Source organism: Panthera onca, chromosome E3 (genome assembly GCF_046562875.1).
Source record: "Panthera onca isolate mPanOnc1 chromosome E3, mPanOnc1 haplotype 2, whole genome shotgun sequence".
Classification (NCBI taxonomy): domain Eukaryota; kingdom Metazoa; phylum Chordata; class Mammalia; order Carnivora; family Felidae; genus Panthera; species Panthera onca.
The window spans coordinates 6323002-7463680 of record NC_138354.1 but is presented as its reverse complement, the minus strand read 5'-3'; the positions used below and the strand labels follow the sequence as shown (position 1 = coordinate 7463680).

The window sequence follows — 1140679 nt, the reverse complement described above, 5'->3', positions numbered from 1 at the left end:
TCCTCACTTTACAGATGAGAAGACTGAGGCTCGGGGAAGGGAAGGCATTTGCCCAGCAGTCTGACCCAGGGGCTGCCTTCTGTGGAGTCTGCCACTGTCACATTCACAAGTTTCATTTGTCATGTGACCGAGACTTCCTCACCTGTCAGCTTCCTCCTCATGGCCGCTGGCTGCATTCCAGCTCCTGATCAATGTGACAAATGCCAACAGAGCCTCTCAGAGGTGACAGCAGAGGGCTGAGGACTGGGAGGCACCGGCTGACTCCTGACCTTGCTGTGCTCCCAGCTTGAGGGAGGAGGAAGGATACTCTCAGAGGTGACCCTTGTCGCCCTTCCCCTCTGTGTCACAAACAGCTCTCCAGAAGCCCCGATTCATAGCATTTGCCAGTTTCCATGGTGCAAGAACTCCCACAGTATGGAGTTAGCTACCTCTGTGTGGGCCAAATGTTTGCATCCCCACTGGACCCCCCAAATTCACATGTTGAAGCCCTAAGCACCAGTAGGGCTGTATTCAGAGGTGGGGCCCCTAAGGAAATAACCAAGGTTAATGAGTCATGGGGGTGGAGGGCTGATCCTATAGGACTAGTGTCCTTACAGAAAGTGACGTCAGAGTGCTGCTGTCTCTGTCTCCACACGCACATGCTGAGGGAAGGCCTTGTGAACACATAGCAAGATGGCGCCGCCTACAAGCTACAGGCGGTGACCTCAGGACACAACCTACCCTGCCAAACCTTGATCTTGGACTTCCCGCACTCCAGAACTGAGAGAAATTCCTGCTATTTAAGTCACCCGGTCTGTGGCATTTCATCATGGCAGCCCGAGCAGACTAATACGACTCCCGATGTGAAGTCACTGAATTTGAGCCAAGAAGAAATGCACAGCGGCAGGTGCTTCTACGTTATTCCCACCATGCAGATGCAACAGCATAAATAACGTCAAGAGCACAGATAATAGTAATACGTGGTAAACTATGTAGGCAGAGACGAGCTTTCTTCCTTTTTAATATAATTTATTGTAAGGTTATATTTTTCTTTTTTTTTAGGTTTATGTATGTATGTATTTATTTATTTACAGTGCTGGGGGGGAGGGGCAGAGAGAGAGGGAGAGAGAGAGAATCTCATTAGGCTCCACACAGTTAGCAGTGTGGAACCCCATACGGGGCTCAAACTCATGAATTTTGAGATCATGACCTGAGCGGAAACCATGAGTTGGAGGCGTAACTGACTGAGCTACTCAGGTGCCCCAGGTTATATTTTTTTCTTGATTAAAAATTAAGAAAACATTTTTAAATGTTTATTTTTGAGAGAGAGAGAGAGAGAGAGCACGAGTGGAAGAGGGGCAGAGAGAGAGAGAGGGGGACACAGAATCCGAAGCAGGCTCCAGGCTCTGAGCTGTTAGCACAGAGCCTGACTCAGGGCTCAAACTCATGAACCGTGAGATCATGACCTGGGCCAAAGTTGGCGGCTTAAGTGACTGAGCCACCCAGGCGCCCCTTGATTAAAAATGTTTTATTGTGTTAATGCATACTTAACAAAAACTTACCATTTTAGCCATTTTTAAGTATACAGTTCAGTGGCATTAGGTACATTTATATTGTTGTACACATATTTAATATTTAATAGTGGCTGTGTTGAGAAAGGGTTCACAACATTCCCCCAAATTAACAATCAGCTCCGGTACGTTTCCCTCTGTGGGATCCCCTTTATCCATGATCATCAGGTGGCTTAGCAAATTCAGAAGAAAAAGCCAGGAAATGCTTCTGTTGATGTGCATTTCACAGAATTCAAATTTAAGGTGAATTATGATGGACACATAGTCCTCCTCTTTTTTTTCCTTCCTTTATTTGAAATATGTTTTTAGTGGCCTGAGCTGAGCACATTCTTACAAGGCCTGAACTGGCCAACGGATCTCAGCTGAGGCGACACTTTGGTTCATGTCGGCCTCAAACTTCATGTCATTCACTGCGTGTCACTGGCCCCTGGTACTGATGTGTTTTTGGTTTGAAAGAGCAGACATTTATTCCCTCACAACTCTGGAGGCCAGAAGTCCAAAGTCAAGGTGTGGACGGATTGTGCCCCCTCTGAAGGCTCTAGGGAAGGATCCTTCCCGCCTCTCCCAGTTTCTGGAGCTCAAAGCGGGCTTCGGGGTCCTGGGCCCGTTGAGGCACCACACAGTCTCTCCCTCCCATGTCTGCTTTCCAGCGTGACGATTGGCTTCCCTATATTTCCTGTTCAGATGCAGAGTGGCTGCCGGCCCTGGTGGCCCTGGTCTTTCACTGGAGCATAATTACTGTGATAAAGTGGTTACCAGTGCATCTTGGACAACACAAGCTGAGATGAGGGTGAGACCCAGGAGACCCGAGAGAGGGAGTTTGCATCTGAGAACAGTGAGTGTGGGTGGTGACCCCCATAAGGACCCCAGGTGGAAGAGGCTTCTCCAGAGTCTGGGAGTAATAGCTGCAAACGGTTCCCAGGCACACACCCTGTCACAGGCCTTTATTAACTCATGGTGTCTATAGAAATGTAGTTATTCAGTGCCAGCAAAAGGCCAGAGTACAACCAGAGCCCTGTGCCTTATGTCTAAATATTTAAGTTATCATAACTTGGCAAATAATATCTCTCTGCCCTGAGAAGTATGCCTTCATAATACAAAATTGAGAAATGTGTTTTTATGCAAATGACAGTTAGCAAAACAAAGACAGCTGAACTGATTATTATTACAGGAGCCTGGATGTTCTGTTTTGGGTTGGCGATATTTGCAGATTTTTAAAGACGTAGGGGTGCCTGGGTGGCTCAGTCAATGAAGCATCTTACTTTGGCTCAGGTCATGATCTCACAGTTCGTGGGTTCGAGCCCTGTATGGGGCTCTGTGGAGCCTGGAGCCTGCTTCAGCTTCTGTGTCTTCCTCTCTCTCTGCCACTCCCCTGCTCATGCCCTCTGTCTCTCAAAAATAAGTAAACATTAAAAAAAAATTAAAGAGAACTACTGGGACCTCATCAAAATAAAAAGCTTCTGCACAGCGAAGGAAACAATCAACAAAACTAAAAGGCAACTGACAGAATGGGAGAAGATATTTGCAAATGACATATTAGATAAAGGGTTAGTAAAAATCTATAAAGAAGTTATCAAACTCAACACCCAAAAAACAAATAATCCAGTGAAGAAATAGGCAGAAGACATGAATAGACACTTCTCCAAAGAAGACATCCAGATGGCCAACCGACACATGAAAAAATGCTCAACATCGCTCATCATCAGGGAAATACAAATCAAAACCACAATGAGATACCACCTCACAACTGTCAGAATGTCTAACATTAACAACTCAGGCAACAACAGATGTTGGCGAGGATGTGGAGAAAGAGGGTCTCTTTTGCATTGTTGGTGGGAATGCAAGCTGGTGTAGCCACTCTGGAAAACAGTATGGAGGTTCCTCAAAAAACTAAAAATAGAACTACCCTACGAGCCAACAATTGCACTACTAGACATTTATCTACGGGCTACAGGTGTGCTGCACCCCCATTTTTTTAGCAGCACTATCAACAATAGCTAAAGTATGGAAAGAGCCCAAATGTCCATCTATGGATGAATGGATAAAGAAAATGTCATATACAATGGAGTATCACTCAGCAATCAAAAAGAATGAAATCTTGCCATTTGCAACTACGTGGATGGAACTGGAGGGTATTATGCTAAGTGAAATTAGTCAGAGAAAGACAAAAATCATATGACTTCACTCATATGAGGACTTTAAGAGACAAAACAGATGAACATAAGGGAAGGGAAATAAAAATAATATAAAAACAGGGAGGGGGACAAAACAGAAGAGACTCATAAATATGGAGAACAAACTGAGGGTTACCGGAGGCGTTGTGGGAGGGGGGATGGGCTAAATGGGTAAGGGGCACTAAGGAATCTACTCCTGAAATCATTGTTGCACTATATGCTAACTAATTTGGATGTAGATTTTAAGAAATAAAAAATAAAATAAAATTAAAGACATGGAATTCTTATGTATTATCTGTTTATGTAGTCAAATTTATTTTTTAACTTTTCTCAGTAAAATCACTAAACACATTATAATCACTATTGTCATATAATTTGTTTTGTATGGGTAGTAATGCCAAATTAGGCAACCTTTTTTGAATCATTGTAGTTCTGTGGTTGTGTTGTTTTATCAATTCTAAAATTTTTTTTAACGTTACTTTTTGAGACAGAGAGAGACAGAGCATGAGCAGAGGAGGGTAGAGAGAGAGAGAGAGAGGGAGACACAGAATCCAAAGCAGGCTCCAGGCTCTGAGCTGTCAGCACAGAGCCCGACGTGGGGCTCTAACTCAGGAGCTGTGAAATCATGACCTGAGCTGAAGTCGGACACCCAACCGACTGAGCCACCCAGGTGTCCCTGTTTTATCAATTCTAGTTGGAGAAAACTTCTCTCTGCTGAGGCAGCAATCAATACCATTCTTAAAGCAATACTCAGATTTGGAAATGTCATACATTTTACCCAACATATTCATGTGCTTGGAGGGGATCACATGTCACAAGTTATCTTTGTTATAGAAAATACTACAAAATATTTTAGTTTTATGATATAAATTGTTATCACATTATGATTTTAACCACGTTTTATACTTTTATTTTATTTTAGAGAGAGAGAGCATAAGATGGGGAGAGGGATAGAGGGAGAGAGAAAGAGAGAGAGAGACAGAGAATCTCAAGCAGGCTCCACACTCAGTGGAGATGTGGGGCTAATTCCCAGGACCCTGGGCTCATGACCTGAGCCAAATCAAGCATCAGTCACTCAACCAACTAAGACACCCAGGCACCCCTTAACCACATTTTAAATCAACTTTGGTAGCTCGCTTCATGTATATGTCAAACTCACATATATATTTTATACCCATGCATATATATATATATATATATATATATATATATGGAATGTGTATACATGTACATATGCATATATATAGGTATGTACTAAGAATTTCTGTAGTTGCCGTCTGCACCTGTTAGGCATAGCATGCTAACCTGTGAGTATCTCTGGGACGATGAATTGGAACATGAAGAAGAGAGAGAGTGGGTGTTTGATACAACTAGGAGATAGTTGTGTGTTATACAAAAACTATTGCATTCAAGTTATCTGAGGGCAAGATTTAACAAATTAGTCTTTCTGTTACTTATGTAGCTCCTCTGCCCCTTTCCTTTACCTAGGCCCATGCAAAGACAGTCTCTTTTGTCAACAAGGGCACAACCCCCACCCCTCTGGCCTTAGGTCCAGTCCCCCCCTGTGTCAGAACATGGGGCAATCTGGGGGGAGAAGCACTTCTCTGGAGCCGGAAGACTGATAGTCTTGAGATCCCTGTTAGCAGGTTCCAGGTTGAACTGGCCCAGCAATGGGTGTCAGATTCCTGGATGTTCATGTGTCTTTTATAAATTCACTTATATGTATGTTTGAGAGAGACAGAGAGACAGAGCATGAGCAGGGGAGAGGCAGAGATAGGAGACACAGAATCCAAAGCAGCCTCCAGGCTCTGAGCTGTCAGTACAGAGCCTGACATGGGACTCGAACCCACACACTGTAGGATCATGACCTGAGCCGAAGTTGGATGCTCAACTGACTGAGCCACCCAGGTGCCCTCCACTTGTATGTTTTTATGTTCAAGACTTTCTAGGGTGGGCCAGGGTGGGATCCCTGTTGCCCAACTCCAGGTACGGTGCCCGTCACAGCCTGGTAGGCAGCCCTTTCCACACAGCTCTCCCTGCCTCCCTCTGAATTCTGGTAACTACTCTCTGGGGCCTGGAGATACAACCTCAGACTTGCTGCAGTGTCTGTGGGCCACCACTCTGTCTCCATAGCGTTCCTACGCCCTGCCCATTTCATCCTCTGTAAAGATTCCTTTAAGCTCTCTTGCAATTGCCTTCATCTGAGAGCCATCTGTTTCCAGCCAGGATATGCCCCGCTTTACGCCTGGACAAAGGCTTGCAGAGTGTGAATTCATTGTCGGCAAATGTGTGGTAGATACAAAGGGTGAAGTGCTCGGCGGCTCTCTGTTCTATTTATTGCAGAAAACTTCTGCTTTTGGAGGGAGGAGAGCCACAATGTAGGTTGGAAAATGTAGACAGAAATAATTTTTTTCATTCTTGGGCCGGAGCTACATGGGATAAGGTAAATCCGACCACTATGTGACAAGCAATCCCCAAATGCTTGTGGTTTAACACAAGGAAAGTCAGTACTGGATTGTGTAGCATTCCAGTGTGGATGTTCCTGGTTTGAGGCTCTCCTGGGCATCTTCTTGGTCTCTCCTGCACTCAGGAACTCAGGGACCCAGGCTCCTTCCATCTTGCAGTTTCACCTCCTGTAGTTCTGGAGGCTCCTCTCCACGTGCCTGGCAGATGGGGAAACAGAGCACGTGGAAGATTGCATAAAGAGTTTTAGATCACTTCCTCTGGAGGCAATATACTGCACTGGCCAGAAATCAGTTGTCCAACCCCCACCTGTCTGTGAGAGGGGAAATGTATTTAGATGTGGGACTAGAATCGGGGTGAGGCTGGGGAGGCACTGGCCTCAGATCAGAGCCATAAGAGGACTCCAAAAAAATTCAGTAGATTTTAAAAGTTTAATGGATGCGTTTGCTTCCAGTAAACCCAGGTAGGTAAAATTACAACAAATTCTGTTTGGGGTGTAATTAAAAATATTTAAACTTAGAATAGTTTTGAGAGTTTTAATAGACCACTTTTTAATGTGTAAATATATTTTTTAACCTCTTTAATGTTCTGTTAAGAATTAACCACTAAAATACACAGGAAACGTGTGTAGGGGCCCACATTTTTGTGTTTCCTGAAGGAAAGGGATCTAAGTTTTGAGAAACATTCAACAGTCTCAATCCCCAAACTTTATTTTTTATTCATTTCATTTTTCTTCTTCTTAACTAATTTATTTTAATTTTTAATAAGCTTATTTATTTATTTTGAGAGAGAGAGACAGAGAAACAGAGAGAGAGGGAGAGAGCGAATCTTAAGCAGGCTTCATGCTGTCAGAGCAGAGCCTGAGGCAGGGCTCAAATTCCCCAACCATGAGATCATGACCTGAGCCGAAATCAAGAGTTGGACTCTTAACCAACTGAGCCACCCAGGCGCCCCTCATTTTTCTTTTTTATATCAAATGCCTTTAAGACAGGACACTTTTCTCTGCATACGGCTTTCATTATGTCCAAAGGTGTTGTTATGACAGTGTTTTCCTTCTTGTTGCCAAGTAGGAGTTTCTTTTAACTTATTTTTGGTCCAAGAGTTATTTAAGAGTGTGTCTCTTCATTTCCAAGCACATGTAGTTAAGACTGTTTGTCCCATTTAAAAAGGAAAGCTCTCCTGAGCCATGATTCACACACCATACAATTCACTCATTTAAAGCATACAGTTCAGTGGTTTTTGTTTTTGGTATATGACATTATTAATTCCTAAAACTTGTGGTAAAATATACATAACATTTTCCATTTTAAACATTTTTAAGGTGGAATTCAGTGACATCACTTATACTCACAATATTGTACAATGTTGTACAATCATCACCAGTCTCTATTTATAAAACTTTGCCATTATTCCAAACAAAAACTTCCTTCTGTTGTGTCTAGATATCCAGTTGTCCCAGCACCATTTATTGAAGTAGTGTTTTCGTAGTCACTATAGGGATTACAACAGATACACTGAACTTTTCACAGTCTAGTTAAAATTAATATTTTACCATTTCAAGTGAAATGGTAAACCATAGAGGTCCTTTTTGTTGTCATTTTCATACGTGTTAAATCTAAAATCATGAAAAATCCTCACCAGATAATGTTATAATTTTTTGCTTTCAGTAATCATGTTACTTTAAAGAATTTAAGAGGAGAAAAATAATCTGTCATATTCTCTTGGATAATCATCATTTCTGTTGTTTATCCTACATTATAGAAGTTTGAAGCTTCCCTGTGATGCTGTTTCTCTTCCCTATGAAATTTCCTTTAGCAGGTGGTGTGTTGGCTGTGAACTTTTCCATATTGGGGAATATCTTTCTTTCTCCTTCATTGCTACAGGATATTTTTGCTGGATAGAGGATTCTGGGTTGATGGCTCTTTCTTTGGGTGCTTGAAGCATGGTTTTTCTCTCTTCTGGCCTCCATGGTTTCTGATGAGGAATCTGTAGTAGTTTGAATGATTGAATGCAATGCTTTGTTATTCTCTGGCTGCTCTGACGATTTATTTCTTTATCTTTGGTTTTCACTAGTTTAATTATGATGTGTCTGGACATGATTATCTTTGAGTTGATCCGTTCACTGATCTTTTTTTTTTAAACAATACTTGTTTTGTTTTGTTTTGTTTTGTTTTGCTTTCTTTTCAAAAATTTTAAAATTTTTATTTATTTTTGAGAGGGGGTGGGCAGAGAGAGAGACAGCAGGACACAGAATCCGAAGCAGGCTCAGCTGTGCTGACAGCTCAGAGCCCGATGCAGGGCTTGAACCCATGAACCGAACTGTGAGATCATGACCCGAGCCAAAGTCAGACATTCAACCGACTGAGCCAGCCAGGCGCCCCTCACTGATCTTAAATCTTTAATTTTATGTCTTTCACTGTATTTGAGAGGTTTTTAGCCAGTGTTTGTTTAAATATTCCTTTCTTCATTGGTCTCAAGTTCCTCTTCCTCCAGAATTCCAATGACATATGTGTTCGATCTTTTTATATTGTCCCATGGGTCTTTAAGGCTCTGTTCATTTTTTAAAATCTTATTTTTCCTGGCTGTTCAGGTTGGATAATTTCTTTTGATCTGTTTTTAAGTCTCCTGATTCTTTCCTGTCTCATCTCCATTCTGCTACTGAAGACTTCCAATTAACTTTTTGTTTCAGTTATCATATTTGTCAGCTTTAAATTTTCCATTTGACTTTTTTTTATGGCTTTTATTTTCTGCTGAGAAGGTCTATCTTTCCATTCATTTCAAGACTGTTTACATTTATTTCATGGGGGCATAGTGATAAAACAGCTACACGAAAGTCTTTGTCTGATCATTCCAACATCTTGGGATTCATGTCTTTTACCTTGTGGGCTGTTGAGTTTTCCTGTTTCCTTGCATGCCAAGTAATTTTGGATTATCCTGGACATTTTAAGTATCATTATGCTATGAGATGCTGGGTCCTGTTAAAGTTCTACGGAGAATGTTGACATCTCTGTTTTGGCACACAGTTGAGCTACGTTCAGACCGCAAGTCCCAACACACCTTCTGTGGGCTCTGGTTTCAGTGCCATTTAAAAACTCGGCTGTGGTGTTTGGATCTGTCCTGTGTGTGCATCCCACACCCCCTGTTCCCCTCCACCCACCCTCCACTGCCCATGGGCCATTCTGAGACCAGGGTGGGGATCTACACCACAGTTTGGTTCTCAAAGCCTGTGGTATGCTTTCAGTGATCCATTCCATGTGTGTGTATCTTGGAGATAGGCTTGGGGCTTCATATACAGCTTATGGAATTCCTTTTTCAAGCTTCCTCCTCATAAAGATAAGAAGGCCAAGATTTTAGTTTCCCCTTGCACTTCTTGTCATGCACTTCCTGTGAGGTCATCTACCTCTTAGGGGAAGCAGTTAGAGGAAAGGAAGAGAGAAAAAAAACAGGGGGATTCCCCCCACATTCTTTCCCTTTGCTAGTTTCTATCAGGCAAAGGGTTTTGGGGTTTTTTCCCCCTCTGTCTCCTGGTTTCTCTGTTATTGTGGGCGTGTCTGCTGCTGCTATGTCACCATTACTGCCATGAGAGTGCCTCAGGGCAGGCTTGGGTGGGATTAAAAATAAAGCAGGAAGGCGCCTGGGTGGCTCAGTCGGTTAAGCGTCTGACTTTGGCTCAGGTCATGATCTCCCGGTTCCTGAGTTCAAGCCCTGTGTTGGGCTCTGTGCTGACAGCTCAGAGCCTGGAGCTGGCATGGGATTCTGTGTCTCCCTCTCTCTCTGCCCCTCCCCCATTCACACCGTATCTCTCAAAAATGAATAAATGTTAAAAAAAAAAAATAAAAATAAAAGCAGGGTTTCCCCTTACCCTCTCCCTCTTAGTCTTCTGACCAGAACAAGAGAGTTTCTCTTGGAGCTCTTTCTTCCTGTGCCCGCTGTGCAGTTCTGGGATCCAGGATGTTCTGATTGTGAACTGGAGACCTGGGATGATGAAAAACCAAAGAAAACCATAAACTCACTGCCATATATTTCCCTGAGTTTTTTTTTTTTTTTTTAATTTTTTAATGTTTATTTTTTTTGAGAGAGAGAGACAGAGCACAAGCAGGGGAGGGGCAGAGAGAGGGAGACACAGAATCTGAAGCAGGCTCCAGGCTCAGAGCTGTCAGCACAGAGCCCCATATGGGGCTTGAACTCACGAAATGGGAGATCATGACCTGAGCAAAAGTCGGACGCTTAACCAACTGAGCCATCCAGGTGCCCCTATTTCCCTGAGTTTTGATTTCTCTCTCCAGTCTGTTATTACCTACTTTGCAGTCCTCTATTATTTGCTTTGTGGACTCTGTCCAAGGTTTTAGTTGTAATGGGTGGAAGACATGGGGTGGGGTATTATTTATTCCACCGTAACCAGTGCTGGGACTCCTACCTTGATACTTTGAATCCCACAAACTAGGCATTGCTGGTATTGTTTGTCAGGCTCAATTTGTTTTGATTTATCTACATGCTTCTTTCTTCTCCCCATCCCCTTTTGTATCTCAGAATTTACTTCTTTCTGTTACTTTTGACTGAAAATGTATTTTTCCAGTGTTCTTAAAAATAACTTATCCTAGGAGTGCCTAAGTGGTTCAGTCATTTGAGCAACTGACTTTGACTCAGGTCATGATGTCACGGTTCATGTGTTCGACCCCACATCGAGCTCTCTGCTGTCAGTGCAGAGCCTGCTTCAGATCCTCTGTCCCCCTCTCTCTGCCCGTTCCCTGCTCTCTCTCTCTCAAAAATAAACGTTAAAAAAATAATTTATCCTAGTGTATAATTCTAGGTGGACACTACTTTTTCTTCACAATTCAAAGATAACATTGCACTACCTTTTGGGTTCCATTGAGAAGTTAGCTGTATACTTGTGGCCATGCTATAGATATTGTTTTTTGTGACTTTTTAAAATCATTTTGTCTATTAACATCCTCTCTTTGTTTTTGGCATTTTGTAGTTTTACTGGAATGTTTCTGGTTATGGACTTTTTTATATTTATTATTCTTGGAATTTATTGGGCTTCCTGAATCAATACTGGAAAAGTTTTAACCATTGTCTCTTCAAAGAGACAATGCTTACTTCCCAGTTTTTCAGTCTCTGTTTCTGAAATTAATATTATTAGATGCAGCCAACTTTCTTACTCTGTCTTTTATGTTTGATTTTTTTCTTCATATTTTTCATCTCTGTATTTCCATGCTGCATTTTGACAATATCTCTGGATCTGTCTCAAGCCTGTCCAGTAATTTTATCTCTAGCTGTATCTAATTTGCTGTTTAATTTATCCACTTACTTTTTAAATTTGTGTATATATATATATATTTTTTTTTTTTTTTTTTTTTGAGAGACAGAGCATGAGTGGGGGAGGGGCAGAGAGAGAGGGAGCTGTCAGCACAGAGCCTGATGTGGAGCTCGAACCCACAAACTGCGAGATCATGACCTGAGCTGAAGGCGGATGCTTAACTGACTGAGCCACCCAGGCACCCCTAATTTTTATAATTTATATTTCTAGAGTTTCTTTTCTTTTTTTTTTTTTTTTATGTTTATTTATTTCTGAGACACAGAGAGAGAGAGAGAGAGCGTGCATGTGCATGAGCAAGATTGGGGGAGGGGCAGAGGGAGAGAGAGTCTTAAGCAGGCTTTAAGCTCAGCATGGAGCCTGATGGGGGGCATGATCCCATGACCCTGGGATCATGACCTGAGCTGAAATCAAGAGTTGGCCACTTAACTGACAGCCCCCGGGGCGCCTCTATTTCTAGAGTTTCTATTTGTGTTTTTCCCCCCAAAATTTACCTGGTTGCTTTTGCATTTTCTTGTTTCATCATGTTTCCAATATCTTCTTTTCTTCCTTTAGATAATTTATTTTATGATGTGTCAGATAATTCTAATATCAGCAGTCTTTGATGGCCTGATTCTATAGTTGTTTCCAAAAAGATCTTACATGTTTTGTTAGATTTATTCATTTTATTCCTATTACCTCATTGTTTGCTGTTTTAGATAATTGTATCTTTTTAAACTAAATCTGGTCTATGGAGGTATAATTTACCTACAATATTTTTCCTTTTCAGGTATTGTAGTTCAGTGAGGTTTTTAAAGGTATAAGGTCATGCAGTGGCCATCAAAATAGAGAATTTTTCCATTACCCCAAGAACTCCTTCATGCCCCTTTGTAATCAATCCTCCCTCCCCGGCTCTAGTCCCTGGCAGTCACTGCTCTGAATTCTGTCCCTATAATTTTACCTTTTCTAGAATGTTGTGTTCATCTTAAAAATAATACTGCTGGTTATTTCACCAGCAAAAATGGGTTTGTTCAGGAACAGCAGAGGATTACAATATGGAACAAACCAGCTATGGCAAAATCAGAGGCATGTCTGCCACATAAAGGAGAGAAATGTTTTTGTTTTTTGTTTTTTTTAATATAATTTATTGTCAAGTTTGCTAACATAGAGTGTGTACAGTGTGCTCTTGGTTTTGGGGTAGATTCCCATGATTCATCGCTTACATACAATACCCAGTCCTCATACCAACAAGTGCCCTCCTCAATGCCCATCACCCATTTTCCCCCCTCCCGCCTGCCTCCCAAAGAGAAATGTATTTTAACAGAAGAAAGGGGGAAGCTGGGAAGTCTGTTATAAGCAAGTCCATCGGACTGACCTGGGGAAGTTCAACTACAGTGGCTTCTCATCGGCTGAGTATGTCTCTCATTGGCTGGGCTGTTGCGGGGGCGGGGGTGGGGGATGAAAACCTTTCTTCCTCTTGTTAGGGTAATAAAGTAGTATCCACCTGAAAGGCTCAGTTCTTTCTGTTGCATTTGCAATTGATGACTACTAGCAAAGCTTGAGAACACATCTTCCTAACTTCCCGACTTGGTTTTAGTGAAATTTCCTTTATTAATTTTCCACAGTCATATAAATGGAAGCATAGCCTTTTGGGTTTGGCTTCTTTCACTTAGCAAAGTAATTTTGAGATTTATTCACATTATTATGTGTATTGGTAGTTGATTCCTTTTTACTACTGGTAATATTGCATTGTGTGGATGTCTCACTACTCATATATCCAGTCACCAGTTGATCAGGTGATGGACAATTGTTTTTTTCCCCACAGTTTTGGGTGATTATGAATAAAACTGCTATGAACATACAGATTTGTGTGACAACATGTTTTCCTTTCTGTGGGGTAGATACCTAGAAGTGGGAGGTTTGGTCATATGGTTCATACGTATTTATATTTAGAAGAATCTGCCAAAATATTTTTCTTTTAATTCTTAATGTTTATTTACTTTTGAGAGAGAGAGAGAGAGAGAGAGAGACAGAGAGACAGAGAGAGACAGAGTGTGAGGGGGTGGGGGACAGATAGAGAGGGAGACACAGAACCCGAATCAGGCTCCAGGCTCCAAGCTGTCAGCACAGAGCTTGACTCGGGGCTTGAACTCACCAAACATGAGATCATGACCTGAGCCAAAGTTGGAAGGCTAACCAACTGAGTCACTGAGGTGCCCCCCCCCCCCCCAAAGTGTTTTTCAAAGTGATTGTACCTTTTGTTATTGTTGTTTGGTCCATATCATTCAGCACCCAGGGCCTGATGACCTCTGGAATGTTCTTGCTCCAATTAATGATTATACTATTTTGAATCCCCATCAGCAAAGTGTGAGAGTTTCAGTTGCTCTGCATTCTCACTAGCTCTTGGTATTGTATCTTGTGGTTTTAATCTGCATTTTCTGAATAACTAGTGATTTTGAAATTCATTTCATGCAATTATTTGTCATGTGTATCTCTTCTTTGATGAAGTATTGCTTCAAATCTTTTGTCCGATTTTTAAAAATTGGGATTTTTGTTATTGAGTATTGAGAGTTCTTTAGAGATTGTGGTGACAAGTCCTTTATCAGATGCATGCTTTGCAAGTGTATTTCCCAGTCTGTAGTTTTTTTAAAAAATGTTTATTTATTTATTTTGAGAGAGAGTGCATGAGTGGGGGGAGGGGCAGAGAGAGAGAGAGAGAGAGAGAGAGAGAGAGAGAATCCCAAGCAGGCTCTGTGCTATCAGCACAGAGCCTGATGAGGGGATCAATCCCACGAACCTTGAGATCGTGACCTGAGACGAAATCAAGAGTCAGATGCTTAACCGACTGAGCTACCCAGGCACTCCTGTGGTTTGGTTTTTTATTTTCTTAACAATATTTTTTGAAGAGCAGTTGTTGAGATTCCAGATGTCACCGGTCCCCCTCAGCAAGGTTTGCCTGGAATCTGAAGTTGGAAAGCTTCCCCCTGCCCATGGCTGGGCCAACACACCTGGTATCTTATGCATATGTGTGTCCCTGTGTTGCAGTGGGGGCACAGCCTGGAGTTTCTCGTGGGGGAGTTACTCCGCCATAGGATCTGAGAGAGGCCCAGAAAACAGGAGGGAGGCAGGAAGCTCTCCTAGTTCAACCCTAGCCCTTTTTAGCCCCCAGCTCATCCTGGACGTGGCCTTTTACCCATGTCCACCGGCTGAGCCTCTGTCCTAATTTCTTTCTAGGTCCCAGGCCCCTGCCATTCACTGTAGAGGTCAGCATGAGCAGGATGAGCACCTGACAATGGCCAGGGGTGAGGTCATCACATCATCCAGTGTCCAGCAGTGAACCCAGCAAGGGTTGGAGTCTTCCTGGCCTACAGGTGCAGAAGTCACCCAGCCAGCAGGAGGTCAAGCTGTCCAAATCCCGGCACTCCCTCTGATCCCCAGAGGGTGCCTGCATGGGGAAGCAGCTGCCAGGTGCCTTGAACCCACGGCCTAGGGGTCAGTACAGAGTGGTGGCTGCTGAAAGTCCTGAGTGGAGAGAAGCAGGGATGGTCTATACGGGCAGTGGACCACAAGGAGGGTGGGGGTACTAGTGATATGGGGCTGCAGAGCAAAGAGTCAAAAAAGAATTCTCGAGATGTTTTGGGTGCCAAACAGGTGTTTGTATTACAGCACGGGTCGGACCGTGGGCAGAAAGAGCTGCAGTTATCCTGTTGTTAGGGTAAGGTTATTTCATTGTCTAGTAGAACAGTCCTGAGACTCAGATGTGTATTTGAGAGAGAGATGTGTATCAGCGGCCATATGTTGAAAGAAGACTGTTAACATATATCCTGGGCAGGAGGAGGTGTGCAGTTATCAGAGGGAAGTTACACTGACCACAGTGATGAAGCTACAGCGGTAAAACATTAAAGGAAGTCCCTGAAGGAATAGAAGAGTGTTACAATCTGTAACCTTTGCTGCCTCCGGAGTCGCAGCAAAGTCTGGTCTTTGTTCTTTTTCTCCCATCGCTAGGAAGAGCCGCGGGGGAAAGGGCTAGGAAAGGTCCCGGGAACAGGTGGCGGAATCCGGGTGGGGAGAAGGGCTCACGCTGGCAGGGGCCGGCAACGATCTCCGGAGCCAAATCGGGTGGGCGAGCGCGAGGGTGGGTGGGAGCAGGCCTGCGGAAGGAGCGCTCCGGGGTCCCGAGGGGCAGCCCGAGCGAGGGTGGGGGGGTCGGGGAGCGGGTTCCCGGGGACCACCGCTGGGCTGCTGGGGGGAGAAGGAGCTACTGACCGCCAGTGAAGTCGGCCACGGGGTGGGGGCGTCCCGAGGGCCGTTTGCGGAGGGGAGAGCTGTCCGGGGCTGTCGGTCCAGCTGCGGTGGGCGAGGGCTGGGCTGAGGGAGCCGGTACGGAGGGGTGAGGGTCGCAGACACGGGTGAGTCACAACTCTTATCCTTTCCCCGAGACCCCGGCGGCACCTCGGAAGATGCTCTTCTCTCGGGCGGCACTGGTGTCTCCTGTGGAGCGACCTCCGGAGCCCGCTCGCCGGCAGCTCCGAGGCAGGCGTCAGCGGCGCCACCTGGTGGTTCCTGCACGCCCGGCCTCCCGCCCCAGGCCCAGGCCTCGTTCTGCTCCCGGCTCCCGAAGGTCGCCGCCTGCCCGCGGCCTCCCCTGCTGCCCCAGCCAAGCACAGTCACGGAGACATCCAGACCTCGTTGCTGTCGCTGTGCCTCCTTTGCTCCCTGCTGAAAGTACCTCCGCCTTCCAGTCTCAGGCTCCACATCTGTTAAATGGACTTACTGAAAACACCTACCTCTTCGAGTTGTAAGTCCTAAGTAACATATTCCGTGCAAAGTTGCTTAGTACTTGGTCCCGGTTTACAATCTTCACCCTCCCCTCAGGCCTTATGACTCTTATTATGTACTCGATGAGCAAAGTGAACCTCAGAGAGAGGTTAAGCTGCTGGAGGTTTCACAGTCAGGAAGTGGCCCCTGGAACTCCAAGTCAAGAGGGTCCAAAGCCCAAACCTTATCTCACATTATGGCAGAAGGCATGTCCTGGACATGGAAGTAAAGGGGCTAGTTCAGTTCTGTCCTCTTGGGCAATGCACCTCTTTCTCTCTCTGGTGTCGATTACCACGTGCACTGAATGAGCAAACAGTAGAGCATGAGCTCCCAGGCTGGGGTCTGAGAAGGGGTCTGTCCCTGGAATCTCTGGGGCTGAGTGGGTCTGGCAGCCCCAACAACTGCACTCACCCAGCTGGTCCCTTCAGCGCTGCTGGTTCTGGGACATGGGGCTGGACTGCTGGGAGCAGGCCAGCTGTGGAGACTTCCTGGCTCCTGAAGTTTTGGGTTTCACATACCATGGGGACCAGGCTGGCTGTGGCTGTCTGAGCTTGTAGAAGACAGGCTCCAGTTGGGGGAGCTCTCCCTGACTCCATAATGTGTAAGTGGCCTGGGCAGGCAGCCAGGTTCAGGCCCCGGGGTCCCTCAGAGCTCCCTCCCTTGTCCCACAAACATTCCCTTCCTAGAGAAGCGAGGCTTCCCAGGGAGACCCCAACACCTCCTCTGAGACCCTGCAAGTCCCATTGCCCCCACACCCCTGCCCCTGACATGGTCCTAAGGCAGCTGGGCCCAGATCTACTCCCTCCCTAACATCTCCCTGAGCGGCCTCCGGGACCTCTGTGGCACCCTCTCCTCTCCCTTGAGCCCCCAGCCCTGCAGGGACCACTGAGCTGATTAGGCCAATGCTGAGGTCTCCTCAGAGGAGGAAGATGATCACAGGCTGAGGAAGGCAGGCCCTATGACCCCTTAACTACCCCCTCACCCTACCTGCCCCACCCTCTCCCCAATGCTTCATAGAGGTGGTGGCTGGGTGGGGCTAGGTCCTGGCAAAGCCACACCAGAGCATACCTAGAATAGTAAACTGGGTTTCTGGAAGGTTCTGTGGTTGGACACAGGCTCTGGGCAGGCTCTTCCTGAACCAGGCAGAGGGGGTGGTTCCTGGCTTGGCAGGTAGCACTGCCTGGGACTTCCCACAAGCAGAACCAAGTAAAGGACCTAGTGGCAGAGCTGGTGTCTCCTCTCCCAGGCAGGTATCCATCCTGGTTGGGGGTGCGGCCTGAGCCTGGCTCCAGGACCATCCTGTCGCTGCCACCCAGAATCTTTCACACTCCTGTAGAGCCTTGCAGCTTGTAGAGCTCTTCCGTGTTCTCACATGGCAAAGGTGTGATGAGGCCCAGGTGGCTGGGCCTGTTTACCACAGGAGGCTGATTCCCGGATGGGAAGATGAGTGGGTAGGGGAGTGTGTGTTCAGTCCCTGTGTTGACCCGCCTCTACCTGCCCCCTGAGTACCCAGTGGGGAGTAGTGCTGGTGCCCTAGTAATAAGAGAGGAGCCAGAGGAAGCTACTGTGGGCAGATCTGAGGTGATCCTCCTGCCTCTGAATATCAATTCTGTGGAATTGTGGATATTGTGGAATTCCGTGGAAGGAAGGCATCAGGACCTCCTCCCCCAGAACATCTCAGGGAGCCCGACATAGGCATGCTGGGCCAGGCTACAGGGGCTTTTCTTGGGTTGAAGCCCCAGAAGCCCTTGCTGCTGTCCTAGGACATGGCAAGATGGGAGTATAGACCCCCCAATCTCACCTTCCCAGCCCCTGGTGCCACTCAGCAAGGTGTACAGGGCCAGGAACCCCCCCTGGTCCAGAGTGGAGGGTGAGCAGGGGAGAGGTCTCCTATGCTGAGGCCCCATCCCTGTCCAAGTCTAACCTGGCTCCTGCCTCCCAGGGGTTGAAACTGCCTCTAACCTCTTAACCCCTAAAGAAGAAAAGGTCCAGCCAAGGCCCCAGTCAGAAACCACTTTTTTTTTTGACTTAGTTATCAACATCACCTGTGACGGCTGGGGACTTGAAAACAGGAAACAACCTGGGATGGAATTTTGTCACCTCGCATAGATACATGTGTGCCCACACGTACCCACACGTGCACACGTGCTGACCACATCCGTGGCGAGTGGGCCTTGACCAGCTTTATGTTAGAGACACTTATGCAGGCCGGAGAATAAGATAAGATGTGCAAAGACAATGGGTACCCAGGACACAGGTGCACAACAGAAGGGGATCCCAGAGGCCTGAGAAGAGAGGGAGCCCAAGCGGACTTGGGGTCCCTCTCATCGAACTCCTAAGTGCTCCTCCGTGGTTCTGTGCCCCACAGGGTCAGGGAAATGGACAAAGTTGGGGCCAACTGGGAGAGGCCGCTCTCCCGCCTGAGCATAAAGTCCATTCTCAATGGAGATGAAACTGCTGCGTGCAGAGGCTGGCAGGGGCACCCAGGGGGCAGGAGGCCGAGGTTGGCACGCCGTGTGGGCGGGGAACACTGCCCATGGGGACAGTGGCCGGGGCTGAAGAACCGTGTCTAGAGTGGCGAGGCGGTAACGGTTGGTGTTGACAGTAGTGTACGGGATGTGGAGAGAGGCCAGGGAGGCTTGGCTGGCCACCTGCTGGGACGATGGGGAAGGAGGCCTGAGTTAGGCCCTACCTCATAGCCCCCCAGTACCAGCCCACTCTGTTCCCCACTCGCAAACAATCCCCCAGTCCTCACCCTTGCTCGCGTCTGTGTCTGGGGGCTGGTGAAGGGTGGCTGAAGCTTCATGACAGACCTGGGAAAGTGAGGAGGGTTAGAAGCAAAGCATGTGGCTAGCCCGCTGGTGTGGGAGTTTGGACTGGGCCCAGCAGGGGTTGGGTCTCACCAGTGCCTCTGCCGATGCAGCAGGTAGAGAAGGTAGACACAGCCAAAGATGAGGACCCCTGAGACCCCCAAGATCCCAGCCAGGTCAGCCCGCAGTATGGGGGATGGAGTAGGGGCAGGGAGCCCTGTGTATAGAGAGAGAGGTGTACCAGATGGGCAGCCAGTGCCCTGGGGTCCCTCCCTGCCCTCCCTGGCCCCTCTCATTGGCCCCACCTTGGTCTGTGCTGAGGAAGAGGTTCCCACAGGCCTCCTGGGAGCCTTCAGGAAAGGAAACAAATTTGCAGCAGAAGGTGGTGTTGGGATTGGGGCTTATCCCCTCAGACCCTTCTTCCAAGGTGAGGGAGATGCTGGTTTTGGTTTCCCAGTGGACCTGGCAGGCGGGGGGCCAATGCTGGATGCCAAATTCTGGGTGCAAAACAGCCAGTCTAGTCCCTCCGGCACCGTCGGGCCCCCCAGAGCTCACAGTCACCAGGGAGACAGAACCAGATCCCAGGAATCCACAGCGGACAGTGAAGGACGGGGACTTGGTGGCCTCCATCTGAACTTGCACCCACACTTCAGGGGTCCCTGTGGGATACAGGCATAGGAGGGCCCCAGGGCTGGGTCTCCACCCTGCCCCATCTTCTGCTTCTCTCCAGTCCCCCACTCACCAGCAGTGATGCAGAGTGTCAGCAGCGCCAAGAGCAGGACCAGGGCCCGGGGCCTGTCCATGGCTCCCCTCCGGCCCCAGCTATGGGAGCTGCTGTGGTAGGGACAGCACCTGTGTTTCCGTTCTCATCACAGGAAGTTTTCATGTGTGAACAAGCCCGGGGAGCAGCTGGGCTCTGCAGCCCTGCCCCATTTCCTTCTCTGTCTGCCTCAGCTTGGTGAATGCAGGGCAATGCACCCTCTGCCTTGGGAGACTTAAAGCAACAGCAGTAAGGTTTTCCCTGTACCCATGGCTGTGCTTCACTCAAGCAGGACAGCAAGCCAAAAACCAGTTGGTCCCTTGGGCAAACTGTCATCCCACCACACTGAGAGAAGCAGGGCCTCCAGGCCAATCACTTCACCGCTCTCAGCCCAGTGAGCATCCTCTGGACCCGTTGACCTCCTCTCTGGCTCCACACCTGACTCAGACCTGCTCTCGCCGCTTCCTCCGCTGCTGTTCGTGACAGGGTAGGAGACCTGTGCACAGCTGACCGGTGTGGTAACCCAGCCCAGTGTGGGTGCAGAGCAGGGGGGCACATACCAGCCTCAGCCTCCCTAGCCCGGTAGCCCCTCTCCCACCGAGATCCTCCCCACTTTGCAAGGCCCTGCTCAAATCCCACCGCCTCCAGGAGGCTGCCCCCAAGGGAACATTTCCTTCTTGGACAACTGCTGCACAGAGGCTGGGCCTGGGTGGTGGCTCTCCCTGGGCCAGTGCTCACAGATGGACTCTGAGCCCTGGAAGAAGGTATAGCTTTTAGCAGACAGGGAGCTCGATACTTGGTGATTGATGGGACAAAAGCAATGGTACAACTACTCACCAACCTTCTCCATAAGCCACATGGTCCCCTCGGTAAGTTCTCATTGTAGATAATTAAAACAACACTGAATGGAAAACATCAAAGTTGTCTTTCACTATCCCACTTATTCCCATGTCCTTCCCCATTTTAATCTTCATGAGGTTACGACTGTCAATATTTTATCATTTCTGGATTTTGTACATTGCTTAGGAAGATCAAATTATAAAAATAACATTGTAAATTTTGTTTTTATCCCTAACACTATGGAAGAGTTTCTTTTTTGCCCCTGAAGAATTTTAATTTGGGGATGGTGTAAAAAGTATAACCTTTTAGGTGGAGAGCCAACATCCTCAAGGTCTCTTGCTGTTTTGAAATGCCATCTTGATCATAAATTCTTACAGATGATCTACTTCTGGATTCTCTTTGCTAATCTGTTGATTCATTTGCTTATTCCTGTTTCAATACTGCACAGTCCTAATTATTAGAATGCTTTTGATGTGATGACCCTTGCCCTCAGAACTTTCTTGGTTACTCCTGAACAGTCTCCAGAATTTTCAGCTTCAGAGACACAAAAGGTCATTGAATTTACCAACCAAAAGCTCTGCAGCACCAAGCCTGCATTGTTGGGCCTCTTCCCTTTCTGGCCCAGAGGTACACATTAGATGACACAGGTAATGGCTACCTCCAGCTCTGACATTTAAAAATTTTTTTTTAATTTTATTTTGAGAGAGAGAGAGAGAGAGAGAGAGAGCGCGCGCGCACAAGTGGGGGAGGGGCAGAGAGAGAGACGGAGACACAAAATCTGAAGCAGGCTCCAGGCTCCGAGCTGTCAGCACAGAGCCCAATGTGGGGCTCAAACCCACAAACCGGGAGTCATGACCTGAGTTGCAGTCAGATGCTTAACCAACTGAGCCACCTAGGCATCCCCAGCTCTGACATTTCTTAGTGAAATCCCTGCAGCCACACACACTTCAAGTCCTGATGATCTCTTGTCATCAGTCTCTAGAATTAGGCCCATGAGGGTTGAACTGGTGCCACAATTTCATAGCTCTGCAAGCTCAAAGCAACCTCAACTCCCAAAGCAGTAACATCCCAACAGGGATCATACTCTGCTTCATGGCATGCAGCACTCTGCTCGTGCCTGGCTCAAGCCTTCAGCATATGTTGGTGACCATCCTTTTATGAGTTTATGAGTTCCCCACCTGAGTTTGTAGATTGAGACTCATACCTGATCCATTTATTTTACAAATATTTTAAATGTTGTGAAAAGGCCATTTTTGTTTCCCTATCAAAGTAATATAAATATGAAAGGTAATATCTGAGTGTACACTCTGTGCTAAATTTGTTCTGAACAAGTCAAACATTTTAGCTCCATACTTACAATGACCTTATGAGGAAGGAACTTGCCCAGGGTCACAAGGCTCTCACTGTGGGAGAGCAGCTTAGCATAGTTGTTAATATGTGGGTTCTGAAGCCAGGATTTGACAAAAATTTTAGCTTCAGAACCCACACTATTAACAACCATGCTGAGCTGCCTCTCCCACACACATTTTAAAAATTTAAATTACAAGGTTTTTGTCAAAATCCAGCAGTCCTCTGCCCCATCAGCAGAGAACCTGTGCTTAGTTCCTAGGCTGGGCTGCCCCCCACCCCCTGACATGAGCCACTTCAGTGCCGACAGGAGAGGCTTTTTCAGCTGCTGCTATCCCACTCGATTCCTTTGCTGCTCTCACCTACTGAATTAACTTAGGTATATTTTCCTTCAAGTTTCACCTAGGATTCTAGGCTCCTTTGCCACCCAGATGGCTTCTCTAGTGTCCTGGGCTTCATCTGGCAGGTTGGCCACCCTTCTAGTTCTCTGTTCCTACCTGACACTCCCCCCTCTTCTGTGCTATTTCTCTGGCTATCCCAACTCAACACCCAGGGCTCTCAGGGAATCTGTGCTCAAGGGAGACTTTCCAGATCCTGTGATCCACCCAACCCCGGGGAAGGAACTACAGAGCTCAAGGAAGACTTCAAAATGTGTGTGAAAATAAACCTTCCACCATCCTGCCACCTTATCCTCTCATGCCTTCCAAGCACAGACTCTCTTTTTTCTTGTAACATCCCAGTGTGCCTGGAATTCAGAACACAGAATGACTTACCTATTAGCTGAAGACTCTTCTCAGTAACCTGGAAAAAATCTCTTCACAATTTAGGAGAGAACACCAAACAATTCACCTTCTTGCAGAGCTTATGGCCACGACAAGAGTTAAAAAGAAAGAGGCTTGATTGAAGGTTACTTAAAATAATTCAAAAGCAATTATTCAATGCTAAGCTAACAGGCAATGCACAGCAGTGCCAGTCCCCTGGAAAGCACTGTTTGGTGTCACTTGTCAACCCAGGTAAGGTCAGCCTGTGCAGAGACCTCCACCTCTCTTGCCCCAGCTGGCCTCAGCTCTGGTTCCCACCTGGCCAGGGCCTGACCACTTGGCGCTGCTGCTCTGAAGCCCACAGCCCCACTTCTGTTGGCAAGGGGCTCACTGGCACGACATCCTCCAAAGCTGTGGTTTTTAAGGTGCCATGTTTGCACCTCAGCTACTACACAAAATATCCACTGCTGTCATGCAGGACAAAAGATTAACATTTTTCATTTTTTTTAAAGATAAAAATACAATGAAGTAATTTTTTAATTATTTTATTTTATTATAGTTTAAAGTTTGTGAGTGAGAGCAAGAGAGCACACGTGTGTGCATGCAAGCAGTGAGGGGCTGAGAGGGAGAGACAGAGAATCCCATGCAGTCTCCGCGATGTTAGCACAGAGCCCGATGCAGGACTTGATCTCATGAACTTCGAAACCATGACCTGAGCCAAAATCAAGTCAGATGCTTAACAGACTGAGCTACAGGCGCCCCAAAATACAATGAAGTATCCTCTCGCCAGGATCCAAATGTCACGGTTCATCTCTTAAGAAGATCATCATCCTAAGGTAAGAGTGGGAAACCCACAATTGATGTTGGACTGTAATTTACATGCTATACGATGCCGTGGTTTTGTGGTCCTGAACAATGTGTATCCTCTCTAAGAACACTGTTATTGTACTTGGAAAGCATCTTCTAACCTGTTTATAAGTCTTCCAAATGAAAACTTTCAGTGGGTGTTGGCTCATCTATTTAAAAAAGTAGTAAATGCAGTCAAAGCAGCACCTATTCCATTTGGATTCACAAGGTTTTGAGAAGTACCCCTTTCAATTATGTAGACCATAAAAGACAATTATCAAAATAAACTGATCTTTCAAGAAGAACCTCAGAAAACATTAAACCATTTAAATTTTTTTTCTCAGGGCGCCTGGGTGGCTACATCAGTGTCAGTTGAGCATCCGACTCTTGATTTTGGCTCAGGTCATGATCCCAGGGTCATGGGATCAAGCCCCGCATCGGGCTCTGTGCTAAGCATGCAGCCTGCTTAAGATTCTCTCTCTCTCTCTCTCTCTCTCTCTCTCTCTCTCTCTGTACCCCTCCCAGCTTACACTCTCTAAAAAAAAAAAATTACTTTGCTTTTAGAGCAAAAAGGTATTTTGTACTGCTAAATAAAATATTTCAAAACATTTATTTTGTTATTAACTCACCATACATTTCTAAAAATTTTTTAATGTTTATTTATTTTTTTTTATTTTTATAATATTTATTTTTTAATGTTTATTTATTATATTAGAGAGACAGAGAGACAGAGCATGAGTCGGGGAGGGGCAAAGAGAGAGAGGGAGATACAGAATCTGAAGCAGGCTCCAGGCTCCGAGCTGTCAGCACAGAGCCCAACATGGGGCTTGAACCCACAAACCGGGAGATCGTGACCTGAGCTGAAGTCAGACGCTTAACCGACTGAGCCACCCAGGCACCCCATGCCATACATTTCTAAAGTGTGTAATAAAACAAGTGGTAAATGTTTACATAATTTTTTAACTGATAAATGTGCCCTAACTTTTGGAGTCTTAGGACTCTAAGGTTCTGTTTTAGTTACTAGTGCTATGTAACAAACCACCCCAACTTGGTGTAAACATTTTATCGTGTCCATGGATTCTATGGGAGAGGAATTTGGAAAAGGCTGAGAAAAGATGAGGCCTGGGGCCTCAGCTGGAAGATTCAAAAGATGGGTGTTACAATCATCTGATTCACATCTGAAGCACATCTGGTGGTTGATACTGGATGTAGGCTGGGACTTCAGCTAGGCAGGACACCTAAAACATGGCCTTTCCATGTGGCTGCTTGGGGGCTGTCTCACAGCATGGTAATTGGGTTCCAAGAGCAAACATGTCAAGAAACAGGAGGTTGGGAGCTGCTAGTTAATTTTGGGTTCAGAAACTGGCACAACATCATTTCCACTATATTCTATTAACCAAGCAATCACAGAGCTCATATTCCAGGAGAGAGGACCTAGACCCACCCTCTCAATAAAGAGTGTCAAAGAATTTGGGGAGCAGGATAGAAAACTCACATGTGTTCTGAGGTTGGGGCTCAACTGCCCACGCTGGGCTACCTGGATGTGTACAGATCTCTACATCTGCAGAACTGCCAAGTCTTTTGATCTTGTGAAGTAGCCTTAGCGTGGCTGGTATTTAAATAACTTGGGAATATTTCCCCTCCTGGATTCTTAGTGACCTCCATGTCTTCACATTGGCTTTCCTACTCTGTTCCCAGATCCCATAGGAAAGGCTCCTCTCCCTGGAGCTGTTCGCCCTGAATACAGGTTAAACATCTCTGAATGGGTCAGCTGCCCTACCCGGCACTGGCAGCTGCCTTTCCAAACAGAGACTCCTGAACCCAATTTCTAGCTTCTATCTGGGAGAGAGGGTGCTGGAGAAGGGAGGAGGTGGACTTAGTCAAAGAAGAAAGTGACAAGAGTGTCTTCACATATTTGGGTGCTTGTCAGGGGGAAAGAGAGAACAGAGGTGCTGTGCTCTTCCAAGAAGCAGAACAAGAACCAAAAAGTTAGAATTTCAAGGAAGCAGGTGTCCAGAGGCAGCCTAAGTGAGAACTGACGGTGGCAATGAGAGAGGAAACAGATCAGAGATATTTTGCAGAATGACTTGAGAGGATTTGGCTAAAAACTAGCTGGGGAAGGCAAGGATAAAGGAGAAGACAGAGTCAAAATCTTGGATTTGAGGGTTGGACATTTAGAGTAACTTCTAAATTTCTTCCTAACTCAGAAACTGAGAGTCTACACAATTTCAAATTATAACAGGTGTCTCTGGGATGAAGTCACGAAACTCCCCCTGCAAAGAATCCTTGGCTGAAGGCTGCCAAGGTGTATGGCCTGTTCTCAGTGTAGTGAGATAGGTCACCCTCTGGCAATCAGGATTCTGCCCTCTCTCCTCAGTCTGAATAGTCCTCACTACATAAACCACTGAAAGGCAGCCAGTGCTTCCTAGCTCCTCTGCCCTACCACGTCTCCCAGTTACAAAGCATTACATCCTTGAGAGCCAGTACACAAAGGCACCTGGGGGCGCGTGCAGGGCTGGTGTCTGTCTGTACGCTGGGCCACAGGGGGAAGGAGAGCCGCTTGAGACACTAGCAAAGAACCTGACTTCCATCAGTTTAACAATCTCAAGCCACACCCTGGGAACCAGCTGATTCAAACAAGTTTATTGAGCTAATCACAAGGATACAAAAGAGGCTGGGAAAGACGCTCCAAAAATACAGGAAACTATTGGGCTCTTTCCACTCAACACGGGGAGGCAGTGCTTCTCCAATACTGAGGTGAAGCCCCCACCCACTCCAAACGTGGCAGGAAAAAGGCACTCTTCTCAATACAGAGGGACAGAGCCAGGGAGCAGTAAGAAGGACTGGGGGCTTAAGGCTTCTCCATCGCAACATCATCAGAGAAAGGTCAGGTTAGAAAGGCACAGCCCACCTCTCCTTCCCCTCAGAGACCGGAGTGGAGCCTGGGAGTAGTGCTTCCTTCTGCTCTGTTCTCCTGTTTGCCTTTTCCAAGTTGAGATGGGGAGTGGAGACGGGGAGGGGCACAGAGTCATGTCAGAGATCCTGTAACGGGAAAGATGAAAGGAAAACACAGAGACAGAACAGCCCAAAAGGCAATGAGATGACTGCAAGGTCCTCCCCATGACAGTTTACTTCTCCTCCTGCCCTCCCCCCACAGCTACTCCTAAGGTTCCAGAAGCAGCAGAGAGGCCAGGCCTTGGGCTACTGCCTCTATTTCCACCTACTGCATAGCACACAGGTTACCTGCCAGCACCTCCCAAGGACACAAAGTCCTCTTAACCTGCTGTCCACAGTATTTTTGGGGACACTCACCTCAAGGTTCATCTCTGTGGAATCTAAGAGATCCAGCCCGTGCTCACTAGAGGAAGAGTGCTAGAGAGAGCAGGTGACAGTCAGACTAGCCCTTCTCACCCCTGTCACATGGGCAAACAATAACCAAGGTCCCTTTCCCAGGTGGGTGCCTGCAGCAGCCAGGGAGGGGAGACTAGCAAAGGGATGGTGGGCAGAAAGTTCAGACCTAGGAAGTTCCCAGAGTCCCAGGCCTCTCCTGGCTGCCAATTGAGTCCCTTAAATTCGTTCAGTTTAGAACCAGAGAATGGCATTTTTTTTCTGAGGGGACTTTAGGAAATACTATGTTAATAGAGGCCTTGTTTTCTAGTCTGTTGAAGAAGTCATTGTCTGTTTTTTTCCTTCTGAGCACAAAACCTCCATTCCCTTGCACTATTCCTCCCTTTCTCCCTCTGCAAAGAGCAGAGAAGGGAGGAGAATATCAGCAGCAGACACGTAACCCTTTTCAGTTTATAAGGTGCCTTCACTTTGTAGTTTGAGGGAAAACTCCATTTGAAAGATGAAGAGGCTGAGGGGTTAAGAGGAGCTAACTTGACAGAGTGGTGGTGCGGCGGACCCACATCACCTCAACAGCTTCCACGTGCTCCTGCTGGCCTGGCGGCCGGGGTAGGAAAGGGAGTGAGGGGAGAACTGGGGAGAATGAGCCGCCTTCCTTCTCCAGCTCTGGCACTGCTTTCAACCCTGAGACTCAGAGGAAAAATACTTATTTGGACATTGGGAGGGAGAGTGTTATCCAAGCCCTTTTTGGTATTTTGAATTTGTTTTCCCTCCCCTCCTTAATAAAAGTCCAGGAAAAGTACAAAGCACCTTACAGGTCTCCCTTCTTTACTCTGTGATTCTTAGAGGACTTTCAAAAAGCCTTCCGGTTGTAGCAGGAAAAGGGAATGTTGGGTCCACTCACCTTGTCTGTATCTTGCCATTCTTCACTTAGCTCACTCTGGATCTCTTCTTCATCCTCTTCCATAAGGCTGAGTCTGAGGGCAGTGGCAAAGAGTAGAGGCTTTCACACTGCTATTTAAGGACCCCTGAGAGTATCTGGGAGGCACCCAGGAGAGTGGGATGGGCAGATGTGGAGCGAGCTCCAGGCTCCCACTGCTGCTTCAAACAGAGCAGCTGACTTCTATCAGTTCTATGAGCTAAGGACACACGTACCCCTGGAAGGAAGTGGTCTGTGATGTAAACAAGCCCAAAAAGTATGGGCACAGAAACACCAGGTTAGGGGAGAATCCCTCACAGCAGGTGCCTAATGTGAAGTGAGGATGAAAAGCAAGGAGCAGCTCACCTGGTCAGCCGGTTGCCCAGACCAGGACCGGAACGGTTGAGTAGAGTCCGGAAATGCTGTGGACTCGACAATCTTGACCTCTGGTTGCCTGAAAGGGGCTGGCTGCTGGTAATAAAGCAGGATCAGTAATGGGGATAAAGTAAAGGGTAAAAAGGGTAAGGTGGGCAATGTTACAGGGGAGAAAAGCTCATAGGGAGAAAGAAAATCTACAGCTAAGAAAAGGGTAAAGGCCTGGAGAAGAACCCGAGAATGATGATGGAGTGCCACAGGATGGAACAAGAGAACAGAAATGGCAGGAGGAAGATGGCAAACACCAAGATCGGACACCCAACTGCTCTCCTCAGCCCTTACCTTTGGACAAGCTCCGGTTCTGGGCTGCCTTCTTCCATCTCTTCCAACCCCCCCAGAGGCTGCCTCCTCTTGATGGCTGTAGAGGTGAGGGTGGGTGTGGGTGGGATGCTGTTCAGCTGGAGGCTTTCCTCCTGGGATGAAGAGATATCCTCTCTCTGCTGCCTGGAGGGGCCTGCAAGGCAACAGAGGCACATATTCACTGCAGACCAGGTACTGCCATAGGCCATCTTCTACATTTTCAAGACCTGACCAGATTTTGGTTCAGGAAAGTTAAGAAAGAAGAGAATGGAAAAACTTATATGGCCTCATTAGGTTATGACTAAAAATTAAGCATAACCCTACATACTAAAAAGTAAAGGCTTACACAACAGTATCTAGGACTTGTTCAAGGAAAACGACACAGCTCAGAAAATAGAAAAAAAAATAGACATATATGTGATACGTGATAGACATATATCAATCACAGATAACCAGTAACATGAACACGAATGTGAGAGAGAATAAGATTCCTTAAGATTGCAAGGTCTCAATCAATGAAGATGTGTGAGGTCCTGTTCATTCATTCAAGATTTTTTTTAAACTTATTTATTCACTTACTCATTCACTTACTCAATCACTTCATTCACTCATTCATTGTAGGTACACCCAGCATGGAGCCCATTGTGGGGCCTGAACTCACAACCATGAGATCAAGACCTGAGCCAAAATCAAGGGTCAGACACTAAACCTACAGAGCCACCCAGGCACCCCTCAACATTTGTATGGGAAAAAAAAAAAAAAAAAAAAAAAAAAAACTTAAAATGGTAACAGAGTTCCTGAGCTCTGAAGCTGCTAGGGTGGAAGCAGGAGGGCTGGCAAGAAAAGACAAATGGGAGACTGGATTTTCTAAAGGCCAGGAAAACAGGAGGTGGCTGCATTGTCAGCATACTTCTGACATGAAGAAATGGAGGACCTCGGGCTCACAATGTTAAAGTCTCTTCTGCAGAGACCGGAGAAAGGTAGAGGACCAGAAAGAATCCAAGGTTATCTCAGAAAACCCAGGCGATAGTACTTTCAAAGGGATATTAATACTCGTCCACTGTAAATGTTCACAGCCCCAAGTTTCCAGAACTGGAAAGTGAGCTGCTACTGATCTAAGCAGAGAACTAGAGAAAGCCAGTGAGAGCCACACACATGATTTTGTGCCCTCGGGTAGGACCAGACGGGCCCCTCCTCAACTCCCCAACCTAGTCATAGTGTGATGCCCGAGGGCTCAGCCTTTCAGCATCTCCTGCCCATCATCTTCACTGGCTTCCTTAGCCTCGCAAGTTCACATTTCAAATACCAACTCCCAAATGTATCTCAAGCTTTTGCCTCTACCCTTAACTCCAGACTCCTATCTCCGGCTGTCTGTTTCACACTTCCACCTGTAGCAACATGGCTAATACTCAAGCCCTAATCTACTCATTCACTACCTTCCCCATTTCTGTTGGTATCAACTCCATCCTACCTAGTTGTTAGACCAAAATCTTTTTTTTTTTTTTTTTAGGCCAAATTCACCCTCAATTCCCATCTTATATCCCACAGCCAGTTTGTCAGAAATCCTATGGGTGATACCTTAGAAATATATCCAGGATCTGTCCACTTCTCACCACCTCCATCCCTTCCCCCAGTCTACCCACTCAACAGCCTCCTTACTGGTTCCTTTGCTTCTACCCTTGCCCCTCTACAGTCCATTCTCACACAGCAGCCAGAGGGATCCTTTAAAAACAAGGCAGATCCTGTCACTCTCCGGTTCAAATGCTGTAATGTTTTCCCATTTCACTGTTGAGTAAAAGCCAGAGTCTTTACTCTGCCTCATATGCTCTGGGTTCCTCCAATCTCTTTGGTCTTATACCCTACATACTCTCCATTCGGCCATCTGGCCTTCTTGGCTCTTCCCAGAACATGACAGGCATATGCCATCATGGCCCTGTGCACTGGCGCCCCTTCTTGTATGCTCTTCTACAGACACTGTGCACCCCTTCCTTCCTTGCAATCCTGGCCCAACACTCACAAGCTCTGCCAGCCTTCCCCCAGCAATAAGAGAAGAGACTGCGATTCCCACCTCACCAAGGCTTCCCTGTCCTCTCCCCTGCTTTTCCACCACAGCACACACACACTCTAAAGAAAAGAGACTTGTCTTTTTTTGTTCACTGCTATATTCCCAGCACATAGTGCTCAGTAAATATCTGTTGAGTGGACAATGGAACCAGTCTTTTCAGTTTTCTCCTACCTTTACAAACCCTCTGTTTTAGGCAAACCAGCCTAAACATCTGCATACTCAGCTAAAACATACCTTCCTATGTTTTGTTTGTGCTACTCTGGTAGCTCATGATACTCATTCTTCCTCTGTTTAGCTTACATCAATCTTTTCCATTTTTCAAGCTCCAGCTTAAACTCCATCTTCCTGGTGAAGCCTTCCTAGGCTTTAGATCAACTAAACTCAAAGTGATACCTTCTTTCCTGGAATTCTAAAGCATTCAATCTGTCAATTTTTTTTTAATTTTTTAATGTTTATTTATTTTGAGAAAGAGAGAGAGACAGCAAGCTGGGGAGGGGCAGAGAGAGAGGGAGAGAGAAATCCCAAGCAGGCTCCATGCTGTCAGTGCACAGCCCAATGCAGGGCTTGATCTTATGAACTGTGAGATCATGATCTAACCCGAAGCTAAGAGTCAGACCTCTAACCAACTGAGCCACCCAGGAGCCCCTCAATCTGCCAATTCTCAAAACCCTCAGGAAGTTATCATTTACTGGTGATGGTTCATAATTTAGATTTTCTATAAATGTATTTTCTCTATTAGATGGTAAGCTGCTTGAGGATCCTTCACAGCCTCTAAAACACCTAGCACAGTGTCCTGCACACAATAGGTCCTTAACAGATATTAGTTAAATGATTAAAACAGAGTTTCCTAGTGGTATAAAAAAATACTTTTAAGTAGTATACCTAGAGACATTTTAAAGAGTTACATTCTACCTCACACCGTATACAAAAATTAACTCAAATGGATGGCAGAAAGAACTAAGACTAGAAAACTTTTAGAAGAAAACCATCTTCTAAAAAATCTTCATCATCTTGGATTAGACAATGATTTCTCAAGCTATGACACCAAAGCACAAACAACAAAAGAAAAACCAAATAATCTGGATTTCATCAAAATTAGGAACTTTTGTGTTTCAAAGGACACACAACAGATAATGGATAAAGAATATACAGTAGACATACACAATGAAATATCACTCAGCCCTCATTTAAGGGCTTTGTGGACAATGGATGGGCCTAGACAGCATCATGCCAAGAAATATCAGACAAATATGATATGATTTTACTCATATGTGAAATCTAAAAAACAAAACAAATGAACTAAAAAAGTGGAAACAGACCCATAAATACAGAGAACTGGTGGTTGGCAGAGGGGTGGGAGGATGGGCAAAATGGATGAAGGCAAGTGAGGCATAGGCTTTCCAGTCATGAAATGAGTAAGTCACGGGATGAAAGGTACAACACAGGGAACACAGTCAGTGGTATGGTGACAGATGGCAGCTATACTTAGGGGGAGCACAACATAACCTATCAAGTTATACAGAGTTATAGAATCAGCTACATTGTACACCCGAAACTAATGTAATGTATGTCAGCTATACTTCAATTAAAAAAAAAAAAAAAAAAGAAGGGGCGCCTGGGTGGCTCAGTCGGTTAAGCGGCCGACTTCAGCTCAGGTCATGATCTCGCGGTCCGTGAGTTCGAGCCCCGCGTCGGGCTCTGGGCTGATGGCTCAGAGCCAGGAGCCTGCTTCCGATTCTGTGTCTCCCTCTCTCTCTGCCCCTCCCCCATTCATGCTCTGTCTCTCTCTCTGTATCAAAAATAAATAAACGTTAAAAAAAAATTTAAAAAAAAAAAAAAAAAAGAAAACCACTCAGATGGCAATCAACTTAGTACAGGGATAAATAAAATGTGGCACAGCCATACGATAGAGTATTATTTGGCCATAAAAAGGTATGAGGTACTGATATATGCTAAAACATGGATGAACCTTAAAAACATTATGCTAAGTGAATAAAGGCAGTCACATAAGGCCACATATGGTATGATTTCACTTATATGGATGTCTAGAGTAGGCAGACCCAAAGACAGAAAGTAGATAAGTGATACTGCCTGGGGGGTGGGGTGGGGAGAACCAAGATTTTCAATTGTTCACTAGAAAACACATACGTGTGAACACATCAAGCTTGTGATTTCTAGGATATTTTTCACCTAAAATGAAATTATATTTAAAAAGAAAATTAAAGAAGGGCACCTGGGTGGCTCAGTCAGCTAAGCATCCGACTTCAGCTCAGGTTATGATCTCGAGGTTTGTGAGTTCAAGCCCCACACTGAGCTCTCCCCTGACAACTGGCCTCTCTCTCTGCCCCTCCCACGCTTCACATGTGTGTGTGTGCACACTCTCACAAAAATAATAAATAAGAATCAAAAAAAAGATTAAAGAAAAAGCGTTAGACTAGAAGACAAGTAATGATCTGAGAGTAAAAAAAATCATAAAGATTGTGTGAAAATCTTTAACATTTAGAAAATAATAGAATACTAGATGCAAGGATGGGCCCCCTAAATGTACAGATTTCTTATTTTCATCTTTGGTCTTATCATCAGTCGCTATTTGATTTTTCACAGAGGTTTGCTATTTTTAGCTGCCTAGACAAACTTTGAAGAAAATGAGTACCCCTTACTGATAGCAGATGCTCAGTGAAATGTTTTTTATTTGACTAAAGACAAAAGTGTGAAGAAGGCAAAAGACCTTACATCTAGGTATTGGCTATGGAGGAAGGAAGTAGTGCTCACTACCCTGATATCCACACACACTTACCTTCAGTGCGCCTCTTCTTAGAGCGGGGATAGCCCTGAGGGTTGGCCTCCACTGTGTTCTCTACAGGGCTGAGGGAGTGGCAGTAGGTGGTGACTGGACCCCAGGGACAATCAGGTGCCTGGGAGACACGCTGCAGACACTTTTCCAGGTAGGACAGTCTAAGGAAGGGGTGAGATGAAGAGGCTGACTTGTCTGCTAGGCCCTCACTACTTCCCTAATCCTCATCTTTATCCATTACCCACTAACTTACAGCAGCTGCTTGTCCTGATGGAAGAGTCGGGGGGAAAACTCGGCAAGGAGCTCCAGGAATGCTAGGTTTGGGGGCTGACCGGAGGAACCAGTTGGAGGAGACTCGGACAAGGAGAATTTGATGCCTTCCCTTGGTTGAACAGAATTATTTTAGGAAGATGGCCCCTCCTCACTTTCCTCCCCAGGGAAGCATCCTGTCAAGTGCACCCTTCCCCTGTTCCCAGTCTGTCTCCCAGAGAATACCCACCAGCCAACCTGACTGCTGCTCCTCAACATGCTTATCCCTCCCTCCAAGACCACACTCCCACTCTCCCTGCACACAGCCTATGGCTCACCCCTCTTCAATCAAGTACCCTGACTTTTAACCAGTACTTTACTTGTGTAGCGTGACCACAAGGTCACGGTTCTGTAGCTGCTGGGGCCCAAAGCTCAAGGCAAACCTTCGGGCCAGGTCCCTCATCTCACTGAAGGCAGGAAGCTCATTCAGGCCCTGGGGCCCCTGTTCTTGCAGCAGTTCTGTGTACAACTGTGTCCAGGAGACATGGTACATTTGGGAAACGAAGGAACAAAGTGGAAATAGAGAAGTACAGCATTCCTTTCTCCGCGTAGAAATTCTAAAGGACTTGGGATGCCACCTGCTACCTTTACTCTTTCTTTCCTCCCAGGACACTGTTCCTATTCCTGAACCCCTACAGAAAGAAACTTCACCCTTGCTCTGTAACAATAAAAATGTCCCGGGGCGCCTGGGTGGCTCAGTCGGTTGAGCGTCCGACTTTGGCTCAGGTCACGATCTCGCGGTCCGTGAGTTTGAGCCCCGCGTCAGGCTCTGGGCTGATGGCTCAGAGCCTGGAGCCTGCTTCAGATTCTGTGTCTCCCTCTCTCTCTGCCCCTCCCCCGTTCATGCTCTGTCTCTCTCTGTCTCAAAAATAAATAAATGTTAAAAAAAAAATGTCCCTAGTAACTGAAGAGACTGACAGAGAACAGGGCAGAAAAAAATTAGGTATTTCCTATCGCTTTATTGTTGGTGCTCCTATGTCCCGATAGTTCAATTTCTATGAAGTTGGGGAAACTGCCCATCACCTAATAGTTTCTACAGACTTACTAGTTATGAAGAAGACAGTCAAGTAAAGTTAAGAGTCAAAATAAACTAGAAAGTTCCTTAAGGATCTCACATTCTAAATGGCTGAGGGTGAGCAGAGAGTTTGTGGGCTACAGGGAAGGCATATCACAGGTCAGAGGTATTCCAGGCAGAAGGGAGTACCTGCTTGAGGCTCAGCAGCAGGATTCGGGAACAATGACTTCGGTCAATCTGCCTTGCTCTAGTTAATGTTTCCTTGATAATGTCACCATAGTCACCGTAGAACTGAGGGACAGGAAATGAAGAAGATATCGTTTGGCCACAGGGCAAGACCGGTTCTGTTGTTTCTTCCTTTACATTTCTCATCATGTCTCCTTCCTAAAGTGAGTTAAGTCAGGAAACATGAATCTAAGTATAAAACAACTCAGACTAGACCAATAGGTCAAAGCCCGAAGACCTCAGAGTTTAGGCAAATAAATATGGGAAGAAATTCTGCTCAGAGCCCATTTCTTGGGAAGAAGTGCTCACAGTAAACAGAAATCAATACAATGGTGAGTTAAGGCAACTGAGGTACACGTCTTCCATTCTTTTTTTTTTTTTTCTTCTTATATTACCCCAGTTTACGGAGACTGGGTTCACAGAAAAAAACAAAGATTCTGGACAGGATGAATAAGCTTACTTTCTCTCCAATTAATTTCCTAACAGCTTTTTTTCTGTAATTGTTTACTACCAATTCCTCTTTGTCCCCTTGTTCTAAACTCCTGTTGCCTTTTTCCTCCTGCTTTTCTTCAAGCCTGGTACTGTCATCCTTGCCACGTTCTTTCCTGCAGTGTTCCAGCATCTGAAGTCGTGGCTGTGCTCGCTCAGCCTGACGCCTCACTGTACCTTGTTGTAGTGTTTGAAAACATCTGAGGCTGCATCCATCTCCAGCACCCCATAAAGCAGCAGCTTGCAGAACCCAGCCAGGAGGCGGCGCCGCTGGTGCAGCTGCTCTATCTGTAAATGATCCTCCTGGGAATGACCTGGCTCACATCAAAAGCAGAATGGAAAGATCAGAACCACAGATCTAGGACTCCTGCCCTTATATGCCTGAGGCAGGCCCAAGCCCCAGACCCTTCCTGAGCCCCAGGTATAGAGTCCTTGTACCACTGCCCAGTTCTCCAGGCTGGATGAAGACATGGTCCATGAGGAAGCTGGCTAGTTCAGACTGGAGCGTGGCTTCAGGAAAAAAGACAAGGGGTCTAAGAAAATCGCGACCCCCTACAATCATCTGAGGGCTGAAGATGAGAAGTAGATCACTTAATAAGACAAAAGCCTGTTGGGGGGGGAGAAAAAAGAATGCTTGAAGAGGACAGGATATTCACAAGACAGAAATTACACAGCTAATTTCTCCTTAGAACAAGGCTTCCTCAGACCATGAGAAGTGACATGCCTCCTTCGTCCCACTTGAGGAAATGCTAACCTGCTCCTGGATCTCAGAAGCCACATCTGAGAGGCAGCTCTGGCAGAGTTCGCAGAATGCCACCATCCTGTCCTTCAAACTCAACAGCTGCTTCTGTGGAGACAGTGGCTTGAGGAGGAGGAATGGAGACACAGGCTCCTCCATTCCCACTCTCCCTACTCAGACCCATATTCACCTGGGAAGCACCTGATCCAGAAAGGTGGGTTAGTGTCCACAGAATGGAAAAATAGACAAGAGTCAAGGCTGGCAGAATCACCTGTAACAACCAAATGTTACAAAAATGGGGGAGTCAGGAGTGAAGGGCAGAAAGGGAAAGAGGAAGGAAGAGAGAAAGGAAAAGACAGACAAGCAACACACACAAAGGAGTGAAGAGAGAAAATGAGATTAGAAGAGACCTGATTCCTTCTCTGGGGGAAAAAGATCTGATTCTGTACAATCTTCAGAGCATTCTGTCTTGGACAGGAATGCCACCTCTTCTTTATTTATCTGATGTCTCCTAGAATCCCTCAACATTATCCTTGACTCCCCGGGAACCAGAGAGGATGGCTGTTTTCAGGCACTGGAAAGTACAGTTCACCTTCTAAAGTGGAACTGAAGGAAAGATATGCACATGCTCTTCCTCTTGTGTCTCCTCTGCACCCCTGGGACTGGAACTGCCTGGGATAGTCGGCCACCTGGGACACAGGGCCCTTAAAAACTCCCCTCTGCCTCCACATCTCCGACTCATCTACTTGCCTGGTGAGGAACTTCTCCTGTGTCCACAGCCTTCCGGAGGAGTCGGAAGCATGGCTCATAGAGCTCCCAGCGAGTCAGGTCGTGAGCACTTTGGGGAAGAGATGGAAACATGATGCAGGAACAGAATGAGAGGAATCACCACCACAGACACCAGTAGAAATAGGAAGAGGGAATGGGAGGTGAGCTGCTCACTTGTAGAAGGCAGACAGGCGCTTCAGAGTGGCCGCCAGGCTGTACACCTCATCCTCATCTAGGAAGGACGACTGAGGGAGAGAAAAGGTCCACAACAGGATTTTCCCAAGAACGCATAGATCCACATTCCCCATCTAGCGGCCCCTCGGACCCAAGTTTGGGGCTTCCCATATTTCAGCCCCAGTTCCTACCTGCAGCAGCTCTTCAAGTTCTTGCTGGAAGCGGTCGCTCAGCAGATCCACCAGCTGGCTGCGGGCAAAGTCTACCCGGCCGAAGAACGTGAACTCAGGATTACAGAGCAGATAGAGGGCATGAGCACCTGCCTCAAGCACCGTGGGTTCCGCGTGCTTCACCACCACCTCCTGGAGCTGCTGCAAGAACAGCTCCAGGTGCTGACAGAAAAAGAGATGGGAGAACACAGTGCTCTGGGCAAGGAAAAGAGGGGGCAAGTCTTCTGGAGGGGAGTGGGGTTGGGGGAGAGGAGAAATACGATTGAAAGCATTAACTTTCAAGGGGAAGATGCCTATGGAAGGGAAGGCTTATTGATTTTTCTGGAACCTGGGTTCCTGAGAACCAGATACTGGCAGTGGAACCTTTGGTCCTACCAAGAAAGCAGCAAGGTGTAGGAACTTTACCTTCCTCTCTACTCACCTTCTCCAAGCGCCTCGTGCAGTAGATGTTGAGGTCAAAGTAGTTAAGAAGCTGGAGCAAGGGAGCAACCTTCTCCGCATCAGCTGAGAACTGTAGGGGTTGAGAGGGAGACCTAATCACTAGCTAATGTATGCTAAGTCTTACTCCCAGTCCTCACTGGGGGCCATTTCCTTTCACCTCTCATTCCCAGGTACTGAATGGTAGGGCAGCTCTACCTTGGCCAGGAGCTGGGGTAGCAGGGGGATGAGGTGCTCTGTCAGCTTCACCTTGTCATCGGCTTGGATCTTACGTTCTTTCGGGGTTAAGCCCTGGAATTAGTCATTTGGGGGTATAGGGAAAGATATGGAAAAACACTAGGTCCATAGGGAGTGCGTGTGTATCCCTCCTCCCCACAATCTCATCTGCCCAGGAAGGAAAAGATAATTCATTTGGCACCTCCTTCAAATTTATTTTTCTAGAAACAGAATTCTTTGAGGGGCAGAGAAGAGGCACCCTAACCCAAGGCTTGAGGGTGAAGATAGACCATACCTGTCTGGACTTTTATTGCTAACCAACCCACCCACCCTTCACACCATACCTTCCTCCCAGTGATCCGCCCCACAGGTGGGTGACCTTCAGAAGCTTGCCGAACACTGGACACCAAGATCTCAATCAATGTGCTCTCCTGCACATCGTCCAAGTCTGGGTTGGCAGGAGGATGAAAACCAGAATAACAAATTAGCCACCCTCCATCTCCCAAGTCACCCCAACTCCCCCACTGCCCAGGACACCTATGCCTCATGGGGGAAATGACCCTTCCTCCAGCTACCAGGTGGCACGCACTCTGGTCCTTCTCCAGCAACAGGCTTGTCAGACTCTCCCAGTCCTTCAGCTGAGACCCTGCACAGTCCCACAGGCTGTCTACTAAATAAGCAGCATGGTTATGGAGCTGTGGAAGAAGGTACATGTTAAGTTACTGAAGCTATGTTAGAAAATTCTGGGAAGTGGCTACTGACAAACCATGTCTCTCCTTCCTGTAGTGCCAGTCCCATCCTTTTCTACTCACAGGTCTTTATGCACAACAGCCAAATAGTTCCTTCCCATACGTCACCTCACTTTCCACAAAGAAGGACAGCAGAAGGTGGAAGAAAGTTCTCTGGGCACGTGGACTTCTGCGTCGCTCTCTCCCACTGACCATTTTAGTCTCACACTCAGGGTAGAAGAGCCTGGTAGAACAAACACAGGGAAAGGGCACACCTGGGAGCAAATGAGGAGTGGAATAATCTCCATGAAAGAAAGAAAGAAAGAGTCCAAGGAGACGTGTGAGGAAAAGAGGTGCAGAGCCAAGGAAAGCCTCAAGGAGTTAAGAGGGGGAAAGCAACAAAAGAGAGACTTTAACAGGTATGTGGGGTGGTCATTGGGAAGAGCAGCAGCAGACACAGGAGAAAAAACAACACAGGAGGGTGTTAAAGGAACAAATGAGAGGACCCTACTCACTTCCAGTAGAGAAACTCCCCTGCAGCAGAGGCCAGGGCTCGGTTAGAGGCATATACAACTGGGTAGATGCCCTCACAGTCTGCATCTGTCAGCACCCCTTCCATGTTCCTGCCAAGAGAAAAGGAGAAAAAGCAGGTGGATATGAAGGATGTCCCCTAGCACAACTAGGGCTAGAAACACAAAGAGGCAAATAAGGATTTGGAACAATCCAAAAGAGGAACAACAACAACAAAAATCAATGAGGATTAGCTGACAAAGAACTTTTATTATTATTTTTATTATTTTTTTTTAATATTTAATTTTTTTAACACTTATTTATTACTGAGAGACAGAGAGAGACAGAGCATGAGCAGGGGAGGGGCTGAGAGACGGGGAGACACAGAATCCAAAGCAGGCTCCAGGCTCTGAGCTGTCAGCACAGAGCCCGATGCAGGGCTCGAACTCACAAACCGCGAGATCATGACCTGAGCCGAAGTCGGACGCTTAACCGAAAGAGCCACCCAGGCGCCCAAGAACTTTTAAATGAAGAGTGGAAAACAGAAAAGTATGGAGAGTTAGAGAAGATAAGAAATATCCCCCCTGGAGATCCTGCAACTCAGGAATGACCTGTCTTTCAACCTGTTACAGAAAGAAGAGTCAACCTGTGACAAGCGGAGGGACAGGACTCTGGAAGGGCCTGCCTAATGCTGGAAAGGTAGAAGTCTGAGATGCGTGCCTCCCCATTCCCCAGGACTCACTTAAGGATGAGTGTTAGTAACTTGACAGCTTCCACCGCCACATCATACTCTCGGTCCATGACCATGGAAACCATCCGGTCCTATAAGGAGAGAGAACGTTGCTCAGTACTTCATTGTATCCATCCCAAATCATTATGCTCTCTTAGAATTTGAGAGATTCCTAAAGAGAATGAGTAGGCAGAGGCTGGGATAGCTGTAGACACATAAGAGCAATAGGAATGGAAAGATGGGGTGAGGGAAACAGGAACCAAAGAAAGAGCCAAGCACAGGAATACTGTCCCAATTTTACCTTAAAGCGGCTGGTAAAGAGCTCCAGACGGGCAGTCAAATCCCGGCTGCCATACAGCCCTTTTAGAGCCTTGAGACACTTCAGACGGACTTCGCGATGCTATTGAGGAAAATGGAATATGACTAACTATTCCTCTACTCAACCCCCACTGGGCTTCCATGCCCCTCTCTCAGATTACTCTTTCTGGGCTTTGGTGTCCTCTATGCTGAGGACTTTGGGGTGACTCAGAGACAACAGACAGCTGTCTTCTTATATAAAAAAATGAAAAGATCACAGCAGAATTTAGCAATCATAATGAAAAGGATCTTTGGGGCACCCGGGTGGCTGAGTTGGTTCAGTGTCCAACTCTTGATTTCAGCTAAGGTCATAATCTCATGGTTCATGGGATCGAGACCTGCGTTGAGCTGTGCACTGGCATTGTGGAGCCTGCTTGGGATTCTCTTTCTCTCCTCCTTCTCTGCCCCTCCCCCACTCACACCCTCTGTCTCTCTCTCAAAAATAAATAAACATTAAAAAAAAGAAAAGGATCTTTTGGCTATCACCCTAGCACCTGTATCACCAATCCATTAATAGCTTTCTTGCTTTTTTCTAGGGAAAGTTTTTCTCTACTCTGGTTTTAAGGTGTTCATCTCCTGGATATATCTTTCTCTCTTCTACCTCATCCTACCCTCCCCAATACTGCGGAGTTTTGAGGTTCACTGTCTTGATGGGCTGATCACTAGTGAAGCTCCTAAGCAGCAGGGCCAGGAAAAGCTGTGGTGTCTTGAGACAGGGAAGATGGTGAGGGTAACAGAGGAAAAGAAGCTGACTCAACACTGACCTTATCATGCAAGGTCCAGCCAATATATTTCAAATAGCTGTCAGTGAGGAAAGATGTGCTGTAGCTTTGCATCCAAGACCCAATCTCTTCAATGCAGATAGCACGGATCTCAGGAAGGATGTCCCTAGGCACAGAGAGATAAACTGACCCCTATCACCATCTTTCTCTAAATTCACTTTCCATCCACCCAGACATCTCCCTGCCATAGAAGAATCTACTTTCTTGACTGAACAACATGCTCCAAGCCTTTCATTTTTCCCTCCCAATGTAAATATATAAACAATAAATATTTTCTAGGGGCACCTGGGTGGCTTGCTTGGTTGAGCATCTGACTCTTGATTTTGGCTCAGATTATGATCTCATAATTCGTGAGTTTGAGCACCATGATGGGCTCTGTGCTGACAGCACAGAGCCTGCTTGGGATTCTCTCTCTCTCTCTCTCTCTCTCTCTCAAATAAATATTTAAAAATAAAAAATTAACATTTTTTTGGTAATACTGCATACAATAATTGAGCTTATTTTCCATGCCCCTTTTAAAACTGACTTTGGAAGTCAGTTTAACTGTTGGCCAAATTTCCACTTGAAGAAAATATTAAATCAGCTGAAGAGTTCTGGAAAGGCAGAGGTTGAAATCTAGGTAACAGTGAGAAAAAAAATATGGATGCTATTTTTAACTTAATTCCACCAGTTCTTTTAAACAGTGTAAAACTCCCCTGCCTTTAGCCCAGTGAAACAGCAGGCTGCGCTAGGAAAAGGCCTGCCAAGTTGCAAATGCTCAGAAAAGCCCTGCCTTTTGTCTCTCTGCTGTGGTCTTCTCAGGTCTCCAGCTCCAGGAAGATGGGGAAGGGAAGATCTTAGGCAAAGCTGGAGCAGAATAATACTCAACAGTGCCTTATTCTCTTATTTTCTCTCCCAAAAGAGCTTACAAGAGCCTCTGGAGTTGGGGGTGAACTAAACCTTACTAATTTAAAACATCTGTTGTCAAAGTTTTTGCTCCAGCTGCATTTGCACTAGGACTAACCAAATTACCAGGGTTATAACGGAGGGACACCTTGCTACGTTTACAGATTCCATAACCAAGGACCAGCTGTTTCAACGAGAGGAGCGCATTCACTCACCTGTACCGATGCACAAAGACCCCCCTGAAGAGCGCATTCATCATCCCCTCAATCTCCTCTTGATGTTCTTGGAGCTGGAAGACAGGGAGTAACAGGTCAATCTTTCTTGTGCCCCAAAAGTATATAGAAAAGTATGACTTCCACTTACTTCCTTTTATTACAGGACATAATCTGAACCCCTGATATCCTAGGTTTCTTTTCAACCTTCTAAATTCTGGAAGAAGCTGTAGAGTCAACCACCGACTCAGAGGATTCTTTGTGTTTGGAAAAAATATCACCTCTGGGTCTGGTTATTTTTGGCTATTCAGAGGCACTAGCTGGTAGTTACACAGATTTTTTGACTTACAATTGAGAACATGAATTTTTAAATAAATGCAGTTTATTTGATAGAAATAGAAAACCTAGCAGAAGAAGAAAAGGAAGAGATTAGACCAATGGTCCTCAACTAGGGCCCCTCAAGGCACATTTAGCAACTTCTGAAAACATTTTTGGTGGTCACTAATGGGAGGGGGTACTACTGCCATCTAGTGGATAGAGTCCAGGGATGCTGTTAAACATTCTGCAATGTCAAGACAGGCCCCAGGTCAACAGTGCCATTGTTGAGAAACCCTGGATTAGATGAATAGATATCAAGGAAGCAGAATTATAAAGGAACACAACTGACCCTACCTCTTCAATAAATCAATATATGGGGGGGGGGGGGATGGGAGAGGCAGAGGTTAAAAGAGGCTTAAGAAATACAACAAATGCAATGCATCATAATCCTTAATTAGATCCTGGTTGGAATTAATCAGATATAAAAGCCATTTTGGGGATACACAGGGAAATTTAAATATGAATTGGAATTAGAAAATATTAAGGAATAATTAATATTTTTGAATGTGAAAATGGTATTGAGTTAATGCAGGAATAATTTTTTTGGATGATAAGTTTTAAAATAATTTTCAGAGAACATATTTAAGTCTTTAGGTGGAAATACCAGTATATATATAATTTACTATAAAATAAAAAAATAATTGGGGCACCTGGGTGGCTCAGTCAGTTAAGTGTCTGACTTCAGCTCAGGTCATGAACTTGCGGTTCATGGGTTTGAGCTCTGCTTCAGGCTGTGTGCTGACAGCTTAGAGCCTGGAACCTGCTTCGGATTCTGTGTCTCGCTCTCTCTCTGCTCCTCCCCCACTCATTCTCGCTCGCTCTCTCTCTCAAAAATAAACATTTAAAAAAATTTAAATAACAAAAAATTAGAAGAAACAAATATAATGAAATATTAGTTGTTAAATCTAGATAATTCGTATATGATGTTCACTCTGCCAGTGTTTCTCTCTGTCAGAATGTTTGGGAAATTTCATATTGAAAAGAAAAGAGAGAGAGGGACAGAAGGAGGAAAAGTTGTCATCAGTACCAATTTCTACAGAAGTTTGGAAAAAGGAAATTAAGAAAAGACCACTGACTATAGGGATTAAAAAGTCAGTGTTTGGGGCGCCTGGGTGGCTCAGTTGGTTAAGCGTCTGACTTCAGCTCAGGTCACGATCTCGCGGCACGTGAGTTTGAGCCCTGTGTCGGGCTCTGGGCTGATGACTCAGAGCCTGGAGCCTGCTTCTGATTCTGTCTCCCTCTCTCTCTGTCCCTCCCCCATTCATGCTCTGTCTCTCTCTGTCTCAAAAATAAATAAACGTTAAAAAAAAAGTAAAAAAAAAAGTCACTGTTTTGGAAAGAATAATTTCAAAGAAAAATGGGGAGACAAGCTAGGTAGTAAAAAATGGATTCAGTTGGATATTAAGGAAGTAAGAAAATACTAAAAAGGATAGAAATGGAGTAGTTCATAGAGAGGAAGAGTAAAGGGAAGATTCAAAGGCCTACAGACATTTCTAAGTGAAGAGAACAGTGGGGAGAGAGGGATTAAAAACAAAAAGAGAAATAATGACTGATAAAGCAAGAGCCTAGACAAGTAAAAAAAAAAAGATTCACGGTATTATACATAGGATATGAGACAGACCTAATACACATAAGGTTTAAGATCATACTGACATTGAAAATAGTAAGAGAGAGTAAGGAAAGAAGGTTTACCATGGAAGAAATCTTGGTGAGGGGTGAGAAGACAGTCAATTGTTGTGGTTAGGCATGGGGAGTCCTGCCAACCTCATGCTGGAGGAGTCTCAGATACTAAGAGATATTACTAAGAGAGAGTAGGGGGAAAATCAGTGTCTCATGACAGGCACAGCTGTTTGAGGGTTTAACCAGTGTAAAAGATTTTGTTAGGGCTTATGTCCTCCAGTTGACTTTAAGTATAAAAGGAAATAAACCAAGTGTCCACTATGTGCCAGACTATTCACTCACCATCTATTTAATCTTCATAAAAAGGTAGAATTATCCCCTTTTTTAAAGAAAAGGAAATGGAAGCTTGGAAGTTATATAAGGCCATGGAACTGGTAGCTAATTGGAACAGTCCAGGAGTGATTGAAAAGCCAGTCACTTTCCAGTCCTCAAACAGTTGGCCTCCCTCATCAGTGGTTGGCCTTTAATACTCTGGTGATCTCCAGACTATATAGTTGACCAGAAAGTCAAAAATTAACTCCTTGCATGAGATGCAAGCACAGCACTTAAAAACATTCCTGGTAATGAATGTAGATAATGGAAACTAAGCAAAAGTGGGATTATAAAGAACTCTAAAATTTACTCTGAGTTAGAACTAATTCATTGAGATCACATCCCAGAAACAAGATAAGCATGCAATGACCTCTGACAGGATGGGTCTATTAGACTACTGTCAGACTCCACTGTTCATGACCCAAAAGGTTGCTTAGGGGCCTGTGCCTTACAAGAGAGAAGTGTGTGGGCAGGGGTAAAACGGGCTTCAGCAACAGTGGATGAAGCTGAGAGAGAGAGAGAGAGAGAGAGAGAGAGAAGAGGCAGGGAACACTTTTTACCTCTTTGCGTTTCTCCAACAGGCTCTCCAGTCGCTCAGGAGCTCTCTGTCCTGGTCCCTTATTTCGTTCAGCCTCATACTGCCGCTGATTATTGTCTTTGTGCAGACTCAGTTGGAGGGCAACTCTTACCAGGGAGGTCATTAGCTTCATGGCTTTGAGCCAGGAAAAACAAGAAAAGGGAATTTTTACTTAGGTCAGAGGAGGGAGGACAGATTTTAAAAAGGAAGAAAAAAAAGCATCTTGTGGTTCCAGTGGGAAGAAGAGGAGGAAGCAGGGAGTGGGGCACTTGGGGGTAACCCACCATGGCTGCTGCCACCTCTGCCACAGAAAGAAAGAAAAGAAGGAAAGAAAAAGGAAGGGGACTCAAAATGAAAAGCTAGAGCGGGTGACCCTAAAATCCTAAGACTGTTCTGGACATTTTTTTCTCCCCCTTTTGGGCTTCTTTTAATCCTCAGCATGTTCCCAGCTGTTGAGCTATAAGAAACAAGTTAAGACTGGAAACTGTCACTGTAATCTATCCTTTTTTGCAATACTACTAGTGAGAAACTTGGTTGAAGTTCAGGGTAAAAGAAGCCAGGGCTTGAAAGGCTAAGAAGAATTCAGAGACCAGAGAACACAGGAAATCCCCAAAAGAACATTTATAGACTAAAAATGAATGCTCACCAGCCAGGGTGCTAGTGTGACGGAAGGCACGGACTTGGGAGTCTGAGAGGCCAGTGAGCAGGGAGATGAGGTTGTCCATAGGGAAGCCGTCATAGAGGAGGCTATACTGGCACTGATAGACCAATGTTTTCACAAATTCACAGAAACTGCCCTGGAACTTCTTCCAGGATGGACCCGGTGCTGTCAGGGGATACTCTCCTGAATCCTATAGAAGGGTTTATGAACTGAATGAGAAAAAGTACTACCAAGTCTATGAAACCATAGGGACTTTGGATGTCAAAACCCAATAGTATAGTAAAAATCTTTCTCTGTTATACCTCATTTCCTGCTATTCTCAACTTCAGAGGCATATTCAGATAACATCTATGGGTCCCTTTTGCCCCCAAGAGATTGAACTCCTTCTTCCAAAAGCTATCCTATTTCCCACAGTTAGAAAGAAGGGGATAATGGGCCTTGTGTTTTGAAATAAGTGTGGCAAGAGAATTCTGATTGTCTTCCTCCACCTCATTAAACTGTTCTGTTAGGTGCCGGATGATCTCTGAGTTGGACATCTTCTTGAACATCTCGGAGGTTACATTGCCTGAGGAATGGAGGAGGTGAAGTAGTTACAAGAAAAATAACAGGACACTGTGACCATTTGCACATACACCTGAAGATGAGCTAGGAAATATACTGAAAAGAGCATAGGTGGGGAATCAGAAAACCTAAATCCCAGTCCTAAACCTGCTGCCATCAAACTGTGTATCTGCTGTTAAAGCAACCTTTCTAGAAAACCCAAAGGAATCAAGCAATGGAAAAGAATAGTTTAAAAAAAAAATCCTGGGGCACCTGGGTGGCTCAGTCAGTTGGGTGTCCAACTTTGGTTCAGGTCATGATCTCATGGCTCATGAGTTTGGGCCCCATGTCGGGCTCTGTGCTCACAACTCAGAGCCTGGAGCCTGCTTGGGATTCTGTGTCTCTGGCTCTCTTTGCCTCTCCCCTGCTCACACTCTGTTTCTCTCTCTCTCTCTCAAAAACAAATAAACATTACAATTTTTTTCTTTAAACCCAAATAAAAAATAAATAAAGCAAAAAAACCACACAAATTCTGGATTCTTATAACACAACCTGCCTGAGATTATCTTACCCCAATAAGTTAGGTCATGACCTGTGGGGATCTGGGGAATCCACAGCTTCAGTGGAGAAATATGGAAGGAAGTATCTGAGAAATAGGGAATAATGAAGGATGATTTCATCTAAAGATAGGAAGACTAAAAGATGTCTAATGGTCTATTTTCAAATTTGTGAGTATCATTGGCCTCACATTAGTGTGATTAGTTACTTTTCCCCAAAGGGTCTTATCTCCAAACCAAACCAACATAGTTCCCTAACTGGACCACTTTCCTACTTACCAATCTACAATGTGGTCAAATCAGTGAAACTTTTCATATGCTTAACCTTCTCTCTTTATTTAGGCGATTCCTAGTCCTACTCATCTAAATGTAGCAAAAGTTCTATAACATAGGAGCAAAGGGCTAGGGATTAGAAAGGGGTAGGAGTTTCCTTACCTTTACATCCACAAGATCGGATGAAAAAGTTAACGAGTTCCAGGAATCCTGCATCCTGGTCTTGCTTGTAGGTATCCAGCCACTCATCCACCAAAGACTAGGAAAAAAAAGGTGGATGATTTCTATTTCTGGCAATATGACAGAATGGAAATTCTGTATGATTGTACCAACTGAAACAGCTAAACTTCTGATTAAAATGTTAAAAACATCTTTTAAAACGTATTGCTGAACTGGAATGAAAGGTAGAATTCCGTATAGGCCCAAAATGAAGTGAGGGTAGCAATCCTGGGAGATAAGGAAGCTGATTCTTGCCCTGAGGGTTCTATGGAACCCCAGGAACCATGACTTTCTGTCCAGATAGCTGCATGGAATGCAGAGCATAGGAGATCGAGCTTTTGGGCTTTCCAAGAAGAGAGGTACAAAAGGAGGCTCCTGCGATAAAGCGAGGTGCTGCAAAAAGTCATGTTAGCATGAAAACAGGAATGAAAAATAAACCCACAGGTCAGAAGGGGACAGCATGAACACCAGCTTGTTAGGACGTTAACGTGGGGTGGAAGGAAAAAAAAGAACTCGCCCTTGAAAATTCATAACCGTAAGTCAGCTCTCAGGTCTAGATTTGCAGTCTAGATCCACACTCCCTATACGATCAGAATACTCTCAATTAGAGAATTTAATTCAAAGTGATTCTGGAGGGTCCCCAGTCAACTACAGCCAAGCCAAGCAGGTTCCTCTCTTAAAAACACACCTTTAAAAACAAACAAACAAACAAACAAACAAACCAACAAACCACACCTTTAATTCAGGCCCCAAAGAATTCCAAAATATAGAACTCCAAAATATAGGGTCCAAAGTATAGAACTCCAAGAGACAATGAGCAGCTCAAAGTGTGAAACTTAGTAAAGAAATAAGGCACTGAAAGTAAGAATTAGCAGAAAAAACAGCAGAATCATATTCATAGATTTCAAACATTAAAGTTATCACAGATTATAAATTATGCTATGAATAAAAAAATAAAAGTGAAGCTTTAAACCAGAAGCAAAGAACAATCAATTTTGAAAAAAGACCCCCAAAAAATCTATAAAAATGAAAAAAAAAATGTAAAACCCATTTTAATGAATGGTTTAAAGGCAGATTGGACACAGAAAAACAAAAGCTGAGTGAACTAGAAGATTAAATCAAAGAAAGTATCCAAAATGCAGCCTGGACAGACTAACAGAAACAGTGACAGAGCTATTAAGAGACATGGAGAATAGAGTGAGAAGTTCTAATTAATGTCTAATTGAATTTCAGAACAAGATAATGGAATGACGAAGAGGCAGTATTTGAAAAGAATTTTCCATAGTTGTTGAAAGACCCCAATCTTTAGAGCCTGGAAGCCAATAGATTTCAAACATAACAGAGGAAAAGAAAATGTACACCTATAAACATTATACAAAACATCAGAACACAAAAGCAAAATAAATCTCAAAAACAGGGCAAAAAGAGATCACTTACAAAGGATCTGCATATAACACTTACAAACAAAACCACTTACAAATTAGATTTGAACTAATCCATAAGCCCCTAGCCATATGTGGCTATTAAAATTAAATCAAATGAAAATTAAAATCCGGTTCCACAGTCACACCAGTCACATTTCAAGTACTCAACAGCCACATGTGGCTAGTGAATACTATACTAAATGATGATATGCAACATTTCCATCATTACAAATTATTGTAGTAGATAGTGCTAACTTAAACTGACAGCTGACTTTCACCAGCAATAAGTGAAGTTAGAAGGCAGTGGAATAATCTTTCTAATGTGCTGAAGCAGAAAAATGTCCTCTTAGACTTCTACACCCAGAAAATAACCTTTCAAGAACAAGGGTAAAAGACATTTCATACAAGCAACAACAACAACAAAGAGTTAATAAACTCTACCTAACAAATTTTAAAGGAGAAACTCTGAACAGCAAGAGAATGAATTTTTACAGAAGATTTGAGAAGGAATGATAAATAAAATGATACAAATGCAGGTAAATACAAACAAACACTTTATAAAACAGCAATGTCTAATTTGTTGGCAAAGGAAATAGATACAAATAAAACACTACAAGACAGCATGTAAATTGGAAGGGGCAATTAGAATTAAAGTGTGCATAAGTCCTTATAGAAGACAGAATCCAAAAGCAAGGAAGTAAAGGAGAAAAAGAAACAGAAAAGCTAAGACAAAATGGAAGCACATAAAATGGGAGAAACAAATTCAAATGTATCAATAGTGCCAATAAATATAAATGAATCAAACTCTCTTGTTAAAGGAAAGATTGGCAGAATGGATTGAATAACATAATCTAGATATACGCTATATGCAGGAGACACACTCCAAACATACATAGATTGAAGGTAAAAGGATAAAAAAGGTATCAGACAAATAGTAACTAAAAATAAAGCTAGTATAGATTATGTTAATAAAAAAACAGAACTGTTTATCTTAAAATATAAAAAGTGACAGTAAATAACAATAAAAGGTTCAATTTACTAGGCAACAAATGCTCAAAATGCTTAAGGCAAAGATAGGCATGAATACAAAAGTAGTAACTAAAGAGAACATCTTTGTGGGTTTTAATACATCTCCCTGTAATTGACATACCAGACCAAAAACAAGGAAACCCTAACACCTAGTAGAAAGATCAAAACAGTATCACATTTGTACCATTTGGGAGTTTTGATCTCACCCTAGAGAACGCTCTACCCAACAACTGGAGAATACACATCTTCTGTGAGCACAGGTGAAATAGTTTTGGAAATGGGTTAAATGCTAAGTAATAAAGCTAGTCTCCATAAGTTTCAAAGACCACATTTTCTGACTATAATGCAATAAAGTTAGAAATCAGTAACAAAAATATAAATAGAAAAACTTCCTATATTTGAAAATCTAAAACTGTTCTAGAAACTAAAAACCTATACTACACATCAATATGACTAAATCTCAAACAATCGAAGTAAGTCACAGAAGACTATACATATAAAGAACTGCTCACTTATTTAAAAAAAACACATTCTCTGGTGACAAAAGTATAATGAAAGGCAAGGGAATGATTAACATAAAATTTACTCTAGTGGTTATCTCTGGGTGGTGAGGGGACTGTGGGGGCCAGCCAGGTGGAGAGAAGATCTACTGTGGCCCTATTAATGTTTCATTTCTTGAGGTGGGACTAGAGATCTGGGTGATTATTCAAAATTTTTAAATTATACATGAGCCTTCTACACTTTTAGATGATAATAGAATTACAATAAAATTATGGAAAAAGAAATGTGGAGAGAGAAAAAAGGATTAGGTGTAACTGTTAAAATGGAGCTAAAAAGTCACAAGGGTGAACAAGTTGCCACCCATAACATTTCCTCTCTAGACAATCCAATGCCTCTGCCTGCCTCCTCCATCAGTCAATAAAAGCAAAATCCACCTTGTTCTGTGACACTTTTAGGAAAGGAGCATTCTCTCTCATCCAAGGTCTCCCTTACATCATTCCAAGGATTCACTCCATGGTCTTATCTCTCTTTCCTGATATAGGTTATATTCCCTAACATGTCCACATTAAATCAATTTTGTAAACATTTGTCCTTCTCTTTTTATCCTACAAAGAGTGAGATAGTATCAAGAAACAGAGGGTGAGACACCGTTTTACCTGCATGTCACTTTTGGCAGCTTTCACAGCATCAAAAAGATCACTGGTTGGTGGTTCTGAGTCTTTCTGGCCATGACCACGTACCATTCGGGACCCCTTCTTTGGATGTTTGGCCACCTAGTAAGTATAAAGAGATCATGAATATCCTTAAAAAGTAGAAGTGATATTAACACTTAGTCTCATCATTGTCACACAAGTAGGCTTAAGCTGCCAATTTCACAGCAGAGTTTGAGTTACTGAGATCTGAAATAACTAATTCTTATATTGTGAACTTTATTATTTTCTTCTCTTTTAAAAAAAGTCCCTTAGGCCCATTCCTATTTCTTTATGCCCTTACTACCCTTTTCTCTTATCTTTCTTCAAAATTTTCCCTATTCTTATTTTTGTCCCTTAATGCTCTTTAAATTTTATCCTTTCATCAAACATATCATCTGAGGCTTTTTCTAGGTTTTCTTTTGCTGCTTCCCAGACCAAATTCAAAAGCAAAACAAAACGGACTGACTCACTGGGGTTGTCCTGAGTGGTCGTTTTGCTGCTCTCTTCTTCACACTGTGTCTCAGGCTGTCTTCAAAGTCACTGCCTTCATCAGCTGACAAAGAATCACTATCCCTATGAGGGAATGTGGTTCTCCTTAGATACAACACCCCAGTCTTTATATACAAGGGTAAATGAATTAGAATTTCTTTGTCTCTGACTGTAGCCCTTTCTCTGTGAGAAAAATATATTCACATTTTCTTAAGATGTGTTGGGGTGTCTGGCTGGCTCAGTCAGTGGAATGTGTGGCTCTGGATCTTGAGGTTGTGGGTTCAAGCCCTGTTGGGTGTAGAGACTACTTAAAAATAAAATCTTTAGCGGGCATCTGGGTAGCTCAGTCGGTTAAGTGACTGACTCTTCATTTCAGCTCAGGTCATGATCTCACAGTTGTGAGATCGAGCCCTGCATCAGGCTCCATGCTGGGTGTGGAGCCTGCTAAGATTCTCTCTCTCCCTCTCCCTCTGCCCCTCCTCTGCTCATGCACATGTGTACTTTCTCTCAAAGTGAAATAAAGTCTTTTTTTTTTTTTTAAATAAGAGATGTGTTTACTGTTACAGGGAGTAGAGACAAAAATCTTAAAAGAAAGCTTTCACTTGAAGAGAGCAGTGAAGATGAAAAATGAGAAACTGAGATGGGTGAAGGACAACCTTTTCCTAATATTCTCTCTGAATAAGAAAATCAAGTGATATTCACTTAAACAGGCAGAGGGATCACTGCTGTGGCAAAAAATCAGCATGGCCTGGTAAGTCGCATATTACTCATATATAACTTGGATGTTAATATGTGCCTAGAGTTAAATTTCATCCCTTGAAAAAAGTTTGTAAGTTGTATTGACTAGAGTTAAGTTTATAACAATAATATAATCTTCTCTCCAACAGTGGCACTGATAGAAATGAGTCAGAGGAAGCCAATTAAAAAAATAACCAGGAGATAAATCAGATCTTGTATGAGGTTATTTTATTCCTGGAAAGATAAAAAAGATGTATTATTATAACCTTCACAAAACAAGCTGGTAAATGATAATAGAGGAGGATAGACAAACCTGTTTATAAAATCCCCAAATAAAGGATCACACACCAACCAACAAGTATATACTATTTGTCAGGAGCAAACAAAGAACTCTTCTCCCTCCCCCACCTCCCCACTCCCAATAGAGGATGTACATGCTGAACATACAAATATATGCAAGAAAAGTTTGTACAAATGGATGATAGGTTTGGAAGTGGATATATTATTTTTGATGTCTACAACATGTACGGCAGGGGGGGTAGAAAAACCCAATTAGCTAGCAAAGCAGGAGAGAGTCACTGCTCTGAGAGTGCATCTCTTAATGTTTACACAGAGGGGCAGACAGAGCTGAAAGCTGCCCCCACTGTGGGAGAAGGCCAGGCAATGCAACAAGCTCTCATCGACTCCACTCACCCCTCTGCAGTCTGGTCCGAGTCCCTGTCACCACAGGGCATATTGACAGACGAACTAGAAGATGCAGACAAGACCCTTTGTCTGCCTCCCGATGCTCTCCGCAGTGGGGAGGACACACTGCTTGGGGAGGAGGAGGACCGCAGCGTAGGCATGATGGTCGAGCTGAGGAAGTAAGGAGAGGAAAGGGCCTCTAGCCCACCGCGTCTCCAGCCTCAGCTCTGACCATCCCCTTCCTTTCTAAGGGAAGTGCTCTGCAACTCGGGGGTGGGGTGTGGGTGCGCACAAAAAATGACCGTCTTGACCTAAGGCATCTGGGGATTAGAGACATCACGGCCGCGCGTTTGGAATCCTCTCCAAGGCCGCCACGATGCGCACACCAGAGCCGCTTAAAGCAGACCCCTCTCTGCACGCGTCGGAGACGTAGATTGCCTGGTGCAAAGGAGACCAGCTCAAGCGGTACAAATTGAAAAAAAAAAAAAAAGAAAAAAAAAAGACCCCAGTCTTTCATTTTCAGGCTAGAACCTGATTCCACATAGAATGGAATGGGAAGCACTTAACGATTTACGGGCGCAGTCACCATTAGAACTGGAGCAGAAACACTGAGGGAGTAAAGGAAAACTCTCGTTCTCCACTTTTCCAGCAGATGGTATCTCTGACTGACCCTGGGGCAAGTGGACTGAGGAGCTTCCTAATCGCTGACGGGAGTGACTGTCAGTCTCTTGGGGCCCGGGGCTTGGGGTTCCTAGCTTCTGTGGAGGAAGCCATTGAGGCTTGGAGGAGGGTGGTTCCTCTCTCAGGGCCGGGAGTGCGGAGAGAGGGCGTATTCTTGGGTCAAAGAGGAGCCTCACTGTCTGAGCCTGGAATAGCGACGTCTGGCTGATCAGGGATGAGGAAAGATCACAGCCTTGGCTCCCTCGGGGTTCTGCGTTCTTCACCCCGCCACCAGAACAGGGGCCGGCTGCTTCTCTTCCGGTGGTGGAAGAATCCAGAAAAACGCGGGAAGGCGCGAGACACGTTGTGCGCAGGCGCGAGCTCAACGGCACGTCCCAGGACTGGAAATTGTCGCGAGGCTTGGGCGTCTGCGAGCTCGTGTTCACCACGTTACAGTCACGCTGCTCCAGCAGCCTCGTGCGGCCCGAGCTCTTCGAGCTCTTTGGCGTGCCGCCCCGTCACGTGGACTCAGGCGCGCTGATCCCTGGCTTTAGCCCTGCTCCACCTCGGTCCCGCCCCAGCTGCCCCCAATTTCCCCCTCCATTGGTCGGGCTTCGCACTAGACTTGTTGTAGCCCCTTCACTCTGGCTTCTCAACTGCCATAGGCTGGGTTCCACCCAGGCCCCGCCTTTCGAATAGGGTAGCCACGCCCCAAGAAAGGCCACGCCCCTCCCCCACCAGCCTCTTTAGTTCCGCCGAGTCCCGCCCCCCCCCCCCCCCCCCCCGACGAGCTTCCCCACTACATTGGCTTAATTTCTCCCTCTACCCCGCCCCTGAGGCCCGCTCCTTACCATCATTGGCGGGACCCCGCCTCGGACCCCGCCCCCTGCCCGGCTCCCAGCTCCCATTGTCTCCGCAGATGCCGCTTGGTCCTGCTATCGTGCTCGGTGTTCAGTTTTCTGAGGTCGCGCTCTTTTTCTGGCCGGGGGAGCGGTCGCGCGGCAGAGAACCGGATTCCCGAGTTCGGGCTGTTCTTCTTTCCTTCTTAGGACACACTTTGCAGAACCAGGGCTGCAGCAGCTATGTTCGCTCTGCCATCTCTTCTGCTTTTGCTGCTGTCTCTGTGCCCCGGTCCTGGTCCTGGACCCGGGAGTGAGGCAAAGGTCACCCGGAGTTGCACTGAGACCCGGCAGGTGCTGGGGGCTCGGGGATATAGCTTAAGCCTACTCCCTCCCGCAGTGATCTCAGGTGAGGAGAATGAGGAAGACTAGAGAATTGGGGGCGAGGGAGGGGGCGGGGGCGGCTCCCCCCGCTTCACAATAACTCTTCCTTTTCAGAATGACCGTTATAATAATCTTTTCATGCCATTGTCATGCCAATAATGTCTCTTCTCCTGAACTTACTTACTAGGATCACAGTTATCCTCTCGTTCACATAATAGCTTTCTTACTCCACCCTCACACTAGGAATACCTTTCTAATAATTGGCACCCCCCCCCCCCCCCCCCGTGTTTCTTTCTTCACATCTCAATTTGTTCCCTTCGGTGTTTCTAAGAGCCCCTTCTATGATAATACTTTCTTGCTTACCTAGTAACCCCACCCCTCCAAATCCCATTCTTCCATCGATGCTGTCTCTGTAGGTCCTTAGAGGCCTGAAGTGTGCAGTGTTGGGGAGGGTCACCTGAGGACACTCTGATCATTCATTTCGCCCATCACTATTTGATCCCATGACTAATGGCAGTGGACTTGGGATGGGTGATAGGACAATAAGGAGGGGATAGGTGGGATTGGGGGATAGACAATAGAAAAGAGACCAGACAGGTAGAAGAGAAAGGAAAATCTCCCAGACAGAGGAAGAAGGAAGGAATTTCTTGCTAGCACTCTCCCCCACCCCATTCTTCTATGTCTTCTCTGTCCAGGTGAGCACCTTCGGATCTGTCCCCAGGAGTACACCTGCTGTTCCAGTGAGATAGAGCAGAGGCTGACTTGGGAGACTGAGGCCACCTTCAGAGGCCTGGTGGAGGAGAGCGGCTCATTCCTGGTTCACACACTGGCTGCCCGGCACAGAAAATTTGATGGTGAGGAATTGGTGGTCCCCACACCTGGCCTCACCCCTCCTCTCTGTGCTCATGACCCCAGCAAACGTCATGTCTTCACTCCCTAATTCATCCCTAAGGCATCCGAACCCTGGCTTAGCCTCTCTTCAGCCTCCTCTCCAGGGTCTGTCCCCCACCCCTTTCCCAGCCTGCCCAGGTCTCTTGAGAGTTCCTGAGGCTCTAACTCACTCGTCTTTTTTCTTCCAATCCCCATCTCTTCCTGCCTCTGCCCTTCCAATTTTCCATCCTTCTCTGGCCTCACCCCAACTCACATCCCTTTCTCTGCATTTGCCACAGAGGTTTTTCGGGAGATGCTCTCGTCATCTGAGCACTCTCTGGCCCTGCTCTTCCACCGCTCCTACGGCCACCTGTATTCCCAGCACGCCCCTGTATTCACTGGCTTGTTCTCTCGGCTGCGGGACTACTATGAGAGGTCCGGTGAGGGGTTAGAGGACGCTTTGGTGGATTTCTGGGCACAGCTCCTGGAGAAAATGTTCCCCCTGCTGCATCCACACTACATCTTCTCCCCCGACTACCTGTTTTGCCTCACTCGCCTCGCCTCCTCTCCTGATGACTCTCTGAAGCCTTTTGGGGAGGCACCCCGCCGCCTCCGCCTGCAGGTGAGAGGCCCCAAGGCTTGAGCTTCAGCCACCTCTGACCTGGTGACCTCTGAGCTGTGCACCACTCACCTCCGGCCCAGTGACCACCCCCCTCATGCTCCAGTCACCCCTGACCTGGTGATCTCCTCATCCTGCATGGCAGATGTCTCTGACCTGGTGACCCCTAGCTTGAGCCCCAGTCCCCTCTGCCTGACCCAATGCTCTCTGGTCTCCTTTAACTGGGTACTCCCTCACTCTCATCCGGTGCCCTAATTTCACACAAATCCCTGACCCTTTCACCTGCTCTTGGCCCCTAGCCACCTTTCTGCCAACTGCTCCCCAGTCCTAATATCTTGACTTTCTCTGGTTCAACTAAACATGAATTAGGCACTTAATAGTTGAGACAGACTTTCATCTGTAGTATCTCATTTAATTGTCATAACCCTTGGAGGTAGAAAGTATTATCCCTATTTTATGGGTAAGAAAACTGAGCCTCCCAGAAGTTAAGGTCTCAGAGCCAGTGGTAGAGCTGTGTCTCATACCCAGGTCTTCTGGCTTTCAGTTTATCGTTTGCTCTGATACATCGTTTCTCTATTTCCAAGCCCTGTAAAACACAATCTCTCTGTCTTTTCCTAAGCCCAGTTCCCCTTTATCCTTCTAGACTGCAATTCCTTTGAACCTGCTTCCCTGTACCACCTGACACTCCTAACTACCCCAACGTAACTCCGCAAACCTGGCCCCCCAGTGCTTGTGCCCTTGGTTCAGTCTCTTGGTCCCTGTCTTGCCTGAATCATGACTGACCCTGTGGTTTCTCTCACCTTCTTTCCCCTACCCCAGATAACCCGGGCCCTGGTGGCTGCCCGGGCCTTTATCCAGGGCCTGGAAACCGGAAGAGATGTGGTCAGCGAAACACTTAAGGTTAGAGGGGACCTGAGTGTGGGCAGGGCCTAGAGAGGGAGAGGCAGAAGTAAGAGAGGCCCTATGAGAAAGAGTCAAGTGACACCTGGAGAGGTATGGGGTCTTCCCATATCAGCCCCAAGGCCCTGGGATCCAGGGTAAATCAGGAGGGGGGAGGCCAGAGTGAAGTCTCCCTTGTGTCATGATCCATGATCTCCTCTGACTCTCTTCTGCTCTCTGATGACTCCCCCCATCCCACCCCTGTCAGCTTCTGGTGGTCTGTTTATCTCCATAGCAGCCTGAGATTGAAGTAGTGCCTCTACCACTCCCCTCCTCCCCCCTCCCCCCCCCCCCCCGTGTCTCCCCATTCCCCTGCTACTGAAGGCCAGATTCCTGCCTTGGCCTTTAAAGCCCTCTCTTCACCACCCATTCTCTCCCTGACCTCCCAGCCTTACCTCCTGCATCCCCAGTCTCCCCTCTTCCCAGCCACAATGGGCTCACTCTTCTCTTTGAACCTTTTCTCAGACCCCTCTTCCCACTGTCTCTCTAATTCCATACCCTTCAAGAAGCGGTATCTACGGCCTGGGCCCCTAGGAACCTCTCTCATCAGATCTTTGGCAGTTTTGAGGTCTTACCTGCTGCCACCTGGGGTCAGCAACCCTAGACATTCACATCCAGCTCTCCACAGAGAGCCTAGGGAAGGTGGGGTGGAGTATGTATTTGATTTCGCTCTGTCCAACACCAAACTTGTGTAAGTACAGCTACTGTGTTTGTGAATGACATAGTCCTGCTGTCTGCCCTCAGATGCCGTTGTCCGAAGGCTGTAGGCAGGCTGTGATGCGTCTGACCGGCTGTCCTCTTTGTCGGGGTGTCCCCTCGCTGCCACCCTGCCGGGGCTTCTGCCTCAACGTGGCCCATGGCTGTCTCAGCAGCCAGGGACTGGATCCTGACTGGGGGGCCTATCTGGGTGAGGGGATTCAGGAGGGTCTGGGAGGGCTGTTTGTATTCTGGATGCTTTCCGGGTGGACTGGGGAGGGAGTTTTAAACCCTATTGAGTGAAGAAACTTTCATGTAAGTTTGCCCTCTCCAACACCTTGCTGCTTCCCTCCAAGACCCAGGTAGGGAGGATTTGTAGGGACATCTAGTCCCTCATAGCACCCTTTCTCTGTCTTCCCCTCCTTCAAGATGGTCTCCTGTTCCTGGCGGAGAAGCTCCAGGGCCCTTTTTCTTTTGAACTGGCAGCCCAGTCCATTGGGGTGAAGATCTCAGAGGGTTTGGTGTATCTGCAGGAAAACAGTGCAGTGGTGTCAGCCCAGGTACAGGGGCCGTGAGAAAGGTGGGAGTGTCAACCTGAGGACAGGGGGAAGACAGTGTGGGTGTGTCAGCTAGAATACAGGAGGTGAGGGCCTGGAGTGGGGGGACAGTGTGGGGTATCAGGGATACTGCGGGTGTTGGGAGTGGGGACACTGTGTGGCTTTCACCGCAGGATGACTGGGAGGGGGTCTTTTCCCTGGGCGGTAGGTGTTTCGGGAATGCGGGAATCCCCAAAGGGCACCGTCCCGCGCCCGCCGAGCCCCAGCCCCCCGGGAGGAGGTGAGCCGCCTCTGGACCCCGGCGGCGGCGGCGGGGGCGGCGGGGACGGAGGAGGAGAGGCCCACGACGGCCGCAGGCACCAGCCTGAACCGCCTGGTGAGTGGGGCGCGGAGGAGGGGCGGGGGAGGGACGGGGCAGCCAGGCTGGGTGGGTAGTGGGGGGCGTGCGCTCCAGCCCAGCCGCTCTCTCTGCTGGCCCAGGTGTGGGAGCTCCGCGATCGGCTGGGCCGGGTGAGGGGCTTCTGGGCCGGGCTGGCCCTGACGGTGTGCGCGAACCCCCGCATGGCGGCGGACATCTCGCAGGAGGCGGCGCCCTGCTGGACAGGAGCTGGGCGGGGCCGGTGAGACCGGGCGGCAGCTGGCGGGTGGGACGCGACTCCGGGGCGGGGCGGGCTTGGCGGGAGCCTGGGAGCCTTCGGGGCTGCTCTGCCGGCAGGTATTTGTCGCCTGTGGTCGCAAGTTCCCTGGAGCAGCTCGAAAACCCAGAGCTGGACCGTGAATCCTTGAGATCTGACGTCCAGACACGCAGGCGGCGGCTGCAGCTCCGGTTAGCCACGACCAGGATGAGGGCGGCCGCCCTGGGACGTGACATGGAACTGGAGGACTGGGGTGAGAGCCCCGGGTTCCCCGAGAGCCTCGAAGCTCCAGGCTTTCAGCGCTCGGGTCTGGCCCCGCCCACTGCTTTCTGAACCCCTCCCCCCCCCCCCCCCCCGCCCCCACCGAGTCTCTACTCAGTTACTCATTCTCTCACTCCTTTGAACACGCGTGTACTGAACGCTTACCTCAAAGGTGAGGGGTTAGAAGACTGATGACAGGCTCTCCATCCTTAAGTTCACGGTCCAGTGGGGAGACACCAAAGCATTCCTACAGAATAGCGGGAAACCTCTTAGAGTAAGCAAAAGGCTGTGGATCTTTGGGGAGGGCAGGGAAGCCAGGTGGGGAGCCACTGAGCAGACTCCCAAGGTAGAGTTTGCCAGAGAAGCAACGCACGGACAGACGTTCATTTTTTTCTCTACTACTGTTTGTCTCTGTCTTTCATTTTCTCTCTTCCAACACCCGTCTTTCTGTCTGCCACCTGCTTCTGTGCGTGTCTATTTTGTCTTTTCTGTTTATCTTCTCTCCATCTCTCTGTTCTGTGTCTGTCTCATTGTCTCTCATTCCCAAGTCTGTCTGATCTCTCTCCTTGCCTTCCTGTCACTAACTTTCTCTCACCTCCCAACTTCCATCTATCTGTGTCTCTCTCTTCCTTGTCTCTCCTTTCTGTGTGTGTGTGGGGGGGGGGGTGGGGTGGTAATGTTTATTGGTTTTTGAAAGACAGACAGAGCATGAGCAGGGGAGGGGCAAAGAGAGAGGGAGACACAGAATCTGAAGGAGGGTCCAGGCTCTAAGCTGTCAGTGCAGAGCCCCATGCAGGGCTTGAACTCATGAACTGCAAGATCATGACCTGAACCAAAGTCAGATGCCTAACTGACTAAGCCACCCAGGCACCCCTTTTCTTTTTTTTAATCTCAAATTCTCTTCCTCCCCATTTACACGTCTCTCTCTCTCTCCTCTGTCTCCCATTATGTCTTTTCCAACCCTGTTTCTGATCCTCTCCCTCCTGCAGATGAGGAGGAGGAGGACGCCAGCGGTTCTGGAGAGGGACAGCACTATGCAGATGACTGGATGGCTGGGGCAGCAGCTGTGGCCCCCCCAGCCCGGCTGCCTCGCCCTCCTCGAAGGGACACTTCTGGGGGCAAAGGAGGAGGTGTCCTTGTCCGCCACAACCAGGGCAGGAGCAGGACTGGGGGGACATCTGTTGGTTTTCACACCCAACCCATCCTCATTCTCTTCCTCTCAGCCCTGGCCCTGCTTGGACCAAGATAACAGGGGAAGGGTGCCCTAGCATCAGAAGGGTTCATGGCCCTTCCCCTCCTCCCCCTCTCCCTCAGCTGGGTCTGGGAAGGAGTCGAAGGGGGATGCAGAGAGGTAGAGAAAGGGACTTTTTGGGTGAATGGCTGGGGCCCCAAATCCAGGAGATTACCATTGGTGGGTTGGGGGTGGGTGGGTGTTCATAATATTTATTTTTTCATTTACAATCTGGGGAGGAGGGGCTGGGGGTATTTATTTAGGAAGAAGGTGTGTGCTTTCCAAGCACACCTCTATGTTGGGCAAGTTGTCAGCCCCAACAAAGAAAAGGGGAGGAGTTTTAGAGTTGCAGTTGGGGGTGGGGTTTGAAGGAAGTTGGAAGTGGGGAGGGGTGGGGCACTCTGTCTCAAAGGGACCAAGCTGGGTGCTGGTGGGGTGCAGGGCAGGGGACTGGGGTGTGTGAATAGGATGTCAGGATCTGTGGGCCTGGTTTCTATGGAGTTTTCTCAGTTATCAATTTCTTAAACTACAATACCAAAAATTTTTTGAAAAAGGGCTGTTCTCATGACCTCTGCCATCCACATCCTTCACAAGCTTCACCATTTCATGTTTCAGTGTTTGATTCAGTGTTTATTCTGCAAATAAACAGCTAATTTATTGGACCCTGTGTTTGCCTTGTACTTCTAACATCCCTCCCTGAGCCCAGGCTCCTGGCAGAGGCTTCTGGCCTCTCTTGGAACCTGCCCCCTGTCGTTCACTTTGGGCAAGTTGTCTGCCCTCTGGGTCTGAGCACCTTCATCTGTAAAATGGGGAGAATTGTAGGGACTGGCAAAATTCTTTCTGAACCTGAGGCATCATTAATATCACAAGACTGCCCCTTGCCTTCAGGGTGGGGGCCCCTATTCTCTGTGTCAGCCTGGGGCTACCTTGTCATGTCCTTGACAATGTCTGCTTTCAACTCGTCTGTTACTTTCTTTTTCTTTCTTTCTTTCTGTTGCCTGAATGAGTCTTTTGTTCTGAAGAAAGCAAAAAGGAAAAGGTAGAATTGATTCCTAAGCGTGAAAGGAGGGTAGAAGTGCTGTCTTCCAAGGGCGGGCTGGGTGCCCTGACGGAGAAGGAAAGATGCCGATGCCGTGAGAGAGAGAGCCAGAGACACAATTAAAGACCGAGCAGCTGCAGGGACTGGCGGGACAAAGGGAGGGAGGAGGAGGAGCCTGGGCGCGGAGCAAGTTTGTGGGGAAAGTTGAGCACAGCGCGGAGCCGGGCGGTGGCTGGGGCGTGCGGGAGGGCCAGACCCCGATCTCCCTGCTGCTCTTCAGGTGGCCTGGTGAGTGGGCAAGTGAAGCCGAGGCCGCAGCCAGTGGAGGGACTCTCGAATTTATGGGGGGAGACCTGGGGGGGGGGTCACAGAGAGAACCTCGGAGGGGGCCAACAAAGGGCTGGCGACTGACTGAGCGGTCACCAAAGCTGGAGGGGACACGGCTGAAATGGGAGTAATGGAAGGAGACAGAGATGGATGGAAGGAATAGAAGAAATCAGGACACTGGAGGGAGTCCGGTGCGGTGCTGGATCCTGGGGGCTGTGTTAGGGGAGGGAATTAGGGGGTGATGCCAGAGGGGGCGGGTCTCTAGGCAGCAAGTGTGGGTTCTCCTTACCTGGGGTCACTCCTAGCTTGTCCCAGAAAGGGGTTGTCGGGAAGGGCTGTGGCCCTTGGTTGTGGCTGTAATCTGAAGGGGTGGGTCCAGACTCCCAGTTGATTAGGAAGCTGGGGCCTTCGGGGAGGAACTCAGAAGCTCGATGTTTGTATCTTTCAGTATCCTTATGTCGCAGAGTTTTTTTCTCTCTCTTTCCAGCTCCACCCTCTCCATCTTCTCTAGGTGCAGAGGGGATTGGAAAGCGGGCACAGGGGTGTTGGGGGGGTCTGGGGATCTGAGCTTCATAAGTCACCCGTCTCCCCCAGCTTTTCATACACTGGGGTCTGCCTTATGCTGAGAACGTTTCAGAAGAGAAAAGAAATGCCCGAGTTTTAACTCCTACTCGTGACAAAGTTGCTCCTATAGTTTGACCTCCCTGGGTTCAGCACCCTGTGCCTGTCTGACCCTCATTCCCTCCTTATGGCTGCCTTCTTGGCCTCAGAATGGGGTTCTTCATCCCCATCTGTCACAGGCAGAGGAACTCACGAGGAAGCCGGGCGTCCGGCTGATGTCCATCTCACTGTCACATGAGCAGATTGGTCTTTCTCCCCTCCTCTCTGAATCCCTGAGGCTCAGGGAGAACTGCAGGTGGGGGTCTGGGGAAACTGGAGACTGATGTCAGAGGAGTACTTGTGGGCCACCTGGAAGATCTGGGTGTAGAGAGCACATGCCCCTCCCCGCAGGCTCCCACTCCTGGTATGAGCTGTAGCAGCAGGAGAGAAGGCTTTACCCTCTCCTTAGACTCCCCTCCTTTCCCCCTCATTTCCCTTCTAGACGCTGACAGAGGCAAAAATCTGCTAACTCAGGGGGCAGACTCAACCAGGGCTGCGAGCAGGCCTGGGGAATGACCCCCCGATCTCCAACCAGCGCCTTCCACGGCTGCACGGCTGTCTCAAGCTGTCTCTGCCTCTGTGCCTGGCCCTTGCCCTGTCCCTCGATAGCATCACCCTTACCTGCCACATGGGCCCTCTGTCTCCTACCAGGACCATGCGCCTCTGGGGGCCTCGGAGCCTGGGGTTGGCTCTGGGAGTCTTCATGACCATCGGATTTGCCCTCCAGCTCTGGGGGGGCCCCTTCCAGAAGAGGTGAGTTCCCATCTTGTCCCAATGCCTGATAGATGCCCCCTATTTGCTCCTCCCCATGCCACCTAGGGCTGTGACTCTTGGTGACTCAGAGGAGGTTCCATGTCCTCTGTCTTTGCTCCACAAGATGCCCACTCACCTGCTGGTGAGGGACAGGAAAATTCCCCTCCCATCTCTCCCCAGGCTACCAGGCCTGCAACTCCGACAGCCCTTGGCCCCATCCCTGGGATCAGCTGTTTCATCCTGCCCACCCCGGCAGCGACTTGTGTTCCTGAAGACGCACAAATCTGGGAGCAGCTCTGTGCTGAACCTGCTTCATCGCTACGGGGACCGACACGGGCTGCGCTTTGCCCTCCCTGCCCGCTACCAGTTCGGCTACCCAAGGCTTTTCCAGGCCTCTCGGGTCAAAGGCTACCGCCCTCAGGGTGGAGGCACCAAGTCCCCCTTCCACATCCTCTGTCATCACATGAGGTTCAACCTGAAAGAGGTGAGGGGCATAGAAGGGGGTGGGTGGGACTGGAGAGAGATGGTCTCAGGCCTGTGGTCAAGACCACCAGGGGAGGAGGCCCCAGGCAAAAGTTGGTCCTCACTCAAAAGTTGGGCATGGGGGTCACAGTGATTCCTATTCTCCTCTCCTCAGCTGTCTCTTGCCTAGTAGTTTCTGGTAGCCAAAGTCCTGCTTTCTCACATCTGGAGCTTTCTGGTCTCTTTCCTTGGCCAGTTTACCCCACTGGTATCAGTGCCCTGACAACTCTGACTCCCCAGACTCTCCCTCCAGGGGCTTCTTCCTCTTCTTGGCCCTTTCTATTAACACTACCAGGGCCCCTGCTCAGCCACTGCCTTCTGACTACCTTCCTCTGCCAGATATTGAGAATCAGCTCCATGCCAAGCCCTAGCCCGGTCCTGACCCCCTCCTCCCCAGTTCTAAAGGGGAAGGTACGTGCGTGCACTCACGAGCTCATCCATACATACACAGGAACCCGAGAGCTCTCAGACACAGAAAATCAATGTGCAAATGACAACATACAGGGAAGGAACTTTTTTTTTTTTTTAATTTTTTTTTTTAACGTTTATTCATTTTTGAGACAGAGAGAGACAGAGCATGAATGGGGGAAGGTCAGAGAGAGAGGGAGACACAGAATCTGAAACAGGCTCCAGGCTCTGAGCTGTTAGCACAGAGCCCGACGTGGGGCTCGAACTCACGGACCGCGAGATCATGACCCGAGCCGAAGTCGGACGCCCAACCGACTGAGCCACCCAGGCGCCCCAGGGAAGGAACTTTTACTGAATACTTACTGAGTGCTGGGTTCTTACCTCACCATCACCTTGCCAGAAAGGCATTATAAGTGTCCCCATTACACAGATGAAGAGGGCAAGTTTCAGAGAGCCTAAGTGACTGGCCTCCTTCATAGAAAGCAGCAGAGCTAGGATCTGAACTTGGGCCTGTCTGCTCCAAAGTCAAAGCGCCTTCCCTGGCATGTGTGCATGCATATGTGTGTTTGTATTTGGAACTATGGGGAGAAGGTTCAGCAAAAGAGGTGGAGCTTTCTGTTGAAGTGAGTTTTAAGGAAAGGTTTGACAGAACTTTGTAGTAAGAATATCAGGTATTTAAAAAAAAAATTTTTTTTTTTAAGTTTATTCATTTTTGAGAGAGAGAGAGACAGAGTGTGAGCAGGGGAGGAGCGGAGAGAGAGAGAGGGAGACACAGAACCCAAAGCAAGCTCCAGGCTCTGAGCTTTCAGAACAGAACCCGACGCAGGGCTCAAACTCATGAACTGCGAAATCATACCTGAGCCAAAGTCGGACGCTTAACTGACTGAGCCACCCAGGTGCCCCTTGAATATCAGGTATTTTAGAGGAAGCAGAACACCAGCAAAGCTGTGGTGGTGTTGGTGGCACGTGTGTAACAGGGGAAATGTGTGTAGGTGGCAGAACCCCAGATGCTCCCATGAAGCCAGAGCTGGAGAAAGCAGCTGAGGAGTATGTGTGGGACCTAAAAGGCAGTGGGGGGGGAGGGGGTGGTCACTGCTGGGAGTGACATGATGACAATGAGCTTTCAGGCAGGCTTCTCTGGTTTTTGACCTTCATTGTCATTACCATTCATCGAGTACCATGCGCTCCCACATTCAAGGTAAGCGTTAACCCAGATTTGAGATGCAGGAATGATGGCTCTGAGAAGCTCAATAACCTGCCTAAAGTTACACAACTGGTAAATGGCTGAGTTGGGGTTTATTCCAGGTTCACCTGATGCCACAGACTGTTCTTTGCACTGCTCTCCTCTGCCTTCAAAGAGACACTCAGTTCACAGGTGGTGCTCTGCGGGCATACCCACATTAGCAGAGCAGATTGGAGGTTGTTGTGAGGGGTGTTAGGTTCAGTGATAAGCTGTATTCAGAGGCAGAAACCCTTCAGGGAGCCCAGGAGCTGGGTTCTGATGTGTATGTGCCTGTAGGACCATGCTAGGGAGTGGCTCAGCCCAAGTCTCACCTCCCTTCTTGCTGAGAAGTTGAATCACATGTCCCAGGCTTCAGGGTAGCAGCCTACCAAGTGTCCATAGCTCCCCAGTGCCCAGTCCAGGAGTGTCCTTTACTTTCCTAGATGCCTAGGAGCCCCAGAAATACCCTGTCTTTCAGCCATCCTGGGGTTGGCCTGCCCACCTGATGCCTATACTTGAGACAGCATTACGGTTGGCCCCTTTCCTCCCTTTTTGCTGCCAGTGACCCACTGGCACTCTGGGAAGAGGCCTGAGGCCAGTTCCTTTCTTGGAACTGTGACCAAGAGTCCCAGGGTAGGCACTTAATAGGTTTTTGTTGGAGAAGTGAACACGAAGTTTGATTCTTAGAGATTTGGTTCTGACCAAAGCCACACAAAAAATCCCAAGGAAATTAATGTTCTCAAGGAGCTTCCCGCGTTCCAGGTTCCTTCATATCCTTATCTCCTGTACCTCCATAATCATTTGGTAAGGTATGATTATCCCCATTTTGCAGATGAGCAAATTGAGTCTTAGAAATGTTAAGTAACTTGCCCAAGATTTGTCAGTTAGTGAAGGAAGATAGGGGTTCCCAGCAGAGCTTTAAGAAGGTGATTTGAGGAGTCTAGGGAATCAGCCAGCAATGGGCATGCTCTTAGTTTCTTCCTGGTCCACTTCTTTCTCCCTATGCCTGTTTTCTCTCCTCCACAGGTACTCCAGGTCATGCCCTCTGACAGCTTCTTCTTTTCCATTGTCCGAGACCCAGCAGCTCTGGCCCGCTCTGCTTTCTCCTACTATAAATCCACCTCATCAGCCTTCCGCAAGGCACCATCATTGGCTGCCTTCCTGGCCAATCCTCGAGCCTTCTACCGGCCTGGAGCCCGTGGGGACCACTATGCACGCAACTTACTCTGGTTTGACTTTGGCCTCCCCTTCCCCCCAGAGATGAAGACCAAGAGAGGGAATCCTCATCCCCCTAGAGACCCCAAATCCTCACAGCTGAATGTTTTGCCTTCTGGCGCTGGCCTGAGAGCTCACTATACCCTGGATCCCAGTGCTCTCCTCCATCCTGCTCCTACAGTTGCTGGTGGTCACAGCCAGACATCCAGCCATGCCTCTTTGGATTTGGGGTCTTCATCCTTCATCCAGTGGAGTCTGGCCTGGCTGGACTCTGTCTTTGACCTGGTCTTGGTGGCCGAGTACTTTGATGAGTCACTGGTTCTACTGGCAGATGCCCTGTGCTGGGGTCTAGATGATGTGGTGGGCTTCATGCACAATGCCCAGGCTGGAGGTGAGCAGGGCAGAAGCGCGGTCAGCAGTGGTGGACTGACTGCTGAGGACAGGCAGCTGACTGCACGGGCCCGAGCCTGGAACCACCTGGACTGGGCTCTCTACGTTCATTTCAACCACAGTCTGTGGGCACGGATCAATCAATACGGCCAGAGCCGGCTGGAGAGTGCTGTGGCCGAGCTCCGGGCTCGCCGAGAGGCCCTGGCTAAACATTGTCTAGTGGGGGGTGAGGCTTTAGACCCCAAATATATCACCGACCGCCGATTCCGCCCTTTCCAGTTTGGGTCCGGTAAGGTTTTGGGCTACGTACTTCGGAGTGGACTGAGCCTCCCAGACCAGGAGGAGTGTGAGCGCCTGGCTACCCCTGAGCTACAGTACAAGGACAAGCTAGATGCCAAGCAATTTCCCTCAACAGTCTCTCTGCCCCTTAAGACTTCAGGGCTACTCTCCCCGTAGCCATTAGACTACTAAGTTTTAGCTTAGAAGCAGCTAAGCCACAAGGGCAAACATGTTGAGTATGGGGCAGCCAGATGCCGTTTCTGTTTCCCTCTGAAAGCATGTTTGTGCCCTAGACGATGAGTGGAACTTTGCACAGATGTGGGCACCAAGTCCTCCAGCCTGTGTGGAGGAATTCCAGCAGTACCCCTCCCCCCAACTTTGCCCCTTCCCCTTTCCAAACCCCTGGCAGGTCCCCATTGCACTCTCAAAAGTCCCCTGGAGGAGCAAATCATGGAGTAAGCCAGAAATAACTTGGAACTTGTGGGTTGGAATAATGCGTCCATTTCTCTATGAATTATTTGGTTCCAGACTATGCTCATTTAACTGTGAAATGTTTGTGAATGAATAAATAATTTGAACCTTTGACTTGCATTATGTAGGGTGGAAAGGGGGCGGGATGTTCCATCTTCCCGGGAGAAGCGGAGTTGCAGGGGGTCCTTTTAATATTTCTTCTCTAAGAAACCTGTCTTGTCTCCCCTAAAGCCTTCTTACTGCAGCCTAACCCCAGCCGGACCCCGCCTCTCTCCCCAGCGGTCCGGTCACCCACAAATTCCGGGGCCCCGGAGGCCACGCCCCTTCCTTTCCGCTTCCGGTTTCTCTCCAGTCAATCGGCCCAGCAGCCCGGTTCCGGCCCTGCGGGGTCTCGGTTCCGGGTTCGTTGCCCGGGTTCCCGGCCCCGGCCGGTCTTCCGGGCCGGCCCGGCCGCGCACAGCACCCGTCGGGTGTCGGGACTCCCCAGCCCCACCCCAACGGCCCCCTCGCCCTCCGCCGGCCCGGCCCACCTCGCCCCCGGCCCGCGCCGTCCTCGCCGCCCCATGGAGTCCCAGTGTGACTACTCCATGTACTTCCCGGCCGTGCCGCTGCCGCCGCGCGCGGAGCTGGCGGGGGACCCGGGCCGGTACCGGGCGCTGCCCCGGCGCAACCATCTCTACTTGGGGGAGACTGTCCGCTTCCTGCTGGTGCTGCGCTGCCGGGGAGGCGCAGGGTCCGGCGCCGGGGGTGGCGCGGGCTTGGGCTCTCGAGGGGCCTGGGCAGAACTGGCAACGGCCTTGGCCGCCCTGGCGTCGGTCAGCGCCGGGGGCGGGGCGCCCGGGGGCGGTGGGTCCGGAGACCAGGATCCCGAACCCCCAGGGGGCGGGGATCCCGGAGGTGGGCCGTTGTTTCGAGGCTGCAGCCCCCTCCTCACCCACGGCCCGGGTCCTGCTACCTCAGGGGGAGCGACCACGGTGAGGAGCTTGGGGTGACACGGCACAGGGCGGAGGGGCGGTTTGCTGGGCTCCAGAGACAGGAGGGGGGTGGACACTGGGGGCATGAAGGAGGCAGATGAAGGAAGCCAAGAAGAACCGCGTACAGCACATCTTAAAAGGGGACGCTGCAGGCTGCCTCTTTGACTCTCCCGCCCTTTTACCCCTTTCGCAAACACCAGCTGCCTGTGGAGGAACCAATTGTGTCCACAGATGAGGTCATCTTCCCACTCACCGTTTCACTGGATAGACTGCCCCCCGGGACACCTAAGGCCAAGGTAAGATTGACAAGGGGTGGAACTATTGTCCTAATTCAGACTCCCTTTCTAAGGCAGGGCTGGCTGGCTCTCCTCTTAACTGTGGCCCCGTGTCCCTTGTTCTCAGATTGTAGTGACTGTGTGGAAACGGGAGGTTGAGGCACCAGAGGTCAGAGATCAAGGCTACTTGCGCTTGTTGCAGACCCGATCTCCTGGGGAGACGTTCCGGGGCGAGCAGAGCGCTTTCAAGGCCCAAGGTGGGGAGAATGTAGAGGGGAAATGCTCGAGTCTGAAATTTAGGGGATAGAGTGGAGGGGTGACACTGGCAAGCGCTGGATTAGAACTGTGTTGGGGATGAGGTCTCTGCCCAGCTCATCAGTTCTTGCCTCGGCCCTCCTGCAGTGAGCACCCTGCTGACTCTGCTGCCCCCTCCGGTTCTGAAATGCCGCCAGTTCACTGTGGCTGGAAAACACTTGACCGTGCTCAAGGGTGAGCAGATCTGTGGCTTGGGTCTTGGGTAGCAGCAGGGGCATTGACTAGGTGGCAGTTACTCTGGGCACACTGGTGGGGATCGGTCCATTTGGGAGGGGTAAAGTTGGGGTTTGAGGTGTCCCGGTACTCTCAACTGAGCTGACCTGGTTACCTCCAACAGTGCTGAACAGCTCCTCCCAGGAGGAAATTTCCATCTGGGATATCCGGATTCTCCCAAACTTCAATGCTAGTTATCTACCTGTCATGCCTGATGGCTCTGTGCTGCTGGTGGATAATGTCTGGTGAGATCCTGAGGAGGGGCAGGGATGTAAAGTGGGGGTGGGGGCAGGGCCAAGAGCTCTTGCAGGAAAAGATCAAGCTGTGTCGCTTTCTTCTGAACTAGTCACCAATCTGGGGAAGTCTCCATGGGCTCCTTCTGCCGGCTCCCTGGTACCTCTGGCTGCTTCCCCTGCCCGCTTAGTGCCCTGGAGGAACACAACTTCCTGTTTCAGCTGAGAGGGGGAGAGCAACCCCCTCAAGGAGCCAAGGAGGTGAGTATAGGGGACTGGATGCTCAAGGAAAAGGTTAAGAAAAAGCAGTAGGAGGGAAAGGCCAGTGGGCCACAGAAGATGAGAGGGGAGCCTCAGGTACACACGATGTTTCCCTTTGTCTCTCCCACAGGGCCTAGAAGTTCCCCTGATTGCTGTGGTTCAGTGGTCCACCCCAAAGCTGCCCTTCACCCAGAGCATCTACACCCACTACCGGTGAGTTTGTGGGACTCCCCGCTGGACGCCATCCTGTTCACCTTTGTTTGGCAACACACACCCTTCTTCCCTCTCTCACTGCTTCTAGCCTGCCCAGCATCCGCCTGGACCGCCCATGCTTTGTGATGACTGCTTCTTGTGAGTCCCCCGTTCGAACTTATGAGCGGTTCACTGTCACCTACACACTGCTCAACAATCTCCAAGACTTCCTTGCTGTGAGGCTTGTGTGGACCCCGGAGCATGCACAGGCTGGTAGGTGGGCTGTCAGGCTCTGGGGACTTGTCCCAAAAGAGGAGGGGAAAGGAAGTTATAGAGGTGGGGGCTTGTGGCAGGCTCCTTTGGCTCTATACCTAGGTGGTCTCCACAGTGTTACAAACGGAGAGATCAGAGAAGCAGTGGGGCAGTGATTTTAAGGACATTGACCCTGGATCTGGGCTCCCTTGTATATTTGATTTCTATCTCTCCCATTCACTAGCTGTGTGACCTTAGGTAGGTTACTTAATTTCCGAGCCTCACTTAGATTCCTCTTCTCTAAAGTGGGGGAAATAATATCTCTTAGGATTGTTAATGGTGATCTAATAGTGTAGCATAAGTGAAGTGGTCAGAATAGACTTCAGCACACAGTAAGGATTTGCTATTGTTATTTATAAAGTTCAACAAAAGAGAATATATAAAGACTGTGCTCATGAAAAGCCCTTTGCGAACTGAGAAGTGCTGTATAGATGTGTTTACTGGTGGCTGTTTCTGCCCCCCCCCCCCCCCGACTCTCCCAGGAAAGCAGCTGTGTGAGGAGGAGCGCCGGGCCATGCAGGCAGCCCTGGACTCCATTGTCTGCCACACGCCCCTCAACAATCTAGGCTTTTCCCGGAAGGGCAGTGCGCTCACCTTCAGTGTGGCCTTCCAGGCTCTGAGGACAGGGCTCTTTGAGGTGGGCTGGGGAGGGGCTGGGCTTATGGGTTATGGGAATGTCAGGGTGGGAGGAGTCCAGGCCTCCAGCCTCTGTGGAGGAAACACCATGGATGGCACTGAACAGCCTGGCAGAGGGAAGGGGGAACTTCCATCCAATGTTGGCCGGGCAAGTGGGGAACTTGATTTGAAAGGAGGTTCGGGGCCTGGAGGCTGAGCTGGAATGCTGACCTGTGTCTCCCCGCCCCAGCTGAGCCAGCACATGAAACTGAAGCTGCAGTTCACCGCCAGTGTGTCCCACCCTCCGCCCGAGGCCCGGCCCCTGTCTCGAAAGAGCAGCCCCAGCAGCCCTGCTGTCCGGGACCTGGTAGAGAGACACCAGGCTAGCTTAGGCCGCTCTCAGTCCTTTTCTCACCAACAGCCCTCCCGGAGCCACCTCATGAGGTATGGAAGCGGTGGGGGAGGGGTGGAGGGGTGGGGGGGTGGGGGGTGGGCACCGGACTGTGGAGAGGACAGAGTTGGAGGGGGAACAGGAAAGGGTCCTGGGGCCCAACCAGAGCCCACAGCCTCTGCCTTCCCCCCCAGGTCAGGCAGCGTGATGGAGCGCAGGGCCATCACACCTCCTGTGGCCTCCCCCGTGGGCCGCCCCCTCTACCTGCCTCCGGACAAGGCTGTGCTTTCTCTGGACAAGATTGCCAAGCGCGAGTGCAAGGTCCTGGTGGTGGAGCCTGTCAAGTAGCACCCTGCCGGCTCTCCTCCCTCTTACGCTCCCAGAAACCGAAAGCCCCCTGGAGGGGGCCCTTGCTCCAGACTGTGCCTCCCCTGGGATGCCTCCCACCATGGATGAGGAGGCCCAAGAGGGCCGCCTGTCTGTGTCTGCTGATGAGGGACAGGGAAGAAGCTGTGAAATGGGCGGGTATGGCTGCAGCACTAAGCCACCAGTATTTCCCCGGCTCCCTGGGGGGGGCTGGCCCCACCCCAAGGCCAGGGGCAAGGGCTCCGAGAGCTCCCTTGCCCCCCTCCCGCCCAGTACCCTGGTTCTAAGTTTACAAAGTGTATTCCTTGTTCCTATTAAGTTGTCTCTCCTGACTCTGACACCCTCCCTCCCACCCACCCGCAGGGCTGAGATTAGAGGGTGGTGATGGCAAAGGGACCCTGACAATGGCCCTCCTGTCTCAGGGGTGAGGGGGGATAGCCAGGTGGCCTCCTCCTGCCCCTCATGTTTACGTTTGTGGCCTGAAGCACTTTAAGTTGTGTGGGGGTTTTTTCTTTCTTTGTTTCTTCTTTTTTTTTTTTATCTCTCTGTTCCTGTAACTTATTCTCCAACTACTGCTTCCAACTGAAATAAGACTATTAAATGCCTGTTCAGGAGGGAGAAGAATGACCTGCATTTGTGTGTTGGTGGCAGGAGCAGAGATCCCAGGGGCTCAGAACGGTTCCCTTCAGTAGGCACACAAATAGCTCCCTTCCTATAGTACTATTCTCCGACTGCCAGTTTTATATGCCCAGGTGCCTTGCCCCCCCCCCGTCAACACACGACTGTCTCCCTAGAAGATGGAAGACTGACTCACGGTGTAACCTCCCTCACCCCCCATCGTACACACATCCCTAGGCCTGGGAGCATCAAACTCATGTTTATTAGGAGGGAGGGAGGGAAGAGGGAGATCCCCTTGCCCTCACTCTCCTTGACACAGTGCAAAGTCCCCAAGCCTCTGCCCTTCCAGGTAGGGGTGGGGCAGTGGGTGAGCAGAAAGCCTTAGTTCTAGCAGCAAGCCAAGAAAGAGGTGGAGGAGGTTTGCGTCTTCCTCATCACAGAGGCTCATGGACCCAATCCACCTCTGCCCCTTGCCCTCTGGCAGGCTCAGACGTCAACAGGCTCCCGGCCTCGGTTCTGCCTCTTCACCACAAATACCCTCTGTCCTGACACGGTCACCAGCAGCGTGTGTTCTCCAAAGACCACTGGAGAGGAGACACACCTTCCCCCACCCGGGGGAGGGAAGGGAGCACAGAGTTAGTGGGGTACAATGGCCTCTACATGGTCACGCAAACCGGTGGGATCAAAAGCCAAAGGCATGTGATAGTTCAAGGCTCAGAGATTTGAAGATAGGAGGGCTCCATTAAATCCCCTTCCTTCTCTTGGTTTCTCCTGATTGCAGGAGTGAATCCCAAATGGAAGAAAGTGGCCAGAACCAGGGATCTCAGAGAGAGATGGTGAGAGATTGGCGGGAGACAAATTTTTTTTTCCCCGAGAAAAGAAGCCTCTGGGAGCAACCCCCACCCCCTCCCATCACCACCATTAGGGGCAGGGGCTGAGGCTCACCCGATAGGCGCTTGAAGGGTATGTTCGTGCTGTGGTGCATCCGGAAGCCACAGGCCGTGCTGACCAGCTCAGAGATAGCACTGGCTGCCTGCTCGTCATTCTCTAGATCCCCAGATGACTGCATGCAGATGGAGGAAGGAGGGCAGAAATTAGGGAACAGAACCGGGAAAGAATTCTAAGAACAGTCACTTTGGCTCTCGCACTTGTAATTCTCCCTCTCAACTTTACGGTACTCCTAAGGATACCCCCATTTTTGGAAAAAAACAAACCTGAAATTTTCCTCTGATATTGCTGCTCCTCTTGATGCCATCCTGTTTCTCATTCTTACAACATGGGCCTTCCCCCAGTGAGCACGGACTCTCATTCATTTCTTTACTGACCATTTTTTCCTAATCCCTGAAACTTGATTTCTCCCTGTGTCCCCACTTATTAGATAAATCCACGTTCTCAAACATCTGTGCCCGCCCAGTACTGACTGGTTCAAGGCTCTGTCTTTTCCTCAGTCTTTCCTCTGGTTGCCCTGTCTGTAGAATCTGAAACATACACATCCTCTTTGTCCCTGAGGCCTGCCCTACTACCTAGCCCTTGGGTAATGATGTGACAGCGGCCCAGGCTTCCTCTTTTCCGGTGCTTGTCTCAACTTCCTCTCCTAACGTCCTCAACACGGGCCTCCCAATTAGATTAAGTTCAGTGCCCTTTGCTCTCTGTGACATTCTGTACCTCAGTATCCTCATCTGTAAATTGGGACAAGTTCCTATTTATGGGCTCATGGTGAAGATTATGTTGAGGTATCACTGGTGAGATGCTTAGAACAGCTCCTAGCAGTATATACTAACTGCTCTTACTCTGTTTCTAACCAATGTCTAAAGTCAAGTCACCAAAATTACCCTTAGTTCACCCCCTCCCCAATCAACTTCCTTTCTTAATTTCCTATCTGCCATGGTGCCATCATTCTAGACTTGGGTTCACTGTCTTACTAGACAGAAAAGTATCTCCATTACCCATCTCTAGTCATTGCCAAGATATATTGATTCTTCCTTTAAAATTTCTTCTCTCCTTGCTCTTCACTGTCACCAGACCCATCTCAGACCTAGATTTTCAAAGCAGCCCTCACCACTTCTGAATCTGGCCCTTTCCCGTCTATCTTCACACCTAATAGAACAATCTTGCTTAACTATTTCATCAGCTCACGTTTCTGTTCAAAGCTCCTATCACCCTCAAGATTAACATAAATGTGCTAATCCAGCCTTGAAAGTCCTCCACAGTCAGATCTTTCCTTACCATATTCTCTTCTTCCAAACCTTTCCAAATCTCTTCAACACGAACCTACCACGCCTACCCTGAGTACTCTCCTTTTCTGCCTGTTCACAACCATCCATCCTTTAAGACCAGCTGAATTCTCACCTCCTCCAAGAAAGTCTCCTTGTCATAATGTAAGTTATAACAGCTTTTAACCTTAAGCCTTGTCTCTCCAGCTAGATTAAAAACTTCTAGAAAGCTAACACTGTATTGTACTACGGAACAAACAAAATACAAAGGATCTTGAGTAAATACCAAATAAAAACATATTCGAGAATAACGTGGGTAATATCAGTTATCAACAAACCTATAACTAGTTGTCTGAAAAGATAGTAAACTTCTACCTCAGAAGTTCCCAGACTATGATTCCAGAGATTTTATTTGATTAGTTACCAAAAGCTTACTACGTGCCAGGCATGATAGCTAACAGTGAGAGTGGAGACAAATTAGGCTAAACTGGGCGATGTTAAAAGGGATCACTGGGCCCTGTGTCCTTGGGGGACCCCCGCCCTTGCCCACAACGCACCGCCAGCACTGCGCCTTCACTCAAAACCAGGTAGCCGAGCTGGTCTGGGATTCTCTCCAGCCCCTGGGTCAGTGCAGAAGTCTAGTGGGTAAAGTTGCGATTGGTGAGAAGCATGCCAAGGATGGTCCTCGATGCCCTTCATTTGCAAACCCATGTCTCTCGTAACAGTGCCCCCCAGACCTTTCCCCAGCTCTACAGGCTCTACAGGCTCCCCTCTACAGAGCCTTCAACACAGAGCCTGAGGTTCCCATCTTCCTCACCCTCTGACCCTGGGCTCCCTTGGCCTCAGCAGCCCCATCAGCCCGCCCCATCTCCAATTCTCCTAGTGGTCCACCCCTCCCCCGCAGACTACTCGCCAGCGTCCGTACACCCTCCCACAGATCCCTCCTCAGCCCTCTACGTCGCCTCCCCTCCCATCTCCATTCTCTCTGCGTCCCGGGGTGGACAGGAGGTAAGGGCTGAGTGCAGGCCCAAAAGGGGGCAACCAAAGAGATTGGGGAACAGGGATGCGGAACCCCTGGCGCGTACTCCCGCGCATGCGTTCTCACTCACCATCGCAGCCTTAGGTGCTGGGGGCGCTCCCTTTCAGATAGGTAGCTTCCGGCTCCAGACCCAGGTCACGTGCCTTCTCCAGCGGTCCCCTCCAGCCTTGCGCCTCCGGACTTTAGCTCCGCCCCCAAAGCGCGGATTGGAACATGACTACATCATCAGCCTTAATCTGCCAGTGAGGAGCGCCGCTTCCCAGAGACGCAAGCGGATTGGTCGCAGGTCCGCCTTAAATACCCACCTCCCAGCCCCTCAGCCGCAGATTTAGAGGACGGGGGGGCGAGTCGGTGGGGGGTGGGGCGGGGCCGGAGGGAGGAGGGCGGGCTGAGGGTGTGCGCCTGCGTGCAGAGGGCTCGGCGTTTTCTATGAGCTGGGGTTGCACTTGAGAGTGTGACAGCGAGTGAGAGAATAAAGTGAAATGCAGAGTGAAGAGCTATTCAAATGCCGTTTTTATACCTACTCTAGGCAGCTCTCTGTTTAAGACAGGGGTTTGTTCCCAAAGCGGCTTTTCCTCCTGGGATTCTGTGAGGAACGGTGTGATGGTGAGTCGAGTCCCCCGCCTCCTCCCCTCAGGGAAAGCAGTCGTGGTGCTGTCTTGTCTAGTCTGTGCCAGGAAACATTAGCAACAGTACTTTGAAGTCACTTTTTAATACATGAGTGTCACATCGAAAGTTTTTGTTTTAATGTAAATAGTTTCTGGGCCCGCAATACCAATGTGACCGAGAAAGTGCTGGTGAAGTAAAATGAAGGATGATTCTAGAAATAAGTACTTTTTGGTGATAAGATGGGGGAATTGGCGCCCTCGGTGCGTTGCTGAGGGGGCCGTGAAATGATGCCACTTCTATGGAAAACCCATCAACGGTTCCTGGAAAAGCCAAATACAGAGTTAGTTCCATGAGCAGTTCCACTCCTAGATGGATACCTAGGAGACTTGAAAACATGTCCACGCAGAAACTTGCACACAAATACTCTTAATAACCTAAGGATGGAAACCACGCAAATATCCATAAACTGAACAACAGAGAAATAAAATGTGGCGTATCCATGCAGTGGACTCTCATGCAGCCATAAAAAGGAATGGCGTATTGGTAAATCCTACAGCATGGATAAACTTTGGAAACATGAACCCTGAGTGAAAGCAATCAGATACACGAGGCCACATAGAGTATTTTGCTGTTTATGCGAAATGTCTAGACGAGGCAAATCCGTAGAAGCAGATTAGAGGTTGCCAGGGGCAGAGGGGAGAGAGAAATGAGGGGGGGGGGGTGACTGCTACTTGGTGATGGAAATGATCTGGAATGATAGAGTGATGGTGGTTCCGCAGTCTGAATGTAATAAAACCACTGAATTGTGCACTTTATTTTTAAAAATATTTATTTATTTTGAGAGAGTGAGCAAGTGGGGGAGGGACAGAGAGAGAGAGAGAGAGAGAGAGAGAATCCCAAGCAGGATCCACGCTGTCGGCATGGAGCCTGATGTGGGGATCAAACTCATGAACTGTGAGATCATGATCTGAGCCGGATCGGGTGCCCCTAATTTGTACACTTTAAAATGGTGAATATTAGAGTATGTGAATTGCATCTCAATAAAATAAAACTAAGTACTGTTACTTGAGGAGAAGGTTAATTAGAGAAGATGAATGCATTTTATTTCAAACGAGGTATGTTTAGAGGAGCCTTGGTGGCTCAGTTGAATTTCCAACCCTTGATTTCAGCTCAGGTCAGGATCTCAAGGTTGTGGAATTGAGCCCTGTGCTGAATGTGGAGCCTGCTTAAGATTCTCCCTCTGCCCCTCTCCCCTACTTTCACTAAAATAAAATAAAATAAAATAAAATAAAATAAAATAAAATATGTATAACAAAATTTAAATTGGGAGGAGGGTGTAGAGAGACAAAGTTGTGTGGAGATGCTTAATTTGCAAAGGCTTCCCTTGGCCTTAGATATTGACAATACTTCGTAGCGTCATTTTCTTTAACTTACTGTTCAGGGCATTTTCATCCATACGCTAACTTCTCCCTCTCATTAACCACCCCGTAATAGTGTCTCTATTTTGCAGATGAGGAAGTGCAAATTTAAGAGAGGTTGAGCCCTGCTCACAGGCACCCAAGTGGGCAAGTGGCAGAGCCAGATTCCAGTCTAAGTTTGCTGACACTGAGTCTGATGCTTTTCTATTACTCCATTGGCCAACTATGTTTATTGTTATTTTTTAAAGCTACATTTAACTTTACCACAGAAATTCCCTATTTTCCTTTTTCTTGATGCAGAGAAGCCCCTCGCAAAACAATGTTCATCAGCCATCATCAGAATTGTTTCATTTTCACAAATCATAGTGCCCATGTAGAGAGCAAAGTTTCTCGTTCTTTCATTCAACCAATGTTTATTGAGCACCTTCTGTGTACTAGACACTCTTCTTGGAATTGGAGATACGGCAGTGAATAAAAACGATTTTTTTGGGACGCCTGGGTGGCTCAGGCATCCGACTTCGGCTCAGGTCATGATCTCACAGTTTGTGGCTTCAAGCCCCACCTTGGGCTGTGTGCTGACAGCTCCAAGCCTGGATGGAGCCTGCTTCAAATTCTGTGTCTCCCTCTTTCTCTACCCCTCCTATGCTCGTACTCTGTCTTTCTCTCAAAAATAAATAAACATTAAAAAATTAAATTAAAAAGACACTTTGTATTGTTGTCAAGAAAAGTGAGGGAGAGGGTGAGCCAGATAACGAGTAAGAAGATGTTAAGTTATCAAGAAGTGCTATGAGGAAAAATAAAGCAGGCTTCCATTTCCATTCAGTTCAAAAAACATGAAAAACAAAATAATGTATTATTTAGGGATTTATCTATTATCTAGCTACCTATCTCAAAATGATAAAGATCAAGGGAATGATTTTTATTTTTATTTAAAAAAATGTTTTTAATGTTTTATTTATTTTTGAGAGAGAGAGAGATAGAGTATGAGCAGGGAAGGGGCAGATAGAGAGAGGGAGGGAGACAGAATCCACGAAGCAGGCTCCAGGTTCTGAGCTGTTAGCACAGAGCTTGATGTGGGGCTCGAACCCATGAACCATGAGATCATGACCTGAGCCAAAGTCGGATGCTTAATCGACTGAGCCACTCAGGCACCCCTCAAGGGAATGATTTTTAAAACTGGAATAATGGTTACTTCTGGAATAGAGAAGGGGATGGGATAGAAAGAGACACAAAAGGTTTCAAATTCATATATTGATCCCCAAATTAATATATTGACCCTGATTCCATTTTGATGATATTTGGATGTAGGGATATTGGGAAGTGCTTATGTCATGAGAGTGGTACCCTCTTGAATGGGATTAATGCCCTTTTAAGATATACCCCAGAGACCCCTCCCCCCTTTTGCTATGTGAGCACACAGCACAGATGGCAGTCTATGAAGCAGGAAGCAGGCCTCCACCAAACTGTAGGATCTGCTAGTGCCTTGATCTTGGATTCCTAGTCTCTAGAACTGTGAGAAATAAACGTTGTTGCTTATAAACCACCCAGTTCTGTATATTCAGCTCTATAGCAACCAGAATGGACTATGGCGGTAATATTCTATTTCTTAGGTTCTAAGTCTCTGTTTCTGTGTCTTCTGTGTGTGTGTGTGTGTGTGTACATATATACACACTTTTTAAAAAATTTTAATGTTTATTTATTTTTGAGAGACAGCACAAGTTGGGGACGGGCAGAGAGAGAGGAAGACACAGAATCCAAAGTGGACTCCAGGCTCTGAGCTGTTAGCACAGAGCCCGATGCCGGGCCCCAAACCTGCAAACCATAAGATCATGACCTGAGCCGGGGCGCCTGGGTGGCTCAGTCAGTTAAGCATCCAACTTCAGCCCAGGTCACGATCTCGCGGTCCGTGAGTTTGAGCCCCGCGTCAGGCTCTGGTCTGATGGCTCAGAGCCTGGAGCCTGCTTCTGATTCTGTGTCTCCCTCTCTCTCTCTGCCCGTCCCCCGTTCATGCTCTGTCTCTCTCTGTCTCAAAAAATAAATGTTAAAAAAAAAAATTAAAAAAAAAAAAGATCATGACCTGAGCCAAAGTTGGCCGCTCAACCAACTGAGTCACCCAGGTGCCCCCATACACACTTTTTAATACATGAAAGATTTGATAGTCTTAAAAATCGTAAAAAAATAAAGTAGGTCACGGCGCCTGATCTGATTTGCCTCAGTCAATTAAGTGTCCAACTCTTGGTTTTGGCTCAGGTCATGATCACCATTCATGAGATCGTGCCCCACGTGAGGCTCCATGCTGACAGCACAGAGCCTGCTTGAGATGCTCTGTCTGCCTCTCCCCGTTTGTGTTGTCTCCTTCTCTCTCAAAATAAAGATACAAACTTTAAAAAATAAAAAAAATAAATAAAATAGGTCTTATGACCCCACAATTTTACCCCAAGGTATATACCCAACAGAAAATGTGTGCATATATCTGCCCAAAGACAGAAGTAGATTGTGTCACATTCACATAATGGAGCACTATTGATCAATGAGAAGGAATGAACTAAACCATACACAACAACATAAATGAATTGCACAAACTTGATATCTAGTGACATAAACGAATCACAAAAGAGTAAATTCTGTGTGATTTCATTTATGTAAAGTACCAAAACAGGCAAAGCAATCTATGTTGTAGAAATCAGGATGGTAGTTATCCATGGGGGAAGGGTTGAGACTGGACAAGAGGGATGCTTCCAGTACTTGGTAATAGTATTTCTTGGTCTGGATGTTAGTGTCCTGTGTGTGTTCAGTTTGTGAAAAATTGGTGAGCTGTACACTTGTGATATGTGAACTTTTCATGTATATATGTTTGAATATTACAAAACAAAGTTGAGTGAGAAGATAAAGAAGGTCAGGGTGGTGATGGGTGTGCTGTTTTACACCAGGTGGGCAGGACTGGCCTCTCATGAGGAGAAAACTGAGCAGAAACCCAAGGGAGTGAACCATGTGGGTATCTACATACCTGGGGGTAGAATATTCTGGTGAGTGCTCATCTAGCTTGTCTTAGACTGAGTTCTTTGAAGATAAGCACCTGGTATACCTTTAAAATTCCAGTGTTTACCTCAGCACCTACCACATTGCTAACCTGCAAATTGAATAATTTGTTTTTGGTATATTGTCCTAGTCACTTCTAGCACTTCCTTCTGGTTTTATTATTTTTTTTTTATTTTTTTTAATGTTTATTTATTTTTGAGACAGAGACAGAGCATGAGCAGGGGAGGGGTAGAGAGAGAGAGGGAGACACAGAATCTGAAGCAGGCTCCAGGCTCCAAGCTGTCAGCACAGAACCTGATGTGGGGCTTGAACTCACGAACTGTGAGATCATGACCTGAGCTGAAGTTGGATGCTTAACTGAATGAGCCACCCAGGCGCCCCACTTCCTTCTGGTTTTAGAGACTTCTTTTTTTTTTTTTTTTTTTTTTTTTTTGGCCTCATGGTCTCTTAATTCTGCTCTGTACCCTTCCATGGTACTTTCTTCTTTTGGAAAGGAGGGAACAAATCCTGAGATGTAAAATGTTTATACCCAGCTGTTTCCAAATAATCTCAGACCTTCCTCTCTCTGCCTGGAAACCACATGTTCCTTTATTTACCCCCAACTTGACCCCTCCCAACACACATACTTTGTCCCACCAGGATCTAAGTGGCTCCTATTTCTAGTCTAATGCTTACTATACTTCACTGCTACTCTTTGTTTACCTGCCTAGCTCACTTACAAGCTGAGCAGCATGGGGTCAAGTCTTTGATGTTTTCAACATGTTATTCCCAAAGCATGTGACTATTACCCTGCAGTCTTTAAAAAGTGCTGGTTGAATGGATGTGCCAGGGTTAAGATCCAGGAAGAATAGAGTTGGGGTTTGGAAGTCTGTTGATGGTTATATATAATACATAACATATTTTAAAATATTTTATTTCTTAAAATCCCTTCCCCTTCTCTCTGTAGAGAGAGAGATTTATTTTAAGGAATCTCAAGCAAATCACACTGGCAAGTAGGAAATCTGTAGGGTGGGCCAGCAGGAAGAGTTGATGTTGCACCTTGAGTCTGAAACCTGCAGGACACAAGGCTAGAACTCGGGGGTTTTATGTTATTACAGGAATTCTGGAGAATTCCTTCTTTTCTGAAAAAGCTTGATCTTTTCTTATAAGGTCTTCAATTGATTGGGTAAGGCCCACCCGCATGGTGGCATTTAATCTGTTTTGTTCAAAATTAAATATTCATTATATCTTAAAAAATGCTTTCACAGTGTAGGGGAGGCAGATTTTTACCTTTGCCCTCCTAGGGTCTTTGGCTGGGTCTGATGATTAAATTAACATAAGACAGGAGAAAAGTATACACATTTATTTAATGCAAGTTTTACATGACTAGGAAGCCTTCATAAGGAAACAGAGACTGAAAGAAGTGACAAAACCTTTTATACTAGGTTGAACAAAGGAAGACAGTTGTGGAAAACTAAACTGTGTGTGGGTGGTAAAGGAAGATAAGAAGAATTATTTTAATAAGGTCTGTTTTACAGAATTCTCTAGTCACAATTTCCTGTCCTTGATAATTAAGAATGTTACTTGCCCTCTGATACAGGGAGGACATCTAAGGGCCTTACCATCTGTTTTCAAGAAGAAAAGGAGGAGAGTCAGAGTGCCTTTCTTATAACTGCTGTTTAAGTACCTTTAGCTCATAATAATTTTTATGTCACAGAGACATATTTTGGGGTGACATACTATAATTTCCTTCAACAGCAACATCTAGACTGATGTTTGACCAAACCAATGGGTACCATAGCCTAGGCAAGTTGACACATAAAGTGAACCATCACATCCACAAAAGCCAAAGAGGGTGGGTGCCCCTTTGCTGTGATGGTCTCTGTGGCAGCATTCATACCTGGGACTGCAGTTGTGGGTAATCCTTTCCCACTGGCTTTCCCTTGTCTCCATCCAAGAGTCTTATGGGATAACTGAGCAAAGGGGAAGGAATGTGCTTTGTAAGTACATATCTTGAGGAAGCACTGGTGAGCCAGAAGGGGAGGAAACACTTGAATGTCTGGAGCACTACAGCCTATGAGTGCTGGGAGCCCATATAAAGTTGGAGAGTCCACTTCCTTGGATTTCTGTGGCCAAGAGACAACAAAGCCCATCTAATAATACACAGGCTCAAGCCACTTCGTTTCTCAAATTTAGTAGTATGTGAAAAAACAAAAAGAAGCAAAAGCAGGGTTCCAAAATTGTGCTATGATTGAAATGGTTGCACTTGAGAAATGAATGCTTTTAACACAGAGATATTACAAAGCTTTATGATTTTGACAGTCATGCAATAATTGCCAGGTTTACAAAGTTAATCTGAGAAGCAGAGTGCTATAAGACACCAGTTAAGTTGTAATCTGAAAGTCTCCTTCCTTTCTTGTGGGCATGTCTCTGACTGAATATATAACCAACACCCTTTAGAAGGAATGTTCAAAACCTACATTTGAGGCTTTCATGAATGTGAAGCCCAGGCAAAAAGTCCCTCTCAGCCTGGGCTAGGCTCCCGATACAGCTTTAACATGCCTCAATTTCTTGTTATTTTTATGGCCTTAAGGAGGGGGTCCCAGACAGAATTAATAATGTGGTCATGAGTCACATCCTCAGCCCTGGCTTCATACTTTTTTTCCAGTTATAGATTTACCCTCAACTGAATTTATAATTACTTTTAGGACGTAAGTTTTTCCCCTAAGGCTAGAAAGGATTAATTCATTCATTACAGAGCTACTACTAGACATTGTTCTAGAGGTTGTGGGTAGAACAAAGCTGTCTATCGTCATGGAGTATCGTCATCTACTCTAGTAGATGGAGACAGAAAATAAGCAATACATATAAAAGGAAAATTAAGTAGCGTGTTAGAAGATGATAAGTGGTATAGGAAAAAAATCATCAGGGTAAATGGGATCCAGAGTGTGGAGGTAAGAGGGGACCTGCTGCTCTATTAAATAGGGTGGTCCTGGTAGGTTTCACTGAGGAGACATTGAGAAGACTCCGGCAAAGACTGGAAGGAGGTGAGGGAGTCAGCCTGGAGGAAATGGGAAAGAGTATCCATGGAAGAGGTAACGAATACAAAGGCTCAGTGTGTGTGCATATGAATGCGTTTATCTGATATACTTGAGAATTAGCAAAGAAGCCAATATGGTTGAAACTAAATGATCAAGTGGAGAGTAGTAGGAGTAGTAGGAGACAAGTTCAGGGAGGTAATGGAGGCCAGAACATGTATAGCTATATAGGAATTTGGTTTTTCTTCTGATTTGTTGTCAACTTCCCCCTCCCCCCCATTATTATGCCCCGTAGGAGACTTTTTAGATGTTTATTTTCCTAATTGCTACCCTCTCATGAAATTTTAATACCATAGATATAGCTTCTATTTATCTATGTACTGTGGCCCTTTGGAGGGCTAGAAACCATTATAATATCCAAGATTTTTTCACCCCCTGCTCCCCAAAAAACAACTTTCATCCCCTTGGAGATGATATTGTTCCTGTCGAGAATGCATGCTGAGTGAAATAGGGACTCACCAGGGAGTTTAAACAGAGGAATGACATGATCTTACTATTAAAAGGATCATTCTGGATATTCTGTTGAGAAAAGGCTATAGGAAAGTAAGTGCGGAAGCAAGAAGACCAATTAAGTAAGAGATTATGGTGACGTTGACCAGGGTAGTACTAGTGGAGGTATTGAGAGGTAGTCAGATTATAAATATATCTTGAAGGTGAAACCAATAGGATTTCCTGAAGCATCGAGTGTAGGATGTGAGAAAAAATAAAGCAATAAGAATGATTTTAAGGTGTTTGGCCTGAGCCACTGTAAGGATGGCATTATCAACTTAGTGGGAAAAGATAAGGATAGAGTAGTTAATTTAGAGGGCAGTTGGTGGTGGAATCAGTTCATTTTTGCCCATATCTATCTGGTGTGTATCCAAGTGGAGATTTTGAGTAGGCAGATAGAAGAGTCTGGAAATCAGGAAGGAGTTCTGTGCTAGAAATATAAATTTGGGAGCTATTGGTTAATAGATGGCCATGATATTGGATACGCTAAACAAGGGAGTGAATGTAAATAGAGAAGAGAATCAAAGTCTGATCCCTGGGGCATGCCAACATCAAGAGATTGTGAGAAGAGGAGGAATCAGTGAAGGAGTCTGGGAAGGAACAATTTACCAATTGTTAGGTTAGAGGAAACCAGGAAAGTGAGGTGTCCTGGAAAACAAGTGAAGAGTATATATCAGGGGGGAGTGAGTGATCAGCTGGTGCAGACACTGCTGATAGGTGCTGAGAACCATCAGTAGGTGATTGATTGTTGGATTATGTGCTATGAAGGTCATTGATAATTTCAAGAAGGACAGTTTCAGTGGAATGGTCAGAACAGAGTCTGATATAAGATTAAGAGAATGGGAGTGGAGAAATCAATTACATTGAGTAAAGTCATATACTTTTAAGAGTTGTACTGCAAAGGAATCAAAGAAAAGGGGCAGTAGCTGGTAGGAGGATTAATCAGTGGATTAATCACTGGATTAATCAGTGATCAGAACAGACCTTGGTGATCAACGGGGTCAAGGGAAGGTTTTGTCAAATTGAGAGAATAAAAGCAGAGTTCTATGCTGTTAGGAATAACTCAGAAGCAGTGGGGGGTGGGGGCGGGTGGTGATGTAGGAGAGAGCAAAGAAAATTTCTGGGGCAATAGCCTTGTGAAATTGAGGGAGGATGGGGTCTAGTGAAGGATGGTCTTTAGATAAGAATATGGACGGTTCATTCATGGCAACTGATAGGCAGGCTGGTTAGATGCTGATAGTAGCTGGATAGAAATGCGGGTGGGGGAGTCTGTGAAATATTTTCAGAATTGGGGACTACATGGGGCGCCTGGGTGGCGCAGTCGGTTAAGCGTCCGACTTCAGCCAGGTCACGATCTCGCGGTCCGTGAGTTCGAGCCCCGCGTCAGGCTCTGGGCTGATGGCTCGGAGCCTGGAGCCTGTTTCCGATTCTGTGTCTCCCTCTCTCTCTGCCCCTCCCCCGTTCATGCTCTGTCTCTCTCTGTCCCAAAAATAAATTAAAAACGTTGAAAAAAAAATTAAAAAAAAAAAAAAGAATTGGGGACTACAGCCATTGCCTAGGAGAGAGGGGGAGATGATGTATTTGGAGTTTGAGGACACAGGCCTAGGTGTGAAATGGTCATCCCAGAAAGAGTGACTAAGGAAGGTGGATGACAGCATCGTCAGTGGAGAGCAGCTCACGGAAGTGAAAGGCTGTGGTGTTGAAAGATTCACCCACATGGATTTTGAAATTGCTGAGTGTTAGGACAAGTAGGGAATTGGAGAGAGTGACACTGAGCCAGGAGCTGACATTGTTTAGAAATGAGGGAGGAGGGTTGTTGGCAGATAACAGGAGCAACTTGTGGTAGGATCTGAAAGGCCCTGAGCAGTTATGAGCTTGAGTCCCTTCCAGGTCAAGGCAGTGGAGCTGGGAATGTGGCAGGTGAGGGTGGGCAAATGTGGCCTCAGAGGCATGGCACAGTGAGCTGGAAAGCCAAGGCTCAGGGCCAGCCAGTCAGCAGCAAGTGACCAAGCCGACTGGGAGCTAGAGTAAGGAAGGTCTCTCCTGCCTTCATTAGAGGGTGAGTGTGATTGGGGCAAGCATCTGTATTTAAATGATCCTGATGGTAAGATGGAGATGTGTAAATTCCCAGAGCTCCTGGTGCACATGATCCTATAGGGCCTGAATGGATGGGAGTCCAGTTGGCACCACTGTGGACTTGTTAAAGAACAATTTCTTGCATTTGTGGAGTTACAGCCCTGTATTACTTGTATTTGAAAATATCAGCTCATCCTCATTCTCTATTCAGTCCCTCAAACCTCAGCTCAGGGCTGTCATTAGAATTTAGCCCCTTGCCTTGCAAACTAAGATTATGTTCATAAACTGGGGCTTTATTTTCTCAAAATTAGGCAAAACAAAATCAAATAAAATTCAGGTCCACAAATCCAGTATCATCTCTTTCCCAATTACCCCTCCCTCTCCATCATCCCCACCTCCCTTACCATAAAACCACCCATGAGAGGTAAGGAAGCCAAATTTGATGACCCTTTCTTTTCTCTCCTCAAATAAATGACAATGTAGCCACTGCAGAAAGAATAAAGGCCTGGGCAAGTCTTGGCAGATACTCCAAAGAGAGGAAGGGTGGGAGACCAGAAAGGGGCTAAGATGGAGGTGGGATGGTAATATGAACCCAGAGGGGTGTATGCTAGATCATGGGGTTCAACCAAGTTCTAAATCGTCTCAGGGACAGAGGGGGTTGGACCCATCAAGGAGAACTTTCCTGGGTTGGACATGGGAGAGAGTCCTTTCTGATTCTGACTTTTCCCTTGAAAACTCTTCCCAAGTTGATTAGATTGTAATGAAGATATGAGTTAATATTATTTCATGATTCTTTAACGTTTTCATCACCAATGACCCCCTTTGTTATGGACTAAATGTCTCCCCTCACCCCCTTTTATATGTTGCAATCCTAACTCCAAATGTGATGGTAGTAGGTAGAGCCTTTGGGAGGTGATGGGGTCCTGAGGGTGGAGCCCTGTGAGTGGGATTAGGGCCACAATAAGAAGAGACTGGGGAGAGCTTCCTTCTTGTCTCTTTTCTCTACCACATGAGGATAAAACTAGAAGTCAGCAGTCTCAACTCAAAAGAGGGCTTTCACCAGAACCTGACCATCCTGGCACTCTGATCTTGGACTTCCAGGCTCCAGAACTAAATTTCTGTTGTATATGAGCCACCCAGGCTATGGTACTTTGGTACAGCAGTCAGGACTGAGACACCCTATTTTTAGTCTCTTTTTACAACATTATGATATGATGTAACCTTTCCCCCATTTTTGTTTCAAATTTATTAAAATTTTTCATTTCTGTTTCCAGTATCATTGGATACCTTCAACATCCATTTCTACTAAGTATTTCATTAAAAAAAATTTTTTTAATGTTTATTTATTTTGAGAGAGAGAGAGAGAGAGAGAGACGGAGTGCAAAAGGGGAGGGCAGAGAGAGAGGTAGACACAGAATCTGAAGCAGGCTCCAGGCTCCGAGCTGTCAGCACAGAGCCTGATGTGGGGCTCAAACTCACAAACCGTGAGATCATGACCTGAGCCAAAATCAGTTGCTTAACCGACTGAGCCACCCAAGTGCCCTTCTACTAAATATTTTAAATACTTCAGATAGTTCACAGACCCCACTGCCTAATTTCCTTTGTGACTGTCATTTACTCTACTGCCTGGGTCAGTTCCTGTGTGTTGTCAGTCCTGTCCATATTACTATTGCTTTTCATCAGAGCTGACTTCATGGGTGCTCAAACTGTACAGTCACACAGGGTCCCGTGCTCAGAAGGGCCTGTGCTGGGTTTAATGCTGTGCTGTCCCCATCTTGAAATTTGTAATAATTTTTGAACAAAGGGCCCCACATTTTCATTTTGTACAGGGCCCCCACATGTTGTAGTTGGTCCTGCCAGTCACGACTGGGAGAGGTCCTGGGGCTGGTTGGGGGCATAGCCCTGAATTACTCTGACAGGCTGCTCAAGACTCTGGCAGGAGGGAGGGAGACTTCCACTTTCTCACAATCCATATCTCAGACCCACTTTGTTTCCTTGAGTTAAAAAATTATAAACATGAAATCACTGCTTCACTATATACTAATTTGGAAGTAAATTTTAAAAAATAAAAAATAAAGTTAAATTATAAAAAAAAAGTGACACGGATGGTTTAAGGACAGATTTACATTTACAGATTTGTGGCTATATTTCTAAAAATCATAAAATGTCTAATGTCACTTTATTGTAATAAGGATTTTTTTAAGTAAAAAAAAAAATTTATAAACATGAGGGGTGCCTGCGTGGCTCAGTCAGTTAAGCGTCCAACTCTTGATTTCAACTCAGGTCACGATTGCAGGGTCATGGGATCTAACCCCCGTCAGACCCTGTCAGAACCGGCTTAGGATTCTCTCTCTTTCCCTCTCTCTCTGCCCCTTCCCTGCTCATGCTCAATCTCTCTCTCTCTCTCTCTCTCTCTCTCTCTCTCTCTCTCTCTCTCCCCCTCTCTAAATAAACTTAAAAAAAAATTGTAAACATGGACACAGATTCCCTCTTGCCTCTTTATTTGGAAAACCCTGCCACAAATTCTGTGCCTGTTGCTTTCATTTTTGTTTCCTTGTGCTTTATTTCATTTCCTCCCAACCAAGTGTGTACGTGGTGCAAACAGCCAAGAGTTGTTCTTGGTGGGGACCCCGTTCACCACCTCCCATGCCCCTTTTTGCCCCCACCAGGCAGGCAGCCATGCACTCCTGCACAATTCCTGCTGCTGTCTTTGAACTTTCTGCCTCCAAATGCACTGAGGGCCCAGAGTGGTAAAGGGTAGAAGGGAAAGGAGATCAAAGGAGAAGGAATGGAGAGGAGGAGAGCTGGGGGGGGCGGGGGGGGAATGAAAGGAAGAGAGAAGCAAAGGGCGACTAGCTGAGGGTTGGGAAGTGCTTGGGATGAGACCCCCCCCTTTAAACTTATTTTATTTCTTAGAGAGAAAGAGAACAAGTCAGGGAGAGGGGCAGAGGGAGAGAGAGAATCCAAAGCAGGCTCCACGTATATATACGTATACATATATATAGAGAGAGAGAGAGGGAGAGAGAGAGAGGGAGACAGAGGGAGAGAGAGAGAGATTGTGCATACTATTTGATTTTTTGGCCTACCGAAAATTCAACTATGTACACACATATATTCAACTACCCATTTAAAAGAGCTACCTAGGGGGTACCTGGGTGGCTTAGTTGGTTGGCTGTCTGACTCTTGATCTCAGGGTCATGAGTTTGGGCTCCATGCTGAGCATGAAGCTTACTAAAATAATAAAATAGAGTAGAATAGAATAGAATAAAAAAATAAAACTACCTAATATTCAGTCATTTAATTTATGTAATTTAATAATTTCCTATTGTACACCTGGTTATTTAAATTGTTTTCAATTTTCATTTTTAAACAGCATGGACTGAAATTTCTTGTGCATATCCAGGATATGCACTTTCTAGATAGGATAACTTTCTAGAAGGAGCATTTTAAAGGATGGCAGTCCACAGTGTAGAGTAGTGGCAAAAGCATGTATTAAAAACACTTATATGCTCTGTAATTTAGTTACATCATTTAGTCCCTCTGTAACTCTGTTTTCTGCATCTATAAAATGAAGGTGATAGCATACTGCTTCATGGGCAGCTGTGAGGATTGAAAGAACTAATAACACACTTAGCCTAGTGTCTGGAACATGATAAGAGCTCAATAAATGTGAGCTATTATTACTGCCAGACAGCTCTTTCAAAAAGTTGCACAAATTACACAGCACCCTATACTAGGATATACTCTCACTTGAATTAATGTTAGATATTATCCTCCTTTTAAATTAGTGATTCTCAACTTTGCCTATACATAGGAATCATGTGGGGAACCTTAAAAAATACTGATACCCTGGTCCCACTCCCAAAGATTCTGATTTAATTGGTCTGGGATGTGACCTTCAGCATTGGAATTTTTGAGGCTCCCCAGGTGATTCTGATATACCGATATGTGAGTTATCACTGTTTTATTTTCTCTTTGGTGGAAAAATATATATATTGGTGGTGCTAACAGCTGGGAGGAGGGGGGTGAGGAGTAACTGCTTAATGGGTACTAGCTTTCCTTTTGGGGTGAAGAAAATGTTTTGGAACTAGATGGATGTGGTAGTTACATAACACTGTGAAAGTACTAAATGCCACTGAATTGCTCACTTTAAAATGATTAATTTTGTGTTATGTGAATTTCACTTCAATAAAAAAACAGAAAAATATTATGTCTTTTTTTAATATCTTTTAAAATTTTTTTAAATGTTTATTTATTTTCAGAGACAGAGACAGAGTAGGGGTAGGAGCAGAGAGAGAGAGAGGAGAGAGAATCCCAAGCAGACTCCATGCTGTCACCAAAGAGCCTGATGTGGGCCTCCATCCCATGAACTGTGAGATCATGACCTGAACCAAAACCAGGAGTTGAACGCTTAACTGATTGAGATTCAGGTGCCCCTATTTTAATTTCTTTTACAATTATGATTGAGGGTTTAATTATATGTTTAGTAACCATTAGGGTGATTTTTCTTTTACTCTTTTTCTTAAGCCTGTCTATTGCTCACTTTTCTGCTAAGATGTTCATTTTACTGTTTGTAGGAGCTGTTAGAATGTTAACCTTTGTCTGACTCGGGTTTCAAATGTTTTTTTCAGTTTGCTTTTTGTCTTTTATTCCTGTGTTTTTTTTTTAATTTTTTAAACATTTATTTATTTTTGAGAGACAGAGTGAGACAGAGCATGAGCAGGGGAGGGGCAGAGAGAGAGGGAGACACAGAATCCGAAGCAGGTTCCAGGTTCCAAGCTATCAGCACAGAGCCTGATGTGGGGCTCGAACTCACAAACCACGAGATCATGACCTGAGCTGAAGTCGGACACTTAACCGACTGAGCCACCCAGGCGCCCCAATTCCTGTGTTTTTTGATGTACAAGTTAAGTTTTTTTTCTTGTAATTAAGCTGTCAAGTTTTTTATGATTTTGCCCTTCAGTGTCAGGCTTAGAAAGTACCCCCCCAACCACCCCCCCCCCCACACACACTAGAAAAAGAGCAAACTAAACCTAAAGAGAACAGAAGGAAGGATATAATAAACATTAGAGTGGAGATAGAGAATACAAAATAAAGTAGTAGAGAATTCAAAATAATAGGGAAAATCCATTAAACCAAAAGTTGGTTCCTTAAAAACATCAACAAAATCAACAAATTTTTAGCCCAACTGACTATGAAACAAAGAAGACTCAAATAAATAAAATCAGAAATGAGTTTCAGATAACATTACTATTGACCTTACAGGAAAAAGAAAAAGATTGTAAGAATATTCTGAATAGTTGCCAACAAATTAAATAATCTAGATGAAATGGACAAATTCCTAGAAACAATGTACCAAAACTGATTCAAGAGGAAATAAAAAATCTGAATAGACCTATAACAAGTTAGGAGATTGAATCAGTAATCAAAGACTTTCACAAAAGGAAAAGTCCAGGACCAGAGGGCTTTACTGGTATTATCCAGTGAAAAATTCTACCAAACATTTAAAGAAGTATGAATACCAGAGCGCCTGGGTGGCTCAGTCGGTTGAGCGTCCGACTTCGGCTCAGGTCACGATCTCGCGGTCCGTGAGTTCGAGCCCCGCGTCGGGCTCTGGGCTGATGGCTCAGAGCCTGGAGCCTGCTTCCGATTCCGTGTCTCCCTCTCTCTCTGCCCCTCCCCCGTTCATGCTCTGTCTCTCTCTGTCTCAAAAATAAATAAACGTTAAAAAAAAATTTTTATATTCATTAGCAATTAATCTAAAAGGGACATTTAAATAACAATACCATTTATAATACATAAAAAGAATAATATACTTAGAAATAAAGTTAACCAAGGAGGTGTGAGACTTGTATAAGGAAAATTACAAAAAAAAAAATTGCTGAAAGAAATTAAAGAAGATCTAAATAAATGGAAAGACATCCATATTCATGGGTTGTTAAAAGACTTAATATGGTTAAGATGGCCATACTGTCTATCATACTGCAAAGTGATCTACAGGTTCAGTGCAATCCTTATAAAAATCCCAATGGCCTTTTTGCAGAAAGGGAAATCACTCCTAAAATCCATAAATCAAGAGAATTGAAAACATATGTCCACCACAGAAAAACGTACACAAATGGTTGTAGCAGTACTATTCACAATAGCTGAAAGGTGGAAACAACTCAAATGTCCATCAACTGATGAATGACAAACAAAAACTAATATATCTATATACAATGGAATATCATTCAGCTGTTAAAAGTGATGAAGTCCTGATTCACACTGAAACATGAATGAGTTTGGAAATGAAAGAAGCCAAAAACAAAAGGCTGCTTATCATATGTTTCTATTTATATGAAGTGTGTAGAATGGGCAAATCCATACAGACAGAAAGTTAGTGGTTGCCAGAGGGAAGGAGGGGGGAATGGGGAGTGAATGGTTAATGGATATGGGGTTTTCTTTGGGGTGATTAAAAGATCTGGAAGTAGTGGGAATGGTTGCACAATATTATGAATGTACTTAATGTCACTGAATTGTACACTTTAAAATGTTAAAATGATGAACTTCATGTTATGTATTTTGTACTACAATAAAAAGTCCTTTCCAATGCAAGATCAAGTAAATTTTTACTTCCAAAAATAATAGGTTTTTTGTTTTATTATCAAAATTTTAACTCTTTAATTAAAAATTTTTACCCAAATTATCACAATACCATTTATTGAATAATGTCTTTATTCTGCACTGGTTTGAAATGCTGCCTTTATCATATGGTCTGAGGCCAGGCTTTCTCTCCAGCATGTGATTGGATTTTGCAGTATTATTAGCCTCTCTAGTCTGTTTTCAGTATAACATGTTTTTTTATCTATTGTAGTTTAGAGCACATTTTAGTTTAGTACACATTTTAATATCAGAGTACCTCATTATTTAAGCATTTTCTTGGTGATTTTTTAACATTTTTCTCCCAGATGAACCCAATGATTATTTTGTTAGATTAAAACTACCCCTTTGGGGGCACCTGGCTGGCTCAGTTGGTGGAGTGTGCGACTCTTGATCTTGGGGTTGTGAGTTCGAGCCCCATGTTGGGTGTAGATATTACTTAAAAATAAAATCTTAAAAAAAATACCCCTTTGGAATTTTAATCGTAATTGCATTTAAGTTGGACATATTTACAATACTGTGTATTCCTGTCCAAGAACATATGTCTATTTATTTAACTCTTCTTCCATGTCATTTAGTAAAGTTTTGAAGTTTAATTTATATACATATTATACTTTTATCACTTCATTTCTAGAAAATTAAGTTGTTTCTGTTGAAACTTTGGTGACTGATCATTGGTAGTATGCAGGAAAATATAAGGGAAAGCTATTAGTTTTTGTTTAAATATTTTATAACTAGCCATGTTACTGAGTTATAATTGACTCTAACAATTTTCAGGTGCTTCCTTTGGTTTTTAGGTAATGATATCATACATGAATAATAGAAATTTTGTTTATGCCTTACCGTGTAATCTTGGGCATAGTTCCATCATAGTATTTAACTACCAAATGTAAAATTCTTGCAATATTGCCTGGTACACAGTAAGCATTTTATAATCTTAGTATTATAATAATGATACCATATTCTCTAACAGAAAAATTGGAGGGGGGGGGATGGTACCTGGCTGGCTCATCAGTTGATAGAGCATGTGACTCTTGATTTTGGGATTGTGAATTCGAGCCCCATGTTGGGTGTAGAGATTACTTAAAAACCTTAAAAAAAATGTTTGGTGTTTTATCCTTTATCTTTGATATTAGTTGTTGGTTTGAGATAGATTTAAAATATTTTTTCATGATATAGAAGTATTTGCTTCTATTTTTCTAGAGCTTTTGTTTGTTAAGATAAATGTTGTCTGTTTAATTTCACAGAATACTGATTTGCATCCATCTGAATTGTCCTTTCTCCTTTTTATACAATAAACTATATTAATAGATTTTCTAACGTTTAGCTAGTCCTATGCTATAATAAACCCAAATTGGTCGCAGTATCATTAAAATGTTGAATCTGATTTGCTTATTTTTTTTATAATCATTATATCTATACTTTTAAATGAGATCAATGTAAGGTTTTGTATTTTTTTCTATGTTGTGTGTGTTAGCCAGGAGTTGGTGTCCAGGTTTCTGTTAGCTTCATAAAATGACTTGGGAAATACTCCACTTTCCCCAATGTTCTGCAGCAGTTTTTACAGTATAGAAATGATTTATTTCTAGAACATTTGAAAGAATTTACCCTCAAAGCCAATTAGATCTGACATCTTTCTTGGAAGTATATTGTTGTAAACCTTAAAAAAATCTCATTTGTGATTTGTGATAAGTTCAGGATTTTAACTTCTTATATCAATTTTGAAAATTTCCTAGAAAATCACCCATTTCGTCAATATTTTAAAATGTTTTAGCCTAGAGTTGTATAAGCAGTCAATTCTGCAATAACACAACATAAGCATTCCTAAAAATTACTAAAATCACACAGTGAAAACCACAGGGTTTAGGGGGAAAATGGGATTAGGGATATAATCTTCAAAAACTTTGTCAATGACACATTAAAAAAAGATGTGAACGTAATAAAACCATAGCACACTACAATAAACATGGCCCTATATATTGAAAAAAACCCAGAAATTTGCTTGTGGAAGTGGGCACTGGAAAAGTTGCAGCTTGAGAATGTTTTGAAGTGGCCAAGGAGGAAATCTAAAATTGGTCCAAGGTGTAACACTAGATCTGGGTGGGTGTGGCTCCTAACACATCCAGGTTGCTGAGGTAACTGGCAAATGCTTTAGATGAGTGCTCTGTGGGTTTCCTACAGAGCTGGGTGCAGTTTTTTGCATTCACGTGGGGTTCCCCCTGAAGGTCTCTCAGTAGCACCCTAAAGTACTGATTTATTTCCAACAGGTTCCAGAGGGTAGATTTACAGCAAGTTCTGCTGCTGTGACTCCACAGTGACTTCTCTGCCATTCAGTGGGCCGTGACTTGAGTCATCTCCAAAAGATCTGGATCTCAGCCCTAGGAGCAGTAGCTGCCTCTTATCTCTGCTATTCTTACGAATCGTTGTTCTTGGGAAGAATCCACTCTGACTCTCTCAGGTAGATACCCTCTTCCTATAGTGGGAATTTGTCATGCCAAAGTCCTCCCATTATGGAGTCACAATATATCAATAAAACAACTACAACGAACACCAAATACATTTTGTGAAAATTTACAAATGAATGACGAAATGTAAATTCTCTCACAGATGGTGAGATTGTTTTGGATATGATGAATTGTTATCTAAAGCTGTGGCAAAAAAGGTAATTCCCCAGATGGGTAAGCCAAGCTTTGTGCAAAGACCCAGAGTGGGAGTGGGGGATTGGTTTTTGGCACACCAGAATGAAATCTGCCTGTTTACAGGAAGTTGGATTGGTTTCAAAGGACGGAAAGTGAGACTCCAGGATTCAGGGGATGGGGGGTGGGAGTGGATGAGGAACTAGGACTTAGAAAGGTAGAAAAAAGAGACACAGGGCTTGGAAGAATTGGCAGTATCAGACGGAACATGCATATATGCCATATAACAATTTCCATGCCTTCTCTCGGGAAGTTACCAGAGTGAACTCACTCTTTAATGCTCCAAAGGCCTATTAAACTTTTATTGTTTTATGCTGTACCTGGGTCCATGGTTCATGCTGAGTATTTAAGAGAAACGTCTAGGCTGTCATGGATCCATTCATGGAGTGCAAGATTCTGACTGTCAGGTTGGTGTTTGTGGCTCTGGGGAGTACCTCTCTTGCCTCCACTGCCTCTCATCACTGGCTCCTGTGTTTTCTTCCTGTGCAACTGAGGGAAGCTGTCCATCTCCTTACCTGTGCCTCCTGTGACTCCAGGGGCAGCCATTACAGGGTGAAACATCATCCTTAGGAGGAGGGTGAATGGTTAGGTGTTAGGGTCTATTAGGGAATCCAAAACACAAACCTTCAGAAGAGATCATTTCAGGGAAATTCCTGTGGAGAAAAAAAATAAGCAATTCCCCATGGTTATTAGCTCTCCTCACCCTTCAAAAGTGTTTCCTTTCTTGGGGGCACCTGTGTGGCTCAGTCGGTTAACTGGCTGACTTCTGCTCAGGTCATGATCTTGCAGTTGGTGAGTTCAAGCCTCGTGTCGGGCTTTGTGCTGACAGCTCAGAGACTGGAGCTTGCTTCAGATTCTGTGTCTCCCTCTCCCTCTCTCTGCCCCTCCCCAACTCGTGCTAAGCCTCTCTCTGTCTCTCAAAAAATAACTAAATGTTAAAAATTTTTTCAAAAAAAAGTGTTTACTTTCTATCCCACTGTAAGAGAAAGAGATGGAAATCTATGGTGTTGTCTCTGCTTTTTAGCAGGGCGGGGGGGGGGGGGGGGGGAGCCAGGAATTCAGTGGGGGTGGGGGGGGGGGTGGGAATCCCTTTCTGAAAAGAGAGTGGGTAATTGGCTGGAGTGACTTTTGCTGTGTCTTTTGGAAATATGAGTATGGTAAGAAGCTAAGAATATCTCCTAGAGAAGGCATTTCTCTGTTTGTCCGTAAGTCAAAAGTGGAGATCTGGGGCTTAATATAGTACAGATACATTTTGTTTGGACTGTTTAAACAATGCTGAATGGGTTGTTGATAGTTAAACAGTAGGGGCTTTCAAATGAAAATACGGATTTCTGGTTTCACTTAAGTGGTTGATCTGGCAAGATTGGTCTTTATTCTAAAAGTATGAAAGAGTTTGGCAGGAAAACCCTAATTCCTTAATAATCTGTTCCAAGGAAAGTGTTGATTTCATTTCCAGAGTAACCTTTCACTGTGAGAAAGAGTGAGACTTCTTGGAGCTAAAACTTTCCACCTTTTAAAAAAGCTAAACCGTAACATACATAAAAATATATAAATCATAAGTGCTCAATGAAATAAAAGATAACACACCTGTGGAATCATCACTCAAGTCAAGTAGACATTACTAGTATCCTTAGGAACTTTCTCTCATGCCTTCATTCCCATCACTACCACCCTTTCTTCTTTCCAGGTGTAAACATTATAGTTTATTTTTGCCTGATTTTACATTTTATAGAAGTGTAATCATACACTGTGTACTTTTTTGTGTCTTCTTTTTTTATTATTAAGAAGATGTGTCTTCATTCAATATTTTTGGTGAGATTCATCTACATTGTAGCGTAAAGCTATTATTCATGTTCATCTCACGGTACTCCAGTATATGAAAATACAACACTTTATTTATCGTTGCAGTGGTTGGTAGACAATTGGGTTGGTTTCAGTTTTTGACTATTTTAAGTATTGCTACTATAAATCTTCTTGCCCGTGTCTCTTAGTGTGCACATGCATGCCTTTCTGTTGGGTATATACCAACAAGCTAAATTGCTTGGTCCCAAGGTATACGTATGTTCAACTTTGGTACTTACTGCCAGTTTTCCAAAGTGGCTTTCCCAATTTATACCCTCACCAAAACAATATGAGGGATTCAATCGCTTCACATCCTCACGAGCATTGGTATTGTTTCTTAGTTTTAGCCTTCCTTTGAATATGTGGATGTATTGTGGTTTTCATTTTCGTTCTTTTCTTACTTATTCTGTTGAGCATCTGTTCATATATTTATTGGTCATTTGAATTTCCTCTACTGCGAAATGCCTGTTAAGGTATCTTCTGTCCATTTCTAATTGGGTCATCTGTCTTTTTCCTATGAATTGGGAGGAATTCTTTATAGGTTTCGGATACAGCCCCTTCATTTGTTGTGTGTGTGTTACAAATATCTTCTCCAGCCCTGTGTTATGACTATCTTTCACACTAATTGTGTCTTTTGACAAAAATGAATAATTTCTTTATTTCAAAATTTTGTGATAAGAACACAGTTTGAGATCTACCTGCTTAACAATTTTTAAAACATACAACACGGTATTATAGGTAAAATGTTGTACAGCAGATGTTTAGAACTTATTTATCTTGCTTAACTAAAACTTTATGCGCATTGATTAGTAACTCTCCATTTCCCCCATCCCTAGCTCTTAGCAAACACATTTCCACTTTTCAAGTCTATAAATTTGACTATTTTTGATACTTCATATAAGCAGAATCATGCAATATTTGTCTTTCTGTGACTGGTTTCTCACACCTAGCATAATATCTTCAAGGCTCATCCATGCTGTCTCTTGTTACAGAATTTCCTTCCATTCCATTGTATGTGCATACCATGCTTTGTCTTTTCATCTGCTGATGGATGTTTCCACATCTTGGCTATCGTGACTAGTGCTACAATGATCATGGGAATGTTAACATCTCTTCAAGATCTTGATTTCAATTCTTTTGGATACTCAGAAGTAGGATTGCTAGATCCTGTTTTTAATTTGGAGGGGGGAACATACATTCTGTATTCCATAGCAGCTGCACCATTTTACATTCTCACCAACAGTGTGCAAGGGTTCCAATTGCCCCACATCCTTGACAATTTTGTTGTTGCTATTGTTGTTGTTGTTTGATAATAGTCATCCTGACAAGTGTGAGGTGCTACTGTGATTTCCATCCTCCTGATGATTAGTGATGTTGAGCATCTTTTCATATACCTGTTGGCCATTTGTGTGTCGTCTTTGAAGAAAGGCCTGCTCAAGTCCTTAGCCCATTTTATAACTGGGTATTAGGTTTTTTTGTTAATGAATTGTTGGACTTATATATTTTGGAGCTTAAGTCCATATCAATTATATGGTTTGCAGACACTCTGTAGGTTGCCTTTTCACTCTGTTGATTGTTTCCTTTGCTGTACAGAAACTTTTTAGTTTGATGCAGTCACACATGTCCATTTGTGGTTTTGCCTGTGCTTTTGGTGTCATATCCAAAAAAATAATTGCCAAGACCAACGTTAAAAAGTTATTTCCCTAAATTTTCTTCTAGTAGTTTCATGATTTAAGGTCTTACATTTAAGTCTTTTATCCATTTTGTATTACGTTTATATATGTATAGTACCTCAGTGTCCCTTTTGTAATGGAGATAAGAATAGTACTTCATAGATTTTGTAAAAAGTAAATGAAGTAATATATATATAAAGCACATAAAAGAGTGCCTGGCATTTTCTGTTATAACTGTTAGCCCTGTACTGTGTTTCATTTTCCTTATAGCCCTGTCCCCATAGCCCCCATTCTGCCCTGGGATTCCAGGCCCAAACCCCTCTGGCTTCTACCACTGAGATGTGTGACAGTCCCTGTCCTGCTCTGGCCACTCCTCCACTGTTGACAGCATCCTGGGTTGCTGGCTGGCCATATCCACATGATGGGGACTCCACACTTCTGCATTGGTGGGAGTACCTGAGAGACAACATGTGCTGTGAGTGTCTATGCGGGGAGAGAGCAGGACACTTGGAGCTTCATGAAGGAAAAGGTGAACAAGCAGAGGGCTTTGAGAAACAAGACTCCTGTGTTTTCAGTAGAGAGGTGGGGCAGGATGCTGGGACTTTTCCAAGGGCATGTACGTGAAAGAGTCAGAGCTACGTGAATGTAATTAGTACCATTGAGCTGCCTTTCCAGTTTAGGTAACCAGATGTTATGTAATGAGTCAAATGACAGAATTAAAAAAAAAACACCTTTCAAATAATACAGTTTCTGATATACAAAAGTACCCCCCAATTAGTTAATAAATAAAATCCCCATTTATTCTCTTAAGTAAAATTAACTTGTAAATGACATAAAATTCAAACTTTTGTCCCACATTCCACCTCAATTTATTTTGCTTTCTTTTCTTTTCTTTTCTTTTTTCTTTCCCTTATTGAACAGCGAGTAGGCTGTGGTCCTTTTAGAACCTAAATCCTGAATGACTTCTTGCTCAATGCATGTAGTTTCCTCAGCCCCTCCAAAGTTAAATTAATCCAAACCCCATATCTTCCATGTGTGACAGTTTCTAATAGTCAAGATTAATGGAAAACAGAAAACTGTCACAGGACCTGTGAGTTACCTTCCATTTAGAAAAGAAAAACATTTAACATCTCTAGTGGTTATATAGAATAAAAGTATGTCCCAAGAAACAGTGCCTTGTGCAAAGATATTACAAATCTCAAAGACTTCTGGGGAGGAGGAAAGTAGAATAGAAAAGCTAGCCATATGTTCAATGCATCACACTCTCTGTGAACTCAATTGTAAAGTTAGCAACAAGCTAATTGTAACTCTTGCTTACCATGTTTTTGAGGAATGTTCATCTAAGCATATCCTCTCTGATCTCAAATGGGAAGCTCAGATACATTCCTATCTTCCTGCAAAGTTTAGAAATTTGCCATATCGTCAGCCTCAGTCACTAGACTAATTTGAGGTTCCCCTTTATTTTAATTTTAATTTTAATTTTTTTTTTTTTTTTTTTTGAGGGGAGGAAGGGCAGCAGGAAAGGGAGAGAGAATCTTAAGTAGGCTCCCAGCACAGAGCTTGACGGGGGGCTAGACTCACAACTGTGAGAGCATGACCTGAGCTGAAATCAAGAGTCAGACACTTAGCCCACTGAGCCACCAGGTTCCCCGAGGCTCCCTTTATTTTTAAACAGTTTATTGAGGTGTAATTGACAAACCATAAACACAGATTTAAAGTATGCAGTTTCATAAGTTATAACATATATGTACACCTGGAAAACAATCTTCACAAAGAAGATAATTAACATCCTCAACACCCAGGAAAGTTTCCTCATGGCCCTTCCTAATCCTTCCCACGCCCACCTCCCACTCCCTCCCCAGGAAACCACACATCTTCTTTCCGTCTTTTTATCTTAGTTTGCATTTGCTAGAACTTTACACAAATGTGGCCATACAATACATACTCTTTTTTCTGTGTGGCTTCTTTCACTCAACATAATTATTTTGACATTCATCGACATTTCTGCGTGTGACAATAGCTCATTCCCCATTTACTGCTGTGTAGTTTTCCACTGTATGGATATACCATTACTTGACTATCCATTCATCTGTCAGTGGACGTTTGGGTTCTTTCCAATTTTTAGCTATCACGAATAAAGCTGCTATGGATATTTGCACACAAGTCTTTGTATGGGGATATGCTTTCATTTTTCTTGAATAAATACCTTAAAGTGCAATGGCTAGATCATATAGTAGGTATATGCTTAACTTTTTTTTTTAATGTTTTATTTATTTTTGAGAGAGAGGGAGAAAGCGGGAGAGAGGCAGATAGGACAGGGACAGAGGATCTGAAGTGGGCTCCATGTTGACAGGCTGACAACAGCAAACCCGATTTGGGGCTCAGACCCATAAACCGCGAGATTGTGACCTGAACTAAAGTTGGCGCTCAATTGACTGAGCGACTTAACTTTTTTTTTTTTTTTTTTTTTTTTTTTTTTAACATTTTTTATTTATTTTTGGGACAGAGAGAGACAGAGCATGAACGGGGGAGGGGCAGAGAGAGAGGGAGACACAGAATCGGAAACAGGCTCCAGGCTCCGAGCCATCAGCCCAGAGCCTGACGCGGGGCTCGAACTCACGGACCGCGAGATCGTGACCTGGCTGAAGTCGGACGCTTAACCGACTGCGCCACCCAGGCGCCCCAACGACTTAACTTTTTAAGAAACTGCCAAAATGTTCTCCAAACTAGTTGTACCATTTTGTATTCCTACCATCATTGGTTAGGAATTCCAGTTGCTCTATATCCTTGTCAACACTTGGAAGTGTCAATCTTTTAAATTGTATCTATACTAATAGATATGTAGTGTTCATATGGCCCATTCAAGCATTTTTTATGATGGCTGTTTTAAAAATCCTTATCAGATAATTCCAACATCTGAGTACTCTTTTTTTTTAAGTTTATTTATTTATTTTGAGAGAGAGAAAGAGAGAGAAAGCACAAGTGGGGGAGGGACAGAGAGAGAGGGAGAGAGAGAGAGAATCTGAAGCAGGCTCCACACTGCCAATGCAGAGCCTGATGCAGGACTCGAACTCACAAACTGACAGATCATGACCTGAGCCAAAGTCAGACCCATGCACCCCAATATCTGAGTTCTCTTGATATTGGCACCTGATGATGATCTTTTCTCATTCCAGTTGTGATTATCCTGGTTGTTGGTATTGATTAATGATTTTCTATTGTTTACTGGACGCTCTGGGTGTTATGTCATGAGACTGTGCATCTTACTTGACCTTTCTTCTTTTTAGAAGGCAGTCACCTTGTTTAGGTGTAGCAAGCAGGTCCAGATGGGATGTATGTTCAGCTCTCTTGGGAGCCTGCTGATGCCAGCCTGGTGACAATGGAGCACCAACTCTCATTGTCTCATTTCCACTGGACAAAGGTGGAAGTTCAGGTCCACACTTTGCCTTACTGACACCAGGGGCAGTGGACACAGTGCAAACTAGCATTCTTCATCCCACCTTGTTCTGTCATGTTGCTTCCAGGTGGGAGTGGAAGCTCAGATCCCTCCTGGAAATCAATTTTATCTTAATCTATGTATATGTTACTTTGAATTCTTTACATACTACAAAGAACCAAGTGGATATCTTACAAATGGAAATATTCTTTAAAAACACTCAGCAGCTGGGGCTCCTGGATGGCTCAGTCAGTTAAGCGTCTGACTTCAGCTCAGGTCATGATCTTGCGGTTCGTGAGTTTGAGCCCCGCGTTGGGCTCTGTGCTGACAGCTCAGAGCCTGGGGCCTGCTTCGGATTCTGTGTCTCCCTCTCTCTCTGCCCCTCCTCTGCTCACACTCTGTCTCTCAAAAATAAATAAATGTTAAAAATTTTTTTAAATTTTTTTACTTTCATCTTTTTCTTTTGCAAAATAAAAACAGCCCTGGAATTTCAATGACTTGACACCAAAGTTTATTCTGAACTCCCCTGAAGTCCAGTCAGCGATTGGGAACAGCCTTCATACTGCTGTCCTTTAAGCTCTGACTCTAGAATCAAGGTCCCTTTTATCCTAAGTCCCCAGTGTCCCTCAGGGCCTCCCCAGGGTCACTACTGGATCCTCTGCATCTGGCCCATTGATTGAGAGATTGAGAGAATAGAGGATTCTATGGGGTGTTTTATGTCCAGGCATGGAAGTGGTATACATCTTAGCTGCCCAAATTCCAACATCCACAACCCACTCATGGCCCAAACAGGGAATTTGGGAAACAAAGTCTTCGGGAAAGAAAATAGGGTAGTGAGCAACTAGCTAGATTCCCATTTGCCCAGTGGATTGGCATTAGTTTTAGATATATCAATGAACTGTGTTTATATTTTTGTAATTAGGTAAGTTTTTCCTTCTTCATATTCAAAACTAATACTATGGTTTAGTGTCTTGTGTAGTAATTTGTTTTTCCTTGTCTCACTCTCCCCTTCCCTTCCTTTCTTTTTCTTTTTCTTTCTTTCTTTCTTTCTTTCTTTCTTTCTTTCTTTCTTTCTTTCTTTCTTTCTTTCTTATTTTTCATCAATAAATATTTATTGAGCCGACCTCTGGACCCCTCTGATGTCCAAGCACTCTTCAGGTTCTAGGAACATAGCAGTGAACAAAACAAGAAATCAAGATTACTGTTTTCTTGTGCATAAACTCTAGTGGAAAGGCTCAGAAACAAGGAGCAAAACAAATATAGGTAAAGCTCCAGACAGTGGAAAGTTCTGTGAGAGAAAACAACGTGAAAGTTTTGAGATGGTGAAGAGGAAAAAGATGGTTGGATTAAAAGGTCAATGACGGTGCTTTTGAGCATTTTCATTTCAGCCGAGTCCAGAATGACAAGAAGGAACCAGCTGTTTGATGATCTTGGTGATAATCTCTGGCTCTGGTACATTCAACCCTCTGCCTCTTTTGCAAGTACACCTATGCTGCAGAACACACCTGGAGAGGAACGTTCAACCATGCTGACAATTCTCACTTGAAACACTGGCCCGCACACCTTAAGGGGGCCCTAATGCTGCACAGTAATCTCAGTGGCTGTCAAAATGTGGTCCCCAGATGGGCTGCCTCACCTGGGGGCTTGTTAGAAATGTAGCTTCTCAGTCCCAGCCCCAGGTCCACCCAGTCATTAACTCTGGGGAGGAGCCCGGTGTTTGTTTCAACAAGCCTTGTAGGTGCTGCTGATGTGCACAAAGCCAAAGAGCCACTGCCCTAGTCCCACTGGGTGCTCCTGGGTGACTGCTTCCCAGCATCTCCTCTCTCCTGAAGCCCTCCTCAACCTCACCCTCGGTGGATGACCTAACATACCTTCTTGAACAAACAAAGCAACCAGAAGTGAAATCGCACAGACTCCCACTACCATATTTCCTCACCTTCTGGCATCTGTACTAGAATTTTCTATCTTCTCACCTGTTTTTGTAAAGGAAACTCCGTGCTCTTATCTGTCACTGGTCCTTCTACTCAGCTCTGGTTCTCATCCCCTCTTGCCTATTCAAGGACATCGCAACTTAAATAACAGTGTTATTTCCATTACATTCTGGTGGCATATACCTGTCCCTTTTTACTTTATTTTCATATGCTTTAAGTGTTTGAGGCAATTACAGAATCATGACATTCTACCCCCAAATAATTCAGTATAAATATTTTAGAAACAATATTTGTATAGAAAACCAAAAAAGATTATTATGAACAAAATGAGTAATAATTCCTTAAATCTCATATCCGGTTCATAATCAGATTTCCTCCATTGTCCTTCAAAAATCCATGCAACTGTTTTCTCAAAGCCAAGATGCATTCCAGGACCTGGTGGTTTCTTCCTTGATTTCTTTAACTCCAGGCTAGCCCTTCCTTTCCCTTATCCTTTTTAATGGAAAAGTCAGGGCCAGTTGTCCTGTCAAATAAATGTCCCACCTTCTGGACATTTCTGATTGCTCCCTGATGGTGACATTTAGTTTGTCCTCTATTTCTTGTATTCCCTATAAAAACAAATTTAGAGTTAAAGACTGGATAGATTTAACTTAAGCATTTGCAGAGGGATGTTGTGATGAGCACTAGGTGATGTAAGGAATTGTTGAGTCACTATATTAAATGTATATGTATTCATGCATATATATAATGGATGTATGTAATTTTACTTAAAATTTTATTATAAAACAAAACAGAAAATGCGTGAAACAGTTCAACAAATTGTTATAAAATGATCACTCATATAACTCCCACCCTAAATAAGAGAAAAAGACCTTTACTCCAGAAGCCCCTGATACCATGTCCCTCCCAAGTTATATCCCTCCCTTTCTCCTATTATTCTAGATGTACTCATTATTCTAACTTTTATAATATTTTTGCCCTGGTCTTTCTTTATGGTTTTACCAACTTATGAGGCATTCCCAAACAATATACGTGCATTTTAACCTGATTTTCAACTTCATATAAATGACAACATACAGTATGAATTCTGTTTTGTCTAGCTTCTTTTGCTCAATGAAGTATTTAAGATTCATCCATATCCTTTCATATAATTGCAGTTCATCCATTTTCACTTATATTTCATTGTATGATTATATTACCCTATATTTTTACATTCTACTGTTGATGGGCTATTATGAAAAATGCTGCTGTGTTCTTGTGCATGTAACTCTACAGCCTGCATAAACAGGCATTTCTTCAGGGTGTCACCTGGTGGTGGTTTTGCTGATCAGAGAGTAGATTATCTTTCAACTTACTGGGTTCTGCCAGTATTTAAAAAGTGGTTTTACCTGTTTACTCTTTCACAAGCATTTCTTGTTCCACATTCTTGCCAGCATTTGATATTATCATTTAAAACTATTTGACAAAACTTGTGGGTGTGTAGTAGTGACTCATGTGGTTTTAATTTGAATTTCTCTGGATTACTTATGAAACAGCATTTAAAAAAAAAGTTTTGGGGGTGCCTGGTGGCTCAGTCGGTTAAGTGTCCCACTTCGGCTCAGGTCATGATCTCACGGTTCATGAGTTCAAGCCCCACATCAGGCTCTGTGCCGACAGCTCAGACCCTGGAGCCTGCTTCAGTTTCTGTGTCTCCCTCTCTTTCTGCCCCTCCCTTGCTCGTACTCTGTCTCTCTCTCTCTCTCCCTCAAAAATAAACATAAAAAGAAAAAAAGTTTTGGATGTTTGGACACCTGATTGACCTGACACGTTGACTGAGAAGTCCATCCATCCCCCATAGCTCTGCAGTACATCTTCCATTGCAAATCAGGTGTCAATGTATCGATTTGTTTGGGGCTGTCTATTCTGTACAGTGAGTCGATTTGTCTATATCTGCGCCAGTACCACCCAGTCTTCATTACTAAAGTTCCATAATAATTCTGCATTTCTGGTAGACAAGACCTACATTTTTGTTCTTTAAAAGGGCCTTGGCATGGGGCGCCTGGGTGGCTCAGTGAGTTGAGCGTCCGACTTCGGCTTGGGTCATGATCTCACGGTTTGTGAGTTCGAGCCCCGCATTGGGCTCTGTGCTGGCAGCTCACAGCCTGGAGCCCGCTTCGGATTCTGTGTCTCCGTCTCTCTCTGCCCCTCCCCCACTCGTGCTCTGTCTCTCTCTGTCTCAGAAATAAAGAAACATTAAAAAAAATTTTTTAAAATAAAAGGGCCTTGGCAGATTTTTTTTTGAGCGTCCATAGAAATCTTTCACCAATTTGTGAAATTGAAAACAATTCCTGTTGGAATTTTTATGATTATATTGCATAATTGTGATTATACTGAATAACTGTTGTTGTACTGAATTTTTAGTTTAGTGTGGTTTCAACTGAGAGATAATAAATATCTTTCCATTAATACTATTTTTGTCATTGATTTCTCTCTTTTTTTTTAATGTTTATTTTTTTGAGAATGAGAGAGCGTGAACGGGAGAGGAGCAGAGAGAGAGGGAGCACAGAATCAGAAACAGGCTCCAAACTCCAAGCTGTCAGCACAGAGCCCGATGTGGAGCTCAAACTCACAAACCGCAAGATCATGACCTGGGCTGAAGTCAGATGCTTAACCCACTAAGCCACTTAGGTGCCCCTTTGTCATTGATTTCTAATATAATTGCATTGTGACCAGAAAATATATTTCATATGATTTAAATATTTTTAGATTTGATAAGCCTTGCTTTTTAGTCCAGGATACAATCAATTTTGTAAATATTCGCATGCATATTCTACAGTTGATACTTATTTTATTGACTAAATAGGACTGTTTTTTAAAATCATGTTGCTCAGGGGTGCCTGGGTGGCTCAGTCGGTTGAGCGTCCGGCTTCGGCTCAGGTCATGATCTCACAGCTTTTGAGTTCAAGCCCCGTGTTGGTCTCTGTGCTGGCAGCTCAGAGCCTGGAGCCTGCTTCGGATTCTGTGTCTCCCTCTCTCTCTGCCCCAAACCCACTCGCATTCTGTCTCTGTCTCTCTCAAAAATAAATAAACATTAAAAAAAAAAATTAAAAAATAAAATCATGTTGTTCAAATCTTTTACATCATTACTAATCTTTTGTATAGTTATTTTACCAATTACTGATAGGTACGTATAAAAATCTCCTTTATTTACTTGATGCCATTTTTTTAAGATTTTATTTTTAAGTAATCTCTACACCCAACATGGGGCCCGAATTCACAACCCCAAGATCAAGAGTCGCACACTGCATCAACTGAGGCAGCCAGGTGCCCTTGATGCCATATTATTAGGTGCATAGCTGTTTAGAATTATTATATATTACTGGCAAATTGAGCTTTTTATCATTATGAGAAAACCTTTCCTATTTGTAGAAATGATGTTTGCCTTAATGTCTATACCAACTTTCTTTGGTTGCTATTTATATGGTGGATCTTTTTCTATTACATTTGTTTGAATCAGGATTCAGACAAGGTACACATACTGCGTTTGGTTATATGCTTACATTTTTCTTAATAGTTATAGCACTATTCAAAGTAAATTGTACATATTAGGTGAGTTTAATAGTTTGTGCTTTTTAGTGAATTGATCCATTTCATCTACAATGTCAAATTTATGTGTGTAAAGTTGTTTGCAGTATTCCCTTATACTTCTGATGTCTGCAGAGTCTTTAGTGATAGTCTTTATTTCATTCTTAGCATTGATCACTTTTTGTCTTCTCTTATTTTTCATTGGATTTTTCTGTATTTTCTGTCAAATGTAATTTAATGTGGATTTTCCAAAAAATCCTTTGACTTTGTTGGGATCTTTGAAACAGTAGATTGATGCCCTTCATTACATCTTTAATTGGGGAAATTCTCAGCCATTATCTCTTCAAATATTAACTTTTTCCATTCTTCTTTCCTCCAGGACTGCAAATTAATTATGTTCTATTTTTCGCACTGTATTCTCCTGGCTTGTTTTGTCTTGCTTCACCATATGTCTTGTGATACTTGATTGTTTCCTGGACATTTTATTTGAAAAGATACTTTTATGTATAATGTAAGACCTTAGGCAATGTTATCATATTCTAAAGAAGACTTTTCATTCCAGCAGACATCTGAGAGTGTTTATAGTTCAGGAACAAAGTTTGAAGTTTTGTGAGCCATCTTTATAGTCTCTGAGAATATAGTACACACCAACATCCAGAGTAAAGTTCAGTTTCTAGCCCAGTACAGGGAACATAACACTAGGGCTCTCCCTTGGTAGGTGCTAAGCTCCAACCCCCATTGCTCCACCAAAAATACATCTCCACCTTTCAGGGAACTTTCATGGATTGGTAAATAATCCCAGGTGTTTTGGGGTTCTCAGCCAAAAGCAAAACATATTTCACTAAAGTCTTCCTCCTTGATTGCCAAAGGACTTGACCTATGTTCACTTGACCTCTTAAGAATGGCAGAAGCAGAGCTTTGTATGTCTGCTTTCTCTATTCACAAATACCCCTCGTTTAGAACCAGCCTTATTTTATCTCTGAGCTCTAATCCTTTCCCTTTTCTCTCCTGATAATTTTTTAAAACTTTCTTTTAATTACTTTTTTTCATTTGTCTTCATCAGGGTAGTTGGACCAAATCCCACAGCACACCATTAGCAAAAGGTAACATATAGCATAGACTATTCTGTACCTTTTTTTCTTACTTAATATATTTGGGATAGATAGTACAATATCACAACTGGGATATTAACATTGATACAATCTACCAGTCTTATTCAGATCTCCCTATTTTTATTATACTCATTTGCACACATATGTATTTAGTTTTACACAACTTCATCATGTGTATTGGTGATATGTCTAATATTGGTGATAATTTTAATTCTTTAGCATCTGTTTTGTAGCCTTGGAAAGGAAAGACAAGGTCTGAGTGCCCAGTCTAATAGAAGAGCCCTAGACAAACTGTGATCTCAAAGGACTCTACCCTTAGGCTAAGGGTAATATAGAGATATAACTCCAGACCCAAGGAGCACAAGGAAAACTACTTTATCTGATGAGTAGAACTGCAGGGGAAAGTGTCCACTAATACTTTATAGCCATAAGCCAGTCCTCATGCTGATTTTCAACCAAAATTGACATCACTTGGGTGGCTTCAAAAATCTCTAGATCAACATTAATTTAAGTGCTTCTAGATTCATGTTGCCTCCGGGCATCTTACAGAAGAAAATACATATGGTTTCTGGAGAAACCTACATTTATTTCAGATCTCACAGAATTTTCCACAGATAATACTACCAAGGACCTACTTCCTTTGAATTGATTCTTAAATTACTCCAGATTTGGCCAGTGAGAACGCCTTCAAGCTGCAGTGCTATTGTTATTGAAAGAGGGGTCTCCCCAACTTCATTTCCTCCCTTTCACATCTCACCCTGCTTTCCCTTCCAGTCAACCAAAACTGCTCGTATTAAGGTAAACCCCTTTTAGGGTATATCCAATGAACGCTATCCAGTCCTTACCTTTTGATTTTTTTTTACATCATGGACCACGCCTTCCTTTATGAAACTCTCCTATTCTTGGCTTCCATAATATCACATCCTTCAATTCAGACATGAGTGACCTGAAAAATGAGGTCCACACGGAATCCCTTTTGCTGGTAAGGGTGGTATCAGTGGTGGTAGTTGCAAGGTCAGGCTCCTGGCACAAAAAATGGCATCCTTGGTGTAAACAACAGCAGATATTTCTCCCAGTGATTGTCAGGCAGCAGCACTGGTGGTGGGCGCCTCAGCAGGCATGTTCAGAGCATGGTGTAAGGGTTCCTTAGACCCTTAATTAAGGTCTGAGTGCTTCTTAGACCCTCTAGTTCCTACAAGCTTACTTAGCATTCAAGCTTGCTTTTCCAGTCCCCCAGCAGTACGGGGAGTACACGGAATCCTCTTATTAATACCCCTTATTCTTTAATCAGCCAGAATTAGCTTCCATCTCTGGAAAGTAAGAATTCTGATTAATCAGAGTCAGTTATTATGCTGCCCCTGGTAACTGGCAGTTGCAATTTCATACAGTAAGTGTTATAACAGAGGTGAGCTATGGAGAGTAACAGGATAGGCATGTGACCCAGCCTCTGGGGCCTAGGGAAGAATTTCACAAAGGGGAGATACCTGAGCTGAGTTCTGAAAGAGGATTGTGAATTAGCCAGACACAGAGCATTCTAGGACATTGTAGATAGAAGGACATTCCAGGCTGGGAAACAGAGATGCCCAGGAATGGTATAAATCACATGGCAACATTTTTTGAGATGGGGACAGGGTGAGGAAAGAGGTGAGGTAGCAGAATTAAGCGAGAAGATCTCTGAGGATTTGTATATCATACCCAAAGTGGTTTCCTGGACTAGTAGCAGGGCTTGAGCACTTGCCTTGCAATGTATATCCCAGGGAGAAGGTAAATGCTTGACACTTCCTGGATATGGTTTTAGGTGATTACTTATTTTGTATTCAGCTCTCAGCCTTGCCTGAAAACTCAGGAAACAGCTAGTTGAAAGTGACAGTAGCCCATGATGGAAATTCTGACCCAGAAAGAAACCAGCATGCTGGACCCTCACATTGCAAACCCCTGAGCACGACTCCTCTCCCTTAGTCCTTGCAACTATGATCCAACTCAGCCAAACTCCATTCCCTTAGAGACCTTGTTATCTCAGGTTCTCCCCCAGACAACCCTCCTCCCTCCACTGTGTCTTCTACAATTTAGTTAACAGAGTGCTTTTCTCCAAAGCTGTATCTTGCTTTACTAGGAAAGAAAACATTTTATAAACCTTAGTGTTGGCCTTATTGCTAGAAAACCTATAGCTAAGCTGATTGCTTACGTGGAACAACTTATTTTTTTTAATTATTACTACCTCTGTTTTAGAGAGAGCGTGCATGAGCAGGGGAGAGGGGCAGAGGGAGAGAGGGGGAATGTTAAGCAGGCTCCACAGTCAGCCCGGACCCTGACGGGGGGCTCTATCCCATGACCCTGGGCTCATGACCTGAGCCAAAATCAAGTCAGAGGCTCAACTGACTGAGCCACCCAGGCACCTCTCACATGGAACAACTTCTAGGCAACAAGTTTAATTACTGTTTTGTCTGCCTCTGCTGTTAGATATGCTATTGTCTCTCAGTTCCAAACTTACCCTTCTATGCTCTACTTTGTGAGTCTGGGGCTGGGACTCCGCAAACATTGCTGCTCTACCTGCTGGTTGCCTGTTAGGCTCTTCCAATAGAGGATGCCAGAAGTGGAGGGCAAGGCTGCAGGAAAGAGAGGACTTGCAAAGAGACAGGATTTGCTATTCCTGTCTGCTTCTTATGGGATTGCTGCTTGTGTCCTTCCAGCGAGTCAGATACCCTCCTCACACTGGTGGCACCTATTGCTTCCAGGAGCAGAAGCTGATCAAGTTTGTGGTTTTTTCAACACTTTCAGAACCAATTGGGCAGCGCCACTCTGCAGAGGTCTGAGTACTATCTCCATGGACTCCTACGTTTCTAAGTGTTTACCGTTCTAACAACTTGGCTAGACTCCCTCAGTCCCAAGGGTAGTGGCTGCTTCCGGCAGTTGGAACCTACCCAACAACATAGTGTTCTGCTTTTCCAGTTACCTATGCACAGCTCTTTATACCTGGTTAACAATTCTTGATATTAAATTCTCTCTGCTCAATCTAGTGGGATTTCTGTCTCCTTACCAGACTCTGGCCAGAATACTTCCCTCTCTGCTTTCTGAGTTTTCCTTTTTGTAAATCAGTCTTTCTTATTTTGTCTGATCAAATAATTTGTATTATCTATTTTGGAAATAGAATCAAAATAATGTTTTCCTGTGTAAACTCGGATTTCAAAGTTTGTCTTTTTCCCCTAACCTCTCATGCATTTCCTACAGCCATGACACTGGGAATCCTCCCGGCCCCCAACTTGGGTCCCTTTTCACTTCTTAGTGCTTGAATGCTACACAGAAGACAATGAAAATTCTGACTCAGGAAAAAAGCACTCAGTCTTCAAGCAAGGACATCATCCTGCACATTCCCTGCATCTTCCTAGGTATTAGCTTCAAGTCTAGTTTCTTTTTAGAACGGAGATGTACATGGCCCTCTCGCCAGTATTTGCTTTGTTCAACAGACATGAGTAGAAAAGGCTTTCTGGTGAGTGGGAAGAGGAAGTCGTTATTCTTTGGGGGTTTGGACCATAGTGTTCTACAGTGATTAAGCTCCTCTTGCCTGCAGACTTATTCCCCTGCAGGGAATAAGAAGGAATAAGGAATAAGAAGACATTTCTTCTTTGCTGTTGTGTTTTCAGCCTCTAACTTTATTCTGCTAAGAAGCGTGGCTCTCTTTCCTACTACAGGTGCCTTCTCTCCACATTTGACTTCATTCTGGGTGGTGACTGGCCACATCATCCTCACGTTTGGAGATGCCTTACTTGGGCAATATTTGAGCCATTGGCAGGATGTTACCCTGTGAGTTGCTATGAAAAGAGGAAACAAGACTTTGGGGACTTTACAGAGGAAAGACAGAAAGAACAAGAAGAGCTGAGAGGTATCCTGAGATGAGGTAAGCAGGCTGAGGCTTCAGAAAGGAAATGTGAGCAGAGAAAGTGGACACATGGGCAGACTCAGGTTGAGGGAACAGGGTATTTGGTCTACTTGTCAAGCAACCAGCATGAATTAAAATCATCATCTGGGCAAATTACTATCCTTATTGTTGTGTGGAATACAAAGAAGGGCACAGGATATGGCACCTGGTTTTCAGAAAGTGGTATGTACAAACAGAACATTGGGTAATGTCCACAGAAGGGGGTATGAGGCAGTGCCCAAGTGATTAAGAAAACAGGAGACTTGGGTAAAGCTTCAGGGTGGAGAAAGTGGTCAACAGTGTCAAATATTGCTGGGAACTTGAGAAAGCTAATGGAGAAAAAGACCTCAGAGATGGCAACCTTGTTAGCACTGGCAACCTTGTGCAGAACTGGGAGCAGGTTCGTGATTGGGAGGAGGGTGAGATGTGGAGTATCTCTAGGTTAGAATATTAGGTGTCCACCCCTGCAAGGCAGAAGCCAGCGTCCAACTGTGCAGAGCCAAGGATGATGACCAAGGTATTTTAGAGTGTGGGGCTACACAAGTAAGCCCATAGCTGACCCTGTGGTTCTGTAGCCTACCTCATGGTTTCCCTGCATGCTCATTCTCACTCAGGAACTGGAGGAAAAGGAAAAGGGAGGTGGCATTGGGTGGTGGCAAAGGGGTCTCCTTCGTTCCTACTTCCCTTTTTGCTCCTATTGACCATTGCCTGATGCATAGCAGTCGTCTAGGTGATCCTGAATACAGTGCTGGCTGGGGAACCTGCTGATTGCCACCCAAATTGCAACAGTATGTTCAAGTGTATATACAGTAGTGACTTACCCATTAGCTGAACAAGCCTCTCTGACATGGTTTTGCTGTCATCCCTCTAGTGTTTGAGTTATGATGTCAACTTGACTCTGCCCTGGGTGGCACTTCTAATTAGGTAGATTGGTTCCTCTTCTTGGTCTGCCCTAGCTGAATGTGTCTGCCTAGGTCTCAGAGCTGTGTTGGGGAGAATATGGAGCCTGCAACCTTGTCTCAGGAGTGAAAAGGAGCAATTGAGTGGTAGGATGTCTGGAATTTCTAAAGAAGGATGGTCTGGATTCCCAGGTCTTCCAACAGCCACAAGAAGTGCAGAGGAAGACATAAGCCCTCCCTCTTAAAGGAGGAGCTGGAGGGAGAGGAATTAAAGAATAGGTTGCAGCTGCTTTATGAAGTCAGGGAAGAGATCCCTGGCTCTATCCCAAGTGAAATTCTCTTATTAGTATTTGCCTTAGATTTGATAAGATGTTGAATAAACCTGATGTGGTAATAATCTGGAAGCAGATGCCTGACAGTGTAAGATGACTGGATTTATTAGAGCAGTGCCAGTAGCTTTTAGATTTTAAGGAAGTCTGTCCAATATTACAAGTACAAAGAAGCAGGGGTGGAGTTTCTAGGTGCTTGATAGAGTGAAAAAGTGACTAGGTGAGTGGAATTGGGGGCCAAGTCCTCACATTTCAAGAAAAGAGATGGAAGGGGAATGTTTCTGGAGTTTGCTAATAGCTACTGGGGGACTGAATCTCTTTCATACACTTCTGCCTTCCATCTTCATTTGGGCAGAAGCTAAAAATCTGCCCAGGTGGCTGTGTTACTGCTAATTGCTTCATGTTTTTAATGGGGCCTCATAATTTTAATTGCATTTGGATATTTTATATTCACTCAGTCTCCACATGGGCACTGTTGGAGACGATAATACAGAAAATTATAATGACATTGGTGATACCACTCACTTGGCCCAGGGCTCTTTGCTGCTCTGGGTTAGAGAACAGGCAGAAAGTAATGCAGAAGGTCAAGAGGAGTCTCAGTTTATCCTCAGCTTGATGGTCCCCCATCCTACCCAAGAACCAGGTTGCCACTGAGTCTGGCAGCATTAGCTCTTTGCCAGCCCCAGGATTCACGCTGGATAGTGGAAGGCCTGGTTTTCAAGCTCCAGGCCAAGTTTCCAGTGGATGCATCTCTCTCTCTGGCTCTAGACAACTTGGAAGAGGCCCCATGCCCATGTGCCCTTTATAAGTAGTCCTTTGGACTCCTACTTAAACATGGTCCTCTCCTACTTAAATATGTCATCGGCCACCAAGGCAGTAGTACTTAGGGATATGCCCGTCTTTGCCCCACCTAATCCTGTCCTTTCTTGGAATCCAGCCTCAGTGGAGGAGGAAGAGAATTCCTCCATAAAAGTACACTTTTTATTTCCGTAATTAAAGTGTGATCATATAAATAACACTTGCTTTTTATTTGAATTTGAATAACACATGGAAATATAAAGAGAAAAATAGAAGACACCTGAAATCTCATTACCTTGAGATAACAGTTTGGTGACCATCCTTTCAAGAACCCCTTTATGCATTCAGACACACATGTGTATAGTTTTACATGAATGGGATGATATTACACATACTGTGTGTATGTGTGTGTATTTTAAAATCATGAATTTTTTCTTTCTTCCTATCTCTTCTTCCTAAATGAACACTTATCTCCCTATTTCTGTCCTACATATGTTACTATCTGCTGTGTACCCTTCTATATTTTTCTCCATACTCAATTACTGTCATACAGAGATATGTGTATGTCTGTGTATCTATGCTTATATAATATACATATACTTTATAAGCAAATAGATAGATTTTTTTCTTGGTTTTGAAATGTGATATACTTCAATCCATACTTTTATCACCTTGCTTTTCTTATTTGGTAATACCTTATGTTCACACTTCCAAGTTACCTGGTATAACTCTATCCCATATCAACATTTCATTGCATAACATGGTAGAATTCCCCTATTAATATACATATGCTTGGTTTCCAGTCTGGACCACTGTGAGCAGTGCTGCAATAAATATCCCATTCCTTTCAAATAGGTCCTTTTATTTCTCTAGAATAGCTATCTAAGAGCCAGAATTGCTGGTTTAAAGAGTATTTGCATTTTAAATATTAATATATGTGGCCAGATTGCCTTCCAAAAAGGCTTGAACAGGGATGCCTGGGCGACTCAGTCAGTTAAGCATTGACTCTGAATTTTGGCTTAGGTCATGATCTCACAGTTCGTGAGTTCAAGCCCTGCAGTGGGTTCCACGCTGTGAATGTGGAGCCTGTTTGAGATTCTCTGTCTCCCTCTCTCTGCCCTTCCCCAGCTCTCTTTCTCTCTCATAGTAAATAAATAAACTTAAAACAACAACAACAACAACAACAAAAAGCTTTAAACACTTCAAAGTTTCACGAGCATAATTTATTTTCCTCCTTTATTTTCTTCCACGTTTTAGGCAGAAATAGGGAATTATATCTCATTGTTGTTTTCATTTATAGTTTTCTGGCTTTTAGTGAATTTGAGCACCTATTCCTAAGGCTGGCTATTTGACAAACTTAACTATTTGTGACATTTGCCCATTTGTCCATGATATTATCTTTTTCTAATCAATTGGTAAGAGTTCTTTGTATATTACAGAGGTCGTGGTAGAGAAAACACTTATCCCTCACTTCTGATGTTTCCATCTAGCAGGGGCAGCCATTAATGTAATGTTTCTGTCAGCTCTTCAACTCTTCATTCACTTCCTTTCTGTGGTAGAGAGATTGAATCTGGTGAGTTTGGGAGGAGAGGTTGGAATGTAGTTAAGCCTATATCCTTTTTTTGTGTGTTTTCTTGTGGTGAGAGGTCTACTAAGAGCATATGTTCTTGATTGCACTCCACTGTCTTTTAATTGGTGAGTTTAACCTATTTACATTTATTTCAATGACTGTATAAATTACGACTTGTTTCTTCTAATGTATTTCAAATTTCCCATTTATTGTACTTCCTTTTTTTCTCCTTCCCTACTTTCCTTTTTTTTTTTTTTTTTAAAGAAATAGCCTTTTAAAAAAATATTTATTTTTGAGAGAAAGAGAGCACGAGTGGGGAGGGGCAGAGAGAGAGGGGGACACAGAATCCAAAGCAGGTTCCAGGCTCTGAACTGTCAGCACAGAGCCCTATGCGGGGCTCAAACTCACAAACCACAAGATCATGACATGAACTGAAGTCAGCCGCTAAACTGACTGAGCTACCCAGGTGCCGCTGTCCTTCCCTGCTTTTCAATGGATGAATCAAATATTTTTCCTGATGGTTAAAACATTTTACATTCTATTTTTAGTCTTATATTTGTTACTTGTGCTTATGTTTACTTACCTCTATTGATTACTTTTTTTATTTTTTAAATTTTTAATGTTTTTATTTATTTTTGAGAGACAGAGAGAGACAAGATATGAGTGGGGTAGGGACACACAGAGAGAGAGAGAGACACAGAATCTGAAACAGGCTCCAGACTCTGAGCTGTCAGCACAGAGCCCAACGTGGGGCTTGAACTCATGAACTGCAAGATCATGACCTGAGCCAAAGCCTCACACTTAAGCAACTGAGCCACCCAGGCGCCCCACCTCTATTGATTTCTTATTTTACTTACCCCTTATTGATTTTAATATTGTACCAGAGGTAGTGAGAGAAACCAAGTACGAAAATGAAATAAAAAGCATATAGATTTGGGGGCGCCTGGGTGGCTCAGTGGGTTAAGCATCTGACTTCAGCTCAGGTCATAATCTCACAGTCTGTGAGTTCGAGCCCCACGTTGGGCTCTGTGCTGACTGCTCAGAGCCTGGAGCCTGCTTTGGATTCTGTGTCTCCTTCTCTCTCTGCCCCTCCCCCGTTCATGCTCTGTCTCTCTCTGTCTCAAAAATAAATAAAAACATTAAAAAAGTGTTTAAAAAAAAAAAGCATATAGATTTGAAAGGAAGAAGTGAAATTCCCTCTATTTTCCAGATGACATGATCTTGTATAAATAAAATTTTACGGGGCCGCCTGGGTGGCTCAGTCGGTTAAGCGTCTGACTTCAGCTCAGGTCACAATCTCACGGTCTGTGAGTTCGAGCCCCACGTCGGGCTCTGGGCTGATGGCTCAGAGCCTGGAGCCTGCTTCTGATTCTGTGTCTCCCTCTCTCTCTGCCCCTCCCCTGTTCATGCTCTGTCTCTCTCTGTCTCAAAAATAAATAAACGTTAAAAAAAAAATAAAAAAATAATAATAAAAATAAAATAAAATTCTACGGAATGTGCTGAAAACTTTTAGAGCTAACAAACAAGTTCAGCAAGGTTGTGAGGATTAATATGCCAAAAAAAAAATTATATTCCTAAACACTGTGAGTGAACAATCCAAAAATAAAAAAATTTCATTTGGGGTACCTAAGTGGCTCAGTTGGTTAAGCATCTGACTCTTGATTTTGGTCAGGTCATGCTGTCACAGTTCCTGAGTTCAAGCCCTGCACTGAGCTTTGCACTGACAGTGTGGAGCCTGCTTGGGTCTCTCTCCCCCCCTTTCTCTCTGTCTCTGTCTCTCTCTGTCTCTCTCAAAATAAATAAACTTAAAAAAAATACAGTTTCATAATAGTATCAAAAAGAAGTATATCATCATCTGTATATTCCCCCTTGAATGATACAAATACTTAGTGTACTCTCATATCCCTTAATCTTACCCCATGCACCATCTCCACCATGCTGATAGTGTGTAAAATTTAGTTATGAATTATATAAGTATACATGCTTATCTTTTCTTCTCTTTATTGAGATATAGTTTTCATATAGTCAAATGCACAGATCTGTCTATAACTAATTTGGACAAATGTACATAATATATAAAAAACATCCCCCAATTCAAGATAAAGGACATTTCCAGAACCCCATAAGTTTCCTTCATGCCCCCTTTTAGTCAACCCCTTCTACCAGAGCCAACTGTTATTCTGATTTCTATCACCATAGATTAGTTTGCCTCTTCTAGAATTTCTTATTAAAAGAATCATGTAATATATACCTTTTGGGTTTTGCTTTTTTCACTCAACCTGATATTTTTTGAAAGTCATTCATGTTATTGCATTTATTTGTAGTTGTTTTCTTTTTATTGCTAGTTGTTATTCAATTGTATGAACATACCAAAACTTGCTTATCTATTCTTCCATTGGTGGATGTTTGTGTTTTCTTTTTCAATTTGGGAATACTATGAATAAAACATTCTCATATAAGTTTTTTGTGTACATGAATAGAATTGCTGGATCATAATTGCTCCAAGGGTGTGTTGAAACTTCTCCACTGGACACTTGAACTTCTACAAAAGTCATCTCATCCATGGTGATTGTCATTATCCATCTTCTTTATGGGGGAGACAGTAGAAAACTCATATTGCACCATGTTTATAATGACACTGCTTCTGATTTGACACTTTTATCTATTTAGGGTCTTGATCACACACCAGATGTCTAGTAAACAACTCCAGGCTTCCACAGACCTATTCATCAGACCGTTCAGGTGGCACATGATTGTGATTGTGGGATCAGTCATTGCAATTTGTGTAAGTATATTTCTTTCCACTTGTCTCTCTCTATCCATAGAGCTTGAACCAATTGCTTCCATCCAGGAGAAGGAGGCTGAAGGAAGCTCTCCATTTCATCATTCCATTTTCCTGTTTCTAATCCAGAAACAGAAGTGTCCAAGAGACAAGCTCTTAGAAAAAGAATGAGCAAATTATAGCAGGTAGGGGTAACTGTAAGGGAGTCCAAAACACTAGCCTGAAAAACTGAGGGGAAGAAGGAAACCTGAGCTCTCCATGCTTTCTTTCCCCCAAGGTGCTATATTTCTGCTCCAGCCCACCTGGCTCCTTTCTAGATCTTAAAATTGAGATAGCCCCCATACCTGTCTCTAAGGATGCCCTGCTGTCCCTCTCTACCTCTGCATATATGTAAGAGTTTCCTTTTCCCCTTGGTTCCACTAAGAAAAAAAAAAAAAGTTGAACTATGCAAAAAGAAGCTCTATCAGGAATATTTGTATCATTCAAGGGGGAATATACAGGGGCGCCTGGGTAGCTCAGTTGGTTAAGCGTCCAACTCAGCTCAGGTCATGATCTCATGGTTTGTGAGTTCAAACCCCACGTTGGGCTCTGTGCTGACAGCTCAGAGCCTGGAGCCTGCTTCGGATTCTATGTCTCTCCCTTTCTCTTTCTCTCTCTGCCCCTCCCTGCTGCGTTCTGTCTCTCTCTCTCAAAAATAAGTAAACATTAAAAAAATTTAACAAAAGAAAACATTTAAAAAATTTAAGGGAAAAAATAAAAGAAACCTTAAAGATAGAAATCTATGTATGTACAAAGGACAAATCATTTATGTTAAGCTAAATAGCAGTTGTCTTCAAACTGAGTTGCTTCTATAGCTCCGTTTTCTGGGCGTTAGTCCAAACTTTTTGCCATTTAGCCTGAGATAAGTTTATTTTTGCTGTTGCTCTGACTAGTTCTGGTGAAACTGAGAATCTTTTCTTGAACATATTTTCTTGTGTTGAGTTCTTTATCTGAGAACAGGAAATGAGAATTTAGTAGAAAAGTGCTATCTCAGGATAGAGTAAGTATCTTAGGGATATGATCCTAGCAGAGGAAAAGATTACTTCAAGAGATGGCATTTCGGGGGCGCCTGGGTGGCTCAGTCGGTTGAGCGTCCGACTTCAGCTCAGGTCACGATCTCACAGTCCGTGGGTTCGAGCCCCGCGTCGGGCTCTGGCCTGATGGCTCAGAGCCTGGAGCACACTTCCGATTCTGTGTCTCCCTCTCTCTCTGCCCCTCCCCCATTCATGCTCTGTCTCTCTCTGTCTCAAAAATAAATAAACGTTAAAAAAAAAACTAAAAAAAAAAAATAGATGGCATTTCCTGATACCACTATAGAGTGATAAGCCCTTGGGAATTATGGAGGAAGGCAGTCAAGAAAGGTGGCAGCTAGACAAGAGCAGGGAAATGTTGGGAAATTGGTTTCATACAGGGAAATCAGGCAAGTAAGTAAATGCATTCAGGATAATGAGAAACCAGTTTCCATTATTGAAGGACTTACAAATACGGAAAGGGAAGACTGGAATAGACCCTGAGGTGTTGGACTGGAATTGAAGCTATAAAGGGAAATATTTCATAACGTTAGAAGGATCGATTCAGCAATCCGTCAAGAGGACATAACAGACCTGTTTATGCATCTAATAACAGAGTTTCAAAATATATGAAGCAAAAACTTGCATGACTTCAAATAAAAAATAGACAAATTCACAATTAGAGATTTCAATATCCCTTCATCTATAATTGACAGTATAAATTGACAGAAAATAGGTTAACATACCGAAGATGTGAACAACAGTACCAACTGACTTGACCCAATTATGTCATTTATAGAACACTCCGCACAACACAGAAGAATACACATTCTTTTCAAGTGCTTATGGAATGTTTACCAAAATAGATTATATTCTGAATCATAAAACAACTCTAAATAAATTTAAAATGTTTCAAATCATACAAAATTGTGTTCTCAGATCACATTGAAAATACATTAGAAATCAATAATGGAAAGATTTCGAGAAAACTCCCAAATATTTGGAAACTAGGCAACATCTAAATAGTTCATGGGTCAAAGGAAAATCTTAAAGGAAATTGTAAAGTATTTTGAACAAATGGAAAATGAAAACAGACCTATTAATTTTTGTAGGATACGCACAGGGAAATTTATAGCACTAAATGCCTTTGTCAGAAAAGAAGTAAGATCTCAGACAAATTCTTAGAAATACACAAACTACCAAAACTGAAACAGGAAGAAATAGATCATCTGAACAGACCCATAACCAGCAAAGAAATTGAATTAGTAATCAAAAATCTCCCAACAGGGGTGCCTGTGGCTCAGATGATTGAGCGTCTAACTTCAGCTGAGGTCCTGATCTCAGGATTTTTGAGTTGGAGCCCTGCCTCAGGCTGTCTGCTGTCAGCACAGAGCCTGCTTTGAATCCTCTGTCTCCCTCTGTCTCTGCTCCTCCCCCCTCTCAAAAATGAATAAACATTAAAAAAAAAAAAAAAAAAAAACTCCCAACAAACAAAAGTCCAAGGCCAGATGGCTTCCCAAGGGAATTCTACCAGACATTTAAAGAAGAATTAATACTTCTTCTCAAACTGTTCCAAAAATAGAAATGGAAGGAAAACTTCCAAACTCGTTTTATGAGGCCAGCATTACCTTGATTCCAAAACCAGACAAAGACCCTACTAAAAGGAAAATTACTAAAAAGTCAATATCCCTGATGACCTAGATGCAAAAATCCTCAACAAGAAACTAGCAAATCAAACCAAGAGTACATTAAAAGAATTACTCACCATGATCAAGTGGGAATTTATTCCTGGGCTGCAGGGGTGGTTCAATATTCGCAAGTCAATCAATGTGATACACAACATTAATAAAAGGAAAGATATATATGTTAACTAGCTTGGATTTAAATAAAATTTGAAAAAAATAAATAAAAAAGAAGGATAAGAACCATATGATCCTCTCAATAGATGCAGAAAAAGCATTTGACAAAATACAGCAACCATTCTTGATAAAAACCCTCCAGAAAGTAGGGATAGATATACATACCTCAACATCATAAAGGCCATATATGAAAGACCCACAGCTAATTATCCTCAATGGGGAAAAACTGAGAGCTTTGACTCTACAATCAGACAACAAAAAGAAATAAAAGGCATCCAGATCAGCAAGGAAGAAATCAAACTTTTGCTCTTTGCAGACAACATGATACTCTATGTAGAAAACTTAAAAGACTCCACCAAAATATTGCTAGAACTAATATACAAATTAAGCAATGTTTCAGGATATAAAATCAATGTACAAAAGTCTGTTGCATTTCTATTTACCGATAATGAAGCAGCAGAAAAAGAAATCAAGGAATCAGTCTCATTTACAACTGCACCAAAAACCATAAGGTCAAAAGGAATAAACCTAACCAAAGAGGTAAAAATATCTGTACTCTGAAAACTATAGAACACTTATGAAAGAAATTGAAGAAGACACAAAAAAAATGGAAAAACATTCCATGCTCATGGATTGGAAGAACAAACATTGTTGAAATGTCTATACTACCCAAAGCAATCTACACATTTAATTCAACCCAATCAAAATACTGCCAGCATTTTTCACAGAGCTAGAATAAACAATCCTAAAATTTTTATGGAACCACAAAAGATCCCAAATAGTCAAAGCAATCCTGAAAAAGAAAAGCAAAGCTGGAGGCATCATGATTCTGGACTACAAAGCAAGTCATCAAGACTACTGGCACAAAAACAGACACAGGGATCAATAGAACAAAATAGAAAACCCAGAATGGACCTACAACTATATGGTCAACTAATCTTTGACAAAGTAGGAAAGGATATCCAACAGAAAAAAGAAAGTCTTTTCAACAAATGGTGTTGGGAAAACTGGACAGCAACATGCAAAAGAATGAAACTGGACCACTTTCTTATACCATACCCCAAAATAAATTCAAAGTGGAAGAAAGACCTACATGTGAGACAGGAAACTATCAAAATCCTAGAGAACACAAGTAGCCACCTCTTTGACATGGGCCATAGCAACTTCTTACTAGACACATTGCCGGAGGTAAGGGAAACAAAAGCAAAATTTGTGACGTCATCAAGATAAAATCTTCTGCACAGTGAAGGAAACAATCAACAATACTAAAAGGCAGCCTACAGAATGAGAAAAGATATTTGCAAATGACATATCTGATAAAGGATTAGTAGACAAAATCTATAAAGGATTTATCAAACAACACCCCCCCAAAAAACAAATAATCTAGTTAAGAACTGGGCAGAAGACATGAATAGACATTTTTCCAAAGAAGAAATCCAGATGGCTGACATATACATGAAAAGATGCTCAACGCCACTCATCATCAGGGAAACACAAATCAAAACCATGATGAGATATTACCTCATACCTGTCAGAATGGCTAAAATTAACAACACAAGAAACAAGTGTTGGCAAGGATGCAGAGAAAGGGGAATGCTCTTGCACTGTTGGTGGGGATGCAAACTGGTGCAGCCACTCTGGAAAACAGTATGGAGGTTCCTCAAAAAACTAAAAAGAGAACTACCCTACAATTCAGCAATTGCACTACTAGATATTTACCCTAAGGATACAAAAATACAGATTTGATGGGTTACATCACCCTGATGTTTATAGCAGCATTATCAACGATAGCCAAACTATGAAGAGAGCCAAATGTCCACTGACCAATGAATGGATAAAGATGTGGGGTGTGTGTGTGTGTGTATATATATGTATATATATATATATGTATATATGTATATGTATATGTATATGTATATATATGTATATATATATATATACAATGGAATGTTACTCAGCCATCAAAAGGAATGAAATCTTCCATTTGCAATGATGCAGATGGAGCTAGAGTGTGTTATGCTCAAATGAAATAATTCTGGCAGAGAAAGATAAATATATGATTTCACTCATGTTGAATTTAAGAAACAAAACAGATGAACACATGGGAAGGGGGGAAAAAAGAAAGAGGGGGAAATGAACCATAAGAGACTCTTAAAGATAGAGAACAAACTGAGGGTTGATGAAGGGAGGTGGGTGGGGGGTTGGGCTAAATGGATTGTGGGTGTTAAGGAAGGCACTTGTGTTGAACACTGGGTGTTATATGTAAGTGATGAATCACTAAATTCTACTCTTCTACTCCTGAAAACAATATTACACTACATGTTAACTAACTAGAATTTAAATAAAAATTTGGAAAAAGAAAGAAAAAAAAAAGATCTCAAATCAATGAACTCAGTATCCACCTGAGTTCTGAGAAACTGATAAAGAAGAACCAATTAAGTCCTATGTAAGCAGAAAAATATATATATCAAAGCAGAAATAAATAAAATCGAAAATAGAAAAACAATATAGAAAATAAATTGAGGGGCACCTGGTTGGCTCAATTGGTTGAGTGTCCAACTCTTGATTTTGGCTCAGGTCATGATCTCATGGTTCCTGGGATCATGCGCACGTTGGGCTCTGGGCTGACAGCAAGGAGCCTTCTTGGAATTCTCTCTCCCTCTCTCTCTGCCCTTCTCTCTCTCTCTCTCTCTCTCTCTCTCTTTCTCTCAATTTCTTTCTCAGAAGAAAAAAAGAAAAAATTGAAAGCTGGTTCTATGAGAACATCAATAAAACTTAAGCCTGAAGTGCAACTAATCAGGAAAAAAGAGTAAAGATAAAAATTTTCAATATTAGGAATGCAAGAGGTATGTCAGTAAATATTCTGCAGATACTAAATAGATGAATAGATTTAAGCAAGTAAATTTGATAACTTTGATGGTGACAAACTCCTTAAAAGTTTGTCAAATTCCTTAAAAGATACAAACAACAAAAGATGACTCAGAAAGAAATATATAACCTTAATAGTCTCATACCAATTATAGAAATTGAATTTGCAGTTAAAAAAAAACCTTCCTAGGAGAACCATCATTGTCAAGTGGATTTTATCCCAAGTGTACGAAGCTGACTCAATATTCAAACATCACTAAATATAATTCACCATGTTAATGGCCTAAGGGAAAAATACATGACCATCTCAATAGATGCAGAAAAAGTATTTGATGAAATTCAACATCTATTCATGATTAAAAGTCTTAGCAAAGCAGGAATAAAAGAGAATTTACTTAACCTGAGAAAGGGAATCTACTTAATCATACGTAATGGTTAAAGACTGAATGCTTTTCAGAAAGATCAGGAATATGGCATGGATATCTACTTCCAGCACTCCTCTTTAACGTTGTACTGGAAATCTGAGCCAGTGCAATAAGGCAGTGGGAGAAAATGGTATGCAGATTGGAAAGGAAGTCTCTGTCTAAAAAGTTTTTTTTGGGAGGTTGGTGACTCAGTTGGTTAAGCGTCCAACTTCGGCTCAGGTCATAATCCCACGGTCTGTGAGTTCAGGCCCCATGTAGGGCTCTGTACTGACAGCTCAGAGCCTAGAGCTTGCTTCAGATTCTGTGTCTCCGTTTCTGTCTGTGCCCCTCCCCCGCTTGTGCTCTGTCTCTCAAAAATGAATAAACATTAAAAAAATTTTTTTGAAAAACCAAATGAATTATATTTCTATAGATGAACAATTGGAATCAAAAAATTTAAAAATACCATTTCCAATAGCACCACCCAAAAAAGAGAAAAATACTTAGGTATAAATGTAATAAAATATGTGCAAGATCTGTTCACAGAAAACTACAAAACACTGATGAAATAAATCAAAGAAGACCTAAATAAATTAAGAGATATACCATGTTAATGGAATAGAGAATCAATATCATTGATATGTCACTTACATGGGCAGGGGCAGGGGGATGTCATTTAAGAAGAAAACCTTAAGAAGAAAATACTAAAAAGGTGAATTTAGGACAGTTAAATGATATAAAACCAAAATATAAAAATCAACTGTATTTCTATATACTAGCAATAAACAAATGGAAAGCTTTATGGGTGGTGGCTTTTCAATGTAGGGTGATTGGAGAACCTGTATGTTAGTACCATTAGGTCTTTCCTCTCAGGTCAGATTCCTCAGAGAAATTTTCCAGGATTCTGCTTTGAGGTTGGTGGCCTGTGCTTAGCTGTCAGTCTTCTAGGAGGTGAGTCTGGGAAGAAGGCTGGGGGTGAAGTTTGGGAAGGGAGGAGAAGAGCTAAGCATTCAGCATATAATCATTCTACTCCCTGGGAAGGGCTCCCCACACATTGGTTTCCATGGTCCTTGGCTTCATCATCTGGGAAGTTCCTCCTTATCCATTATCCACCTTGGTCACATCTGAAGTGGACACTGAAGAGGTAATATTGAGTGTAGCAAAGGACTGTCAATTATCTGTTAAACACCTTTCTCTAAAAACAGAACCTCTAAACCAGGACTTTTTTGTCTTTCTGGAGAGTTGGTTTACTAGCATGCTACTTCAGAAATCCCTGAATTTCAGGGAAGATGAATCCTTACCCAAGCCTAAGCCCTCCAGGCTGAATTGTAACTGGTCTCAACCAATCATGATAATGTCATTCTCCTAGCTCTGGTGGTCAGCTGACACTTGACAATGAAATATAAAGCCAAAGTCTTCTGGGTGGAGCTTTTGGAAAATATTTTCTTTCCTAATTTAAAGGGGAAAATCCAAGCACAGTTTGCTATTTCCCATTTTACTTGCTGACACATGGACATAAGCACTGGATAGACAGCCATCTTGCACCATGAACAGCAAGTCAACATAATAAGACAGCATATGGAGGCTGGATCCTTGATGACATTGTTGGAGCCGCTAACCAGCCTTTCATGCCCTATTCCTGGACATCTCATTTTGTGAGAAAAATAAGACCATCATTCTTAAGCCACTGTGCTTTGGCTTTTCTGTAACCATTCCTAGCTCATATAACCAGTGTAGTTGAGCATCTTTTTCTGATGTTTATTTTCTTTTACAGTTCCCCTTTTGTAATATGCCTGTTCATGTATTTTCCCCATTTTCCCACTGTACTATTTATTGTATTCATTTTGACTGTGGTCATTCTTCCTATATTCTGGGTATTAGTCCTTTATCTTTTATACATGTTGTAAATATCATATTTCATCAATTCCAAGATGTGCATTTTTTCACATTTGAATATCTCTGAAATTGAGATGTCATATAAATTATGGTATTTCATATTGCAGTCAGCAGGTGGCAGAGTTGGCATTGCTGTTGCCATAACCTGAGGCATATTTGCCAAGAAGCCAATGAGGCTCAAAGTTCAGACTCTAGGGGTGTCTGGCTGGCTCAGTCAGTAGAGTATACAACTCTTGATCCCAGAGTCCTGAGTTCAAGCTGAACATTGAGCATGGAGCCTAGTCAAAAAAAAAAAAAAAAAAAAAAAAAAAGTTCAGACTCTAACTAGCTTGGATCTCTACCAACGCCATGGGAGGGGCACTAGCAGTGTCATGTGGTTCTGTAAACTTTATAGTAGTAAAATATTTTAACCTCAATCTGTTAAGGTCATGTATCTTTCTATTACAACTTCCTCTATGTCAGGTGATGTGAGAGTGGTCACGGGCATTTTTTTTTTTTAAGCCTGTTAAGAGAAATTGGAGTTGAGGAACATTTAGTTTTGATGTGATGTGGTTTCCAGACATTCTTGTGTATAGCTAAGTTGTAGTTAGTTGTCTCAGTATAGGAATGGCTTCCAGGAATACTCCTCCCCCACCCTGTGCCAACCCAGCATCACCACACAAAGAAACAGCCAGAGGCCCTACCATGCTTCCTATGACACCCAGCACCAGAAAGAAGTATGTGGGTAGTGGAGAAGAAACAAAATTTGAAACGGCCTTTTCTTTCTTATTGCAAGATGGCTGACACACCTCCAGACACTGAATCCACATCTTAGGTGGAAATAAAATAGGGGCAGTCCTAACTTTATTGGTCCTTTTTGTTTGGTGAGTGACAGCTGTCTCAGATATCTGTTATCAGACCTCTCCTTGTATCTTAATAGCCAGAGCTGAGAAACTCTCAAAAAGATTGAGAAGGTGTAGAATGTGATGTCATGACTGGCTCAGACCAATAATAATATCCTACATGATAATATTGTATCACATTTGGCTATACAAAAATGGAATATGGATGGACAACCAACGGTGTCTGTCACAAACACCCTCCCCAAGTCTGGACCTAGGGAAACCTGCCTGCAGGACAGCCCAGATCTGCACAAGAGACACACTTATACAGGATCACTGTCTCACATACACAGGCCCTGAGAGTTTAGAATGAAGGAAGAAAGAGAACAAGGAAGAATGGCCTCCAAAGCCAACAGGGCTCCCAGACTATCACAGCACTAGACCCATACCCCCCAAAGTTAGAAAATGGTAGCAAATTCCCACCCCTCTGAGCAGTTAATCCAGGAAACAATGTTCCTAGAGCCTAATATAATCCAGTCTCTGGTTTTGCCAAAGAAACAAGCTGAGCTTCAGAGGTAGCCAAAGGCAAGTCAATAGGCAAGGAAGAGAAAAGCTTCTTGGTTTCAGGATCACCATTTGGTCTACAGTGGTTGTCTGAAGTCCACAGCCTATGAACTTAAATTTTATTGGGACATTTCCCCCACTAAGGGTGATTGTGTCCTGTGCATACTATAGCAGTAGGAAAAATCCACTGGATTTTTATGTCCTGTGCATACTATAGCAGTAGGAAAAATCTGTGTGCTTCCTCCTCTTCCAGAGAATAGGGTGTGGGACATCCCCTTCTTTTTGAAAATTGTGGAAGTGTGCAGTAGGGAAAACTTCATCAGATCTTACTTAAAGGGCCCATCTTCCCCACATCATGTATGTTTGAAACATCTCAATTTCCTGTTCCCTTTTAGGTTCCATGGTCCTGACATCCAATTGCTGTATAAAGTGTGGGTTCTGTAAATACACAACCTTGAGAAATATGTCTGTCTATCAGTGTGTTGGCATCTTCCATGCTTTGCCCAAAGGCTGTGACCACAGCTTCTTGCACAGCCATTGCTTTGCCCCAAGAAACATGCCTCCCGAGGGCAGTTTCCCTGTTAGCCCCATGTTGGTTTCCCTCTCAACAGGTTCCTGAACAAAATCTGGTGACTCCAAGGCTTTTGCCTCATTTTAGAAATATTCTCCCATTCTTCTCTACTAACTCAAAGCTGGGTAATGAGCCCAGCAGGGAAAGGGGAGAAGACTTTATGTCCAGATTCCATCATAGGCAGGAGTAGTCAATGAAATATAAAAAAAAAGTTGTTGGGTGGTACTTCTAAAGCTATCTTGATGCCCTGATTTTCCTCCTTTGTGTTGCCCAAAAATGAATGTGATGACTGGAGCTCCAGTAGCCTTATTGGGACCATGAGAGAAATGCAAAGAGAGACCTTGGTCTGACATCCTTAAGACCAAAGCTACCAATTGTCTACTTTCAGATACTCATTGAGAGAAAATTAAATTTTCTTGGCTTATGCCAATGAAGTTAATGTCTGTTACTACCAGCCAAAAGCAATTCCTTACTAACACATTTGCCTTATTTCTGCTTTTGAATTTTCCAGTATGTGAATAACTTGTTATTTTAATGTCGGCAAAAATATTTGTGTGTCACCTCTTTCTTTGTAGAAGAGGGTTTGTTTCTGGTAATATATTTCTTTCCTTCATTCTCTAGTCATTTCGGAAAGCTTCAACTATGCTTTTAATATTTTTTTAAAAAAATTTAATGCTTATTTTTGAGAGAGAGAGAGAGAGAGAGAGAGAGAGAGAGAGAGAGAGAGAAGGAGCAGAGGAGGAGCAGAAAGAGAAAGAAACAGAGAATCCGAAGCAGGCTCTGCGCTGTCCAGGCTGTCAGCCAAAAGCCCAATGTGAGCTCAAACCCACAAACCATGAGATCATGACCCGGGCCAAAGTTGGATGCTCAACCAACTGAGCCATCCAGCTGCCCCGATATTTTAACATGCTTTAAAAATTAGTCCATTTTCCTCTCCTTCATTATGGCCTTTATGTATCATCTTTTTCTTTGCATTCCTTTTTTTTTTTTTAATGTTTATTTATTTAGTTTGAGAGAGAGAGAAAGAGCAGGGGAGATACAGAGAGAGGGAGAGAGAGAGAATCCCAAGCAGCCTCTGAGCTGTTAGTGCAGAGCCCAATGTGGGGCTCAAACCCATGAGCTGTAAGATCATGACCTGAGCCAAAATGAAGAGTTGGACAATTAATTGACTGAGCCACCCAGACCCCCCTTTTGCAATCCTTTTAAACAAATCCTAATCCCCCCTAGACAGATGAACCCCCTGACTTGGGTGGAGATGATATACTCCAAAACACAAAACAAACAAAACTAGGGGCACCTAGCTAGCTCAGTCAGTAGAGCATGTGATTCTTTAAAAAAAAATTTTTTTTTTAATGTTTTTTTATTTTTGAGAGCAAGAGAGAGAGAGCACAAGTTGGGAAGGGGCAGAGAGAGGGAGACACAGAATCTGAAGCAAGCTCCAAGCTCTGAGCTGTCAGCACAGAGCCCAATGCAGAGCTTGAACCCACGAACTGCAAGATCATGACCTGAGCCAAAGTCGGTCGCTTGACCGACTGAGCCACCCAGGCACCCTGAGCATGTGATTCTTAATCTCAAGGTCGTGAGTTCAAGCCCTACATTGTGTGTGGAGCCTACTTAAAATTAAAAAACAAACAAACAAAAAAACCCCACAACTATATGCTCTCTCTCCTTGATAATCTAACCCCCTTTTTAGGAGCAGATTCTTAGATCAAAGTCAACAGCAGATACCCAGTTTTTGCCTACTGAAGTCCATGCAGTTAAAATCCAGGGGCAAACCGCGCTTGGATGCCTCAGTTGGTTTAGCCTCCGACCTTGGCTCAAGTCACGATCTCACAGTTCATGAGCTCGAGCCCAACATCGGGCCCTGAGCTGACAGTGCAGAGCCTGCTTCAAATCCTCTGTCTCCCCCTCTCTGCCCCTTCCATTCTCATGCTCTCTCAAAAAATAAACACTAAAAAAATAAATAAAAATAAAAAAATAAAATCCAGGGGCAAGACTACAGCCATCAACCGCAATGTGGGTCATCACAGCCTGCAGAGACCAAAGGCCCATGCTTACTAGAGAGTTTACAACCAGTTTAGGGAGAACCTCGTTGGAATATAAATTTGAAACAATTTTAATTCTTCCAGTTGTTGCTATGCAATGTGTCTGTTCACTACTATCCTTCCCCTTAACCACATCTCTGTCTTATTCCATAACTTAAAAAAAAATTTTTTTTTATTGTTTATTTATTTTTGAGAGAGACAGAGTGTGAGTGGGGGAGGGGCAAAGAGAGAGGGAGACAGAATCTGAAGCAGGCTCCAGGCTCCAAGCTGTGAGCACAGAGCCCGATGCGGGGCTCCAATCCATGAACCATGAGATCATGATCTGAGCTGAAGTCGGACATTTAACCGACTGAGCCACCCAGGCACCCCTAATTCCATAACTTTTAAGTCAATTTCAGTTGTGAAATTCAGTCGATCTCATGTCTCTAAGACTCAGCTCTATTCATTTTAAACTTCACCTTCATATCCAGTTCAAAATTCTCCTCTGCTCCATTCTTTCTCCCTCTGTCCCCTCTTGCCAGGTTCAGCCAAGGTTCTGGCTGATATGAGTCTGTGGGAGGCATGCTCTGCTCACACATATCTCCCTCATTCCTCCGCCCTCTATTTCTCCTCTGATACGGGAAGGGAAACAAAGAGAAGGAGAAATAGCCTCCATCCTGTCACTAACCTGACAAAGTGGCCATCCCTTCTTGTTGACTGATCAAAGTTGCTGACCAGCTCATTAACTATTGCCTTGATGACAGGGTGGTGGCTCCAACAGGCCCTGCAGGTAAAGGACTCGCTGTCAAGCCACTCCCAGAGCCACTGGCAGACTCTGGTCTCATTCCCCAGTTGCATGGGTGCCTGATAAGACTGTGGCCTCCGCAGTTCTCAGTCCCAAACTATGCCAACAACTCATACTATACAGAAAAATTGGAATTCCAGGGGCTTAAGTAAGTGCCTCTGGGGCAGGTCCCAGTGATCTGCATGAAGGAAATAGCTCCTCCTTTCTCTCCCCGTGTGCTGCAGTCCTTTCTTCCTGATGTAGGCCCCAAATCTTTCTTCCTGCTCATGTTGATTTTATCCAGGAGATACATAAGGAGGGGCCTTGGGCATCCCCTGTGCCCTGGCCCTGGTGAAACATGGGAGTATCACATGGCCAGAGTGTGTATGTGTCACCTAATGTCTGTGCTGAGGAAAGGCTGAGCGAAGGGGTCCAGATCCCTGACGCTAAAGTGTAGTCAGAGGACAAATCAGAAGCAGGGTAAATAAATGCTAGAGACTGCCAAATACTGATGGGCCGTCAAACTGGATTTACTTCCTTCCCTGGGAGGAATTGCTGAGCATTCGTACTGTGATTTTGAGCCATGTGGATGTCCCCCTGAGGCAAGGCCAATTTAGGCTTGTGGTTACCTGAGACTTGGATTTTGGTTGGGGGCTAGAGATAGCTGGAGCCACAGCCCACTCCCTCCCCACTGCCCCCTTCTATCTGCACATCTCTCCTTCTTGCCTCCTATGCAGAGAAACCCCACGACCCCATAAGTCTGATTCCATTGACTACTCCCCAAGGTGGACCTCTAGCTCATTCCTCTGTGTGTGAAGGAAACTCTCCTTCTCAAATCCGGGATGGAGATTATAAAGGTTGGGTTGTAGAAAGAGAAAATACAAAGGGGAAGGAGAATTTATCCTGGGTTTTGGAGTCCAGAGAGAGAAGGACGTGTAATGGGTGAGGAGAGCTGAAAAGTGGGGGGGCGGGGCTAGGTCCAAGCCTGGACACCCCTCAGCTGGCAGTTAGAGTGTATGCATCCCAAGTGAGCAGGTGATGGGGCAGAAGCCAGTGGGGACTGGTAGATAGATGAGTGAGTGTGTATGTGTATGCACATGAGCGGGGGTGGGGCAGAGAGAGAGGGAGAGAGAATCCCAAGCAGACTCTGTGCTGTCAGTACAGAGCCTGACTCGGGGCTCAATCCCATGAATGGTAATATCATGACCTGAGTTGAAATCAAAAGTCAGACACTTAACCAACTGAGCCACCCAAGGCTCCCCAAGACATAGGGTTTTAAACATGAGATATCTGCACGTGTGTGTGGTGGTAGCTCACACACCAGCTTTGGATCAGAAGCGGCATGACATAGGGCTGGTAGGATTCCTGCCTGAGACCCACCAGGCAGAGGAGGACTATGTCTGTTGAACTGATACCTTCCCAGAAGAAAGGTGAAGAGACACAAACCACTGACAGTTTCTTCTTTTTCTGTCCACAGATCTTGTACATCAGAGTTTCCTGGCCTAACAGCATGGTCCCTCTGCCCCCACAGCCCCGCCCCGCCTGCAAGTCCTCTGGCTCTCTCCCCAAGGAGCTCTCGGACCTGACCCATCTTCTGCACTGGCCTCCCACCCCAGGAGATGCGGGGGACCTTTTGGCCTCCACCAGTCCCCAGACTTCCACTTACCACCTGAGGGATCGTTCCCAGGCCAGCTACACCCTGGGAGGCTCCCTAGAGGCCATCCTTGTCGCCAGAGACCACCAGGGCAGGCCCAAGACCTGTGGTGGAGATCTGTTTCGGGCACAGCTGCTGGGTCCCCACCTGAAGGCAGGAGTCCCTGGGGATATCCAGGATCTGGAGAATGGCACCTACCTGTTGTCCTTCCCTCTGCTGTGGGCTGGGCAGGCCCAGGTGCGAGTGCAGCTGATCCACTCCAGCGAGGCAGTTAGGGTCCTGCGGGGAATCTGGAGAGACCAATGGGCCACAGTTGATTTCATGGGCTATTTCCGAGGACCCACAGGATATGAAGAAATTGTGACTTGCAATGTTAACCCCCTGCTAACTGGGGAGGAAGAGTCTACCTGTCACTACAAGGATGAAGATTCTGGTGAGCTCTGGTTCTGTGCTCGACCCCCAACCCTGCCCTGCAACTCACTGGTAGGGCATTCAAGTGGACATTACTGGAATGTGACCACACCACACGAGGAGGCCCTGCTGGCATGGTAAGAAACCCAGCATTATCTGGGATGTCTGCCCTAACCCTCGAACCCCAGTCCCTGTGATATTCTGCCTGAACAACTACTCTTATTCATCTATTCTCTTCTATTAGATGTGTTTCCTACTGCGTGCCAGGTCTCATACTAAGTGCTGACTACTTCTGTGTAATGGTCAGCATACCTGCCCTCTACAAGTTTTCAATGAGGAGATTCCTGACTTTTGTTTGGGTTTGTTTGTTTGCTTATATTTTTGTTTGTTTGTTTGTTTGTTTGTTGGGGAGAGAGAGAGAGGGAGAGAGAGAGAATCTTAGGCTCCACACTCAGTGTCAATTCTGACACGGGGCTCAATCCCACGACCCTGGGATCATGACCTGAGCCAAAATCAAGAGTCAGACACTCAACTGACTGAGCCACCCAGGCGCCCCTATGGAGATCCATGACTTTGGAAAACACAGTGTGATGAGTGCCTAAGTGCAGTATACATTGCGTGGCTTGGGGACATGGAGAAAGGGCAACCCACCTGCCTGTGATGATTGGGCAGGTGACAATTTAGCTAAGGCTTGAAGGAGAAACATGGACCTCTGGCAGAAGAGAAGCATTGCAGGCATCTTTGCTCTTCTGACTGCCCCTGTAAGGAGAGATGTAGGGTAGAAATTACCAGCATATGTGGTCGGAGAGTATGGAGGGTGGATGTGACCCCCGAGTGAGAGGGGAGCAGAGCCTGAAGCCCGGAAGCTGAGAAAGGCTGAGAACTGTCCTCAGTCTCAGGGCGGGGTGGGGGCAAGCCTCCCTGGGTGGACACAAGATGGGAGTCATGGAGGGGAGATGGGCAAACAGCCTACTGTCCCTGAGATCTGAGGCAGGGTGGGGGTTAGAGAGACCCAAGGGAGAAGGGAGGCATTTTTTAAGGTGGGAGACCTGTGCATCTGGTCTCCAGCAGGGAGAGTAGGGGGTGGAGGTAAAAATGGGGTCCCAGAAGGTGGCAGGGTGGAGGCAGAGTAGGGGTGGAGGGACACCCCCACTGAGTGGGGGAAGAGAAGAGCCAGAGGTGTTTACAGAGCAGGCTGGCTGCTGCTGCACCACCCCAAGGAGCACAGAAGTTCTCACTGGCTGCCATGAGGACTGGAGGAGGTGAGCCGAGCCGGAGGCCCTGGCGGTGCTGAGGTGCCTGCTGGCCTCACCAGGTACCCATCTCTGGAGGCTCTCAGTAGTTCGTGTCTGGGGAATTCCCACTAACATTTCCTTCCTGGCATGAGAATTTAGCACCAGGTAACCTTGGTCTTTCCAGACCAATTCTTATGCTCCCTTTGGTCAGAAAAGGAGAATCACATATCCTTTTTGCATTGGTTGATTAAAAATACATCTAAGGTTATGGGGTGCCTGGATGGCTCGGTCAGTTAGGCATCCGACTGATTTCGGCTCAGGTCAGGATCTCGCGGTCATGAGATCAAGCCCCATGTCAGCTCCATGCTGAGCGTGGAGCCTGCTTGGGATTCTCTCTTTCTGCCCCTCCCCCACTTGCACTCTCTCTTGCTCTAGCTCTGTCTCTCAAAATAAATAAATAAACATTAAAAAATAAATCTAAGGGTAAAAACAGGAGCCATATCAGGATGTCACTTGGGGTACATCCCAGAAGTCTCTGGAGTGAGAGTACGTGGGTTCTGATCCTGGCTCCACCTGCTCGACTTGCCAGCTTCTGTCCATGTGATCTCTGGCAAGTCACTTAACCTGTCTGAACCTCTGTTCTCTCATTCATAGAGGGGGATAATAATAGTACTTCCCTCATAGACTTGGGGTGAAGAGCAAATATATTAATGTGTATAAAGTGCTTAGAACAGGGACAGCATATCTCAGCTCTCTTGGCTGTTACAATCTTGGCCCAAGTGTTTTGCTGCTGTCAAGTGGCCCCTGCTCTGTCAGACATGGTCCAAAGTCGTAGAGGTCCTGGGGATGAGAGAGCAGGGCAGACGTGGCCCCATCCTGTGGGAGCTAACAGTGTATTGATAGAAGTTTGGTGTTAAACAGATAACCACACACGTGAGGAATGTATAGCGGACATGAATTTGCAGCCCCAAGGTCAGGTGTTTTCTGTATATCAACTTTAATCCCATCTGAGGACCTCTGCAGCCAGGCTGGTGGGAAGAGCTCCCTTCACCGAGGGTCCTGCAAAGATACTGACGCCTTGGCCATCTGGGATCCTCCCGTAGTCCTCCCCAAAGTGCCCGCTGTTCAAGCTTGTGTAATCTTGGGCTCTGATGGGAGGGCAGGCGTCTTCCACCTGGGTCCAGAGTCCTTAAGATCATCCTTTACCTGCTTCCTGAAGCTGTCACCTCTAGGGGGCACTAGGGCCCTGACAGTCTCAGGGCAGGCCATACTCCTGCATTTTTCTAGCTTGTAGGAATATTCTCATCCCTTCTCCCCTCCAGAAGCAAATTCCCCTCTCCTCCTCAGACACAGCCCCTTCAGTAAGTCCATTCCTTCATTTAGCAAATGCATGCTGACCACACTGTACATGCATGGCCCTGCTGGAACTGGGAACGCAGCAGTGAAGATACAGCAAGGACCTTGCCTTGGTAAAGCTTATTTACAACAGGAGAGAGGATGATAAACAATAAACATAACAATAAGTAAATAGTATAGAATGCTAGAGGAGATGGGGCACCTGGGTGGCTCAGATGGTTAGACGTCCGACTCATGATTTCAGCTCAGGTCATGATCTCAAGGTTTGTGGGTTCGAGGCCCGCGTCGGGCTCTGATGCTGACAGCTCAGGGCCTCCTTGGGATTCTCTCTCTCTCCTTCTCCCTCTCTTTCCCTCCCTCACTTTCCCTCTCTCTCTCCCCCTCTCTCTCAAAAATAAATAAATAAACTTTTAAAAATTAAAAAAAAAAAGAACGCTAGAAGGAGATTCGTGCTAGGGGAAATTGAAAACATACACGAGGTAAGGATTAGAAGTCCGATGGGGGCAGGTTGCGGTGTTAAATAGGGGGTCAGGATAGACCTCATTAAGAATTTGGCATTCCGGGGTGCCTGGGTGGCTCAGTCGGTTAAGCGGCCGACTTCGGCTCAGGTCACGATCTCGCGGTCCGTGAGTTCAAGCCCCGCGTCGGGCTCTGTGCTGACAGCTCAGAGCCTGGAGCCTGTTTCAGATTCTGTGTCTCCCTCTCTCTCTGCCCCTCCCCTGTTCATGCTCTGTCTCTCTCTGTCTCAAAAATAAATAAACGTTAAAAAAAAAAAAATTAAAAAAAAAAAAAAAAGAATTTGGCATTCCAAGCTCCATGCTGAGTGTGGAGCCTGCTTGGAATTCTCTTTCCCCCTTTCCCTCTTGCCCCTCCCCCACTCATGTGCATTCACTCTCATGCTCTCTCGCTCTCTTTTTCTCTCTCAAAATAAATAAACTTACAAAAAAAGGAGAAGAAGACGAAGCTGACATTCATGCAAAGACTTAAAGGGAATGAGAGAGTTGGCCCAGGATGTACCTGAGACGAGAGAGTTCCAGGCAGAGGAAATACCATAGTGTGCCTGGAACAGCAAAGGAAGCCAAATAGCTGGGATGGGGTGAGGGACGGAGAGGTGGGCAGGTGAAGACCAGCGGTGTTAAGCCAAGGATGCAGCATGACAGGAAGGGCTCTGTGACTACACTGATTTTTTGCTGTAAGTGTAAAGGGAGTCATTGCAGGATTTTGAGCAGAAGATGGACACGCTATGATTCACATCATTTACAGGGTCTCAGACCGTTGCATTGAGAATGGACTGCAGGTTAAGGGAGAATCAGGGAGACTGAAAGGTAGGAGGCCTCTGCTTCAGGTTGCAGTAGTAGAGGTGTCCGCAGTGATTCATTTCTGGGTATATCCTGAAGGCAGTGCCCATAAAATGTCCTGAGAGAACACGGAATGTGCTAAAAAGCGAGAACTCACATGTGGCTGTGGGGCTTGGGGCCCGCTTCCCTGGAAGGACAGTTGCAGGTGGGGGGAAGGGTGGGGGTAGAGATCAGGAGTTTGGTCACATGCATTAGACACCAAGTGGAGGTGTTGAGCACATGGCTAGACTCACAAACCTGGAATCTGGCAGAGAAGTCTAGGCTGGAGATCTTGGCTGAGTGAGACCACCAAGGGAGGGAGTGTGATCCGGATAGAGGAGTGAAGGCTGAGCCTGGAGCATGGGAAGAAGGGGGCTCACACAAGGGGCTACCAGGGGAGGGAGGTGTCCTGGCAACCAGGAGAAGAGCGAGTCCCAGGGATCAGGGAACAACTGCTGGTCTAATCGTGATCGGGGAGAATCCAGCAGGAGTGGGCCCAGTAGGACCAAGAAGAGAGTTAGCACTTCTTACAAAAGGCTCCAAGCCCCTTCCTGTATAAATCATGTTTATAATTCTCTGTATTTTTGTGATGCTTTGATGCCTTGGGGCCATGTGGACCCAGGGAGGGCCAGCCCCTCCCAGGGTTAGCTAGCTCTTAGAGAGGCCTTGAGCATACCACCCAATTTTAGTGCACCCCACCACCCTGCCTCCCTCTATCAGGCTCCTACAGTCTGGGCCAATGTCCTGGGCCTGAAATCACCCCAGAGCCAGTTACTGACAACCAGAATCTGCCTCTATAGCCCAGACCCCATTGAAATCATTCAAAGGCTCCAATCCCAAGCCTCCTCAGCTGCTTACCCTTCCTTGCCTATTCCTTCCTGTGAAAATCACTACAAAGGTTTGTGCCCTCTGTTTGCTCTTACTCCCTCTGCCCCCGACTGACCCTGGTGCATCCCCCTGTGGCCCCATGTGGTGCACTGTGCCCCTGCCTCTCAGGGACTCTGAGTAACCCCCTGTCTTTCTCATGGCCATCATCTCCTGATGTGTTGGCCTCCCCAAAAAGCCTGGGTACATAAAAAAAAATTTTTTTTAATGTTTATTCATTTTTGAGAGACACAGAGTGAATGGGGGAAGGGCAGAGAGAGAGGGAGACACAGAACCTAAAGCAGGATCCAGGCTCTGAGCTGTTAGCACAGAGCCCGACGTGAGGCTTGACCTCACAAACCATGAGATCATGGCCTAAGCCGAAGTCGGACGCTTAACCAACTGGGCCACCCAGGCGCCGCATGCCTGGGTACATTTTAAAACAGCTCTGCTTCCTGCACTGATGGAATCCCCGAGGCAAAGAACCTGGATCCCTGAACTCCAGCTTGCAATCCCTCTCCTGACCCCAAGCCTTCAGTATCTCCCAGGAGCCCTGACACTAGACAGATGCCCTTGATTTTGAGAACTTCCTTTCCTCCAAGAACCCCAGTCTCACCTCAGCCCAGGGTGCCTTCCCATCACGCATTTCCATTAAGGGCTTCCCTCTTGCAAATTGGTTTCTCTTCAGGAACGTGACAGACAAGGTCCTCCCTCAGGGTATTTCTCCAATCTGGGTGGCCAAGGAGAGCAACAAGAGTCTGGGTAAGTGACACTGGGGCTTGCAGAAAAGGCAGCACGTGTTCCATGCCTGTGGCTTTAGACTCTTCTGTACCCACGGATTGTTCTGCTCACAAATAATTGTTTACAGTTCTGTCCCCTCGACAACCATGCCACCCTGGGATCCCAGGCCCAAAGCCCTCTGGCTTCTACCACCAAGATGTGTGGCACTCACTGTCCTGCTCCGGACGCTCCTTCTCCACTGTTGACAGCATCCTGGGCTGCCTGGCTGGTCACGTCGTCCACATGATGGGGGACTCCACACTTCGGCAGTGGTGGGAGTACCTGTGCGACACTGTGCCCTGTGAGTGGCCGTGAGGGGAGAGGGCAGGGCTCCTAAGGCAAAAAGAGAAGATCCAGGGCTTTGAGAAGGCAGAAAACATTTCAGGAGAGTGCTGTGGAAGGACCAGATACTGGGTTTGGGGCAGAGGCAGGGATGGGGAACAAGTTGCCCAGATTGCACATAATCTCAACAATTAGGTGGATGATCAGAGGCTCTAACAGTAGGGTGGATGTGTTTGAAGAATGATGAATAGATAACCTTACCTGGAAGTGAGGATTTGCCAAGGGATATTGCAGGAATAGAGTTGGAATTTAAGAAAAGTGCTGTAGGGAAATCAGGGGTTTCTCTTGTGACTTTGGGAAGACACTGAATGTTTTCATTTTGTTTGATTGATTGATTGAAAAAGCACATTACAAAAACCAGTTATAAGACACTGGTAGGTCAGCATGCAGGCTGGTGAGAGACTAAATTGGGGTCAGCAGTAAAGGAAGCATTATACTGGGGGAACTGACAGCTTGTTGACTGATTGCTTCTAGAAAGAAGGGAGATGACCAGGTAACTACAGATAACAGAAAATGGACTCAAAATGGAAATCACTGGGGTGCCTGACTGCGTGTGGGAGCAAGGGACAGCAGTGGTAGAAGATGGTGTACTTATTTTATATTCTTCATATCGGGTTGTGTGGGCGGGTCTTCTGGGGAGTCTGTGCGTGAGGCATTTGAACACAGGGGACTGGAAGTGAATTGAGATGTCCAAGCTTCAGACAGAGTTTCATATTTATTTATTCCCTGGACGATAAAAGTTAAAAGAGGTGAGAGTATCATGAAGGGTGAGTGCCATCTGAGCCTCCAACTTTTGTTGCACAGATTCCACAATATAATGTAACGTGGTTTAAGGAATATGCTTTATCAGGGAGCGGGGGCAACGTGAGGGCCAAGGAAAGAAGGAACGTCAGCACCGAGCTGCCTCCCCTGCCTGTCTCCTATGATCCCAAAGAGAAGTGTGCAGGGTGGGTCTGTGCTCTCCTGGAAGAGAACCCCCTCAGGCTCTCCCTTGTCACCTACAAGTGTGAGAGCAGCCATGTTGGGCTTCCCGGCACCAGAGGGATGTGGGCCGCCATTTGTTTACAGAAGTTCTAAAAGTACCAGCTGCCCCCACCTAGAGATCTTGAGGTCTGGGCTGTTGTGTACGCTCCTGCTTGAGGTATCAAAGCCCGCTGCCTCCCAGGAGGGTTAGTCTCGGTGCAGCCCCTTCCTTCAGGGAAAAAGAGAGCTCCGGTTCTAATTTGGTGTTTAGGCAATCTGAGGTGACCTCCCAGGGTCACTGCCCGTGGCAGTGGAGTAGTTGACTTTCCTACGCAAGAGGTGTATCTAGAGATGAATAGAAGTTCATGACAGAATGTTGGGAAAACCAGATCCTCTGCTAGCTGATTTGGCACCTTTCTGTGAAATAGAAAAAGGCGCCCCCTGTGCCCACAGAGCCCTGAAGCACAAGGTAGGGCAAGCAGGCAGAGACATGGTGCAAAGGAGGGGCCTTTTATTGCAGATGCGTCTAGCTCTCTATCAGGGTGTACAGCTGAGTGACCAGACCTGATTCCAGAAACCTCTGGCTCCCTCGGTTGGCCACCATTGTGCAAAGACACACTGGACAGCCTTCACTCTCTAGCCTGGGGCAAGTCTCCATCCAGGGGTGGCCAGAGGAGGCCAATGGATCAATCCAAGTTGAATCCTTTCTGCTAAGAAAGGAAGGAGCATCCAAAGGAACGTCAATGAGACAAAATGCTCCAGGGCCAGGGAGGCTGAGGACTGAGAATAGGTTTTGGGGCTTGGTAACTACTGGCGATATCACAGATTAGGGAGAACATAACCAGGTGCCTGGGCCAGAGGATGCTTGTGTCCTAAGGGGAAACTGATGCTAGATCTTCTATGTAATTAAACGAGGAAGTACGGTCCTATATTAGCCTCTAAGCTTCCTCTTGTCCTCCCCACAGCCCTGAAGCCTATGGATCTACACACCACATATCAGACGGGGCCCCTGATGGCGGTGGAGACCGCTCGGGGCATAGTGCTGCACTGGCGGGCCCACAGCTGGCCCCTGCGCTCCCTGCACACACCAGTGGCCTCCCTGCACTCTGTGGTCCGGGAACTGGGGGGCCTGGCCGGGGGCCCCCACACAGTGGTGGTGCTGGGCCTGGGCGCCCACTTCACCACCTTTCCCCCATCTGTCTTTGTGCAACGACTCGCAGGGATCGGGGCAGCCGTGGCCGCGCTGCTGGCCCGCGAGCCCCGCACTCTCGTGGTCATCAAGCTGGCCAATACCGGCTACAAGTCTGTGTATGGCAGTGACTGGTTCACCCTCCAGGTGAACCGGCTTCTCCGAGCCGCCTTTGCTGACCTCCGTGTGGCCTTTGTGGACGCCTGGGAAATGACCTCCAGTCTGGCTCTGCCCGACAGGATCCACCCAGGGCGGCTTATTGTCCGCAATGAGGTCAACTTCCTCCTGTCCTTCATTTGCCCCATTTGAGCGCTTCTGCGGGTCCTGGGCTGTGTGGATGGAGGCGCTGGTGTGAGGATCAAGCCTGGAACCCCTTCCCCTCAGCTGTCTGTACCTCTTCTCTGAACTGTTTGTTTGTTTGTTTGTTTGTTTGTTTGTTTTGGATGAGGGAAAAAAGATTTTTTATTGTATTTTAATTCAAACTTATTGGGTTCCTGGTGAGTTTTAAATTTAAAATACTTTATTAGCCAATTCTCAGCGTTGGTTCTATGAATTGTTCATCTCATTTAACTATTTTTCTCCTAGTTCTTTAGTGTTTGGGGGTTTTTTTATAATTTAACTTTATTTTTTATTTTTAAAAATTTACATCCAAATTAGTTAGCATATAGTGCAACAGTGATTTCAGGAGTAGATTCCTTAGTGCCCCTTACCCATTTAGCCCATCCCCCCTCCCACAACCCCCCCAGTAACTCTCAGTTTGTTCTCCATATTTATGAGTCTCCTCTGTTTTGTCCCCCTCTCTGTTTTTATATTATTTTTATTTCCCTTCCCTTATGTTCATCTGTTTTGTCTCTTAAAGTCCTCATATGAGTGAAGTCATATGATTTTTGTCTTTCTCTGATTGACTAATTTCACTTAGCATAATACCCTCCAGTTCCATCCACGTAGTTGCAGATGGCAAGATTTCATTCTTTTTGATGGCCGAGTAATACTCCATTGTGTATATAGACCACATCTTCTTTATCCATTCATCTGTCAATGGACATTTGGGCTCTTTCCATCCTTTGGCTATTGTCAATAGTGCTGCTATAAACATGGGGGTGCATGTGTCCCTTCAAAACAGCACACCAGTATCTTTTAGATAAATGCCTAGTAGTGCAATTGCTGGGTCGTGGGGTAGTTCTATTTTTAGGTTTTTGAGGAACCTCCATACTGTTTTCCAGAGTGGCTGCACCAGCTTGCATTCCCACCAACAATGCAAAAGAGATCCTCTTTCTCCGCATCCTCGCCAACATCTGTTGTTGCCTGAGTTGTTAATGTTAGCCATTCTGACAGGTGTAAGGTGGTATCTCATTGTGGTTTTGATTTGTATTTCCCTGATGATGAGTGACATGGAGCATTTTTTCATGTGTCGGTTGTCCATTTGGATGTCTTCTTTGGAGAAGTGTCTATTCATGTCTTTTGCCCATTTCTTCACTGGATTATTTGTTCTTTGGGTGTTGAGTTTGATAAGTTCTTTGTAGATTTTGGATACTAACCCTTTATCTGATATGTCATTTGCAAATATCTTCTCCCATTCTGTCGGTTGCCTTTTAGTTTTGCTGATTGTTTCCTTCACTGTGCAGAAGCTGTTTATTTTTATGAGGTCCTAGTAGTTCATTTTTGCTTTTGTTTCCCTTGCCTCCGGAGATGTGTTGAGTAAGAAATTGCTGCGGGCGAGATCAAAGAGGTTTTTGCCTGCTTTCTCCTCAAGGATATTGATGGCTTCCTGTCTTACATTGAGGTCTTTCATCCATTTTGAGTTTATTTTTGTGTCTGGTGTGAGAAAGTGGTCCAGGTTCATTCTTCTGCATGTCGCTGTCCAGTTTTCCCAGGACCACTTGCTGAAGAGACTGTCTTTATTCCATTGGATATTCTTTCCTGCTTTGTCAAAGATTAGTTGCCCCTATGTTTGTGGGTCCATTTCTGGGTTCTCTATTCTATTCCATTGATCTGAGTGTCTGTTCTTGTGCCAGTACCATACTGTCTTGATGATTACAGCTTTGTAGTGTAGCTTGAAGTCTGGGATTGTGATGCCTCCTGCTTTGGTTTTCTTTTTGAAGATTGCTTTGGCTATTTGGGGTCTTTTCTGGTTCCATGCAAATTTTAGGATTATTTGTTCTAGCTCTGTGAAGAATGCTGGTGTTACTTTGATAGGGATTGCGTTGAATATGTAGATTGCTTTGGGTAGTATTGACATTTTAACAATATTTGTTCTTCCTTGGAAGAACATGGAATCTTTTTCCATTTCTCTGTCTTCTTCAATTTCTTTCACAAGCTTTCTGTAGCTTTCAGTGTATAGATTTTTCACCTCTTTGGTTAGATTTATTCCTAGGTATTTTATGGTTTTTCTTCTCTTAACTTTTCTAATGCACAGGCAATAAATCCACCAGTGAGAATTGGGATGTGGGGGGTGGGGGTGGCAGGTGAGGGAAACCTGGCAGTGCTGAAGGGATGAGGCAGAGCCACAGCCAGAAACATCTATCACATCTGTGCATATAAGGATTGTCATTTTATGTGCTGGAGTCTCCATTTAGAATGCCAGCGAGCCTTGAAAAGATATAAGAGAGGGATTCCATTTCAGTTCATCAGAGCCACCCTCGTGAAGAGCCCGACTATATATATAAAGACTTTTCGGGGTTGATTTGTAAAATAAAATATTTCTCCTCATCGTAAAAGTAATGCAGTGCTTATTGTAGAAAACTTGAAAAGGTACCAAAAAAATAACAATGAAAATAAAAGTCACCTAGAATCCCATGGCTGGGAGACAATCATTGTTGAAATACATATATTCCCAACAATTTCTCAATGCATAAAAACAAAATTCTATACCTCTTCCTTTTATTATTATTTTTATTTACTCAAGATATATCCGATGGGTTTATTTTGAGATTCTAATGGACATTAATTTGGTGTGTGTGCCCCTTGGTCAGTTCAGGTCCTACAAGAAGCAGGTGTCAAGATAGGATTAGAAGTGCAAATATGTTTAGTGGAAACACCTATGAGAGATAATGCGGAGGAAGCCAGGTAAGGCTGGGAGAGCCTTCAGACCTGATGCAAGGTTGACCTGGAGTAAAGGATGGAGGGAAGGAAGGTTGGGTAGAAGCATGCTAGACCATCGTGCAGTCTAAGGAAATTTTGGCAAGACCAGTGAGAAGTTCTTGAATCACAGTTGACCATCAGAGGAGTCCTGTATCTCCCAGGAAGGGGCCAGCCTCAGTATCCCTGCCATGCTCAGCTGTTGGCTGGCAGCAGCCCCATGGGATGAGTGGCCTCACTGTGAGGGATGTCAGAGGATAACAGCTGGGGCCGTTGGTCAACTACAAGCCCTGCAGTCCACTAGGAAGGCAACAAACATTTCAAATATGTAATAACTCAGGAAATACAGTTGATTTTCTAAAAGAATGACAAAAGTCAAACTTCAGTCAAAGAAGACATTACTGATATGATCCAGCAATTCTACTTCTGGATATTTATCTGAAGGAAAGGAAAACACTAACTCAAAAATGTATCTGTACCCCCACGTTCACTGACTACAGCATTATTTATAATAGCCAAGATATGGAAGCAACCTAAGTGTCCACCAATGGATGGATGGATAAAGAAAATGCGGTATTTATGAAACAGTCAAGGACTGGAACAAGCCCCTGGACACCCAGGGCACTTCCTCTGGGCTCATATCCCTTTCCCTGAAGGGCAGAGCAAGAATCAAGGAGGAAACCCAGACTGGTTGCAACTGATCCCAGATGAGATGGTCACCAAAATTGACCTTTCACCAACTTTTCTCATCTTAATGCTAAAAAACATGCCCAGAGGTAGAGACTTAACATGCAAATGAAACGTCCTGTGCATGAAGAAGCATGTTCTGTCAAATGTACCTGTGCCCCCACTTTCCTGGGCTTCCCCACCCCTACTTGCTTAAGCAACATTCCTTTTTCCCACCTCGGCCCCTTTAAAACTCCCTGGTTATTGTCTGGAGAGCCAGTATGACACCTTAGTCATGACTTTGTCTCCCTTCTCCTGCAGCTATTGCCCCAATAAAGCCTTGTCTGTACCTTTAAATTTGGGGTCCATCCTCATTTCTACCATACCTGGGTCCAAGGACCCAAGTGTGGCACCATATACACAATGGAATATTAGCCAAAAAAAGAAAGAAATCCTGCCATTTCTTTGGGTGGATCCAACAATATGGTTGGATTTTGAAGGCATCATGCTTAATGAAATATGTCATATAGAGAAAGGTAAATGCCAAATGATCTTCCTTATATATGGAATCTGAAATAAACAAAGAAACTCCTAGGTAGGGAGAACAGAGTGGTGGTTGCCAGAGGTGGGCAGGGGGGCAAAATGGGTGAAGGGGGTCAAAAGGCCCAAACTTCCAGCTAGAAAATAAGTAAGTCCTGGGATATAATGTACAGCATGGTGACTACAGTTAATAATGCTGTATTGTATATATGAACGCTGCTAAGAGTAGCTCTTAAAACTTCTTATGACAAGAAACAAAATTTTGTAGCTATGTTGGTGATGGGTGTCAACTAGACCTATTGCGGTGATCATTTCAATAATACAAATATCAAATCTTTATGTTGTATACCTGAAGCTAATACAATGCTATACATCAGTTATATTTCAATTAAAAAATTAAAAAGGGTGTTTCTTGGTTTAGTCGTCTAATAGACTTTCCCAATGACATTTCTGTTCGTAGACAAAGCTATGTTGTCTAATTTGGCATTGCTGCTGATAGAAAATAAATTATCTGGAAATATTGATTATAACGTATTTAGCGATTTTACTGAAAGAAAAAATAAATTTCAATAAATTTCAATATACAAAATAAATTTCAATAAATATACAATACAAATATATATAATACAGAATTCCACGTGTCTTTAAAAGTTCTGCAAATATCGCCAAGCCAAAATAGAACATGCAGGCTCCTGTAATAACGATCAATTCAGTTGTCTTTGTTTTGCTAACTTTCATCTGTATAAAAACACATTTCTCAGTTTTGTATTATGAAGGTATACTTCTCAGGGCAGAGAGACAATTATTTGGCAGATTATGATAACTTAAATATTTGGACATGAGGAACAGTGCTCTGGTTGTGCTCTGGCCGGGGTCTCACAAGTGATAGAAGCAAACCCACCATCCAAAAGTAAGGAAGCCAGCCCACAGTGAACCTGGCCACAGCCCTGTGGGGTGCACCCTTGATGCCCCCCAGGACTGGAGACGCACCCACGTGACCTCACTCTCCTCCCTCCCCAGATCAGGATCCTGCCCCTGCTCCCATGTCAATCCATCACTCCGGGAAGAGCAGGGAGTGACCAGTGAGGGCGGGGGGGTTGGGGGACGGGCCCCTCGGTCCTACAGGAGGGCTTGTGCCCGGCTTTGCTACAGGAAGCCTAACTCTAAGTAACACCGCCTGATTTTGGTGTCTTCCCCGCCCAAAATTGGCTTTATGAAGCAAGTCATGAATCAGACAGCATCTTATCCAGCAAGTAGCGAGATGCTCCCCCTTCTCCGCCTTTGGAAACAAAATCCACCAGTTTGTGTGGAGAAACATTGCCTCTTGCTGGCCCTGAATAATTATGTTTCTACAGAGACCACAGGTTAATAAAGGCCAGTGGCAGGCTGTGTGCCTGGAAACCCAGACTGCAGCTATCACCCCTGGAGTCTGAAGAAGCCTCTTCCACCTGGGGTCCTTATCGGGGTCACCACCCACACTCACTCTTCTCAGATGCAAACTCCCCCTCTCGGGTCTCCTGGGTCTCACCCTCATCTCAGCTTGTGTTGTCCAAGATGCACTGGTAACCACTTTATCACAGTAATTATGCTCCAGTGAAAGACCAGGGCCACCAGGGCCGGCAGCCACTCTGCATCTGAACAGGGAATATAGGGAAGCCAATCGTCACGCTGGAAGGCAGACATGGGAGGGAGAGACTGTGTGGTGCCTCAACGGGCCCAGGACCCCGAAGCCCGCTTTGAGCTCCAGAAACTGGGAGAGGCGGGAAGGATCCTTCCCTAGAGCCTTCAGAGGGGGCACAATCCGTCCACACCTTGACTTTGGACTTCTGGCCTCCAGAGTTGTGAGGGAATAAATGTCTGCTCTTTCAAACCAAAAACACATCAGTACCAGGGGCCAGTGACACGCAACGAATGACATGAAGTTTGAGGCCGACATGAACCAAAGTGTCACCTCAGCTGAGATCCGTTGGCCAGTTCAGGCCTTGTAAGAATGTGCTCAGCTCAGGCCACTAAAAACATATTTCAAATAAAGGAAGGAAAAAAAAGAGGAGGACTATGTGTCCATCATAATTCGCCTTAAATTTGAATTCTGTGAAATGCACATCAACAGAAGCATTTCCTGGCTTTTTCTTCTGAATTTGCTAAGCCACCTGATGACCATGGATAAAGGGGATCCCACAGAGGGAAACATACCGGAGCTGATTGTTAATTTGGGGGAATGTTGTGAGCCCTTTCTCAACACAGCCACTATTAAATATTAAATATGTGTACAACAATATAAATGTACCTAATGCCACTGAACTGTATACTTAAAAATGGCTAAAATGGTAAGTTTTTGTTAAGTATGCATTAACACAATAAAACATTTTTAATCAAGGGGCGCCTGGGTGGCTCAGTCACTTAAGCCGCCAACTTTGGCCCAGGTCATGATCTCACGGTTCATGAGTTTGAGCCCTGAGTCAGGCTCTGTGCTAACAGCTCAGAGCCTGGAGCCTGCTTCGGATTCTGTGTCCCCCTCTCTCTCTCTCTGCCCCTCTTCCACTCGTGCTCTCTCTCTCTCTCTCTCAAAAATAAACATTTAAAAATGTTTTCTTAATTTTTAATCAAGAAAAAAATATAACCTGGGGCACCTGAGTAGCTCAGTTAGTTACGCCTCCAACTCATGGTTTCCGCTCAGGTCATGATCTCAAAATTCATGAGTTTGAGCCCCGTATGGGGTTCCACACTGCTAACTGTGTGGAGCCTAATGAGATTCTCTCTCTCTCCCTCTCTCTCTGCCCCTCCCCCCCAGCACTGTAAATAAATAAATACATACGTACATAAACCTAAAAAAAAAGAAAAATAGGGGCGCCTGGGTGGCGCAGTCGGTTAAGCGTCCGACTTCAGCCAGGTCACGATCTCGCGGTCCGTGAGTTCGAGCCCCGCGTCAGGCTCTGGGCTGATGGCTCGGAGCCTGGAGCCTGTTTCCGATTCTGTGTCTCCCTCTCTCTCTGCCCCTCCCCCGTTCATGCTCTGTCTCTCTCTGTCCCAAAAATAAATAAAAAACGTTGAAAAAAAAAAAAAAAAAAAAAAAAAAAGAAAAATATAACCTTACAATAAATTATATTAAAAAGGAAGAAAGCTCGTCTCTGCCTACATAGTTTACCATGTATTACTATTATCTGTGCTCTTGACGTTATTTATGCTGTTGCATCTGCATGGTGGGAATAACGTAGAAGCACCTGCCGCTGTGCATTTCTTCTTGGCTCAAATTCAGTGACTTCACATCGGGAGTCGTATTAGTCTGCTCGGGCTGCCATGATGAAATGCCACAGACCGGGTGACTTAAATAGCAGGAATTTCTCTCAGTTCTGGAGTGCGGGAAGTCCAAGATCAAGGTTTGGCAGGGTAGGTTGTGTCCTGAGGTCACCGCCTGTAGCTTGTAGGCGGCGCCATCTTGCTATGTGTTCACAAGGCCTTCCCTCAGCATGTGCGTGTGGAGACAGAGACAGCAGCACTCTGACGTCACTTTCTGTAAGGACACTAGTCCTATAGGATCAGCCCTCCACCCCCATGACTCATTAACCTTGGTTATTTCCTTAGGGGCCCCACCTCTGAATACAGCCCTACTGGTGCTTAGGGCTTCAACATGTGAATTTGGGGGGTCCAGTGGGGATGCAAACATTTGGCCCACACAGAGGTAGCTAACTCCATACTGTGGGAGTTCTTGCACCATGGAAACTGGCAAATGCTATGAATCGGGGCTTCTGGAGAGCTGTTTGTGACACAGAGGGGAAGGGCGACAAGGGTCACCTCTGAGAGTATCCTTCCTCCTCCCTCAAGCTGGGAGCACAGCAAGGTCAGGAGTCAGCCGGTGCCTCCCAGTCCTCAGCCCTCTGCTGTCACCTCTGAGAGGCTCTGTTGGCATTTGTCACATTGATCAGGAGCTGGAATGCAGCCAGTGGCCATGAGGAGGAAGCTGACAGGTGAGGAAGTCTCGGTCACATGACAAATGAAACTTGTGAATGTGACAGTGGCAGACTCCACAGAAGGCAGCCCCTGGGTCAGACTGCTGGGCAAATGCCTTCCCTTCCCCGAGCCTCAGTCTTCTCATCTGTAAAGTGGGGATAACAGCTACCTCCCTTAGAGGGTCTGAGGGAGGACAGAATGAGGTAAGACAGAAAACACTGCACACCGACTGGAAAGCTACATGGATCGTCATCACCTGACACCCACCTCTGTGTTCTTTCCATTCACGCCAGTCGGCACTGACTGCCCCGTGCACTATGCCAGGTGCCAAGGACCCAAAGCTCCATGCCCCGGTCAGTCCTCAAGCATCTCCCTGTGTAGCAGGAAGACAACACAGAAAAGGGAACCCTTGGGTGCTGATGTGGCCCAGAGGACTGTTGATGGTTGTCACTGCATGGGGAAGCGGGGGGAGCAGAGGCACAGACCCAACACCACAGCAGGTATTCAGTGGCAATGTGACCTTAAGTGATGTTCACAACCTTACTCAGGACCTCAGTTTCCTCTTGTAAAATGAGGACCATAACAGACCCTGCCTACGGGGAGAGTTAACTCCTACTTTAAAATGTAATTTTAAGGGCGTCTGGGTGGCTCAGATGGTTAAGCTGCCAACTTCAGCTCAGATCATGATCTCGCGGTTCCTGAGTTCGAGCCCTGCTTCCGGCTCTGTGCTGACAGCTCAGACCCTGGAGCCTGTTTCAAATTCTGTGTCTCCCTCTCTCTCTGCCCCTCCCCTGCTCATGCTCTGTCTCTCTGTCTCTGAGAAATGAACAAACCTTAAAAAAATTTTTTTTAATTGAGATTTTGTTTCATCAAATTGAAGGTTTCTGTCAGTTATGTGATTTGAAAATATTTTGTCCCAGTCCATAGCTTTTATTTGTCATTTTCTTGATAGTATCTCTTGAAGAACAGAATTTTTAGTTTTGATAAACTGCAATTTATTAGTATATTCTTTTATGGATCATGCTTTTGGTGTTGAATCTAAGCAATCTTTGCCTAGCCCAAGGTCACATTTACTCCTGTGTTTTTTCTAGAGTTATATAATTTTAGGCCTTATATTTTTTAGTTCATTTATTTATTTTGAGAGAGAGCATGCATGCATGAGCAGGGGTGGAGCAGAGAGAGAGGGGGAGAGAAAGAATCCCAAGCAGGCTCCATGCTGTCAGTGCAGAGCCCAACATGGGGCTCAATCTCACGAACTGTGAGATCATGACCTGAGCCAATATTAACAGTCTGATGCTTAATGGAATGTGCCACCCAGGCACCCCGTAGGTCTTAAATTTAAACCTATCATTCGTTTTCAGTTAATTTTTGTATAATGGATCAAGGTATGGTGTTTTGTGTGTTGTTGTGGGCTTTTGTGGGTTTTTTTCTGTTTTGTTTTGTTGTGTTTGGTTTGTTTTTGCATATGGAGGTCTAGTAGTTCTAGTACATTTGTTTAAAAGACTATCATTTCATGGGGTGCCTGGGTGGCTCAGTCAGTTGAGTGACTGACTTCGGCTCAGGTCATGACCTTGCAGTTCGTGAGTTCGTGCCCCGTGTCGGGCTCTGTGCTGATGGCTCAGAGACTAGAGCCTGCCTTGGATTCTATGTCTCCCTCTCTCTGCCCCTTCCCCACTCATGCTGGGTCTCTCTCTGTCTCTCAAAAATGAATAAACATTTTAAAAAAAATTTTTTTAAACTATCACATTTCCACTGAATTACCTTTGCACCTTTGTGGGGAATTAATTGACCATATATGTCTACGTCTATTTCTGTATTCTGTTCTTTCCATTTATCTAGTTGTCCATCTCGATTACAATTGCTTTATAATAAGTCCTGATGTCGAATAGCAGAAATCCTCCACTTTGTTTTCATTTTCAAAGTTGTTTTGATTGGCCTCGGTCCTTGAACTGCTTTGGGAAATTTTTTTTAATGTTTGTTTGTTTGTTTGTTTTATTTTTTAAATTTATTTTGAGAGAGAGAGAGAGAGAGAGAGAGAGAGAGAGATGTGGGGGGGGGGGGGCAGAGAGAGAATCCCAAGCAGGCTCTGCACCGTCAGTGCAGAGCCCTGTGTGGGACTTGAACTCGTGAACCCTGAGATCATGACCTGAGCTGAAACCAAAAGTCGGATGCTTAACCAACTGAGCCACCCAGGCACGCCTATTTATTCATTGAGGGAGAGAAAAAGAGAGAGAGAGAGTGCGCGCACAAGCAAGGGAGAGGCAGAGAAAGGGAGGGAGAGAGAGAATCCTAAGTAGGCTCCACGCTGTCAGTGCAGAGCCCAGCGCAGGGCTTGATTCCATGAAGCCTGCGAGCATGACCTAAGCCAAGATCAAGAGTCAGACGCTTAACTGACTGAGCCACCCAGTCGCCCCACTTTAGGAATTTCAGAGTTGACTTGTTAGTTTCGGCAAAAAAGCCTACTGGGATTTTGGTTAAGATTGTGTTAAAGCTACAGATTAATTTGGGGAAACTTGACATCTTAATAGTATTGAGTCCTCTCATAGAAGAATTTATTAGTCTTCTTCAATTTCTCTCAGCAAATTTTGTGGTTATCAATGTACAGATCTTGCCATATTTACTCCTAAGTATTTCATACTGGTGATGTTATTATAAAATTTTTTTTTCAATTTCCAATTCTTTGTTATTAGCATATAAAACACAATAATATTTCTGTATATTGCTCTTGTATCCTGCAAACTTGCTTAAATCACTTGTAACTCTATTAGCTCTTTTGAATTTTTTTTTTAATGTTTTTATTTATTTTTGAGACAGAGAGAGACAGAGCATGAGCAGGGGAGGGCCAGAAAGAGAAGAAGACACAGAATCCAAAGCAGGCTCCAGGCTCTGAGCTGTCAGCACAGAGCCCGACACGGGGCTCGAACTCACGGACTGTGAGATCACGACCTGAGCTGAAGTCGGATGCTTAACCGACTGAGCCACCCAGGCGCCCCTCTATTAGCTCTTTTGTAGATTCCACTGGATTTTCTACATAACCAGTCAAGTCATCTATAAATAAGGACAGTTCTTACTTCTTCCTTTTCAATCTGGATGCATTTTGTATTGATTGTTGTCATGCAAGATTTTAATTGTAGAGGTGACTAAGTGATGACACAGAGCTAATGCCGTTGAAGGAAATTTTCTATAATTTTTATTTCCTAAGAGAAGGGAAAACGCCATGTCATTAGAGGGCCACCTGGGGAAACACTAGAGGAGGTAGAGGCAAGAACAAGCGGAAAGCATAGACCACAGACTTTATCATGTTTTCACCAGGCAAGACATGGCAAAGAAGGGGAAACAGCTTAGGATTGGTGGGCTTTGGGCTACAACTGCTATCGCTAGTTGCCTGGAATCCAGCACAGGGTTGACTCAGGGCAGAAGAAATACTGGCCTGGTGTGTGAAAGTTAGATAAAGGAAGTGGTTTAGAGTATGGGCCCCATGGATTAGTTTGCATATGAGAGACATGCTCCTAGGAAAGCCCTTTGCAAGTTCTAAGAATAGGCTAGCCTTGGGAGGGGCCATCTCTCCCCAGTCAGCAAGGCCACAAGTGCCAGAGCATCAAGAATGCAGACAATTAAAAAAAAAAAAAAAAAAGTTAATACAATTGCCATGTGATGAATGAATGCCAAATACATAAATACAGATTCTCAGAAAACACAGAACAATTTTACCTATTTGTCTTGCCTTATTGCATGAGCTAGAACGTCCATCACAATGAATGGGGGCAGTGAGAGCAGACCTCTTTGCCTTACTCCTGATCTTGGGGGGAAAAGAGGAGCAGGGTGAGGTGCCATGGACGGGGAAGGGACTGGAACAGTGACAGATGTGGCCAGTGAAGAAGGGAGAACAGAAACTTAGTAGAACTTGGAGGAAGATCCAAGGCCCTATTCTCAAATTGTGATCCACAGCTCATAGTCCTCACTCTGTCCCTGTTTCTGATCACACTCCTGACCCCTCCCCCACAGCCACCCCCTGGGCTAAAAAGCTGCATTTAGGCTCTGCCCATCCAGGACAGGGAGGATGCTACCAGGACAGGGAGGATGAACAAACACAAAGACCACACACCATATGTGAGCAGAAATCATGTCTCCTAATTTCAAGTGTCATAGGGATCCCACTGGGGCCAGGGGCTTGAACATGGCATGGAATGTGCAGCTTGCATCTAGGGAGATCGTATATGGGAGAGGCAGGGCCTGAGGCACCCGGGCGACAGGTACTCTGCCAAAGTGACCCAGAGCCTGTTGAGTAAACATGCCACGCTGCCCAACAGAAGGGGCTGGGGCACCCCCTAGTGGGGTCCAGCCCCCTCCTTGGGTGACCTGGCAAAGAAGAGACTGTCCAGCCAGGTTCCACAGCCAGGGAGGTAAGGTGGGAATAAAATTCAGGTGTCACCCCTCAGACAGGGCAGGCCACCCTCTAGAGGAACTCCCAAAAAGGCAGTCGGTCCTTTGTCCTCTCTTCTGTCCACCTTTCCAGCTGTCACCATTCACCCAAATGTCTTTCACAGCCCAGTGGATTCCATGACATTAAGGCTGCTTCCTGATGGTGCCTCAGTTTCCTGATGGTGAAAATAGAAAACAACAAATCCACCACCCAATGTTGTAGGGCTGAAAATGAGGCAATGGATGTTTAGGGCCTGGCTCAGAGAAGGGGATTCCATGAAAATGCAGAACCTGTCTCCTGGGGCCTAGGAGGAAGTGCAAGAAATGCAGACACAGGGACAGGGCAGGGGCTGCCTGGAAGGCCCTGGGAGAAGTGTGGGGGAAAATTAGGACTCAGGAAGCAACTGAGAAAGGAAGCTGGTCTTCTTGCTTCGGCCTCCAGAAGATGAGGCCACTTCCTGTGATGAAATCATGTTCTCCAATCCCCACCATCTACTGAGTAAGCCAATGCCAACCTCATTCTGGGGAGGGAGGGAGCTGAGCCTCCTAAAACCAGCACAGAGAGTCACCAATGGTCTCAGCCCCAGTATCTCATCCCCACCCACCAGCAGTCACAGGCTGGCAGTGCCCTCGATTGGAGACGGTCCAGGGACCGTCCGGAGGGTGACTCATTACTGCTCTGGGCCTTATTTCCCCCCTGCTCAAGGAAGGCTCCCAATTAGCCAGGGCTCTCACAGCTGTGGAGGGAATGACCTAAGGAGCATTATAAAAATACAGCCTCCTGGGGCTTACCCCCCAGAAGGGAGCCAAGGCCCAAGGTTGTGTGGTGCAACTTGGTGGGAGCATCCAGAAGGAGCAGAAGGCTCTGTGGACTCAGCGAGACTGGAGTTTGAGTCCTGGACCTGCCTCAAGGGTCACATGACCTGAGGCAGGGCTTCTCTGAGCCCTTGGTCTCCTCATCTGTGGAGTGGAGGACAGAGGGGCCTGCTGATCAAGTCTTGCCTCCTGTGGGTCGAGGCATGGGCTCAAGAAGGCCCACCCTCACCTCTTAACCCCAGGGATGGTGTGAGACTGCACAAAAGGAGCTGACCAGGGGAGGGAAGGAGCCTGGTAGGCCTGGGTCCTGGGCAGGGGAGCCCCTGCTGGGAGGGAGAGCGGCCAGGTGCAAGTTGGGTGTCCTTGGTGCCTGGTGCTGGGGTGGAGGCCATCTGATCACCAGTGGGTCCCTCCTCCTTCCTCTGGGGAGGCGTTAGCTGGGCAGAGACTCATGGCTGCCTGTCCTCTGGCTGGAAGAGCCAAACTGGTCCTGCTGCAGCCTTTCACCTGGACGACAGAAAGAGGCCAGGAGATGCCGAGAGCCAGTGAGAAGGAGAGCTGGAGAGACAGAGACTGACTCCTGAGGAGAGGTGGCCAGGAGCTGAGATGGAAGAGGCGAGGCCACAGATGGCCAAGGTGTGGGGTGGCCATGTGAAGAAAGAACCATGAACCATGGCCATGTGAAGAAAGGCCATGAACTATGGCCCTCCATGTGAAGAAAGAAGTTGGGAGCCTTTCTCACGGCTCTCTGTGCACTGACCACAAGGGAGGCGCTTTTGCAATGTAGAAAAAGAAGAAACCAGATTGATAAAGGAAGTGCTGGGTACTCCGGGGGCCCGCGAGTTTGGGGAAGCTCACCCTCCCTTGCTCTTCCGAAGGAACCTGATCCACGCTTTCCACGTTCCTCTGGACTCCCCGAGGAGGCACCTCTGTAGGGCCTGCCCTCTGGCCTTGACAGAGCTGCTTGGCTTCTCCTCTCCTGGGAGGAGAGTGAGGCAATGGGTCCGTCCCTGCTGCTGTCCCTGCTGCTGCTGCCGGCATCTCTGCAGGCTGGTGAGTGTCCAGGACACCCTGGCTCCGCCCCGAGGGCCAGGAGTCCCCAGGAAGGGCTGTGGCTGGGCAGCTGGAGAAGGGGTCTGCTGGGGTAGCCGGCCAGGCCTCCCAGCTCCAGCGGGCTGGTCCCATGGTGCCAGGTCCTCCCCAACCCTTCACCCTCCTCCCTACCCCAAGCCCGGCAAGGGGGACACCCAGGCCAGAGGGCCAGTCCTGCCATCTGTCACACTTGGTGTGCTCTGTGAGTGAGGGTGCCAGAAGGTCTGGGGTTATCGTCCTCATCTCTCCCAGTGGCTCAAAGTCTCCTCTCTCTCCTCCAGGCAGCTCAAAAGAATGCAATCCAAACACTGACTTTGGGATCGACCAACCAGCGTCTCTCTCAGCCCCCGAGCGTGGTTCCACCTGCATCTCTTTCTCCTACTTCCACTGCTGGGAGTTAGCCAAGGATCCCAGACTGAGTATAGCCGTCAGACGGACAGACTTCTCTGGAGAGGTCATCTACAACAGTACCCAGCGTTTTGTCCATAAGGATTTCAAGAACCGGATCTCCCTGGACTTGAGAGAGGGTCAGAACTCCGGCACCCTGTGTATACGGAACCTGCGGAAAGAAGATGAGAATAGGTACTTTTGCCGGGTCCATGTGGAAACGCTAAGAGACGGCAAAAAGGTGTGGCAGTCCATCCCAGGGACCAAACTCACCATTACCAACGGTGAGTCCAGCTGCCCGGCAGCCACCACACCCACCCTGCATGGTGCCCTCATCCCCCAGGCATGGCCCAGGCCCGGCCCAGGCCCCAATCTTCCTGCTTACCCCTTCTCTCAAACTCCTCTCCCCACCCCTCTCCCCTCCCCAGGCCTCTGCCAACTTTACTCTTTCTCCTGGATCTCCCCAAACCTGGGCTTCCTTCCTTGCCCATCCCCCTCACTGCCCCCTCCGGAGCCAGTCCCCACCCCGGTCCCCCAGCCTCAGCACCTTCCAGGCTGCCCAGGAATCCTCCCTTCTTGCTTCAAGCTGGGCCTCCAGTCTTGCCTCCCTCCCCTCACCCCACGCTGTCCAAGTGGACTTGACTTCTTCAGGGCGTGGTCTGCCTTCCCTTTGTCCTGTGTCCCTGTGAGTAGCCCCTGCCAGCCCCCAGTCTTGTGTCTCCCCACAGTCGCGGGCTCAACCCAGCACACATAGCAGGTACCCAATCATGACCCAAGACCCCTGTCCCCTGGCCACACCCCATTACCTTTTTTCCCAGTCCCCCCCCCCCCACCTCGCCGCGTCCTTCTCCTGCTCTGCTCCTCGGAACCTGGCCCACGATGCTCCCTGCCCCAGCCCCTTCCCTCCTCTCCTTTCCCACCCCCCTCTTCCCCTGCCTCCATCCTCTTTACCCTCCTTGCCCCCCCCACCCCTGGTCCCCACCTCTGCCTGCACCGTCCCCACTGTCCACTCCGATCTTGCTCCTCCATCCTGGCCTTTGAGACATGCCATCGACAGCAGAAATATGGCGGCTGCCGCTTACCATGCACTGTGTCAGGTTGAACAACTAGGTGTACGTCACCCTGGTTAACAACCTTCCCCGCGACCCCACAGTAACAGTAGGCACTGCTCTTATCTTCCTGTTACAGATAGGGAAACTGAGGCTCAAAGAGCCTAAACGCCTGCCCAAAGCCACACGCATGGCGCAGGCAGGACTTGAACCCCATTTAACCCCAGAGCCTCCACTCTTAACCTAGTAGCTGCTCAGCTTCACAGCTGACCTGATCCTATTGCTGTCTTCACCTATTTTAACCCAGGAACGGGATGTGTTACAGCAGCAGATCTTCCCATGTTACCCAGCAGGCCTTGGGAACTTGAACCTAGGTTTGTCGGTCTCCAGAGCAGTTGGGGAGGGAGCCCTTCCCAGGAGCAGGCACTAGGGGATGCACTGTCTGTAGATATTATCTGTAGAAATATTCCTTAAAAACTAAAAACCCCAAGTCTGCTCTTTATAATCACTTGCACTGACAATTCTAACAACGTATCACTACTCCTAGGTGGAAGGACACTCTCCGTGCCCCCACCCTTGGTAAACCACTGTCCCATCTGGCCACCGTGCTGGTTTCAGAGCAAATAGAAAGTGGCTCACAACCTGAATTTAGCAAGACAGCGTTGGATTTCTATTTCTGGCACCTCCTCCATATTCCCTTAAATGGCCTTTTTTGAGAGGTTTCCCTCTCCCCAGACTCCTCTTCCTCCTTCCCTGATCCTCCTAACTTTCCTCATTTCTCAGTTCGGTCACATTTACTATGAATTTTTCATCAATAAATTAATTTTTCTTTAAAAAACATTTTTTTTAATGTTTATTTCATTTTGAGAGAGAGAGAGAGCGTAAGCAGGGGAGGGGCAGAGAGAGAGGGAAACACAGAACCTGAAGCAGGTTGCAGGCTGTGAGCTGTCAGCACAGAGCCCCATATGGGGCTCGAACTCATGAACCGTGAGATCATGACCTGAACCAAAGTCGGAAGGTTAACCGACTGAGCCACCCAGGCACCCCAATAAATTAATTTTTCAGTTAATACAATTAATTGGATATTCATGCTCATATTAAAAAATATAGGAAAGTAATAAAAAGAAATGTGTTTTTAATGTTTATTTATTTATTTTGAGATAAAGAGTGTGAGCGGGGAAGGGGCAGAGAGGAGAAAAAGAACCCTGAGCAAGTTCCACACTCAGCATGGAGTCCGACATGGCGCTTGATCTCAGGACCGACCATGACACACTGACCTGAGCTGAAATTAAGAGTGTGAGGCTTAAGTGACTGAGTCCCCCAGTGCACCCAGTTATGCCTTTTTAAAAAAGGCTGCAGGGCGTCCCCTTGCGGTAATGTATCATAATGTACTTATTCAGTTTCCTATTTAAAGACTTTAGGTTGGGGGTGCCTGGGTGGCTCAGCCACGTGAGGGTCCAACTTCGGATCAGGCCATGATCTCACGGTTCGTGGGTTTGAGCCCTGTGTCAGGCTGTGTTCCGACAGTGTGGAGCCTGTTTGGGATTCTCTTCCTCTCCCTCACTCTCTGCCCCTCCCCCACTCACACCTTTTCTCTCTCTCTCTCTCTCTCTCTCTCAAAAATAAATAAAGTTTAAAAAAAAAAAGACATTTAGGTTGTTGACACAACACAAAGCTGCAAAGAACACCCTTAAACACAGGCCTTTGACGACTTGTCCAGTATTTCCACAGGATAAATTCCTAGCACTGAAATTACTGGGTCAAAGGCATGCCTGGGCATTTTGCATTTTGATAGATATTCCCAAATGCAATGCCAACCTATCCATTTTCCTGTAGTGCCAATACTGGGTGGGTCCCTCTACTTGGATCAGTAAAAACAAGCAAGTAAACAACACCCCCAATGGCTTCTTATTTTAATCTGCATTTTTAAAAATTATTGAGAATAACCTCAGCATTCTCATATTACAAGATTTAGATTTGCAAAGTGACATAGGATTGCAAAATTTGGGGCACCAGGGTGGCTCAGCTGGTTGAGCTTCCAAATTTTGATTTGGACTTAGGTCATGATCCCAGGGTCTTGGGATCTAGCCCTGCGTTGAGCCCCATATCAGGCTTCATGCTGAGTGTGGAACCTGCTTAAGAGTTTCTCTCTCTCTCTCTCTCTCTCTGTCTCTCTCTCTCTCTCTCTCTCTCTCTTTCTCTTTCTCTCTCTCTCTCTCTCTCTGTCTCTCAAATAAAAAAATTTGGGGGGGCCAGGGTGGCTCAATGGGGTAAGCATCTGACTCTTGGTTTCGGCTCAAGTCATGATCTCATGGTTTCCTGAGTTCAAGCCCCACATCAGGCTCTGTGCTGACAGTGTGGAGCCTCCATGGGATTTTCTCTCTCTCTTCCTCTCCCTCTGCCCCTCCCCCACTCACTCTGTCTTTGTCTGTCTCAAAATAAATAAACTTAAAAATTTTTTTTTAATTTAAAAAATTTTAAAAAAGAGTTTCAAAGTTTTCCATTTCTCTGTGTTCTGAAACCTTCTGTTTAGGAATTATCTGTTCCTTGACTTTTTCCAAGAGTTTACCCATAAAACTTCCTGAGCTTAGAATCTTTATAAAAGGGAATTAATAGTGTTCTTAATTTCATCTCTGACTAGTCTTGAGTTAAAGTTTTTATGCTGTTTCTTAAACATATCTTTTTAACATTTATTTATTTATTTTATTTATTTATTTTTGAGAGACAGAGCATGAGCAGGGGAGGGCAGACAGAGTGGGAGATATAGGATCCGAAGCAGCTCCAGGCTCTGAGCTGTCAGCACAGAGCCCGACATGGGGCTCACACTCACAAACCGCAAGATCATGACCTGAGCCAAAGTCAGACGCTTAACCAACTAAGCCACCCAGGCACCCCCCCATCTTAAACATATTTTTTAAATGTTTTGTTTGTTTTATAAAATCATCCACTGGGGCGCCTGGGTGGCGCAGTCGGTTAAGCGTCCGACTTCAGCCAGGTCACGATCTCGCGGTCCGTGAGTTCGAGCCCCGTGTCAGGCTCTGGGCTGATGGCTCGGAGCCTGGAGCCTGTTTCCGATTCTGTCTCCCTCTCTCTCTGCCCTTCCCCCGTTCATGCTCTGTCTCTCTCTGTCCCAAAAATAAATAAAAAACGTTGAAAAAAAAAAAATTTTAAATCATCCACTTCCGAGAGGTTTTTAGATTTATCAGTCTATAGTGGAGCATACACTAACTCATAGTTTCAACACTTTTTTGTTGTTAGGTTTGGAAAAATTTCATGTTTGCCTGTTTGTTTTTTCCCTAAATAACCACTGCCCACATTTATTACACCTAATGCCGTCCTGTTTCCCATAAATTTACTCCTACATAGCTTCTCATTACATTCTTCCTCTGTTTCCTTCTCAGAGAAAGCCAACTTCTCTCTGTTTTTGGTATTTTTTCTTTGGGAACTATTTCATTCATTTAAAAAATGTCTCCATATTTAAAATAACGGAAGTATTTAGTGCTATAAATTTAACTTTGAGTGTAGCTTTAGCGTTTATATGCATTAATATTGTTTTTATATTATCTAGCATGGCAGTTTCTTTGATTAAGTAATTATGTTATCTTCTATATGTTTCTTTGATTAAGTAATTTTTAATTTTTCTAATGTTTATTTTTGAGAGAGAGAGAGAGAATGAGCGGGGGAGGGACAGAGGGAGAGGGAGACACAGAATCCGAAGCAGGCTCCAGGCTCTGAGCTGTCAGCACAAAGCCCAATGCCGGGCTCGAACCCACGAACCGTGAGATCATGACCTGAGCTGAAGTCGGACGCTTAACCAACTGAGCCACCCAGGAGCCCCTGATTAAGAAATTTTAAAAATTTTAAATTCTCAACTGAGGAATGGTATTTTACCCTTTTACTCTTCATTTCTAATAAGAGTGAATAGTGAATTTGGTCCACACTAACCTGAAGATTTTATTCAAATGGGATTTTTTTCCTTTGGATTTGATCAATTTTTTAATGGTCCATTAAAAGAAGGTACAATCTGTTTGTAAGTCTTACATATTAATTTAGCCTTAAAAATACATTCCAGGAGCGCCTGGGTGGCTCAGTTGGTTAAGTGTCTGACTTTGGCACAGGTCATGATTTCATGGCTCGTGAGTTTGAGCCCCGTGTCGGGCTCTGTGCTGACAGCTCAGAGCCTGGAGCCTTCTTTGGATTCTGTTTTTCCCTCTCTCTGACCCTCCCCTGCTCGTACTCTGTCTCTCTCTCTCTCCCTCAAAAATAAATAAAACATTAAAAAAATGTTAATACATTCCAATATAAATTAGAGGTGCTTTACAGATGTTTTCTCATTGATTAGAACAATCCTGAAAAAGGACAAATACTGTTTGATTTCACTTGTAAGAGGTCGGTCCCTAGAGCAGTCAAAATCATAGACAGACTAAAACATGGTGTCTCTTCGATCAGATGGGGGCTCCCAAATGTGGGGGGATGATCGGTGGAAGTATGTGGCCCAGGCAGGTGAAAGGATTTACCCAAGGCAGAACAAAGGTGACAGAAGTTTTATTGACTACAGTGAAAGGGAGCAGCAGGCAGGATAGAAGAAGAAAAGTTGTCTGCAGCAAGGCAACGGGTAGGAGCTGTTTTAAAAGCGGGGAAGGTGAGGAGGTGTGATGATATATGGAATTTTCCCTTTTTTGGGTCATTGTGCCTGGTTGTATGTAGCCCATTGGTCAGTTAGGGCCTATGGATATTTTGAGGTCACCTGATGGGTCTGTCTGGATTCAGCCAGGGAGTCCATGTGGTCATTTTGCCTTGATCAGTTTCCATTTATCAAGCCTGTTGTCTAAAAGCAGCATCTACAGAACAGTGGATGCCAGTGGTGGGGCCAGGGGGTAAGGAGTGTCTAACGGATACACAGAGTTTCATTTTGGGAAAATTAAAAACCTCTGGAGAAGGATAGCAGTGATAGTTGTACAAGAACATGAAGAAATTTAATGCCACTTAACTGTACACTTACATATGGCTAAAATGGTAAGTCTTGTTATGTATATTTTACAATAAAAAGTATTTTTTGTTCCTGTGGATTTAGTGATCCCTGTTTGTCAGGGATGAAATGAGGTTCTGAGGTCACAGCACTGATCAGAGGTAGAGTCAGGATTTAAACTGAGTGATGTGGATTCATCACCCCCATCCTGTGTGAGAGCTTCAGAGAGTTGCTCCCCACCCCCAATATTCCCCACACTAGGGAACAAGATTTAAGTTTCATCCAGATACCTCCAGGCCTCTGAGGGGGAATCTGCTAAATTCTCGTGTCTTCTCAGCTGCCCAGATGACCACAATCACCAAGGGCCCTACCACCACTGTCACCACCACCACAAGGGACATGAATATGGAAACCATGGTCAAGGTGGCACTGCCCATTGCTGTATTCAAAACTGCAATTTTGGGACTGGTTGTCTACCTCTGGTGGAAGAGAAGCAAAGGTAAGTTTTTCTGGGCCATGCTCCCCACCAACCTTCCCAACTGGAGTGATTCTCAGAACCCACCCGCCTCAGAATGACCGCAGGTGCAGGTTAGAAAATGCAGATCCCTGCAGGTATCTAGGTCTGGGTTTGGGAATCTGCATTTCTCAAGGTCTTATCAAGTGGTGTCCGTGTGTGATCCAGTTTGAGAACCACTGCTCCAGACCAATCCCTCCCCACAAATCTGATCATTTTATAGTTTTTGTCTCTTAACTTAATCATTTCCCATCAATTCTCACCTTTTGGTTCATGGGGAGGGGAGGGGTCAGCCTTGGGAAGAGTAAGAAGAGAGCAGAAGGGAAAGGAAGTTGGTTCAGCTCAGCAAGCATTGGTTGAAGACCTATCTTCCAGGGTCTGGCTTATAATTTTTTTTTAATACTCATTTCATTTTGAGAGAGAAACAGCACAAGTGGGGAAGGGGCAGAGAGAAAGGGAGACACAGAATCCAAAGCAGGCTCCAGGCTCCAAGCTGTCAGCACAGAGCCCAATGCAGGGCTTGAACTCACAAACCATGAGATCATACCTGAGCCAAAGTCAGATGCTTAACCAACTGAGCCACCCAGGCACCCCCAGGGTCTGGCTTACAATTGGAGACACAAATGTAAATAAAGGGTAGGTCCTGCTTTCAAGGAACTCAGTGGAAGAGGGAGAGGAAAGGGGGTGACTACCTCATTTGGAAAGAACTGTGGTAGTCTAGGACATTGGAGGGGAATCACAGAGAGCTTCCCATAGGAAGTGACACTACAAAAAGTCTCAAAGAGTATAAGAGAATTAGCCAGGCAAGTGGTGAGGGTGGTGAAGACATCACTGTCCACGCAGGTACGGGAAAGCAGTGGGGGAACTCTAAGCAGCTCCGTGCTGTGGAGGAGGCTGGAGATGGGAAGAGAACCTCGTAAATCACACCCAAGAGCTTCTGCTCCCAGAGGCAACATGAAACAGTTCGCCATGCAGATACATAAGTATGGGGTAGAGGTGCCAGAGGTGGGCCAGGCCAATCTAAGGCAGTAACAGTGTAGGTGGAGGGATAGAGCCAGACCCTGGAAGAGTTCAAGAGAGAAAACTGGTAAGACTTGGTGATCAGGCTGGTGTAGGGGCAAGGGAGTGGGAAGAACTTGGGTGAAACCGACAAGCAAATTAGAGAACACAGGAGTTCAAAGACCATGTTGTGGGGAGAACAATGCTTCTTTAGCTTGAGACATGTTAGACATACCTGTGTGGCATCTGAGCAGAGATGTTCATCAGAAATTTGAGTGTATGCATTTCCACCTAAAAGGACAGGGCTAGGGGTACCTGGGTGGCTCAGTCAGCTGATCGTCCCACTCTTGGTTTCAGCTTAGGTCATGGTCTCGGGGTTGTGGGTTCAAGCCCTGTGTTGGGTTCTGCACTGAGCATGGAGGCTGCTTAAGATTCTCTCCCTCTCTCTCTCTCTCTCTTTCTCTCTCTCTCTTTCTCTCTCTCTCTCCCTCTGCCCCTCCCACCCCTAAAATAAAAAAACTTTTAATTAAAAAAAGAGGACAGGGCTAGAGGCATTAATTATTTACACCCCAACACCCTCCAATACTGATTTGAAATTCCTCTAGAGAAAGATTTCAGTGAGAGGAGATTAGCCCTATCAGATATTAAAGCACAGAGGTGAGCAGCATAGAATCTAGACTGCCTGCCCTCAAATCCTGGCTGGGGAAACTCTAGTGCAATGGTTGTATTACTCTGTGCCTCAACTTACTCATCGGTAAAATGAGAATAATAATAGTACTCACCCTGGAGGTTGTCACGACAATTAAATGTAATTCACTGAGAACAGATCCTGGCACAGAATAAGGACTATGTGAGCACTAGCACTTGTAATTATTAAGCTGCAATAATTAAAATGATTCGATGCTGTCATATTCATACACAGATAAACCAATGTATTAAAAGAGAAAAGCCCAAATATAGGCAGGACAAAATAGGTCAAAATATATTCAGGAATTTAGTAGGTTAAAAATTGGCATTTCTAATCAATGGGGAAAGATGAATAATTCAATACATGGTGAGGGAACAATTGAGCAGCCATCTGAGAAAATGTTATCTCATAATTTGCACCAAAATAAATTCCATGGAGATCAATCAAAGAGTTAAATGGGGGGTGGACAGCATGGGGGGGAGGGGAAGAAACCTAGCATCAGAATAAAGCACGTGAGACTATTTTATAACCATGGAGTAGAGATGATCTCCCTAAATATAACATAAAACCTAAGAGCCATGAATAAAAATATTGGTAAACTCAAATATATACAAATTGTTTTTAATTCTGCAGAGGAAAAATCACAGTGGTTGTCTCTAGAGTGAGGATGAGGGTTGGAGATGAAGAAAAACACGACATAGTCACTGAGGATACAGAAGACAGTATTTAAGGATTCAACTCAGATGAGAAGCCATAAACTCTGTAAAGGCATCGCCTCATGTTTTTCCTCATGCAGGTTAGAACCCTCTGGGACTTGTTCATTAGGAGTTATGTTCGCCTGCTGGCACTAGAGACCAAAAGTAACAGGGCTTAAATAAGACTGAGTTTATTGTTTTCCCTCATATAAAAGGATGAGGAAGCAGATAGCAGAGGACACTGTCCTTAGGCAGTCAGGCTTCTATCTTCCTGCTCACTGTTATGGCTACTGGCTTTTATCCTGAAGGTTGCCTCATGATCCAAGATGGCTGCTCAGAGTCCAGCCATTATTTCTGAATCCAGACAGGAAACAGGAGGAAGGAAGAAAGGAAAAAAAAAAAAAGACTATGCCACAGCTGTGTGTCCTCATTTTAAAGAGTCTTCCTGAAAACCCTACCCACAACTTCCCCTTGAATCTTACTGGCTAGGATGTACTATGTCCCACATCTGTCAGTAGGGCAGCACACTGCCACCCCAAATAAAATCAAGGTTCTGTAGCTGAATAAGAAGAAATGAGTGGATATTAGGTAAGCTAATAGCATTCTCTGCCATCAGCCACATCCAGAATTAGAGCTGTGTCAGCTAAGTGTGGCATAAGGACAGAGGAACACAGGCGGTCAAGGAGCTAGTGAAAGGGCAGGAGTAGAGAGTAGAGGATGAGCAGGGAGCTTGGACAGCCCAAAAGAAAGTGGATTATTAAGGGACAAGATTTCAGGGGGTCAAAACACAGATATACCAAACAGGCTGATGATAAAAGAGAGCTGGAAGGAAAGAAAGTTGTAGCATAAAAATGATGCTGGCACTTAATATTTCAGAGTTCTCAATCCCAGGGATAAAAATGAGTCCAGGGTATGGCTGAGTGGAGTGGAGGTCACTAGAGTTGGGGGGACATAGGAGTCCCATGTGTTCAGAGGGCTGTCCCTGTCGATGATGGGACCTCCCAGGATAGTGTTGGGTGGTGGAGGGGATGTCTGTGAACCAGGGGCTGATCCTTGGGAAATGCTGTAGACAGACTCAGAAGGACAGGAGGGGAGATGGTGGCAGGGGGACAGCAGAGGTTTCAGTGGCAGAGGATGGAGAGGAACTGGCTGCAGCATAGACACCCATTCCAGCCCTGAGGTTCGGCAGGGGGAGGGAGGGAGGGGAAACAGCTGCCACTCCCCTTCCACTGTCTACCGCCTTTTCCTTCTTTCTCCCCTAGGATGAAGTGCAGGATGACAGCAGCATCCTCTATGCCTCCTTCACCCTCTCCAGCTCCTCCCTGCACCCCTCCCAAGGAGAGTCCGCAGGAGACCCTGTATTCTATCGTAAAGGCCCAGTGAGCAGGACTGAATGGGGACTCCCTGAGACTAAGCTGCACAGAAGGTCACAGCTTCTAGTAATAACCCTGGCCAGACACAGACAAAAGCCAGTGGGTGTGGAAGGCCACCAAGGACCAGAGAGAAACAGAGCCATCTGCTTCCATTCCCTCTTCAACGTCCCAGCCCTTGCCCACAAAAATAAAAGTACTAGTAGGATTTGCCTGAAGGCACCTAAGGAGAAACTGATGGCATCTTCTGTCTTTTCCTTCTCGCCAAAAATGAGCTGTAAAAGTAGCTCACATCCGAGATCCCTCCTCCAGTGCTGGTGTTCAGTGACCGCCTTCAGGCCAGGCGGGGGACCCCAAACACTGGCAGCCAGCCCAGAGCCCAGACTCTGCCCCCTTATCTAACCATTCTACTTCTGCTACCATAACATGTACCGCGTTAAGTGCATCACTCATGTAAGCATCACCAACAACCTTATACAGTCCTGGATGCACTCACTGGAGGCGTGAAGAGAAGACCCAGAATGGTTAATGCTTTTCTCAAGGCCACACACCTAGTAAGTGGCTGAGCCAGGTCTGAACCCAGACCTGCCCTTCTCAACGGCCTCCTCCCAGGACTTGGGTCTCACTGCCTTCCCAGATCCCTGTACTGTGCCGGCCTCCCACCAGAAAAAGGGACATGCCACAGGGACCGGGGCGGGGGGGTGGGGGGGGCAGGGAGAGAAGCCAAGGGAAGCATGTGGTTAGAGACGAATGGAACCACTTAAGCCGGTAACCTGTTTTATTAACACATAAACTGCAGAGCCGTGACTTTAGCCAATTGACCTGTAGCCGAGGAACAAACCCCACACTTAGTAGCTTCTCAGGGACCCTCTGAGGGGCTCTCTCTGCTGCTCCTGTGGAAGCGGGTGAGGCAGGAGCACACAGCTATTCCTCAAAGAAGGTCGTGGTGAACTCCCCAGGGTCATCTCCACACTGTGGCTCCTCCAGCTGCTCCGGCTCTTCTCCAACATCTTCCAGGAGTTGCTCCAGGTCCAGGTCACTGGAGGCTTCATCGTCATGGGGGACGCTTCCAGCCTCCTGAGGACACTTTGAGCCTTCTTTCCCCACCATGGGACAGGCCCCAAGATGGGCTGGTGGGGGCGGGCCCTTTGGCTGCATCCTGGCTTATTTGTCCTCAGACGGGCTGGTTCCTGCAGCCTTGCTTTGGGGAGCTTCCCGTTATTTAGCTTGTTATGTTTTTCTCCCTCCTACAGCTTTGATCCATCAACTCCCATACCACCCTGGGATCCCAGCCCCAGAGCCCTCTGGCAAGACACCTGGAGCTTCATATAGGAAGAGGTGAACAGGAGGGCTCTGAGTGGCACCACTTTGTTCGCAGAGTGCACAGGATACTGGAACTTCTCCAGAGAATGGGCAGAGACAGACCCTGAAGTCCTGGGCAAGGAGTCAGAGCTGAGAAAAACAGCATGTGTCTATTACATGGCATTTGTAGACATAACACAAGCTCGGGAGCATTCAGAGAAGTTTTTTTGTTTTTTTGTTTTTTCCTCAGTTTCTGCTCTCAAAGGGCACAATGAGGAGAGGAGGACATTTCCAGAAAAAATTATCAACACTGGGTATATCTAATGTTAAGTGAATAATACAGAGAGTGCCCTGCAAGAGTTTAAAGAAGAGCTGGAAAAATCAGGGGAGGTTTTTCTGTAGATGAGCTGAGTTGAGCCTGGATCGATGGATGGTACAGAACAGAGGGAGGCCAGCAGGAATAGAGCAGGATCAAAGGCCTGCAGGAGGGAAGGACTGCAGGCAGTCCTGCCAAACTGGAGCGGGGAAAGTTTGTCTCAGAGATGACTGGACGAGAAAGTTTGCGATGTGGAGCCACTGAATATTTGCAAATACAAGTATCTAATCATATGGGTCAAGTTTTCCTAAGAATTTACACAAGAAGGAAGCTAAAAGAAACTTCTAAGAGTACAGTCACTCTGGGCCCCACCTCGAATGCTGCTTTCCCACCATTTCCGAGGCCTCTCTAATGGGTCATTTCCACCTGTGTTTGTATCCACCCAGGACTCCTCTTGTTGTGACTGAAAACACAGTCAAAGCCTTTCAGGCAGCAAAGGGGTTGATTAGCCCTGGTGACTCAAGAGTTCAGCAGCGGATCTGGCTTGAATTCAGCACTCAGATTTCTCCCTGGGGTCTATTTCTCATAACTGCTCATTTCTGCCCCCTATAGTTCAGCTTCATTCTCAGCCTCCACTTGGCCCCAGCGTCATGGGCTCTTCCCACAGGGTGGCAAATGACGTATCCTCTCAGGTCAGTGTGGTGTTTTTGTTTTTTGTTTTTTAAGTTTTTGTTTAAATTCCAGTTAGTGAACATACAGTGTAGCATTAGCTTCAGTGTAGCATCACTTCATATAGTGATGTATGTAAATATAGTGATTCAACACTTCCATACATCTCCCATGTTAGTCTTTCAGGAAAGAACTCGACTTTTCTTTTCCACTAGCTCCAGCAAAACCCCTAAGATGACCAAGCCTGGACTAGCTTAGGTGACCTGTCCATTGTGGAGACAGTCAGTGTGGCCAAAGAGATGTGTTGGCTCTAGATGACCAAACCAGAATCATGGGCAAGAGTACCATGTTATGGAAAGTAAGTCGGGATTGGAATTTTTATTTGTACAAGTTGAAAGTGCATAGTTCTCTATAACCCCCATCCCCTCCTTTTCATCCCCCTCATAGCCCTGAAGCTATTGGATCTACACTCCACATATCAGAGGGGGCCATGGAGATCACTCAGGGCACAGTGCTGCATTGGTGAGCACACAGCTGGCCCCTACACTCCCTCCGCACACCAGTGGCCTCCCCGCACTCTGTGGCCCAGAAGGTGGGGAACCTGGCCAGGGGCCCCCACACCATGATAGTTCTGACGCTGGGTGCCCACATCGCCACCTTCACTTCATTTATCTTTATCTGATGACTGGCAGGGATCTGGGCGGCTGTGGCTGCACCGTTGGCCTGGGAACTGTGCACTCTTGTGGTCATCAAACTGGTCAACACCAACTACGAGTCTATGTATGGCAGGTACTGGTTCACCCTCTAGGTTAACCAGCTCCTCTGAGCTGCCTTTGGTGACCTCCACCTGGTCTTTGTGGATGCCTGGAAAATAACCCTCAGTCTGGCCCTGCCACCACAGCATCCACCCAGGGTGTCTCATCATCCACAACAAGGTAGACTTGCTCCTCTCCTTCATCTGCCCCACCCCGAGTGTTTCTGTGGGTTCTGACACTGTGTGGATGGAGGGCCTGGGGCACAGCTGTAAAGAGGGCCACAGCCAGAACAGCATTTCTGGGAGAAGAGCAGGTGCCACTAACTTCTCTTGCCTGAAAGACTGCAGTAGTTTCCTAACCAGTCCAGCTGATTCTATTCTTGCCCTACTCTGACCGCTTCTCCACTCAGAGTAGAACTTTAGAACTAGTAGAACAAGAGTAGTTACTTTAAAACATAAATGAGGCCAAGTCATTAGCCTGCTCAAAAGCCAAAGGCTTCTCTCTCAGTATAAATCCAAACCCTTAACCATGGTCCATGATGGCCTGGCCTAATTCTGTGTCCTCATTTGTTGCCACTCTTCCTTGGCACTCTACATTCTAACCCCATAGTCTTGCTACTCAAGCAGGTCAAGCTGTCCTGCCTCAGGACCTTTATACCTGCTGTTCCTGTGCCTGGAATGCACAACTGCCAGATCCTCATATGGTTGGCTTTCTTCTCATTTGGTTCCCTGATCAAACATCATCTCCTCAGGGGCTCTTCCTGACGACCTTAAATAAAAGAGGCCATCTTCCCATCTTGGCACTCCATCCCCTTTGCCCTCCTTTTCTTTCATGTCACCATTCACAATCTGTAATTATTTGGTTTACTATTATTGTTGTTTACTTGTCTTTGTCTCTAGAATGTAATCTCCATAAGGGACAGGGAGTTTGTCTAGCTTGCTCACTGTTGCATCGCCATGACCTAGGGCAGTGTTTGAAACCTTTCAGGTTGTTAAATATTCCTTGAACAGATGGATGATAATCACATGACTAAGGTGTTACTTATATGCCCTGCACCTTCACAGCAAATCTCTATCTTATGAGAAATAAGCAATTGGCCAAAGTGTCCCCCTGCTGCAGCTGCTAACTACCAAATTTCAGGATTGTCATTATTAATGATTCACATTTACATGAGGGCCGCACGATTTTCCATACAGTTTTCTATTTTTATTTTGGACGACTCTCCCAAGAACATTCTCCCATTTTACGGAGGCCCAAAGAGGTGGCACACGGCTGAGTCAGTGCTTGGTCCTAGTTTGGTTGCAGTGATATCGGTGACTGTCCTTGCTGGAAAAACCAGCTTCTTGCGACAGCTGGAAGCCATCACCCCTGACTCCTCCGACTCAGTCGACTGGGTCCTCTGTTCTCCTGGACGTCAGTTCGGTGGTTGAGGGGCTTCCCTGACCACCCTAAAGGGGGCTCCGTGACCAGGCACAACCACGTCCGCTGTGCCTAGGACCCTCTTCCGGCTCCGCTCCTGGGCCACGGGGTCTTCGCTCAGCGCTTGCCACGAGTCTTCGTCTCCACTGCGTTCAAACACATCGCCCGCCACCACCACGGTGCCCAAGACCGTGCCCGCCACCACTACGCTCACGTCCCGCTGGCCCCCATGGCCCGGCGTGGCCCACACCTCGAGCCCCGGCCCCAGCCGCAGGGGCCGCTCCTCACCTAGCCCGTGGGGGAAGTAGCGGCCCCCGGGGAGGCAGAAGTCGTGAGAGACCAGCAGAGCCGCCCCGGGAAACAGCCCCAAGTTCCCGATGTGATCCGAGTGTCCATGGGTGCCCACCACCAGAGTCACGTCTCCGGGGGCCACGCCCTGCCGCGCCAGGGCCCCCAGGAGTGTGTCCCGGGCCCAAGGGCCCCCGGTGTCTACGAGGATGGGACCACGGGCCGCCTCCTCCAGGGCGGTCTTCGCCCCGCCGCCCTCGGGCGGGGACTCTCGGTGGCTGGAAGCCGGGCCCCAGTTCTGAGGCAGCACCAACGTCACGGAGCCGTCGGCGCGCACCGCGTCGCCCACCCCCTCGGGCTCCGCATAGCCCTGCAGAAGGACCACCACCGAGTAGGGGTCGCCGCGCACCAGCAGAGGCGGCTCCCCGAGCAGCGGCTCGGTCTGCACTAGACCGCTCATGGCAGAAGGACGGCTGGGGAAGGAAAGTGGGGCTATGGGGGACTGTCCAGTCCCTTCAGGTTCCCACACGCGCCTGCCTCCGCCGCGTGGCACCTTCCAAGTCTCAGTTCTTTGCCACCCCCTCTCGCACCCTTAAGGTGGTATCGCCCCAACCCCCTCCCGTAGATGGTATCGTCCAATCATCCCTTAGGGTGAGCTCGCCTGCCAGTCCCACAGTGTCTTCGGCCGTCGCCACGCTCCTATGCGGTAGGTCCCCACCCATCACTCCCCTAAAGATATCCTCTTTATTCCCCTCATTCTAACCGGAGCCGTTCCCTGTCTTGAACTTAGTTTCACCGCTTCTCTTAATTCTTGCCTCTCCGTGGGGACACTGGCCCTCGGAAAAGCGTGAGGGATTTTGTCCCCAGCGAGCTCCCGTAAGCCCAGAGTATGGTGGCCGACGCGCGCTCCCGCACGCTGATTTTGAATTCCAGGGTATTCTCCCGCAGGCGCTGAGAGGGGCCGCACAGATCCTAGCCTAAGTAATTATCAGCCGGGGACCCCTGCTAGTCTCCCTGAACTGCAAATTACAAAACACTACTAGCTTCTAACAGACGGCCACCAACGGCTTATTCTGTGGGCGCTGCTATATCGGCTAGCTATGTTGTTTGCAGGTCAGTTGTTTGAAACTACAGGCCCAGCTGGTATTTTAAAAAAATTTACTAGCGATATAGAAAATTTGGCACCTGTGAAATCCCATGGTGGGCCCTCGGTGAAATTAATATGAAGTAGACCAAATATCTACCCCACTTATCAACATCACCCCATCCTGATACAGTGTCCCCATCGTGTTAAATTTGTTGGCTTGTAGCCTCCTAGATGCAGGCAGCGTGTGTATAGGTCGTAGAGAATGTCTGCGCTGGCTTCTTCCTCGGAAGGGTCTAAAAACAGACCCCCGAGGGGCCAAGTGACTTTCCTAAGGCCCAGAGCTCCAATGCCTTCATTGACCTCTGGGTGGGGTGGGGAGTAGGAGAGATATTTAAAGGGGAAAGCCTTCAATACTGTCCCCCCCCACACGTGACAGTTAAGGGGCTAGATGGCAGGCAGAGGGCTGATCTGTTGGGGCAGGCCTTCCACCTACTGCTCCCACCTTGTCCCCGTAGCCATGCCATGCTGCACCACCAGGATCCTGCCTGAGACCAGATAGGAGAGAACAGTTACGAGCCTTGGGGTGGGATCCCTCGCACATACACACAAACCCTTATGTGGGGCAGGGAAGGGATCGCTCAGACTTCAGAGGGTTCTTCTCCAGGACCCCTGCCCCTCCTGAGGACTCAAACAAAAGCAGGGGTCAGAGATCCTCTGGGTCACGCTTGGGGTGCCCTGGTGTGTGAGTCATCCCTTCCTCTTCCTCCTGATCTTGCTCCTCCTCCTGATCTTGCTCCTCCTCCTCTTCTGTCTTCTCTTGCCCATCTGTGATCTTTTCCTTTCCAGTCCAAGTTTCCTGTAGACACGCTAGGTTAGGTGATAGAAAACAATGTAGGTATTAGTCCTGGGGGGAGGGGAGGTTGTGGTCTGGCAGGAAGGGGGCCAGCCCCACACACTTACCAGTTTCAGCAGTGGGGAGCACATGACCTTCACAGAGAAAATGCTGTAGGGGCTGCTCCTGATGGTGGAAGTACCAGTCTCCCACAACATCTTCAAACTCCTCCAGCATCGTCTCACACTGATCAAATGGGTCAGAAGGAACTATGCTCTGCTGGGCTTTGGAAATCTCCTCTCTATTCTTCACTCCCTTTCTGCCCACCCCACCTTGAAGAGGCAGGTAGCCAGGAGGCTAAACTCTGCTTACTAGCTGTGTGGTCCTCATTCATTCATCAAACATTTACTAGTACCTGTTCTACCAAGTAGACTATTAAACTCTATGTCTCAGGCTTCTTGCCTATAAAATGGGAAATGGTAATAGTACCTACCGTGTGAGGGTGCTTTGAGAGGAAAATGAGGCAGCGGCTGGAAAGTATGGGAGCCTGAATCTGACACATAGTAGGTGCTCAGTAAGTGGTAGTAGATATTATTAGCCTCTACTATTACTCCTTGATATGCTCCTGGGCCCACTTCAATCAATGATAGAGTCCTCACTCTGCCCCCTTCTCTCTGCTCAGAGGTGGACCTCCCTAGGATCTAGCTCTCCCCTCAGGCTCCCTTCTCATTGCCCTGGCAGTGCATTACCCCATCCTACCTGCTTCTTGAGGAATGTGACTTCCACGCTGGGCTCGTCCCACAGCTCCAGAGGGATCCCCAGATCCACCTTCACCCCCTTCTGCACCAGACCTTTCAGTGTTACCATGGTCTGGCTCTGACCCTGAAAGATAGGAATCTAGAATCAGCCGAGCCCCCTGCCCCACCTCTTTTTTCCCCTTTCTGCCATATCAGCACCGTCAATTACTGCAGACCCAGGGGTGAGCTCCATGAGGGTGAGATGAGGGAGTCTAACAAGGGGGTGGTGACACTCTCCAGAGCTGGAGGGAGATGGGTCCCAGAGGATATCCATTGTTGTTTCTGAAAAGTGGAATGCTGCCCTAGGGAAGGGTCTGACCTTGGCATATCTCAGTGAGCCCTTGCGCTCAGCATGAACACTGTAATCCAGGATCCGCTCACACAAATTCTCCAAGGCCTCTTCCAGCCTTGTCTCTCTGTGGGAAGAGGGGAAACAAAGACTCCTTGGATGCTGTAGGCACTCCCAGGGCTCCCTCAGGGGTTGGAAGGTAAGGGAGCACCAAAAAGAACTCACGAAACACTGTAAGGGACATGTCTCTTCCTCTTGCCCATGTCCAGCACCTGCCCCAGCTCCAGCACCTCTTGAGATCGGCCAGTGCGACTGAGCTCTTCCTGTAGCTCCAGGCTTAGCAGCTTACACACTAGATGTCCAAAAGGATGTGAAAGACAAACAAACATACCAGCAACTCATTCTGTAGATGAGCAAAAGCAGCAGAACGTGACGGTTACAAGTGCAGACTGTGGAGCCAGACTGGCATGGTTAGAATACTGACTCAGCCACTTAATAGCTATGTGACAATTCCACTGTGCCCTGGCTTCTTCATCTCTAAAATGGAGATAATAATATAATAGGACCGCCTGTGGAGGGGGGTTGTGAGGATTAAATAGATCAATCTACATAAAGCCCCTAGGATAGTGCCTGGCATATAGTGAGCACTGTATGTGTTTGCTTTTATTCTGCAGTTATTTATTGAGCTCCTATATGTACAACAGCAACATAGCAATAAGACCCATGACCCCATCCACAAGACATTGCTGATGCAGTTGGGGACAAATAAAATGATGACAGTGTGCTGTGATGGGCCCTGCACTAGAGGTTAACAAGAGATTTAATCTCATTAGGAAATGCAAAATTCATGAAATTGTCATGTGTTGACTTCCTACCGGCTTGTGATTTCCTTAAGGATGAGCGTTGTGTATGTTCCACCACTGTCTTCCAGCAAATAGCACCTGGCCTGGCATGAAGTGGGTCCCAAAAAAAGGGTGTGGCCTATACAGAAGTGCCACGCAAACTAAACACAGGGCAGGTAACAAAAGTGCCTAAAATGTTCCAGACACTACGCTAGGACCTCAGAGACAGGTACTCTCCTTTCCTCCACGGGCTTAACAATATAGTGGGAGGTGACAGAAAAGGAAGAAGGCTTCCAAAGGAATTGACATCTGAACTGGGCCTTGAAGAACCAAATGCAGAAGGGAGGGTTATTCCAGGCAAAACGAAAAACAGTGTGCTAAGGCACAGAGGTGCAAGAGGATAAGGCAGGCTCGGTGACAGGTGAGAAGTTCAGCGAGGCTGAAGCATGGGCACTCTGAGGAAGGGAGTTGAGGTACCGAAATGTAAGAGAGGTGGGGACCATACAACAGAGACTGTCAAAAATGGCTGTATTCCGACCACAGCAGGAGGCCTGCAGAGATGTTACAGCAAGGACTGACGACATGACCAGGTCTGTGTGTAGAAAAATGACAGGCGTGGGGAGAAAAGCAGGGACACAAATGAAGGAGAGGTTAGGTCCAGGTCATGCAGAATACTGATAATGAAATTCAGTGTGGAGTGAGGTGAAGGGAAAAAGAATCCAGGGAAGAAATTAAAGTCAGGAAAGCAACAAACTAGGAAACCACGGCACTCAATGGCCCAGCTCTTAAGTGTCCCTTCTCAGCTGCACACGTCCCCCACCGCTGTGGTGCAGCCATATAAGATGCTGTTCACAGTAAAATCCATAAGTATACATCCTCTGCAAACCCTTACACCTACAGGGAACCTCCTCCACTTATGTGGCCTCCTCTCTCCTTTATGAGCTTCAAGGGCTTATTTCCTTACCTCCAAACCTGCCCCGGGAGAGCGTGGGGCCTGTAATTTGAGAGCGTCTCTGAAAGGGTGGAGCAGAGGATGGCCAAAAGGTATAAGCCTCATACCCAGCTCCTGCAGGTTCCCCAGACTTAGGTTTAGTGACATGGGGGAAACACACTTCAGATGCTCAGTAAAGTGGGCGATCCTGGGCACGATCTCTGAACTACAATTCCCACAAATCACTGGGGCTACGCTACTAAGAAAAAGCGGGCTCCCTCTGGATGTCCTATGGGAATTGTAGTGCCATAGTTGTGGGGTAGCGCTCTACGTTCCCTCCTTTGACCCCCTTCAAATTCAGCCAGAGTCTCCCTGAGGTCTTCAAAGAGATCTAGTGACCCACCCATCACGGTCCATTTGGTTCGGCCCAGACTAAAGAGATGGGCAGAGGGATGCGAATAGGGGCTAGCTACTCCCATCAGATACCTTCGCATTTGCTGGGCAAGCGTTCTGTGTCATCGTCCTCCTTCGACGTCCCAACCCAAGCGCCGTACGCAGCCAAAATGAAAAGCAACATTCCCAACCGCACGGGTCCCATGACAAAGTGCTCTCCAAACCAACAACCCCTTGCCTTCAAACCAACTTCGTGAAGGCAGCGGGCCCTTTAAATTTCGAGGCGGTGTCAGCTGGAACTTCTAGCCGGCCTGGCTTGCGAGGCGCACGCGCAGTCCCGGCCGGAAAGGAGGTGGAGCCTCATAGCGCTCCTGGCTGTCCCGCCTCGGTTTTGTGGCGCCTCTTGGGGTCCTGGCCGCCGGGTAGTGAAGGAATAAACTGAAGTTAATTGCAGTAGGAGTATGTGCTCCTTACACGTAGACAGAGAAACCCGTTTTTTATACCACTTCAGGCCGTGAGCCTAGGAGACTCATTCCGGCTCGGGGAAGGGGCAGCGACTTGCTCTCCGTCTCTACCAGGACCTGCTCCCGGGAGGGGGCGGGGCGAACATGGCGCCGAGCGCCGGGTGAGCGGCGCTTTGGCGGCGGTGAGAGACTTTTAATGCGTGGGGCGTTCGGCTGGCGGGGAAGGGTCTGAGTGCTACCCGGGACTAGGCCCTTTGAAGGGCCCATGTGGGAACCGGGAGGAGGGCGGTGGGTTGTGTGTCCGTGCGGGGGGACTCCGTACGTGTATGTTTGCATTGGGGGATGTTGGGGGGATGAGGTGGGCTCTCAGCGCCTTCTTTCGCGCTGTACCCGTTGCCTGGGGACCTTCGACTCGCTTCCTTGCCGGGGAAGCCACTACCCAAGCCTAGCTCATGTTAACCATCTTCTGTGAAGCTTTCCTGCCGACTCCACTGACCTGAGGGGCTCCTGAGGCCGTAGTGTGTTTCGTGAGCTGTTTACTGGTAGAGGGTACGGAGGGTATTGAAGGATTAGTAAGAGTTCGCCATTGACCTGGGACACGACAGCGTCTTGTTTACCCAGTGCCGGGCACAGAGTATGTGTTGAATAAATGTTTTCCATGAACGTACGACTTAAAAGTGGAGGCGGAGACCAAATTCTCTTTCGCCCCCGTGCTCACCCCTCCAGAACGCCCCCATCAGTACCTCACCGTCAGTCCTAAACACTTTGACCTTAGTCTTCCTAATGCTAACTCCAAGCGAGCCACTCTCCTTTTGGCCACAAAGCAGGTTCCAAACTTGGACCTATATCTTGTTCATCAAGAGAATAGTGGTGCCATGTATTCACTGAGCCCCTACATCTCTAAGCCCTACACTTCATTAATTTATTCAGCAAGTATTTACTGAGTACAGTGTCTCCGGCACCAGTCCGGGGTCTTGGAATACATCAGTGAACACAAAGGAAAGGTAGTGGTGGTGGTAAACAATTAGAAATGATACAGTGTATATTAGCAGATGTTAAATTTTTCTTTGGGGGGAAAAAGAGCAGAGTGGGGTTGGAGTGTGGTATTAAATAGGGTGATGGGACTAGGCAGCCAAGCTAACATCTGGGGAAGAGCATTCAAGGCAGAAGGAAAAGAGCAAAGGCCAAAAAGCAAGAGCTTGCCTGTGAGGTTTGAACAGCAGGAGGAGAATGAGGCTGGATCAAGATGGAAGAAGGAAGGAAAACAGATCAGAGATGTGATTGGAGTGAGGGCAAATTATGAAGGGCCTTATAGACTATAATTAGGATTTTGGATTTTACTATAGGGTAAATGTGGAGCCATTCCAGTGTTTTGACAAAAAAATGACCCAGTCTGATTTATGTTTTGACAGAATCAGTCTGGCTGCTGTGTTAGGAAGAGATGTGGGGAGCAAGGGTGGAGGCAGGAAGCCCTTGTCAGGAGACTATTGGAATTAGCCAGGCGAGATATGGTGGTGACTTGGGCATGCCGTTGGGAGTGGAGGAGTCAGGTTGGATCACCCAACTGATTTGATGTGAGGGCTCACATAAAGAGTGAGTGCCTGGATAGATGGCATTGCCATGAAGATGAAGAAAACAGGCTGGACCTGGTGGGGAGCGAGAGATCAGGAGATCAGCTGTAGAAGAGATTTAAGTCGACAGTTTGATATGCAACACTGGTGTTAGGAAGACCGCCCTGGGCTGGGGATAGAAATTTGGCCGTCCTCCTGTAAGCAATACTGAAAATTGAGGGTAGTTGACATTACCAAAGAAATTAAGTGTAGCTACAGAAGAAGACCAAAGACTGAGCCCAGGACGCTCCAGCATTAGGCAGTTTTATTTATGTATTTTTTTAAGGTGAGAAGAGGAAGAACTTGTCAAGGAAACCGAGGGGGGTGGGGTGGCCAGTGAGATAGGAGGAAGCCAGGAGAAGGTAGTGTGCAGTGCAGTGAAGAGTGTCTTCAGGAGGGAGTAGTCTAGCTATAGTAGATGCTGCCAGCAGGTCAAGTCTGATGATGACAGAGAGTGGACCTTGGATTCCACAGTGTGGAGTCATCGGCGACCTTGAGCTGTTTCAGGGACCTGGTGGGGTCAAAAGCTTGATTGGAGTAGGTGCAAGAAAGGAAAGGAAGTAGAAACAGGATAATTCTTTCAGGGAGTTTGGTTGCAAGGAGGAGCCGAAACATGGGGCTCTTCTAGAGAAAGTGGAATGAAAAGTAACATTTTTTTAAAAAATTTTTAAAATGTTTTTGTTTTTGAGAGAGAATGAGAGCGTGAGCAGGAGAGGGGCAGAAAGAGAGGGAGACACAGAATCCAAAGCAGGCTCCAGGCTCTGAGCTGTCAGCACAGAGCCTGATGGTGGGCTCGAACTTGAGAACTGTGAGGTCATGACCTGAGCCAAAGTTGGATGCTTAACCACCACCCAGGCACCCCAAATTAACATTTAAAATTTTTAATTGTGGTGAAATACACATAACACAAAGCTCACCATCTGAAACCATTTCAAGTGTACACTTTAGCGGGATTAAATACATTCATGATGTTCTACAACTGTCACACCATCCATCTCCAGAACTCTTCATGTTGTAAAACCGAAGCTCTGTCATTATACACTAACTCCCCATTCTTCCCTCCCCTAGCCACAGCAACCCCATTCTGCTGAGTCTATGAATTTGACTCCATTAAGAACCTCATAAAAGTGGAATCATAACACTGTTTGCCCTTTTCTGGCTCCCTTATTTCACTCTGCATAGTGTCCTCAAGGTTCACCCATGTCGTAGCATGTGTCAGAATCACCTTCCTTTTTCAGGCTTGATACTAGTCTGGTGTATGGATAGACGACTGTCTTGTTTTCTTGAGAAGGGAGAAATAAGTGCATTTGGGAGGCTGATGGGAACCATCGACCAAGTAGGTTGAAAATGTGGTGGTGATGCAGGGAGACGGAAGCAGTGTTGGAGTTAGCAAGGGGCACAAATGACTTCTCTACGGTAACAGGCAGGAAGGCAGAAGATGTGGGCGCCAGTGCCGTTAGGTTGGTGGATGCAGTGGGAGTCTATGGGGGTCTCTTCTAATGGCGTAAAGTGCGGAGGAGAGGTTGTATCATGTAGGACAGAGGGGGACTGAGTGCACTGAGGTGTGGTATGATTGTCAGGCAGTTTGTGATCATTGAGGCGCTGGGTGGCTCAGTTGGTTAAGCATCTGACTCTTTTTTTGTTTTTTTGGTTTTTTTTTTTTTGAAAGAGGGAGAGAGAGAGAATCCCAAGCAGGCTCCACACTGTCAGAACAGAGACCTACACAGGGCTTGAACCCACAAGCCATGAGGTCATGACCTAAGCCAAAATCAAGAGTCAGACACTACCGACCAAGACACCCAGGTGCCCCAAGTGTCTGACTCTTGATCTCAGCTCAGGTCGTCTTTTTCTTCTTCTTCCTTCTTCCTTCTTCCTTCTCCCCCTTCTCCCCCTTCTTCTCCTTCTTCTTCTTCTCCTCCTTCTTCTTCTCCTCCTTCTTCTTCTTCCTTCTTCTTCTTCTTTCTTCTTCTTCTTCTTTCTTCTTTTTTTTTGATGTTTATTCATTTTGAGAGAGAGAGAAAGAGGTGGGACAGGCAGAGGGAGAGAGAGAATTTTAAGCATGCTCCACACCCAGCATGGAGCCTGACACAGGGCTTAATCTCATAAACTAAGAGATCATGACCTGAGTGGAAATCAAGAGTCATATGCTCAACTGACTAGCCACCCAGGCACCCCTCATCTCAGGTCTTGATCTCAGGGCTGTGAGTTCAAGCCCTGCATTGGGAAGAAACCCAAAGCTGGGAGGATGTAAGTAACTTGCCCAAATAACCCAGCTAAGTAATCTAGGGCCAGGATTTAAATTGAAGACACGTCTGTTCTCGTATATCTCACTTGCATGGCACCTGGCACAGAATCAGAGCTCAGTACATTTTGTTGAACCGGGTCAGATCACTACCTGCTTCTCTTACACCCAATACTAATTACACGGAGATGGACACGTTTATTTTTTATTTCTGCCCACCCCATACCCCTGCCAGGTCTCCCATCTTTCCACCCTGGGGTATCACTCTTTGGGGGAGGGAGAGAGAGGCTCCAGAATGGCTGAGGAGAAGAAGCTGAAGCTCAGCAATACCGTGCTGCCTTCGGAGTCGATGAAAGTGGTGGCCGAGTCCATGGGCATCGCTCAGATCCAGGAGGAGACCTGCCAGCTGCTGACAGACGAGGTCAGCTACCGCATCAAGGAGATTGCACAGGTACCCCAACTGCTCCACCCAGCCCTTCATTGTGTTAAGAATGCTGCCCAGGCCCCCTTCTTCCTCAGGCTCTTGAGTTGATGTTTGTTCTCCCACCCCCAGGATGCCTTGAAGTTCATGCACATGGGGAAGCGGCAGAAGCTAACCACCAGTGACATCGATTACGCACTGAAGCTAAAGAATGTCGAGGTGATTGAGACACGCGGGACTGAGGTTGGCAGGGTTGGTGGGGGGCAAGATGGTGAGACCCGTCTTCCCTGACACTGCATTTGCCTTCAGTCATGCCTCCTTGGGCTCCCTTCTCATCTCAATGTCTCTTTCTCTCTCTCTCTCTCTCTCTCTCTCTCTCCTGATCCAGCCACTCTATGGCTTCCACGCCCAGGAGTTCATTCCTTTTCGTTTCGCCTCTGGTGGGGGCCGGGAGCTTTACTTCTACGAGGAGAAGGAGGTTGATCTGAGCGACATCATCAATACTCCTCTGCCCCGGGTGCCCCTGGATGTCTGCCTCAAAGGTTGGGGCGGGGATCGCAGGGTGGCAGGGAGGAGGAAAAGGGGTTGAGGAGGCTCACAAGTGAAGAAGCCCTCAGCGTGAGATCGCTAGGGAGTTGCAGGAAGTGGGGACAGGACGGAAAGCACATCCCTGGTATGGAGTGACTCCCTAGTGTCCATGTCCAGCCGTTCAACTTGACACCTTCTTTCCTCACAGCTCATTGGCTGAGCATTGAAGGCTGCCAGCCAGCTATACCTGAGAACCCACCCCCAGGTAACCTCATCTGTGCCCAAGGCCCACCCCTCTCTATCTCATGTCCCCTCTCCTTCCTTTATATCCCCTGCCACTCTCGTCACTCCTGCTGTGACGGCTTTCCCACCAGCTCCCAAAGAGCAGCAGAAGGCTGAGGCCACAGAACCCCTGAAGTCAGCAAAGCCAGGCCAGGAGGAAGATGGACCCTTGAAAGGCAAAGGTCAAGGGGCTGCTCCAGCTGACGGCAAAGGTCAGTATTGCTAGGCTGGGCCCCTCGGTGCTCCTGCCAGATGGCGATTTGTGAGGTGGCTGAGGGCAGGGCAAGGGGTGACACCTATGGCTAGAGAGCCCTGGAAAGGATCAGGAAACCTGAGAGGAGCCAGGTCCTGGGTCTCACCAGGCAGGGAGCAAAGGTTTGTCCGGCTCTAGGCCTCTTCTGGAGCCTTCGTGTTCAAACCTGTCTTGGCAATTCACACAGGGAAAGAGAAGAAGGCACCACCCCTGCTGGAGGGGGCCCCTTTGCGACTGAAGCCCCGAAGTATCCACGAGCTGTCCGTGGAGCAGCAGCTGTACTACAAGGAGATCACTGAAGCGTGTGTGGGCTCCTGTGAGGCCAAGAGAGCGGTGAGGCCCTGCCGACCTGCTTCTCCCCGCCTGGGGCATTCCTTCTCTCTGGAGTTCCAGAAATCCCTCCCCATCTCTGCCCCTCCGCGTCACTTGCTCCCTCCCCACTGCAGGAGGCGCTGCAGAGCATTGCAACGGACCCAGGGCTCTATCAGATGCTGCCGCGATTCAGCACCTTCATCTCGGAGGGGGTGAGAGGAGGCAGAAGGGCAGGACCCAGGATGAGGTTCCGGGCGGTGAGGAGGCAGCGGGGGGAGCTCATCGGAGGGTCTCACTGCCCTGTCACTTCCCCTTCCGGCAGGTCCGTGTGAATGTGGTGCAGAACAACCTGGCCCTGCTCATCTACCTGATGCGCATGGTGAAGGCGCTGATGGACAACCCCACGCTGTATCTAGAAAAATACGTGAGCGGCCCTGCCCACCCACCTTTCAGCCTGGGGTCGGGGCACCTGGTTGCCACCAACAGGAAGCCATCCTCAGAATTGGCCAACTTGCCACTTCTCCCTTAGGTCCATGAGTTGATTCCAGCTGTGATGACGTGCATCGTAAGCAGACAGCTGTGCCTGCGGCCAGATGTGGACAATCACTGGGCACTCCGGGACTTTGCTGCCCGCCTCGTGGCCCAGATCTGCAAGCATTTCAGCACGACCACCAACAACATCCAGTCCCGGATCACCAAGACCTTCACCAAGGTGAGCAAAAATGAGGAGTGTAGACGATCTTGCATCTCCACCCCAGGGTGGTGACCAGGGCAAAGAGCTTCACCCACACCAGAGGCGGTTCAGCGTGGCTAGAGGAAGTGACAGTGGAAAGATGCGGGAGACGGACAGGGACTGGCACCTGTAGTGTTGTAACAATCTACAACATAAGTGTGTTCGCGAGACTTATTCCTTAACAATTAGCCTCTCGGGCCCCTTTCCCCATTATATCTTCCTTCCCCTTGCAGAGCTGGGTGGACGAGAAGACTCCATGGACTACGCGGTATGGCTCCATCGCAGGCCTGGCAGAGCTCGGACACGATGTGAGGCCCCCGGCGCGGGGAACACTGCAAGAAAGGAGGCATCGTGGGTCCTAGTGGGCAAGGGCCCCACCTGCAAGGCCCTGTGGTGACCCGAGGGCCCTGGCTTGTCCCCTTCCCTTCCAACAGGTGATTAAGACTCTGATTCTGCCACGGCTGCAGCAGGAAGGGGAGCGGATCCGCGGTGTCCTGGACGGCCCTGTGCTGAGCAACATTGACCGCATTGGAGCTGACCATGTGCAGAGCCTCCTCCTGGTGACTAGAACCCCTGTCCCTGCCCTCCCCCCAATCCTTCCCCCCGCCACTCCCCCCCCCCCACACACAGGCACGACAATCAGTAAACAGCTGTTGTCTTTTATTCACTCATTGCATTTGCCTCATGTGTTCCGAGCCCAATACTGTTGTGCAGATGGAGAGACAAAGGCAAGAGGTTAAGTAAGAAATCAGAGACCTTAACTGTCAGCCTGTGACCCTGCTTAGACTGGACCGCCCCCGAGGCTTCCCCATCACTGTGCTGCATTCCATGCAGGGCATCCCCCTGTGGACCAGCCACCCCTTAGAAATCACAAGTGTTTTCAGCAAGTTTCCCCATCCACACTGGTGCTGCCTGGGGTTCCTCACACACACTGCCAGCCCAGCAGCCTGGCCTGCAACACAACGCACTGGAGTAATGGGCAGTTTCCTTTCTCACCCCTTCCTTGTCACTTCCTGAGTGTCCCAGCCCTCCACCTACCTTGTTTTTCTTTGCTTTCTCTGCAGAAACACTGTGCCCCTGTTCTGGCAAAGCTGCGCCTACCACCTGACAATCAAGATGCCTATCGGGCAGAATTTGGGTCCCTCGGGCCCCTCCTCTGCTCTCATGTTGTCAAGGCCCGGGCCCAGGCTGCTCTGCAGGCTCAGCAGGTCAACAGGACCACTCTGACCATCACTCAGGTCAGGGACTGGGGGGAAGAGGGGTCTGGTGAGGAAACACGTGGGAAGGGGCAAGCAGGGGGGACAGGGCCATGGTTCCCTTCAGAGTGGGGGACTCACAGACGCACGCTTGCTTTTGTAAAACACAGGGCCCTCTGAGTGAGACTTGGGGGCTCTGAGTCCCCTTAGTGGATGATTCTTCAACCCAAGGGAGACCCTCTGAGGAGCAGCAATAAGTGCCCCTCCTTTTCACATTTCCTTCCTGCCTCTTCTTTGTGCAGCCCCGGCCCACGCTGACCCTCTCCCAGGCCCCTCAGCCTGGCCCTCGGACCCCTGGCTTGCTGAAGGTCCCTGGCTCCATTGCACTGCCTGTGCAGACCTTGGTGTCTGCGCGAGCTGCTGCCCCGCCTCAGCCTTCCCCTCCTCCAACCAAGTTTATTGTCATGTCCTCATCCTCCAGCGCCTCATCCACTCAACAGGTACTGGGACTCAGGTGGGACTGGGGAGGGTGCGGAGCACAACCAGGGTTACCTCCAAGTACCCTGGGGGGCCCCAGAGTAGAGCCCAGTCCCCCCTGGGCCTAAAGACAGGAGCAGGAAGGAGCAATTCACGGAGGCCATAAGGCATAGCTGCTCATCCTGAGCTCGGGTCTCAGGCCTACAGGCACCTGAGCAGGTGAATGAATCATCAACTCTTCTGTCGGAACAGGTGAATTCTCCCCCAGGCAGTGCCTCTCCTTTCTCCCCCCAGGTCCTGTCCCTCAGCACCTCAGCCCCTGGCTCAGGCTCCACCACTACCTCTCCCGTCACCACCACGGTCCCCAGCGTGCAGCCCATCGTCAAGCTGGTCTCTACTGCCACCACCGCACCCCCTAGCACTGCTCCCTCTGGTCCGGGCAGCGTCCAGAAGTACATCGTGGTCTCTCTTCCTCCTACAGGGGAGGGCAAAGGAGGCCCCACCTCCCATCCTTCTCCAGCTCCTGCCCCATCCTCAGCCCCCTCCCCGCTTGGGGGCAGTGCCCTCTGTGGGGGGAAACAGGAAGCTGGGGATAGCCCCCCTCCAGCTCCAGGGACTCCAAAAACTAACGGCTCCCAGCCCCCTGGCTCTGGCTCCCCTCAGCCTGCGCCTTAATGCTGTCACACATCTGCCAACCTTCTTCTCTCCCCGATTCCCTCTCTTTCTCTCTCTCTCTCTCTCTCTCTCTCTCTCTCTCTCACACACACACACACACACACACACACACACACACACACACGCTAGGTGGAAGTAATGGTTTGCTTCTTCCATGTTACTTTTAGATATTGTACAGCCAGTTCCTCAGAATAAAAGTTTGATTTGTAAATTCTGATCCACCCCGGCCTTTCCTGTGTCAGGTACCACAGGAAGGTCAAATATGTCAACTAGGACTGGTCTCCTGGACTCTCAGGACTCAGGACATTTCATCCAGGTCCATGACCGTGGTCTGGAAGGGTGGAAAAGACAGTATCGTCCTTCTCTGGTTCCACAGACTACTGCCTTTGCTGCCCGCATCCTCGTCTGGGGAGCCTCAGATCCGAATGACGTAGGCATCACTGTGGCTCAGATGTCGCACCCACTTGTGGGGGTTGGCATTGCCACAGGGTCTGAACGCCAGCCTGAGGAAGCGCACCTGGAGGCCAGAGCATGTGTGCCGGGGAAGTTCAAAAGAGAGGCTGGCGGGGCCCAGCCCCAGCGGAGGGGCCGTGGTGGAGGGTCCTTGGCCAGAAGGCCCAGGGAGACCTGGAACATCCATCTGTGAGGGACAGAGGCCAGGGAAGGGTGCTGAGGGCACAGAGGAGGGAGGGCATGGGGCTCAGGTCCAGTGCATGAGGAGGGGTGGTTGGGGCTAAACATGCAGCTGGAAGAGAGGGTCTCGGGGAGTCGGCAGCTCGTACCTGGAAAAGGCCTGACAGCTGGGAGCCGCCTTGCACCCGAGGCAGGTCCCAGTGGAGGGCTCCATCCCCGAGCTCTGCCTTCTGTTCAGGGCCGCTCAGCTCCTGAGACAGGCTGAAGTTTGGGGATGACAGGCGCTGCGCTCAGCCTGCCTTCCTGGGACAGGCTGGTCCCACCCTCCCTGCCACCACCCTGTCACCCTGGGGAAGCTGGCAAAACCTCCCGGGCCCTGCGGCTGCAACACTAACCTAATCACCCCTCGCGGCAGGGGAAGGTGCAGCCTGACGTTGAGAGCTTGGCTGCCAAGAAGAGAGGAACAGAGTCAGCCCCGGGATGGCAGTGACTCGTCCCCCCTCTTCAATAACGCCACTAGCACAGGTGTTACACCCACCCCCTTTCCCAGCCTTCCTGTCTCTAACTGAATGGGATTCCGAAGCTGACGGACGCATCCGAACGGTGAAGCAACAGGTATTTGGGCCCTGTGTCCTGCCCCACGATACTGAACGAGGCCTGCCTAACCCCCTACTCGTACCTCTTCGGGGGCAGGTCGCATCGTAACTTCAGGTAAACCTGGAGCCTGGGTGAAAGGGATGGTTCTGTTACTCACTGGCCTCTCACCATCCCCACCCGGGACCCCCATGCAGGGCTGCTGCGTAGGTCGGTCATGCCCCCAAGCAGAAGAGAGAAGGGATGATATCCAGCCCAACTCCACTAAGGGCTGAGTCTGCATAGGGGGGAGGGTGCCTTTTTCTGACTTGTACCTATTACCATCCCTCCTCCACAATGCGCTTTGGGAACAGATGTGCATTAGCTTGGACTTCGGGAAAGTTCTAGAAGAGAAAAACGGTCTTACCTGCCTGAGCCTCGGTCCCACTGCACAGAGGGAAAGAGCCGGAAGGGGAGTGGGGAGGGGAGGTCGTCTGAGAGTTGGTACCGCATCACAGTCAGCTGAGACCAGACAGGAATGGAGGTCAGTTTGGTCTCCTCACACCTGAACTTGCCTCCCTTCCCAACGGAGGATGGAAAGTGCTAGGCCAGCCCAATCCTGACCTCGCCCTGAGGGGGCTGCAAGCGGAGGATTCGATGAGACTCAAACTCCTCAAGGAGCACTGAGCTGTGAAATGAGACCTCATCCACCCGGATTCCTGGGCCGTAACCTGGAGGGAAAGAAAGTGTCCTCTCCTAACCCAGGTTGTGGGTGAGAAGAGCAGCAAGGTGGTAGCTGGGGGAAAACCCATCTCTGTTCCATGAAACTTTTGGTGGCAACCTGTACCTAGGGGAGAAGGACCCCTTTTCTTCTCACCTCTCAGTTCTGACTTCCCCACACAAAACTCTTCTGTCAGGCCAATGCGCATCTCTGTCACAGAAAAGAACAGAAAAGGCCACCAGATACCAACATTCACATACCACCAAGGAGTCCGTTCCAAACCCCACCCTGGGCTAAGCCTGCAGACTTCTCACCAGAGCCACTGGGAAGAAAGCTCTTGAGCCGGATCTCTCCCTGCACGTCTACCTTCAGCAGCGAGCCCTGAGAAGAACGGAGAGATCAATGTCCCGAGGTGACACCCCGCCCCCGACCCCATACATTTCCCAAAAGCCGTTTATCCTCTGCTCTAGGGCTGGGGGCCCAAACTCACGTTAGATGCTATCAGTACAGACAGCCTCTCGACCACATCCAAAAACACTTCATTCTTTTGGCTCTGAAGAAGAGAGGGGATTTGGAGGCTGAGTGACCTGTGTTGTAAAGTGCATGGGCAGAAAGGACAGGCCAGTGGAAGCTAGGGCCCTGGGGTGGGGACATGGGGAAGGGAAGGGATTGTCCACGTCTGGGAACACCAGGATCTCGTTCTCTGGTGTTCCAGGAAAAACTCAGAGGGTCTGATGCATCTCACCTGGTCAGAGCGGCTGGACAGGACAGGGCGGCTGGCTGCACTGCTGGGGGCCACTTTGCTCTGCTGCGTCTCAGCCCCAAACTGTAAAGCACCCAAAGCAAGCAATCTTCAGGTTTGACACTACCCACCACCCCTCCTCCTCCTCTTTCCCTCGACTGACCAAGCCAACACTGCTGAGGTCAAAGAGACTGAAGGGCTTGCTGACCACAGCCTCTGTCTGGATGAAGTTTCTCAGCATCTCTGTGGATGTGGTCTGCACGTAGCCATAGTCCTGTGGGCAGAGGAAGGACAGCCTGTGGGAGGTCAGTGGAGGGAAGGGGTGGAAATGAATGGACTTAGCCTCCCACCCACAGTGCATATCTGCAAGGAATGGGGTGCAGTGAGGGAAATGCTTGGCCCTTACCAGCACTTCATCCAGGAGCTCATAGACAAGAGCCACGTTGCGGGAGATGGTCCCCTCGCCCAAGGAGCCACAGTAATCGCCCAGGAGAGTGGCCAACCTGAGAAAACGAGTCGGAGTGTGCATATGCCCCTCCTGTCAGATCCCCGCGCCCAGGTGCCCAGCCCTGCCTTCCTCACCGGGAGAGCAGCTCTAGGAGGCTGAAGGGAGAAATGTTCTCTGAAGTCGTGGCCACCAAATAGAGGCCGCTGTGTCTGATGTGAATAAAATGACGGTCATCGTGGTGCTGAGGCAGAGGTGGGGAAGAAGCATTAGGAAGAGAGCTGTGATTAAGGGCCCGTGAGACTTCCTAGCAGTGTGCCTTGAGAACCCTGGGCATCCCCCCTGGGGTCCAGCTTCCTGACATGTCAGGGGAGGTAACCAATAGTACCCACCCCGGAGTTGCGGGGGGATTGGGACGTGAGAGGAGCCTGTGCCTGGTGCATTGTTAGCTCTTGATAAACTTGAATTCACATTATTTGGCGTAACGTACCCCCCAAGCGGAAGCTCTCAGGGAAAGAGCCCTGGGAGGAAGGAGGCGCCCTCCCCACCCGCCCCCTGCCCGCCAGGCGCATCCCCCACTCCCCGCCACTGGTTACCATGACAACCGGGGACTCATCTCCGGGCAGTCCCGTCAGCTTCCGGTAGAAGAGCTCGGCCACATCCCGACCACCACTGTCCCCGCGGACTGACCGGGTGGAAGAACAGCTAAGGAGCCAGCGATACAGTCAGGCCCCGGGGCACCACTTCCACCCAGGGCCCCCCCTCCTGCCCCGTAGGTCAAGGATACAATCCTTGTAGATGAGCGGGTCCCCTTTGGAGGAAAGAATGAAGAACTGGGAGATCATGGCGGCTCTGGAGAGTAGGCAGGGAGACAACGAAAGTTGGGCCTGCCCCGCCCTGCGGCCCCGGAACAAAAGGACGAGCGTACGCTGGCCCTTTAAGAGCAATTCTCCTCCCGCGCCACCTCAGACCGCGGGAAACCGCCGTCCGCCCCGCCTTTCCGTCCCGGTGCAGGAGCCTCTTCCCTGTCACTCAGCCCAGGCTCGCCGGGTGATTGGCCGAGGCTGGGGCCGGCGGTGAGTGGGAGGGGCAAAGAGCCTCCTCTTTGATAGGCCCGCACGCGGCGGCGCCGGTCACGTGAGGGGCGACGTTTCGCGCCAATTTCGGTTGGTCCGCAGCAGCCCGCCGCGCGTACGTTTTCTGCTGTCCCGGGAGTGAGATCTTTGAACCTGCCAACTGCTGCCGCACGGGCGATGGCAGTTAAGGACTATGTGCTCGAGAAAGGTGAGGGTATGCCAGTCTGGGGGGAGCGTCCTACGCGGAAAGCCTCCCGGCCAACACCTGTTTGTGTGGGCTGGAGTCCTGGGGGGCTGGGCTCGGCGCGCGAGGCCAAAGGCAGGTTCGGGAGGCGGCGGGGCCAAGGCAGAAGGTGCCTGGGAGGCGCGCGAGCCTCCTAGTTCGGAGAAGAGCCGGTTATCGTGGCCGGGGAAGGAGTGGGGGTCGTGGGGCCGGGGGCGACAGACAGCCCGACTCGGGGCTCCATAGGGGGAGAGTCGCGCCCAGGAGAGACCGGGACCTCAGGAGACCCTGTGCAGGGGCCTTTCGCCGCAGGGACGGACACCCGAGTCCGCTTCCGTCTGCGCCCTTAGGCATTCGGAGTGCCCGCGTTCTCGGGAGACGCGCTGAAGCCCCGAGGGCGGGCAGGCCCGGGCCACTGAGCGCCGCTATTGGCCATTTCAGGCCAACCTCCAAGCGGAAGTGAAGGCGGGCGGAAGTTGCGCGACGTTGCTGGAGGGAGTGTCGTGTGTAAACAGTGTCCTTCCGCGCGGCGGCCTTGGAGAGAGCTGCTCAGGGTGGGGGCGTGCCTGGAATCGGGGGGTTTAGCGGGAGGCCAAGAGAGGAGGTGGTGGGGTGGGACGGAGTGGCCCGGGACAGGCAGGCCAATTGCCGGGCGGGATCCCGCCTTGGCGGAAGAATCCCGGGCTGTGAGGCGGCTGCATCTGGGCCCATGTGCTTCTTTGTTTACTAAGAGCGGAAGCAGTGGCGGGAGAGGGGGTGGGGTGGAGGACGGGCTTGGTGGAGATATTTAGGAGGCCGAAAGGAAAGGGAGAATCGTGCGCAAGGAAGAGAAGTGGGGAACCTTGAGATCTGAGTGTGTGGGAAGCTTTTGGAAAAGGGTACTGAGATTTTTTTAAGGCAGAAACTGGAATTCCCCTCGGGGGAGGTTTTTGGGTAATGTTCTTAACTGCCAGGGGCCCCTTCTTCCCTAGGTAAAAACAGACTTGTTAAAAGGAGTTCTGCCCTACTCCGGGAGAACTAAGTAGACTTACTTAGATTTTTAGGTAAACTGACAAATTCATATATTTTGTAAAGAGAGTGAGTTCTTTAGATCCACATCAAGGGAGCTTGGGTAAAGTATCTGAGACAGATTATCATGATTTTACATTTTCCTTACAGAAAAGGTTAAAAAGTTCCTGCAAGAGTTTTACCAGGATGATGAATTTGGCAAGAAGCAATTCAAGTACGGGAACCAACTGGTGAGTCTAAGATGAAGTGGAGGAATTGGGTGGTGGCTCGAGGAGCTGTTAAGAGGGGGCCTGGTTTGTTTCAGCAAGCGTAGAAGTGAGTGACGCATTTAGCATTCTATGTAACGTCTGGTAAGTGAATTTAAGTCTACGTGCACGATGATTAAGATGTTTTAGAAGTTTGGAGGCTAAGAAGTGTTGCTTTGTTCCTCTCTCCTGTGGGTGGTGGGCACTGCTGAGCATGGGAAACATGGCTCTGTTGTCTCTTCCTTGCCCCAGGTTCGACTGGCTCATCGGGAACAAGTGGCAATGTACATAGACCTAGATGATGTAGCAGAGGACGACCCTGAGTTGGTGGACTCCATTTGTGAGAATGCCAGGCGCTACGCAAGGCTCTTTGCTGATGCTGTGCAAGAGCTGCTTCCTCAGTACAAGGAGAGAGAGGTGAGTGGTTGCAGGAAAATGCAAAGCGAGAAACGGGTTGCTTTTGGGAAGCTTCTCAGATACTGGTGTTTTTTGAGCTGGCAGAAATAGGGCAGTTAATTTCTGCTTGGTGCCTTTTACGATCTTTCCTTTTCCTCGTTCTGCCATTCGTCGTTTTCTGTCTTTAGGTGACTAATAAAGACGTCCTGGATGTTTACATTGAACATCGGCTGATGATGGAGCAGCGGAGCCGGGACCCTGGGGCAGCCCGAAGCCCACAGAACCAGTACCCTCCTGAGCTCATGCGCAGATTGTGAGTGGTCTCAGTGGGGAAGGGTGTGGGAATTTGTTCTCTGGGACTTGAATAACTACTGTTTTCTTCTCCTAGTGAGCTGTACTTTCAAGGGCCAAGCAGTAACAAGCCTCGCGTGATACGGGAAGTACGGGCTGACTCTGTGGGGAAATTGGTAACTGTGCGTGGAATCGTCACTCGTGTCTCCGAAGTCAAACCCAGAATGGTGGTGGCCACTTATACTTGTGACCAGTGTGGGGCAGAGACCTACCAGCCGGTATGTGTGGAGAAAAGAATAGGAACACATGTATTGTTAGCAGTTTCCCTAAGAACTCATTTTGTCTATCGGTGTTAACCTGTCATCGCGTCGGTTGTGAGACACGACTGCATATTCACCTTTCATTCTCTTTTTGGTACCCAGTGGTCTTTCCATCCATTTTGTGTTCTTGGTGCCTATGGTTACTGACTTGGGATAGGTCAAGGCACTCTGAGCAGTTTGTGGTACGTGCCACGAAGAGGAAGTGTGATTCATGTGACTGGTTTCCTTTGGTGTTTCCTTTCTCCTATCCCAGATCCAGTCCCCTACTTTCATGCCCCTGATCATGTGTCCCAGCCAGGAGTGCCAGACCAACCGCTCAGGAGGACGGCTATATCTGCAGACACGTGGCTCCAAATTCATCAAATTCCAGGAGATAAAGATGCAGGAACATGTGAGTTTGGGGTATGTGGCCCAGGGAAGGTGGAGACTGGGTGTCCACTCGAATTCTGCAGTCACGTACAGAGTGAAAGAAAGCAAGAAAAACAAAAGAGGCTGAAACCGAGAAGTTCCTTAGAGCAGGAGGGAGGTTTAACTGGAACTTACTGGTGGAGTAAAGAAGGGGTAAAAACGATCTCTGGCTCTCTTTTCCTGTTGGCGCATCTGAGGCTGAGAATCAGGAGGTGGGAGGCCTGGGCGGGGAAGGTGAGGTCCTCATCGACTTCGTGTCCCTTTCTCCCGCCTGTGCGCCTTCTCCCTTGTAGAGCGACCAAGTGCCTGTGGGGAACATTCCCCGTAGCATCACAGTGCTGGTAGAAGGAGAGAACACGAGGATCGCCCAGCCTGGGGACCACGTCAGTGTCACTGGCATCTTCTTGCCGATCCTGCGCTCTGGGTTCCGACAGGTGGTGCAGGTAAGTGAGGGGTTTGAAAGGAGGAGGAAACTTCTTTCCTTCTCGTTCCCTCCCTCCTCACTGCTCCGCAGAGAGAACAGTCAACAGCAAAGTAGCACAGGGTTTTGTCAGGAACTCCTGAGGGAGTCACGTGAACAGGCAAGTTCAAGGGCCTTCATCCGTACCCTGGCATTCTCCTCCCCAAGGGTCTCCTCTCAGAAACTTACGTGGAAGCTCATCGGGTCGTGAAGATGAGCAAGAGTGAGGACGACGAGTCTGCGGCCGGAGAGCTGAGCAGGGAGGAGCTGAGGCGAATTGCAGGTGAGGGGTCTGACGAAGCCTGAGAACAGAGGTTCCTTCCCAGCACCCCCATCCCGCTCCCAATGTTCTGTATAAACTTCTGTGCAGAGGAAGATTTCTATGAGAAGCTGGCCGCCTCCATCGCCCCGGAGATCTATGGGCATGAAGATGTGAAGAAGGCCCTGCTGCTCTTGCTGGTGGGAGGGGTGGACCAGTCTCCTCGGGGCATGAAGATCAGGGGTAAGCGGGGAAACAAGGGGGGCAGCCAGGAGGGAGGAAGGATGTCAGCCGCTGTCCCATGACACAGATCAGATCTGTGACCTCCGTGTCACAGAGTAAGAGTCTGTAGCTTGGTCTCCTGGGCGCAGGGAGGGAGGAGGGGAAGGGATGCTGGGTGTCGGGGCAGATTTCAAAGGTACGGGTCTCTGTCGTTGGGCAGCTTGCACTCAAGCCTCACCCGGGGCTTTCCTCCCTGCCAGGCAACATCAACATCTGCCTGATGGGGGACCCAGGTGTGGCCAAGTCTCAGCTTCTGTCTTACATCGATCGCCTGGCGCCCCGCAGTGAGTATTGGGCCCTAGGAGAAGTACCCGTACCAGCTGGGGTGGAGGGGGGACCACCACACTGCTTCTCCTTGGTTGGGGGGGGCGGGGGGGGGGCTGTGGAGCTGGTGCTGCACGGATCTTCAGCTGCCTCGGGAAGGTCTGGTCCCGGCGCAGGCCTCATTTCTGCCCTGTTGTTGCTTCTTTCATTGTTCTTTTCCTCTGCTTCAGTGGGTCTGTTTTTTTCCTGTTCCTGCCATTTAGGCCAGTACACAACGGGCCGGGGCTCCTCAGGAGTGGGGCTCACGGCGGCTGTGCTGAGGGATTCCGTGACTGGAGAGCTGACCTTGGAGGGGGGGGCCCTCGTGCTGGCTGACCAGGGGGTGTGCTGTATCGACGAGTTTGACAAAATGGCTGAGGCCGACCGCACGGCCATCCACGAGGTCATGGAGCAGCAGACCATCTCCATTGCCAAAGCCGGCATTCTCACCACGCTCAATGCCCGCTGTTCCATCCTGGCTGCCGCCAATCCTGCCTATGGGCGCTACAACCCTCGCCGCAGCCTGGAGCAGAACATACAGCTTCCTGCTGCACTGCTCTCCCGATTCGACCTTCTCTGGCTGATCCAGGACCGGCCTGACCGAGACAATGACCTACGGTGAGTGAATCCAACATTCGAGGACACGTATGCCCTAACGATCTGAAGGGAGAGAGAAGACATCAGAAACCCCCTCCGATTCCCTGCTTGTGGAAACTCCAGAGCCTTCCCCTCTTACTGCAGGAACTAGTCCACAGTTATTTAGGGAAATGGAGGGGTGGGACTGAAACACTGGTGATTTCCTGGGAGAGCCTCCCTCGTGCACTGTGAAGATGGCGAAGCTAAGGCACACAGGTCACGAGACAGGGTGTGGGATGTGTAGCCCCAAGAGGAACGTTTCTAGCTGCCTCCACTCTTCCCAGGTTGGCCCAGCACATCACGTATGTGCACCAGCACAGCCGCCAGCCGCCAGCCCAATTTGAACCTCTGGACATGAAGCTGATGAGGTAGGAGAGCTGCGGAAAGGCCAGTGTGCTTGACCCATAGCCATGTGTGGCAGCATCTTGGGCTGATCTGTGTCTCCTGGAGAGCTTTCCATTCTGGGTCATTTTTCACTGCCACTCGCTCTGCTCTGTGGGGTCTGTGAACAGGGGGTCCGGGCACCCCAGGTCTGGCTTCACAAGAAGAACCAGCATCAGAACCTTTCACACCCACCACCTGCCCGTCTCAGGGTTGAGGCAGGTTCAGACCAGAGCTGGATGCTGCTCCGTGGACTTGATGTTGCCATTTTCTCCGCAGGGTGGATCGCCTGGTGATCCCCCAACCTCCTTCACTTTCACTTTTTTTCTCTTGAAGTAAATGAAATGTATTTCTGCTCCCTTTAGTCACATCTTAGGTTCAGGGGAAGGACTTTACCATCTTTTATAGGTGGATCTGTCTTACTGGTATAAAGATCCTTTTTCCGGAAAATTAGGAGTAACTTGGAACGTGCCATTTACAGAAACCCATCCGTGACATTCAAGTTAATTTAATTTGTTCTTCCTGCTTAAAACTGCTCCCCACCCCAGAGTATTTTCTTAAATGCCAAACTCTCCTCTCCCGCGAACCTTCTCTCCCGTAGGCGCTACATAGCCATGTGCCGGGAGAAGCAGCCCACGGTGCCAGAGTCTCTGGCGGACTACATCACAGCCGCATACGTGGAGATGAGGCGGGAAGCTTGGGCCAGCAAGGACGCCACCTACACCTCCGCCCGGACGCTACTGGCGATCCTGCGGCTGTCCACTGCTCTGGTGAGTGCGCGGTCCCACTCCGCCAGCGGGTGGTCCGCTCGGACTGCCCGGGCACCCGGTGCAGCATGCTCCTCCCGCGGCCGCCTCCCTCCCACTCAGGCCCTGCTGGTGCTAAAGTGCTGACAGTGCAGATAGCGGTCCTGCGTGCTACCGCACTGTGGGTACTTGCTGCTCCAGCAGGGCACGCACGGCGTCCCTGGAGGGAAAGGCCTTCTCCCCGCTCTTCCGGCACCCCCTGCAGGGCCGGCAGGGTTCACTTCACTGCCCGTGTCCTGGATCCTTGCTAGAAACCCGCACTTCTGTCCGTACACCTTGGACCTTAGTCCTGGGGGCTCCAAAGTGCTGTTCGTGCAGGTAGTGTGATTACCCGACCTACTGCTGAGCTAGCACTTCCCGAGCCCCGGGGACGCGACCTCTCTGCCATTGCCTTCTTGGCCGAGCTCCCCGTGCTCTGTCAGCACTGTCACAGAGCACTGTCGTGGTGGGGAGCCCGGGGGCGCTCAGCGGGGTCTGGTCTCCCGCACAGGACAGCTGAACCCGGGACTGGCCAGCGTTGAGAGGCGGAGACTTGGGCAATTGCTGGACGCTGCCCGCGCATTGCACTTGTCTCGGTCTGACAGTGCCGGCCCCATGCTGCGGACGCTGGGGGGGGCGGGGGGGGGGGGCCTCTGCTCGCGCCCTGTGGGCTGCCTGCTGAAAGCTAGAGCGAGGGGGTCCCCTGACCGAGTTCCATCCCCTCCCGTTTCCATCTCTCCCCCCCTTTCCCGCAGGCACGGCTGCGGATGGTGGACATGGTAGAGAAGGAAGATGTGAACGAAGCCATACGGCTAATGGAGATGTCCAAGGACTCGCTTCTGGGTGACAAGGGGCAAACGGCGAGGTGAGTGGTTTAAACAACGAAATCAGGAGTCACCTTGACCGTCTCATCCTTATGGCTTCTGCATCCACACGTACGTCACGTGACGTTGGCTCTGGAGTTGTACCACTGGCCTGTGTTCCCGACGTGCTGCCTGTTGTTTGTACTCTGACCTTACACAGCCATGCTGTTCCCTTCAGGACCCAGAGACCGGCAGATGTGATATTTGCCACGGTCCGGGAGTTGGTCTCAGAGGGCCGAAGTGTCCGGTTTTCAGAAGCGGAGCAGCGCTGCATCTCCCGTGGCTTCACACCTGCCCAGTTCCAGGCGGCTCTAGATGAGTATGAGGAGTTAAACGTCTGGCAGGTTAATACTGCCCGGACACGGATCACTTTTGTTTGATTCCAACCAGCTTGAGACCCTGGGGGTCCACTCTGTGTCCCGTGTGCCGACCCACCCCTTCCTGGAACGGTCTGATGATGCCTTTGCAGGGAGAGGAGGGACCTGGTCTCTTCTCCTGAGCTGCACTTGTTTTATTCTTTTTGCTAATAAAGCATGTGTAGGTTGCTGTATTCTGTTCCTACAAGGTATCATGAGTTTTCTAGATTCTATCTCGTTCACTCTGTGAATTTACTGTGTAAAGCACCCATTACGCCTGCCCACACTGATGTTCCTTGCTGCTTCCCAGACTAGATTCTGGGGGTTATAGACAGGGACGTGCCAAGGTTGAGAAAGTGTGTGAAGTATGGGCACTGGAACCTCTGCCTCTTAGGGTTGAGGTACTACAGGTCAGGTGTGTAGACATCTGTGTGATCGGCATTCAGTAAACAGCAGTGAGAAACCCCTCCCTCAGCAGTAAACTGTGTCCATGGGTCAAAGCTTTCAGGTTGTCCCTCCTAGAAACCTGCTCAATACCCCTGCTCCTTTGTGGAAAAGACTTAAATTCACTTAGCTTTGGGGAGCAGTCATTGGTCAAGTTTAGAGGTTGGTCTATACGCACCGCTGTCCCAGAGAAACCTTAAAGAGAACACAGATGGCTGAAGTGGGAGCAGGCAGCCTTTGGCTCAGTATAGATGTGCTCCACCTGACTAGATGAGGGGTCACCTCAAGTGGCAGTGAGTTCCCAATCCCCGCAGGATGTCCTGCCCAAGCAAGGCTGGAACTAAGGGCCTCCTTTTAAGATCCAAGTTGAGAAACCAGCGTGGGGCCCAACAGAGAGGACAGAGCCATCGGAAGGGGTGCTGAGGGGCTGCTCCCCTTTTATTATTGACAGAGGTTTCTCTAAAGGGAGTGTAACACCCCTCCCCTGTGGGACCACTGTCCAACCTGTGCATCGTCCCTTCAAGCACCCTCAGAAGAAGAGCCCCCGCATCCGCCTGCCGATGCCTTGTCGATCATAGAGGACGTTGAACTTGTTCACAAACTGGTTCATGGTGTTGCACGTTTTGGTGATGGTGCCAAGGTAGGCCATGAGCCCCACGTCGTTACATTGCTGGGAGGAACAGAAAACCGGTTGCCCAGGGAACGGCTGAGTTCACTCCCACGTGCAGAAGTTCCACCCATCAGCCCCGCCTCCCCACCCGCCCGCGGTTTTACACTCACATCGTAGAAGTCTGTCTTGAACTTGTCCGTGCTGAGCACCGGAAGGCAGTGACACAGAGCATAGGCCTCCCGCAGGATCTCGTGATTAAAGGGGACCTCCCCTAAAGGCACAGAAAGACTGCATTAATGTGGATGCGGTCACTTCCCCAAGAGGGAGAGGAAAAGCGGTTCACCTGTCCTACCTGCTTCAGAGGCCTTGACGTATTCCAAGATGAGCTTGACCCGGCTGTGCAGCATCTTGATGGCACTGTGTTGCGCTATCAGGTGTTCAGCCACTGCAGGGAGACGGGGAGAGGCCAAGGTTGAAAAAGCACGTGACAACAGTTTCCACCCCAACTGCTGAAGGAGCTCCTCCAGCCTTCATTACCAGTGGAGTTCTCCCCGCTGCCTGTGGCTGTCATTCGGGCTACGTGGTCCACACCGATGCGTTCAGCTTCCTCTGTGGCCAGAGTGTAGGTCAGCTCAGCAAACAGCATTGTGGCCTGTGGAGTGCCAGGGGACAGTGAGAAGCAGAAAAAGGCCAGGAGCAATGTCTGAGGGTTAAAGGATCGGGCATTACCTCTCCATTGATTATATCGATGACGGACTCGAAAACACTGACGGGAAGCTGTAAGGAAGCAACGGAGAACAGCTCTTATCGACATCAAGCACACCCGAGCTTCCACTATATGCCAAAAGCCAGGCCGAGCTCTTCCACAGATGTTCTCATCTAATCTTCCCGAGGACCCACTGATGTAGGGATTATCCTCATCTTCCACGTGAGGCAAAAAAACAGCTGCGGTTAAAAGACTGACCCAAAGTCACACAGCTGGTAAGCGGGAGAGTTCACCCCAAGTGAAGACTTAACCCAACAGATGTACAGAGAACAGGGGAGGAGGATAAAAAAATAGGCACGGTGATCGACAAGCACGACCCAGGGAGCTCGGGATCAGTATTACTCACATCTGTGTGTTTGGTCATAGGGTTCAACTTAAGAAAGAGAGGGCTCTCGATTATCTCGCACACCTGGAAGAGGGGGCAGTGGACACACGTGTTGAAGGCCCATCTTTCTTCCCCTCACCCTCATGCTCTGCCCCAGCACGCGCGCGTGAGCACGTTACCTGCTTATGGACGTGGATGTCAGAGGGGTCAGGCGGCCCCCCGGTGGTGTACCAACCCAGAAACTCCAGCTCCTTGAACACCTGTTTGACTGGGAAGAGCCAGGGCACAGTGTATTTCTTGAAACCACCCTTCTAATTGGAAGCTCCTGGTATCTCCCCTCCCTGCTCAAATCCTGGCTCAATTCACAAGACAATTCACAATAATTAACCCCTTCTATCTTCTCTCATCCTTTACTTTGGGGAATACCTAAATGTGCTCTTCTTCTGAGATCTTTTCAGCTACTCTCCTTACTCCCCCCTCCCCCCCACCCACTTCTTCCCAACGCATTCTATCTTCCCCACTCGCCTGCGTTTCTTACTCCCACTGCTCTCCCCCAGGTCTATTCCCCTCTCACACTGCTCCTCCTTGGTGTAGTAATACTCCTTGTCAATGATAATCTTCTCTTCCACGGTGTGGGACAGCAGCTCAAAGGAGTTCATCACCTCGATATTTCGGCCCTCCTGTTTCCCGATCAGAGCCCCAATCACTGGGGGAGGGAACGACACGGAAGAGGTGAGGGTTAGGAATCCGTCCCTAATCATTACAGCCCAAGGGTCGAGGTCAGTGTAAACCAGATGCTGGGGACACGGTGACTTGGGGGAGGGGGAACCGGCCCCAGCAAAGGAAGGGGCAAAGACCCCTATTTGGGGGCAGGTGACCAAGGAAAGGAGGTTGGAGAATTACGTCCAAGACGCACCCTGCATAGGCCGCCCCTCCTGGGAGCGCATACGAATCCAATGGTCTGAAATGTTGAGAATGACGAGGGGATGAAGAGCGACTGAGACGCTCCCCGTCACGCCGGAGGCCATCACGCTGGGGACTACTGAGGGTGGAGGAAAAGGAGAGCAAATGAGAGTCCGGGCCGCACGTTCTGCCTCAGAGCTGGGAGCGGGAGACGGCAGAGCCGGAGCCATACATCCCTCCCGCAGGTTAGCAGCCCAGGGAGCGGTATCGCCGTCCCGCCCCCTGAGTCCTCCATGGAGTACGGCGGGGGGGGGGGGCTTGTCGCTCCCCGAGGGGCGTCACCAGAGGCCGCCCCCGCGAGGCCCGTTACCTGCTGCATCCACCTCCATCCCGCTGCTCCCTCCAGTCCCGTTCGCCGCCGCCGCCATTTTCCCCGCGCCCGCCCGCCTCGGCCCCGCCCCCTCCCTCCCGGCTTCCGTAGGCCAGCGGCGCATGCTCAGTGGGCGCAGGGCCTCGACGGACGGGGCGGGACTGGCGGCCCTCAGGGCCGGAAAAACCCGAGCCCACGGGACTTTCAATGACCCTGGTCTGGCCTCTCCCGTGCAGCTGCGGCTGAGTTTTGAACAAATTACCTAACCCTATCCCCTTCCAACCTGACCTTCCTCGTCAGTAAAATTGGGATAAAACGTCCTAGTTCCTAAGGCTGTTGCAGAATGAATGAAAAATCATGTTACTGCCCTCAGAGTAAAATCCAAGCCCCTAACCACTGCATGCAAGGCCCTGCATGATCCGGTCCCTGCCTTCCAGACGGCACTGTCCTCTACTTTGCCACTTGGGCCCCGTGCTTCAGCCACATTGGCTCTCACGTCAGTTCCCTTCACTCGCCCACACATTCCCACATAAGGACCTCTGTCTCATTCCTCACTGTAACCTCTGTGACCAACATAGTGCCTGACACAGGCACCTAGTTTTTCCAGTGAATGAATAATTTGAGGTGGAGCCTGTTGGCGAGTGGCTTCATCTGTATGTGCAATCTTTTCTCCTTCCGCATACCATATTACCTACCATGCTAGGAACATTCCCAGCATTTTTTAAAAGTTTTATGTGTTTTAAGTAATCTCTACACCCAACATGGGGCTCGAACTCACAAGACCCTGAGATCAAGAGTCCTGCGCTGTTCGGAATGAGGCAACCAGGTGCCCCCCGTTCCCGGCATTTTCTAACCCTTCCCAACAGCCTTTCAAAACTCACCTCTGGCAAACCTAGCCGTTTCCAGGCCTGTCCCCACTCCTCCACTCAAGCAAGGTGTGTACACTGCATTTACCCCTCTTGCTGCCCCACAATTTGCCTGGCTGGCTCTCTGTATCACACCCAAAGTGTAAGCTCTCAGAAAGCAGGTGGAGACTACTGTCTTGACCCTGCAGAGCCCACTCCAGTGCCCATGACCAGTGGTACCAGGAAATGTGTTCTGGTTTATCACCTTCCTCATCTTCAAGTCCAGGGTTTTAACAGCATCTTAAATCCTTCTTTGTCTCTGTGTTCCCACTGCCACATTGCCTTCTGTAGTCAAATCCCTCCCTGCTTCCCTCTTATAAAGACACCTGGGATTACACATAGTGCCCACTGGGATAACCCAGGATAATCTCCCCATCTGAAGATCCTTAACTTAATCCTAAAGCCATGATAATCTCTCTGCTGAAGATCCTTAACTTAATCAGATCTTCAAAATCTCTTTTTCCCTGTAAAGTAACATTCACAGGTTCCAAGCATTAGGACCTGGCTGTCTTTGGGGACTATTGTTCAGCCTGCCACAGCACATGTGGGCCACTGTGGGGGAACTGGAGAGCAATGCCCTCAATTGAATGGCCATTGTCTTTGTGATCTAGAATTATGTCAGTCCATGAAGAGAATCCTGGTGGCTGAACCAGAATTAAGTTGGAATTCCCTAGGCTCCCTTTTGGCTGGGCCGTATCCAAAGGGTCTATCAACCAGGATGGCCTGGGGTAGCCATGGGAGGCCGGGAGAAGAACTGTCATACTCAGGAATGGTCAGGGCAGAATCTTTAATTTTTAAAACAAGTCTACAAAGCTCCCTTTCATCCTGACCATTACCCAAGAGATGATGGCCAACCAAGAGGAGATGAACACTTTCAGGGGGCAGCCACGTTTAGCGACCATGACACCTTACTAGGGTCTGTGGATCGGGAGGAGGTGAGGGAGGTAGGGATAATTTGGAGGAGGCCATTCCAGCCCTTGGCACTCAGATGCTGTGGATGGTAGGGAGTGTGGAATGTCCATCCAACACCTTGACTGTTGGCCCATTGTTGGTTAGATCTGGGGACAAAAGGTGCACCAGATGTCAGACTGTAGATGGTCTACAAAGCCTAAAACATGACACATCTTAGTTTCAAGGGCCATAACGATGTGGTCTAAGTTCCATCAGAATGGACAAGGGACACTGGCATCAAGAAAGCCCCTAAAAAGTGTTGAAAGTTTGGTGGAGTCGATTTAGGAGGAGTGGGAGGGAGCTTCTAGGCAGTGTAGGCTTGATCAGCATTTTATATATCTTTCTTTCTTTCTTTCTTCTTTCTTTCTTTCTTTCTTTTTGTATTCTTTATTTTTTTTTTTTTTTTAGAGAGAGAGTACACAAGAAGGGGAGAGGGGAAGAGGGAGAGAGAGAGAATCCCAAGCAAGCTCCACACTCAGCACGGAGCCAGACGCAGGGCTCAATCCCACGACCCTGGGATCATGACCTGAGCCGAAACCAAGAATCAGATGCTCAACTGACAGCCATGCAGATGCCCCTTGATCAGCATCTTAAAAGTGCCAGCCTTTGAGACCAGGTCCCAACCTTGGGCACGCACATGAGTGACTCAGCTGTCAGAGCCAAGGTGTGTTTCCAAAGTGCATTGCCCCAAAGGGCATGCCTTTAATTGTCTCTGTCATCTTCAAGTGGCAAACCAAGCAGCCAGGCCATCGACTAACAGCCCAAGTCAGTAAAAGCTCAGTGGAATGCTGGCCAGATTAATGATGAGAACAGCTTTGAGTTCTCCCTGCTGAGCAGAGCCGTGACATTGGCTTTCAGTTTTGCGTCGCCGGCCCTGAAGCTGGGCAGCGTCAGCCACCCAGTGGACCCCATCAGGTTTCATCTAGGCTGGGCCATCAGTGAACCAAACCCAGGCATTTAGGGGAACTCTGAGACCTGAAGTTCCCACTGACCCATGTCTTTTTTTCAGGTGTTTGCTTCCAAAGCAGTGGTGCCATTTCTTCATGTAAAACCTCTCGGACTCTTAAATATACCATCTCTGTCTTACTAGGGAGACATTTTAGGCTACTCCCATCTTGTTAATCATCAGCTTTGACTTGATTCACCCCAAAATGGGGGTATGAGGCTGGAGAGTTACAAAGCCTCCAGAGTCTGGAGTTCTTCGGGAGCAGGTGCGCCCGATGGCTGTGTCCCACAGGTGGCACTGTCACCCTGAGAAATGGCTTCCCTGGGAACACTGGCCCCGTTTTTTGAGTAAAGCTGGGATTTCCCTTTCTCCTTCGCTTGGCAATCTGCATGTCCCACTGTCGCCGTCTACCTACGTCTACCTACGTCTACCTACGGCAGTCCCTGAATGGGAGAATCCCCTCTAACACTTAAGGGACTGGAAAATTGCGAGCATATGACCCACCGCTTCCTACTTACATGTTTAGGTGTAGAAGCAGCAAAGACATCAGGCCCCACACAAGATCACTGCAGCTACATTTCTCCAATTGCAAACCTTGTCCAGACCCCGTCTGCTGAATTCAGGCTCGTCTTCCCCTACAGAAACAAGGACCGAGGAATCTAACACGTTCTCAGTGGCTACAGCGACAACCAGCCAACCAGTGACAATCAGCAGGAGACCACACCAATCCTTCAGCCTGAGAGGGCAGGGTCTGGTGGAGGCAGAACAGGTGAAACAGAACCCTCAGCCTTCTTTTTTTCCCCTGGCATCAGACTCCAAGGTCAGCAGCCACTATTCAGTACTGCCTCCGCCGTCCTGAGGAGGGGTGGTACCTCCTGGCTTTCTGTGAAAAGCTCTGTTCCTGAGCTTAGTTTAGGAGAGCTGCCTTCCCTCAGAGACCTGCGGAGGATTGGGAAGCACCTTGGCTCTCGAAGTAGCTGCTGGAGCCGGTTACCAGCTTGCACAACCACACTCCAAGCATGGCTTTGGGGACAATATCTCTCCTGCAGTTGGTGTTTCCTTTGGGAGAGATTCAACCATGTTCCTGCAGCCCCAGCCCTACAGGACACCTGGCCCGGAAACTGTCCCATCTCTAGGCTTCAGGGCCATCTACACCCTGGATGTAGGGGGTAAAACAGAGCTTTAACCCATCTGGCTGGATGCTGCCTTCGCTGAGTGACACCCTGTGGGGAGGGTAGCTGGCCTGTAAGAGCTGGGTCCTGAGGGCAAGGCGCTGTGCTTGTCCCAAGGCCAGGCCGGGAGCAAGGGACCTCTGCTCCAGCCTTGTGCTCAGGAACCCTCACCAGCCTCTTCCCAGCGCCCGGCCCCTCCTGTCCAACATCCCAGTGCAGGACCCAAGAGATGCCTCTAAACACTCGGGAAGCCTGTACACGTAGAGAGGGAGCAGGCTGAAGCTATGGGGAGGGACAGATGGGCCATCTGGACATCTCTCTGCTACGGCTCTATGGATGTGAGCATTGTGACTGGGGACCTGGATCCCAAACTGAATGAGGGTGATACTTGAGCTAGTTTTTAGTTGTTATTGGAAATGGATACATGATTCCATAGTTCTCTGTCACCTTTAAACCAAGTGCCCTGAGACTACACAGGGATGGTCTCTGCAAGTCGTGGAATAAGAGGGAGGCATCTTTTTTTTTTTTTAATTTTTTAATCTTTATTTATTTTTGATTTGGTGGGGGGTGGGGGAGGGAGAGAGAGAGACAGCACAAGCCAACTCATGAACCATGAAATCATGACCTGATCTGAAGTTGGATGCTTAACTGACTGAGCCACCCAGGCACCCCAGAGGGAGGCCTCTTAAATCCTTACCTTCTGGTCAGAACTGCTGTGCTGATTCATTTGGATCATCGCTCTACCATGTACATGCCCATGGCAACAGCTGCTCTGGGGAGTCACGGTGTTAAGTGCTTCCTGCCAGTAGTCAGAGGTTCCTGGTCCAGGAGAGTGGTTAGTGCTACAATCCAAAGTTTCATCAGTGCTTATCACTTAGCCTCTCCAGACTAAGTCCAGTGAAAAGTGGGGAAGGGAGGGTGATACGGGGCACAGAGAGGTCGCAGAATCCAAAGGCAGGATCCAAGTCAGCATCGGGGCTCATGGGACTGCAAGAGACACGGCTGCTGTCTATGGAAACTGGCCCCACTTTCTCCTGTGTGTCCAAACACGAGCCCCCTCTGCTCACTCGTGAGCACCCACACAGGACCACAGGATCCTCTGGAGGCACCGTCAGGGGCTCAGCCACATCTTGTCTGTAAGGGGGCTTCACTAAGGCTGGAGGGACAGAGGAGATAGACTCATATCCAGGAGCGGTTCTCGGTGATGGCCACAGGCCAGGGGGGCCTCAGCTGGGATACGGGGGCTGGGTGGGGGCGGCTGGCAGGTGAGGTCACCTCACTTGACAGATAGTATTTTCAGCTGTGGCAAAAATTCATGTGGGTTTTGTGCAAATGAAGTTATTCACTTTTGGAGAAACGGCCACAGCCCCTGTGCCGGCATGCCCTGTGAGCGTCTGTGCGTACGGATGCGGCCAGGCTGGCGCCCAGAGCCTCGCTGCTGCTTTTCGGTGGACGGAGCGGCCCACCTACTCCCACAGGTCACCTCCCGGTGGCCGCCCCTGGCTGTGGCCCTTCCACGTCTCCACTGCTGCTGCTGCTGCTGCTGCTTACCCCCCAGGCGTGCCGTCCAGTCTTGGCTGGTTCCTGCAAGCCACTTCTCAGGGACTAGGGGTAAGCTTCTTCCTCCACAACTGCAGGTAAGGAGATGGTGGGGATGTGCAGACCTTCTGAGTTAGGTGAGAGGTCAGGAAGTTGAGATAAGTCAGACCAGAGAGCCTTGATTTTCGGTGAGGCAGGAGGCCCAATGACGGTGAAGGTCAGGGTTGCAGAGGACAGGCTTCCCATTAGGGGCCCGGCCTGGGCGCCTGGCACGGGGTGTGGTGAGCAGAGCCGCTCTTGGCACCCGAGGGCCTAGTGGCGTCATGGTTGTAGGGGAGCGGAGGCAGCAATGGGAGGAGGAGGTTGCTATGGAGATCTCGTGGCGGTAGAACCAAGAGCACCTGGCAAGCGATTAAATGCCCAGGACGAGGGCCACGGAGGATCAGAAGAGAGAGTAAGTTGCCTCTCAGTGCACGGGATCGGCTCAGTCTACTAGTTCCTGCAACTCTCGAACTGCTCACTTTTGTTTTCCAGACTGTAACTCCTAGGGTGGAGGCTCATGGACCAATTTATCTTTGTAACTCCATGGAACCTCAATCAATTAGAAAGTTAACGATGCTTTCTTTACAGATTACACTCTTCTGGCCACTTCCAGGACTAAATGGAGAGTGAACACCTTATCCTCTCTCAGTCCATCCTCCCGGACAACGAGCTGAGCTGTGTGTGTGTGTGTGTGTGTGTGTGGTATTGGGACGTATGTGTGCGTGTGTGTACATGTGTGACCGTGGTTGTGATGGTTTGGGTGGAGAAAGTGCCTACACGATGTGGAATTGCCCACAGATGACCAGCTGGCTGCGGGTTACAGGAATGGGCTGGAGGCCAGCTCCTGAGACGGGGATTTTGTGACCCGCAGCCGACATGGAGCACTGCTGAAAGTGACTGACTCAGGAGGCCTGTCCAACCCAACCTGGTAACAAGGCCACTTGTTTTCAATAATATGGGCCCAGAGGGGGCAGTCATGGGTGGCTCTGTGAGAGACATGGCTCCCTGTGCAAGGCAGGCAGGGGCATCTGGACAGTCGCCTTGGGCCAGTGCTGCATAGAGCCAGTGGCCTGAATGTCGTCTGGGCTGGGCTCACCACCCCGCTGTACTACCTGGTTCCTGATACAGCCCAGAGTGGCCGGCGATGAGGATGGGGTGCTGGGCACAGGGGACGCCCAGGTGGGATGGACCGCAGGGTGAAATGCAGCAACATGCAATTGATTGAACACACTTCTAATAAATTGGGGAAAACTGCAGAAACCAAAGTATAGTTTTTAGATTAAATAATGACTTTTCCCAATTTAAAAATAGGAGAATTGAGTCAAACAATATTTCCTTTAAAGTTTTTTGAGCAATGTCAATCAATATTATATGACAATATATCACACATGGCTTGATCCAAGGACAGGTCTCATCTCTTTTTTTTTTTAATTAAAAAAAATTTTTTAATGTTTATTTATTTACTTTTTTCTTTTTCTTTCTTTCTTTCTTTCTTTCTTTTTTTTTTTTTTTTTTTTGAGAGAGAGAGGGCAGAGTGCAAGCCAGGGAGGGAGGGGCAGAGAGAGAGGGAGACACAGAATCGGAAGCAGGCTCCAGGCTCTGAGCTGTCAGCACAGAGCCCCATGTGGGGCTCGAACCCATGAACTGTGAGATCATGACCTGAGCTGAAGTCAGATGCTTAACTGACTGAGCCAACCAGGCGCCCCTCTCATCTTTTATTTGGAGTCCATTTCAGTGGTGGTTGAGTGGCCCATGGCACCACAGTTTGTGTCGTGGCCAGGCCGGCACAGCACTGGGCAGCATGTGCAAAAAGAGCCTCATCTGAGAACGGGGCCTCTAAGAACAGAACGCAGGCCTTGTTCTCCAGAAAACAATTCACTGGAAATTAACCAAATTCTCTGCAAAAGTTAGTGGATTAACTCGATTTGTTTGAAGAAGCATTTACAAATGTCAAGTATAAGAATCCAGCAAAAGATATTAAAGTATAAAATGCCGACTCCAGAGCCTCATTTTGCACAGCAAAGGGCTGCCTGTGATGTAAACTTTTCTCCCTCACATTCCAGCAGCACTGTCTGCCTGCCAACCAGAATGTTAACCGCAGGCATATCATCCATCTTTACTGGACTCCTTTCCCAGTAAAGAATTTATAATACCTATTCTGAAATGGTGGTGGTGGGGGAGTTCTTTTTAAGTCTTTGATTTCTGCTATTAGGGTGAAAGTATAGACATGTGAGGGAGGTCTGGTTGCCACAGACCTTTGTCCCAGCTGATCTCCCTCCATTCCCCTTACCTTACCTTAATTACAGGGATTTTCCTCCTGAGCCAACAAGGTCAACAACCCTCACGGCCTTGGTTTCTTCTGTGAATATCTTCCTGGTTAATGTGATATAGCAGTGACACCTCAGTCAGATTAAGCAGAAGAGCTTTGGGTTCTGTTTCCCCATAGTTAGAAATAAAAGGCTGATCTCATCTCAAATTCCTTAACTTAATTAGACCCTTTTTCCAAATAAAATAACATTTACAAGTTCCAGGGATTAGGACTTGACCAAGCCTTTGGGTGGCCATTATGCAACCTACTACAGTAGTATGTCTTGAATAATGGCAAGATCATTCATTCATTCATTTATTCAAAGTAGGCCTCATGCCCAGCATGGAGCCCAACATGGGTCCTGAACTCACGACCTTGAGATCAAGACCTGAGCTAAGATCAAGAGTCAGACTCTCAACCTACTGAGCCACCCAGGCGCCCCAATGGCACGATCACATTTCATTGGAAGTAGGAGACGAAGTTTATTCTGCAAGTCTTTTCCTTCATCTATCAAATTGGGCCCATCTCCACTAATCCAAATGTGCTACTGCTTCTGATGTGTTGACAGCATCCCTCTGTCACCCAGAGACCACAGGTAGTGACAAAACATGGGTTCCAGGCTGGTTGCTGGGGCAGGAATGTGGCAGCAGGGGTAAGGCAGACAGTGACTGGAAGTGAAGTATCTTCAGAGGGGAGATGCAGTTAGCAGAGGATTGAAGCATTCAGAACACAGATGTGAAATTGATGAGTTTCTGACGCAGGGGCATTCGACACTCTCCTCTGCCTCCTCTTGGCGCTGCCAGAGACCCACAACGACCAATGTCAGGGGAATATATTTAGCATGTGCTTTCGTTTTTTTGGTTTTTATCTATTTATTTTGAGAGCGAGAGCGAGAGAGAGCACGCAGGGGGAAGAGGCAGAGAGAGAGAGAGAGAGAGAGAGAGAATCCCAAGCAGCCTCTGAGCTGTCAGCTCTGAACCTGATGCGGGGCTCGATCTCATGAACTGTAAGATCATGACCTGAGCCAAAACTAAGAGTAAGATACTTAACTGAATGAGCCACCCAGGTGCCCCTAGCATTGTGCTTTTTGAATACAGTAGCTACTGTTTACTGAATAAACATGGTAACTTAGTATGTCATGTACAGTGCTTAAGGCTTTTACATACATTCTATACTCAGAAGAATCTGTGACCTAGGAGGTAGTTTATATTGCTATTTTACACATGAGGAAACAGACTCAGCACTCCAGCCAATTCAGTGGTGCAGCTAGAATTCTCACTGAGGCTCTGTCTGCCTCTAATGCCTAGGCTGCCTGGGCATTTATCTCAGAGTGATGTAAATCACTCCAGACTTTTAATAGAATGTTTCTTTTCTTTACCACAGAGATTAATGTCATTTTCCTTCTTTTCTATTTATTATCTTAGACCAAAAATTGACAACCAAAAATAACCTGAGTACTCCAGGAGGGGGTGGTCGTAAAGCAGCAGATATAAATGGAAGATTTGATGAGTATTCTAAATCTATGAGCTATTTAGAAATAGCAGCAAAATTCCACGAAAGAAAGAAAAGCATCTCCTTCCCCCAGGTCATGTTCTAGCAGAACAACAGTTATCCCCAGAAAACCCCCCATTGGAGAAAAAGCCTTCAATCATAAGAAAGCTGATAGAGATGTCAACATCCCATAAGAAGAAAGCTCTTCTGGGGCATCTGGTTTACTCAGTCAGTAGAGCATGCAGCTCTACTGCACAATCACGAAATTGTGAGTTCAAGCCTCAGGTTGGGCACGGAGCCTACTTAAATTAAAAAAAAAAATTAATACTAAATATTAAATATTAAATAATATTAAAATATTATAAGAAATGTATTGGGCGGGGGGATGCCTGGATGGCTCAGTCAGTTAAGCATCCAACTTCAGCTCAGGTCATGATCTCACGGTTCGTGAGTTCAAGCCCTGTGTTGGGCTCCATGTTGCTGACCACTTGGAGCCCACTTCAGATTCTGTGTTTCCCTCTCTCCTTGCCTCTCCCCTGCTCATGCTCTGTCTCTCTCTCAAATAAACATTAAAAAAGGTTTTTTTTTGAGAAATGTATTGGGTTGTTCAACCACCAGTAAGCATCAGAAAATCCCCCAACTAAAGAAATCCTATTATGTAGTGATTGTAGGAAAACCTAGGTCAGAAACCCCACCTTCTAGCATCTGAGAAAACATGCTGGAGAGAGCAGCCCTTCAGCGTGTGATGAATGTGGGAAAGCGCTCACTGGGCGCTCCACCCTTACTCAGCATTGGAAAATCCATCATGGGGAGAAGCCGTTTAAGTGCAGTGACCGTAGAAAACCCTTGGGGCAGAACGCGCCTCACTGGCCATCAGAAAATTCGTTCTAGAGAGAAATAAATGCGAGTGTGGAAGAGCCTTTAGGAATTGCTCATGGCTTTATCAAGTCAGATATTCCACACCGGAGAGAAACCTCATCAATGCAACAACTGTGGGGAAACCTATCAGAAAACCAAGTCTGATCACACACAGGGGGCGCACGCTGGGCAGAAAGCTCACACGTGCCTTCGTTGTGGGGAAACTTACTGTCGGCAATCAAACCTTCTCATACAACACGGAATCCACACTGGAGAGAAACCTTATAAATGCAGTGGTTGTGGAGTTCAAACCTTATCACACACCAAACCATTCACAGCAGAGAGAGGCCCTGTGTGTCTGATTGGTGTGAGAAAACCTTCTGTTTGAGTAGGGATCCCACCAAACATCAGGGTGTTCACACTGCAGAGAAGCCTTAGAAAAGCAGTGAGACAAGCTTCTGTCGAAAGTCCAATCTTCCCACCCATCAGTGTGTCCACACAGGAGAGGGACCTTATAATTGTGCCAGGTGACAGAGCATTATGCCTTGACAGGGGGGTCTCAGCAGACCAGGGGGACCACGCTGCAGAGAAACCTCACATATGCCATACATGTGAGACAGCTTTCAGCCAGAGCTTGAGTCTTATCAGTATCCACACGAGAGAGAGGCCCTTTACACAGGGAGTCAGTGCCAGAGAAACTTCTGTCTTAAGAGGGACCTTACCAAGCACCTGAGAGCTCACCTAAAGGGAATGCCTGAGGTGGTCTTCACAAGCAGAGTTAGGATTTCATCTCACATACAGTAAATCTGTTGTACGAGGTTATGATCATGTAGGACCTCCACACTAGTGGGGGGCCCTGCAACTGTCATGAAATGGAAGGTGTATTCACTCACCCAAACTCATACTTCAGGAAAACCTTGTGAGTTTGCCGTATTGAAAAGACTCTAACATCGTGAATGTACTTAATGGCATTTAATTGTACACACAAAAATGTTAAAATTTATATTAAATATATATATATATTTATACATATATATAAATAAATACATACATATATTTAGGTTTATTTATTTACTTTTGACAGAGGGAGCTAGCACAGGCAGGGGAGGGGCAGAGAGAGAGAGAAAGAGAATCCCAAGCAGGCTCCACACTGTCAGTGCAGGGCCTAATGAGGGGCTTGAACCCACAAACTGTGAGATCATGACCTGAGCTGAAATCAAGAGTCAGAAAGAGTCAGAGGCTTAACCAACTGAACCACCCAGGTGCCCCTATGTTAAATATATTTTACCACAATTTTTTTAATTGCCAAAAAAAGTGGGGCACGTGGGTGGCTCAGTCGGTTAAGTGACCTCAGCTCAGGTCACGATCTCACAGTTCGTGAGTTTGAGCCCCGCATTGGGCTCTGTGCTGACAGCTCAGAGCCTGGACCCTGCTTTGGATTCTGTGTCTCCCTCTCTCTGTCCTTCCCCTGCTCTCACTCTCTGTCTCCCTCAAAAATAAATAAACATTTAAAAAAATTAACAAAAAAGAAAAAAATTGCCAAAAGAAGTTTAGTGTGCTTGGTGTATGCAATATATCCCATTTTTTACCAAAAAAAAAAAAAAAAAAAAAAGACTAATGGAGTGCCTGGCTGGCTCAGTCAGTAGAGTATGCAACTTTTGATCTCAGGATCGTGAGTTCAAGCCATACATTGGACATGGAGACTACTAAAAAAAAAAAAAAAAAAAGCTAACAGACTTTTGACTCGTATTCTACAACTGTGGAGTCTACCTTTTGAGGAAATTTAGAGTATGTTAGAGACAGTAGATGTTTTATGGTAGCTCAAAAGTATATCAAAACTCAAAATTCCTGGGGCACCTAGGTGGCTTAGTTGTTAAGCGTCTGACTTCAGCTCAGGTCATGATCTCACGGTTCCTGAGTTTGAGTCCCGCATCGGGCTCTGTGCTGACAGCTCAGACACCGGAGCCTCCTTCAGATTCTGTGTCTCCTTCTCTTTCTGCCCCTCCCTCTCTTGTGCTCGTCTCCCTCTCAAAAATAAACATTAAAAAATAAAAATAAAATTACTTAAAAAAAAACAAACTCAAAATTCATCTCACAACAGATGAGATCAATCTGAGTTTGTAAATGCTTTTTAAAAATTGTTTGAGGTATATCCGTTCTGTCTGGAAAGAGACACTGCAGGACTGTCTGACGTCTCCCTAAGCCATGAATTGCTCCTGGCAGATACTCCTCCTGATATGAATGATTAGTAATGGGTTCTGAGCACATACTCCAAGCAGCCTCTAGGCAAATGCTTCAGCAGCATGCTGGCATTTAAGCCAGTTACTTATCAAGTACCTACTGTTCACAGAAGTGAACACTGAGGCTTAGAGAAGGTGCGTCATTTGCCAAAGGGTCACTCACAGCAAGTCAAGGGACAAAGCTAAGAACATCTGACTGTAGAACCCACTGTGTTGGCTCCATACAGGTACGGACCGACTGAGCAAGTCTCAGGGGCAGTTAAGCAGACCATCACAACATCTGTTTAGGTTTGTGGTAAGATCACATACTGAAAACAGACTGAATTCAAAACAAGTACAAAATGGCTTGATAGGTAATGCCCATGACCTCAAAGATCTGATGGGATTAAAGTCTGTCTCAGTTCCAGGGCACCTGGCTGGCTTAGTCAGTAGAGCATACAACTCTTGATCTCAAGGTTGTGAGTTTGAGCCCCAGGTTGGGTGTTGAGCTTACTTAAAGAAAAAGTTTGTCTCAGTTCCACCAGGACTTGACCACATTTTGAGTTCATTATGCTAGTTACGATACAAAATAAATAACTAAATAAATACAGTGAGTCCCCATTGCCTTTCCAATTACAGCTAAGTAACAAGGTAACACCCCATCGTTAGGACACATCAATTTCATTCCTAATCTGACTTTTCTCTGCCGCTCTCCAACAGGACTCCTTGGCCCAGAGTGAGCCCTTGTCAATGGGAGTCAGACCGTGGTCACTCTGCTGAAGCCCTCCTGTGGTTCCAGATGGCTCAGGAATCAGGTCAAACCCCCAATCATGGCTACCATTGCCATACATGACACGCCCCCTCCATCTTTCAGAGGAAAGATACAGACAGACTGAGAGCTTTCCTGCAATGGAGTGGCTTAGCTGATTGTGGGGGCTGGCTAGGCAGGTCTGAAATCCAGGGCAGGCCATCGGAACGGCAGGCTGAACTCCAGCTCAAGCTGAAACTGCTGCCCACAGGCGAATTTTCTTCTGGGAAAGGAGCTCTGCTCTGGGCCTTTCAACTGAATCCATCCCACCCAGATTATTATGGATGATCACACCAATTACATGGACAGATCACATCATGGCTACACCTACATTACTGTTTGATTGAAAGTCTGGGGACTGTCGCCTGGGCAGGCGGACACAGGAAAGCATCCCATCTCCTTGCCTCTCTGACCTTACTTTCTGCTACTTAACCCCCTGCCCTCCCTTTATTTCCTATTATTTCTGTTGCCACTTGAACAGAGGCTCCAGGGACTGCCTTGTTCCCTCCTGCACCCGCAGGCTTGCCACAGTGCCTGGGAAGCTGCTTAATAAACATTAATTGAATAACGTGTGTGCGACCTTTCATGTGATGCTTGACCCTCTGCTGTAACACCCAGCCCCTTTCCAAACATTCCTGCCCCCGTGACTGGCACCTTTCTCTCTGCTCATGCCTTTACCTCCATACACAGGACCAGACCTCTCTCTTGGCAGCTTCCCCTCCTGGCCCCAGACCCTGTCCAGCCTCCGTCTCCTCTCCCTGGCAGAGCCCTTCCCAACTTTCCACAAGCACCTGCACGCCTCTGCTGTCTCCCAGCCTCCATGTCCTCTGCATGGTGGCCAAAGCAAGCGTGTTCTCCCCACACATCCCTCAGGTAAAGAAAAGGGCTCTCACCTCCCACATTCTATCCACACAGACTCAGACCCCAGTGGCCTATTGTCAGGCCCATCATATTGTGGGACTCAGTTACAGCTGAGCACCCTCATGTTTCTCCCAGAATCACCTTGCTTGTAAACCTCCATTCTCCCGGGGGAACCCCCTCCCAGGCCACCTGCCCTCCTTCCCCCTACACAGCTGGTCTGGAGAACTTCTCCAAACAGGGATCAGTGCACCCCTGGGCTTCTCCACGATGGAAGATTCCCCTCTCTCCACCCTGCAGGCTCATCTCCCCTGAGGGGACTCCAAGTTGGCCAGCAGAGCCATCCTTTCTGCTTTGGTGAATTCGGTGGTTAGAGGTCCCAGAAGTCCTGCTGTTCCGGACACTGCTCTTCCCAGCCTAGGCTGGCCTCTCTTCTCTGGGGCTACGACCCCTCACCCGGCCCAGTGCCAGCATTTAGACCAGCTTGTCTGGCCATGAGGTGACGGTTTAGAGAGGGAGCTCCCAGTTGCTGGCCACTGGGATTCAGGGGGTCTGGAAATGTCTGTAAAGGGGGTGCACGTTCTTACCTGCACGTGTCAGGGAAAGGAGTGGATTTACAGACCAGGAAAGGGCACATTGTTTCTTTCCCACTTGCATCAGAGCACCCACCTTGTGGATTGCCTAGTGGCTGAAAGAGGATTTAAGCCAGGGTTCCCAAACTTGGTTTTGCATGGAGATCACCCTCCGGTGGGGGGTGGGGATGGGGTGTGTGTAAGGAACCCGAGCAGTGCAGGCCCCGCCCCCAATCGCATAATCCTTCCCGGGCAGTGTCGAGGGTGGGGTGTCCTCCGCCCAGAAACCCGGCTTCACACACACCACAGTCGGCAGCACCGCGCAGTCGAAAGTGGCGGGGGCGGAGTGGGGGGGAAGGGGCCCTAGGGCAGACAGGGCCTGGGGTAGGTGAGGGTGTGGGGAGGGATGTTCCCTTCTGGGGGCTGTGGGCCCTCCCAGACCGACCATCTCTGCGCAGGGCTCAGATGGCCCTCTCGGGGACAGGCGGGACGCGCTTGCCCTTGCGATCAGCCCCTCCCAGGGCTTCCCAAACCATCTTTCCTGCGGATTCTCTCGTGGTGTCCAGACTGCCTGCCCGGCCTTTCACATACAACGTGCTTCCTGTCTCACCGAATCAACCTACCAGCGAACATCAGGTGCACATCAAGTGCCCGTTTCCCCGCACTGGACATAGATTATTTTGTTTACGCCACAATCCGTGAGGTAGTTATTTTTAATTTTCTAATGGTTTAAAATGAAAGTGCAAAGTGAGTTTTTCTCCTCTTTTCCAGTTCTATGAATTTTAGCCCATATATAGATTCGTGGAACCCCTATGGAAAGGTCCCACCAAAGACTCCCTGGGGTGCCCGGGTGGCTCAGTCAGTTTTAGCATCTGACTGGCTCAGGTCATGATCTCATAGTTTGTGGGTTGGAGCCCTGCCTCAGCTCTGCACTGACGGTGGGGATCCTGCTTGGGATTCTCTTTCTCTTCCTCTCTCTCTGCCCCTCCCCACTCACACTCTTTGTCTCAAAATAAATAATGAAATCAACTTAAAAGAAAAAACAGACTCCCTCTTGCTAGCCCTTTAGGACACAACCTCCCTACACTCCTAACCCCTGGCAACCACTGACCTGTTCTCTATCATTACAGTTTTGTCTTTTCAAGAATGTCATATAAATGGCGTAACGCAGCATGCAACTTTTTGAGATTGACTTCTTTCACTCAGCATAATGTTTTTTAGATTCATCCAAGCCGTTGGTGAGTGTCCATAGCTCATTCCAATTGACTACATTCCATTTTACAGTATTCCACTGTGCGATGTACTGCGACTTGGTAATAACTCAGTGATTCCTTCTTTATTCCCACATTTGACTTGGGTCCAGTTTTGGAGTTGATGAATAAGGCTGTTATAACATCAGTGTACAAAATTTTTGTGTGAATATAACTCATTTCTCTATGGTAGATCCCTAGGATTGGGACTGTGGGTCATATTGTATGTATGTGTTTAACTTAAAAAAAATTTTTTTAGGGGCGCCTGGGTGGCTCAGTTGGTTGAGCGTCCGACTTCGGCTCAGGTCATGATCTCACAGTCTGTGAGTTCGAGCCCCGCGTCGGGCTCTGTGCTGACGGCTCAGAGCCTGGAGCCTGCTTCGGATTCTGTGTCTCCCTCTCTCCCGCCCACCCCCCCCCCCCCCGCCTCCCCACTCATGCTCTGTCTCTGTCAAAAAATAAATAAAACATTAAACAAATTTAAAAAAATTTGTTTAACGTTTTATTTTTGAGACTGCAAAATATGCAGAGAATGGGTAAATTCTCGCTCCCTCCCGCCCTTCCTCCCTCCTTCTCATCCATCCTCTGCCCTCCAGCATTGGGGCTGTCTTTGTTTCTTAGGCCTTCAGACTCTGGGGATTACACCGGAGGCCAACCAGGGTTCTCAGCCCTTTGAGACTGAATTATGCCACCAGCTTTCCTGGTTCTCCAGCTCCTAGGGGAGAATATCATGGCACAGCTGGGCCTCCACGATCACATGAGCCAATCTCCATCATAAATATCCTCTTCTGTCTCTCTCTATATATCCTATTATTTCTGTCTTTCTGGAGAGCCCTGACTACTACAGACACCAAAAGCATAAGGAACCAAAAGAAAGATGGATAAATGAGACATCACCAAAATTAAAAACGTTTGTGCTTCAAAGGCCACCATCAAGAAAGTGAAAGGAGAGGGGAGCCTGGGTGGCTCCAACTTCAGCTTAGGTCATGACCTCACGGTTGGTGGGTTCAGGCCCCACATCCAGCTCTGCATCAGGCTCTGTGCTGACAGCTTGGAGCCTGGAGCCTGGAGCCTACTTTGGATTCTGTGTCTCCCTCTCTTTCTCTTCCCCTCACCCACTTGTGCTCTCTCTCTCTCTTGCTCTTAAAAATAAATAAACATTAAAAATAAAGTGAAAGGAGAGCCTACATAATGGTAGAAAATTTTTATAAATCAGGCATAGATGATCAGTTTTACATCTAGAATATATCATACAACTCAATAATAAAAAGACAACAAATTAAAAGATGGACAAAGGGTCTGAACATTTCTCCAAAAAAGATCTAAACATGGACCACAAGGACATGGAAAGATGCTTGCCATCACTGGCTGTCAGAGAAATGCAAATCACAACCACAGTGAGGCCGCTTCACACCCAGTAGAACAGCCATAATAAAAAGGATAGTAACAAGTGTGTTGAGGATAGAGAAATCAGAAGCCTATACACAGCTGGTGAGAATGCAAAGTGGGGCAACCACTTGGGAAGACAGTCTGGCATTCCCTCAAAAGATTAAATAAAGCATTTGACCCAGAAATTCCTATCCTAAGTATATACCCAAGAGAAACAAAAACATATGTCCACACAAAAATGTGCACACGATGTTCACAGCAATGTTATTCCTAATAGCCCCAAAGTGGAAACAACCCAAATGGCCACCAGTGGAGGAAAGAATAAACACACTGTGGTCCATGCGTACAGTGGAAGGCTGCTCAGCTATTAAAAAGGATGAAGTACAGATTCACGCTGCAACATACGTGAATGAAACCTGACATCACCATGCTCAGCGAAAGAAGCCAGACACAAAAGGCCATATATTGTGTGATGACAGTTCCATTTACGTGATGTGTCCAAAAGAGGCAAATCCAGAGAGACACACAGACTGGAAGTTACCAGGGACTGAGGGACTGAGGGGTATGGGGGTGACTGCCAAAGGGTATGGGGTCTCTTTTTGGGGTGATGAAAATGTTCTCAAATGGATTATGGTAATGCTGCACAGCTCTGAATACTAAAAGTCACTGAATTGTGTACTTCACATGGGTGAACTGTATGGTGTATGAATGATAATACAGTTGTTATTTTAAAAACACACACACAAAGAAACCCAAGCAAGCAAGCAAGCAGTTACCTCGGGAACATAAGGCATGCAGAGCCTTTGCCAAAAGGCCAGAGTTGGTGGAGCAGGCGAGGACTCATGCTAAGGAACACCCTGGGTGTCTACACGAGCCGCTTCTTAGTAGAGGCTGCACGTGGGGGTCAGATGTGGCTTGACGTGAAAAGATCCACACCAACAGTTATCCTTGTAACTATAATTAAGGGTAGTGAAATTTTCTATCAGAATTTCAACTGGACTAGGGATTAAGGATTCTGTATGAAAAAAAACCCCTTCACATCTGATGATCTGGCTTTTAGAATGCAACCCTTCCTAGATTGCAATGCCCTTGCTGTTCCTGGAATGGGACAAGAACATTCCTCTCCAAGGAGCCAGTGCAGTGGCTGTTCCTCCCACTGAGAATGCTTTCGCTCCATGTTAACATACTAGGATTTTAGCAGTCAGGGAAGGAAGGAAGGACATTGCAAACAGAGGGAACAGCACCAGCAAAGGCAGGATGCTGGAGAGTAAGTGGCACGCTCGAGAGAGAAGATGCTGTGTGGGTCCTGGGAAGAATGGAAGGATGGGAAGGTCACTGGCTTTGAATGCCAGGTCATTGAGTAGGTGATGGAAATCCATGACGGGACACCAGGACAGTTCCTGAACAGGCATGAGACATGAAGAATCACGTGCAGCTGCCGTGGTAAGGTCTCTCTGTGGTGTAATTAGAGCAGATAAGTATTATTAAGAAATTATATTTTCAGGGGCACGTGGGGGTAGCTTAGTCGGTTAAGAGTCCAACTTTGGCTCAGGTCGTGATCTCACAGTTGGTGAGTTTCAAGCCCTGCGTCAGGCTCTGTGCTGACACCTCAGAGCCTGGAGCCTGCTTTGAATTCTGGGTCTCCCTCTCTCTCTGCCCCTCCCCCCACCTCAAAAATAAATTAAAAAAAACTTTTTTAAATTATATATATATATATTTTTTTAACGTTTATTTATTTTTGAGACAGAGAGAGACAGAGCATGAACGGGGGAGGGTCAGAGAGAGGGAGACGCAGAATCTGAAACATGCTCCGGGCTCCGAGCTGTCAGCACAGAGCCCGACGCGGGGCTTGAACTCACGGACCGTGAGATCATGACCTGAGCCGAAGTTGGCTGCTTAACCGACTGAGCCATCCAGGTGCCCCAAAACTTTTTTAAATTATATTTTCAAGACAGGTGATGTAAGTAGCTTGAGAAGTGTTTTGTTTTGGTTCGGTTTGGGTCATTTGTTACTATTTATCTGTTTTGATTCTGATGGTACATCAGCTTCTTCCCACAGAAGAGACAACCTAAACTTTTCTTTTCACTGGCACTTTTCATCCCGGTGTCTGCCCTGTGATGAAGCAGACAGGAGTGCAGGGAGGGGTGACGGTGGTATTTCCTGTTTCTGGCTAAATAGTTCTGTCCTAACGATTCCTACCTGCCCACAGTGTTAAGTCTTGCACCACGCAGAGGAACTCTAGAGGAATATGATGGAGTCTTGAGGGAAAGAGAAATGGTTCTCTGTTTCACCTATCCACGTTCCTAATTTAGCTTTCATGCCATTTCCTTGATGAAGCCTTTTGTGACGGCTCTGTGCCTCGCATCTCCCCAAGCAGAACACAAGCCATCGTTCTTTGAATGCCTCCATTTCATTTGTAGAGATAGTACAGCAGTGCAATTAAGAGCCCAAGCTCGGGGCGCCTGGGTGGCTCAGTCGGTTAAGTGTCTGACTTCAGCTCAGGTCACGATCTCACGGTCCATGAGTTTGAGCCCCGCGTCGGGCTCTGGGTTGATGGCTCAGAGCCTGGAGCCTGCTTCCGATTCTGTGTCTCCCTCTCTCTCTGCCCCTCCCCCATTCATCCTCTGTCTCTCTCTGTCTCAAAAATAAATAAACGTTAAAAAAAAAAAAATTAAAAAAAAAAGAGCCCAAGCTCTGGAGCCAGACTGCTGGGGTCCAAATCCCTGTTCCACTACTTATTAGCTCTGTAGCATCGGGCAAATTACTTAACTGCTCTGGACCTTGGTTTTGTCATCTGCAAAATAGGGGTAGTAATAGCCTAGCAGCGTCTATGATTGCTGCAAAGACCACACACACGGGCATGGAGGTCAGAGGTCAGTAAAGATGAGGCACACAGTCACTGTACCTCTCCTGGCGTCTGATTCTGTTTTGTTTTATCCATGCAGGCTTCCTGCCTCCCAGGCGACCCGAGTCCCGTTCAGTGTGGGAACCACGCTTCTTTCACCATCGTGTCCCCTTCAGTAACGACAGAACTGCTGCTGACGAGCTCCAGGGACTGGTGGGAGGAGAGGGGCCTTGCAAGAGGGCTGGGGGTTCCCTCCGGCGGTCTGGGGGGAGTGATAAGGAGATGAAGCCCCGGCTGTGGGCTCCAGACGCCTTTGTACCTCGCTGTGCCTGAGGGGCTCCCCTCCCTTCCTCCTTCCTTCCTTCTTTCCTGAAGAAAGGGAACAGAAATGTGGGCAATAATAGTACCTACCTCATGGAATTGTGATGAGGGTTAGATTAGGCAACATAGAAAGCGTTTAGAACAATATGCCTGATGCAGCGTAAGTGCTCAGTGGGTGTTCCTTCTTACTACTTTCTTTTTCTTCATACTTATTTTTTTCTGGTTAAGAAAGCAATGCTTATTTGTGGTAAAGTGTGAAAAGGTAGGGAAAAACTCACCACAGTGAGGGAGTCAGATATATGAACAAATAATAAGAGACGAGGAATAAGTGCAATAAGGAAAGTGAGCACGAGATGATGCAGAGGCAGCTCAGAGGAAATGAACTCGGTGGGGGCAGAAGGGGACAAGCATAATTTCTGGAAAAGCTCCACAGAAAAGGTAAGCTTACGAGGAGGCTTTCAAAGATGAACAAGAGTTTGTTAGGTGGACAAGGAGGGGAGGGCGTTCAGGAGGAACAGCATGTGCAAAGGCACGGAGGCATGAAACAGCATGTGTGCTCCTGTTAACTGTGGTTTTGCATGGCTCCAGTGTACGGTATGTGGGGGTTGGGAGTTAGAGTAAGAGGTGTGCTACGAGGCAGGGTGGGGAAGTAGGCAGGGCTAGGAAATGAAAAGTCCTGCCCCTCAATAGAGTTTGGACGTCGACCTAAGGAATGAGAAGGGGCCACTGAAAGGCTCAGAGGGGGCGTCATACACATTTTAGCATTTTAGAGAGCTCATGTAGAGGTGCCAAGAATGGACCGGAGAGCAAGGCTTTGGAAGCAAAGACACTTCTGTAATGCTAGGGCCAGAGTCCCAGAACGAGTTAAGGACAGCCCAGGCCAACACAGGAGTCAAGGGTGAGCAACACAGGATGGGCTAGATATTGCCTGACAACTGTAGGGGTGAGGAGTTGCAGAGAAACACTGCATCCAGAACAATTCCCAGGTTTCTGGCTTAGCTGACTGGGAAGTGGATGATGGCGGCAACTAAAGTAGGAAATACACAAAGAAAAATTTGCTTGTGGAGAGAAACCACTCTGGTGACCAGATTTATCTTTGTATGTAAAAAAATCGTCCATGTAGTTTTCTTAAGTAAGCGCTACACCCAAGGTGGGGTTGAACCTATGACCTGAGATCAAGAGTCACATGCTCTAACTACTGAGCTGGCTCTAACACTGCCCCTAGTCCGTATTAATTTTTTATTCATTTGAAAATCTTCAGTTCTTCATTACTGGCATATTTAAAATAATGCAGCTGACTGGGCTCTATTTTTTTTTCTGAAGTACAGAACATTTTTCTTCTCCACGGCTGCTTTGTGATTCATACTTCTGTCAGCCGGCATGTTCAGGTAAAACCAGGGTTTTCCCTTACTTGGAAACTTACCACGTAATATCCTTTCTCGGAACTATTTGAGTTGGATCTCAAGAACAGATATGACTTGGGATGGGTGAGAGGCATTAGGAATGAAAATGCTTTTGCTATGACAGATAATGTCCTTGGAAATCTTGCCCATCCCTCTCATTTCACAGATGAGAGGCAAAACCAGAAGCTAACCATGGAAGGCAGAAACGTACAAGGAGGCAGAATTCAGCTCAAATTAACTTCCAGCAAGTAGAATGCTCAACAGGAGAACTTGCCTGCTTTTGCTGGGTATTACAGTGAGTCCTCATCCTGAAGACAGTAGAGAATGGATGGTCATCAGTCAGGCACTAAGGCAGGAGGTTGAAAATGGTTTCTTTTTAAAGTTTATTTATTTTGAGAGGCAGACAGAGTGAGCAGGGAAAAGGCAGAGGGAAAGGGAGAGTCCCAAGCTCCGTACTGTCAGTGCAGAGCCCTGTGTGGGTCTCCATCCCACCAACCACAAGATCATGACCAGAGCTGGAATCAACAGTCGGCCACTTAACTGACTAAGCCACCCAGGCCCCCCTGAAGATGGTTTCTAAGGCCCTCTTGGACTGATTTTTATTAATTGTGAGGAGCCAGAGCAGGACAGGGGGAACACTGTGTGAGCAAACCCATGGGCATAAATGTAAGGTGTGGAGGGGGCACTGTTATATTACCACTATTTGATGTGACAAAAATTCTTTGCTTCACCAAAGCAAACTCAGGGTCCTGAACCTTCTCCTGGGCCCATCTGCGCATTTCCTTGTAAAATCTAGTTCTAGCAAGAACCCTGTGAAGTCAGGATGAGTCCCTCATCCTCCACCGTCACCCCAGGGTGGGTGACCTACTCACCTGGACCCATCTTCAGCAAGAATCCAGTTAGGGGTCAGTTTATCCAAAACCCCTCTTGCTCCCCCTTATGTATATTTTTTTCTCTTAGGAATTTTCTATTCACTGACTACCCCCCTCCCCCACCATCCTTTGGTTGGTTATGAATTCCCACCTGACCAGCAGTATTCAGACATTAGCCCAGTTCTATAGAGAGGCCTCTGTTCCCCTATTGCAAGAGTACTGAATAATAAAAAATATTTTTATTGCCCTAACTACTGACCAGCACTTTTTCACAAATCTGGTTTTTAGATGTGTGAAGAGAAGATATGCAGAGACCAGCTCAAGGAAAGCCTGGACTACGTGGCTAAGGATTTCGCATTTTGTTCTCTAAGGGAGAAGATACTGAAACTTTTTGATAAAGGAGTGACAAGATAGGTGTAGTTTTAGGGAAACTGAAAGCAAATAAAGATAATAATCCCTTTAAGAGACTATATACTCCAGGGGAGGAGTAATAAGGACCTGAACCCTGAGCTTAGCAGCAATGGAAACAAAGACGACTATGACCGAGATGTAGAACCGTAAGGGACAAGACAAGGCCATCACTTGGGTGAGGGAGGCTTCCTCTTCACACGCCTCCCCACTCACCACACAGCTGTCCGGGACACGTGGTCCAGCTTCCCGCTAAGTAGAGCAACCCAGGGTCTTCCACTCTTGGGTCTCCTTGTCCTACCTCCCCTGGCAAGTTCACTGGTTTCCTCATCTGTACAATGGGGTTACTATGAACATCTGCTTCACACACAGGCTGTGACGATGACCTGGCTTAATCATCTGAAAACCACTGGAAAAGGGCCAGGCGGAGTATATGCCATATGCCAGCTACTATTACTACCATCACTTGGAAATCCCACCTCTCCCACAACCTCAATTCTGAAGCCTTCCCCAGTCCATGCTTACTGAACCTGCCCAGGACTTGATACTATTCAGATGTAGGAAGAGAAGAACCAAAGAAAACTCTGATCTAACCCCGAGTTTACAGAAATCTTAAGAGGGGGCAGTTTATGGGAAAGATGTATCTGGTTTGAAACTTGTAACGTGAAACTATTAGAGGTCCAAATATAAATGCCCTGCAGTCTGCTGGAGACCCGAGACTGGAACTTGGGAGGGACCAGAATCACAGGTGCAAACTTAAAACTTATTCACATAGAGGGAATAGTTGAGACCACAGGAGTAAGTGGGTTCCAAGGGTAATGGTGTAGAAGAGACAAAATGGCATGATGACCAAACATTCCTTTGAGTACTCAGGGAGTGAGAAAAGAGGAATCATTATGGGAAATAGGGATAATCAGGAGAATCAGATGAATAAAATGTTATGGCAACTTCAAAGATATTTAAAAAGGGGCGTCTGGGTGGCTCAGTTGGTTTTAAGCATCCGACTTCAGCTCAGGTTATGGTCTCACGGTTCGTGAGTTCCAGCCCCACATCAGGCTCTGCTGACAGCTCAGAGCCTGGAGCCTGCTTCAGATTCCCTCTCTCTGTGCCCCTTCCCTGTTCACGTTCTGTCTCTCTCTCTCAAAAATGAACATTAAAAAAAAAAAAGATACTTAAAAAATATGGACACCTGAGTGGCTCAGTCAGTTGAGCATCTGACTTTGATTCAGGTCATGATTTCACGGTTTGTGGGTTCAGGCCCCACACTGGGCTTTGTGCTGACAGCATGGAGCATGTTTCAAATTGTCTCCCACTTTCCCTGCTCCTGCTCTCAAACATTAAAAAAATAATAATTTTTAAAAAGATATTTAAAAAATAAACCCAATTTCATGCAGTGGTCCAGATCAGTCCCAGGTCTGAGATGCCCTGAAGGAGGGAATCATGAGGTCTTTGCATGGCGGGGGAGTTCAGCGTGTGGGCAGAGCAGTGGTCGATCATGTGCAGGGACCATTCATCAGCTAGCAGCTCTGCCCGTTCAGGGGTCTTTTCCAGAGCTCTGCAACAGGACTCTCCACGTAAGTGAACATGCTCGGCCCACCCCAAACCATCCTGCCTGGAACCTCTTCTCTAAAACATACAATGTTTTACAAGATCTTGCTCAACTTTATCTCTTCCCAGAAATGTTCTCTTTTCCATTACTGGTTCATCCTCTTCAGTGTGTATATGTTTAGGCTCCATCCTCAGAAATTATTTTATAGGTCTGGCTTGGGGGGCTCGGAAACCTACATTACTAATAAGCAGCCTAATGATTCTAATATGGATAGTTCATGGTCTACACTTTGAGGAACAAAATCAACCTGCAAGTACGTGGTGACTGTCAAAGAAGAGCCAAAAGAATGAGTTTCATTATAGCTTTAAGAAATTAAAAAAACATATCAGGTGTTCACAATATATGCTCCCAAGTTTTTTAGAGGCCAGTTCCAGACACTTCCTCATCTTTTGCATAAGACTTTCATCTCAACCTTCCTTCTCGTGACCGGAACACCCTCCCACCAAGCGCCCAAACAAGAAGTCTACATATGCCCATTGCTACCCAACAATGTACACACTTGTCAGGGGCCCCACACCCGGTAACACCTTTCTAGTTTTGGTTGCTGGTCTTAAGTCAAGAGCACACGGCACACAAAATCTGACGTGTGGGTATGAGATGGGAGCAGCTGTGTAAATGGGAGTCTGTGGCAGTACCTGGAGTCTTGAGAGAAAGAGGTCATGTGTTTGTGACTGAAAGAAAAATAGTTGTCTGCAAAAAATTTTAAAGATTCATCTTTAAAGATTCCAGTTCTAGTCACTGTTTCCTATTTTAACTGAAATAAATTTGTGCTCCTGCACAAAAACACACTCAATCTCTCCTTCTAAGAAACTATTCTGTTTAATAGTGCACTTAATTTATGCTACAGGATGAGCAGGATTGGGAAGACAGAACCAAAGATCATCCCTTCAGCTGGGAAACTCGGGAGCTCCATCCTAACCCAGCAACGCGGCCCAGTCAGGCCAGAGACTCCCTTCTCTGGGCTTTGCTTTTTCTTTGCATTCATACTTGGCTGCTGAAGTCAGAAGTGGGGTCAGGAGGGATCCGGCTGCTGGGGCCAGGTGTCATAGGTCACAGGGGACAGAGGGCAGGGCAAGCTGGCTGAGTGAGCTCCATAAAAGCATTCCTAGTAACTGGGGGTTTGGATTAAATCACTTTCCAACACAGGAGTGGGGAGAGAACAGGGAGAGAGCAGGAGGGAAACCAGGCCAATGTCAAACGCTTCTGCTCCTCTCCGTTAGACTTACTGGTATTCGGATGGATTTCGCAGCCATATCTATCACAGGAGGGAAGTACAAGGAGTTCTCCAACAGAACTGCCTGCCTTGCTGCTCTTGGAAACCTGGGCTTGCTACTCCAAGAGCCCTGCAAAATAGTTATCACAGAAAACCTCTTGGGGCCCCCCCCCCCCCAATAAAATAACACATCCCTCAGCACCAAGTTTTTCCATAATTAATGAAGTCATGAGACAACAAAAAAATAGCACATTCCTTATCAAAACTTAAAGCTGGATTAGGAACAGTGGCTTTGAAATACAGCCTCCATTTCCCCTTCTTATCAAATAGGACTCAGAACATTCTTTCCACTGCCTTCTGTGCTGACTATACTGACTCCGACTACAGGAATCCTTGGAATTTTATTCCTACTGTGCTTCCATTCCCCACCTTGGAAAGAAAGGCTCCTCTGGTGTGAAAGAAATGGTCTAGTGCAAACTCCCTTCCAGAATGGAAGGTGATAAGTCCCAGAGCCTCCCTCTTATTCACAGCACTTAACCTGCCACTCGCCACCTGGTGTCATTCTTGGGGAAACAGACTAGGTAGCTTCATCACTGTGCCAGGATGATTTGCCCAATTTGCCCCATTCTCTAAAGTGAAAGGGTTGAGTCGGAAGGGATACATTCTAAGTTATTCATACTCATATAGTAAGGCAGGAGCTCTTTAGACTCAGAGGAAGTGAGGAAAACAGGTGTGTGGCTGTCTTTCATGTAGACTCTTGGATATTTAATTCAGCAGTAACTCTGAGAGAACTTTTGCTCATTCCCATCACATTCAAAGGCTTCTCTCCAGTGTGAATTCTCTGATGGCGAACAAGGGCTGAGCTATACCTAAAGGCTTTCCCACACTCACTACATTCATAGGGATTCTCCCCTGTGTGGATTCTTTGATGCTGAATAAGGCCTGAACTATAGGTAAACTTTCCTCCACATTCCATACATTCATAGGGCTTCTCTCCAGTGTGGATTCTCTGGTGCTGATAGAGGTGTGAGCTCTGGCTGAAGGCCTTCCCACACTCGTTACATTCATAGGGCTTCTCTCCAGTGTGGATTCTCTGGTGATGGATGAGGGTGGAGCTCCTACTAAAAGCCTTCCCGCATTCATTACAAGCATACGGTTTCTCTCCAGTGTGGATTCTCTGATGATGAGTGAGGGTAGAGCTCCAGCTAAAGGTTTTCCCACATTCGTTACATTCATAGGGCTTCTCCCCGGTATGGATCCTCCGATGCAGAATGAGGGCAGAGCTACAACTAAAGGTCTTCCCACAATCATTACATTCGTAAGGTTTCTCTCCGGTGTGGATCCTCTGATGCTGAATAAGGTGTGAGCTCTGGCTGAAGGCCTTCCCACACTCACTACATTCGTAGGGTTTCTCCCCCGTGTGGATTCTCTGATGTTGAATAAGGTCTGAAGTTCTATTAAAGCTCTTGCTACATTCATCACACTTATGGGGTCTGTCTCCCATAGGAAGTCTCTGATGCGAAATGAGGTTAGGACTCACAGTGAAGCTGTTCCCAAAATCATTATACTTCTCACTTCTCTCTCCTGCAGGGCTTAGCTTTTCCTCAACTGTCACTTGACCAAAATCTTCTATCTTCCTATTCAATCTTTCTCCAGAGGAGTTCCCCATTTGCCTCTTTAGACTGACTTTTTGTTCATAGGCTTCTTCAAACTTAAGACCCTGAGAAATATCCTTTTGGAATCTTCCCAACAGCACCCCACGTGATCCTGTATCTTCAGAAATTTCTTGATCGTGCTCAGTTCTGGTCTCACCATCTGGCACAATACAAAATACAAACATCACTTGTCCCTTGTGGAAGAAAGAATCAAAACCAGAGGGCAGGATAATTACGAGAAGAATGTTCACAGGGCTAAAAGCACATGCCTCTTACCTGCGTGCAGACCTGCCCAGGCTGGGGGCAGCCGAGGCATGCTAAGATAATTGCCTTGAGGAAACAGTGAAGGAGAAAGGCAGGAAGCAAAATCAAAGCAAAAAGAGTTACAAGTAAGGAGAAGGCTGGAGATGGGAGGAGAGGAAGACAGACCAGGCAGAGGTAGGGAACCAAAAACAGAAGAGAAAGGACATGCTGTTCAATGAAGTGACAAAGTCCCCACAGAGGTCAGAGACTGCAAATACAAGTGGGGAGATGGTGGCTTTCAGAAAATAGGGGAGAACAAATACAAGCAAGCAAGCACAGAAGGCTGATGGGAAACAGCAGCAGAGCAGGAAGAAGCGACAAGGGGGAGGCCACACATGCCAAACCCATGGGAACAGGCAAAAGATAGAGTTCAGTCCATCTCTGGGCCCTAGGCCTAGGAGGCTGTGCTAGGATGTAAGGATTTGACTCATTTGACTTCTCAGCTTTCACTACTTTGGGGTTTTCAAAGGGAGTTTCAGGGACAGAGGATGAATGAGAAGGATTTAGATAGTCAGCATTTTTACTCTGTCAATGTTTTAAAAAGTAAAGATAGGACAATGAACGTCAGCGACAGAAAGAGCTGTTTCTCCTGTTTCTCCCTCATCTGAATAGGCACCTCTCAGGACCTCCTTGTTCTCAGCTCCCTTCAAACCCAGGACTCTCGACTCTTCCTCTCAATGCAGCCCAAAGATTGTGTCAAAATCCAGAAATGGAAATCCCGCCGTGGGGGAAGACATGGGATAAGGTCATGTCAAGCAGTCCCAGAGCTCAATTCCAGACCCAGGGCTTGCAGGGGCCTGAAAGGAAATGTACAGGGGTCTCCAGCGGGAGTCAGGGAGACCCCCTGGCACCGCCCAGAGAATGTTCTCACTGGAAGCGAATGACAGACAAGGAATTCAGTCCACAGACTAAAGGTTAAAGAAGCCAGCTGCTCCCCGAAACAAGCAGAGATCTCTACCAGAGCTGCTGCACTTGGCCCTGAACAAAGCAACAGATCCCCCAAGGTAGTACAACAGAGAAGAGAAGGAGAGTTCCAGATGTGCCCTTGGGCACAGAGCAGGGCCTCCACGTTTAGGGATCCCAACAGGCTAATCTTTTGGAAAAGGCTCTCAAATATACATTAAGAATCACAGGGAGAAAAGCACCAGATTTAGAGCCGAAAGACTAGGTTCAAGTCCTGCTACTTGCTAGCTACACATAAAGCACACGTAAAGCACTGAAGACCTCTGACTTCTCTTTCCTCGCCTGTAACATGAGGAGACTACCAGCGGCCTCCATCACTGTGTTACTGAGAGGTAGAGAGAATGTATACAAAACCTCTTTACAAACTCCAACTTACTACACAAACAGGAGTTACTATCATGATTGTTGTTAGAACTTTCTAAGATTAAGTCAATCCTTAGCTGATCATTTTGTGATTCGACTATTACTACCAAACAAGGAAACAGAAAAATGCCACGGGACTTTTACTGAGAAAGCAAACTCCTTACCCAGCGAGAACACATTTCCATAATTCTCCAGCATCACATCCCTATAGAGGTCCCTCTGAGCAGGCTCCAAACGCTTCCACTCCTTTCGGATGAAGTACACAGCTACATCCTCAAATGTCACCAGCTCCTGAAACAACACGGTCTTGCATGCAATTTCAGGGTGAGGGATGGGACTGGCAGCACCAAATAAATAAATAAATAAGTAAGTAAGTAAGTAACGGGATGAGGCCGAATGATGCGTATCTACGAGGTGGGGGGGAGGAGGTTATGGTGCAGGAAGAGAGGAGTCCGTTATTCAGCAGGAAAGGACCATGTCCCTGATACAGCGAATCACAGTTTCGGGCACCAAATGGATGTCACTGCACAAACGTTTCCACAAAATGGTAAGGAAAAAAAGAAGGATAAAGGAAACCACAGCTCACCTGGGACTTGGCCTTTAGCAGTGCAGCTGCCAACATCTCATCCCCCAGGCTGTCCTTGTCAGAATACGCAGGAACTTTTGAGGAAGGAAGAGCTGAAAGACAATAAAAGGGTCCGTGAGTGAAGTCATCTGCTCTCTGGCCTCCGAACCCACAGTAAACTCACGGGGTCCTGGAACAATCTAGGGCCCACTCCCTCTTACACATCTAAGTTTCATTCCCCAGGGGCTGTGAAAGGTGCTTACACAGGCACATTCAGTGTGCGTCCCTCCTCCAGAGGAGGGATGTCCAAAGCCCTGTTGATGCTGCTCTCCATCTGCCCCAGGTCCCTTCCTTTCTGTCCAGTCGCTGCTTCTCAGGGAAGCAGGCCCAGTCCTCCCATTAGTGATCAGCACCTTCTTGTCCTTTCTCCCAAGCTTGGATAGAAACGTAGACATTCCTGCTCACGTCCCGTCCACCCCTCTCTGCATTTCTCAACTCAAACTCATGCATGAAGGTCTCTTAGACCAGAGGAAACCAGTAGCCTGACTGAACAGATAATGCCCATTATTCTTTCTCTTCATCCCCAAGATCAAATCTAAATACTACATGTTTCCTGTTTCTGTGCTTGATCACGTATCTTCTTCTGTAATTCTATTTTTTTTTTTTTGTAAGTAGGCTTCACGCTCAGTGCAGAGCCCAATACGGAGCTTGAACTCACCCCTGAAATCAAGACCTGAGCTGAGATTAAGAGTCGGATGCTTAACTGACCGAGCTAGCCAGGTGCCTCTTCTTTAATCCTTAAGTTAACATATTTGCCCCTTAGAGACTCTAAACCCCTAGAGACACTGGATTGTGTACAATAACCTACAGAGTTCCTTACGTGCTTCTTCCTGATAAGCATACCCTTTAGGACTGTAATTGGCTCTAAGTCAGTGGCACAGTAGATGGAAGCAAAATACAAATACTTTAATGGCTTCTACTCATTTTATCCTTTTGCCTGTGACCTACAAAGCCAAGAGCCCCCTCAAGTGCAAGCTCCTAAAGTACACAAACGAGGACTACGAAGTTGGCAGCTACCAAGCACCTGGAAGTCTGTGATTATAACGGTTTTCTTAATTCCGCATGAGGTACCAACAGCACTTCAAAAATGCCTGAGCTATAAAACCTGGTAAGTTGTACATCATTATCGTCTTTAGTCAGCTTTCCCTCCAGACTATTAGCTACTGACCTAAATGATTAGCTACCGAAAGGGAAGGACTGTGTCTCCGCTACATGTGGATTCCAGTAGCTGGCCCAGCGCCTGGTGAATAAGAGAATGCAATGGGGAATGTCTGAATGCAAGAATAAATGAATCCCTGTTGCTTACCACTCTCAAGCAGGGGCTGAGGTTCCTGAGATACGCAATCAGCCTGAGTTTCCATCGGTAGGGCCAGAAGCTCTGGGTCTCTGGTCTACTATCTGCAGACTCAGCAGGAAGAAGGTTTTGAATGAGAATGCGGAAGCACTGCAGAAGCAAAGTTCAAGGTGCAATGGTTAAAAAAAAAAACAAAACAGATGAACAACAAAAAAAAACCTCCTGGGAGCTAGTATTTCAGGTAGTCCCGAAGACTAGCAAGAGAAAAACACAGAAACTGGGACCAGCCTTCCAGATCCTGGTAAATACATACACCTGCTCCCTGTGATGAACCTGCACGGGCACCACAGAAAGGGCCCCATTCCTAGACAACATCCCACCTCTGGCTCCCACAATGTACTGAGTGATATTTGTAACGACAAAAGATGTGGAATACTGGTGTCAAATAATGACACTAACAGAATGAAACACTAAGCAACGACTGAAATAAAAAACAGAAGAAAATGAAAAAGTGTGCACACATATATTTACAAAACGTGTATGTGTTGTATCAACTTTTAAGGATGTTTAGGATAGTGCGTAAAGCTAAACATTTACAGATTCTTTTTCTTTCTATCTATCTATCAAGAGAGAGGAGGGAGGGAGGGAGGGAGGAGGGGAGAGGGGGAGAGAGAGGGAGAGAGGGAGGGAGGAGGGGAGAGGGGGAGGGAGAGAGGGAGGGAGGGAGGGAGGGAGGGAGGGAGAGAGAGAGAGAGAGGGAGGAGGGGAGAGGGGAAGAGAGTGAGAGAGAGGGAGGGAGAGGGAGGGGGAGGGAGGGGGGAGAGAGAGAGGGAGGGAGGGAGAGAGGGAGGGAGAGAGAGAGAGAGGGAGAGAGGGAGGGAGAGAGAGAGAGAGGGAGAGAGGGAGGGAGAGAGAGAGGGAGAGAGAGAGAGGGAGAGAGAGAGAGGGAGAGAGAGAGAGGGAGGAGGGGAGAGGGGGAGAGAGCGAGAGAGAGGGAGGGAGAGGGAGGGAGAGGGAGAGGGAGAGGGAGAGAGAGAGAGGGAGGGAGGAGGGGAGAGGGGGAGAGAGGGGGAGGGAGAGAGGGAGGGGGAGGGGGAGGGAGCACGAACAGGGGAGGGGCAGAGAGAGGGAGACACAGAATCCAAAGCAGGTTCTGAGCTGTTAGCACGGAGCCTGATGCAGGGCTCGAACTTAGGAGCCATGAGATCATGACCTGAGCAGAAATCGGATGCTTAACTGACTGAGCCACCCAGGCACCCCTTTGCAGATTTAAAAAAAAAACCCTCACAGACAGTAGAACTAGGAAAAAAAAATTTTACTTTATTAGGCTTCTAGCTATTGTACCAAATTTTGAGGATAAGGGGCCACGAAACAGCACCTAAATAGCAGAGATTGGAAAAACTTTTCATGAGTTTTCTGGCTCCCATTTAAAAAACCCTGGGGAAAGAACACCTGATGCCCAGAACTAGGGCAAACAGCTCAGATTAATTAAATAAGATAAATCCTTCCTCTCCTAAGATGGTCGTCTGCTTCCAGTCTCAGCCAAAGGCAGGATGCCACTGAGGGACAGGGGCTCCTTCTGTGGTCCTCGTGCAGTGTCATCACAGAGAGCAGGTGTATGTATACACCAGATCTGCAGGCCTGGTCCCCATCACCGAGAAGGCAGCAGCCAGCCTTCTTTCTATCTCCCCTTTCTCCTAATATATCTCCTTGGAGAAGAATCTAAATCCCTGACGCAGGGACCAATACTTTGTTAAGAAACATAAGCTTACTTATTACTCCCTGCTGATGTCCCACTGCTCAGTTGCTATGACCAGCAAAAGAGATCTGTTCTTTGTGGCTCGAGTGAATAAAATGAAACATCAGTATCTAGACCGAGGTTTGGATCTCAAGTGGAAGTTTCTTTTTTTTTTTTTTTTTAATGTTTATTTGTTTTTGAGACAGAGAGAGACAGAGCATGAACGGGGGAGGGTCAGAGAGAAGGAGATACAGAATCTGAAACAGGCTCCAGGCTCTGAGCTGTCAGCACAGAGCCCGACGCGGGGCTCGAACTCACGGACCGCGAGATCATGACCTGAGCTGAAGTCGGCCGCTTAACCAACTGAGCCACCCAGGCGCCCCTCAAGTGGAAGTTTCTACTGCCCTCTTGAATGCTGTGACAAGAACCAACAGACCCAGGAAAGGCGCAGCAGCTACCAGAGCTTCCTTGCACTTAGGCAAGAGAATAGAAAAAAAAAAAACACCTGGATTTCATCTACCTCCCTCTTTACATATTTGTTCGTATAACAAACAACTGTTGAGTGTACTACACTGCAAGGCCCTACTGAAAGGAGTAAAAGCACAGGAACGTAAGCGGTATCTGCTTCCTCATTATAGACCGCGGCATTCACAGAAGGCATAAAAAGGGGCGGGGCCCAGAGAGTCACTCAGAGCTCACAGAACTCTTGTCTTTGGGCACCAAGGAGGTACAGAATGCCCACCACCAAAGTCTTTACACAGAGAAAGGCACGGAATGAGGCACGGGCCAGGCCCAAGGGCAATCAAGGTGACACACCCTACTGCCACCAGAGCTCTCCTCGCTGGGTCCCTTCAACTCTGTCTCAGAGCCAGCCATCTTTTGTTCCTATCAACCAACTTTACAATTTCCAGGACTGTTTATAAGCAGACCCCTCCAACTAATCAGCTCTTAGTCCAAACTCTCTTTAAAGGAAAATCAGAGGCTCTGACTCCAGAGGAAAAAAAGTAAGCCTCCCTCCTCACAGCTGGGTTAACCAAAGCTGGAACTCAAAGGCATATTGTTGAGAACAAGTCCCCAGTGTCTGGATCAGTACACAGTGTTTCTCGTGGGAAGAAAAATCTCCATTGTGCCCCCACAGCGTCAGGTCCAGGCAGGGCCCTTCCTTGCTCTGCTGCCAACACCTCTCCCTGAAGCTGCTCCTGGGGACCGAGAAAGATGACCTGGCAGTGAGAACGAGTCATGAAAAGCTTTACCTGCTGGAATCTTTCCTTCCTTCTTTGGAGTTAGTTGCTAGAGTGGCAATTACCGGGAATTTGGAAGCCTCTGTTCAAGTTCCTGGGAATTCTAACTTTAGTTGATGCCAATGCTGCTGTGTGATTAAGGAAAAAAAATTTTTTTAAATATTCATAAACTTCATTTCTACTCAAAGAAGAAAAAAAAAAAAAGACAGAGAGAGAACATATACTAATCAATATAATTAAGACTACAACTGGTACTTGGGTTGAACCCCTAGAGAGGTGAAAGGCAACTGAAATTTCTCCAGGTCAACCTTCCACCCAGTGTAAGAAATGGCTGCCTGGCTGGCTCAGTCAGTAAAGCATGCAACTCTTGATCTCAGGGTTGTGAGTTCAAACCCCACGAAAGAAAGGAAATAAAGAAAAGAAAGAAAAGACCTTCTCAAGTTCCCAATATTCTGACAGCTAACGTGCAAGAAACTCTCAAATTCAGCAGGGAGTCTGTTTCATGGCTGCACAGCTCAGCCATCAGAGGTCTTCGGCTAGAGCTGAAAATCTATCCCCGTGGACCTTCACCTCACAGAGGCCTAGTACCCTATGGAGCTTCAAGAATAGAATCTTTTCTTTCCAGGCAACTGTTGATCAAACACTTGTAAACCACACTGATGCCCACTCTCTACAAACTTCTCTTCTTGGGGATAAATACCTTTAGCTCCTCTCATTCCATAGATTTCAGGTTCATCATCCTGCTTATCCTCCCCTGGAGTCTACAAATGCCATTCAGAACGTAAACATCCTTCTGCGTTCAATCCCACTTCAAAAGCCGATCAAATCAGGGATCTAACACAACTGAAAATGGGAGCCACACACAGCTGTACCATTCCCCGTAAGAGACTCGATTTATTGAACGCCCGTAGGATTATTCCCGGGATCTGAGTTTGCACACTCCGCTCTTTCGCCCCATTCCAGACCAAGTTCTAACTGCGAATACTTCGTTGAACTCCTCAGATCCTCAGACCCGTCTAAGTAAAAATAGACTTCCCCTGCCGCTGGCGCGAACAACCGCGTCAACAATAAATAAAAGCGTCTGGGAGAGTTACCAAGTTAGGGGCGCTGTCATCAGCTGTTCTAAAGAGAGGGACCCGTTTACAGCCATACTAGAACTTTTAAGTGCTCCAACTAGGCAAAGTCACAAAACCAGAACCAGAGCCCCTTTCCTCCCGTCCTGGCAGGGCCCCGTTTGGAGGAAGGAAGCCCCGGGGGAAGCGGAGTCCAGGACCGGCTGCGGGGGACGGAGCGGCGCGTCCCGGCGCCCTGCTCCGGGCGGGCCTGGGGGCCCCGCGGGCCGCAGCGGCGCGGACACCACCCCCTTCCCCGGCGACCACAGTCTCCGTCTCACCGCGAGCCCCGGGGGCGGACGGACTCACCCTGGGGGCAAGGACGGGAGATCTGGGGAGCCGGACAGGGGCCAGGCCGTGTCGGACCCTGTCACATACCCACACACCGGGACAGAACAAAGAACGGAAGTTCTCTCTGTTTCGCTTCCGGGTCGGCGCTTTTCACCGCCCACGCTATCCCCCGAGGCCCCTCCGCGCCCACTTGTTCTCTCTAGGAACATGGGAGGTGTTCTCCTCTCGGTGGTTTGGCGCCCTCGCCCATACCGGCCCTGGCTTTCCGGCCCGCCGCCGCGCCCCCTGTTGGCTGGGCCGGGCGAAGAGCCGCGTACCTCGGCCTCTGAGCGCGTGCTCGGGTGCCGCTGACCGCGAGCAGGCGGCGGGGGCGGCCGGGGTCTCCCACGAGCTGCCGAGGGCAGGGGAGAGCGCACCTTGCCCCAGCGACCGGGGTCCCAAGCCGACCCGCTGCAAAAAGCAAGACTTTCGAAGGATTCATCAATAGGAAAAAAAAAAAAAAAAAAAATCACCTTTAAATTCCCAAATAAACCAAGTTTATGTTTCAAAAACCAAGTTTTGTGTTTGTTTCATGTAAAAATGCCCCCTTTAAATTACTAAAATCTGAAGAAGCCATTGCAGCCCGTCAGAGAGTTACCGTAAAGACAAAACCTGCACAAGCTGATGGGAGAGAAAAGTCGGGGAAGTTACCGATGGATGCATCCGAAGAAAACAAAACAGGCGAAGCCCCCCTGCAGGTACCAAATGTGTGAAATGCTTGAAGGAATTAGGGGGAGGCTTCCCGTTTCCCTCACTTTTATGCCTTCACTGGAGGATCCCTGTAAGTGTCCGGAATCAAATCCTTACAAAAAACGAGACCTTGTGATATCCTGCGCAACGAGGGCCCTCCTGGCTCCCCTTGTAGCCCTGCCTCCCATTTGATCCCAGCTTTCACTACATCCAGTATTTATGGTGCCCATGGTCAGCTCTGCGATTGCAACAGAACTTACTCTCCACTGACTTGCAGTCTAAGAGCCATAATTTAAATAACCAATTCCAGGAAAACATGATAAGTGCTAGGGAAAGGAGACTTTCCAGAAGTGTTTGCAGGCCCTGGAGGGGAAGGGAGGTGCAACAGACAGAGGGAACAGCCAGGAAAAAGGCCTGGAGGCAGGACAGAACAATGCACTAGTAACGCATATAACTTGTGCGTGGCCTGAGAAGGGTGGGGCCCATACCCAGTCCTTCTAGACCACAGTGAGATTTTGAGCAAATACTTGGCATATCCAAGCCACTCAGTAAACTCAATACCCACCCACACCCCCCACCAAAACAAAACAAACACACACAACCCCTGTTTTTTGTTTTTTTTTTTTTGTTTTTAATCTCTTCATTCTGTTTTCTTCCACTCCTAACCTCAGGGACAAGAAGTTCAAGAGCTATGGAAGGAGGCAGTGGCAAGCAGAACAGGGAAGGGTGGAAATAGAGGGAGTCTCTTCAAAATGGGATTGTTCTGTAAAAGGTCTCCTAATGCCAATCCAAGCGGAACAGCTCTTAGACTCCCAGCACCTTCAATGCAATCAGCTCTATTACTCTGGGGCTCAGAAGTCAATTTGTAATTTACGTGGGCATTTGCCCCAGAGCCCAGCCACTTGGGTAATTCTCAGCTAGTTCTCAAATGCTACACTCTTAATGATTATTCTTCTGAGTCCATGATCTCTATAGTGCCATGAATCACCTAAGGGACTCTCAAAGCAGTCCACCAAGGTGGGAAAGAAAGTAGCTGAATTTTGTAAAGCTTTTACCTAAAACAAAGAGAAAAAATGGAGTAAAAAGGTAAGCCTTCCCAAAAGTCAATAGGAGGGCATGCACTAGTGGCCTCACTGGGGGGTTTCGTGTCAGACTATACCAGTCTTCAGACAAGGATATGAGCAACCTGGCAGGTAGGGATGGGGGATGGAGAACACAAATATTCTCAGAGAGTGTGTGTAGACAGCTAGTTTTGACAGATTCAATTTCCAGAGTCTTACATTTTCTTTTTTTTTTTTTTTAACGTTTATTTATTTTTGAGACAGAGAGAGACAGAGCATGAATGGGGGAGGGTCAGAGAGAGAGGGAGACACAGAATCTGAAACAGGCTCCAGGCTCTGAGCCATCAGCACAGAGCCTGACGCAGGGCTTGAACTCACGAACCGCAAGATCGTGACCTGAGCCGAAGTCGGACGCTTAACTGACTGAGCCACCCAGGTGCCCCCAGAGTCTTACATTTTCTATCTGTACATCTTTAAAATTGCTCCCTTGGAAAACATCCCTATGGCCAGGGTGCCCTCCTTCACAGTCATCTTCCCTCCTGGTAGAAGATAGCTAGGCTTCTTTACCCCCAAATCTTACAGTGATATATTGATCTGGGGTGTCAAATCTTTTGGGGTACCAAGCAAAAGGATTCACTTGAAATACTGCTGCCAGTAAGGATTAGGTGAACAAATCCTTTGTGATTCAAGTGGTTTCCTATTATTTCCTGTCTCAGACTATGAGTCTGGCGTTCTCTTGTCCAGCAAGAAAGCGGGCGCAGAATTAAAGAGGCTAATGTCTATGGGGAGACAAGAGCCCTGAGTAAGGGTCCTTTCTCCATATTTATTAGGATCTTGAAAGCTTAGATATGTGATGGACGTGCAGAAAGTAAAACAGTAATCATTAACTTGTGTGTGAGAGATAAAAGATCTCAGGGACACATGTTGTTAGAGGTTAGGGTCCAAACATAACCTCTCGGTGCCACACAGATGGCCATTTCCTGCAGGCCCTGCATCTGGTTATCTGTCTTTTCTAAGGACTAAGATAAATGGAGCATGCTATCCTGAGAACCATAAGTTACTCAAGATTCCATTATGGCCTGTATATCATTAGCTGTTCTCAGATGTTTTGGTCCTGTTAAGGCGGCTTTCCACCCTATGCCTTTTTAACCCATTTGTGTAAGCATACAGAATTTTTAAACCTATTTCCCATAACTTCCCTCCAGTAAAAGGAGAGGACAAAACCATTTCTGTTGTAAATCACAGTGTGATTTTGCCATGTAAAATCAACACTGCTATAACTATATTCCTTTTGCCACTCATCTCATCTATGTGGGCAGGATTTCCCAATATTTACGTCTATAAAAGCAAAAGTAGGGGGTGGTGCCTGGCTGGCTCAGTCTCTAGAGTATGCAACTCTTGATCTCTGGTTGTGCGTTGTGCGTTCAAGCCCCATGCTGGTCTTTAAAAAAAAAAAAAAGCTTTAAAAAGGAAGAAAATTTTAAAAAGAAAAAGCAAAAGTAGGAACAGATTTAATACTTTATTCTAGTAGTAGGTAATGCCCATCTAATGAGAAAAGCAAGACAGTTCCCTCAATCTCAGTGGGGTAAATTCTAATAAATATAACTTTTTGTTTATTAATCATAGATCAGATTTGTTATATGTTTATATTTTTCTCAATTGTGAAGTAATAGTTATAATGATAACCCAAACCAGGAGAAAATTTTAAAGCCTTGCATTCATACAAAATCCAGTATTAATTAAATTTGTTTATATTTAATTTTTTGCAGCAAATTATGTTAATCAGTTATCAATAAAATACTGACCTTATTTCATCTACAATCCCACACATGCTCCTCCTGATTATTTTGAAGCAAACCCCAGACATAAGTTTATCTGTAAATGTTTTGGTATAATTGCCTATATAAGGACTCTTGGAAAAATAACTGATACCATTACCACATCTAAAATATTTAATAACTTTTAAAATATTATATATGGAGCCAGTGATCAAGTTTCCCTCATTGCCTCAAAATTTTTCATTTTTTATAATCCTGTTTGAATTGTGATCCAAATAAGGTCAATGTTGAGATCAGATGATATGGATCTTAAGTTTCTTTTAATCTATGAATTCTCTTATTCATCTTATTCATCTTATTCATCTTATTTTTCTTCCTTGCGATTTAATAAAAAGGATGATTTATCCTGCAGTTTCCCACTGTCTGCAGTCACCTGTCTCACTGCATTGTCCTATAACATGTTCTTCAGGCCCTTATATTTCCTATAAATTGGTGATTAGATCTATATCAGAGGCTAAAAGAGTTTAAATTTCTATACTTTAGTTTTATGAATTTTGAATACAATTTTAATTTTTTGTTTCAGTCAACTTTTGCATCTGCAATCAGAGGCATGAATATACATAAAAGACTTTATCTCACTATATATGGGGTGTATACTTCAGGTTTGTGCACTTGCTATTTGTATGTTATACTTCAATCAACAATAACAAAATAACTGTCCCCCATAAAGCCTCTTAAATATGCACCCAGAAAACACTTGAAAATACAATTTCTAATCTATTTAAAAATATTCCACTATTAGTGGCTGGAATTATTTTGTGTATCTGTCTACTTCTCATTATCAGTATTCCCTCTCCTCCAGCCCTCACCAGTCTCTGAGAGCAGGGACACTGACTGTCTCATCTGGCACGGGAATCCTCCAAAATCTAGAACTGCCTGACACTTAGCAGGTGTTCAACAACAACTGTGCAACAACTAACAAATAAGGAAGTAAATATTTATGGAATTCTTTGTTTCCTTCCAATATGCCCTCAAATATATGTAAACTATGCCCCAGATATTGCATGGGACATTATTATTATTATATTAAAAATTATTTGTTGCTCACCTGAAACTCAAATTTAACAGGTCACCCTGCATTTAATCTGGCAACCTCATCTCCACTGAAACTGTACTTGTTGAAATCAAGGGGAGTGATATTTAGCTCACTTCCCTGAATTCGTAATACATGCGTTCACATTCTTCTTTGAGTTAATAGAATTCTGCAGCTCCCGCGGGAATAAGTAGGTACACTTCCTTTACCCTAATTCTTTAATTTGACAGGATCTTAAGAAATGTAACTTTAGTGACTTTGGGACCTTATGGGATCTTCCATTCTTTCATGTTAGTAAAACCATGAAGTTCTTAAGGAGACTTAAATTTGTATTTGCCTATTTTGCATGGCTTTGCCTAACTCAAGATTGAAACTTACAGTCTTTTTGCTGTTTCCTTTGAGTCAGAAAATACTTCCTCATCGATTATTTTAAATTATTAATTTCTATCCTCATCAATATTGTAAAGTAGTCCATAATACCAATGTGTTTGAATAACAAGAATCAACAGAACTACTTCTCATTCTGGAAGAGATTCCAATGGCCATTCTTTTATTATTATTAGTTTTACTGTTTATTTTTGAGAGACACAGACAGACAGACAGACAGACAGACAGACAGAAGGTGAGTTAGGGAGGGGCAGAGAAGACACACAGAATCCAAAGCAGGCTCCAGGCTGTCAGGACGTGGGGCTTGAACTTATGATCTTGAGTTTATGACCTGAGGTGAAGTCAGACACATAACCAACTGACTGAGCCACCCAGGTGCCCCTCCAATGGCCATTCTTTTAGAACACTTGATACCAACTTTTTTATTTTTGTTAATCATTGTAGACTCTGGCTTTTTAGACTAAATATATGACAATCAACCTCAGCCAATATTCTCTTTGATGCTCAAATTGTCACTATTTTGGCCAATGTGAACTCATTTTAGGTTGATCCTTATGTCATTTCAATATAACCTCATTAAATATGAAAGCTTTTGGTACAACAAAATTGGCAGGCTCACCTTATTTTTCTCTTTGTAAAACTAGCTATTTCTCCAAGGAACACTGGTGCAGGGTTAAGGAAAAAGAAAAATATTCATCTCGGGGTTCCCGTTATTTCTGGGTAGTTGCTCATGGACAGAAATTTAAAAAGATAGGTATTAAATTTTTCTTATTGTAAAGAAATGAGTTAATGTTCATACTGCCAATCCAGTTTTACTTAAATTCTTAATTCCACAACTATACTCCTTCCTTTACCTTTTATTGGAATACCATCTTCATTCTTTAAAAATGTTTGAGTGCAGGCACCTGTACACACACGCACGGTGAGCAGGGGAGGGGCAGAGAGAGAGGGACAAAGAGAGAAACTCAAGCAGGCTCCCCCCTATCAGCGCAGAGCCCCTGGGGCTCGATCCCGCTCATCTCGAGATCACGACCTGAGTGGAAATCAGGAGTTGGATGCTTAACCGACTGAGCCACTCAGGAGCCCCTGATTTGTTATTATTTAAATAAATGCCATTAAAAATAAAGTACTGGGAAAATACTATGAAAAGTATATATACAAAATTTGAGGGGCACGTGGGTGGCTCAGTCGATTAAGCTTCTGACTCTTGATTTTGACTCAGGTCATGATCTCATGGTCATGGGACCAAGCCCTGTGTCAGGCTCTGTGCTGGGTGTGGAGCCTGATTGAGATTCTCTCTCTCCCTTTCTCTCTGCCCCTCCCCTGCTCGCACTTGCTATCAAAAAAAAATTTTTAGGGGCGCCTGGGTGGCGCAGTCGGTTAAGCGTCCGACTTCAGCCAGGTCACGATCTCGCGGTCCGTGAGTTCGAGCCCCGCGTCAGGCTCTGGGCTGATGGCTCGGAGCCTGGAGCCTGTTTCCGATTCTGTGTCTCCCTCTCTCTCTGACCCTCCCCCGTTCATGCTCTGTCTCTCTCTGTCCCAAAAATAAATAAAAAACGTTGAAAAAAAAAAATTTAAAAAAAAAAAAAAAATTTTTTAGAAATATTCTAACACATGACAGAAAAGGTCCTAAGGTTTTTAACATATAAAGAGCTTTCATAAATCAAGAAGACAAAGACGAACAACTCAACAGAAACAAGACAAAGAATACAAGGAGACATTTCACAAAAAGAAAAGCAACTGGCCAATAAAGATAAGAAAAACACATGTTCACCATCACACATTTTATTTTTTTTTTAATTTTTTTTTTTTTTTAACGTTTATTTATTTTTGAGACAGAGAGAGACAGAGCATGAACAGGGGAGGGGCAGAGAGAGAGGGGGAGACACAGAATCTGAAACAGGCTCCGGGCTCTGAGCGGTCAGCACAGAGCCCGACATGGGGCTCGAACTCACGGGCCGTGATATCATGACCTGAGCCGAAGTCGGCCGCTTAACGGACCAAGCCACCCAGGCGCCCCACCATCACACATTTTAAAAATTAAAATGAGATATTTTCTATTAGCTTGGTATAAATTTAAAGTTTATATATATATACCTTTAATAAGTTATATATTTAAGGTATGTAACATGGTAAATTTTGTGTATTTTACAACTTTAAAAAGTTGGAAAAAATGATTGAAATGTGTGTACTGGCTGATATCACAAATGTAGTATTAGAGTCAAAATTGGCTTATTCATCTAAAATCATGTTTTTGTATCATACACTTTATTAATTTTTTTTAATGTTTATTTTTAAGACAGCAATAGAGCGTGAGTGGGGGAGGGGCAGACAGGGGGAGACACAGAATCTGAAGCAGGCTCCAGGCTCTGAGCTGTCAGCACAGAGACCCATGCAGGGCTTGAATTAATGAACCGTAAGATCATGACCTGACGTTTAACCAACTGCGCCAGCCACCCAGGTGCCCTTTGTATCATATACTTGAACTATATTTTAAGTCACTGTAGGTAGACTAGCTGGGGTGAAATTAAGCCATTACATAGAAATGTGGAGACCACTGTGTTATTTCCTATCTCAAGATAGGTATCACCTTTCTCTCTCCTAGTAGTGGACAGTCTCCACCAAAGAGAAGGGCTGTAAGAGCTGCTGCCCTGATTCCAGGCTAGCCCTTAAGAGATTATTCTAGAAGAATGGATAAAGTCACAACGTGTTTCCTGGGATGCACAAAGCTGACACCTCATCAGCATATATATATTCTATTGGTGTAACTGAGTCCCCTCGATTCATCAGATCACCGTGTTTGGGGAGACAAAGGGTTGGAAGGACTGCTGCCCACAAATGCCAGGGGTAAGACTGCCAGGTAAGATGCAGGATGCCCGGGGAAATTTGAATTTCAGATACACACTGAATAAATTTTTTAGTAGAAGTATGCCCCAAATGTTATTTATCTAGAATCCAAATGTAAGTCCTATAAGTTTATCTGTGTGATATGGGGGGCGGCATGCTCACAAGCATCTTCAGACCAAGACAGTCTCAAAGCCCCCTGGGGGCAGTGTTCTTCCTGGCCCACCAGGATTCAACCACTCTCCTAGAGCTAAGCAGGCACTCCACCTAACCACAGGTGGGCACTGAGACTCGAGCAGAGCTCCCGTATTCCCAGTTTCTCCCATTTGTTAGCTTGTTCTGTTCAGTAGATTTGAGCTGTAGTTCCCTACAGAAGCCCATTATTGGCTTTTCTCCCCCCTTCCCTTCCTGCTCCCTCACACCTGGCTTTCTTGAATCACCTCCCTAAATAAACTCTAGGCCTTCAAGTCCTTGTATCAGACTGTTTTAGGGAAATCCAAACTGTTAACAGTCAGTGCTGGAAGTGGCCCTTGAAACCGAGCCATCAGGATGAGACTTTGGGACAGGTCACTCACTGGTCAGATGGTTAGTAAGAGGAGCCTGGTAACGAGTGCAGTAGTGATAACCCTGGCATGCTATACCATGGAATTACCAAGATTCTCACTAGTTCTAGCAAGAGATGAGGTACAGGTAGAAGGGGAAGCGTTAGCTTCTGGAATAGTCCCAGAACTTGAACATTACCGGGATAGTGGCAATTATTAGGACCGTGGAGTTTCTCAAGCTTTGAAGAAAGAAAATTATAGGCTTAGCTCAGCCAACTATCACTTCAGGGCATGTTGTGGAAGCCAAAGTCACCCATGGGAGGGATCAGTGATCCCATCTGCAGCGAGAGCAGACTGGCCTGAAAACCAGGCACACAGTTTATTGTGAGGGGGTGAGAACTCCAAAGAAAGCTAAATGCAAAACCTTGCCAAGTCATTTATGCCAAAATTCTGGGCCCTGATTGGGAAAGATTCAGATCCTGATGCATGGGACATCTGGGTAGGTGTGTCTGAGGACCCTCAACCCCCAAATTCCCCAGAACCCTCCAGCCTAAGAGACACATCTCCCTTCCCCCCTGCTGTAAGAGAGTAGCTTCTTTGTGCTTGGAGACTGTGCAAAAATCTCACCTGACGACAGTCAGGGAACAGACAGTATGGGCTAGAAGGAATCCTGTTGTATATTATTGACTTGCAGAGTTTAGAAGGAAGTTTCAGAGTCAGATTTTCAGACTTCGGTAAAGGCAGAATATATATACACAATCAAAATGCACACGAGGCTGATGAATGTTTCCAATGATGAAAAAATGTGTCCAGTGTGCAGAAAAAAAAATTAAGCGCAACACAGCCCAAGGTACTCTAGCTGCTCTACCCTGACTTCCCAATACGCACCTTCACAAGCACTGAAAGTTCCAATGACCTCAAATCCAAATCTTCCAAGAGCTACAACCAGGCAGGAACAGTTTCCTCTCTCTAGAATAGTGTTCAATAACCGACATACCATTTATTTGAACAGTCCTGAGGCATTACAAGATGTTACAAGTTTATTCCAAATCAGATTAAATTGTGCTCAGGTGGCTCAATTCTTTACAAATCATACTTCTTGAATATATGTTAAAACAGTTAAACAGTTTCAGTGTTTCTTCCTTAATTATATTGGATATACTCAGCTTAACTATACAAAAGGCAATGCCGGCCTGGTTCAGGAGACCCAAAGTGTGGTGGGGGACCCCGTCCCAGCGAGCTGGCCAGTGGGCAGTGAGTACCCTGATGCCCTCCAGCACCTCCTTCCCACTGTGCCAACACCCAAGCACTCATTCCTCAGGCACCCTTGACGTTGAGTGAAACAAAATCTACCACTAGAGTTTATAGCGCAATTACTAGGCTTCTCCCTAGGATCCGTATGCTAAAACTTGAAAAATCAAAAACCACTCAGAGAGCATGCTCAACACTTAAAGCACTTCTCCCTCTCCAGTGTGGACCCTCTGATGTTTGGAAAGATTGGACTTACTACAGAAGGTTTTTCCACAATGATTACACCAATAGGGCTTCTCCCCAGTATGGATTCTATGATGTTTATTAAAATTTGAGCTGTGGTTGAAGGCTTTCCCACACTCCTTACATTTATATGGCTTCTCTCCAGTGTGGAGTCTCTGGTGTGAACTAAGACCCGCGTGCTGACTAAAGCTCTTCCCGCACTCGTTACACTGGTAAGGTTTCTCCCCAGTGTGTATCCGGTAGTGTCGAATGAGGCTGCCTTTACCACTGAAAGCTTTCCCACAATCTTTACACTGATATGGTGCCTCTTCAGTGTGCATTCGCTGATGTTTAAGGAGGTCTGAGCTCTGACCAAAGGCTTTCCCACACTTACAGTCATAGGGCCGGTCCACCAAGTGTGTTCTGTAATGAAGGGTGAGGTTTGAACTGTGGCTGAAAGCTTTCCCACATTTGGTGCACACATATGGTTTCTCCCCAGTGTGTGTTCTCCGGTGTTTAGTAAGATTTGAGCTATTACTAAAGGCCTTTCCGCACTCGGCACAAATGTAACGCCTCTCTCCTGGGGTAGGTTTCGTGGGAACCAATTCTCTGCCTTTCTTAGAACCTTTGTCTAGGAGAGGAGTTTTTGTTCCTCTTTCCTTTTCAATGTTTACCCACTGCCTTTCTAACCTGGACTCACATTTACTGGCAATAATCACAGGAATAATATCCCTTTTGAATTCTTGAGATTCTTCAGAACTTTTCTGCTTCTCTGTTGATTCCTCATTCTGGGTGTTCGATTTATGATCTGAAACAATAAGTAGAAAAAGAACATGTCAGTTGTGTTGTGTTCTGAGAAGCAACTGTTAAAGGAGAAATTGAAATGTCACATGATGTGGATGGGTTTTAAAGGGTGACCAAGTATCGCTCTGTGAGAGGTCACAGTATCACAGATACACGAAGTCACCATCAGATCTAGTATACAGTACCAGGCTTTCACACAAGGCCGCGACTAGTAGTTGTTAGGATATAACAAGTACACAGCCTTCTCTGCCAGGAGAAGATCTTCACATAAAGAGGGCAGTAAGGCAAAACCAGGCTGCTGGGACAGCAGCAAAGGAGATGGTGATGCCCAGGCAGAAAGAAACAAGTAAGAAATATTACTGAATGGTTGAAGTTGAGTAAGGAAAATAAAAAGGGTAATAAAGGAGACCAGGCTAGTGGCAAACTCACCTTCTCACAGAAGTGGAAAAGCAACAAAAGAGGACATTCGGTCCATATTCGATCATTCTAGTCCCAGATCATTATTCATTTATTTTTTTTTTTTTTTTAATTTTTTTTTAACGTTTATTTATTTTTGAGACAGAGAGAGACAGAGGATGAATGGGGAGGGTCAGAGAGAGGGAGACACAGAATCTGAAACAGGCTCCAGGCTCCGAGCTGTCAGCACAGAGCCCGACGCGGGGCTCGAACTCACAGACCGTGAGATCATGACCTGAGCCGAAGTCGGCCGCTCAACCGACTGAGCCACCCAGGCGCCCCTCATTATTCATTTAAATGAAAGTGCTAACTTCCCATTAGAGTTTGACTCTCATCATGTAACCTACAGTGGCTATGTCTTACAATTCTTTTAGTTCTAAAGTTAATACTCCTGAAATTATATTGAAGCAATATATCTTCTTTAGAGCACTGCACTAGGCAGCAACACTTACAAGTCCATCTAATCTGTCCACATACATGGAAAAGGGGACTAAGAGAAATCCACACTGAACCACGGGCTCCCTCTGAGAACTGTCAGCCCTCCGTGAGTACAAGAGCCTCAATCAACAAGGTACTTTCCTCTCAGCCCCTTCCCTGGTCCCTGGCTCTCTCTCTCCACTCAACCCATCTATTTCCTTCCACGTTCACCCCCTACTTCCTGTCTGCTGGGGACCCCAGCAGCAGTAGATAAAAGTCCCTTTCATTCTCTGTGATGAGCAGTCACACTTGGCTACATGTACAGATTTTCCCTAAAGTTGCCATGTACTATGTGTAGGAAATAAGTAACTTAATACATAAGCTAAAAAAAATTTTTTTTAAGTTTATTTACTTATTTTGAGAGAGAGGCAGAGAGAGAGAGGGAAAGAATCCCAAGCAAGCTCCATGCTATTAGCACAGAGCCTGATGCAGGGCTCGATCTCATGAAGTGTGAGACCATGACCTGAGCTGAAATCAAGAGTCAGATGCTTAACCAAATGAGCCACCCACGTGCCTCTAAGCTAAAAATTTTAAATAGCCTTATGAACTGGAAGCTGAAAAGAATTTACCAGGGACCATTTCTGCATAATCCAATGCTGACGTTAACAGGTTCACCCAATTATTAACAATATTAACAAATAAACAAGCATCATCTCTTACTGGTTCATTCAACCTGTCACACCTCTGTGAACAGTCTCCTTTTTTACATTTTTAAAATGTTTATTTATTTTGAAAGAGAGAGAGAGAGAGAGAGGGAGGGAGAGAGGGAGAGAAAGCACTACTGGGGAGAGGCAGAGAGAGAGAATCCCAAGCAGGCTCCTCACTGCCACCACAGAGTCCAACGTGGGGCCTGATCCCATGAATCATGAAATCATGACCTGAGCTAAAATCAAGAGTGGGGGACAGACTGAGCCACCCAGGGGCCCCGAACAGTCCCTTTTTTAAACTCACTTGAACCCACCCTTTCAAGAGAAGAGGATGTCATGTTCCCTTGCTAGGACTCTGGCTGAGATGCACCTAGGGATGAAAGGCACTCAGGCACTCATTCTGCCTCTGCAGCCAGACCAGGCAAGTCAGTGTAGGGCACTGCCTTGCAACCGGGGATTAGAATTATTCTGTTTCTTTCACCACAAAGGCCCGGGGCACCAAGCAGGTGGCATGACAGACAGCCCCTACCTTGACTCTGTTTCAGCTCTGGAGTGAAATCCTGCTCTTCCCCAGTCTCCTGAATGTACAAGGGCTCCCAAGCTTCGCATCTGTGACTGGTCTCCACAGACTGGGGCTGCACACTGCTTGGAAACTTTGCCGTTCCTGAAGAGGACCTCTTCTCCCACATCTGTTTCTGCTCATTTGGAGGCGGTGAGGCCTAGAGACAATGAGGAATGATGGAGTTTATGCACAGCTCACCTTGGAACTACAATGGGTCTGAACTACCCAGGTCCACTTAAACACGCATCTCTTTTTTGAGACATACAATATAGTAAATGTGTCTCTTATGATTTTCTTAAGGCTTTCCTTTCTCTAGTTTACTTTACTACAAGAATGTAGCATAGAATACATATAACATACAAAGTAAGTGTTAATTGACCATTTATGTTATTGGTAAGGCTTCTGGTCAACAGTAGACTATTTAGAAGTTTCAGGGGAATCCAAAGTTATATTGGGATCCTCAAATGCACATGTCCTGGGGAGGCGGGGCTGACACCCCTAACCTCTGTGTGGTTCAAGGGTCAACTGCAGAATGAAAGAACACCAGGAGAGCTAACATACAACCTCTAAGGGAAAAAAAAAGGAAACCCATCCATCTCATTCAACTCCCATAGCTAAAGATCAATACTGGACGGTAGAAGAAATACAGGAGGAAACACAGTGTAAGTCAGCAGAAACTTCCATTCAGCTACTCTCATTGGATGGACAAACCCAGCCTGCCCCGAATGCTATGCTCTCAATCTCATGGCAGAAAAGGTCTCCCCAGCCTACCTGCTGCCCTGGCTCGTCCAGTTCTCGCTCCAGATCTTCTAGGAGAGTGACGGCCTCTTCAGCGCTCTCCGGGCAGTGCTCCTGCACCCAGGCCTGGAGCTCCTGGGGCAGGATGCTCAGGAACTGCTCCAGCACCAGCAGCTCCAGGATCTGCTCCTTGGTGTGGATCTCGGGCCTCAGCCACTCACAGCAGAGCACCCGGAGCTGGCTCAGGGCCTCCCGGGGGCCAGGTGTGTCATGGTACCCAAACTGCCGGAAGCGCTGGCGGAACACCTCCAGGCTAGGAAGGCACTTCCCTTCCTCTTCCTCATCTTTAACCACCACAGGCCCCCTCTCCCGTGGAGGCCGAGGAACCCGAACTGCAGCCATGCCTAAAACCTTGGTCATCGCACAGATTCCAGAAACAGCCTCACTACGGATGGGACTGTGTGGAGCAGGAATAGTGGTTCCTTTGGGTTTCTGGATCTTTAGGGCTACACGTTAAACCTGAGAAAATATGGTTACCATAAATTACAAAAAGAAAAAAAGGATGCTTTTTAGGTCTTTACAGCCACACTGTCAACACAACAAATTGTGGAAATTATGGCCACCACAGAACTATCACACAAAATAATTGCCCAAAATCATTCAAGAGTCAGCTCAGGATATCCTACTTCAATTTTACTGTCTCCACTCTGATAAAAAGTACACTATGGCATAATTTTAAAATTAAATTTATTATTTTTTAAAATTTTAATTTGTACATAATTTTTTTTTAATTTGAGAGAGAGAGAGAGAGAGAGAGACACTGAACACAGTGGGGAGAGGAACAGAGGGAGAGAGAATCTCAAGCAGGCTCCATGCTCAGTGTGGAGCCCAATGTGGGGCTGGATCCCACAACACTGGGATCATGTGTTAGCTCAGCTGAGATCAACAGTGGGATGCTCAACCAACTGAGCCACCCAGGGACCCCTAAAATTAAATTTAAATTAACTTGGCTCTAAGACCTGTTTCAGAATCTTACAACTCCTGAGATTTCAACAGGATACCTACAGGCCAACTGCAGCCTGTCTAAATCTAAGACTTTGAGATTCAACATTAAAAACTTGTTAGTCAAGGGCACCTGGATGGCTCAGCCAGTGGAGCATGTGACTCTTGGTCTCAGGGTCATGACTTCGGGCCCCATGTTGGGCGTAGAGCCTACTTAAAAAAGACAAGTGAATGACAAATTAAACTAAAAGTAACCTATATTCTTACAGAGGTATTTATTTTGATGAGCTATGTATTGTTGAGAATAGGTAAAAACTAAGTCATAGCAAATGATACAAAAAAATGCTTATTTTTCTTTTAAATACTAAATATTCTAATTATGTGTCAGTCGATACATTAGAACACCAAAAACATCTGTAGTAAATATAATTACTTCTTTTTCCCTCACTTGCCCAAAAAATGAAGTCCCTTCACTCAGCATTGACTTGAATACCTTCCACGGGCTTTGAGCTGGGACTGCAGTGATGAGTAAGACAGATGTGCTCTCACCCCCACAGGGCTTTCAAGTCTGTGGGGGAGATGGAAAGTATAGGAGTAAACAGACAACAGAATCAGACTATACAATTAGTGGCATTCATGAAGTATACTCTGAAAGAAACCTGCATGAATTAATCTTACATGCTTGTGACTGGCTTTCCTAAGCATGTTTCCAAACTTTAGGCAGCATCTGTCAGGTCATGTAGACGTCCCATTCTGGGTTTGGACAACTGAGAGCAGGACAACTCCAGCAGTCTCAGTGAAGAGCCAAACGGATAAAAATCTACACAGGTTTTTGTTACATGAAATGATAATGGTAACAAGGATAGAGACCATAAAAAGGATGTACAAATAGCTTGCAGAAGATGAGAAAATAGAGGCGTCAAAGATAACCTAAATCTAAGGCATTTGAAAACTTCGGTATGAAAAAAATAAAAACGAAAATAAAAACTTGAGTATGCTGATGGCTGACATGCACATCCACCTCTGGCCTGATGTCACTCTAAGTGGCAAGTCTCACATACATCCCCATAATCACAACAAAGGAAAAAGGATAAAACACAAACAGTGATATTGCTGGGTTATAGATGAATTCAATTTTTAAATTCTTTTTTTCATTTTCTAAATTTTCTACAATGGGTATTATTACTTTTATATCAGAAAATCTTTAAGGACAAACCAAATTGGTTTTACTACTAATCCAACAACTTCATGGACTTCCAAACAAACAAACAAACAAAAAAGCAATCACAGACCATGCAGAACGCCCCCAACAAATGCACATCTATGTCAACAGCTTTTGTTTTTTTAAGTTTTTTATTTTACTAATCCCTACCCCCAACGTGGGGCTCGAACTCATAACCCTGAGATCAAGTTGCACGCTCCAGCTAAGTCAGCCAGGTGTCCCTAGTATGTTACTTAAGTATTTACTTTCACACATTTAATAAACACACATTAAAAACATACATTTTCTATGACTGCTCTCTACTGATTTTTGTGACCAATTCTGATAATTTTATTTTTTATTTATTTTTAATTCTAGTAATTCTAAAAAATATAAAATGGGATCCTACGACTAGAACCTCAATAAATAACTTTTTATGAAAATTTCAATAATTATCAGCTACTAATTAGTTGAGACTTCTAGGGATGCCGGTACTTGGGATTCCTCTCCACTGTACCCCAAATCTGAAGCATCCTAGGAGAGATATCAACAGGTGTCTTGACAGGGTGGACCCAAATCAGCAGCACGTACTCCCTCACACTGCTCTGCACATCCAATACACTTCTGGAGCTCCCAAGTTCAGAATAACTTGAAAACAGCCAGGAGAGAAGCACACCATCTAGTTTCCTAAATAAAGGCACTAGCACAAAGACTAAAATGACCTTAAAATAACAGATGGAATAGTGCTGGGAGCATTCATTTGAAATGCTTAAAAGTAGATCTCTGCAGTGCTGAAATACCTTCTCGTAACTGGTTACAAAATTTCACACTCCACTCACAGAAGTGCATACCTAGAATAGGAAAGACACTGGAATCTGTTTGGGTTGCTCAGCTTCTGGGATCAAGCCTGGGAAACTCAGCAAGGCACAAGGGAGGAATTACTTAGCACAGGTGGCATTCAACAGGAAGTGACCTGTATCAGATTCATGTGGATCTGTTCCCAGAATGGCATATCCAATCTCACAGATCACATAACTACCTCTGCAAAGCATGTACATAGTACATTTAAAGAAAAAAAAGGTGGAGTGCCTCGTTGGCTCTGCTGGTAGAGCATGCAACTCTTGACCTCGGGGTTGTGAGCTTGAGACCCACATTGTATGTGGAGATTATGTTAAAAACAAAAAAAAAAATTCTTAAGAAGAAAAAGTTTCCCTTGGATGCTGCCCACAACTCAAATCCGTGTCTTTGCAAGACCTCAAATGAGTGGAGGGATAGGCGCTTGGACCACTTCATCCCTGCTGCATTCATTCTCCCCAGAGATTTCATCCAGTCACATGGCTCTAATTACCATCCACGTACTCCCAACCACCAATTAATCTCCAGCCCAGAGCTCTCTTTTGAACTCTAGACTCATGTGACCAACTACCTACTTGACGGTTAATGGCGACTCCATCATTCTGTTTTCTTGGAACAAAAAACCTGGTTATCCCAGACTCCTTCTCATTCTACATATAATTCATAAGCGAATCCTGTGAGCTCTACGTCCAAAAGATCCAATGTTCAACCAATTCGCACTACCTCCAGTACTGCATCCCAGCCCCTCCCCTACTTGCCTGGAGTATTGCAAGAGCCTCCTAAGTGCTTCCACCCCTGCCCCTGGGTCTAGTGCCAACAAGCAGCCAGAGCAACCCTGTTAACATACAAGTCAGGTCATACCATTCTTCTGCTCACGCCTTTCGAGGCAGTGTCTCCTAGAGTAAAGGGCAAGGTCATCACAATGGCCGGCAAGGCCTCATGAGGTCTCAGCTCTGTTGCCCGTCTGACTTCATCTTCTACTTCTCTCTTGTTCATTGACCCCAACCACATGGTCCCTTGAACATGTGAGGCAAGCTTCCCCCCTCAGAGCATGGCGTTCCCTCTGCCGAATGCTTCCTCCAGATTATATATGGCTGGCTCCTTCAGGTCTGTACTATGTTCTCGCCAAGGCATCCCTGACCCCATATTTTAAACTGCACACAACTCTTGCTCACCCCAGAACTCCTTATGCTAATTTACTCTCTTCCACGTCACTTACCTCCATACATATACTATATATTTTACCTTTTTTTTTTTTTTTTAAACCGCCTGTTTCCTTCTTGAATACCAATTCCTGAGGGCAGAGACTTTCATCCGTTTTCTTCACTGCTATATTCCAAACATCTACAATACACCTGGTATTTTGCAGGTACTCAAATATCTGTGGGAAGAATGAATGTGATATATGGATCTTTGGGTGTACTCATGGAATAAAAGCTGTAAAATCAGGCTTAAAAAAAATATCAGTACAGGGGTGTCTGGGTGGCTTAGTCAGTTAAGTGTCTCACTTCGGCTCAGGTCATAATCTCACCATTCATGAGTTCGAGCCCTGTGTCGGGCTCTGTGCTGACAGCTCAGAGCCTGGAGCCTGCTCCTGATTCTGTGTCTCCCTCTCTCTCTGCCCCTCCCCCACTCATGCTCTGTCTCCCTCTGTCTCAGAAATAAACATTAAACATAAATTAAAAATAAATAAACATTAAAAAAATTTTAATTATCAGTACAAATTTAAGCTAAAAAAATATGGCAGCATCAATTCATACTTAGTTTACAGATACAGGTGAATACAGAATTAGTAAGTGTGTGTACACGAGTTAGTATGCAGACATTGATTTCCTAGTTCTGTCTGCTGTGAAGGTTTAGAAGCAATGACATCCTGCAATTAGCATACCCAGAGCCCAGATTTTGGTTTCTCCAATAAAAAGAACTAGAAAATGGAAAAATGGCTGATTCTAGGTTGGGGAGCATACAAAATGAGCCTGGAGCATCCTATAGTGACACAAAGTTAAAAAACAAAACAATGGGGCATGTTAAAGGGACACGGGAGCCAACTTGAGTGGGGGGGAAGCTCTCAATAGCTACAACTAAAACAATCTGAGCAACAAAATACAGTAGTGGATTATAACCTGAAATGTGAAATAAGTATCTGTGAATCCATACAATGTTTAAAAAAAAAAAAAAAAAGTGACTGAATAAACAGAGAAGAGACAAACCTCCCACCCAGAATTATGCCAATTTATGTATGTAGATACTCCTGTCAAGAAGGGAGACTTAATTCTTCACCCCCTGAGTGTGGGCTGCACTTAGGGACTTGCTTCCGCGAGAAAAATACGGAAAGGGGCTGAAGGGAAGTACTACCATGCAGAAACCAGGCAAACACTAGCTCAGTCGGATCACCAAGGTTAACATCACCGGTGGTAAGTGCACCTGAAAATGATGACAAGGGCACATCACCTCTCTGGCCTTCCTCCTCCAAATCTGGATTGAGAGACTTTCTATAAAACACCTGACCTGTACTTCTCAAAACTGTCAAGATCATTGAAAACGAGGAAAGCCTGAGAAATTGTCACTGACCAGAGGACATTAAGTAGACTTGAAGGCTAATATAATGCGGTACCCTAGATGGGATCCTGGGACAGAAAAAGGACATTAGGGAAAAACTAGTGACCTTCAAATAAAGTGCGGAGCTTAATTAATAGTAATATATCAGTGTTGGTTCCTTAGTTGTGACAAATGTACCCAGTAATGCAAGGGGTTAACAATAACTGGAGAAAAGGTATATGGGAATTCTGTACTATCTTTGAGCTTTTCTATAGATCTAAAACTGTTCTAAAAACATTTAAGGGACACCTGGCTGGCTCAGTCAGTGCAGCATGTGACTCTTGATCTTGGGGTTGTGAGTTCAAGCCCCATGATGGGTATAGAGATTACTTTAAAATAAAACATTTAAATTAAAAATATGGGGGGGGGGGGAGAAGCACAGCTGTTAACTTTAATACTTATGATGTTGAAGCAGACCATTCTTAGATACGTTTAAAAAGTTATGAAGCCTTTTTATGATTTCTTTTTAAAAGGTACCTGCTTTGGGGCTCCTGGGTGGCTCAGTCGGTTGAGCATCCGACTTCGCTCGGGTCACGATCTCACGGTCCGTGAGTTCGAGCCCCGCATCAGGCTCTGTGCTGACAGCTCAGAGCCTGGAGCCTGCTTCCGATTCTGTGTCTCCCTCTCTCTCTGGCCCTCCCCCCGTTCATGCTCTGTCTCTGTCTCAAAAATAAATAAAAATGTTAAAAAAAAAAAAATTAAAAATAAATAAATAAATAAAAGGTACCTGCTTTGTCTCTAGGAGCAATAATTAATTTCTGACTCTCATTCAACAATTATTAGAATATTGGCTTAATGAAATAAAGTTTCTAGCAGATCTATTTTAAACATATCACAAAGCTTACTTTTACTTTTATCAAACTGTCACAGACTTTTGAGTCTGGAGCTCTCTTGTCCAGCAAGAGAGCAGACACAGAAATGAATACGAGAGGCTAATGTCAGGGAAGAGACAAGAGCCCAGAACAGGGGTTTCACCTCTGTATTTATTGAGCTCTCAAGATTTTACATATGTGGTAAACGTGCGGAAGGAAATGATCAGATAGTGACCATTAACTTGTGTAAGAAGCAAAGGGTTTGGGGGGCAAGCTGCGTTTTGAAGTTGAGATCAAAGCACAATGATACACTGGCAGCAGATGGAAAATGTTTTTCTGTAGGTGATTTAGCCAATTAGCTGTTATCTCCAAAGTTTAAGATTGCTTGAGCTTGCAACCTCAGGGTTAACAAGGCACTCTTCAGCACAGCTAACTTTAGACTCTTTCACCCAGGGCTTTCTGCCTCTATGCTTTGTCTTACTTAATGACTGGCTTTGGGCACTTTCCCCCTCTGGTGGCTTTCCACCCTAAGCCTTGCTAACCCATTGGTGCAAGCACAGAGAATTCTTAAACTTATTCCCCACATCAAACACTTTTGACTAGTTGATGTTACAACAGTCTTTTCCTCCTTTGAAATTGCACAGGCCATTTTCCAGTTTGGCAACTCCAATTCCACAGGCTCAAAGGCTACCAGCAGAGGCGTGTTTGTGTGTTTGTTTAAAGAAAAATCCAGGGGCACTTGGCTGGCTCAGTAGGAAGAGGATCTCGGGGATGTGAGTTTGAGCCCCATGATGGGTGTAGAGCTTACCTCAAAAAAAAATTTTTTAACAGGAGAACATCAAATTTAGTTTTTTTGTGTGTTTTTTTAAATATTTATTTATTTTTGAGAGAGAGAGAGACAGAGCATGAATGGGGGAGGGTCAGAGAGAGGGAGACACAGAATCTGAAACAGGCTCCAGGCTCTGAGCTGTCGGCACAGAGCCCGACGCGGGGCTCGAACTCACGGACCGTGAGATCATGACCTGAGCCGAAGTCGGCTGCTTAACCGACTGAGCCACCTAGGTGCCCCCATCAAATTTAGTTTTGTGTGTACAGGGAACCCACATAGATATGAAATCCCAAAGGCAGTAAGGCAACATGGAGCCTTAAATAACAACCTGAGCTAAGGAAAGGGGTCTGAGGATACAAAGATGAGGAAGACCAAAAGAGAGGTGAGAGGAGATGTTAGGAAAACAAACGGTGCCCTATTATGCAGGTTTCTTAGGTAAAGAGCAATCTCATTAATAGCTCTCTTCCTGGTGTAGGCAGGCACTTGAGGGGGAAGGTAAAGAGCCTTTCCTGAATCTGCTGGGTTTCAATTGCTTTTAACTCAAAATAATGTTTGTGCTAAAGTTAAAGTGCCCCATCTTGCGGCAGCCTGCCCTTGACCCCTGACGATGCCTCCTCTAAAAATCAAGTTTCACGCATTAAAAGTCTAGTACCAGCAGAGGTTTAGAATACAGATCTGCACATATGACCCTGCTCTTTACAACCATTTTATTAACTTCTCTGTATGGCAGACAAAAGTCACAACGTGGCCTCTGCCTCTTCATTCTGTCTCATTGCTTCCCTGCTCATTCCCAATGCACTGATAATGCCCAATTCTCAGACAAACTTCTTTTTGTCTTTCAAATCTCAGCTTAGTAATAAATCCATGAAAAGATGCTTCACCTTATTTACAACAGAATAAATGGAAATTAAAGCTGCAATGAAATGCTTCCATCTATTGGACTAGCAAAGACTTTTTAAAAACCTGGTAATGCTCTGTTGTAATTTTTTTTTTTCCCTTGAGCAAAGCCAGTTATTTCACATTTGGTCATGCTGAGTTTGCCTAAAGTTTCATCTCGGGATGCCCTCCAGGTCATGGCTTCTGAATTTTTCTTTTTAATTAATTAATTAATTAATTAATCTATTTATTTATTGTAAACTCTATGCCTGCGTATCTATCTATCTATCTATCTATCTATCTATGTATCATAAGCTCTATGCCCAATGTGGGGATTGAACTCACAACCCTGAGATCAAGAGTCCCGTGCTACACTGGCTGAGCCAGCCAGGTGCCCTGGCTTCTGAGTTTTTCTTAATACAGTATTTATAAAATAAAAAAAGCATGTGGGTAGAAAAGAGGAGGTTTCATTACTAATTCAGATTGTCTTCAACCACAGTGAACTTCTTTAGACTATCTAGAATGTGTAGCACAAGAGGCTCATCAAGCAAAAGTTTATGGTCTACTATAACCAGAAGGGAACTGTTCTTGTTCCCAGGTGGTTTTTTCCCCCTCTTTTATGCCAATTTCCCAAAACTTATACTCTCTTATAGAAGTGCCCCAAACCCATTCCGGAACAAGATGAGGCATAAATAAACCAAATTAAAATAGATGGTAACAATTTAATGGTACTTACCAACTATTGCTAGAATGCTTTTAACACACACATTGTGTACCTGAAAACTCGCAGGCAGGCAAATTTGGTTAATTCTTGAGGCACGGAATCCTACTGTACAGTACTTTCTGCATAGCAGCTCCCCAATCCCTGAAAACAATTGCTTTGCCTCTTGACTCCTTCCTTCACAGTTCTTTCAACTCTTCCTTTATATAACATAGGTTTCCAAGGACGTCACCCACCAGATCGCCTTCCTCTCGAGAAACTATTTATAAATAACCTAGAAATGTGTTTCCAAACTCGAGCAGATCCTTATTGTGTATGTGCTTTCTAATCTGAAGAAAGCCCAACGGAACTATTCCCTCTCTTGGATCAATAGCTACCCGGGACTTCTAAAGAGGCTCGGTTTCCCACCGCAGGTCCCCAAACCCCTCAGACATGTTCTCATCAATTAGCCCCGAGTTCGGACTTACTGTTAAGAGCAAGGAAAAAAGAGAAGGCAGTCCGGGTCCGACGGACTAAGGGCCCGTCTCAGGGAGAGCACAGAAAATCTGCTCTGGAACGCGAAAGAAGCAGTTTATCTGAGAAACCGCCGGGGAGGGCAGGAAAAGGCGAGGACGAGCCTCCACCAGCTTAGCTGGGTAGGAGCACGGAGCTCCTCCCCACAGCCCTCCCAGGAGCGGTCTGGGGGGTTCTCCAGAGGCCACAGCTGCTCAACCCGTCTTCCCTCTCCGAACCCTTTCACCCAAGGTTCCCTCTCCCGCAGCTACGCGAACCAGGAATCCAAAACTCACCGGATTTGGGGCCGCTCGAAGCGCTGGTGCCTCGACGCACCCCGCGGCCGGCGCAGCCGGAAGTTCGTCAGAACCCCGCCCCCCCGCGGGAGTTGTCCGGGGCCGTAGCGGTCCCTCTAGGACCGGGGGGAGGTCGTCTCTGCCTCTCGGTGTCTTGGTTAGTCGGGGGTTTTGGCGTCTTGGGGACGGGCGAGGTCGCTCCACTACGTGAACTAGCAGGAACCTCGTTCCCCAGCCGCCACTCCCCTCCCCCCCCCCCCCCTCACCTTTTAAACCAAGGAAGTGCCAGCCAGGTGAAGGCTTCGCGGGTTCTCGCACCCAATCTCCGTAGTCCCGGTCCAGGGAGAGGCGCGGGCTCGGCGCAGCGACCTCGGTCCCTTCGTGGACTTCAGAATCCGTTCGCCCGAGACCTGAGCCCGTCGTCTCGTGAGAACGCGGCCCACGTTTATGGACACGGACCCGCACGCTTGGCCCACGAAGTCAGAGATTCAGTGATCAATCTCGGACCTGGGTCACGGTGGCATCAATCTAAGTCGCCGTGCCTTTGGGGCTTTTGCGGATTCTAAATTTCCTGGGCAGAAATCTCGGAGGTTGCCCTCTAAGTGCTCCTGATGCTGCAGGACTGGTTAAAGAAGTTTCTGCCTACCTTTTTCTCCCGCTGCTCCTGCAGATTTCAGGCTTGATTCTCAATGTTTCTTTCGGCACCCCCTTCCCAGTCCCCATTGATTTTGCTTTTGCCTGATTCCTCAAAAGGTACACATACTGAAGGACAGCAACATCCCCCAACACGAAATCCCTGATTAAATGCACCATAACTTCACAGAAACATGACTATGTTTCCCCCTATTTTTCTAGGATCATTAAAAAAATTTAATTTTCAAAGACAAAAGTAGAGAGGATGACAGTGGGCCTTCATGTACCAACTGGCCAGTGTCAACAGTTATCCCATGGTCAGTCTTGTTTCATTCATTCCTTCCCACATGCATTGGTCAGACATCTAAGATGGGTGGGTTCTCGACACCACCTGTTACAGGCACCAAAAGCCAATGGTCATCCAGAAATGAACAAATCGGAGGGTGTGAGGTCTGAACACCATACCTAATGTGACCAGAGAGAATCTGAAGAATTTTTCCTTCCTTACTTTAAGTAGGAGAAGAGGAGGGGAGAATGAGGGACAAAGTAGTCGTAGTTTTCAAATACAAAGAGTTGTCATTTCCAAAAGAAATTTGTCTTAGGGGACCCCGGAATTCAGAACTAAGATCAATGAATGGAAATGATAGAAAAGTTCAGTGTAAGGATGGCCACTTCCTGTATCATCTTGTGCTGTTTTGAAGAGGTGGGGGAGCCCCTAGGAATGTGGAGAACACCTTTAATACCTTCATACAGCTTGCTTCATACTCCTGTTAGTTTTTCCCTTAATGTCAAACCCTTTCACAACATTTACCTTTACCATCCCCTCCATACACCTCCTTAGAGTACTTACTATGGGCAAGGTACTGTTAAGCACTTGGTTTCACTTCTTTATTGCTGCATTAAAAACTACTTCAAAACTTAGTGACTTAACACAACAGTTATCATTTCTCATTTGATCTCACAAATCTGTGAATTGGCTGGGTTCTTCTGCTTCCTGTGGTGTCCTAAGGGACCGGGATGGCTGGTGGTTGGGGCTGGCCTACAGACTGGAAGCTCAGCTGGGATGTTGGCCTGGGGGCTCCGTGCTCCTCCATGTGAGTGCCTCCGCATGGCTGCTCGGGCTTCCTCGTGACATGACTGCTGGCTTCCCCAAGAGGAGCATTTTAAGAAGTCAGGGTGGAACTTGCAGGTGTTTAGAGCCCAGCCTTGGAAGTTACACAGCATCATTTCTACCATATTAGATTGTTTAAACAGGCCACTGTGTGCAGGGGCACCTGGGTGGCTCAGTCGGTTGTGTCTGACTTTGGCTCAGGCCATAATCTTGCAGTTTGTGAGTTCAAGCCCCACATCAGTCTCTGTGATGACAGCTCAGAGCTTGGAGCCTGCTTCAGATTTTGTGTCTCCCTCTCTTTCTGCCCCTCCTCTGTTTTTTCTCTCTCTCTCTCTCTCAAAAATAAATAAGTCATTTAAAAAAATTAAACAGGCCACTGAGCCAGATTCAAGGGGAAGAAGACAGACTTTATTCCTTGGTGAAAGAAATTTCTCTATTTCATTGTGAAAGAGTATGTGGGATGGGAGATAATGTGACTATTTTGGGGAACAATCTACTATACACATTTATCTTCATTATATCAATCCTATGAAATATTATAGACCTGAGAATACTTATCCCTGTGAAATATTGAAATCTCCGTTTTACAGATCAGGAAACTGGGGCTCAGAAAAGTAAGTACCTTGACCAGTGTCATACAAGTGATCTGCTGGAAAGTCAAGATTCACACTTGGCTCTTTTCTCCAAAGCCTGTGCTTTTAAATACTCTACTGCCTCTGAATTAGACTGGAGGAATAAGAGATGGTTGAAGGGAACAGAATCACTAGAGGAAAACCAGGAAACCTGCACAATTCCATGAGCCACATGCATGTTGATGTCTTGGTCGTGCTCAATCCAGTCTCTTAGTCAAAAGGATCTTTGCCTAGCCATGCAACCAGTGAGCTGTGATGTTGGGGCCTGAAGGAAATCCTTCCAATTCCAAGCCTGTTGCTCTGTCTAAAGCAAAGGGGCCCAGAGTTGGAAAATATTAATGCCAAAATAGACCTTAAGGATAATCTGGTTATGCTCTTGTTTTCAGATGAAGAAACTAATGCTGGGGCACCTGGGTGGCTCAGTCAGCTAAGTGTCTGACTTTGGCTCAGGTCATGATCTCAGAGTTTATGACTTTGAGCCCCGCATCAGGCTCTGCACTGACAGTTTGGAGCCTGGAGCCTGCTTTGGATTCTTTATCTCCCTCTATAAACATAAAAAAAAAAAATAAAAAATAAAATAAAACAAAACACCAATGCCTGGAGAAATCATATCCAAGCCACACTAGTGAGCTAGTTGGTAGTGGAGCTGAGAGTAGAATACAGATTCTCTAATTCAATCCTGTGTCCTTACGATATCTCAAAAGTTTTTTTTAAATGTTTATTATTAATCTCTCTCTCTCCTTTTTGAGAGAGAGGGTGAGTGGGGGAGTGGCAGAGAGAGAGGGGGACAGAGGATCCAAAGCAGGCTCTGTGCTGACAGCGGTGTGCCCAATGCAGGGCTCGAACTCATGAACGATGAGATCATGACCCAAGCAGAAGTTGGATGCTCAACCACTGAGCCACCCAGGTGCCCCTATCTCAACAGGTTTTTAAAAACAGCATTAGGATGATAGAGCTGCCTGGGTGGCTCAGTAGGTTAAGTGTCTGACTCTTGATCTCGGCTCAGGTCATGATCTCATGGTTCATGAGAGTAAGCCCGAGTTGGGCTTTGGACTGACTTAAGCCTGCTTGGGATTCTCTCTCTTTCCTTCTTTATGTCCCTCTCTGACACACACGTACTCTATCTCTCTCAAACTAAATAAACTTAAAAATTTTTTTTTTAAAAAGCATTAGGAAGATCAACAGGCTATCCATGCAAATCATACTTTATTAAAGCAAATTAACTTAGGGTGAGTCATTATTTTCTTCCATTAAAATAACTATAGCACAACCACAAGAGAGCAAAGGAAAAGTTAGCCAACTTGACTGGTGGCTCACTGTGGTGTGTCACCTGCATTTCCTCTTCAGAACAGTTTTGATTTCCAAGAACCTCATACTTTTCCAGTGAATTCATTTGACAAATACCAAGAATGTGTCAGCCATTGTATTAAAGCACAAGGAAAAAATGAAAAATACAGTTCTTGGCAGATATGTAAGCAAATAATTTTAGATGTGTTCAATGAAAATAGAGATGAGACCAATAAATGGTGCTGAATAAGGCATCGTAGGCAACCACAGACTAGCCTCTTGTTAACGTGCAAACACTCTTTCTGTGAGCAGCCCTCTGCTTCTAACCATTTACATGGCAGGGAGCTTACTCATTTAGAGAACAGTTCCCTCCTTTTGGGACGTTCTAATTGCTGAAATTTCTTTACATTAAAGCAAAAATCTGTTTTCCTACAATTTCAACCCTGGTTTTGATTGGTCCTTTTATCTCACAAAATGTAGTTGTTCTTCTTGCCAGCCCTTCAAAATACTTAAAATCTATCATGTCCTAGCGATCACTCACAACAGTTCCATGATCTGAAAGTTGCTTCTGAATCTTGGAATGTAAAATGTCTGAACTGACCGAGGGCCCTCTGAAGGTCCATGGTTCCTAAATGACCTCCATACTCTCCCATTTTCTCTACATTATCCAGTTCTTTTTTGCTTTGAAAGGAACAGCTTTGAATTCAAATGACAGCCCTGCCTTAGTTTAAAGCTAGGTTCTCTTTTCTGCTTATTATGGATCTTTGATAAGAAATACAATTGCTGAGAAGTCTGTTTTACAAGCATTGTGAGACCTTTCCTGTAACCCGCTGTGTAGTAGAATGGGCTGTAAAACTTCCTAAATGTAGTCTGATATGTAATGAAATAAGTGATTGTATACAAACTAACCGGCATTTCTCGCTTCTGTAAACCTGCTTGCTTAGCACATTCCTCACCTACCCCCTTCCCCCTTTCTTCCTCTCGCCACAAGTAAAAACCTCCCCTGTGCTATTTGTCTCTGTCTATAAAAACGCTATACCAACCCTATTCGTGGCCTCTTGCGTCACCGGCGACGAGTGCGCAGAGGACCAGGTTCGAACCTGCAATAAACGACCCTTGCCGCTTGGCTTTGACTTACAACTCTGGTGGTCTTTTGTGGGAGGTTTTAGAACTTTGGACATTACAGCTTGAAAGATTATTTGGCCTGAAAAAGAAAAAGCATTCCCTCTCCTTGTAGCAGAAATCCAGAAGGGGAAAAGCTACCACTGGTTACTGTAGGCTCTAGCTTCCTCCCTTCCCTACCAGCAGCATGGTGGTCAAGTTTGTCCCTAAAACGGTGACTCTCTGGATCTTCCTTGCTCATTCTCACCACGGCTTCTTTTTGCTGCCATCACTATGCTTAGCCAGTAGAGGGTGATCAAATCTTGATTTCTCCTAAAACAGGGCTCGGCGAACTTCTGTCCCATTCCAACTGTGAAAACTTCCTTTTTTTTCTTCCTGGAAGGGGTCCACACGTACAGCATGTTGGGGAGCTGCAAAAATATTCATTCAGCTAAAGAAAATGAAAGGATGGGTGCCTGGGTGGCTCAGTCAGTAGAGCTTGTGACTTGATCTTGGGGTCCTGAGTTTGAGCTCCACATTGGGTGTAGAGATAACTTTAAATATGTATATTTTAAAAAAGAAAGAAAAAATAAATGAAAGGAAAAGAGAATAAAAGCAGAGTGATGTAGTTAGACAACCTCACAGCTTGAAGCTGGAGCCCCGTTGCCAATGAGCCTTGGGAGATTTAGATCTGCAATTTGATTATCAGGAAAATGGGCATAATAGTACCTTCTCTGACAACTTTAAGTAGTCTCTACACCCAGTGTGGGGCTCAAACTCACAACCCTGAGATCAAGAGTCCTACACTCTACTGACTGAGCCAGCCAGGTGCCCCACCTTCTCTGACAACTTCAAGTGTTTGGATCACACAAAAGTGCACTGGCTTTGTAACTGACTATACCAACAGTGAGACTTCTAGTCTTCATCACTTTTGGCTACAATATATTTTTTTAATCATTTAAAATGTTTATTTGGGGGGTGCCTGGGTGGCTCAGTCGGTTAAGCATCCAACTTCGGCTCAGGTCATGATCTCATGGTCCGTGGGTTCGAGCCCCACGTCGGGCTCTGTGCTGACAGCTCAGAGCCTGGAGCCTGCTTCAGATTCTATGTCTCCCTCTCTCTCTGACCCTCCCCCGTTCATGCTCTGTTTCTCTCTGTCTGAAAAATAAATAAAACATTAAAATTTTCAAAAAAAAATGTTTATTTGGGTGGTGCCTGGGTGGCTTAGTAGGTTTTAGCATCTGACTCTTGATTCGGCTCAGGTCAAGATCTCATAGTTCATGAGATCAAGTCCTGTGCTGAGTTTTGTGGTGACAGCACAGAGTCTGCTTGGGATTCTCTCTCTCCTCTCTCTGCCTCTCCCCAATGCTCATTGGAGCTCTTGTTCTCTCTCTCTCAAAAAAATAAACTTTAAGAAAATATTTAAAAAAGTAAAATGTTTATTTGGTAACAGTATTATTTTTTTAACCTGATCATTTTATTTATTTTTAAAATTTTAGTTAGTTAACAGACAGTGCTATATTGGTGCCAGGAGTAGAATTCAGTGATTCTGAATTCACTTACATACAACACCCAGTGATCATCATAACAAGTGGCCTCCTTAGTACCCATCACCCATCCAGCCCATCTCCCACCCACCTCCTCCATCAACCTACAGTTTGTTCTCTATCACTAAGTGTTCTTGGCTACAATATTATTTCTGATCCCCTCTCTGGTTTAATGTTAGCCTCCATGCTCCCTTCCCCAGGGACAGATGTGGCTCTACCCATCACAGGCACTTTTTTCAATTCTGCCCTCTCTGGAAGGAGCCACCTGCCTTCTCCCTAATAAGAGAAGGTGAAGTTTCCTGCCAAGACTTTTAAAAGAGCAGGTTGCAAGTTGTTCCCCTAGTTTCTGGAAGAACCCAGAAAAAAATGTGCATCATGTCAGAATAGAAGGAGATCACAAAGGGCATCTGGCCCAGCCTTCCCCAATGCAAAATCCCTTTCTGCCTGCCCCCTGCCTCTGAGAGTCCCCCAGCCATACCTCAGTGCCTGAATTCTTACAGCTCTGGCTGGCCCTGCAACAAGGTTCTTTCTTCTCCCAGTGGCTTCCACAAGGGCTACTCCAGTTATGCAACTTGTACCCCGCACCACCCCAGGGGCCACCATTCACCTTATTATCTGGGAGTTATCAGTAGGTTGTGTGGTTATCACAACTTGCCGGCAGAAGGCAGTCAACTAAGTGTCTTGAGGAAGGGGTGCCTTTTTCTCATTTGTCCTGGTAGCAGCCAGGCAGAGCCCCTTCACTCATCTGCCTTACTCACTGCTGTCGCTCTTTCCTTTTCTTATTCCTAGCACACGGCCTGTCAGTGTTTGTCGCAAAGGCTTTTGGGTTCTATGTCTTGGGAGTCACGCAGAACAAATTAAATCCCTCTTTTATCATGACAGGCCTTTAGGTATTTGAGGGAAGAGACCAAGTTCCCCGCGAGTTTTCTCTTCACCAAGAAAAAAAAAAAACCCTTTATTGTACACACGAGGTGGTGTTGCTTTTGTTATCCAGCACTTGGACTGTTTCTCTTTTAAAATGTGCAATCCAGAACTAAATGTAGGGCACGCGACAAACTTAACCCAGGTAGGGTAGAGTCAGACTACCACCTCCTGTGTTCAAGCATCCGGAGTAGAGGCCACGCTGAAGACTTGGAGGCAGTAAGTCCACTGGCAAAGGGACATGGGTAGTTTGGGACAAGCAAGGAAGGGCTCCTTTAAGCCTGGGAAGCAATTTTCACACCTCCAGGGGAAATTCTGGTTCACTGGAGGATTTGAGATTGCAAAGGGACTTGCATCAGCTGAAGGAGTGAGGCAACTTTAATCACAGAGGCCTTGTGAAATTTTTGCACATAACATTTGGGACTGAAATGGGCCCAGAGCCAGGGTCCCGTTTCACAAGGAGCTGATTTCAGGGTTATGTGTTTTAGGGACTCATGGAATGGAGGACATGCCAGGATGTTTCACTTAAAAAAAGTGACTTTTGTGAGGGCTAAATAAATATTCAGGAGAGATCGAGAGGCCCATGGAGGAAATAACAGGTGACCTATTTTTGGAACACTTATGTCAGGCACTGTTACACATGACTTACATGTAATGGCTCATTTAATGCTTATAGGAACTCCCTGCCCATTTTGCACATGAGGTAACTAAGACACAGCAAGTAAGTGGTGGATGAAGGGTTTGATCCTAGGCAAACTGGCTCCCTCCAAGGCCTGTGTACGTTTAACCATTGTGCGAGGCTGTTCCATAAACATAGTTGTGGGATCATGTAAGTGATTTATGAAGGAGGGAGAATTGAGCTCATAACAGAACGGTTGCTAGAGTCACACACCTGGTTTTAAAATCTAGTTCTGGGGACACCTGGCTGGCTCAATCAGAAGAGCATGCGACTCAGAGTTGGGTGCAAGCCCCATGTTGGGTAGAGAGGTTACTTAAAAATAAGGAAGTAAATAGGGGCACCTGGGTGGCTCAGTCAGTTGAGTGTCTAACTTCAACTCAGGTCATGATCTCACAGTTCTTGAGTTCAAGCCCTGCATCAGGTTCTGTGCTGACAGCTCGAAGCCTGCTTTGAATTCTGTTTCCCTCTCTCTCTGCTCCTCCCCTGCTCACATGCTGTCTCTCTCAAAAATAAATAAAAATTAAAAAAAAGGAAGTAAATAAATTAAAAAAAAATAAAGTGGGGGCACCTGGGTGGCTCAGTCAGTTAAGCTTAGGGCTCTTGATTGCAGCCCAGGTCATGATCTTGCTGTTCATGAGATTAAGCCCCAAGTCGGGCTCTGCATTGACAGTGCAGAGCTTGCTTGGGATTCTCTCTCCCTCCCCTGCTCATGCTCTCTCAAAATAAAAATTTAGAAATAAAATCCTGCTCTCCCATTTACTGGGTAAGTCACTTCATTTTCTAGGCCTGTTTCTGCACTTTTGAGTCAACTGGTTTTTTTGGAAAATTGATGTGTGGATTAGAAAAAATTGATGTTTATTATTCATGAGTGAAGAGAGAGCCGCCAAAGGATAGCATAATACAAGCCACTGACGGAGTTTCAAGGAAATGGCCAAGTGCTCTAGATAAGGGAGAATGAAGACGAGGGAAAATGTTCTGTCAAGAACACCTGTGATCTTCCATTTAAACGGTTGGGAAAGAGCTGAGGTACAGGAGGGAGATCAGCACCTATGAGAAGAGTGGTCATGGTCCACTTGAGAGAGGAATTTGGTAGCCCAAAAGGAAAGGACAAAGTCCAAAGATTTTCAGAATTTGCTTTTGCTCCTTATAACTATAGGTGTGTTTGTTTAAACATAGAACAGGTGTTGACGGGTGAGGGGCATGGAAGCACCAGAGAGCAAGGCCAGAGGCTCCAGGGACCAGGAAGGACCAGGCAGTGAGGCACGTCCTGGTGGACTTGGGCCCTTGGGAAAGAATACTGAGGGACATCTGCTGAGAAAGGGTGAAGTGAAGCTGTGACTAGCACAGGGGACTGGAGAGCAGAAGACACCTGCACTGGGAACCCAAGACTCTGGCAGCGAATAGGGTTGTCCACCAAGGTAAGGGTGGAAGGAAGGTGGCCTCATCCACCTTTCCCTCCTGCGGCTGTGAAGAGAGGAAGGCAAGGCAGCCACCAGGGTTTGAACTGGACTGCAGAGTAAAAAGTTGAGAAGCTTCCAGAAGAAACCCTGACCCTTGGCTCTTGGAGCTCCAGTTTGCCCTGGGGGAGGGGGGGGGGTGCGGTAAGGTTCCGGTCCCCTGCTTACCCAAGGCCGATTTTATTAGCTCAGGGCCGGAATTTGCCATAGGGTCCATCCTCCACGGCAGTGACCAAGTTCAATAACAGATTGGATTTCTTCCCATTTCGGCCTACCCCGTCCCTCACTTCAGTTCTTTGGAATCACTTCCCCAAATAAATCATCTGCACACAAGCCCTCAGCTCAGGTTCTGCTCTCTGGGCAGTGGGGGGAGCGGGTGCTAAGACCCTTGGACAGGGCAAAGTTCCCCTGAATAGGGATTTTATTGTGAAGATCAATGCATAAAAAACTTGTTGTTGTTTTTTTTTTTCACATGTGCCACCTTTTACTTCTTTTATTTACTTTAAAAAGAGTTTGCATGTTCCACTAGAGCAGGCAGGGCAGGAGTTAGTAGTCCTTAAGAACCCTGAAACGGAAGCAGATAGAATGTTTCACACCTCGATTCTGGTTTCTAAATAGGGTGTATAAAGCATTTAAATGAGACAAAGTAAGAAAAAAAAATCAAATGGAGTCTGTTTCACTACATTGCACAATAACAGAACCAGGTTATCAGGGGAGAAGTCACAGTGTGAAGATCTGAACAGATCACCTGCTGCACCAACCGTCAGGATGTTCAGGTTTTTTTGGAGTGTCATAAATTGGTCAAAGTTGTTTTAATGGTTCCGTCTTCTGAGAAAATTGTGTTTTGGGGTATCGGGAAGAGCTACTTTACACCACAGGTTTTCATTGGTTGCCTTCGAAAGGCCGCCTGGAACGTGCTCCTGTGAAGTTACTTACAGCACGTTCACGGCTGCGAAGATGGTCTGCAGGGGTGTAGTTGTTTTTAACTTTGAAATTATACTTTTTCCTTCACCCAAAATGTGTATTTATGCAACGAAGGAGGACAAAAAGCAAACGCCACCAACACTGCCACCTAGAGGTGAGAATTTATTGTTTTACCATGACCCAGAAGAGAAACAACATAGAGATATTTATTACAATTCCCCACAGTCTCCTTCCCCAACCTCACTGCTCTAACATTCATCAGACACCACCGGCCACCTACAATGGACCATTGACTATAAATGCATGTAAGTGTCATTTTGCTGCCATTTCTCATAATGGAAACTTTAGTCCTCAATCAAGTTTTCAAATGATTTTCAATAGAGGAGTTCCCTAGCTTTTAAAAAAACAAACCACTTTTCCTCTAAGATCCCATTATTTATTCAAAGAAGCCTTCCTAGAAAGGTTAATGAGGATTTTAAAGGAACAAATGCAATTTAAAAATCACTTCTTGAACATCTACCAAGCGTCTGGACTCTCCTAAGACTAGTGAAATGAGAAGCCAGGTTTCAACAGCAAGAACTTAATTCTGCGGGTATTACAAAGACACACTTTCTTCTTTCGATCTAACTTATTCTAAACTAAGAAACTAGGGACTGACAGAACAGGAAAGGTTTGTCTTATCCAGTCTACAGATAAACAAGACAATGCCTGAGTTAGCTCTCTATATAGATTTAGGCTTATCATGTTGACCTGGTTGTAATAACCTATATTTAACTACAAGTTAATAAAAATACAATATGTTCATTTTAAAATAATCGCTGATTTTGCTTGTAACCCTCCCCACCCTTACCCTCACACTCGTTTTGTTTTAGAACAAGATTTTTCTGCACAATCACCATCCGCCTTCTCCCCCCCCTCCCCCCTCCCCCCAATTATTTGTTTTCATGTAACCCCTGCTACTGGCAGAAGCTGGTCGGAGCCTAACATGCTTTGTCCTTGCTAGGGCAGAAAGAAACCTTACTTACACTGGTCAGTGGCTGAGGTGAGGAGGAAGGCGAGCAAGCAGTAACACACACACCTGAGTCGGGGCGACTGCGCTTGCCTAGTCCCTTCCCTGGACTCAAGAAACTTAAAACCCAAATCTGAAACTGGAATGAAATCTGAGTTTTATTACCACCCTTCAATCACTTGCAGGTCTCATTTTTTTATTTCTTAAGACACTCACTCGGCCTCACTGCTTCATGAGTGCTTGCTGAAGGGAGAAAGTTGAACTTGAAGACCAATTAGTTTTGCTAATTACCATGTAATTCTAAGTGGGCCATAATTCTTTAAGTAAACAGAGGGGAGAAATCTCAAAACATTAAAAAAAAAAAAAAAGCTGTTAAAATAACAGTGTTTAGAAGCCTCATGCCTCTCCTTACCTTCCACTGTTTCAGGATAAGAGGAAAACATGAGGTTTGTGCCATCCACTGTCAAACAGAACAATATGAAACTAAGTTCTCACATTGACACATTCTGTTGTATGATATGCCCAAAGTTATTTCTCCAACTTTTATTTGACCTGCAGAATTGGAGATGGCTTAGCCTCCCTATAACTTCAAGTTTGTTTTACAAAGCTTTGAAAAGTAAAACAGATAATTTCATCTTCAGATATAATAAAAAATTAATTTGGATAGCAAAATAAGTAACTGCTTTTAAATGTACAGTAGTGTGTCCATTCTAAAAACAAAATCTAAACCTAGGTTAGGAAAACTCTGCAAATAATGCTTTTTATTAAACTCTCCAGTAGTAGTTGAAATAAAAAATCTACTCTAACTTCTATGAAAAGATCTATTTATACCACTTAGTTTCTTCTTCTGACTCTACATTTCATTTCACAACCTGCAGACCTTCATTTGGTTTCCCAGATGGGGAACCCAGCCCCCTCATAAATATTTCTGAGAAGTTGCTCAGAGTTGGACACACAAAAATATGGCTCCTCTGGCAAGTATTGCTGTCACCGTTTGACTACATTTTAATACTGTTACTCCAATTCACATAACGAATCTTCCATGAGGATGGTAGGATGAACCTGGTTAGCTAGCTTCAGATGAGGACATCAGGGTGACCAGACCCTGGAATAAAAGGTGATCAACTCTAGGATAAAAAGGAAGAAAAAAATTCCTTCACAGCTATGAATCTTCACAAGCCTTCTAATAATCACGGGAAGTAAGTGGGAGCAGGGAAGCTACACAGGAGCACAGCCAAAGCAAATACTGCAAAACGCTTCTCAAGCCTTATCAGAAAAACTTCCTGCCATGCCAGGAACTGGATGCCGGTTTTCCAGGAAAGGGCCCATCCCGGCGTTCTGCTAACCCAAATTGCCTAAGCATAAAGAACAGAGTTAGTGGGGGAAGCAGGGCCATAGTTTATATGACCTGGTCAGGTTAATGGGTCCCAATGGGCCTTTCCAGTGCACTCCCTACTCTTGATTCCTGGAGAAGCCTCTCTTCCCCCACCTCGCAAGCTCAGAGAACCCATTTTCTTTGCCTGAAATGGTGAGCTGGCAGCTAAGAGGTCCACTTCCTGGCTTTGAAGAGAAAACGCGCAGGAAGCTGCAGATGTTTATAGGAACTGTTCCATTTTAGAGGCCTATTGACCTGTCTCTCCTAAGGAATCTACTAATCTCTTCTGATTTGGTGAGCACCAAACTCTAAAGGTTTTCTCTCCTCTTCCCCCTCCTCCGTTCTGTAAACCGACTTTTTGTCTATACCCACATCAACTCCTTCACTACTCACTCCAGAAGTTTTGCTCTTTTGGAGTGATGTGTTCTGTCAAATAGATTAAAATAAAATACATTATCTGTTTACAGGGAATACACAGAATCACAACCGGGGTTGAAGGTACAAAACACAGACATTGACATTGTGGGTCATACAAAATATATAGAAGTACCCAACATGAACAAATTTTTAACAATTTTTGCCTTCTTTTTAGCATTTCCCCACATTTTTTTTCTTCTGTGGATCCTCTGGAGTGGATCAAGCTTCCTCTGCAGTGTTTCTGAAATTCATTACATGATTGGAACATACTGACGGAATTCATTTTCTGTCCAAAGCAACGAGTGGTATACGTGAAAGTTTTCCTCACATACAATATTAATAAAGTTTATTTACAGTGTAAGCTTTTGGATGCCAAGGGCTGAGATGTGATGAAAGGCTTTGCCATATTTATCGCATTCTTGAGTTTCTTTCCTGGAATGAGTTTTCTGATGTATGTAAGATGTCAATGGTCTCACGTATCAAATGCAGCGAGCTGTCTGTACACATTTAGCACAGTTTCACTTTTATGCCTTTGATCAAACACGAAGTGTCTTACATATCAAGATGCCTCAGAGATCTGTCTTTTCAGGCTGGAGCCTTGCCTGCCAGGCTGGAATACAGACAAATCCCCCCCACAATCTGAAGAATTTTACTTATCTTCCTGGCAGGTGTATTTAAGGTATATCCTTTAAAAACCCTTCAAAAATTTCCATCAGGTCAACTAGCATGCTAATGGTTAACTATGGAGTACTTAAACTGTTTGTTAATAGACTTCGGCCAGTCAAGAACTTCTGAGTGTCCTGACACACTAATGAGATGTGGTGAGCCTTTCTGACCGTGACCCAATTACACTCTACACTGAGCAGCTGATAAATGGACCAATGTGAAAGGTTTTCGTGAACAGCCATAGCCTGTCCCCCCCGGCCCCCAGAAAATGCATTTTCAAATGGCTGCTTTCAGAAGTGCACCTGCTGAAGATCTGAGGCAACCGCTGTGGCTCCCCCGTGGTCGGCAAGGAAGAGAAATAGGAGGGCACAGGCTGGACTGAACTTTCCTTTTCAAAACAAAACAACAAAAACAAAAACAAAACAAAAAACCCCAAAACGATGGCTGAATTAATGTCAGCATGGAGTTATGGCTAAAAACAACAACAACAACAACAAAAAAGGACCAATGTGGAACCAACCCAAGTTCGTTCCCTCTCCAGAACAGTCAGTGCTTTGATCAGTGCCTGGGGTTAAGCGGCCTGCTGCTCCTGATGCTCCCCAGTGGCAAGTCTTTGCTGATGAGCACCAGCCGTGAAGCCTCCACCGTGGCGTCCTCTCTGAAAAAAAACCTTAAAAGCACTTCTTCCACCTTCACGGACTATAAAAAGCTATGTAGGCATATTCTTCTGGACTATCTCTTCTGTTGGTCTGAAACTGGACGGACAGAAATAGTCTGGTCACCTGCAGACTTCCTTGAAGTTTCCTCAGCCAACACTGACAGGACTGTTTAGAAGCTACAGGGGAGCTGTGGTCAGTCCCAGCTCTAAAGAGAGGCCAAAGAATTACTGCTGTGCAGAATTTCTAGTTTGGTCTGGAACTGAGGCCACAGTTGTCCCCACCTTACTGGTTCCCCATACAGCCATGCTGTCTCCCAGGCTTGAGCTGCTGGGTCACTGAACAACTGGTCAATGATAGTTTTGTTTCTTGATGGAAAACCTCAAACTCTACGTGGGTTCCCCCAGGAAGGGGAGTCTTCAGGTCTGCTCTTAGTCTGTTTCTAAGTTCGTGCAGGGCTGTCCATCATCATTTGCACACTCTCAGGAGCAGAGTCATCTCTACCCAAGTCCCTGAGGACTGCCTATGTAGCCCATGCTACCTGCGTCTCCCGTATGTGTATCTGAAAAACGTCTGCCATTAGTTTCTAGGCAGCCAATTGCTTCCTCCTGCACAGACGATGGAAAAGATGAGTTTCAGAACCTCCCCTCAGTCTTCAGGGGTGAGAAACAGAAGAGATGCTGTGCAGTTCAACTATGATACACCCAACCACGTCTCAGCTTGTTGGTGAACTCCTCAGAGCAACAAACTTGTTTGGTAATTGCCAGCTAACAATATCAAATGCTTTTGCAAAGCTTCTGGAAAAGTGTGTGTGTGTGGGGGGGAATGCACTCTACAGGTTTCCTTTTTCTGAAAAGGAACACAGATTATAGCTTCTGAACTATATTTAGTTACAAATGACTCAGAAAGTGCCTAAATGATCACGTTCAACAGCTGACTGAAGAGAATTCTAAGATCTTTTGGAACAGAAAGATGTTAAAAACTGGCCTTAGTAAATGTTCCTATTTTTAAGATGATGACAATAAAGTCACTTCTGACATTCCATGGTACTTACTCACAGATCTGTGTTTAGGAAGAGTCTATGCAGGCAGCTGGCCAGCACCTTTCTTTTATATTCAGGATAAAAACAGCATCAGACCCCAGAGCTTTAGCATGCCTCGGATTCCGAAGGTCCTCTTCAAAAGTTGGGCCAGGCTACCATACTTCAGGTACTCGTGATTCACACAGGACTTTATCATAAGCATAGAAAGTCCTGTTAGAAGTCAGGTATAATGAGTGCGTCTTAGGTGTTCAGCACTGTGTCCAGTGCTGACGGGGATGTAAATATATCCCCTGACGATCGAAGCATCTCTTTGCTGGGGTGTGGCAGGGGGCAGGACGAAAACTTTCATACACGAAACAATGGTGGATTAAAAGACAGTATACAATCAAGTGCTAGCTTGTGGAGAAATGCATTTAGGAGTGCCATAGTGCTTTAGGGATTTCGAGAAGGGAGAGAAGGGTTTTGAATCATTGTTGCCATTTCAGTAGGATTTATCTCAGTGATGAGGATAGAGCCATCTACATTTGTTGCCGTCCTTTGGAACTGTAGACTGGTGCACGTACCCTCGTTCAGGAAGAGCCAGAAATCTTTGGTTTGATACTGATCAGCACAGTCCTAGATTTCTATAGCTTTGGCAGGCTACCAGTGATCACATATATAACTTATCATCTCTAGAACTAGTTTGAGCAGCATGTCCCAATGCAGTTTTTGTTTCAACTGTTCCTCTTTTTGAGAAATACGGGATAGCAAGATGCTGGCCAAGTGGGGTTTGTTTGCAGCAAGCAGCTTTAAACCTCAGTATCGTTTTCACGGGGCCAATCTTAATCTTTCAATTTTGTACCGTGGTTTTTTGGGCCAAGAGCACCTTAAAAGGTATCCTCATTACTGAAAAGCTTGACGTTTTGCCGTGATGTGTGCTTTCGTCTTGTACGGAAGTATCGTGAGGATTCTCCATGTGACTAGCTTTCCCCTGCAGGGGCTGTGTGGAGGGATTACATGCCCACAGACTATGCAAAGGCAGAACACTGCTGATGTAGCTACAAGGATCCTTAAGTGTGACTTTTATAATCTGTTGAGGCTGCCTTTTTTCCCCTCCGTGGGCACACGTCTCTAAGGTAATTTTGGAAACAGAAGGGGGAAATGGCTTGTTGACAACTCCTTGCCTTACACACAGCTTTTCAGGAATGCTCCAAAGGCATCGAGGGAGGCGGGGCTGTACTCGGGGGCTCGCTCTCTCGTGTGGATTCTGTGGTGCAGAGTGAGGGTCGAGCTCCGGGTGAAGGCCTTGCCGCACTTGGTGCATTTGTACGGCTTTTCTCGTGTGTGAATTCTCCGGTGCAAGATAAGGTATGAGTTTCGGTTGAAAGCTTTTCCGCACTCACTACATTCATAGGGTTTCTCCCCCGTGTGGATCCGCTGATGTTTAGTAAGGTCTGAGCTCTGGCTGAAGGCCTTCCCACACTCATTACATTCATAAGGTTTCTCTCCAGAGTGGATCCGCTGATGGAGAATGAGATTTGAACTGTGACTGAAGGCTTTGCCACACTCGTTACATTCATGAGGCTTCTCTCCGGTGTGGATTCTCTGATGCAGGACAAGGTTTGAGTTAAGACTGAAGGCTTTCCCACACTCACTACATTCATAGGGCTTTTCTCCAGTGTGGATTATTTTATGGCGAATAAGGCTTGAACTCCTCGTGAAGCATTTTCCACATTCATCACATCTGTGGGACTTCGTTCCCGTCGGCACCTCTTCGGGGGCGTTAAAGTTTGAACTCAGACTAAAGCTTCTTCCCAATCCTTTACCCTTCTCCCTTGGACCTCTCTCTCCCGTGGTGGGTTTTTTTTCCTTGACTGTAGCTGGCCCCGAATCTCTTTTTTCTCTTCCGGTTTTTTCCTCAGGGTTTCTTTGCTGCCTTTCTACTATTCTGCCCTGCTGTTCACGTTTCTCTGCAAAATCTTTCTGGAATCTTCCTGTTGTCTCCCCACGTGATGCTGAGTCTTCTGCGTTTTCAGCCTTTGAGGCTGACTCCTCATTCTCATTCCTGTTTTCACAACCTGACACAACAGAAAATACAAATAGCAACATTTTCTTTTCAACCTGTGGGGTAATCAATCAAGTGACACTGTTCTCCAGGAAGCTTCTACATGCCTGTAAAGTGGCATCACAGTATCCACAGGGATGAAATATGAGAAAATCAGGGGAAGAAAATGGGGATAACAGGGAGCAGAGTTGGGGGAAGAGAGGGCAGACAGAGCGGGAGGACAGCAGGGGCAGTGTGCTGACAGCATGGGAGCGTGCACCTGGGAAGAGCGGAGGGAGCAGGACCAGTTAGGGAAGGAAGGAATGAGGAATGCAGGAGGTCATCATTCACAGTTGTATGACTGGTCACCCCCTAATTAATTTGAAGGAATATATGTTTAAAAAAATCACGTTCCAGGGGTGCCTGGGTGGCTCAGTCAGTTGAGCGTCCGACTTCGGCTCAGGTCATGATCTCACGGTTTGTGAGTTCGAGCCCTGCATCAGGCTCTGTGCTGACAGCTCAGAGCCTGGATGGAGCCTGCTTCAGATTCTGTGTCTCCCTGTCTCTCTTGTCCCTCCCCAGCTCACACTCTGTCTCTCTCTCAAAAATAAATAAACATAAAAAAAAAAATCACTTTCCATTTCTAATAAAGTATGAGTTTGAAAAAAGAATGGACAGGTCTCTCCTAGAAAACAGTAAGTGGTATTAGCACAAAGAAAGGCATATACATAGTTAATAAAGGAAAAGTGAATACTCCTCCAATTCTGTGAGCTTTTTACAAGTCCATGGTTAACGGACAAAACAAGGAGCTCTGGACTTGGCAGGTTACATAGGCCTTTGAGACACAGGAGATTATCTCCTCCAGTGAGAGCAGCACAGAGCTGACAGTGCTCAGGTATCAGAGACAAGGGGGAAGCAGCTGGTTGGGGCATTAATAAACGTAACTAGAACCTTCACTGACAGACCACTGAGAATAACGGAGAACAGAAAAGAAACTGAAAACAATTCTGTATATGGCCCATGACAGAGAGAATGTAAAAATCCCAAATTTTACAAACACAAGGCTGACGCTCTCGTGTAGCAACCAGCGCACTGGTAAAACACTGGAATACACCTTTATTGTAGACTGCTAAATTCTGCATGTCGTTATTTTCAAATAGAGATTGAAAACTGTTCAAAAACCATGCAGTATTATTTATATCTACATATATCTACATATATATCTATATATATATATCTATATATATATATATATCTATAATGTGTGTATGTAGAGTCTATCTATCTATCTATCTATCTATCTATCTATCTCTACAATCATCTAGGGAGAGACCCAAGATATCTCAACCCTATTCTTTATTTACTTGGGCTTTAAGAACCCTTTCCAAGTGGGTCTGCACTATCCCAAACAGACCTCCGAAAGAAATTACAGAGAGTTGAACGGTATCTAACCTCTGATTTTAGTGATGAAATCGCCATAAATACTGAGGACATCAGTCCACTTCTTTTGAATTCCAAGCCAAAGTCCTTGGTTATCTGGATAGTTCCCAGACTGTACTGTTTTTGTTTGTTTGCTTTTTGAAGTTATCATGGGGTAGGTAATACCAAGCTCATAAACACACATCAGTTCCTTGGCTTAACCAGGAAATTATCACCCGGTTATATCTATGGTTCAAGACAAAACCTGAGGTTCCTTCTTCAGTCCCCTTCAGTGACCCTCCTCCCTACCCCCCCTCACCCCACCCCGGCAGAAGTCTCACTGTGAACCCCCCATGATACTATTTATTTGGGAGCTGCTGTCCAGTATTGTCTTCAAGGCTTGAGGTCTTGCAGGGACAAATGGGAATGTTTGTCACTTGTGTCACCTTATCTTATCTGGATGATGTCTCTTAGAACTTCTTTTTGTTCCTACTACTCATTCAGGAACAGACCTCTCCACAGAAGACCAGCACTGGGTTTGGAAACTGGGAATCCTAATCACAAGGGAGGTAACAGGCGCAAGTTCATGAATTAAATAAAGCTATTGTGGAGCTGTGCTCGCAGGATGGAAAAAGACTGAAAGCCCAGGGGAGGATGCTTGGTAACTCCAGGAATGTGGTCCTAGGTTAGGACTAGACCAATGATCAGGTCTCACATGGACCTAATAGGAAATACAGATTCTACCCCCTCGACAGAGGCACCTACATTGCAACCCAAGGGGACTGGAGAAGAATCCTAGGATCAGATTGGTTGAAGAGGTGAGGACTCAGAACACAAGAGTATTTCTGATTTCTAACAGCAAAAACTACTGAAAGGTAAAAAATCCACTTGGAATCAGGGAATCACAGTATCAGGCTTTGGGGGCTAAGTAAATATAATTGTGCTCCTTCTCTAATTGGTCTGAAAAAAAAAGGGGGGGGGGCTCAGTAGTCTCTCAATCCTTGTCAACTCTCAGCTGACCACATCAGAAATTCCACAACTAACAAAAAAAGATGCAAAACAATCTCAGACAACAATCCTGCATTAGTCTTACCCTGGGAAAACACGTTCCCATAATTCTCCTGCCTGTTGTCCCTATTGAGATTCCTCCGAGCCAGGTTCTGACATCCCCATTCCTCCAGGATGAGGGACACGGCCATGTCCTCGATCTTCACCATTGCCTGAAATAATATGAGAGCCCCACACTCAGTTCTCCCAAAGCTCAGGGACAACCCCATCACCCAAACCTGGAGTCAGGGACAGAATTGACTGCAAACCTACAGGATGCTGGGAAAGAAAAGGTGACCATAAGGCTCTGGTGAATGGGATCAGGAGGAGTGGGGCTACTCTGTGGGTTGGGGCATCAAGATTGTGTCCTGGGTGGAGAGAGCTAAAAGAGCTCCAGGAAGAGAGGCAGACACGAGGGTCTCAGGAGGGCAGAGGGGCCCACAGCTCACCTGGGAATCTGCTGTGAATAGTGCAGATGCCATCGCCTGGTCTCTGGGACTCCCCTCGTGATGAGGGGCAGGAACGTGGGTGGCAGGGAGAGCTGAGGGAGGAGAAAGGAGCTGTGAGTGAAACCAGCTCTGTGCTGGGCCTCCCCTCCAAGAAGGGCCCGGGGCACTCTCTTTCCTGCACCAGCATGTTCGATGTTCAGTGCTTAACTACAGAATAGTTAACTACGGAGAACTTAACAAAGAAAAGACTTTTAGGTGGGAGTCACAAGGTGTCATAAAAGGGTCCTTAAAATCACCTGGTCCAATCCCTTTAGTTTAATGAGGGGGAATCCAAGCCCTGAGAGGGTAAATGACTTGTCTAATGTCACACAGTTAAGAATGGCAGAGCCAGCTTCCTATTCTCAGCTACAGATATGGGTTAATTCAGTCCATGATTCAAGTTTGGCTCACAATTTAATTTTCCGCAGTCCAAAGAGCCAGAGCATCAGAATTTCATTGAGTTATGAACACTATAACATGAGTGCTAACAATCTTCCGTAGTAATGTCTCAGAACAGAGACATTACTCAGAGTAACAAGGGAATCTATTCTGGCTGTTTTTTGTGCTTCTACTTTTCTCCCTCAGCCACAGTTTTCTGATAAAATGCATACATGCTTCAGATGTCGACAAAACATTCACAAGTATATAAAAGCGTGGGTTGACACGGATCTAATACAAGACATCGATCAGATGATCACACTAACTGCAATATGTAAGAACAACTACACAAATTTCTAAACCGCAAAATCAAAATCTTCCCTTGCCAAGTAATGTGAGATTTGGAAGTATTACTGGATAAACAGATGATGTTACTGAGCTGCAAAGACAGAAGAGAAACGAACTTGAAACTGAATTACTAAACCCTGTAACTATTTCAGACCAAGTGGTTAAAAGAGAAGCTAAAGCAAAATGTGCAAAAAAGACCCAAGTATCTAGCATTTTAACCTTCTGAGAATTAGGAAAGACTCTGGAAGAGGGGTAGTGCCAAGAGGGAATTGAGGATAAATGCAAATGGCTGAATTCCCTGGAGATCTATTTAGTAAGCATCAAGGGTAGGTGTCAGGGTCTCTAAAACTGCTAACTCTGGGGACAAAAAGCTCTCAATCTGGCACTTAAAACTAAAAATACCCTCTTCAATTTCCTGGCTTCCCCCACGTGAAGGGTAGAGAGACCTCGCAAGTCCTAGATAGGACATGGCTGGGACTTCATGGACAGTGGTGAATCAAACATCACAATGCACTGATTTACATGGATTTCTCCAGCACGCAGAGAACGTTTCCTGCAGCTCTAATATTCACGCCTTAAATGCCATCACAAATAAACACATTGGATAAGGAACATTCCTTTATCAACTCCTCTCGAACAACGACTTTTAGTATGTTACTGTTTTTAGAGATGTCTACATACCTACTTTGATTTTTAAATTGGATAAAGACATTAATATTTCCCTCAAAGGAAAAAATACTTAAACTGATTTTCATTTACATGACCCTGAAATGATTTTTTTCCTCATGTTCCTCACAAAAAACCAAAATATTTTTCCCATCCTTTCCACACTGTTTGAAATTTTTGGAAGCTAGAAAAAGACGTTCTACAACATTCTGACACATCTGAAATAAAATGAATTTTTTTTTTTTTTTTTGAAATAAAATGAATTTTAAAAACTGATCCTTTTCAAGGCAACTTAGGACATTAACAAGAGTGTCTTAAAACCCAGACCGGAAATATATTACCACTTCCTAGCACTTTCCTGTAAAAAAAATCTGGACATCCAAAAGGCTAACCATTCCAAGAATAATGTAATGTCCACCCCAGTTCAAGATGCACATTTTATTTACCATCTCAGTAACGTTAACTCCTGAGGTTGAGCTGTAAGTTTCATTTCCCCCAATATTTATTAATAATGACAATAAAGTGTAATGATTAAAAAAAAAAAAAAAAAAAAACAAGCATGCTTAAAAATTTTTTTTATTACAGGCCCTCAGCAACACAGAGAGGGCACTCCCACCCCGGACAGTTTGCTTTCCCCCACATGAAATCTTGCTTCTTTCTTACCCCGTGACTGCAAGAGGCGAGGCTTCCGAGATGAATGCTTGAAATGGGACTGGGTGGCCTCATGATGAAGGTCAAAGCTTGAGGACTCCTGCATTGGATCCAGAGGCACCATCCCCCTGGCAAGCATCTCAGGCCCATGAACTTGACCTGGGACCTGAGGACAAATGGTGGGTTTATGGGTAAATCATTTTTTACACCGGAGTTTAAATGAACAGAAAGAGGGTACGTATAATGAGTGGATGCAGGCGAAGGAGGCCAGAGCACCTCTTAGCATCTGAGCGGAGAAGAATAACCACCACAAAGACTACCAGTGCCAGCTTCAAACTGCAACTCTCTCTTTGCTCCAGGCTTACAGCCCAAGTGCTGCTTATACAGAATAGGTTTCACCTTCTTCTTACCTGCTGTCCTGACAAATCGAGCTCTAAATCTTCCAGAAGGGTCACGGCCTCCTCCCCACTATCAGGACGGTATTCCTGCAGCCAGACTTGGAGCTCCTTGGGCAGGATGGAGAGGAACTGCTCCAGTACCAGCAGCTCCAGGATCTGCTCCTTAGTGTTTATCTCTGGTCGGAGCCACTGATGACAAAGTTCCTTCAGTCGACTCAGAGCCTCTCGAGGCCCAAAAGTGTTCTGGTAACAGAAGTGCCTGAAACGTTGGCGGAAAATCTCTGGGTCGGGAGGCGGCGTCTCCTGCAGGCTGGAATCCTGCCCCCACATGTGGTCTTCTTCATCTTCCTCTTCTACCTTCACTATTACGATACCATCCTTCTCCTGGGCAGCCTGGGGGGACAGACCTGTGGCTTCCCTGGATTCTGCAGTCATCATTCAGGCTCAGGGAGCTGACTTGATCCAAACAGGGTCTGTGCTCTCCTTTCTGTTCTAGATGTTTTCTGATATGTTTCGGTATTGTTCCTGACATAGTAAACATAATTATTAGTACCTTTATGAAAAGTGACCTGTGTCAACACTTCACACAAGGCTGCACATCAAGGCACTGAAAATGCCTCTGAAAAGCAAAAGAAAAAACAAAACCTCCAGAGTCACACTGTTTTCACCGTCATTTTATATGTTAAGGCTTACAGAGAGGGGGTGCCTGGCTGGCTCAGTTGGTAGAGCAGGTGGCACACTCTCGATCTCGGGGTTGTGAGTTTGAGCCCCATGTTGAGTGTAGAGATTACTTAAAAATAAATTCTTTTTAAGTTTTTTTGTTTGTTGAGAGAGAGAGAGAGACAGACAGACAGAGAGAGAGAGAGAGAGAGAGAGAAGAGAGAGAATCCCAAGCAGGCTCCACACTGTCAATGCAGAACCCAAGGTGGGGCTTGAACAAATGAACCGAGAGATCAGACCTGCACGAGTTAGGCACTTAACCGACTGAGTTAAGAGTTAACTCTGAAATCAAGAGTTAGGCACTTAACTGACTGAGCCACCCAGGTGCCCCCATAAAAAAAAAAAAAAAAAAAGGCGTGCAGAGAGAAACGTCCAACAGGCCAATAACACCCTTAGGGTGTGTGCCTGAGTCTGAACACCTAACCTCCAGGACAGCAGGTTACGACGCCATGCTTCTAAGTGCTCGTCCCAGAGAGAGCTGAGTGTCAGCAGGGTGCCAGGTACCAGGCTTCAAGCAGTACACACGTCATCTTATTTCCGGACACAACAGCACTTGCAGGGAGGCACGACCGCCAGTGCCATTCTACAGACGGCATGTTACAAACTGACATTAACACCCGCCCTTGGTTAAATGTCGAACCGGCACACGTCACAGGGTACGTCCCAAGGAAAAAGTGGGAACCTCCCTCCCCCACACAGAGGGCTGCCAAAATTTCCTCATTTCACTTGTTCGCTTTTAGGTACTGTGATATCTCCCAGTTTACCTGAGACCAGTTATGTGGAATAATGGATTATTTTATCCAGCTTGAACTAATCTTGTCTTCATAAAAGAGACAAGTACAGGGGCAGGCAAACTGGGTGACAGGGCTCAAATGATAGACTTCCAGGTCGTAAAGAAGTCATAGGAACATAATGTACAACAAGGGGACTACAGTGAATAACACTGTATTGCATACTTGAAAGTTGCTAAGCGCCCTTAAAAACCCTCATCACAAGAAAAAAAAATTGTAATTGTGGTGACAGATGTTAACTAGATTTGTTGTGATCGTTTTGCCCAAATATCAAACCATTATGTTGTACACCTGGAATATGATGTTATATGTCAATTACATCTGGAAAAAAGAAAAGAAGAAAAAAGACCAGCAGCTTAAAGACTCCAACAGAAAAAGCACAATTCGAAGAAACGCAAACAGTGGAAACACACGTTAAGAAAGTGGCACAGATGAAGCTTCTACCTACTGCGAGGTTTCACTCACGCAGATTAGTGGGTAAGAACGAATGTCAAACTAATTCAACAAGAAATCAACCAATAAGTGACAGGGCAGCTGCTTAAAAAAAAAAAAAGTGCATGGGGGGGGGGGGGCGCCGACATTGTTATGTAATTGTAACTTCCAGAGATGATACTAAGTATCCTGGACAAACCTAATCATCTGTTAATATTTAAAAACCTTATACTTTCTACACTGTATAAAATCTTCCAAATGAAGAATTTTAAGATCTTAAAAGTCTGTTTTTGTGTTTTTAAAGAAGATTTTTCTTTTTTTTTAATGTTTATTTACTTTGAGGAGAGCAAACAAGTGAGTGCACAAGAGGGAGAGGGGCAGAGAGACAGGGAGAGAATCTGAAGCAGGCTCCATGCTGTGAGTGCAGGGCTCAATCCCATCATGGTATCATGACCTGAGCCGAAATCAAGAGTCTGATGCTTAACGGACTGAGCCACCCCGGTGCCCCCAAAAGTCTGTTTTTTAAAAACCTAAAACAGGGGTGCCTGCGTGGCTCAGTCCGTTAAGCATCAGACTCTTGATTTCGGCTCAGGTCATGATCTCACGGTTCGTGGGATTGAGCCTCAAGTCGATGCCTACAACACCGTCGGTGGAGCCTGTTTGGGATAATCCACCCCCCCACCCACCGCCATCGTCTCCCTGCTTGCATACGTGCATGTGCTTGCTCTCAAAATAAATTAAAAAAAAAAACACTTAAAACACCTTTGATTCTTTTTAAAAATTTATTTATTTTGAGAAAGACAGAGGCACTGTGGGAGAGACAGAATCCCAAGGAGCCTCCACGCTAACAGTGGCACCATGCCCGACACGGGCTCAATCCCATCAACTGTGAGATCATGACCTAAGCCGAAATCGAGTCCGATGCTTAACCGAATGAGGTACCCAGGCACCCCTTGATTTTTTTAAAAGTAGATTCTATGCACAACATGAGGCTTGAACTCACAACCCCCAAGATCATGCTCTGCTGACTGAACCAGCTAGGCATGCCACCTTTTGATTAGTTTTTAAGAACAGATGATTTAAGGGTCTGAAAAATGGAAATGTACTAGCTGAATTTCAACAACAAAAATTTTGCGTGGTGGATAGGACCAATAGTTACTAAGCAGAGCTGACAATGTGTTTCTTCCATCTGAACTGGCAAATCTTTGTGAGGTATCTTTTTCGTCTCAACAGCATCAAATTCAAGTTTTAGAGACAGAGCATTCAACTGCTCTATCATCCAAAGCCAAGAACTTTAAGCTAGAAAGCATTTTTAATTACATGGCTCTCATTAAAAATTTTTTTGGTAATTTTGGTAGAAAAGGGATCATGCACAATTAAAACACAAAAGTATTTTTTGAATAGCACAATTAAATGTATCCTTGTTTTGTTATATAAAATACTGGTATAATACTACATGTATACAATTTTTATAAATAATTTTTACAGATAGGAATGTGTCCAAAAAAAAGCTGGGAGGTGATTTTTTTTTTTTTTTTTAATCGAACGCTTCAGCATCTTGCGTTGTCCCTGTGCAGGGGCCATGCTGATCTCTGCATCGTTCCAATTTGACCACACGTGCTGCCAAAGCGAGCACTGGCGATGGCTGTTTTAATCTGAGATTTCTCACAGGGTTGGTTTTTCTATCTTAACTTTTTTTGTCCTTAGTAAAATCAAAATCCTTATTAAAGTAGCGGACTCTAGGAACAACAAAGAACGTTATATTCAAAAAGGCTTTCTACAGACATAGAAATAAACAGAAATGTGGGAATTCAGTCACTTTTTTTTCTGTGATTTTAAGCTGGTCAAGTCCAGTGCAAACCACCCCCCAGCCCTTCCCGCTGATCTCCTTCAGAACGGTTTTGCACCCCACCCTCCTTGCTGCAGTAAATACGTTTTACAACTTCAGAGCTGCCTTGGTAAAGTCCTTATGACTAAATTCTTAAACATCTCCCTCTCCAAGGCTACAATATGCCAAGTGCCTTCCTAGACGGAGGGGGATACAAAGATGTGAAGCAGGATTCCCATTTTTACACAAATAATTTCAATACAAAGCAGAAGGTGCCAACTGTTCTAAGGAAGTTTCAACATCAGCACTAGAGGAGCCAGGGAAGTAACTGGTGTGTCAACAAGGCCGTTGTCTGGGAAGAGACAGCCCTGAAGCCAGGGCATCAGAACAGCCAAGACCTCGTTAGGAAAGCTGCCCCCACAGGAAGAGGCAGTAGGACAGGCAGTCCAACAGATGGCTCCTTTGGCTAGCGTCTTCCCAACTGGAGGCTAAATAATTCCTAAAAGCCTTAGTTTCTTCAATTTCATTCTGAAAACTCAGAAGAAACACTACCTTGTCCTTCTGTGCCCCCCACAATTATTTCCCACCACCCTAAGGCCGGCTCCCTATCTGTGCCACAGTGCCATAGTCTACCTTCCATCTCTCCCAGGTCCAGTAGGAACCAAGCGAGGTCACTGCCGTATTGCCAAAGTACGCTTCCGGGCATCTCTTTATCCTCAATTAGCGCCTGTGAATTTTTGCTATCTGCCAACTTAGTGTTCAAAGAACACACCCTACTTTACTTTTCCAGTCTTCTCCACCCCCTCCACACCCCCCCCCCCCCCCCCCCCCCCGCTCTTCTTCGTCGTGATGTCCTGTGTTTCAGCCTCTCTGGCCATTCATGTTCCCCAAGCACAGGGTGGGATATCCCATCGTCACACCTTTGCTGTGAACAGTTTCGACCACGTCAACCTCGTTGGTCAAATTTTGACGTACTCTTCCAGATGTAAAACGTCTGCCGTTCCAGATTAACTAAGATACCTTCCTCTTTTGAACACCCTCAATACCTTCTCTGTTCCTAGTTATGCCACATATATTCTCCTTGCATTATCGTTATTTCGGTTGCAGTTCCCATCACCTCCCAACTAAAATTTAAGCCCCTGAAAGACAAAGACTCTTGACTTCTTTGCACTTATCTGCTAGAGAACCTGGCAGTTTATTTCTGCTAAACTGAGGAGAAAGAGGAGCTACTCAAAATATTGCCATTTCCCCTGCCACTTCTTGTTTCCCTTTAGTGGCAATTAGCGATCAGATATTCTACTAATGCCTCATTCAGTAAAGCTCAGAATCTCACCTTTCTGGATTCCTCTCCTTACAGGCATTCAGTCTCCAAGCACCAGGAAGAAGTAATTACCTAGTTCTGTCAGGTCTGGCTTCCGCTCTTTGGTTTCCTGCCTTTATTCCCCTTCCCCCTACTTCATAAACCTCTATAGCTTTCTTTCTTTCTTCTCTCTTTAAAAAATGTTTGTTTTTGAGAGAGAGACAGTGAGAGTGTGAGAGGAGGAGGCAGAGAGAGAGGGAGACAGAAGTTCCAAAGTGGGCTCTCCACTGTCAGCACAGAGCCCAATGAGGGGCAAGCGGGGGAGGGGCAGAGAGAGAGACAGGAAGACACAGAATCCCAAGCGGGCTCCAGGCTCCGAGTTATCAGCACAGAGCCCAACATGGGGCTCGAACCCACAGACTGTGAGATCATGACCTGAGCTGAAGTCGGACGCTTAGCCACTGGGCCACCGAAGGAACCCCTAAACCTCTACAGCTTTCCAGTCACCAGTCCCCAGTACCTGGTCCCAGTTTCCTCTCAAGTTCACCATCAGCATCAATTTCTTTCCCTCTCCGGCATGAACCTTTTCCATCCACAGAAGGAGTAGCTCCTAAATATGCCTTGGATTCTGATCACCATCCTATTCTCACATCACAGTCGATGTCTGGGATTTCCTCTCCCAGTCTTCTGGCCTTTTCAAATCCTACTTATCCTTTAGAGCTTAGCTAAAATGCCACTTGCCCCTCATCACTGTTCAAGAACATTCATTCAGGGGCATAAGAACTTATATTCGTTGAGTGCTTTCCACGGACCAGATATTAAGCGTTTCACAGAACAATCTTAGCAGGGAGCTATGATGATCATATCACTTTACAATGACAAAACTAAGGCTTACTGACGTTAAATTAACACACCCAAGGTCATACAGCAATTAAAGGGCAGAGGTAGGATTTGGTATTAGGAACCCTCAGTTGAAGCTCTAGCCATCATGCCAAACTCCTTCTGTCCCAACACGTGGGGTTAGGAAGAACTTCTGTGTGCACACAGGTTCTTTCCCAGAGGAAAGGCTTCTGAAGGTGCCTGTGAAGGATCACCACCCAGGAATGGGCCTCATTTGCCATCTGTTTTCACCAGGGAGCTGTGTGGCTAAGGAGACACAGCAGGAGACACAAGTAGGAATCATCTCAAATCTAACCAGGGGCAACTGAGCAGGACTGGTGTAGAAATTAGTCTAGCATCAGAAAAATTTTCATATTTTCATGAAAATTTTATCTTGTCTCAGCTATACGAAGGAGACTAAAGGAAAGGAATTTGATTTGCGCCCACACCTAGGCCAGAGTTTTAAAGACTGGGATACTTCTTGGGGTGCCTGACTGGCTCAGTTGGTGGAGCATGTGACTCCTGACATCGGAGTTGTTGAGTTCAAAGGCCCACGTTGGGCACAGAGCTTGCTTGGGGGGTGGGGGGAAGGTGGGATATTTATTGGGTCAGTGGGACTCAATAGGAAGAGACTCTGAGGAGGAAGTGAGACCCAAAGGGGCAGAGATGAGGGCATAGGCACATTCCCTCTTCCCCCAGTTATGAGGCCCTCTCCCCCATCCCTCAACATTTGTGCTCCTACTTAGGCAAAGAGAAAAGTCACAACAGCAGTGGGAAGGGCTGGGTTTATTTCGGGTTTCTCAAATGATCTGAGCAAACAACCTCTTCTTCTCTCTCTAAACTTCTGGCCCAAATGCTCTCTGCCAAGCATCTGCCATGGAAGTTGTATTTCTTTCTCTGTAATGTAATTGTTCATGCCTTCCTCCTCAACTGGACTAATTGCTAAAGTAGGTTTCTTCATTTTTTTTAATTGTTATTTTTTAAAGTAAGCTCTATGCCCAACGTGGAGCTCGAACCCACCACCTAGAGATCAAGAGTCGCAGGCTCCACCAACTGAGCCAGGCAGGCACCCAAGGGAATGTTTCTTTGTACCTCTTAGACCACTTGGTAGGATTCCTTGCAAACACCTAGTTTTAAAGAAATACTTGCTGAATTTACAGTGTGGTATTTTTCTGCCCACTCATATAGCACTCAGTACTGCCCTCAGATTAGCCCCAGGGGCTATTTGGAGAAGCTTCAATAAGCTACCCTACCACTTACCAGCTGATCATTTTCAGTAAGTTAATATCTCTCTGCATTTGCGCAATGGGAATAAAAAAAATTTTCCTCACAGAGTTGTCGTGATGATTACGTGAGTTAACATATATGAAGCTCTTTAAACAGTGTCTGGCATTCAGTAAGCGGTAGAGGAGTACCTTGTTTTCCACAAACTTAAGAGCTATGACTGTACCTTCCAATTTTCAGCCTGCTTAAAACATTAAGCAACAGAATTCCTGTAACAGTGAAAGCAGCACAGGTTGGAATACCTAAACTCTAGTCTCCCACAAATAAGTTACACATCCCTGAGTGAATTATTCAACCTCTCTGGCACTCGGTATCCTTATCTGTCAAATGGGGGAGGGGAGTAGAAAACTACCTCTGGGGTCCCTCTGAGCTGAAAAACATTCTGACACCCTATCCGATTTAGATAAGATTACCCCCAGCCACCGGTTGTCACCAAGGACAAATACCAACGATTTTCTTACAAAAAGGGCTTGGAGTTACAAGCTCGGTTTATTCCAAAGGCTATTTTCTAAGCAGGTCAGTATCTTTTCCAGAGCATAGTCTTGAAAGTTTAAACAAATGGCACCCTCTCTTCCCTTTTTTGAACAGAGCTTTAAGTTTTGTTAAGCTTTTTAAAAAATTATTTTACTTTATTATTATTTTATTTTAATTCTAATGTTTATTTTTGAGAGAGAGAGCACACACGCAGAGGAGGGACACATAGAGAGGGAGACAGAGGATCTGAAGTGGGCTCTGTGCTGACATCAAAGAGCCCAACGCGGGGCTTGAACTCAGGAAGCTCAAGATCATGACCTGAGCCGAAATCAGATGCTTAACCGACTGAGCCACACAGGCACTCCATATTTTTTTTTTATTTTTTAGAGACACAGGGTAAGAAAATGCGTCTGCACGGTGGAGGGGAATCTTAAGCAGGCTCCACGCTCAGCCTGGAGCCTGATATGGGGCGCGATGCAGGGCTCGATCGCGCGACCCTGGGGTCATGACCTGAGCTAAAATCAAGAGTCAGCTGTTCAACCGAGCCACCCAGGCGCCCTAAATTTTTTAATTTTTTTTTTTTTTTAACATTTATTTATTTTTGAGAGACAGACCACGAGCAGGAGAGGGGCAGAAAGAGAGACACAGAATCCAAAGCGGGCTCCAGGCTCTGAGCTGTCAGCACAGAGCCCGACATGGGACTCGAACTCACAAATGCAAGATCATGACCTGAGCCGAAGTCAGATGCTTAACCGACTGAGCTACCCAGGTGCCCCTAATTTTTTTTTTTAACATGAAAAAGCTCCCTTTAAAAGACAGCCAGCTACCCAAAGAATACCAATACTACTCCAGAATGAAAAGGTAAAATTTAACATAGCACTCACCTGTATTTAGATGCAATATAAAGTTAGAAAAAAAAATTAATGTTTAGATCAAGTAGAGAATCGGCAAAAGACTATGTGTATTAAGTAGCTAGCTTCCTTGTTGGTACTTTAAGACTGGGGAAGACTGCCTGAAATAATGAATGGGTATCTTGCACAGTGATTCAGAGACAATATAAACTTGGAGATATGTTCTGGGGCAAATTATCCTTATGGTTCCCTTTGTAATAAAGCTATTTCTCCACATATGGCCAGCATATATGCTAACAGTACTTTGTTGATCTGGTTACAATGAATTCTCCACAATTCAATTCAACAAGTATTTACTGACCACCTCCAATCCGCCTAGCACTGGCCTGTACAATAAATGCTTTCTTTGGTCCCAGGCCATGTAACAGCCACTCTCTAAAATGAAAGTATCTTATTGTGTCCTGGAGGCACAGCAGGAAAGAGAAGGGAGGGGCACAGCTTCAGGCTAAACTGTAGCTCAATTTTTTTCGATTGCACTGGCCAAATCAAGTAATTTCAAAGTGGGAAGGCCTTTTGAGAAAATCGAGTTAATTTTACTGATGACAAAACTGAGAGCTGGAGAAGAGTCCTGTATTAGGTCACTAATACAAGGTCACTCGGGCAACCAGTCTCCCCGATGGCCTGGTGCAATTTCCACAAATTCCCTTCACTCTTCACCCACTCGAAGACAAGCAGAGTTAACTACCCAGAACCGAGGGGGTTGGGGGAACCACGTAATCTTCCGAACAGATCATTTTTAAAAGTCTTCAAAAATATTCCATAAGGCAGAAAGAGAAAGTGGGATGTACAAAATCTCTACTAGATCCGAACCACGTCTTTCTCCACTCTAAGCTTCCAATATCCTTTAATCACCGCTCGCGGGTGGAAGTGGGATGAGAAGCAGGTGATCTGGAAACACGTAAGCGGCACCTCAAAACGTGTCCATTACTCGGCCTTCCTCATTTTTCACCTCGAGGTCCTGAAGGACCCCGAAAAAAAAGTCTCTCACTGGAATCAAAGCAAATGGCGACGAAGGACGGGCAGTAAAATCAGACAGGGGTCGGCTCGCTCGCGACCCGGTTCTCAGAAACGTCAAAGGACGATGACGACACTGCGGACTAGGGGCCCGGAAGGGGCCCGCAGACGGCTTCTCCCCAGGGCTCCGGGTACCCCCGGCCACTAGACCCTCACCCCCTCCCCGCCTGGACCCGGGGGCGGGGCGGGACGTCTCCCGGGGGACGGCGCTTCCAACCTTCGGGCCAGGGGCTTGGACTTTCTCCACACTCCCCCGGGCCGCCTGGAGAGACCCCGGGGCCGCAGCTGCAGAGCCCACCCTCACGCACACACCCTGCGGCGCCGCCCGCCCTCCCCAGAGGCCGGCCCCAAGTCTCACCGTGAGCCCCGGGAGCAGCCTGGGGGCGCTGGGCGAGAAAGGGGAGCTGACTCTGGGGCTCAGGCCGGCAGAACGGCGCTGCACACGGACCTAGGCCCTCCCGACGCCTCGACACAGACACAATGAGTCACAAAGACAGGAAGTGTGTCAGCATCTCGCCTTCCGGGACTGCGCTGCGCTTCCGGGTCCTCTCTAGGAGCGCAGGAGGAATTTGCATCTCGATTCCCGAATCGCTGGATCCCGCTCCTGCCTTCGGTGCTCAAGCCTCCAGTCTGAAGGTTACCGCGCTCGGCGGGTGCGCCGGGAGTTAATTCAGGGAATGGACCGGAGGCGGGGTTCAGGCTTACGAGACACAAACGGCCCAGCTCAGACACCAGTCCATATGATAATTCGATTTCTCTCCTGCCCTTTCCATTTCGGGCAGTCATTGTAGTAATTATAGTTCTTATCAAGCAATAATAATTCTTAGTAATTGTATGTCTGTGGCCAAGGAGCTGAAACAGGGGTATGTAAACAGAGGAAGATCAAAGTGAAGCCAGGGGTGGCTGGTTTCATAAAACTGCCATGGTAGCTTCTCTCTGACCCTGGAGATGACAGTCAATTAAGTGCGTGGGGTTTTCCAATATTTGGCCTGTGCACAAAGGACGTATTTCCATAATTAAAGTAGTTACAAGATTCTGTGTTTTGCTCATGTGGCATATGGTATTACAGCAGTTTAAGGGGAGTTTTCAGAGTAATAACAGACACTTTTGCCTTCAGGGTACTTTCACAACCTACAATAATTCTCACTTCACCTTTAGCTGGGAAAGTCAACCTTGCTCTGCCTTCTGTGTAAGGGTGACCACAGGCTTTAATGGTTGTAACTTTATTCTATATTCCAAGTCAGGTTCATGACAGAGACTGAACTTAGTAGTGGTTGCACGACTCCTATTGCTTGGGAGAGATTACTTAAAAGAAAAACAAACAAAAAACAAAAACAAAAAAACTTGATCAGGCGCCTGGGTGGCTGAGTGGATTAAGCATCTAATTCTTGATTTTGGCTCAGGTCGTGATTTCATGGTGGTGAGGTGAGATCCAGCCCGGTCTCCAGCTCCCACCTCAGCATGGAGCCTGCTTAGGATTCTCTCTCTCTCTCCTCTCTCTGCCCCTCCTCCACTCATTCTCTCTCTGTCTCAACAAAACAAAACAAAACAAAACCCGTGAAAACTAAGAGGCAGTTACAGTATCATTAAATGAAAATTGGAAAGTGGAGGAAAAAAAAAATCACTTGTAATCCCTCTACCCTAACAAGAATGTGATGGCTTTAATTTATCCCTTTCCTCTCTGCTTTCATACATATCATATCTTTTTTATTTATTATTATTTTTAAAGTTTATTGATTTATTTTGAGAGAGAGAGAGAGTGAGCTCGTGCATGGGGAAGTGACAGAGAGAGAGAGAGAGAGAGAGCTCGTGCATGGGGGAGTGACAGAGAGAGAGAGAGAGAGAGAGAGAGAGAGAGAGAGAATCCTAAGCAGGCCCTGTGCTGTCAGCACAGATCCTGACTTGGGACTCCATCTCATGACTCTGGGATCATGACCTGAACAGAAATCAAGAGCTGGATGTTTAATCGACTAAACCACCCAGGTACACCTTTTTCATTTATTATTTTAAACATCGTTCAGAACTACAGTTGTATTGGATAGGTGACTGGGAAGCCTGAAGTACCTGCCACATTAATGCTGTGTCACCACTTTTTGCACCGGAGTTGAATGGATCAGGTCTGGCATGTGATGGAAGCTGAGCTTGGATATACTCTGACCACTGGAACTATGGAGGCAGCCCGGCCTCAGAGTTCTAATGGAACAGTAGGGAAGTAAAGCATTGGATTCCCTTTCTTGGGGGAGTTTAAATGGGAGATACATATTGAAACAATCAGAAAGGAGGGCAAGGGGTACCTGACTGGCTCAGTCGAAACAGCATGTGACTCTTGATCTCAGAGTCATATGTTCGAGTCCTATGTTAGATGTAGAGATTACTAAAGAAAATAAACTTAAAAAAATGCTGTGAGTGTAGCACAGTGTTCACTTAAAAAAAAAAAAAAAATCAGCACAAGAAGAAATCAGTAAGCCGAAGCCATTAGGTGATAGAAGCATAGAAGACATGAGTAAACAGAGGTTTGAATAGAGAGAAAAACTGAGTCATGGAAACAAAGACAATGAGGGGCTGGTGCACCACATGGCAGAGCTCACAGAGGAGGGCCATCTAGTGCTGAGGGTCCACAGCAGAATGAGGTGACAATCTGAGTAACTTTCAGGGCCCAAACAACATTTTGTCTTTGAGATTGCTCGACTTTGCTGCAGAGGTCAGTGCACCCGGTGGCCCTATGTCTCCATGTGTCCTTACAATAAATCCTTTGCCAACAAAAGAACCCAACTTTGTTTCTTGCCACCTGGAATAGCCCAGTCTGATTGATGTGAAATCATGTGTACCATTTACTTTTTTAAAATCTTTTTTATTAGGTAATCTCTATGCCCAACATGGGGCTCAAACTCACAAGCCGGAGATCAAGAGTTGCCATGTTCTACCAACTGAGCCAGCTAGGCGCCCCTCATGTGTACTATTTAAAAACACTTAATATCATATCATTAACATTTCACATTTTGCCTCACAGAATGGATAATTATCATTTAATAGCTATATAGTATTCCATTGAGCAACTGTACCATTAATTATTTAGAATTCTTCTATTTCTAGGGGCGTCTGACTGGCTTAGTCAGTAGAACCTGTAACTCTTGATCTCGGGTGTAGGGCTTACTTTAAAAAAAAAATGGGGCACCTGGGTGGCTCGGTCTGTTAAGTGTCCAACTCTTGAGTTCGGCTCAGGTCATGTTCTCACGGTTTGCGAGTTTGAGCCCTGTGTCGTGCTCTGCACTGAGGGTGCGAAGCCTGCTTGGGATTCTGTCTCCCTCTCTCTCTGCCCCTCCCTGGCTTGCTCTCTATCTCTCTCTCTCTCAAAATAAACTTTAAAGAAATAATAAAAAATTAAAAAAAAAGAATTTCTCTATTTCTAGACATGTAGAATACTTCTAATGTCTTGCTAGTCGAAGAAACATTTGAATGAAGATTTTTATGCAAATGTCTTTTGAATTATTTAATTACGACGGGCTCTTACAAGTGGGTTTATTGAGTTAATAGGTATGAACTTTAAAAATATATTACCATATTTTTTCCCCAAAGAGATTTAATTCTTATCTTTGTTCTGCAGCTAAGTTACTTACACCAGAAGGATGACAAATGCCCTTCTATTAACCATGCTTAATTTATTGGGCCGCACCACAGACTTATGGCAGACTTTATTTATAGCCATTTATCACCTATTATGTATCAAGTATTATGCTTGATTCTGGAGGATATAAAAGTGACATTGAGCTGGTCTTCAAGAATTTTTCAAGAAGTCCGGTAGGAGACACTAGATTTAAGGTGTGGGTCACCAAAATACAAAGTGAAAAGGTGCATAAATCCAGAGGCACATAAACACATTTTTCTGGCCTGATTGCAGGTTTTTCAGGGAAGCAGGAAGGGTTGTGTGGGGTCCCTCTTCTGCAGAGAGGTCCCTCTCTGCTAGTAGAAGAGGGAGTTGTCTCAAACCTGCTCTGAGGTCAGCTCTGTTGCCACCCCCCCCCCCCCCACCTCTTCTGCCCCTAAGTGCCACTGCCTGCTGGGTCCTCTGGCCTGGAACAGCCTCTTGTTCAGTTTCCAGACCTACGAAAGGTCCATGACACATAAAATCGTTGTGCACAATAGATTTAACCTTCAGTTTCTGAATAAATGAAGGAGATTATAACAGTGCAGAGTGGAATCAACTCAAGGTGAATATTTAACATTTTCAGTCATCTCAGCCATTAGGGATTATTCCCCAGCCAGCTCTCTAATGCTTATCCCCACTTGAAGTTCTCTGCTTTGTCCAGAATCTTCTTTTCATCCCCTTTCTTCTAGGATCCTAACAATCTCTCAGAGTTTTTATTCCATTGAGCATCGACTTCTCTTTATGTATGTCAATCCTCCCCACCTCAATCCCCCCCCCCCCCAGTGCCCACAAGTACTTCTGATAAATATTTGCTATTCAAATAATGGATTGCACTGTGAGAATGCAGGTTTCACTGAGAGAAACCTTCCAGAAGCACCTGTCAGATGTGTGTGATTATGGGAGTGATGCAGACAGGTTTGTGGATAAGAGAAAAACCTTTCTCCTTCCCAAAGATATGGAAAACATTTCCCAGAAGCCACACAGAATTGAGATGTCAGAGATGCAAAAGAGACTGGGCTGCCTTCTCTCGTGTTAGAAAATCTCATAATTCTGCCCCCACCCCCATTCCCAGCAGACTTTCACATCTCTTCAGCTAGAAAGAGAATCACATAGCCACGCCAAGAACCATCAGAGCTTAGAGGATGGAACTAGCCAACCATGATTGGCTAAGATGTATGAAGATTCACTACCTGGGGCATGGTATCTGTGAGCTGTATGGAAGGTAAGAACCTGAGCAAAAGTAGCCAACAGGGAGAAAAATAGGACAGCTGAGCTCCTTAGGGCAGAACGGGCAGAAATTTGAGTACTGACCAACAGGTTCTGCCCCACTGGACATGAAGCTTAAATATCTAGGACACTCTTCTCTGAGACATTGTTTAATCCATGGGATGACTGAAGAATCTGGTGAACTCCAGGGCACCTGGGTGGCTCAGTGGGTTAAGTGTCTGACTTCGGCTCAGGTCATGATCTCGTGGTTCGTGGGTTTGAGCCCCATGTCGGGCTCTGTGCTGACAGCTCAGAGCCTGGAGTCTGCTTTGGATTCTGTCTCTCTCTCTGTCTGCCTCTCCCCTGTTCATTCTCTCTCTCTCTCGCTCTCTCTCAGAAATAAACATTAAAAAAAAAAAAAAAAGAATCTGCTGAATTCCTCTTAAGCTTCACCAGATACCAGGCATAGTGTACTTATTCCACGTGTACAAATTAGAGTCAAATGGAGCTGAGTTCAAGTCTCAACTCCACCATTAACTAGTTATGTGTTTGGGGCTTCTTAATAACCTCTCTCTAAGCTTTCAGTTTCTTCATCTGTAAAATGATGATAGTTAATAACTGATAATTATTGATTGATAATAACTGGTAGCTGATAATGGTGATACTAACCTCACAACGTCTCTGTGGGAGGTAAGTGTCTGATAGCAAAGCATTTGGCACACAGTGAACACTCAATGCATGTTGCTTATCCTGATTACTGTTATTTTTATCTTTTTTTATTTTATTTTATTTTTTTTTAATTTTTTTTTCCAACGTTTTTTATTTATTTTTGGGACAGAGAGAGACAGAGCATGAACGGGGGAGGGGCAGAGAGAGAGAGGGAGACACAGAATCGGAAACAGGCTCCAGGCTCCGAGCCATCAGCCCAGCGCCTGACGCGGGGCTCAGAGCCTGACGCGGGGCTCGAACTCACGGACCGTGAGATCGTGACCTGGCTGAAGTCGGACGCTTAACCGACTGCGCCACCCAGGCGCCCCTATCTTTTTTTATTTTTATTTTTGAGAGAGAGACAGACAGACAGAGCATGAGTGGGGGAAGGCAGAGGGAGAGAGGGAGACGCAGAATCTGAAGCAGGCTCCAGTCTCTGAGCTATCAGAGCCCAATGCGGGGTTCAAACCCACAAACCATGAGATCATGACCTGAGCCAAGTTCGGACCCTTAACCGACTAAGCCACCCAAGCACCCCATATTGTTCTTTTAATCATAATCTTAACTGGAAGAGGGAATAATGGCACTTACATCAGTATGGGGGAAAAGAGACAAGTAAATAATCCAAGAAGACCCTTTCCCAGTGGCACTATGGGAAAGGCAAAACATCTTTGTTCATGATCATTGAAGACCTCTCTGATTATTTCCTAAGGACAGATTCCAAGAAATGAGGGTTGCCGGGCCCACAAATAGTCAGAGGGTCTACATGAAATAGTGCTGGTGACCCTAAGTTTGCTGTTGGCAAGTGACCTCAGCTAATGAGATCAGATGACATCTGTACAAGGGTTTTGAAAGAACTCCAAGTACCGCTAAATGTAATGATTTACTATTACAAAGCAATACCGTACCTAAGGCCTGGCAGGCTGCCCTGAACAAATAAAAGTTTCTGAAGAGCTCTCCAGAAACTGTGGGCTCCCAAGGTTGACTTCTGTGATGTGAAAGCTGGTGGGGTTAAGACTAATGGGGGGCATCCCTAACAGGCTGCTGACACTAGGCACTAGGGCCCTTGGGGGTGTTTCCTCAAATGAAAGTCTAGAGACATCCTGTCGTGAGCTCCTCAGGGTTGTCCCTGTGGGGGCCAGGTGTGCCCTGGGTTTATAGTGAGAATCTGTTTGATTCAGTTTTATACCCAGGAATATTAATACATTGGGGTCACTATAAACTAGATTTAGCTAGCGGGATGCCTGGCTGGCTCAGTTGGTGGAGCACCCAACTTTTGATCTTGGGGTTGTAAGTTTGAGCCCCACACTGGGTGTGGAGATTACTTAAAAATAAAATCTTAAAAAAAAAAGATTAAAAAATTTTTAGCTAGGGGCGCCTGGGTGGCTCAGTCGGTTAAGCGTCCGACTTCAGCTCAGGTCACGATCTCGCGGTCTGCGAGTTCGAGCCCCGCGTCGGGCTCTGGGCTGATGGCTCAGAGCCTGGAGCCTGCTTCCGATTCTGTGTTTCCCTCTCTCTCTGCCCCTCCCCCGTTCATGCTGTGTCTCTCTCTGTCTCAAAAATAAATAAACGTTAAAAAAAAATTAAAAAAATTTTTTTTTAGCTAGAGATCTTTTGGGTCACCCAGATAGTGTGATTTCAGGTACCAAATCTTTGTGAGGGTGGCATTGTGCTGAGGAATTTTCCAAGGCCCAAATAGCCACATATCCCCATGGTTTTCTTCTTTGGTGTGGATTTTACTCTTTTTTTTTTTTTAAACATTTTATTTTACTTTTTGAGAGACAGAAAGAGACAGAGCATGAGCAGGGAAGGGGCAGAGAGAGAGGGAGACACAGAATCCAAAGCAGGCTCCAGGTTCTGAGCTGTCAGCACAGAGCCTGACGCGGGGCTGGAACCCACGAACCAGGAGATCATGACCTGAGCTGAAGTCCGATGCTCAACCGACTGAGCCACCCAGGTGCCTCGATTCACCTTTCAGGGTGTTGTCCTTAGAGGTTCCTAGCTTTAGGCAGAAGGCTCAGGTCCCTGGTTTTGTCTCCTATCCCCCTGGTGTGTCACCTGTTAAAACCCATGTTCTGGGCACCAGAGATGAGCAGACACTCTAGGGAAAAGTCACTCTACAGTGTGCTTATCCCTCTGGATTGCTGCTGTCATTTTTTTCTGGCCTCCAAGGGATTCCCTTACTTTCCCACCAGCCCATTCACACGTTAGTAGAAGATGCTTTTTTGCATGGAACCCATCATTTGTCAGTGTGCTATATGGGGAGGGTTTCTCTGCTCATCTTGGCTGCCATATGGCCAGAAGGGGAAGTCCAGGAGGATGTATATTTAAGACTTGCAAGTCTGAAAAATTATAGATGGCGTGCCTGGAGTAAAACAGGGTTGATGATTACATCTCGGAACACTAAAATGAAGAGGCTCGAGCAGGGTACAAAGGAAAAATACCTGGAGATTCTGCTTTTATAGAGAAGATAGTGTGTTTATGGATCTTATTCCAAGGGGACAAGCCCTCCGTGAGTGCTTGCAAAATGAATGGGAGGCAGGTAAGGGCAGAATCGGATGGGGTTTTTAGTTGGTTGAATAACCAGACCCAAGTTATATTGGCAAATCCACAGCAACTTAAAAAGAAATTAATGTTTTATTTATTTTCGAGAGAGAGAGACAGAGCACTAGTGGGGGAGGGGAAGAAGGCGAGGGGGGCCCAGAATCTGAAGCAGGCTCCAGACTCTGAGCCAGCAGCACAGAGCCTGACACGGGGCTCAAACTCGTGAACCATGAGATCATGACCCGAAACTGAAGCTGGATGCTTAACCGACTGAGCCCCCCAGGCGCCCCTTACAAATTCACAGCAACTTTGAATGCACCCTCCAGAGCAGCTACTACTGGGTTCCGCCCTGTTTCCTATTCAACGGGATCCTCTTATATATGCTTTATACGAACTGTTTCCTGTTTTACCAATGTTATATATAGGAATGTTGGTGACAGAAAGTTAGATTTGTGTATGACCGAGGCTAACAGTGTTAACTTGCGTGTTGAAGGTGGAAAAGCAAGCCCTACACCCACACCCCAAATAGGGAATGGGTGAGTTAAAATCTAACAGAGCCAAATGTTCTGCATCCAGATGGAAAAGTCTACAACACATCCCTGTGGCCACCATCCAAGACGGAACATCAGCCTGGAAAAAATAAGTCAGAAAGGACTGGATGTGGAAGATGTGGCTTTTTGACAGCAAGAGTGGTGAACAAGGCTCGGGGCTCTCCATGGACTGTAAACTCCAAATGAGCCAAGAATGTGGTTCAGTAACAGTTGAGCAGCTCTTGGGCTCCGTGGACAGCAGCACAGAGTCCGAACATGAAGTGAGAGGTCCACATGAAGTGGACCATGAAGTGACCTACCTCCACAATGGTCAGGCTACCTGGGTGCAGGGCCTTGCCTTCTGGGCACCAGAACAAGCCAGAGTGCAGGGCAGGAGGGTTAGCAACACGGGAAAGCGGCAATGGAAGCTTCTCCCCTAGGGTTCTGCCAGAAGTTCAAGGTCGGCTTAGGCTGAATGGGGAGCCTCTGAGGGAGACTGGGTTAGTCTGCTGGGGTGCCATGACAAAGTACCATGGGTAGGTGTGAGGGTGTCTGGGTCTCAGTCGGTTAAGCATCCAACTTTGGCTCAGGTCATGATCTCACGGTTCTATGGGCTCAAGCCCCACATCAGGCTCTGTGCTGACAGCTCGGAGTCTGGGACCTGCTTCGGATTCTGTGTCTCCCTCTCTCTCTGCCCCTCCCCCACTCGTGCTCTGTCTCTCTCTTTCTCAAAAATAAATAAACAGTAAACAAAACAAGACAAAACAAAACACCACAAAGTGCCATGAACTGGGCAGCTTCAACAACAGACATGCATCGTATAAAATCTGGAGACTAGAAATCCAAGATCAAGGTGTCAACAGGATTCATTCCTTGGCTTATAGATGCCTGTCTTCTGTCTTTCCTGTCCATCTGTCTTCACATGGCCTTCCCTTGTGTGTCTGTGTCCCAATGTCCTCTTCTTTCTTTCTTTCTTTTTTAATTTTTTAATGTTTATTTGTTTCTGAGAGGGAGAGAGTGGGAGAGGGGCAGAGAGAGAGGGAGACACAGAATCCGAAGCAGGCTCCAGGCTCTGAGGAAACGTTCAGCACAGAGCCTGAAGCAGGGCTCGAACCCACGAACCATGAGATCACGACCTGAGCTGAAGTCAGATGCTCAAATGACTGAGCCACCCAGGCACCCCCTAATGTCCTCTTCTTTTAAGGAGCCCAGTCCTATTGGATTAGGGCTCACCCAGTGACTTTTTTTTTTTTTTTTTTTTAGATTTTATTTTTAACTAATCTCTACACCCAGGGGCACCTGGGTGGCCCAGTCGGTTAACAGTCCAACTTCAGCTCAGGTCATGATCTCATGGCTTGTGAATCAAGCCCTGCATCAGGCTTACTGCTTTCAGCACAGAGCCTGCTTCATGCTTCAGATCGTCTGTCCCTTCTTTCTCTGCCCCTCCCCTGCTGGTTCTCTCTCTCTCTCAAAATAAATAAATAAACTTAAAAAAAAGTAATCTCAAACTTACAACCCCAACACCAAGAGTCACACACTCCATCAACTGAGCCAGCCCCTGTCCTTAAGTAATCTTTGAGATATAATTGACATAGGACATTATATTAGTTTCAGGTGTGCAACATAATGATTTGATATAGGTATATATTGCAATGTGATCACACTAATAAGCCTGTCTAACATCTGTCACCATAGTTACAATTTTTTTTTCTTGTGATGAGAACTTTTAAGATCTACTTTCTCAGCAACTTTGAAATAGTCAGTATAGTGCAATTATAGTTGCCATGCTGTCCATCATGTCCCCATGACTTATTTATAACTCGAAGCCTGTACCATTGATCCCCTTCACCCATTTTGCTCAACCCCCTGCTTTGCCCCTCTCTGGCAACCACCAATCTGTTCTCTGTACTTATGAACTTCCCACCCCCTAGATTCCACACAGAAGTGAGATCATACATATGCTACTTGTCTTTCTCTGTCTGATTTATTTCACTTAGTATAATGCCCCCGAGGTTCATCCAAATGGCAAGATGTTGTCCCAAATGGCAAGATTTCATTCTTTTTAATGCCTGAATAGTATTCCACTGTGTCTATCTGTCTGCCTGTCTCTCTCTCATCACATTTTCTTTATCCATTCATCCACCTGTGGACACTTAAGTTATTTCCATGTCTTGGTTATTGTAAATAATGTTGAAATGAATATGGGGGTGTAGATATCTTTTAGAGTTAGTTTTAAATTTTAAACATAGGGATTCTTGTCTTTATGCTTAAAACAGTGGTTGAATTGTAGCAAGGTGACTAGAGGGAGGAGGAAGTCAAGTCCAGCTTGGTTCTGCTCAGCTGGGACCATTGATGATCCTCCTACAAGTGAACTCCCCCCCTGTTTACAGGCCTATTCATATCAGGGAAGGATATGATCACTGGATCTCAGCAGAGATCACACTGGAAGGTCACTATAGGATTCAGATGGCCTTGGTTCTAACCTTGTGTGTACTATGCACTCTCAGTCTAGTTATGTAACCTCTTGGGGCTTCAGTTTCTCTGTAAAACTGGGATTAATTATAACAGCATCTACTCCATCAGGTGGTCAAGAGGCTCTAGTTGAGTTGACTGGTATAAAGCCACTGGTGAGGTGCCTGGCATGCCGTGAACTATTGTGGTTAACTAGTAATGCCATTGTTACGGTGATTATATATTTGGACTCACTCACATGGGACACAAGATGAGTTCAGGGCTCTGGGCTGTTGAATGATCCTTGGACTAGGCTGCACGTGTAGGCCCATCTGCCAGCTCTTTCCTGCCTGTATGTCAGTGCCCAGGCATCTCTGTCTACATACAGTACACAAAGGTGCCAGGGATATATAGGAGAGCTCGGTACAACTCCAGTGGCTCTGACAGGCATCCAGCCAGGACAGGGTGGCCTTCCTCACCCTTTAAGAACCAAAGTCAAGAAGACAGTGATACCACTGGGCTGTGTTCCCGGGTCTTGCTTTCATTCGCCCAATTCATATGCAAATTTTGCATGACCTTCTTTGAAATTCCGGGACTCAACCATACAACATGTTACTAAGACTTCTCTGATCATTGGAGTGTCAATCACTGGCAAGTTGAGAGTCATTTATAGCAGTGCCTCCCCCAGATTACCTTTGGTAAAGGCCAAATGGCAGAGGAGAGAGATATATGGCACAGAGATGGATCTCAGAGCTGGGCCAGAACCTGGGGAGCAGCTGAACTAACCCCAGAGCTTCCTCTAAACATCTGAGTAGTGTGTAAAGGAGGAGGATCCTCATTGCTGCAAGAGAATTGCAGCGTAAAGAAACACATTGTGGATGTATAGACACGTCCAGGCAGCACGGGGTGGCTGGCCATGGAGTGAACTGTCATTCATGACCACGTGGTCCTTAAGCTTCCAGTTCCAGGAGTCACAGTCTGATTTCAACAATCGATGACAGGCACTGAATGTCAAGAGAGAATAAGGAAGGACACAGTAGAGGGCTAACTGGAATTTCTAGAGGACTTTGCAATAGGAAGAACACTTGAAAACTTACAAATAGCATTTTATCAGGAAAGTAAGGAAAGGCAGGTTGGTTGAAAGAATGATGGCAGGCAGACTTCAGATGCCTTGGACACGAAGACCAAAAGAAAACCAAACAGTTTACGCAGTTTAGGCAGGAGATGAACGGAGATCTGGTGGGGAGGGGGAGCTAACTTCAGAATGGGGCTCTGTGTGAAAGTATGTCAGCATGTACGTATGCAAAAGTACTTTGCTGCAAAACACAGCAACACATTGGTCATTATAGAAGGGTGGTCACTGAAGGATAGATCGGCAAGAAGAGAGAAGAGCCAGGATTTGATCGTGGCAGGAAAGAAAAGACCAGAAGTTGAGTGTGGTGGCCCGGTCAGTTGCAGGGGCTGGGCTAAGGGTGGTGGAAACAGAGCTGAGAAGTTTTAATCAGTCACACAGGTCACAGCAATTTGCATTGGGCAGGACTTAAGGGACAGAGGTGAAGAGAGAAAGGGGGAAGCTGAGCATGACGCCCACTTGGGTGGTTGGTGTTTGGGGTTATCAAAGGGAGGCTAATGAGCTAGGAAGAAGCATGGAGGATGGTAGGTGGAACCCAGGCAGTGGCTTCAGGGAGACACATTGCCCGTTTGGATGTAGCAAGCCACAGCCCAAGAGGAGACGGCGGTGAAGGAGCTTGGAGGAAAGTTTCAGTGATTCTGTAACTCCCTCCCTTGCCTCCATGACTTCACTGGTGGCAGTACAGTGTGTATGTTACACATGACTTCACGCAGTTGGTCCCCAGCCTCTCTATTCACTGGACCCCAGGGAATGCCCCATCGGGGATACCCAGGGACCGGTCCATGGTCCCTGCATAGTACCCTTGAGGCTCAGCGCCTCATCCCCTGTGGTTTCCGCCACGTCACTGAGATGCAAGGCTGCCTCCCAGAAGCCACTGTGGTGAGGTGGTTACATGTTGGAATAAGCTCTCTGTGTATCTCTCTTTACAGACAGATGGGGAGGTAAGCGGACTCCATGAAAAAAGAACATGCAAACTGGAGTCACTTGGCTTCTGCCTCTTACTGGGTGTGTGGTTTTGTGCAAGCAACTTGACCTTTCAAACCGTCTACTCCTTATCTGTGAAATAGGGATGATTCTGGCCATGGCTACCCACTCCGCTGTCTTGAGGATCATGCAGACTGGTAGATATGACAAGCTTTATCAATTATTATTATTTTTTTAAATTTTTTTTAACATTTATTTATTTTTGAGACAGAAGAGACAGAGCATGAATGGGGGAGGGTCCGAGAGAGAGGGAGACACAGAATCCGAAACAGGCTCCAGGCTCCGATCGGTCAGCACAGAGCCCGACGCGGGGCTCAAACTCACAGACCGCGAGATCATGACCTGAGCTGAAGTCGGATGCTTAACCGACTGAGCCACCCAGGCGCCCCTCAATTATTTTTTTAAATTTATTTTTTAAGTGATCTCTACACCCAACATAGGGCTCAAACTCACAACCCCAAGATTAAGAGTTGCATGCTGTATCAACTGAGGCACCCCTGGCAATGCTTTTTAAACCACAATGTACCTAATAAGTGGCAAACCTCACCATTCTTTAAATGCTGAAAACTGCATTTCTCCCTACCTTGCAAACTATAGCTGGGGGAAAGATCCTGGACAATTTATTTGGTGTGGGTCTGGATTAAAGGAAAACAAAAATAACAGTATTTTTTTTTAAACAGTTTTTTTTTCTCCAAATTGTCCACATTCACTCTGAAAGAAGAGACACTCATCCCAGCAAGCTCAGTGTCAGGGGCTGCCTCCCCAGAGGCCCTGAAACACAGACAGTGCCTGACCTGCAAATGCTCTCCTGCTCAGCCAGAGAACAGCCAGATGGCTATTGCCACCTCCCTTCCTGTGCAAACACCTCTCACCCAGCCGAGTAAACAGGCCTCCCTGGGTAAAGAGGTGCCTCCATGCTGCTTCTGTGTGGTGTAGCCCAGAAACAGGGAGGCTGATCCACAGGCTTGGGCTGTGTTTTCAGTCAGGGCCCCCAAGCCACAGGATCATCTGTCTTGGCTCCTTCTCTGTGTAAACAGGGCTGGCAGCCCATGTGGTTTGAGTATAGCCAGGGCCCTCCTCTCACTCCTCCCGGTGCAAACAAATTACAAAGAATCTTTGTAACTGTCCAGTGGAGTGGCTCAGCCCAGAGGAAGGGAGCCTGCGCTGGGAGGGGGCCAGGGTGGAGCCGGGGGTGCTGGGGGAGGCCCAGGGGCGGTGCCCACAACATCCCCTGTGCCATTTGATGGCACAGCTTTGCTCTAACCCCCAGAGGAGAGGGTCTGTCACCTGCAGCACAAACCCGGGGGCTGAAATTAAGGGAGGCAACAGAGCTAATATCCCCCAGCCCCAACACCTTCCCTACTGTAGCATTTCAGGTGTGGTTAAAAAAAAAAAAAAAAGGACTGAGCCTGGGAGGTTCAGTCTTGATTTCAATTCAGGTCATGATCTCACAGTTGGTGAGTTCAAGCCCCTCATTGGGCACCACACTGACAGTGCAGGGCCTGCTTGGGATTTTCTTTCTCTTTCTCTCTCTGCCCCTCTTGTATTCACTCTTGCTCTCTCAAAAAAAAAAAAAAAAAAAAATAAATAAATAAATAAATAACTTAAAAAAAAAAAATAAAAAGGACTAAGCCCCCCTCTTAAAGCAGTGCAGAATGGGGGTGGCTCAGTGGATTGAGCCTTTGACTCTTGATTTCAGCTCAGAGGTTCTCATGATCTCATGGTTCATGAGTTCGAACTCTGCACTGGGATTCTCTCCCCGGATCTCCCCGCACCCCCCTCCAAAATAAGTAAACTTTAAAGAAAAAAGCAGTGCAGGATAGAAGAAAGAATATTAGTTTGGGAGTTGAAAAACAAACTACTCCTGTCTCCACCCCTAATGAATGAGCTGTGTGCCCTCTGGATGGTGATACCTTAACCTCTCTTGAGTTTCCTGCCTGGATAAATTAGAATTATACTAATTGCCATATCTGGAGCCCCTCGATGTGACAGAGACTTTGGTAATGTTAATTTATCAGTCCACCCAACTACCCAGTGAGGTGGGAATGACTGTCGCCACTTTAGAGATAAAGAAAGCGAGACTGGCTGGCAGAGCTGACGCGCCAAGACGTATGTGACGTGGGGGAAGTAGGTCTTCTCTTTGCCAACCCCCCATTCAGCCCCTGCAACTAAGAAAGGCAGGACTTCTTTCCTTGATGTGAAAGCGGAGACTAGGCAGGTACTGGACCGCTTAGAACAGTCTTTATTGCTGGAAACAGAGGTTCTTACGCAGATAAGCGCAAGGCCTGGGAGTCAGGGCTCTGGCTCCGAGCAGCCACCTTTCCCCGAGGTCTCTTCCTCTGGGACTCATTTATCACCTTGGTTAAAATCCAGGGAAAGAGAACAATCAACAACTTGTTCCACTCGCGGGGCGGGGGGGAGAAACTGGCAGCAAATCCTAGAGTCGCTGTTACCACCAGTTCTGTTCCAAGGCAATTCCTAAGTGTCTAAATTTCCATGGCACATTTTGGAGGCTGCATGAGGGAGGGAGAGGACCTGCAGCCCTTATACCTACAGGCAAAAATGAGCGCTGGGAGGCTTTGCTAAGGGGAAGGGGAAGACAGCTTCAGAGGATTTTGACAGACATCTCTAGACCATCATATTCCAGGAAGGGGATCCATACGCTTCTGCCACTGGGTCAAACGCAGCTTGCCACTTGCTTTTGTACAGCCAGAGATCTAAGAATTTTATGTGTTTACACTGTTGGGAAAAAAAATAAAAAGAAGAATTGTTTGTGACATGTGAAAATTACGTTAAATTCAAATTTGAGTGTCCATAAATAAAGTGATTTTGGAATGCAGCCACATGCCTTCATTTACATAGAGTCTGTGGTTGCTTCTGTGCTACGGTGGCAGAGTTGAGTAGTTGTGACATCAACCATGTGTCCCGAAAAGCCTAAAATATTTACCATCTGGCCCTTTCCAAAAAAGAAAAAAAAAAAAGAGAAGTTTGCTATCTCCTGTTCTAGGAAAAAGCATGTGCCTGGGGGGAGGGCATCACCATTCTGGAGGTACATACTTATTGACTCCCTCATCTCAGTTGTGCCTGGGGTCCCCAGGGCCAGTTAGGTCTGGTTGGTAGCCTGAGGGGTGTGGGCTCTCAGACCGGAGGAGGTAGGTTGTGGTCGGTGAATGAGTAGTCAGACCTGGCCTCCTCTGCCGAACCCTTCAAAAGTCAAGTCCTTTCCTCCCCCTCCAGAGTGCTGGTAGTCAGGCTTGGGCTCCTCAGGAGGGAGACTGGAGGGTTTTCCCCTGGAGACACTAACCAAGAGACAAGATCTAGACGCTGACAGTCGAGTCTAGTTCCCACCAGGCCCTCTAAGGGAAGCTCATTGTGGACAAATCCTGCCCACGTGCAGAGCCTTCCACGGAGCTTCCCAGAGTCCCGCACTGACGTGTGAATGGAGAGCCAAGATGTTTGAGGGAAGCCCTTATCATCTTTTTTTAAAGATTTAATTTTTAAGTAAACTCCACACCCAACATGGGGCTCAACTCACAGCCCTGAGATCAAGAGTCGCACGCTCTTCCACCTGAGCCAGCCAGGTACCCCAGGAAAGCCCTATCTTAAGGCTAGGTGTGGTGAGGTCCAGGTTTTGGGACCCATCAAGGAACACAGGACAGAGACGTGGCAGTGTTGCACCACATGTTTTACTGGGTGGAGCTTGCACAGGATTGCATGAAAGGGGCCTTACAGAGACAGTGGCAGCCCCCGGAGGGGGGGTAAGGCAAAGGACCACTCAGGAGAGAGGGGTCTAGGACAGAGGACTTGCATGTCTAGGTGACATTGCTCAGCAGCATGGTGGGGAGATTCTGGGTCAGAATCCCCTAAGAGCAGCATTGACCTGGTGGCTTTTTATAGCCCCTGGGTTTGTCTTATCCATGGCTAGCTGATGTTGGGTGCAGTTTTACAAAGCAGGCAGGCCCTACATGGCTAAAAATATGCTTGTGCGGGCTATATTTAAAGCAATAGGATGTGTAAGAATTTGAGTTTAGCACCGGTGGGCTTTGAGCATGCTGTGAAGTAAACAACACAGGGGCCATCTTTAGCTTATTTATGGAACAGCCGGCAGAGCAAGAGAAAGACCAGGAAACCTGTGATAATGAGGGAGCAGAAGGAAACATTTAATCAAACAACCTCTGCGGTTAATGTCTGCAGAGATAGGAGAAGAAATTGCAGGATGCTCTAAAAAAGGAACAGTCAGAAAACAGAAAGAGTATCTTGGAAATAACGTTAGTGCAAAAATGAAAAGTTCATTAGAAGAGAAGGTTAAGGGGACGCCTGGCTAGCTCAGTCGGTGGAGTGTGCAGCTCTTGATCTCGGGGTTGTGAGTTTGAGCCCTAGGTTGTATGTAGAGATTACTTACAAGTAAAATCTTAAGGGGTACCTGGGTGGCTCAGTTGGTTAAGCCTTCGACTTCAGCTCAGGTCATGATCTCACGGTCTATGAGTTTGAGCCCCACGTTGGGCTCTGTGCTGACAGCTTGGAGCCTGGAGCCTGCCTCAGATTCTGCGTCTCCCTCTCTCTGCCCCTCCTCTTCTCACGCTCTGTGTCTTCGTCTTTCTCAAAAATAAATAAACATTAAAAATTTTTAATAAAAAAATAAAATCTTAAAAAAAGAGAGAGGGAGAAGGTTAAGGAAATATGCCAGCAAATAGAACAAAAAGACAAAGAGATTGAAAACATGAGTGAGCGCTCTCTTCAGCACATATACTGAGAATGTGAGTGAAAAACATGTGGAAATTAGAAAGTCAACCCAGGAGGTTCCACAGCTGAATTTCAGGAATTTTGGAGAGAGAAGAAAGTGAAGTGGGGGGAAATCATCAACAAAAGAGTGTAGGGAAATGTCACAGAAATACAGAACACGTACAGCCTGCTGAATGCTTAGCAAGAAGGAATTTGGGAAAGAAAGAAACAAAACCTCACCGATGTGAAATTTACTACCCCAAAGTATCCAGAAACAAACAAAAGAGGTCTCATCTAAAGGACTAAGACTCAGAATCCCAAGTAGGCACCCAGCACAGAGCCCCATGCAGAGCTTGATCTTACGACCTGAGCCAAAATCAAGAGTCTGATTAACCGAGTGAGCGACCCAGGTGCCCCTGCTCCTGATTTCTTAACTGCAACACTGAAAATTAGAAGACAAAATTCCAAGGAAGAATAATATCAAAACTAGAATTTTATACCCAAACTAAAGAAAGAGTAACGAGGACAGCAAAAGGGAAGTTTCAGTTATGCAAAGTCTCAAAATATTTACTCTATGGGCACACTGTCTCAGGAAGTTTATGGAAGGATGTGTGTCAGCCAAAGAAGGTGTACTCAAGAGAGAAATTGCCGGGGTGGGGGAGGGGGGCGCCTGGGTGTCTCAGTCAGTTAAATGTCTGACTTTGGCTTGAGCCATGATCTTGCTGGTCCAGAGTTCGAGCCCCACATCGGGCTCTGTGCTGACAGCTCAGAACTTGGAGCCTGCCTCGGATTCTGTGTCTCCCCCTCTCTCTGCTCCTCCCCTGCTTGTGCTCTGTCTCTATCTCTCAAAATTAAACAAACATTAAAAGAGAGAGAGAAAGAGAGAGAGAAATGGGATCCGGCAGCAGTAGGAGACCCAGCATGGGGTGGGGCTGGGTGTGGGTCCAGGGCTCCCTGGGGTGCTGCTGATGGGAGACAGGTGTCCTGAGGTGACAGGTGTGTGGCAGCTGGGACAGCAGCCAGGTCATTGGGGAGCAAGAAGAAAGAGCTCCAGGATTTATCTTTTCCCTATTTTTAAAAAAATATTTTATGGGGCATCCAGGTGGCTCAATCAGTTGAGCGTCCAACTTTTGAATTCAGCTCAGGTCGTGGCCTCACAGTTCATGGGTTCGAGCCCTGCATGGGGCTCTGTGCTGACAGTGCAGAGCCTGATCCCAATCTCTCTCTCTCTCTTTCTCTCTCTCTCTGTTCCTCCCCCACTTGTGCTCCCTCTCCTTCAAAATAAATACAGAAACTTAAAAAAAAAAAACTTAAAAATATTTTTATTTTTTGGGTGCCTGAGTGGCTCAATCGGTTAACTGTCTGACTTAGTTTCAGGTCATGATCTCATGGTCTGTGAGTTTGAGCCCCGTGTTGGGCTCTCTGCTTTCAGCACAGAGCCCACTTCAGATCCTTTGTCTCCCTCTCTCTCTGCTCCCCCCCCAAATAAATAAACATTAAAAAAAAGATTTTATTTTTAGATAATCTCTACACCCAGCATGCTTGAACTTACAACCCCCAGATCAAGAGTCACATGCTCTGCTGACTGAGCCAGCCAGGTGCCCCAAAAGGGCTCCAGGATTTTTCTAAAGAGGAACATACATGGCTGTACTCAGGTTATAGATCAAACTGTTCTCAAAACCTAAAAAAGACATTTTAGCTCCTATGGAAAAGGACTCTTTTGCATTTCTTTTTTTTTTTTTTTCCAACGTTTTTATTTATTTTTGGGACAGAGAGAGACAGAGCATGAACGGGGGAGGGGCAGAGAGAGAGGGAGACACAGAATCAGAAACAGGCTCCAGGCTCCGAGCCATCAGCCCAGAGCCTGACGCGGGGCTCGAACTCACGGACCGCGAGATCATGACCTGGCTGAAGTCGGACGCTTAACCGACTGCGCCACCCAGGCTCCCCTCTTTTGCATTTCTTAAACCACTCCCCACCGCCTTTTTTTGTTTTGTTGTTTGGCGGTTTTATTTTTTTTTTAAAACAAGACAAAATCAAATTTAATAGGTATACTTATGGGGAATCCACACAGATAGGAAATTCTGAAGACAGGGAGGCCACATGAAGCTTATATGAGCTCAGGAAAGAGGTAAGGGTCTGAGGACACAAAGGGGAGAAAAGTCAACAGCAAGAAGGTGAAAGGAGATGTTTGGAAAAACTAGATGGCTCTTTTGGGCACATGAGCTCCATTGGTAAAGGTTGGGAGGGTGGCTGTTAATACTCTGCCCAGTGCAGGTTTTCCTTTCCAATGTGAATTTACACGGTTATGGGGGAGGCAAAGTGCTTTTTCTGCATCTGCTGGGTTTTTATTAATTTTAACTTGGAATAATCTTTATGCCAAAGTGGCACATTTTGGGGTGTCTCATCCTGCACCCCTTCAACTCCTCCGTCTGGAACTTTCCTGAAACTTCCACATGTTACAAGTTGAGCTGGCAAATAGTTGGTCTCCTTGAGCAAGTCTTGGTCCTGACGGTAGGCCAGTTTAGTTCATTTGAAGAGGCGGTGATTGAAGAGGCTGTTTTGGAAAAGCAATCAAGTCCTGATGGTTTCCCATGTCATTTGTCATCCGTGCACCTATTTGGTAATAGGAAGAAGACAGAACTTCCTGTAAAGAATATTCTGTCATCTCTGGCTATCCCTGAATGCAAGATCACACTACTTTGTCTTAAACACTCTATTTTCCCTTTTTTACACTATGTAGTGAAACTCCCCCAAATGCACAGAGCTCCTGGGCTTTCCAGTCGGCCTGGGGCCTATTATAAAATGCAAAGCGCAGGCCTGGGAGAGCTGGGGTGCTTCTAGCCAGCCATGCTGAAGCCCAATTAGTCCTGTCGTCCCATCCATTGGCGGTTAAGAACTTGAAACACAGCTGTTGTCTTCATTCCAGAGAGGAAAAGCAGAGTCTCTATCTGGAGAAGGATTTTAGTGAAAAGAGCCTGAGCTTTGAACCTGAGTGGACTTGACTCTGCCACTCTGTAGCTGCCGAACGTTGGCAACTGTCTCTATCTCTGTTTCCTCCTTAAGGTTTCAGGCATGGTAATTCCAAGCTTGGGGAGCTGATATGAGTTTAAACATTGATGGCATCATGGATACAAAATATCTAGTAGAATCCGCGGTTGCCAGCAGGTGCTTGACACTTTGTGGCTGTTATACGTGTTACTGTTCCATAGTTTCCCAGGGCTTTCCTCTGTCCTGGCTCATTGATCCTTCAAGTATTATGTCCTACTTAAGGACAGACAGGGGTGCCTGGGTGGCTCAGTTGGTTAAGCATCTGACTTTGGCTCAGGTCATGATCTCATGGTTCATGAGTTCGAGCCCCTTGTTACGCTCTGTGCTCTTTGGATCCTCTGTCCCTCTCTCTCTGCACCTTCCCTGCTCATGTTCTCTACCTCTCAAAAATAAATAAACATTAAAAAAATAATTGGGGCGCCTGGGTGGCTCAGTTGGTTGGGCGGCCGACTTCAGCTCAGGTCATGATCTCGCGGTCCGTGAGTTCGAGCCCTGCGTCGGGCTCTGTGCTGACAGCTCAGAGCCTGGAGCCTGTTTCAGATTCTGTGTCTCCCTCTCTGTGACCCTCCCCCGTTCATGCTCTGTCTCTTTCTGTCTCAAAAATAAATAAACGTTAAAAAAAATTTTTTTTAAATAATAAAAACAGACAAACCAAATCTCAGCAACAGGCTAGTATTATGGGGTGGCTCCTTTGGGGCATAGCATTATTGGGCAATGCTCTAACACAGAAAGAGCCCTTAGGAAGTGAACTTCCTTGAAAGAGCAATCATCTGCCAGTGGTTTTACCTCCAGTTCCACCTTTACAGCAGCAAACCATGTGGTTGAAAACAGACTGTGATTATGGACCTGGTCCCAGAAAGAGGGCATTTTAATGTTCCAGGTGGGACCAGAGGGATAAGTGATGACAGGAGACAGAGTGGATCCATGAAATAATGTTTGTATAACCATCGCCCAAAAAGAAATTGGAAAACAAGTGTGTATGAATCACTTCAGTCTTGTAAATCACTACATAAATGGGGTAAGAAATGTCAGGGTAGTAGTCTGCAATAAGGTTTGAGAAATAAGGACTTAGTCCAAGCAAAGGACAGATTTTGTTTGTTTTTATTTTTAAAGAGGCTTAGAGTTCCTCTTTAAACATTACAAAGTAAATATTTGTGTCAAACCGTGTTTTTAAAATGGCCTATGGAATGGGTTGTTCCAAGGATGGAATTTTAAACAAATTTAGACTTGAGTCACTTAGAAATCATGTTAAAAACCTCAGAGACTGTTATAATAACTGACATGAAAGCAAGATTCATGTCATTAATTGAGCAAATTATCGGTGTATATGAGGCTTCTGTTTACTTTTTCTTTGAAAAAGAAATGTACAGAAAACCTAAGAGAGGTTTCTTAGGTAGGATCATTTCATTGTGTAAAGGATGTTCATTATGTTGACCAAGTCAGGAAAAATGAGTTAAATCATATCCCCATAGGAAAGTGTCATACATTTTATTTTTTTAAACATTTTTTAATGTATTTATTTTGAGAGAGAGAGAGAGAGAGAGAGAATCCCAAGCAGGCTCTGAGCTGTTAGTGCAGAGCCTGGGGTGGGGCTTGAGCCTATGAACTGTGAGATCATTACCTCAGCAGAGATAACGAGTCAGATGCTCAACCAACTGAGCCACCCAGGCGCCCCAAGTGTCATACATTTTAGAAAGATTTCCATGCAGAGTGATTAGAAGTGTTATTTCTCGGGGGCACCTGGGTGGCTGGGTTGGTTAAGAGTCTGACTCTTGATCTCAGCTCAGGTCTTGGTCTCACGGTTTGTGAGTTCCAGCCCCGTGTTGGGCTCTGTGCTTATGGCATGGAGCCTGCTTGGGATTCTGTCTCTCCTTCTCTCTGCCTCTCTCCACGCAGTGCGTGCTCTCCCTCAAAATAAATAAATAAACATTAAAAAAAAAGAAGTATTATTTCTCAAAACATTAGGAAGAAGCCAATAAATGAGGGTTGGAAGCAGAAAAATTATTTACAACTGTAAAATATTACAAGAGTAAAATACTAACATATAAATGGTTATCTCTAATAAACAACACAAATACATTCCAATAGTCCATTTATAGATTGGCTCTTGGGAACTTGGAGCTTATTTTTCCAATGAAACAGTGCTGTAAGCATCAGTTATGTTCTCACAAAAGCTTAGCCAAAACAGAATGTAGCCAAAATGCCATATACCTGCGGTGGAAAATAGCAGAAGATGTTATTGCAGTTCGGGCATCTAAGTACAAAGGGAAAACAATACAGCTGGGTTAGAAACAGTATTCATTTTGGGTCTCGTATTGGAGGAGTTGAACAAGACAACTGGAGAGGTTCTGAATGAGCACCCGTGTCATTTCACTTGGGAGTTATATGGTCTCTCTTTTTTCTTTTTTTAATTTTTTAGTGTTTATTTATTTTTGAGAGAGAGAGACACACACACAGAGCATGAGTGGGGGAGGGGCAGAGAGAGAGGGAGACACAGAAGCCGAAGCAGGCTCCAGGCTCCGAGCTGTCAGCACACAGCCTGACGTGGGGCTTGAACTCATGGACTCCAAGATCATGACCTGAGCTGGAGTCGGACACTTAACCGCTGAGCCACCCAGGTGTGCCTTGTCTTTTCTTCTTCTTTTTAAAATTTTTAATGTTTATTTAATTTTGAGAGACAGAGCATGAGTGGGGGAATGACAGAGAGAGAGAGGGAGACACAGAATCCGAAGCAGGCTCCAGGCTCTGAGCTGTCAGCACAGAGCTGGACATGGGGCTTGAACTCATGAACCGTGAGATCACAACCTGAGCCGAAGTCGGATTCTAAACTGACTGAGCCACCCAGGCACCCCATTGTCTCTTCTTTTCTTAATATGCTTGTATCTCTGATTAACTGTTACTCAAATCAGCCATGATTAGTGTTGTTCTTAGGCTCATAAGTGGAATGAAAAGGGTGAGATGGAAAAGGACAGTAACTTTCCTAAGGTAAAGCCAGGTGATGAAAAATGTCCCTATTGCAGGGACACAGAGAGGGAACGGCCTGACGTGGCACCCCTGAATGGTGGGCAGTGACGGGTAGAAAAGGGTGGTGCTGAGTGCATGGTTTCCCTTGGGTGGTGAGGAAGACGTGCCAGCTCAGACATGTCCGGCCCAACTCCTGCTTCCTGGTCAAAGCTTTCAGGGGTTGTGGATGGGAAGGGGTAGGGGCGTGTGAAGGGGGGTTGGGGGTCAGATGGGAAAGGAGGTGGCAGGTGCATCTGGCTACTGTCCTTATACAACATTTGTCAAGCAGGTCCTAGTAATTTAAGGATTACCCTGTACTGTATACACTTCAATCTCCTCCACTCACCCCGCTTTCCCCCACGTTTCCCCAGTTTCTGACAACCGTGCACCTCTGCTTTAGAAGTGGAAATTATTATCCATCATACCCGCTCCTGAGAAGTTAAGAAAAAATGTAGCTTGAGAGGTTATAAAAGGTCCAGAAGAAAGTGGTGACCAGATAGTCTGCTTCAGCCAGAATACATTCCTGGGATGTGAACGGTGCATAGACACTTGGTAGACGGGGGGAACGGTATTAGTGGAATGTGAAGTCACGTTGTTTTGTACACAAGTTTTCTCAGCACGTTAATGTTTTGCGCTGCTAGGCAACAGCCTCCCAAAGCAAAGCAAACTAACAAAGCTGAATTCAGCGAGCTGTGAGGCATTGGAGTACAGCAAACACCCTTCTTTCTTTCTGGTAGCTCAGGTGGTTACAGGCTTTATTTTGGAAAGGCTATTGCACGGTGGGCTTGAATCTTTGTGCTTTGCCCATATTTCCCTAATTCAAAGGCCTCCCTTTTTCATCTCAGCTACCTGCTCCTTTATTTTACACTTAAAGAAATTTTTTTTTAAGTAGGCTCCGTGCCCATCGTGGGCTTGAACTCACGACCCCAAGATCAAGAGTCACATGGTCTATCGATTCAGCCATCCAGGAATCCCCTACCTGCTCCTTTTACTTTAAATGGTCTTCCCAGTTTTATTGGTATATAATTGACATATTGTATTAGTTTAAGGTGTACAACATAATGATTTGATATATGTATATATTGCAAAATAGTCACCACAATAAGTTAACATCCATCACCATACATAGTAACAAGTTTTTTTCTTTTCTTTAAAAAAAATTTTTTTTTTTAAATTTATTTTTGGGACAGAGAGAGACAGAGCATGAACGGGGGAGGGGCAGAGAGAGAGGGAGACACAGAATCGGAAACAGGCTCCAGGCTCCGAGCCATCAGCCCAGAGCCTGACTCGGGGCTCGAACTCGCGGACCACGAGATCGTGACCTGGCTGAAGTCGGACGCTCAACCGACTGCGCCACCCAGGCGCCCCTTTCTTTTAAAAAATTTTTAAATTTATTTTGAAAGCGAGAGAGCAAGAGCGAATGCGAGAAAGAGAATAAGCCAGGGAGGGACAGAGAAAGAGGGAGAGAGAAACCCAAGCAGTCTTTGCACTGTTAGCACAGAGATCTGAACCCATGAATAGTGAGATCACGACCTGAGTCAAAAGCAAGAGTCAGACGCTTGACCGACTGAGCCACCCAGGTGCCCCCCAAGTTTTTTTCTTGTGATAAGAACTTTTAAGATTAACTCCCTCAGCAACTTTCAAATATACAATACTATAGGCACCATACTATACATATACATCACATTCCCAGAAATTAACCTTGTACCTGAAAGTTTGTACCTTTGACCCATTTTCCCCAATCCCAAGCCTCTGGCAACCACCAATCTGTTCTCTGTTTCTATGAGATTTTTGGGGGTTTTACATGTAAATGAGATCATATGGTATTTGCCTTTCTGTGTATGATTTATTTAGCATAATGCCTCTATCTAGGTCCATCTATGTTATTGCCAATGGCAGGATTTCCTTTTTTTTTTTTAATGGCTGATTAATATTCCATTTTAAATATATTATCTATATATCTCACATTTTCTTCATCCATTCATCTACAGATGGACACTGGGTTGCTTCCGCGTCTTGGCTATTGTAAATAATGTTGTGATGGACATATGGGTGTAGGTATCTTTTTGAGATAGTGATTTCATCGCCTTCAGATAAATATCCAGAAGTGGAATTGCTGAATCATATAGTAAAAGTAGGTAGCTATTTTAAGTCTTTTGAGAAAACCGTCATACTTCTCTGTCCTTCATAGTGGCTGCACTGATTTACACTCCCACTAACATTGCACAAGGGCTCCCTTTTCTCCGCATCCTCACCAGCATCTGTTATTGCTTATGTTTCTGAGGACAGCCGTTCTAACAGGTGTGAGGTGACATCTCATTGTCGTTTTGATTTGCATTTCCTGATGATTAGTGCTGTTGAACATCGTTTCACGTACCGGTTGGTCATTTGTATGTCTATCCTTTTATTTACTTATAGGTTTTTTTTTTGTTTTTTTTTTTTTAAGTAATCTCTATGCCCAATGTGGGGCTTGAACTCATGACCCTGATAGCACGAGTCACACGCTCCACCAACTGAGCCAGCCAGGGGCCCCCTATTATTTTCCTTTATTTTATTTTGTAAAGATTTTAAGTAATCTCTACACCAAACGTGGGGCTGAACTTACAACCCCACGATTTAGAGTCGCATGTTCCACCAACTGAGCCAGTCAGGTGCCCCAGGAACAAACAAAAGTCTTAAAAAGCAGAATAGAAACAAATCTAAACTGAGGAAACTGAGGACAAGTGAAGACACCAAGAAAAGTGCCAGATGTCTGAGCCGATACAAAAGAAAAAAAAAAGTAACGAGTGACACCACTTCAAATCAAGCGCAGAAAGATACAGGGGGACTATACTATCCTACACTTCGCTATCCTATACCTGCACATCCTAACCTATCCTATAACCTATTCCACCCTATCTTCAGAGGACTCAGTGGTACCTGCCACACACATTGAGGTGGGTGCTTTTACCTCATTCACTTGTCCCTTTTAAATCTTACTATTATCCCTCCTTTAGAAACAAAGAATCTGAGGGTCAGAAAGGTTAAGAAAATTGCCCAAGGTCACACAGCTGGTAAGTGGCATTCAGATATCATTTTGCTATATTATCTCTAGAAAACAAACCCAGGGTTTTTTGTACTTTTTTTTCCTTTTTTTTTTTTTTTTTTTTTTTTTAAAGGGGCTTGGCTATTTCTTGCAGAAGTGGTTAAACAATCTCCAGGGCAGGGATCTGTGGTCACACACGATTCTTTAATCTCCACAACCCCGGCACAGAATAAACATTTATCAGGATGGTGTTGAAATATTTACCACGCTCCCGGCAGCTCTCCCCACCTTTTCACCTTTGTGCTTTTGCTCCAGCTCTATCTGGAACGTTCCAGGCTGGTAGGCATTTCCCCAGACCCAGCTCCTACCCCTCCTTGCAGTAGCAGCCCCCTTGCAAAGTCTTCCCTGTTCGGATCCCTGCCAAGTGGCGGGGCCCGGCGGGGAGGGGTGGGGGGTGGGGGGTGAGGTCTTCACCTGTGCTTCGGGTATCTCACGTTGTGTCAGGAGCACATCCGTCAGCTCCCTTGCTCGAGTGTCCCCGTGTGGGGCAGGCGAGAATCTGGCCAGAATCCTCCCTCCCCCTGCTGCTAGCCCAGCGCTCGGGTTACTGTGTGCGCTGAAGAAGAAAACGCAAAGCTGACGGATCCAGGGCGCATTTCGCAGTTCAACCACCACTTCATTTTCAAAAGGACTTTCCCTGTGGAGCAACACGGATTTGGGAGGCAGCGCGGTCGGCCTGAATCCTGCAGCCAGGCGGAACGGGTGTGTGTGCGTGGGTAACCGTGGACACCGCCCCCTCCCCCCCCAACCCGCGCAAGTCTTTGTTAAGTTCCTCGCCTGCCCGGGGCACAAAGGGAAGGCGAGACCCGAATGCGCGCACAGGTGGAGACGCGGTGCCCGCAGGGCACTGCCGGGCCTTCTCCGGACCCCACAGGCCGCGCTGCGGTCTGGGTGACCCCTGCCTCTGCCCTGGGGTGGGGGTGGGGAACACCGAGTCACGTAAAGAGCGCACTGACGCTCCGGCCCGCCCCGGGCCGCAGTCTCCCGTCTCCCGCAGCCACACAAAGGCCGGAAGTGCGCCCGAGCTGGCCTGTGGAGGCGACCTCTCTAGGACTCAGGAGGCCCCAGTTCTCGGTGGTTCTCTAGGCCAGCGGGACGCGTACCGGTAGCGCCATGCCCTAGACCCGGACTCCCAGGGCGTGTTCCCAACTCCGGGGGCGGCAAAATGAGTTAAAAGAAAAACAAAACAAAACAACGACAACAAAAACCTGGAGACCGAATCCAGCAAGTCGTGAGAGCGAATGTCCCCTTAAAATGTATCCAGGCCTGAGTTTCAGCTGAGGGGTCGGAGCACAGTGTATTCTTTATCACGGTGGCTGCCCCAGGAGGAGGGGGAGGGGGAGGGGAAGGGGGGGGGAGGAGGATGGGGAGGAAATGAGGCCTAGAGAAGGTTCTCTCCTGCTCAGGGTCTCCCGGTGACAGATTAAAGGCAGAACCCAGGACTTGTGCCACCGTGGCCTGTGCACTTGCCATTGCCCGGGGCTCCCTCTCATCTGAAATGAACACTGAAAATTAAAACCTACGAGTTCAAAATGGCAGGAAACCTCAAACAGTGTCAAAAACCGATCAAGTGGAGTGTGCAAGAGTTCAGAGAAGACCATCTCATACCCGTTAAAATGGCTACTAACAAAAAAAACCAAAACAAACAACAAGTGGTGGAAAGGATGTGGAGAAATTGGAACCTTTGTCCACCAGCATGGCTGGTGGGGATGTAAAATCTGTGCAGCCACTGTGGAAAACAGTATGGCAGCTCCTCAAAAAATTTAAAGGAAAATTACCATGTTATCCAAGCAATTTCACTCCTGGGTATAGACCCCAGAGAATTTAAAGCAGGGACCTGAAGAGATATTGTATGGGTTTGTTCATAGCAACATTGTTCAGGATAGCCCCAAAGTAGAAGCAAGCCAAGTGTCCGTCGATGAATGGATGAACAAAACACAGTACATACATACTATGGAATATGATTCAACCTTAAAAAGGAAGGGAAAGTTTGACACTGATCCTACTATGGTAATCTTTTACAATATTTAATTGTATCAAATGGTCACACCCTACACCTTAAACTTACATTGTATTATATGTTAATTATACCTCAACGAAAGAGGGGAATCTATCCTATTTAAAAAAATCACACAAAAGGGATGCCTGTCAGTCTCAGTTGGTAGAGCCTGGGACTCTTGATCTCAGAGTCATGAGTTCAAGCCCTATGTTGGGTGTGGAGCCTATAAAAAATAATCACATTAGAAAAAAAAATCACATTAGAGGAAAACCCTAAGACAGGAATTAATTTGGGAAAAATTTTAGGCAATGCCCAAATCTTGTTTAGTCTCACAAGAGGCACTCAAATCAGGACCCTCTGGAAAGTAGTAAGTGTGGCCAAACTCCAAGGCATTTATTAGGATTTCTTATACATCTGAGAATTTATGTTGGTCAGAAATCCTAGCAAAGGTGGAAATGCTTCCAGTTTAACTCAAGCCAAAAGAAATGTTAGAAAGGCTGCTCTGGAGGGGTGCCTGGGTGGCTCAGTAAGTTAAGCATCTGACTCTTGATTTCAAGAGATCTCATGGTTTGTGGGTTTGAGCCCCGTGTCAGGCTCTGTGCTGACAGCTTGGGGCCTGCTTGGGATTCTCTCTCCCTTGCTCTCTGCCCCTCCCCCACTCCTCTCTCTCTCTCTCAAAATAAACTTAGAAAAAAAAAAAAAAAGGAAATTAGAGACTGAAGAAATAGCTGATTTAAAGGTTTACTTCATATGTTAGAAGTAGATCCCTCTGTCATACCATTTGCCACGTGTTGGGATTTTGTCTCAAAAGCCAGGCCTACTGATACAAGTATCTGGGTCCAACAGTCAGTTCTGGATGAATCCAAGCCCTCCTGTCCCTTAGCATAATAACCTCAAGCTTCATCTGTGTTGTAGCATGTGTCAGAATTTCCTTTCTGGGGTGCCTGGGTGGCTTAGTCAGTAAAGCATGTGACTCTTGATTTCAAGGTTGTGAGTTCAAGCCCCACATTGGGCATAGAGCCTACAAAAAAAAAAAAAAAAAAAGAAAGAAAAAGAATTTCCTACTTTTTAAGGTTGAATAATATTGCATTGTGTGGATAGACCACACTTTGTTTATCTATTCACGCTTGGATGAACATTTGGGTTGATTTCACTTTTCTTGACCTTTAAAGAAGGAAATGGCATAATCTCACCTGTGTTGTCAGAGCATCAGGGATGACTGGAAAGACAGGTGACCTGGGAGGACTGTGCACTACTGGATGCAGACACATTTAGACAGGAGCAATCTGGGTGGAGAAAAGGACCAGAGTGAGAGCATAATTTAGCTTTGGATGGTTGGGAGGATAAAGAAAAATCTGAAGGAAGGAGAGGAGGTAGAGGGAAGAGAGGTTGTTTTGGTTTTCTTTGGGGATGGGGTCGGTGGGGGGGGGGGGGGGGAATCAAGCTGGAATCCGAACTCTTGATTCTGAGGGGTCTTCAGGACATTCAGGTGGAAATGCTGGGGGACAGGTGTGAAAGCGGTGTGAGATGACACAATAATTTTAAGAGGGATCAGCAAACACAGTTGAAAGGAAATGCCACCCAGGGTTCCTGGCAGCCCTACAGTTTTTTATTTTGAGAGAGAGAGTGCACCCACACTTGCGGGGAAGGGGCAGAGAAAGAATTCCAAGCTGGCTTTCGAACTCACGAACTGTGAGATCATGACCTGAGCATAAGCCAAGAGTGGGGAGGCTTAACTGACTAAGCCACTCAGGCGACCCCAGCCCCTACAACTTCCTAAAGCTGCTGGGAGAACCTCTCCAAATCCGTTAGCATGGTACATAGTGCCCTCTCGTGACAATAAGGTGCAACTGCAGCTGAGCCTACAAGCTAGGGAGGAAATGTTTTTCTGAATCCTGAAGGCGGCAGTTCTGTCCCTTAGCTGAAGGAAATCTGACACTGACTCACACACTGTTTTAAGATCCTCATGTAAACACTGGGTGCTCAAGGGTCCAGGGAAGCTGACTGCTCGCTCAGTAAGTGCTGTGAGCCTAGGAGGCACCTGTGAGCACAGTAGGAATGGTTCGTGGACAGATGGAGGAGAAAGGCAAGGTCAAAGGGGTGTAGTTAAATGAGAACAGTGTGTATATTGAAATTATTTTGGGGTCACCCTCATGGTTCCACATTTCCTTTCAACTATTTTACGAAAAAATTTTTTAATGTTTAGTTTTGAGGGAGAGAGACAGAGCGTGAGCAGGAGAGGGGCAGAGAAAGAGGGAGACACAGAATCGGAAGCAGGTTCCAGGCTCTCAGCTGTCAGCAGAGAGGCCCATGCCGATGCCAGGCTTGAACTCATGAGCTGTGAGATCATGACCTGAATCTAAATCAGACGCAACTAACTGAGCCACCCAGGTGCCCCTACTTTCAACTATTAATGTACAACAATCAATATTTAATTTTCCAGCCAGGCAGCTTTAGTTTGAATAAATTATCTGCCTGGGTGGTCCCTAAGAAACAGAACTACCTGGAAAACATTTTGCTTTGGGGTTCTTTCTTTTTTTAATCTTTCTTTCTTGTTTATTTTTTTATTTTGTTTTTAGTACACTCCACACTCAATGCGAGGCTAGAACTCACAACCCTGAGATCAAAAGCTGTGTGCTCCACTGACTGAGGCAGCCTGGATCCCCTTGCTTTGTGCTTCTTATCTCCTTCTAACTGGCCCTGTCACAGTTAGGGAAAGGTCATTTCAGAAGTCTGCACATTTCTTTCTTTTTTTTTTTTTTTAATTTTTTTAACGTTTATTTATTTTTGAGACAGAGGGAGACAGAGCATGAACGAGGGAGGGTCAGAGAGAGGGACACACAGAATCCGAAACAGGCTCCAGGCTCTGAGCCGTCAGCACAGAGCCCGACACGGGGCTCGAACTCACGGACCACGAGATCACGACCTGAGCCGAAGTCGGCCGCTTAACCGATGGAGCCACCCAGGCGCCCCTGCACATTTATTTCATACTACACCCAGAATGTCCCAAATGGCAGAGACCTCCCGGTGGTAGGCGGTATCAGGATGAGGTTTGACTATAGTGAATGAGATTCCAAATGAGAGCAGCTTAAGCAAGACAGAGGATTATTTTTGTCACGTTTGTAAAGTTCAGGGCTGGATTGGTGGTTCCACTGGCACCTGGTACCCTGATCCCTTCCAGCTTTCTGCTCTCCTATCCCCAGGGTGTGGTTCTCAATGTCACAGTCCAGGATTGAACTCCAGGTACCACATCCATTCCCAAGGAGCAGGAAGAGGAAGACCAAAGGGGGGAGGACGGCTCACCCCTTCCCTGTAAGGGCCTGACCTGAAAAGTGCATGGAACACTTCTGTTGTCTTGAGGAGTGAATAAATTAATAGAGTTTTGAACAGCACTTGGCTTAAGAATGCCTTTCTTTCAATAACAACCATGATAGTAATACTTAATATAGCTAATAATGTTTGAATGCTTCCTATGTACCTGCTACTAAAGAGCGTTACCTGTGTTAGCCCACTTGACCCTCTTCAAGTGGGATATTTTCCACACTGGTGCTATTTCACAGACAAGGAATCAGGTAGAGAGATCATACAGTTATGAATGGCAGTTATAAATTCCAGTCAAAACCATTCAATTGTATTCCAGAATCTGCTTGCTTAACCAGTAAGCCATACTAACTCAGTGTACTCTGTTTTGTCTATATATATTTTTGGAGGGGTATTTAGTATTATATTAGTAACTTATTCCCATATCTAAAGACAAATTGTTCTCAGGCCACTGCAGCCTGGCCCGTGCTTGGTTCTCCAGACCCCTTACACAGCCTGGGTAGAGAGGAAGTGTGGATGGGATGTGGGATATGCCTGAAAGCTGGAGACAGAAGGGCTGGGAGAGTTCCTAAAGAGGAGTGGCAAGTACCAGATTCAAGGTCAAAGGTGGGAAACTCTGCTGCAAACAATAAGCTATATAAATTGGGACATCCTGCTCAACCCCCAGGAAAACATGTATTCATTCCTGGCTATTTTGTTTTTATTCTGTTTAAAGCTAATGTGGCTGGGTTTCTTTTTTTATTTCCCACTATTTGTTGTTGGTGTGTAGGAAATCTATTGATCTCATGTATTTGCTTGTCACCCACATTTTTGAACTCTATTTTAGTGAAGTGGCCATTGATTTTCTTGAGTTTTCTAGGTAGGAAGACGTAGCCTCTGCTAATAAGTGTCATTCATTTCATGACTGTCAATATTTGAACTTCTCACTTCCTCTTGTCTTAAGGAATTAACTTAGAAATTCTAGAAAAATATTGAATAATTGTGGAAATAGGCATTCGTGATATTCCTGACATGAATGGGAATGTGCTAATGTTTCGTAGAAGTATGGGAGCTGTTTTTTTTTTTGGTTTTTTTTTTTTTTTTTTTTTTAACATTGTATATATTTTTCCAGGGTAACAGAAACTGTTGGCGCTTACCTCCAAATAATCTTCCTCCTTATTCTGTGCTAAAAAATGCCCTCTGATTTTGAGAAGAATTGACAGAAAACTCTTAATCTCAGGGGCTCAGCCTGTGGCATGAAACTGACTTTGGTCGGTGAGATGTAAAGGGAGGTCGGCTGGGGGTGGGTGGGTCTGTCTTCCTAGGAAGGTTTTCCTCGGCGATAAAAGGCATGAATTGTGGGAGGAAGAATTTAGCCCATTATCTCAAGGCCGTGAGTCCTGACTTTGAGCTGAAATAGGCTTCTGTCTCCTAACACCTAACACCTGCTGCAGTTATTATTGTGACCAGTAGGGGGCGATCCCAAACCCATAGAGAAGGGGGGCTGTTGTGCCCTGAGAAAAATCCCTCGTTTGAGCCATCTGCAGTCAAATACGATATTCCTTGCAGCTGAGGGGCATTCCTAAATGACACATTTGTGCAGGAAGCCTCCTTCTGTCACTAGTTTATTCTGAGTTTTTGCCTAAAGTAGGCACTGGGAGTTGCAGTTCAAAGCCAAATGCAAGCCCTTGAGCCAGAGCAGGTGAGAGCTAGGAGTATCGGGTCAGCAATGAAGAAATTCTGGGGCAGCCATGGGGGAGAAGCAGATCCAGCGGGGCTTAGGAGAAGCATTCAGTCGGGTCTTTTCAGTTTGGCCACCCGGGGTTCCTTCTTCTCTCTGCCAGCTCTTCGTTTAGGAATGGTCGATAGCAATTATTCACCTCTCAGGTAGAAAGCATTTCCACTTCCTGGAGCTCTCCTGCTGTCGGGGATCTACATCCAGCCACCTTGGCTTCCTAGGTTCCGAGGGAGCTAACGCATTTCCTGGTACTTAGGCAGGAGGAGACCCGGCCCAGGTGCGCGCGGCCAGCCTGCACCTTTGCCTTTGGACCACGAGGGGGCGCGCGAGCAACGCTGAAGCTGCGTCTGGAGCGCTTGAGAGGAAGGTCTGGGAGGAGGCTCTTCACCCAGGGTACGCAGGCAGGGTGGGGCCGTGTAAGGGGGCTAGAGGGAGAGACGAATGAGGTCTGAGCTGTAGCGAGGAAAGACGCAGAAAGGAACAGCACGGATCGGTTTGGAGGCTGGTCTTGGGAGCAGCTACGCTGGGAGTGCAGGCAATACTATTGGAGGTGGATCATCTTGAAAATTCTTCCTTGGATGAGAAGCAGGAAGCTTCCAGATGCTCCAGCAGCAAGGATCAGGTGGAGTGAGCAATCAAGGGGGCTGAAGCAGGAGGCCTGTGTGGGACATGACAGCCTAGGGAGGAGCGTGCTGCCAGAAGTGACTCAGATCAGACTCTACCCCACAGCTCATAGCCAACCTCTCAGCAAATTCAGTGCTCATCGGGTCCATCCGCAAGTCCCCATAGGCTTGATTCCCAGAATATATCCTGACTCTGGCTGCCTATCTTGACAGCTACTACGACTGTGATCCAAGTCCTTCCCCCGGCCTTGTATCTAGTCTCCCTGTTTCCACTCTTGCGTTGCCATGGTCTGTTCTTCACATAACAGCCAAAGGGATATTGTATTTTTAAAGTTTATTTATTTATTTTGGGGGGGGGGGAGGGAAAGAGAGAATTCCAAGCAGGCTCTGCACCGTCAGCATGGAGCCAGACGTCGGGCTCCAACCCATGAATTGCGAGATCATGACCTGAGTTGAAATCAAGTGTCTGAGGTTCAACCCACTGAGCCACCCAGGCACCCCAAAGGGATATTTTAAAAACCTAAATCAAATCATATCACCATCTTTGTTAAAACCTACCAGGCAGTGCCGTTTGCAGTAGAAACTCCTTCCCAAGGCTGACAAAGCTCTTATACAATCTGGCTGCTATCTGTCTTTTCAACATCTTCTCTTATGACTCTCCTCTTGTTCATGATGCTGGAGTCCACTGGTCTTTATTCTGCCTTTCAAGCACCATGATTGTTCCTGCCCTGGGGACTTGGTCTTTGCTGTGCCCTCTGCCCCAAATGCTCTTCCCCCCGGTTAACCCATCTTTGATTCCTTTCCTTTCACTTGGAAAGGGACAAAAAAGAGATGAGGTGATGGGGTGGTGTGGGATGCTTAGATAGTGTGGAAATTAGCTTCCCTCAGTGTCTTTCTGGAAATCTTCCCTGATTTTTCTATCTGATAGCATAGAAGGAGTATGTGTTGGAATTAGTGATCATGGTAGTGGTCACGGGAGGAGGTAAGCTTTGGGTTGAACCTTGATGGAGGGTATTGTTTCAATAAACAGAATTGGGGCAAGCTCCAGGCAGGAAAGGGTGGTACCTACTTGTCCTGCTTGGTCTCCAATGCTTAGAGTACCAAGCAGAAAATCGATACTCAGTATAGAATTCTTGAGTGAATGCACCAATAAATAAAAGAAACAGGAGAAAACACTAAACATATCTGACAATCAGGTCTACTTGGCTGGCATAGCAAGATTTAGTAGCACGCTAGGCTGAAAAGGCAGCGTTCAGCCAAACTGAAGAGGACCTTAACAGAGACTAGGGTTAAGTCTTGTAGCCCTTTGGCATCTCCTGCCCATCCCTGCAGTCTAGCTGGTGAACTGTCCCCAGAGGAATCTTCCAGAGAGATGAGGTAGTACTAAGGGACTGAGGAACTGCCAAGGAGATAGTTTGTGGCAGTGAGGCCCTCCTGGGGGGGGGGGGGCAACTTTAAAGTGCCCTTGAACTTAGTTCTGCCTGCAGGAGGATCTGTTGCTGGTTCTCTGTTGGGCAGGTGGGAGGTGCTCAGGGAAGGACACACATTTGGTCCTCTGGGCCCTTTATCCTCCCTGGTGGGCCTGGGCATGCCCATGGCCTAGCCCCACTCTCAGTCACATCCCTTGTCAGGTCCCTGTGGCCCTCCACTCAGCCATCTCATGCCCGACTGGTCAGGAACGATTTTTTTACCTCTTCTTGGCCAGCTGTCTTGGCCTTCACACCTCCTCTGAAATCTGAATCCATCCAGGAAGTTTCTCTGGGTGTCTGAGTGGCTCTGTGTCCCTCTCCCCTTCCCCCACAGCTGGCCAGGACTGGGGTCTTCTGAGGTTCCTTTTCCTGACCCACTCCCAAGCCATGTCCCCTGTCCTAGGTGGGGTGGGGTCTCACATTTCAGTCTGCGTTAGCCCTGGCCTGTTCTGTGGACTTTGGGTTTCCTTATTGATCTGAAATTCTCCCATCACGTGGTTTTCTTTATTTGTTCAGTGTCATGTGGTTTGAAATATCAATGGCTATATTTTTCCCTCTTGACTATTGGGATATCCCCACCTGTAGCCCTATACTGTTTATTTGTTTGTGTTTTTGTCTTGGAGGAGAGGAATATGGATTTCACATAGACTGAAGAAGCTATTTCTCAGCTTTGATTTCCAAACTTGGTCAAAGTATCAAAAATAAAAAGTATAATCTTAAAATTTAGAGTTTCAAGAAAAATAAAAGAGTCAGCTTAGAATTCTGAATGCTTAATGAGCTCAGCTCAGCTCATTTCACTTGGAGAAATCCAGTGTAGAGGCTGAGGCTGGGAAGGAAAGGAAAGTCTCGTCATAGAGATTAGCTTAATGAAAAGGTCAAGTGTGAGCTCTGCTCTGTCTTTTTGGGTTTAAACCTGTGGATGGTGGTGGGTAACCTGGTTAAACACACACACACACACACACACACACACACACACACACACACGCATACAAGTGAACATCAGATTCCTGCTTTCCTGGGAGTGTGTCCTGGAGAGAGGAAGCCTCTCGAATGAGCTATGGTGTGTGGCTGCAAGGCAAAATGGTGTGGGAATGGTGGAGCACTGGAATGGAGGGCAGTGTTTCACAGGGAGGAGGGAGGTCTGGGGCAACTGAGGCACAGAGGAGGCTTGGGTTTGTATTAAAGAGGTTCTCCAGCCTCACAACAGATGGGACATCCACAGTGGGCTCCTGAACAAGGCCCAACGGACCAGGTGGCCCACGCCACGCTACAGTTGACATCCCAGGTCATGATGCCCAGAAACGCTGCTTTGAGTCGATGCCGAGAATTTCAGATGAATCAGAGGCTTAGGAGCACAGGACGAATGGTAACATGTACTCATTATTTTTACTCCATTGCAGTTGAAAAATCTCTTCCTACACTGTGTGCTAGGCAAGGTGATTACTGTTGATTTGATTCTATAGATTAGATAATGGGGTTTTGCAAGAGAATTTAGCAGTGAGTCAGCTCAGTGGCCGGCATTCAAATCTTCTGTCCCCTGACTTCTCACACTGTTCCCTGGGCCCCACTGGTGATGCTGACGGTGGTTTCTAGAGCTCATCTTCTGGCGTTCTGCAGGAAGGGTGACTGCTGCACCTGAGTCCCCTTGCAGCCGTCAGCCCTGGTTCCCTGCCTCTTGTCCTACAGCCCAGTGAGGGGCTGGTCCAGGCTGCTGTGCACTATGCGACAGAAGACTGTGTTCCTAGTTCTCCAAGGGGAAACTGTCAACGACACCCAGGACAGGTAAGTGCCGTTTCCACTGGGGAGAAGGTCTCCCCTCACCTCAGCCTCTACTGTATTGCCCCCCTGAATCCAGTGCAGATCAATATCTTGTGGGTAGAAGTCACTGGCCCAGCACTTGATCGTATCTTCTCCTGGGGTCCTGGTGATGGACATAGATGGGGGATCTGCGGGGGGACAGAGTGTGGACATGGAGGGTGTGCCCTAGATGACTCCCTGCTCGTGTCCCTTCCCTCCACTCTCTGGGTGTTGGTGATGAGCAGAACTCCAAGTTTTGTGTCTGCCTCCCCAGGGAAGCTTTACGAAGATCAGGGAAGGCTGAGGGTTCCCATGTTGGATCATGGAATGACTGTGGCCACCCTCTTGCTCCCCTGTCCCTCCACCATGTACTGACATCTGATGGCAAGAAATTGTGAATGCCTCCATACAGTTTTTATTTTTTCCCAAACTTCTGAGTGGGCTTTGGGGCTCTCTCCTCTCCCAGGCTCAGCTCTAGGCCTCAGTTCTGCCTGCGGCTCTGTCCATCAGACCCTTCCCTGCTGTATCCTGTAGGACCCTCATTCTCATCGCCTCCCAAACCAACGTGTTAGCTTGTGCCGACCAGTCCTGTCGCAGGCAGGCATTTTACATGCCTGCCTCCATCCAGTGTCAAGCCAGGAGGCATCAGCATAGAGACACCACCATGGGATGTGCCTGAGATATTCCCTGGGTTCCCAGCCTGAGATCACCTTGGTCCTTCTCAGCTCAGCTCGGGAGGAGCAGGGCACAGGAAGTGGGGGGTACCTTGTCGGTCCAGGAAGGCCTTGCCATATTGCAGGTACCTCCGCAGCATCGCCGGGCACTCCTCTTCCAGATAGGCCTTGGCCCGCTGCACGTAGACCTCTTCTGCCTCCCACTTCCGCTTGGTGTTCAGAGCTGCTGGGTCCTGGGGGACCCAGCCTGGGATTTCTCTGTTGAACTCGATGAAGTTCTGTCCATCGTAGGCATACTTCCAGAATGCTCTACTGCTTTTGTTATTCAGGAGCTCACAGCCAAACCTTCCCTGAAAGGTGTGAGACCCTGTACCCTCCCCGGGCCCCCAGGAAGTCAGTCAGCCTGGCATCATCTCCGTCTTAATAACTGCTATTCCTACACAGTTTGCAAAAACAGCAGGAAGAGTGGTTTTGGAAACCTAAGCACACGGTCCCTTTATCTTGACAAATGGGTTATGAGCCAGACATACAGCAGACAGAGACAGGGAAAGTTGCTTTGCTTTGGGTTTTAGGCCCGTCTGAGCAGAGAAACATTCTTCCCAGCTGGGGAGTATCAGGGAGCTAGAGACTAGGCACAGGATGTCTAGTCCCTGTGCATCATCTCATTTAGTGAACTGTGAATGCACTGGGAGCTCTTTTTATATTTTGTAAATTCTTTTACTAAACATTTTTTAATGTTTTATTTATTTATGTAATTTTTTAAAATGTTTATTTTTGAGAGAGAGAGAGACAGAGACAGAGACAGAGAGTGGGGGAGGGGCAGAGAGAGAGGGAGACACAAAATCTCAAGCAGGTTCCAGGCACTGAGCTGTCAGTGCAAAGCCAGATGTGAGGCTCAAACTCATGAACCACGAGATCGTGATCTAAGCTGAAGTCAGACACTTAACTGACTGAGCCACCCAGGCGCTCCTATGTTTTACTTATTTTTGAGAGAGACAGAGAGAGAGACAGAGTTGGAGTGGGGAGGGGGCAGAGAGAGAGAGAGGGAGACACAGAATCCAAAGCAGGCTCCAGGCTCCCAGCTGTCAGCACAGAGCCTGACACAGGGCTCTGACTCATGAACCGCGAGATCATGACCTGAGTTGAAGTTGGACGCTTAACCCACTGAGCCACCCAGGTGCCCCATGGGAAGCTCTTAGAAACCTGACACAACCACACTGAAGTGCTGTCTCTGAGTGAAATAGAATTTCATATTTAGAGTTTTATGCAGATTATTTCCCCCATTTCCCCCTCTCATTTCTAAGTGGAGCTGACGTCACCACTCCCTCTTCTCCAGAGTTTGATGTCTACATTACAAATCTCGGAGGCCCCCTCTCTTCCCAGCGAGCCACAAGCCTTGGAAATCAGCCTCCTTAGGGAAGGGGACACATGTCTTCATTTTGGTGATAAAGGGAGGTGTTTACCCAATACTGATTAGCGCCGAGGGCACAGGTTCTCATCTCAAGCTCCCTGGCCTCAAGTGGCAGCTCTCTCCCCACCCCCACCTGGCTTGTGCACCAACTTGGGCCTTTAACCTCTCTGGGCCTCTGTTTTCTCATCTTGGAGACAGCGATGGTGACAGTCCTACTTTAGAGGGTGAGCACAAGCATGACAAGTGTTAACACCCGTGCCTGGTGCCTAGCAAGTGCTCCATAAGTGTTCGCCCCCATCCTTTTTCTGCCACCCTGTGTTCATCTCTTTACCCTCTTTCCTCATAATTACTCGTGTCAACATTTTTATTCCAGCTGGTGAAATGTCTGCTGGTGTCTCTGGGCACTGTGCATCAATCACCCTGTCCTACTTCTGACACACTCACTGCGCTGTTTTCCTTACCCGGGCTTCCCATTCCTTATCCTTCAGATTTCTGCAAAACTCTGGCCTCCTTTAGGAAACTTTCAGGTTCCGTGTAGCTTCTTAGGCATTTTTGTACTCAGAAACCCATCTTTCGATGCCCGCCCTCCAATGACTTAGTATCAACAGTTTGCCAGCCTGTGACTGGCTGACTTGGGGAGTGGGCAGTGTGCAGGACTGCATAGTGGACTGGACACATGGGAGCCAGTCCTGGTGCCCTGCACTGTCCTGGCTCTTCAAATGCCTCCTACCACATGTCCAGATGAGCCCTCATGGAGAGGAGGGCCTTTAGGATCCCCTGTACCTCTAACAGCATGTGGCTTTGAATTCACTCCCCACTAGCTCCCGGTATGGGCCATGGTTGGTGCCAGGCACTTTCTCTCAATCATGCAACACATTTCATTTGAGCAGGTGTTACTGGCTATCCTAGGGGATGGGACTAGAGGGGTGATCAAGACAGATGAAGTTCTAGCCTTTGTGGAATTCACATAGGTAAGTTTGATGGAATCTCTTGGAGATTCCAGTTTTGCCGATTCAGACCAGGCATTAAGATGCGTTCACTGTGAAATGGCTAGTGACTGGCTGGGCTGCGATGTGAACCCACGTCTGACCGACCCCAGGGTGAGCTCACTCTCTGCTCGACATCCCTGGGCTGGGGAGTCTGATGCCTTCTGAAGTGCCAGCCAGCAGCCCCAGACGGATTGGGGTGTGGAGCTGAGAGGTCACATGTGCCTGGGTGAGAGCTGACTCTGACATCACTTCCTGTGAGAGCTGAGGTCTGGGAGTGAGGATGGGGACATGACGGGGCAGGCGGAGAGCAGCTGCGTTGTGGGGTGGGGGTGGGGAGATGCAGAATGTCTACATATTTCTACTCTGCTTTCTGTTCCTTGTTAGGGGTGGGGATTAGTTCCATCCTGCTGATCCCTTTCCACTCACACCTGCAGGGCTAAGACCCTCCACCCCACCCTCCTTGGTCCACTGACCTTCTCTGTCCTTGTAATAGTCCATGATGTCCTGCAGAGTCTCCATGAAGATGCTCTCCCTGGCCTGTTGAAGTTCACTCTCCTTCTCCCAGTCCTCTATTCCTTCCATCTGGCTCCATGGGTCCAGGGGTATGGCCTTCCTGCTTTTACTGTCATAGTGAAAGAAGACCTGGTCATTGAGGTGGGCAGTGGCCTGGAAGCTGGGGAGGCTGTCAGTGGGCCTGGACACCCCGGTGTAGAGGAAGCTGAGACGGTAAGACCCTGAAAAAGAGGAAGAGACTTTGAAGTGTGGGGTCCATGCAGGCCCAACGTGGGGCAGCAGAGGGCCAGGAAGGGGGATGTGGTCACTGGGCCTTGGCCTCTGCAGCCCACAGCCTCACCTCACTGGAGGCTCGCTCGAGTGAAAGGGCCCTCCCAATTCTAGGGATGGCATTTCAGAGACCATTCTGTAGCTTCACTACACTGTCTTGTCTTGGCACGAGACAACACAATACTTCTCAGCCCCCTTGTAGGTATATTGGGATCATGAGACTGAGTTCTGCCAAAAGGGGATGTGAATTGTAGTGATGTCTTTCTTCTGGTCTCAGGCCCTATTAGCTGGTTTGTTGTCTCTGTCTCTTATTTAGGTGATGACTGTGGAGGCCTCAGGATAAAACAGGAGTCCCTGGATTCCCGAGTCACCCCACGGAAGACAGGAAAGTTGCCTTATCTGTATTCACTTTACATGAGTAAGAAATAAACAATGTGTTGGGTTAAGCCACTAACAACTTTGTTACTGGAACACAACCTAGTCTAACCTAGTCTAATACATATAGTTCGAATGTGTAGGAAGAATTTACCAGAAAACTCAGGAAATGACCTAGAATGGATCTAGAGCTCAGAATTCCCAGGGCTGTGCCTTATGTTTTGGTATAAGGCAGGGACTTGGCGAGGAGGACATTGCCATAATTAATTCATGATACAACTCACAGGGGTGTTAAATGTTAATCACATTTAGAGACTAATTAGCAAGAATAATTTCAGTACTTGAACTAGGAATCTGCCACATGACTACCAACATTATTAATTCAGTAGACCTCAACTAAAGCATATTACCCTTCATAATGTGGGTGGGCCTCACCCAATCAGTTGAAGGCCACAAGAAAAAAGCCTGGTCCCCCAAAGAAGAAGTAATTCTGCCTCCAGACTTCCTTTGGTCTCAGGATGGCAACACCGACTCTTCTCTGGGTCTCTACCTGCTGAACTAGCCTGTGGATTTCAATTGTGCAAGCCAATTCCTTAAAGTCAATCTCTGTCTGGATATGCATCCTATTAGTTCTGTTTCTCTGGACAACCCTGGCTAATACAAATTTTGGACTAGGGTGTGATTAACATTCTCAAATAAAACCTATGTTCTCATAGTTTGTAAATGTAGCAAACTTAAAACATGCACACTTTGGCTTATATTTCTTCCCCCTGAGATTTTTGGCTGAGAAACAGCCTCATTTTCCTGTTCTAGAGTTGACTTTGGTTCTTTCAAGGTTCCAGCTGGCCTCTCTCCCAGTAACTTGCCTTCAGGGTTAACAGTGGCACTGTGGGGGGAGGGGACAGATTTCTTTCTAGAACCCTCCAGTTAACCTGCCTTCATATCTGCCCCTTGGGGTTGCTCTCTCTTCCCTGAGAGTCAGACAGATTCCTCCAGCCCTTGGAAGAAAGAAAAGAACAAGAAGTTCTACCTGTGTGGCTCCTGCCCCGTCCTGGCTGTATGACTCTGGCCAGGTCACTTCACCTCTCTGGTCTTAGTTTTGTTCATTTGTAAACTAAGGGGTTTCAGATCTTTACAGCCTCATTTAGCATGGGTCCAGAGGCTCCCTCAGTGCTTCTAGAAGTTTCTGAGCTGAGTTAGCTGACAGCCTTGGCCTCCCATTCACACAGTCTACTTGTGGATCACAGCTGTAGGAGGGGCCCTTCTCCAGCCCACCTGTTCCATTTATTACTTCCCCTCCGTTCTTCTCCAGAGCCACCCTTACTTCCTCACTCACCAGCTTGGGTCTCCTGAGGGACTGCAGGACCCAGAAGGAGCAGCAGGGACAGCAGGACAGACACCATTGTGCCCATTGTGCCTGACTGGAAGGTTCTGGACTGCCTTGGGTCCTGGAGCTCAGAGCAGACTACTTGGAGATAAAGCCAGGTGTAGTTATGGGAATGGTTGGGCTTTGAGCCCGGCCCAGGGAAGGCGACTTTGCAGGCCAATGAGAGTGCAGGACAGGCTCCTCCCCTGACAGTGAGAGAGAAGGATGCACAAGCCACCCTGGGCAGAGGCTGCACTCAGTGAGCTCAGAGACAGTGTGCAAATCAAGAGCTGAGACGGCCGATCTGCAGGCTGAAAGTCTGTGTATCCCCCAGGTGAAAGAATGCCAATGGCCGGGGGTATCAGGTGGCAAATGCCTCTGCAGTCTATCATGACCCACCCTAGGCTCACTGTGGGTGCGGGGAGGGGACTTGGGTGTTGTCAGACCACCTCTGGAAAAGCTCTGCACCTGGCCAGAGCCTGGGCCCCTGGCAGAGCCCATCTAGGGTATGACTCTCTCTCTCTCACACCCAGCATCCCAGAGTTCTGTCTGGAGGACATTCACATCCCTGACTCCCTCCCTATCTCTCTGTCCCCAGAGGAATCTGCCAAAGAGACAAGGGAGTACTAAGGGACTGAGGAACTGCCAAGAAGGAGACAGCGTGTGGCAGTGAGGCCCTCCTGGGGTGGGGCATCTTTAAAGTGCCCTTGAACTTAGTTCTGCCTGCAGGAGGATCTGTTGCTGGTTCTCTGTTGGGCAGGTGGGAGGTGCTCAGGGAAGGACACACATTTGGTCCTCTGGGCACCTTATCCTCCCTGGTGAGCCTGGGGGTGCCCATGGACCAGATCCACTCTCATCATGTCCCTTGTCAGGTCCCTGTGACCCTCCACTCAGCCGTCTCATGCCTGACTGGTCAGGAACAATCTTTTTACCTCTTCTTGGCCAGCTGTCTTGGCTTTCACACCTCCTCTGAAATCTGAACCCCTCCAGGAAGTTTCTCTGGGTGTCTGAGTGGCTCTGTGTCTCTCTCCCCTTCCCCCACAGCTGGCTAGGACTGGGGTCTTCCAAGGGTCCCTTTGCTGGCCGACCCCCAGCCTATGTCTCCTGTCCTGGGTGGGGCGGGGTCTCACATTTCAGTCTGCCTTAGCCCTGGCCTATTCTGTGGACTTTGGGTTTCCTTATTGATCTGAAATTTTTCTTTTGTCATGTGTTCTTTCAATTTGTTCAAAGAGCCCAAAGTTGCTTTGACATATCACTGGCTGAGTTATTTCCTTCTGAGTTATTTGGGTTTTCTTCCATGACTAAATATCAAAGACAGTATTTTTGCATACGGCTCACCCAATTCGGTGTAAGAGAAAGTACTATTGGGCAAGAGATCTGAAGGAGCTGGCTTATCCAGGCCAGTTTCTCCCTAGGGAGCTCAGGATAAGGACAGAATCTGAACTTAGGCACCTTCCTTGAGTCTCACGAGTGTGCTGGCTGGCAATGTCTCTCCCTGTCCCCATTCTCGTCCTGAACCCAGAGCTTTTGAGAATACGTATAGTGGCTAAAGTAGGATTCTGAGGAACACCATTGCATACTTCTAAGCCCTCTTTCTATTCTGCAGGGTCTTCTGCCTGCTGTGTCCTCTCTTCTCGAGGTTCCTTGGTCCTTCTCATGCTCGTTGCTGGCGAGTAGAACATAAGAAGCAGTGAATGCTTAGTCCAGGTAGTAGGCGCTCACTCTGAACAGGTCAGAGTACCCCGCCTCCAGGTAGACCTCAGCCACTTCACTGGGATGTTCTCTGATTCCCATTTTTTACTGCTGTCCAGGGCTACAGGGTCCAAGGGTGCTCAGGCTGGGATTTCTTTGTTGAATTTGATGTCTTTTTTTCTTTGTTTTTACTCTAGAGCTTTCAACCCAACATTCCCTGGAAGGTGTGAGACCCTGAAGGTAGGGCCTCCATACACAGCCAGCTAGTCTGGCTTCATATTTTTTTATTTTATATTTTATTTTATTTTATTTTATTTTAGTTTTTATTATTGATTTTATCCTATAAAGCTATAAAAGCAGTTGAGGATTGAGTCAAATTTGTGTTCAAAATAAATTTCCAGGGGTGCCTGGTTGGCTCAGTTTGTAGAGTGCTCAACTCTTGAGCTTGGGGTTAAGTTCAAGCCCCACGTTGGGTATAGAGATTACTTAGAAATGAAATTTCCACATTGTTACTTCCAATTGCATGATCTTTCTGCAGTTCTTCTCTTTTCTGTCAACCATTCCCAGTGAAAATTCTTTACTTAAGGACAGTAAGTATTTTTTCAATGCCTGGTTTATGCAAAGTAAAATGATTTCCAAAATATTTTTTCTTTATTTTTCATTCAATGATTTTCATATCTTTTTAGCTGGTTATTTTGGAGATGTATACCTCCATGTTTTTGAATAAAATGCTTTCTTGATATTTCAGTGTCAGGCATTATATAGATGTATATAGATATCCTAGATATTCTGGAAGAGATGATTTACCTTCTTTCTTTTGCCAGCCTCCATCACACACACCCACTTCCCATCATCCATCCCCCTAATATAAATATTATATATGAGAACTTAGGTTAGATCTATATTCATTGTTTTCATTATTATGACTATGTAATACCTTTACAGCTCTGTTATGCAATCAACTATAATTATTTTACTTTTCCACACAAACTTTTGTTTTCAATGGAGCCGCTAAGTCATTACTTTTCTATGTTCTTATTCAACTTCAAACTCCTCACCAATCATATTAATCTCATTGCAACACATGCAGAGAGTTACCAAAGATCAGTGTGTCAGTACCTTTGGGATACAATCCTGCCTTGCCAGCAGAGCAATCATTTTGTGAGTTGCAGAGCTCATGGCGACAACTGGTCAACCCAGTGCAGAGGTAGGGGGGTTCAGGGGTGTCTGCTGGGCAGGGCAATCTGCCATGGGTCTTGAGCTTGAGCTTCTTGCATGTTCTTACCGGGCATGTCAAGAATGCCAAGCCCTGTGTGGTCACCACCTGGGCCATTTCGCAGGGTAGTGTTTGCAGTGAGCAACCTCAAGAGATGCCCTTTGGAAAAAGATCAGGCTCAAGACAGTTCATGAGAAAAGCATGCCTTTCCCAAGTTCAGTGTTCCTTGACTGTAACGTACACAAGCCTACTGCTTATATAACATCCATCTGGGTCCTTCAGAGATACTGCCTGGGATTTAGGGGCACAGGGTAACTCTGGCCAACGTGATGTTCATACTGCCTGATGTGCCATGACCAACAGTCCTTTGTGTCCGAAGGTTCTCCTGTCTTCTGCCAGCATCCACGAAATAGTAACAGTTAATTTATGGGCTTGCAAGTAGGGCTAAATTCCAGACTCTGACAAGCACCTGCCTCAGGGATGGTCCCACACCCCTCCTGTCTGCATGTGGATTCCCACTGGCAGAGGGGATTTTGTGTGCCAAGGTGATCAACCCGCCTGTGTACTCCAGTCTTGGCGGAGGGGGGTTGAGCAGGGAAGGCTCCTTTTGCATAGATATGCTGGTGCAATTTTGGGAAAGCTGGTCTACCACTGCAGGGCAAACAGGATGATCCAGTCCTCACTGCTGGCCTTCTGTAACTGCAGTAGACCTATAAACCTAATATCCCCACATCATTAAGGTCCAAGTCAGACATTTCCACTTGGGTTGGTGTTTCTTGAGTCTTAAAGGTAATCTCCCATTTGCCACAAGAGAGAGCTTATTGGTGGGCTGGGAGAGGAAAATCAGATCTGAGGATGCTCTTGAGTCAGTTGAACAGAATTTATTTCTTTGGATATCTTGTGACTGCTGAGAGCACCAGACACAACATTTGTAGGTATTCCAGAACCAAATAAAAATTATTTTTAGTCTTTATATTATTTGCAATTTTTCTTTCCATTCAACGTAAGATTTCAACTGTTCAGTTTTATGGTTGTGCAGTGATTATGTCTGCTCCTTTATTTTTTTACTGGCCCTATCCCAAATTCCGAATGTCCCCATCTCCCCCACCCATTTTCAACAATGCCCCTTTGTTTTATCCTCTCTGAGTAGCCAGTCTCTGGGATCAATATAATCCCTACCTAGGGCTTCCTCCTCCCTCCTTCTGATTACTCAAAACAATAACTCCTAATATGGTGAGAGTTTTGGTCAATGATCCAGGTTTTACAGAAAGCATGTCTGGGTTTGATCCCCAGTGCCACCATCACCTGCTACATTTGTGACCTTGAGGAAATTACTTAGTTCTTCTCTGCTTCAATTTCCTCATTGTTAAAATGGATATTAATAGTAATAGTTTTATCTCTGATGTGTTTTTTGGTGAGAATTAAATAAGATCACAGGTACTTGGTACATAGCACTTGCTTAATAAATGCCATCTATTATAATTACCTTGGGGCCCCCTCTTCCTCTCTTTATTTATCATCTATTACTCATGACTTCTGACCACAAGTTTTCTGTTCCAGGTAATGTCCTTTCCAGTCCTCTGTGCCCTAATCACTCCTACTTATGATCCAGGCTCTTTTTCTGGTTCATCCTCCTGGAGATTCCAGATTCCCTGCAGCTTTTGGGGCATTTTGTTCTCTACTCCCACTCTTAGTCTCTAATTTTGTGCTTGGTATCAATAGTTACTGGGTATGAGGAACTGGCCTCTTGCTTTGCATCTTGCAATCTGTATGACCTACAGAAACGATTTATTCTGGGTCTGCTTCCTCTTATGTAAAATGGCCTGGAGGATCCTTAGGGTTCCACGTGACTGTAACAGTCAATGGCAAGGAAAACATTCAGTAAAAACCACAAATGGACTATGAACTATGGACCATATTTAATGAGTAAGTTCTAAATGCCGAGTAATGTCCTTGGTAACGGGGGAACAGGGCAGATCAAGAGACACTATCCCTTGTCCCCATGCAGCTTACATAGGCTAGGTTTTAAAAATGGAATTCTCACAATAACCATGAGAGGAGTTGTTGATACAAAGCAGTCCAGATGATTAAGTCACCTGATGAAGCCACTATGAAATATCTAGTGAGTAGCAGAGCCACCATGTGAACCTTGGTCAGAATGACCCCAAAGTCAGCTCATTTTCCACCCAACAACCCTGGGCAGGGGTGAGTCTGATGCTTTCTAAAGTGGAATCAGCCTCAGATGGGTAGGGGTGTAGTCAGATGTGCGTGGATGAAAGTTGGCTCTGACACCACTTCTTGTGTGAGAGCTAAGGCCTGGGGGTGAGGATGGGAGGAGGAAAGTAGATGAGTTGTGTCTGCGTATTTCTACTGTGTCTTTTGTTGGTTTTCGGGGCTCTGATATTGCCTTCTTGCTAACTTCCCTCTTCATGCCTACGAGGGATTATCCCTTGAGCTGTGAACACAGCATAGCATTCATTCTACTGGCCTTCTCTGACCTTGGAATAGTCCATGATGTCTTTCAAAGATGTCTTTTCTAGTCTTCTGAACTTGGCCTTCCTCTCGTTCTCCATCCCTACCACTTGGCACTAGAGTCCCAGGGGATTTCTGCTTTTATAATCATGGAGAAAGAAGGCCTGATTGTTGGAGCAGGCAGTGACCTAAAACCTGGGAAAGACTTCACTAGGCCTGGAAAATCTGGCATAGAGAAAGTCACAGACTAAGGAGCTACCAAGGTGGAGAGGATTTTGAGGTATGGGTCAACTGTGAGTCCCTTTGTGAGGTAGCAGAAGATCAAGGAGGAAAAAACTTGGTCATCGGGATCAACAGCTGACCATGGCCTCTGGTCTCCAGGCTTTCCTTCCTGTCCATCTCTCAGCGTTGCATTCTTGCATGGGCAAGAGCTTGCCTTTACGTAGTACAAAGTGCAGGAAGGAGGATTTTCTAGAAATTCTAGAAATGAGCCAGATGGGATCAGCATGGAATAAAACAAGGATGCTGCCTCTATATCATCAGTTCTTGAGTTAAACTTGTTGCTAAGTTGAGTTCTTTCCATAATGGTGAGAAATACATTTGTTGACTATTTGTAAATGTTACAGATTTTTTTTTTTTTTCAACTTTTTTTTTTATTTTATTTTTGGGACAGAGAGAGACAGAGCATGAACGGGGGAGGGGCAGAGAGAGAGGGAGACACAGAATCGGAAACAGGCTCCAGGCTCCGAGCCATCAGCCCAGAGCCTGACGCGGGGCTCGAACTCACGGACCGCGAGATCGTGACCTGGCTGAAGTCGGACGCTTAACCGACTGCGCCACCCAGGCGCCCCGTAAATGTTACAGATTTTAAACCTGCACAATCTTAAGAAATTGTTGGTTTATATTTTTGTTTCCTCCAGATTTTCATTGTGATGATGGGTCCAGGACTAGCTTAGCTCTCTTCTTTCCAGGTCTCTTAGGTCCAGTGCTGCCGTATTCAATTCTCTGGGGGAGATGTTTTCCTTCTTCTTCTGATACTTTACTTCTGCTGACCCCTCCTCAACCCTTGTTCCTGGTGACCTCTCATATTCCTCCAAACCAGATAGATATATCCAACTGTGAAAACGAAGGAGGGAGGGAGAGAAGAAAGGTTTCTCCTCCCATAGAGGTGGGTTACAGAGATGCCAGGCCTCCAAACTTCTTTTTACTCCCTACCCTTGGGTGATCCCTGCACCCTGCTGCTCCAGGTCATGGCACATGTCATCAACATATGGCTGTGGGAGGAGGCTGGTCTCTTTTGGTGGGAAGAGGAGAGACAAAGAGGGAATTGTTTGGTGGAATAAAGAAGTGGGAGGAGAGCTCTCTCGACCCTCAGGGGCTTCTTTCTTGGCACCAACCCTCAGAAACTTATTGTGAAAGAGAAGTTTGTCTTGGTGCTTTAGGGTCTTGTCAGAAGTTTAGAAATAACTAGGCAAAAACCCCCTTCCCCTACTCCTCCCCGCTGCCCCGCACCAAACTTAGCCTCCTCCCTTGATACCCACAGTGACCCGGGCACTGGGGACATTTATAAATGGAGCTATTGAAGAATCTGGAGAAATTCATGCAACTTTGAAAAGTGTCCCTATTCCCCAGGCTCTGTGCACCTCCCCACTTTCCACTCCCACTTCAGACATTTAAACAAGGACTTTGGTCACTCTGGCGGACCATCTGCATAACCCTGAATGTGGGGTCATGGCTCTTGGTTTCCAAGGAGATGATTACAAGCCGTATGCAAAGATGTGCAAAAGGCACCTGACTCAGTAGCTCCTCCTCCTTGAGAAGTGGTTTGGCAGAGGACTAAGAGTCTGACCCTAGAGCCACCCTTAGTTCCCATCCTGCCCCTTCCAGAGTAGAAATAAATGAAACAGGGACCAGAAACACAATAGAAAAGATGAATGAAAACTAAGAGCTTTTTTTTTTTTAAAAAAAAAGGATAAACAAAATTAACAAACCTTTAGCTAGTCTTACCAAGAAAAAAAGAGACAGAACTCAAATAAAATTACAAATGAAAGTGGGGATACTACAACTGATACCACAAAAATACAAAGGAGTATATGAGACTAGAATGAACAATTATACATCAACAAATTGGATAACCTAGAAGAAATGGATAAATTCCTAGAAACAGACAACCTACCAAGTCTGAATCATGAATAGAAAATCTGAACAGACTAATAAGTAAGATACATAAGGAGATAAGTAAGGAGATTAAATCAGTGATCAGAAACCCCACCCCCAACAATAAAAAGCCCAGGATGGGGCACCTGGGTAACTTAGTCTGATGAGCATCTGACTTTGGCTCAGGTCATAATCTCATGGTTTGTGAGTTCGAGCCCTGCATCAAGCTCTGTGCTGACAGCTTAGAGCCTGGAGTCTGCTTTGGATTCTGTGTTTCTCTCTCTGTTTCTCCTCTGCTCATGTTCTCTGTCTCTCTCTCAAAATAAATAAACATTAAAAAAAAAAAAAAGAAAAAGCCCAGGACCAGATGGCCTCATGGGTGAATTCTACCAAAAATTAAAAAAAAAAAAAATTAATGTCAGTTCTTCTCAAACTCTTCCAAAAAATAGAAAAGGAGGAAGTACTTCCAAACTCATTTTACAAGGTCAGCATTACCTGGATACCAAAACCAGGTAAGGGTATTACAAGAAAAAACTATAGACCAATATCTCTGATGAAAATAGATACAAACATTCTCAACAAAATACTAGCAAACCAAATTCAACAGCAAATTAAAAGGATTACACACCAAGACCAAGTGGGATTTATCCCTGGGATGAAAGGCTCATGCACCATATGCAACTCAATAAACGTGATAAAACCACACTAATAGAATGAAAGACAAAAATCATATGATCATCTCAATAGATAAAGAAAAAAACATTTGGCAAAATTCAATGTCCTTTCATGATAAAAATTCTCAACAAATTGGGCATAGAAGGAACACATCTCAACATAATAAAGGCCATATATGATAAACCCATAGCTAACATCATACTCAACAGTGATAGGGTTGAGTGCTTTCCCCCTAACACCAGGAACAAGAAAAAGATGTCATCTCACTACTCCTATTCAACACAGTAGTGGAAATCCTAGTTAGAGCAATTAGGCGAGAAAAAGAAATAAAAGGCATCCAAATTGGAAAGGTAGAAGTAAAACTGTTTCTGTTTGCTGCTAACATGATCTTGTGTATAGAAAATCCTAAAGACTCCACCAAAAAACTGTTAGAATTAATCAATGAGTTCAGTAAAGTTTCAGGATACAAAATCAACATACAAAAATCAGTGTGTTTCCAGATTCTAACAACAAGCTAGATGAGAAAGAAATAAAGAAACAATTCCATTTACAATAACATAAAAAACAATAAGATACTTATGAACAAATTTAACTAAGGAAGTGAAAGGTCTATATATCAAAAACTGTAAGACTTTGATAAATAAAACTGAAGACACAAATAATTGGAAATATATCCCACGTTCACGCATTGGAAGAGTTAATATTGTTAAAATGTCCATACTACCCAAATCTGTCTATACAGTCAATGCAATCCCTATCAAACTTCTAATGGCATTTTTCAAAGAAATAGAAAAAAACAAAGCTACAATTTGTATGGAACCACAATAGACCTCAAATAGCTAAAGCAATCTTGAGAAAGAACAAAGCTTGAGGCCTCCCACTTCCTGATTTCAAGCTATATTACAAGGCTATAGTAATCAAAAGATATAGCACTGACATTAAAAACAGACACGTTGACCAATGGAACAGAATCAAGAGCCCAGACATAAACCCATGCATCTATGGCCACCTAATATTTGACAAGAGAGCCAAGCATACTCAATGAGGAAAGGATAGTCTCTTTAATAAATGGTGTTGGGAAAACTGAATATTCACTTGCAAAAGAATGAGACTGGACCTTTCCTTACCTTACTACATCACTCACAAAAATTAACTGAAAATGAATTAAGGACTTAAACATAAGACCTGAAATTATAGAACTCCCAGGAGAAAACATAGAGCACCATCTTCTTGATGTTTATCTTGGCAATGATTTTTCGGATGTGACACCAAAAGCACCAGTAACAAAAGTAAAATAAATAAGTGGGACTACATCAAACTTAAAGGTTTCTGTGCAGCAAAAGAAACAATCAACAAAATGAAAAGGTAGCCTATGGAATGGGAAGAAATATTTGCAAACCCAATCTATTTGATAATGGGTTAATATCCAAAATATACAAGGAAGTCATGTAACTTAGAACAACCCCCCCACCGCCCCCAAACAATCCAATTTAAAAATGTGCAGGGGTGGGGTGCCTGGCCGACTCAGTTGAAAGAGCATGCGACTCTTGATCTCGGGGTTGTAAGTTCAAGCCTCACGTTGGGTATAGAGGTTACTAAACAAAACAAAACAAAACAAATAAACTTAAAAAAGTACAGAGGACTTGAATAGACTTTTTTCTTCCCAGAGAAGATATACAAATGGCCAACAAATATATCAAAAGGTGCTCAGGGTGCCTGAGTGGCTCGGTTGGTTCAATGTCTGACTCTTGGTTTCAGCTCAGGTCAGGATCTCACAGTTCGTGAGTTCAAGCCCCGTGACAGGCTCTGCACTGATAGTGTGGAGCCTGCTTGAGATTCTCTCTCTTCCTCCTTCTCTGCCCCTCCCCTGCTTGTGATCTCTCTGTCTCTCTCAAAAATAAATAAGTAAACATTTCTTTAAAAAGGTGCTCAACATTACTAATCATCAGGGAACTGCAAATAAAAACCACAGTGAGATATCACTTCACACCTGTCAGAATGGCTATTATGAAAAAGACAAGAGATAATAAATGTTGGTTTGGATGTGGAGAAAAGAGAACCCTGGTGCACTGTTGGTGGGAATTTAAATTGGTACAGCCACTATGGAAAAAAGTATGGCAGTTTCTCAAAAAAATTAAAAATAGAAGTACATTATTATCTTGCAATTCCACATCTGGGTATATATCCAAAGAAAATGAAATCAGGATCGCAGTGTAATATCTGCACTCCCATGTTCACTGCAGCGTTATTTACAATAGCCATGGTGTGGGAACAACTTAAATGTCCATCTTGGTGAATGAATAAAGAAGATGTGATACACACACACACACACACACACACACACACACACACACTGGAGTATTTTTCAGCTGTAAAAAGGAAGGAAACCCCTGAAACCCATGTTGTTTGGGTTTGAACTGTGTGAGTCCACTTCTATGTGGATTTTCTTCAATAAATATACTGGAAAAATTTTTTGGAGATTTGCAACAATTTGAAAAAAGCCACAGAAAACCATGTAGCCTAGAAACATTGAAAAGATTAAATAAAAAGGGATGCATAAAATATGTGTAGATACAAATATACTTTATCATTTATCACCATAAAAATACATGAATCTATTTTATCTTTTATTTCACTATTATTATTTTTTAAATTTTATTTTAAAGATAAATATCCATGCCCATTGTGGGGCTTGAACTCAAGGCCCTGAGGATTGAGAGTCCCATGCTCTACGGACTGAGCCAGCCAGGTGCCCCTATTTTATTATTTTTTTAAAAGATTTTATTTTTAAGTAATCTCTACACCCAACGTGGGGCTCGAACTCACAACCCCAAGATCAAGAGTCACATGCTTTACTGATGGAGCCAGCAAGGTGCCCCCACAAATCTTATCTTAAAAAGTTAAAATTTATCAAAAAATATGCACACACTTACAGACTGTAAATGGTACTATTTGCCGTTGAAAGAAATGTAAATAAATGTAAAGGTGTAGTATTAAATCCTAACTGCATAAAATTAACTGTAGTACATGTTGTTCTGTAGTGATTTCACAGCCACTTCCTGTTGCTACTGCAGTGAGCTCAAGTGTGAGTGAGCATCTGCTTAAAACGTGGGGTGCTAAGCATCTCCCAGGGAGCAGTTTGTCTCTCCAGAACATTGTATATTGCAATAAAAAGCGACCTCTTGCAGTTCTAATTGTAGTTAAGTTTTTGGAGAGTCATACATGGATTTTTTGACTGCGCAGGGGTCAGTGTCCCTAACCATTGTGTTGTTCAAGGGTCAAACGTATGTAGCATAGGCCCAATGGACCCTCCTCCCGACAAACACACACTAGGCCAAGACAGTAAGTAGAAAACAATATTGGGGCACCTGGGTGGCTCAGAAGATTAAGTGTCTGACTCTTGATTTAGGCTCAGGTCATGATCTCACAGTTTGTGAATTTGAACTCCACAGCAGTCTCTGTGTGGACAGTGGGGAGCCTGCTTGGGATTCTCTGTCTCCCTCTGTCTCTGCCCCCTCCCCGCCTATGCTCTCTCTTTCTCTTTCTCTCTCACAAAAATAGATAACCATTAAAAAAAATAAAAGAAAACAATATTGTATCCTAGGAGAAATGGAAATCGGTAGCATCTCCAATTCGTTAAGGAATGCATGGGGGTGGTCTCCATAAAATTCCCATTGAATTCACTAGTTTGGGCCCTAGATAATGGATGACAGAATGGATAATGGCAGATGATGGTAGACCACTGGAGAATTAACTAAGTAGGAGTCCCAGATTTTAGCCACTGGGCCAGATGTAGTATATTTTAGTAGAGCAAAATAACACAGCTTCTCTTATGTGGTAAATAGCTATTGATCTGATTAGTGTCCATACTGATTCAATGTTAGAAAAATGTGTAAAATACTTATCACAATGAGCACTAAGTAATGTATATAGAATTGTTGAATCCCTGTATTGTACACTTGAAACTAATATTAGCGCTGTATGTTAACTGTCCTGGAATTAAAATTATACACACACACACACACACACACATATACACATATATATACATATATATGTGTATACATATATGTATATATATGTGTATATATGTGTATATATGATGTGTAAAATCATTATTAGATTTCAAAAAGTTTAAACTGACATGAATTCTCATATCTCTGGCTATTTCACAAATATGTTTTTCTTTTATTTGGAGCTTCAAAATTAGTTTGTTCATCTGTGGTATGATATCAGTGGGGAAGCATGAATCACAGTGCCATTATTTTGGTCTTTGATTATTGAATCTTTGGCAAGCATTTCTTTTGTTTCAAGAAAACCTTACATTAGCATTATCAATATGGTAAATCTTTGCAAAACTCTTCCACGGCTCAACCAATAAGCATTGGCAAAGAGTACAAGATCATTGAATTAATTTCTTCTATTTATTACAGCCGTTCCACAAACCAGTGATGACTTACAGTATTTGCACATTATATTCAGTGGATTTATCAACTGTATTCATGATGATTTTCTTAGAGTCTGCTCCGGAAAACTGAACACAAATATTTTCAATATGTATCACACAGTGAAACAAAACACAAGGGAAACATCTAGAGAACTGTCCATTGTGATAGTAAATATATATTTTTTTAATTTCTAGCTGAAATTCTTCTTTGATAGTTGTAAAAGACTATAAAATATCTATGCTGAAAGTTTGATTTTTTTTTTAGGCCATGACTTGACAATATTTTTTCATGAATTTGGAAGTATACTGAGATGAAATGTACCCAAAATATTAATTGGGTAGTGTCTCTTTTTATCACATGATTCATCTGATTTATTTTGAGAGAGAGAGAGAAAGAGAGCGAGCGAGCACAGGTGTGTTTGCAGGGGAGGGGCAGAGAGACAGAGAGGGAGAGAGAATCCCAAGCAGGCTCCACACTGTTAACACAGAACCCAATGGAGGGCTTGATCTCACAAACCATGAGATGATGACCCAAACCAAATCAAGAGTCAGACATCATCAGATTATTCTCTACAATTAAGTAAAATGCTAAGTTCTTTATCTCCACTTGATTCTATATCAGTAGTGTGACTTCATTTTAAATTTAAAAATTGATCCCTATTTTTATTGATTGACTTTATTTATTTTTATTTTTTGAATGTCTATTTATTTTTGAGAGAGAGAGAGAGAGAGTGAGAGTGAGTGGGGTAGGGGCAGAGAGAGGGAAACAGAAAATCCTGAGCAGGCTCCATGCCGCCAGCACAGAGCCTGATGTGGGGCTCAAACTCAAGAACCTGTGAGATCATGGCCTGAGGAAAATCAAGAGTCAGATGCTCAACCAACTGAGCCACCCAGGCGGCCCTTGATTGATTTTTAAGTAATCTCTACACCCAGTGTGTGGCTTGAACTCACAACCCGGAGATCAAGAGTCACATGCATGTTGTCCCATTTATTTTTTTTAAAACTAGTAAAATAATTTAATTATATTATAATTAAATACTATATATATATATATATATATATATATATATATATAAAATAAAGTACTTCAATTTAACTACCACTATAATTTACATAAGTATAACTGTAACTCATGCTGTCTGCATAAAATATTTAATAAATACATTGTGTTTTACATTGGTAAGTAGAAAATTAAATTGAATCATTGAACTGAATTAATCTATTGGCATATCAGTGATATGTTTATGTGAATTACCAGAAACAATGCACATTCCTGATATTTGCACAACAATGTAACAATAATATCTTATGCAATGCATGGTTAAAGGCAATGTTGTCCTACTAAAACAACAAAGCAGTATTTAACAGAAAAGTATTTTATGGGGTTTCAGTTTTTAAATTTAAATAAATTAATTATACTTAGATGAATTTAAAAATACCTTTCCAGGGGTGCTTGGGTGACTCAGTCAGTTAAGCATCTGATTCTTGATTTCAGCTCTGGTCATGATCTCGTGGTTCATGGGTTCAAGCCCTCCATCAGGCTCTGTGCTGATGGCATGGAGCCTGCTTGGGATTCTCTCTCGTTCTCTCTCTGCCCCTCCCCTGCTTTCTCTCTCTCTCAAAATAAATAAACATTTTAAAAAGGTAATTTAAAAAATAAAACGAAAATCCATTTCTTCAGGGGCCCTAAGTTGGTAGAGCATCTGACTCTTGATCTTGGGGTCATGAGTTCAAGCCCCACTTTGGGTGCAGAGATCACTTAAATAAGCAAAACTTAAAAATTCCATTCCTTCAGTTGTCCCAGATATATTTCAGATGCTCAACAGCCCCATGTGGCTTATGGTTACCATATTGGGTAGTATAGACACAGAACAAAATACAACACTAATCTAGTGATCTTATAGGGGACACTGTACTCAGTAATCAGAGGAAAACAATATTTTTAAGCATATATATAGAGTATTAAAGAAAACTGAGCACATGTTAAGTCACAGAGTAAGTCTCAAGAAAATTAAAGGGCTGGTATTACAGAAATTATGTTCTTTCAGACCACGATGCAATTAACATCAAGAAGATTAGCAGAGAATTCCAATACATTTAGAAATTTAAAAACATACTTCTAAACATTCCATCCATGCAGTTGAGAAGAAATAATGATGGAAAATTAAAAAATACTTTAAGCTGGATGACAAAAATTCTACAAATCAAAAGTATCGTATCTGGATAGGGAAGAATATCTTAAGACAAAAAGTACACACTATTGATAAAAAGAATGGGAAGTTTTGACTGTGTGAAGAAATCTGTTATCAAAAGCCTCCATGACAAGAGTGAAAAAGGAAATCACTAACTGGGAGAAGATATTTGCAAAATATATAACTGACCAAAAAATAACACATTCAAAATACAAAAACCTCCTACAAATCCCTAAGGAAAACAACCCAATAAAAATTTGGGCAAAAGTCAAGAACAGGCATTGTACTTTTTTCCAATTGCTGCTGTAACAAGTTGCCATAGACTTAGCGGCTTAAAACAACACACATAGGAGTGCCTGGGTGGCTCAGGTGGTTGAGCGTTCGACTCTAGCTCAGGTCACGATCTTGTGGTTCATGAGTTGGAGCCCCATGTGGAGCTCTGTGCTGACCGCTCAGAGCCTGGAGCCTGCTTCGGATTCTGTGTCTCCCTCTTGCTCTGCCCCTCCCCAGCTCATGCTCTGTCTCTCTCTGTCAAAAATAAATAAACATTAAAAAAAAATTTAAAAAACCCAACAACACAGAAGTCTAAAATCAAGGTTTTGGCTGTATTCCTTGCGAAAACTTCAGGGACAATCAATTTCCTTGCCTTTCCCAGCCATTTGTGTTCTTTGGCTCGTGGCCTCTTCCACATACGGCTCCAGAGTCTTGCCTCAGTCATCACATCTCTTATCATACCCTTTGACCTCCTCTCTCCTTATAAGGAACCCTGTGATGTCATCAGGCCCACTAAGACCATGTGTGTCCCCATCTCAAGATCCTCAACTTGATCACATCTGCAAAGTCCCATTTCTAAATTTTTAAAAAATATTTATTTATTTTGGGGAGACAGAGAGAGTGCAAGCAGGGGAGGGGCAGAGAGTGAGAGAGAGACACAGAATCCGAAGCAGGCTCCAGGCTCCAAGCTGTCAGCACAGAGCCCGACGCAGGGCTCGAACCCACGAAACACAAGATCATGACCTGGGCTGAAGTCAGACGCTTAACCGACTAAGCCACCCAGGTGCCCCTGCAAAGTCCCATTTCTGATATAAGGCAACATTCAAGCTTCTGAGGATGACGACGTGGATACCTTAGGTGGCATTATGTGATCTTCTATAGGCATTTTACATAAAAGACTTATAAACCCACTAGATAGTAGAAGGCAATTAAATAATACCTTTAAAGTTCTGAAAGAAAATAATCATCAACCAAGAATTCTCTAGCCAACTAAATAACAATTCAAGATTGAGGATAAAATGAAAGCACTTTGAGACCAAAGAGGATCAAAAGAGTTTACCCCCAACAGTTCCCCAGTAGAAAAACTACTGAAGGTTGTGTTTTAAGAAGAAGAAAATTTGGCACACTGTGTTCACAACAGCACCATTCATGATTGCCAAGTGGTGGAAGCAATCCAAATGTCCATCAGTGGATGAATGAATGAACAAAATTTGGTATATACATATATCCACACAAGGAATATTATTTGCCCTTAAAGAGGAACACATTTCTGATAGATAACTATAATATGGATGAATGCTGAAGACATTAAGCTAAGCCAATCACAAAAAGACAAATACTGTGGGGCCTCTGGATGGCTCAGTTGGTTAAGCATCTGACTCTTGATTTTGGCTCAGGTCATGATCTCGCAGTTCATGGGTTTGTGCCCCACACTGGGCTTTGCACTCTCAGTGTGGTACCTGCTTGGGATTCTCTCTCTCTCTCTCTCTCTCTCTCTCTCTCTCTGGATAAATAATTAAAGAAAAAAAAGACAAATGCTGTATGATTCCAGTGAATCCAATGAGGTAGTCCAATTCATGGTAACAGAAGGTAGAATGGTGTCGCCAGGGGCTGAAGGGAGGGATAAATGGCTATGAGGTTTCAGTTTTTCAAGATGAAAGAATTCTGGAGGTGTGCTGCACAACAACATGAGTACACTTAACACTACTAAACTGCACACTTAAAATGATTAAGATGTTAAAAAAAAAAGAAGAAAATTTAACGCAGAAGGAAGGTACGGGGTTCAAAAAGCAACACTGAGCCAAGAAACAGTGAAGCATGTTTTTTGTTAAATCTAAATAAGAATTGAGTTAAACATTGTTTGCAATGTACAGAATGGATTAGAGGTGGGACACATCTAGGAGCAGGGCCATAAGGGTGGTCATTCACTCTTGAACTAAAACACCATCTTAGTTCAAGGGGCAGAATCTGTGCCACTGGTCAGCAGGGAAGACGTGGTCAATGAAGGAAGGGTTGTCCATGAGGACACCCAAGGTTTTGGTTGGGATCCAGGGTGGATAATGAAGTTAGTCATTAAGAAGTGTGACATGTAAGCAGAGGATTTTTATTTTCTTGCGGGTATGAAATTACAATGGGTTTACAATCAAAAGTTCTTTAAAGGCTGATAATCTGAATAACGGGGAAGCTAGCCATGTTGTGGCATTTAAGGGTCTGCCACCTGCTGCCACGATGCTTGTTCAAATCCCAACTTCTCCACTCACTAGCTGTTCACCCCCGAATAAATTACTTAACTGCCTTATTCTTCATCTCTCTCCTCTGTAACAGAGGATGATAATAGACTTACATCATGAGGTTGCTATGGGGGATAAGCAAGTTAGTAGTCCTCTAGCACTTAGAATATTTGTCACTTATTAAGTACTGAATAAGTGCTAGTGTAACAGGATATTAAATCGGAAAATCTGACTAGGATTTCAAGATATCATGTTTTAGAAAATACAACACATAGGACATTCTAAAGTGATTTGCTAATCTGAGATGAAATACTTCAAAGGAAAAAAAAGTGCCAAATCAATAAATAACGGGCATATCATTCTTTAAAATTTTTAAAAAATGTTTATTTACTTTTGAGAGAGAGAGAGAGAAGGGCAGAGAGAGAGGGAGACACAGAATCCAAAGCAGGTTCCAGGCTCCGAGCTGTCAGCACAGAGCCCGACGCAGGGCTCGAGCTCACAAACTGTGAGATCATGACCTGAGCCAAAGCCGGACGTCCAACCGACTGAGCCACCCAGGTGCCTCACGGGCATATCATTCTTAAACTCTATGCCCACATCAGAATTGTATACAATTGGCAGAGTTGTTGGAAATTAGAGGGAGAGAGGATTTCTTTGGAAAGAGATATGTTATTAGTTCTCAAGGGCAAGAGGTGAGGGTGCCGCCTTCTTAATCTCAAGCCTAGAGAGAGGGACTCAAAGAGGTCTATTGACTCCTGCTTGAAAAATCAAAAAGGCAAGTGATGGGTGAGCCAGCAGATGAATGGATGGACATATGGCTGCATTGGAACTGGCCTGTGGATCAGATGCGAACATGCCAAGGAGAGAGGCAGTGCCAGCTTATCTCATGCCTTGCTTGATGGAATCCCCTGTAGGAGTGAACAGGCTCCAAGGATCATAAAAAAAAATCCAGTTGGCAACTGTCAAGAAGGTCAAATAACTTAAGCTTCGAAGACTATCAAGCTGGACTTAAATGTCTCCCTGACAATGCTACGTGCTAGAAGACAGTGGAATGATGCGTTAAGACCCACAGGGGCAGCATCTGGAACCCAGGGTCCCTCCAGCTCTCCTCCTTGAGGAGTGCAGGGTTGACTATGGTCAAAACTCTGCAGTGGTGAGTTGCGCTCTCACCCAGCACCCGGTCGCTCAGCCTCACCCCTTCCTTCCTCTGGAGGGGATCCTGGCTTGAGCCATGGGGACAGGAATGGGTATAGGCAGATGTCACAGTTCTCACCGGGCCTGGTGGAGAGGCGCTAGGCTCCCAGAGATGCTGAGGGACAGGGAACAGATGAGGGGAAGCCTGTGCTGTTTCTCCCAGCCAAGAGTGCACGCGTGCAAACACACACACACACACACACTCACACTTTTGTGGGTAAACTTGTGCTTTGGGTACTTTGGCCAGGAGAGTGGGGGGCTTAACAGAGATGTAAACTTACAGAAATTCTGTCTGTTGTTGCCTGTGAGTGCTGCCTCCACCCCCCACTTGGAAACATGCAGAGGCCATTGCTCTCCTTTCGGTTGATTTCAAAACTTGTTTCAGTTCACTTAGAAGAGGCACCCCTCACCCTCAACAACAGAGGGTTATTCTCCAGACCCCATTCTTTAATAGCAGGGCTACGGGCTCCTCCAGCTGCCATTCTCTCACCCTTTGCTAAGGCTGCCAGGAATGAAGAGGGGAGGGGAGAAGACGTGGGTGGTGGCAGGAGGCAGGGCCTGGGGGAGAGAGAGCTGGGACCCTGCTGGCTGCAGCCTGAGGACTCTTCCCTGACTCTTCCCTGTGTTGTTGGTGCTTCTGTTAGGCGCTGCCAGGTGAGTGCCGGGGAGGAGAGTGGCTGGGCTGGGGCAGGGTGCAGGGGTGGGAGGGTGAGAGACAGTGGGCTTCAGGGCTGCACACACCAGTGAGCTGGGGGTATTATTACAATTCAGATTTGAGTTGCTAACCCTGGGATACAGCCTGAGGTTCTGCCTTCCTGGTGCTGCCAGTGCATCCAGGGATCACACTTTAGGTAAAAGAATCTAGAACGTTTTCCAGGCCAGGTGGGCTGAGATGGGAGCAGAGAGCCGGGTCAAGAACTGCCCTCGGTGGACATCCCTCCCTTGTGCCTTCACTGGCTGAGATGAGTTCTGCCACCCATGGAATCTTGAAATTTTTCTCCCATAGAATAGAGATGCTTAGAAAGATTCTTACCAAAATCATGATGAAATTAAAAAAAAATCTATTTACATATTTGAAAAATCCCCTCACATGCTGGGCTTTCCTCCCTCCCCCAAATCTTTTTTAAAATACTTATTTATTTTTGAGAGAGAGGATGCAAGCAGGGGAGGGGCAGAGAGAGAAGGAGACACAGAATCCAAAGCAGGCTCAAGGCTCTGAACAGTCAGCACAGAGCCCAATGCTGGGCTTGAACTTGTGAACCAAGAGATCATGACCTGAGCTGAAGTCAGATGCTTAACCAACTGAGCCACCCAGGCACTCCATCCCTCCCCCAAATCTTGAGCTCACAGGTATTGCTTCACCAGTGAAAATCTTGACAGAGCTCAGATTCCACCAACTCCTTCCCAAAAGATTTATTTGCAAATGATTTTCTCCACTCCCGGGAGCAGAGTGGTTTCCCTGGAGTTTGAGCTTTGAAAACAATGCTGATAAGAGACTGTTAAAAACTGAGAACAAACTGAGGGTTGATGGGGGGTGGGAGGGAGGGCAGGGTGGGAGGGAGGGCAGGGTGGGTGATGGGTATTGAGGAGGGCACCTTTTGGGATGAGCACTGGGTGTTGTATGGAAACCAATTTGACAGTAAATTTCATATATTAAAAAATTTAAAAAAAAAATAAACTAGTTTCTACAGCAAAAAAAAAAAAAAAAAAAAAAAAAAAAAAGAAAACAATGCTGAGCTCTCAGCTCCCCTGGTCTGACTCTAGCTTGGGGGCTCTGGTGCCCTTGTGCAAAGCTGCAGATGTTTGTGGGATGCTGGTCTCAAAGAGTGAGCCTGGAAGGCTGGGGACAGCTAGAAGAGATGGGGGAGGCCACATGAAAGCAGGGGAGGAGGGAGGAGGAAAGACCTGCCTGTGTTGAGGCCCCACTTGTATAAGAAATTGCCTTTGGTCTGCAGACTTTAGGAGATGGAGTATGATTTTGTGTGAATCTTTCAGGAAGTCCCAGAATTAGTGTTGTTTTGGTTGTAACAGCCACAGGGCAGAGGACACAGAAGGGTGCTCAGAATTTAATATGGGAGCTCCAAACCAAGGAGTTCTTGGGCAAGTCCTTTCATCCTGCTTTTTCCACGCTCTCTCCCAAATCTCCAAAGCTCTGTGGTGAGCTCTGAAGACCCCAGTTCAGTTCCTAGAGCCTCTGAGAGGACACTGGGTATCTGGCTACAGGTCTGGGTGGGCAGGAGAGAGAGAAGAACCAGTTATAGGGCCTCTCAGAATTCCTCAAATTCCCAACATTGGAATATGCCAAGCCTGCTCTGGGTTAAATTCCAGGTCTGCTGGGAATGTGCTGGAAATGTGTTTAGAGTGTGCTGGGCCTCCACTCTGAAACAAGATGAGGCTGAGAACCAGACTTGTGAATTTACCAAATCAGTCTCTAGTCTCTCAATGCTCCAGGACAACCAGGGCGGACCCCCTCTCCCCCACCGAACCTGGGGGTGCCTCCCCTAAGTGCAAGGACCCCATAGGGCCTGCAGGCTTCCTCACAGATGGAGCTTGTTGAGGGGAGGATGCGCAAGGCAGCTTGGAAATGGGCCAATCATCACGTCCCACCAAATTAAAACCCTTTGAGATGCTCCAGCACGAATGTCTTGCTTTACAGAGCTGGTGACTGAAGCCATGGGTGGAGAGGTGACGGACAGGTGTGACCCTCAGATAGTGGTTCTCAACCAGGGGTGAATCTGACCCCAGGGGACATTCAGCAGTGTCTGGGGGCTTCTGGGGGTGGAGGGGAGAAGCGTGCTACTGGCATCTGGTGGATGAAGGCCAGGAATGCCGCCAAACATCTCACAACGCACACGACAGCCTTCCCTGCCCCCAAACCAAATGATCGATGAGTCCCCGAATATCAATGGTGCCAAGGCTGAGAAACCCAGGGCCAGCACTGGAAGCTGACCTTCCTTCTGGTGCTCTATGGAACTCAGTATCTCTCCAAACAAAACTTGGTTAAACATTTATGGAGAAACTGCTCTTTTTCCCAGGCACTTCACTAAGTATTTTCTCATCCAATAAACAGACAAGGGATTTTGCTTTATTGTGGTCTTTGATTTTCAAATTAGGATATAGATTTTCCTTATCTAGTCACCTTTTATTATTTTCAAGGATTTATCTTCTTTCTCTGAATTCTGGAAGAATTACCCAGTGTGCTCGCCAGCACTGCAATCTGAATTTCTTGTCTATCCTCTTGCTTTCAAAGTGGATTTTTAGTTGTGCTACCAGTGATCTTTCCCTTCCACGTGTAGTGGGTTTATACACTTAAAGATCCATTTACTCTCATTTTGGAGGAGTCTCAGGAATGAGAGGGGGTAAATATCCATCTTCAATCTGCCATCTTTTAATCATGAGACCGATTTCACATCTTTCTAAGGACGGAGAATGCATTTCTTCTAAAAATTTTAACCCAATTTTATGGAGAATAATTTTCAGTGGCCTGACAGACTTCGGAGTCTTCACAGTCTATGAGGGAGGCAGAAAGATAGGGACAGACAGGCAGGTAGAGGTTCAAATTCTGATCGCTAGTGACTCAAAACATGGTCTCTCACAGTTGATGGGTGGTGACATGGTTCTCTGGTCAATTAAGCCCTTTACAACAGTCCCTTGGAAGCATCTCAATCCATCTGTTCCGACTGCATAGAAGTGACCATTCCACCTCAGCTTTGGTGCTATGGACTGTTCTTATCTATACAGGTGACCCTTGAACAACACAGGTTTGAGCCCTGCTGGTCCACTTATATGTGAATTCTTATTTACTTTTCATTATTTTTTAATGTTTATTTATTTTTTGTTTATTTATTTTTATCTTTGAGTGAGTGAGAGAGAGAGAGCGAGAGAGCGAGCATGAGTACAAGCAGGGGAGGGGCAGAGAGAGAGGGAGACACAGAATCAGAAGCAGGCTCCAGGCTCTGAGCTGTCAGTACAGAGCCTGATCTGGGGCTCCATCTCATGAACCATGAGATAGTGACCTGAGCCAAAGTTGGATGCTTAACCAACTGAGCCCCTCAGGTGCCCCCTCATATGTGGATTTTTTGAAAAAGCAATCTCTATACCCAATGTGGGGCTAGAACTCATGACCTTGCAATCAAGAGTGGCACACTCCATGGACCCAGCCAGACAGGTGCCCTAGTGGATTTTTTTTTAATGTTTATTTACTTTTGAGAGACAGAGACAGAGAGAGAGAGAGACAGAGAGCATGAGCAGGGGAGGGGCGGGGGGGCGGGGACAGAGGATCCGAAGGAGGCTCTGTGCTGACAGCAGAGAGCCTGATATGGGGCTTGAACCCATGAGTCGTGAGATCATGACCAGAGCCAAAGTCAGACGCTTAACTGACTAAACCACCCAGGTGCCTCTCCAGTGGATTTTAAGGGAGTTGACAGGAAAAGGCCACAAGGCATTTATTTACAGCTGTGCACCCTGTCTCCATGGGACTGAACAGAAGGCTACTCGGGCAGTCGAGACTGCTGACCTGAGCACCTGGGGAGACCTGACGACGTCCGCAGCCCCCAAGAGGCCCGGGTACTGGTCAGGCCGCAGGTCGTCCAGTGTGCTGTTGGGGAGGTCAGGTAGAACACCTGGGTCTCGGGGCTGTGCCAGGGCAGCTGTGGGCCTTGGGCTCCTCCCTACCAGGTACTGATCCCTCCTCAAGGCAGCTTCCTGGAGGCCAGCACATTCATGAGTGGCCGCAGCTGCCCCTGTCCCTGCCATCTGGCCTATACATGGGTTTCTTTTTCAATATACATGCAGTACTATGAATGTATTTTCTCTTCCTTATGAATTTCTAGTAACCTACAAGCATGTGTTAACTGACTGTGTTATTGGTAAGGCTTCCACTCAACAATAAGCTTAAGTAGTTTAGTGTTTTTTATGTGGGGGAGCCAAAAGTTATATGGGGTTTTTTGTGTAGGAGTCAGCGCTCCTAACCCCCACATTGTTCAAGGGTCAAACAACTGTAGTTTATTTATGGCACGAATCCCCACTTAAATTGCTTTGTGCATCTTTCTGAATATTATATGTAGCTTTTTTAAAGCTTATTTATTTTTGGAGACAGAGAGAGAGCACAAGTGAGGGAGGGGCAGAAGAGAGAGGGAGGGAGGTAGAGAAAGAGAGAGAGAGAGAGAGAGAGAGAGAGAGAGAGAGAGAATCCTAAGCAGGTTCCACACTGTCAGTGCAGAGCCTGATGCGGGGCCCAAACTCATGAGACATGAGATCATGATCTGAGTGGAAACCAAGAGTCAGACACTTAATGACTGAGCCACCCAGGCACCCCTCTGGGTCTTATAATAGGGAAGTTGATATGAGACAAATTGGGCATGTCTCATTTGCTGCCATGTCAAAGAGTTAGAAATTCAGTTTATTATTACTAGAGTTGAAAGGGAGAGACTTAAGCAGGTTCAGGGAGGAAATGAGGGTGGTCAAGTCCTTGAAGCAGCTGGAGAGACCCAAGGACATGGATCTGGGAGGGAGAGTGGCCTTGGGTAAATGCTTGACCACTTCTTTAAGATGCTACAGAGGGGAGCAGCATGTAGACAAGACGGGGCTGTGCGGCTCCCCAGCAAAGAGTCTTTATATTCCCCGTGGAGTAAAATGTTTGCAAGGTCTTCTAGACCCTTCAATGAGGGGATGCAGGCATGTCAGAGTTTAGGCCAAACACAGGCAGTGAGAAGCAGCAGCTGGGCATTGAGGAGGCTGCCTCAATAAAAGATAAATAAAGATGACACACAGGCTTATAGCAGGGTGTTACTCTCTCCAGAGAAGTGAGAAATTTTCTGAAGCCTGTCCCTGAGCACGGTCACCTCTCACAGTGTGGGAGAGATGAGCCCAAGGGACAATTACAAAGCAGAGAGGAATTTCCAATTTTTATCCAGTCATCTCTGGCTTTGGCCCCATACTCCATTACATTCAATCAGTAAATTCTGCTGGGTTTCTTTTAAAATGTTCTCCTTTTCCCAAGCTGGTTAGGTCTAAAGAACACCAGACTGAAGCGGGCCTTGACACTCACTGTTCACTTGACCCGCACCGGGGCCCGTAAGCTAACTGAATCTCAATCTTACCACTGCGATGGGAGCGGAGGGCAGACCGCACGCCTATGAGCAGCCAAGGCCTGGTGCAAGAGAAAAGCAGAGAGCAAGAGAATGCACGTTCCCTTCTGGGGTCGGCACCGATTCTGTTCAGGTGCCAGTGACAGTAGCGCCAGGCCTGGTGGCCATCAATGGGGGAAACAGTAGTTTTCAGAGGACTCTGGACTCTCTGGCTGTTTAGCCTTTGGGAAAGGGACAGACAGAGGGAGGGAAAGAGAGGGAAAGATGGATCCTGGCTTTCCACTGCCAGGTACAGAAGGGGGCAGAAGAGACAGCCACACCCACACCCCCTCGCTATTTTCCATGATGACTCCATTACCTATAAACAGGCGCCATCAAAGTCTTGGTAATAAACCAACCAGATCCTTGGAGAGGCGCGCGAAGGCTTGCCTTATCTATCCTTGGATTCACAGTGAAGAGGTGGCCCCATGCGCCTCCTCAAGATCAGGGAGCAGTACACTCACACTCATTATTGCCCTCTGGTCCCTAACAGGATGTGTGGCCGGTTCCTGAGGCAGCTGGTGGCTGAGGAGAGCCGGCACTCCACCTCCGTGGGACGCCTCCTGCTCCCCGTGCTCCTGGGGTTCCGCCTCGTGCTGCTGGCTGCCAGCGGGGCCGGGGTCTACAGCGACGAGCAGAGTGAATTCGTGTGTCACACCCAGCAGCCAGGCTGCAAGGCCGCCTGCTACGATGCCTTCCACCCCTTCTCCCCACTGCGCTTCTGGGTCTTCCAGGTCATCTTGGTGGCTGTGCCCAGCGCCCTCTACATGGGTCTCACTTTGTATCATGTCATCTGGCTTTGGGAAGAGTCAGGAAAGGGGAAGGAGGAGGAGACTCTGATCCGCCGAGGGGAGAAGAGCAGAGATGCCTCCGGTCCTGGAAGCCCCAGGCTGCTCTGGGCCTATGTGGCACAGCTGGGTGTGCGGCTGGTCCTTGAGGGGACAGCCTTGGGGGTGCAGTACCATGTGTATGGGTTCAAGGTGCCCAGCTCCTTTGCATGTCGCCGAGAGCCTTGCCTTGGTAGTATAACCTGTTACCTGTCCCGCCCGTTTGAGAAGACCATCTTCCTAAAGACCATGTTTGGGGTCAGTGGGCTCTGTCTCTTGTTCACGCTTTTGGAACTTGTGCTCCTGGGCCTGGGGCGATGGTGGAGGGCCCGGAAGCACAGATCTCCCCCTTCTAACTACTCCCCAACTTCAGAGAGCACCAGAAGACACAAGGAACCGACTGAAAACTTCCCAGCGGTGGAGACCAAAGAGCTGTTCCGAGAAGCAGGTGAGAAGAGCACTGATGTCCCTCTTTCTTCCTGCTCCTGAGGTCTCTGTCCTGATGACCTCCCAAGGCAGGTCCCTGGACCTCTGGGAGGCACACTTCCTACGTGTTACAAAATAGAAAACCAGGTTCGAGGCAGATGTCTTCTGACCGCTGCTGCTGACCCATCTCCCAACCCTCATCCCCTTCCGTTTGCCGATTCCTTCCAATGAACCAGGACCAGGGTTCTTAGCCAGCTGTACCTCCTGCCCTTCCCTTTAGGTTTCTTCCCACTTAGAAAAAGTCTCAGCTCCTGCTTGATTCTCTACTTTGCAGAGTTATGAAGCCACCTGGTTCGCCTCTGAAGGGAACTCTGCGATTGGATCTTCTTCCGAACATCCAGTGAGTGGGGATTTACTTCTGTGACAAATGAGAGGCCGTTGAAGCATCTCTAAGGGCCATGGTGGGCCACGCTGCCTAAGTCTTCCTGGGAGATTTCCCCCTTGTGCCTTCCTGCCAGAATCCTCTGGCATCAGCTTTACAATGATCATGGGCTTGGTTCCAGACTTAGCCAGCAGAAGCCTCCGTAAAGCTGTGCTTCTCCCCTGTCCTGTGCAATAAATTCTGACCGCTGCTGTTGGCATTCCTGTGGCTGAATGCGACTTTCCTGTCATAGTGACTCTACTTCCCTGTCCTCTGTTCTTCCACTTTCTCTGCTCCCCCCAACTTTGAAGTCTTGTAACCTATGGATGCCCCCAGCCCCGCAGCATATGCCATATTCAGACTGGCCTTCCACGCATATCTAACCCAATGTCCTTTATTTTTTTTAATGTTTATTTATTTATTTATTTTGGGGTGGAGGGGCAGAGAGAGAGGGGGACAGGGAATCCAAAGTGGGCTCTGTGCTGACAGCAGATAGCCTGATGTGGGGCTTGAACTATGAACCTGTGAGATCATGACTTGAGCTGAAGTCAGATGCTTAACCCACTGAGCCACCCAGGCTCAATCCCCATCAAATTGCTACTTTTTAAACTCATTCCCCTCATTTCCACACAGAAAAGACAGGAGAGTTTTGCTGCTGACTCAGGAAGGGAGGTTTACATCATGGTAGCAGATAACATAAAGCTAAATATCAAGCGTCTCTTTTCTGGAGTCTCTCTGTCAAGTCTGCCCAAGGGTATTCCAGCCTGTCACCTTCCTGCAGAAACATCTTCCCCTCCCTCCTTCCTTGCCTTCAAATTGTCAACAAGAGCAGCTACCTAGTTTTGTTTTCTCCTTCTGAATCCCAAATTATCCTTAGGTAAAGTAGGAAGGCTCGTTGCTAAGGAAAGCTATTTGGTCCCCCAGGGGACATTTTGGCAGCAACTAGAAAATTAATAATTTTTCTTTCTGCTATACAAGTGTTTTATAAAGAATCCCTCATCTACTGTAACCAGAGTCCAGCCAAGTGACCAAGGATGGAAAAAAGCAAATGTCATCATTCATAATTCCTCTTTGATAACCCTTTTGAAATAGCTTTATTGAGAAATAGTTCACATGCCATATAATTCACCCATTTAAAGCATACAATTTAATGGCTTTTAGTAGTCACAGAATTGCACATCTGTTAATACAATTTTAGGACATTTTCATCAACTCAGAAAGAAACCCTGTTATCCTTAGCTTTTACCCGCAATCCTCCATGCTTCCCACCCCCCCCCCCCAACAAACATAAACAACCAATAATATAATCTCTCTATATAGATGTTCCTATTCTGGACTGTTCATATAAATAGAATCAATCATACAATATATGGTCTTTGGGACTGGCTTCTTTCACTTAGCACCATGTTTGTTTGTTTTTTTATAAACATATGCAAATTTATTTTAAAAATGTTTATTTATTTATTTTGGAGAGAGAGAGAGACAGAGAGAGAGAGAGAGTGTGTGTGTGAACAGGGGAGGGACAGAGAGAGAGGGAGACAGAAAGTCCGAAGCAGGCTCAGTGCTGTCAGTGCAGAGCCTGATGTGTGGCTCGAACCTACAAACTGTGAGATCATGACCTGAGCTGAAGTCAACACTTAACTGACTGAGCCACAAGCGCCCCAGCACCATGTTTTTGAAGTTTACCCATGTTGCACGAATCAGTACTACATTCCCATTTATGGTTTAGTATTTCATTGTATGCTTCACCACACATTTTTTGTTCATTTTTAGTTGATGGACTTTTGAATTGTTTCCACTTGTTGGTTATTATGAATAATGGTGCTATGAACATTCATATACTAGTTTTTGTGTGACTATGTCTTCACCTCTCTTGGGTAAATACCTAAGAGTGGAATTGCTGGGGCATATGGTAACTCCTTTTAAGGAACTACCAAACTGTTTTCACAGCAGCTGTACTATTTACATTCCCAACAGCAATGTATAAATGGGTTCCAATTTATCCACATCTTCGCCAACACTTGGTATTTTTTTTCTTTTTGTTTTCTTCTTTTCTTTCTTATTTGATTTTTAAAACTGTAGCCATCCTAGTGAGGTAAAGAGGTATCCCACTGTGGTTTGATTTGCATTTCCCAAACAATGTTGAGCATCTTTCATATGCTTATGGACTATTTGTATATTTTCTTTGGAGAAAGGTCTACTCATCCTTGGCCCATTTTTAAATTAGGTTGTTTGTATTTTTTTGGTTGAGTTCTTTATATATTCTGGCTCCTAGGTCCTTATCTGACATATGATTTCCAAATATTTTCAACATTTAGTGGGTTGTCTTCCACTTCACTGTTAGTCTCCTTTGATGCATAAGTTTTTAATTTGGATGAAATTCAATTTATCAATTTTTCTTTTGTTGCTTGTGATTTTGGTGTCATATTTAAGAAACCATTGCCTAATCCATGATTGTGAAGGTTTACACCAGCATTTCCTTCTAAGAGTTTTACAGTTTTAGCTTTACATTTAGGTCTGATTGATTCTGAATTAATTTTTATATATGGCATAAGGGTTAAACTTCATTCTTTTGCACATGGTATCTAGTTGTCCCAGCATCATTTATGGAAAAGCCCATTTTTCTTCCATATAATGGTTTTTGGCATCCCTGTTGAAAACCCATTGCTTGTCGATGTATGGCACTATTTCTGGACTTTCAATTCTATTTCACTGATCTATATGTTTATCCCTATCCTGGTATCACATGTTTTGATTGCTGTAGACTTGTAATAAGGTTTGAAATTGGGCAGTGTGAATCCTTCTTTTCAAGGTTGTTTGGCTCCTTGGGGTCGCTTGCAATTCCGTATGAATAAAATGGCAAGTTAGCGGGGCTCACTATTTTTAGTAAAGAAGGAAGTTTATCTCAGGCATATGGCAGGATAGAAGCCATAAGAACCTTAAGGTGTCATGGGACCTTATGTTTGTCATTCAGTACACAGGAAGACATATAGACACATACGCACTTATGTCACACTCATGGCAAACATCAATAACTGATGAGAGCATTTCTTTCTTCTTGGTCCATACTAAGATTCAGATTCCTTCTCAATACAGTATTCTAATTTTCATAGAAAATGCATTTATTAGTTGTGTAATTTAAACATTTATTTATTTATTTATTATTTATATTTTTGGAAACATTTAAAAAAGTAGATTTTCCGTTGGGCTTTTGTCAAAAATCCCAAAACGGATCACAGGAATCCCCTTTCCAAGTCATTTAATTGGACATTCGGTAACTACTGACTGAGCATATTATGGGAAAGGCAGTATCTGATATTGGGATGCAAGAAGAATTTAAACTTGCATTGAAAAGAAAAGGAATAGACAACAATAAAATAAAAACTCCAATGAAGGGAAACAGACAATTCCCTGAAATAGGCAAGCATTTTGCTTGTTGAAAGCCTCAATGGATGTTTCTTGAGGTAGAAAAATGGTTGCTGTACTACAAGTTGGATACCAAAAGGGATATATCCATGCTTCTGAATCTTAATCACTCCCACTTAAAAAACTTGATCTCTTTTCCACCCACTCTCTGGTCCCAGCAGATCCTTTTTTTTTTATTTTTTATTTTTTTTCCAAGTATGTGAAGTTTTATTTATTTTTTATTTTTTTATTTTTATTTTTTAAGGTGGCAATCTTTTTATTTTTATTTTTTTTAATATATGAAATTTACTGTCAAATTGGTTTCCATACAACACCCAGTGCTCATCCCAAAAGGTGCCCTCCTCAATACCCATCACCCACCCTGCCCTCCCTCCCACCCCCCATCAACCCTCAGTTTGTTCTCAGTTTTTAACAGTCTCTTATGCTTTGGCTCTCTCACACTCTAACCTTTTTTTTTTTTTTTCCTTCCCCTCCCCCATGGGTTTCTGTTACGTTTCTCAGGATCCACATAAGAGTGAAACCATATGGTATGTCTTTCTCTGTATGGCTTATTTCACTTAGCATCACACTCTCCAGTTCCATCCACGTTGCTACGAAAGGCCATATTTCATTTTTTCTCATCCCAGCAGATCCTTTATAATGTCCTCCTTATGACAGCTCCAGCTCCACTCCCCAGGCATTGTTTTGGCACCTGGTCTTGACCTCCTCAGGCTCCGGCAGCTGGGGCTGAAGCTACAGGATCTGCTCCTTTCTAGCATCTTAGATAACAGCCACTCAGCGGATCACCCCGAGCTGGCTTAGCGCATCCCATACCCACAGACCTCCTAGGAGTTGATCCACCGAAGACACCGGTGGGAAGTCTCAGATGTGGGTAAGATCATCTAACCCGAGATTCTTTACCCTGCCTTAACTGTTAGAAGCCCCATCTGCGCTGGGTGAACGTGTCCTATGCTCAAAGAATGGGCTTCCTTTACCTGGTGTTTGTCTCGGGTGCTTGGGAAGAAAGAGAGGGAAATCAGGGTGGCAGGGCGACCAGCCATCACCCCACTAGCTCGTGGGCGGCTAAACGCTCCCTTTCCTGCTCCCGTCCTGGAATACTGGCTCTCCAATTCACCCAACACCAGGAGAGTAGGTGGGCTTCGCGGGGGCAGCAGGAAATCCTGCCTTTCCAAGAACTCGACTAGCTCTTGAGGGTGGAGGCCAAGAATGAAGGCTGAATGGAAAGAACGGACTTCAGGGAGAGCAAGCCTAAACTGGCCCGGCGCCTCATTCGCCCCCACTCCACGCCCAGCTGCACAGACCTCCCTCACCCCAGGCCCTGGCGCTGCAGCACTCCCAGAACGCCCGCCCGACTGCAGCTCGCCAAGGACGCCAGAACTTGACCTCACCTCTCCAACGTGAAGGACAGGCCAAACTCCTTAGCGCCGCCTCGCTTTGCTCCTCCAGCTTCGGCTCGCGAGGGCTCCTCCGGTCCTCTCTAGGCGTCCCGGAGCAAGTTCCGCATCTCTATTGTTGGCCCGAGGGGCAGCCCGCGTCCCGTCGTGCCCCGCGGCGCCCTCGAGGAGCCGAAACCCCGAGGCGGCCGGGCTCGCGCTCGGGCCCCGCGGCGCGCGCGGAGAGGGGCCGCCGGTTGGCCAGCGCGCGCCGGGACTGGTCCCGAGGCCCCGGAGGAGGGACGGCACTTTCCCCTCCCCGCCGCCCGCACTCCCTCGCCTCGCGTCGGACCCCGACCCCGGGGCGGAGAATCGGCATGGAAGCCGAAGACCTCCAGGAAGACCTGACCTGCTCCATCTGCCTGGACTATTTCGAGGACCCGGTGTCCATCGAGTGCGGCCATAACTTCTGCCGCGGCTGCCTGCACCGCAGCTGGGCGCCGGGCGGCGGCGCGTTCCCCTGCCCCGAGTGCCGGCAGCCGTCGGCGCCCGCGGCGCTGCGGCCCAACTGGGCCTTGGCCCGGCTGACGGAGAAGACGCGGCGCCGGCGTCAGGGCCCCGTGCCCCCCGGCCTGTGCGGCCGCCACTGGGAAGCGCTGCGGCTCTTCTGCGAGGACGACCAGCGGCCCGTGTGCTTGGTGTGCAGGGAGTCGCAGGAGCACCAGACGCACACCATGGCGCCCATCGACGAGGCCTTCGCCAGCTACCGGGTGAGCCGGCCGTAGCGGGGCTGCCGGTATTCCCGGAATACCATTGTCATGCCATGTCGTAGGCCATTGTCATGAGAGACCTACGAGGTGGCTGCAATGCCCATTGGAAGTACGACCTCCCCCGCCCCCCACCACCTGTGCGAAGAAATTAAGCGACACACAGATCTCAGAGTTGGGGTTAAAACTGAGATGGGGAGGGTCTGCATAGAATTGTCAAAGTATTGGCCTCTGGGAGCTTCTAGTTTAAGACAGTCATACCTAGGGGGTGTATACCAGTGCCGCCCAATAGAAACACGATGTAATAAAACTTTCCTAGTGGTTAAAAGAAACGGGTGATGCTAATTTTAATAATATGTTTTATTTAGCCCAGTTTTCCAAAGTGTTATCATTTGACATCAATCGCTATGAAAAGTTATCAGTGAGACATTTTAGTTACGTTTTTCGTAATAGGACTTTGAAATCTGTGTTTACGTTTACAGCACATGTCAATTCGGACTATCCACAGTTTGGGTGCTCACCTGGCTAATGGATGCTGTATTAGACAGTGCAGGTGTATATCTACAGGGTTTATAGACAACTGATGATTTGGGAAAAGCTGGCTTGAAGTGCGAGGCCGGGATTTGATACTAGCTTCCTTCATCAGTTGGGAAAAATCACTTACTGTTTGAATTTGGAGATTAATCTGTCCTGCCTATTCTATGGATTAAGGCGCTTCAGTTGAATAAAGCAGTTTATCTTACTTTACTCCAGCCACACTGCCTTCTTTTGTTTCAAGTCTGTTCTCTTTCTCTACCCACACCTTCCATCCTTTACATCTTTTTAGCTTTTAGCTTGAAGACCTTCCTTCATCATCCTTTCCAGAGTAGCCCTACCCCCTTCTATACTGATGGTGTAACTCCAGTGGTCTCCAACAGAATTGGTATCTAGTAAGTACTGGTTGAAAACACAAGTTTAACGATACAACTTAAAGTATTTTGTAAACTATAAAATGCCATACAGTTTTATCAACTGACTACAAACAGGAAATATGCAAAGTAGCACTATGAACTATACATCCACCCCTTCACTCAGTAACCTTTATTTATGCTTACTGTAGGCCAGGCATTGTTCTAGAATCTGGACATAAATGGATAAGGACAGGAGCCTTGTCTTGTAGGGTACATAAGCATGTAGACCAATAAGTTCAGTGTGTAAGTGAGTTATTCAAGTTTGTATCGAGTACATGGAAGGTCTGAGGAGAAATGGCTTCACGGAGTTGAACATGAACTCACTTTTGACGGGTGAGTATGATAGGTAAAGGAGAGGATATTCAGGCCAAAGGAACAGCATATTCAGCATGGCTGCTTGGAATGGCATGTGATCAATGTGAGAGGACTGGAAGTTGCTTAATATTTTTGGAGGGTAGAGGGAGAGAGGAAGGTGGCAGTTAAGTTTGGAGAACTGCTTGGTGTTGCCCTCCTGCCACCTCCTGGCAGTTTCTGTTATTGTAGGGAAGGATTTTTCTAATCTCCCTGGAATTACCATTTTCATTCAGGGGCCCCTTTTCAGATCTCAGTTGTGGTAGGATTCAAAAAGACTTAGGTAAAAACAAAACAAAAAACAAAACAAAAAAAAAGAGGTAGAATCTTGGAATACAACCAGCAATACAGGATAATTCACAAATACTGGAATTGTTAAGGGCTTTTAAAAATTGAAAAATTCTATTTAAAATATTTTTTCATTATTATTTTTAAACATTTTTAAAAATGTTTATTTATTTTGGAGAGAGAAAGACACAGTGTGCGAGTGGGGGAGGGGCAAAGAGAGGAAGACACAGAATCTGAAACAGGCTCCAGGCTCTAAGCTGTCAGCACAGAGCCTGACACGGGGCTTGAAGTCATGAACCGTGAGATCATGACCTGAGCTGAAGTTGGATGCTTAACTGACTGAGCCACCAAGGCACCCCAATATTTTTTTCATTATTAAACAAAAGTGAAAACTTAAAAAAAAATCTTGATCACATTCAAAAGAACTACTTATCTGATTGCAGTCCTCCCATATACATCGAAGTTGACAGTGATTACAGAGTGGCAGTTGTATAATTGATAAAGGAATAAAATTACTTGAAATAGCTTTCCAAATAGCAGGATTATATACCTGTTTAACAACTAGAGGTAATAAGTAGATTATATAATATTAGAAAACATAGTGTTAGAAAGAAAATAACACAGGTGATTTTGTGACGTATAACAGAACTATAGGAAGTCCTTGGCAACCTAATTTTATCCACCCCCCCAACATTTCACTATGCGATTTCCAAGCAAACATGAATGTTTGACGAAGTTTATGATACCAGTATACCCACATCTAGGTTCTGCCATTAGCATTTTACTCTGTTTATCACCTATCTATCCATCTGTCTGTTCTCTGCATCCATCAATTCTTGTTTCCTTTTGAGGCATTTAAAGTTAATTGCAGATAGTCCACTTCCTCCTATACTTTAGCATGCTTACCGCCAACCAACCACATTCAGCATTAGTGGTGGTTTTTGAAGTCACATTTAATATAATTAAATATGCACATCTTTAGTGTACATTTGCTGAGCTTTGACAAATGCATACACCTGGGCACCCTAAGCCCTTCTTAAGATAAAGACGATAAAGATTACTGGGGTGCCTGGCTGCTCAGTCACGGGAGCATGTAACTCTTGATCTCAGGGTTGTAAATTCGAACTGCACATTGGGTGTGGTGCTTTCTTAAATCTTAAGACAAAAAAAAAAAAAAAGAACATTGTCATCACTGCAGAAAGCTCCTCCATCCTCTCTCCCAGTTAATCTGCTCCCTCTTCCCAACCCAGCTACTGTTCTAATCTTTTTGCACTGACGATTATTTTGGCCTGTTGTGGAACTTCATGTGAATGGAATCCCTTTGCAACCTAGTTTCATCTGCCCCCTCCAACATTTCACTATGCAATTTCCAAGCAAACATGAAAGTGGGAAGAATAGTCTGTACTCCTTTATATGGGCTCCTTTTGCCCAGCGTATCGATTTTGAGATTCACCCATTTTGTGTGTATCAGTAGCCTGTTTCTTTTTCCTGCTGAGTCGTATTCCATTTTATGAACATACCGCAGTTGGCTTATCCATCTTTCCATCACTGCATACCTGGGTTGTTTCCAGTTTTTGGCTTTTATGAATAAAGCTGGTATGAGTATTCTCATAGAGGTATTTTTATAGATGCACACTTTCATGTTTCCCGTATCTAGAAGTTGATGTATGCTTAGTTTGACGCCGGACCTTTTCCCAGAGTGGTGGTTCTGTTTCGCACAGCCACCAGCACCATGTGGCCGTGGGGGAGCTCTGGCAGCTCCACACCTTCACCAGTTTTGGTGGTGTCGCTCTTTCCAATGACTTCATTTTGCTGTAGACATTGTCATTTGTAAGTGTGGGAAGAAAAGTGACACCGACTGGTTTTCATTATTCTCCTAGGGAAGAAAAAAAAAAACTTGCCCTGCTTATTTCTTAGTTCTGTTCATTTTTTTTTCCCTTTTAGCTTTTTATTTTGACACATATTTACACTTCCAGAAAGCTGCCCTAGGCCACTCTTCAGCATTTGACGGTATTCACTGGTTTTTATTTAAATTTTCTCTTCCTTTGGTGTGTGAGAAACCATCCTCTCTGGGTTTTTCACCAACCACCACTCAGCTTAGCTTCTTGGCAGGGTTTTTGTCCTCTGCACACCCCTTAAGTGTGGTTGTTCCTTGTTCCAGCCTGTATTGCCTTCTTGATAGACTCTTACTGGGGGATTTTACTCATACCCTGGCTGCACCTGCTGCCTGTGCTCTAACCCTCCCCCCTCAATCTACTTCTGCAGCTCAGATCTCTTGACCCTTAACTGTTAACTGTACTCATCAGGGACACCCCCCTCCAAACTCAATTTAGTAAAGTCGAATTTAATTCTCCCCCTTCCATTTACATACTGCTCATTTCCCTGTATTTCCTTATTTGGTAAATAGACCACAGTCCTTCTAGTTGTCAAGCCGGAACCCAGGGGCAAAATCTGGACTCCTTTCTCTCACAGCCATTTGGTCATCTGTTCTTGCTGGTTTTCCTCTTGTGTGTGTGTGTGTGTGTGTGTGCGTGCGTGTGTGTCTCTAACCTGTGTGCTTCTGTCTGAGGTCATGTCTGACCTTATGCTACCAGGTGCTGTCCCTCCACAGCCATTTTTGTTAATGCTGATCGACTCCTTTTACTCTTTAATAGCTCATTCAGGTTGTTAAATTCTAAAATCAAGACCGAAATTCATAAAAGTTTTAGTCTCCACCCTCCCAAACTTCCAAGCCATTTCTATTCCCCAGAAATAACCAGTGTTAATCTTTAGGTGTATGTTCTTCCAGATTTTTCTTCTATTTAAATACACACATCATGCACAGATACATGTGTATTTGTTCTTTTCAAAACAATTATACAATACTATTGTTTTACAGTATAGTTTTTTTACTTAATAAAACACATCAATATATAGAGAGAACTACCTGAGATTGGCACAGAGTATCAATATACCATAATTTATTTAATAATTCCCCATGAATGGATAATGAATACTGCTGCAGTGAACATTCCTATACATATTATTTTTGCTAGTGTCTTGTTGCACAGATTATTGGAAGTAGGATTATGCACATTTCAGATGGTTTTAAATCCTGTCAGTTGCCCTTCAAAAGGATGGCACCTTTTTACAAGTCTCCTACTATTACAGTGTCAGAGGCCTCCCTCACCAGTACAAGGTATTTATTAAGCCTCTAACAGTTTTCATTTTTTGCCAACTTAATAGGCAGGCTCTATAGAGTATTGCAAAGATTTCAGATCAGAATACTTTTTATGCCTAATTCTGTAACTGTCTTCAACGTTTTCTCAATCTCATTGCCTGTTCAGCTCTGAACAAGCAAGATGTTTGCGGAGATGCTTTCTGATATGTGTTTCTGCTGGCAGGAGAAACTTCTTGAGACTCAGTGTAGTCTGACGGCCAAGATGAAGAAAGCCATGCATTTGCAGGACATGGAAGTGAAAAATGCTACTGAGTGGAAGGTAATAGCAGAATCGGTTGAGCCTTTCTTGCCCCTGAGACCCTTCGGTATTGTTGGGAGGAGCTTGCATGATGTTAAGAGTGGTCAGGCCCCTTGCAGATAAGGTGATAGATCAGGAAGTGTGTGTCTGTACTGACCTGTGGCTTTGGGCGATGGGAGTACCACATACTTCATCCCCATCTCTCTAAGGTGGTACCCCTCTCCTTTCCACTTTTTCCTAAATATACTCCCTAGGTTATGGGTGGTCTGAGTCCATGGCATCGTGGAAAGTAAATGGACTTTGCTTTCAGAGATACTGGTCTAGTTGGGAGGCATGATGTGCACACACAGAAGCACATCCAAAGCTTAATGAGACCAAACAGTAGGTGTTCTGGAGGCTAAACTGAGTAATAGATGTGAAAGTGTGTTTTAGTTTAAAAAGTACACAAACAAGGCATTGCTGTCAGTAGTAGAGCCTCAAGTGTCACAAAGAATGAACTAATACTATACAGGCCAGTACAAAGATACCAAGTGAGTATAAATAAATTAGCGGGAATTTGTGGAGGGTGGGCAGGGGCTTTCTGGAGGAGGTGATTGGGATGGAGGGGCCATGGACTGTTGGGGAGTCACGTGCATGGAATTTAGGAGCAAGGGCAGGACAAGGACTGAGCAAGTGTCATGTGGCCGTAGGAGAAGATGAAGAACCAGCGAATGAGATTCGGTGCAGAGTTTGCTAAGCTGCACCACTTCCTGGCCGAAGAAGAGCAACTGTTTCTTCAGAGACTGAGCAAAGAAGAAGAAGAGACGAAGAAGAAACAGAATGAGAACACGTTAAAGCTCCATCAGACGATCACTTCCTTGAAGCAGCTCATCTTAGAGGTCGGGAGGAAGAGCCAGAGCCCCACCCTGGAGTTGCTGCAGGTGAGACAGTCACACACTGAACTCCCTCTTGTCTTTCCTGGTGAGTGGGTTTAATAGAGGAAATGGGTTCTCTCTGTTGATAATTGTGTACTACTGTCACTATACAGTTAAAGAGTCAAAGACTCACCATTCAGAGGAAATTAACGCAACATTTAGGTATGCTGAGCTCAGGTGCTGTGGAGATACCCAGGTTCACTTGGTTTGCCTCGGGTCTGAAGCACATCTAAGACTTTACCATTCATGTTACTTATACATTTATGACTCTTTGTTAAAATAGTAAAATAAAGCAAACCTACAATCACCAAGGAGATAACTGTATCAGTAGTTTTTAAGATAAATTTGTCTTCCTTACTAATTTTTAATCATTATAATCATAGCTTGATAATAACTTTGCTCTTAGCCTCAGATTTTGATAGGTACATTCATTTAAATAATTTCTAATATCTAGCAACTGTTAAAAAGTTATAATTCTAATTTGGTAGCACTTAGGGGCGCCTAGCTGGCTCAGTCAGTAGAAAATGTGACTCTTGATCTCAGGGCTGTGAGTTCAAGCCCCATTTGGGCATGAAGCCTCCTTAAAAAAAAAAAAAAAGTAATTCATTAGCACTTAGATTTGGAACTTTAAGGCAGTTTATTATATAATCTTTACCTTTATATCCTCAGCAAGTAAAGTATCCTTATAGGTTCTTTCAGTTTTTGGATAGGATCCAATATTTGTAACTGTCTTAGATTCCTCAGACTCTCTCTTCCACATCACGTGACTGAGGAGGAAAGAATTGTTGAAGAGCGCTTCAGTCTGTGATTACTTTTTTTTCCTCACCAGGATACAACATTCTGCTCTACCTTTAAGGAAGAGAGACACATGGACCCACTCACCAGTTATTTTCAGCAAGAAATTGCTAGGGGAAGGGTATAGCTTATGTTAATGTAATGATTTCCAAGAATTGTCTACAACTTTTACAGCTTGCTTAAGCCACGATGTTCAGTTACATATCCAAATGTATATTCAGCAGAATCTTTGAAATAACACATTGGAATAATTTTTTAAATAGAGGTTTAATATCTACTCAGAATCTGAAACCTCAAAGATATGCATGAACCAGCAGAATACTTACAAAATATATATCAGCCAACATAAGTGCAACGGTAGGGAAATGATTAAAGAAGACAGAACTGGATTATAGAATCTCAGCCTGAGAGAACTTATTTTACTAATCTATTCACTTATCCATCTATTTTTCCTTTATTTCATCATTTTTAGCCTATAACTCACTTCTTTTCTTCTTAGAACTGTATAGACACCTTAAAAAAAAGAACTGTGGAAACATTGAAAAAAAATTCTGTTGTTACCTAATTTTTATCTTTTCATTTGAATGTGTTCTTATACAATGTACAGTATTGCTTTGGTTTATGTATTTTTAATTTATGCAATGATTTAATCTTGCTGCATTCCATCTCTTGCTTCTTTCCTTAGGCACTATGTTTTTGTTTTCTTTTATTTTTTTTTAACATTTATTCATTTTTGAGAGACAGAGTGTGAGGGGGAGGGGCAGAGATAGAGAGAGAGAGAGAGAACGAGACAGAATCTGAAGCAGGTTCCAGGCTCTGAGCTGTCAGCACAGAGCCCGATGTGGGGCTGAAACCCACGAATTGTGAGACCATGACCTGAGCCGAAGTTGGACGCTTAACCAACTGAGCCACCCAGGCGCCCCTTAGGTACTATGTTTTAAGATCCATTCCTGTCGCTGTCTATACAGTACGTTGAACCCACGTGTCTACCTACCACATTTTGTCAGTTCCTTCTTCCAAAGTTGGAAACCCAGGTTGCCCCAACACCATTACCACTACAAATAATGCAGTGAAATCATTAATATCTGCTTTTATTGTTTTTGTTTTTATTTTTTTTTTTTATTAGTTCTTGGGTTTGCTCTATAGTTCTTTCTCAGCCTCTGGAGCTGGCATGCCTAGCTCATCTACATTGACCCTTTTGTTTGCTGGTAAATTCATTCATTCATTTATTTATTTATTTATTTATTTATTTTTTTTATAGTTTACTTTAATCTATTTTGAGAGAGAGAGAGTGTGTGTGTGTGTGTGTGTGTGTGTGTGAGCAGGGGAGGGGCAGAGAGACAGAGAGAGAGAGGGAGAAAGAGAATCCCAAGCAGGCTCTGTGCTGTCAGTACAGAGCCCGATGCAGAGCTTGATTTCCTCAAGAGCTGTGAGTTGAAATCAAGAGTTGAACACTTAACCGACTGAGCCACCCAGGTGCCCCTGCTGGTAAATGTTTTTAAACTATACTTTCATCTTTAAGTATCGTTTGTGTCCATGGATTCGGGCAACATCATTTTTACTGTCATAACAAAATAAACATGTTTAAAAACATTTTAGTATAACATCCATAGAGAAAAATGCATAAATCATAAACCTGACAGATTATCACCAAGTGACCCACCCACGGAACCACCGGCCAAGTCTCGTAATAGAACATGAATAGCTTGCCAGGCGCCCTCTGCGTGCCCCAGTCAACACCCCTTCCTTTCTCCCTGAGGGTGTTCTCCCTCCAGACTTCTCACACTGTTCTGTCTGTTTCTGAGTACTACTCTTTCAGCATTTGCTGCTTTTGCTCCACATCATGTTGTGAAGTTCACCCAGGCTGTCGTAGGTGGCAGCAGACATTTGTTTCCATCACTGTGTACAACTTCTCAACCAGGAGGGATTTTGCTCCCCCAGGGGGCAGTGCTGGAGACATTTTTGGTTGTCACAACGTGAGGGTGGCTACTACCGGCGTCTGGCGTGTAGAGGCCACAGATGCTGCTAAACATCCTATAATGCACAGAAGACACCTCCCCCCCAGCTCCCAGCAAAAACTTTTCCAGCCCCAAATGTTAATAGTGCCAGGTTGAAGGCCCTGTTCTGTAGTATCCCATGGTACTAATATACCAAAAACACCATTCACTCTACTGTTAGCAAAATTTGGGTTGTTTCTAGTTTTTATTGTTACAAAAAAGCAGTTATGAGCATGTCTTTTTTGGTGTACATGTGTCCACATTTCTGTCAGTTATGTACCTGTGAAAGCAATTCCGAGTCACAGGGCATCTGTTGGTTCCAAACGGAGGATTCCAAACTGTTTTCCAAAGTGATTGTATCAGTTTACACTGTTACTTGCAGTGTGAGAGAGATCAGTGGCTCTGTGTGATCATCAGTGCTTAGAATTGTCAGCTCTTTACTTTTAGCTGAATGGTATAGAATGTTAGCTCAGGCCCTCAGTCAGCACCCCTTTCCTCCTTCCAAAGGGTAGATGAATTTTGCAAATGACTAATGTGCTTGAGCACTTCTTCATGTGGTAATTAACCATTTTGATACACTTGTTGTTTTTTTTTAAAGCTTTCTTGAGGTGTAATGTACATATCTTATAATTCACCCACACATATACCCATACACTTAAAAGTGTACTTTTTATCATTAAATAAGTGATTTTTATAATTTTCCCTAGTTGTGGAAACCTTACCAAAGTCCAGTTTTAGAGCATTTCCATCACCCCAGTAAGATCACTTTGTGCTTATTTATAGTTAATCTCTGTTCCTGCTTCCAGCCCCTAGACAACTTACTTTCTGACTCTATAGATTTCCCTTTTTGAAATATACCATATAAACAGAGTCATATAATAATGTGGTCTTTTGTGTATGGAATCTTTCATTTATAATGTCTTTGAGGTTCATTCATGTTATAGCATATATTAGTATTGTATTTGTATTCCTTTTTTTTCTTTTATCCCTGAATAGTATTTCATTGTAGACTATACCACGTTTTGTTTCTCTTTTCAGTTGATGGACATTTGGGTTGTTTCCACCTTTTGGCTATTAGGAATGATGCTGCCGTGAACATTTGCCTGACATTCTTTGTGTGGACGTACATTTTCATTTCTCTTGGGTAGATAGTAGGAGCAGAATTGTTGGGCTGTGTCATATATTTATATTTAATTCTTTAGAAATTGCCAAACTGTTTTCCAAAGTGGCTGAACCATTTTATGTTCCTACCACGTCCTCAAGCAACACTTGTTAATGTCTGTGTCTGAAAGAGAATAGATGGAGAAGTAGGCAAAAAGCCAGGAGAGAGTTAGTGTCATGGTGGCAAAGGAGAAAGAATAGGGTTTCAGGGATTGGTTAACATTGTCAGATGGTGCAGAGAGGTCACATGAAGAAAAAGACTCCACGTATCAGTCCATTGGCTTTGGCAGCATGAGAGCATACATGACATCGACAAAAGCGGTTGACAGAAAAATACCTGCTCCCGAAGTTGAGTACCAGATCTCAGGAGGAAGGGGCATAGCTTACTTATGTTTTTCTTCTCTTCACAGAATCCAAAAGATGTGTTGACCAGGTATGAGCGGCTGCTTTCTTATGGGGCCTGAGTGGAATGGTAAAGATACAGGCTGAGGAGAGGGGAAACAGGCTTGGGGTCCGTAGAACAGTCTGGGCACACCCTGGGAGTCCATGGAGGAGGGATTTTACTGTTGACTTTTGCAGGGGGGAATGGGAGAGTGGCGGTGTGAGCTTTGGGCTTGGAACCTTCCGCAGGAGTTGGGGGTCTTGGCTGCCCGAGTTGTCCCCTTTAAGAAGAGCAACCCTCTGTACTTTTCTTAGGAGTGAGAACCAGGATGTGAACTATTCCCCTGAAGTTCTAACAGTGAAGGCTGTGTGCAGGATACCCATGATGAAGGAGATGCTGAAGCGATTCCAAGGTGAGCAAGGTTGGAGCTCCCTAGAAATCTTTAAATAAGAGAATAAGCAATGAGAAAAGTCTGGAAGGGAAAGAGGAAACAGAGCATACAGCCAGCAGGAAAAGTGGTAAAAACTACTTAGGAATACATGGATATGTGCTTCATTCAAGAAGCATTTACTTAACATATACTGTGGGTTATAAGGTGCCAGTGATACAGAAAGAAAAAGGCCTAAGAATTTAAGCAAACTGGAGAGGCAGACCCATATCACTTACTGTAACATAGTGGGATGTACTGTTTATGGTGGTATGAATAAAATATTACGGAAGTACAGAGAAAGAGCTCTGTTGGGGGTGAAGTGGGGGGGTTTTCACACACAGGTGACATTGATCTGGGATTTGAGGCGTGAGTAGGAGTTTGCCAAGTGGAAAATGGAGGCATATTCATGTAACCAGAGGGAGCAGTGTGAGCCAAGGCGTGGAGGAAATGGAGGGGAGGGTATCCGATGTGACTAAACCATAAGGTGCATTGTGGGAAAAGGCAGGAGCTGAGGTTGAGAAGAGGAGCATAGGAAAGTCTGAAGATAAACTTACCGGATCTCCAGGGAAGCACCAAGGCACATAGGTGTTGTCAGAACTACATAGCCGGTTCTCACGTGCACATCTCTGATGAAGAACCATGTGGTAGGTGTCTGCTTCCAGCTAAAATGAAGTAATGGGGACTGGATTTACTCCTCGGCCTAAAACTTAGCTAACTAAGAAAACTAAAATAAAACAGACACAGCACATGAAGAGAACAGTTTTCCCAACCCTGGATATCAGGCAGTGCAGGCCAGGGACCCCTGAAAAATGTGAAACAGATGAGGTGAGCTCTATGATGGCTCCAGCCTCTAGCCTTGAAAGAGCTTTCAGGCTACTGCAGGGAGGGGTAGTGGAGGTGGAGCCAGGCTGAGGAATGGGGCTGAGTCCAGGGAGAACAAAGCAGTGAGAACTTGCAGAGTACTGGGCAGAGTACTGGTGAGGAGAGGGCCGTCTATAGAGAGAACCCTGATGATCTATGGAGGTGCCCCCTGAGTATTTAGCAGAGTAATGCTTAGCATATGCTTGTGAAAAACTACCTTAGGCTGAGGAAGGCCGTTTCCAAAATGATTAGAAGGAACAGTTCCTGGTGCTCCCACAGGGCCTAGACAATGCCTGTGCCTACCAGCCAGACTGGAAAACTCCTAATTCCTGGGGAAATCTTGCCTCATTAGTAGAGAGTCATTAACCCTACACTGAGTACTGCTTTGGGCCCACCTTAAAAGTCATGAGTTTAAGACCCAAAAGGATCACATTATTTCCAAGTAACTTTATCCTGAGACAAACCATGAGAATTTTAAAAATGAGTACCTAACAATCTAAGTTCACAATGCCTGGTATCCAATCAAAGATTACCGGGTATGCAAAAAGTTAGGAAGGCATGACCCATAATAAGAATAATCGATTGAGACTGACCAGGATTGATCCAGATATTAAAATAAGCTCCGAAGGACTTTATAATACAGTTATTATAACTATCCTGTAAAGAGGCACTTGGAGACGTGGAAGATGTAAAAAATCCCAGACCAAACCTCTGGAGATAAAACCACAGTGACTGAGACAAAGAATACACTGGTTGAGATTAATACGTGATTAGATATTACAGAGAAATAGGTGAGTGAACTTGAAGATGAAGCAGTGGAAACTACAAAATGAAATGCTCAGGAAAAAAACCTTACAAAATGAAAAAAGCATTGGTGAGCTGGGGGACAATATCATGCAGCCTTACATGTGGTAATTGGGGTCCCTGAATAGATGAACGGGATAGGGATGAGATAGGAAAAAATATCCGAAGAAATAATGGCCAAAAATTTTCCAAATTTGATGAAGACCCTAAGTCCACAGATCGCATAAGCTCAGCAAGCCCTAAAGAATAAGAAATAGGATGGAAACTACACCAAAACCAATGTTAAGAGAAAATTTCCAAAGCAAGAAGAGAAAAAGGACGTTACTTACAATGGAAAAATAAAGATGACATCATATTTCCCTGAATTCGCCAAACATTTAAGAAAGAAATCTCCAGGGGCACCTGGGAGGCTCAGTCCGTTAAGTGTCCAACTTCTGCTCAGGTCATAATCTCACGGTTTGTGAGTTCGGGCCCCGTGTTGGGCTCTGTGCTGACAGCTCAGAGCGTGGAGTCTGCTTCAGATTGTGTGTCTCCCTGTCTCTCTCTCTCTCTCTCTCAAAAATAATTCTACGAGGCCTGCGTTATCATGATACCAAAATCAGACAAAGACATTATGAGAGAAAAGGTCTATAGATCAACGTCCCTTATGAACACAGACAGAAGAATTCTAAAGAAAATTTTAGCAAATCGAACCTAACGACATATTGAAAGATAATGCATCACAACCAAATGGGTTTTATTCTAGAAAAGCAGGGTTGGTTTAACATTTGAAAAATCAGTGTAATTCACCACATTGGAAAACTGAAAAAGGGAAAACTATATGATCACCTCAGTAGATGTAGAAAAAACATTTGTCAAAACCTAACATCCATTTCTGATTAAAAAAATCCTCTTGAGCAACTAGAGAGACATGGAGAGTCTGGGAGGGAAGAGAATTGGGAGGCAGGGAGGCCAGGGAGGAAGTTAGAGACACCGTTAAAGTGGAAGGTGCTGAAAGTCTGAGTGAAGACAGTGGCAGTGAAGACAGAGAGGAGGAAAGGAACCTGGGTGGTATTTCCAAAGGTGGATTTGATAGGACTTGGTGACTAATAAGCCATCAAAGGTCAGAGGGAGAGAGGAGTCAGATAACCTCAAGATTTCAAAGTGTGAGTTGTCTGGGTGAAGGTAGTGCTGTTACACCACAGAGAACACAGAAGACAAGATGTCTGCATGTGAAGGGGTATTCGTCTCAAGAGGATGGAAAGGCACAGAATAGTGAGTTCCATTTTGAGTGATCTGTTAGGGGCCTGTGGAGCTTCCCAGTGAACAGCTGGAACCAGGAAAGAGTAAACTTGCTAACGATGACTTTTCTGTGTCCCAGGGCAAAGAACCAGCCTGTCAGCCATCTTGGTCTGGTCCTGATTCAACAAGTCAGAATTGTTAGTGTTCTCCCAACTTTATGCTGATTGTGAAGACTTGGGGCCATGAAATAATGAGCCCCCTGTTTTTTAGGTCTTAATCTTTTAGAGCAGAAGGGAAACGAAGATTTCACTTTGCTTAAGGCCACACCCAGCTGAGGATCAGTTGAGAGGCAGTGGGGTATCTCATCCCTAACAGTTCTTGTCAGGAGAAGGATGGGGTGAAGCTGGAAAAGAGGGGTATTTCTGGAGGAGGTTTGGTGGTAAGTTGTCACATTATAAATCTCTGCTCTCATTTTCTCTGCAGTGGCTGTAAATCTAGCTGAAGACACGGCCCATCCCAAACTTGTCTTCTCCCAGGAAGGGAGATATGTGAAAAATGGAGCATCAGCCAGTTCTTGGCCATTGTTTTCCTCAGCGTGGGACTATGTTAGTGGATGGAGGACCCCTCCGAAGACCACACAGTCTGTGGAAAGATTTCAGCACTTACCCTGTGTTTTGGGAAAAAACGTTTTCACTTCAGGGAAACATTACTGGGAAGTTGAGAGCCGAGATAGCCTGGAGATTGCCGTGGGGGTATGTCGGGAGGACATCATGGGGATTGTTGATAGTTCAAAAATGTCCCCCCATGGGGGAATCTGGGCTATTTGTTGGAGTTCTGCTGGCTACCGGCCCCTAATAAGCTTTTCTGTAAGTCCTACCAAGCAAGAGCCTGCTCTTCACCGGGTGGGAGTTTTCCTAGATCACGAGGCTGGGGACATCTCCTTCTACAGCGCTGTGGATGGAGCTCATCTACACACTTTCTCTTGTCCTCACGTCTCCTGCCTCCGGCCATTTTTTTGGTTGAGTCCGTTAGCATCTTTAGTCATCCCAGCAGTGACTGGTGGGAAATGAGTCTTCCCCTACCCAGGAATCTTTGCCTGTACCCTAGCCTGGGGCCATGCATCCCTTGGCCCTCTTCTTTCACTCTGTACATACTGGTCCAGGTAGCACATCAGTACTGTCCATTCAGATTCTAATTTGATGTCTTGTTCAGCTCCCTGTGTGTGCTGTGCACAGAAAGTATGGTGGAGCCCGTTGGTGGCCTTTCCGGCACCCACTTGCCCCATGTCCCTCCTCCTCTTCTGGTTCTTCCTCATTGAGCTGTTTGGTGTGCACCCTCCCTGTGCTTCAGGAGAGGCAGCTCTCCCCAATGCGAGGCAATTCTGGCCAATGAGCTGGGATGAGAAATGTTCCAAGATGCTTCTGGGGAAAGATCATGTAGCTTTAAAAAAGAGGTGTTTAAGGAGACACAGCCCCTCTTCTGACGTTAGTGGCTGTCTTGGAACTGAGGAGAGCTCAGTGACAGTGGAAAGGAAGAGGGAATGTGGGCTTTGCTAGCATTGTTGAACTGTTGGAATTTCCTTAATCCCCAATTTCTTGTCAGAGGAGGTTACTGCTCCCTCACCGTACAAGGCAATTCAGGTTGCATTTTTGTATAGGATGGTCTCTTTTCCTGAAACTTGACAGATTTGTAGACTGTTTCTGCTCAGTCACATAATTCCTCTACTCTCCAGTAAGTACTGATACCTCCCGGTCAGAAAGTTGAGGGAATCTTCCCTTACTCTGCCCAGGCTATGACTCTTTTTCACCCGACCACGCCTACGCCCTCAAGTGTTGATCATGTTTCCATCTGTCAAATTCTTACTGTTGTGTATGCAAGGTATTCACGTCACATCTAAAACATTGGGAGGCACTTGCCAAGTATGCACACTGCACTTCTGGCCTCTTCATTAATGCTCTTGTACGACTCCTGAGAAGCTTGGTGTGACATGGCAATTAAAATCCTCTTTTTACAAGTAAGAAAACAGACCTTTGGGGTAACTCACTCGGCATTGTTTGGCTGGCAAACGGGAATGCTGGGATTAAATCCAGATCAGTCTGAGGTAAAAGCCTGTGCCCTTTTCTGGTCTTTGTAAGCTTCTGGTTTTTGTAATGCTCTTTGTGAGCATTTATTGAATGCAGATTGCATGTCAGCAACATCTCCGTGTTGGGTTTTTATTTTGTTACACATTTTTATCCATTTATATGTGTTTTCCCTCATTTTATCTTTGTTTTCTAGAGTATAAGCTCTCAGGATTGTGACAGGAACTGGGTAGTTATTTTAAAAATAATGATTGTTTCTCTCTGTAAAAGTTGTCCACTTATGGTAGAAAATTCGGAACATACAAAAAGTATAAAAAGCTGAAAGTTATTGTTAATTTCACCACTTCTAACATTTTAATGTGTTTCCTCCCAGATTTCTGTAGACTTTCTGGCAGTGATTTAATAGCACCCTCCCTAACCCCTCCTCCCCTCCTATGTCTCTGCCCATCCTGGCTTGTCTTTCTCTTCAGCCTGAGCAACCCCCTCATTCAGTGATTTCTGCTGAATTCTCCTTAACTTTCTAAAGTACTTGCTGTTAGGAGTTGCACTGGGTCCTCTAGAAAGATAGGTTGAAGTCCTACCTGTGAATATGACCTTATTTGGAAATTAAGATGCGGTCATTAGGGTGGGCCCTAACCCAATGTAACTGGCACCCTAATAATAATAGTAATAATCTGTGGTGCACACGGAGGTGACGTGTGAAGACACAGGGAAAATGTGGGAGAGATTGGTGTCATGCTGCCACAAGCCAGCTGAGGGCTGCTAGAACCTGGAAAAGGCAAGGAAGAACCCTTCCCTAGAAGCTTCCGGAGGAGCATGCTCCTGCCAACACCTTGATTTGGGACCTCTAGCCTCCAGAACTGTGAGATGATTAACTTTTGTTATTTTAAGCCGCCGGTTTGTGGCTTGTCACAGAGCCCTAGGAAGCAAATACACTTGCCCATCAGGACTTCCCCCAGTGTCTGCCTTGTTCGTTTCCGGTCCTTGGGAAACTCATTGCTACCCTTCCTCCATCCTCCTCCTGGGCTGTTGAGCCAGGTTGACTGGTTCTGCTACAAAGTCTTGCTCTCTGACTTCAAGTGGGCTATTTGAGCTCCTTGGTGAACAAACTTTATTTTTTCATCCCTTGACTTCCTTTTACATTTTTGGTGGCAGTGATTCCAGACCATTTCCTCCTCTTTCAAGGCTTCACGAGCCCTGTCATACTACCATAGGGGAGGCAAACTTTACCTCTACCTGTCTTAAGTTTTTGGCTGGGCCTCTGACAAGAAATCAGATTAACAAGAGAAAAACAGTTTACTAACACACGCAGCACACACCATGCAGGAGAAACCTAAAGTGAAGAGCAACTCAAAGTGGAGGCTTAGAATTCTGGTTTACATAGTACCTTTAATAAAGAACAATACATTTGTGGAGGACGCAGGAGGAACGTCTTAGCCTTCCAGGTGTGGCAGTCTGTGGGAAGGTAAATGCATGTGAGGAAACTAATGGAGGAAATGTTTGCAGATTCCTCTTTGGTGTTGTCTCCAGCAAAAGGAGAATGTATATCTTGTCTGCAGGCAGGAAAAGGGGAGCTTTTTCTGGGTTTGCTGCTCTTAATTGCCTTCAGCTCAAAATAATTTTTATGCTAAAGAGGCATATTTTGGGCTGACACATTCTGGTTTCCTTCACTATTATTAAAGAACTTGCATCTTTTACAGAGAAAAATATTCTTCTCTTACTCCACCTAATATATATATATATACATATATATATATATATACACACACACACACATACATATATATACACACACATATACACATATATATACACACACGTGTATATAATACATATATATATATATATATATATATATATATATTTTTTTTTTTTTTTTTTTTTTTTTTTGCTTCTTTTGTGAGTCTTGATATTGGCTCCCCTCAGGTATGAGCTGGGACACAGGTATCATATTTACTAAAAATGAAGTAAACTCATGATGCTTCTGATATACAAACAGGACTGTAATAGTTTTCAGTGTTACTTAGGGATTTTTCTGAGTCTTTACTATGTTAACATGTTATGACATATTGGAAGAGGTATTTATTACACAGGATTTCTCAAGCTTATTTCACCACAGAAACTAACTGAGGGACTAATTCAGAGACTTTCCAGAAGATGGTTTGGCAATAACTATCCTACACTTTCTCCAGATGGTCTTGACTCTCTCAGATTTCAACCTAGACTTGCACTGCCTCGCCCTCAAAGTTGGTGGGTATATGCATTGGTGCTGTAAGCACCAATGTCTACACTGTGTGACAGTGGATAAGGCTCTGCTAAGATCTTTTCCCCTGGAGACTGGGCTTTTGTTATGTAGAGCATTCTAGGCACATTTTCCAGTGATTTCTGTTCCTCCCCCCTCCTGACTCTGGTAGGAGGAGATCTTCCTCAACTTTTAATTCTGAGAATTTGGTGGAGTTCCTGGAGTTAAACCCATGAATATATGCTCTCCAGCCCCCTGCCCAACCCTGCAGCTCCAAGAAGTTTCTCACCCTTAAGCTAGCCCACACTCAACCTCACACTCAATCTTCATCAAAACCATTATTTATTCCTATAAGTTTATAGCTCTGTTGGATTTTGCTTCAGGTAAGGAGGTCTTAGCTTTGCCTCTGTGGATTTGCTTGTCTATCCAGATTTTGGGGTGGCAGTTTGCCATGCAACCTAAATTCTCTGATGAGTGCAGGAAAAGCCATTACTTTTCAGTTTTCTCATCTTTTTCTTGTAAGGATGTGAGTTAGGACTTCCCAATTCTTTACATGTAGGAGCTGAAACTGCAAGTCTGTCATAATATATCATAATATTAAAATAGACTTCTTGTGAGACCTCTGTATGGTTAATTGTGTCAACTCGACTAAAGGGTGCCTAGATAGCTGGTAAAACATTATTTCTGGGTGTGTCTGTGAAGGTATTTCCAGGAGAGATTAACATTTGAACTGATACACTGAGTAAAAAAAAAGATCATTTTCACCAAAGTGGGTAGACATTGTCCAATCAGTGGAGAGCTGAATAGAACAGAAAGGCAAGTTTCTCCTCTGCATGAGCTGGCACATCCATCTGCCCCGGGGACATTGGCGCTCCTGATTCTTGGGCCTTCAGATGTGGACTGGGACTTATACCATTGATCCCCGATTCTTGAGCCTCTGGACCCCAACTGGAACTTACACCATTAGTTCTCCTAGTTTTCAGGTCTTTGGACTTGGATTGAATTACAGCACCAGCTTCCCTGAGTTTCCAGCTTGTAGACAGTAGATTGTGGGACTTCTTGTCCTCCATGGTGACGTGAGCCAATGGCCAGTGATCCATCCATCTTATTGGTTCTGTTTTTCTGGAGGACCCCTTGCTTTATTTTTTTTTTTTAAATCAAATAGTCTTTCCATTCTTAACTGTTATTCTTAAACTATTCACCTTTAAAGTTATTGTTTCTTTCCAACATGGCCCAGCAGAATAGCTCCCACAGAGAAGGGTGGTGAGAGGAAGGGCTATTCTTCTATCATCAAGGTAGTGACAAGAGAATACACCATCAATATTCACAAGTATCCATGGAGTGGGTTTCAAGAAGTGTGCCCTTTGGGCACTCAAAGAAATTTGGAAATTTGCCATGAAGGAGATGTGAACTTCAGATGTGCACATTGATACCAATGTGGGCCAAAGGAATAAGGAATGTTTCACACCATGTCCATGTGTGGTTGTCCAAAAAACAGCAAGGATGAAGATTCATCAAACAGGCTTCACACATTGGTTACATATGTACCCATCATCACTGTCAAAAATCTACAGGTAATAGATGTGGATGAGAACTAACCACTGATTGTCAAATAAACGTATAAAACTGCAACAGAAGAAGTTATTGTTTGATATAGTTGGATGAAAATATATTATTTTGCTAGTTCTTTTATTTAATTTTTTCTAAGTTTTTTTCCTTTCTCTGCTTTCTCTAGTTTTATTGTATATTTAAAAAATAAAATTCATTTTATCTCCTCTACTTATTATTGATACTTCTTTTAAAAACCTTTTTAGTCATTGCCATGGGATTTACAGTATACATTTTGAAAAAATCTGAATCTACCTTCAAGTAACGTGTCACTTAATGTGTAGAAAGAGACTTTATAATAGTAGAACTTGTTTTCCAGTCCTTGTTCTATTGTTATCATACATTTCACTTTTTTTGGAGGCAATAAAAACCCAATACATTGTTACTTTTAATGTTTTAAACACTTGCTTTAAACATCTTCTGGTATGTTGAAAGTGTAAGGGGGTATGAACTGACAACAACAACACAGAAAGGTGGAAAGGAGACACAATGAATAAACCCAAGTAACTGAAGACTCAAGAGATTTTGGAAAAATGACTTATAACTTATAGACTACATTCCTGCAGCCAAAGAGACTCAGGAAAGAGAAAATCACAGCTCCAGAATCTAGATGTTGACACTTTAGCCTTATATTCTTCAATGACCTGGCCTATTTTCAGGGTTAAAAGAAAGAATGCAGAAGATAGATAATTCCCTTTTTTTTTAAGTTTATTTTGAGGGGGAGAGGGGCAGAAAGAGGGAGACGGAGAATCCCGAGCAGGGTCCACACTGTCAGTGCAGAGCCTGATGTAGGGCTTGATCTCATGAACCGTGAGATCATGACCTGAGCCAAAATCAAGAGTCAGACACTTAACCGACTGAGCCACCTAGGCACTCCAAAGATAGATAACTCTTTTTTTTTTTTTTTTTTTTAAGTTTATTTATTTTTGAGACAGAGAGAGACAGAGCATGAACGGGGAGGGTCAGAGAGAGAGGGAGACACAGAATCGGAAGCAGGCTCCAGGCTCTGAGCCATCAGCCCAGAGCCCGACGCGGGGCTCGAACTCACAGACCGCGAGATCATGACCTGAGCCGAAGTCGGCTGCTCAACCGACTGAGCCACCCAGGCGCCCGGATAGATAACTCTTAAATGGAAAAGATTTCCAGAGTCAAAGGGATCAGAGTTCTCTGAAAAAAATTGAAGGTTACAGTTTGTCTTTCCTTAGTTTTACCATTATCAGTGTCATAGTGTAGATGTGTGGAATGCTTATTGACATGTCATCCCATTTTTGTTTCTCATTTAGCATGACATACACTTTCAGGTCTTTCTTCTTTGCCCATTGTAAGACTCTCTTTTAGAACCGCTTTTAGTTGAACTGTTTAGTCCATTTATATTTAATGAAATTATTGATATAGTTGAGTTTAAATCTATGAACTTGTTTTAAATTTTGCCTTTCTGCTTTTAATCTAATACTATTTTCCTGTCTTCTTTTGAGTTAATAAAATAATAAGTTTTATTTCATTTCAGCTTTTGGATCACTTTAGAGCTATAATTCTATTAAAAAATAAAAGATTTTAGGGGCGCCTGGATGGTTCAGTTGGTTGAGTGTCCAACTCTTGATTTTGGTTCAGGTCTTGAGCTCAGGGTTGTGGGATCGAGCCCTCTGTTGCGCCCCACACTGAGTGTGGAGCCTCCTTAATATCTCCTTTCTCTGTCTCACTTCCCCTCTGTCCCTCTCCCCTGCTTGCATGCACTCTCTCTCTCTCTAATAAATAAATAAATTAATTAATTAATAAAATAAAATATTTTAAATTTGACATTTTGGTCAACTGTTCTTCAACAAGGGTGTCAAGAATACAGAATGGGGAAATTATAGGCTCTTCAAGAAGTGGTTTTTGAGAAATTGGATCCTTATGCAAAAAACGTGAAATGGCTTAAAGAATTAAATGTAAAACCTGCAACTGTAAAACCTTGATGTTGGCCTTGGCAATCATTTCCTAGATATGACACCAAAAGCACAGTCAGCAAAAGCAAAATAAATGGTATTAGGTCAAATTAAAACATTGCACAGCAAAGTAAATGATCAACAAAATGAAAAGGTAACCTATGGAATGGGAGAAAATAGTTGCAAACCGTGATCCGATAGAGAGTTAATAACCAGAATATATAAGGAATTTCTACAACTCAATACCAAAAATAAAATAATCCTATTAAAAAAAAAGGGGGGGGGGCAAAGGCTCTGGATAGACATCTCTCCAAAGAAGACATACAGATGACCAACAGGTACATGAAAAAGTGCTCAACATGACTAATCATTGGGGAAATGCAAATCAAATCTGCAACAGCAGATATAGCATCACATTTATTTGGATGGCTATTATCAAGAAAGCAAAAGATGGGAAGCAGTATGGAGGTTCCTCAAAAAATTAAAAATAGAACTACCATATGAGCTAGAAATCCACTTCTAACTATATATCCCAAAGACTTGAAATCAATATCTCAAGGAATAATCTTTGAGATACTAATAAACTCATGTTTATTGCAGCATTATTCACAATAGCCAAGGCATGGAAGCAAAACTAAATGTCCATCAGATCATGGACATCATGATGAATAGATAAAGAAAATGGTATGTACATGCAGTGAAATATTATTTGCCTTTAAGTCCTGCCATTTTTGACAACATGGACGAATCTGGAGGACATCAGTTAAATGAAATAAGCCAGAACCAAAAGGACAAATGCTACATGATACCACTTACACATTTATGTAATCTAAACTAGTCAGACTCATAGGAGCACAGATTAGAGTGCTGGTTGCAAAGGACTGGGGAGGGGGGAGGCAGAAATGGGAAGTATTAGTTAATGGTTATAAAGTTACAGTTATACAAGAGGAATAAGTCCTAGAGATATGTTGTACAGCATACATACTATAGTTAACAATATGGTATTGTATACATAAAATTTTGGTACGAGATCCTACGTTAAGTGTTCTTATCACAAAAAAATAATAAGGCAGGAGGAAATTTCGGAGGTGATGGGTATAGATGGCATAGATTATAGTGATAGTTTAATGTATGTACATTTATCTCCAAACTCATCAAGTTTTATTCATTAAATATGTATAGCTTTTTGTATGCCAATCATACCTCAATAAAGTGGTTTAAATAAAACAAATACCTACTTATTTCTCCTCTGATTTATCTTTTGATATACACTATTTAGAGTTATGCTATTAAGAAATATTTGAGATTTTTCTGGAGATCTTTCTGTTATTATTTCTAATTCTATTGTGACCTGAAAAATAGTTTGTATGACTTAAATTCTTTTAAAATTTATTGATGGTTGGGGTGTCTGGGTGGCTCAGTCGGTTAAGTGTCTGACTCTTGATTTCACAGTTTGTGAGTTCAAGCCTCTCGTCGGGCTCATGTGGAGCCTGCTTGGGATTCTCTCTCTCTCCCTTTCTCTCTGCCCTTCTCCCCCCTCAAAATAAATAAACTTAAAAAAATTTTCTGATGATTTTATTATGGCCCAGAATATAGTCTATCTTGATAAACGTTCCATATGCACTTGAAATATGTGTATTATTCTTTTGTTGAATGGAGTGTTCTACAAGTGTCAATTTGGTCTATTTATTTATTTATATTTTTTTAACGTTTATTTTTTTTTATTTTTGAGAGCGAGAGACAGAGTGTGAGCAGGAGAAGAGCAGAGAGAGAGAGAGAGGGAAATATGGAATCCGAAGCAGGTTCCAGGCTCTGAGCTGTCAGCACAGAGCCCGATGCGGGGCTGAACCCATGAACTGTGAGATTATGACCTGAGGCAAAGTCGGAAGCTTAACTGACTGAGCCACCCAGGTACCCCCAATTTGGTCTATTTAGCTAATAGTGTTTTATTATTTCCTCAAACATTCATTCATTCTTTTATTTATTTTAACTTTAATTTTAATTTTAATTTACTTTTATTCTTGAGAGAAAGAGAGAGAGAGAGCGAGCATGAGCAGGGGAGGGGCAGAGAGAGAGAGAGAGAGAGAGAGAGAGAATCCCAAGCAGGCTCTGAACTGTCAGCACAGAGCTCGACATGGAGCTCGAACCCGTGAACCTTAAGATCATGACCTGAGCTGAAATCAAGAGTCAGATGCTTAACTGACTGAACCACCTAGGCACCCCTCTTTTTTTTTTAAGTTTGTTTATTTATTTTGAGAGAGCATGAGAGGGGGAGAGGCAGAGAGAGAAGGCAAGAGAGGACCCCAAGCAGGCTCTGCACTGTCAACACAGAGCCTGACGCAGGGTTCTATCCCATGAACCATGAGATCATAACCTGAGCCAAAATCAACAGTAGGATACTTAACCAACTGAGCCACCCAGGCGCCCACCTGAAAAAATTTTTTTTAGCCCTTCTATCTCTGCTCTTTCAGGACTCCAGTTATATGTATATTAGGCTGTTTGAGGTTATCCTAAAGATCACAGATGCTCTGTTCATTATTTTTTAGACTTTTTTTTCTATCTTGTTTCATTCTGAATAGTTTATATGCTGTCTTCATATACTGGTATTTTCTTTTGCAATGTCCAATTTGCTGCTAATTATTCTGGAGTGTTTTTCATCATAGACACTATAGTTTTCTTTTTTTTTTTTTTTTAACGTTTATTTATTTTTGAGACAGAGAGAGACAGAGCATGAATGGGGGAGGGTCAGAGAGAGGGAGACACAGAATCTGAAACAGGCTCCAGGCTCTGAGCTGTCAGCCCAGAGCCCGACGCGGGGCTTGAACTCACGGACCGCGAGATCATGACCTGAGCCGAAGTTGGCCGCTCAACCGACTGAGCCACCCAGGCGCTCAACACTAGAAACATGTATATGTGTTTGTGTTTTATCTTTCTTGTCTCTACTAACATGCCTAATATTTCCTTTAGCATTTTGAACAGATGGAATACAGTTGTAATATGTGCAATGTCTTTGCTAATTCTGTCTGCTCCAAACCACATAATCAATAAGATACCTTAAATTGGTATATTGAGTATCAGTTCTGGGTTGGTTTCAAGTCACATATTTTTTCTATTAATGATGGGTAATATTTTCTTGTTTCTTTGCATGCTTGGTAATTTTTTATTGGATGCTAGACATTATGAATTTTACCTTGCCATGTTCTGGATATTTTTGTATTCCTACAAATATTCTTGAGCTTTTTTTCTGGAATACAGTTAAATTATTGTGAATTGAATCCTTTTGGATCTTGCTTTTTAGGATTTGTTAGGCAGAACCATAGCAGGGTGTAGTCTAGGTCTAATTATTCCTCAAGACCCTTCTGGATATTGCACCCAATACTCTAAAACTGTTTTTCTGGTTTGGTGGTGGTAACAGGCACCGCTCCTGGCCTGGTCCAGATCCAGGTACTGTTCCCCCAATATTTTCAGGTAATTCTTTTTCCAAGCGTTGGGTAGTTGCATCAAGTGCATATGCTGCTCAATACTCTGCTAAATACAAGAGGGAAAGCTCCTGCACATCTCTGGATTTTTCTCTCTGTGCAGCTTTTTTTTCTCTCTAGCATACTCTGACCAACAAATTCCAGTAAGCATGGAATTTTCAGACTATCAACTCCATATTCTTAATTCAGGGAGTTGGTTTGCTTCCACTGGTTTCTTCTAGCACTGAAACCTGGAAACTCTTAGGGTAGGGATCACTGTCCTTTTAAGAAATCTGATGTTTTGTATCTTAAATTGTTTTTTTTCATACATTTTGTGCATTTTTTAGTAATTTCAGGCAGAAGGGAAAATCCCACCTGTGTTACTCCATCTTTAGAACCAGAAGTCCCTACAAGTATGTTTTAAGCAATTAGAAAAGAATTTTTCTCACACTCAAACCATCTCTACCTCTCGTTCTGATTTTATTTTCACTAGACAACACGTTTTACTTAATTGGAATTTTTGAGTACCTTAATACTTGTCATATTCTAATTGTATAACTTGAATTCTTAATATACATTATTATAAAGTAATGTGGATTTATGAACAGAGAAATTAAAACAGATGTGTTAAATTTCTGGCTTTTTTCCAAACCTATCTTGGTAATATGATTACATAAAATTATCTGTGGTCAGAAAACTCAAATTCTGTTTTAGGTAATGAGAATGCATCAGTGAAGAAAACATCTTCTGCACAAATCAGAATGTAGCTCTGCCCTTGTAGAGCTACATTCTTGTGGATAATAATAGCTTACACGTACATAGAACTTATTATGTAACAGGCACCATGACACTATTCTGTATGTTTTAAACATGTTAACTTATTGAATTCTCATAAAATCCTGTGAAGTATATATTATTTTTACCACCATTTTTCAAAAGAGAAAATAAGCATAGCTGTTGAAGTAACTAGCCTGAGACCACATAGCCAGTAAGTACTGGAACTGGGATTTGAATTCAGGATCTCTGGGCCCCATATTCCTCCGCTTAATCACTGCACCAGGCAGGTTCTCTCAGCAGACTATGTGGTTAGGAATCTTTCTTTTCTTCAGTCTTGAATTGTATTTTTGTCCACCTAATCTTTTTTAGACTGAGAGGTGGATTAATGTTTTCTTCCAACAGTGAATCTCTGTTTCTCCTGTAGTTCCTATAATTTGCTTAATTGAGTGTTGTTGCTGTGTTGGTACTTACATTTCATAACTACTATATTTTCATTATAGATTGCACCCATTTTTACAGTCTCTTATAGATTTCAATGTTGATGTTATATACACTTCAGAGAATACCCTTTAACATTACAGTATTTTCTTTGTCTTTCATGCCTTTGGAATCGAATTTGAATTTTTTAGATGCTAAGATAAAAATACTTATTTTTAAAAATGTTAATTTAGCTCTGCCCATCCTTTTATATTTAGCTTTATGAACTACTTTTTTTAGACTTACATTAAAAAATTGCAATAGAGTTCAATTTTTCTTTGTGACCTAATTTGAAAATATTTTTCAGTGAATAACTGGATTAAGTCCATTTACATTTATTAATAGCTCAGCTATCTTTGTCCTGTATTCTGTCACATTGTATTCATATGTTTTCTGCTCTTATTTTTAAAATCTTTATACATATATCTACTTTTTTCCTTTTAAATAGTTCTGAAATTTAAGAAAGTTGTATATTTTTATCCTAGTATTTTCCTTCATAATTAATTTTACATGACACCTTTAAACTTCTGTTTCTAAAAGCAGTTTTACTAGTCTTCTATCATGACAGTCCTTTATCCTCAGTAAGGATTTTGATCTTAACATTTAAAAAATTCGAATTCAATTAAATAAATAAATGAATCTTCAGGTTATGTTAATGACATCCTCTGAAAATATCTTGAAATCATTCCCTGCTACAGTCTTAGTCCAAAGCACTATTGTTTCTCCTTGGAATGGAGCAGCAACTTCATAAGTGGCCACACTGCTTCTGTCCTTACCACTGGTATATGTCCACCCTCCTGCATCATCTAGTGTAAATTAAAACATGTAAATTTTATCTTGATATTCCCTTGCTTAGAAGCTTTCTAAAGACTCTGTATGAAATCTTCAAGGCCTTGCTTTTTCTCTTTTTGGACTCATGCTTATTTCCCTGACATCATCTCCTACCTCTTTCCTCATTGTAGCTCCTGTCACTTTGGCTTCCTTTCAGCTCCTCAAGTACACCACACATTTTCTCAACTCATGGATTTTTAACATGTCTTTGCCTTTATCTGAACCTATTTTTGCTTTTAGTTACCAGGTTAACACTTACCCTAATTTAGAGATCTTAGCTTAGATGCCACTTCTTTAAAGAGGCTTTCCCTTATGACCCAGTCTAATATAGCAACTTCTCTGTTTTACTCTGGCATAGTGAATTCTTCTTTTATCACACTTTAGTAGGTGTATGCACTGTTTTGTCCTTTATGGATTCTTTCCCTACTTCTGTTAAAGTCACCCCTTCAAACCATGGTTTCTTTGTGATACTACTTTGATCCAGATCCATGTGATTCTGGTGGTTCTGTTACCACCCTACCTCTCCAACCCCTGCAAGAGACAGGCACTGGTCCTAGGCAAGTCTATCATTTATCTGCAGGCTCCTGGCACACAGTGATTGCTCTAAAGAGTGGCCACCAGGCTAAACTGTTGAACAGAATTCTTTTCCAGAGTTTTTTAAATTGGAGGTGATGGAGTATTAGATGTTAAGCCATAAATATGGCACCAAAGTTTCCAGCTGTATGTGTACCCTCTATATAAAAATGCCTGAGAGCAGGGGGACCTGGGTAGCTCAGATGGTTGAGTGGCCAGCTCCTGATTTTGGCTCAGGTCGTGATCTCACAGTTGTGAGATCGAGCCTTGTGATGGGCTCTGTGCTGAGCATAGAGCTGCTTGGGATTCTCTCTCTCTCCCCCTCTCTCTACCTTTCTCTCTCTCTATCAAAATAGATAAATAAACTTAAAAAAATGCGGAAGCAAGGTTGAAGGATATAAAACCAATGTACAGAAACCTGTTGCATTTCTATACACCAATAACAAAGCAGCAGAAAAAGAAATCAAGGAATTGATGCTATTTATAATCACACTAAAGACAATTAGATACCTAGGAATAAACCTAAGCAAAGAGGTAAAAAAGAGCTGTATTGTGAAAGCTATAGAACACTTATGAAAGAAATTGAGAGGACACAAAGAAATGGAAAAACATTCCATGCTCATGTATTGGAAGAACAAATATTGTTAAAATGTCTGTACTACCCAAGGCAATCTACACATTTAATGCAATTCCTATAAAATGACACCAGGGGGCGCCCAGGTTGCTCAATCAGTTAAGCCTCAGACTGGATTTTGGCTCAGGTCATGATCACATATTGGTTGGTGAGATAAGAGTCCCGCGTCCTGACAGCACATTGCCTGCTTGGGATTCTCTTCCTCCTTCTCTCTGCACACACCGCTTGACTCATGTTATGCTCATGCTCTGTCTCTCAAAATAAATAAATAAACTTAAAAAAAATACCGCTAAGCAATTTTCACAGATGTAGAGCAAACAATCCTAAAGTTTGTATGGATTCACAAAAGACCCCAAATAGCCAAAGCAATCCTGAAAAAGAGAAAACTGGAGGCATCATTATTCTGGATTTCAAGCTATATTACAAAGCTGTAGTCATCAAGACGAGATGGTACTGGCCCCAAAACAGAAACATAGATCATTGGAACAGAATAGAAAATCCAGGAAGGGATCCACAACTATATGGTCAACTCACCTTTGACAAAGCAGGAAAGAATATCCAATGGGAAAAAGATAGTCTCTTCAACAAATGGTACTGGGGAAACTGGACAGCAACACGCAGAAGAATGAAAATGGACTACTTTCTTGCACCATATACAAACATAAATTCAAAATGGATGAAAGACCTAATTGTAATACAGGAAACCATCAAAATCCTACAGGAGAACACAGGCAGCAACCTCTTTGACCTTGGCCATAGCAACTTTATACTAGACACATTACCAGATGCAAGGGAAACAAAAGCAAAAATGGACTATTGGGACTTCATCAAGATAAAAAGCTTCTGCACAGTGAAGGAAGAAACAAAACTAAAAGGCAGCCTATGGAATGGGAGAAGATATTTGCAAATGACATATCTAATGAAGGGCTAGTATCCAAAATCTATAAAGAACTTATCAAACTCAACACCAAAAACAAATCATCCAGGGAAGAAATGGGCAGAAGACATGTATAGATGCTTTCCCAAAGAAGACATCCAGATGGTGGCGCCTGGGTGGCTCCATCAGTTAGACGGCTGACTTTGGCTCAGGTCATGATCTCGTGGTTCATGAGTTCAAGCCCCGCATTGGGCTCTGTGCTGACAGCTCAGAGCCTGGAGCCTGCTTCAGATTCTGTGTCTTCCTCTCTTTCTGTCCCTCCCCTGCTCACACTGTTTCTCTCTTTCTCAATATTAAACATTAAAAAATTAAAAAAAAAAGAAGACATTCAGATGGCTAACAGACATGAAAAGATGCTCAACATCACTCATCATCAAGGAAATACAAATCAAAACCATGGTGAGATATCACCTCACACCTGTCTGAATGGCTAAAATTAACAACATAAGAAACAACAAGCGTTAGCAAGGATGTGGAGAAAGGGGAACTCTCTTGCACTGTTGCTGGGAATGCAACCTGGTGCAGTCATTCTGGAAAACAGTATGGAGGTTCCTCAAAAAGTTAAAAATAGAACTAACCTATGACCCAGAAATTTCACTACTAGGTATTTATGCAAAGGATTCAAAAATACAGATTCCATGGGAGACATGCACCCTCATGTTTATAGCAGCATCATCAACAATAGCCAAACTATGGAGAGAGCCCAAATGTCCACTGACTGATGACTGGACAAAGAAGATTGTGGTATACACACACACACACACACACACACACACACACACACACAATGGACTATTACTCAGCCATAAAAAAGAATGAAATCTTGACATCTGCCATGGCATGGTTGGAGCTAGAATGTATTATGCCAAGTGAAATAAGTCAGTCAGAGAAAGGCAAATACCATATGATTTCACTCATATGTGGAATTTAAGAAACAAAACAGATAAACATATCAGAGGGGGAAAAAGAGAGAGGGAAACAACTCATAAGAGACTTTTTAAAAAAGAGTTTATTTATTTATCTTGAGAGAGAGAGAGAAAGCAGGCAAGCAGAGGTGGGGCAGAGAGAGAGAGAGAGAGAATCCCAAGCAGAATCTCTGCACTGCCAGTGCAGAGCCTGACTTGGGGCTTGAACTCATGAACTGTGAGATCATGACCTGAGCTAAAATCAAGAGTTGGATCCTTAACTGACTGAGCCACCAGGCTCCCCAACCATAAGAGACCCTTAACAATAGGGTTGATGGAGGGAGGTGGGTGCAGGATGGGGTAGATGGGTGATGGGTATTAAGGTGGGTACTTGTTATGATGAACACTAGGTGTTGTATGTAAGTGATGAATCATTTAATTGTACTCCTAGGACCAATATTGCACTGTATGTTAACTAACCAGAATTTAAATAAAAATTGGAAAAGAAAAAAAAATGCCTGAGAGAATAAGATCAACACAGAGACCCAAGCCAAGATGAAAGATGGGAAAAGAAGACACATTATTCATGCTACTGAATCTAGCTGATTCTGAGATCCGTTCAACCGTATTCATTGCTGTGATTTCACACCTTTCTCTTAAGATAGTATAAGTTTTCTTTTATATCACTTGAGTATTGTCACAAGAGCACTGATCAATACAAACTTTTAGCCTAACATGATATGTTATATTTGTTTGTTTGTTGTATCTGTAAATCCCATGAGGGAAGACACTACGCTTGCATGTTAATCAGTGTACACATGGCACCCAGTATTGTGCTTGGGATATAGCAGATGCTTATCATATATTTGTCAAATAAGTTAGTGAATTATATAAGTACCATATATGCCTTAATTAGAGAAAGATTATATTCTGGTGAGAAAGAGAGCACCAGCTTAAAGTATTAGACAGTAGGTTTTGAAGAAAATAATGATACATTCAATCTACTCAAAGAATAAACAACAAGGTAAGTTCAGTGAAGTAAGACATTTTAGTATTTGAGGTGAGATAGAGAAACAAAGGATAGTTCAACATATCCCTATAATGGAGAGGAAGAGTAGGATATGAGGATGATATGGTAGTAAATACAAAGAAGATAAACAGATACGCCATTTTCTTTTTTAACTTTTGTATCTGAAATCTTTTCACATATTATATTAATGTAGTCTGTAAAATTGGAGTTTGACCCATAGTCAGGGTGGGAAAGTCTAGTGGTTAATTGCCTGCCTCCATTCCTTGACTTCTTTTCTATGATATGGCACATGAGGAAACCTTCTAAAGTGTGTTGTGGGCAATAGGGATTAGATCTTTCTCAGATTGTGCTCTCAAAAGGGTTGGATGGAAAGGGGCTAGGGTGATCTGAGTTCTAAGATGAAAAACAAGCTAGGGACTCTCGGGATTATTTGTCTCCATAGTTAATTGGCCCTTGGAGAAGATACTCCCATGTTATCTTCAGATCTACACTCCTCAAAATATCTCATTCCCCTGACCCCTACAAGTAAACTTTAAGCAAAGCCCCTTGGGAATGCTTATCTCAATTCATATGGCAAGTCTAATTGGCATCTTGAGTAATGGTTTCCAGAAAAGATTCAGGATATGTCCCCTGGGTTGGGATCCCTGATGCCATATATTTAGTGTCCTCAGTTTGCTTCAGATGACATCCTAGGTCTTCTGGATTAGAGGGATGTTCTATTTCTCACAGATGCTGCTCCTCTGTCCTCAAGATTGGTTCATGTCAGGACAAGTCTATCCTCATTCTCACCCCTATGATTGCTGCTGAGAAAAGATTCATGCAGTTAGGAAGGGGCTTATTCTAAAAACACCAGTGCTAGAAAAAAAAATTCTAGTTAAGCAGAAAAGGAAGAATAAAGCTAAGAAGAGAGTGCCTTGGGTGATTCAAAATAGGGGAAAATCCAAAACAGATGTTCTTTTGACTCTGGACTCATTGAAGATTAATCTAGTATTAAATGCAGCTTCTTAATCAGGTCACATTAATGGAAATTTTTATTGTCCAAGCTTGCATTTCCATTTTGGGATAGAGCAGTGGCTCAGATACATGTCTAGAGGCAGAGGAAATATATGCATGATTCAAAGGCCCCACTAGTAGAGGTTAAAGAAGTTCAGTTACTTAATCTGTCATGATGTGCACTGCTGAGTTCAAAATCTGAGGACAGATTGCAAGAGCATTACAGAATTACAGTTACTGTTGTTCCTGGTGATACTCTGTCACTAGGATAATTAGTGTCAACAATGGTAACTGTGTAGGACAATATCTTTTATGCCATCCCACTGGAATTTGAATGGCGATTTCCAGGATTAGACAAGGAAGTGTGATGAGCACCTCAGAAAAGACCTGAGTGATCAGTAGCCACTGTGTGAGTCAGTGTGGACCTATCCAGCCCTCTCTATTCCACTTCTGTATTTGTTCTGCCCACAAGTCTCTGCAGAAGGAATTCCGGGTAAGGTAATGCTGGGGCTTGAGGTATCTAGGAAATCTTTATTAGAAGTTAGGGTATCCTCTGGTATTGTCAGCTTATTTCCCCATCTCTTTAGTCAAAGGGTGATATTTGGACAGTTTGTGAACAAAGTTGCCAGAAATGGCAGAAAAAAAAGTCACTTGAGGGCCACAAATCAAAATGCGAAATTATTAGGAAAGTTGCCTAAGAGAGGAAGGGACATGAATCAGGTGATGGAAAAATTTACACTGTGGAGACTTACAGAGAAAGATGGAAACCAAGAAGGAAGGAGATGGGGAAGAGTATGGATATCTAAGTAAAAGAGAAATATGTGGATGTTTTGACTGGGTTGGAGTGACTGGAGAGAGCATGGGGAAGGTTGGGCTCTTAATCCACAAGAGGCGAGTTTGAAATGGCAATGTGAGGGGGATGACCAGATAGATAATCCCAGACTGCATTAATTTGGAGAGAGAAAATGTGACCTCTTTCTTAGTGGTCAAATTATATTTTAAAGAATACATTGAATTCTGAGTTATTTGCTTTAAAAAGTAAGTAGATAATCTGGAATGTATAAAGATCTAAGGAAATGTTCAGGAGGAAAAACATAAAGAGGGATGGCTGGGGATCAATTTGGACTATTATTCTGCTGAGTTGAGCTTTCCCATGGAGACCAAACTATCTGGTCAGTATTCACATAAAAATTAGATAAAGGGCTGATTGGGAAATCTGGATGATTAAATTTCATAATCCTAGTTTTATCAGCCCAATTTGAAGGCTCTCAGGTCTACCCAGAACATATCTTTTTTTGTGTTCAGGTACATAAATATGGTGGCTTTGTTATGTGTTTACTTGGCACCTATACACAACTCTTTATACTTAACTTCCCAATAAAGACAATACCAAGTTACCCTTCCACCTAACATGACACAACTATCCCATGTATAATGAAAAAACATGATATCCTTTTCCCAAGAGGAGAATATAAAACACATCAAGCATTTCCCCATAAGAGGATACAAAATCCTTTTTGTCTTTAGCTAAAATTCATTATACTCCTATCTGATTATACTCCTGCTTTTATGTCCTATAGCTTAAATGCTGAGATATTTAATATTTAACTATATTAATATAGTTAAATTCATACTGAGATATGAAATTAATTATATTAATATATCTTTTGTTAGAAAAAGGGATGGCCAAGGGGAAGAAAACAAAAATATTTGGGTAATATACATGTACAAAATGTTCATATTAAAATAAGGAAGAAATGCCTATGACTATTACACTTGTGGTTTCTACAGCTGGTCACATGGTCATGGCTGGTGTTTATAACTATTTCTTTCACTACCCATTCCATATTTCCTTTTTCCACAGGGTCATTTTTCCTTGCCTGTGGAGTGACCCAAACCTTCATTCTTGAAGGATCTGGGCCATTAGCAGTCCTGTCTGAATTGAATTGTTGCAGTTTTCCACTGACTGTTATCACAGGACATTTGAGTATAGAGAGACACCATAGAAAATATCCTACATCCTTGATGTGCTCCTTCTTATCCCCATGGTATAGTAGCAACTCAGTTTTTCCTTGCTAGTCAGGATCAATCACACCAAGCCAGTAGAGTAACCTCCTTTGCTTGTTGATTCAGTGATATGAGGATCCCAAAGTGGCAGGGTGACAGTCTCAACTCTGAGTAAATGGAATCATTGTTGTGTCACCTGGTGGAAGAATTCGTCCCCTTGGAACTAAGACCTCTAAACCAGCAAAGTCTAAAAGTGCAAGGACAGGAAGCAAGCATTTTGCTGGGGGACAACAGTTACAGACATTATAGTGAGAGGACTCACTCCCATTTCTACCTCTTGATTCCTGGTCCAATGAACCCTTGCAATAGGAGAAACAGCACTCTAAGCTGGATGCAGACTTAGAGCACATACCACATTCTGGAGGACATCGCTCCTTTGTGTTGTTACTGAGTTTTCAAAAGGCTGTTCTACCATTCTATCAAGCCAGTTGTTTGAGGATGGTGGAAACTGTGGTAAGTCCAGTAGATTCCATGAGCATGGCCCCAATCCCACACTTCATTTATTGTGAAATGAATTTCTTATTCAGAAGCCATGCTTCTTGGAATACCATCATGTTGAATAAAGTATTCTATAAGTCTGCAGGTGGTAGTTGTGCCAGTAGCACTATAGGCAAGAAAGATGAAACCATATCCAGAGTAAGTGTCTATTCCAGTAAGAACACAGTATTGTCCCTTCCGCATTGGAAGCAGTCCAACATAATCAGTGTGCCACCAGGTAGCTGGCTGATTCCTTTGGTGAATGCTGCCTTATCAGAGACTCCGTGTTGGTCTCTGCTGTTGGCCGACTGGGCACCCAGCAGTGGTTGTAGCTAGACCCGCTTCGGTGAGTAGAGGTCCATGTTGCTGAGCCCATGCATAACCACCATCCCTGTTGCCATGGATACTTTGCTTGTGAGTCCATTGACATGAACAGGAGTGACTGAAAGTGCTAACTGTGGTCCACAGAATGCATTGGTGCTTGGATAGGATGACTTATTTTGTGGACGATAGTAATGGGTATTTCTTCCCTATTTTTATACAAATATTTTGCACATTTTTAGTTGTATGCAGGATAGTTATGTTAGGAAGAAGAATGACTTTGTTGTGTTCATTGGCTTTAAGGAAATGTGTATGAATGTCCAGCCAACAGAGGGTGGGCTCTGGTGGTTTTGTAATATGTCCTCTTTGCTAGGGTGAATTATACTTCCCAGAATTCCCATTTTTGTGCTTTTCTGGTGAAGATGGGCCATAGGAGAGATTCTAAGGGAGATTTAGAGGGCATAAAGGAAGTAGCCATTTTGTAGTTTACATATGTGGTTGCTGATCTGCTGACTTAATCTCATTGGTGTGAAAGCAGCTGTTGGGCCCGCGATTGCTCTATGTTTCCCTGGATCCTCCTAACTTATCCTCTCTGATTTCTGGGCCAGGTGTGCATGTTTAGCCTCATTAGGAAGAGCCCCTGCTTCTTCCAAATAACCACATCCCCCAATTCCAGAGACAACAAGAACTGACATGGGTTTCAGTCTGCCCTTGTGCGGTTGTAGCTCAGGCTTGTATATTCCAGTCTGCCCTTGATCTACCACCCTTTACATCCATTTTCCCTTCCTTACCACTTGCCCTACAGACCTCAAGTTCCACGATCAGACACAAAGGTGACAACCTTATATAGACAGCTTAACCAGCTTTCACAACTGTGTAAGGCCAAATTTTTGTACAATCCACTAAATGTATATGTTTATATTTATACTTATAAAAAAGTACACATGCTCATAAGTATCTATATAAAGTATATAAAATTTAGTGCACATAAAGTATATATACACATATAAAAGCATATGTGTGTAAAGATATACACATATATAATGTGTATAAAAATACACGTATATGAGGTATATAAAATATATAAAATATACATCATATATGTGTATAAAAATATATGTGTAGATACACATGTATGTGTATATATATATATTTCTTCCTTATGTGTATACACACACACACACACACACACACACACACACACACACACACACACACTTCTTCCTTAATGAGGAGAGACTCTGTTTTGAAGAATGGCACTTAACAGAATGTAGATATTCTGGATTTTCAGAGTTAATCACGTTTGTGAAGAGAGATTTGAGTTCTTTTTCTAAAAGTTTATTTCAATAATTAGAGCTGTTGAATAATCAGAAATAGAAAAAAATTCTCTTCTCAAATTCTTTGCTAGATTAAAATGTGCTTACTGTCAGGTGTGCTGAACCCCGGTATTTCTGATATCACACTCATCTCTTTCCTCTTTCCCCAGGATTGAGAAAGGGGACATGTGGCAGAGGAATCAGACCTCTCTGGCAGACTTCATCCTTGAAGGGCTCTTTGATGACTCTCTCACCCATCTTTTCCTTTTCTCTTTAACCATAGTGGTCTTCCTTATTGCGGTGAGTGGCAACATGCTCACTATTCTCCTCATCTGTGCTGATGCTCGGCTTCATACACCCATGTACTTCCTGCTCAGCCAGCTCTCCCTCATGGATCTGATGCATGTCTCCACAACCATCCCCAAGATGGCTACCAACTACCTATCTGGCAAGAAGACCATCTCCTTTGTGGGCTGTGCAACCCAGCACTTCCTGTATTTGTCTCTGGGTGGTGCTGAGTGTCTTCTCTTAGCTCTCATGTCTTATGACCGCTATGTTGCCATCTGTCATCCACTTCGCTATACTGTTCTCATGAACAGAAAGGTGGGACTGATGATGGTGGTCATGTCGTGGTTGGGAGCATCCATAAACTCTCTAATTCACACAGTGATCTTGATGCACTTACCTTTCTGTGGGTCTCGAAAAATCCACCACTTCTATTGCGAGTTTCCAGCTATTTTGAAGTTGGTGTGTGGAGACATCACTGTATATGAGACCATAGTGTACATCATCAGCATTGTACTTCTCCTCCTCCCCACCCTCTTCATTTCTACATCGTATGCCTTCATTCTCCACAGTGTCATTCAGATGCGTTCAGCTGGGAGTAAGAGAAATGCTTTTGCCACTTGTAGCTCTCACCTCATTGTGGTTTCCTTTTGGTTTGGTGCCTGCGTCTTCTCATATATGAGGCCCAGGTCCCAGAGAACTCCACTGCAAGACAAAGTTGGTTCTGTGTTCTATAGCATCGTTACTCCTACCCTGAATCCTTTGATTTATACTCTCCGGAATAAGGATGTAGCCAAGGCTCTGAGAGGAGTGATGGGGAGGGAGATTCTCACTCAGAGATGGCAATTGCAGTTATCCTGAGTATAAGAGTGGAATGGGGGGTGCTGGAAGGTTCAGTCAGTTAAGCCTCTGACTCTTGATTTCAGTTCAGGTCATGAACTCACGGTTCATGAGATTGAGCCCTGTGTTGGGGCAGAGAGCACAGACCCTGCTTGGGATTCTTTCTATCCTTTTCCCTTCTTGCTCTTTCTCACACTTTCTCTCAAAATAAATAAATAAGCTTTAAAATATAAATAAAATGTTAAAAAAAAAAGAGTGGAATGGGATAAACTCCTTAGCCGATCTGTGTAAACCTCTAAGACTTTTCAAGGCTCCAGATACCTGATGACTATTGCCAAAATCAAGTGGTTAGCATATAATTCCAGTATTCTTGTGGTCTCAGGCACCTAAGCACTGTAGAGCACTATCTTGGCCCATTTGGGCTGCTATAACAAAAATACCATACACTAGGCAGCTTAGACAACAAGCATTTTATTTTCTCATTGTTCTGGAGGCTAAGAAATCCAAGATCAACTCTTGAAATTACTAGACGCTCCCTCATTTCCTTTTGATTTCTTTAAAAATGTAGCCTTGCCAAAATGTGCTTCCCTGACTACCATATCTAAAACAGCAGTCTGCATCCTCTGTCCCCTGCTTCAACTTTATAATACTATTTTGCATAATTTTGCGTATTATATTATATTATACTTATTGTTTGTCTTACTAGAACATGAGAAACCGAGGGCAAGGACTTTACTTTGTTTACTATTGTCTCAGTAGAGCCAAGAAAAGAGCCTGACATGAAGTAAGTGTGCAACAGCTATTTGTTGCATAAATTAATAAATGAAAAGAATGTAGATTGTTTTAACTATCTCACATGACATTAATGATATTTAACTCAGAAAGGGGAAGAGATTATAAAAATGAATAATACAGTAGATGGCTTGGCAAGACTCATTTGTTTCAGACAGCCAGATGTTAATCCCATGCAAATGCAAAGAGATCTGACATCTCAGTGAATTTTTCTGAGATCTAATGATCTGAGGGATTCCAAAGTGAGGAAAATTTCTATATCTTACTTCCTTATTAGTTGAAAAAAGTCGTGAAGCCCTGGGACCATCTTCAAGAAGAATAACACTTTGAGAGCAAAGTTATGCCTTTTTTTCACAAGAAAGTATTTTCCTTTTCAGAAACAGCTTTTTGGCATTCTATAAGATGAGCCACCAGTTGGGTGCCTTCTTATCCATCTAGCCCTAAGACTGGATTTACCTTGTAACATTCCAGTATCAAGTGGAAATGATTTTTTTAAGTTTATTTATTTATTTTGAGAGAAAGAAAGAGCAGGGAAGAGGCAGAGAGAGAGAGAGAGAGAGAGAGAGAGGATCTCAAGCAGTTTCTGTACTGTCAGTGCAGAGCCTGACATGGGGCTCGAACTCACGATCCATGAGATCATGACCTGAGCTGAAACCAAGAGTTGGATGCTTAACCGACTGAGCCACCCAGGCACCCCAAGTGGAATTGATTTTTATAGAAACTGTGCCTGGGTTGTTTCTGAAGGCTCAAGTGTTTTGCACAAACAGTGAGTTCACAATCCCAATTAGCTAGAGGTGGTTGTTCTGCTACCTCTCTTTCTACACATACAACTATGGCCTTGTCAGGGATGCTATAAGATTATTTGGGAATGAAACAATTTAGGCCAACTCTATGGAGGGTATTCATGCAATGCTAGCACCTGTCAAAAGTAAATAACATAGTTTTATATAGGCTCCCCTTGAGAAGAGATTTAACACTACATTATTATCATCACTTTATATATTCCAGATATTAACCCCTTTTCAGATATGTGGCTTATAAATATTTTCTCTCATTCCATAGGTTGCATTTTCACTCTGTTAATTGTGTCCTTTGATGAACAGAAGTTTTAAATTTTGAGGTATTCCAACTTACCTATTTTTACCTTTGTTGCATGTGCTTTGGGTGTCATATCCAAGAAATTATTGGCAAATATCATGAAGCTTTCCCCTTATGTTTATTGTCTTAAGTCTTACATTAGAATTTTGATACATTTTCAGTTAAATTTTGTATATGGTGTAAGGTAAAGGTTCAACTTCATTCTTTTGCATGTGAATATCCAGTTTTCCTGGCATCACTTATTGAAAAGACTGTCTTTTCACCATTGAAGGATCTTGGCATCCTTGTTGAAAATCATTTGGCCATGTATCTGAGGGTTGCTTCTTGTGCTCTGTATTCTGTCCCATTGGTCTATATGTCTATCTTTATGCCAGTATCACACTTTTGTGATAACTATAACTTTGTAGTAACTTTTGAAATCAGGAAGTGTGATTTCTCCAGTTTTATTCCTTTTCAGGATTGTTTTGGCTATTTGGGGTCCCTTGATTCCATATGAATTTTAGGATAGATTTTTCTATTTCTGAAAAAAAATGTCATTAGGATTTTGATAGCGATGGCATTGACTCTGTAGATCACTTTGGGTAGTATGGATGTCTTAAAATATCAAGTCTTCAAATTCATGAACACAAGGTATCTTTTTATTTATTTGTCTTTTTAATTTCTTTCAGGAGTGGTTTATATTTTTCAGTGTACAAATCTTTCATTTTCTTGTTTAAGTCCATTCTGAAGTATTATTTTTGATTGCTATTGTAATCAGAATGAAGTTGGACCTTTAAGTTACACCATATACAAAAATTAACTAAAAATGTATCAAAAACCTAATCTAAGAGTTAAAATTATAAAACTCGTAGAATAGACATAGGGGGAAAGCTTCATGGCATTGGATTTACCAATGATATTTTGGATATGACACAAGAAGCACAAACAACAAAAGTAAACATAGGTAAATGGGACTACACCAAAATTTAAAACTTCTATTCACCTAAGGACACAATCAACAGAGTGAAAAGTCAACCTATGAAATAAGAGAAAATATTTATAAACCATACATCTGAAGGGAGTTAATATTCAGAATGTATAAAGAATGACTACAACTCAACAACAACAACAACAACAACAACAACAAAACAAAATAACCAGATTAAAAAATGAGTAAAGGACTTGGATAGACATTTCTCCAAGCAAGTTATGCAAATAGACAATAAGCACATGAAAAGATGCTCAACATCACTAATCATTAGGGATATGATTAGGAAAAAAATCAACACAAATTGGATTAAAGACTTGGAAGTCAGACCTGAAACCATAAAACTATTAGAAGAAAACATAGGGGGTGGTCTCCTTGACATCAGTTTTGGTAATGGGTTTTTGGATTTGGTAACAAAGTAAAGGCAACAGAAGCAAAACAAACAAGTGGGACTATATTAAATCAGAAAACTTCTGCACAGCAAGGAAAATTATCAACAAAATGAAAAGGCAACCTACAGAGTGGGAGGAAATATTTGGAAATCATATATCTGATAAGAGGTTAACATCCAAAATTTGTAAGGAACTCATGTAAGTCAATAGCAAGAAAACAAACAATCTGATTTAAAAATGGGCAGAGGAGGGTTGTGGGAGGGGGGATGGGCTAAATGAGTACGGGGCATTAGTGAATCTACTCCTGAAATCATTGTTGCACTATATGCTAACTAACTTGGATGTAAGTTAAAAAAATAAATAAAAATAAAAATGGGCAGAAGAACTAAACAGTTTCCAAAGAAGATATATGAATGACCAACAGGTACATGAAAAGGTACTCAACATCCTTAAGCATCAGGTAAACACAAATCAAAACCACAATGAGATACTCTCTCATACTGTTACAATGGCTGTTACCAAAAAGACAAGAGATAAGTGCTGGTGAGGATGTGGAGAAAATGAGAAAAGGGAACACTTGTGCACTGTTGGTGGGAACGTAAAGTGGTATAGCTACAATTGAAAACAGTATGGAGGTTCCTAAAAAACTTAAAAATAGAACTACAATATAATCCAGCAATTTCACTTCTGGGTATATATCCAAAGGAAGTGAAATCACTATCACAAAAAGATATCTGTATCCCCATGTTCATTGCAGATTATTTATAATAGCCAAGACATAGAAAAAACCTAAAAGTCCATCTATGGATTAATGGATCAAGAAAATGTACACACGTACACACACACACACACACACACACACACACACACACACACACACTGGAATAGTATTCAGCCATAAAAAGAAGGAAACCCTGCCATTTGCAGCAACATGGTTGGACCTGGCCGGCATTATGTCCATTAATTATGGAGATACATTGCACACAATATGAAAATACTTAACACCATTGAACTGAACATTTAAAAATGGTTAAGGTAGTAAATTCTGTTATGTGCATTTCCATATAATTTTTAAAACTTATGTAAAAAATTAGGTTAGGTTGAATACAGAGCACTTTCATCATTAATGAAATATTTATTTGGATTTTAAAAAGTATGATTCTAAAACCTACCACAATGTAAATTTTAATCTAAAAAATATCAGAAACATTCCCACTAAAGCCAAGAACAATACAAAGCCCATAACTGCTACTACTATTAAGCATTATATAATCTTGCCAATATAATAAGAAATAATAAAACGAGCAGAAACATTTTATTATATTAATTTTCATACCACAGACATCCAAGAGAATCAACTTACAATTAATTGGAACCAACAAGTAAGCTCAAGAAATGTACAAAAAACAATACATTACTTAGCTCAAAGAACAAGTCAAAAAATATAACAAAACATTAATAAATAAAATGAAAATGAAAATGGAGATAAAGCACATTCCTACGTGGGAAACTTTATTGCAAAGGGGTCAGTTCTTTACAAAGTAATCTTTAAATTAAAAATTATTATAATCTAAATTTCTTAGTATGCATTGTGAAATTTGGCAAGACAAATCAAAAAGTTAGGTCAAAGAGAAAATCTGCAAGAATAAGCACAAAATAACTAAAAAAGAGCAACAATGAAGAGCAGGTGCTATCAGCTGTCAGAACATGCTATGAAATCCAGAAATTAGTGTGGTATTCATTCAGGGAAAGAATCAGTGAAAGAATAGTGAACCCAAAACACACAGATTTATATACAGAAATTTAGTTTGTAACAACCACAGTGTCTCAAATCAGGGGAAAATGATGTTAGAACATTTATGTATCCATGGCAAGGTGTGGGGAGAGGACTCTATAGTATTGCTTAATTTTCGACCTTTCTAAATGTTTTATGAAGTCCATGAAGTAGAGCCTTAGAAAATTTGTGTTCCCCTAGAGTTTGTTTTTACCCCTTAATTCTGGCAAGGTATTCCTATCTAGTTTTAGAAGAATATTATGGCATTTTGGGGCAAAGATGCATCCTAGTAACCCAGCAATGGGAGCCAAGATAGAAAAGATCTCCACGGCTGCCATCACCTTCCCTTTGGTGCTATTATACACAGGGCGGAATGTGATCCAGACACTACAGAACACCAACATGCTGAATGTCAGGAAGTTGGCTTCATTGAAAATGTCAGGCAGCCTCCTGGCCAGGAAAATCAAGGTGAAGCTTGCAAGGGCCAAGGAACCCAAATAACCTAAGGAAAAGTAGAACATAATGATAGAGCCCTAGTGCACACAATAGGGAAGGTAGGCTTCGACTGTGCACCCTGGTCAACGAAAGGGGGAGAGGTTCCCAACCAGACAACACAGAAAGTCACTTGAATCACCAAGCAGATGGGGATGATAGAATCAGGTGCCCCAGATAGTAACTACTGCCTCACATTTCTCCCTGGTGTTGTGATCTTGAAAGCCAGAACTACAGTGATGGTTTACCAAAATGGTGGAAATAACCACAGTGAATTTGACTCCAAATGTTATCTGTTGGAGGATGCAGCTGGCAGTGTTGGGATGGCCAATGAAGAGTAAGGAGCAGAGAAGCACAAGATGAGGGAGATGAATAGGATGTAGCTAAGAGCTCAGTTATTAGCTTTGACTATGAGAGTTTCTCTATATTTCATAAAAATCCCAAGAACCACAGCTGTAAGGACAGACAGACAAAGGGCTGCACAGGCAAGTATCATCCCCATAAGATCTTCATAGCACAAGAAAGTCACAATCTCTGAGAGGCAATGATCTCGACCACTATTTGGGTATTGATTGTTTGGACACTATATATTGCTTCATATCTGCCAATAAAAACAACGTGCCATAATCTTGGATTCAGTGAATCTCATGAGCTTCCCACATATTCGTATTTGGCCAAACTGTTACAATTGTACACCAAATAAAGGAATGCTTCAGAAAGAAAAACTCCAGGTTAACGATGTCTATTTTTTCTTGGTATATCAAGGACCAAGCAGCCCTAAATCTCCTCTTTTGTTCATCTCCCATATGCAAGGAAACAAGTTTTTTCTTACAAAGAAAAATCACACCCAACTATATCACTTAAATATAGGTAGAGTAGGACATATCCTGGATTCAGTCACTCAGAAACAAGCATTTATTGATAACCTACAGTGACACAGTTAATATCCCAAGTTCTGTAGATATAGAGATGACAAGACAAAAATTCTCACTTATGAAGCTTCAAATTTACATTATTTCTGCTATCCAAGTAATTGAAAACCTACCTCCCATTATCACTTCCACTAATTTGAATAGTTTCTATTTTAACAAAACAACTCCCTGATGAGTCTCCCTATCTTGTCTTAACTATTTCTCATCTCTCATCCATTCAATCAACACCTACTGATGTTTCTTTCATATTACTTTCTTGCTTAAAAATCCCACAATCATTCCCATGTTCAGCTAGAGCAGCAACTCTCAAACATTAATGAGTATTAGAATCATCTGGAGGGCTTGTTAAAGCAGTTTGCTGGATCCTACCACAGGAGTTTCTGATTCAGAAACTCGGAATTTACAGTTCTAATAGTAAATCCCAAAATGATGCTGATGCTGTTGCTATAGGTTTGAGAACCACTGTTCTAGAGAGAGTCTAAACTCCTAACAATGCATAACAGGTTCATTGTTATTTGGGTTCTACCTGCTTCCCCTGTAACACCATTTTTGAGATGGTAAGGTGGAGAGGATAAAGAAACTAAATTGGACGTGCACCTGTAATATTCCAGGCAGTCTGCTTGATATATCATATATCTCACTTAATTCTCACACAGTATTGTGAGGTAGATAGATAGTATCAAACCCATTTTGCAGAACAAAATAATTGAGGCTTGAAGAGCTCAAGTAACTCACCTAAGATCGTGGAGGTAGTGAAGGCAGGGCTAAGATCCAGGGGGTCTGACCAGGGTAAAGCAAATGAGACGTCAGAGGGGCAAGATTTAAGGAAGTACTCACTTTCAGGTGCCACTTGTGCCCTTGCAGGACCTGGAGAGTGAGTGCCTACTTAAATTTTGTACCCCAGGCACCTCACCTTGCCCTAGTCCTGGCCCTACTCAGGACTGTCCGATTCCAAAGCCTGGGATTTTTCTTTACACATCTTTTGCGAATTTTAATATTCACTACAGCCTTTTCTCTGACAAAGCTGTGATTCTTAGAATTATAGGACTTAGAGAAGTCTCTGTATTTTTTTTCTGAAGAGGAATTTCTCAAGATTTAATATAATAAATTTATTATTAAAAAGAAGACTACAGGCCAACCTCACTTATAAAATGCTAATAAGTTAATTTTAAATATTAGAAAATATCATCAAGTATATTAAAGAAACAGCACACCACAGTCAACTGGGAGTTTTTCAATGTTTTCAAACGCAATAACTTGAAAGAACATTTAACTTAGAGTCAGGAAGAAGTGAGTTCAAAGTAGTTCAAATATTGGCATCGGTTTTATTATTTATTTAGAAAATGGAGGATTTTTAAAAATGAAGTTTATTTTTTGTTAGTACTTTCTACACCTAACGTGGAGTTCGAACTCACGACTCCAAGATCAAGAGTCACATGCTCTTCAGACTGAGCCAGCCAGGTACCCTGGCATCAATTTTATATTGAATTATAATAAATAAAAACAACAAAATTCCTGAACCTTTCTTTCTCTTTAATTTTACGGTAGAGTTCAAATTGAATGAAACTTACCAGTTTCCTGGAGGCTTGATAGAATTCCCATGTAAACCTGCCTGGAACTTCTGCATTTTGGGGGTGGGTAGCCCTTCGATATCTTTAGTTTTTATTAAGTTTTTAAAATTTTGATTCCAGTATAGTTAACATACAGTGTTATATTACTTTCAGGTTTACAATACAGTGATTCAACACTTCTGTACATTATTCAGTGCTCATCACAACAAATGCACTCCTTAATCCCCATCACCTATTTTTACCCATCCTCCCACTCCCTTCCCTCTGGTAACCATCAGTTTGCTCTCTATAGTTAAGAGTCTGTTTCTTTCAACATTATATCAAAATCTTCAAAGAAATCTATCTTTAAATCTCAAAATGCTCCATTATCCTCATACCTGGGTGTATAACACATACTTTCTCCTCTTCTTGGGACACCATTCCTTCCCTTCTATACCTGACTGACTAATTATAAACACCTGTCTCTAACTGAGCTTGAATTATTTCACCTGAGAAGCATGCCTTGCCCATTTAAGGATTATATACTACATATTTCCCCAAAACATCCTATTTATATTTCTATAATTACTTTTTACACTCTATTACACTTTTTCTTTACTTGCCTGCTTATATCACTAGGCTGGAGATGTTCAATGGCAGTGTGGCTTATTTAGAAGAGAACCAGATTTGGATTTAGAACAATATTCAAATTCAGGCTTGTCTATTTACTAGGAGTTTGATCTTACTAATTAATTTTGTTAATAAAAAATGATTCAAAACGTGGAAATAACCTAAAGGGATGGCTGAATGCCCATTCAATGACATATTGCAGCATTGTTTAACAAGACAACACATGGCTTATTTATTTATCTAACAGAATGTATCTGTTTGACTTTGCGAGTTACTATTGATTAGAACTCACTGTGAAGTTACCTGTTAGCCTGATTTCTGTCTGGGAGAAAGACAAACCCAAAGATTATGGTTTTATTGTCCTGTAGGACATTTTTCTATCCATTTTTCTATCTGACTTAGAAATCTTATTCTAACATTCTTTCATTGATGTTGTGTTGTCAAAAATGCTTTTACTGATTAATTATATAAACCTGTTTTACAAAAGCTCTTGGAAGTCATTTTCTCTCATTGATCCCACATTAATTAATTAGCTGAATAAAATCTTTGATGTGTTTACTCTATATTTTTGAGTCATGGGTTTAACTTTTAAAAACTTATACTCATAGTAAACTCTAAGTAATGGTAATGATGATAACACTAACCCCCGTAGGGTTTTTTTTTTTTTTAATGAAAAAAAGAATGAGTATGAAAGCATTTGGAACTGTGCCTAGCACCTAATAAATAGGATACAAATGTTTGATATTATTAGTCATTTTGCCTATTGATTTGTTATTAGACATAATTCTCAACTATATGTTCTGTTCCATATATAAATGTGTATTTTTGTGTAGTATCTCATTTCTTTATTGTTAAAGTTTAAAAATACATTTTTTTTTAAAAAAAATTTTTTTTTCAACGTTTTTTATTTATTTTTGGGACAGAGAGAGACAGAGCATGAACGGGGGAGGGGCAGAGAGAGAGGGAGACACAGAATCGGAAACAGGCTGCAGGCTCCGAGCCATCAGCCCAGAGCCTGACGCGGGGCTCGAACTCACGGACCGCGAGATCGTGACCTGGCTGAAGTCGGACGCTTAACCGACTGCGCCACCCAGGCGCCCCTAAAAATACATTTTAATATCTGGCAATAAAAGTCTCCCATCTGTTAAAATTATCTTTCAATATTTTCTCTAAATTATTCTGTATGTCAACCTTATATTATGTAAAGGTCTTCATTTTCAATGAAGTTTCTTTTTTTTTTAATGTTTATTTATTTATTTATTACAGAGAGAGAAAGAGAGAGAGAGCGCGAGCGCATAAGCAGGGGAGGGCAGAGAGAGAGAGGGAGACGTGGAATGTGAATAGACTCCAGGCTCTGAGCTGTCAGCACAGAGCCCAACGTGGGGCTTGAACCCAAGAACTGTGAGATCATGACCTGAGCCAAAGTTGGATGCTTAACTGACTGAGCCACCCAGGAGCCCCTCAATGAAATTTCAATGTGAAATGTATTCAGCTTACAAATTAACTTAGTTTTGGTATCTTTCCATTTCTGAGTTTTCTTATCAGTAAATAATGTAAGCCCTTTGTTTATTCAAAAACTATTTTATATTCATAATTAAATCAGAATTTTTCTTTATATTAGACTTGCACACTTCTTGTGGGTTATTAATAAATATTTTAAATGTGTTGTTATGTTATTAGAATATTTTTAATGCTATATATTTAATATGGTTATTACTTATGCATTGAAAAACTATTTCATATACTTATTTGGAGATTGACCTTACCAAATTGTGGCAAAATGATCATTTTTGTCTTGTTCTTGTTTTTATTATTATTATTTTTTATTTTATTAAAAATGTTTATTTTTGAGAGAGAGAGAGAGAGAGAGAGAGCATGAATGGGGGAGGGGCAGAGAGAGAGGGGGCAGAAGATTCAAAGTGGGCTCTGCACTGATGTCAGTGAGCCTGATGTGGGGCTCAAACTCATGAACTGCAATATCATGACCCAAGCCAAAGTCAGATGCTCAATTGACTGAGCCACCAAGGTGCCCCCTCCTTGTTTTTAAATAAGAGTGTTAGAAGGGCACCTGGGTGGCTCAGTTGGTTGGGCATCTGACTTCAGCTCAGGTCACGATCTCAAGGTTTTTGGGTTCGAGCCCCACTTTGGGCTCTGTGCTGACAGCTCAGAGCCTGGAGGCTGCTTTGGATTCTGTGGCTTCCTCTTTCTCTGCCCCTTCCTATTCGTGCTCTGCCTCTCTCTCAAAAATAAATAAACATTAAAAAAAATTTAAACAAGAGTCCTAGAGGAGGATGGGCCAAGATGGCAGAGCAGCATGGAAGTTCTCTCTTCTCTCATCCCTGAAGTGCAGCTAGATCAGCATCAGACCATTTTGAACATGTAGAAAATTGATCTGAGGGTTAACACAACAGACTGCATAACTTGAGACACAAACTTGACAGGTACAGGGTGCAGAGAGTGAACTGGGGGAGAGAGAAGCTGCAGAGGGTAGGGAGCTGTATTTGTGTAGAGAGGACAGAGAAAGGGGGGAGAGTACAGGAAAAACACTCCCCCTGAAAGTAGCTGGAGAGAAAGAGAGAGTGGAAACACCCACAAGTGACTTTAATAAGAAAGGGAGAATGGAGAAAGGAGAGGGTTTCAATACCATTAGGACTCTATAAACAGGGGAGAGCAGCGTTGGAAATTTCACAGCTCATTACCTGGTAGTGCTCTGGTGGGAAGGGCAAATCTCCAGGAGCAGGCAGCAAGATCCAAGAGGTCCATGGGCCACACGGGGAGAAGCAGTTCCCCTGTTATCAGGGCATGTGGTAGAGGCCATATGGCCTTCCCACAGGCAAAGGTCCCAGCGGACCCTATAGAACATGATTGCTAGTATTGGAACAAAGACGCCCCTATAGAACATGATTGCTGGTATTGGAACAAAGACGCCAGGGTGTGGTGAAACCTGGTGCTGGTTGTGTGTTGTGATTTACCTGAACCGCTACTGCTAGACGATCACATGAACTTATTCTGGAGCAAGCTGACACCCAGCCACAACTTCTGAACCTCTGCAGCAGCACGATCTCAGGAACATTCCTGGGGTAAGTTGGCACCCAGCCATTGGTCTATGAGACTGTGCCCCAGAGGGCCAAGAGCATGTTCCAGGCACAGGGCCCTCAGAGGTGAGGGGTTTGGAAACACAGCCCCATCTGAGATAAAATTCAGAAGGGAGGTGCTGCCTGGCAGGTTGATGGCTAGGATGCAAACAGTGAGGAAGCTAGGAGTGGGTGGAAGGCATGGAAAAAGGAGGGGTGCTTGATTGTCAGTAGGTGAGAGCACAGAGTTCTGGAGCCGGAGACTGGGAAGCTGAGTGATGCCATTTTCAGCTTTCCCATTCATGTGCACACGTGACCACGCATGCCACACCGATCCACTCCAGTAAGGTAAGCAGCACCACCTATTGGAGAATGGATCCATTACACCAAGCGCTGTCCAACTTTACCAATGAAGCCTTACAGGACCACTACAAGGCTCTTCATCTGGTTAGTGTATGGATTATAAAGTACTTCATAGTTTGACTTCTAGGGGAAACTGGATGTAATTTCATCCAGATTTCATACTGTTCTCTTGTCCATCTATTTGTTTCTTTATTTGTTTCTTTTCTTATTTTTGGATATAGAAAGAGAAGACATCTATTTTTTATTTTCTGATTTTAGATACATTAAAAATTTTTTTACTATATTTTTTACTTTTTTGTGAACTGATTTTTTATTCTATTTTACCTTCTTCAATTCATTTTATTCTATTTCACTGTATAGATTAAAATTTTTTTAATGCTTTCTTACTTTTTTTTTCTTTTCTCTTCTTTCCTTTTTTCCCCTCTATTCAATCAAGCTTCTTTCTTTTTTTTTTTTTTAATATTTGAAATTTACTGTCAAATTGGTTTCCATACAACACCCAGTGCTCATCCCAAAAGGTGCCCTTCTCAATAACCATCACCCACCCTGCCCTCCCTCCCACCCCCCATCAACCCTCAGTTTGTTCTCAGTTTTTAACAGTCTCTTATGCTTTGGCTCTCTCCCACTCTAACCTCTTTTTTTTTTTTTCCTTCCCCTCCCCCATGGGTTTCTGTTACGTTTCTCAGGATCCACATAAGAGTGAAACCATATGGTATCTGTCTTTCTCTGTATGGCTTATTTCTCATTTCATCACACTCTCCAGTTCCATCCACGTTGCTACAAAAGGCCATATTTCATTTTTTCTCATTGCCACGTAGTATTCCATTGTGTATATAAACCACAATTTCTTTATCCATTCATCAGTTGATGGACATTTAGGCTCTTTCCATAATTTGGCTATTGTTGAGAGTGCTGCTATAAACATTGGGGTACAAGTGCCCCTATGCATCAGTACTCCTGTATCCCTTGGGTAAATTCCTAGCAGTGCTATTGCTGGGTCATAGGGTAGGTCTATTTTTAATTTTCTGAGGAACCTCCACACTGCTTTCCAGAGCGGCTGCACCAATTTGCATTCCCACCAACAGTGCAAGAGGGTTCCCGTTTCTCCACATCCTCTCCAGCATCTATAGTCTCCTGATTTGTTCATTTTGGCCACTCTGACTGGCGTGAGGTGATATCTGAGTGTGGTTTTGATTTGTATTTCCCTGATAAGGAGCGACGTTGAGCATCTTTTCATGAGCCTGTTGGCCATCCGGATGTCTTCTTTAGAGAAGTGTCTATTCATGTTTTCTGCCCATTTCTTCACTGGGTTATTTGTTTTTCAGCTGTGGAGTTTGGTGAGCTCTTTATAGATTTTGGATACTAGCCCTTTGTCCGATATGTCATTTGCAAATATCTTTTCCCATTCCGTTGGTTGCCTTTTAGTTTTGTTGGTTGTTTCCTTTGCTGTGCAGAAGCTTTTTATCGTCATAAGGTCCCAGTAATTCACTTTTGCTTTTAATTCCCTTGCCTTTGGAGATGTTCAATCAAGCTTCTTTCAACAACCAGACCAAAACATACCTAGGATCTAGCTTACTTTATTTGATTTTTTTGTGTTGTTTTTAATCTTTTTAATTTTAATTTTTAATTTTATTAATGCATTTTCTTCCTCTAAAATGACAAAATGAAGGAATTCACCCCAAAAGAAAGAACAGGAATGACAGTCAGGAACTTAATCAACACAGATATAAGCAAAATGTCTGAACCAGAATTTAGGATCACAGAAATAGGAATAGTAACTGGGGTTTAAAAAAGCATAGAATCCCTTTCTGCAGAGAAACAAGAAGTAAAATCTAGTCAGAATGAAATTAAAAACGCTATAACAGAGATGCAGTCTTAAATGGATGCCACAGTGGCAAGGATAGATGAAGCAGAGAAGGGAATCACTGATACAGAAGACAGAATTATGGAGAATAGTGAAGCAGAAAAAAAGAGGGAAACTAAGGCAAAAGAGCAAAATATAAGAATCAGAGAACTCAGTGACTCACTACAAAGGAATAACATCCAAATCATAGGAGTCCCAGAGGAAGAAGAAGAGAGAAAAAGGGGTAGAAGTTTTATGTGAGCAAATCACAGTGGAAAACTTTCCTAACCTGGGGAAAGACACAGACATCAAAATCTAAGAAGCACAGAGAACTCCCATTATATTCAACAAAAACCATCAACAATGCATATAATAGTCAAATTCAGAAAATACACAGACAAGGAAAGAATTATGAAAGCAGCAAGGGAAAAAAAAGTCCTTAACCTATAAGGGAAGACAAATCAGGTTCTTAGCAGACCTATTCACAGAAACTTGGCAGGCCAAAAAGAGAGGCAGGATATATTCAACATGCTGAATCAGAAAAATATGCAGCCAAGAATTCTTTATCCATCAAGACTGTCATTCAAAATAGGAAGAGAGATAAAGAATTTCCCAAAAAACAAAAACTAAAGGAGTTCGTGACCACTAAACCAGTCCTGCAAGAAATTTTAACGGGGCTCTCTGAGGGGAGAAAAGATGAAACAAAACAAAAAAAGACCAAAAGCAGCAAAGACTAGAAAGGACTAAAGAACACCAGAAACTCCAACTCTACAGGCAACACAATGGCAATAATTAATATCTTTCAGTACTTGCTCTAAATGTCAATGAACTAAACGCTCCAATCAAAAGACATAGGGTAACAGAATGGATAAGAAAACAAAATCTATCTACGTATGCTGTTTACAAGAACCCATTTTAGACCTAAAGACACCTTCAGATCAAAAGTAAGGGGATGGAGAACCATCTATCATGCTAATGGTCACCAAAAGAAAGCCAGAGAAGCTATACTTATATCAAACAATCTAGATTTAATTTTTTTAATGTTTATTTATTTTTGAGAGACAGAGAGAGACAGAGCATGAGTGGAGGATGGGTAGAGAGAGAGTGGGAGACACAGAATCCAAAGCAGGCTCCAGGCTCTGAGCTGTCAACAAAGAGCCTGATGAGGGGCTCGAGCCCATGAACTGTGAGATCATGACCTGAGCTGAAGTTGGACAATGAAATGGCTGAGCCACGCAGGTACCCAAGACAATCTAGATTTTAAAATAAAAACTGTAGCAAGAGATGAATAAGGGCATTATATTATAATTAAGGGGTCTATCCACTAAGAAGATCTAATAATTGTAAACATTTATGGCCCCACTTGGAAGACCCCCAAATATATAAATCAATTAATCACAAATGTAAAGAAACTCATTGATAATAATACTATAATAGTAGGGGACTTCAACAACTCACTTACAGCAATGGACATCTAAACAGAAAATCAACAAGGAAACAATGGCTTTGAATGACACACTGGACCCGATGGACCTAACAGATCTATTCAGAACATTTTTATCCTAAAGCAGCAGAATACACATTCTTCTCAGGGCACATGGAACATTTTCCAGAATAGATCACATATTGGTATACAAATCAGCCCTCAACAAGTTCAAAATGATCGAGATCATACTGTGCATATTTTCAGACCACAACACTATGAAACTCAAAATCAACGACAAGAAAAAAATATGGAAAGATAACAAATACTTGGATACTAAAGAACATCCTACTAAAGAATAAATGGGCTAACCAAGAAGTTAAAAAGGAAATTAAAAAGTACATGGAAGCCAATGAAAATGATAACACCACAGCCCCAAACCTCTGGGTCACAGTAAAGGCGGTCATAAGAGGGAAGTATATAGCAATCCAGGCCTTTCTAAAGAAGGAAGAAAGTTCTCAGATATGCAACCTACACCTTAAACCTTACACCTTACAACCTTACACCTAACCTTACACCTTAAAAAGCTGGAAAAAGACAGCAAATAAAACCCAAAACCAACAGAAGATGGGAAATAATAAAGATTAGAGCAGAAATCAATGTTATCAAAACAAAACAAAACAAAACAAAACAAAACAAAAATCAGAACAGATCAATGAAACCAGAAGCTGGTTCTTTGAAAGAATTAACAAAATTGATAACCCCATAGCCAGTTTGATCAAAAAGAAAAAGGAAAAGACCCAAACAAAATCAGGAATGAAAGAGGAGAGATCACAACCAACACAGCAGAAATACAAACAATAATAAGACAATATTATGAACAGTTATGCACCAATAAAATGGGCATTCTGGAAGAAATGGACAAATTTCTAGAAACATATAAACTATCAAAACTGAAACAAGAAGAAATAGAAAAGTTGAACAGACCCGTAACCGGTAAAGGAATTGAATTAGTAATCAAAAATCTCCAAAAAACAAGAGTCCAGGACCAGATGGCTTTGTAGGGGAATTCTACCAAATATTTAAAAAACAGTTAACACCTACTTTTGAAGCTGTTCCAAAAAACAGAAATGGAAGGAAAACTTCCAAACTCATTCTGTGAAGCCAGCATTACCTTGATTCCAAAACCAGACAAAGACCCCACTAAAAAGGAGAACTATATACCAATTTCCTTGATGAACATGGATGCAAAAATCCTCAACAAGATACTAGCCAATGGGATCCAACAATACATTAAAGGAATTATTCACCATGACCAAGTGGGATTTATACCTGGGATTCAGGGTTGGTTTAAGATCCAGAAAACAATCAGTGTGATACATCACATCAATAAAAGAAAGGACAAGAACCATATGATCCTCTCAATAGATACAGAGAAAGCATTTGACAAAATACAGCTGCCTTTCTTGATAAAAACCCTCAAGAAGATAGGGATAGTAGGATCATACTTCGAGATCATAAAAGCCATATATGAAAAATCCAATGTTAATACTATCCTTAATGGGGAAAAACTGAAAGCTTTCCCTCTAAGATCAGGGACAGGGCAGGGATATTCACTCTTGCCAATGTTATTCAAGATAGTATTGGAAGTTTTATCCTCAAAAATCAGACAACACAAAGGAATCAAAGGCATCCACATAGTCCAGGAGGAAGTAAAAATTTCACTTTTCACATATGACATGATACTGTATATGGAAAACCCAAAAGATCCCACAAAAAAACTTCTAGAACTGATCCATGAATTCAGCAAAAGTTGTAGGATATAAAATCAATGCACAGAAATCGGTTGCATTCCTATACACCAATAAATGAAGCAACAGAAAGATAAATCAAGGAATTTATCCCATTTACAATTGCATCAAAACCCATAAAATACCTAGGAATAAATCTAACCAAAGAGCTGAAAAATCTATACACTGAAAACTATAGAAAGCTTATGAAAGAAATTGAAGAAGACAAACAAAAAAGAAACACATTCCATGCTCCTGGATAGGAAGAACAAATATTGTTAAAATGTCAACACTACCCAAAGCAATCTATCTATTCAATGCAATCTCTATCAGAATAACACCAGAATTCTTCACAGAGCTAGAACAAACAATCCTAAAATTTGTACGGAACCAGAAAAGACCCCAAATAGCCAAAGCAATCTTGAAAAAGAAAACCAAAGCAGGAGGCATCACAATCCCGGACTTCAAGCTATACTACAAAGCTATAATCATGAAGACAGTAGGGTACTGGCAAAAGAACAGACACTCAGATCAATGGAACAGTGTAGAAAACCCAGAAATGGACCCACAAATGTATGGCCAACTCATTTTTGACAAAGCAGGAAAGAATATCCAATGGAATAAAGACAGTCTCTTCAGCAAATGGTGCTGGGAAAACTGGACAGTGACATGAATAAGAATGAACCTGGAACACTTTCTTACACTGTACACAAAAATAAACTCAAAATGGATGAAAGACTTAAATGTAGGACAGGAAGCCATCAAAATCCTCCAGGAGAAAGCAGGCAAAAACCTATTCGTCCTCAGTCACAGCAACTTCTTACTCAACACGTCTCCGGAGGCAAGGGAAACAAAAGCAAAAATGAACTATTTGGGACCTCATCAAAATAAAAAGCTTCTGTGTGGTGAAGGAAACAATCAGCAAAACCAAAAAGCAACTGATGGAATGGGAGAAGATATTTGCAAATGACATATCAGATAAAGGGTTAGTATCCAAAATCTATAAAGAACTTATCAAACTCAACACCCAAAAAACAAATAATCCAGTGAAGAAATAGACAGAATACATGAATAGACCCTTCTCCAAAGACATCCAGATGGCCAACTGGCACATGAAAAAATGCTCAACATCACTCATCATCAGGGAAATACAATCAAAACCACAATGAAATACCACCTCACGCCTGTCAGAGTGGCTAACATTGGCAAGTCAGGCATCAACAGATGTTGGCAAGGATGCAGAGAAAGAGGATCTCTTTTGCATTGTTGGTGGGAATGCAAACTGGTGCAGCCACTCTGGAAAACAGTGTGATGGTTCCTCAAAAAATTAAAAAGTAGAACTACCCTATGACTCAGCAATTATACTACTAGGTATTTATCCAAGGGATACAGGTGTGCTGTTTTGAAGGGGCACATGCACCCCAATGTTTATAGCAACGCTAGTGACAATAGCCAAAGTATGGAAAGAGCCCAAATATCCATTGACAGATGGATCGGTAAAGAAGATGTGGTTTACATATACAATGGAATACTACTTGGCAATGGGAAAGAATGAAATCATGCCATTTGTAGCAACATGGATGGAACTGGAAGGTATTAGGCTGAGTGAAACAAGTCAGAGAAAGACAGATGTCATATGTTTTCATTCATATGTGGATCTTGAGAAACTTAACAGAAGGCCATGGGGGAAGGGAAGGGGGACAAATAATTACAGAGAGGGAGGGAGGCAAACCATAAGAGACTCTTAAATACAGAGAACAAACAGGGTGGATAGGGGGTTGGGGGAGAGGGGAAAATGGGTGATGAGCATTGAGGAGGGCACTTGTTGGGATGAGCACTGGGTGTTGTATATAAGCGATGAATGACGGGAATCTACTCCCAAAACGGAGAGCACATTGTACACACTGTATGTTAGCCAACTTGACAATAAATTATATTTGAGAAAAAGAAGATGTGGTATATATACACAAAGGAGTATTACTTAGCAATCAAAAAGAATGAGATCTTGCTATTTGCATCTATGTGGATGCAACTAGAGGCTATCATGCTAAGTGAAATTAGAGAAAGACAAATATTATATGACTTCACTCATATGAGCAATTTAAGATACAAAACAGATGAAAATAAGGGAAGGGATGCAAAAATAATATAAAAACATGGAGGGGGAGAAAACATAAGAGACTGTTAAATATAGAGAACAGAGGGTTGTTGGAGGGGTTGAGGGAGGGGGGATAAGTTAAATTGGTAAGGGGCATTAAGGAACCTACTCTTGAAATCATTGTTGCACTATATGCTAACTAACTTGGATATAAATTAAAAAAAAATTAAACAAAAAACAACTACACAGCCATAAAGGACCAGAAAGACAAAAATCAGAGAGATCATTACAAAAACATCTCCATAAATTACAACTGAAATCCTAAGTCTGTGTTGAGGGAAAAGGCAGAGCTGGGAGGAAGTCAGCATCCTTGGACCTCTGCCTAGGAAAATAAAGCTGATGGTAAGCTTTCCATTTCTTGAGGAAATACAGTGAACTCAGTGTCTTGGGTCCATATCTAAGGCCAGGGAAAACATGGCGGCACAAAGTATATATAGACATTTCTAGGAGACACCTTCGGTGGCCTTGTTGTGAATTAGAGAGACATCGAGTCTCTCTCAGCCCCTTAGGATTTGGGGACCATCTGTATCCTGAGGCTGCACATCTGAGCCTCTGTGCTCATGTGAAAAATGCCAGGAAAAAAAATATGTTTGTATGTCACCCATTTCAGCCTTAGGCCCTATGATTTCATCAAAGGCCCTGGAGAACATCACAGGGACCATCCCCTTCTGAAGTAGCTGTGTCAATATGCCAAGCCCACACAAGATTGGAAGAGCTCTAATTTCAGTGTTGGGGATCATCTAAGTTAGTCCCAACATCATGCTCCCCAAAACTCAAGGTAGAAGGACCTTTCCAGGGCTTGTAATCCTCATACATCCAGGGCCCACAGCAGGCATGACTGTGCCCTGTAAGGCCTCCAAAGGGTACCTAATGTTCCATATACTTTACAATCACCAGCAAGACCATGTACCCCTACTTGAGAAAATGGCAGTCAGGTGAATATTATTCAGCCTGACAAAGGAAGGGGATTCTGACACATGTTACAAAATAGATAAACCTTGAGGATATTACGCTAAGAGAAATAAGCTAGTCACAAAAGGACCAATAGTATATGACTCTAGTTCTATGAGGTACTTAGAGTATTCAAATTTATAGAGACGAAAGCAGAATGGTGGTTGCAGATGTGGAATCTGAGGCACTACATACTAAGGTATGGAGGTATTAAGTAACATGTTCAAGCCATACTTGTAAGCGTCTGTGGTGAAGGATGGCATCAGATGGGTATCACTGGGCCACACACTCATCTCCCAGTTTCTGACAGTATTGTCTGCTATGAGCTCACACCTACTCCATTTCTCTGAAGAATTGCCCTTGGCCAAACTAAAGCTACTTACCTAGTAGTTTATGCATCCTGGTGTGGGAGCACAGTCTATGACCAACTGATGGGTTACAAATGGCTGACCCCTGCCTCAAAGTGGAATAAACTCTGTAATACAACGATGTAATTCTGGCTCCAGAATTCATTCTAGTTTTCTCCCTTTCCATCACTGTGAAACCTGACTTCCATTATCCTTATTATATTTATTATTCGATCAATCCCCCTTTATGTAACTAATCCCCACTCCATTCCTTAACCCTCACAGATACCCCCTTCATATTATGTGGGTTGTTCACACCATATTTAGGCTCTGGCTTCTGACTAGGCCACCCCTCTGTGTGGATACCCTTCTCACCTAGCTTGTACTCCCACACCCATGCCAGGATGTTCTCCATGTGGACACCGTCACCACTCTACTCTGCCTCCTTTCTCTGTCCCTGGAGCCCATGTGGGGCTGCCAACCTGGCTGTGCCTCACCTACTGGCTTTAGGACTGAGTTATCCAGGGAGGAAAGGCAATGGAAGAGAAGAAAGGAGAAGGGAAAGAAGGGGCAGGGAGGGAAGAGGAGGAAAATGACAAATTCTGTACAGCTCCTGATACTAACTGAAATGGAAAAGCTTTTAGCTTTTTTTGCCCAATTTACTGACCAATCAGTCATCTCTTATTCGATGTTCATGATGTCAGGACAATGGTGAGCTGAGACTGGAACACAAAGAGAAAGCATGTTCCCTACCTATCTGAACGTCAGGGCAGATGAGATGAAAATATTAAATCAAAACTAGTAATACAATAGTAATTGCCCTATCGAGTGTTATAAAAAATGTGGTCCCAAATCAGTAGAATTAAACTATGAATATATTTTCTGAACAATGGGCAAAGTCACTGTGGATTAACTCTCACCTATTTTATCACTGTTGGAGTTCTGAACAAGCCCCACCCACTCAGTGACTGTGATAGTCAGAAACATTCAGTCGCTGCCTCTCACTCATCATTTCTCATTTCTACAGAGTCCCCCTTAATATGCATGAAGCCAATCAGTTAATACTAAATAAATAAATAAATAAATAAATAAATAAATAAAGCAAGAGAAATAGCAAGTGAGCAGGGGAGGGTCAGAGAGAGAGAGGGAGAGAGAGAATCCCAAGCAGGATCTGCACTGTCAGCAGGGAGTCCAACATGGGGCTCAATCTCATGAACTATGAGATTGTGACCTGAGCTGAAATCAAGAGTCAGTCACCTAACCCACTGAAAAATCCAGGTACCCCAATTAGTTAATATTTTTCTAAAGGGATGTTGATTGACTCACGCAGTGTAATATTTAATACATAATATTCAAAATAAGACACGTGATATGTTATTACCATGGTCACTACAATAATTCTTATTTTCATTAAAGTTTGTTGATAAAATTGTTGAGAAATTTTTATTCTTGATAAGTGCTCAGGGGAGTAGATGGTACTACTGGGGATAGTCATGTGAACAATATAGGCTGAGTCTACATGTCTGGCATTTATTAGTCACCTTCTTTACTCTCCACATTATATAATGCTCCACAGAGATACTGCAAAAGCTATGGAATCCCTAGTCATCCATCACAGGCAATACACGAAGCCCATCTTCATTTCTGGGTTGTACTCACAAAGTAAATTGAAGTCTCTGGTGTTCTGGGACACAGCTTCTTGAAGAACAAAGGGGAAGTTCTTAGGGAAAGTCAGGCTCCACTCACGCTCCCATCTCTCAGCTCAAGCTTGAGAACAATGGGTTTTTCTCATTGAATTAACCCTTGACTGCTATATTTCAGGGGAATCTGCAAAAGTTAAATGTGCAAAGATAACCAATAAAGGAAGCCCTGCTAACAACAGAAGCAAAATAGACAAGATACACAATGGACACGAATGTATTACAAACATATGAATACTACTTTCAGCATCGTATGTCTGTGATTCTTTTTCTTAACTACCAGTTAACATCTTTTTTTTTTTTTAATTTTTTTAACGTTTATTTATTTTTGAGACAGAGAGAGACAGAGCATGAATGGGGGAGGGTCAGAGAGAGGGAGACACAGAATCTGAAACAGGCTCCAGGCTCTGAGCTGTCAGCACAGAGCCCGACGCGGGGCTCGAACTCACGGACCGCGAGATCATGACCCGAGCCGAAGTCAGCCGCTCAACTGAATGAGCCACCCAGGCGCCCCCCAGTTAACATCTTTAATAGAAGTAGGAACAGTCATGTTATCTATTTTCCCTTGAACAAATTTTAATAGCATGTGTCTTTCAGAGAAGTGGTCTATTTAATTTCAGTCAAAAATATATAAAGTTTTGAGAGGAGGGAGGGAAGATGGCGGCGTAGGAGGACGCTGGGCTCACCGCGCGTCCTGCTGATCACTTAGATTCCACCTACACCTGCCTAAATAACCCAGAAAACCGCCAGAGGATGAGCAGAATGGAGTCTCCAGAGCCAAGCACAGACGAGAGGTCCACGGAAGAGGGTAGGAAGGGCGGCGAGGTGGTGCGTGTTCCACGGACTGGCGGGAGGGAGCCGGGGCAGATGGGCAGCCTGCTGGCCAAGCAGAGCCCCCGAGTCTGGCTGGCAAAAGCGGAGGGGCCAGATGGAGTGTGTTCCGACAGCAAGCGCGACTTAGCGTCTGGGAGGTCATAAGTTAACAGCTCTGCTCAGAAAATGGGAAGGCTGGAGGACAAAGGGAGGGAGAACTGCTGAGCCCCCGGACAACAGAGCTCAGTTTGGTGGGGAACAAAGGCGCTCGCCAGTGCCATCTCCCTCGCCCATCCCCCAGCCAAAATCCCAAAGGGAACCAGTTCCTGCCAGGGAACTTGCTCGCTCCGTGCAAACACCCAACGCTGTGCTTCTGTGGAGCCAAACCTCCAGCAGCGGATCTGACTCCCTCCCGCTGCCACAGGGCCCCTTCTGAAGTGGATCACCTAAGAAGAAGTGAGCTAAGCCTGCCCCTCCTGCCCCTGTGCACCTTGCCTACCCACCCCAGCTAATACGCCAGATCCCCAGCACCACAAGCCTGGCAGTGTGCAAGCAGCCCAGATGGGCCACACCACCTCACAGTGAATCCCGCCCCTAGGAGAGGGGAAGAGAAGGCACACACCAGTCTGACTGTGGCCCCAGCGGTGGGCTGGGGGCAGACATCAAGTCTGACTGTGGCCCACCCACCAACTCCAGTTATACACCACAGCACAGGGGAAGTGCCCTGCAGATCCTCACCACTCCAGGGACTATCCAAAATGACCAAACGGAAGAATTCCCCTCATAGGAATCTCCAGGAAATAACAACAGATAATGAACTGATCAAAAAGGATTTAAATAATATAACAGAAAGTGAATTTAGAATAATAGTCATAAAATTAATTGCTGGTCTTGAAAACAGTATAGAGGACAGCAGAGAATCTCTTGCTACAGAGATCAAGGGACTAAGGAACAGTCAGGAGGAGCTGAAAAACGCTTTAAACAAAATGTAAAACAAAATGGAAACAACGATGGCTCGGATTGAAGAGGCAGAGGAGAGAATAGGTGAACTAGAAGATAAAGTTATGGAAAAAGAGGAAGCTGAGAAAAAGAGAGATAAAAAAATCCAGGAGTATGAGGGGAAAATTAGAGAACTAAGTGATACACTAAAACGAAATAATATACGCATAATTGGTATCCCAGAGGAGGAAGAGAGAGGGAAAGGTGCTGAAGGGGTACTTGAAGAAATAATAGCTGAGAACTTCCCTGAACTGGGGAAGGAAAAAGGCATTGAAATCCAAGAGGCACAGAGAACTCCCTTCAGACGTAACTTGAATCGATCTTCTGCACGACATATCATAGTGAAACTGGCAAAATACAAGGATAAAGAGAAAATTCTGAAAGCAGCGAGGGATAAACGCGCCCTCACATATAAAGGGAGACCTATAAGACTCATGACTGATCTCTCTTTTGAAACTTGGCAGGCCAGAAAGGATTGGCATGAGATCTTCAGTGTGCTGAACAGAAAAAATAGGCAGCCAAGAATCCTTTATCCAGCAAGTCTGTCATTTAGAATAGAAGGAGAGATAAAGGTCTTCCCAAACAAACAAAAGCTGAAGGAATTTGTCACCACTAAACCAGCCCTACAAGAGATCCTAAGGGGGATCCTGTGAGACAAAGTACCAGAGACATCACTACAAGCATAAAACATACAGACACCACAATGACTCTAAACCCGTATCTTTCTATAATAACACTGAATGTAAATGGATTAAATGAGCCAACCAAAAGACATAGGGTATCAGAATGGATAAAAAAACAAGACCCATCTATTTGCTGTCTACAAGAGACTCATTTTAGGCCTGAGGACACCTTTAGATTGAGAGTGAGGGGATGGAGAACTATTTATCATGCTACTGGAGCCAAAAGAAAGCTGGAGTAGCCATACTTATATCAGACAAACTAGACTTTAAATTAAAGGCTGTAACAAGAGACAAAGAAGAGTATTATATAATAATTACAGGGCCTTTCCATCAGGAAGAGCTAACAATTATAAATGTCTATGCGCCGAATACTGGAGCCCCCAAATATATAAAACAATTACTCATAAACATAAGCAACCTTATTGATAAGAATGTGGTAATTGCAGGGGACTTTAACACTCCACTTACAACAATGAATAGATCATCTAGACACACAGTCAATAAAGAAACAAGGGCCCTGAATGATACATTGGATCAGATGGACTTGACAGATATATTTAGAACTCTGCATCCCAAAGCAACAAAATATACTTTCTTCTCGAGTGCACATGGAACATTCTCCAAGATAGATCATATACTGGGTCACAAAACAGTCCTTCATAAGTATACAAGAATTGAAATCATACCATGCATACTTTCAGACCACAATGCTATGAAGCTTGAAATCAACCACAGGAAAAAGTCTGGAAAACCTCCAAAAGCATGGAGGTTAAAGAACACCCTACTAAAGAATGAGTGGGTCAACCAGGCAATTAGAGAAGACATTAAGAAATATATGGAAACAAACGAAAATGAAAATACAACAATCCAAACGCTTTGGGATGCAGCGAAGGCAGTCCTGAGAGGAAAATACATGGCAATCCAGGCCTATCTCAAGAAACAAGAAAAATCCCAAATACAAAATCTAACAGCACACCTAAAGGAAATAGAAGGAGAACAGCAAAGGCAGCCTAAACCCAGCAGAAGAAGAGAAATAATAAAGATCAGAGCAGAAATAAACAATATAGAATCTAAAAAAAACGGTAGAGCAGATCAACGAAACCAAGAGTTGGTTTTTTGAAAAAATAAACAAAATTGATAAACCTCTAGCCAGGCTTCTCAAAAAGAAAAGGGAGATGACCCAAATAGATAAAATCATGAATGAGAATGGAATTATTCCAACCAATCCCTCAGAGATACAAGCAATTATCAGGGAATACTATGAACAATAAAATGCCAACAAATTCGACAACCTGGAAGAAATGGACAAATTCCTAAACACCCACACTCTTCCAAAACTCAATCAGGAGGAAATAGAAAGCTTGAACAGACCCATAACCAGTGAAGAAATTGAATCGGTTATCAAAAATCTCCCAACAAGTAAGAGTCCAGGACCAGATGGCTTCCCAGGGGAGTTCTACCAGACGTTTAAAGCAGAGATAATACCTATCCTTCTCAAGCTATTCCAAGAAATAGAAAGGGAAGGAAAACTTCCAGACTCATTCTATGAAGCCAGTATTACTTTGATTCCTAAACCAGACAGAGACCCAGTAAAAAAAAGAGAACTACAGGCCAATATCCCTGATGAATATGGAGGCAAAAATTCTCAATAAGATACTAGCAAATCGAATTCAACAGCATATAAAAGGAATTATTCACCATGATCAAGTGGGATTCATTCCTGGGATGCAGGGCTGGTTCAACATTCGCAAATCAATCAAGGTGATACATCACATTAACAAAAAAAAAAAAAAAAAAGAAGAACCATATGATCCTGTCAATCGATGCAGAAAAGGCCTTTGACAAAATCCAGCACCCTTTCTTAATAAAAACCCTTGAGAAAGTCGGGATAGAAGGAACATACTTACACATCATAAAAGCCATTTATGAAAAGCCCACAGCTAACATCATCCTCAATGGGGAAAAACTGAGAGCTTTTTCCCTGAGATCAGGAACATGACAGGGATGCCCACTCTCACCGCTGTTGTTTAACATAGTGTTGGAAGTGCTAGCATCAGCAATCAGACAACAAAAGGAAATGAAAGGCATCAAAATTGGCAAAGATGAAGTCAAGCTTTCGCTTTTTGTAGATGACATGATATTATACATGGAAAATCCAATAGACTCCACCAAAAGTCTGCTAGAACTGATACATGAATTCAGCAAAGTTGCAGGATACAAAATCAATGTACAGAAATCAGTTGCATTCTTATACACTAACAACGAAGCAACAGAAAGACAAATAAGGAATCTGATCCCATTCACAATTGCACCAAGAAGCATAAAATACCTAGGAATAAATCTAACCAAAGATGTAAAAGATCTGTATGCTGAAAACTATAGAAATCTTATGAAGGTAATTGAAGAAGATTTAAAGAAATGGAAAGACATTCCCTGCTCATGGATTGGAAGAATAAATATTGTCAAAATGTCAATACTACCCAAAGCTATCTACACATTCAATGCAACCCCAATCAAAATTGCACCAGCATTCTTCTCGAAACTAGAACAAGCAATCCTAAAATTCATATGGAACCACAAAAGGCCCCGAAGAGCCAAAGTAATTTTGAAGAAGAAGACCAAAGCAGGAGGCATCACAATCCCAGACTTTAGCCTCTACTACAAACCTGTCATCATCAAGACAGCATGGTATTGGCACAAAAACAGACACATAGACCAATGGAATAGAATAGAAACCCCAGAACTAGACCCACAAACATATGGCCAACTCATCTTTGACAAAGCAGGAAAGAACATCCAATGGAAAAAAGACAGTCTCTTTAACAAATGGTGCTGGGAGAACTGGACAGCAACATGCAGAAGGTTGAAACTAGACCACTTTCTCACACCATTCACAAAAATAAACTCAAAATGGATAAAGGACCTGAATGTGAGACAGGAAACCAGCAAAACCCTAGAGGAGAAAGCAGGAAAAGACCTCTCTGACCTCAGCCGTCGCAATCTCTTACTCAACACATCCCCAAAGGCAAGGGAATTAAAAGCAAAAATGAACTACTGGGACCTTATGAAGATAAAAAGCTTCTGCACAGCAAAGGAAACAACCAACAAAACTAGAAGGCAACCAACGGAATGGGAAAAGATATCTGCAAATGACATATAGGACAAAGGGCTAGTATCCAAAATCTATAAAGAACTCACCAAACTCCACACCTGAAAAACAAATAACCCAGTGAAGAAATGGGCAGAAAACATGAATAGACACTTCTCTAAAGAAGACATCCGGATGGCCAACAGACACATGAAAAGATGCTCAACGTCGCTCCTCATCAGGGAAATACAAATCAAAACCACACTCAGATATCACCTCACGCCAGTCAGAGTGGCCAAAATGAACAAATCAGGAGACTATAGATGCTGGAGAGGATGTGGAGAAATGGGAACCTCTTGCACTGTTGGTGGGAATGCAAACTGGTGCATCCACCCTAGAAAACAGTGTGGAGGTTCCTCAAAAAATTAAAAATAGATTTCCCCTATGACCCAGCAATATCACCGCTAGGAATTTACCCAAGGGATACAGGAGTACTGATGCATAGGGGCACTTGTACCCCAATATTTATAGCAGCACTCTCAACAATAGCCAAATTATGGAAAGAGCCTAAATGTCCATCAACTGATGAATGGATAAAGAAATTGTGGTTTATATACACAATGGAGTACTACATGGCAATGAGATAGAACGAAATATGGCCCTTTGTAGCAACGTGGATGGAACTGGAGAGTGTGATGCTAAGTGAAATAAGCCATACAGAGAAAGACAAATATCATATGTTTTCACTTTTATGTGGATCCTGAGAAACTTAACAGAAACCCATGAGGGAGGGGAAGGAAAAAAAAAAAAAACAGGTTAGAGTGGGAGAGAGCCAAAGCATAAGAGACTGTTAAAAACTGAGAACAAACTGAGGGTTGATGGGGGGTGGGAGGGAGGGGAGGGTGGGTGATGGGTATTGAGGAGGGCGCCTTTTGGGATGAGCACTGGGTGTTGTATGGAAATCAATCTGACAATAAATTTCATATATTGAAAAAAAAATAAAATAAATCGTCACTTTACATTAAAAAATATATATAAAGTTTTTTTGTAATGTTTCCTTATTATCCTTTTTCTAAGTTATTTTTTTCCAGTTTTAGTGGGACATATAACTGACACACAACAGTATATAAATTTGAGGTATACAGCATAATGATTTGACTTACATATATCATGGAATTACTACCACAATAAGTTTAGTTACCTAAAAAATATTTTGTCTTGTGATGAGAATGCTTAGCATCCACTCTCTTAACATCTTTCAGCTACCACTGAAATTTGTACCTTTTGACCATCTTCCTACAATCCCACCACCCTTTGGATTCTTTACTCTTACTCTATAAGCTGTCAAGACTGGAGCATGGAAGTATTTATCCATCACTCATTCAGCAGAATATCTATTGAGCACCTACTCTGTACCAGGCTGGACCAAATCATGTTTGCTTTTGTTCTTTTTTGATTTAAATTTTAGGTAAAATTGATGAGTGTTTAAAATTTAAAACAGATTCTTAGTCATCAAATCATACCACTTGAAAAGTGATACACAGTTAATTTTGTATATGTTGGAGCTTGTGGGGTCATCATGAGTGGGTATTACACATTTTATTGTATGGCCAACCTCACTGCTAAAGATCCTGTTACCTCTCTCAGTGGAACCATTCATTCATGGTGGCAGGAAGTCTTTATGAAGCATGATGCCTGTTCTCTAGCATCTTCTGGTTCACAAGTGTAGTGCAAATGGTGAGTTTCTCAAGATCAATATTATTATTATTTTTTAATTTTTTTTAATGTTTATTCACTTTTGAGAGACAGAGAGAGACAGAGTATGAGCAGGGGAGGGTCAGAGAGAGAGGGAGACACAGAATCTGAAGCAGGCTCCAGGCTCTGAGCTGTCAGCACAGAGCCCAACGCGGGGCTGGAACTCACAAACTGAGAGATCATGACCTGAGCTGAAGTCGGACGCTCAACCAACTAAGCCACCCAGGTACCCCGAAGAGCAATACTATTTTGACTGAACTTTTAGCCCCATTCTCATCCAGTGACTCCTAAAATTTGGGGGAGCCACCAGCAGAGTCACCTTTTAATCTCAGTTGACTGAAGGGCAAGCAAATTGTTCGGGAAGGTGAGAAGTGCCAGCCTGTGAGGGCCAGGAGCTTTCAGGAAGTGTCTGTCCCAGCCAGACCCCTGCTTTCTCTCAGGGAGAGTCGCTGTTTTTACACACTTACGGGTCTGCTACACAGGTGCCCTAAAGCCACAAATAAGATGGAGACCATCTCTATCCTCCTCTTCTTCCCTCAGAAAGCCTACTTAAAGACAGGGGCTGTATATTAAATGCAGGAGTCCTAGAATTAAGCCTTATTGTACAGCCTTGCTGGCTATGAATCAGTGGCAACTGTTCTTTTTTTTTTTTTTTTAATTATTTTTTACGTTTATTTATTTTTGAGACAGAGCGAGACAGAGAATGAACGGGGGAGGGTCAGAGAGAGAGGGAGACACAGAATCTGAAGCAGGCTCCAGGCTCTGAGCTGTCAGCACAGTGCCCAACGCGGGGCTTGAACTCACAGACTGCGAGATCATGACCTGAGCCGAAATAGAACGCTTAACTGACTGAGCCACCCAGGGGCCCCCAGTGGCAACTATTCTTTATGCTCTTCAGAGGAGATTCCAGATCCTTGTTATTTTTTAAATTTTACGTGGCATGTATATATATATCTCCTGCAGAAACACACACACACACACACACACACACACACACACACACACACCAAACAGCTACACAATTGTTACTTGCAAAGTTTTTAAAATTAAAATTGTTTACAATTTGCATCCCAGAGCTCTAAATCAACAGCAAATCACTTGTTAATTTTCCTGGATGACTGAAAGTGACAAGTGGGAGTTTAAGAAAGGAATAAAATGAAGCGCTAAAGACATCCTTGGGTACAAAGAAAACATAGAACTGACTGGATGAATTAATGACAAAGTGTTCAGTTCAGTGCCACAACCCTTGACAGCAGCCTGTAGTAACTGACAACATAACAGAGGAGGGAATGGGCTCTGGTGCATGGGGAGGTATCAGGGAGGAGTCTGGGGACTGACTAAGACTGGAAGGATGAGAATAGATGAGAGGAGAGTGGGCAGAGCATTCACAGAGCTCAGACTGGGATGAAAAGGGAGCACAGCCTGACTGGAGTGGGGCTCATGGAAGGTGGAGCCAAGTAGGCAGGATGGCTTGGACTATGGGAGTCCTTCACATCTGGCAGACATGCTTCACACCAGTGATTCTCAACCTTGCTTGTACATGAGAATCAATGGGGGCACTTTTAAAGCCACACTCTGGGTGAATTGTGTTAGAGTGTCTGAGATGGCCTGGGCATCAGGATTTTTAAAAGAATGCCACTGATGTCAATATACAACCAGGGGTTGAGAACCACAGTCATGTGAGTGTAAGTTGTGGAGAAGAGCATTGCTCAAAATTCCTGTGGTAATCACTGTACCTCATGACTGTGCACAACATTTTCCCATCCCTTCAGTGGACTTGAAAGAAATTTAAAATATTGCTCAAGTTCAAAGGTCTGTGCATAATCATGTGATGCTAACTGGACTGACTCTAGGTAACCCTTATGGTTGGTTGTTCATAAGCCACAGTGTGGCACTCAAGTCTGAAGGACCCTTAGGTTGCAGTTCCAAATAGAATCTCTGCCCAAAGGAACACGTTATTAAGGGTAAGTGAACCTCCACACCCACACCCATTCCATATCCCTTAATTTAAAAAAACACCAGAAAAACATTCTTTATGCAGAAAGTTATTTCTCTGACCTGTGTTTCTTTAAAAGGCTTGAAGGAGAAGTTCTGCAGGACTCTGATGAGGGCAAGTTTCATGTTCATGATCGTGAACCTCATGCCAATGCAACTTTTGGGTCCAGTTCCAAAAGGTAGGTATATATAAGGATTTATGCTGTCCTTGATCTTCTTGCTGAACCTGGTTCCATAAAAGAAGTTGTAAACAAGTTAGTGAAACATAAAAACCACAAGAGCTACATGTTTGGGGTTTTCAACCAGGACTACACAGGACACTCGGGGGCGGGGGGGGCTGATCCCTGAAATCCTTCCATGCTTGTTCTGCAGTGACAACTGTAAGTTACAGATCCTCTGCATTACTCTTACCCTGTGGGAGCAGTCAGTCTTGTTGAGGAGATGAGATGAATGTTGTTAAAAGGAAGGGTTATCTTAAACACTAGAATTACAGTCAGGATGGGGAGATGTTCACACTCTGAAAGGCAAGCAGGCAATGAACCCGACTGAAGGAAAGGTAGGTTCCTGCCTCCACTGACTTACATTGGTCATGTGCCCATGGAAGAAGGAAGCAGGAGAAATGCCTCCCATGATTTAGATTGTAATTTTTCCCTTCTCTTCCCTCCCTCCCACCTTGAATCCCCCCAACCACTTTGACAGAGCCACCTGTCAGAATATTTATATGGGCACATGATGCTGCTTCACTGTAGTCATACTCACTGATGTGTATAATCAGTATAATCACTGAATTCTTGGCCACCTGTTTCATGAGGCTAAAAGTCCCTGAAGGTTAGCCCTATGTTTTATTCAAAACTGATTCTACAATATTTGATTATATTAAGGGAAAATGTGGATTTGGGGAAAGTGATAATGACATTGTGGTGAGGTATTTTTATAAAGTCCTTATATTACAGACAACATTCTGGAATGATTACAGATGATGTACTTAAGGTAATATGGAAATCAGATGAATTACCATGGTGTGTGGATGGGGCAGCTGACATAGGTTAGCGGTTGTTAAGCAGATGATGGGCACATATAGATACATTAAAGGTATTTCATAGGGGTGCCTGGGTGTCTCAGTAGGTTAAGTGTCCAACTCTTGATTTCAGCTCAGGTCATGATCTCATGGTTCGTGGGTTCAAGCCCCAGGTTGGCTCTTCACTGATAGTGTGGATCCTGCTTAAGATTCTCTCTCCCTCTTTCTCTGCCCCTGCCCTGCTCACACTGTTTCTCTCTCTCTCAAAATAAATATAAGAACTTAAAAAATTGTTTTAAAAAAGTATTTCATAGTCATGTGCCTATAGGATATGCTTGTGCATGTATCAAAAATTCTCTATAATGTACATTTTTAACATGTGGATTTCTCACTTCCTTGCCCCATCCCTGACACACGTAGGTAAACACTTCATGTCATGACTGAATGAATCACAGAGAAGTACCAGGAATCTCTGGTTTCTGTTTGAGAAGCTACAGGAGCAGGGACTGCTGAGCTTGTGAGAACCACCAGGTCTTCTGGTCCAGAAAATAGGTGACTTGGTCAATTCTGACTTCTTTTAGCAAGTACTATATGTAGGCACGATGCTAGCACTAGGGGCACCATGCAACAAGACAAGGGCCCTGCCATCAGGGAGCTTAGAATCAGGACTAAAAGTCTGGATCCCTACAAAGTTCACTCCAATTTTTTCTCACCAATACAATAAACAGGAAAACACCAACTCTTTGCAGAATTCAAGCTGTGCCCAAAGCCAGACTCTCCTCTGGATTCCCAGAGAGAAAGCTCAAGACCCCTCCTCCAAGGAGGATGTCTCAGATGGCTAGAGAGCAGATGACTTTGCTTTGGACTAACCCCAGATACCAAGAGAGGTGGGAGATGGCACAGGACTGCAGCCACAGACAGCACAGGACCTGTGTGTGCCCCCATCTCATGAGGTTTCTCCCCCTGCCAGGGAAGATGACTCTCAGTTCCACAGTCTCTGCTCTCCCACTAGGGCTAGTGGAAAGGGTGGCCAAAGTTTACAACATGGAATTGTAGGGGAGTAGGGAGATAATTCAGAGAGCTATAGAGGACAGAAACACTTAAAGGAAGGCCTATTTCTTTAAATGAAATAGTGGGTAAGTAAGTTATGGTATATGCATATAATCAGACACACACAATTGTAGTATGCTGTTATTGTTTGCTGTTACAGTAAGTAAGTTGTTCATAAAAATATGCCATCCTTATTTTTAGCAATCCTTATATGCTAGATAAATGTCCACAAGGACACACATAACATATTAATAATTTTGACATATTGGGACTGAGGATGAGTCTAGTTTCTTTTGTCTAGTCTACAGTTTATAAATACAACAAAGAATGATCATTGAATAATAAAAAAAAAACTAAGAGCAAAAAAATGTACAGATAAATAACTGTACAGTCACACATTTGTCATCTATACTGAGATATCAGAATCTCCTCCAATATGAGGGTGGGCTCCCTTTTCCAGGGTTCCTTGTACCTTGTAGGATGGAACTCCTCAGGCTCTGACCAGAGTTCCAGGTCTCAGTGAAGAATAAAGGTTGGCACCACCACCACTGTCCCTTGGGGAATGAACACGCCATTGATTTCCACATCTCTCTTACAGATCCTCTCAAGTCTACCAGAAAGTGGGTATAATCTGAGAGTTTCATTCAGCACTCCATCTGTACAAGGGCATCATAAGTGGGAGGTGCCTGGAAGAAAAGAAACAGATTTTGATAAACTGAAATTTGGAATCAACGTTCAACTCAGTGTACACAGTACTACTGAAGTGTTAGGAACCCCTAAGAATCATTTGTTTTGGTAAAGGGCATTTATGAGCATTTTAATGTCTACCATGTTTTTTTGACCTGCTCAATGCCCCCCTGACAAGTGTCCAATAGTAACGACTAGGGGAGACAGCTGGGACATTTCCCTAAAAAGAACCTGAAATCCTTTCCACAACCATGTAGTGGTTTTTCTGCTTCATGTGAGCAAGTGTGACTAATACACAATGATCCTTACTCTTTTTTTAAGAGTACATTATTTATTTAAATAAAAGGTAGTTAACATAAAGTGTAGCATTGGTTTCAGGAGTAGAACCCAGTGATTCATCACTTACATACAATATCCAGTGTTCCTCCCAACAAGTGCTCTCCTTAATGCCCATCATCCATTTAGCCCATCCCCCACCCACTTTACTCAAGTGAAATATGTCAAAGTCACTGTTTCTTTTCAAAAGAGAGGCCACACACCTGTACCATTAAAAGGAGAATGTGCAACAGAAAAATATTCCCTACCCATATAAACTCTTAGTGGAAATATCCTGCTTTGTAGTTCTTCAATTATATATACAATATTAGGAGAGAAACACTATATTATATAAAAACTGTAAATAAGTTGGGGAGACACTAGTTCCTTTCAAACCAAATAAAGCAAAAGAAGGGAGGATTGGATGCTTCTAATTGTGGGCACACAAGTTCAGTTCTAGGGGACATTGTAAAGGGAATTGTAATCCTACTCTCAGCCCAACCCTCTGTTGCTGGAAGGGTCTCCTAGTTGTTGCTTCAGGGTTTCATTGTCAAATAAGCCACTCCAGCCCCACAGGCCAAGTCTCTTCATAAGGAAGAATTCCAGTTTGGGAAGAGATCTAAAACAGTATGGGCAATATGTGCATACATCTTGGTATTATATTTAATAGCCAACATTGTAGTGGTGAAGAGTTCAATCAGGACCCAGGCTCCTAGCCTGGCTTCTTTAGCACTAGTTATGTGATAGTATAAGAAAGTTATGTTGTCTCTCTGTAGCTCAGATTCTTGCCTCATTATATGGAGATAATTAGAGTTGACACTTCATAGGTGTATGGTAGAGACACTCACTACTTATCAATATCCATGTAGACCCCCATATTTCCCATCCCACATGAACTTTTGGGAAACAACTTTGCAAATGGGCTGTGAAGTGAGGAGATGTATGTCAGGTTAGGGCTAAACATTTGAAAAGCAAGTGAGCAACACCCTAGTTCTTTATTCCTCAGGCAACATGGAGTCCTCAAGTTCCAGATAATGCATGTATAAAAAAGTGGAACCTCTTGCCCTGTATCCCAAAGTAAATATATGCAGCAGACTCACTCCCACCCTCCACTAACACCCATGTTGGACATGTAAATGTGAGTTAGAAGTAAAACTTTGTTATGAAAACCCACTAGATTTGAGAGCTAATCTGTTACTGAGGCATAAACTGAACCTATCCTCACTCCCTCCGCAGGTGTGACCTGCTCACCCTATTGGGGAAAGTCGCATCAATCTTCTCCTGCAGTTTCTGCTGGACATCAGGGTGAGTGGCCAATTCATACACAAGGAAGGAAAGAGATGTGCTTGTGGTCTCACAGGCAGCAAAAATAAAGGTAATAGATTGAGCCATAAGTTCCAGATCAGACAGAGCTAAAAGGAGAGGAAAGACATTTTAGCCAAAACTGGTGAGTGTAAAACATCAGTTTAGATGATGAGAAATCCATTTGAAATGCCAAAATCCCTCAGGGAATAAATGTAAAAGCAACTGGGAATCAAACCGGGAGTGGTTTGTACTCTGATGTCTATCTTACAGAGTTAGAAAGAGGCAAAAGTTGTCTTGATCTGGTAATTCCCAAGGCCTATACTATTCTTGGCCAACTGTTTCTGGTTATGCCACCATCCCCACCAACAAAGTGGGTAATTTCAGGAGATGGCATTTCTGTCTAACGTGCATAGTGTTATCAGTCTGTTCCCAGAGAGTCTAAAATTACTTTACCCCTTAGTAGCACTATCCCTGAGGAATAATTTTACATTCTTCTACCTAACATACAGTTTGATTTTTTTGAGAGAGTTTACAATAATAAGGCTTAATTGTCCTGAAAATAAATGATCTTTCACCTAAGCATATTTGCAATAACTGACACCCAATTGTCCTGAAAATAAATGATCTTTCACCTAAACATATCTTCAAGAACTTAAGCCCAATATTGGGCTAAGATAAACTCTTACTACTCAAAGTGTGGCCCATGGACCAGCAGCATCTATTACATCCGGGAGTTTGTTAGAAATGCAGAATCTCAAACCTCACCCTAGAACTATTAGAAAAATATGTGCTTTACAATATCTGATGATCTGTGTGCACAATCTAGCTTGAGAAGCACAGATTATACCTTCCAGAGGTCTCAGCTAATAGGAGACCTGAGGCACAACTCTTCCAACAGGTGATCTCAGATATGTACAGAAACTACAACACAGACAAAAAGCTAGAAGAGTAGTGTCTGGTGCTAGTCTAATCAACCACATTAAAACAGTAAGAGAAACAATGATCAATAGAAGGACATTGGCCAGCATGAAATATAGACAAACAGAATACAGTGAGTGGAATTAGCAATGCTTATTCAAACATGGCCTGAATGTCACCTTCCTTAGCGAATGGTCCCGCTCTGAATACGAGTTGGCCTCCCTTTGGATATCTCCTGGCAGTAAGCATGGTTAGGCTCTAATCTATTTGATCAGAACTGTATTATATTAGGACCTTTAGAAATTTAGAGCACTGAAATTAACATGGCATCTGCCAAAGACATGAAATTCACAACTAAAAATAATACAAAAGGAGGGTAAGAAAGGTCTACAGAGTTCTGATTTCCCAGGCATACTTTCTGTGATACTGCTGTGGATAGATTCAACTATTAGATTCTTTCCCCTGATTGCCATGAATTCCATGATAATCGAATTTTATAGTTCTGCTGTACAGTATGTTAGCCACTTGCCAGATGTGCCTATTTATATTTAAACTTTAATTACTTAAATTAAATATAAGATTTGGTTCTTCAGTGACAGAAAGTGGTAGAATGAAACAGATAGATATATAGTGGTGTGATGGAGTAAGCCCATCCTTTAACCATAAAGGTATTATTTCTGTCGTAGAAACAAACTACATCCAGGCTCTTTTTTTTTCTTTCAGACACAGAGACCATAATTACATTACTGGTTATGGATAGAATGAAATGATTACATTTATCAGTCCTGTATAAATATATTTGATGTTCTTATCTTGGTCCACTGAGAGGAAACAGAGGCAAAGAAACCCTCTGGTTACTAGGAGTGGCAAGGAGCACTCCTAGACCCCAGATTTTGGTTTCTAAATACCATTCTCACTAAAAGGAAACAGGGCTTCTTGGAGAAATGGCTGATTCCAGGGCTTCATTAGGGGAAACAGAGGAGAAACCTGGAATGTCTCATACCAGAATGCAAGAAAATGTTCACAAAATGATATGGGAAAAGGATACAGAATACTCTATGTACTGTAATGGTGGATAGACATTATACGTATTTGAAAACCCATAAACTGTATAACACCAAGGGTGAACTGTAATGTAAACTATGGATTTTGGGCAGTAATACTGTGTCATTTTAGGTATATTTATTGTAACAAATGTACCATATGGTGAGGGATTTTGATAATGGGGGATGCTGACTGTAGGTGGAAGCAGGGAGAATATGGGATCTCTTTGTATTTCACTCAGTTTTGCAGTGAACCCCAAACTTCTATAAAAAATAAAGTCTATTAAAAGCCTAAATAAAGAAGAAGAAAGAAAAAAAAGAACACAGAGTAGCCCACTAGAAAGGGCTTCCAGAGGACAAACTGAGAGAATTGAGGATCTCAATAAAAAACAATGTAAGAGACTAAGTTAATAATATATGAGATCATACTGACATGTGTAAATAAATAAAATAATAATTAAGAATGCAGAGCTCACCCTAATAATGGAACATTAACTCGTAAACATAGAAGAAATGACGGATTTGGAAAGTCACTATTTTGAAGCCATCATACTAATAATGGTTTCAGTCAAGTACCATCCATGGACGATATAAGTAGTAAGTAAAAGTTTGAAGAAAAACACAGTATTTATATAGTCACAAAGGTGGCCAGCACCAGTTACTTCTTATTTACAAAAGGAATAAAAAACTTTACAGTACCCAAGGCTAGTTATCACAACTTTAATCAGGTGTTCCAAGTGCAGGTCACCAACATGGGCACCATGTGCCTCCTGGTGTGATGAAGCCTTGATGTGAATTTCCAGACAGAGGTTCTGATTCAGTGGATCTGGAGTAGGCCAGAGGATTCACATTGGAAACAAGCTCCCTTGTGGGAGACCACTGACAGCTTAGGCATCTATCGATGCCTTTCAAGCTTTGAACAAACCTGAGGCTGTGGGCTTCCGGAGAGTGCTTCTGCTACCACTTGTATCTGAACATGTGTCTTTCTTCCATGTGCAGAAATTCCATCCATTGGAAATCTTTCTGCACATTTCAAAACCACTGCATGTCTTTGAGCTTCCCCATCACTGGCCCTCTGAGGATCTCCTTGCTTACCTTTATGGGTGTCCATTTCTTTGGAATTCCGGAAGTTAATCATGAGCTGAAGCAAATCCACTTGGTGCTGGAAGTAGAAAGAGAAATTTCAATGACAAAACACCACTTGTGAAGTCAGAAATATATCAGGGGTACAGCACATAACTTCTTTTTTGAGAATATGGCTCTTTTACATCCAGAAGTCTGACTAGTGTTGTCTCAGTCATCAGTGAACAAAAACATCCAGCTACAAATGTGGGAGAACAGGATGTTTCACTGACAGGAATTCAGCCATAATGTTAAACTGATTTTTGGTTCTTGCCCACTCTGATCCTCAGGTTCTCTGGCTTTTCAACACAGCTTCCTGGGCAAAAAATTGCCTTCTCGCTCTTGTGTCATGCCTCCTAGCTCAGGAGAAAGTTCCTGACTTTAGTCCTTTTAACTCAGCCTTAATTCTTTTTTTTTTAATTTTTTTTTTTTTTGAAAATTATTGTTTAATTTACATTCAAGTTAGTTAGCATATGGTGCAACAATGATTTCAGGAGTAGATTCCTTAATGCCCCTTACCCATTTAGACTATCCCACCTCCCACAACCCCTCCAGCAACCCTGTTTGTTTGCTATATTTGAGAGTCTCTTATGTTTTGCCCCTTTCCTGTTTTTATATTATTTTTGCTTCTTGTCTCTTATGTTCATCTGTTTTGTATCTTAAATTCCTTATATGAGTGAAGTAATATGATATTTGTCTTTCTCTGATTAATTTTGCTTAGCATAATATTCTCTAGTTGCATCCACACAAATGCAAATAGCAAGATTTCATTCTTTTTGATTGCTGAGTAATACTCCATTGTATATATAGACCACATTTTCTTTATCTATTCATCTGTTGATGGACATTTGGGCTCTTTCCATACTATGGCCATTGTCGATAGTGTTGCTGTAAACATTGGCATGCATGTGCCCCTTTGAAACAAACCACCTGTATCTCTTGGATAAATACCTAGTAGTGTAATTACTGCGTCATAGGGTAGTTCTATTTTTAATTTTTCAAGGAACCTCCATACTGTTTTCCAGAGTGGTTGCACCAGTTTGAATTCCCACCAGCAGTGCAAAAGAAATCCTCCTTCTCCATATCCTCAGCAACAACTTTTGTTGCCTGAGATGTCAACGTTAGCCATTCTGACAGGTGTGAGGTAGTATCTCATTGTGGTTTTGATTTGTATTTCCCTGATGATAAGTGATGTTGAGCATTTTTTCAAGTGTCAATTGGCCATCTGGATGTCTCCTTTGGAGAGGTGCCTATTCATGTCTTTTGCCCATTACTTCACTGGGTTATTTGTTTTTTGGGGTGTTGAGTTTGATAAGTTCTTTACAGATTTTCGAACTGACCCTATATCTGATATGTCGTCTGCAAATATCTTCTCCCATTCCGTTGGTTGCCTTTTAGTTTTGCTGATTGTTTCCTTCACCATGAGGAAGCATTTTATTTTGATGAGGTCGCAATAGTTGATTTTTGCTTTTGTTTCCTTTGCCTCCAGACACGTATTGAGTAAGAAGTTGCTGCGGCTGAGGTCAAAGAGGTTTTTGCCTGCTTTCTCCTCTAGGACTTTGATGGTTTCCTGTCTTACGTTTAGGTCTTTCATCCATTTTGAGTTTACCTTTGTGTAAGAAAGTGGTCCACTTTTGTGTAAGAAAGCAGTACAGGTTCATTCTTCTGCATGTCGCTGTCCATTTTCCTAGCACCATTTGCTGAAGAGATTGTCTTTATTCCATTGGATATTCTTTCCTGCTTTGTCACAGATGAGTGGGCCATACGTTTGTGGGTCCATTTCTGGGTTCTCTATTCTGTTCCATTGATCTGAGTGTCCGTTTTTGTGCTAGTACCATACTGTTTTGATGATTACAGCTTTGTAATATAGCTTGAAGTCTAGGATTGTGATGCCTCCTGTTTTGGTTTTCTTTTTCAAGATTGCTTTGGCTATTCAGGGTCTTTTCTGGTTCCATACAAATTTTAGGATTGTTTTATCTAGCTCTGGGAAGAATGGTAGCATTATTTTGATAGGGATTGCATTGACTATGTAGATTGCTTTGGGCAGTATTGACATTTTAACAATATTTGTTCTTCCTATCCAGGGGCATGGAATATTTTTCCATTTTTTGGTGTCTTCTTCAATTTCTTTCATAAGCTTTCTATAGTTTTCAGTGTATAGATTTTTCACCTCTTTGGTTAGATTTATTTCTAGGTATTTTATGGTTTTTGGTGCAACTATAAATGGGATCGACTCCTTGATTTCTCTTTCTGTTGCTTCATTGTTGGTGTATAGGAATGCAACTGATTTCTGTGCATTGATTTTATATCCTGCAACTTTGCTGAATTCATGAATAAATTCTAGCAGTTTTTTTTGTGTGGAATCTTTAGGGTTATCCATATAGAGTATCATGTCATCTGGGAAGAGTGAAAGTTTGACTTCCTCCTGGCCAATTTGGATGCCTTTTATCCTTTTGTGTAGTCTTACTGCTGAGGCTAAGATTTCCAATACTATGTTGAATAACAGTGGTGAGAGTAGACATCCCTGTCTTGTTTCTGACTTTAGGGGGAAAGCTCTCAGTTTTTCCCCATTGAGGATGATATTAGAGGTGGGTCTTTCATATACGGCTTTTATGATCTTGAGGTATGATCCTTCCATCCCTACTTTCTGAGGGTTTTTATCAAGAAAGTTGCTATATTTTGTCAAGTGCTTTCTCTGCATCTGTTGAGAGGATCATGTGGTTCTCCTTTCTTTTATTGATATGATTAATCACATTGATTGTTTTGCGGATATTGAGCCAGCCCTGCATCCCAGGTATAAATCCCATTTGGTCGTGGTGAATAAGTCTGTTAATATATTGTTGGATCCACTTGGCTAGTAACTTGTTGAGGATTTTTGCATCCATGTTCATCAGGGAAATTGGTCTGTAGTTCTCCTTTTTAGTGGGGTCTTTGTCTAGTTTTGAAATCATGGTAATGCTGGCTTCATAGAAAGAGTTTGGAAGTTTTCCTTCCACTTATATTTTTTGAATCAGCTTCAAGATAATACATGTCAACTCTTCTTTACATGTTTGGTAGATGGGAATGCAAGCTGGTACAGCCACTCTGGAAAACAGTATGGAGGTTCATCAAAAAACTGAAAGTAGAACTACCCTACAACCCAGCAATTGCACTACTAGGCATTTATCCAAGAGATACAGGTGTGTTGATTCGAAGGAACACATGCACCCCCATGTTTATAGCAGCACTATCAACAATAGCCAAAGGATGGAAAGAGCCCAAATGTCCACTGATGGATGAATAGGTAAAGAAGATGTGGTATATATACACAACGGAGTATTACTTGGCAATCAAAAAGAATGAAATCTTGCCATTTGCAACTACGTGGATGGAAATGGAGGGTATTATGCTAAATGAAATTAGTCAGTCAGAGAAAGACAAATATCATATGACATCACTCATATGAGAACATTAAGAGACAAAACAGATGAACATAAGGGAAGGGAAAAAATAATATAAAAACAGGGAGGGGGACAAAACAGAAGAGACTCATAAATATGGAGAACAAACTGAGGGTTACTGGAGGGGGTGTGGGAGGGGGATGGGCTAAATGGGTAAGGGACACTAAGGAATCTACTCCTGAAATCATTGTTGCACTATATGCTAACCAATTTGGATGTAAATTTAAAAAATAAAAAATAAAACAAGTTAAAAATAAATACATAAATGTTTGGTAGAATTCCCATAGAAAGCCATTTGGCCCTGGACTCTGTTTTTGGGGAGAGTTTTGATTACCAGTTTGATTTCTTTTTTTTTTCTCTTTTTTTTTTCAATATATGAAATTTATTGTCAAATTGGTTTCCATACAACACCCAGTGCTCATCCCAAAAGGTGCCCTCCTCAATACCCATCACCCATCCTCCCCTCCCTCCCACCCCCCATCAACCCTCAGTTTGTTCTCAGTTTTTAAGAGTCTCTTATGGTTTGGCTCTCTCCCACTCTAACCTCTTTTTTTTTTTCCCTTCCCCTCCCCCATGGGTTTCTGTTAAGTTTCTCAGGACCCACATAAGAGTGAAAACATATGGTATCTGTCTTTCTCTGTATGGCTTATTTCACTTAGCATCACACTCTCCAGTTCCATCCACGTTGCTACAAAGGGCCATATTTCGTTCTTTCTCATTGCCCTGTAGTACCTCATTGTGTATATAAACCACAATTTCTTTATCCATTCATCAGTTGATGGACATTTAGGCTCTTTCCATAATTTGGCTATTGTTGAGAGTGCTGCTATAAATATTGGGGTACAAGTGCCCCTATGCATCAGTACTCCTGTATCCCTTGGGTAAATTCCTAGCGGTGATATTGCTGGGTCATAGGTGATATCTATTTTTAATTTTTTGAGGAACCTCCACACTGTTTTCTAGGGTGGCTGCACCAGTTTGCATTCCCACCAACAGTGCAAGAGGTTCCCATTTCTCCACATCCTCTCCAGCATCTATAGTCTCCTGATTTGTTCATTTTGGCCACTCTGACTGGCGTGAGGTGATATCTGAGTGTGGTTTTGATTTGTATTTCCCTGATAAGGAGCGACGTTGAGCATCTTTTCATGTGTCTGTTGGCCATCCGGATGTCTTCTTTAGAGAAGTGTCTATTCATGTTTTCTGCCCATTTCTTCACTGGGTTATTTGTGGAGTTTGGTGAGCTCTTTATAGATTTTGGATACTAGCCCTTTGTCCAATATGTCACTTGCAAATATCTTTTCCCATTCCGTTGGTTGCCTTCTAGTTTTGTTGGTTGTTTCCTTTGCTGTGCAGAAGCTTTTTATCTTCATAAGGTCCCAGTAGTTCATTTTTGCTTTTAATTCCCTTGCCTTTGGGGATGTGTCAAGTAAGAGATTGCTACGGCTGAGGTCAGAAAGGTCTTTTCCTGCTTTCTCCTCTAGGGTTTTGCTGGTTTCCTGTCTCACATTCAGGTCCTTTATCCATTTTGAGTTTATTTTTGTGAATGGTGTGAGAAAGTGGTCTAGTTTCAGTCTTCTGCATGTTGCTGTCCAGTTCTCCCAGCACCATTTGTTAAAGAGACTGTCTTTTTTCCATTGGATGTTCTTTCCTGCTTTGTCAAAGATGAGTTGGCCATACGTTTGTGGGTCTAGTTCTGGGGTTTCTATTCTATTCCATTGGTCTATGTGTCTGTTTTTGTGCCAATACCATGCTGTCTTGATGATGACAGGTTTGTAGTAGAGGCTAAAGTCTGGGATTGTGATGCCTCCTGCTTTGGTCTTCTTCTTCAAAATTATTTTGGCTATTCGGGGCCTTTTGTGGTTCCATATGAATTTTAGGATTGCTTGTTCTGGTTTCGAGAAGAATGCTGGTGCAATTTTGATTGGGATTGCATTGAATGTGTAGATAGCTTTGGGTAATATTGACATTTTGACAATATTTATTCTTCCAATCCATGAGCAGGGAATGTTTTTCCATTTCTTTATATCTTTAATTTCCTTCATAAGCTTTCTATAGCTTTCAGCATACAGATCTTTTACATCTTTGGTTAGATTTATCCTTAGGTATTTTGTGCTTCTTGGTGCAATTGTGAATGGGATCAGTTTCTTTATTTGTCTTTCTGTTGCTTCATTGTTAGTGTATAAGAATGCAACTGATTTCTGTACATTGATTTTGTATCCTGCAACTTTGCTGAATTCATGTATCAGTTCTAGCAGACTTTTGGTGGAGTCTATTGGATTTTCCATGTATAGTATCATGTCATCTGCAAAAAGTGAAAGCTTGACTTCATCTTTGCCAATTTTGGTGCCTTTGATTTCCTTTTGTTGTCTGATTGCTGATACTAGAACTTCCAGCACTATGTTAAACAACAGCGGTGAGAGTGGGCATCCCTGTCGTGTTCCTGATCTCAGGGAAAAAGCTCTGTTTTTCCCCATTGAGGATGATGTTAGCTGTGGGCTTTTCATAAATGGCTGTTATGATGTGTAAGTATGTTCCTTCTATCCCGACTTTCTCAAGGGTTTTTATTAAGAAACGTTGCTGAATTTTGTCAAATGCCTTTTCTGCATTGATTGACAGGATCATATGGTTCTTATCTTTTCTTTTATTAATGTGATGTATCACGTTGATTGATTTGTGAATGTTGAACCAGCCCTGCATCCCAGGAATGAATCCCACTTGATCATGGTGAATAATTCTTTTTATATGCTGTTGAATTCGATTTGCTAGTATCTTATTGAGAATTTTTGCCTCCATATTCATCAGGGATATTGGCCTGTAGTTCTCTTTTTTTACTGGGTCTCTGTCTGGTTTAGGAATCAAAGTAATACTGGCTTCATAGAATGAGTCTGGAAGTTTTCCTTCCCTTTCTATGTTTTGGAATAGTTTGAGAAGGATAGGTATTATCTCTGCTTTAAACGTCTGGTAGAACTCCCCTGGGAAGCCATCTGGTCCTGGACTCTTATTTGTTGGGAGATTTTTGATAACTGATTCAATTTCTTCGCCGGTTATGGGTCTGTTCAAGCTTTCTATTTCCTTCTGATTGAGTTTTGGAAGAGTGTGGGTGCTTAGGAATTTGTCCATTTCTTCCAGGTTGTCCAGTTTGTTGGCATATAATTTTTCATAGTATTCCCTGATAATTGCTTGTATTTCTGAGGGATTGGTTGTAATAATTCCATTCTCATTCATGATTTTATCTATTTGGGTCTTCTCCCTTTTCTTTTTGAGAAGCCTGGCTAGAGGTTTATCAATTTTGTTTATTTTTTTCAAAAAACCAACTCTTGGTTTCATTGATCTGCTCTACCATTTTTTTAGATTCTATATTGTTTATTTCTGCTCTGATCTTTATTATTTCTCTTCTTCTGCTGGGTTTAGGCTGCCTTTGCTGTTCTGCTTCTATTTCCTTTAGGTGTGCTGTTAGATTTTGTATTTGGGATTTTTCTTGTTTCTTGAGATAGGCCTGGATTGCGATGTATTTTCCTCTCAGGACTGCCTTCACTGCATCCCAAAGAGTTTGTATTGTTGTATTTTCATTTTCGTTTGTTTCCATATATTTCTTAATGTCTTCTCTAATTGCCTGGTTGACCCACTCATTCTTTAGTAGGGTATTCTTTAACCTCCATGTTATTGGAGTTTTTCCAGACTTTTTCCTGTGGTTGATTTCAAGCTTCATAGCATTGTGGTCTGAAAGTATGCATGGTATGATTTCAATTCTTGTATACTTATGAAGGGCTGTTTTGTGACCCAGTATATGATCTATCTTGGAGAATGTTCCATGTGCACTCGAGAAGAAAGTATATTCTGTTGCTTTGGGATGCAGAGTTCTAAATTTATCTGTCAAGTCCATCTGATCCAATGTATCATTCAGGGCCCTTGTTTCTTTATTGACCGTGTGTCTAGATGATCTATCCATTTCTGTAAGTGGAGAGTTAAAGTCCCCTGCAATTACCACATTCTTATCAATAAGGTTGCTTATGTTTGTGAGTAATTGTTTTATATATTTGGGGGCTCCTGTATACGGCACATATACATTTATAATTGTTAGTTCTTCCTGATGGATAGACCCTGTAATTATTATATAATGCCCTTCTTCTCCTCTTGTTACAGCCTTTAATTTAAAGTCTAGTTTGTCTGATATAAGTATGGCTACTCCAGCTTTCTTTTGGCTTCCAGTAGCATGATAAATAGTTCTTCATCCCCTCACTCTCAATCTAAAGGTGTCCTCAGATCTAAAATGAGTCTCTTGTAGACAGCAAATAGATGGGTCTTGTTTTTTTTATCCATTCTGATACCCTATGTCTTTTGGTTGGCACATTCAGTCCATTTACATTCAGTGTTATTATAGAAAGATATGGGTTTAGAGTCATTGTGATGTCTGTAGGTTTCATGCTTGTAGTGATGTCTCTGGTACTTTGTCTCACAGGATCCCCCTTAGGATCTCTTGTAGGGCTGGTTTAGTGGTGACAAATTCCTTCAGTTTTTGTTTGTTTGGGAAGACCTTTATCTCTCCTTCTATTCTAAATGACAGACTTGCTGGATAAAGGATTCTCGGCTGCATATTTTTTCTGTTCATCACATTGAAGATCTCCTGCCATTCCTTTCTGGCCTGCCAAGTTTCAGAAGAGAGATCAGTCACGAGTCTTATAGGTCTCCCTTTATATGTTAGGGCACGTTTATCCCTCGCTGCTTTCAGAATTTTCTCTTTATCCTTGTATTTTGCCAGTTTCACTATGATATGTCATGCAGAAGATCGATTCAAGTTACATCTGAAGGGAGTTCTCTGTGCCTCTTGGATTTCATTGCCTTTTTCCTTCCCCAGTTCAGCGAAGTTCTGAGCTATTACTTCTTTAAGTACACCTTCAGCCCCTTTCCCTCTCTCTTCCTCCTCTGGAATACCAATTATGCGTATATTATTTCTCTTTAGTGCATCACTTAGTTCTCTAATTTTCCCCTCATACTCCTGGATTTTTTTATCTCTCTTTTTCTCAGCTTCCTCTTTTTCCATAATTTTATCTTCTAGTTCACCTATTCTCTCTCTGCCTCTTCAATCCAAGCCGTGGTCGTTTCCATTTTATTTTGCAGCTAGTTTATAGAGTTTTTTAGCTCCTCCTGACTGTTCCTTAGTCCCTTGATCTCTGTAGCAAGAGATTCTCTGCTGTCCTCTATACTGTTTTCAAGCCCAGCGATTAATTTTATGACTATTATTCTAAATTCACTTTCTATTATATTGTTTAAATCCTTTTTGATCAGTTCATTATCTGTTGTTATTTCCTGGAGATTCTTTTGAGGGGAATTCTTCCGTTTGGTCATTTTGGATAGTCCCTGGAGTGGTGAGGACCTGCAGGGCACTTCCCCTGTGCTGTCTTGAATAACTGGAGTTGGTGGGCAGGGCCACAGTCAGACCTGATGTCTGCCCCTGCCACCGCTGGGGCCACAGTCATACTGGTGTGTACCTTCTCTTCCCCTCTCCTAGGGGCAGGATTCACTGTGGGGTGGCATGGCCCATCTGGGCTACTTGCACACTGCCAGGCTTGTGGTGCTGGGGATCTGGCGTATTAGCTGGGGTGGATAGGCAAGGTGCACGGGGGTGGGAGGGGTAGGCTTAGCTCCCTTCTCCTTTGGTGATCCTCTTCAGGAGGGGCCCTGTGGCAGCGGGAGGGAGTCAGACCCGCCGCCAGAGGGGTGGCTCCACAGAAGCACAGCATTGGGTGTTTGCGCGGTGCAAACAAGTTCCCTGGCAGGAACCGGTTCCATTTGGGATTTTGGCTGGGGGATGGGCGAGGGAGATGGCACTGGCGAGCACCTTTGTTCCTCTCCAAACTGAGCTCTGTTGTCCGGGGGCTCAGCAACTCTCCCTCCCGTTGTCCTCCAGCCTTCCCGCTCTCCGAGCAGAGCTGTTAACTTATAACCTCCCAGATGTTAAGTCCCGTTTGCTGTCTGAACACACTCTGTCCGGCCCCTCTGCTTTTGCGAGCCAGACTCGGGGGCTCTGCTTGGCTGGCAGGCCGCCCCTCCACCCCGGCTCCCTCCAGCCTTTCTGTGTAGTGCGCATGGCCTCGCCGCCCTTCCTACCCTCTTCCATGGGCCTCTTGTCTGTGCTTGGCTCCGGAGACTCCGTTCTGCTAGTCTTCTGGTGGGTTTCTGGGTTATTTAGGCCAGTGTAGGTGGAATCTAAGTGATCAGCAGGACGTGGTGAGCCCAGCGTCCTCCTACGCCTCCAAATTCCCTCTCACTAGTTTGATTTATTTACTGGTTATGGGTCTGTTCAAATTTTCTATTTCCTCCTGTTTTAGTTTTGGTAGTTTATATGTTTCTAGGAATTTTTCCATTTCTTCCAGGTTGACCATTTTATTGGTGTATAATTGTTCATAATATTATTGTTTGTATTTCTGCTGTGCTGGTTGTGATCTCTCATCTTTCATTCTTGATTTTATTTATTTGGGTCCTTTTCTTTTTCTTTTTGATCAAACTGGTAGCAGTTTATCAATTTTGTTAATTCTTTCAAAGAACAAGCTTCTGGTTTCATTGATCTGTTCTACTAGGTTTTTGTTTTTTGTTTTTTTTTTGTCTTGTTCTGTTTTGTTTTTTGTTTTGGTTTCGATAGCACTGATTTCTGCTCTAATCTTTATTATTTCCATTCTTCTGCTGGTTTGGGGTTTTATTTGCTGTCCTTTTTCCAGCTGCTTAAGGTGTAAGGTCAGGTTGTGTATCTGAGACCTTTCTTCCTTCTTGAGGAAGGCCTGGATTGCTATATACTTTCCTTTTACCTTTGCTATACTTTCCTATATACCTTTGCTGAATCCCAGAGGTTTTGGGCAGCAGTGTTATCATTTTCATTGGCTTTCATGTACTTTTTAATTTCCTTTTTAACTTCTTGGTTAGCCCATTCATTCTTTCGTAGCATGTTCTTTAGTCTCCAAGTATTTGTTATTTTTCCACATTTTTTCTGGTGGTTGATTTCGAGTTTCATAGTGTTGTGGTCTGAAAATACGCATGGTAAAATCTCCATCATTTTGTACTTGTTGAAGGCTGCTTTGTGTCCCATCATGTGACCTATTGTGGAGAACGTTCCATGTGCACTGGAGAATACTGTGTATTCTGCTGCTTTAGGATGAAATGTTCTGAATATATCTGTTAAGTCCATCCGGTCTAGTGTGTCATTCAAAGTCATTTCTTCCTTGTTGATTTTCTGTTTTAATGATCTGTCCATTGCTGTAAGTTGAGTGTTGAAGTCCCCTACTATTATAGTATTATCAATGTGTTTCTTTATGTTTGTGATTAATTGAGTTATATATTTGGGTGTTTTCACATTTGGAGCATAAATGTTTACACTTGTTAGATCTTCTTGGTGGATAGACCCCTAAATTATGATATAATGCCTTTCTTCATCTCTTGTTACAATCTTTATTTTAAAGTCTAGATTGTCTGATGTAAGTATGGCTACTCAGGCTTTCTTTTGGTGAGTGTTAGCATGATAGATGTATCTCCATCCCTATACTTTCAATCTGAAGGTGTCTTTAGGTTGAAAATGGGTATCTTGTTGACAGCATATAGATGACTCTTGTTTTGTTATCCATTCTGTTACCCTATGTCTTTTGATTGGAGCCTTTAATACATTGACATTTGGAGTGACTACTGAAAGATATGAATTTATTGTCATTATGTTGGCTATGAAGTTGGAGATTCTAGGTGGTGTTCTCTGGTCCTTTCTAGCCTTTTTCACTTTTGGTCTCTGTGTTTTGTTTTGTCTCCCCACCCCCACCCCCGAGAGTCCCCCTTAAAATGTCTTGCAGGGCTGGGTTAGTGGTCACAAACTCCTTTAAGTTTTGTTTGTTTGAGAAACTTTTTACTTCTCCTTCTATTTTGAATGACAGCCTTGCTGGATAGAGAATTCTTGGCTGCATATTTTTCCAATTTAGTATATTCATATGGTGCCACATATGAATATATGATGCCACTCCTTTCTGGCCTGCCAAGTTTCTGTGGATAGTTCTGCTGTGAACCTGATCTGTCTTCCCTTGTAGGTTAAGGACTTTTTTTTTTTTCTCTTGCTGCTTTCATATTCCTCTCTTGCCTGAGTATTTTGTGAATTTGACTATGATATGCCTTGTTGATGGTCAGTTGTTGAATCTAAGGGGAGTCCTCTGTGCTTCCTGGATTTTGATGTCTGTGTCTTTCCCCAGGTTATGAAAGTTTTCCACAAGGATTTGCTCACATAAACCTTCTACCCCTTTTTCTCTCTCTTCATCTTATGGGACCCCTATGATTCTGATGTTATTCCTCTTTAATGAGTCACTGGTTTCTTTAATTTTTAAATCGTGCTCTTTTGCTTTAGTTTCCCTCTTTTTTTCTGCCTCATTGTTCTCCATAAGTTTGTCCTCTATATCGCTGATTCGCTGCTCTGCTTCATCCATCTTTGCCGCTGTGGCATCCATTCAAGATTGCAGCTCCGTTAACAACATTTTTTATTTCATCCTGACTAGCTTTTACTTCTTTTATCTTTGCAGAAGAGATTCTAATCTATTTTCCACCCCAGCTAGTATTCTTTTTTTTTAATAGAAGAGTCCTTTATTAAAAAAATTTTTTAACGTTTATTCATTTTTGAGAGACAGAGAGAGATAGAGCATGAGTATGGGAGAGTCAGAGAGAGAGGGAGACAGAATCTGAAGCAGGCTCCAGCCTCAGAGCTGTTAGTGCGGAGTCTGACATGGGGTTGAGCCCACGAACTGTGAGATTATGACCTGAACCTAAGTCAGACACTTAACTGACTGAGCCACCCAGGTGCCCCAACCCCAGCTAGTATTCTTATTAATGTGATTCTAAATTCTGGTTCAGATATCTTGCTTGGATCTTTGTTGATTAAGTCCCTGCTGTTATTTCTTCCTGTTCTTTCTTTTGGCGTGAAATCTTTGATTTTGCCCTTTTGAAGGAAGAAAAGGAATTAATAAGGTAAAAGAATTAAAATTAAAAAAATTAAAAACAACACAAAAAATCAAATAAAGGATGTTAGATTCTAGGTGTGTTTTGGTCTGGTTGCTGAAAGGAGCTTGATAGATTAGGTTAAAAAGGGAAAGATAAGAAAAGAAAAAAAAGGAAAATGTTTGAAAATTTGAAAAAATGAATACAATGAAATAGAGTAAAATGAAATGATGGAAGTAAAATAGAATATGAAAATTTTCCAAAAAGTTAAAAAATATAGTAGAAAAAATTTAAAAAACACTTTTAATAAAAATGAACAAAAATAAAAATTTTCTCTTTCTGTACTCAAGAATAAGAAAATAAAAGAAAAATAAAAAATTGAATTGATGGGCCAGTGAACGGACTGAAATACAATTGAAATTACATAGTTTTCCCCTTAAAGTCAAACTATGAAGCACTTTATAATCTGTAAACTAAACAGGCAGAGAGATTTGTAGTGTTCCTGAAGAGCGAGGTTGGCCCAGTTGGGTAGGGTTTAGTGTAATGGCTCCATTCTCCACTAGATGGTGATGCTTAGCTTACTGGGGTGGATTGTTATGGTGCATGTAGGAGTGTATGTGCCTGCATGGTAGGGGTAAAAATGGCGTCACCCAGTTACCCAGTCTCTAGTATCAGAACTCTGTGCTCTCCCAACCAGCAATTGCATACCCCTCCTTTGTCTCTGGCTTCAGTCCACTCCCTGCTTTTACACTAGCCACGACCAAGCCATCAGTTTGCCAGGTAGCACTTCCCTCCTGAGTTTTATCTCAGATGCAACTGTGTTTTCCAACCCCTCACTTCTGAGGGACCGCGGCTTTGATCTGTTCTGACCCTCTGGGGAAAGGTCTCACCAAGCAATGGCCAGGTGTCGGTTTGCCCCCAGTAACATTCGCGAGACTGTACTGCTGCTGCTGCCTAGAGACCGTGGCTGGGTTTCAGCCCGCCCTAGAAAAAGTTCACGCAATCATGTAACAGCCGATTTTCAGGGAGTATGGTAAATTACAACATACATCTGGAACCAGGCTTCCCCCTTAACTTCCTTGTTCCAGCACCAATGAATGTGATTGTTCTCCAGGGTCTGCAGGGACCTTTGCCTGTGGGGTGGCTCCACAGCTTCCCAGAAGGGGAACCACCTCTTCCCGTGTGGCACGAGGACCACTTGGACCTTGCTCTCTCCTCCTTGGATTCACCCTTCTCACCAGATCACCGCCAGGTATCGATCTGTGGAGTTTCAGACTCTGTGCTCCCCCTGTTTATAGAGTTTTAATGGAATTTAAACCTCTCCTTTTGCTTTCTCCCTTTTGTGTTCAGTCCCTTGCATACTCTTTCTTTTCTCTCCAGCTGCTTTCGTTGTGTGGGGGAAATGCTTTCCCATACTCTCCCCCCATCTTCATCCTCTCTCCACCAGCAAAAACAGCTCCCTGCCCTCCACAGCTTCTTTTTCCCCTGTTCACCTCTCTGCACTGTGTACCTGCTGAGTTCTGTGTTTCAGGCTGTGCAGATTTTTGTGTTAATCCTCTAGGTGTGCAAGATGGTTTAGTGTTGATCTAGCTGCATTTCAGAGATGAGAGACTTAAAAAAAAACTTTCCATGCTGTTCCACCATCTCGGCCCCTCCAGCCTTATTATGTAATATTTAAATTACAGAGGTTTTCTACAAGAAAGTCAGAAAAGATAGAAAATTGATGTTATGCCAGTAATAAAAAGAACTTTCCAAAAATGCAAAACAACAACAACAACAACAACAACAACAACAACAAAAAGCTGGGCCTGATTTTCACTGGCCAACTGAACTGCTCACTATGTGGGGTGGTGGGAGGTTGCTCTGGAATGATTTGTGCATCACATTCAAATCTCATGAGTCTCAATGTCAAGTGTGCAAAAAGGAAAGAAATGTTAAGTTCTGTTCCTAAGTGTCAGGTTCCCATTATTCTTAGTGAGGCCAAACTTGATATTGACACTCCAGGTAACCAGGTGGTATCTAAGTTTTGGTAGCCCAATGGTTGGTGTGGGAGTGGTGAGAAAAGTGACAGGTCTTGGACATCCTGGCTTTGGAGGAGGTGGTCACCTCTCCCATTGTCATTAGATGTTGGGTGGGCTCTACATCAGATTTATTCAGTTCCTGAGTCAAGCCTAAATAGAAAATAGTCAAAATCCTTGCCTTATGAACCTGACACTCCAACAGGGAGAGAGACACTAAACCAGTAACCAAACAAATATTGAGCTATAAATCAAGACACCTGCTATAAAGTAATGGTATTTGATATATCTGGTAACTTTGCTGAGCCAGATATCTGGCCTTTGGCAAGCCCTTTAGAAATTTTCACTCCATATGAACTCTTAAAATAGTTTAACTCGAGGCTCAGAGAGGACAAGAGTTATAGAGTAACATCAATTATGCAATGTGTTTTCTTTTAGCAAGAGGAGGAGACTTGATTTCAAGTTTTAGGTGAAACATAATTAAAAGGTTGGCAGTTTGGTGGATGTGGACTGTTTATTCTTTTCCTTCTTATCAATTATGTGCAAATGTGTGAGAAGCCACTGAGGTCATAAATGTTAAAGACTTCAATTCCTGGGTTCTAATTTGAGCCTGCAGTATCTGTCCAGCTGTGTAAACACAGGTCAGGGAGCAAGACCACCACAACTTTTCCACACTCCTGTACCATCTCAAGATCCACCAGGATGAGAACTTTCTTGTCTTCCTCCTAGTTCACAGAATTTGTCTAAGCAGAGTGCCTTGTAGATCAATAAAATTTAAACCTCCAAAAAGCAAAAACAAAGGAGTAAGGAGAGTTCATTCCCTCCTTACCAACACAGTGTTTTTATAAAATTCAGTTGGGACTTCTGGGCAGAGCCGGGACAAGAGCAAAGAGTGAGGCATTCCACATGAGATCAAAATTGCCAACAGTCTCAGTAATCATACAAATTACACACTTTATTGGAAAATAATATTTTAAAAGAAATCAATACTAATGTAAAGAAATCAATAAGGAATGTACGTCAAAATTTTATTTTTTTAACGTTTATTCATTTGAAAGACAGACCATGACTGGGGGAGGGGCAGAGAGAGAGGGAGACACAGAATCTGAAGCAGACTCCAGGCTCTGAGCTGTCAGCACAGAGCCCGATGTGGGGCTCGAACTCATGAACCATGAGATCATGACCTGAGCCGAAGTTGGACGCTTAACTGATTGAGCCACTCTGCGCCCCACAAAGTTTTAAATAAAGACATGTTCTCTAGGTTAGCTTTATGTAAGTAATTCACTCTAAAAAATGGGAGGGGAAAAATAAGGAAACTAGAAAATAAACCCAAGAGTTCCATCATCTAATCAATAGGGGTTTCCAAACAATAGAAAAAATGAAAGAAATGGTTCAGGAAAATTTCTCAGAAATGAAGAGCAACAGTCTTCAAAATGAAAGGCCAATACAATGCACTCTGAAGTACACCATCCTTGGACACATGTGGCAAGTTGCATTTAAATATAAATTTATTAAAAATCAATAAAATCAGAAATGCAGATCCTCAGCCACACTCCCCACATTTCAAGAGCACCATACCCTTATGTGGCTGGAGGCAACTATATTGGACAACATAGATACAGAACATTTGCATCATTACAGAAAGGTTTCTTGGACAGCTCTGCCTAGAATAATGGATGAAAGAAGATCTATGATCAAGATTCTCACTTTTCCCCACCAACAGGACACATTTGGACCTGATCCAGAGCAGTACCTAGGAAATGTTTGTGGATCTAAACAAAGGCCAGGACAAGAACCTTCCTGCTGACCTTCTAGGCATATTTGAAGTTCAGATGAACCTCTGGATAGCAGGTGTTGGGAAATCCCCAAATGACAAAACAATGAGAGGTACTGGTGGAGTCCATGTGCTGTTTCCAATATGTGTTTCTGAAACAGCCACAAGATATTTTACTGAAGGCCTACTGTGTGCTCAGCAGTGTGTAGGCCCTGAGAATACAGCAGTGGAGCCAACGTTATCCTCAAAGCCATCCCTGCCCTTTGTGGGCCTGTGGGCTCCATCTCATCAGTGGGACTAATGAGCTTGTCTGGAAGCAGCACAGCATAGTGAATGAGGCCACAAGTCGGAGGTCTCCACATTCTCTACTCTCTCACCTTGAGGAAGTCATTAACCTCCCTGTTCCTCAGTTTCCTCTTAGAGCTATTAGAAGGATTAATGAGAAATCTATAAAATTAAAGCCTTGGATACCAACAGTGACACTCTTTCCAGCTCTCTGATTCTGCCATTTCATCTTTGTTAATCAATCAACTGTGTTATGGTTCCAAATGCAGACATGAAAGACAGTGCTTTTTAAAATGTATAGATGCTCCAAGAAAATGTGACTTTTCAACTTTTCACAGATGACATCATCATTCCCATGAGACCCTTCCTGGGATGAGAATGGGGAGGGAAACTTTCTTGTTACCATAAAACAACTTCTTGGTCTTACTTGGGTAATGTGCTTTTCTGACGTCAGTCTTTTTCATCATACCCTTCATAACCCGTTGCTCCTCCCAGAATGAGCTCAGAATGTTGGCAGTGTGACTTCTGAACTGGAAAAGTGGGCCTCAGACCCCCTCTCTGCCGTGGGCCTTACAGGTGACACCTGCTCCCTGCCCTGGTTCTACAGAGGGTCCTTGATGGTCTGTGGTAGTGTCCATGCTTTTATCAGGACTGGGAGTTGCCCCTGATGACCTGGGTCCTTCTCACTGGCACCCAACATCCAGTTCCACCCTCCACCCAGTGTTGATGAGTGCAGGTCCCCTAGCCCTCCTGTGACAGGTATGTGCAGGTCCATGGAGTCTCTCCATAGATCCTGGTACAGGCTGAATTGTGTCCCCTCCAAATCTGCATGCTGATGTTCTAACTGCCAGCAATTCAAAACATGACCACAGTTGGAGATGTTGCTTTTAAGAAGGAAAAGAATGTTAGATGAAGTCACTAGCATGGGCCCTAATCCAACATGACTGGTGCCCTTCTAAGAAGAGGAGATCAGGACACAGACATGCACAGAGGGAAGACTATGTGAATACACAAGAAGAAGTTGACTATCTACAAGCCATGGAGGGAGGCCTCTGAGGGAACCAACCTTGCTGACTCCTTGATTTTGGACTTCTGGCCTCCAGAATTGTGAGAGAATAAATTATTGTTGTTGAAGCTTCTTAGTCTGTGGTACTTTGTTATGGATCCCAGCAAATTAATATTGATCTGTTCTTCTCTCATGGGCTGGAGCAGGGGATGTGGGGCACACTGATTGTATAGTAATTATGTTTCTGTCTCTCCATCCAATTCAATTAGGAGATCCTCTTGGATAGAAGCCATAACCTTATCATTTCTATATTCTAGGGTGCTAAGAGAGCTGTAGTTGGTGTGGTGATTTGAAGCAGTACAAGAATGATGGAATAATCTCCTTTTTGAAAATGCATCTTCAAATTTCAGTAAGATGGTGCAAAGGTCAAATTTCTCTGTAAATAGACCAATTAATTAATCATTAATACCAGTTCTTGTGGCATAACAAAAAGGGTCATGAGGCTTAATGATGCAAGCCCTTTGAGAGTCACTGGAAAAGGGAGGGCCAAGCTTTAGCCAATGTGGCTGCAGCCATGACAACATTGACACCTGGAGGAGCTGGCTTTAAGCTAGTGCTTCCTTATTGCTCTTAACTCAAGATAAGTCAATTTGCCATAATTGCAACACATTAGACCCAGCACATTCCATCACTCTCATTTCTCTGTCAGAGACAGAGACATAACTACGCAAAAATAGAGAGAACATAAAGTGGACTCAAGGGAAATCATACCAAAGCACCAAAGTGCCCAAGAATGGAGGCACTGAGTGGGGCAAGGAAAGGACAAAGCAGGGAATGGGCAGGTGTCATGAAAGGACCTAAGTCCTGATATAAAAATAGTAGAGTGTGTATACAGGAAAACCCACTTCTTCATATCACAGAGTTTGGGAGTTGGGAAGAACTGAAACCTCAGAAAGTATCTTCAGGAATCCAGCGACTGAGTCATTCAGTAAATTGGCTCTTCAGCAAATTGATCCATGCTAAACTGGCCAACTTCCACCTCTTCTGCAGCCAACAACAATCTGATCAACAAGTATGAATCTCAGTGACCATGGCCAGCGCTGTCAGTGACTTGTCTGGTGCCTAGTATCACGTCAGAGCATCATAAACTTTAATATCCTTAAACCTCACAAAAACCCCCTGGTAGGTGTATCCCTGCATCACACATGGGGAAATTGAGGCTCCCAAGCATTGAATAACTAGATGTCCCAACTTTTAGGTGACAGAACTGGCTAATGAATCCAGGGAGAGTCTGCCCCACAACCAGCACAGCCCACTGGTAGCAGTAATTATCAGCCTCTCATAGACCAATTGCTGGGATCTTGCCCCTTTAATATGTGTACACATACTCCATACCTATACTCACATACACACCTGTACATATACCAGTACACACACACACACACACACACACACACACACACACCCTCATACACACACACACACACACACGCATCTGGATACACACACATACCACTACCACTACCACCACCACCTCCTTTCCTGCCCAACAAGCCCAGATGGCAGTCATGCCCCTGGACAGTCTTCAGAGTTCTCTGCTATGGTCATCCAAGATGTTCTAGTGCCTCATCCTCTGTATTAGTTTCTGCTCTGTAACAAATTACCCTAAAACATAGTGACATAAAATGATGATCTCGTTATCTCAGAATCTGTGGGTGAGGAATTCAGAAGTGACTAGCTCAGTGTTTCCAACCTGAGTCTCTCATGAGGCTGCAGCCACGCTGTTGGCTAGGGCTGCCGTCATCTGCACACTGGACTGAGCTGGATATCCTACATCAAAGGTAGCTCACTCATGGGCCTGATAGGTTAGCATCAATTGTGGCCAGAGGTCCTAGGTGCATGCCACATGGCCGCTTGGCTGTCCTAGCAGCTGGCACTCCCCAGAGCTAGTGACCAAGAAGGTTAAGGTAGGAGAATCTTTGTCTCTTATGACTCAGCTGCAGAAGACACATACCAGCCAGGCCCACAATATCCTCCTTGCCTTGCTTCATAGGCTGGCCCTTCATGGGGTGAAGACTACGCACCAGTAGGAGGGAGATATTGGTGAACTCTTCAAAGCTGGCTACCCCTTGCAGCCACAATGTTGCCCTACTGAGAGGCATTCTGGGGCACAAAGCCTTGATGTCCAGGAGGCCCAGCATGTGACAGGGGCTCAATAAAGTCAGTACTTTCCCTTCTTCCCTTTTTTCTGATCCATGGGACTTCAAGGACCACCCCTGATTAGGCATCAGAATTCCTTTCTCTGAGCTCACCCACAACCTCACTGCTGCCTCCATGAGTCACAGGAACTGAAAGTGATGGTTTCCTTCAGTTCCCTGCAATTGTCGTCTGTTTAAGGATCCTATTCATCTGATTCCACTGAAGTAAAGGAGGGATATTTCAACGATTGGATGTGGTTACAGGTCACTTCAAAGGATGGACAATCTTTTATTTTGCCCATGAATATGGAGTTGACTAGGCACAGTTGGGCAGCTCTTGCTTGGGATCTCATGTGGTTGCAGAGAGGCTGGGGCTGGGATCATCCTGAAGGCTCTATTCATATGTCTGGGTTGGAGAGACTCAAACATCTGGGGGCTGGAATGTCTGGGGCTCCTCAGACATTTCTATCTTTATAGATACATTCACAGATGGTAGGTAGGTAGATAGATAGATAGTAGATAGATAGATAGATAGATAGATAGATAGATATGTTATGATAGATAGATACAGATGGCAAATAAGTAGGTAAATATGGATAGATAATAAAGAGATATAACAGGTAAATAGATGATAGAATCCTATATACTTACATACAGACTTACAATACTACACTTACAAAAATGTATTTACATCTTCAAACAAAATATCTGGGAGAGGGCAATTCTTGGCCTAAAGGAGTGAATATGAAGTTCACACACTCAACAGGGACTTCCAGCCCCCTGGATACTCACCTATTCCACAAAAACCAATCTGTCACAAGACAGAAGCAAATTCCTGAATTAGCTAATGTTTACTCCACATTTCTTGGTTCCTGCCTATCTTTGACCCCTGAAGAGATAAATATGTCTCATTCTAGCTTTTCAAGCATCCTGGACACTGAACAACCTGGAGGTGACTAGAAAGACTGGTCATAACTCTAGCACCAGAAAAGCAATCTTAAGAGAGGGCTGGAGAGAGTTCACATGAATGCAGTGGGAGGGTTTTCCTTCTGTCATTGCAGTGCAGCCCTGCCCCCAAGACTATCCACACTTAGTTGTGATGACTCTTAGCCTTTAAAATGAAAACTACCAGTTGTTTTACTAGACACAAGAGAGTTATTAAGTAAAAAAGAGAATTGCAATCCAGGAAAAAAAGTCTGTAGCAAAACCTGGGCAAGTTCGAAGAATGAAGGGGAGGTACACCTTTTTCAGAAGAAAAGGGGAGGCTTGGAAGGGGGTTATAAACTAAAGTCCATGAAACAACCTGGGATTTTGAAGTGTTATGGCTTCTCATTGGCAGAGCTTTTGTTGGGGAGAAGGGGTGCTGAGCTGTGACAAGGAAAGCCTTTCTTCTTGCAGCTGGGATAGTAAAGTAGTGAAAGATCAAGTCCCTGTGAGGTCAGTCCATCTCTTCCTGTTGGGTCTGAGTGGTAGGGCATGAGAGCATCTCCTGCAAACCTCCCTACTCTATTTCAGTGGGGGTCAATTCACATGACAAAGGCACTTCTAGAATGGGGATGTTGGTACTGTTCTGTGGAAAATTCCTAAACAACAAGAGCTGACACACCACTATCTTCATAGTTAAAGCTCTGTGAAGAATATATGTGATTACTTTCTAAAATGGCATATTGAAGATGGAGTTGACAAGGCTGGAGCCCAAACATCAAAAACTGACATGTCCTCCTGAGGACTGAGGATAATACAGCTATGAAGGTAATAGCTGACATTGATTATTGCTCACTGCATGCCCCATGGACTGTGCCCTGCATCATCTGATTCCACCATCGCTTCAGATAAGCATTGGCATTACCCCTTATTTTACAGACTCTGAGGCACAAAGTACCAAGGCAGTAAGGTGTTAAGTAATTAGTTCAAGGCACCAGGTATAAGTGTCTATAGAGGAGGAAGGTACTAGATTCCTGTCACTGGGCAGCATACGCATTCCCCAGTTGCTGGGAATACTGGCTCTTACCATTGCTCTATTCTCAAAAGAATCACCATTGTCCAAACTGAAGCCATTTCACCTGGGAGTTTGTGCCTCTTGGGGTTGGGATGCCAGTCCATGACCCACCGATGGGGTACAAGATGCCATCCCCCTGCCTCAAAGTGACATCCACTCTGTAATACAATTCTGGTTCCAAGGCTCCTCATGAGATCAAGATCCCCCAAGACCACAACTTTACTCAGCTTTTATTCATGCTCTACCCAGCTCCTGTCAATCCTCTCCCTGAGTAAACCATTTGCTCCAGAACCCCCATCTCATGCTCTGCTTTTAGAGCAGAGGGAACCCAACCTGAGGAAATGATCAAGCCTGAGCTAATTGTGAACAGTAGCATTCAGCTGAAGGACATACAGGTTCCAAAATGCAGCCCAAGCACTATGAGACCAGCCGTGCAAAGGGGGCATCTTTTACTCATTTACCCAAAGCCACCAGTCAGTCTAGACTCAGTCCTGGACTAAGCTGGGATTCGAACCTCAGGATCTCAGCTTCATAGCTCCCTATCTCTCAATCACTGTGGTGATACCTCTTGTATTAAATCATACAAGCGAGCCTAAGGTAAGGGAGGGGAAGAGCTGTGTAGGCCCAAGCTCCTTTTGTGATCCACTTCTCCTGAAAATAATCACAAGCTTCCAGAAGAGTCTGTTCCAAGAACTACATTCCTGACCCATCTCAGAGTAAATGCTGACCTGATATTTCATAATCCCCTGTAATACCTAAGAAGACATTCTCCATCAAAGTCAGGGCATGGACGCTAACACATTACTGCCATGTATCCATCAGGGCCCTCAATTCCCCCAACTGTCCCACAATGTCCTTTATAGCTGAAGGACCCTATTCACGCACTGATTTTCCATGCCACCACTCTTTAGTCTCTTTAGTTCAGTCTGGAACACTTCCTTAGTCTGTCTCTGACTTTTGTTGGAAAACAAAATTCCAGCAAGTCAAGTTGAAGATCTCATTGGCTTTATTAAGCAATTCATGAATTGGGAGCATCCCATCTGACAGGGAGACAGATGATCCCAGGCGGTGTACAAGATGCAGAGTTTTAGAGGAAGAAGGGTGGGGCAGGAAGTGCTTAGAGGGAAAAGCAATGATTGTTTCAGGACAGGACACCTTCTCTGGGGGAAGAACCCACAGGGTTTCTATCCTGAAGATGACTCACTAGTGCCCGTCAGGAAATTTCAGCCAGACTTTCAAAAGATCACCTTTCTGGGATAGGTTGAAAGCATCATTAGTCTTGGTTTGCTCTGAAGTGGGATTGGTGGGCAAGTGACTCCAATCTGGACTTGTTTTTTCTTTTTTTAAATAACTTTCATGACCTTGACTTTGTTGAAGATTTCACACCAGTTACAGATTAGGAGTAGATATTCCTCAGTTTGGGTTTGTCTTTTTTCAGGATTTCTTTCAGGTTTGCCTCCTTGGCAAGAATATCCCAGAGGTGATGCTTGATTCTTTTGGCTGAGTCCTACTGGGTAATACACCATCACTTACTCCTGTTCCTGATGATGCTCATTCATCTGCCAGGTCTCTGCTCTGTGAACTGTTCTCTCTTCCTGGCAACTCATGAGTATTTGAGTGGTAGTACTTTGAAACCGTGTCGGTGTCCTCATCAATTGTAATCAATCCTGTATTTATTACACCTGTGGGTACTCGTGTTTTCCTGTCTTATTCAGTGGGTCTTAATCCCTTCTTATCATTAGCTTTCCTGATGTCCAAATCATGCCTGATGGGTCGGTGAAGCCCCTCAGGCTGGCTCCTTGTTTTGTGGACATGGCCCAATCTCTGTGCAGGACAAGATGTTCCAGGCTCATCATGTGCTCCCCCAGGTTGGAATCAGCCTTTTCTCTGAAAAGCCCTAGGTCCTTTCAGTGGAAAATGATGTTTATAGGCCAAGTTCTGGGCATAAGATGTGCTAATTGGTCTTACAGTGTCACTGTTTCTAAGAGCTGTCTGTGGAGAGAGGTAGGGTGTATGTGTCTTTGCACATACACATGTGTGCGTGTGCGTGCACACACACACACATTTCTATCTCTTTCTATCAATCTATCATTTATCTATAGAAAAGCATGACTTTACATTGACAATCAGATTCAATCTCTGAATACATAGGCTTCATTTGGCTTTCTCCATTTCCAAATCAGTGAGTCCCATCCTGACAGTGTGAAACCTGGCTTCCATTATTCTTATTATATTTATTATTTGATCAATCCTCCTTTATGTAACTAATCCCAACACCACCCCTTAACACTCATGGATGCCCTCCTCATATGACTTGGCTCTTACCAGATAATATTTAGGCTCTGGATCTTGCCAGATCACCCCTCTGTGTGCACAGCTCTCTCACTCAGCTTGGGCTCCCACACCCTTGCCAGGCTGCTCCTCCATGTGGACACCCTTCCCACACTACTCTGTCTCTACTTTAGAGTCACTGTGCCTCCATTCTCTGCTACTGAACCCCAATGTGAGGCTGCAAATCTGGCTGTGTTGCCAGAACTGAGTTATCCCAGGAGGAAAAGCAATGGAAGAGAAGAGAGGAGAAGGAAAAGAAGGGGTAGGGATCAGAGAGGAGAAGAATGATATATCCTGTTCAGCTCCTGATACCAACTTGAAATTGACAAATGCTTTTAGCTCTTCTTACCAAGCTACTGACCAATCAACCATCTCTTATTCAATGTTCACTGTGTCAGGATAGTAGAAAGCTGAGGATGGAACACAAAGAGAAAGCATGTTCCCTAACTACCAAAACAGCAGGGCAGATGAGATGAAAACATTATATCAAAACTAATAATATAATACTAACTGCCTCAGTCGAGGGTTATAAAAAACATGTGCCCCAAAACCAGTAGAATTAAATTATGAATATACTTTCTGAACGGTGGGCAAATTCACAGTGGATTGACTCTCACCTATCTTAACATATCATGTTGGAATTCTGAACAAACCCCACCCACCCAGTGACTATGATGGTCAAAAACATGCAGTCACTGTCCCTCACTCATCAGTTCTACAGATTCCACCTTAATGTGCAGGAAGCATCAGTTAATACTTAAAAATTTTTTATATGTTTTTATTTATTTTTGAGAGAGAGAGAGACAGGGCATGAGCAGGGGAGGGTCAGAGAGAGGGGGAGACACAGAATCTGAAGCGAGCTCCAGGCTCTGAGCTGTCAGCACAGAGCCCGAGTGGGGCTCGAGCTCACAGAGTGTGAGATCATGACCTGAGCTGAAGTTGGACGCTCAACCAACTGAGCCACCCAGGCGCCCCCTATCAGTTAATAGTTTTGTAAAGAGATGTTGATTGACACAGTGTAGTAGTTAATGTGTAATATTCAAAATAAGATGTGTGATATAAATGTCACTACTACAGTCACCACAAAAATTCTTGTTTCATGAAAGTTTGTTGATAAAATTGTTGAGAAATTTTTATTCTTGATCAGTGCTCAGGGGAGTAGATGGTATAACAGGGGATGGTCTATGGGAACCAGATAGGCTGAGTCTACATGTCTGGTACTTATTAGTCACCTCCTTTACTCTCCACAAGATATAATGCTCCATACAGACACTGAGAAAGCTACAGAATCTCTAGTCATCCGTCATGGGTGGTCCATGAAACCCACCTTTATTTCTGGGTTTTACTCACAAAGTAAATTGAAGTCTTTGGTATTCTGGGACACAGCTTCTTGAAGAACAAAGGGGGAAGTCCTTAGGGAAAGTCAGTCTCTACTCACACTCCCAACTCTTGGCTCAACCTTGAGAATAATGGTTTTTTCTGGTAGAATAAACTCTTGAGCACTTAATTTCAGGGGGATCTGTAACAGTTAAACAAGTATATGAGAACCAGGAATGAAGCCCTGACAAACAAAAGAAGCAAAGCAGGCAAGATACATGAAGGACAATAATGCACTACAAAGATATAAATATTACTTTTAGCATCATATATCTCTGATTCTTTAAACTTACTCTGTAATCTTTCAAGACTGCACTGTGGAAACATTCACCCATCACTCATTGAACAGACTATCTATTGAGTGCCTTCTCTGTACCAGGCTGGACACAAACTCATGTTGGTTTGTGTCCTTTTTTGATTGAAATTTTAAGTAAAAAGGATGAGTCTTTAAAATTGAAAACAGATTCTTAGCCATTATGGCAACCATTTGAAAAATGATACAGAGTTAATTTTGTATATGTTGAAGTGAATTTTGTATATGCAAAGTCACCCTGAGTGGGTATTACACATTTTATTGTATGGCCACCCTCATGGCTAAACATTCTGTCACCTCTCCCAGTGGAAACGTCCATTCATGATGGCAGATTGGGATGGAAAGAAAGCACAATTTGACTGGAGCAGTGCTCGCAGAAGGTGGAGCCAAGTAGTCAGGATGTCCTGGACTATGGGAGTCCTTCACATCTGGCAGACATGCTTCACACCAGTGATTCTCAACCTTGCTTTCACTTGAGAATCAATGGGTGCATGTTTAAGCCACACTGTGGGTGAATTATATTGGAATTTCTTTTTTTTTAATATAATTTATTGTCAAATTGGTTTACATACTATATTAGAATTTATGAGATGACTTGAGCATCAGGATTTTTAAAGAACTCACAGATTCCACTGTACAAGCAGGGGTTGAGAACCATGGTCATGAGACTATCTGTATGTTGTGGTAGAGAACAGCATCATTCAAAAGTCACGTTGTGGTAATCACTGCAAATCACGACTGTGCATAATACGTTCCTTTCCTTTCAGTGGACTTGAAAGAAAAAAACATTGCTCAAGTTCAAAGGTCTGCATAATCATGTCACGCTAACTGCACTGACTCTAATGACACTTATAATTGGGTTTTCATAATTTACAGACATTGCACTCAGAGCTGAAGGAAACTTAAAAGTTCACAGATGGCTCCAAATAGATCTCTGGCCAATAGAACAAGTTATTAAGGATAAATGAGCCCATTCTCTCTCTCTCTCTCTCTCTCTCTCTCTCTCTCTCTCTCACACACACACACACACACACACACACACACACACACACACACACACATCTATTCTGTATCTTTTCATCTAAAAAAACCACATTCTTTATGCAGAAAGTTCTCTGTCTGACTTGTGTTTCTTTACAAGGCTTGAAGGAGAAGTTCTGCAGGACTCTGACTACAGCAAGTTTCGTGTTCATGATTGCAAACCTCATGCCAATGCAGTTTCGGGGTCCAGTTCCAAAAGGCAGGTATACATAAGGATTTATGCTGTCCTTGTTCCTCCTGCTGAACCTGGTTCCATAAAAGAAGTTGTAAAAATATTGGTGAAACATAAAAAACACAAGAGCCACATGTGTGGGGTTCTCAACAGGACTGCACAAGACATTCTTGGGGGCTGGTCACTGAAATCTTGCCTGGCTTATTCTGCAGTGAAAACTGTAAGCTACAGATCCTCTGCCTTCCCCTTACCCTGTGGGAGTGGTCAGACTTGTTGAGGTGATGAGATGAATGTTGTTAAAAGAAAGAGTTATCTTAAACACTAGAATTACAGGTGGGGGGTGGGGGGAGATGTTCACAGTCTGAAAGGCAAGGAGGAAATGGGCTTGACTGAAGGAAAGGTAGGTTCCTACCTCCACTGACTTACAGTGGCCAAATGCTCAAGAAGGAAGCAGGAGAAATGTCTCCCATGATTTACACTGTGATTTTTCTCTTCTTTTCCCTCCCCTCCCTGCTTGTATACCCCCAAGAACTTCCCCAGAGGAGCCTGTCAGAAGATTTACATGGGCACACAATTCTGCTCCACTGTAATCATACTCACTGATGTGTATCACCAGTATAATCACTGAATTCTTGTCTGTTCCATCAGGCTATCCTGAAATTTAGACTTATATTTTCTTCAAAATGCATCCCTCAATATTTGTATAAGAAAAAATGCAGATATGGGGAAAGTGATAATGACATTGTCAGTAGCTAATTTTATAAAGTCCTTAGGTTATGGAGAATATTCTGGAATGATTACAGATGATGTGCCTTAAAGTAATATGGGAATCAGGCAAGGTTTTGTAATGGTGTGTGGATGGGGCAGCTGATATGGGTTAGTGGTTGTTGAACAGACGATGGACACACATAGATGCATTAAAAGTATTTCACAGACTTGTGTCTATAGGATATGCTTGTATGTGTCAAAAATTCTCCATAATAGACATTTTTAATATATGGATTTGGCACTGTCTGGCACAGTCCCTGACACACATAGGTAAGTACTTCATGTCATGACTGAGTGAATCACAGAGAAGTACCAGGAGTCTCTGGTTTCTGTCTGAGAAGCTACAGGAGCAGGGACTGCTGAGCTTGTGGGAACCACCAGGTCTTCTGGTCCAGAAAACAGGTGACTTGGTCAATTCTGACTTCTTTTAGCAAGTACTATATGCAGGAACGATGCTAGCACTAGGGGCACCATGCAACAAGACAAGGGCCCTGCCATCAGGGAGCTTAGAATCAGGACTAAAAGTCTGGATCCCTACGAAGTTCACTCCAATTTTTTCTCACCAATACAATAAACAGGAAAACACCAACTCTTTGCAGAATTCAAGCTGTGCCCAAAGTCAGACTCTGCTCTGGATTCCCAGAGAGAAAACTCAAGACCTCTCCAAGGAGGATGTCTCAGATGGCTAGAGAGCAGATGATTTTGCTTTGGACTAACCCCAGATACCAAGAGAGGTGGGAGCTGGCACAGGACTGCAGCCACAGACAGCACAGGACCTGTGTGTGCCCCCATCTCATGAGGTTTCTCCTCCTGCCAGGGAGATGATTCTCAGCTCCACAGCCTCTGCTCTCCCACTAGGGCTGGTGGAAATGCCAGCCAAGGTTTACAAACATGGGGCCATATGGTGGGGGTATATCCAGAGAGGTAGAGAGGACAGGAAAAACTTAAAGGATAAAAAAAGTTCTATTTCCTTCAATAACATAGTGGTAAGTAAATTATGGCATATTCATGTAATCAGATAAACACAAATACAGTAAGTTATTAGTATACTGTTACATTAGGTAAGTTGTTTAAAAAATATATAATGCCATCCTAATTTTAGTAATCTATATATGCCTAGATAAATGTCCACAAGGACATTACATACCATTATTAATAATCCTGACATATTGGTACTGAGGACGACTTTAATATTCTTTTATCTAGTCTACAGTATGTAAAATTTTGACATACTGTAATAAATAAATAATTGTACAATCACATATTTGTCATCTATACCATGCAATAGTGGAATATCCTCCAGTAGAAGGGTGGGTTCCCTTTTCCAGGGATCCCTCTACCTTTCAGGATGGAACTCCTCAGGCTCTGGCCAGAGACCCAGGTCTTGGTGAAGAATAAATGTTGGCACCATCACCGCTGTCCCTTGGGGAATGAACACGCCATTGATTTCCACATCTTTCTTTTTTTTTTTTTTTTTTTTTTTAATTTTTTAATATATGAAATTTACTGTCAAATTGGTTTCCATACAACACCCAGTGCACATCCCAAAAGGTGCCCTCCTCAATACCCATCACCCACCCTGCCCTCCCTCCCACCCCCCATCAACCCTCAGTTTGTTCTCAGTTTTTAACAGTCTCTAATGCTTTGGCTCTCTCCCACTCTAACCTCTTTTTTTTTTTTTTTTTTTTTCCTTCCCCTCCCCCATGGGTTTCTGTTATGTTTCTCAGGATCCACATAAGAGTGAAACCATATGGTATCTGTCTTTCTCTGTATGGCTTATTTCACTTAGCATCACACTCTCCAGTTCCATCCATGTTGCTACAAAAGGCCATATTTCATTTTTTCTCATTGCCACGTAGTATTCCATTGTGTATATAAACCACAATTTCTTTATCCATTCATCAGTTGATGGACATTTAGGCTCTTTCCATAATTTGGCTATTGTTGAGAGTGCTGCTATAAACATTGGGGTACAGGTGCCCCTATGCATCAGTACTCCTGTATCCCTTGGATAAATTCCTAGCAGTGCTATTGCTGGGTCATAGGGTAGGTCTATTTTTAATTTTCTGAGGAACCTCCACACTGCTTTCCAGAGCGGCTGCACCAATTTGCATTCCCACCAACAGTGCAAGAGGGTTCCTGTTTCTCCACATCCTCTCCAGCATCTATAGTCTCCTGATTTGTTCATTTTGGCCACTCTGACTGGCGTGAGGTGGTATCTGAGTGTGGTTTTGATTTGTATTTCCCTGATAAGGAGCGACGTTGAACATCTTTTCATGTGCCTGTTGGCCATCTGGATGTCTTCTTTAGAGAAGTGTCTATTCATGTTTTCTGCCCATTTCTTCACTGGGTTATTTGTTTTTCGGGTGTGGAGTTTGATGAGCTCTTTATAGATTTTGGATACTAGCCCTTTGTCCGATGGATTTCCACATCTTTCTTACAGACCCTCTCAAGGCTACCAGTGACTAGGTATAATCTGAGAGCTTCATTCAACACCATGTCAAGATACTCCATCTGTACAAGGGCATCGTAACTGGGACGTTCCTGGAAGAAAGAAACATACTTTGATAAATTGAGATTTGGGAACAATGTTCAACTCAGTGTACGCAGTACTACTGAAGTGTTAGAAACACTTACGAATCATTTGTTTTGGTAAAGGGCATTTATGAACATTTTAGTATCTACCATGTCTTTTGGTCTGTTCAACGGCCCACTGATATGTGTGCAATAGTAATGACTAGGGAAAACCAATGGGATAATAACCTAAGTAGGGCCTGAAATCATTCCCACTATCATGTAGTGGTTTTTCTTCCTCATATGAACAGTAATCACTAATATTCTGTGACCCTTACTCTTTTAAAAAAAATTTTTAATGTCTATTTATTATCGAGAGACAGATAGAGACAGAGCATGAGCATGGGAGGGACAGAGAGAGGGGGAGACACAGAATCTGAAGCAGACTCCAGGCTCTGAGCTGTCAGCCCAGAACCCAATGCAGGGCTCAAACTCACAAAATGGGAGATCATGACCTGAGCCAAAGTCAGACACGCAATTAACTGAGCCACCAAGTCGCCCCAACCCTTATTCTTTTTAAAAAAATGTTTATTTATTTATTTTGAGAGAGAGAAAGAGAGTGAGGGAGAGAGAAAGAGGGAGAGAGGGAATTCCAAGCAGGCTCCATGTTGTCAGCACAGAGCCCACTGTGGTGCTCAATCCCACAGCTGTGGGATCATGACCTGAGCCAAAATCAGGAGTCAGATACTTAACCAACTGAGCTACCCAGGTGCCCCTATAACCCTTACTCTTAAGTGAAATATGTTGACTGCATTGTTTCTTTTTAAAACAGGGGCCACACATCTGTACCAAGAAAGGAGAACATGTAACAGAGAATATCCCCTATCCACATAAACTCTTTTAGTTGAAATATCCTGCTTCCTAGATCTTCAGTTATATATATAATATTTGGAGAAAAACACCATATTATGTAAAAACTATAAATAATTTGGAGAGACACTAGTTTCTTTCAACCCAAATATGGCAAGAGAAGGGTAGGATTGGATCCTACCAATTGTGGGCACACAATTTCAGTTCTAGGGAAAGTTGTAAAGGGGATCAGAACCCTAGTCTCAGCCACAGTTGCTGGAAGGATCTCATAGTTGTCATGTTGGGGTTTCACTGCACACAAAATAAGTCACTCTACCCCAGAGGCCAGGTCTCTTCATAAGCAGGGAATTCAACTTTGGGCAGAGATCTGAAAACAATGTGGTCAGTATATGTCATTGCTTGCTTGCTGTTATATTTAAGAGCCAACACTGTAGAGGTTAAAGGTTGATCAGGATCCAGGGTCCCTGGCTCCTAGCTTAGCTTCTTCACCACTAGTTATGTGATAGTGTAAGAAAATTATGTTGTTTTTCTGGGCAACTGGGTGGCTCAGTTGGTTAAGTGTCTGACTTCAGCTCAGGTCATGATCTCATGGTTCACAGTTCGAGCCCCACATCAGTCTCTGTGCTAACAGCTCAGAGCCTGGAGCTAGCTTCAGATTCTGTGTCTCCCTCTATCTATTCCTGGCTCATGCTCTGTCTCTCTCAAAAATAAACAAACATTTACAAAATTTATAAAAAAAGAAAATTATGTTGTTCTCTGTAGCCCAGTTTCCTGTCTTGTTACATTGAGATAATTAGAGATGACACTTCATCCAATATCCACATAGATCCCCATATTTCCCATCCTACATGAACTTAGGAGAAACCACTTTGAAAAGCAAATGAACAACACTCTAGTTCTTGTTCCCCAAGATCCAGATAATGCAGGGATAAGAAAGTAGAGCCTCTTTATCCTGTATCCCTGAGCAAAGACTCCCATCCTCCACTAACACCCATGTTGGATGTATGAATGTGAGTTAGAAATAAAACTTTGTTATCAAAACCCACTAGATTTGAGGACTAATCTGTCACTGAGGCATGACTGACCTTACCCTGACTCCCTCTAAAGGAGTGACCCACTCACCTTGTTGGGGAAAGTCACATCAATCTCCTGCAGTTTCTGCTGGACATCAGGGTGAGTAGCCAATTCATATACAAGGAAGGAGAGGAAAGTACTGGTAGTCTCATAGCCAGCAAAAATAAAGATAACAGATTGAGCTACTAGTTCAAGATCAGACAGAGCTAAAAGGAGAGCAAAGACATTTTAGCCAAAGCTGGTGAATGGAAAACATCACAGTTTAGATGATGAGAAATCCATTTGAAATGCCCAAATCCCTCAGGGATAAAATTGTAAAAGCAACTGGGAATCAAACTGGGAGAGGTTTGTACTCTGATGTCTATCTTACAGAGTCAGAAAGAGGCAAAGTTTGTCTTGATCTGGTAATTCCCAAGGCCTATACTATTCTTGGCCAACGGTTCCTGCTTATGCCACCCCCCCACCAACAGATGTGGGTAATTTCATTCAGAAATGGCATTTCTGTCCAATGCACACTGTGTTTAGCGTATCCTCGTAATGTCTTAAAATATTTACCAATAAGTAGCATTCTTCCCCAGGAAAAAATTACACTCTTCTACCTAAAATACAGCTTTTTTTTTTTTTTTTTTTTGAGAGAGAGAGTTTACAATGCTAAGGCTTAATTGTCAGGAAAATTAAATGATCTTTCACCTAAACATAAGGAAACTTATGTGGGAACATTGCATGAACTTAAGAGAACAATATTGGGCTACAGATAAACTCTTGCTATTCAAAGTGTGGCCCATGGACCAGCAGCATCTACTGCATCTGGGAGCTTATTAGAAATGCAGAATCTCAAACCTCACCCTAGAAGTATCAAATCAAAATCTGAGTTTCATGAGATGTGAGGATTTGTGTGCACAACCTAGCTTGAGAGGCCCAGATTATACCTTCCGGAGGTCTCAGCTAATAGATCTGGGGCACAACTCTTCCAATGGATGATCTCAGATATGTACAGAAACTACAACACAGACAAAAAGCTAAAAGGGTGGTGTCTGATCCTAGTCTAATCAACTACATTAAAACATTAAGAGAGGGATGTCTGGGCAGCTCTGTTAGTTAAGCATTTGTCTTTGGCTCAGGTAATGATCTCACATGCGAGTTCAAGCCCCACATCAAGCTTTGTGCTGACAGCTCAGAGCCTGGAACCTGCTTTGGATTCTGTGTCTCCCTCTCTCTCTCTGCCCCTCCCCCACTCACACCGTGTCTCTGTCTCTCTCTCAAAAATAAATAAAAAATTTAAAACAAAAACAGTAGGAGAAAAAATGATCAATAGAAGGACATTGGCCAGCCTGAAATATAGACAAACAGAATCAGTGAGTGGAATTAGCAGTGCTTATTCAAACATGGCCTGAATGTCACCTTCCTTAGTGAATGGTCCCACCCTGAATACAAGTTGGCCTTCCTTTGGATATCTCCTGGCAGAAACTAAGCATGGTTAGGCTCTAATCTATTTGATCAGAACTGTAGTAGGACCTTTAGATATTTAGAGCACTGAAGTTAACATGGCAACTGCCACAGACATGTAATTTACAATTCAAAATAATAAAAAATGAGTGTAAGAAAGGTATACAGAGTTCTGATTTCCTAGACTTACTTTCCGTGATACTTCTGTGGATAAACTCAACTATCAGACTCTTTCCCCTGATTGCCATGAACTCCATGATAATCAAATTTTATAGTTCTGCTGTCTAGTACGGTAACCACTTGCCAGATGTGCCTATTCATATTTAAATTTTAAGTAATTAAATTAAATAACAGACTTAGTTCTTCAGTGACAGTAGTCACATGTCAAGGGCTCATTTAACCACTTGTGTTTAGTGGTTCTGTATTGAAATAGGTATATATAGAATATTTTCTTCACCACAGAAAGTGGTAGAATGAAAGAGATAGATGGATAGAAGGAGATGTATATATAGGTAGAGATATATTTTAGTGGTGTGATGGCATAATCCCATCCTTATTCGCTAGAATCAACTATTAAATATTCAAGAGTTTTATGAGATGGTTGTCAAACCATAGATAGCCTGAAATTAACCATGATGGGAATATTTCTGTCATAGAAACAAATTCCCTGAAGGCTATTTTTTCTTTCAGACACAGAGACCATCATTACATTACTGGTTATGGATAGATATGGAAATGATTATGTTTATCAGTCCTGTGTAAATACATTTGATGTTCTTATATTGGTCCACTGGGAGGAAATAGAAGCAAATAAATATAGTGGCAAGGAGCACTCCTAGATCCCAGATTTTGGTTTCTAAATACTATTCTCACTAAAAGGAAACAGGGCTTCTTGAAGAAATGGCTGATTCCAGGGCTCCATCAGGGGAAACAGAAAAGAACCTGGAATGTCTCACATCAGAAGGCTCAAAAAAAGATATGGGAAAAGGATACAGAATACCCCATGTACTGTAATCGTGGATAGACATCATTATATGTATTTTAAAATCCATAGAATGCACAACACCAAGAGTGAACTATAATGGAAACTATGGATTTTGGGTGGTAATAATGGGTAACTGTAGGGACATTGATTGTAACAAATGTGCCACATAGTAAGGGATTTTGTTAATGGGGGATGCTGTCTGTAGGTGGCAGCAGCGGGAAATATGGGAAAGCTGTGTGCCTTTCACTCAATTTTGCAGTGAACCTAAAACTGCTATAAAAAATAAAGTCTATTAAAAACCTAAAAAAAAAGAAGAAAGAAAAAAAAGAATACACAGGAGATGACTTGAAAAGTCTTCCAGAGGACAAATCTGAGAGAACTGAGGAGCTAAATAAAAAATGACGTAGGAGACTAAATTAGTAATACATGAGATCATACTGACATATATAAATAAATTAATTGAGAGAGAATGAAAAGCTTATTAACAATGAAACATTAACTCATAAACATAGAAGAAATGATGGAATTAGAAAGTCACCATTCTAGAACCATCATGGTAATGATGGTTTCAGTCAAATATCATCCATGGACAATAAAAGCAGTATGTGAAAATTTGAAGAGAATCACAGTATTTACACAGTCAGAAAGGCATCCTGAACAAGTTACTTATTAATTACAAAAAATAAAAAATAAAACTTTACAGGGGTGCCTGGGTGGCTCAGTTGGTTGGGTGGCTGACTGGTTTAGGTCATGATCTCACAGATCGTGAGTTTAAGCCCAACGTCAGGCTTTGTGTGACAGCTCAGACTCTGGAGACTGTTTCGGATTCTGTGTCTCCTTCGCTCTTTGCCCCTCCCTCACTTACACTCTGTCTCTCTCTCTCTCTCTCTCTCTCTCTCTCTCTCAAAAATAAATAAACGTGAAATAAAATAAAATAAAATAAAATAAAATAAAATAAAATAAAAACTTTACAGTATATTAAGCCAGTGAACACAACCTTAACCAAGTGTTCCAAGTTAAGGTCACCAACTCTGGGGCCATGTGTCTCCTGTGTGATGGAGTCTTGATGTGAATTTCCAGATTGAGGTTCAAATTCAGTGGGTCTTGATTAAGCCAGAGGATTGACATTGGAAACAAGTTCCCCAAAGGTTCTGAATTAGGTGATCTACAGAGAACTGACTTTCTTGTCTATGGTTACCCTTTAAACTTTGAACAAAGTTGTGTCTGCGTATTTCTGGAAAGTGCTTCTGCTACTGTTTGTAACTGAACATGTGTCATTCTTTGATTTGCAGAAATTAAATCTGGTAAAAACCTTCCTGCACATCTCAGAGCCACCCCTTGCCTCTGAGTCACCTCATCACTCACCTTCTGACTCTCTCCTTGCTTACCTTTATGGGTGTCTTTTTTTTTTTTTTTTGGAATTCTGGGAGTTAATCATCAGCTGAAGCAAATCTACTTGGTGCTGGAAGCAGAAAGAGAAGTTTCAATGACAAAAAGTTACTTGGGAAGTCAGAAATAAATCAGAGGTGCAGCACTTAACCTCTTTCTTGAAAATATGGCCTCTTTACTTCCAGAAGTCTGACCTGTGTTGTCTGAGTCATCAGTGAACAAAAACATTCAGCTACTGGGGTGCCTGGGTGGCTCAGTCAGTTAAAGGGCTGACTCTTGATCTCAGTTCAGGTCATAATCTCAGGGTCCTCAGGCTCCCCCACCCCGAGTGTGGAGCCTACTCTCTTCCTTTCCCTTCACCTGTCCCCTACTCGTGCTCTCTCTCTCAAAACAAAACAAAACAAAACAAAACAAAACAAAACAAAACTTTCAGCTACAAATCTACGAGAGCAAGATGTTTCCCTGACAGGAATGCAGCCATTGTGTCCCACTGCTTCTTGGTTCTTGCTCCCTCTGATCCTCAGCTTCTCTGGCTTTTGAACACAGCTTCCTGGCCAAAGAATTGTCTGCTCCCTCTCCTCTCATTCCTGCTTGCTCAGGAGAAAGTCTCTGATGCCAGTCCTTTTTAAATCAGCCTTATTTTAATGTTTGGCCACATAGACCAATCCTCTGACCTCTGCAGAGTCCATGGGGAGCTACTGTGTCAGCATCTTCCAATGTCTCACCCTCCCAAAACTCTGCACAATCTTCAGTGACATCCTGGGGTACACAGCCCTGTCTCCCTATTGTACACACATCCTTGTGTGAGCCACCAGGCCTCATGAAGGCAGAGCTGACTTAGCCAGCTTATAGCCTCAGTGCCCAGAGAAGACTCCTGCCCACTCCAGACAATGACAAGCTCAATTTTAACAGAGACTATACTCCACCAGGTAGGTGGCTGATGGTACCTTCCACTGAAGAATGTCTAAAATAAGAGGCTTGGAATTGAAGGGATTCTTTGCAGCATAAGATCTGGGAAATTTACTATGAGGAAAATGATTTTACACAGTAATTTTTACCCTTTGACAAATAGTTGAAGGGAAATGGTAGTTTTTCTCTCACCAAATTTTATGCAGTGACACACTAATTGCCATGCTTATTATTAAATTTTAAACATTCTTTCTCTTGGCAATTTGCAGCAACTTTTGATGGAACTGGAGGGTATTATGCTAAATGAAATAAGTCAGGCAGAGAAAGACAGATACCATATGCTTTCACTTATATATGGATCTTGAGAAACTTAACAGAAGACCATGGGGGAGGGGAAGGGGGAAAAGTTACAGGCAGGGAAGGAGGGAAACCATAAGAGACTCTTAAGGAATGAGAACAAACTGAGGGTTGATGGGGGGTGGGGGAGAGGGGAAAGTCGGTGATGGGCATGGAGGAGGGCACCTGTTGGGATGAGCACTGGGTGTTGTATGGAAACCAATTTGACAATAAATTGTATTTAAAAAAAATAAAAATTCTTTCTGTGGCTCATTTTCTTATCTCCTTCCTTAATCTCCACCTTTTTCATTCTTTCTAAAATGTTAGAACTCTCCTGTTCTAAACCCTACGGTTCTCTACCTACCATAAAACATACATAGAAGTGCACACGTGAGATGTACACAACTCAATAAAAAATCAAGAGCGAACACCCGCGTGTAACCACTACTGGATTTACCTTTTGTTTATTTTTGAGGCGACTTTCCTTCATCTTTTTTACAGATTTTGTGAAAAAATCAGTAACCCTTTTTGGACATAGCCAGATATTTAAGAGTTCAAAAATTGGGGTAAGGAATGGGAAGAGTACTGTAAGGAAAAAGAACAATGGAAAGCACAGTGAAAATGCAAAATTTACCTGGAATAATTATAACTTTCCCTTCAATCAGAAGAGTAAAAGACACCAGGAGTCATTGAAACCAGGAGTCATTCCCTCTATGACCTCAAGCCAATCGCTGAGCCAGGACAAATCACACACAGGAACCACCACTACAGCAGTGAGATCAGTGCCCTCTTCCTTATCTCTGGGTAACTAGAGGAACAGGATGACATTCTTGGATCTGTTAGATTTTTATTTTTGGACCGGAGTCTCTGGACAAACAAACTATAATATGATACTTTAATCATGCTTTTTAAGCAAGTGTTGTCATGTTGCAAATAATACATAGCATTCAGTTCAATCACAATGGAATAAAATTATAAATTGAGAATGCAAACAACATTGGTAAACCCAAAAATATGTGGACCTTAAACATTATATTACTATATAGCCAGTGGGTCATAGAAGAAATAAAAAGGGCACTAAGGAATTACTTGGAGATTACAAAAATGAAGTCATGATATACCAAAACTCATGTGATGTAGCAATAGCAGTGACCAGGAAGAAGTTTACTGTTATATATGACTACATTTAAAAACAACCAATATCTCCACATTGCTACAAAAGGCCATATTTCATTCTTTCTCATTGCCACATAGTATTTCATTGTGTATATAAACCACAATTTCGTAGCAACGTGGATGGAACTGGAGAGTGTGATGCTAAGTGAAATAAGCCATACAGAGAAAGACAGACACCATATGGTTTCACTCTTATGTGGATCCTGAGAAACTTAACAGAAACCCATGGGGGAGGGGAAGGAAAAAAAAAAAAAAAAAGAGGTTAGAGTGGGAGAGAGCCAAAGCATAAGAGACTGTTAAAAACTGAGAACAAACTGAGGGTTGATGGGGGGTGGGAGGGAGGGCAGGGTGGGAGGGAGGGCAGGGTGGGTGATGGGTATTGAGGAGGGCACCTTTTGGGATGAGCACTGGGTGTTGTATGGAAACCAATTTGACAATAAATTTCATATATTAAAAAAAAAAACAAAAAAAACCACAAAAAACAAAAAAAAAATAAATAAAAACAACCAATATCTCAGGGTGCCAGACTGGCTCAGTTGGTAGAGCTTGCAACACTTGACCTTGGGGCTGTGAGTTTGAACCCCATGTTGGGTATAGTGATTACTTAAAAATAAAAAAAAAATGTAAAAAAAAACAAAAAAAAACAAAAAAAGGAACCAAGATCTCAAATCAATGATTCAACTTTCTATCATAAACATGCCCCCAAAACAAGAGCAAACTAAACCCAAAGCAAGTAGAAGAAAGCACTTAATAGAGACAAGAGCAGAAACTTATGAAATGGAGAATAAAAAAACAATAGAAAAATCAATGAAGCCAAAGCTCATTATTTCAAAGACACTTAGCTAGACAGGTGAGCAAAAAGGAGAGAAGATTCAAATTACTATTATCATAAATGAGAGAGAGATTACTGCAGAAATTACAAAAATAAAAAGGACTAAAAAGGAATACCATGAACAACTGTATGCCAATAATTAGATGACTCAGATGAAATGAAAAAATTTCTAGAAAAACACAAACTAGAAAGTGACAAATAAAAAAAACAGGCAACCTGAAAGAAAAATAAAAAGATTGAACTGGTAGTGAATAAACTATGCACAAAATGAATCTCAGCTCCAGGTGAGTTCTAGCAAATATTTAAAGTAGAATCAACACCAATTTTGCACAAATTCTTCAAAAAACGGAAGAGGTAGGAACATTTCCAAACTCATTCTATGAGGCCAGTATTACTCTGATACTAAAACCAGAGAAAGATATCACAGAGGAAGAAAACTACAAACCAGCATATCTTATGACATGGATACACATATCCTCATCGAAATATTAGCAATCTGAACCCAGCAACATACCAAAAGAAGGATACACTATAACTAAGAGGTTATGCAAGGTTACATAATACAGTATAACAACAAAACATTAAAAAAATTTTTAAGTGTTTATTTACTTCTGAGAGAGAGAGAGAGACAGACAGAGACAGAGACAGAGAGACAGAGCACAAGCAGGGGAGGGACAGAGAGAGAGGGAGACACAGAATCCGAAGCAGGCTCCAGGCTCTGAGCTGTCAGCACAGAGCCCAATGCAGGGCTCGAACTCCCCAACTGTGAGATCATGACCTGAGCCAAAGTTGGACACTTAACTGACTGAGCCACCTAGGTGACCCACAAAACCTTTTTTAAAAACTACACGGTCATCTCAATACATGCAGAAAAAGAATTTGACAAAAATGCAACACCATTTAGCAATAAAAACACTTAACAAACTAGAAATAGTAAAGGAATATTCTTAACCTGATAAAGGGCACCTATGAAAAGCTCATAGCTAACACCATACTTAACAGATATAGTTGGGACACTTTCCCCTAATATTAAACAAAATAAAGATGTTTCTATTGCCTCTTCTATTCAGCACTGTACTAGAAGTTCTAGCCAGGAAAGATAGGCAAAACAAACAACAAACGAACAGAAACAAAACTGTTCATAGAGGAAATAAAGAAGTAAAAGCATCTTTATTATTAGATAACATGATGTTGTTGGGGCACCCAGATGGCTCAGTCGGTTAAGCGTCTGACTTGTGATTTCAGCTCAGGTCATGATCTCACAGTTTGTGGGTTTGAGCCCCACGTCGGGCTCTGAGCTGACAACATGGAAACTGCTTGCAATTATCTCTCTCCTTTGTCTCTGCCCCTCCCCATGCTCACACTCTCACCCTCTCTCTCAAAGTAAGTAAACATTTAAAAAAGATAAAATGATGTTGTTACATCCACATTGTTGCAAAAAGCAGGATTTCATTCTTTTTGATCACTGAATAATATTCGTGTGTGTGTGTGTGTGTGTGTGTGTGTGTGTGTGTGTGTGTGTGTACTACCTCTTCTTTATCCATTCATCAGTTAATGGGCATTTGGGTTCTTTCCATGATTCTATGATTTGGCTATTTTTTTTTCAACGTTTTTTTTTTTTTTTTTTTTGTATTTATTTTTGGGACAGAGAGAGACAGAGCATGAACGGGGGAGGGGCAGAGAGAGAGGGAGACACAGAATCGGAAACAGGCTCCAGGCTCCGAGCCATCAGCCCAGAGCCTGACGCGGGGCTCGAACTCACGGACCGCGAGATCGTGACCTGGCTGAAGTCGGACGCTTAACCGACTGCGCCACCCAGGCGCCCCTGATTTGGCTATTTTTGATAGCATTGCTATAAACATTGGGTTGCCTGTACCCCTGTGTCAGCATTTTTGTATTCTTTGGATAAATACCTAGTAGTGCAAATGCTGGGTCAGAAGGTAGTTCTATTTTTAACTTTTTGAGGAACCTCCATACTGTTCTCCAGAGTGGCTGTACCAGTTTTCATTCCCAACAGTGCAAGAGGGTTCCCCTTTTTCCACATCTTTGCCAACACCTGTTGTTTCCTGAGGTGTTAATTTTAGCCATTCTGAGAGATGTGAGATGATATCTCATTGTGGTTTGGATTTGTATCTTCCTGATAATGAGTGATGTTAAGCATCTTTTCATGTGTCTGTTAGCCATCTGGATGTCTTCCTCAGAAAAGTGTCTATTCATGTCTTCTGATCATTTCTTCACTGGATTATTTGCCTTTGGGGTGTTGAGTCTGAAAAGTTCTTCATAGATTTTGGATACTAACCCATTTATCCTGTATGTCATTTACAAATATTTTCTCCTATTCCATTGGTTGCCTTTTAGTTTTGCTGATTATTTCCTTCACAGTGCAGAAGCTTTTTATCTTGATGAAGTCCCAATAGTTCATTTTTGCTTTCGTTTCCTTTGCTTTCAGAGACATGTCTAATGAGAAGTTGCCATGGCTGAGGTCAAAGAGGTTGCTGCTGGTTTTCTCCTCCAGGATCTTGATGGTTTCCTGTCTTACATTTAAGTCTTTCATCCATTTTGAATTTATTTTTGTGTATAGTGTAAGAAAATGGTCCAAATTCATTCTTCTGCATATCACTGGAGTGTATTAGGCTAAGTGAAATAAGTCAGTCAGAGAAAGACAAATATATGATTTCACTCCTAGGTGGAATTTAAGAAACACAACAGATGAACATAGGGGAAGGGAAGGAAAAATAAGATAAAAGCAGAAAGGGAGGCAAACCATAAGAGACTTTTAAAATCAGAGAACAAACTGGGGTTTTCTGGACGGGGGGTGGGGGGGTGGTGGTGACATGGGTCTAATGGGTGATTGGGTTTAGGAGGGCCTTTGTTGGGATAAGCACTGGGTGTTATATGTAAGTCATGGGTCACTAGATTCTACTCCTGAAACCAATACTACACTATATGTTAACTAACTTGATTTAAATTAAAAAGACATAACATGATGTCATACATAGAAAATCTGAAAGAATGCATTAAAAGCTATTGGAATTAATACACCGGTTTAGGGATGTCTGGGTGGCTCAGTCAGTTAAGTTTCTGACCCTTGGTTTTGGCTCAGGTCATGACCTCATGGTCCATGAGTTCAAGCCCTGCATCAGGCTCTGCGCTGACAGCGTGGAACCTCCTTGGGATTTCTCTCTCCCTCTCTCTTTCCCTCTCCTCAACTCATGCTGTCCCTGTCTCTCTCAAAACAAACAAACAAACAAACAAATCAATCAATCAATAACTTAAAAAATACACTGGTTTAGCAGGGTTTCAGGATACCAGATCAATATACAAAAATCTATATATTTCTATACACTGCAAAAAAAAATCCAAAAATGAAATTAGGAATTTTACTCCATTTACAATAACATCAAGAAGGGCAAAATACTTAGGGATAGGTTTAACAAAAGAAGTGCAAAACTTATACTCTGAAAACCACAAATATTGCTGAAATAAAGAAGATTTAAGTGGGAAAAGATCCAAAGATCATGGATTAGAACTTAATAGTGCCAAGATGGCAATACTCCTCAAGTTGATTTACAGATGAATGCATTCCATATCAGAATCCTAGCTGTCTTCTTTGTAAAAAAAAATGACATACTGAATTTAAAATTCCTATGGAATTGTAGGGGACCCAGAACAGTTGAAACAATCTTGAAAAAAAAAAAAAGAATAAAGTTGTAGAATTCAGGCTTCCAATTTCAAAACTTATCATGAACCATAATGATCAAGGCAATGTGGTACAGGCATAAGCACAGACATAAAGTTCAATGGAATTGAATTTAGAGTCCAAAATTATACCCATGTGTTTATGGTCAATTGATTTTGACAAGGTTTCCAAGATCACTCAATAGAGAAAAATTGTCTTTCAATAAATGGTGCTGGGACAAGAGAGGATGGCCACATGCAAAAAAAAAAAAAAAAAAAAAAAAATGAAGTCGGACTCTTACCTCATACCACATATAAAAGGAAATTCAAAATGGATCAAAGATCTAAACCTAAAAGCAAAAACTTTATAACCCTTAGAAGAAAACCAAGGGATATACCTTCATGATCTGAGCTTTCGCAGTAAATTCTAAGATATGACACCAAAAACACAGAAATAAAAGGAAAAATACATAAACTGTACATCATCAAAATTAAACATTTTGTGCTACAGGAAAATACTGTGAAGAAAGTGAAAAGACAACTACAGTTTGAGAGATAAATTTGCAAATCATATATTTGATAAGGGACTTTTATTTAGAAGATACAGAGAATTCTTACAACTCAAAAACAAAAGATGAACAACTGAGCTATAAATGGGCAAAAAATTGAATACACATTTATCTAAAGAAGTTACAAAATAGCCAACAAGCATATAAAAAGTTACTCAACCTCACTAGCCATTAGAGAAGCGCAAAACAAAACCAGAATAAGATACTCTTTCACACCCATTAAGGTGACCATCATCAAAACAGTAGACAAGTGTAAACCACATGTTGGCAAGGATGGTCAGAAACTAGAACCTTCATACCTTCTGGTGAGAATGTAAATGGTGTAGCTATTGTGGAAAACAGTTTGGCAGTTCCTTATTAAGTTAAACACACTTATTTTACCTTAGCATATAGCAAGTTACTACATACCTTAACAATTCCACCCCTGAGTAATTAAAAAAAGGTTCAAAACAGGTATTTAAACAAAAACTTATATGAATGTTTACAGCAGCACTATTCACAATACCCAGGAGTTGTAAACATCCCAAATGTCCATCAAGTGATGGAAGGATAAACAAAATACAGTATGCCCATACAATGGAATCTTATTCTGCCATAAAAAGAAAGAAAGTGGGACTCCTGGTAGCTCAGTCAGTTAAACATCTGACTCTTGATTTCAGTTTAGGTCATGATCCCAGGGACGCAGGATCGAGCCCTGAGTCAGGATCTGTGCTCCCTCCTTAAAAGTCTCTCCCTTCCTCTCTCCTCTCCCCCAGGCATGCGTTCTCTCTGTCTCTCTCTCTAAAATAAAATTAAAAAGAGAAAAGAAGTAATGATGTATGATACAACAAGGATGAACCTTGAAAACATTATGCTAATAAAAGCCAGCCAGAAGATCACATATTATATAACTCTCTGTATGAAGTGTCCAGAAGAGGCAAATCTATTAAAACAGAAAGTAGGTTAGTGGTCTCTTAGGGTTAAGAATTGTGGGATGTGATACTAAAATACTACAGGATTTCTGAGTGGATGATATTCTAACCATGGACTGCAGTAAAATTTGCACAAATCTTTGAAAGCACCTAAACCATTTTTCAGTTCATTGAGTTATAATAAACATAATGGTACTATGTAAGTTGAGGTATACTGCATAATTACTTGACGTACATATATAAAGAGATGGTTACCACAGTAAGGTTAGTAACATCCATTTTCTCATATAGTTACAAAAAATTTTTTTTCTGTTATGATGAGAACTTCCAGAACCTACTTTCTTAGCAATTTACAAATACTGCATACATATTTGTATGCATACAGCCTATTTGTAAACCATACAGCAGTGTTAGCTATAGTCATTACGTAGTATATTATCAGCCCAGTACTTATCTACCTTGTAAGTGAAAGTTTATACCTTTGCTCACTTTCATTCAATTCCTACCCCCTCACCCCTACCTCTGGTAACCACAAATCTGATCTCCTTGACTGGTTCTTGGTTGTTGTTGTTTTATATATATATATATATATATATATATACACACACACACACACACACACACACACACACACACACACACACTTAATTGAGCTCATTCAGTATTTGTCTTTCTCTAGCTGACTCTTTTCACTTACAGTAATGCCCTCAGGATCCATCCATGTTGTCTAAAAACAAGATTTCCTTCCATTTCTGTGGCTCAATAAGATTCCATCGAATATACATACCATATTTTCTTTATTCATTCCATGGTCAGTGAACAATGAGGCCATAAAAATTGAATTGTACACTTTAAAGGGGGACTTATAAGTTATGTGAAGTCATATTTCAATAAAATTGTAAAAAGGTAGGAAGGGAAGAGGTGATGGAGGAAGGAATGAAGGGAAGAAAAAGTAAGAGAGGGGGAAAAAGAAAAAAACAATAGTGCACGTACTTAAGGATAATAAAAATGGATCAAGGAATTCAAATTTTAAGAGCTTCTTGGCATTTTCCACAAAGAGATCTTGTGGGTTGTTGAGGTAATCAATATTCACTCCAAATGATGTGCTAGTAATCACATCCATGCTGTAGGCTCCCAAAATACTGAGTACAGATGAAAGACATGGGTATGTAAAATCAGCACCTCTTTATCATTCTCATCCAACACATGCAGCAAGAAGTACATGTATATTCTGATGTCCAGAGAAGAGCCACACTTTCAGAACCACCTGCTGGATCATCTGAAGAGTCTATATACAATCACTCTACTCATGAAGTGCTCATGAAGTGTCAGTGATGCAGTTGGTCCTGTGCTAAGGGTGATGGTGACACTATGGCAAGTTAGACACACCTCTGAGCTCCATGAGCTCAGTCATGGAGGGATAGAGACCTAAAGTCAGACAAATTACAGTAGTGTGTTTTGAGCATGGACAATAGAAGCCAGATAAGCACTGTGTCTGGGCAGAGTAAATGGTGGAATAATTAAACCTTCCTTCCTAGAGGAGTCAAGAAAGGTGAAACTGATCTGGACCCTCTCTTACTACAGTATCTATGCTCAGAGCTGATTCCTCTTCAGCACTTTACAGAAGAGCAACACCATATTCTGTGCTGCCAGGAATGTTATCCCTTCTTCTTTACCCCCTGCTAAGGCTCCTGAAAGACCCTCTCTTCCTCAACTCTAGCAATCTGAGCTTGCCCTAAGGACACACTCATATTTGGAAAATGTAAGAACTCGTTGAAAAATACATATTAAATCACTCCAAAATTGATTTATAGGTTGCCATAGCTAAGTGATCACATGCCACTAGTTTTCCCAGGACAGTCTCAATTTATATATATATATATATCCTTAATTGTATTTTTGTCTTCCAGAGTATCCAAGGTGACAATCAAGCAGATAAATTAATCCTGCTTCATGTACACAAAAGAAGACCCTCTCTCTCCTGACCTCCCTGCCTTTTGAGGGGTGCTACCTCTTCTTGGGTGGCCCACTGGACTTGTAGCACCATATGCCTACTTCTGTTTATTCACTGCACTAACTCAACAGTGGGAGTTTGGCTCTGTGTCAGCAGCTGGAAAGTGTCATGACAGAGCCAGAAGCCCAGCAGGTGCAGCTCTACTTACTCTTTCAAGGTGACAGGATTGCCTTTCTCTGCCTCCTTCCTCAGGTTCCTGACCAACACGTCTCCATACTGGCCAATGATGGGGAACATCTACACACAAATACAACACCACCTGATTTAAATTTTTTTTTCAACGTTTTTTTATTTATTTTTGGGACAGAGAGAGACAGAGCATGAACGGGGGAGGGTCAGAGAGAGAGGGAGACACAGAATCGGAAACAGGCTCCAGGCTCCGAGCCATCAGCCCAGAGCCTGACGCGGGGCTCGAACTCACAGACCGCGAGATCGTGACCTGGCTGAAGTCGGACGCTTAACCGACTGCGCCACCCAGGCGCCCCAACACCACCTGATTTAAATCCAAGAATGAAGACCTAAAATTACACAGCTTTCATAAGCATGAAGCAGTAGAGACATCTAATAACAAATCTTACATGTCTCTTCCAGGACATGAAGCTAAAAGACCATTTTTGGGAAACCCAAATTTAGCAGACTGAGATAGTCCTTAAGAGATGGACTATGATCTTAGTTTCTATCTGTTCCCAGGTGAATTCTTTAACTTCCTAAATGAAAGCTCTTTTCTTACCTCCTTGAGCTTTCCACTGCTGAAGGCTGGAGACAGCACTGTTCGTATTCTTTTCCATTGTTCATCCTCAGACATACTAATGGCATTTTTCATAAGTCCCAATGGACCAAAAGACTAGAGTCAAAGCAAAACACATTTTTCCCTACATAAGTTTTGGGTATCTCCGCACATTAGAAAATTTGTTAAATAGGCATAAATTACTCACCAAATATTTAGCGACTCTCTACTTAGCAGCAAGCCTAATGTCAGATACTCAATAGATATTCATCTCAAATGCCTAGTTTCCTGTGAAGCTGAAGGACACATCCAGCTACCTGATGTGCTCTCCACCCTTTATATTCCAATCTCCTTTTTAACTAAATATGGAACGGGAAAATTTGGCAGGGAAACTACCCCTCCAGGGGAATACACAGGATTAACACCTAGTTCATTCTCCTAATCTATGCAGAATAGAATTGGATTGGTAGAAGATAGACAGATAGCCCTGGCAAGCTGCATGTTGCCTCAGACCAGTTCTGTCTTACATATATCTACAGCAAGAGAAAAATCACAAACAGATGTCTTCATAAGGTCATTTAAAAAAATAGTAGTTACCACTAAAAAGATTAGGAATCTATTTGCCATTTCTGAGGAAATGATGCAGTTACATGGAACTCCTTTCCCTGAACTTTCCCCAAAAGGTCAGAAGGAAAAAGAGAGAGAATTCTGTTTCTAAGTTTGGGACTGGCCTATCAAGCCAACGAGCTTGAATCTTTCTTTCATCTTCCAAAACTGTATTTTGTTTATACAGATATCTCTAACACCCATTCATATTAAAAACTCACAAACTAGGAACAGAGGACACCATCCTCAATAATAATGAGCATTGAAAAACTCTACACCTAACCTCATCTCAATGATGAATGGCTGGAGAGATCATGGAAGATGGCAGCGTAGGAGGACGCTGGGCTCACCTCGTCCTGCTGATCACTTAGATTCCACCCACATCTGCCTAAATAACCCAGAAAACCACCAGAAGACTAGCAGAACAGACTCTCTGGTGCCAAGCGTAGATGAGAGGCCCACAGAAGAGAGTAGGAAGGGCGGAGAGGCCGTGTGTGCTACACGGACTGGTGGGAGGGAGCCCGTGCTGTGGTGGGCAGCCTGCCCAGCAACACAGAGCCCCCGAAGTCTGGCTTGCAAAAACAGAGGGGCCAGACTCTGTGAGTTCTGACAGCCAGTGGGACTTAACATCTGGAATGCCAAAAGTCAACAGCTCTGCCCTCAGAGAGTGGGGAGGGTGAGAGGACGCCAGGAGGGAGAATTGTTGAGCCCCGAAGACAGAGCTCAGCTTGGCGGGGGAACAAAGGCACTGGCAAGCGCCATTTCCCTCTCCCATTCCCCAGTCAAAATTCCAAAGGAACTAGTTCCCATCACTGAATTTGCTTGCACCGCACAAATGCCCAATGCTGTGCTTCTGTGGATCCATCCCTCTGACAGGCCTGCCTCCCTCCTGGTGCTGCAGAGCCCCTCCTGCAGGGGACCACCAATGGCAAAGCAAGCTAAGCCTACCCCTCCTGCCACTGTGCATCTTGCGGATCCACCCCAGCTAACACGCCCTTGGCAAGATCCCATCGAAGCAGCACCACAAGCCTGGCAGTGTGCAAGCAGCCTAGACAGGGGCCACACCACTCCATAGTGAGTCCTGCCACTGGGAGAGGGGAAGGTACACACCAGTCTGACTGTGGCCCCAGTGGTGGGTTGGGGGCAGACATCGGGTCTGACTGTGGCCCCGCCCACCAACACAAGTTACTCCAGACAGCACAGGGGAAGTGCCCTGCAGTTTGGAGCTACCACCGGGATCACCCAAAATGATGAAACGGAAGAATCCCCCCCAAAAGGAACTCCAGGAAGTAGCGACAGGTAATGAATTGATGAAAAACGATTTAAGCAACATAATGGAACAACAATTTAGAATAATAGTCATAAAATTAATCACTGGGCTTGAAAAAAGCATAGAGGACAGCAGAGAATCTATTGCTACAGAGATCAAGGGACTATGCTATATCAATAAGATTTGTTTGTTTGTCTTAAATCTGGTTATTTTTAAAATTTATTTATTTATTTTGAGAGAGAAAGAGTATACATGTGAGTGAGGGTGGGACAGAGAGAGAGGGAGACAGAGAATTCCAAGCAGGCTCTGCACTGTTAGCATGGAGCCCAATGTGGGGCTCTGTCTCATAAACTGTGAGATCTTGACCTGAGCTGAAATCAAGAGTCAGACACTTAACCGACTGAGCCACCTGGGCGCCCTTCTAAGATGTTTTATGTAAGCTTCCTGGTAACTACAAAGCAAAAACCTAGAGTAGATACAGAAAAAATAAAGAGAAAAAATTCAAAGCATACCACTATAAAAAAAAAATACCATGAAATCACAGAGGAAGACAGGGAGAAAGAATAATTCATCTATGAAACACCTGAATTACTGAAATGACAATAGTAAATCCTAACCTGTTAAAAATTACTTTAAGTGTAAATGGAGTGATGAATGGACAAAGAAAATGGAATATTACTAAGCCTTAAAAAGGAAGGAAATCTTGCCATTTCCAACAGCATGGGTGGACCTGGACAACATGGACAAGATGACAAGAGAACTAAGCCAGACACAGAAGGACAGGTATAGCATGATCTCACTTATAAGTGGAATCTAGAAAAATAAAGTCAAGCTCAATAACAGAAGGTAGAATGGTAGTTATCAGAGGCTGGGGAGGAGGGTAAAGGGCAGATTTTAATCAAATGGCACAAACTTTCAGTTAAAAGATGGAGACCAAATATACTGCACGGTGATCATAATTATTACTGCTGTACTATATACTTGAAATTGGCTTAAAAAGTAGTTCTTACATGTTCTTACCACACACACACACACACACACACAAAGCAACTCTGGATGGTGACAGATATGTTAATTTATTTGCCATAATCACTTCAAAAATATATATATATATATAAAGTAAAATACCACACTTAAATATGTACAGTTTTTGTTGTAAAAATATATATCTAAATTTTTAAATGGTGAAAGACTGAATATTTCCTCCTAACATCAGGAACAAGGCAAAAATGTTCACTCTCACCACTCTTATTTAACATTGTAGTAGAAATCCTAGCTAGTGCAATAAAACAAAACAAAGAAATAAAAGGCATACAGGCTGGAAAGATAAAAATAGGAATGTCCCTGTTTCAGGTGATGTATCGTCAATGTAGAAAAACTTGGGGCACCAGGATATCTCAGTTGGTTAAGTGTCCGACTTCAGCTCAGGTCATGATCTTGTAGTTCATGAGTTCAAATCCCACATCGGGCTCTGTGCTGGCAGCTCAGAGCCTGGAGCCTGCTTCAGATTCTGTGTCTCCTCTCTCTGCCCCTCCCTTGCTTGTGCTCTGTGTGTGTGTGTCTCTCTCTCTCAAAAATAAATAAACGTCAAAAAAATTTTTTAAAGAAAATCTTGAGGAATATAAAAAAGAACACTTCTGCATCTAATAAATGGGCCAAGCTAGGTTGTAGGAAACAAGATCAACACCCAAAAATCAACCACATTTCTATACAATTATAGGAATATGTCAAAACACATTAAAAATACAAAATAATTATAATCACTCAAAGAAGATGAAATACTTTAGATGTATATTTAACAAAACATGTATATTTTTCTTGTGCTGAGAGCTACACATTGGTGAAAAGAATCAAAGAATACCTAAATAAACAAATACTGCATTCACGCATTGAGAGATATGATATCGTAAAGATATAGATTTTCTACAAATTGATCTATAGGTTTAAATTAATTCTTATCAAAATCTCAGAAAATTTTTTGTAAACATAGATAAGCTGATTCTAAATTTGTATGGAAAGGCAAAGGAGTTAGAATCCTTAAAGTAGTTCTAAAAAAATTATAAACCTGGGGCGCCTGAGTGGCTCAGTCAGTTAAGCATCGGACTTCAGCTCAGGTCATGATCTCACAGTTTGTGAGTTCGAGCCCCGCATCGGGCTCTGTGCTGACCACTCAGAGCCTGGAGCCTGCTTCGGATTCTGTGTCTCCCTCTGTCTGTGCCCACTCCCCCCCCCCCCCCCCGCTTGCACTATCTCTCACTCTATCTCAAAAATAAGTAAACATTTATAATAATAATAATAATAATAATAATAAAACTTAGGGTGCCTGACTGGGTTCAGTCAGTGGAGTATGCATCTCTTGATCTCAAGGTTGTGAGTTTGAGCCCCATGTTGGATGTAGAAATTACTTAAAAATGCAATCCTTAAAAAATAAATAAATAAGATGGGAGGAATCACTGGACATGATGTCCAGGAGTACTATATGGCTACAATAATCAAGATAGCCTGACACCAGTGGAGGTATAGTTACAGAGAGCAATGAACAGAACAGAGAATGAGAAATAGACACACACACACACACACATAGGCCAAACTGATTTTTGATGATTTAATGATAATCAATGCAAAAGCAATTAAATGGAGGAACTACAGTCTTTTCTCAAGTGGTGCTGGAGCAAACAGATATCTATAAGTCAAAAACAAACAAAACCAAAAAGAAAGAGCTTTGACCTGAACTTTACATCTTACAATTAACACCAAAAAATCAAACCAAAGTGGGTAATAGAATTATATGTAAAACATAAAATTATGTAAGATTTACATTATATATGTAAAACATAAAACTACATAAAACTATACATGTAAATGTAAAACATAAAATTAAATACTTGGAGAAAATCCTTGGGACTTAGGACTAGGTGAAGAGTTTTCTTTTTTTTTTTTTTTAAATGAAAAAACCTACTTTTAATTCAGGAGAAATATAGGAGTTTGAAAAATTAAAGGCTAATCAGGTAAAATACCATTGATAAAATTTTCATCACAAGTATAACTTTTATCTGGTATTATGGATTCAAATATGATAACAGTATGCAGATTACTACTGTTAATAACAAAATGTATACCAGTAAACGATTCTGTAAAAATATCCCTAACAAGAGAGACATCATTGGGATGGAATATGCAAAAATGCAAACCTTTGAAGAACTCACTTACTAACCTAGTTCACACAAATATATTCTGGACTTGAACTTAAAAACAAATAGGCCTAACAAACACTTTATTGATAAGAAACTAATATGTTTACAAAGTAAGAAGCATCTGTATATAGATACCCATTTTAATTAAGAAATTTAAAAGAAATTCTAAATTGTTAATTTCAAAGAGGAGAGCTTTACCCATTCTCTTTCTTTCATTTTTCTTCACTTGGTCTTCTCTTTCTCTATAGGTGAAGAGTTTTCAAACCTGATGCCAAAGTCATAACCCATAAAAGGAAAAAAGGATAAATTGGCTTTATCAAAATAAAAACATGTTTGGTCTGCTGATGACCGTGATACAACGAATAGACAAGCTACACACTGTGCCTACAAAGAATAGCAAGAGGGAGACTTTTGGTGATGGAACAGTTCTGTAACGTGATTGTGGTGGTGGATACACTAATCTACATGTAAGATAAATGTTCAGACAGCAACACACACACACACACACACACACACACACACACACACACACACACATTTCAGGGGTAAACAAAACTGCTGAAATGTGAATAAGCTCTGTAGCTAGAACCAATGGCAATATGTGCTTAGAAACTGTACTGTAGTTCTTCAGGACGTTCCTTGGGGGAAATAGTTTGAAGGCTACATGACATAGGATTTCCTGTGACAACTTCCAGTGAATCTATAATTATTTCAAAATGAAAATTTTGCAAATAAATAAGTGCTTTAAAAATAAACTGCTACCTACCCGCCGGTTTGTGAAGACAGAATAACATTCTTTCACTAGTACTGTTTCGATCATGTCCGGATCTGTGATAGCCAATATCTGCTGTCACCCATCATAAAACCTGTGGCAGAAAAAGACTGATTACTTAATATGCCAGGTTCTATAGCTGCAGCCCCTCCTGGAAGTCCAGACTTTTATCCTGATGTGTTACATAATCCAAACTCTGACATCATGATTTGAAATAACATTAGAACATTTGTTAACTCTAGGGAATGTGTATCCGGGTATTTCCCCTACCATCCTCCATAATTCTTTGTACGTTTAGAATATTTCAAATATTTTTGATGTGTTTTAGACATTACAAATAATTTTTATGTATTATAAAAAGAAAGTTAGGCTAGTAAATAATGAAGGCAAGTAAATTATCTACGAACAAAAAGATTATGAGGGAGAGTCCACCCACTCAGACATAAAGAATTATAATTTTAAAGAAATATCAAACACATGAAAGGCATATGATAGAATATTAGATGAAAATTGTAGACACGCTGATCACAGATATGTAAGATGTAGCTGCAACTGAAAAATTCTTAGAATGTTCAAAAAGTGATGGTAGGATTATGAATCATTTCTTTGCCCTATTTTCTAAAATGTGCTTCCTCATTTAAGACATTTAATTTATTTTATTTTTTATTTATTATTATTATTTTTTAAAATATGAAATTTATTGTCAAATTGGTTTCCATACAACACCCAGTGCTCATCCCAAAAGGTGCCCTCCTCAATACCCATCACCCACCATCCCCTCCTTCCCACCTCCCATCAACCATCAGTTTGTTCTCAGTTTTTAAGAGTCTCTTATTCTTTGGCTCCCTCCCTATCTAACCTCTTTTTTTTTTCTTCCTCTCCCCCATGGACTTCTGTTAAGTTTCTCAGGATCCACATAAGAGTGCAAACATACAGTATCTGTCCTTCTCTGCCTGACTTATTTCACTTAGCAAAACACTCTACAGTTCCATCCACGTTGCTACAAAAGGCCATATTTCATTATTTCTCATTGCCACGTAGTATTCCATTGTGTGAATAAACCACAATTTCTTTATCCATTCATCACTAAATGGACATTTAGGCTCTTACCATAATTTGGCTATTGTTGAAAGTGCTGCTATAACCATTGGGGTACAAGTACCCCTATGCATCAGCACTTCTGTATCCCTTGGGTAAATTCCTAGCAGTGCTATTGCTGGGTCATAGGGTAAATCTATTTTTAATTTTTTTAAGGAACCTCCACACTGTTATCCAGAGCGGCTGCACCAGTTTGCATTCCCACCAACAGTGCAAGAGGGTTCCCATTTCTCCACACCCTCACCAGCATCTATAATCTCCTGGTTTGTTCATTTTGGCCACTCTGACTGGCATGAGGTGATATCTGAGTGTGGTTTTGATTTGTATTTCCCTGATGAGGAGCGATGTTGAGCATCTTTTCATGTGCCTGTTGGCCATCTGGATGTCTTTTTAGAGAAGTGTCTATTCACGTTTTCTGCCCATTTCTTCACTGGATTATTTGCTTTTCAGGTGTGGAGTTTGGTCAGCTCTTTATAGATTTTGGATACTAGCCTTTTGTCTGATATGTCATTTGCAAATATCTTTTCCCATTCCGTTGGTTGCCTTTTACTTTTGTTGACTGTTTCCTTTGCTGTGCAGAAGGTTTTTATTTTCATAAGGTCCCAGTAGTTCATTTTTGCTTTTAATTCCCTTGCCTTTGGGGATGTGTCAAGTAAGAAATTGCTGCGGCTGAGGTCAGAGAGGTCTTTTCTTGCTTTCTCCTCTAGGGTTTTGATGGTTTCCTGTCTCACATTCAGGTCCTTTATCCATTTTGAGTTTGCTTTTGTGAATGGTGTAAGAAAGTGGTCTAGTTTCAACCTTCTGCATGTTGCTGTCCAGTTCTCCCAGCACCATTTGTTAAAGAGACTGTCTTTTTTCCATTGGATGTTCTTTCCTGCTTTGTCAAAGATGAGTTGGTCATACGTATGTGGGTCTAGTTCTGGGGTTTCTATTCTATTCCATTGGTCTATGTGTCTGTTTTTGTGCCAATACCATGCTGTCTTGATGATGACAGCTTTGTAATAGAGGCTAAAGTCTGGGATTGTGATGCCTCCTGCTTTGGTCTTCTTCTTCAAAATTACTTTAGCTATTCGGGGCCTTTTGTGATTCCATATGAATTTTAGGATTGCGTGTTCTAGCTTCGAGAAGAGTGCTGGTGCAATTTTGATTGGGATTGCATTGAACGTGTAAATAGCATGGGTAGTATTGACATTTTGACAATATTTATTCTTCCAATCCATGAGCATGGAATATTTTTCCATTTCTTTATATCTTCTTCAATTTCCTTCATAAGCTTTTTATAGTTTTAAGCACACAGATCTTTTACATCTTTGGTCCGGTTTATTCCTAGGTATTTTATGCTTCTTGGTGCAGTTGTGAATGGGATCAGTTTCTTTATTTGTCTTTCTGTTGCTTCATTGTTAGTGTAAAAGAATGCAACTGATTTCTGTACATTAATTTTGTATCCTGCAACTTTGCTGAATTCATGTATCAGTTCTAGCAGACTTTTGGTGGAGTCTGTTGGGTTTTCCATTTATAATATCATGTCACCTGCAAAAAGTAAAAGCTTGACTTCATCTTTGCCAATTTTGATGCCTTTCATTTCCTTTTGTTGTCTGATTGCTGATGCTAGAACTTCCAATACTATGTTAAACAACAGCGGTGACAGTGGACATCCCTGTCGTGCTCCTGATGTCAGGGGGAAAGCTCTCAGTTTTTCCCCATTGAGGATGATGTTAGCTGTGGGCTTTTCATAAATGGCTTTTATGATGTATAAGTATGTTCCTTCTATCCTGACTTTCTCGAGGGTTTTTATTAAGAAAGGATGCTAAATTTTGTCAAATGCTTCTTCTGCATCAATTCACAGGATCATATTGTTCTTATCTTTTCTTTTATTAATGTGATGTATCACATTGATTTGTGAATGTTGAACCACCCCTGCAGCCCAGGAATGAATCCCACTTGATCATGGTGAATAATTCTTTTTATATGCTGTTGAATTCGATTTGCTAGTATCTTATTGAGAATTTTTGCCTCCATATTCATCAGGGATATTGGCCTGCAGTTCTCTTTTTTTTTTTTTTTTTTTTTTTACTGTGTCTCTGTCTGGTTTAGGAATCAAAGTAATGCTGGCTTCATAGAATGAGTCTGGAAGTTTTCCTTCCCTTTCTATTTTTTGGAATAGCTTGAGAAGGATAGGTATTATCTCTGCGTTAAATGTCTGGTAGAATTCCCCTGGGAAGCCATCTGGTCCTGGACTCTTATTTGTTGGGATATTTTTGATAACTGATTCAATTTCTTCACTGGTTATGGGTCTGTTCAAGCTTTCTATTTCTTCCTGTTTGAGTTTTGGAAGCATGTGGGTGCTTAGGAATTTGTCCATTTCTTCCAGGTTGTCCAGTTTGTTGGTGTATAATTTTTCATAGTATTCCCTGATAATTGCTTGTATTTCTGAGGGATTGGTTGTAATAATTCCATTCTCATTCATGATTTTATCTATTTGGGTCATCTCCCTTTTCTTTTTGAGAAGCCTGGCTAGAGGTTTGTCAATTTTGTTTATTTTTTCAAAAAACCAACTCTTGGTTTCGTTGATCTGCTCTACAGTTTTTTTAGATTCTATATTGTTTATTTCTGCTCTGATCTTTATTATTTCTCTTTTTCTGCTGGGTTTGGGGTATCTTTGCTGGTCTGCTTCTATTTCCTTTAGGTGTGCTGTTAGATTTTGTATTTGGGATTTTTCTTGTTTCTTGAGATAGCCCTGGATTGCAATGTATTTCCCTCTCAGGACTGCCTTCACTGCATCCCAAAGCGTTTGGATTGTTGTATTTTCATTTTCGTTTGTTTCCATATATTTCTTAATGTCTTCTCTAATTGCTTGGTTGACCCACTCATTCTTTAGTAGGGTGTTCTTTAACCTCCATGCTTTTGGAGGTTTTCCAGACTTTTTCCTGTGGTTGATTTCAAGCTTCATAGCATTGTGGTCTGAAAGTGTGCATGGTATGATCTCAATTTTTGTGTACTTATGAAGGGCTGTTTTGTGACCCAGTATGTGATCTATCTTGGAGAATGTTCCACGTGCACTCGAGAAGAAAGTATATTCTGTTGCTTTGGGATGCAGCATTCTAAATATATCTGTCAAGTCCATCTGACCCAATGTATCATTCAGGGCCCTTGTTTCTTTATTGATCCTGTGTCTAGATGATCTATCTATTGCTGTGAGTGGAGTATTAAAGTCCCCTGCAATTACCACATTCTTATCAATAAGGTTGCTTATGTTTGTGGTTAATTGTTTTATATATTTGGGGGCGCCCATATTTGGCACATAGACATTTATAATTGTTAGCTCTTCCTGATGGATAGACCCTGTAATTATTATGTAATGCCCTTCTTCATCTCTTGTTATAGCCTTTAATTTAAAGTCTAGTTTGTCTGATATAAGTATGGCTACTCCAGCTTTCTTTTGACTTCCAGTAGCATGATAGGTAGCTCTCCATCCTCTCACTTTCAATCTGAAGGTGTCCTCAGGCCTAAAATGAGTCTCTTGTAGACAACAAATAGATGGGTCTTGTTTTTTTATCCATTCTGATACCCTATGTCTTTTGGTTGGAGCACTTAGTCCATTTACATTCAGTGTTATTATAGAAAGATATGGGTTTAGAGTCATTGTGATGTCTGTAGGTTTCACGCTTGTAGTGATGTCTCTGGTACTTTGTCTCACAGGATCCCCCTTAGGATCTCTTGTAGGGCTGGTTTAGTGGTGACGAATTCCTTCAGTTTTTGTTTGTTTGGGAAGACCTTTATCTCTTCTTCTATTCTAAATGACAGACTTGCTGGATAAAGGATTCTCGGCTGCATATTTTTTCTGTTCATCACATTGAAGATTTCCCACCATTCCTTTCTGGCCTTCCAAGTTTCAGTAGATAGTTCTGCCAGTACTCTTATGTGTCTACATTTAGAGCCTGTTTATCCCTCGCTGCTTTCAGAATTTTCTCTTTATCCTTGTATTTTGCCAGTTTCACTATGATATGCCGTGCAGAAGATCGATTCAAGTTACGCCTGAAGGGAGTTCTCTGTACCTCTTGGATTTCAATGCCTTTTTCATTCCCCAGATCCGGGAAGTTCTCAGCTATGATTTGTTCAAGTACACCTTCAGCCCTTTTCTCTCTCTCATCTTCTTCTTCTGGAATACCAATGATACGGATATGATTCTGTTTGATTACATCACTTAGTTCTCTAATTCTCCCCTCATACTCCTCGATTTTTTTCTCTTTTTCTCAGCTTCCTCTTTTTCCATAATTTTGTCTTCTAATTCACCTATTCTCTCCTCTGCCTCTTCAATCAGAGCTGTGGTCGCCTCCATTTTATTTTGCAGCTCGTTTATCCCATTTTTTAGCTCCTCCTGACTATTTCTTAGTCCCTTGATCTCTGTAGTAATATATTCTCTGCTGTCCTCTATACTTTTTTCAAGTCCAGCGGTTAATTTTATGACTATTATTTTAAATTCATTTTCTGCTATATTGCTTAAATCGTTTTTGATTGGTTTGTTAGATGTCGCTACTTCCTGGAGTTTCTTTTGAGGAGAATTCTTCAGTTTCATCATTTTGGATAGTCCCTGGAGTGGTGGGGAACTGCAGGGCTCTTCCTCTGTGCTGTCTGGAGTAACTTGTGTTGGTGGGTGGGGCCCCAGTCATACCTGATGTCTGCCCCTGCCCACCACTGGGGCCACAGTCAGACTGGTGTGTACCTTATCTTCCCCTCTCCAGTGGCAGGACTCACTGTGGAGTGGTATGGCCTCTGTCTGGGCTACTTGCACACTGCCAGTCTTGTGGTAATGCTTCGATGGGATCTGGTGTATTAGCAGGGGTGGATCCGCAAGGTGCACAGGGGCAGGAGGGGCAGGCTCAGCTCACTTTGCCTTTGGTGGTCCGCTTTGGGAGGGGCCCTGTGGCACCGGGTGGGAGGCAGACCCGTGGGAGGGATGGATCCACAGAAACACAGTTTTGCGTGTTTGCACAGTGCAAGCAAGTTCCGTGACGGGAATTGGTTCCCTTTAGGATTTTGGCTGGGGGATGGGCGAGGGAGATGGCGCTTCCCAGCACCTTTGTTCCCCACCAAGCTGAGCTCTGTCCTCTGGGGCTCAACAACTTCCCCTCCCACTCTCTGAGCAGAGTTGTTGACTTATAACATTCCAGATGTTAAGTCCCACTGGCTGTCAGAACACACTCCATCCAGCCCCTCTGCTTTTGCAAGCCAGACTCGGGGGCTCTGCCTTGCCAGGTGGGCTGGCTGCCCCTCCACCGCCCTGACTCCCTCCCGCCAGTCCATGTAGCGCACACTGCCTCTCCACCCTTCCTACCCTCTTCTGTGGGCCTCTCGTCTACACTTGGCTCCGGAGAGTTCATTCTGCTAGTCTTCTGGTGGTTATCAGGGGTAAATTAGGCAGATGTGGGTGGAATCTAGGCAATCAGTAGGACGCGGTGAGCCCAGCGCCCTCCTACACCACCATCTTCCTACCTATTATGTTTAAATGGCTCTTTTTATCACTTGGTCTGTGAGGAGTCTGAGAACATAAATGTTTAGAGACTTCATTTCCTGGATTCTAATTGGAGTCTGTAGTATCTTTCAGCTGTGTAAATACAGAGCGGGGAACAAGACTACCACACCTCACTTTTCTCTACCCTTGCAGGATGTAAAGCTCCACTAGGATGGATCCCTTTTGTCTTCTTTCTCCTAGTGGTCATAATTTGTCTCTAAACAGTTCCCTAAGTAGAGTGCATGATAGGTCAATAAAAGCTAAACTCTGGGAGGAGCCAAGACAGCGCAACAGCATGGAAATTTTTTTTGCATCTCTCAGCTCTGAAATGCAGCCAGATCAACACTAAACCATCTTGCACACCTAGAAAACTGACTTGAGGATTAACACAACAATCTGCACAACGTGAACCACAGAACTTGGCAGGTATGTGGTGCAAAGAGGTGAGCTGGGGAAGAGAGAAGCTGTGGAGGGCAGGGAGCTGTTTTTGTTTGCAGAGAGGACAGAGCCAGTGGGGAGAGTACAGGAAAGCATCCACACACATACCGTTCCTGAAAGCAAATGGAGAGAAAAGAAAGTATGCAAGGGACTGAACAAAAAAGGGAGAAAGGAGAAAGAAGAGGTTTAAATTCCATTAAGACTCTATAAACAGGGAGAGCACAGAGTCTGAAACTCCACAGATTGATACCTGGTGGTGCTCTGGTGGAAAGGGCGAATCCTGGGAGCAGAAAGAAGGTTCCGAAGGGTCTTTGGGCCACACGGTGAGAGGTGGTTCCCTGCTGGGAGGACAACTGGTAGAGGCTGTGTGGCCACCAGCAAAGGTCCCAGTGGACCCTGGAGAACAACCACATTTGCTAGTGCTGGGACAAGGAAGTTAAGGGGGAAGCCTGGTGCCAGATGTGTGTTGTGATTTACCATAATCCCCGAAACAGTCCTGTTACATGATTGCGTACACTTTTTCTGGGGCAGGCTGGCACCCAACCATTGCTCAGTGAGACCCACCCCCAGAGGGTCAAAACAGGTTAAAGCCACAGTCCCTCAGAAGTGAGGAGTTGGGAAACACAGACGCATCTGGGATAAAACTTAGGAGGGAGGTGATGCCTGGCAACCTGATGGCTTGGTCACAGACAGTATAACAGCATGGAGTGGATGGAAGCTGGAGACAAAGGATGGGTGTGTGATTGCTGATTGGGGAGAACAGAGTTCTGATACTAGAGACTGGGTAGCTGGGTGACGCCATTTTCACCCTTCCTGCGCATGCACATACACACCTACGTGTGCCACAACAATCCACCCCAGTAAGCTAAGCAGCTCCATCTAATGAAGAACAGAGATGTTACACTAAGCCCCACCCACTGGGCCAACCTCGTTCTTCAGGAAAACTACAAGTCTCTTTGCCTGCTTAGTTTACAGATTATAAAGTGCTTCATAGTTTGACTTCAAGTCGAAAACCATGTAATTTCAAATGTATTTCAGTCTGTTCACTGGTCCATCTATTCAATTTTTTTCTTTTCTTTCATTCTTGAATACAGAAAGAGAAAATTTTTTTCCCATTTTTATTAAAAATAATTTCCTTTAATTTTTTCTACTATATTTTTTACTTTTTTGTAAATTTTGTAAATTCTATTTTGCTTCCATCATTTCATTTTATTCTATTTTTGTACTCATTTTTTCAAATTTTCAAATGTTTTCCTTTTTTTCTTTTCTTAGCTTTCCCCTTTTTCTCTAATCTCTCAACCTCCTTCCAACACCAGACCAAAACACACCTAGGACATAGCATCATTTGATTTTTTTGTGTTGTTTTTAATTTTTTAACTTTGTTTTTTACCTTATTAATTCCTTTCCTTCCTTTAAAATCACAATGTGAAGGAATTCACTCCAAAAGAAAGAACAGGAAGAAATGACAGCCAAAGTTATGCAACACAGATACAACAAGATGCCTGAACCAGAATTTAGACTCACGATAATAAGAAAACTAACTGGTGTTGAAACTAGATTAGAATCCCTTTCTTTGGAGAGAAAAGACATAAAAGATAGGGTGAAATAAAAAATGCTATAACAGAGCTGCAATCTCGAATGGATGCCCTAGTGGCAAAGATGGATGAAGAAGAGCAGTGAGTCAGCGATATAGAGGACAAATTTATGGGGAATTATGAGGCAGGAAAAGAACAGGTAAACTAAGGCAAAAGAGCATGTTTTAAGAATTAGGGAAATCAGTGACTCATTAAAAAGGAACAACATCAGAATCATAGGGGTCCCAGAAGATGAAGAGAGAGAAAAAGGAGAAGAGTTATGTGAGCAAATCATGGCAGAAAATTTTCATAACCTGGGGAAATACACAGACATCAAAATCCAGGAAGCACAGAGGACTTCCCCTAGATTCAACAAAAACTGACCATCAACAAGGCATATCATAGTCAAATTCACACAATACTCAGGCAAGGAAAGAATCATGAAAGCAGCAAGGGAAAAAAAAAAGTCCTTAACCCACAAGGGAAGACAGATCAGGTTTGCAGCAGACCTAACCACAGAAACTTGGCAGGCCAGAAAGGAGTGGCAGGATATATTCAATGTGCTAAATCGGAAAAATATGCAGCCAATAATTCTCTCTCCAGCAAGGCTGTCATTCAAAATAGAAGGAGAGATAAAAAGTTTCCCAGACAAACAAAACTTAAAGGACCACTAACCCAGCCCTGCAAAAAATTTTAAGGGGGACTCTCTGAGGGGAGAAGAGATGGAAAAAAAAAGACCAAAAGCAAGAAAGACTAGGAAGGACCAGAGAACACCACCAGAAACTCCAACTCTACAGGCAACATAATGGAGATAAACTCATATCTTTTAGTACTCATTATAAATGTCAATGGACTCAATGCTCCAATCAAGGTACCAGGGTACCAGAATGTAAAAGAAAACAATATCCATCTATATGCTGTTTACAAGAGACTCACTTTAGACCTAAAAACACCTTCAGAGAGAAAGTAAGGGAATGGGCATTGAGGAGGACACTTGTTGGGATGAGCACTGGGTGTTGTATGGAAGCCAATTTGACAATAAATTATATTAGATAAACAAACAAACAAACAAATAAAAGAAAGTAAGGGGATGGAGAACGATCTATCGTGCTAATGCTAGCCAAAAGAAAGTTGGAGTAGCCATACTTACATCAGACAATCTAGACTTTAAAATAAAGACTGTAATGAGAGATGAAGAAGGACATTATATCATAATTAAGGGGTCTATCCACCAAGAAGACCTAACAATTGTAAACATGTATGCTCCAAACGTGAAAGCACCCAAATATATAGATCAATTAATCAGAAACATAAAGAAATCACTGATAATAATACCATAATAGTAGGGGACTTCAACACCCCAGTTACAACAATGGACAGATCATCAAAACAGAAAATCAACAAGGAAACAGTGGCTTTGAATGACACACTGGACCAGATGGACTTAACGGATATATTCAGAACATTTCATCCAAAAGCAGCAGAATACACATTCTACTCCAGTGCACATGGAATGTTCTCCACAAGAGATCACATATCATCTCTCAACAAGTACAAAAAAATCGAGATCATGCCATGCATATTTTCAGACCACAATGCTATGAAACTCAAAATCAACCACAAGAAATTTTGAAAAGGTAAAAAATATTTGGAGACTAAAGAACATCCTACTAAAAAATGAATGGGCTAGCCAAGAAGTTAAAAAGGAAATTAAAAAGTACATGGAAGCCAATGAAAATGATAACACCACAGACCCAAACCTCTGGGATGCAGGAAAGGTGGTCATAAGAGGAAAGTATATAGCAATCCAGGCCTTCCTAAAGAAGTAAGAAAGGTCTCAGATACACAACCTAACCTTACACCTTAAAGAGCTGGAAAAAGAACAGCAAATAAAACCCAAAACTAGCAGAAGACAGGAAATAATAAAGACTAGAGCAGAAACTAATGCTATCAAAACCAAAACAAACAAGCAAACAAGCAAACAAACAAACAAACCAGAACAGATCAATGAAACCAGAAGCTGGTTCTTTGAAAGAATTAACAAAATCGATAAACCACTAGCCAGTTTGATCAAAAAGACAAGGAAAGGACCCAAATAAATAAAATCAAGAATGAAAGAGGAGAGATCACAACCAACACAGCAGAAATAAGAACAATAATAAGAGAATATTATGAGCAATTATATGCCAATAAAATGGGCAATCTGGAAGAAACGAACAAATTCCTAGAAACATATACACTACCAAAACTGAAACAGGAAGAAATAGAAAATTTGAACAGACCAATAACCAGTAAAGAAATAGAATTAGTAGTCAAAATTCTCCCAAAAACAAGAGTCCAGGGATAGATGGCTTTCCAGGGGAATTCTACCAAACATTTAAGGAAGAGTTAACACCTAGTCTCTTGAAGCTGTTCCAAAAAATAGAAATGGAAGGAAAACTTCCAAACTCTTTCTATGAAGCCAGCATTACCTTGATTCCAAAACCACACAGAGACCCCACTAAAAGGGAGAACTATAGACCAATTTCCCTGATGAATATGGATGCAAAAAAAATCCTCAAGATGATACTAGCCAACTGGATCCAACAATACATTAACAGACTTATTCACCATGACCAAGTGGGATTTATACCTGGGATGCAGGGCTGGTTCAAAATCTGCAAAACAATCAATGTGATTCATCACATCAATTTAAAAAAAGGACAAGAACCACATGATCCTCTCAAAAGATGCAGAGAAAGCATTTCACAAAATCCAGCATCCTTTCTTGTTAAAAACCCTCAAGAAAGTAGGAATAGAAGGATCGTACCTAGAGATCATAAAAGCCATATATGAAAGTCCCACCTCTAATATCATCCTCAATGGGGAAAAACTGAGAGCTCTCCCCCTAAGGTCAGGAACAATACAGGGATGTCCACTCTCGCCATTGTTATTCAACATAGTATTGGAAGTCTTAGCCTCAAGCAGTAAGACTACACAAAGAAATAAAGGCACCCAAAGCATCCAGGAGAAAGTCAAACATACACTCTTTGCAGATGACGTGATACTCTAAAACCCAAAAGGCTTCACCAAAACCCTGCTAGAGCTGATCCATAAATTCAGAAAAGTTGTACAACATAAGATCAATGCACAGAAATCGGTTGCATTCCTATACACCAACAATGAAGCAACAGAAAGAGAAATCAAGGAATTGATCTCATTTATAATTGCACCAAAAACCATAAAATACCTAAGAATAAACCTAAGCAAAAAAAGATGAAAAATCACACACTGAAAACTATAGAAAGCTTATGAAAGAAATTGAAGAAGACACAAAAAAGTGGAAAAATATTCCATGCTCCTGGATAGGAAGAACAAATATTGTTAAAATGTCAATACTACCCAAAGCAATCTACATATTCAACGCAATCCCTAACAAAATGACACCAGGATTCTTTACAGAGCTAAAAAAAACAATCCTAAAATTTGTATGGAACCAGAAAAGACCCCAAATAGCCAAAGCAATCTTGAAAAAGAAAACCAAAGCAGGAGGCATCACAATCCCAGACTTCAAGCTGTATTACAAAGCTATAATCATCAGGACAGTATGGTACTGGCACAAAAACAGACACCCAGATCAATGGAACAGAATAGAAACTCCAGAAATGGACCCACAAACGTATGGCCAACTAATCTTTGACAAAGCAGGAAAGAATATCCAATGGAATAAAGACAGTCTCTTTAGCAAGTGGTGCTGGGAAAACTGGACAGTGACATGCAGAAGAATGAACCTGAACCACTTTCTTACACCATACACAAAAAATAAACTCAAAATGGGTGAAAGACCTAAATGTAAGACAGGAAGCCATCAAAATCCTCGATGAGAAAGCAGGCAAAAACTTCTTTGACCTTGGCTGCAGCAACTTCTTACTCAACACGTCTCCGGAAGCAAGGGAAACAAAAGCAAAAATGAACTATTGGGACTTCATCAAAATAAAAAGTTTTTATATGGTGAAGGAAACAATCGGCAAAACTAAAAGGCAACCGATGGAATGGGAGTAGATATTTGCAAATGATATATCAGATAAAGGGTTAGTATCCAAAATCTATAAAGAGCTTATCAATCTCAACACCCTTTAAACAAATAATCCAGTGAAGAAATGGGCAAAAGACATGAATAGACACTTCTCCAAAGAAGACATCCAGATGGCCAACAGACACATGAAAAAATGCTCCACATCACTCATCATCAGGGAAATACAAATCAAGACCACAATGAGATACCACCTCACACCTGTCAGAATGGCTAACATTAACAACTCAGGCAAAAACAGATGTTGATGAGGATGCAGAGCAGAGGATCTCTTGCATTGTTGGTGGGAATGCAAGCTGGTTCAGCCACTCTGGATAACAGTATGGAGGTTCCACAAAAAATTAAAATAGAACCACCCTACGACCCAGTAATTGCACACTAGGCATTTATCCAAGGGATACAGGTGTGCTGTTTTGAAGGGACACATACACCCCATAGTTTATAGCAGCACTATCAACAATAGCCAAAGTATGGAAAGAGCCCAAATGTCCATTGATGGATGAATGGATAAAGAAGATGTGGTCTATATATACAATGGAGTATTACTCGGCAATAAAAATGAATGAAATCTTGCCATTTGCAACTACGTGGATGGAACAGGAGGGTATTATGCTAAATGAAATTAGTCAGTCAGAGAAAGACAAATGTCATATGACTTCACTCATATGAGAACTTTAAGAGACAAAACAGATGAACATAAGAGCAGGGAAACAAAAATAATATAAAAACAGGGAGGGGGACAAAGCATAAGAGACTCATAAATATGGAGAACAAACATAGGGTTACTGTAGAGTGTGTGTGAGGAGGGATGGGCTAAATGGGTAAGGGGCACTAAGGAATCTACTCCTGAAATCATTGTTGTACTATATGGTAACCAATTTGGATGTAAATTTAAAAATATATAATTTAAAAAAGAAAGAAAAAACAAAACAAAGAATAGCCAAATTATGGAAAAAGCCCAAGTACCCATCCACTGGTGGATGGATAATCAAGAGGTGGTATATATATACACAATAGAATATTACTTGGTGATCACGAAGAATGAAATCTTGTCAATTGCAAAATGTGCATGTAACTAGAGTGTATTATGCTACGTGAAATAAGTCAGTCAGATAAAGACAAATATATGATTTCACTCATAGGTGGAATTAGGAATCAAAACATGAACATAGAGTAAGGGAAGGAAAAATAAGATAAAAACAGAGAGGGAGGCAAACCAGAAGATACTCTTAAATACAGAGAACAAACAGAGTTGCTGGAGGGGAAGTGCAGAGGGGATGGGCTAAAAGGCTGAGTGGCATTAAGGAGGGCACTTGTTGTGATGAGGACTGGGTGTTATATGTAAGTGATGAATCACTAAATTCTACTCCTGACACCACTACTATACTATATGTTAACTAACTAGAATTTAAATAAGTGAAATAAATCATAAAATCAATATTAATGCAAAGAAATCAATAAAGGATAAAATAACATAATTTAAAATAAAGACATGTTCACTAGGTTAATTTTTTTTTAATGTTTATTTATTTTTGAGAGAGAGAGACAGAGTGCGATCAGGGGAGGGGCAGAGAGAGGGAGACACAGAATCCAAAGCAGGTTCCAGGCTCTGAGCTGTCAGCACAGAGCCTGAAGCAGGGCTTGAACCCACAAACAGAGATCATGAACTGAGCTGAAGTTGGACGCTAAACTGAGCCACCCAAGTGCTCCCTCCTTTTTTTTCACTAGGTTAATTTTGTGTAAGTAATTGACCCCAAAAAATGGGAGAGAAAAAAATAAGAAAACCAGAGAATAATGTCAGGAATTCTACCATCTGACCAATAGAGGTTTCAGAACAGAGAATACATACAATGAAATAATTCAAGAAAATTTCCCACAACTGAAGAGCAAAAGTTTCCAGATTGAAAGTCCAATGCACTGCACCACTCACTACAGCCTTTGAACACAATGTGGTGAGTTAGATTTCAATATAAATTTAATAAAAAAGATAAAATCAGAAATACAGTTCCTCAGCCACACTGGCCAAATTTCCAGTGCACAATACCCCCATGTTACTGGAGGCAACCATATTGGACAACACGGATACAGAACATTTGCATCATTGCAGAATGGTCTCTTGGACAACTCTGCCTAGAATAATGGATGACAGCAGATCCATGAAGGCACACCATCATAACATTTCTGTACACCAAGGACAAAAAGAAAACCCCAAATTCTTGCAGAAAGAGTGAGAGGAGCAAGACATAGGTTACATACAATGAATCAGAAACCAGAGGGCAGGAATCTTCTCAGCAGTGATAGTACAGACAAGTCTCTATGCCTACAAGTTCATGGAGAAACATCTAGCCCACCTAGAATTCTATGCTCAAATCATCCATCAAGCATGAGGGTAGAGCAGAGATATATTCAGACATGGCATTCTTAAAAAAATTTCACTCTTCATCATTCTTCTAAAGGCTACAAGGAGATGGTCTCTACAGAAATGAGGGAGAAAACCAAGAAAGATCAGGCTGAGAAAACCAGTTTTGTTAAAACTACCATAGTACTGTTCAACTTTTTAAAGCATGTACATCTATAAATTTGAGTTTTGAATAAGATAAATTTTTAGAAGCCTCCATCAAGTATCAGCTCCTCCCAACCACCACTGGGGACAAGTGCTCCTTCTCTTGAATTAAAGCACTGAGACTGACCTGCCACATTAAATCTGTCTACTCAAGGGTCTAACTTTTCCCCACCAATAGGGCACATCTTGGACTGATCCAGAGCAGCATCTAGGAAATGTTTGTGTATCTAAAGAAAAGCCAGGACCAGTCCTTCCTGCTGACCTTGTAGGCATGTTTGAGGTTCAGACGAACCTCCTGATAGCAGGTGTTGGGAAATCCCCAAATGACAAAAAAAAATGAGAGGTACTGGTGGAGTCCATGTGCTATTTCCAATACGTGTTTCCCAAACAGCCACAAGATATTTTACTGAAGGCCTACTGTGTGCTCAGCAGTGTGTAGGCCCTGAGAGGAAGGCAATGGGGCCAACATTATCCTCACAGTCATCTTTGCCTTTTGTGGGCTGGGGGTTCCATCTTATCAGTGAGACTAATGAGCTTGTCTGGATGCAGCACAGCATAAGGAGTGAGGCCACAGGTCATAGGGTTCCACCTTTTCCACCCTCTCATCTTGAGGAAGTCATTAACCTCTCTGTGCGTCAGTTTACTCAGAGGGATGTTAGGAAGATTAATGAGAAATCTGTAAAACTAAAGCCTTGAACTCCAACAGTGACAGTCTTTCCATTTCATCTTTGTTAATCAATAAATTGTGTTATGGTTCCAACTGCAGATATGAGAGACACAGTGCTTTTGAAAATACACAATGCTCAAAGAAAATGTAACTTTTTAATTTTTCAGAGATGACAGCATCAACACCGTGAGACCCTTCCTGGAGTAAGATTGGGGAGGGAGAATTTCTTGCCACCATAAAACAACTTCTTGGTCACTTGAGTAACAAGTTTTCTGAGTTCAGTCTTCTGACCCTGCTTCCCATAGCCCTTTCTCTGCTCCCCCCAGAATGTGTTCAGGATGTTTGGGGGTGTGACTTCTGGACTGGGAAAGTAGGCCTCAAACCCTCTCTCTGCCTGGGACTTACCGGTGACACCTGCTCCCTGCCCTGGTTCTACAGAGGGTCCTTGATGGTCTGCAGCTGTGTCCATGCTTCTATCAGGCCTGGGAGTTGCCCCTGATGACCTGGGCCCTTCTCACTGACACCTAGGACCCAGCCCCACCCTCAACCCAGCTTTAATGAGAGTGTATGTTCACTGCTTTCAGCCCCTAGCCCTCCTGTGACAGGCACCTGTAGGCCCACAGGCTGTCCACAGATCCTGGTATAGGGTGAATTGTATCCTCTCCAACTCTGTATGTTGAAGTGGTAACTGCTAGCAATTAAAAACATGACCATAGTTGGAAATGTCTTTAAAAAGGAAAAGAATGTTAAATGAGGTCACCAGCATGGGCCTTGATCCAACATGACTGGTGCCCTTATAAGAAGAGGAAGTCAGGACACAGACATCCATAGAGGGAAGACAATGTGAAGACACAGGGAGAAGTTGACCATCTGCAATCCATGGAGAGAGGCTGCAGAAGGAACCAACCTTGCTGACCCCTTGATCTTGTATTCCCAGCCTCCAGAATTGTGGAAGAATAAATTTCTGTTGTTGAAGCTCCCCAGTCTGTGGTATTTTGTTGCAACAGCCCAGCAAATTAATACTGATCCAATCTCATTGGGCTTGAACAAGGAATCTGGGGCACACTGATTATACAGTAATTATGTTTCTGTCTCTATGTCCAATGCAATTATGAGGTCCTCCTGAAAGGGAGCCATAACTTCCTTATTTCTATATTTTTGGAGGCTAAGAGGGTTATAGCTGGTGTAATTTTGAAGCAACACAAGAATTATGGAATAATCTTTTTGAACAAACACCTTCAAATTTCAGTAAGGTGGAGAGTGCAAAGTTCGTATTACTCTGTAAATAGACCAATTAATTAATCATGAGCACCAGTTGTTGTGGCATAACACAAAGGGTCATGAGGCTTAATGATGTAAACCCCTTTCAAGTCACTGGAAAAGGAAGGGTCAAGCTTTAGCCAATGTGGCCACAGCCATGACAACATTGACACCTGGAGGAGCTGGCTTTTAGTCCAGTGCTTCCTTCTTGCTCTTAATTCAAGATAAGTCAATTTGCCAAAAAGCAAGATATTAGACCTCACATATTCCATCACTCTCATTTCTCTGTCAGAGACAGAGACATAGTTCAATAAAAATAGAGAGAACACTAGTGTGGGCTTATGGGAAAGCCACCACAGCACCGATGGGCCCGCAGAATCGGGGCAGTGGGGGGAGGGGCAAAGAAAGGACAATGCAGGAGATGGGCAGGTGTCATGGCACAGCATAAGTCCTGATATAAATTAGTGAAGTGTGTTTACAGGAAAACCCTCTTCTTCATATCATAGGCTTAGGGGTAGAGGAAGAACTGAAACTCAGTATCTTCAGGAATCTAGTGACTGAGTCATTCAGCAAGCTGGCTCTTCAGCAAATAGATTTGTGCTAAACTGGGCGATTTCCATCGCTTCTCCAGCTGACAAGAGCCTGCACAGCAAGTATGAATCTCAGTGACCTTGGCCAGCACTGTAGGTGGCTCACCTCATGTCTGGTATCATGTCAGAGCATCATCTGCATTAACATCTTTGATCATTACAAAAACCCCACGGTAGATGCATCACTGCATCACAGGTGGGGAAACTGAGTCTCCCCAGCATTGAATAACTAGATCCTCCAAACTTTAGGTGGCAGAGATGGCTAATGAATCCAGGAGAGTCTGCACCTCAATCAGCACAGCCTAATGCCAGCAGTAATCTTCAGCCTCCCAGAGAACAACTGCTGGGACCCTGACTCTTTATATATGTATAGACACACTACATATGTATTCACACAGACACATACACACACACACACACACACATACCTGTATACATACCTGTATACACACACATACACATATGGACACAGACATACTTCCACCACCACTACCACCACCACCACCACCTGCTCCCTGCCCAGCAAACCCAGCTGACAGTCATGCTCCTGGACAGTCTGCAGAGTTTCCTGCTGCAACCATCCAAGATGTTCCAGCTCCTCGATCTCTGTATTAGTTTTGCTCTGTAACAAATTACCCTAAAACACAGTGGCATAAAATGATGATCTCATTATCTTGGAATCTGTGGGTGAGGAATTCAAAAGTGATTTAGCTCAGTGTTTCTGACCTGAGTCTCTCATGAGGCTACAGCCAAGCTGTTGGCTGGGGCTGCCATCATCTACACATTGGACTGAGCTGGATATCCTACATCAAAGGTAGCTCACTTGTGAGGCTGGCTGGTCAGCACTGATTGTGGCAGGTCTCAGGTCCATGCCACATGGCCACTTAACAATCCTCACAACATAGCAGCTGGCGTTCCCTAGAGAGAGGGGCAAGGTGGAAGCATCTTCATCTCTTATGACTCAGCTCCAGAAGCCACACACCCTCAGCCCCACAATATCCTCCTGGTTTCATAGGCCAGCCCTGTTCACGGGGCAGAGACTACACACCAGTAGGAGGGAGACACTGGGGAACTCTTCAAAGCTGGCTACCCCCCACAGCTACAATGTTGCCCTACTGAGAGGCATGCTGGAGCCCTTGGTGCCTTGGTGCCCAGAAGGCCCAGCATGTGACAGGGGCTCAGTGAAGTCAGTATTTTCCTTTCTTCCCTTTGTCCTGACCCATGGGACTCCAAGGGCCAGCCCTGCTTAGACTTCATCACTTTTTTCTCTGAGCTCACCCACAACCCCACAGTTGCCTCCACAATTCATAGGAACTGTAAGATGGTGACTTCCTCTAGATTCCCACAATAGTCATCTCTCTTCCACTGTAGTGAAGGAGGGATATTCCAATGATTTAATGTAGTGTGACAGATCACCCCAAAGGATTAAACAATCTATTTTGCCCATGAATCTGGGGTTGACCAGATTCAGGTGGGCAGCTCTTGTTTCGGGGTCTCATGTGGTTGCAGACAGACTGGTGCTGAAGTCATCCTGAAGGCTCTGTTCATATATCTGCATATCTGCATTGGAGAGACTCAAACAGCTGGGGGCTGAATACCAGAGGCTCCTCAGACATTTCTTTCTTTATAGATACATTCACAGATGATAGGTAGATAGATAGATAGATATGATTGACAGATGGGATAGATAGATTAGATAGATAGATAGATAGATAGATAGATAGATGGAATAGATAGATACACATGACAGATAAATAGGTACATATGGATAGATGATAAAGAGATATAACGGGTAAATAGATGATAGATAGAATCCTATATACTTACATACAGACTTATAATACTACACTTAAAAAAATGTATTAACATCTTCACACAAGATTACTTGGATTGAAAAAATTCTTGGCCTAAAGGAGTGAATATGGAAGTTCACATACTCAACAGGGCTTTCCAGCCCCATGGACACTCACCTACTCTGCAGAAGTCAGTCTGTCACAGGAGAGAAAACAAATCTCTAAATTAGCTAATGTTGACTTGGCATTTCCAGGTCCCACCTATTTTTGACCCCTGAAGAGATAATCACATCTCATCCTAGCTTTTCATGCATCCTGGACACTGAACAGCCCGGACATGACCAGACAGACTGGTCAGAACTCTGGCACCAGAAAAGCAATCTTAAGGGAGGACTGGAGAAAGCCCACTGAATGCAGTGGGAAGGTTTCCCTCCTGTCACTGCAGTGAAGACCTGCCCTCAAGACCATCCATGCTTAGTTGTGATGACTCTTAGCTTTTAAAATGAAAACTGCCAGTTGTTTGACCACATACAAGGGTGTTATTTGGGAAAAAAAGAGAATTGCAATCCAGGACAAACAAGCTGTAGCAAAACTTAGGCCAAGTTTGAAGAATGAAGATGAGGTATACTTTTTTTCAGGAGAAAAGGGGAGGCTGGGAAGGGGGTTATAAACTGAAGTGCATGGAGTAACCTGGGAGTTTGAAGTGTGGTGTCTTCTCATTGGCAGAGTTCTTGTTGTGGAGAAGGGTTGCTGGGTTATAGTGACAAGGGAAGCCCTTCTTCCTGCAGCTGGGATAATAAAGTAGTGCAAGGTCAAGTCCATCTCTTCCAGTTGGGTCTGAGTGGTAGGGTGTGACAGTGCCCCCTGCCAAACCTCCCCACTCCTTTTCAGTGGGGGTCACATGATTAATTTTCACATGACAAAGACACTTCTAGAATGGGGTTGTTGATATTGCTCTTTGGAAAATTCCTGAACAGCATCAGCTGACACACCACTAACTTCATAGTTAAAGCTCTCTGAATAATGTATGTAATTACTTTCTAAAATGGCAGATTGAAGCTGGAGTTGACAAGGCTGGAGCCCAAATGTCAAAGCCAACATGGCCTCCTAAGGACTGAAGATAATACAGCCATGAAGGTAATAGCTGACATTGATTACATGCTCGCTGCGTGCCCCCTGGTCTGTGCCCTAAGTACCTCACACACACATCATCTGATTCCATCATCACTTCAGATAGGCACTGGCATTACCCCCCTGTTTTATAGACTCTGAGGCACTAAGTACCAAGGCAGTAAGGTGTTAAGTAATTAGTTCAAGGTCCCACATACGAGTGTCTTTAGAGGTGGAAGGCCCAAGCCCTGTGGGCCCAGTTATGCAAAGAGGCACCTTTTTCTCATTTACCCAAAGCCATAGATTGGTCAAGACTCAAACTGACTGAGCTGGGATTCAAACCCCAGAGGCTCCAGCTTCAGAGCTTCCCATCTCCCAATTACTGTGTGATGCTGCCTCCTGTACTAAATAAGTGTACAAGTGAGACTAAGGCAAGGGAGGGGGAGAGCTGTGTAGCCCAAGGTGTTTTTGTGACCCTCTGTTCTTAAAAACAAGCACAAGCTTCTAGAAGAGTCTGTTTCAAGAACTATGTTCCTGACCAATCTCAGAGTAAATGCTGAAGTGATATTTCATAATCTACTGTAATTCCTACAAAAAATTCTCCATCAAAGTCAGGGCATGGACACTGACACATTACTGCCATGTAACTGTTAGAACCCTTAATTCCCCCACTGTTCCCATAATGTCCTTCATAGCAAAGGACCTAACCCATGCATTGATTTTCCATGTCACCCCTCTTTAGTCTCTGTAGTTCAGTCTGGAACACTTCCTTAGTGTGTCTCTGGCTTTTTTTGAAAGCAAAATTCCAGCTAGTCAAGGTGAAGAACTCATTGGTTTTATTAAGCAATTCATTAATTGGTAGCATCCACCTGACAGGCAGACAGATGCTCCCAGGAGGTGTACAAGATGCAGGGTTTTAGAGGAAGGAGGGTGGGGCAGGAAGTGCTTGAAAGGAAAATTGTTTCAGGACAGGACTCCTTCTCTGGGGGAAGGACCCACAGGTTTCTATCTTGCATATGACTCACTAGTGCCTGTCTGGAAATTTCAGCCAGACTGTTAAAAGGTCACCTTCCTAGGATAGGTTGAACTCTTATTAGTCTTGGTTTACTGTGAGCTGGGGTTGGCAGGCAAGTGACTCCAATATGGGCTTGTTTCTCCTCCTCCTCCTCCTTCTCCTCCTCCTCTTCCCCCTCCTCCTCCTCCTTCTTCTTCTTCTTTTCTTCTTCTAAATCACTTTCATGACCTTGACTTTGTTGAAGATTGCACACCAGGTACAGATTAGGAGTAGATATTCCTATTTGGGTTTGTCTGACTTTTTTCAGGATTTCTTTCAGGTTTGTCTCTTTGGCAAGAATATCCCAGAGGTGACACCGAGTTCTTCTTAATGCATCTTATCATGTGACCTGTCATCACTTCTTCCTGTTCCTGATAATGCTCACTCATTCACAAGGTCTCTGCTCTGTGACCTGCTCTTTCCTTCTGGCAACTCATGGGTGTTTGAGCGGTAGTACTTTGAAACCACATCAGTGTCCTCATCAATTGTAATCAATCCTGTATTTATTACACCTGTGGGTACTCGTGTCTTCCTATTTTATTCAATGGGTCTTAATCCCTTCCTATTGTTAGTTTTCCTGATGTCTAAATTGTGCCTGACTGGTCGGTGAAGCCCCTCAGGCTGGCTCCTTATCTTGTGGACATGTCCCAATCACTGGGCAGGACAAGATGCTCCAGGCTCATCATGTGCTCCCCCAGCCTGGAATTGGCCATTTCTCTGAAAAACCCTAGTCTTTTCAGTGGAAAATTATGCTTATAAGCCAAGATCTGGGCACAAACTGTGTTCAATGCTCTAACAGTGTTACTGTTTCTAAGAACTGTCTGTCAGACAGGTAGGGGATATGTGTTTTCATACAGGCACACACATCTATTTATATCAATCTACTTATCATCTATCTCTCTAGAAAAGCAGGATTTTTCACTGATACATTCAGTTCCAATCTCTGAATACATAATCTCATTCTGGTTTTCTCCCTTTCCATCAGTGACTCTCTTCTCCAACAGTAAGAAACCTGGCTTCTATTTATCCTTAATATATTTACTCCCTTAATTTATTCCCCTTTATGTAACTAATAGCCATTCCATACCTAACACTCACGGATACCCCCCTCATATTACTTGGGTTGTCCACACCATATTTAGGCTCTGGCTTTGGACTAGGCTATCCCTCTGTGTGGACACCCTTCTCACTGAGCTTGGGCTTCCACACTCATGGCAGGCTGCTTCTTCATGTGGACACCCTCCCTATGCTATTCTGTCTCTGTCTTGGAGTCACTGTGCCTCCATTCTCTGTCCCTGATGCCCAATGTGTGGCTGCCAATCTGGCTGTTCTTCACCTATTGGCTTTAGGACTGAGTTATCCAGGAAGGACAGGCAATGGAAGAGAAGAGAGAGGAGGGAGGGGCTACTGGGTGGCTCAGTCAGTTAAGCATCCAGCTCCTGATTTTGGCTCAGGTCATGATCTCATGGTTTGTGAGATCAATCCCCGTGTCAGGCTCTGAACTGACAGCTTGGAGCCTGATTGGGATATTCTCTCTCTCTCTCTCTCTCTCTCTCTCTCTCTCTCTCTCTCTATCTCTCCCTCCCTCCCTCCCTCCCTCCCTCCCCTGTGCATACGTTCTCTCTCTCTCAATATAAATAAATGAACTTAAAAAAAAAAAAGAGAGTGGAGAAGGGAAAGAAGGGTGGGGTGTGGAGGGAAGGAAAAGCAGAATCCTGTGTAGTTTCTGATACCAACTGAAATGGACAAATACTTTTAGCTTTTCTGTCCAATCAACTAACCAATCAACCACCTCTTGTTCAATGTTCATTGTGTCAGGACATTTGAGAACTGAGGCTGGAACATGAAGAGAAAATATGTTCCCTGTCTAACAGAACATCAGGGCAGATGAGATAAAAACATTAAAATACAACTAATAATAATACTAACTACCTCAATTGAATGCTATAAAAAACATGTGCTCTAAAAACAGTACAACTAAATTATGAATATACTTTCAATACACTTTATGAGCAGTGGGTAAAGTCACAATGGATCGATCAACTCTCACCTATCTTAACATATTATGTTGGAGTTCTAAACAATCCCACCCACTCAGTGATTGTGATGGTGAAAAACATTCAGTCACTGGCTCTCACGCATCAGTTGTACAATTCCCTCTGTATGTGCAAGAAGGTATCAGTTAATACTTTTGTAAAGAGATGTTTATTGACATGATCAGTGTCATACTTAATATAGAATATTGAAAATGAGACATGTGATATGTCACCACAACAACTACTACAAAAATTCTTGTTTCATGAAAGTTTGTTGATAAAATTGTTGAGAAATTTTTATTCTTGATCAGTGCTTAGGGAAGTAGATGGTATAACTGGGGGTGGTCTATGGGAGCCAGATAGGCTGAGTCTACATGTCTGGCACTTATTAGTCACCTCCTTTACTCTCCACAAGATATAATGCTCCACACAGAGACTGAGAAAGCTATGGAATCCCTAGTCATCCAACACAGGCACTTCATGAAGCCCATCTTCATTTCTGGGTTGTACTCACAAAGTAAATGGAGGCCTCTGGTATTCTGGGACACAGGTTCTTGAAGAACAAAGGGGAAGTCCTTAGGGAAAGTCAAGCTCGATTCACACTCCCATCTCTCAGCTCAACCTTGAGAACAATGGGTTTTTCTGGTTGAATAATACTTAGAGCGTTTAATTTTGGTGGGATCTGCAAAAGTTAAAAATCATATGAAAACCAACAAATGAAGCCCTACTGACAATAGAAGCAAAGCAGGCAAGATACATGAAGGAGAGTAAGAGTTTAAACATATAAATACTACTTTTATATTAATATATCTCATATTCCTTAAACTTTGTAAGCTGTCAAGACCAGAGTATGGAAACATTCATCCATCATTCACTCAAAAGAATATCTATTGAGTGTCTACTCTGTACCAGGCTGGACACAAACCCATGTTGTTTTGTATTCTTTTTTGATTTAAATTTTAAGTAAAAGGATGAGCATTTAAAACTTAAAACAGGTTCTTAGCCATTATGGCAACCATTTGAAAAGTGATACAGTTAATTTTGTGTATGTTGAGTTTGCAAGACCATCTTGAATGGATATTACACATTTTATTGTATGGCCATCCTCAATGCTAAATATCCTATTGCTTCTCCCAGTAGGAATATACATTCATGATGGCCCCATTGCCTATAAATGGAGCAAAGCTTGACTGGGGCAGGGCTCATGGAATGTGGTGCCAAGTAGCCAGGATGGTCTGGACCATGGGAGTCCTTCACATCTGGTAGACTTGCTTCCCACCATTGATTCTCAACCTCACTTGCACATGAGAAGCAATGAGGGCACTTTTATTTTTTTTTATTTTTTTCAATATATGAAATTTATTGTCAAATTGGTTTCCATACAACACCCAGTGCTCATCCCAAAAGGTGCCCTCCTCAATACCCATCACCCACCCTCCCCTCCCTCCCACCCCCCATCAACCCTCAGTTTGTTCTCAGGTTTTAAGAGTCTCTTATGCTTTGGCTCTCTCCCACTCTAACCTCTTTTTTTTTTTTTTCCTTCCCCTCCCCCATGGGTTTCTGTTAAGTTTCTCAGGACCCACATAAGAGTGAAAACATATGGTATCTGTCTTTCTCTGTATGGCTTATTTCACTTAGCATCACACTCTCCAGTTCCATCCACGTTGCTACAAAGGGCCATATTTCATTCTTTCTCATTGTCATGTAGTATTCCATTGTGTATATACACCACAATTTCTTTATCCATTCATCAGTTGATGGACATTTAGGCTCTTTCCACAATTTGGCTATTGTTGAGAGTGCTGCTATAAACATTGGGGTACAAGGGCCCCTATGCATCAGTACTCCTGTATCCCTTGGGTAAATTCCTAGCAGTGCTATTGCTGGGTCATAGGGTAGGTCTATTTTTAATTTTCTGAGGAACCTTCACACTGTTTTCCAGAGTGGCTGCACCAGTTTGCATTCCCACCAACAGTGCAAGAGGGTTCCCGTTTCTCCACATCCTCTCCAGCATCTATAGTCTCCTGATTTGTTCATTTTGGCCACTCTGACTGGCGTGAGGTGATATCTGAGTGTGGTTTTGATTTGTATTTCCCTGATGAGGAGTGACGTTGAGCATCTTTTCATGTGCCTGTTGGCCATCCGGATGTCTTCTTTAGAGAAGTGTCTATTCATGTTTTCTGCCCATTTCTTCACTGGGTTATTTGTTTTTCGGGTGTGGAGTTTGGTGAGCTCTTTATAGATTTTGGATACTAATTGAGGGTACTTTTAAAGCCCACTCTGGGTGAATTATATTAGAGTTTCTGATTTGGCCTGGGCATCAGGATTGTGAAAAGAACCTACTGATTGCAATGTACAAGGAGGGGTTGTGAACCACAGTTATGAGAGCATCTGTAAGTTGTGGTAGAGAACAGCATCATTCAAAAGTCATGTTGTGTTCATCACTGCACATCATTACTGTGCACTACATGTTCCCTTCCTTTCAGTGGACTTGAAAGAAGTTTAAAACATTGCTCAATTTTTCCCTGAGATCAGGAACATGACAGGGATGTCCACTCTCACTGCTGTTGTTTAACATAGTGTTGGAAGTGCTAACATCAGCAATCAGACAACAAAAGGAAATGAAAGGCATCAAAATTGGCAAAGATGAAGTCAAGCTTTCACTTTTTGCAGATGACATGATATTATACATGGAAAATCCGATAGACTCCACCAAAAGTCTGCTAGAACTGATACATGAATTCAGCAAAGTTGCAGGATACAAAATCAATGTACAGAAATCAGTTGCATTATTATACACTAACAATGAAGCAACAGAAGACAAATAAAGAAACTGATCCCATTCACAATTGCACCAAGAAGCATAAAATACCTAGGAATAAACCTGACCAAAGATGTAAAAGATCTGTATGCTGAGAACTATGAAAAGCTTATGAAGGAAATTGAAGAAGATACAAAGAAATGGAAAAACATTCCGTGCTCATGGATTGGAAGAATAAATATTGTTAAAATGTCAACTCTACCCAAAGCTATCTACACATTCAATGCAATCCCAATCAAAATTGCACCAGCATTCTTCTCGAAACTAGAGCAAGCAATCCTAAAATTCATATGGAACCACAAAAGGCCCCGAATAGCTAAAGTAATTTTGAAGAAGAAGACCAAAGCAGGAGGCATCACAATCCCAGACTTTAGCCTCTACTACAAAGCTGTCATCATCAAGACAGCATGGTATTGGCACAAAAACAGACACATAGACCAATGGAATAGAATAGAAACCCCAGAACTAGACCCACAAACGTATGGCCAACTCATCTTTGACAAAGCAGGAAAGAACATCCAATGGAAAAAAGACAGTCTCTTTAACAAATGGTGCTGGAAGAACTGGACAGCAACATGCAGAAGAATGAAACTAGACCACTTTCTTACACCATTCACAAAAACAAACTCAAAATGGATAAAGGACCTGAATGTGAGACAGGAAACCATCAAAACCCTAGAGGAGAAAGCAGGAAAAGACCTCTCTGACCTCAGTCGTAGCAATTTCTTACTTGACACATCCCCAAAGGCAAGGGAATTAAAAGCAAAAATGAACTACTGGGACCTTATGAAGATAAAAAGCTTCTGCACAGCAAAGGAAACAACCAACAAAACTAAAAGGCAACCAACGGAATGGGAAAAGATATTTGCAAATGACATATCGGACAAAGGGCTAGTATCCAAAATCTATAAAGAGCTCACCAAACTCCACACCCGAAAAACAAATAACCCAGTGAAGAAATGGGCAGAAAACATGAATAGACACTTCTCTAAAGAAGACATCCGGATGGCCAACAGGCACATGAAAAGATGCTCAACGTCACTCCTCATCAGGGAAATACAAATCAAAACCACACTCAGATATCACCTCACGCCAGTCAGAGTGGCCAAAATGAACAAATCAGGAGACTATAGATGCTGGAGAGGATGTGGAGAAACGGGAACCCTCTTGCACTGTTGGTGGGAATGCAAATTGGTGCAGCCGCTCTGGAAAACAGTGTGGAGGTTCCTCAGAAAATTAAAAATAGACCTACCCTATGACCCAGCAATAGCACTGCTAGGAATTTACCCAAGGGATACAGGAGTACTGATGCATAGGGGCCCTTGTACCCCAATGTTTATAGCAGCACTCTCAACAATAGCCAAATTGTGGAAAGAGCCTAAATGTCCATCAACTGATGAATGGATAAAGAAATTGTGGTGTGTATCGCTCTTGTTTAACATAGTGCTGGAAGTTCTAGCATCAGCAATCAGACAACAAAAGGAAATCAAAGGCATCAAAATTGGCAAAGATGAAGTCAAGCTTTCGCTTTTTGCAGATGACATGATATTATACATGGAAAATCCGATAGACTCCACCAAAAGTCTGCTAGAACTGATACATGAATTCAGCAAAGTTGCAGGATACAAAATCAACGTGCAGAAATCAGTTGCATTCTTATACACTAACAATGAAGCAACAGAAAGACAAATGAAGAAACTGATCCCATTCACAATTGCACCAAGAAGCATAAAATACCTAGGAATAAATCTAACCAAAGATGTAAAAGATCTGTATGCTGAAAACTATAGAAAGCTTATGCAGGTAATTGAAGAAGATATAAAGAAATGGAAAGACATTCCCTGCTCATGGATTGGAAGAATAAATATTGTCAAAATGTCAATACTACCCAAAGCTATCTACACATTCAATGCAATCCCAATCAAAATTGCACCAGCATTCTTCTCGAAACTAGAACAAGCAATCCTAAAATTCATATGGAACCACAAAAGGCCCCGAATAGCCAAAGTAATTTTGAAGAAGAAGACCAAAGCAGGAGGCATCACAATCCCAGACTTTAGCCTCTACTACAAAGCTGTCATCATCAAGACAGCATGGTATTGGCACAAAAACAGACACATAGACCAATGGAATAGAATAGAAACCCCAGAACTAGACCCACAAACATATGGCCAACTCATCTTTGACAAAGCAGGAAAGAACATCCAATGGAAAAAAGACAGTCTCTTTAACAAATGGTGCTGGGAGAACTGGACAGCAACATGCAGAAGGTTGAAACTAGACCACTTTCTCACACCATTCACAAAAATAAACTCAAAATGGATAAAGGACCTGAATGTGAGACAGGAAACCATCAAAACCTTAGAGGAGAAAGCAGGAAAAGACCTCTCTGACCTCAGCCGTAGCAATCTCTTACTCGGCACATCCCCAAAGGCAAGGGAATTAAAAGCAAAAGTGAATTACTGGGACCTTATGAAGATAAAAAGCTTCTGCACAGCAAAGGAAACAACCAACAAAACTAAAAGGCAACCAACGGAATAGGAAAAGATATTTGCAAATGACACAACGGACAAAGGGCTAGTATCCAAAATCTATAAAGAGCTCATCAAACTCCACACCCGAAAAACAAATAACCCAGTGAAGAAATGGGCAGAAAACATGAATAGACACTTTTCTAAAGAAGACATCCGGATGGCCAACAGGCACATGAAAAGATGTTCAACGTCGCTCCTTATCAGGGAAATACAAATCAAAACCACACTCAGATATCACCTCACGCCAGTCAGAGTGGCCAAAATGAAGAAATCAGGAGACTATAGATGCTGGAGAGGATGTGGAGAAACAGGAACCCTCTTGCACTGTTGGTGGGAATGCAAATTGGTGCAGCCGCTCTGGAAAGCAGTGTGGAGGTTCCTCAGAAAATTAAAAATAGACCTACCATATGACCCAGCAATAGCACTGCTAGGAATTTACCCAAGGGATACAGGAGTACTGATGCATAGGGGCACCTGTACCCCAATGTTTATAGCGGCACTCTCAACAATAGCCAAATTATGGAAAGAGCCTAAATGTCCATCAACTGATGAATGGATAAAGAAATTGTGGTTTATATACACAATGGAATACTACGTGGCAATGAGAAAAAATGAAATATGGCCTTTTGTAGCAACATGGATGGAACTGGAGAGTGTGATGCTAAGTGAAATAAGCCATACAGAGAAAGACAGATACCATATGGTTTCACTCTTATGTGGATCCTGAGAAACATAACAGAAACCCATGGGGGAGGGGAAGGAAAAAAAAAAAAAAGAGGCTAGAGTGGGAGAGAGCCAAAGCATAAGAGACTGTTAAAAACTGAGAACAAACTGAGGGTTGATGGGGGGTGGGAGGGAGGGCAGGGTGGGAGGGAGGGCAGGGTGGGTGATGGGTATTGAGGAGGGCACCTTTTGGGATGAGCACTGGGTGTTGTATGGAAACCAATTTGACAGTAAATTTCATATATTAAAAAATAAAAAATTAAATTAAAAAAAAAATTGTGGTGTATATACACAATGGAATACTACATGACAATGAGAAAGAATGAAATATGGCCCTTTGTAGCAACGTGGATGGAACTGGAGAGTGTGATGCTAAGTGAAATAAGCCATACAGAGAAAGACAGATACCATATGTTTTCACTCTTATGTGGGTCCTGAGAAACTTAACAGAAACCCATGGGGGAGGGGAAGGAAAAAAAAAAAGAGGTTAGAGTGGGAGAGAGCCAAAGCATAAGAGACTCAAAAACTGAGAACAAACTGAGGGTTGATGGGGGGTGGGAGGGAGGGGAGGGTGGGTGATGGGTATGGAGGAGGGCACCTTTTGGGATGAGCACTGGGTGTTGTATGGAAACCAATCTGACAATAAATTTCATATATTGAAAAAAAAAAGAAAAAAAATAAAGATTTATTCACCAAAAAATAAAAATAAATAAATAAATAAAACATTGCTCAAGTTCTGGGTATTATGCTAAGCAAAATTAGTCACAGAAAGGCAAATATCATATGACTTCATTCATATGTGGAATTTAAGATACAAAACAGATTAACATAAGGGAAGGGAAGCAAAAATAATATAAAAACAGGGAAGGGGACAAAACATGAGAGATTCTTAAATATAGAGAACAAACTGAGAATTCCTGGAGGGGTTGTGGGTGGGGGGATGGGCTAAATGGGTAAGGGGCATTAAGGAAGACACTTGTTGGGATAAGCACTGGGGGGGGCATGTACATAAAGGGTAAATCACTGGAGTCTACTCCTGAAATCATTGCACTATATGGTAACTAACTTGGATGTAAATTTTTAAATGAATAAATAATAAAAAATAAAATAGCGCAAAAAAACCACATTGCTCAAGTTCAAAGGTCTGTGCATAATCATATCACACTAACTGCACTGACTCTAGATGGCCCTTATGTTTGAGTGTTAATAACCCATAGACGTGGCACTCAGAGCTGAAGGAAACTTAAAAGTCACAGATGAATCCAAATAGAGATGACCAACAGAACAAATTAAGGACAAAGGAGCCTATACACACACACACACACACACACACACACACACACACACACACACACACACACACACACGTGTATGGGTGTTCACGCACACACATCCTTTCTGTATCTCTTAGTTTAAAAAAAACCAGTAAAACATTCTTTATGCAGAAAGTTCTCTGTCTGACCTGTTTCTTTACAAGGCTTGAAGGAGAAGTTCTGCAGGACTCTGACAAGGGCAAGTTTCATGTTCATAATCGCGAACCTCATGCCAATGCAGTTGCGGGGTCCAGTTCCAAAAGGCAGGTATATATAAGGATTTATACTATCCTTGTTCTTCTTGTTGAACCTGGTTCCACAAATCAAGTTGGAAACAAGTTAGTGAAACATAAAAACCACAAGAGCGACATGTGTGGGGTTCTCAACCAGGACTACACAGGACACTCTTGGGGACTGGTCACTGAAATCCTGCCATGCTTATTCTGCAGTGACAACTGTAAGCTACAGATTCTCTGCATTCCCATTACCCTGTGGGAGTGGTCAGTCTTATTGAGGAGATGAGATGAATGTTGTTAAAAGGAAGGGTTATCTTAAACACTAGAATTACAGTCAGGGTGGGGAGATGTTCACACTCTGAAAGGCAAGCAGGAAATGAGCCTGACTGAAGAAAAGGTAGATTCCTACCTCCATTGACTTACTGTGGTCAAATGCTCAAGAAGGAAGCAGAAGAAATGTCTCCCGTGATTTACATTGTGATTTTTCTCTTCTCTTCCCTCCTCTCCCCACTAGGATCCCCCCCAGCCACTTCGACAGAACAGCCTGTCAGAAGATTTACATGAGCACACGCTGCTGCTCTCTATAATCACACTGACAGAGAGTGTAATCACTGAATTCTTCTCTGTCTGTTACATGAGGCTTCCTATTAAGGAAAAATATAGATTTGCGGAAAGTGATAATGACATCAGTAGATATTTTTTAAAAGTGTTCAAAATGTGGACAAAATATTTGGGGCTCAGTCAGTTAACCGTTCAACTCTTGATTTTGGCTCAAGTTATGATCTCAGGGTTCATGAGTTCGAGCCCCACATCAGGTTTTCTGCTGACCGTGCAGACTTGCTTGGGATTCTCTCTTTCTCTCCCTATGCCCCCTTCCTTCTCTCTTTCTCAAAAATAAACAAGCATTTTTTAAAAAATGGACAACGTTCTGGAATGAGGTGGTGTGTCTTAAAGAGATATGGGCATAAGATGAGGAATTGTTATGGCCTGTGGATGGAGCAGCTGATACAGGTTAGTGGTGTTGGACAGTTGATGGGCACACATAAATGCATTAAGAGTATTTCATAGACATGCATCTACAAAATATGCTTGTGCGTGTGTCAAAAATTCTCCATAATAGACATTTTTAATATGTGGACTTGGTGCTGCCTGGCATAGTCCTTGACACACAGAGGTAAGTACTTCCTCTCATTGGTGAATGAATCACAGAGAAGAACCAGGAGTCTCTGTTTTCTGTTTCAGAAAATACAGCACTGGGGACTTCTGAGCTTGCGGGAACCACCAGGTCTCTTGGTCCAGAAAACAGACAACTTGGTCGATTCTGACTTCTTTCAGCAAGTAGTATGTATAGACACAATGCTAGCACTAGAACACCATGCAACAAGACAAGGACCCTGCCATCAGGGAGCTTAGAGTCAGAGCTAAAAGTCTAGATCCCTACAAATGTACTCCAAATTTTTTCTCACCAATACAATAAACAGGAAAGCAGCAGCTCTTTACAGAATTCAAGCTGTGCCCAAAGTCAGACTCTGCTCTGGATTCCCAGAGAGAAAGTTCAGGACCCTTCAAGAAGGATGTCTCAGATGGCTATAGAGCAGATGACTTTGCTTTGGACTAACCCCAGATACCAAGAGAGGTGGGAGCTGGCACAGGACTGCAGCCAGAGAAATCACAGGATTTGTGTACGCCCCCATCCTCATGAGGTTGCTCCTCTTGCCAGGGATGAGGACTCTCAGCTCCACAGACTCTCCTTTCCCAGTAGGGCTAGTGGAAATGGTGGCCAAGGTTTATAAACATGGAATGTAAGGATGTGGGGAGTAAATTTATAGAGCTAGAGAGGACAGAAAAACTTAAAGATAAAAGAGTCCCATTTTCTTAAATAAGATATTGGTTAAATAAATTATGATACATGCATATAATCATAAACCCAAATCACATAGAATTTACTGATTATAGTTTACTGTTACATTAAGTAGTCAAAAAATATAATGCCATTCTAACTTTAAGTAATCTATATATGCATGGAAAATGTCCACAAAGATGTAACATATAATTATTAATAATCTTGACATATTGTACTGATGATAACATTAAGTTTCTTTTTCTCTCAACTACAATCTGTAAAATTTTGACAACAATAATCATTTTATAGTTAGAAAAATACTTCTAAATATAAAAAGATATAGAAATAAACAACTGAACAATCAGATATTTGTTATCTATACAAAGAAATATCAGAATATCTTCCTATATGAGGGTGGGATCTCTTTTTCAGGGTTCCCCATACCTTTCAGGACAGAATTCCTCAGGCCCTGGCCAGAGATCCAGGTCCCGGTGAAGAGTAAAAGTTGGCACCATCACTACTGCCCCTTTGGGAATGAACACACCACTGATTTCCACATCTCTCTTACAGACCCTCTCAAGTCTACCAACAATTGGATATAATCTGAGAGCTTCATTCAACACCATGTCAAGATACTCCATCTGTACAAGGGCATCATAAGTGGGAGGTGCCTAGAAGGAAAGAAACAGATTTTGATAAATTGAGATTTGGAATCAACATTCAACTCAGTCTATGCAATACTACTGAACTGTTAGGAATCCCTAAGAAACATGTATTTTGGTAAAGACTATTTATGAGCATTTCAATGTCTACCATGTCCTTTGACCTGCTCAATGGCCCCTGATATGTATACAACAGTAATGACTAGGGGAGAACATTGGGACATTCCCCTAAACAGGACTTGTTCCTAAACAGGAAATCCTTCCCATAGCTATGTGTGTTTTTTTTCCTCATGTGAACAAAGGTGACTGATATATGATGACCCTTACTCTTAAGTGAAAAATGCTGAAGTCACTGTTTCTTTCAAAATAAGGTGACACATCTGTACCAAGGAAGGAGAACATGCAACATAAAAAAATACCCTAGCCACATAAACTTTTCTACTGGAAATATCCTGCTTCCTAGTTCTTCAAATATATATACAATATGTGGAGAGAGACACTATATTATATAAAAACCATAAATAATTTGGGGAGACACCAGTTCCTTTCAACCCAAAATGGCAAGAGGTAGGTAGGATTGGATGCTACCAATTGTTGACAAACAACTTCAGTTGTAGGGGCCATTGTAAAGGGGATAAGAACCCTACTCTCAGCCCCATTCTCTGCCACTATAAGGATCTTCTAGTTGTCCCTTCAGGATTTCACTATTCACCAAGTAAGCCACTCCAGCCCCAGAGGCCAGGTCTCTTCATAAACAGTGAATTCCAGTTTGGGAAGAGATCTGAGACAGCATGGGCAATATGTACCTATCTCTTGGTGTTATATTTAAGAGCCAACATTGGAGAGATTTAGAGTTCAATCAGGACCCAGGCACCCTGGCTCCTAGCCTGGCTTCTTTAATACTAGTGATAGTGTAAGAAAGTTATATTGTCTCTCCATAGCTAAGTTTCCTGCCTTGTGGCATGGAGATAATTTGAGATGACACTTCTTAGGGCATGTAGTAGAGACACTCACTACTTATCCAATATCCGTGTAGACCCCCATATTTCCCAGCCTATGTGAACCTATGGGAAACAACTTGCAAATGGACTGTGAACTGAGGAGATGTATGTCAGTTCAGGGCCAAACATTTGAAAAGCAGGTATACAACTCTAGTTCTTGTTCCACAGCCAACATGAAGTTCCAACTAATACAGGTATTAAAAGTGGAGCCTCGATGCCCTGTATTCCCAAGTACCTATATGGAGCAGAGACTCACTCCCATCCTCTACTAAGACCTATGTTGGATATGGGAATGTGAGTTAGAAGTGAACCTTTGCTATGAAAACCCACTAGATCAGAGGGCTAATCTGTTACTGAGGCATATCCAAGCCCATCCTTATTCCCTTTGCAGGTATGACCCACTCACCTTATCGGGGAAAGTCGCATCAATCTCCTCCTGCAGTTTCTGCTGGACATCAGGGTGAGTGGCCAATTCATACACAAGGAAGGAAAGAGAAGTGCTTGTGGTCTCATAGCCAGCAAAAATAAACATAATAGATTGGGCCACAAGCTCTAGATCAGACAGAGCTAAAAGGAGAGGAAATGCATTTTAGCTACACCAGGCAAATGTAAAACATCATAGTAGATTATGAGAAATCCATCTGAAACTCTCAAATCCCTCAGGAGTAAAATATAAAAGCAATTTGGAATCAAACTCTGAAGGGTTTCCACTCTAATGCCTATCTTCCAGAGCCAGAAAGAGCCATAAGTTATCTTGATCTGTTTATTCCCAAGGTATATACTATTCTTAGCCTTCTGTTTCTGGTTATGCCACCCTCCCCACCACCACAGGTGGGTAGTTTCATAAGATGACATTTCTGTCTAATGTACACAGTGCTATCAGTTTGTTCACTGGAGAATCATAAAAGTACTTCAGCCATAAGTAACATGAGATAGCACTGTTCCCCATGAAAATTTTAATTCTTCCAGCTAAAATACAGCGTAAATTTTTTTGGGAGAGTTTGCAATGCTAAGGCTAGTCAGGAAAATTAAATGATCTTTCATCTTAACATACTAGTGAAGACTTAAGAGAACAATGTTGGGGTACAGATAAACTTGCTACTCAAAGTGTGGTCCATGGACCAGCAGCAGTTGCAACATCTGGGAGCTTATTATAAATATAGAATCTCAAACCTCACCCTAGAACTGTCAAATCAACATTTGAGCTTCACAAGACGTGGGGAGTTTTGCACACAACCTAGTTTGAGAAGCCTGGATTACAACTTTGAGAGGTCTCAGCTAATAGAAGACCTGGGGTACATTCTTCAAGCAGATGATCTCAGATATATACAGAAACTACAACACAGACAAAAAGCTAGAAGGGTAGTGTCTGATGCTAGCCTAATCAACCACATTAAAACAGCAAGAGAAACAATGATCGATAGAAGGACAATGGCTAGCATGAAATATAAACAGAATCCAGTAAGTGGAATTAGCAATGCTTATTCACTCATGGCCTGATTGTAACCTTCCTGAGAAAATGGTCCCACTCTGAATATATGTTGGCCTCCCTTTTTATTTTCTCCTGGCAGAAACTCAGCATGGTCAGGCTTTAATTTCTTTGATCAGCACTGTGTTAAGACCATTAGATACTTAGAGCACTGAAATTAACATGGTACCTGCCACAAATAGATAACTCACAACTAAGAGCAATACAAAACGAGTATAAGAAAGGTCTACAGAGTTCTGATTTCCCAGTCATACTTTCTATGATGCTACTGTGGATAAATTCAACTATCAAATTCTGCCCCTCAATTACCATGAACCCCATGATAATCAAAGTTTAGAGTTGTGCTTTCAAATACAGTAGCTACTTGCCAGATGTGACTATTTATACTTAAATCTTAATTAACTAAATACAATATAAAATTCAGTTCTTCAGTGACTCTAGCCACATGTCAAGTTCTCAATAACCACATGTGTATAGTAGTTCTGTACTGAACTGGGAATATATAGAATATTTCCTTCATCACAGAAAGCAGTAGGACTAGATAGATAGACAGACATAATAGAGTAGGTATATATATATATGTATACATATATATATATACACACACACACATATATATATACATATATATATACACATACATATACATATACATATATGTGTATATACATATACATATATGTATATATACACACATATATATACATATATATATACACACACACACACACACACATATATATATATTAGATAGATGATAGATGGTAGATATAGATATAGGATATATTTTTTTTGTGGTATGATGGAATAAACCATCCTTTTTCTCCAAAATCTATGGCTAAATATTCAAGAATTTTGTGAGATTTTTGTCAAACCAGAGATAGCTTGAAATTAAACACAATGGGAATATTTCTGTCATAGAAACAACTACAAATCAAGACTCCTTTTTTCTTTCAGATATATAGAACATAATTACATCAATGGTTATGGATAGATATAGACATACTTACATTTAACACTCCTGTATAAATATATTTCATGTTCTTATCTTGGTCTTCTGAGAGAAAATAGAAGCAAAGAAACCCTAGTAGCAATGAACACTCCTAGATCCCAGATTTGTATTTCTAAATACCATTTCTCACTAATAGGAAACAGATTCATGGAGAAATGGCTGATTCCAACACTCATCAGGGGAAACAAAAGATAAACCTGGAATGTCTCACACCAGAATGCAAGGAAATTCTCAGAAAATGATATGGGAAAAGGATACAGAATACTGTAAAGGTGAATAGACATCATTATACATTTGTTAAAACCTATAGAATGGACAACACCAAGAGTGAACTGTAATGTAAGCCAAGGATTTGGGGTGGCAATAATGTGTCATTGTAGGGACATTGATTGTAATAAATACATACACACAATAAATAATATATACACACACACCACATTGTGAGGGATTTTGATAATGTGGGATGCTGTCTGTAGGTAGAGCACAGGAATATGGGAAATCTCTGTGTTTTTCACTCAATTTTAGTGAACCTAAAACTGCTATAAAAAATAAACTCTATTGAGAGCCTTAAAAAGAAGAAAGAATAAAAATAATACACAGAAGCCCACTTGAAAGGCCTTCCAGATGACAAATGTGAGAGAATTGAGGATCTAAATAAAAATGATGTAAGAGATTTAGTTATATATGAGATCATACTGACATATATAAATAAATTAATTCATGAGAGATTAATAGCTCCCTAACAATGGAACATTAACTCATAAATATAGAAGAAAGGATGTATTTAGAAATTCACCATCCTGAAACCATCATGGTATTAATGGTTTCAGTCGAATGCCATCCATGGACAAGATAGGTAATAAGTTAAACTTTGGAAAAAAAAAACCCACAGTATTTACACAGTTGCAAAGGCTTCCTGCACCAGTTATTTATTAATTATGAAGGGAAAAATAAAACTTTACAAGTATATTATGCCAGTGAACACAACTTTAACCAGGTGTCCCAAGTGAAGGTCACCAACAATGGGGCCATGTGCCTCCTGGTGTGATGAAGCCTTGATGTGAATTTCCAGACAGAGGTTCTGATTCAGTGGGTCTGGAGTAAGCCACAGGATTCACATTGGAAACAAGCTCCCCTGTGGCAGACAACTGACTGCTTAGTCTATCATTGCCAACAGGCTCTGAACAAACCTGAGGCTGTGGGCTTCTGAAAACAGTGCTTCTGCTCCGTTTCTATCTAAACATGTGTTGTTCTTCAATTTGCAGAATTCCACTTGCTAAAAACCTTCCTGCACATCTCAGAACCACCCCTGCCTCTGAGTCTCCCATCACTGGTTCTCTGAAACTCTCCTTGCTTACCTTTATGGGTGTCTGTTTCTTTGGAATTCTGGGAGTTAATCATCAGCTGGAGCAAATCCACTTGGTGCTGGAAGCAGAAAGAGAAGTTTCAATGACAAAAAGTCACTTGTGAAGTCAGAATTAAGTCAGGGGTGCAGGACTTAACTTCTTTCCTGAGAATATGGCCCCTTTATGCACAAAGGTCTCACTAGTTTTGTCAGAGTCATCACTAAACAAAAACATCCAGGTACAAACTTGGAGAACAGGATGCTTCCCTGACAGGAATCCAGCTACTGTGTCTCACTGCTTTTCTGCCTTCGGCTTTTCTGGCTTTTGACTACAGCTTCTTGGCCAAAGAATTGCCTGCTCCCTCTCTTGCCATGCCTGCTTGCTCAAGAGAAAGTCCATAATTCCAGTCCTTTTTAACTCTGGCCTTAATTCTTAATGAATGGTCACAAAGATCAATCCCCTGGCCCCTGCAGTATCAATGAGAAGCTGTGTGTCAGCATCTTTCAGTGCCCCACCCTCTCAGAACTCTGCACAATCTTCAGTGACATCCTGGGGTACCCAGCCCTGTCTCCCTGTGCAGCACACATTCTTTTCTGGCCACCAGACCTCATGCGGCAAAACTGGCTTAGGCATCTTGCAGCCTTAGTGCCCAGAGAAGACTCCTGCCCACTCCAGACAATGGCAAGCTCAAGTTTAACACAGACTATACTCCACGAAGTGCCTAACAGGACATTCCACTAGAGAATGTGTAAAACAAGAGGCTTAGAATTGAAGGCATTCTTTGCCAATGTAAGATCTGGAAAAATTACAATACAGAAAATTATTTTTACACAGTAATTTTTATGCTTCAACAATTTATTGAAGCGAAGTGGTAGTTTTTCTCTCACCAAATTTTGTGCAGTGACATACTAGTTGCCATGGTCATTATTAAATTTTAAACATTCTTTCTCTGACTCATTTTCTTATCTCCTTCCTTAACTTCCACCTTTTTAATTCTAAAGTGTCAGAACTCTCCTGCTCTAAACCCTACAGTGCTCTACCTACCATAAAAACATACACAGAAGTACACACATGAGATGTACACAACTCAATAAAAGATCAAAAGTGAACATCCACATGTAACCACCACTAGATTTACCTTTTGTTTATCTTTGAGGCGACTTTCCTTCATCCTTTTTACAGATTTTGTGAAAAAATCAGTAACTTTTTTTGGAAACATCCAGATATTTAATAGTTCAAAAACTGGGGTAAGGAATGGGAAGAGTACTGTAAGGAAAAAGAACAATGGAAAGCACTGTGAAAATGCAAAATTTACCTGGAGCAATTATAATTTGCTCTTCTAATCAGAGGAGTAAAAGACACCAGGAGTCATTGAAACCAGGAGTCATTCCCTTATGGCCTTTATTGGAAATTTCAAACCAATGGCTGAGCCAGGGCAAGTCACACATGAGGACCACCACTACAGCAGTGAGATCAGTGTCTACTTCCACAGGTTTGGAGTGACCAAAGCAACAGAATTACATCCCTGGATATCTTAGCTTTTATTTTTAGACTAGAACCTCTTTGTATAAACCAGACCATAATATGCTACTTTAATTAATCATGATGTACCTGCCTCCTTAGTGCAGTAGGCAGCGCGTCCGTCTCATAATTAATCATGATGTTTAAGAAACTGTTGTCAGGATGCAAATAATACACAGTATGTCCTTCAACCACAATGAAATAAAATTAGAAACTGAGAACATAAACAACATTGGGAAACCCACAAATAAAATATGTGGAAATTAAACATTACACTCTTATATAACCAATGGTTCAAAGAAGAAATCAAAAAGGCAATTAAGAATTACTTGGAGGGGGTGCCTGGGTGGCTCAGTAGTTTAAGTGTTGGCTTCAGTTCAGGTCATGATATCATAGTTAATGAGTTCGAACCAGCATCAGGCTCTGTGCTGACAGCTCAGAGCCTGGAACCTGCTTTGGATTCTGTGTCTCCCTCTGTCTCTGCCCCTCCCCCACTTGCATTCTGTCTCTATGTCTCTCAAAAATAAATAAATAAACATTAATTTTTTTAATTAAAAAAAAAAGGATTACTTGGAGACTGATAAAAATAAAGACATGAAATACCAACTCTTGGATATAGCAAAAGCAGTGACCAGGAAGAAATGTATCACTATAAATGTCTACATTAAAAAGAACCAAGATCTAGAAGATGGCATAACAGCATGGAAGGTGTTTTTTGCATCTTGTGTCCATAAAACACAGCCAGACAACACTAAACCATCCTGCAAACCTAGAAAACTGATTTGAGGATTAACACAACAATCTGCACAACCTGAACCACAGAACTCAGCAGATATGCAGCGTGGAGAGGTGAACTGGGGGAGAGAGAAGTCACAGAGGACACGGAGCTGTTTTGAGAGGACAGAGACAGAGGGAGAGTATGGGAAAAGCACTCCCCCTCCAAAAGCAGCAGGAGAGAGAGTGGAAAAGTGGAAACAGCCACAGGGACTGAACTAAAAGGGAGAAAGAAGAAGGGAGAGGGTTTAAATTCCATTAAGACTCTATCAACAGGGAGACTGCAGAGTCTGAAACTCCACAGCTTGACACCTGGAAGTGCTCTGGTAGGAAGGGTGAATCCCCAGGAGCAGAGTGAAGACCAGGGGTCCTTGGGACACATTGGGAGAGGCGGTTCACTGCTGGGAGGACATTTGGTAGAGGTTGTGTGGCCACCCCACGGGCAAACATCAAAGCAGACTGGGAGAACAACCACATTTGCTGGTACTAGAACAAGGAAGTTAAGGGGGAAGCCTGGTGCCAGATATGTATTGTGATTTTCCATAATCCCTGAAATGCTGCTTCTACACAATCATGTTAACTTCTTCTGGAGAGGGCTGGCACCCAGCTGCAGTCTCCGGGCATTGGCAGCAGCATGGGCCCGTGAATGTTCCTGGGTGTGGCCGGACCCGGCCATTGCTCAGTGAGACCTTTGTGCAGAGGGTCAGAACAGGTCAAAGCTGCAGTCCTTCAGAAGCGAGGGGTTGGGAAAAAGAGCTGCATCTGGGATAAAACTCAGGAGGAAGGTGCTGCCTGGCAACCTGAGGGCTTGGTCTTGGACAGTATAACAGCAGGGAGTGGACAGGAGCCAGAGACAAAGGATGGGTGTGTAATTGATCAAGGAAACAGAGTTCCGATACCAGAGACTGGGTAGCTGGGTGATGCCATTTTCCCCACCTCCTGTGCATGCACATACACACCTACATGCGCCACAAATATCCACCCCAATAAGCTAAGCAGCACCATCTAGTGGAGAACAGAGACATTATACTAAGCCCCATCCACTGGGCCAAACTCACTCTTCAGGAACACTACATCTCTCTGCCTACTTAGTTTACAGATTATAAAGTGCTTCATAGTTTGACTTCAATGGGAAAACCTTGTAATTTCAATCGTATTTCAGTCTGTTCGCTGTTCTATCCATTCAATTTTCCTTTTTTTTCTTTTTCATTTCTTTTCTTTTCCTTGAATACAAAAAGAGAAAAAATTTATTTTTATTTTCAATTTTTCCTAAAAATACTTTTCTTTAATTTTTTCTATTTTTTTTACTTTTTTTGTAAATTTTTCAAATTCTATTTTACCTACATCATTTCATTTTATTCTATTTTAGTGTATTCATTTTTTCAAATTTTCAAAACTTTTCCTTTTTTTTCTTTTTCCTTTTATATCTGATCAAGCTCCTTTCGAACCCAGAACAAAACACATGTAAAATCTAGCATTCTTTATTTGGTATTTTTGTGTTTGTTGTTTTAATTTTTTAATTTTAATTTTCTTTACCTTATTGATTCCTTCTCTTCCTTCAAAATGAAAAAATGAAGGAATTCACCCCAAAACAAGGGCAGGAATAAACGACAGCCAGGGACTTAATAACACAGATACAAGCAAGATGTCTGAACCAGAATTTAGAATCATGATAATAAGAATAAGAGCTGGGGTCGAAAATAGATTAGAATCCCTTTCTGAGGACATAAAAGAAGTAAAAGCTAGTCAGGATGAAATACAAAATGCTATAACTGAGCTGCAATTTTGAATGGATGCCACAGCAGCAAGGATGGATGAGGCAGAGCAGCGAATAAGCGATATAGAAGACAAACTTATGGACAATAATGAAGCAGAAAAAAAGAGGAAAACTAAGGCAAAAGAGCATGTTTTAAGAATTAGAGAAATCAGTGATCCATTAAAAAGGAACAACATCAGAATCATAGGGGTCCCAGAAGATGAAGAGAGAGAAAAAGGGGTAGAAGGATTATGTGAGCAAATCATAGCAGAAAACTTTCCTAACCTGGGGAAAGACACAAACATCAAAATCCAGGAAGCACAGAGGACTCCCTTAAATTCAAGAAAAACCGACCATCAACAAGGCATATCATAGTCAAATTCATAAAATACTCAGTCAAGGAAAGAATCATGAAAGCAGCAGAGGAAAAAAAGTCCCTAACCTACAAGGGAAGAAAGATCAGGTTTGCAGCAGACCTAACCACAGAAACTCGGCAGGCCAGAAAGGAGTGGCAGGATATATTCAATGTGCTAAATCATAAAAATATGCAGCCAATAATTCTCTCTCCAGCAAGGCTGTCATTCAAAATATAAGGAGAGATTAAAAGGTTCCCAGGCAAACAAAACTTAAGGGAGTTTGTGACCACTAACCCAGCCCTGCAAGAAATTTTAAGGGGGACTCTCAGAGGGGAGAAAAGATGAAAAAAAAAAAATATATATATATATATAAAATACCAAAATACAAAATTTATATATATATATATATATGTATATATATATATATATATATATAAATGAAATGAAATATGAAAAAAATATATATATAATACCAAAATACCAAAATTTATATATATATAAATACCAAAAGCAACAAAGATTAGAAAGGACCAGAGAACACCACCAGAAACTCCAACTCTACAAGCATCATAATGGCAATAAATTCATATCTTTCAGTACTCACTCTAAACATCAGTGGACTCAATGCTCCAATCAGAAGACAAAGGGTAACAGAATGTATAAGAAAACAAGACCCATCTATATGCTATTTACAAGAGATCTACTTTAGACCTAAAGTTACATTCATATTGAAAGCAAGGGGTGGACAGGAAGAGCTAACTATTATAAATGTCTATGCGCCAAATACCCGAGCCCCCAGATATATAAAACAATTACTCATAAACATAAGCAACCTCATTGATAAGAATGTGGTCATTGCAGGGGACTTTAACACCCCAATTACAGAAATGGATAGATCATCTAGACACACAGTCAATAAAGAAACAAGGGCCCTGAATGATACATTGGATCAGATGGACTTGACAGATATATTTAGAACTCTGCATCCCAAAGCAACAGAATATACTTTCTTCTCGAGTGCACATGGAACATTCTCCAAGATAGATCATATACTGGGTCACAAAACAGCCCTTCATAAGTTTACAAGAATTGAAATTATACCATGCATACTTTCAGACCACAATGCTATGAAGCTTGAAATCAACCACAGGAAAAAGTCTGGAAAACCTCCAAAAGCATGGAGGTTAAAGAACACCCTACTAACGAATGAGTGGGTCAACCAGGCAATTAGAGAAGAAATTAAAACATATATGGAAACAAACGAAAATGAAAATACAACAATCCAAACGCTCTGGGATGCAGCGAAGGCAGTCCTGAGAGGAAAATACATTGCAATCCAGGCCTATCTCAAGAAACAAGAAAAATCCCAAATACAAAATCTAACAGCACACCTAAAGGAAATAGAAGCAGAACAGCAAAGGCAGCCTAAACCCAGCAGAAGAAGAGAAATAATAAAGATCAGAGCAGAAATAAACAATATAGAATCTAAAAAAACTGTAGAGCAGATCAACGAAACCAAGAGTTGGTTTTTTGAAAAAATAAACAAAATTGACAAACCTCTAGCCAGGCTTCTCAAAAAGAAAAGGGAGATGACCCAAATAGATAAAATCATGAATGAAAATGGAATGATTACAACCAATTCCTCAGAGATACAAACAATTATCAGGGAATACTATGAAAAATTATATGCCAGCAAATTGGACAACCTGGAAGAAATGGACAAATTTCTAAACACCCACACTCTTCCAAAACTCAATCAGGAGGAAATAGAAAGCTTGAACAGACCCATAACCAGCGAAGAAATTGAATCGGTTATCAAAAATCTCCCAACAAATAAGAGTCCAGGACCAGATGGCTTCCCAGGGGAGTTCTACCAGACGTTTAAAGCAGAGATAATACCTATCCTTCTCAAGCTATTCCAAGAAATAGAAAGGGAAGGAAAACTTCCAGACTCATTCTATGAAGCCAGTATTACTTTGATTCCTAAACCAGACAGAGACCCAGTAAAAAAAGAGAACTACAGGCCAATATCCCTGATGAATATGGATGCAAAAATTCTTAATAAGATACTAGCAAATCGAATTCAACAGCATATAAAAAGAATTATTCACCATGATCAAGTGGGATTCATTCCTGGGATGCAGGGCTGGTTCAACATTCGCAAATCGATCAACGTGATACATCACATTAACAAAAAAAAAGAGAAGAACCATATGATCCTGTCAATCGATGCAGAAAAGGCCTTTGACAAAATCCAGCACCCTTTCTTAATAAAAACCCTTGAGAAAGTCGGGATAGAAGGAACATACTTAAAGATCATAAAGGCCATTTATGAAAAGCCCACAGCTAACATCATCCTCAACGGGGAAAAACTGAGAGCTTTTTCCCTGAGATCAGGAACACGACAGGGATGCCCACTGTCACCGCTGCTGTTTAATATAGTGCTGGAAGTTCTAGCATCAGCAATCAGACAACAAAAGGAAATCAAAGGCATCAAAATTGGCAAAGATGAAGTCAAGCTTTCGCTTTTTGCAGATGACATGATATTATACATGGAAAATCCGATAGACTCCACCAAAAGTCTGCTAGAACTGATACATGAATTCAGCAAAGTTGCAGGATACAAAATCAACGTGCAGAAATCAGTTGCATTCTTATACACTAACAATGAAGCAACAGAAAGACAAATGAAGAAACTGATCCCATTCACAATTGCACCAAGAAGCATAAAATACCTAGGAATAAATCTAACCAAAGATGTAAAAGATCTGTATGCTGAAAACTATAGAAAGCTTATGCAGGTAATTGAAGAAGATATAAAGAAATGGAAAGACATTCCCTGCTCATGGATTGGAAGAATAAATATTGTCAAAATGTCAATACTACCCAAAGCTATCTACACATTCAATGCAATCCCAATCAAAATTGCACCAGCATTCTTCTCGAAACTAGAACAAGCAATCCTAAAATTCATATGGAACCACAAAAGGCCCCGAATAGCCAAAGTAATTTTGAAGAAGAAGACCAAAGCAGGAGGCATCACAATCCCAGACTTTAGCCTCTACTACAAAGCTGTCATCATCAAGACAGCATGGTATTGGCATAAAAACAGACACATAGACCAATGGAATAGAATAGAAACCCCAGAACTAGACCCACAAACGTATGGCCAACTCATCTTTGACAAAGCAGGAAAAAACATCCAATGGAAAAAAGACAGTCTCTTTAACAAATGGTGCTGGGAGAACTGGACAGCAACATGCAGAAGGTTGAAACTAGACCACTTTCTCACACCATTCACAAAAATAAACTCAAAATGGATAAAGGACCTGAATGTGAGACAGGAAACCATCAAAACCTTAGAGGAGAAAGCAGGAAAAGACCTCTCTGACCTCAGCCGTAGCAATCTCTTACTCGGCACATCCCCAAAGGCAAGGGAATTAAAAGCAAAAGTGAATTACTGGGACCTTATGAAGATAAAAAGCTTCTGCACAGCAAAGGAAACAACCAACAAAACTAAAAGGCAACCAACGGAATGGGAAAAGATATTTGCAAATGACACATCGGACAAAGGGCTAGTATCCAAAATCTATAAAGAGCTCATCAAACTCCACACCCGAAAAACAAATAACCCAGTGAAGAAATGGGCAGAAAACATGAATAGACACTTCTCTAAAGAAGACATCCGGATGGCCAACAGGCACATGAAAAGATGTTCAACGTCGCTCCTTATCAGGGAAATACAAATCAAAACCACACTCAGATACCACCTCACGCCAGTCAGAGTGGCCAAAATGAACAAATCAGGAGACTATAGATGCTGGAGAGGATGTGGAGAAACAGGAACCCTCTTGCACTGTTGGTGGGAATGCAAATTGGTGCAGCCGCTCTGGAAAGCAGTGTGGAGGTTCCTCAGAAAATTAAAAATAGACCTACCCTATGACCCAGCAATAGCACTGCTAGGAATTTATCCAAGGGATACAGGAGTACTGATGCATAGGGGCACCTGTACCCCAATGTTTATAGCGGCACTCTCAACAATAGCCAAATTATGGAAAGAGCCTAAATGTCCATCAACTGATGAATGGATAAAGAAATTGTGGTTTATATACACAATGGAATACTACGTGGCAATGAGAAAAAATGAAATATGGCCTTTTGTAGCAACATGGATGGAACTGGAGAGTGTGATGCTAAGTGAAATAAGCCATACAGAGAAAGACAGATACCATATGGTTTCACTCTTATGTGGATCCTGAGAAACATAACAGAAACCCATGGGGGAGGGGAAGGAAAAAAAAAAAAAAGAGGTTAGAGTGGGAGAGAGCCAAAGCATTAGAGACTGTTAAAAACTGAGAACAAACTGAGGGTTGACGGGGGGTGGGAGGGAGGGCAGGGTGGGTGATGGGTATGGAGGAGGGCACCTTTTGGGATGAGCACTGGGTGTTGTATGGAAACCAATTTGACAGTAAATTTCATATATTAAAAAATAAAAAAAATTAAAAAAAATTAAAAAAAAAAAAAACTGAGAACAAACTGAGGGTTGATGGGGGGTGGGAGGGAGGGCAGGGTGGGTGATGGGTATTGAGGAGGGCACCTTTTGGGATGAGCACTGGGTGTTGTATGGAAACCAATTTGACAGTAAATTTCATATATTAAAAAAAAAAAAAAAAAAACTATAAAGGATACCCTGCAGCTCTCCTGACCAGATTCATATTTGGACCTGTACACCTGGTGACACATGCGTTCCTGGGAAGGGGAGGTTTCAGGAGTTTTAATTAGAGGGCTTCATCCCAAGGGGCTCTCGACTGAAACTGTCCACACCATGAGGGCCTCATCATAAAAAGCCTATCACTGGAAATTTCCAGAATACTCACCCCCACATTCTTCCATATGTTTTAAAACATTTCTTGTCAAATTCACAAAAGCTCTGCAAGAAGAAAGAAAATGTATTATTAATCTAAATGTACTAAGCCTTACCTCTAATGGGCACAAAAAGGACCCAGATCATGTGAAATGTGGCTTACTACTTCTCACTGGCAGATAGAGGGAAGCTCTTATTCACACGCATCTTACGGGAAAGGAGAGAAAACAGAGACATGAAAAGGAGAATTTCAAGTCCTTGAACTGACTAATACTGCTCATACTGAACATCTTACTTGTCTGTGAAGACTATGTAACCCTTGCCTTTCTGACATGTTTGGCTTGTGCATGAGTTGTCTCTAAATCTCATAACCATCTGAATTATTAACTTCAGGGCATCATGAGAAAACAGAAGCTGAGGGAAAGTCAGCATGGCCTGAACAACCCTCAGTTACCACTCTATTCATTGATCTCATGAGCCCTACTAGATTTTCAGTAGATTTAGGAAATTAAGACTCCTGTGCCCTCTTTCAGTTTGGCAGACTTACAAAGTGTAAGACATTTTGTTGAGTGAGAAAGTGAGAGATGAGTGGATGAATGACAAAGTGGACTCGCTTCCAGTTGTCCAGTTCTCACATGGAAAAGAGGGGATGATGTCACCCCTCCACAAAGGATGGTGCAAATTAAAACACTTGCTCTGAGCTTTCTTCACTCATGTCACTTCAAAAAAAGAAAACAACGAAATTTCCTGTCTCTATGTTTCAGCTGTGATATTTGATGTTTTCACTTTACAAAGGAAGGTTCCAGAAATGTGCGTCTTGGGATGCATGTACTAAGGAGTTAATCTGGAAAAGTGGAAAGAAGATTACTGCTCTGTTGGAAAGGAAAAAGTCCAGTAAGTTCTTAACAATAACTGGACACTGAGAGCCAGGAGAGGTAGGATCTGAGGAATAAGTCTCAGATCTGCAGGAAAGGAACTCCAAGGCAGAGAGCAGCCTGTAATATAGACTCTGCCTTCTGGCCTTCAAGACATGAGCTCCTACCTTCTGTTCAGGAGCCAGGCCTTGGGTGAGGCATCAGAGCTGGATTAGACACAGTGGCTCTACCAAAATTCAGTCTGTGTGTCTGCTGGTACATTCCATTCAGGTACATTAAGTCTTTAATAGTTTTGTCAAAGCATCTCTTTTCTAGTGATTTTGTATGAGTGGTTCTACCTTTGTGTGAAAAATAACATACACACATACACAACTCATTTAGAATTATAGTCTGAAAACAATAGATAAGCAATATACTGCCTCAGTTATACTCCCCCCTGCTCAAGTCACCCATAGGATACCTTCTTTGAAGATACAGAGGTAAAGCCAAGAGCTCTAGTTCAACCTCTCAAATGTCAAAAGATGTCACAGGTGGCAAAGGGTGAGTTAGAGCCATGGAAACAACTATAGGGGTGGGGTGGGTTTTGGCCAGCTCTTGAGATAATTCAATTATGTGCAAATTACCCAAAAGTGAATCTTGGGTTGCCTAATAAACTGAAGTTCCAGAGACATCCAGGAAAACAAGGAGGCTACAAAGAGCTCATGCTATGAACAGAAAAGTCTGACTTTAGCATACAGAGCTTAATGAGCCAGTACCAGGGACCCACTTGATGCTTTTCTCCTAATACCAAGTACCATTATGCCTTCCTGGGAATCTGTACCTGCCAGAAAGAAAAGCCTCTTTATGATGCTCACAAGCTGGAACAAAAAGTCCTGGGCTGAAGTGGCCAGAGAGCTGGACTGCCAACTGAGGGAAAACCTGAGGCTCCTAACAGCAGACAAGAGAGCCCTGAGCTATACCTGGCCATGTGCTGGGTAGGGACTGTAATACCATTTCTGGAGAGTTTGAAACCCAAGACTTCCTCCTGAGGAGGATCATGTTTACTATGGAACTAAGCTGGGATTTGCAACCATAGTAAGCAAAAGAGGAGGCTGGGTGGAGACTATGACACCATTTCTGGAAAGTCTGAAACCTAAGAACTTCCTGCTGAGGAGGAGCATTTTTAATATGGAACTAAGCTGGGATTTGCAAACATAAGAAGCAAAAGAGGGAGCTGGGAGCTCAAACAGCACCCACCTGACGGTACCCCAGAGCAGTTCCCACAAAAGGCAGAGGTTTTGGCCCAGGAATTCCGAGCTTCTTAAAAAGTCCATGTGTGTAGGTCCCATATCTGTAAAGTGAAAGAGAAAGCAATGGTGAAATAGGTGTGGAGACTGGCCAGTCACTGATACAACTAGAACAGGTAAGAGAGGAGGTAACATGTAGTCAAGAAATAGTAACAGCAATCCAAACAGCAATAATTACATTCACTCATCATCTCCTTTCCCATCTCCACTGTGAGACCCACAAAGAATGATGATGATTAGCTAAAAGCAGCTGGAAACTTCACCATCCCAAATCCTAGACTGAACATTTGATAAATGCTTCCATATTGAGAGCTCCTACAAGGTTCATGCTGAATTCTTCCAGAAAATTCACTCATGCCTATTTAGTAAGTGACACTGCCATGACTTTGGAGCTTGTCACTCTCCAAAGAATGAGAAAGAGAAAATTTTTTTCCTGCTCTGATGAATGATGATATTTTACTAAATATATCCACTCAATACCAGACGGTTACTGAGAGTCTACCAATAAAATGTTCTTAGCAGTTTCCTCAGAGAGACCTTTCTGCTTTTCCTTCATTGTAGTCCCTGTTGGTGTTTTGGATCAGGTCCTTCTTTTTAAATTTTTTTTAAATGTTTCATAAACGTTTTTTTAAACGTTTTATTTTATATTTGAGAGAGAGAGAGAGAGAGCATGAGCAGGGGAGGGGCAGAGAGATGGAGACAGAATCTGAAGCAGGCTCCAGGCTCTGAGCTATCAGCACAGAGCTCGACACAGGGGCTTGAACACACAAGCAGTGAGATCATAACCTGAGCCAAAGTCAGACGCTCAACTAACTTAGCCACCCAGACGCCCCTGGATCAGGCCATTCTTAAGTCTATCTTCACAGAAGTCTTGAGCAACCACAGTGTTCTTATTTCTGTACAATGAAAACTGTGTCAAAGGCTCAACTGGCCTCACTAAAAAGTGAGATCCCATCAGGTCCACCCAAGTCTCTGTTGTCAGGCATTCTGGTTCTCTTCAGCTACAGAGAAGGGGGATTGACCCATATGTGCCCAAATGAATACCATATTAAAGGATCAGTAAGTAAACAATCCATCCCCAGGCTATTCTTCCCCCTGTGGAATCTGGTCCTCTGACCTGAGATACTCATCTGTTCAGCACACTGCAAGGCCCGCTCAATTTTTCAAGATGGTCACTAAGTTTACTGACTCTGTGCATCAACTATCTCAAAAGTCCATTACAGATGGTGCTCCCTAATACAGGACTGCCTGCAATTCATCCTTCAGGAGTTGCCTGTGGAATCCCACAACTGGGGGTTCTGGATCCTTGCAAGCCTTACTGTTAGGTGTTGCTGAGAAATAGCAGAGTGGAGGAAGGAGAGGCTGCCAACACCGTTTTAACCATAAACTCGCTAGGCCTACAGGGCTAACCCCATAGAGGCAAATTAAGAAAGTGGTGGGAAAGGATGCTAAGTAGAAATGGTTACATACCCTGCAAGTGCTTTCAGCTAACAGATAGGGAGCCTTACAAAGTTCACATACCTCCAGTTCATAGCAGAATACGTGTTATGCAACATAAAATGAATAAGGACAAAACATTCCAGAGATATTCCTCATCTCCTCTTCTAAGCTAGCATTTTAGACACTACAGGTACCAAGTATTTTGTGCACATCCAGCATTTCTAATATTACGTGATTAAATAAACCCCCCAAATTGCAGGAAAGGACATGTTTGAGGGACCCAGCAGAGAGACCTCAACCCGACCCAGCTGGATATTTAGATCCTTCCTCTAGAACACTTTGACACATGTGCACCAGATGTCAGAAGTACGGGTGGCCATCACCAACACAAAAAAATCAATTCTGGGAGCACCTGGGTGGCTCAGTTTGTTGAGTGTCTGACTTTGGCTCAGGTCATGATCTCATGGTTGTGGGTTTGAGGCCCACATCGGGCTCTGTGCTGACAGCTCAGAGCCTGCAGCCTGCTTCAGATCCTGTCTCTGGCTTTCTCTGCCCCTCCCCCACTTGTGCTCTGTCTCTCTTGTCTACAAAATAAATAAACGTTAAAAAATTTTTAAAAAAATCAATTCTGGCTTCTGGACCATCAACATGCTAATTCAACTCCCAAGTGAGGCCAAACAATTGAGTGAATGTGTCAGCAACACTGGTCACAAGGCAAGATCTGGTCTAAACTCACAGGGCTCCAATACAATGCAGAGGTGGAGCTAGATGAATTTTTCTGATTCATTCCAGCTTCTCTCTTTTTGGTAGAGTAATGCTGCTGTTGGTACAAATGAAGGGGCTAACAGTAAAGTGACTCATTTTTAGTGCCTTTACATTGCACTGATAGACAGAGGGCCCTGTCTACAGCTACTGACTCTTGACTACACCAGTGTCTTTTAAGTATAACATACTGTTTGCCTGGTGGCAAAGACCAGTGACAGCCCCACTGCCAGATAGACCAGACACAGTATGACTCACATGGTATCCCTGTTCCCTGGCCCCAAACAGATGAGATGCTAATCCTGTGGTCCTGTGATGACCTCCTGTGGGACCAGAACCAAGGAGTATCTCTGGAAGGTCTGCTATGAGGGAGGAATACTCTCCCACTCCATTCTGAGCCCTGGATGCCTCTCACATCAGCACAGGCTGTCTTACTACTCACCTGTGATGAGAGGTTAAAATAACCTGCTGGGCATTTGTAAACATATACACAACCTATATCATAGAAGTATGCATGTGTACACTAAATTCATATTCCCAACATGACTCTAGAAGGCTGAAGTTATTTATGCACCATTATAATCACAAAGGCTAAACTAACAGCCTCCTTTTAGACTTCAGAAAGAACAAGCTGGAAATAGTCTTATCTCAGTAAAAACCCTAGTATTAAAAAGAATGAAATTAAACCACATCAATTACATTTAAATGTCATTGGGACAGAACATGTTGTCACACCCAGCATTCCTAACCTTTCTCTCAGAAAATGAAAATCAGGCTTATATGTCCTATGTTCATATCCTCATGCCTTTCTATTCTTAAAGAAAGCAAAATTGAGATAGAGATCAAATGTGACATAGAGGGGACCATTCCTACACACAACTGGAAACTAAGTCCTTTCCCAACCTGCTTCAGGATACTGGGAAACCCACCACTGAAAGGAATTCCTCTGCTAATGATTTTGATTTTCCTCCTGTACTGTAACATAGAGGGAAAAAACATATTTAATATCCAAATTTGCTTTCAGGGCTATGTCTTTGCAGCCTGCTGGCAGATTTCATATTGAGGGAGGAAGAAATCTCTATATTGATGCTAAACTTCCCAGACACTAGAAGGAAAACCTGAAATGAATAGAATTTCAAGATTTCTGCCAAGTCTCTTCAGCTCTAAAGGTACTCATTTAGGGTAAGGAGTTCTGCATATTACAAGGTCGGGGAGTGGTCAGGAGAGGGGCACAGAAAAGAGGGAAGAGTCCATTCTGAAGAGGAAGGTGAGGCACATCCAGCCCCCCTGGAAGTCTGAGTGTACCAGTGATTTGTGTACATGATGCTTGGTGGTGGGAGGGAGGGGAGCAGGAGCCACCTGAGAGACACAAGCCCAATCCTTTTACACATGTCCTGCAGCAGACAAAGACCAGGAAGGTGAAGATAATGAGACAAGACCCAAGCTACTCCCTCTGCCTCCAGAATCCCCAGATCTTGGGATGGGGTGAGGACTCCACAGCACAGGGGTCTGTTGATCTTTATCTTCCTCAGGTGAATTTTGCTTGATAGGTTTACTGTGGGGAGGCCGGGCCCCGGTGCCAGGCTGAGACTGGGTCAAGCAATGTTCCCTGTTGACTTAGCCAACCCGGTGGTTCCCCCTCCCATTCCCCCACTTTCAAGGGCATACGAAAGCCTTGTCAAGGCTGAGAAAGTTCCTGAAGCCTGTGGTCTGCAGGTGTTGGCAGTAATGCTACCTCCCTTCTTCTACCCCGAGTCAGATAGAAACAAACATGGGAATTGTGTTTTGCTAGCAATCTATCAACAAGGTCTTGTGACCCGTTCAGAAAGTTCACAAGGTACACAGAACTAAATGTTTTGGCTGGCAGTGATCATGTGAAACCTGATTATTCTTAGAACGACCTGATCCATAAGAGTCTTATATTATAAAAGATTGTGGGGGCGCCTGGGTGGCACAATCGGTTAAGTGTCCGACTTCAGCCAGGTCACAATCTCGCGGTCCGTGAGTTCGAGCCCCGCGTCAGGCTCTGGGCTGATGGCTCGGAGCCTGGAGCCTGTTTCCGATTCTGTGTCTCCCTCTCTCTCTGCCCCTCCCCCATTCATGCTCTGTCTCTCTCTGTCCCAAAAATAAATAAAAAACGTTGAAAAAAAAATTAAAAAAAAAAAGATTGTGTACAGCAACAATAAAGCCGTCACTTGGGCCATCAGCCCAGGGGACCCTCCTGTTCCCAAACTTTCTCTTCTCTTTTTTTCTTACATTCCCCTACCCTCAGGACCCTGACCTCGGTGTTTGTCGCGCCGGTCGCGACAGTTTACGTCCCAACTGGTAGTGAAACAGAAGATCATCCCAGGAGAAAATAATGTCTCTCAGCCCTCCTAGCTACAGAAATTGGAGTTGTGGCATGGGGGTACTCCTTTTGCAGATCTGGGTGAGGTCAATAATAACCCCTTATGTGTTTCTAGCTTGTTTGAAGCACCCAACACTTCAGGAACTTCCTTTTGTTAACTCTTCATCCACAGAACAGACAAGAAAAAGGGGTAGAGGTTGCTGATTAGCAAGGTTCCAGAGGCGATGAGCCTGAACAGTTACTCACAGATACAGGAGCACCAGGCTGGTAGCCAGGAGAAGCCAGGTTTCTATGGAAAAGCTTGGGAGCAGGTCCATGGCCACCTTCCCTCTGCCAATCTCCTCTACTCTCTTTCAGCAGTGTGCGCCAGTCTGTGCTGGCCTGTGCGTGTGGAGCTTTCCTTCCCACCAGCGGTGATTCAGTGAGGCTGGAATATATATAGTGAAGAGGGGGTGGGGCTGGAGCTACTGCCAGTAGAAGGGCCACTGGTGTTCCACCTGTAGGTGCTCTACACCCATGAGTGTTGGCAAAGCATCATGGACATTGCCAGTTTGACCTCCCTTGAGCCAATATTTTGTGGGAAATCAATAAACAACTCAATCAGTGTTATCAGTAATCCCAACGGTTACAGAAGTTCACGTAAAACCATTGTCCTTAAATCTCTAAGTTGCCCTTGTCACCATGACTGTCTGTACCCTTAAACACTTGAAACCCTTCACACAAGCTGGGTCTACTCATCTTTACCCATGTAGTTTCCTCTGCCTAAAAATGTCCCTGGGCCGCCTAGAAGGATCCTACTCATCCTTCAAACCCAGCTCTAACAGAATCTCCTCTGTTAGAGTCTGTCCTCGCCAACCTCCTGCCCTGGGAAATTTCTGTCCCATGAGCCCCAGTTCTATTCTTGTTCTCTGTACCCTCCATCCCTATCATTGGTCTCTACATCCATTTACCTTACAGAGAGAGAGCTTCTCAAAGGCACAGTCTGGGTACTTACCAACATTATGTCCCTAGTCTCCATAAAAGTATATATGCTCAGGGGGGCATCCAGAAAGGTTGGTGGAGTTGAGTTGGTAGAAGTGAAATTACTGGGCTTCCTAATATCCCTGTGGGAAGATCACTGATGACCTTGCCACTTACCTGCTGGGAGAGATATGAGGACATAGCCTCTGGAAATTATATCAGCTCATTTTCATCACTCTGACTCATGTTCTGTGTCTGCATGTCCTGAGAAACCATGGATTGCATGGCATACCTCTGGAATCTCTGGGACAATGGAGCCCTGCTCCATTTAAGAAATAAATGGCTCCAAGCTGGAATACCAACACAGGACAGACATGGGAAGCTGGAAGATGATCCCCAGGAAAAGTAGAAGAGAAAGTCCCATGTATTCTGAAATATTTCTGCCCCCTTTTGGTGTCTTCACTGGGCACCATTCCATAGGGCCATGCTATTACCCTGTTTACAGATGTTAGACTGAGATTCAGTGACTGCAATTGTATTTCCAACAGCCATTGATCACAAAAACATATTGTAAATAAGTGAACATAAAGGGAGACTGTGCTCAGCAATACTGATATTCAACGTTTGCCCTTCCCTGATAAGGGTCCCTACTTGGGAAATAGACCCAAGTCTGCAACAGTGAACTGGTTAAATTTCTGTCCCTATATCCTTGGCTACGTGCACAGCAGCTCCCTCATAATTCCAGAACAAAGGACTCTGCTTCATCTTAGCAGGGAATACAGATGCTAGCCAAGATGGTACTAAGAGTATTGTTCCCCAGCAGAGAGGTACACAGAATCAAGGAACGATTCCTGTCGTTTGATAATTCTTGACAACTTAATGCTCTCAACTAAACACAAAGCCTTTTTTATTGTACTTGGAAACCAAGCCTCTGTGGGAACTAATAGACTTTTATCCTTCTCCAAACCCCATGCTCAGCTATGATTATTTCATAACTAAGCTTAAAATGAGCATCCGCCTACCCTCTTCACCTCAGAGTCTGCTGCAGCTGGTTGAAATCTATCCCAAAAGTGATAGGCTTGTCATTGCTGGGGACTACAATGCAGCCAGCACTGAACCAATGCAGATGGATTTGTCTGCAAGGGAGAAAAATAGAAGCATGAGCTTTGTGCCCCATTCTTCTCCACAAAGGAACACCTGCCATGACAAGACTCGCATCCTCAGAGTTTGAAGCATCCTCAGAGTTTGTATGAAAGAAGACACTGTGTGTCAGAAGAACACCCCATAGACTCCATGGCTCTCATCTACTCCTTCCTATACTAATATGCTCATCATGAACTTTCCAAACTCTGTTCCCAATGCATGTGGTAAAAACAGATCTCAGACTCAGATATCATTCAAGTTGAAGACAGAGAAAACTAAGATAATTATAGTACAGCAAAGTAAGAATAACTATGCATCCTCCTTAACAGTGAAGGATTTATCAGCTTCCTTAGTCTCCTTAGCTACTGGTCAAAATCGAATTGAATAATATTTAGGGAAGACTTAGGCTCAGATATCAGTGTAGGTGGATAAGTTGTCAGGACTCAGGGATGCAGGGAACCCAGCTGTCTAATATTCTCATCCCTTTGTATTGTTAGCTCACATGACATCTCCTTGGGGAAGCATGGCCTGACTTCCACAGGCCAAGAGAAGTGCTCACAGTAGGGGAAGCAGTGTTGCCCTGGAATGATCTGTGCATCACATTCAAATTTCACAGATCATAGTCTCAAGTGTGCAAAAATGAAGGAAAGTTTAAGTGTCTGTTTCTAACTGGGAAAACTCCCATTCTTCTCAGTAAGGCCAAACTTGATCTTGCCAATTCCAGGTAACCAGGTGGTATTTAAGTGTGGGTGTCTGGGCCCTACAGTTTGTGTGGGAGTGGTGAGAAAGTGACAGGTTGTGAACATCCTGGCATTGGAGGAGGTGGGCACCTCTCCCATTGTCATTAGATGTTGGGTGGGCTCTACACTTGCTGCATTCGGTCCCTGGGCCAAGACTATATAGACTATATGAACCCAACACTCTAACAGGGAGAGAGACTAAACCAATAACCACACAAACATTGAGCTAAACCAAGATACCTGCAATAAAGTAATAGTATTTGGTATATCTGGTGACTTTGCTAAGCCAGATACCAGACCCTCTGCAGGCCTTTTAGAAACGGTCACTCCACATGAACCCTTAAAATAGTTTAGTCCAAGGGTGAGAGAGGACAAGAGTTATAAAATAACTCTAAATAATGTAACATATTTTCTTTTAGCAAGAGGAGGCACTTGACTTCAAGTTTTAATTAGAACATACTTAAAAGGTTGGGTGTTTGGTGGATGTGGACTGTTTACTTTTTTCCTTCTTACTGATTATGTTTAAATGGCTCTTTTTACCTCCTTGCCTGTGAGGAGCTACTGAGAATGTTAATGTTTAGAGACTTAATTTCCTGGACCTCATTGAGCCTACAGTGCCTGTCCAGTTGTGTAAACACAGGGGTTGGAGCAGAACCACCACACCTCGTATTTTCTCACCATTATAGGACCTAAAGCCCAACTGGGATGAGATTCCTCTCATCCTCTTTCTCCTAGTGGGCAGAATTTGTCTCTAAACAGTTCCCTAAGTAGAGTGCCTTGTAGGTCAATAAAAGCTAACCCCCAAAAAGAACTAAACAAAAGGAGTAAGGAGAGCTCATTCCCTCCTTAGCAACACAGTATTTTTATAAAATTCAGTTTGGATTTCCAGGCAGAACTATGACCAGAGCAATTTGAGTGAGGCATTCCACTTGAGCACAAATTGCCCAAAATCTCACTAATCATATAAATTTTAAACTGTATTCAAACATAATATTTTAAAAAATAATATTAATCCAAAGAGATCAATAAAGGATGAAATATCATACTTTAAATAACACATGTTCACCAGGTTAGTTTTATGTAACTAATTCACTCCAAAAAATGGGAGGGAAAATACAGGAAAATTAGAGAATAATACCATGAGTTCTATCATCTGGCCAATAGGGATTTTAGAACAGAGACTACATACAATGAAATAATTCAAGAAAATTTCCCAGAACTGAAGAGCAAAAGTCTCCAGATTGAAAGTCCAATGCACTGCACCACCCGCTATAGCCCTTGAACACAATGTGGTTAGATTTCAATATAAATTTATTTAAAAACAGAAAAAATCATAAATGCAATTCCTCACCACTCCAGCCACATTTCAAGTGCACAATACCCCCATGTGGCTGGAGACAACCATATTGGACAACACAGATACAGAACATTTGCATCATTGCAGAAAGGTCTCTTGGACAGCTCTGCCTAGAATAACGGATGACAGCAGATTCATGAAGGCACATTGTCGTGAACTTTCAGACACCAGGGAGAAAAAGAAAATCCCAAATGCTTGCAGAAAGAGTGAGGGGAGCAAGACCCAGGTCAAGTACAAGGAATCAGAAACCAGAAGGGCGGAATCTTCTCAACAGCAATAGTAGAGACAAGTCCCTATGTCTACAAGTTCATGGAGAAACTTCTAGCTCAAATCATCCATCAAGCAATTCTATGCTCAAATCATCCATCAAGCATGAGGGTAGAGCAGAGATATATTCAGAAATGCACATTCTTTAACAAAAATTAACTCCTCTTCATTATTCTTCTGAAAGCTACAAGGAGATGGCCTCTACAGAAATGAGGGAGAAAACCAAGAAAGATATCAGGTGGAGAAAGATGCCACTGGTTTTGTTAAAACTACCATTAGCACTGTTCAACTTTTTAAAGAATGTACATCTATACATTTGATTTTTTTAGTAAAATAAGTTTTTAGAAGCCCCAATCAGGTATCAGCTCCTCCCAACCATTTTTGGGGACAAGTGCTCCTTCTCTGTGCTCTCAAAGAACTGAGGCTGACCTTCCACCATACTGAATCTATCTATTCAAGGGTCTGACTTTTCCCCACCAACAGGGCACATTTGGACCTGATCCAGAGCAGTGCCTAGGAAATGTTTGTGGATCTGAACAAAATCCGAAACAAGAACCTTCCTGCTGACCTTCTATACATGCTTGAGGTTCAGATGTACCTCCTGATAGCTGATGCTGGGAAATCCCCAAATGACAGGATGATGAGAGGTACTGGTGGAGTCCACGTGCTATTTCCAATATGTGTTTCCCAAACAGACTCAAGATATTTTACTGAAGACCTATGGTGTGCTCGGCAGTGTGTAGGCCCTGAGAGGACAGCAGCGGGGCCAACAATAGCCTCAAACCATCCCTGCCTTTTGTGGGTCTGGGAGGTCCATCTCATCCCTGCCTTTTGTGGGTCTGGGATTAATAAATTCATCTGGAAGCAGCACAGCATAGTGAATGAAGCCACACGCCACCTTTTCTACTCTCTCACCTTGAGGAAGTCATTAATCCCTCTGAGACTCAGTTTCCTCAAGAGGGTGTTAGGAGGATTAAATGAGAAATCTATAAAATTAAAGCCTTGGATTTGAACGGTGAGACTCTTTCCAGTTCTCTGATTCTTTTATCTTTCTTTTTTTTTTAATTTTTTTTTTAAAGTTTATTTGTTTTTGAGACAGAGAGAGACAGAGCATGAACGGGGGAGGGACAGAGAGAGAGGGAGACACAGAATCGGAAGCAGGCTCCAGGCTCTGAGCCATCAGCCCAGAGCCCGACACAGGGCTCGAACTCACGGACCGTGAGATCGTGACCTGAGCTGAAGTCGGAGGCTTAACCGACTGAGCCACCCAGGCACCCCTCTTTTATCTTTCTTAATTGGTCAACAGTGTTATGGTTCCAATTGCAGACATGAGAGATACAGTGCTTTTGAAAATACACAGATGCTTGAAGACAATGTAGCTTTTTAACTTTTCATAGATGACATCATCATCCCCCATGAGACCCTTTTTGGGGTGAGATTGGGGAGGGAGAATTTCTTCATAAAACCACTTCTTGGTCACTTGGGTAACAAGTTTTCTGAGTTCAGTCTTCTGATCCTGTCCCCCATTGTCCTTTCTCTGCTCCTCCCAGAATGAGCTCAGAATGTTTGGGGGTGTGACTTCTGGGCTAGAAAAGTGGGCCTCAGATCCTCTCTCTACCCTAGGCCTTACAGGTGACACCTGATCCCTGCCCTGGTTCTACAGAGGGTCCTTGAAGGTCTGAAGCTGTGTCCTTGCTCCGATCAGGCCTGGGAGTTGCCCCTGATGACCTAGGCCCTTCTCACTGGCATGCAGGATCCAGCCCCACCCTCCACCCAGCTTTGATGAGAGTTCACATTCACTGCTGCAGGTCCCCTAGCTCTCCTGTGATAGTCATGTGCAGGCCCATAGGGTTTCTACACAGATCCTGGTATAGGCTGAATTGTGTCCCTTCCAAATCTGTAAGTTGAAGTACTAACTGCCAGCAATTCAAAACATGATTGCAGTTGGGAGTGTGGTCTTTATGAAGAAAAAGATGTTAAATGTGGTCACGAACATGGACCCTAATCTAACATGACTGGTGTCCTTCTAAGAGGAGATCAGGATACAAACATCCACAAAGGGAAGACCATGTGAAAACATGGAGAAGATGGTCATCTGCAAGCCACGGAGAGAGGCCACAGATGGAACCAACCTTGCCAACCACTTGATTGTACTCCTGGCCTCCAGTATTGTGAGAGAATAAACTTCTGTAGATGAAGCTCCTCAGTCTGTGGTACTTTGTTATGGAGCCCAGCAAATTAATACTGATCCATTCTCCTCTCATGGGATGGAGCAGGGGACCTGGGGCACACTGGATGTACAGTAATTATGTTTCTGTGTCTCCAAGTAATTTATTAGATCCTCTTGTGTAGGAGCCACAACTTCTCCGTTTCTATATTCTTGGGCTTAAGAGGGCTATGGTTGGCATGGTGATTTTGAAGGAATGCAAGAGTGATGGCATAATCTCCTTTTTGAAGAACTTCCTTCAAATTTTAGTAACATGGAGAGTGCAGAGGTCACATTACTCTGTAAATAGTCCAATTAATCATTAGTACCAGGGTCATGAGGCTTAATGATGTAAACCATTTGCAAGTCACTGGAAAAGGTAGGATCAAAGTTTGGATAATGTGGCCATGGCCATGACAACATTGATACCTGGAGCAGCTGACTTTAACAGCAGTGCTTGCTTCTGGCACTTCACCTGAAGTCAAATGAAGGTAAGTCAATTCACCAAAACTACAAGACATTAAGACCTAGCATATTCTATCACTTACATTCTTATGCGAGAAACAGAGACATAACTCCACAAAAATAAAGATAACAGTAAACTGAGCTTGAGGGAAAGCCCACCAAAGCACCAATGTGCTCACAGAATGGGGGCAGTTGTGTGGTGGGTCCATAAAAGGACAATGCTCTCTCTTTCCCTAAAAATATTTTTTTAAAAAAAGAGATAAGCACATCTCATCCTAGCTTTTCATGCATATTGGACACTGCATAGCCTGGAAAAGACCAGACTAACTGGTCGGAACTCTGGTACCAGAAAAGCAATATTAAGAGAGGGCTGGAGAGAGCCCACATGAATGCAGTGGGAAGGTTTCCCTCCTGTCACTTGTCACTGCAGTGCATCCCTGCCCCTGAGACCATCCACCCTTAGGTGTGATGACTCTTAGCCTTAGAAATAAAAACTGCTAGGGGAACCTGCGTGTCTCAATTGGTTAAGCATCCAACTCTTGCTTTCGGCTCAGGTCATCATCTCATAGATTGTGGGTTTAAGCCCAGAGTCAGGCTCTGTGCTTATAGCATGGAGCCTGCTTGGGATTCTCTCTCCCTCTCTCTCTCTCTGCCACTTCCCTGCTCACACTCTCTCTCTCTTAAAATAAATAAATAAACTTAAATATATATACATACATACATACATACATACATGCTGCCAGTTGTTGTTGTTTTAAATTTTTTGTTAATGTTTATTTATTGTTGAGGGACAGAGCATGAGCAGGGGAAGGGAAGTGAGAGGGAGATGCAGAATCTGAAGCAGGCTCCAGGCTCTGAGCTGTCAGCACAGAGCCTGACGCTGGGCTCAAACTCACAAACCACAAGATCATGACCTGAGCTGAAATCGGATGTTCAACCAACTGAGCCACCCAGGTGCCCCAATGCTGCCAGTTGTTTTACCAACCAAAAGGGAGTTATTCAGGAAAAAAAGAGAATTGCAATCCAGGACAAACAAGCTTCAGCAAAACCATAGGTAGCCAAGTCTAAAGAACAAAGGGAGTGATGGGTTTTTTTTAGGGGGAGGTTATTTGTTTGTTTATTTTTTTCCAGGAGAAAGGGGGAGGCTGGGAAGGGGGTTATAAACTAAAATTCACGGAATAACTTTGGAGTTTGAGGTGTGGTGGCTTCTCACTGGCAGAGCTCTTGCTGGGGAGAAGGGGTTCTGGGTTGTGGTGACAAGGAAAGCCCTTCTTCCTGCAGCTGGGATAGTAAAGTAGTGCAAGGTCAAGTCTGTCTCTTCCTATTGGGTCTGAGTGGTAGGGTGTGACAGTGCCCCCTGCCAAACCTCCCCACTCCTTTTCAGTGGGGGTCACATGACTAATTTTCACATGACAAAGGCACTTCTAGAATGGGGATATTGCTATTGCTCTTTGGAAAACTCCTGAACAGCATCTGCTGATACACCACTAACTTCATAGTTAAAGCTCTCTGAATGATGTATGTGATTACTTTCTTTTTTTTTTTTTATTTTTTAATATATGAAATTTACTGTCAAATTGGTTTCCATACAACACCCAGTGCTCATCCCAAAAGGTGCCCTCCTCCATACCCATCACCCACCCTGCCCTCCCTCCCACCCCCCCGTCAACCCTCAGTTTGTTCTCAGTTTTTAACAGTCTCTAATGCTTTGGCTCTCTCCCACTCTAACCTCTTTTTTTTTTTTTTTTTTTTTTCCTTCCCCTCCCCCATGGGTTTCTGTTATGTTTCTCAGGATCCACATAAGAGTGAAACCATATGGTATCTGTCTTTCTCTGTATGGCTTATTTCACTTAGCATCACACTCTCCAGTTCCATCCATGTTGCTACAAAAGGCCATATTTCATTTTTTCTCATTGCCACGTAGTATTCCATTGTGTATATAAACCACAATTTCTTTATCCATTCATCAGTTGATGGACATTTAGGCTCTTTCCATAATTTGGCTATTGTTGAGAGTGCCGCTATAAACATTGGGGTACAGGTGCCCCTATGCATCAGTACTCCTGTATCCCTTGGATAAATTCCTAGCAGTGCTATTGCTGGGTCATAGGGTAGGTCTATTTTTAATTTTCTGAGGAACCTCCACACTGCTTTCCAGAGCGGCTGCACCAATTTGCATTCCCACCAACAGTGCAAGAGAGTTCCTGTTTCTCCACATCCTCTCCAGCATCTATAGTCTCCTGATTTGTTCATTTTGGCCACTCTGACTGGCGTGAGGTGGTATCTGAGTGTGGTTTTGATTTGTATTTCCCTGATAAGGAGCGACGTTGAACATCTTTTCATGTGCCTGTTGGCCATCCGGATGTCTTCTTTAGAGAAGTGTCTATTCATGTTTTCTGCCCATTTCTTCACTGGGTTATTTGTTTTTCGGGTGTGGAGTTTGATGAGCTCTTTATAGATTTTGGATACTAGCCCTTTGTCCGATGTGTCATTTGCAAATATCTTTTCCCATTCCGTTGGTTGCCTTTTAGTTTTGTTGGTTGTTTCCTTTGCTGTGCAGAAGCTTTTTATCTTCATAAGGTCCCAGTAATTCACTTTTGCTTTTAATTCCCTTGCCTTTGGGGATGTGCCGAGTAAGAGATTGCTACGGCTGAGGTCAGAGAGGTCTTTTCCTGCTTTCTCCTCTAAGGTTTTGATGGTTTCCTGTCTCACATTCAGGTCCTTTATCCATTTTGAGTTTATTTTTGTGAATGGTGTGAGAAAGTGGTCTAGTTTCAACCTTCTGCATGTTGCTGTCCAGTTCTCCCAGCACCATTTGTTAAAGAGACTGTCTTTTTTCCATTGGATGTTCTTTCCTGCTTTGTCAAAGATGAGTTGGCCATACGTTTGTGGGTCTAGTTCTGGGGTTTCTATTCTATTCCATTGGTCTATGTGTCTGTTTTTATGCCAATACCATGCTGTCTTGATGATGACAGCTTTGTAGTAGAGGCTAAAGTCTGGGATTGTGATGCCTCCTGCTTTGGTCTTCTTCTTCAAAATTACTTTGGCTATTCGGGGCCTTTTGTGGTTCCATATGAATTTTAGGATTGCTTGTTCTAGTTTCGAGAAGAATGCTGGTGCAATTTTGATTGGGATTGCATTGAATGTGTAGATAGCTTTGGGTAGTATTGACATTTTGACAATATTTATTCTTCCAATCCATGAGCAGGGAATGTCTTTCCATTTCTTTATATCTTCTTCAATTACCTGCATAAGCTTTCTATAGTTTTCAGCATACAGATCTTTTACATCTTTGGTTAGATTTATTCCTAGGTATTTTATGCTTCTTGGTGCAATTGTGAATGGGATCAGTTTCTTCATTTGTCTTTCTGTTGCTTCATTGTTAGTGTATAAGAATGCAACTGATTTCTGCACGTTGATTTTGTATCCTGCAACTTTGCTGAATTCATGTATCAGTTCTAGCAGACTTTTGGTGGAGTCTATCGGATTTTCCATGTATAATATCATGTCATCTGCAAAAAGCGAAAGCTTGACTTCATCTTTGCCAATTTTGATGCCTTTGATTTCCTTTTGTTGTCTGATTGCTGATGCTAGAACTTCCAGCACTATATTAAACAGCAGCGGTGACAGTGGGCATCCCTGTCGTGTTCCTGATCTCAGGGAAAAAGCTCTCAGTTTTTCCCCGTTGAGGATGATGTTAGCTGTGGGCTTTTCATAAATGGCCTTTATGATCTTTAAGTATGTTCCTTCTATCCCGACTTTCTCAAGGGTTTTTATTAAGAAAGGGTGCTGGATTTTGTCAAAGGCCTTTTCTGCATCGATTGACAGGATCATATGGTTCTTCTCTTTTTTTTTGTTAATGTGATGTATCACGTTGATCGATTTGCGAATGTTGAACCAGCCCTGCATCCCAGGAATGAATCCCACTTGATCATGGTGAATAATTCTTTTTATATGCTGTTGAATTCGATTTGCTAGTATCTTATTAAGAATTTTTGCATCCATATTCATCAGGGATATTGGCCTGTAGTTCTCTTTTTTTACTGGGTCTCTGTCTGGTTTAGGAATCAAAGTAATACTGGCTTCATAGAATGAGTCTGGAAGTTTTCCTTCCCTTTCTATTTCTTGGAATAGCTTGAGAAGGATAGGTATTATCTCTGCTTTAAATGTCTGGTAGAACTCCCCTGGGAAGCCATCTGATCCTGGACTCTTATTTGTTGGGAGATTTTTGATAACCGATTCAATTTCTTCGCTGGTTATGGGTCTGTTCAAGCTTTCTATTTCCTCCTGATTGAGTTTTGGAAGAGTGTGGGTGTTTAGAAATTTGTCCATTTCTTCCAGGTTGTCCAATTTGCTGGCATATAATTTTTCATAGTATTCCCTGATAATTGTTTGTATCTCTGAGGGATTGGTTGTAATCATTCCATTTTCATTCATGATTTTATCTATTTGAGTCATCTCCCTTTTCTTTTTGAGAAGCCTGGCTAGAGGTTTGTCAATTTTGTTTATTTTTTCAAAAAACCAACTCTTGGTTTCGTTGATCTGCTCTACCGTTTTTTTAGATTCTATATTGTTTATTTCTGCTCTGATCTTTATTATTTCTCTTCTTCTGCTGGGTTTAGGCTGCCTTTGCTGTTCTGCTTCTATTTCCTTTAGGTGTGCTGTTAGATTTTGTATTTGGGATTTTTCTTGTTTCTTGAGATAGGCCTGGATTGCAATGTATTTTCCTCTCAGGACTGCCTTCGCTGCATCCCAAAGCGTTTGGATTGTTGTATTTTCATTTTCGTTTGTTTCCATATATATTTTAATTTCTTCTCTAATTGCCTGGTTGACCCACTCATTCGTTAGTAGGGTGTTCTTTTTTTTTTTTTTTTTAATTTTTTAAGGTTTATTTATTTTTGAGACAGAAAGAGACAGAGCATGAGCAGGGGAGGGTCAGAGAGAGAGGGAGACACAGAATCCGAAACAGGCTCCGGGCTCCGAGCTGTCAGCACGGAGCCCGACGCGGGGCTCGAACTCACGGACCGTGAGATCATGACCTGAGCCGAAGTCGGACGCTCAACCGACTGAGCCACCCAGGCGCCCCAGTAGGGTGTTCTTTAACCTCCATGCTTTTGGAGGTTTTCCAGACTTTTTCCTGTGGTTGATTTCAAGCTTCATAGCATTGTGGTCTGAAAGTATGCATGGTATAATTTCAATTCTTGTAAACTTATGAAGGGCTGTTTTGTGACCCAGTATATGATCTATCTTGGAGAATGTTCCATGTGCACTCGAGAAGAAAGTATATTCTGTTGCTTTGGGATGCAGAGTTCTAAATATATCTGTCAAGTCCATCTGATCCAATGTATCATTCAGGGCCCTTGTTTCTTTATTGACTGTGTGTCTAGATGATCTATCCATTTCTGTAATTGGGGTGTTAAAGTCCCCTGCAATGACCACATTCTTATCAATGAGGTTGCTTATGTTTATGAGTAATTGTTTTATATATCTGGGGGCTCGGGTATTTGGCGCATAGACATTTATAATAGTTAGCTCTTCCTGGTGGATAGACCCTGTGATTATTATATAATGCCCTTCTTCATCTCTTGTTACAGCCTTTAATTTAAAGTCTAGTTTGTCTGATATAAGTATGGCTACTCCAGCTTTCTTTTGGCTTCCAGGAGCATGATAAATAGTTCTCCATCCCCTCACTCTCAATCTAAAGGTGTCCTCAGATCTAAAATGAGTCTCTTGTAGACAGCAAATAGATGGGTCTTGTTTTTTTATCCATTCTGATACCCTATGTCTTTTGGTTGGCGCATTTAATCCATTTACATTCAGTGTTATTATAGAAAGATATGGGTTTAGAGTCATTGTGATGTCTGTATGTTTTATGCTTGTAGTGATGTCTCTGGTACTTTGTCTCACAGGATCCCCCTTAGGATCTCTTGTAGGGCTGGTTTCGTGGTGACAAATTCCTTCAGTTTTTGTTTGTTTGGGAAGACCTTTATCTCTCCTTCTATTCTAAATGACAGACTTGCTGGATAAAGGATTCTCGGCTGCATATTTTTTCTGTTTAGCACACTGTAGATATCGTGCCAAGCCTTTCTGGCCTGCCAAGTTTCAAAGGAGAGATCAGTCACGAGTCTTATAGGTCTCCCTTTATATGTGAGGGCACGTTTATCCCTTGCTGCTTTCAGAATTTTCTCTTTATCCTTGTATTTTGCCAGTTTCACTATGATATGTCGTGCAGAAGATCGATTCAAGTTACATCTGAAGGGAGTTCTCTGTGCCTCTTGGATTTCAATGCCTTTTTCCTTCCCCAGTTCAGGGAAGTTCTCAGCTATAATTTGTTCAAGTACCCCTTCAGCACCCTTCCCTCTCTCTTCCTCCTCTGGGATACCAATTATGCGTATATTATTTTTTTTTAGTGTATCACTTAGTTCTCTAATTTTCCCCTCATACTCCTGGATTTTTTTATCTCTCTTTCTTTCAGCTTCCTCTTTCTCCATAACTTTATCTTCTAGTTCACCTATTCTCTCCTCTGCCTCTTCAAGCCGAGCCATCGTGGATTCCATTTTGTTTTGCAATTCGTTTAAAGCGTTTTTCAACTCCTCGTGACTGTTCCTTAGTCCCTCGATCTTTGTGGCAAGAGATTCTCTGCTGTCCTGTATACTGTTTTCAAGCCCAGCGATTAATTTTATGACTATTATTCTAAATTCACTTTCTGTTATATTATTTAAATCCTTTTTGATCAGTTCATTAGCTGTTGTTATTTCCTGGAGATTCTTCTGAGGGGAATTCTTCCGTTTGGTCATTTTGGAGAGTCCCTGGCGTGGTGAAGACCTGCAGTGCACTTCCCCTGTGCTGTGGTGTATAACTGGAGTTAGTGGGCGGGGCCGCAGTCCGACCCGATGTCTGCCCCCAGCCCACTGCTGGGGCCACAGTCAGACTGGTGTGTGCCTTCTCTTCCCCTCTCCTAGGGGCGGGATTCACTGTGGGGTGGCGTGTCCCGTCTGGGCTACTTGCACACTGCCAGGCTTGTGTTGCTGGGGATCTGGTGTATTAGCTGGGGTGGGTAGGCAAGGTGCATGGGGGCTGGAGGGGCAGGCTTAGCTCGCTTCTCCTTAGGTGATCCACTTCAGGAGGAGCCCTGTGGCAGCGGGAGGGAGTCAGATCCGCTGCCGGAGGTTTGGCTCCACAGAAGCACCGAGTTGGGTGTTTGCGCGGAGCGAGCAAGTTCCCTGGCAGGAACTGGTTCCCTTTGGGATTTTGGCTGGGGGATGGGCGGGGGAGATGGCGCTGGCGCCTTTGTTCCCCGCCAAGCTGAGCTCTGCCGTCCGGGGGCTCAGCAGCTCTCCCTCCCTTTGTCCTCCAGCCTTCCCGCTTTCCGAGCAGAGCTGTTAACTTATGACCTCCCAGACGCTAAGTCGCGCTTGCTGTCGGAACACAGTCTGTCCGGCCCCTCCGCTTTTGCCAGCCAGACTCGGGGGCTCTGCTTGGCCGGCGAGCCGCCCCTCCGCCCCGGCTCCCTCCCGCCAGTCCGTGGAGCGCGCACCGCCTCGCCGCCCTTCCTACCCTCTTCCGTGGGCCTCTAGTCTGCGCTTGACTCCGGAGACTCCCTTCTGCTAATCCTCTGGCGGTTTTCTGGGTTCTTTAGGCAGGTGTAGGTGGAATCTAAGTGATCGGCAGGACGCGCTGTGAGCCCCGCGTCCTCCTACGCCGCCATCTTCCGGAACCCGTCAATGCTTTTAGCTTTTCTGCCCAATCCACTGACCAATCAACCATCTCTTACTTGATGTTCATTGTATTAGTACAGTAGGGGGCTGAGGTTAGGTCACAAAGAAAAAGCATGTTCCCTGTCTGGCAGAACACCAGGGCAGATGAGATGAAAACATTATATCAAAACTAGTAATAAAAACTGCCTCAATTGAGTGTTATAAAAAAAAATATGTGCTCCAAAACCGGAAGAATTAAACTTTCTGAGAAGTGGGCAAAGTAACAGTGTATTGACTCTCACCTACCTTAACATAACATGTTGGACTTCTGAGCAAGCCCCACCCACCTAGTGACTGTGATGGTCAAAAACATCCAGTCATTGACCCTCACTCATCAGTTCTATGGATTCCCCCTTAATGTGCAGGAAGACATCAGTTAATACGTTGGTAAAGAAATGTTGATTGACACACTCAGTGTAATAGTTAATGTATAATATTCAAAATAAGATGTGTGATATGAATGTCACTATTATGGTCACCACAAAAATTATTGTTTCATTAAAGTTTTTTAATATAACTGGTGAGAAATTTTTATTATCAATCAGTTTTCAGGGGAATAGATGGTACTAACTGGGACCGGATAGGCTGAGTCTACGTGTCTGGCACTTATTAGTCACCTTCCTCACATTCCACAACATATAATGCTCCATGCAGATACCAGGAAAGCTTGGAATCCCTTGTCATCCATCACAAGCAGTATGTGAAGCCCATCTTCATTTCTGGGTTGTACTCACAAAGTAAAATGAAGTCTCTGGTGTTCTGGGATACAGGTTCTTGAAGAACAAAGGGGAAGTTCTTAGGGAAAGTCAGGCTCTACTCACACTCCCATCTCTCAGCTCAACCTTGAGAACAATGGGTTTTTCTGGTTGAATAATACCTTGAGCATTTAATTTCAGGGGGATCTGCAACAGTTACAAAAGCATATGAAAACCAAAATGAAGTTCTATTGACAACAGAAGCAAAGCAGGCAAGATACATGAAGGAGAGTAAGAGTTTAAACATATAAATACTACATTTAAATTCATATTCTCATATTCTTTAAACTTACTCTGTAAGCTGTCAAGACCGGAGTGTGGAAACATTCATCCATCATTCATTCAAAAGGATATCTATTGAGTGTCTACTCTGTACCAGGCTGGACACAATCTCATGTTGGTTTGTGTTCTTTTTTAATTTAAATTTTAGGTTAAAAGGATGAGTGTTTACAATTTACAACAGTTTCTTAGTCATTATGGCATGCCACTTAAAAAGTGATAACAGTTAATTTTGTATATGTTGAAGCTTGCAAAGTCATCCTGAGTGGACATTACACATTTTATTGTATTGCCATCCTCAATGCTAAACATCCTCTCATCTCTCCCAGTGGAAATATCCATTCATGATAGCAGATTTCAATAGAAAGGGAACACAGCTTTGACTGGAGAAGGGCTCATGGAAGGTGGGGCCAAATAACCACAATGGTCTGGACCATGGGAGTCCCTCACGTCTGACAGACATGCTTCACACCAGTGATTCTCAACCTTGCTTGCACATGACAATCAATGGGGACACTTTTAAAGCCACGCTCTGGGTGAATTATGTAAGAATTTCTGAGATGGCCTGAACCCACTGACTCCAATGTACCAGTAGGGGTTGAGAACCATGGTTATGAGAGCATCTGTAAGTTGTGGTAGAGAATAGCATCATTCGAAAGTCATGTTGCATTAATAACTGCACATGATGACTATGCATAATATGTTCCCTTCCTTTCAGGGGATTTGAAATAAATTTAAAACATTGTCAAGTTCAAAAGTCTGTGCATAATAAGTCATGATAGTTGACCTGACTAGATGTCCCTTATTATTGGGTGCTAATAAACCACACATGTGGCACTCAGAGCTGAAGGACCCTTAAAGGTCACAGATGACTCCAAATAGATTCTCTGGCCAATGGAACAAATTATAAGGATAAATGAGCCCATACAAACACACACACACACACACACACACACACACACACACACACACACACACCATATCTCTTAGTTTAAAAAAAAAGTAAAACATTCTTTGTGTGGAAAGTTCTCTGACCTGTGTTTCTTCACAAGGTTTGAAGGAGAAGTTCTGAAGGAGTGTGACAAGGGCAAGTTTCATGTTCATGATCGCAAACCTCATGCCAATGCAGTTTCGGGGTCCAGTTCCAAAAGGCAGGTATATATAAGGATTTATGCTGTCCTTGTTCTTCTTGCTGAACCTGGTTCCACAAATAGAGTTGGAAACAAGTTAGTGAAACATAAAAACCACAAGAGCCACATGTGTGGGGTTCTCAACCAGAACTACACAGGACACTCTTGGGGGGCTGGTCACTGAAATCCTGCCATGCTTATTCTGCGGTGACAACTGTAAGCTACATATCCTCTGCATTCCCCTACCCTGTGGGAGCAGTCAGTCTTGTTGAGATGAGATGAATGTTGTTGAAGGGAAGAGTTATCTTAAACACTAGAATTACAGTCAGCATGGGGAGGTGTTCACAGTCTGAAAGGCAAGCAGGCAATGAGACTGACTGAAGGAAAGGTAGGTTCCTGCCTCCACTGACTTATGTTGGTCATGTGCTCATGAGAGAAGGAAGCAGGAGAAATGCCTCCCATGATTTAGATTGTTATTTTTCCCTTCTCTTCCCTCTCCTCCCACCTTGAATCCCCCAACCACTAAGACAGGCCAGCTGGTCAGAAGATTTGCATGAGCACACGATGCTGCTCCACTTTAATCATATTCACTAATGTGTATAATCAGTATAATCACTGAATTCTTGGTCACCTGTCTCATGAGTCTAAAAGTTCCTGAAGGTTAGTCCTATGTTTTATTCAAAACTGATTCCTCAATATTTGATTATATTAAAGGAAAATGTGGATTTGGGGAAAGTTATAATGACATTGTCAGTAGTATTTTTTTTTTAAAGTCCTTATATTATTGGGGTAGCTGAGTGGCTCAGTTGGTTAAACATCCAACTCTTGATTTCGGCTCAGCTCATGATCTCACGGTTTGTGAATTCCAGTCCCACCTTGGGCTCTGCACTGACATCGCAGAGGCTGCTTGGGATTCTGTCTCTCTCTCTCCATCTCCCTCTGCCCCTCCCCCGCTTGTGCTTGCTCTTCTCTCTCTCTCAAATAAATAAATATATTTTTTAAATGAATGAATAAAGTCCTTATATTATGGAGAACATTCTGGAATATTTACAGATGATGTGCCTTGAAGTAATACGGCATAACATGAGGAATTGTAATGGCATGTGGTTGGGGCAGCTGATATGGGTTAGTGGTTGTTGGGCAGGTGATGGGCACATATAGATGTATTGAAAGTATTTCATAGAACTGTGTCTATAGAATATGCTTGTGCATGTGCCAAAAATTCTCCATAATAGACATTTTTAATATGTGGATTTGGCACTGTCTGGCACAGTCCCTGACACACATAGGTAAGTACTTCATATCATGACTGAGTGAATCACAGAGAAGTACCAGGAGTCCCTGGTTTCTGTTTGAGAAGCTACAGGAGCAGGGACTGCTGAGCTTGTGGGAACCACCAGGTCTTCTGGTCCAGAAAACAGGTGACTTGGTCAATTCTGACTTCTTTCAGCAAGTACTAAGTGTAGACACAATGCTAGCACTAGGGACACCATGCAACAAGACATGGGCTCAGCCATCAGGGAGCTTAGAGTCAGGGGCTAAAAGTCTGGATCCCTACAAAGTTCACTCCAATTTTTTCTCACCAATACAATAAACAGGAAAGTACCAACTCTTTGCAGAATTCAAGCTGTGCCCAAAGCCAAACTCTGCTCTGGATTCCCAGAGAGAAAGCTCAAGGCCCCTCCTCCAAGGAGGATGTCTCAGATGGCTAGAGAGCAGATGACTTTGCTTTGGATGAACCCCAGATACCAAGACAGGTGGGAGATAGCACAGGACTGCAGCCACAGACAGCACAGGATCTGTGTGCGCCCCCATCCTCATGAGGTTGCTCCTCTTGCCAGGAATGAGGACTCTAAGCTCCAAGCCTCTCAGCTCTACAGGTAGCAGAAACGGTGGCCAAGGTTTACAAACATGGAATGTGAGGACATAGGGGGAGAATTCAGAGAGCTAGAGTGGACAGAAAAACGTTAAGGGAAAAAAGTCCCATTTCCTTGAATAAGATGATTATGATATATGCATATAATCACAAACACAAATACAATATGTTGCTTATAGTTTACTGTTACATTAAGTAGCTCAAAAACATATAATGCCACCCTTTTAGTAATCTATATATGCATAGAAAAGTGTCCACAAGGACATACATTATTAATAATCTTGACATATTGGGACTGACAATGATGTTATATTCTTTCTTCTCAACTACAGTTTGTAAAATTTTTATGAACTTTCTAAATTTAAATTTTTGTTAAAATACAGTGCAATATTAGTTTCAGGAGTAGAATTCAGTGATTCGTAACTTATATACAAAACCCAATGCTCATTACAAGTGCCCTCTTATTACTCATCATCACCTATCCAGACCAACTCCCACCCACCTCCCTCCATCAACTCTCAGTTTATTCTCTATCTTTAAGAGTCTCTTGTGGTAGAGTGCTTGGGTAGCTCAGTCAGTTGGCTCAGGTCATGATCTCAGGGTTCATGGGTATGAGCCCTGCGTTGGGTTCTGTGCTGACAGCTCAGAGTCTGGAGCTTGCTTTGGATTCTGTGCCTCCCTCTTTCTCTCTGCCCCTTCCCTGCTTGTTATCTCTCTCTCTCTCTCTCTCTCTCTCTCTCTCTCTCTCTCTCTCCCTCCCTCCCTCCCTCCCTCCCTCCCCTCTCTCTCTATAAAAAATAAATAAATAAATATTTAAAAAACATTTTATTTTGATGAGGTACCAATAGTTCGTTTTAGCTTTTGTTTCCCTTGCCTCCGGAGACGTGTTGAGTAAGAAGTTGCTGTGGCCAAGGTTAAAGAGGTTTTTGCCTGCTTTCTCCTCAAGGATTTTGATGGCTTCCTGTCTTGATTTAGTTTTTCATCCATTTTGAGTGTATTTTTGTGTAAGGTGTAAGAAAGTGGTCCAGGTTCATTCTTCTGCATGCTGCTGTCCAGTTTTGCCAGCACTGCTTGGTGAAGAGACTGTCTTTACTCCATTGCATATTCTTTCCTGCTTTGTCAAAGATTAGTTGGCCATATGTTTGTGGGTCCATTTCTGGGTTCTCTAGTTTGTTCCATTGATCTGAGTGTCTGTTTTTGTGCCAGTACCATACTGTCTTGATGATTACAGTTTTGTAATACAGCTTGAAGTCCAGAATTGTGATGCCTCCTGCTTTGGTTTTCTTTTTCAAGATTGCTTTGGCTATTCATGGTCTTGGTTCAAAGAAGACATCCAGATGGCCAACTGGCACATGAAAAAATGCTCAACACCACTCATCATCAGGGAAATACACATCAAAACCACAATGAGATACCACACCACACCTGTCAGAATGGCTAACATTAACAACTCAGACAACAACAGATGTTGGCAAGGCTGTGGAGAGAGAGGATCTCTTTTGCACTGCTGGTGGGAATGCAAACTGGTGCAGCCACTCTGGAAAACAGTATGGAGGCTCCTCAAAAAATTAAAATAGAACTTCCCTACGACCCAGCAATTGTACTACTAGGTATTTATCCAAGGGATACAGGTATGCTGTTTCAAAGAGGCACATGCACCCTAATGTTTACAGAAGTGCTATTAACAATAGCCAAAGTATGGAAAGAGCCCAAATGTCCATCGATGGATGAATGGATAAAGAAGATATGGTATATATATACAATGGAGTATTACTCAGCAATCAAAAAGAATGAAATCTTGCCATTTGCAACTAGATGGATGGAACTAGAGGGTATTATGCTAAGCAAAATTAGTCAGAGAAAGACAAATATCATATGACTTCACTCATATGAGGACTTTAAGAGACAAAACAGATGAACATGCAGGAAGGGAAAAAAATAATATAAAATCAGGGAGGGGGACAAAAACATAAGGGACCTTTAAATATGGAGGACAAACAGAGGGTTGCTGGAGGGTTGAGGGAGGGGTGATCGGCTAAATGGGTAAGAGGTATTAAGGAATCTACTCCTGAAATCATTGTTGACTATATGTTAACTAACTTGGATGTAAATTAAAAAAATAAATTTAGGGGCACCTGGGTGGCTCAGTCAGTTAAGCGGCTGACTTCAGCTCAGGTCATGATCTTGCGGTCTGTGAGCTCGAGCCCCGCATCAGGCTCTGTGCTGACAGCTCAGAGCCTGGAGCCTGTTTCAGATTCTGTGTCTCCCTCTCTCTGCCCCTCACTGTTCATGCTCTGTCTCTCCCTGTCTCAAAAATAAATAAAATGTTTAAAAAATTTTTTAAATAAATTTAAAAAAACAAATAACCTAAAAAAATTTTTTTAAGTCCCTTATGGTTTCTTTTACCCTCTCTTCTCTTTTTCCCTGCCCTTCCCCTATGTTCATCTTTTCTGTTTCTTAAATTTTACATATGACTGAAATCATATGTTATTTGTCTTTCTCTGACTTATTCTGCTTAGCATAATATGTTCTAGCTCCATCCACATCATTGCAAGTGGCAAGATTTCATTCCTTTTGATGGCTGAATAATTTTCCATTGTGTGTGTGTGTGTGTGTGTGTGTGTGTGTGTGTGTGCGCGTGCACGCAGACACACACACACACACACACACACACACACATCTTCTTTATCCATTCATCAGTCAGTGGACATTTGTGCTTTCTCCATAGTTTGGATATTGTTGATAATGCTACTATAAACACTGGGGTGTATGTACCCCTTCGAATCTGTATTTTAGTATCCTTTGGGCAAATACTATAATACAATTGCTGTATCATAGGGCAGCTCTACTTTTAGTTTTTTGAGGACCTCTATACTGTTCCCCAGAGTGGTTGCACCAGTTTGCATTCCTACCAGCAGTGCAAGAAGATTCCCTATCTCTGCATCCTTGCCAACACCTGTTGCTTCTTGTGTTGTTAATTTTAGCCATTCTGACATGTTTTGAGGTGGTATCTCATTGTAATTTTGATTTGTAGTTCCCTGATGATGGGTGATATCGAGCATCTTTTCATGTGTCTGTTAACCATCTGGATGTCTTCTTTGGAAAAGTGTCTATTCATGTCTTCTGCCCATTTCTTAACTGGGTTGTTTGGGTTTTTTTTTTTTTTTTTTTTTTTTTGGTGTTGATGTTTCTTATAAATTTTGGATACTACCCCTTTATCATATATGTCATTTGCAAATATCTTCTCCCATTCTGTTGGTTGCCTTTTAGTTTTGTTCATTTCCTCCTTCACTGTGCAGAAGCTTTTTATCTTGATGAGGTCCCAGTAGTTCACTTTTGCTTTTGTTTTCCTTGCCTTTGGTGATGTGTCTAGTAAGAAGTTGCTCCAGTCAAGGTCAAAGAGGTTTCTGGCTATGCTCTCCTCTAGGACTTTGATGGTTTCCTGTTTCACATTTAGGTCTTTCATCTATTTTGAATTTATTTTTGTATACAGTGTAAGACAGTAATCAGGGGGAACTGGGTGACTTGGTTAAATGTCTTACTTCAGTTCAGGTCATGATCTCATGATGCATGGGTTCAAGCCCCAGTTGAGCTGACAGCATGGAGCCTGCTTCGGATTCTCTGTCTCCCTCTCTCTCTCTGTCTCCTGACCCCTATTCATGCACTCTCTCTCTCTCTCTCTCCCTCTCAAACAAAGAAACAAACTTTAAAAAAAAAGAAAACGGTCCAGATTTATTCTTCTACATGTTGTCATCCACTTTTCCCAACACCTTTTGTTTAAGCGACTTTTTTCCACTAGATATTCTTTCCTGCTTTGTCAAAGATTAGTTGACCATATAAATGTGTGTCCATTTCTGGGTTTTCTATTGTGTTCCATTGATCTATGTTTCTGTTTTTGTGCTAGTACCTTACTGTCTTGATGACTACAGCTTTGTAATATAGCTTGAAATCTAGAATCACGATGCCTTCAGTTTTGTTTTCCTTTTTCAGAATTGCTTTGGCTATTTGGGGTCTTTTCTTATTCCATACAAACTTTAGGTTTGTTTCTTCTAGCTCTGTGAAGAATGTTCGTGTTATTTTGATAGGGGTTGCATTAAAAATTGATAACCCTTAGCCAAACTTATCAAAAATAAAAGAGAAAGGATTCAAATAAATAAAATCATGAATTAAAGAGGAGAGATCACAACACCACAGAAGCACAAACACTTAGAAGAGAATACTATGAAAAGTTATAGGCCAACAAACTGGACAATCTGGAAGAAATGGATGAATTCCTAGAAACTCACACACTACCAAACCTCAAACAGGAAGAAATAGAAAATTTGAACAGACCTATAACCAGCAAAGAAATTGAATCAGTAATCAAAAATCTCCCAGCAAACAAAAGTCCTGGGCCAGATGGCTTCCCAGGAGAATTCTACCTGACATTGAAAAAAGAGTTAATACTTATTCTTCTCAAACTGTACCAAAAAATAGAAATGGAAAGAAAACTCCCCAACTCATTCTCTGAAGCCAGCATTTCCTTGATTCCAAAACCAGACAAAGTTTGGAATCACAGGCCAATATTCCTAATGAATACACCCCAATCACAGCAATGGACAGATAATCTAATCAAAAAATCAACAAGGAAAATATGGCTTTGAATGACACACTGGACCAGGTAGACTTAACATATATATTCAGAACATTTCGTCCTAAGGCAGCATAATATACATTCTTCTCCAGTGCACATGGAATGTTCTCCAGAATAGACCATATACTGGGACACAAATCAGCCCTAAGTAAGTACAAAAAGATCGAGATTATACCGTGCATATTTCCAGACAGAAATGCTATGATACTCAAAATCAACCACAAGAAAAAATTGGAAAGGTAACAAATACTTGGAGACTGAAGAAAATCCTACTAAAAAATGAATGGGCTGAGAGACGCTTCTGGGAAGATGGCGGCATAGAGGACGCTGAGCTGGGGGTCCTGGAGGTCACTTAGTCCTGGGGGTCCTGGGGGTCACTTAGATTGCACTCACACCTGCCTAATGATCGCCAGAAGACTAGCAGAACGGATTCTCCAGAGCCAAGCATAGATGAGAGGTCCATGGAAGAGGGTAGGAAGGGCGGAGAGGCGGTGCACGCTACATGGACTGGTGGGGGGAGCTGGGGCAGAGGGGCAGCCTGCCAGCTAAGCAGAGCCCCTGAGTCTCACTTGCAAAAGCAGAGGGGCTGGACGGAGTGTGTTCGGACAGCAAGCGGGACTTAACATCTGGAAGGTTATAAGTTAACAGCTCTGCTCAGAGAGTGGGAGGGCTGGAGGACAATGGGAGGGAAAGTTGTTGAGCCCCGGACAACAGAACTCAGCTTGGTGGGGAAAAAAGGCACTCGCCAGCGCCATCTCCCTCGCCCATCCCCAGCCAAAATCCCAAAGGGAACAAGTTCCTCTCAGGGAACTTGCTTGCACCGTGCAAACACCCAACGCTGTGCTTCTGTGGATCCATCCCTCCTGTGGCCGGTCTGACTCCCTCCCGGTGCCACAGGGCCCCTCCCGAAGCAGAACACCAAAGGATAAGCGAGCTGAGCCTGCCCCTCCTGCCCCTGTGCACCTTGCCGATCCACCCCAGCTAATACGCCAGATCCCCAGCACCACAAGCCTGGCAGTGTGCAAGTAGCCCAGATGGGCCACGCCACCCCACAGTGAATCCCACCCCTAGGAGAGGGGAAGAGAAGGTACACACCAGTCTGACTGTGGCCCCAGCGGTGGGCTGGGGACAGACATCAGGTCTGACTGCGGCCCCACACAACAACGCAAGTTATTCAAGACAGCACAGGGGAAGTGCCCCACAGTTCCACACCACTCCAGGGACTATCCAAAATGACGAAACGGAAGAATTCCCCTCAAAAAAACCTCCAGGAAATAATGACAGCTAACAAACTGATCAAAAACGATTTAAACAATATAACAGAAAGTGAATTTAGAATAATAGTCATATAATTAATCGCTGGGATTGAAAACAGTATAAAGGACAGCAGAGAATCTCTTGCTACAGAGATCAAGGGACTCAAGAACAGCCAGGAGGAGCTAAAAAACTCTATAAACGAGCTGCAAAATAAAATGGAGACGACCATGGCTCGGATTGAAGAGGCAGAGGAGAGAATAGGTGAAAGAGAAGATAAAATTATGGAAAAAGAAGAAGCTGAGAAAAATAAGAGATAAAAAAATCCAGGAGTATGAGGGGAAATTTAGAGAACTAAGTGATGCACTAAAGAGAAATAATCTATGCATAATTAGTATTCCAGAGGAGGAAGTGAGAGGGAAAGGTGCTGAAGGTGTACTTGAAGAAATAATAGCTGAGAACGTGCCTGATCTGGGGAAAGAAAAAGGCATTGAAATCCAAGAGGCACAGAGAACTCCCTTCAGACATAACTTGAATCGATCTTCTGCACGACATATCATAGTGAAACTGGCAAAATACGAGGATAAAGAGAAAATTCTGAAAGCAGCGAGGGATAAACAGGCTAACTTATAAAGGGAGACCAATAAGACTAGTGACCGATCTCTCTTCTGAAACTTGGCAGGCCAGAAAGGATTGGCAGGAGATCTTCAATGTGATGAACAGAAAAATTATGCAGCCGAGAATTCTTTTGCCAGCAAGTCTGTCATTTAGAATAGAAGGAGAGATAAAGGTCTACCCAAACAAACAAAAACTGAAGGAATTCGTCACCACGAAACCAGCCCTACAAGAATCCTAAGGGGAATCCTGTGAACAAAGTACCAGAGACATCGCTACAAGCATAAAACATACAGACATCACAATGACTCTAAACCCATATCTTTCTATAATAACACTGAATGTAAATGGACTAAATGCGCCAACCAAAAGACATAGGGTATCAGAATGGGTAAAAAAAACAAGACCCATCTATTTGCTGTCTACAAGAGACTCATTTCAGGCCTGAGGACACCTTTAGAATGAGAGTGAGGGGATGGAGAACTATTTATCATGCTCCTGGAAGCCAAAAGAAAGCTGGAGTAGCCATACTTATATCAGACAAACTAGACTTTAAATTAAAGGCTGTAACAAGAGATGAAGAAGGGCATTATATATTACAGGGTCTATCCATCAAGAAGAACTAACAATTATAAATGTCTATGTGCCGAATACGGGAGCCCCCAAATATATAAAACAATTACTCATAAACATAAGCAAACTTATTGATAAGAATGTGGTAATTGCAGGGGACTTTAACACTCCACTTACAGAAATGGATAGATCATCTAGACACACGGTCAATAAAGAAACAAGGGCCCTGAATGATACATTGGATCAGATGGACTTGACAGATATATTTAGAACTCTGCATCCCAAAGCAACAGAATATACTTTCTTCTCGAGTGCACATGGAACATATTCCAAGATAGATCACATACTGGGTCACAAAACAGCCCTTCATAAGTATACAAGAATTGAAATCATACCATGCATACTTTCAGACCACAATGCTATGAAGCTTGAAATCAACCACAGGAAAAAGTCTGGAAAACCTCCAAAAGCATGGAGGTTAAAGAACACCCTACTAAAGAATGGGTGGGTCAACCAGGCAATTAGAGAAGAAATCAAAAAATATATGGAAACAAACGAAAATGAAAATAAAACAATCCAAATGCTTTGGGATGCAGCCAAAGCAGTCCTCAGAGGAAAATACATTGCAATCCAGGCCTATCTCAAGAAACAAGAAAAATCCCAAATATAAAATCTAACAGCACACCTAAAGGAAATAGAAGCAGAACAGCAAAGGCAGCCTAAACCCAGCAGAAGAAGAAAAATAATAAAGATCAGAGCAGAAATAAACAATATAGAATCTAAAAAAACTATAGAGCAGATCAACGAAACCAAGAGTTGGTTTTTTGAAAAAATAAACAAAATTGACAAACCTCTAGCCAGGCTTCTCAAAAAGAAAAGGGAGATGACCCAAATAGATAAAATCATGAATGAAAATGGAACTATTACAACCAATCCCTCAGAGATACAAACAAGTATCAGGGAATACTATGAAAAATTATATGCCAACAAACTGGACAACCTGGAAGAAATGGACAAATTCCTAAACACCCACACCCTTCCAAAACTCATTCAGGAGGAAATAGAAAGCTTGAACAGACCCATAACCAGCGAAGAAATTGAATCGGTTATCAAAAATCTCCCAACAAATAAGAGTCCAGGACCAGATGGCTTCCCAGGGGAGTTCTACCAGACATTTAAAGCAGAAATAATACCTATCCTTCTCAAGCTATTCCAAGAAATAGAAAGGGAAGGAAAACTTCCCGACTCATTCTATGAAGCCGGCATTACATTGATTCCTAAACCAGACAGAGACACAGTAAAAAAAGAGAACTACAGGCCAATATCCCTGATGAATATGGAGGCAAAAATTCTCAATAAGACACTAGCAAATCGAATTCAACAGCATATAAAAAGAATTATTCACCATGATAAAGTGGGATTCATTCCTGGGATGCAGGGCTGGTTCAACATTCGCAAATCAATCAACGTGATACATCGCATTAATAAGAGAAAAGATAAGAACCATATGATCCTGTCAATCGATGCAGAAAAGGCCTTTGACAAAATTCAGCACCCTTTCTTAATAAAAACCCTTGAGAAAGTCGGGATAGAAGGAACATACTTAAACATCATAAAAGCCATTTATGAAAAGCCCACAGCTAACATCATCCTCAATGGGGAAAAACTGAGAGCTTTTTCCCTGAGATCAGGAACATGACAGGGATGCCCACTCTCACCGCTGTTGTTTAACATAGTGTTGGAAGTGCTAGCATCAGCAATCAGACAACAAAAGGAAATGAAAGGCATCAAAATTTGCAAAGATAAAGTCAAGCTTTCACTTTTTGCAGATGACATGATACTATACATGGAAAATCCGATAGACTCCACCAAAAGTCTGCTAGAACTGATACATGAATTCAGCAAAGTTGCAGGATACAAAATCAATGTACAGAAATCAGTTGCATTCTTATACACTAACAATGAAGCAACAGAAAGACAAACAAAGAAACTGATCCCATTCACAATTGCACCAAGAAGCACAAAATACCTAGGAATAAATCTAACCAAAGATGTAAAAGATCTATATGCTGAAAACTATAGAAATCTTATGAAGGTAACTGAAGAAGATATAAAGAAATGGAAAGACATTCCCTGCTCATGGATTGGAAGAATAAATATTGTCAAAATGTCAATACTACCCAAAGCTATCTACACATTCAATGCAACCCCAATCAAAATTGCACCAGCATTCTTCTCGAAGCTAGAACAAGCAATCCTAAAATTCATATGGAACCACAAAAGGCCCCAAAGAGCCAAAGTAATTTTGAAGAAGAAGACCAAAGCAGGAGGCATCACAATCCCAGACTTTAGCCTCTACTACAAAGCTGTCATCATCAAGACAGCATGGTATTGGCACAAAAACAGACACATAGACCAATGGAATAGAATAGAAACCCCAGAACTAGACCCACAAACGTATGGCCAACTCATCTTTGACAAAGCAGGAAAGAACATCCAATGGAAAAAAGACAGTCTCTTTAACAAATGGTGCTGGGAGAACTGGACAGCAACATGCAGAAGGTTGAAACTAGACCACTTTCTCACACCATTCACAAAAATAAACTCAAAATGGATAAAGGACCTGAATGTGAGACAGGAAACCATCAAAACCCTAGAGGAGAAAGCAGGAAAAGACCTCTCTGACCTCAGCCGTAGCAATCTCTTACTCAACACATCCCCAAAGGCAAGGGAATTAAAAGCAAAAATGAACTACTGGGACCTTATGAAGATAAAAAGCTTCTGCACAGCAAAGGAAACAACCAACAAAACTAAAAGGCAACAGAATGGGAAAGATATTTGCAAATGACATACTGGACAAAGGGCTAGTATCCAAAATCTATAAAGAGCTCACCAAACTCCACAGCTGAAAAACAAATAACCCAGTGAAGAAATGGGCAGAAAACATGAATAGATATTTCTCTAAAGAAGACATCCGGATGGCCAACAAACACATGGCAAGATGCTCAACATCGCTCCTCATCAGGGAAATACAAATCAAAACCACACTCAGATATCACCTCACGCCAGTCAGAGTGGCCAAAATGAACAAATCAGGAGACTATAGATGCTGGAGAGGATGTGGAGAAACGGGAACCCTCTTGCACTGTTGGTGGGAATGCAAATTGGTGCAGCTGCTCTGGAAAACAGTGTGGAGGTTCCTCAAAAAATTAAAAATAGACATACCCTATGACCCAGCAATAGCACTGCTAGGAATTTACCCAAGGGATATAGGAGTACTGATGCATAGGGGCCCTTGTACCCCAATGTTTATAGCAGCACTCTCAACAATAGCCAAATTATGGAAAGAGCCTAAATGTCCATCAACTGATGAATGGATAAAGAAATTGTGGTTTATATACACAATGGGGTACTACAGGGCAATGAGAAAGAACGAAATATGGCCCTTTGTAGCAATGTGGATGGAACTGGAGGGTGTGATGCTAAGTGAAATAAGCCATACAGAGAAAGACAGATACCATATGTTTTCACTCTTATGTGGGTCCCGAGAAACTTAACAGAAACCCATGGGGTAGGGGAAGAAAAAAAGAAAAAAAAGAGGTTAGAGTGGGAGAGAGAGCCAAAGCATAAGGGACTCTTAAAAACTGAAAACAAACTGAGGGTTGATGGCGGGGGTGGGAGGGAGGGGAGGCTAGGTGATAGGCATTGAAGAGGGCACCTTTTGGGATGAGCACTGGGTGCTGTATGGAAACTAATTTGACAATAAATTTCATATAATAAAAAAAATTTTTAAAAAAGAATGAATGGGCTAACCAAGAAGTTAAAGAGGAAATTAAAAAGTACATAGAAGCCAATGAAAATGATAACACCACAGCCCAAAACCTCTGGGACGCAACAAAGGCGGTCATAAAAGGAAACTGTATAGCAATCCAGGCCTTCCTAAAGAAGGAAGAAAAATCTAGATACACAACCTAACCTTACGCCCTAAGGAGCTGGAAAAAGAACAGCAAATAAAACCCAAAACCAGCAGAAGACAGGAAATAATAAAGATTAGAGAAATTAATTAGAGAAATTAATTAGAGAAATTAATGCTATCAAAACCAAAACAAAAAACAAAAAACAGTAGAACAGATCAATGAAACCAGAAGCTGGTTCTTTGAAAGAATTAACAAAATTGATAAACCACTAGCCAGTTTGATCAAAAAGACAAGGAAAGGACCCAAATAAATAAAATGAAGAATGAAAGAGGAGAGATCACAACCAACACCGCAGAAATAAAAACAATAATAAGAGAATATTATGAGAAGTTTTATGCCAATAAAATGGGCAATCTGGAAGAAATGGACAAATTCCTAGAAACATATACACTACCAAAACTGAAACAGGAATTAACAGAAAATTTGAACAGACCCATAACCAGTAAAAATTGAATTAGTAATCAAAAATCTCCCAAAAAAACAAGAGTCCAGGGCCAGATGGCTTTCCAGGGGAATTCTACCAAACATTTAAGGAAGAGTTACCTATTCTCTTGAAGCTGTTCCAAAAAATAGAAATGGAAGGAAAACTTTCAAACTCTTTCTATGAAGCCAGAATTACCTTGATTCCAAAACCAGACAGAGACCCCACTAAAAAGGAGAACTATAGACCAATTTCCCTGATGAACATGGATGCAAAAATCCTCAACAAGATATTAGCCAACCGGATCCAACTATATATGTAAAAAATTATTCACCATGACAAGTGGGATTTATACCTGGGATGCAGGGCTGGTTCAATATCCACAAAACAATTAACGTGATTTATCACATCAATAAAAAAAGGACAAGAACCATATGATCCTCTGAATAGATGCAGCGAAAACATTTAACAAAATACAGCATCCTCTCTTGATAAAAACCTTCAAGAAAGTAGAGACAGGAGTATACCTCGAGATCATAAAAGCCATATATGAACGACCCAACGTTAATATCATCCTCAATGGGGAAAAACTGAGAGCTTTCCCCCCAAGGTCAGGAGCAAGACAGGGATGTCCACCTTTGCCACTGTTATTCAACATAGTATTGGAAGTCTTAGCCTCTGCAATCAGACAACACAAAGAAATAAAAGGCATCCAAATCGGCCAGGTGGTCAAATTTTCACTCTTCGCAGATGACATGATACTCTATATGGAAAACCCAAAAGATTCCACCAAAAAACTTCTAGAACTGATTCATGAATTCAACAAAATTGCAGGATATAACATCAACGCACAGAAATCGGTTGCATTCCTATACACCAACAATGAAGCAACAGAAAGAGAAATCAAGGAATTGATCCCATTTACAGTTGCACCAAAAACCATAAAACACCTAGGAATAAATCTAACCAAAGAGGTGAAGAATCTATACACTGAAAAGTATAGAAAGCTTATGAAAGAAATTGAAGAAGACACAAAAAAATGGAAAAATATTCCATGCTCCTGGATAGGAAGAACAAATATTGTTAAAATGACACTACCCAAAGCACTCTACATATTCAATGCAATCACTATCAAAATAACACCAGCATTCTTCACAGAGCTAGAACAAACAATCCTAAAATGTGTATGGAACAAGAAAATACCCCGAATAGCCAAAGCAATCTTGAAAAAGAAAACCAAAGCTGGAGGCATCACAATCCCAGACTTCAAGCTATACTACAAAGCTGTAATCATTAAGACAGTATGGTACTGGCACAAGAACAGACACTCAGATAAATGGAATAGAGAACCCAGAAATGGACCCACAAACGTATGGCCAACTAATCTTTGACAAAGCAGGAAAGAATATCCTATGGAATAAAGTCTCTTCAACAAGTGGTGCTGGGAAAAGTGGACAGCGACATGCAGAAGAAAGAACCTGGACCACTTTCTTACACCATACACAAAAATAAACTGAAAATGGATGAAAGACCTAAATGTAAGACAGGAAGCCATCAAAATCCTCAAGGAGAAAGCAGGCAAAAACCTCTTTGATCCTGGCCACAGCAACTTCTTATTCAACACGTCTCTGGAGGCAAGGGAAACAAAGGCAAAAATGAACTACTGGGACCTCATCAAAATAAAAAGCTTCTGCACAGTGAAGGAAACAATCAGCAAAACTAAAAGGCAACTGACAGAATGGGAGAGCAGCACTATCAACAATAGCCAAAGTATGGAAGGAGCCCAAATGTCCACTGATGGATGAATGGATAAAGAAGATGTGGTATATATACACAATGGAGTATTACTCAGCAATCAAAAAGAATGAAATCTTGCCATTTGCAACTACGTGGATGGAACTGGACGGTATTATGCTAAGTGAAATCAGTCAGTCAGAGAAAGACAAATATCATATGACTTCACTCATATGAGGACTTTAAGAGACAAAACAGATGAACATAAGGGCAGGGAAACAAAAATAACATAAAAACAGGGAGGGGGACAAAACAGAAGAGACTCATAAATATGGAAAACATACTGAGGGTTACTGGAGGGGTTGTGGGAGGGGGATGGGCTAAATGATAAGGGGCATTAAGGAATCTACTCCTAAAATCATTGTTTCACTATATGCTAACTAATTTGGATGTAAATTTTAAAAAATAAAAATTAAATTAAAAAAAGAAAAAAAATCTCAACAAGATACCAGCAAATAGAATTCAACAGTACATTAAAATAATTATTCACCATGATCAAATGGGATTTACTCCTGGGCTGCAGGGGTGGTTCAATATTTGCAAATCAATCAACATGATACACTACATCAATAAAAGAAAGATAAGAACCATATGAGCCTGTCAACAGATGAAAAGAAAGCATTTGGCAAAATACAGCATTTATTCTTATAAAAACCCTCAACAAAGTAGAGACAGATGGCACATACTGCAACATCATAAAGACCATGTACAGGGACGCCTGGGTGGCTCAGTCGGTTGAGCATCCGACTTCAGCTCAGGTCGTGATCTCATAGTCTGTGAGTTTGAGCCTGCGTCAGGCTCTATGCCGACAGCTCGGAGCCTGGAGCCTGTTTCGGATGCTGTGTCTCCCTCTCTCTCTGACCCTCCCCCGTTCATGCTCTGTCTCCCTTGGTCTCAAAAAAAATAAATAAAGGTTAAAAAAAAATTTAAAAAGAAAGACCATGTACAAAAGACCCACAGCAATATCATCCTCAATGGGGAGAAGCTGAGAGCCTTTCACCTATGTTCAGGAACAAGACAAGGATGCCCACTCTCACCATTACTATTTAACATAGCACTGAAAGTCTTAGCCACAGCAAATCAGACCAAATAAATAAATAAATAAATATCATCCAAATCAGCAATGAAGAAGTCAAACTTTCACTACCACAGATGACATAATACTCTATGTAGAAAACACAAAGGACTCCACCAAAATATTGCTATAACTAATACATGAATTCACCAAAGTCTCAGGATATAAAATCAAAGTGCAGAAATCTGTTGCATTTCTATGCACTAATAACGAGACATCAGAAAAAGAAATCAAGTCATTGATCCTATTTACAATTGCACCAAAAATAATAAAATACCTAGGAATAAATCTAACTAAGAGGTAAAAGCTCTGTACTCTAAAAACTATAAAAGATTTATGAGAGATATTGAAGAGGATGTAATAAATGGAAAAGCATTTCATGCTCATGGGTTGGAAGAACAAACATTGTTAAAATGTGTATACTACCCAAAGCAAACGACACATTTAATGCAGTTTGTAAAATTTTGACAATTATTTTGTAATTAGAAAAATACTCCTACAAATAAAAAGATGTGCAAATAAATAACTGTACAACCATATATTTGTTCTCTATACAAAGAAATATCAGAATATCTTCCCATATAAGGGTGTGTTCCCTTTTCCAGGGTTCCCTCTACCTTTCAGGATGGAACTCCTCAGGCTCTGGCCAGAGATCCAGGTCCCGGTGAAGAGTAAAGGTTGGCACCATCACCACTGTCCCTTTGGGAATGAACACACCACTGATTTCCACATCTCTCTTACAGACCCTCTCAAGTCTACCAGCGATTGGGTATAATCTGAGGGTTTCATTCAACACCATGTCAAGATACTCCATCTGTACAAGAGCATCATAAGTGGGAGGTGCCTAGAAGGAAAGAAACAGATTTTGATGAATTGAGATTTGGAATCAATGTTCAGCTCAGTCTATGCACTATTACTGAATTGTTAGGAACCCCTGAGAAGCATGTATTTTAGTAAATGGCATATGAACATCTTAATGTCTACCATATCCCATGACCTGCTCAATCGCCCCCTACCATGTGTATGCAATAGTAATGACTAGGGCTGACTGCTGGGTCAATCCCCTAAGTAGGGCTTAAAATCCTTCCACCTGCAGCACACAATTTCAGTTCTAGGGAAAGTTGTTAAGGGGATCAGAACCTTACTCTCAGCCCCACCTCCTGTTGTGGGAAGGGTCTGCTAGTTGTCCCTTCGGGGTTTCACTGTTCGTCAAATAAACCGCTCCAGCCCCAGAGGCCAGGTGTCTTCATAAACAGGAATTCCAGTTTTGGAAGAGATCTGAGACAGCATGGGCAATATGTGCCTATTGCTTGGTATTGTATTTAAGAGCCAACATTGGAGAAGTTAAGAGTTCAACCAGGATCCAGGCACCCTGGCTCATAGCCTGGCTTCTTCACACTAGCTATGTGATAGTGTAAGAAAGTTATGTTGTCTCTCTGTAGCTCAGCTTCCTGCCTTGTTACACAGAGATGTTTAGAGTTGACCCTTCAGAGGGTGGATGGTAGAGACACTCACTACTTATCCAATATCCATGTAGACCCCCATATTTCCCAGCCTATGTGAATTTAGGGGAAACCACTTTGAAAATGGGCTGTGAACTAAGGAGATGCATGTGAGTTTGGGGCCAAACATCTGAAAAGCAAGTGAGCAACACTCTATCTCCTTGTTCCCCAGCCAACATGAAGCCCCCAAGGTCCAGATAATCAGGTATAAGTGGAGCCTCTTTGCTCTGTATCCCCAAGTAACTATATGGAGCAGAGACTCATCCTCCACTAATACCCATGCTGGACATGCAAATATGAGTTACAAGTAAACCTTTGTTATGAAAACCCACTAGATTTGAGAGTTAATATGTTACTGAGGCATAAGCGAGCATATCCTGACCCACTTGGCCAGTATGAACCACTCACCTTGTTAGGGAAAGTTGCATCAATCTCCTCCTGCAGTTTCTGCTGGACATCAGGGTGAGTGGCCAATTCATACACAAGGAAGGAAAGAGAAGTGCTGGTGGGCTCATAGCCAGCAAAAATAAAGATAACAGATTGGGCCACGAGCTCCAGATCAGACAGAGCTAAAAGGAGAAGAGAGACATTTTAGTTAAAGCAGGTAAGTAAAACATCATAGTTTAGATAATGAGACATCTATTTGAAACTCCTAAATCCCTCAGGAGAAAAATATAAAAGCAATTTGGAATCAAACTCAGAGTGGTTTCACTCTGATTTCAATCTTCCACAGTGAGAAAGAGGCAAAAGTTGTCTTGATCTGGTTATTCCCAAAGTCTATACTATTCTTAGCCATCTGTTTCTGGTTATGCCACCCTCCCCACCACCACAGATGGGTAATTTCAGGAGATGGCATTTCTGTCTAACATACACTGTGTTATCAGTCTGTCCGTTAGAAAATCCTAAGAGTATGCCAGGCCTAAGTAATATGGGATGGTGCTCTCCCCCAGGAAAATGTAAATTCTTTCAGCTAAAATAAGCTTAAATTTTTTGACAGTTTAATTAATGCTAAGGCTTAATTGTCAGGAAAATTAAATGATCTTTCATCTAAACATACTTGCAGGAAAGAAGAAAATAATGTTGGGCTACAGATAAACTCTTGGTCCTCAATGTGTGGTTCATGGATCAGCAACATCTGGGAGCTTATTAAAAATGCAGAATCTCAAACTTCACCTAGAGCTATCGAATCAAAATACGAGCTTCATGAGATGTGGTGATTTGTGTGCACAATCTAGTTTGAGAAGCATGGATTATACCCTTGAGAAGTCTCAGCTAATAGAAGACCTGGGGCACAACTCTTCCAATGGATGATCTCAGATATGTACAGAAACTATAACACAGACAAAAGCTAGAAGAGTTGTGTCTGATGCTAGTCTAATCAACCACATTAAAACAGCAGAGAAACAATGATCAATAGAAGGACATTGGCCAGCATGACATATAGACAAACAGAATACAGTAAGTGTTTCCATACAAATTTTAGGATTGTTTGTTCTAGCTTTGAGAAGAATGTTGGTGCAGCCACTCTGGAAAACAGTGTGGAGGTTCCTCAAAAAATTAAAAATAGAACTATCCTATGACCCAGCAATAGCACTGCTAGGAATTTACCCAAGGGATACAGGAGTACTGATGCATAGGGGCCCTTGTACCCCAATGTTTATAGCAGCACTTTCAACAATAGCCAAATTATGGAAAGAACCTAAATGTCCATCAACTGATGGATGGATAAAAAAGATGTGGTTTATATATACAATGGAATACTACTTGGAAATGAGAAAGAATGAAATATGGCCATTTGCAGCACCATGAATGGAACTGGAGGGTGTTATGCTAAGTGAAATAAGCCAGTCGGAGAAGGACAGATACCATATGTTTTCACTCATATGTGGAACTTGAGAAATTTAAGACCATGGGGGAAGGGAAGGGAGGGAAAAAGTTACAAACAGACAGGGAGGGAGGCAAACCATAAAAGACTCTTAAATACAGAGAACAAACTGAGAGCTGATGGGGGTGGGGGAGAGGGGAAAGGGGTGATGGGCATTAAAGGGGGCACTTGTTGGAATGAGCACTGGGTGTTGTATGGAAACCAACTTGACAATAAAATTATATTTAAAAAAAAGAATATAGTAAGTGGAATTAGCAATGCTTATTCAATCATGGCCTGAATGTCACCTTCCTTAGAGAATGGTCCCACTCTGAATCATAACCCAACTTTTTATTTTCTCCTGGAAGGAACTCAGTATAGTCAAGCTTTAATCACTTTGATTAGAACTGAATTAGGACCATTAGATACTTAGAGCACTGAAATTAGCATGGTACCTGCCACAAACACATAATTCACAACTAAGAACAATACAAAATGAGTGTAAAAAAGGTCTACAGAGTTCTGATTTCCAAGTCATACCTTCTGTGATGCTGCTGTGGATAAATTCAACTATCATATTCTTTCCTTTGATTATTATGAACCCCATGATAATCTTTAGAGCTGTGGTAGACACTTACCCAATGTGGCTATTTATACTTAAATTTTAATTAACTAGATTAAATACAATATAAGATTCAGTTCTTTAGTGACACTAGCCACATGTCAAATGCTCAATAACCACCTGTGCATAGTGGTTCTATACTGAACCAGGAGTATGTAGAATATTTCCATCATCACAGAAAGTAGAACTAGATAGATAGAATAGAATACCATAAAACAGGATAGGATAGGATAGGATAGGATAGGATAGGATAGGATAGGATATGGACACAGTATAGATATATTTTAGTAGTGTGATCCTTCCTTTTTCTCTAGAATCAACTGTTAAATACTCAAAAATTCTGTGAGATGGTTGTCAAACCATAGATATCCTGAAATTAACTATGATGGGACTATTTCAGTCATAGATACAACTATAAACCAAGGCTCCCTTTTTCTTTTAGACACAGCATAATCATTGGCTGTGGATATAGAAATATTTATGTTTATCACTCCTATATGAATATATTTGATGTTTTTATTTGGTCTACTGAGAGAAAATAGAAGCAAAGAAACCCTAGTAACAATGAACACTCCTAGAGCCCAGATTTTGATTTCTAAATACCCTTCTCGCTAAAAGAAAACAGAGATTCTTGGAGAAATGGCTGATTCCAAGGCTCATCAGAGGAAACAGAAGAGAAGCCTGGAATGTCTCACACCAGAATGCTAGGAAATGCTCAAAAAAATAATATGGGAAAGGGATAAAGAATACTCTATTTACTGTAATGGTGGATATATGTGTGTGTGTAATATATATAATATATATTATATACACATATATAAAATTATATATTATATATATTACACACACACACACACACATACACACACACACACACACACGTGTGTGTCAAAACCCACAGAATGGACAACACCAAGAGTGAACTGTAATGTAAATTATGAATTTTTGAATGGTAATAATGTGTCAATGTAGGTAAAATTATTGTAACAAATGTACCACATGGTGAGGGATTTTGATAATGGGGAGTGCTGTCTGTAAGTAGGGCAGAGGGAATATGAGAAATCTGTGTCTTTCACTCAATTTTAGTGAACCTAAAACTGTGACAAAAGTGTATTAAAAATATTAAAAAAGAAGAAAGAAAAAAGAAAAGGGAAAGGAGCCCACTTGAAAGTGCTTCCAGAGGGCAAATCTGAGAGAATTGAAGATATAACTAAAGAATGATATCAGGGACTAAGATAGTAATAAAAGAGATCATACTGACATATACAAATAAATTAATTAATGAGAGAGAATGGAAATCTCACCCTAACAATGGACTTTCCTCAAAATGTGGAAGAAATGGTAGAATTAGAAATTCATCATTTTGCAACCACCATAGTAATAATGGTTTTAGTCAAATACCATTCATGGATGATAAAAGTAGTAGGTGAATGTCCAAAGAGAAATGCAGTACTTATACAACTGCAAAGGCATCCTGCACCAGTTGCTTATTAATTACAAAGGGAAAAATAAAAGTTTACAGTAGATTGGGGCACCTGGGTGGCTCAGTCAGTTGAGTGTCCGACTTCAGCTCAGGTCATGAACTCATGGTTTGTGGGTTCGAGGCCCATGTCAGGCTCTACACTGTCAGACTGTCAGCATGGATCCTGCTTGAGATCTTCTGTCCCCCTTTCTCTGTCTCTCCCCTACGTGTACTCTCCAAAAATAAATAAATATTTTAAAAAAAAACTTTACCATAGATTAAGCCAGTGAACACAACTTTAACCAGGTGTCCCAAGTGAAGGTCACCAACAATGGGGCCATGTGATTCCTGGTGTGATGAAGCCTTGATATGAATTTCCAGACAGAGGTTCTGATTCAGTGGGTCTGGAGTAGGCCAGAGGATTCACATTGGAAACAAGCTCCCCTGTGGCAGACTACTGACTACTTTGTCTATCATTGCTCTTCAATGATCTGAGGGCTTCTGGAAAGTGTTCCTGGCTACCATTTGTATCTGAGCATGTGTCATTCTCCAATTTGAAGAAATTCCATCCATTGGAAACCTTCCTCCACATCTCAGAACCACCCCATGTCTCTGATCCACCCCATTGCTGGCCCTCTGAAGCTCTCCTTGCTTACCTTTATGGGTGTCCGTTTCTTTGGAATTCTGGGAGTTAATCATCAGCTGAAGCAAATCCACTCGGTGCTGAAAGCAGAAAGAGAAATTGCAATGACAAAAAGTCACTTGTGAAGTCAGAATTAAGTCAGGGGTGCAGGACTTAACTTCTTTCCTAAGAATATGGCCCCTTTATGCACAAAGGTCTCACTAGTTTTCTCAGAGTCATCACTAAACAAAAACATCCAGCTACAAACTTGGAGAACTGGATGCTTCCCTGAAAGGAATCCAGCTATTGTGTCCCACTGCTTTTTGGTTCTTGCCTTCAGCTTTTCTGGCTTTTGACCACAGCTTCCTGGACAAAGAATTGCCTGCTCCCTCTCCTGTCATGCCTGCTTGCTCAGGAGAAAGTCCCTGATGCCAGTCCTTTTTAACTCTGGCCTTAATTTTTTTTTTTTACATTTATTTATTTTTGATAGAGACAGAGCACAAGTGGGGGAGGGGCAGAGAGAGAAGGAGACACAGGCTCCAGGCCGAGGCAGGCTCCAGGCTCTGAGCTGTCGGCACAGAGCCCAATGTGGGGCTCAAACTCACAAACTGCGAGATCATGACCTGAGCCGAAATCGGACACTTAACCGACTGAACCACCCAGGCACCAATGGCCTTAATTCTTATTGAATGGTCACATAGATCAATCCCCTGACCTCTGCAAACTCCATGGAGAGCTTCTGTGTCAGCATCTTCCAGTGCCCCACCTTCTCAGAACTCTGCACAATCTTCACTGACATCTTGGAGTACCCAGCACACATTCTTTTCTGGCCACCAAGCTTCATGAAGGCAAAACTGGCTTAGCCAGCCTGCAGCCTGAGTGTCCAGTGAAGACTCCTGCCCACTCCAGAAAATGGCAGCCTCAAGTTTAACAAAGACTATACTTCACCCTGTACTTGATAGGATCTTCCATTGGAGAAGGTGTAAAATAAGAGGCTTGGAATTGAAAGGATTATTTGTCCATATAAGAGCTTAGAAATTATACTACCAGGAAAATGATTTTACATAATACTTTTTACCCTTTCACAATTTAATGAAGGAAAGTGGTAGTTTTTCTCTCACCAAATTTTGTGCAGTGACATACCAGTTGCCATGCTTATTATTAAATTTTAAATATTCCCTGACTCATTTTCTTCTCTCCTTCCCTAACCTCCACCTTCTTCATTCTCCCTGAAATGTTAGAACTCTCCTGCTCTAAACTCTACAGTTCTCTACCATAAGAGATGAATCATGGGGTTTTACTCCTGAAGCCAAGACTACACTGTATGTTAACGAACTTGAATTTAAATTTAAAAAAAAGAAGTGTACACATGAGATGTACACAACCCAATAAAAGATCAAAAGCGAACACCCACATGTAACCACCACTGGATTTACCTTTTGTTTATCTTTGAGGCGACTTTCCTTCATCCTTTTTACAGATTTTGTGAAAAAATTAATGACACTTTTTGGAAACAGCCAGATATTTAATAGTTCAAAAACTGGGGTAAGGAATGGGAAGAGTACTGTAAGGAAAAAGAACAATGGAAAGCACAGTGAAAATGCAAAATTTACCTGGGACAATTATAATTTGCTCTTCCAATCAGAGGAGTAAAAGACACGAGGAGTCATTAACTTTATGACCTTTACTGGAAATTTTAAAACAACGGCTGAGCCAGGGCAAGTCACACATAGGGGTCACCACTACAGCAGTGAGATCAGTGTCCGCTTCCACCTCTTTGCAGTGACCAAAGCAACAGAATTGCATTCCCGGATATCTTAGCTTTTATTTTTGGAGTAGAGTCTCTTTGGATAAATAAGATCATAATATGCTACTCTAATTAATCATGCTATTTAAGGGGCACCTGGGTGACTCAGTTGGTTAAGAGACCCACTCTTGATTTCTGCTCAGCTCATAATCTTGAGGTTTGTGAGATCGAGCCCTACATCAGCCTCTGTGCTGACAGCATGTAGCCTGCTTGTGATTCTTTCTCTCCTCTCTCTTTGCCCCTCCCCCTGCTCACACTCTCCCTCTCTCTTTCTCAAAATAAACATTTTTTAAAAGGCAAAAAGTCATGCTTTGTAAGAAATTGTCGTCAGGATGCAAATAATACACAGGATGCCCTTCAAACACAAAGGAATATAGTTAGAAATCAAGAGCACAAAGAATACTGGGAAACTCACAAATATGTGGTAATTAAACATCCCACTCCTATATAAACAATGGTTCAAAAAAGCAATCAAAGGGTAATTGGGAATCACGTGGAAACTCATACAAATGAACACATGACATACCAAAACTCACGGGATGTAGCAAAAGCAGTGACCAGGAAGAATTTTTTTTTTTTATTTTTTTTAGAGTATCTCTCTTTTTTTTTTCAATATATGAAATTTATTGTCAAATTGGTTTCCATACAACACCCAGTGCTCATCCCAAAAGCTGCCCTCCTCAATACCCATCACCCTCCCTCCCCTCCCTCCCACCCCCCACCAACCCTCAGTTTGTTTTCAGTTTTTAAGAGTCTCTTATGCTTTGGCTCTCTTCCACTCTAACTTCTTTTTTTTTTTCCTTCCCCTCACCCATGGGTTTCTGTTAAGTTTCTCGGGACCCACATAAGAGTGAAAACATATGGTATCTGTCTTTCTCTGCATGGCTTATTTCACTTAGCATCACACTCTCCATGTTGCTACAAAGGGCCATATTTCATTCTTTCTCATTGCCACATAGTACTCCATTGTGTATATAAACCACAATTTCTTTATCCATTCATCAGTTGATGGACATTTAGGCTCTTTCCATAATTTGGCTATTGTTGAGAGTGCTGCTATAAACATTGGGGTACAAGGGCCCCTATGCATCAGTACTCCTGTATCCCTTGGGTAAATTCCTAGCAGTGCTATTGCTGGGTCATAGGGTATGTCTATTTTTAATTTTCTGAGGAACCTCCACACTGTTTTCCAGAGTGGCTGCACCAATTTGCATTCCCACCAACAGTGCAAGAGGGTTCCCGTTTCTCCACATCCTCTCCAGCATCTATAGTCTCCTGATTTGTTCATTTTGGCCACTCTGACTGGCGTGAGGTGATATCTGAGTGTGGTTTTGATTTGTATTTCCCTGATGAGGAGTGATGTTGAGCATCTTGCCATGTGTTTGTTGGCCATCCGGATGTCTTCTTTAGAGAAATATCTATTCATGTTTTCTGCCCATTTCTTCACTGGGTTATTTGTTTTTCGGGTGTGGAGTTTGGTGAGCTCTTTATAGATTTTGGATACTAGCCCTTTGTCCGATATGTCATTTGCAAATATCTTTTCCCATTCCGTTGGTTGCCTTTTAGTTTTGTTGGTTGTTTCCTTTGCTGTGCAGAAGCTTTTTATCTTCATAAGGTCCCAGTAGTTCATTTTTGCTTTTAATTCCCTTGCCTTTGGGGATGTGTCAAGTAAGAAATTGCTGCGGCTGAGGTCAGAGAGGTCTTTTCCTGCTTTCTCCTCTAGGGTTTTGATGGTTTCCTGTCTCACATTCAGGTCCTTTATCCATTTTGAGTTTATTTTTGTAAATGGTGTGAGAAAGTGGTCTAGTTTCATTCTTCTGCATGTTGCTGTCCAGTTCTCCCAGCACCATTTGTTAAAGAGACTGTCTCTTTTCCATTGGATATTCTTTCCTGCTTTGTCAAAGATGAGTTGGCCATACGTTTGTGGGTCTAGTTCTGGGGTTTCTATTCTATTCCACTGGTCTATGTGTCTGTTTTTGTGCCAGACAAGGAAGAATTTTATTGCTTTAAATGTCTACATTTAAAAGGAACAAAGATCTCAAATCAAGGACCCAGCTTTCTGTCAAACACATGCTGAAAAAACAAGAGGAAACTAAACCCAAAGCAAGCCGAAGGAAGCAAACAATAGAGACAAGAGCAGAAACTTACGAACTAGATGGGGCCCCTGGGTGGCTCGGTCGCTTAAGCGTCCGACTTCGGCTCAGGTCATGATCTCACGGTCCATGAGTTCGAGCCCTGCGTCAGGCTCTGTGCTGACAGCTCAGAGCCTGGAGCCTGTTTTGGATTCTGTGTCTCCCTCTCTCTCTACCCCTCCCTGTTCATGCTCTGTCTCTCTCTGTCTCAAAAATAAATAAACGTTAAAAAAAAAAAAAAAGAAACTTACAAACTAGGGAATAAAAACAACATAAAAATCAATGAAACAAAGCTGATTCATTCTAAGAATGCTTGGTCATTCATTTAGCTAGACTGACAAAACAAAAAGGAGAGAAGATTCAAATTACTATCATCAGAAATGAAAGGAGAGATTACTACTGACATTACAGAAATAAAAAAGACTAAAAAGGAATCCCATGGACAACTGTATGCCAATAAATTAGAAAACTTAGATGAAATGAAAAAATTCCTAGAAAAACACAAACTAGAAATTGACACTGGGGCACCTGGGTGGCTCAGTCGTTTAAGCGTCTGACTTTGGCTCAGGTCATGATCTCACAGTCTGTGAGCTCCATGTCAGATTCTGTACTGACAGCTCAGAGCCTGGAGCCTGCTTCAGATTCTGTGTCTCCCTCTCTCTCTGCCCCTCCCCTGCTCATGCTCTGTCTCTCTCTGTCTCAAAAATAAACACTTTTTTAAAATTAAAAAAAAGAAAGTGACATTAAAAAATTAGGCAATCTGAAAGACAAAAAGATTGAGCTGGTAGTGAAGAAACTACCCACAAAAAGAAGCTGAGCTCCAGATGATTTCACAGGTGACTTCTAGCAAATATTTAAAGTAGAATCAACACCAATTTTGCACAAATTCTTCCAAAATATAGAAGAGGTAGATACACTTCCAAACTCATTCTATGAGGCCAGTATTACCCTGATACTAAAACCAGACAAAGATAGCAAAGAACAAGAAAACACAGACCAACGTATCTCATGACATGGATGCACACATCCTCACCAAAATACTAGCAAACTGAATCCAGCAACATTATCAAAAGAAGGATACACCATAACCAGGAGGAGCTTATCCAGCAATGCAAGGTTATATAATACAGCATAACAATAACAATTTTTCTAAAAAACCATACGGCCATCTCAATACATGCAGAAAAAGTATTTGACAATACTTTTGTCCAATACCTTTTTGCAACAAAAACACTCAACAAACTAGGAAACGAATATTCTCAATCTGATAAAGGGCATCTACAAAAACTCACAGCTAACACCATACTTAATAGAAATAGACTGAACACTTTCCCCTAAGATTAAACAAAACAAGGCTGTCTCTATTGCCACTTCTATTCAACAATGTACTAGAAGTTCTAGACAGAAAAGGTAGGCAAAACAAACAAACAAAAATAAAGAAACTCTATTCATTGAGGGAATAAAGAAGTAAAAGCATCTTTATTATCAGATAACATGGCACTGTACATAGAAAATCTGAAGGAATGAATTAAAATCTATTGGACCTAGTAAACCAGCTTAGCAGGGTTTCAGGATACAAGATCAACATACAAAGTCAATTATGTTTCAATACACTGAAATAAAAAATCTAAAACCAAAATTATGAATATAACTCCATTTACAACAACATTGAGAAGAACAGAATACTTAGGAATAGATTTAACAAAAGAAGAGCAAAACTATACTCTGAAAACCACAAATATTAATTGAAATAAATTAAAGAAGATCTATGTAAATAGAAAAACATCCAATGATCATGGATTAGAACTTAATATTGTCAAGACGGCAATACTCCTGAAATGCAGATGAATGCATTCCCTATTAGAGTCCTAGCTAGCTTCTTTGTAGAAAATGACATGCTAAACTTAAATTTTATATGGAATTGTAAGGGACCCAGAATAGCCAAAACAATCTCAAAAAAAAAAAAAAAAAAGAATAAAGTTGTAGAAGTCAGACTTCCAGTTTCAAAACTTACCATGAAGCCATAATGATCAAGGCAATGTGGTACAGGCATAAGGACAGACATAAAGGTCAATGGAATTGAATTTAGAGTCCACAATTATACCCATGTGTTTATGGTCAACTGATTTTGACAAAGTTTCCAAGACCACTCAGTGGAGAAAAAAAAATCTTCTCAATAAATGGTGCTGGGACAAGAGAGGATGGTCACATGCCAAAAAAAAAAAAAAAAAAGAAGTAGGACTCCTAACTTATACCACATATAAAAGAAATTCAAAATGGATCAAAGACCCAAACCTAAAAGCTAAAACTTTATAACTCTTAGAAGAAAATCAAGGGATTAATCTTCATGCTCTCAGATTTCCCAGGGAATTCTAAGATATGACACCAAAAGCAGAAAAATAAAAGGAAAAATACATAAATTGTACATCATCAAAATTAAACATTTTATGCTTACAGAAAAATACTTTGAAGAAAGTTAAAAAACACCTACAGAATGAGAGACAAATTTGCAAATCATGTATCAGATAAGGAATTTGTATCTAAAAGATACAGAGAATTCTTATAACTCAATAACAAAAAGACAAAAAACTGAACTATAAATGCGCAAAAATTTGAATACACATTTATCTAAAGAAGTTACGAAACAGCCAACAAGCATATAAAAAGTTATTCAACCTCACTAGCCATTAGAGAAGTGCAAAACAAAACCACAATAAGATACCCTTTCACATCCATTAAGGTGACCATCATCAAAACAGTAGACAAGTGTAAACCACATGTTGGCAAGGATGGTCAGAAACTGGAACCTTCATACCTTCTGGTGGGAATGTAAATGGTGTAGCTATTGTGGAAAACAGTTTGGCAGTTCCTTATTAAGTTAAGCACACTTATTATACCTTAGCATATAACAAGTTACTACATACCTTAGCAATTCCACCCCTGAGTAACTAAAAAAAAAAGGTTCAAAACAGGTATCTAAACAAAAACTTATACGAATATTCACAGCAGCACTATTCACAATACCCAAGAGTTGTAAACATCCCAAATGTCCATCAAATGATGGGAGGAAAAACAAAATGCAGTATGTCCATACAATGGAATATTATTCTGCCATAAAAAGAAAGGAAGTAATTATGCACACTATAACAAGAATAAACTTTGAAAACATTATACTAATGAAAGAAGCCAGCCACAAAATTCACATATTCTATTATTCTATCTGTATAGAGTCCAGAAAAGGCAAATCAATTAAGATAGAAAGTAGATTCATGGTGGTGTAGGGTTAAGGAAAGTGGGATGTGATACTAAAAAACTACAGGATTTGAGTGGATGATATTCTAACCACTGACTGCAGTAAAAGCTGCATGAATCTTTGAATGTTCCAAAACGATTTTTTTCAGTTTCATTGAGTTATAATAGATCTAAGCTACTGTATAAGTTAAGGTGTACTGCGTAATTCCTTGACAAACATATAAAGAAATGATCACAATGCAATTAGCTGACAACCATCATCTCATATAGTTAAAAAAACCAAAAATTTTTCCATTATGATGAGAACTTCTAGAATCAACTCTCTTAGCAATTTACAAATACATCATACAGCAGTGTTAACTATAGTCATCATGTTGTAAATTACCAGTCAAGTACTTATCTCCCTTATAACTGAATGTTTGTACCTTTGATCACCTTCATTCAATTCCTACCCCTTCACCCCTACCTCTAGTAACCACAAATCTGATCTCATCTTTGTATGATTTTGGTTCTTGGTTGTTGTTTTTTGATTCTACATGTATTAAGATCATACAGTATTTATCTTTCTCTGACTCTTTTCACTTATCGTAAAGCCTTCAGGATTCATCCACATTGTCCAGTACAGAATTTCCCTTCATTTTATGGTTCAATAAGATGCTGTTGAATATACATACCACATTTTCTTTATCTATTCCTTTATCAACGAAACTCAAGCCATAAAAACAATTGAATTATATTTTAAATGAAGTTATATATCAATAAAATTGTTGTAGAATGGTAGGAAGGGAGAACGTGAGGGATGAAGGAGGAGAAGAAGGAAAGAAAAAAGGGAAGAGAAAAAGCAAAAATAGTAGTGTACGTACATAATGAGAAGAAAAATGGATCCAGAAACGAAAATTTTAAGAGCTTCTTGGTATTTTCCACAAAGGGATCTCGTGGGTTGTTGAGGGAATCAATGTTCACTCCAAACGATGTGCTAGTAATCACATCCATGCTGTAGGCCCCCAAGATGCTGAGTAGAGAAAGAAAGGCATGGATACGTAAAATCACCAACTCTTTACCATCCTTATCCAACACAGACAGGAGGAAGTACATGTAGATTCTGATGCCCAGGCAAGACAAGAGCCACACTTTCAGAACCACCTGCTGGATCATCTAAAGAGTCTATATATGATCACTCTCACTCATGAAGTGGTCATGAGGTGTCAGTGATGCAGCTGGCCCTGTGCTAAGATGGTGATACTATGGCAAGTCAGACACACCTCTTAGCTCCATGAGCTCAGTCATGAGCTCCGACCCAGAGTCAGGCAAATTACAGTAGTGTGTTTCGAGCATGGACAATAGAAGCCAGATTAGCACTGTGTCTGGGCAGAGTAAATGGTGGAATATTAACCCTTCCTAGGGGAGTCAAGAAGGGTGAAACTGATCTGGACCTTCTCTCACCACAGTATCTATGCTCAGAGCTGATTCTTCTTCAGCACATTACAGAACAACACCACAATCTGTGCTGCCAGGAATGTCATCCCTTCTTCTCTACACCCCTGCTAAGGCTCCTGAAAGACCCTCTCTCCCTCAACTCCAGTGATCAGAGCTTTCCCTGAGGACACACTCATATCTGGAAAATATAAGAACTAAGAATGTTCCTGGTCAAAAAATATATACCAGATCACTCCAATATTGATTTATGGGATGTCATAGATAAGTGATCATATTCCACTAGTTTTCCTAGGGCAGTGCCAGTGTACATCTGGTCATCCTGCATAATTTAAAAATATCACAGTTTAGGCAAAAAAAAAAAAAAAAAAAAAAAAAAAAAAAATATATATATATATATATATATATATATATTACCCTAACATGTGCAGGGCCTTCTCTCCTTTGTTATTGAAGGAAGGACAAGTGGTCATAAAGTTAATATTTAATGTTTTGCTAATATCCTCAACAAAATCAGGAAGGGCTTTAAGTTGTTCTAAGTTCCACATGATAACTTCCCTGTCCCACCCACTGCCCACCAATATGTACAAAGTGCCTTCTCCTCCCACCATTCCATACTCTCTACATACAATGATTCATCAAATTATGTTTCTTCTTTTCAAACAATGTTATTTTTGTCTTCCAGAATATCCAAGGGGACAATCAAGCAGATAACTTAATCCCGCCTCACATACACAAAAGAAGACCCTCTCTCTCCTGACCTCCCTGCCTTTTGAGGGGTGCTACCTCTTCTTGGGTGGCCCACTGGACTTGTAGCACCACATGCCTACTTCTGTTTGTTCGCTGGACTAACTCAACAGTGGGAGTTTGGCTCTGTGTCAGCAGCTGGAAAGTGTCATGACAGAGCCAGAAGCCCAGCAGGTGCAGCTCTACTTACTCTTTCAAGGTGACAGGCTTGCCTTTCTCTGCCTCCTTCCTCAGGTTCCTCACCAACACATCTCCATACTGGCCAACGATGGGGAACATCTACACACAAATACAATACTGCCTGAAGTTAAATCAGAAAATCAAGTCCTAGAATGATATGGCTTTCACAAACATGGAACAATGTTTTTTGTCGTGTTTTTTAAGCAGTCATTTTTTTAAATAACATATCTTATTATGTCTCTTCTAGGACATGAAAATAAAATACCCCTTTTAAAAAGCCCAAATTCAGCAGACTACCCCTAAGAGATGGACTATGGTCTTAGTTTCTATCTGTGCCCAGGTGCATTCCTTAACTTCCTAATTGAAAGTCCTCCCTTTCTTACCTCCTTGAGTTTTCCACTGGTGAAGGTTGGAGACAGCACTGTTCGTATTCTCTTCCATTGTTCATCTTCAGACAGAGAGATGGCACTTTTCATAAATCCCACTGGACCAAGACTCTAGCGTCAAAGCAAAAGACATTTTGCCTTATATAAGTTTTGAAGGTCTCTCAAGGGATGTGGAAAATTTGTTAAGTGGGCAGAAATTATTCAACAAATATTTACTGCCTATCTAATTAGTAGCAGGCCCTATGCCAGATGCTCAATAAATATTTATCCCAAATGCCTAGCTTCCTGCAAGGCTCAAGGAGACGTCCAGCCACCTGATATGCTTTCCAGACTTCTTTCCAATCTTCTATTCCAATCTTCTTTTTGAAGTAAATGCAGTTGGGGAAATCTGGTAGGGAAACTACTCCTCCAGGGGCATACACAAGATTAACACTAGTGCTTCTCCTAAACTGTGCAGAGTAGAAATGGATTGGTAGAGATAGCCAGAGAGCCCTGGCAAACTGTATGCTGTCTCAGACCAGTTCTGTCTTCACATATATCTGTAGCAGGAGCAACTCAAAAACAGATGTCTTGATATGGTGATTTAAAAAAAAAAAACAGTATAGTTAACACTAAAAATATTAGGAATCTGGGGTGTCTGAGTGGCTCAGTCAGTTAAGCATCTGACTCTTGATTTTGGTCCAGGTCATGATCTCACAGTTTGTGGGATCAAGTGCCATGTCAGGATACTTGCTGTCAGCACAGAGTCTGCTTGAGATTCTCTCTCCATCTCTCTGCCCCTCCCCCACGCTCGCTCAAGCTCTCTCACTTTCTCTCTCTCTCTCTTTCTCAAAATAAGTAAATAAACTTAAAAAAAAGATTAGGAATCTATCTGATATTCTGAAGAAATAATGCAGGTACATGGAAAACTATTCCCCCTGTATTTCCCTAAAGGGACAGAAGGAAAAAGAGTGAGAGAATTCTATTTCTCAGTAGGGACTGGTCTATCAAGCCAAACAGCTCAAATCTTTCTTCCATCTTCCAAAACTATATTTTGTTTTAATATAGATATCTCCAATACCCAGTCACATTTAAAACTCACAAACTAGGGACAGAGGAAATCTTCCTCAACTTAATAAAGAGCATCTAAAAAACCCCACAGCTAACATCACCTCAATGATGTTAGACTGATATGACATCACCAAGATGATGGAATGGGTCATGCCAGCCTCTGTCACCCCACAAAGAACAAGAATTAGACAGCTATCCACAAACAAAAATAGGCCTAAGAGCTTTGGAGTCCATTTAAGAAGCTTCAACCTCACCATAGAGCAAAACTCCTGAGAATAACTGCACAGGAAGAGTAGGGAGAATAGCTTCATTCTGCCTACATCATCCCAGGCCCCAGGCCAGCACTGCTCAGCACCAGGAAGACACTCCTCAGACTGAGAGGGGCCCCTGCTGGGTAGGGAACAGAAGGGTAAGGGATCACTGGCGCCAGTCTTTCAGGGCATGGCACAAGAGACCCACTTTGGTTTCAAACTTCCCGGAGACTGACACAGCTGACACATCTAGAGACAGTTAGGAACAAAAAAGGGCAGGACTACCAGTATCAGCTAAGTGGCATGAATAAGCATGGTTCTCTGTGTCCTGCTCTGCAGAAGACCCTGCAAACCTTAGCTGCTAAGGAACAAGCAGCTGGCACAGCACTGTGCACCTTCAAAAGATTTTGCTTCTGAGAGTCCTACAGGTTTTCACATTGGTATGTTCCAGCTCCCTGAGTCCTGCTCTGCCCCATCTTCCCTCACTTGAGTTGCCTCAGCCAGTGTCACCACCAACACCCTGAGCCTGGAATCTGCACCAGCAGCCAGCCCTGGCCTCTGTGACTGGGCATATGTACAAAGCAGCCCAGGCCCCAGCTGTTTCTCAGGTGTCTGAGCCAGGCCTGACTCCTGTCACTGGAATGCACTACCACTTGAGACCAGAGCTAAACCCTGAAGCTGTAAAACTACACAGCCTGTGTGAACTCCAGTCATGAGCCCTGACTGCTGTGCATGAACAAGTAGCTAGCCCCTGAAGCCACCTGAGTGCCCAAAGACAGCCCAGGCACTCAAAGCTACCTCTGTACCCACAGTTGGCCATGGTCCCCACCAGTGGTCCCAGCCCAGTTTTGAGCATGTGCCTGCTCTCAGCTTCCATAGATGAGCATATGCATAGCTCCAATTCTGGCCAACATTCTGCTTGCTCCAATCTCCTGGCACTGGATCTGGTGGTGCTACTGAAGACCCCAACAGCTGTGCAGCCACAAAGAACCCTCCACTGCTCTTGCTGCCAATGACATGCAGTGGCTAACATGGCCACCAGTTGCCTAATCAACTATGCCCTCCTGGATTAGTTTAAATTATCCAGTCAGAGCAGGGTAAAAAAAAAAAAAAAAGAAGAAGAAGATAAGAAAATAACTGGAGAAAAAAAAGCCTACAGGACTTATAGGACACCATCAAGTGAAACAATATTCACATATGGAAGACTCAGTGGTAGAAGGAAAAAGTGGGAAGAATGCTTACTTAAACAATGGCTAGGGGCGCCTGGATTGCTCGGTCGGTTGAGCATCCAACTTCTCTCAGGTCATGGTCTCGCAGTTCGTGGGTTCAAGCCCTGCGTTGGGCTCTGTGCTGACAGCTCAGAGTCTAGAGCCTCCTTTAGATTCTGTGTCTCACTCTCTCTGCCCCTTCCCTGCTCGTGCTGTCTCTCTCTGTCTCTCAAAAATGAATAAATGTTAAAGAAACAATGGCTGAAAACTTCCCAAACCCGGGGAAATATATGGAGATCTTAAGACATGAAGCATAAAAGTCCCCTATAAGATTGAATCCAAAATAGACTTCACCAAGGCACATTATAATAAAACTGTCAGAAATTAAAAACTAAAAAAATCTTGAAAGAATCAGGAGAAACGGAGCTCATCACATACAAGGGGACATCCATGAGGCTATCAGCTGATTCCTCAGCAGAAATCTTGAGAGCCAGAAGTTAGTGGGTGATTTATTCAAAGTGTTGAAAAAAGATACCAACCAAGAATACTTACCCAGAAAAGAAGACCTTCTGAAGAGAGAGAATTTGGGGTGCCTGGGTGGATCTGTTGGTTAAGTGTCTTGATTTTGGCTCAGGTCACAATCTCACGATTAGTGCGATCGAGCCTAGCATCAGGCTTTGCACTGTTAGCATGGAGCCTGCTTCAGATTCTCTCTCTACCCCTCTCTGCCCCTCTCCTGCTTACTCTCTCTCTCTCAAAATAAATTAAAATAAACTTAAAAAAAAGAAATGAGAGATAAGGATATTTCCAGAGAATCAAAAGTGGAAAGAATTCATCACCACTAAATCTGCATTATAAGAAAGACTAAAGGGAGTTCTTCAAGCTGAAAAAAAAAGGACACTTACTAGTAACATGAAATCACATGAAAGTCTAAAACCTCACTGGTAAATGTAAATATATAGTCAAATTCAGAACACAGTGATATTGTACTGGTGATAGCCAAATCACTTATAACTCTAGTGAAAGGTTAAAAGACAAATAATTAAAATAATAATTTGTTAATTTGTTAAATACACAATATAAAAATATGTAAATTGTGACATCAAAAACATAAAATTGGTGGTGGAGGAGTAAAAACATTGAGTTTTTAATGTGAACAAAGTTCAGTTCATATTAGCTTAAAATAGACTGCTGTATCTATAAGATGTTTTATGTAGGCCTCCTAGAGTAGATGTTTTTTGTAAGCAAAAACCTAGAGTAGATACAGAAAAGATAAAGAGGAAAAATAGAAGCATACCACTAGTAAAAAAAAAAGCAACATAAAATCACAAAGGAAGACAGGAGAAAGGAACAATGATCTATGAAACATCTGGACTGCTGAAATGACAACAGTAAATCCTAACCTATCAATAATTACTTTAAGTAAAAAAAAAAATTACTTTAAGTGTAAATGGACAGATGAATGGATAAAGAAAATGGAATACTACTTAGCCTTAAAAAGGAAGGAAATCCTGCCATTTCCAACAGGATGGATGAATCTGGACAGCATGGGCAAGATACTAAAGGAACAAAACTAGACACAGAAGGACAGGTATCTCATGATCCCACTTATAAGTGGAATTTAGAAAAATAAAGTCAAGCTCAGTATAGTGGGTAGGTGATAATTATCAGAGGCTGGGTCAGAGGGCAAGGGACAGATACTAATCAAACAATGTAAACTTTTGGTTATAAGATGACTAAGTTCTAGAGACTGAATATACTGCATGGTGATTATAATTATTAACATTGTACTGTATACCTGAAATTTGCTTAAAAAAAATACATCTTACATGTTCTTAACACACACACAAAATAACTCTGGGTGGTGATGGTTACATTAATTCACTTGTCATACTCATTTCATAATAATACATAAATCAAAACATCACAAACATATACAGTTTCATTGTAAATATATCTGAATTTTTAGGTGGCAAAAGACTGAATATTTCCTCCTAACATCAGGAACAAGGCAAAAATGTTCACTCTCACCACTCTTATTCAACATTGTAGTAGAAATCCTAGCTAATGCAATAAGACAAAACGAAATAAAAGGCATACAGATTGGAAAAATAAACATCAGAGTGTCCTTATTTCAAGTGACATAATTGTCAATGTAGAAAATATTGAGGAATATAAAAAAAAGAGCCCTCAAGGTACCTGGGTAGTTCAGTTGGTTAAGTGTCCAGATCTGGATTTTGGCTCAGGTCATGATCTCACAGTTCATGAACTGGAGCCCCACATTGGGCTCTGGGCTGAGATTGCAGAGCCTGCTTGGGATTCTCTCTATCTCTCTCAAAATAAATAAACTTTAGGAAAAAAAGACCACTGCATCAAATAAATGAACTAAGCTAGGTTGCAGGAAACAAAATCAACACAAAAACCAATCACATTTCTATATAATAACAAGAATATGTCAAAACCCATTAAAAACACAACAACAATTATAAACACTCAAAGAAGGCAAAATACTTTAGGTGCACATTTAACAAAACGTGTATGAGATCTCTATGCAGAGGGCAAAATGTTGGTGAAAAGAATAAGAGAAAACCTAAATAAACACATACTGTGTTCATACATTGAGAGACATGACGAGGTAAAGATACAGATTTTCCACAAATTGATTGATAGGATTAAATCATGTCTTACAAAGCCTTGGAAAATATTATATAAACATAGATAAGCTGGTTATAAATTTGTACTGTAAGGCAAAGGCACTGGAATAACTAACACAATTCTAACAAAAATAAAATGGGAGGAATCACTGGACATATGTTTAGAGGTACTATATGGCTACAGTAATCAAGATAGCCTGGCACCGGTGCAGGGATAGATACAAGGATCAAAGAACAGAACTGGGAATGAGAAACACACACACACACACACACACACACACACACACACACACACACACACAGAGGCACCACTGAATTTTGATATTGGTACAAAAGCAATTCAGTGGAGGAAGTACAGCCTTTTCACACTGGTGCTGGAGCCATTAGACATTCATGGGCCAAAAACAAAGATCTTTGACCTAAATTTCACACCTCACAATTAACACTAAAATTAACACAAAACAGATCACAGACTTAAATGTAAAACACAAAACTATACAAAACTATATACTTATATGTAAAACATAAAACTAAATACTTGGAGAAAATCTTTGCAACTTAGGGCTAGGTGAAGAGTTTTCAAACTTGATGCCAAAGTCATAACCCATAAAAGGAAAAAACGAATAAACTGGCCTTATGAAAATAAAAAATAATGTTTGCTCTGCTGAAGACCCTGATACAATGAATAGACAAGCTACACACCGTGCCTACAAAAGAATAGTAAGAGGGAGATTTTTGGTGATGGAACAGCTCTGTAACGTGATTGTGGTGGTAGATACACTAATCTACAAGTAAGATAAATGTTCAGACAGCAACACACACACACACACACACACACACACACACACACACACACACAAATGGGTAAACATAAAACTGCTGGAATCTGAATAAGCTCTGTGGCTAGAACCAATGACAAATTCTGCTTTGATACTGTCCTATATAGTTAAGCAAGATATTATCTTAGAGAAAACAGCTTGAAGGCCACATGACATGACACCTCCTGGGACAATTTCCAGTAAATCCATTATTATTTTGAAATAAAAGCTTTATAAATAACTATGTAAATTTAAAATAAATCCATGCCTACCCGCCGGTTTGTGAAGACAGAATAGCATTCTTTCACTAGTACTGTTTTGATCATGTCCGGATCTGTGATCGCCAACACTGGCTGCCGCCCATCATAAAACCTATGTCGGGAAAACAGAGCTGATTAAATTTAACGTGCCAGTTTCTGCAGTGGCAGCCACTCTTGGAAGTCCAGACTTTTAACCTGATGTTACCTAATCCATTCCACAGTCAGAAATAACATTAGAACCTTTATTAAGTCCATGTGTTTACATGGGTATTTCTGGGACTATTCTCTATAATTTTTTGTATGGTAAAAATATTTCAAATATTTTAGAAGTACTTCAAACATTTCAAATATTTTATATATATTATCAAAGAAGAAGTTAGGTTAGTAAATAACTGGGGGCAAGTAAATTATCTAAGAACGAAAAAATAATGAAGGAGAATCCACCCACTCAGTCACTAATAATTATAATTTTGAAGATATATCAATACATGAAATGAACACATGAAATGACACAATATTAGATGAAAATTGTAGACACAATGATCACAAATATGTAAGATATGTCTGCAAATGAAGAGACTTGGAATGCTCAAAAAGGGATGGCAAAATTATGAATTACTTCTTTGCTCTATTTTCTAAAATATGCTTCCTAGTTACATTTTAAAGGAAATATTATTTAAATATTAAAGAGAAATCCTTGGTAGCATTAACTCAGAAAAATTTGAAACAAAAAAACAAAGAGGATAAAGAAACACAAGCAACATGTAAATTCATTTTAGATATATTTTCCTTTATTACTTATATTTATATTTATAGGTGGGTCCCAAGTGTGAATCCCTTGGGCTCCATATAGGTGACAACCCTTAGTAGCAGGGCAAGTCCACTGTGACACATGTATCACACAAAGCTGACTCCTTATATGTGATCCATCCCAATTAACCCTGACCTCCTGACTGTCCATATGACCCATTAATGGGAACCAGCCACTGGCATGAGGTTTAGATTACACTTAATTACAGCATTCTCTGGCATCGTGTTTTCTACTACAAATCATTTGCATTTGTTAGAACAAAATGGAAGATTTTCCATAAGTCCCCTATTCTTCCTTTGATGTCACAGAGGAACTTCAAATGCTTTGTGATCAGATATAAAAATGGAGGAGAACCACTGCACTAAATGCTCCCCATCTGCAAAAAGTATTCTAAAACTCAGAAGGTTTCAGTGCAAATCAAGTATATTTAGTGTTGAAGCAGTGATAGTAGTTACTGAAGTGGCACTTTTTTTTTTTTTTTTTTTTAATTTTTTTTTTTCAACGTTTTTTATTTATTTTTGGGACAGAGAGAGACAGAGCATGAACGGGGGAGGGGCAGAGAGAGAGGGAGACACAGAATCGGAAACAGGCTCCAGGCTCTGAGCCATCAGCCCAGAGCCTGACGCGGGGCTCGAACTCACAGACCGCGAGATCGTGACCTGGCTGAAGTCGGACGCTTAACCGACTGCGCCACCCAGGCGCCCCTGAAGTGGCACTTAGGTCAGCTCTCCCATCAACCTGATCATCTTTCTTGGGTGATTCCTACATCTTTGTTAAAACAAGACAAGCGTGGACAAGGGACAGTGGTTTGGAGTTACCCTCTCTTTTCATGATCTCACTTCTACTACCAGTTAAATTCGGATTCTTGCACCCCACCCCACATCCTCCAAATTCTGTGTTAATGGAGGATGGAAACCAAGAATATGCATTTTTAGCAAGCCCTCCTAGGTGGTCCTTATCCATAGCCAAGCATGAGAACCATTTACTGACTCTAGCCAGAGCTGACCAGTACTGAATGTAGGAGGGACACTGGAGATAAACCAGTGGCAATCCAGAGATCTGTGTTCTCTCTATTCCTTCATGTTGCTTATGGGCCACACCAACTCAGCAGAGCCCTATGGATTCTGAGGACTTGACCAGAGAAGATAAAGAGGTACAACACTGGCTGTGAGCAGCCCAGCACCACACTATACCTCTCACACTGCTTCAGCAAACCTCTAGCCAACCTCATTGGGAGCATCCACTGCAAGCCGCCGAGGCCATACTACAAAATCCCAAGTCCATCAGCCCACCAGGGAAACACTGTGCTCTGGAAATTTCCTACAACTCTTCCAGTCTATAGAATTGGAAAAAGAAATACTTGACTATAGTTCTATTGGAAAGTCTTGGCTTAGTACTAAAATGCAAAACAAAACAAACTACACACTTGCAGACAGAGTAAGAAAAGAGCTGAGCAGAAATGGTTTTCCATTCTGTTTACAAAAGCCCTTCTATCAAAAGCACATATTAATCCTTGAGGAGGGCACCTTTTGGGATGAGCACTGGGTGTTGTATGGAAACCAATTTGACAGTAAATTTCATATATTAAAAAATAAAAAATAAAAAAAATAAAAAAAAAAAAAGCACATATTAATCCAAAATATAAAGGATACCCTGCAGCTCTCCAGACCCGATTCATATTTGGACTTGTCCACCTTGTCACACATGCAATCCTGGGAAGGGGAGGTTTCAGGAGTTTTAATTAGAGGGCTTCATCCCAAGGGGCTCTCGACTGAGACTGTCTACACTGTGAGGGCCTCATCATAACAAGCCTATCCACTGGAAGTTTCCAGATTACTCACCCCCACATTCTTCCATACGTTCTAAAACATTTCTCATCAAATTCACAAAAACCCTGCAAGGAGAAACAAAACATATTAAAACAAATTAAATATACTGAGCCCTACCTCTAAAGGACACAAAAACAACTCAGATCGCATGAAATGTGGCTTACTACCTCTCATTGGCAGATAGAGGGAAGCTCTTATTCACAGGCATCTTATGGGAAAGGAGAAAACAGCAGATATGAAATGGAGAAGTTCAAGTCTCTCTTGAGTTGTCTGCTAGTACTGTAGATACTGAACATCTTAGCCCATCTATGAAGACCCTGTAACCTGTCTTTCTGACATGTTTGGCTTGTGCATGGGTGTCTCTAAATGTCATAACCATCTGAATTATTACCTTCAGGGACATGTGAGGAAATGGAAGCTGAGGGAAGGTCAGCATGGCCCCTTGTTCATTGATCTCATGAGTCTTACTAGATTTCCAGAAGATTTAGGAAATTAAGACACCTGTGCCCTCTTTCAGTCTAGCAGATCTACATGAAGTCTAACACGTGTTTGTTGAGTGAGAAAGTGAGAGATGAATGGAGGAATGACAAAGTGGACTCACTTCCAGTTCTCACACAGAAAAGAGGGGACGGTGCCACCAATCCACAAAAGATGGTGCAAATTAAAACACTTGCTCTGAGTTTTCACTTATGTCACTTCGAAATCAGGAAACAACAAAACTTCCTGTCTCTATGTTTCAGCAGTAATTTTGATGTTTTAACTATGCAAAACAGGGTCCAAAATGTGGGTTCATGTACTAAGGAGTTGATCTGGGAAAAGTGGAAAGGAGATTATTGCTTTTTCAGAGAGGAAAAAGGCCAGGAAGTTCTTAACGATAACTGGGCACTGAAGGCCAGGAGAAGTGGAATCTGAGGAACAAGCCTCAGGTCTGTGGGAAAGGAACTCTGAGGCAGAGAGCAGTGTGTAATATAGACTCTGCCTACTTGTCTTCTGGACATGAGCTTCTACCTTCTGTTCAGGAGCCAGGCCTGGGATGAGGCATCAGAGCTGGATTAACCATATGGCTCCTCAACATTCAGTCTGTGTGTCTGCTAGTACATTCCATTCAGTTACTTTAAATCTTTAATAGTTTTGTCAAAACAACTCTTTTCTAGTGATTTTGTATGAGTGGTTCTACCTTTGTGTGAAAAATAAAACACCCACACCCACACCCACACCCACCCCCACACACACACACACACACACACACACACACACACGCAATTCATTTGGAGGTTAAAATCTGAAGTCAATAGACAAGCAACGTCTTGCCTCAGTTAGACCCCCTCCCTGCTCAGACTCACCCATAGGGTATCTCCTTTGAAGGAAGAGAAGTAAAACAGAAAGTTCTGGTTCAACTACTCAAATCCCAAAAGCTGTCACCATTAGCAAATGATAGGTTAGAGTCATTAAAATAACTGCAGGGGGTTGGCAATTCTTAGGAGAATTCAAGTATGTGCAAACTCCCCAAAGGTGAATCTGGAGCTGCCCATAAACTGAAGTTCCAGAGCCATCCAGGAAAACCAAAAGGCTACTCAGAGCTCATGCTATGAACAGGAAAGTCTGACTCTAGCATACAGAGCCTAATGAGTCGCCACCAGGGAACCCCTTGACACTTTTCAACTAATAACAAGTACAATTATGCCTTCATGGGAACCTGCACCTGCCAAAGAACTCTTCACGATGCTCCAAGTTGGAACAGCAAGTCCTGTGCTGCATCAGCCAGAGATCTGGACTGCCAGCGCAGGGGAAACCTGAGGCTCCTAAGAACAGACAAGAGAGAGCCCTGGGGTGCACCTGGCCATATGCTGGGTGGAGACTATGACACCATTTCTGGAAAGTCTGAAACCTAAGAACTTCCTGCTGAAACCTAAGAACTTCCTGCTGAGGAGTATTTTTAATATGGAACTAAGCTGGAATTTGCAACCATAAGAAGCAAAAGAGGGAGCTGGGAGCTCAAACAACACCCACCTGACGGTACCCCAGAGCAGTTCCCAAAAAAGGCAGAGGTTTTGGCCCAGGAATTCCCAGCTTCTTAAAAAGTCCATGTGTGTGGGTCCCATATCTATAAAGTTAAAGAGAAAGCCTGGTCACAGGGATGGTGGAAGAGGTGCAGGGACTGGCCCATCACTGATGCAGAACCAGAACAGGTAAGAGAGGAGGTAACACGTAGGGAAGAAATAATAACGTCAATTTCAATGGCAATTGTTACATTCATTCATCATCTCCTTTCCCTTCTCCACTGTAGACCCCAAACAGTAATAATAATGATGATGATTAGCTAAGAGCAGCTGAAAATTTAACAGTCCCAATCCTAGACTGAACACTTGAAAAATGTTTCCATACTTGAGATCTCCTGAAAAGTTCATGCTGAATTCTTCCAGGAAATTCATTCATGCCTATTTAGTAAATGACTCTTCCATGATTTTAGAGATTATCATTCTAGGAAGGAAGAGAAAAAATTTTTTCTGCTCCAATGATGAGAGTTTGCTTAATTATATCCACTCAGTAACAGAGGGTTACTGAGAGTCTATATCAAAATGTTCTTAACAGTTTGCTCAGAGACCTTTCTTCTTTTCCTTCCTTGTAGTCCCTGTTGCTATTTGGGGTCTGGGGTCCTTTTTTGTTTTGTGTTTTTCTTTTTGAGAGAGAGAGAAAGCATGAGCAAGGAAGAGAGGGAGAGAAAGAGAGAGAATCTTACACTCGGTACAGAGCCCAATGCAGGACTCTATCCCATGACCATGGGATCATGACCTGAGCGCAAATCATAGTTGGACACTCAACCAGTGGAGCCACTCAGGGGCCCCTGGGGTCTGATCCTACTTGAATCTATCTTTATAGAGGCCTGGAGCAACCAGTGTTCTTATTTCTGTACAATTAAAACTGTATCCCAGCCTCAACTGGCCTCATAGAAAAGTGGGATGCTTTCAGCTCCACGTAAGTCTCTGTTGTCAGACATTCTGGTTCTCTTGAGCTGCAGAGAAGGGGGACTGAAGTTGGAAACTAAGTCCTTTCCCAACCTGTTCCAGGATACTGGGAAACCCACCACTGAAAGGAATTCCTCTGCTAATGACTTTGATTTTCCTCCTGTACTGTAACATAGAGGGAAAAAACATATTTAATACCCAAATTTGCTTTCAGGGCTATGTCTTTGCAGCCTGCTGGCAGATTTCATATTGAGGGAGGAAGAAATCTCTATACTGATGCTAAACTTCCCAGACACTAGAAGGAAAACCTGAAATGAATAAAATTTCAAGATTTCTGCCAAGTCTCTTCAGCTCTAAAGGTACTCATTTAGGGTAAGGAGTTCTGCATATTACAAGGTCGGGGAGTGGCCAGGAGAGGGGCACAGAAAAGAGGGAAGAGTCCACTCTGAAGAGGAAGGTGAGGCATGTCCAGCCCCCCTGGAAGTCTGGGTGCACTTGTGTACACGATGCTTGGTGGTAAGAGGGAGGGGAGCAGGAGCCACGTGAGAGACACAGGCCCAATCCTTTTACATGTGTCCTTAGCAGACACAGAGCAGGAAGGTGAATATAATGAGACAAGACCCAAGTCAGTCCTCTGCCTCCAGAATCCCCAGATCTTGAGATGGGGATGAGAACCCTGAGCACAGGGGCCTATTGATTTTAATCTGTCTCTGGTGAATTCTGCTTGATGGGTCTAGGTCCCAACAGGGGCTGAATCAGAAGATCATCGCCAGGAGCAAATAATATCTCTCAGCCCTCCTAACTACAGAAATTGGAGTTGGGGCATGGGGGTACTCCTTCCGCAGATCTGAGGGACATCAATAATAACCCCTTATGTGTTTCTAGCTTGTTTGAAGCACCCAACACTTCAGGAACTTCCTTTTGTTAACTCTTCATCCACAGAACAGACAAGAAAAAGGGGTAGAGGTTGCTGATTAGCAAGGTTCCAGAGGCGATGAGCCTGAACAGTTACTCACAGATAGAGAAGCACCAAGCTGGTAGCCAGGAGAAGCCAGGTTTCTGTGGAAAAGCTTGGGATCAGGTCCATGGCCACTTTCCCTCTGTGAATCTCCTCTACTCTCTTTCAGCAGTGTGAGCCAGTCTTTGCTGGCCTGTGCGTGTGGAGCTTTCCTTCCCACCAGCAGTGATTCAGTGAGGCTGGAATGTATATACTGAAGAGGGGGTGGGACTGGAGCCCCAGCTGGTATAACAGCTACCTGTGCTCCACCTGAAGGTGCCTCCCCACCCACGAAGTGTTGGCAAAGCGTCATGGACACTCCCAGTTTGACCTTTGAGTTCATATTCTGCGAGAAATCAATAAACAACTCAGTGTTATCAGTAAACTCAAAGGTTTGAGAAACTCAGGTAAAGTCACTGTTCTTAAGTCTCTAACCTGTCCTTGTCCTCATGGCTGCCTGCACTCCAAAATACTTGAAATCCTTCAAACAACCTGGGTCTACTCATGTTTACTCATGTAGTTTCCTCTGCCTAGAAATGTCCCTGTGTATCCTAGAAGGATCTTACTCCTCCTCAAATCCAGCTGCGACAGAAGCCCCTATTTTGGGGTTTTTCCTCACCAATCTCCTTGAACAGATATAACCACTTCCTTCTCTGGGAAATTTCTGTCTTATGAGCCCAAGTTCTTTTCTTGTTCTCTGTCCTCTCCACCCCTCTCATTGGTCTCCACCCCTATTTGCCTTACAGATAGAAAGTTTCTCACAGGCACAGTCAAAATAGTCATAAAAATTATGTCCTTAGTCTCCAACAAAGCGCTATATGCTCAGGGGGCATTCAGAAAGGTTGATGGAGTTGAGTTGGTAGAGGTTAAATTACTGGGCTTCCAGTATATCCTTTCTGGGAGGATCATTAGTGACCATGCTAGATACCTAATGGGAGAAATCGATAACAGGGCATCTAGAAATTACACTGGCTCATTAACATCAATCTGACCCATGTTCTTTGTCTGCGTGTCCTGAGAAACCATGGATTGACTGCGTGGCATACCTCTGGATTCTCTGAGACAATGGAGCCCTACAAAAAGGTAATTAAGAAAGAAGTGGCTCCAAGCTGGAATACCAACACAGGACAGACATGGGGAGCTGGAAGATGATCCTCAGGAAAAGTAGAAGAGAAAGTCCCAGGAATTCTGAAATATTTCTTCCCCCTTTTGGTGCCTTCACTGGGCATCATTCCAAAGGGTCATGCTATTATCTCCAGTTTGCATTCATAGATACTGAGACTCAGTGACTGCAATTAGCTTCCCAACAGTTATTGATCACAAGAATATATTGTAAATAAGCGAACATAGAGACTGAAAAGTCTTCTGCACTCTACCGTACTGATAATCAACGTTTGCCCTTCCCTAATAAGGGTCACTACGGGAAATAATGAGACCCACAACAAATTGGTTATAATTCTGTTCCTAATCCATGGAGACCCATGGAAAGCACCTGCCTTCTCTGTCTTCCAGGTCACAGGACTCTGCCTCATCTCAATAGGAAAAACAGATGCTAGTCAAGATGGTACTAAGAATATTGTTGGGTGGGATGTCCCTTTCTATGTTCCCCAGCAGAGAGGTACATAGAATATGTGCAAACAAGGAAAGATTCATGTCATCTGCTAATTCTAGATGCTTGATAAAACTTAATGCTCTTGATGCCTGATAAAGCTAATAAACACAAAGCCTTACCTAACACAAAGTTCCACCTAAACACAAAGCTTTTTTTATTTTACTTGGAAACCAGACCTCTGTGGGAACTAATAGTCTTTGATCTGCCTCAAAAACCCATGCTCAGCTATGATGGGTTCAGTCATGTGTATGGTCCAGATACACTCAGTACCACATCACTATGTCAAGGCTGTGTCTTTGGGACTATTTCTGGGAATGGGGAAAACAGAAAAATACACATTCCAAGGACAGAGGAGAGGGTGAGTAGCCTCCAATTGCCTGGGTCCAGCTCATGGGTCATCTATCAGTTGCTCCCAATAGTTGATCTCCTAACTGGCCTGACCCTTGGCCAGCAAACTTAATACACTGTGACCAAGTTGGATTTGACCCTGAAACTCAAGGGTGGCTAATAGAGAAAAATAGAAATATCAGTTTCCACATTAACAAATTAAATAAGAAAAGTCTTATCATCAAAATAGTTTTAGAAAAAGTATTTGATAATACTCAATTCCCATTTATAATATAAAAAAAGTTTTAAAGTACTAACAGGGAACTTTCTTTTTTTTTTTTTTTTTTTATTTTTGGGACAGAGAGAGACAGAGCATGAACGGGGGAGGGGCAGAGAGAGAGGGAGACACAGAATCGGAAACAGGCTCCAGGCTCCGAGCCATCAGCCCAGAGCCCGACGCGGGGCTCGAACTCACGGACCGCGAGATCGTGACCTGGCTGAAGTCGGACGCTTAACCGACTGCGCCACCCAGGCGCCCCACAGGGAACTTTCTTAACATGATTAAAGTATCTCCCAAAAAACCTACAGAAAATATCACTCTTCATAGTATAAAAGCACTTTCTTCTTATACCACTTTAATGTTTTACTTTATGCACATACAGCCTTTTCAAAAATAGTAACTGTTTTTAAATAAAGAAAATCTCATCAATTAACTTTTTGCTGCAAATGGGAAAAACATCAGTACTTGTTTTTGTCAAGAACCCAGACTGGGGATCCCATGGTAAACAGTTCAAAAATTACTGAAAAAATTAAATATTTTTTCTGCCTTGTAAAACTTCCTGAACTGACTAGCAATGGGCAGAGGGGAAAGGAGAGGACCAGAGGAGAGGGCCAATCCTTTGGCCAAGATCATCTAGGTTTACAAGCTGGAGTTCTTGATCTTTCGTTAGAACACAGGCTTCTCTGATAATCAAATGAAAGTAATGACGTATCTCCCTAGAAAATAAACACTCATCAAACATTTTTGCCTGTTGTTCCAAGGAATTCCAAAAGATACATGAGTAGCTGCCAAGCTCACTGATTTTTTCCAGACACCCTGCCTCACCAAGTGCACCCTACTCTTGAGCTCCAGCCAATTTTGGTTGGTCATGTGGTTATTCTCAGGGCCATGGAGACCTCTCTATCAGTCTGAATCAGTCTTCACTCTACCTAGTGCTATGACACACCATGGGGGCAAAGTGTGAACAAGACTATTACAAAGGGCACTTACGCAAAGGCCCTAGGTGGGGTACTCCACTGTAGTCAGACACTTCCAAAAGAAGGCATCAGGAGCTTGGGGAAGGCAGAGACAAGTGGGATGTGGGGCAGGGGTGGGAGTAGGGGGTGGGCAGGAAGGGAGTGGGTTCCCAGAGGAGGTGGCACATGTTGTACCAGGGACAGATAAGTATTTGGTCAGAGAAAGAAAAGAGAGGGCATTTCAGGCTTTTATAATGGCCAGCTTACCATCATTATCATTGCTGAGTATGTTTGTCATTTCTTGGTTGCAAGGTACAGTGTCTAAATCAAGCTGACTTTTATGGCTGCTAATAAGGAATTAATCACACCACAGCCCCAGGTAAGCATTCTTTGCTTTCAGGGCCAGGGCTAAGTCCTACTCTGGTCAGCAGGGGGCTGGAGACTGGGCAGGACCTCAGGAAAAAGCCACTGGGCTTGGCAGGTACCACAGTGACCTTTCTTACACTTGTTAGGGTAATTTCTTGGTTTCAAAACATTTGTTGAAGTAGAAGTCATATAATGTAAAATTAACCATTTTAAAGTGAACAATTCAGTGTCACTAGTACTGCTTAAGGGAAAAACCACAAGCCCAAGATGGAGTCATTTATGCTAGGCCAAGACACCAAACCAGGGCTTAATATGTATCTTTTTTTTTTTTTTTTTTTTTTTTAATTTTTTTTCAACGTTTTTTATCTTATTTTTGGGACAGAGAGAGACAGAGCATGAACGGGGGAGGGGCAGAGAGAGAGGGAGACACAGAATCGGAAACAGGCTCCAGGCTCCAAGCCATCAGCCCAGAGCCTGACGCGGGGCTCGAACTCACGGACCGCGAGATCGTGACCTGGCTGAAGTCGGACGCTTAACCGACTGCGCCACCCAGGCGCCCCGGGCTTAATATGTATCTTAACTGCAATTTCAACCTCTCCAAGCAACGTTGTCTTAACCAGTCAGTCAGGAATCTTCTGGTCAGCACCAGTGAGGTAATCTGTCACATGGGCCCCTCTAGAATCCCCAGAGGAAGATGAGATAATCTACCTAATAAGACCCTGCCCTTTCCCCTAGGTTGGATGACCTTGCTGAAACAAACTTTTCTTTTGCTAATAACTTCCTTGCCCACCTCCTGCCTATAAAAATCTTCCATGTTGTACAACTCCTCAAAGAATCTCTCTACTTGCTAGATAGGATGTTGCCTGAAGATTCATGAATTGCTTAATAAAGCCAATGAGATTTTCAAATTTACTCAGTTGAATTTCATTTTTTTAACAGTACATTCACAATGCTGTACAACAACTACCTCTATCTAGTTCTGAAAGCATTTCAATTACTCCAAAATAAAATCCTGTGCCCATTAAGCAGATTCTCCCACTTTCTCCTTTCCTCACCCCTGGCAACCATGGATCTACATTCTGTCTTTACGGATTTGCCCACACTAAAGGTTTCATACAAATGGAGTCATGTAATATGTGGCCCCTATTAACTTAAATTTAAAGATCTAATTGGCTTTATTCAACAATTCACAAATCAGCAGCATCCCATTTAATAAACAGAAGTAAACTTCCAGGAGCTATATGAAATGGAAGGATTTTTCAGACAGAAGGATGTGGGACAGGAAGTTAAGAGTGTGTTATTTTAGGGGCGCCTGGGTGGCTCAGTCAATTGAGCTTCCAACTTTGGCTCAGGTCATGATCTCACAATTCGTGGGTTCAAGACCCACATCAGGCTTTGTGCTGACAGCTCAGAACCTGGAGCCTGCTTCGGATTCTGTGTCTCCCTCTCTCTCTGCCCCTTCCCCGCTTGTGCACTCACTCTCTCTTGCTCTCTCTCTCTCAAAAATAAACATTAAAAAAATAGTGTATTATTTTAGGCAAAGTTACCTTCCCTTAAGGGAAGGCAGGAGGTTTTATCAGGCAGATGGCCTCACCAGTGCTGATCAGGAAATTCCAGACCGACTGGTGTAAAATTCCACTCCTGGGAGAGGCAGAAACTACAATTGGATTTGGTATTAAGTCTTGGTGGGGTTTAACATGAGTGACTCCATTGGGTCCTGTTTCTTTTGAGCACTTCTTTTACTGAGGACAATGTTTTCGAGACTCCTTCCTGCTCAGGCACGTATCAGTACTTCATCCCTTTCATGGCTGAATAACATCCTATGATATATACTGCCAACCTAAAAATAACAAGTCACAGTGAAAGGCAAACCAGAGTTTATTTGAGATAAGATAACTGCAATTTAGGGAGAGCAGATTCAGGTAGAAACCCAAACATAGTCCCACTTTAGGATGAAAGCAAGGGGGCTTTATGAGAAAAGAGAAGGGGTCAATTTTATGAGTTGAAGGGGAAAAAAAGTTTTCTAGGGGGTTTTACAAGCTAGGCTACTTTGAGTTATATATTGACTGACTGATGGTTTTATCTTCAGAAAGTTCATAACTATCAGTCTTGCAATCCCTTTGACTTCTTAAGCAATTGCTTAAAACAACTGGCATTTTATCACAATCCAGACTTCAAGCTGTACTACAAAGCTGTAGTCATCAAGACAGTATGGTACTACCACAAGAACAGACACTCAGATCAATGGTACAGAATAGAGAACCCAGAAATGGACCCACAAACATATGGCCAAGTCATCTCTGACAAAGCAGGAAAGAATATCCAATGGAATAAAGACAGTCTCTTCAGTAAGTGGTGCTAGGAAAACTGGAGAGCAACATGAAGAAGAATGAACCTGGACCACTTTCTTACATCATACACAATAATAAATTCAAAATGGGTGAAAGACCTAAATGTAAGACAGGATGCCATCAAAATCCTCCAGGAGAAAGCAGGCAAAAACCTCTTTGACCTTGGCCACAGCCACTTCTTACTCAACACATCTTCAGAGGCAAGGGAAACAAAAGCAAAAATGAACTACTGGGACCTCATCAAAATAAAAACCTTCTGCACAGTGAAGGAAACAATCAGCAAAACTAAAAGCAACTGACAGAATGGGAGAAGATATTTGCAAATGACATATCAGATAAAGGGTTAGTATCCAAAATCTATAAAGAACTTATCAAACTCAACACCCAAAAAACAAATAATCCAGTGAAGAAATGGGCAAAAGACACGAATAGACACTTCTCCAAAGAAGACATCCAGATGGCCAACCGACACATGAAAAAATGCTCCACATCACTCATCATCAGGGAAATACAAATCAAAACCACAATGAGATACCACTTTACACCTGTCAGGATGGCTAACATTAACAACTCAGGCAACAACAGATGCTGAGGAGGATGCAGAGAAAGAGGATCTCTTTTGCATTGTTGGTGGGAATGCAAGCTGGTGCAGCTACTCTGGAAAACAGTATGGGGGTTCCTCAAAAAACTAAAAATAGAACTACCCTACGACCCAGCAACTGCACTAGTAGGCATTTATCCACGGAATACAGGTGTGCTGTTTCGAAGGGACACATGCACCCCCATGTTTATAGCAGCACTGTCAACAATAGCCAAAGTATGGAAAGAGCCCAAATGTCCATCAGCGGATGAATGGGTAAAGAAAATGTGGTCTATATATACAAAGGAGTATTACTTGGCAATCAAAAAGAATGAAATCTTGCCATTTGCAACTACGTGAATGGAACTGGAGGGTATTATGCTAAGTGAAATTAGTCAGAGAAAGACAAAAACCATATGACTTTACTCATATGAGGACTTTAAGAGACAAAACAGATGAACATAAGTGCAGGGAAACAAAAATAACATAAAAACAGGGAGGGGGACAAAACAGAAGAGACTCATAAATATGGAGAACAAACTGAGGGTCACTGGAAGGATTGTGGGGAGGGGATCAGCTAAATGGGTAAGGGGCATTAAGGAATCTACTCCTGAAATCATTGTTGCACTATATGCTAACTAATTTGGATGTAAATCTTAAAAAATAAAAAAATAAAATTAAAAAAAAACCTGCCATTTTTCCTGGTCCAGAGGTTTTGGCCCAGTTCAAACTATGCTGGTTAGGCAGTTTCTCTGCAGTGCCTGCTTCAGCTCCATTTTCAAATGACTCATCATGTCAATTTCTCACCATATATACCACAATTTGTTTACCTATTTGAAACCAGGAAACTAACAGGACCCCATGAAAAACTGCTTTTTGGCTCCTTTTCCTGCTTCTGTTCCTGCTAGGATCTAGACCCCATCTTACATATGCCTGCCTTATAGAACAGATAATGTCCTCCTTGTAAAGGTCATGAAGTTAATGATTTCCTTGGAGTCTTCCAGCACAACAGATAATATCTAAGGAGTGACTGGGTGGGGTTATCATAAATGTTTTCCAAGACCACTGACTCACCAAAAATCCTGGCTCCAGGGTATCAGTGAGTTATGGAGGACACCCGTCTTTGTTCCTGGATTACTAAGAAGACTCCAGCATCGGACCACCATACTCAATAAAACCCCAGACCCCAAGCAAAGAGGAGCCTCACTCTTCTTTCCTTTCTGAGTCTCTAGGCCACTCTGTCTGTAACTATACTCTATGTCTTTTATAAACTCTGCTCTCACTTCCTCTTGGCTTGAAGTTTGATTTCCATCCTGAGCAAAGCCAAGGACCCTCTTGGCTGGTCCTGTGCAGAAACCACCGAGCCAACCAGCCTGCATCACATTCATCCATTAATTTCCATTGTTTCCACCTTTTGGCTCTTGTGAATAGTGCTGCTATGAACATACAGGTAGATATGTTTCTTTGAGAAACTTGTCAATTTTCTTAGGTTTTTAACTAGGAGTAGAATTGGTGGGTCATATAGTAGTTCTGTGTTTAACTTTCTGAGGAACTGCCAAACTGTATTCCACAGTGGCTACACCATCTTATGTTCCCACCAATGATGTATGAGGGTTCATTTTGTCCACAACCTCACCAATACTTGCTATTTTCCTTTTTTATTTTTTTATTTTTATTAACTTTTTTTTTAATTTTAGAGAGAGAGAGAGCAAGGGAAAGGGGGAGAGGGAGAGAGAGAATCCCAAGCAGGTTCCATGCTCAGCACAGAGACCCACATGGTGCTCCATCCCACAAACCATGAGATCATGACCTGAGGTGAAACGAAGAGTTGGATGCTCAACTGACTGAGCCACCCCGGCACTCCCCTTTTTTATTTTTATAGCTATCCTAGTGTAACAGGACCAAGAATTGTGACACTGAGGCTTTTCTTTCCAGGAAGCAAAGTTCTTCCTGCCAGCACAGGCTCAGTGGGATCATACCCGAAAAACTGAGCCCCGAGCACAGTAGGGTGTAGTCTTTTACACAATTTCTATGTCTTTGTCTCCCATAAATGGTAACATACAGACATACAGCCTGATTGGGCGGTCTATGTTACAGAGTCACATATGCACACATAGCCAGGTTGCCCTCCCATGTCTTGAGGTTTTCACCACATTCCTTAAGGAGGGGCTCTACCACACTAGTGTTTAATCAAGTGTAAAATTTCTGGGATCTCAACTTTGTGCAACCAAAATGGTTAAGAATATGAGAGAAAATAGCATCCAAAATATATAAAGAACTTGTAAAATGCCATGCCCCCAAAACAAATAATCCAATTAAAAATGGGCAGAACACATGAATAGACACTTTCCAAAGAAGACATACAGATGGCTAACAGAAAAAGATGTTCAATATCACTCATCATCAGGGAAATACAAATCAAAACTACAATGAGCTACCTCACATTTTGTGTTGTCTAAATTAACAACACAAAAAACAAAAGGTGTTGGCAAGGATGTGGAGAATGGAGAATGGGGAATGTTTTTTTAAAAAAATATTTATTTATTTTGAGACTGGGGGAGGGAGCACAAGCAGGGGAGGGGCAGAGAAAAAGGCAGAGGGAGAATTCCAAGCAGGCTCCACAATGTCATCACAGAGCCCAACATGGGGCTCTATCCCACAAATGTGAGATCATGACCTAAGCCGAAATCAAGAGTTGGACATTCATCCTAGTGAGCCACCCAGATGCCCTGAAAGGGGAACCCTCTCGTATGTCAGTGGGAACACAAACTGGTGCAGTCACTTGGGTGTTGAGGAGGGTACCATTTGGGATGAGCACTGGGTGTTGTATGGAAACCAATTTGTCAATAAATTTCATATATTGGAAAAAAAAAAAGAAAAACAGTATGGAGTTTCCTCATAAAGTTAAAATTAGAACTATCCTATGGTCCAGCAATTACCTAAAGAATACAAAAGTACTGGGGCACCTGGGTGCCTCGGTCAGTTGAGCATCCAACTTCAGCTCAGGTCATGATCTCGGGGATCATGAGTTAAAGCCCCGTGTCAGGTTCTGTGCTGACAGCTCAGAGCCTGGAGCCTGCTTTGGTTTCTGTGTCTCCCTCTCTCTCTGCCCCTTCCCTGCTCATACTCTGTCTTTCAAAAATAAACATTAAAATAAATTTTTTTTAAGAATACAAAAATACTAACTCAAAGGGATATGTGCACCCCTATGTTTATAGCAGCATTATCTACAACAGAGAAATTATGGAAAGAACCCAAATGTCCATCAACCATCGATTGATGAATGGGTAAAGAAGAGGAGGTGGTACACACACACACACACACACACACACACACACACAAATTGGAATATTATTTGGCCACAAAAAAGAATGAAATCTTACCATTTGCAATGAGCTAGAGAGCATTATGCTAAGTGAAATAAGTCAGAGAAAGACAAATAGATGATTTCATTCATATGCGGAATTTAAGAAACTAAACAAATGATCATAGGGGAAAAAAAGAGAGAGTCAAACCATAAAACAGACTCTTAACTATAGAGAAGAAACTGATGGTTACCAGAGGGGAGGTGAGTGCAGGGAATGGGTTAAATATGTGATGGAGATTAAAAAGGCATTTGTCATGATATATTTAAGTGTGAATCACTAAATCGTACATCTGAAACTGATATTACACTGTATGTTAACTAACTGGAATTTAAATAAAAAAAGATTCTGAGAGAACATGCTAGAGATAGAGAGGGACAAGGAAGGGTGTAATAGGGAACCTGGCCTAGGTGGGCCCTGAACTTTCGGTAGACTCCAGGGATATCCATGCTCCCTATTGTGTAAACAGTCAGCAAATAGGGATCCACAGAATTGACTGATACTCAGGCCCTGTGTGAGTTATTTAAACACCCTCAGCCTCAGTTACCTAACTAACCTGTTAATAATTATGTCCCTTCCAAAAGGAGGACCAGACCAGGCCCAGGGCATGACCTGCAGGGACTTGGGGCCTAGATCTGCAAGTCTGGTTCAAAGTGGCTTTGAACTAAGAGAACATGTGACCTTGGCCAACCAGATACCTGACCCTCACAGGTCCTCTACAAATGTTGACTCAGTATAAACTCATAAACAGTTCAACTCGTGGCTGAGAGAGGACAAGAGTTATAGAGTAACCCCAGATTGGGTAATGTATTTTCTTTGAGCAAGAGGAAGAAATGTGAGTTCAAGTTTTAATGGCCAAAATAATTAGAAAGTTGGGAGTTTACTGGATATGAACTGTTTACATTATTCCTTCTTATCAATTATGTTTAAATGGCTCTTTTTACTGCCTGGTCTGTGAGGAGCCACTGAGGTCATAAATGTTTAGAGACTTCATTTCCAGGGTTCTACTAGGAGCCTGCAGTGTCTGTCCAGTTATGTAAACACAGCGCCAGGAGCAGGACCACCACAACCCACTTTTCCCCACCCCCATAGGATCTAAAGCCCTATTTGGTTGAGATCTCTCTCATCCTCTTTCTTCTAGTCTGGGCAGATTTTGTCTTTAAACAGTTATCCTAAAGGTAATGCATACTAGGCCAAGAAGAGGTAAATTCCAAAGAAACCAAAAACAGGAGTAGGGAGAGCTCATTCTCTCCCCATACAGTGTGTTTATAAAATTCAGTTGGGACTTCTAGGCAGGGCTGTCACCAGGGTGAGGAGAGTAAGGCATTCCATCCCCCAAATTGCCAAAAATCTTAGCAGATAAATGTTCTAATGCAATCAGATTATATTCTAACACAATGTTTTTAAAAATAAATATTAATGCAAAGTACCACGAGCATTTTTTGCAGAGCTAGAACAAACAATCCTAAAATTGTATGGAACTACAAAAGACTCCAAATAGCCAAAGCAATTCTGTAAAAGAAGAACAGAACTGGAGGCATCACGTTTCCAAATTTCAAGCTATATTACAAAGTTGTAGTCATCAGAACTACATGGTACTGGTACAAAAACAGATACATAGATCAATGCAACAGAATAGAGAACCCAGAAATGGACCCACAACTATATGGCCAACTAATCTTTAATAAAGCAGGAAAGAATATCCAATGGAAAAAAGACAGGCTCTTCAACAAATAGTGTTGGTTAAACTGGACAGCAACATGCAAAAGAATGAAACTAGAACATTTTCTTTCATCACACACAAAAATAAATTCAAAAGGCATGAAGGACTTAAATGTGAAACAGGAAACCATCAAAATCCTGGAGAACACAGAAAGCAACCTCTTTGGCCTCAGCCACAGCAACTTCTTACTAGACACGCTGCCAAAGGTAAGGGAAACAAGAGCAAACATCAACTATTGGGACCTCATTAAGATAAAACACTTCTGCACGGCAAAGGTAACAATCAACAAAACTAAAATGCAGTCTACAGAATGGGAGAAGATATTTGCAAATGACAGATCTGATAAAGGGTTAATATCCAAAAGCTATAAAGAACTTATCAAACTCAACACCCAAAAAACAAAGGGCCCAGTTAAGTAAGAAATGAGTGAAGACAGAAATAAACATTTTCCAAAGAAGACATCCAGTTGGCTAATAGCCACATGAAAAGATGCTCTGGGGTGCCTGGGTGGCTCAGTTGGTTAAGTGTTCGACTCTTGATTTGGGCTCAGGTCATGATCTCACAGTTCATAAGATCAAGCCCCACATCAGGCTGTGTGCTGACAGCACAGAGCCTGCTTGGGGTTCTCTTTCATACTCTCCCTCTGCCCCTTCCCTGCTCTCTCTCTCTCTCTTTCAAAAAATAAATAAACTAAAAAAAAAGAAAAGAGGGGCGTCTGGGTGGCTCAGTCAGTTAAGCGTCCGACTTCAGCTCAGGTCATGATGTCACAGTTCATGAGTTCAAGCCCCACATCGGGCTCTGTGCTGACAGCTCAGAGCCTGGAGCCTGCTTTGGATTCTGTGTCTCCCTCTCTCTGCCTCTCCATCACTTGCACTTTGTCTCTCTCTCTCTCTCCCCAAAATAAATAAATGTTAATTAAAAAAAAAAAGAAAAGAAAATATTCTCAACATCATTCATCATCAGGGAAATACAAATCAAAACCACAATGAGATTGCCACCTCACAGCTGTCAGAATTGCTGAAATTAACAGCACAAGAAACAACAGTTGTTGGTGAGGATGTGGAGAAAGGGGAACCCTCTTGCACTGTTGGTGGGAATGCAAACTGGTGCAACCATTCTAGAGAACGGTATGGAGTTTCTTCAAAAAACTAAAAATAGAGCTACCCTACAATGCAGCAATTGCACTACTAGGTATTTATCCAAATGATAAATACAAAAAATGCTGATTTGAAGGGGTACATGCACCCCATTGTTTATAGCAGCACTATCAACAACAGCCAAATTATGGAAAGATCCCAAATGTCCATCGATGAATAAAGAAGATGGGGTGCATGTATGTATGTGTATATGTGTGTGTGTATGTATGTGTGTGTGTGTGTATATATATATGATAGAATATTGCTCAGCAATCTAAAAGAATGAAATCTTACCATTTGTAACAACGTGGATGGAACTAGAAAACTAGAATGTATTATGCTGAGCTAAGTCAGTCAGAGAAAGGCAAATACCATATGATCTCACTCATATGTGGAATTTCAGAAACACAACAGATGAGCATAGGGGAAGGGAAGGAAAAATAAGATGAAAACAGAGAGGGAGGCAAACCATAAGACACTCTTAAATACATAGAACAAACTAAGGGTTGCTGGAGGGAAGGTGGGTAGGGGGATGGGCTAAATGGGTAACAGACACTAAGGAGGGCACTTGTTGGGCTGAGCACTGGGTGTTGTAGGTAAGTGATGAATCACTAAATTCTACTTCTGAAACCATTATTACACCATATGCTGACTAACTTGGATTTAAATAAAATTTTAAAAAACTAAAAATAGAACTACCCTCTGATCCAGAAATTGCACTATTAGGTATTTGCCCAAAGGATACAAAAATACAGATTTGAAGAGATATATGCACTCCAATGTTTATAGCAGCATTATCAACAATAGCCAAACTATGGAGAGAACCCAAATGTCTATTGACTGATGAATGGATAAATAAGATATAGTGTACACACACACACACACACACACACACACACACACACACACACACACAAAAGAATATTACTCAGCCATCAAAAATAATGAAATCTTGTCATTTGCAAAGGCATGGATGGAGCTAGAATGTATTATGCTAAGCGAAATAAGTCAGTCAGAGAAAGGCAATACCATATGATTTCACTCATATGTGGAATTTAAGAAACAAAACAGATAAACATTTAGAAAGTGGGGAAGGGGGGAGAGAGGGAAACAAAGCATAAGACACTCTTTTTTTTTTAGTGCTCATTTATTTTTGAGAGAGAGAGACAGAGCACAAGTAGGGGAGGGCAGCGAGAGAGGGAGACACAGAATACAAAGCAGGCTCCAGGCTTCAAGCTGTCAGCACAGAACCTGACACGAGGCTCGAATCCATGAACCATGAGATCATGACCTGAGCTGAAGTCTGACATTTAACTGACTGAGCCACCCAGACATCCTTAGAGATTCTTAATGGTAGAGAACAAACTATGGGTTGATGGAGGGGAAGTGGGTGGGGGATGGGCTAGATAGGTGATTGGTACTAAGGAGGGCACTTGTTGGGATGAGCACTGGGTGTTGTATGTAAGTGATGAATCACTGAATTTTACTCCTGAAACCAATATTGTACTATATGTTAACTAAATTTAAATTTTAAAAAACCAGCAGCAACTTCTTACTCAACATGTCTTTGGAGGCAAGGGAAACAAAAGCAAAAATGAACTACTGGGACCTCATCAAAATAAAAACCTTCTGCACAGTGAAGGAAACAATCAGCAAAACTAAAAGCAACTGACAGAATGGGAAAAGATATTTGCAAATGACTTATCAGATAAAGGGTTAGTATCCAAAATCTATAAAGAACTTATCAAACTCAACACCCAAAAAACAAATAATCCAGTGAAGAAATGGGCAAAAGACACGAATAGACACTTCTCCAAAGAAGACATCCAGATGGCCAACCGACACATGAAAAAATGCTCCACATCACTCATCATCAGGGAAATACAAATCAATGAGATACCACTTTACACCTGTCAGAATGGCTAACATTAACAACTCAGGCAACAACAGATGTTGAGGAGGATGCAGAGAAAGAGGATCTCTTTTGCATTGTTGGTGGGAATGCAAGCTGTGCAGCCACTCTGGAAAACAGTACGAAGGTTCCTCAAAAAACTAAAACTAGAACTACCCTATGACCCAGCAACTGCACTACTAGGCATTTATCCACGGGATACAGGTGTGCTGTTTCAAAGGGACACATGCACCCCCATGTTTATAGCAGCACTGTCAACAATAGCCAAAGTATGGAAAGAGCCCAAATGTCCATCGATGGATGAATGGATAAAGAAAATGTGGTCTATATATACAAAGGACTATTACTCGGCAATCAAAAAGAATGAAATCTTGCCATTTGCAACTACGTGGATGGAACTGGACGGTATTATGCTAAGTGAAATCAGTCAGTCAGAGAAAGACAAATGTCATATGACTTCACTCATATGAGAACTTTAAGAGACAAAACAGATGAACATAAGGGCAGGGAAACAAAAATAATATAAAAACAGGGAGGGGGACAAAACAGACAAGACTCATAAATATGGAGAACAAACTGAGGGTTACTGGAGGGGAGGGGTTGGACTAAATGGGTAAGGGGCACTAAGGAATCTACTGCTGAAATCATTGTTGCACTATATGCTAATTTGGATGTAAATCTTAAAAATTAAAAAAATTTTAAAAATCATTATTAATGCAAAAAAAATCAATGAGGGACAAAATATCAAAATTTTAAATAAAGATAGGATTATAGATTAATTTTATCTACACACCATGGTCCAGTTAGTTAATGACACCCATGCTGCAGTGTTCAGGGGTGAAGTGTCCTCATTTTGCAACTTACACCAAAATGTGTCAAAAAGTAACAATGCACTGATGGTTGGCCAAACAGACTGACAGATAATAATGCAAATAAAACAAAATGCTAATTATTCTATCCAGGTGGTGGGGACACAAGTGTTTACATTTTTTCCATCTTTCTGTCCAAATTTTCTACATTTGAAAACTGCCATTACAAAAATTGGGGAAGAAATTATTAGCAGTATTTTCCCATTCCCCTGCCCTAGTCAGACCCTCATCTCTGACCCTGACAATAACTACAGCCTCCTGCTGATCTCCTTGCAGAAAGCAAGCTTTGCACATCTAATCAGGGCTCCCAAATTTGACACCCCCTGCAGTTGAGTGCCGCCTGCGCCTAGTCCGTGTGAGAGGTGACTGCCCCAGCTGCGTTCCCAGCACCCCTCTTCAGACTCCACATGTCACACCGTAGTCTTTGCATCAGGTATCTGCATACCCTGTGCTTCCTCCATGCCTCTGTGCCTTTGCTCATGCTGCTCCAACTGCTTTATTCTAGAATGCCTCCACTTCTTTAAGATTCCTCCCAGAGCTTAAACATGGTGGGTTGAACACAGCATTCATCTCTGAAGCCTCCAGAAGCCCCAGTAAAATTCAGTAAAAAGTTTTTGTAAAAGACACAAATTCACAAGGAAAAAGATAATCTCACAGGAGACAAGAGCCACCAAAGGCTTGAACTTAGCAAGTACACATAGTCAAGAGTCACCATGAGCTCTTTGCACCAGATATCTTTCTAAGCACTCTCCTTAGTCTTCCGAAAAACCGTTATGTAGTAGGTACTCTTACCATCAATCACCTTTTACAGGCACAGAAAGGTTAACTCACTTGGGCAAGGTTACACAGGTCACAGAGGTAGGATGTATGCCCAGGGTGTCTGGTCCCACAGTCTACGCCATGACCACTGCATGTCTGCCATGAAAGGTCACTCACTTGACACAACAGACAAAGCTGAAGCCTGCAGCACTGGGGAGACCTGAAGCAGGCAAAACCAGAAAGACTCAGGAACTGAAGCACCAGGTACCTCTGAAATCAGGAGGTATGAACGAGGCTGAAGAGGATTGTTTAAAGTCTATATAACAAAGAGTCCAGGTTTCATGCTGTACAGCATTAGACAGTGCTCCCCTGGAATGTCACTGTCTACCGGCAACCTTAGAATGTGGTGTTCTCTGGAAGTAGGGTCTTTGCAGGTATAATTAGTTAAGAGGAGGTCACAATGGAGCAGAGTGGGCTCTAATGCAATGACAGGTATCCTTATAAGAAGAGACAAAGAAACACACAGAGGGAAGGCAACTGTGTGAAGATGGAGGCAGAGATTGGAGGGATGCTCCACCACAAGCCCAGGAACCCCCAGGACTGCCAACAACCACCAGAAACCAGGAGGGGGCATGGAGCAGACTCTCCCTCAGAGTCTCCAGGAGGAAACAACCCCACCCACACTTTGAGCTCAGACTTTCAACCTCCCAAGCTGTGAGAGAATACAATTCTGTTGTTTGTGGTGCTTTGTTACAGCAGCTATCTAGTCTATCCTGCAGAAGACCAAGGGACTATTCTCTGCACACACTGAAATACTCTGGACTTGGGACTCCTGGCAGAGAGGAGAACAGACTACAGGACTGAAAGCAAGAGGAACCAGAAGATTCTGATCACCCTCTGCCACCCAGCAATCACAGCACACTTCTACTTCCTGCACAGAAGACCAGAGAACTCCTTCTTGGGAAATGTAACAGCCCTAAGGATCTACTGATCCTGATATTTAGGGAGTCTCCAAGCCTAACAATGACAAATCCCAGACATTCCCATATATGAGCATGACAGGAAAGGACAGGCTGACATTCAAGGCAAAGACCAAAACAATCAGGGAAAGGAGCTCAAAGGAACAGAAACAATGCAGGGAAGGAAAGGAGTTTGGGAAAATAGCCACAGTAGCCTGAAAGCTGTGCTCCCATGAAATCAAAGCAGAAAGTAAAAAAGAACGTTTGGAAATAAAAAGTATAATAGAAGATATAATATTCTGTAGAAAGGTAGGAAGGTAAATTTAGGGAATTCACTTGGAAAGAAAAGACGAAGAGATTCAAAATGGGAGAGAAAATATAAGAAAGCTAAAGAATCACTACACAAGTTCTATTATCAAACAAACAGAGGTTTCAGAGCAGAGAACAGAAAAAAATGAAAGAAATAATTCAAGACAACTCCCCAGAACTGAAGGGCAAAGAGTCTAATGAGATTGAAAGGTCAATACAGTCCAATATGGTAGCCCCTAACCACATGTGGCTATATTTTAATATAAACGTATTAAAATTAGATAAAATCAGACATACAGTTCCTCAGTCACACCAGCCACATTTCAAGTGCTCAATAGCCTCATGCTGCTGGAGACAACCATATTGGATGACACAGATATAGGACATGTACATCATTGTACAAAGTTCTCTTGGACAGCTCTTGCCTAGAATAATGGATGAAAGCATATCCGTGAGGTCACAATGTCATGAACTTTCAGAACACTAGGGACAAAAAGAAGATCCCCCAAGCTTCCAGAAATGGGATAGAGGTGAGGGGGTACAAGAAACAGGTGACATACAAAGGCTCAGACATCAGAAGGGCATTAAACTTCTCAAAGCAACACCAGAAGCAACACCCTGTGTCTTCAAGGGCAAGTGATCAGGGGTGAGGAGGAAAAAAAAAGTCTTCAAATTCAGAGAGAAAGTTCTAGCCTACCTAGAATTCTATATCCAAACCATTAATCAAGCATGAGAATAGGACATATATTCAGACACACACATTCTTTTAAAAAAAAAAAAAAAAAAAGATGTATTAGTCTTCATCATTCCTCTGAAAGCTACAAGGAGATGGCCCCTGCCAAAATGAGGGAGAAAACCAAGAAAGAGAAGCCATGGGAACAGGTAATTCAGCACAGAATGCCCAGGATGATGGATTTGCAGAAGTTGCAGGGAGTAAGCAGACTAGAACAAAGCAAGGAGAGAGCCTCAGGAGGGCTTGACCACGCAGAGGGAGTGACACTTCTGGTGGAAAATGGATGATGGGACATAGAAAAATCAAATTTTACAAAAAGGAATGATTGATTCCAAGTAAAATTAAGAGTCATTAAGAACCGCAACAGGAGCGTAGACATGTATGTGGCTCAACTGTGAAAAACAAGTACTTAAATCATACTGATGCGGCAGTGAATAGGAATCAAGTCCCCATCCCTGTTTTAGGAAGGTGGGAAATGGGTATGAAACAGGAGGAAATTAGCAACCTGAACTCTCAGCTTCCAAGTAATCAAGAAGTAGCAGTATGAGCATGTCATTTAACGACATGGCAATCATCACCAGAAGAAATCACTAACCTGGTTGAAAGTGGACTCTGGAGGGAAAAATTGGAGTGGAGAGCAGGTGGAGCAAGGCACTGCTAGTTTTGCTATAAACCTTGTAGACCTGTTCAACTTTTTAAAGCATGTACATCTATACATTTGATTTTTAAAAGCCTCACTTTGGGGCATCTGGATGGCTCAGTTGGTTGAGCATCCAGCTTCAGCTCAGGTCATGATCTCACAGTTTGTGAGTTTGAACCCCACATTGGGCTTGCTGCTGTCAGTACAGAACCCACTTCAGATCTTCTGTCTCCCTTTCTCTCTGCCCCTGCCCTGCTTGTGCTCTCTCTCCCAAAAATGAATGAAACATTTAAGTAAAGAAATAAAAGTCTCACATCCTGTATCAGCTCCTCCCAACCCCCTTTGGGAACAAGCGTACCTTCTCTATGCTCCCAAAGCACTGGGGATGACCTCCTGCCTCTCTGAATCATTTTGTTCATGGGTCTGACTTTTCCCCACCAGGGGCATCTCTTGCCTGATCCAGAGTGGTGCCTAGGAAATGTTTGTGGATCTGAACAAAAGTCAGAAAAATATGCTTCCTGCTGACCTTCTAGGCATGTGTGAGGTTCAGATGAACCTCCTCATAGCAGGTGTTGGGAAATCCCCAAATAACAAAACAATGAGAGGTACTGGGTAGAGTCCATGTGCTGTTTCCAATATGTGTTCCCCAAACAGCCACAAGATATTTTACTGAAGTCCAGCTCTGTGCTCAGCAGTGTGTAGGCCCTGAGAGAACAGCAGTGGGGCCAACACTATCCTCAAAGTTATCCCTGCCTTTTGGGGCCTGGGGCCTCCAAACCAGCAGTGAGACTAATAAGCTTGTCTGGAAATAGGTCAGCATAATGAGTGAGGCGACAGGTCTGGAAGGCTCTGCCTTTTCTACTCTCTCACCACGGGCATCATTAACTTCTCTGTGCTTCAGTTTCCTCAGAGGGCTGTTAGGAGGATTAAATGAGAAATCTATTAAAGCCTTAGACTCCAACAGTGACACTATTTCCAGCTCTCTAATTCTTTCATCTTTGTTAATCAATCAACTGTGTTATGGTACCATTTGCAGATATGAGAGACACAGTGCTGTTGAAAACGCACAGATGCTCAAAGAAAATATAGCTTTTTAACTTTTCAAATGAGATCATGGTCCCTCCCTACTGCCCTTTCTCTCCTCCTCCCAGAATGAGCTCAGGATGTTTGGGGGTATGTCTTCTGGGCTGGGAAAGTGGGCCTCAGAACCTTTCTCTGCCCTGGGCCTTACAGGTGACACCTGCGCCCTGCCCTGGTTCTACAGTGGGTTCTTGATGATCTGAAGCTGTGTCCAAGGTTCTATCAGGCCTGGGAGTTGCCCCTGCTGACCTAGGCCCTTCTCACTGGCACCCAGGACCCAGCACCACCATCCACCCAGCTTTGATAAGAGTGCACATTCACTGCTACAGGTCCCCTAGCCCTCCTGTGACAGCCATGTGCAGGCCCTCAGGCTCTCTCCACAGATCCTAGTATAGACTGAATTGTGACCCCTCCAAATCTGTATGTTGAAGGCCTAATTCCTAGCAATTCAAAACATAACTGCAGTTGGAGACGTGGTTTTTAGGAAGGCAAAGAATATTAAATGCAGTCACTAGCATGGACCCTAATCTAACATGACTGGTGCCCTTATAAGAGATCAGGACACAGACATCCACAGAGGGGAGACCATGTAAAAACACAAGAAGATGGTCATCTGCAAGTGATGGAGAGAGGCACAGAAGGAACCAATCTTGCTGACCCCTTGATCTTGGACTTCCAGTCTTCAGAACTGTGAGACAATTTGTTTTTGAAGCTCCCCAGTCTGTGGTACTTTGTTACAACAGTCCAGCAAAATTAATACAGATCCATTCTCTCACAGGGGTACATCTGGGCCCCTGTCACCATACTTGGAGCATGGTGGCTGGGGGCAAGTAAGGAAGCTATGGTTTCTGCAAACCATGCTCTGCTTACTTGAGATATTCCTGTACAGCCCTGAGCTCACCCTGGATAGCAGCCTCCTCCCATGCCTAGACGCCTAAATGAGGGGTGTCAATAGCTTACCTTCCCTTCATCCTGGATGACCCTCCCTCTAGGGTGAAGCCATAGGGTGGAGCCAGACAAACCTCACCCCTGATCACAGAGATCTTCAAGGCCTTGAGCAAAACATGAGTCTGTGGCCCAACTTACAATTCCCGTAAGTTCCAACCCCCAATATCATCTTGGAGGATGACAGAAAGGGGGAGGAAATCACTAAAACTGACCTCAAAGAGCTCAGGTTGCCCAAACAAGCCTGAGAAGCTGCTAAATAAACACATTCAAGCATGAAGTGGACAATCCAGTTCCCACATCTGGCCTCTAGTACAGCTTTTCTGGGATTTTACTACCTCTCATAGAGAGCTCCTAGGGCATCCAAAGAGATCAGATCTAAGTCTCTCAAAGCACAGCAGGAATGTATGGATCAGGCTGGAAGGAAAACCAGTGTGAGTGATGGCAAAATCCTCAAGCCAGAACTCCTTGATCTCTTTCTCTCCCTCCCCCACCTCCATCCATCCTCAAGGACTGTCCATTTCTCCCACAGAATGCATCTCCTACCCACCACCACTGCCGTTGTCCTGGCAATGCTGCCATCATCTTTCTCGTGAATACCTAGCCCCCCACTCCCACTCTGCCCCTCCCAGCCAGCCTCCACGCTGCCACCACAGGGAAAGCACATTGTCTCACTCCCCACAAAGACCCTCTGGTGGGTTCCCCATGCACTTAACAGAAATCAGATGCCTGCCATTGGTCTCTGAAGTTCCTGCCCACCCTTCCAGCCATGTATCCTTTCACTACCTACCTCACTCTCTGCCCTCCAGCCACACGGGTCTTGTCATTGTCAGATGAAGCCAAGCCCTTTCCTGCCTCGGGGCCTTTGTACTCCTTGTTTCTGCCAGCTGAAATACTCTTCTTCTGCCCATTCATAGGGCCTAATTCATCATGTTTCAAATTAAAATATCATCTCCTCAGAGAGGCCCTCCCTGACCCTCCAGGCTAATCAGATTCCCCAGCTGCAATCTTGACACCACGGTGCCACCTTTGTTTCCTTCTTGGCACTTAAGCAACATCTAATTGCTATATCTACCTTCTTATTGGATGTCTCTCTCCCCACTGGGATGTGACCCCATGAGGAGGGCAGGAACCCTGACTGTCGTTCACCCTCATATCCTCAACACCAAAATAATGCCTGGCACACAGCAGAAGTTCAACAGACACTGGTTGAATACATCAAAATTCTGGAATGCTGTGGAACATAATGCAAGATACTCTAGATGGCTCCAAGCTCCTTTCGCAGAATATACTGCTTCTGAGAGTGACTGATGCCCAGCATCGCCAATTTTCCTGTGAGGGCATTTCCTCCTTTCACTCCGAATGAGGTAGCTGTTCAGCTGTCCCCAAAGTTTTGTATCTCTGCAGGAAATGGAACCATTTTTCTGCTGATGTGGCACCCCTCATTCCCATAGGAGAATAACTTAATAGGGGTGAAAAGAGTGGAGCATACAAAAACAGAACCACTGTGCCTGAAACTAATGTGACCCTCCTTGGGACTTTCCCCTCCCCCATAGCAAAAGAACTGCCTGCCCCACATTACACAGCTGATCTATATTAGAGTGCATTTCAAACCCAGGCCATTGATCAGGGCAAGTGCTCTGAACTACACTGTCATCTGCATGAAGATGTTCCTCATGATAGCAAAAATCTGAACGCAAGGCTCTTTTTCAACTTGGTATCAACTGTTGTACAAAAAACTCTTGAAATTAAGTCTGGGGGCCTGTTGACCCCCTGACCATTACTTTTCCTCTCTCAATTCTTGACCCTCTTTCAAGCTTCTTTTCCTTCCCCAGATAAACTTAGGCCTGTGCTGTCCAATATGGTAAGCACTGGGTTATTGAGCTCTGGACTGAGATTTGCTATAAAGAATTATATGAATTTACTGGATTTTGAAGATTTAGTATTAAAAAAGTTACACATTTAATTATAAATTTTTATATTGATCACATGTTGAAAATGATAGTCTTTGGGATATATTGCAGTAAATAATATATACTATTAAAATCAATTTCACCTCTTCCCTTTTACATTTTTTTATACGGTTACCAGAAAATTTTAAATGCCTATGTGACTTGCATCGTATTCCTATTGTAGACTCTCCTGCTTGCTCACTGTGATTTGCAAAGGGCCAGGTTTAAGCTGTCTTAGCCCAAGTATCCTTTATACGGAAAAGAAGGGGTAGCTGGGTGGCCAGACACAATATTATCCTCAACAAACCAAAGAGTGAAATGCTGGGCCAAGACTGCAAACCCTTTTCATGTAATATATTTTCCTCAACCTGAAACACTAACATAATCTAGTAGGGAGAAAGAATGGGGGTTCCTAGGAGACAGACAAGGGAAAAATAAGACATTACTTGTCAAGAGAGGCCTCTTTCTTTCACAAATAATAAAAACCCAATATAAATGGGCATAAATGGAAAAAGAAATTCTCTGACTCTAGTAACCATGTTGGCTTCCCTCCCCAACAGTTTCCCCCTGACAGTGCAAGGTGGCCAGCAGCAATTCCAAGCTCACATTCTCATAGTTTAGTAATCCAAAAAGGGGGAGGAATATACTCTCATTGGTCTGAATCAGGCACATGCTCACTCCTAAGCCAGTCACTCTGACTCTGATTGGCCTGCCCAACCCCAGAGCAGAAGAATGAGTCAATCTATTGATAAGAAATGAACTTGGAGTAGGGAAGGGGTGCTCCCCCTTTTATTCTCCCCCTCCAAAGAAAGGAGAATAGAAGTTGGCAGGCAAGATCAGTAGATGTGGCCACACATAGCCTCTCCCTTTCAATACTATGAGAGGACTTGAATATTCTTCATGCATGGTCTCAGCACACAAAGAGAAAGATAGGTTGTAGTTAGTTTCTTTCAAATTGCAAAGAACAGAGATACGCTTAGGTGACCCTAGGTAATGGTAGTTCATTTCAAGGATATGTGGGAATGTGAAGAGACACAGAATATCAATTATATTGGAAAGGATGTGTCTGGCTTCAAGTAATAGACAAATAATAGTAACAAAGACACTTAATTATCTCCCATAAAAAGGATTCTGGAAGTAGGTAGTGTCGGGATTGGTGCAATGGGGTCATTCAAGACAAAACTCCCTTAATCTTTCAACTCTGTCATCCTCAGAGTACCTCCCCTCATGGTTGCAAAATGGCAGCTCTGAGCATCACATCTTCACATAAATATGGGAAAACATAGGAAAGGAAGGTGGAGGTAAAAGGAATTCTCTCTTCACACACTTCTCTCTTATCATGGAGGAAAATGTTTCCCAGAAGTTCCTAGAAGATTTCTCTTTGTCTCATTGGATAGAACTGCATCATACATTCACTCCTATACCAATTACTGGCAAAGGGGATGATGGCCACATTTGGTTTTCACCAGTAATGATCCATCCCCTATTGACCTTGCCACTCAAGTAAAATTTATGTCATTTTAAGCCAACAACTTATGGTAATTTGCTATGGCAGCCCTAAGGGCACTAATACTAGCATCATCCCTAGCCTGCTGTAGCCAAAAAACAAAAAACAAAAAAACCTCAAGGCTCATTTCAGTGGACACCTTCTGAACTTCCTGCCAGAGTAAGGTCATCAGACAGCCATAGTTCTTAAAAGAGAGGCATGCTTGTCATCTCAGGAAGTGCCAGCTCATTACAAAAGAGCTCCAGAAAATGGGAGAAACCAAGGTGAGGTAAGTGGCATGATTCACAAATCATAGTATCAAAACAGGGGAAGAAGAGGGAAGGCAGGGGAAGAAAAAGTCCCGGGACAGCATAAAGAATTCAAGGAAGGAAGAAGCCATACATGAACAAGCATTCCTCAGGCATCTTTTCTTGCCTAACACAGACCTAGGAACTTTCAGGTAGCCTAATCATAGGAAAAAGTCTTTCCTTATAAGAATTCAAAATCCTATTAGAAAAACATAAATCAATTCACTTGATTAATGGTGGTTTAAAGCTAGAAAAAATATTATAAATCAGCCCATTGTCCAGATTCCTTTATTTGTCAAAAAGTGTTTATTAAGTGCTCATTGTTTGCCATTCTCTGTTCTTGGCATTTGAGATACAACATGATCAACAAAGTCCCTACTCTTGAATAATTTGCATTCTATAAGGAAGAGGGAGATGATAAACAAGAAAATATAAGATCAATGATTATATTTATAAGATCAATGATGAAAATAAAAGCAAAATCACAGGAAGTGATTGGTGGCTGGTTGGCAAAAGCCTCTCTGAGGAAATCATATTTGAGTCTTAAACAACAAGAAAAAGCTACAAGAACATACAGTAAAGGGTTAACTCAGCAGGCCCAAGTTGTCCAAACCCTACACATTCCAAAGAAAGGATCCTGACCAGCTCAAGGGAAAAACTTTTAAGCCCTTAGAATATGCTGCCTACCTTTGTAGCAACGTAGATGGAACTGGAGAGTGTGATGCTAAGTGAAATAAGCCATACAGAGAAAGACAGATACCATATGTTTTCACTCTTATGTGGATCCTGAGAACTTAACAGAAACCCATGGGAGAAGGGAAGGAAAAAAAAAGAGAGAGTGGTTAGAGTGGGAGAGAGCCAAAGCATAAGAGACTCTTAAAAACTGAGAACAAACTGAGGGTTGATGGGGGGTAGGAGGGAGGGGAGGGGAGGTGATGGGCATTGAAGAGGGCATCTTTTGGGATGAACACTGGGTGTTGTATGGAAACCAATTTGACAATAAATTTCATATGTTAAAAAAAAAAAGAATATGCTGCCTAATATGAGAGTCTTTGTATACCTAGGCAATCTGGGCCATACCAGATAGTTTATGCCAACAATGTGAATTATGGTAGAGGTCTTGGGCCATGCTGTATCAGTTTGACCTTTGGAGGTGCTGGAAACAGAATAACTAAGGTCAGTCACATAAGCAATCCACACTTACATGACCAACCCTCAATAGAAACCCTGGGCAGCAAGCTCAGGGGAGCTTCGCTTGTTGGCAACACATCATACATGCTGTCATGCATGATTGCTAGGAAGATTCAGGGCTGTCTGTACAACTCCATTGGGAGGGGACAACTAAAAGTTTGGGTCTTATGTGCTTTTTATCTTTGCTGATTTTATTTTATTTTTTTAATATAATTTATTGTCAAATTGGTTTCCATACAACACCCAGTGCTCATCACAACAGGTGTCCTCCTCAATGCCCATCACCCACTTTCCCCTCTCCCCACCCCCAGCAACCCTCAGTTTGTTCTAAGTGTTTAAGAGTCTCTTACGGTTTGCCTCCTTCCCTCTCTGTAACTTTTTTTCCCCTTTCCCCTCCCCCATGGTCTTCTGTTAAGTTTCTCAGGATCCACATATGAGTGAAAACATATGTTATCTGTCTTTCTCTGCCTGACTTATTTCACTTTATCTTTGCTGATTTTAATCTGTATCCTTTTCCTGGAGAAAACCATAACCATGAGTATAAAAGCTTTACTGAGTTCTGTGAGTCCTTCTAGCAAATCACTGCACTTGAATGTGGTCTTCAGGACCCCTAACTTAGAGATAAATGAGAGGAAGACCATCCCACACAAAAGCCTTGAGGTAAAAATGTAAATGAGATTTGGACCAAGAACAACTAAGGGGTCTGCCCAAGGGTCACATATTGATGTGGAGAAAGAACTGAACCTGGAGCTTAGATCTGCTGACCCTCACTCGGGCTTTCCCCTGAAGCAGCATGGAATGGCAGAAATGGAACAGGCGTAGAAGTCACACAGACATAGTTTCAAATCATGATTTACTGATACTGGCTATGTGACCCCGAGGAATCTGTTCAACCTCTCTGAACCTCAGCATCTCCAAAAAAGATTTGATGCATATTTCATGGCTTATGCAAAAAGTAAATGAGATAATGCATGTAAAATCTCTGGAACATAAGAGGGCTCTTAGTTTGAATTTTCTCCAGAGGTAGACCCTGAATTAGATATTTGGATGTAAATAGTTAATTTGGGGGGTGATCCCAGGAAGTACTCTGAAAGGGTGGAGAAATGACTCAAGGAAGGTAAGAATGTGAATTGGTATACGCAAGCAGGTCACTGTTGTAGAAAAGTGGAGTTCAATCCCCCAGGGGACCTTTTGGTGACTATGCAGAATGTGCCTCAGAACTATGTTGAGGGTAAGGGAAGCTAGGATGTCTTCCCACCTCTTATTTGTGAAGGAGTGCTGCTTTGGGCATTAACGCCTAGCACTTCCTGCCTGTCCCTTAGCGAGCCAAGTACATGAGGGCATCCTCAGTCCCTGAGGCACAGGAAACATGGAAACTGTCTTCAGGGATATGTGTGGCTCACCAAAAACATCTACTCCAATACACATAACTGAATGTTAGTTTTCCTTCTCCTTTCTGCTTTTTGCCTAGAGCATATACCCCCAAAGATCTCAGAAGAATGAAATTAATAGCTAATGGGCTGGAAACATTGACAGAAGTATAATTATTTTTATTTTTCCATCATCAAGCACCATGCCCGGCCAGAGAGCTTAGGAAGATATTGCAAATCCATGGATGACAGTGAGAGCCTTTTTATGCTCAGCCATTCCTTCCTTGCCTGCTGATTGCTAATGCTGCCCTTACCTCCTGTTCCAGAGCCTTCTACAAGCCACTCCCAAGGGCTTGCAAGTCTCTCCATGAATTCCAGCATATTCCTGGAAGGCAAAGTCCCCACAGGGAGACAATACACAGAATTGCTGGGTTGGAACAGGACATATCTAAAGTATGAAAGATGCAGGGGAAGGAACTAGGCAGCAGCTTGAATGAGAACTCCAAGATCAGCCAAAGGGTCATGTGTGACCTACTGGAACAGCTCTTTTCAAGCAGGGGCTACCTATGGAGATGGAAAAGAGATACCAGAAGACAACGACCCCAGGTGGACAAGGCCCAGGCCTCCCGTCAGCTTCACCCAGAACAGCTTTGTAAACTGCAGCTTAGCATTCCTTCCAAGAATGTAGTCAAAGGCCACAGAGGGTCTCTGAGTCACAGAGTGACCTACAAACAGAGTCACTGGAGAAGTCAGAGAGTGGAAAGCAGGAAACAGCCACATCAGACCAGACATGATATTATGGAGGAAATGAAGGAAAATGAAGGGAACAGTGTTGTTGGGGAGAAGTCATAGGAGTCTGGATCTGAGGGTCTCACTTCAATCTGTCATTCACTCATTTGGCCATGGGCAAGCCCCTTCCACACTCAACTCCTTGTCCATCGCATAAGGAGGTTGTACTGTAGGTTCTCATTGCCCAGGTACTAAGGTTCTATGAGCTAAGTTCTAAACTTCCAAGGATGCAGACACAGAAGACAGATAGAAGGCAGGTGTGGTGGCTGAGGTCAATAGCCAGATAGAATATGCTGCAACTCAAATCAAGTCACCAATTGCCTCACATATCTGATGTTTTCCTACAGCAATGCTTTGCTGTCTTAATCCTTGTTGAATATTAAGCAATGACCCCAACTTGGCATATAAACCTTAGGAAGTTCAGATTATAATCAGACTAGTTCAGGCAGGTTGAGAATATGAACTTCAACTCACCCCAGAAACACACTATTATAAAACTGCCCTAGTGCCTGCCACTCAAAGATTTCTCATACAGTTTCAATTCTTTTGGAATATATACATTAAAGAAGAATCTAAGGCTGTTATGTGCATGCCCACAAATTGTATTCACCAAAGTCTTATGGAGGCTGACTAAAACATAACAGATTCACATCCATTAAATTACCTGGGGGTTTGGAGGGTTTTAATCAATAAACCCCAATGCTTGTAAAGTTACTTTAGCAATGACAGAAGCCAGAAGTTTTCAAATACTTCTCAAGAAGGAGACCAAAACTGTCTAAAGTTCCCTTAGTACTCTGATAGGCTAGTAGAAATGGGTTCTGTTCGTTCGTTCTTTCTTTCTTTCTTTCTTTCTTTCTTTCTTTCTTTCTTTCTTCCTTTTTCTTTCTTTCCTATTGCTACACAGTAATTCAAAAACCATACAAACTATATAGTTCTCCAGTAAAGATAAATATATGAACAAACATAAAAACATGTATTATTGTAATTTTGGTTTGTAACTCCACCTTTTACTGCATTACAGGATTTAAAAGACAAAAGCATCAAAAACAACTATAAATCTACATTAATGGGTACACAATATATAAAGATGTAATTTACGAAATCAATAACATAAAATGGGGGGAGGGTGTTGCAGAGCTGTAAAGGAGTAGAGTTCTTTTTATGCAATTGAAGTTAAGTTTAAAATAGATTGTTGTAACTTTAGGATATTTTATATAATCCACAGGGCAACCACAAAGAAAATATCTATAGACTATATGCAATAGCAAGTGAGAAAGGAGTCAAAACATGTCACTATAAAAAGCCAACCAGGGGCACCTGGGTGGCTCAGTTGGTTAAGTATCAAACTTCAGCTCAGGTCATGATCTCACAATTTGTGAGTTCGAGCCCCGCACCAGGCTCTGTGCCGACAGCTCAGATCCTAGAGCCTGCTTCAGATTCTGTGTCTTCCTCTCTCTCTGCCCCTCCCCTGCTCGCTCTCTCTCTCTCTCTCTAAAATAAATAACACTAAAAAATTATTTTTTGAAAAAAGCCAACCAAACACAAAGGGAGGTAATAAGGGAGAAAATGAGAAACAAAAAGGCTATATGACATACAGCAAAAATATCAAAATGATAATAGCAAGTCCTTCCCTATCAGTAATTACTTTAAATATAAACTACCCAATTAAAAGACAGATGGTTAGAAATAGAATCCAACTATATTGTGTCTGTAGGAGATTCATTTTATTTTTTTTTAAGTTTATTTGTTTTTTAAAATAATCTCTACACCCAACATGGGGTTCAAACACATGACCCCAAGATCAAGAGTCACATGCTCTACCAACTTTACTTTAGATCCAATTGCATCCATAGGTTGAAAGTTAAAGGATGGGAAAAGATATTCCATTAAAAACGATAACCAGGGGCGCCTGGGTGGCTCAGGCGGTTGAGCAGCCGACTTCGGCTCAGGTCATGATCTTGCACTCCGTGAGTTCGAGCCCCGCGTCGGGCTCTGTGCTGACAGCTCAGAGCCTGGAGACTGTTTCAGATTCTGTATCTCCCTCTCTCTCTGACCCTCCCCCATTCATGCTCTGTCTCTCTCTGTCTCAAAAATAAATAAACGTTAAAAAAAAAATTAAAAAAAAAAATGATAACCAGGGGCACCTGGGTGGCTCAGTCAGTTAAGTGTCGACTTCGGCCCAGGTCATGATCTCACGGTTTGTGAGTTCGAGGCCCACGTTGGGCTCTGACAGCTTGGAGCCTGGAGCCCACTTCGGATTCTGTGTCACCCTCTCTCTCTGCCCCTCCCCAGCTCATGCTCCCACTCTGTCTCTGTCAAAAATAAACAAACTTAAGAAAAAAAAAAAGATAACCAGAAGAGAATAGGCATGGCTATCCTAATATCAGAAAATAGACTTTAATTCAAAAACTGCAGACTCCCTACAGCTTTCTTAGTGGAGAATCCCATAGTGCTCACTGGCACAGACCCCAGTGACCTGCTTTGCAAGGGACACAGGAAACTTGACACATGGTAACTAACAGCCATTGCAACTGAAGAACGCCCCCTCAACAAAACAGGGAGATGCTGCCACACATCACCCAGCTGCTGTTATACCACCCCAGGACCAGGGTTGCCAGCCTCCTTTAACCTCATTCATGTCCCAGACTCCAGAGTCATGGCTACTCTGCCTGTACCCACACTTCAGACCCGGATTCCATAGCCACTCTGTGTGTGCTCTCACTCAAATCTACAGATCCATAGCTATTCCATATGCACACATGTCTCAGGCCCCAGAGCCATCACCGCTGTGGGCCAGCCAGCACCCCAGACTCCAGAGCCATTATTGCTCCACACACATCCATGTTCTAGACCCATGCGTCTGTGGCCACTTGGTATGTACTCACATCTCATGCAACAGAGCCATTGCTATTGTGGGCTAGCCAGTGCCCAGGACTCCACAGTCGCTGTTGTTCTGTGAGCACCTGACTCCAGACTCCAGGTCTGTTGCTCCTCTGCAAGTGCCAGCAACTGAGCAACACAGCCATCACCAATGTGGACTATCTAATGTCCCTAAACCTGGAGCCACTGCCTTCATGCACTCCAGTCCCTGTTACATGGTAGCCACATGGTCATCCACACCAATCTCACCACTACTTCAGGGGCACTCACAAGTTGGATACAGTGCCAAGAAGGATCCTCCCAGCCATAATAACCCCTGTAAGAGAAAAAGAGATTAGGAGGATCTAAGTGGTTGAATACCCCAATAATTACTGCAGACATTTACATCCTTGACCACTGAGGGCCTCAGCTAATGGAGCTGCACAAAGACAATGCTGCTGGGCCTTCTATGGGGCTGGAACTGCCACATCCTGCCCAGCAAGCACCCTTGCATCCACCCACAGGTGAAAGTATTCTCCATCAAACCCAGTCTGTAAAATCTGGAAGAGGTGACTGCTCCATCAAATGCACAAACATCGATGCAAGGCTATGAGAAACAAACAAACAAAAAGGAACACAATAATTTTCCAGTAACTGACCACAAAGAAATTGATATCTATGAATTGCCAAAGAATTCAAAATAATTCCTTGCATGCTACAAGAGAACACAGGTAGACAACTCAACAAAACCTAGAAAAGAGCACATGAATAAAATGAAAAGTTCAACAAAGACAAATTATTTTAAAGAAAAAAACAAATGGAAATCCTCAAGATAAAGAATACAATGACTAAATGGAAACTGAAAAGGAGAGAGTATCAACAGCAGACATGACCAAGCAGAAGAAAGAATCTGTGAACTCAAAAACAGACCATTTGTAATTATCCAGCCAGAGGAGAAAAAAGGAAAAAGAATGGAAAAGAGTGAGGAAAGCCTATAGAAATTATGAGACACCACTATGCAAAACAACATTCACATTATGGGAGTCCCCGAAGACAAGAGAGTCAAAGGGCAGAAAGCTTATTTAAAGATATAACAGCTGAGGGGCGCCTGGGTGGCTCAGTTGATTAAGTATCTGGCTCTTGATTTCAGCTCAGGTCATGATCTCACTCAAGCTCCACGTCAGGTTCAGCGCTGACAGCACAAAGCCTGCTTGGGAGATTCTCTCTTTCCCTTTCTTTTTGCCCCTCCTCTGCTCACTCTCTCTCTCTCAAAAATAAACTTAAAAAAAAAAAAAAAACAGTACAACATGGAAGGAAGAAAGGAAGGCAGGAAGGCAGGAAGGCAGGAAGGCAGGCAGGAAGGAAGGAAGGAAGGAAGGGCAAACAGCTGAAAACTTCCCAAATCTAGGGGGAAATAGAGATATCCAGATACATGAAGCTCATAGGTCCCTAATAGATTCAATCCAGGGGACTTCACTGAGACACAATATAATAAAACTGCCAAAAATAAAAGACAAATAATTTTGAAAGCAGCAAGGGAAAAGAAGCTCATCTCATACAAGGGAACCTCCAGAGGGCTATCAGTGGCTTTCTCAGCAGAAATCTTGTAGACCAAAAGAGAGTGGAATAATATATAGTGCTTTTTAATTGTCAACCAAGAATATCTCACCTGGCAAAGCTGTCCTAAGGAAAGAAGAAAATATAAACACTTTCTCAAATAAATAAAAGTTGAGGGAGCTCATTGCCACTAGACCTGCCTTAGAAGAATGCTAAAGAGAGTTCTTTAGCTGAAGATGAAGTGAAAAGATGTTAATTAGTAACAAGAAAACATATGAAGGTTTAAACTCACTGTTAAAGGAAAGTATACAATCAAATTCAGAATACAGTAGTACTGGAATAGTGTGTGAAACTCACTTCACTCTAACATAAAGGTTAAAAGACAAAAGTATTAAAAAGAAGTATAGCTACAATAATTTGTTGATTGATACACAATATAAAAATATGGAAACTGTGATATAAAAACAAAATATGGGGGAAAGAGGAGTAAAAGAGTAGTTTTTGTATGCAATAGAAGTTAAGTTGTTAGCAGCTTAAAATAGACCCTTATAACTATAAGATGTTTTATGTAAGCCTCATGGTAACTACAAAGCAAAAACCTATAGTAGATACACGAAAGAGAAAGAAAAAGAAATTAAAACACACCACTATAGAAAATCATCAAATCACAAAGGAAGGAAGGAGCAAGAGAGGAAGAAAGGAACAAAGGATCTATGAAACACCCAGAAAACAAACAACAAAATGACAGTACTAAGTTTTTACCTATTAATAATTACTTTAAGTATAAGTGGATTATGTTTTCCAATCAAAATACAGATTGAATGGAATAAAAAATAAAACACCGCCCCCCACTCCAAAATAAGGCCCAAAATATGGTGCCTACAAGAGACTGCTTTCAGCTTTAAGGACATTCATAGGCTCAAAGTAAAGGAATGGGAAAAAATATTCCATGCAAATGGAACCAGAAATAGCAAAGGTAGCTATCTTTGCATGAAACAGACTAAGTCAAAAATGGTAATAATAGGGGTGCCTGGATGGATCAATTGGTGAAGCATCTGACTCGATCTCAGCTCAGGTCTTGACCTCAAAGTCGTGAGTTCAGACCCCAGGTTGGGCTCCACACTGGGTGCAGAGCTTATAAATGAATGAATGAATGAATGAATGAATGAATGAATGAAGTAATAATAAACAAAAAAGGTCATTATATAATGAAAAAGGGTCAATTCATCAAGAAGATATATAACTATAATTACACATATACCCAACATCAGAATACCTAAATATATTAAGCAAATACTAACAAATATGAAAGCATAAACAACAAAAATAATAGCAGGGGACTTCAGTACCTCACTTCCAACAATGGATAGGTCATCCAAGCAGAAAATCAATAAGGAAATATTAGACATGAATTAGACTTTAGGCCAAATGACCAAACAGACAGATACAGAACATTCCATTCAACAGCAGCACAATAAACATTCTTTTCAAGTGCACACATAACATTCTCTAGAATAGATCATATGTCAGACCACAAAACAAAACTAAACCAATCTAAGAATACTGAAGTAATATCAAGCATCTTTTACAACCATAATAATATGAAAGTAGAAATCAATAATAGAAGGAAACTTGGAAAATTCACATATATATGGAAATTAAATGACACATTCTTAAACAATCAATGGGTCAAAGAAGAAATAATAAGGGAAATCAAAAAAAGATCTTAGGACAAATATAAATGGAAACACAACATAACAAAACTTATGGGATGCTTCAAAAGCATTAATAAGAGGGAAGTTTATAGCAATTAAGTGTCTACATGAAGAAAGAATATCACAAATAAACAACCTAACTTTATACCTTCAAGGAAGTAGGAAAAAAACAAACTAAGCCCAAAGTGGACCGAATGAAGGAAATAACAAGGTCAAAGCAAAAATAAATGAAATAGAGACTAAAAGGACAAAAGAAAAAATCAACGAAGAGCTTGTTTTTTCAAAAGATAAACACAATTGATAAATCTTTACCAAGGCTAAGAGAAAAGAAAAAAGTCTCAAAAAAAATAAAATCATAAATGAAGGAAGAGATATCACAATTGATATCACAGAAATGCAAATGTTCATAAAAGACTACTATGAACATTTATACACCAACAAATTGGGTAACCTAGAAGAAATGAATAAATTCCAGCAAATATACAGTCTACCAAGACTGAATCATAAAGAAATAGAAAATCTGAATAGGCCTATAACTAGTAAGGAGATTGAACCAATAATCAAAAATAACTCAGCAAAGAAAAGTCCAGGACCAGATGGCTTCACTGGTGAACTCTACCAAACATTTAAGAAGAAATTAATGCCAATCCTTCTCAAACTTTCCCAAAAAATGAAGAGTAAAGAACACTTCAAAACTCATTTTACAAGGCTAGTATTACTCCAGCATCAAAGCCAGACACTACAAGAAAAGAAATTATGAACACAGATGCAAAATTCTCAATAAAATACTAGCAAACCAGGGCGCCTGGGTGGCTCAGTTGGTTAAGCATCCAACTCTTGATTTTGGCTCAGGTCATGATTTCACAATCATGAGATCAAGGCCCACATTGGGCTCCACACTGGGCGTGGAGCCTGCTTGGGATTCTCTCTCTCCCTCTCCCTCTGCCCCTCTCCCCTCAAAAAAATACTAGCAAACTAAATTCAAGAGCACACTGAAAGGATGCTATGACATGATCAAGTGGAATTTAATCTCAGGGATACAAAGCTTTAATCCCTGGGATTGCAATCAATGTGATACATAACATTAACAGAATGAAGGGGACAGTAATCACTTGATTATCTAAATGGATGCAGAAAAAGCATTTGACAAAATTCAATATCCTTTCATGATAAAAACTCTCAACAAATTAGATACAGAAAGAATGTACCTCAACAGAGTAAAAGCTATATATGACAAGCACACAGCTAACATTATACTTAACACTAAGATCTGGAACAAGGTAAGGATGTCCACTTTCACAACTTCTATTCATCTTTATACTAGAAGTCCTAGCCAGAGCAATTAGGCAAGAAAAATAAAAGGCATCCAAATTGGAAAAGAAGAAATAAAACTACCTCTGTTCACAGAAAAAAGATCATATATGTGGACACCCTAAAGATAACAAACATAAAATATTAGAACCAGTAAAACATTTCAGCAAAATTGAAGGATACAAAATCAACATATAAAAATCAGCTATGTTTCTACACATTAACGATAAATATTCCAAAAAGAAAATTAAGAAAACAATTTTATTTACAATAGCATCAAAAAGAACAAAACACTTACGAATAAACCTAACCAAGGAAGCAAAAGATTTATACACTGAAAACCACAAAAAGTTGCTAGAAGAAATTAAAGACACAAATAAATAGAATGACACCACATATTCATGGATTGGAAAACTTATTGTTAAGATATCAATAATACTCGAACCAATCTATAGATTTAATGCAATTTCTATCAAATTCTAAATGGCATTTTTTTCTCAGAAATAGAAAAATCTATCCTAAAACTTACGTGGAATCCCAAGACACCATGAATAGACAAAACAATCTTGAAAAAGAAGAACAAAATTAAAGGTCTCACACTTCTTGATTTCAAAGCTAGAGTAATCAAAACAGTGTGGTACTGGTATGAAGAAGACATATAGACCAATGGAACAGAATAGAGAACCCTGAAATAAACCCTCATATATACGATCAAATGATTTTTGAGAAGGGTGCCAAGACCAATAAATGGAGAAAAATAGTCTTTTTAACAAATAGTGCTGGGAAAATGGAATATTCACGTACAAAAAACAAAATTGGATCCTCACCTTTACTATACATAAAAATTCACTGAAAATGAATCAGAGGCCTAAATATAAGAGGTAAAACTATAAAACTTTTAGAAGAAAACATAAGGTAAAACCTTCATGACATTGGATTTGGTACTGATATCTTGCAATTGACACCAAAAGCAAATGAAACAAAATAAAAAATAGATAATATAAGTATCAAAATTTAAAACTTTTGTCTATCAAAGGACACAATGAACAGAGTGAAAAGCAACTTATGGAATAGGAGAAAATATCTTTATGTCATATAACTGATTATGATATAACTGATAAGGGCTTAATATCCAGAACATATAAAGAACTCCTACAACTTAATAATAATTTTTAAAGACCTTGTTAAAAAACTGGCAAAGAGGGGGTTCCTCAGTGGCTCAGTCAGTTGAGGGTTTAACTTGATTTCAGCTCAGGTCATGATCCCAGGGTTGTGGGACTAAGGCCCGTGTTGGGCTCTGTACTGGGCATGGAGCCTGCTTAGGATTCTCTCTCTCTCTCCCTCTGTCCCCAAATCTTTAAAATAAAAAAAAGCAAAGGGTGTGAATAGACATTTCTCCAAAGATATACAAATGACCAACAGGCACATGTACAATTTCTCAAAGCATTAATCATTCAGGAAATAGAAGTCAAAACCACAATGAAATACCAATTCATATCCATTAGGATGGCTATTATTAAATATATCTTAATATATAATAATAAAATAAATATATAATATATTTAATACAAATATATATTATATATTGTATATATTTAATGTCTATTATATATGTATTATATATACTCATATATATATATGAATACAGTATCCACTCTACCTCTCTCCCACTTGCATAAAATAATGACAAAAGTTTTGGGACACCTGGGTGGTTCAGTCGGTTAAGCATCCAACTTCAGCTCATGTCATGATCTCACCGACCCTGAGTTCAAGCCCCCCATAGGGCTTTGTGCTGACAGCTCGGAGCCTGGAAGCTGCTTCAGATTCTGTGTCTCCCTCTGTCTCTTCCCCTTTCCCATTTGCACTCTGTCTCTCTCTCAAAAATAATAAATAAACATTAAAAACTTAAAAAACAATAAAATAATTACAAAAGTTTTAATTATCCTGGTTAAGAAGGCCCTCAGGAGGGGCACCTGGGTGGCTCAGTTGGTTAAGCATCTGACTTTGGCTCAGGTCATGATCTCACAGTTTGTGAGTTTGAGCCCCATGCCAGGCTCTGTGCTGACAGCTTCAGAGCCTGGAACCTGCTTCAGATTCTGTCTCCCTCTCTCTCTGTCCCTCCCCCACTCATGTTCTGTCTCTCTCTCTCTCTTTCTCAAAAATAAATGAACATTAAAATTTTTTTTAAAAAAGGGGGCCAACAGGGCGGAGAAGGAGGGGGATCCATACTTCGCTTCTTTCAAACAAAGAAATGCAGAAGCCAAAGAACTTTGAACACCAGAACCTGGGAGGAAAAGAGACTGAATCTACCAGGAAGAAAATGGGAAAGCTGGGAAAAAAGGTGGGTGACTGTGAACTGGGGGAGATTAAAAAAAGCCTGTGTGGGCATGGAGGGGAGGGACCCCCTTCTGCGGAGAGACAAAGGGAAGAGAAAGAGCAGCTAGGGAAGTATAGGACCGTATCTGGACAGGAGAAAGACCTCGGACTGAGACTGAGAGGGATACGATCTCTAACTGTGGGGCTTTCCTTGGACTGGGGCCGCCTCCCTGTTCCTGCACCTTGGGAGGAGGAGAATCAAGGCCTGGGTGTGGTGGTAGGTCAGGGGCTCAGTCTGCAGTTGGAGAAAGTGGTTCCCTCCCTGGAGGGCTGTGTGATAGTACAAAGCCTGCCTGTGCCCACCACTCCCGGGCTCAGTAACTGGGCTAAGGGTGTGGTCTGCAGTAGGAAAAGGCTGCTGTGTCCCTGGTGTACTGTGGGAGAAGACAAAGCCTGCCTGCGTGTGCCACCCCGGGGGGCTCACAGTGAGGTAGGAAGCATAGTCTACAGTAGAAGAAAGTGGTCCCCTCCCTGGAGTGTTGTGGGAAAAGACAAAGCCTGCCTGTGTCTGCCTGCGTCTGCGAGGGTGGCGGCTCAGTACACAGTAGAAAGCGGTCCCCCCTGAAGTGCAGCCACATAGCCAAAGCCAGCCGAGACCACATATCTGGCCACACTGAGAGGCACTTCCCCAGTGCCAGAGCGCACAGAGCGGGACTTTGAATCCTAGCCAAGCACAGGGTCAAGGGAGTTGGCAGAGCGAGAAGGACTGCCCTGTCTACGCCCGCAGCACAGTGAGGCCAACTCAAATGGAGTCCACCGGGTCCGGCTCCATGGAGAAGAGACTGGGGGATCACCATTCCCCACCACCACCACCACCACCACCAAGGAGGGGCCTCAGGGATCACTCCCAGGTCCCATAGTGGAGGTGGGCCCAGACTACACAAAACCATGCCCCTTTGCACTGGGTAACTGCATGTCCACCAGAGCAGAGGGGCACAGACCCTGCAGACAACTCATCTTGACAAGCAATGCAGCATTGCTTGGTCAATTCTGGATGGATGGATGGATAGATAGATAGATAGATAGATAGATGATAGATAGATTCCCCCCCCCCCCCATTTCTCCTCCTTATCTCTTCCTGCCCCTAGGCTGGTTACTCTGGTTATTGGTTTGTCTAAACAGACATATTTAATCCATTGTCTTGACACATGTTCTACACCTCCTTCTTTACACTCCTTTCTCTCCAGAATAACCAAGCCATATAGTTTCTCTGTCTGGGTAACTTTATCTTCGTTTCGTTTTCCCCACCTCCTTCTTTATTTTCCTTTCTCTCTCTCTGGTTTAAGACTTTTACTCTCTCTGCCTAGTCAATGTTTATTTTTTCTCCCCTCCCCCCTCCCCGCTCCTATCATTTCTCTCTTTGTATGTGCTCTTCCATCAGCACTGACTCCACCCCCCTTCTTTACTCACAGTCGGTTTTTTGGGGGGTGTGGTTTTTAGTCTTTAGTTTTTTTCTTTTTGTTTACTTGCTTGTTTGTGTTACCTGTTTGTGTGTTTGTGTGTTTTTGTCTCCTGTTTGTCTATCTGTTTTCCTTTACAGGGCTACTCCAAGGAACAAATCAAAGAGCACCTGGTGGAGGGTCCAAAATATCACTATGAGTAGGGTAATAAAATAACCAAAGTCACAACAACAGAGAGCAAGTAACAATCTCCAGAAAAACACCTCCTGAAGGGCCAGGCCCTGGACAGTGTATGGCCCTCCTTTAATACAGAAGTGCTTGCAGGTGAGAGCACACAGCAAGCTTTTAAAATGCATAAGGGACAGAAAACTAACCAAAATGATGAAACGGAAGAATTCTCATCAAAAGAAATTCCAGGAAGTAGAGACAGCTAAAGAATTGATCAAAACTGATTTAAGCAATATAATTGAACAAGAATTTAGAATGACAGTCATAAAATTAATTGCTGGGATTGAAAAAAGCATAGAGGACAAGCAGAGAATCTATTGCTACAGAGATCAAGGGACTAAAAAATAGTCATGATGAATTAAAAAATGCTATAAGTGAGGTGCAAAATAAAATGGAGGTGGCCACAGTACAGATTGAAGAGGCAGAGGGGAGAATAGGTGAATCAGAAGATAAAATTATGGAAAAAGAGGAAGCTGAGAAAAAGAGAGATAAAAAAAAAATCCAGGAGTACAAGGAGAGAATTAGAGAACTAAGTGATGTGACCAAACAGAACAATATCAGTATCATAGGAATTCCAGAAGAAGAAGAAGAGAGAGAAAGGAGCTGAAGGTGTACTTGAATAAATCATAGCTGAGAACTTCTCTGATCTGGGGAAGGAAACGGGCATTGAAATCCAAGAGGCACAGAGAACTAACTCCCTTCAAACGTAACTTGAATTGATCTTCTGCATGACATATCATATTGAAACTGGCAAAATACAAGGATAAAGAGAGAATTCCGAAAGCAGCTAGGGATGAACGGGCCTTAACATACAAAGGTAGATACATAAGGGTAGGAGCAGACCTATCTACTGAAACTTGGCAGGCCAGAAAGGAATGGCAGAAAATCTTCAATGTGATGGACAAGGAAAATATGCAGCCAAGAATCCTTTACCCAGAAAGTCTGTCATTCAGAATAGAAGGAAAGATAAAAGTTTTCCCAAACAAACAAAACCTGAATGAATTCATCACCACTAAACCAGCCCTATAAGAGATCCTAAGGGGGACTCTGTAAGTGAAATGTTACAAGGATCACAAAGTACCAGAGACAATAATACTACAAGCATGAAACCTACAGATACCACAATGACTCTAAACCCATATCTTTCAATAATAACACTGAATGTAAAAAGACTAAATGCTCCAAACAAAAGACATAGAATGTCAGAATGGATTAAAAAAACAAGACCCATCAAATCAAAACCACAATGAGATACCACCTTACACCTGTCAGAATGGCTAACATTAACAACTCAGGCAACAACAGATATTGATGAGGATGCAGAGAAAGAGGATCTCTTTTGCATTGTTGGTGGGAACGCAAGCTGGTGCAGCCACTCTGGAAAACAGTATGGAGGTTCCTCAAAAAACTAAAAATAGAACTACCCTACGACCCAGCAATTGCACTTCTAGGCATTAATCCACAGGATACAGGTGTGTTGTTTTGAAGGGACACGTGCACCCCCATGTTTATAGCAGCACTATCAACAATAGCCAAAGTATGGAAAGAGCCCAAATGTCCATCGATGGATGAATGGATAAAGAAAATGTGGTATATCTATACAATGGAGTATTACCCGGCAATCAAAAAGAATGAAATCTTGCCATTTGCAACTACGTGGATGGAAATGGAGGGTATTATGCTAAGTGAAATCAGTCAGTCACAGAAAGACAAAAATCATATGACTTCACTCATATGAGGACTTTAACAGACAAAACAGATGAACCTAAGGGAAGGAAAACAAAAATAATATAAAAACAGGGAGGGGGACAAAACAGAAGAGATGCATAAATATGGAGAACAAACTGAGGGTTACTGGAGGGGTTGTGGGTGGGGGGATGGTCTAAATGGGTAAGGGCATCAAGGAATCTACTCCTGAAATCACTGTGGTACTATATGCTAACTAATTTCGATGTAAATTTTGAAAAAATAAAAAATAAAATTTAAAAAAATTAAATTAAATTAAATTAAATTGAATTAAATTTAATTTAATTTAATTTAAAAAAACAATACCTATCTATTTTCTGTCTACAAGAGACTCATTTTAGACCTGAGGACACCTTCAGATTGAAAGTGAGGGGATGGAGAACTATCATGCTACTGGAAGTCAAAAGAAAGCTGGAGTAGCCATACTTGTATCAGACAAACTAGGCTTTAAAGGCTGTAACAATTGGGGCGCCTGGGTGGCGCAGTCGGTTAAGCGTCCGACTTCAGCCAGGTCACGATCTCGCGGTCCGTGAGTTCGAGCCCCGCGTCAGGCTCTGGGCTGATGGCTCGGAGCCTGGAGCCTGTTTCCGATTCTGTGTCTCCCTCTCTCTCTGCCCCTCCCCTGTTCATGCTCTGTCTCTCTCTGTCCCAAAAATAAATAAAAAACGTTGAAAAAAAAAAAATTTAAAGGCTGTAACAAGAGATGAAGAAGGGCATTATATAATAATAACAGGGTCTATCCATCAGGAAGAGCTAACAATTATAAATGTCTATGCACTGAATACAGGAGCCCCCAAATATATAAAACAATTAATCACAAACATAAGCAACCTTATTGATAAGAATGTGGTAATTGCAGGGGACTTTAATGCTCCACTTAAAACAATGGATAGATCATCTAGACACACGATCAATAAAGAAACAAGGGCCCTGAATGACACATTGGATCAGATGGACTTGACAGATATATTTAGAACTCTGCATCCCAAAGCAACAAAATATACTTTCTTCTTGAGTGCACATGGAACATTCTCCAAGATAGATCACGTACTGGGTAACAAAACAGCCCCTTCATAAGTATAAAAGAATTGAGATCATACCATGCACACTTTCAGACCACAATGCTATGAAACTTGAAATCAACCACAGGAAAAAGTCTAGAAGACCTCCAAAAGCAAGGAAGTTGAAGAGCATCCTACTAAAGAATGAATAGGTCAACCAGACAATTAGAGAAGAAATTTAAAAATATATGAAAACAAATGAAAATTAAAATACAACAATCCAAATGCTTTGGGATGCAGCGAAGGCAGTCCTGAGAGGAAAATACATTGCAATCCAGGCCTATCTCAAGAAACAAGAAAAATCCCAAATACAAAATCTAACAGCACACCTAAAGGAACTAGAAGCAGAACAGCAAAGACACCCCAAACCCAGCAGAAGAAGAGAAACAATAAAGATCAGAGCAGAAATAAACAATATAGAATCAAAAAAAGTGTAGAGCAGATCAATGAAACCAAGAGTTGGTTTTCTAAAAAAATAAACAAAATTGATAAACTCTAGCCAGGCTTCTCAAAAAGAAAAGAGAGAGGACCCAAATATATAAAATCATGAATGAAAATGGAATTATTACAACCAATCCCTCAGAAATACAAGCAATTATGAAGGAATACTATGAAAAATTATATGCCAACAAACTGCACAACCTGGAAGAAATGGATAAATTCCTAAGCACCCACACACTTCCAAAACTCAAACAAGAAGAAATAGAAAATTTGAACAGACATAACTAGTGAAGAAATTGAATCAGTTTTCAAAAATCTCCCAACAAATAAGAGTCCAGGACCAGGTGACTTCCCTGGGGAATTCTACCAGACATTTAAAGTAGAGGTAATACCTATCCTTCTCAAGCTATTCCAAAAACTAGAAAGGGAAGGAAAACTTCCAGACTCATTCTATGAAGCCAGCATTACTTTGATTCCCAAACCAGACAGAGGCCCAGTAAAAAGAAGAGAACTATAGGCCAATATCCCTGATAAATACGGATGCAAAAATTATCAACAAGATACTAGCAAATCGAATTAGACAGCATATAAAAAGAATTATTCACCATGATCAAGTGGGATTCATTCCTGGGCTGCTGGGCTGGTTCAATATTTGCAAATCAATCAATGTGATACCTCACATTAATAAAAGAAAAGATAATAACCATATGATCCTATTAATAGATGCAGAAAAAGCATTTGACAAAATACAGCATCTTTTCTTAATAAAAGCCCTCGAGAAGTCGGGATAGAAGGAACATAATTAAACATCATAAAAGCCATTTATGAAAAGCCCACAGCTGATATCATCCTCAATGGGGAAAAACTGAGAGCTTTCCCCCTGAGATCAGGAACACGACAGGCATGTCCACTCTCATTACTGTCGTTTAACATAGCGTTGGAAGTTCTAGCATCAGCAATCAGACAACAAAAGGAAATTAAAGGCATCAAAATTGGCAAAGATGAAGTCAAGCTTTCACTTTTTATACATGACATGACACTCTACATGGAAAACCCAATAGGTTCCACCAAAAGTCTGCCAGAACTGATATATAAATTCAGCAAAGTCACAGGATACAAAATCAATTTACAGAAATCAGCTGCATTTTTATACACCAATAATGAAGCAACAGAAAGAGAAATAAAGAAACTTATCCCATTCACAATTGCACCAAGAATCATAAAATACCTAGGAATAAACCTAGATTTATGTAAAAGATGTAAAAGATCTGTATGCTGAAAACTATAGAAAGCTTATGAAGGAAATTGAAGAAGGCACAAAGAAATGAGAAAATATTCCATGCTCATGGATTGGAAGAATAAATATTGTTAAAATGTCAATACCGGGGCGCCTGGGTGGCTCAGTTGGTTAAGTATCTGACTCCTGGTTTCAGCTCAGGTCATGATCTCATGGTCATGAGTTCAAGCCCCACGTCAGGCTCTACACTGACAGGGTGGAGCCTGCTTGGGTTCTCACTCCCTCTCTCTCTGACTCTCCTCTGCTCTCTCTCTCTCAAAATACATTTTTAAAACATTAAAATAAATAAATAAAATGTCAATACTACCCAAGCAATCTACACATTCAATGCAATCCCAATCAAAATTGCACCAGCATTCTTCTCGAAGCTAGAACAAGCAATCCTAAAATTTGTATGGAACCACAAAAGACCCCAAATAGCCAAAGTAATGTCGAAAAAGAAAACCAAAGCAGGAGGCATCATAATCCCAAACTTTAGCCTCTACTACAAACCTGTAATCATCAAGACAGTATGGTATTGGTACAAAAACAGACACATAGACTAATGGAACAGAATACAGAAGACAGAATTGGACCCACAAATGTATAGCCAACTAATCTTTGACAAAGCAGGAAAGAATATCCACTGGAAAAAAGACAGTCTCTTTAACAGATGGTGCTGGGAGAACTGGACAGCAACACGCAGAAGAATGAAACTAGGCCACTTTCTTACACCATACACAAAAATAAACTCAAGATGGATGAAAGACCTAAATGTGAGACAGGAAACCATCAAAACCCTAGAGGAGAAAAAAGGAAACAACCTCTCTGACCTCAGCTGCAGCAATTTCTTGCTTGACACATCTCCAAAGGCAAGGGAATTAAAAGCAAAAATGAACTATTGGGACCACATCAAGATAAAAAGCTTCTGCACCGCAAAGGAAACAATCAACAAAACTAAAAGGCAACCGATGGAATGGGAACAGATATTTGCAAATGACATATAGGACAAAGGGCTAGTATCCAAAATCTATAAAGAACTCACCAAACTCCACACCTGAAAAACAAATAATCCAGTGAAGAAATGGGCAGAAAACATGAATAGACACTTTTCTAAAGAAGACATCCACATGGCCAACAGGCACATGAAAAGATTCTCAACATCACTCCTCATTAGGGAAATACAAATCAAAACCACACTGAAATACCACGTCATGCCAGTCAGAGTGGCTAAAGTGAACGAATAAGGAAACTATAGATGCTGGCGAGGAAGTGGAGAAACGGGAACCCTCTTGCACTGCTGGTGGAAATGCAAACTGGTTCAGCCACTCTGGAAGACAGTGTGGAGGTTCCTCAAAAAATTAAAAATAGATCTACCCTATGACCCAGCAATAGCACTGCGAGGAATTTACCCAAGGGATACAGGAGTGCTAATGCACAGGGGCACTGGTACTCCAATGTTTATAGCAGCACTTTCAACAACAGCCAAATTATGGAAAGAGCCTAAATGTCCATCAACTGATGAATGGATAAAGAAGATGTGGTTTATATATACAATGGAATACTACTTGGCAATGAGAAAGAATGAAATCTGGCCATTTGTAGCAACGTGGATGGAACTGGAGAGTGTTATGCTAAGTGAAATAAGTCAGAGAAAGACAGATATCATATGTTTTCACTCATATGTGGATCTTGAGAAACTTAACAGAAGTCCATGGGGGAGGGGAAGAGGGAAAAAAAGTTACAGACAGAGAAGGAGGCAAACCATAAAAGAATCTTAAATACTGAGAACAAACTGAGGGTTGATAGAGGGTGGGGGAAAGGGGAAAGTGGGTGATGGGCATTGAGGAGGGCACCTGTTGTGATGAGCACTGGGTGTTGTATAGAAACCAATTTGACAATAAATTATATTTAATAAAAAAAATAAAGGAATAAACGTATAAACAATCATGTGTATCTGACTGTTAATAAAAAATATGCAATTTCCCTAAAAAATTAAAAAATAAATAAGGAAAGGTCCTTAGGAGACAGAAGCAATTCTACCTTAGAATAAACTATCTTCCCTGAGGAGGTGTTTATACATTCATGTTCTACACCTCTGGGATAGAAATTAAAAATAAAATTATTCATGCACAGAGGGAAGAAACAAACAAAAACCAAAAATCATAATTAGGGAGAAATCTCAGGAATATGGTATCACATCTCTCCTTAGACCTACCACCACTAAATTCATGCCATTTAAACTTGTGCTGATGCCTGAGTTCCCTCTGACAAGTTTTAGTCTCTTGACCATAAGTTCATGTGTAAAAGTATCCAAGTTACAGCACCCCCCCATACTCACATATACTTGCTAACACTGTTATCTGTGATTCCCTCAATGTTGCACACGTATTTTATGTTTACTGATGTTTCCTCTGCAGATTCATTTATTTGTTCCTAATAAACTTTAATAAGTGGGGGTGGGACAGAAAATAAGTGTTGATGAGAATATGAAGAAAACGGAAACTTTGTACACTGTTGGGAATGTAAAATGGTGCATCTGCTATGGAAAAACAGTATGGAGATTCCTCAAAAAATTAAGAATCAAACTACTGCATGATCCAGAAATTCTATTTCTGGGTATATACCCAAAAGAACTGAAAGCAGTATCTCAAGGAGATATTTGTACACCCATGTTCATGGCAGTACTGTTCACAATCGCCAAAACACAGAAGCAAACCAAGTGTCCATCAACAGATAAAGAAAGACAATGGGCTATATGTATACAATGGAACATTATTCCACCTTAAAAAGGAAGAAAATCCTGATACATGCTGCAACATTGATGGACCTTAAGGAGATTATACTAAGTAAAATAAGCCAGTCACAAAAGGATCAATTCTATATGATTCTACTTATATGAGGTACCTAGAGTAGGCAAATTCACAGAGACAGAAAGTACTGTGGTGGTTGCCAGGGGGCTGAGAAAGGGAAGAATGGGGAATTATTTAATGGGTACAGGGTTTCAGCTTGAGAAGATGAAAAGAATTCTGGAGATTAGTTACACACAATATGAATGTACTTAACACTACTGAAATGCACATGAAAAAAATGGTTAAGATGGGGGCACCCAGCTGGCTCAGCCAGTAGAGTATGTGATACTTTTTTTCTTTTGAGAGAGAGAAAGAGAGAAAGCGCACACACACATGTGAGTGGGGGAGGGGCAGAGGGAGAGGGCCAAAGAGAATCCCAAGCAGAGAATCTCCACACTCAGCACAGAGCCTGGTATGAGGCTTGATCTTATAACCCTGGGATCATGACCTCAGCCAAAATCCAGAGTCAGATGCTCAACCAACTGAACCACCCAGGTGCCCATAAAGGATGCGACCCTTGATCTCAGGGTTGTAAGTTTGAGCCCCAGTTTGGGTGTATAGATTATTTTTAAAAAACAAAGTATTTTAATGTTTATTTATTTTTGAGAGAAAGAGAAGGACAGAGCATGAGCAGGGGTGGGGCAGAGAGGGAGACACAGAATAAAAATAGTCTTTTTAAAAAATGGTTAAGATGGTAAATTTGATGTTATGTGCATTTCATCATAATTTTTTTAAGTGACTATCAACATGAACATTAAGTTCTGATCTTATTGAATAAACAAGAAAAATTCCCTGGACTCATGATAAAAAGTAAGAAAAATGTTAAGACTTTTCCTGTAGACAAAAGTAACAAATTAAACCACTGGAAGTAATAATTTTCCAGTATAAAAACCCTAAGGAGATGCTGTGTCTGGAGTCCAGGAGAACTGGGCCCAGCCAAACCCAAGGTAATTATTGAACATTTGTTTTTTAACAATGCCCACTGAGTATTGCTCCCAAAGAGGCCAAGAGCAGCCCTGCAAATAATCCAGGTATGAGCCCCATACATCTCTCCTTGGCCCAAGAATCAGGGAATAAGCCCTGCTCTCAGCCTCCTTGCTCAACTCACTTTCCACCCACACGCTTGTTCCTCATCTTACTTCTAATGGGGCCCAGGCTTGGGTCTCCAGCTCTAGGCTGCTGTGGGCCATCTGTCCCTCTTTAGTGAGAAGTAACTCAGGAGGAGGTGGCATCCTTGGGTGGGCTTAGCAGAAATCAGACCAACTGAACAGGTCAGTGACAATGGGAGAAGACACTCCTCTCTCAATGCCCCAAAATATGTAAGCCTAAAGACTACTACTCCTCCACTTCTCAAAGACAAGTAGAATCAGAGACCTGTAGGAACCTTGGAAACCACGCAAGGATCCAAGCCCATAACTTTACAGACAACAAAGTAGAGTACAGACTTCCTAAAATCAAATAGAATTAGATTCCTGGACAACCTATCTCAACCCCACTCTCGTTCCCAACTATCCAACCCCTTCTAATGCTTATCCTTGGCAGAGACATCTGAAAATGTTTGCTGGCACCAAGACAATCTCAGAAGCAGAGCAAGTGACTGCCTACAATGGCCTAATTCTCACATCATCTTTAATGTAAGCAATTTAGCAGGGAAAAAACTAACAGAAATTAAGCCTCAAACTATTCCCATCACCCTCCAAATTAATATCTTATTTTTGTTGGCAGATGTACATAAATGTTGTATGTATGTACATGCTATCTTATGTTCTGCTTTTAAAGTCTATGTCAAAAACAAATATCCAGCAATTGACACATTTTTTTCACTTTTAATACCTGTCTGATATTTTCTTGCATTGACATCACAGTTGCAAAGCTATAGACTTTGGGTTAAAAATTAAAAACTAATGTTTAATCACTTGGTACAGTGCCTGCTATAGAGTATATATTTATTTATTATTAATAACATATCTATATACTTACTTAGAAGCATGATCAACTGAGTTAATTAAAACCTTTCAATTAGAATAGATTTCTATTTCGTATGTTTCTCTTTTTTTTAGAGTGGCTCAAAAAAATTATTTATTTTTATTTTTTTAACATAATTTATTGTCAAATTGGCTAACATACAGTGTGTACAGTGTGCTCTTGGTTTTGGGGGTAGATTCCCGTGATTCATCGCTTACATACAACACCCAGTGCTCATCCCAACAAGTGCCCTCCTCAATGCTCATCACCGAATTTCCCCTCTCCCCAACTTGCCCCATCAACCCTCAGTTTGTTCTCTATTTAATAGTCTCCTATGGTTTGCCTCTCTCCCTCTCTGTAACTATCTTTTCCCTTTCCCTTCCCCCATGGTCTTCTGTTAAGTTTCTCAAGTTCCACATATGAGTGAAAACAAATGATATCTGTCTTTCTCTGACTGACTTATTTCACTTAGCTTAATACTCTCCAGTTCCATCCACATTGCTGCAAATGGTGTGATTTCATTTTTTCTCATTGCCAAGTAGTACTCCATTGTATATATAAACCACATCTTCCTTATCCATTCATCAGTTGGACATTTACGCTCTTTCCATAATTTGGCTATTGTTGAAAGCTCTGCTATAAACATTGGGGTATATGTGCCCCTATGAATCAACACTCCTGTCTCTTTTGGATAAATTCCTAGTAGTGTTATTGCTAGGTCATAGGGTAGTTCTATTTTAAAATTTTGGGGGAACCTCCATACTGTTTTCCAGAGCAGCTGCACCAGTTTGTATTTCCGCCAACAGTGCAAGAGGGTTCTCGTTTCTCCACATCTGTGCCAGCATCTGTTGTTTCCTTAGTTGTTAATTTTAGCCACTCTGACGGTGTGAGATAGTATCTCAGTGTGGTTTTGATTTGTATTTCCCTGATGTTGATGACATTGAGCATCTTTTCATGTGCCTGTTGGCCATCTGGATGTCTTCTCTGGAAAAGTGTCTATTCATGTCTTCTGCCCACTTCTTCACTGTTTTTTGTTTTTTTTTTTCAGGTGTTGAGTTTGGTAAGTTCTTTATAGATTTTGGATACTAACCCTGGATATGTCATTTGCAAATATCTTCTCCCATTCAGTCAGTTGCCTTTTAGTTTTGTTGATTGTTTCCTTTGCGGTGCAGAAGCTTTTTATCTTGATGTGGTCCCAATAGTTCATTTTTGCTTTTAATTCCCTTGCCTTTGGAGATGTGTCAAGCAAGAAATTGCTGCAGCTGAGGTCAGAGAGGTTGTTTCCTTTTTTCTCCTCTAGGGTTTTGATGGTTTCCTGTCTCACATTTAGGTCTTTCATCCATCTTGAGTTTATTTTTGTGTATGGTGTAAGAAAGTGGCCTAGTTTCATTCTTCTGCGTGTTGCTGTCCAGTTCTCCCAGCACCGTCTGTTAAAGAGACTGTCTTTTTTCCATTGGATACTCTTTCCTGCTTTGTCAAAGATTAGTTGGCCATACATTTATGGGTCCAATTCTGTCTTCTGTATTCTATGCCATTGATCTATGTGTCTGTTTTTGTACCAATACCATACCGTCTTGATGATTACAGGTTTGCAGTAGAGGATAAAGTCTGGGACTGTGATGCCTCCTGCTTTGGTTTTCTTTTTCAATATTACTTTGGCTATTTGGGGTCTTTTGTGGTTCCATACAAATTTTAGGATTGCTTGTTCTAGCTTCGAGAAGAATGCCAGTATAATTTTGATTGGGATTGCACTGAATGTGTAGATTGCTTTGCACAGTACTGACATTTTAACAATATTTATTCTTCCAATCCATGAGCATGGAATATTTTTCCATTTCTTTGTGTCTTCTTAAATTTCCTTCTATATGTTCCTTTACTTTATCCATTATAATTTTCTTTGAACAAATATTTCATTTCCCAAATTGATTAAAATCCAAATATTCAAATTCATCATTGGTGGGAATGAAATCACCTTTTCATCTTTTTTTTTGGTGTTTATTTATTGTTGCTATGTCAGTAAGCAATTTACCAATTTTTGTGTGACATTATACTCTGCAACTTTGTTCAGCTAACTTTATTTTCATCACTGACTTCATTTCTTTTAATAGCTTAGCTATTAGATATTTTGGGAAAAAAAGGTATGTGTTTTTTTTTCTTTTCTGATAGCCATTGCCAGCATTTTCAGCTAAATATTAAATAAGGAATGAAAACAGAGAACATCCACATTTTGTTCTTTTGAAGGAAAAGTGTAAGTCTTCAATGAACATAATGTTGACTCATTTTTATTCTATTTTAATGTTTATTTACTTTAGAGACAGACAGACAGACAGACAGACAGAGTGTGAGTGGAGAAGAGGCAGAGAGAGGGAGACACAGAATCTGAAGCAGGTTCCAGGCTCTGAGCTGTCAACACAGAGCCCGATGCGGGGCTTGAACTCATGAACTGTGAGATCATGACCTGAGCTGAAGTCAGACGCTTAAGCAACTGAGCCACCCAGGAGACCCAGCTCTTGTTTTTAAATACACCATTTGTCAGGGTGCCTGAGTGGCTCAACTGGCTAAGCATCTGATTCTTGGTTTCAGCTCAGGCATGATCTCACAGTCAAGGGATAAGAGCCACCATGTCAGGCACTGCACTGAGCATGGAGCCTGCTTAAGATATTCTCTCTCTCTCTCTCTCTCTCTCTCCTCCCCTTCCCTCCCTCCCTCTTCCCCTTTCCCCCATTCTCTCTCTCTCTCTCAAAAATAAAAAAAAAAGAAAAAGAAAGCACATTTTCTTCATCGGAGTCAGAAGCTCCTAGAAACTATTTAATAACTTTGTATTCCTTTCTCTGTTCTTGTTATATGCATGCTAATTCTTTTTGCATCTTTGGGGCTACTGTATATATGTAGGTAGCCATCTACTTTATTTGATAAGATATGTTAGCCTCTAATTGAAAATAATAGTCCACTTAAATATGAACCTTTTTTTTTCTTTTTTTTTTTAATGTATATTTACTTATTTTTTTGACAGGGAAAGGGTACAAGCGGGGGAGAGGTAGAGAGAAAGTGAGAGAGAGAATCCCAAGCAGGCTCCATGCTATCAGCATGGAGCCCAATGTGGGGCATAATCAACTGAGTCACCCAGGAGCACCTAAATGTAAATCTTTTGCACTAGCAATTAACATGGCTTCATTCTAATTTTCATTCTCATTTGTTTGTCAAAATTGACATTATCAATTCTTTTTTTTATCAATTCTTTTTCAAAGAATCAATTAAAAGACTTCTGCTTAAATTCTTTTTCTGCATCATTTGTTTTTAGTTTTATTATCTGTATTTTAACTTGTTTCCCCTTCTAAATTATTTAAGCAAAGTTCACTATGGTTCAATCACTGGATAAAATTAAACATGAGGACTCCAAAGTCAAAGACAAGCACTTTCTCCACCCCTTGGGCTCTCACAAAACAGGTCTGGTATTGAAGCCAACACAAACCCCAGAGCTGCTGTGGTCACCAGAGAGAGATTCAGGCCATTCTGTGTGCTGGCTGCCCAAGGACCAGACCTCAGTGAATAGATGTATGAGTCTAGGTATGTATGGATGAGTGACCTAAGTGAATAGATGTATGAGTCTAGGTATGCAGGGCAGTGTGTCCTGCAGTGTGGAGCCTGTATCTACAGGGGTCTGAGGGTTTGGCATTCAGTGGCTTACAAAGATGGAGACAAATAGTATCAAATCACATGGTGAGAAATTGATTCCTTTTTGAGTTCTCCCTCAACCCTTCAGACTACCTCTCTGAGAAATACTCAAGTGCCATTTCTTTAACTCCTCCCTAGGACTTTACATTCTCCTTTTTTAACCAAGAAAAGGTAGGTTTAAGACTCAGAACTCTCTACAGGTAATAGCATCTAGCTAAAATTCAGCAAGTGATATTGTTTTCTTCTGTATCATGGAGTGCAAATTTTCATTTTTAATAAATGAATTCCACTTAACAAAATTAGTGAGTTAAATAACAGTATTAAGGAAACAATACAGGTGATAAGTTAATATGAGTGACGTCTGAGAGACAGGAGGTTGATATCAGGTGAATGAGGACTATATTTAAGGTCTCACCCAATCTCAAGGACATATGGTCACAAAGGGGAACATTAAGAACAGTTATCCCTTCATTCAACAACTGCATAAAAACAACTGAGTGTCTCCTTTAGTCCAGGCATGGTTCTAGAAACTGGGGATACAATAATACATAAAAATAAAGTTCCTGCCCTCATTGGCTTATATACTAGAGAAACAGAATGATAGATGGATGATAGATAGATAGATTGATATAGATAGATAGACAGACACACAATAAATGATGCTGAGAATAAAAACAAAGCAAAACAAGGGGGAAGACAGAAAGGGGCACTATTTTAGATAGGTGGTTGCGGGAACCCTGAGCAGAGATCACATATGAGCAGAAATTGGAATGAAGTAAAGGACTGAGGGAAGAGAATTCCAGGCAGTTGTATAACAAGTACAAGGGCCCTGAGGTAGGGACATGTTTGACATGTTCAGGTTGGGTGAGAAGGCCCTGGTGGCCAGCCTATGGAAAGTGAGGGGGCAACAGAAGGAGGTGAGATCAGGGGAAGGGCAAAGGTCTGGGTCATGCATAGCCCTGAGGATTTGGCAACGACTGTGGGTTTTGTCCCAAGTGAGATGGGGAGCCATTGGAGGATTTTGAACAGAGAAATAACAATCTGACTCATATTTATTAATTTTCCCTCTGGTGGCCTTGTAGAAACAATGTCGAGGGTAGGGTAAGGATAGAAACAGAACCCAGCTAAGAAACTATTTTAATAATCTGGATGGAAATAATGATTGTTTGGGCTAGGAAAGTAGCAGGGAACAGAGAGAAAAAGTACCATTCTGGATATATTTCAAAGTTAGAGATGACAGAATTTGCCAACACACTGGATAAGGAGAGTAAAACAAAAGAGGAGTGAGAGGTGGTGCTGAGGTTTTGGCTTGAGCAATTAAAATAGTAAGATGAGGATGAACGAGGTGGCAGTGGGCTGGAAGAAGGGAAGATCAGCGGCACGGTTCTGGACAATCTGAGATGCCTATTGGACACCTAAATGGACATGAGGAGTAGGCAGTTAGACATACCTAGGTTTGAAGTTCAAGGGGGAAAATCCCAAACTGGAAATAGAAATTTGGATGGCATTTGAAGCTTTGGGACTACTGAGACCACTTCAGGCATGAGTGTACAGAGAAGAGATGGGGCTTGAGAGTCAATGGCACATCCCAATTGGTGCAGGTCAGAAGGATGAGAAGGACAGTAAGTAAGAAACCAGTGAGGCAGGAGAGGTGCCACAACAAAACTGTGCTTTGAAACCCAGTGGAGAGCATATTTCCAGACGGTGGGAGTGACCAACCATGCCAACTATGGCTTTTTCGTTTAGTAAGATGGAGCCTGAGAACCAACCTTAGATGTGGCAATGGTGGCCTTGACCAAGGATGTTTTGTGGATTGTGGGGAAGCCTGAGAAGGGGGCTTCATGAGTGAATGGGAAGAAGGGAATGGGGAATGTATCCTGGCCACAGTTTGAGGACTTTTGTGGAAAGGGGGAGTAGAAAGGTAACCTGATAGCCCCAAGGATGGAGGGAATGTGGGTCAAGAGTGGATTTTTAAAACTGGGTGATGTCTGCATGCTGACAGGAATGATTCAGAAGCTAGGAGAAAAACCCTTTTCATTTTAAGTTAGACTCTCTTAACTTCAGTTTTCTTCAAATAGGAGCACTTGGGAAGAGTACCTTCCTAACAAGTGGGAAGTTGTAACAAGAATTTTTTTTTCTCCCACATCTCTGGGGAAGTGGAGGCTTGGAAGGAAAATAGGATGGTGCCACTTTGGTTTGAAAGGAGTATTAGACAAGGAAGGGATAGAGCTTTTGCCACTACACACACTGATGGTCCCAGTCTCAGAGGAGATTTCTCCCAGTACACCCAGTACAGATGATTCTCCCCACCATGCCCCTGCCCCACCAAGCTGCTCAACATATCTCTTCTTCTGCCCTAGTGCTGGCCATTCCAGGAGGCCCTGACCCAAATGCCCCAAGTCTAAGTTCACCTGGTAGTGCTTTTTTGGTCTTTTGGAGAAAATCAAAGCAGTGAAATTGAAGGAGGACATTTAGCTTCCACACTAAGGAACAGCTCTCTCAACACAGGCCAAGAACTCAACTGAGATCTGCAGCAGACCAAAATCTCCATCCCTCCTTTACCCTCCTCAGCTGCACTGGTAAGTTCCTTTGCTCCTAGCAGGCTCTGCCTCAGCAAAGTGGAGGCATGGATGAAGGCAACCTCCCAAGACAGCTTCCCCCTGTCACTCCCTACCCAGTTCCCCCAGTGGACCACAACACTACCCCCAAGCTTTTCCAGACTGATTTCCCTCATCAGCTCTTCCCCCATCCCCAGTCAAGACACCGACTCAAGTATCCTCTCTCCCTTTTTGTGATTTACGTTCTCATAGGACCGCAAATCCCAACTATGTCTTGTGAAGCAGTGGGAAATAATTAATATTATATCTAATGAAACTTCAACTGAGCTCACACTGTTTAGTGGGGTCCTTCTGTTTCCTTTCCGTCAACTTTATTCCTTTGGGCAATGTCACACTTGTAGAAGTTTCTCTTTGTTATCCGCAGGGGCAACTCTCACTCACCAGAGCAAGTCCCTTCCTGGATAAGCCCAGACAAAAGGGGCTGAGCTGTCCCAGTCAGCAGGCTCTTTAGTCCAGGTTTGTCCTGATGTACTCCATCCACATCATCACCAGGACCAAGGTGACCCAGAGCCGGTGACAAATCAGCCAGGGCACCCTAAGCCCCAGGCTATATTTGACTGGAGGAACAAAGGGAGACAAAGTATTTGAGGGGAAGGAAGGTATGTACAAATAATACCCTCTGGTTCTATATATGCGCCATTGTGGTTCCAGAATTCTGTAGAGGAAGGGCCTTCAGGTGGCAACCTTATTGGGAATAAGAAGAAACTGTGTTTTTATAGTTTTTTTTTAAATTTTTAAATGTTTATTTTTGAGGGGCACCTGGGTGGCTCAGTCAGTTGAGTGATCGACTTCGGCTCAGGTCACAATCTCACAGTCTGGGAGTTCGAGCCCCGTGTCAGGCTCTGTGCTGACAGCTCAGAGCCGGGAGCCTGCTTCAGATTCTGTGTCTCCCTCTCTCTCTCTTCCTCCCCCGTTCATGCTCTGTCTCTGTCTCAGAAATAAACACTAAAAAAATTAAATTAAATTTAAAAAAATAATAAATGTTTATTTTTGAGAGACAGAGCAGGAGTAGGGGAGGGGCATAGAGAGAGGGAGACAGAAAATCTGAAACAGGCCCCAGGATCTGAGCTGTTGGCACAGAGCCCGACGTGTGGCTCGAACCCACGAGCTACATGATCATGACCTGAGCTGAAGTCAGATGCTTAACCGACCGAGCCACCCAAAGAACCCAAAGAACCCCTATGGTTCTTTATTTAATAGTGAGGTAACATTAGTTGCTCAGATCAAAAAATGAGTATGACAGAAATTTGGGGGGCACCACTGAGTACCTGGCCATATGTCACAAGGATTCTCTTTTGAGGGATGGCAGATGGGGCTTTGCACCGTTCCAGATCAGCAGCATTTTGCTAGTGAATAATTAAAACCCTGACTTTGGGATCTGTTGGGACGATAAGACTGCCTGGTTGAAGCTTTTCCTATGGTAGGTGGAGAGCTTTCTTTGGAGTTTGTACCAAATGAACAGAGATGTGAGTTGGCCAGATGTGAGCTGAGGAGTTGTATGAGGAAAAAAGGGAGGCACGGGTGCCACCCCCTGCTCCATATAGCCTGTGCCTGATCTGATCTCCCAGCAGGACCAGGCAACCATGGAGGAAGAAAACTACACAAGTGCCTCTGAGTTCATCCTCCTAGGGCTCTCCACCCAGCCCGAAAGGCAAGATCTGATCTTTGGGCTCTTCCTTGTCATGTACCTGGTCGGGGCAGCAGGGAACTTGCTCATCATCCTGGCCATTGGTTCAGACTCCCACCTCCACACACCCATGTACTTCTTCCTCAGCAACCTGTCCCTTGTGGATTTCTGCTTCATCTCCTCCACAGTCCCTAAGATGCTTGTGAACATCCAGATGCAGACTCAGTCCATTTCTTATTGTGGCTGCCTAACCCAGATCTACTTCTGCATTTTGCTTGCCAACATGGACAACTTTCTCCTGATGGCAATGGCTTATGACCGTTATGTGGCCATCTGCCACCCCCTTCACTATTCCACCATGATGAGTCTGCAAATCTGTGCCCTGATGCTGGGGAGCTCCTGGCTCATCGCCAACCTCCACTCCCTGCTACATACTGTCCTCATGGCTCGGCTGGAGTTCTGTGCCAGCAACGTCATCCCTTACTTCTTTTGTGACCTCATTCCCCTGCTCCAGCTATCCTGTTCCAATACACAGCTCAACCAGCTCATGATTCTGCTGGTGGGGGGTTTGATTGTCCTAATTCCTTTCCTCGCCATTCTTGTGTCCTACACCCACATTGTGTCTGCTGTGCTTAAGGTCCCATCTACCCAGGGCAAACAAAAGGCCTTTTCTACCTGTGGTTCTCATCTCGCTGTAGTCACCCTCTTCTATGGGACTATCACGGGGGTCTACTTGAGTCCCTCATCATCCCATTCAACTGGCAAGGATTCACTGGCTTCAGTGATATATATGGTGGTCACACCCATGCTGAACCCCTTCATTTACTGCCTGAGAAACAAGGACATGAAGGGAGCCACAAGAAAACTGTTCAGTATAAAGGCTTTATCCTGTGGGCTGTGACAGCAAAGACCCCTCTTAGGGCCTTTGTGCTGGGAAGGGGATGAATTAGAGACAGGCTCCACATATAGAAGGCTAGAGAAACATAGACTTAATTGTCTTGGGTCACCATGGCCAGGAAGTCCTCTCATTTCTCCATAAGTAATTCGCAAGTTCCTTCTTGGGCTTTGCTCAAACTGCCCAAACATGGTGAGGGGCATAACCTCTCCCCTAAAGACAGAACCACATAAACAGATGCAAATTAGCTTTGTCTGAAGACCTTCCAGAGAAGTCCATGTGAAAAAAGAATCTGTGGCCTGTGCTGATAGCCTGTGCCAAAGGGATGCCCTCTCAGAGCTCCCATGCACCCTCTGTTCCTCAAATCCTTAACCTTCATGCATCCCAATTTCTAAACTCTTCTGCTGTACCCCCACTTCCTCAACCATCATCCCCACATTGTGGGTTGAATCTAGCTCTGGGGACAGACTTGATTGTCCTCAAAGCCATCCCACTCTTGGCCTTGGATGCTGCTGGGTAGGGTTCCATAGCTCTGTATACTCGCATTAGGGATGCTTACAGTGATATCTCAGCTGAACACCTAGACAGGCTGCAAGGGGTATGGTAGAACTTGATAGAGCATTACACAGAAAGTCCTAACCACTGACTTCTGGTCCTGGCCCTGTAGTTACTGGCCATTTGACTCCAGTCCATCTGAAATTCACCATTCTACCAAACACACTGTGTTTTTTAGTCTCTACTTTTGCTGTTCCAGTAGAGTCAACTTGCCCATTTCTATCAAGTTTCCAGGTGTCCTTCAGGCTCAGATAAAATACCATACCCTTCATGAAGCCACCTCAAGTCTCCCCAGCTGAGAGAATTTTCTGTCTCCTGGAACACCATATAATTGTAATGCTGTTCAACCCTTTCATATCTGGCTTTGCATGATTCGTGTTCACCACAACTCCACTCCAAACAGGATGGTTGGGTCATTTTTAAATTTTATAAAAGCTCCTATTCATCTTAAGAAACTCATCCTCAGAAGACTTTATCAAGTGCCTGGTTTAAAATAATGACTCGGGGCACCTGGGTGGCTTAGTTGGTTAAGTGTCCGACTTCGGCTGAGGTCATGATCTCGCAGTCTGTGAGTTCAAGCCCCACGTTGGGCTCTGTGCAGACAGCTCAGAGCCTGGAGCCTGCTTCAGATTCTGTGTCCCTCTCTCGCTCTGCCACTCACCTGCTCCTGCTCTGTCTCTCTCTCTCTCTTAAGAATAAATAAGACATTTAAAAAAGTTTTTTAAATAATGACTCAATAAAAGTATGCTGCTAATAGATGCTAATGAGGACCATGACAATAGTGGCAAACGCAGGGAAAAAAAACATTTACATCCTTTCTCCCCATGATTTAGTCTTAACCAATATGTTTTATATCTTCCTCTCCCCTTTCAAGGTAAAAGAGCTACCAATCTGGGAGGTCAGAGCCTAAGGAGTTCACTGGTGCATATTTTATAAAGGGCAGTATACCCTAGAGGGTTAGCATCCAGGAATGAAGTCCCTTCCTTCTAGCCTGGCCCCTGGTTAGTCCTCTTCTATTTGTGGTCTGCCTGGAATCCCCACTTGAAGCCCAGTCACCCCTCTCTCTCTCTCCACACCATGCCCGAGCACACGATCCTCAATTCAGATTTGGGGCTGAGAGTAGGAAGCGGGTAGGCCCATACTATTTTCCAGCTCACTTTTGATCACTGAGTCCACGATGGAGGTTACTGAGTGTAACTCAGACACCCACAAAGTGGTACTCTGGCTCAAAGTTTGCTATTGTCCTTTGAGCATAGTGTTTCCTTGGGAATCTTCAAGAGTTGTAATGATTTGGCAGGAAAGGACTTAGGCTTTCTTGGGTCTCTGACCATAAAACCACAATAACAGCAAGAAAATCTCACCTCAAACCTATAAAAATGCTGTGAAGAAAAGCCGATGTCAACATGGAGGGGAAGTCTTCCTTTAATATGGTTTTGCTACAATGGTGAATAATACAATGGTTTGGACCCAAGGTTAAAAAAAAAAGTGAACAAGAAAAAAAAAAAAGAGGGGCAGCGCTGAATAAATATGAAAGACCTTCAACTGACCTTGCTCACTGGTGGGCTGTGAGAAGGCTCTCTGGCTCAGAGGCCTCTCTTCCAAGGAAGGGCACAGGATGAGATAATCCTTCTCTCATAGCAAACACCTTTGCAGACTGGCTCTATTCCTGGCCCAGAGACCGCTTGCTGAGGGGCAAGTGGAAAAGGATGTTCTCTTCCTCATCCTACACAGAGGTCAACTATAAAAAGTTCAGAAGCCCAGCCACCTTTACAGTCTTGGCAGCATAAACCTAATTCTGTGAACTTATCAGACTGTTAATTTCTATTTAAAAAATAAAGTGTTAAATTCTTATGTCATACACAAAAATAAACTCAAGGTGAATGAAAGACCTAAATGTTAGACAGGAAACCATCAAAACCCTAGAGGAGAAAACAGGCAACAACCTCCTTGACCTCAGCCGCATCAATTTCTTGCTCAACATATCTCTAAAGGCAAGAGAATTAAAAGCAAAAATGAACTATTGGTACATCATCAAGATAAAAAGCTTCTGCACGGCAACAGAAACAATCAACAAAACTAAAAGGCAACTGACTGAATGGGAGAAGATATTTGCAAATGACCTATCAGATAAAAGGTTAGTATCCAAAATCTATAAAGAACTTACCAAACTCAGCACCCAAAAAACAAATAATCCAGTGAAGAAATAGGTAGAAGACATGAACAGACACTTTTCCAAAGAAGACATCCAGATGGCCAACTGACACATGAAAAAATGCTCAACATCACTCATCATCAGGGAAATACAAATTAACCACACTGAGATACCACCTTACACCGTCAGTGGCTAAAATTAACAACTCAGGAAACAACAGATGCTGGCGCAGATGTGGAGAAACAGGAACCCTCTTGCGCTGTTGGTGGGAATGCAAACTGGTGCAGTTGCTGGAAAACAGTGTGGAGGTTCCCCAAAAACTAAAAATAGAACTACCCCAAGACCTAGCAATAGCACTACCAGGAATTTATCCAAAGGAGACAAAAGTGCTGATTCATAGGGGCACATGTACCCCAATATTTATAGCAGCACTATCAACAATAGCCAAATTATGGAAAGAGCCCAAATGTCCATCAACTGATGAATGGATAAAAATATGGTTTATATATACAATGGAATACTACTTGGCAATGAGAAAGAATGAAATCTTGCCATTTGCAACAACATGGATGGAACTGGAGAGTATTATGCTAAGTGAAATAAGTCAGTCAGAGAAAGACAGATATATGTTTTCACTCACATGTGAATTTGAGAAACTTAACAGAAGACCATGGGGGAAGGGAAGGGGAAAAAATAGTTTCAAACAGAGAGGGAGGCAAACCATAAGAGACTCAAATACAGAGAACAAACTGAGGGTTGATGGGGGCCTGGGGGAAAGGAGAAAATGGGTGATAGGCATTGAGGAGGGTACTTGTTGGGATAAGCACTGCGTGTTGTATGTAAGCGATGAATCATGGGAATCTACTCCCGAAGCCAAGAGCACAGTGTATACACTGTGTTAGCTAACTTGACAATAAATTATATTTTAAAATTAATAATAAGGTATTCAAGAAGAAAGGAAAAAATAGTTCTAGTATCCACATTTTTTTAAATAGCATTATTAAGTACCACCAGTAGTAAAGTGGAAGTATCTTCAAGAATAATGAGACCCTTTTCCCTCTTAGCACAAGGCGCTCACTCCCCATGCTCGTCTTTTCCTCCACTGCAGCCCCGTTCTGGGATCAGCTCACGCCATGGGTTTTGGAGACCTGAAACCCCCATTGGCCTCCAGGTGCTCAACGACTACCTGGCAGACAAGAGCTACATCGAGGGGTATGTGTCATCACAAGCAGACGTGGCAGTATTTGAAGTAGTCTCCGGCCCTCCACCTGCCAACTTGTATCGTGTCCTATGTTGGTATAATCACATCAAGTTTTACGAAAAGGAAAAGACCAGTCTTCCAGGAGTGAAGAAAGCTTTGGGCAAGTATGGCCCTGCTAATGTGGAATGCATCACAGGAAGTGGAGCTACAGATAGTAAAGATGATGATGACATTGATCTCTTTGGTTCTGAGGAGGAGGAAGAAAGTGAAGAAGCAAAGCGGTCAAGAGAGGAACGCCTTGCACAATATGAGTCAAAGAAAGCCAAAAAACCTGCACTTGTTGCCAAGTCTTCCATCTTACTAGACGTGAAACCTTGGGACGATGAGACAGATATGCAACTGAGTGCGTCCGAAGCATTCAAGCAGACAGCTTGGTTTGGGACTCTTCTAAACTAGTTCCAGTGGGGTATGGAATCAAAAAACTTCAAATACAGTGTGTAGTGGAAGATGATAAAGTTGGAACAGATATGCTGGAGGAGTGGATCACTGCTTTTGAGGACATGTGCAGTCCATGGACTTGGCTGCTTTTAATAAGATCTGAAGTTCATTGTAGATAATTGCCCTTAAATAAAAGCTTGAAGACAAAAAAAAAAAAAAAAAAAGAATGAGAATAGGGGTGCCTAGAAGGCTCAGTTGGCTAAGCATCCAACTTTGATTTCAGCTCAGGTCCTGATCTTACAGTTCGTGAGTTCAAGCCCCAAGTGGGGCTCTATATTGACAGTGCAGAACCTGCTTGGGATTCCTTCTCTCCTTCTCTCCCTGCCTCTCCCCAGCTTGTGCTCTCTCTCTCTCTCTCTTTCTCTCTCTGAAAATAAACTTAAAAAAAAGAATAATGAGAATAATAAATATCTCCTTTACAGCATTTTCCAAGTCCTATATAACCCTTTCACCCCGATACCTTCCTGTTCACAGTGGATACCTTTTCCACACCAGAGGGCCATAGCTACATCCACTTAACAAATACAATTTGAGCTCCAATGACAATTCTGCACCAGGTAATATTATAGGTACTGATATATCAGCAAACAAAAGAAAGTTTCTACCTTCATGCAGCTAATGTTCCAGGGCATGGGAAGAGAACAGGAAAAAACAACAAACAAACAAACAAACAAAAAAAAACCAAATATGCACATGTCAGAAAGCTGTAAGTGCTAAGTGCTATAAAGAAAAAGAAAAACATATTCAGGTCAGGAACTAGCAACTGATAAGGAGTATAATTGTGGTAGGGTCTGTGCTTCAAGTGTCCATTGCTGAGAAAAAAAAAACACCCAAATTTAGTGGCTTAAAATAACAGCAATCACCGGGGTGCCTGGCTGGCTCAGTTGGTGGAGCATGTGACCCTTAATCTCAGGGGGGTGAGTTCAAGCTCCACATTGGGCATGGACCCTACTTAAAAGAAATAATAAAACAATAAAAAATAAATAATGCCTATCTAACCAGGGCTACTATAGAGGTTAAACAAGTTCTTGTATATAAAATAACCTGTGATAACTAATAGATAGTCAATAAATGTTAGTTAAAGCAATCTTTAAAAAATAACAGCACACATAGACCAATGGAATAGAATAGAAACCCCAGAACTAGACCCACAAACGTATGGCCAACTCATCTTTGACAAAGCAGGAAAGAACATCCAATGGAAAAAAGACAGTCTCTTTAACAAATGGTGCTGGGAGAACTGGACAGCAACATGCAGAAGGTTGAAACTAGACCACTTTCTCACACCATTCACAAAAATAAACTCAAAATGGATAAAGGACCTGAATGTGAGACAGGAAACCATCAAAACCTTAGAGGAGAAAGCAGAAAAAGACCTCTCTGACCTCAGCCGTAGCAATCTCTTACTCGACACATCCCCAAAGGCAAGGGAATTAAAAGCAAAAGTGAATTACTGGGACCTTATGAAGATAAAAAGCTTCTGCACAGCAAAGGAAACAACCAACAAAACTAAAAGGCAACCAACGGAATGGGAAAAGATATTTGCAAATGACATATCAGACAAAGGGCTAGTATCCAAAATCTATAAAGAGCTCACCAAACTCCACACCCAAAAAACAAATAACCCAGTGAAGAAATGGGCAGAAAACATGAATAGACACTTCTCTAAAGAAGACATCCGGATGGCCAACAGGCACATGAAAAGATGTTCAACGTCGCTCCTTATCAGGGAAATACAAATCAAAACCACACTCAGATATCACCTCACGCCAGTCAGAGTGGCCAAAATGAACAAATCAGGAGACTATAGATGCTGGAGAGGAAGTGGAGAAACAGGAACCCTCTTGCACTGTTGGTGGGAATGCAAATTGGTGCAGCCGCTCTGGAAAGCAGTGTGGAGGTTCCTCAGAAAATTAAAAATAGACATACCCTATGACCCAGCAATAGCACTGCTAGTAATTTATCCAAGGGATACACGAGTACTGATGCCTAGGGGCACTTGTACCCCAATGTTTATAGCAGCACTCTCAACAATAGCCAAATTATGGAAAGAGCCTAAATGTCCATCAACTGATGAATGGATAAAGAAATTGTGGTTTATATACACAATGGAATACTACGTGGCAATGAGAAAGAATGAAATATGGCCTTTTGTAGCAATGTGGATGGAACTGGAGAGTGTGATGCTAAGTGAAATAAGCCATACAGAGAAAGACAGATACTATATGGTTTCACTCTTATGTGGATCCTGAGAAACTTAACAGAAACCCATGGGGGAGGGGAAGGAAAAAAAAAAAGAGAGAGGTCAGAGTGGGAGAGAGCCAAAGCATAAGAGACTGTTAAAAACTGAGAACAAACTGAGGGCTGATGGGGGGTGGGAGGGAGGGGAGGATGGGTGATGGGTATTGAGGAGGGCACCTTTTGGGATGAGCACTGGGTGTTGTATGGAAACCAATTTGACAATAAATTTCATATATTAAAAAATAAATAAATAAAATAAAATAAAAGTAAAAAAAAAATAACAGCAATCATTTATTTTCTCTTTCATATTTCTGGGGGTGACTGGGTTGATCTCAGCAATGCTCCCTCAGGGTCCATCATGCAGTTGTATACAAACAAGCTTGGGCTGGAGTTCTCCTGAAGGATTCCCCACTCATGCATCTAACGGTTGATGCTGGTTGTCAGTGAGGACCACAGTTAGGGCTGTTGTTGCTGGAGTGTGGCATGTCTGTGTGACATGGGCTTCTTCACAGCATGACGGTTCTGTTCCAAGGCCAGCATCCCAACTACTGTTTTTCATGACCTACCATGAGGAGTAACATAGCCTCACTGCCTCCGTATTTTGTTAAGAGTCACGAAGGTCAGTCAATTTCAAGAGGAAAGGAATCAGACTCTATCTCTTAATGGGAAGAATGACAAAGAATTTGCAGACACATTTTAAAAATATCACAGGTAGTTAGGAAAGGTCTCTCAAAACAGAAACTCACATGAAGAAGAGATATAAAGTTGCAAAAGGTCTTGAGAAAATGGGTTCCAGGCAAAGAGAACAAAAGCATAGCCCCTAAGAGGGAGCATTCCTGGCATGTTGGTCAATGTGCTCCAGGAAGAACTGTTAGTTAAGTAACAGTTAACTCAGGCTTTTATTCTGAGAAGGGAAGCCTTTGGAAAGTTCTGAACAGAGAAGTGAGATAATCTTATTTATATTTTCTAAAGATTGTCTGGTTCTTATATGGTGAAGAGACTATCAAGAAGAAAGAATAGAAGCATGCAAATTAATCAGAAGGCTGTTAAAGTAGTCCAAGAGAGATGGTGGCTCAGACCTGAACATGCTGGAGGTAATATTAAGTTGCCAGACTGTGTGTGGGTTGAACGGAGAACCAGCAGAATTTGCTGATGGTGTGGATTCGGGGTATGAGAGAGTGTTGTAGGCTTTTTGGCCTGAGCAACTGAGGGAATGCAAGGTCTATCCACTAAGATGAGAAAAAAAAAAAAAAAGAGAGAGAGAGAGGTTTGGATGGTGGAGAGAAAACCAAGCGGTTGGTTTTGTGATAAGTTTGAGATGCCTATTTGATCTTCAAAGTGGGTAGCAGTATCTGTGAGTTAGAACTCAAGGGAGAATTCAAAACACCCTGGAATCTCGCTTCCCCCCACCCCACCATGCCACTGAAACTGCTCTTACCAATACCACCAATGATTCTTTAAGTTGATAAAGCCAATGCACATTTCTGTCTTTTTTTTTTTTAGTGGTAAAATACATATAACGTAAATTTATCATCTTAAAGTGCTCAGTTCAGTGGCATACAGTACATTCACACTGTTGTGCAGCCACACCATCATCCCTCCATAGAACTCCTCACTTTGCAAAACTGAAACTCTCCACCCATTAAACACCAACTCCCCATTCCTTCTGCTCCCAGACCCTGGCAACCACTCCTCTACTTTCTGTCTTTCTGAATTTGACTACTCTAGGTACTTCATATAAATGGAATCATACAGCACTTGTCCTTTTATTTCACTTAGCACAATGCCTTCAAGGTTCATCCATGCTGTAGCATGTCAGAATGTCCTCCCTTTTTAACGCTGAATAATCCATTCTATGGAAAGACCACATTTTGCTTATCCATTCATCCATTGATGGACACTTGGGTTGCCTCCACCTTTTGACTATGGTGAATAACACTGCTATGAACATGGCAGTCCCTGTTTTTAATTCTTTGGAGTCTACACCCAGAAGTGGAATTGCTACATCATATGGTAACTCGAGTTTTAATTTTTTGAGGAGACGCCATACTGTCTTACGAAGCACTTTTGCTTTTTATATTCCCACCAACAGTGTACAAGTGTTCTATTTTCTCCACACTCAAACTAAGAGATAAAAACAAACAAACAAACCTTGAAATCTCTATTAAACGTCTTCGGTGAAAAGTTGCATGTCTTTCTATCTGTCTGTAGCCTGAGGCTATTCTAAAAAATTTTTTTAATGTTTATTTATGTTTTAGAGACAGAGAGAGACAGAGCACAAGCTGAGCCAGGGAGGGGCAGAGAGAGAGGGAGTCACAGAATCAGAAGCAGGCTCCAGGCTCTGAGCTGTCAGCACAAAGCCTGACACAGGGCTCATACCCACAAATGGTGAGATCATGACCTGAGCCAAAGTCAGACACTTAACCACATGAGCCACCCAGGTGCCCCTAGCTTGAGGTTAGTCTACTACTTTTTTTTCGTTTTTGCTACTACACTTACTAAATTAGGAAAGGAAAATGAAATGCAGTAATATAATACATATTGAATAAAGATCCAATATTGAGATGTCAGTGTGTTCTGTATGAATGGAGCTATTCTGACCATGATATGGTCTATAGAAATTACAGTATAGGAATGGATCTCCCCTTAGATGACACCTAGAGTCAGCTCCATGTAAACAAAGTAGGTTTGGAACAGTTTGGATGGAAGGGTGGTAAGGAAATAGATATTAAAACTGAAAAGAGTGCTCACTTTGACAGCTTCCCAGGACTAAAATTGGGACCATACAGAGAAGATTAGCATGGCCTCTGCACAAGGATAACATGCAAATTTGTGAAACATTTTGTATTTTTGTATGGAATAGTTGAATCACTAAATTGTACACCTGAAACTACACTGGAAAGTAAATAAAAAATAAAATAAAATAAAATAAAATAAAATAAAATAAAATAAAATAAAATAAAATAAAATAAAATACTGAGAAAAGATCCAGTGGAATGAGATAAGGAGAATTATTTTTGCTACCTCTACATAATAAAGGAAATGTGTCCTTTGTGAAGGCTTCTTCCAACAAAGTGACAGCCAAATCTCAAACGGCCCTGCACTTAGTCTTCCCCTCCCTTATCTTTCTCCCCCTTATCTTCTTTTTCCTTCAACAAATCAAAACATCACTTTACTTTAGTCAGGCACAAAAGGATTACATCTTAAGATATTTTACTAAGAAGTCAAGGTAAAATAAGAGGAAACAACACGTCATTCAAAAAAACAAAACAAAAGGGAAGGCTTTTTTTTTTTTTCTTGAACAGAGATCTGATCTAGAATCCAGTCTACTATTGAACTCAACTTCTGGATGAGGACTGATTCTCAGTCACAGAAGCTGTGCTCTTTCTCAAACTCTCCTGTATCATTTCAGTGGTCTCGCCATCAATGCCTTCAATGCACTCTGAATCCTCCTCTATAGTTATACAGAACAAAGAGTTTACTTAAAAGAATACTGTTAAAGATCTTTTGCCAACACAGATCTCAGAACAACTTACAGATTTGGTTCTGTTAGTTCACAAAGTACTTTGCTAGTGGGACATCAGGATGTAACTGTCCTGTATTGTTGAAGAAATTTGTGTGTTATGGCTACAACCTGAGAGGAGTACAGTAACATTTTGCTATGGAAGGTCATGCGTTGCTGTTCCTTCCTAGAGCCATCTCATACTTGCTCTGGGCTGGTGGGAGTAAATTTCAGGATCTGTTCCAATGTTTGAATGAGCGCTCTGGTGAAGCCACAGTGTTCTACTCAATGGAGCTACCATTCTTAAAATTTATGTGCATTATTATCATCTGAGGAGTTGGGTAAAATGAAGATTCTTAGGTCCCTTTGGACCACTACTCCATCCACAAATACAGTTTTTAAAAGTTTCCCAAGGGGCACCTGGGTGGTTCAGTCAGTTAAATGTCCGACTTCGGCTCAGGTAATGATCTCGCAGTCTGTGAGTTCGAGCCCCGTGTCAGGCTCTGTGCTGACAGCTCAGGGCCTGGAGCCTGCTTCTGATTCTATGTCTCCCTCTCACTCTGCCCCTTCCCCACTCATGCTCTGTATCTCTCTCTCTCAAAAATGAATAAATGTTAAAAAAAAAAAAAAGTTCCCCAGGGGATTTTGATGTCAAGTGGTCTTCAGATAATAATTTGAGAATCTCTGTTGAAAAGCACTGTTAAAAGATAACCTGAAGCGTTTTTAAATTGTTAAGTTTGAGCAAAAACTGAGTCCCATCAGGCAGTATCAAACCAGAAGTGGTTAGCAGCACTCTATCCACAGGAGGTAGTGGCAAGACATGTAAAAAGATAGGAAGCAAAGCAAGGAAACCATGTGATTGGCTAGAGCTTACATTTGTCTTGTATGAGAAAGCCCAGTTGGCTGTTTGTGACTGTTTGTCCTTATGTTTTGATTTCTTAACCTTGAGGCATTTACAGACTTAGGTTTTGGGTTGCTTATGTAGGCTGCCAAGGCATTAGAACTACCTCAGTCAAATTAATGGCCTCCGTTTTTAATTAACTTAACAGCATAAAGAACAAAACCTCTATCTGGACTATCCTAAGGACAGTTTTCACCTTGAGCACAAAGTATGACAAAGACTTGCTAACTCCACCACTAGCAAGGATGTGAATACACCCGAGCAAGCTGACATAGCTGGATTTACTGAGTGTTGACTACCACCCAGAGGCAGCAGTATCCTCTGCAGTAGCGTGGAAAGCAAGGGAAAGTTCTTAGACAGTGGAGCTGGATCACTAACTTCTAGATCTGCTACACTGGATCTTTTGAGTCAGATGCCATTATTCTATGAGAAAATGATCTTCTAAAGTCCAACCCCACACAATCCAGTTACATGTCCCACTACTCCCCTTCCCTGAGTTTCCTGAAGTATAAAGTACTTCAATGTAGAGGTATGATCAGAGCCAGGTAGGATTTACCAGAGAGGCATCAGGGTCACATTTGGAGTAGGGGGTGACAGAGCAGTCAGGGACCAGTGAGGACACTGGAACGTTATGGGTCTCTAGGCATAACAGCTCTTGCTGATCTAACGTGCGTAAAGATACTAGATGTGGGCTGGAGCTGAGGTCCTGCAAAGTTTGCTAGGGCTTGGCATTGGGGGAGCTTCTAGATGTATACCCAGGGTCACTGGATGGTAGGTAAACTCTATCACATACTAGGGGTGTGTGATAGGCACCCAGAAAGCCTAATTTCTGGCATACCCACTGACTCTAAAAAACAAAACAAAACACACCAAAAAACTAGGCTTTCAACCCTGACCTGCCTTCTAAAGACCAGTCCCCAACATCTAACAACCCTTCTGTTATTTCATATTCAACAATTCTACAATGAGGCTTACTCTTCCCTTTTAACTCATTGCTGTTCAAACCAGTTAACCCTCCAGATTTCATTTATTTGACCATCAGTTTTGTACTGTTGTAGAGGTCTGTCATAAGCACCAAGTAAATTACAAATTATGAAATAATTCCAAAACACTGTGAGATTGAATGCCCACAGGGATACCTGTACATATGTATCAACCAGAGCATGCATTAATGACCAAAGATGCTCCCTGAAGCAACGGGCTAAAGCCAGCAGGTTTGGGGAAGATGATCCCTAATTTGCAGCAGGAGGTATAATGTGGCTGAAAGCACCTGTAGAGGTCACAAGGCCTGAAGCAAATGACCAGTCTAAAGGCTGAATGGAAAGTATTTTGTGAGTACACCTACACAAAATCAAGAATATGGATGAAGACACCGAAAAGAAAGCTGCCACACCAGCTTCATTCACTGCATGGAGGCTTGGCCCACCATGCACAGTGAAAAAAATGTAGGAATGAATCTGCAGCTCTTGAGCAAGATGAGGTATGATTAAATTGGTGTATCTTGTGAACTATATGCTGTGCCACCCTCTTGCTCCCACTTTAGGGCCATTATCATTGGACAAGTACGTGGGACCCTTTTCCTCCCACGGTCAGTAGTAGTAAATGATGTTAGTTCTTCTTTTTTTTAACACTTGAAATTTTTATAATAAAATAATTTCAAGAATTTTCAATAATTACATAAAAATTACAATGACAATAGTACAACGTATCCATATATCCCTTTACCTGGATTAACTTATCCTTAACATTTTTACCTTGTTTCTTTTCTTCCCTCTTCTTCCTCCTTCCTCCCCCTCCTCACATATACACAATGGTCCTTTATCCTTAAATTTTTCAGTGTGTATTTCCTAAGAACAGGGATATTCTCTTACATAACCACAACACAATTATCAACATTAGTACATTTAACATTGATATGATTCTACCTAAGCCAGATTCATATTCCAATTGTGAAAACTGACCCAATGTTTTTTACTTTTTTAAAGTGTATTTATTCATTTTGAGAGAGACAGAGACAGTGGGAGTGGAGGAGGGGCAGAGAGAGAGAGAGAAAGAGAGGCTCCATGCTGCCAGCACAGAGCCCAATGTGGAGCTTGAACTCACAAACTATGAGATCATAACCTGAGCCGACACCAAGAATCAGATGCTTAACCCACTGAGCGACCTAGATGCCCCATGATGTTTTTAAAATTTGCACAATACTACATTGTGTGGATGTGTCATAATTTTTTCAATCACCTATCTTGGATATTTATGCAGCTTCCAGTATTTTTTGCAGTAAGAATGCTGTAATGAATAATGTTGTGCATGTGTATTTTCATATTGTTAGAGGGATATCTTTACAGTAAATTCATCCATAATTTTGTTAGCTATTACTAAATTCTCCCCCACATGAGGCTGCACTATTTTGCATTCTGCTAGCAATGGGTAAGAATTCCTGTTTGTTTCCCCACAAACTCATCAATAGTGTGTATTGTCAAGCTTTGGAATTTTGGCCAATGTGATGGAAAAGAAATCTGTCAGTGCAGTTTTAATTGGAGTTTATTTTGAGCCAAGGTGAACATCTTTTTATATCATTAATAGCCATTTCGGTATCTTTTTTTGTGACCTCTAGTTTATCAATTTTTCAGTGGGGTTGTTTTGTTTGGGGGGTTAACTCATTTTTTTACAAAGCTCTTCATATACTAGAAATACTGGAACTTTGTGTTATGTTGCAACTATTTTCTCCCAACTTGTCATTTGTCTTTGCTTATGGTTTTTGCCATTCAGAAATTCTCAAAATATTTATGTAGGAATGCACCAATCTTTTCTTTTAGTGCATCTGGATTTTAAGCCATAGTTTTAAAGTCTTTTCCCTGAACCCATGTTTTAGAGGAATTCATCCACAGTGTCTTCTGGTACTTGGGTAGTTTCATTTTTTAGTTACATCCCTGATACATCTGGAGTTCACTCTTGGATATGATGTGAGAAGTGGGTCTATTTCTATCTTTCTCCAAATAGCTATCCAATTATACCAATGTGACTTTTAAAAAAATTAACCTCTTCAGTACAGAGCCAGGGCTATTTCTCAAACTTTCCTGCTATTCCATTGGTCTATTTACAAATGAGTTCCACACTGTTTTAAGTGCTGGGATTTTTTCCATCTCTTACTTTCCAGTCCTTCCATTAGCACCTCAGTTCAGGCAGCAGGAACCCTTAAAGACTGGAGAAACCTAGTAAGAAGACTGGCTCTTGATGAGAAACCACTTATTGTTCATTCTACTTTTCCTGTTCATACAATAGGCTGAGCTTTTGCAGGAGTCAATGAAATCTCTAGGTGATGTAGATCAGATTGTCCTCAACTGTTTCACAGACACAGAGATAACATAATACTCAAATAGCTCCCAGAGGTGGGAGTCACAAGGTATAGACTTGTGCCACCTCTTTGTTTCCAATCTATCTAAAGGTTAATCTACTACCTTTTCCAGAGATTATGGTTTTTACTAAGGAAGGGAAAACATACGAGGTGAGCTCTTGGGAGTACAGCCATTTCCTGGTCTCTGGCCACTCAGATGACAGAGCTATGGCTACAGCATGTGGCAGCAATGGCAGCCATTCTACTGGAGCCCATTCACCCTTCCAGGAAACTGGAATTGCTCCTCCCAAGTCCCTCTGTTTATCAAGGGACAACACCTGCCTTACCCAACCCTCTCCATCCTCACTCTTAGCAGTTCAGATTCCCAGCAACAAACACAAGGGAGAACGTTGCCCGCCCTCCCTGTCGTGAACAAATTTTTACTGAAATTTTTTATTGAAATGTGTCAATACTGGGGATAGGTTGGACATGATAAATCTTTAGAAATGTGTCCTTCAGAAACTGAGATAAAAGGAAAAAAATAAGATAGGAATACAAAATTGTAGGAAGCCCCAGTGAATTTCTTTGGCTTATGGCATTTCTAAGTGAATTCGATGTGACTGCAGTTGGTAGCACAACAGCTAGAGATGTCAGCCATATCAGAAGGGCCACTAGGGGCAATGAGATGTCATGTTTCTTCCTCAGGCACTCTTATGACCATTCTAGCTACTAAAAAAGGCAGAAATCCAGAACTTTCATTGAAATATTTACTGTCTACTGTGTGCCTTGAGGACCTTACTATGAAGGAAAAAAGGCTGGCATTGGCTGCATTGAGTTTAAGTGGCCCCCACTACACACATGCATTTACTGGGAAAGGCGAATCTAGGCCCCAAGCAAAAGTTCTCTGTGATATAGAGGCTCTGTGGCAGGTGCTTGCCTGAAAAGAACCCAAAGCAATAAGCCAGGCTGCCTGCATAGAAACCACCTAGGTTTTAGAGTTTCCACGCCTCTATCCTGAGATTCTATCTCAATAGCTCTTGGCTCTACATGGCAATACTACATTTAATCCCAGTGATCTCTAGTAAAACTTTGTTCTCTAGAAAGTTAGGCTGGGGTATTAAGCTTAGCAGGAAATAGCTCTAGTCCTTGAAATGCCAGTCCTCTCTTTCACTAAACCAACTACTTAACAAGATAGAGAACAAACTGAGGGTTAATGGGGGGGGGGGGGGGGGGAATGGGCTAGATGAATGATGGGTACTTAAGAAGAGCAGTTGTAATGAGCACTGCATGCTCTAAGTGATGAATCAATAAATTCTACTCCTGAAATCAATATTGTATTCTATGTTGGCTAACTAAAATTTAAATTAGAAAAAAACAAAACATCTCATTCGCAACAGCAATTATCCTGAATGTTACAAGCAGTGATTCTCAGCAAGGGTCAATTTTGCCACCCAGGGGACATTTGGAAATGTCTGGAAACCTCCTTAGTTGTTATGACTGGGGAGTGTTACTAGCATGTAGTAGGTTGATGCACAAAACAGCCAGGACAGCCTCCAAAAACAAAGAACTACCTGGCACAAAATATTAGTAGTGCAGAGGCTGAGAAACTGGCTAAATTGTAAAAGAACAAGTACCAGGTCTCCTGGATGGCTCAGTCAGTTAAGCATCCAATTCTTGATTTTAGTTCAGGTCATGATCTTGAATTTCGTATCAGCCCTGTAATGCCAGTGTGGAGCCTGGTTGGGATTCTCTCACTCCCCCTCTCTGCCACTCCCCCACTCACATGCTCGTTCATGTACACTCTCTCTCAAAATAAATAAACTTTAAAAAAAATTAAAAATAGAATACAAATAAAAAAAATAAAAGGGCAAGTAGACTCTAGAGAAACATGTTCCTGATAGTTACTTTCCTCACCTCAGAAGTAGATAAAGTCAGCCTGTGTTGCATGATGAACTTGAAACCAACTTACTTTTTAAGAAACAAGGGCTCTTCAAATTGCCCCTAGGCTGGAATAAAAGAGGACCTGAAAGTACTGAAATATAGTTAATCAGGCTGCTGATAATATTCATGGCATACATTTTGAAAAGCAAATGTTTAATGCAATAGCTCCCCAGGACAGACCTTGGGCAGAAAGTCACCACCCAAGGTATAAAAAGGGGTTTCTCTTACAAAGGTCATACCCCTTGGAGTGGCACTCTTCATTATCACAGCAGCATGGGACACACTACCTGCCAGCCCTGAAACTGCCCAACATTATAGTTGGGTGAAGAAACCACAGACACCCAATCACACACAATGAGGGCTGTATATAAGGTGACCAAATATCCCGTCTGTCCTGGAGTCCCACTTTGCAATATTGTCCTGGCATAATTAATAGCACTTCTCTTCACTCTCAAAGGGAGCAGGAAATGTACAAGAGGAGTTTGCAACATCCTGCCCTATCAGAAAATAAAGAAGCTATCAAAAATGATTAGAGTTATGTCAAAAGGAATCAGGAGGCAAGTTGAAAAGGCTCCCAATGACCAAAAGTGAAATGATCTGAGCATCAAGAAGTACAGTGGACTGGCTGTAAATCCAAAATCCATGAATGTATTCTGATTGAAAAAAATACCTATCACAATTACAGAAAACAAAGCAACCAGATCATTATTGTGAAAACAGGCAAAAAGACGAATCAAGCATTTCCTTTCCTGTATGAACTCTATCTAAGAAACCTAATGGTTAATGAGGAAAAATTTCTGACAGAGGCATTCCAGCTAATAAATGAATCATTTATAGAATTTATGAAATAAATACATCTAGGATCCTAACATCAGAGAGAAACAACCAGACATGCCATCATCTATAATGTGTTCTTGCCAAAATACAAGAAATGAATTTGGTTACTCCTTTAAGTTTTTGGTTAATATAGAGGGCAAAAAAACATATTAAATAACGTCATGGATATGCAAACAGCAAAATTCAAAGACAAGAAATTCTACAGGATAAATAAATGCAGTTGCTTCCATGAATGAATTTCAAGAGAAAAAAGAATAGGAATTATACATTGTAAGACTTAGAAGACAAAGCAACCAATTACAATTTATGCATCTTATTTAGATCCTAATTCAAATAAACTTTTTAAAAGTATGTGCTTTTTAAGAAAACAATTGCAAATTACGAAATTATTTTTATTGGTATGATAATAGTATTGTGGGTTTTCTTTTGCAAAGAGTTTATTTTGAGAGAGCAAGTGCGAGCAGGCAAAGAGCAGAGAGAGACAGAGAAAGAGGAAAAGAGAGAGTCCCAAGCAGGCCCTACGCTGTCAACACAGAGCTCAACGCGGGGCTTGATCTCACGAATTGTGGGGTCATGACCTGAGCCAAAATCAAGAGTTGGACACTTAACTGACTGAGCCACCCAGGCGTCCCTCAAGGAGTTCTTATCTTTCAGAGGTACACACTGAAATATTTATAGACAGTATTTGGGAGCTGTTTTGAAATACTTCAGTAGGGTAGGAAGACAGGGAAAAGGGTATAGAAATAAAACAAGATCGGCTAGGAGTTTACAATGGGTAAAGCCAAATAATGAATACATAGGGATTCATTATATATGTCTGAAATTTTCTATTATAAAAAAATCTCTAAATAGAAAAATACAGAAAAGTATTTAACATTTGAATACATAACAAAAATACATGCTACTAAAATTCCATGGAAAAAATTTTTTGAGGCTGTTTGAGGCATCATCCATAAACTTTGGTCTCAAAGCAGATACAGGCGCCCAAGAAAAAAAGCAAGGCCTGGCTCCTACCTGAGTTTCTCTGAAGAGATTCCAACTGGCTGAAAACCCACAGTCCTATTTGGCTAAGCATATTATCAAAAAGAATCTAACCATTTAATTCAGGTAAACAGAAAGACCACTGATAAGCAACTCCCAGCCTGTAGTGGCCCAACACTCCTCACCTAGCTTTGGAATATGGACCTCCTAGAGAAGGCCAAGCTCAAGCCAGGTCAGCCCCCAGGTCCTACAGACCAGAAGCCAGAGACTCATGAAAAGCCTTTCCCTGGGTTTGGCTGCTAGCTGGCTACAAGCTTTGCCAAGCTTGTCTGGGAAGTGGGGAAAAAAGAGCTGATTCTGCATCTGGATCACAACACTGCTAAGGAGAAGCAGCCTAGTGTCTCAGATAGTGGATGACATCTCAGATACATTTATGGCCTGGCTACTAGAGGCTCATGGAGACAGTGGAGAGGCCAGGAAATCATCTGCTAAATCAAAATTAAACATCATGGCTATCTACCATAGTTATCTAAGAAATATGTGATAAAATAATGTGTTTCAAAGTAGACTGAGTAATACAACTGTGTTGAAGTCATCATTTATCTGATTTACAATAAAAAAATGGGGAGAAAAAAACCTTAGAGTAAAAGAATCTAATATTAAAAGGCACCACAAAACAAATCACATCTTATAATTATAGTACCATGTCAACAAAAAACAAACTCACCCAGCGTCCAGCATTTGAAAGCATAGCACTACAACAACACTGCATTGTAGTCCATGCTCATTACACAGATATTTTAAACAGAATTTTAAACAGAAAGGAAACCTTTTAGTGATGGCAAAATAAGAAAGTGTAAACAGTACAAATACTGTATCTTCTCATTAAGTATTTTTAAATGCCTACAAACATCTCTATTTTGCTTGAATCGGCACTTATGTAAAACACATTGCTACTACCTCATCAGTCCTAGTTGGCAACTGAGAGCCTCTCAGATGACAAGGATCTAGATGTATTGACAGAGACTATCCGGTAGCAAGAGGTAGGTGGCGAATGCATTTCAAGGCAAGACACTGACAAGGACCAAGGACAAAGGCTCAGATCCCGGGTCCAGAGAGTTTATGGGAGTACCCATGGGCTCCACCTTAGGAGGTTCTGAAGATCAAATATATTCACTAAAACATAGGCTCCACGAGGTCAGGGACTTTTCCCATTTTATTTACTGATATATGGTAAGCACCTAAGAGTTCCTGGCACACTGTTGGGCCTCAATAAATACGTGTGGAATGATAAAGTGAAAATAGAAAAAAAAGCATCTTATATGCTGTAAAATGCCATCAAATACAGTGCATTAACAGTTCATCTTTCAGATTTATTTAATTAGATCTTTATATAGAACTGAACACTTTTTAAAATACTTTCATGTTTATTCGGTAATCAATAGCAAAATATTAATTTCCTACTGGATGGGTGGATAGTTGTTACAGTACAAGGAATAATGGGGAAACTATACAAATGAGGGTATGCTGTTACAGAGACAAAGGGGGTAAAAATAAAGTAAAATAAACAAGGCTGCCTGAGAGATCCTAACTAGGGAGGGGAAGATCCAGCACCTGAGTGGCAGGGCAGAACGAGTGAGCACCAGAAGAAGACTACCCTCTCAAACAGCACGTACCACAAACATAACTTAGAATGTCTGGAGCTGGGGCGCCTGGGTGGCGCAGTCGGTTAAGCGTCCGACTTCAGCCAGGTCACGATCTCGCGGTCCGTGAGTTCGAGCCCCGCGTCAGGCTCTGGGCTGACAGCTCGGAGCCTGGAGCCTCTTTCTGATTCTGTGTCTCCTTCTCTCTCTGCCCCTCCCCCGTTCATGCTCTGTCTCTCTCTGTCCCAAAAATAAATAAACGTTGAAAAAAAAAATTAAAAAAAAAAAAAAAAAAAAAAAAAAAGAATGTCTGGAGCTATTAATGGTTCTGTGTGTGTTTCCACTGCTAAATCACCAGTTCCAGGAGGCTCACATCTCAGGTGCCTCATTCACCACTGTGCTCCCAGCACCAGACACAGTAGCTGTTCAATAAATACTTGTTAAATGGAAAAGAAGAGAGGCAGAGTCTGAACTAATGATTTTGCAGGTCGATACAGCCCTCATCACAATGAGGTGTAACTTGCCAACATGGGACAAAACTTTGTCAGACTTGCTCGAGGCGTACATGACATCCCAATGAAGGAGAAAAACTTCAACCTGAACTGAAGTTCAGGATGTAATTTCCCAAAAGACAGTAAAAAACAGTTTGCACCACTTGGATAAGAGACGTGAGGAGCTGTGCTCTCTGGAAACTCAAAATAAATCAGGCATCGCCTTGCTTCTGTTTGACAACAAATGGAAAGAAAATGGGTCAAAGTGCCTTTCTCACCCTATCATTCTACCACTCCCTCCTCAAAGCCCTTCAGTGAGGAAAGACGAATGCATCCTCCAATGGGATCTCCCTCCACTTGGCGATCCTGAAAGGTCCTACACCTTTCAGCACCTTCCTTTCGTAAAAAAGGTGCATCCTTACTGTGCCAGGGTCTCCTGGCGATGCTGAGTTTTCTGATGCCGATTGAGGATGGACCTCTGGTTGAAGCTCCTCCCGCAGGCTGGACAGTGGTAGGGCTTCTCCCCAGTGTGGATCCTCTGGTGTCTGACCAATCGCTCCCCTTTACTGAACCGCTTCCCACACACCTGGCACCCATACGGCTTCTCCCCGGTGTGGGCTCGCCGGTGCACAGCCAGGTTTGCGTTCCTGCTGAAGCTCTTGCCGCACTCACAAGTGTAGGGCTTCTCCCCTGTGTGAGTTCTCCGATGCACCTGCAGATGCTGCCTCCGGCTAAAGCTTTTCCAGCAGTCACCACACTTGTAAGGCTTCTCCCCTGTGTGACTCCTCTGGTGGACCTCGAGGTGGTGCCTCTGACTGAACGTTTTCCAGCACTCACTGCACACATAGGGTCTCTTTCCCAGGTGGGTTCTCTGGTGCTTCATGAGGTACTCTCTCAAGGTGAACCCCTTCCCACACTCGACACACCCATAGGATTTCTCTTCTTCATGGGTTCGCTGGTGTCTGACAAGATTTGAGCTCCGACTGAAGCCTTTTCCACACTCGGGGCACTGAAAAGGCTTCCAAAAGGAGCTGTGGGTCTTGAGGTCATCGGGCAGGGGTATGACACCATGCTGAGGAGGAGGTGGCCCTGGCATGTTTCCCACAGAGCTACTGGGCTCCTGCTCACAGGTTCTTCCAAGCTCAGGGCTCTGGAGCGTGGCTTCCCCAAACCTCTCTGCCGTCACCCGAGCAAGCGACCCCTTGAGGTCTGCCTGCTGGGTTTTAGACTCTTTTTCCTTGCTCCCAATGCCTACAGGACAAAGGAGATACAAGCTAATTCTGTAGCAGTTATGAAAGTAAAGTTCTAGGTTAGAACTTGGCTTCTAAAGATGTCCCATTAACAGTTCTTTCTTTTTCCCTTTGACCAATAACCTCAATACAGTTTTCTTTCATGGACTCTAAAACCAGACTTCACTTTACCTTTTCCCACTTTGTTACTGACTGAATGTTTGTGTCTTCCCCAAATTCATAGGTTGAAAACCTAAGCTCCAACGTGATGATATCAGGAGATGGGCTGTTCAGGAAGTTATAAGGTACAGTCATTAGGGTGGAGCCCCCATGATGGGATCAGTGTCCTTATAAAAAGAGGAAGGGAAACCAGAGCTCTTAGCACAGAAATCATGTGAGCATGATCCCTCATGATGGGAGAGGCAAAGACACAGGATAGATCCCTCAATCCCACAATCTCACTCTGTCTGCCATGTGAAGACAGTGAGGTGGCAGCCAGGTGCAAGCCAGGAGGAGGGCGCTCTCCAGACACTGAATCTACAGGAACCTTGATCTTGAACTTCTCAGCCTCCAGAACTCGGAGAAATAAATGTTTGTTGTTTTAAGCCACTGGCCTATAATATTCTATTGTAGCAACCTGAGCTAAAACTCTCCATATCTTTTTACAGAATAGTCTGCCAAATCTTAATGTGCTCTCAGTTAATTTTCTAACTCAGACTTGTATTTCCTTCTAAATCTAACTCAATGATCTCCTTGAAGAAACATTCCCTGCTTACTCTTTTAGCTATGTCTCTTCAGCACATTTATACTGAATTAGCACTTTGTTTATTGTGCACTTATTTATACACGACCTTGTTGAAAATGCCATTTTACATTCCTCAAGGTGTTCTCCTTGCCCTAGAGATTATAAACCTATTCCAGCTTATTCCAGGTGGGCTACTTGGGAGTTCTCCATAGCCTCCATACACTTGCTCAGCACATGGTCCCTGCCCCCGTTCCTCCCTCCATCTAACCAGATTTTATTAATCTGGGTCTCCTGGGAGACTGTCACAGGCTTACTAACTACTGGATGAATGAATGAATCCGGTCTGTCACTGACTTCTACCAGACTGAAATGCACGTGAATGCTGCTGAAATGCCTCAACCCTCCTAGTTCTTTCTCTGATCCCTGTTTCACTCTCTCTAAATTAACAGAACAATTGTTTACAGAACAGGCTGAAGGGAAGGTGAACAAAAGGGAAGGCCCTAGGAAGCAAAAGAGCCAAGACAGAAAAAAAGAGAGGAGGGGTACCTGGCTCAGTCAATATAGCATGTGACTCTTGATCTCAGGGCTGTGAGCTCAAGCCCCACATTGGGTACAGAAATTACTTAAAAATAAAATCTTAAAAAAAAAAAGGAGAGAGAAAGAGACAAAAATGACAAGCAGCACTTAGGCACAGAAAGGGTCCTTTCAGGTAAGGCCGTTAAAACACAAAAAGAAAAACATCACATGCCTAATCTAAACAACTATGAAGGACACAGCTGTCACCTCTGACAGATTCTTCTATAAACTTTCCATGAAAGTAAAGATGCACAAAACATAACTGTAGAATTCAAAGAATTTTCATAATGAACACAACTATATAAAAAGCATCCAGTTCAAGAAACTACCAGTATCCAGAAAGCCCTCTCCCAGCCCCTCCAGTGACTATATTCTGCCGCCCCCTGGCTAACATGCTATTCAAACTTTTATCAGCATAAAGGACTTTTACCTGGTCTTGAACTTTGTGTAGTGGATTCAAATACTGTTTCTGGATGCTTCTGCTCATTATTATCCTTGTAAGATTCACCCATATTATGGAATGTAGCTATAATCACACTATGTTCTTTTTCATTGGTATGACACTGTCAGAATATATTGTAATCTATTTATGAACTTGACTGATATTCATTTGGGTAATTTCCAGTTTTCAGGTGTTACGAATAGTAAAACTGACACTAAATGCAATGCACGAGTCTTAGCTGGACCCTGGGGAGATGTGAGTATGTGCTAGGTATTATGTATCATAGAATTCTAGTTTCTCAGGCCTAATCCAAAACAGCTATCAATGCAGGAGCCACAAGTACATGGGAATAAATCACAGGAAGACCTGAAGGTTGAGACAGCCAGTAGACAGTATGCGTGGGAAATGGACCTTGGCCCACCCAGACTCCGCATAAATGCTTATGGAAGTGCTTGGGTTGTTTGAAACAGTGAGAACAGCACAAGAATACAACCAGAGTCTCTAGAACAGTCAGATGGCAGGGACAGGGGGCGGGGCAGGTATAAAAATCCTCTGGAATAAGAGGGCAGAATCATTCCAACACACAGCAGCATCACCAGCAGAGGGTCCCTGGGGGCATCAAGGCACTAGAATATTGGTATCCCCACCATCTCAGCTGTGTTGCAAGAGGTCCTGAACCGCATGGTTATGTCTGAAGGTTTCCACATCCTCTACCATCTACAGAAGTCTTATATCTCAGAACGCCTGGATGGCTTAGTCGATTAGGCGTCCAACTTCTGCTCTGGTCATGATCTCACAGTTCATAGGTTCAAGCCCCATGTCGGGCTCTGTACTGACAGCTCAGAGCCTGGAGCCTGCTTCGAATTCTGTGTCTCCCTTTCTCTCTGCCCCTCCCCCCACTCCCACTCTGTCTCTCTCTCTCAAAAACAAATAAACATTTTTTAATAATTGTTTTTAATAAAAAAAGAAGTCTTACATCTCTTTGTAACACATGTCGGCATCCTTTGGCCACTCACATCACTGCCATGGTGTGACAACCCTGTCCTGGACCCAGGTCTCCTGAGCCCCTCCTCTAGGGCCCCTTACACTACTCCATACTGATCATTATTCCGTGCATTTGGACTCTTCATATGAACTGCTAAGATCGCAAAGGCAAGGGACTTTAACTCTTCATAGTGACTGGCAGAGTACTGGCCACAGTACCAAAAAAATATTTTTGGGTGAATAAATGAATGTTGACTGACTCATAAAGGAATAATATTTGTATAGCTAATAAAAGTATCTAACACTATCATATTCACCAAATGCTAAGATTTATCATCTCACTTAATCCTTACGACGCCATGAAAGCTCTGTGAATGTCCCCATTTTGCGACTGAAGAAACGGAAGCCCAGAAAGGTCACAGTAAGTGGTGGAGCCAGGACCAGTTCTCTCATGCGCTAAAGGCAGTACAGTGATACTGTCATTTATCCCTCAACATATTTCAAGATGGAAAAATGCCAGATGGGGTGGAGTCAGGACAGATGAGCAGTCAGCACATACTCAAAAAGTTATGAAAAGAAAAGCAGAGGGAACAGAGGAAAGGGTTGTTCCCACTCACGTTTCTTTTCCTCTCCCTCTCCAACCTGCAGAGATACCACCACTCCGGCAGTCTCCAGCCCCTGCAGTGCCCTCCCCGGCTTCCCCGCCAGGGCCTCTCCCTGTACTTCACCAGGCTCACTCTTCCTCCTTCTCTTGCTGCTCCTCCTCCTGTGAGCACTTTCCATATGCATCATGGGCTCACCCTTCCAGCTCCAACCCCAGGTAAAACCTGGCCACCACCTGAGACAGACCCAGCCCAGGCTCTGCTTGCTCTGTGACAGGGGCCCACATCGAGCAGCTGGGCATTCTCTGTACACACACCTGGTGCTCCGAAGCCTTCCCTACCGTTAGTCCTGCCCCAACACAAAGCTGCAAAGTTAGAGCCAGTGCCTGAGTGACACTCAATAAATCCCTGCTGAGGGAACGAGACACAAGATCGTCTTTTGCTTTCAAGCCTGCGTGGGTACTCTTCAGTCAGAGACAGAATAGGTGCTCCAGGAATCCTAATGACCAACCTGTCTCATCACAGCCAGTACAACTACCTTGTGTTTTCTTGCCCCCTCGCTGGTTCCTCTCCCGACAAGAAAGCACATGCCCGGCTCCTTAAACCCTGGGTCCACACTCTTTCCTTGGATCCATTTACTTGCCTTCTTTTGTTGGTAGCACCAGGTTCTGAAATCTGGGGCAAGGGCAAGAACTCCAACCTGTAACTTTCACAACTCCTCAGTTTCTTACCTTTGGGATGGAAACAGTCTTACCTGGAGGTGAGACCCCACAGTCCTGGGGTTCCACATATTCCCCAAAACAGTCTATCTGGGCTGGGGTCACATGTCTCCATTCCTCCTCAGGGAAGGCCAGAGTCATATCTTTAAATGGTCCCAACCCCTGAAACAACAGAAGAGTGCTATGGATAAAGAAATAATCCCAAAGTAGGAAGAGTCTAAAAGCGGAAGCAAACACAGGGATAATACTCTAGGGAAGAACAGAGCAAGAAGGCAGAAGGAACCAGACCCCTAGATGGTCTTGGGAGCACAAGTCCCTACCTCTTGATAGTTTAATGACAGGGAAATAATGGACTTGTCTGAGCTACTATATTTCCGAGTCTCTGCTGCACACACCTAGGTTGTACCCTAACAACCACAACACCTAATTCCCGCTTTTCAATTGCCTCCACTCAATCCTCAAGCTTGATCAAGACCCAGAGCTATTTATCCCTTCATCTAAAACTGATCTTCCCTCAAAGGGAAGTAAATATTTGGGCAGGCCTTGTCTTAAGAACAATACTGTATTAAAATAAATTCAGTATTGGGCGCCTGGGTGGCTCAGTAAGTTAAGCAACTGACTTCAGTTCAGATCATGATCTCACAGTCATGGGTTTGAGTCCCACATCAGGCTCTGAGCTGACAGTGCAAAGCCTGCTTCAGATTCTGTGTCTCCCTCTCTCTCTGTCCCTCCCCTGCTTGTGCACACGCACATTCTCTGTCTCTCTCTAAAATAAACATTTAAAAAAATAGTAATAAAAGAAAATAAATTCACTATCATCCACAACACCATGAAGAACTATTAAGGCAAAAAAGAGGGTCTGGAAAAATTAAAACATGCTATCATCCTTCATCTCCTCCAAAACACATGCTAGGGAAACAGGAACAGGAAATGGTACAGGCATAAAACTTGCCCAAACAGTGCTTTAGCTAGACCAGATTTGAGTCATCATTTTTTTCTGGCAAACGACCCCTTTCCTTCTACCTTCCTTCTATAAGGACTCTTCACTTTAAAACTCACTGTCTCTGGGACACCTGGGTGGCTCAGTTGGTTAAGCATCCAACTCTTGATTGCAGCTCAGGTCATGATCTCATGATTCATGTGTTCGAGCCCCACATCGAGCCCTGCGCTGGACTCCACACTGAATGCAGAATCCTGCTTGGGATTCTCAATCTCTCCCTCTCTCTCTGCCCCTTCCCTGCTCTCTCTCTCTCTCTCAAAATAAAAAACAAAACACTCACTGTCCCCTTCAAAAAGGTGCCACACTGGAAATCTCCCACCTCCCTGGTAACGTTCAACACAGAGTAGACATGACAAGAGTGCCCCAACTGTGCTCATTACCCCCATTTGTGGCAGGCAAAGAAGTCAAACAAGGCCACATCTTGGTGTAGTCGGGGTAGAGGCCAGAGGGAACACTCTGCTCAGTGTTCCAGGGAGTCTCCAACCCTGAGTCAGCTACATTCCTGCTGACGCGGGAGGAGGAGAGGATCCCAAGGAAAAGCAGCAGCAAAAGTATCCATAAAGATGATCTACAAAGGGTATTGATTTCCTGATCGACCACCACTGCCTAGATCAGGCTTATGGGGTTTCTATCAATAATGTCTTCCTCCTCAGTAAAAAGTAATACAGAGTCAATTAAAAAAAAAAGTCACAGAGCAATAAAATCAACTGAATTGAGCCTCATGCCTGGGCCCTAAGGCATAAGGCTCAACTCAACAAATCAGGATGACAAAGTGGAGAAAACAAAGCTATCATATCCATCAGAACAAGAAAGGTACAATAATTCAACTTGTGGGCAGCGCTTTGTTGTGCAGGGAAACTTTGGGGAATCTCATTCAAAGCAACGTCAGAAAGGCAGAAGTACAGCTCACCTGGGGTCCAGCTGAAAGGAACCCAGCTGCCATCTCTTGGTCTCTGGTGTTCACTGGAGGGAGGCCAGAACCAGCCTGAAGAACTGGCAGAGCTAAGCAAAGGGGAAAAAAAGCATGAGAAAGATTAGTGCTGTCTTGTAGTTAGCTTGTTCAAAGGTGTCCACTGCCTGACACACAGAACCCAGGAACCTTAAGGAGACTCCACACAGACCTACCCTCTTCTCAACTGGGCAGATGGTCTCGACCCAATGTACCCTGGCCCTTGAAGGCTATTCATGTTCTCTGGTCACACTCTGGGAATAACCCTCTTTGAGATTCAGTAACACAATGAAGTCATACATTACTTTTAGGGATATGGTTTGTCTGCCCCCTTAAAAAATCCCCCTATATGTCACCTGCATATTTCCAGGAGGTTTCTAGAAGGGATGTGAGGGAAAGAAGAGAAGAAATGGTAAGAGAGCACAATCCCAGATATCCCCTGCAAAAATCAGAGAGTCAAGGTATAGAAAACAATTTCACTTCATCTGTTTCCTACTAAAGTCAAGGAAGTAATCAGGAAAACTCCTAATTACAGCTCACAGATAACTTATTTATCAACTGCTGGGCTTGTAAAGGAGGGTCACAAAGCACAGTTTTCTGCATCCTTACTTCTTTACTGTTCGCATCTTACCCTGCTCCTGGAAGGCTTGTGTCCCAGCTCCAGGGTCTTGACTGAGTTGCTCCTCAGTGCCTTGGTCTAGGCCTTGAACTCCTTCCCCATGGGGCATCCCCCACTCAGGCTTGACCTCCACTGGCCCCAGGTGAACACCTGGTTCCCAAGGGCCTCTGCAAAGTGCTGTCTCCTCCCGTTCTCCCTGCACGAGGCATGGAACCTAAGAACAGTCCCCAACACCTATTAGAATGAGGCCTGGGTGAGGGAGTTGAATTAAAACCTAAAAAGAGAACAAAGAAAAGGACCATTCCAACTGCAAGAGGAGGACAAAGCCGGCTCAGCTCTTCCCCAGGACATCAGTGAGAAGGTGAAAAAGAGGTTAACCTCTCTTTATCAGGCTCCGAGCAACTGTTATGTGTCCCTGCCCTTTTACAAGGGTCCCTCCTGCCTGCCTCAATACTGACCAAATTCCACCAGGAATAATATCACAGAGAGACTAAATATTGTTTGGTTGACAACTTTAGCCCAAAATGCTCCCTACTAGGAAATCCCCCAATTATAAATGCTGAAAGTAAAAAATACAAAGCCTTGATTCAGCAGTGAATTAGCTAGTGAGAAAAACTTGCTCTATAAACAGCGAGGAAAATCAGGACAACTCACACTGTGATACACTCACAAAAACAGGCCCTTCTTGGTCTACTTTTAAGCTCCTGAATTGGGAATAAAAAAATAATTCTTAGGATTACAGAGGAAGTCACGAATAACTGCAGTAGGAAAAGGAAGAATAAACTGAAGAAAGATGATGACTTGCAAGCAAAACAGTAATGTTCAGTCCTACTCTTTTCTTTCCCAGCCAACAATAAGGTGACTATACCACAGAATGACAAACATGTGGCCAGAGTCCCAAGGAAGCATCTGAGATGCAGTTACTTGGTGTCACCAGAACACTACCACAGAACCACTAACGTGAGCCACTTGAGCCAACGTCCCAGATATCGAAACAGCACTGTTTAGACAATGCTTCTTAATAATAATATTCACCCAATTGGAATTCCCCACTTTCCACATGCATCTCTGCCCAAAGAGAAGGAGTCTATGAAGGATCTTCAAATTGGTCATGACTACCTTCTTTGGGCCTGGGGCTCACAAAGGAAATATGGCCAGGCCTTTGTCCTGATGACCAGAAAGGAAGCTAACAGCTCTTCTACAGGCCCTGCATCTTCCTTGGGAATGGCTTCTCATGCTGAAAACTCCACTGCCCTCCAAAAAGTACCTCAGGGAGTCTGGGAGCAGATGAAGGAGACTGTACACCTCATCTACTCCCACTGCTTCTTCAAACCTTTCAATTCTTTAAATGTCCCCTTCCCTTGGGGCGCCTGGGTGGCTCAGTTGGTTAGGCGGCCGACTTCGGCTCAGGTCATGATCTTGCAGTCCGTGAGTTCTAGCCCCGCGTCGGGCTCTGTGCTGACAGCTCAGAGCCTGGAGCCTGCTTCATATTCTGTGTCTCCCTCTCTGACCCTCCCCTGTTCATGCTCTGTCTCTCCCTGTCTCAAAAATAAATAAACGTTAAAAAAAATTAAAAAATAAATAAATAAATGTCCCCTTCCCATACCGACAAAACAAGACCCAGATACCCCCTTCTCACCCACCGCCTTGGCCTCCAACGTTCTCTCTGTGAAGTCCTCCACCATGGCCACAAGAGCCTTGCCACTCTCCAAGCCATGCTCCCGAATCCAGGCATAGAACTCCCGTGGCAGGATGGTCAGGAACTGCTCCAGCACCAGCAGCTCCATGATCTGCTCCTTGGTGTGCAGCTCAGGCCTCAGCCACTGGCGACAGAGTTCCTGGAGTTCCCTGAGGGCTTCCTGAGGACCAGCTGCCTCCTGGTAGCGGAACTGCCGAAACCTCAGACGAAAAGTCTCAGGACTAGGGTCCTCCCTTCCCCTGGCCCATGGCAACTCTTTCTCCAGCTTTACCACAGGAACACCCATCTGTTGCTGGGGGTCTTCTGCCATCCCTGGACGCTCCTTTAGCATCTTCACACTCCTCCCAGAAGACTGAGGGTCTATTGAGAAGACCAGACAAACAATAATGGCAGCATAAGTGAGACAAGGAAAGGTCAGTCCATCACAGTTCTTTGTCTACATCAATGGATATTCTGCTGGAGAGCATAATTAGTTTCTGTGAAGCAGAACAAAAGACTAAACATATATCCTGAAAATCATGACAATTCAATTCAGTAAGTATTTGCTAACCACCTAGTATGTGAAGAAAAATGTAAAGAGTTTACTTTATACCCACAAACATTGTAGGATCTCATTAGGGAGATAACACTAAAATCAGAAAATATAAAATAGGTTATAATTAGATGAGTCACCAGGGCCTACTCTTCCAACACTGTAAGAATTAACACGTTCAACCAATATATGTGCCAGGCCTGCAGAAACTAGAAATATAATACAGAACAAGACAAACAAGGCACCTGCCCTTTGAAATTCATATACTAGTGCAACAGACAGAAAAAAAACAAATACAAGCAAATAAGTTAAAATTAAATGGAGATAACTTCTAGAAAGGAAATGTGTAGGATGGTCTGTTAATGGGGGATGAATAACTTAAAGAAGGCTCTTCTGAAGAGAGGACACTTAGGCTGAGACCCACCGATGAGTATGAGCCAGTCATTCAGAGATTTTTCCAGGCACCTGACTTGAGGTCAGAAATTACTCCACATGTCTGAGAATAAGGCAATGGGAGTGAAGCTTTGGCAAAGTTAAAAGTGAGGGACAGAGTCGCAGGAGAAGAAGTGACAGAGGCAGGCAGAACCAGATTATCCAGGAAATGGGCCACACTAAGAATTATGGCTTAATCTTCTTATTTTAGCAGGGAGCTATACGTTTTTACATTGCCTGGCGTAAAAGGTCATTTTGCCTGGCGTATGTCAACAGAGAATAGGTTAGAGAGAAAAAGAAGGGAAGCAGCACTTAACAATGGTCCAAGCAGGAGATGATCAAGATGGTGGCAAAGATGCAGAAAGAGTCGAGACATATTTTGGAGGTGAAGCCAAAAGACTTACTGGTGGCTTGGATGTGACCATGTGTCACATGTTGAAAACAACAGAGTGACATATATGTCATTATAATTAACAAAAAGACTTTTAACTTGTGTAGGCTTTACCATTTAGAAAGCCTGTGAACACACACATACAATTATGTATAGGGAGTATTACTCCCCTTTTCAAAGACGACACTGAAGATGTAAGAGGTTAGACGGCTGGCCAAAGTCTGCCTCCCAAAAGATACGGTACAGATGAGAAACACAGGAAGTCAAAATGAGAGAAAGGTTAACGTAGGTTCAACTACTCATGAAAAAGGTTTGGGCGCCTGGGTGGCTCAGTGGGTGGAGCGTCTGACTTCAGCTCATGTCCTGATCCCATGGCTCATGAGCTGGAGCCCCTTTTCGGGCGCTGCTGTCAGCACAGAGCCTGCTTGGGATCCTCTGTCCCCTTCTCTCTGCCCCTCCCCCACTTAAGCTCTCTCTCAAAAATGAATAAAAATTTAAAAGAAGAAAAAGAAGAAGAAGAGGCTTATACCAGACTAGAGAATGAGTACTATTTAATTTCATGATGGGCTTGGGTTGGGGGTGAGGGGTATGTAGGCTGGGAGTCCAAAGTGGGGAAGGGGCTCCATTTTTAGAGGGAAAGACCACTCTTAATGCAACAGAAAATAAGCAACTGGTAGGAGGTTCCTCCGAAGCTTCTACTTAATATTCTATTGTGTGTTTGTGTACTTCTACATCCTTCCTAAACTACTACTTTACGTTTTCAGTCGACTCATTTTTCATTTTGCTGCATCTATTGGGATTTCTTTCACGACTTTCTAGCTACTGCATTTCTTCACACCCCTATCGCATTACCGCACTACAGCACAAATGTTAACCGACGTGTCCCCGACGACCAAATTCTCTAAAGGCAAGAAAGGCCTTCATTCATCTTTCATCCCTGGTACTTCACGAAGAGAAAGAAGGCTTGAAAAGAAGTCATTCTTTATGTGAGTTTCCCACGTCTCGCTCTAAAATGACTACTTTCGATTTTCAGAGAGATCCGCGTCGGTTCAAGGTCTCGAGTTCGTGGACGCCCCCGCGCTGAGGTAACCTAGGCCCGGCGGGACCAACGTCGCTCCCACCTGAACCCCCGCGTCGCGCCCGCCGGGCCCCGGTGCCGCGGGAGCCAGCTCCGGGGAAACGCGCCGCCCGCTGTGTCAGCCCCGCCGCCTCCGCCAACGCCTCCGCGACCCGCAGCCGCACCGAAAGCAGACCCCCACACCCGCCGCATCCGCCGCCCCGCGAAGCCCTGCGACGCCCCAGAACGGCTCTCACCCTCAGCCCCTCAGCCACGACGACCCGACCCGAGCCCTCAGAGACCGGATGTGGGCCGCGGACGCTGTCAGACAGGTGCGTGAGGAAAGAGCCCCTTCCGCTTCCTCTCTAGGGCTCTCGGAGGTCCGTGCGTCTCGGTGGTTGCTGGTCCTCTGGGGCTGTGTCTGAACGCGCGCCCGGACTGACTCGTCCCTAGGAGGCTCGCAGCCGTCAGGCCTTTAGGAGCCTCCGTGCCATTGCACCTGCTTTTTCTCGGTGAGGAGGACCCTCCAGACATACTACCGGACACGAAGCCTCCCTCAAGGGGCTTTGTAGTCCCGTCGGTCACCACGTGCATATTCGCGTACTTTGTCGCAGGGGCAGAGGGAGACGGAGGGAAGCAGTGAATATTATAGGTTCCCAGAAGAGGGGACTCGACCCGAGTAGTTGGGAGGAGGGAGTTGGCCAGAGGAGCCGGCAACTCAGCTCAGTTTTGAAGGGTGGACCAAAAAGTGAGGTGAGTGTCCCCAGCAGAGGGAGCACGACGAGCCCTGCGAGTGTGGAGGGATTGCCGGCATTCCCACACCATCTTAGCCACTAGTGCAGGTGGTTAAACTAGGTGTTTCGGAGAACAGTTTAAAGGCAACGGGAAGCCGTGTAAAGGTTTAAAGGCGGGAAGGGACAGATTTTAGAAAGATGCTGCTGAGAACCCTTGGAGAAAGACTGAGCAAGAAAGGAGGGAAGTGGAAAATGAGAGGACCGACTGTTGGGTAAAACGAGGCTGAGTAAGTCAGTCCAGGAAAAAGAGGATGATGCAGACCTAGGGCAGTTGGTGACTAGAGCTTGCAAGGAGTGATTAGATAGGAAACTTATTGCGGAAGTAAAATTGCCAAGGTTTGAGGATTGATTGGATATGGAGGACGAGAGAGAAGATGGAATAAGTCAGTAAATTATAAAGGCCATATATATGGATAAGAATGGACATTTAGGGACACCTGGGTGGCTCAGTTGTTTGAGCGCCAGCTCTTGATTTTGACTCAGGTCATGATCTCACGGTTTGTGAGATCAAGCCCCAGTCCCACATGGGGCTCTGCACTGACAGTGTGGAGCCTGCTTGGGGTTCTCTCTCTCTCTCTCTCTCTCTCTCTCTCAAAATAAATAAATAAACTTTAAAAAAAAATGGACATTTAAAAAGCAGACAACAGGCTGGTCATCTGGAAAGAGATAATATTGGGTCCACACCTTATACCACATCCAGGGCCAAGTCCAACTGAGCTCACAGGATCTCAGATTCTTTTATACTACAAATTACATTTTCAGTCCACCTTGGAAATAGTTTCAGATAGCCTCCATCCACTAACATGCACTCACTTCTGAGAGATAGGAGACGACCTCGCCACTCAGGGCCAAATGAAACTGCCTGATTGGCTCAATCTGTCTGGGAAAATTGAGCTATTCCTAGTGATATCAAAAACATTTCTTCAGCTTGCCATGGAGAAGATACAGGGAAGAGAGCATTCTGGTAGAGGCAGGGGGAGATTGGATAAGATCACAGGTTTCCAGGGCAACTGTGGAGAGGAGAAAGGGGCTCCTGCTAATTGGGAAGAAAAGAAACATGGGTGATGGTCTAGGTTGGGGCTTAGCAAACTTTTTCTATGAAAGACCAGAAAGTGACTACCCTAGGCTTTACTGGACACATTTTCACATATTCTTCATCTTTACAATCCTGTAAAAATGTCAAAACTATGTTTAGCTGACAGCCAGTGCTAGATTTGACACAAAGCCTGTAGTTTGCTGACCCCTGAAGTAGATGGTTTTAAAATTACTCTAGAGAGGTGTCTAAGGAGTTCATTCTTGGCCTCTTTCCTCAGTGATATTACCTGCTGAGAATGCAAGGGACAATGATCTATTGTGAGGGATGATGTAAGAAAAAATTGTAAGGTGAATGGAAAGATTGTCAAGTAACACTGCACACCCAAGTGAAGGTAAAAACAAAACAAGTGACAGAATCAATCCACACAATTGTTTGCGCCATCTGGGGCAAATTTGCTTAAAACAAACAGGTGGATTAATGTAATGTTGGGATTTGTCATATGAGAGGATGGGGGTTCTGATAGGAGATGTTTGCATTGAGTGACCATGAGTACAAGCTGAGCAGAAAGGAGGGATGGAAACCAACAAGAACAACAAGGAGAAACTGAAGACTCAGAGGCAAGGATGAGGCCATGAGGCAGGTTTCAGGAACTTTTCCAGAAATGTTATAGCCAAACTAAGCATAAAATGCTTTCCTTTTTGTGTTCCATAAATAGAACCATGCTATATTCTGTTCTGCACTTTGCTTTTATTCACTAAATAACTTATTTTTCCTTATCTACATATATTGATCTACTCAGCTCTTTTTACCAGCTGCATAGTGTTTCATTGCATGGATTTGCCATGACTTCTGAAGACTCTTGGTGGACATTTAGGTTTTTTCCGGCATTAGGTTTGACCAGAAATCTAGAATGAACATTGTTATGTCATTCCTCTTTCACTTTTTGCAAATGAATCTTAGGATGAATTTCCATACATGAAATTGCTGAATCTAAAAGTTATATGCATGTGGAATTTTGTTGGCTGTTGCCAAATGAATTACCCTACCTTACAGACTGCACCAATTTCCATTCCCAATGATGATGGGGAATAAGGTTCGTTTCCCTACAATCTCATCAACAATGGATGTTATCAAACCTTTCCATCTTTGCCAATCTGATAAGGGAAATAAATGGTGCCCCGATTTTTATTTTCACTTCTTAATTATAAGGGAAGTCAATCATTATTTTTGCCTACATTAGTTACTTGTATTTCTTTTCCTGTGAACTGGCTATTTTTATCCTTCCCTCTATTTTTGTTAGGTTACTTATCTCTTTCTTATTGATGTATGTGGTTCTTGCACATTAAGAAACCTAGCCCTTTTTCAAATGTCTTACAAATATTTTCCCAGTTTTCTTATTTAAAAAAAATTTTTTTTAATTTATTCATGTATTCTGAGAGAAAGCATGCATGCATATGTGCGTGAGCAGAGGAGGAGCAGAGGCAGGGAGAGAGAATCCCAAGCAGGCTCTGTACTGACAATGCAGAGAGCCCCAGGCTTAGCTCGAACTCAGGAACCTTGAGATCATGACCTGAGCAGAGATCAAGAGTCATATGCTTAATAGACTGAGCCATCCAGGCACCCCTCCTATTTGTCTTTCTTAATGAACTTCATGCATTGCAAAAGATTATATGTTTTATATTTCAAATTCTTTCATCCTGTTTTTAAAATCTTCTGTTTTTTGCCTTCCATACTCCAAATGGCTAGGAAGTTTTCCTCAACACCATTTATTGAAGGATCTGTCTTTTCCTATATAAAGTTGTCTCTATGTTCGCACTCCTATTCTGTAATCTATCTGTATCCTTTGTCAGGACCTGCCAAATTGTTTTGATAACTGCAGTTTTATAATTATCTTTTATATTTGAAAGAGCTTTTATCTACATCACTGGCCTTTCTTTTCCATGATCTAAACAGAAGATTTTTGAAGAAAAATTAAGAACATTAGTCTGAAAACTACAAAGGAAACCAACCTCATGTTCCTGGCCGAGAGATCAGAATATAACCAAGGGATTGCTAGGGAAATGGCATTGTCAAACAGAAGACCGATTTCAGGGATGGTGAGTAAATATGATGGCATTTTTTCTTTCTTTCTTTTTTTCAATTTTTTATTTAAATTCTAGTGAGCTAATGCGTAGTGTAATATTGGTTTCAGGCATCGAATTTAGTGATTCATCACTTACATACGATACCCAGTGCTCATCATAACAAGTGAAGGCATTTTTTCCTAGCAATGAACATGGTACTGAATGAATTGAGAGCATTGTGAGGGCCTGAGAGAAAAGAAGGGGAAAGAGAAGAAGGAAGGGAGAAAGAGAGAGGGGCAGAGGCAGAGAAGAAGGAAATTATCTGACAAAAGACCAAAGAAATGAGGGTGTGAACTACAGAAATGGTGGGGCAGGGTGTGTGTGTGTGGGGGGGGGGGGGGGGGGGGGGAGGTCATTACCACAGAAAGGAAACAGAAGAGGCAGTAGAATTTACTCAAAAATCAAACATTTAGGGGTACCTGCGTGGCTCAATCAGTTAAGTGTCCGGCTTCCGCTCAGGTCATGATTTCATGGTTCGTAAGTTTGAACCCCATATTGGGCTCTGCACTGACAGTGCTGAGCTTCCTTGGGATTCTCTCTCTGCCCCTGTTCTGAGAGCACTCTAAATAAATAAATAAACTTTAAGATAAACTTGAAAAAAATTTTAATAAAAATAAATAAATAAATAAAACATTTAAAAACCTGTACTGGGTGCCTGGGTGGTTCAGTCAGTCAAGCCTCTGACTTCAGCTCAGGTCATGATTGACGTGGGAAACAAAGGCAAAAGGAAATGGCAGATAAAATTAAATTTCCTTATAACCTGCAGCCCATTACAAATACTTGAGGCTGGCAGAGTAAAATGTTTCTCCAGGAACTCCCTACTATCTTAATGCTAATGTTTTGCTAGAGGGGAAAACAACCTTAGCTTGACAATACCTGGGCCACAGTGTCCTGGGAGTCTTCTTTAGCATATGAAAATCTCATTGGAAACTTCCGCTGGACTTTACCTCCCCCAACACCGTAATATATAACCAGTCTCTCCTCATGGTCCCAGGGCAGCTCCTCTACCCACCGGTCCTGTCGTGTGCTTTAATAAAATCACCTTTTTTGCACCAAAGACGTCTCAAGAATTCTTCCTTGGCCATCGGCTCTGGACCCCACAAACTCCACCAACACCCCGTAAAACCTCATCAATGATCTCAGGGTCCCTTCAGTTGGAGCCCCACATGGGGCTCACCACTGTCAGCGCAGAGCCTGCTTTGGATCCTCTGTCCCCCTCTCTGCCCCTCCCCCTCTCATTCTCTCTCTCTCTCTCTCTCTCACTTTCTCTCTCTCTCTCTCTCTCAGAAATGAACATTTAAAAAATAAAAAAATAAAAACCTGTACCGAATGAACATCAGAGGACCTGGGGTGTCAGGCCTGGCATTGGAGTAAATACTTCATCTCTCCAGTTCTTTAATTTAAAAAAAAAAAAAAATGGGTAGAATTAAATCTGGCCTATCTTTAGCAAGACAAAATGGCCAATGTGAGGGATGTTTTGCATTAACTATAGAAATGAAGGTTAAGGGGTTCAAAGTGCTGGTATGGACAGTTTGGGATATTTTACTTATATTACCCCACTTATCCTTTAAGACTTAATATGAATTTTTGAATAGGTAAAACGTTTACATGATTTGAGAGTCAAAATCATATAAGTTACACAGAATTATTGCTCCTACCTCTGCCCACTCCTCCCAGCCCATTCCCTAATCTACCCCCATGTCTAAAGATTTATTAGTTCGCAAATACTAATATTGGTATATTTTTCCCTATCGTCTCCCCCTTTCTTACACAAAAGGAACTACATTAGATGCCTTGTTTTTTATCATGTAATATTTCCTAGAAAATGTTCCATGTCTATACATAGACATCCTCATTTTTTTAAAGCTAGTGTGGATGTAACAGAATTTAACATGTCCCCTAGTAATGGACATTTGAGTTGCTCATTCGATATTGCAATTAATATGCAGCAATTAATAACCCTGGACCAATGTCAGTTTTAAGTGTGTGTACAGGTATTATCTGTTAGATAAATCATGAAATTGAGATTGTTAAAGCACTAATTGATGAGGAGAACAAAGGCAAGAGAAAGTAGCCAAAATTAAATTTCCTTACAGCTTGAAGCTCAGATAAGATACCAGAGACACGTAGAATGTGACCTTCCTCAAGGAACTCATGGCTGCCTTAATGCCTTAATGTTTATGTCTTATTAAAGACTAAGAGTAAGCAACCGGGGTGCCTGAGTGGCTCAGTTGGTTAAGCGTCTGACTTCGGCTCAGGTCATGATCTCACCGTTCGTGAGTTCCAGCCCCGCCATTGGGTTCTGGGCTGACAGCTCACAGCCTGGAGTCTGCTTCAGATTCTGTGTCTCCCTCTGTCTACCCCTCCGCTGCTTGCACTCTCTCACATTGTCTCAAAAATAAATAAACTTTGGGGCGCCTGGGTGGCGCAGTCGGTTAAGCGTCCGACTTCAGCCAGGTCACGATCTCGCGGTCCGTGAGTTCGAGCCCCGCGTCAGGCTCTGGGCTGATGGCTCGGAGCCTGGAGCCTGTTTCCGATTCTGTGTCTCCCTCTCTCTCTCTGCCCCTCCCCCGTTCATGCTCTGTCTCTCTCTGTCCCAAAAATAAATAAAAAACGTTGAAAAAAAAAAAATTAAAAAAAAAAAAATAAAAAAATAAAAAAAAAATAAATAAATAAACTTTAAAAAAAATTTTTTTTAAAGACTAAGAGTAACCATATCTTTTTTTCATGTTTATTTACTTATTTACTTAGAGACAGAGAGAGAGAGAGAGAGAGAGAGAGAGAGAGAACACTTGTGCATGAGAGCAGGTGGGGGGCAGGGGGAGGAGGGGCAGAGAGAGAATCCCAAACAGGCTCCATGCTGAGTGTTGCAGGGCTCAGTCCCACAACCTTGAGATCACAACCTGAACCCCTATCAAGAGACAGATGTTCAACCAACTGAGCTATCCAACTGCCCCAAGAATAACCTTATCTTAACAGCAGCTAGCCCCTCAAGGTCCCAAAAGCCTTGCTTCCAAATTCCTTAAAGAGTTAAACTATCCCTAACCCCCACTAATTAAAAAGTATATAATCAGCCACTCCTCACAATCTCAGTGCAGCTCTTTCTGCCCCTGGGTCCTGTCTCTGTGCTATAATAAAATAATTTGCACCAAAAAGTTTCAAGAATTCTTTCCTGGCCATTCGCTCTCAAACCCAAACTTCAAATCACATCAGTAATGCTTCCATAGCTTTGCAGACATTGCAAGATTCCCCTCAGCTGGGATCGTGCCATTTTTGTCATTCCACCCACATCATGTGCCAGTGCCCATTATCCCCACAGCATAGACAAAACAATGTGTTGTCTCAAAATTTTGACTTTTGCAAATCTCATAGGGAGAAATGGCATCTCGGTAGTTTTCTCTGTTTTTTGAAAATTCTGTGCTTTTTCTCCTTCTAATTTCTTTAACTTATTAATAATAGCTATTTTAAAGTTTGTGTCCACTAACCCCAATGTTTGGATAATCATGGCATCTGCTTCTATTGGTTATTGGTTATTTTTTTCTCTGTTTCACATTTTTGCACATTTTGTATCGTATGCCAGTGTTTGTGGATAAAGGAAGTAAAAACTCTCCAGGTCTTCCATGATGGGGCCGCACTTTGTTCCAGAAAAACTGTGTATTTCAATAAAAAACAAAACAACAAAGCACAGCGCCATCGTGGAAGGAATTGATCATTTGGTATCAGTTGTCCCAGGTAACTGTTACTACTTTTCAATAGAAAGGAAATCTACTTCAGAAACATTTTCTTGAATTTTCATTTTAAATATTTGTAGGGGCGCCTGGGTGGCGCAGTCGGTTAAGCGTCCGACTTCAGCCAGGTCACGATCTCACGGTCTGTGAGTTCGAGCCCCGCGTCAGGCTCTGGGCTGATGGCTCGGGGCCTGGAGCCTGTTTCCGATTCTGTGTCTCCCTCTCTCTCTGCCCCTCCCCCGTTCATGCTCTGTCTCTCTCTGTCCCAAAAATAAATAAAAAACGTTTAAAAAAAAAAATAATTTAAATATTTGTTTTGTCCCTTTATTTCAGTTTTTCCTCAGGGACTCCAATTTTACATATCTTGGATCTCCTTTATCTGTCTTTCATTGCTTCCACATTCTCGCTAAACCTTTTCATTCTTTATTTCATTTTCTTCACTGTTACTACCCTTATGCTTTACGCCTCTTACTATTCTAGTATCTCCTCTCTCTGGTGCTTCTTCTAAGTTAGTCTTCCTTCCCTTTTCCAGTTCTTTCTTGAATTCTCTCCATTCTCCTCTCATATACCCTTGTTATCTGTCTCTCACCTTCTGTTCTCAGAATGTTCTTCTCTGAGTTCCTATAATTCTGATTCCCCCTAGCTGCAATTGTTTCATTAAATGTTTACATTTATCTCGGAATATTGTGTTATAATTTTCCTCTACTTTGTGGCAACACTTCTGGGGAGTTTTCTTCATATCCAGACTTTTACTTCTCTACTTTAAAAAAAATTTTTTAATGTTTATTTATTTTTGAGAGAGAGAGAGGAGGAGAGGGGCAGAGAGAAAGGGAGACACAGAATCCAAAGCAGGCTCCAGGCTCTGAGCTGTCAGCACAGAGCCCAACACAGGGCTCAAACCCACGAACTGTGAGATCACAGTTGAAGTCGGATGCTCACCCAACTGAGCCACCCAGGTGCCCCTTCTTTGTGCTTTTTTTTTTTTTAAATAATAATACCTTTGTATTGATGTTGCTGTTTCACTCTTTTATTTGAATGAGTTTGATTTTCCTGGGCCAGCTCTTTGCAGGAGTACCCTGTGGAAGGGGAGTCAGAGAAGCAGAGTGTTCCCCACTTCTCAGTGTGAGAAGTGCTACATGGAAGGATGCTTTCTTTAATATATAGTTCCCTATGTAGCCAAGATTCCTCGGATTCTTACATCCTAACTTGGTTCAGAGGGATCATACTACACTCTCTTTCCTTCCTTCCATTCTCCAACACTACCAAGAGACACTGTCATCCACCTTCCCAGGTGGTCTCTCTTTTTAAAAAGCGGTGCTTCCTGGGGTGCCTGGGTGGCTCAGTTAGTTAAGCCTCTGACTTCAGCTCAGATCATGATCTCACGGTTTGTGAGTTTGAGCCACGCGTCAGGCTCGGTGCTGACAGCTCAGAGCCTGGAGACTGCTTCAGATTCTGTGTCTACCCCTGTCTCTGCGCCTCCCCTGCTCACTCTCTGTGTCTCGCAGTCTCTCAATAATAAATAAAGGTTAAAAATAAATAATAAATAAATAAATAAATAAATAAATAAAAAGTGGTGCTTCCTTAAAAATTTCCTTTGATAGACTCCCAGGCACTTTCTGTGCCTTCTCTGCCCACCCTCCACATGTGCCCCACCCTGTTGCTTCCCTATCCTATTCATAGCCATTTCCTCTCAAGGTGGGTCCTTCTCAGAAATCTGAAGGTTCATATTTGCTAGTGGCTTTTTTAGCTTGCCACCACTAGGGCCTCTGTGTATTCTCTGACCCACTCCCCCTTGCTCACCATGCTGGTCTCCCAGCTGTAGCTTCCCATACTGGTTCTGCTGGCTTAGTGCTTTGGGCTGCAATTACATATTTTAGAGTTTGTAAGTTTTCTCTGTTCCTAGTTTCACTGATAATTATAGTTCCTGTATGGGTTTTTGGGTTGTTTTCTAGGAGGAAAAGTGGGCAGACTAGAACTAGGCTGTCACCATATCCCTGCAAGAAACTCTCAAGATACCTTTTGGAGAGAAATGTGGTAAGAAACTAAAAACAATCTAAAACATGAAGTGGCTATTTTTCTGGTGTGTATGTCTTGGCTTCTCTGCTGGGGTGTGAGCCTCTGGAGAACAGGAACTAGCCCCTGTGGTGCATGGCACAAGGTCCACCTTTAATGGCCACTGGCTAACAGTCACAGCAAAGCCCACTTGACTCTAGCCTTGCCCACCACATGCCCCTCCAGATACACGGCTCCCCATACTTGTTTCTGAAGTTGCACTGCTTAAGTTGCAAGAGCTTTTCCCATATCTGTGTTCTTTAGAGAGCAAAGTGGGAAGGCGTTGCTGATTGGTACTGTTCAGATGAAAAATGGGTATGAAGCCAGCAGAGGACTTGGATCACTATTCTATCCCCTTCATTGTCCTAAGGCATTTGTACTTACCAGCTACACCAGGGAGCTAAGAGTTCCCCATTCTGTAAGCACCAGGAGGACCATAAAGGGGACACGTTAGAGATGCCCTCAGGAGGTCTCCGGCTCTAGTGAGAGGAGGCAACACCCATACATTGGTTGGCTAACTTGCCTGTGCTTCCTCCAGAGCACAGACCCATTAGGCTCAGACTTCCAGATCTGGGAGCTCAATCCTGAGAAGCGTTCACCCTTTAACCACTCCCAACCCTTCCCTCTAACACAGACTTAGGAAGTTTCCTGCACTGAGTCCCATCTTTGTCTGGGGACATCACTTTTTTCTTACTAATGTCACTAACTCAAACACCTTCTGTTGTTTTTGCTTTTGTTGTTTTGTTTTTGTTTTACAAAAGCTGACTTCACTTGACCATTTTGTAATATTCCTTCCTCCCTTCCTGTCCTCCAAGCTGGTATGGATTAAAAGACAGTAGTCCCTTTATTGAAAACACTTGCCTCCCCACCCCCCCAAAAAAAAACCACTCAGGAAACTCAGAAAAATTCAAAAAAATGTTTTAACGAATTGCAAATACAAGCAAGACAGAATCACTGTGAGTGTGGGGAAGTGGAACATAGATCTGACACTCAGGAAGCTCACCAAAAGCAGCAGAAACTGGTTGCCACTTACGCCTCCACACACGCACTCACACAGCTGCCGATGGCGGAGGACGCTCTCCCGGACTAGATAATTGTTTCTTCCTTCAGCAGTGTCTCCTTTTGTATTGAGCTCAGGTCTCCTCCCAGACTCTCCATATTCTCCAGGTGTATGACCCCTTGGGTCTCCTGGATACTCTGGGAATTGGGCAACAAACGGCAGCGAAGGCAGGCTGCTTCTTGAAAGAGGCAGATGGCACCTGGGTGACAGCGAAAGTTCAGGTCAGAGTTGAGTCGAGCTCTCCGTGCCCTAGAGGTCAGGCACTCCCTCCTTTAATGTGTGACCCCTTCCGGTCTGCACCCACCTTCCCTAGTTCTCCCCTCCGATGTAGAGAATTACAGAGATAGATGGGAAAACAGGACCCATCACAAGACAAGGCATACAAATAGATGGATAAACTCACAGAACCACAGCCAGTGTTGGAAGGCATCTTAGCAACTGTCTAACTATTAATAGGCAAGAAAAAGAGGTTTAAGAGAGGAAGGTCAAACATAAAGCCCAGGCTCTTTGATGCAACTCAAGACCCTCAGTAAAGTAAAATGGAAGAAGAGAATTGATGTCATAAAACAAACAGAGGTATCTTGAGTGAACAGTAAATGCTGTATTAAGGTTAAGACTCAGATAAAGGACAACTTCTATTTTCAGCAATATAGCAGACTACATACCCTCCCACTAAAAACAACAAAAATTCTAAATAAGATTTTTCTTCAAAAACTAATTTGTAAATATATCAGCAAACTGGCATCAGAGTAAGGCATTCTTAGAAACAAAACCCTAGTGAAAACAGGAACCTAGAGAGTTAAGCAAGCACACAATTAGCCTTCACCTTGGAGACATACACTCAACTCCGGTGACCCTGAGTTTCCATTCTGCGGGCCTTTTGGGACACAGAAAATGAGAGGAAAAGCCCAGGGCCTACTCAAGATGAATCTAACAAGGGTCTACAAAGCTAGAACTTTGAAGTTACCAAGATTGACTAAGAACTCATAAACAGAGGCTAGCTGTTATATGGATCTGCAACTACACAATACCTATGTGATTCTAGGCTAGTTGTGCATATAAGCACCAAGCAGAAACAAATGCAGATCCCTTTTTGAGAAAATACTTTATATACAGGCTTCAAAGGATTTCCACCAAAAAATATTTTTTTTCAAGGAAAATAATTCACAGTCAAAAATCACAACTGTACCAAGAAATAAGATGCCATAAGCAAAAGCCTACAAAAACAGCAGCCGACAGAGCTGTATTGTATTTCAGTTGTTAAACTTATAAGACACAGAATGTAAAGTATGTTTAACATGTATAATAAAAATATATTTATAGAATAGATTAAAAATATAAGTAGAGAAAAGAGTATAAAAATAACAAGAATTACGGAAAAAAATAACTTCTGGTTATAAAAACAGATTGACTAATTAATGGATAAGTTAAATAGCAGATCAGACACAGCTAAAAAGTGAATGGATTAAATTGAAGATACATCTATATAAGTTATTCAGAATACAGCCCAGAAAGACAAAGAGATAGAAGGGGGAAAAAAAAAGCAAAGAAATGGAAAGCAAGAGAGAGAGACACACACGCAGGATACAGTAACAAAGTCTAACATACGTCTTCCTGGAAAAGAGGGAAAGAATATAGAAAGAAGATAAAAATATTTGAGAAATTCTGAAAGACATTACTCCTCAGACTCAGTTCACACCACAAATCATAACACAAATATCTACACTCTGCAAAATGCCCAAGAAAGCCTTACAGAAAACAAAGAGTGCCTCAGAAAGAATGATATAGGGGTGCCTGGGTGGCTCAGTCAGTTGAGCCTCTGACTTCGGCTCAGGTCATGATCTCACAGTTCATGAGTTCAAGCCCCACGCTGGGCTCTGTGCTAACAGTGTGGGGCCTGGAGCCCGCTTCAAATTCTGTGTCTTCCTCTCTCTCTGCCCCTCCCCAACTTGTGCTCTGTCTCTCTCTCTCTCTCTCAAAAATAAACAAACATTAAAAATTTTTTTAAATGATATATTGTTTAAATGTTTATTTATTTTTGACAGAGAGAGAGAGAGCATGCGAGAGAGTGGGGGAAGGGCAGAGAGAGAGGGAGACACAGGATCCGAGCATACTCTGCACTGACAGCAGACAGCCTGATGCGGGGCTCGAACTCACGAACCTCGAGATCATGACCTGAGCCAAAGTCTGACACTCAACCGACTGAGCCACCCAAGTGTCCCAAAAGAATGATATTTTTACAGAGTCAGCTTAACAACAACAATGGAAGTGGTAAAGTAATAACAGAATATCTTGAATGCTGTGAGAATACTGTCAACTTAAAAATGTAAGTACAGCAGGCCGCCTGGGTGGCTCAGTTGGTTAAGCATCTTGATTTGGGCTCAGGTCATGATTTCGCAGTTCGTGAGTTTGAGAGTGGGATATTCTCTCTCTCTCAAAATAAATAAATAAACTTAAAAAAATACTATCTAAAAAATGTAAGTATGGCAAAATTAATTTTAGTAAACAAAAATGAAAGGAAGATAATTTCATACAAACAAAATATGAGAGAAAGTGTATCTCTAACTGAACCTCACTAAAACACATTATAAAGGATGTATTTCAGGCAGAAGGACAGAGGGTCCTTAGACAGAAGGTCTGAGGTTTGATGAGCATCTAAACTGATAAATATGTGGGTAAATTTAAACAAATAAATATTAAATGCATAAAGTAACAATACTGTCAAATATATAGAACTAAAAAGAAAACAGAAGAAACTAAAACATTGTGCAAAATAGCATATAAATTAGGAGGGAAGTACCTTGTATTACTTATGAAGAAAATAAATGTGTTGATGAACTTCCAACTTTGTTAAGTAAACGTATTAAAATGTCAAGAGTAACTACTACAAGAATACAAATAGATTCCATAACTTCCAAACTAAAGAGGGGGAGGATATAATGAGAAATGTATAGATAAAAGTCAATCAATTAGAAGCAAGGCAAGAGAGGTGGGACTGGGGAGCAGAAAAAATTGAAAGCACGAGGTAAGGTGGTAGAAAAAATACAGATATGGGGCACCTGGGTGGCTCAGTCAATCAGGTGTCCGACTCTTGATATTGGCTGAGGTCATAATCTCACAGTTCTTGAGATCGAGCCCCACGTTGGGATCTGCACTGGCAGTGTGGAGCCTGCTTGGGATTCTCTGTCTTCCTCTCTCTCTGCCCCTCTCCCACTCTCACTCTCTCTCTCTCTCTCTCAAAATAAATAAAATAAACTTCAAAAAAAAGGATCAAATGTATCAGCAGTCACAATAAATGTCAGTCAATAATAAATGCTCCAGTTAAAAGACAAAGAGTGTAGGGGGAGCCTAGGTGGCTCAGTGGATTAAGTGCCCGACTTTGGCTCAGGTCATCATCTCACAGTTCGTGAGATTGAGCCCTGAGTCAGGCTCTGTACTGAGAGCTCAGAGCCTGGAGCCTGCTTCGGCTTCTGTGTCTCCCCTTCTCTCTGCCCGTCCCCCACTTGTATTCTCATTCTCATTCTCTCTCTCTCTCTTTCTCAAAAATAAACATTTAAAAAAACAAAGATTGTAAGACTAGATGAAAAAATACAATCATAAGCTATGTGTTACATATAAGTAAAAGATCAAAAAGATATATAACAGGCAAATACTAACCTAAAGAATGTAGAAATAGCTAGAGTAATATCAGATAAAACAGACTTTAACAAAAGGGATTTCTAGAAATAAAAAAGATCATGGCATAATGACTAAATAAAGGTCAATTCACCAGTAAAACAGAACAATTCTAAATCAAGATGTGAACAATATAATAAACAAGCCTGATCTAATGTTTATAAATGAAAAGTTGTATTCAACATAAAACATGAAAGTGGACCTCAAACTAGACTATAAAACATGTCTCAATAAATCTGAACACATTACGATTATACAGACCATGATCTCTCATCAAATTGAAATTAAGTTAAAATCATTAACACAAGACACAGTAAAAAATTATATGCTTAGAAATTTAAAAGTATATTTTAAAATACTTCATGGATCCAAAATATCATAAGGGGAACTGGAAAATGTCTGAAATAGAACAATAACATCAAATATTACATATGAAAATGGGAGATTCAAATAAAGCAATTCTTACAGGGAAATTAGAGCTTTAATTGTCTACTTAGAAAAGAAGAAGTAAGCCATGAGTTTAGATTGTGATTTAAGAAGCTGGAAACGGAATAGCAGAATAAATGCAAAAAAGAAGTAGGGAAGGAAGTTCAAAATAAGAAGTAAAAATTAATACAATAGAAAACAAACATAAAATATGAAGGTTCAAGAAAGCTTAAACCTGGTTCTTTGAAAAGACTGAAAATATGGTAAACCTCTGACAAAATTGCCAATGAAAAAAGAGAAAATTAGGTATGAAAAAAGAAGCACATCACTACAGGTGCATCACAAAATAAAGAGTTAAAAAAGAAAACATTTTGAATAAACTTATGCCAATAAATTTCAAATTTTAAACAAAATGTATAAGCTTATAGACATATATAAATTACTGAAACTAACTCAAAAGGAAATAAAATACCTGAATAGTCCTATAGTCATTTAAGAAACTGAATCATGAGCTTAAAATTCTCCCACAGAGAAATACCATATTCCTTCTACAGGCAAGCTTAGTTATACAATTAAATACTTAAGATGGTAAAAATGAATGAACCTTAAGAGTTCCTCATATTACCATGGAGGTTACAATGTTGATCAAACATAACAAGTTCCAGAAAAATAAATATAGTATGATTATACAAAGTTTTAAAACATGTAAGACTAAGTAATATATTAAGGATATAAATGTGTGTAGTAATATGATTATCATAAATTGCAGAATAATTGGTTCCCGAGGGGAGAGAGGAGGACAAGATCAGGAAGAGCCACATGGTTGAGGGGGCAGGACTTCAAAGATTCTTAATATTCTAACATATTTCATTAATGAAGACAAGCCAATTTTCTTCACTTAACATCTCTGAAATAAGGATGTGCCTTACAAGTTATACCACCTTAGAATTATTCCTAGCATCCTTTTTTCTCTTTCAGTGGTAAATAAAATAAAGGTGTAACTTACAAACAATGGATTCCATGAAAATATGGCTAGTTCTTAAACTATATGGTGGAAATGGGTGCACAGTTTATTTTTAATTACCTCTTATATATTATAAATGTTTTTATATATTCAGTGTATAATAAAATCAAGTTAACACAGATTATGTCATGGGTCAGATTAATATAGTAGGAAGAAGATTAGGAAAAAGGACAAAATTAAATAGGATTGAGACTTAGACGGTGATGGTATATAAAATAAGAGAGTGAAGCGAGACTGAGGTGAATAAGATTGTAGGTTCCGAGATAGAGATAGAGATAGGCATAGAAACCCTTAGGAGCCAGGACACTGTAAGACAGAATATGAGATCTGGAGGTTGGTTCCAAAGTCAAAGAGGAGGAAGACGGGATATAGGGCTGAGGCTCTAGAGCAGTGCTGTTGAGTAGAACTTTCTGCAACGATGGAAATATCTGCATCTGCACCATTCAATATGGCAGCCACTAGACACACAATAATGTGGTTACTGAACATCTGAAATGTGGCTAGCATGACCGAGAAACTGAATTTCTATTTATTTCATTTTAAGTAATGAAATGGCCACAAGTAGCTAGTGACCACAGTTTTGGACAGTGTTGCTCTAGAGTGTCCATGGCTTCTGAATCCAGACAGAGGGCAGGGAGAAGGGCACCAGCCCCAGGACACTCACCAGCCACTATGAACAGAAGGATGGCAAAGCCCAGAACGTAGTAAGGCCACTGCACCGAGAACTTGGGGGGGCTGGGCTTCATCCTCAGATTCTGGATCTCCAGGGCATGCAGCAACAAGGCCAGGAAGGCACTGGCCCCTGCAGGGTCATAGGGAAGCACTCTTGATCTCCTCACATGGTTCCCACCTTTGCTCTTAATCAGAGTCACATGGCTTACAGCCTGTATGGTTCCTACATGGAGGCTCCTTTCTCCAGCCCACACCTGTGCCCTCTCAGAGTCAATAACCTCTACCCCACATGCCTGTCTTGCCCTCCTTCCCAACACATTTCAAAGCCCATGTGCCTCACCTCCCAGAGGCCCCATAACCAGAAATCCCTTTCCCGGGTACCCTCTGTGCCTGTGCCATTGGCTGACTCCAGACGGGGCCCTCTGGGTGTGATGCTTTGGGTGCAATTCAACCTGATTTTCCCACTGTGAGCGTTCCACCTCCTCCATGTGATGGGAGCCTCCCAGGGTAGGGCCTTGGCCAGCCTTTTAAAGTCAAAAGGTTCCAAAGGGCAGAGATGGTGTCTTCCATCCATTCATCCAACAAACACTTATATTTCACTCACATATTTCACTTGTGTATTATCATTCTGTGTCAGATTCTATGACAGTCACTGGGATAGAGATTATGGTAAAAAGACCCCCAGACAAATGACCCCAAGCCAACATAGTGAGGGTGGAGCTAGCTGGAAGTACAGGGTGCTGTGCAGCCTCAGAGAGAGGGACTGTGATCTGGGGTGGGGGGGGCAGGCTGCCTCAGAGAAGGCCACAGGTGAGAGGGTCCCTAAAAATTCTCTCTCCTGACACCACAGAGACCAACCATCTCCCTGCCTTTGGGCCCCTCCCCAGCCCCTTCCCAAGGCTGAGGCCCGCCTGACAACAAGGCTTGCCTGCCTGTTCCACACCTGTGAGGAAGCTGATGAAGGCTGACACCAAATTGTGCTTCCGGGTCCTCGGAAACAGCTGAGATGCAAAGGACACCAGGATGAAGGTGGTGAGGAAAGACAGGACAACCGCGGATAGCAGGAAAACGCGGCCGAGAATGATGTACACTGTGGGGGAGGGGAGGCTGGGCTGCAGCTGGACACCTGACCCGTGACAAGGGACAGAGCCCCGCAGAGCCTGCAAAGAGAAGCCCCCCCCCCACCAGCTTACCACCCTCAGTCCCACAGCATGGCCTGTGACCCCAGCTCTGACCCCTCCACTTTGCCCCCAACAATGAATGCTCTGGTTCATCTTGTTGCTCTGGAACATCTTGTTCCCCGTGACATGGAAGTGTATGGGGGAAAAAAAATTAGATGGACAAACAGTCATTTTAGTAAGCAACATAAATGATACAAGTTGCATGTGGAAATGTGAAGAACTCCATCAATACTGGTCACACTGAAATAAGTGGCTGGTGCAAATCAGAACCTGTGAGGTTGAGATGTTCTGAACTCTGTGGGGAATGCTTATTTAATTATCCCAGTTAACACAAGTCATGAAATAGATCCAAAATAGCAGAGCAAGGGACTTGATGACAGGGTGATTTATTCCCCTATTATTGGCATGATTCAGACCCATGTTAAAATGAGGTTTTTAGGGTTTCTTTGTTTGGGGGGGTTGGTGCAAAAAAAGATGATTTTATTAAAGCATGGGGACAGGACCCATGGGCAGAAAGAGCTGCTGTTAATATGAGTTTTTATAGTCTTCTAAGCACGCAGAGATGGACAGCTGGGGGTGGGACAAAAAGACAAACGTATCACTAAACTCCCAAGACAAAGGTATCACTAAACTTCTAGAATCTACTCTTGGGCTAAACCAATGGTTTTCAACTGGAGGCAGGTTTGCACCTCCTCACCCCAGGGATATTTGGCAATGCTAAGAGGTAAGTTGGTTGTCACAACTGAGGGTACGGGGTGCTACTGGCATCAAGTGGGCCGTAGAGGGCAGGGGTGCTACTAACTGTCCTGCAAACAACAGGAGAGCCCTGCAACAAAGATTTTCCAGCCAAAGTGTCAGTAGTACCGAGGCTGAGCAATTCCAGATCAAGGAGCTCACACAGTGTGGCCCATCTTCCCCCAAAGAGGCTTCTCCTCTTCTGTTATCAGGAGAGAACCCCTATATCCCCCAGGTTCACCTCCTTTCCAAGACAGACATCCCCCTGACCCTCTCAAGCCCCTTATAAAAACACAGCCTCGAGTGCATCCACAGTCCACTGAGCTCGTATTTCTGTGCATTCCCTTCGAAATGTGGTCCTCAGGCCTGAGCACATTCTCTGTAGAGCAGCCACCCACAGTCGGACGGGTGTTTGACAAGTGAGGCTGAAATCCAGCCTCACAGAGTAGGGCAGGACCCCCGCCCCTCCATCCTAGATGGATCCAGCCCTACCCCGCAAATAAACTTTGTTGCTGACACATTTGCTCCTGACCCTGGTGGTCAACCTGATATTATCAACCTTCTCCTGGCCACTACTTTCCTCTAACCCCAAAAGTAGAGACTCAGAAAATGCCCTTAGGGGCTTATTAAATTCTGTCCTCTCTGTCACCCAAAGTGCCCACACTGGCCCCATCTCCCTCTGCCCCATCCCCACCTCCATCCCTCCTTACCTGATAAGGGTCGAGGCTTCCAGCATTTGATATGGAAGCAGTTCTCAAACAGGCCACTGAAAAACACTTCATGGGACTCCTCGTTTACAAGCCGCACCCAGAAGGGAAAGATGGAGACCAGCAGTATAAGCAGGTAGCCCAGGGAGGTCAAAGCTGGGGCTATGGCCCACGTGAACCCCTTCATGTCCTTGTCCTCCAAAGTCAGCATCACCTGTTCAAGGGAAAAGTGAAGGCTTCTCAAGTGGAACACAGGGAAGGAGATGATGCCTGCACAAACGGTAGCACATATGTGAGGCTCGGGAAATGTTGATTTCCTTGCCTGGATAAACTTTCAGCCTCACAGACTTCTTCAGCAGACCTAAAAAAATGCATAAAACATTTTTTTTTGCCGCTAAGTCACTGGGTGATCTTGGGTAAGCAGGGTCCCTTCTCTGAGCCCTAATTTCCACCTCAATAAAACGAGGACGTTGGAATGGGCCATCCCCAAACCCTTCCAACCCTAAAGTTCTCACTGCTCAGTTCTGTTAACTACCACCCACCTACAAAGACCCTCCCCACTAAGCTTGGCAGGCAGCTAACAGTTAAGAGCTCTGGGGATTTCAGAATGATGATGAGAGAGATAATAAGGATAATGAGGTGCAAAGCCCTTAGTGTGAGGGGTTGCTCTCTCCAGTCCTCATTCTGTGTGAACATCCATGCTCAGGCCCAACACCTGGAGAGGCTCCAATGCAGACCCCCCAAACTGCAGCCGGGGCAAGAAGAGTCTCTAAGGCTGTGGGACCTGCTGATCACCACAAATAGGACCAGCCTAATGGCGGAGGGTGGAGTGCGGGTGCCCTCCTGCACCTCCTACCCAAACACGCTGCGTATAACCAGGTACACAGAGTGCTCTTTGAGTGCTGGCAGAGTGGTTTGGAAACATCCCAATGTGCTTTTACCTCCTTCCTGTCACTACTTTTTCTTGTTCCCACCTGAACAACTTCATCCTTCCCTCTCTCCAAAGCTCCCCTTTAGACGCTCCCTCCACCCTCCAGGCCTCACTGATGAGTCACTTGAACTTCAGGGCCCCAGTCTCCTTTGCTCTCAAATGATGGGAGTCGGTTGGCCCGGAGAGCAGTCCCAGCTCTAAAACTGTCCGGTATAAGTCATGGCTACATCTTGACCCCCCTGCTCTGGGTGGGACAGAGGACACTGGACATTGTCTTTCGATGGTCTGTGTCCTGCCTGCCCCCTGCCCCCCCCCCCCCCACAACCTCAATTTGTCTAAAACCACCCTTCGTGTTTTCCCCATTTCAGCCATTCTCCATCACCACATGCTGGCATGCAGCGTGTGCCGGCCTCTCCCTGTCTCCATGTCCCCATCTCATCTGCCTTCCTTGTCCTCCCAGGCTTCCTCTCTGAAAGTCCCCACACCCACACTGTTCCTGCCCCATGCCCACAGGTCTCCCTCTACTCCTGGAATACCAGAGCCATCCCCAACTCCTCCAGCCTCCTTCCCCACTTTCCTCCTCAAAGCCCAACTCTCCTGTGAAGCTCAGCCTGGTCCTGGCCACTGCACACAGCCCTCCCAGCCATCAGCCACTATCCATTCCCTCCACACTTACTGGACGCCCCATGACCAGCTTAGGCCAATGGGGGTGATTCAGGGATGAAAACAGACAGGAACTCGCAGGCTCTTGGTAACTACGGGGTGAGAGACACAAAAACACGTCACAAGGTGCAATGCTTTCCTCTCCCCTGCCTGGCTTACTTCAGGGCCAGGCATACCCCAGTCCTATCTTCCCCCCTGTCCGGCTGCTCACCAGTGAGAAGGACCTTCGGAACAGCTCTTAGCACTGGGCCTGGATGACTGCGCCCCACAGATATACAACTTATGGGGTGCATTGATCTAGGCCAGACTTGAAGGACCATAGACCTGTTAATATGACAGGGGATTTGTACATCCTTTTGTAGTGTTGAAACAGAGCAGGAGAGAAAGACCCACCACTGGTCCAGAATCCCACAGTCAGCCAGCCCTGGGGCAAGGACCAGAATCCCACATGGCTGCCTCTCCCACCTCAGCTGACCAGGCCAGCAGTTTAGTTTGGAGTTTAGTGGCCAGTGAATTCTTCCTACTAGGTAAGCTCATTTGCATGTGTGAGAAAGGGAGAGTGAAGGGGAGGGGGGGCAATTTAGAACTGCCAACTTTTTATTTTGCCAAAAACATTCAAAATAAAACAAAAACAACTGTCAGCTACTATTACACAGAGTGTTTTAACTATTATTTAAAAAGGATCTGTGACACTGGAAAGTAAAAGAGCTGCTAGCTACGTGGAGCCTGGAGGACTGGCATCTGGGAACCAGGGCTTGTGCGGAAGCTTCTCACTCTGGGCTCCCTCTGGGACAGTTCTGAGCTACCCTGCAGCAGCCAGAATGCACCCCTGTACCCCCCCCCCCCGCCAGGCCGTGCAACCCCGGGGTCAGCTGGGACCCGCGCTAGGGAATGAATGAGGTGGGTGACATAAAGTACATCTGGGTTGGAATGGTGGGGGTACCTGTCAGGGTCACAGGGTGCCTCACTCCCTTTTCCCACCAGTCATTAGTGGCAACTTGGGCAGCAAATTGATCCGGGTTTGCTCTGAGGTTCCTTCCTGCTGAAAAGCCTCCTGGGCCCTTCCCTTGCCCCAAAGCCACAGTGACATTTTCCGGAAACAACGATGGACCCAAATCTGATCATCCCCCCACCCCTGCCACCTCTGATCATCCCCCCAGCCCCGCCACCGCAGTGGGTCGCAAAAGCCTGGGGAGTGGCCTGAAGGCGGCAGTGGGAGGGGTGTTGGGGGCCCTCTCCACGCCCCCAATCCTTGGGCCCACCTTGCCGCTCCCTCCCGGGTGGTCTCTCCTCCCTCCTGGGGCACCTTTGGGGTTTCCGGGTCTCTAGGGCAGGGCTTCCCTCTAGGCCAGCCCCTCATCCAACCCTTTGGCCCAGAGCTTGTCCCTCTGTCCAGAGCTTCCGTTGGCCCGGAGGCGGGAGCAAGAATGCGCCCTCTCCTGACAGAGCCCACGGAGCCCGCGGGGCCCTGGGGCGGAGGGTGGGGGCTCATCGGCCCTGCAGCCTCACCTGCCCACTCACCTGGCCCTCGGCCCGGGGTACCTGACTTCTGGGGCTGTTTGCAGAACGGACCTCGCGCACCCGTGCGCCAAACGGGGTGGAAGTGATCTCGAGCCGGGCAGATCTGAATTCGAATTCCAGCTCTGCCATTACCAGCAGGGTGTCCTTGGGTAATTTACTTCTTCTTGGGTGTCAGTTTTCTCGTCTGTGAAGTGGGAATAATAATAGTAACTCCTCTTGTTGGAGGGCTAAAAGGGTCCAATGACCCGTCCAATGACAAGCCCCCGACTCCTCAGGAGCCTGCCAGTTCATTCCCCTTCTCCAAGACCCTCATCCCTGATCACCCCACTCCTGCAGCCTCCCAAGCCTTTGTCCTGTGCATGGGCCTGATCACCCTCAGGCCTCCCGGCCCCTCCATCCCTCTCCCCTTCTCTGCCCTCCCCTAAGAAGGCTGGCTACACTTCTCACCCTGGCGGCTGGTTTCAACCTGGGGGAAGACTCTTCAGAGAGGGCAGGACTAACTTCCGGCTTTGGGAGACAGGTAGGGGGTGGCCACACTTAGAGCTGGATAAACCACCAGCAGCACCACACACAACCCCCACTCCGCCCCACTTTGAGTCTGCTTTCACCAAGGAAATGCATTTGTAACTCTAAGATGTTTAAAAGTCAGTATCATGTCTGGCACCTGCTCACCTCTCCTCTGGCCCTGACATATTCAAAACCGAGATGGGATTGGCCACTAATTCACCCAGTCACCTATCACGTGAGAGGCATGTGACAGGCCCCTATACTGCTCAGGATTGTATCTCTCAAAGTTTCAGAACCCAATTTGTAAATGTTCACCGGAGACAGCCTCCACAGGCTTAGCTGGCTCGGGGCAGAGGTCCAGCTGGCAGGACCAGAGCTAGGCCAGGAAGACCCTCCCCCTTCCCACAACCTTCTGCCCTCATCTCAGACAGATAACTCTGATCTCCTCCACCCGATAGGTTTTCATTCTCCAGGTGGCAGGGGAAACAATTCACTTCCAGACTCCAGTCTTCACATTTAGTCATCCTGGAGGAAAAGAAGGTTTTCCTCACCCTATTCTCACCCTCTCCTTGTTTCAAAATTTCCCAAGTAAGCATTCTGATTAGCTCAAGTCACATGCTCATTCCACTCTGGCCAGAGAAGATAAGTCAACTGTGCTTCACAGTGGCCAGGCAGACAGGGTCACTGAGAAGTCAGCAATGTGGATTACATATCTGGATCAACATAAAAACTTTCTTAAAGGAAGAGGAATGGTGTCTTCAGAAGAAGGGAGAAATCATGGCAGACCAGGGCAGCATTTTCACGTGCACTGTTATGTTATACTTTTGAATCTCATTACACAGTAAACCCAAATGACAGGGATTATTATCCTCATACCGAAAATGAATAAAGTCTCGGGTTAAGAACTTGCCCAGAAGATCATGGATAGTTGCTAAAAACATTAGGCTGTAGGGGAATACATTATTTGCATGGTGCTAGAGTTTATCGTCCTTACAAATTACTAGTTGCAAAAGGAAAACATACGTTTACGTAGCAGAGATCTGGCAGTCACTACCTGAAACAGGTGAATAAACGGCACGACTTAGGGTGGGATAATATGACGTCGGTTGCCTACGGAGGCATTACAGTATGGAGACATGACCTATGAGGTTTTCTTGCCAAAAATGTTTAATCAAGCCTCTAAACCTCATTCCAGTTTAGAGGAAATACAGGGGGGGTGGAGGGAAGTTAAATACCACCACAGGACAACAGGAACCAATTCTGTGAAAAATTCTAAAGGATAACTGTTCTGGACTCCTCCAAAAGTCATTGTCACAAACAAATGAACAAACAAAAGCAGAGGAACTATTCTAGATTAAAAGAAACTAAAGAGACATAAAGCCAAATGCAATGTGACCCTGGGTTGTTGTTTTTTTTTTTTTCCTGATTAGAAATAAAATTGCTATAAAACACATTCTTGGGACAACTGGGGAAAGTCTGAATATAGACTGCATTTTAGATGTTATTAGGAAATTAAATTCTTTTTCTTAAGCATGTTAAAAGTGATGCGATTATGTAGGAGACTAACCTTACTTGTAGGAGAAGCATGCCATGCTACTTAGGGGTGAAGGTTATGTCCATGCGTGCTCTCAAATAATTCAGAAAAAAAATTATATGGATAGAAAGTAGGTATGGACAAGTGATAATAATTACTTATCTACATAGAGGATATATAGCGTGTTCATTTATACCATTTTTCAACTTTTCCGTATATTGAAATCTCTCAGATAAAAAAACTGGAAAAAATAAAAAGAAACTTGGCTAAGAACATATCCACAGCAGTAACCTAAAGTACTCAGCCATGCAGCATCAAAGTGCTTTCTCTAATGACAGATATGACGTTCAATGTTCTGTGTGTACAGTCCTTGCCCTCGCAGAACTTGCCATCTAGCACAGAGACCGGTACCTGAATAAATCACTTTTTTAAAAAATGTGCTCAGTACACAAAGGATGGATAGCACACTACAGGGATAGCAGAGGACAATTCAGCCCAAGGGAAGACCTGCAAGGAGGCAGGATCTACATGGAATCTTATCCCCAAAAGGGGATTGCATTGTGCAAAGATTTTCACCTGCTCTTCAGCAAGAACTACTATACATGGCACATATGTGTACATGTGCACATGGAAAAATCTCACTTCCCTTAGCTACGTGCAATGCACACAAATGCTTTCTATCCCAGTCCAGTCATGCTTACTTTTTTCTTTTACCCTCAGTGCTGGTTGCAACTCACTCCAATAAATTAATTTTATGACCCACTAGTTGCTTTGACCTACATTTGAAAAAATACTGTGTTCAAGGACCCAACAAATTTCAAAATGACTGGAAGGAGCGGCCCCCAGAGAACTGAAGACGTCAATAGGCAGAGCAGAGACGTGAAGGGTCTTGTAGAGTTACATCCTAAGGGCCATGAGAGGCCTCTGGTAAATTAAAGCAGCCCTATTTGGGCGCCAATGCCAAAATTCCTCTTCCTCTTACTATCTTCCCTTTCCCAGATTCCATCCTCTAACAGAGCACAGGAAGAACCTCTCTCATTCAGGGGAGCCCAAGGCTGCGCCCACAGCATGGCTAAGGACTACCAGGCCAGCCCCCTCCAGGACTGGAGATTTTAGAATGTGTGCACAGGCTTAGGTTATAGCCTCCTCTGGAAGCATTTTCATATTTTCCCAGGTTCAGGGTAGAGGACAAGCAAGAATAACTGTCTGTTGGAAAATGGGGTGGAGTCCCCATGAGCTGGAGCTCTGACTTCCCCCAGACTCTGTGCTTCCTTGGGCCAGAGTTCCCAAGGGAAAACCCAAACTGTAGTTTTACCAGTTAACAGAACTGGGAAGTGAGCAGGCCTCTGCTCTCCAGCCCCCAGACCTAGTTTACTGCACTTAGGGAATCCACCCACTAGCTGGCTCCATTCCCAATGCCAGGGCCCCACAGCTCCTTCACCTGGGACACCTTCTCTCTCCTTTCACATAGGCTCCTGATGTGCTCCACACTCCCAGTCCAGCCCTCTTGCTAGCCCTCAGTGTCTACACCACAGATCCTATGTGATCTTTTTGTGTCTTTCAGCACCTGTGAAGCATTGTTGTCCCCTATTGCATATATAGGTTTCCAACCTTGAATGCACATTAGAATTCGCTGGTAACTTGTAAAATCCCAATATCCAGGTCATACTCAATTCCATAAAATCTCTGAGATTGGGACTGAGGTACTTTGAAAGCCCCCCAGGTGATACAGTATTCTACCTAAGTTAAGAATTCCCGCTCTATTATGTCCTGTTGCAGCTAGGAGCCATGAATGGGCAAGGATGTGGGGTTACTATGGCTTCAGGTGATCAGTCATCCTGGTTCGCACAGGACTGAGCATTTTCTCAGATGTGAGACTTCCAATACTAAGACTGAGAAAAGCCTGGCCAACCTGGATGAGCGGCTGCCCTCGTGTTCACCTGAGGTCTAACAGCTTAGTCAATTTTCTGGCCACTAGTAATACTTGTGCCCAAAGAACCAGAGCCCCACTTTAGTGGGTTTTTTTCCTACATCTTTTTTTTTTTTTTAAGTAATCTCTACACCCTACATGGGGCCTGAACTTAACAACTCTGAGATCAAGAGTTGCATGCTCCACTGACTGAGCCAGCCAGGAGCCGCTCCCCCACTACTTTAGTGCCTTTGATACGGCTAGACAAACTCTTTGCTCTCCTTTCCTAGTCTCCACGGACACCTCCACCCTTGGAGCCTGGCCCATGACCCTGCACAATGACTTTGTCCTGAGATGCCCCTCCCTGCTATTCTTCTCTGCCAGTCAGAATCCTGCCCAGTCTGTGGGGCACCTCAGTCAGTTAAGCGTCCAACTCTTGATCTTGGCTCTGGTCATGATCCTACCGTTCATGAGTTCAAGCCTGCGTTGGGCTCTGTACTGACAATGTGGAGCCTGCTTGAGATTCCCTCTCTCATGCACTCTCTGCCCTCCCAACATGTGCTTTCTCTCTCTCTTTCTCTCAAAATGGATAAATACCCTTAAAGAAAAAAATCCTGCCCAGCCTTCAAACCCAACTCATCAAGCCCTGCCTCATCCCTGAAGCTTCTCAAGACCCCACAGAAGGAAAGGGCCCATTCTGTGGTGAAAGGAGTGGGGAGGGACTCGAGAAGGGTCACATGCCGAGTAGAGTAAGAGGGCACACCAGCTCAGAGGTTAGACCAGGCCTCACAGAGTGCAAGTCCATACTCGGGACATCTAGATGGCAAGGTGACCCTTAGTGCTAATAATCACCTCCAGATTATACAGAGAGGAAGGTAGAGGAGTGTAGATAGAAGAGCTGAGACAAACAACAAGACTTTGGTGTCCAGTAAACAGATTCATTCCACAGCCACCCACTCAATACCTACTGTGTGCACAGCACGAGACCAGGCATGGAAGCTGCAGGACAGGCAAGTTTCAATTTTAAGAGTCTACAATGTAAGTATAATTTTCACTTGATATTTTAAATAATCATTAATCCAGACTAACTAGGGGTAAAACAATCTTATTTTTTTGTGATAAAAAATAAGCATTTACAACAAAGTAGGTATTTTTCTCAGATACCTAGAATAAATCTAACAATGTACTACCCAGTAGAGATATTTTTGGGATTTATTTCAGTGATAAAAATATTCATGGTAATGAGTACTCAAAAGTTTTTGTGTGTTTTTTTTAATTGTATCCATTATGGGAGCACCTGGCTGGCACAGCTGGTGAAGCATGTGACTCTTGATCTCAGGGTCATGAATTCAAGTCCCATGTTTGGGTGCAGAGATTTCTTAAAAATAAAAATCCTATTCATTTTTGAGAGAGAGCAAGCGCTAGCACACACATGAGTGGGGGAGGGGCAGAGACAGAGAGGAGAGAGGGGAGACAGAGGATCCGAAGCAGGCTCTGCACTGACAGCAGAGAACCCAATGCAGGGCTCAAACTCCCAAACCATGAGATCATGACCTGAGCTGAAGTCAGATGCTCAACCAACTGAGCCATCCAGGCACCCCAAAATAAAAAAATCCTTAAAAAAATGATCTATTATGTATCACACTATTCAATTTTTTCCTCAACAATTACCCAGTAGTGAAGCTCTGCCTCAGGTTACAATGTAATTTTTGTTATAAAGGAGTTTGAACTGTGGCTTTTTCTCAAAGGAAATCTTGAAAATTATTATTGAAGTTTTGTTTCAAAAACAGCCAGAAGTTACCCATTTCTCTCCACCTAAACTTAAAATAAATGTGTACTTGTCACAAGAACAGTGACCTTGAGTATGACTAGGATTCAATCAGAGGGGTAAAACCACGAGGACACAAACACACACACACACACACACACACACACACACACACACACACACACACACACAAAACCTAGGGAAGGCAAAGGAGGATCCAGGGGAAGGTGGACCCTTTGCAGGCCCAGCTGCTGACTAGCAACGACATGGGTGAGTTACAAAATAACTGCTGCTTTTTTTCTGCCCTCCCAGTCTCCCAAGAATCTCCCTCTCTAGCCCTCAAGAACCAAAAATTACAGGAAAGGGAAGTCTGGCAAGTGCATTTCAACCTACCCAAGCTGACATATAACAAAGCCCGTGACATGTCATACTGAAGTTATTTGGCCTAGAAAATTTGCCTGTTTATTAAGTGCATTTAGGTCATATAAAACAAGAGATTCAATAATCTGCAGGACACTGAGGAGCGAAATGCTGGTCCAAGACCCAAGGGTCACTTCCATCAAGAGTTACAACAGAATAGATGAGCTAGAAGGAGAGCTACTGGGTTCAAAGGTCACCTTGCTGCTTTCCTGATCTATGAGTCTGAATCCAGAATTCCCTGATTCTTTCTTCCCTGGAGTGGATCTGACTCATTCCATTTTCAGAAGACAACTGGGAAGATCTGAAAAGCAAACCACAGAATCTCCCTGTGATGCAGATCCTAAACATCAAATAAACAGCAGCACTAACTGAAGGTTCCACTTAGCCATCACCTTGGTAGTGCTGCATTAGGTTCCTTTCACACCCCTCTCTGACACACTTTCCTCCAAGGTGAACCTAATGATGCTGAATAAGGTGGAAACTCTGTCTAAAGGTTTTCATGTGTTGAACACATCCATGAGATCTATCCACTATCTGGATTTTCACATCTTAATAAGAGTTGAGCCAGGACTGGAGGCTGTACACCCTCATGAAACCCAAAGGGTTTCTTCCCCATGCGGGCTCTCTGGCATTCAATCAGAGCTGAACTCTGACCAAAGGCTCTATCTACCATCTTCATTTCATTCGCAGTTTCTCTCTTATATGGATTCCCAGATGATCAGAAAGGCATGAACTGTACGTGAAGGTTTTCCCACACTCCTTACATTCAGAAGCTTTTACTCCACTGTGAGTTTTCTGGTGCTGAATAAGGTGAGAGTTCTGACTGAAGGCCTTCCCACATTCACTACATTCATTGGGTTTCTCTCCAATGTGAATTCTATGGTGTTTAATAAGAAGTGAACTCCTACTAAAAGATTTCCCACACTTGCTGCAATCATAAGGAGCCTCCCCTGTGTGGACCTCTGTGGTGTTTAATGAGGTGCAAGTTACAACTGTAAGCTTTCCCAGTCATTGCATTCATATGGTCTCTCTTTGGTGTGAACTCACTGATGTTCTATTAGATTTGAGCTCTGGCTGAAGGCCTTCCCACACTCACTACACACATAGGGTTTCTCCCTCATGTGGATTCTCCGGTGTCAAGTAAGACTTGAGCTCTGAACAAAAGCTTTTCCACATTCATTACACATATAAGGCATTTCTCCTGTATGAGTTATCTGATGCTGGATAAGGTGTGAACAGCAACCAGAAGGCTTTCCCACAGTTACTGCATTCATAGGGTTTTTCTTCAGTATGTATTCTTTGATGCTGGATAAGGTTTGAACTATGGCCAAAAGTTTTTCCACATTCATGACACTCAAAAGTCTTCCCTTGTGTGTGGATTCTTTCATGCTGAATAAGGTTATGAGTTTCGCCTAAATAACTTTCCACAAATACTACGCATTTGGGATGTCTCTTCAATTAAGAATCTGTGGCTGTTGGATAGAGTTTATGACGTTACAAAAGTTTCATCTGCATTCATAGAGCCCCTCGTGTTTGTTTTGTTCACATTCATCTCCTTCAGGTAGTGTAGCCCTACTTCAAGACTTTTCTGCTTTATAATTAATTGATCCTCAGTCCAGGTCTCACCATCTGACAGAAAATATAAAAAAGGTAAAATGTAATAAGAAAAATTCCTGGTGGGAAACAGGATGGTCAGAGTATTCAAGAAGGATTTGGTTCAACAAAAAGTATGAAAAATGGCCCTGCAGTACAGAGAAAAGATGGATACAAGTTGTGCAGAACTGGAGAAAACAGTGGGAAACTAAAATTAGGGTTTATATATGAAGTAGCTAACCAGACAGACGTACTGGGATTAGCAGAAAGGAAAGCGGTGTTTGGGGGAAGTAGAAGTATCTCAGAACATTAGAAGGGAGATTCTGGGGTCTCTGTGTGGGGAGGGGAAGGGACTAAACAAATCAATTAAAGAGGAGTATCCTACCCCAGAGGTTCTGTCTACATGGTACCCTGGCCTCGTGATTGTCTCTGAGGTAACAGGGAAGACTATCTTCACATCATCAAATGCCAACACCTTCTTCACCAGAGCATCTCTCTATACACAGATGCTCACTCATGGACAGACACACTCAGACCTACTTATGTGCATCTTTAAAAAATACTGCAAATTGGGAAGATTTAATAAAGGAAAGGGGAGAAGAGGAAGAGTTGTTTAAAATATGAAGCATGGAGTAGAAATATTTCCAAGTCGATTTCAACTCTAACAGAACATACAAAAATAAACCCTGCACCCTAACTGCATTTAAAGGAGACATGATAGAAAAACATTGCCTGTTTAATACATTCCTCCTCTCAAGAAATACTTATGAAATAAGGCTCACTGAAGCTAGAGAAGTTTTTGTTTTTGTTTTGTTTTGTTTTGTTCGCAGTGGTATTAAAGAAAGCAGGCCCTCTACCAACAGGGATCTTTCTGAAAGAAGGGAGTGCTGAGGAATATCCAATGCAGCATTTCCATCAGCAGGGAAAGCCTAGAATATAAACAGCTCTGATTTTATTTGGTAATAGTCATTTTATTGAAGGAATTTAATAATTATCTGTGATGTCTTATCACTTGTTCTCCACATCCAGATATGCTCTCATCCTCTGTATGTTCAATTTAGATATTGTATTTGTAAAAATTTTCTTCTTGTAATAAGAACTTTTAAGGTCCTCTCTCACAGCAACTTTCAAACATACTCTTCAGCATTATCAACTATAGTTGCCATGTTGTACATTACATCCTCAGGATTTATTTACCTTGTAACTGGAAGTTTCTACTTTTTGACACCCTTCATCCAATTCCCCCAGGCCCACCCCCAACATCTGGCAATCACCAGTTTGTTTTCTGTGTCTAAGAGTTGGGGTGGGGGTTTTTTTGTTTGTTTTTTTTGGATGTCATATATAAGTGAGATCATACAGTATCTGTCTTTCTCTGATTTATTTCACTTAGCATAATATCCTCAAGGTCCATCCATGTTTCCAAAAATGACAGATTTCCTTTTCATGGCTGAACAATATTCCACTGTGTATACACATGTATATTTGTATGTATACCATATGTGCTTTATCCACTCATCCATCAATGGACACTTAGGCCGTTTCCAAGTCTTGGCTGTTGTACATAATGCTGTAATGAACATGGGGGGTGCAGATATCTTTTTGAGATTTGTGCTTTTGTTTCCCTCAGATAAACACACAGAAGTGAATTGCTGGATCATATGGTAGTTCTATTGGTAGTTCATCAATTTACATCCTCACCAACAGTGTATAAGAATTCCTTTTCTCCACATCCTCACCAACACTTGTTACTTCTTGTCGTTTAAATGACAGCCATTCTAACAGGTGTGAATGGACTACTGGGTTAATGTTTTTATATCCATTTGCACATGTGTTTAACTGTTTACCTTGTAAGTGACACAAATTGCAAACACAGAGACTAGGTCTAAAAAGTTAGGTACTTTGAAAAAAAAAAGTTGACAAAGGCATCAGTCAAGCCCAAACAAATAGGTAGGCAGGCCAATTCTTTTTCGCAAGATACCAAAATGAACTGGTACTGTAAATTCAAGTCATTCACTGCACAATCCAACAGAACTTACTGTGGTTATGTAACTGTTCCACATCTGCACTGTCCAATACAGTAGCCAGTAGTCACAGATGGCTACTGAGCACTTGAAATGTGGCTAGTGCAACTAAGGAGCTGAACTTTTAATTGTATTTAATTAATTTCAATGTAGTTAGCCCATTGTAGCTGGTGCTACCCTACTGGACAGCTTAACTCTAGAACCTTCTAAGTCTTCCAGATTTGTCCCACAGGCCTAGGAGCATCTAAACCCAGAAGCCCTTCAAAACTGGGATCATTAATAAGGTGAGACATCAGACAGAGAAGCTAATAAAGTCTTCATCAGCTCATCAAAAGTCAAAGAGCAATAGCCTGGGCATGCCTCCATTTGGTCTTGAGGCCAAATGAGGGTTTCTTCTGTATCTCCCTGACCTGGCCTCTGTCTTTCCAGGCTTGTTCTGATCCTCTCCCCTACACCAAATCTTTTCTTTTTGTTGAACCAATCGCTTTGTTGTCTCCAACAACATGTGAAGGCTTAGGCATGCTAGAGGATGAGCCTTTTATTTGGGCCGACAGACAGAGGATCTGACAGCCTGCCCGACATAGTCAAGAATGCAAATCCTACAGCTCTCAGGCTCCATTCAATAGCACCTTCTTCATTGGCTGAAAGTGATCCTTGTAGAATTCTTCAATACTTCTCCTCTTTATGAGTCCTGTGACACTTCACTCATTCACATCCATCTTACTGAGCACCAACAATATGCCAGGTACAGTTCCAAGTGCTGAGATACACCAGTGGGCAAATAGGCAAAAACTCTGCCTTCTAAGATATTTCATTTTAGTAAGGGAGCTGGACAAGAAACCTTATAAATTACATACTCTTAGAGGAAGAAGATACACGTACCATAGAGAAAGCAAGGAAGAGGAGTAGAGTGCCAGGGGGAGGGAGTGGGCAGAAGGGTTCCAATTTTACATACCATGGTCAAAGAAGGACTAAGAAAATGACACTGAAGCAAAGACTTGAAGGAGATAAGGGTATCTGAGAAAGAGCATTGCACATAGAAGAAATAACAAGTGCAAAGGCCCTGGGTGTTCAAGGAGGCAATGTGATGGGAATGCAATGAGCAGGGGGAGGGGTAGTAAGAAATGAGGTCACAGACATTAAAAGGGAATCAGAGAACATAGGACCCTATAGGCTACTGGAAGAGGTGTTCTTTCGCCGAGTGAGATGGGGAGCCACAGGAGGCTTTTGACCAGAGGAAGACAAGACCTGGCATTTTAACAGGATCACATCGGCTGCTATTTTGGATAGACTGTAGGAAGGCAAATGGTAGAGGCAGGACAACCAGCCAGGAGGCTGCTGCAATAGTTCAGGTGAAAGATGATGGCACCCTGGACCAAGACTGTGGTGGAGAAGGTAGTAAGAATTACTTGGATTCTGGAAAACGTTGATAGTTGTGTGGACAGGAGTACTGACTGCTGGATATGAATATGAGAGAAGCTGTTTCTCTCTGGGTTAAGTAGCTGAAGGGATTGTGTTCCCATCTCCTGAAATGGGGAATATCTGTAACAGGCTACGGCACCTCCAATAATCTAAAGACACATTTCCATGTGGCTCTCATACCAGTCTCTTGAGATCAATAGGTCTCAAATCTGTTCCTCCTTCTGGAGTTTGAATATTTGGTATAATATTCTTGCAACTCTCCTGTAGCTTTAGCATTTTAGCACTGACAATGATCAGTGACTCCTTTCTCTGCCCTCACATCCACTCGGTAAACAAGTACTATTGCTTCTACCTACAGCACACTTCTTGATTTTTGTCCCTACCTTCCTGTTATCACTTCTTGATTTTTGTCTCTACCTTCCTGTTATCACTATTCATGTCCTAAAGTCAGATCCTAAGCAACTCTCACCTCCCATACCACACTCAACAAGTCAGATTCTCTTCCTTCATATGCAATGCTCACCAGCTAGCCTCCTGTTAAGAAAAGCTAACATATCATACCTCAACATCTGCTGACCAAACTAAGCTCTTGGGCCTGGCATTCTTCTCCCACAATCTTACTCCACTCTGACTTACAGACTCATCCCCTATCACGTCTTCTCTATACTCCAATTAATGTGAACTATTTCCTGAACATGTATATCCCCACACACATCCTTCTCCTCCACCTGGAACAGCCTCCATTCTAATGTCACCTATCAAAATCCTAGACCTTCAAGACCCAGCTCAAAGGCAGCCTCCTTCCTGAAACCTAACCCGGCTCTAACCCTAGCTGGAAATGATCTCTCCTTTGAATCTCTAAAGCATTCAGTTCCTACCTCTTTCATGATATTTAACCACAGTCTTTGAGCCTCTCCTCAGAAGTATTTGTGTGTGTGTGTGTGTGTGTGTGTGTGTGTGAATTTATATTCAAAGCACCTCAAAATAAAAGATGTCTTCCATTTCTTTTTCTCCAAGCCCACTACTATGAAAAGAGTCCTGTGCACATTAGGTGCTTCAAAATGCTCCTGATTATTTCCCGGCAATTCATTAAAAGGAAGTTCCGCTCCATCAAGAGAAGAATCTATAAATCACTGACGGTTCCAAAAAGACCATTTATAAAAAGTCTCCAGGACTGAGGCTCAAATAAAATTCAGAGAGGTAGATCTCTTCATAGATCAGAGCCACTTTTAGAAAAAATATCGGGGCACCTGGCTGGCGCAGTCAGACATCTGACTCTCGATTTTGGCTCAGGTCATGATCCCAGGGTCGTGAGATCAAGCCCCGCATCAAATTGAGTTCTGCACTGAACGTGGAGACTGCTTAAGATTCCCATTCTCTCTCTCTCTCTCTGCCCCTCTCCCCTGCTTGCACTCTCTAAAATAAAATTTAAAACAAAATTCTTTTTAAAGAAAAGAAGGGGGTGCCTGGGTGGCTCAGTCAGTTGAACATCTGAATTAGGCTCAGGTCATGATCTCACAGCTTGTGGGTTCAAGCCCTACAATGGGCCCTGTGCTGACAGCTCAGAGCCTGGAGCCTGCTTCAGATTCTGTGTCTCCCTCTCTCTCTGCCTCTCCCCTGTTCATTCTCTCTCCGTCATTCAAAAATAAACAAACATTAGGGGCGCCTGGGTGGCTCAGTCAGTTAGGCGTCTGACTTCAGCTCAGGTCATGATCTCGCGTTTCATGGGTTCGAGCCCCGCATCAGGCTCTGTGCTGACAGCTCAGAGCCTGAGTCTGCTTTGGATTCTGTGTCTCCCTCTCTCTCTGCCCATCCCCCACTCACGGTCTGTCTGTCTGTCTCTCTCTCTCTAAAATAAATATTAAAAAAATAATAAACATTTTAAAAATTAAAAAAAAAAAGAAAAAATATCAAAAACTTGGATCCAAACTCTGGTAGACAGCAGGGCCCCCTAGAACGCCTCAACAGACAGTGGCCAGTCTGAGACAGAGCTAGAGAAGCCCAGGAAGAGAGCAGTTGCCCTTTGAAATAAGCAAATCAAATGTGTCCCTGTGGACAAAGGTTTAAAAGAAAGTTTCTTGGCTGATCTGCTTTTAATTTAGAGGAAAGGGGGAAATCTATGCAGTTCTTCAAGTAGTTTAACTACAAAGCTGTGTGATCTCAAGTATATTCACTTCTAACAGCAGGAGAAATGAGTAATACTGTACTGTGTCAAATAATGCCCCCCCCCCCCCATGTCCACCTGGAATCTCAGAATGTGACCTTATTTGGAAGCAGAGTCTTTGCAGAGTTCAGATGAGGTCATAATGGATTGGGGGGTTGGGGCTAAATCCAATGACTGATATCTTTATAAGAGAAAGAAGAGGAAGATTCAGATATGGAAACACAGAAAAGAAGGTCATGTGACAACAGAGACAGAGATTCAATGATACAGCCATAAGCCAAAGAGCCCCAAGAATTGCTGGGGACCACCAGAAGCTAGGATCAGTCAAAGACGGATTCCTCTCTAGAACCTTCAGAGGTAGAAAGGCCCTCTTGGACTTCTAGCTTACAAAATGGTGAGAATATAGTTCTGCTGTATTAAGCCATGCAGTTGTGGTAATTTGTTATGGCAACCCTAGGAAATGAATACACTTCCTGTTTGATTTAACCAATCAAAAACATATAGACCACCCACTATGTGCAGGATACTGGTAGAAGGATTGTAATGCTGCCTCAAAGCAGAATTAGGAAGGACAACCCCTACCTAGGTGATTGGAGATGGCATCCTCAAAGAATGACCTGGAGCGGGATCTTGACTATGATCAGGATCTACAAGGTAAAGAGTATTCCAGAAACAAGTAATAGCATATGCTAAGGCTCAGCAACATAAAAGGGAACACTAAGTTTAAGGAATAGTGAAAAAAAATTCAATATGACTGAAATGTATGCTCCATGTGGGCAGGAAACAGGAGATGTAGTCAAAAAATAGAGTAGAGCCACCTATGAAGAGGCATATAAGCCACACCCAGGGCTTTGCACTTTATTTTATAGGCAAAGACTAACATGATCAAATTTGTTCCCAGGGAAATTCTTCTGGCAGCAGTATGGAGGAGAGCCTAGAGTGGGGGGCATGACCAATAGCATAGTGATGTATCAACAATCCAAGAAAAACAGGACGGGACTAAAATGAGGAAATGGCAGTGACAGGCAACTGAATCAGGCACTTTTTGAAGAAAAACTGACAGGATGTGGTGGCTGACTGAATATGGAGGGAAGGAGAATAGTAGAGTATGACTCCCAAGTTTTCTAGCTTGGGAAAATCAGTTACTAAAATTAACTAAGGTTGTTATTGGAGGGAAGGGAGGTGGGGACTGGCAGAAAACAGTGTGCTCTGAGGTACACCCATGAACATCTAGTATTCAGGAGCCAGGTGGCAGCAAGAGCAGCAAATAGCGGTTAAGTAAAGTCCTGGAAGGGGACAGGATCATGCACAGGAGTGAAAAAGAGGGCTGAGAACAGTCTTAGGGAAACTCAACATTTAAAAACAGATGGAGAAACAGGAGTGGGAAAGGCCCGGAGAAGGCAAGAGGAAAACAAGAAGAAAATGATGCTTCTGAAACCAAAGAACAAGAGGTGAGGAAGAATGATCACATCAACAGACAATACTACGGGGTCAAAAAATTAAAGCTGAAAAAAATGTGTCCAATGGATTCATTATAGGTAAGCCACTGGCAACCTGGGTGTAACCAGTTCTGATGGAGCAGAAGCAGTACCCTGCATTCCAAAGATAATAGCAACTCATGAAGATTTTTTTTTAAGAGGTATGACAGTGAAGGGAACAAAGGCAATTATACCCTGTTTCCCCCTAATGTTCAATCAGCCACCAAGTCCTGCAGGTTTTCATGTAAATGTCACTTACAACTGTTTATTTCAGAAACTTCATGGAGGAGGCTGTCTTGCATGGGACGCTGGGATGAGTGGTGTTTGGATAGGCAGAGAATGTAGTGCACAGCAATGCATTAAGAAAAAGACACAGAGGCACAACAGTAGATAGTGCAAAGTGTCTTCAGCATTACCTTGTGTAGACACACCAGTCTTGCTCGGTTTATTTTGGGGAACACTAAGGAAAGACTCTCAAGTTGAGTTGAGGCCACCCTGCAGAGGGCCTTGAATGCCAAGTTATGGAGTATGGACTGGATGCAGTGGGCGCTGTGAACTAACAGGAGTAAATGAGTATTTTAATAAGGTGAGTACAGACACTTGGCCTTTTAGAAAGACTAACAACAGGGAGCCTGTGGTGTCTATCCCCTCTCATCTAAAATTTGATTCCTTGAACTTTAAATTCTTTCCAGGCCAAACCTGTGACTTTCTAAGGTTTCCTGGGCCAATACCCAGTTCCCAGGGATCTCCCTTGTGAACTTCTACCTTGTTTACTAACCCACAGCCTTTCAGTTAACTATTCTAACTCAACTCTAAGTTTGTGGGTGAGTAGGGATTGGGCTTTCTTTCAACTTAGTCTCAACACCTCACAATAAAAGCTCAATAAATACTTGCCAAATTAAAAATTAGCCCGAAAACATAGTTTTTACACATAAATCTGTATAAGAAAATCTCCCCAAACATAAGCCATCTCAGAGCCCCTGATGTGGATTATCTAAGCCTATGTCTCCCAATTAAATAATCCATATCCATTTTTTTAATAGCCAGACATACACCAGATAATGAGGGGATAGCAGATTGAAATAAAAATGTTAATACCTATAGCTTAACCTCATTTTCCATCAGCAAGTGGCTGTCTTATCTACTGTACTCCACAGGAAAGGCACCCTCTTGGAGTTTATACCTCGGGTGGTAAATGTATTTTCCCTAACGATGAAGGAGAGCTTGGGTAGAATGAGTGGAGGAGCCCGCTCCTTAACTGGTTATTTGCAGTATGGGACATACTTGGCTGGGTTCATTCATTTCTTTATTCACACATTTAGTGAGCTTCTCCAAAGGCCAAGCAAGTTAGCAGGTGCTGGAATGACAGATCCTCCAAGACTTATGCTAGGATAGTGCTGCTGCGGCAGATCTGCTCCACACAGAGAGAAAACGTTGGTTACAGGCTTTATTTACAGGTAATAGAGCCTCTGGTTAAAAAAAAAAAAAAAAAAAAAAAAGCAGTAGTTTTTCACAGGACAATCGTGTCCATCTGATCTGAGGCCGCGGGTCGGAAGGACTAAGTTTAGACAAAGAAAGCCAGCTAGGTCAGCTCCTCACCCTTGCTCTTTCGAGGCTCCTGCTCGGAGGATGGGCACAGGGACTCCGGGGACATCTGCTCAGGCAGCTTCTCCATGGGCTGGGTCCAATCCCCGGTGCTGCTCCAAGGCCAAGACTTCCCCTAAAATGTCTTCAGAGCGCGAGACAACGGACGGGCAGTCACTTCAGAAAAGGGAGGGAGAAGAGGGCAGATGCAGGGAAAACGGCAGGTTTCCCGGGAGAGGCTCCCAATTCACTCTCCCCAGGCCGGCTGGGCCCCGGCGCGGGGGCGCGGCCAGGCCTGCGGCCCCAACCCCGCACCACGGGCATCCCTTCGGCCCGAGCCCCCCGCCGCAGTCCGAGCTTCCCCCAGCCACGGCGCAGACCCGGAGCCGCGGCCCGTAGCCCCGACACTCACTGGCGCAGCCGCTCCGCAACGACGGCCACCTCGGCCCCCGGGGCAGGACTGGAAACTCGGGCTCCCCGGCGCGCACTTCCGGGTCCCGTCTAGGCAGCTCGGAGGTCTCCTCTCGATCGTGGGTTCTCCAGGGCCGCTGGGGAGCCGGACTCGGGAGCGGTGTGAAGATGGGGCCTCCTTTGGCGTTCGTCTTTCTCCAAGGAGGGATTGAGAGAGGATGGGCAATGTCCTTTCATTGCCCAAGTGGACCTAGGGTCTAAATTGGTTTCCTTCTCATCGCCACTGTCCCGTGTGCACACCACTTGCCTCCTCCCTTGACCCTTGCCGTTTTACCACCCATCTTCACCTCTCTTTCTTCCAAATCACAAATCGAGGACCCTGCGGAGCCCGAATTTCATATCTATGCCCGCAGTCCAGCCAGTCCTTTCCTTTTGTGGCTTCAACTTGGCCAGTGTTCCCCCTTCACTACTCCCAGCGCCTCCCAATTGCGCCTCGAGTGTATAAGTAAGAAGGACATATCAGTGCCAATGGGCTAAAAGAGGAAGAAAAGCCTTAGAAATAGGGTCAAGATTCAAAGAGCTTACAGTGCCCGGAGTTTGCCAGGGGCATATTTGACGTGTTGAAACAGTAAAGATGTTAGGGAAATTTGTTCATGATAAGGGGAGTTTCCTGCTAAACTCCGAAATAGCAGTTACCAGCTACGGAGTACTTAAACTGACCTTATCTCATTAATCTTCACGACAATCCCATTAAGTTTGTACTTTTTGTAATTTTAGTGCCAGAAACTGCAGACTCAGTAAGCAAGTAAAGGCAGCATTTAGAACCCTTGCCCGTTCAAACCAAAGCGTCCAGTCAAACTGCGCCCAGGAAGGACAATGGTTAGATGGAGTGGAGATTTGTAAATGAGCAAGTGCAGGAAAGAAAGACAGACACTGTCATTATGCCCAAGTTGTAAACTTATAAACATGGATGGAATACAAATATAAGAGGTTAACCATTTTCTAAAAGTGAAGAGTGAATGAGATCCATCAGCAAAATGAAAAATTCCAGTATTTCTTTGACTTGTACAGTGCACCATCTGCTTGAAATCATCCTTCCGGTCTGGGATTAAACACTCATTCCTCCATGCACTTGAATTTTTGAAGGGAGTGTAAGATGTGATACCATTAGGATACAAATGTTAGCAAAAAGAGACAGATGTCACAGTTTGATGACTCCAGTAAGGAGTGCCTAAGGGGAGGCAATTCCTACCAGTCTAGGATTCCTGATGGTCTCTCAAGTTCATATTTAAGCTCTCCAAATCCAGGGTACTCCCCTGGACAATGCTAGTCCTGCACTGCTAACTGCTTGCTCCTTAGTTAGTTCCCTTTTTTCGATTTTATGCCAAACACTTATATGTTCACTGGTTTTTATATTGGTGTTCATAGTAACTTTTTGGCACTTAATAGATGACCAGTACCTTTTACATTATCTTATTTAATTTTCATGCTACTGTTAACCATTGTACAGATGAGGGAACTAGGGAGGCTAAGTAAAATTTCCAAAGTCACACAGCTAGTAAACAGCAAAGTACATAGGTAAGTCTAATTCCAAAGCCATTGCTTTGGTAACTAATCTGCTTTAGTCTTCATTGCTTAATGGTTTGATTCCTGTATGTTAACTGTACCCACAGGCTACTACTACTGAATATCCTAGCACCTGGCAATAGTATTACTGAATGAATGAAAAGAATCGTTGAGATTACATTTTCAGATGTGGGAATCCCATTGTGCTTTGCAGTTATGATACCTCAGGGACCTCTTTGGAACTTCATTCTTAAATTTCCTCAGTTGCCTACATCCCACTTCCTAGGGTGAGACATTACTCCAGAGAGCTTAATTACCTCAAAGATGCCATACTCCTTCATCTGAAACCCTTACAACATGCTCTCTTTTGCCTGAAATCCTCCCCTTGCTCCTTCCTCTTCCAGTGGTCTCCATCTGTCTAGTCTACCTCTATTCACTCTTTTGCTCAAGCCAAAAACCTAGGAATCAAACTTGATTTTCCCATTACCCACTTTACTCCACTGCTATAATTTAACCAGAAGTGATAGTAAACCTAAGAATACAAGTCCATCAATCAGCAAATTCCAGTTAGCAGGATAAAAAGCATATTCTGGGCACTGAGAAGTGTAAATATAAATCTAGTAATGGGCGTGGAGGTACCTTGACAGGAGGTAAGAATTTGGGAGCTCTGACCTGTGGCCTGTCATTGACAAAACTATCTAAGCCTGTTTCAGGGAGCAGGGTCTCTGACTAGCTCCCCAAAGGTACTGTCTCCTAGTATCCCAGACAGCTCTGGGAGCATTCAGGATCAACTGCAAACTGATAATAGTCAATCACTGAGGATGTAACAGGGAATGGAAAGCTACCAAAGAAAACTTCTCCAGGTTCTGCGATGTCTAATACCAACATCATGATGATGCGAAGCTTGGGAGTCAGGCCTTTGAGCCATTAACTTGCTGACTGACCCTAGCAGGTTCTTCAACCTCTCTATACCTCAGTTCCTCTGGAATACAGAGCTAGTTCCCTTGCAGAGTTGTTGTGACAGTTAAGTTGGAATATGAATGCACATACACATACATGTAGGTAGGTGGACAGATGGAAGACAGATAAAATTAGATGTACCTTAACTATTAGATTTTGTCTCTTCCTTCCCCAGTCTTCAAGATTAAAAGAATAAGAACACAGACTCATACTGGACTGATTAAATATTGCAAGCTTAAAGAGACAAGTTAATTCTCCTTGAGGATTATTTTGGTTTCTCATTTTTTAAACGTTTTACTTATTCTGCCTAGCTCTCTGAAACCTCAGTCTATTTATGTGCCAACAACATCCCAATCGAAAAACCTTTAAGACCCTAAACATTCAGACTTTGTTCCAGAAGTCTGTGGAAGAGCAAGCTTTGTATCAGTATGAAGGAGAGTGATCCAGTCTTGTTGTGAAGCAGGTTTCTGGAAGGAAGTGAGTTGCAGCCAGGAAGGTGACTCCAAGATTTTCAAATGCTTCTGGCTGAGGCCTTTAGATATTTTTTGAAACAGATTCTGAGTATCAAACACACCTTTATTCAAGTGGAAGTACAAAAGCACATTCCTAAACCAATTGCATACATGTGATTTTTTACATATTCTGCTATTTAGGGATTAATCTGTTTCATAATTAACAGAAGTGACCACTGGTCTCTGTACATAAAGGGATACACATTCATAGACAAGGAAAGTAACATGCATTTTCATTTGCTTTTACATTTAAATCAATTCATTTAGTTCTCTACTTTGCCCTGATAAGATCCTATGCTTGCTGATGGCTAAGCGGCAAAATATAGTCGTAGAACTATCCTAGAGGTTAGCCATAAGAGGCTAATAGAATAAGCAATAGATTTTTATATATTTGTTGAGGATCTCTAGTGAATATTGTAACATCTGAATCACAAAGGCCTCACTTGCTGGAATGACAAAAAGAATGTTAAATAACACTTGTCTAATTCACAAAATGTTATGAAGCTTAAGATGGAAACATATAACAAAATACAATAAAATGCTTTGACATCACCTAAAGAATCATGAATTCTTGGCAAAGTGTTAACAGTGACCCTGAACTCTGGACATCCGACATCTGTGATCAAAAAACCCAAGTTCTTTTATATGGTATGTGGACTCTGGTATAATACAGAAAATGTGATGAATAAACAATTATACACAAAGCTCCCACACTTCAAATACCGTCTTGCATTGATGAGGGAGACTGGGGGGCAAAAATTCAAACAGATAAAGAAGCAAGCGTAGTAATTAAAATTTTACCAGGAACAGACCTGACACTCTCTTGAAATACTCTCTCTAGAGATATTACCTAAGAACAGCAATATCTTTTTTGAAAAGTTGCATTCCCTTATGAAGTTCTCAGACTTTTTTGTATATGTTCTTTATATTTTGCTCTATCAAAAGCAGACCTGAGCATTTTGCTGGCCTTCAACAGAAGTATATAAGATAGTTCTAAACTTCACCATGCAGATTAGGCGCTGAATGAATGCAGCTAGACCACCAGGCGTGTTGTTGGCTCCCTGATGTTCTTATCATCTCTTATTAGAGGGCCGTGGATGCAGACAAGGCAGCTAAGAATGTGGGTGTCATTTGAAAGTATTTATTAGCTGCCTGCCCCAAATACATGGGAGATAGAATCCTTCAAACTCTTGGATGGACAGGACGTGGAAATCCAATTCTTTTTAAAGGAAGATGCTTCAACTTTAGGAAAGAAGACAGCAACATCAAGTAGGGACGGTATACCTGCTGGTGAAAAGCTTAACACTAGAAAACCATCATTTGAAGGTGCTAAGAGAATGGAGAAATCAACAGGAATCCAAGTGTTGTGGCTGGAAAGGAATAGGAAGTAGGATGCTCAGGAAACAGCAGACCTAAGAGTCTGTTTTGAAAAAATCTTGGGCTGAGGACAGCAGAAAAAGCTAAACGAGCTACTTTCCAGAAGTTAGTATGTTTGTACATTGGTGTATTAACAATATCTTAGAGAAGCTATAACAGGAACCAATTTGAGGAAAAATAAAATTATTTATAGGCCATATTTTTAAAAATAGCTTAAATGAGTTCCATAAATAAAGTTTATATACCTACGTACACCACCTATTAAATAAAAGAATGCCATGAGGAAACAGCACTGCATTCACCAAGTCACTTCTCAGACTATATTCTTCTGCAATGAAAAAGATCAGGGCTATATATTAACAATTTTATATAAAATTTTCACTCCAGTATTTTGATGTGGAGTAAAGCCTGAAATATGGTAAATTTTTCCATTTGCATTAGATTAGATTCTAGTCTGGACTTTCTAAGGATAAAAAAAAAAAAACTTGAACTCTCACTGAAAGATTTGTCATATTTACTACACTCAAATGGCTTCTCCTGGGTACGGAATGATGTTGAATGAGGGGTGGAATATGACTGAATCTTCCCATGTGCATATGTTTATTACATTCATAGGCTTTCTGCATGGAATGAATTTGATGCTGAACAAGGTAGTTTCTTTGAAGGCTATTTCACATTCATTACAGTGGGAGAATTTTATTCCAGTATGAATTCTTCAATGGTGACTAAGGTATGAAAACAGCATGAAGCATTTACCACACTCAATATATTGGTAGGGTTTCTCATTGGTATGGGTTTGCAGATGTTGATGAAGTTTTCCTACATTCATCACATTCAGACGGTTTCTCTCTGGTGTGTATTCTCTGATGATGAATAAAGGTTGAGCTGTGACTGAAGGCTTCACCACATATATGATTTCTCCCTGGTATGAACTCTCAGATATTGAAGGAGGCCTGAATTTGACTGAAGGTCTTCCCACGTTCATCACATTCATAAGGTTTCTCTTTGGTATGAATTCTTGGATGTTGAACAAGGTGTGCTCTCTGACTGAGGTTCTTTTCCCATGTATCACAATCAAAGGCCTTTTCTCTAGAGAGGACTTCTTGTTGAAGAACAAGATCTGAGCTATGATTGAAACTTTCCTCATAATCATTACACTCATAGGATTTCTCTTTCCCATGAATTTTGTGATGCTGAATAAGGCATGAAGTTTGACTGAAAGCTTTTCCACATTCATTACATTTGTGTGGTTTCTCTCCTGTGTGAATTCTTTGATGCTGAATAAGATGGGAACTCAATCTGAAGTCTTTTCCACATTCATTACACGTATAGGGCTTTTCTCTGAGATGACTTCCTTGATGTTTAACAAAGGTCAACCCACAATCATTGTATTCATAGGCTTTCTCTTCACAGTGGACTTTCTGATGTTCAACAAGGTAGGAGGTATTATAGAAGTCACTGCCACATATAGTACACTTACAGGGCATCTCTCTGTGAATTTTCTGATGTTGAGTAAGATGTATACTACGACTGAAGACCCTTTCACAATTACTACATTTATAAGATTTTGCTCTAGTGTGAATCCTCTTATGTGGAGTTATGTCTGAGCTCTGACTACAGGATTTATCAGATGCTTCACAGGATTTATCAGATGGTTCACATTTATAGGGCTTTTCCCTAGTGTGTATTCTTTTATGTCGACTAAGACTTGAACTCTGACTGAAAGATTTTTCACATTCTTTACATTTGTAGGGTTTCTCTCTGGTATGAATTCTCTGATGTCTAGAAAGGGCAGAGCTCTGATGGAAGACTTTCTCACATGTATCACATTTATAGGATTTCTCAGTGGCAGAAATGCTCTCACATTTACTAAGGTGGGAGAGATCCATTAAGCTTTCCTTATATTCACTACTCTGAACATCCTGTATTAGATTTATTTGTTCATGTTTACCAGCAGCTGAATTCTGGTTTACGCCCATATCATACTTATCAATGTCATCAATATTCTGTATTCTAAGAACTCTCTGATCTGTATCAAGGGTAGAGTCCAGACTGAAGCTTTTTTCAGGTTCATTACATTCATTGTTCTCACTGGTGAAGGTTTTCTTGCTGATTGTTATTTGCCTAAACTCTCTCTCCAGGAAGAGAAATTTCCTTAGGATTTCCTGAAGCCTTTCTAATCTGTCCTCAGGTTTAGACATTTCTCTAGTCCCAGGAACTTGGGCAATATCCTTTTTGAGTCTTCCTACTCTCACTTTGTATGAATGTACTTCTTCCAAAATTTCCTGCTTAGGAATCAACAGCTTGTTCTCTTCTCTGGTCTCTCCATCTGATTCAATATATAAATAGAAAATGCAAATGTAATCTGTACCCTATGCTTAGGGGAAAACAAACAAACAACAACAACAACAAAAAAACCCTCAGAGATGAGAAAACTAATCTAAAATCTACTAAAATGAGAGTTTATTTACTCAGAAGTACTCGTACAGAATCTCAACAGCAGATATAAGGGCATGACTAAGAGCAGTGATGTAGTATCCAAATGGTTCAGGGTATGGTGCAAACAGGGTTTTCAGCAGAGCAAGAAGGTAGTCAATTAAGGTGTTTCAAAGGAGATAGCAGGGAAATAGTTCAAAAAGAATTATAGATAAGCAACTTGAGCAGGGACTCAGTACAACTTGTGGATGACAAGGGATAAAATAAATGCAAAGAAGTCATCAAAACTGAAGGGAAAAGGAAGGAGCTCTCTCCATCTGGTATACAGGCCGAGCTCATTCTGATTGCCAAAGCGGCTACAACTTGGCTCCACAACTGGATTCTTATTTCCCTACTAATTCCATCTGACTGATTCTACCTTACTCACCTGAGCAGTCATCTCTTAAGACTTCTCTATTCTTAGTTTCCAGATCAAAGACCTGTAGATCTTGTTCCAGCTGGGAGATCCCATCAGGCTTGGGAAATGGAAATCCTGCTCATAGAGAAGGAAATGGGATGTGGCAATTTATCCCCAGATACTACACCAGCCACTTTTTCTCTTAACTAATGGCTAATGGAGAGAAAGTAAATTCTCACAAGACAGTAGGGAAGGTCTGGAGAGTGAGAAGGGCAAAGATCCTCTACAAGGATCTCCTATTGGTGCTCCAGAAATGGGTGTATTACAGGGCAAGTTGATGACTTTGGGAGAGGTTTTCATTTAAATAGTACTCAGACAAGGGAAACTGTGCAAGGGTGTTTACGTGTTTTCACAGAAGTGATCATTTTCACTCTTTAGCTGTTGCCTATAGATCAACCTTTGTATTAGACCTGGTCTACAAATATGAGACCTGGTCAAAAGGGAAGTCATCAAAATATAACTGCGGGACTGGAGGAAAGTGAATACTCAAGCACCTATTGTGTGGTGTGCTAAACTGCAGCAACAGAATCAGTGAAGACTGAATAAATGCTCTAAGAACCAATCTCAATTTGCTTCAGGGCACATGAGGAAACAAAAAAATAACACATTCTTATCCATTAGGAGCTTACACTCTTGTTTATTCAACAAACATCTATGGGGTGTCTCCTATAAGCAAAGTACCTAGAGACAGATACAAACTAACTATAATGTGATATTAAAGAAGAAAGTGCAATAAAAGTGCACTTCCACATAAAAACGGTCTTTTTCTGGCTTATATAATGAATTGCTAGGATCTAATCTCTTTCAAAGTAAAAGCAAGAAGCAGTCTGATCCTGAGGGGCAGAACTATTATAGTACTAAAGGGGCAGTTTTTATACATGTTCAGCCCAGAAAGCTTCTTGTGGCACACATACGAGGTGGTCTAGCTCAAGCCCCTCAAATCCAAAAGCCTTCCTCTCCACTTACTGAATATCTACACAATTTGTTATTGTTCTCTTATCCTGACATGTCACTATAAAATGTAGTTTATGGACTTTTATTTAATTGGTTTCAGGAATTATCATCCCTACTTTATTTACAAACTCTCATTAGCAGCGACAATATATCTTCTATCTTGCACTTCTTTTGGCTCATTTACTTAAAAGCTACTTATTGAATGCCAATTTTGTGTCCTAGTGTTAACATGTAACAGGTAACCAGTGTTTCTAAAAGGGCACTGGGCCTGGAAAATATTACAAATCAACAGCTGTCCTCTTGAGATTCCATGTGAGAGCCTATGAGCAGGCAGATGAGAACAGATACAAGAAAGGCTTTACTATGTTTCTGAATTCCTGCTGAGCATTAATAGTCTATTCCCCTTTTGGATGCTTATTTAGTTAAGGTCCTCCATACCAAATGAAATAATTTTTCAAATTAAAAAGTTAGTGTGGCATGAAGCAGCAAATATTTTGCTCAGAATTCTGACAACATAATTTGCAACTTTAACTCAGTATTAACTAAGGTGTTTCTAAGTATTTGATAACTGAAGCAAATTTTGGTTATTTACTCTATACACCTACGTCACCTACACACAACAATGTGGAAAAAAGGGTTTGATTTTATTTATTAAAAAAAAAAATTGTTTAATGTTTATTTATTTTTGAGAGAGAGAGACAGAGTGTGAGCAGGGGAGGGGCAGAGAGAGAGGGAGACACACAATCCAAACCACAGTCCAGGCTCTGAGCTGTCAGCACAGAGCCCGACACAGGGCTCAAACGCACGAACCTGAAATCATGACCTGAGCTGAAGTCGGATGCTTAACCAACTGAGCCACCCAGGCGTCCCTGATTTTTTAACTTTTTTTTAATGTTTATTTATTTTTGAGAGTGAGCATGAGCATGAATGGGGGAGGGGTGGGGAAGTGGGCAGAAGATCTGAAGAGGGTTCTGCACTGACAGCAGACAGCCCAATGAAGGGCTTTAACTCACAAACCGTGAGATCACGACCTCAGCCAAAGTCAGATACTTAACTGACTGAGCCACCCAGGGACCCCAGAAGGATTTGATTTTAGACTGTGTCCAATGTAATGCAGTCAGGTATAAAAGAAAATGCCTGCTGGGCAATTAGAAATACAAGACCACAGTTTAGATGAGTGAACAGGGTTTGAAATAGACTTAAAGTCACCTGTATCATCAGTATCATTAAAATATTAAGCTAAGGTTTACTGCTCATTTCGTAGGTGCAAAGTACCACACGAAGAACTTTACAAATTTTCACTAACTTAATACTCATCCTAACTTTACAAAGTAGAAGCTATTGTCATACCCATTTCCCAAATAAAAAAATGAAGACTGAGAGGTTAAGTAACTTGCCCAAGGTCACAATGACAGGTGAAGCTAGGGCTCAAAGCCAGTCTTATTTCAGAGCCTGGCTTTTACATAATCTACTAGTAAAAAAATAATGACTATGAATGAAATCCTTCCTCCAAAATTCGTACAGAAAGAGAACAGAGGACCAACACATTGACGATGGAGTAAAGGGTGAAAACAATAAAAATAACAGAGAAAGTTATTAGAATAATACATGGAGAGCCAAGATCCAACAGATTTGGAGTCGTGGATGTTCCAATTAAAAGGAAACTAAAAAAGATCACTTAATGTCAAAGAAATAAAACTCTCCTTATAATAAAAATCCTAACTCCTTGGCAACAGTATAAGCAATATTCAATTTGAGGAAATTCCCCTATCAAGAAATAATTCAAACACGCTCCTGAAATTTGTTTGTATTTAAAAATCTGGTCTATGGGGCACCTGAATGGCTCAGTCGGTTAAGCATCTGACTTCGGCTCAGATCATGATCTCACGGTTTATGAGTTTGAGCCCACATCGGGCTCTGTGCTGACTGCTCAGAGCCTGGAGCCTGCTTCGGATTCTGTGTCTCCTCCTCTCTCTGCCCCTCCCCTGCTCATGCTCTGTCTCTGTCTCTCAATAATAAATAAACGTTAAATAAAAAAATATATAAAAATCTGGTCTATATCTCATATCACTTGCAGTCCTTTCCAAAAAAGCATGTAAGTAACTATTAGCCAGGTACTTACGTAATTTAATCTAATTTAATCCCTGGCACAAACCCAGAAAGGCATACGTTATTTTTCATGTTTTATAGATGAAGATAATCATTATCAGTTTAAATAATTTGTTCAGTGTATCACAGTTGGGAAGATAAACCCAAGTCTGATTTCACAATTTACATTCTTTCCAAATCTACCATTTTAAAGGCCACAGGAAGCATGAAGGCAGGTTTTCTTATCATTGATCTGAATGCTTTTTCCTAAATTTTAAAGTCAAAACTCTAGGCTTTCAAAATATGCATTTACTTTAAATTTTTCCTATCTAAAATTACTTTATTAAAGCCTTTTGATTAATTCTATTTAAACTTTACAGTTCTCCAATTAGATTTATTTTTAACTTAATTTGGTCTTTAAAAATAACATTTAACTGAATCCAGTACTACACTATATGTTAACTAACTTGAATTTAAACAGAACCTTGGATAAATAACATTTAAAATTTACCTCATTATTTGGTTTGTTGCCTGAACCAGTTATGCTAAGATTTTTGCCACATGGAAGCTTTATGCCTTTCTTCTTGGTCCTTAATAAATACACAAATAAAATCTCTCCTTAGCAGTATTATTCTTGCATAGATACCTATTTTAGTGGAATGTACCCCTAACACAGTTTTCTTTTGAATGCATGCTCTTTCTGTTCCCAAACTGTACAGCCTTATGCACTTCTGTCCAATTTTTCATGGCTACTTCTAATTGTCATCAGAGTATTAGAGCCATAAGAATATAAAAAACACTATAGGGGCGCCTGGGTGGCTCAGGCAGTTACGCATCCAACTCTTGATTTCGGCTCAGGTCAAGATCTCACAGTTTGTGAGTTCGAGCCCTGCATCGGGCTCTGCACTATCAGTGCAGAACCTGCTTGGGATTCTCTCTCTCCCTCTCTTTGCCCCTCCCCAGCTCGGGCTCTCTCTCTCTCTCTCTACCTCTCAATATAAATAAATAAACATTAAACATACACACACACACACACACACACACACACACACACACAAAAGCACTCTATATACGGTTGGACTAACTGTTCTAAGGGGTAAAATAGTGAAAAAGAGCCTAAGTGTCAGAATCAGATCTGAGTCCTAAGCCTAGCTGTGACCTTGAGCGGATCACTTGACTTTTCTGAGCCTCAGTTTCCTCACGTATAAAATAGAATAATAACTACTTCACAGGGTTATGGTGAATTAAATGAGATATGTACAGTACCTCGTAACACGTTGACTCCTCAATAAATAGTAAATAGACTGGCAGTAAAAGACATTCTATACAAAATCATTTTTGTCCTCATGACATTAACTTCAAAAAGTAAAAGGTAGGGGCGCCTGGGTGGCTCAGTCGGTTAAGCAGCCGACTTCGGCTCAGGTCATGATCTCGCGGTCCGTGAGTTCAAGCCCCGCGTCAGGCTCTGTGCTGACAGCCCAGAGCCTGGAGCCTGTTTCGGATTCTGTGTCTCCCTCTCTCTGACCCTCCCCCATTCATGCTGTCTCTTTCTGTCTCAAAAATAAAATAAATGTTAAAAAAAAATTAAAAAAAAAAAAAAAAGTAAAAGATATGTGTCAAACACTTCCTGATTTATCAACTTATCAACAACCAGAATTTTGATAAGCATGTTTCCAATGATGTTATCTAAAAAGGCACCTGCCCACACTGCCTCTGTGTGAAATGGAATCCAGACCACTTTCCTGGTCTCCTGAACTAAGTCACAAATGACTCCCCTTTGGTGACCCTCAAGCCAGTAATCCACTCGTTGTCAATAGAATATGCTTCTTTTTCGATTTGGTAATGAAAAGTCTGATTTTTTACTTACTTTTTTATAGCTCAGCTGTTCATACTTTGTATATTTACTACTTTATAGTAGAAGCACTTATCCAAAAGGAACAAAGTTTTGATGTCTGCTGCAAATACAACTCTGAGCTACTGCCATGGGAAAAAGAACTTGATAGTGGGGTTGCTAAGTCAGGGACTGAATTATAATGTCCTTATTCTACAACACCAAACATTAAGCTAATTAAGTGTAAAATCTTAAACTTCAGGTGAAGTTTGCCGAGCCCACAAAAATGAAAAGCATCTCCTAATTTTTGTAAAAAATAATTACTGGGGCACCTGGGTGGCTCAATCAGTTAAGTGGCCGACTTCAACTCCGGTCATGATCTCACGGTTCGTGGGTTCAAACCTCGCGTCAGGCTCTGTGCTGACAGCTCGGAGCCTGGAGCCTGCTTCAGATTCTGTGTCTCCCTCTCTGTCTGTTCCTCCCCTGCTTGCACTGTCTCTCTCTCAAAAAAAAGATTTAAAAAAATTTTTAAAAATTACTAAAAAGTGGGGCGCCTGGGTGGCGCAGTCGGTTAAGCGTCCGACTTCAGCCAGGTCACGATCTCACGGTCCGTGAGTTCGAGCCCCGCGTCAGGCTCTGGGCTGATGGCTCAGAGCCTGGAGCCTGTTTCCGATTCTGTGTCTCCCTCTCTCTCTGTCCCTCCCCCGTTCATGCTCTGTCTCTCTCTGTCCCAAAAAAAAATAAACGTTGAAAAAAAAAAATTAAAAAAAAAAAAAAATTACTAAAAAGATGCTGCTGACTTGGTCACCAAAGCAAGTTGAATAGGAGGGCTTCTTGTGTGCATTTGTACCCATTAGGTGTGAGTGTGCATGCACGTACTGTATATGTGCAGAGATGACAGAGAAAAAAATTCAGTCCAACAGCATGCTGTGCTATTAGGCTGATTAAAGTGCTAAGAAGTTTTTTTTTTTTTTACTCCAAAAAGTAGACAGGTTAACTGTTGGAAATTATGTAATTATTAGATAAAATTAACAGTAGTTTACAATTACATATCACTTTACAGTTTACAAAATTGTTAAATATACATTCAGTTTAATACCCTGAAATAAGGAAATTCAATTCTTTTGCCCTCCCATCTCCCATCCGTGAAGGACAGAGCTAAGGAAAACTTGATCCGGAAAAGTCATATAAATGCGTCAATCTGTATAGCACCACAAAGAGTAAAGGAGACAAAGGCAGGGCCTTGGAAGGGGCCACAGGGACATAAAGGAGAAGACTAGAGTGTTAAATATGAGGAAAGGCCAGGGGTTGCAGGAAAATTAGGCAACAGAAATGGCAGGGTCACGTTCACTCAGAAAAGAACAGTGCACAGCATATGTCCCACATTCTAAAATAACATGAAAAGATCATAACTGAAGAGCTGGAGTTGAACTTTGTGGTTTCACAGAACACAAATAGATGACCACCAACCGTGGCTTACGAATGAACTCATAACTCAGGTTCAAAATGCATCTGGCTGCAACGGAGGGCCTCCTCGGCCCTTCAGAAATTTAACAAAGGTCATCTGAGGAGCTGCAATTTTACATAGTGATGGCATCCTGAGAGCATCAATCAAGTGTTAATATCTTACAATCGTGGAAAAGGAGTTTCCGAGCGGGGCCGAGCAATATCGATGGGAAGCCGATACCTGGGCCATCTCTTGGAGATTCCTGCTGAAAGAACTGCAAGTGTTTCTCCAGAGAAAGCACTTGCCTGGGTATGACTCAGGGCCGGGCAGGAATTCACACTATGAATCCGGGTGGTAGGAAGGCGGAGAAGTATGCCTACAAAGATCAAAGAGCCAGGAATGGGAAACACACTAAAAACCTTCCAGTGGGCAGACTGCCTCCCCACAGATAACAAGACTTCTTTAATCCTGAGTGTAATCAAGGAGACAAAGGAACACCCTGGATGGCACCAGCATAGGCAAAGCCAAAAAAGGGGGGGGAGGGGAGGGGAAAGAGAGGGGGGAAAGAGAGGGGGAAAGAGAGAGGGAAAGAGAGAGAGAGAGAGAGAGAAAAGAAGAGTGTGATTAAATATATTCATACATTAAAAAAAAAAAAGCAGCAGAGACAGGCAAAAAAGGAGGAAAGGGGGGATGTTCAAATCAAGTGGGCTGCCAATAGCCCTACAGGCTGCCTAAGCCCAGCAGCCTACTGTACCATCCAAATGACCCAGGAGAGACTCAGTTTAAAGCTGATACTTCTGCCCAGGGTGAGGTTACTTAGAACTACCATCTGGATGACTCACTGAAATAGACTCACAGTGAGTCAGGTCTTTAAATGAAATCTCTCCAACTCTGCCTGCTTAGAGGTGAATTTAGGAATGTTAAGAGGTGAGGGATTATTCAACAAGGATTTTAGCCTATCTTAAAAAAAAGCATTTCTTTTTCCAAAGAAAATGGAAAGCTTTCAGATACAGAGACAATGAATTACCAAGAAAGAAAGTGGTTGTGGATTGGGAGGCTCTAGGGTCTCTCTCATAAAAAAAGAAAAGACAGGGAAGTCAAGAACTTAAGCCAAGCACAAGCAACTTTCCCTTTTCTAACAGGGAACAGATGTCCCACAAAAGCAGCAATCATTAATTACAAATAAGGAATAAAACATCTCATCTTGAAACCCCCAAAGAAAACCCACTCCCAGAGGAGATGACCTTGAAGATGGAGGATTCAGAGGTTCTAAGACCTGGAATCTGAGCCACACTCTACGTTCTCAGAGACCTCACACCTCCTCAGAAACCAAGGAAGTAAAGAAATCCTAAAAGGTAAACTGAATAATAAGAAAGTCCTTACCCACTGAGACCACGTTCCCATAATTCTCTAACATCACTTCTCTGTAGAGATTCCTCTGAACAGGGTCCAGGCATCCCCATTCCTCTCGAGTAAGGTGCACAGCCACATCCTCGAATGTCACAAACTCCTGAAATAATACAGCCTGGCTGCGCTGGGGAATGAGGCCACTAGAGCATCATGGCCAGAAAATGAAGGAGATGACACAAAGAGGGTGTCCACTGTGTAGCAAAGCTGGGGAGGAGGGAGAAGAGACTAGAATCTAGGGAATAAGTTCCATAACCTTTAATATCTAATAAACGCCCATCACAGCACCAGGGATAGAGAAGGAACAGTGTTTACTGGTGGTGGTGGGGAGATGGGAAGGTGGTTTGTGTGAAGTCCAGGTCTCTGAAGAGGATCAATTTCCAAATTGGGGTCTGCTATTGAAAAAAAAAATTCAGGCAGGGTTTACGGATGGGTTGAGGGAAGGGCCACACTCGATCAGTAGCAACAGTCCCTGAGGAAAAGCAGAGGGTTCCTCAGCTCACCTGGTACCTGGCTGGCAGGAGCGTGGCTGCCTGGTCTCCTGGGCTTCCCTCATGGGGAAGAGCAGGCACCTGGGGAACAGGTGGAGCTGAGGGAGGAGAAAGGAGCCAAGAGTGAGAGCAGCCCTTCCCCAGGGCTCCCTGACAGAAGAGGGAGTCAGTGGGACCCTTCTGTACATCAACATTCTAGTAACACCAATCAACATTTATCAGGTACTGAGTGCGTCTACTCTGCTCCTTCTCAGCACTGGAATGCCCTCCTTACCCACATTTAGACCTGACACAGGATTTTCTTAAGAAATCTGATATCTCACTTTCCTCTCATGACAGGACATTCCTCTAACAGAAGGGTAAGCACTATACCTGTTTTGCAGATGGGCAAAGCAAAGCATAAAGACTTGCAGTGACTTGTCCAGGGCAGAGGTTATTTAGTCAGCTTCTGACGCTTTCCCAGACCCTGTTCTGTAAATTTCATTAAGCCTTTATGTGAACTGGCACTGTCTCTATGACCAGCATGTAAGGCTCCCAAGAATAAAGAATGGTCACCTGTTTCCTCACCATCCTTTCCACAACACTCTACACGCCGTGGCACTCGCAGTGTGAGTTGCTGACACGTAAGTTATTTCGGGCACTGCAGCTGGCCACATGTAATCTCAGAGAAGGTTCTTACAAAACAAAAAAAAGTACCAGACATATCAACCTATCTATACGATTTTACATAAAGATGTGACTGTGGAGTCAATATGTGATGTGTGTCCACGCATTGTGCTCAACCAAGGAATTAAATGGTTGGTTTTTTTGGCCAAAATCAGATTAGTCACAAACACTGCAGCTGCAACAGAATGGCAGGTGGCAAAGCTCGCAAAGTCATCAAGGAAGGAAGAAACTAAGTGAAAGGAACAGGGGGAGAGATGGGCCCTAAACCTAAGAGGAAGTAAAAGCGAGGCGGCGAGGATTGTGAGATGCAGCAAAAGCAGCATTATCCTAGAAATGAATCTGGGATCAAGTAAAAGGCTGGACGAATGAAAAATAGCTAAAGCAGAGTGAATGCCACCACTCTGCCTATTAAAGAAAGAGAGGCTGTCCTTAACATAAGAGCCCAAGACCAGGACTGAACTGAGTCACATCTGTCCTTCCCTTCCAGACACCCTGGGGGCCATCTTCTTATCGAAGTTCTTGGCCTCCTAAGTACCAGGCCCGGGAGCCCCACTGCAACTCCCATTCAATTGGACTGAAGGGCTCTCTCTGCCTTACCCCCGTTGAGTTCCTGTTCCATGTCGGTGTCCTGCGCGAACTGAGGCTCTGGGGACAGACCCTCAGGCTGGCTCCCCAAAGACTGAAACTGGACAACTGCTGATCCTGCTGCTTCCTGGGCTGGTATTTCCTCCATCCCTGTTCTGGAGGACAACGATCATCACTGCTGGGTGAGATTGGGAAAAATTATTGTAACAAGTTAAGACGGCCCATTATTTTACATCCTCCGGACTGAGCAAAGTATCTGACATGCTGTAGATACGCCACAAAAACAGCTACAAATGATTTACCCACCTAAACAAAACAACAGAAAGAAAAAAATGGAAAAACTTCCGTTTCAAATAGCTATGAACCAAACCATATGGTCCAAGTATGGTTTATTTAAACTCTCCACCAATTCAGAATTTGTGATATTTCAAGAAAAAAACAAACAAACAAACAAACAAGAAAGTACAACTTAATAGAGTTCTGTGGGAAGTTTAAAATATTTGAAATACGCAAACTTCTTTCAAGGCTCAAGTCTGTACCTAGAAAAGTATGCCAGTTATGATTATTTATTATTTTTTCAGCAGACCCCTGAGAAATTATTTGGTAAACGCTCGGTCAGCGCACTTTGAATTACTAAACGGGCTTGACTAATAACAAAATTCCACTCAGGGGGTCAGACCCTTCGCCGACAGACTAGGTGGGCAGACCGCTTCCCACTGGCCCGACAGTAACCCTGGGAAGAGCTGCGGTTTTCAAACAGGTTTGGCCGGCGTCCTTCAAAGCCAAGGACGCGACAGGCTTCCGTCCCGCTTCCACAACCCTCAGAAAGGGCCCTCGCGCCCAGTCCTCAGAAGGCCTCGCCCGGCGCTGCCCTCCTCTCGCTTCCCTGTCAGGAGAAGACGCGATCCCGAAAGGGCGAGGGCGGGCCACAGAAACCCAGCTCACACCAGGGCAGAGTCACCGGGTCCTGGCGGCGGGGCCATCGGTTCGCTGGGCGTCAGGGCGAACCCTGACTGAAGGAAAACAGGCCCTCGCCCGCCCGCCCTGGAGCGCTCTGGGGACGGGAACCGCCGTCGACCGAGTTCCCGGGCGCTTCCTCCTCCTCCCCGGGAGCCTAACCTAGCCGCGACCCCAGGACTGCTACCGGGAACTCACCCGAAAGGAGGGGCAGGCCGAGCGGCCGTCCCGTCGCGGACACCCTCGCTCTAGGGGCAGCCCTGGGCTTTCCGGGGTCGCTCTAGACCGCTTGGAGGCCGGCGCTTCTCAGTGGCACTTCCGGAGGCGGAGTCCCGTGGCCGTGGGCGGAAGGTGGGCCCCGGATGAGGGCCCCCTGGGTGAGGGCCCCGGATGAGAGCCCCGGATGTGGAGTAAGTACCAGGGACGTGCGAGTGCGGGGCTCTTCGTTTTACTTCTCTGGCCCTGGCCTTCGTCTGTGCTGACCCCGCCGGCAACCTCTGTAGCCATTGTACCAGTAATGACCAGGACAGCCCCGGGTTTGGGAAAGCGTCCTCGCGGGGTAGTGGCCCGCTCACGTCGTGCGTGTTCCGGGAGTGGAGGGGCAGACGTAATGGTCCCGCTTCTGTAAGTCAGCAGGTGGGGAACTAGTACAGGGGTACGAAATACACTGATTAAAGCGAGAATGGAAGGCTCTTGGGTGGTATGAGGACCACAGAAAACCGTGGGATCGGAGTCTATTAATGTTTTGGGCAGAGGGACAGGGCATTGAGGAAGTGGGAGTTTCTTAGAAAAATTGAGACTGGAAGAGAGGTGCGTTCCTTGGGGGGGGGGGGGGGGCGGAGGGAGAGACTGGACTATGCCGAAACTGGGATAAGTAAAGCACGGAGCCCACGGACAGGCAGGCCAGGCGCTAGAACAGAAGTACCGAGGGCATTGTGACCTTCTGGATCCTTACAGAATGTGATGTCTTATGGTGGAACTGGATCTGCTAGGGACTGGCAAGGCTCTTAGTTTTCTTCTTTTTTAAAAAATATTTATTTAGAGAGAAAGGGAGAGAGAATTGCAATCAGGCTCCACGTGGTCAGAGCTCATCATCTCAAGGCTCCATCTCATGAACCCTGAGATCATGACCTGAGCTGAAAGCAGGAGTCTGATACTTAACCGATTGAGTTACCCAGGTGCCCCTGGCAAGGCTCTTAAAGAATAAAAAAGGGGATTCGCAAGGGTCTTCAGATATTACTTCTTTAAGATTACAAATCAAGTATTATCCTTTAGTGATATTTGACATTTCAAATTAAATATAAGAAAATCCACACACAAAAAAGTGTGGCATCGTATATGCTTTTTCAAATTACATCAGTCTCTGGGATGTTCTGATCTGCTTACCCTTTCTTTCCTTTTTGAGTGTCATTGATCTAATGCAACTTTCTACTGTGACACAATCTCTCTAGTCTACAGTATCCGGTGCAAGGGAGTCAGCATCACAGAAGATGAACTGCTTAGTCAATGGCTTGCTGTACAGCAAGTTAGAAACTTCTTGCGTTGAACAGAAATATACTCCCTAGTGATACCTGTTGTTCCTGTTGAGGTCCTTGGGAAAATAGATGACACATTATTTCTCCTTTTCATTAACATCTCTTCTAATATTCTAGGATAGCTATAAGTTTGGAGTTCTTTCCTGAGTTGCCATTTCCCCACAAGTTGTACCTTATTAGCAAATTATGGCAGTGGTGCATTTGTGTCTTGAGTTTTAGCTGACTCAGGCAGTTTGCTCCAGTAAGAGGACAATAAGAGGCACTCTCTTAGAAGTCCATTTCTCTCCCATAGGCATCAATCCCTAACAAAGAGTGGTAAGACTATTATTTTGCAGGGTGCCTGGGTGACTCAGTCAGTTAAGCGTCCAACTCTTGGTTTTGGCTAAGGTCATGATCTCAAGATTTGTGAGTTTGACCTCATGTCAGGCTCTGCACTGACAGTACAGAGCCTGCTTGGGATTCTCTCCCTCTCTGCCCCTTCCCTGCTCATGCTCTCTCTCAAACTTAAAAAAAAATTTTTTAAGACTATTATTTTGCTTTTGAGAAAAATTTTCTTTCAGCAGTTCTTCAGATGACAGAGGTGGCAACAATTAACCAACTTACAAAATTTGTAATTTTTATCTTACACTATGTTACTTTTTTGTTAATGTTTATTTTTTTTTTGAAAGAGAGAGAGAGAGAGAGACAGAGCATGAGTGGGGGAGGGTCAGAGGGAAAGGGAAACACAGAATCCAAAGCAGGGTTCAGTCTCCGAGCTGTCAGCACAGAGCTTGATGTGGGGTTCGAACCCACGGACTGTGAGATCATGACCTGGGCCGAAGTCAGACACTTAACCAAATAAGCCACCCAGGCGCCCCTATTACTAGGGTTCCCAAGGGTCAAGCACTTTATTAATTTTTCCCATATGTCCACCATTACAGTAGGCATGAATAGATACAAAAGAAGTAAAATATTACAGTAGAACTGATACATGTTCTAAATATGGGTTTGTCTTCCCAGACTGCTTTGTCTCCATAGGCACCATCATCTGAGGGTTTGTAGAATGCCTTATCCGTTAGACCTACCTTAAATCAAGGAATCCAGTTTATAGTCAAGGAGGTCTGACAATGAACTTGTAATCACAGAATTCATGGTTCTTACTCATCACCCAGAAGCAGCTAGCCTGATAGAACTATGGAATGGCATGTTGAAGACACAGCTAAATTACACCTTGGAAAATTGGGGAGCTGTCCTCCAGGATACAGTATATGCAATGATATGCATTGAACCAATAACATATATGGTGTTGTGTCTCCAATAGAAAGACTACTTGGGTATAGAAACCAACAGGTTGAAACAGGAGTGGCCCCTATTACTATAATATTCAGTAACTCACTGGTGGAATTTGTGCTTCCTATCTTCAAACCTAGAGTCTTCTGGGTTATGGTTCTGATTCTCAGGAAGAACATTTCTAGAAGATATATTAAATGTTCCAGTGAACTGGAAGCCAGGCGACTTTGAGTTCCTTGTGCCAGTAGATCAGTAGGCAACGAATGGAGTAATTATAAAGGCCCCCACAGTCCCTGCCACACACACTACATAAATACAAAAACATACCCAGCTGTCTGCATTCAATAGCCTATCTTCCTGAACCTTGTAGGTACTTTAGTGTAGGAATGGGGCTTGGGGGCAAAGGGGAGAGGGCAGGGTTTAGACAAAGAAGAAAAACAATGTATAACCATCTAATGGCTCTTAGAGACAATTTGGAACACTGGAAGGAGACTTGAGGAAGTATGTAGAAGTTCTAGGACCAAGAGGTCTTTAAGGAGGACCGTAGTTTAGTGAGCCAGTCAGTGATGAAGGAGCAAAGATTTACTCGAGTGGTTTATTGAAGAGTCATGGGGAAGTAGAAAGAAAACTGACAATATCAGCAAGATCAAAGAGAATGGGGTATTATTTAGGGCTTGGAAGGTTACTCAGAGTATCACCTAGTCATTGGTACCCTCTGTAGCATGTGGCTATTCCTTTTGTGGGTCTTCCGTTGTGCTCAGACTTGTCTTGGAATTTAGAGTGTGCCAGTCTTTCAAGGTCTCAGTTACAGTTTTATAAAAGGTGAGGTATCTTGATCTACTCTTAAAGTAATGGTAAAAGCCATAATTATTGTGATAACATTTTGACAGCAAAATTCGACTTACTGGGGATGCCTGGGTGACTTCAGGTGGTTAAACATCTGGACTCGATTTCGGCTTAGGTCATGATCTCATGGTTGGTGAGTTCCAGCCCCGTGTTTGGCTCAGCACTGGTAGTGCAGAGTCTGCTTGGAATTCTGTCTTCCTCTCTGCCCCTCCCCTGCTCGCACGTGTGCACTTTCTCTGTCTTTCAAAATAAATAAACATTTTAAAATTTTAATTTAAAAAATTCGATGAACTGTAGCAATTCCATTATTATTACGCCGAAAACTCCCTGGTAGTTTTAGCCAAGCTCAGAATCTTAACTGTCTAGTACTGGAAAGAATGTCTATTGCCCATAGATGAAATTTTTGAAACTACTACCCATTCAAATGACAGTATGTAATCACGGTCTCCAGAGAAGCAACGACTTTGGTTTTGTGAAACCATTCATTCTTGACTTCACTTTGATATTTCTTTCTACATTTTTGTTTCAGTTCCTCTGACACACAAAATCACTAAGTAGTCGTATGGTTTAATAACTAGAATTCTTAGGATTATTGCCATCAGTAACAAAAAGGAGAAACATAAGTATCTGAGAAGAATGGTAGCAAAGGAAACTTAAGCCCCCTTCACCAGGCTGCGAAAAGCTGAGCTAAGGGGAGAGATCCCCAAAGCCGGACAATGCCGTCAGTGGGGAACAAGGCCACAGTCCTCCCGCGTTCCTAGAGAGGACCCCTCTTCTGAAAGGTGTTGACGCACTTCCGGCTTCTGTGGGACTCACAGATGTGCGCGCAATCAAGGTTGTGACGAGCAGAGGGTGTGGGTCCAAGTGCGCCGCCCTTCGCCACCTCCCCCCAAGAGTCACCTCCCTTTTCTGCCCCAGCACCCCCAGACGTCTCCGGGGTTCACGGTGAGACGTGGGTCCGGCCAGGGTGGACGGGTGGGGACAGAGGTGGATGTGTACAGCTGTGTTCCGCGACTCCTCTCGCCATCACCGCCCCTCGACGGGGTGGAGGGTCCATGTCCCTGCCCTGTGTTCCGACTCGTCCGTAGGGAGCGCCGTCTCTCTCTGCAGAGACAGCTCTGGATCCAAGCGGAAAAGGCATGCGTTTTGTTTTCCGGGCTAGGTTGAGATGCCTCTGGGACCGGGAAGAGGCATTCCGCTGAGGGCTCTTCCTGGGCCTTCTTTCCTTGGTTTTCACCCCAGGGGATAGTGGAAGACAGGATCCGAGGCCAATTTCTCTGTTTCCCCAGTTGTCCGTATTTGCATTTCTTGTGGTGAGGGCTTCCCCACCCCCACCCTCATTCCTAGACATCCTGAATGTAAAATGAGGAAGACTGGAAGCTATCAAGCACCGCGGGTTTTTACTAATTTGTTAAGCTTCGTAAATGTGTGCAGATCACTTGCTCACCTCCAAGCCCACCACCATTAATGGTGGTAATTAGTGTTTGAAACCTAGTGAGTAAAGTTATTTGGATGCAGTAGGAAAGATTACACACACCTCACTCTTCCCTTGCAGTTTCTGAGCTTTATTAATTTTTTTATAGTGTATTTATTTTGAGAGAGACGGAGACAGCACCAGTGGGGGAGGGCACAGAGGAGGAGCGAGAATCCCAAGCAGGCTCTGCACTGACAATGCCCACGCACTGACAGCGCAGAGCCCAAATGTGGGTCCCAAACTGAAGAAGTGTAAAATGACCTGAGCGGAAACCAAGAGTCAGACACTGAAATGAGTCACCCAGGCTCCCCTGAACTTTATGAATTTTAAATGTATGATTTTAGACATCAGGTGGATTTTTCAGTTGTGGGAGGTAATTGTGCTTGACTTGAAGTGGTGAGTAATGAAGGGGGTCGTGAGGATGCAGTGGAAAATGTTTTGGGCTACTAGAAGGCCATTTCCAGTGCTGTGTCTGACACCGATTAGGATGATTTTGAATAAAACCCCACCAAGTGGGGTTCATTCATTTTTTCCTACGTAAAATTAACTAAGTTATCTCAAAGGGCCCTTCCAACTTGTAAATTCACTGATAAATGAATTTAACTGAAAAATCCAGCTGGGCCAAACCTAATGCCCCATCTCCATTTCCCACACTGCCACCAGAAAGATACATTATTGGAGAAGGTGTCAGAGGACCAAAGGAAACACTTAGAGATCAGTGTTGAAGAGATCCTATGCAGTCAACCGAAGTTGTGGAGAATACATGGAAAGCAGATCAATGAAACCTTACTGTTTGCTGGGGGATATATAAGTAACTTACCCATAGACACATAATTTATTTATGTACCTTAAGCTTGTACTGTTATAATATTCTTCCCATTCTTACTCAGATGTTTTACAAATAACTTCACAGTCTCTTAATTTATAAATGGCATGCCCTTCCAAGTGTTGAAATACCAGGCCTAAAATGAATTTGTTGAACTTTCTACAAATGAACACAAAATTGACATTGTATTCAAACATATATTTTAAATGTCTACGGGTTGCAAGGAACTACATAAAGTGACTGAAGGGCAACGATGACAGCAAAAGACAAGTCTACTCTTGAGGGGCAGTTTAGGTGAGATAAGGCATGAAAGCATTACAAATTAAATTTCAGGGTAAAAGCTATCAAAAAATTACATCTATCAAACTAGAAATGGAGACAATTCAGTGAGTCTAAAGTCGAAAGAGGACTAGGTGCTGGGATCATTCAAGAAATGTAAAATAAAACCCAGTCTTTCTGTTGCTCTGCCCAGAATATGAGCACTACCACTCCATGCAGGTCTGTTCAAGGGAGGAGTGACTCTGTTCCTGACCTCAGCCCTCTATCTTTGAGTTTCCCTTCTTGGAGTTTCACTTCATTTTGATTCATACTTCCACCAGGAGGGAACATGTCTAGGAACGTGTGCTTCCCCCCGTCCCTGCTTTTAGAACTTTGACCCAGATGGCAAAGACCAAGATGCCTTTTCCCTCATCTTTAAATGGCAGAGACAGATGGAATTTTCAGCTCTATCACTAAAAATGGAGAGAAATGAGGAAAGAAAATTTAATAGTTGGAAGGTGAAGATAAGAACAGCAACACAAGTGCTAACAATGTAAGTGCTATGAGATGGGGACCAAAAAATGGGGCTATCAGGAAAGGCTCAATGGGTTTCAGTATTTTTAAAATATAAATACATGTTTTAATTTTTTTTTTTCCTCTGTGCCCCAATGGGTAATCCTGTCCACCATACTTGGATGGTCACTTTAAGAGTGACCAGATTGCTTTTTTTTTTTTAAAAAATGTTTTTTAATGATTATTTTTGAGAGAGACAGAGCACAAATAGGGGAGGGGCAGAGAGAGAGGGAGGCACAGAATCCAAAACAGACTCCAGGCTCTGAGCTGTCAGCACAGAGCCCAAAACGGGGCTCAAACCCACGAACCATGAAATCATGACCTGAGCCGAAGTCGGACGCTTAACTGACTGAGCCACCCAGTCGCCCCCAGATAGCTTTTTTTATAGTGACTAGGTGGCAGTGTGGCAGCACAGGACCCTGGGCTTCAGACTTGGGTTTGAGTAGTGAATCTACTTCACTGTGTTGTTAGCACATTAATCTTTCTCAGCTTCTTAAAATAGGGGTACTGGTATCTTTCATAAGGTTCCCGTGGGTATTAAATGGGCTGTATACATAAAATAATGTGATGTACTGAATCTGCCTACACACAGCTAACATGAATGGCAGTTATTCGGCATCTACTGTGGCATGCCATCGGATTTAGTGAATTGTCTTCATGCTACTTGGATGAGATGTTAGCAGCATGGCAATACAATGTTGCTTTTTCATACTGCTATTTTAAATTTTTTCTGCTCAGCAGGATAGCAAAAACTGGCCTCATAAAACATCTAGGACCTTATTTGGATCAAGTGAGCCAGTTCTTCGAACCTGAACAATGACTGCTGAATCAAGGGATACCGCAGATTTGTCTCCACAGGCCACCCAGGAGGTGGAAGGCATAGTGATAGTGAAAGTGGAGGCGGAAGATGTAGATGAGGAAGGCCATTTTCAAAGGGGAAGAAATAGCATAGAATTATCTCCACAATTTATTAGTCGGTCCACAACCATGAATGAGAGAGCCTTATTATCATCATATTTGGTTGCCTATCGAGTGGCAAAAGAGAAAATGGCTCACACGGCTGCTGAAAAAATTATTCTTCCAGCATGTATGGATATGGTACGTACAATTTTTGATGATAAATCAGCTGATAAATTAAGAACTATACCTCTTAGTGATAATACAATATCTCGTCGAATCTGTACAATTGCAAAACATTTAGAGGCAATGCTTATTACACGGCTGCAGTCTGGTATAGATTTTGCAATCCAACTTGACGAGAGCATGGATATTGCAAATTGCCCAACACTCTTGATTTATGTCAGGTATGTGTGGCAAGGTGACTTTATAGAGGACCTGTTGTGTTGTTTAAGTTTAAATTCACTTATAACGGGATTAGATTTATTTACCGAATTAGAAAAGTGCATTGTTGGTCAATATAAATTGAACTGGAAAAATTGTAAAGGAATTTCAAGTGATGGAGCAGCAAATATGACTGGGAAACATAGCAGGGTTATTGAAAAATTGTTAGAAGTAACACATAACAAGGCTCTTTGGAATCATTGTTTTATTCATCAAGAAGCTTTGGTGTCCAAAGGAATTCCACCAGGTCTAATGGATGTATTGAAAAACGCAGTGAAAATTGTTAATTTTATTAAAGGAAGATCCTTAAACAGCCGACTTCTCGAAATATTTTGTTCAGAGATTGGAGTTAACCATACCCACTTACTGTTTCATACAGAAGTTCGTTGGCTGTCTCAAGGAAAAGTATTGAGCAGAGTATATGAACTCAGGAATGAGATTTACATTTTTCTCATTGAAAAGCAATCTCATTTGGCAAATATTCTTGAAGATGACCTATGGGTAACAAAATTGGCATATTTGAGTGATATTTTTGGCATTCTTAATGAATTACATTTGAAAGTACCGGGGAAGAACAATGATATATTTCAGTATCTTGAATGTATTCTAGGATTCCAAAAGACATTATTGTTGTGGCAAGCAAGACTTAAAAGCAATCGCCCTAGCTACTATATGTTCCCAACACTGTTGCAGCATATTGAAGAGAACGTTATTAATGAAGACTGCTTAAAAGAAATAAAATCAGAGATATTGATGCATCTCACTTCTTTGTCTCAAACCTTTCATCATTACTTCCCAGAAGAGAAATTTGAATCAATAAAGGAAAATATTTGGATGAAAGATCCCTTTGTATTTCAAACCCCAGAATCAATCATTGAGTTAAACTTGGTGCCCGAAGAAGAGAATGAATTATTGCAGCTCAGTTCATCCTTCACACTGAGGAATTATTATAAGACATTAAGTCTATCAGCATTCTGGATTAAAATTAAAGATGAATTTCCACTGCTAAGTAGAAAGAGCATATTGCTGCTATTACCGTTCACAACTACCTATTTGTGTGAACTAGGATTTTCCATCTTGACACGATTAAAAACAAAGAAAAGAAATAGGCTCAACAGTGCACCTGACATGCGTGTAGCCCTATCCTCATGTGTTCCTGACTGGAATGAACTTATGAACAGGCAAGCACACCCATCGCATTAAGTGTGATGAGATGCACTTAATGAAAAGTGCTATGAAATGTGGTTTTTGTACTTTTTAAGGGTTTCTTTGGTAGATGGTATTTATTAATAAAATTATATTTGGAATGTACATTTCATTTTCTATGTAGTATCATTTCATGAAACTTGTTTCTGTTACAGGGGTTATGTGACTGTGTATCCAGAATAATGATGTGAAATGTTTTTCTGGGGATTACTGTAAGTTTTGAAAACCCTCTTAGTACATAGTCTTCTACTCAGATCTGTGCCCCTGTCCACCACTGCTGCCTTGCTTCTTCCTTTCAGGCAGAGCCCCATTCAGGTTCAGTTTCTCCATCTCTCTGTGCTTATGTGCTCTTCCTTTTTTGCTCTAATTCCAGGAAGTGACTCTTTGATACTAATCGTAGTTTAACACCATTCTCAAACTGTTTTGTTTTGTTTTTTTTTTTTAAAGCATGGCCATGTGTTATAATTCTAGCCAATGAGATACATATGTACGGCGCTCTGTCAGGATATTTTGGTGAAAGTATCGCTTGCTTTCAAAGGGACACAAGAGAGAAGACCGTGATGGGGCATAGTTTTTGACTTTCCCAAATCCCTCCTTAAAAACTAGGACAGCAAAACCAGGTGACAGGGTACCACCAACAGTTAAAAAACTAACAAGGTTTCAAGCTATTGTGTAAAAAGGAAGCAGAGAGAAGCAACAAGTGTCTGAGATTTGAAAACTGCAAAGTAATCAACAGGTAGTCATGCAAAATTTCAGTGAGTTACACTGAGAACAGCTTAAACCGTGAGTTCACCCACGTCAGTATAGGGTGAGTTTTAGGGGTTGGTGGTAAAGTCTGGCAGCAGGGTGGCCTTGTGATAGAATCCAAATTGAGTAAGGGACAGGAGAGACCCAAGTCTTCTCTCTTTGTCCGTAAGGATTGCTTTGTGTGGTTTCTCCTGCCTACAATCAAGGTCTCTGGCTTTTGATTAGTGACAAGTGGCCTTTGGCCAAATTCCAAGATACAAGTTTACAGCAGCACCATCCTTGTGGGCCGTGGCAGGTTAGGAGGAGTCTATCTAAAATCCTGCCGCTTCTGGATCAAATACCTGCTTCCTTTGTGTCTCCTCATGATGATATAACTAATACATGTATCTCACCAGCACCATTTAACCAGGGACAATTTGGAATTGCATTGACCACTTTGGGAAAACAAGTTTCCACATCCCAGTCACCCATATTTATCTAGGAAGATGTTGAAATGGGGAGTGAAGTTTACATAACTTGCTGCCAGAAAGATAATTAGAAAGCTATGAAAACATCAGAAGCAGACCTTTTCTCTCACTGTAGTGTAGAGCACTATCTAGGCTAGGATTTAGGAGACCCCGGGCTCCAGGCTCCATTTCAGAGATAACAAGTCACGGTCAAATATCTCTGTGCCTCCACGTCTTCATCTGTCAGATGAGGACTGTACTGCATTTGGAGAAGAGGCCTTCAAGGGAGTAATTAAAGTTAAATGAGGTCATAGGGTTGGCCCTCATCCATAGGACTGATGTCCCTGTGAGAGGAGGAAGGGCTACCAGGAGTGCACGCACACAAAGGAGAGGCTGTATGAGGACACAGCAAGAAGACAGCTGTCAGCAAGCCAAGGAGAGAGAGGGCTCCGTAGACCAACTCTGCTGTCACCCTGATCTCTAGTTTCCAGCCTCCAGAAGTGTGAGAAAATAAATTTCTGTTTAAGCCACCCAGTCTGCAGCATTTTGTCACCTCAGCTGGAGTATACCAGCATACCTCCTAAGGTACTGAGCACAGAAAGAAGCACATCCTCAGATGTACAACAAATGTAACTTTTGTGTTTCTTTTAGAAACAAGATTTTAACCCCAATGGATTAAGCTGAAAATTTATCTAGATGGTGACTGGTTTGTGCTAATGCGGTCCTATTTTCTCCTGGTCACCCTTACAATCAGTGATACATACTGTACTTGTATTATTTCCCACCAAGGATAGAACAGTTGCTATACTGCACCAAACTCATGATTTATTATGCTCAGAGGTACCAAGAGACAGAAGTAAAGAGGTAAAACTGTCCTTGACATCAATTCCAAAACATAATTTTTTATGTGCTATATCTTCTGTATCTCTGTAGGTACTTCTTTATTACCCTTAGTTTTTCTCCCTGTATCATTCTGATTTTGAATAGTATCTCCTAGTTCTTTTAATTTTTTTAATCTTTATTTATTTTTGAAAGAGAGACAGAGTGTGAGCAGGGGAGAGCAGAGCAGAGAGAGGGAGACACAGAATCCGAAGCAGGCTCCAGGCTCTGAGCTGCCAGCACAGAGCTCCACGCGGGACTCGAACTCATGAACGTGAGATCGTGACTTGAGCAGAAGTCGGACGCTCAGCCGACTGAGCCACCCAGGCACCCCCAGTATCTCTTTAGTTCTACTACATGTGAGCTGACAGATTCAGATCTGTGGTCCCCCCCAGTTTGTGTAGTTTCCTTCTTCTGGACCTTCTGTAGGTTATGATCTTTCTCCTTAGGTCCAAGCCACCAGAACTGCACTTACTGGTGAAGTCTTTCTAGGATTCTGTACAAGGGCAGAAAAATGCTAAGGTCTTATGTTTTGTTTCCAATGCCTTTCCTGGAAGATCCCATCGTTTAGGTTTGTCAAAGCACAAAGCTGGGCTGGGTGGGGGCAGGGGAAGAGGCGCTTCTCTCCATATCCTGCTGGGGCCATCTCGTGACCCCTTTGCTACCTGAAGACCAGAGCTCCGAGAGCGTGAGCAGAACACCAGGCCTTCAGGACCCCTACACATCCCGGAAGCCCACTGGAAGTGCCTCACAGTCCCACCCTCCCACTCCCCCTGATTCGTGGAGGTCTCGGTGGTCTTGGTGACTCCCTGAGCCCTCCTCTACACATCTAGGGGAATTTAGCTTCCTCCTCAGGGTGGGGAAAAGACTAAGGTTTAGAAGCATTTCCTTGCCAATGAGAAAGAAATAGGAAACCGATGGGGCATCTAGCCTCTTGGGTGTAAGGTGCAGGTCACAAGCTCCTTCTGCAGGGAAAGTACCTCAAGCTAATGACTGGGGCCTAGTTGCACTCACTCAGATGGTTCTGGTACTTTTGTAAAAACAACACAAATTTTTTATAGAATCAATCATAGGCTTCGACTCTGGCCCCAGCACCGTAGCAAACACTTCTATACAATTCAACCAACATGCTCCAAGCACCCATTTACTGATGTAATTGGAACACAGATTCTGTTCTGTTCCTTTTTTGCCTTAGTCCTTTCCAATATTTTAATGTTAAAAAGGACAAGGAAGTAGCACCTCAAGTAAACAAATCTTGCTCTAAATTGTCCAAACTTAAGGAAATAAAATGTATAACTCTAATACTTTGTTTAGGAGTTTGGAGGTTTGGAAGAGAAGGCTGTGATGGATGTGGTGACTGAGTAACAGCAAAAAACTTTTCAAACATTCAAATCATAAGGTCTTAAATTTTTTGTTTTGTTTTTTTGTGTTTTTTGGGTGTTTTTGTTTTTGTTTTTTTTTTTTTTGCAACTAGGAGCAATGAGAGAAAGCTGTAAGACTATAGATCAATATAGTTTCAGCTGAGAAAGACATTTTTGGTGAGCAGAGTAGTTTTAAAATGTAAGAGCCTGCCTTAGGAGGCAATGAACTCCCTAATACTGAAAGGGTTTCATGCAGAAACTAGATAACCAATTGCCAGGCCAATGTCTCCTCCAGTTTAACAGTTATTAAGCACCTATTACATACACGTGCCAGAAAACTGGGGCTTCCTCCATCAGGTGGGAGGTTGGGTTTGATGATCGCATGGGACCCAGCACAATTTTTCAAGGTTCTTTAACTTTATGATTTTATCATTATCTTGGATCAAAAGTTTTTCACACAGGTAACAAAAACAGAGTTTCACCACTTTGTAATGTTTGATGTTTAATAATGTAAGCCCTAATACAGGTTAGTGCTTACGAGCTTAGTTTTTGGAGGCAAAGTGGTCTGGCTGGGTTCAAATGCTAGTTCTGCCACATACTGGCTGCATGACTTTGGGCAACTGAATGAACTATTCGAAACTTCATTTTTTCCCAACTGTAAAATGAGGGTGCTAAGTAAAACCACCTCATTAATATGAGGATTCAAGATGATCCACGTAAAGCACATGATGTTTAGAACATGGTAAATCCTCAATAAACATTAACGATAGTCTTCACTGCAGTTTTCATTCTCAATTAAGTCTTACACCTGGACCTTCAGTTGTGATTCTGTTTGCAGGGGACTCCTTAAATGCTACTCATGAGGCCCTGTGATACTCACACATGGATGTAGTCTCAGATAAAGTCTGGCCTGACCCACAAAGGGAGGGTTCTGGAGCATAAACTGAACCACGGGTTCTCCCATCCCCCACTGAGACCTAGTGAATCAGCCTTTTGGACCCCATATTAATGCCACTGACTAGGGGGTGTGGAGGGCAGATAACTCCAGCGAGGCAGCTCCCATCATCTGAGGACAATTCTCCAGAGTGTCTGGAGAAGGAGGAGAGTGGTGAACACCCAGTAGCTAAAACTCAGAGTAATTGGGGGACAGGCAGGCCAATTTGGTAAGGGGATCTGGGCAGGGCACCAGCGTACAACATACACAGTCAACAGGATCTATTGGGTGTTTCTTGTAAGCCCAGCAGTCAGGAGAAGCAGTGCCCAGAGGCACACTCTCTTCCTGTCTCTAGCAAAGAGGCTCAAATTAACTTATCCCATGTCGTCATCTTTCCCCTAGACCTTCCCACAAGGCAGGGCTAACCAGACCATGTACCTTTCTTCTCCTACTTACTGTTTACTTTCCAACCCAACTGCAACTCAAACTGACACTTATTCTGCACACTGTTATCTTCTGCAGGTCTATCTCCAGGGCAACTGGGAATTGCTACACATACTGCTTGCACCCAAGATTCTTAATTCAGCTTGGTCCAATTCCTTCCCTGGATACAGCTGCCCTCTTTCTTGTGGGTAACAGAATAAAAAGCAGCCCACAGTTTGGCCTGTCTTCTCTTCTCTATTCCCCTAAGGTCCCTCTCCCTTCTCCTCAAGATGTGACCAACCAACACAGTTTCTCTCCTGAATTTACACACTTAACTCCTAGCCAACTGACACTAGTAGAATCAAAACAAAAACAAGGTAGAGGTTTCATGGAGAAGTCTGAGACTAAATAATGCAACAGGAACACATACCATCCAGCCTCTGAACCCCAATTTTGCCAGAATATAAATACCTTAAGTCGATTTCTTTTCAAAGGCTTTAATACTCAAGATGAGAACAATGGCTGGAGCATTCTAGTGGCTGGGATAATCATTTCTAGAAAAGGTTCGTTGCTGAGGTACCAGAACAGCTAACATGCTTTAGAGTTCTCTCTTCCCTTCACTGTGCTCTTCCCTGAAGAAGCTGTCAAACAAGGCAGAAACTACAAATAAAGCTTATTTCTACTGCATTCATGAGGCTTTTCTCAGTGTCAACGTTCTGAGATTCAACAGAAGAATGAGTGTCATCTCAAGGCTTTCCTTCATCCACCATTATCCATGGGTGCTCTCTTGTCTAGATCCTTAAGCATGAAGCTGCTAACAAAAGCATTTCTTGATGGGGAAAGCAAACATATCTATTTATTGTGGATTCTCCAGCGTCCCTAAGTTCTAACTGAAGGATTTCAACATATCGGTAGGTTTGACGGTTATGCTGGAGAAAATGCTTGAAGTTGTTGTTATTACATTCAATATAGAAGTAGGGTTTCCCTTAGGAAGGCTTTCCTAAACTTGAGTAGGAGCTGTTCTACACCAGAAACATCTAGACACTTAAGGTATTTATGGGATTTGTCCTCTCATGACTTCTCAGATGTTTAAAGAGGCTACAACTCCAACCGAAACTCATTCCGCACTCTTTACACTGAAAGGGTTTCTCACCAGTATGGATTCTCTGATGCTGATTAAGATGGGACTTCAGAGTGAAGGCTCTGCCACATTCATGACATTGATGGGATTTCATGTTGGAGTAGGTTTTTTGATGTTTTATGTGGGAACACTGGCCAACGTTGTCTCTACATATATCACATTTATAGGTTTTCTCTGCAGTGTGAGTTTGGTAATGCTGAATAAGGTCTGAACTATAACTATAGGCTTTGCCACAGATATCACACTTATAAGGCTGCTCTTGTAACTCAATCTTCTTATCTTCAATCACTGTCAAGTTCCAACTATATGCTTCCTCACAAATGCCATTTTTTTCATTTGTCTGACCCATGTGGAGCACCTGATGTTCAATGAGGCTAACATACTGAAAAAAGATTTCTCCACATTCATGGCACTGATGGGATTTCTCTCTAGAGTGGAGTCTCAGATGCCCAGCAAGGTGTGACCGCCTCCCAAAGCCCTTGCCGCACTCATTACACTTAAAGGGTCTCTCCCCGCTGTGCACACTCTGATGCTGAACAAGATGAGACCTCACTCTAAATGCTTTCCCACATAAATGACAGGTGTAGGGTTTCTCACCAGTGTGGACCCGCTGATGCTGAGTCAGATGCACACGCTGATTGTAGCTTTTCCCACATTCGTCGCACCTAAATGGCTTCTCCCCCGTGTGTATTCGCTGATGTTGAATCAGATGTGCGCTCTGAATGAAGCTTTTTCCACATTCATTACATTTATGTGGTCTCTCTCCTGCGGATGATTTTTTGTGCACATATGTGACTTCGCTGAAATTTATCCTCTTTGAAGAAGGCTGTCCTAGTATCTCTTTCATGGGAACTCCCTGCTTTCTATCCAACTTGCCTGCATGTTCATGGCCTTCTCCAAAATCTTGCACTTGAGAAGCATTCCTTTGGATTCTTCCTGATAGTTCCACGTCTGCTTCTGAAAATTCTGAAATTTTCTTCTTAACATTCAATTTTGTATTCTTACTTCTTTTGTCACTGCCTGAAAGAATAAAGAGGAAATGCAGATGGCACCAGTTCTTTTACAGAAGAAGGATACGCTGCCAGGAAAAAGAGGATAATCAGGTGAAACCACGATGGAAGGGCAGTGACAAAGGGGGATACGTGTATATGCCTGAGCCAGCGGGAGTGAAAAGAACCTTTGGTATTTGTCCATTGAAAAGAAGGAGATGAAGGGGCTCACTAAGCAGGGTGGTGAGGATGGCCGAGGCTAGGCTATCGCTAACGTGAGTACCACACTTTGTCTATACAGGAAGGAGAGAGAGGCGTTCTGAAATGCAAACATGGGTCAGGCAGACAGAATTAGAACAAAACACAGCTGGATGGAGCAAGCAGACAAAAACTGGAGGAATGGGGAGCAAAGGATTATGAGGGGGATATAGAATTGGAAAGAACACCTGATTAGGAGCCAGGGCAAAAGAGAAACGAGTCAGGAAAAACTACTGTCAAGAGGGTAGGTGAGACATCAATCTCCACTCTCTTCGCCCTTAGCTGTCACTACATCTGCAGTTTCCCCCTCCCCCATAGCTTGAACCTGTGAATGCTCACTGCCTTTCTTGTCCGCTCCTGCCCACCCCGCTTCCCCCCCCCCCCCCCCCACCGAGACCAGCACTACAGGCTCTCCATAATTATGGCTGAATGAGCACGCAAAATATCCTCTTTTGATCAAAAAATGCTGGGGGAGGGGCACCTGGGTGGCTCAGTGGGTTAAGCGGCCGACTTAGAGCCCCTGCCTCAGGCTCTGTGCTGACAGCTCGGAGCCTGGAGCCTGTTTCAGATTCTGTGTCTCCCACTCTCTGACCCTCCCCCGTTCATGCTCTGTCTCTCTCTGTCTCAAAAATAAATAAACGTTAAAAAAAAAAAAAATGCTGGGGGCAGGGGTAGGGAGTATTAATAGGAAATTAGTCATAAGAACAACTGCAGAGAAGATACAAAAGGAAAGAGACTCTATTATTGTATTTTAGTGTTTATATTTATTTTTGACAGGGAGAGAGAGACCGCACAAGCAGGGAAGGTGTAGAGAGATGGGGACAGAGGATCCGAAGTGGGCACCGTGCTGATAGCAGAAAACCCAATGTGGGGCTGAACTCACAAACCATGAGACCATGACCGGAGTTAAAGTTGGACGCTCAACCGAGGCACCCATGCACCCTGAAAGGAGACTATTTTAAAATAAATGCTTTCCAGGTCTGGAGTGCTACTAGATGGATTCCCCCAATGAGGAATCCACCAAGCAGAAGGGATAGAACCGGCCGAGGAGATAGCTAAGGTCAACTCAACTTTAAAGACATTGTGAACTTCATAAACTTCTACTACATGATGGAAAAGGTGGTGGTGACTGTTAATGTGAATGACAGGTAGCCGGGCTTGGGGACATCAGAAGCAGAATTCTTTCATTTATTCATTCACTCATTTATTATTATTACTTTTTTTTTTTTTTTTAGGTAGGTTTCACACCCAGCGCAGAGCCCAATGCAGGGCTTGGACTCACGACCCTGAGATCAAGACCTGAGCTGAGATCAAGAGTCAGACACCTAACTGACTGAGCCACCCAGGCACCCCAAAGGCAGAATTTAAAAATAAATACTTATAAGACAGTTTTAAGAGTTATGTGAAAAACATTAAGAGGAGCCTTTACGTTCACAGCATAGGTGACAGTGATCTCATCCTTATGTAAGTTTAATGTCACTTGAATAGTTAACAAAAAAAATAAATAAATAAGTAAACAGGAAAAACTGTTCAACCTTACTGATAACCAAATTAATGAAAATGAAAACAGCAAAGACTTCTCTTTTGCTTACTCAATTTGTGTTTTTGTTAAAAAAAAAACAAAAAAAAAACTTCTTTTTCTGATAACCCTGGGAGAAATTTAGTAAAACTGACACTCTCATAGGGGTCACTATTTGAAAAAGCAATTTGGCAATATTTATCAAGACCCATAAAAATGTTTTTGGCCTTTCATCCATTAATCCCACTTCTGGGCATCTAGTATAAGGAAATAATCTTAAATATTTAAAAAAGGCACAGGTGGGGCACCTGGGTGGCTCAGTCGGTTAAGCAGCCAACTTCGGCTCAGGTCATGACCTCGAGGTTTGTGAGTTCAAGCCCCGCGTCGGGCTCTGTGCTGACGGCTCAGAGCCTGGAACCTGTTTCCGATTCTGTGTCTCCCTCTCTCTCTGCCCCTCCCCCATTCATGCTCTGTCTCTGTCTCAAAAATAAATAAATGTTAAAAAAAATTAAAAAAAAAAAAGGCACAGGTACAGTTATCAGGACAAAAGAGAAAAAATTAAAAATTCAACTGAGGAACAATTAAGTGTTGATGTGCCCACAGAGCGGCAGCTTGTCAGAAATAACAAACAGGTGGGGCACCTGGGTGGTTCAGTTGGTTAAACGTCCAACTCTTGACTTTAGTTTGGGTCATAATCTCACAGTTCATGGAATCGAGCCCTACATCAGGCTCTGCGCTGACAGCACGCAGCCTGCTTAGGATTCTCTCTCTCCCTACCGTGCTGGTACATGCATGCACATGCACATGTGTTCTCTCTCTCTCTCTCAAAATAAAAAAAAAAAAAAAAGAAAGAAATAACAAACAAGAGGGCTGAGCCACACGGAACAATGTGTGTCTAATATTTAACTGTACTCTACAAGTACACCTACATAAAAATAAGCTTATGAGGGGTGTCTAGGTAGCTCAGTCGGTTAAGTGTCTGACTTCGGCTCAGGTAATGATTTCACAATTCGTGAGTCCAAGCCCCGTGTCGGGCTCTGTGCTGACAGCTCAGAGCCTGGAGCCTGCCTCAAATTCTGTGTCTCCCTCTCTCTCTGCCCCTCCCCACTTGTGCTCTGTCTCTCTCTCAAAAATAAATAAAAACATTAAAAAAATTAAAAAAGATAAGCTTATGAAAAAATAGAAGGAAACATGTTAGAGAATACCAGTTATATTAGTTAGGATGGTGGGATTATGAGTGATTTTTTTTCCTCCTGCTTTTTTTACTCCAAACTTCCTATCCTAGGATTACTTTATTGTTTTAAAATAAGTAAAATAGTCTAAATTGGGAAAAAGGGAAAGAGGGAAGGAAGCATGCAAGAGAGCCAAAACCCTCATTTACTACAACAGAAAGGAAAGAGATAACATTTAAAATTGGTGAGTCGGGGCACCTGAGTGGCCCAGTCGGTTAAGTGCCCAACTTCGGCTCAGGTCATGATCGCGTGGTTTGTGAGTTCAAGCCCCACATCGGGCTCTGTGCTGACAGCTCAGAGCCTGGAGCCTGCTTCAGATTCTGTGTCTCCCTTCTCTCTGTCCCTCCCATGCTCATGCTCTGTGTCTCTCTCTCAATAGTAAATAAATGTTTTTAAAAAATTAAAAAAAAAATAAAATTGGTGAGTCAGGCAACAGCCGTATTTTTACAAATACAGAATTAAGAAACAGGCAAGAGAGCTGAAAGCAGGTACCTCTGGGAAGAGGGAAGTTGTGGGGATGGTGGAGAGGACATAGAATTTTGCCTACTAATTGGACAATGAGTTACAACATAAATCGTAACAAAATGGACTATGATCTCTGCCCCTTAGCTACTGTCCCCAGTACACAACCCGTCTGTCCTGCTGCTCTAAGCTAAGAAAACCATTTTTGCCTGCATTTATTCTCCAAACACCAAGTGCTGATTACATACATCTTTGGGATTTCTCTCTGAAGTGGCGCTTCAGGTGCTCAATCAGATGGGAGTGCCGGCCAAAGTTTTTCCCACACTCGGTACATCCGTAGGGTCTCTCCCCACTGTGCACACTGTGATGCTGGACAAGGTGCGAGCTCACGCGGAAGGCTTTTCCGCACACCTGACACTTGTACGGTTTCTCGCCAGTGTGGACACGCTGATGCTGTGTCAGGTGCACACGCTGATTGTAGCTTTTCCCACATTCACCACACTTAAACGGTTTTTCTCCAGTGTGGATTCGCCGATGTTGAATGAAGTTTGAGGCTTGAAGGAAAAATTTACCACAATCGTTACATTTGTGACCTCTCTCACCACTTGTGCTTGTATTTTGCTTACGGTTAGCATCTGTGATGGCACCAAGATCTCTTTTCTGGGAAGAGTTCTGCCTTGATTTCCCCACAGCGGGGTTTACCTGCCACCTTTCTACCATGCCGTGAAGGTCACTAACTTCTCCAAACCCTTGACTCTGGGGAACATTTCTTTCGGTGCTTGCTGACGTCATCCAGTGGGCTTCAGCATCATCAGAAATCTGCTTTACCATGAGTTCCACGTTGTCATTCCTAGACTCATAATCTGAAATGATAGAAGGAAAATGGAAAAATTAGCTATTTCCCATACTGGAAGAAAGAAAATGAGAGATACAGGTAATCACGAAAGCAACACATGCTAGCAATGCATGACTTGGTAAAGGCGGCCTTATGCCACAGAGATGGGATGAAGATTCCTCAAGAGGAAACAGGCTGGGGGACGAAGAAGTTGCATCAAACAGATGACTGGGAGACCAGTCATTCTATTTAATGAAGGTGATATCCTCTTGGTGTGGTATTTACAGTACCTGTTTGTGCATATCTGTGCAGTATTAAATATTCCTAATAAGGGGTGCCTGGGTGGCTCAGTCAGTTAATATCCGATTCTTGAATTCGGCTCAGGTCATGATCCCAGGGTCGTGAGATCGAGCCCTGTGTCGGGTTCCATGCTGAGAGCACAAAGCCTGCTTAGGATTCTCTTTCTCCCTCTCTGCTCCTCCCCCACTCACACTCTCTCTCTTAAAATAAATAAATAAACTTAGAAATAAATAAATATTCCTTTAAAAAAATTTTTTTTAGGGGCGCCTGGGTGGCTCAGTTGGTTGAGTGTCCAACTTCGGCTCAGGTCATGATCTCGCAGTTCGTGAGTTCGAGCCCCACATCAGGCTCTGTCCTGACAGCTCAGAGCCTGGAGCTTGCTTCAGATTCTGTGTCTCCCTCTCTCTATGCTCCTCCCCTGCTCACACCCTGTCTCTCTCTCTCAAGAATAAATAAATAAATACATACATACATAAAAATTTTTTATGTTTATTTTTGAGAGAGAGCCCATGAGTGGGAGAGGGGCAGAAAGAGAGACGGAGACACAGAATCAGAAGGAGGCTCCAGGCTCTGAGCTGTCACCACAGAGCCCGACGCAGGGCTCAAACTCACAAGCCATGAGATCATAACCTAAGCCAAAGTCGGACGCTTAACCGACTGAGCCACCCAGGCGCCCCAATAAATAAATATTCCTAATAAAATGTGATTATTGGGTTATGCAGCAAACCCAAAATTCACCTTCCTCTTCCTGTTTCTTCATAGCCTGGAGAAGAAAGATATTTCCAGCTTTTTTAATCCCCAAAGAATCTGTTTGGTATGAATTAATATAAAGGAAAAAAGATATTCTTTCTATACCCAGAGAAGAATTTACTACTGTCAAAAAAAAAGCTAGCTTAACATCCAATAGTCATTAGTGAGTACAGATGCTGAACACATGGCAATCATGTCCCTGGGCAACTGGATCAGCAACCTACACTTCACTTGAAGCACTGACATTTAATATGCTTTGCACAGACAAATCTTCCATCATTAAAAAACAGGGAATATTATTTTTTATATGCTAGAGAGAGAGAGAGAGAGAGAAATCATAGCCTATTAAGAGCTTTCTAATAAGATTTTTTTTTATAAACAGAAAAGTTGTTTTCAAATATTACAGAATGATGGTAATAAGAGCTAATATTTGCTGAATGCATACTGTGGACCAGGCACTGTGCCTTTAAGTGCTTTACAATTTTATGGCACTTAATCCTTACAATGACCTTTTGAGGTAGATACTATCACTATCCTTTTTTGACACAGTGAGAAGTTGTAATTCTTATACCATAAAGAAAATTTTGATTTTAATTTCTTGTAACTCCTTTTACTTAATTCTCTTCCTAAAAAAAAAAACATTAATAGTAGATTCAAACATATAATCAAAACAAATTCTATCACAAAACCAGACCTTTGACACATTTTTTTCCTGCCCACTTAAATAGGAAGGTAATCTCCATCATCCCAGTAATACTTTTTCTTTTATTCACATCTGCTTAGGCTAACTGTATTATTAGAATTCTCTCCCTTCCAACAAGTCCAAAAAGCTCATGGCTTTCTTTTTCCAGTGGCATATTTGAAAAACAAATCAGACTAGCCCAACACACCTCTTTGGTACTATTAACTGCCCTTTTCCAGAGAAGGCGATTATACGGGTTGGTACACAAATGGGTTTAGATTTGCTTTTTTCCTCTTTCCCCATTTCTTCTCCACATACATGATAAGCTTTCTGTTGATTCTCCTGATTTATTTCTGTATTTGACAGAGAACTGTGCTCCTCGCTCAGTGCTATGCCCAGCTGGTAAGTAATGCAATGGTGGGGGGTAGGGTGTAGACAAAAACACCCAATCAGGCAGATTTGGTGCTTTACAGATTCTTCAACCTTACCAGTGCCCTGTCTGGCATTCTACATTCCTAACTAAGGATGGCTCCTTTCCCTGATCATTTTTCTCTTCAGCTACATCAAAATATCTCTCCACCGTGGCCCCCAAGATATATCACTGTTACTTAAAAAGTAGAGTAGTGTGTATGGTATGCTATCATTTTTGCAAAAACTCACATATACACAGACTATGTTTAGAGATACAATCCAGAAACTGGCAACAGTCATTGCCTCTTTGAGGGAAACCAAAAGATTGAGGATTGGAGTAGGTGACTCACTTTTCACCTTATACCCATTCATACTATTGCAGAATGTTTTAGTATGTGCATGTACACCCTTTTCCAAACCAAAGTTCTCCACTGCACACGAACCTCTACTTCACCACTTCCTCCATCACCTGCTCATTCTCAACAGGTGACTGTCTCCTATTTCAGAGTCAAAGCTATCCACTCCAGAGCTCCTTGAACATCCTACAGCCGCAATCAAAAACTTGCTGGCAGCCTTCCTCTGTCATCCTCCCATCGCCTCTTGGTAGAAGAGGTGTCTCTCTCTCCCTGGCCAAGGCCAAGCCTTCCTTCTGGATCTTGGACCTCCTCATGCCATCCTGTTTTCCAGGGACTGCCCTCATCAATGATCTGTTCTTCCTTGTCTCAATGTTTCAAACTCACTCCTCCCTAGTTCTTTTCCAGTTGCATTTAAGTATGATTAAAACTTTTCCATTGAGGGGCACCTAGGTGGCTCAGTCGGCTGAACGTCCAACTTTGGCTCAGGTCGTGATCTCATGGTTTGTGAGTTTGAGCCTCCTGCTGGGCCCACTGCTGTCAGTGCAAAGCCCCCTTCGGATCCTCAGTCCCCCCTCTCTCTTTGCCCCTCCCCCACTTGTATACTCTCTCTCAAAAATAAACATTAAAGGGGCACCTGGGTGGCTCAGTCAGTTAAGCGTCCGACTTTGGCTCAGGTCATGATCTCACGGTTCGTGGGTTCAAGCCCCACATCGGGCTCTGTACTGATCACTTGGAGCCTGGAGCCTGCTTCGGATTCTGTCTCCCTCTCTCTCTGACCTTCCCCCACTTGTACTCTGTGTGTCTCTCTCTCTCAAAAATAAATAAACATTAAAAAATAAACATTAAAAAAATCTGCCATTGACAAAGAAAACATACAAAACTAATGTATCCATCTAAGCCTGTACTCTTGCACTGATCAGCCCTCTTTCCCATTTCCTTCACAATGTTTTTGGAAGTTTATTTATGATAGCTTTCTCAAATTCCTTTGCAACCTACAAAGAAACTGTCTTTTGTTCCCCAATGTCCTGACACTCCTTAAAATGGCTGTCTCCAAGATACATCTATTTTTTTAAATCTCATTTCTGGATCTGATGGATACTTTGAAAACCTTGACCTTCTCTGGGTGCCTAGGTGGCTCAGTCAGTTAAGCAACCGACTTCAGCTCAGGTCATGATCTCACAGTCCATGAGTTCAAGCCCCACATTGGGCTCCGTGCTGACAGCTCAGAGCCTGGAGCCTGATTCACATTTTTTGTCTCCCTTTCTCTCTGCCCCTCCTCTGCTCATGCTCTGTCTCTGTCTCTCAAAAATAATAAACGTTAAAAAATTAAGCAAAAAAAAAACTTGACCTTCTCAAGGGTATCAGGAACACACTGGTGTGAAAATAATCTAATGCAGCCTTCCCAGAGATGTTATTAAGGGGGCAGAAATCATCAAACATGTTCTTAATGTAGAAGAAGATACTAGAGTTATAAATATGTTGTAATGAACAAATAGATTTTTAAAAAAATCAGATAAAGTACAAATTTAAAATTGCTTGGAGAATGGTGTAAAAAAGAACTGTATAGGGGCGCCTGGGTGGCTCGGTTGGGCGTCCAACTTCAGCTCAGGTCATGATCTCACGGCTCGTGAATTCAAGCCCCGCGTCAGGCTCTGTACGGACAGCTCAGAGCCTACAGCCTGCTTCAGATTCTGTGTCTCCCTCTCTCTTTACCTCTCCCCCACTCACGCTCTGTCTCTCTCTTGCCTTCAAAAATAAACATACATTGAAAATATTTAAAAAAAAATAACTGTACCAAGTTCTGAAATCCTAAAACCCATTAAATGCCTGCAAAGTAACTGAAAAAGATAAAATGATACTACCAGACTGAAATTAGACAAGTGAGGCATTTAATTTAAAAAGAGACTGAAAAAGTATTTGCATTACATATAACATATGTGCCGCATAAATAATTCCTTGAGATGAAAACCGCCACCAAGATGTGAACAGATAAAGCCACAAAGGGCCAGTACAAATAAGTCAAAGAAATACAAATATATATCACTAGTATTAGAAGAAATGTAAAATTTAAAAGAGCAGAAGTCAATTTTGCTTATTTTTTAAAAAGTTTTTATTTTTGAGAGAGAGAGAGAACATGCATGTGAGCAGGGGAGGCGCAGGGAAGGATTGTGGGGGGAGACAGAAGGTCTGAAGCAGGCTCTGTGTAGACAGCAGAGAGCCTGATGTGGGGCTCGAACCCACAAACCATGAGATCATGACCGGAGCCGAAAGGAGACGCCTACCTAACTGAGCCACCCAGGCACCCCAATTTTACTTTTTAAATAAAAACCTGTAAGTGAACTAAAACCCTTACGACAACATAAACTGGTATAATGCTTTTCAAAAGAAACTTGGCATTATATGGAGCACCCGGCTGGCTCAGAGGATGGTGTGACTCTTGATCTCAGGGTCATGATCTCAGGGTCATGGGTGTGAGCCCCACGCTGGGTGTAAAGATGACTTAAATAAATAATAAACTTTTTTTTTTTAAAAAAAGGAAATTTGGCATTATATATGTCTTTCATCTAAAGTCTACTAGAGTGCTTGATATATAGTGGTTCTTCTAAAAGAATTCATTCGAAAGCAGAAAAGCCGTTAGTTTCAAAATGCTTGCCACAGTGCTGAGACTTTTATAATTGCTCTAGGCAGCATAAATGAGTATCAGTTTCCAGGATCGTCATTTAGAAACAGGTTCAAAATCTCATTTGGGACACAAATTCAAGAAGGGATGGGACATGTAAAATGTAGATGCCAAGGTGAACACCATGAAATGGGCACCAGTGATCTGAGAATGGTAATGGAGTGAACAACTAGCCACCTGTGCCTTGGAGAAAAGTCACTGTAATACCTACAGAAGAGCCTTGAACAACACACATTTGAACCATGCAGGTCTACTTATACGTGGATTTCTCTTGATAAAAACAGACTCTGAATGTGTTTCTTCTTCCTTATGATTTTAATAACATTTTCTTTTCTCTGGCTCACTTTCACATAAGTAAACATGGTATATGATACATAAACTATGCAGTAATGCTTCAGGTCAGCAACAGGCTCTGAGTAGTTAAGTTTTGGGGGAGTCAGAAGTTATATTCAGACTTTCAACTGCATGGGGGGTGGGCCTAACCCCATGTTGTTCAAGGGTCAAATATACCCTAATAAATGGCCATTCAGCAAAGTCTGAGATGTTTTTGCAAGTGAGAAGTATTCAGTTAGAATTATTCAATTTGTCAAGGAATAGAGTACAATGACTACTACAAATCTGTTAAAACGCAAAACCTGTTAGTATTGAGCTCTTTTATTTTAAAGCACTAAAAAGAGAACATTTGCTGGATTCTAAATACTATCCCCTAAGTATCATCAGACTTCAATCATACCCTAATTAAGATGGAAATAATCAGAATAAGCTGAATAAGAAAAAACAAAAAACAAAAAACCAGGAACACTGATTTACTCTTTCACAGAAAAAAATAAATAAACAAAGTCATAGTAATTAAAACATACATGCTTTTATACGATGTGCCAGAAATACTCTTTGTAACAAAATGAAGATGTCCTAATCCATGCAGATGAAATAATTCTTACCCATGGAAGGAATACTCCCATAATTCTCCTTCCTGTCATCCCTATAGAGTGACTTCTGAGACTGGTCCAAATGTCCCCATTCCTCCAGGATGAAGGATACAGCCACATCAGCCACATCTTCAATTTTCACCAACTTCTGAAACATGAGATCTCCACTAAATTCCCATTCCCTATGTGCAAATTTGGCGTGAGGGGAAGAAGTGGGAGCATGAAGGGAAAAAACAGAGGAGGGACTGTGCTTCAAAGAGGAGAGGGGCACACGGGGTGGAACAGGAAGAGACATTCAAGTAGGAACCCAAGATGGGCCCAGTCTGTAGTGAGAGACAGAACTCCTGATAAAGAGTCAGGATTAGGGCAGCTCCTCGTCCAAGAACAGACACGGGTCCTCACTGCGGGCACTGGGACGCCGGCTCACCTGGGACCCAGCTGAGAGAAGTGAGGCTGTCAGCTCCTGGCTGTCCTTCAGGGGAAGGGGAGGAACTTGGAGAGCAGGTAGGGCTGAGGGGGGAGAAAAAGAGGTGTCAGAATATCTTTGCCCAGTTCCAATTGCCAGCATGTTCCACTTTTGCTCAAGAATCCACAATGGGGCCCTGCTGCAGCAAGGCCAAATGTTTCTACTTGGCTCTCAAGACCCTCTACATTGTGGCTCCTCCCACACCTAACAACACTGACCCTTCCCCCAAAAAAACTAGACTCCCTGCTCTGGTCAGGCTAATCCCTGCTGGTGACCTCAGACTGTGCCGTTCACCTATAAGGGATTCAATCTGCTCTGCCAAGGTCAAATCTGGTCATCTCAAAGAATAACCTGTCCCCCACATCTTCGTGAAGCTGAAACACTAGTGAGAGCCCAGGGCTTCTCAAATTTTAATGTGCAAACAAAATCACCTGGAGGTCTTGGTACAGGGCAGATATGGCTCAAAAGTTCTGGAATGGCCCCCATATTCTCCGCTTTTAACAAAGCCAGGTGATGCTGGCGCTGCTTCCTGGGCCACGCTTTCATCAGCAAGGCCTTAGCCCACATTCTCTTCCTTCAAGAAGTTACCATGGTCGATTGATAGCCATTTAGTGTGCACTAAGTCATGTGTTATAAGAATAGGCAGAAAACAATTCTTGCCTTCCAAAAACTTCACTGTCTAGTGGGGAATGCAGACACATAAACCTTACTTACTTCCTGCTCAGGGTAAAAGTGTTATACTTGAAATTCACCCAAGTTCCTATAGAAGCACAGAGGCAGGGCACCTACGTAGTGGAGAGTGGGAGGTGGGAGCATCAGGAAAGCCTTTCCACAGAAGTGACTCTGGGAAGTAGCGGGGGCGGGGGGGGGGGGGAATGGTTAGGGTGTTGAGGGTGCTTTCCAGGCAGAGTGAACTGCATGTGCAATGCCTGGAGGATTTGATCTCTAGATGGTGGTGACCTTCTGACCCCCTGCTGTCACCTCTGCTTGTTCTTTGTCCAAGATTCATGATGCATACGATCTCATTGTCTATGTATGCCCTGATTTGGACAGACTCACCTAGTATAAACCTTCAGCCTGACAGTTTGTGGACATTGCTATGGTTTCCCTGGTCCCAAAGATGTATGTGCTTATGTAGCTTGCTTCTGTCCAAGAACTAGGAAGTAATAGGCAATGACACAAAAAGGACATAATGGTTAAGAGACGAAAGCCAGAAACCAAGATGGCATCTGAAACCAGAAGTGTGGCTAAAGAGTCAAAGTAAGACTTGAAGAAAGGGATGAATGTAGTCTATACTCAAACAGCAATTTTGATTTCAAGTATTACAATTGGAATACTTATAATAATTACATTCCAAACAACTACACCGATTTTATGAAGTTTCTATGAAAGCTTCTGTTTCTTTAGCTTTTAAGCAAATGACTTTGCCCCTCTCAAGCTCAACTTAGTCCCAGGGCCTGGAAACCAGCCCTTGGTGCTCTCAAAGGCATAAGGAATCCAGTGTGTAAAAATCAAAAACCAAAACAAACACAAAACAAACATAGCAATTTTGTCAGAAGGCAGACACTGGCCAAAAAAAAAAAAAAAAAAGACACTGGGTCTAGCTAACAGGGCAGAGGAGAGAAGCAGCTCCTAGAACAGAAGGTGTGATGAGACGCTGCCAGTAGAAGGAAGAGAACAGTATTTTCGGAGGACAGGAGTCTGCACCTGGGAGGGACTCATGGAAAGGCAAGGGCAGCCCAGCTCAGAAAGGTACAAGTATAAATTTGGAGCTGACTGCTGGGGTTAGAACCCCAGCTCTGCCACTTAACAGCTTTGTGACCTTGAAAGAATTACCTCACTTTTCTAGGCTTCAGCTGTTTCATTTCTAACATGAGTATAACAGTCGTAGCTATTCCACTGGGTTAGTGCAAGCATTAACCCTTGGTATACCAACTAGGTGTATTAGACACAATTTGGGATTGGGGGTTTCTTTTTTGAACAGTTTTAACTATTTTTAAAGACTAGAATTACATGACTTATTTCTTTAGAGGTCTACTAAAGAACAAAATGAAAATTTATCTTAGTATTATTAAAAAAGAGAATAAACCTGGGGCGCCTGGGTGGCTCAGTTGGTTAAGCGTCCGACTTCAACTCAAGTCATGATCTTGCAGTTCATGGGTTCGAGCCCCACGTAGGACTCTGTGCTGACAGCTCAGAGCCTGGAGCCTGCTTCAGATTCTGCCTCTCCCTCTCTCTCTGCCCTTCCTCTGTTCATGTTCTGTGTCTTTCTCTCCCAAAAATAAATAAACATTAAAAAAAAATAGAATAAACTTCATTCTGTCTTGTAATTTCTATATGGATCCATTGGACTCTTCTACACATTTAGGGTAGATTTTGAGATCTGAGTGATCTTATTTTCCTTGTATCATAAAACATTTTTCTAATTCATCATCCTATGAATTACCACGTTTACTAAATATTACTCATTAATTATTCCCAATGATAGCAAAAAAACTAAAATAATGAGAAAACAGAGGAGAATAAAAGAAATACTTAGGATGATGTAATAGTGAAATAAATCATCATTCTTCACTATTCTCCAAGTATTAAATTCACTGCCCAGGGCTTTGCATCATCATCAAGAAGGTATAAGACTTTGGGGCGCCTGGGTGGCGCAGTCGGTTAAGCGTCCGACTTCAGCCAGGTCACGATCTCGCGGTCCGTGAGTTCGAGCCCCGCGTCAGGCTCTGGGCTGATGGCTCGGAGCCTGGAGCCTGTTTCCGATTCTGTGTCTCCCTCTCTCTCTGCCCCTCCCCCGTTCATGCTCTGTCTCTCTCTGTCCCAAAAATAAATTAAAAACGTTGAAAAAAAAAATTAAAAAAAAAAAAAAAAAAAAAAAGAAGGTATAAGACTTTGATGCCTGTTTTTAGCTCTCACTGAGGATGACTGAAAATTCAGAATTTTTCATTTTCCACCCATATCAGCAAAGAGAAGAAAATATGCAGCAGATAACATTGCACTTTTAATAGATGAAGTAAGAAGACAATATGAAGAACAGAGAAGTACACGCTACACAATAATGACGAAACTGAACCCAGAGGGGAAATCTTCGAAGGAGTCTACAAATACTATCAGAGGTAACTTTTCTCAAACATAAGAATCAACGATAAACACTAGATTTTGAAAAGGAAATATGACATTCTCATCCAGCGAATTATTCAACAAGAAGGACTTCATCAGGCCAAGATTTTGCAACAAGACCCTGGACCATCCCACTTTGCTAAAGCGACAGTATTCATTTCGCTAAAGGGATAGTATTGTGTGACAGTGTTCTTTCATTTTTTTATGTTTCTATTACCAAAATGTACTTGATATAAAAAGGTTTAGTTCTCATTAAAAGTTCCTTAAAATTATTTTTTATTAGCCTTTGATTCTTCTGTAAATGATCTGTAAAATGACATATATACGAATGTATGTAAGCTTGTGTATATAGGCGTGTGTGTGTATGTATATATAATAAAAAGGATCCATTGGCCCCAGATGGTAAACGGTGAAGACTACTTTTTCTGGTAAACAGAGGGTTTAATGAGTTCCCAAAGGTAAAGCAGTTGGAATACTTGCGGACACATAGTAAACACTAATGTAAGTGATTCCTGCTGCTGCTGCTTCTATCATCACTCCCACAGTGAAAGAAAAGCCGGAAAAGGTCAGGGCCCTGGAGCATGTAAAGTGAAAGGCCTGACCACTAGAGGGAGCCAAGAAGAAAGCCGGGGGCCAAACCTGGAAATACAGGTTCATGACACTTTTCTCCACAATTCTGAAATCTCAAAGCTCCAAATACCAAAAGCCTTCCTTTCAGGAAGGTAGACACTGAACTAATTTGACAGAAAAACCTGACCAGAACTGATGTGAAGCTATTTAAAGTCTTGATTTAATCCCCTTACTGTAAATACATATACATTTCACTGGCGAAATACTAATGTGCATGACTGTGGAGTCCCACCTCAAATCCCGCTGGTACTGTAATGTACGGTATATAAGTCATATTCCCTTACTAAATCAGAAAATTTCTGAATCCTAAAATATATCTCATAGCAAGGGTTTGGTTAGGGTTATAGACCTGTGGACACATACCATAAATAAGATACTCGGCAGTTCACTTTTCTTTCTTCACATGTTTAATACAAGTTGATAAAATTGAGGGGGGTGGGGAGGGAAGGAGAGAAAGAGAAGGAGAGAACAAACGCTCTACAGGTCACGGTAAGCAACTGCTTGAAGTAAGACTTCAAGGTGGGTGAATGAGCAGCCAGAAATGAATGGATGCAATTAGAAACTGGAGAGCTGTTCTTACATAAGCAGTGAGATAACAAAACGTGTGCAGAGTTGGAAAACTGCTGTAAAACAAGTATGACACTTTTGTAAAAGACTTCTGTAGATCTTTTGACAGTGCCTGTACTTAGAACTGTCGTCATCTGCATTACGGCTTTCAAACAGAACCGCATCCTAGCCGTCCTGCAAGCTCACCTCTCTCTGCATGCCAGGGACTCAATTCTGGGTCCCCAGCCCTTCCCAACCTGACAGTGCTGCCAGATGCAGAAAGGCCACCCGCCCAAAGTCTCGCTCATACAGATACCGCTTACCCATAAGACCAGGATGCCCGCTCTCTAGCCCCATCTGTTCCACTGAATCGTAGGTCCTCACCATTTTCCTCCAGAAGATGAGGCTTCTGTGGCTCCTGTTCGGATGGGGGGTCCACAGACAGGAGCTGGTGGCTGGGGGACTCCTGAACAACTCCAGGTGGTACCATCTTCTGAGGAAGCACTTCAGGACACACCACGATCTGACAAGCACAATCACACCAATCAGCACACTGTAGAGAAGGCTAAGAATCCAGTAAATTCACACTATTCTTCCATTCACTCCTTTGCCAAATATACAATGTGCATTTACAACGAGCCAGACACTGATGGCTTAAGCCATAACAGTGGCTTAACAAATAGTTTCTTTCCAGTCAAAGATGACTTCCATTAAACATATCAACGCACAAATAAATGCATGATTGCAAACTATTACGTGTTAGAAAGGAGACGAAAGTAGTGCCCTAATACATAACAGATGAGAACCTACTTTAGAGAAGGTGGACAAGGAAGGCTTGTCCGACAAAGTGTCACTGAAGTAAACAGCTCCAGGGCAAAAGAAGCCTGCCAGGGGAAAAGTAAGAAGTGCTCTGGGCAAAGAGAACAACATAAAGACTCTCAAGTAGAAGATAGGTGTGTGATGTGGTCAAGGAACCGTAAGAAGGCCAGGGTAGGTCAAGTTTACTGAGGAGGGGAGAGAAGTGAGAAGTCAAGTTGTCAAGGTCAATATAGAGCTCAAGAAGCCACACTCAGTTCCTTAGCAGACCAGGTTCAAGACAGACCAACACTAAGACAAGAGCTGGTTCCTGTCCAGCATGCTAAGTAAGTACTCCCTGTTTCTGTTCTGGGCTCTTGCTCGACCCTAGGGGACACACAGTTCCTCTGCCAAAACCCGTCTCCACAATCAGTCTTTTCTGGAAGTTACTAACTCAGCAGCATCCTAGCAGGTAATAAGATCCTGCATTGAGACAGAATTGCCACCCCCCTCTCCCCCTCCCTTAGGTTTCAAAGCACTTTAAATTTTAACCCTCTTGGCACTGGCGAAATGTGGTACGGGAGTTACATTAAGAAGCGGCTGCAAAACAGTTGTGGCAAAGATCACTCTGCGTGGAAGTGTGTGTGTCCTTGTGGAGCCGCTCAGAATAAGAGTTAAGATGATGCCAAGCATGTCAAAGGGCACGTCAGCACCAAAGAAGCAAAGCAGCCCTTCAGGTCCCCTGAGACTGGGACACAGAAACCAAGGAGAAGGGTAAAGTTTAAAGCCTGGGAAAAGGGCCTGCCAGAGACAGTGACTTCCTGGAGATAAAGTTGAGGAACAATGTTGGGGACACAGACAGCAGACAAAGAGAAAGGCAAACAAAGCAAGCCATGGAAGTCCTTAAGAAAATCCCCTCTATGGGCCTCAAATCCCTGATACCAATAAGAATTTTTTTTTTCTCTGTGTCCTTCCAAAGATGGGCTGTATATCACAATTAGAGGTAAATGCACATATCTGCTGCAAATCTTCTACTTAAAAAATACTTCTTGTTTTTAAGTGTACTTTTGAGTATTTATTACTATAAAAAAGCAGGGCAAAGTTTCTTTATTAATATCCCAAATTAGGCTTAAAAAAGAAGCAACTAGATGTCACCATGAACTTTTACTTTCTGTCCTGACAGAAGCAACAGAAAGATTCAGACATTCCCATCTGGAGGACATTCGGTATAGCCAAGGGTCTGGCTGAGAGTCAGGAGCAATTCCCTCTGCTGCCCACTCGCGTCATGGAGTGAGCTGAACCACTTGAAGAGCTTGAGAATGTCCTGGAATGTTAACGTACCCTTTACCCAGAGATAAAGAGTAATGAGATTGAGACCTTACACCGAAGCACAGTGGCTCTAAAGAATGATGGAAATTTAATTAGCTTCAAACTCTTGTGACCTAAGATCTCATGATTCTGTTTCTTTGTTCTAACAACAACAACAACAACAACAACAACAACAAAATTAAAACTTAAGAGAGTGTGACCCTAGCAACAAGAAGGTAGAGGCTCAAGTTTAATGAGTAAGAAAAGACAAGAAGAGGTAACAACATAAAGGTATTGATTCTCCCTAGGGGCACCTGGGTGGCTCCTTCAGTTAAGTGTCCGACTTCCACTCAGGTCATGGTCTCACCATTCGCGGGTTTGGGTCTCACGGTTCGTGGGTTCGAGCCCCACATCAGGCTCTGTGCTAACAGCGCAGAGCCTGGAGCTTGCTTCAGATTCTGTGTCTCCCTCTCTCTCTGTGTGCCCCTTCCCACATATGCTCCCTCTCTCTCTCACTTTCAAAATAAATAAATATTTAAAAAATATTTTAGGGGTGCCTGGGTGGCTCAGTCGGTTAAACGTCCAACTTCAGCTCAGGTCATGATCTCATGGTTCATGGGTTCGAGCCCCGCATCGGGCTCTGTGCTAACAGCTAGGAGCCTGCTTTGGATTCTGTGTCTCCCTCTCTCTACCCCTCCCCTGGTCACACTCTGTTTCTGTCTCTCAAAAATAAATAAATGTAAAACAAAAATGTAAGAAAAAAATTTAAATAAAGATATTGATTTTCCCTAAATTAACATAGGATTTACTGCAACCCCAACAACAACAAAAAAAAACCCAACAGGATTTTTGGAGTGGTGAAAACTACATTAGTAATTCTAAAGCTTATAAGGAAAAAAGAAAATATTGAAAATATTTGGAAGGAGGAAGAGTAGCCCTACCACATATCAAAACCCTTTACAGAGCTCAAGTAATTAAAATACTGATAGCTGAACAGATAATAAGATCAACAAAACAATTGAAAGAACATAAGTAAATTCAGGGGCGCCTGGGTGGCTCAGTCGGTTAAGCATCCGACTCTTGATTTTGGCTCAGGTTGTGATCTCATGGTTCATGGGTTCAAGCCCTGCACAGGGCTTTGCGTTGACAGCATGGAGCCTGCTTGGGATTCTCTGCATTCTTCTCTCTCTGCCTCTCTCCTGTTCACACGTGCCCACACACGCTCATGCTCTCTCTCTCTCAAAAATAAATAAACATTAAAAAAAAAAAAAAAGGGCCGTGAGTAGACCCAAATGCATACAGAAATCTGGTATGTAATAAAGACAGCATTTTAATTAGAGTGAGGAAAAAAGGGATTTCTCTACAAGTTGCTGGGGCAACTGGACAGACATCTGGGAGAAAAGAGTTGTAACCATACCAAACACCATGCACCAAAAAAAATTTTTTTTGACTTGAGAAGAGACTACTAGAAAATTTTCTTATGATGTAGTGGAGAAGGCCTTTCTAAGTGTGGCACAAAACCCAGAAACCATAAATTAAAAGATATAAACAGAGCACATAAAAATAAAAAAAACCTGCAAAAGTCTCCATAAGCAAAGATAAACAAGGTGGAGAAATAAACTTGCACCTCAGATGACAGACACAGTGCTTACTTTTTCAAATAGGCAAATAATGTAAACAGATAAATCACAAAAAAGGGTACACACACAGGGCACCTGGCTGGCTCAGTTGGGGAACATGTGACTCTTGAACTGGGCATTGTAAGTTCATATTCAAACCCTACATTTGTAGTAGAGCTTAGTTTTCAAGAAGGAAAAACAAGGGTACACAGGTAACCCTTTAAAATATATATATACTGTGGTTGGGGATCCTGGGCGGCTCAGTCAGTTAAGTGACCGACGTTGGCTCAGGTCACGATCTCATGACTCTGGAGTTCAAGCCCCACATCAGGCTCTGTGCTGACAGCTCAGAGCTTGGAACCTGCTTCGGATTCTTTGCCCCCCTCTCTCTCTCTGCCCCTCCCCTGCTTGGGCTCTCTCTCTCAAAAATGAATAAACTTTAAAAAATTAAAAAACATATATATGTATATATACACATACATATTCTGTGGTCAAACTCACTCATAATATGAGAAATGCATATTAAAATTTAACAGAAGTAGAATGTTGCATCTTTCAGACTGGTGATGACAAAAAGTTGGGCAACATCATGTGATCAGGCTGTGAGCAAAAAATTTCTCTCACACCCTGCAGCTGGGAATAAAAACTGGTATAACCTCTCTGAAGGGCAACTTCTCACCAGCTGTCAAAATTACAAATGCACATCGTCTCTGAGCCAACAATCTGACTTCTAAGCATTTATTATTCTACAGTTAAGGATGAACATAAAGGACAGTCATTGTAGCAAAATTTACGTTCAGAAACAATCTAAAGGAATGACTTAAATGGCCTTCACCAGGAGTTTGATTATGGTACATCCATCCACACGATGGAATATAAGCAGTCTCCGGGAGTGAGGCAGGTCTGTTTGCACCAACATGGAACAAACCAAGATATAAACAAATAGCAAGAGGCAGAAGTACACAGTGATTTAAACCACATCTGTGGCTTTTTAAAGCACATTATCCACACGTCCACTTATACATACAGAAGAAAGTAGATCTCTGTAAGGATATACAGGTATCAGGTGACAGTGGTTGCCTCTGAAGAGAACTAGGCAGCCAGAGAAGGAGAGGCGGGAGGAAACTTACTTTTCATAACAAACTTATGCACCTTTTGAATTTTGTATCATGTCAATCAAAAGATAAATACAGTAATTTTAAAAATAAGTTAAATCGCAGACTGTCTTCTCCAGGTTAACACACTGGATACTGCTTCTCTTTGCTGGAGTGGCAGGAAATCTCCACAGTGTACCTAATCCCAGGAGAACAAAAGAATATGAATGAAGCACCAGAGCGCTAAGAATCTCACCCCTGCTCAGCAGCAACTTAACTCTCTTCCTCTCCTTCCTCATTGCTCTAATGTCTCCTCTTCCACTCACCTGTTGTCTGCGTTCCTCTAGCTCTCTCTGTATATTTTCTACCACAGCCACGGCCTCTTCTCCACTTTCCGGGTGATGTTCTCTCACCCAGGTCTGGAACTCTTCCGGTAGGATGGTCAGGAACTGCTCCAGCACCAGAAGCTCCAGGATCTGCTCCTTGGTGTGCAGCTCGGGCCTCAGCCACTCGCAGCACAGCACCCGGAGCTGGCTCAGGGCCTCCCGGGGGCCTGATGCCTCATGGTACTGGAAGTGCCTGAAGCGCTGGTAAAAAGTCTCAAACACTGGAGGGTTGTACTCTTGCATCCAGGTACAGTCTTCTTCTTCCACCTTCACTATTAGAAGGTCTTCTTGCTCCTGTGAAGTCTCAGCGGGAGGGTCTAAGTCTATAACTTCCCCAGACTCTGTCATTATCATTCCAACTCAGAGGGATGTCTCTCCAGGTTAGCTGTGTCACACAGATCAAATCTGGTTTCTGCTCTTTAAAATCTTCTGAAGGGCAGTTTCATTAGCGTGCAACCTACTGATACATTAGAAAGCATTATTAGCAAAGAGATGACAAAGAGGTCATCTCTACTAAAGATGACCACTCAACAGAGTAATTTCCTTTAAAATATAGACAAGATATGGGGGGCCTGGGTGACTCAGTCGGTTAAGCGTCCGACTTCGTCTCAGGTCATGATCTCACCGTCCCTGAGTTCAAGCCCCGCATCGGGCTCTGTGCTGACAGCTCAGAGCCTGGAGCCTGTTTCAGATTCTGTGTCTCCCTCTCTCTCTGCCCCTCCCCTGTTCACGCTCTCTGCCTCAAACATAAATAAACGTTTAAAAAATTTTAAATAAAATAAAATATACACAAGATAGCTGTCATTCCACCCATAAAATTACTACTAATACAGAACATTTCCAAAGTTAAAAAAAATTTAAATAAGAGGGGCCCCCAGGTGGCTCAGCGGTTAGGTGTCAACTCTTGATTCCAGTTCAGGTCATGATCTCACAGTTGTGAGATGGAGCCTGACGACCGGCTCCGAGCTGAGTGGAGCCTGCTTGGGATTCTCTCTCTCCCTCTCTCTCTGTCTCTCCTCTGCTCATGCACTCGCTCTCTCTCAAAATAAACAAGCAAACATTTTTTTAAAACGTAAAGAGCAACAAAACTCTGACATCAGGTCTAACCAAATACAATTTTAATGGTGAAGAGCATTAAATTTCATATAAATAACAGGACAAGACTTACTACTAAGTAGTCCAGACGCAGTCTTTCCTTTTGACTACAAGCCAAACTTACAACACGAGTCAAAAATATTACAACGGTCAAAACTGGTCCTGTCCTTCATGCCACAAGAGCATGACGGACCAACAGGAGACTTCATTGGTTCCGAAGAGAAGCTGAGTTACAAGTACAGATTGGGACCTGTATTCCTCTGAATCGCCCCTGACCCCAAAGACACGGAAAACGGGCCGGTCAAGGTTAGATACAGGATACCCTTCTGGATACAAAACCCATTCTCTTCCCTCAAGGCACCAGTCCCAGGGAGCTCTACTGGAAGACCAAGCTCTCGCAGCAGGTTGGGAAGATAGGTTTCTTCCTACAAACGGAGAGAAAACCGAAGTCTACACTTCGCAACACTTCCTCGCCGGAAGTAAGCAAGTCCAAGCGTTCCCTGTCCAACGGGGTCGAGCCATCAATCCCACCGCCGAGAGCACTTCCGAGTCCTCTCTAGGAATCCCGGAGGTCCTCGCCTCGCAGCAGGCGGGAGCTGCCCGCCCCAGGCCCCGCCCCGGAGCGGCTGTGGGCCAATCGGCGGGGAGTTGGGGCACCTCCCCGGACGGGGCCGTTCCCCGCCCACCCAACCGCAGGTTCAGCGTCGCTAGAGCCGGGGAGGAAACGGAGCCAGCTGCTCCCCACCTGTGCCTAAAGCCATTTAAACAGCCCGGGCTCCTCCCCTTTGCTTGGGAGTCTGGGCAAGGGACCGGGCCTTACTTGTCCAGAGTGGTTGCTACGACAACAGTTGCTAATGTCTGATTGGCCGTGGAACTTGCGCTCCCCCACCCCAACGCCCTGCGCCCTACTTCGAAGTAGGTTCGTCCCTTCCTGAGAGCCCACAACCCTAATTTCTCTTTAATTTTAAGTCCTTCGTTTTCTTCACCTGATTCCTCGCCTCTGCCCACACCCGGTCTCCAGACACACCCACCTCTTCACCACCGCGGAGAGCTCACAGGGCCTGTCTCCGACGTCAGACCCGGGAGTCCCAGGAGCCTACAACTCCCAGAAGCCCCGCGCGGGCCACGCCCGCTAGCCAATAGGGCCGCGGATCTCTTTGCAGCCTCGGTCTCCAGGGCTTATCAGAGTGCGGGAGGGCAGGGAGGCGTTTCCTTGAGCTCCTCTGCCCAGAAGGAGGGTCGTAGCGGAGCAGGTTGCTCTCTCGGCTGGGAGAGTGACGTCGGAAGCGCCTCATTCCTGTGAAGAAGGGGAGTCGTCCATGCAGGGCTTCTCTAGCCAGAGGATGCCCTTCTTAATAATCTCTCATTTTTGTATCAGGCTTAAATTGACCCTGTGGTATGTTTGGTGGATTGTAGTATTTGTATGGTTTCACTTTTTACGTTTACATTGAGTACTCTTGAACATCGAGCCTTTTGGTCCGTTCAAAATTATGGTGTATGGTGTGAAGTAAAGATCTAACTTCATCTTTTTCCAAGCCATTACCCAGTTGTCTCAACATTTATGAAAAAGGCTATCTTTACCTCCCATTGATCTGTGATGCTGCCTTTATCATATACCAAATCCTCATGTTTTGTGGTCTCTTTCTAGATTTTCTATTCTGTCGCATTGGTCTATTTGTCAATGCATGTGATAATATGCGGTTTCAATTTATTGAGCATTAATAATTGGTTTTACTATTTCTTACAGAGAATGCCCCCTGCTGTGTTTCTTCTTCAAAGTATTTTTGCTTCTTTAGTTCTTTTCCAAATTAACTATAGATTCAATTTTCCTAGTTCCAGAAATAAATCTGTATTGGGATCATTTTTAATATGTATTCACTTAGGGAAAGTTGACGTTCCTTTTTTTCCCTTTTTAAAAAAAAAATATTTATGTATTTTTTAGAGAGAGCAAGTGTGTGAGCACAAGCAGGAGAGGGGCAGAGAGAGAGGAAGAGAGAGAATTCCAAGTAGGCTCCGTGTTTTCAGCACAGAGCCCTATAAGGGGCTCCATCTCACGAACCATGAAATCATGACCTGAGCCAAAATCAAGAGTCAGGCACTTAACCAACTGAGCCACCCAGGTACCCCAGGGAGAATTGACATTCTTATAAAGTTGGTTTTCCTATCCAAGAACATGGTATGTTTTCCATTTGTGGAAAAAAGCCTAATTGTGGATCCTTTTGGAGTATTTTAAAGTTTTCTTCATGATTTTGCACATAGTTTGTTATGTTTATTCTTAAGTGTTTTATCTTTTTTGTTGTTGTTGTTAATATTGTGAATTGGGTTGTACTGGCTTTAAAAAGTTTGTCTGTTAGTTTTTGTTGTGTAACAAACAACCCCAAACTTAGCGACCTAAAAAAGGAACCACTTATTTTGCTTATGACTCTGTGGGCTGACGATTTGGTCCAGACTTACCTGGCTGGCTTTTCTGCTGGGCTCCTTCTTTTTGTCTGTGTTCAGCTGCCAGTGTGAGCTAAGCAGTTCTTCTGGGGATTAGATGATTGTCACTTGGAGTGCTAGGAGGCATTTAGGCCACACGTTTCCCATCACCCAGCAGCTTAGCTCATACTTCCTCACTTGGTGGTGGCAGGTTACAAAAGCAAGAAACCAGAAGTTGCAAAAGTTCTTGATATCCAGGCTTGAAACTCACATGGTGTCACTTCTGTTGGTCAAAGCAAGCCACAAGAGCAGTCCAAATCCAAAGGGTGGGGAAATAGACTCCACTTCTAGAAGGGAGAAACTGCAAAGTCTATTCCTATACGTTTTGTTTTACTTTTTTGGCCACCATATACTGCAATAAGATACTATGAAGAAGAGAGAAAAGGGTGATGATCCAGTTAGTACTGGAAATGGACTTTTCACATAACGATCACCCTGCATGGCACAGTAAAAGGTCTAGAAAGTGCTGCTTTAGGCACTTTGAATTTTGTCTTTATATTAAACTAGACCTTCAGAGAGCTGAATACTTAAACTATATACTCTTTTCTTCCTTCATAGAATTAGCTATTTTTTTTGCTCTTTTTAAAAAAAATTTTTTTTTTTTTTAACATTTATTTATTTTTGAGACAGAGAGAGTCAGAGCGTGGACAGGGGAGGGTCAGAGAGAGAGGGAGACACAGAATCCGAAACAGGCTCCAGGCTCTGAGCTGTCAGCACAGAGCCCGATGCGGGGCTTGAACTCACGGAGTGCGAGATCATGACCTGAGCTGAAGTCGGACACTTAACCGACTGAGCCACCCAGGCGCCCCTAGAATTAGCTATTTTTAATATTTCAAATTTTTATTTAAAATTTAGTTAGTTAACATATAGTGTAATGTTAGTTTCAGGAGTAGAACTTAGTGATTCATCACTTAGACGCAGCACCCAGTGCTCATCACCAGTGCCCTCCTTAACACCCATTACCCATTTAGCCCATCCCCCACCCACCTCCCCTTCAGCAACCCTTCCTTTGTTCTCTAGAGTCAAGAGTCTCTTATGGTTTGCCTCCCTCTCTCTCTTTTTTTCCCTTTCCCCTATGTTCATCTGTTTTGTTTCTTAAAGAATTGGCTCTTTTGAATTGTGCTTTGGTACCAGCCATCAGCTAACATTAAAAGGAATTAAAATCCATTAATTTTATTTATTATAGAGATCTTAAAATACCATCCACTATGTCACATAGCCCTTTCCTAGGGTACTCATGGGAAATTTCTCTTCCCACTTAGTATCAAGAATAGCTGGATTTCTCCTAAGCTACTATTAATAGTTTGATTTTACCCAAGTTACACTGCGTATCATGTAACTGATCTTGTTTTCCTCTTGCATTGGCTGCTGAGGCTTTTCAGAGCCAAATTGTGAGCTACATTTTGCCAATACATAGGAACTTACAGTAGACAACTTGTAATCTCATTTTATCCCTGGCCCCATCTTATTTATCCTTGCACTATTTTCCTTTTCTCAATTATTTTTTAAAGGTGAGGCAGTGTATCATGATTAGAGCCCATAGTCACACAACCCAGAGGCAGGAGTTGGTAGAACTTGACTGGTAATCAGCTGGTGAGCAGACAACCTTATTGGGAAAAATGCTTGTATTGGGGCACCTGGGTGGCTCAGTGGGTTAAGTATAGGACTTGGGCTCAGGTCATGAGCCCAGGTCACAAACTCAGGTTTGTGAGTTCAAGTCCCACATTGGGCTCTGGGCTGACAGCTTGGAGCCTGGAGCCTGCTTTGGATTCTGTGTCTCCCTCTCTCTTTGCCTCTCCCCCACTTTATGCTCTGTCTCTCTCTTTCTCTCTCTCTCTCTCTCTCTCTCCCTCTCAAAAATAAACATTAAAAAAATTTAATGCTTGTATTGCCCTCATAGTACTTGCTATTTACTTATAGATTCCGTAATTAATTATATAAGTGGATATTTTCTGAAGCTAGGTTTGTCTGTACTTAGGGATTTGCATTCTGTCCTTAATTCCCTTGCCCATCCTTGGCCGCCTGACCCTAGTGGAAGCCTTGCCCTGCAATACTGGAAAAGAACTTCTGACTTCCTGCCAGATTGTGATAACATTCCCATAGAGATGAATAAGTGACTTGTACACAGTGTGTGCCTTCAGATAAAAACATGGGACCAGTTATGTCATTAAATTGTTATATATTGCTCCAAATTATTAGAATGACAAACCTGAGCCTTGAGAATAGTGAAGTTGTTTCTCCAGAAGTGGATTTGTCATGAAGGTTCATCCTGAAAAATCTTCCTTCACCTCTTTCACACCCTGTTAATGTCTAACCAAAACAAATCACAAACAGACTAGTACAACCATTTAGCTGTTAGACCAAAAGTAGGGGTTGACTCCCTATGCTTGTGCACAACTTTTGAATAAATCATTAGTTTATAATTTAAACTTTAGTCCATAGAGATGTCATGGAATTCTGACCTTGAGTGAGACTTTGCATTCATAAAGCAGGATATTAATTGTATTCATTTAAATAAATGAATTAAAAAAAAATTTTTTTAACGTTTATTTATTTTTGAGACAGAGAGAGACAGAGCATGAATGGGGGAGGGTCAGAGAGAGAGGGAGCACAGAATCTGAAACAGGCTCCAGGCTCTGAGCAGTCAGCACAGAGCCCAACACGGGGTTCGAACTCATGGACCGTGAGATCGTGACCTGAGCTGAAGTCGGACGCTTAACCGACTGAGCCACCCAGGCGCCCCTAAATAAATGAATTTTTAAATGAATTTACTTATAACATATAACTTGTATAATTCCTCACTTGTTAAATAAATAATGCAGATGATTTAATGTAAATGTTAAACTAATGTACAGTATTTCTCATTTCAATTGTATGATTTATTTTCTGAACATTGTTGAAATATAAATGAATATGAAACATGTAAAACATGATTACTGTATTTTTATTATATATTCTGTTTCTTGAAGCAAGAAAAAAAACACTAGAAAAAATTTTCCACTATTAAATAGCTAGATTATTTTCTGCTTCTGACTTTTCTGAGTACATGGGGTCCAGAGATTCAGCTATTCCCATGATACTTAAATAAGTCTTTGGTATTTATATTTTCAAACATACTATAATTAAGAGTTTACAGTCACGTAGGGATGGCTGGTTGGCTCAGTCGGTAGAGTGTGTGACTCAATCTCAGGGTTGTGAGTTTGAGCCCCATGTTGGGTATAGAGATTTTTTAAAAGTTATAGTCACATAATAGAGTCCCACGGTCAAATATCATCATAAAATATTTTTTAATGAAGTTTAAAAAATGACCAAAATTCCAATTTGTCCTTTACTCCTATTGCAGACTGAATTCAAGCTTAGTTTCAAATGCTTGGAGGCAAGATGCTTGTGGTAGACCCTCATTCCTTCCACAGTTTCCCTGAGATACAACTCTGCTTCACATTGTCATCTCACACAAAATGTTTATGTGTCCTTATAAGGACATAGATAATCTATTTATACATAATATTTAAATTCTGTACTGGTCAGGGGCGCCTAAGTGGCTCATTCGGTTGAGCTTCTGACTCTTTAAAAAAAAAATTTTTTTATGTTTAGTTATTTTTGAGAGCTAGAGAGACAGAGCATGAGTGGGAGAGAGGCAGAGAAAGAGGGAGACAGAGAATCTGAAGCAGCCTCCAGGTTCTGAGCTGTCAGTGCAGAGCCTGATGTGGGGCTAGATCCCATGGACTGCGAGATCATGACCTGAGCCAAAGTCAGCCACTTAACTGACTGAGCCACCCAGGTGGCCCAAACTTCTGACTCTTGATATCAGCTCAGGTCATGATCCCAGGGTCATGGGGTCATGCTCAGTGCAGAGTCTGCTTCAGATTCTCTCTCTATTCCCTCTGCCCCTCTCCTCCTGCCAAATAAAAAGTAAAAGAAATAAATTTTGTACTGGTCAGAAAGGTTCATCTGATTGCTGCTTTTCAATTCATGTGTACGCAAATTACCTGTGGATCTTTCCAAAATACAGATTCTGATTCAGTAGGTCTGGAGCAAGGCTTGAAATTCTGCATTTCTAACAAGCTTCCCAGAAGTGCCAGTGCCAGTACTGTCTCCATGCTTGGAGAAACAAGGCCTCATGTAACCCTGTCACCTGTGGGTGTGTGACTTGGTGCCATAGCAGAAAAGATAAAAAAAGGAAAAGAAGAAAGAAAGAAAGAAAGAAAGAAAGAAAGAAAGAAAGAAAGAGGGAAAGGAAGGAAGGAAAGAAAGAAAACTTTTCTTGGATGAGGTGAAAATTAAGTCATCATGCTACCCAATTTCTGATATAAATGCTTCATGGAAATTTTTTATGACTAAGGAAGAGGGTGAAGTTGCATTAGAAATGAACATTAACTTTTTTTGAGCGTGCAGGGATGTGACAGAGAGAGGGAGAGAATGAAAATCTCAAGCAGGCTCCCCAAATGGTGACATTATGACCTGAGCTAAAATCAAGAGTCTGATGCTTAACCAACTGAGCCACCCAGGCACCCCTGAACATTAACATGTTTTATGATGCAGATTATGGGTGAAACTCCTTATAGGAAATTCCATTCATGAGGACAAGCTCTTTTCAACAAGGCTGTAAAGCTGTTTCTGCATTCCATAACTCAGTCTACAGTAAGAGCCCTTGATTAGTCTGTTTACAATGAATAATTCTCTACAACTCTATACACCAGCTGTTTTCTTTGGTCTTTGTCCCTGTAGCAATAATAAAAGGAAACTAATTTGTATTGTTTGAACTCAAGGCAGGGAGCAAGCTGCCTTCTATTTCTTCTGCCTCAAACTCAAACAATTATCTCCATCTTCATTTCTCCTCATTATGTTCTTTTTTTGATATCTCATATTCTTACATTTAAAAAATATTAATGAAAAGAAAACAACACAAAGACCCTGGAACTGTGAGGAAGAAATGGGTGTACATACATAGACTGTGCCCATCACCTCCCTCCTTTTCTTCCTCAGGGAAAAGTACTTTTTCTTAGGAACTATGGAGAGTTTGGCCTTTTGGCTTTTCTCTTTCTTTAAAATTCTGCCCTGTTCTGGGGTGCCTGGGTGGCTCAGTGGGTTAAGCGTCTGACTTCAGCTCAGGTCATGATCTCACAGTTCATGAGTTTGAGCCCCGCATAGGGCTCTGTGATGGCAGCTCAGAGCCTGGAGCCTGCTTGGGTTTCTGTGTCTCCCTCTCTCTCTGCCCCCACCCCCGCTCAGGCTCTGTCTCTCTCAAAAAGAAATACAAAAAAATTTTTTTTTAATTTTGCCGTTTTTTTTTTTTTACCTCCAAGTTCTTTAGAAAGTGTTTTATTTATATAGTCAATATGATGCCAAACACAGATATAATCGAAACCAGAGAAGCATAGGAAAGAAGAGGGAGAAGGTGGCAGCAGTGTCCATACTGATATTCAAAAGTGAGAGAGAGCGAGTAAATGATAGAACAGAAGGGTTGAGCTTCGAAGAGGACAAAATCCTTGGCAACTTTGATGCCTGAGTGTGAGACATAGCAAGGGAGCTGCGCATAGGAAAGCTTAATGTCAGAGGGATTTATTGGGATTTATTTAATCTATTGGGGATTTGTTGCCTATAAACTTATCTACACCTTTTTTTAAAACTTTTTTTAAGTTTATTTATTTTGAGAGAGAGAGCGAGCGAGTGTGTGAGGAGGGACAGAGAGAAAGAGAGAATCCCAAACAGACTCCACACCATCAGCATAAGCCTGACTCAGGGCTCCAACCCATGAACCACAAGGTCATGACCTGAGCCAAATCAAGAGTCCGAGGACTGAGCCACCAAGGCACCCTTATCTAAACTATTTTTTAATTAGAACATTTCTTCAGCTCACATGGACATTTTAAGTTTTAATCTCCTGGGGAAATCTTTCACTATACCCTCCCCATCAGCCATGGCTGATTATGTCTACCTCTGGGTCATACAAATGTGCTGTGCATACATGCCAAAGTATTACATTCACCACCCTGTCCTGTAAGGATTTAAGTGTCTAACTCTCTTAGGAGCTTGAGGATAGAGACTATTCCTACTCAGTTTAATACCTATGGAGTCGAGCACGATGCCTTGGCATGTTGCAGGTAACTCTACAAACCTTTCTTGCATAAATACCACATTGATAGATGACTGTTTACCACTCATCGTATAGTTGGACCTTTTTCCTACAACTAAAGTTACAAAACTTTTTTCACAGACGATGTGTTTAAAAAATGACATTCAAGTTGTAAAATAAGAGTGTCATTTAGTTCTGTTAAGCTGAACGACTATAAGCTCCACCAGAACGGTACACACGCACCAGAGCGTCTCTGGAAGGGGCACGACGGCAAACCACCGAGATGGGTCTCACTCCTCCTGGGCGCCTAGAGAGGCTCCGGAAGTGCCCGGGAGGCAGGGAGTCGGTGACGCACTTCCGGCAAGGTTTTATTCGTAGTTTTGGTCACCTGGCGCCGCGGGTCGTGGTTGGACTGACTGCGGGTAGGAGGAGTACCGGAGGGGGCCGGGCCGGATAGGGCCCCGCTTGAGACGGGACAGTGGGGACCCGCCGCTCTGGGAAGGTCCGATGAGTTCCGTGGCTTTTTGCAGGGTTTGCTGTCTTATCACTTGAAGGCAGAACTCCGGAAAAGTCAGCACGTGCTGGAGAAAGATGAGTTCGAGCTTGACCGCGAGTCAAGTCAGTGACGCCGAGGCAGGAGCCTGGATGGCAGCTGAGAAGTCTAGGGTCGCCGCACCATCTCTGCGTGAAGGACTTTTGATAGTGAAAGTGGAGGAAGACTCACCCGGAGGTCAGGAGTCGGACCTGCCCGCGGACTGTCAGGATTCCGAAAAGTCGCGGCAGCAGTTTAGGCGGTTCCGTTACCAGGAGGTGGCTGGACCCGAAGAGGCGCTAAGCCGGCTCAGGGAACTTTGTCGCCGGTGGCTGAGGCCTGAGATGCATACGAAGGAGCAGATCCTGGAGCTGCTGGTGCTGGAGCAGTTCCTGAGCATCCTGCCCCAGGAGCTCCAGGCCTGGGTGCGGAAGCACTGCCCGCAGAGCGGGGAGAAAGCTGCGGCCGTGGTGCGCGCTTTTCAGAGAGTGCTTGATGGGGCCTCACCCCAGGTGAAGAGTGAAAGTGTTCTGGTGGTAGGGGTGTGAGGAATAGAGGTACACGGGATGCTAAGAGTTTCAGGCCTTTTTTCCTTGCTACATTTTTGAGCTTCAGGGTGTACATGAAACTTTCTTTCTGTAGTGACAAATAAATCTATCCAGGAAATGATCTTTGAGTTAATAGACTTCTGAGCACAAAACCAACGTGGGAGTATTGTTTACCCATTGTAAGACCGCCTCTTGTGTAACTAGATTGTTTGCGGAAGAAAGGTGTCAGGATGGAAAGTGGCTTCATGTCGTTAACTACTTAGCAATAACTGAGAACTTTGAATGTGAGGTTCCCTTTTTGCTTTTTAACAGTTTGGCGACCCCCTCCTACAATTGATAATGGTACCTGGGAGAGTGGAGTGGGGCTGTAATGGAGGTAACTAATCATGCCTGTGTGATGAAACCTCCATAAAAATCCCAATAGTGTGAGATTCAGACAGCTTCCAATTGGTGAACACATCCATATACCTGGAAAGTGGCAAACTCCAACTCTACGGGACAAGCTCCTATACTCAGGACCCTCCCAGACCTCATTGTGTGTCTCTCCATTTTGCTGTTTACTGTATCCTTTATCATATCTTTTTGTAATAAACTGGTAAACCTAAGTGTTTCCATCAGTACTGTGAGCTGTTCAAGCAAAGAATTTAATTGGTAGGGGGAGGTCATGGGAACCTTTGATTTGTGGCCAAGTCGGACAGAAATTGTGGGTAACCTGGAGACCTACTACTTGAGGTTGGCTTCCAAAGTTGGGAGGGGTGAGTGGTCTTGTGGGACCAAGCCCTTTACCTGTGGGATCTGACTGTATCCAGGTAGATAGTGTCAGAATTGAGTTACACTTGAAGACACCTAGCTGGTATCACAGAATTATTTGATGTGTGGAAAACCCCTATATGTGGTGTGAGAAGTGAAGACGTATTGTAGTGAAAGTATTCAGAGTATTGACAGTAGAAGAGGCACAGAAGTGTGATTTTTTTTTTATTCCTTTACCAGGAAGCAGAGGAGAGGCTCAGTTAAAAAACAAATGTTATTATACTCAGATTTAGAAATAGGAGGCACAGCACAACACTCAGGACTTCCTGGGAAGGACACCAGGGGTGGTCAGGAGGCAGAAGACTGGAGCAAGGGGAAGGTTTAGGCCAGCGCCTCTACTGAGGTTTCCCAAGGAAACACACAGGGCAGGGGGATCTGTTTAAGATTGGTTGGTCTGGATAATTTCAGCATGCTCTAACCTATAGGGCTGGTCCCTAGTTGCCCTGAAACCTGGCCCTAGGATGATTAAGGCAGAGTAATGTGGCATCCTGGAGTGTATATGCCACGTAGAGGAGGTATTGCTTGAGATAAGCAGTCTTGGCTGAGCCCTTTGCTCTAAGAATTGGCTAGCCCTGGGAGGGTCAGTCTCCCTAGCCAGATTTTTAACATACAGAAAAATTTTAAATGTATTTCCCTTTCCTGTCATTTAGTGAGAGATCCTTGAAGTCAATTTGTGACCCATCACTAGACAAACATGTTCGCACACCAATGTTAGAACCCTCCCTTTCTAAGAACTGTGGCTTTACCTTCTGTGAATGGTCAACTTGCATTTAAATAAGTTATCTCAAAATGTCGTCTTGCCAGATAATTATCTTACTGTGCAATGTTCAAGGGAAGGGAAAGTAGATTTTACTGAGCATCCGCTGTCAGGGAGGTACCTTCATCTTCTTAAATTTATGTCCATTTCACGCATGAGGTAACCGTATCTCACAGCCAGCACTGGAATTTGGCACTTTCTGGTTACCTGTACATTTTTAATCTGTATCCGATTTCCATTTTGATAAATCACAGTGATATAACTCAAATGAAGATTTTGCTCTTACCCCAAATTAGTGTGGATAGTCCACGGAAAGAAAGGCTTTTCAGGATTGCAAGAGAATTTCAGCCTCTGTCTTTGTTACTCCGAAACTCCAGTTAGTACAACACTCACTGGAACAGACTCGACAGCCATGGTTATTGCTTGATTCCCAGGGAGTTTCCTGCTCGGGGTTTGCAGACTCCTCCGGAGTCTGGCCTCATCCTGAGATTAACAGTCACTTATGCTGTCCTGGGACAGCAGGTGCTGAGTGGAGGTCTCGTGTTGTTTCAGGAGTTGGTGAAGATTGAGAATGTGGCTGTGTCTCTAAACTGTGAGGAGTGGGAGCCTCTGGACCCAGCTCCGAGGGAGTTCTGCTGGGAGAGCGCACAGGAGGATCATAGGACCTCGGTCTCACTGGTCTCGCCGAGTAAGTGCTGGCTTTGTTTCTAGCTGTGTGTGATCTCTCTCTGAGCCAGTCACACACCCATGTTGAGAGCCATGGAGTCTCTTTTGTGACCCCACTGGGACCTTGCTGTTCTGTATTGTTAGGTGAGAGATTCAGCTTTTTATTTTGGTTCATTTTAAATAAAATGCATACAGAAAAATACAAAAAATATAACAGGCACCTTATATCTACCACCCAGGTTTATCATATTTTAATATTTGGCCCTAATGGCTTCATTCTCTGCCCCCCCCCCCCCCCGAGAAAAAAATGTAACAACTGTAGATGAAACTCTGGATACCCTCCCTGAAGCTGTTCCCCTCACTCTTTCTTCAGAGGTAACCACTATCCTGATTGTGGTACTTATTTCCATGCATGTTTTATATTTTCTACATGTACACGTAGCTACATGTGCACATTATGTGTGTACTTTCTATATGCAAAAATGTGTATATAAACTGTATATGAACATAAATACATACACTTGTAAACATATATAGTATTTTTAAATGTTTTGATGCTGTATAAATTATATTGCTGTATGATTCTTTTGCACCTTGCCTTTCTTTTTTTTCCCCATTACATTTTTGGGATTTATCTATGTTGGCACATGTAGCTCTAGTCCACTCATTTTAACACTTATATCTTTCATTGTATGACTTGTCCAAAATTCATTTATCTACTGTCCTCCATCAGTGGACATCAAGGCTTCTAGTTTTTCACTGTTACAAATAGCATTGCCTCGAACATACTTGAATCCTTCTGTGTTCATATATAGGAACATACATAGGAACTATAGAGAATAGACTTAGGCGTGTTTGCCCATCTTACTGTTCAGAAGGAAGGAGTGCAACCAGTTTGTACTCCTACCAGAAATACATGAGAATTCTTCCTTCTCTACATCCTTACTGACATTTGGTGCCTGGCTGATGGCGTGATGTCGCAACACGGTAGCTCACGTGTTCCTTTTAAAATGTTACGTCATGCCTCTGCTCAGAACCTGCAGTGGCTCTCTATTTCATGCAAAGGAAAAGCCTGTGTTGCCTAATGTGACAAGGCTCCGTCACCCTGCACACCCCTCTCCTACGCTGCCCCTCGCTCATTGTGCTTCAGCCCCACTGACCTCGCTGTTCCTTGACCATGGCAGGCATCCCGCCTCCTGTTTTTCGCTCTATTTGATCCTTCCACCTGGAATAGTCTTTATTTTATATATTTATTTATTTTTGAGAGAGAGAGACAGTGTGAGAGGGAAAGGAGCAGAGAGAGAGGGCTACAGAGGACCCAAAGTGGGCTCCACACGGTCAGTGCAGAGCTCGATGTGGGGCTTGAACCCACGAACTGTCAGATCATGACCTGAGCTGAAACCAAGAGTTGGACGTTTAACCAACTGAGCCACCCGAGCGCCCCTCTTCCTGGAACATTCTTCCTTCAGATCTCCACTAAGCAAACTCCTTGACTTGTCTCCAGTCTGTGCTCAGATCTCACTTTTCAGAGAGGCCTGACCTGACTATCATGTTCAATAGTGCAGTTTGCCTTTCCACTGTCCCCTCCTCCCACACTACCGTCCCATCCCTTACCTTCCTCAACTTGGTCCACAGCATTCATCACCCTCTGACGTCCTATAGAATTTACTTTCTGTTTATCTATTGTCTGACCACCTCTTCTAGAATGTAAACTCCACAAGAGGAGGGGTTTTTGTTTGGTTCTAATATATCCCAAGCAGTTGGAACAGATAGCGCTTGGCAGGTACTCAATAAATACTAGTTGGGTTAATGAATGAATAGTATCTTGTTGTTTTAACTTACATTTCCCTGATTGGTTCTGGGTTAAATCTTTTCAGGGTTTTTTTTTTTTTTTTTTTTTTTTTGCATGGGGGAGGCATTCTGTGAATTGTCTGTATCCTATCTCCCTTCCTTTCCTCCATTTTTTTGATTGCTTTGTGGCAGTTCTTTATATTTTCTGTATTAACTCTTTGTTATTTTACTATAAAGTAAGCTAGAAAAGGGGCGCCTGAGTGGCTCAGTTGGTTAAGCATCCGACTTCGGCTCAGGTCATGATCTCGCGGTCCGTGGGTTCAAGCCCCGCGTCAGGCTCTGTGCTGATCTCTCAGAGCCTGGAGCCTGTTTCAGATTCTGTGTCTCCCTCTCTCTCTGACCCTCCCCCGTTCATGCTCTGTCTCTCTCTGTTTCAAAAATAAAATAAAACGTTAAAAAAAAATTTTTTTTTTAAATAATAAAGTAAGCTAGAAAAAAAAATGTTATTAAGAAAATTGTAAGGAAGGGAAAATACTTTTACAGTGCTGGACCAACTTTACCAAAAAATTCTGCGCATGACTGGGCCTTCACAGGTCAAACCCTTGTTCAAGTGTCCACTATAGTCAGGTTTTTTGATCTTTTACTTACGGTTTGTGTTTTTCCAATCTTTGGAAAATACAAGGCCCTTCTCAATCTTGATTCCATCTTTGCAGAGGCAACTTTAATATCTTTTTTGTGTTTTTCACTGGTATTTATTTTCATGTTTCTAACTAGGATGCTTATTTTGCTAATTTTCCCCCGATTTCAGGTATTACCTCTTGACTGTCTCCTGAGGGAGACAGGACCATGCACACATTTAACAGTCTGTAATTCTCTCATTATAGTTAAATCAGTTCTTTTGCATATTGGTACAATATTTCAATATCCTACCCATGTAAATACTACCTGTAACCTGTATGATTATATGTCTTTTATTTTACAACTTCTAATTTTCTCTGGAATTAATAATGCCTCATTTTGCATGTGCTGCTTTTCTACCTATTGAACACCAGTCTACCCACAGTCTCCCTGTTAGAAATGTAAAACTGTATGTTCAAATGTATCAGGTATGCTATCAGTTTCATAGTCCCCTTGGAGGAAGCCTCCAGAAACTTCTGCTCCAGTGTGAGTGGGCTTCCCTCCAGGCCTGCCACATGGCTATCGTCCTAAGAACCTTCTTTGACTATCACTCTGGAATTCGTTTTCTCTTTCCTGGACCCCACACCATTCTCTTCCTAGGTTTACCCCCTTCGATTTGATGGAGAACATCTTCCAGTATCTTCCAGAGAACATATTCTTGGGAGCTTAATTTTTTGAAAGTTTGCCTGAAAATGTCTGAAAATGTCTCTATTCCTCTCCTACATCCAGATCATGGGATGGCCGGATTCCCCATTAGAAATGATTTTACCATTGAATTTTGAAGACTGAATTTTCTAGTTAGCTTGCCATGTTGCTACTGAGAAATTGGATGCCATTGTGATATTTTATCCTTGGTGTGTGATGTTTGTTCGAAAGCCTTTAGACTCTCTTCTTTATTCCTGCTAGTATGAAGTTTCAGAATAGGTGCAGCTTAGTGTGAAGGAGGCTTTGTTTTTTGTTTTTTGTTTTTGTTTTTTTTGCATTCATTGTTGAGTAGTAGGTGGGTCCTTGTAACATAGACACCCACACTTTGAATTCCGAGAAATTTAAAAAAAAAATTTTTTTTTAATGTTTATTGATTTTTGAGAGTGAGAGAGACAGAGCATGAGTGGAGGAGGGGCAGAGAGAGAGGGAGACACAGAATCCGAAGCAGGCTCCAGGCTCTGAGCTGTCAGCACAAAGCCCAACCCTGGGCTTGAACCCACAAACCTCGAGATCATGACCTGAGCCAGAGTCAGACGCTTAATCGACTGAGTCACCCAGGTGCCCAAGAAATTTTTTATGGTATTGTTTTATCTGTCTGTCTTTTGATCTATCTATTTTTATCTCATTATTTTTTTCCTGTTTTCTTTCTGGGATTTCTGTTCATTGGATGTTGGAACTCATGGACTGATCGCATCAGGTTCTTCTCTGCCCTTTCTCATTTCTTTATCTTTTGTTTCACATTCTGGGAGATCTCCTTAGCTTTGTTTTCCAGCTGTTAATACTGAAATATTTCTGCTCTCATTAATATTTTCAGGAGCCTTTTCTTGTTCTTTAAATATTCCTTTTCTTATAGCCTCCTTGTTTCCTGGATGCAATATCTTCTCTTATTTACCTGAGAATGTTAACTGTAGATCATTAGATTTTCTGTTTTACACATTGCATGTTTCCTCAGCACTTATATTCGAGGTTTTCCTGAAATGTTGGTAACTTTTCACTTTCCATTTGTTTTTGTTTTTTTAATTTTTTTTTAACGTTTACTTGTTTTTGAGACAGAGAGAGACAGAGCATGAACAGGGGAGGGTCAGAGAGAGGGAGACACAGAATCTGAAACAGGCTCTAGGCTCTGAGCTGTCAGCACAGAGCCCGACGCGGGGCTCTAACTCACAGACCGCGAGATCATGACCTGAGCCGAAGTCGGATGCTTAACCGACTGAGCCACCCAGGCGCCCCTTCACTTTCCATTTGTATGTAATAGTCAAACATAAGCATTCTCACTGAAAACTCTGTATTGGGGTAGGATTGTGACCTGGTGCCTTTTATTCCCCTGACTTACTCATTCCATAACTGGAAGCCCGTACCTCCCATTTTGCCCAACCATTTTCCCCCTCCCCTCTGGCAACCATCAGTTTGTTCTCTGTATTTATAGATCTGATTCTGCTTTTTGTATATTCTTTTTTTTTTTTTTTTAGATTCTACATATTAGTGGAATCATATGGTGTTTGTCTTTCTCAGTCTGACCTATTTATTTATTTGTTTTTAATTTGTTAAGTTTGTTTTTTAAAGTAGGCCCTACGCCCAACATGGGGCTTAAACTCACAACCTTGAGATCAGGAGTCACATGCCTACCATGAGCCAGCAGGCACCCCATGACTTATTTAGCATAATACCTTTTAGGGCCATCTGTGTTGTTTTATCCTTTTTTATTACTACATAATATTCCATCATGTATATATTATCACATTTTCTTTATTCATCTACTGATGGACCTTTAGGTTACTTCCATAGTTTGACTATTGTAAACAATGCTGCAATAAATGTAGGAGTGCATATATCTTTTTGAATTAGTGTTTTCATTTTCTTTGGGTAAATACTTGATAGTGGAAATATTGGATCATATGGTATTTCTCTTTTTAGTTTTTTGAGGAACCTCAATACTGTTTTCCATAGTGGCAGCACGAATTTACATTACATTCCCACCAACAGTGCATGAGAATTCCTTTTTCTCCACATCCTCACCAACACTTGTTATTTCTTGTCATACTGATTTTAGCCATTCTAACCAGTATAAGGCGATATCTCCTTGTGGTTTTGATTTGCATTTCTCTGATGATTAGTGATGTTAAGCATCTTTTCATGTGTCTGTTGGCCATCTCTATGTCTTCTTTGGAAAGATGTCTTCAAGTCCTCTGCCCATTTTTTTTTTAATGTTTATTTATTTTTGAGAGAGAGGGAGAGCATGAGTGGGGGAGGGACAGAGAGAGAGAGAGACACAGAATCTGAAACAGGCTCCAGGCTCTGAGCTGTCTGCATAGAGCCCGATGTGGGGCTCGAACCCATGAACCGTGAGATCATGACCTGAGCCGAAGTTGGATACTTAACCGACTGAGCTACCCAGGTGCCTCTAGGTCCTCTGTCTATTTTTAAATTGGATTGTTTATTTTGGTGTTGAGTTGTCTAAGTTCTTTATATATTTTGAATATTAATCCCTTATCAGATATATCATTTGCAAATATCTTCTCTTATTAAGTAGGTTGTCTTTTTGTGTTGTTAATGGTTTCCTTTGCTATGCAGAAGCTTTTTTTTTTTTTTTTTAAGATTTTATTTTTGGGGTGCCTGGGTGGCTCAATTGGTTAAGCGTCCAACTTCAGCTCAGGTTATGATCTCGAGAGCCAGCTCAGAGCCTGGAGCCTGCTTCAGATTCTGTGTCTCCCTCTCTATTTGCCCCTCCCCTGCTCGCACTCTGTCTCTGTCTCTCTCAGAAATAAATAAAACATTTCAAATATTTTTTTAATTAAAAACGAAAGATTTTATTTTTAGCTAGACTCTACACCCATCATGGGGCTCGAACCCACAACCCTGAGATCAAGAGTCACACGCTCCGCCAACTGAGCCAGCCACATGCCCCCTGCAAAAGTTTTTTTTATTTTGATGTAGTCCCAATATCTTATTTTTGCTTTTGTTTCTTTTGCCTTAGGAGACATATGTAGAAAATAGCTGACGTCAGAGAAATTACTGCCTGTGCTCTCTTCTAGTTTTATGGTTTCGGGTCTCACATTTAGGTTTCTAATCCATTTTCAGTTTATTTTTGTGTGTGGTGTTAGAAAGTGATGTGGTTTCATTCTTTTACATGTAGCTATCCAATTTTTCCAATATAGTTTATTGAAAAGACTGTGTTTTCCCCATTGTATGTTCTTGCCTCCTTTGTCATTGATTGACCATATAACTGTGGGCTTATTTCTGGGCTGTCTATTCTGTTACATTGACCTGTGTCTATTTTTATTCCTGTACCATACTGTTTTGATTACTACAGATTTGTAGTATATCTTTTTTTCTTTTTAAAATTTTATTTTTAAGTGATCTTTGCACCCAGTGTGGGACTTGAACTTAATAGCCCCAAGATTAAGAGTTGCATGCTCCACCAACTGAGCCTGCCAGGCATCCCTGTAGTATATCTTGAAACTGGTATTGTGATACCTCTGGCTTTGTTCTTTCTCAGGATTGCCTTGGCTATCAGGTGCTGTTTGGGGGAATTTCCATATGTCAGGCCTGGGCTTGCAAATTTTACCATAGAGAGATTTATTCAACAAATATTTTTATTGAGTGTCTGCAATAAGCCAGATGCTGTTCTTTTTTTTCTTTTAATGTTTATTCATTTTTGAGAGAGGGAGAGCATGAGTGGGGGAAGGGTAAAGAGAGGGGAGGACAGAGGATCTGAAGAAGGCTTTCTGCTGACAGCACAGAACCCGATGCAGGGCTCAAACTCACGAACTGAGAGATCATGACCTGAGCTGAAGTCAGACGCTTAACTGACTGAGCCACCCAGGCACCCCAGCCAGGTGCTATTCTAAGTGCTGGGGACGCATTAGGGAACAAAACCTATGAATCCCCTGTCACAAAAATCCCCGCCCTTTCTTGGAGCTCATGGTTTGGGACGTGAGCAGAGAACAGCACTGAGGTTCTACCAATTGTGTGTCTGTTTTCACTTGATTCTCCTGATGTGAAAGTGGTCCCTGTCGCCTGTTCTCAGCTGTACCTGGTGTCCCCAGTCCAGAATTTATGTGGTTCAGTCTCCCTGGGGAGTAAACTGCAAAAATTCTGGATTTGGGGTGGAATCTGGTGGCTTAACTGCTCCTTTATATAAAGACTTGTAGTCAGTCCTAGATTTGTCTCCCACCCAGACCCCACTTCCAGACTTTGGAGGCATGGGGTGTGTCTGTTACTATAACCTATCACATGAATACAATTTCTCTTGTTAAACCATCCTCCATTCATGGGGTACAGGCTGTCGTGCCCTTCTTGACACCCCTTCCTGATATTGTGTCTTCTGCAACGGTGGAGTGGGGCAGGGGGAAAGAGATGGGTGTGTGAGTATAGGCACAAGTGTAAAAGGAAAGAATGGGGTTTGTACAGGTAAATATGAGTACATTTGGCAGGTTAATTAAAATCATTTAACTTGAAGGGCTCCTGGGTGGCTCAGTTGGTTAAGGGTCTGGCTTCGGCTCAGGTCATGATCTCGCGGTCTGTGAGTTCGAGCCCCACGTCAGGCTTTCTGCGGACAGCTCAGAGCCTGGAGCCTGTTTCAGATTCTGTGTCTCCCTCTCTCTCTGCCCCTCCCTGCTCTCGCTCTGTTTTTCTCCTTCTCTCAAAAATAAATAAACGTTACAATTAAAAAAAATAAAATCAGGGGCGCCTGGGTGGCGCAGTCGGTTGAGCGTCCGACTTCGGCTCAGGTCACGATCTCGCGGTCCGTGAGTTCGAGCCCCGCGTCGGCTCTGGGCTGATGGCTCAGAGCCTGGAGCCTGCTTCCTATTCTGTGTCTCCCTCTCTCTCTGCCCCTCCCCCATTCATGCTCTGTCTCTCTCTGTCTCGAGAATAAATAAATGTTAAAAAAAATAATAAAAAATAAATAAAAATAAATAAAATCATTTATCTTGAGGAGTGGTTCATTGAGAATGTTAAAAAGGTTTGGGAGGGTGCTTATTTTTTTGCAGGCACTTGCTTATTTTACTCTTGCACCAGCATGAAATGTCACCCTTTTTTCTTTCTTTTTTTTTTAAATTGTATTTAAATCCAAGTTCTTTAACATATAGCGTAATAACAGTTTCAGGAGTCGAATTTAGTGATTCATCCCTTACATATGACACCCAGTGCTCATCATAACAAGTGCCCTCCTTAATGCCCATCCCCCATTTAGCCCATCCCCCCACCCACCTCCCCTCCAGCTACCCTCAGTTTGCTACCTATTTAAGAGTCTCTTTGAACATGTGGAGAAACGGGAACCCTCTTGCACTGTTGGTGGGAATGCAAACTGGTGCAGCCGCTCTGGAAAACAGTGTGGAGGTTCCTCAAAAAATTAAAAATAGATCTACCCTATGACCCAGCAATAGCACTGCTAGGAATTTACCCAAGGGATACAGGGGTGCTGATGCATAGGGGCACTGATACTCCAATGTTTATAGCAGCACTTTCAACAATAGCCAAATTATGGAAAGAGTCTAAATGTCCATCAACTGACGAATGGATAAAGAAGATGTGGTTTATATATACAATGGAATACTACTTGGCAACAAGAAAGAATGAAATCTGGCCATTTGTAGCAACATGGCTGGAACTGGAGAGTGTTATGCTAAGTGAAATAAGTCAGGCAGAGAAGGACAGATACTCTCATGTTTTCACTCATATGTGGATCCTGAGAAACTTAACAGAAGACTAGGGGGGAGGGGAAGGGGGAAAAAATTACAGAGAGGGAAGGAGGCAAACCATAGAAGACTCTTAAATACTGAGAACAAACTGACGATTGATGGGGGTGGGGGGGAGGGGAAAGTGGGTGATGGGCATAGAGGAGGGCACCTGTTGGGATGAGCACTGGGTGTTGTATGGAAACCAATCTGACAATAAATTATATATATAAAAAGAGTCTCTTACGGTTTGCCTCCTTTTTATTTTTGAATGTTTCAGGTTTGGAAACCAGAACTGAGAACAAAGACTTTATTCCAAAACAAGAAATTTTAGAAGAAGTAGAGCCTCAGGGGCAGCTACAAGAAGGGTCCCACAGGAAGGCTCCCCCTGGATGTAGTGATACTGGTGAGATAGGGGTAGAAAAGCAGTCAAGAAATCCCTCATCATTGAAACTGGAAAATTCTCCTGAAGAGGAAGGACTCCCCAGCACCGCAGATCTCAAGAATGGTCCCACGGAGGAGGGAGACTTCAGACATGACCAACTTGGGAACAGGGCCAGAAGTTCAAACTCTGTTCTTTGTCAGCACGTGCAGGCCACAGGGAGGCCCGTCGACCACAATGACCTGGGGGACAGTTGTACACAGAGTTCAGAGCCGGTAAAGCATCACACAGTGAAACCTCCCCGCTCCTTTGACAGTGAGGAACAGCTCCACAGTGCAGACCTCTTTAAGACCCAGCGACGGTTCCGTGAAGAAAGGCCATATAAATGCGGGAACTGTGAGAAGAGTTTCAAACAGCGTTCTGATCTTTTTAAACACCAGAGAATCCACACGGGGGAGAAACCCTACCAATGCCAGGAGTGCGGGAAGCGCTTCAGTCAGAGCGCTGCCCTGATCAAACACCAGAGGACACACACGGGCGAAAAGCCCTACACCTGCCCTAAGTGTGGGGACAGCTTCCGGCAGAGCTCCCATCTCACCCGGCACCAGAGGATCCACATAGGAGAGAAACACTTCGAGTGTCACGAATGCGGGGAGACCTGCCGTATTTCCAACCGTTTTAGACATCAGAGAATTCACAAAGGGGAGAGACCCTACGCGTGTGAGGAGTGCGAGAAGAGCTTCAAACGGTGCTCAGACCTCTCTAAACACCAGAGGATCCACACTGGGGAGAAGCCGTACGGGTGTTCTGTGTGTGGGAAATGCTTCAGCCAGAGTGCAACCCTCATTACGCACCAGAGGACTCACACTGGAGAAAAACCTTACAAATGTCTTGAATGCGGGGAAAGCTTTAGACAGAGTCCACACCTTATCCGACACCAAAGGATCCATAGAAATAAAGTCCCACCGTTTTGACATGGCTGCTGCTTGGGCTGTTTTGGTGTGTGTGTGTGTGTGTGTGTGTTTTCTGTTGTCCAGAAACGACATTCTTTGGCATTTGGAATATGTCAGTCATTTGTGGATCGTATTTCCACGGGCATCACACCCAAGATAGATCAGTCGGTAGGTCTCAGTACCTACTCTGAACATCACTGTGAAGCAGGAATGTGTAAGCGGGGAGCCCTTCCAAAGGATGAGGGGGTCCCATGGAAGGGCCTCCCGACGACATCAAGGGCTCACTTGTAACAGTTCTGTCCTGGTCTCTTCTCTTTTCTTACCTCTGCTTTCAGACCAAATCTTGCCCACTCCACTCACTGCCCTGAGAAATATTTGTGTCACTTAGAATTGTCTTTCTGCTTTGATGGTAGACAGGATTTCAAATACATGATGATCCAAAACACCGTGTAAAGTTTGGTACATACAAGACACACTCTATATTTTTTGCTTTTTTAAAAATGAACTTTGCAGAGTTTCTCTTTCTTCCCCATTCTAGGGGTTCCATTTTATAAGTCTTGTTGATTTCTTTTCAAAAGAGAGGCAAAGGGAAACACCACCCAAATACACCTACAAATTCCCATCATTGTATCCTTTTCTAAGCTTATTAAATTAAGGGCACTTTATTTGAGAACTTTTGGTTTTTGATGAAAGTCCTCATTAAACCTTTTGGTAAGCTTTGTGTAGGGGAGAGGGAGGGAGGCTCTTGTGATATCAAATAACCTAAAACATGTTTTTTCTGTCAAGGCTTCTTTCTTTTTTCTTTTCTTTCTTTCTTTCTTTCTTTCTTTCTTTCTTTCTTTCTTTTCTTTATATTTATGAGAAAGAGAAAGAGAGAGACGGAGAGGGAGAGGGGCAGAGAGAGAGGGAGACACAGAATCCGAAGAAGGCTCCAGGCTCTGAACTGTCAGCACAGAGCCAGAAGCAGGGCTCGAACTTGTGAACTGCAAGATCATGACCTGAGCCGAAGATCAGATGCTTAACCAACTGAGCCACCCAGCCACCCCTGTCAAGGCTTCCTAACGTATGGGACATAAGGAAGTGGTGTGGAGTGCATCCTTGGGGGTGTTCCAGAAGAGGACACCAAAGGCAGAAAGAAGCTCCTTCAGCTCTTGCTTGTTTTGTTAATGGGTATTCACTGACATGTAATACTCTATCATCCATAAAATGCATCCATAGACATTTTCCATTTGACTTCCAAGCAATCCTACTGAGGTAAGGTGGACAAGGTAAGCTACCTTGTCATTCCCAGGTAGAAAGGAAGTGGAGGCTCACAGCTGATGCTTTAGAACTTGGGTGATCTGACTGCTTGTCCAGTAACGTGAGTTTTTTCCTTTACATCAGTGACGGGCTCCCACCCCACCATGGCTTGCCGCTTCTCCCTGCCCCTCCTCCCCTCTGCCCAGTAGTAGTGGTGGAGGGCCAGTGGCGCATGCACACGCCTCAAGATAAGAAACACTAGCTCAGAAAGGGGATTAAAACGATCATTATTTAACTTCCCAGCGCCGTCTTTCCACCCCTGTGCCTGGTGAGGGAAGGCTATGGGGTTTGCTTTTTTGCCCTTGTTGGGTTAAACTGTAGGAATGAAACTAAGCCTGAGCCTATCTTATCTTTCTACACACAAACATGTATTGCATGTAAGTTTTTTTTTTAACCTGGTTGGGGGTTTTTGTGTGTTTTTTAATTTATTTTTTATTTTTATTTTATTTTTAAAGTTTTATTTATTTAAGTCATCTCTACACCCAACATGGGGCTCAAACTCACAAGCCTGAGATCAAAAGTCACATGCTCTATTGACTGAACCAGCCAGGTGCCCCTGTGGTTTTTTGTTTGTTTGTTTGTTTTATTGTAATGTTTATTTTTGAGAGGGAGAGAGAGAGAGCATGAGCCAGGGAGTGGCAGAGAGGGGGACACAGAATCCAAAGCAGGCTGCAGGCTCTGAGCTGTCAGCACAGAGCCCAATGCGGGACTCAAACCCACGAACTATGAGTTCATGACCCAAGCCAAAGTCAGGTGCTTAACTGACTGAGCCACCCAGACAGCTCCCCGCTGGGTTTTTTTTTTTTTTTTTTTTTTTTTTAAATCGAGGGAATATAAGCATACTATTGGATATTTGGAAAAATAACAGGAAAAGAAATTACCCATAATCCTACAACCCTGATCACCTGTTATAGGCATTTTGTTGTATTTCCTTCTGTTTTTTTTTCTCTGCATGCTTCTCATGTAATGAAAACCATAGTGTTTATATTTTACATCTTTTTAATATTATGTCTTAAGGGTTTTACGTGGTTTTCATAACCTTTATGCTTAATGGCTGCATCATTATCCATTGAGTAGATTTGACAATTGTGTCCCATTTTCCTTTTACTAGTCATTTCAGCCATTACTCCTTTTTGTTGTTGCAAGCAATGCTGTAGTGAATATCAGTGTAATTTTAACATAATTTGGATTGTTTTTTATTTTTTTTAATTAATTTATTTACTTATTTTTATTATTATTTTTTTTTACAGAGGGATAGTCCAATGGGGGAGAGGAGCCCAAGGAGAGAGAATCTTTTTTTTTTGTTGCTTTAATTATTATTTTTTATTTTACGCAAAATATGCATAATATTTTAGGATCCCATGCCATTTAACTGTTTTTAAGTTGAGAATCCTTTACACTTTGAACACCTCAAATGTAAGACTCAGGGAGGTCTTTCTGACAAAAAAAAAAATCTCAAAAACTTCACTTAATTTGAATTTACATCTTTCTAATTGTCATTTTCCTAGGATGAAAAGAATCAACTGATGACAACAAATGTGTGGCTCAAACAGGTAACCGTCAGTCCAAGCATTATATCCACTAAACGAATTATTTCCAGTCTTTTCTATTTAGAAAGACTCCCATTTGAAAAATAATTATTTTCAGAGCATATTGAGTTCTTCAGTGAGATATCTGGGAATGGTTAGGAAGGGGCTATTACTTTTCATTTTCTTTTTCTTTTTTTCTAATTTTTTTAAATTTACATCCAAGTTAGTTAGCATATAGTGCAACAATGATTTCAGGAGTAGATTCTTTAATGCCCCTTACCCATTTAGCCCATCCTCCCTCCCACAACCCCTCCAGTAACCCTCTGTTTGTTCCCCATATTTAAGTCTCTTATGTTTTTGTCCCCCTCCCTGTTTTTATTATTTTTGCTTCCCTTCCTTTGTGTTCATCTGTTTTGTCTCTTAAAGTCCTCATATGAGTAAAGTCATATAATTTTTATCTTTCTCTGACTAATTTCACTTAGCACAATACCCTCCAGTTCCATCCACATAGCTGCAAATGGCAAGATTTCATTCTTTTTTGATTGCTGAGTAATACTCCTTTGTATATATAGACCACATCTTCTTTATCCATTCATCCATCAATGGACATTTGGGCTCTTCCCATCCTTTGGCTATTGTTGATAGTGCTGCTATAAACATCGGGGTGCATGTGTTCCTTCGAAACAGCACACCTGTATCCCTTGGATAAAAACCTAGTAGTGCAATTGCTGGGTCGTAGGGTAGTTCTATTTTTAGCTTTTTGAGGAACCTCCACACTGTATACAGAGTGGCTGCCCCAGTTTGCATTCCCAGAGAGAGAGAATCTTAAGCAGGCTCCATGCTGAGCGTGGAACCTCACACGGGGGCTTGATACCATGATGCTAGGATCTGGGATCAGGACCTGATCCAAAATCAAGTGTTGGACGCCTAACTGACTGGGCCACCCAGACGCCCCCTTGATTGTTCTTCAGAGTCTAAGCCTAGATTCCCAAAAGTAGAATTTCTTGATCAGTGTGTGAGCTAATACACATTCCCCCAAACCAAGTACCAAATTACATTCCTTTATGAGTCTTCTACTCGAGCCTTGTCACCTTACCACATCTTAGTTTTGTTTTTTTTTTTCCCTAAATGTACAAAACCCAAAACTAAGTCATTTGCTTCTCAGAACTCCCTTGCTTGATCCTGGACGTGGTGGAATAGTAGCGCATGGCCAGGCAGGAGGGATGGCGAGAGGGCTGGCCTGGGTGTGTTCAGGGTCTGGTGTGTCAGGTGGAGAATGTCACTTATGAATGAGATTTCGTATCTAGCACTGGGGCTGAGAATGAGGGCGTGGACATGGTGTCTGTTTAGGCGGGCCACGAGCTGTATCACCCTGGTGTTGCTCTCCCCAAGCCTATCAAGGTTATTTGCCCAGGGTCACAGAGCTAGTAAGCAATAGAGTAGTAGTGATAGCCTGATTCCAGTGTTCTTTTGACTGGAGGAACGCCACAGACTTTTTTTTTTTTTTTTTTTGAGAGAGAGAGAGGGAAGGTGTGTAAGCAGGGAAGGGGCAGAGGGAGAGGGAGAGAAAAATCTTAAGCGTGGAGCCCAACACGGGGCTCGAGCCCACAACTTTGGGATTATGACCTGAGCCAAATTCAAGAGTCCAGTGCTTAACTGACTGAGCCACCCAGGCACCCCAGGAACACCACAGACTTAGAGCTGACTGTCCTCTCTGTACTTTTAGCTTTCCCTCCATTCTTCCCTTCTTCTACCCTCTCGACACATTGACTGTTGCTTACATACTACTTGAATTTTCCATATATTTCCACATATATGCATGCCTTTGTTCAAGATTCTTTTAATCCCAGATCCCTTTTCCCAGACCCTAGCCCACCAGATTAACAACGGAAAAGTCGACCCTTGTAAAGCAATTTTAAAATGTCACTTCTCAATTATCCTACCCCGAAATATTTCCTTTACTAAACTACCATTATCTGTAGGCTTTGTCACTTCCCATGCAAACTATTATAGCCAGTAAGTTAACGTGAATACGCCATCTCTGATCCCTAGATTATAAAGGGTGAGTGGATTAGCTCTCGTGCCAAAACAAAAGACCACAGACTAGGTGGCTTAAATAACACATTTATTTTCACACAGTTCTAGAGGCAGGACATCCAAGGTTAAGGTGCCCTCAGGGTTGGTTTCTGTTGATGCCCCTTCCTAATGTAGACAGCCTCCTTCTCACTATGTCCTCACATGGCCTTTCCTCTGTGCAGTGGACGGAGAGGCCTCTAGTATCTCTTCCTCTTAAAAGGACACCGGTCTTATCACTAAACGCCCCACACTTAGCACCTCATTTAACCTCAATTACCTCTTTAAAGGCCCTGTTTCCAAATACAGTCACACCAGGGGTTAGGACTTCAACGTATGAATTTGGGGACACAATTCAGTCCATAACAGAGGGCAACAATCTTTCCATTCTTCACATTCTCCCATAGCACCTACATAGCATCTCCTGTCCTACAAAATGGGAAGTCCAGATGTTTGTTAACAAAGTGTTAGAATTCCTGACTGGAGCTAGGAGAGAGAGTGATATGGTCGTTTGAATCTATTGCTTTAGCATGTCTTTGAAACATTTCCAAGTTCTGTTCTGCACGGTCCTGTGCCCTGCTTGGGACTCGGAGGTCTCTAGGGCAGTGGCATAGAGTTAAAAGGGAAGTTCCTGGGGCTCAGGGTGGGAACCGCAGCAGCACATGGCTGGGCCCCTCACTAACCCCACCAGAGAGTGAGGGACCAGAGGTTGTGAGGCATCTGCGGTTCCAGGAAGGGACGTGGGGCAGGGCAATCTACCAGGCACGTGCAGTGGGATGAGCCCACTTCCCACTGTGCTAACTTGGCAGGTTCTAAACACTCTCTGACAACCATTGGTGCCCCAGCAGGCGTCACAATGGAATGTGGGATGATTTGACAGCATGGCTTGGGAGCTTCCATGGCCACTTATCTTGGATGCTCACATATCCACACTTTCATTTCAGATGGTCCGCCTAGAATATGTTACCTTCAGAACCACCCTGGATTATTCTGGGAAGCAAAGGGCTTATCATAATTGGGCTCCCCACTTTATTTTTAATTGTTCAAGGTCCACTTGCCAGACTATATGTCTTAGCTGTTGGCCACAGCCCAAGAATAACCTTTACGGCATGCATCTAGGTCTTCATAGAGCCAAGTGTCCTGCCTGTAACAGTCTCCCCACACCAGATTACTTACCTCCAGTTCAGTTCTCATCCATACAACTGAGAGCTGCCATCAGGATGTTTGCTTTAAAGATTTTTAAGTAATCTCTACATCCAACGTGGGGCTTAAACTTAAACCCCGAGATCAAGAGTTGCATGCTCCACCAACTGAGCCAGTCAGGTGCCCCTATGTATCTAATCACTATGTATGTATGTATGTATGTATGTATGTATGTATTGATTTATATGGCTTCCACTTAGCAGTGGAGGGAAGCGCTTTTACATAGGTCCCCATCTCCCAAAGTTGTTTTAAGTGGTCTTATCTCTCACTGGCTTATTTCCCCCTCAGTCAGAAGTCTCAACTTCTTAATTTTGTGTAGGTTCTTCTAGCCAATTCATGCTGACCACTACAAAATGACTGCTTTTTGAACCCAATATACAATCTATCCCTTTTCATTATTTTCCTCCTGCAAGGCTTAACATTCCTTAATTTTCTGAGGTGCCACTTCCTTTCTCAGTGATCTTTGTTTTTATATGTTGGGTAAGAAGTCATGGAATTGGGAGGAGCAAGAAAATAAAATCAAGAAGAAACTAGATGGGATTTATAGGAAAGGGTCTAAATAGCAGCAAGTTGTAATGCAGACCTAGGATGCTGTTTAGGATACTAGAATTTCAAATGGGGTTCTTGCCTTGGTGAGCTGTAGGGAAGAGTTGTAAGGTCAGCTCAACTTACATAACCTGAACATAAGGATGTGCTTGGAATAACTGGAGAAAGGGTATGGCTCCCCAAGGACTATAGCTGGGGAAGACAGCTGATAAGGAGCTCCCAAGGTAAATGAATGCATAATCCTCCCCTGGGAAAACTGAAAACTGTGTAAAACACATGCTTCAGAGTTATTCCACCCCAGGGGAGAATATCATATTTGTCAAATTCCCATCAAGCTTTAGTCGAGGCCTGCTCTCAAAATGTGCTAGTTACCCTACAGAGCAGTGGCCTTTTCGTGGTTTTAAAAAAAGCCTGCAGACCAAGAGACACACAGTGCAAGTCAGATGAAGGCCAGCAGAAGGAGTAAGCAGGGGGCAGGGGCACCAACAGCTTCTGTTAACACTTGACTTAGAACTCTCAGTAGAATCTAGTGGCACACTAATTTTAGTTTATGGATACATTTTAATAATTCTTAGGTGAGTACCCCTTACTTTATTTTTAAAAAGTCAATGTAATATCAGGTAATTTTTCCATATGAGACCAAGAAAGGTATTTCTTTACACCCATTTTTTTTTTAATTAAAAACTTTTTTTTCCTCCGGTTTTATTGAGAAATAAGAAGAGCATTCTTAAATCGTTCATAATCATCAAATGGTCTCCAGCCTAGGGAACCACATAGTTCTTTTTTTTTTTTTTTTTTTTAACGTTTTTTATTTATTTTTGGGACAGAGAGAGACAGAGCATGAACGGGGGAGGGGCAGAGAGAGAGGGAGACACAGAATCGGAAACAGGCTCCAGGCTCCGAGCCATCAGCCCAGAGCCTGACGCGGGGCTCGAACTCACGGACCGCGAGATCGTGACCTGGCTGAAGTCGGACGCTTAACCGACTGCGCCACCCAGGCGCCCCTCACATAGTTCTTATGCCTCCCTTCTGCCTTGACTTGAGGGAATGAAAGTATGGTCGGGGGAGGGACTCAAGGGAGACTGTACATAACAGCCTATTACATGTTCTATTAAGTAATTCTTTTCAAAAAGTATTTTTTTTAATGCTTATTTATTTCTGAGACAGAGAAAGACAGAGCACGAGTGGGGGAGGGGCAGAGAGAGAGGGAGACACAGAATCTGAAGCAGCTCCAGGCTCCAAGCTGTCAGCACAGAGCCCGAGCTCAAACTCACAAACCGTGAGATCCTGACCTGAGCCGAAGTCGGTCACTCAACCGACGGAGCCACCCAGGCGCCCCTCTATTAAGTAATTCTTAACTATAGCAAGAAGGTTAGCTGCAGAAAGAGGGTCCCCAAAGCAAAACCATTTCAGTTCCGGTTAGTAGTTTTCTTAAAACAATGTAATTACACATAACTACACTAGTGGTAAGTTCTGGTCTTTATTTATTTTATTTTTTTTAAGATTTTAAGTAATCTCTACACCCAACGTGGGACTCAAACTCACAACCCTGAGATCAAGAGTTATAGGCTCCACCAACAGCCAGCCAGGTGTCCCAGTTCTGGTCTTTAAATGGTCTTTTTCTAGTTAGTATCACACAGATACCTGTTCTCTGTGAGTACCCTGATGCTTAATAAAGCTTGTGCGCCAGATAAAAGATTTTCCACATTTGTCACATCTGTAAGGTCTCTCTCCAGTATGAATGACCTCATGGCGATGAAGATTTGCCTTAAAACTAAAAGTTTTTCCACATTCTCTACATTCAAAGAATTCCTCCTTGGTATGGGTTCTTTGATGCTGAATGAGGTCTACATTCCGACTGAAGCATTCCCCGCATTCACTGCATTTATGAGTGTTCTGTTTAGTGTGAATCTGTTGATGGCTCATAAGAGTCGAATGACGACCAAAGGCTTTTCCACACTCGACACATTTATGGGGTTTTTCTCCACTATGGATTAGCTGATGTCGAATAAGGGTTGAATTCTGACTAAACGTTCTTTCACACTCACTACATTTATAGGGTTTTTCTTTGGTATGGATCCGCTTATGTTCAATAAGATATGCCATCTGACGGAAACATTTTCCACAGTCATGACATTTATATGGCTTTTTCTGCAGGTGACACTGTTTATGGACAGCAAGAGTGGACTTCTGTTTGAAGGCTTGCCCACATATGTCGCATTCAAAGGGGTCCTCTGATGTGTGAATTCTATGATGTCGAACAAAATTTGCCTGACGTCTGAAGACTCTCCCACATTCACTGCATTTGTAAGATTTTGCGTTTGGAGGGATTTGCTTATGCTGCAAAAACAGTGATCTCTGACTGAAAGGTTTTCCATACTCATCACACTGGCCACGCCTCCTCCCTGTTTGAGCATTCTGATCTTGAATAAGGTGAAGGTTTTGAAGGAAGTTCTTACTGCATTCATCACCAATAGTGGGAAAGGCAAGTCTGTAAATGTCCACCAATTCGTTACATTTACGTAACTTTTCTGAAGGTCCCTTGGCTGTTTGCTGCTTTACTGCAGATGTCTTACACAACTCTAAGTCTTTAAAGATCTTCTGCCCTGGAGTTGGCTTTTTCATCTTCCATCTGGCTTCAGAACCTAACCAAATAAAAAGAAAACATAGAAATGACCTGCCCCCCACATCACAGAAGGAAAAAAAAAGAAGCCACCTGTGTGTGTGGAAGACACTCAAGTGAAATGAAGTGCTTGCTTAGTTATATTGTCCTGCTAAAGAGACCCAAATTTTGATTTCCACAGGACTCTCGGCTTTGACACCAGAAAGAGTTCTCAAAATCAACTGAACGACTGAAAAATGCACATGTGTGTGTCAGAGAAGTGAGAACTGAGTAAATACATCACTACTATTGGAAAAATAAAACTTACTCTCGGTACTCAGTGAAGTCACATAAATATAGGAGAGGTGACATCTTATACTTTCTAGGTTAGTATTTTTTTAATAATTCTGAGAGAAACAACTCTTTAAAAACGGAGAGCATAAGACACAAGAGAAAAGGAACCAGAGGGAAGTAGGTACAAAGGCCAATGGAATAGAATAGAGGTTCTTGATCAGAGGTGATTTTGCCTCTTGGGGGGCACTGGACAATGTCTGGAGACATTTCTGGTTGTCCCAACTGGGATGGTGCTACTAAAACCTAATGGGTAGAGGCTAATATGGCTCAACACCTGACAACGCACAGGACAGCTCCTCCACAACAAAGAATTATCCAGCCTGGGGCGCCTGGGTGGCTCAGTTGGTTAAGTGTCTGACTTCGGTTCAGGTCATGATCTCGTGGTCTGTGGGTTCAAGCCCCACTTCGGGCTCTGTGTTGACAGCTCAGAGCCTGGTGCCTGCTTCGGATTCTGTGTCTCCCTCCCTCTCTGCCCCTCCCTCACTCACGCTCTCTCTCTCTCTCTCTCTCTCTCTCTCTCTCAAATAAACATTTTTAAAAACTAAAAAAAAAAAAAAAAAAAAAAGAATTATCTAGCCCCAAATGTCAATAGAGCAGAGGCTGAGAAACTCTGGAACACAGGAATGTGAAAAAAAGGTAGAAGCAGCAATCGGGACATAGTAAGTAGGAAAAAGTAGGTATGTTGAGAAACACCGTGGGAATATGACAAACAGGATGAAGGCAAAGGAATGAGAGGAAAACAGAGGGGAAGGATAAGTAACGAGCATAGAAGAAAGAAGTATCTGATTTGGAAAACGAGTTCAGAGAAACACTCTACCGCAGTAGAACGAGCATGAGCTTTGCAGGCTTGAAATCGAACCTCAGCTATCAATCTGTTTGACAGATTGATATAGTTTTTAAAACTATAAATCAATCTGTGTGACATCTGAATCTTTGATTCTTCATCTGGAAAATGGGTCTAATGGCCACACTTACGTACTACCTTCAGAGGGCAGCAGGGATGAATAAGTGGGATAATGGATGTTGAACATGTGGCTCAGGATCTGGGGGGCACACGAGGGGCTTCACTAAGGTGCTTTCCTGCCCCTTCCTGATTTTTCCACTTGGACTGGGTCCTCTCCTCACCCACCTGGGCAAGCACTACTGGAAGCCTTCCTAGTCCCAGTTCTTGGTAGATCCAGGATCCATGGCTCTTCCCACTGCTCCAGCAGGCAGATCACCTCAGGTTTGGGAAACTGAAATCCTACTCATGGGGAAGTAAATGGGATGTGGTTAGTGAGTTACAGAGAGAGGTCCCAGCGCTCACCTTAACCCCCTTGAGTCTACAGTGGCAAACAGATAAGAGCAACAATCGAAAGGGCTGGTGAGAAGAGAATTTGGCACAATCTTTCTGAAACTCCAACAATCTTTACTGACAGATTCAGTAAATTCTCAACAATATTCACACCCTTAGATTTGCTAATTGTAGAGATACAGCCTAAGGAACAATCAGGACAAGATTAATGTGCCAGAGATGTTCAGTACAGTTGTACCCATGCAAAACTGGAAATAAAGTAGACATCAGTATGGGAACAGCTACAGTGTAACGTGAATTCAGTGAAGGCAAAAGTATTAGATCCTAAAAATCCATGTGTTCAAAGAATATTAAAATAGGAAAATGTTCCCTAGATATCTTAAAGGAGAATGCAAAACTCATGAAGTATGACCCAAATTTTGTTTTTAAAAACTATATGTGTGGGTATATGTACATTAAGTATTAATATATATGAAAAGACTAGGAAAAAGTAAACCAACATGTTAACAGGGGTAATTTCTGGGCAGTAGGCCTGCAGATTATTTTTATTTCCTACTTTGTTACTGAAAGGCCATTCAATAATCAGAGAGACTAAGAGCCCATACCCTTTAACACCAATATTCTGGATCTTGGGAACAGTCAGAAATTCATATAAGGATTTATGGTCACAAACATCCATTAGAACATTAAGTATAGTAGATGATAAATCCATAAACAAGTCAACAACAACAACAACAAGCCAAACTAAATATCCCCAAATGGGAAAATGATTAAACATTGCAGATCATACAACAGAATTACATTATGATCATTTACTGTATTTATGGGGGCTTTTAATAACATAGGGAAAATGTTGAAGCTTAACATTAGTTAAGATTTAAAGGAATTACAAAATTATACACAGAATATGTTCAGCCACATTTTTTAAAGCTTATTTATTTATTTTGAGAGTGACAGAGACACAGTGCGAGTAGTGGAGAGGCAGAGAGAGGGAGAGAGAGCGAATCTCAAGCAGGCTCCATGCTGTCAGCACAGAGCACGACGCAGGGCTCGAACTCACAAACTGTGAGATCATGACCTGAGCTGAAACCAAGAGTTGGATGCTTAACCGACTGAGCCACTCAGGCACTTCTGTTCAGCTACATTTTTTAAAAGGAGAGAGAGAGAAAAACTGGATGGAAACATTCCAAAATATGAACAGTGTTACCCCTGAATGTTCTCCCATTCCTGTACCTTGTGTGTATTCAAGTCTGCTCTTGTAAATGCTTCTACAAGGAAAATAAACATCAAAAACTCCAGAGGTGGGCAGACAATCCCGCAGGAGGTGGTCAAGACTGTAGAAAGAGTGTCAGTGTGGGTGTCAAAGCTGGACCCCAGAAAGAAAGTGATTTGTTGAGAAAACGCCCATGGGAGGAGATTCTGCATTGCAATAAGCCAAAGGCAGGGTCCGTGAGTGGGGAAGCAGTGGAGGTTCAGAAATGAAGTCCGTTAGGAATCATTTCCTAGACACCCAGTGATGCTGCAAACAAAGAAGGAACCCATTTCCAGAGGGAAGAAAGAAAAAGACTTTTCGAGAGAAAAAGAAGCTAACCTTTGGAATCCAAATCAGCCATAAACCGTTCAGCTCCTATGGGTCTTACAGATAAGGAAGATGAGGGGTGGGGAGTGGATTAAGCGTCTCTGACCTCTAAAACAAAAGGCAACTATTCATTGTCCACAATCCCTTATTTGAAAACATTGTAGGGGCGCCTGGGTGGCGCAGTCGGTTAAGCCTCCGACTTCAGCCAGGTCACGATCTCGCGGTCCGTGAGTTCGAGCCCCGCGTCGGGCTCTGGGCTGATGGCTCGGAGCCTGGAGCCTGTTTCCGATTCTGTGTCTCCCTCTCTCTCTGCCCCTCCCCCGTTCATGCTCTGTCTCTCTCTGTCCCAAAAATAAATAAAAAAAAAAAAAAAAAAAAAAAAAAACATTGAAAAAAAAAATTAAAAAAAAAAAAAAAAAGAAAACATTGTAGAGGCCAGCTGCGTTTCAGGTCAGAATTTTTCCGGATTTTAGGAAGGTGACTTGGTGTGTATGTTTTCTATTATGTACCACCCCCCACAGGGGTTGGAGCTGTACCCTTCATCAAACACGCTGATATCTCTGGTACGCTAAATATATAGATATGATGACCACATGGGAAAAAAGAAGGATGATACACAGCTTCCAGTAGAAGAGATCAGGTTTTACCACCTGAACACTTCAGGTTGGGTCTTACAGCCAGATGAGTTATGAAAAAACTTCTAGTTTGCAAAGCTTTTCTGATTTTAGAATTGCAAATAAGGGGCTGAGCACTTGTGTAGACAGTCGGAGCCAAATCTTCAAGCCAAGTCATTCATTACCCAGCAAGATCATGTTCCTGTAATTCTCCAGCATCACGTCTCTGTAGAGGTCCTTCTGAGCCCAGTCAAGTTTGTCCCACTCTTCTCTAGTGAAGTACACAGCCACATCCTCAAATGACAGCGACTCCTGAAAACAGAGACTAATTATAGCCTCAATTCTTTTTTTTTTTTTAAGTTCATTTATTTTTGAGAGAGAGTGAGCAAGAAAGGGAGAGAGAAAGAGAGAGACAGAGGGGATCCCAAGCAGGCTCCACACTGTCAGCACAGAGCCCGACACGGGGCTTGAACTCATGAACCGTGAGATCATGCCCTGAGCTGAAATCAAGAGTTGGACACTTCACCAACTGAGCCACCCAGGTGCCCCCAACCTCAGTTCTTAAAACGACTTTGTGAACTATCATTATTCTACAGGTGAGGCTTGAGGAGGTAAAGTGACTTGGCCAAGCTCATTCTTTCCTCTATACTATAGCGTAGACAAACTTTTTCTTTTTTAAAGTTTATTTATTTTGAGAGAGAGAGAAAACGTGCATTTGTGAGTGGGGGAGGGGCAGAGAGAGAGACTCCCAAGCAGGCCCTATGCTGTCAGTGTGGAGCCCCATGCGGGGCTCAACCTCACAAACCATGAGATCCTGACCTGAGCCAAAATCAAGGGTCGGACGCCTAACCGGACTGAGCCACCCAGACACCCTGACAAACTTATTCTGTAGAAGGCCAGATGGTAAACATTTTAGGCTTTCAGGTGATTTGGTCTCTGCTACAATTATTCAGCTCTGCTGCTGTCACACAAAAGCAGCCAGAGACAACAGGTAAGTGAATGTGTTCCAGTGAAACTTGACTACCGGGTCCAGGTCAGTTTGCTGACCCTGCTCCATATACCAGCACCTTTAACAAATAATATATTTCTGTCCCAGATTCCCTTGGGAAAGAGATGGCACATTCAAATGAGGTCACTGAGGATAGGTTGGCATGCAGACAATTTGCAAAGGAAGGGACAGGCTTCATGGAAGCCAACAAGGCATGCAGAAGCATGCCAGGCTGGCTCTCATGGGGAACAATCACCCATATGTCTGAAGGGGAAGACGGAAGGAGAGGGGTTACTGGAATCCAGAAAGTTGTTAGAAGACTGGAGCTCTGCGGCCACTCTCATCCCACAGCCCAACACGCACGGGGCTGTGGGAATAAAACCCGACACCACTTTCTTCCAGGTTTCTGGTCCCCTGACCCCTTCCATCCCATTGCCAAAAGCCAGCTGGAAGCCAGAGGGCAAGAGAACCCATCGATGGTGTGTGAAGGTCAGCCTCCCAGGGCCCAGACCAAAGTGGGGGAGGGTGGAACATATATCAGAGGGGGGCAAACAGAGACCGTTGGTACAATGTACTACGGGGTAGAAGTTTTGTAGAAGTTTCCATTTGCAACTATGTTCAACTCATGTGGGCTGAGAACAGAAGGTGCCTCCCACCACGGGAGCTCTTGGAGCAGAGGCCTAGTGTCTGCCCACCACACTCCCCTCTATTAGGACAAACTGAGTAGCATCAGAGGCAATCTGTGCATGAAAAGGGTGATCAGGAAAAGGAAATACTCACCCCCACACCCTCAGGAAACAGACACCAGAATCTCCCAAATTGCATGACCCTTCTTTCCTCCCTACCAAGCCTGATTTCCAGGACTATGGTTTCAAGTTCCCACTCACTACCCATCCCAAATGTCCCTCCTTTTACCACAGCTGCCCTGCAAGTCTCCTCAGCTGACATTCTCTGCTCTACATGAAGGCTAACAGGTAGGAATAAAATGGCTTCATCTCCCACCAAGTTATCTCTATACACTCAGTTTGAGAGTCAGGCCTTTAATGTTGCCCCAAACTCTTGCTCTCTCATGTTCCTTCTCAGGGTTTTCTATACCTTTACCACTCTCTTTCTTTCAAGAAACATTTATTGGGCACCAGTAAGTTGCTAGCCTTCAAGCTGTAGGCCAGCAATAAAGGTTCCTACTGAGGCCACAGGATATAGTTGTTCAGGCTGTGCACTGTTCAATCCTGCAGAACACAGTTCACATCACAGCTGTGTGAATGGGGGGTTGCTACATGCACAATCTGTCTGACTCTGTAGCAGCCTTTGTCCCTGCTCAGGGAGTGAACTGTCCAGTGGGGAAAGATGGAAGTCAACATGGTAACTATCCAGTGGGAGGTACTCGGAGGGGGCTAGGAGGACATGTGACTCACCCCCACTACTCCCTTCGGGAAGGCATTGCCCATTATGTCCCAGGAAAGAGCCCACGGGGCACAGGCTCCCTAACCCCTCTCACACTCCCACCAAGCATTACCTGTGTTCTCACTCCTCCCCCTCCCCACCTCAGCAGAAGAGGCTCTTCTAGCAACCGCTGCCCCTCTGCCTCCACCTCTGCTTCCATTCCCTCGTGTCTCCCCCAGGGTCTTAATCCAATGACAGCACTCTGCCTTTTCTATATCCTTACCCTCTTCTCCCCTACCATACCATGACTTATAATAAGAAATATAGATTTAATCTTCATCATTTCTGGCACAGAGCTCCTAAAACCGCTGGAATTCTTAAGGGATAAGAGCAAAGGAGCATCTCTTAATAGTTGGTCTTTTGCCCTTGGTTTCTGAAATAGCTCCAGAGCCACAAAGGCATGTCACCTTACAACAAATTCCTTTGACCACACCTGAGTTAATGTTAAAGAGGTGAGCTTTGGAAAGGCCCCAAGTCTGGGAGGCTGGTTGCCAGGGGGAACCAACCAGGTGACTAGACGGTTTGAACCCTCCACCCCAATTCAGAGGAGGGAGAGGGGCTGGAAATCCAATCAATCACCAAAGACCAATGACGTAATCAATCGAGTCCACACAATGAATCTCCATAAAAACCCAGGAGAATGGGGTTCAGAGAGCTTTGGGGCTGTTGAGCCTGAGTTGGTGCTAGGAGTGCTGCACACTCAGCACAGAAGCTCTGTGCCCCTTCCCCACACCTTGCCCTACGCACCTCTGTGTGGCTGTTCGCGAGTTACAGCCTGTAATAAACCAGTAATCTAGTAAGTAAACAGTTTTCCTGAGTTCTCTGAGTCACACTAGCAAATTAATCGAACCCAAGGAGGGAAGTCATGGGAACCTCCAAATACATAGTCAGTCACTCAAGGCACAGGTGACAACCTGGACTTGCAATTGGCTGGTGTCAGAAGTGGGGGAGGGGCAGTCCTGTGGGACTGAGCCCTTAACCTGTGGCATCCAATGCTAATCCTTGAAGAGAGCATCAAAACTGAGCTAAACTGCAGGGCACCTGGCTGGTGTCAAGGAAGTGCCCGATGTGTGCAGGAAAGCACCAGCATGTCTGATGTCAGAAGTGAAGTGAAAGCATGAAAGGAGAAAGCAGAGAGACACAGGAATGTTTTTCTTAAACACTTACTTCTCCGCTAACTCCTTCCCCTTCGCCACCAAAAATGCCAAAGTTTCGCCTATCTTTAAGAAGATGTTCCGTGCTTTCCTTCTCCTCTGGTTTTGGCTCTCTCTCCTTCCCTTACCGGACAAGCTTCCAGAAGAAAACTACACACTCACTTCCTGTCACTCCATAAGCCACCATCCGGTTTAAGCCTCATCAAGCCTCTGCAACTGCTCCCTATGTCCGCCCACCTGGGATCGCAGGGCAGAGTGATGCTAATGTAGGAAGTCAGGGAGGGTTTCACGGAGAAGAGTTTTTAGTTCAGTCTTAAAATGCAAATATGTGAGTTTGCCTGTGAAGGAGAGAACGGGCTGTGCAAAGGAGCGGAGAAACGGAAGAGCGCCGCAGACTCTCTGGCAGTCAGGGCGCACTGGCCATGAAGCCAGAAGAGCGCTACAGACTCCTTGTTCCCTCCTTGTCCCACTGTCCTTTCAAAATTGTTGCAATGGCATCCTTACTTGTCTCCTTAACTTTAAACTCAACACTTTTTTTTTAATGTTTGTTTTGAGAGAGAGATAGTGACAGCAGGGGAGGGGCAGAGAGAGAGAGAGAGAGAGAGAGAGAATGTCCAGCATGGACAGCACAGAGCCTGACTGACGCAGGGCTCGATCTCACAAACCATAAGATCATGACCTGAGCTGAAATCAAGAGCCAGATGCTTAACTGACTGAGCCACCCAGGTGCCCCTAAACTCAGCTTAAAAAAAAATTTTTTTTAATGTTTATTTTTGACAGATAGACAGAGCATGAGCAGGGGAAGGGCAGAGAGAGAGGGAGACCCAGAATGGGAAACAGGCTCCAGGCTCTGAGCTGTCAGCGCAGAGCCTGACACAGGGCTTGATCTCAGGAACCATGAGATCATGATCTGAGCCCAAATCAAGAGTTGGACACTTAACTGACTGAGCCACCCAGATGCCCCTAAACTCAACTTTTCATAATCATCCTCCGTAATGTTACAAATTCAGTAACTAAGCTGCTCTTGTTCCCTTTAACACGGGCAGATCAGAATTTATCCCCATATTACAAGAATCTGTTTACACATCTACTTTTCCATAAAGACTTTAAACTCCTTCAGGTAGAGTTTATCTCCCAGCACAAAGGATAGTATCTGGTACACAGTAGGTACACAGTATCCCTCACTGACAGAAACAATCAATGACTATGGTAACAGTAGCTAAAGCTTGCAGAGTGCTTAAAATATAACCAGATACTATGGTAAGTATTACTTATTTTCATAAGTGTCTCACTTAATACTCACAACTCCTTGTGATAAGAACTATCATCGTCCCATTTACAGATAAGTAAACTGAGGCCCAGAGAGCTTATGTGACTTGCTGAAGGTAACACAACTAAAACAAAGCCTGGACTTGAACCTGAGCCCACAGTTCAAGCTCTTTACATCATACCTTCCAAGAAAGAAAAGTCCCCAAATTAATAAAGATGGCTCAACGTGAACAAAGGAGTCAAGGCCATTGCAGGGCCACAGGGAGTATCCTAAGGAAGGGGAGGAGCCGCCCAGCTCACCTTCCACCCAGCTGTCACGAATACAGCTTCCACATCCTGGTCTTGGAGATGGGGCAGGATTGCAGCCATCAGTCTAGACTGAAGGAGAAAAAACGATCATGAGTACGGCCAGAACTTAAAGCTCTCTCACCAGGCAGCCCTGGGACAGGGAAGTCCAACGAGGCCAACAAACCTCAGCTAATACCCAGTCACGGTGTTTGGTGTCGAAATGGGTGATAACATGAAAGAAGCTGCTAGGAGAGTCTTTTCAGGAATTTCTGAAGTTAGCTCAATTTCCAAAGCTTTATCCAAGGACCCCGCCCTCCCCTTCTCCCTAGAGTATGTTCTGTAGAATACGTTCTCACTGAAAGACTAAATACACAAAGGGACACGACCATAGACAAAAACAGAACTCTGGCTCACCACCTGTAGCAACCAGCCCAGAACCCAAACCACAGCCAGTGTAGCAATCAGCCCCACATCCAGATTTGGTCAATAACTGCCAGATTATCCTGAATTTTTACTTCCTTCTTCCAATTTTTACCAACAGAGAAAGCCCTCCCCAACCACATAGGATGTTCCGTTTCTACTTACTTAACCCACCTCCAGCTTTCCCAAGCCAATAGCCTCCAAAGTGGGTACATCCAAACTTCCCCCTTTTTCACCCCACTTTCCCCTGCCTGCCTTGAGTCTCTGCTAAACACGTGACAGTGGCTCCCTCCCTTGCTGTGGCAGGCTCTGAATGAAGAGCCTTTGCTCATTCGCATTTTGGGGAGTGGGTGGGGAGGGCGGTCTTCATTTATTTCTGCATCTCACACAGAATCAGCTCAGAGAGTATAAGATGACGTTAGGGCAGTTGGAGATTTCAGGCTACATTTTATATACACAGAGGTAATCACTGTCAAAAGGATATTCAGAGAGCTTTACTTGATATGAATATTTTCTTGAGGGAGAAACAAACAAGGAGACTTCTAAGCCTAAAGCGTGAAGAAGCTGAGAGCTCTCGGCAGTCACTGCTCAGTTCAGAAAGCACGTGAAGGGGAGAGAAGATGCTGCCCCATGATTATTTCGAGCTTCAGGCACTTGAAAAGAGGCAAACGCAGAGAAAGGCCTTCTCTGAACCCCCTGCATATCCCTAAAGATAGATCCTCCAAAAAGAACTCAAGTGTCATAAATTCCCCTCCCAGGGCGTTTCACCAACCAGGGAAGATAGATTTGTGTCACAGGAGAGGAGACTAGACGTTGACACAACACCCAGACAAACTTTGTCATAAACTATTGAACCTTCTGTCTATTCTTCTACAGGCCCGTTCATCTTTCTTAAAAAGCATTTACTCTCCTCTAAGAGGCCTACATCCTCTCTCCCCTTTCCCTATTAAGATGGTATTTAGGGGTGCCTGGGTGGCTCCGCCAGTTAAGCGTCAGACTCGATTTCGGCTCAGGTCATGATCTCACGGTTTAGTGAGTTCGAGCCCCACGTCCAGCTCTGCGCTGACAGTGAGGAGCCTACTTGGGATTCTCTGTCTCCCTCTCTCTCTCAAAAATAAATAAACTTAAAAAAAAAAAAAAAAAAAAAAAGATGGTATTTAGGCCTGAATTCTAAGCCACCCCAGGAGTTACTCATTTTTTCGTGGGTATTTCCCACACATACATGAAGTATACATGTAAATAGACTTGTCTGTTTCTTAACCTTTTATTGCAGGAGTCTCAGCTAAGAACTGAGAAAGACAGTTATTTTTCTGCCCCCTACACAGGAGATGAGGAAGTAGCTTTGTTTTCTATCGTTTACTAGAAACTTACAACCCTATTTTAGAATAGAAGCACTGTACAAGTTGACTGGTCTGCAGCTGATGGGCTAGGAAGCTACAAGTCACCATGACATGAAGAAAGCTTAAGTTCTGCAGGAGAGTCTGCACTTTGGGGAAATTAGGGCAGTTCAAGTTTTGATTCCACAGCCATGGGTGGTTGGCCTAGGGTACATCCAAATTGTGGCCCTCCACAATTGTTACAGTAGTAACAATAGTTACTGGGATCCAGGTGATTTTTTCTTTTTTTTTTTTTTTTTTTTTTTTTTTTGTGCTTCTCTGGCCACTGGTGAACGCTGCTTTCTCTAAGTGCGTTTTTAAGAACATCCCTCGCACCATTCACGTACCCTAAAAACACTGCTTGGAAGATCCTCTGCTCTTTTAAGCATGGAGGCGCTCCAAAGAAACGTCCTGATCGATGGCGTCAAGACTGGGGAAGGGACCTCAGCCCTCTCATTACCTAACTATCCCGTCTACCGTGCATTGGAAGTCAGAATCTAAAACGCCACTTCGCAACAATGTGAACTCTGGAAACGTTCGATCACTTCTCCTTTTCGTCTATAACCTAACCAAACCAAACCGAACCGAACCACACTATTAACCAGCCGTTCATTCATCGGACTTGTTCCTCCTTAATGTTGAAGACCCGACGCCACGGAAAATATTCACAAGTTGACATCTTCAGGAAGACGCTCCCTTAAGTCCCTGCGACCTGCCCCGAAGGCGGGGGGTGAGGACTGTCTCTCGAGCCCTGTCACCTTCGGTTGCGGGGACACCGTGGCTCTGCCGCCGCACCCACCCGTCCCATCACACGAGCTCCTCTCTTCCTAGACCTGCTTCCGACCCTCCGCGGTGCCATCTCCTCCAGGAAGACCTCAGTGTCCACCTGCGGCGGCCCCCATGGGCGGGCTTCCCTCTCCAGGTTCGGGGCAGGACCCGTGACAGGTCGCCGCCCCTCCGCTAACCCCCTACCTGAGGGCGCGAATGCGGAAGAAATCCGCGCCACTCGCCGACCCTTATTCCTGCGCGGGGAGCTCAGCTTCTCGGCCAGCGTACCTTCTAGGAAGCTCGGAGGCTTCGCAACTCTCTGGTCCGTTTAATAGAGAAGGGGCCTCCGTCTCACGCACCCCTGGTCGAAGCCAATCAACTGCCGCAGAGAGTCCCGGTTGGGGCACGTGACTTTGAGGCCCCGCCCAGCCGGTTCCCGCCCCGCCAAGCAGTTCGGAATCTCTATCAAGAATCACCGGGAGGCTTTGAAAACTCTAACGGCGAGACCTTCCCCTCCCACACCAGTTGAAGCAGAATGCGTTAAGATGGGCCCTTGTGCAATTGCTTGGGTTTTTAAGAAATGTTTTATACATTTATTTTGAGGGGGGGAAGGGCAGAGAGAGAAGGAGAGAGAATCCCAAGCAGGCTTAATGCTGTCAGTGCAGAGCCAGATGCCAGGCTCCATAAACTGTGAGACCGTGACCCGAGCTGAAATCAAGAGTCCCAGGCTTAACTGAGCCTTTGAGGCGCCCTCAAATTGTGTATTTTTACAAAGCTCCCCTTGTGAGTGTAATGTAGAGTGACCACCTTTTAATTTGTTTTTTAAAAAAATATTTATTTATTTTTGGCAGAGCGCGAGCAGGGGAGGAGCAGAGAAAGAGGGAAACACAGAATCCAAAGCTGGCTCCGAGCTGTCAGCACAGAGCCCAACACAGGGCTTGAACCCACAGACCGTGAGATCATGACCTGAGACAAAGTCGGTCACGCAACCGTCTGAGCCACCCAGGCGCCACTAGAGTGACCACCTTTTTAGAGAGCCAACCCTGGACACAGTCCTACCAGACGAATAACATAGTATGTTGAATATAATGAATTATTATACATATCTGTGTTATTGCTGTAACATAAAAATATGAAGATAGGTATTTATCTGAAATTATGTTATTCAGAATTTACTTTTCTGTTACTTGAATGCCATTTAAACAAAGCAACATAGGACTAGTTAACAGTGGCAATTAGTTGTAATTGATAGCAGGACTAATCTTTGATAGGATTCTATGTTTAGTAAAGAAAAATAAATTAACAGTTTAAAAAAAAAAACACTCTTTGAGGTACTGTGTGAAATCCTGCCTTTAAGTCTTGATTTTCATGGGCCAAAACATTAGAGAGAGGGGGGAGAGAGAGAGAGGGACAGGGTGTTTGTTTTACCAGTATCATACGAGTTGTTTGACCAGGGACAAATTAGATAACTCCTCTGTATGTTACTTTCCATGCATGTAAAATGAAGAGATTAGTACCATGAATTTTATAGGGTTGTTCTGAGTAGTAGTACCCCCTTATCCTCTGTTTTGTTCTCCTCATTTTCAGCTCCCTGAGTCAATCATGGTCCAGAAACAGACGATCCTTCTGACATATCCTGAGAAGGTGGATAGTTGCCTAATGCTACCTCACAATGCCTACATAATACCCCTCACTTTATCTCATCATAGAAGCATTTTATCATCTCACATTATCACAAGAAGAAGGGTGAGTACAGTACAATGAGATATTTTTAGAGAGACCACATTCACATGACTCTTATTCTAATTGTCCTATTTTATTGTTGTTAATCTCTTACCATACCTAATTTACAAGTGAAACTTTATCATAGATATGTATGTATAGGAAAAAACACAGTATATATAAGGTTTGGTACCATCCACACCTTTCAGGCATCACCTGAGGGTCTTAGAACGTATCTCCCCACAGGTAAGGGGGGAATACAGATAAAGGGGGGGCCACTTTCTGCTTGTTCTCTACTGTATTGAATGAGTTAATATATGTAAGGTGCTTATAACAATGCCTGGCCACAGTAAATGTTCCTAAAGCATTAGGGAGAAAAACTTTCAGTATTCTAAACATCTTTAGATGAACACATATTCATTGACTCAGTGTTGTAGCAGTTTGAACTTCCAAGAGACAAGAGAATCAGGAAATACAATGAAATTCATTCATTCAGTTAATATTCATTGAGGGCTTATAATGTGCCAGGCACTGTTTATTTCAAACATTACACATTAAAACATTATTCAAAGTATTTAAGGCTTGGTCCAGGCAAAGGGCAGCTGATCTCATACAGGAAAAACCAGTTGAGCTTTTGAAAAATTATGCTGTGCTAAAGGAAGGACATTGGAGACTTGGAAGACTCAAATTCAGGAGTAGTTTCCCCTCTCAGGATATTTACTGACAGCTGAAGCTACATGGATCAGGAGGCCAAAGAACTATACTAAAATACTGGGAAAGGAACAGAAGAATTTTCAATGTCCCAGTGCTTGAGACAGAGACTACTAAAGTGACGAGATTACTAACTGTAGGTCTTACAAGCAGTAGTTTCTATTGCTATTCTTTAAGCTCACTGACCCTTGCACATATTGTTGTTGTTTTTATCTCTAGAAATTCTTTTTCTTTTTATTACCTTGTATTTTTCTGTTATTACACATATGTTCTTTTAAGTCTTTGAGGATATTCATAATTATTTTAAAGTCCTTGTCTCCCAACTCCATAATGTCTGTCATTTCTGGATCTGTTTCTATTGACTGATTATTTTCCTGGTTTTGGATTACATTTTCCTGCTTCTGTACATACCTATTAATTTTTTATCGGATGCTAGACATTATAAATTTTACATTGAGTGTCAGAGTTTGTTGTTTTCCTTTTTTTAAAAAAAAATGTTTATTTATTTTTGAGAGAGAGAGGAGAGACAGAGCATGAGCCAGGGCGGGGCAGAGAGAGAGGGAGACACAGAATCCAAAGCAGGCTCCAGGCTCCGAGCTGTCAGCACAGAGCCCGATGTGGGGCTTGAACCCACGAACCATGATATCATGACCTGAGACGAAGTTGGATGCCTAACTGACTGAGCCACCCAGCACCCCTGTTGTTTTCCTTTAAAACCATTGGAACCATATGATCCAGAAATCTATCTTCTGTAAATACCCTAAAGAAATTAAATCAGTGGTTCAAACAGATATTTGTATACCCATGTTCATAATAGCTTTATTCACAACAGCCAAAAGGCAGAAGCAAGCCAAGTTTCCTGGGCAGAGGAGTGGAAAAGCCAATTGTGGTGTATCCATACAATGGAATATTTTTCAGCCTTAATAGGAAGAAAATGCTGACAAATGCTACAACATGGGAAAACCTTGAGGACATTATGCTAAGTTAAAAAGGCCTGACACGCAAGGACAAACATTGTATGATTCCACTTTTGTGAAGTACCTAGAGTAGTCAAACTCATAGAGACAGATAGTAGAAGGGCTGAGGGGAGGGGGAAATGGAGAGTTGATGTTTAATGGGGACAGAGTTTCAGCTTGGGAAGAAGGACAGTGGTGATAGTTGCAGACAATGTGAATGTACTTAATGCCACTTAAAAATGATTGAAAAGCTAGGGGCACCTGAGTGGCTGAGTCAGTTGAGTGCCTGACTCTTGATTTCAGCTCAGGTCATGAACCCAGGACCGTGGGATCAAGCCCTGCATCAGGCTCTGTGCTGAACGTGGAGCCTGCTTGGGATTCTCTCTCTCCCTCTGCCCTTCTCCCCTGCTCTCACTCTCTCTATATATATATAAAATAAATTTTAAAATGGAAAAAAAAATTTATTTTTAAAAGTGATTAAAAATTTAAATGTTATATATATTTTACAAGAATAAAAATATATTTTTTTCCTTTAAGACAGTTCAAATTATTTTCTGATCAGCTTGACTCTTTCAAGGTTTGTTTTGAAGCTTTGTAAAGATGAGTCACCCCCAAAAGAGTGTGACTTTGGCCTGAAAGTTTGAGCAAATCTGGATGTCCCCTAAGGCTAGTTACTGTACTTCTAGGAGTTCTGCTGAATGCCTCAGGTCAGAGTCCTCAGATTTCAACGTGAACATCTCCCAGCTCTGTGTGAACGCTGAGAACTATTCAGCTTACTGTTTCCTGTTGGTTCTTTGCCTGGCATTGATTCTATTAGGAACAGACTCAAGAGGACGCTTTATGGAAATTTCTAGAGATTTTCTCTGTGTAGCTTCTGGCTTCCTAGGATTCTGCCACCCAAACCCAGCTGCCTCTGCCTCCTTGAACTCAAATGTCTGTCTCCTCATCTTAGAGAACCTGCTATGGTCTGTATGGACTCTTCCTCCCCTGCACTGTCATAAAAGGTGCCTTTTTCGCAAGGATCACAGGTCTGTACTGCCTGTTGTCTCCGGTCTGAAAACATTTTTCATATGTTGTCTAGTTTTTTTTTTTAATGTTTATTTATTTTTGAGAGAGAGAGAGAGAGAGAGTGCGTGCATGAGTGGGGGAGGGGTGGAAAGAGAGGGGGACAGAGAATCCCAAGCAGGCTTCATGCAGTCAGCACAGAGCCCAACATGGGGCTTGAACTCATGAACCATCAGACTATGACCTGAGCCAAAGTTGGACGTTCAACCAACTGAGCCACCCAGGTAGGTGCTCCTGTTCTCTCTAGTTTTATAGTTTTTTACATGAATTCAGTAAGTCCACTCTTACTAACTACATCATGGCCAGAAGAGGAAACTCTGTATAGTTTTAACATGCATTTATTTTCCTTCACATACGCTTAAAATTTTCAGTATTTAAATTGTTAAAAAGAAGCAACAGGCCCCAAATGGAGTCACTTGAGTTAAACCTGATGCCCACGGGCTGGGTCTGGGGACCCAGAGGGGGTCCCACAGGACCTGGCTGCGTGTAGGATGGAAATCGAGCGTGAGCCAGCAGGAAGTGAGAGCAGAGTTTATAGAAGGTGTAGAGAGAGTGCAGAGATAGATAGTGTCCGGGCTACTCAGAAAGAAAAGGAGGGAGTCTCGTCTTTGTTTGGGGTCCGGGATTTTTACTGAGGACAGGGATCTGGTGCACGTGTCCCCTCAGGTATCCAGGAACTGGTTAGAGCAAAGACAAGGGCCCAGGTGTTATTCCTTGGAACAAAGGGGCCTTGGCATTAAGATGTCTAGTGCCATGGTCCAGAATGTGCATAGGATGGCTGTGGTGTCTAAATGAGGTATCTATCTGGTCAGGTGGGGACCTCCAAATGTGGGGCGAAGATCAGGTGGAAGCCAATGGTGCAGGTGGTGAAAGAATTCACCTGAGGCAGAACAAAGGCAATAGAAGTTTATGGAACACACCGCAAGGGAGCAGCGGGCAGGTCATGTCTGCCATGAGGCAGTGGGTGGGGGCTGTTTTTAAAGCAGGGATGGTGAGGAGTTATGGCGATATATGGAATTTTCCCTTTTTTGGTAACTGTGCCTGGTTGTAAGTAACCCATTGGTCAGTTAGGGCCTATGGATATTTTGGGTCACCCAGTGGGCCTGTCTCTATTCAGCCAGGGAATCACTGTGGGCCCTTTCCACACCCCATTACTCAAGCCCGTTTGCCTAAAAGCAGCCTCTACAATGGCTTCCTCTGGTCATTCTCACCTGATCTTTGCTTAGATGTTAAATAAATTCATTAATTCCTTGTCTCTTACAAGGAGGACATTCTAGGGGCACCTGGGTGGCTCAGTGGGTTGAACGTCTGACTTGATTTCAGCTCAGGTCACGATCTCACGGTTGGCAGGATCGAGCCCTGAGTCCTGGCTGTGCACTAACAGCGCAGAGCCTGCTTGGGATTCTCTCTCTCCCTCTCTCTGCCCCTTGCCCCACCCCCTCATAAATAAATAAATAAATAAATAAATAAATAAATAAATAAATAAATAAAATTTTAAAAATCCAAGGAGGACATTCTTAGACATGTGTAGAGTGGGGTGGGGGCACAGGTCCTAATAAGAATAGAAGCAGGAAAAGGAGCAAAAAACCAGATTTCTATGGAGTCCTTCAGTTTCCCTATCTCAAACCCATGACACCATGCCAAGATTTAATACCTGACGTGATTACAGTTTCGACCTTCCCTAGGTATGTAATCCTAACTGGTCAGTCTGGAATTTTTTGGTCAGCACCACTGAGGCAATGCTCCTAATGGCTCTACTGTCCCCCAAAGGAAGGTTACCTTGCCAGATGATTTATTTTTCTATCTATGACTTCCTTGTTGTACACTCTCTCTGCCTTTTTAAAAAACCTTTCCTGCTGGGGGCTTCTGGGTGGCTCAGTCAGTTAAGTGCCTCACTTCAACTCAGGTCATGATCTTGCGGTCCATGAGTTTGAGCCCTGCGTCGGGCTCTGTGCTGACAGCTCAGAGCCTGGAGTCTGCTTCGGATTCTCGGTCTCCTTCTCTCTCTGACCCTCCCCTGCTTTCTCTCTGTCTCTCAAAAATAAATAAATGTTAAAAAAAGTAAAATAAATAAAAAAACAAACCTTTCCTTCTGTAGCCCTCTGGAGTTCCATTCTAGTGCTGGATGGGATGCTACCTGAATCATTCAATAAAGCCAATTCAGTCTTTAAATTTATTCCACTGCATTTCTTCTTACAGTTTCATTTGAATTTTGTGACTGAACTATGATTGTACGTGAATATTTTCCTCTTGGTGTATAGACGTTGTATTTTGGATTTTGAGACATAATTAGAAATATTTCTCTATTCCCAAATTAAAAAGGAATTCACTATGATTTTGGTTTCTTCTTCTTCCTCTCCACACCCTCCTCATCCTTCCCCTCCTCATTGTTCTCCCTTGTACTTCTTTTTTTTTTTTAAGTTTATTTATTTATTTTGAGAGAGAGCATATGAACACATGCAAGCGGGGGAGGGGCAGAGAGAGGGAGAGAGAATCCCAAGGAGGCTCCGCACTGACAGAGCAGATCCTGATGCAGGATCAAACTCATGATCCTTGAGATCATGACTTGAGCCTGAGATCATGACCTGAGCCAAAATCAAGAGTAGGATGCTTAACCAACTGAGCCACCCAGGTGACCCTGCTTATTTATTTTTTTACATGAGTTCTAGAATTCATAAATACAGCTGCAGGGGAAAAAATCTACTTATACTGGTGTCATGCTAACATTGTAAATTAACTTAGGGATGTTTATATCCTAGTTCTCCTCCTCCATTAGGTCCTTGGATGAGCCTTGGGACCTCCGTTTTCCTGCCTGTCTCTTGCGTTGGTAGGACTTGTGTCCCTGTTTCTGCCTTTTGGTTCCATTCTTATTCATCTCTAGGACTAGGCAGAACACACTGTGTCTAGCTTTAAACCAAGTTCTCTGGGGTTCTGACTCCCTTATGTGGTTCCTGCCAGCCACTTCCTGTCTATGCTGGCATATACATTATGTTATTTCTCTTGTGAAATCTGAAAGAATCTCATTTCATTATGTGCAACTTTGACAAAAGCCTCATCCAGACTCTCTCCCATCCCTCAGACTGGACCCTCCTGGTATGAGGTGACAGAAAATACATCAGTCTGTGTCCACCAGTACCTGGCACTGTAAAGCCCCTGTAATTCCCTGAGTGATAATAGCATCAGGAGCATCTCTTATTCTAATATTTGTTTTTGACTTCATCCCTGACACAGGACTTTTAAAACCCTTGTAGATTCCTGGGGGCCCTGGGTGGTTCAGTCGGTTAAACATGTGACTCTTGATTTTGGCTCAGGTCATGATCTCATGGTTCATGGATTCAAGCCCCACGTTGGGCTCTACACTGACAGCATAGAGCCTGGGTGGGATTCTCTCTCTCCCTCTGTCTCTGCCCCTCCCCTGCTTGCACACTCTGTCTCTCTCAAAATAAACCTAAAAAAAAAATTTTTTTTAAACCCCTATAAATTCCTAATGGTAAAAGCACTGGGAGCATCTTTTGATCTACTGAGGTGACTCTGGGTGGGTTCTTAGGTGCCTCCTGGATGGGCCACGGTCACCAGGAAGACCAAGGCCATGATGAGAAGCTTGGAATTTTCAGTCCTGCCCCTCACTTCTCCAGAGAGGGCAGAGGGCCTAGAAATGGAGTTAATAATTGATCATACCTGTGTGAGGAAGCCCCCATAAAACCCCAATAGTATGGATTTGGGAGCTTCCAAATTGGTGAATACATCCACACCAGCAGCATTGTGACATATCCCAACTCCATGGGGACAGAAGCTTCTGTGCTCTGGACCCTCCCAGACCTCACCCTGTGTATCTACCTCTTCATCTGGCTATTTATCTGTATCCTTTATCGTATATATATTTAAATGTTTTATTTACTTTTGAGAGAGAGAGTGCCAGTAGGGGAAGGGCTGAGAGAGGGGGACAGAGGATCGGAAGTGGGCTCCACGCTAATGGCAGCAAGCCTGGTATGAGGCTCAAACTCAAGAACCACGAGATCATGACCTGAGCTGATGTCAGACACTCAACCAACTGAGCTACCCAGGTGCCCCTATCATATTTTTTTAATAAACTGGTAAATGTAAGGAAGTGCTTCCCTGAATTCTGTGAGCTGTTCTAACAAACTAAACAAACCGGAGGAGGAAGTTGTGGGAACTTCTAGTTTGTAGCCAAATTGGACAGAAGTTGTGGGTAACCTGGGGACCTACTACTTGTGACTGGCATTGAAAGTAGGGTGAGGGCAAATAAATAAGTAAACTTAAAAAAAAACAACAACAACTATGTTCCTCCTTCTCACCATTCATAGCCCCAGTACTCTCAATCTTTCCTGGAATTAGAGGGCAAAAATGGAGCTTAACTGGGATAAACAGAGATTCTACTTTATCTATTTTCTCTTTTTTTTTAAGAAACTTTTTTTAAAGTTTATTTATTTTGACAGAGAGAGAGAGAGAGAGCACAAGTGGGGGAGGGTCAGAGAGAAGTAGAGACAGAATCCCAAGCAGACTGTGCAATATCAGTGCAGAGCCCGATGCGGAGCTCGAACTCACAAATGGTGAGACCATGACCTCAGCCGAGTCAAGACTCGGATGCTTAACTGACTGTGCCAGCCAGGCACCCCATTATTTTCTCTTTAATGTATGAAATCACCCACACTGAAGACATGCCTGGATCCAAAACACAGTCTGCCAAGTTAAAGTGTGTTATTAAGGAAAATACATTATTTGAGGAATATCCAATAGAACTGCATGAGACAGGTCAATAATTCTATACCATGAAGCTTTCTTTTTTTAATTTCTTTTTTTTTAATTTTTTTTAACGTTTTATTTATTGTTGAGACAGGGAGAGACAGAGCATGAACAGGGGAGGGTCAGAGAGAGGGAGACACAGAATCTGAAACAGGCTCCAGGCTCTGAGCTGTCAGCACAGAGCCTGACGTGGGGCTCGAACTCATGGATGGAGAGATCATGACCTGAGCCAAAGTCGGCCGCTCAACCGACTGAGCCACCCAGGCGCCCCTACCATGAAGCTTTCTTAGCAATGAAAATCCAGTATGGACTAGAGGCTATGGCCTTACCTAGATTGATAGTCATTTGTGCTATGTATCTTTTTTTTTTTTTTTTTTTTTTAATTTTTTTTTTTTCAACGTTTTTTATTTATTTTTTTTTGGGACAGAGAGAGACAGAGCATGAACGGGGGAGGGGCAGAGAGAGAGGGAGACACAGAATTGGAAACAGGCTCCAGGCTCCGAGCCATCAGCCCAGAGCCTGACGCGGGGCTCGAACTCACGGACCGTGAGATCGTGACCTGGCTGAAGTTGGACGCTTAACCGACTGCGCCACCCAGGCGCCCCTCTTTTTTTTTTTTTTTTTTTTTTTTTTTTTTTTTTTAAGTAGGCTCCATGCCCATTGTGGTGCTTGAACTCGCGACCCTGGGATCAAGAGTCAGATGCTCCACCGACTGAACCAGCCAGGAGCCCCTGTCCTATGTATTTTTCCACACACTCGGTCATCATATTTTTACAAATTGGCACTTTTAAGTGTCCATGGGAACATTCTCTTATGCCTCATGTAGTGGCCATGAGGACATGTCTTGTGAACCTTTGCTACAGGGAACAATTGGCTGAGGTCCTAACTGCCTCAACACATGCCTCCCAGGCACTGATCCCTGGCACTGAGTGTGTGTGGACCCTCTAGCAGACCATCCCTGGAAGGTATGGGACTCTTCTTCAGCTGACATTGGCTCGAGAGTCCCCGAGGACTTTGCTGAATTTTCCTTAAACTGCAGGGCGGCATCATGCTTCCACTGACCATTCCCCTCTCCTTCCCGTGGGGTAGTCTTGCATCTTGGGCTCTCCCCAGCTTTAAAAACTCCCACCTTATTTCCTTTCTCACAGGCGTGTCTCCTGATAAAATCCTTGCATGTTTCATCACATCTTGGCATCTGCTTCTTGGAGGACCTGGACTAACATCACAGAAAGAGCAATTTTCCAAAAGCCCACACTCGCAAAAGGAAAAGTCTAAGCTATTTCATGTACCGTTAGCCTGTTCTCTACTCTGTGGGGAGACTGAAAGCTGAATCATGTCTATTTCCACATAATAAGAGGAACTCTTGGTCCTGGATGATGGAATTATTCCCCTAGTTTCACCCCCTTTCACCTCGGGCACCATCAAGCCAGTGCATAGCAGGGAAGACTATTTACTGACTCCTGTCCTTCCAGGAGTAGTATATTGTTGAATTTGACGGACCAGAAGAGGGAACTGGCTTACTTGCTACCATCATGAGAATTCAGGTTAATTTTGCTATTACAATCCCATCATCACACTCTTGCAAACCAGGGGATAAGAGCAGCCAATGAGTATGCTGGAAAGAACAGATACTGTCTCCTAATATTGAGTAATCTCTTTGAAGCCTGATTGTTTAGTTTCTCACTCGCCAGAGTTAGATGGCTCTGTCCTTTGCACATGCCCCATTTTTAGAGGGCCTACTTCCATTACCCCAAGAACTGAGGTCTTAAAGAATATGGGCAATGCTATAGACAGCAGTGTTAGGTACTGTAAGTCTGCACCAACGCACTCATGAACTGTTTTGTAGATGCTCCGTTTGTGTGCCAAATTTGACCTTTCCGGTGTCCGTGCTAATTAGTCTTGACCAGGCCACTTAGATCCAAAATCCTCTTTCCAAGATGTTTTATGTTGCAATTCTTCATCTCAGGGTCATGAGTTCAAGCTCCACATTGGGCGTGGAGATTACTTAAACAAATAAATAAACTTAAAAAAAAATGTCTTTATGAACATGTTCTCTTTGTACCTGAGAGGATGCATTTGATTAGGGATTCTGAGAAGCCTGGGATAATGACTTTGGATCTAAAGATGCCGATAATCTGGGACAAGTTAACTTCATTTTCCTGGACGTTGCTTCTAATTCATATCTTCCCCCTTATATCACTCACTGGGAGTCTCTCATAGATGTGGGGAAACCTCATGCTGTTAAAAAAACATCACAATGGGGGCGCCTGGGTGGTGCAGTCGGTTAAGCGTCCGACTTCAGCCAGGTCACGATCTCACGGTCCGTGAGTTCGAGCCCCGCGTCGGGCTCTGGGCTGATGGCTCGGAGCCTGGAGCCTGTTTCCGATTCTGTGTCTCCCTCTCTCTCTGTCCCTCCCCCGTTCATGCTCTGTCTCTCTCTGTCCCAAAAATAAAATAAACGTTGAAAAAAAAAATTAAAAAAAAAACAAACAAAAAAACATCACAATGACCTTTGAGGTCGATACCCTGAGCAGTTCCTTGTTGTATTCTATGTTCTCCCAGGACTTGGAGGTGGGAATGATAATTAGGAATTTCTTATAGGCTCCCACTTTGTCCAGCTCAGTGATGAACAGAGAGCTCCCCTGGATTCCCAAATCATCATCTTGAGTCACAATGCCCACTCAGATCCATTTAAAGTAGGGTCATTCCCTGGGCCCAGGATTGGTCACTACTGTCCTCTGCAGAAAAGGAGTCTCATTACTGAGACAGACTCCAGTGGGTACATAACTGACCCAGAAAGTGAACACATCTTTTTCATAAATCTGAAGCGAATCCTGACAGAAGCGTATAGAAGGAATACTGAAACCTATCCTTACACTTAAAGTTTTGACATGTATGATGATGTTTCTATACCAAATCATAACATACATGTAAATTGTTCTCTCCAGTTTATTTACTTTCTAAATAAAGGTGGGGCAATTCTCAGCCCTTGGAAATAATTTCTCCCTAAACTCCTGGGCAGAGGAGGCAATGTAATCTAGGTTCAACTAGAGCAGACCTCTTAGAGTTTAATTCCCAACATTAAAGGCAAACGTATCCCTGATATTAAGGAACAGCCGGTTCTTTTGTTTGGCTACTTTCTGTATTGTATTTAAATACACATTTAAAGTAAACAAATCTAGGGGCTCCTGGGTAGCTCAGTCAGTTGAGTGTCCAACTCTTGATTTCAGCTCAGGTCATGGTCCCAGAGTCAAGGGATCAAACCCCACCTCAGGCTCTGTGCTAGGCATGGAGCCTGCTTGAGATTCTCTTTGTCTCTCTCTCTCTTTCTCTCTCCCATTATCTCTCTCTCCCTCTCCTGCTGCCCCTCTCCCCTGCTAGCACTCTCTAAAATAAAGTAAAAACAAAATAAATCTAAAAAGAAAATAATAAAGCAAATAAATCTTATTTTGAATTTTTTTTTTCAACGTTTTTTATTTATTTTTGGGACAGAGAGAGACAGAGCATGAACGGGGGAGGGTCAGAGAGAGAGGGAGACACAGAATCGGAAACAGGCTCCAGGCTCCGAGCCATCAGCCCAGAGCCCGACGCGGGGCTCGAACTCACGGACCGCGAGATCGTGACCTGGCTGAAGTCGGACGCTTAACCGACTGCGCCACCCAGGCGCCCCAAATAAATCTTATTTTGTATTCTTGATAGTCCAGGGATGGACTAACCAATTTACAGAGAAATTACAGTTTAAGAAAAAACCAGAGCATTTATGAAATGACTAAAATAGCTTGAGAGCAGCTAACACAGCTTTGCATTAAAAGTCATCTCTTGATTCAAACTACATGATTGGAATCGATAGATTTCCCCATTGTTTCTATTGCACTATAGCAATGCCTTTGCCCCTTGACAATCAGACATGTAGCTAATGTGGTTCCACATCCCTCAGATTGTATCCCTTCCTCCCATAGACCTGCCTAAGAGGAAATCGGTGGTCATAATCAGGAGTGCAGAGGGAGGGCATTTCCAGGGCTGTTGTAGTTTCTCACAAGATCTAAAACAGTGAGGGTAGGTGCACATGATGTTGAAGCTGAAACAATTATTATGATTATGATTTTATAAATTTGGAACAGCTACATCCCCAGAAATTCTGGGCAACTGGTGTTCTACTGTATGATATTTCACCATTGTCATCCCTGTGCTTAGGAAAAAGAAAAAAAACTCATTAGATAGCCAAGCCCCCCAAATAAAGTCCCTATTTTTTTTAATGTTTATTTTTGAGAGAGACAGACAGAGCATGAGCAGGGGAGGGGTAGAGAGAGAGGGAAACTCAGAATCTGAAGCAGGTTCCAGGCTCCCAGCTGTCAGCAACAAAGCCCAATGCAGGGCTCGAACTCATGAACTGTGAGATCATGACCTGAGCTGAAGTCGGACGCTCAACTGACTGAACCACCCCGGTGCCTCTAAAGTCCCTATTTCTTATCCTAATGTCCAGGATCCTCTCAGTATGAATCATGCCTTTTCTGTCAAAATCCAGTCAAACCAGTTATCTTATTATTTCCCAAATATCCTATTTACTGTGAAAATACACCTTAGGTGGAGGATAGGTTCTGAATTTAGATGGTGAGATGAATCAAATGACTTCACAAGTATTCCTGTAAAATCCTTTACCTTATCCAAAATATGTGATTTTGCATGAACACTTGTACACAGCAAATATGTATATATGTAAAATATATGCAGTAATGTACAGTATATCATTCTCGAGGGGGACTATACTCAAATCATTTAAGTTATTTACTACTTAGCTCTTTTCAGCAAATACATGAAGATTCTAGGCTCTAGCTAGCTTGAACATCTTCCTGTTCATCAATATCTTGTTCTCTTGTAGAACAGTTTAATTATTTCCTTGAACTTCGTTTTGGTGTTTTCCCATGGCTCTCAGTTAATTCCCATGAGTCTCAAAACTTTTCATTTCTTCCTTGAAACTGTGAACAAAGTTATCACCAGCCACTTTTCTGGTTATCTGAATGATGCATTTTATTTCTTCAGCAATGGTTGAGAATCCCTTAAAATCATTCATGTATTTTTATTTTATTTTTTTTTCTTGAGGGAGAGCACAAGTGGGGGAAGAGGAGAGAGAGAGAGAGAGAGAGAGAGAGAGAGAGAGAGAGAGAGAGAGAGAATCTCAAGCAGGCTCCATACTCAGTGTGGAGCTCAACGCACGGCTCCATCCCACAACCCTGGGATCATGACCAAAGCCGAAATCAAGAGTCGGACACTTAACCGACTGAGCCACCTAGGTGCCCTGCCCCTCATGTATTTTTATTAAAAGTTTATATAATGACCAAAACTAATAGGTAATATCTTGCATTTATTGAGGATTTCCCTGTGTTCCAGGGACTGTCTCATGCGCTTTACATGAATTAATTTACAGCATCCACATAACAACTCTGTGAAGTAGGTGCTATTGTTTTCCTCATTGTACTGATGAGGAAACAGAGTCACGGGAAAATGTTTGCTGAATGAGGAGGAATGCCTGTGTGCTCCTTTACATTTTGAGGGGGACTGCACTGTGACTTTGGGTTGAAACTGCAAGGAGGTTGTTCAGATTGGTGGGTAAAGGGTGATAAAATGAAAATGAGCTTTTTAATCACTCACCTGAGTTAATCTGTATAGTTCCAGCAATCTTGCCATGGGTATGTATGGACAGTGCCGACTGAGGTCCCCAGGTGGAGCAGGGATAGGAGCGTGAGCTCAGCAACTGTAGTTGGATATTGGGTTTTTGGACCCTGTCAGGAGGCATGTGGTTCCCTGAAGGGCCCCTGAGATGAAGCTTCCAGACCTCCAGATGGAAAATCCTAGAGTGAGATTGGGTAACCGATGGATGTCTCTGTTGATTTCCTCAGTCACAAAGAAGAAAACCCAAATTGCCCAGTAACACCAAGCTGTGATTCTTAGTAAACAACAACAACAACAACAAAAATACAAATCAAGTTTTAGAATTTGCTAAAACCTACTCATATCTTTACAGTCTTTTAATGAGGTTTTTTTTAAATGTTTTTGTTTATTTTTGAGACAGAAAGCATGAGTTGGGGAGGGGCAGAGAGAGAGGGGGAGACAGGAATCAAAGAGGGCTCTGCGCTGACAGCAGAGAGCCCAACTCGGGGCTCGAACTCACCAGCTGTGAGATCATGACCTGAGACGAAGTCAGACACCCATTCTACTGAGCCACCCAAGTGCCCCATGAGTCTTTAAAGAAATATGTCCACAAAGAGTCTTTGCTTTCTTTGGGCGTGATGACAATCACTGAATCTCCTCCATTCCAGCTCTCCAGTCCAGATGATCCCGTCTAATGTGTTCAGGGCAGGGATCAGGGTGAGGCAAATGAAGCAATCACCTTGGATGCAAAATTTAAGAGGCACCAAAAAACTCAGTAATCAAGAGAAATAATGTTTTAATGCAATATTTTCTAAATCAAAATTAATGCAAAAAAGTCCATGAAAAACAAAATATCAGACTTTTAGATAAGACAAATTGTTGTTTGCTTGTTTTATAATCCAGGATTATTGTGAATTTGGAAGTTATTTCTAATCAGCTCATGGTTCCTGGACCATGAAGCCATCACATCCCACTCTGTACAGGTTGTCATTTTTTTTGGTCATTTTTATCTATCTATCTATCTATCTATCTATCTATCTATATTTTTATTTTTTAAGTAAACTTGATGCCCAGCAAGGGGCACAAACTCACAACCCCAAGATCAAGAATCACATGCTCTACTGACTGAGCCAGCCAGGCGCCTCTATAGTCATTTTTTCTTAATTATGGAGCTTTTATTAACTTTTCCAATCTGATTCAAATCACAGGAAGATATTTTGATAAGTGTATATAGGGGCATATATGTTTCTTTTTGCTTCAGGATCCAATATGGCTTAGAATAGTACTAGATGGATACTAAAATTTTTTGAGTGACTCAAAAATCAAAACAAAATACAGTAGAGGGTGGCACTCTACCCCTGCTCCATTCACTTCACTCCCTCCAATGCCTACATATAATTTTCTTGTGTACTCTCCCAGTTTTCTGTTGTTTGTAAAAGTAGCCATACACAAAGTACCAACCTTTGCCTTTGTTGATTTTATTGTGTATCTGCTTTGTACTTTAAAATTTCTTCTCTTTATCATATATTTTCTTTTACTTTGTGTTTAAATTTGCTTCCACTTTTAGTCTTTCAGTGGAAACTGAGATGATGGACTTTGAACCTTTTTTTTTTTTTTAAAGTTTATTATTTGAGAGAGGGAGAGCACAAGTGGGCAAGGGTTAGAGAGAAGGGGAGACAGAATCCCAAGCAGGCTCTGCGCAATCAATGCAGAATGCGATGCGGGGCTGGAACTCACAAACAGTGAGATTATGACCTGAGCTGAGATCAAGAGTCAGAGGCTTAACTGACTGAGCCACCCAGATGCCCCTCAACCTTTTTTTTTTTTTTTTTTTTTTGGTAACATTTATTTATTTTTGAAAGACAGAGAGAGACAGAGCACAGGTTGGGGAGGGGAAGAGAGAGAAGGAGACACAGAATCCAAAGCAGGCTCCAGGCTCTGAGCTGTCAGCACAGAGCCTGATGCAGGGCTCGAACCCACAAACTGTGAGATCATGACCTGAGCCAAAGTTGGATGCTTAACCCACTGAGCCACCCAGGCACCCGTCCTATTTTTTTGTTGTTGCTGATTTTTTTAAATTTATTTTTGAGACAGAGAGAGACAGAGCAGGAGCAGGGGAGGGGCAGAGAGAGAGGGAGACACAGAATCCGAAGCAGGCTCCAGGCTCCGAGCTGTCAGCACAGAACCCGAAGCGGGGCTCGAACTCACAGACCGTGAGATCATGACCTGAGGTGAAGTCGAATACTTAACTGACTGAGCCACCCAGGCGCCCCACCCCTCCTCTTATTTTTATTGATCTCTACTTTCATCAAATGTAGTAGAGAATATTCTAAGTCCTTTAAATTTACTGAGCCTTGCTCTAAGGCCCAGTGTACAATCTAACTTGAACATTTCATGTGCACTTGAAGGGAATGTGCACTCTGAAGTTGCTGCATGTTCCTTGTGTGTTCTATAAAGCATATATGCCACTCAATTCAAGACGGTAGACAATATAGACATATTGTTCAGCTCTTCTAAATCTTTAATGTTTGTTGTCTAGATATTCTATCAGCTGCTGAGAATGGAGTGTTATAATTTCCAATTATAAAATTGTGGATTGTTCTTTCTTAAAATTTAGTTCTGTCAGTTTTTACTTTGTGATTTTGGAAGCCCTGATATTAGGCACATATTATATTAGTAAACTTAAAATGATCTTATTTATAATATTAACACGCCACATCTGTAACATAGTTACACATTATAAGATTTACCAACCTTGATGAATTGACCATTTTATCATTATAAAATGTCCTCTGTTTATGATGATACCTTCTTGAATTCTATTATATGTGATATTAACATATCCAGCTTTCTTATGATTAGTGTTTTCATTGTGTATCTTTATCTCTTGAATGTTCACCTGTGTTTCTGTATTTAAAGTGTTCCTCTTTTAGATATAGTTGGGTCATTCTTTATTCAGTCTGACAACCTGTCAGTTTTATTTGGAGTGTTTCTTTTATGTTTAATGCAATTGCTGATATGGCTGAACTTAGGTCTCCCAGTTTGCTGCCTGTTTACAATTTGTTCTGTGTCTCTCTTCCTCCTTTCCTGCCTTCTTCTGGGTTAAACATTTTAAGTTTTATTTATTTAGGTAATCTCTACACCCAGTGTAGGACTCAAACTCACAACCCCAAGAGTCGCATGCTCCCTGACTAAGCCAGCAGGCACCCCCTAGGGTTAAACATTTTTTAATATGTGATTTAATTCCTCTACTTGCATTATTATTTAATGGGTATTCTTTAGGGTTACAGTATCATCTGTAATTTCTCGTAATCTCTTTAGCATTACTACTGTTTGTCATATTAAATGTAGAAACACTTTTTATTTACCTTTCCTTCCACCTACATCCCTTGAAGTTCAGTATTAATTCGTGCACACAACTAAATTTTATTGTAGTTTCAGGAAGTTCTAAGATACAAACTATACAGTTGGAGTCAAAAGTTTAACCCTTTGAAGTTCCCTTCCAGTCACCCTGTCTCCACTCCTGATTTTGGTCTTTAGGTTCTCCTCTTGTTTCTTATGGTTAATATTTGCCACCATCGGGCCATGGGTAGCAAGCACAATATATGATCCTTGTGGGCAGAAGAGGTTGAGAAAGCTTTAAGCAGGCTTAAAAGAGCACATTTAGCAAGGGTAAGGGGCCAGAGCAGAAGTTAGGATCAGGCAGCTCAATTTACACAAAGTCAGAGAAAACAGAAAAGGACCAAACAAAAGGATCCAATGTCAGGTAAAAGAAAAGATGACATTATATCATTGGCAAGAGAAAGAAAAGGCAGAAACAAGGACACAGAGCGCTCCCGAGAATGAACGTGGGTTGTTATTATCCTTCCTTATTGACTTGATCCTTGTTCACTAAGAGCCTAGATCAGTGGTTCTTAATCTTGGCTGCATATTGGAACTACCTGAGGAGTTTTTAAATTCCTGATGCCCAGGCTACACCCCAGGCCAAATTTAATCAGAATCTCTAGGACTGAGACCCAGGTATTTTCAGATGATTTCAGTGTACACCCAGGATTAATAAGCAATGGTGTAAATGTTTGCAAATGTTCAAGTGAACAAGTGGAGTGCAGGGACAGAGAAAAGGAGGATTTCCTAGGCTTAGATATTTTTCTTCCTCTTTTTTTTCCTAGAGAAACATCCTGGTGATTTTCCTCTTTGGGATCCTGATCCTCCACACTTGGCTTCAGGTTGAAACTACTATTTAGAGAGCCATCAGCCTCAAGTACTGTTAAGTCTGCTGCTTGGATTAGTTTTTCTACTGATATTAGATGCTTAGCTCCTGACTCTCTTTTCTCTGACTTAACCAGAACTTCTCCTTCTGTGCTCCCCTAGGAATTCTCCACTCTTCAGCTTCTTGGGTTCTGTTACTATACCTCTTGTCCTCTTCCCATACCTAATACCATTTCAAGGAAGAGAGCTATTTTTTGCATGATGCAGCCTCATACATTTTTGTAGTACCCTGTAATATTTAGAACACAGGTCTACATGATCAGTAGAGAATACATAATTCTTTTTCTTTTTTTAATGTTTACTTTTAAGAGAGAAAGAGTGCCAGCAGGAAAGGGGCAGAGATAGAGGGAGACACAGAATCTGAAGCAAGCTCTAGGCTCTGAGCTGATGTAGGGCTTAATCTCATGGAGTGCAAGATCATGACCTGAGCTGAAGTCGGATGCTTAACTGACTGAGCCACCCAGGTTCCCCTCTTTTTTCTTTTTTTAAGTAAACTCTGCCCAACATGGGACTCGAACTCATGACCCCAATATCAAGAATTGCATTGAGCCAGCCTTATTGAGCCAGCTGGGTGCCCCAAGAATACATAACTATTTCATGAATTTACTGCATTCTATTCATCATGAATTTCTTTATGTTGATAAAAGGCTGAACGCACACTGAAGGTTTTCTCACATTTCTTACATCTGTAGTGTTTTTCTCCTGTATGGGTTTTCTGATGTTGAATAAGAGATGAACTCTGACTGAAGGCTTTGTCACAACCACTGCATTTATATGGTTTCTCTCCAGTATGAGTTCTCAGATGCTTTGTAAGAGATGAGCTCTGGCTGAAAGCTTTCTCACATTCTTTACATTTGTAAGGTTTCTCCCCAGTATGAATTCTTTGGTGTCTTATGAGAGCTGAGCGATCACTGAAGGCTTTCCCACATTCGTTACATTTGTAAGGTTTCTCCCCAGTATGGGTTCCTTGATGTTGAATAAGAGCTGAACAGTAGCTGAAAGCTTTCCCACATTCACTGCATTCATATGGCTTTTCCCCTGTATGAGTTCTCTGATGTTGAGTGAGGCCCGACCTGTCACTAAAGGCTTTCCCACATTCTTTACATCCATAAGGTTTTTCTCCAGTATGAACTCTTTGATGTTTAATTAGGGATGAGGTATCATTGAAAGCTTTCCCACATTCCTTGCATTTATAGGGTTTCTCTCCAGTATGGATTCTGTGGTGTTGAATAAGGTATGTGCTTTGGTTGAAGGCTTTCCCACATTCATTGCACTCATAGGGCTTTTCTCCAGTGTGAATGATATGATGCTGAATGAGGGCTGACCGATGACTGAAGGCTTTCCCACATTTGTTACACTCGTAAGGTTTTTCTCCCGTGTGAATTCTCTGATGCTGAATAAGTGATGAGCTCCGACTGAAGGCCTTTCCACACTCAGTACATGCATAAGGCTTCTCTCCAGTATGAATTCTCTGATGTAGGATAAAGGCTGAGTAGTAACTGAAGAACTTCCCACATTCATTGCACTTCCAAGGCTTTTTCACTGAGTAAATATTTCGATGTTTGATTGGGTTTGAACTTTCCCCAATTTCATTACAATCCTCCACAGTGGTTTTGTTGTGTTTAATTATGGCTTCCCTTAAATTTTCCTTCTGGTTTCCTTGCTGCCTTTCTAATGTGCCTTCACATTGCCAGGCTTCTATCAATCTGGAGTCCCAGGCCTCAACCTTTTTAAGTCTTTCTATTATCAGCTCTCTTTCGGAGGACACTTCTTCATAAAGTTCTTGCTTTGAAAAAGATTCTTTAGTTTCAGGTATAGATTCGGAATCTGAAATAAATAAAAAGTACACGTATTTTTGTTTTCTCTTTGATGAGAGAAAGAAAACTGCTGAGTTAGCAAGAAGAAAATAAAACAAAAATGATGCTTTTGAAAAAGTGTTTATTTATTTTTAGAGAAAGAAAGATCCAGAGAGAGGGGCAGAGAGGGAGAGACAGCTCCTTGCTGTCAGCGCAGAGCCCAGCGTGAGGCTTGATCCCACAACTGTGAGATCATGACCTGAGCTGAAACCAAGAATCAGATGCTCAACCAACTGAGCCACCTAGGCAACCCCAAAAATGATGCTTATTAAACATGTTTATTAGAATGTTTTCAGAAAGCACTTCCTGGCAGTGGCAGAGGAAGTGTCAGAAAATAACAGAGATGGGAGAATGAGTAATATAAGGCACAATAAAAGGACAATGAAGATGCTGTACTTAAGAGAGTGGAAAACTGAGCAGACTAACCAGAAAGGAGGATATAAGCAGGTGGGATGAGAATAAATGTTAATATAAAACATCTAGAGAAGGGTGGAAAGATGGAAACACAGGTTGAGATTAGACAGTTTTGAAAAAGTACAAGACAAAAAAAATCATTTATAATAATCACCCAGAAACAACACTTTTGACTTTTTAAATAGTTCCCTCCGGTCCCCCAGAAATAAGTCAGAGAAAGACAAATATCATATGATTTCACTCATATGTGGAATTTAAGAAACACAACAGATGAACATAGGGGAAAAGAAGCAAAAATAAGATAAAAACAGGGAAGCAAACCATAAGAGACGCTTAAATACAGAGAATAAACTGAGGGTTGCTGGAGGGGAGGTGAGTGAGGAGATGGGCTAAATGGGTGATAGGCATTAAGGAGGGCACTTTTTGGGATGAGCACTGGGTATTATATGTAAGTGATGAGCCACTAAATTCTATTCCTGAAATCATTATTACACTATATGTTAACTAACTTGGATTAACAAAGAAAGAAAGAAATGCTCTTATAGGCAGAAGGTGATTGATACAAGTCAAAAACTTGTATCAATGGGCCAAACTGACCCACCACAGACCAAATCTGGCCACTCTCACTTGTTTACATATTGTTTATGGCTGCCTTCATGCTACAATGGCAAAGTTAACTAATTGCCAAAGAGTATATGGCCCACAAAGCAGAGAATGTTTACCATCTGGTCCTTTATAGAGAGAGTTTGCCAACCCCTGATCAATATAAAAAATGAATAGTGTTGACAATGGCATAAATGAAAATAAATATAAAATTAATTTTTTTCTTACTAAAAATTTTTTTTATGTTTATTTGAGAGAGACAGAGCATGAGCAGGGGAGGGGCAGAGAGAGAGAGAAACATAGAATCTGAAGCAGGCTCCAGGCTCTTAGCTTTTAGCCCAGAGCCGACACTGGGCTGAAACCCATGAACTTTGAGATCATGACCTCAGCCGAAGTCAGAAGCTTAACCAACTGAGCCACCCAGGGTCCACCCCCCCTTTTTTTCTTATTTTTAATTACTCTAAGAGATAATTGACTGTCAAACAAAAATAGTAGCAATATATTGTGATTTTATAGTGTATGTAAAGGTAAAATGCATGAGAACAATTATACAAAAGATGGGAGAGAGGAATTAGAAGTCTCCAGAAGTAAGGTTCTTATACCAGACATGATGTGGTATAATATTCTTTTTCTTTCTAATAAATGTTTACTTATTTTTGGCAGGGGAGGTGCAGAAAGAGAGGGAGACAGAGGATCTGAAGCAGGCTCTGTGCTGACAGTAGAGAGTCCGATGTGGGGCTCAAACTCAGGAACTGTGAGATCATGACCTGAATTGAAGTGGGATGCTTAACCAACTGAGCCCCCCAGGTGCCCCTGGTATATTACTCTTTAAAAATATACTGTGATTGGGTTGCCTCGGTGGCTCAGTCAGTTGGGCTGCCGACTACAGCTCAGGTCATGATCTTGTGGTCTATGAGTTTGAGCCCTGTATCGGGCTCTATGCTGACAGCTCAGAGCCTGGAGCCTGCTTCCGATTCTGTCTGCCCCTTCCCTGCTTGCTCTCTGTCTCTCTCTCTCAAAAATAATAAACATTTTAAAAATTAAAAAAAATAAGAGAAATTAAAAAATAATAAAAATATACTGTGACTGGGGTACCTGCATGGCTCAGTTGGTTAAGCGTCCAACTCTTGGTTTTGGCTCAGGTCATGATCTCATGGTTTGTGAATTCAAGCCCTGCATTGGGCTCTGCGCTGACAGCACAGAGCCTGCCTGGGATTCTCAATCTCTCTCTGCCCCTCCTCTGCTCTCTCTCTCTCTCAAAATAAATAAATTTTAAAAATAGATAACTGTGATTAATTAAAGAAGCATTTGGGAACTCTAGGACAACCATTAAAAGAACTTTAAATAAGGTTTAATGGTAAGCTAATTGTGGATATAAAATAGAGTAAAAAAAATATGCAACCAAAAAAGTGAAAAAGAAAGAAAAATGAATAAGGAATAGATGGAACAAATAGCAGACAAGTAGCTATATGTAAGATTTAAATCCAACTATATGGGGTGCCTGGGTAGTTCAGTTGGTTAAGCGTCTGACTTCGGCTCAGGTCATAATCTTGCAGTTCGTGGTGCAGCCACTCTGGAAAAGTTTGGAGGTTCCTCAAAAAATTAAAACTAGAACACCCTATAACCCAGCAATTACACTATTAGGTGTTTATCCAAAGGATACAAAAATGCTGATTTGAAGGAGCACATGCACCCCAATGTTTATAGCGACACTATTGACAATAGCAAAATTATGGGAAGAGCCCAAATGTCCATCAAATGACGAATGGATAAAGAAGATGTGGTATATATATACAATGGAATATTACCTGGCAACCAAAAAGAATGAAATCTTGCCATTTGCAACAACACGGATGGAAATAGAGTGTATTATGCTAGGTAAAATAAGTCAGAGAAAGACAAATACATGATTTCACTCATATGTGGAATTCAAGAAACAAAACAGATGAACACAGGGAAAAGGAAGTGAAAATTAAGATAAAAAACAGAAAGGGAGACAAAACATAAGAGACACTAAATTCTATTCCTTAAAAAAAAAAAAAAGATAAAATGAATGATTGCAAAAAAAAAAAATTGACCACATATGTGCAGGTCTATTTCTGGACTATCTATTCTGTTCTATCGATTTACATCTATACCAGTACCACACTGTTTTGGTTACTATAATTTTATAAATCTTAAAACCAATGTAATAAAGCTATCCTTTTTCAATACCAGAAATGTAAACTTTTACTTGCCAAAAGAGAAAAAAAAAGCCCAATTCTGAGCCCAGAGTGATCAGGGATCTCCTAGGAGATCAGGGCTTTCTGGATTTTAAGCAAAACTATGGCATTTTAGATGCCATGAGTTATAGAGGAAGTTTATGTCCCAGTAAGCAGTTTGCATTACAAAATAATTTCCTTACCCCAAAATACCAGGCTCCCACAATTCTCCACTTTCATATCAATGCCCATGTACCTTTGGGCAGAATTCAGCTCTTCTTCCTCCACATGACTGAAGTCCATTTCCTCATCCTTGACTGTCACCAATTCCTGCAAGAACAAGCATATTCTTTAATTTTTTTTGTTTATTTATTTTTGATAGAGAGAGAGCACAAGTGGGGGAGGGCAGAGAGAGAAGGAGACACAGAATCGGAAGCAGGCTCCAGGCTCTGAGCTGTCAGCACAGAGCCCGATGCGGGGCTTGAACCCATGGACCGTGAGAGCATGACCTGAGCCGAAGTCAGACGCTCAACTGACTGAGCCACCCAGGCGCCCCAAGAACAAGCATATTCTTATAGAACTTGGGGAGGAGAACAATCTATAAGAGACAGTATTTTTTAATATGACGGCTAAACCTTTATTTTAGTGGAACAGTCTAAGATTTCTATGTATTAGTCTGTATTAGGGAAAATAATAACAGCTAACACTTATATTTTCTATGTGCTGAGCCCTTTGAACTACCTCTTGTAATGATAACTTCATGAGATAAGTACTATTATTAACAGTATTTACAGATGTGAGGATCAGATATGACATCTGGACCCAGACAGTCTGGCTCCAAAGCTATACCCTTTTGGTTCTTTTTTTTTTTTTTAATGGAACAACATATTTTATTTCATTTCATTTCATTTTATTTTATTTTACTTTACTTTAGAAAGAAGAGCATGAGTAGGAGAGAGGGGCAGAGGGAAAGAATCTTAGGCAGGCTCCATGCTCAGAGCAGAGCCTGATGTGGGGCTCAATCCCCTGACCCTGGGATCATGACCTGAGGTGAAATCAAGAGTCAGACGCTCAATCAACTGAGCCACCCAGGCACCCCATATACTCTTTCTTTAAATTCAAGTATAGTTGACATAAAGTATATTAGTTTCAGGTGTACAACATAGTGATTTGATAGCAAAGCTATCCTCTTTCCTATATTTTTCTGTCTCTCACATATTTTACTAAATAAATCTAATATAAATTAACCACTGGGGGGCGTCTGGGTGGCTCAGTCAGTTGAGCGTCGGACTTTAGCTCAGGTCATGATCTCGCGGTCCATGGGTTTGAGCCCCCGCGTCGGGCTTTGTGCTGACAGCTCAGAGCCTGGAACCTGCTTCGGATTCTGTGTCTCCCTCTCTCTCTGCCCCTCCCCTGCTCATGTTCTGTCTCTCTCTCTGTCAAAAAAGAAAAATAAATAAATAAAAATAAAAAAAAATTTAACCACTGAATGACAACCAGATGTCAATTACTAATTGCACTTAGTTGTTGTAGATGGGGTAAGTCTCAGATATGTAATTTATACTGATTCCTGAAATATTCTGAGATTTTATAGAGCTTCTGCTTGATATCCTGAATGTATACAGACAGTCATGCTGTTCTTCCTTCTCTGTACTAGGGTCATGACTTTTAGATTTATCTAGTTATCTTTTAGTAATTGCAGTTGTTCTGAATGAGTGGATTTACTGATTTTATGTTTTTTAAGTTTATTTACTGATTTTGAGAGAAAGAGCATATGCACATGAATGGGGAAGGGGCAGAGAGAGGGAGAGAGAGAGAATCCTAAGTAAGCTTCACGCTGTCAGCACAGAGCCCAGCAAAGGGCTCAGTCTCAGGAACTGTGAGATCATGACCTGAGCCAAAATCAAGAGTCGGATACTTAACCAACTGGGCCACCCAGGCACCTGAAATTTACTTTTTATTTATTTATGTATGTATGTATGTATGTATGTATGTATTTTGGATTTACTGATTTAAAAATAATTTTTTTATGTTTTTTATTTATTTTTGAGAGACAGAGCATGAGTGGGGGAGGGGCAGAGACACAGGGAGACACAAAATCCCAATCAGGCTCCAGGCTCTGAGCTGTCAGCACGGAGCCCAACATAGGGCCCGAATTCACGAACCATGAGATCATGATCTGAGCCGAAGTTGGACGCTTAACCTACTGAGCCACCCAGAGGCCCCTAAAAAAAATTTTTTTTAACGTTTATTTATTTTTGAGACACAGTGTGAGCAGGGGAGGGGCAGAGAGAGGGAGACACAGAATCCAAAGGAAGCTCCAAGCTCTGAGCTGTCAGCACAGAGCCTGACGTGGGGTTCGAACCCACAAAGCATGAGATCATGACCTGAGCCAAAATCGGCCACCCAACCAACTGAGCCACCCAGGCACTCCCACAAGATTTTATGTTTAAGTAATTTCTACACTCAACGTGGGTCTCAAACTTACATCCCTGAGATTAAGAATTGCATGCTCCACTGACTGAGCCAGCCAGGAGCTGCTGTGAGCCTCAGTTTTACTGTGAAATAAGCATCACTCCTAACTCACATGATTTCTTGTTTAAAATAAATGAAGCTATGTTTGAAAAGTGGCTCTAAATGTTAGAGTTCCCCAGAGCTCAGTTGTTAGACATCTTCTCTTCTCCATCCATTCTTACATGCCTATAAGCAACCTGTTATTTCTCCCATCTTAAAAAAATAAAAAATAAAAACCCTCTCTGGTCTTGCTACTGCTTCCCGCTATCACCCTATTTCTGTCCTCTGCTTTAGCATAAAACTCTCCAAAATGGCTGTCAGTCATCCCTGCTTCCAACTTCTCTCCTATTCTCTTCTGAACCCTTTCCAATCAGGCTTTCATTCCTACAACTCCATGACATTGTTCTTGGCAGTGACCAGTGATCTTCATATTTTTAAATCCAATGGTCAATTCTCAGGCCTCATCTTACTTGACTTAGCAGCAGCATTTAAAAGCTGATCACTCCCTGCTCCTTTTAAACACTTTCTCCAATTGTTTACCAGGATGCCAAACTTCTGACTTCCTACCTCACTGGCCACACTGGCCACATCTTCTCAGTATCCTTTGCTGGTTCCTCTTCATCTCCCTGATCTCACAGTGTTGGAGAGCTCAGTCATAAAATCTCATCTCTTTTCTATTCCCTTAGTTTTGTGATTTAAAATACTGTTCACACAGACTACTACCAAAATCAGTGCTCAAGCCTGAGCTCTCCCCAGACCTTCAAGTCTTCAAAGAAAAATTACTTTGGTTCAGTTCTCTAGTTGGGATTGCCGTGGACCTCCAAAGCAAGATGAAAAAAGCAAATGACACACTGTGAACTCCAAGCTAAGATTTCATATGAGGAAATCAAAGACTTGCCTGGAACTCAACAGGAGGGAGCTCAACAGTGGGTTCCATTTCTTCCGTGTTCTGTTTTTGGGGCAGAGAAGCATCCTCGGTAGTAATGGCTGGAAGGACTAGAGGGAGAAGAAAAAGCTATGAAGGAGGTAAGCTCTATTTCCCCACTTCCAAATTCATTAGGACAAAAGTTATCACAAGCCAGGTAAATTGTATGCACAGGGCCCACCTGACTTCACTCAAAAAGGTGGGATGAGGGTACAATAAGACGATAAAGTGAAAGTCTCTTGCCCAAAAAGCTAAGCTTATAGACCCACAATACATCAACCTTTTATAATAGCCTAACAGGGGGTGGAAAATGGAATATTCTCTCTTCCATGGCTGCAGAGGGAATGTGGATGGGCACAGGAGTGCTGGAAGAGGAAAATGGGACTGGAGAACGTGTCACAAGGAGCCTGCTTCGTGATTTCCAAAACTGGTAGCTTACTGAGTTTCTCTACTTGCGGACATGTCTGCTTCCATTTCCTTTCATGCAGGGGCATCTAACCTTTTAATTCTCATCAAAGGTGTTTTTCCACTTGTCCCCACTTTCAAACTTCATGTTTATTTCTGTAATTCTTACCTTCTTCCTCAGCTTCAATGGTCAGATAATCCATGATTAGATTCTCTTTTTTTGTCCTGTTATTGCTATGATTTCTCCTTTATTCGCTGTTTCAGATGAGATAAACATGGACTTTCCAACAATACATAATCTGCTTCTTTGTGAAAATCATTCAACTCTACTCTGAAGTTCTGGAGAGAGATTTTGAAGTTAGGCTTGCCATCCTCTGGAGTTGGTTCCTGCTCCCTGGAGCATCTTCCTCTCTATCTCTATTCCTAGGAGGCTTATTCCTATATGTTTAAGTCTTAGGGCCTCAGAAGTAATTCTTCTTTGCTTGTAACCTTTATTATTTAGGCTAAATTAGTCTCCACAGCTAGAAGAGCATTCTCTAGAGTACTGATATCAGTCACTATATGCCAAACCAGGGCAAAACCAGGAGAGAAGCAGTGAGTGCAGTGAACTGTGAGCCTCACACCTGGCTCCAGGCTGTGCAGAAACACCCAGGAGACCCTAAAGCACACAACTGGCCATAAAACAGCCTGTGATTATAGCATCAGGTAACTATACAAGCAGGACTCCTACAGTTAATGAACTTCATCCTTACTATCCATAGAGACAGGCAGTTGATAGATGGGGCCTGTATACAGCTGATTCCTAACCTTTTTAAAAGACCCTGAAAATGTACAGGCCAGGATTCCCTTGCATGGTCAGAGCGAGAACAAAAGACTTCAGTAATAACTGACAGACAGTAACTGGCAGACAACGTGGGTTCCCTCATGTCAAGGAAGAAAAACTAAACTTTAAACCAGGCTGAATGACCAGGAGGAACAAAACGAGTCGGTACAGCCTAAGGGGACAAGCTGACACAAAATTCAACAGAATTTGCAAAAAAGACACCTGCAGCACATCCTGTTGAATGACTGCCACATCTTGATACTCCCACCATAAATAATTTATTAACCGTATCCTGCTTGCACTTGAAATGCTTGTTTTGGGACTTGAGCCTGACCAATCTTTGTAAAGGGCACGGAACTTGCGGTTTGTGCCCGTTTAACCGCAGGTTTAATCCTTCCCCTTGGAAGCGTACTCTTGGCTTGTAGCCAAAGGCTGCGTCCTTTGGGGAATGAGTAAGACACAGACCCCACTTTTTTTCTTTCTGTCCTAGGAGTTCAGGTTAAGTCTCTTAGTGCAGTGGCAAGATTTAAGGCCCAAAACGGCGGGAGCAGTCGCGTTCCCACCGTCCCCCGCTCGGCCATGCCCCCTCCACACTCCCGGACTCCACTTCCCAGAGGGCTTAGGGGCAACCGCGCTTCCCGGACGCCTCCTAGCTCAGAACTAAAGCCTCAGACCCGGCTTGCCTCCCAGCCGGAGAGAAGCGGGAGGGTTACGCACAGCACCGGGGAGCGGGCATAGGACAAGGGCAGGGCCCGGCCCTTTATGCGCCGGGCCGGAACCTGAGAGCCTGGCTCGGGCTGCTGCGGGAGGCACTGCAGCCGCGCGCACGGACCGGCGGGTCGCCGATGCCCGCGCCTCAGGGTCCAGCTTTCTCTTACCCCTGGACGCGCTGCCCACTCGGCTCCGGCCACAAGGCGGGTCCCCGCCGGGCTGCGCTCTGGGAAAGACGGAGGGGAGGACGGAGTCGCTTTCCGGACACACGGAGCTGTGGGGGAACAAAAGGCTCGAGCCTGAGGCTCCGTCTGGAGTCGCATCTGCGCACTTGGAGGCGACCGCGCCAGGTCGGGGGTCCCGGCGGAAGGACTCCACTTCCCAGAGGGCTCGGGGGACATCGGTGCCTGCCCTCGGGGGGGGGGGGGGGGGGGGGGCTCTGGAGAGCGAGGGGAGAGAACTGCAGGCCTTCAGTGTCCACCTTAAAATGCAGATATTTCCCCATCTGATAGGTCTCCTTTCTGAATACAGTGAGAATCTGTCGTTTAAAAGCTCCAAGTATTTTCAGTGTTGGATTATTAATTGGTGGTGGTGTGGGGATACACCTGTTACACAGTCTTTTTCCCTAGTATTTCTCGTTCTTACAATAAAGCCCCGAGTCTGCAAACTCACTGCTAGTGATTTCGTTGAAAGCATTCTGATAAGTAAAAACCACAGGCAGGGGTGAGAAGCCATTGTCCTGGTTGATATAAAATAAACATGAATAGGAAGGAATTCACAAGGAAAAGTTAGATGTGAGAAAAAGGCAAGTAGGGAGGTTGGGCTTTGAAGTGGGGATTGTGCCGACCTGGAGTTTATGAACATTGGTACTGGATGGAAGTCAAAGAGCAACCAGAGGAAAGATACTTCTTTTTCTCTGTTCATAAAGGCTCGAGGCTGTAGTTCCAGTTCTTCACCAGGAGAAACCAGTTGTATCACAAGTGTCCTTGCAGTCCAAATTACCAGCCACCTGAATAGTTCCTCCACATCTAATCGTGCCTTTCTCAATCCATTCTATTCAAGGCAGCCAAAATGAACGTTTAAAAATTAAATCTGGGGAGGGGCGCCTGGGTGGCTCAGTCGGTTAAGTGTCTGACTTCGGCTCAGGTAATGATCTGACGGTTTGTGAGTTCGAGCCCGGTGTCAGGCTGTGTGCTGACAGCTCGGAGCCTGGAGCCTGCTTCGGATTCCGTGTCTCCCTGTCTCTTTCTGCCCCTCCCCTGCTCGTGCTCTGTCTCTCTCTGTCTCAAAAATAAATTAAAAAAAAAATAATAATAAGAATTAAATCTGGGGGGCTCCTGGGTGGCTCAGTTGGTTAAGGGTCTGACTCGGTTTCAGCTCAGGTCATGATCTTGCAGTTCATGGGTTCCAGTCCGCATCAGGCTCCGTGCTGATCGTGTAGGGCCTGTTTGGGATTCTCAGTCTCTCCTTCTCTCTGCCTCTCCCCTGCTCTCTCTCTAAATTTAAGAAAAGAAGAGAAGAGAATTAAATCTGTTTATGTCGCTTTCCTCAGAACCCTTCAGTGACTTCCCTCTGCTCTGGAATAAGACAAACTCCTTAGCACAATTTATAAAACGCTGCATAATCTGGCTGTGCCAATCCTGAATTACCTGCTACTATCTTCCTTTCATTCTCGAAACTCCTCTATTACATAGGCTTTTTAGTAACTCACACATCCCAAATTCTTTGCTGTCCTTTACACATTCCCTTTATTTAGAATCTCTCTCTACCATCCTTCAGATTTCAGTTCAAAGGTCACTTCAGGGAAGCTTTCCCTGAACTCCTTCCCCTTAATTCGAATTGATTTTCTCACAGAGCCTTGTTCATTCTCTTTGTAGACTTGCCACAATGTGTAATTATACATTTATTTTTTCCTGCTACATTTTTAATGTATACCTTCCTTACTTGACTGTAAGCTCCATGAAGACAGAGACGATGCATATTTTGTGCATCACTGTCCCAGTGTCAAGCACAGATCCTTGTCAACAAAGTTGAGTGCTGAGAAGATGTCATTCCACGATTATGAATCCCAGCTTCAGCTAGGTCCTAGCATAATTTAGCAGTCCTTTGTTTATCCATAGCTATCTCCTTTTATAAGTGGTTGTCTCCCCTTCTGACTCCATTCTGAGCAGCCATTCCAAATACTGCTTTACTAAACTCTACTTCATGACCAAGCCCTCTCTCTTAGTCAATGAGTTCACCACCATTTATTTCACAGAACAATGACAGGTTTTCAGGGAGGAATAAATCCAACTTTCAGGTAGGAATAAATCCAACGCATAAAACTTAATTTTATGCGTCTACTTTAAGACTAGGGGGTGACAAGACAGTTGGTAAAACATTTCTTGGTGTGTCAGTGAGGATGTGTCTGGAAGAGATTATAATGCATTTGAATTGGTAAAGAAGATGTTCTCATAAATGCTAGTGGGCATCATCCAATCCATCAAGGGTCTGAATAGAATAAAAGGACAGAGGAAGGACATATTTGCTCTCTCTGCTGGAGCTGAGACATCCATCTTCTGCCCTTGGACATTAGCACCCCTGGTTGTTGGGTCTTCTGACTTGGACTGGAATTTACACCATTAACTCCCCTGGTTCTAGGCGTGGACTAGAACCTATTACCAGCTTTCCTGGATCTCTAGCTTGCAGATGGGACTTCAGCCCCACAATTGCAGGAGCCAATCCCTAATCATAAATCACATTTTATCTATATATTTCCTATGGGTCCTGTTTCACGGGAGAACTCTGACTAATAAAACTTCCCTGTACTCAATCCCAAAGTCATGGAGTATCTAAAATATTTGGGAATGGGGCGCCTGGGTGGCCCAGTCCATTGAGTGTACGACTTTGGCTCAGGTCATGATCTCTCGGTCAGTGAGTTCTAGCCCTACGTCGGGCTCTGTGCTGACAGCTCAGAGCCTGGAGCCTGCTTTGGACTCTGTCTCCCTCTCTCTTTGCCCCTCCGCTGCTCACGCTCTGCTCTCTCTGTGTCTTAAAAATGAATAAACGTTTAAAATTTTAAAAAATATACATTTGGGAAGTGGAAGGAGGCACCGATTACATCAAGGGTGCCTTTCCTTAGGTGTATCTTAACCACACCTAGAGTTATTACATTATTGTTCAAAATCTTTGCTGCCCCTCCTTGCAAGAGGACCATACTTTCCTGCCCAGTTGAATTCAGGCTTGGATCTGTGACTTGCAATAACCTTCCCTTGAGAGAGAGAGCCATCCTTTTCTGTTTAAGAGTCAGATTCTAGTCTGCCATTTCTTTTCCCTCTGCCATGAGACTTAGAATATCTCATATAAGACTGTTCCATCAGCCTGGGTTCTGGAGTGCAGACATGGACAGCCAGCATGAGTAGGAAAGACACCCTGCTTGTTGTCACTGAGAATTTTCAGGTTGTTTGATTCTATAGCATAACCTAGCTCATACCTTCAGAGACGCCTTCTGAGCACTTTTAGGGCAATACTTTTCAAATGAATGTATGCTTGTTTATCTTGTTTTGTTTTATTTTTTAAGTTTATTTATTTTGAGAGAGAGAGCAGGGTAGGGGCAGAGACACAGGGAGAGAGAGAATCCCAAGAAGGCTCTATGCTGTCAGCATGGAGCCCAAATTGGGGTTCAATATCACAAACTGTAAGATCCTGACTTGAGACAAAGTCAAAAGTCAGACCAACCCATTCAACCGACTGAGCCACCCAGGCACACCTATCTTGTTTTGTTTTAAATAATGAGGGAAAATAATTTTCCCATCAACATGTTCCCCAACATAATCATAACAGGCAGCTTTAGGTCCTTTAAGCTTAAAATACAAAATACAAATAAAAGCTTAACTGCAAAATTTTAATAAAGATGATTAAATTAACAGGACATCTTTCTGGAGTGTGATGTGCAGATACTCATGATACTACCACTGTTCATAAAGCCTTACAAAGACAGTGAATACACTCTGACTGAAGGCACTTCTCAGCTTGAATCTAAAAACCACAGACAAGGAACACACAATATACACAGAAATGATCCAGGAGTGGTTGTCACAGTTTTTTCATAAAAAGCAGATTTTACTGTTTCCCCTGATTCTAATACATGCAGGTTTCTTTTACATTTTCATATCTCTGATATCCAGAAGTGCCTTACAATTGTTGGTCAGGTGTCACTGGTGAGTAGTCGCCACATCATGGATATCAACAGCATGGAAGAAAATCCCAGAGACAACAGTGGAGCATACTTAAGAGTACTTAAGAGATGCCATATTACCAATACGCTTGGTAAGAGTAGCCAGAAAAATACCATGGGAAAACATGGGCACAGACAACATTGAGTGGGAAAACGATTCAGAAAAACAGAATTCTGAAGGTGAAGAGTCTAGCAATGCCTTCATCATTTTACTCTCCTTTTTTATGTGAGTATAAGAAAAGAATATATCATTAAAGGGGCGCCCGGGTGACTCAGTCGGTTAAGTGTCCGACTCTTGATTTTGGCTCATGATTGACGAGACAGAGCCCCTTGTTGGACTCTGAACTGACAGCACAGAGCCTGCTTGTACCTACTGTACCCTGGGGACTGAGTTTGAGCTTAGTGTCTTCTCCCACATGACGTTTGAGTTGGTGATTTTTGTCAACAGTTCTCCCATTTACTCTTTTTGTTTGTTGTGTTCAAAGTTTCCCCAGCTGACTGTTTTCTTCCCCCAACTGGGTCCCAACCAAGGCCATGATTTCTGTGACATTATTTACCATATCTCTTCTGCCTTCTTAGTAGGGTGCTCTTAGTCTTTCAGAGACAAGGGTGCGATAATAGTTAAGTACTCAGTTGTTGGGGCACCTGGGTGACTCAGTTAAGCATCCAACTCTTGATTTTGGCTCAGTTCATGATCTCACGGTTCATGGGTTCAAGCCCAAGTCAGGCTCTCTGCTTAGGGATTCTCCCTCTCTCTGCTCCCTCCCCCACTCATGCTCTCTCTCTCTCAAAATAAATTAAAAAAACAAGTAAACATATTTTACTCTTTAAAAGAAAAAGGTAGCAATTGCCTTCTTTTTAAAACAGAACAAACCAACCACATAGTCCTGCTCAAAGGTGCAGTTCAAGAACGCTCTGTGTTAACAGCTGGAAGAGAGTCCCCATCCCCACCAGGTGGTCGCCTTGATGTTTGCCTCCCTCTTGGGTCGTTTCTGTCACATGTACAAATCTTGTCAGACATACAAAGAGAATGGTACTTCCCTGAAAGTCTGGTCTGTTTTGTTCTCTGGCCTGTCCCCAGCTCCTACAACAGTGCTTGAATATCCTGGAACATTTTGTGTGTGGATTATGCTATTATGATTATGCAAATGTTTGGGAAATGAATTAGGAAAACTGCTCTGAGTCACTGTAAAAAGGGGGAAACCTTCGGGGCGCCTGGGTGGCTCAGTCGGTTGAGTGTCTGACTTCGGCTCAGGTCATGGTCTTGCAGTTCGTGAGTTTGGGCCCCGCGTCGGGCTCTGTGCTGACAGCTCGGAGCCTGGAGCTTCCTTCAGATTCTGTATCTCTCTCTCTCTTTCCCCCTCCCCTGCTCATGTTCTGCCTCTCTCTGTCTCTAAAAAATAAATAAATGTTAAAACAAATTTTTTAAAAAAAAAAAAGGGGGAAACCTTCAGAAGCAAAGAAACTCACCCACAGCAGTGCCTAAGTTTCTCTTTACAGAAGGCAAGGGATGATGGGGGCGGGGTGAGGGGGAAGGTGTAGGTCAGGTCCAGGCATTTGAACTTAGGGAAAGGAGGGATGGTCAAGGTTGACTGTTTCTAGGCATATGACTTGGGGAGTCAGTTCTGCAGGTCCCTTCCAGGAATGGGAACGTAGGGAGGGACAGGGATGACAGGTCAGGTCCCCGCGCCACTTCTGTGTCCTCTGAGTAGGACTTGGCTCCAGCTAAGAACCCAGAATGCTCCCAATCTGAGATCCCAGGAAGATGATTGACCTTCATGTGAATTTCCTTCCATTTGCTCCCACCCGCTTTCCCTGGGTGGGTAGAATTTCACCTAGCGCCTGCCGCTTCTGAGGACGCTCCTGTGTCAAAAGAACTCTCCCCAGTTCACTTCACATTCCTTCTGAATAAAATTTGTTCTAGGGGATGCTAAAACCTGAAGTTCTTCAGAAGAGGCGGGTCCAGCAGCACTGTGGGGGATGGATAGCGGTACCTTCAAACCTCCAGGGAGCGGAGGCTGTTTCTGAACGGTGAAGGCAAGAATTCTCTGAGGCACCCTCCCCTCCTGTTTACCTCTACTTTACGGACCTTTTCATCTTGCTTTGTATATCTCCATAACGAAAGGACCAGAAGCCCAGAGAAGCCCAAACTGTCTGGTGCATGGATAGGAAATATTAACCCCTGCAACTGAGAACTGAGGAAATTACCAGATGTTAAATACACGAAGAGGATCTGGTGCCAGCACCACGGTAACGCATCTCACTGGCTCAGAAGGTTGCGTGTTCACATCACTTTAGCTTCAAAGCAAGTGCTATGCTGTCGATTCCAAGATTTCATCAGGCATTCACAACTTTAGAAGCAGTACCTAGAGTGCTGCCTGGCTCATTCAGTAGAGTGAGAGACTCTTGATCTCAGGGTCTTGAGTTCAAGACCCATGTTGGGTTTGGAGATTACCAAAGAAAGAAAGAGGAAAAAAAATACCTAGAACATTTTTTTTTAAGCTCAGCAAAGGACAGACTTTTAAACTGAAAGGGGAAGTGAGGCTGGTGTAATGAAAGCTTAATCATGATACGTCCACCTCGATCTCTCTTTCTGCTGGGTTTCTCCTTGCTCTCAGGTCATGGCAACTGGTTTGTATCTGAAACCTGATAGTTTCAAATCTCTACTGGAAGGACGATTTTTAATGAATCCTGAATTAAAAGGTGGTAAATGCCAGGGCAATTTCCACTCTCAGAAAGTTCAAGAACAGTATCCTCAACATAATACATTTTGAACCAACCTCACAGTATTTTCTCTTTAACCACAATGTTCAGAGACTTTCGACAGGAAGCTCAAACCATGAAAACTGTGTGTGTGTGTGAGCTTGTGGGGGGTGGGGGAGGGTGGGAGAACTGGAAAACCGACATCTTCTTCAAAATGACACAAAAGCAACCAGAGAGATTGTGCCGTGCCTGGCTAGCGACCCAGCAAAACTACTTTTACACCAGAGTGAATTCATTAGGAAAGTCTGCCCTGTTTTAATGTCTTCTCTGAAGCATAGTCCCGATAAGGATAGGGACACAACGACCTATATGTCTGCTCCTGTGGGGGGTGTTCCCTTCCAGGTCATCCTCACCCTTCAGTTTAAGTGCCTGTCCATTGCTGAGTTGTTCCCAAGAAGTCCCTTTGGACTAAAGAAAAAGAGAAAGCCCAAGGTTGGGAGGTAGCAGACAGACGCTTTCGGTATTGATTCGGGTGGCCAAACAGAAAAGCCACAGCTGTGACCCCGACGTGATTTGAACACGCAACCTTCTGATCTGGAGTCAGACGCGCTACCGTTGCGCCACGAGGTCGTGAAAGCTGCCTGGGTTTTTGTCCTTTAGGACAACATGCATTTCAGCAGTTGTCAGGTGCAGCGTCCGGTATTTTTTTTTTTACACTGCTTTTATTTTGACTTGGGACTGGCTATGAGCTCTCTGTCCCTTTTATAACGGGGCTGTTCAAAGCAAAATGTAAATGTAAATGAAGCAAAGGAGGAGCTGAGGGCTGGGAGGATACTCGTGATTCGGGAAAGCCACCTCCCCAGGGCTTTTAGGGAGCGTTGCCTGTGGAAATGCCAATCGCAGCTCCCAGGGAAGGCAAGAGCGGAGCCAGGGGCGCGGGTCTCTTCTTTCCAAGTCCTTCAGCAGGCGGAGCAACAGGAGGATTTGCGCTCCGGTCACACCTAAGGAGCGAGACTACTTCCGTTTCTCAAAGAGGGCACTTAGAAGTTTCTTTTTCTCTTTTGCTTAAAAAAACAAACAAACAAACAAACAAACAAAAAAACCCCACATATTCATTGTAGAAGTCTTAGTAGATACGGGGGCGGGGGGAACACTACAATAAGTAGGTTGAGCACTGCTGACACAAAAGACCCAGGGGTCGAGGAGGGGAAAGCGATGCTTTGCGGTTGGGATGTGGGGCGTGACCACGGGTAATACGTTTCCGTAGCAGCGCAGCGTTCATTGAGTGCGCTGAGTGAATGGAGAGGAGCCGGCATCAGGGAGATTGTGGACGCAGGAGGCATGTGACAGCCGGGTGTCCCCGACTTGGGCATCATAAAGGCTCTCTGAGTGAAATACCAAGACTGATCTCGCCATATCCTTGCCGGTGTACCTGGAAACCTTCCACTTCTGCGTTTTAGGACGCCCAGACCAGAATGATGATTTTGAGCTGGGAACAAACAGTAGTTTAGGTACTTCCTCATTCGTGGGTCACAGACAACCTGTCAGACTAGCTCTGTTGGGGACATTTTATTTTTTTAATTTATTTTTATTTTTTTACATCCCAGTTAGTTAGCATATAGTGCAACGATGATTTTAGGAGTAGATTCCTTAATGCCCCTTACCCATTTAGCCCATCCTCCCTCCCGCAACCCCTCCAGTAACCCTCTGTTTGTTCTCCATATTTAAGAGTCTTTTATGCTTTGTCCCCTTCCTGTTTTTATATTATTTTTTCTTCCTTTCCCTTAGGTTCATCTGTTCTGTGTCTCAAAGTCCTCATATGAGTGAAGTCATATGATTTTGTCTTTCTCTGGCTAATTTTGCTTAGCATAATACCCTCTAGTTCCATCCATGTAGTTGCAAATGGCAAGATTTCATTCTTTTTGATTGCCGAGTAATACTCCATTGCGTGCATATATATCACATCTTCTTTATCCAGTCATCCATCAATGGACATTTGGGCTCTTTCCATCCTTTGGCTATTGTTTATAGTGCTGCTATAAACACTGGAGTGCATGTGCCCCTTGGAAACAGCATACCTGTATCCCTTGGATAAATACCTAGTAGTGCAATTGCTGGGTCGTAGGGTAGTTGTAGATTTTTAATTTTTTGAGGAACCTCCATACTGTTCTCCAGAGTGACTGCACCAGTTTGCATTCCCACCAGCAGTGCAAAAGAGATCCTCTCTCCCCGCATCCTCACCAACATCTGTTGTTGCCTGAGTTGTTCATGTTAGCCATTCTGACAGGTGTAAGGAGGTATCTCATTGTGGTCTTGATTTGTATTTTCCCTGATGATAAGTGACATGGAGCATTTTTTCATGTGTCAGTTGGCCATCTGGATGTCTTCTTTGGAGAAGTGTCTATTCATGTCTTTTGCCCATTTCTTCACTGGGTTATTTGGTTTTTTTGGGGTGTTAAGTTTGATAAGTTCTTTATAGATTTAGGATACTAACCCTTTATCTGATATGTCATTTGCAAATATCTTCTCCCATTCTGTCTGTTGCTTTTAGTTTTGCCGATGGTTTCCTTCACTGTGCAGAAGGTTTTTATTTTGATGAGGTCCCAGTAGTTCATCTTTGCTTTTGTTTCCCTTACCTCTGGTGACTTATTGAGTAAGAATTTGCTGTGGCCAAGATCAAAGAAATTTTTGCCTGCTTTCTCCTCGAGGATTTTGATGGCTTCCTGTCTTACATTTAGGTCTTTCATCCATTTTGAGTTTATTTTTGTGTCTGGTGTAAGAAAGTGGTCCAGGTTCATTCTTCTGCATGTCGCTGTCCAGTTTTCCCAGCACCACTTGCTGAAGAGACTGTCTTTATTCCACTGGATATTCTTTCCTGCTTTGTCAAAGATTAGTTTGCCATATGTTTGTGGGTCCATTTCTGATTCTCTATTCTGTTCCATTGATCTGAGTGTCTGTTTTTGTGCCATATTGGGGACATTTTAAACTGAAGACTTGAGGTCTCTGGTTCTAGGCTGCCTTTCTACATGGGCCTTACTTTTTACCACATATCCAGACCCCATGGAGGAAATTTAGAAGGTCCTATGCCATTTATAAGAGAGTACACACAGTAAAGCTTCCATTGTACATGCTGCAGTGAATTTGCTGCAGCGACAGAAGAACCAGACTTCACTCTGCCAGCATTTCTCAGAGCTTGGACTGAGTCACTAAAATTTGCAACAAGACGAAAAGTATCTTTTTGTTGTTTCAAAAATGGGTTTAATTTTTCAAATACAGCAAATGATTCCAGTTTTAAATTGAAGATAGGGACTTATGAGATGTAAAGCATCTATAGATATATGTCCTTTCAATGAGAGTCCATTTTATTACTTTTTTAATGTTTCTTTTTGAGAGAGAGAGTGTGAGTCGGGGAGGCACAGAGAGAGAGGGAGACACCGAATCTGAAGCAGGCTCCAGGCTCTGAGCTGCCAGCACAGAGCCCTACGTGGGGCTGGGGCAAACGAACCGTGAGATTGTGACCTGAGCAGAAGTCAAATGCTTAACTGAGCCACTCAGTTAAGGCGCCCCTAATGAGAGTCCACTTTAAAGTAAAAGAACAGTCGGGGTGCCTGGGTGGCTCTGTCAGTAGAGCATGTGACTCTGCTGGGCTTGTAAGTTCAAGCCCCACCTGGGATGTAGAGATTACTTTAAAATAAAATCTTTAAAAATAATTTGAAGTAACAACAGTAAACTGAGTACGGCCAGGACAAGGACTTGATCATTTCTATGTCTGAAATGAGGAATTCTCCCACAGCTCCAAACTGGGTGTGTGGATTTCTATTCCCCCAAGGAGACCTCTAACACCAAATGCCCTCGCAGGATATCAAATAGATCTCAGTGAAAAGATAAATGAAAGAATTAAGATAATTGTAACATATAACATTTAAGGGGAATGCTTGCTATAAGCTTCCTGCCCCTTCTAAGTATATTGTTAATCTTCTTACATACTCTCTGTGGTAGACATTGTTATTATGAGTCCCACTTCTCTGGAGAGGAAATGGAGAAACAGAAGATAAGCAAATTGCCCAAAGTGATTCATCTAAGGAAGCGGCAAGAACAGTTCCAACTTTTCCGTCATTGCCCAGTTAGAAGAGTCTAGGGTGAACAAGTTCCCCTCACAACTTGGATGGGTCATTTATCCTGGGTCACTCTTGGGAGTGAAAACTCCAAACCCCTCCATTACATCCATGGGGATTGTCTCTAAGAGGAGGCCTTGTTTTATTTTTATTTTTTTTAAGTTTATTCATTTATTTTGAGAGAGTGTGTGTGAGTAGGAGAGGGGCAGAGAGGGAGAGAGAGAGAATCCCAAGAGGCTCCATGGGCTCTATCTCACCAATCTTGAGACCATGACCTCAGCTGAAAGCAAAAGTCAGAGGCTTTACCAACTGAGCTACCCAGGTGCCCCAAGGAGTCCTTGTTTTAGAATGGAGGTATTGGGGGCGCCTGGGTGGCTCAGTCTGTTGAGCAGCTGACTTCAGCTCTAGTCATGATTTCATGGGTTCGAGCCCGGAGTCCTGCCTGGTGTTGAACCCTGGGTTGGGCTTTGTGCTGACAGCTCAGAGCCTGTAGCCTGGTTCAGATTCTGTGTCTCCCTCTCTCTCTGCCCCTCCCCTACTCACACTCTGTCTCTCTCTCTCAAAAATAAACAAACATTGAAAAAATAGAGTGGAGGTATTTGTTCAAGTAGTATGGCAGAACAGGTGGTTCACTCTTTTTTTTTTTTTTTCCTGCATATGTATTGATTTTTTAAAGCTTTATTTTATTTTAAGTAGGCTCCACACCCAGCGTGGAGGCCAAGGCAGGGCTTGAACTCGGGAACCTGAGATCAAGATCTGAGCTGAGATCAAGAGTCGGAGGCTAGGGGCGCCTGGGTGGCTCAGTCGGTTAAGCGTCTGACTTCAGCTCAGGTCATGATCTCACGGTTCTCGTGGGTTTGAGCCCCATATCGGGCTCTGTGCTGACAGATCAGAGCTGGAGCCTGCTCCAGATTCTGTGTCTCCCTCTCTCTCTGCCCCTCCCCTGCTCGTGCTCTGTCTCTCTCTGTCTCTCAGAAATAAATGTGAAAAAATAAAAAAAAGAGTCGGAGGCTAGGCGTCAGCTGCCCATGTACTATTTTTTATTGACATACAACACTGTATTCGTTTCAGGTAAACAATAGAATGATTTAATATATGTATATATTGTGAAATGGTCCACTCTTTTATAGATGTAAATTTTCATCAATTTCCCACAAAGCGGCTCAGTGCCAATTCGGCCCAATGATCTGTAATGAGCTCTTAAGTGTAACTGTCAGGAACAATCCTGAGACTTCCCACGACGAAAAGCACAGAGCTTTGAGGTCAAGACGTAGTTCTCACCTCACGGTTCGTCTTCCTTCATGGTCGCTCGGTTCTGAAAATGTATCAGTAGTGTCTGCACGGGAACGCACTTGCAGCTGATCCTGTCATGGGGAATACAAGTATCTCTGGAAAACTGCACCCCACCCCCCGCCCCGTTCATAACCTGAAAATCATTGCTTGTGCCCCTAGGCCCTCCACCCGAGGGAGGGGTCATCACGGCGCTCCCCTCCGGCCTCTCTCTGTGGCCTTCCAGGCTCCGGATGTCTGCGGAGCCTGATCCCCCACGCGTGCCAGGTGGCGGGCATGGGGGAGGGGAAAAGGAGGGGATGCAGGTGCCACCGATCGCTCCCTCCCTCGTGCGGGTGAGCCTCCCCCGACAGCGGTCTCCGCCGCTCGCCAGCCCCTGCTCTCCAATTCACCCGCGCCAGCCGCTCCAGAGCCTCTCCAGAAGCCAAGCGCTCTGCCCCGGGCTCTCCCCTCGCAGATGCGATCTCGGATCAGACCCTGGGACCCTACGTGGCACCCACTGAGTTCAAGGCAATCACCTCAGTGAAAGGGAAGGGGATTTCCTCCGGGGAATTTAGCGGCAGAGTATCAAGGACCACCCGCCCAGCATTGGGTCCCTGCGCCACTGGTGGGGGTTCAGATCCCATCAAGGAAAGCCCACCCCGGGAAGGTGGGAGTTACAGAACCAGACGCAAGGTCAGGGTCATCCCAGACTCCGGTTGCTTGGGACCAGCAGTCCAACTTGGAGGTAAACACCGTTTAAGGCTCAGTTATACTCCCCAGACACCGTCCATGGTCCGCATGCACCCTAAAGAAAACCTGAAATGAACTTTGGAGAGAAGGTTCAAGGAGCAGGAAACCGTTTAGATGCAAAAAAAAAAAAAAAGAAGGGGTCCACACGATCCGCCTGCAGGACTCTACCCAGCCTCCCTCCCCACGCCCCCACGCTTTCCGGCTGGAGGCGCCCAGAGTGGAGAGAGGCTGGGAGGAGCAGGGGGTTGGGCCGGACGCCGCCGGGGGTGAGGCCAGAGCCTGGCCCTGGGCGCGCTTCCACCTGCGGAGCGCAGGCTTCTGCTCTGGGGAGGCGGAGAGGCCTGGGCGCAGGGAAGGGGAGGGTAAGAGAGAAGTTAGCTGCCCACCGCCGCCTGGGAGAGAGTGATACGGCCCTGAACACGGGTGTTCGCCACATCGAAATGACTGTCTGGGAGCCCCCTTCCCACTTTGCGCATCGACTTCCCTTCTCAACCCAGACGCTGGCGCCCAGAAGTCTAGGAGGCAGAGGCCGCTCCCAAGGCGTAGCGGCCTACCGATCTCCCTTTCCCCAGAGGCGGGGCGGAGAAGGGAGCAGACGGTCATCTGTGGGCCCCAATCGCCCATTGTTGAGGATGGAGGCCCCCACGTCGCCTCCGCACCTGGCTCGTCTTGAAAAAATAATTTTTTAAAGGTTATTTGTTTGTAATATCTACACCCACCGTAGGGTTCTAACTCACGACCCGGGAGATCAAGAGTAGCACACTCCTCCGACTGAGCCAGCCAGGCTTCCTCGGGCTTGAAATCTTGAAGGGTCCACTAGAGACACTGCATGAAAACCGCCAGGACCAAGGAAGGTGAAGGCCAGTGCACTGGCTGGCGGAGGCAGGATGGAGAGGCCCCTCCAGTCTCCCCAGGGCACAATGGTGCCCGCATTGCCTTCCGGGCGGGGAAGGTGGGGAGGAGGAGCGCCGGTATTAGGCCTGGAAAGATGGAGAATTCCGGTGGAGCGCGGGAGAGTCCGGAAGGGCAAATCGGCCCTCTAGTCTTGTTATTCTTCGGGCAGAGGGTGACTTCTCTGCAGGAGTCAGGTGGGGATGGTGACTAGCACCAAGTCCCATTGTGACGTGCCCGGAGCCTCAGCTGAAGATTGGCGGGGTGTGTGGGGGCGGGGGGGAGGGGGGTGGTGGTGGTGGTGGAGGGGTGGGGATAAAAGCCCCGGTCGCCAGGACCTGTACTGGACACAGTCTTGGAGCCCAGTGGAGGCCCTCCAGCTTTTGTCCTTCTGCTGGTCCCTTCCTTCCTGGAGCCCTTTAAAGCTGACTCTACAGAGGTGACCATTCTGACCCGCTGCTCCTCTCCTGATTCTCAGGCATAGACTCAGGTTCCCACTTCTCACCGTATCTACTTCTACCCTTGAGGAAGCCAAAGAAAAAGTAGGAAGGGGCGTCTGGGTGGCTCAGTCGGTCGGTTGAACTTATGTTGTCCGACTTCCGCTCAGGTCATGATCTCAGTGTTGGTGGGTTCCAAACCAGCCTCCGGCTCTGTGCTGACAGCTCAGAGCCTGGAGCCTGCTTTGGATTCTGTGTCTCCCTCTCTCTCTGTATCCCTCCCCATGCCCCCCCCCCCCAACTCTGTCTCTCAAAAAGTAAAATAAAAAAAAAAAAAAACATTAAAAAGAAAGAAAATAAAAAGTAAGGAAACACCAGGCTGAGCCCCATTGGCTTCAGAAGGAAATACCCAACTTCCAATCCTGTTGGAGAGCACATCACCAGAACAAAGGACATTGTGAGACAATGACCCCAGTGTTATGGGCAATCTCAGACAGCTTGGAAAACTCTGGCTGACAAGGGAAATTGAAGTGACTGTACGAAAGCGTTGTCAGCAGTAAGATCTGTTTGCAGAACACACGAGTGAAAATGAGCGTCAGAAGGAACAGATGCCAGGTATTCCTCATAGCAAGGCTTTTGCAGCTTTTGAAAAAAGATGCAGACCTCTTCCCAATCCAGAGAACAGAGGGGTCAGGTGGGCAGGGGCTGGGCAGACCTTGAGGAGACTGAATCCTGACAAGTCCTTACCGCATGTGGCACAAACCAGAGATGAAAATGTAGGTAGAACCTTTGAACAACAATAAAAATCAGAGCCCTAATGAGCACTGTGGTCAGAGGTTCTGGGTCTGCAAAAGGAGGAGAAAGAAAAAGAAAGGGAATGCTAAACACTTGGGCTCGTGCCCATCCTGGGAAGTGTCAGGGCCCTTGTGGGTGACGTGACAATCACATTTCAGGATAAAATGAGATTAGTTCACCAGGTCCCTGTAATCTTAAATACAGTCATCCCCCACCCACCACCACCACACACACCCCTGCCCCAGACAGTCTGTCAATTCCAATCACCAGCATGCTGTGGTCAGCAAACTTAGCTTAGGTAAGTCCACTCTGCCCACATGCTGAAAGTGGCAGGGACAGATTCTTCAGGAAAATCACCATTTAATTCTGTTTACATCACTTCTTTAGATTCCTGTTATGGACTACATGTTTGTGTCTTCTAAAAATTCATTTGTTGAAACCCTAATCCCCAATGCGATGGTATTTAGGAGGAGGGGTCTTTGGGAGGTAATTAAATCATGAGGGTGTAGCCCTCTGGACAGGATTAGCGCCCTTATAAGACACACAAGAAGGAGGCTCTCTGCTACATGAGGATATAATGAGAAGGCAGCCATCTGCAAACCAGGAAGAGAGCCCTTATCAAGAGGTGAATCTACAGGCACCTGATCTTGAACTTCCAGTCTCCAGAACTATGAGAAACGAATTTCTGTTGTTTAAATTTCCCAGTCTGTGGTTATCTGTTAGAACCACTCAAAGACAGTCCCTTCTGTTTTTTATTATATTGCAATCTTCCTAAGACTGTGTATTTCTCCATTTTAACGCATATTCACACCTTCCTCCCCATTTCCCTTTCATTGATCCCTTCATCATTTAATTTGGCATTTTGTACCATTTTTTCTTGCTTTTCAGTTCTTTGTGTTTTCTACAGCAGTGAATTATGAATTCTCTTCATAATGTGCTATATTTTTGTTGATGCCCGTTTTTAATTTTTTCAACTGTCTTTTATTTTATTTTTAATTTTTTTAACATTTATTTTTGAGAGACAGAGACAGAGCATGAGCATGGGAGGGGCAGAGAGAGGAGGAAACACAGAATAGAAGCAGGCTCCAGGCTCTGAGCCGTCAGCACAGAGCCCGACATGGGCCTTGAACTCACAAACCGCGATATGACCTGAGCCGAAGTCGGACATTTAACCACTGAGCCACCCAGGTGCCCCTCAACCGCCTTTTATAGTTTCATTTATTTTTATTTTCCCTCATCTCTCATTTTGTCTTCATGGTTTATGGTATAAACTTTATTTCTCATCTTTGTGCCATTATTATTATTATTATTATTATTATTATTATTATTATTTAGAGAAAGGGTGCCAGTGAGCAAGGGGCAGAAAAAAATCCCACAAGGAGCAGAGAAGGAGAGAGAGAAGTGGGGCTCACCTGAAGCGGGGCTCGTGTTTTTCACCTGAAGCAGGGCTCGAACTCACCCAAGATGGGGCTCAAACTCACCAAGAGATCATGAGATCATGACCTGAGCCGAAGTTAGATGCTTAATGACAGCCACCCAGGCTCCCTAAGCTTTGTGCCTTTTGGAATTAACTTCTCATTTATTGTTTTCTGTGTTCTATTGTTTCTTTTAACCTGCTCTCTCCCCTGTTGCAATCCTCCTGTTCTATTTCTCTTTACTTGCATATATACCAGATCCTCTAGGATTTCTTTGTTCACTCTTCAACTCCTCTCATTTCACTACTGGTGGCTAACTTTGCACCAGGTGTATCCTCTCTGCGCTACCCCCTCGTGCCTCCTTGCCATTAGAACTTTGCTTCTCTCCCACTCTGTGATTTAAAAAAAATTTTTTTTTAATGTTTATTTATTTTTGACAGAGAGAGACAGAGCATGAGCGGGGGGAGGGGCAGAAAGAGAGAGACACAGAATCCGAAGCAGGCTCCAGGCTCTGAGCTGTCAGCACAGAGCCCAACGCGGGGCTCGAACTTACAGACCGTGAGATCATGACCTGAGCTGAGGTCCGACACTCACCGACTGAGCCACCCGGGAGCCCCTCCCACTCTGTGATTTTTAAAGCCCCTTTTCTTATTATACTAGAAATGCACTTGGGGCCTTATTCACCTTTGGTGCACTGAGATGGCATGCTGACATGCTCCTTGTACTTCTAATGTATTGAGCATAGTGACTTCTTCAATTGCTGTCTCTGTGGTTTTTTCATTTATTGTTTTGCTCATTTTCCTCTCTGATCTCACAATAATTTAACACCTATTGAACATCTTGAATGAGACAGCCACGCTTTGAGTTCAGAAACAGAGCTTTAATTTAAGGAGCTCAATTTTTATAGTGGCAGAAGCAGGAAAATAAGCTGACAACTGATTGATGCTACCATGATGTACTTGCCAATAAGAAAAGAATCAGAAGGAATCTTGTTTGATAAGTGAAGGTAATGAACCCTATCCCCCGGCACCATGTTGAATGAGACAATTATCACAATAGCCTTTGTTAACTTGTAAGGAGCTCCCTGTTACAGGGTGGTTCTCCCTGGTATATCTGTGGTGAAAGGAAACGTCTCTCAAGGTCACCAAAACTGCAATGGCCACAACTTTTTGTCTAACAGTTGCCCTATCCCCTCTGGAAACCAAATCCCAATGTCACCCCCAAAAATGCAAATCCTTTTAGAACAAATCTTAATGGGTATGATGACTCCTACTCCCACACCCCCACACACTGCTGGTGACAACTTATTGAACTTGTCAGGACTTAAGGAGAAATTTTCTGGCAACACAAGAACATGCCATTCAAAGGCTCCTCAGAGAGCACTGGGTTTTTTGTTTGTTTGTTTTTTGTTTTTGTTCTCAGAGGAGGAAGGAAAGAAAAGGTATTCCAAATGAATTAAACTATAAGGAGACAAATGTCAAGAAAATGGATCTCTGCCCCAGGGAGGAGTCCATTTTCTTTTCCCTTTTTTTTTTTTTTTTAATTTTTGAGAGAGCACACGGGACAGCACAGAGCCCGATGCAGAACTCAAACTCACCAACCATGAGATCGTGACCTGAGCCGAAATCGAGAGTCAAATGCTTAACTAACTGAGCCCAGGTACCCTGAGGAGTCCATTTTCTTGATGGACCTAGGAAAATAGTAAATTACAGCCCTCTTGCCCAGGGTGCAGATCCTGGCATTGAGCCTCTAGTCCAGGAGGTTTACATGATGCTCCAGGGACAGCAGGATCCTGGGGTTCACCCCTTCCTTGTCCCTGTTTTCTTCTGAAGATCAATGGCTAAGGGTTAGAAATCATGGGTCTTGGGGAAATCTGTGCGTGGTGACCCCAGGTTTTATTTCTCATTGTTTTCACATAACCACAAATCCTATGTATGTATGTATGTATGTATGTATTTCCACAAATCCTTCTGTTTTTCATACTTGGGCTCTTTCTTGAATAGGGAGGAAAATTGTGCAATCCCATGTGTACAAAGGCAGGAAGCTCCCCTGCCAGTGCTGCTCCAAGTACACCCCTACTTTAGAGAAGGAAGAGAGATTAAGGGAATTGAAGCATCTTGCCCAAGTCAGAATTTCTTAACCAGTAATGGTTATCGTGGCCTTTCCAGAAAAAAACAAAACAAAACAAAACAAAACCAACCAAGATGGTGGTGAGACATCATTGTGCATGGAAAAGAAGTGGCAGAAAGAAGGGCTGGAGTTGTGTAACCCTAGGTCTTGCTTTTTTCTGTCTTCAGAGCCCAGCCCAGAGCTGGGACACATAAAGCTATGCTTGCATCAAACCTACATGGAGCCCAAGCCTGGACACCAGCTTTTCTGGTAACTAGGAATTCTGTGAGAGTCCCAGCTTATCTCCCATCCAACACAGTTGGGAGGAAAGGTCTTCATATGCCCCTGTAAATTCCCACAACAATTTTAAGGCGACAAAGTAAGAAAGCCAGGACGCTCTTTTCTCCTTACTTCCCATTTCTGGCTCCCTTCCAGCCTCCTCCCTCCTATGATGGGAAGCCCAGGCTGAGCCCTACCACCACCACCACCCCGTCCCCCGCCCATCTCCCTCCCTACTCCATTCCCCGCTTTCTACGACGGAACACCCGGACTTTGCCCTCCAGGGACTTTGCCCTTCCCCCTATGGCACACTTGCAGCTCCAGCCCCGCACCAGGCGCGACCTGCTTCCCATGAACCTTTGCTCCACGCTCCCGCGAGGGCGCGTGCTCCCTACCCAGCAGTCCTCGCGCGGCCCGGTACAGCGGACACCCAGGACTCCAAGATGGCGTCGCCCGGTGAGTACCTGTACCGGTTAAGGTTACAAGATTGAGGGCAGGATCCGGGGTCCGGGGTACGGGGCTCAGAGCCGCACTGGGAGGGGAGGGGGCTGCGGAGCCGCCTGCCCTTCATTCAGGGCCTTCTCTGCGGCCTCACCGGAGGCGCACCGGACCCTTTGCTCAGGGTCCTGCACCATTCGACCCTTCTCCCCTCGCTCAGCCGCGCCGCCCGCCTGCCCAAGGGCCCTTGTCTCTCGGCTGCAGCGGGGAGGGTGAGGGCAGCCGGGCGACGCGTTTGCAAATTTGGGAATGCACCACCTCCGGCTCCCACCCCACCCCCTCGCAGAAGTATCGCTATAGTTGTCCCCGCCGTCACCCAGGCGCTTTGCATTTGAATCCTACGCGCTTCTGCTCTTCCCAAAGCTGAAGCTCAAACTAAGCTCCCGGAGGAGCTAACACCCAGGATGGTGCGTGACGCCACGTAAGGTTGGACGCATGCATATATGTTGAATGTGCGTTGAGTAGGCTTAGAGAGGTGAAGTGGCTTGTTCAAGGTCACAACTAATGAGAGGGCTGAGCTAGGATGCAAACCTAGGTGTCTGGGGCCTCGTGGTAAACTGAGCTTTAATTGCAAGTGTGGCCTTATGATCTGCAAGCTTTTCAGTGACGTGTGTATAAATCTACACTCAACGTACTGACTCACTTTTGTTTTGTTTTGTTTTGTTTTTTTGTATGGAAACCATTTTTTAACCCTAGATCCTCACAGTAGCCTTGTCAGTAAGTCTCTGTCTGGAAGGTTGATCCCATTGTATTAAAGATATGTTTATTTAGAGAGCGCACGTGAACGGGGGAGGAGAAGAAAGAGAGGGAGAGAGAGAATCCCAAGCAGGATCTGTGCTGACAGCACAGAGCCAGTCTTGGGGCTCCATCCACAAACAGCGATCATGACCTGGGCTGAAATCAAGAATTCCCCGCTCAGCTGACCGAGCCACCCAGGTGCCCCAATTTTAAAGGTGAAAATAATGGTCAGAGATGTGGTGTGGCCTGCCCGAAACAGAGTTGATGAACCCATGTGTGTCTTACACAGTTTCTATATTCTTAATATCAGCATGGAGAAATGAAGAGGGAATCAGATGAGAATGATGCTGTTTTTCCCATCTGTAGAAACAGGCATGAGAATATCAACAGTGGTTGTGTTGTTTAAAACAGGATGACATGTGAAAAGGAAGCATTGAGACTTGGCATCTTGTTTAAGTAGAGTGGAGTGATGAGCACTGTGGACTAAGGACTAAACAACTTAGTGCATGTAAGGTCCTTGAAACACTGCCTGGCCCAGTGCTAGTCATCTCAGCTTTCACTCTGTGACCACTGAACGGGGTCATGTCACTTCTGGTCCATCCAACAACACGACAGGTGAAGGAATTGAAGCCCAAGTCTCCTAAGTACTGATGATCATTTAGATGGTGTCTGTCACCAGAGCATAAAGCCACTAGTTTATTAACAAAGTGATGAAAATATGAATTAACAGCATAGATGAAATTGGGTCAGCAAACTGTGGCCAATGGGCTAGATTTCCTGTGGTCTGTTTTTGTATGGCCTGTGGACTAAGAATGATGTCGTGTGTGTGTGTGTGTGTGTGTGTGTGTGTGTGTGTGTGTGTGTGTTTAGTTTATTTATTTGTTTTTTGAGAGTGAGGGAGAGAGAGAATCCCAAGCAGGCTCTGCACTGTCAGCACAGAGCCCAATGTGGGTTTCGAACTCAAGAACCGTGAGATCATGACCAGAGCCAAAATCAAGAGTTGGACACTTAACCGACTGAGTCACCCAGGCGCCCCAAGAATGGTTTATAAAAACAAAACAAAACAAAGCAAAACATCCAGCAACTGTGTTACAGAGGCTCTATCTGGCTTAAAATTTTTACTCTCTGGCCAACCCCTGGAGCTGGATTTAGCATTCAGAAGATACTTAGCATTTTCATGCCTCTTCATGTAGGTGGACAGTATGCTTCTTTGAAGTCATAAAGTCAGGCCAGGTAGCCACCTACCTTCCCAAAAACATGTACCCCTTTGTCAACCTTCACTGTAAGTCTGCCATGACCACGAACTGTGTGTGGTGTTGTTTCCACCTTCACATAGCCCATAGGCAGAAAGATAATTTCCATTTACTTAGTACCTAGGGGCACCTGGGTGGCTCAGTCTGTTAAAGCATCCGACCCTTGATTATGGCTCAGGTCATGATCTCACAGTTGGAGCCTTGCGTTGGGCTCTGCACTGACAGGACAGAGCCTGCTTAGAATTCTTTCTCTCTACCCCTCTCATTCTCTCTCTCAAAAATAAATGGACATTAAAAAAAATCTATTTACATAGTACCTAGAGCCAAGTACCAAGGTGAATGCTATTCTTTTTTTTTTTCAATATATGAAGTTTATTGTCAAATTGGTTTCCATACAACACCCAGTGCTCATCCCAAAAGGTGCCCTCCTCAATACCCGTCACCCACCCTCCCCTCCCTCCCACCCCCCATCAACCCTCAGTTCTCAGTTTTTAAGAGTTTCTTATGGTGAATGCTGTTCTTACCCTTATCTTACAAAGGACGAAACTGAGGCACAGAGGGCAGTAACTGGTCCAAGGGCACACAGAAGTGAAGAGCCACTAAACCCAGAATACTTGACCCCTGAGTCTACTCTGTTCATCACTGCACCACTGGTAGAGTGCAGAGGGATGTGCGGCACTGCAGAAGTGTTGGGGGAGGGTTCCAGTATGACTGCCTAAAGACTGAGGTCTTTGTCTTCCATTAAGAGAAATTCTTGGAAAAAGTATAGATGCATCTTTGATGAATCTGTTCATCTCCTGGAGTTTTGTGATGGTGCTGTGTTTGGCTTTCCTTAAGACTAATGTGATTCCCCCCCCCCCCCCCCCCCCCCGCCCCCATGCTTATAAACGTTTAGTTTTTGTTAAGGAAACACTCTATATGTCTAAATATATAGAAAAATAAATTTTAAATTGTTGGCCTTTTCTCCTGTGATGTGCCAAGGCACCATGCCAGCCCCTGAATGTGGTCACGATGTGAGTGTTTTCATAGTTAAAATACGGTGTTTCTTGGGGGGCCTGGGTGGCTCAGTCCGTTAAATATCTGACCCTTGGTTTTGGCTTAGGTCATGATCTCATGGTTCCTGAGATTGAGCCCTTTATCGGGCTCTGTACTGACACTTGGAATTCTCTCTCCCTCTGTCTCTGCCCCTCTCCAGCATGCGCTCACTCTCTCTCAAAAAAACAAAAACAAAACCAAACAAAAAAAAACAAGCTTTTTTTTTTTTTTCAATTTTTTAATGTTTATTTATTTTTAAGAGAGAGAATGTGAGTGGGGAAGGGGCAGAGAGAGAGGGAGACACAGAATCTGAAGCAGGCTCCAGGCTCTGAGCTGTCAGCACAGAGCCGGACACGGGGCTCGAACTCAACCGAGAAATCATGACCTGAGCCAAAGTTGCACATTTAACTGACTGAGGCACCCAGGTGCCCCAACAAAAAACTTTAATGGAAAAAGTGTTTCTTTTGCACATCTCCCCCAACGTGGTCCTAGTATTAAAATCATGTATATTTTTAATGTATTTTTTATAATTTTATTTTTAAATAAAATTTTTTTTCTTGAGGGAGACCATGGGGAGGGGCAGAGGGGGAGGAAGGAGAGAATCCCAAGCAGGCTCCATGTTCAGTGCAGCACTCCACACGGGGCTCAGTCCCATGACGGTGAGAACGTGATCTAAGCCGAAACCAAGAGTTGGACACTTGACCAACTAGCTGAGCCATCCAGGCACCCCTTAAAAGCATTTTTAAACTTTATTATGGAAGATTTCAAATACAAAGGAAACAATGTAATGAATGCTTTATACTCATTACCTAGTGTCAACAGTTAGCAACATTCTGCCATTCTAGTTCCATCTATACCTTTCTCATGCACTCCCCACCATGTATTCATATTTAAAGCCAGTTGGTTTTAGAATGACTTGTTTATATTCCTCACTGCATGCAAGAAGGCTTTGAGACTGTCGCAAAGGTATGGAGTATGTTAAGAAATGTGGTATAGTTATCCTTGAACTAAATAAAGCCTCCTGATCCAAGTGAAGACAGAAATGGCATGTAAGATGTGTACTATTAAACTTACCTAGGAATAGCTTGGACAGGGTGACAGAGAAAGGTAATCATTCTCGAATGACATTATTGTTTGCTGTTGGGTTAACATCATAGACACTAAACTCTCCAGCAGAGATTTGGTTCATTTGAGACCGTCTCATATTTCAAAAATACTGCCAAAGTAATCAGTTCTCTGCACAGAACTAAAGGGTGTGATTAATCCCTGAAGTTCTTTATGCTTAAAATGTACTAAAGTTAGGGGTGCCTGAGTTGATCATTCGGTTCAGTCTGACTTCAGCAGGTCATGATCTCACGGTTTGTGGTTTGAGCCCCACATCAGGCTCTTTGCTGTCAGCGCGGAGCCTGCTTTGGATCCTCTGTCCCCCATCTCTCCTGCCCCTCCTCCCTATTTCTCAAAAATAAGCATTAAAAAAAAAAACAAACCCAAAAATGTATTAAAGTTTGGTTTGTATGCCATTTCTTTCTCAACCTTTGTCTTTTGTTTGTTTCACCTTAGTGTAGATCTTTTTTTTTTTTTTTTTAATTTTTTTGGAATGTTTATTTTTGAAGGAAAGAGAGACAGAGTCCGCAGGGGAGGGGCAGAGAGAGGGAGACACAGAATCTGAAACGGGCTCCAGGTTCTGAGCTGTCAGTTCAGAGCCTGACATGGGGCTCAAACTCACAAACTGCGAGATCATGACCTGAGCCCAAGTTGGTCACTTAACCAACTGAGCCACCCAGGCGCCCCTAGTGTAGATCTTAATGACATTCCAACAATAATATTAACAGTTGACAGTTCTGAGTACTGTTCAAAATGCTTTTTTTTTTTTTTTTTCTTAAAGAGAGAGAGAGGGTGCAAGTAAGGGGCAGAGAGAGAGAAAGTAAGACTCACCTGAAGTGGGGCATGAGCTCACCCAATGTGGGACTCGAACTCACGAACTGTGAGATCATGACCTGAGCTGAAGTCAGATGCTTAATTGACTGAGCAACCCAGGCACCCCAAATGCTTTTACATAGATTCTCATTCAGTGCTTGGAATAGCCATTTAATAGACAAGGAAACTGGAGCTCGGAGGTTATATGGGAGGGTAGTGCTAGTGCTTGAGATAAGGAGGGGGGAAGGAAGCCTTTTAGGACATAGCATTTAAGTTGAGATAGCCATGTGGTGGCTTGGGAGCACTGCACATACCAAAGCCCTCAGGTGAATAAGCAGAAAGGGTCTGAAGTATGGTGAATGGATGAAATGGTTGTCTGGCGATAGAATGTTGGCTCCTGAGAGCACGGCTCTTGTCTGCAGTCAGTGCTGTACCCACAGTGCATAGCATGCTGCCTGACATACAGTAGGTGCTCCATATTTGTTGGATGAGTCTAGATGGAAGGTTGGGGCCAGTTTGTTTGGGACAGGCAGTCTAAACCATGACTCTAAAGCTATGTATGCAAGTCATAGGCTTGTGCCTCCACTTGTCACCTGTGGCTTATTGACAAACACTCAATCTGGTCCATCTGGGCCAAATGTCTGCTTCTCCAGATGACCTATAGCAACTTAGAAGCTGCCATTAAGCCTTGTATTTCTGTTTATGACCCAACAATCCTTGCCCTTGTTAAATGTTGGGAGATACTGAGATCTGTGGGATTCCCCTTAGTGGACTCCTGAAGGAACTTTAGTCTTTCCTTGGATCCCCAAAATGGAGAAGAAACCTTTGAGTGATTTAATCTGGCTCCTTCTCTGGTCGGTCATCTTTAAGAAAGGACAGTAGTCTGGGCGCCTGGGTGGTGTAGTCGATTAAGCGTCCGACTTCAGCCAGGTCACGATCTCGCGGTCCGTGAGTTCGAGCCCCGCGTCGGGCTCTGGGCTGATGGCTCGGAGCCTGGAGCCTGTTTCCGATTCTGTGTCTCCCTCTCTCTCTGCCCCTCCCCCGTTCATGCTCTGTCTCTCTCTGTCCCAAAAATAAATACAAAACGTTGAAAAAAAAATTAAAAAAAAAAAAGAAAGGACAGTAGTCTTTGACTCCTTACCCTGAAGAGGATACCTGCTCAGCAGCTTTTTAAGGTTGATCTCTATGGGGAGGATGGAAAGGGAGACCGTTCCCTTATTTAAAAAAAATTTTTTTTAATATTTATTTATTCTTTGAGAGAGAGAGCATGAGCAGGGGAGGGACAGAGAGAGGGAGACACAGAATCAGAGGCAGGCTCCAGGCTCTGAGCTGTCAGCACAGAGCCTGACGCGGAGCTCAAACTCATGAAACACGAGATCATGACCTGAGCCGAAGACCTCGGACTCTTAACCGACTGAGCCACCCAGGCACCCCGGACCATTGCCTTCTTATGAGCATCTGAACATTCCCAGTTCTCCCCCACTGTGGTCTTCCCTGGTCCCCCTCCTATTTTACTCTTAAGCTGAGATGAGTACAGTATGGCCTCAACCAGGAGCCCTTCCTCATCTCTGTCCCCAGACTCTCATTGGAATATTTTCTGGGGCCCAGTGGATGATTTGTATTAAGTCATTTGACATCTGTGGTCCCAGGTCGGTTGCTTGAAGTAGAAATCAGATTGTCTTGACGACCTGAGGTTGAGCACTGCCTCTGCTCCCTGCATGCCATGTGACCTTGGCCAATTGACCCAATTTCTCTGAGCCAGTCTCCCCTACCCCTTATAAAATAAAGGCATCAGCCACCTGCTGTGAAGATTCAGTGAGCTGATACATGTAAATATTAGTTTTGCAACAGTTTTTTGGTCCTCCACTTTACTTTCTTCCTCATGGTCCTTAGGTTGTTTTTACATAGTTACTGTTCTTCAGAATCTTGTTCATTAATACAGCTATTGCTTTATATAGACTCTGACTTAAAATGAATATGGTATAATATATTTACTCATAATATTACCTGTGTGCAACCTCTCTGTAGTGATCTTATTGAATGGTTGAAATAAGTGACATAGAAGGATGCTGTTTGTCTCACTGGAGATTTTTTAGTGTGTCTTTCTACTCTTGCTTTTTAGTACCAGTGAAAGAGAAGAAGCTCATGGATGTGAAGCTAGGAGAGCTGCCAGGCTGGATACTGATGCGAGATTTCACCCCTAGAGGCATTGCTGGCGCATTTCAAAGAGGTCAGAGCCTATGGACATGTGTAAAAAGCAAATACCCAGGTCTCTTTTTGCCCTGAGCTCAGCCTGATAAGTTATGGAGAGGAGGACAGAGATGAGTGGTTAGCCCCTGGATCTCCGTGACTGGTCCTATCAGAGTCTGGCTCTAAGAGATTTCAGCCAAGAAAATGTTTTCTGCTGCTTGGAATCAGTACCACTGCCTTTGTCTTAAATATGTCTGTGAGCATTTTTACATCATAAGATTTTCCTTAAAGAGGAAATTGAGTTTGAAGCATGGTAGCCATCAGTCTGTAATGTAATGCTCGTATCTCTGCCAGGCAACAAACTTCCAGGACGAATGTTTGAAATCATCTATGCTTCCGGGCTGTGCATGATCAGAATCAGTCCTGTGGAACCAGTGTTCTCATTCCAAGAATTAGACACCCACATCACCCCACGGGGACCTGTGTGGTCTCCAGCTTCCTGGGTGTGTGTGTGGTGGGGGTGGGGTGGGGAAACCTTCCTTCCATTTTTCTTTCCAGTTCTGGCCACCCTGTAGCTGGCTCTTGTGTGCCATGTTTCCTTCTGCCCTGAGGCCTTTCCTGAACCCAGATTAGAATACTCTGCCTTTTCCCCATACTTAGTTTACGACAGTCCCTGACTCCTCAGCCTGAGTGAATGTGGCCTGTTCATGCCCACAGCTCCCTGTACTGCTCCTTCACAGCTTCCCTCACAGTTGTAAACTAGGGCCTTCTAGGATCACTTCATTCTTTTTTGTCAACTAACCCATGAGCCAAGAGGGCAGAAACTTTCCTCACTGGTGGGGGTACCCAGGAAAGAGATGATTGCACAAAGCCTTCTTCTTCCCTGATAGGCTGACCCAGCTGGCCACAGCTAAGTGGCCCTTACTGGGGTTGGATTTTGGGTCAGAATTAGGGTAAGAAGATCGCATAGGGCTGGAGGTGAGGGTGGGGTAGGATCAAAGGCTAACAGGCTGAGCCAGAGAGCACAGGGGCAGAATCAAGGTGGGCCTGCCTAGTGGGGTCTTGTCCTGGGCTCCTGGGGCAAAACCCATGGGGCACTTGTGCTCTTCCCTTTATCAGCCGGTGAACTTAGTGGGGGAGTGGCTTCAAGAGCCACAGCAGGACTGGATCCCTGAATTTAAGCCAGCCTCCACTTTGCAGTGTGTGCCTCATTCACAGCAAAGCAAAAAGTTCCCTCCTCTCCTGTTTGCAGGTTACTACCGGTATTACAACAAGTATGTCAATGTGAAGAAAGGGAGCGTTGCTGGAATTTCTATGGTGCTGGCAGCTTACGTGCTTTTCAACTATTGTCGGTGTTACAAGGAACTCAGTGAGTGTCTCTCAGATTGCCTTCCCTTCAGTGGGGTTTCTCTCATCAGGGTGGTATTGGTTTGCGGTCAGGTTTACAAGTACATCATTCTACTGACAATTGAAAGATTGGGGGGGACTTGTTAGAATATAGAATGTAGGATGTTATTTTAAGTGAGAAAGTTGTGGCAAAGAGAAAATACAGGAAAAAGTGACATGAAGCTGGGATAAAAGTAACACTTGGGAAGTGTTCTCTAAGTACTACAGGGCTTCGTGGAGCTTCATCTTCCCAGCAGCCAGCGCGAAGAGAGAAACAGGTTGAGTGGTACAATCCAGGGTCTGTTCAGTGCTCTGGAAGAGGGTGGCTTTTCCTGGTTCTAAGACCAGAGAGGATCTCCTGTGGTGGGAGATGCCCAAACAGCTCCAATGGCAGCCACGGACTGGGTTTCATGGGCGGTTCCTTACAGTGTCTGGCCCCTTGCCAGTCTGTGAAATCCAGGTGATGCTAGCTCTGAAGGCCAGAATCTTGGGGACTTTTGAGTGCGTGTTCCTTTTGGGAAGGAAGAGGCTGGCCAGGCAGCAGATTAGCTTGAGATGCCTTTGTACCTCCAGGTCTGTGGATTCTGCCCAGATGCTGGCAGGCAGGTTCTGGGTTGTCTCCCGAAAGGAGTTCTCAGGACGCTTTTATGTGAATTTAGCCGCAAGTCCTCCTGTCGTCTTGTGCTTTCACTATACCTTACCTGAAACTTACCACCTTGCCTTTCTAACTTCAGAACATGAGCGGCTACGCAAGTACCACTGAAGAGGGCCCAGTATGGAGGCACATTCGGCATTCCTGACCGTGACCTTTGAATCCTTTCATATCCTAATTCAGAATTAATGTCCAATAAAAGATGACTGATACTCAGACTGCTTCCCTGGTTGAGCCATTTCCCTGCCCTCTAAGAGCTGGGGTTCTTGTGGAATGCCCAGCGCTTTGAATCCACGGGGGGCTTCCTACCACTGCTTTGGGGTCTCATCCCAGCTTACCGTAGGTGGGGGTGTCATCTAGTTAAGCCTGTCAAGTGCCCAGAGGGGTTTCCCTGCTCTTTGCCTTGAATGTTGCATACTTCTGGCCTGTTGTCGGCTGATGGTTTTACATCTACGGAACTGGGGAACTGGTGCCCACAGTTCTTAAGAATGCCTTCCCCTCCCCAACCTTTCTGCATTTCTCAGGCCACAGAACCTGTAAGAAGTTCAGTGGGAGGACTCGGGAGCGAGGGAAAACACAGGCCCTGACAGAAGCTCACAGCTGCCCATTTCCAGCACCTTCATCCTTACCCTTCATCAAAGGTCTTCAGTAGGGGTGCCTGGGTGGGTCAGTTGGTTAAGCATCTGACTTCAGCTCAGGTTATAACCTCACAGTTTGTGAGTTCAAGGCCTGCATCAGGCACTCTGCTGTCAGCACAGAGCTTGTTTCAGATCCTCTGTCTCCCCCTTCTACTCCCCTCAAAAATAATAAACATTAAAAAAAAAAAAAAAAAAGGTCTTCAGTAAAGTGATATGAGGGTCAGAATTGGCCTCTTGAGAGGTGTGTGGTAAGCACATATACGGCATGGAGTCTAAGGGGTGAGATGCTGCAGCTAATTATCTCCTAGAAGATCCAAATTTGAATAAGCAAGTATCATCCAGCATCTGAAATGAAGGAGACCTACTATGTGGCTGTTCCAGAGGCTGAGCTTCCAGACTTCACCAGCTGCCAGTACAGAGGCCCTTCCTTCCAGCAGGTTCACGTTTGTTGAAAGGGGACAAGCAAGCTCTGGTATGGAAGCTTTGTGTCAGGCATTGAGCGCAGCCAGGAGCAAGAGTCCTCTCCTTGGTGTGGGTCCCTGAAGTAACCAGACGCAGCTTAAAAAACAAGCTTTAATCGATCTCATAAAAATTGTTCTTGTAACTGAACTTGAACAGGCCCACTTGCCCAGCAGGCTGCAGGTGACAGTCTCACATTTCCAGGTTCAGGGGCAGGAGGTAGGTGCACAGATAGACTGTGTCATCGATTTACTGGGTGGTCTGCAGCTCCAGCTTAAGGCATACCTTCAGCCATGCCACTGATAAGGAGGCGCTCCAAGGAAATGAGCCCAGAACAAAAAGCCCCTCACACTTGAGAGCCCTGTGCCCTTCCTCTCAACCACTGCCACCTTGGAGCAGGGCCCAGTTGTAGAGAGAAGGAGTGCACTTAAGTTTGCCCCAAGGGGCCGCCTCATTCAAGTCACACGGACAGGCACAGCTTCTGAATTCAGCAGGATGTGGAGGAAGCAGGCATGACCAGCTTTAAATGATCCAACAGCCCCTGGGGTCACCAAGAACTGGTGTTTAATGAGGCCTCGAGGGGAAGGGCTGCCTTCCCTATAGACTGCTTGGCAGGAGCCCTTCCCCACCGCTTCCTCCCCTCCCCAGAGGGCGGTGTGCAGGGAATTGCGGACAGGTGTCGATGCCTAGACAGACATGATGCCGACTTGACCAAACTGGAGCACTTGTCCCCTTTTAAAAAAGTTTACAGCAAACAATAGGGAAACTGTCAGACGTAGCCCCTCATAATGATGAACCCTGGCGTGCTTGCCTGCCTGCTCCAGCCAGAGTTGCACCAACACTGGCGTTAAACAGTTAAGTGCACGCTCCCAAGGATGGCCCAGGGTGGTCCCCGAGAGTGGGGACCCTTGGGCTGCTCTGAGCTGGCTCCAGCTGCTGTCACTGTCCACTGAGAAAGGCCAAGTGGCCTTTGGTGCATCTGTTGGCGTAGTGTCCTTTCTCGCCACACTGGGAACAGCAGGGAGGGAGGGAGGAGACAAAAAAACAACACCGTTTTCAAATGCAATTTTCAGGTAAGGTAGCACCTGCCAAATACCAGGTTCGGTATGGGGACTCCAGAATTCTCAGTCATCCAGACTTTCATTCAGACACAACGAAGAAACTCCAAAGGTATCACAGAAACTGCAGAAACTCCAGGAACTCGGCAGATGGAAGGGGGCTGCACAGCCAGAGGGTGACCTGAGAGCACACAGCGGGGGTTTCTGCAGGCTGGGCCCACGTCAAACATGGGACCTATCCATGGAAGGTCTGTCGTGGGTGGCAGGATGAGGAGAATCCCATGGGAATCGAGCTCCCCCACCTGTCTGGGGACCAAGCCCCTCTGGAAGGCTAGCCAGTCACTTACCTTTCTGAGGCACTGTCTGAAGACGGGAGGCAACAAGGTGAGAGAAGCCACAAGGCTCCTTCCCCAACTCGGGGAGTCATGGCATGGACACGGAGGGCGGGCTGCACCCAGTTTTCCTGCCTGCCTCTTGCACCCTTGCTTAAGCTACCCCCCCCCCCCCCCGGGGCAAGTTTTGGTTACAGGATCAGAGAGATGGGACAATGGTTAGACTTGGGTGAACAGACCCAGAAAATCACTTGAAAAATCTAGCACTGACTCTGACCTGTCCCAGCTCTGATTTTCCAGGCCCCGCCTTAGCTTCTCTTCATTCATTCTTTTCACTCCCCAAAAAGAAAGGAATTAAAAGGTAGTGAATGGCAGCCTCAAGAACGGGACAAGGGTCAGGAGACAGGTAGGAGCACTCACCCTGCACTAATGCACCCAGTGCCTTCCCAACCCCAGCTTCCTCACCCTGGCATGCCCAGATCTCTCGTCTGCTCTATCCCCCTGACCCCACAGTGCCTGCGTTTTCCAAGGCTGTCTGATATGTATGTGTGACTTTGGATGAGTGGCCTGTGGAGCTGCCGGCTGACCCTCTGGTGAGATCACCAGAGGGAAGGACTCACTGGGACCCTGCTCACAGCACCTGGCATGTCTGTCAGCTTCCACAGCTGGCCCTGGAGAACCCAGGATTCCTACAAGGTGTCTTGAATATCAACTATGAAGGGCCTGACGTGAGAAGAGGTTGTTGGGTTCTGGCTACACCTTTGTAAGTTCCAGGACTTGGGAGAGCTGGCTTCAAAGGCCTCGCTGCAGAGTCCTGGGGCAGGGTGGGGGCGGGGGGTGTCCAGAGAACAGCTACAATGCCTCTGTTTCCTCGTACTTGACGAATGACTGGTCAGAAGCGGTCTGTTCTCTCCTCACCTGGGAGGGCTCAGGCTCAAATCTCTGAGGCATTCCGTGAACCCAAGTGCACATTTAACTTTAGTTAAAGCACCTGGGGGTGTTTGGGGGCACCTGCCTTCCCCTCCTTGCAGAACACAAACCCCTCCCGAGAAACAGCAATAACAGTCTTGGTTCTCTCAGTAGAGCTGGCCCAGGGCAGGTGCTCAGTGAGTGAGTGAGTGATGGCTGTGGGAAGTGGCTCAGCCTTTCTTGAGAGAAAGTTCTAGGAACAATTTAAGCTAAGCGTACGCCCCCTTGACTCAGACCTTCTACTTGTAGGTATGGATGCTGCTATCCGACTAGAGCTCACAGAGGTCTAAGTGTCAGATTCAGCATGGTTTTTAGTAACAAAAACTATAAACTGCTATCCACAGAGAACTGGGAAAGTAAATTGCAGTTATATTACACAGCCAGTGAAACAGATTACATTCACATATATTGACATAGTTCAATGCACAACACAGTATTAAGAAAAAGAGACTATAGAAAGTTATACACACTAGAGCCCTATGTACATTAAAATGTACTTTCATTGTGCTTATGTAAGTTTGGCACAGCCGTTCTCTAAGTGGGGTCCCCCATGGGGCCTGAAGGAACACCAAAACCAAAAATCGTGACAACACAGCACACTAAGTCAAGTGGCTGTTTTAGGAAAGGTGGGAATAGAGCTAACACTGTGTACCTAAAACATCTCTGTCCTCTAAATGTTTTTACAGAGAGTGTGTACTAATTCTGTATTCTGTAAAATACTGAAATCTGAAGTTTTTGTAAGCCTAGTTCTACTATCAGTTGTTTCTGCTGACTTCCCTCAGTGGGGTTTGCTTCCTCCTAGGTTTTGTGATTTTTGATTATGAACTCATTCTTCGGAACTTTAGCTGTGGGAATTCTGTGTGGTTGGGCTGAGAATAAATTCCTCATAGAGCCAGATTCCAGGGGCCCACATTTGTGGCTGTTTCCGATTAGAAAATTCAAGTCTGTATAGCCTTCACCAAGGGTGTGCATACAGCCCCAAACTCACGAAGGGTCCGTTGGTGACTATGAAGTCTCAAGGCACTTTTCTCCCCCCTTTACATCCAGAGCCAAGAACAACACAAGTTTTCTAGCAGGACTTTTAAAAGTTTACCCTTCCCCTGAGCGTCCCACTCTGTTCAGGGGGATTCTAATCTGTTTTTTTCCTGGGTGGTAAAGCTGTCTCTCTCATTTGGGCATGTGCCCTTGTGGGATGTGAGGACATCCAGAAGCTTCAGGGCTCCCTTCCCTTAACCCATGCTTCCATTTTGTTACTGGCCTCTGGAAGATTCCCCTCCCTTTCCTTCAAACTCTGTCCTTGCATTCAACAGCATGTGTGATCGTTCTGTTGGCCCTGGTGTATCGTGGAAGGAAGCAGCATGGTCTCTAGCCCACCAGAGTAGCCCATTGTCACTTTTATGGTCAGCAAAAACATAGATGTTTTCATTTTTCAAAATTAACTGTCTGGGGAATGAGGGAACAGACCCTGACTGTGAAGACCCTGCCCCATCCCCCAGCCCCAGGACTCACCTTGTAACAGGTGACCTGCTCCAGCGGCCGGGGTCCCCGGTTGCCTGCGCTGCTGTTTTGACTCTGCATGACCCCGATGACCTGCGGGGCTCTCTGCTGATTGGGAGAAGAGTTCTGACTCGTTAACTGGATCAAGGAGGACGACCTTTGTAATGGCGGATTGTTACTTTGCTGGAAAGAGTTACACAACACGGTTTTACTGCGGAAAACACGTGCACGCAGACTACCAATGGGGACAGGAAAAAAGAGGGCGGGACTGCTCCCGCATGACCAGCAGGAAGAAGGGCTTCCGCGGTGGCCCTGCTCAGGAGAGCAGCCAGAAAAGAAACATCTGGTGATGATGGCAGGAGCCGCTGCCCGAAAAACACCATGCAGACACACAAAAACGAAAAATAAAAGTAGAAAACAAAACACCAAAGAGACGAGGAGGTCTCTGGGGCAGCAGGGCGAGGGCATGAGCAGGCCTTACTTTTGTTTCTGAGGTTCTAGCTTCAGGTCAGGATGAACGCTTGGTTCAGCCAGATGTTTAGCAGCCTACACGGCGAGCAACAGTCACAGAAAAACAGTTGGAGGCTGACGTGCTGACCTGCGGTCTAGGGGCTGAGAGGGCCCTCCACTAGGGAGTCATGTGAGCAAGGGGGATGGGGGGCTCGGGGCTCGGGCCGGATAGCTAGGCCACCTCCTAACCAAGAGGGGTCCCGGCCCGGCCTCCGCAAATACAGGAGCACTGAGCTAGAAAGCCCCAGGTTGTCAAGGCTGTACCCACACCCAGTTCCTGGCTTTGCGAGGAGTTCTGAGTCGTCCCACAGCCTCCTGAGGGTGGGGGTCAGTGCAGTGGGGCCAGGGGCGGGGGGGCATGCCCCCTACCAGCTGCTCAACCTGTAGCAATGAAGGATGAGCAGGGCTTTGGCAATGGGGTCAGAGTCCAGCCAGGTAATAGGTAAGAATTCAAGATCAGTAGGCGGGTTTACTCAGCCTGTTGAGACCCTGCTCAGTGCACCTGGCCAGCCCTTCTTCTGGGCCCCCAACCCTTGACTCCCAGGTGTCCTTGGTTTCGGGGGGTGCTGCTGCAGATTCCCACTTGTCTATGGCATCTCTCCCTTTCCTCATGCTTGAGGGGATCAGCCCATTGCTGGGTTGTGGGACCCCCTTGTCTAGAAAAGTGAAGCCAGCTGGTCCTTCAGCTCTGTTCCCAGCCTGTCCTGCTGGGAACCTCCACTCAGAGCGCTAAGGGTACTGGCAGGAGAACCAGTCAGCCTCAGTTCTGCTCCCCAGCTGCTCCTGCCCAGCTGCGGGACCTCAGACGAGGCCCTCCCTCTAGTTTGTTTCCCTGTTTGAAACAGGAAGGGCTGAAACCAGAAGCAAGAGCAGCAGACCCACGGCGCTCGCGCTGCCCTCCGCTCTGGCCCCTGGGAGCGGGGGTGGGGGGTGAGACGCCACTGAGGCACTCGCCAGGCAAGAAGGGGCGAGAAGCCAAGTGGGCATTTGGCTCTAGCAGACATAGCAGAGAGCACTCCACCTCTAGAGGGAGATGCAAACCATTCTGCTCCCTGAATTTTCTGCTGGAACTCAGGGTGACTCCCCTCCTGTCCCACCTCCTCACTGCCTTCTCACACATCACCAGCCGGGGCTGTGGCGGACCGTGCACCAGGGCAGGCAGTGCGGGGGCCGGCAGCACTACGGGGCCAGGGAGGGGCAGGGGCACAGTACCTTTGCCGGAGGCTGCGTCTGCTGTGGCAGTGGGGGCTGCTCGGTGGTTCCCATCGGCAGTTCAAATCGAGGGCTGGTCACCCCGCAGCCAGAGGGGATGAGAAGGAGAAGAGGAGAAGAGGGGATGAGAGAGGGGCCATGCCAGGAGGTATTCCCAGGAGATCACAGGCAGCCTCTGCCCAAGCACAGAGCAACTCACCCAGACATGGGGAGGGCGCCGGCTCTCAGCTCCGCCCCTGAAGCCTCGGGGGACAGGGGTGAAAAGAACTGACTTGTCTGGGCAGCTCTGCCCACATCTAGCTTCGGGACCTTCACAAAGTGCTGCTGCCTCCGGAGGGCTTTTTGTTCATGGGACCTCCCCCCACCGCCCCCACATCCACTTCTAACTCAGGTGCCAGACCACCTCCGACAAGACACAATCCCGAGGAACACACCCACCCGGCTGCCCCGCAAGCAGGAATCCCTGGGCCCCCTGCAGGCTCCTGGCTCTCATCCAGAAAGCGGCGCCAAGTCTGCAGCACCTGCCACCTGCCCACTGGGTGGCAGTGACCAGGATACCATGCTTCTGTGCAGGTGTCCGTGGTGTGGACAGAAGCAGCCCAGGGTGGGGGGTGGAGGGGAACGACACTACTCTGCGGTCCCAGCGCCACCCCAGGGAGAAGTCCGACTCCACAACCACCCAAAGTGACAGATGTGCACTAAGGCCCAGGAGAGGAGCTCTGAGCCCTGCTGGGCAAGGTGAACCCCGCTTTAGAGGCTACGGACCTGCCTCAGACCAGGTGCCAACCCTACCACCATGTGACCGAGGCCAGTGGCTAAGCTCTGAGCCTCAGTGTTCCCACGCGCGAAATGGCGTCATCCTCTCTCACACACACTTGAGAGTTATACAAAGTAGTATATGTGGAATCCCAAGCTCTGACTCCACAGAGGCCCCCAAACTGCAGTCTCCTTCCTTTAGGGCTCAGGTTCTTAACCAGAGGTCCCTTACAAGGCATGAGCTTTTCTCATGCACGCAGCCCAGCTTTCATCAGATCTATGACCCAGGAAAGGTTAAGTGTTGGGCTAGGCAGAGCCACCTCTGAGCTCAGGGAGCAGCAGTGACCCCTGCCCCAGGTCCTGTGGGGACACCACCTAATGATCAAAGCCCAGCTGGACCCAGGAAAGATCTAGAGGGCAGCAGGGCCTGGGGCAGGAGTGGGGTAGGGGAACAGGGTCTGGCTACTCACTGCATGAATTTACAGGAGGGCCCCTCTGGGCAGAATCCCACGAGGTAATTCACACAGATGACTCTCCGTGTGTGCCGGTGCCTGCACAGGGGACCTGTGGAGCCAAGCGTCTGGGTCACTCAGACTCCCCTCTTCGGGGGATGGCCTCGTGCCCCTGTGCCAGTCAGAACCTGCCTACACCACTGCCTGGGGTGCAGAGAGCAAGAGCAGAGCTTTAGATGCTGGCTCTGTCTCATATCCATTCACAAGGGACAGCAGGCAGGGCACACAACCTCTAAACCGATAGTTTCCTTACCGAAAATCTAGGTGAGAGTGCAGTCCACACAGGAGCTTTGGGAGGCTCGGGCGAGCTGAGGGTGTAAAAAAGCCTCACTAGCCCCAGATGCCTAACACCAGATTTTGCTGGGACAGGTAGAGGGTCATGTGGGGACAGGAAGCGAGGACCAGCGTCTTGCTGGGGGCCCAGCCACCCTGACACCTACCATGCTTGCAGAAGCCACGGTCGTACCAAGGGCAGTCCTTGATCTTGGACTCAGGGTCGATGTGCAGGAAGGGGCACTCCTTGTTGCTGCACTCCCCTGCAGGGAAAGCCAGACGTGCGTCCACCTGGGGCAGCTCCAGGAGAGCCAGACCCAGACCCACCTCATGGCTCTCTTACCCAAAGGGGGTATCCTGGACACTGGGCAGGGGCCCAAATATGCAAAGGCACCAACTGAGAGCAGGAAATAATTGGTCTCTACCCTGATGAGCCCTTCACATCTACTAGCCGGGACAGGCGAAAGGTCTGAGGGTTCCACCTTTCAGAACAAACAGGGAAGATTTGGGAACTCAAGGCTGAAGTCCTGTGGCAGAATGCGATAAAGCCTTTAAGATGACAGCTCCTCTTAGGAGCAACGGGCCCAGCTGGCCAGTGGCATCGTTCACCCAACTACGGGATCCACCCCCTCCGCACTTGCCCTCCCCGATCCATGTGACACACGGAAGGACAATCTGATCACTGGTGGCCAGAGAACACGCAAATCCCTTTCCAGACCCGCAAGCCTCTATGTGGTCTAGCCCACTCCTCCCCAGGCTCCTCCACCCCCAGCCACATTGCCCCCCGCCCCACGTGACCGGCCCCTTCTTAGCCTTCAGATCCCAGCTCAGGTCTCCCCTCCTGAGAAAGACCTTCCTTGACCACTTAGCCTAAAGGAAAATATGGTCCTCATGTGGTCCCATTGCTGTTTATTTCCTTTAGAGTGTTTATTGCATGTCATTTTCTTTTTTTTTTAACGTTTATTCATTCTTAAGAGTGAGAGAGACAGAGTGTGAGTGGGGGAGGGGCAGAGAGGGAGACACAGAATCAGAAGTAGGCTCCAGGCTCAGAGCTATCAACACACAGCCTGACGCAGGGCTCGAACTCATGGACCGTGAGATCACGACCTGAGCTGAAGTCGGACACTCAACTGACTGAGCCACCAGGCGCCCCTTGCATATCATTTTCTTTTATTTTTAAATTTTTTTTTTTTTAACATTTATTTATTGCTGAGAGACAGAGAGAAACAGAGTGCAAGCAGGGGAGGGGCAGAGAGACAGGGAGACACAGAATGTGAAGCAGGTTCCAGGCTCTGAGCTGGCAGCACAGAGCCCGATGTGGAGCTCAAACTCACTCACGATGAGATCATGACCTGAGCTGAAGCCTGATGCTTAACCGACTGAGCCACCCAGGTGTCCCATGCATATCATCTTCAACTTTGTCTCACTGCTGTCAGCTGCCTCTGTCCCTGGGCCACCAGAACAAAAGCACCGCGGGACGAGAAATGGGTCTCTCCTGTTTACTACCGACACTCCAGTGCTGAAAGAGGACCCTCACTTGTGTCACAGGTAACAGAAGCTGCATGGTACATGTGCACCGGGGCGAGCTCTGTGGGGAAAGGGCAGGCAGGGGAGCATCAGAGGCAGTGGGGAGGTTGCCAGGCCCGGCAGGAATGCAGGAACCCAGGTCAGCCTTCAGGGGTGCTCTTAAGAGTCTTCCAGGAGGGCTGTCTCCTGACTTTGGATCCAGATGGGAGATGGCTTCCATGAAAAGGGGACACCCCCCTTCCAGTGCTGGTTCCAGAGCTGGTTTGGTGGTGGCAGTGGGGGGGGGGGGGGGGTGCGGCTGGGAAGCCTGGGTCCTACTTCTAACTATCTGTGCATTGACTTCATAGCTTATGCTACCTCTACAAAAAAAGCCACAACTATCATAATAAACCAGCAGGGCATGCCTGTCGGGCTGCTGGAATAATTAATGTCTCCTAATGACAGTGCTTTGAAAGCATGCTGCATGTCCAGTGCTCCCCAGCACCCCCAGCCCACCGCAAAGTATAGCAGGCTTCCAGCCCCCCGCTGAGCCCCTGCACAAGGCCAGCGGTCCCAGGACCAGAGCCCATCCTCATCCTGACCAACAGGGCTCCTTCCTGGGCAACCTCCGCCCACAGCAGAGAGCGGTGGATTCTAGTTCCATCAGGGAGCATAAGAGCTCTGCTGAGCAGCCCCTTCTGCCCCCATGCTTCTCCATGGGCAGCCCCCTCTGCTGAGAGGAGCCCCCTCTGCTTCTCCATGCAGTCCTCAGGATAGCCAAGGGCACATGTTCTCTATACAGCGAGCAAGGCAACCTCAAGGTGAGGAGTGGAGCTCTTGGCCACCACAAGACAGCCCCCTGTTTAGGACAGTCAAAGTAATACCTGGGATCGCACTCCCAGACAGAAGGAACCAGCTCAGACCTGGGGGGCAAGGAGTCGCCAGTCTGGAAGCAACAGCCGATATGAGGGAAAAGGTCAACGTGAGCAGAAACAAGGCCTCCTGCCAGCTGCACCCACCATGGGACCCTCAGTTGCCTCAGCTTCCAAAGAACTTAAAACTAGAGGGCCAGCTGAGGTTGGCAGGCACTGCGTGAGGTTCTCATGTGAAGCTGTAAAGATGGGAGTTAGCAGACACCATGGGCACCTGAGCAGCTGTTTATCCCCTCTGGGTGTCCGTTCTGGGTGCCTCTCCAGAGCTCCTGAGCCTGGATGTCCGAGTATAGAGAGGGGCCAGGCCATCTGCTTACCGAACTTGGAGTAGAAGTAGCACTCAGGCATCTTGGTCATGTCGTACTCGTGCAGGAACTCGCACTGGTCCCCCTTCTTGCACAGCCCCCGCAGCCAGTGCTTACACACAACCGTCTTCTCGCCACTGATATGGCGGAATGGGCACATGCCCCCTGCCAAGAAAGACAGCGCACTGTGAGGAGGGCGGCGCCTTCACCCCACATTTCCCTGCAGTATCTGGGAGCAACGTGTCCTGGGAGGCGGTGGTTGCCCCTGGCAGAAGGCAGTACATGGGCACACGTCTAAGTTTTAGTACTTCTATATTTTCTATGTGTTTTGGAAAAACCTAACTAAAACATCAAACCATGCTTTCACAGATACTACTGTAAGATGGAAACTTTTTTTTTTTTTTTAAGATAGGAAGCAGGATTTATTGGTGGGCATAAATAGGGAGGGGTAGTGCTGAGATTCTCATGAGTGCAGAGCCCACCATTTGTCCAAGGGGCCACGATTAGGGATGTATTTGACCCCATAGCCATCTGGGATGAGCTGCTTTTCTGCCACCATGTCTTCAAATTCGTCTGCATTAACTTAGTAAAGCCCCACTTCTTGGAAATGTGTATCTTCTGGTGGCCAGGGAACTTGAACTTGGCCTTGCGTAGGGCCTCAATCACATGCTCTTTGTTCTGCAACTTGGTACGGATGGACATGATGACTTGGCCAATGTGGACCCTGGCCACTGTGCCTTGGGGCTTTCCATAGGCACCCTGCATGCCTGTCTGGAGCCTAGACTGGAGAAAGCGTGAGGCCAAACTTCAATGTCCACCAGAAATAGCTGTCTCCAAGGTCCCTTAGGGCAACCCATACAATCAACAGGCTGTATAGACCACCAAGGAGGCTGCTGTTTGCAGGCACACCACACCGGGCCCCATGGGAAAGGAGCACAGTCGGCTTAATTGGCTGCAGTAAGATGGAAACTTAATAAGCCTTAGGGTGGTGGGGAAATAAGCTTATTTGTTAATTAAAGAATAGCTTTAGTGATACACAGACATAGCAAAAATTGTAGGGGTAGTTAAAAAAAAAAAAAGATTGGGGTTTGGGAAACACGGCTCTAAGAAACAGAAGGTAAAGAGGATACCAGCAGAAGCCTGGACCCCAAGTGGGCTCCACCTCTAGTTATAAATGCCCACTTAGCCTCCAAGAATTAGGAAAGAAAATCAACTTCAGAATTAAAGAAATGCTCTGTATACAAACTGGCCTTCTGTGGCAGGAACTGAGCGACCAGCCACCCAGATGGGACAGAGCTGCGCCCTTGGAAACTCGTATTTATTTTTATTTCATTTCATTTTATTATTATTATTATTTTTTTTGGGAAACTCATATCATTTCATTTATTTTTATTACTATTATTTTTTGGAAACTGTTCTTTTTTTCTTAAAAAAATTTTTTTTTAATGTTTATTTATTTTTGAGACAGAGAGAGACAGAGCATGAATGGGGGAGGATCAGAGAGAGAGGGAGACACAGAATCCAAAGCAGGCTCCAGGCTCTGAGCTGTCAGCACAGAGCCCAACGTGGGGCTTGAACCCATGGACTGCGAGATCACGCCCTGAGCCGAAGTCAGACACTCTGTCTCTCTCTGTCTCAAAAATAAATAAATATTAAAAAAAAAATTAGTTTCCAAATAAATTTGCCTACAGGAAGAAAAATGCCCAGACCTATACATGGCATGTAAGGTCTCACCTGCAATCTGTCTCCTTATGAATCAATGGATGGTCTGGCTCCAGCAGCCTCTGTTGGAGCCCAGTTAGTATGAACAAAGCTCCACAGGACAGACTATTGTAGGGGTTTTTCATGAGAGGATACAGAGGACAGTGAGCTTGTGCAGACTGTAGAATCAGAAAGGCTTGGGTTCAGACACTGGCTCAGCCACTCACTAACTCTGTAATCTTGAAAAAGTACCTAAACACCTCAATACTCACACCTTCTGCCCATGTCACAGGTCAGCTCGTGGCCACAGGGAAAGTGAGGTGAGAAGGCAGACTCAGAGTGAGGGTCCATCCCGTGTTTTAAATTTCAGGCAAAATACCCCATAGTGTTCCTAGCCTATCCAAAGCACAGTGATTTCATCTAGGGACACTGTTAGTCTGCAGCAAACCAGACCTGACAGCCTATAAGTCTGCTTGAAGGCTGGGTGGTGGAAAGCACCTCAGGAGGAATGTCGGGGAGCCAGTGATTTCTTACCTTTGCCACAGGCAGCTTTCAAAAAGAATTCGCAGACAGCAGCCCCTGACTCTGCAGAAAGGAAAACAGAGACATCAAACAAAGTGAGGTGTGACTAGGGACAGCTGAAAACACAGGGAGGGGACCCTCCTTGCCTTTAACCACAAAGGGTACAGGAAACGTTCTGGCAAAAAAATGCAAAGCCAGACCAAGCCAGAAAAAAGCTGCTCATTTTAGCCATTCCCTGCAACATGAGACACATATGCTGGGACCAGTTATTCTGAGAACCTCCTATAAGCAAGATGCTTTCAAGTGGCTGTGGAAAGGTTAGGGCATAAGATCACAGAAGTTAATTACCCCCAGTTTGGACATGGGATGGTCCAGAGGGCTAAGACTGTGCATGAGAAGTGTGGCCACTTGAGGGGAATGAGGCTACAGGGGGCTCCTCCAGGCCACGGACTGGTAGGAGAACATGGATCTCTGGCAGTCATAAAACACAACATAGGGAACCGCAGACCGAACCAGTCAAGAACACTGGAGAGCTCACCTGGTTTTACTAGGTACTGAATGGCCGTAGACCAAGTGGTCTTCCACAAGTCCCTTCCCCCTCCCAGGCCTCAGTTGCCCCATCTGTGGATTGAACGCAATGACCTCTAGGCTTTAATGTTACAACATCAGATTCCAAGTGTGTCCAGAAAGGAAACAAGAAAACTGCTGGGTTTTTTAAAAAAAAAGTGCTAGACATGGGAGCACCACTTGGGTGGCTCGGTCATTTAAGTGTCCAAGTCTTGATCTCAGCTCAGGTCTTGATCTCAAGATTGTGAGTTCAAGCCCGGCATCAGGCTCCGTGCTGGGCGTGGAGCCTACTTTAGAAAATAAATAAATAAAAATAAAGTGCGAGACATCCACCGAAGTTGGGGGGTGGCGGAGCCAGGAGCTACCATCTGAAGGTGGAGAAGGAAGGGAGCTCAGGCAGCTGCCCAGCTGTGATGAATGACCCAGAGTTGGGGTCCAAAGAAAAAGTGAGGGATAGGCTCCCAGGGGGGCAAGTCTCAGAAGAATGGAGCTTGAGTGTCTAATTGGGAATCTCCTACAAAGAGGGACAGGTGGTCCTTCCTCCAGCAAGACTCCTCCAACCGCCCAGTACTGATGAAAGCAAGAAGAGGGTGCTCAAAGTGGGGAGCAAGTGGAAAAGGTGGATATCTAATTATTTTCCTTCAGTCGGGGGAGCGAAGTAATTTCCAATCCAGGACGTTCGCTTTCATTCAAGAATTATTTGAACAGCCAGACATGGTTCTGCCCTCCTGAAGGTTGTATTGGGACAGCCCCAGGGGATCAAAGATCCAAGAAAGGGGGGCTCCCGAGCCTGAAGGGGGTCCCAGAATGGGGAGGAAAGGAGTCCCAGGCCCGATGGGGAGCAGGCCCCGGGACCGAGGGAGAGGGGTCCCGGGGCAGAGTCGGTCGCGCCCCTTGCCCGCAGCCCCGGCCCCGCGCTCACTGTCCATGCCGGGGAAGGGCAGCGGCTGTGCCCCGAGCTGCTGCTCCACTGCGATCTCCAAGTCGAACTTGATGTGGTCCACGCTGGCGATGATTTCCTGCATGGCGGCGGCGGCGGCCACACCGGCCCGACTACCCCTGAGGTCCCTCGCCGCCCTCACACCTCTACCCGCCACCGGCCCCACCGCTCACGGTCCTCCACCTCGTCTCGCCTCGCCTCGCCTTCGCCGCCGCCGCCGCCCGAGGGATGCCGGGAGCTCCCGGAGCCCGCGCCGGCCTTTCGCCTGTCCAGACCCGGCCAATAGAGCGCGGAGTACGGGCCGCTCCGCCAGGCCCGACTAGCTGCCCGCCGATCTCCTGCCTCTCCTCGCTGCATCGGATAACCTGCATCCGCGCGCAGCGGGTGGGGAGTTCGCGCAGCGGACTGAGCCTGCGCGAAGTCGGCGGAGACGCGTGCCTACGGGAAGGTGGCCGGGAAGGAGGGCCTGGTGCGCGGCGCTGTGAGGCGGGCACGCGAGTGGGGGCGACGCGGCGGGGTGACGCGGGGCCGCACTGGGGGTGACGCGGGGCTGGAAGTCCGGGCTGCGTTCTCTGGGCCAGACTTTTCGAGTGGGAGCCCATTTGACCTTTCCTGGAGCCCAGTACTTGGGCCGGGACAGGACAGGGGCCGCGAGTGTCACCGTCTGGGTCGGAGTGGGGGACATCTAGTGAGACGACCGAGGCTCTAAAGGCCGGTGTGGAGTGGTCGGGCTGGCCAAAGGGCCCCTGGGAGCGTCTGCCGAGGGGCGGATCCCCCAGAGTGGCCAGCGGCAGCGCGTCACTAAATCAGGGGTTATTAGCTTGGGCAGGTTAATGAACTTGGGGAGGAAGAAAATTACACCTTTAATTTTCTCTGTGTGAAATGAGCATTTCCTTCCGTGACGGAGTAACGTTAGCAGTGCCCTAAACTAAGTCGTGATTTCCAGTGGGGAGGAGGGTAAATGATGGTTGGACATAGAGTATCTGCAACTACTTACAAGCTATCATTTACGCCCATCACTGCTTTGACAGGTTGACAGAATCTTGGTATTCAGTGTGTTGCAAAAGCAGCATATAAACTAACGTAGCATGAGTGCGTTTTCAAAACGTTTTGATACCTATTTTGATATCATTGGGTTTTTTTTTTCTTGCAGTGCTATGTGTTTCATTTAATGCATATAAGCACTTTATTTAATATGGCTACCTGAAAATTTTAAATTATATATGTGCTCACGTTATATTTCTGTTAGAGTTGCAGGCCTCATCCAACGTGGAAAAGGCCCTTTGTGCTAATGTCACTAGGGTGGTGGTCAAAAGAGGCTGTCCAATATCTTACTCGGACCTGGGTTGGAAGTCAGCCCAGTTCCACAGCTGGCTGGTCTTACCTTGATATTACACTGTACTGCGGCAGGACCCCCCAGCCAGTTGCTCCCCTTCCTGAGCCTCAGTTACTAATCTGTTCAATCTGCAGTCACTTCTGCAGTCTTACCAACTGTGACCTTCTAATATAACTAGATCCTAAAATATTTTCAGGCTGGCTATTCTGGTGTTTTTTCTTTATTAAAGAGTTTCAAGTATGCAGACCAGGATGTCTAGCTGTCCAATAGAAATACAGTGCGAGCACATACGTGATTTAAAATTTTCAAGTACTCGTGTTATTATAAAGTTTAAAAATTGGGAAACTCATGTTAATTTTCTTTAGCCCAGTATGTCCAAAATTATTTCAAAATGTCATGTCAAAAGATTATCGTGTATATATTTTACCTTCTTTTTTTTTTTTTGGACACAGTCTTTGAAATCTGGTGTGTAATTTGTACTTAAAGCACATCTTCATTCAGACTCGGCATGTTTTAAGTGTTCAGTAGCCACGTGTGGCCAGTGGCCACTATATTGGACAACACACCTCTAGTCCATTTACCCACAGATTTTGCAGGAAAGACACGTTTGAATTAACTTCCCTGTGCAGAGGCCCAGAATGCTGACAAATTTTTTCCTAATAATACATTATAATAGCTACGATTTCTAAAATTTCTATTAAATGAAATGTGCTAAAAATACCTCATTTAATCTTTACCCTCGTGGTGAGGTCGGTAGGATTATCCTCACTTTTTAAGTTTTTTTTATTTTTTTAATGTTTATTTATTTATGAGAGAGCGAGCGTGAGTGGGGGAGAGAATCCTAAGCAGCCTCCAGGCTCCAAGCTGTCAGCACAGAGCAGATGCCGGGTTTGAACTCACGAACCGCGAGATCATGACCTGAGCTAAAGTTGGACGCTTAACTGACTGAGCCACCTAGGCACCTCGGATTATCTGTATCTTGCAGCTGATGATATCTAGGCACAGGAAGGTCAAGTAATGGGCCTAGTCCCACAGGACTCAAACTCAGCTCTAACTTCAGTCCCCGATCTCTTAAATCATGGCTTGATAATATCAATAGCTTATGTCTGTCGGGTGTTTACTATGCCAGCACCATGCTGCAGGCCATGTATCCGAAGCCTCATTTGATCATTGCCACAGTGCTGTAGTTGACCCCAGTTTACAGGTGAGGAGACTGAGACCAGAGCAGCCAGTGCTGGGAGACTCGTGGATGATGGTTTGGCAAAACTGAAATCTGAACCTGGGCTTTCTAATCTCAGAGCTTGTGCTTGTACTCACTTCTGTGTCCTCTTTCTGCCTTTTGTGACTACAAGACCAGTTAGACTTCATTCTTTTTCTGACCTTGCCAGGCCCTAGAGGGGAAAAGCCAGAGATGGACCTTGTGAGATTCGCCCGGCTCTTCTCCGGCCCTCGCCCAGTGGGACTGTATGCCCTTCAGCACCTTGACCATCTCAGAGCCAAATGGGCAGGAGGCAGGGAGGGGCCTAAATGGCTGAGGGCTGCGGGGCTGACACAAGCCTGCAGCAGCTCTCCCTCTCAACTGCCCCTTGGCCAGGGGAACCAGAAGAACAGGAGCAGCGTCAGCTCTGACCTGAGCCAGCCCGGCCCCATGGCCACTCAGGAGGAAGAGGAAGAGAGCTTTGGGACCCTCTCCAACAAATATTCCTCAAGGAGAATGTTCCAAAAATCGACAGCCCAGTTGTATAACCTACGGCTCAGGGAACAGAGTGCTGACGAAGATGAGGAGAGGGACCTGGAGCCAAAGCCATGGCGGGGCCGGAAAAACACCCCTTACTGGTACTTCTTCCAGTGCAAACACCTGATCAAAGAAGGAAAGGTGAGGGAACCTTTGGATTCTGCTGCTCCTGGGTCTACTTCTTGGTAGTTCAGTATTCTTGAGGGGCCACCTTACCTTCCCTATCTCTAAATATTTGGATGCTCAGGGCTCTTCTCTGTCCTCACTCACCCTGGGTGCTGCACTAGGTGACCCACCAACCCCCTTGCTGTCAGGGTCCCCCTCCTTGTTACAGTTCTCATGTTGGTATCCTCAGCCCATCCTTCCCAATCTGCATATCCAGCTACCTCACCATCTCCCTTACACTTACCCACATTCATCTGAAGGTTTTGTTCACAGCCTTGTTTTCCCTGCACTGTGTTCATCTCACTAAATGGCGATGCCTCTCAGGCCAGATGTCTTCAGGCCATCCCCAACTCTTCTCTTTCTCTCACCAGCTCCAGGTTCAAGATGTTTCCAGTCCTAACACTTCCCTCAGGGCTACCCCTAGCCTTAACCTCAGCCCCTCAGCCATCAAAACCCTGGTCACTGGGCTCCCTGCTGCTCATACCACCTCTTTCTCCCACATCTGCTTGCAGCAGAGAGCCATCCTATTAAAGCAGAAAGAAGATTGTTATTTTTCTTTCCAGGACTCTCAATGTGTTCAATGACATTGATGTTCATCTTATTAAGTATAGATAAAGACATTGCATTTATGTTTAAAAATCTCTTAGAGGTGTGTGTTGAAGATTTGGGGAGTGAAATGATGCAATGTCTGGAATTTGCTTTAAAAAATTCAGTTTGGGGGGCGCCTGGGTGGCTCAGTCGGTTAAGCGGCCGACTTCGGCTCAGGTCGTGAGTTCGAGCCCCGCGTCGGGCTCTGTGCTGACAGCTCAGAGCCTGGAGCCTGTTTCAGATTCTGTGTCTCCCTCTCTCTGACCCTCCCCTGTTCATGCTCTGTCTCTCTCTGTCTCAAAAATAAATAAAACATTTAAAAAAAAAATAAAATAAAAAATAAAAAATTCAGTTTGGAAGGGGTGGGAACAGGGTATGGTGAAACAAGATTGGCTGAACATTCATCATCATTGTAGTTCTATTCTCTTTACTTTTGTGTGCATTTGAACTTTTCTTTCTTTTCTTTTTTATTTAACGTTTACTGATCTTGAGAGAGAGAGAGAGTGTGAGCAAAGGAGGGGCAGAGAGAGAAAGGGAGAGGGAGAATCCCAAGCAGGCTCCGCACTGTCAGTACAGAGCCTGATGTGGGGTTCGATCTCACTTACTGCAAGATCACGACCTGAGCCGAAATCAAAAGTCAGACGCTTAACAAACTGAACCACCCAGGCACCCCTATTTGAACTTCTCCGTAATGAAAAGTTGAGAAACAGAGAAGTCAAAGCCTCACAATAGCTTATGAAGGCTGCAAGATCTGCCTTCCACCCTCCTTAGCTTTCCGCTCATCTCCCCCTCCCTCACTGTGCCACAGCCATTCTGGCCTCCTCTCTGCTTCTCCAACTCCCAGGGAGACTCCTGCCTCAAGCCTTTTGCACTGGCTGTTTTCTCAGATAGCTGCATGGTTCCTTCCCTCGCCTCCTTCAGATCGCTGTTCTGTCATCTTCTGGTTGAGGCCCTGCTTGGCTGTCATACCTAAAACTGAATCTCCCATACCCTTCTTTTGGCACTGCTTGCTTTATTTTTGTTTTAAAACCTATCACCATTTGACACAGTGTATATTTTTCTTAGTTATCTCATTTGGTGTCTCTTTCCACACTAGAAGATGTGTTCCATGAGGGATCTCCCTCTTGTTCATAGCTGTATCCCAGCGAATAGACTTTGCCTGGTACATAGTAGGATTCAGTAATTACTGGCTGAACCGACGGACAAAGAAAATAATTAAGTTGTAAAGGAGTGAATTGAGGATTTAAAGGGGGTGGTATAGGAGTAGGGATGGGGTAGAGACGACTATGGGCCAAGGGGATTTGCAGCCAGAGGAAGCTAGTCATTCAGGGCTGCTGTCTTGTGCCATCTCAGGAGGCTGCTGCTGTGAATGGCCCCCTGTGATTGTGCAGCACAGTGGCCCTGAGTGTACCTACCAAACTGGCCAGAACCCAGTCTCCCATCCAGCTTAGACCCAGGGGGCTGGCACTACAGATGGGGTCACCAAGGAAGCAGGGGGAGGGCAGATTCCGGGATCTGCAGAATATTTTCTGAGGACTTAGTGAGGATGAGGCCCTGGCTCCACTCTAGGCCCACAGACAGGCAAAGACATGGCCCTGCCTTTGAGGAGTTTAACATCTGGCTGGAGGGAAGGCAGGCATGGCACGGGGACTGAGAGCTTTTGTAGGTGGTGGGAGTTTAGGGGGCTTTTCTTCCTGGCCACCAGGAAGCTCCCTTGTTGCAGAGCACAGGAACCAAGAAGCTGGTGGCAGAGGCCCAGGGCGGATGTGTGGCTCCCGGGCACGCCTGGGAGGGTCCCTCAGTCTCAGTCTCCTTCCCTTTTGCTGAGGGTCTCTGAGGCTGACCTGAGCCCCCTCCCATGTCCCCCCCTCCCCCCCTCCCCCCCACCAGCTGGCAGAGGCCCTGGAGCTGTTTGAGAGGCAGATGCTGAAGGAGGAGCGACTCCAGCCCCTCGAATGCAACTACACGGTGCTGATCGGGGGCTGTGGGCGAGCCGGATACCTGAAGAAGGCCTTCAGGCTCTACAATGATGTGAGTGGGGGCTGGGGCACGGGGCCAGAGGGCTAATGCTCCAAAGAGCATGGGCTTTAGAGTCAAAAGGAGCTGGGTGCGTATCATGAGATGTCACCTGCTGCTGCATTACCCTGGTCAGACCGTTTAACCTTCCCAGCCTCTGTTTCATCATCTGTAAATTGGAGGTGGTCTTGGAAGATTACATGAATTTGTAAGTCCTCCTACCAGGGCAGGCGCCACCCGACCTCTTCCTTTTCCACTGCTACCCACCCCCAGTTTGTTTCTCCTCCTTACCCCCCACGCTCTATGCACATGCACACCCTTCTTTCAGAAAAAAAGGGCTTTTACTTCTCTTGGAAGATAATTTTACTTTATATTCATCCACTTCTTGTGTTGTATTTATCACTCGCAGAGCCAGGAAGCTGTTTCTTTTGTGAGTCAGGAGAGAGCTTTGCCAAAGAGGATAGTAGACTCCAGTATAAGAGACCCCATCCTCTCTTGGAGCCAGAAGCTGGGAGCATCCTTTCTCCCAGCAGGACTTGTTGGCATCCCTCGGCTGGTCATTTGGGATGCTCTTACTGTAGGCCTGATCATCCCTGGTTGGAAGCAAGGGGGAAGAGTTGTGGTTACAAATGATAAAGTAACGTGTCCTCTAAAAAACCTAATTAAATACCATGGTGTAGAAAGACATGATCAGCTAGCCAGCAAAGAGCATTCAGGTGGTAAGTGAGGGGCAGGTGGGGCCAGAGAGTGTTTATTGTGGTTCTTGGTAAACAGTCCAGTAGCGGGCACTTCCTTACACTTGGGGGATCCTTAAGGGAATTGGCACATGTCACCTCAGAGAAGATCAGTTCATTCTTTTTATTCTCTATCAATTTGCTGCTTTTTTTCCCCGATAAACTTTTTATTTTGGAATAAGTTTAGATTTATAAAAAAGCTACAAAGATATGTGTTCCCAAATACCTCTCACCTAGCTAATCCCCATATTAACATCTTACATAGTGAAGGTACATTTGTCAAAACTAAGAAACCACCACTGGCACATTACTGTTAACCAAACTCCAGACTTTACTTGGATCTCACCACTTTTTCCATTGATATCCTCTTTCTATTCCTGTATCCAGTCTGGGTTCTCATACTGGCTTCTCCATTTTGTGATTATTATTATTTTTTTTGAGTTTCCTTTTTTTTCCCCCCCTGTGACGTTGACAGATTTAGGGAGTGCTGGTCAAGGATTTTATAGAATGTCTCTCAATTTGTACTTTTTTTTTTTAATTTAAATTTTATTTTTTAAAATTTGCATCCAAATTAGTTAGCATATAGTGCAACAATGATTTCAGGAGTAGATTCCTTAATGCCCCTTACCCATTTAGCCCATCCCCCCTCCCACAACCCCTCCAGTAACTCTCAGTTCTCCATATTTATGAGTCTCTTATGTTTTGTCCCCCTCCCTGTTTTTATATTACTTTTGTTTCCCTTCCCTTATGTTCATCTGTTTTGTCTCTTAACGTCCTCACACGAGTGAAGTCATGTGGTATTTGTCTTTCTCTGACTAATTTCACTTAGCATAATACCCTCCAGTTCCATCCATGTAGTTGCAAATGGCAAGATTTCATTCTCTTTGATTGCCGGATAATACTCCATTGGATATATATGCCACATCTTATTCATTCATCCATCAATGGATATTTGGGCTCTTTCCATCCTTTGGCTATTGTTGATAGTGCTGCTATAAACATGGGGATGCATGTGTCCCTTCGAAATAGCACACCTGTATCCCTTGGATAAATACCTAGTAGTGCAATTGCTGGGTCGTAGGGTAGTTCAATTTTTAGTTTTTTGATCAATTTGTACTTTCTTGTGATGAGGTTGGGGTTATGGGCTTGGGGAAAGAATATCACAGAGGTGAAGTGCCCTCTTCACTTCGTGTCACGGGACCTATCACAAATGACATTACCTTTTTGGTCACTTGGTGAAAGTAGTGTTTGCCAGGTCTCCCCACCTGTACTGGTTTTCCTTTTCCATTTTTCTGTGGGTGTCCTTCGCAGCTGTTACTACTGTTGTTGGTTACTTATTTGTCTGGTATGATCCTTCCTGTCTAGAGCATGAGCTCAATGAATACAAGCTGTGCCTGTCCTGGTAACCACTGGTGGCCAGTGCCTGGCTTGTAGGAAGTCCTCATACATGTCTGTTGTATATGTGAGTCCACACAGAGCACGCATCATCCGTCCTCAAAGTCAGGATCACCATCCTCATTTTTCAGAGGAGGAAACGGAGGCCCTGGGAGATAAAGTGCTATGTCCAGAGTTACCCTGCTTGAGAGTACTGGAGCTGGGATTTGAGCCCCAAACGGCCTGACTCTAAAAAGAAGTTTCTTTACACTCCTCTGCAAGCAGCTTGTCACCTGCCCTCGGTCAGGTGGCCTTTGTCTGGGAAATAGCACTTGGCTTTACCAGGAGCTTCTCAAACTCGAGCTTGCTCAGTCACCTGGAGGGCTTCATAAGCACAGCATCAGCCTCACTCCTGGGTGTGTGACTCTACAGGGTGGGGGATCCTGAGATGTGCTGCTAGTGTGGGGGCCACTCTCCTACCTGGCCCTTGCAACAGCCTTTCAAGATGATGGTATCACCCCCATTTTTCCAGTGAGGAGCTAGCTTGCCCGTGACCACTCAGTTAGGAAATGTGGGAGCAGGGGTTTGATTGTTCCCTCCTACCTTTCCCCGGACCACATCCACACCATGGATCTTCACAGTCAGTGTGACCTCGTCGGCCAGTGGGTGGGAGCATCTGGAGGATCCTGCTAAAAGCGTCTCAGGCCCAGAGTGGGCTGATGGCCATGGGGAGGGTGACTTTGGTGCATCTGGAGTGCAGGGTTAGCTTTCAGAGTCCCTCTGGCTGAGTCAGGGTTTTGGAGAAGTAGGCCCTGGCATATTGCTCAGCTCCACCTTAGCACAGGCCCTGCTGGGGGCCTGTTTAATGGAGGAACAGAGTCCTGTCTAGCTTCCTCTCAGGGCAGCTTGTCACCTGTGTGTCCAGCTGACCCCAGAGCCACTTCCAAGTTTCTTCCCATCAATGCAGATGAAAAAGCGGGACCTGGAGCCCTCAGATGCCACATATACGGCCCTGTTCAACGTCTGCGCTGAGTCCCCCTGGAAGGACTCTGCTCTGCAGAGTGCCCTGAAGCTCCGGCAGCAGCTCCAGGCCAGAAACTTCCAGCTCAACTTGAAAACATACCATGCACTGCTGAAGATGGCCGCCATGTGCGCAGACCTCAGGATGTGCCTCGATGTGTTCAAGGTGAGGGTGCCTCTTCCTTCCTCATCCCCCGCTTGGGGCCAGTCTCACGTGGCAGGTGTGAGGTTGTGGCTGCGTCCCTCGTGCAGGGGTCAGGCGTGGCTTCACGACTCAGAGGCCTCGTGGGACACATAAAGAGGCCCCTCCCCTGTGCAGGCAGGTTGTGTGTGCCGCTGTGTGCTGTGTCTCCCTGTGCGGGACTCGGTGGTGCCGCAGAGGAGGGCGGGGCTTCATAGCGCTGAGGGCAAGTCAACGCCCAGCAGGGCAGGCCTCCTGCCTAGAGAGAGCAGTGGGAAGAAAAATCCTGGTTTCTGGGAGGGCGGAGTCTGGCAGGTCAGTGTGCCAGGTTTGAGGGGAGCAGGTGAGTGGGCTCATGGGAGTGCTGAGCAGGGGCCTGAATGCCTCAGGGCTTTGGCCTGCAGCCTCTTTTATTCCCCAGCTGCAGGGTTTTTATCTCCAGTCTGGAGAAGGAGACAGTGAGGGAGGTTTAAGCACGAGGACCGAGAGCAGGGTGGTGGTTCTGCATTCTCAGGTTGTGAAGGGAGATAAACATGAGTTAACACCCAGACAAAGGCTCATGGGAAGCAGGGAAGGCTCTAGGTGCCTACGACCAAACCTCAGGAGAACTGGACACACCCTTGGCAGCGTTGTCTTCCCTCAGGGCCGGCCTGCTCTCTACTTTTAAGTTCTGTCTCACTCTTCCCATGGCTGACCGACGCTTTTCCTCACTACTCCAGTGAGCTCCCACCTGCGCACTGCAGGAGCCAGGACCCGATGGAGTGTCTAAGTACCATGTGGTGCGGGACAGCCTTTGACCAGTCCCTGGGTTGGCTGCCTTGAGCCGGCCTGGCCTGTGGGAGAGGCAGGATCATGGGGTCTCAAGTCTGGAGACCTCCCTGAGTGACAAATCCCTCTAAAGGGTGCTGTGTGAGAGGCTGGTGCCTGAAGCTTCCAGAAGAGGGCGGTGTGGCTGATAGGTCTCTGACCTGTCCAGAGATGGCATTGGTATTTTATGCAGGTCACTCTGGCTGATGGGGGAGAAGGCCCAGTTCAGAAAGAGCAGTGATTGTCCAGGAAGAGGGAGCATAAACTAGAAGCTCACTGAGATGGAAGAGTTGGTGACTGAGGGGGAGACGGGAGAGCGGCAGCAGACCGGAAGGGTGGGAACACCCATGCTCACAAGAGGGACAGAGGAAGACAGGCTTAAGGAGACTCTGAGGTGCTGAGTGGTGGAAGAAATTTCAAGAAGTCTGGCCAACCCCGACAGGCCCGGGAGAGGCCAGCACCATGAGCGCGTACCATGTGCAGGCCCCACACCTTTTGGTAGGGTTGTTCCAAAAGTCCTCTAAGGCACGTCCTACCCGTGACCCCACTCTACAGATGAGGAAGCTGAGGCCAGGGAGCTTAATGCCTTTCCCACGCTCACAGCTGGCCTATGGCGAAGCTGGGACCTAAAGCCAGTTCTGTGCAGAGCCAGTGCCTCAAGCACAGGGGCTAGAAGTGGCTGCAGGGATGGTCTTTGCCAAGGAGCTGCACAAAAGTGATTGCTTCGGCCAGGAAGAGCAGCCTAGAAGGAGGGGAGGACGGAGTGCAGGCAGCAGCTGGATGGCTGTGCTCAGGAGCTTGTTCTGAGCCACTCTAGAGCCAGATTCAGGTCCCACCTCTTCAGGAGGCACAGCCTGGGGTGCGCTAGGAGTGTCTGCCCTGAGTCAGCCCCGTCGGGCCCAGCACTGGGCTCTGCCACAGGTTCTCAGTGTGACCTCTGTTCCCTCCCCCAGGAAATTGTCCAGAAAGGGCATGCAGTCACCGAGAGGACCTTCAGCTTGCTGCTCATGGGCTGCATCCAGGACAAGAAGACGGGTTTTCGATATGCCCTGCAGGTCTGTCCCTCCCAGCTCTGCCTTCCTACCTCTCCCGCTGTGCACCTGTGTCAGGTGCAGATGATGATGCGTGCATTTGTGATGGCCCTGTGCTGGGTGTTTTTATATTTGTGGCATTTTGGCCTCTGCAAAGCACATGGCTTCCCACCGTTTTACAGATGGCAGGGAGAGGAGGCCCTCAGACGCGGCATGGCTGACCCCCAAGTGAGGGCATAGCCAGTCCTCTCCCACTCTACCGAGTGGCCTTCTGTGCAGCTAGCTCAGATCGGCTATGCTCACGGTCTCTGAATGCCCATAGCACCCTTACCCAGAGTGCTTGTTCAGCCCACCTCCCTCAGGCCCCCACTCAGCATCTCTGCAGGTGGGACCCAGGGGTCTGCATTTAATCCTAAGAGATTCTCATGGACATCGAAGTTGAGACACACTGCTCTGATTCCACCTCAGGTCCCCCGAGAGAACCCCCCTAATGAAGTGGGGTGGTGGTATTAGGAATGGTACCACAGCTGCTTTCGTGGCTTCTTACAGGTGGGGAGGACCCAGAGCTCACCTAGAGCCCTCCCACTTAAGGCGGGGCCCACAGACTGGCAGCTTAGCTTCACCTGGGAGTTTGCCAGAGAAGTAGGGTCTCAGCCCCACCTGGGCCTACTGCGTCTAGATCAGCATTTCAACAAGATCCCCAGGTGACTGATCCACATGGAGTGTGAGCCCCAGTGACCTGGGACAGCCCTGACCAAAAGCTCGCCTTCCCTCTGCAGACTCCCTGGAAGCAGTAGCTTTATAGTGAAAATCAGCCAAGATCTTGTTCCTCCCTTTCCTTGTTCTAGATCTGTTTTAGTTAGAGGTAGTTTGTAAAGCTAATAGCTGGTTTGTGTTTTGCACCTATTAAACTGCTCAAGCTAGGCACCAATAGCCCCGTTTTACAGACAAAGAAACTGAGGCTCACAGAGGTTAAGAAACTTGCTTAAGGTCCCAGAGCTACGAAGCAGAGCTGGGATTTGAACCCACGTCCGTCTGACTCTTAGAGCCCAAGCCCCCACTAAACCTCAGTTCTGTCAGCGTTTCCCATGGGGGTACCTGCTGAGACCCTTGCCCTTCTTAAATCCCTGTCTGATGGGCAGCAGATGTCTTGCAAGCTGCACCCACCTGGGCCTGACCAGCCCTTACCTTGTCTGCACACTTACCCTGACAAGGATAGGAAGTCGGATATGAGCTCTCATCCCACTGAAGGTGGCCTTCTTTTGAGCCCACAAAGGCAGTGAGACCAGTGAGCCCTGTGTGGCATCTCATGACATCTTAGCAATGGCGTGGTTTTGGTGTCAGACTGACCCAGACATGATCAGGGCAGTCCTCTGTGGAAAACACACTTGAGTGTGCAAGGCACTGTGCTGTGGGATAAAAATGATCTCAAGAGGAAACAGGGCTGCCAGCTTGTGAGGCACTCTTCCTGGTTGAGTCCCCTTCCACTGTGCCTGCTCTCCAGGAAGTGTGAGAAGGCTGCACGGGGCAGGGCACACAGTGAGCACCCAGGAAGTACAACTAAATCCAGTTCTTAAGTCATTCTAGACTCTTCCGGAACCTAGCCTCTCTGATCATCCCTCCCCAGAGGAGTACAGAGAAGGCAGGCAGAGACCCAGGGCAAAGTCTGTTCCCAGTACAGGGGCCTTGGGAGAGGACAGAGAGATGAAATTGCGAGAACAGTTTTGGGGTAAACTAGAGGGAGGACAGGGGTCCTCCAGAGAGTCCTCAGATTCTCAGGATTCTCAGTTGTCTAGAACCTGGCGTTGGATTAGATACTGTCTAGCTCCTTCCTGTGCCCTTTGCATTTACCGAATGGTTGTTGACTCCCTGTGCCGGCTCTGCCGAGGGCTTTTCTGAGAAGGAGCACAGGGCCAAGCTTGTCTCTCCCCGGTAGGTGTGGAGGCAGATGCTGAGTCTGGGGCTGCAGCCAAGCCAGCATGGCTACAACCTGCTCCTGGGGGCAGCTCGAGACTGCGGCCTGGGGGACCCGGAGGTGGCCTCGGCACTGCTCCTGAGGCCCAGGGAGGAGACAGTCTTGCTCCAGCCCCTTGCAGGTGGGTTTCGGGCAAGGAGGAGAGCCCAGGCCCAGGGGGGCGACGGCATGTCAGTCAGGCTGGACGTGGAGGCCCTGGAGAGGCAGCTGTTTCTGGAACCTTCTCAGGTGCTTGAGGGCCCTCTGGAGCCTCAGGAAGCCAGAGGCCCCAGCAAGGCCCAGCCCGAGGTGGAAACCAAGACAGAGCCTGACCACATGGTGGCCCTCACTTCTTTGGCCCCAGAGCCTTCTCCCCGGGGGCCGGAGACCAACCTCCTGACATTGGGAGCAGTCTCCCCAGCTGTGGTCTCCTTTGGGACTGTGACCACCCCGGCTGACCGGCTAGCCTTGATGGGGGGCCTGGAGGGCTTCCTGGGCAAGATGGCAGAGCACGGGCTCCGACCCAACATCAAAACCCTCACACTGCTTGCTGAGGTGGTGGAGCCCGGGAGTCCCGCGGAGTCCTCACTGCTGACCGTCCTGGACATGCACCAGGTGGAGGCTGATGTGACGTTCTTCAACACGCTGATGAGGAAGAAGAGCAAGCTTGGAGATCTGGAGGGGGCGAAGGTGAGGGGCTCAGAGGCAGGCACCAGGTTCAAGGCTGCGGTCCCTCCTTTCCCTTCCCTCCTCTGACCTTCTGACTGCAGGACCTGGCTCCCCTGCAGGGTGTGTCATCCGTTCCTGCAGTAGGTGGCCAGACTGTCTGGGGCCTCTGTTCTGGGCCTGGGCCTGAGCCTGGGCTTGGGCAAAGCTGACAGTCGAACGGTGAACCAGCCAGCCACTCTCCCTATCCCCGTTGAAGAGCTCCCAGGTGGGTGGAGGCAGACATCAAACATCCTCACACTGCTGAGGGGCACATGGGACACGTGGCCTAAGAGGCTGGTGGCTCCCAAGTGTGCCCACCCTTCAGCCACAACCCCTGACACACACACACTGATTTAGCCCTCTGTGTTAAATGCTGTTCTACAAGCTTCCCATCCTTTCCTCTCTTCACTGGCTGCACCACAAGGCTGTGCTGGTACAAGGCTTCCCCATTTCACAGACGGGGACATGGGACTCCTCGTGGGATTTTGTCCATGTGTCTTTGTCACGTCTCTTTTGTCAGAGCACTGACCTGGGCTCTTGTGGGCTCTTGTGTCCTGTGAAGAGACACAGCCTCTGCCTTCAGGCCCTCAGTGCAGAGCACACCTTCTAGACAAGGTAAACATGACAGAACCCCTCCCTGAGCCAGGCAGGCTGCGAGGCCATCTTCTTCCGCAGCCCCTGGCCCGGGCAGCCTCGGCCGTTACTTCCCACGCTGTTGTTGGCGCTGTCTCCCGCCTTAGACACTGAAGGCCGGAGGCCAGGATGGATGACCGACAGTGGAACAGAGACAGGAATGTGAAGGGATTCATGTTCCCATTCATGTTCGGGGAGAAGGCAGGGTAGTCCTTACAGAGCAGCTGAACTCTGGGGAGCTGGGCTGAGAGCAGCATCTAGCGTGGCTGCAGAGGGGGCTGCGAGGCCCCCGAGCATTGCTGTGCCCCCGAGGCCTACAGCACCCAACCGGGGCTTCAACCAGGGAAGGCTCTGGCCGGGCCCGGTGGGTTACAGCTTACAGAAGTGCCATGTCTGTCCCCACAGGCTCTGCTGCCACTCCTGGCAAAGAGGGGGATCCTTCCCAACCTGCAGACGTTCTGCAACCTGGCCATTGGGTGCCACAGGCCGGGGGACGGCCTGCAACTACTCGCAGACATGAAGGTGAGTGGGTCCTGGCCAGGCCAGGTGCTGAGAATTCAGGGTGGGGCGGTACTTGGGAAGAGAGGGCCTGGGCCCTCCTGAACCCCCAGGCCTCTGCACCCAGACAGCATAAACAGTGTGCATGGGGGTGGGGAGTGGGGATGCTCTAGCTTCAAGTGTATAATGGTCATTGGCCCAATGTGAGAGAAAGTGGACCCTGGTCAGTTGCTGCAGGAGCCGGCATTGAAAGCATAGGGTGTGACAGTCTTCAAGGTGGCTGTGGTGGGAGAGATTGAGGGAGGTCGTGGGGAGAGACTAGGCCCGGTTCTGGAGGGACGGAAGGTATGACCGGAGCAGGGGTCTATCAGAACCTTGGGGGCAGGGGTTGCGGTAAACCTACAGCCAAGAGCCGAAGAGGTGGTCTGCACGTGGTTTACTGCCCGAGTCCACTGATTTCTGAGCAAGTTCTTCAGGGCTGAGAGGGTAGGATCCTCAGCTGGGTGGGCTGGGCCTGCCATGTGGGGCACACACTTTCCTCCTGGAGCAGGAAGGACAGCCCATCGTTGCCACAGGGTTCTTCCCTTCTTGCCCTGGTTGCTGGTCTGCAGAGCAGGCCTGAACGGCAAGGTAAGCCCCCTAGCCTGACACGCACGGTAGGCTGCTTTGTCCCAACAGTGGCCATCTCCTTGCTGATTGTATGTCTGTGATGTTCCAGAAATCCCAGATGACCCCCAACACCCACATCTACAGCACCCTCATCAACGCCGCCCTCAAGAGGCTGGACTACACCTATCTCATTGACATCCTGAAGGACATGAGGCAGAACAGAGTCCCGGTGAATGAGGTGGTCATCCGCCAACTGGAGTTTGCAGCCCAGTACCCACCCAGCTTTGATCGGGTGTGTGCACCAAGTTCCAACTCACCTGTCTTCTCTTTAACCACCCCTGCCTCTCCCCTCACCCCTAGGGCCGGCCTTTCAGCGGTGGAATTCCGTTGCTTTAAACTGTCAGTGGCTTCCCTTAGGAGAAATTCCAAATTCTTCAAAACACAGCCCGTGAGTCTCCGTCCCTGTGGCTCACTTCCTCTTAGGCTACTCTTCCCTGTATTCACGGTCAGTCCTACTGGCCTCTTTCCTGCCTTGGGGTTTTTGTATTCCCTCTGCCTTGATAGGCTCCCCGTTTTTCCCACAACTGGCTCTTCATCCTGTGGGCCTCAGTTTGAATGCCTCTTTTTCAGAGCTGCCCCACTACTGCTGTCCCTTCCCATCACGTACAGCACTGTTCCTTTTTGCCATGCTTCACAACCTGTCATTACACGTGCACGTGACTTTCACCTTTGCAAAACCATAAGCCCCTGGAGCTGGAGACTGCCTGGCTCTGCTGGCTCCCCGGGGCCTGCCCATTGCCCAGTGCCTAATACAGTCTGTTTGTCAAGTGAATGGGACAGCAGCAGCAGTGAAAGAATCTGCTTTGTACTGGCCACTTCTTTCCCTGTTGTTCTGAAGAGAGCAGGCTCGGGGGCAGGGTGGGGGTAGGGGGCTCAGATTTTAGGTCTACGGAGCCAGACTCTGTGTTGAGTGGCTCCAGAGCAGCTGTGGCCTGGAGGAAGGAGCACAATCCCAGGGGGTAGGGAGTCGGCAGGGACACAGCAAGGCATGGGTCAGGGACAGCCGTGCAGGTGCAATGCTGGAATGCCATTTTGAAGGCCCAGTAAGAATTCATGAGATGGCAGTAGAGAGCGTGCCTGGCAGAGGGCACAGCAGGGAGTATTTGGACAGTTGGTTAAGTCTTCTCATTGGTTCTTCCGAGTTATGTTATTTTGGATGCTAATCTTTTGTTGGCTCCATGTTGCAATATCTTCTAGTTCGTGGATCTGTCTCTTTACTCCGTGGTGTAGGGCCCTCGGGGCGTCTTCTCAGGTTCAGTCAAGTCACCGGACGACCACAGGCCCAAAGCTTATTGGATTCAAATCACATTTGTATTCCCTTACGACGGTGATGTATTTCCATTTGAGATGGTCAGGTTTTTGTTTTATGTACTTTTAGGCTGTATGAGATACATACAAATTTAGAATGGTTGAATCTTTTAAATCAGACTGTTTGTCATCATGTGGTAACAGTCTTCAACTTGGACATTTTTTGGGTTTTTTTGTACATATTCCTCTGCCAGCTTTCCTTTGGGATCAGCCAGGTTCATGCTGTTTGCTCCTTTCCTGCCTGCCTCTCCAGAGACCACTACAGCAGTGCTGAGAACGGAGAGAGGCACTCAGGCTGTGGAGGCAGAGTTAGCACCCGGGGATTCTAGCTTGGGGGGCTGGGGCGACGTCCCTGGTGTGGCACGGCAGCTCGTATTTCGAAGGAGTGTTAGCAGAGGAAGTCTGGTCTACCCCACAGCAGCTTTGTCTCTCTACATAAGCTGCTCAGGGACCAAACAACTCTTCTGCCCTCTCCCTTTAACCACCTAGGAGCAAGAACAGCTTCCCTGAGGCCTGAGCCAGCTGCCATGGCTTGGGATTAGCTACAGGTAGCCTGCAATGACCAATGGCTCCTCTGAACCCCATGCGTTTCCATTTGTAGTACAAAGAGAAAAACACCTACTTGGAGAAGATTGATGGCTTCCGAGCTTATTACAAGCAGTGGCTGAAAGTGATGCCAGCAGAGGAAACCCCCCACCCGTGGCAGAAGTTCCGGACCAAGCCCAAGGGGAACCAAGACGTCATCACTGAGGCTGACGTGGACAGAGGCCTTGGAGGCAGGTGAAGGGAGGCCCCGGGGGACTTCTGGCAGAGCTGGAACAGAGTGCGTGGTGTTTACCGGGCTCCATGGGAGCCCCGGGATGCTTTCCATAGCTGACCCACAAATGTGTTCCAGTGGCCTCCAGCGCAAGGGAATGGTCGGGCCCAGAGGAAGCGCTGCAGCATTCTGCAGGCATTGGTACGAGGACACACTGGGCCCAGGGCCTGACGAGTCCATGGCAGGTCCAAGAGCAAACCGGCTGACCTTGGCACGCCCTCTCAGGTCATCCTTGCCCCCATCACCGATGGGGAAAGTGAACTGGCTCAGAGTCACACAGCACCTACAAGGTGGAGTCAGGATTGAGTCCCAAGGGTGACGGGTCACTGGGGTCTGGTGCTCACCCACTGGGTTCTACAGATGGCTGGCTCTCTGAAAGAACAAATGCAGGGCCCAAAAGGTTTAAAAGTTTTATTTCTACAAATCACAGCTGATAAACACCAAAGCCTTAACATGTAGAGACCATGCTCCCACTCGGGCCTGGAGCACCGCTCTGCGAGAAGAGCTGCTCCCAGGAGAAGGCGTGATGGGACAGGCAGAAACCTGCGAAGTCCAAGGTTCAGGGTGAAGAGAGGTCGGGGCCCGAGGGCCTCAGCCAGAGCAGCCCCGACAGCCGCAGTGCGTGCACTCGATGATCCGGCCCTGCAACAGAGGACGGCTGAGACACCGCACTTCCCCCACACGCGGCAATCCTCCCACCAAGAAGGTGGTGGGACATTCACGATCTACCGTGACACTCTTCAGAACGCCCTCCGTGATGGATGGAAACAGCTACTGTGGACCCTGAAGCTACACTTCTGTGCACTTAATATATGCAAATTCTATGTACATGCTTATGCCCCCACCACAAAAGGAAAAAAAAAAAAACCTGTGAGCAATTCTTGTTATTCTATGAAGTGAGCATGACACACCCTTCAATGCGCTGGAAGTTGGGTCTGTGTACTACTTGGGGCTCAGTGCCAGGGGCCTCTGGGCTGGGGAACTTTCTAGTGGGGGCACCGGGAAAGAGGACGTACACCTGAATCTATATGGCAGCCGAAGAGTCCTATCCCCTGGACCAGGTGGGCCCCAATGTCTGGCTGGGGGCTTGCCCAACAGAAGGCCCTAGAGCAGTGATTTGTCTTGATTTTCCTTTTTCCTGTTTTGGAGGAGCAAGACCCTTACCTAAGCAAACAAGATCAGAAGGTGAAACCCAACTAAAGCTAAAGCAGGCTCTATCCTGGCCGCAGGGCTGGGGCAGCACCCCAGACCCAATGCCACCACAGAATCCTGGGGCTCTCAGAGGGGAGGCTTCTGCCACTTCACCACCTCTCCCTGCCCCTACCAGAAAATTCACACCCAGATTCTTCCCTTGGGGAGGCAGCCCTCTTCGATGCCCCCTGCCCTTTGGCCTTCCACGTGATTCAGGGAGACAGAGCTACCTGCTGAGCTAAAGCCCCGTGCCTGGAGTCAAAGCTCTGTAAACTGTAACTAGTGTGCAGCATAGAGGGACCCTGTGATGAGGCGCCTGTGTGACAGGTGGCCAACTGGGAGGCAGGCAGTCCAGTCTGACCACCCGGCTCGGCCCACAACGAGCAGCCAAGGGTGCTGCACTCAAAGGCCACTAAGGCTAACATCACAGTAACTGTCTGCCTCCTTCTCTAGCTCCAGTTCAGAGAGGCTGATGCTGTAAGCTCAGCTACTGCACACCCAGCATCATTCCGGAGCTCCCCAGAGAACAAGGTTCTGACAGAAGAAATACAGTGTAATTCTGAGGAAAAGGAGGCCTGGAAAAAAGGGTACCTGAAGAGTGAGCCCCAGAGGGGAAGGACAGGAATGTCTGCTTACTGGCCTGTGCTTCCCTGACTCAGCCTTCCCACCCCCAGGTCATACATGAGGAAGGACTTCAGTAACTTGCCCAAGGGTGGAGTTGAGACTGACCCCCCCAGACCTAACACGCCATTGCTGCCAAACTGCCGGGTGTGGGTTCCCCGAGAGAGCGATTCCCTCTCTTGGGAATGGCCAGCAGGCCATCCAGCAATAAGGACTACTTTCCAGCCCAACAAAACAGTGTAAAATCCCCTGGCGTCACCCAGGACACACTTCTGAACTGAAAAAGGAACCTCCAACTTGATCATCAGATGTTACAGGGGCGGAGACCTCACTTACCACTTCCAGCTTGCTTTTGGGGACCCGGCAAATGCAATTCGTCCCAAAATTGGTGTCCCGTGTCTGAATGCACCGCAGGCAGCATAAATTCTCATACCCCTGCTTTTTCCATTTTGCGATCAGGTTTTTGTCTGCGTAGCCTTCTTTAATACAATATTCATATAGTTCTGTCCAAAAAATGGGGAAAGGGCATCAGACCACGGTATAACACAGCTGCCCCAACCCATCACTACTCTTCCTTAAAAAGACTATTTCGCCAACAGTGGTCCCTCCCCGCCTTTTTTAGTGATAAGACAAATGACATTTGCTAAGGCTGTAAGAATAAGAACCATTAAATAAATGTGAAAGCCACTCAAGTTGTCCAGGCCAAGAGAATTTAGCTAATTACCTCTGCTTATGGCTTTCCGCTTATAAAAGAGGTCAAAAATATAGCGGGTTTTCTGGTGGTGGATCCTGAAGATGGGCCACAGAGATTCCACTTTCCTCTTTCCCTCATGAGGTTCTGTTTCAGCTGGGGAGAAAAAGGGGTGTGTTTGTTTTGTTGTGGCAGGCAGCGTTCAATCACAGGTCACAATGTTTTGTTTTGTTTTGTTTTTTAAATAACTAGGGATAAAGAATAAATCCTACTTCATACCCTCTAGGTTTGCTGTCATCAAAGTGACAGTAACAGGTGTTGATGTGGAAAAATTGGATCATATTCTGCTGGTAGAAATGTAACATGGTGCAGCCTAGCCTCTCCGGAAAAGTCTGGCACTTCCTCCAGGAGTTAAACAGTTACCAAGTGCCCTAGCAGTTCTCTTGCTAGGTATATTCCCAAAAGAACTGAAAACACATGCACACGAAACTCCTCTATGAATGTTTAGGCGGCATTATTCACAATAGCCAAAAGTAGAAACAACCCAGCCTCAACCAACTGATGAATGGATACACCAAACATAACCCACCCACAGGACAATATCATTCGGCCGTAAAAAGAAATCAAGTATGGACTTACTACAACACGGATGAACCCTGAAAACATGAAGCCAAGTGAAAAAAACCTCCTCCCCAAAGCCCACCTACTGGATGACTATCTGCAGCGACACAAAGTAGGTTAGTGGTTGCCTCAGACTGGGGGGCGGGGGAGGCACTACTGAAGGGTGCAGGGTTTCTTTTGGAGGGGTAATGGTTGCTTGACTCTGAATATACTGAACACCCTTAACACTTCAAAAGGGCAAGTTTTACAGAATATGACTTCTGTCTCAATAGAGCTGTTATTTTAACAAAGATAAAAAATGAGCCACATGATTTAAACATGATTGAAGTGGCAATTCTGTCTCTTAGCAGCTCCAAGTTGATCTTTATCACCTTGACTCAGTTTTTAGAGAATGGAGAAAGGGGAGGAGGGGTCAAGAAAAATGTGCCTCCATTTCTCCAACTTTGGGGACATTCTATGACTTAGGATGTAGAACTCAGCTCCACGAACAGGATTCTGTGATCCAAGCAAAAGGCAGGTGTTGAGGCCTGAGCAGTGCGCACTGTGTGCCTGCTGCAGCTGAGGCCCTGATCGAGTGCCGAAGACAAGGCAGTGGGGCAGACAGAGCAGGTCTGGAGCCCCGTTCCGAGGAGGGAAGCAGATCAGCACGTGGTGGTAAGTGGTAGAGGCCAGAGAGAACACAGAGGGAATGGCAAGTGGGGAGAGGGGGGACTGCCACTTTATACATGTGATCAAAGAAGGCACAAGAGGGACATCTGATCACAGACCTTAAGAAACAAGGGGTGGGCTGGGGACTGGGCAAAATTGGTGAAGGGGATCACAGGTACAAGCTTCCAGTTAGAAGACAGGTTCTGGAGATGTAAGGCATAGCATGAGGACTATAATTTATAATACTGTATGGTGCGTTTGTAAGGCCTGGATGTCACGTTGTGTTAATCATTTCATATACACATATCAAATCATGTGCATGTGCATGATTTAAAATCATGTGCATGATATAGATCCCAATTTAAAAGGGGGAAGGGAGTGGGGCATTGGGTGGCTCAGTCGGTTAAGCAGCCAACTCTTGATTTCAGCTCAGGTTTTGATCTCATGGTTCATGGGTTCAAGCCCCATGTCAGGCTCTGTGCTCATAGTGTGGAGCCTGCTTTGGATCCTCTGTCTCCCTCTCCGCTCCTCCCCTGCTCATGCTCGCTCACTCTCACAAACATCAAAAAATAGTTTTAAGTAAAAAAGGGGAGGGGCAAACATGCTTATAAGGCAAACAGCAATGCAAAGGCCCTGAGGCAGGACTACTTAGGGATCCAGGAACAGCAGTTGTGGGCAGGGGATAAGGGAGAGAGACAGGGGATGGAACTAAGGAGGGGGCTGCAGTGAGACAGTGTTTGACCTGGAAGGCCACACAAGGACTTTGTTTATTTTTGAGAGACTGAGACAGAGTGCAAGTGGGGGAGGAGCAGAGAGAGAGAGAGAGAGAGAGAGAGAGAGAGAGAGAGAGGGAAGGAGACACAGAATCCAAAGCAGGCTCCAGGCTCTGAGCTGTCAGCACAGAGCCCGATGTGGGTCTGGAACCCACGAACTGCAAGATCATGACCTGAGCTAAAGTCGGATGTTTAACTGACTGAACCACCCAGGTGTGTCAGGACTTTGGTTTTGCTCTGATGGGGAAGTGAACCACTGGAGGGTCCTGAGCAGACTGTGATCTGACTTAACAATTTGAAGCCCTCACTCTGGCTGCTCTGTAGAAAAGACTGTAGGGAGAGAAGTAGGAAGCTACCGAAGTAATCCAGGTGAGAGTAGCTTGGACCATGTGGTGGAATTTAAAAGGAATCAAAATTTAGACTTGTGGATTTTCTAACATTGCACTATGGATAATTTAAAATGTACACAAAACAGCATATTGGACCCCCAAGACCTACCACACAGCTTCAAACATTTCTAGTATTCAGCTATTTTTATTTTATCTGGTTCTCCCCACTTCTGGGGGTGGGAGACTGAAGTATTTTAAAGTGATCTCAAACCATCAAATGTCACATTCATAAATATCTATGTATCTCTAACATGTTAAAGACTTTTAAAAAAGGATCCACAATGCTAATATCCCACACAACAAAACCAACCATTCCTCCTTATTAGCAACCATACTCAGTTCAGTTTTCACTCATTGCCTCAAAAACACCTGCTGACAACGCATGTGTTTGAATTAAGGTCCAAACAACATCCAGACGTTGTACTTTGTTGATCTGTCTCACAACATTCCCTCCATCCTGTCACCCTTCTTAGGAATCTGGATGTCTTAGATGCTTGGATAGGAAGAAAGAATGAGAAGAGTCCAGGATGGGTCCGTGGTTGTGGCCTCAGAACGGAAGCAGCTCTGGGGTGGATGAATGGTTCAGTTCTGGAAATGGTTAAGTTTGAGATGTCCAAATGGGGCCACTCCATAGGCAGCTGGTATATAGAGTCTAGTTTTGAGTCACGGCTGAAGAAGATGTGGTCACCTGGGCAGAGTGTGGAAAGCCATGCATCCGGATAAGCCACTGAGGGAAGGGCACGCTGCTGCCTAGGCTGCAGCTGGAAGCAGAGCCTCCCTCCCTGAGCTTTGGTCATTTTTTCAGTCTTTTAATCATAGCAGCACTCCCATTTTTAAAGTCCCGTTTGGACCCATTTTCCCAAAACCACGTGCACATTCTTGGATGTTGTTTTGTACAGGTCCACACACAAAGTGGAACGCCGTCTCTGGTGGCTGATGCAGAGTCCTGCCCCTAGGAGGATAGGGCAGGAAGAAAGGCCGGGGGTAGGGGCATCGTGGCGCAAACTAGATGTAGCTTTTTGCCACTTTGCTAATGCCAAAAACTTCAAAAGCAGCTGCCCGTTAACTTCAAAACCTTGGCAACAATTCTTTTAAAATGTTATTGTTTAAAAATCTAGCTAAGGGTTCATTATGCAAGTGTTTATGCTTATTTTCAACTAGTTTAAAGTCCTTATAAAAGCAGTTATTTACAAGTCCTGGTTATAGTCCACAGAAATAGTGCCTTTATTTCTGAGTTACCCACCAAACTCCCCTGCCACACAGTTTCCCCCATCTCTGCCCCTCAGTTGCTATAATCAGGCTCTTTGGGGACCTCCAGGGCCACAGCAGCTGTACAAAAACTTGAGTATGACCTAACAGACACATAAAGAGCCAGGCAGGGTCAAGAGTCAAGCTAGCAAACACTGGGGACAAACTACAAGAGAAAACGGGAACTCTCCATCTGCTTCAGTAAGTGTGAGTTGTCCTGTAAGTGGCCCTCAGATCAGGACAGGCCTGGTAATGCCACTGGCTTTGGGCTCCTCTGTGCCAAAAGCCACACAAGGGTCCCCCATGTCTAGGAGTGTGGCCACAGATACCACAGGCAAAAGTTGTGCTAGAGGCTACAAATGAGAAACCAGCAGCCCCAGCCAGCCTGAAGGCAGGCTTTGTTTGGCTCCTTTCACAAATACCTGCGGGTTTTGTTGCTGTTGTTGCTAAAGTGTGAGCAGGGGAGAGAGAATCTTAAGCAGGCTCCATATAGCATGGAACCCAACGTGGGGCTCAATCCCATGACCCTGGGAGCATGACCTGAGCCAAAATCAAGAGTCGGAATCTTGTTTTTTTAAGTTTGAATTTTAAATTAGAAGAGTTCACATGGGGGCACCTGGGTGGCTCAGCTGGTCAAGCATCTGACTCTTGGTCTCGGCCCAGGTCATGATCTCATGATTTAGGAGATCGAGCCCTGCATCAGGCTCTGTGCTCTCACACAGAGCCTGCTTGGGATTCTCTCTCTGCCCCTCCCCCGCTCATTCTCGCTCTCTCAAAATAAACCTGGAGAAAAAAAAAACCAGTTCACATAAAACAGCTGGATTTCTGGCTTCTCTTGGGGAACCCCCCCCCCCCCCCCCGGCCCATAAAATTTGGCAAAACTTAGCCTGGATCCCAAGGTAAAATGGGCTTCGGGTGAATAGCAGCTCCTGCCCCTGTCCAGTCTGCCACATCCTCCGAGTTTCCTATTGTTCCCAACACTAAAGCCAAGTCTGGTGCCACCTGCCATCCACTGTTTTCTTCATAATGGAAGGAAGGACAACATGAAACAGGTCTTACACCTGTGAGTTTATCAAAAAATGGGAAAGCAAAGAAATGCTGATGGCCTATATGATTAAACAAAAATGGAAGAGAATATTTCTTTTGGAGACAATTTTCAAGGACTCACAAAATCTTTTCTATTATAGTGCTCTCCAGGTTCCTTTATTTTGAATAGAGATCAGTTTGGGGAAGAAATCTCTCAGCCAAAAATGACCTTGATTACTGGAAGTTCTAGGTATTTAACAGAAGTTATCTGATACAATCACTTTTGGGGAAAAAAGGCAACGTGACTTAACAATGATTTAATAATTATTGCTGGAGGTATGACCTCATAACAAGGGTTAGTTACCAAAAAGCTTTAAAGAAAGGACCGCTTTAAAAAGCAATTCAGTAAGTAGTTACACTGTGATCATATAAGATATAAGGCTCATGGCTTCGGACAAATTTTCTAAAATCATACTACATGATTCACAAAGTTCAGGATCATCGACATTTTTTGGGAACGTACATTGTAAAAAACTAGTGTATAATGCAGAAACAAAGTGATGATGAAACCAGTGTCAAAGACCCAATATTTTTATTAAGAAGAATAATAAAACTGTTTCAGAAAATGTGAAAATGAAAAAGGACAGGATTTCCCAAGTAAACATATTTTGTAAAATTCTAAATATGTACCTAACCAAAACAGTAACTAATTATAGGTCTGCTATTCGATCTTTAGTCTCTAAAGCTTTCATATCTAGTTGGCCCCAAAACGGCTTTGAGGACCTTTTCATTGGTGCCATCCTATTTTCCAGGACATAGAACATTCCTGAGTTAATAAGCAAACAAAACACGTCAGTGTCAGGAGGCCATAGTGGTGCTGCCTGTTTCTTCCCACTGATACTTGCATTTATGCCTGGCCCCTGGGGGGTCATCTAAGCCTGTGACCCTTAGACACACCTCACCCAGTCGCGAACTCCCCCACTCACCTTCTCTCATCTTTTGATCTAATTCATCCAGTGTCGGCTCGATCAACTCCCAACCATCTGGGGGAGCTTTCCGGCTTCTTTTGACTTTAGGCATGTTTCCCACAAGATAATTTGCAAAGATCTGGGGGAGGAAAATTAAATGGATTGGTTTCTGAACCTGAGATCCCCAAAGGCCTTCACTAACCACCATTTTGGTGCACATTCACTTCCCTAACTCTGTTTCTTCATCTGTAAAATGGGGATAATATAATCTACCTATAGGACCATTGTGAAGATTTAACTGTAGTTATACGCAACATGCCTACATTAAATGTGTTTAATAGACTTTTTGGTGTTATCATTAACATCACCTATGAGCCTGGCCCTGTACTGGATATTGGGAACACAGAACAAAGAGTAAGACACAATTTCTATAGTTGAGAAGGTGACATTCTAGCAAGGAGGTAGAAAGTGACAAGGCAATTACAACATAGTGTGGGAAGGGCTATGGTTGGGAGAGACCAGGGAATGAGTGTTTAAAAGGGAAAAAGATGCTGTCAAGTCAAAGTACCTCAGGGTCTGCTTCCCAAGAGTGTAACAGAAAGATCTCTGATCTCTTCAGTTACAAACTCAAGTTCTTGTCCAGCTCTACCAATTACTGTAACTTTAGGGGAGGTCACATTCCCTTTCTGGTCTTCAGTCTTATCTGTAAAACGAGAGCAGTGAATTAGCTTGATTGCCAAGGAGTTTTTGTTCATTTGTTTGTTTTTTAAGAGAGAGAGCACACAAACAGGGCAGAGAGGGAGAAAGAATCTTAAGTAGGAGCTCAGCACGGAGCGCAACACAGGCTCCATCCCATGACCCTGGGATCATGACCTGAGCCATATACTCTACCAGCTGAGCCATCCAGGCACCCCCAAAGAATCTTCAAACCCAACAAAGTATTACATAAAGGCAAGTTATATAAAGTCCACACAATTAGCCAGTCCAAATCTAAACAACCACATTTTTCAAGCCACAAGGCATTTCTAGGTGGCAAAGCAAATTCAGGTTAATTACCTCCTACTGTGCAGCATAGCAGACTCCTATCCCCCAAACTCATCGGTCCCTCCCTTCTGTGGGGTGCCTGACAGTTTACAATGTCCACCCCCCCCCCCCAGCCTCCTTTCCTTAATCCTCCACTAACAACCTTACCGATGAGAAATGAAACTTCTGCAGGTAAAGTCAGAGTCACACAGATGAAAACTGGCAAAGTATGATTCGGATGGCGGGGGGGGGGGGGGGGGGGGGCTCCTGACTCCCAAATCAGTGGTCTTTGGACGTATCTTCCCTGCTCTGAAGCTAGAGATGGTCAGAATCTGGACCCTGCCCAAGCGCGCCCGGCTGGAAGAACAAAGATACGGGACACCAATTTGCTATGACCCAGGGAAATTCGAGAGCCCTGGCTCATCTGGAGGTCAGAGGACAACCCACAACAGAAAACTGGTAGGAAGCAACTAGATCAAGGGGTGTCGGGTGGTATAAGAGGTGGCAGCGCTCGTAAGAAGAGCGTGGAAAGGCATTCGGAGCTAGGGAGGGAAAACATTATAGTCGCGACTGTACAAAAGGCTCATTGAGAGGACATCTGGGCCGAGCTTACAAGAACAAACAGCATTTAGACAGAAAACATTTTCGGGAGAGAAAACAGTGGGAGGAGTGGGAACCTAGAAGCAAGAGAACCCCTAAACCCATTCCCTGGGCAGAACGAACCAGGCGCCGACTCTTCTCGGGAACTCACTCTGACCTCCCGCTCCAGAACCCCGCACCCGTCCCAAGCCAACCGCTCCCACCGCCTCTGGGCCAGTGCAGACCTCCGATTCCTGGCCTTAGCGGTCACCAAGGTACTAGAGAACACAGGAAAAGCACTCACCTGAACCACCGTCGCCGTCAGCCGCCTCTTTATCGACGGCTTCCGCTTCCCAGGTAATCTCTCCAGGATGAGGTCCTCGCGGATCCCCTCCCTTTCTCGCGCTGAGATTGCGTCATTTTAGGTGTCTGCAGCTCCGCCTGTACAAATTCCAGCCCGCTGTTGCCTTTTGCCGTCACTTCCCGGGGGGAGACCGGCAGGCTCACGCGTCTCCCCGGGGGCTGAGGGACTGGGGGCGCTGTTGCCTGGGCAGCGCGCGGACGAGCCCGGAGTCAGGCGGCTCGCGGGACAGTCTTCGTGCTCCGGCCTCCTTGAAGTCCCCGGTCCTCGAGGAGACGGCGGCGGCGGCGGCGCGCTGAGGGTACTGGGCCGGGCGGAAGAAGTTGAGCCCGAGGTATTTCCGGTTCCGGTGTCAGTTCGAGGCGCCGCCGCCGCTGCCGCAGCCGCCGGATCCGCGATGCCTAAAGGAGGTGAGGGCCAAGCGCGCGTGGCCTGCGGGCCTCGAGGGGCTGCCCGAGTCCGGCTCCCGCTGTTCATTCTGCCCGCGGGTGTCTCGGAGAGCGGCGCCGAGGGAGGACGTCCGCGCCGGCTGAGGGCCAGGCCTGGGCCTCGGCGCCCAATTGTCCCGATGGAGAAACTGAGGACCGGAGTGGCTACGAGCCACTCCTTCGGGGGTCTGAGGAGACCCAAGGCTCCTGCTCCTCGCCGACGCCGAAGGCCTGATCTGGGGCGCGCTTCTCTTGGCCTGAGGGACCTGGAGTTTACTCCCTCTTCCAGGCTCGCGGGGACTGAGTCACCGCGTCCCGCGCCTGTGCCGAGCCCGTCTGCCTTGCGCGTAAAACGTGGGGCCTCTCGAGCTCCGGGCGAGTGAGGCCTGCCTAATGAGACCTAACTTGATGCTCTCGAGGCTGGCTGACTGGCTTTGAATGTCCCTATTCGGCAGCGGCTCTATGTGTGTCTCTGAGCCAGTCGCTTAACCTCCCTGTGTCTCAGTTTTCTCATTTGCAAGGGGCTTTTGATTGTACCTACCTCATAGTAGTGATGTGAGGCTTACACCACCAGGTGATACACGTGGAGTGCGCAGCACAGCTCCAGGCAGTCAAGCGCTCGCTAAGCATTATTTATACGGTTTCGTCAATTTCTTGGCCAAGAGGGTAGAAGATGCGTGGCTTCCCAGTGCATCGTAGACAGTCCTTTCTCTTTCCCCTAAGAGTCCGTAGTTCTTGATTTCAAGTCTAGCTGTGTCACTGCCCAACTCTGTGGCCTGAAACAAATTATTTAATTCCTGCCCATTTTTGTCATCTGGAACACCTGGCTGATAACCCTTAGCTTGGAGAGCTGGAGATAGAGGTCATAAAATAATGGAGCACTCAAAGTGCCTGGCTAACTTCTGGCCCAGAACAGATGTTCGGTTAATAGTGGTAGCTCAAGTGTCTTGTTGGTTAAGATGCTTTAGCCCACAGGAAATCTACTTGGAGCTTTTTCAAACCTAAATGACTTCCTGACTCTCTACTTGCAGAGATATTGGGGCTTACAGAATCGAATCCATTTAAACCTACCTCTCTGTTGATTTAGCCTGGTAGGAAGAGCCAGGTGTCTTCCATTTTGCACAGCCTCCTGTTGTGCAAAATGAGGGTGCCATCTGAACCCTTCTGGTTCCAGAATTCTGGTTCTAAGTGTCCTACTTCATAGATAGTTTGAGTCAAAGTTGGAGGTTACAGAATCCCAAATATGAATTCTTGGTTAAATGACTTGGCCTTTGGCTTGTGAAAAGCTTTATGAGCAGATAAGATTTACCTATTTTGCTTGGGTTTATTTGCTTGAAAAGCAAAAGAAAACAAGACTTTTTTTTTTAAGTATAAAATTATCCAAGAGAAAAGGATGAACTCTTGTTTCCATTAGTAACTGTAAAGCATTTTCAAAGGCATGCTGGTAAAAGTTATTGTAGTCTGAACTAAGGTCCATATCCCCTAGCCAAGTGTGCGGAATGACAGCGCGTAGTAGCCAGTTTTGAGTTGTTATTACTGCCTGGAATATTGAGAGGCCTGGAAAGCTTGTTGGGTTTTTTTTGTTTTTTTTTTTAACTGGCAAGCTTGATCTCTCACAATAGGACTTGGATGAGCGTAGACTGAGACACCCCCCGGGAACCCAGGTAGTCATTAAAAATGGGTGGTGTGATCTGTAGCAGCCCAATTATGGCTTTGCAGCTGCTGTCTAGGAAATAAGAGGAGGTTGGTATCTCTGCTACTGTCTCTTGAGTCCAGAGAAGCTGTGGCTGTCTAATTACAGATTCTCTGCACTCAGACTCACTAGAAATCAGCTGGGCCGAAGCTTCCAGAAGAGGTGGGGATGGATTAAGGCCACAACCACCCCAGCGTCTTCCAGGACCAGCAGGGCAGGGGTCAGTCTATTGTCCTAGCTCAAGAGGCTCAGACTGATACTCTTAGATGAACTTTAATTGCTAATCACACTTTTAACTGTTAGAAGGGAGTCAGCTTTATTTTCAGCTTTAACTTTGCCAGCTATGTTTCTTACTCCACATGCAAGAAAGTTTCCAATAGGTTTAGGGTTTTTTCCTTATAGTATAATGCTCAGGTGAACAAAAAGTGTTTCATTACATCCCCTGACCTTTTTTTTTTTTTTTTTAATGTTTATTTATTTTGAAATAGCACGATAGGGGAAGGGACAGAGGGAAAGAGAGAATCCCAGGCAGGCTTTGCCATGTCAGCACAGAGCCCAATGTGGGGCTTGAGCCCACAATCCATGAGATCACAACCTGAGCCGAAACCGAGTTGGACGCTTAACCGACTGAGCCACCCAGGTGTCCCATATTCCCTGACTTTTATAGGGAATCACTAATGTGGTCAGTGGCTTTGTTTTTTATCTCCTGCCAAAATACCTTATTAGAAAATTAGCAAACACAGCATACGTTTTTGTAGTGCTTAATCCGATCTCAGGCACTGTTCCAACAGTTTTACATGTGTTAACAAATTCATTCCCATGACAACTCCAGGAGGTAGGGACACAGCTGAAGACACTGAGACTGAGAGGTCAGGTACCCTCCCAAAGCTTGTAAGTTGTAGAGCTGAGATTTGAGCCTGAGGGTCAGACTCCAGCATTCGTGCTCTTCATCATTCGGTTTCAATCTTTAGTGTCTTGTCTTTAGAATGGGATCAGCCATGATTCTCCACATATGGGCTCAAAGGTGGGGCTAGATTCAGGCCACAACTACCTCAGCATCTTCCAGAACCAGCAGAGCAGGGGTCAGTCCATTGTCCTGGCTCAAGAGGGTCCATGGTTGTGCCAGAACTTTTGCAAGTAAAAAGGACTGTAGTGTTAAATGTTCTTACTGCATTTTGACCTGAGTTTGGATTCTAAGGCACCATGGGATTTAGCCAGTTATTAGATGCAGCGTGCCCTCTCCCACATCCTCCTCTCAGGTCTTATCTGTAGGAACCTATGTCTAGCACGTAGTTTGGTGCGGCGTCAGGTGGTCGCATGTTGCCTCTTTTGTCCCTTTGGATATGTAAAGGGAGGAGAATAGGTTTGGGTGGTGCTTGGTGAGGGGTAGGGGAGGTCTCTGCAGCCTCTGATGACAGCGCCTCAAGCAGGAGGCAGCCCTTTGGGGCTCAGGGCAATCAGGGAAGCTGATTACCTCCCACCTCCTAAACTGCCGATCCTCGTGCAGGGAGAAAGGGAGGCCACAAAGGCCGGGCACGGCAGTACACAAGCCCTGAGGAGATCGACGCGCAGCTCCAGGCTGAGAAGCAGAAGGCCAGGGTGAGTACGTGCCTGTGCCAGCCACTCCAGTGGCCCAGGGCAGGGCCCTGCCTCTTTGTCATCCAGAGAGGCCAGGCAGGGACCACCAATTCCTAGGCAGAAGCCAGCACCTGAGGGGGGGGGGGGGGGGGCGCGGGGCACGGGCAGCAGGCGGGTGTCCCTGAACAACCAGCGACAGTGAAGAGGAGAGGTATCTTCTGATTGAATCAATTAGAACTTTGTTCTTTTAGCGATGGTCGCCTTAGTGGGGGTCTCTTCTTGGTCCTGTGTCCTGCTTTCTGGGAGCTGTCGTTTTGCCAGGCCCTGCCCATCCATAGCTCAAACTCCCCGCACTCCCCATCTGTCTGCTGTAGCCATGCCACACCCAGCACAACATAGTGCCCTGCCTCCCCTCACCCCCAGCAGGCAGAGCACCCTTCGTTCCTCCAGACCTTGCTCAGAGTCATCTCCTCTATGATTCTCACTGATGCTCTTCACCCTGCCCCCTCTGGTCCAAGCTTAGCAGTTCCCTCCACTCTGTTCCTGCAGTGTTTTTTCCAGCCTACTGTCAGGAAGTGGAATATTTCTATCCTCGTCAATGTCCACATCCCTGACCACACCATTAGATCCTTGCCTGAATAAGGGCCGAAAAGAGCACAGTCAGGCTGGATGGGTGACACTGCTGTGAAGGGCCTGGGAGCCCCTAGAAGGGAGGGGCTGCATTTGAATGGGGGAGGGGGCAGAGGGCTGGATGGAGGAGCTGCCAGCTAAGTGGGACCTTGGAGAGTATGTGGGCAAGTGGTAGGGGGAAGGATGTACTGGCTTTGTTAGGAATGTTTTTGGTGGGGAAGCAAGAAAGGTGGAGGGAAGTGGCATGTTGAGCGTTGTCCCGGGAAGTCAGCGCAGCAGGGCATCTGCAGGGGCAGGCTCGAGTGACTGGCCCTCCATTTCCACCGTGGGAGTGGAACACGGGAGGACTTGCCTAGGAAAACAGTGCAGTTTGGCAGCTGCATGTGGCAGCTGGGGAAGCAGGAGGGGGGCTGAGTGGGACTGAGGTTCCCCGCCCCACAGCCGAGTCCTTCCGACCCTGGGAGATGAACTTCTCACCCAGGCTGGAGTGTGGGAATGGCTTCCAGGCTGTGGAGCCAAATATATAGGCTGCCTCTGACCCAGGTCCCCTACCAGGGGCCGGGGTTACAGAGTAGGACCCTTGTCATACTTGGTCCCAGCCTTGTGGGGGTTTAATTCCTCGGGGTCCACAGTCTGGAGGTGGTGGGAGCAGGGTTCACAGTCTAGGGGGTTTGTGCATTTTTGATTTTGCAGGTTGTCCATTTCTGAAACAGGAAGAAGAGGAACAAGGAGAAGAAGGTGGAGATGGGGCTGCGGGGGACCCCAAAAAGGAGAAGAAATCCCTAGACTCAGATGAGAGTGAAGATGAAGAAGATGATTACCAGGTGCTGAGTTTGGTGGAGGCCTGGGACTTGGACTCATTCATTCAACAAACATCTGTTAAGTGCTTGTTGGTCACCATTCCCAATGGTGGATGCAGACAGAGTCTTCAATCTTAAGGGGTTATGTTTTAATAGCAAGGTACAGACAATGAGGATGTGAACAAATGTTATGATTTCAAGTAGCAGCAAGTATTATGAGTAAGATGGACTGATCATGGGTACTTGAAGCAGTGTGTGGTGAGGAGGGTGACTTTTAAACTGAGATCTGAAAAACAGGCTGGAGCCCGGTGTGTGAAAAACCAATGTGCAGAGCCGTCAGGGTGGCCGGATTGGCAAGTGCAGGGGCTCCGGGGTCGGACAGGACAGCAGGAGGCTGGTGGGCATGTGCCTAGGTGGGTAAGGGGTAGAGTGGCTAGGGATGTGGGAGGAGAGGTTGGCCAGGGCAGCTCCCGAGTGGCAGTTGAAGGGTTTGAGTTTCACTGTTGCGGGTAGTGGGCAGCTGGTGGAGGCCTTGAAGTGGCAGAGAGTGATGACCAGATTTGCTTTTAAAAGGTGGTTGTGGCTTCTCTGCAAAGAGTAAATTGTAGAGGATGTAAGCGGGGAAATGGCAGCAGATCACCAGACAAGAAATTGTGGCTGGGCCAATGGGGGAGAGGGGGCAGGTTCATGCTGTGTTTTTGGGTTTGCTGAAGGGTGGGACCAGGGACTGAGGGAAGGAGGCATGAGGCTATGGCATAAGGATGGTCGAAGGAGCAGGGTAGGCGAGGGGTGAGTCTCGAGTTCCATTTAGGCACATGTCGCTTGTGACATGAACATACAAGTGGACGTGTTCACAGGTAGCTCAAATGGATGTTGTCGTCTGGAGCTCTGCGTCAGATTGGCTGGTATTTGGAACCTGTTTCCCTGGTCACTTAAAGAGAAAAGCTGTGGTCAACAGCACCTGAGACTTGGGCCCAGCCTGCTATACTGGGGACTTGTGCTCCTGTTGAACATCTCCCAGGGGAGGTGGGAGGTGCAGGCTCCCTAAACCCGTAGACTGCGATCCCATGGCTCCTTCTCATGTCACATTTCCCTCCCATGAGCTGAGATGGGTAGGAATTGGAATTGGTCCTGAGAACATCCTTAGTGTGGCCTGCCCTGGGGACCCAGCAGTGGTTGTTGCAGTCAGACGTGAGCTTCCAGAGGCTGAGCCTGAAGTAGGGGCGTAGTGCTCTGTGTTGAGAGCTTGTGAGTTGGGCTTGGGTTCTCAGCTCATTGGTCTGCTTCCTGGTTGGCCTTAGGCAAGTTGTTCAGTCCTGTGCCTCTGTTCTGTCACCTGTGAATCTGAGACAATAACCTCCGGTTGCTGGGACTTGGCATAGGTTGGGCTCCAGTCACGTGCACTTGCTGTCCTTGTACCTCCTGGGCTGGTGAAGACACCCCGAGGTGCTGTTCCCACTGTGAGGCTTGGGCCGAGCATCATGTTGTCCGGGGGTGGAGCAGAAGTTTGTCCCTGCCCAGGGGGGCTGTTGGGAGATGGTGGGCATGGCCCTCAGGGGCTCTGCTGGACGGACTTTTCCAACAGGCGGCTTCTTGTCTTACCTTAGCAAAAGCGCAAAGGCGTGGAAGGGCTCATCGACATTGAGAACCCTAACAGGGTGGCACAGACAACCAAAAAGGTCACACAACTGGACCTGGATGGGCCCAAGGAGCTTTCAAGGAGAGAACGGTAACCTCTGCTACTGGGCCTTGTGACCTGGGCACGTGGGCAGGGGGCTGACCTTCGTGGCGGGGTGGGAGGAGCGGCTGAGGCACCCAGTTCCCCTACCCTTGCCTCCTGGGCCCTGGGGTTCCCAGGGACTGGGTGAGGGCTCTAGCTACGGTATCTGTTTTTTTTTGTTTATCTCATTCCTCAAAGGCTCTATAGAAGCTTTTCCAGAAACACTAAACAAATAATTTTTCACCAGTAGGAACACAACAGGGAAAATAGAACAACAGTTTTAGACCTGAGCGTCACACTTGAAGTAATGCCCAAGGAAATGGAGGGTTATGGTACAGTCTCTTCCTCCACAGCACCCCACTCTGGGGACAGTTCCTTACCCAGCCCAGTCTGACCATTCTTGGCCTGCATTCTTTGATGTCATTGCCGTGGGGGTTGGGAGAACCCAGAGGTTCACAGTGCAGAGAGCACAGTGCAGAGAGGTCTGCTGGCTGCCCCAGTGCTCCCTAAGTCCCAGGTGGAAACGGAGCTGCAGACAGCCTTCTCTTTGCGATTATATGAGGGTCTCAATTGAGTGCTGAAGTGCCCTGCACATGGCCATTCCTTGACAGGTAGTGCCTGGACTTTCCGTGGCCACCAGCTGACAGCAGGGACCTTATAAGAGGTTGAAGGCCACTAGGGAAAGCTGTCCTGTTTTGTTTTGTTTTGTTTTGTTTTGTTTTGTTTTTCCCTTCCTGGGCTGCTAAGATTTAAATCCGCCTTCCTGTGCTAACCTCATGACGGCTGAGGGTTTTACGAAAAGGCTCACAAGTTCGGGGTGTGATGAGAGGCTGCTAAGGATTCTACTCCTCCAGTAGCTTCCTTCTCACCAGTAAGAAGAGGATCCTGTTGTTACCCCCACCCTTTGAGGCTGCAGAGTGAAAGCCATGAAGGCCGGCATCCTGCCTGGCCCCGAGCCTTTACCCAGAGGACCTTGCAGAGCTTCTGGTAGTCTTGCTCATTGTTCCAGATGCCTCCAGGGAACCCCCCTCCCCACCCCCCAACCCTGGTTTGGATCTCTGCTGCTAGCTCAGAGGCTCCTGACCCTGCACCTGCCTCCCAGGGTAGGATCTGCTGGGCTGACAGGTGTTCCAGTCTCCTCTCTATTGCACGTGTCTTACTGAGAGTCTCCTGGGCGAAACATCTGCTCAGCTGACTTTTGGTGGCTGGCTCTCCTCCCCTCTGGCCAGGCCCCATGCCTTGTTTCTTATCACCCAGCGCGGTGTGCTGTCAGGGCCTCTGGGAGGCCAAGTCCCTTTCCCATGCTCCTGTTAGGGTTTCCCTGTCCCCTCCTCCAATACTTGGCTTGTCCAGGATTCTGGTATAAGTGGGACAATCTAATATCTCAGTGGAAAGTGCACGCTTCACTCCAGAATCTCAGGCCTGGGAGGAGGATCTCAGAGGGAAGACTTAATGAGAGGGAGGAGCTAATGACCATCACCTCTCTACCTAGTGGGTTGGTGACTGACACCTTTGTCCTGTGGGAGTAGAGCTCTTAGGCCCACACCCTCCTTGGTGGGGGCTCACCACTTTGAAGGCAGCCTCTTACACATCTGAGCTGCTCTAATGGAGAATGTGCCATGTCCTGTGGACCTGAGATTGGGTGGGTGTGGTTCCCATCTGTGGCCACTCCCTGTTCCCAGTGTCTTCCTCCTCTTGCTCATCTCTTGATACACAGTCCACTGGTTTTGCTCCCCCTTTCTTACCGGGGACACCAGACCCTAGTCAGCATCCCCCCGCCGGCCAATGCAGACATTGTTCACTGTGTGCTGAGTTCACCCCCATCCTATGTTACGTGTCTGGGGAAGCTGGTACACTGCTTGAACTTCCTCCAGCCCGCTGAGAAGTCCAGGCCTGTCCCTTTGCTTGTTTGGTGAGTGTCCATCAGGGAGGGGGCACACAGAGCAAGGGCACCCTCTTCCACTTGGGCTCCGGGCCCAAGTACTTGGCTTTTATTCTGGCTCCCACATCTAGCTCGGCTGATAATAGTGGGGAAGATGTCCCTTATGACACCATTTTATCCAAACAGAGAAGAAATCGAGAAGCAGAAAGCAAAAGAGCGTTACATGAAGATGCATTTAGCTGGGAAGACAGAGCAAGCCAAAGCTGACCTTGCCCGGCTGGCAATCATTCGGAAACAGCGGGAAGAGGCTGCCAGGAAGAAAGAAGAGGAGAGGAAAGGTAAGTCCTGAGCTGCCGGTGTGACTGCCTGACGGTTTCTGGGAAAGCCGCTAAACCCTGCGCTTCAGTGTCCTTGTGAAATGGGATGGGGTTGGGTTGTTGGGTGGAGGGCCAGCCTGTGTGTAAATGCACTTACTTTCTCATCAGTGGAGGTGGGCGTTTCTGCCCCAACCTTCTGGGGTGTTGGGAGGGCTCAGCAGCAGCTGGAAGTCAGATGAGGGTTTGGATCTAAGCAGAGCACTGTCTACAGCATCTGAGGGAAGCCGCAGGGATGTACCTAGGGCAGACCTTCAAGGCTGGAAGGTTCCACTGAATTATCCGGTGCCTTGTGTGGCTGGGAAAGCTACCTCGGAGAACCACCGTCCATCTGAGGGGCTTGAGAGGGTGCGGCAGGGCTGGGCTGGACCAGACTTCACGGTCCAGACCCAGGTGAAATCTGGCCCAACTGTCCCTCTTCCCTCATGCCCTCCCTCCCAATGGGGTCAGAGGTGGAGCCTTTTCCTAGGCCAGGATAGCTGTGGGGAGTTGGTCTGGTTTACAGGAGCATTTGACTCAGGACCTGGTCTCATGTGGGGCCTCAAGAGCCCTTAGGGACCAGCATGCTGTCCTGCCTCCTCACCAGATCATGGGGAAACTGAGGCCTAGATCTGGAAATTAGTTGCCCCAGGGTTGTCACCACACTGGAGGTAGCCTGCTGTCCCGGCTCCCTGCTCTTGCTTCACAAAGCCCAGGCAGGGGAGGAACTTCAGATGTTGCTGACTGGAGGTTTCGGCCCCCACAAAAGAGGCTGTAATTACGGGGTTCTGCCTCTGGGTGGGGTAAGAAGTTTCTCTTTGCCGGTAGCTTGAGTGTTGGGGGCCCTGTGTCGGGGGCAGCCACCCAAACTTGGCGAGAATGTCTGGACGGTGGCTCCTGCGGGAATCCTTCCTGGTCTGTTCCCCCTCTGCCAGCTGAGTCTGTTGCCAGAATGTGTTCTGAGGTCCCTCGGCCCTCCAGGGCAGTGCTTCTGGGGTGCGTGGGGGTGTGCGCAGGGAGGGGGTCTTGTGTTAACACCAACCGTTCCCTTCCTGCCCTCAGCAAAAGACGACGCGACCTTGTCGGGAAAGCGAGTGCAGTCGCTGTCCCTGAATAAGTAGCACGGCCTGTGGGAGGAGGCACCGGGGACCTGGGCCGCTCTGCCAGGACCTCTGCCGCGTCTCGCCCGCCCTGCCCTGGCGCCGCTGCAGCAGCCCCTCACGGCAAGGAGCCCCCACCCTGGCCTGGGGCCTCCTTTTCATCTTGGCACAGAAATCGTTTGGGGGGGGGGATGGTGGGAGGGTGCTGGGGGAAGGGGCAGCTGCCATCTTTGAGACAGAAAGATGCGGGACAGCATTTCATATGTAACCATTGGAATGTCTTTGCTGTTTTTAGAATTCAGAACTCTTGTTGGGGGAGTCTGGGAGGTGGGGTAAGAAGAGCTTCCGTTTATCCCGTAGATTGCACAGTAGGGGCTGGTTGTGCAGAGGGGCAGCTGCTGCTGAGTTTGCAACAACCAGCCCCAGTCTGTGTTGCCTGGGTGCTCGCTCAGAGGGGCTGTCGTCCAGGAGCCCGTGTCCCTGGATCCCTGAGGGTCATGGCTTGTCCCCAGCCAGTCCCCTTCGCTCTTCCCCGCCCCATTCCCACCCTTCTGGCCAGAGCCAGGGCCCATTCTTAACCTTGCCCATTGATCATTTCAAGAAACCTCTGTTTACTGTGCAGCACCCAGGCAGAACATGCTCCACAAGTCCAACTTGTATATTTGGCAGATTAAACTTGACATTATCGTAACGTTTGTTCTGTGATCCATTTTTGGGCCCCCGTGCTTGGGCCCTTTTCACCCAACAGGGCATGGTGTTGCTGTCAGGCCAGTCTGCCCTGCAAGGTTCAAGGTTCACACTGCATCCAGCAGTGTGTGGGGACTTGTCCCTGGGCCTCCGAGCTAGGAGAGACCTCAGGACAGAGCCAGCTCCTCCCCTCCCTTTACCTGACCATGGCGGACCTTAAGTTGGAGTGGCCAGGGTGCCATCCGCTGCCCTCAGCAGGCCGACAGCAGCTCTGCGCCTCCCCGCCCTGCCCTCTAGGTGCCCCTGCTGGTAACAGTCTCAGGATTTGAGTGCTGGAAGGAAGTGTCCCAGCACCCACGTGATTGCCAGGCATCACCTCATCCTGTCTTTACCACCCCGGGTGGTGGAGATGGCAGCAGGGAAACAGACTTCGTGGTCACATGAGCTGCCTACAGAATTGGCCACTGTGCCTGTCCCTTCTCCTGCACCCCTTCATGAGGGGCGCTCTGCCTTGTGAACAGCAGTGTCCTTTGTGTACGATCCTGAGAGGTCAGTAACTTGTGCCAAGCAGGGGTTTGGCCTGAGGTCAGAAAGAGGGATTTAATGGGCAGAGATGGAATCAGGCCCCTGACTTCCAGGGACTCCTACCATGCCCCCCTGGGCTTGACCGTGCTAGAGGTCAACAGACCCAGGAGCCCCCAGCAGGGACACCACAGCCGCCAGTGTCTACAGCTCACCCTGGCCTGCAGAAAATCCCTCTGCCCCTGGGACCTGCGAGAAGACCTCCCCCTACCTGGAGGTCCTGCCGTATCTCAGGTTCTCAGGTTCGGTCTGTCCCATGCAAATGAGGTTTTCTGACAAGATGGAGGAAGGTACAAGAAGGTGGTGGCTGTTTGGCAAGGTGCACAGATAGTGCACGGTCGTTGCCTCCAGGGGCCACCAGCCAGCAGAACTGGAGCCACGTGGGGTGGTAAGGAAGTATCTTCTAACGTGCTGGAAGCTGATTTGCAGGAGTGGCCGGCATGAAGAGGCCGTGCTTGGCCAGCAAGGCTCCCGGTGTGCCCAGGACTGTTGTCTTGTTGGACCTGGTATGAGACCGGAGGCGAGGACTTCCCTGGTGGCTGCAGGCCCATGAGAGGTTGTATAGATCTCAGCGGCATACCTGGGTGACATGCTGGCAAGAGTTCTGGCTTGAGGCATTTCCTTCCTGGTTCAGCTAGAGATCCGGACACACATCGAGTACATTTCAGCAGACGCCCCTCAAGGCTTGGAAGTCAAACCTGAGCTTGGATCCTGGCTCTGCTGCCTCCTGCCCGTGAGACCTTGAAGAGGTAACTTCTTTCTCTGGCATTCAGTATGCTCTTAAAATGGGAATAACAAAGCCTTCCTCCCAAGGTGGGGACACAGTGACTCTTGGGTGTTAGGATTCTCCCAGTTGTGTCCTCCACCACTCACCCAGGTCACCCCAGCTGCTCCCTGTCCCTCCTCCCCTGCATCCTCTTGGTCCTCAGGGCCTGTGCTGTTCCCACATCATCTCACACCCACACAACAGCAGCAACCTCAGATCTCTGCCCAGTTCTAGTGGCCTGATTCCCCAGGATGTGAGGGGCCTCCAGAAGCTGGTCTCTGGGGACCTTCCCAGCCTTACCCACCCATCTCATCCCTGTCCTGCGCCCTATCAGTCCTCTGACTCCTAGAAGGGTCAAACCCTTGCCCCCAGCCCTTGCATGTTATTACTTGCCTGGAAACTTCCCTCAGCCCCAACCCTTCCTTTTCTTTCTCTGCCACCTTCTCCCCCTACAAAAAACACTGGGTTGTCATCATCTACCTCCCCCACCAGACTATGAGCTTCTTGTCTCCTCCACTGTCCTCAGCATCCAGTAGGACATGGCACAGAGCACAGAAGAAGGCCCAGCAAGCCCAGCCAGTGGTCCTGGTGTCCACTGGTGATGTGCACATCACAGAACAGGGTCCAGATCCCCTCCTTCCCTGATGGGACTTCCCACCTGCCACAGGAGCCTTGACCACCCTTTGAGGAGCCAGTCCTACCCTACAGTGTCATAATGCCTTTAAATCCTTCTTGGTAGAAGCAAATGACTGAGCTTATCAGGGTTTTTTTTTAGTGTTTGTTTTGTGAGAAAGAGCACTTGAGCAGGGGTGGGGCAGAGAGAGAGAGAGGAAGAGAAAGAATCACTAGCACGCTCTACGCTGTCAGAAATGAAGAGTCTGACGCTTAACTGAGCCACCCAGGCACCCCAAGCCTGTCAGCTTTAAGCCAAGACTTGTCTGTAATGAGGGCAGACGGTTGATACTGTGAAGCCTCTGCTTGAGGCCTCGGTGGCCAAACAAGAGCCTGTTTGCCGTTCATCTTTCTCTAAGAGTAAGGGGGGGCCTGTTCCTCGGGGTCTCGGAACAACACTGATACCCTGGGGCCATGTTTCCAGCCCCGAGCTGAGCTGTAGAAAAACGTATGCGAATATCTCCCTAGCCTTCCGGTGCCTGACAACAGTTGAGTCAGGACCAGAAGCTCACTTTGCAGAGGGCTGGTACTGGCTGGGTGGACCTTGGCACTGCATTTCATAGACAATAAGAGGAGTTGTGTGGCCCGTCTCATTGTGATTTAAAGAAGGATCTGTGGGCCTCTTGCGACTGAGGCGGCTCTCTTGAGGGACGGGCCTAGAACAGTTTGAGAGAAGGCATCTTGAGGTACCATTTTTATGCAAATGTAAGGGGGAGTTCACAGTTCTGATCTGTTGATGTAAATCATGTTACCCAACTAGACTAAGAAAAAACCGTGAATAGGACACTAAGAAGCACACGTTAAATAGGCGCTCTGAGTGAAACAGGAATGGGGGAAAAACTGTCTCAGGAAATCATGTGCATGTATCAAAAATCAACTGCCAGCATCGAGTAGAGAAATACTTTCCCATTAAAGCCCAGAACCAGCTAAAATGTGCAACCACTGGTCTGGGAATCAGGCTACTGAATGATGGGACGGACACCTGCTTCTGGCAGACCCCTGGCTGGACCGCAGGGAAAGGAACCATTTAGGGGAAGGCCCTTGGGTTTAAAGATCAATTTTGCTGACAAGGAAAAATAAGCTACCTGAGCCCTTGTGAAAATGAACTCCTCCCAGACACAGAGACCAGGTCTGTGATTGCTTTTTTATTCCCTCCATGTTTTTGAAGCAGTTCATGACCAGCACCGTGCTTTGGGAACATTTGTTTTTCACACTAAATGAAAGCATTTCTTTAAGAAAAAGGCACGTGTTCCTTCAATAGGTAAGAAAAGCTTCCCACCCCGTCCCTCCCCTCTGGATGGAGCAGTCCCCATGGGGACCCAAACTGGTACCCTAGAAACGTTCAGCAAAGCAACCCTTAGCCTCCCTGACCCCCTCCCCCCAGCAGTTGAGATGAGGGCAACATATTTCTCACAGGTCATTTGATCTTGAGGTCCTTCAAGGCTGATTCCAAGCTCTGGAAGGAGACAAGCAGGACAGGCTAGTTCTCAGTGGTCCTGCCACACCCCACCCGCAGGGACCTTACCCTCCCCCGTCCCAGCCCTAAAGGGAGGTGCTGGAGAGGGTGTCCCTCATCACCCTTCGTCCCAAAGGAGTGCCCTTCTGTAAGAATGAAGGGGGCTCTCCAGTGGGGAGGGGGAGGAAGGGGCACGGTGGGACAGGCCTCACCTTCACGTCCCAGATGCTCATGCCGCCATCCATGCCCGTGGTGCAGAACTGGGAGCACTTGGCCTTTCCTCCGGTGAGCACCGAGATCTGGCTGCAAAGAAGACGAGGGCTTGATGGGTCCCAGCCTGTGGCCACACTGGACTCCAGCCTGCCTGCCCTCCAGGAGCTCCCACCCTTCTGGGGCAGCGGCTTGCAGAGAGCCCCGGGGGTGGGCTGTGAGGGGTCACAGAGAACGGGGTTCATGAGTCTGCTTTGAGGAGGAGCAGGCGTGTTCATAGAGCCGAGGGAAGCCTAGGCGAGTGGAACGGGATGTGCAAAGGCCTGGGCAGGGCCTGCGTCACACGTGTGTGGGGAGTGTGCAGCGTGGCAGGACTGTAACTGGACGGGGAAAAACCAAAACGCAGGGCTGGGAAGATATGCAGGGCTAGTTCTGACAAGCCCTGAAAGGGGACATGAGTTTAGTCTGAAAAGGACACCGGACCTGGTGGCTACTGGAGGGTTTAAGCGGCCACACTTCTCTCTGGTTTGCTGTGGAGTGGACACCTGTGGCTGGCAGGATTTGGGAGCTGTGGACTGTCTCTCGCTCCCCTCATTCCTCAAGGAGGCACAGCCTCGGGGCCGGTCACACTCTGGCCATCCCAGAGCTTCTACAACGGTCCCCACACAGCCACGTTCCAAAAGCGAGGGGCACGCTGACTGCTGTGTCCCCACCTGATGCTAGTTTTGTGCAACCGACAGGTCGCCCTGCTCCCTAAATCAGGGCCCTCACCTTGACCCTGCTGGGAGGAGAGTCCGGGTCGGCCCCACCCTCACCTCACACTGTTCTTGTGCAGCGAGTCCAGGCCCGAGCCTGCGGCCGCACCGCCCTCTGAGCTCGCCTTCTTGTCCAGGTTCTGGAAGCGCTCGCGGGCCGTCAAGCCACGCTGCGAGCTTTGCTTGGGCACATCCAGCCGCCCACCGAAGCTTAGCGTCCCCGTGGCGCTGTCGTAGGTAAACAGCACCGGGAAACAGTCGTGGCCCTGCAACAGTCGTGAGGGTGCCATTGGAGCGCTGGCTGAGGGCTGGCACGGTGCCCCCAATCTAAGCACGGGGATCCAAGGCTGGAGGCAAGACATGACACCTATAGGGGCTGGGCGGCGGGGGCCTCTGGTGGAGCCAGCGGGAAGCCAGTGCCAGCTCAGACACACAGCCGGCTGGACGGACCCCAGGTATAGAACAGGGACGGATGGTGGGGGCTAGCATCTAGGGGTGGCCCCTCCCCCAACAAGGCCAGTGGACAGTTGAGAAAGCTTGTCTGGGACACCCCTGGAAACCTAGGGACTTTCTGCCCAAGCGGTCACACCCACTTTGGGAGACACCCCACAGCTGGGCGCTTCTGTTAGGCAAAGCAGGCCCAATCCCCCGCCCCCGCCCCCGCCCCGGGACCATAGTATATTTGCTGAGGGCTGAAAGGGGACTTGACAGATAGGTGGACAGAAGGAAGGAGGGAGGGCAGTGCGCTTCTGGATGTGTGGCTGGACCATGTGGCCGCCACTGAGTTAGGTGTGACCCTGTAATTTCCACTGGCCCATGAGATGTAAGCAGAAACCTCAGGGTCCAGGGCGTGATTCTCCACTTCCTTATTCTTCCTCCAAGGTGGGGGGGGGGGGGGGGTGAGTGTTTTGGAGACAAAGCGTCCACCTGCACAGAGCAGGGCCCCTCACAACGCCCACACTGTGTTACGTCATAGCAACTGGGGTGCTGTTACTGCGGTGTAACCGACCCATTCTGACCGCAGATTGATGGCTGGCTGGAGCTGGGTGGGAGTAAGGAAGGAGGGAAAGAAGGTTGGGGTGGGGGGTGGGCAGTGGAGGGCTGCCTGGCCATCTCTGGGAGACCTTTTCTAACTAGCACCGCTCCCCTCCCTGCCTCACCGCTGCCACCAGACTGTTCTCAGTGATGAAGGTCAGGGCCAGCAGCGGCAGCGTTTCAGAGGCCAGAGTTGCCACGCTGAGAGAGAGAGAGAGAGAGAGAGAGAGGTCAGCCACTCCGTCCCCACCTGCTCTGTGCCTCCATTGCCCCCCACTCCCCTGGCCTGTACTCACGCCATTTTCTTGTCGGCATCGGCCAGGCACACAGTGCTGTCGTGGCTGACCCAGGCCACGCGGCTGCCACTGGCTGAAAAGCAGACGCCATGCACCCAGCCACAGCTACTGCTGGACTCAAACATGAGCTCCCCAAATGGCATCTTGGAGCCCCACGGGGTGGGTGCGGGACGTTCCTCTACCTCCTTGATGTAGGCTGAGAAGATCCTGCCAGGAGAGACCAAAAGAAAAAAAACTCAGGAGACCGGGGGTCCGGGAGGGACTGACCAGGGACTCCCTGTCCCAAAGTGGCCTGCTGAGGTCAGTGCCCAGCTAGAGGCTGGTGGATACCACAGCCAGCTTTTCACGCCCCACATCTTCACGCTTGGACGAGTCTGGCCTCAGTGCCCTCCTGTGCAAGGGAGTGAGTCCCGGCTTTGCGTCCTGTAACTCCCAGGGCCCTTGGGCCCTCATCTGAGGACTGACCACGCACGGCTGACACGGTCCCCAGGGGGTGTCCTGGTCCCCATCACGCTGGCCCCTACACTTCACAGCCAGCCCCGTGGATGCCCCTCCTCCCTGCCCTGCTTTCCCAGGGCCAACACAGGGGTCCGCCTGACAGGTCAAGGTGCCAGCAAACCAGCTCCCCACCCACCAACGGAGCCTCATCAGGACGTTCTGTGCGTGTCGGGGGCCTCCAAAGGGGCCTCCGGTGCCTGCTGCAGCCTTGTTTCCCAGGCGCCCAGGCCATCTGCCTGGAGCTGGGAGCCAGAGGCCTCGGGAGACTCGGGGGCGCTGGGCCCAGAAGTGAAAAACCGCCAGGAGCAACCAGAGGCTCCATTCCAGGCCCGAGATAACGGGGCATGGGTTTGTCTAAGCTGCTCGTTGTCCTCCAGATGGAAGACAAGGAAACCGAGGGAGGGGGACTCTAACGAAGCCGAAGAGGAGGGCCCAGGAAAGACTCCTTGCTGACACGGAGAGGCAGCAAGGGATGCATCCTGCCAAGACTCTACAAGGGCTGGAGACGGGGCCCAGCGACGACCCTTCTCGAAAAGCAAAACCTCTCAGATGCCGGGCTGAGGCCCCGGGTGAGCCTGCCTGCCAGCAGAACTGGTCTGGGTCACGGGGTGCAGGGCTCCCTCCACCCTCCACTCCTAGTTCCTGTGCTGACATCCAGACCCTGCCCGCTCACCGGCACTTGAAGTCACAGGAGCCTGCGGCCAGGAGCACGTTGTTGGGGTGCCAGTCCAGGCTGAGGACCGTGGAGCGGATGGGCTTCTTGATGTGCTTGCACACCCACCTGGACAGATGGATCGAAGGGGGTCGGGACGGGCGAGCTCAGCACGCATGGCCTCTGTGCCCCAGGGACTCCACGTTCCCATGGGGCTCCACAGACCCTCTACCCCCAACCCCCCTGACAAGGTCCCAGGAGGGAGGGGCCTGGGTGCTGCCAGCCCACCAGCCTGCCAGGGCCCAGATCAGGCCAGTGATGTGCCAAGTGGCCTCCAGGGTGGGCCCTCTATCCCGGGTTTCCTTTAAACCCCATGACAACCCAGGGGACCTGCGTGGCTCAGTCGCTTAAGCGTCCAACTTCAGCTCAGGTCACGATCTCGAGGCCCATGGGTTCGAGCCCTACAACGGGCTGCATGCTGACAGCTCAGAGCCTGGAGCCCGCTTCGGATTCTGTGCCTCCCTCTCTCTGCCCCTCCCCGACTTGTGCTGTGTCCCTCTCTCAAAAATAAACGTTAAAAATAATAATAAACTGCATGACAACCCGGGGGGCAGGCTCAGTGAGGAGTCACAGCAGCCCAGCTGGCCAGGGTGCAATGTGATCTCAGGTGTCCCAGACTCCAGCTTCTCCTCTGCCCTCAGGGACCTAGGGGAAGATACTACAACGCGGCCCTGGAACATGACAGGCTGGACATCCTGGGCGAGTGACCACCTCAGGGCCTTCCTTTGCTCATCTGTAAAGTGGGGACAACAGATGTCCAGTCCAGGGGGCTGTCGGGGAGTCCATGCCAGCATGCATGCAGGGCTTTCCGCAAGGCCCTCCGAGCAGTCGTGGTGTGGTCTGTGCCCTCATCAACGGGACGGCTGTGGAAGTGCCCCTCGCCTACGAGGCTCTACTCTGCCAGGGTCACATGAACAGTGACCTGGCACGCCACCCAGTGCTTCCTGGGACACCAGCCCCACCGCCTTTTAGTCTGCAGCCCCCAGGGTTCCTCCCAACCCACTCCCAACCCTCCCAGGCACCCACCAGTCATTTTCCTGCTCAAAATAGCAGATGGAGATGACACGGGAACCACTCCCCACAGCGAACTTGTTCTCGTTGGGGGCCCAGCGCACACAGCGAGCAGCCCGGTTGATCCGCAGGATGACCAGCGTGGGCTTCCACGTGCGGCCCTTCAGCGTCCACACGTAGGCGTTGCGGTCTGTGCCGCAGGTCACAATCCGGTTACTCTCGGGGGCCCAGTCGATGCCTGTGGGGCAGGGAGGAAACGCGGCTGAAGTCCTCCAGCAGAGGTGGCTCTACAGCGCTGGTGGAGGAGGGGATTAAGGGACACAATCTGGAGGAAAGCTGCTCCAAGGGATACTACCAGAACTTCTTGAGAGTGTTACAGCTCTCCAAAATATCTCCAAACATGCCGGAAAGCCAAGAGACAGAAGAGAAACGGGTCCTTGGTGACTCTGAGCTGAGCTGCTGGATCAAACCTTTCCTGAAGCCCAGAAACCTGAGTTTTTCAGTAATAAGGGGCAACATGATCCCTTTTAACTTAAGCCAGTTTGAATCAGAGTTGTATTGCTTGCAACCCAAACTAGCCTAACCTAACACACTGATTGGGAGGATGGCCCTGGCTGGCCCTGCCCCATCCCCCTGCTTCCTTCCAGGAGAGTGATCCCAGTCGGTCTGACGCACCTGTCACCTGTCCATTGTGCTCCTTGAGCTCGTGCACCTTGACCCACTTGGCCCCGCTCTTCTCATAGATGTGTACCTCGTGGTTGTTGGGGCAGATGGCAATCTCTGCGGGAGGGGAGGGGAGGGGAGGGGAGGGGAGGGGAGGGGAGTGAGGAGGCATGCGTGCCCAAGTTCCCCCCCACCCATTCCCTCATGACTCCCTTCTACCAGGAACACCCTTCGCAGGCCATCTGGGCAATACCTCGCTCTTCACTGCCTTGGCAGGGGGTTCCCTGAAACACCTTGTGACCCCTCCCTGGGGACTAGCCACCCTTGACCTGTACCCGCTACCCCCAGGCACCCCCACAGCAGTCTCATGACCTCTGGGAATTCTCCCTTCCCCCTGCTACTGCCCTCTGCTCCCCAGCTCCAGCCCTGGGCTCCTTGCTGCTCCTGACAATGCCAGGCTCTCCTGCCTCAGGGCCTTGGCATGGCTGGCTCTTTCGCCGTCTCTGTGTCTCTGTGCACATGTCCCTTCCTCCTGGCCACCTTTTCTAAACCAGCGCCTCTGCCTCCCATGCTTTCCCCTCCTGCATGTTTTTCTTCACTGTTCATGTCACTACCTGCCACTGCGGGCTGTCTTCACCTCTCACCCCCAGCCTGGGAGCCCGAGCAGCACCTGCAGCAGGTGCGGGGCTGTGCTGTCACCACCCTGCGGTGCCCACTTGCCTGCTGCCCCCCCGCCCCAAGCTCATTCATCCCCTCTTACACACTCAGGACCAGAAATGAGGAGGGGAACAGCCGGCCCCCAGAGCCCACAGGCTAGGGGGCTCCCGCCCCTCCTCTGCCAGCCCACAGGCAGCGGGTACTCACGGGTGCGGTCCTTGTTCCAGGCGTGACAGCTGATGGGCTCCACGAGGAAGCTGTGGTAAGCCATGACTGCTCAGCTCCTGTGCCCGAGAGGAAGGGACCCCAAGTCAGCCCTGTGTCTGATCCCAGACCGGGCTCCCAGCCGACCCCGTGGGCAGGCAGCAGGGGCTGGCCTTCCAATGCCACTTCCTTCCCGTGGGTATGGTGTGTTGACCTGTGCCTTGTCGGTGCTCACCACCTGCACCTGGGTTTCCTCACAGGTAGAGTGCCCCCCCACCCCCCCGGAAGGATGGGGTGGGGACGCAAGGCAGGTGGTGCCCAGCACGCAGCAGGCCTTCCACACCCAGAGCTTGGCTTTCAGGAGATGGGGGGGGGGGGGGGGGAGGTGGAGGCAGGTCTGCCCTTTCTCACCCAGAAATCCTTTCAAGGGGAGGAGGGGTGGGGCGGGATGGCCCAGAGTGGGTGGCTGGGCTGTGGGGATGAAGGCAGGTACAGAGGGCAGCTGGGTACACCCCCAGAACTGGGCCCAGCACTGATGGCACCTCCCACCTTGATAGGGCCTGCCGCTGAGCTTCAGAGGAGCCCGCTGAGCCTGCAGCTGGGTGGGGTACACACAGGCAGTCCTTTCGCCCCCACCCCTTCCCGCACAGCCCTGCCCACCCCTGTTCCATTTGGCAAAGCCCTGCTCACCCTCTCTGAACCTCAATGTCCACATCTGCAAAATGGGAACAGGAATCCTGCCCCCGGAGGTGTTAAGAGGGTAAAATAAGATGATATGCCATAGCAGGTGTTCATGAAATGGCAGCTCCCGCGTGGTAACACCCAGCCATGGTCCACCCACTAGGGGTCTGTCTCCCCTGCTGGACCCGCGGCTGATCCTGGGGCACACGGGGCCTCAGGCCTTTGCACTGGCGGTTCCCTCCACCTCCTAAGCTCCATCCCTGGGGGCCTGCGTGGGGAGCCCTCATCGCTGCCCTGTTTAAGTCTGCACCCCAACACCACCTTCTGGCGAGGCCCTCTCTGACTGCTGATTTGAAACCGCGACCACCTTCCCCTACCTCAGCACTCCCTCTTCCAGACTGAACTTTCTCCACAAAGAATCCTCGTGGAACATTCGTTACACTGGACTCACTCCCTTCACCCGTTCTCTGTCCCAGCTGGGACGGAACGAGCTTGATGGGGACAGACATTTTCCACTTGTCTTGTTCACAATTCTTTCCCTGTTTTGCTTGGCACATAATAGGTGCTCGGTAAGTATGTGAGGAACACGATTGTTTACTCTCACTCGTGTCCAGAAGAGTAAGTTTTTTATTTAAAAAATTAAAACGGGGCACCTGGATGCCTCAGTCAGTTAAGCATCTGACTTCGGCTCAGGTCATGATCTCACAACCATGAGTTCGAGCCCTGTGTTGGGCTCTGTGCTGGCAGTTTGGAGCCTGGAGCCTGCTTCAGATTCTGTGTCTCCCTCTCTCTCTGCCCCTCACCTACTCGCGCTCTCAGTCTGTCTCTCAAAAATAAATAAACATTACAACAATTTTTTTAATTAAAAAATGGGTGCCTGGCCGGCTCAATTGATTAAGCGTCCAGCTCTTGGATTTCAGCTCAGGTCATGATCTCATGGCTCGTGGGTTCAAGCCTCACATCAGGCTCTGCACTGACAGCATGGAGCCTGCTTGGGATTCTCTCTCTGCCCCTCCCCTGCTTGCATGCGCTCTCTCTCAAAATAAATAAACAGTAAAAAAAAATTTTTTTTAAACACTACCACCCAACATTTCCTGAATGCTCCTTACTTGCCAGCTCTAAACAGTCCAGGTATTTTTTTTTTTTTTTAATACCAGTATAATTAACACACAATGTTAGTTTCAGGTGTAAAATATAGTGACTCAACCATTCTGTGAATCACTCGGCACTCAGCAAGGTGAGTTTTACGGTTGGTCCCCTTCACCTACTTCATATCCCTCCCGGACCCCAGGCGCTCTCGACTTTTGTGCTCAGATGCCACAGCCCCAGATGACAGATGTAGAGGCCGAGGTCCAACAAGCGGAAGCTACCTGCCCAGTCACACAGGTGTCTGGTGTCACCAGGAACTTGGCTGCCTCCCCCACCAGACCGGCAGCTCTTGTGTCCCAGGGACTGGGCTGAAGAAAGGCTTCTCCCCAGCTCTGGGCCTGAGCCCTGAAAACCCAGGAACCTAGCGGGCACCTAGCCGGCCCCTCACAAGATGGGCCACCTGTTCGGGCGGAGCTTACCCAGGTGGCAGGCCAGGAGGCCCTGCTGGAAGGCACAGCACTGAGCTCGGGCTCAGGCACAGGAGAAGGACGAGCTGCATGTAGCCCACCGTCCAGCTGAGAAATCCGGGGCTCAGTGACCAGCTGGCCCGAGGTGGCACCACGCATCCTGCCGGGCCCGGCTTCCTGACCCCCCCAGCGACTCTTGCCCAGCCCAGATGCAACACCTGTTTTCATTTATTGCAGGAAGCTCTGGAAGGTTCTGGGGCAGCCCAGATCACACAGACACACAGGCATGTACAGGGCAGAGACATGCCTGGAGCGGGGCACCAGGCGGGTCCCCAGTCAGCACTGCGGAGAGAGTGGACACACCTGCAGCCGCTCCAGCCACACACGCTCATGCGTGCTCAGCCCTGCACACACACACACACACACACACACACACACACACGCACACTGCATCCATGTGCTCACGCGTGTCCAGACACACACACACACACACAAACACACACAAAAGCACACTGCTCCCACCATGGCTACTTCCCCAGCCTCTCCTTATAAAGCCTCTTTGTGGAAGGCAAAGGCCCCGGAAGTGGCTCTTTGGGGGGGCCCCCAGCTCGGGTCAGCAGGCCTGATGGGGATTTCCCCTGGCACTTCCGGAGCCTCGGGGCTGGGTCAGCTCTGGCATCCAGCTTGGCTGGGGCACTTCATCGCTGTCCACACCACAGATGACAAGACTAAGAAGTGGGAGCTCCAGGCCTACCGGAACACTATACTGTGCTCATCTGCCCACCCCCATTTCCCACGGTCACCAGTGGGGCCGAGATCAGGCAGAGGCCCACCTCCACACCCCAGCTGGGCTCTCGTGGCCTTGGAACTCCAGCTGAGGCCAACCACCCCCTACCCCTTCAGCCCCCCGGTGGCCCAGGAGGAAGCCCTGTGGCTACAGCCCTGGGGGGGTGGGGGTGGTCTCTGGGTCCTAGACTTGAGCCTGCACCTCATTAGCACAACACAACTTCCCAGCTCCAGCTGTCCCAGACTGTGTGGCCGGGGGTCTCCGCTCCTTGCAGGGTCTTGCTAAGAGTGGCTAGACACATGGGCCAGGCTGTAGAAAGCCCATCTAGCGAGGTGCTCCAGAGTCCCAGGCTGTGAAGATGGAGAGGCTGGGTCTGCTGAGACAGCAGCTTCCATAACTAGTGAATAACGCAGCCAAGAGGACCTGGGGAGCCCTGACCTGGGGAGCCCTGACCGTTGTTTCCTGAGACCCAAAGGTTCTCAAGTGGGAGAGGAAGGGGCTGATAAAGATGGCTACAGGCACAGTGGGACAGGCAGGGGCGGGAGGTTCAGACCACATCTATCAGCCAATCACACTTTAGCATGAATTCATTCAGAAATACTCGTAGTACACTGAATCAACACCTTAAAGGGGGTAGAGGGTAGGGAAGGGGATGGGAGAGAAGGTGCATTTTCTCCTTTTCATCACTTTTTTGTAACTTCTGCAAAGCAACTAAAGCCAGCAGGGCCTCAGCAATGACTCCCAACCCCCACGTTTCAAATGAGGAAGTGGCCATCCAGAGGGGGGAGTAGGTATCTGGCCACTGTGGCCTTGGGGGCTGTATCCTCCTAGAGGAGAATCACTGGATTGTTCCCTGTGGTCAGAAGCAGTGAAGCAGCCTTCACACCAGGCCACCCTGCCGCGGGGAGCTTGGGCTGCATTACTCCCAGGAAAACCTCCACAGGGGTTGGGGGAGGGGGGCACCCACTCCCAGCCAGCCACCCTGAGGAAAATGCAACTAGGGCTACTTGGCCCAAGTGGGTGGACAAGGTGGTGCTTCAGCAGTGGCTCCTGGTAGAGACCAAGGCAGGCTGGGGCCATGGTCTCCGGAACACCCACCCACTTGTCACTGCAGTCCTGTGAGCCAGCACCATGGGCCCATTTAACTGTTGGGGACAGAGAGAGGAAGGAGCCCAGAGGTCCGTGTGCAGGACTCTGGCTCTGATTAACCCAGAAACAGAGGCTGGGGGAGTGTGGGCCAGACCCTGAGTCTCCCCCGGCTGGCTCCCCTCCGCCAGCCTGAAACCAGGATCTCCGTGTTCCCAAAAGCACTTCCCCTGCGTCCTTCCAGCACACCGTGAATGCGCAGTATGAATGGACTGGAGATCCCCCAGGGCTAGGGGTGGGAGAGCACAGGGAAGAGGGGTGAGGACTGGGAGCGGGGAGTTGGGTCTCCAAAGTAGGGTGTGGGTCTCCCTGCACGGGGTTCCAGAGACGCACTGGGGTAGGGACGTAAGCTCCATAGGGGCGGGGTATGTGTTTGTTCACCGATGTATCCAGCATCAGTTAGAGTACCTGGCACATAGTAGGTGCTCAGTAAATATCTCTTGAATGTGACTGAATGAATCCCATCCTTTTCTTCAGGAGATAGGTTATAAGGAATGAATATGCTTCATTATTTCAGTGACATATGTGTGCAATTTATAAGTATTTACCGGGGAGTACGTGCTCAGGTGTTTTTTTTTCCTGATTAGGGCCAACAATCAAGAAAGCTTGGAAACCTGAAATCAAGAAGGTCCTCTCTGAGGATGTGGGAAGAACTCAGCTCCTCTCCAAAGCAAAGCAAGGCAGGTAAAGCCTTGGGCCAGGCTGCCTTCCTTACTACAGTGCCGGGGTCAAATTCTGACTCTCTCCATGGATACTCTCAGTTTATACTTCCTTCACCTCTGTATCAGAAAAGCCTGGGGCTGAACAAGGCGTTGGCAGTAGGTTTCTTACTGCTTCAGCTTCTCTGAATCCAGAGAATGGTTCAGCCGCATTCGAGGCTAAACCAGGCAGGAGCTGTCTGGAGCAGGATCTTGGCCCTACAGGCACTCAGGGAAGTCCCCACCCAGCTCAGACGCTCCAGGGAGCCGCGAGCAAGCCATTTTGCACACGTGCTAAGCAGTTACTCAGCTTCCTGTTGTGTATGGAACAGCCCTTGCCACCCCAAACAGACCAGACGGCCTCTCCTCCCCAACTCTGCTCCTGAGGTCTTACAAACCAGGCAAAAATCAAGAAGCATAAATGAAAACAATCATAGAAAGGCACCATAAATCTTGATGAAACAACCCAAACAGAAACAAAATCCAAAAACACATAAAACTCAATGTGGGCAGGGTTGTGGAGAAATGCTCATTTGTTGCTAAATTGTTCAACCTTTCTGAGGGGCAGCAACTGTAGGAACAAAGAACAGGAACAGGAACTGAAAAATAACACTTCGCTGGCATAAATTCATTTTGGTGCTAAGCAAATAGCCACTGGCTTTTTTTTTTTTTTTTTTAAAGCAAACATGTCCATAATAACCCCCTTTAGAATGGTAGAAGGGGTGGAAAAACCCAAAGACTACAAATATGGAACGACTTGTGACACTAACATGTTAGGATACCATTTAACTATTTGAAAAGACCTATGTGGATTACGCACAAAGACACACGTAAACTAACTTTCCTGGCATCTTTAAGTGCCCAGTATTTACCCAAGACTTTGACGTACATTCTCTTTTACTTCCTAAAACAAGCCTGAGAAGTTCTTTTGATGTTTGTTTTTCTAAACCTTCATTTTGTACAGGAGGAAACAGACTCAGACAAAAGCCACGATTTGCTCGAAGCCACGCAGCTCCTCAACGTCAGTTTGGGATTCTGACCCCAAATCTCGGAGGTTGGCATCATCTGGACACTGATAAGTGTGGGCAGGCCTTATCCTGGCAGTGGCAACAATAAATAAGAGAATCCTCACCCTGTGTGTGCCTGGCACGTTGCCAAGTGCCTTCTACACGTTATCCCATGTAAGCCTCACAACTTGAAAGGCCCCCATTTTACAGATGGGGAAGGTTGCGGCCCAGAGAAGTTAGGCGGCTTGCTGAGATCATGGGGCAGGGAAGGAATCTGGCACCCTCACCCGGGTCCCTGAGGCCTCACGGGGAATGCGCGCGCTTAACCACTGGGCGGCATTGCCAGCCCCGCGCGGGGAGTCTGGGGCCAGCCTGGAAGAACCCCGGGGAGCGCCTCCGGCTCCGTCCCCGTGCTCGGCGGGCTCCGGGGCTTCCTGCCAGTCTTCACAGTGTTACAGTCACCGCCCTGGACGGCCTGTCTGCCCTCCCCGCCGCCGGCGAAGGAGGGGCCGCTCGGTCCCGCATTCGGGACCCCCCCCCCCCGTACGGATCGCGGACCCGGCCCCAGGGGCCGGGGAGGTGGCCCGGGGGGGAGGGCGGGGAGGGAGGGAGGGACAAGGTGGGCGGGGGCGCCAGCTCATTTCCCGGCCGGAGCAACCCGGAAGGCTGGAGGATGGAGGGGAAGTGACTGGGCGTGGGGCCCTCGCGGCCCGAAATAACGGGGGACACCGACCTCGGGGCAGAGTCAGGGAGGGGCGGCCGGGGCAGGGGGGACGGGGCGCAGGAGGAACGGGGAGCCGGGGCCGCCCCGAGGGCGCCTGGGGCAGGGAGCCCTGCATTTCCCTCACCCGGAGGAGAACACCATCCGCTGGTCCCCTCACCTCCAGGCGACCCCACACACCTGGAGAGGCCCCCTCCCCGCGCCCCCACACCTGCGGTCGCCCCGTAACCCTCCCCACCCGCGTGCAACTCCCCGTCCCCTCTCCTCCGAGCGCCCTCTCCCCTCCCGACGGCCCCCAGCCCGCTCACCTCGGGGCGCCCCGGCCGCGGACTCTGGGCAGTCGACGCGCCGAACCGGCTCTGGGCCCCGCGCCGCGCCGCAGCCACTTCCTCGTGGGCGGGGGGCGGGGCCTCCCGGCCTCAGCCCCGCGGGGACGGGGGCGGCGACCAGGGTGGCGGCCGAGAGATCCCAGGCCCCGCCCACCCATCCGGGGTGGGGGCCGCACCGAGCCGGGGCGCCCTGAAATCGTCCGCGACCGCCCCTCACTACTTTATGCGTGGGGAAACTGAGGCTCGGAGAGAGGCGCACAGCCCGAGCAGCAGCAGGGCGGGAAGCCGGGAGCTGGGCGGGGAGCGCACGTCCCCACCGCCGCGAGAGCGTCCTCTCCATCCTTCCTCTGTGAGCCGATGCCCACAGGGCGCAAAAAGTGCAAGCCCGGAAGCGGGTGTAGTCGGAAGCGAGGCCCTCCCCGCGCTCTCGGCAAAATGCGCCCCCGGGCGGGGGTGCGGGTCGGCCTCTCGCAGAGACCGTGGCTGGCCCAGCTGGGTCCCTCAGCGGAGTTCTTGCCCTTGGAGTCCGCTGCAGCCCTCCTCTCGCCCCTAAGTTACCTGGTGGCCTCGCAGCCACCTGAATTTGGGTTTGGGGCTAAGGGGTCCCCAGGGGTTTTTCCATCCCTAGCCTCTGCCTCATCGGTGCAGATGTGGCCCGGTGGCTGCGCAGATGCGGGAGACCCCGGTGAAAACCTTGTTGCGCCCTCGCAGTCGGTCAGGCCCCTCCCTCGGGGCCCTCTCTCCCAGTGCCAGGCAGGCGGCGGGCGGCAGATGGGGTGCGGGGTCTTCCGGGTCCCCGGAGGTCTGGGGGCTTTAACGCATGCCGTTCTTTCCGCCTAGAACGTTTTTCCCGCCCTGTCCCCCCCTGGCCAACTCCGGTTTGTCCTGCAGGACGTGTCTCTTAGGCCACTGTGTCCACAGCCCGCTCCCCATCAGGGGTGTCCGCTCTCCACTGGACTCCCAGCTCCTGTACACCGAACTCTGCCCTCTGCCGGGCCGTTGGGAGGACTCCATGGATCCAAACACGGAGCACTTCCTGCCGTGAGCGCGTGGAGCTCAGCAAACTCCAGAGGTTTGTAGGACCCGCAGCCCCCGGCTCCGAGGAGACACTGAGGGGCTGTTACCAGCCCTCCCGTCTGGCTGTGGCCAATCCCAGAGATGGCTTCGGTCTGCACAGATAAAAAGCTTCAGATGGTCTGTAGCGGCACCCCCTTCTTGTGGGGACAAGAGCAGCTTAAGAGCACCGAGGCAACATCTGTTCCATCCCTGGCTTCTAGATGCCCAGGGAACGACCCCAGGTGGGGCTGACCCCCATCTCCGTCACCCGCCTGAGTGCTCTAACCCGGTCGGGCTCCGGCTGTCCCCTGTCCTGAGCTCATGACCTAAGACTGGCGGGGGCAAAGCAAGGCCCGCAGCTTTGGAGTATGGAGGAGGGAAAGGAAGGCCCTTCCGGGTGAGCCGCGTGAGCCTGAACCTGAAAGTGGAGCAGCCGCAAGGGAAGATGACGACACAGGTAGAGCTCAGGTGGAGAAAATCCCAGAGAGATGGTCAGCCTCTGACTGGTCAGCTTGAGCCCAACCTGCTTCCAGAGGTTTCGGACAGGTGAGCCAAGGAATCAATTTTACTATTTAAGCTGGTTTCCATCGAGACTTTGTTACCGGTTGCTGAAAGCATCCTGACAAATGTGAACACCTGAGGACTCTCTCCTCCTGTGTAAACTGAGCTTGTCCACTTAGTGGGAGCAGAAACCGGGGCGCCTGGGTGGCACAGTCGTTTAAACGTCCAGCTCGGGGATTTGTTCAGGGTGTGATCTCACGGCTCAGGAGTTCGGGCTCTGCGCTGACAGTGAGGAGCCTGCTTGGGATTCTCTCCCTCTCTGCCCCTCCCGCTGTCTCAAAATTGCAGGAGTTAATGATTGCAACAGGTTAACTTGTTGTTAACGCCAACAAGTGGCGTTAGAAAATGGAGTTTCAGGTAAATGCTGCTTCTTGCTGTGCCTCAGTCTCTGCATCTGTGAAGAGGCTGACATCGTGATAAGTGCTGCAACCCCCTCACAGGCCTGCAGCCACTGTGGGAAGACCCGACCACACCACACACTGGAAAGCCATGGGAGGGGTTATGTGAAACCGCTCCCTTCTGGGATCAAAGTTGTTCAAGCCTTAAGTGAGGTTCTCCTGAGCGAGGGGGACCTGGGGCGGAAGGCTTCACTCAGAGTTCTAAGAACACCTCACAGAGCTTGTTTCTTGCTGGAAACTGCGTGCCCCGTCCCCCGGGACCCTGGGGTGAAGACGCTGCACTCCTTCTCAGGTTTCCAAGAACTGCAGCTTGGAGGAAGGCAGTCATCCCCAGGTCCTCGAGGTTCCTTCCGGCTTTCTGTTCCACCTCCTTGCTGCCTCCTGGTCACAAGAGGGCAGCCAAGCTCCAGGCGTCTGGACTCCGGAAGTGGTGGGCTGGCCCAGGCAGCGGGGAGACCAGGGAGGAAGACCTGTCCCAGAAGCACCCAGTCTGAGCTCCTAATCTTAGCATGTGCCCACCCCCAATTGGGGACCACGGGTCTCTGTCCCTGAGATCAAAGGACTGCCACCCGATCCCCATGAGGAGGAACCGGAGAAACCCTTGTGTCTTCTTTCTCAGCCTAGGAGGACAGATGTCCACCACGCAGAGGCCCAGAACACGCTTAGCATTCCACGTGCCAGGACCCCGATGGGGGCAGCACCTGTTGAACACGCCCTGCCAAGTCACGTGGTTTTGTATCGGTTCAGCTGGAAACTCCAACAAAACCCCACAAGGTACAAGTTGGAAAGGTCCCCTCCCGTCACTTTCAGTGACCTGACCCCGCCCCTGAGCTTGGTCACTAGGCATCTGCACTCCCGGCCCAAGCCCAGCAGGGGGCGTGCTTAGCGGTTACCACCAGGGCTCTGGCCAGCTCGCCGGTGTTCCAATGTGGGCCGTCACAACCCTCTCTGGCCTGGCTTTGTCACCTTTCAATGTTCCATAGGGGCACCTGGGTGGCTCAGTGGGTTAAGCGTCCAACTCTCGATTTTGGCTCAGGTCACGATCCCACGGCTGTGACACTGAGCCCCACGTTGGACTCCATGCTTTGAGCAGAGATTCTTGGGATTCTCTCTGCTCCTCCCCCCACTCACACTCTCTCGAAATAAACAAGTAAACATTAAAAATAAATAAATACAATGTGGCTATACCAGTTCCAACCTTACAGGGTTGCTATGAGTAGTTAATGCCTATTGACTTCTTGTGCTGGTGCCTGGTCCAGGATTCTCACCGTAGTGCAGCAAAGGTGTGGCTACAGCACCCTTCCTGGGACCCTGAGGGGACGGACATTACGGTGGTGCCTTTCAAACTTTTTTTTTTTAGCTTATTTTTTGAGAGAGAGAGAGAACATGTGCAAGTGGGGGAAGGACAGAGAGAGGGGGAGAGAGACAATCCCTAGCAGGTTCCACACAGTCAGCACAGAGCCCGACGTGGGGCTCAAACACACGAACCGTGAGATCATGCCCTGAACCCGAAATCAAGAGTCAGAAACTTAACCGACTGAGCCACCCAGGTGCCCCTCGAATTTTTTCTGATCACGACCCACAGTGATATATATACTGTGACCTAGTACACGTCCCCACGTATATCTGAAACCTAGGTATCGTGACACACGCAAAATATTTTCTCTGGGTTCAATTTTTCAAATGCCAGTCGTGACCTACTAAATTGATTTTTACAAGCCATTGATGGGCTCTGACCCTCAATTTGAAACACTGCTCTAGACCATACTTCCTTCCTTTTTCTGAACTGACCTCGTCTATTAGTTTCCTGTCACTGCAGGAGCAACCTGCCACAAATAGGGCGGCTGAAGACAACGCAAACATGTTCTCTTACGTTTCTGGAGGTCAGAGTCTCCCGTCTCAGCAGGCAGCGTGGCGTTCCTTCCAGAAGCTCCAGGGGAGACCTGGTTTCCTGGTCTTTGCCAGCTTCCAGAGGCTGCGGGCGTTCCTTGGCTCCGTGGCCCAGCGGCTCTCTAACCTGTGGCCACATCTCTGACTCACCTGCCTGCCTCCCTCTCATAAGGATCCCTGGGATACCGGGCCCAGCTGGATAATCCAGGATCCTCTTCCTGACTTGAGCTCTTAATTATATCTGCAAAGTTCACAAGTTCCAGGGATTAGGACATGGACATCTTGGTGGGGGGGGGGGCATTATTCCACCTACTGCACCCGGTTTCTAATTATACATGCATAAACAAGCAACCTAACCTCATAATTTATATACTGATCTACACGGGACTTGAGTCCACGTGGGGTCGCTCGTGCCTCAGCCACACTGCAGGCACCTGGGGAAACCCTGGCCCTTCACACCATTGCCTCCAGAGTGGGGCACACATGGCTTCGGGGCCAAACTGAAGAGTCATGCCTAAGCAATTAACCTGGGTTCTGAGGCAGACTTCGGATTTTCTCAGAATACTCTGCAAATAACTTAAATTTTTCTTCAGGTAGCAAGAGCCTTCATATGTCGTTCCCATTCTACCCCACTGTTAATAAGGGTCTGTGGGGCTATTATGGCGTCAGTGCAAAGCCTAAAAGCAAACCTCAGCTTTACTAACAGGAATTACCAATTCCTGTTTTTACTGCCATTTTACAGGTGAGGAGACTGAGGCTCAGAGAGGTTAACTGTATTGCTCAGGGTCACACAACTTGGCAGAATTATAACCTGCCATCAGAGCCCAAAGGCTTGAATCAAAGGGCTTTGGCAGTCACCCAGAGGCTCTCCAGATGGGTAATAATTGTGGCCCCAGGCATGGCCTGAGTCTCGGAGCTCGTGAGAGGAAGAGGGGTGCATAGTATATAGCCCCCAGCACTGCAGGGCTGTGGGTTTCTGGCTGTCCTCACTCGGATGGGCCTTCCTCCCCGGGGGAGACATGGCCCAAGTTATAAAAAAACAAACAAACAAAAAAAAACCCCACTCTGGCTAAATCACTGGAGGCAAAGTTAGAAATGTTTCTCCGTTGCTGTTGTTTCTCTCGCGGAATACGCTATTTCTCTAAAAACCTCTGGGCCTGTTGGCCAAACCATGTGATTTAATTAAACTAAAAGACTTTTTAGCTAATTCCTGTTTAGGGGCTACTTCTGTCTCTCCTCTGGGACAACAGCCTGTGCACTGGTGCAAACACATTTATACAAGCGGTTCCTGCCACCAGCGGTCCAGAGAGGAGGCCACAGCAAATACCTCCGCCGCAGAGATCCCCTCCTAGAGGGGAGTATCGTTCCCAGGAGTCGCCGAAGGGCAAAATTACTCAAGAGGGTATCATGATGTCCTCTGAGAAGCATGGTTACCAGTGTCCTAAAACTAGAGCTGTCTTCAAGTCACTGGGAGGCAAGAGGGAAGGCTTGGGAGGCAAGGTGACCAAAGTAACGCCATTTTGGTTTTAGGTTGACCCTTAACCTAAAAGTCAGCAGATCATAGTCAAAATATATGACTCATGGAAGACTGCAAGACTCCACTCCTGGCAGTAAAAGCCACAAAGCTAAACATTCTTTTTTTTTTTTTTTTTAATTTATTTGAGAGAGAGTATGTGCATGTGCGGGGAAGAGGAAAAAGAATTCCAAGCAGGCTCCTTACTGTCCGTGCAGTTTAATGCGGGGATCGATCTCACAAACCATGAGATCATGACTGGAGCTGGACACTTAACTGACTGAACCACCCAGGAGGCCTTTTTATTTTGAGAGAGAGGGAGCTTGTGTGTGCGCACGCATGCATGGCAGAGAGAGGGAGAGAGAATCCCAAGTAGGCTCCACGCTGTCAGCGCAGAGCCTGACATGGGGCTCGATCTCACAAACTGTGAGATCATGACCTGAGCCGAAATCAGGTGTTGGACGCTTAACTGATTGGGCCTCCCTGGACATTGCTAAAAACTGCTCCCTGTGGGTAATTCTGCAACCCTAAGACAATGGAAAAACTACCCAATGTAAAGGATAACCCCAAGGTTAAAGAGCATCAGCCTTTTTCTGTACAATTAGCTAATTTTTAAAACCTTATAAAACCTTTTGTTAGGGGCACCTGGGTGACTCAGTCGGTTGAGCATCTGACTCTTGACTTCCACTTGGGTCATGATCCCCTAGTGTCATTGGGTCAAGCCCTGCGTCGGGCTCTGCACTGAGTGTGAGCCTGCTTAAGGTTCTCCTTCCCTCCCTCCTCCTCCCTCTCTCTCTGCCTGGCTTGTGCTCTAATAGAATTAAAATAAAGCAACTTAGAATTTAAGATTTTACCCTAAGGGGCGCCTGGGTGGCTCAGGGGCATCTGACTTCGGCTCAGGTCATAATCTCACGGTTTGTGAGTTCAAGCCCTGCGTCAGGCTCTGTGCTGACAGCTCGGAGCCTGGAGCCTGCTTCAGATTCTGTGCCTCCCTCTCTCTCTGCCCCAACCCACTCACATTCTATCTCTGTCTCTCTCAAAAATAAATAAACATTAAAAAAAATTAAAAAAAAAAAAACCTGGCTATAAAGATTTTACCCTAAAAATTAAATAGTTTAATGAAGAATTTGTCCATAGTTTTCTACTAAAAGTAGTTATAACGAAACAAAACCAAAAACACATTCAGTATTTTTATTTAACTGTTTAGCAATTTACATATCTCCCCACCCTTTCCTTTAAGTTAGTGTGACAATTTTCCATAATAAACTACTTCAAGAGAAGCTTTGGTCAAGAACGGAATGAAATAGCAAAAACAAAAAACAAAAAACCCAAATCATTGCTGCTTTTTTTAAAAAAACCAACACTTTCACCAATTATATTCAAACAAAAACACACAAACAATATTTGCGCGATACGTGTCTTCAGTGTTTCCTTGCGGCTGGCTCTCCTCACCACCATGCAAACGGCGGGGCCGTGTCAGCACACTTTGTCACTTTTGTCAGTTTGTCATGCTGGATCTGGGAGGCTCACTCAGCTTCACATTATCCGGAGGCCCTGGATAGAAGACTCCAAGGTCTTGAAAATGGCAGGAAGAACACCAAAGGTTACTGACGACTGTCCGTCCTGGAGTCTTTCCCCTGACCACCCTCTCCTCCCTGACCTACCTGCAACACCCCCCCTGCCCTGTGCCCCCCAAATCTGGCCCCGCCCACCTGTGAGACATGCTCTCCCAGCACTGGGCCCTGCAGAGACTCTCCAGTACTGGGCCCCCCACCGGCCCTTTCCAGCCATGTGCTCCCCTGTTCCCATGGCTCCAAGCCACAGGATCTGGAAGTGCTCCCACCTGCATGTTTCCTCCCTGTGCCATTGGCCCATAGTGATGAGGGCCAATATGTGCATGTTCTTTGCCTCCTCCTACGACATAGGCCATGTAGCGGCCAGCCAGGTGCACAACACACAGCAGGTGCTCAAAGGCAGACGGACCAAGGGGAAACTACCCTGGGACCTCCTAGCTTAGAGGGGTCAAAGAATAAAGTGTAGAGTGTAACTGCCCAGGGAGCTAATTTCACAGCCATGATGCCCAGGATGGAAAGTGCCGGAAGACAAAAAGGTGGGAGGGTGGGGACAGACTTTGAGTAAGACACTTTGTTTCTCCCAAATATTCTGGAGGCTATTCCATATTATGTATTTCACCCAAGGAGTGGGGGCGGGGGGGGGGGGGGACACCGAACATGGTGGAAATGCACAGGCAGTAGCAAAATTCTGTGAACCTTAACCTGTTTTGGAGGTTAACCACTGATATTAAATTTACAGGGCTGCACACAGGGGCCAGCCTCTCCTACTCCTGCTCCTCCTCTCTGGTTCCTCATCTCGTCCACCATCTGCCCAATCGCCAAGGCAGAGTGTGAGGGTCCCCCTGCTTGTTCCTCAGTGTCACGATGCCCTTCCATTTGGCCTCTGAAATCTCCCTCCAATGCAGAAGTTCTGGGTCACAGCCCCTGCCACAGCTGGAGATCACCTCCTCACTGGATCACGGGACTCCCCAGCCTCTGCCCAGGCTGCCCACGCCTTACTCTCTGGTGCTTTGCTGTCCGGCTCTGGACCAGCTCCTGGGCGTCTGCAGACAAAGCCCAGCTCCCTCTCTCTGACCACGCCACAGGCCCTTCTAGTTCCATCTGGTGCTTCTGAAGGACCCACATCACTGCAAACCACTGGTGGTGCCTCCAACCAGAACGTGCTCTGAGCTCGGCTGGTCTGCACCTGCGGCTCCTACTTGCCCCGCGCCCCCGCGTGCCCTGAAATCCCACTGCACCTGGAGACACAGCTCAGCCCATCCCTTCCCTGCAGCGCTGGCAGTTTATGTGCCCCCGAATTCCTTGGTGTAGAAACACGGGCACTGGCTGCTCTTCTGCAGATCCACCTAACCCCCACCCCCTCTGCCACACGAACCCCTCTCACCTCGGTGTCCTCAGTGCCTAGTACGAGGCCTGGCACCCGGCAGACACTTAGCAAACGTTTACTAGATTAATGGGTGTAAACCACAAAAATGTATCTATAAAGACACTGGTGCCCAACACAGGGCCAGCTACAAAAACAGCACTGAATTTTTTCCTCCACGGATAAATGGACATCTAGAAGGATGTACCCCAAGTCACTGAGAAAGTCTGGTTTTCTTCCAATGGCTTTCAAGTCTTGAGGTGTTTTTTTTTGTTTTTTAAAGTAACCTCAACACCCGATGTAGGGGTCGAACTCACAACCCCAAGACCAAGAGTCACACGCTCCACTGACTGGGCCAGCCAGGTGCCCTGACTTTGGTTTTAAAGACGACTACAGTCTCCTGTTCTATATTTCTGATGTGCACTGGATTTGACATTTTGTTCCAAGAAATGAGAAACATTCTGGTCACAGGAAGAATTTCACACAAACAAGATTTCTTTTGAAAAGCAGAAAATACCTTGAAATCCCAAATTGTCATGGCTCCATCGATGCCAGTAGTGCAAAATTTGCGACAATCTTGTTTGTCCACTTCATAAATAGACACTTGACTGAAAAGAAGGAAAAACAAGAGAGACTGTAAGATATGTGGTGGGAGTGAGTCCCAACCTTCCTAACAGTGTAAGGGCATTTTAAGGAAATGGAATTCCCAACCGCAAAATATTAAGTTGTCCATCAAGATTAGGCTGCGGCAATCTGCCTCAGAAAACATTCAAGTGCACCTCGTTACCAGACATCCAGAAAAGTCAAGACTGAAAAGAGAGAAAAGGTAAGAAGCTGTATTAATTACAGTGACGCAGAGAAGCGGGACGAGCCAGGCACACAGCATGCAAACTGCCAGGGAACAGAGTGTGGGCAAGACCACAGCAATGACGGAGATGGAAACAATTAAAAACAAAACAAAACAAAAACAAACTAGAGGCAGGATAAAGCATGACTGAAATCCAACTGGCTCCAAACAGAAACTCCCAAATCACCCTCCAAGACAACCAGGGCCTGTAAGCCAAGAGCTCTCCCTGCTCTCCCTGCATTTGAAACTAATCACTGCAAACATGAACAACACTCAGACACGCCGCAGGATTCCAAGCAAGCAAAGTAGAGGAAGAGATTAATGCAGCAACTTGTCTTGGCCTAATTATCTGAAAAACTTTCAAGAAAATCAATTCCACAGCTCAGACAATATTTTTCTTTTTTCTCTGAAACGTCTAGAACATTCTGTCTGGGGAAGGAGATGGCAAAACGGTGCACACGGCCTGTTTCTGTACAGCCTGTAAGCTAAGAATAGCTTACGATTTAAATGGTGACAAAAAAATGAAGACTATTACTTCATGATGTGAAAATTATGCGGAAATTCAAACTTCTGTGTCCATAAAAGTTGTACTGAAACACATCCACGCTCATTTAGATACATACTGCCAATGGCTGCCTGTGTGCCACAACAGATGTGCATAGCTGACAGAGCCTCTATACCTTCTCAGAACCTAAAATATCTACCCTCTGGTCCCTTACAGAAAAAGTCTGCCGATCCTTTGCTTAAGGGCAAAGAGGATTTAATATCTGCAAATAAAAGGAACCTTGCCAATCTCCAAGGGTCTTTTTACTTGAAAGTCTCAAAAGATGCAATGAGTTGTTTCCTTCCTGATACATAGTCTGCAGAGAAGCTTCAGAGAAATTCACAAGACATAGTTTTGAAACTCATTCAAGACAAAGAACCTGAAGTGTGGAGAAAAGTTCTGTTAGGCCTCCAAGTTATTAATTTTTTTTTTACTTTTTTTTCTTAATGTTTATTCATTTTTGAGAGACAGTGCAAGTGGGGTTGGGGCGGAGAGAGAGGGAGACACAGAATCCGAAGCAGGTTCCAGGCGCCGAGCTGTCAGCACAGAGCCTGATGCGGGACTCAGACTCACGAACCGTGAGATCATGACCTGAGCCGGTCGAACACTTAACCAACTGAGCCACCCAGGCGCCCCTCAAGTTATTATTTTTCAAGAGAGTGCAGATATTTTCAGCCTATTTTAAGTCCAGCAGCCCTTTCCACTGAACATGATCACAAGCACAAGGTGCATTTAATAATTCTCTCAAAGAGAAAGTCTAGACTTTTCCGTTCTTCTTCCCACCATCATCACCACAATGAAAATCTCTCAAAACAAAAGGTCTAATCAAAAAGAGAAAGTTCTGTGGTACCTAACTCTGACCACAGTCATTTAAAATATCAAGGGCAAACTACACTTCTCCTCTAGAGTTAAAACAAAACAAAACAAAAAATCAAACCTTTTGGATAAAACACAGTTCACATACGCCTGATGAAAACTTAAGTCAAGAAACTCCTTGGTTTTACCATATGGTATCAAATAATTCTGTTTCTTTCATTAAATGATCTTCTTACTGGTGTGCGTGACTAGAAACCCACGGCCGAAATGACAGGTATAACCAGTGTTCCTGTCCTGTGCTCACTGAGAGGAGCAGGACGTTCAGGAAGGTCTCCTCTCGTTCTCAGCCACGGTCTAAGAATGCCAGCCCTGGGAGGAGGCAGCTCACACAGCGGTGACGGCAACAGGACCAGTGCAGCTCGAGGTGGGGGAGGCTGTCTCGTGCCATCTGCACTTCAAAGGACAGAACGACTCTGTCACAAGCTGAAAATAAGAGTCTGCAGTCGGGAGGCTAGAGACTTGTCCCTGCTCTTGTTCCCAAAGCAATGTCTGGGCACACAGCACACACGACTGGCACAGGGATCCAGCCAGGAAACGAGGAGGCAGAAAGGCATCTTGGTCACCTAAACGCTTCTCTACAGGTGGCTGGGGCCCTGGCTGCAGGTGGCTGAGTGGCACCTACGTGATGCTATTCTGGTGCAGCGTCTCCAAAGCCGTGTTGCGGTCCTCGGTCGTGGCCCTCTTGTCCATGTTGCGGAAGCGCTCCATGGCGGACATGTTGCGCTGGATGCTCTGTTTTGGAATGTCTAGTTTGGAGACGAAGGTCAAGCAGCCACGGTCATCGTAGTTAAAGAGCATCGGGCAGCAGTCATGGCCCTGAAACAAGACATCGGTCAGGCCTACCTACCAGCCCCTCAGCAGAACAGTCACCACCGCACTTAAACACACACAAACACGCACACCACACACCACACCACCCAGTCTCACAGGCCAGCTGTCCTAAAAGGCTGTGCTGGCCTGTGAGAGCACAGCAAGTCACAGAGCACGCGCTGTTCCCGTCCGGGAGAATTAAATACAGTGTACTGTGAGAGGAAATAAAGAGAAATACTCACGGCAGCTACAACACTGTTCTCCGAGACAAATGACACACTCAGCAGGGGCAGGAACTCCGTTTTCAGAGTTGAGACCCTGAATACAAGAATAATTGTTAAATTGAGATGGAACAGACCACACAGCTTCTTTATAGACACAGAAGATGACTAAGGACCCATTTTCACAGGCGCTTGGACAGTATAAACAAGCTCTTATGCTTAAAAGGAGCCCCATGACCTACACTTTCAGGAATCAAGAATCTCAAGCCCGACACAGCCCTGGGGTAACCTGCAGAAACAGAGGTCTTTGGCCTCTCTGGCCTGGGCCCCACCTGCTTCTGGGGCCTTCCCACTCATGACAGACTGGTCTACGACACGGTCCCCAGTGACCCTTATTCTTTCCCGTCTTTTGCTTTTGCTCCCACACCCTTTACCCACATGCTTATCCGAAGTCCACATGGTTTCTGAAGCTCAGCTCTAATTAGATCACCTCCATGAAGCTTTCCTGGACCTCTTCACCCTAAAGTGGCTTCTCCTTTCTGGCCACCCAACGCTCTTCCTGTCACTGTCACTCATGACTGAACGCCTTGTGCTGCCATCCTCTCCTCGCCCGTGCTCACCCTGGGCTCCCAGAGAGTGGGCACAAACATCTGAAGAGTCTATTCTCTTTTTTCTGCCAGGCACTGGGGGAGGAGCTGGAGCCACCGATGAATACGACACTGCCTTAGCCAGCCAGGATCTCACACACAACTGGGCTGGGGCACATGTGTGTACACGTAGAGATAGTAGTTATCTGCTCCAGCACCTGGCCAACAGGTCACGTAGAGATGGCAGGCACACACGTTGGTTGATGAATTAGGATCTCAGAGCTTCATGTAAAAGAGGATGCATTTAGAAAACTATGTCTAAGGAGACCCCCTCCCCCCCTGCCAATACCACTGGCATCGGATTAAAGTCCTAATACCTCATCTTAAGGCCTTACTGGGGCACCTTACTATATAAAACACTGGCTGTTACTACATAAAACATTTATGTTCGAGAAGGGGAAGGGTGGAGAATGTCATCTGACTTGCAGGACTGGAAAAGCCAAATCATAAATCAATAGAAGGGCAGACAGGGGCTTGTAATAAGCACGTGCTAAAAGCTTATTACACATTACAACAAACTGTACACAAATCAAATAACTATGACATCAAAACATTACTGAACAATAAAAAGCAAATTACTGTACAAAATGTATAGCATAACCCCATTTGTGTTAAAAATGAAAAGATACATTAAGTGCCTAAATGTGTATAGAAACCTGGGAGACCACAACATTTAAGGTGGTGTTTTCAAAATAAGTAAGAGGCGCTTGGGTGGCTCAGTCAGTTAAGCATCCAACTTTTGATTTTGGCTCAGGTCATGATTTCATCGTTTGTGAATTCAAGCCCTGAATTGGGCTCTGCATTGACAACCACAGTGCCTGCTTGGGATTCTTTCTCTCTCTCACTCTCTGCCCCTCCCCCACTCTCTCTCTTAAAATAAAACAACTCCCCCCTCTGCCAAAACCCACAATTCAATCCACTTAGGAAAAAAATATTCTCTCTGAAGTGTCACTTTGTTGTCACCATGCAGCAGAGGGAGGAAGAGTCACCTGATGTGAGCAGTTCTCAGCACACAGCAATAAGTTAGGAAATCTTTAAAGGTGGGTAACCTTTAGCTGCCAATAAAAAAGGATTCACCAGGAAAGACAAAGATTCATAAGGGGAAGGAATTCCAATCATCTCTGTCCCTCCAACACGATGAGCAGATAAAAATTCCGACGTCTGACAAGGTGCCTGGTGCCCTCCCCAAGGCTGGGCAGGTGTCTCACTCACAAATGAGTCACTGTAATTCGAGTTCTTCCAGCATAGTCCAGACGAACTGGCATCGGGGTTTTAAGTATTACTGGATGGAGTCCCAAGTGAATGGAGTCACTGTTCCTTGACTACAGAGTAAGAACTTATCTCCTACTTAAGGCTGGGGGATGACATTTACCTGTCGTAAAGAATCCACAGTAACAGACTAAACTAACCACATGAAGGAACTTTTAGCAGCAGCAGCAGAAGCAGCAGGCAAGGAGAGTCCTTCAGAGGAATCACCAACACTACCTCCATTAAGAACCGTTTCTGCAAGTGAGACCTAACTCTTTCAAATTTCCCCAAAAGGACAATCTAAACGTGTGTCTGGGACTTAAAAGGCGGCCCTGCGGTTCTGGGTCAGAGTTTTATGCTCACATCCTGAACTGGCACCCAGGGAAGAACAGCCTTGGCCAAGCTGCGGAGAGATCCCAACCCCACTCCCTAACTCCAAACAAAAGGCAAATACTCACTGTACGCTTTTTGAGGCATCGGCAACAGATACGGTGCTGTCATGGCTGACCCAGGCCAGGCGGCTCCCACTGGCAGAGAAGCTGACCCCATGCACCCAGCCACCAGTGCCACTGCCACCAAACTCTGACATCAGCTGACCAAAAGGCATCTTGCTGCCCCATGGCGTACTGGCCGGCTTTTCATCCACTTCTTTAATGTAGGCAGAAAACACTCTGTAGTTTAAGGGGCAGGAAAGAAGGACAAAGCAGGTGAAAATATGTGTATAAAGAAACAGGCCACAGGCAGCTGCCGTAAGGGGTCTTAGGATGCAAAGAGATTAATCCTTGAAGAGCAAAACATGACAAAGTCACACACACAAATTTCTTAAGACAAGAATGGTCGCAGGCGTAGGGGTGCAGTTCTAGAAGTAATGAACACAAAGGCCCTTCCCTCCCAGGAGTGGGGAATTCTGGAGGAGGGTCCTGCTGTCACGCCGCCCCCTCGCACATGGCAGACCCCACTGAGAACAGCATTCCTTCCTGTCTCAACACAGTAGGCCAGGAAGCCCACACAGCCCAACGGCAGGAGAGGAAACTATTTGCTACGCTGCAATAAAGCAGTGGTATGAACCCATTTAAAGAAAGGGACACCCAAGGAGGAAGCCAAGGGAGACCAGTGAGAGAGCGGACAGGCTCCCCCTCGTGCTATCAGGAGGGCGGGCTTCATGCGGCCCTGGGCTCCCTGTCGCGTCTCTGTGGCAGGTATGGTCTGGGTTGAAGAAGGGTGCTTTCCAGCCTGCTGTCAGCAGCCTCTCTCTCGAATTCCACGAAGTTGTGTGTGAGGAGGGATAAAGAGAGGCGGGGAACCCCCCCACCCGCCCCCGATGCTATTTCTACTTCATAGAGCCTCTCTTCAAGAACTTCTGGACCTAGAGACTCCCTAAAATGATCTGGGATATTTCCTCCCAAATGACAATGACAGCAGCAGCTCTGGAAGAGGCAGAGCACTAGGGAGGCAAAAGGCGCAGTGAGATTACAGGACGTGACCTCAGAATCACTGGGCTTTATTTTTTTTTATTGAATAGAGCTGACACACAATTTTACTGTAGTTTCAGGCGTATATCACAGTGATTCAGCTTCGCTACGCTTTATGCCCCGTTCACTGCTGGTGCAGCTGGCATCTGTCACCATACACCGCTCTTGCGGCATCAGTGACTATATTCCCGGTCATTCCTGTGACTCACTTTGTAACTGGAAGCCTGTACCTCCCTGTCCCCGTCACCCATTGAGCCCATCCCCCCACCCCCCTTCCCTCTGGCAGCCATCAGTTCGTTCTCCATTTTTATGGGACTGAGAATGAGAATCATGAGAATCACTGGGCTGTAAGTCAGCATCGCAATGGCCACTGCTCTAGCCACCGGAGACCAAGACATAGCTGGTGGTTCTCAGACGCCAACTCGAGAGTGCGACCTGAACAGACTCTTACCCACAGGACTACAAGTCCAAGCAAAGTTTATTTCCGGAAAGTAATAGTAACAAAAGAATTGGTAACCTATTTTCACAGTCAGATTTTTTAGACACAGCTTGATAACCCAGGTGGTATGGATCATTCAGCTTCATCTTCTACGGGAGCTAGAATGACTGGATAACATATCACAGACAACAAAACTTCTGAATTCTCCTTAAGAATGTCTATGCATCTTTGCTGTTACACTGATTCTTAAGTAGAAACAATTTTTTTTTTTTAAGAACCAATCTTTTTCCAGAGTGCCTTGACACCCCTGTACCCCCCATTCCACAGCCAAATTCCCACACGTATCTTTAAAAACCAACCAACCAACCAACCAACCAGTCAACATGAAGTAACATTTATTTGCTTTTCTTCTAAGGGAAGAAAGCCTTCTTGATAAAGAATAACTTTAAAAAGAAATTACACCGTTTGACCTTAAAGCTCTTAGCAAAGTGGCTGTGTTTCTTCTAGCCTCCCACGAACAACAAATAAAAAGCTTTAACTGAAAAGGAACAGTGCAGTAATAGCTCAGCAGTGCACTGTTCAGCTATGTTTTGTTCGTTTTCGCCTCACTCTGGAATCTGCCAAGTCCCTGCCTGGGTTATCAAACAAGAAACAATACTGTGGTCCGAGGGCCACTAGATCACTGCTCCAAACACGGATGCTCTGCCTAAGGTGAACTTCTGGGCCCCACTCTTACATCTCCCCACTCCCGCGCCTCCAAGTCCACTTCCCTCTACCTTGGCCATCTCTGGTGCTTGCTTTCCTAGATCACAAGCTCCACTCATCTCCGAATCCCTTGTAGTGCCTAGCACAGTACTTTACAAAGCAAAGAAACCTTAAGAATATGTGAAAGATGGGGACGCCTGGATGGCTCAGTTGGTTAAGTTTCTGACTTCAGCTCAGGTCATGATCTCATGGTTCGTAAGTTCAAGCCCTGCATCGGGCTCTGCAATGACAGTGTAAAACCTGCTTGGGATTCTCTCTCTCTCTCTGCTCCTACCCCACTTGGGCTCTCTCTCTCTCTCAAAAATAAATAAACTTAAAAAAAATATGTGAAAGATGAACAACGAACAGATCAATTCTGCCTACCAATTCTCATTTGTTCCCACCTGCATTTGAAATCACACGATCCTGCTGCCAGCAAAACATTGTTAGGATGCCAATCCAAGCTGAGGACTGTGGAGCGAATCGGCTTTTTAATGTGCTTGCTGACCCACCTACAAAAGGAGAAAATCCATTTCAGTTTATCCACACATCAAGCAACAGCTCCCAAAGGACCTACAAGTGCATGTCAGGCGAAACACAGGTGGCTACCAGGCCTTCCGCCAGAGACCGGAAAGGAGAGAGGGAGAAGAGCCGTAAATGGTCCTTCCAATTCTGTCTTTTACAACATTCTCATCACAGCAGCCCCTTCTGAGCCTTCCTGGCTATCATGGGATCCCCGTTAGTAATTATATTTATGGATTAACTCTGGATACGGCTCCGTGGAATTTCAGATTATATGTGACCTTAACCGTTCAGATAAAAATTGCAGTTTGAATTACTTACATTTTTATGTAAACATTTAGTGACTTGTTATTTCATTTCAGGTTAAATCTGGGTTGTAAAATAACTTCATTTCTTTTCTAAGCCTCTGAAGCTGCAAATTCTTTCTTTTTCACAGAGGAATCACAACCAAGAAAATCACAACCTCTCAGAAGTTCTAATTCTCTAGCTCCACTCCAGGGATATTTATGTCTGAGATTTATGTCTGAGATATATTTATAACTGAGATCAGTTATTATTCCGGCTTAGCTAATTCAACTTCTCCCCCTAAACTGGTGCTTAAAAACCAATCATGTTCTGCTGTTCAAGAGCTCAAAGACTGGGGATGCCTGTGTGGTTCAGTTGGTTAAGCATCCAACTCTTTAAAAATAAACATGAAAAAAAAAAAATTAAAAGCATCTGACTCTTGATTTTGCTTCAGGTCATGATCTCACAGTTTGTAAGATCCAGCCCTATGCTGGGCTCTGTGCTTTCAGAGCAGAGCCTGCTTGAGCTGCTCTCTCTCTCCTCTTTCTGCCTCTTGCTCTCGTGTTCTCTTTCTCTCAAAGTAAATAAACTTAAAAAAAAAAGGTAAGAGTTAAGAGACTGAATATCAAGCCAAACGCCCATCTTTGAATGCCAAATTATGTTTCCATAGAATCTGTCTTAGGAACTTATATAAAAAATTTCATTCTGAAAAACAGACATTTTGACTTGCTTATAATGAAGTTATTTTAAAGGCTTTTAGAGATTATTTTAAAATATTCACATCATTCCAATAAAATGTTGTTCTATAGCCAAGAAACGCCTCTGAACATATAGCTTGTTCAAATGACAATACCTTGCACTACAGTACAGCCCAATTTACCTATATGCGAAACTATTTTTCAATGAATAAAAATGTGAGCAATCTCTGAGACTGAAGGTTACCTAGGAAGGAAAATTTTTCTTATCTATTCATTACAGTGAGTCTTCTAAATGATTTTTGCCAGGCAACGTTTTGTTAGACTTATTTTTACATGTGCTTGAAAGAAAAATGCAAGTCTTGAATTCCTAACTGAATCGTTGCAAATTTACAGACTTTCTTTTCAAAGAATCAAAATTTCTGAGATTTCACTCAATTACAAAACATTAATATAATCCATTCCTTTCACTGTTTCAGTAGAAAGCAAACAGTAACGCTAACACAAAGAGTAATGTATACTCTGCTATTTTTAGTGCAAATACAAACACTGCCAGATTCGTACTAAATGACAATTCCATGTTGAAGGCTACTTACCACCCTTTCTGAGTGCATGCCAGATAGAGCAGAGTTGTTTTCTTATTAAAGTAAGTGGGAAGGAATAGGTAAAATAAGTTACTTAGCCATAAAATCAATCTCTGTATTTTGAGTGGCTCAGCTATAAGTAATTTATACAAAAAGTTTAACAAGCTGATCACAGTTCCAAGATTCTGGTCAATTTTTACTTCAACAGCTCAAATGAGTAAAATATTATATGAAGACACAGATTTGGTTAGCAAATAAATTAAAAAAAAAATTCTTAGCATTTATTTTTGAGACAGAGAGAAACAAAGCACAAGCAGGGAAGGGGCAGAGAGAGAGACACACACAGAATCAGAAGCAGGCTCCAGGCTCCGAGCTGTCAGCACAGAGCCCAACGCAGGGCTTGAACCCAGGAGCTGTGAGATCATGACGTGAGCTGAAGTCGGATGCTTAACCGACTGAGCCACGCAGGCACTCCGGTTAGCAAATAAATTAAAAAAAAAAAAAAAAAAAAAAAAAAGGAGAGCACTGTCATCTGTAGGAATCATAGATATTTTGTATCTAAAAAAATCATTCCTCAGGTCATGGGAATCTCTCAAGTTTATGATTTCCCTGTCAGAGTAAGAAAACAGTTTGGACAGCACAGAATGAGGAGAGCAGCATCTTACAGTACATACTAGTTATGATTTCAGAACATAGGGCCATAGGTCTCTATCAATATGAGAAAGATGTGAGATTTGACCCAATGTGCACACAAGAAGGAAAAATCTTCAGAGGAAATGGAGATTTTCAGAGGAAAAAAAAAAAATCTCCAGATGAGGAAACACTGAAGTTATAGGTAAGCCTTCACCCAGGGACTCATGAAGTCACCAAGAACACAGGTGGTCCAAAGGTGTAATTCCACAGACAGAAATAAAAAATACGCAGCTGTTGCTCACCAGTCATTTTCAGACTCAAAGTAACAAACAGAAATGAGTCGTGCTCCACTTCCCACAGCAAATTTGTTCTCTAGCGGGGACCACTTGACAAAAGTTGCTGCACGATTAATTCTCAGGATCACCAGGGTTGGCTTCCAGACACCATCTTTCTGACTCCAGACATAGGCATTGCGGTCTGCCCCGCAAGTGACGATGCGGTCGCTCTTGGGAGCCCAGTCGATACCTGCAAGTGAGGCGTGGTGTCATCTGCTTTGTCTGGCCCATGATAAAAGCCATGAGACAGCCAGGGGGGGGCACTGCCACGGCAGGGCTACACGGGGGCCTGGTATCTTCCTCCCCAGCCCCGTCCTTCCCCCATCTATGGTCCTGATTGTCACCTCATACTCAAAGGCAAGGTTTCTCGGCAAAGTTCTGCAACTCAGGATCCTCTACAAGGCCAGGGAGAACAGAGCTGTTTCAGAACTGTGGGGGGTAAAAAACTAAGCAGCAGCATTTTTCCACCTGTTCACAGGTGGAAGACCTGAAGATCTTTTTCTCACCTCGTTATTAGATATTTGGGGGGGGGGGGGGGAGGGGTGTTTAAAGTACCATTATTCATTCATTAACAGACCTCACTCCATGACATTAACTGAAAGTCTGCCACATCTAAATAAAACAACATCAGAGCAAATTAAAATAATCTTCAGTAGAGGGAAAATATAAATTGTGATTCATTATACATTCTTCTGAGGGTCACTGTCATTTAAACTAACCTAAATGATACAAGTTCTGGAGAGAGTCCTTGAGTATCTCTGCATCTAAATTAGAAAGAGGTCTACATATGTATCTGAACATAAGGTTTATTTTTCCTATCTGACCAAACCTTTACTTAATTGGTGGGTCTGTGAAGGATCCCAAAGTCAAGATCAGTTTGTTATATACCAAGAGTAAAATCTGCTATGACTCAATCATTTTATAGTTACTTGATGAGGTTATTTCCTATAAATATCATTCCTCATTGAAGGTATTATTGGGAATGAAGGAAATATTACTAATTATTATAGGTATCTCTCTAAAAATTAATCATTAACATTCTTAACAGGTATATGGAAAAAAGTAAGATGACTACAAACCAAAGTGTCCATTGGTCATAACTCACAGTGATTTCAGTTGTATGAAGAGTTAGTTCATTCATTCATTCACCTATAGGAATAGACTGCTCAATTATTTGCACCACTGAGGGGAAAAAGATGTGGGGGAGTGTATTCTAAGTGATGTGTATTTTGACTATAAATCTATTTATTATAGGATCGTCTTGCAACCTTATTAGAGTTAAAATTTCACTTTTAATTACAAAGGTAATACTCACATTACTATAAAACAAACACCACAAAGAGACATGCAGGAAGTCAATAAAGCCCATTCTTATGTCCATACACATTTCTCCCCCAAAATGGTATTAACATTATGGCAAACATTTTTTCTGCTTTTTATAAATTAGTACTGGTTTACACATTATTTCAGAACATTGCTCTTATCATAATAATTTCCCAAACATCCCAATGTTGAATGTTTTGTTAGTTTCCAACCATTTATTAACAGGTAACACTGGACTAAACATTCAGGAACATACCTTTTTGTTCTGGTTAAAATGATCTATGATAAACTCCTCAAAGTGTGATGCAAAATAGTTATTTTTATGAATGTCTTGCTTACTTTTTTTTTTAAAGCTTATTTATTTATTTTTGAGAGGGACAGAGCATGAGTGGGGGAGGGGCAGAGAGATAGGGAGACCGAATCCAAAGCAGGCTCCAGGCCCTGAGCTGACAGCACAAAGCCCGATATGGGGCTCGAACTCACGAACAGCAAGATCACGACTTGAGCCGAAGTGTAACACTTCACTGACTGAGCCACCCAGGCGCCCCGAATGTCTTTTCTAAACTTGATTATAAGCTTCCTGACAACAGGAAGCAAATCTCTGAAACTACTGTGGTGGGCAGACCACAGACCTATGGAAGTCCCCTCCCTCGAGGTGTGCGCAGGACCCGTGACTTGCTTCTAATCAATGGAATGCCACAAAGGTGATAAGATGTACACTTGTGGACAAGATTACATAAGGGTGTGGCAGCCATCATGAATCTTACAGCTGCAAGGACATGAATTCTACCACCAACAATCTGAAGGAGCTTGGAAGTGGATCCTTCCCTGGTCGAGGCTCTGATGAGAACTCATCCTTGGCTGACACCTCGATTACAACTTGTGAGACCCTAAGCAGGGGTCCCAGATAAACCATGCCCAGACTCTTGACCCACGAAAACTATTAGATAATATACGTGTTTTGGTTAAGCTGCTACGTTTGTAGTATTTGTTACACAGCAACAGAAAATAAATACGTCCTCTAACATCCAGAATACTGCCTTATAGTGAGGAAACTCCGGGATTTTGTGATGATTTGACAATCTAAAATTTCACTCCTTATTCCATGTGATCACCACTCTAATTAAACACATTCATGTTTTATAAGAACTCTTGAGGTGCTTAAGCATGAGGTACTTTAAGAAAAAAAAAAAGAATCAACAGGGGCACCTGGGTGGCTCAGTCAGTTAAGCATCCGACTCTTGATTTCAGCTCAGGTCATGATCTCACATTTTGTGAGTTGGAGCCCCACGTCGGGCTCTGCGTTGACAGGGCAAAATCTGCTTGGGATTCTCTCTTTCCCTCTTTTTCTCTGCCCCTCTCTTGCTCCCAAGAACGCTTGCACACACTCTCAAAAATAAACGTTAAAAAAGAAAAAACTCAAAGAAACAAATTCCACTACTGTGGTATTGGCTTTGATGTTAACCATATTCTTTTTCTCTGTAGTACTGACTGGTCTTTTTCCTTCTAGAAAGCTCAGGAGATTTTTTTTTTTCCTGTAGTTACTATCTTTCTGAGAAACTATGTTTGATCCCTGGTCTCTTGCCACAGAGTTATACTTAGATTTTTCCAACAACAGTTTTTTAAGATCTAAAAAAAGAGGTCATCTGAGCATTTGGATGAAAACAGGCCCAAGTTCAAAGGATTCCAAAAGAAGCAGGGGAGAAAAAGAAAATAACTAAATATTTCACTTTTTCGGCTATTTCTTTGGCCTTTCACCTTAGCCCTTTCTCACTTAAATGTACTTCCCAATGATCAAATTCCAATTTAAAGTATGAATGTTCTTATTTTTAGGCCATAATGCCACTGGCAAAGGGACTTAAAGAAAGAAAATAGGCCAAACCTAATAGAAATAAGGTCATGGGAAAGCAACAGCAACAAAAATAGAAATTACACATTATGTCTTTTGTGCTGGTTCAGTAGTCCAGTCAGTTGGCCCCTGCTGCTCACTAGCACCATATACAAATCACTTAAAAGCAAGAAGGGATGGTCACGAGTTTTTGCTGGGAAAAGAATATAAAGGGTGCAGAAGGTCAAAACACGCTATTTCTCTCTGGGGAGAGGGTATCTTCAAGCCAGTCAGTATGTTGGAAGATTAGAGGCAAAATTCCAGGGTCATGATTAGAAAAAAAAAAAATCACTATCAGTCGCTTTGCTGCCCACTTAAAAAGTAAATGTCATTGAGAGGAGAAGGAAAATCTAAGACTTCAGTGAGAAATTTGTAATTGAAAGGTTATGGAGATTAAGTTTTGGTGTGCTTGACCAAAGTGTTCAAAGCAAGAGGTTGAATCAACTCAGCCAGAAAATAGATAAAGAAAAAATTATAGGAGTTAAGGTCAAGGAACAAGAGTTGTTTCTGAACATAACAGTAAGTGAGTATGTTCTTTTAAAAATAGCCAGATATCGGGGTGCCTGGGTGGCTCAGTCGGTTAAGCACCTGACTTTGGCCCAGGTCATGATCTCACAGTTTGTGGGTTTGAGCCCCACGTCAGGCTATGTGCTGACAGGTCGGAGCCTGGAGTCTGCTTCGGATTCTGTGTCTCCCTCTCACTCTGCCCCTCCCTGACTCATGCTCTCTCTCTCAAAAATAAATCAAAACTGGGGCGCCTGGGTGGCTCAGTCGGTTAAGTGTCCGACTTCGGCTCAGGTCATGATCTCACAGTTCGTGAGTTCGAACCCCGCGTCGGGCTCTGTGCTGACAGCTCAGAGCCTGGAGCCTGCTTCACATTCTGTGTCTCCCTCTCTCTCTTCCCCTTCCCTGCTCATGCTGTGTCTCTCTCTGTCTCAAAAATAAATAAACATTAAAAAAAAATTTTTATATAAAAAAAATAATAAATCAAAACATTAAATTTAAAAAATAAATAAATAAAAATGGCCAGGTATCACTTCATAACAAAGCAATTCATGCTCTTGAAATATGATATCAGGTTTTGGTTCACTGAATTCTGAAAAACATTATAGAAATTCTCCATTTTTCTCTCTTACTCTTTTTCCTTCCTTATTTGACAGTTCCTTAATGAAACTCTGCACTGCCCTGCTTGCCACCATTAGCCATCTATTCATCAATAGTTTTTGTCAAAGATGAAAACTAATGTACATCCAGGAATCTGCCTCAGAGGCAATGCTTTAAGATTCAGTCTTCTACAAACCCACAAGAAAAAGATAAAAACTCAATGAAAAAATGGTCAGGAGTAATGGACGGTAAAGTATGAGAAGTAAACCCAGATGGCTAACAAACTTCTGAAAATATGCTCAACCTTTCCATCAATCAGGGAAATGTAACTTCTAGAGACACCACCCTTTCACTCATCAGACAGCCTGACCATATCCAGTATGTGTGGGATGCAGGAGAGTAAGCACTCCCCTATAGGGCTGTGGGGGTGAAGGCACTATGACCAGCCTAGCAAAGGTGAGGATGTACGAGTCTTCCATAAACATTCACGTGTGTACAAAGAGATCTGCACAGGGCTGCTCGATTTAGCACTTTAATATAAGGAAAACTGGAAACAACCTAAATGTCCTTCAGTGGAGAGAAGAGTAAATAAATGAGGTATGAAATGTTAAACAGCAGTTAAAAGGAATAAACTCGATGAACACAGAGATCAGGAACGACGTGAGATGCAAAAGCAAGCTGCAGGAGATGTGCAACATGATGCCATTTGTGTAGCATTGAAAATACTAGCCAATAGTACTAAATTTGTATTGCTTACAAATATGTGTCTATGTATGTAAAAGTATTAAAAATGAACTGGGACAATGTCATACCGAATTACGGACTGCTTCTGGGGAATGGGAATAGGATAGGACTGGCAGATGAAAGGGGACTGTACCATTATCTTGAATGCCACTCCTGATTATTAAACCTTTGTCTCCTCAGTTTTCTGGCCCAGGAAAAAAGAGACATAGTTGTTAATTCTAAGCGGGGGCAATGTGGGTGTTATGTTGCTCTTTGTCCTTTTCAGTATTTTGGAAGGTCTTCCTCCCCGCCACAAACAACATACAGAAAGCTTCTGGAAGACACTGCGGCCCCTCAGCACTTGGGGACACAGTGTGGCTTATGTTTTCTGCTGACGGGCCATCTAGTTTTCCTTTCACATTTCATCACCTAATCTAAGCTCTTCAGTCCTCAGAGAAGGATGAGTGTTTTCCCTAACACTAGTAGAGTGCTGTGAACCAGCTGGGCTAAAAGAAGCACTTAAAAACGGATACCATTATTATGATGTTTTCTCAAATTTTCTAAAGAAAATTCCATAAATGTTGCACAGCTTTAAATACTATGGTAGACTTACTTTATCAGGCTCTTCATTTAAATGGAAAAGCACTAGAGATGCCTGGGTGGCTCAGTTGGTTGAGTGTCTGACTTCGGCTCAGGTCATGATCTCATGGGTTTGTCAGTTCGAGCCCCACGTTGGGCTCTGTGCTGACAGCTTAGAGCCTGGCACCTGCTTCAGATTCTGTGTCTCCCACTCTGCCCCTCCCCAGCTTGCACTCTGTCTCTTGCTCTCTCTCAAAAATTAAATAAACATTAAAAAAAAATTTAAATGGAAAAGCACTCAATTTGCAAGTCTCACACTAAGCTCACAGATGTCTCCTTTACCTGTGATGTGTCCATTGTGCTCCTTGAGTTCATGAGCCTTCACCCACTGGCTCCCGTTCTTCTTATAGATGTGGACTTCGTGATTGTTGGGGCTAAGAGCAATCTCTGGAGGAAAAAAGTCAAGAGTTAACTTGAAATTGTGACCAAAAAAGAGGTATGTTACACTTGGCTTTTTTTTTTTTTTAAGATTTTTATTTTTTTTAAGTAATCTCTACACCCAACATAGGGCTAAACTCCCAACTGCAAGATCAAAAGTCACATGATCCACCAACTAAGCCAGCTCTGCTTTGGGTAAGCTCAAGCCCCGCTTTGGGTAAGCCTTGCTTCCGAACCCCCCCACCCCATCCCGCCCCCGGGGCCCCTCACTCACTTGCGCCCTCTCTCTCTTAAAAAAAAAAAAAAAAAAAAAAAAAAAAAAAAAAAAAAAAAGTTTCCTAATATTCACCCCTGAAAAATTCCTTTTATTATTTCTACCTCTACTTGGATCCCATATTTTAAAATGTTTTGTAGAGGAATGCCTGGGTGGCTCAAGTCAGTTAAGCATCTGATTTCAGCTCAGGTCATGATCTCACGGTGAGTTCGAGCCCCACCCCCGTCAGACTCTGTACTGACAGCTCAGAGTCTGGAGCCTGCTTCAGATTCTGTGTCTCCCTCTCTCTCTGCCCCTCCCCTACTCGTGTTCTCTCCCTTAAAAATAAATATTAAAAAAAATGTTTTGTAGAAAAACTAAATTTAAAAATTCATTTTATCAGAGATATCTATAACTGTTAAGTAAAGATTCTAACCAGTAAGAACAATGTTATCATACTTGGCTGATATAATATTAGCCCACAGTAAAGATATTTGATATTTTAGTTCACTTGTCCACCATTATTAGCAATAAATATTTACTTTCTGTTAGCATTTCCAAAACACTGAAAATGGTTCCTAGGTTCTCACTGCTATCATGAACCCAGGTTGGAAACATCAGTTTATCAAAAAAACTTGACTCTGCTCATAAAATACATCAAAGCCTTCCTTTACAATAAAGCCAATATGAATCACAAAATAAAATTCTATTTTCAAGAGAAATCTCTTGGACCAATCTGAAATATAAAGAATATAATATTTATGACAGATTACTTTTGAACTTATATTGATTTTTTCTCCCTTTCTAGTTCATTCACTAAAAAAAAAACCCAAAACACTAATTTCTCAAAATTAAAATTAGGATCTATGACTCAAACTTTAGATCAATTATTTACTAGTTCCCGCTTCTATTATATTACCTTTCTTTCCCTCCTTAGGAAAGGTGTATCTGTTTTACAGATGAAACTGTGGAACCAGATAAATACCTAGCTCTAAAATCCTAAGACTTCAAGTACTTTCTAGAAACCGATTATATGTATTTCTCTAAATTTCTAAGATGCTCACAGGGATTTCAAAAGTCAAATCTAAATCTGAAAAACATTACAAATTTCAAACTACAATAAGTAAAGTTTGACTTTAAGTTTATCAAGTAGTTTAAATAAGGACAATCATAACTTTCTTTTTTTAAAATGTTCATTTTGAGAGAGAGAGGGAGAGAGAGAGAGAGAGAGAGAACGAGTGGGGTAGGGGCAGAGAGAGAGGCGGAGAAAGAATTACAAGCAGGCTCTGCATTGTCAGTACAGAGCCCAATGTGGGGCTTGAACTCGACCTGAGCCAAAATCAAGAGTTGGACGCTTAACCGACTGAGTCACCCAGGTGCCTTGAGGACAATCATAAGTTTCTATTAAAAATAACTGGAGGGGCACCTGGGTGGCTCAGTTGGTTAAATGTCTTGACTTCAGCTCAGGTCATGATCTCACAGTTCATGGGTTCGAGCCCAGCATCGGGCTCTGCCCTGGCAGTGCAGAGCCTGCCTGGGATTCTCACTTCTTTCCTCTGTCTCTGCCCCTCCCCAACTTGTGCTTTCTCTCTCTCAAAAATAAATAAACTTTAAAAAAAAACTCTTTAAAAAAAAATAAAAGTAACTGGAAAGACTCCAAAAACCCATTTTTACATGGGAAAGGGAAGACAGAAGACACAGGAAACTCAACTATAAAGATCTGTGAGATGATCACAAACCAGAAGCTCTAGATTCACCATCGTATCATGTTACAGATTGAATTAAAAAAATTTTTTTAAATTTTTTTCTTAATATTTATTTATTTTGAGTGATTGAAAGTAGTCCCTATCAAAATCTCAGCTGCCTTCTTTACAGAAATTAATAAGCTGATCCTCAAATTCATACAGAAATGCATGGGACTAGAAGAGCGAAAAGAATCTTGAGAAAGAAGTACAAAGTTGGAACTCACACTTACCAATTTCAAAACTTACTATAAAGCTACAGTAATCAAGACAGTGTCCTTGACATTAGGATAAACATAAAGATCAATGAAACAGAACTGAGAGCCCAATAAACCTTCACATTTACAGTCAACTGATTATCGACAAAGGTACCAAGACAAATCAGCAGGGAGAGGACAGTCTTCAACAAATGGCGTTGGGACAACTGGATATCCACAGGCAAAAGATGAAGTTGGGCCCCTATTTCATGCCTTATACAAAAATTAGCTCGAAATGAATGCAAGATGTAAATATAAGAACTAAAGCTATGACTCTAAAAAGGAAACATACATTTTTGTGACTTTGAATTAACTGGTTTCTTAAATACAACAGCAAATGCATACGCAACGAAAGAAAAATGAGATAATTTGGACTTTTTCAGAATTAAAAACTTTGGTGCTTCAAAGGAATCAAGAAAGAGAAAAGACAACCCACAGAATGGGAGATATTTGTGAAGTATCTCATATGGGACTTGTATCAAGAGTATACAAAGAACTCTTACAACTCAATAATAAAAAGGCCAATAACCCAATTTGAAAAACAGTCAAAGGATCTGAACATTTCTCCAAAGAAGATACATAAATAGTCAATAGCATGTGAAAAGATGCTCAACATCATTGGTCATCAGGGAAATGCAAATCTAAACTACAGTAAGATACTACTTTATACCTACTAGGATATAGTGGGAACAGGGCCATAATGAAAAAGACAAGACAATAACAAGTGTTGACAAGGATGCAGAGAAACTGGAACCTTCATCTACTAGTGAGAATGTAAAATGGTGTGGCCACTTTGGAAAACAGTCTGGCAACTTCCCAAAATGCTCAACACAGTTACCATATACGACCCAGAAATTCAGCTCCTAGGTATACCCTCAGGGAATTGAAAACATAAGTCCACAGGGGCACCCGGGTGGCTCGGTTGGCTGAGTGTCCAACTTTGGCTCAGGTCATGATCTCGCAGTTTGTGGGGTCGAGCCCTACATCAGGCTCTGTGCTGTCAGCTCAGAGCCTGGAGCCTGCTTCAGATTCTGTGTCTCCCTCTCTCTCTGACCCTCCCCCATTCCGTCTCTCTCAAAAATGAAAACATTAAAAAAAAGTTTTAAAGAAAACATGTCCACATAAAAACTGGTAAGTGAATGTTCATAGCAGCATTATTCAAATAGCGAAAAAGTGGAAACAACTAAAATGTCCACCAACTGATGAATAAACTATAGGTCTATACAATATTATTCAGCCATAAAAAGGAATGAAGTACTCCTACTTGGTACAACATGGATAAACCTTGAAAACATTATGGTCAGTGAAAGAAGCTACATGCAAAAAGCCTCATGTTATAGGATTCCACCCATACAAAACGTCCAGAATATGCAAATCTATGGAGACAGAGTGGATCAGTAGTTGTTAAGACTGTAAGTTTTGAGGAGAACTGGGAGTAACTGTTAATGGGTATAGAGTTTCTCTTTGGAGTGACAGAAAATATTGTGAAACTAGATAGATAGTGGTATTATTACATAACTCTATGAATACAGTACTAAAAACCACTGACCCGATCCCTTAAAAAGGGTGAATTTTATGAATATGAATATTTCAATAAAGCTTTATTTAAAAAAAGGTAGCTACAGAATATAACTTAATTTAAAAATAACTCATGAAGGGGTGCCTGGGTGGCACAGTTGGTTAAGCACCCAACTCTTGATCTCGACTCAGGTCATGATCTCACAATTTGTGGGTTCAAGCCCCACATCAGGCTCTGCGCTGATGGTGCAGGGCCTGCTTGGGATTTTGTCTCCCTCTCTCTCTGCCCCTCCCTGGCTTGTGTGTGCGCACGCTCTCTCTCTCTCAAAATAAATAAATAAATTTTAAAAAAATTCATGGGCACACTACTATACTTCTGTCTCTGTTTTTAGGGTTTTTTTTTTTTCCTCTTTCATACTGTCACTTCGCTTGCTGTAGTGTCCCTACTTCTAAGAGGGTTCTCCATCCCTTTCTAGTTGGTTACAGCTAGAAAACTAGAAACTCAAGTTTATTACAGATAATATGGTAAATACTAGCTAATACCACTCTTAGTACATCAGGAGTAAACTATATGCTTCTGTAATAGCTTTTATTTAGGTCCTAGTATTTGGACTAAATATTGGATGAGTGTGGTGATATTACACAACCATTCCAGACACTGGGTTCTTAGGGCCTCAGATATAAACCATCCTCCAGCTGGTACTGGACAAGGAGCCAGAAGGCTTGGATGCTAGCAATGGCTCTGACATTAACCGCTGGAAAGTCCTTCCAACACTCTGGACCTCAGTTTCTCTCTATATAAACCAAATGACTGACCTAGTTTCCTTCTGAATCTATGGTCATGCCCTTTTCACATGTGACACTGAAATATGTGATCCCTAAAAAAGTGCCTACATATAAAAATATTAAAGGCACCAAAATAAAGGAGTAAAGTTAATAGCATACTTACGGGTACGATCCCTATTCCAGGCATGGCAGGTGATTGGCTCTAGTAAAAACTGATGCAGGGACATTATTCTTAGTGTTTTCAAAGGATAGGAAGCTGTAATAAGCAACAGAAAAAAGCATTTAAAATGGCAGGCAATACATATTTCAGTTGTCGGGGGATCCCAAAATATTTGAGGATAAATAAAACATTATTGTCCCATTAGAAAAGAAGCAATCTCAATGTCAAAACTTAATCATTTAAATACAACAAATACTGTAACCACCAATGTATACTTTATTCTGTCAAGGGTCATCAAGGGACTCTAAAACCACGAGTTAAAAATTGTTGGGGAACAGGATATTCACACAGTCTCAAATTACCATCCCACAGAATACTTACTAATTTTTAAGAGAAAAACATGCCTTAACAATAAAAAAAAATCTGGTAATTGGGGCACCTGGGTGGCTCAGTCGGTTAAGCGTCCGACTTCCGCTCAGGTCACAATCTCACAGTTCGCGAGTTCGAGCCCCGCATCAGGCTCTGTGCTGACAGCTTAGAGCCTGGAGCCTGCTTCAAATTTTATGTCTCCCTCTCAATCTGCTCTTCCCCCGTTCATGCTCTGTGTCTCTCTCCTTCAAAAATAAATAAAAACATGAAAAAAAATTTTAAAAAAATCTGGCAATCACTATCTTAACCAAGGGATCAAATGCAGTATCATGAAGAGTGGAACAATCTCACATGATGGGCTTCCTGACAGGAGGTGACGTGAAGTGCACATCACCACTTACAAATAGTGACCATTTAATTTATCATCTAGATCAGAATACTTTCAAGAAAGCAAAAGTAAAAAGGGGTATTATTTATTAGTGCTGTGACAATAGGTCACAGGACTATCCTGGGGAAACCTGCTAATATGGCCAAGCCTACCTATCAAGTATTTATGCCAAATATATTTACTCTAAATCAAATCAAGATCCAGACCTACTTTCCAGTTTACAGGAAATAAAGGGGAGTGGAATTAGTTAAGTAGCACAAAGGGAGAATAAACAGTTCAAACCAGAATATGTGCCATCCTAGAAAACAACTGGCCTGGACTATTCATAAAAGGCAATGGGTGTGAAGCAGGCTGTTCTGGATTAAAAGAGCTATGAAAATCAAACTCGGCAAATGAAACTTGATTATAACCTACATACATATTTAAGCTTATTTATTTATTTTGAGAGAGACAAAGACCGTGTGGGGAAGGCGCAGAGAGAGAGGGAGACAGTGAATCCCAAGCAGGAGTCCTCCGCACTGTCAGCAAGAGCTCCACGCAGTGCTAGAACTCACGAACCATGAGATCATGACCTGAGCCAAAATCAAGAGTCGTCACTTAACCGACTGAGCCACTCAGGTGCCCCGACTGTAATCTATATTTTTAAAACAGCCATAAAAGACATATTTAGTCCAATAAGGAAAACATGAATATTATTCTATGTTACATAACAATATGCAGTTATTTCCAATTTCTTAACTATGATAACTGCCATTAGGAGCATGTTCCAACTCTTAGGAGATAAAGAATGAAGTATTTGGGGATGAAGTGTCACAATGTCTTCTGTGATTTACTTTCAATGGCTCAGGACAACAAGTAGATATATAAAGAGCAAACGTGGCAAAATGTTAACAACTGGTGAATCTACACAAAGGGTGTATTACACAGGTATTTGTCACACTGCTTTTTTACTGAAAATGAAAAGCAGGAATCTGTGTGACACATCATTAAGTTAAAAATCAAATAAAATTCTCTACTTCATAGACACCCAAATCTAGATCCACCAAAGAGGCAACCATTATCTGAAATAGGAGATTTTTTTTTTTTTTAAAGCAGCCAGATCCTTCTCCCCTTTATCACTTCTAAGAAGTACTCACACAACACTCTGAAGTTTCAATACACTTCTGTACAAGTCTGATCATCTAGGGTGGAGGCTAAAATGTAAGAATTCTGATGCAAATAGGAAATGAATGGAAAGGAAAGCAGAAGGTTAGGAAGTGAAGAATGAAAGTTCAGCAGACAAAGCAGAAATCAATCTCAGTGGAAAGCAGAAAAAATGTCTGTTAATTGTTGTAAAGGAATCCAAAGGTCAAAAACAGATTAAACACACCCTTAAATAAAACATCTGATATCTTGAACTGGCAGAGAAATGTCAGTGTTTCACATTCTATTCTAAAGTGAAGATATTTAGGTCACTGACTTTACTCTTACATGTCCTAGAAAGCAAACTGCAAATCACAAATAAAGAAAAAGCCTCTAACTGGAAATTAAAAAATAAATGTTTTAGATGAATTCATATGAGGCTGCTTAATGTGTTTTTTAAAACATAAACTTCCAGATGCTCACCGCATGATTCTCTCTCTCTATTCTGGTATCAGATGCTTACCCATCACCACAGGTTTAACTCATAGTTACTCACAATAACATATCATGTCACAAATATCTCCTTAATTAAAAACAATTTAGTTCAAAGGGCATATTTTATAGGCTTATTTGTTAAACAAAATTGGCCTACAAATAATAATTCAATGTGAATATCTACATGTATTAAAAGCACATATTTCATGTATAGTTAAAAAAAGAACAGCTGCAAAGACTTTCTCATTCTTCAACTCACCCAACGTGGGGCTCAAACTTAAAACCCCGAGATCAAGCGTTGCATGCTGCACTGACTGAGCCAGCCAGGTGCCCCTCAACTCAGTTTTTTAAGCAAAGTAGCAAAAAGAGGTAAACATTTACATAACAACATAATTACTTCTAAAATCACATTTCTAAATTTGTCATATCATTCGAGTTCCATATTTGGACATACTTCAGTTATAATCATGTGGGTAATTTAAGTCTGTAGGGTAAGACAATACTCTTGTTACATTTATAAGACACCCAGTAAACAGTCTGTATTCATCAAAATTAGTGAATGCAGGAGAATAATAGCTTGAATTTTGTTTTTTTGTTTTTAAAAAAAAAATTTTTTTTTTTTTTTAACATTTATTTATTTTTGAGACAGAGAGAGACAGAGCATGAGCAGGGGAGGGTCAGAGAAAGAGGGAGACACAGAATCCGAAACAGGCTCCAGGCGCTGAGCTGTCAGCCCAAAGCCCGATGCGGGGCTCAAACTCACAGACCAAGAGACCATGACCTGAGCCGAAGTCAGACGCCCAACCAACTGAGCCACCCAGGCGCCCCAATAGCTTGAATTTTGTACCAAGATAAAGATACCTTCTGTCATAGGCTGATGATTCTAATTCTAAACTGTTATTAATATTTAAGTGAGACCTGAAAACCTAAGAACAAAAAAAGGTGGCGATGTTAAATTTAACATGCTTCTATTGAAAAGCTTTTATTATACAGCACTGAGAGAAACAACTATTTATAACAATTCATAGCATAATTCCAGGCACTCCCCTACAACACACCTCCTTTCTTTACCTATTGCTCTGAGTACAAAGTCATCCTAATGTTTGGTTGCCAGGTCCAAGGGGACCCAGGTTTGAACCTGGGCTTGGGCACATACTAGCTATGAGACCGTGGGCAGGTCACTTTAACATCCCTAAATCTAAATTTTTCTTCATATGTAAAATTGACGTTATCACTGGCATCCCAAGGCTGTTGGTATGAGGATTAAATGAGATAACATATGAAAACGTGTAGTAAAAAGCCTAGCCCAAAATAGATGCTCACTAAGTTAGCTCTCTCCACCTTGAGAAGTACACACTGGTTAGTATCCTCTGAACTTGGAAATGTCTATACATTTTGAATTCTTGGCCCTGAAGCCTGAAAGTACTTATACAGTGAAAATTTCAGTTGCCGGTTTAGAGTCAAGTTTTTAACACTGTGATTCATCTAGTTTCTAATTGCTCTCATTACCCAACCCAGCGATACCAGGTACTCCACAAAGATCACCACACCCTCCACAAGGTTCAGAGATGAGGTTTCAATGCCAGGCACCAGCCTCACCAGCAGATCATTTTAAACTTCCCCATGGAGAATTTGTTTCAGCACAGGATTCTAGATCCAAACACTGCCACTCTTCCTCCAAGCAAGTGTTTTATTTTTCCAAGATACTCCTCTCCTTTCATTATAATAAGTAGATGAATTAACCTTGGAAGCTCTCTGAATACTCTGTAGTAGGAAGCAGCCAGTTACCCCCACCCCCTAGCACGGTAAAAACACCTTCCAGACTGATAGCCTCTCCTTTTTTCTTAGATACCTGAAAACCCAGGACCCACCAGAAAACAAAAGGTGAGATGAAACTGATTTAAAAAGGGGAGGGGGGGGGGAGTGGAACTAGGATAACGTAGTTAATTTAGACAATGCATCGAAGCAGATAAAAGTAGGTTAGCATTTCCTTCACGTTCTAAAGCTGCAGTATGACAACAAATAGCTTTATAATCAAGGATTCTAAGCCACAATTTATTACCATGCCTACCATGTTCCCAGCAGTGTAGTAAGCACACGGACAGGGCCAGAAACATAAATAAATCAGACACTTTTCTGATCCTCAAGTCTGCGGGGAGAGGAGGGTAGCAAAGGAAGGGAAGATAGGTATGCACAGAATGCCCAGGACACTCGCAACAGCTAATATTTACTGAGCGCCTACACTCTGGGCCAGGAACTAGTCTAGGCAATTAATGCAAATAAAGTTACTTGATCCTCAAAGAAAACTCTAAGAACCTTCCTACTGTAGGTGAGGAAACGCGGACTCAAAGAAGCAATCTTCCCAGGGTCCCCCAACGAAAAGGGGTGGTGCCGGGATCGGAATTTTGGTATAAAAGGTTCCACGGAGCCAGCGGGAGGAGCGAGTCTGCACTACCGACTTAAGATGAGGCACTCGGGCGGGGGAATCTTAAAAGAACTCGGGGGAAGGTCTTTTTCTCGAGTTCGGGAGGGTCCCCCCGAACTGAAAGATTGACGGCGGCCCTAGAACGGAGCCGAACATTCCAGGGTCGCTCACCGCGCGGTGCAGTACCTATTCTAGACGCTAAAGAAAGGAATGGTCCGTCGTGACGTTCGACTAGGGGAGGATGATTTCATTTACTACCATTTTACAGATTGTGATAAATGCCCATAATAGGGGTGCGAATAGGGTTACGGAAGCACAGGAGAAGGAGCCGCTAATTCTGGCCCTGGAAGAGGTCTGGAGCTGGAGAACCTAGAGAGAAGCCAAGGGTGGAGACCCCACGGGTTCGGCCGGCCTCACCGAGAACCGGGATCCCCCGCCCCCTCCGGAGGCCGGGCCAGGAGACCCGGCCCGCCCCTCAGCCTGTGGGCCCCGCGGCCTAAGCCCCCGCCTCACCGCCCCCGCGGGTTCAAGAACGTCTGGGGAGAGGCCGGGCCACTAGAGGCCAACAGGGCCAGAAGCTCGCCCAGCTGTCCCTTACCTGGGATCGGGGCAGTCCGGACCGGCTCGGAGCGGAGAATTCGCGGACTCTGGTCAGTCGACGCGAACAGGCTCCGGCGGGCGCGGGCGGAGGACCGGGGCCCAGAGGGAGCGGCTGACAGATCCCGGAAATGGCCACGGCGCCTGCGCGGCGCGTCCGCCAGGCAGTCTGCGCACGCGCGCAGCTTGGGCGCGCGCGGCCCGAGTCCAGAGCGGGTGAGACGGGGGAGGGTCTGGCGTATGAGCGGGGCTCCTGCGGCCCTTTGCCAGTGGCGTCACACAGAGGCTCCAAGGTGGTGGCGAAGGAGCATGGATGTCTTATTTCTTTTTTCAGAAAGTTTCCTCGGACTCGCGGACCGAACCGTGGAGCGTTGGCGCTTTCACAAGTGGTTTTGTCAGGAGATGAATTAGTGAGAACTAAGGCCTTTTCGAGCCACACGGACCCGACGAACGACTAGTCTTTTCCCTTCAGAGGGAAGTTTCCCTCTTCAGATCCAGTTTCCTACTGTGAAAACCTCTGAGGCCCTCTCCGAGGAAACTTCTCGACCTTTCCTCGGTCGGAATCACGTATTCCCTGCTCCCAAAGTGGCGCCACGACACAGAGGAGTTGGGATTCATCAACTCCCAAGCCCCCCAACACGTGGAAAAAGTGTTAAAAGCAAAATATGTAAGAAGTGGCCTTGGCCTCCAGATTTACAGGCTAGTGAACTACAGACTTATCAAATTAAGAAAACGCGGAGGCAGCGCTTGCTGTACAGATTGGGCTTCTACAAAACGCCCTGAACCCCGCTTCCAGCTAGACTTGGCGCCCTTGAACCAGTAGAAATTCTGGAGCAGCACTCCTGGCTTCGCAGCCACTGCTAGTCCCCAGCAGAGTGCCTCTGGTGGTTTACGAGTTTGACCCCAGTGTTTGCCTAGAAGGTGACGTTCACACGAGTGAGCTCGTCCCGTTCCTGATGTTAGAACCACACTCTGTTTTCTAGGATTAGTTATTCCAGTTGTTCAAGGAGCATTGCATTGGGAGCAATTGGTTTCATTTTGCCCCATGGCGACAAAGTTGGTCCTGGGGAGATGAAGGACAGATTGAGAGAACAGAAGGATCATTTTAAATTAATTACTTCCCTCTCAGTGACACTATCTTGGCATAGGAAGGAAGGCATACGTAGAAGCAAGGGTTCCTCGTGCGTCTGCAAGTTGACGTGAGCCAATCCAGAAGTATGTAGAATTGGTATCCGGAGTCAAAATATTAACTGTTTTATTTAGATCTTTACAAAGAACAGTTCCTTCTTCGAAGGAGTTTATAATCTGGATAGATGAGAATAATGCAAATCAGTAAACCTTGTTGAAGGTTTTGATACAAGTCGATGCCAGGGATGGCCTCCTGATGCCAGGTCCAGAGCATTTCCCATTATCCCATCATGCCCTGGTTATAAGAGCAATTGGAGTTCCATGGAGGGTGAGTTATTTTCAGTGTTTTGTTTTTTACTTGCATAAGGACCCTGATCTTGTATTCCAAGTGAGGATTCTCTCTTAAAAAATTAGCACCAGGGAAGGTGGTACTTAGAAATGGGAAATGGGAGGAAATGAAGGGTTGGATACTGTCACGGAATGATTTTGTTTGTGTTATTGATTCAGTTGAAATTAGAACAGGATTGAACTGGAATTTGGTCAGACTTCAAGTCATCGAGAATTTAATGAGTACTCACCAAGTGCCAAATATTGTGTTAGGCATTTCAGTAAATTAGAGAAGAGTCGGGTAAGATCTTTCCGTCCTCAAGGAGCTTAGAAGCTAGGATAAGACCAGTTTACACATAATTTTAAATACACAGAACTACCCAGTGCCTCAAACCAGGAAGGTCCTACTTAATACTTGTTGAATGAAACTATGAATGAATGAAATATGCAGTGAGGGACTTCAAAGAACACAATATTACCACCAGTTGTGAGTGGGAGGAGAGGCTTGTGTAGACACATCAGGAAAGTACCCAATCATAGGTCAAAAAGATTCCTTGTTTGCAAAGGTCTAAAGATTTCTTTCTGCTCAGGAGGGATTTGATTTAGTATCTGGAATGTGGTTTGGAGGGTAAGAAGATTGGTTTTTGCTTTAACTCTAGCTGAACAACAGTGAACACTGCCAATCTGCCTCTATTTTGTTGTTGTTTTAATTTTTATTTTTTTAAAGTAATCTCTACACCTAACATGGAGCTCGAACTCACACCCCACGATCACGAGTGTCATGCTCTTCAACTGAGCCAGCCAGGCACCCCTCTGCCTCCATTTTGTATCTTACATGGGTTAATGCCTACCATCTACTCACCATAAAGGCTGTTGGAAATATATATCGAATCAATGCCTATAAAAGTTACAAGTAAACAAAAGGACAAAAGCATAAATGCATGCACTGTGTTAATGCTTAATAATGCTTATGCTTTAGATATTGCCCTAATTGCCCCGCTCCTTTAGACATGTCCTAAATGGTTCCAAGGAGGGAAAGTTTCCTATAGAAAGGATCTTGTACAATTCAGTACAGAGGACTGAAAAATGCATGCAAGTTTTGGCACTCTAGGCTGCTTCCGCGGTTCATTCCCATAGTGCAGGGATGGGACCAGTTAGTTTGTGGGGTGTCTAGAAGCATAAGATAGTCTCAGATGGTATATAAACACCAAAGTTTAACAAATACACTTATAAGACAAACACACAAGCAAACTTATGAACATACCAGGTATGGTTTTCCTAATTTCACTAGCCTGTAAATCTGGAGGCCAAGGCCACTTCTTAACGCATTTTGCTTCTAATGCTTTTTCCATGTTGTTATGCAAACTTAGATTATTTTAATAGAAAGATAGTATGATAGAGTACTTAAGAGAATTCATTGACTTTGGAAATAAATAGGACTGGGTTCAAACTCTGCAGCTTATCATCCATATGACTTTGGGCAAGTCAACTTCTCCCAGTTTATCTGTCAAATGAGGATAGTAGTTTCCATCACTTAGGGTTGTCCTTAGGACAAACAAACAAACAAACAAACAAAATAAAGAACGCATACAAAATGCCTGTCAGTTCAGGGTGCCTGAGTGGCTCAGTTGGTTAAGCGTCTGATGCTTGGTTTCTGTTCTGGTCATGATTTCACAGTTTTGTGAGTTTGAGCCCTGCGTACAGCTCTCTGCTGTCAGCGTAGAGCCTGCTTCAGATCCTCTGTGTCACCACCCCCCCCCCCGCCCCTCCCCTGCTCACACTCTCTCTCAAAAATAAATAAACATTTTAAAAATGCTTATCAGTTCTTGGCTTATTAAAAGCACTCAATAAATTGTGGCAGTTATTGTTTGAACATATTGTACCAAGTTGATTCTCACAAGGTATTATTTCCCAATTGTTTTCTTCCAGTCTGTGGCTTCTCTTCATTTATTATCTTAATTAATATCTTTCAAAGAACAGAAGTTCTTAGTTTTGAGGAAGTCCATTTATCTGGTGTCATGTCTAAGAAATCTGTGCCTAATCGAAGGTTATATAGATTTTCTCCTATGTTTTTAATAGAAGTTTTACACATTGATTTTAGAGTGTTAAACTAAACACGCATTGTTGGGATAAGTCCTACTTAGTTCTTTCTAAAAAAAAATTTTTTTTTAATTTAATGTTTTTGACAGAGAGACAGAGCATGAGTAGGGGAGGGGCAGAGAGAGAGGGAGACACAATCTGAAGCAGGCTCCAGGCTCTGAGCCATCAGCCCAGAGCCCGACATGGGGCTCAAACCCACCAGCTGCGAGATCATGACCTGAGCTGAAGCTGGACGCTCAACCGACTGAGCCACCCAGACATCCCAGTCCTACTTACTCTTGGTGTATTATTATTTTTATATGTTACTGCATTCAGTTGCTAAAATTTTCTTAACAATTTAGCAATTTAAAGAGCGTCTGGCTTGCTCAGTTGGTAGTGCTTGTGACTCTTGCTCTTGGGATCTTGAGTTAGAGCCCCATGTTGGGGGTGGAGATTACATACAAAAAAAAAAAAATTAAAAAAATTAAATCTTTAGAGGCTATAAGCAACTTGCTCAAAGCCATACTATTAAAAGTAACAGCAAAGTATGGGGAGCCTGGATGGCTCAGTTGGTTGAACATCCAACTCTTGATTTCAGCTCAGGTCATGATCCCAAAGTTGTGGGATCAAGCCCCACTTGGGGCTCCGTTACTGAGTGTGAGCCTGCTTGGGATTCTCTCTCTCACTAAAATGAAATAAAAATTTTAAAAAGTAATAGCAAAGTCAAAACAATTGCTTAAAATATTTAGCAATTAAGATCTTGGCTTATGAAGGATATTGTTTTGCAGTTTACTTTTCTTGTAATCTTTTTTTCTGGTTATTAGAGTAATTCTGGCTTCATAAAATGGGCTTAGAAGTACTCTTTGTCTTAAATTTTTGGAAAGAGTTTGTGTACAATTGGCATTTCTTAATTTCTAAACTTGGGAGTTTTATATTTTTGTTATTGATTTCTGTCTTAATTGCATAATTTCTAGCTTAATTACTCATTTGTTGTTGCTTGCTTATTCTTTTGATTACTAAGAAAGGTGGGTTAATATCTCTCAAGTGATCGTGGGGTTGTCTATTTCTACTGTCTGTTATTTTTTCTTTGTATACTTTGAAGCTATATCATAGGTGCCTCCATGTTATAGAATTGTTATGTGTTATGAATTGGACATTTTATCATTATGAAATATTCCTTTTTTTTTTTCAAGTAAGCTCTACACCTAATGTGGGGCTTGAACTCACAACCCTGAGATGAAGAGTCCCATGGACTACCAAGTGAGCCAGCCAAGTGACTTGAAATATTCCTTTCTAATAATGCTTTTGCTCTCAACATTTACTTTTCTGATATTAATATAGCCATATTAATATAGCCAGTTTTTTGAGGGGGTTAGGGTTTGCCTAGTATATCCTTTTTTTCCTCTTTTTACTTATAAGTATTCTCTTACCTTATGTTTTTAGATGTGTTGCTCATAAACAACATATAGTTGCAATTTATTATTATAGTATATTTATCTTTTAACTGAAATATCTATCCATTTACACTTAAAGTAATTGCTGATATATTTGAGTTTAACTCAACCATCTTGTTATGTGCTTTTTGTCTTGCCTATTCTGTTTTTTTTCCTCTTTCTTGCCTTCTCTTGGATTGTTTTTTATTACTCCATTTTCTTTTTTTAAATTTTTTAATGTTTTATTTATTCTTGAGAGACAGAGACAGAGTGCGGGAGGGGAGAGGCAGAGAGAGAGGGAGGCAGAATCTGAAGTAGGCTCCGGGCTGTCAACACAGAGCCCGATGTGACCTGAGCCAAAATCAAGAGTTGGATGCTGGACGCTTAACCAACTGAGCCACCCAGGCACCCCTTTCTGGGATCACCTTAATCTAATTTTAGGATTTGAGAATTTTCTGGGTCATCCAGATGACTCAAAGATGGACTTCAGTCTCTGGGGAAAATGTTCATCTTCTAATTCATCGTTACTCCTATTGTCCCATCCCAAAGCACAGATGTGATGGCTAATTTTGCCAACTTGACTGAGCCACAGGATGCCCAGATATTTGGTCAAATATTGTTGTGGGTGTTTCTGTGAGGATCTTTTTGGATGGCATTGACCTTTAGACTGGTAGACTGACTAAAGCAGATTGTCTTCCATAATATGGGTGGGCATCATCCAATAATGGCATCTGTTTACTACTCAATAGAACAAAAGGCTGACCTCTCCCAAGTAAGAGAGAATTCCTGCCCCCTGACAGCCTTTGAACTGGAACATTGGCTCTTTCTGGTTGTACAGCAGCTTTTGGCCTTCAAACTGGAACAAGAATATCCACTCTGCAGATTTTTTGCTTGCTAGTCTCCGTAATCATATAAGCCAATTCCTTTTATAAAGTCTTTTTATGTCTGTCTACCTGTATAACCGTGTATCTATTTCTATATCTACAAGTCTTTTTTCCCCCTTTCTTCCTGTCTTTTTTCATTTATTTTATTATTATTATTATTTTTACATTTATTTATTTTTTGAGAGACAGAGAGAGACAGAGCACAAGTGGGGGGGGGGGTGGTGCAGAGAGAGAAAGAGACACAAAATCCGAAGCAGGCTCCAGGCTCCGACCTGTCAGCACAAGAGTCCGACATGGGGCTCGAACCCATAAACTGTGAGATCATGACCTGAGCTGAAGTCAGATGCTTAACCGACTGAGCCACCCAGGCGCCCCATGTCTTTCTTTCATTTTTAAGTTTATTTATTTATTTTGAGAGAGAGAGAGAGGCAGAGAGAGAGAGAGGAGAGACAGAGGATCCCAAGCAGGCTCCGTGCTGCCAGTGCAGAGCCCCATGTGGGGCTCTACCTCATGAATCGCAAGATCATAACTTGATTTTGATCAAGTCAGATGCTTAACCAACTGAGCCTCCCAGGTGCCCCTGTATTTCTGTCTTTCTTTCTGTCTTTCTCCTATTGGTTTTGTGTCTCTGGAGAACCCTCTCCAATATAATAGATGTTTACCAGGACCTTTGTCCTTGGAGGGTCCTGGACTCCATCTTTTGTCTCTGTAGTATGATAGACTATTAAAAGTACTGCTTGGGCTCTCAGCCAACTGGTTTGGAATCAACAAATAGTCCTTGGGGTAAAGCAGTCCTAAAATACTAGGCTCACTCTCTGATGTTCTCTCTTCTTTTGGATATTGACTTGTATTGACTACCTGATTAGCTCTCTCTTATCTCTGAGCAGATGTTTTGTATATTCTTCCACCTTTCTAGTGCTCATTAGCGGGAGAGTTGTCTGTCACCCTAGTCCTCCATTACCAGAATCATTTGGTAAGTAATTATTTTTAAGAATTGCTCTATTTTTAGGGCGCCTGAGTGGCTCAGTTGGTTGAACATCTGACTGCAGCTCAGGTCATGATCTCGCAGTTGGTGAGTTCGAGCCCTGCATAGGGCTCGCTGCTGTCAGCCTGTCAGCTCAGCCTGTCAGCTGCTGTCAGCTCAGAACCCACTTTGGATCTTCTGCCCCCCTCTCTTTCTGCCCCTTCCCCATTTATGTTTTCTCTCTCTTTCTCAAAACCTAAATAAAACATTAAAAATTAAATAAAATTGCTCTATTTTGTTTTGCTAACTTCTATTGCATTTATATCTTTGTTTTATTATTAAAATTTTTTTAATGTTTATTTTTGAGATAGAGACAGACCACAGGTGGGGGAGGGGCAGAAAGAGAGGGAGACAGGGGATCTGAAGCAGGCTCTGCACTGACAGCACACCCCCTGACACAGGGCTTGAACCCATGAACCGTGAAATCATGACCTGAGCCAAAGTCCGTTGCTTAACCGACTGAGCCACCCAGGCGCCCCTAATTATGTATCTTTAACACATTATCACATTGTTATTTGCTTTGCAATACATGTTTGTTGCAGGTTAAAGGGAATATTTAATTGTCATCTGATATAGTGCATATCATTGCATACTACTGGCAAATGTAGTCACTATGGAGTGTTTATTAAGTGTTAAATAATTAGGTAGTGATACATATAAACATATAAAATGTTTATATTATGTGGAAATGTTTGGAGAATTGTTTTATGGGTGTTTAAGAGGGTTTTAGTGATATTTAGAGAAACTGGTTGGAGTTTTTGGGCAGACAATGCATGCATTCTTTTCTCACTTGAAATCTAATATAGTCTCCTTTGATCTTAGAATCATTTTCAGAAATGGATTAACTTGGGATGACTGTAGTTCAGTTGTAGTATATAGCATACCTTTGCTTTTCTGTGCTCATATCCCAGATATATTTGTGGGTGTCTTATTTTGTCAAACTCCCAAATGAAGGTGGTGAAAAGTTGAGTAATTCCACACCTGGAGGGAAACTAACCAACACAAAGAGTGTCTCTCCAGGAACAAATTTAAAGTGGTGGAGAATTGCAAATCTGATAAATATTTTTGTAAGAGGACTGAATGAAATAGCTGGTTTGCTTATGAGTATAACTGTTCTTGTTTGGTTCCTACCACTCGGCCTGAACTTCAACTACTGATGAATTCAAGTTTCTGCCTCCCTCTGCACACACTTCCTAAGTGATCTCCGTAGGCTCGCAGCTTCAACTACCATACAGAGGGAGCTGACTTCTGATAGTTCTGACAACCACTGAGTTTCTCCATCTGATGTCCTTCAGCTCCCATTCCAATTCAAAATATATAAAACCTGTTATTTCTCGTCCCCACCCCACCTCAGATTCTATTCTCCTCTCTACGTCTCGCTTCAAGGTGTCATGATCTACCATAGATTGATTACTGGTTCTCAGGCAGTTAGTTACCAAGTCATGTCACATCAATCACATCTGTATTTCTTACCCCCTCTCCCGAAAAGCTTTCAAACCTACAGAAAGATTGCAATAATAGTATAATTAATATCAATATGCCTGTTTACTTAGATTCACCAAATGTCAGCATTTTGTTACATTTGCTTTCTCTCTCATATAATAACAGTGGTTATTATTTGTTGAATCATTTGTAAGTCACAGGCATCATGACTCTTCAGGAGCCCTAAACACTTCAGTATTTATCTTGAAGAACAAGGGCCTTGTCTTACGTAACTATAATACAACAATCACATTCAGGATATTTAATATAAATTTAATATTATTATTTAGTATCAAAATAATTGGCACGTTAATTATAAAACTTGAATTATATAATACATAATTTTAAGTTTGTTATAAGTTTGTATTCAAATTTCACCAATAATGTCCTTTCTAGCAATTTTTTTTTAAGATTTTTTTTTAATTAAGTAATCTCTGTACCCAACATGGGGCTCAAACATGCAACCCCGAGATCAAGAGTCACATGCTCCACTCACTGAACCAGCCAGGCATGCCTGAATTTCTTTTTCTTCATGCCAGAGCAAATCCAAGATCATTTGTTGTATTTAATTGTCATATTTCTGTAGTCTAATATGAAATAGCTCCTTAGCCTTTTTTTTTTTTTTTTTTGGCCTTTCACAACATTGATCAATCTTGAAAAGTCCACACCAGTTATTTTATCAAATGTTCCTCAATTGGGGTGGACACCACCTTAATCAAGTAATCAAACTTAACATCACAAACAGTGACACAAACTGACATCATGTATTTTCTGGTGTGATGCAGTGGGTGGGACACAACTTTGCTTGTTAGTAGTCCTTGCCCACAATGCATAATCTGAATTGAATTATGACAAACTTCTCTTGCTCTCCAAATAAAGTCCATACTCCGTAACAAGTTGTCAAGGTCTCCCATGCTCTGTCACCTTCATCTCTCACCATGTCCTTTGTGCAGCCGACACTGTGGCTCTCTACACATCACCTTTACTCTCTTGGCATCTCTACTTTTGTGCAGGTAGTTCTCAGAGAAGCCAGGCCCTTCCCTAGTCCGGGGAACGAGCCACAATTGGTCCATGCCTCACGTGGCAGCCCCATTGCCGCTTGCCGCTAATTGGCTTAGGGATGGGCGTGTGACCCATTTCTGCCAATGGACTCAAGAAGTTTCCTAGGGACCTTCTGGGAACAGATAAGGTCCCTGATAAAAAGGATGATGACAAAGTCTTTCTTTTTTTCCTGTCTTAAACATAGTTGTGGGAAGATAAGATGGTTAGAGCTGTGGCAACTGTCTTAATAGACCTGAGAGTAAAGTAGTGTGGAAAGGTGGAGACCTAATTCCAAAACCGTCTGGGACTGCAGGGGTTGGTGTGTAAGATCATTAAATGTCTCTATTGCTTGTGCCACTGTTGCTCATGTGCTGCTATCTGCCACCAAGCGCACTCTTAGCTGGTCCTCCCCACACCCACCTTCCGTTCCCACATGCTCTACCTCCCCTTTATGTTTAATTCCTGCTCATCCTTAGACTTCAGCAAAGACATGATTTCTTCTAGAATGCCTTCCTTTATCTTCCAAGACTGGGCTGAGCGTGTGTCCTGTACCTAACCCCACAGTAGCCTTTCTAATTGCTAAACTCTCATAATACACTTTTCCCCGTGGTCTAAATGTCTGGTTACTATTTTGCTGCCTATACTTAAACTTTTTTTTCAATGTATGTAGAGAAAAGTTTTATGGAATCAGTGCTTCAAAGCTGCAGGGTACAGTTTTCAGTAGTCTAAGCCAGGGTTCAGGAAGTAGAGGGAAGAATTGTCCCTTATAATAGCCAGCAGGTTTCCTTCCAGTCTTGCAATTTTACTGTAACTCAGGGTTGGCCTTTTCACAGTAGATCTCCAGGTCCAGTTCCTGGTAGCTTATGAGTAGAAGGGTCAAGGGGCCTTTGTGATGATTTTGTGATTTCTGGAAGCACCCAAAGATGTGTTCCTTGGGAAGACCCAGACATGCTGGTTTCCCTACAGGGACTCAGGATTGGTTCACAAGTGAGAGGAGGGGGAAGATAATTGGCGTTTTTAAACGTACCTGGGATTTGTTTTAATGGGATATGATAAGACATACAGATACGGAAATGATCGTCATGAGGGAAGTTTCTATACTCACAGACCCATCCCTAGAAGCAGGAGTATTGGCATGTCATGCCCCTTGGGGCCATGTGGGGAAGCACCAGGGTAGGCCAGGAGGGAATGCATGCACACGAGTCTTTATTGTGGTTTCATGGGCAGGAATGGGTGAGGTGAGGTGAGCAGGTTTAGGATTGGCTAGCTTGAATAATTTCATTAGGTTCTGGAACATAGGAGCTGTTCCTAGTTGTTTGGTATCTGGCCCTGGGATGATTAGGACAGAGGAATATTGCCTCCTAGAACATGAGAGCTAGATGGAGGAGGCAGTTTGGAGTATGGGCTCTGGATTGGTTAGTCTATATGAAAGTCGTTTGCTATCTGTAAGAATTATCTAGCCCTGGGAGAGGCAGTGTCTCCTTGGTCAGAGAGGCCACAGATGGCAGAGTATCAAAAATACAGAAAATAAGGGGCTCCTGGGTGGCTCAGTTGGTTGAGCAGCCGACACTTGATTTCAGCTCAGGTCATGATTCCAGGGTCGTGGACTGAGCCTCACATCAGTCCGCACTGAGCATGGAGTTAATATAATCAGCGATACAAAATTTAACAGCCTTGAAAGCTAGTCCAAAACATTTAGCAAACCCATTTGAATAGTTGTTGCTCCATTTACTCTGCAGTACCTGGTGCCAGTGCCCTGATTTTGGTCATCGTGGATACTAATTTAATGTTATTATTTTGCAAAGCCATAGATTATATCCTTTTAGGCTTTTGCGCCATTCTGAAATTACATGTCCTTGGGCAAAAACAGCATGTATGTCTAAGTGAAGTCCATTCTCTCATAAATACTGGGTCTAAAAGCTTCCCTCACCCCACTCAACAAAGGATGTTTAGCTCTGTCATTAACTGAATGGTCTTGGGCAAGTCACTGAGCCCGTCTACGTCTACATCTATTTCCTCTGCCTCCCCTCCCCTTCCCCCAGCAAAGTGAGGAGCTGCTCTGGAATTCTCCAAATGTGGGGAGACCATGAGTAGACCATCCACCAGGAAACAATGATAAGTTCTTAAAATTCCATGGAATTCCCCTTGCATTTGTCCAGCAAGAGGCTTGTTGCTATAAGCTGCTGGACTGGTAGGCCAGGCCTAGCCTCCCTTGGGAGATTGAGTGTTAAGTCCTAAAGAATGCTAGAAGAAACGTGGCAAGTGTCTAAGTGTTATGCATAATAGGCTCTGTGCCAGGTTATCTTGTTTAAACTTCACATTCCTAAGAGGCAGATACTGTTATTATCCCTCATTTAGTAGCTGAGAAAACAGGAGGTGAGATAGGTTAAGTTGCCCATGGTCTCACTGCATGAGAAAGAAAGAAAGTGGAACTCATATTTATCTGACTTCAAAGTATAAGAATTAGACTTAGTTTATGTAATTACAGAGGTGAAGAGTAGATCAAAATGAAGGCAGAATACAGGGAGACATTTTGGTTCAATATTATTTTGAACCATGAATGTCAGTCAAAACTGCAACGGGCTGCCTTTTTTTCTCACTGGAAGGGTTCAGGTACAAGTTGGGTTACCATTTTTTCAGGGATGTTATAGAGGGGAATCTCCAATTGGCTAAGAGTTGGACTAGACACCCTCGGAATATCCCTTTGAACCCTAAAATTCTGATATGTGTAATTCTAAGATTTTATGATTTGTTGTCTCCCAGAAAATTCACACATAGCCATTGGAGACCCCACCGCCAGAGGGCAGTGTCTCCATGTTTGATCCACTTGCACAGAAGGAACTAAGTGGTTCCCTCTGGAGCTGTCTAGAGAAAGTCAGCACTGAAATGGACCAATGTGAAGAGAGAGAGGGAGTCACACACGGAATGTTAACATCCCTTCCTTTACCAGCTGAATAATGATTTCCGTAGGCCAGGGGACTGGAGAGAGGTCAGAGTGGTGAAAGTCAAGGGAAGACACCATTTCCAGAGAGTTGGAGAGAGGTGCCTTCTGAGGGCTGTGCACTGGCAGGGAGCCCTCTTGGTGCCGTCTCTTCCGATCCTGCATTCCAAAGACTAGGAAAGTGAGGGGAGGAACAGGGTCGAGGATGTTAAAAGGTGACAGTGGAAACCCTCTCACACTTGAGAACGTTGAAGGACCCAGGTATATTCAGCCTGGAGAAGAGAAATCTTGAAGGGACTGTGGGAACTGTCTTCCTCTGAGGTGGTTATGCAGGGTCTTAGGTATCAAAACCAGTGTTAAAAAAAAAAAAAAAAAAGATACTACTAGGGGGCAGGTCTCAGCTTGATTTAAGGAAGAACTTAAATCTTGATTTAAGGAAGAACTTGCCCATGTCTGAACATCCTGGGAGATGCCTAGGTAGAGCATGTGAGGGCCTTGTGGGTCATCAGCCTGGATGGATCTTAACATCCCTTCAGGGATTCTGTAGCTTTCTCGGCTTTACGAGACCTAGTTAGTCTTCATATGTCAGAACACCTTTTCACCAAGACTGCATAGTTTTCATGGTTTCCAATAGAAGTAAGCCTGTGAGTTAGGATATAGGGATAAAACAGAATTCTGACATACTGAAAAATTGCCTTTGGGTTTGGAAGCCTTAGAAAAATAAAATTTCTTCACTTACAAACAATCCCTAGTCTATTTTTCATGTTTCTTTTATTTAAACTGCATTGGGACAGGGCATTACAATTGTCCACATGAGGAATTATTTCAAGAAACAGCCAGGTCACACAGACAGTTACATATTCCGTCTTTGACATGAACATGTAGGATCTCAACTAAAACAGACCCACTGTTACTGTTATCCAAGTGCTTGCACATCTTGATACAGTCTCAGAGAAGCCACACTAATTTTAGTTCCTCTGATGCCTGGGTATTTACATCCCCAAACCCTTTCCCCCCACAGCTATCTTTATTCTGTAGCACCTCTTTCTGGCTTATACTTTCCTTTGCATAGTAAACATTCTCAGGATACCCAGTTTCCTGTTTTCATGTATTTTCCCTCTCGGTGGTCTGCTGTTGAGATCTGTATCACCCTGAAAGAAAAAAGAGAGAGAGGTTGAGAAAATCCTTGTGGACCAGAGCCAGGAGTTCTGACATCTCTGCCTCCTTCTTAATAGGAAGACAGTGTCCCCAGGATGCTTCCTTCCTCATAATGGACACCATCATTGGGTCATAGCTGGTTCATTCCGCCTGAGGTTGTGAAGGTTTAGACATCTTTGGGCTTGAGGTGCCCAACTGGGCCTGGACTCCATACAGGCCATCGAGAAGGCTGGAGTGCCATCCCCTGGGACAGAGTGCCCACCATGAGCCTGCCTGTGGTGTCTCATGAGGGGCCAGCAGGCTTGTTTTGCCATTGTGATATGTCTTCCCAAGAAGGAAAAGCTACTGCTCATCACATACCACACGTGGATTTCAAAAATTAGCAAGATTTCCTTATGGAGATTATGGAACACTCGTACCCAACGGGGCCCTTCACAGCCTCGCACATGGCAGTGCTTCTAGCTTCATCTCTCACCCCATTTCTCTCCCCTCTTCCTGAGCTCCTCTTCTCTAGCTATGCTGTTCCCTTGTATGAATCCAGCTTCTGCACTGTTGGCCTATGAATTCCATCTGGAAATCTCTTCTTTCCTTCTCTATCTGGTGAGCAATCAATTTTACTTATTCTTTTTAATTTCCATTAAACATTTTGTTCTTTCTCATTTATTTTAATTAATACCAGAAACTAATACTTTTATAAAATACATTGATCATGCACTTGGATGTCATAGCAGTATCAATTGTTATAAAAATTTCTAAAAGCTTCCTCTCAGTTTCTGTACTTTTGTTGTCTTGGGCAGGTGACAAACAGGGACCACTCGTGAAGTGACACCGCCTTAGGCTTTTCTACGGGTCACATCCTCCGTGAAGGTGCTCCACCCAGCCACCTCAGGTTAAACCAGTCACTCCTCCCCTGTGATCCTCCCCGGTGAGATGCAAACACAGCATCACAGAACATTTGCTCACAGCCCTGTGGTGATGTGTGCTTCTTCCTCTCCACCAGATTCCGAGCTCTGCCAGGGAGGGTGTCCTTTCTTATTGATTATTCATCTCTGTGTCTCAGAGTCCAGACCTAGGCCCTGTTCAGAGCCTGGTCAGTATTTGTGCCACTGAATATAAAGCCACTTTGGAAAACTAAACTCTTGTGGGGTCTTGGCTCAGTGTTGACTCATGTACTGGTTTGCTTATGACATCTCAGGGCTACGGATGGCATATCTAGCCCTGTGACCAGCTAGGGGAGATGGGCTAAAAGAGTCTCATCACCTCTGAGTGCTTATTGGCAGGACTGTGGCCTCATGGTGTGGAGACAGAGCAGTTGGACCAGGACCAGCAAGCCCCAGCAATTAACAGTCCCCAGGCCAGGGCAGAGAATCTGTTTTACAAGATGGCTAATACCGGAGACTAAGACTTTGCAGGTGGAAGGACTCTAATACCTCCTGAGTCTGGGTGGTGAGTAGTAACCCCCACCAAGTGAGAGTTCAACAGAAGGGACCCCTTTTGGGTTTTTGCCCTGAAAGGAGATGGCTATACATTAATTGTAGGACTCGTCCAGAGGCAAGCCTCTGGTTTCCTTAACTTCCTGAGCTAACCATTATTTAAGAATTAGAGAATTAAGAAAAATATTTTTTCCTATCTTTTGTTCCCTCCCTAAGCGCATGGTAAGAAAAGGCTCAGCTTGAATTCAGAGGCCAATGGGGTTATCACTTTTGGCTAAAACCCAAACTGACCCAGTACTGAGAGAGAGCTGTGAGTGAGTGGGGAACCTTACCCTCACTGGGGGGCTGATTCACCCACATGTTTGAACACAAGGCCAGAAGAAAATTCCCATAATCCATGGGGGTTGAACCATCGGTACACAGAAACTTCAGTCCCCTTCCCTCCTGACCTAAACCAGGTCCTTGATCTTGAGTTGTCCTGGTTAATCCTAAACAGAGGGCAGCCTTATCAATCTCCAGAGTAATTAAAATAAAAGACAGTTTGCCTTTCCATAGCATAGGGCTCGTATGACCATGAGCAGGTCACTGAACTTCTCTGAACTCATTTTCCTCACCTGACAAATGGAGATATTTATATATCTCCTTATCATAGGGTAAATAAGATAGTGAAAACTACTACCATGTGCCTGGTTCTGATAAAAGGAGGAAAAACATCTGTTCCCTAGCTCTGTGTTTCTGTAAGGGGAGATTTCTGCTACAGTGTTGGTTTTAGCATACGTGATCATACATGTGATTACTGTAGGGGTGATTAAACCACAGACACTGGACCCACCTCTGTAGCTTCTGACTCAGTAAATCTGAAGTGAAGCATAAGAATTTGCATTTCTAGCAACTTCTCAGGTGATGCTGATATTGCTACTGGTCAAAAGGACCACGTTTTGGGGGAACCACTGCTCTAGAATAATGTTCTTTGCCTCTCTCCTCATCTTTCCCTTGCTCCTCTCATGGAGGAGGAATGATTTATTCTGTGTTTGGAAGACGGGGTCAACATGTACCCCATCTGGCCTCTCCTTTTGGATCTGCCTGTAGGGTTGATGAATCCTGGTCATCTGTCTCCTTGGAGTAAGGGTTGGTCTTTATGGAGCAGGGCTGTGGTTGATCAGTTCTGCAGGTACCTTTAATTCTGGGGTAAAACACAAGGATGCCCAGGTTGGACACCCATTAAATTCTCAATCTAGAATTGTAACATAGTAAAACTTGCGTTTTGACTTTTATATATTTGCCTCCTATACTTTTTTTTTCCTCGGTTGATTCTGAATTAAAGAAAACGAGAAAGGACTACTTTACGTTGTCCCCCTGGGGGACAATAATAATTATTACTTCCTTAATATTAGAAACCTAAATTCAACCAGTATTGATGAAATCCTCAGGAATAATGATATTGTGGGGATGTGAAAGATGAACACATACTGCCCGTAGGCTTGCAAATGTCCCTGTGGTTCTCCACTGAAACAAGCATTGGCACCTGTCTGCCAGGCCTAGTGTCAAGTGGCATTAGACATTATCTCCAAGGAGCTTCCACCCAGACAGAGGAGTGTCATGACCGCTGGCACCTGTATCACAGGTGGAGCTCACACGCTCGAGGGCTTTGAGAATCCAGAGAGGGAGAGGGACGTGTTGCAGCTGAAGGGACAGGGGAGGTTTGGAGTTGGCACTGCATGAGGCCAGGGCCTGGCAGACAGGAAAGCAGAGAAGTCGGAAGGAGCAAAGCGGGAGCAGGGAAGGTAAGCTTGGAGCACGGGCATCAAGAGTGGAGTCCATACCTACCGGCCGTGGGCTGGAACATGGAGAATCTCACTCTTCAGAAAGGGTTTTGGAGGAGCCTGTCTTGGACACCTGGATGATCTCCACGGAGGTGATGCCCTTGCCGGCCACGCGGTGTCTGGTGCGCAGCTTGTTCAGGGCGGTCTCTGCCATGCCAGCCCGCTCCTCAGCGTCGTCCAGCTCATGCACCGTCTTTCTGTAGCGAGCCAAGGTCTGGTTGGCCTGGTCCTCCTGTGGCAAAAGCACGGTGGAAAATAGGGCGTAAACCTGGGCGTAAATCTGGTTAAATGTGCATCGTTATCGGTTGGTTCAACGTGGACACGCGAGAGTCCAGTCTTTCAGGACTTTTAGCTGATTCTTTTTTGGCTTTGACATCCATATTTCTAAATAAAATGTGCTGTGTTGATGCTTCTATAATTTGTAGTTTTAGCCATTAGCTACTGGTGCCCCACTATGAAAGGTGTGGATTTAGCATTTTTCCCCAGCCCCCACCACACAGCTCCCATCCCCTTATCTTCCCAGTAGAATCACAGTGCTATTTCGGTTAGAACCATATGAACTGTAAGCGTGATCTTTATCGAGCCATTTGGGAAAGGCGCTGGTTGTGTGGGTGGCTGATGGATTCAGCGTAGTAGCCCCAGAACTGGCAGCAAACAATGGCAGAGTCCAAGTTCTATGTCAAGGTGGGGGTGGGGGTGTGCTGGTGCCGGTAGGCAGACGTGTGGTATAGGGTTGAGGCTTGAAGCCATCATTTGCTAACCATTTGACTTTGATTTTAACATTTGCTAACATGACATAAATATCCCACTCTGGGCTATGTCCTCACCTGTGAAACAGACTAAGAAGATCAGTGTTCCTGCCTTGTGTTCGGAGGATTAAAGAAGGGAAGGGTCTTGTGTTTAACGGTCTGAGCGGGAGAGAGAAGTTATCCTGGCAGAGGCCACCAGGGACAGTGGAAGCAGGACAAAGGCAGCAAAGACTTTCCCTGGTTTTAGATCACACCTTACAGGTGTTCTTGGGGGATATTTTCATTTTCTACATGTTCTTATCTCCGGTGTGTGGTGTCCAGTCCACCTATGAAGTGCCATGGACACGAAGCTCACAGGGGCCATCTTTTAGCAGGGCTCGATTCCTTTCCTGTGGTTAATGCCAACCAGGTGCTGAGACCTGGACTGGGGAGGGAGGGCACGTTAGGGACACAGGTTAGGGCGAGCACCCACCGCCTCTTCAATCTGCCGCTTGTAGATCTTCAGCTTGTTCTGCAGCTTCTCCACCAGCTCCTGCATGCGCTGGTTGGTCTTGTGGTCCTCCTCCGTCTGGAAGACCAGCTCTTTGAGGCGGCGCTCATTCTTCCGCAGCGTCTTCACTGTTTCCACGTGCTGTTTCTGCTCACCGTCCAGCTCTGTCTCTAGTTCCTTGATCTGAGGGAGGAAGAGAGGGACATGGCTGTGAGAACACAGGGTTTTGAACTTGCGAGCTCAGTGGCCTTGAGTGGGGGCATCATGGTGACAATGTCCATCCACCTCTTCCCCACAGGAGAGCAGGCAAACCCTGGACAGGAGGGTCACACAGGTTCTGCCCCTCATGGGTCTGCTGTGGTAGTCAGATGGGTCCCTTTCTCTGAGCCTCACATTTCCTTCTCTGGGAAGTGGGGGAGGGAGGGGCCTGACAGGGTCACCAAACCTCCTGCGCCCCTCTAGCTCTGACACCCCATGGGTGAAGACCAAGGCTGGTTTTAAGGAAATTGTAAGGGAGGAACAGTGTTGGAAACAGAGACTAGGAACAGACAGAGGAAGAATCCTGGGAGCTCCCCTGCTTGGGGGCACAGCCTGGGGGAAAGGTGACAGGGAAGAAGGAAGAGGAGAGGAGACCTATGTACAAATAAATTACAGCTCTCTTCTCATTTTCCTTTCCTTTCCTAGCATCTGAATAATCCAGTTCCTCATCAAGCACTGGGTGCTTTGGGAAGCTTTGGGAAAAGGCCCCTGCCCAGCCATGTCTCCCTTCTCTCCCTCCTGGCCCACCTCGGGGTCGCCCTCACCCTGGCTTCCAGTTTCATGATCGTGCGCTTCCCTCCCTTCAGAGCCAGCTGCTCAGCCTCCTCCATCTTGGCCTGCAAGTCTTTGATGGTGATCTCGTAGTTCTTCTTGATTTTCTCCAGGTGCATGCAGTGGTCCTGCTCTTGCCGGAGCTCCTCCGCCATGCGGGCGGCCTGCGGGAGGGGAGCAGAGTGGGGACTGGAGCTGGGTTCCCATGCTATTGAGAGATGAGGGACCTTGACCTCTGGAGACCAGAGGACCAAGTGGTTGACAAGGAGAACCTTGCCGATGTGCTGCTGGGTTTTGGTGGAGCGGGTGCCCCATGCTCCTGTGTCTCTCCCAGTGACAGGGAGGAGGCAGGCTCATGCACTCACCACCAGGGCCCCCAGTCCCACAGACTCCCACCAGCCTGGGGCTCTCCAGCCACTCTTTGCTGCCTCCTCCATCAGGGGCACAGCACAGAGGGTGGGCGTAGCGCAGATCTGGAGGAGGAAGACGAAGGTCTGCATGTAGCTCCTGTGTGGCCTTCAGCAAGTCACTTTACCCTCTCGTTCTTGCATTCATTCCACAAGTATTCGTGGAAGATCTGCATGCTGGGTATGGGTCTGTTCTCTCGAGACCCAGCACCAAATAAGACCTGCAATGGTCCTGAGCTGGCATTTCAAGCAAGTGCAACAAGCCTGGCGATAGCATCTGTATTCCTTCATCTTTAAAGTGGGGTGCGTGGTATCTGCCGCTCAAGGTTGTGTGAGTCCCCAAAGAGAAGTGGGGCAAGACCACTGGCAGCACGTCCTGCTGAATCTGCCCCTGAGCACCTGGGCATGTCTCCCATTCCTTTCACTAATGCTTCTCCTCAGGCTGCTTTAATGCTCCTCTTTGCCAAAAGACCTGCCCAGGAAAGCCCACTTTCGATGGCTTCTTTGACCCATGTCCCCAGGCCTCAAGCTCTGATCTCTCACATGGTCGTGTATAGCTTGTAATTATTCCTTACTTGTATGTGTTTGGCTTTTCGGAAAGGCCTCCAGACTCCTTAGGACAAGGACCACAGCCCTACTGGCAGGGTGCTGGCGCTGCACAGTGACCTTTGAGGGGAGGAAGTGGCCTTCCCTGCTGAGGGTGGCCTGGTCCTCCACAGGCGGCCCAGGCCGGGCCCCCCTCCCACCAGCACCAGGCAGCGTGCACACTTACATCAGTCATGGCTTTCTTGGCCCTCTCGTCGGCAGAGCGGAACTCACTGATGAGCTCCTCATGCTCGTTGGAGATGCGCTGGACATCCGACTCCAGCTTGCGCTTGACCACGAGGAGGCTTTGGTTCTAGAAGAGAAAATAAAGACATTGCCATGAGGCAGAAGTCTGCACAGCCCTTCCCGTGTCCAGGAAAGAGAAACAACTCTCTCACAGACATACTTGCCAAACCCCCCAACAGGAAATGGCCCTGGACCCCCTGCTTGAGGTAAGTGTCTCTCCCTGCATTTTTCTCTGTGTTTTAGAGCAGAACACGTATCACAAGGAGTCCAGGAATAACGTCATTTCGGCCTGGGATGGGTGGGAACTCTAGAACAATCCTGAACTCAGAGCTGGGAAAACCCAGGTTCAACCCCGGTACTTCTACCTATGTGGATAAATTCTTTACCTCTAGGCTTCGGTCTTATTTCTAAAATGGGGTTGTGATCTCTATATGTCCTATGCACATTTTTTCTTTTGGTGAATTCACATGAGATGCTAAGTAGGAATTAAGTTTGTGCTGGCAAAGTATTGCACTGTAAGCAGTATTGGTGTTACCGCTGGTAGATAAGGGTCCCCTTTTTTGACCACACATAAGCCACTCAACTCTCTGGGTCACGGTTTTTCATTTGTAAAATGAATGTCAGACTTTGTTTTTATTTACTGTTTTTTTGTTTTTTTTTTTTTTAAGTAGGCTCCATGCCCAGCAGGGAGCCCAGTGCATGGCTTGAACTCACAACCCTGAGATCAAGACCTGACTGGAGATTAAGAGTCAGGCTTAATTTAACTGACTGAGCCACCCAGGTGCTCCTAGACTTTGGAATATTCTAGATCCCTTCTAGTTCTGAAGTTCTATCCTCAGTGACACTGAAGGTAATGGCAGTCCTTAAAGTTGGCTAAATCATCAGAATCTCCTGAGGAGTTTAGATCCAAAAGTTTAAATTTCTGGAGTCCCACCACAGACCAGATTCTGGATCACAGTCTCCAAGGGAGAGAGTCTAGGAGCCTGTCTTTGAAAGCTCTGCACAACAATGTACATATAGTTCACACACTGTGTGTGCACTAAAAATGGTTAAGAATGGTACATTTTATGTTACGGGGGTTTTTGCCATAACAAAAGAAGTCTCTGCAGGTGAGTTCTGAGGATTTCCCAAGTGGGGACACCATCTGCCTTTGAGTTTTGAGGGGAGCCCACAGGGTTTGGGCACCATCCTGGCCCTGCCCCCACACGCCAAGTGTGAGTCTGCGTAGACCCCCCCCCCCCCCCCACTCCCAGGAAGCCGCCATCTTACCTGGATGTTGACCTCGTTGTGCCGCTCGGTGATCTCTACCACCTCCTGCTCCAGCAGCTTGCGGGAGCGCTCGCTGCCCTCCAGGCCCGCACGCACCTCCTCCAGCTCCGTCTGCAGCAGGCTCAGGCGCCGCTCCTGCAGGTTGTACTGCTCCCGCAGCTCCTCGTGCTGCCGGGCATCCTCGTCCATCTGCATCTGCAGGTCCTGGGGGGGCCAGAGGACCCGGCCTGAGCCCATCTCCCGGACCCTGGCATGGTCTGGGCTCAGCAGGGAGCTGGGGTCTGGCTGGGGAGTTCGAGGCCACAGAGGAGGAGAGTGGAAGGTATCGATCTGCGCTGGGGGAGTTCCCAGTCTGGTTGCGGCCTAGCTGGCCAGGGCCCAAGCGCCCCCAGAATTTGTCCAGTGAGAGGTAACCATAAGGTCAAGGCTTTTCTGAGGACAGAGCACCTTGAGTTTCCAGCAGGCCCTTCTCACCGAGGCCTTCCTCAGTGATCTTGACCATTACACCCCCACTGGCTAACCCACATCTCCCTTCTCCTATCTGGTTGTTGCTCTGTAGCACGTATCGCCGTTTTTAATACTACAGTTTTATTTATGTGCTGTTTATTGTCTATCTGCAGGGATGTCTGTTTATTATATACATTCTTGTACCTCTAACACCTAATACAGTGCCTACGCTGGGCAGGTCTCTAATAAAATGTATGTTGAATGCATGGATCCAGCTACAGATGCTTTAAAGACCAGTGATAGCAATAAAGGAAGACTTCAATTCTATTTGTGTTTTTTTCTTAAGATGAGTGGTGGGCATATAAGTATTTACTATGTTCTTTGTTTTTCTGTCCTGAATTCACTTATAATAAGTCAAATGATTTTAAGAACCAAGACAGGCCCAACTTTCTGTTTTCCTTCTTTCTTCCCTCTTTTTAGTGGTCCAGGGTATGCACTTAGGTGGTTGGGGCCTCTCATATAGATAGTCCCCAAGTGTCCTGTTCCCTAGACTTCCAGCCACCCCATGCTGCCACTTTCATGCTTTTCTCCTAGCTGCAGATATGCATGAAGTTAGCTTCCTGGACCTGCAAGCTTGGGGATGGCTTACTTTGTGATTAGGTCCCAGATTGCTACCTTGATTTGCTGTTGCAGCCTTTTCAGGGTCTTTACAAGTTCGCTGTTGTTCTTGTTGGCGTGGTCCAGCTGGATTTCCATCTCATTCAGGTCCGTCTCCATCTTCTTCTTGAGCCGAAGTGCCTCTGCCCGGCCCTTGGCCTCTGCCTCCAGGCTGGCCTGCAAGGACTCGATTGCCCGCTGGTGGTTCTTCCTGCAAGTGCAATCAGAGAAGACCCTGGCATACTGGGCCCGCTGGTCAGGCTGTGCTAAACCTCCCTAGTTAAGAGGTCTGTGAGCATCAACATGCATATGGCCACCATATTTGAAATTAGAGTGTATCTTCCCTTAAAGCATTGAAGTGGGGGAGTGTGTGCTTTGGGAAAGGACACAGAAGGTCAATGTTTACCTCATATCTTTTGTGATCTCAATTCATTCAACATGCAGAATAGCCCTGCAAGGAAACTGAGGCTCCAAGATGATGAAAAACATGCCAAAGGTTTATTAGCCCATGACAGAGACAGGATTCAAACCCAAATGCTAGCTGTTTTGTTTTTGTTTTTTTAATTAGAAAATGTGAGCTTTGGCTATACAAGCCAAAGCTTGTCTCTCTGTAAAACAGCAGTTACTGGTTGATTGTATTTAATATATTTAGTTATATTGTAATCAGTATAATGAGCATTTTCATAAAACCCTCCATAGAAGGAGACTAGAGGAGGCAATTTACATGTTCAAAAAATATTTGTTTCATTGAGGGAAATAAATGGCTAGCATGAAAAGATCCTGTCACCTGCCCCTTGTCTGTGGTGTTCACCTCTGCTCTACCCCTGCACACCTTCTGTTGTGTAGGCACATTGCTGGATTTATAGCACTCTGAGATATAGTCAATTTCTAGACATGGGAGAAGGTATCATGACATTCTCAAAAGTGAACAGAATTTTTATTCAATTTGACTTAAAAAATAAATACAAGAAAAAAACTATAAAACATGTTGAAAAAAATAAAGGTCTAAATAAATGGAAGGACATTCATGTTCATGGATTGGAAGACGTAATGTTGTGAAGGTGGAATTCGGTGCAGTCAGTATCAAAATGCCAACTGATTTCTTTGCAGAAATTGACAGGCTGATCCTAAAATTTATATAGAAATGCAAGGGACTCAGAATAACCAAAATAATCTAGAAAAAGAACAACAAGGTGGAGGACTCACACTTCCCAATTTCAAAGCCACAGTAATCAAGACATTGTGGTCATGGCATAAGGATAGACCTATAGATGAATGGCATAGAAATGGGAACCCAGAAATAAACCCAAGCCAATTCATTTTCAACAAGGATGCTAAGACCATTCAATAGGGAGAGAGCAGTCTTTCCAGAAAGTAGTTCTGGGACAACTGGATATCCACATGCAAAAGAATGAATTTGGACCCCTACCTCATACCTTATACAAAAATTAACTCAAAATGGACCAAAGACCTAAATGTAAGAGCTAAAACTGTAAAACTCTGATCTCATCTAGGAAAAATAGGCAAGAATCTTTGTGACTAAATTAGGGAAAGAGTTTTTTAGATATGACACCTAAAATACAGGCTACCAAAGAAAAAAACAGATACATAGACTTCATCAAATTTAAAAACATTTGTGCTTCAGAGGGTATTATTAAGAAACTGAAAAGGCAACTCACAGAATGGGTGAAAATATTTGCAAATTACATATCTGATAAAGGATGGGTCTAGTATTCAGAATATTTAAAGAACTCTTACAACTCAACAGTAGAAAGACAACCTAGTTTTTTAAATGGGCCAAGGATTAGAATAGACATTTTTCCAGGCAATATAGAGAAGTGGCCAATAAGCACATCAAAGATGCTTAGCAGGAGCAGCTGGGTGGCTCAGTTGGTTAAGCATCCAACTCTTGATTTCAGCTCAGGTCACGATCTCATGATTCGTAGGTTTGAGCCCTGCATCAGGCTCTGTGCTGATGCGTGCTCTCTCTTTCTCTCTCAAAGAAACTTAAAAAAAAAAAAAAAAACAACTTAAAAAGGTGCTCAGCATCATTAGCTATAATGGAAATACAGTTCTAAACTACAGTGAGATACTACCTCCCATACACTAGGTTGGCTAGGATAAAAAAAGGTAATGATAAAATGTTAGAGAAGATCTGGAGACCCTACAGCCCTTATAACCCTGAGAATGTAAAGTATTACAACTGCTTTGGAGAAGAATCTGACCATTCTGCAAAAAGTTAAACACAGAGTGAACGTATTACCGGAACTTCTAGTCCTAGGTACATACCCAAGAGAAATGTAAACCTCTATCTACACAAAAACTTGTATATGGATGCTCATAGTGGCGTTATCCATAGTGGCCAAAAGGTGAAAACAACCCAAATGTCCATCAACTGATGAATAGATGAATAGATAAATAGATAAAATAGATAAACAAAATGGGATCTGTCCAAACTATGGCATAGTATTCAGGAATAAAAAGGAATGAAATATTTACACTTGCTCCAACATGGATGAAGCTTGAAAACATGATGCCAAGTGAAAGAAGCCAGTCACAAAAGACCACATATTGTAGGATTCCATTTATATGGGATGTCCAGGATAGGCAAATCCAGAGAAAGTTGTTGGCTAGATGTTGCCTAGGTCTGGGAGTGGGGGTGGTGGGGAGAAATGGGGCAACACTGCGAAAGGATATGGGGTTTCTTTGGGGGAGTGATGAAAATGTTCTAAAATTGCAGTGATAATTGCACAACTGAGAACCATTGAATTTTTCCCTCGTCATGGGCAAACTATGTAAATTATATCTCCAATCTGTTGCAAACTCTCTCTCCTCCCCTCCCCCCGCCACGCCACATAGTGGCATATAGCTAGATATTTAGGGTTTATTCTAATGGCTGCAGAGTCATGGGGCTTCTCCCTCCAGTGGCTCCGCCTGAAGCTTTGTTAGGGGTGATTGTGGGGGATGTTGTAAACTCAGGAAGCAATAGTGCAGGAAGATTTCAGGCAGGCAGTTTAGGCAAGATGCCAATGTGGACAGTTGCAAATGTGTGCAACTCATGTGTGCAATTCTTCTCAGAATCACAACAAATCATATTTCTGTAAACAAAAACTTAGTGCTTAGTCCAAAACTTACTGGAACCTCAGGCAGCAACAGTGGACACTGAATTAAAAAGAAATCTCCAAATCCAGCACCCAGATCAGTTTTTTTCCATGACGTGGTGGTGGTTTTCTGAGGGTTCATGAATGTTCGTAGTAATTTATATCTGTGTGGCTTTGCAGGTTACGGAGTAGTTTCATATTTATCATCTCAGTTAATCTTCACCACCCCTGAGAGGGGTGACGAGAAGCTATCGTCATTCACATCTGTCAGATGGGGCAACTGCATCCATCTCACAGGGGGGCTTTCTGATTTTTTTTTTTATTGTGGGAAAATATGCATTACGTAAAATGTCCTATGTTAACCATTTTGAAGTGTGCGGTCCCGTGGTATTAAACACATACCTCATGCTGTGCTTCTGCTGGCACCGCCTGTCTCCAGAACTCTTTGCATCTGATAAAACTAAACCATGTTCCCATGAAACACTAACTCCCCAATATCCCACTTTCCCCTGGCCCCTGGCAACTACTATTCTGCTTTCCGTTTCTGTGATTGTGACTGGTCTAAGTACTTCCTCCTGTAGGTAGAACCATGCAGTATCTGTCTTTTTGTGACTGGCTTTTTTCACTCAGTTATAATGTCCTCAAGCTTCATCCATGTTGTAGCAGGTGTCTGAATTTCCTTGCTTGTGAAGGCTGGATAAATTTGCACTGTGTGTAGAGACCACATTTTGTTTATCCATTCCTTTGTCAGTGGACTTGGGTTGCTTTCATGCCACAGCTCTTCTGAATAATGCTATGAACATGGTATACAAGTATCTCTCCAAGACCCTGCTTTCAGTTCTTTTGGGTAAATATTCAGAAGTAGAATTGCTGGATCATACGGTAATTCTATTTTAAATTTTTTGAGGAACCTCTATACTGGCTTTCACATCGGCTGTACCATTTTACATTCCCACCAACAGTGCACAAACGTTCCAGTTTCTCTACATCCTCACCAACACTTGTTATTTCTTGCGTTTTGGATGGCAGCCATCCTAATGGGTGTGAGGTGGTATCTCCTTGTAGTTTTGATTTGCATTTCCCTCATGACTAGTGGTAGTGAGCATCTTCCCATGTGCTTAGTGTCCATTTGTATATCTTCCTTGGAGAAATGTCTGTTAAAGTCCTTTGCCCATTTTTGGATGATGACGATGATGATGATGATTATTAATTATCCCATGGTGTTTTGTGATCACTGAAGTACTATGTTTCAGAGTATTCACCTAAATTGCCCAAGGTCAGATGACTAGTAGGTGGCAGAGGCCCGTCAATGCTACCCAAAGTCAGCCTCCCATCACCTCAGCCCCATACCTCGTAGCTTCAAATTCCTCTTCTTTCTCGTGGATTCTCCGGTCGATGTCAGCTTTAACCTGAGCCAGTTCCAGCTGAATTCGAATCACCTTGCTCTCTTCAACCTGCCAGGAATATAAACATCAGTCTTTCTGGCCAAGTAGGTGCATAGTCCCTGGCCAAGGGTCCAGCCTCCAAGGTGATGGCCACATGGTTACCTCCAGGGAAGATTCCGCTTCCTCCAGGGCCACCTGGAGTTCTTCTTTCTCAATCTCCAATTTTTTCTTCAACTTCTGCAGCTCATGCACACTCCGTCCTCCCTCACCCAGCTGATCAATCAGTTCCTTTATCTCCTCTGAGAAAGGAATGTTCTCGTTAATAAGGCACATGAGGACCACCAGCTTCCCAGGGCCACGGCATGTGACACAGACATTCTTACACCAGGGCAGAAGCAGGCACTCCTAGCCTCACTGTATCCAAAGAGAAGCAATATGCTCCAAGTCGTAGACTCATGGAGCATCAGGGCTGGGGCATTGGAGAACAGTGAGTTCAAGCTCCTCATTTTACAGATGAGAGGCTGAGGCCCACAGAAGAGTGGGTAAGCACTGAACAGCTTGGTGGGCCAGTGCCCAGGACTCCCCAGGCCCATTAGGCCTAAACTCCAGGCTTTCCTTTCTCAGACCCTTTCTCCCCCTCTGCATCCCCGCCACCAGGTCTGAAAACCAAGAAAAGGTGGAGGAGTAGAGCCTTTCTGATCTCCTTCCTCAGTTGGGAGACCTGTTACCCACCCAGAGGAGCTCCCAGGGACCCACCCAGCACCTTGGAGCAGCCATAAATGTCAGCCGCAACCAGAGGTGTCCGAGAAATGTGACTACCTTGACTAATCCATGACCAAACTCCATTCCTACATCAAGCCTCCCTGAGTTCAGAGAAATCTCATTTAATCCAATATCTTCCTGGTTGGGTTTCTAAGTTCCGGGTAGAGTGGAAAGCACTGGGGACATCATCTAAGTCTCAGCTGTTGGGGTCCATCTGTGCTGATGTCACAGACACACTCGTAGCCCACATGGCTTCCTGTCGTCTGTCCTGGACATAGTGGCTGTTTCCAGAACATTCTCTACTGCACTGCTCTGGGATCATGAGGAATGCTGTGATGGTACCTCACACCCTTTCAGCCCAAGTAAGCTGCTTGGCCATTCTCCTCCGTCGCTCCCACCAGGCTGGGACTACTTTACTTAATTTCTTTTTAATTAAAAAAAAAAAATTATTTTTTGAGGGAGAGAGAGAGAGAGAGAGAGAGAGAAAGAGAAAGAGAGAAGGGGAGGGGAAGAGAGAGAGGGAGACACAGAAATCCAAAACAGGCTCCAAGCTCTGAGCTGTCAGCCCAGAGCCCAACACAGGGCCTGAACTCATGAGCCACAAGATCATGATCTGAGCTGAAGTTGGATGCTTAACTGACTGAGCCACCCAGGTGCCCCTGACTGGGGCTACTTTACAAGGTTTGTTCCCACCTATGCTTCACGAGCCAGGTGAAGTGCATATTCCTCTGCTCTTAACTCCCAGGTTACTGGGGAGCTTTCTCATCTGCACCAGGAGTTGGAGGTGGGAGGGAGGAGGCAGCGCCCTGGGACCTTCAGCAGAACCTAATCAGCAACCCCCTCCTATTTTCTGTCCTCTCCTAGTCCAGGCAACCTTGATCTGGGTGTTCTGGTTGTTTCTCCCCTATCTTAACTCAGGTATTTATATTTAAGACCTTTAGTATTCACACTTTTGAGACTACAGAAGCAGAGCCTTCATACCTCACATGCTGGGCTCTTGAGATTATCCCTTGTGAACCGACAACTCCCCAGGGAGGGACTCATAGGACCTTGGGCAGGTTTGGGGGACAATCAGGGACCATCTGCCTCTACCCTCCATTACAGTGACCCTACATCAGGCACCTAACCTGAATTGAGGAAACCCTGTGTTGACTGAGATTTTTGCTGCTCAGCAGAACAGTTCTTGAAAACAAAAAAAAACAAAACAACAACAACAACAAAAAACCCTGACCTATCTTACACAACTGATTTTGTGGTTAGAAATGTGTACCTGCCATAAAAACTTATTAATGCAGTCAAATCCCTGTATAGCAAAACATTCTTCAACAGATAGGCACCAATTTTCAAACAACATCCAACAGAACGGAGTTCCAGCATGCGACTCCTATACGTAAGAAATCTTCCATGTGTATATGTTGTGTGCATAGGACAGATGTAAGGGCTCAATACTTAAAATCTGTTAAGTCCTCATTTCTGCCAGCTACTCTACTCAGTGAAGATTTTACACATTTTATCTTATTCCAACTGTCTCAACCTTACAAGGAAGACATTATTATTTCCCCAATTTACAGATGAGGAAACTGAGGCACAGAAAGGTTAAGTAACTCACCTGCTCGAAGTCATGTTGCTGAGTGCCCAAGTGCTTCTACAAATTGCTTGCCAGGCAGTTGGCATTTATTGTGTGTACCTACTATGTGCCAGGTACTCAAACATGTGATGCGCTCAGGAGGAGGGAGGCCCTGCCTGGGTCTTTGCCCTGCCCTCAGACTCACCCTGCAGAGTCTTGTTCTCCTTCTTCACCGACTCAAGGTGCTCCAGGGACTCCTCATAGGCGGTCTTGATCTTGAAGCTCTCGGTCATGTACATGCGGCACTCCTTCTGCGCACTGTCCACCTCCACCTGCAGCTCTTCGCACTTCTGCTGCCACTCGGCCAGCATCTTGTCAAAGACTCGCTGCTTCTTGTCCAGGGCAGCAGCCGCAGCGTTGGCCTGGGGAGAGGTGGGGATGATGGTCTCCGGGGGTTCTGACTCTCCAGCCCCTTCCTCTGCTTCTGCCCTCCTCCCTGCCTTCCCCAGCCCTCCCCAGTAACTCTGGTGACCACAGATTTCTTGGGGATTGGGATATAATTCAACATTTATAGCACAAGCACAGGGCAAGGAGCCTGGAAAGAGTTACCCTCCAGTTCTAAAACTCCTACTACTAGATATGTGACCTTGGGCAGTCTATTTTATCTTCCCAGGCTAGGATTTTCTTAGGTGTATGATGAGGGATCTGGGCCACAGTGGCCTTCCCAGATTTAGAACATTCACCCAACCCCCCGTAACATTTTTCTCTATGACTTACTAATACCTGTTACATGTCATTGTCCAACTCAGAGATGGGTTTGGTGTTATTTTTCTTGTGAATCAAAGCTGATTATTTTCAGACCTTATTTTTCATAGACCTTTCCTCCTTTTCATAAGTGTCCAGCAACTATGTATTTATTTTTTAATGTTTATTTTTTGAGAGAGAGAGAGAGAGACAGAGCGTAAGCTGGGGAGGGGCAGAGAGTGAGAGAGAGTGAGAGAGACACAGAATCTGAAGCAGGCTCCAGGCTCTGAGCTGTCAGCCAGAGCCCTGTGTGGGGCTCCAACTCATGAACTGTGACATGACCTGTGCCGAAGTTGGTTGCTTAACCGACTGAGCCACCCGGGCACTCCAGCAGCTATGTATTTATTGCTGTGCAATACTTGATTTTTTAAATTTCTGCTTCATTTCTTAATTTTGGAGGAGCAAAACCTTTTCAGGTTTTGGGGCTATTTTCCCGAAGCCTCTCACATGGATATGCCCCTCTGCCCCTCACCACTGGCATGAAGCAGTTGCCCTGAAACACCAAGACCAGGTTCCTGTGTACCAGTTGAAATCTTATTTAATTTGGCTGAAGTCTGGCAAATCAGTCTGAACCAGGGATGCAAACAGGAATATTTAGCCACACTAAGTGTGTGTTATGTGGTTTGTGTGAGGAAAAGGGGAACAGAGACAATAAGTTGCATGACTTCCTGGGACCGTTTTGTCCTCACCACAGAGCTATTTGAATAGCGACCTGTTGGGTGTTAAGATTGCAGAATTATGAGTATATAAACACATTCGCAGGCGAGAGCCTGTGTTCAGTGGGCCTGAATACAGACCCTGTGCTCCATCCTGTTGGGCCACCTGTTTTTTCTTGGGAAACCCAGACATGTGACAGTTTCCAACAGCTCCCTGGGGTCCCTTGGACCCAGCAAATAGGCAGCCTTCGAACATTTTGACCCCCTGACCTTCTCCAAGTCGATGGTGAGGTCCTCGATTTCTGCCTGGAGTCGCTGTTTATTTTTCTCAAGGGAGGCAGCCCTGGCCTGGGCGGCTTCGGCTGTCTCTTCTGCTTCCTGGAGTCTGGCGGCCAGTTTCCTCCTGTGGGTGAGGGCAAGAGAGGCCATCAAGGAAACATAGAAGCCCATGGGCTAGGGGGCTGTGTTTGTGGTCCTGAGCTCTGGGGTCACAGTGGAGAAGATGCAGACAAAATGGAGAGTATTAGAGGAAAGCAACCACTGTCTGTCTGTCCATCCATCCATCCATCCATCCATCCATCGATCCAACAATTATGTATTGTTTCTACTCTGTCAGGTATCGTTACAGGCGTTCGAAAAACAGCATTGAATAAAAACAGACTAAGACTCCTGCCTTCACAAAACATCTGTTCTAGACGAGGGATAGACCTAGAGACAGAAGCACCACGGAGAAAGTAAAGCAGGGAGGGGAACACATGAGCGGAGGCCGGAGGGAGAGGAGGGCAAGGACCCTGTGGGTGTCTGGGGAAGAAGGTCCAGGCAGAGAGAGGTGAGGGATTGAGATCTAGAGTGAGCTTTGGGGTGGGACCAGGCAGCTGCTGGCCGCTCTCAGCAGAAAATAGAAAAGGGCTAGAGCTCAGGAGCTGGAGGCTACAGGAAGGCAGGTTTAGGCTCAATGTATGAAGACCTTCTGATAAGAGATTTACGTCAGCTGGAGGGCTCTGTGCTTATCACTGTCATGTCGCCACAAATTTCCAGGGGGCGAGCAAGACAGGCAAGCAGGCCGGGGTACCCTCCCTGCCTGGTGCCTGGTGGCTCACATGCAGGGCTTCCCGTGGGCAAGCCAGCCAGCCTGTTCTACAAGAAGGTGGCTCTGAGCCACATTCACGTGTCCACTCTTACTTCCTCAGGCCCATCAGGCAGAATGTCCACCACTCTAGTTTGCAAATGAGGAAGAAGGCTTGCAAGCTTTGAGGGCATTTAGCACAGAGCTGGGGAACCAGCAGAGTGAGGACCTTTGGGAGTGTGGTCTGAGCCCTCCCAACATCGCCCAGAGGCCCCACCCCAGACCTAGCAGACTTGTGGAAGCTTCCTGAGCACTTTAAGGGAAGAGAAATCCTGCCTGGAGGTGGAGGCCCTGTTCTTGACTTCCTTGCAGGAGCCTGAGCACTTTCATGCTGACATGTAGAAATCCTTGAGGATGGAACCCAAAGGCTGACAGTGGCTACTTTGCTAAGGGCACAAAGTGGGCTCTCCTATCTAGACACGCATCCCCCCGGGCCCCCACTTTAAGAGGAGCCTGTGCTCAGGTCATGATGTCACAGTTCATGAGTTCGAGCCCCACATCAGGCTCTGTGCAGACAGCTCAGAGCCTGGAGCCCGCATGGAGGTCTGTGTCTCCCTGTCTGCCCCTCCCCCACTCACACTCTGTTTCTCTCTCCCTCAAAAGTAAATAAACATTAAAGAAAATTTTAAGAGGGGTCGCCTGGGTGGCTCAGTCGGTTGAGAATCTGACTTTGGCTCAGGTCATGATCTTGCGGTCTGTGAGTTCGAGCCCCGCGTTGGGCTCTGTGCTGACAGCTCGGAGCCTGGAGCCTGCTTCGGATTCTGTCTCCCTCTCTCTCTGTCCCTCCCCCGCTCATGCTCTGTCTCTCTCTTTCTCTCTCTGTCAGAAATAAATAAACATTAAAAATTTTTTTTTTTTTTAATTTTAAGAGGAGCCTGTGAACTGCTTTCTCCTGGACGTGACCCTGGCCTCAGCAAGTGTCTGATGTGGTCAGACCACCAGCACCACCCACACCCCAGCCTTCCCAGCTCTCTGGCACAGGGTCACACTCACTTGGTCTCCTCCAGCTCCTCCGTCCTCTGGATGGCATCCGTCTCATACTTGGTCCTCCAGGTGGTCACCTCAGTGTTGAGCTTGGACACGAGGCGCTGCAGCTCTGACTTGCCTCCCTGCTCCTCCTCCAGCTGCTCCTTCACCAGGTCCAGGTCATGCTTCGTGTTGGCAAGACTCACCATGGCCGTGCTGCGAGACTGTGGGGACCAGCGGAGGCCGTCAGAGGCCCCGCTGGTCTCTGTGGACCCCAGGGCCATTGCTTAGACATCCGCAGCATTGGATTGACAGTGCAGCAAGTGAAGGGGGGAAAGGACACCGATTCTACAGCCCAGGCCATCAGGGTTTATTTTCCTCATTTTGTTCCAATTACTGTCCATGAGGATATGGGAGTTCATCATTTTCATTTAGTCATACATGTAGCATATTACAGTTTTGTAGTTGACTTAAAAATTTTTTTTAATGCTTTTATTCATTTTTGGAGAGAGCCAGTGAGAGAGAGCAAGCATGAGCCGGGGAGGGGCAGAGAAAGAAGGGGACAGAGGATCTGAAGCAGTCTCTGCACCGACAGCAGTGAGCCTAATGCAGGGCTCAAACTCACAAACAGTAGATAATAGCCTGAGCTGAAGTCGGATGCTCAACCAACTGAGCCACCTAGGCACCACTTTTCTTTAAAAAAAAAAAATTTTTTTTTAATTATTATTTTTTAATGTTTTTTATTTATTTTTGAGACAGAGAGAGACAGAGCATGAGCAGGGGAGGGGCAGAGAGAGAAGGAGACACAGAATCCAAAGCAGGCTCCAGGCTCCAAGCTGTCAGCACAGAGCCCGACGTGGGGCTCGAGGTCACAAACCACAAGATCACGACCTGAACCGAAGTCGGACGCTTAACCAACTGAGCCACCCAGGTGCCCCTAGGTACCACTTTTCATGTTCCTTCTACATCTTCATAACCTGTAACTTTCTTCAGGAAGGTAGTTCTATCGCCCCCACCCCATCACCAAACAAACCTTGGATTCTTCATCCAGCTGCCTCTTGTAATCGTCCACCTGCGACGTCAGTGATGTCTTTATCCGCAGGATTTGATTGAGCCGGCTCTGTGATTCTTCATACTCCCGGCTCAGTTCACCATTTTCAGCTGGGCAGGAAGGGGAATGGGAGAAATAGTGGATGAAAAACTGGCTCCCCAGCCAGATCCTAAGCTATCCCAGTGCATCGTTCTCAAAGTACCCAATAAATATGATGACTTGGCCAAGTGGGCTGGAAGGGGGAGCAATGGTGAACCATTGCTGGCTGCCTAAAGTAAGCGAGCCCAGGAGGGGAGCAGTTGTCCAAACATTGCTGACATCCAGGTGTCTTGCATGGGGTACAGGGCTCCAGATAACGAAGTCCCAGCCCCGGCACAAGATCCTGCAAGGAAGTTTAAAGGAAACAGTGGGGCAGAGAGCCTTTACTTTGAAAATGTAATTGTCACGGTCCCAGAACCTATGCTCCTGTCATCTGTGAACTGATTGTGGGGGCCGGAGGCCAGGAAGACGTGCATGAGCCAGAGAGCACGAGCGAGCTTGAGTCCTGCCCTGTAAGTCATTCTGGTTTTGTGGCAAGTTACCTCGTCCCGCTGAGCTTCACTTTTCTTATCCATCAAAGGGAATATTGATTTTAGAAAGTATTCAGGATGCGGGAAATAAGGCCAAAGGATGCCAGCGGGTTCTCTGGGGTCACACTGCAACGTGGTCTAACTGGCCTGAGGAGTGTTTACTTCTCTCAGGGAGTACGTGTCTGTGAGGGCCCAGCCTCTGCAAGGTTAGGTGTTAAGTGAATAGTGGTAAGTCACAAATTATTTTTGTCCTAGGATGCAAAGGATTTCTTCTGGTAAAAAACAAAACCAAACCAAGAGGTTGCAGTATTACTGTGTGGTAGGACATTAACCTGTTCTGCCTCTAACTTAGCAAAGTTATTGAAGCCTCCCGTCCCCCAAATGACTGTAAATCTCTGTCCTTCAAATGCCCCTTGAGGGCAAGTTCACCATTTTCTGGCTCCCTTACTGGTGACACATGTTTGCTCTTAATATGTGGGTCATGTTTTAAAATGTTTAAAAACTGAATTTTGTCTACCGCCCCTCCTGCTGATCTTGCAGGGTGGTTGAGACAACTGATAGGGAAATGCTTTGAATAGTGTCACTTGTTTTATGTTGCAAAGATGCTGCTTGGGGCACTCCATGGGTGGAATCAGACCTCCTGTCTCATCACAGCGGGTGTGAAGTTTCCAAGGCTGAGAAAGCTCCGGGAAGAGGACATGGGTACTCTTTCAGTTTCCTTGAGCATCCCTGTTCTGTTACACACACTATTCCTCGGGAAGCTGCAGGGAGAGGCATGCTTACCTTGCAGGCGGGTCCTGATGGCATTGATTTCTGCCTGGTTTCGCTCCAGCTCAGCCACCTTGGCGTTGGCTTCTGCTAAACTGTCTTCCAGCTTTCGGATGTGGGCCTCGGCATTCATCTGCTCAAGGAAGATGTACCCAGTGGGGAAATGGAGAAGCCAGGCCAAACCCTCCCTGCTTTCCACCTGGGTTCCCCTAGTGCAGCCTCCTAGACTACCTCCCTCATCCTTCTAGAACGTGCCTATCTCAGAACCATCTCCCCCGACCCCCCTCGCCCTGCCCCACCTTATCATTTCTATACATAAACTTAGAGTCTTTGGGTTGGCACACAGACCCTCACTCTCTGGCTCATCCCCCTTTTCTAGCCACTCTGGACCCCTGAGGACCTCACCCAGTAAGAAAATGCAATGGGCCAATTTAAGAAAAAAATACTAGCTTTAGTTCCAGGGTGTGCAGATAAAATGAGAACTGTGAAGATGCCTCATGAGTGTCTGAAGTTTGGAGATTCTGGTTGGCTAAGCCAGGGACCCCAAAGCATCATCCTTGCTCACCCTTTGAGCCCCCTTTCCCTCATGTCACAAGAAGGCTCTTTCTGTGGCAGCTGCTTGATAAATGCGTGTTGAATGGCTTACTCGCTTTTCCTTCTTGCCATGTATCACTTTTTCATTATGGTGATGCATGCATTTCTGTTGTCACTCTTCCTAGTCTGTCACATTTATTGATCTTTTCTTATGTGCCAGGAACTGTTGAAGCCCTCACAACAGCTCTATGAAGCAGGGATTATTATTATCTCCATTTTACAGAAGAGCACAGTTAGATTATGAACTTGGCCAAGGTTATACACCTTCCTGTGGGATCTGTGACAGGCTCATCTCGATTGCCTTCACAACATCTAGAACATGCCCCGGGCTTGCTGGGGGCTTGGGGAATATGTGTGAAGCAGCCAGATGCTGGGGCACGTCCCTGTAACTCGGGGGGGGGGGTCCCCCCACCTCACCTTGGACTTCTGCACCGTCTCCATGCTGGCGTTGAGGTCGTCGATCTCAGCCTTCATGACTTGCTTGTCCTTCTCCAGCTTGGCCTTGACCCTCTGCAGGTTCTCCACGTGCTCCGTCAGCTCAGCCATGGAGTCCGTGTGCTTCTTGCGCAGTGTGGAGGCCGCTGCCTCACTCTGCAGGGCCGCCTCCTCCAGCTCCCGCCTCAGCTTTAGCAGCTCTGCCTCCCGCTTGCGGTTCTGCTCAATCTGGGAGAGAGAAGCAGGGCTTTAGCAGAACTGACCGGCACTGGTCTCCTTAGGGCAGATGCTGCCGGCCTGCTCAGTGGTGCCCCGATATTTCTGCGCCCCTCTAATAGGATGTCTTGATTGAGATGTCAGTCCCGAGCCTCTGGGTGGATTGCCCATAGGATTCATTTAGATGGTGTTGTGTGTCCAATTGTGCCCCCCGAGAAGATATGCTCAGTTCTTAACCCCAGATACCTGTGGATGGAAACAGGGTCTTTGCAGATGTAAACAAGGTAAAATGTCATACTGGACTAGGGAGGCCCCTAACCCAATGGCTGGTTGTCCTTATAAGGGGAGAGATTTGGATCCAGGGAGACCCATAAGAAGGCCATGTGACCATGAAGGCGGAGGTTGGGGTGATTCAGCTACAAGCAAGGAACACCAAGGATTGCCAGCAACCCACCAGAAGGCAGGGGAGAGTCTTGGGACAGATTCCCCCTGAGCTTCCAGAAGGAACCCCCCAGGTAGGCCCTGCTCCAAGGCTCCCGATGTCACAGCCCCATGACCGTGCTTCCTCCCACCCCTCTGGTGCCCTACATCCTGTCCCGTTGTCTTCACTTTCCCTGCATTGCTGGATGTAGTCCTTTCTTGATGCCTCTCACTCAAACCACCTGGGATGATTTTGTTTCCTCCCAGGACCCCGACCACAGCCGCATACCAGCTTTGGTTCTCAGCACTCCCCCCTACAACAAGCAGCCTGAGGCCAGGATGGTGAGGGAGTGGGGTGTGCAGTCCAGGGAGCCTCGGGAAAGGATGCCTAGCCTTCCAGTGCTAAGGGACCCCATCCACTTTCCTTCTCTCAGCTCTGACCCAGGGGCCACATTTGTAAGCGACCTGACTATCCGGAATTAGAAGGAGAGTTTCAAGCTTCTGTCAGTCTCCGTGATGCCTTTATGTGAGTTGGAGGAAGAGGCATTCCACACCAGAGGCCCAACTTGGATTCCGGCCCTGGCAGTATGGGGTTACCCCTCTGTATTAACCATGTCTTTATTTTCTGTATTCTTATGCCTTGTCCTCTGGGGTTTTGCTGACCCTGGACAACAGCCCCTCCCAGGGTAAGCTAACTCCTAGAGATAGCAAACAGCTAGATTTCCAGTGCAAAGCAACCAGTCTATAGCGCACACCTCCAGCTCCTCCTCTCTGGGGTGCTCATACTCTCAGCCACTGTCCCCCTGCTCTCATTACCCCCATGGTCAGGTACCAACTGGGCTCAGCCCCGGTGCCCCAGAGCCCGCTGAAATTATCCAAACTAACCAGTCCTAAGCCTGCTTCTTCTGCCTTATCCGTTCCTTCCTCAGAAACCACAATAAAGGCTCTTGCCTGCAATTCTCCCCTGCCTCTGCCGCTACTGACCCTGCTGTTTCCCGTGTGGCCCTGCATGGCACGCCCCCTCTTAGGAACTGTAACAGACTGTCTGCACAGTGGCAGTCCTTCCCCTAATCGGCTGGCATTACTGCAGCTCACATTTTCTGAAAGACACGTTATATCTTACAACGTCTGCCCTCTGCATTCAGTCCCGTGCCGCGTCTGTCCTCACCACTGAGCTAAGGATCCCCAGGAGAGAGGGGACCAAACCAGCCCCTCTCTGGCCTCTTCTTTATTATTAATTGTTCTCTCCTCAAGTTAGCCCCAGGAATTCAGCAATAACTAACTGGTCCTATTCTCACTGCTTCTCATCCAGCAGGTTTTTTTTTCTCCCTGAAGGCAGGCAGGAACTGGGGTCCCTGGGCCCGTCCCCTCCACAAGGATGGTACCTGAGCAGACGTGGCTCCCCCAGCCTCTTCCAGCCTGTCACTGAGGTCTTCAAGATCCCGGGACAGGTCGCTGCGTTGTTTCTCCACCTGGGGGTGGGGAGGTTGGGTGACCGTGATGGGGAGCCATGTGGGAGCCCCTCCCTCTGGTAAAGACTGCAGTGACCGCATGGTGTCTGTGGGGCTGGGGGCCCGCACTTTGGGAGCTCTGCACTCTGCCTGCCACCCCACACACTCAGTGAAGGATGTCTCTGTCCTCCTCCCTGCACTGGGTGGGTCTCCCTGCCCATCCTACCCCCGGCCCCTGTTTGGCTGAATCAGGAGTTTAGGTGCGTGACGATTCCTCTCTCACTGGCTCTCTGGTCTCATCCTCATCTAAAGCCTCCTTCCACTCTTTGCTGGTCCTTTAACATCTTTGTACCTGTGCAGGGAGGTGCCGTCTCATTCCCTCCGTCTAGACATTCTTTCCCTCGTCAGCCTGTTGAGTTCAGTTCTCCGAGTTCCCAGGCTCATGTTGTCTCCTCTGCCTGCGCTAGGTGGGGCCACGCCACGAATCGTATCTTTACGCCTTACATCCTAATTAATACTGCACCTGTAGCACAGTGCCTGATGCACGGTAGGGGCTCAAGAAACAGTGAGGGGCTTTTCAGTTGGAAACCTGCCCTCCCCTCTGGTGCTTTCCTGAGTGGAGTGTCTACTTATGGTTGGATCGTGGCTGGCACTGGGTCCTTAGACTCAAGTAAGTGTAGAAGTAGTTCATTTACCTTGGCTCTCATTGCCCTCTCAGCTTCCAGTTCTTCCTCCAGCTCCTCAATTCGGGCCTAGCAGACAAATCAGTGGGGGTGGAGGGGTGGGATTTATCTCTTTTGTGTGAAGTTACAGACTTACCCACTTGACCTTTTAGTAGGGAAGTGATGGAAAGGGGCTGAGCATGTGATGGACACTGTCAAGAGCAGAGGGAAACAGGGCACAGAGAGTATGTGCAATGGTCCTGAGGCAGGGGAGAGGCCGGGGTATGAGACCCCTCAAGGAGCCAGCATGGCTAGGGAGAGGGGGGCGGGAACGCTGGGTGACAAGGTCAGGGAGGGGGCAGGGGCAGATTGTGGAGGGCCTTGTCCTCATAGTGGGGGCGTTGACTTTAAGCCTGCATGAGGTGAATGTGGATCAGTGTCAAGGACTCTGGGGCAGCCTTGCTCCTCAGGAAACCCAGGCGGCCAAGCAGCTGATGGGGGTCAAGGTGCCTGGAAGGGCATTTCAAAAGGAGAGTTGCGCCTTCTCGGTCCTGAACACACCTGATGCTCCTTCAGTTTCCGCTGGAGTGTGGAATTCAGAGACTGCTCATCCTCATACTTGGAGTTGACAGAATTGATTTCCATATCCCTCCTGCAAGAGAAGGTGTGATCTCCTGAGGAGGCGCTCTGAGGGGATACCAGCCAGCTGGTGAGGGAACAGAACCTGGGCTACCGGAGGAGGCCTTGAACCTGCTGAAACCCATTCATCCCCTAACCCCCTGACCCTCTGCGGTGACAGCCCAGAAGGTCTCGCCCTACAAAAGCCCTCAAAATCTGCTGCACAGGCCTCCCACTCACTCATGCATTTGTTAATCTGGCACACGTTTATTGACTATCTACTATTGCCGGATGCTGTTTGGGGCTCCAGGGACACATCCGTGAATAAACCAGACAGAAATCGCTGCCCTGGTGAGCTTACATTCTAGGGGCTCCAGAATCACATGGGCGCTTTGCCTTTTTAGGGAAAATTTCCTTCCAAAAACTTTCCACAAAAGGCTGTCTCCTTCTGATATGTGGGTTACACGTGTCAAGGAGCCATGTGTGAGAACTAAGACACCAGAAACCAAGTAGGTGAGCAGGATGGTCAAGGTCACATGCAGCTTCTGGGTGTGCCACAGAAGAAACGAGCCGCGATGCAACATTAGCCACACGCGTCTCACAGCAGCTCGTGGAGCTGTCAAACTGCCTTGGCAAAATGTACTTCAAAGTTGTGTCGTCCAAATTCTGCCCCCTGAAAGCTTGTCCGTCTCCTAATCTCCATCCCCTCAGCTTCTTGCTTTAGTTCAGGTTTATACCTGACTATTGCAGTAGCCTTCCGGTTGCCTTCCTGCTTCCAGTTTTTCTCCGCTCCACCTGTCCCCCATAGTTACTGCCGCAGTGATATTGAAATACCCCTCGACTCCTTGTGATCTTTGAAAGCCCAGCTTACAGGTTTCTGCCAAGACTCCCTGCCTATTGGGGAGGGGCATTGCTCAGTACCAGCCCCCTTTCTGGCGCCCAGCTGGCCCTGTGTGAGACTAGGAGCTCCCTGTGGATGGGCAGCGCCTACTGTCCCCTCCCTATGTGCTCTGTAGCGGGCACCGTGCCTGGCACATAGCGGGTACTAGGGACGTGCGTTAATACATGCGAAGCCCTCAGCACGGTGCCCAGCACCTGGCACCACACAGAAAGTGCTAATGTTACGGATGAAATGAATGACCGCACGGGCGTACTTTTTCACCACTTCCTCGAGGTCCAGCTTGGACCGCTCCATCTCGTTGAGGTTGTCAATGGTTATCTTCAGGTCACTCTCAGCCTTCCGACGGGCCTTCTCCACCTCCGCCCGGATTTTCTTTTCTTGTTCCCAGTTATCCTCCAGCTGCAGAAACAAGAAGAGCGAGAGAAAACACGTGTGTTGAGGGGAGTGGGGTGAGTCTGAGGCCAGAATGCAATTGAGGAACCAGACTGGGCCTGGTTCCTTAGCTGTGGCAACAGAAAGGCCCTCATTTCCTCAGGGGGACGTGTCAGTCCAATTCCCCAAATGTATCTGAGGACCCTGGGCCCCATGACAGACCTGGCCCTTGAGCTATAGAACTGGCCCCAGCAACAGGGCATTACCTCATGGATCTGGGTGCTGAGCTTGCTGTTGGTCTTGGTCAGGTGGTTCACCTTGTCCTCCTCAGCTTGCAGGTCGTCGAGGGTTTTCTGGAAGGAAAGATCTTGTATGTCCCACAAGACATGCAGAAGCAGCTGAACAGACCTAGTTCTCTGCCATCACTTCTGAGCTGGGTCGAGTTGACTTCAGGGAACAGCTACTGAGTCCCTGGCCCTGGTGCCAGGTGAGGCAGGGGCAGACCCGAGCACCCGTTAGCTGGAGGTGGGCCCTCAATGGTCAGTGGGGCTCTGGCTCTCCATGGGGCATGCAGGAGGTCTGTTGAGGAGCTTTTGTTCGCCACCATGATTGGGGGCCCCACTGGCACTTAGTGGTTCCAGGGATGCTGGACATGCCTCGCTCTGGACAATCCGGTACCGTGAAGCATAATTCTGTAGTCCGCACACTTGATGCCCCACCCGGGCATTCACGTACGTAAAACAACAGTTCTACTCTTCTAAACCCAGCAGCCAGGACCACTGGACACATAACTCAACTTTTTTTTTCATTTAGTATACACTATATTTTTAAAGAATGATCTACCATGAAAACTGAGAGATTTGTTATTGTCAAAATCTCCCTGAGAGTTCTTCACCATTTTGTAAAGCCGCATCACTGACGGCAGCCACACTTTGCCGTCAGCGTCACCAACACACCCTCTGTGCCCGTCCGTCTTCGGCCACCTAGGCAGGCTCGGGTGTTCAGCCGACTGCTCATGACGTCTTCTAGTGGATCCGCCTGAGCGCTTACACACGGACAGCCCCGTTATTTATTATAAATTACATTCCGTTCATTTCCCCCTTAAAAAGAAGGGCACTCTATTGATTCTTTTGAAGGTATGTATTAGCTGTAATAATGTTTATTTTACGATAGTAAAGAGAGGCTTCCAAAATGCAGTCTGCCCTCATTATTTGTGGGTTATCTATTTTCCAATTTACCTACGAGCTAAAATTTATGTGTAATCCCAAATCAATACTTGTGGTGCGTTCATGGTCATTTGCAGACATGCGCAGAGCAGCGAAAAGTTTGCGTCTTCTGGAGCACACATTCCCAGCTGACGTCAAATAAGATGATGCCCCGCCTTCTCGTTTCAGCTCATACTGCAAACAGGTGGCTTTTTCACAGTCTATTTAGTGCCATGTTTTTTTTACATTTTTTGTGCTTTTGTCTTGGTGAGTTTGGCTCATAAAATGGTGCACCAAGCACACTGGTACAGTGCTATCTAGTGTTCCCAAGCACAAGAAAGCTGTGCTGTGCCTCACAGAGGAAATTTGTGTGTTAGATAAGCTTTGTTCAGGCATGAGATACAGGGTTGTTGACCGTGAGTTCATTGTTCAGGAGTGGACAGTGTGTACCAAGTAGTGTCTTACACAGAAACACACATAAAACAAAGTAATGTATTGATTGATGAAAACGTGAAAAGAGGCTTGCAGGAACCTAACCTTCTATTTCCCCTTAAAACCGAGGTTCAGTATTGGGGCGCCTGGGTGGCTCAGTCAGTTGGGCATCTGACTTTGGCTCAGGTCATGATCTTGAGGTCTGTGGGTTTGAACCTCATGTTGGGCTCTGTGTTGACAGCTCAGAGCCTGGAGCCTGCTTCGGATTCTGTGTCTCCCTCTCTCTCTGCCCTTCCCCTGCTCACTGTCTGTCTCTCAAAATTGAATAAATGTTAAAAAAAATTAAAAACAAAAATGGGGGTCCAGCATTTGTTTATTCAGTGTTTGTGGTGACTTTATAGAACATAACTACCTGGGATAATGAGAATCGACTGTATTTGTTATAAACGGGGGCTCTGAGTTTGAAATGGTTGAGGGTTACAGTCTAAGGGGAAGTATTTCCAGAGGCAGCAGAGAGAGGCACTAAAGGGGATGTGCTGTGGGTTCATGGTGTCAGCAAACATGGCGACGGGGGTCTGCTGTCCGGTTCTGGGCTTCAACTTGCTCTCTGCACCTGTGTCTTCAGAGCTAGGAAGTGGTCTGTGCCAAGGTCAGCACTGGTGGCTGGTCAGAGCTGGCTCTGCCTCCAGGAGCCTGAGCCCATAACGGTCAAACGGGTCTCCTCACAAGAGCTCATGCCCTTTGTCGCCAAGATGTATTGGGGTTCACTGGTGCTTTAGCACCGGCAGGGCACTCATCCTGATAAGTCTGGGGACTCTAGCTTCCAGTGCACCTGGGACCATCTCCTCATGCCCGCTGCCCCTCTTTCACTCTCAGACTAGTCTGGGTGATAAATTATATGGTCGCCCCACTTACAACAAACTTGGGAGGAGAGCAACAAGACATGACAGTGCCCGCTACTCTGATGAGGAAATTGAGATTTAGGAAGACTGACTTCCCTAAAGGCCCCAGCTGAGGGGCAGCAAAGCCAAGATTTGAACCAGGGTCTCCAGTCTCCGAGCTCCACCTGCTGTGCCGAGTAGAAGCCCATGGTGCCTACCTGGTGCAGTTCCTCCAGGGCCCTCTTCTCCTTCTGGAGCTTGGCGATGGAGTCTTCACGGAGAGAGAGGTCCCCGGTTAGGGTGCGGACCTTGTGATCCAGGGCCTGGAAACAGGAGCAGGAGAGGGACAGGCCTTTAAGGCTGGGAACAGCCTTGGAGGGGGAACAAAGAGGGAGGCGCTTGCTCCAAGAGAGGGGCTTTTCAGCTTGGCTGTGGTCCAGAGTCATTTGGGAGCCTGAGAAATGCTAGTGCCCAGGGCACACCCCAGGCAGGTCAGAATCTGAGGGTGAGGGCAGCAGTGAGAACCACCAGTCAGGCCTTGGCTCTTCAAAGCCCGGCCCTCAGACGTCAGCGGTGTCTGAGAGACGTGGACCCTCGGGTCCCAGCAGACTTGCTGATGCAGAACCGGCATGTTATCAAGATGCCAGCACTTTGTGTGCACATCAGAGCTGAAGAGTCACGGGCTTAGGCAGCATACACCTTCCCCTGCTCTGGATCCGCCCCCCCCCCCCCCCAACTTGTGAGGGTAAGAAGGGGGCTTCGGGGCCAAGGGCCCACCAGATGGTATCAGGAGCCAGGGGCTCCCCCTGGAGCCGACTGGAAGGGCAGCAGCTGCTTGTTTGGGCAGAGATCCAACAGCTAGTGGTGGCCCCACGCTAGAGAGAGGGTTGTCTCTTCTGGGAAGAGGGGAGAAGGCAGATGTAGTGAAGAAGAACCTTCTGTGAGGGGCCCAGGGACGCTGAGTCTGAGTGGGCCACAGGCTAGCACAGACACCTGGGTTTCACGGGCACGAGGAGAACCAGTCAGTCCTGAGCCTGGATGTCACCATGAGGGGAAGAGCCCTCATCCCTCTAGCTACTTTGTCCCGACGGAACTTTCTGCAGCAACAGCCACGTTCTCAGTTCAATGCAGTAGCACTAGCCTCGTGTGGCTATTGAGCACTCGAAATGCTGCTAGGTCAACAGAGGAGTCACGTTTTCCATGGCGCTGAGTTAAGTTAAACTAGCCCAATGTGGCTGGTGGCTAGGGTCCTGGGCGGTGCTGCTGAGGGGACTCCAGGTGGGACCCCCACAGGGTTTCCTATTCCCGAGGGGGGTGTAGTGAGGCCCCAGGGCCTCCTCACCTGCTTCTCCTTCTCTATCTTGGCCAGTGTGGTCTCCAGGCCCTCCAGGTCCCGCTTCAGGTCACTCATCTCGCCCTCCAGCTTGCGCTTCGTGGCGCTCAGGGAGGCCGCCGTGCCCTCCTCCTCCTCCAGCCGCTCCCGCATGTCCGAGATCTGGCTCTCCAGCTCCATTTTCGTCTTCATCATCTGGGTCAGACGCTCCTCGGCATCTATCAGGTTCTCTTGCTCCTGGTGGAAGAAAGAGCGCCGGTCAGAGGGGGTCCCACAGGGGTCTGGGCACTGGCCTCAAGCTCCTTGTGATGCGTGTGACAGAACAGAGTCTCGCAGTGCCGTCCCCAGGCCACCAGCTGCATCACTCGTGAGCTGGTTAGGACGCAAGATCTCAGGCTCCACCCGAGACCTGCTGTGTTGAAATCTGCCTTTGAACAGATCCCGGGTGGTCAGGTGCACCTGAAGGATGTAGCCAGTGGTCCAGGACAAGTCGAGGACACACAGGCTGCACACCACCGGTAGTTGGGGCTGAGCCCGGGAGTGCCTGTACTTCTGTCTGCCAATGGGGAGTGACTATCTGCCCAAATGACTCCCAGCATCGATTTAGCACCTTTGTGTTAACGAACCATTTCCCACCCACAGTTCCTCCTTATAACAACCTCAAGAAGCAAGCGAGGCAGATGTCACTGTAAGCAACGGTTTAGAGATGAGGGACCTGATATTCGGAGGAGGTGGGGTCGTCAAAGGTCAAACGGACAGTACGTGGCAGAAGAGGGACACCCTGGGTGTCCACTGGGGTCTCCCCAAGATGGGGTCAGTGGTGTAAACAACAACCAGCCACAGACTCAAACCAGACGAGCTGTGTGACTTTCAGTTCGTGGCATAACATTACTGAAATTCAGTTCTTTGTCCGAAAAATAAGGGAAATCATCACTGTGAGGCATTAAGGGGTGGAGCCCATATATAGGTGCTCCCATAAGCGGGTGATTCTTTTATTACGGGGGTCTCTCTCGTATGCTGATTCTCAGAAGGCTCACCCCCCACCTGCCTCCCTGGGTCTGGCTCTTAGTGGCCCCAGGGATCCTGGTAGTTGCCAGGGCCCCCAGCTCCCGCCCTCCCTCCGGGGCCCCACATACGGCCTGTAGCTGGATGGTGAGGTCATTCTTCTCCTGGCTGAGCGTGGCCATCTTCTCCTCCAGCTCCTTTACCCTGCTTATCAGCTCCTGTGTCTTGCACATGGCGTTCCTCAGCTCCTCCTCCTTGGCCTTCATCTCCTCCTCTTGCCGAGCCACATTCAGCAGCGGCTTGACCTGAGTGGTGGGCGACACCCTATGGCGTTAGGGGGATGGGCCGCGGGGGCTCGGCGGTGGGCTGTGGGCTCTCCCTCAGACAGGACCTCACACCCCCATTGGGGCGGAAAGCAGCCATGAGGGAGTCCCTCTCCACAGATGCCAGGAAGTATCTCTCGCCTCCACAGAGAAGGCCCGTCCTTGCCTAGAACCAATCCTCAGGGGTCTCTGCGATCCTGACAGACACAGTTAGGTGTTCCTCGGCGTCTAGCCCCATTCAGGGCTCACACCGTTCTCTAAGCTGTGCCTGGCCGAGTTCAAGCTCCAGTTTCCCTTGCCTTTCTCCCTTACGGGGTCCTCCTCCTTGCTGTCTCTCTCTCTTCCTGTCTCCCTATCTCTGTCTCTCTCCCTGTTTCTGTGTCTCCGTCTCTCTGTCTGTGGGGACCTGGGATACTGCAGAGGCAAGTTCACATAAACGCACAACTACATGACATTTTTATTCAGTGAAAGCCTACCGGAACGTGTTGGGTTTTTTTCCCCCTGACTCATCCTATCTGGCTTAGATAAGACTAGAGCGTAGTTAAAAACTAAGAGTAAAGGATTTTTATTTTGTTTTACTTTTTTTACTCATTGGAACAGGACCTTGCTCTGCCATGTTCAATTAGTGAAGTGTTGCTTTCTAGTAAAGAACAGAGAAGTTTCCAGGCTTTGTCTCCTCATCTTCTCTGACCACTGGTGTCCTGCTTGGGAGGAATCTTAAAGGCTGTTGGTCTGGGGCTTCCCAGAGGGCAACACAAATACCGAGGGGGCAAGTGAGATGGATTTAAGCCTTGCATAGAAATGCTTTGATTTTCATTGTTACACAGTTACTTTAAAAGTAGCTTTTTAAAATTTAAAATTGTCTCATGTTTATATATTTTGAGAGAGAGAGTGAGCTTGAGCACAAGCGGGGGAAGGGGAGAGAGAGAGAGAGAGAGAGGGAGAGAGAGAGAGAGAGAGAGAGAGAGAGAGAGAGAGAGAGAGAAAATCCCAAGCAGGCTCCACACTGTCAGCACAGAGCCCCATGTGAGGCTTGATCTATAACTGTGAGATCATGACCTGAGCTGAGATCAAGAGTCGGACACTTAACCGACTGAACCACCCAGGCACCCCTAAATTTCTTATTTTTTAAATTTATTTTTAGGGGTGCCTGGATGGCTCAGTCGGTTAAGTGTCTGACTCCTGATCTCGGCTCAGGTCATGATCTCACAGTTCATGGGTCTACGACTCACATGGGACTCTGCCCTGGCAGTCTGGAACCTGCTTGGGATTCTCTGTCTCCCTCTCTCTCTGCCCCCCCCCCCCCCCCGAATGAACTCTGTCTGTCTCTCTCAAAATAAATAAACAAACTTAAAATATATACAAATAAAAAGTAAAATAAAAATTTCAAAATAAAAAAGTAGCTGGCATCAGGAAAGCTCAGTCATGGAACAGGTGGGGGAAGGACTGGTAACAACCGAACTTTGAGAAATGCTCATCTGGACTGCTCTGGGATCTCAGGCCCTCGAGGGGGCTGGCCTGTGTGGGAGAGCCTTTGGGGAGGCAGAACTTACTATCCCTGCTTTGAATCTGTGGTCAGCACTGAGTGTTAGAAAGCGCTTTCCCATGGGGAGGGGAAGGAAGCTTCCACACGAGCCGTGGGGGCCTCAGGGCCACCAGAGATGACCTAGAGCCTGATCCACCCTCCGCATGGCTGTCCCTTGAGACACCACCATCCTCTGACTCCTGAATGCAGCCCTGCATCCGGCCTCTGCTGGTGCCCAGCAGCCCATTCCCTTTGAATGGAGGCCCGAGGTGGGGACCCCATCACCCAGTATGATTCCACCTGCACCAGGAGGAAGGCTCCCTGCCTGCTGCGTTGGTTAAGGGCTGACTCACTGCCCTCTCAGCTGTCTCAGAAGGACCTGGGAAATAGGCCGGATCCCACGATTTCCTGAGCTCGCTCCAGCTCTGAAGCTGAGGACCTCACTGAAGGAGCCGAAGATGCCTCAACATGTGCAGGGGGAGGGGCTGACGACCAAGCCCCCTTTTTGTACTGAGGGGCTTTCCATCCTAAGGGGGTGTTATTTGGAGGGATGACATGAGACGGGAAGGTCCTCTGTGGTTTTTCTCAGGGAGGAATTAGCCCCTGACCGGAAGGGGACTGGATTCCTCATTTGTCTCCCAGGCACCCTCATTTGTGGACTGTCCCTGCTGCATCCTGTAGCCTCCCACCCCCAAGAGGCACCTCCCCCCCAGGACTGCCCCCCCCCCACCCCCTCGACACACACAACGCACTGGTAGCTGCAGCCCAGCTAGCCTGGCCCCTCAGCCCTACCTTGTTGTATAGCTTCCACCAGCCCCAGAAACGCAGCTCCAGGAACTTGCGTGTGTTCCGCTGGATGACTTTCAGGCCGATTCTGCAAAAAAAGGAAGCCGGGGTTCCCTGGATGAAAGTGCAGGTGTCAGGGCCTGACCTCCCTGATGGAACGGTTCCACCCAGACAGCACAAGGCTGAGACAGACCACTCATTTCTTCTTACATTTCCTTCCTTCCTCTCCCTCACGGGAAATCACCCATTACTCTCTGAGTCCTATCCATTCTGCGGTCTCTGGAACCCGCCCCCCTTGTCCCCTCCAGCTTCACTGGACTGTCATTTACCGAGGACCTCCTGCGTGCCAAGGCCCTGCTGTCCTACACTCAGCCCCTAACTTGTGTCGCTGCCTTCAGTCACGGTCCCAGGGAGGGGGTCGGGGGGCAGTGGATATCAGGACCTCATTATTGTTATTTGCTCATTACTGTTTTATTACTAATACTATGCCCACAAGGAACCAGAGTCAACCACAGGTCAGCCAGGGTAGCCCGAGTTATTTTCTGATGATCATTTTAGAAAGATGGCTGGAAAACACAATTCAGAGGGCAAGGATTTGGAGTGAGGACTTCTGGATTCCAGTCTTGACTCTTTCTGCCTGGACCTGGGCCAGTTCCTTCACCCTTCTGACCTCAGTTTCCACATCTGCGAAGCAGGGGTGCCGGCCCTGCCTCCTCCCTCTGACATGTCATCACATGGACCAGTAAGGGGAAGTCTGGGAAAGTGACTTGTAGGCTTTAAGAGAAGGGTCTGTATTAGGTGGTCCCTCTTATGGGTTGAATTGTGTCCCCTCCCAAAAGATCTGCAGAAGTCTTAACCCCCAGTGCCTGTGAATGTGACTTTATTTGGAAATAGGGTCTTTGCAGGTGTCATTACTTAGGTTAAGATGAGGTCATACTGGAGAAAGGTGGACCCCTGACCCGAGATGGCAGGTGTCCATATAAGAAGAAGGAAGGCCGTGTGGAGACACAGAGAGAAGGTCTTGTGAAAACAGGCAGAAACTGGACTGATGTGGCCATAAGCCAAGGAACGCCTGAGGCCACCAAGACTACAAGAAGCAAGAAAGGATCCTCCTTTAGAGCGTTCGGGGGGAGTGTAGCCTGCGATATTCCTTGACTTCAGACTCCTGGCCTCCAGCGCTATGAGAATTGCCGTTGTTTTAAGACACCCAGGTTGTGCCGCTCTGTTCCAGCAGCCACAGGAAGCGAATACATACCCCGAACAGGGTTCTCTGGGCCAGTGGAGATGTCGGCGCCCTCCCCTCATCTCACGGCCCCGAGTCGCTACTGGAGCTGACCGCTGGGTGTGTGGCCGGGTCCCCGGTCATTCTGCGTGGATGCGCGTGGCTTCAGTGGCCCCGCCCCACCCGTGTTGGTGAGTGCTACCTTCGCTCCAGCATCTTCTTGAACTCGATCCTCATGAGGAAGCCCCGCAGGCGACACTGCAGCATTGTCATGATCTTGGCCAGACGCTCGTCCCGCATGTCCTCAAGCTTAGCCAGGATGCCCGCTCGGAAGAATACCTGTGGGAAAGGCACACTCCTCTACACGTGGCCCGGCTGTCGCCGATGGCGGCCACTTGTGAGGCAAGCCCCAGAGGTTCAGAAAGGGCCTTGAAAGTTAAGAGACCCAGTCTGGTGCTGGTGTTTGAGGCCCCTTGGGAACAGCTGGCCCTGGCCTGGACGTCCCCAATAGCGGGGCCACTGCCAGCCTCTGTGTCTGTTTCCTCTCAGCCTCCTATGGGTTCCAGCTCTGGCCTTGCACTCGCCGGCTGGGTCACCTTGGACGTGTCTCCTCACATCTCAGGGCCTCAGTTCCCCATCTGTGAAATGGGGATGTTGATCCCTCCCTGACAGGGCTGCTATAAGGAGTAAATAGAGATAACTGGGTGGGAAAGTCTCACGTAAACTGTGAAGTGGTAAGTAAAATATGATAGGTTGGGGCACCTGGCAGCTCGAGCACCTGACTCTCGATCTCACGGGTTCATGGGATCGAGCCCCACGTTGGGCTCTGCGCTGACAGCTCGGAGCCTGTTTAGGAGTCTCTCTCTCCCTCTCTCTCTGCCCCTGCCCTGCTCACACTCCCTCTCTCTCAAAATAAATAAACATTTTTAAAAAATGTGTTAGATCGTCATAATCCTCACTGCTGTGGTGACTGCCCAGCACGACGGTGGCAAGGGGCCTCCTTTACTGCTATGCAAACGGCCTTTAGACAGTCACGGTCTCCCAGGATCTGGGAGTGGGAAGAGGGGGTGGTATTGGGCAGGGGAGAGGTTGACTTTGTAGAAAGGATACAGAGCTTTACCAGTGCTGCACAGTTTCAGGCACCCAGCTCTGGTGTGTGTGAGAAAGCTTTGCAGTGGGTTAGAAAGATCAGGAAATACCCAACTTTGCAGTGTGTTAGATCAGGAAACACCAGATTTCCAGCAAATACAGATTAAGGTTGCAAGGTAACATTCACTCCTCCCTCCACCTGTGACTTTTAAGACTTTTCCAGAGCACAGGTGTTGGCACGGTTGTGGATCAGGGGAGGGTAGGTTGGCACAACAGTTTTGGAAAAAGGGTTGGCATTCCCTCATCAAGTTAGTTGTTTGCATACCCTGAAACAGTCAACTGTCCTCTGCCGTGTTAGTACATCTCAACCCCAGCTGCACATCTCTCCTACCTCTCCTGCCTGGAGGGTTGGAAAGATACCGATGCCTGCACCCAGTGATTTCAAACAATTTCTGGAGTGAGGCTCAGGCATTGGTATTTTTATCCCTCCCCAAAGTGATTCTAATGTATAGCCAAGGTTGAGAATTTCGTTCTGGAGAAACCTCTACACGGGATCATGTGCAAAGATACTCAAAGCAGCATTTGTTGATAACTGCAGGGGGAAAAAAAATCAATTTCCAAGGGCAGGAGAAAGGATAATTGTTATGTGGCTGTCTGAGGCAGCATGATACTGTGGTGACAATGAGTGAATGTCCTGTACTGACCAACAAGGATGAATCTTGGAAACATGAATGAGTGTTAGAAGCATGCTACAGAAGATTATGTCGAGTGTGGTACTTTCATGTGCATATGTGACAAAACTATTTTTTAAAAGGCAGGGGGATGGTTAGCATTCAGAGCAAGGGGTTACTCCTGGGGGTGGGGAGGAAGGGGAAGAAAGAGATGAGAAGAGATTCTGGATTTTTAAGTGGGCCCATGGGTGGTGACTTTATTATCAGTTATGTTTCATAATGTAACATCTTTTTATAGGCTTCCAATAGGACATGATAGAAACTTCTAGAGGGATAGAAGGAGCCAGGAGACCTGTACCTGGCCTCAGCCTCCTTGGATGTGCTATGTGACCTTAGCCAAGCCACTCCCTCTTGGGAGGCCTCTAACTCCCCTCCTGTTCAATGGGAGTGCAGGACCCTGAGTCCTCCCAGCTCTAAGACCCTGTAACTCCACACCTTGAGGCCAGGAGCAGAGCTCTTGATTAAATCCTTTATGCGGATGCTATGGATACCAACAGGAAAAGAATGGAAAAGAATGCTCCCTCCACCTGCCTTCCTCCCCCACAAAAACCCAAAGAGCTAGCTAGCCATGATGGGGTAGAGACATTGGGCTTGATTTCATAAAATGTTTCTTGATATTTCAAAATGAATTGTCATTGAGTTGTGTCCTTTTAGGAGCAGTGAGGTGAGCATGTGGCTGGGTGTGGGGACACAGTTTACAGGCAAAATCATCCTGTTCTCTGTTCTGCCTCTGCCACCAGAGCCTGCCTGGTCCTCGTGCCAAGCATGATATGGCAGGGACAATGACTGAATGTCATGTACCAACCAACACGGTTGAATCTTGGAAACTTGGGTGAAGCTTGGAAAGCTATCCCCAGGATCCCCAGGACTCTACCTGGACCTGAGGTGCCTAATGCAACATTGAACAACAGCAAAATGCAGTCCATTCGCCCAGCCAGTAACTGCATCAAATGTTGGCAACAGCAGCCCCATCCCCTTTCCCGTGACCCAGTGTCGTGCGGCCTGGGGCCTGCTCCATTCTGCCTAGTACTGTGGAATTGGGCACATCACCTCCACAACCCTCTCCAGGCTTCCTCAAGGTTCCGCTCCTTCAAAGGTGGGGGTGGGGAAAGGAACCGGTCTCTGAGGTTCTCTCCCACTCAAGTATTCAGCGACTCTATGAGAAAACCTGCAGTGTTCCTGTAAGTCAATTTAGCTATACACAGCATGTCTCAATTGTGAAGGAGGCCAGAGCTCGCAGTTCTGGAGGATTCCAGAGCAGCGTTACAATTCTGCTAATGCTCACTACCACGAAGCAAGCTCTAGGGGCTTAGGGACTCTTCCTGTTCTGTTCACTGGTGTATTCCTAGAGCCTTGAACCATGCTTGGCACACGGAGGTGCTCTATGAGCATTTGCAAAGTGTCCGCATCCTCTACCAAGCCTATAGGGAAGCCATGTTGCCTGTGCCATCCATGAGACTTGGAGAGGTAGTTGATCTGTCCTGGGCTACACAAAACTAGGCTTTGAGCCTGATGCTCCTGAATGTAAAGCTAGTACCCCTCCTGGGTCGCCCTGCTTGTCATGTTGGGTGCAGTCTGGTTGGGCAGCTATAGATGGACACCTTGCACCATTAGCCTGGCTGGCCCTTACAGTCCCGACAAGACTCTGCAGGGCCAGGAAGTGGGACAGACACACGGCAGCCCAGGCCCTGTGAGTCAAGATCAGGCAGCCTCTCTGAGTCACCCCCAACTCACCCGCCAGCTCAGGGCTGGAGCTTTCGGTGTGGGTGGGCTGGGATTATGGTGCTTTGCTCTCAGACCTCACCCCCACACACATACCTCCATGCCCCAGTAAAATCCAGGACCTTGATTCTGATTGGGGCTCATACAGTCCTAGGAAATAACCTACCATTTATTATGTACCTGTCCAAGCTGGGTTCTCACCCACGTTATCACTAATCACCCCCGAATCCCATGAGATCAGCTGTATCAGCCCTACTTTTGCAGAGGAGGAAACTGAGGCTCTCAGCAGCCGTGGGGCTTGCCTAAGGCAGGCAACTGGTCAGCGGCCAAGCTGGAACTCACACCCTGAAGCCCACCTTCTTGGGATGAGGCTGAGTGGTGGAGGGAGGGAGTATCACCAGAAGCCCCTACCTTGGTATGCCCAATTTTGTATTCATTCACATCCAGGTCAATGGACCCGAGCAGCAGCTCTGAGGCCTTCTTGTTGTCTACAAACCCCTGAGGAATCACATTGGGGTTCAGCACTTGGTACCTGTTGGGAGAGAGATGATGACAGCCACCATCACGCCCAAGCTGGCAGTTCAGGAAGTACATCCATGCAGTTGACACATCCATTGGTCTTTGTGATGGCCTTGGAATCATGGTTAGACCTGTTCTGCAGATGCCCTCGGCAGGCACTGGGGTGGGACTGGCAGGAGACACTGGGGAGTGAATGTCTGTGTGGGTCAGGAGTTCAAAGGGCTGGTGCTCCTAGAAATGAAAACACTAAAAATTTTCCTTCCTGATCTTTTCTTCCAGACATAGGAGAAGCACTTCTTTTTCTGGCCTGCAAGCAGCCCCCTTTGTGATTTAGACAAGTCCTTCCCTGTTTACAGCCTTCAGAGGGCTAGGACAGGATGACCTCTAATGACTTGTCCATCAACCTATGGTCCTATGTTCTAGCATGTAGGGAGTGGGTAGAAGGGAAATAATCCCTAAGGTGGAGGTGTTACTTTGGGTTCCCCCAGAAGCAGACCCTGGGACAAGGTATCCAAATGCAAATAGTTTACTTGGGGGATGGCAGAGTTGGGGAGGGGGACAGGGCAGTCAATAAGAGGCATGTTATCAGGTCAGTTATCAGAATGGGCAGCTGGGGATTAATGTTGCTAGGGGGTACTGGGAACAGTGGTGTGCTGAGACCAACTCCTACCGGCCGGCAAGAGCCAATTGGGTGAATCTCTCCCCAACCCCACATTCACTGGTGTCACATCGCTTGGCTTGAAATCAGCCATGGGAGTGTTTACACCATGGAAATCTAAAAACACTATAAATCAGGGCTTTTTAATTTCTTAATTTTTATTATTTTTTAAAAATGTAACCTGGAGAGCCTGTTGTTAGACATTTATCTGGGAGCCTCACTCATAGTTAGCCCACCAGAAGAGTAAGGGAATTGAAATACTGATATGCCAGTTGTCTGTAAGTCATTGGTTATGGGCTGCTCCTGGGGAAGGCATTAATTCCTGAGACTTTCAGCCTGCCAAGTAACAAAGCTGGTTCAAGAGCCAGAGAAAGCCCTCAGGCACAGAAATGCAGGTTCTGGCAGTTGAAAGTCAGGCCAAGGTGTACTCAGGTAGTAACAGTGAGCTGGTATCCGTCATCGTACCCGTAGCATCTGCTACAACAGGACTATATTTATCAATCAGTCCATCCCTGGAAACTGAGAACTGTACTCAGGCTATCAGGAAGACATCACTCACCTCTGTTTGAACTCTGGGTACTGCATCCTGTTTGGGAAGCCCTTCCTGCAAATACGGATGCCTTCCAGGACTCCATTGCAAGCCAGCTGGTGCATGATCAGGTGGGCATCCACCACGCCTGCCAAGAGGGAGGGTGCAGGATGTAGTCAGTGTTCTAGGGTGGCACAGGCCACTCCTTGTCACTGCAGAAAGCTAACTGAACATCTGTGTTGTCAACCCCAGTCTCCTCCCGTCATTGCACGCAGGGCCCCACAATTCAGCCAAGACCAAAGGCCCTCCTGAGTATGACTTCTAGCTGGTTCTCACCCAGCCAGAACATGATTTTCGCTTTACAAAACAGCTAGAATATGATTTTGGGGGATCCATTTTGGGGGATCCTTTCAGTGCCCCATTTTGTGCCCTAGTCATCCCTCGTGATTAAAAGTGAACTTAATTCAGGGCGCCTGGGTGGCTCAGTCAGTTAAGTGTCCGACTTCGCCTCAGGTCATGATCTCACGGTTAGTGAGTTCAAGCCCCACATTGGGCTCTGCATTGACAGTGCAGAGCCTGCTTCGAATCCTCTGTCTCTCTCTCACTCTCTCTCTCTCTCAAAAATAAAGAAACATTACAAATTTTTAAAAAAGCGGATTTCATTTATACCTGGCTCACAGTTTGTGTGCAACAAACATTAGCTATTTTTATTAACGGTTATTGTTTCATTGGGTCAAAACTGTCGCAAGTTTGAAAAATTGGTGGGAGGAGAGGTTGGCAAAGAAGAGAAACAATACTTAAGGTTTCAAAAATACTAAACTGCTCTCTACGTGTTCACTATGTTAAAAACAAGAAAGGGTATGTAGTTTAAGCAAACACTAACTTCACAGAGCCTGAGGACCTCCAGCAGGGAGACATGTCCCCATGATGTACCTGATTGCTTGAACTCGTTGGGGACAATGCAGCGGACAAAATGGGGAGCCGTGCTGTGGAGGGTGGCCATCAGCTTATTCAACTGCTCCTGGGGGTGGAGGAAAAAGGAGAAGAAAGACTGAATTAATAAGCTCAGTGTTGGTGTTGCAGGATACCGATGCTCAGGACAGGTCTTCATTTAGATTTCAACTAATTCACGTCTTTTTAAAATTTTTTTAATGTTTATTTACTTTTGAGAGAGAGACAGACAGAGCGTGAGCAGGGGAGGGGCAGAGACAGAGGGAGACACAGAACCCAAAGCAAGGCTCCAGGCCCCAAGCTGTCAGCACAGAGCCAGACACGGGGCTGGAGCCCACAAACTGTGAGATCATGACCTGAGCTAAGGTCAGATGCTTAACCGACTGAGCCACCCAGGTGCCCCTAGAGTGCAATTAATTAAGTTAAAATGTAAATTCAAATTGAGTTCTTCTGCTGCACCAGCCTCTTTTCAAGCACTCACTAGCCATGTGTGGCTAGTGGCTACCATCATGGATGGCATATTGGGCAGTGGCCGTCTGTCATCTCAGAGGGACTTGCCCAAGGTGACGTGGTTTTCAATAAGCAGGGCCCTTCTTGATTCAGCGCTGGCTCATCATAGAGTCTCGATACTAGAAGGAACCATAGTGCCTGTGAGGACGAAGCCCCCCCCCCCCCCCCCCCCCCCCCCGTTGTTAACCTCCCTATGGAGGTTCCCTCCTCCTCTGCTTGGATTCCTCCAATGAGGTAGCCTACTCCACTTCCAGGCGGCTAGATCCTTGGCAAATATTGAAATCTTTCTTCGGGTCACATCTCCCTATTGGCTGCCTTTCTACACTTTGGAACATATCCACAGTAATGCCCCAAATCTGTGGAAGTTGTGACCGGCCCAGAGGATCTGCCAGCCAACTCTGGGGCTCAAGATCTTAGGCACTGATATCTCCAATGATGCCACTCCCTGGGTTTCAGTCCGAAATGATGTGGTTGGACTGAACCATCTCTAAGGGTCTTTTCTGCTCTGAGGTCCTGTGGTTCCGTGACCCCTTTGGAAGGAAACAGACTCCTTACATGGAAGAGGCAACCGTAGGCATAGAAATGAACTCATCCTGTCCTGGGCTGGGAGGTGGCAGCCAGACCACCACACCATTAGAAGGGAGTGTTCAATGGAAAGGAGGGTTCACTGGATGCACAGTGGCCTCTGGGGCAGCCCCTACTCACCCTGTAGAAGTTGGAGACTGTCATGAAGGAAGACCCCCTCTTCTGCTTCTTGGTTCCAGCTGAGGAAGAAAAACACATGTTTCATGTCAAAACGCAGCATGGAGACAGGCAGCCCCATTCAGTGCTCCATGTCGAAGAGACACATTCTCTGGTTTAAAAAGGCTTTTCTTAGGACTAGGTGAGGTGGGGGCCCTCACACCAGGAAAAGGACATCTACCAGGGAAGGGTTGAGTGGGATGACCATGGTCTAATGGTCAAAAGGAGTGCTATGCTCTCTGGAGAGGGTGTAGCCCTTTGTGACTTAGGGCTACACATAGGGACAAACTGTTCCCATTGCCTGGGCGGGAAGAAGAGCCTGCAGACCATCTGGAGGCATTGCACGTTGGTGGTGAAAATGTCAATGAATTCAAGGAAATTTGCAGCTCTTGCCCCACTGAGTGGCAGCCACCTTGGGCAGCTCCCATCCAGGCCATTCCCTGTGGGCCACACGACCTCGATTGGGTAGGAGGCAAGGCTGGGCTTGGCCTGAGCCTCAGACAGAGGAGAGCAGGGAGCAGAACATAAGCACACGCATTTGGCCATCCACTCTTCCAAAGCAGTGTTGCTCCACCCAGAGGTGACACGGGCCCAGCGGGCAGTACAGTTGACGGAAGCTCTCAGGATGCATGCGCACCTCTCCACTGCACTGTCATCCATGGCCTCCCTCAAGTAACTTGTCACCCATTCATCCACTTCGCAGGAGTTGAATAAGGTGAGTTTTGTTTCCTTTTTCCATTTTGGCCACTAAAGGGCATCAGCACAGGGGGACTGGACACCACAAAGGGTCATTCATACCTGGAGCCTCCTCTTCTTTGAAGAGAAGGGCCAGTAGCACCAAGGATGATTTCTGGAACAAGCCCACCACTGTTTCATTCAGGGGGTCTTTGTTCTTCTCCAGCCATCCTGTGATGTTGTAGCCCACCTGGAGGGGACAAGCGCCAGTGGTTACCTTCCAGGTCTAGCATCCACCTTTTGGGTCCCACAGCCAGAACCTCTACCTACAGGTTCTGCCTGCTCTGGGTTCCCAAGATCAACCTCCAACCCCATCTCCTGGGGCTTCAGCTCTTGACCTGATGACTTTCCTGGAGTCCTGGGATGTCCCTGAACCACAGTAAGAGGTGGAGGCCCCACTATCTGCTTTCTTGGGCATTTGCAGTTTGCCTGTTTAGGTCACCCTGTCTCCGAGCTTTCCCCACAAAACAGGACTCCCCAGCTACTTTCTGTTGGGGTGTGACCTCCTCTTGCAAGTCTGGTTTGGCTGGCTACTCTGAGCCTCCCTGACCTCCTGGCTCTTTTTCTACCCAGGTGGGTTGATCTTCTTCCAGGCTCAGCCCTTGCTCTGACTGACTGGCCTCGACCAGGGAAATCCTGAGCTACATGAAGAGCTCCCTACAAGGGTGTCTGGTCTCCGCTTGCTCAAGGGCACACATCCCTTGGCCATTGCCTGGTGGAAGGGGGGCTCCATCTAGCCACACCTGGGATCCATGTGTTTAGTTAATTGGACATCCATTAATTTCTATTTCCTGTTTTGCTACGTGGCCCTAGCTGGGGAGGCAAAGAGGAAGGCACATTTCAAATTCTTCCACTGAACGTAGGGAACCGAGGAAAACAGATAAGAAGCAGAAACCTTTGGGCTTTCCTTCCCCTGTAGAGCATAAAGACATTCATCACCTGCGGGCCTTACTTTAGAGCCTTCTTGGAGGTGCATAGGTCACATTAGACTTTGAATATTCCATTGCTATCAATACAGAGCCCTCTCATTTCATCGTGGGAGGTGAGGCGGAGCACAGCAGTCGGCCTCCAAAGCTGCTGTTTACTCTACTTGTTGGCATAATTCATTTTGCAAGTAATTGGCATTGTTATGGTTGATGAGGTCATAAAATCCTGGCCCCGATGCCCGATCCAAGAGCAGCTTTCCTGACAGCTCTGTGCTAAGGCTGCTGTTTCCCTGCAGTTAAACCCACAGAAGCTCAACAAACTCCAGTGGTAACAGGGAGCACGGGCGTTTACAGCAATACTGCAAATCGCAGGGAAATAAAACACATTCTCAAGAGCTGGCTGAACAAACGTGGTCTCCCCTATCAGTTATTCAAATAAGAAGCTAATTCCCTCTTCCCCAAGGACTAAGTTTGTCATGAGTGAAAAAGCCACTCCAGAGATGTCGTTTTGTTGCTTTGGTGACCATGAGCCGTCAGAAGGATAAGTTAATCCGTTGGGGGATAATTGATAGGCTCGTGGACTTTTTTCCCTTTTTTGCACATGTTGTAAATTCTGTCCAAGATCTAAGTGCAGCTGTCAAACCAAGGGCCGCAAACAATGGTGTGGCCCTGGCAGGTGAACTGCTGGTGGCTCCCTGGCAGGCATCCTTGGCTGGATTGCTTTGGATTTCTCAGAGGGAGAAGTGATGAGGAAGTATGAGTCAGGGGTCATTTCACTGAGCTGATCACCCTGTTCTATGGCCGCTGCACCAGCTGGAGGCAGGAAGCCTCAGCAAGGTCACGGCAGGAAGGACCTACAATAGCCAGAGCTGCCTGCAGCAAGAAGATAGATGGCCCCAGGAGGCGCCAACAGGGTACTCACGGTGCCTGCATAGTGGATGAGCTCGAAGTGGGCCTCGGGCCCCTTGCCTTTGCCCCCCTTGGGCTTGAGGAAGTTGCTGGACTTTCCCAGGTGGTTGTCATACAGGGCCGCCTTGAAGGTGGCGTCGGTGGCCTTGGGGAAGACACACTGTTCCTCCAAGATGGAGAAGATGCCCATGGGCTAGAAGGAAGAGCGGTGGATGTTGTTAGAGGAGGCCATAGGACCCCAACAGGGCCACTCAGGTGTTGGCCTAGGGGTGGTGGGAGGGGTGCCCCAGACACCCGCGTGGCCAGCCAGGAAGCAGAACTCTGGGCATAGACCCTCAGGAACAGTGAAGTTGCTCCAAGGTCTGGTCTTCGAATGCCAGGGCCATTTACACTTGAAAGAGACTAGAATTCATTGAGTCTAACAGAAGGGGAGATGGAAGTCTGAAAGGGCTACTTAGCTCCCTAAATGCTAATCCCTCCCAAACAGTGGTGCCAGGCAGCCTTGGCCCTCAGGGAAATGGTGAAATCAGTGACACCCGTCCTCTCTGCATTTAATTCTCTGTTATCCGCTCCTGCCCTCCGTGACGTTTCTGGCTACCAAGAACCACATATGGTTCTTCTCACAGAAGAGGAGAGCTCACATGGGAGCTCATAAAACTGTCAGTGACTTAATATCTATGGAGGGTCTGGATTTCTAAAAATTTCTGGAAGAGGGCAGTGCTTAACCCCAAAGCTCAAACATGAGGGACATTTCAGGCTCTGTGGCAGCCGGACAGGGGGGTATTTGTCGGTGTTAGAGGACAGGTGGATTGTGTGTGCAGCCTGTTTGGGGAGACTCTTTTCCTGGGAGGTTGAGGCTGGGCTCACATCGGGGACCCCAGCCTGCTTTCTCACCCCTAGGCTGAGTCTCAGAGACAACATATATTCTTTCTCCTATTTCTTGATTTTTTACTTTTTAATAATTTTAAACTTGCAAAAGAGTGCAGAATATTCCTACACGTCCTTCATTCAGCTTCTCCAAATGTTAATGCAAGCTTGGTAACGACAATGAAAACCAGAAAATTAAAATTGATACAATACTATGAACAGACTGTTCACATTTTGTCATCTGTCCTGTCAATGTCCTTTTCCTGTCCCTTTTCTGCATTTGCTTGAACAGTATATATTCTTGAACTAGGCCATTTGCTAGAACATTCCTGATGGTGTGACTACAGGGGTGGTGATTAGGTTGTCTGGGTTAGAACCTGACTGTGCCATTCACAGGGTGTATAATCTTGGACAAGTTTCTTCCTTTCTCTGTGCCTTAATGTTCCCATCTGTGAAATGGTTGTATTGTGTCACACACACACACACACACACACACACACACACACCCTGCCATGTATATGGTAGCTTGTGATGATCCAATGAGTTGAGGCATACAACAGCCCAACTAATGGTGACCATTGCAATCACTGTTGTACCCATTTTGCAGAGAGGAAGCTAGAGGTCAGACCAACCAAGGTCATTAGTGGTGTTGCTGGTGCCACTTCCCTGCGGGTCCCCGTGAAGTCCCCTTCTGAGGGGCAAGCCCTGATCAGGGTCCTGGCCTCTCTCTTGAAGCCCCTCCTGTGAGCAGCGAGTTACCTTTTCCAGGAGGTCAATGCAGGCCTGCAGGTCAAGGCCAAAGTCGATGAAGACCCACTCGATGCCCTCCCTCTTGTACTCCTCCTGCTCCAGCACGAACATGTGGTGGTTGAAGAACTGTTGCAGCTTCTCATTGGTGAAGTTGATGCACAGCTGCTCGAAGCTGTTGAACTGAGGAGGGAGGGCAGAGAGCAGCGTGTCAGCCGGGACCCAGACAGAGCCTCCCGGGGGCCGGGACCGAGGGACAAGTGACAAGCAGAGCTCAAATTTGCCGAGGGCCAACTAGCGTCAGGCGCTGCCCAGATGCCTGAACGCCGACCCTGGGACAGTGCTGCATCAGCCCTGCAAGAAGCCCTTCTCGGTGACCATCCCCTGCAAAGGCACAGAGCAGCTTAGCACCTGCAGAGGAGGGTGGGGGCAGAGGGGGGCAGAGGGAAGTAGGAGGGAAGGGGAGGACAGGGGGCGCCCAAACCTCGGATGCCGTCTCCTGTAGTTAATGAAAATCATTATGGAGGGGCGCCTGGGTGGCACAGTTGGTTAAGCATCCGACTCTTGATCTGAGCTCAGGTCATGATCTCACAGTTCATGAGTTTGAGCCCCACATCAGGCTGTGCACTGACAGTGCTGAGCCTGTTTGAGATTCTCTCTCCCTCTCTCTGTCCCTCCCCTGCTTGGGCTCTCTCTCTCTCTCTCTCTCAAAATAAATAAACTTAAAAAAGAAAGAAAAAGAAAATCATTGCGGAAAGAATCATTTTTTTTTTTTTCCAGGATAGAAATCATTTGAGAGGCTTTATGGATTCTGCCCTGCTGTGTGCCTTTGGACAGTTCTCTCTCTCTGTGTAGTTTTTTTAATCCTCATCTGTAGGATGAAAGGGCTTGAGGGGTTTACAAGCCTTTAACAAAAAACCAGAGAGTGCTTTCTCTTGATGAAACCCCAGGCTAAAGCAGAGGTGCCATTGTAGTCACAGAGCACACACACGTGCTAGACCCTGCACTGAGATGCCTCTGCTCAAAACCTGACGAGGCAAGAATGATTAGTGTCCCCATTAATACGTGGAGAAACAGAGGCACACGGCTTGGAAGTGGCCCAAGATGGGATTCGAACCCTGTTTGTCTATAGCACACACTTTGCTGTTGGCACACGTCATCCTCCCTTCCTCTCGTCCCTCCCCTGCTGGCTCTCAGGGGCTCCCCAGGATACCAGGGAGCACAGTCCAGAAACTCTAAGCCTCCTTCTACCTATGAAATTAAATGACTCTCTTGGAAACGGCAGCCAAATTAGCCTTTTAGAGCCTGAAAGAAATTGGGGTAAGCTTTTTTTTTTTTTTTTTTAAATCCATCTGTGGCCAGTAGAAATTCTTAAAATAATAGGATAGTGGAGTGAAATGGACTTTATAGATCATCTCTCCCCGTTGGTTCATTTTAGACTTGAGAAAACTGAGGCTCAGAGAGGGATAGCTACTTTCCTAAGACCACATAGCTAGTTGATGGCCAACCTGAGTCCAGAACCAGATCGACCAACTCCTAATCACGTGGCCTTCAGTTACAAAGATAAAATATTCCTGACCCACTGCACTAGCCTGGGATGAGACCCGAGTCTCTCTTGTGTAGGAAAAAGGTGAGAGGTCACCAGTGTTGTGCTGGTACATCAGCTTGCTCACTCGCTCTCTCCCTCCCTCCACCTCTAAAGAAAGAAAGAAAGAAAGAAAGAAAGAAAGAGCAAATAACTGAGATTGGCCCGCCCCAGGTCCGAGATGAGAAACCAGAGAACCACGGTGAGAAGTAGCTTCTGGAAGAAAAATGGCCACCCCAAAGCAGAAACAGAATGCCAGGGCAGGCACACCTCAAAGATCTCGAAGCCGGCGATGTCCAGCACGCCGATGAAGAATTGCCTCTGCATCTTGGTGTCCAAGGTCTTGTTGATCCTGACCACCAGCCACTTGAACATCTTGTCATAGACGGCCTTGCCCAGAGCCCCGATGGAGTTGTGGCACTGTTCCATATTCTGGCCCTTCTGCACAAACTCATTGCCTACTTTGACCCGGGGCCTGGTGATGCCCTTCTGGAGCTCCCCGGAATTGAGACCCATGAGATGGGCAACTTTGTCAGCCACTGAGTAGGGACAGAAAAAGCAGGTGAGTGAAAGAAAGATGATGCCCTGCCCCGGAGAAGCCCGGTGCCATCTATCGTGTTTAGGGAAGGGGATGAGGGCAGGGTGGCAGAGACCCCGTGTTGCCAATGAGAAAACAGAGGTCTGAGATGGTTTCCACACTCGCTCAAGGTCAAGTGGCAAAGCAGAGTAAAGAAACCGAAACTATGGCTCTGACTCTCTGTCCTGTCTCTCTGATTATTATTGATGTCTGGACATCCAAGGAACATTCTTGGTTTATAGCATGTCTCTGAAATGTTCACAAAGACTCCGAGAACTGTGAGCCCCCGCCACTGGTGCTGCCTCCTCCCTGAACAGCCAAACACCTACCCTCCGTGGTGTCCACTTCAGCCTGCTCCTCTCTGGGCTTCTGCTTGAACTTCATGTTGCCAAAATGCATGATGCCCCCGGTCAGCTTATAAATGCCAATCTTTTCGTCGGCACTGAAGCCCAGCACGTCAAAGGCAACCTGCAAGTCCACAGGGAAGAGAAAGGCAAGAAACTCCTGGCTTCTCGTTCCACAGAACAGAGGCCACGGCACTGCAGTTGTGGGCTGGCCCTGATGGGCCACTGCAATACGGTGTGGGCTCTGGAAGTCAGACACACCCTGGCCAGAGACAGGTCTGTTTTCCCCCCAGGGGCCCAGACCAAATGCTCTGCACTATAGTCATTTGTGTTTATCTAACCTCCCCGGCCTCTGTTTACTCATCTGCAAAACGGGGATAGTAGGTGGTCATAAGGATAAACTGAAATGATGTGTAAATGTTTAGGCCATTACTTCACACACAGTGAGAATTAGATACACAATAACACATTGGAGGTGGCATTATTATTACCATCATTATTACTGTTCAGGCTTCATGCTAGGTCCTGGGAGAGGGAAAGGCCAAGATGCATCATGAATCAATTCTACCATCAAAGAGGAGAGTGGACACAAATACCCTAACAGAAGTTATAGGTGCTCAGAGTGAGAAGAGGAGAGAGAGAGAGAGAGAGAGAGAGAGAGAGAGAGAGAGAGAGACGTGGGAACTTAAGAGACTGGAGGGTCACTTCTAGCCAGGACGTGAAGCAGATGGCCCCTTAGGTTCCGTGGAATCCTAGTTCAATTCTGCTTGCTGTGACGGGCCGGAGAGAAGAGCCAGCTGCAGCCCGGGAGACCCCCGGGGGGAGAATCTGGGCCGCTGCCTGGCTGCTCTGGGTGGCCCCACCCCAATTCCGGTGGCAGCGCATGCAGGGCCCCACAGTTTCTGTCTTGGCTGTCCCTGTGGTGTGCCGGCCACGCCCACCCACTCACGTCTGTGATCTGCAGCTCTTCCCCGTCGTCCATGTTCTCCACCACTGTGACGCCCTGGCTCACCCAGTGGTACTCCTTAGGGTTGGGGACCAGCAGCAAAGTCTCTGCCAAGAGCAGGAAGGCAGATTAGCAGCTTGGTGACCTGCGGTTTTCTTCTCTTTCCTTTGTAAGCCGTATCCCCTAAATGCCTCTCATGTGCCCGGCATGATGCAGGGGGCATCATGGGGCTACAGAGCTGAATAAGATATTATCCCTACCCTCGGGGATCACCCAGAGTCATGGAGAGATTTGAAAAGGGCACATGAGGAGTTTTAGGACAGCAAGAGGGTCTCGGGAACTTGGTTGTGTCCTCCATCACTTGGCCCAGTACCTGGCACCTCCTGGGTGCCCTGTAGATATTTGGGGAATAAATGAATTCCTATTTATTTTCCCCTTCCTCTCCCCTAGAAAAAGCCATTTACATTCTAAGGCAGAAGGTAACACAACGATTGCAGCGGGCAATAACAATCACTCGCACGTAAGAAGCGTGAAGACTGTGCTTTTACAAAGATATGCACTTGGATTTTTCCTCAAATGTGTGCCCCTCTTGATCTATCTTTGTTTTTCTGCTTTTGGAGGAGACGTTGGTGCAAGAAATACTTTCATTTTCCTTCATCTCTACTGTTGAGAAAAACTAGAGCCCAAGAAGGAAGATAAATGTGGGCGGTCACCCTGCTCGAGGGTCAGGGATGCAGTGGGGCTTGGTGGGGAGTGTGGCAACCAGGAGAGCTTGAGCCCCATCTGAAGGGGCCACCACCATCCGACTGCCTTGATTGGAGCCGTGTGGGAGGGCAGGGCCATGGCTGCTGGATCTTCTATAACTTCAGAGAAACAAGAAGTCGGTGATGTTTTTTCGTTTTGTCTTGTTTTACTTATAGCAGGGATTACTATCAAATTCCACTCATTGGTTCAGAGACCCTAGTGTTGTCAGTGAAAGACTTGCCCCTCATGGAGCGCACTACCCATGCTTGTGACTTTATCAACAAGCCAGTGGCCTCAAATCCAAGGGTGGTGATTTGTTTTGTTTTGTTTTGTTTTATGTGAAGTCTTCCAATTTCAAAATGCCATCCGTTAATTAAAAGGGACAGTGTGTCCAACACAAATAAAGCCCACTTGTGAGTGGGGAGAGGTCCCTAGTCTTTGGTGGGGTTAGAAGGTGTGTGTGTGTGGAAGAGTGAGTCTTCATCTCTCCCCTGACTTTATACCCTGAGCAGGTCTGCCATGAACAGTTGAGCATGTTGGTGCCTGCACAAGAGCATCTAGGTGAGTGAGTGAGTATACTCTGCTCATCAGACTATGCACTCTGTGGGCTCTGTCCACCTAGAGGGGAACCTCTTGTTATTGCACGTGCAACGGTCCTGGGCTGACCTCTCTGCTCCTGTCTAGCTCTGGGCCCAGAGGCAGCAGGTGCAAGCCCCATATCTCAGGTCTATGTCTCAGCCCTGAGTTGCAGGCATGCCAAAGCCCCGTCTGTGGTATGGGCCAACAGCGGTGCTAAGTCTCACGAGGCTGTTGTGAAGAGGAGACATGAGGAGAACCTCAGGCAAGTTCCCTGTAGCCTATGCACACACAACTGTAAGAAATTCATGCAAAACCACAGGGGACGGCACCAGACCCTCTGCGTTCGGGAGTCTTTTTGTTACTGAAACAAGAGGAAAGCAAGTTAAGGGGCAGGTGGACAGACATAAGGATCTTTACCAATAAGTTCAGGCTTCTTGTTAGAGAGAATCTGGTAGAAGATGTGGTAGCACCTCTCAGCTGCTTGCTGGGAGATGACCCGAGATTTCTCTAAGAGATCTGGAGAGGAGTAAATACAAGAAAATGAACACAGACCCATGCTGTCTGGGGTGCAGGGTGCCATTGCAGAAGGGCTCCTCTCTCCGTGCAGTCCCATGCGATAGCCAGCTCAGGGGCCATTTTCTCCACCCCAGACACAGCTTCTGGGGGCCTCACTGCCCATGGAGGGGACCCCCGGGGGGAGAAGGGCCAGCCCTCTGGGCATGAGACAGCAGGCTGCCTTCAGAAGGGCCCTGCCCCGGTTTCATGTTCCTCTGTTGCTGTTTTGAAATTCTTAAAAACTTTTTTTTTTTAAGTTTATTTATTGTGAGAGAGAGAGAACTAGTTGGGGGGGGCAGAGATAGAGGGGGACAAAGGATCCAAAGTGGGCTCGATGCGGGGCTCGAACTCATAAACCGTGAGATCATGACCCGAGCCGAAGTCTGACGCTTAATCGACTGAGCCACTCAGGCACCCCAAATTCTTAAATACTTTTTTTTTTTTTAAAAAGGAGCCTCTCATTTTCATTTTACCCCGGGCCCCACATGCTATGTCGCTGGTCCCGCCCGAAGAACCCTCCAAAGGGGCCTGACTCACAGCTCTCGATGTCCGCTCCAGCCAGTTTGCCTGTAGTTCCGAAGTGGATTCGGATGAACTTGCCCTGAGCATGGAGGAAAGGGCCGTGAGGGAGGACGCGTGTGGTGCTAGACCAACACGTGGGCCGGGTTTGGCCACAGTCCCCCACTGGCAGCCCCCCTGAGTTCCAAGGGCGCTGTTTGGAATGTAACTGGGCCAGACATGGCTGTACGTGGAGCCGCGGATTTCCCGTGTAGAGGAGTTAGATGGGGCTTGGAGCTAAATTTAAGGTCTGTGGGGTAACCCCACAGGGTATTTGTGGGGAGAGGAGCACCAGCAGGAGGGGCTGGGATCACTGGAAAGTCAGCTTAGAGGCAGGCATGGTGAGAATTTGACCAGCGGGCGTGGGGGGCATGCTACTGAGTCTCTTTATTGAGACACCACATTCCTCTCCCTGCCCTTTGGCAGGACCACCAATAAATTCTCCTGGAAAGAGGCTTCTCTGTGTCTCCGCCTCTGCTGCTCCTGGCCCATCTGCTCACCTCTATTCCTCACCTGCCCCCACTTCCTCCCTACCCAGCCCTGTTTACCTAGGCTCCCCACCAGCATCCTGGTAATGAGGGGCCCCCCAGCAGGAGACTGGGAACCAGGAAGGAAGCCCCTCACATAGTGCCCTGGTAGAGGTCCCACAAGAAAACTGAGCTGGTTCCAGAATCCACCAGGGCCCTTCGGATGGACAGCACCTTTCCTGCATCCCTCCGGCAGGGGGATGGGCAGAGTTGTCTGCAGCTGGGGGGGATGGGGAGAGCTGTCCACAGCTTCCAGCCGCTGTGAATCTCTGGCTCCCCCGTCTGACTTCGCAGCCCCTCATCACCCTGTTACCAAGTCTCTGCATTCAAGCTCTTTGATTTCAATACTGATGTGGGCTATGTGTGATGTAGACCTTGACAGATAAGGCCTTAAAACTCTCTGGGAAGGAGATGCTGTGACTTGCCTCATTCCATTTGCATGTTTAAATCAGCCCTAATTTGCTTACCTGGAATAGGGTGATGGCACCTGTCCCACCACCCCCAGGGGCCACTGTTGTCGTTGTTCACACTTACAAAGCGAGAAGAGTTGTTGTTTCTGATGGTCTTGGCGTTCCCAAAAGCCTCCAGTACAGGGTTTGCCTGGATGATTTGATCCTCCAAGGACCCCTGGCCCAGAGAGAGACACACACACAAAGTTGGGTGCTGCCTGGGGATTCAGGGCTTTCAAATGACTATGGCTTGTGAGCTGGGAACCAGGAGGGGAATGGCCTTGGGGAGGCCTGGAAATCAGGGCAGGAAGGAACCTGTGAAGAGGGCCACCCCCTGATGACCATCCCCCTATGGCCCTGACACCGGACGGACACCTGTCAGATGACAGGCCCTGATTCTTAGCTGGTGCTGGAGAGACTCCAGAGTGAGCCTGAAAACCCTTCCCTGGGCATCCCTGGTCTTCCTCATGAGCCTTTCCTTTGTCGGCTTTTGTAGCTGCCCCTGGCCCGGCTATTGTTCCTTGGGCCCTGGGGCCACGGGGGCCTGTGGAAGCAGCTGATGAGGAGCTGATGTCCCCCATCCTCCTCTGCCAGGCATAAATGGCTCTGCCACCTACCCCTCTGGGGACAGACATGAGGGGGGGGGGCAGCAGAATACATCCTGTAGGGGGAGGCCCAGGTCTGTGGCCTCCTCCTCCCAATGTGGTCCTTCCTACCCTTCTCTCCAAGATGCCTCCTCCTCTGTAAAATGGCCCAAACCCCAGGACACCTATGAGGGTCACATGGGCTCTGCATGTGTGTCCCCCTGTGTGTGTCCTCCTGTGTGTGCCTCCTATGTGTGCCCTCCTGTGTGTGCTTTCTGTGTGTGCCCCCCTGTGTGTGCTCCCCTGTGTGTGCCCCCCGTGTGTGCCCCCCTGTGTGTGCCTGAAGACAGGGTGGGCTGGGGTGACAGACTCTGAGTCTGCCCATCAGCCCTACCTTTCCACCCGAGGACTGTTTGCCAGTTCCTCCGACATTGGCAAAGTACTGGATGACCTTCTTCGTGTTCTCAGTCTTGCCAGCACCGGATTCTCCCCTGCAAATGGATAATAGGAGCAGAGTGAAGTGCAAGGAGGGGCTTGGCTGCAGAGAAGCAAAGCAATAAGCGGTGCAGCCTGAGTGTTGCCATGATTCATCCCTCAGCCGGGACACACAGGTGGGGGGGTGGGGACACAGACCCCCCGCCCCCCAACCTCAGTTTCACAAGTGCAGCCTTAAGGTCCTGCTAAGCCCATTCACAGCCTGCAGATTTCCATACCAAGTCCCACCAATTAATTCTAAGAAGGCTTAATTACATGTGTAAGACACAGACCTAATTATATGTATATAGACCGAGAGACAGAAGGGACACTTACGTGATTAGCATAGACTGATTTTCACGATCTGCAGGGAAGAAAACGGCAACAGGAAGATGTAATTAGGAATCACTTAGGAACTAGACATTTGACATCGCCCTGGCCGAACAGTCTGCATCTCCCTGCATCCCACCCAGCTTGGAGGTGGGCTGCAGTGACCAGCAGAGGCCAAAGCCCCCAGATCCTGTGGAGTCCCCTTCTTTAGCATGCATGTTTGTAGAAGGGCCAAGAATTTACCAGTCACTCTTTCCACCAGCCCCATCCCGTATAGATAGCTACCAAGTCATTAGCAACATAACAGAAATTGCTTCACCAGCCGCTGTGCTACATGCCAGAGTCCTACAGGGAATGGTTAAGTGTTGGCTTGAACTCTGGGCAAGTCGCTTAACCTGGCATCTGTGTGTTTTGTGAAGCTTAAATGAGATGGGGTGTGAGGTAAGGCCGGTACTTGGCAAGCACCCTCACTGAGCCCTGGTACCCGGTGTTAGCATCACGTGCTGCTGCTCAACACTTTAGCAAAGAACTTCAGCAGGTGGCATGGGGTTCAGGTTGGGATTGGGTAGCCCATGGTTCTCATGCATTGGGAGCCAGTGGCAAAAGAACTTTTGTTGCCCACCCCAAGAGCCCCGGCAGCCCCCAGCCCACTCACTCATGAGCATGTCATGGTAGGCATTGTCAGAGATGGAGAAGAGGTGGGGTGGCATCTCTGTGCGCTTTTTGCCTTTGTACATGTTGGCCACGCGGGCCCCGTAGATGGGCAGCCACTTGTAGGGGTTGACTGTCACACAGAACAAGCCTGAGTAGGTCTGGTGGGAGGGAAGGGAGACAGTTAGCTGGCCTTTCCTCCTGGTGCCCTCTTCCTTCCAGGCCCTAGCCTGCCCTGGAGCAGCCTGGCTGGAGGTCACCGCCAGCCTAGAGGGATACAATGGTGTCCCCTCTGGATGCAAAATCTATGTCTGAGCGTCTATTCAGTAAGCAAAGCCATCTCTCTCTTTCATATATATGTGTCTCATTTTATTTTGGTTTAATTATTTGGATAGATAACATAGTAATTCGTATGGACAAATAGGCAGCAGAAAGCCCGCCCCCACCCCCACCAACACACATTGCTCCCCTCCTCCTCCCACACACAGGTAAACATGGTGTTAATTTCTAATACCTGCCTTCTGTGGTTTCTGTTGCATATACATACAAACCCAGGGATACATTCTTATTGCCCCCTTCTTGTTTTTAAAACAAAAGATAGCTCTCTATAATACTGTTCTATATCTTGCTTTTTCCATTTAATACATCTGGGAGATTTTGTGCGAGTGTTCACAGAGAGACCTCTGTGGTGTTTTAACAGGTGTGAAGTGCTCCCTGTGTGGACACAACCCCTCCTGGCGGACAGCAGGGTTTGATCTACTCTTAAGAAGAGATGCCAGCTTCTCTTTTCATTATAAGGCAATTTTATAAGGAAATCAACCCATTGAAAAGAAAAAAAAATCAGAAAAACCAATGAGGTAGTAGAAGAAATTGTCTGAGGGGAGAATAAGTGAGGGCAGAATAAGTGAGGCCAAATCTGTGGGTCCCCATCCATGAGTCCCAAACTATCCTTCTCCTTGCTGGACACTCACATCAACCTGATAACTCCTGCCCACCGCCCCCGTGCCTCTTTTCAGTTGAACTGAAATCTTCCACTTTGGCCTAGATGGGAATAAACACCCACCCTGCCCCAGCTTCTTCTTAGCATCTGTGATATACATAATGAGTTTTAAAAGATATCTTATTACATAGAAAGTGATCCCGAGAAAGAGAAACAAAGATGAGATAGAGAGAACCCACTTAAGGAGTTCAGAGTATGACACACAGTGTGTTACCCTGGAACTCCTGGTGCTGAGTCACTCTTTCCCGCCAGCCCTGTCTCAGGGTGGGGGTAAGGCAGACAGCAGGTGGATGGATAGACGGACGGACGGACCAAGGGTGACATCTAACAAGGCTGTGTGAAGTCATCAGGGGGGAAAATGATGTTTTGATTGGAGAGTTTGCAGGGGTGTGGTGGGGAGGAAGACTTCTGGATAACAACCTCAGCAAAAGGTATTTAAGCTGCCCATGAGATGGCACCGTCACGGAGACATTGAAGGCTTGGAGTGGAAGTTCTAACGTGTCAAAAGCATGGTCCCTGTGCCCTTGTCTGAGCCATACTGTGTTTTGGTTGCTGGGAAGGTAGAGGAGCAGCTGTGCCCTTCCCATCAGGAGAGGGGCAGAAGATCCGCAGTCACCCCTCATCCCCAACCCCAGCCCCAGACACTCACATAGATCCTCATGTTGGTGTAGCGTTGGCGCAGGTTGTTCAGGACACTGGCCTCATTCAAGAAAGTCATGTCCGCCATGTCGTTGGCTTGGTAGAATTTGGGCGGGTTCATCTGCTGGACATCATCCTTCTTCACAGTGACAGTCTGGGTGAGGGGAGTGTCAAGACACAGCAGGAATTAGGAAATAGTACTGTCAACAGCCATATGGGCTTCTGGCACAACGTACCCCATACTCTCTGGTATCCTGGAAGGAGCTAGAGTCAGGTGACCATTGCGCCCAACTCCTGGTCCAGCCATCACTGTACAGCCTGGGCTGAGGAGGGACCTCCAAGGCCATATGAGCCCTAACTGCCTCCCCTATGAAATAGGGATGACAGAAGCTTCCTCAGCTGGTTGCTGTGAGAATTATATTAACATAAGTGGGAAGCGTCTAAAATACCTTATGAGCTATCAAGTCCCATTCCTAAATTCAGAGCACCTCTGGGCTCTGCTTCTCTTCCCACCAAGTCCATTCTGGTAGCTGATCAGAACTTGCTCTTTGATCCCAGGGACACTTTGCAGAGATGTGATTCTTGGATCTCTGCCTTGAGAATTGGTGGTGGTTTCTAAACAGCAGTGAACTTTTTTTTTTTTTTCCAATATATGAAATTTATTGTCAAATTGGTTTCCATACAACACCCAGTGCTCATCCCAAAAGGTGCCCTCCTCAATACCCATCACCCACCCTCAGTTTGTTCCCTCCCACCCCCCATCAACCCTCAGTTTGTTCTCAGTTTTTAAGAGTCTCTTATGCTTTGGCTCTCTCCCACTCTAACCTCTTTTTTTTTTTTTTTTTTTCCTTCCCCTCCTCCATGGGTTTCTGTTAAGTTTCTCAGGATCCACATAAAAGTGAACTTTTTCATTAAAAAAAAAAGAAAAAGAAAAGAAAAAGACATTTCCCTGCTCCTACCAATCCACCAAGCCACTTTGAAAGATAAAATTGAAAGCAAGCAAGCAAACAAGACAAGACAAAAAAAAAAAAAAAAAGACAACAATGAGTGCTGAGCAGTACATGTGTCAGGTTGAGGATAGCACAGGGTTGGGAGTCTGGAGTGCCTGTGCATGGCAGGCAAATCCCGTCCCCCCTCCGTGCCCCAATTTCTTAATCTGTAAATGAAAACTAGCAGCAGCTCTTAAGTTCCAGCCTCTGGGACCGAAGCTCAAGACATGTGATCCAGAAAACAAACATCTTTGAGCTGCCTACAGCCTGACGTGGGAGGCTTGAATACATACTGGGCTTTCTGGGACTTTTAATAATTTATGAGTCCAATAGGCAGATAATTTGAAACCTTGACAGTTCTGGAAAATCTACCCACTAATGGTCACCACGCCCCCTAGTAAATCAAGCTGGGTTCTATTCAGAGTCTATTTCCCCGGAGTTCCCAGATCTCTGGGCCTCGCCCTCAGGCAGACACTTCTCTCTCAGCTCCAGCACAGGACAGAGGCCTTTGCCTTGATCTCAGAAGCCAGGTGAGTCAGTCTTTCTGTCCCAAACTTGCGGATTCACACAGAAGTTACGTGCTGTCCTTAACGTGTATCTAGACAGGGGCCTCCGGGGCTCCACACTCTCCTTATAACACTGCAATGCTCTGCCCTGCTGAAAAGTAGGTTCTCTGGAGAAGTGAGCTGGACTTTCATGTTCCAACTCGCTTGAACCCAGCAATGGCCTCATCTCCCTCCTGCACTCCCCTGGAAGCAAAACAAAGCACGAGGCTCAGATGCCACAAGTTGTGATCACACAAGGTCTCTGGTCTCATGTATTCCCGACCGTGACCAAAGACCGCCTCACGCTCCTGCTGCATAGCCCACCATGGAGAGGTGATGTGGTGATGTGGGGGCATACGGGTGTTCGAGCCAGATACAGCTAGGCTTGAATCTGAGTTCATCATTTGCTGTCTTTGTGACTATGGGCAAGTTACCTAGGGTTTCCTTGATCTTTGCAAAATAGCAACTCCTAAAATCCTACTACGTAAGATTCTTGAAAGGATTAAACAAAATGTCCAGCGCCTCACCGGGAGTCTGCTGCAGGGTAGGTGTTTAATTAACCAAACTTTCCATTCTCTCAAGTCACTCCCACAGTCAGACACAGTGAGATACTGTGAGAGACCGTGATGTCATACACAGCAGAGAGAGTGGTGTATTGGTAAACCAGCTATACAGGGGGTGGGGATGGGGAGAAATCCCTGATTTATACCATTTGTCAATTCCCATGGTGTAAATACATCTGCCATAGTTGATATCAAGCTGCTAAATGTTTAATATGCAGCTGCAAAGCCCCTGGAGTTTTAGCATTGTGTCCTCACAAGCTAGGACAAACCAGCTCCAGCACACTGCCACCATGCAGCAAGGGGATCTGAAGCCACCATCTATGCTCACACAGCTGGAGAGCCCCCAGGGCCAGCCAGGGTGTTCTGGGCCTGTCCCACACTCCTCAAGCCATCACGGGCACATAGTGCACCTGCTGATGGCTTCCCCTCACTCCTTCACTTGAAAACCGTTTGGGACTTTGAAGGTAAGTAACTCCCTTGACGATCTGGTGCACAAATGGACTATTGCAACATATAAAGTACTTCCATGTGCCCTACCATGTTGGAGTCTCTATTGGGAGAGAGTCAAAGCTCAGAGAGGGCAAGTGTCTTGCCCAGGGCCACAGTCTGAGTGCAGTTGAGTCTGAACTTGTACCCGGCACAGAGGACCCAAGAGGCATATCTACTCTTCTTTCTACTCTGCCTCTTGAGCAGAAGCATGGACGGCAGCACCTGGGTGTCTGCCACTCCCAAAGTTTCATCCTGGAGATTATTCCTCACTCACCTGGTTGTTGACAGTCTTTACGGTGACCTGGTCACCCTGTTCAGACTGGATCTCACCAGCGATGAAGCCCTCCTTCTCGTCTTTGACCCAGCAGGACCTCTTGATGTCATAGGGCTTGTTCATGGCTTCTATCCTCTCCTTTTCGGGAGGTGCCAGGAAGGGCATCGGGTCCACATCGTCCCCACATTCACCTTTGTATCCACCAGGCATCGCGGCTTGGCTAAGGGAGGAGCAGGAAGGAACCGAGGGAGGGAACCAGGACTTCCCAGGGTGCTGTAGGAAAAGCAAGGACACTTTGCCAAGGCTCATGTGTAGGCTGGAACGAGTGCCCTGAGAGATGGGGCTGCTTCTCTCATGTCACTTTGGGTGTCTTGCTGCCATTAGGTTTTTTAATTTTTATTTATTTTTTTTATTTTGATGGGGTGCCTGGGTGGCTCAGTCAGTTAAGTGTCTGACTTCGTCTCAGGTCATGATCTCATAGCTCATGAGTTCAAGCCCCACATCTGGCTCTGTGTTGTCAGCTCAGAGCCTGGAGCCTGCTTGGGATTCTGTGTCTCCCATTCTCTCTACCCCTCCCCTGCTTGCGTTCTGTCAATCTCTCTCAAAAATAAATAAATATCAAAAATTTTTTATAATGTTTATTTATTTTGAGAGAAAGAGAGTGTGATCTTGATCTCACTCACTTGATCTCACAAACTGTGAGATCGTGACATGAGCCAAAATCAAGAGTCAGACGCCTAACCAACTGAACCACCCAGGGGCCCTGGTGCCATTAAGTCTTAATAATTGAGAGTAAGAAATGAGGTAATAACTCCACAGAGTTGCTTACCCCCCACCAACCACAAAACACTTCTGTATCTGCCTCTCTCATATGCCCCTCACACTGGGGCTGTGAGGTAGGGATCAGGAAGCTCATTTTATGGAGGAGAAGATGAGAGCCTTAAAATTTTTAAAGTAAGGATTTCAACCATGAAATTGGGACAGGAAAACAATAACTACTTGGTTTCCGCTTTCCCTTAAGGTATGAGTAGAGGCCACAAGCCACATTAGTACCACAGTCACACAGTTTCTGTCGGGTTTGTCCCCAACAGAAAGCACAGCTAGTCTCCTTTCATTTTAGCGTGGTTGCAGACATCTCAAAATAGTATTTACCCTCATTTCAACTTTGAAATTATGGTTTTATTAGACCCTCGGTTAGTTGCTATTTAAGTCTACTTATGCAGAAGTGTACTTTTAATTACTATATCACAAATTGACTTTTAAATATTTTGATAACTGTATTTTAATACAATTGGGTTTCCTTTGTAACCCTATGTAGTTTTTTTTTTTTTTTTTCTAAATGTATTGTAAAACACTAATGTGAACTGAAGTCTACAGGCTTCACCAGATGCTAAGCAAACACTCGGTTCAGAATAATTGCCCAGATTCAATGATTACCTCTCTTAAGACAAGGCCAGCCTAGGGTCAAGTGGGGGCCTCTTGGTCTCCAAATCTAGACAATTTCACCAAACCATCAGGAGGGAGGAGAACTGGGGACTCCTGGTAGCAAAGAGAGAAGTCAGGGCATCCCAATTTGTCTTGAAGGGGAAGAACCTTCTTGAAAGTTTGGGAAGGGGTGTGGTTCTGACAGGCAACACTGTTCTCCAGGCTGAGTATGGCCTCCAGCTCTAAATAAACCAGCTGGAGATGGAAGGGTCTCAGGACTGTGCCTCCCAGGCCCCTGCTGCACAGAGCTATCCTCCAGGCAGCTCCAGCTTTTCCTGTCTGGGGCCCTGGTGTTTCCAAAAGTGGCTGACCCAGGATAGGCAAGAGGTGGCGGTGAAGCCAGATACTTCCTTCTAGTCTCACCTCTCTGTGGGCCCAGCTTAGAGAGTTCTGCTTGCAGCCTGGGTTCCCCAAGCCCAAAGTGGGTCCCTTTCACAGGAAATAATGAGGCCAGCAGGGTGGGCCTCCTGTGCCAGACGTTGATGTCTGTGTTCCCACTGGACACACTTTTAAATTCAGGTAGTAAAATGCATAGGGTCACCAAGGAAACAAACGGTATGAAAATATAATTAGCAAAATAGTAAACAACGCGTGATACGGCAATCCACGTAATCCTTCACTAATGCATCAAATTACACGATCTGACCGCAGCTCTGACAACCACTGTATTTCTGAAGCAACAATGGAAACTGACAGTCTTTCGAGCTCTCTGCATCAATTGTACCGCGATATGAAAATAGCAGTGATTTCCATTGCTGACAAAGTCATAAGTGTGGGTGACTGAGAATATAAAGGGGAAGGGATGATACATTTCAGTCAAAGGATGTGAAAGTCAGGATGGAATTGTTTTCCCACTGAAGATCCCTGAGCCTAGGGAGAGAGCCTGCCTAACCTGTCCTGTCCCATCCAGGGGAGCACTGGGCTGAGAGTCCTCTGTGTCCCTGATATCTTCCAGCAGTTTGTCCAGCACCCAAGACACTTGGGTCCCCCTGGGCTCTGCCACAAGTCACCTTGGGCAGTTCAGTGGCTGCCTTGGGCCTCCCCCACCCCCTTTCTGGAAGAGAGGATTGTGCGACATAGACTTCCATTTGTTATTTGTTGTCCCCGATGGCTCAATTGCTTTGTCTTTTTGCTGCCTCATTTTCCTGCTTCTGTTTAACACAGATGGAAGTCACCAGGGAAATGAGACCAAAATCCACATGAAAAGAAATTGCAAGTATCAGCAAAGTCAGATTAAAATTCATTAGACTTGTTGTTAAAACAGAACCACTTTTAAGACTAGGACTGTGTGCCTTTTAAAATTGCTCTAATCTGGGAGGAAGGGCCAGAAATTCTCCTTTGTTTATTCCAGTGAGGCTGTGTGTGTGTGTGTGTGTGTGTGAGCGTGCACGTGTGTGTACCCTTCATGGTTTTACCATGAACCACAAGCTGAGATATCGTGGCTATTGTCCTGGCCTGGTGGCCCGGGGCACAGACCCCTGGAACCAGGCACTGCCCCAAGGACTGTACAGGCCTTGGACACCACTCACCCCCTCAGTGGCTACCAGCCTCTTGCTCAGTTGTGAGCTCACCTCCCAGGCACCCCCTGCACATTCAAGCTACTCCTGTCCCCCCAGACAACAGCCCTTTCCAGGCATCCTTGATAACTAAGCCCACTTTTTCTGTCTTTTTTTTTTTTAATTAAAAAAAAATTTTTTTTAGGTTTTTTTATTTTTTAAGTAATTTCTGCACCCAATGTGAGCCTCAAACTCACAATCCCAAGATCAAGAGTTGCATGCTCTTCTGACTGAGCCAACCTGATGCCCCTAAGACCCATTTTTTAAAATCATGAAGCACATAGAAAACACTCAGCTCAAGGAATGCAGAGGCTGAAAGGGTCCTGGAGGGGAGAGGGGGAGCAGAGATGCATTACAGAGGGTGGGAAGGACAGAAGGACAGGGCTGGGGTTGAGCCCGACATGAACCCAGCACCTTCTTCCTCCCCCACCCCTGAGCAGGGAAGGCAGGTGGTACAGTGAACGGGACTGATCCAGGTTCAAATCCCATGGCTCCTGTCTCGCTGTGGAATGTGGCATGAGCCCCCCGGCAGCTGCCTCCTCACCCTCACGTCCCCTGGAACACTGAAGGAGGTGCTCCCTCTGCAGCCCCTGGGGCAGACCAGTGCTCAAAAAATGCTCATCTCCTGATCCCCCTTTGCCAGTCTCTCATCATTACACCCACTTTCCTCAGGTGGCCCCTCCGCAGCCCGCACCTCCCCCTTTCCCATCTCCCCCCGCATCCCCCATGGTACCCACCTGAGACAGCACTGGAAGAGACTGGGTGCCCAGCAGAGGCTGGCCATTCTCTTTTATACCTGCCCAACAGGTCTGAGCCAGCAAAACCTTAAAAAAGAAAAGAACCCCCTCAGGGCTCTGGTGGCTCAGCTGGCTTCACCTTCCAGCGTTTGACTGAATGCTCCCGGGTCCCTCAGGGGGGATCAGTGAATGCTGTAATTTTAGGACATCCTCCTTCCTCCCATTGCCCTTGTGGGGAACCTGATGACCTCAGCCCAGGGGTGCGGGCGGTGGGCAGAAATAGAACAGCTGGCTAATGTGTTTTCCACTTAAAGCTGGGAATCTGCTCATGGAGGGAGCCGACTCTCAAGGAGGAAGACCCGGGTTGAGTCATCTGAAGCCTTTGGCATGGATGAGCCCAGATAACCAACTGGTTGATGATTAGCCTGGAAGGCCGATGTGAGCTTGGACTTCACTCATTTGCTCACGGCCACAGGCCCCCTCCAGCCCACCATGGCCAGCAGAGATATCATGATGTGACTCCAGCTTTGAGTCCTAAAGCCCGGTGGTCCCCAGTTCCTCCGTGGCTTCTCATGCACTTAGTGACCTTGAGTAGGTCATTGCCCTCACTGGGCTTGCCTTTCCCACCTGTAAAGTGGGAAGAATGGACTCTAAGTGACTTTTGTACCCTTCTCCAGGTCAGAGATGGTCTCTGAGTCTGGAAGCAACATGCGTCTGGAGGTCTTTCTTCCTGGCATCTGCCATCACCCTTCTCTCCACCCCCAGTCACTGTTTTTCGAATTGAGAAAAATTAATAGAACATAAAAGTAACCATTTTAAGCGAGTAACTCAATGGCATTGAGTACATTCACCATGTTGTGCAACCGCCACCTCTGTCTAGTTTCAAAACATTTTCATCAGCCCCTGAGGAAACCTGGGAGCCTTTAAACAGCCTCTCCCCAACCCTGGCAACCACCAGGCTGTTTTCTGTCTTTGTGGTTTCACCTATTCTTGGTATTTCATGTGAATGGAATCATGCGGCATGTGACCTCTTGGGCTTAGCCTCTTTCATTTAGCATCATGTTTTCAAAGTTCACCCTCCTTGTTGCAGACATCAGTACTTGACTCCTTTCTGTGGCTGAACAGTATTCCATTGTATGCATCTGCCATACTTTATCCATTCACCCATTGGTGGACATTTGGATTGTTCTCACCTTTTGGCTATTGTGAATTGTGCTGCTATGAACATAGTTACATTTATTTGTCTGAGTGCCTGTTTTCGGTTTTTTAAAAATATATCTATCAGGGGCGCCTGGGTGGCGCAGTCGGTTAAGCGTCCGACTTCAGCCAGGTCACGATCTCGCGGTCCGTGAGTTCGAGCCCCACGTCAGGCTCTGGGCTGATGGCTCGGAGCCTGGAGCCTGTTTCCGATTCTGTGTCTCCCTCTCTCTCTGCCCCTCCCCCGTTCACGCTCTGTCTCTCACTGTCCCCAAAATAAATAAAAAACGTTGAAAAAAAAAATTAAAAAAAAAAAATATCTATCTAGGAGCCACTCGGGTGGCTCAGTAGGTTAAGCATCTGACTCTTGATTTCGGCGCAGGTGGTGATCTCGCGGTTCATGAGATTGAGCCCCTTTTTGGACTCTACGCTGAGTGCAGAGCATGGTTGGGATTCTCTCCCCCTCTCTCTGCCCTTTCCTCTCCCTCCCTCCCTCCCTCTCTCTCAGAAATAAACTAATTTAAAAAATTAAATACATATTTACCTAGGAATAGAATTGCTGGATTGTTTGGTAATTCTGTGTTCAGTTTTTTGAGGAACCACCTGTTTCCACAGTGACTGAATCATTTTACCTTCTCTGTATCCTCACCAACACTTGTTATTTTCCTTTTTTGTTGTTGTTGTTTGTTTGTTTTGTTTTGTTTTTAATTATGGTCATCCTAGTGGGTGTGAAGTGGTATCTCACTGTGGTTTTTATCTATATTTCCCTAATGACCAATGATGTTGAGCATCTTTTCATGTGCTTTTTGGTCATTTGCATATCTTCGGAAAAATGTCTATTCAAGTCATTTGCTCATTTTTAATTGGGTTATTTGTCTTATCTGTTGTTGAGTCATAAGAGCTCTTTATATATTTTTAGATACTAGATCTTTATCAAATATATGATTTGCAAATATTTTCTCCCATTCTGTAGGCTTGATCAATGTCTTGACAATGCCCTTTGATGTACGAAAGTTAATTTTAACAAAGTCCAGTTTATCTATTTTTTTTCTTTTGTTGAGTGTGCTTCTGGCCTCATATTTAAGAAGCTACTGCCAAATTCAAGGTTATGAAGATTTGCCCCTATGTTTTCTTCTAAGAGTTGTATGGTTTTAGATTTTATATTTAGGTTGTAGATGCCTTAATTCACTCTTAAAGGAAAAAGGAACCTACTTGAGCACAGAACTGATTTCCTTTTTTGTTTCTCTGGGTTTGGGCCTGTGAAGAAGCTACATTACTGTGGTAATCAAAGAACTTTTTTTTTTCAATGTTTTTAATGTTTATTTATTTTTGAGAGAGAGAAAGCGGGGGGAGGGGCAGAGAGAGAGGGAGACACAGAATTGGAAGTGGGCTCGAGGCTCTGAGCTGTCAGCACAGAGCCCGACGTGGGGCCTGAACCCACGAACTGTGAGATCATGACCTGAGCTGAAGTAGGACACCCAAATGACTGAGCCACCCAAGTGCCCCGGTAATCAAATAACTTTTAATTTAGTACATTTTAACAGTTTGCAGACACTTCCCTTTTATCAGCTGATTCCTGTGATGTTGTTATTGTGTTCTGAAAACTAGAATCCATCAATGAAGAATTGTATTAATAAGCAATTATGACATGGAAACTTTATTAGCACCTGGTCTGCCCGAATACTTGACACCCTTCTCCCATGCTGGGCCTCAGTTATCCCAAAGGTAAAATAAGAGTTTGGCTGAGACACCTCCAAGCATGGCTGTTATTGATGTTGCTGAGGTGCCATTCCAACCAAATTCTGATCACCTGACAGAGTTGTTTTCAATTTCTTTAGAACTTTGTTGTTTAAGTTTATTTATTTGAAGAGACAGAGACAGTGCAAGTGGGGGAGGGGCAGAGAGAGGAGAGAGAGAGAGAGAGAGAGAGAGAGAGAATGAATCCCAAGCAGGCTCTGCACTGGCTGGAACCCACGAAGCTGTGGGATCATGACCTGAGCCGACACCAAGAGTCTGACGCTCAACTGACTAAGCTACCCAGGTGCCCAGTGGCAGAACTTTGAATTGGCAGATCTTTGTACAGAAGTCTGGTTTGTCAACATATGTAAGTGGACCATCTTTGGGTGGAGCAAGGGACGAGGCCTCCCCACGTCCCACCCTCCCCCGGGGCCTTTGAAGATAGTTATCCAGGAGAGGCTGCGAGGGGCTGGTAGCGGGGGGCTGGTGGCGGGGAGCCGGGGCCTGGAGTGCATCCTTGGAATGCCCCAACCAAAGCAGGGATGCTTCCAGCTTATTCCTACAGTCTCTTACTGTTCAGTCCAGGCCCCAGCAGGGGAGAGCACACTGCACACTCAGCCTGGGGTTTAATAGAGAGACTACTGGCTAAGGTGGGCCAGGGTTAAGGGGAACTGACAGTGTGTAGAGAGACATCGAGAAAGCCACCACCCCCCAGATATGGTTGTGGGAAAAGTGAGGTCCTCAGAGGCCCGGCTACTGCTCAACCAGACCCACCCAACCAGAAGCCAGAGAGCAGGGACTTGGGGAGGCAGCTGGGGGAGGTCAGCCTCCTGCAACATGAGGCAAGGTGGCAAACGGATCTGGAGCAACCATAGGGTATCTAGCACCTGCCCCTTGGTCTCTCATGGTTTGAGCTTCTCACTGGGGACCTTTTTAGTGGTCAGTGTTCCAGAAAGTTCCATTTCAGTAAGAGTGCTTGGTTGGGGGAGGGCCCCCGAAGCAACTGTCAGGTGACTAGTACCTCCCAAGAGTAGGTGGGGACACGCGATGCTCTCTGCTTTTAGAAATACAGTAAGAATAGCACTGGACTTGGAATTATCTGGCTCATAAAGATATATGGGGGAAGTTTGGTTATGCCTTTCTATAGAAAGCAAGCTGACTTAGATCCCCTAGGGGAAAAAATTTCCCTGGAGTCATGGGTTGTTATCGATTCGATTAAGACAAAGGGCTCCTGTGTCCATTAGCTCATTTGGATCTTTCCAAAGACCTGGGCAGGTGGGTGGGGCAGATGAGTAAGGTCCTGCTTTTAGCAGATGAAAAAGACAGAGACTCAGAGAGGTGAGGCAATTTGCCCAAAGACACACAGTGAGTCAGCGTCTGAGACACGGCTTTATTTTTCTTTCTAGCACTTATCACTCTCAAGAGGGCATTTTGGATCCATTAGATGATTTCTGGGCTCTTTCTCTCATAGAATGTAAGTGTGGTGAGGGCAGAGACTTGGCCTGGAAGGCAGTAGAGTATGCTGGTCAAAAACAGGACTCTAAAACCAGATTTTCTGAGAGTGCCCCTTACTAGCTCTGTGACCTCTCCAAGCCTCCATTTTCTTGTCTGTAAAATGGGGATGGTAGTGGCAATTACTAAAGAGGTTTGTTCTAAGAATTAAGTGAGTTCATAGATGTACAGTACCTGGCATCTATGAGATGATCGATAAATATTTGTTGTATGAATGAAAGCTGGAACCATATGGTGGGAACAATGACTCGAAGCACAATACTGTGTTCGGGTGGCAGCTGAGATAGGAATTATTCTTGGCATCTACATCCAGAAACCCTTGGACTTAGACACACAAAGAGCTGGGCCCTGCCCCCAAAGGGCTGGCTTAGGAAATAGGGCCGTTGGCCCTTATGCGTCAACCTCTCCCCCGCCTTCCTTCCTTCTGCCAGTTCTGTGAGCTCTGGGCTAAGTTCTTTGCTCTACCCTAGCAATGATAGACAATTAGTTAGATACTTTCTCTGCCTTCGAGGGCTTTGCACTGTTGCCCCTTGGCCTCTGGTGCGAAAACACGGTACTAAGTGCTATAATGGGAGACGGACTGGGGAGGGCAGAGGAGATACAGCAGATAAAGGTGGAAGAATGGCACCTGATCAACCCTGTGCCCACTGTTCCTTCTGCCTGAGGACCCCCAACCTCAGTGCCCTATGAGGCCTCCCCCCTGCTGCCCCCAGTGCCAGGACCAGGACCCAGAAACTCAGGTGCAACCGAGTTCTCAGTCAAGGTATGTTGAAGAAAATCAGACCCTTGTCCAGATCCAGGACCAGGAAGTCAAAGCTACAGATTTCCTCCCGTGTGTGCCAGGCCCTGGGCTGGGAACCAACTGCTCCTGGAACAGGTCCCCTTTCTATGAAGCAAAGAGCCAGCTGTGGAAGGTCCACATGGTAGGTGTTCCAGCCTAAGAGAGGCTGTGCTATTGGACATTCAACAGTCACTTGCTCCATATGTTCCTAGGCACCCAGAGGGGAAGGCCCTGTTCTAAGTCTTACTTAGGCTTACAAGGTCAGCCTGTCTATCCATGAAGGTGGGGGGTATGTGGGTCTGGCGTGGTTTTCTCTCCCTGCTTGAAATGAAAAGTGTGACCTTATCCAATCAGATACTAAGTGCTTGCTTCTAGAACATTCTTAGATCGCAGAAAACTCCCAAGTGGAAAGAGTTCCATGGCTTTGAGTCTCAGTTCTGTCCTTGGGCAGGTCACTTAAGCTCCATGAGCCATTATTTTTTCCACTATGAAATGGGAATAATAATAATAATAATAATAATGACTATTAATCTCACAGAATTGATGAAATGATCAAGTGGGATTATGGACTTGAAAATGCTTTCTTAAACTTTTAACTAATCATCACCAATGAATGGTGTTGAGCATATTTTCTTTCTCTCTTTTTTTTTAATATTTATTTTTGAGAGAGAGAATGTGGAGAGGGGCAGAGAGAGAGAGAGAGAGAGGGAGACAGAAAATCTGAAGCAGGCTTTGCACTGACAGCAGAGACCCCGATGTGGGGCTCAAACTCACAAATGGTAAGATCATGATCTGAGCTGAAGTTAGTCACTTAACCAACTGAGTCACCTAGGTGCCCCTGATGTTGAACATATTTTCACATGCTTATTTACTACCCACATATCTTCTTTGGTGAGGTATCCATTCAGATCTTTTGCCCATGTTTTGTTTGTTTGTTTTATATTGAATTTTAAGAATTCTTTATATATTGAGGTGCCTGGGTGGCTTAGTTGAGGGTCCGACTTCGGCTCAGGTCATGATCTCATGGTTCATGGGTTCGAGCCCCGTATCAGGCTCTGTGCTGACAGCTCAGAGCCTGGAGCCTGCTTCAGATTCTGTGTCTCCCTTTCTCTCTGCCCCTCCCCTGCTGGTGCTCTGTCTGTCTGTCTGTCTATCTCTCTCTCTCTCAAATAAATAAACATTAAAAAAAGAAGAATTCTTTATATATTCTAGATACAAAAGCATTGTTGGATATGTATTCTGTAAATATTTTCTCTTAGCCTCTGGCTTGTCTTGAAAATGCTTTCAAGTGGGAATACACTACCTACCCATTAAGGGTCTCCCCAAATGACACAGGATGGAGACGCCAAGAGATTCTACTTCCATCTAATTCTGCTTATCTCCTGTGATGCTTCCATGGAGGATGTTGGGCTCCTCTGAGCAAGGTCAAGGGTTGGAGCCGTGAGTTCTGATAGCCTGGTTTGGGGCTGGAGTTGGGAGGAGACGGAACGGAATTGGAATATATTTATAATGCCTCCGTGTTCCTCAGCCTGCTTCTGCAGGTATCTGCAGGGTTTGTGTCCTTAGCAGCCTGATCCCTGCCCCCTAAGGGGTGCATCTCATTGCCATCTCTCGGTTCCAGCTCCACATTCCACACAGTTTGAGTGTGTGGTTATTGTTAGGCTGATGGGGCTGGACCCACAGCCCTAGAGTGATTCAGGCTCTGGAATCCTCTGATCTGGAAAAGCCACTGATACAGGCCTGAGGCTTCTGGCATTTACCTCCAGCCTTAGACCCAGAGCTGCCTCTCCTCAGGCACCGCCCAGCCCCAGGCTCCCGCCTCAGCCCTCTTTAGAAGCTCAAGGGTCATCCTTCCTTCTTCCCTCCCTTCTCCCTTCCTCCTTTCCTCCTTTCCTCCTCTCCCTCCCCTCTTCCTCAGGCAGCTCTGAGCTGGCTTTCCACAAAACGTTGGAAACAACTTAAATGTCCATCCATAGGGGATTAGTTAATAAAGTGAATACAAGTAATAATATAAATTATGTACATGTAAGCAAAGTTAAATTAAGGTACAATGAATGTTCTTTTTTTAAGTAGGCTGCATGACCGGCATGGAGTCCAACGTGGGGCTTGAACTCACAACCCTGAGATCAAGACCTGAGCTGAGATCCAGAGTACGACACTTAACCAACTGAGCCACCCAGGCGCCCTTACAATAAATATTTTTTAAACTGACAATGTAAATTCATATTCACTGGCATTCAACAAAGCCCACTGCATACTGTTGGGTTTGTTGTTGTTTTTTTTAAAGAAAGATTATAGAATAGCTTGAAGCCATTTTTGCAAAATGGCACCTGTGTGAACAGAGGTGCCAAGAGTTTATTTGAAAGGATGTTCAGCCAGATGATCATGCCGGTTAGCCCTGGGAGGCAGAATTTCAGGTGATTTTTTGGTTAAACCTTCTTTAAACGTATCAGCGTTGCCTGGAGTTTTTTCAATGAGGACTATTTTTAGGATCTCGAATTATTTTTTAGGGGGGAAAAAAAAGAAACAAATGTCAGTCGATGTGTCTCAAGAGGCTCCCTTCGGTTTTCTGCCCCAGGGCAGTGGTTGGAGGGTCCTTCCTGGTAAGGGCCAGAAGCTGCATTCTCAGCTGTTGTTTGCCGCCTTGGAGGAAAGGGGCCCAGTGTCCTCCCAGGAGGGCTGCAGGGAGAAGTCTTGGCAGGTGGAGGAAAGTTCACAGTGTGCTTCTTGAAGACCAAACATGGACACAGAGCCTGGGCCCAGAAATAGCCCCTCGCCCCAGAGACCCTTGGAATCCTGCAGGGTCATGTCAGGGAAGGGTGAGCCCCAGCAGGCCACTGCTGGAATCTTCCTTGCAGGCTCTGAAACAAAAGGGAGGGCCTAAGACAGGCTTTTCTGAACACAGCGCTTTGCAGTTGGGACAGAGACAAGCTGGAACCTGGACAAAAAGTTCTCCAAAGTCAGCCCAGCCTAAAAAGTCTCTGATTCCAAGCCAACTGGAGATTTGCTAATTAATGGTGAATTTTATGGTATCCCAGAAATATGATGGTCAAGGCTGCTGAAGATCAATTTTTCCCACTGCACACTTTTTTTTTTTCTCATACCACACTGAGACTTATATCTCAATTTGATTTTTTTTGGCACCAAAGTGCCATTTTCATATCATTATTTAAAAAATATCCAAAAATCTTTCCAACTTTTCATCCTCCAGGGAATCATTCCTCTTTGTCAGGAAGTATTTATTCTTATTTTTCCATAGGAGTCTCTCTACTTTCTATAAATCTCCCAAGGTTGAATAAAGTCCAGTGTCTGGAAAGCCCAGGGGAACTCCAACCCCAACTCAGCTGGGTAATCTCTCATCCATTCTTCTCTCATCCATCACCCATTCATTCATCCATTCATCCATCATCTATCCATCCATCCATCATTCCTCCATCATCCATTCCTCCATCATCCATCCATCATCCATCATCCACTCATCCATTAGCCATTCATCCATCTATCATCAATCATCTGTCCACTCATCATCCATTCACCCATCATCCATCCATCCATCCAACCATCCATCCATTATCCATTCATGCATCATCCACCCATCCATCCACCCATCATCTATTCATTTATCACTCATCTGTCATCTATCATCCACTCATTCATCCATCCATCCATCAGCTACTCATCCATCATGCATCACCCTTCCATCCATCATTCCTCCATCATCCGTTCATCCGTCCATTCATCCATTATTTACCCATCATTCTTCCATAATCCATAATCCATTAATCCATCATCTTTTCATCCATCATCAATCCATCATCAATCCATCATCCATTCATCCATCACTCATTCATCCATCAACCATCCCTCCGTCATCCATCCATCCATCCATCCATCATCCATCATCCTTGCATCCATCTATCCATTCAATCACCCATCTGTCCATTCAGCGGGTACCCTCTCTGGAGCCAGGGACTGGGTTGGAGTGAACTTTAGCCTTATTTTCCTGCACTCTGTGAAGACAGCATATCCTCCACAGAGCCATCACAGGGAGTGGGAGCATTATGCTGGACATACAGTGCTGTCATTGAATACCTACCCCACTTAGTTATCTGGGATGATAATAATATCTATCTTACAAAGTTGTAAGGTGAGGTGCTAATGACAGAGGGAAAGGTCTTGTGTGATTATTAGAGTCCAGGTGCTCAACTGATGGCAGGTGAGTTCTTTTTTTTTTTTTTTATGTTTTATTTTTGAGAGAGAGAGACAGAGAGACAGAGCACGAGTGGGGGAGGAGCAGAGAGAGAGGGAGACACAGAATCCGAAACAGGCTCCAGGCTCTGAGCTGTCAGCACAGAGCCCGACGTGGGGCTCGAACTCACAAACTGTGAGATCATGACCCGAGCCGAAGCTGGATGCTCAACCGACTGAGCCACCCAGGCGCCCCCTGAGTTCTAAGTTCCTTGGCAGCAGGGACTCTGATTCACTCCTGCACCTTGCAGAGCCAGCATAGGGTGGGTATCCAGTAGCTGGTCTCTGTGGAGCCTTGTCCACAGCCCAGCTCCTGGGTCACATGGTGTCTGATGAAAGCCACACATGACCCTGGACTCTGGGCATGATCTGTGCCTCTGTTAATCAGAGGTCCCAGAGAGAAGAAACTTTTTTTTTTTTTTTTTTAATGTGTATTTATTTATTTTTTGAGGGAGAGCGAGAGCAAGCCAGGAGGGGCAGAGAGAGAGGGAGTGAAAAATCCCAAGCAGACTCCATGTTGTGAGCGCAGAGCCCAGCTCGGGGCCCAAACTCACGAACCGTGAGATCATGACCTGAGCTGAAACCAAGAGTCAGACGCTTAACCAACTGAGCCACCCCGGTGCCCTGCAAGAAGAAACTTGGGTAGACTGCCCCCACGTTCCCAGAAAAGAAAATGCTTAGGGTAATCGGGTGGATGAGGAAACTTGGGAGCAGTGATGCTGGACCAGGCCGTTAAACAGAACACACTCTTAGGAAATAGCTACTGTATTGAGGAATTCAGGTTCCGATTTTACCAGAGAGCCTGCAGACCTGATGAAGAATCAGCCTTTGGTTTCCTTTTCCGGTATCCCACCCTGCCTGCCTTGTTTTTTCCTTAAGATCCCCTTTTTCCTCATCTCCTGCTTCTAGGCCAAATAGCACCTACGAGGAATCTAAACTTAGCTCCTAAGGGTCATCACCCTGGAGGGTTAAATTTCCCTAGACCCCGGGGGATTTTCTGACACATGTGTGTGTGGACGCACACGCATACACACACACACTCTCACATGCAGAGGCCAAGGATGTTGACAGCTGCGTTTGTCAGGAGCAGTGGATTCCCAAAGACTGACTTCCATCACAGAACTTTTCCTAAATCCCCTGAGGAATTGTTACATCAACTCCCCAATTCCGGAGTTCTTTTTCTGAAACTCCTTTTATATTATAACATGATGACTAGAAATTTATAAATAACCAGTGAATGACCACGCCGGGAGGGTGGGGGGAGCAGGTGGCCAGGAACACGGGCAACAAGGCGATGCATTGACCATAGAGGATTCGAGACAACGATGAGCACTAACTAGAAATCAGTCTGCTTTTATTACCCCCCTGCCTTGGCCATTATAAGAGATGTGACATCAGTGATAAATACTCCTTCCTGTCTGGGAGGACGTCTGCCCCACACCGCCCACCCTTGGGATGCCAGTGTAGCGGCATTAACGATACTACACTAACAAAGTATGTTCCTAAAGACAAAAAACAAAACCCCCCCAAAAACGTGTTCCTGTTTCAAAGAAAGAAGTCGGAAGGAAATTCTGCCACATGCTAAAACATGGATGGACCTTGAGGACGTTATGCTAAGTGTAACTAAGCCAGTAACAAAAAGACAAATATTGTGCGATTCCACTTACATGAGGTCCCTGGAGGAGTCGAACTCTTAGAGACAGGAAGTAGAAGGTCAGGTGTCCAGCGCTGGGGGAGGGGGCTGTGGAATTAGGGTTTGATGGGGACACACTTTCAGTTTGGGAAGATGAAAAGGTTCTGGGGATGGAGGGCAGTGATGGTTGCACAGCAGTGTGAGTGTACTTCATACACGAACTGTATACTCAAAAGTGGTTAAAATGGTCGATTTTTTTTTTTAAGAAATTAGGAAACATATGCCAGGTATTTCTTTTTTTTTTTAAACGTTTATTTATTGATTTTTGAGAGAGAAAAAAAGAGAGAGAGAGGCAGAGAGGGAGGGAGAGAGAATCCCAAGCAGGCTCCATGCTTAGCACAGAGCCTGATATGGGGCTCAATCCTGCGAACTGTGAGATCATGACAAGCTGAAATCAAGAGCCAGACACTCAACCAACTGAGCTACCCAAGAGCCCCAAAACGGTGGATTTTTTAAAAAAGAAATTTTAATGTTTTAAATTTATTTTTCAGAGAGAGAGAGAGAGAGAGAGAGATGCGGAGAGCAAGCGGGGGAGGGGCAGAGAAAGAGGGAGACACAGAATCCAAAGCAGGCTTCAGGCTCTGAACTGTCAGCAGAGCCCAACGCGGGGCTTGAACTCACAAACTGCGAGTTCAGGTGACTGAGCCACCCAGGCGCCCCCAAAATGGTCAATTCTATGTTATGTGTGTCTTACCACCATAAAAGACAGAAGGAAGAAAGGGACAGAGGGAGGAAGGAAGGAAGGAAGGAAGGAAGGAGGGAGGAGGAGGAGGAAGGGAGGGAGGGAGGGAGGGAGGGAGGAAGGAGGGAGGGAGGAAGGAAGTCAGGCACCATCCCAACACAAGTCAGAGCCCTGAGGCAAACATGGGGCCACACAGACCTGGCCTTCCCCCATCATGTAACCTCAGGCAAGTCAAGTCAATGTCAGCAGCCTCAGTTTCCTGCTCTGTGAAACCAAATTGGTAATCCCTACTACATCAGAGGAGTCAAGGCAGGTTAAACAAACCAGGTAGCGGTGCCTGGGTGGCTCAGTCTGTTAAGCATCTGACTTTGACTCAGGTTGTGATCTCATGGTTTGTGAGTTCGATCCCCACGTCAGGCTCTGTGCTGACAGCTCAGAGCCTAGAGCCTGCTTTGGATTCTGTGTCTTCCTCTCCCTGCCCTTCTGCAACTTGAACTGTCTCTTTCTCTCAGAAATAAATAAATATTAAAAAATAATTTTTAAAAAACCACGTAAATAAATACATCTGGGTAATTCACTCTTGAAAATTTAATGTGCGAGTTTGTTGGACAGGTGTTATAGGAAAGTGTCACCAGACCAGTGGGCAAGTGGCCCTTGATGGCCAGCAGAGCAGAGGTCGGGAGGGCCAAGGAGCGGGGCTCAGTGGAGGGCGGGGCTGATGGAGGAAGGAGACGGGGAGTGGGGGGCTGATGTCAGGCTCCCAGTCTGGTGGATGATGTGGCTGTTACTCATGACTGGGGCTTAGGTGTAGGGGAGGATGAAGTGACTTCCATTTGAGGACTCGGGGTCCATCCAAACTGCTTTTCCTCCTGCTTCTCTGAGTCCTTCGCATAGCAACTGTGGGCACCAGTGTGCACGCTGATTCGATTTATTCAAAGGACACCGGCTCGATGCCTGGCTTGGGAAGGTTACTGAGCATGCCCACTGTACATCCTGGGTACATTCTGAGTGATGGAGGAGGGACACCTGTAACACAGTGGGGGCAGGGGGAGAGCCTGGCTCTGGGACCCATATGCCCACGCATGCATTCCACAAGTATAATGAGCGGTGACTCTTCCTGGCAGTGGGGATAAAGCAGCGAGTAAAACAGACAACACCCCCACCCTCATAGAGATTGCACCACCGGGCTCTGGGGGCTGGTGGCAGAGCAGGAGGTGGAAAATAAACAAGTAAATGTTCTGCATTTAAATGTTAACAAGTGCTGCTAGGGAGTCTGATGGGAATGCAGTGTTGAGGTGAAGTTTGATTTTAGACAGGGTGACCAGGAATGGTCTCTAAAAACTAAGACCTGAGGGAAGTGAGGGAGGCACAGGGAGTAGCAGGTGCAAAGGCCCTGAGGCCAGCACTGGCCAGATGCATTTGACTGGCAGTGAGGAAGCCGTGGTGGCTGAAGAGGGACAATAGTGGGAGTGAGGCCAGGAGGAGTGGAACGGGGCGGGGTGGGGGGGGAGGCAAGGCAGCACATGAAGGGCCTCATAGGCAATCTGTAGGCATGTTGGGGAGCACTGGTATAACCTGAGCTAAATGTTGCAGGGATCCCTCCAGCTGTGTCTGTGGAAGAGCCCAAAGGGGAAGGGGCACGGGCCAAAGCAGGGATAAGGATGTGAGGGGGATTCTGGAGCAGGGAGAGTGGTGGGTTATCTCAAATGCCTTGGGCAGAGCAAGGGGGCCTGGGACCGTCCCTCTGATAGCCTTGGATCCCACAAGTTCAGGCCTTCTGTAAATCATCCCGAATGCCCACTACTCACCAGCGACCTCGCTTTGAAACTACATCAACTTATGTGTCTCTGTCATTGTCACCCACCACGACATCCAGTGGGTCACCAAGTCCCGCTCCAGCCCTGAATCGACTGGCTGCATCTGCACTTCGGTGGCCTCCAGGCACCTGGGTGTGAGGGTCCAACCCTGAAGCTCCAGGCTTCACTCACTCAGAACCTGGCTTCTCCCCATACTTCCCCCTCCAGGAACCAGGAGGTCTTGGAGTCAGACCCTCCCACCTCCACCCCCACCAGCCACGCCCCCATATGCCCCTCCTCCCTCTAGCCCCGCCCCCAGAAAGAGTCCTCGTCAGCTCTCCGAGGCTAGCTGAATATTCTAAAATGACACACTAAAGGGGCGCCTGGGTGGCTCAGTCGCTTACGTGTCCAACTCTTGATTTCAGCTCAGGTCGTGATCTCACGGTTTGTGGGTTCGAGCCCCATATTGGGCTCTGTGCTGACAGCACGGAGCCTGCTTGGGATTCCCTCTCTCCCTCTCTCTCTCTGCCCCTCCCCTGCTTGTGCTCTCTCACTTTCTCTCAAAAATAAATAAATAAACTTAAATAAACTAAATTAAACTAAACTAAAGTCCCCTTCAGACAGCACAGCCTTCACTGCCTGGACCAGAGCGGACAACCTCCACGGAGCCCTCCCCTGTACACCAGGTCACCTTTGCCCTGGCACCTGACCCTGTCACCCCTCTGGCAATCCTGAATGGCCTGTTTCCAGGGGAACCATAGCCATTTTTCTTGCCTCAGTGCCTTTTCCTATGCTGTTTCCTCTGCCTGGAGCCTTTTTCTCCCAGTGTTTTACCTGCTAACTCCTGCTTCTTCTGAGGATTTGGTTCTGGTATCACCTCCTCCAGGAAACCCTCCCTGATCTTCCTTGCCTTATGTTCCCAATTGTGGTCCTGCTCCCACTCTGCTGGGAAGGGCCCATGTCTACTTCTGATGGGAGGGTGGGGGCCAGGTCATCTTGTTCACCGTTGCACGTCAGGGTCTGCCACACAGTGAGGACTCAATAAATATTTGTTGAATCAACATGTGAAACTTTGTTCCCATTTCCATTTTGATGCGAAAGCCAACCCCATTCTCACCAGCGCCCAATCTCCCAGTCTGATTTGGGAATAAATACTTGGTAACTGTTCCACAGCAGTGTTAAGCCTAATACTCCCATTTTAGGAGGAGGCCAATCTAGCCAGATCCCAGATACCTAAACACCCAGAATGCAAACCCCTTCCTGGAGGGAGGTATCCCCACCCCACCCTGTCCCTTTTCTGTGGATACTTCATAAGGGTCTCAAAAGGCCACAGCTGCAGAGGCTGAAGGTCCATGGTGCCTCCAAGTGAGAGGCACCTGGAGTCTGGGGCCTCCTCCTAGACCAACTCCATCCGCCTCAGGGCTGGGGCCCAGGCAGCAGGCTGCTCAGAGCTCCCCATGTGGTTCCAATGCACATCCAAAGCCCAGATCCATTGACTTGACTCAGAAACCAACCCTGTGGGGAAGGGCCAAGTGCCCTGAAACACCTGCTGATTGCTGAGGGCATTTAAGGCCCACGGGGGGCTGGAGGCTGTGCTTCCTTTCTAGGTGAGTAACGACTGGGTGGGCGCTGGGGGTTCCGGGTGTGGCCGTGTCCTCCTGGAATCCTCTGTCTGGGCATCGACGGGACACCTTGCTCCTGTTTGGGGATTGGGCAAGGCTGCTGCAGCCTTGTCCCTCTGCAAAAGCCTGCGGCCTGCGTAGAGGGACGGCTCCCAGGGAGGCTAGGCCAGGTCTCTTCCTGTTGAACTCAGCCTTGGTTTACAGAAACTGTGCTAAGTGGTGCTCGGCTTGCTCTCTGGGTGGGTGAGGAGGATGTGACCATTGTTGGGTGTCTGTTTACTCTTCAGAGCCCATGTTGGGGCTGACGGTGCGTGGGACCTGACCACACGGCAGCCTATAGATCTGTGTGCCTGTGTAACCTCTCCCTGAAATGCCCACCAAGACATGTTCACCTGTAGGAATCACTCCCAGGGTGGTTCTGCCCCTCCCAGAGCCTTCCCAAGCCTCACAGTAGGACCACCGGGAAGAGGACCTGGTCTCCCGCCTCCTTTCTTGCTGGGCCCTCTGCTTTCCAGCCTTGGAGGCACACCTGACTGTGTGTTTCCCTGCACCAAGCTTAGTGTTTGGACACGTTTTGCCTACGTTGGTAAGCCCCTGTGAGTGTCAAGTTGGGGTCCGTGTGTCCGTGGCACCCCACCCCCAGCCCTGCATGCCCCCATGGTTGCTTCTTCACCCCTGTACTCCGGCCCTGCTGTGCGAGCTTTCGGACCCATGCACACTCAGTGACCCCAGCCCTTCCCGGGGAATGACCCTTGATCCAACCCCATGTGTAGTTTTAGCTTAAAACAAATCCCACTGTTCAAAGAAGTGGCTGTTAGTGATGCAGTTCTGAATATACGTCAATAGATGCCCCCGGTTGGGGTGCCTGGCTGGCTCAGTCAGTAGAGCATGTGACTCTTGATCTTGGGGTCGTGAGTTCGAACCCCATGTTGGGCGTAGAGATTACTTAAAAAAAAAAAAAAAAGTCCACAGTACAGGCAAGTGGAGAAACATGTGGCCAAACTGTGTCTATCAAACAGCCCTTCTATAATTAGCCCCTTGGTACGCTTGTGAATTTTTAAAGGTTAACTTGGAGGAGGGGTAGGTTATGGAAGTTAATGTTCAATCCATTTCTGAGGTATGGAATTTTCTATACCATGAATGTGTGTAAAAATCTGAAAAATACTTTCTAGAAGCTGACTCTTGGATGATCTAGATCTTAATTGAAAACCGTTCTCAATTCCTGAAAGATGGTAACAGTCAGAGCTCAGCTGGATCTAGAAAAGTATTTAAAAATTGGCCTGTAATGCCCCAACCAGAGAAAGTGACTCCGTGCCATCAACAAGACTTAGAAGTCCCCTAGTCTCTCTTTCCACCAAAAGGAACAAAAAGTCAAGAGCAGCTTGGGAGCCTGGGAGACCATGAGGTTGGTCAGGGTCCCTTGCCACCTGCCCCTCAGGGTAGGAGTCTCCTGGTGTGTGGGGAGCAGCAGAGGTGGCCAGAGGTTGGGTCAGTAAAGCCTCTGCATTGGTGATGTTTGCCTAAATAGCTAATCTGGCTTTCTTTGGATCTCAAACTCTGAGAACTGACGAAGACAGGTTCTGACTTTGATCTTGTGCCTACCTCCGAGCCTGGGCTCTTTCCTGCGACTGGTAAAGGGTGGCAGGGTCATGGCTCTCTGGACGCTACAAATAGGAACATGAGGGGAAGAGAGCACACTTGGAGCTGAGGCCAGAGAAACTTGCGAAAGCCAGAAGAATTTGCTTTGCTTTGCTGACTATCCCCAAATGAGTGGTTTGGCTAAATCCGTGACTTTCAAACTGCTCCTTCGAGATGCCCCCGGGGGTGGGGGAGGGGAAAGGACCCTGTTCCATCTGAAGTAGAACTTTTTCTGCTTGGGCATCTCCTACCGGCCTTCTGCTTGATATTTGACTTGGAAGGAAGGTGGCGATCACCTGAACCCCTGGATCTACTTCTAAGCTCTCTTGTGGCCACACGTTCCGGGCTGTGGCAGAAGGATGTGTGGTTCCCGTGGCAATAGTCCTGGAGCAGGAACTGCCTTGGGTCTCTCCCGAAACAAAAGCATTTCATCCCCTTGTACCAAACTGGCCTCATGCACATTCAGAGGGTCTCTTGGACTGAGCTGGTCGGCCACGAACAGTGGATGAGGTGGCAATGAAGTGGCCTCCCTCGCTGAAACCTACGCTTTACTATTTTCCAGCGTCTCCCCCGTGCGTTGAGCGCCACCCGTGGTAGTGACTTGTCTTCCTCCTCAGACCTCGTTACAGAGCTTAGTGATCCGAAGCACAGACGTGGGAGTCAGATGGAGGCTGAAGTCCTGGCTCTGATGTTTCACAGCTGTGGGCACTCTGGGCTTCTGTGGGAAGTGACCTCTGACACCGTTTCCCCACCTGTAAAATGGGGCTCTCTCCACCTTCCTGTTAATGTTGCTTCATTTAATCCCGAGTGTCCGGCATTCCTGGCATGCAATAAATGTTTTGGCCATTGCTCCCTGAACTGAGCCCTTAATACGACTCTACTCCAGACTGATAAAATGCCACGTGCCTTATCTCTTGGAGATGTAAAGCTCCTTGCTCTGACACAAATCTGTTTCCAGCTGATAACTGTCTTGACCCTGGTTACTCTAGCCGACTAGCAAAACTCTTTGGAGATGGTGTTTTAAAGGGTGTCCCAGGGGTGGCTGGCTGGCTGGCTTAGTAGAGCATGTGACTCTTGATCTCAGGGTGGTAAGTTCAAGCCCTATGTTCGGTGTAGAGCCTACTTTAAAAAAAAGGATGTTCTGTTCTTTTGGTCCTTAAAAGCAACTCTTCTTTCTTATGGAGCAGAATTTGAGATTATTTAAAAGTAGATGAAAGTCTAGAACATGATTACTCTCTGGCTTGAGGCCTAGCCCGCTTGCTCTTTCAAGCTGTGGCTGGCTGGTGGCACTGTGTTTAGGGAATTGTCCTCGGTGGCCTGGTAGCTGCTGTTACAGCTTGTGCCTCAGACACTATCATTCTTTTGTTCTGACTCAAACTCTTTTTACCTGGTCCCTTGCTGGTTCTTTCTTTTAGGCCCTACCAGGAATGTCATCGAGACTCTGTTCTCGTTCTGTTCTCAAACGGAGTTCATCTCTCTTCTTAAGACCTCGTTCTTGGCTCTCTACTTCTGGAATTCTACTTGCCTACACGGTCCCATCCAAACTGATGTGTCTGAATTAGTCTTTCCTGGCCAAATTATTCCCAGCTGTTGTATGCTCAAGAATAGAGGCAATAGACTCTGGTCTTTTTTTTTTTTTAACAACTTAAAAAATTATTCTTGAGAGAGAGAGTGGGGAAGGGAGAGAGAAAGGGAAAGAGAGAGAGAATCCCAAGCAGGCTCCCCACTGTCAGCACGGAGGGCCAACTCATGAACTGTGAGATCATGACCTGAGCCAAAATCAAGAGTCTGACGCTTAACAGACTGAACCACCCAGGCACCCCAACTCTGGTCTTCTTTATCCAGTTTTCTCTCCAGTGTTGTCTGGCTCATCCCGGATTCTTGGGAACAGATGGACGTTCATTGCACACTTGTAAGAAATGTCATTCCCAGCTGCCTTGTAGAAAGTTAAAATGTGGCCTGATTTGAATAACCTCCTCTAACTGGGGACCAGCTCTCTTTGTGACCTACCACCCACCACCCTCAAAGATTTGAGTACCTACTCACTATATGTCATACATCGTGAAAGGGCTGAGGAATCGTAGCTAGGACACATGTGACCCCATCGTGATTGGGAATAGGGAAAGGAAGATAAACAAGAAAATATTGGGTGGGTGGTAAAATCTGTGGAAATGATAGAACAGACTGAGAAGATCCTTAGATGCTTACATAGGAATTCAAAGTGTTGCTGCAGGTGAAGTGAGCTGGGGCCAGATCACGCAGGATGGGTATCACAGGAACTGTGTTTTCTTCTAAACTCAGCAGGCAGCCAGTAGAGGGTTTTAAATCAGGGAGAATTAAATGATCAGATGCTCATCTTTAGGAGATCACATGGCTTCTGTGTATTGAACAGATTGGAATAGAGCAATGGTAGAAGCAGGGAGAACCATTGGGAGGCAGTTGCTCTAGTGTGGCTGAAAGGTGATGGTAGCCTGGTCCGGGTGGAGGCAATCTACCAGAGTTAGAACGAGCGGGTCATGCTGGAGACCATCCTGACCCAAGGGCTGGTGGATTGGGTGTGGGAGAAGAGGGCCATCCTCTTCCTGTCCTAGCCTGGTTTGGGTACCACCGGCCTGCACGTATGCTCTGTACAGAACTCCTTGGACACAGCCACGTGAGATGGCTCTGTGCTTGCCTTATAGCTTACCCCAGCCACCGCAGGCCAGGTTCAAGTCAAAATGCATCTAAAAGGCATCCCTTACTCCTGCAGCCCAGGGCTGGTCTCCTTTGTGCTTGCATGGTGCTTATTGCTTGTTGAGCTGGTATGGTGATGCCCGTGCAAGCTGGCCTCCCAAGTCTGCTCTCCGATCCACCAGGGGCCCCTTAAGGGCTTAGAGCAAGGATGGCCGTCACATAGAAGCCCACACACTGGGCACTGAAAATCTCCTGGTAACTGCCCTACCTACAGGTGGTTGACTGTTCGAGTCAATATGCCGACTTTGGATGCTCCAGAAGAGAGGCTGAGAAAATTTAAGTACCGAGGCAAAGACGCATCTGTGAGTACCAAGCAACTGCTTCGCCCTATGAAGCAGTAGTGCAGTAAAAATCTCATGGCTGGAATGTATCAGAAATGGAGGGGAAGATGATGTGGGGAACCCAGGTTAGATCATTTCCCCCAGGATTCTCAATAGAGTCGAGGAGTTTCTTCTGAACCAAGATAAAAGGGTCTATTTTGTTTTGTTTTTAATTTTAATATCCCTCAGTCTGGCATCCAGGGCTGGATCAAGGCTCCAATGACCTGTAGACTGATTCCTAATGGTGGAAATGGTCAGGGACATGTGGGTCATGTCTTCAGAGGCCATAGTCCCCAGCCCTGCCTGGATCTCCAATTGGGAGGCCCAGGCCTGCCCTTCCGGGACCAATCAGTACTGATGGAGATGTGCTCAGACTCCGGACAATGGTACACTTTGCTTGGATGGTTCTACAGCTGAGAGTCCTGGCCTGCCGAGAATGTAGACAGGCTTCCTTCACTTTGGGAAGAAAGTTAACTACTTTTCTGGATGTGGTGTTAGGAGAAAGCAGAGGAGGTAAACCGTGCTGACTATTTACTGTGTAATATTAACTCTTCTGGACTGTTTACTGTTGTCACTGTAAAAGTGAAATCAGACGCTTTGAGGCATGTTTTAGATAAATGGGGTGACAGCCTGACTCCCCTGCTCTAAGGGCTCTGGTTCTTTCTTTTTTCTCGTTAGATGAGGCGGCAACAGCGGATGGCAGTCAGCCTGGAGCTCCGGAAGGCCAAGAAAGATGAGCAGGCCTTAAAGAGGAGAAATATCACCAATGTCTCCTCTGACCCAGCTTCTGAACAACTAACCAAAGGAGTACGTACATTGGGAATATGGCATTCAGGACGGTGGTGTGGGAGATCCATCCTCAGCAAGTTTCTCTGGCTTGAAAAGGTTTAATACATTCGGAACTTGCAAACTCTAATCCAGGGTCTTTAAGGAGGGGGGTAGAGGTAAGCTGGTGGTGTTGGAAAGCGAAGGGCCATTACCTTTGTGGCTGTAAGTCTGGGATCTATGTTCTGAGCGAGATGGGGTAGATGAAGTCCAGCTTCTAATGGAAATGAACTTACCATCCCTCGGCCAGAAATAAGAAATGAGGGGTTACATCTAGTCACTCAACATATAAAGTCTTGCCTAGGACCCGAGTGCTGTCCTTCATCATCAGTTCCCCATCCACCCCAACCTCACTTAGTGCAAATTCTGCATTGATGTGCAGCCTAAGGCTGTCTTTCGTGGGTCCTTTCCGGAATACCTTGACTGGGGAGTTTCTCTTCTTAGATTCTGATAGTCGTGGCTCTACATCCTTTTATGATCTGCCACTGTCTGTGTCCCATCTTAACCATCCACATGCATTATTGCACCCTGCTAGGATTAGGAGTCTTACAGGGCAGAGCTAAATTCGATCTGGGGAAGTAGATCTGATGACACATTAGCAGCCATTAAACGGAATGGCTGTTAGCATTCTCTGACTTTCTGTACATGGCTTCTTTCTCTCAGCATAATGTTTTCAAGGCTTGTCTGTGTTGTAACATATGTCAATACTTGATTCCTTTTTTTTTTTTTCAAGTTTATTTATTTTGAGAGAGAGCATGTGCGTGTACACATGTGAGTAGGGGAGGGGGAGGGAGGGAGAAAGAGAGAATATGAATGAATGAATGAATCAATCAATCGATCACAAGCAGGTTCCACACTGTCAGTGCAGAACCCAATTTGGCGCTCAAACTTACAAACTGTGAGATCATGACCTGAGCTGAAATCAAGTATCAGATGTTCAACTGACTGAGCCACCCAGGCGCCCCAGGACTTCATGGCTTTTATGGCTGAATAATATTTCATTGTATGGACATGCCAAGTTTTGTTTATCCATTCGTTAGTCGGTGGACATTTGCGTTTCCACTTTTTGGCTATAATGAATAATGGTGCTTTGTGCACAAATGTTTGTGTGGATGTGTTTTCACATCCTAGAGCATGCCTAGGAGGAGAATTGCGGGGTCATATTGTCATCCTGTTTAACTCTTTGAGGCTGGAGGTAAACTGAACAGTGGCTCCCCCTCCAAATACCTCCATCTCCTAATCCCCAGGACCTATAAATGTCGCCTTGTATGGCAAACGGGACTTTGTAGATGTGATTAAGTTAAGGGTCTTGAGATGGGGAGATTATCCAGGATTATCTGGATGGACCCAGTGTAATCACGTCGGCCCTTACAGTAAGGATGAAGGACAAGTCAGAGCAGGTGATAGGACCACAGAAGGGGAGATTAGTGTATTGTGCTTTGAAGATGGAGGGAGGGAGTCACAAGCCAAGGAATGCAAATGGCCCCTCTAGAAGCTGAACAAGGCAAGGAAGCAGATTCTTTCCTCAGAGCCTCCAGGAGAAGCCAGCCCTGCCTTTAGTCCAGTGAAGCTGATTGTGAACTTCTGATGTCCAGAACTAGAAGATGATGTGGTGTTTTAAGCCACTAAATTTGTGGTAATTTTTACAGAAACGATAGGAAACAAATATGTTGCCAAACTATTTTCCTAAGTAGCTGTATCATTGTACATGCTGGCTCTCTTACCAACACTTGTCCATTCTGGGATTCTAGCCATCTAGTGAGTACAAAGGGCTATATTGTTGGAATTTTGGTATGTTTTCCTAATGACTAATGATCATTTTTTGATGTGCTTATTGGCTATTTGTGTATCTTTTGGAGAAACGTGTATTCAAACCCTTTGCTCAATTTTAAGATTGAGTAATTTGTCTTTCTCTTGTGGAGTTGTAAGAGTTCTTTACACTGTCTATTCTGGATACTAGACCCTTACCAGATACATGATGTGCAAGTATTTCCTCTTAATCTGTAGATTGTCATTTTTACTTTTTTAGTAGAATCCTTGAACAAAAGTCTTAAATTTTGAAAGTGTTCAATTTATCTACTTTTTTGTTTGGTTGCTTGTGCTTTAGGTATCATATTTAAGAATCCATTGCCTTGGGTGCCTGGGTGGCTCAGTTGGTTAAACAACTTCAGCTCAGGTCATGATCTCACGGTTCATGAGTTCAAGCCCTGCATTAGGCTCTCTGTTGTCAGCACAGAGCCTGCTTCGGATCCTCTGTCTCCCTCTCTCTTTCTCTGCCCTTCCTTCACTCATGTTCTCTGTCTAAAATAATAAACATGAAAAAAAATCCATTGCCTGATTCAAGGTCACAGAGATTTATGTCCAAGTTTCCTTCTAAGAGTTTTATAGTTTTAGCTGTTACATTTAGACCTTTGATCCATTTTGAATAAACTTTTGTAAATGGTGTGAGTTAGGGGTCCAATTTCATCATCCCATGTGTGGATATCTTATTGTCCCAGTATCAAAAAGACCATCCTGTCCCCGTTGAATGGTCTTAAATCCCTTGTCTAACATCAGCTGACCATACACGTGAGAGTTTATTTGTAGACTTCGGATTCTCTTCCATTGATCAACATGTTTACCCTATGTCCGTGTAGCACAGACTTGATTACTGTAGCTTTGTGGTGGCTTTGATATAGGGAAGTGTCTTCCAACTTAGTTATTCTTTTTCAAGATATTTTAGCTATTTGGAATCCCCTGCATTTCCACATGAATTTTTGAATCAACTCGCCAATTTCTTCTAGCAAGACAGCTAGGATTTAGGCAAAGCATAGGAGACTCTTAAATACAGAGAACACACTGAGGGTTGATGGGGGTAGGGGAGAAGGGAAATGGGTGATGGGCATTGAGGAGGACACTTGTTGGGATGAGCACTAGGTGTTGTAGAAGCCAATTTGACAATAAATTCATTTTTTTTTTTTTAAAGACAGCTAGGATTTTAGTGGAGATTACGCTGAATCTGTAGACCAGTTTATAAGAGTATTGCCGTCTTAACAACATTAAGTCTTCCAATTCATGATCATGGGGTATTTTTTAATATATTAGTCCCTCTCTAATTTTTTAAAATAGTTTCAGCATGTAAGTCATGTGCTTCTTTGGCTAAATTTATTCCCAAGTCTTTTATTCTTCTTGATGTTATTGTAAATAAAATTATTAATTTCAGGTTTGGAGTGTTCGCTGCTACTATATAGAGATGCAAGTGATTTTTGTATGTTAACCCTGCAGCCTAGCTATGTCTTGTTTGTTAGCTCTAATTTGTGTGTATGTGGGGGGATTCTTCAGGATCTTCCATATACAAGTTTTTGTCTTCTGCAGATAGAGACAATTTTACTTCTTTTTCCAATCCGGATGGCTTTGTTTTTCTTACCTAATTAATCTGTTTAGAACTTCCAATACTATGTTGAATAAGAGCAAGGAGGCATCCTTGTCTTGTTCCTGATCTTAAGGGGAAAGCTTTCTATCTTTTACCATTAATTGTGATGCGAGAGGTGGGATTTTTTAATTTTTATTATTTATTTATGTATTTATTTTAATATGAAATTTATTAAATTGGTTTCCATACGACACCCAGTGCTCATTTCAACAGGTGCCCTCCTCAATACCCATCACCCACCCTCCCCTCCCTTGAGGGGGGATTTTTTTTATAGAAAAAAAAATGACCTTATGAGGTTAAGGAAGTTTCCTTTTATTTCCAGCTACTCTATCATGGAAGGGTGGTTGAATTTGTCAAATGCTCTTACCCTGCATTTATCGAGATAATTTTGTGTTCCTCCCCCCATTAATTCTATTAATAGAATTAATATTCTATTAATATGTCCTACTACATTGATGCTCCCATGTTGAACCACCCCTGCCTTCCCAGATTGGACCCCAGTCGATCAGGATGTATAATCCTGTTCATACGTTGATGCATTTTTGTTTCCTAGAATTCTTCTTTTCAAGATTAGCTGTTTTTCTTGAATAATCTTTTTGGCTCAAAACAAATTGGGCTATAAGCCTTTGGTCAGTTTCTAGAGTTTGGAAGGTTGATTCTACTTGTGTTGTTGGTGGTGGTGGTAGTGGTGGTGTTTTGGAGAAGAGAATTTTTGGAGATCCTTACTCTATTTTTGCTGATCATAACTAGCATGTTCTTCATGGAATGAAAAGGTGCTGGGAATCCAAGTAATTATAAGAATTACCCCTTCCCCAGAGCATGGGAAGGGTCCCACAGATCTGTGTGTCCTATAAGACCACCAAATGTCTTTCTCTCCCCTAATGCAGACCAGCATACTGCCCAAGCCAGCTTGTTCTAATCAGATAGATGGCTAGACCAGATGACCTTCATGGTTCCTTTTCGCAGAGACTCTGACCCAAAAACATCTCTCCTTGCAGGTCAGCCTCAACCTGCAAGAAATAATCAATGGTGTGAATGCCTCAGATCCAGACCTATGTTTCCAGGCCACCCAGGCAGCCAGGTATGGCTAAACAGACTCTGCTATTCATAGGTTCCAAGCTAGGAATAAGTTTCAGGGGCCTTCCTGGTTTTGTGGCAGTGACAAAATGCCCACGCAACATAAGAGAAGGTGAGTCCATTCAAAAACAAGACTAAATTGTTCCTCTACACTGTCCTTGAGAACATCTTAAGATATGCAAGTGTTGTCAGAGATGAATTGCTTAATTTAAATTGGCCTCTATAGGAATCTCTGCTCATAGATAATACCTGAAGGGAAAAATGTTGCTTCATCACTGCCAAGTGCCATGGGCTGGACTTTAGGATATTAAGTGGCTCTGGCCCAGCTGTTAGTCTTGTTTGATAGCTAGAAATGCCAAGAGCATTTATAAAGGAGGTTCTTAATATCAGACTCACATGACTTGCTTTTATTTTTTTCCCTCTGATTGCGAAGGAAAATGCTGTCCCGTGAAAGGAACCCTCCTCTAAAACTGATTGTTGAAGCCGGGCTCATTCCCAGGCTGGTGGAGTTCCTGAAGTCATCACTTCACCCCTGCTTGCAGTTCGAGGCAGCCTGGGCTCTGACCAACATTGCTTCTGGGACTTCAGAGCAGACTCAGGCGGTTGTGGAAAGTGGGGCCATCCAACCTTTGGTTGAGCTCCTGTCTTCCCCCCACATGACTGTGTGTGAACAGGCAGTGTGGGCCCTTGGTAATATAGCAGGTAAGACTCTCCTCATAAAGGGCTAGGAAACCAGTGGGTCAGGCACCTGGCCTGGCATGCTATGGGAGTTCTTTAGGTAGCATCATAGACTTGATCATCTGAGTTTAAATATCTAGAAACAGTGGTGAGGCTCTGACAGGCTTTTCCAAAATTCAGAGTCAAGTTCAGAGGCTGAAAATTAAAGCTGAAACTAGATGATGCAGTACATACTGAAAGCTAAAGGCCGCCTAAGGCCATCTGCCAATACTGGGGTCCTACGGCCTCAGGTCTCAATGGCCTCAGGAACAGAAGACCATTCTTTGACCCATGCACTGTGACATTTATGACACACCCATTCATAACGCAGGACCTTGAAAAAATTCTACCTCCAGTAAAAGTTGCCAAGGGAATGTAACAAAAGATAATATTTCCTCAGTTTGGGGTAAAAGTCTTCCCTGAAAATGCAATCCTAAAATGTCCTTGTGAGTTTGGGGCTTGCTGCTGTATTTCCTGCATGGGCCAGGAAAGCATGAACTGAGGAGTTAGTGAGACAGGGTTGAAAGTTCTAGCATTCCTGGCTGGATATAAATACAATACTCTTGGGGGGGATATGAACTCAATTGGGCCCCTCCGGATTTTGACAAATTAAGATCAGCCAAATGTTAGCAGTTTCAAGTTCAGAGAGTCAACAACCCACCATGACTGAATCAGCAGAAGCAAACACTGTGATGAGACCTCCAAGGACTTAGGGTATTGGGATAGCAAATGCAGAATATAAAGTAAGTCTGCGTGGTAAATGCTTGCAGAAATGAACCACCTATTACAGAGACTTTGTCCCTCATTTTGTCTGGTTCAGTAAGGAACAGGCAAAATCAGGTGGTATAAAGTAACATATGCCTTGTCCTGGTGGTTGAAGAATTACAAACTGAGACTTCTAGGGTCTCAAATTGGTATTCTCGCTTGAGCAGCAGATAGCAGATGGCTAGCGTCTACCCATCCCCCAGACTTGGTTTTGAGTTGCTTTTGGAAACCTCTGTCCCATGCCAACATCTTCTGGGAAGACAATTTGGCCTGTAATAGCCTTCAACTTCTTGAGAACCATGCTATGAAGTACCATCGGCATTTAGAGTCTCGAGGACAATTCCTGGGCTATTGGCTGGCTCCTTGATGTGTCCACAGACTGCCTATGACAGTCATTGCTGTGTGGTGCCCACATCTGGCCTATCTACCCAACCAACATGATGGAGACAGAGAATCTAGTTCATGGCTATCCTAAGTATTTGCCCAACCCAGGAATGCATTTTGGCATCTCACCCTTTGCACAGGCTTTTAAAAAAGTAGTTGCTTACCCCCAGGATTCTCTTTGTTCCCTGTTCAGATGTCACATTCTTATCTATTTGAAGGTGATGGCCCAGAATTCAGAGACCTGGTTATCTCGAGCAATGCCATTCCACATCTGCTGGCCCTGGTTTCATCAACCATACCTGTAAGTGTCTTTAAAGTAGAAAAGCTAGCTAGGTGACACGTTTCTGAAATTGTGGAAGTATTTTCAAGTCAGTTAGGTCATATGGGTGCTGCCTTGCCCCTTAGGACAGCACTTATAAGCAAGACCTAGGACTGAATATCACCTTGGGTAGAGGTTGATGGAAATTTGCCCCCAGGGGCCACTAGTGCTGATTTTACTTTTGGGGGGGGGTGGCATTGGAAGAGTTCCATTAGAGTTTTTCTAAAATTATAGTCCTTCAAAAGTAGATGACTAAGCTCTCCATTCAAGGGGCACAGATAGAATTAATGGGTCGCCAGTTCTGTTCCTGGGTACTGGGTCTTGATTTGAAGCTCAGAGTCAAAGTTGATTGATGTGGCAACAATAGAGCTCCCCCACCCCGACCCCACTGGAGATAAATTTGGGTTTTAGATTTGCTTCAAACAAAAATGAAGAAAAGGTAGCTTCTAAAAGCCAAGGGAATACCCAGCCCTCAGGGTGGGAGAAAACCTGATCTAATGGAACCAGAAAAAAGCTGACATGACCAGGGAGTTCACAAGGAGAGAGCAATGTAAGAAGACAAGTAGGGCAAGGGACTTAGACTTCCTCATGCTTCCCTCATGACAGAGGGAAGGCTTTGAAGGATCTCAAGGCAGGAAGTGAAGTGATCTGATCTTTTAGAAAGACCCTTCTGGCTGCTTGTAAAATGATAGCAAACGGAGATGGGATGCTGCCATGTTGGACATGGGAGATAGAAAGAAGCAAGGATGCCCTCCGGTTTTGGGTTAGCTTGTTATGACGGTCCTTCTAGAGAAATGGGAAGAAGGAGGGAAGAAGGAATCAGAGCCTTAGTTGTACATATTAAGTTGAAGAGTGTGAGAGACACCATCGTAGCAATGTCAGGATGGATAATGTTGGTCTAGATGATTGTGCACGCATCTGTCATCCAGCTGGGCAAGATCAACTAGAGCAGGGCTAGATGCTTACTTTTATAAATAAAGTTTTATTGGAGCATGGCCATCCCCATTTATTTATGCCCATATTGTCGGTTGCTTTTGTAATGTTACAAGGGCAAAGATGACTTGTTGTACCAGAGAGACCCTATGGCCCATAAAGCTGAGAGTGTTTACTATCTGGCCTTCTATAGAAAGAATTTGCCCCAACCCCTGACCTAGAGTATGAGGAGAGCCTGTGACTAAGTCTCAAGAGTTCTGACACTCCGAAGACAGGCAGAACCCACCCCAAAGACTGAGAAGAAACAGCCCATTTGGAGATAGAAATGCAGGTTTGGGGTCATAGGTGCCAAAAAGAGCTTTTTCAAGAGGGGTACTAAATACCTCTGATAGGGATGGTAACTTTAAGACTGAAAAAGCAGCTGTTGGATTTGGTGACTTGGAAAAAGCTGATTTCATCACTAAGTAAAAAGAAGTAGGGGCAGAAATCAGACCAGAGGGGTGGAAGAACAAATAAGAAGCTGCAAGGTACACGCAAATATAGACACATCCTTGAGGGCTGGACTCTAAAAATAGAAGCAGGACCATGGCTAGAGAGAGGGAGGGGTCCCAGAGTGTGGGAGTGATCCAGGGCAGAAAGGTGGTTGTGGGGACAGAATCTTCAAAGGCAAAAATGGGATCCAGATGTGGAGTAGGAAGACTGACCCCTGAACAAAGATCAGAAATGTGGTTGCCACATGTTGGTAGGGTTACTAGGCAGACCAAGCAACTCCTGCTTGACCTTTGTTTTGTCGATGAGAAATGAAAACAGGGTCATCAACTGAGTCCAGGTGGGAGGGACATTTTGAAGAATCCAAGGAAACCTACATATAACATTTGAATAGGAAACCTAAACTCGTTCAGGGTCTCCCTAGTGTGCATCACTACTGAGAACAAAGTCTGCATGAAGCTCAAATTCTTTGCTTCACACTGGTCAATAATATTGATGAAATATGGCAAGGACACGTAGCCATTGGCCTTTTTCCTTCTTTGCCCCTGATGCTGGAAGCAGTCTCCTTGTTACAGATCACGTTTCTGCGGAACATCACATGGACTTTGTCCAACCTTTGCCGAAACAAGAGCCCTTACCCCTGCAAGAAAGCAGTGAAGCAAATGTTGCCCGTGCTCTTCCACCTCCTGCAGCATGAAGATGACGAGGTTCTCTCGGACACCTGTTGGGCCCTGTCCTACCTCAGTGATGGCTGTAATGAGCGCATCGGCCAAGTGGTAGACACAGGCGTCCTACCCAGGCTGGTCCAGCTCATGACCAGCTCGGAGCTCAATATCTTGGTAAATGTCCCTGGTCCTGCCTGTCTCTGCATGAACCTTCCAACTAGCATGTGGGAGTCATACTCACTTGAGTGAGACCTCTCCCACCATCAGCTCTAATACTTTACCTAGAACAAAGCTTGTGGTCTGCATTGCCCTGGTCTCTGCTACTGTCTAGCCAAGGACTTGAATGTATTTTGATTGAAAAGCCTAGTGGATGTTAAGTAACTTACTTTTTCTTAATCTGGTAACTAGAAAGTATAGAAAAGCACCACATTGAAATTGCTTCTGGTCCCTCCACCCTTTTGTGGCCTTTCCTTCCAGTGGTCTGTGCATGTGGATGTTAACCAGTTGGCTAATGCAGGGTATGTGTGAGTGTGTGCGTGTGTGTGCTAACGTAAAGCACATTATAACATTTAAATTTCTTACTCAAGGGTAAAAGAAAATTCCCTCTTATCCTCTCCCCAGTTTGTTATTAGACTACTGAAATAGTCTAGGTAAAAATGAAACAAAGTCAACATCAAATACTTGGCTAGGATAGGAAACATGTCACTTATAAGCTTCTTGAAGATATGCCTTAAAACATGGGTGCCCCTTTTGACTTCTATGGCTAGCCTTGTATATTTATGCAGGCTTGGCAATCATCTGTGCCTAGATTAGCATAATATTATTCAGACATCGAGGTTAGTTTGGGGGGATGATATTGAGAGGAGGGAGGGTATGAAGAGAATAAGAAGAAATAAGAAGCTGTATGTCCTGGGTGTCGAGGGCCCATTTGGAACCATCCTGCCAAGGCTGTGATTGGCCTATTCCACCTCTCACTTGAGTAGCAGATACCTAGCATGAAAGGCTAGGAAAACTCTAGAACTGTTGGTGGTCTGTGCTGGGGCAACCACTACAGTGCAGAGAAACCAAAATGAATGCACAGTCAGCCCTCAGAGGACTGTTGTCTTGAGCCCAATTGCAGACCCATCCTGGGGACCTTCAGAGTTGAGAGGGTGTTTGTGAACACATCAACAAATGCCATTGGGATCTCATTAGCTCCAATTAAATATACAGCAGGAACCTGACACTCCTGCTAAATACAAATTCAGTAGAAGTTACCACATTATAAATACTGTAATCAATTTAGCGATTTTCCCAGTGTAAGATTATGGAAAGGACAGTGTCATTTCTTAATAAAGTCATCCCTTGACCTCTGTTTCACTGAACCTGGAACTGTTGAGAGGCTAGCAAGTACCTTCAAACTATGCAAATGGCTACGGATGTGCTGAATTAATAAAGATCATGGATTTGATCATCATTCACAGGTTTCCTGAGCACCATCAACATAGCAGGATGCATATTTGGGAGTGCACATAGCTTGGTGTGACTGTCCCCTTCTGTTGTGATAAATTGGCAAAGCTTGCTTACACTTGCAGCTTTGTTCTTCCAGACCCCCTCTCTCCGCACCGTGGGGAACATCGTCACAGGAACGGATCACCAGACCCAGGTGGCCATTGACGCGGGCATCCTGAACGTGCTGCCCCAGCTCCTGATGCATCCCAAGTCCTCCATCCAGAAGGAGGCGGCTTGGGCCTTGAGCAACGTGGCCGCAGGGCCCTGCCAGCACATCCAGCAGCTGATTGCTTGTGGCACGCTGCCTCCCTTGGTGGCTCTGCTAAAAAACGTAAGTGGTGCACTCTGTGACAAAAGGCTGTTTTCCAATTGGCCCCACGTTGAACCCCTTCAGGAGTTCAGACACCACCTAAGAAGCAAATTAATCGAGATCACAACAGAGCTATGAAACCTTAGTTTCCTAATTCTCCCTGGGGAAAAAAAAAAGGAAGAGGCATCCATTTTGGACAACCCATTAAAGACTTAGGAGACTAAACAAGCATTGTTCAATGAAAAGGTGACCCCTCCCACCCCTGCCCCACCCCCCCAGCTCAAATATTCAGAAAAAAATCCTGAGCTGGTAAATATTGGCTTATCTTTGGTGTTAGAAGAATGTGGCATCCACTCTACTTGTCAAGAGAGGGGGAAGTTTTGTTGTTTGAGGAGGAAGAACCTATTGGGTTATAGTGATATTGTACACTGGATTTTTTTCAGCGTAAAAAATCACATTGATTGGAGTGGTAATATATACTGAAAATCCAGATATAAGAGTAGAAGTAAAACAAAACCTCCTTCTTCCTCCAGATTCCCACTTCCCTCCCCAGGACAACTCCTATCCGTCAGCATTTCTTTTTGTCCCCTTTGAATGGATGGGCTCAGTTTAATCATCTATAGGTGACACAAGCCAGGAGTGGTTTTGTCTGGTTGGGGGCAGGGAGGCAAGTGGAATAGGATGGGAAAGAGAAGCTACCGGTGGTGTTCCTGTCCTGGGGTTGGATGGTGGGTTCCTAGGTGTGCAACCTGAATCAAGGCATCTTTTGATCTATTAGATGCTTCCTATCCTGTGTGCCACCATGAGTCTATATAGATTCTCATCAGAAACCTCCCGTCATGGGGGCACCTGGTGGCTCAGTCGGTTAAGTGTCCGATTTCAGCCCAGGTCATGATCTCATGGTTCCTAAGTTCGAGCCCCACATTGGGCTCTGTGCTGACAGCTCAGAGCCTGGAGCCTGCTTGGGATTCTGTGTCTCATCTCTCTCTCTCTCTCTCAAAAATAAACAAACATTAAAAAAAATTAAAAAGACATCCAGCCTTGAATCAAGAAGTAATCTTACTTCAAATTGCTTTTTGAACTACAGTTGGCTTGGAGCCTGAAGTTGTTTTTGGTTATTGAGTTTCTTTCTTTCTTTTTTTTTTTTGCACTGAGGTCACAGTTTTCCCCAGCCATAAAATGGGAATAACTCCTTCTGCACAGGGATAGAAAGATCTATGATAAATTACTCCCAGATCTCTGGGCAAAGTGTTTCTTACAAATGCAAGGAATGCATTGAGTGATATTTCAATGGTCTTCCTCTGACACCTCTGGTCTGGCTCATTCCCTGAGATCACTTTGTGTGCTCAGCTTTGTAGCTATGGAGCTTCTTGTCCATAGTTTCCCTGCATCTGAAAGACTAAGGGCATCTGCCCTTCCCCTCCTCGCGCTCTGTCTCTCTCTCTCTCAAAAGTTAAAAAATAAAATAATCCCAAGGATAATTTCTAATATATATAGATTATCTGGATTGGTTTATGTTCGTTATATTATTCCCATAACCTGACTTAAGGAAATGAGTCCATTCCAACTTAGAACTTCCTCTAAGTCCTAATGGGAGCCTGTCTGCTCCTTGGCTTCTCAAAGGTGCTATCCTCTGTTCAAGAACTAGAGGCAAATTGCTGATGTATTCGACGTAAATTATATATACAGTCTTGGCTGTCACCAGCCTACCTAGAAATTGAACTAAGTTAGCATTGCTATATTTAAGTTCTTCAGGATCCATAAAGATTGTAAACATTGTTTCTTCAGGGAGAATTTAAAGTCCAGAAAGAGGCTGTTTGGACCGTGGCAAACTTCACAACTGGAGGCACCATAGACCAGTTGATCCAGCTTGTCCACTCTGGAGTCTTGGAGCCACTGGTGAATCTGCTTACCATCCAAGACCCCAAAATTGTTACCATCATCCTTGATGTTATCTCTCTTATCCTCAAGGTGAGCTGCTCTAAGCAGGTTGGGTTTTTTTTTTGTTTTGTTTTTTAAGCAGGTTGGTTTTGAAATAGCAGTCTCCAAATTGAAGGCGTTTATTTTGGTTCTTAAAACCCCTATGTGGATTCTCTTTCCACTCCCCCAACCCTCCTCCTGTTCATGCATCCTATGGAAAACAAAAACAAGAGGCCTTTCAAAGAAGGCCCATCTTCATTTTTTCAAGTGAGTGACCATATGCCTAACATAGTCTCAGATGCTCAGGATACCACAGAACAAAGTCCTTGCTCTGGTAGAGCTTATATATTAATGGGGAGAGAAACAGACCCAACAACTGGGAGTTTATGTGATGAAGGGTCAGTTGCTGATGGCTCAGAGCGGGAAGGTAATGGTGATCCCGTCAATGTAGTAGTCAGGAGAAACTTGTCTCAGGAAGAACATGCATGCAAAGACCAAAGAGAAATGAGTGAATCTTATGGATATCTGGGGAAAGAGGGCTCAAGGATGGGTGGGAGCAAAGGGATGGAAGGTGGTGGTCAGGCTCAGAGCATCCATATCACATAAGGCATGTGAAAACCTTGGCTTACTCTGAGTGAGATGGAGAAACCAATCAAATGTTTGAAGCCAGGAAAAGCAGTCCTGTACAACACATGGCTGGCTTTTCTAGAAGGCTAAAACATAGGATACACCTGAAAGAGAAGCAAGAAGTTAGCAGAGATAGATGCTGAAACTAGACTACAAAGCCTTGAATTAGAACTCCAGGAAAGTTTTACTTCTGAAATAAAGGCAAATTAAGCCAATGTTCATAAACCATTTGTGTCAGTTCTATATTGCTGCATGATCAGTTACTCCCTACTGGTCTAAAACAAATATAATAAAACCTTGGATTGTGAGTAACTTGTTCTGTGCATGTTCTACAAGATAAGCAAACATTTCTAATAAGTTTTAACCTGATAAACAATCTATGCCTTGCAATACAAGTCATACATGATACCGAATGTCCCATGATCACAACTGAGCCAATGGTTCTTCTCTCTCTCTTGCTACTGGATTGTGGGCGATCATCTTCCATGCTTGGGTGCTCAGTTTCAGACTGCAGTGTTTGGCAGAAATTGACGATTTTTCAGAATGTTGGAAGGTGCCCACAACTGGCACTAGTGTATTTTTTGTCACTTCAAAGCACCTGTGGACAGTCCTTTGCTTTTCCATACAAGAGTAAGCTTAGGAATTCTCCCATTCTAGGTCAGGTTGCCTGTAGATATAGACCCTTTACTCTATGCCTTATTGCTAGTTACATTAAATACAGTATATGACAAGAGTTTAATAATTACTGTAGTCAACATCCATGTGAGCTTAGACGTGGCCCCCAGGCAGAAAAAGATTGAAAAGAAAGATGGTAATAAGGAGATGATTACGGTGGAAGTGAAGAAGGAAATCAAGAAGTATGAACGAGGTATGTGAGTGGCTAAAACTGCAAGATTTTAGAAGAAGTCAACGTTGACCATTTGCACAATATTAAAGAAGAAAGAAGGGGGCTGGATGCAGCAAAAGGATATCAAATATCAAAGCAATGGCCACATGTTCTGGAAGATGTAGAAAAGTTGCTTCTGTTTTAGATAGAAGAAATTAGCAGGTGATGCTGTGCCCAAGAACTTTGTCTGCAAGAAGGCAAAGGCCTTGTACACCAACCCTGTAAGTAAACTGCCAGGTATGTCAACAGAAAATGAAGTCTTCAAAGCAAGCAGGGACTGGTTTGATAACTTTAAGAGGAGAAGTGACATCCATAGTGTTGCGAGACATGGAGAGGCTGCGAGTTCTGACGCTAAGGCAGCTAAAGCTACTGTCACCGAGTTCCAGAAGCTCATGGTTTCCAAGTGTGACCTGCCAGAACAAGTTTTTAACTTGATGAGCCAGGGCTTTTTTGGAAAAAGATGCCAAAGAGGACTGACATTACAAGATAAGAGCACATAATGCCCAGTCACAAGCCCACAAAAGACCGTCTCACCCTCGTGCTTGGTGCTAATGCAAGCAGGGATTTTATTTTGTTTTTAATAATTTTTTAAGTTTACTTATTATTCAGAGAGCACAATCTGGGGAGGGGCAGAGAGAGAGACAGACAGACAGACAGACACAGAGACACAGAATCTGAAGCTGGCTCCAGGCTCTGAGCTGTCCACACACGTGGGGCTTGAGCCCATGAACCATGAGATCATGACCTGAGCCAAAGTCAGAAACTTAACTGACTGAGCCACCCAGGTGCCCCACAAGTGGGGATTTTATTTTATTTTTTTATGGTTATTTATTTTTGAGAGAGTGTGTGTGTGTGTGTGTGAATGAGGGAAAGGGAGAGAAGGAGACACAGAATTCTAAGCAGGCTCTGAGCTGTCCACACAGAACCCGATGTGGGGCTCAAACTCACAAACTGCAAGATTGTGACCTGAGCCGAAGTCAGCCTACTGAGCCACCTACTCAATCTACTGAGCCAGCCAGGTGCCCCGCAAGTGGGGATTTTAAAGTCAAGCCCCTGTTCGTGTATCATTCCAAGAATCCATGAGCCTTCAAGAAATGCAAGGTGCAGAAGAGCCAGTTAAACATTATGTGGAGGTCCAACAGTAAGTCTTGGGTCACTCATATCTTGTTCATTGGGTGGATCAATGAGGCCTTCAGTCCTGCAGAATTTTAGAAAATAATTTGTCACACAAAACCTTACTGGTTATGGATAATGCTCCTGTTCACCTGCCAGGCTTTGAGGACCACATACTGAAGGAACTTGAGTTCATTAAGGTCAAGTTCCTTCCTCCCAACACCATTCCAATTTTCTAGCCCATGGATCAGGAGGTTCCTTTCGAACTTTAAAAAGCTTCATAGCAAAGCACTATTTCAGCAATGCTTCAAGGTGACCAAAGGAACAAACCTTACCCTCCGAGGGTTTTGGAAAAATCATTTGCACATCATGAACTGCCTCAAGATCATTAATAAAGCCTGGTATGGGATCACCAAGAGAACCCTTGATTTTGCTTGGAGAAAACTGTGGTCCGATTGCATTCTTGGACATGACTTAGAGGGGCTTGCTTATGAATAGAAGCCAGCAGTTGTTGATGAAATTGTGTTCTTGGGAAAGGCCATGGGACTGGAGGTGAATGAGGATGACATTCAAGAGCTGGTAGAGGAACATGGCCGGGAGCTGACCACTGACAGACTGATGGGTCTGCTTCATGAGTAACAGCAAGAGGTTTTGCAGGAGATCACCTCTGCAGAGGAGAGAAGAAAAAGGCAGAGGAATCCCTCACTTTAAATGAGATTATGGAGATGTGTAAAATGTGGGAGACAGTGCAAAATTTTGTAGAAAAGCACCACACAAATAAGACTGTAACAGTGTGAGCAATTAATCTGTTTAACAACAATGCAATGTTATTTCTGCAAAATCCTCAAAAGGAGCAAAAGCAATGTCATCGGATAGGCTCCTTGTTAAAGTTGCATGAAAAGAAAAAGATTCTATTGAGCCAATAGATAGCAGTGATTCCATTAGTGATAGTGAAGTTCGTCCCACACAATAACCCTTCTCTCCCTTGTCTCCTTCACACCAGCCATAAAGATTTTCAAAGATAAGTGCAGGTTAATTAGTGTTTCTTTATATCTTGTATTTATTTTGTATTATATTACAGTATTATAATGATTTTTATATGAATATTTTGGGGTTGTGGAATGATTCATCTGAGTTCCCATTATTTCTTACGGGGAAATTAGCTTTGATAGACAAGTGTGTTGTATTACGAGCATGTTTCTGGAACAAATTATGTTCCCAAACCAAGCTTTTACTTTATTATCTCATCTAGATTCTGGGGTTAGGAATCTGGGGATAGCTTAGCTAGATGGTTCTGGCTCAGGGTCTATTATAAGATTCAAGGTGTCAACTGGGGCTGCAGTTTCATCTGAAGGCTTGATGGAGGCTGAGGAGCAGCTTTCAAGATGGCTCACTCATATGCCTGGAAAGTTGTCACTTTCCTGGACCTGGAGTTCTTCATAGGACCATTTATGTGTATTCTCATCATGGTAGCTGGCTTCCTCTGGAACAAGCAATCTAGGATAGCAAGGTGGACGCCCCAGTGGCTTTTATGACCTAACCTTGGAAGTCATTCCAACAACATGGAATGGATTGGTTACACAGATCAGCCCCACTCAACATGGGAGGAAACTATACAAGGGTGTGAATATCAGGAGTTAGAGATCATCTGAGGCCATCTTGAAGGCTGGCTATATTCATCTGGTTAAGGTCCTTTTATATGCGATGAAGCCGTTTGAAGAATTTCAAAGTAACACCACGGGATTCCTTTTAAAAGCTCACTTTAATCATCCTTTTCATGTAACTGTCTTAGAAAGAACTGACCTGAGTCAAGAACAGATTTGAAATAGCACCCAATTAGACATGAAGACTGAGCAAATCACATGGATGAAGCATAGAGACTTGGCCGCCCATAGACAAAGTTGGACATAACGACATAACACATGGGTGAAAGCACACTTGTGGGCTGGAGAAATTGAAATTCATCTGTTTCATTTGAATTAAACATTTGGGATTTTTTTTTCCTTGGAGGCATCTGGGAAAACCACATCTGATAGATCAGAGAAAGGCACTGGAATAGCAGGTTAGGAGGACAAGGTAGCAGAGAGCCTCTAATGGCCGGCAGAGTGCAGCTTGAAGTGACTTTGGGGCTGTTTGCTCTTTTACCAACATCCAGAATCCTTCTCCAGGGCTCTGCTTGCCCTGGGTCATCCCACATCCCCCAGCTTTCTTTCTGAGGCTATCCTAGCTCATTGGTCCTGCCTTGGTTTCTTCACTGAAAGCCAAAACTCATTTTGGACCCCAGATAGGACCAAAGAGTGTCCAGCTTTAGACAAAACAGTACAGACTCTCATCAGGTAGACGGTGTGACCTAAATAAGGTTTAATTTGGACCCCAGGAGGTTTTCTTATTGCTCACAAAATAAAGAGCAGAGCTCTTCGGAGATGACACCAAAGCTGCTTCTTTATTTCTCTTTCCCCAAATAGGCTATTTAGCTAGCTGGATTATTCCCTCTTCTCCTAATAAGCAACACTTAACCCTTCAAAAAGTTGTCCTTGCCATTCCTTGTTTTGGGAATGCTGGGAGTTTCCTATGGTTGGCCCTGGCACATCACTGTTTTTCAAGAAGGTGTGTTACTTCCCAAGCCGTTTATGCACATCTTCTATAACGTAAACCACTGATCATTTACTGTGTTCTACTTTCTGTATTGCAACAATTATCTACCTGTCTGCCCCAAAAATGAGTTATGAAAAGGCCTTTTCTAAATCCCATCTTGAGCTCTAGTTTTGTAGGCCTTGCCCACAGTCTATGTACAAGTGTTTGAATGAATGAACAGCCCCAGATGATAAATCCGATGATGAGCATTGGATTAAATCCACTCATGTTATTTGTTTCCGGGGACTTGGTTATTTGCCATGGTGTTGCTCAGGGTCCCCTTAGTCTTACCTCTCAAGGCTTTACGGTGAGGGTAGGGCCAGAACACCTGTATTTAAATAGCATTACTTAGGGTGCCTGGGTGACTCAGTCGGTTGAGCATCCGACTTCGGCTCAGGTTGTAATCTCATGGTTTGTGGGTTCGAGCCCCACATTGGGCTCACTGCTGTCAGTGCAGAGCCCACTTCAGATCCTCTGTCCCCCTCTCTCTTTGCCCCTCCCTGCTCATGTTCTATCTCAAAAATAAAGCATTACTTGAACATTCTTTCAAACTGTATTACTATTTTTTTTTTTTTTTTTTTTGAGAGTGAGAGGGCACAAGTGAGCAAGGGGAGAGAGACAGGGGAAGAGAGAGAATACCACGAAGGGCAGAGAAGGGGAGACAGAGAAACAGGGCTCCCCCAAAGTGGAGTTCGAGCTCACGAACTGTGAGATTATGACTTGAGCCAAAGTCAGATGCTTAACCGACTGAGCTACCCAGGTGCCCCCCTCAAACTGTATTTTAAACCATTTCCATTAATTAGAAGGGAGATAGCTATTAAACTGTAATAGCAATGTATTTGTGGAGGGCAGCTTACCTGGCAAAAATTGTATTTTGTGCAATTAATATAAACCTAAATATGTGTACTATAAATACCCAAAAGAGGAGTAAGATCCTGCAGTCTTAATTAGGGAAAAATAAAACTATGGCTGCCCATCCTGGAACAGGAGCCTTTGACTCCCCTGAGGCGAAGCTCCGCCTCCAAAGAGCTTTTTTTCTTACATGCCCACAGGCAGCAGAGAAGCTTTCAGAGAAGGAAAACATGTGTCTCCTGATAGAAGAAATCGGTGGTGTTGATAAAATTGAGGCCTTGCAACTTCATGAGAACCCTCAGGTTGCCCTGACTGCTTTGAACATTATCGAGAACCATTTTTGCGAGGTAAGTGATTGCAGAGCGGGAAGAAGCACTCACACTTCCTGGTGAGGCACCTTAGCAGGTGATCACTGGGCAGGTGCCTGTGCTGGCCCTGGGAGGTGGGTGACCGGACAGGTGGGCTTCCCTTGTGACTTAGCTCTGAGTTTCTCCCCCCGTCCATGTTGAATGGGCTGCCTTTGAGGGGCAGCTTCCCGGCTCCTGGAAATCACTCTAGTCCCATAAAGGCTTGCCCTGCTGTCTCTGGTTTAGAATTTTGTTCTTTTTTTTTTTTTTTTTGTCTTTCCCCCTGCTTTCCTCTTGTGGTGAGGAAAGGAGCAGGAGGGAGGGGCTATGATGCTGAAGTGATTTATTTTTTATCTCTATTTAAATGTTTTTATTTTTGAGAGAGAGACACATGAGCAGGGAAGGGGGAGAGAGAGAGAGTGACAGAGACACAGAATCTGAAGCAGGCTCTAGGCTCTGAGCTGTTAGCACAGAGTCTGATGTGGGGCTCGAACTTGGGAAAGGCTAGATCATGACCTGAGCCAAAGTCGAATGCTTAACCAACTGAGCCACCCAGGCACCCCTGAAATTATTATTATTTTTTTTTTTTACTGAAAAACCCAACTAAGGCAATCCCAGCTTCTGAAAAATGATTTTGCTACTTACTGCATTTTGTTTCTTTCCAGAACACAGGGTTTGGGATAAACTGCACACAAGGCTTTTAACTTTTCTGCAGGAGCAGGGAATAATGATCACAGAGCATTAGAAAATTCTTTATATGTGTTTTATTTAATAAAATATGTGCAAAAGAAAACTTAGCATTATAACCATTTCTAAGTGTATAGTTCAGGGCCATTAAAAGTACCTTCACAGGGGTACCCAGGTGGTTCAGTTGGTTAAACATCCAACTCTTGATTTTGGGATCAGGTCATGGTCCTAGGATCATAAGATCAAACCTAAGTCTTAAGATTTGAGCCCCAAGTCGGCTCAGAGCGGAGTGTGGAGCTTGCTTAAGATTGTCTGTCTCTGGGGCGCCTGGGTGGCTCACTAGATTGAGTGTCTGACTTTTCAGCCCAGGTCATGATCTTGAGGTTCATGAGTTCAAGCCCTGCACTGGGTTCTGTGCTAACAGCTCGGAGCCAGGAGCCTGCTTTGGATTCTGTGTCTCCCTTTCTCTCTGCCCCTCCCTTACTCTTATTCTGTCTCTCAAAAATGAATAAATGTTAAAAAAAAAAAATTCTTTCTCCCTCTGTCCCTCCCCTGTGTGTGCGCTCTCGCTCGCTCTCTCTCTCTCTCTCTCTCTCTCTCAAAAAACAAAACAAACAAAACTTACACGTTGCTGGGTAGCAGTCACCACCATCCTCTCTAGAACTCTTTCATGTTTCCGAAGTGAAGCTCTGTTCCCAGTAAACATGGACTCCCCATTCTTCCTCCCCCGAAGTCCCTGGCAACCACCATTTAACATTTTGTCTCCGCGAATTTGACTACTCTAAATAGCTCATGTAAGTGGAATCATACGGTATTTGTGCTTTTGTGATTGGTTCATTTTACTTGGCATAATGCCCTCAAGGTTCATCCATGTTGTAGCCGGTGTCAGAATCACCTTTATTTTTTTTAGGCTGAGTAATATTCCATTGTGTGTATATACTACATTTTGGTTTATCCATTCCTCATGGATCTTTACTCGGACTGTTCTTTTGACTATTGGGAATAATGTTGCTTTGACTATGAGCAAATACCAAACAAATACCTGTTTGGAATTCCTGCTTTCAGTTCTTTTGGGTGTATATACAGAAGTGGGATTGTTGGGTCATATAGTAATTCTATTTTTAACTTTTGAGGAACTGCTATACTACTATCCACAGGGAATGCACCATTGTACATTCCGACCAGCAATGCACAAGGGTTCCCATTTTTCAACATCCTTACCAATACGTGTTGTTTTCTGGTTTTTTGATCCTTGTCATTCTAATGGGTATGAAGTTGTGGCTTATTGTGGCTTTGAGTTGCGTTTGCATTAGATAGTGTTCATATGAAGGTGAGCTCAAAGTTCTTAAGTGGCCCGCTAAACATAGGGCTGGGGTTTTACGGAATGAGTGACACTCCATTAGGCATCAAATTGGAATCATCAGCAAAATCCAGAGCCATACAACAAATACGACCATGTTGGTGGTTTGTTGCTACCTGAAGTCAGTCAATACTGGTTTGGGACCAAGGGGGTGCTCTCAAAACAGAGAGGACCCAGAACAGCAATCAGCATCTTCTGGGTTAAGGCTCCTACAAAACTTTGTAAGTAGGAAACCCATCTCTTAAAGGAGTTTCAGATTCCTAGGACTCATCCAAGGGCTCCAGGCTAAAGACTTCTGATGTAGAAGTAACAACTACCTACACTGTGTCCTTACTCACTGTAAGGGCACTGTTCTATGTATCAAAACTGCACTTAAAAATAATCCAGACACAAGAGGACAAATACCATATGATTTCACTTACATCAGGGACCTAGGAGTATCAAACCCACAGAGGCCTGCAGGAAAATGGTGGGTGCCAGGAGCTGGAAGAGAAGGAAATGAGCAGTTAGTGTTTAATAAGTACAGAGCTTAGGTTTGAAATGACAAGAAAGTTCTAGAAACGGATGGCGGTGGTTGCACAGAAATGTGAAGGAACTTAATGCCATGCAACGCTCTACTTACAAATGGTTAAAAGTGGTGAATTTTATGGCACGTATGTTTTACCACACACATAAACTGTATTTAAGGTAGAGCCTGAGAAATATTTTGGTGCTTTTCTCCTTCACCCTCTTTTCTGAGGGAGCCTTGAGGCTGATTTAGATCAAATTGTTAATCCATAGAAGATGTTAAAGAGCCACCTGTACGGCAATAACTTGCTGGGAGCCTGCAGGTATAATAGTGTCTCTTCTTCCCTGAAGGGAGAAGAAAATGGCACAGTATTACCAGCCCTGGACCAAGATTGTGAATTCTTAAACCACTTAACAAAAAATTGCCAAGGCCCCACGACTTCTAAACCAAGGACCACACCCTAATGGGTAACTTCTTTAAGAATCTTCTAGATCTTGGCATGCCGCAGGTGTAAAGCTTTTTAAACTGAATGTTAATAAAAGTTTCGACACATTCACCTCCATCTATCAAAAACGCCGTTGAAACAATTGCATCTTAAAGCCATGTGGAATTCATCTCCTGAGAATGTGTGGTTTAGTGGTTACCTTTAAGGATCTTAAAGGAAGACACTAAAAACAGTAAAATGGTCTATAGCTATTTAAGACAAACTTTGGCTTGTAGACTTGATTTAACCAGTAATTCGTATTTCTTTCCCCTTCCCTTTTCATGGAATGCCTGTTAGTACAGAACATTCTTCAGGGAAAGCTGTGTGGGTGATGGTCATAAGGAGAGTAGAATGGGCTGGGAAGGACCTAGGACCACAATACTAGGTAGTGTTGTGATGGATGTGGGATATGCTCTGAGGATTGGACTTGATTTATATTATTTGAGTGTAGAGATGGGATCAAATTCTATTGTGGTCTGAAGCATTACACCAAAATGTCATGCCCAAAGCAAGTCTTTGCTGGTCCTTGATAAGTGAGGAGGAAAGATGTGTGGGTGTCCACCTAAAATACTGCTGGGGGCTGGGGCACCTGGGTGGCTCAGTCAGTTGAGCGTCCGACTTCAGCTCAGGTCATGATCTCACAGTCCATGAGTTCGAGCTCTGCGTCGGGCTCTGTGCTGACAGCTCCGAACCTGGAGCCTGCTTCGGATTCTGTGTCTCCCTCTCTCTCTGACCCTCCCCTGTTCATGCTCTGTCTCTCTCTGTCTCAAAAATAAACGTTAAAAAATTTTTTAAATACTGCTGGGAGGTATCTGGGTGGCTCAGTCAGTTAAGCATCTAACTCTTGATTTCGGCTTGGGTCATGACATGGGATAAAGCCCCGCATTGGGCTCTGCACAGATAGTGCAGAGCCTGCTTGGGATTCTCCCTGTCCCTCTCCCTGTCCCTCTCCCTGTCCCTCTCCCTGTCCCTGTCCCTGTCCCTCTCCCTCCCTTGCTCACACGTTCTCTCTCTCTCTCAAATATTAAAAAAAAAAAAAAAGGGGGTGCCTGGGTGGCTCAGTTGGTTAAGAATTTGAGTCTTGATTTTGGCTCAGATCATGATTCCACAGTTTCTGTATCAAACCCTGCGTCAGGCTCTGTGCTGACAGCGTGGAGCCTGCTTAGGATTCTCTCTCTCCCTCCCTCTATGCCTCACCCCCCCCCCCTCCAGGATCTCAATAAATAAATAAGCTTAAAAAAAAACCCTTAAAGAAATACTCTTGAGAGACCATTCATGTTCTCACAAATGTCTCCTTTAGTGGTGAGAACAAAGCTACGATTTAGTGGACATTAGATCTTCCAATGAGCATCCTCATCAACTTTTGAGGTGACTATGCCCACTGCTGAGGGCTATGTTAGTGGGATGAGATCTTTGGTGTTTTGCTTTCCCACGTGGAAGTGGACCCAAGAGACTCCCTCTTTCATTTATCAGCTCAGGCCATCCTAGCTTGGCACATCTCTGGCCAAGGACTCTGAATCTTAGACCTAGGGATTGAGCACAGAAGAAACAAATAGTTGGAGAGCATTCACTCACTCCAGTGGCAGGGCCTTATGCTCAGTGGAATGGACATTTTTCTGTGGTTACCTGCTTCCTGCTTCTCCAAGGCTTCTTTGTAGTCCTCTCTGCTCTCCCATACTCTTTAGAATAGGTTCCCTTTTTTGTTTAAGTAGCCAGAGTTAGTTTGGGTTGCTTGCAACTAAAGAATCTTTAATGATACACATAGGGTGAAAAACTAAACCATAACTAGTTATTATTTAAGTCCAAAAGATTTATTAAATCCCATTCTGTTAAGACATTGTATAAAATTTGAATTTTAAGTTAAAAAATACAGTGTAAAAAATATAACCTAAATTGTATATAAAACATTACTATATAGTTCTATATATACAATTCTATATCATATATAAACATATATATAGCTCTATTTTATATATAAATATATATAGTTCTATATATAGTTCTGTATTGTATATAAATATATATTTTAATTAAAAACAAAACTAAGAATGGAAAAATGATCCTACCATTCCAACACAACTATTTTGGATTGATTAATTATTTTTTATTCTCAATGCTCAATGTAGAGTTTGAACTCAAGACCCTGAGGTCAAGGGTCTTATGCTTTACTGACAGAGCCAGCCAGGTGCCCCATCAACACAACTGTTTTTATGCTTGTGTTTTCCCTGCCAGTTTGAGTCCACATATACCTATTTTTTTAATCTGATTGAGATCAGCTTCTTTTTCAACATTTTTAAGTGCTACTTTTCCCCCTTATCAGAAGACTGAAGTTGGGGGAAAGGCAGAAGGTGAGGTAGTTGACAAAAATATTTTGAGAAAACTTTTTAATGAAAAAAAGTTTGAAACCCTGTTGAGGTGAGTCATGGTTGCCCAAATGGTCTGACCTTGTTGGCTCAAAATACTACTAGCCTCTTTTCTCCCCTCCCAGTCAACTATTTTTTACTACAATTGCATAACAAAGGAGCATTTGTATTTTAAAGATACTGCTACCAACTTGTCCAGCGAGGTTTAAAAGAAAAGGAGCTATGTGCTTATTGTACATGGCTTGGGTGCAAAGAGATGGTATTAGTCACCTTCTGGCTGGGTGCCCATGTGCCTGAACTCCGTGTATTGGGGTGACTGGCAGGGCAACAGAAAGGAGGAGTTAACTGACCATTTGTCAGCTTTACGATATTAAAGCTGAATTGAAACAACTCTGACTCTCTCGCATTTATGCCGTTTGTCATGGTTAGAAAAAATGCAATTCTCTTGGTCTACCATCTACGATCTATAATTTATCTGCTATTTTCCTGAAACGTGGAGTGACCATGTTTAATGATAATAGCACATGATATTTTAGGTATAGTAGCAAAATCATGAGCCATGGGTTCCAGTTCTGGCTTTTTTTTTTCTTTTTTTAAGTTTTTATTTAAGTAATCTCTATACCCCACATGGATTCAAACTCACAACTTCAAGATGAAGAGTCACCTGCTCTTCCAACTGAGCCAGCCAGGTGCTCCCTGGCTCTTTGTTGAAATAGTTGAAGCCTGGATAAGTTCTGCAATTCCTCTGCTTCTTGATGCTTCATCTGTCAATTCTTTTCATTCCTTTGGGCTTCCAGTTTTCGTCTGCAAAATATGTTGGGTTTGATAGTCGTATAACATTCTTGAATATTTTATGTGCAACTCATACCAACCTTGAAAAGTGGGGCAAAAATGGTCATCGGTCTCCAATGAAAGAAACTGGAGCTCACAAGGCTATTCATCTTTTAATGCAAGATGTCTTGCATCGTTTAATTAGTGGTAGATCAGGGAATCAGGTACAAACCTTGATGCATTGTTATCTGCTATATACCAAGTTCCCCCAAACTTAACAGCTTAAAAAAAACTTTATTACCATACATATTTTTTGTGTGTGTGGGCCAGGGATCTGCAGACAGCTTAGCTGGTGGTTCTGGCCCCAAGTCTCATTAGATTACATTCAGGCTTCTGTTAGAACTGCATTTTCATCTGAAGGCTCAACTGGGGGAAGTCATGCTTCAAAATTCACTTATGTCATAGGTAGTAGGTTCCATGGCTGTTGGCTAGAGACTTTAGTTTTCTATCACATGGGCCTCTCCACAGACTACCCAAATCTCCTGACCATAGGACAGCTTGCTTCTCCCAGAGCAAATGATCTGAGAGTGTGTGCATGGGAGAGAAAGCGTGCTCAAGACTGAAGCCATAGTCCTTTCTAACCTAATGTCAGAAGTGATACATTATCATTTCTGTCATATGCTATTGGTTACACAGACTCACCCTGGTAGAATTTGGGAGGAGTTACACAAAGGTATGAAGACCAGGAGACAGGGATCATTGGGAGCCACCTTGGAGGCTGACTACCCCATTCTGCCACTCTACCATGTGTTCACATTTTAAAAGACATCATTCAGATGATAGCCTAGGGTCAGTGAAGTCTCAGCAAAGAAATAGAAGAGATGAAAAACCAAATTGAGATTTTAGAACTAAAGCATAATGGAAATGAAAAGTTTACTAGATGAGCTCAACAGCAGAATAGAGCAGACAGGAAAGAATTAATGAACTTGAAGATAGAACAGTAGAAAGAAACTGTTAAATATCTAGATCCAACTACCAATTTACAGAAAATGAAGAAGACAGAAAAATGTTAAACTACACTTCAGAGATGCGATCAGCAAAATCCAGTCTGTGAGAAACTCTGGAAGACAACTCTATCTCCTCATTGAGTAAATTCCAATGAAAAAATTGCACATGAGGGAAACTTATACAGACTTAAAAGATTATTAACTATGGGGTGCCTGGGTGGCACAGTCAGCTGAGCGTCTGACTCTTGGTTTTGGCTCAGGTCATCATCTTGTGGTTTGTGGGTTTCAGTCCCATGTCAGGCTGTGTCCTGACAGTGTGGAAACTGCTTGGAATTCTCTCTCCCTCTTTGTCCCTCCATCATTTTCTCTCTCTAAAAATAAACAAACTTAAAAAATATTGACCAGCCAGAATGTGTGGATATTAGTTCTATTATTGCAACAAATGAATGTAAGCATAAATAAAACACATGATGTTTATGAGACAATTGGAAACTTGAACATTAAAGAAGTGTTATTTTTGATATTAAAGAAGTGTTAATTTTTTCAGGTTTAATCATGTTAAGGTTATATTAAAAAGTCCTTAATTTTGGGGACACCTGGGTGGCTCAGTCGGTTGAGCATCTGACTTCAGCTCAGGTCATGATCTCACGGCTTGTGGGTTTCAGCCCTGTGTTGGGCTCTGTGCTGACACCTTGGAGCCTGGAGCCTGCTTTGGATTCTGTGTGTCCCTCTCACTGTTTCCCCCTCCCCTGTTCATGCTCTCTTTCTCAAAAATATTTTTTAAAAAGTCCTTAAATTTCAAGATCTGTACTGAATGATTATAGATGGAATTATGTTCAAAATTTGTTTCAAAGTAATATGGAATGAGGGAAGTGGAAGAGAGAAATAAATGGGGTAGAACTGGCAATGCGGTAATGGCAGGTGGGGTTGGTGATTATTATGCCATTGGTTTTTTTCCTGTGAATATAGGAATTTCCCAATAAATTTTTTTAAAAGCTATTATAGGGGTGCCTGGGTTGCTCAGTTGGTTGAGTATCTGACTCTTGATTTTGGTTCAGGTCATGATCTCAAGGTTGTGGGGTTGGGCTCTGTGCTGAGTGTGGAGCCCGCTTAAGACTCTCCCTCCCCCTGCCCCCCTTCTCCACTTGTGCATGCTCTCATTCTGTACAATAAAAAAAAAATGTTTTAAAAGCCATTATATTCTCTCCACAAAGCTGATCATCTGACCCTTCCCCACTCTTGGGAGTAAACTGGAAGTTTGTTTTCTCAATTAGGTAAAAAAAAAAAAAAAAAAGTCTCTGTACTAGAATATATTGGGCAAGGTTAAAAACAGATTCATGATGAATACAGGGGGATTAAGTAAATTGCATAGGGAATGGTGAGTCCCCACTTATCCCCACATCCCATTGGGTAAATGGAATGCTAGCAGACAGGTGTATATCCTCTAGGCAGGAGCCTAGAAGATCTTTCTCTGGGAAATATGACCATCCCTAGAGGGAAAACCTAAAGACACTGACACTGTGAGTTCCACAAGGAAACAAGCCAGCTAGATTAACCCAAGGTCTCAGCACTTCTGATCAGCTTTTTAGTATCTCACTCTTAAATAGATCAAGAACCACAGATATTTAGGAAGATCTCTGACACAATAGAGACAAAAACAAATAGTGCTGGCAGGGGGTTTGAAAGAAAAGCCATGCAAAGGAAAGAAAATTGAACAAAAAATAATATTACATACTTGAGAGATACGATACTGCTTCCATGAAGCAAAAATAAGATTCTGTTTTTAAAAGGCCAAGATCAGGGGTGCCTGGGTGGCTCATTCAGTTAAGTGTTTGACTCTTGATTTCAGCTCAGGTCATGATCTCACAGTTGGTGAGACTGAGCCCCATGTCAGGCTCTGTGCTGACAGCGTGGAGTCTGCTTGGGTTTCTTCCTCTGCTCTTCCCCCTGCTCGCTTGCTCTCTCAAAAATAAACATTAAAAAGTCCAAGATCAAAAAGGACTCTTGGAAATTAAAAATGATGGTAGAAACGAACAACTCAATAGTAGGGTTGGGAGATGAAGTTGAGAAACTCTCCCATGCAGCAGAGCAAAAATGACAAAAATCTAGAAAAGATGAAGTTATATGAATCTTGAAGTCTAGGCGATCCAAAATCTGAATAGAAGCATTTCAGAAGTACAGAACAAAAAATAATAGAGGATAGCAAATTATCAAATAACTCAAAGCAGAAGTAAACAGTTCCAAATTTACAGGTTCCAATGAGTAGCCCAGAAAAATAGATTAAAATTAACCTGTGCCAAAGCACATCATTGTAAAATTTCAAAATTCTGGTGAAAGAAAAGATCCTACAAATTTCCAGACAGTAAAAACAAGTCATATACAAAAGATCAAGAATCACAATGCATTTCTCCTTACCTGCCAGTTAAGAAACCTTTTATCACCTCCATAGGACACCTGGTCAGCTAATCTATCCATGGGAAAATCCTAATGGGAACACATAGATGTGTATATACAAAAAATCCAAACCATTTGTCCAGAAAAATTAACCCACACTCCCATTCTTAAATATGCATGATCAGGCACAAGAAGAAAACCATCAAGATAGAAACACCCAGGTGAATGAAACAACTGTCTGCAGGAAAAACAGACACAACTCAGAGAAGGTACGGCAACTGCTCTCTATATTCTCAACAGATTTGAGAAAACAGGGACTGTAGCCATTGAGCAAGAAGCTATGAAACAGGAACAATCTCAGAGATTAAATAATTATCAGGACAAAATTCATGGGAAGGGTTTGAAGATAAAGGCAAGGAAAGATTCCAGACTACAGACCAGAAAGGAACAAAGTGTTGAAAAAGTTGGGAGAAGAATGAGGATCAGTTCAGGAGGACCACCATCAGAGTAACTGAAGTTCCAAAAAAATAAACAAGTGAGAGGGAAAACACAGGGAAAGACATTATCAAAGAAATCATAAAAGAAAATTTATCAGAATTGAAGGAATCTCAAGGTTGAAGGACTAACTGAATGCCAAGCCAAATGAGAAAAAGATAAATATCTATATTCAGTGTTGTGAAATTTCAGACTACCAAGAATAAATAGTAGATCCAAACAATTTCCAGAGAGAAATATTATGTACAAAAGAATGAGAATCAGACTAACATCAGATTTCTCTCTGGGGACACCAAAGTGTAGAATATAATGGAACAATGCCTTGAGAGTTCTGAGGGACAATTACTTACAAATGAGAATTCTATATTCATATAAGGCATGATGGTATTTTCAGATATAAACTCAGGAGGATTACCTTTCAAATACTTTCTAAGTAAGCTATTTGAGAATGTACACCATCAAAAAAGGATGAAAACCATCTTACCGCCCCCATTACCAAAAAGAAAAACATAAGATACAAGAAATAATGCAACCAATGAGGAAGTCCATTGAAATGCAATCTCAGGATAACAGTTGTACAGTGAAGATAGAAAGCTGTTTGTTCCATATTAGAACAGAAAGGCAGCTCCAGGTAGAATGTTTTCAACAAGAGAAATGAAATAGATCTAAGTAATAGAATGATTAAGAAGCCAGATCATGTTCTGACTTGAAGAAAACATGTCTATTCCATCAATAAGAAGAAAATAAGACAATTAGAAATAACAGGTAAAAAAAATTACATAAGAAACTCAAGGCCAAACAGGAAGCAAACAAAAATGTGGTGTGATTTTAATCTTGATTCTGAAATAGTCAACTCATGGAACCAACAGACAAAACGGGGAAGTCAACTCTGCCTGCAGAAGAGAATATGAATGTTGTCGTCCTTGACATTGTCAGGGTTCAGCTGACAGATATGAAGGTGGGACAAGTGGAACAGAAGGTACGGGCACCAATATCCTTACCTAAACGTGGTGGGGATCATGTGTTACATATGGGCTGATAAAAAAGCAAACACGAGCCCCCCAAAATTTTCAAGTATGAATAGAAGAAGTAAAAATACAAAGCATGTACAAAAATGGAGGCAGGAGAAGGGAACTCCTTATCTTCCACAATGGGGAGCCTGATAATGTCTTAATTTTGTAAATCAAGAAATACCAGTGTAGGGGAACCTGGGTGGCTCAGTTGGTTAAGTGTCCAACTCTGATTTCCGCTCAGGTCATGATCTCATTGTTCGTGAGTTCAAGCCCTACGTGGAGCTCTGTATTGACAGTGCAGAGCCTGCTTGGGCTCTCTCTGCCCCTCCCCTCCCTGACCCCGCCCCCCCATAAATAAGTAAGTAAGTAAGTAAGAAATACCAGTGTATATATATTATTTGTAAGAATATTACATATCTGGTAGTATATGTGTAGAAAAAACATTCTGGGAGACTATTCATCAAACTGCTAACCTCTGGCTAGAGGAGAGGGAGAGTCCCAATTGTGTCATTGCTAGGGTTTTAATAATAATTAAAAATAAAAAACCTTGAAGACATTAGAATTGTGTATTCTCAAGGTGTGCTGCATGAATATGAATTTGAGTCCTAAATTCCTGAAGCATAATTCCATACAATGAAAGTCAGAGAAATGACTTGGGAGTTACCAGTAATAAAAAGGCGTTTCAGCATGTGAGTTTCTCTTCTCCAAAGTAAACACCCTTTCCCTGGGTTTGGGTGAATTATAAATGGGAAAAGACTCCATATCTCTGATTTGCTTGTCTTTGATTTTTTTTAATGTTTATTTATTTTTGAAACAGAGAGAGATCGTGAGCAGGGGAGGGGCAGAGAGAGAGGGACACACAGAATCTGAAACAGACTCCAGGCTCCGAGCCGTCAGCACAGAGCCTGATGCGGGGCTCGAACTCACAAACTGTGAGATCATGACCTGAGGTGAAGTTGGATGCTTAATGGACTGAGCCACCCAGGCACCCCATGATTTGCTTGTCTTTTAAAAATGTGATTGTTTAGAAAACTTTTTAAGTGTTTTTTTTTTTTTTTTTTTTTGGGGGGGGGTGTGCAGGGCAAGTGGGAGAATCATAACATTTGACAATTATCAAAACTATGGGAACTTTTATTATTTATAAAGTGTGGTTACTACCTACACATTCAGGTGAGTAAATTTATGAAGGAAACCAAAGTCCTTCTCTGGAAGCCTGCAGGCTTAGATACAAATACCCCTAGATTAAGAACAATTATTTAAATGATACTTTTACCAAGGGTTTTCACAGATAACATCTCCCATACCAGTAATTCTTATAAAAACAGCATGATGTTGGGATTATATCTATTCTGTAGATGAAGAAATTGAAGTCCAGAGACAGACTCACCCATGATCACATAACCAGCAAATAGGAGAGTATTTTAAGACCACTCTGCTGAAGCCAGATTCACTCCCAGTTGTATCCCAAATGTGGGGATTGCTAGGGAATCAATCGCTCTGGGTTTATCCTGGTTCTTATATGCCTTGGGTTCTTAGTTCTCTGTGCATTTTGAGGAAAGGAAACTCTGATAACTGTTAAATTGTGGTATGTCTCTAGTCTTAAGGAAAGGTAGGGAAAGTAACATTTGGGTGATCAAGATATTAGAATCCAAAGGAGGTTCAAAAGTGATTTTGTTTGTTTGCTTGTTTATGACCCTCCACCATCCCTGGTGGAAAGGTAAAGACACAGATGCAGATATGGGAGGCTTGACAGTGACTTTATGGGACTTCTCTAGAAGGATTTCCAAGGAATATACCTACCCTAATAAGCTGGTGTACTCTAGATACAGGCTTGCTTTCTCTTTGCCCACAGCCATAAATCTGGCTTTCTAACTACAGGTACTATTCTATCAAAACCCAGGATGTTCTAATCTGACTGACCCTAAGGTCAAGTTGGCAACTCTGTCTTTTGAACTTGCAGGCCAATTCTTCCCAATAAGAAGAGAAATGGCTCTTTGGCGAAACAACCTAGTGCTACCCCATTGCTGTATTTCAGGCACTGGAACATTCACAGCTTTCCTAAGTCATTGATTGTTGGCACCAATCTCCCCAACCCTATTTTCCCTCCTGCTTACATAGGAATTATTCTGCAAAGGATTGCATTCAGAGCATGGAAACTCCTTTAGGGGAAGGAGGCATTAACTGATATGTTCCATTAAACATCTCTAATGATACTTAGCTCCACCCTTTTTCCATGGGAAGCATTCTCCTCCTAAGAACAGCCCATTATTATCAAAATATTCCATTCAGATGCAATATAGTTTATTTGGGATAACAATATCCCAATGTTGTTAGATACATCCCATAACAAGCCTCTTAATCTTCATCAGTGAGATGAGAATCCAACCATAATTCACAAATGCAACCGTAGTAAGTACAGTTTTTCTCCTTTGCTGCTAGTGCTTTCCTTAGAATAAAACTGTATTCCCATTTGATTCCAAAGACTCTCACTTATTAGAGAGAGGCTTGGCAGCCCTGTCCTGTGCTTAGTTAAGACATCACAGACTTTGCTCGCTGAGCAAACAACAATGTCTAAATTGATTATACCTCTAAGTGACAACCTAAGATGAAAACTCACAGCAGAAATAGATGTGGCTTGTTGAGAAAGCTGCTTGAGTCCTTCAGGGGTGCCTTATGAGAAATAAAGTTGCCAACCATACATCCTGGGTATAAAATTTAAACTGGTGATGCTCCTGAATTAATCACTGTGAATTTTTGAAACTCTTTAGAAACTTGCTGCTTAAGGTATATGGCAAAAACACTCAACAAGCAAGTCTCCTTTCACATCCATCCAGGTGAAGCAGCCAAACCCTTGCCCTAGTCTACCGATACCAACAGCATATTGGTGTCCACAAGAAAGGGAAGCCTTTCTTCTGCCTCATTCATACATTATTTGCTTATGTGATGGTCTCCACTACCAGAGGTGAGCCACAAAATGCAGGGGAAATACCTTTTTGACCTTTAGAAGTTCTTTGCCAAACAACCTGATTCAATAATGGACAAAGAACTTGAATATACATTTTTCCAAAGAAGACCTACAAATGGCCAACAAACACATGAAAAGGTGATAAATATCATTAGCCATCAGGGAAATGCAAATCAAAACCACAATGAGATACCACTTCACAGCCATGAGGATGGCCACTATCAAAAACCAGAAAATAACAAGTGATGGTGAGGATGTAGAGAAACTGGAACCCTCATGCACTGCTGGTGGGAATGTCAAGTGGTGTAGCCATTATGGAAAATAGTATGGTGATTCTTCAAAAAATAAAATTAGAGTTACCATATGATCTAGCAATTCCATTTTGGGTATCTACCTAAAAGAATCGAAAGCAGGGTCTCGAAGATCGATATTTGTATACCTGTGTTCAAACCAGCGTTATTCACGATAGCTAAAACACGGAAGCAACCCAGATGTCTATCGACAGATGAATGGATAAGCAAAGTGTGGTCTCTCCATGCCATGGAATATTATTCGGCCTTGAAAAGGGAGAAAATTCTGGCACCCTACAATGTGGATTAATCTTAAGGATATTATGTGAAGTGAAACAGGCCAAAAAGATAAATATCGTATGATTCCATTTATATGAAGTCTCTCTAGAATTGTCCAATTCCCTGAGACAGAGAGTCGAATGGTGATGCTCAGGGGCTGGAAAACGGGGAGAATAGGGAGTTGTTGAATGGATACAGAATTTGTTTTACCAGATGAAATGAGTTCTGGAGATGGATGATGGTGGTGGAGCACAACATTATGAATGTATCTAATACCATTGACTTTACAATTAAAGGTGGTTAAGGTGGTAAATTTTATATTGTGTATATTTTGCCACAATAAAAAAAAATTGGGGAAAAAAACCCTGACAGCTTATATCCAAGCCACACAACAAATGCCTATAAATCAGTAAGAAAGGCAGAAAATCCCACAGAAAAATGAACAAAGAAACCCAAAACATTGCATATGTGCTTTGCTAAAGGGATTCCAAATAGCCAAAGTAACACCCTATTAGTAATCAGGAAATGCTATTTAATATAATGTTCATATTCGTCAAAATATGGCTTAGCATAATGTTTACATTAGCCCCAAAGTGGAACATTCAAATGCCCATGAATGGATAAATTGAAGTGTATTCATAGAATACTATGCAAACAATAAAAACATGTGAACTATAGCCACAACACAGTAATATGGATGAATCTCAATGTTGAGTAAAAGAAAGAAATCAGACACAAAATAGCACCTACTGTATGGTTCCATTTATAGAAAGTTCAAAAACAGGCAAAAGAGAACTAGGCTTAGGGATTCATAATTAACAAAACTATGAATAAAAGCAAAGAAATTATTATACGAGGAGAATGGTTACCTGGAGAGGAGGCTGGGAACGATAGTAATCAGGAGGATGAATGCAGGTGTCTTCTGGGGTCTGGAGATGTTCTGTTTCTTTACCTGCTGGTGACTATCTAGGAGTTTCACTTTTCCATACGTGTGTTGTGTTTTACAACGAAAATGTTTCGAATAATTTTATTGTTTAATGTTTATTTATTTTTGAGAGACAGCTCATGAGCAGGAGAGGGGAAGAGAGAGAGGGAGACACTGAATCTGAAGCAGGCTCCAGGCTCTAAGCTGTCAGCACAGAGCCTGATGCGGGGTTTGAACCCATGAAGCATGAGGTCATGACCTGAGCCAAAGTCAGATGCTTAACTGAGCCACCCAGGTGTCCCCCAACAAAAATGTTTCTAATAGCAGAAAAAATTCCTTGCACGTTAGCACATTGCATGGCACACTGAATTTCCTAATAAATGTTTGCTTATATCCTACAGTACAATAAAGAGGAAAAATGAACGTATACTATAAATCGGTGCATACAAATGACTAGACCGTGTTTTCTAAAATATCGTTCCTGGGAAGAAAAAATGGGCATCGTCGAGCTATTCTATGGCTTAAGCTCCACCACTCCCCCATCCCTCCAGGGAGATCCTGGGCAGACAGAGGCTTGATGCAGTCTAGAGAGACGGAAATATGAACAAAGAGTCTGCTTTAAGTACATGGACAGTTCTATGGACGGGCACTGAAGAAAGCGTGAACTTGGATTGGAAATAGCTATCCTCAAAAATCTTTATCACGTTCACTAAGCAGGAATAGAAGCTAATAATTATATAAGCATCCCTCCCTCACACAAACCAGAACCGCAAATTAACTTAATTTGTTTACATGAATGCCTTTAAATAATGAGGTACACAGCTCCCGCCCCTTTCTTGGTACTAGGAGAATCTTTGTCACATTCATCTGTACTCGTTTCTATTTTTGCACAATCAGGGTAAGATTAGAGCCTTGCCGGATCTCGGCAGAAAGAGGAGTTTGATTCAGACACTGTGCAGGATGCAGAGAGAGCAGGGATTTGGTTACTGGTTCAGCGCATCTGGAGGATCGGGGAATTGGGGCACCTCCTTGCCATCATAGACCATGGTAAATGATTGTCACATACTGCAAGTCTTTTTTTTTTTTTTTTAATAATTAGTGCAAGAGTGTGCGATTTGTGAATTTTCCAGTTTGTTTTAAATC

The 1140679-nt window shown here is 44.6% G+C and overlaps 38 protein-coding genes, 4 long non-coding RNA genes, 4 other non-coding genes and 2 pseudogenes across 123 annotated transcripts; 20 read left to right on the top strand and 28 right to left on the bottom strand.

The window, feature by feature from the left end:
• Positions 1 to 17081: 17081 nt before the first annotated feature.
• PVRIG (PVR related immunoglobulin domain containing) lies at positions 17082 to 20043 on the bottom strand. 3 transcript variants are annotated; one of them, XM_060649377.2, is made up of 5 exons: positions 19854 to 20043; positions 19417 to 19770; positions 19205 to 19328; positions 19057 to 19114; positions 17082 to 18955 (listed from the first exon to the last, which is right to left on the bottom strand). In XM_060649377.2, the coding sequence occupies exons 1-5, from the start codon at positions 19912 to 19914 to the stop codon at positions 18626 to 18628; spliced, it is 927 nt and encodes a 308-aa protein (XP_060505360.1). In that variant the 5' UTR covers positions 19915 to 20043; the 3' UTR covers positions 17082 to 18625. The 3 variants fall into 3 exon arrangements, with proteins under 3 accessions (XP_060505360.1, XP_060505361.1, XP_060505362.1); XM_060649378.2 differs by having other exon boundaries at positions 17082 to 18952; XM_060649379.2 differs by having other exon boundaries at positions 19417 to 19608.
• Positions 20044 to 26293: 6250 nt separating this feature from the next.
• On the bottom strand, positions 26294 to 54798 carry STAG3 (STAG3 cohesin complex component). The gene is made up of 35 exons (XM_078439799.1): positions 54596 to 54798; positions 53942 to 54145; positions 53094 to 53255; positions 51644 to 51746; positions 51138 to 51254; positions 47471 to 47567; positions 46427 to 46503; positions 45924 to 46128; positions 45261 to 45412; positions 42334 to 42407; positions 41216 to 41339; positions 40396 to 40494; positions 40107 to 40186; positions 39370 to 39477; positions 38984 to 39098; positions 38716 to 38821; positions 38471 to 38574; positions 38109 to 38201; positions 37894 to 37983; positions 37434 to 37634; positions 37243 to 37313; positions 37051 to 37138; positions 36491 to 36571; positions 36316 to 36408; positions 36000 to 36168; positions 35739 to 35875; positions 35037 to 35138; positions 34153 to 34301; positions 33777 to 33905; positions 33527 to 33684; positions 28647 to 28818; positions 28296 to 28400; positions 27915 to 27987; positions 26978 to 27037; positions 26294 to 26707 (listed from the first exon to the last, which is right to left on the bottom strand). Exons 3-35 carry the CDS (start codon positions 53243 to 53245, stop codon positions 26699 to 26701), a joined length of 3693 nt encoding a protein of 1230 aa, XP_078295925.1. The 5' UTR covers positions 53246 to 53255; positions 53942 to 54145; positions 54596 to 54798; the 3' UTR covers positions 26294 to 26698.
• Positions 54521 to 61437, top strand: GPC2 (glypican 2). Its single transcript, XM_060649371.2, has 11 exons — positions 54521 to 54708; positions 54794 to 54992; positions 55663 to 55821; positions 56137 to 56459; positions 57276 to 57356; positions 58140 to 58302; positions 58521 to 58651; positions 58857 to 59024; positions 59129 to 59268; positions 59364 to 59536; positions 60534 to 61437. Exons 1-11 carry the CDS (start codon positions 54664 to 54666, stop codon positions 60791 to 60793), a joined length of 1842 nt encoding a protein of 613 aa, XP_060505354.1. The 5' UTR covers positions 54521 to 54663; the 3' UTR covers positions 60794 to 61437.
• A 542-nt stretch (positions 61438 to 61979) lies between these two features.
• Positions 61980 to 68173, top strand: GAL3ST4 (galactose-3-O-sulfotransferase 4). Of its 2 annotated transcripts, none has more exons than XM_060649375.2 (4): positions 61980 to 62102; positions 63244 to 63554; positions 63735 to 64038; positions 66733 to 68173. In XM_060649375.2, the coding sequence occupies exons 2-4, from the start codon at positions 63430 to 63432 to the stop codon at positions 67765 to 67767; spliced, it is 1464 nt and encodes a 487-aa protein (XP_060505358.1). In that variant the 5' UTR covers positions 61980 to 62102; positions 63244 to 63429; the 3' UTR covers positions 67768 to 68173. The 2 variants fall into 2 exon arrangements, with proteins under 2 accessions (XP_060505358.1, XP_060505359.1); XM_060649376.2 differs by having other exon boundaries at positions 61991 to 62102; positions 63453 to 63554.
• A 226-nt stretch (positions 68174 to 68399) lies between these two features.
• Positions 68400 to 72832, top strand: TRAPPC14 (trafficking protein particle complex subunit 14). The gene is made up of 11 exons (XM_060649374.3): positions 68400 to 69035; positions 69236 to 69331; positions 69438 to 69567; positions 69713 to 69799; positions 69963 to 70083; positions 70185 to 70332; positions 70463 to 70545; positions 70634 to 70797; positions 71319 to 71473; positions 71702 to 71895; positions 72037 to 72832. Exons 1-11 carry the CDS (start codon positions 68625 to 68627, stop codon positions 72188 to 72190), a joined length of 1743 nt encoding a protein of 580 aa, XP_060505357.1. The 5' UTR covers positions 68400 to 68624; the 3' UTR covers positions 72191 to 72832.
• Positions 72833 to 73066: 234 nt separating this feature from the next.
• LAMTOR4 (late endosomal/lysosomal adaptor, MAPK and MTOR activator 4) lies at positions 73067 to 76278 on the bottom strand. Of its 3 annotated transcripts, none has more exons than XM_060649381.2 (4): positions 76149 to 76278; positions 75597 to 75677; positions 73772 to 73889; positions 73067 to 73427 (listed from the first exon to the last, which is right to left on the bottom strand). In XM_060649381.2, the coding sequence occupies exons 1-4, from the start codon at positions 76149 to 76151 to the stop codon at positions 73381 to 73383; spliced, it is 249 nt and encodes an 82-aa protein (XP_060505364.1). In that variant the 5' UTR covers positions 76152 to 76278; the 3' UTR covers positions 73067 to 73380. The 3 variants fall into 3 exon arrangements, with proteins under 3 accessions (XP_060505364.1, XP_060505363.1, XP_060505366.1); XM_060649380.2 differs by having other exon boundaries at positions 73067 to 73410; positions 76149 to 76277; XM_060649383.2 differs by lacking the exon at positions 75597 to 75677 and having other exon boundaries at positions 73067 to 73410; positions 76149 to 76267.
• A 211-nt stretch (positions 76279 to 76489) lies between these two features.
• Positions 76490 to 149790, top strand: LOC132689547 (NXPE family member 3-like). Of its 5 annotated transcripts, XM_078440432.2 has the most exons (11): positions 76490 to 76684; positions 81036 to 81131; positions 91049 to 91216; positions 95693 to 95883; positions 112908 to 113065; positions 113369 to 113574; positions 119862 to 119976; positions 134291 to 135015; positions 140359 to 140432; positions 140539 to 140751; positions 142721 to 149790. In XM_078440432.2, exons 6-11 carry the CDS (start codon positions 113570 to 113572, stop codon positions 143251 to 143253), a joined length of 1665 nt encoding a protein of 554 aa, XP_078296558.1. In that variant the 5' UTR covers positions 76490 to 76684; positions 81036 to 81131; positions 91049 to 91216; positions 95693 to 95883; positions 112908 to 113065; positions 113369 to 113569; the 3' UTR covers positions 143254 to 149790. The 5 variants fall into 5 exon arrangements, with proteins under 5 accessions (XP_078296558.1, XP_078296556.1, XP_078296557.1 ...); XM_078440430.2 differs by lacking the exon at positions 81036 to 81131; XM_078440431.2 differs by lacking the exons at positions 81036 to 81131; positions 112908 to 113065.
• Positions 149791 to 156069: 6279 nt separating this feature from the next.
• Positions 156070 to 168411, top strand: LOC144614745 (paired immunoglobulin-like type 2 receptor beta). 2 transcript variants are annotated; one of them, XR_013552817.2, is made up of 5 exons: positions 156070 to 157467; positions 157788 to 158177; positions 164249 to 164410; positions 166746 to 166908; positions 168070 to 168411. XR_013552817.2 is itself a non-coding variant. In XM_078439790.2 (4 exons), exons 1-4 carry the CDS (start codon positions 157413 to 157415, stop codon positions 168072 to 168074), a joined length of 612 nt encoding a protein of 203 aa, XP_078295916.1. In that variant the 5' UTR covers positions 156083 to 157412; the 3' UTR covers positions 168075 to 168411. The 2 variants fall into 2 exon arrangements, 1 of the variants encoding a protein (XP_078295916.1); XM_078439790.2 differs by lacking the exon at positions 166746 to 166908 and having other exon boundaries at positions 156083 to 157467.
• A 3999-nt stretch (positions 168412 to 172410) lies between these two features.
• On the bottom strand, positions 172411 to 173500 carry MBLAC1 (metallo-beta-lactamase domain containing 1). The gene has a single exon (XM_060649398.3). It carries the CDS (start codon positions 173384 to 173386, stop codon positions 172634 to 172636), a length of 753 nt encoding a protein of 250 aa, XP_060505381.2. The 5' UTR covers positions 173387 to 173500; the 3' UTR covers positions 172411 to 172633.
• Positions 173501 to 173547: 47 nt separating this feature from the next.
• On the top strand, positions 173548 to 187501 carry TAF6 (TATA-box binding protein associated factor 6). Of its 3 annotated transcripts, none has more exons than XM_060649393.3 (15): positions 173548 to 173632; positions 182649 to 182864; positions 182967 to 183053; positions 183223 to 183376; positions 183571 to 183627; positions 183737 to 183856; positions 184085 to 184230; positions 184344 to 184421; positions 184532 to 184633; positions 184739 to 184921; positions 185176 to 185250; positions 185377 to 185502; positions 186007 to 186180; positions 186441 to 186638; positions 186910 to 187501. In XM_060649393.3, exons 2-15 carry the CDS (start codon positions 182709 to 182711, stop codon positions 187288 to 187290), a joined length of 2037 nt encoding a protein of 678 aa, XP_060505376.1. In that variant the 5' UTR covers positions 173548 to 173632; positions 182649 to 182708; the 3' UTR covers positions 187291 to 187501. The 3 variants fall into 3 exon arrangements, with proteins under 3 accessions (XP_060505376.1, XP_060505375.1, XP_060505374.1); XM_060649392.3 differs by lacking the exon at positions 173548 to 173632 and adding an exon at positions 178478 to 178722; XM_060649391.3 differs by lacking the exon at positions 173548 to 173632 and adding an exon at positions 178479 to 178743.
• On the bottom strand, positions 174071 to 178442 carry CNPY4 (canopy FGF signaling regulator 4). Its single transcript, XM_060649399.3, has 6 exons — positions 178191 to 178442; positions 176157 to 176283; positions 175962 to 176058; positions 175605 to 175727; positions 174974 to 175091; positions 174071 to 174880 (listed from the first exon to the last, which is right to left on the bottom strand). Exons 1-6 carry the CDS (start codon positions 178300 to 178302, stop codon positions 174717 to 174719), a joined length of 741 nt encoding a protein of 246 aa, XP_060505382.1. The 5' UTR covers positions 178303 to 178442; the 3' UTR covers positions 174071 to 174716.
• AP4M1 (adaptor related protein complex 4 subunit mu 1) lies at positions 185581 to 191408 on the bottom strand. Of its 2 annotated transcripts, XM_060649395.3 has the most exons (15): positions 191192 to 191407; positions 191001 to 191089; positions 190542 to 190648; positions 190366 to 190462; positions 190123 to 190233; positions 189963 to 190043; positions 189708 to 189770; positions 189532 to 189598; positions 189374 to 189427; positions 189121 to 189227; positions 188924 to 189018; positions 188603 to 188647; positions 188319 to 188369; positions 188073 to 188184; positions 185581 to 187930 (listed from the first exon to the last, which is right to left on the bottom strand). In XM_060649395.3, the coding sequence occupies exons 1-15, from the start codon at positions 191247 to 191249 to the stop codon at positions 187706 to 187708; spliced, it is 1362 nt and encodes a 453-aa protein (XP_060505378.1). In that variant the 5' UTR covers positions 191250 to 191407; the 3' UTR covers positions 185581 to 187705. The 2 variants fall into 2 exon arrangements, with proteins under 2 accessions (XP_060505378.1, XP_060505379.1); XM_060649396.3 differs by lacking the exon at positions 188319 to 188369 and having other exon boundaries at positions 191192 to 191408.
• A 140-nt stretch (positions 191409 to 191548) lies between these two features.
• MCM7 (minichromosome maintenance complex component 7) lies at positions 191549 to 198890 on the top strand. Of its 3 annotated transcripts, none has more exons than XM_060649388.3 (15): positions 191549 to 191688; positions 192862 to 192941; positions 193209 to 193373; positions 193541 to 193665; positions 193741 to 193921; positions 194217 to 194354; positions 194665 to 194814; positions 195000 to 195114; positions 195202 to 195333; positions 195573 to 195656; positions 195900 to 196293; positions 196596 to 196679; positions 197294 to 197462; positions 198233 to 198342; positions 198519 to 198890. In XM_060649388.3, exons 1-15 carry the CDS (start codon positions 191658 to 191660, stop codon positions 198718 to 198720), a joined length of 2160 nt encoding a protein of 719 aa, XP_060505371.1. In that variant the 5' UTR covers positions 191549 to 191657; the 3' UTR covers positions 198721 to 198890. The 3 variants fall into 3 exon arrangements, with proteins under 3 accessions (XP_060505371.1, XP_060505373.1, XP_060505372.1); XM_060649390.3 differs by lacking the exon at positions 191549 to 191688 and adding an exon at positions 192161 to 192257; XM_060649389.3 differs by lacking the exon at positions 191549 to 191688 and adding an exon at positions 192297 to 192581.
• A 662-nt stretch (positions 198891 to 199552) lies between these two features.
• Positions 199553 to 202253, bottom strand: COPS6 (COP9 signalosome subunit 6). The gene is made up of 10 exons (XM_060649397.1): positions 202115 to 202253; positions 201758 to 201883; positions 201416 to 201547; positions 201021 to 201109; positions 200863 to 200925; positions 200480 to 200527; positions 200288 to 200402; positions 200103 to 200195; positions 199921 to 200021; positions 199553 to 199810 (listed from the first exon to the last, which is right to left on the bottom strand). The coding sequence occupies exons 1-10, from the start codon at positions 202236 to 202238 to the stop codon at positions 199670 to 199672; spliced, it is 1032 nt and encodes a 343-aa protein (XP_060505380.1). The 5' UTR covers positions 202239 to 202253; the 3' UTR covers positions 199553 to 199669.
• Positions 202254 to 223842: 21589 nt separating this feature from the next.
• On the bottom strand, positions 223843 to 261112 carry LOC132675834 (zinc finger and SCAN domain-containing protein 21). 11 transcript variants are annotated; one of them, XM_081791687.1, is made up of 6 exons: positions 260952 to 261112; positions 255547 to 255708; positions 251303 to 251788; positions 250499 to 250688; positions 247570 to 248393; positions 223843 to 229606 (listed from the first exon to the last, which is right to left on the bottom strand). In XM_081791687.1, the coding sequence occupies exons 3-6, from the start codon at positions 251687 to 251689 to the stop codon at positions 228839 to 228841; spliced, it is 2169 nt and encodes a 722-aa protein (XP_081647813.1). In that variant the 5' UTR covers positions 251690 to 251788; positions 255547 to 255708; positions 260952 to 261112; the 3' UTR covers positions 223843 to 228838. The 11 variants fall into 11 exon arrangements, with proteins under 11 accessions (XP_081647813.1, XP_078295976.1, XP_078295975.1 ...); XM_078439850.2 differs by lacking the exons at positions 247570 to 248393; positions 250499 to 250688; positions 251303 to 251788; positions 255547 to 255708; positions 260952 to 261112 and adding exons at positions 231542 to 231668; positions 231964 to 232055; positions 233309 to 233446; positions 236288 to 236403; positions 237697 to 237811 and having other exon boundaries at positions 223843 to 229908; XM_078439849.2 differs by lacking the exons at positions 247570 to 248393; positions 250499 to 250688; positions 251303 to 251788; positions 255547 to 255708; positions 260952 to 261112 and adding exons at positions 231542 to 231668; positions 231964 to 232055; positions 233309 to 233446; positions 236288 to 236400; positions 237697 to 237811 and having other exon boundaries at positions 223843 to 229908.
• Positions 261113 to 271385: 10273 nt separating this feature from the next.
• ZKSCAN1 (zinc finger with KRAB and SCAN domains 1) lies at positions 271386 to 335109 on the bottom strand. 3 transcript variants are annotated; one of them, XM_060649436.3, is made up of 7 exons: positions 334995 to 335109; positions 323714 to 323806; positions 283839 to 284351; positions 283441 to 283594; positions 281347 to 281438; positions 280944 to 281070; positions 271386 to 278465 (listed from the first exon to the last, which is right to left on the bottom strand). In XM_060649436.3, the coding sequence occupies exons 3-7, from the start codon at positions 284262 to 284264 to the stop codon at positions 277573 to 277575; spliced, it is 1692 nt and encodes a 563-aa protein (XP_060505419.1). In that variant the 5' UTR covers positions 284265 to 284351; positions 323714 to 323806; positions 334995 to 335109; the 3' UTR covers positions 271386 to 277572. The 3 variants fall into 3 exon arrangements, with proteins under 3 accessions (XP_060505419.1, XP_060505426.2, XP_078295964.1); XM_060649443.3 differs by lacking the exons at positions 323714 to 323806; positions 334995 to 335109 and adding an exon at positions 293818 to 293931; XM_078439838.2 differs by lacking the exons at positions 280944 to 281070; positions 281347 to 281438; positions 323714 to 323806; positions 334995 to 335109 and adding an exon at positions 293818 to 293931.
• LOC132689825 (U6 spliceosomal RNA) lies at positions 287304 to 287405 on the bottom strand. Its single transcript, XR_009615171.1, has one exon. It is a non-coding gene; the product is annotated as a U6 spliceosomal RNA (small nuclear RNA).
• Positions 293935 to 373953, top strand: GJC3 (gap junction protein gamma 3). Of its 9 annotated transcripts, none has more exons than XM_078439870.2 (5): positions 337054 to 337164; positions 338652 to 338977; positions 347924 to 348006; positions 362216 to 362997; positions 363310 to 364670. In XM_078439870.2, the coding sequence occupies exons 4-5, from the start codon at positions 362217 to 362219 to the stop codon at positions 363315 to 363317; spliced, it is 789 nt and encodes a 262-aa protein (XP_078295996.2). In that variant the 5' UTR covers positions 337054 to 337164; positions 338652 to 338977; positions 347924 to 348006; position 362216; the 3' UTR covers positions 363318 to 364670. The 9 variants fall into 9 exon arrangements, 8 of the variants coding, with proteins under 8 accessions (XP_078295993.2, XP_078295996.2, XP_078296000.2 ...); XM_078439872.2 differs by having other exon boundaries at positions 337065 to 337164; positions 338935 to 338977; XM_078439867.2 differs by lacking the exons at positions 337054 to 337164; positions 338652 to 338977; positions 347924 to 348006 and adding exons at positions 293935 to 294095; positions 298181 to 298327.
• AZGP1 (alpha-2-glycoprotein 1, zinc-binding) lies at positions 331013 to 337124 on the bottom strand. Its single transcript, XM_060649465.3, has 4 exons — positions 337016 to 337124; positions 334995 to 335255; positions 332213 to 332488; positions 331013 to 331596 (listed from the first exon to the last, which is right to left on the bottom strand). Exons 1-4 carry the CDS (start codon positions 337089 to 337091, stop codon positions 331331 to 331333), a joined length of 879 nt encoding a protein of 292 aa, XP_060505448.2. The 5' UTR covers positions 337092 to 337124; the 3' UTR covers positions 331013 to 331330.
• TRIM4 (tripartite motif containing 4) lies at positions 368386 to 791738 on the top strand. Of its 2 annotated transcripts, XR_009615055.3 has the most exons (7): positions 368386 to 368965; positions 373935 to 374030; positions 374699 to 374929; positions 379287 to 379309; positions 379573 to 379670; positions 383058 to 384027; positions 791716 to 791738. XR_009615055.3 is itself a non-coding variant. In XM_060649452.3 (6 exons), the coding sequence occupies exons 1-6, from the start codon at positions 368573 to 368575 to the stop codon at positions 383642 to 383644; spliced, it is 1428 nt and encodes a 475-aa protein (XP_060505435.3). In that variant the 5' UTR covers positions 368386 to 368572; the 3' UTR covers positions 383645 to 388897. The 2 variants fall into 2 exon arrangements, 1 of the variants encoding a protein (XP_060505435.3); XM_060649452.3 differs by lacking the exon at positions 791716 to 791738 and having other exon boundaries at positions 383058 to 388897.
• OR2AE1 (olfactory receptor family 2 subfamily AE member 1) lies at positions 405413 to 406372 on the top strand. Its single transcript, XM_060649462.3, has one exon. It carries the CDS (start codon positions 405413 to 405415, stop codon positions 406370 to 406372), a length of 960 nt encoding a protein of 319 aa, XP_060505445.3.
• On the bottom strand, positions 428551 to 553535 carry LOC132677245 (cytochrome P450 3A12-like; annotated as a pseudogene). The gene is made up of 13 exons (XR_014136330.1): positions 553342 to 553535; positions 548497 to 548590; positions 546399 to 546451; positions 498362 to 498461; positions 492529 to 492642; positions 491947 to 492035; positions 490778 to 490926; positions 483076 to 483203; positions 445392 to 445458; positions 442282 to 442442; positions 440501 to 440714; positions 438024 to 438186; positions 428551 to 428754 (listed from the first exon to the last, which is right to left on the bottom strand). The product of XR_014136330.1 is annotated as a cytochrome P450 3A12-like (transcript).
• On the bottom strand, positions 470866 to 472325 carry LOC144614752 (uncharacterized). The gene is made up of 3 exons (XR_013552850.1): positions 472239 to 472325; positions 471739 to 471885; positions 470866 to 470943 (listed from the first exon to the last, which is right to left on the bottom strand). It is a non-coding gene; the product is annotated as an uncharacterized LOC144614752 (long non-coding RNA).
• LOC132674742 (cytochrome P450 3A12) lies at positions 522285 to 615443 on the bottom strand. Of its 2 annotated transcripts, XM_078439842.2 has the most exons (13): positions 615246 to 615437; positions 613274 to 613367; positions 611276 to 611328; positions 608636 to 608735; positions 602380 to 602493; positions 602007 to 602095; positions 600499 to 600647; positions 593881 to 594008; positions 592479 to 592545; positions 588283 to 588443; positions 586990 to 587216; positions 570060 to 570222; positions 567970 to 568892 (listed from the first exon to the last, which is right to left on the bottom strand). In XM_078439842.2, exons 1-13 carry the CDS (start codon positions 615314 to 615316, stop codon positions 568797 to 568799), a joined length of 1512 nt encoding a protein of 503 aa, XP_078295968.1. In that variant the 5' UTR covers positions 615317 to 615437; the 3' UTR covers positions 567970 to 568796. The 2 variants fall into 2 exon arrangements, with proteins under 2 accessions (XP_078295969.1, XP_078295968.1); XM_078439843.1 differs by lacking the exons at positions 567970 to 568892; positions 570060 to 570222; positions 586990 to 587216; ... (1 more) ...; positions 592479 to 592545; positions 593881 to 594008 and adding exons at positions 522285 to 522816; positions 532049 to 532275; positions 533674 to 533834; positions 537127 to 537193; positions 538253 to 538380 and having other exon boundaries at positions 615246 to 615443.
• LOC132689569 (putative olfactory receptor 1F12P) lies at positions 671781 to 672942 on the top strand. Its single transcript, XM_060649463.2, has one exon. The coding sequence runs from the start codon at positions 671888 to 671890 to the stop codon at positions 672830 to 672832; it is 945 nt and encodes a 314-aa protein (XP_060505446.1). The 5' UTR covers positions 671781 to 671887; the 3' UTR covers positions 672833 to 672942.
• On the top strand, positions 676667 to 677385 carry LOC132689573 (elongation factor 1-beta pseudogene; annotated as a pseudogene).
• On the top strand, positions 682217 to 682325 carry LOC132676669 (U6 spliceosomal RNA). The gene has a single exon (XR_009609077.1). It is a non-coding gene; the product is annotated as a U6 spliceosomal RNA (small nuclear RNA).
• Positions 692691 to 705420, bottom strand: ZSCAN25 (zinc finger and SCAN domain containing 25). Of its 5 annotated transcripts, none has more exons than XM_060649449.3 (6): positions 704875 to 705293; positions 702612 to 703027; positions 700981 to 701182; positions 700311 to 700402; positions 698436 to 698562; positions 692693 to 694354 (listed from the first exon to the last, which is right to left on the bottom strand). In XM_060649449.3, the coding sequence occupies exons 2-6, from the start codon at positions 702996 to 702998 to the stop codon at positions 693522 to 693524; spliced, it is 1641 nt and encodes a 546-aa protein (XP_060505432.1). In that variant the 5' UTR covers positions 702999 to 703027; positions 704875 to 705293; the 3' UTR covers positions 692693 to 693521. The 5 variants fall into 5 exon arrangements, with proteins under 5 accessions (XP_060505433.1, XP_060505432.1, XP_060505431.1 ...); XM_060649448.3 differs by lacking the exon at positions 704875 to 705293 and adding an exon at positions 705337 to 705420 and having other exon boundaries at positions 692694 to 694354; XM_060649450.3 differs by lacking the exons at positions 700981 to 701182; positions 704875 to 705293 and adding an exon at positions 705337 to 705420 and having other exon boundaries at positions 692691 to 694354; positions 702608 to 703027.
• Positions 715715 to 744353, bottom strand: TMEM225B (transmembrane protein 225B). 8 transcript variants are annotated; one of them, XM_078439865.2, is made up of 11 exons: positions 744220 to 744353; positions 743823 to 743984; positions 727408 to 727591; positions 726098 to 726210; positions 725900 to 725978; positions 724615 to 724653; positions 724296 to 724506; positions 722613 to 722829; positions 722051 to 722193; positions 721662 to 721799; positions 715715 to 716071 (listed from the first exon to the last, which is right to left on the bottom strand). In XM_078439865.2, exons 7-11 carry the CDS (start codon positions 724501 to 724503, stop codon positions 715899 to 715901), a joined length of 879 nt encoding a protein of 292 aa, XP_078295991.1. In that variant the 5' UTR covers positions 724504 to 724506; positions 724615 to 724653; positions 725900 to 725978; positions 726098 to 726210; positions 727408 to 727591; positions 743823 to 743984; positions 744220 to 744353; the 3' UTR covers positions 715715 to 715898. The 8 variants fall into 8 exon arrangements, with proteins under 8 accessions (XP_078295991.1, XP_078295992.1, XP_078295989.1 ...); XM_078439866.2 differs by lacking the exon at positions 726098 to 726210; XM_078439863.2 differs by lacking the exon at positions 724615 to 724653 and having other exon boundaries at positions 744220 to 744351.
• Positions 745158 to 762443, bottom strand: ZNF655 (zinc finger protein 655). 7 transcript variants are annotated; one of them, XM_060649411.3, is made up of 6 exons: positions 762151 to 762443; positions 761008 to 761173; positions 759757 to 759842; positions 759230 to 759356; positions 751497 to 751601; positions 745158 to 750962 (listed from the first exon to the last, which is right to left on the bottom strand). In XM_060649411.3, the coding sequence occupies exons 2-6, from the start codon at positions 761141 to 761143 to the stop codon at positions 749569 to 749571; spliced, it is 1848 nt and encodes a 615-aa protein (XP_060505394.1). In that variant the 5' UTR covers positions 761144 to 761173; positions 762151 to 762443; the 3' UTR covers positions 745158 to 749568. The 7 variants fall into 7 exon arrangements, with proteins under 7 accessions (XP_060505394.1, XP_060505393.1, XP_060505395.1 ...); XM_060649410.3 differs by having other exon boundaries at positions 761008 to 761170; XM_060649412.3 differs by lacking the exon at positions 762151 to 762443 and adding an exon at positions 761941 to 762141 and having other exon boundaries at positions 761008 to 761170.
• Positions 776552 to 800787, bottom strand: ZKSCAN5 (zinc finger with KRAB and SCAN domains 5). Of its 9 annotated transcripts, none has more exons than XM_060649402.3 (7): positions 800708 to 800787; positions 798522 to 799038; positions 793764 to 793902; positions 789042 to 789124; positions 788627 to 788762; positions 781920 to 782534; positions 776552 to 778231 (listed from the first exon to the last, which is right to left on the bottom strand). In XM_060649402.3, exons 2-7 carry the CDS (start codon positions 798933 to 798935, stop codon positions 777108 to 777110), a joined length of 2511 nt encoding a protein of 836 aa, XP_060505385.3. In that variant the 5' UTR covers positions 798936 to 799038; positions 800708 to 800787; the 3' UTR covers positions 776552 to 777107. The 9 variants fall into 9 exon arrangements, with proteins under 9 accessions (XP_060505385.3, XP_060505387.3, XP_060505388.3 ...); XM_060649404.3 differs by having other exon boundaries at positions 798522 to 799041; positions 800708 to 800786; XM_060649405.3 differs by having other exon boundaries at positions 800663 to 800709.
• Positions 800788 to 808586: 7799 nt separating this feature from the next.
• On the top strand, positions 808587 to 830632 carry ZNF394 (zinc finger protein 394). 3 transcript variants are annotated; one of them, XM_078439839.2, is made up of 3 exons: positions 808587 to 809274; positions 811430 to 811565; positions 820676 to 821755. In XM_078439839.2, exons 1-3 carry the CDS (start codon positions 808822 to 808824, stop codon positions 821749 to 821751), a joined length of 1665 nt encoding a protein of 554 aa, XP_078295965.2. In that variant the 5' UTR covers positions 808587 to 808821; the 3' UTR covers positions 821752 to 821755. The 3 variants fall into 3 exon arrangements, with proteins under 3 accessions (XP_078295965.2, XP_078295966.2, XP_060505430.3); XM_078439840.2 differs by lacking the exon at positions 820676 to 821755 and adding an exon at positions 830538 to 830632 and having other exon boundaries at positions 808588 to 809274; XM_060649447.3 differs by lacking the exon at positions 811430 to 811565 and having other exon boundaries at positions 808588 to 809274; positions 820676 to 820832.
• ZNF789 (zinc finger protein 789) lies at positions 829397 to 844109 on the bottom strand. 7 transcript variants are annotated; one of them, XM_078439856.2, is made up of 5 exons: positions 842561 to 842727; positions 839978 to 840055; positions 835009 to 835135; positions 832466 to 832579; positions 829401 to 831025 (listed from the first exon to the last, which is right to left on the bottom strand). In XM_078439856.2, the coding sequence occupies exons 1-5, from the start codon at positions 842618 to 842620 to the stop codon at positions 830013 to 830015; spliced, it is 1392 nt and encodes a 463-aa protein (XP_078295982.2). In that variant the 5' UTR covers positions 842621 to 842727; the 3' UTR covers positions 829401 to 830012. The 7 variants fall into 7 exon arrangements, with proteins under 7 accessions (XP_060505451.3, XP_078295982.2, XP_078295983.2 ...); XM_078439857.2 differs by lacking the exon at positions 842561 to 842727 and adding an exon at positions 842109 to 842525; XM_078439858.2 differs by lacking the exon at positions 842561 to 842727 and adding an exon at positions 844047 to 844109 and having other exon boundaries at positions 829402 to 831025.
• LOC132689577 (uncharacterized) lies at positions 843387 to 853975 on the top strand. The gene is made up of 3 exons (XR_009615060.3): positions 843387 to 843603; positions 844117 to 844275; positions 852896 to 853975. It is a non-coding gene; the product is annotated as an uncharacterized LOC132689577 (long non-coding RNA).
• Positions 853976 to 857634: 3659 nt separating this feature from the next.
• On the bottom strand, positions 857635 to 872519 carry LOC132677385 (uncharacterized). 2 transcript variants are annotated; one of them, XM_078439844.2, is made up of 5 exons: positions 872285 to 872519; positions 870753 to 870922; positions 870152 to 870249; positions 866943 to 867069; positions 857635 to 863492 (listed from the first exon to the last, which is right to left on the bottom strand). In XM_078439844.2, the coding sequence occupies exons 2-5, from the start codon at positions 870784 to 870786 to the stop codon at positions 862279 to 862281; spliced, it is 1473 nt and encodes a 490-aa protein (XP_078295970.1). In that variant the 5' UTR covers positions 870787 to 870922; positions 872285 to 872519; the 3' UTR covers positions 857635 to 862278. The 2 variants fall into 2 exon arrangements, with proteins under 2 accessions (XP_078295970.1, XP_078295971.1); XM_078439845.2 differs by lacking the exon at positions 870753 to 870922.
• Positions 872520 to 879594: 7075 nt separating this feature from the next.
• Positions 879595 to 879666, bottom strand: TRNAW-CCA (transfer RNA tryptophan (anticodon CCA)). The gene has a single exon. It is a non-coding gene; the product is annotated as a tRNA-Trp (tRNA).
• Positions 879667 to 884235: 4569 nt separating this feature from the next.
• On the bottom strand, positions 884236 to 886320 carry LOC132689578 (uncharacterized). The gene is made up of 2 exons (XR_009615062.3): positions 885893 to 886320; positions 884236 to 884515 (listed from the first exon to the last, which is right to left on the bottom strand). It is a non-coding gene; the product is annotated as an uncharacterized LOC132689578 (long non-coding RNA).
• A 2332-nt stretch (positions 886321 to 888652) lies between these two features.
• Positions 888653 to 890910, top strand: LOC145713295 (uncharacterized). Its single transcript, XR_014136331.1, has 2 exons — positions 888653 to 889717; positions 890715 to 890910. It is a non-coding gene; the product is annotated as an uncharacterized LOC145713295 (long non-coding RNA).
• A 114-nt stretch (positions 890911 to 891024) lies between these two features.
• ATP5MF (ATP synthase membrane subunit f) lies at positions 891025 to 900984 on the top strand. The gene is made up of 5 exons (XM_060649488.2): positions 891025 to 891090; positions 891384 to 891555; positions 898663 to 898770; positions 899983 to 900099; positions 900851 to 900984. Exons 1-5 carry the CDS (start codon positions 891040 to 891042, stop codon positions 900877 to 900879), a joined length of 477 nt encoding a protein of 158 aa, XP_060505471.2. The 5' UTR covers positions 891025 to 891039; the 3' UTR covers positions 900880 to 900984.
• A 981-nt stretch (positions 900985 to 901965) lies between these two features.
• CPSF4 (cleavage and polyadenylation specific factor 4) lies at positions 901966 to 915688 on the bottom strand. Of its 3 annotated transcripts, none has more exons than XM_060649484.3 (8): positions 915440 to 915688; positions 913963 to 914013; positions 911740 to 911892; positions 909152 to 909247; positions 908670 to 908763; positions 907444 to 907516; positions 905734 to 905904; positions 901966 to 902873 (listed from the first exon to the last, which is right to left on the bottom strand). In XM_060649484.3, the coding sequence occupies exons 1-8, from the start codon at positions 915540 to 915542 to the stop codon at positions 902805 to 902807; spliced, it is 810 nt and encodes a 269-aa protein (XP_060505467.1). In that variant the 5' UTR covers positions 915543 to 915688; the 3' UTR covers positions 901966 to 902804. The 3 variants fall into 3 exon arrangements, with proteins under 3 accessions (XP_060505467.1, XP_060505468.1, XP_060505469.1); XM_060649485.3 differs by having other exon boundaries at positions 905734 to 905829; XM_060649486.3 differs by having other exon boundaries at positions 905734 to 905826.
• LOC132689827 (small nucleolar RNA SNORA70) lies at positions 912553 to 912685 on the bottom strand. Its single transcript, XR_009615173.1, has one exon. It is a non-coding gene; the product is annotated as a small nucleolar RNA SNORA70 (small nucleolar RNA).
• Positions 915689 to 915780: 92 nt separating the features above from the next.
• Positions 915781 to 933311, top strand: PTCD1 (pentatricopeptide repeat domain 1). 4 transcript variants are annotated; one of them, XM_060649475.3, is made up of 9 exons: positions 915781 to 915905; positions 918182 to 918669; positions 921172 to 921312; positions 924373 to 924591; positions 926367 to 926468; positions 928381 to 929088; positions 930145 to 930261; positions 930956 to 931138; positions 932816 to 933311. In XM_060649475.3, the coding sequence occupies exons 2-9, from the start codon at positions 918205 to 918207 to the stop codon at positions 932996 to 932998; spliced, it is 2118 nt and encodes a 705-aa protein (XP_060505458.3). In that variant the 5' UTR covers positions 915781 to 915905; positions 918182 to 918204; the 3' UTR covers positions 932999 to 933311. The 4 variants fall into 4 exon arrangements, with proteins under 4 accessions (XP_060505458.3, XP_060505456.3, XP_060505455.3 ...); XM_060649473.3 differs by having other exon boundaries at positions 915783 to 915938; XM_060649472.3 differs by having other exon boundaries at positions 915784 to 915926.
• Positions 933312 to 933427: 116 nt separating this feature from the next.
• On the bottom strand, positions 933428 to 943312 carry BUD31 (BUD31 spliceosome associated protein). The gene is made up of 6 exons (XM_060649489.2): positions 943114 to 943312; positions 941776 to 941910; positions 941226 to 941346; positions 935568 to 935690; positions 935180 to 935346; positions 933428 to 933673 (listed from the first exon to the last, which is right to left on the bottom strand). Exons 3-6 carry the CDS (start codon positions 941317 to 941319, stop codon positions 933623 to 933625), a joined length of 435 nt encoding a protein of 144 aa, XP_060505472.1. The 5' UTR covers positions 941320 to 941346; positions 941776 to 941910; positions 943114 to 943312; the 3' UTR covers positions 933428 to 933622.
• A 133-nt stretch (positions 943313 to 943445) lies between these two features.
• Positions 943446 to 954045, top strand: PDAP1 (PDGFA associated protein 1). The gene is made up of 6 exons (XM_060649487.3): positions 943446 to 943580; positions 946799 to 946890; positions 948213 to 948323; positions 949907 to 950028; positions 952088 to 952239; positions 953317 to 954045. Exons 1-6 carry the CDS (start codon positions 943568 to 943570, stop codon positions 953373 to 953375), a joined length of 549 nt encoding a protein of 182 aa, XP_060505470.1. The 5' UTR covers positions 943446 to 943567; the 3' UTR covers positions 953376 to 954045.
• A 3146-nt stretch (positions 954046 to 957191) lies between these two features.
• On the bottom strand, positions 957192 to 970580 carry ARPC1B (actin related protein 2/3 complex subunit 1B). The gene is made up of 10 exons (XM_060649481.3): positions 970463 to 970580; positions 963562 to 963638; positions 962710 to 962814; positions 962050 to 962272; positions 960985 to 961092; positions 959814 to 960020; positions 959643 to 959718; positions 958543 to 958748; positions 957730 to 957820; positions 957192 to 957517 (listed from the first exon to the last, which is right to left on the bottom strand). The coding sequence occupies exons 2-10, from the start codon at positions 963623 to 963625 to the stop codon at positions 957479 to 957481; spliced, it is 1119 nt and encodes a 372-aa protein (XP_060505464.1). The 5' UTR covers positions 963626 to 963638; positions 970463 to 970580; the 3' UTR covers positions 957192 to 957478.
• Positions 970581 to 977078: 6498 nt separating this feature from the next.
• Positions 977079 to 1006042, bottom strand: ARPC1A (actin related protein 2/3 complex subunit 1A). Its single transcript, XM_060649482.3, has 10 exons — positions 1005909 to 1006042; positions 1000515 to 1000607; positions 995700 to 995804; positions 989708 to 989930; positions 987091 to 987198; positions 984490 to 984702; positions 982158 to 982233; positions 981728 to 981921; positions 979356 to 979446; positions 977079 to 977476 (listed from the first exon to the last, which is right to left on the bottom strand). Exons 2-10 carry the CDS (start codon positions 1000576 to 1000578, stop codon positions 977438 to 977440), a joined length of 1113 nt encoding a protein of 370 aa, XP_060505465.1. The 5' UTR covers positions 1000579 to 1000607; positions 1005909 to 1006042; the 3' UTR covers positions 977079 to 977437.
• Positions 1006043 to 1019018: 12976 nt separating this feature from the next.
• MYH16 (myosin heavy chain 16) lies at positions 1019019 to 1080702 on the bottom strand. Its single transcript, XM_078440442.2, has 42 exons — positions 1080493 to 1080702; positions 1077643 to 1077786; positions 1075998 to 1076154; positions 1075349 to 1075376; positions 1074933 to 1075029; positions 1072958 to 1073021; positions 1072283 to 1072381; positions 1070546 to 1070649; positions 1069582 to 1069720; positions 1068946 to 1069214; positions 1067103 to 1067273; positions 1065490 to 1065669; positions 1063705 to 1063831; positions 1062871 to 1062929; positions 1061638 to 1061725; positions 1060735 to 1060852; positions 1059410 to 1059530; positions 1055659 to 1055795; positions 1054241 to 1054322; positions 1051732 to 1051905; positions 1050605 to 1050832; positions 1049481 to 1049585; positions 1047011 to 1047097; positions 1046626 to 1046771; positions 1045415 to 1045505; positions 1044887 to 1044943; positions 1044126 to 1044212; positions 1042087 to 1042332; positions 1041091 to 1041208; positions 1039721 to 1039848; positions 1038715 to 1038911; positions 1036866 to 1036998; positions 1035341 to 1035557; positions 1032969 to 1033105; positions 1032772 to 1032875; positions 1028339 to 1028531; positions 1027217 to 1027420; positions 1025889 to 1026014; positions 1024703 to 1024873; positions 1023882 to 1024082; positions 1022665 to 1022892; positions 1019019 to 1019397 (listed from the first exon to the last, which is right to left on the bottom strand). The coding sequence occupies exons 1-41, from the start codon at positions 1080700 to 1080702 to the stop codon at positions 1022692 to 1022694; spliced, it is 5745 nt and encodes a 1914-aa protein (XP_078296568.1). The 3' UTR covers positions 1019019 to 1019397; positions 1022665 to 1022691.
• A 23432-nt stretch (positions 1080703 to 1104134) lies between these two features.
• KPNA7 (karyopherin subunit alpha 7) lies at positions 1104135 to 1127328 on the top strand. Its single transcript, XM_060649478.3, has 10 exons — positions 1104135 to 1104211; positions 1104908 to 1105036; positions 1109465 to 1109547; positions 1109977 to 1110245; positions 1111628 to 1111710; positions 1113726 to 1113989; positions 1115404 to 1115637; positions 1117405 to 1117587; positions 1123849 to 1123995; positions 1126901 to 1127328. The coding sequence occupies exons 1-10, from the start codon at positions 1104146 to 1104148 to the stop codon at positions 1127012 to 1127014; spliced, it is 1572 nt and encodes a 523-aa protein (XP_060505461.3). The 5' UTR covers positions 1104135 to 1104145; the 3' UTR covers positions 1127015 to 1127328.
• Positions 1127329 to 1140679: the final 13351 nt, after the last annotated feature.

Bases quoted from the DNA above. Each gene is read 5' to 3' on its own strand.
- PVRIG (XM_060649377.2), bottom strand. From the start codon at position 19,914: ATGGACAGGCCCCGGGCCCTGGTCCTGCTCTTGGCGCTGCTGACACTC. The intron at 19,329-19,416 runs GTGGGGCCAATG...CTCTATACACAG, and splicing joins CTTCCTCAGCACAGACCAAG to GGCTCCCTGCCCCTACTCCA. The intron at 18,956-19,056 runs GTGAGGACTGGG...CCATCGTCCCAG, and splicing joins AGACACAGACGCGAGCAAGG to CAGGTGGCCAGCCAAGCCTC.
- STAG3 (XM_078439799.1), bottom strand. From the start codon at position 53,245: ATGCCTACGCTGCGGTCCTCCTCCTCCCCAAGCAGTGTGTCCTCCCCA. The intron at 36,169-36,315 runs GTTAGCATTTCC...CCCCCCCAACAG, and splicing joins CTTCTGAGATCCAGGAGCAG to GCTTTTGTCTTATTAAGTGA. The intron at 33,906-34,152 runs GTAAAGTACTGG...TGTTCAACCAAG, and splicing joins CTTGTGGTCACGCTACACAA to GGAAGGCATCAAATTCTCCT.
- GPC2 (XM_060649371.2), top strand. From the start codon at position 54,664: ATGCCGCTTGGTCCTGCTATCGTGCTCGGTGTTCAGTTTTCTGAG. The intron at 56,460-57,275 runs GTGAGAGGCCCC...CCCCTACCCCAG, and splicing joins CCCGCCGCCTCCGCCTGCAG to ATAACCCGGGCCCTGGTGGC. The intron at 57,357-58,139 runs GTTAGAGGGGAC...GTCTGCCCTCAG, and splicing joins TGGTCAGCGAAACACTTAAG to ATGCCGTTGTCCGAAGGCTG.
- GAL3ST4 (XM_060649375.2), top strand. From the start codon at position 63,430: ATGGGCCCTCTGTCTCCTACCAGGACCATGCGCCTCTGGGGGCCTCGG. The intron at 63,555-63,734 runs GTGAGTTCCCAT...ATCTCTCCCCAG, and splicing joins GGGGGCCCCTTCCAGAAGAG to GCTACCAGGCCTGCAACTCC. The intron at 64,039-66,732 runs GTGAGGGGCATA...TCTCCTCCACAG, and splicing joins TGAGGTTCAACCTGAAAGAG to GTACTCCAGGTCATGCCCTC.
- TRAPPC14 (XM_060649374.3), top strand. From the start codon at position 68,625: ATGGAGTCCCAGTGTGACTACTCCATGTACTTCCCGGCCGTGCCGCTG. The intron at 69,568-69,712 runs GTGGGGAGAATG...GCCCTCCTGCAG, and splicing joins GAGCGCTTTCAAGGCCCAAG to TGAGCACCCTGCTGACTCTG. The intron at 70,333-70,462 runs GTGAGTATAGGG...TCTCTCCCACAG, and splicing joins CCCCTCAAGGAGCCAAGGAG to GGCCTAGAAGTTCCCCTGAT.
- LAMTOR4 (XM_060649380.2), bottom strand. The intron at 73,890-75,596 runs GTGCGTTGTGGG...ATCTGCATGCAG, and splicing joins GTGAAGGCGCAGTGCTGGCG to TCATCTGGGGATCTAGAGAA. The intron at 73,411-73,771 runs GTGAGCCTCAGC...TCTCCTCTCCAG, and splicing joins ACCCTTCAAGCGCCTATCGG to TGGTCTTTGGAGAACACACG.
- LOC132689547 (XM_078440431.2), top strand. The intron at 135,016-140,358 runs GTAAGAAACCCA...GTTTCTCTTCAG, and splicing joins GAGGAGGCCCTGCTGGCATG to GAACGTGACAGACAAGGTCC. The intron at 140,752-142,720 runs GTGAGTGGCCGT...TCCTCCCCACAG, and splicing joins CCTGTGCGACACTGTGCCCT to CCCTGAAGCCTATGGATCTA.
- LOC144614745 (XM_078439790.2), top strand. From the start codon at position 157,413: ATGGGTCCGTCCCTGCTGCTGTCCCTGCTGCTGCTGCCGGCATCTCTG. The intron at 157,468-157,787 runs GTGAGTGTCCAG...TCTCTCCTCCAG, and splicing joins GCCGGCATCTCTGCAGGCTG to GCAGCTCAAAAGAATGCAAT. The intron at 158,178-164,248 runs GTGAGTCCAGCT...GTGTCTTCTCAG, and splicing joins CAAACTCACCATTACCAACG to CTGCCCAGATGACCACAATC.
- MBLAC1 (XM_060649398.3), bottom strand. From the start codon at position 173,386: ATGAGCGGTCTAGTGCAGACCGAGCCGCTGCTCGGGGAGCCGCCTCTG.
- CNPY4 (XM_060649399.3), bottom strand. From the start codon at position 178,302: ATGGGACCCGTGCGGTTGGGAATGTTGCTTTTCATTTTGGCTGCGTAC. The intron at 176,284-178,190 runs GTATCTGATGGG...TTGGACATCTAG, and splicing joins CTTGCCCAGCAAATGCGAAG to TGTGTAAGCTGCTAAGCCTG. The intron at 175,728-175,961 runs GTCAGACCCTTC...CCTATCTTTCAG, and splicing joins GCTCACTGAGATATGCCAAG to GGTCAGAGCCAGACCATGGT.
- TAF6 (XM_060649393.3), top strand. From the start codon at position 182,709: ATGGCTGAGGAGAAGAAGCTGAAGCTCAGCAATACCGTGCTGCCTTCG. The intron at 184,922-185,175 runs GTGAGCAAAAAT...TTCCCCTTGCAG, and splicing joins TCACCAAGACCTTCACCAAG to AGCTGGGTGGACGAGAAGAC. The intron at 185,251-185,376 runs GTGAGGCCCCCG...CCCTTCCAACAG, and splicing joins TGGCAGAGCTCGGACACGAT to GTGATTAAGACTCTGATTCT.
- AP4M1 (XM_060649395.3), bottom strand. From the start codon at position 191,249: ATGATCTCCCAGTTCTTCATTCTTTCCTCCAAAGGGGACCCGCTCATC. The intron at 189,599-189,707 runs GTGAGTTTGGGC...CGTTCTTCTCAG, and splicing joins CTGTACTGATAGCATCTAAC to GGCTCGCTGCTGAAGGTAGA. The intron at 188,185-188,318 runs GTTAGTGTTGCA...CCCAAACTTCAG, and splicing joins CTGCCGCGAGGGGTGATTAG to CCTGTCTCAGGAGCTGAGCG.
- MCM7 (XM_060649388.3), top strand. From the start codon at position 191,658: ATGGCAGTTAAGGACTATGTGCTCGAGAAAG. The intron at 195,657-195,899 runs GTGAGTATTGGG...CCTGCCATTTAG, and splicing joins CGATCGCCTGGCGCCCCGCA to GCCAGTACACAACGGGCCGG. The intron at 196,680-197,293 runs GTAGGAGAGCTG...TCTCTCCCGTAG, and splicing joins CTGGACATGAAGCTGATGAG to GCGCTACATAGCCATGTGCC.
- COPS6 (XM_060649397.1), bottom strand. From the start codon at position 202,238: ATGCGCCGCTGGCCTACGGAAGCCGGGAGGGAGGGGGCGGGGCCGAGG. The intron at 200,022-200,102 runs GTAGGACAGGTG...CTGTGCCTTTAG, and splicing joins CGTCAAGGCCTCTGAAGCAG to GGGAGGTCCCCTTTAATCAC. The intron at 199,811-199,920 runs GTGAGTGTAAAA...TGTTCCTCCCAG, and splicing joins TCAAGACAGACTTCTACGAT to CAATGTAACGACGTGGGGCT.
- LOC132675834 (XM_081791687.1), bottom strand. From the start codon at position 251,689: ATGACCAAGGTTTTAGGCATGGCTGCAGTTCGGGTTCCTCGGCCTCCA. The intron at 250,689-251,302 runs GTAGGCTGGGGA...CATTGTCTCTAG, and splicing joins TGGACGAGCCAGGGCAGCAG to GCCTCACCGCCTCCAAATGA. The intron at 229,607-247,569 runs GTGCTTTAAGTG...ATTTCGCATCAG, and splicing joins TCCACACTGGAGAGGGAGAA to AGACTTCCTATGGGAGACAG.
- ZKSCAN1 (XM_060649436.3), bottom strand. From the start codon at position 284,264: ATGATGACTGCAGAATCCAGGGAAGCCACAGGTCTGTCCCCCCAGGCT. The intron at 281,439-283,440 runs GTAAGAAAGAAG...CTCCTCCCTCAG, and splicing joins TCGCCTCTTGCAGTCACGGG to CTCTCCCTGCCACCCACGTT. The intron at 278,466-280,943 runs GTAAGACTAATG...CTGTTGTGTCAG, and splicing joins TGGGAACGTGTTTTCCCAGG to GTTGTGAAAACAGGAATGAG.
- GJC3 (XM_078439867.2), top strand. From the start codon at position 298,248: ATGGAACTAGCCAACCATGATTGGCTAAGATGTATGAAGATTCACTAC. The intron at 298,328-362,215 runs GTAAGAACCTGA...GGTCCCTAACAG, and splicing joins ATCTGTGAGCTGTATGGAAG to GATGTGTGGCCGGTTCCTGA.
- AZGP1 (XM_060649465.3), bottom strand. From the start codon at position 337,091: ATGGGCACAATGGTGTCTGTCCTGCTGTCCCTGCTGCTCCTTCTGGGT. The intron at 335,256-337,015 runs GTGAGTGAGGAA...CCTCTTTTTCAG, and splicing joins CCCTCAGGAGACCCAAGCTG to GGTCTTACCGTCTCAGCTTC. The intron at 332,489-334,994 runs GTCAGTGGACCA...GGGAGGGTACAG, and splicing joins CTATTACAAGGACAGAGAAG to GGTCTCACACCTTTCAGGGA.
- TRIM4 (XM_060649452.3), top strand. From the start codon at position 368,573: ATGGAAGCCGAAGACCTCCAGGAAGACCTGACCTGCTCCATCTGCCTG. The intron at 374,031-374,698 runs GTAATAGCAGAA...ATGTGGCCGTAG, and splicing joins AAAATGCTACTGAGTGGAAG to GAGAAGATGAAGAACCAGCG. The intron at 379,310-379,572 runs GTATGAGCGGCT...TACTTTTCTTAG, and splicing joins CCAAAAGATGTGTTGACCAG to GAGTGAGAACCAGGATGTGA.
- OR2AE1 (XM_060649462.3), top strand. From the start codon at position 405,413: ATGTGGCAGAGGAATCAGACCTCTCTGGCAGACTTCATCCTTGAAGGG.
- LOC132674742 (XM_078439842.2), bottom strand. From the start codon at position 615,316: ATGGACCTGATCCCAAGCTTTTCCACAGAAACCTGGCTTCTCCTGGCT. The intron at 602,494-608,635 runs GTAGGCATGGAT...CTTTGACGCTAG, and splicing joins CTGTCTTCACAAACCGGCGG to AGTCTTGGTCCAGTGGGATT. The intron at 594,009-600,498 runs GTACGTACACTA...TTTTCCTTACAG, and splicing joins TCCATTTTTCTTCTCATTAT to TACTCTTCCCATTCCTTACC.
- LOC132689569 (XM_060649463.2), top strand. From the start codon at position 671,888: ATGGAGGAAGAAAACTACACAAGTGCCTCTGAGTTCATCCTCCTAGGG.
- ZSCAN25 (XM_060649448.3), bottom strand. From the start codon at position 702,998: ATGCTAAAGGAGCGTCCAGGGATGGCAGAAGACCCCCAGCAACAGATG. The intron at 700,403-700,980 runs GTAAGATGCGAA...CCCTTTGCTTAG, and splicing joins ACAAGCCTTCCAGGAGCAGG to CTCTGCCAGTTCTTCAGGCT. The intron at 694,355-698,435 runs GTAAGACTGTTT...TTTGTCCTGTAG, and splicing joins CTGTGGGGTCTCACCTCCAG to GCATTGGGAGCAAGGAAAAA.
- TMEM225B (XM_078439863.2), bottom strand. The intron at 722,194-722,612 runs GTGTGGAACAGG...TGACTTTAAAAG, and splicing joins CTTCATCAGCTTCCTCACAG to GCTGGCCAAGGCCCTACCCT. The intron at 721,800-722,050 runs GTACCCGGGAAA...ATGACCCTGCAG, and splicing joins CAATGGCACAGGCACAGAGG to GGGCCAGTGCCTTCCTGGCC.
- ZNF655 (XM_060649411.3), bottom strand. From the start codon at position 761,143: ATGGAGGAAATACCAGCCCAGGAAGCAGCAGGATCAGCAGTTGTCCAG. The intron at 759,843-761,007 runs GTAAGGCAGAGA...CTCCTCCCTCAG, and splicing joins GGAACAGGAACTCAACGGGG to CTCCACCTGTTCCCCAGGTG. The intron at 759,357-759,756 runs GTGAGCTGAGGA...GTATTATTTCAG, and splicing joins TCCTGCCAGCCAGGTACCAG to GAGTTTGTGACATTCGAGGA.
- ZKSCAN5 (XM_060649402.3), bottom strand. From the start codon at position 798,935: ATGATAATGACAGAGTCTGGGGAAGTTATAGACTTAGACCCTCCCGCT. The intron at 793,903-798,521 runs GTGAGTGGAAGA...TGTGCTTGTCAG, and splicing joins TAGAGGAACGCAGACAACAG to ATCGTGGTGTGTCCTGAAGT. The intron at 782,535-788,626 runs GTAAGAATTATT...CTATCATTTCAG, and splicing joins TGGGAGTATTCCTTCCATGG to ATTATGAGTCTAGGAATGAC.
- ZNF394 (XM_078439839.2), top strand. From the start codon at position 808,822: ATGAGTTCGAGCTTGACCGCGAGTCAAGTCAGTGACGCCGAGGCAGGA. The intron at 809,275-811,429 runs GTGAAGAGTGAA...GTGTTGTTTCAG, and splicing joins TTGATGGGGCCTCACCCCAG to GAGTTGGTGAAGATTGAGAA. The intron at 811,566-820,675 runs GTAAGTGCTGGC...TGAATGTTTCAG, and splicing joins GGTCTCACTGGTCTCGCCGA to GTTTGGAAACCAGAACTGAG.
- ZNF789 (XM_078439856.2), bottom strand. From the start codon at position 842,620: ATGGCACCGCGGAGGGTCGGAAGCAGGTCTAGGAAGAGAGGAGCTCGT. The intron at 840,056-842,560 runs GTGGGTGCGGCG...TTTCTCCTTCAG, and splicing joins GAGCTCGTGTGATGGGACGG to TCTAGACTGATGGCTGCAAT. The intron at 835,136-839,977 runs GTGAGCTGGGCG...CTCTGTTTTCAG, and splicing joins TCGTGACAGCTGGGTGGAAG to GAGTCGCTGTCATTTGAGGA.
- LOC132677385 (XM_078439844.2), bottom strand. From the start codon at position 870,786: ATGGATTATCTGACCATTGAAGCTGAGGAAGAAG. The intron at 870,250-870,752 runs GTAAGAATTACA...TTCTCCCTCTAG, and splicing joins CATTGAAGCTGAGGAAGAAG to TCCTTCCAGCCATTACTACC. The intron at 863,493-866,942 runs GTAAGGAAATTA...TATTTATTTCAG, and splicing joins TGGGAGCCTGGTATTTTGGG to ATTCCGAATCTATACCTGAA.
- ATP5MF (XM_060649488.2), top strand. From the start codon at position 891,040: ATGCTTGCATCAAACCTACATGGAGCCCAAGCCTGGACACCAGCTTTT. The intron at 891,091-891,383 runs GTAACTAGGAAT...TTTGCCCTCCAG, and splicing joins CCTGGACACCAGCTTTTCTG to GGACTTTGCCCTTCCCCCTA. The intron at 891,556-898,662 runs GTGAGTACCTGT...CTTGCTTTTTAG, and splicing joins CTCCAAGATGGCGTCGCCCG to TACCAGTGAAAGAGAAGAAG.
- CPSF4 (XM_060649484.3), bottom strand. From the start codon at position 915,542: ATGCAGGAAATCATCGCCAGCGTGGACCACATCAAGTTCGACTTGGAG. The intron at 911,893-913,962 runs GTAAGAAATCAC...CTTTCTTGGCAG, and splicing joins GAAAGCTGCCTGTGGCAAAG to GGGGCATGTGCCCATTCCGC. The intron at 907,517-908,669 runs GTGAGTAGCCAG...CGGGGTGACCAG, and splicing joins CCCTCCTGTAAATTCATGCA to CCCTCGATTTGAACTGCCGA.
- PTCD1 (XM_060649475.3), top strand. From the start codon at position 918,205: ATGGACCTTGTGAGATTCGCCCGGCTCTTCTCCGGCCCTCGCCCAGTG. The intron at 918,670-921,171 runs GTGAGGGAACCT...CCCCCCCACCAG, and splicing joins ACCTGATCAAAGAAGGAAAG to CTGGCAGAGGCCCTGGAGCT. The intron at 929,089-930,144 runs GTGAGGGGCTCA...CTGTCCCCACAG, and splicing joins GAGATCTGGAGGGGGCGAAG to GCTCTGCTGCCACTCCTGGC.
- BUD31 (XM_060649489.2), bottom strand. From the start codon at position 941,319: ATGCCTAAAGTCAAAAGAAGCCGGAAAGCTCCCCCAGATGGTTGGGAG. The intron at 935,691-941,225 runs GTGAGTGGGGGA...TTTTCTCCCCAG, and splicing joins AGATCAAAAGATGAGAGAAG to CTGAAACAGAACCTCATGAG. The intron at 935,347-935,567 runs GTAATTAGCTAA...TTTTTTGGACAG, and splicing joins GCGGAAAGCCATAAGCAGAG to AACTATATGAATATTGTATT.
- PDAP1 (XM_060649487.3), top strand. The intron at 950,029-952,087 runs GTAACCTCTGCT...TTATCCAAACAG, and splicing joins GAGCTTTCAAGGAGAGAACG to AGAAGAAATCGAGAAGCAGA. The intron at 952,240-953,316 runs GTAAGTCCTGAG...TCCTGCCCTCAG, and splicing joins GAAAGAAGAGGAGAGGAAAG to CAAAAGACGACGCGACCTTG.
- ARPC1B (XM_060649481.3), bottom strand. From the start codon at position 963,625: ATGGCTTACCACAGCTTCCTCGTGGAGCCCATCAGCTGTCACGCCTGG. The intron at 961,093-962,049 runs GTGGGTGCCTGG...CCATCTGTCCAG, and splicing joins TTTGAGCAGGAAAATGACTG to GTGGGTGTGCAAGCACATCA. The intron at 960,021-960,984 runs GTGAGCGGGCAG...CTCTCCTGGCAG, and splicing joins TCCTGTGACTTCAAGTGCCG to GATCTTCTCAGCCTACATCA.
- ARPC1A (XM_060649482.3), bottom strand. From the start codon at position 1,000,578: ATGTCCCTGCATCAGTTTTTACTAGAGCCAATCACCTGCCATGCCTGG. The intron at 984,703-987,090 runs GTGGGAACAAAT...CTTAAACTACAG, and splicing joins TCGTGTGATTTCAAATGCAG to AGTGTTTTCTGCCTACATTA. The intron at 977,477-979,355 runs GTATTTTCTGCT...GCCATTTTCAAG, and splicing joins TGACAATTTGGGATTTCAAG to ACCTTGGAGTCTTCTATCCA.
- MYH16 (XM_078440442.2), bottom strand. From the start codon at position 1,080,702: ATGCCTGGTGGATACAAAGGTGAATGTGGGGACGATGTGGACCCGATG. The intron at 1,067,274-1,068,945 runs GTGTGCCTGCCC...CTCCCTCCTCAG, and splicing joins CCGGCTTCGAGATCTTTGAG to TTCAACAGCTTCGAGCAGCT. The intron at 1,033,106-1,035,340 runs GTGAGTCTGAGG...TTCCTTTCTCAG, and splicing joins GGAGAACAAGACTCTGCAGG to AGGAGATAAAGGAACTGATT.
- KPNA7 (XM_060649478.3), top strand. From the start codon at position 1,104,146: ATGCCGACTTTGGATGCTCCAGAAGAGAGGCTGAGAAAATTTAAGTAC. The intron at 1,105,037-1,109,464 runs GTACGTACATTG...CTCTCCTTGCAG, and splicing joins CTGAACAACTAACCAAAGGA to GTCAGCCTCAACCTGCAAGA. The intron at 1,109,548-1,109,976 runs GTATGGCTAAAC...CTGATTGCGAAG, and splicing joins CAGGCCACCCAGGCAGCCAG to GAAAATGCTGTCCCGTGAAA.